The sequence below is a fragment of the Cervus elaphus genome, chromosome 5 (genome assembly GCF_910594005.1).
Source record: "Cervus elaphus chromosome 5, mCerEla1.1, whole genome shotgun sequence".
In the NCBI taxonomy this organism is placed as follows: domain Eukaryota; kingdom Metazoa; phylum Chordata; class Mammalia; order Artiodactyla; family Cervidae; genus Cervus; species Cervus elaphus.
The window spans coordinates 105361374-106428712 of NC_057819.1; the positions used below are offsets into that span (position 1 = coordinate 105361374).

The following is a 1067339-nucleotide window of genomic DNA, read 5'->3' on the forward strand; positions in this document are numbered from 1 at the left end:
AGACTCTTGATGAAAGTGAAAGAGGAGAGTGAAAAAGTTGACTTAAAGCTCAACATTCAGAAAACTAAGATCATGGTATCTGGTCCCATCACTTCCTGGCAAATAGATAGGGAAACAGTGGAAACAGTGGCTGACTTTATTTTGGGGGGCTCCAAAATCACTGCAGATGGTGATTGCAGACATAAATTAAAAGACGCTTACTCCTTGGAAGGAAAGTTATGACCAACCTAGACAGCATATTAGAAAACAGAGACATTACTTTGTCAACAAAGGTCCGCCTAGTCAAGGCTATGGTTTTCCAGTAGTCATGTATGGCTGTGAGAGTTGGACTATAAAGAAAGCTGAGCACTGAAGAATTGATGCTTTTGAACGGTGGCATTGGAGAAGATTCTTGAGAATCCCTTGGACTGCAAGGAGATCCAACCAGTCCATCCTAAAGGAAATCAGTCCTGGGTGTTCATTGGAAGGACTGATGTTGAAGCTAAAACTCCAAAACTTTGGCCACCTGACGTGAAGAGCTGACTCATTGGAAAAGACCCTGATGCTGGGAAAGATTGAGGGCAGGAGGAGAAGGGGACAACAGAGGATGAGATGGCTGTATGGCATCACCGACTCAATGGACATGAGTTTGAGTAAACTCCAGGAGTTGGTGATGGACAGGGAGGCCTGGCATGCTGCAGTTCATGGGGTCTCAAAGAGTCAGACATGACTGAGCGAATGAACTGAACTGAACTGAACTGAACACCCCTTACTCAAAGTCAAAATTCAGACAAAGCAATAATAAGCAAAACAGATAAAGAGCTACTTCAAATTGATTTTTTAATTGAATATAAAATTGGGAAATGTGCTGATAAACATTAGAAAATATTTAAAAATATGAAAAAATATCCAACTTCATTAAGAATAATACAATAAAATATGAATTAAAGATAGTCAAATATTGAGGACTCCCTTGGCAGTCCAGTGGTTAAGATTCTGCACTTCCAATGCAGAAGGCTTGGGTTCCATTCCAGGTCAGGGAACTAAGAGGCCATATGTCACACAGCACAGCCAAAAAGTAAAAAAGAAAAAAAGACAGTATTCAATATAGATATTAGATACTAATGGATACCAATATAGGTGAGAATATGGGGAAATGGATCCTCTCCTGCACTTTGGAGCACAAATCAGTGCTTCTGAGTCATCAAGATTCCACCTTTCGTGCACTCTGACTCATCACATTTCTGGAACCTATCTTGTAGCAATAGCAGAATGATCACAGAATTGCTTGCATTTGGAAGAAAGCAAAAAAAATACTGGTAAGAACTCAAGTGCCCATCAATATAAATAAATAAAGTAAAGTATGTCCATATACCAGACACTATGCATCCATTTAAAGCACATGGTAGCTCAAGAGGACTTGTAAAGTTATCCAGAGTAAAATGTTGAGGAAAAAAAGTGAGTTGTAAAACAAAAGAAACAGTACGATACTGGTGACATATGTGTGTGTACACACACATATATACATACACATACACACATGCATGAGGAAAGATTCAGATTCAAACTCAATTCTTTTTTATTTTTGGCTGTGCTATTTTATTTTTATTTTACCTTTGTTGCTGTGCACAGGCTTTCTCTAATTGTGGTGAGCAAGGGCTAGTCTCTAATTGTGGTGTTCGGGCTTCTCAGTGCAGTGACTTCTCTTGTTGCAGAGCATGGGTTTCGTTGCCCTGCAGCTGAGATCTTCCCAGACTGGGGATGGAACCTGTGTCCCCCATGCTAGCAGCTGGATTCTTTTTTTTTTTTTTTCATTTATTTTTATTAGTTGGAGGCTAATTACTTTAGAATATTGTAGTGGTTTTTGTCATACATTGACATGAATCAGCCATGGATTTACATGAATTCTCCATCCCGATCCCCCCTCCCACCTCCCTCTCTACCCAATCCCTCTGGGTCTTCCCAGTGCATCAGGCCCGAGCACTTGTCTCATGCATCCAACCTGGGCTGGTGATCTGTTTCACCATAGATAATATACATGTTTCGATGCTGTTCTCTCGAAACATCCCACCCTCACCTTCTCCCACAGAGTCCAAAAGTCTGTTCTGTATTTCTGTGTCTCTTTTTCTGTTTTGCATATAGGGTTATCATTACCATCTTTCTAAATTCCATATATATGTGTTAGTATACTGTAATGGTCTTTATCTTTCTGGCTTACTTCACTCTGTATAATGGGCTCCAGTTTCATCCATCTCATTAGAACTGATTCAAATGAATTCTTTTTAATGGCTGAGTAATATTCCATGGTGTATATGTACCACAGCTTCCTTATCCATTCGTCTGCTGATGGGCATCTAGGTTGCTTCCATGTCCTGGCTATTTTAAACAGTGCTGCGATGAACATTGGGGTGCACGTGTCTCTTTCAGATCTGGTTTCCTCGGTGTGTATGCCCAGAAGTGGTATTGCTGGGTCATATGGCAGTTCTATTTCCAGTTTTTTAAGAAATCTCCACACTGTTAAAAATATGGAACGCTTCACGAATTTGCGTGTCATCCTTGCGCAGGGGCCATGCTAATCTTCTCTGTATCGTTCCAATTTTAGTATATGTGCTGCCGAAGCGAGCACTGGCAGCTGGATTCTTAACCACTGAACCACCAGGGAAGTCCCAAACTCATTTCTTTAAGGGTAAGACTTGCAGGGGATCAGAGGAACCCTTATATTGTACTTTAAGATCCCCTGGAGAAGGGCATGGCAACACACTCCAGTATTCTTGCCTGGAGAACTCCATGGACAGAGGAGCCTGGTGGGCTATACAGTCCGTGGGGTCACAAAGAGTTGGACACAACTGAGCCCCAGGAGAATGCACCTGGGGCTTGCAAGCGCTTGTGATCTAACATCTTAGCAGCAGGCATGACTGCCATCTGGTGGCCATGTGCTGCCATGGCATGTCACCAACCTGAGGGTTTGTCAGCCTTGCACTGTTGCCATTGTCGGGAGATGGGGGGGCTGTTTTGTGCACACTATGGGAGGTTCAGAAGCACCCCATGGAAACCAGCACTTTCTGGAGACAAGTGACACTCTCTCCCCAAGTGGTGACAGAGAAAATGTCTCCAGACACTGGCAATTGTCCCCTCTGGGGGCAAAATCACCCCTGGTTGAGAACCTAAGAGTCTCGTGAATGCAAAGTAAATAACTAAACTGTGTTTGTTCATTCACTCACAAACAGCTCACATTAGGCAAAGGTTTTCATTCCTAACATCAGCTGGAAGGAGTGAGCTCTTGGCCAGGGTCACTCACACAACAGAGTGCTTTTCACAGCTTTGCGAGATTCTGAGCTTTAAATTCAGGAACAAGAAAATCCATTCTTATCCAGAGACTCCCAGCTGCCTCAGGCAGAAATAACAAGCATGGTGACTCCCAGCACACACACACGCCCCACACTCGGCTCAGATCCTGCAGAGGGAACTCACAGGGGACCACGCTGCAGCCTCATCACGGCACTTCAGCCAGCGACTGCCACATCACCCAGACAGGAAGCTGCTGTACCCCTTGGACTTGAGTCTCCTCCCCCCAACCTGGAGCTGAAGTCAGGGTGAAGTGGCACTGACAAGGGGGATCCTCCTTGAGAACCCTCTTTGTCCCCCGCAAACCTGAGACTCCACTCACTCACAGAGAGAAACCAGGCTCTAGGTGGCACTAGCAGAGGTCCAGGAAGTACGCTTAGTCCCAGCCAGTCCGGGGAGTCCCCACTGCCCCCCGAACACACACACACACACCCCTAGAGACACCAGATGGCTGGGTGCTACTGGTACTGGCAGGGAGGTGCCACCACACAAAGCACTCTCCCCAGGAGGTGCCTCTTCCTCATGGGCAGACGACCCCCTACCCACCCAGTTCCATTCCCTTTCCACCCACTCAGGCAGCACCGGCAGAGACCAGGTAGAGCTCCAGCAGCACCAGATCAACCAAGCTGACCAAAATAGTACCACGAAGGCTCTGAAGATTAAATTGCCATTGAAACCAGGGCCCACAAAACTACACCGAGACCTACTATAAACAGGGTGACGATGCCCTAAAACAGAAGATTTAAACAGCACCTTCACTTACATGATTCTTAAGTAACATGTAAAACCCTAGATTGAAAGCTTTATCTTTTACAATTTGAAAAGATCATTTTCTTTTTGTAGTCAGTGCTACTGAGAAGTCAGATTTACTCAGTCAATTATTATTCATTGAGGGGCCACAAAATGCCAGGAACTGGGTTTTTTCCTTTTTTTTTTTTAATTTAATTTTGGCTGTGCTGGGTCTTCATTGCTGCCCACAGGCTTTTCTCTAGTTGTGATGAGCAGAAGCTACTCTGTAGTTGCGGTGTGTGGGCATTTCATTGGGGTGGCTTCTATTGTGGAGCATGGGCTCCAGAGCACAGGCTTCAGTAGTTGTAGCACCTGTCCTGCAGGCATGTGGAATCTTCCCAGACCAGGGATCAAACCACTGTCCCCGACATCAGCAGATGGAGTCTTAACCACTGGACCATCAGGGAAATCCCAGGCACTGCTTTTAGCACTCACTGAACAAAACAAATCATTCTTTTATTTTTTTGTCTTGTAAGTGATCCATGTTTAGTCTCTGGAGGTTGTCAGAAGTTCTTCTCTGTTATTTATTGTTGGAGGAAGTCAACAAGAGGATGTGACCACTGGTTGACCCAAGAGCTGCTGTTTAGTTGCTACTGCTGCTGCTGCTGCTGCTAAGTCGCTTCAGTCGTGTCCGACTCTGTGCGACCCCATAGACGGCAGCCCACCAGGCTCCCCTGTCCTTGGGATTCTCCAGGCAAGAACACTGGAATGGGCTGCCATTTCCTTCTCCAATGAATGAAAGTGAAAAGTGAAATTGAAGACGCTCAGTCATGTCCAACTCTTAGCGACCCCATGGACTGCAGCCTACCAGACTCCTCTGTCCATGGGATTTTCCAGGCAAGAGTACTGGAGTGGATTGCCATTGCCATCTCCATGTTTAGTTGCTAGTTGTATCCAACTCTTTGCCACCCTGTGGACTGTAGCCTGTCAGGCTCCTCTGTCCATGGGATTTCCCAGGCAAGAACACTGGAATGGGTTGCCAGTTCCTTCTCCAGGGGATCTTCTCCACTCAGGAATCGAATTTGTGTGTCTTGCATCTCCTGCGCTGGTAGGTGGGTTCTTTACTAGCTGAGCCATCAGGGAAGTCAGAGGAATTTGAGTTATTTTCAAAGCAGAGAATCTATGGTGTTAAAATATGGTCAAGACCCCTCCCCGTTTATCACCCTCTTCCTACCAGGTGATCTTATGTAATAATAAATCTATTTTTACCTCTGTTTTGCAGTAATCATCTGGCTGACTGCATGTATGTTCCTGCATGCGCGTACATATTTGGGTGTTCATGTGGATCAGGGTGGGAGAAAGGTGAATAAAACCCTTGGAGGTGGAGCTGCTCGTATCTGTTAGTATCCACTCCTCTCCCACCCAGCTGTAAGGTTACCCTGTGCTATGGTGAGTGGACAAAGATTTCCCCAGAGTGATGTCAGAGAGAGCAGAAAGGAGCACAGAAGACATCAGAAAGCACCCCCACTCCCAGAGCACATCCCTGAGTCCCCTCGTGGCATCTGGAGCTTCTCATTGCTGCTCCCATTCCATCCCCATCTACACACACGCGCACACACACCCTAGGGCAGACTGTAGCCATCTGTCTCTCAGAGGGTCTCCAATCCATTTTTCATTAGTTTCTTAATTCAACAACCTCCCTCCTTCCAGAGGCACCCAGGTCGGGTCTGGGACAAGGACCTAGCCATTTACATTAGGATGCTGTGTTAGTTACCGTTTTCTGTCTAACAATATTACTATATACTTGGTGGCTGAAAATAGCACACATTCGTTATCTCACAGTATCTGTGTATGAAGGTCCAGGCACAGCTTAGCTGGGTCCTTGCAGCGGGCTGTCAAGGTGTCAGCCAAGACTGGTTTCTCATGTGAAGACTCTACTAGGGCTGATCCACCTCCAAGCATCTGGGGGTTGTTGGCAAGGATTAGTCCTCATCTGTCTTTCTGGGCTGACAGTTTCTTGTCTTGGGGATTTCCCCAATATCACACTTGTTTCACCAATGCCAGCAAGGAGGATTCTCCTAGCAAAACAAGCATTAGAATCGTGTCACCTTTGTTGCATTTTATAGGTTAAAAGTAAGTCACAAGTCCACTCAAGGTCAGGGAGCAGGTAACACAAAGGTGTGAATACCATCAAGCTCAGATCATGGGAACCACTTTGGAAAATGGGAACTGGATAAGGAGTACCTTCTTCTTTTTGCCATGTCTCGTGGACTGCAGGATCTTACTCCCCCTACCAGGGACTGAATCTGCGCTCACTGCAATGGAGGTGAGGAGTCTTAACCACTGGACTACCAGGGTAAGCCCAGGGGGTACCTTAGGGTAGGAACTAAAAATCTTTTCCCCCAAAGTTTTTTAAAACCACTGAAGGGTTTTAAGCAGGAATGTAACATCTTATTCTTACTTTAGAATGATCACCAGCCAGAACGTGTGGCTAACAAACTGGTGGGAAAGCAAACTTGACTTACAGAAATCAGCCAGAAGGCTGGTACCATAACACCAGAGAAATGTCGGTGTCTAGAACTAAGGTAACGGGGCTTCCCTGGTGGCTCAGACGTTAAAGAAACCGCCTGCAATGCAGGAGACCCAGGTTCGATCCCTGGGTCAGGAAGATCCCCTGGAGAAGGAAATGGATACCCACACCACTATTACACTAAGGTAATACTGAAGGGAAAAGAGAAACATGAACAAACTGGAGAATGATTTAAAGAATACAGTGAATAGGACTTGGTGATGAATAAGCAGTGAGAGTTGAGGATATTCCGGTTCTTGCTTTTGCAAATGATTTGTGAGCAGTGATATTATTCACTGAGAAGAAGAGGGACAGTGTAGACAAAAATTAAAGTTCGAGGTGGGTAGGTCTGTCCAATAACTAAAAGTGAAAGCCGCTCAGTTGTGTCCGCCTCTTTGCGATCCCATGGACTATATATAGTCCTTGGACTTCTTCTCTAGGCCAGAACACTGGAGTGGGTAGCCTTTCCCTTCTCCAGGGGATCGTCCCAATCCAGGGATCGAACCCAGGTCTCCCGCATGGCAGGCAGATTCTTTACCAACTGAGCTATCAGGGAAGCCCATTAACAGAATTAGAGACTAATCGTGCTCCCTTGAGAGAACACCTCCTTTGATAAATTTAATTTTTATGCTTTCAGAAACCTGTTGCTCAAATCTGTTGAGCCAGTTGAAACTGGCTGAATCTTTTCAACTCACCCATCTCACACGGGTGAATTTTCAGTATTACAAGTAGTCTACGAACGCATGCACCTCGGTCTGCAAATACACCTTTCACACTGTTCGACAGCAAAGGATGAGTTTAGGAGAAAGGAGACGAATGTGGGGAGAGTCAAGTACTGTGAACATCTTACACTGGAGTGTGTTAAGTGGGACGCCTCAGCAGCGCCACGTGCAGACAGAGCGCGGGACTTGCAGTATCGCGGTTCTGCCGTTCGCTCTCTTGCGTGTCCTCGGGATCCCGCACGAGCTAAGCGCCCGCTACTCTCGCGAGAGGGAGGCAGCCCGCGGCTCCTAGGATTCCCCCAACCGCGCAATGCGTTCTCCCACCTGCTAAGGAGCGGGAGTCTGGCCGCGCCCGGGGCCTTCTGGGAATCGTAGTTCCGGGGCCGAACGAGGCCCGCCAGCCGAACCCCCTGCTCTTGCGCATGCGCGGCCCCGCTGGCCCGAGAAGTTCATAGCCTTTGTGAGGCCGTGGTGGGGGGTGAGTTGTGGCTCAGGTGCCGGTTCTCTCACTCGGCCTCGGCAGTGCCCCCAGGGCAGCTGTCTGCACCGATCCGGGCTGGAGTGCGCGCTGGAGGAAGGGGCGTCGAGGGCAGGAACGAGGCCCGGGGGCTCGGGATGGGCGGGCGGGTGGGGGGCTTGGTCTGCGCGGCGGCCCCTCGGCGGCGACCGGGGCGCTGGTGCTCCGGCCGCGCGGTCCCCGAGCGGCTGCACCAGGCGCGAGCGCCCAGCCTCAGGGATGCTTGTCCCGGCTTTCCAGGTGCCAGCTTCGAGGGCCGAGCCGGCTCGGGACGGAGCGAAGCCTTTTGGAGGAGCCCCCCGAGGGGCGGCGGGAAGGAGGACCACGAGGCCTCGGGGCTTCCCGCTCCTCCGCCCCGAGAGGGCTGCGCTGGGGGGAGAGCAGAACCTTCGCGGCCGGGAGGAGGCGGTGACCATGGAGACTGATGTGGCCGAAACGCCCGGGAAGAGAGGTGAGACGGGCCGGTGTTGAACTTGTGCTGGGGGCCGGGCCCGAATCCTTCCTGATGAACGGGAGTCAGTGTTGTCCGGCTCCTTTGTCTGGGGACGGACGGGCTCTTCGAGTGAGAGTGGAGAGCTTGCTGTGGGATCCCCCCTCTTCCCACTCCAGCTGGGTGCACAGCAAAGCCTCCATCAAAATGTGAGCGAAATGTTATTAATAGCTGCTGAGGCTTGGGCATATCCTCTCACTTTGTCTCACACCTTCGTCTTCTCCTGGGTGGTTATACCATCCTAGCCTCATCAGGGGGTCCGACGATTTAGCTTTTTGGTTGGCAAAAATATCTTACACATCTTCCCAGCTGGCTCAATGGTAAAGAACCCGCCTGCTAATGCAGGAGACACAGGAGAGAAAGGATCAATCCCTGAGTCTGGAAGATCCCCTGGGGAAGGAAATGGCAACCCACTGCAGTATTCTTGTCTGGAAAATCCCATAGACAGAGGAGCCTGGCGGGCTACAGTCCATGGGGTCGCAGAAAGTTGGACCCGACTGAGCACGCATGCATTTTCCACACCTGTTTTTCCACTTTGCACAAAAACTCTTTGATTTCAGTAGAGCAGATCCTTTGTCTTACAGAGGAGACACGAGGCATAGGAGTCAGTGACTGGCTTCCAGTTCTCCTAGATCAAGGCTTTCTTGAAGTTTGCTCTGTGACCTACATCAAATCCACGCCCCTCCCCCACCCCTGCTTGTTGGATTTTTAGGTTCTACCCCAGTCTCAAGTAATGATAATTATTTGGAGGTGGGATCCAGCAGTCCACGTTTGGACTAAGGTTGCAGGGTGATTTCTTTCAGAGCTGTTGAGCCTGTTTTTCCCATATTAATTTAATGTAGATTAAGCCTGGTGGGGGGGGGTGCGGCGGGGACTTTAATTTCCAGGCTCAGAGGGTGCCATCTTCCAGGATCTGTTAGGGTAGCAGCAACTGAATGAATTGAAACCCCAAGAGCAGCGTTCCTGAGTTATTTCCAGATTGGGATCCCTTCAGTAGCAGTGTCTGTAAGGAGCACCAGTAGTACAGTGGCAGGAGTTGCAAATCTGCATCACAAGATACATTTGGGTCCTATCATGACTGCTTTCTTGCCTTTAGCTCTGCCTCCCCAGGATTCTCCCTTTTCCCAAGAAAACTGCACAGAAGAGGGAGAAGTGGCAGCTTTGCGCCTCACCGCCAGGTCGCAGGTGAGTGAAAGTCTCTGCTGATTATTGAAATTCACCTTTTTTCTCAGATTGTGGACACACTCTCTTCTGTTTGAAGTGGTGTTTCTTTCTGTGTCCCGCTAGAGCCCATCTGCCGAGCTGAGTTCTGATTCTAAGAGATGGCTCGAGTGACTAGTGGATTCGGTGGGAAATGTTTTCTACTTCTTCACAGGATCTTGTGCATCTAGTTTTATCACTCAGCAGGCATGGAAGGAGCTTTGCCCTTCTTTAACGTGGCAGCTAATTTCTGTGCCTGGTATTTGGAAATGATTTTAAAAGATAGTGTGGTGCACTCTTCTTAAAATGTATGTTTCAGTTAGGGGGAAACAGCATACACATGACTGTTAAGTAGGAATTTAAGAAAGCACCTTAAGTGCTAGAGTGAATTATGAACATAATTATTCAGATAGTTCAAAGAAGTACCGGAAAAGGAAGCCTATAGAAGGATTCTAATCAGCTCTCCAAGACGATGAATGCTCAGGTATTTTAGAGGCGAAGTGTTATCAAGTTGCAGCTTGCTTTCCAATCTCTCCCTTCCCCAAGGACTGATATTAAGAATTGTTAATAATGGGACTTCACTGGCAGTCCAGTGGTTGAGACTGTGCTTCCTCTACAGGAGGCTCGAGTTCAGTCCCTGGCCAGTGAACTAAGATCCCTCATCCCTGTGGTGTGGCCGAATATATATATATTAAAAGAGTTGTTGGATTTCAGTGGTAGTTGTAATACATGGGTGATTGGTATAATAGTCTTTCAACTTTCTTTGCATGTCCAAAAACTTTTAATTTTTATTAAACTTGGGTAGGAGAGAAGAGTTCTCCCTGATGTGTGTCATACCACAACCCAGAGATTCCTCCACTAGCCTCTCTCTTGGCTGCTTTAATCCAGAGTGTGAAAAGCAGGCCTGGCACTTTGCTACCGGTTATCAGAGTGATTTCTCAGGATCCTTGAGTACTTGGTGGTGTCCGTTGGTTTCTTGAATGTCTTCCATGAATATTGAAGATTCTATCACTCAAGAAGCTTTTTAAGTTGCAGCTAATGAAAACTCAATTCAAACTGGCCCAAGCAAGTTTACTGACAATTATAAGGGAAAATCCAGGTCTGGCAAAAATTAAGCTCAGACAGTGACATTAGAACCTGTTTTCTCCATTTCAGTCACCTTTTCTTTTCTCTCTGTGTGTTTTGCATTCAGTCTTTTCTTCTAGTGCAGGCAGGCCCCTAACAAATTTAGGCTTACATCTTACCATGTTGAAAATCAGAGGAAAAGAACATCTTCCCTTCTGGTCGTTCCAGATTCCAGAAGTACTGAAAGTTAACTCTAATGGGTATTATACCCTTCCTTGGACCATTATTTGCCAAATCTGACTGTGATGATTAGAGTAGAGAGTAGACCTGAGCACACACATGTAAACCTGTATCCCACCCGTGGGTTAGAGGTGGAGCTGGTACTGCCTGAACTTCGTGGACTAAACGTGGCCAGACATGGCAGCCAGAGGACAGTCAGGGTATAAGCACCAGAAGAAGGGTGAATGCTTAATACATTTCAACAAGAGACTAGTTTCAAGAGTTGTTACAGCTTCAGGATGAATTAAACCTTTTATGGAAATTTTGAAAATTCTCTCTGTGTCCTTTTTGTATTGCATTAGATTTTGTTTGATGCTAATATTGCAACTGTCTTTCTTGTTAGAATTTGCCTGGGCTGTGAATCTTTTACTTATCAGATTTTTTTTTTTTAATGTTTTAAAATTTTGCTTACAGTACAGGTGAAAGGCACAGACATGTATAGATATAAAAGTATATTATGCGTACTAACCTCACCAAGTTCAGTTTGCTACCTCTCCCTACTAAGGATAACAGTTTGGTGTATATTTTTCCATATGTTTTCGTTGAACTTGAACTACTGTATTCAGACATGTAGTATACTATGTTTCCTTCCATTTCCCCACCCACCCACCCAGTCCCCAACTTTGGGGGTTTTGTCTGGATCTCTTTTTCTGTAAAGAGGATGTGTCTGTTTTAAGAAACCTTTTTATAAGGGAAATGAATTTATTCATATTAATATAATTACTTCTGTGTTTCACATTTTTGTTGCTGTGTTATTTTTATAATTCTGTTTGCTATGCTTTCTCCATCTATATTTTTTTCTGCCCTTTGTGCAGTAGTTTGCATTTTGTTTTTCTGATTTTTTTTGGTTTGTTTTTCTGATTTTGTTTTAATGGTTTGGAAGTTAATTTCCACTGTCAGTTTAGCTATAGATAGGCAGATTGGAGGATCAAAGTCATTTTTTTTCATAGTATCTTATCTCCTTAGTAGCTGATTAATGATTTCTACATTTTCTAAGGATGATTCCTATATTTTTTAAGTCTCTTTAAGATTAGTTCCATTTTGGGAAACTTTATTTGAAATAATTTGAGACTTATATAGCAAGTGGTAGAAAGATTTCTCATATATGTAGTCCATTTAGATTCTCCAGGATTTAACATTTCACTTCTTTTATTATTTTCTTCTTCCAGAATCAGGAAGTTGATGTTGTAATAGTACTATAACGTACTGCTCTTATTCATGTTTCCCAGTCCCTTATTTTTCTTGATTTTCTTCCCCTTAATTTCTGCTTTTATCCTGTAATTCCTTCTGTTTTCCCTCGTTCTGTCTCTAATTTGACTTGATACTTTGTTCACTTAATTATAGTAATTTTTTAATGAAATGGAAGTGTTTCTTCTGAGTACAATTTTAGCCTTATGACATTGATTTTTGCCTTTTATTTCATTATTGTTTTGAAATTTTAATATTTTTAATTAATTTTAATTAATTTTTTCAATTACCACCAGTTATTGCTTTTTCATTTCTGTTTTGGAATTTATTAACATTTACTTTGTTACTTTTGCAAATGCTTTATGAATATTTAAACAGAAGTTGTTTTCTATCAAGTTATAGCATTTGGTATATTTATTTCAACAACCTGGAATATCATTCCCATTCTCTATCGCTTAAAGAGAAACATTGAGTACTGGTATGTGTATTTTTCCAATGAGTTTTTGTATTTTGAGTGTTAGATAAACTCAGTCCTACATGTGAACATTTACATTTTATATCTCTACCGTTTCTTAATCTATTGCTGTCATTTTCCAGTTTAATGCTTTTTGCTTTGAATTGCTTCCGTGCTTCACTGAATTTGATGCCCGTTTGTTCCACAGCTTCTCCAGTCACAAGTTCTGTGTAAATTATCTTTCAAGTTTTTTATTGAGGACTCAGAAGGAGAATTATACAGATGTGCTTTTTGTCTCTGCCTATATTTCATTAACTTTGCCAAACTGTTTTGTTGATTCATTGGATCCTGTTTTAACTCTTGATTCCCCAGAAAAAATGATAGTCTCTCAGTGCAGAAACCATGGTTTTCTTTGGATTCTCATGTTGGATCTTGGACAGTGTGCCTGGCACATAATTGTTACCCAGTGACTCTACATGGAAAGTCCAGAACACATGAGAATGCTTGTGTCTCACTGTAATCATTCCCCCTGTTGAGTACATCTACGTGCTTACTCCAGGGCCAGCAGAAACCAAGAGGGAGACTGCAGAAAGACGAATGGTGAACAGAAGTATGTTTTGTGTCTTAGGCATCAGTGACCTTCAAGGATGTGGCCATGGACTTTACCCCAGAGGAGTGGGGGAGGCTGGATCCTGCCCAGAGGGACGTGATGCTGGAGAACTACAGGAACCTGGTCTCACTCTGTAAGGACAGACTCTCACTGTGACTCCTGACCTGCTTATGGGGACCTCACTGTTTTATTGACAGTGAAGTAGCTTAACAAAGCCAGAAATTATGTAAAGTGTTGGTCTCTTTGGGCCCAGAGAGAATCTGTTTATGCTGTAAAGTCTTGGTGAAATGTCTGGGCTTGTTTTCTTTTATTAGGAGTCTTTGGATTCAGGTGACAGAAACTGAATTCACATTATCTTGAAAGGGAATCAGGTACGGTGTCAGGAGTTTCTTTTATCTGCTTATTTTTTAATGACACGCCATAGGTTTGCCTGAATCTCCTTGTGGGCAGAGATGGCCTTTGGCCTCTCTAGGATTATGTCGTTCTTCCCAGTTACAGAGCTGAGGAAAGAAAGAGGGCTTCTGTCCTGGGAGTTTCAGCAGATAGGCTTATGTGTCCATCATGAGACAGTTACTCAAGCCAGGGAAATAGAGAACGCTCTGGCCAGTTTGGAACCTGTGTCCACCTCTGTGTGGTGTGCTTGTGCGCAAGTGTGTGCATGCACACACATGCATGCACATGTATGTGTTTGTCTGAGTCGAAGGAACTATCTTAGCTCCTCCCAAATTATGTAATAAATTCCATAAGAAAGTGGGTTCTAGTAACTGAAGAAGAAAGAGAGGAAAACATCAAAAACAACTAATCATAGACTCCCAGGCTCATGGTGCTGCTGCAGGGGTCCCACTTCACCCAGCTCTTTCCCTGAGCTGAGGACTGATGAGCAGTATCTCCCTGGGACTCCTGTAATAAACAAGTGAGAAATTCTTTTTTTTTTTTTTTTTTCCATTTTTTACAGGCTAAATGTTTGTCTTTTCAAATGCGTGTGACTCCTTACTGTGCCCAGACTCTTGCTGCACATGTTTTAAGCTTCATTTATAGGCTTCCACCTCCATTATTCCAGAACTTCCTATGGTGTCTTGTCTTTGTGGATCCAGGGGTTGGGCCTGTGCTCTGTGACAGAGCTTTATACCCATCACCAAGAACTAAGTTCCTTTTTTTTTTTTTTTTTTTTTTAATTTTTCTAATGAGCAGGGCTTCCAGTTTCCAAACCTGAGAACCACAGTTTGGAGAATGGAAAAGAACCACTTCTGCTTGAGAGAAAAGCCCCCAGAAGCAGCTGCTCAGGTGAGTCAGATAGATGGGGGTCTTCAGAAAGAACAGTCCCATGGGATGCTAAAGAAGTCAGGACTTCCTGGTGGTCCAGTAGTTAAGATTCCTTGCTTACAATGCAGGAGCCATGAGTTCAATCACTAGTCAAGGTACTAAGATCCTGCATGCTGTCTCTACTTGCTTATGTCAAGAGATGCTACAGTACAACATGTTGAAAACTGAATGCCTGGTATGTGCCCAAATTCTCCATCCCCCTAACAGGATCCTCTTCCAATAATTGTATTAATGATACTCGATGCTTATCAAATTGTACATGTCAGAAATCTGAACAATCTTTACATAACCCCTTCACCTTTATCCAGTTCGTCCTTGTGTTTATCTGATCACTTCTAAGTATTTCCTCACCATTAACATCCCTCTGTCTCCCTTTCATCTGAGGTCATCTCCCTGACTCCACCCTTACCCCTGTAAACCATTCTTCATGTGGCAGTGAGTGATGTTTTCAAAATGCAAGTCTGATGGCATCACCCTTTTGCTTAGGGCTGGTCCATGGCTTCCCATTGCTCTTAAGATGACAGCCAAAATCCTCGAAGCCTATAGATGCTTGTAAAATCTGTCCCTTACTCATAATATCCAGCCCTGCTTCATATCTACTTTCCCTCCGATTTTGTACCTTATCTTAGCAACTCTTAATGGTTTTAGCATCATTGAACCTATTTAACTCCCCAGATTGTTGAGAATCCTAGCAAGCTTTTGTTTATGTGGGTTATATCTACCAGTAGTTACCATATTAGAAACTAAAAGTGAGAAAGATTTTAAACTATTGTATGATTAATTTAGAAATAACAATTATAAACCCATTACATGTTAACACAAATAACACAATTTAAATAAAAATTATTTCTCTACAACAGAAATTTATTGAAAAGAATGGCATTGTTTTACATTTTTGCAGGTCTTTTTGTATATGGCTAATAGAGGACAGCTTTATAATTACATCTGCTTCTGAATGCAGCTTGATGTGATGCATTGTTTTGGTTGGCCTGTATGAAGAATATTGCCTCACACCAATATTTAGTTGGAAGAAGTGGGAGTATTTTATAGCCTTTTCAGATAATTTTGGCTTTTCTCCTGATTATACACCAAAATTGGGCAAGTAGTAGTTTCCTAAAGGTTAGGTGCAGGTGCATCTGAAGCCATATCCTTGAACTTTTCATACTCTTAAAATCCATTGATCTTTTGGAAAATTTTGGTTTACTAAGTTAGGCAGATCTTCCAAATATTGACACATTGTGCAATATTTTAAAAGTACAATTTTCAGTATCACCCCTGACCTTATCAGAAAAGCCTTTAAGTATTAGGAAACTATCAAGCTCTCGGTGAGAGGTAAAAGTTTTCCAAAATTCTAATTTCTGCCTAAAAGCTTACATTTTTTCAAATACTGTCAGTCGTTTTCTTTGAAATGGTAGGCTTATCTTTTTTTCAGTTTTCAGGGAATATCTGCCAGATACCCAACAAGATAACATAGTTGTCAGTCATTCTTTCAAGTATAAGTGCTAGTCTGTTTAAAAAAGGAAAACTGACTGCTTCCACAGTGGATGGTTTGCCTCAAGACAAGCACCATATTTTGATACGAGTGGACTTGCATTATGAATATTTCCTATTTCATCATCTAGAATGTTAAAAGGGCGTGTAGTCAAAGTTTAATAAATTAAAATTAATTTAATAAATTAATAATGTTTCCTGTTGTTTCCACAGACATTTTTAGGTGAAACTGGCTTTTCTTTTTTTTTTTGCTTAACTGAGAGTACACAGCAGGGGAAAATGTAACAGCTACTAGTACACCTGGTGTTTTGTCCTGATTTGTGCATAAGTTGTGGGCAGTTTCACCACCATTACTTTTGCAACATAAATGCAAACGTCAAGACAATGAAAAAGGCCAACAAGATCCAAGTATTATTTTGAAAACAGTTTTGAACCTAGAGACTCCCAGAGGTCCACAGACCACACTTTGAAATCACTGCCCGTACTAGCCTTACATCAATTTATATTTTACAAACAGCTTACATAGCACCTATGCTGTATCAGGGTCCTCAGTGTTTTATAAATATCCTCATTTAATGTTCTTTGAGGTAGGTGTTGTTTTTATTCTTCATGAAGCAGGTACTGTTTTTGCTCCATCTTACAGATAAGGAAGCTAAAGTAGAAAAGTTAAATAACTTGGGCCAGGTCACATGGCTGGAAGTGGCAGAGCTGGTTTTAAATTCACACGTTCTGATTTCAGAGTCCATGCTCTCAACTGCTCTGCTCTTCCTAAGTACTGCATCTCACCTTGGGGCTTCTGTACATATCATTTCCTCTACCTGGAAGGCTCACTTCTGCATCTGTACCTGTTACCTGGAACACTCACCCAGACCCCAGCCCCACTTGGATTTCAGCTCAGTGATTTACCTTCTCAGGGAGGACCCCACCCCCCTGGATTCCCCTTATAATCTTTCACAGCATCATTTGCCTTTTATTTCTTACTACAGTGCATTTTTTATATGTATTCATGGATGTCAGACTAAATTTTTTTCTCCCCTTGTGTACATAGGGACTGTTTGTTTTTCCCCAGAGCTTAGCATATCCAATAGATAATCACTGAATGAACGGATAGACGAGTAGATAAATGAACAGAGTTCATCTGGCTGTGTGGAATGAGGGACAGGTCTAACTTGTCTTCTGAGTGTTTAATAAGTCACAGAACCATTTGCTTTAAAAACCAATTATCTTTAGTTCACTGACTGAAATTCCACCTTCGTATTGTCCTTAATTCCTTTTTATACTTGACTGTTTCTGAAATGGCTCTTCTGTTTCATTTTCTGTTGTTTGTTGTTGTTTAGTTGCTAAATCATATCTCTTTTGCGACCCCATTAACCCACCAGGCTTCTCTGTCCATGGGCTTTCTCAGGCAAGAATACTGGAGTGGGTTGCCATTTACTCCTCCAGGAGATCTTCCCAACCCAGGGATTGAACCCGTGTCTCCTTCATTTCAGACAGATTCTTCACCACTGAGCCACCTGGGAAGTCCACCTATCAAGCTACCAGACTTTTTTCCTACCATACCTTTTTTTAGGCAACCAAGAATTTATCTAGTCAAATGGATTTCACTGAACTATTTATTTATTCTTTGGAACTATACTCTTTATAAATTATCTTAGCTTTGTAATTTCATATTGAACACAAAAATTCTAATAGATATATAGTAGATATATTCAGAGAGGTTGGCTACTGTCCCTGCTGTCTTGTATTCTGGTGCTCTTTCTGTAAGTAATCTTATTTATTAGTATTTCATGTATCTGTCCTTGATTTTGGAAAATGTAACCAAATATGTCGATAATATCTATATCTCTCAAAGTAGCAAACCAAACACAACACACTCCTTTCCAGTTTGCTGGGGTTTTTTAAGTCTATTTAATGTATCCTGAAGATCACCTCCTAGCAATTATGTAGTGATCATTCTCCTATTTTTTTAAGTTGCACATACTCCATTGTGTGTATACACCATAATTTAATCAGTTCTCTATAGAATATTTGAGATGTTACCAGTTTTGCTACCTCAATTAGTGTTGTAATGTTTAGCCTTGTGCAGGTATAATTTAATATATTTGCCATTATATCTTAGGGAGGTCATGACAGCACTTGATGTTCTGTGAGAGGTTGTTCCTCCCCTGTCCTGATCTGGGATACTCATTTCCTGCTCATCCAGCAATGTAGCACTTCTTCTCCATCCTTCCTCTTGTCTTTCTGGTCATCTTTTGCCCTATTCTGCCTCCTGGGTCAGATGGTGTACTGATTTATCTGCATACTCTGTACATTCGTTCCCCTCCATTTGCTTCTCTTTGCAAATCATCTTCCAGGAGTCAAATCTACTTCCTCATTGAAGCCATGCTTTTCACCTTCATTAACTCTGACCCGTTACAGAACTGCCATTTTGTCAAACTCAGAGGACGAAGGAAATTTGCATTTCCAATTTCTTTCAGACTCGGAGACTAGTCCCAGAAGCAAGGATTCAACTTCAGTGCAAGATTTTTCCAAAGAAGAATCATGCCAGGTTGCAGTCATAGACAGGCTGACAAGGGACAGTGTCTGTGACTCCAGCACAGAAACAACTCTCGACTGTGAAGGGTGGTTGGAGAATCAGCAGGGAAGTCAGGAGAGACACTGGAGAGGAATGTTCACCCACATGAATTCACTCCCAGAAGAGAGAGCCCCTGAGCATGATGTTTACTGGAGAAACCTAGGCCAGAAGTCAGTCCTTCTCACTCAAGACAGAGTTCCCAAAGGACCCTATGCCTTCCACACCCTCGAAAAAAGACTGAAACAGAAATCTACCTTAATGAAAAAGCAGAGGACCTATAAAGAAAAGAAACCTCATAAATGCAATGACTGTGGTGAACTCTTCACTTACCACTCAGTGCTCATTCGACACCAGAGGGTCCATACAGGGGAGAAGCCCTACAGCTGTGCAGACTGTGGGAAATCTTTCAGCCACAGGGCTAATTTAACCAAACATCAGAGAACTCACACAAGAATTCTCTTCGAGTGCAGTGAGTGCAAAAAAGCCTTCACCGAAAGCGCATCCCTTGCCATTCATCAGAGGATTCACATCGGAGAGAGACCATATGAGTGCGGCGAATGTGGGAAAGGCTTCAATCGAAGCACCCACCTTGTGCAGCACCAGCTGATTCACACGGGGGTGAAGCCCTATGAATGTAACGAGTGTGATAAAGCCTTCATTCATTCCTCAGCACTCATTAAACATCAAAGAACTCACACTGGAGAGAAACCTTACAAATGCCAGGAGTGTGGGAAAGCCTTTAGCCACTGCTCATCACTTACCAAACATCAGAGGGTTCACACCGGAGAAAAACCCTATGAGTGCAGCGAATGTGGGAAGACCTTCAGTCAGAGCACACATCTTGTCCAGCATCAGAGGATTCACACGGGAGAGAAGCCCTACGAGTGTCACGAGTGTGGGAAAACCTTCAGCCGGAGCTCCAATTTCGCTAAACATCAAAGAATTCATATTGGCAAGAAACCATACAAATGTAACGAGTGCAGCAAAGCCTTCATTCATTCGTCAGCCCTTATTCAACACCAGAGAACTCATACTGGGGAGAAACCCTACAGGTGTAACGAGTGTGGGAAGAGCTTTAAGTGCAGTTCATCCCTCATCAGACATCAGAGGATTCACATGGAAGAGCAGCCCTGAAAAATGACTTGAGTGCAAAGGAATGTAAGTTGGTGTTATTGCTGTGTTAAATACCTGAATGGTTTAGGAAGAAGACCCAAAAAATGCTGCCTGAGAAACAGTTCTGTGTGCATCTAATTCTACTCACATAATACAATAGTTTTGAGCCATAAACAATGTTTTTTCTATCCATTGATTTGATCATTCTGAATGCTTCCAGCCAGAAATCTCAAAGGTTGATCCCTAAACCACCATCCCGCTACCCATAATGCTCTTTTGTAGAAATTCAGAAAGTCCTTGGGAGTGGGTAGCAATACAGTCATTGTGAAGTCCAGTTCCCCCTCTTTGTCATGCCAAAGCCTGTAACTGCATCTCACTGTGTAAGGACATCCTTATCTTATAGGTGAGGCTGAGGGTTCATATCCTCACTTATCAGGAAGACACAGAGCTGTTTATTTTCAAATCCAAAGTGGACACCCAGCTATCTGGAGAATGTCATTTTTTTTACATTAACTATAAAAATTTAAAGATTAGAGTTGAAATACACTCTGGCTTCCCTCCCAGCCCCAAAGGCTACTGTCTCAATTGATGAACAAATGGGGTCTGAGTTAGGCCTACATGGATTAGGCTGACACTTAGATGATTATTACCCCTCTGCTGGGTACATCCTCACTTCACACTTCCTTGGAAGTGACCTTGAGATAGGGAAAGAGTTGGAACCTTAACTATAGTTTTTTTCAGGTCCCTCTTTCCTTATCTTTGACATTGAATAAATCCTTGGTTTTCTGTAACTACAGAATTAGGGAGATTTCACTCCTTTACCTCATTCTGCTCTGTGTAAAGTAAGTTTTGTCACTTTGAGAAAAAGCCCCTGGGATATGGAGAGTCTAGAAAGTTGACTGATTCACTGTGCTGTTCCATTTAGAGTCCCAGGCAAGAAGAAGACCTGGAGCAGCTCCGAGGCACAAGAAATATATCCTCAGACCTCACATTATGCACATTTTTTGTCATCGTTCTCCTGTGTATTGGTCTTTGTTGTATCCTAGAGCCCTGGAGAAGGTAGAAAAGGCACAGAACCACACTGATCTTGACATAAGTTATGTAGGTGACCAAAGACCTTGTAGTGGGATGGAAACACAAAAGCAAGAGTTCAAATAAATATTTAGCAGGGCACCACACAAATGTCTTGTTATAGACTTTTTATTTTATTGTTACAGAGACTAACAGACTGTGAAAAGAAGATTATAGAAAAGAGAGAGGAAACAGTTGCAGACTTCCTCTTCTAAATCTTGTCCTTGATGAACACTCAACAGCCAGCCCATGCTTTTCCCCTCCACATTATCCCCATTACTCCTTACAGTTCTCATCGTTCCCTCCATATACCTTAGTTCTATCATTGAGGGAAAGGAGAGGAAGAGTTTAAAGGGGGGGTAATAGAAATCAAGGGCAGGTCTAAAGCCAGCAATAATGGTAACCAAAACAATAGGAAATAGAGTGTAAAGGACTAAGGACAGGCTTTGAAAACAATTTAAAAAAAAAAATCTTTAAAGAGGTGGAACTCTTGAGAGATGAAACTAGGAGAATGGCTGACATAGGACAAAATAAAAAGGAGCTCAGCCCTCTCATCACTTGATTCTCAGATTAACAACCTGAAGCAGGAATTGACAAACTGGCCTAGACCCACCACCTATTTCTGTAAATAGTGTTTAATTGGAACTGGGCCTCACTCATTATTTACATGTTATGTGTAGCTGTTTTTGTACTAAAATAGTGGAATTAAGTAGTTAAGGCAGAGATTTCATGTCCCAAAAAGCCTGAAACACTTGCTGTTTCTCAACATTCCAGGTGTTTGAGTGAGAAGTTCATTCATCATTTGGCGGCCAATACTTGGCTAACACAAGATTAGTGGGTTTGAATCCTGCCACCTCCACTTGGCAATTATGTGACTTTGAAAAGCTACTTTCTGAGCCCCAGTCTTATCTGTAAAATGGGAACAGATCATCTCTCAAGGCTGTTGTGAGGGTAAGACTGCAGGTAGAGAATCTAGCACACAATTACTCTTTTCTCTCATTAGTTTCCAGGAGCCCCCACATAAACTAAAATCCATGGGTGCTTACAGAAAATGATGTAGTACAGTTGGCCCTCTGTTTCTGAGGCTTTTGCATTCTCATATTCAACCAACCATGGATGGAAATTTGCATCCACGGTTGGTTGAATCTGCTGATGCAAAACAAAATAAAGAGGGCAGGTTGTATTTATTAAAAACACACATGTAAGTGGACCTGTGAAGTTCAAACCTGTGCTATTCAAGGAAGGATTGGCTTAACATTTTAATGAAGTGGTGAGTCAGTTTAGTCTGCTGTAATGAAATGTCACTGGTTTGTTTATAAACAACTGTCTCACAGATCTGGAGACTGGAAAGTCCAGGATCAAGACCCTGGTAGAATGTCTGATGAGGCCCCTTCCTGGTCCATAGATGGCCATCTGTTTGCTGTGTCCTCCCATGGTGGAAGGGCTGGGGAGGTCTCGGGCCTCTTTCATGAGGGCATGTTTGTGAGGACTCCCCTCATGACCTCATCACCTCCCAAAGGTCCCCTTCCAAATACCAGCACTTTGGGGATTAGGTTTCAAGGTGAATTGGGGGTTGGGGGTGGGGACACAAACATTCCATCTATTAACAAGTGGCTGAGCATCAATCAGAAGTACTTAGTGTGTTTTCCACATCCTTTGTTTATTGATCTGGAGTTGACCACCCTGCACATGAGTAGAGAAGGGCTTCACAGCTCTCTGCTCTTGTTCCATCCCACACAGCCTCCTGGAGACCTCATGGAATTTGCCTTTTTTCCTTCTAAGAATCACATAACCAGGAGCTGTCCCATGTGTCTTCTAACTGCAGTTTAGGTCAAGGGACTTAGTCTAAGCTAGTTTTACTAAGAGCTCTGGCCCTTTTCATATCAGTATTTGTTCCTTTTATGCTTAAGAGTTTAATCTGACTGCGTGTTTGTACTCCCACGGGAATCTTGGAAGTTTTAGTGTCCTGCTTTTCAAATGTTTTTGATTATCTGTAAACTAAATTTGATTGTTCTTATTGCCCTACTGTCAATAAAGATATCGTTTGTATATTTGTTGTCAGAAACTTTTGTAAAATACTTTTAAATTCTCATTTAAGCATGTTTTGAGAACTAAAGAAAGACCAACTATAAAATATCTCCACATAATTCAGGAAACTGATTGCATTTCTAATTGTTAAACTGGGCTTAATAACCTCTATCCTAGAGAAGGTGAAAGAGCCAAGGAAGATTATTCCTACCAAGTGGTGCTCAGGCCAAGTACATCCCTCACTTAGGAGTGATGGGGAGACCAGGGAGGGAAGGACTTCATATAAAAAGTACAATTAAAACTAAGCTAAATACCTTGTTGGGCCAGACACAGAATAATCCATACATACTAAAATGCACACATTTATAACACACGGGATGCTAATCTGTGGGGTTGAAAACTAGATGATCCTTAGCTTTGGCAGGACAGAATGGGTAGTGTTTATGGAGGTCGAGGAGAGGAGCCTCTGAGTTGCTAGTTTTATTCTATTTTCTTACACTGTGTTGTAGTTACAAAGGTGTGGTCACTTTGTAATAAGTCACTGAGCAGTAGAGTTATGATTTCTGTCCTTTCTGCTGTATGTTATACTTCAAATAATGCACTTGAATACATTTTGTAATTAAGGTAAATAATACAAAGTATAATAAGAGTTTGCAATCTTATTTCCATTTCATGGAAAACAGTCACCAGAAGGACTCCAAGATTAAGTACCGTGGGCCCAGGGTTCAAGCCCTGGTCGGAGAGCTAAGATGCCAGAAACTGTTGGGGGAAAAGTGGGCGGGGGGCTGGGGGGGATGGTATTAGAGTTAACAGTCTCACCATTGAGGGAAGCTGCCCGAGAAACCTTGAGGATTCTATGTGACCCAGTGTGGAAATATGGCCTTTGGGCATCAAAACCCGTGGAAGTGAGGCAAAGAAAAGAAAACGTGCTTTAAATAATGTCAACGTTTATTATTAGGATGGGCCAAGGAAAAATTCAAAGATCCAGAAATTAAAATGAAGGCATGATATTTCGACCAAGAAACTGAATGAGGCAGATACAGGTGGACACGCAATACCCAATTCCCCCACCCCTAACCCTCAACCCCCGCGCGCGTCTGGGGCTTTAATTAGTTGCATGAAGCTTCCCTTGTGGCTCAGATGGTAGTCTGCCTGCCATGCAGGAAACCTAGTTTCCATCCCTGAGTTGGGAATCCCCTGGTGGAGGACATGGCAACCCACTCCAGTATTCTTGCCTAGAGAATCCCATGGACAGGGGAGCCTGTTAGGCTAGTCCATGGGGTCGCAAGAGTCTGACATGACAGCGACTCACACACTCTGTTCTCTCAATGGCTTTATTTCTTTAGTCAAATGGAAGTGCTCAGAGGCAAGGGCTGTGTCATTCTTTGTATCACTAGTTTTAGTGCTCGACACACAGTCGTGATGTTTCAATCTGACCAAACTTCTTAGGTCCACAAACTGCCTACGATGTGGACCTTCTTAGGTCCACAAACTCCCGCACCAAAGCAGAGAGGAGATGCAAGAGCAGGGCGGCGGCGCGGAGGATTCTGGGCACCGTGGTCCCCGCCGGCTGCGCAGGCGCACTGCCGTCCGCGGTCGCTCCCGCCGCCGGCGCCATTGCTGGAAGCCCTCACGCCCTGCTCTGAGAGCGCCTTGTCCTCAGGCGGCCGCCAGGTACTAGTTGCCCTGGCGCCCGGCCGGGTCCCCCTCACCCCCCCGCCTCGGCGCTCCGCTCCAGGCGGCATCGGGGGCGGAGCCGCTTCCGGTGGGGCCTCGGGCCTGGAGCTGACCCGCCCACCTCAGAGGCGGCCGGGGTCGGGCTACCTCAGAAGGCAGCGGCCTGGAGGCTCTGGGAGAGGGAGCCGGGCTGGGCGGGGGCGTGGCTGGACCCTGCCCTCTTCCCGGGGCAACGCCTGGACTGAGGAAGACGGGGCCGAGAAGGGCGTTGAGGGGAGCGGACGGGTTGGAGGAAGGAGAATCTCTCCGTCCTGGGTTTGGCAGTGTAGAGGGACTGGGGTTCGATAGCGGGAACCTGACAGGTGTCCCCCTCCTGCCTTTGGGAAGCGGAGGCAGCTTTTCCTGCCGGCGCAACTTCCAAATACGCAGCACAGGTTTTTTGTGTGTTTGTTATTGTTGCTGGGGCAACTTAAGTTCAGTTTAGTCGCTCAGTCGTGTCCGACTCTTTGCGACCCCATGGACTGCAGCACGCCAGGCCTCCCTGTCCATCACCAACTCTCGGAGCTTACTTAAACTTGGAGGACCTTAGTTCCCCGACCAGAGCTTGACCTGGGCCAGGGTAGTGAAAGCCCGGAGTTCTAACCACTGGATCCCAGAGAATTCCCAGAATGCAGTATTATTAACTCTAGTCTTGGTGCTGTGCGTTGCAGCCCTGGTTGCTTATTTTATTTTATTTATTTATTTTTTTGGCCGTTCCATGCAACTTGTAGGATCTTAGTTCCCCAACCAGGGTTGGAACCCGTACCCCTGCATTGGAAGTGCTGTGTCTTAATCACTGGATCGCCAGGGAAGTCCCTTGGACTTACTTATTTTGTACCTGGAAGTTTGTACCTTTTGACCACCTTCACCAACTTCGCAGCTGCCAACCCCCCCCCCCCCACTCCCCCAAACCATCAATCTATTCTCTGTATCTGGCAGTCTAGGGTGTTTTGTTTTGTTTTTAGATTCCACATTTAAGTGAGATCCTATGGTACCTAATTCACTTAGACTTAATATTTTTGTGTGGTGTAAGTTAGTAGTCCAGTTTCATGCTTTTGCAAGTCACTGTCTAGTTTTCCCAACACTATTTTTTGAAGAGACTGTTCTTTCCCTGTTGTATATTCTTGGCTCCTTTGTTGTAATTAATTGCCCATTTATGTGTGGGTTTAATTCTGTGCTCTGTTCTTTTCCATTAATCTGCATCTTTCCCAATATCATGCTGTTTTCATTACTATAGCTTAGTAACATAGTTTGAAATCAGGAAGCATGGTACCTCCAGCCATGTTGTTATTTCTCAAACTTGCTTTGGCAGTTTGGGATCTTTTGTGGTTCTATACAAATTTTAGTATTATTTGTCTCAATTCTGTGAAAAACGCCTTGGGAATTTTGATGGATTTTGAATCGAATCTATAGATTAAGTAGTATGGACATTTTTAACAACAATAATTCTTCCAGGCTTTGAGCATGGAACGTCTTTCCACTTAATGTCTTCAAGTTTTCAACGTAAGCAGGTCTATCACTTTCTTGGTTAAATTTATTCCTAAGTATTTCTTTTTTAAGCAATTGTAAATGAGATTGATTCTTAAATTTCTCTGTGGTAGTTCATTATTAGTGTATAGACACACAACAGACTTTTTTTTAAAGTTGGTTTATTATTTTGGCTCTGCTGGATCTTCATTGCTGTGCGAGCTTTTCTCTAGTGTGGTGAGCAGGGTCTACTCTCTGGTTGTGGGGCACAGGCATCTGACTGTGGTGGCTTCTCGTTGCAGAGCACAGGCTCCAGGGCTCTCGGGCTTCAGTAGTTGTGGCTCCCCGGCTCTAGAAGACAGGCTTAGTAGTTGTGGCACACAGGCTTAGTTTGTCTGTGACATGTGGCATCTTCCTGGATCAGGAATCAAACCCATGTCTCGTGCATTGGCAGGTGATTCTTTACCACTGAGCCACCAGGGAAGTCTCGGATGTGGATTGTTAGTGGAAGTATATTATACATATAAAGGAGGGACAGATTCACCATAATTCAGCATAGATCCCTTTGGGCCTCCAAAGCTCTGCAGAGTGGTAAGAATGTCAAACTGCCCGGGAAGCTCTTATTCAAAAGTAGAATTTCACAAGATATGGAAAGATCAATTCTCTCTGTGCTACTGCCCTTTTATATGCTTTGCAGCATCATTCCACAACTATGCACTTGTTAAGAGAATGTTTTCAAACCTCAAGCTCTTGTTTTCAAACCAAACTCAACATCAACAAGGCCATATCTTTAACCAAAGACAAAAAGCAGAATCAGTGCCTTGGGTATCTGAACAAGATCTCTGCCACTTTGCTTCTCCACAATGTAAAGCCTTTATTAGGCATATAACATTTTCAGTATAAGAGGACTACTGCTCAGTGCTTTGTGTACTGGATTCCACTTTGTCTTATATCGTTACTACTATCCTGCTCCTTATTGTTTGGTTTTGCCTGATATAGAAAGGATAGATAAAAGATCTATTTGAATGTGAGATTGAGAGAGGCATGTCAAGGTTTCTAATATCTTTTAAGTTTGGAGTTGTGGTGTTCTCTTTACATGAAGCTGAGGTCTGTGAAACTGTTAGCAAATTGACTCTTCACAGGAAAGACAGGAAAAAAGAGGTTATTAGATTATTTCAGTGTTAGGTGAGGAGGTGATTGTGGCAAGGAAAGATTGAATTGTTTTCTTTCACAGCACACAGCAAGTTGATGTAATGGAAAAAGTGTGGGCATTATAATTAGATTGATTTGGAATCCTACACGGCATTGTGTAAAATGGTTCTAAGCCTCAATTTTCTCATACGTGAAATGGGAATGTAGTTTCCATTGGATGATGTGAAGGTCATTGAGAAAGTAGTTTAAAAGCTGCTTGTACCATGTTTGATCTGCTAGCTGTGACTGCATTTAGTAGTATTAAGAGCTACACTAGTAAGAATAGTATTCCTTCACTGATATTGGGGGTTAACTTGTAATTTTTAGAGAGGTCATACTTACTTGTAATGTCAAGATTTCACCTTAGTACATCTGAGATTTCCAAGGCAAGATTGGTTTTCATGGCTTATTTCTCTTTCTTAGATTTGTCTTTGCAGGACTCCCTTTTTCCAGAGAGGGGAACCCAGAGGAAGAGATTATGGCTGCTGTAGTTTTTTCAGTTGGACCTCTGGTAAGTTGGGGAAACCTCCTCTGATCTGACCTGTTGTCCTGGTTTGAGAGCACGCCTGCTTTTCCCAAAGTTGTGTGACTTCTCTACCTCACCCATACCCCTTTTGGTAACTGAATCAAATTGTTTGATCCATGAAAACTGGGTTCATCATAGTAAAGTTTGTAATCTATAGGGAGATTCACTATGCATATTAAAACAAATATCAAGACACCAGATCTTGGAAACAATATGTGCACGATCTTGAGATATGATAGGAAGTCTGGGAAATTTACTTATGATGTTAACTTTGTATTGTTCCCAGGAAATTTCAGTTATTTATGCGATAGTAGAATGGAGTATTTTCCAATTGGAAAATTTTGTTTAGGAAACTTTGAAAAAAGAATATATGTACACATATGCATACATACACATACCTTAATTCATAGGGACTGTTCCCCTTGTGCCCACTCTTAGTGTTCTCCTCTTTTCTACCCATTAAGAAGTGATCAAGCTTAATAGATGACATGGAGAGAAAGAAGATGTTTAAGTCACAGTGCTTGGCTGTAGGGAGCTTACAGTCTCACTGAGGTAAGGTTTACAAAAGAAACAGTTACATAATTTATTTAGGTGAATGATAGTTGTTGAGCAGTATGATAAAGTTGATGAGTGCTATGTAAGAAAAGAAATGGTATATTAGTATGGGCTAAATCGGTCATGGAAAGCTCAGGAAGATGGTTAGATTTAAGCTGTGACCCAATTACAAGTGGATTTAAATGGTCATAAATTAATTGTGAGGGTACTTCAGATGAGAAGGCAAGGTTCTGAGGCAGAGAACAGTTTGATTCAAGATAGATATTTGAGAAAGGACTGAAATTTAGATGTTTAAGCTGAATCTTTTCATGTTTCTCTGAAGACATTTAAGTGTATATATGCATGTGTGTGTGTTAGGGTGTGTTTGAGGTGGGTAGTAATGTGATTAAAGCTGTGTTTTAGAAGTGACTTTTAAATAGGAGAGACAGAAGGAAAGTAGTCCAAATACAATTTGTTATAGTAATGATTCATAATAACCTGTAGTGGTGATCTTTTATTCTTGATAGCAAGAATATATAACATGTAAATAGTCCTTAAGACAAATCCTTGAAAAGATAAAATGAAAATCAAAGTGTTTCACTTTATTAGTAGATCTAAAGTATTTGTCTAGTATAGGCCTGATCAAACCCATCTCTAATTATCAGAAGTTGAGCTCAAATCATCACTGATTTTCTGGAAGCTGAATATTTGTACTTTTAACGTGAGAACTTGAAAGGAAAGAACTAAGATGACATTTTTCTCAATGAAATTTAAAAATAGTTCTGTTACCCTTAATTTTTAAAAATGGCACAAGATCCAAAATCAGTAAGTACTACTAGAAGGTATAGTAAAATTTCATTTAATTTATAAAGTCAGGTCCTTATAGGCATACAGTGTCTTAAGGTTTGGAAGAAAACAGTGTTGTGAGAGGTCCCTGAAATATTTCCTGAATGAGTACGGAGACATGCCCTCCAACCTCCAGCATGGTAATGATTCTTCAACTGTAGAAAACAGATGGTGTTAGTCGCATTTGAATATTATTCTTGAGTAAGATAGATAATTTCTGAGAAGCAAACTTCATCCTCATAGGAAAAAGAATTATGTGGCATCTAAGACCCCTTATATGTTTATTTTTGTTTTGATAGGTTATTTGTTAAAGCCTTTAAAATCTATACAGTTATATCTTTCTCAGTCTTGTGTGTGTCATTGTCTCAAACAAAATGAAAGAAAGTTATGATTGGATGTTGCTATGGACCTTAATTTCATCCCTAAATAAAACAGTAAAAGAGGTGTATATACACCACATCTGTGGTGGACTGGTGGTGCTTGTTGAGGCTGTGCTGTATGTAACAGGTAGTGAGTCATGGAGTGATCTTATCCTGTGTCCCGTCAGAGTCCTCAAGTTTTCCAGCCAGAGGAAGATCTTCACCTTCAGGCAGAAGAGCCAGAATTGGTAAAGGTAACACTTGGCATTGTATCTTAAGGGGAATGAAGTGACAGCTCCTCTTTTACTGCCCTAATTCTTAATGTTCCAATGCCATGGCAGGTTCACCATGTATACCATCTTGCTTGATCGGTGTGGTAACCCCAGGGCTAGTAGCATCAGTTTGACAGATTTCGTTTCTGTTAGTGATGGCAGCCCTAATTTGACAGGTGGTCATGTTATAATTCCTAATGAAAAAGTAGCCTGTGTCGCATACTTCACTTCTTGCCTACAGAGTTTCAATCATCTGATTCCATCTTATTACTGTGCAAACTGGATGTTTGCATAGGAAAAGAAGGGCAAGGGTTGATTCTTTCTCTTTATTTACCAGTCTCCAGGAATCCTCCAAAGTTGATCAATGAGTATCCTTTTAGTTTTATAATGAAATAATAATTTTAAATATATTGGATATTTTTGAAATCACAGTTATTGTTCTTATTGATGCTCAAGTCTTCCCATCTTTGGCTAGTGGGAACCTCTTTAAGTTTTCTCCAATGTCTTAGATATTATCCTGGTAGTCTTTTAGAGTTTCCTTGCTTTTAATTATGACAGAAAGTTCCAGGTCCTTGTTTCATTTAGTGGGATCTGTAGAGGTCACAGTCTAAACTGCACAGAAGTACCTTTTTGGTTATCATTTCTAGACCTTTTCAGTGGACAAAGCTAGGAAGTATGATGAGATATTTTCCTTAAACTATTTTGTGAGTTTATACCAATATTTCCAATTCAGTTTTGAATCTCTGGAGTTTATACATAATCTCATTGATATTGAATCTATATGTTCTTTCTCCCATGGCAGATTTATTAGCTCTGAATGATACCAGTATTCTAATTTGCTTTATCCAACACTGCACACACAATGTGGGTAAATGCTGTGGCTCGGATGGTAAAGAATCTGCCTGCAATGCAGAAGACCTGGGTTTGATCCCTGGGTAGGGAAGATTACCCTGGAGTAGGAAATGGCAGCCCACTCCAGTATTCGTGCTGAGGAATTCCATGGACAGAGGAACCTGGCGGGCTACAGTACATGGGGTGGCAAAAGAATCAGACATGACTGAGCAACTAACACACACACAACAGTTACAAAATAGCTTAGCATTTCCATCACTGCCACCAGCAATAGGATTATTTACTGAAAATGTGCTGTTTTTTACAGTTCTTTGTCTCCTCAGAATATATCTCTCAAGATATATACAGAAAAATTACTGTGTTTTAAAGATGCTCAAAATAGTTCCTCTCTAATGAATATGTATGCTACCAGTTGATTTCATTTTACTTTTAATTTTTAGGAATTGCTTTTTTAAATTTAGTTTTTCTTTTATAATAATATAAAGTATTTGTATGGATCAAAAGTCAAATCTACAAGGCAGGAAATATTCAAGGAAATCTAGCATCTGTTCTAGTTCTCTTCACTCTATTTCCTCCTTCCTCTAATAGGTAACCATTAAAACAATGTTATAGCTCATTCTTTGATTTTTTTTTTTACAAGACGCATATACATATATTTTATAACCAGACCAAAAAAGCTCCTCAAGGTCCCATGATTTCTTATTTTTCTTTCTCAGACAGCTTATAATATTCTATAACTACAATCTGAATGATAACCTATGTATTTTATTAAGCCATATTTTATAGAATAGAACTGAAAAAAAGTTGATAATATACATAAGGCAGGATTTTGAGGAAGGAAACATTTGGGTGGAAACTGCTAGTTTTCTTCCCCAGTTTTGTATGTATTAATCTACCTAATAGGTCTAACTGTACAGTCCCCTGAGGGATCTCTGTATTTATTTCAGGAATCAGTGACATTTAAAGATGTGGCTGTAGACTTCACATTGGAAGAGTGGAGGTTGATGGACCCTACGCAGAGGGACCTGCACAAGGACGTGATGCTAGAGAATTACAGGAATCTTGTCTCCTTGGGTAACGATAAGCTCTGTGCTTATGTACCTGCCACTGGACCAGTTTTACTGAAGATAATAGATTCTCTAAAATACTCAACTGGATTTTGGGTTAGAATTTAAGCATTAAAATCTCAGTCTTAGGGGCATATTGTTAAGAGTTATACTGTCTCTTGCTCTTAACTTAATGGTCTGCCAATTGTACAGTAAGAAATACGTACTTCATTGTAATCTTGGAGAGTGTTGACAGTCCCTCCGATTGAGGACTAAAGTTTTTTCCAGTCATTTCCAGAGTAAGAGTTATCAGTGCCTCTAGAAAGAATGAACAAATTTGTTTATTTTCTTTCTAAACAGATTATTTCCAAACCTAGGATTATAGTCTAGAGCTTCTTTGAGGTCCCTTTGTAATTCTCTGCCACACTGCTATACAGTAGGATGTTCTCCTGTGATGGGAATTTGCTGGATCTGTGCTGTCCAGTATGACAGGCAGTAGATACTGTGGCTACTGAGAACTTGAAATCTGGCTAGTAAAATGAAAAATTGAATTTTAAATTGTATATAATTTTAACTAATTTAAATTCACAGTTAAATAGCCATAGGTGGCTCTTGGCAGCTGCCTTGGACAGCGCAGCTCTAGAACTTCTCATAGCCACTCCACACAGGAAATAAAAGAGCGGTTGACCCTGGTTCTTGCTCATGCTGCTGCTGCTACTAAGTCACTTCAGTCATGTCCGACTCTGTGCGACCCCATAGACGGCAGCCCACCAGGCTCCCCCATCCCTGGGATTCTCTAGGCGAGAACACTGGAGTGGGTTGCCATTTCCTTCTCCAGAGCATGAAAGTGAAAAGTGAAAGTGAAGTCGCTCAGTCATGTCCTACTGTTAGCGACCTCATGGACTGCAGCCTACCAGGCTCCTCTGTCCATGGGATTTTCCAGGCAAGAGTACTGGAGTGGGGTGCCATTGCCTTCTCCGGGTTCTTGCTCATAGGCACAATCAAATCCTATTCATTTTTCTCTGAGCAGGGCTTGCAATTTCCAAACCAGACATGATATCTCATTTGGAGGATGGAAAAGGACCATGGGTGGTAGTGAGAGAAATTTCAAGAACCCCCTTTTCAGGTGAGTTAATAAGAAACTGGAGGATGAGATTTATTTAAAGTCAGTGGGTCATGGATGGAGCAGAATATTTGAAATTCTGGGTGGTATCTTTGTTCAAAGCTGTCTCAGAGGAAAAGATTCTCCCCATCTCGTCCTCTCTCCTTACATCTCCCTCCTTCCTTTTCTCCCTCTCTCCCTTTTTCTCTCCTTTTCTCTCTCCCTCATCTCTGCCCTGTACTTGTAGTCCCCGTCCCATCCTATTTTATTTTCTTGGGAACATGATTTTCATAATTGTTCTTTCATTTCTTCTTCACTCTTTCAATTCTCTCCTCTCCAGTTAACTTTATATTTTTCTCATTTGTTTAACTATTATGTATCTGATATCTCTTCTTTCATTTTCCTGAAAGTACTTTCTTAAGGATCATCACTGATTTCTTTTAAGCTAAACCTGTTGACTGATTATTTAACTTTCTTCACTTACAAGCCTGCTGAACCCCCCTCCACTCTTTCAGGATCTTAACTTATTGAGAATATGAACAATAAATCAGTTGAGAATCAAAATACAGTATTTACCTATTTAACCAATATTTACCCTTTTAACTAAGATTATTTTTCTTCTACTTAAAGAACACCTTTCAATACTCTCTTTTATTCAGATATGCTGGTGTCATATTCTCTCCATTTTTCTTTTTCCCTAAAAAAAAAATCCTGTCACCTTAATTCATTTAGATATTTAAATCATCTGGGTTTTAGTCCTTGGGTTCTAGAGTGGTCTTTTTTTGGTGACCCTGAATTCAGACCTTTGTCCTACCCTGTGAATTCATTGAAAGTTCTACTTAACTTGAGTTTTAAAATCATCAAACCATTTCTTTTTTCATAAAACCATTTTACTAACCACAGATTTTGATTCCATTTTTTCTTAAATTTAGATGTGATTACTTGGAAATAAATTAAAAATTTTCAAGAAGTTTGAAAGTGTTTTAAAAAGTAAAATATTAAGTTTGCATATACAAATAAATTATAAGACCACCACCACCCAGTATAATTGTTTAAGAAAAGTTTGAAACTGTGAGAAATTTTCTTAAGACCCATAAAAAGGTTGCAGAACTACTCTTGATAAAAGTAATTGTCGTTATTTGTAATATTCAGAACTATATTAATTTTGACTAGTTCAGCCTACTTTCTGAAAAATCAGTGTCTTCCATAAATGTTCCATTAAAAAGATACAGAAAAGAATATTTTTTAAAAAATAACATATGTATGTATAACTGAATCAGTTTGCTGCACAGCAGTATACTTTGTATACATTATACATTGTATAATGAATCAACTGAACTTAAATAGATAAATACAATTTTTTTAATCTACTAAATTGAGAGCAAAAAAAAAAAAAAAAAGATACATCTGAAGACTTGACGAAGCTATTCTGACAAGGAAATGTCAGAAAAAGCCCTCGCAGAAAAGCTAGTGAAGAAATAATGAGAACAAGTGGAAAGTATTGTTGGGGGTGAATGTCTGGTTTGTGGAGTAAATGGGAATCAAGGAAGTAGTTAACAGCTTTTCAAGAAGCTCTCTAAAGAATTTGACTCTAAAAGGAATGAGAAAAAGAAGAAATATTTGAGAAACTTGGACTGTAGAAGGGTTACCAGGAATGAATTTTTTTTAGTAGGAAGAAAACTCCTGAATTACTGCTATGGTTCTTTGCTCAATCAGCCACACTTAACCCTACCTCCTTCTTCATAGAAAACAAGGCCAATTTGCAAGTGGTTAAAAACATATGTTCATTATCAACTCAAGCTTCCCTTTTGTTATGCTGTTAGTACAATCTCCTCAACCTGAAATAGGAGTCATTTGATTTTTCTTTTTTTCCTCCCAGAGTTGGAGACCAAACCTACAACCAAGAATACTATACCAACAGAAGATTTTTCTAAAAAACATTTATCACAGGAGGCCATTGTAGAGAAACTCACAGAGAATGGTCTATGGGACCCTGGAATGGGAGGATTATGGAAATGGGGTGACAGGATACTGAGACTGCAGTATAGTCAGCAGAGTCCTGTGGGCCAAAGAACAGTTAAACACAAGGAAATCCCCACTATTCAGAAAGGCTTTGAGTTTGGATCTCCTCTTCTTCCAGAACCAGAAGTTATCGCAGAAGAACCCCATGGCAAATACCAAACACATGATGGAAGTTTTACAGAGGGTTTAGATTTGATCACAGATACCCATCTGAGAAAGGAAGTTTGCAAGGATACAGAAGGCAACAAAGTCATAAGCCCGGCCTCAGAACTCACTTTAGGGAAAAAACCCAATAATAAAGAAAAGCCCTATAAATGTAGTACATGTGAAAAGGCCTTCCGTTATAGGTCATTACTCATTCAACATCAGAGAACTCACACTAAAGAAAAACCTTATGAATGTAATGAATGTGGGAAAATGTTCAGCCAGCCTTCTTATCTTAGTCAACATAAAAAAATTCACAGTGGAGAAAAACCCTATAAATGTAGTGAATGTGGAAAGGCTTTCATTGCTTCTTCATCACTTATGGTGCATCAGAGAATTCATACTAAGGAGAAACCTTATCAATGCAATGTCTGTGGAAAATCTTTTAGCCAGTGTGCACGCCTTAATCAACACCAGAGAATTCAAACTGGAGAGAAGCCCTATAAATGTAGTGAATGCGGGAAAGCTTTTAGTGATAAATCAAAACTTGCAAGACATCAGGAAACTCACAATGGAGAGAAACCCTACAAATGTAATGATTGTGGGAAAGCCTTTAGGAATAAGTCATATCTTAGTGTACATCAGAAGACCCATACTGAAGAGAAACCATATAAATGCAATGAGTGTGGGAAATCTTTCAAGAATACCACAATCTTTAATGTTCATCAGAGAATTCATACTGGAGAGAAGCCCTTTAGGTGTAATGAATGTGGAAAAGCCTACAGAAGTAATTCCAGTCTTATTGTACATATCCGAACTCACACTGGGGAAAAACCCTATGAATGTAATGAATGTGGGAAAGCATTCAATCGTATAGCAAATTTCACAGAACATCAGAGGATTCATACTGGAGAAAAACCCTATAAATGTAATGAATGTGGGAAAGCATTCATTAATTATTCATGCCTTAGTGTACACCACAGGATGCATACAGGAGAGAAACCTTATAAGTGTAATGAATGTGGAAAGGCCTTCATGCGTTCTTCATCTCTAATTATACATCAGCGAATTCATACTGAGGAGAAACCTTATCTCTGTAATGAATGTGGGGAATCTTTCAGAATAAAATCACACTTAACTGTACATCAGAGGATTCATACTGGTGAGAAACCATATAAATGTACTGACTGTGAGAGGGCATTTACCAAAATGGTAAATCTCAAGGAGCACCAGAAAATTCACACCGGTGTGAAACCCTACACATGCTACAACTGTGGAAAATGCTTCAGAACTAAGTCATACCTTATTGTACATCAGAGGACCCACACTGGAGAAAAACCATATAAATGTAATGAATGTGAGAAAGCTTTCACTAATACATCACAGCTTACTGTGCATCAGAGAAGGCATACTGGAGAGAAACCCTATAAATGTAATGAATGTGGGAAAGTTTTCACAAGTAACTCAGGCTTTAATACCCATCAAAGGACACATACCGGGGAGAAGCCATTTAAATGTAATGACTGTGGCAAAGCATTTAGCCAGATGGTACACGTTACAGAACATCAGAAAATCCATAGTGGAGAGAAACCCTATAAATGTGATGTCTGTGGAAAAGCCTTCAGGAGGGGTTCATACCTTACAGTTCATTGGAGGACACATACTGGAGAAAAACCCTACTCATGTAAGGAATGCGGGAAAGGTTGTATTACTCTATCACAGCTAACTCTGCACCAGAGAATTCATACCGGGGAGAGGCCCTATAGATGTGAAGAATGTGGAAAAGCCTTCAGAACTAACTCAGACTTTATTGTGCATCTGAGGATGCACACTGGAGAAAAACCCTATAAATGTAGTGAATGTGGAAAAGCCTTTAGGAGTAGCTCCAGCCTTACTGTACATCAAAGAACACATCAGAGAGAAATTCAGTTAATATAGAGAACAGCAAATCATCATTCAGACAGTAATAAGAATCTTATAAACTATACATTTTATGAATGTGGGAAAACATCCAGGAGCAATTCACCAGAAAATACACACTGAAGAGATGCTTTATAAGAATGTAGAAAAGCAGTTGGTCATCTTAAATCTTAGAAATTATAAGAAAATTCATAATAAAAGGGGCATGTGAAAGCCATCATCCAAATTTCATATTTTATTCATTTAACAAGTTGTCTTCAATGATTTGCTTATATATATTATATATTATTATATATTTTTTTATATATTCCTATTGGCTTGTCTATATTATGAATCTGGAGGTGCTCTTAATGTATTTGAGATATTAATCTTTTCTCACATGTGTTCCACATGTTTTTCTTAACCTAATATTTGTCTTTGTATTTTTTATATAGTAAAAGATTGTAAGTCTTTAATTTTTTATAGTAAAACATCTTTTCCTTTTTATATTCCTGATTTACTCAGTTAAAAGGACCCATGTAATCCCCAGGTTATATAGAACCTCTTAAATTTGTTTCTAAGATTTTTATAATTTTATTCTTTACACTGAGGTTTGGACTAGATGGCTGTTCATAGAAAAACAACTCCAAATGCATTAACCTATGACAATATTATGAACCTAAATAAATAGTACTCGGGGAAGTGCATATTAAAACAACCCATGAGATGTTACTTCCACTTCATGGAGTTGGCAAAAATTAAGAGATGTTTTGCTAGTGGAGTTTGATAAACCATATACTCATACAAGATAGTTATATCAACTTATATTTCCACTTGCAATCCAGCTATATACTTTTTAGATTTTTAAGTAAAAGTTTAAAAGCATTTTGACCCAGCAGTCTCACTTTGAGAATTTGCTGCACAGAAATAGTAGCATCAGTGCAAAAGTATATGCATAAATAAGGATGTTTGTTAAAGTATTATTTGTAGAGACAGAGATGAAACCCAACTGGAGACAAAGTGAATGCCAATGAATTGGGGAATGGGTGAATTAACCTATATAGCCATACCATGGAACAACATGAGAGTAATTTTTTTTTTTGAGAGTAATTTTTAAAATGAGGCATATTTACACTAGTTGACTAAAAGGTGTTTCCACAATTTTTTGGTAAGTAATTGCTTTATTACAGAGATGTATATGTACAAAATTTCATTTTTGTTAAAGTAATGATCACATGCATTTGTGTGTATATGTGTGCATGTGATTAGATGAGCATGGAAACAGGTAACAAGAATATACACCAAGCTGTTAATATTGGTTACCTCAAAGGGAGGGAGAAAAGGAGAAGCATGAGATAAGTGCGGGGAAAGACTGGGATAACAGAAAAATGTAAATGCAATGTATATGGTATAAAACTATGTATTTGTGTAAACATGTGATAACCATGAATGAAGGGATGGTCTCCAAAAAGTTAATGACATTCATTTCAGATTTTTTTGAGAATCCAGTGTTTTTTTGTTTGTTTTACCTTTCTGTGTTTTTCCATATTTTTCAGTTTTTCTTTCCAGTGAGCATGTAATATTTATGTAAACATTGAAAACCTATTTTTTTGTGAAGCTAATTTTTTTTTTTTCCTGTGGGCACCTGTCATGTCCCAGGAATTACCCTGGATGCTGAATATTCCTTGGCAGGGCAGGAGTGGTCATGGATCTTAAGAGCTTGGGAACTGGTTTGGATGCTGCCTAAATTCCAAAGAAATTATCCAGTGTTTCACCACCACCCCTCACTCTCTCAGTTTCATTTGGAGGAGGTAATAGAAATTTCAGGTAGATGCAAAGTATATCCAAGAATATCTGGAACTTGTGTCCAGGTTATAGACCAGAAGGCTTGCAAGCCTCAGGACAAGTTCCACTTTCAACATGGCACCAAAGGAGATCACAGTGGTGAAAAGGTCTGTGTACAGCTCCACACAGCACTGCATTACTGGAGTATAGAGAGGGAAACAGCCAAGGACTCCCAAGTTCATTTTAAAGTATTAGAGGGCCCAGAAGTGGGCACCGGTCCAGGTACTGGCCCTCCCTTGGTGCTGTCGGGCCCGGAGCCGTCTGCAAGCCCCTAGTTGTTGCTCCTGGTTCTTTCAGGTCTACGTGTCTGTTGTTCCCAGCTCTCTACTGGCCTATAGAAAGAGGAGGAACCTGTCCAGAATCCCCGCAGGACAGGAAAAGGAGGGGACACTCAACATGGAAAAACTCTGCAGTGAAAATGAAGCAAAGCCTGAGAACCAAGGCAAGATGGAAAACGAACAGCCACTGGATGCAGGAAAACCAGGAGCAGCTTCTACTAAGGAAGACAAAGAAATGTTAGAAAACAAGGGAAGGACAGATCACAAGGGAAAGACAGATAAGGTAGTATTAAAGGTTAAGGAAAGGCCAGAGAATGAGACAAAGCCAAAAAAAGGAAACCCAGAGAGCCAAGGAAAGCCAGTGAGTGAGGAAAAAGCAAAAGAAAGAAAAGCAGAGAGTGAGGGGAAGCCAGAGAGTGAAGGAAAGCCAGTGAGTGAGGGAAAACCAAAAGAAGACAAGCCAGCCAGCGAACCAAGGGAACTAAGGGCTGGAGGAAAGCGCCCAGCTGGGGAGGATGTACCCAGGAAGGCCAAAAGAAAAACCAACAAGGGGCTGGCTCAGTGTCTCAAGGAATACAAGGAGGCCATACATGGTATGCATTTGAGCAATGAAGAGATGATAAGAGAATTTGATGAGATGGCCAGGGTAGAGGATGAGGTGAAGAAAACCAGACAGAAATTGGGGGGGTTTATGTGGATGCAAAAAAAGTTTACAGGACCCCTTCCACCCATGGGGCCCACAGGAACTCAGGGGTGGCTGTAGGGCCCCGCAAAGGGGCTTTGAAGACATTCCTTTTGTGTAGTGCCTCTGGCAGGCATTTCCCAGGCCTTGTGCTTTATTTAAACTTATGCTAATCCTATACTTTAGGTGTCGCTCTCATTATTCAACTGCAGCCCTCTGTTTCAGTAGCAGATTTTCATCCATTGCATGAAAAAATGTTTATGGTGCATTGTAAAATTAAAAACAAAAATAGTTTTCAGAACCATATATATGGCATCAGTCCATTTTTTGTAAAACTACAAAGATACTTTACTAGTGATCCATGTACAGGAAAAACTGAAAACTGTCTACTAAAAATCAACAGTGGTTAAAAAAATAAAGTATTAGAAATACTTTCCAATACTTAGTATTGGAAATACTAAGAGAGTCCTGCAGTCAAAATGGGAACCCAGAGGCTGTAATCCTGGTCCCAGAAGGCCCTAACAGACCATGGACCTAACCCCTGAAAAGGACAAGGCATGTAGGGCAACACTTTAATGGAGACTGAAGGAAAGTCAGATTTCCTCCCACAATGTTGTGAAGGGGATCTCGGGTGAGTGATGGGAACTGTCTCCCTAAAATGAATTTGACATTGTGGTTAAAATGACTATTTTGATTGAATTTTAATAGTGAAATGTATTAACTATTACTAGATGTGTCTTCTTTGGACAAAACGTACCACTTTCTGATTGGAAAGTTTTGAGGGTCTAACCCTGAAATACTACCCTTAAGAAACAATATTGTCAAACAGTCTGCATGACATGATACCAACTCTGTTGGCTGTTCCTCTCTGCCTTCAAACCCTCATCACATCTATACCCCATCTGCCTTACCTCCCCAGGAAAAGAGCAAAGCAGTATGGTCAGCAGGTTAAAGTGACATTAGAACTGAAAGATGTCCTTCGGACTTGGGGGCACAGATAATTCAGGGCACCTTTACTAGAGCAGTTCCATGAACTGGAAGGTGCCAGAGCCTGGTTCCAGGGTGTAGTGTTATCATGTTAGAGGTTTAATCTGCATCACCTTACGCTCTACTGATGTTGAGTCCGTTTCTAGGTGTTTACTGGCTTCTTGAATATCCTCTCTTGAGAAGTGCCATTTAAGACTTTCTCCCATTTTTGAATTGATAACTCTTTCTGGTTATTTGCAGGTTATTAGAATGTCTTTCTATATTATAGATATAGTTTTCTTTCAGTTTGTGTCTGCATGGTGTGTTAGGCAGAATTCTAAATTGCTCACTAAACTTCTGGCCCCTGGTATGCAAGAGGTTCCCAGTTACTCGGTCAAAGACTAATCTAGGTACTTTTGTGAAGGGATTTTGCAAATATAACTGAAGTCCCAAATCAGTTGACTCAGAATAATGAAATTACCCTCAGTGGGCCAGACCAAATCAGTTGAGATCTTAAGAAGTGTGGGGCTCCTCCTAGTGAGTGAGATTGGGAATATGAGGAGGAGTCAGTGTGAGCCATGTTCTTCATTGCTGACCTTGAAGACAGAGGGGCCACATGACCAGGAATGTGCACCCTGTAGGACCTGAGAGCAGCTTGTGACTGAGCCCAGCAAGGAAACAGGAACATCAGTCCTGTAACTGCAAGGAGCTGAATTTTGCTAACAAGTTGATTTAGCTCAGAAATGGATTCTTCCTCAGCCTTCAGACAAGAATCAACCCAGCTGACTCCTTGATTTCAGCCTTTGAGACCTGAGCAGAGAACCCAACTTCACTGTGCTTGGACTCCTGACCCACAGAGCTGTGGGCTAATAAACAGTTGTTGTTTTAAGCCACTGTTTCCATTAATGCGTTATGCAGCAGTAGAAAGCAAATATACACGATATATGTCTTTCTCCTATTTTTTACTTTTAACCTAATCTGTGTCCTTATATTTACAGTATGTCTCCTGTAAGCAGCATCCATTTAGGGTCTTTATCTAGTCTGACAATCTCTGTAGTTTAATTGTTGAGTGTAATCCATTTTAATTTCATGTAATTACTCATTGGGTGTAATTCTGCTTGTATTACCTTGTTTCTTCCGTTTCTCCTTTCTTGCTTTTCTTTGTATTAATTAAATATGCTTCATTATTTCATATTCTACTCTGTGCAACTTAATTATACATTTAGTTATTATTTCGGTTGTTACCCTAGAGCAGCAGGACTATTTTCATAATCTAAGGCGTTATTTACCTTTCTCATTCTCATTTTTCATACTCATTTTCTCATGAGTATAGATTACTGTTTTTCAGAAGTTGCATGGCATGAGATATTGCGAAATATTTAACGCAAAAGAAGATCTCAGAATTCAGCCGTCTTCTGTTGAGCCATTGTTACTGAGTGAACTGTGTCCCTTACCCCTCAAATTCATGTGCTGAGACCCTGACTCCCAAGTGCCCAGGAATGTCTGCTTTGGGACATAGGCCCTTTAAAGAGGTGATAAGTTAAAAGCCGCCTTTCCACAAGGAGGCTTTCCTTGTGGCTCAGATGGTAGAGTCCACCTGCAATGCAGGAGACCCGGGTTCGATCCCTGGGTCCAGAAGATCCCCTGGAGGAGGGCATGGCAGTCCACTCCAGTATTCTTGCCTGGAGAAGCTCATGGACAGAGAAGCCTGGTGGGCTACAGTCCATGGGGTCACATTGAGTCAAACATGACTGAGCGACTAACATACAAGTTAAAAGGAGGCTGTTAGGATGGCTCCTAAATACAGTCTGACTGGTGTCCTTATGAGAAGAGGAAACATGGATGGACAGAGAGTCCACCAGCAGTGCACACTCAGAGGGACAACCATGTGACGAGGCCACAGGAGGGTAGCTACCAGCAAGCCAAGGAGAGGGGCCTCAGGAGAAACCAGCCTTGCAGACACCTGGCTCCTGGACTTCTTTCACCAGAACCGTGAGTAGATAAACTCCTGTCATTTAAGCCATTTTGTCTGTGGTGCTTTTGTTATAGCAGACCTCACAAACTATTCCAGTCAGGCATTAAAAGAGATTTGCAAAAAATTTCAAACACCACCACTCTTAGCACTAATTTTTTGTTTTGAAGTTTTTTTTCAAAAATATTTTTCAGTATCATATTGTAAGTTTAGTATTTTTAATAAAACAGTAAACATTTTTCCAATTTTAGTTTCAAATACAGTAAATATTGATATAATCCATAAAAATAAAAAGTCTTTGGTTTCCTTAATTTTTAAAATTTTAAGGTTGTCCTAATATTGAAACATCTGAAAAATCATTACCCCTAAAATGTCTTTGACTCATTGGAGCACTCTTGAAATTAGTATTTCAATATTTCAAAGCAATGAAAAAAAATAATGGTTTAATTCCCTTGATACTCTGCCTTTTGTTCCATTGTAGTCTTATATTTTATTTCTATCTGTTTTAAACTCCAAAAGATACCACTATCACTGTTTTAAACAGTGTTTACTCATATTTATTCATGTATTTGCCTATTCCTGTGTTCTTAGTTTTTCCCTGACTTTCCTCATTCTAACTGGATCATGTTCCCTTTGCCTGGTTATCAGAGCATCCAGTGGCTTATCTCAGCTTTTGTCTTTACTGTATCTTTTTTTTTTTTTTTTTGTATATTTACTTTGCATTCATTTAGGTAGGGTGTTTTCATTGGGATAAGGATTCTAGTCTTGGCATTTGCTTTTCATTATAGCTAGTTTGGGGGATCTTTTTCATAACCTAAAATAAAATGGCATTCCATTGTCTCTCACTGTGGTCCAGGTCTCTCTTAAAGCTTCGTCTATCTCCCACCTTTCTTCTTTGTGTGCATCAAACTGTACACCTCCACTGTCTTAATCTGCTAATAAACCCACAGTTTGAATTTTTAACTTTAGTTAGATTTTCTTTATTTCTGGAATTGTCATCCTGTCTTTATGTGGATTCTAGGTATCTGCTCAAATTCTCCATTCTTTTTTCATGAATATATTAATAATATTTATTTCAAGTCCTGGACAGTTAACTACAGTAGCTACACTTTGGAACCTACTCCTATGTCTGTTGTTTTTCTTGCCATCTAGTCAGCTGTTATCTTTTTTTTTTCTTTTAATGGAGAATATTTGCTTTATATAATTTTTTAATACACCTACTAAATATTAGTACAATATTTCATTTGATGCCAGCTATTGTAAGTATAAAAATTGCAGAGATCCCTGGTTTATCTTCCTCTAGAGAGGATCAGGTTTTATTTTAACAGAGTACTAGTGGATCACATTAAAGTTGGTCTGTCTCGGTTTTGTCCTTGCTCTAGAGCATGGTTCTCCTAGAGTCTCAGTGCAAGCTCCAAGGCATTTACCAAGCCCGTCTCACTTGGTAGAGCTTGATCTTGAACTGTAATCTATATCTTCCTTGTACTGTGCCAGCTGCTGAAATCAGCTCATCCATTTAACCTCTCCTAACCTCACTTTCCCAGGTGGCTTCCCCGGTGGCTCAGAGAGTAAAGAATCTGCCTGCAATGCAGGAGAACTGAATTCAATTCCTTGGCTGGGAAGATCCCCTGGAGAAGGAAATGGCAACCGACTCCAGTATTCTTGCCTGGAAAATCCCATGGACAGAGGAGCCTGGCGGGCTACAGTCCATGGGGTCGCAAAAAGTCAGACACAACTGAGCGACTAACACACACACACAGTCTCACCTTTAAAAGGTGCTGCTTTTTACAGGGTTTCTCTTGTTTCACAGCTTGGAAGTCAGCTAAAGGTTTGAGGGGAAATAACTGTAAACCTTTCTCCTCTAGGATATTACCCCTTTGTCTTCCAGCGACACCCCTAAACTCTGACAGTAAGAGCAAAATTTTCTCCCTGGGCTCCATAAACAGAGGAAAAGCCAGGTAAATGTAAGCCCAGCTCCTACACTTCATTTCTATCCAAGATCTAAGTTGATGTCCATCAGCTTCTGTTTAGTTGCTCAGTGCTGACAACACAAGCTTAAATTTTGAAGCCCTGGTGGCAGAGACGGAAGCTCTGTGTATACGCCCATCGTCCCAGGCTGCCCCTTCCCAAGGCTTGTTCACTTTCTATAACTGCTGACTGTCCAACCTTCCAGCCACAGGCTCCCCAGTGCTAGGTCCCTAATATGGTTACCACTCCACTAGGAGACCAGTCAGACACTTGGTGGCAAGTTAGTGCCACTGGATCCCTTCTGTTATGAAAACAACAGCAATTCATATGACTGAATCAACTCTCTAGCTATTTGCTTTCCTTTCCTGCTTGCAAGGTCTCAGACAAAACCACTCACTATCTTGGGACTCATAGAATGTTTGATTTATCCACATGATAACATCCACATAATAAACAAGGAGCTTTATCCTTCTTTATCCTTTATCCTTTGTCAAACTTTACAGCAGAGGAGGTTAACAGAGTGTGCATAGTCTCACAGGATCCACTAATCGTATCACCAGCCACGTCCCCAGAAGCTTCCAGGGTGATGGACACTGGATCTAGAATGGCCTGTTAAAAGGCATGCCGTAAGTGCCAGTGTAGGCCACACTTTGTAGAACAGTTAATTCAGGAAACACATTGATAGTCATTGATAGTACCTTTGAGATGTAAACTACAACTGCTGCCAGGGGACCAGGCAGCAACAAGACTGCTGCAGGGATATCTGATCCTGATCTCTAGGAAAGGGTGGGACTGTTACTGCAGTGGGGGAAGGGAGGCATATGTTTGGCACCCAGGTAATTCCCCATTGTCTTAGAGTAGCTTCTAGTACCAACTTACCCATCTTGGTGGTGAATAACGCACACAGCAGTCATAGCCTGAGGAGCACACGGCAACCAGGGCCCCAAGGATGAATGAAGGAGTCTTGCCACTGGGTGAGCCACCAGGATGAGTGCAGGTGCTGGCTGAGGTTGAGGAGGCAACAGTGAATATAAATTACAACCTTAAGACCAGCAGCAGGAGGAGAGGAGACTGTAGTTCATCCCCCTTCTTCAGGAAAACAGACCCTCCAGAATCCTGGTGTTGCCTCTCCCAAAAGTTACATGAAGTGAATCCAAGTGATGAAACAGTGGGCTGCCCAGTCCCCACTTTCAGAACTGAAGTGTTTATTCTCCACACCCTAGACATGCTGTTGGCAGGCAGTCCTGAGGTTGAGAGTCACCTCACCCCTGAAGCAGACCCGTTCCTGGGACAGCCCACATCCAATGACTAGTTGACCCAGGAGTAGAGATCTGGCCTTTCCACTTAACGCTGAGGCAGTTGTGAACTTGGAGCTCTTCATGGGGTCACTGAGTCTGCATAACAGCCGTCTCCTCTCTCTACCCAGTCCTGCTTCCTTCTCTTGTGATCCCAAAACCCTCCATGCAAAGATCCACTCAGAGTCAGCTGGGGAACCCAACCTAGGGTATTCTTCCTCCTTCCTCTCATATTTCAAAAATCTAGACTCTGCTTCTGGAAAAGAGTAGCTAAAATTGCTGCTGATTCTTCAGTGTTACAAACAATTTTAATAACCCTACAGGAAAATATCCTTAACTGTTTTCCATGGGGTCATAAAAATGGAATTTCTAGGACAAAGTGCACATATTAATAAGGCCTTTTGATACACATGCCAAATGCCTTCCAAAAGCCCTGACTCTGACCAGTTACATATGAGGGTGCCTCCTGCCCCCATATCTTTGCCAATACTGGGCAATTGCATCCTTTTTAATAATTGCTATTTTGACACTGCCTTCACCAAGTTGGAGAATTTTTGCATCCCATACAAATTGGAAAAGGAATCTCCATGTAAAATTCTTTCCATGTAAAATCTCTATACAGTCCATGGAATTCTCCAGGCAAGAATACTGGAGTGGGTAGCCATTCCCTTTTCCAGGGGATCTTTCCAACCCAGGAATTGAACCCAGGGTCTCTGGCATTGCAGGCAGATTCTTTACCAGCTGAGCTACTAGGGAAGCCCATGAAATCTCTAGAAGAATCTTCTCTTCCTCTAGAAGAAGGAAATGAGCTTTTGAGAACAGCAAAATAACTGAGGAGAGCAGGATCCCAATCTTCAAGAGAAAACTCTCAACTCCTGCCAGCCCTCTGTACCAGGGATTTCCCTGAAACCACCATGTGAGCAGAGTACCACCCTGTCACTTTAGGTGATATTTTCACCATAGAAAATCCTGACGTTCCACATCCCCAGGCAGTAGATACACCAGGAAACCCAGGTACATCCAGAAATGTGATAAGAGGATCAGTGCAACAGCAGATTCTAGACTTGAGTCTCCTGAGGAGAAAGCTGTTGTCTCCCTCACAGTGATTTCTCTGTGGGGCCAGTGCTCATGGCTTTCCAAGGCAAAAGGGAAGGAAGTTAGTGTAATCGGGCCAGAGCTTCTAAAATTTATATCCACATTGTCCAGAAAAAAAAAAAAGTTAAATCAACATTCACCATAGGGGAAAATTGGTGAGCAATAATAAACAGAACAGTCAATAGAAACAAATCCAGAAATGATCCAGACCTGGAGTGAACAGTCAAAACTGCTGTGATTCATATGTTTAGAAAGCTAGAAGGAAAGAGGGTTACAACTGATTTTTAAAACATCTGGGATAGAATATTTCAAAACAATTAAAATCTGCCAGAAATCAAGTGGAAATTTTAGAACTGCAGGATAAAATATTTGAAATTCATATTACTAAACAGAAACAGACGGGCATTGAGAACAGACTTGTGGTTGCCAAAGGCAAGAGGAGTGGGAGTGTTGGATTGGGAGTCTAAGATTAGCAGATGTAAATTATTATATGGGGCTTCCCTGGTGGCTCAGCAGCAAAGAATCCACCTGTAATGGAGAAGAGACGTGTTCAGTCCCTGGAGAAGGAAATGGCAATCCATTCCAGTACTCTTGTCTCCAGTACTCTTCCATGGACAGAGGAGCCTGGTGGGCTACAGTCCATGGGGTCACAAAAGAGTTGGACACGCCTTGGTGACTAAAAACAAACAAAAACAAATAGATTACTACAACCTTCAACAATTTTTTAAAAACCGGTAAAGGGGAGAATCTGATTACTCCTGTATTTGAAAAAATCTCCATTTGGTATTTTGGTAGATTTTAACTGTACCAATCTGGTAGATAAAATTTGATATATCTATGCAATGGAATATTATTAGGCACTAAAAAAGAATGAAGTGTTGATACATACAGCAACAATGGGTGAATCTTGGAAATATTATGAAAAACTATGGGAAAGTGGTTGAGTAAGCTATGCTTGCATCCACACCAGAAAGTACTGTGTAGCTATAAGAAAGAAAAGAAAGATCTCAACAAACTGTTGTGGAGTGATTTCCTTTTCGCTAAGCTAAAAAAAGCAAAATAATAATTATAGTGTGCTATCCTTTATCTAAGAAAGAAAAGGGTGTAATAGAATAAACATATACCTGCCCATTTGTGCAAAAGAATGCAGGAAGGATCAACCAGAAACTGAAAACATTAGTTACCTACAGCTGTAGTTGGTGAAGAGCTGGAAAGAAGAGGGCAATGAGTCTGGGTAATAGAGATGACAAGAGAGTGACACAGTTTTTAGTATACCCTTTCACACAGCTCTGGCACTTAGAACCATGGTAATATTTTACAAATGCCGAAGTTTAAAGAAAATAATTAAAAGTAATCAGGGAGTATGTGCCTGCATGAACCAGAAATGGAATATAAAAGTAACAACCTAACTGTACTACAGATAAATAATATAACCAGGCATGAAGGACTTGGGGAAGAGAAGAACTAATGTAAATAACTTTGCAAAACAGTATTTTGCCTGTAAAGCTAAAGGCAAAAACAAAAAGCCATACACATATAAGGTAATCCTCTTAGTAAATCTTTTCTTACAGGTGCATAGGTTAGTAATTCTGAAACACGTATATGTATGTTTGCATATGTATAATAAGTGCATATATTATGACTAATGAGAGCTGTGTTTCTCAGTGTCAGAGAAGCTTCAAAGAAAAGGAGGGTGACAGCCCATTGTAATGAGCACACCTAACAACCAGATCTTGATTTCATAAAACCATACTCCAAAAACATGAACCAGAGCTCCTTGGAGAAATGGTTTTCTGGTTAATTCCTGATGCAGGGAAACTAAAAAATAATCCTGGGATATCTTGTGTCAGAAACTAAAAAAGTGCTGATACAGGATGCAGATGTCAAAAGGCCACATAAACCAACCAGAAGGACTTGGAGCCAAAGCTGGGAGACTTTCAGAAACATTATTAAAAATGATATTCTGTGGATTAAAAGAGTTTCCCTGGTAGCTCAGATGGTAAAGAATCTGCTTGCAATGTAAGAGACCTGGGTTCAATCCCTAGGTTGGGAAGATCCACTGGGGGAATAAATGGCAACCCACTCCAGTATATTTGCCTGGGAAATCCCATGGACAGAGGAGCCTGGCGGGCCCCAGTCCACGGGGTCGCCAAGAGTCAAACAGGACTGGGCAACTAATACACATGGATTAAAACTATAAATTTTTAAAATATCCATGAATCTGTATTGATGCAAATAAATAAATGAATATGTAATACCTAAGTAAATGGAAGAGAAGTACCAGTTCTTCTGTTTTTGTTTTCAACTTTTTAGTCCTGAGGGAATCTTAGTTCCCCAACAAGGAATCGAACCAGCAGCCCCTACAATGGAAGTGCAGAGTCTTAACTAACCAGCCACCAGGAAAACCCCAAGAAGTACCACTTCTTTCCCATAGAAGAATTATGTTGATGAACATAGATGGAAAAAGGGAAACAGAAAATGACCATGAGACAAACACCACAGTCATAGTTGTTGCAGTCAAGTCTGGGTGCTAAAATTGGTGCAAGTTTGAAGAGAAACAGCTTGCATAGCCTGAAAGCATTTATCCCCGAAATATTTATTAATTACCAAGGGGGAAATAGTAGCATACAGCAGAGGACCACCATGGAAAGCATAACTAACTGATGTAAGTCAGCATTCTCTAGTAACAAGACACATTGACAACAGAAATGTGAAATCTGAGAACGGGGTGGATGAAAAGTGACACACGCCCCAGACAGAACACCACCATCAGTTTTTACTGATGCGCATCTGAGTGATAAAACTGTGAAGCAAGGAAGACCTTTCCATAGACATCCAGGTCGATTGCTTGTGGGGGAGGAAGGCAGATGTCAAGCTCTTGGGGTGGCTGGCAGGTCTGGGGGGAGCAAGGGTTTGCGATCCTTCTGTTTTCTGCCAATTTCTGTAACTGCTGTACTTTACAGCAAAGGAGGTTTAACACACACAGGTGGACACTCATGTATGTGGTGGTGGTTTAGTCGCTAAGTCGTGTCCGGCTCCCCATGTATCCTGCCAGGTTCCTCTGCCCATGGAATTCTCCAGGCAAGAATACTGGAGTAGGTTGGAAATCTGGAAAGAAATACATCAAAATGCTTTACAGCGGGTGGTGGGATTATTGATTTTAATTGTTACTGCACTCTTATGTAATGTTCAAAAATGACGGGGGATGGGGCGAGGGGTGGACACAGGAGCATCTAATTTTTTGCCAAGTTCCAAAGTCACCTCCTAGCTGTGCCCGCCAATTTCCGGTTTTGTTCCCCTCTTTAACGGTTTTCAGCGGCGGCAACCCGGTACCGCACTCACCGCACCCCCGCACCGGCCGGACCTGGGGTTTTGCAGCTGCTTCCCCGCCTGGGCTTGGGTGGGCCAGGAGTCCTGGGAGCTCGCACAGCCATGTCCCCCGCCCAATTCTCGGTCTTTTTCTGCTTGACCAGAAGTTCACCCGGAAAGCAAAGGGTTTAGTCCGAGAAGCGACCTGGATGGGCGGGACTGAGGAGCCTTAAAGGATCAAAATTCAGGTATTCTTTGTGACCCCGTGGCGCAATGGTAGCGCGTCTGACTCCAGATCAGAAGGTTGCGTGTTCAAATCACGTCGGGGTCATAGCTTCTCATTTTCCCACCGAGCGAACCTAGGACTTTGAACCGCTTAGGATTGGTTCGTGCTTCTGCGCTCCTATTCCTCTGCAATAGTGTCGTTTTCTTATCTGACAGGGGTGACTTGGAAGACTCCTGGGGGTGTGAACTGAGCACTGCAGCCCCTTGTCACCCGAAGAGCTATTTTAAAAAGAGATAAACAGTACAGGCTTCCCTGGTGGCTCAGTTGGTAAAGAGTCTCCCTTCAATGCAGAAGACCTGGGTTCAATCCCTGGGTCAGGAAGATCGCCTGGAGAATGAAAGGGCAACCCACTCCAGTATTCTTGCTGGGAGAACCCATCCCATGGACAGAGGAGCCTGGTGGGCTACAGCCCAAAGGGTCCAAAAGAGTGGGACTGGACTGAGTGGTTAACACGCAAACAGCACAATAGAAGACAGGACAAGAGAGTTACTGGGAAACTAAATGTAAATTACTTTTAAACACATGAAAATAACTTCTTTATATGGTTAGAGAAATGCAAATTAAAATTCAACAAGTTATTTTTAACCTGTGAGACTAACTAACCTATGATCAAAAAGCTTTTATTAAATTGCATTGCTCACATACTCAAAGCTATGGAGATAAAGGAACATAGCCCAAGACCAGAGGAAATTAAAATAATTATAAAAGACTACTTTTCAGCCAGTTTAGAAAAGTTTCCTAGCATATTTTCAGTATTGCTTCAGTTCCTTTTGCTCTAGACTTTTCCCGGGAGTGTGTTCACCTTTCCATAGGGTGGATAATTCCCACCACCTGGATGGATAATCATGCTGCTCCATCCTCTGCTTCCGTAATCTCCTCTCAGATTGTCTCCTGTTTTCATATTCTCTCTGCCCTTTGGGCATCTTCTCAGGCATGTCCGCCATCTGGGATTCCATGCTCTGCAATTTCAGAGAGCACTTGATCCTGCTATTGTCATTTCAGTTTCCAAAAGGCATCCCCTGTCTTACTCTCCTCTGTTTTAAACTCAAAGTCAAACCTCATTTTTAAGGAGGCCACACCTCGAAGGAAGTCTCCTACTATTTTTCTGGGGAAACAAAAAATCTGAACCTTTCCATCATTTTCATTGTTGTATCTTTCTTCTGTCATGAACTAGTCTCTTTTCCTAGTTCTTCAGAATTTAAAAATAAACAAACAACGTGCCTTTCTCTCTTACTCATACTCTGAAATTACTCTTGGCCTTCTCTAAAATCTGTTCAGAGGCATCAGATGGGGCTCTGCTATGCCTGATCTTGCTCTCTGTTCCCTGGGGGTGGAGGGGGCTGCCCAGATCCCTTCTCAAATCCACTGACCAGAGGACAGGCTGGGGCACAGCGCTCATCCCCATCTCCCAGTGCTCAGGAGGCTATCCCCTAGGGTTTTCTTGCAGTGACCTTTTCTCCTCTTCTCTTTGAGGTTCCCCTGCTACTGTGAACCAGTAGAAGCAATACTTAATCCAAGAGATCTCACATTTCAGCATGAGTTTACACTTAAATGTCTTAAGTGGGTCTTGCCTCCTTGGCTAAGGCAGAAAACAACCCCTTTCTATTCACTTAAATCTCCTAAAAGTAACATTTTAACTTAATACCAAACAAACACTCAGAAATCTCTTAAGACTGTTCTTCTTTCAAGAATCTTACATTCAGGGACTTCCCTGGTGGCCCAGTAGCTAAGACTGCACTCCCAGTGCAGAGAACTGGATTCAATCTCTGGTCAGGGAACTAAATCCCACATGCCATAACTTCCACTCCAACTAAGGGTTCATGCTGAAACTAAAGATCCTGCATGCAACTAAGACTTGGTGCAGCCAAGTAAATAAATATTTTTTAAAAGAATTGTATGGTCAAATCTATTTTGTAGATATTCTAGCCTAAGAATTAGTTCTAAGCAAACTTTATCAAAGTTTTAATGGTGTCCTTCAAGTTTCTCATGTGAATTGATAAAATTCTCTTTTTGTATATTCATAAGTCAAACTGTAAAAGGTTGTAATTGTCAGATAATATTTTACCAATACAATCTCATTTTTGTTATAAAAGTGGATTTTCAGTTATCAGTTTTAACTCAGTTCATTTATTACACATGAATAAGCACTTGCTCCTCCAGTTGAGAAAATAAAGCAGCATACATTATTAGAAAAACTGGGGCAAGGGTATTTTTTGTGGTTAAAGTATCACTTTTTAGAAAGAAAAAGTAGGGATGAAGAGAAAGAAAAAGAAAAATTGTCTTAAAATTAACTTCAAAGGTTTATTCCGCTAGCACCAAGGCATCAAATATTTTAACATTTTTAAAATTTCTAGATATTATTCTGTTCCATTAATCTACTTACACATTCTTGCTTCACACCAAACTAGCTGTACTGCTTCATTTTGAAAGGAAGGTAGCATTTTAAAATGGCATACAGGCTTCCCTGGTGGTTCAGTGGCTAAGACTCATGCTCCCAGTGCAGGGAACCTGGGTTTGATTCCTGGTCAGGGAACTAGGTCCCACCCACATGCTGTAACTAGGACCCAATGCAACCAAATAAATATTTTTAAAATGAATTTTAAAAAATGAAGATGGCACAGCCTTGCCACAAATACAGTATATGATAAAATTTTTCTTTGGCCCGTTGCCTCTCCCACTGAGGATGTTTCCTTATCTTCAGACCTGGGACACGTCACCTGGCCAGGGAGATGCTCTCCTGACAGATGCTGAGCTACCGGTGCTGTATGCGTTGTCTCCAAGGAATCAGGACTGGAAGCAAATGGGACTGGCCATTTGTTTCAGAGGGTGTTCTAAACATGTATAAGGTGAGCTGAGATCATAAAGTGACTGTTTCCTATCATTCCTCAAAAAGGTGTTCAGTTTCTAGTTCTCCTTCTCATGGATGATGGAGCAAAGGTGGGTGAAGAGAGTGAGAGACAAATTCACGTAAGAAACACTCCCCCAGGCTGTGATTACAACCATCCTATGTAACAGTCAAGTCTCTGAACATGAATTAAAGTTGAAGCCGCTTCCCTCCTGGTCTTGCTGAAGTTTCTCGGAGCACTTCTGAGTCAAAGCAGGGAAGGGAGGATAAACGGGTGCAGGGAACTCTCCACGGTCAGTATCTTCAGCAGCACCCTACTCTCTCCGACTTTGGTGGAATTTTAAGAGACTCCCTCAGGGCTGAGGCTCTATCTCCTGGATTTCACTTAGCCCTGGAGAAAATAGTATTTCAGCTAGTTGCTCTCTACTGGGGAAGCCTTTAGGATGCTCTTTTAGGAGATGTGATCAGCCCTCCAGGCCACCCCTCAGATGGCACCTAAGAGGAGCTTCCCCCAAACTCCCAGCCCCCTATCCCCTACCCCAGGCACACAGAGCATGTCTCGATCATGGGAAGAATTCTTGCATCTTTTGCCCCCAAATTTGTGCTTTAAAAAGCGTGCAGATACCTTTTTACTTTCTGGCCACACCACGCAACAAGTGGCATCTTGGTTCCCTGACCAGCGATCAAACCCACACTCCCTGGAGTGGAAGTGCAGAGTCTAAATTGCTGGACCACCAGGGGAGCAAAAATAGACCACTGAGTACCCCCCCCCCAAACACCAGGTGACCCATATCAAACTGTCCAGGCGGCCTGTTAAAATCACTGTCACTAGGTTTGATCTGTGGGACAAGCCACCCCCCCACCATCTTTCCAAAAGCTTAGAAATCCTTTTCAGTCCTTTCCAGAACTGCTTTGATGCTCTCACTATAGGTGAGGGGTGTAAGAGTCTCCCAACAGTTTCTCAGCCACTTTTTTTTCCGGGGGGTCAATTTTGCATGGCGGCCTGCCTCACATCTCACTTTAGGTATCTGATCTCTGCTGTCTTATATTCTTAGCAGAAATACCCATTTTAACACCGTGTTGCACTTAGGCAATGGAAGGGGTAGACATGGGGAGCACTCTTACCTGCACAGGAGTGGAGTGGCCCCAGGGTCATGCCTGGCACGCTGCTCTGGGGCGGCTCTACCAGGATCTGCCTGCCGTCTGGCCCTGAACCATCAGCGCGCCAGGCCCAGCTCCCTCCCTGGCCTCCCTTGCCAGACCCACACTCTGGTAGAGAGGTGTGTACACCACCCCTTAGGGCACCTCAAGCCCGGTCAAAGGGCGCTGTCCAGACCTCGGTGCTGAAACACCTTGGTTCTCTCTGCCCTTGAAGGAAGTGGAGCCACAGCCTTCAGCATCCTCCCTCCCACCCCCACCCAACCCCCAGGACATGCAGGTTCAATGATCCACAGCGATGCACTGATGCCTCAGCGCTTCCGACCACAGACCACACCAGGCCTTTGAACCCTCAGCATCTCCTCAGGAGGTCCGATCTTCCCAAAGGAGTCCCACAGAGAGCCAATGGCTTGGCATAAACTCTCAATCCACTTCCCTGAACTGGAGGAAGACTCAAACTCAGACCTAACGTGCAAGGTGGGATTTGGGGGCTGGCCCTGAGGGAGCTCCTCCCTCTTTCTAGGGACACAACCCTTTCCAACAAATCCTAGAATTCCAAGAAATCCTAAACCCCTCACAGGCACATTCCAGGTGTAAAGACACCTCGCTGTCTAGTCTGGGTGATTCCCAGCTGTGTGTATTTTAGCACCCCTTGTCCCCAAACTCAGGGAGATGTGTCCCTAATGAAGGTCATCCTGGAAGCTTTGCAAAATCTGGATGGCCGTGATGTTGGGGACCACGAAGAAGGAGCAGCAGCCAGCTTGGAAAAGAAGGGCTAATGGGAAGCAGAATAAGCAGCTAGAAGCTGGCAGCCAGGACCCAGACTCTACTGCACTCATCAGCTCCACAGCTGGTGGCCACAGGACTCCCAGCCCAGGACTACCATCTCCTTAAGCAGTATAAAGGATCGGTGTGGGACCAGGTCGTGGTAAAGTGAACAGGGTTTGACAGGGTATCCTAGGGAGCCTATAATGGGCCCTCTGGAGCCTGGGCAAGGGTCCTGTGTTAGCTGCCTCCGAGTTTCACAAGGGGACCTTGCCGAAATCCAACCATTGCTGGTGAAGCCCCAGTCAGAGGCTCGGCCTGGTGTAAACAGCAGTGCTCCGCAGGCCCCAAGACTGCTGAAACATCTCAAGACAGTTGGTAAGATGGAGTATCTGCTGACAGCAAATGCGTGTAACCGGATCTTTGCACACTGCACCCTACTCTATCCTGCAGACCAGCTCGGATGGGAAGAGGCACTTCAGGAGTCCTAACTGGGGGCAACTGATGCCAGCCTTACTTACAAAGGCTGAGAGGTAATTCAAGTCTTCACTTCATTTATGGGGATGATGTTCAGGACACATGTGGGTAATCAGAGTAGCAAGTCCTTTGTGCAAAAACACCTTGATCTTCATCCGTTGCCAGATGGTTATTTGAAATGTATGATTTTGTGACACTTTAATACAGAACACATTTATAGTACCTTTAACAAAGCTAAAAAATTTTTGTTTTTCCCCCTAGCCTCACCAAGGTGCAATAGACAAGTCATTTAACAAATTTTTAAAGAGCAATTTTAGTTAAATTCTTGGCTAACATTATCCAGCAATATAATAGCTTTGAATAATCACAATATTTAAATACAATTAACATACAGCAGTAATTCCGTCAACATTTTGTTTCATTTTCCTTGGTTTATAAGAGTCTTATCCTTTTGGTTTCGTTTTTAGGGATCATATGAACATGAGCAGAATATATAGAATCGTATTCAATGTTGTGATTTATCTGATGAAAGCAATAGGAACTCACAGGTGAAGATAGACGAGCGGCTCATTCAGGTAACATTCAGTCTGCTCTGCAGAATTCTTCACTCCCAAATGCAGATAATTGTAATGGCCCTTGAAATCTCTGATCACATATTCTTTGATGTATTGTCTTCTTGTGATCACTACTCTTGCCAAGAAACATCCTGGCAACCGGATAAGATTTTGTCTTATTTTACAAAAGGCTCCCTCAAGTTATGAGTACGACGTTCAAACGCCTCAATGAGCGGCTATCGTTGTAAAATAAATCCTGGTACTGTGAGAAGGTAAAGAATGAAACATAGGGACATTCTATTAAACGAAAGCTTCTGCAAGATAAGTCGGGAAGCTCACTCTAAGCCTTTTCCTTCCCCTTGGACTAGGCGCCCCAAGCACGGGCGGAACAGGCCTGCGCGCCAGGACGGTCATGAAGGGCGGGCTCGTGCGCCCTCTTGTGACCACAGGTGGGCAGCGCAGGGAGGCCGGCTGCCTGCCGAATCCGGGGAATTGAATTTTCCGTTTCATCTAAATTACGTAAACTTGGGCAGTTCACAGCACTTTTATATTATCTTTCCTTTGCGAAGAGACCATAGCAGTGTCTCCACTTTCCAACATAGCTTGATTAATTTCTGTATTTCCTCTTTTTTTTGGCCAGTAAAGGTAAAGGCTAACCTCGACCTCCTGATCATCCAGCCTTTATCCCATTGGTCGTGTAGACTGAACACCACCCGTGTCGTGACTGTGAAGACACTGTGTTCAAGTAACTATCCCCATCGCTTTCTGAAGATAAAGCGCTCCCCTCACCTGCTCACCCGCCTTCCACGTTGGCCTTTCTGCTCTTTCTGTAAGCCTGATCTCTGATATTCGGTGAGCCTGGTTCTGTAAGGAACCCCCTACATCAGGCCCAACAGAGCTTTTCAATGACGCTGGTGCCCCCTCCCAACAGCCCTTTCTGTATCTCCACGGAGGGGCTTCCCCCATCTTCCAAAGAAACGGAGCGGACGTTTTCCACGCCTACATTTTCTGCCTGTTCTGGACTGTCCACTTCTTTGAACCTTTTAACCGTCTTTTCCACCATTTGCCAAATGATTCTGGCCTCTCTGCTCAGTGTGGAGACATCATTTCTCCAAGCTTTTCTCACCACCACTGTGTTAGCACCACCTCCTGACACCCTTGGCAGAGTGTGTAAACCCTTATCACAGGCGTGTGCTCCTTTCCAATGAACTCTCCACACCCAGCTGTATGTTCTACGCTCTGTGGTCCAGCATCCTCGGGATCCAGACCATACCCTCCTGGTTCCTGCAGACGCAGGTTGACCAGGGCCCACAGCAGCTGAATAGTCATCTTCATCTCTTACCACGTCCAGCGTTTCTCTTGTGGGCTGTCATGATGACTTGACCCTAGTTATGGGTCTAGGGATCAGGAGGGGAGGAAAGTAGATTGTGAGGGGACACAGGTTTTATCACAAAATAGAAGCTTCCTCTGCATCATCTTCAAACAAGACCGAGAGGAGTGGGTCACGTTTGCAGGCCCCAAAAATCCAGAGGGATTGGTGTTTACAGATATTTGTCCACATCAACCCAATGTCCCCATCCCGAGTCTCTGGGTTTCCTCCTTTGCGAACAAGGTCCTGACCTTGGCATAGAAAACCTCCATGGGATCAAGAATCCAATTCAGCCGAAGTTATGCTACTCTTACATTTTTGCCTCAGGCTTCAAGAAGCCCTCTGCTTTTCACACTTCACCTTAAATGGGTGGTTAATCACCCTCAGCCTTTTCTTGTCAATGGCTTCTGGTAATAACCACTCAATTCCAGTCCTGAAATTGCTCCCTCCCCCATCCTCATGAAAGGTTGTTGCTGAACCTTGAAAGACGCTGGGATTCTTGGCCTCCGGAGGAGAATTCAATCCGGGGCCAGAGACAAGGCTTGATCGCTCAGAGCTTTTGTGTAATAAAGTTTTATTAAAATATAAAAGAGATAGAGAAAGCTTCTGACATAGACAACGGAAGGGGGCAGAAAGAGTGCCTCCCTGCTAGTCTTTAGCGGGATGGCCCTTTAGAGAGATTGCAAGTTGAGGCAAGGGGAGCAGGTCTTTGAACCCCCACAGTGAGCACCACTAGATGTGGCTGCCCCAGGTAGGACATGTGACCTGAGACAGGATGCTTGCTTCAGCCAGGACAATTCCCAGGGAAATACTTTATTGTGGACCATCAGCAGCCAAACACACAGACGGCTGGGGAGCGGGGTGCTACAGCCCATCACAGTGTGCTCCACAGGGTGTACTAAAGTTTCTAGCTTCAGTTTTGACTTTTGTTTTGCTCTCTGTAGTTATATGAGTTATTGCTTGGTATCTTTTGAGGTATTATTGTTAGAGACATGTATTTAAGATGATATGTCTTCTCTGTCAAGTTTTATAACTGTTATGAAGTTGATACCATGCTTATCTTTTCCCCTAATGATTTTTAAAATATTTTATTTGCTTATTTGGTTGCGTCAGGTCTGGGTTGCAGCATGTGGGATCCTCGTTGCGTCATGTGGGACCTTTCCTTCTGCGCAGACTCGAGTTGTGGCATGGGGGCTCAGTAGTTATGGTGTTCTGGCTTAGTTGCTCCGAGGCATGTGGGATCTTAGTTCCCCAACCAGGGTTTGAACATGAGTCCCCTGTATTGCAAGGCAGATTCTTAACCTCTGGACAATCAAGGAAGTCCCTCCCCTAATGATTTTTTAAGATTCTATTTTGTTAGAAATTCGGCTTATTACTTGCATCAGTTAGGGTTCCGCCAGAAAAGCAGAACCAGTAGGGCATACATACTAAAAGATTCTCTTCTTTTGGCAAGAAACTGGCTTACTAGATTGTGGAGGCTGACTAGGCAAGTTCAAAACCTGGAGGGCAATCTGTTGGGAAGAGCAGGCTGGAAGCTTTGTCCAGAGTTTTTTCTTCATCAAGGAAGCCTCAATTTTGCTTTTAAGGCCTTGATTGATTCAGACCCAACTAATTTAATAAGATAATTTCCTTTACTTAATTCATCTCAGTTTATGGACTTTAACCACACTTACAAGTAGCTTTACAACACCATCTAGGTTAGAGTTTGATTCAATAGTGGGAGACTGTAGCCTTGCCAAGTTGACACATCAAAGATCATCACACTACCCAACTTTTTTGTTGTTCAGATTTGCTTGGTGAGGTAATAGTAAGACTCTGACACTCTACGCATCATGAGATGGAGTCAACATCTGCCTCCACTTGATTCCACACAACTTGTGATGCCTTTGGCCAGGAGTATGATGGAAGTCATACTTTGTGACTTCTGCAGCTATATTCTAATCAGCCACGGGCTTCTCTCTTGCTTACTAGTACATCTGCTCTTGAAGCCCAAAGCCGCCATCTCAGCTGCCAGCTGAGTCCTTCTTGTCAAAAAGGCCACATGTCCAAACTGAGCTTATCCTTAAGCCATCTTGGCCCAACCAGGAGACATGTGAGTACATACAGCTTGAAAGAGGACCCTCCCTGCCATCAAATCATCTTCTCGACTGAGGCTCCAGAAAGAACGGATCAGAGAAAAGCCACAGGCACTGTTCACCTTCCAAATTCTTGACCCACAGAATCCATAAACATAATAAAATGCTTCTTCTTTAACACCATTAAGTTTGGGGGTGATTTGCCAACACAGCCATAGATAATGTGAACACTTGGATGTTTTTCATACTTTTATTTTCAGGCATTTTTTGGTATGTTGTGAGTATAAACGTGATGCAGGACGTTGTTCTTGTTTCCAATTTGAGAGTCTCAGAATCAGATTCCTGAGGAGGGACTCAGAGTCTTTAATAGTGAATAGTAAAAAACCAGCACTTTGGGTCTTTCTGCCTTAAGACCCACATCTTCCCTGCCCATCCTTTCTCTAGAACTCAGGCACCAACTTTCTCAGGTTGATTCGCGCAGGGTTACAACCGCCCCCCATCCCCACCCCCCTCATTCCCACCCCTTTTTCAAGATGCCGTTGCTCCCCGACCTCTCTCTCAGTCGTCTACCAGACCGGCCTCTGCCCAGGGGAACTTTAAAGACCGCTCAGAACCTGGCCGGCTACGGAGCAATTCACAGGGGGTGGGTGGAGGAGGTTGCCACGGAAACGGGTCCACTATCCGCGGCTCCGGCCGGGGGGCCGGCGCGGGTTCCAATTGGCTCCGCGGGCGCGCAGCGTCCTCCCTGCGCACATGCGCAGTGGCGCCGAGGCGAGGTCGCGGCGGAGCCGGGGCTCGGTGGTTCCGGGCCGGGCTTCCTAGGACCGGGCTGGACGGGCGGCTCCGGCCCAGGCTCCGTGCCCTCCAGGACGAGACGTGGCGGGCGGAGGCCCCTCTGCAGCGCGGAACCGAGCCCACCACGCAGGCGCAGCGCCTGCCGCCATTGTTGCCCCGGGCCTCTAGGGCCGCTCCGCTGCGTGTCCGCTGGTCCGGCCACAGGTTAGGATGCGGGCGGCCTGAGGGGTGGGGGCTGCGGGGCAGACCCCGCGCAGCTGCCCCCGACCTTCAGACTGCGGAGTTAGGGGGACCCCGCCGGGTGAGCAGGCCAGGGGCGCCTCTGCCCAGCAGGCCTAGTGAGCAGCCGGCTTTAGGGGACACGGTGCAGTTGAGGGGGGCTTGGAGGTGGAGACCGTGGACAGGTGGTGTCAGGCCTGCAGTGAGGTTTTCCGTGGGAAAACTGGTTCCAAATGTATTCCTAAAGAATTGTCCTGTAGAAGCTGTGCACGGGCTTCAAGTCACACGGGTCCCCTCTGCTTCTTTCCCGTCCCAGACCTCAGGTAGTGATGGGCTTGGACTGGCCGTCATCGATATGCAGAGCAGGTGGATGGCTCGCCCCTTTTCCCCAACCTTGAGCTCTTTAAAAAGTTCTCCGAGTTTGTTCGAAGTAACAGATTTGCTGTTGTTTTTGAGAGTCACTTCAGTCATTACAGCTTGTGTAATATCAATGACTAATATACTGAGGCTTTTTTTTTTCCCTGTAAAAGTTAGAAGTTTGACCTGTGTTTTTGCTCAGGATTCAAGTCATTGCATCTAGCTCCACTCTTTTATGGCAGTCCCAAACTGGTGCCCAATTGGTAAGGTCTCTAGGTCAGCTATTTCTGTTTGTGTGTCTGGCAGAGAGCACCAGGAATTCCTGACTTTGTGGTCTATTCCTGTGTTTCAGGGTCTCTTCCCCATCCCTACGAATTCTGGGCTCAGAATTTGTAAGGAAGACAGCTGACTCCTCCTTGCCTCTGTTCAGCCCCTGGCTGCAGCAGCCCTCCTTAAATGTCTTGGTGGCTCTAGCATGTGACTTCAAGCACTTGGCTCTGACCTGGAGAAATAAAGGCTGTTGCCAGATTGACTCTCCTGTTTGTAGCAATGTTCTCCCCAAGCAGGAGGAAGACCAGTTCTTCTCGCGCCCAAGTCCTGCTAACATGGAAGATGGACAAGGCTCAGAGCGGACCCCGAAATGCTGAGAAGGAAATCCTCGCCTTGAGACTCCTGCGTGACACTGAGACCTGTCGGCAGAATTTCAGGAACTTCCCGTACCCAGACCTGGCTGGTCCTCGGAAAGCCTTGAACCAGCTCCGAGAGCTCTGCCTTAAGTGGCTGAGACCCGAGATTCACTCAAAGGAGCAAATCCTGGAGCTGCTGGTTCTGGAGCAGTTCCTGAGCATCCTGCCTGGGGAGGTTCGGACGTGGGTGAAGTCCCAGTACCCAAGGAACAGTGAGGAGGTGGTGACACTGGTGGAGGACTTGACTCAGATTCTGAAAGAAGAAGGTAAGACTTGTAGGGCAGAGGGGGGAGGAGCCCAGGGTGGTCCAAGAAAACAGCCATCATGTCAGAGAACAGCCCTTGGACGTGATCAGGAGAACGGAGCTCAGGGAGTGAGTGAGGACCCGCTTCACCTGAACCCCCTATTGCACGGCATTTGCCTTCTACCTGCTCAGAACCCAGCACATGTTCTCTGAACACAGACGATGTGTCTTGTAAAACAGTGGCCAGGCACAATAGATGACCTCTGTGTGAGCCCTCAGGAGGTTCCCTGCAGAGGTTTGAACCTTTTGCTGGTAAATAATTTGCTTTGCGAACTGGATTTTATTTAGTTTTTTAACCTATGCTTCCAAATAGCTAGGAAATGTCCAGGGAATATTTCTTTACTAAGTAAAAAGACAACTCGCAAAATTTCTATCACGTGAGGGTTTAGTGGGAAGTTGTGAGTTTGGCACCTATTCCAGAGTCCCAGAGCAGATTGTTTTTGAGGCCTGCGCCCGGGTCTTCAGGTGAGTCACTGCCTCTTCCCTCTACTTCTTCGCAGCAGGAGTGCTGTTTCTGGTTTCCTTCTGACTCCTCTTCGCTTTAAGAAAACATAGACATCTACTGGTGAAGAGTTTCCGAGGCTCTTCAGACACCTCTGATCTCCATCATGGTCTTTCTCTCTCTTTCCCAGCTGCTCCTCAGAACTTCACCCTTTCCCAAGAGACCCCAGAGGACGACCCCAAAGGACGACAAGGTTTCCAGGCAGGGTGGTTCAATGACTTGGTTACCAAAGTGAGTGTCAGTTTTTTCCTTTCTTTCTTTCTAAAACATTTATTTATTTATTTGCCTGCTGGGCGTCTTAGTTGCAACACTTGGGATCTTTAGTTGCAGCATGTGGGATCTAGTTCCCTGACCAGGAATCAAACCTGGGGTCCCCTGCATTGGGAGTACAAAGTCTTAACCACCGGACCACCAGAGGAGTGTCACTTCCTTCTGTGATTGTAAAATGCCTCCCTCGTGTGTGAGGACATATTCTAACCTGGCCCTCTACCTTCTGTGACCCCAGAAGTCCTCTCAAAAGACCTAAGCCTCAGTTTTCAACTTAAGTCTCCCTGGCCTGTTAAGGTAGGTGAGTGCCTTTTACAGGAAACAGGACCCATTGCTTCTTCTGATCACCCCTTTCCTCACTGCAGGAAGGGGTGCTGTTTTATTTTCAAGAAGCAGTATCACATGGAGGCTACAGCATTGACCTCCAGAGCCATGTGAGTCTAGATTTGGTTCCGGGTTCTGCCATGGAACCTGTGACTTGGGGCAAAGATGCTTAACTACTCGTAGCCCGAGTTATTCAACTCCAGTGAAAGAATATTCCTCTTGGATTGTGAGCATTAAATACTATGAGACCCATTAGTCTGGACTACAGTAAGTCATCAAGAAGACTGCAGTGAGATTAAACAACAGTTATTATTTTTCTTTAACAGGTAATTAAAGGCCATGACTTGTGCGGTGTTCCTGTTGATTATGAGTCTCTGTTATCTTAAGGAAGAGCAGCTCAGGCCGTCTTAAGAGAAAGGTTTACTGTAAAAGTATATGTGGTCTGAAATTGATAACCAAAAAAAAAAAAAGAAATTGATAACCAGAGTAAAATTATTACTTGTAGATAATATGAATGTTTACCCAAAAAACCTAAGGAAATCAAGGGGAAAACTGTTAGAAATAATAATGGAAAATTTGAGTAAAGTGACAGCTACAGAAAATGGCTTACAAAAATTATAATCATTTTATTATATACCTGAAAAAGTCAGATCTTAGAATGAAATAAAAGATTCCATTCATAGTATTACCCCCTCAAATTTAAAGTAGCCAGAACTCAAGATAGTATAAATTTTGCAATCCTGTGTTATTCTATGGGACATGAAAGAAGAAGCCTTAAATATTGTAAAATTTTAGCTCTCCCTAAATTTTACACTTAACTGTGATTTGAAAATCCCAGTACAGTTTTTTAAAGAAAGAAGATTTATTTGAAAAACATATGAGAGTAACCAAGAATTTTTTTTTTTAACAAAGGAAGAACAGAGGGATGCTAACTTGACCAGACTGGAAGATGTTCTGTAAGTTCAGTAGTTCAGTGTGGTTATTAGTACCAGTTTTATTTTAGAAAGGAAGAGGAAGGGCTCTACTTTTCATAATAGAGCAGACAAAGTATCTTAAAATGTCAAATTATAACGCATTTTATTAATTCATAAGACAGCACTTGAAAAGCCGAACCTTTCAGCTCTGTCATCTATGTTCACATCCCTTTTTTCTTTAAGATGGAACTGCCAATGCCTGCACTAAAAATGGTAAATTTGATTTTATTTTCATACCTCTAGGCCATTTGAGTTTGCTCATCCATATACTGGGTGAATATTGGGTAGTAACCTTTAGGGTCCTGCCAATGCTCAAGACTCTGTGGTTCCCCCACCATGCACACACCTTTGCCATCACTGTGCCCTTCTGATGTTTCAGGAATCTATCACATTCAAAGATGTGGCGGTGGACATCACCCAGGAGGACTGGGAGCTCATGCGTCCTGTGCAGAAGGAATTGTACAAGACCGTGACACTGCAGAACTACTGGAACATGGTTTCTCTCGGTGAGCGTCTGTCTGTGCCCCCCAACCACACACGTGCCAGAGTCTGTCTTTCCTCAGCTCTCAAAAGTGGGTTGGGCCTAGAGGTGAACATGCTCATCTGTTCAGGCACAGAAACAGCCAATTTCTGCTCCCTTTTCCCAGATGAAAGGTTTCAAAGTGAAAGGTCATCAGGAACCACGATGCACGGCCCCCCAGGACCACCACCCCATGCCTTGCCCAACGCCTGCCTCCCCGACAGTCTCTGCACACGCATCCTCCAGGGTGGTGGGAGATTTTTGTCCCTGCTTCAAAAGGGCAGTGACCTCATTCATGAGATCGTGTCTGTGAACCGTTCTTTTCCTGTAAGAGGTCTGTCCTCATGGGTAAGAAGGAGTCAGTTAATAAAAGTAGTATGACTGTTTATCTCCAGGGTAAAAGTGATTTTGTTCCTCCTGGACAGGACTTACAGTGTATAGACCAACTGTGATCCCCATGTTGGAAGAACCGTGGATGGTGCTAAAAGAAATTCTAGAAGGCCCAAGTCCAGGTGAGAGAACCACCAGTGGACGAGATTCTTTGTGCTTAAGAGCCTGTGTTATGCTAAGTGTGTTAGATGTGTTTTTAAATATGGCCGAGTCGCTCACTGTACACAGAGACACCCCAGCTGGTCAAGACGACTGAGCTGCTCGGTGACGCTTCTTTGCAGATCCCCTCTTCAGGAAAAGATCTACTATGTATCATTTTGTACTTCTCCATGACCCTTAGTTTCCCTCTCTTAGAGCTCTGTCTGGGGCTTTCCTTGTGTTCCCTCCCTGTATTCTTAAGCACGCATGAATGTCCCCTAAGATCTTAAATTTCAAACCCTTTCGATGTCTTTTTGAATTTCTTTTACTCTGTCTGTTGACAAAATCCTGTATCCACCTGCCTCCAGTCTCCTACCTCAGTTCTTCCTTTTTTATTTTCTAATTATTTTAAAAGATAACATGTTTACAAGACTAGAAATTGTAAAACTATGTAAAGCCAGAGCTATACGGACAGAAGTCTCTACCTGTTTGCCACATTCACACAGTTCCTACATCTGTGTAGTCATCTGTGTACTGACACCTAGAATGACTATTCTAGTCCCTGATGATCTTTCATTTAAGGTTCGTAGCGTCCACTGAAGATCTTTGCTTTATTACACTGCAGGTTTAAAAATAGTGATTTTCTAATTCTTCATCTCTTTGAAATTATTTTTCTGTAAAAAACAGCTGTCCCTCCTCCCATCCCTTTCTTATGTGTACGTGTCACTATGGAGTAACGGAATTTTTTAAAATTCAGTGTATTTGTGGTCCATTCCATTTGTGAGGTGGGGGAGTTGCTTTTAATTATCAGTTGTCCCAAATGTGGGTGATGGCCACCTTTCAGCCCAAGGCCATGTCCTTTTGAGGCATTTCCATCCATGTTTCAGTGTTTCCTGGCTTCCTGGTGGAGGATGGTCTGCAGGCACACCTCATGCCCACCTTAGACCTGGAATTTCTTTGAGGAACAGTGGTTCATTGTAGTGGAGATTAGTGATGAGAAGCCAAAATCTGGGCAGTGAGGGTGTTCACTATCCTGGGTACCACTGCTTCTAGATCAGTTCAGTAGGTAGAACTATGAAATATGTGTGTAGGTTTCTTGAAACCTGGATTCATACTGGTAACTCACATTCCAGTCCAGCATGACAAGGCCCATCTTATACCTTCCCATATCCATTTTCTACTTCCTTTCCCACACAGCGAGTCACCTGGTTCCCAGCATCAGTATATCTGTCTGCTCATTTGCTCTGTCATAATAATACACACAAGAATGGTTTCAGAATTATATCGCTGAAATAACAGACTGTTCAGGTAATATTCAGAATGCCTTCCTGTCCTCAGGAGATAGTCCACCAAGGATACACAAGGATATCCACCAAGGGTGCTGGGTGTAGTTACTTGAATTCTTCCCTTCTGGTTTTCTTAACAGTTTGCTGTAAAGTGTTCAGTTTTAGTATTTTCTTATTTCTTGATTGTTTTTTGTTTAATCTTACATTTTTGAGTCTATAAAGCATTATCATGGTTCAGAAGTCAAGACTGTAGAGAAAGGCGTGTGCTCTCTTCCCTCCTGCCATATTCCAACCCACTCTGTGCAGTTTACTCTGTTCCCTTGTCTCTGGTTTATCCTTCTGTGTTTCTCTTTGCAGAGATAAGTCATAAATATAGTCTTAGCTCTCCTTTTGTGTAGAAAAGAAGTACATAGTACTCATTTGCATTTCCATTCCTATCCATCACCCCTCCTTTTTTAAGGCACTGACTTCTGGTTGTCTACCAGTATCAACGCTGGAATACAGTAGTAACAGTAAATTAAATAGTAATGACAGAGAATAATATGCTCCCTTTAAGCAGATTGCTTCACTTTTTTAAAAAGTTAACTTTATCTGATCGCCAGGTATTTTAAGGGTGCTATTTGAAAAACTAATTCTTCTTATAATTTACAGCCTATCGGCTTTAGTTGGCAGAGTGACACAAAATATACACCAAATTATTTAGGGAGTGATTTCAGCACAGTCTTAAATACTGAGAAAACATGTGGCAGGATGGAACTAGCCCTGCACTGCAGTCAGGACAGTCTTCTGGGAGGCACTGCCCCTCTGGGGCCACTTCAGTTTTTCAGACGATCAGGTTGAATTAAGGCTGTAAACCCCAAAAGGGGGGCTATTGGGGGGGATTTTGCTCTCACCAAGGAGCACAAAACTGAGAAAGGCAAGTTCCTTTTCTCCTTCAGTTGAGGTGAGGTTTTGCGTTTGTTTGTTTTTCTAGCCCATCCTCTATAGGGTGTGGCACAGAGCATACAGGCTCCCGCCCGCTGCCCCTCCTGGTTGGCTACGGGCTCTGTCTTCTGGCCCCCAAACCCCTTGCACCCTTAATGGGCAGCTGGAGGCCATCAACAGGGTGGAGGAGTGTCTCGGGCAGTCAGCGTCAACTTCCAACATCCCAGTCTTGTGCTTTTACTTGATTTGGGGCCTCTAAGGGTTTTACTTTCTTAGTGGCTCAGAGAAGTGTGAGTTGAACCTTTGGTTACAACATCTCATCAGTCATGCTTGAGGAGTGGGAACTTGGATGACTCACAGATCGAGCATCTGTGTTGGTCGCTGATGGTCAGTCCTGTCTCAGAATTTCATGGTTCTTTACATCATACAGGACCACCTATTTCTTCAGGTTCAGACCAGACCTCCCCCCATCCTTGATATCCCTTCCTTGATAGCCTGATCAACACTGCTCTCTCCTGCTAGAAATATTACACCACTGTGTGATACCTTATGCTTTTAATTCATCCTTTCTGGTTAGTTATATACACATATTTAAGCCCTGCTTAATGGTCTCGTTGGTTTAAGAATGTATGCTTATAATAGCGATTTCTTTGTCGTCATCATTCAGGCTTGTTACTTTAAGCTTGTTAATTATAACTTTATTTATTTTATTTATTTATTTATTTGGCTGCACCAGGTTGCAGCATGTGGGATTTAATTCCCTTACCAAGGATTGAACCCAGGCCCCCTGCTTTGGGACCTTGGAGTCTTAGCCACTGGACCACCAGGGAAGTCCCTAATTATAACTTTAGTACTTCCTTCTCAGGTGTATGGAGCATTCTGTCATAGACTGATTCTGATCACATAGAAGCTAAACCCAGTTTCTAGGACTATCTCATCTTTATACACACACACTACTTGTGTGTTTGTGCTCAGTCGCTCAGTTGTGTCCAGCTCTGCAACCCCATGGAATGTAGCCCTCCAGGCTCTTCTGTCCCTGGTATTTTCCCAACAAGAATCCTGGAGCAGATTGCCATTTCCTGCTCCAGGGGATTTTCCCAACTCAGGGATGGAACCCATGTCTTGCATCTCCTGCACTGGTAGGTGGATTCTTTACTGCTGAGCCACCTCAGAAGCCATACATATATGTGTGTGTGTATGTATACATGTATATACATGTGTGTGTGTGTGTATACACATGTGTATATATATACACACATACACACATATACACACACATACACACACACACACTTTCCCATGCATTCCATTAACATTCTCATTTTGGTTTTTTTTTAAGGAGGGAGTAATAAATCCTGGTTTAAGGAAGTTGTTTTTAAATTTTTTTCCACTAGATGAAGTAATACATCAACGTTTGTAGTACTAAATAACAAACAAATACAGGCAATTTCTTGAAAATCAGAAAATATTTTTTGAAGCTTAGAAATCCCATTGTTGGCATCTTGGTAATATTTACCTAGTTCTAATGAGTTTTCATGCTAGTCACGATACTGCTTTTTTCATTTAACATTACTCCTAAGCATTTTGTAATGTCTAATTTTTGTATTTGAATCAAAGCAATAAAAGTAGTGTGTAAATCGAAGCAGCACGAGGCAGCGTAATGAACTATATGTCTCCCTTTCCTTAACCACATGTATGTGCAGGCATGCAGAGAGTGCTGATCTGAGGGGAGAAGGCGCTGGTTTGGGGTGAGGAGTCGGAGATACCCATCTTTACACTGATAGGATCTTTCCCTACATACCATTTTCTCTCTTTTTTTCCTGTTAATATGTCCTGCACACTTTTTCAGGTCAATATACCTACTATTCCATTATATCCTATTCTAACTAGTCCTTTATTGATGGATGAGTCTACTGAATGGATATATTTGTAAATATCCTCCTTTGATCTGCATCTTAGAAAGTTTCTGAACTATCCAGTATTGTTTGTACTGTATTATGAACTCTATTTGATGTTTCATTATATAATTCTTAATATTTTCAAGTTATAAGTTTCTTACCTGATTTCAAAGGTGTCGTAGCTTAAATCTGTTTTAAGTCATCATAATGAAACATAGGCATCAACAAATGAACATATGATGGCTTTGCAGTCAGGTTTTGGGGTCCGTGTATGTGTGTGCATGCACATGCGCATGCTTTCATCTGATTTCATTTTACAACAAGATATTGTCATTTATTTTACCAGGTTCACTTGAGTGGCCTCCATATCCAGAGTCTTATGCCTTTTTCTGAAGGAAATGTAAAAGAAGGATAAGCCATTTCCAGAGTTTGCATCTGAGTTGGAAATAAACACACAAAACTATGAAATAATGTAAGGCCAACTAATGCCATAGGCCTAACATTATATTAAGTTGAACTATATGAAACTGCTGATATTCTGCCATATTGACCTATATACAAGGCAGTTTTTTATGATTCAACCTAATCTGTACTTTAGGATTCTGAGAAGGAGAAAGAAACATGAGCTGGGCCATAAGCATCTTTCTTAATAGATGAAGGTGTCATAAGAGAAATCTGGAATTAGTGGCACCTTCAGAAGATGATGAGGACACAGTTGTAAGTTATGTGGATAACTTCAGACTTTAAGGTGAATGTGAGGTGTGGAAGAGGGGAGAGTACAATAGAAAAGGGTAGATTATTTGGGGCCTGAGTACTGAATGGAGGTATTTTAACTTTTTTTCCTTTAACTTTCATCCTTTAAGCCACTGATCCTGAAACTTCAGTGTGATTTAAACCTCCTGGAGGGCTCAGCCCTACTCCCAGGGTTTCTGCCTCAGGATGTCTGGGAGGGTCCCAGTCACTTGATGTGTTTCAGGTCTGGACCACTGCTCCAAGGCTGTAGGAGTTACTCTAAGTATTAAAGCAGGGACACACGCCATGAAACTGCCCAGGATATCATGAGGGTGTGCAGGGTAGATTGGAAGGAGGGGTGGTGACAGCCAGCCTGCTTTATGACCTGCTATGTAAGTTAACTTATATGATTATAAATGATTATGTAATGAAAGTCATGCCACGTTGTTCATCACCTGTTTTCACTTCTTAACTCTGTTGCCTGACCTCACCTATTCTAGTAACTCCATGCTGGTGTTAAATAGGGAGGAGCCGGTCCTCCTTCAACTATTTAGGCCTGTTTTCTGCCGTTTTATCCTCCTTGCCTGCACATTGAGGACCATGTTATGAGGCTGTCAAAGCCAGTCTTTTTAGGCATTTTATTCATGTTCATTATTTTGTTTCTACTTTAGTAGTTTCCTTTCTCCAAACAGAGGAAGACTTTTTTATATATTTTTTGTTAATTTCAGAATGGGAAACCAAAGCCCAAGAGTGTACTCTGGTGGAAAATGTTTCTAAACTCAAAAAGGATGGAATCAAGCCCATCAAACTGGAAGAACCCTCTGACTATGATGACAGAATGGAGGGGCAAGTGGCAGAGACCTACAGGAGAATTCCCACCAAAAGGAGACATTTCAGTGTGAAGTCAGTCCTTTCACAAGAAGGTAGTTCTGTAGAAGACTATAAATATGATATATATAGAAGTGATTTTGAAAAGCATTCAAACCTAATTATGCAGTTTGGTACCCAGTCAGACAATAAAACTTTCATGTACGATGAAGACAAGACCTTCATCCCCGGCATCGTGCACAGGAAAATATACCCTGGAGAGAAGCCTTACAAGTGTAAGGTGTGTGGGAAGAGGTTCAGGAAGTACCCATCCCTCATCGCACACCAAAACAGCCATGCCAAAGAGAAGTCTTACGAATGTGAAGAGTGCGGCAAGGAGTTCAGACACGTCTCATCCCTCATCGCACATCAGAGGATGCACACGGGAGAGAAACCCTATGAATGCCACCAGTGCGGGAAAGCCTTCAGCCAGCGTGCCCACCTTACCATACACCAGCGGATCCACACTGGAGAGAAACCCTACAAGTGTGATGACTGTGGGAAAGACTTCAGCCAGCGTGCTCACCTCACCATCCACCAGAGGACACACACGGGAGAGAAACCCTACAAGTGCTTGGAATGCGGTAAAACCTTCAGCCACAGCTCATCTCTCATTAATCACCAGAGAGTTCATACTGGAGAAAAACCTTACATATGCAATGAATGTGGGAAGACCTTTAGCCAGAGCACACACCTCCTCCAACATCAAAAGATACACACAGGAAAGAAACCATATAAATGCAATGAGTGCTGGAAAGTATTCAGTCAGAGCACTTACCTTATTCGACATCAGAGAATTCACTCTGGAGAGAAGTGTTACAAATGCAACGAATGTGGAAAAGCCTTCGCTCATTCCTCCACACTTATTCAGCACCAGACCACTCACACTGGAGAGAAGTCCTATATATGCAGCATATGTGGGAAAGCCTTCAGCCAGAGTGCAAACCTCACCCAGCATCACAGAACACATACTGGGGAGAAACCCTATAAGTGCAGCGTGTGTGGGAAAGCATTCAGCCAGAGCGTTCACCTTACTCAGCACCAGAGGATTCACAATGGAGAAAAACCGTTTAAATGCAACATATGTGGGAAAGCATATAGACAGGGTGCAAACCTTACTCAGCATCAAAGGATTCACACTGGAGAGAAACCCTACAAATGCAACGAGTGTGGGAAGGCATTCATTTATTCCTCATCACTTAATCAGCATCAGAGAACTCATACTGGAGAGAGACCCTATAAATGTAATGCATGCAACAAAGATTTTAGCCAGAGAACATGCCTTATTCAGCACCAGAGGATTCACACAGGAGAGAAGCCCTATGCATGCCGCATATGTGGCAAAAGCTTCACCCAGAGTACCAACCTCATCCAGCATCAGCGCGTCCACACAGGTGCCAAAAATCGAAACTAATGCATCCGGGAGACTGCACATAGGTTTTCAAACCTAATCGTTCTACATTTTATTTTGTACTCTGCTTGTTGAAAACATTATTCAAAAGAAGTGCAATATGGGTTAGATTTTCACTCAGCAGAAGTATCGGAATTAGTGATGGGAGTATAACCTATTTAAATGTACTGTGAAATTTCAGATGAAAACATTTGCTTCATAATAACCTTTATTTGATACTGGTTTAGTTCATTCCAGAAAGAAACCGTAGGAAAGGAAGAGTGCCAGAAACCTGTTAGCCACTAACTCAGACGGAGTTTCAAGTACTTCTTCATGAGGCCTTAAGAATGTACTGTAACAGGAAGGCTTCCATCCAGTAGAGCTTCCACACCAGAGGGTAATCCCAGGGTGACAGAACAGAAGAGCTGCCCTCCAGCCTTTAGTTCTTCCCAGATTTGAAGCCTTAAATATGTAAAGGGCCCCCTTCCCTTTTCTTGTTATGCCATAACTGCACGTGAAGCCAGTAGGTTTGCCAAAAAAGAAAACGGTTGAAAGTATCTTAAGGAAGGACTTCTGTGTGACCACTGTTTAATTATGCTTTCCTCTAAATACTGAGATGTTAAAGGAAGAGCAGCCTAGTGAAAGATGATCTGTTAGGAGAAGCTAATGTGTCTGTAACCCTTAGACACGTGCACAAATTTTCTTATACAGGCAAAAATTAAAATTTAAACAATTTAAAATTTAAATATGTTTAGTATCTAAAACATAACAGCCTGAGTCTCACTAGCTTTTGACAGGCTTCCCAAGTGACTCAGTGGTAAAGAATCCGCCTGCCAAATAGGAGACACAGGAGACATGGGTTCGATCCCTGGGTTGGGAAGATCCCCTGGAGGAAATAGCAACCCACTCCAGTATTTTTGCTCCAGGCAATGGGGTTGCAAAGAGTTGGACACAACTGAGCACGCACTAGCTTTCGACAGCTGTCATCCAGAAGAAAAAAAAGAATACAGGTCTTTTTTTTTTTCTTTCCCCCATCTGATTCCTAAATTCACAGTTCCTCTTTTTTCCCCTGACTCCTAAAATCATACCCTAAGGCTCCCCCATGACAGTCTTACTGTAGAAAGTCCATTTCTTCCTTTGAAACATGTTTCTTGAGTGCCTACTGTGCTCAGGGCCCAGACCTCCTAGTTGGATCCTTCCAGGGCTTACCTGCTGAAAGTCACAGCTGACTGAAGCAACAGAAAGCTTTCTAAAATAATGAAAGGTAACAAAATCAAGGACGTGATCTTAACCGGTGCTTCATGGAATGAACCTAGGAAACCTGCTGAAATGGGTTGCTAAATGCAACCCCGTTATCTTAAGAAAGTAATGAATGAAAGCAGCTATTTAAACAGTATGAGGAAAAAATATGTAGTGGGAAATGGGTTTGAGTTTAGTGCAGAAAGTGGGTCAGGGAAAAAATCTAAAGACTTAAGGGTGAGGAAAGAGGATACAGAGACTACTTACAGCTGAAATGTTACTAGACTTGATTACCTAAGAAAATAAGAGTGGCCACGTGAATGAAAAAGCAAACTAGCCTATTTATGTAAGAAGAAACTAAAATTGAAGTGACTGGTTTCAAAAGAATCACTGAAATTGGTACTCCTCGTACATGTAAGTAAAATAGGGATTACTCTTAAGATAACGAGACGTTTCATTGGAAAAAGCATTGATGCGGAAACTATCACCGTTGCAGTAATTATTAAACAGTAATAACTGTGGGGCCCCAAGCAGCATATAAGGAAAACTGGTAGAAACACAATTAGAAATAGGTGAAACCACTACTGTATGTACTGTCCACAGCATTGCACTCTCAGAATTTCAGACCATGTGCTGACAGCTGACCTTCCCTTCTGCTTGTGTTCCTTCAGTGCCTTGCCTTTGGTAGGTGGTTGAGATATGCTGGTTGAATTAATGAATATGTAGTCAAGTTAGGCTGGAGTAGTAAGGTAGAGTGATGTGGTGTGAAATTGGCAAATCTTTATAGTTTTTGGTGCATACAGGCAAAGAAATATGTAACAAATATTGGCCGTTTGTTACTAATAGGAGTGACTTCAAAATGAAGAACCAGAATCCCCAAATCTTACTAGCGGGGATATTCCTAAAAAGTCAAGGGACATCTTTATACAAGAAGCTTTCCTGAGCTAGGTGAGGAAAACCTGATATAATTTCTGGTGCCATAAATAACACTGTAAGCATGTATGGACCATGCAGCTTCATTTGGATATTGGAAAGACCTGAGGGGGAGGCGGCAAAGGACCTGGAGTGCCAGCGTCTTCCAGGTTCTCTTCCTGAGCGTTTTCTTCAAGAAGCTGCTTTCCCCTTGTCCTCCTCGTAGTTAACCTCGATGTCATGGAATCACCCTTCACAAAGTGCAGGTTTTCTTGAGGTTGCATAATTCTCAGATTATGCTCATGCCATAGTTATGTTAAAAAAAAAAAAAAACAACCATTGTATTTAAGGTACAGTTTTTTGTAACAGTACTTTATACCTTACACTTTTTTCTCCTGGAAAGAAAATGTGGAGTGTTACAGTCCATAGCGCCTTTCTTTGCATTAATCCGTGTTTCCTACCTTTGTGTGTTTTATGTAAATAATACACTTATAAGGTCTTCCACTGAAAACACCGAGGCAGTTGATGCCCTTATAATAATAATTGTGGAGAATCCTAGATCTTCATGTTTTCCCCACTTTTACAGTTGTCTGATCCATGCTTTGAAGTTTTTTTTTTTAAACAGGTAGTCTTATTTTCCAGAACTTTTTATTATGAAATGTTCAAATATACAGAAAAGTTAAATAATAAAATGAGCTATATATATCCACCTAGATGGAAAAATTAACATTTTGCCATATTTTCTACTGAGCAACTGGAGAGTAACTTACAGACATTTCACCCCTAAACACTAATCATGCATCTCATAAAAACAACCACAATAACATATCTCAAAAAATGAACATTAATTCCCAACTATCAAGCACTCAGTCTGTGTTTCCATCTTCAAGCCGTACAGATGCTTGTCTGTTCCATCCACCCAAAATAGCTTCCTGCCTTGAGGTTTTTTTCCAGGACTTTTTTTTTTCTTTCTCCTTCAAATAGAGCAGGTCAGTTGTAGAATGTCTTTCAGGATTTAACAGATTGTACATGTGGTTTGTTTATCTTGTTCCTGTAGTTTCTATAAATTAGCAGATAGGGCCAAAGGCTTGGTGTATTCATGTTACACATTTTTTACATTAACACCTCACAGATGTATTTCATATTGCATCCCATCAAAAGTCTCAATATCAGGTTGACTAGGGACTTCCCTGGCAGTCCAGTGATTAAGACTGCACTCCCCATGCAGGGGACATGGGTTTGATCCATGGTTGGGGAATCCTGCATGCTGCCTGGCACAGCAAAAAAAAAAGACTCACTGTGACGCAAAATTTGATCACATCTTCCCAACTTAAAAGGATGTCCTTGCTGTTGCAGGTAACAGATAACCTGTGCACTGATATGGCAGTGCGTAGGCAGCCCATTTACCAGCAGCCTTTTACCTGGTAGTTTTGGGGATCCAATGATGATCATCCTTGCCAAAATCAATTATTTCAGCAAAATTTGCTGAAATTTTCTAATTCTGACCTTCCTACATTTACTGACTGGTACTCTGTAAGGAAGAGCTTTCCTTCATCAGCTGGGACTGCACTAGAGGCAGGATCATACTCAAGTCTTTCCTTAAATTACCGATTTTTCAAGAGTCAGGAGTCACCAGCAGTGATGACATAGGATTTGGTGCTGCACAGTTATGATCACTGTTTCAGATTCTCTGATAATCCAAGACTTGGCCAGTTAGAAACCTTCAGGTAGCCCTTCTGTCCTCTGTCATTCCTCTCCAGCCTTTGGGCACTTAATGGCCTTTTGACAAAGCTATCTCCAGTTCACCTCACACTCTCAATACCCCAGGTATGGGATGAGCCCTTTCTCCAGGAATCCCTGGCTCTTTTTTATAGGCAGCAATTTAGAAACTGGATCTGGGCAGTGGGCATGCTCTCTGCTACTGGGCATTCTTAGCAAGTGGGCTGAGTCCTTCCAACCGTGGGAAGAGTCTGCAGTAAAGGCAACTCTGCCCTTCTTTCACCAGTTACATAATATCTAATTCTGTAATGGGGAGACATAATTACATATCCAGACAAAGGATTTGGGGAGCAAATAAGTCCTGTCGAGCAAACTAAACTGGAGGGAACACAAGGGTTATGTGTACCTGGAAAACCACACACTTAAACGCAAGTCTTGTGCCAAGGCCATGAGCAATAAGTTTTCAGAGGGACGGAGCTTTTCGGTTAACCTGGCAAGCATGTTAAGTAGAGGGCAGTTGAGAGCAACTGAGTGAATGACACCAACTATGTGGTGGTCTGACTATGACGTGTCTTGATGATTTACTGTGTTGAGCTCATCACACCCTCTTCCCATCACATTAAGGCAGGTTTCTGATATAAATCAGTTCTGAGGATCTGTTTCATGCAAAGTACTAGTTTTTCTTGCTAAACTTTTATTTGGTCTTTAAAACTTAATGCCATTAAGTTTCTTTGATTCTTATCTTCTGGTATGAATTCACTTGCATGCGCCTTTAATGTACTTTCACCCCTTTATTATTCTCCTCATAGCTCTATATTTCACTATAATTACTACCCCTTTAGAACACAGTAGCCATTAAAAATGGCAAGCATGTGTAATACAGTGATATGTATAATGTGTGTCTAAGCTTCTCAGCAGGACTGAGTCTTTTGTGTGGACAGGGAAGGTGAAGCCCACCCAGATCACATACACCCAGTGAGGGAACAAGGATTGGAACCCTTGGCTCCAGCACTAGGTTGAGTTCTTTATTTAAGAACTCAATGTTAAATGAATGTTAAAATGAAAACTCAGAATTCTTTAAGAACTCAAATGTTAAAAGAATGTTAAATGAAAACTCAGAATACAAAAAGCATGTACCTACAATTTTATAAAATTACGTTATTTTGATGAGATTCAGTTCAGTTGCTCAGTCATGTCCGACTCTTTGCAACCCCGTGGACTGCAGCATGCCAGACTTCCCAGTCCATCACCAACTCCCATTGAGTTGGTGATGCCATCCAACCATCTCATCCTTTGTTGTCCCCTTCTCCTCTTGCCTTCAGTCTTTCCCAGCATCAGGGTCTTTTCAAATGAGTCAGTTCTTCACATCAGGTGGCCAAAGTATTGGAGTTTCAACTTCAGCATCAGTCCTTCCAATGAATATTCAGGACTGATTTCCTTTAGGATGGACTGGTTGGATCGCCTTGCTGTCCAAGTTACTGTCAAGAGTCTTCTCCAACACCATAATTCAAAAGCATCAATTCTTCGGTGTTCAGTTTTCTTTATAGTCCAACTCTCACATCCATACATGACTACTGGAAAAACCGTAGCTTTGACTAGACGGACCTCTGTTGGCAAAGTACTGGTCAGCACTTGATGAGATTACAGCACTTTTTAAGTTTTTTGTCTGCCCTCCCCTAGAGTCTTTTAAATTCAAATCTTTATATGAGAATTGCCTAGCAAATGATGCACTCCCCTCTCCTCCAATTCTGTTCTCTCATCCAGATCTTTCCCACGTTTCAGAGCCATGTGGTCAGTGACTGCCTGGACCATCAGGTTTGGGTTTTACCTCTTCATATTACACAGTTCATTCTTCTACATCCTCACAGCCTTTCAACAACTCTTGTTTAGATTATTTCGTAGCCAGGTAAGTGTTCACCCCACCCCTGATCCTGCACCTCTCAATTATCTCCCACAGGCCACAGGGAGTTGGCTCCTCGGCACTGAGTGCCCCTCTCCCGCTCTGAGAACGCTAAGTAAGCCCCCTCTGCTTTAAGCCCACCTTCCGCCCGCCCCGAGCGCTGCAGTTCATTCAGTGGCGGGTGACCCTCGCCCGTCCCGGTTGGCCGCCATCAGACTGAGGGGAGCGAACTACCAGAGGCCAAGCTCACCTCCTGCAGGGAGGGGCTCGGACCAGAGCCGCCTTCCCTGGCCCCCGAGAGCAGGAGCCCCATCAGTCCCAGGCGGAAGCCCAGCTTCCGGCCTGAAGGGGATTCTGGGATGCTAGGCGGGGCCAGGCGCATGGGCGTTCCTGAGATACGCGGGCAGAGCCTCGCTACGCAGGCGCACCGCCGATCACGGTGACTCTGCCCCTCGGCTCGCGACCACCTGCCGGCGCGCTCCCGGCCAGGCTGGAGAGCTGAAGGGAGGGGGCGTCCCCGCGCCACCGGGGCGCGCGCTCGGACATCTGCAAGCTTCGGCTCGGTGACGAGGCTATCCAAACAGCCCTTTATAGCCGTTGCCATCGCATCCTTCCAAGAGTGCCGCAGCCTCTTCTCTCTCCCGGTGACCCTCACGTACATGTCCACCTGCCTGGACAGCCAGCCGGCCTTGCTTCCGGTCTACAGTCCACCACTGACACTCACCTGTTATTTTGGAACAAGTCTCAGCATCATATTATTTACCTGCAAACATTTCAGTGTACATTTTTAAAGATGACTTTTTAAACACAGTGACATAGATTTGTTGCATTTAAATTTTTTTCTTAATATTATCAAAAAGCAATTGAATGCTTAGATTTCCCTGTTTGGTGTAATTTTTTTTTTTTTTTTTTTTTTTTTTGCGTTCTTACAGTCTGTTTATTTGATTCAAGATCCAGGAGAGTTGCACACTTTGAAGTTAATTGATGCTTCCTAAGTCTTTTTCAATCTGTAAATTTCTCTGACATTTCTCTTTTATTTCTGTCAATGTATTTCTTGGACAAACTAGGTCTTTTTTCTGGTAGCATTTCTCATGATCCAGACTGTGGTGTTAAGACACTAATATACAGTTTCATTTTATTTTACAAGATTTGAAAATTGCATTTTCTTTATTGTATTTCTGTGTTATAATTAGGTGAAGTTTTTTCATATTATGTAAAATCTGTAGAACAAAGTACTTTGAGAAATCCAACTTTTATCCCTGTCCTGTCTACCCAGTTTTCTCCCTCCTCCAAAGCTAACCATTTTAAAAGGTTGTAGTTTATTCTTCTATTTTAAAAAAAATTTGAGAAAATATATTGACCCTTGAATGATGTGGGGGGGGGGTTAGGAGCAACGATTGCCCAGCAGTGTGACGTGTAAGGTCCCTTCCTCCCCTCTGTTCAGCATCTGCTTATTCAACCAACCACAGGTCATACAGTACTATAGTTCATACTTACTGAAAAAACAAATCCACATGTAAGTGGACAGACAGCTCAAAGCCATGTTGTTCAAGGGTCAACACCCTTTCTTAGATACACTGTAACCTAGTATACACACGTCTCTCCACCTCTTCCACATAAACATATACTCTAGAAATCACAAAGATGGTTTCATCCTTCCTTTCACAGTTACACATGACTTTGGTGTTTGGATGTATTGTAGTATATTCAACCAGTCATTTAATGATGGACACTCAGGTTTTTTGTAAAAAGAGGTAAGAAAAAGAAGCATAGATTAGGGTTGGACAAGTAGAAAAATAGGAAGAAGGTGGATTGATACCCAAATACATCTATATTTACATGTGGTATAAATGGAATAAATACTTCAAGTCAAAGACAAAGATTGTCAAACTGGATTTTTGAAAAATTATTCTGTTTAAAAGAGATGAAGTTTAAGGACACACAAAAAAAATAGAAAGTAAGAGTATGGGGAAAAGATATACAGTGTAAACATTAATCAAAAGAAAGTTGGTGTCTTGATATTAATATCAGACAAAAGAGATTTTTTAAAAAATAAAATAAAAAAAAAATTTAAAAAGAGATTTTAAGCCAGGAAGCATCACTAGAATTGAAGAGCAAAATTCATAATGACTGAAGGGTTAATCAACCAGAAAGATAAAAATTCTGACTTTGAAATTCACTTAATAATATAACTCAAAATACATAAAGCAACAACTGTCAAAGCTGAGAAAAGAAATAAAAGCTCAATCATAATGTGATGATGTAACATATGTCTGTCAGTCACTGGTAAAATAAGCAGATAAAGATCAGTAATTATATTAGAAATTTAAAGAATATGATTTTCCTGCTCCAACAATTGCATGATTTGTTTTCATTTAAATCCTTCTAAGCTGTTTGAATTTTTTAGTGCCATGGAAATATATTTCTTTTATAAAAACAAAAGGTGAACATAATTAATATGAATTACTCTAGTATCAGAGGTACAAATTATTAATGTTTAAAGTTTCCTTTGGGTGAAATAAGGAGTTAAGGATTTCCCCCCCACCTCGCAACTTTTCACTCTGTTCAGCTTTTTCAGACTTTACTTTCTAACCTAGCCGCCCCTGCCACACATACATCTTTTATAGTCCCTTTTGCATTAGGGCTTCCCTGGTGGCTGGGACAGTAAACAATCTGCCTGAACTGCAGGAGACCTGGGTTTGATCCCTGTCTCAGGAAGATTCCCTGGAGAAGCGAAAGGCAACCCACTCCAGCATTCTTGCCTGGAGAATTTCATGGACAGATGAGCCTGGTGGGCTACAGTCCACTGGGTTGCAAAAACTTGAACACAACTGAAGTAGTAACACTTTGTATTATTTTAATTAAAAACCTCTATTGAAAACTATAGTGAAGAATGTAACCAATGCCAGTATTTACTCTGTCTTGTTCACTCTTAACCCTCCAAACTTGCCTGATTTCTTGTTTTGTTGTTAAGAAATAAAACATTAGAGAATTCCCTGGCAGTCCAGTGGTTAAGACTCTACACTTCCACTGTAGGGGGCATGAATTCAATCCCTGGTTGGGGAATGAAGATCCCACATGCCATGCAGTACAGCAAAAAATAAATTTAAAAAAAAAAAAAAAAAAAAAAACATTAGAAGTAGGCTCTCTAAGGATTTCCCTGGTGATCCTGTAGTTGAGACTTCACCTTTCAATGCAGTGGGTATGGGTTTGATCTCTGGTTGGGAAGCTAAGATCCCACATGCCTTGAAGTCAAAAAACCAAAACACGAAATAGAAGCAATGTTGTAACAAATTCAATAAAGACTTTAAAAATCGTCCACATCAAAATTTCTTTAAAAAAAAAAAAGGAAGTAGGCTCTCCCTGCCCACTGATTTCCAGGCTGGCAGCCTGACTTCTCTTAAAACTGTAAATTGCAGGGGTACCAGTGAAGCCCAAGACAAGAAAACTTAAGGCAATGAGATTGACCAGTTGTCACCAACCCTCCCCAGTCTGGCCCAAAAAGGGTCCTTTGAGCTAATAAAAGACCCATCTCTGTTCAGAACCAAAGGAGGATTTTTTTCCTCGGGCCAGAGGGTGGAGAGGACAAGATTTTCTGACATGCCAGTCAGGTGATGGTAGGGCTGCTTCATAGGGTGTCCAGGGCGGGGAGGGGGCGAGGTTCTCTGTTTACCACGCAGGTCTGCAGTGCCCAGCACAGCGACTCTGCACACGGCTCACTGCCGCCATCTTGGATCGAGTGCTGTGCGCAGACTGCACACGGCTCACTGCCGCCATGTTGGATTGAGTGTCCAGCCGGGCTTTTTACCGCCTGGAGCTGAGGTGCCAGGGCAACCATGCTCCGCAGGGAGCTCTGGGCCGAAGACACGGGTGTGAGGCCTCTGCATGCAGCCCCCAATGAGCTGGAGAGACCAGACTCAGTACAGAGGAGAAACAAGGTAAGACTTTTATTTTATTACCCATATTCTATTTTTATTTCTCCAAAACTGTTTATGGGCTTTGCTGGTGACACAAAGCCTTGAAGGTGGTTGAAGCATAAGCCTTGTCAGTGCAAATAGGTGATAAACAGTCTATAATAGGAATACAAAAGGGTTTTATTTGAGACGAGCTGAGGGCTCCAAAATCACTGCAGATGGTGACTGCAGCCATGAAATTAAAAGACGCTTACTCCTTGGAAGGAAGGTTATGGCCAACCTAGATAGCACATTAAAAAGCAGAGACAAAAAAAAAAAAAGCAGAGACAAATTAATTAATTAATAATTAATTAATTAAAAAAATAAAAAGCAGAGAAATTACTTTGCCAACAAAGGTCTGTCAAGTCAAGGCTATGGTTTTTCCAGTGGTCATGTATGGATGTGAGAGTTGGACTGTGAAGAAAACTGAGCGCCGAAGAATTGATGCTTTTGAACTGTGGTGTTGGAGAAGACTCTTTAGAGTCCCTTGGACTGCAAGGAGATCCAACCAGTCCATCCTAAAGGAGATCAGTCCTGGGTGTTCATTGGAAGGACTGATGCTGAAACTGAAGCTCCAGTACTTTGGCCGCCTCATGCGAAGAGTTGACTCATTGGAAAAGACCCTCATGCTGGAAGGGATTGGGGGCAGGAGGAGAAGGGAACGACAGAGGATGAGATGGCTGGATGGCATCACCAACTCGATGGACATGAGTTTGGGTAAACTCCGGGAGGTGGTGATGAACAGGGAGGCCTGGCGTGCTGCGATTCATGGGGTCGCAAAGAGTTGGACACGACTGAACTAAACTGAACTGAGGGCTGTGGCCCAGGAGAAGGCCTCTGAGTGGCTCTCAGGACCTGCTCTGTAGAAGCAGTGTTTTCAGCACAGTTTTGTGTCTTGTCAGAACAGCGGTCAAACCTGACAGGGGTCCATTCCATCAGAGTTTCCAAAAACACAGTTAAGTATCTGGGACTTCTCCGCAGTCCAGTGATTATGACTCAGCACTTTCACCGTAGAGGCCTGGGTTCAGTCCCTGGTCAGGAAGCTAAGATGCCAGAAGCCAAGAGAGAAAAAAAAAAAAAACCAAACAACTAAAACAGACCAGCAGATCAGTATGGCCTTTGGAACCAGGAAGGAGTCTTGTCATGGAATGCGGGGAGCGGCTTGAAAGAGCTGACTCTGGGAGCTGCCTTGATTGATTATCGAGGGTCTGTTCGCAGACATAGCTCTCTGTCCCGCCACCCCTCTGAAATTTACTATCCAAGTTAACTCCTAACAGACCATTAGTGAGCCTTGAATGCACACAAGGTGCAGATAGATGGCTTTGCACGACTGCCCTTAAGATAAGTAGGATGCCTTTGGCGCCAGGAGAGAGCTCTGGTGATTGTTATCTTAAAGATGATGTACATGGGGAAGAATTTTCTTTGGGATGCTTCTCTTCTTGGTTTAGTATATATGTAACCCTGAGAAATAAAGAATCATCGTTGACTGCAGCGATCCTCTCGACCCCATCTGTTCTGTCTCCTTATTTCTTAGCCTAAAGGAACGCGTCGTGTTGCTCGCTGAAATCTTCCGGCTGGCCCGGCAATGGAAGGAGTCCCAGCATTGCCGTCCGAATAAGGGGAGGCATTTCATCCTTATTTTTAACATAGACATTCTTTGCTTCTGGTCAGTACACCTTTTCTTTCTTTATTATTATGATTTTTTAACATTTATTTATTTGGCTGTGCTGGGTCTTGGGCTTCCCCAAGTGACTCAGCAGTAAAGAATCTGCCTGAAATGCAGGAGATGTGGTTCGATCCCTGGGTGAAGATCCTATATTTTTGCCTGGAGAATCCTATGGACAGAGGGGCCTGGCAGGCTACAGTCCATGGGGTCCCAAAGAGTCAGACACGACTGAAGTGACTGAGCATGCACATCGGGTCTTGGTTGCAGCATATGGGATCTTCTAATTTTGGAGTGTGGGATCTTCCCTTTAGTTTCGGCATGCGGAATCTTTGGCTATAGCATGTGAACTCTTAGTTGCGGCATGTGGGCTCTAGTTCCCTGACCAGGGATTGAAGCCGTGCCCCCTGCGTTGGGAGAATGGAGTGTTAGCCACTGGACCACCAGGGAAGTCCTTGCACTCTTTAATGGTTAAAGCAGGTGTATAATGCAGGCTGTTTTAGCTAACATAAAGTTCAAGTTGACTCATATATAACCAGACTGACTTCTCTGAACTTCAGTATGTAAAAGCTTTCCTCTCCTCATCAAAGAAGAGTGGGATCAGGAATAGCTGTTCCTTTAAGGATGGTGATGAACTTCTAAGCAGGATATTGGTTGCAATTAAGATGAAAGGAATGGCCTGGGGCCTTAGAAGGTGGCTGCTTGCCACTGACTCACAGTGTTGAAAAGAATCATCCAGAGAACCTCCTTCTAGCGGCTGCAGGAGAGGTAGCCTGTGAATCAATGGAGAGTCGGGTCAGAAATGTGAAGCCAGTCCTTATAGCTAGGGAGCAGCTTCCCACCCCCACACTGGTGGGAGCAGGACTGAAGAAGGTGGGTGTCCACAGGTGACAGGCATTCTCTGCACTGTCACCTGGCTAATCTTGGTTCCCTCTCATCCTTCTTATCTGCCTGTACCATGACAGTCCCTCGCCCCCACCACCAGCCCCACCAGCCCCACCGCCCACACGCAGCAAGGGTAGAATTACCCTGTGCATTTGCAGTTCCTACAGATTTCAGTCCAACATGCCAACCAGATACTTTACAAATACTAAAAAAAAAAAAAAAAAAACCAAAAAACCTACACTGACACCTCTTCAAGTGAGCAGAGACCCTCCCACCACCCCAGCCAGCTTGATTCCAGGGAGGGAGGCTGGTCGCTGCAAAGTACTCCTGGCTGTCTGGAATCCCACTCCTCTGGACTTCTTTGCATCCACCTCTCACTTGTGTGTCTTTCAGTCTTTTCAGTTCAGTCGCTCAGTCGTGCCCAACTCTGCGACCCCAGGAATCACAGCATGCCAGGCTTCCCTGTCCATCACCAACTCCCGGAGTTTACTCAAACTCATGTCCATCAAGTCAGTGATGCCATCCAACCATCTCATCCTCTGTCATCCCCTTCTCCTCCTGCCTTCAGTCTTTCCCAGCATCAGGGTCTTTTCAAATGAGTCAGTTCTTCCCATCAGGTGTCCAAAGTATTGAAGCTTCAGCTTCAGCATGAGTCTTTCCAATGAATATTCAGGACTAATTTCCTTTAGGACGAACTGGTTGGATCTCCTTGCAGTCCAAGGGACTCTCAAGAGTCTTCTCCAGCACCACAGTTCAAAAGCTTAGAAGTGTCATTTTTAAAGTTTCTTCCACTTTTCTCCATGCTGTTGCAGTGACACTGGTCAGTTGCAACCTTGTACTTCAGACCAGAAGCTCTGCAAGAACCACTGTTATGTGAAAAGGTGAGTCCTGGTAGCGGAGGACTAGAGCATGGGGCTGCCCACCACAGGGAAGTGGCCTTGTTTACGGGTGTGCTGGCTTGAGTCTCCGTCGGGAATTTGAAATAAGCAGTTGTTTGAATGTAGGCCTGTAGAAGGAGGCCGCCTGAGCTCATCTAAAATGTGGGTTTTATGTGAGATGATGAGTATTCACTAAACTTTCTGTGATAATCATTTCATGATGTATGTTAGTCAAATTATTAGGCAAAGTAGCATATTAGTTGTTCAGTCATGTCCAACTCTTTACAACCCTATGGACTGTAGCCTACCAGGCTCCTCTGTCCATGGGATTTCCCAGGCAAGAATACTGGAGTGGGTTGCCATTTCCTCCCCCAGGAGATCTTCCCAACCCAGGGAGCAAACTCAGGTCTCCTGTGTTACAGGCAAATTCTTTACTGTCTGAGCCACCAGGGAATTATTATACTGTACACCTTAAATTTATATAGTACTGTATGTCAATTATATTAATATAGCAATAAAACTGAAAAAAAAATGTGGATTTTGTGAGGCAGTTGGGGATTTCAGGGAAGTAAGTGTCCTGAGGAACCAGCTGACCAACTTGTTAGGGGGGCATGTTATCAGTGTCTGGAGGTCTCCCAGAGGTAGAAGGGCCTGAACATCTCAAGTTCTTTTGAGCTGATGTAGGAAGAGAATGGGCTTCTGACATGGATGTTCCAGAAGGAGCAGGTTTCTGGTGGTGGCGGAGCCAGTGGGTGCAGCCTCAGCATGAAGGCTCAGGTGGGCGGCCAGGAGACACTCAAACAGCAGTGTATCTGGGTGAGGGTTGGTCATCCTGTGGACCCTGACCTTGCAGAGCAGGAAGCTGAGACTTGGGGTGAAGAGGGAGTTCATGAGCAAAAGTCTCCAGTAAATGAGGTGGGAGGAGGGCGGCCAGCAGTTTTGCAGGAAAGGAAAACACAGCAAGCATGAAGCTGTCCCCTGTGTGCCATGAGGTTTAAAGGAAAATAAAGCAAGTAATTGAAATCTGGTTAAGCCTCCTAACCATGCCATCCTATCCTCTGTATTTTTCTCCTGAGGACCAGAGAAATGGAGAGTCTGAGGAGTCACAGTGTATTTCTGACTTGTGTTGAATGTAGACGTTCGCCATTTCTCACATATCAGAGACCTTAAGCTTGTAAGAAAATGGAGACAATGTTTAAAATATAAATTTTTTGTATTGTGAAAACGGTTATATCCTGGAGAATTAAAATGCAGTGGAGAGACTTCACTGGTGGTCCAGTGGTTAAGAATCTGCCTTCCACAGCCCTCAGATTGGGAGAAAATAATAGCAAATGAAGCAACAGACAAAGGATTAATCTCAAAAATATACAAGCAACTCCTGCAGCTCAATTCCAGAAAAATAAATGACCCAATCAAAAAATGGGCCAAAGAACTAAACAGACATTTCTCCAAAGAAGACATACACATGGCTAACAAACACATGAAAAGATGCTCAACATCACTCATTATCAGAGAAATGCAAATCAAAACCACAATGAGGTACCATTACACGCCAGTCAGAATGGCCGCTATCCAAAAGTCTACAAGCAATAAATGCTGGAGAGGGTGTGGAGAAAAGGGAACCCTCTTACACTGTTGGTGGGAATGCAAACTAGTACAGCCACTATGGAAAACAGTGTGGAGATTTCTTAAAAAACTGGAAATAGAACTGCCATATGACCCAGCAATCCCACTTCTGGGCATACACACTGAGGAAACCAGATCTGAAAGAGACACGTGCACCCCAATGTTCATCACAGCACTGTTTATAATAGCCAGGACATGGAAGCAACCTAGATGCCCATCAGCAGATGAATGGATAAGGAAGCTGTGGTACATATACACCATGGAATATTACTCAGCCATTAAAAAGAATTCATTTGAACCAGTTCTAATGAGATGGATGAAACTGGAGCCCATTATACAGAGTGAAGTAAGCCAGAAAGGTAAAGAACATTACAGCATACTAACACATATATATGGAATTTAGAAAGATGGTAACGACAACCCTATATGCAAAACAGAAAAAGAGACACAGAAGTACAAAACAGACTTTTGAACTCTGTGGGAGAAGGTGAGGGTGGGATGTTTCGAAAGAACAGCATGTATACTGTCTATGGTGAAACAGATCACCAGCCCAGGTGGGATGCATGAGACAAGTGCTCGGGCCTGGTGCACTGGGAAGACCCAGAGGAATCGGGTGGAGAGGGAGGTGGGAGGGGGGATCGGGATGGGGAATACGTGTAAATCTATGGCTGATTCATATCAATGTATGACAAAACCCACTGAAAAAAAAATAAATAAAGGGAAAAAGAATCTGCCTTCCAGGGCAAGGGACACAAGTTCTACTCTTGATCAGAGAAATAAAATCCTACGTACCATGTGGCAACTAAGCCTACTCGCTGCATTTAAGATCAAAATTAAATAAATATTTTAAAAAATCAAAATGGTTTTCTAAAAAATGAAGTAAAATCACTGTTTCACCAGCTGCTCCTCATCTAAGAGAAGTATACCTTTATGTCTGTAGGAGTCTTTTTACCAAGGCATTCTGGAACATTGTCTCTGACAACTTTGAAAAAGTAAAAAAGCAAATAAAAATCAGTGGTAATCAAAGGAGTGGCTTTGCTAAAGTCTTTTACACTGAGTGGGTAAAGATCCCACAGCTCCGATGTTGCTGCTGCTAAATTGTTAAAGACAGTGGGGTATACAGATAATTTTATTATTGATTTAGAAATTAACTTCACCTCATTTCCAGGGTTTGTGAGTATTGTCACTGAACAGAACTTGTGTCTGCTCACTTGCCACATGGCAAAGCCAACTTACTGGCCCTGGACTGTGGTGAAGGGAAGGCCAGGGCTTATTTGTGGGCATCAAACAAGGAGTACAGACAGCTCATGCTCAAAAGACCCAAACTCCCAGGCAGCTCTCTGGGAAGGGTTTTTAAAGACGACATGTGGGGTGAGGGCTGCAGGGTGCATGACTTTCTTCTGATTGGCTGGACGTGAGGTAACCAGGTATTTCAGTAATCTTAATTATCAATCTTCTGGTTCCAACCAGCCTGGGGTCTACCAGCTGTGGTCAGCATCCAACTGGGGACGGTGAATGGTCTTAGTTCCTACAGAAATCTCTAGGGTATGTATCTGATTGCTGTGTACATCCCTTGGGAAGAACTAGGCCTCTGTTTTACTATTAACCTACTGTCATTACTTTTCTTCAGTTCAGTTCAGTTCAGTCACTCGATCATGTCCGACTCTTTGTGACCCCATGGACTGCAGCATGCCAGGCTTCCCTGTCCATCACCAACTCCCCGAGGTTGCTCAAACTCAAGTCCATCAAGTTGGTAATGCCATCCAACCATCTCATCCTCTGTCATCCCCTTCTCCTCCTGCCTTCAATCTTTCCCAGCATCAGGGTCTTTTCCAAAGAGTCAGTTCTTCCCATCAGGTGCCCAAAGTATTGGAGCTTCAGCTTCAGCATCAGTCCTTCCAGTGAATATTCGGGACTGATTTCCTTTAGGATTGACTGGTTTGATCTCCTTGCAGTCCAAGGAACTCTGAAGAGTCTTCTCCAGCAGCACAGTTCAGAAGCATTCATTCTTCTTCATCAGTTACTTTTCTTGCTTAACTGCTTTTCCTTTGTGTCTGCATTCCCTCACTTCCCTAATTAGTAACTACCTTGTGCCTGTTCTTTGGAGCTCAGGGGAGGCTGGGAGACTAAAGTCTTTCTTTTTCTACAAACAAGAAACAGGGGGCACAGAGGGGTTTTGTGCCCTTTAGGGCCCCAAAGGATCCTGCTCAGTCTCAGTATCACCCTTCCAGTGGGAGAGTCCAGCCGCAAACAGAGCAGCTTCCAGTGCTGTAGGAATGGGCCCTTCCACAGTGGCCCCGTGTCAGCAGCAATGGTGTTGCTCTGGCTGGGCTGTTGGCCAGATGCAACCATACAAATTTAACTACAGTTTTAACTGTGATGTTGGAATGTAATAAGAAATACACATTTGGGGCTTCATCCTAAGTTCCTAGCCAGAGCTCCCAACACCGCTGTAATTTCCTAAGTGATAAAAGAAATAGCATCGTTCGCTATAATATTTGGGTTCTGTGAGTGATAAACATGAAAAGAGCATCCTTTGTTATTCCTAACCAACACCTGCGCTTATATGAATAGGGTGAATTTTGGAAAGCCCCTAAGGATGGGGGCTGGTTGCCAGGGAAACCAGCCATGTGTAGATGGTTGGAATATCAGCCCAAGGGGAACTTGAGCCCTGAGATGCTGGAAGGTGATGTGCCCAGAGTGGGTGTGGAAGCTCCGAACCTGTGGGGATGGGGGTGCTTTGCCCCATGCGACTTCTCCATTCCACTCTTCCTGGGTTGTATCCTTTCTAATAAACTGGTGAGCATAAGTGGATGTTTCCCTGTGAACCGTTCCAGCAAACCATCAAATCCTGTCGTTGTAATGAATATGGGAAATACTTGTACTCATATTTTATTCAACATCAGAAAATCCACTCTGCAGAGAAATCTTTTCAGTGCAAAATAGGCAGAAGTATTTCAAGTAGAATACACATCTTATTGTGCACCACAGAACTCAGATGGGCAGGGAACCCTTTGAATGTAAGGGATGAGAGAATGCTTTCATCCAGAGCTCATCTCTCACGCATCATCAGAAAATTCATACTGGAATGAATACATGATTCCCAAACACGTGTTAAGAATTACACGAATGCCTCAATCCCAGCTTATCGCTTCCACTGACTCTGAAATCATACAGGAGAAGAAAATGGCACCCCATTCCAGTATTCTTGCCTGGAGAATACCATGGACAGAGGAGCCTGGTGGGCTACAGTCTGTGGGGTTGCAAATGACTGTGCGACTAACACTTACTTATGAATGTGTGAGAAAGTCTTCACTTAAAAGGTGGATTTTATTCTCCATGTCCTCACACTAGAGAGAGAATCTATGAATGTAATAACCATGAAAAGTCTTGAATCATAGCTCATCCCTTGTTGTCAACTGAGGACTTCTATTACCAGAAGGGGGGCACCCTCTAAATATCCCCAATGTGACACAGTTCTCAAACAGAGTAGATATCTTATTAAAGATCAGATCTGAAAAATCTCACTAGAAAAAGATCTTACCACTGTAGAAACTGTGAGGAAATCTCTTCACCAAAATACACACCTTCCTGAATAGTAGGAAATTCATAGTAAATAAATACCTCTTTTTTTTTTTTTTCTTTTTGGCTGCTCGGCTTATGGGATCTTAGTTCTCTGACCAGGGGTTGAATCTTATGATTCTTAATTAATGTACAAACACTGACATGATCATTCAGCCCACTTTGACCTCAGAAGATTTTCACTGGGAAAAATCTAATGAAGTACGAGCAAAGCCTTCAGCCAAGGGTCATTACCTCACTGTGTTTCCTTCATTGCCTGGATATCATCATATTTAGATGATGGAAGGAAATTTTTAAGTGGTGTTGAATGTGAGAAATCCTTCTAAGATTTCCCTCCCCTATAGTCTGTCCCCAGATCATCGTGAAGTTGAACACATCAGAGGAAAAGGGGGGGCTGTTTTGTAATATATAGTCACAAAAATCCAGACTTTCCCTAAAAACAGAAATACATTTGCTAAAACTAAAACTACAACATTTAGTTTAACAAATAAACTTAAAAATAACCTTTTAGTTCAAAAAATATATATCCATTAACCTATAGATGTGTTTCTAATGTTATATTATCTTCCCAATCTAATTACTAAATCTGTTTATTCCAATGAATAAATAATAGTCTTTAATCTCATGTTAAATTTTAAAGTTTTGTTTGGCCCCAAAATATAGTAATCAATCTATGTTCTTATCTAGTTCTCTTCATTCTCCAACATCAAGGTGGTTATCAATTTTTAAAATATTTATTTATTTGGCTGTACTGGATCTTAATTGCAGGATCTTCAACCTTCCTTGCAGCATACAAACTCTTAGTTTTGGCATGCGGGATCTAGTTCCCTAACCAGGGATCAGACCCAGGCCCCCTGCATTGGGAACAGAGTCTTAGCCACTGGACCACCAGAGAAGTTCTTCAATTTGTTGCTTTTTAACATCACCTGTTCTGCTTTATTTCTGATTGCTTTTTTTTTTTTTTTAGTTTCTCTTCCTTTTTTAAAATGGAAATCATCCCTTTCTCTATCACTCTGAGCATGCCACATACACTTATTTTGAAGTCTTTATCAGTTTATTCCAAAGTGTAAATTTGGAATGAATTCACATTCTGATTTTTTATTTTCTTGGAAAGCTTTTGTTTTATTCTTTCCCTGTTACTCTGGGCTCACACTTCTCTGCCTAGCGTTCTACACTTGTTTGCACCTGACCCTGGGCCCAGCTAAAGTCCTATAAACTTCACTTCAGGCCTCCCCTGCCCCATGCTAGTCTTACAGTTACGCAGAATCAGGAAATGGGCCAACTGGAGGCTTGGCTGTGAGGCTCATCTGTGTGTTCCTGCCTCTCCAGTCTCACGGTTTTGGAAATGCCACCTCCCCAGGTGGCAGTCAGCAGTAGTTGTTTATTTTTTCCAGCTTCCTTTCAGGACCTGTTCTGCCTCTCACTTCCAGCGGTGAGCCTTGTGTGGAACATCTTTAGTTCTCTTTATCCCATAGGATTCAAACTCCCAGTCAGTTCTCCTGACTTCCGGACGAGAGCACAGCACTTCCCAGGCTGCAGTCTGCTCTGCTTTGCATTTCTGCAAAGAGTGTATTTATCTCTTTTCTGCTTGATCTTTTCAGTCTTCAGCTATTCATCTTATCCTTGGGTTTATCTAGGAATATTGGGTTTTCTGTTTCATTATTTTTTCTGTCACTGATGTATGTTTGGAGCAGAGAAGGTACATCAAGCATGAATTCTTTCTCATCCCTGGCCATTCATTCTTCTCTGCCCAACCAAGTCTTTATGTCCAGAGGCTACTAAGCAAGGGAAGTTTTATGTCTGTTGATCCAGTGGTGTATCTGGGTATGTGCTGACTATCATTTACCACATAATCAGCTGCCAGGTCTTTGATGAGACAGATGGGGAAAGTTTAGCACAGGTTGATTAGTTCTGAATGACTTAGCAGATTACGAACCAGTTCTCTCCTTCATGTCCAAACCACTGAGAGAGAGGTTGGATTACAAAACCTGAGAGATCTGTTCGAGGTTTTAATGACCTCCCATCTGTATTCAGTCATCATTTCAGAGGATATACAGAGCACCCAGGTTGTTTTTGAGAGTTGACTCAGTGAATTTGTAATTACTACCGAACTTGAGTATGAGCTTATTAGCCGGTCTCATCCTAGGATGTATACCTCAGAGCACGTTACGGCCTCACTGCAGAATATCCAGGCCTGTGAAGGGCTAGGGAAAAGCTGAACACATCTAACCTCTAAAGCCGGACCACTTACAAGCAAGATACCTCTTATTTAAGAAGGCCCTTTTTGGGACTTCCCTGGTGGCCCAGTGGTTAAGACTTCACGTTCCAATGCTGGGGGTGCATTAATGTTTGGAGGAACATACACGCTCTTCCAGGCTAGTGCTTTACACACATTAGTTCACTAGTTCAACCCTGGTTGGGGTGCTAAGCTCCCACATGTCTCCTGGTCAAAAACCTCAAAAAACATTAAAAAAAAGAAAAAGAAGCAATATTGTAACAAATTTAATAAAGACTTTGAAAAATAGCCCACATTAAGATCTTTTTAAAACAAAAAAAGGTCCTTTCCCCAACTCAAGGCAAGCCCTTCACCCAGCAGAGTGAGGGAGCGTCCCACCACCACCACCCCACCCCCGCTTCTGGAAGAAAACAGATGCAGCACAGGGCTCAAAAGTGTGGGTTTTGGAATCTAAATGTCAGCCTCAGTCCCAGTTCACCACTGATTGACTGTGAAATTGACAAGTTAACTTTCTCTGCCTTCATTTCCTCATCCCTCGAGAAAGAAATGCAAGTGTCAGTTGCTCAGTCGTGTCTGAGTCTGTGACCCCATAGGCTGCAGCCCACCAGGCTCCTCTGTCCATGGAATTCTCCAGGCAAGAATACTGGAGTGGGTTGCCACGATTTCCTCCAGGGAGTCTTCCTAACCCAGGGATTGAACCTAGGTCTCCTGCATTGCATTGCAGGTGAATTCTTTATCCTGTGAGCCACCAGGGAAACCCAAGAATACTGGAGTGGGCAGCCATTCCCTTCTCCAGGGGATCTTCCCAACCCAGGCATCAAGCCCGAGTCTCCCTCACTGTAGGCAGACTCTTTACCTTCTGAGCCAGCAGGGAAGTCCCACGAGAAAGGCCTAATAGTAGTCTTCCCTCCTGGAACTCTTATGAGCACTAAGTGAACTAGTGTGTGTAAAGCACTAGCCTGGAAGAGCATGTATGTTCCTCCAAACATCACAAAACCCAGAATCACCATATGATCCAGCAACCTGGGTACATATGCAAAAGTATTGAAAGCAGGGACTCGAATAGGTACTTGTACTTCCACATTCACAGCAGCATTATTCACTGTAGCCAAGAGGTAGAACCAACCCAGGTGTCTTATCGATAGATGAATAAATAAACAAAATGCAGTCTATCCATAAAGTGCAATATTATTCAGTCTTAAACAGGAAGGAAATTCTGACACAGGCTGCAGCATGGCTGAGCCTGGAGGATATTGTGCTCAGTGAAAGAAGCCAGACACAAAAGCACAAATAGTGTATGATTTCACTTATACATGCTGTATGCTTAGTCACTCAGTTGTGTGTGACTCTTTGGGACCCCATGGACTGTAGCCCACCAGGCTCCTCTGTCCATGGGGATTCTCCAGGCAAGAATACTGGAGTGGGTTTCCACGATTTCCTCCAGGGAGTCTTCCTAACCCAGGGATTGAACCTAGGTCTCCTGCATTGCATCACAGGCGAATTCTTTATCCTGTGAGGCACCAGGGAAGTCCAAGAATACTGGAGTGAGTAACCTATCCCTTCTCTAGCAGATCTTCCTGACCCAGGAATTGAACCGGAGTCTCCTGCATTGCAGTCAGATTCTTTACTGGCTGAGCTACCTAGAATGTTTGACCTCTTTGTCAAATTCATAGAGACAGGGAGTTGAAGGGCAGGTGCCAGGGCTGAGGGAAGAGGGGAAGGGAAGTTAGTGTTTAATGTGTAGACTTTCAGTTTGAGAAGATGGAGAAACTCTGGGCACACATGATACTGATGGTTGCACAAGACTGTGAACATACCGAACACCACGGAACTATACAGTTAAAAGTGGTGAAGATGGTAAATGTTACATTCTGTGTATCTTACCACAATTTTAAACGCAAGGAGAATCACATGACAGCATAACATTTGCTATAAAATGACTTTATTTCTTTGATCGCTTTTACTGAACAAACCTTCTCCAGATCCTGTGCTGCTCCCAAGAGGAGTGAGACTCAGGCCCTGCTCTCAGAGCTTGTGGTCCAGCAGGGGTGAGGCATCTACATAGTGTGTCCTGGGAGATAAAGGCCAGTCAGCGGCTTGAGGGGCACTGGGAACAACTAGCCAGCTCGTCTTGAGAGACCAGTGAAAGTCAAAAAGCCTTTCTGGATAGCGTCGCGTGTGACCTGAATCCTGAAACTTGACAACATGGTCATCAAGCTCTGGGGTTTGGGCTGCGAGGTGGAGAGAAATCTGGGCACTGCAGGGCCTGGTGCATGGGTGGCCATGTGCTTGGTTCTCCTGGGCTTGAGGTGTCCGAGGAGGCAAGACCATGCCAGCAGACGAGGCTCAAGAAGGAGGCAAACAAAGACCGGACCACAGAGGGCTCTGGGCTCTGGAGAACCACCCCTCAGCAGTGCTAGATTTGTTACTTGGTTTTTCATTGTTATTTCTCCTGTATTGCAGTCAGATTCTATACCATCTGAGCCACCAGGGAAGCCCTCTAGACTAAATAGCAACTGGTAAAAAGCCGAAAAGTCTAGTGTTTTCAAGCCTTCTCAGAGAGAACGATCCGCATGGGTTTGTGAGACATCAAACACTTATTAGACCCAAATTGCTCATCCTCAGAAGGAGTACTGAGCTATTTGCACACAAACCTCAGTCTAACATAAACTTGTTACTTTGTGCAGCTCCAGGGGCAGAGAAAATGTTTCTCTCTTCCTTTTTCTCTGCAGTGTTTCAAACTGAGCTTTATTGATTATGACTTGTATTCATTTCAAGTAGCTTTCAAATAAAAGACTTACATAACTAGTTTTACTTAATGTTCAAGAGGGTGCATGTTCCCAGTGAATCAAGAAACTAATATTTTTACGCAGGGAGCTACACACAAATCTCGACCTCATTGTTGGGGACTACAACCCGAAGTTCTCCATGGGATATGAAGGAATCCCCATTAGCTACAGCCAGGAAATGTTTCCTGTGAAGTCAGAGCAGCACTGTTGGGTTTCTAAGAGATAAAGCAGACTGTTGGCAGCCTAATGCTTTGCTGGATGGTAGTACTTCTGGTATCAACAAGCTGCTAGAAATCCTCCCTGCAGCCCACTTCCTGCAAACAAATACTACGTTCTAGAGGTCTGCCCAGTCCTAGTTCACCAAGTCCATTCAGAACAACTCACTAGATCCTTAACAAATTTGCCTCATGTTAGGAAAGGTATCAAACAATTCTTATTTCTCCCAGAGATTTTAGGGAATCGGCACCAAATAATTCAGAAAATCTGTTCATTGCAAACAAGTCAGTGCCCTTTGGGTTTTGAATTGAATGAAAGCCATAGAGCATCTGTTGTGCAGGCTGCCCTGGCTATGCACAAGGCACCTGCATGTTCTAACATTGTTCCCATCATGCACTTGAGAGTCTGAGAGTTGGGGTCCATATCACTTTGTTCTCTCTGAACCTTCAAGTCAGCACCTCAGCTAACCTGTTAATCTCGTGAGCAAAAACTAGCATCCACACCACGAGCTTCCCAAGTGATGTGAAGAAAGTGAAAGTGTTAGTCATCAGTCATATCCAACTCTTTGGGACTCCATGGACTATAGCCTGCCAGGCTCCTCTGTCCATGGGATTCTCCAAGCAAGAGTACTGGAGTAGGTTGCCCCCTCCCTCAGGGGATCTTCCCAACCCAAGGATCAAACTCATGTCTCCTGCATTACAGGCAGATTCTTTACTGTCTGAGCCACCAGAGAGTCTCCAAGTGACAAGCGAGAGCAGGTAATTTTACTGCCTTTCATCCCTGGTTGACAAACACTGACATTGCTCTCGGTGTCTGGAGCAGTGATTCTCAACTAGGGATGACTTTATGCCCCAGGGACTGATGGCAATGTCTTGAGACATTTTTGATGTCATGACTAGGAGTGGGTGGAGGGATGCTACTAAATGTTCTACATTGCATCTACACCCTCAAAGAAGTGTCCAGTTGAAATGTCAGTATTGTCAAGATTAAAAACACTTGAGTGCCTCCCATTTAGTCCTCTCAGAAAGTCAAAGTTTTCTGCCCACCAAAATCATTCTCCCCTTTGGTAGCAATGGGAGTTATAGCAAGGTGCAAGACTGGACTACATTTCCCAGCCTCCTTTACAGTTCAGTGTGGTCACGTGATTGGTTCTCACAAATAGATCATGACCTGATGTGCTATCCCTCCCCCTTCTGCTGGCAAGATGTAAATGACAGCCAAGCTATGCTGGAGCCTCAGTTTGGATCCTGGATCCCTGAATCACTATATGGGAGAGAGCCACTGTCACTAAAAGCACACACTGGAGTCTGTTGTGTGAATGAGACGTTTCTGTTGTGTTTGAGCCAATAAGCATCTCTAGGTCTGTTTGTCGCAGCAGCTGAGCTCATCCTAGCTAAAAGCAGACATTCCCCCAAAAGTTCATTTTGGCCCTAGGAGCCTTAGGGAACGGAGACCTCTGAATGTGGTAGTAATCTTTGCCCTGGGGTTAGCGTGGGCACCCCCCCCCAACAGGGAGGGGACTGCACCTGTCAAAGCCCACTGCTGGGGCTCCTGCCTTGCTCAGCACAGCCTCAACTCCAGAATATGTGGGGCTTTGATCCCAGCTCTGTGCGATTCAGCTGCATCACAACAGTTGGGGTACTTGAGTTGACAGTGGCAGAACTTCAACTGGGACCAGCTTAGGCAACAAAAGGAAGAGGCGGCCCAGGAAACCAAACCTCAAGAAAAGCAGCAAGTGGACCTGCCTCCGGGCCACCCGGAGCAGCGGGACTCACCTCCTCCACCTCCTGCCTCCGCTGTTCTAGGGAGTTGGCTTAGTTTTGGATTTCTGCAGTCAAGCCTCTTCACACAGGATGGAAAAGGCTTATTCATCCTCGAACTCATACACACATTTTGAAAAACTCCAAGAGGGTCTTGGGTTGAGCATTCATGCTATGGCTGGAGCTGAGATGTGTTTGGGAAGCAGTGAGAAATGGGGCTGCCCCCACATAAACAATCCCATATGAGCATTCTGTTCAGTGGAGATCCACTCACCTTCCCAGTGACCCATCTTTGTCCCCACCCATGATGCTCAGCCAGGGATCAGGGTGTAGGCATAGGGAAAGTATCACAGAATTATTTTCCTCACAATTTCACACCCCACCCCTACCATTGCCAGTGAGGGTTGTCTGAAATGCAACAGGAGATGATTAGAACAGTGCAAGATGTGATCAATCATAAAATATGATGGCACGTGAAGTCTGCTATGTGACTAAAGTTGGAAATTTTTCAGCAAGATAAACTGACTACCATCTGTTTCAAGCAATCCTCTCCTGTTTCTACTGGCTCATCCTAGTTTATTTCATTCATAGCATTCATCCCACTCTGGTTATTTCGTTTATCTTGTTTATTTTACTTTACTTGTTACTTTACTTGTTTATTGTCTATCCGTCCTACTAGAATGCAAGCCTCTGGGGGCCGGGATCTTGTCTGTCTTGGTTCCTGCAGTGTCCTCACCCAGCCAGGTGTCAGACATGATGTGTGCAAGAGAGCATTGCTTCTGCCAAAGCTCGGGCATGTGGGGTTTTGCTGAGGGCCCTTCCACTTGTCCTCTGTGTGTGATGACCGAACTGTCTGCAGGTACTTCTTGGAATCTGCTCCTATTTGCATCACCCCTTGTAGAGAAGTTCCTTGAAGTCTCTGAGACCTGAAAGTGTGTTTTCAAGTGTAATTTCCCATGTTTTTGTAGTTCTGTTTTATTTCTTTCACTGGTCACATAGAAGATGGAGATTTCTGGTACAAACAGAAGAGTCAAAATTAGAAAGTTGTGAATCCATATAACAGTGATTGCCCTTTGGAGATGGTGTTCAGAGTCTCATCTCCCAAGTTTTTTCCACTCATTCCATACATTTTTATTTCTTGGCAGGGGCTCAATTCACTCTCTTGAAATCAAACTTTCAAGTCCTTCCAGTGACCTGTTCTTCAGCATTTGTCACCACTGACTGCTCTTTCCGAAACTTTCTCCATCCTTGACTTTCACAGCAGTTATCCAAGACCCTGTTTCGTCCTCCTTTGCTGTCTTGCTCTGACATCTCCTCTGAGTTCTCTTCAAAGTTTCCCCGCCTCCTCCAGTGTGTTAAATGACGCTGCACCCACTGGCCTGCTTGTCCTTGCCCTCATCCCCAGACTCACTTGGGTTCAGTTACTGCTCAATGTGGGGTTCTCGATCTCACACTCTAGTTAGGTCTTGTGCTATGCCAACATGCATCTCAGACTCAGCGTGTGCAGAACAGAAGTCATTTCCTCCCCACATTCTTGCTCCTCTAGCTGCTTCTCTTCCCCTCAGCATCTTCCTTCCCCGCTTCTGACTTGTGACCAACCCTGTCCATTCTTCATCCTCAGCGTCCCTCTCTGACTTGCCTCTCCTGGCCCTGTTGCATCCTGCATCCTTGTTTCCATCTGTGAGCCCAGCCTCCTCTCCTCGTCCCCAGTTCTGCACCCAGTGGCTCCCCCCACACGTTCTCCAGAATAATCACCCCACGCAGCTTAGCCCTGTCACTGTTCCCTCTCCACCCTGAGCTTTTTTAACACTTCAATACCCTTAATGCAGGATTAAGCCCCATGTCCAGGTCACCTAAGGCCATTTGTGGCCAGACCCCTGCCACCATTCCCAGCCTCTGCTCTATCCCGGGCACCCTGTACCCCAACTCTGTGGAACCATTGGCAGGTGCCCCATGTGCCAAGCTACAGCCGCTTCCTCTCTGCAGAATGCCTCCCCTTAGTCAGTCGCCTTTAATAACCAGTTTATGGGGACGCCTCCTCGGGGCCCTCTTCCCCCTTATGACTCACTGTCCCCACCCTGTGTTTATCACCATCACAAGCCCTATTACACCTCGCTGCATTTATCTGATTACAAGTCCGTCTTCCCTGTTGGACTATAAATTTCATGACACATGGTAGGCTTTCAGTATGCATTCCATAGATGGCTATCACATGGTAGACTTTCAGGATGCGTTCCATGGATGGATATCGCATGGTAGGCTTTCAGTAAGCATTCCATGGATGGATCTCACACACATAAACTCCAAAAAGGGCCGCTTTGTTGTTTTGTCACGGCTGTATCCTCAGCCTGCTTTGTAGCAGATAGTCAACATATTTGTTGACTCTGTGAGTGAGTACAAATAATAATACTCCAAGACTATATAATAGGCACATATCCTAGAGGCTGACTTTCTGGGAGTCTGTGAATCGATGGAGTTTTTCCTTCAAAGCTCAAGGAGACCTCAACCACTCCTGTCTGTCCCTCGATGGCCAGAAACCAGCCGAGCAACTGTGGCTTCCTCCCGGGCCTCCGGATGACTCACAGGACGCCTTTCTTGGGGAGGAGTGGGAGGAGATGATGGTTAACAAAAATAACCACAGACACAGGAGATCATCAAGCCTCCGTCTGTGGAGTGAACAATGGGGGGGCGCATCCAAGGTCTCTCCCAGGCAGGGCAAAGCAGGTGTCTGTCCTTCCAGCAGCAGTGAGATTCAATGTACATGGTCCGAGAGTCAGCCAGCCTTCCAGTAGAGAAAACTGCCCCGGCTCCCAAGGCACCTGCTGCTGGTGTTACATGTGAGCATCCTTTGTAAATTGTGAAGGAAACACACACTGGTGATTATTAAAGTTAAGTTGATTTTTCCCTCTTTGTATCTTTTTTATTTTTACAAAGGGCTTTTTTTTTTTTTAATATATTTATTTATTTTATTTATTTATTTGGCTGTTCCCGGCCTTAGCTGCAGCATGTGGGATCAAGTTCCCTGATCAGGGATTGAACCCTGGCCCCATGCATTGGGAGCACAGAGTCTTAGCCACTGGACCACCAGGGAAGTCCCTTACAAAGGGCTTTATCTCATTTGATAATGACATCAACCAGGAGAAAAGGGCGATTTTTAAAAAAACTTTTTATTTTGTACTGGAATACAGCCGACTAACAATGTTGTGATAGTTTCAGATGCACACCAAAGGGACTCAGCCATAGATACACATGTATCCACTCTCCCCCAAAACTCCTCTGCCATCCAGGCTGCCACATACACTGAGCAGAGTTCCTTGTGCTGTGCAGTAGGTCCTTATTGGTTATCCATTTTAAATACAGCAGGATGTGAAGATGTCCATCCTGAACTCTCTAACTATCCCTCCCTCCACCCTCAGTCCTCTCTGGCAACTGCTGAGTTCAGAGAAGTGCAATTTTACAGGTGAAGAAAAAGACTCAGAATCAGTAACTTGCTTAGAACATGATTTTCTTTTTTTTTAAGAACATGATTTTCAAAGTGGTCCAAGGACCTGCAGTAGCAGCATCACCTGGAAACTTGATCAGCACACACATTTAGGCCCCCCTCGGATCCACCAAATCAGACATTCTGGCATGAGGCCCAGCTGGGTGTTGTCACAACCCTCCCCTTGCCCAGCCCTTGACTCAAATGCATGCCCAAGTTTGAAAACCCTTGACTTAGAGTTGTGCAAGTAGCAGGTAACAGACTTGGGCGAGAAGCCAAGGATGTCCTCCATGCTGTCCTTCCTTCCTTGCCTGTTAGTAGCTAACAGTTTCCTGCTCCAGCTTGCTCCAAGAGGCCCTGCACACACGCCTTCCAGCTACAGCTCCCCTTTCCTCCAGTCCACTCTCCCCTCGTCCCCACCAGCCTCCTTTGTTCTTTAGACATGCCACTCTTTTCTACCCAGGACCTTTGCACAAACTGTTAGGTCTTTCTGGAATGCCATTCCTCCTGCCTCCATTCTCCTCACATCTCAAGACAAGCATCCTCTCTTCAGAGGGACCTCCTTGGGGCACCTCCCAGATCGCCAGGTCCCTCTGTTTATTTTCATCACAGCGTTTGACACCTTCAGAAGTCACCTTCTTTGTTTGCTGGGAAGTAAACTCCCTGGGGCAGGGTCCCGTCCTTCCTGTTTGTGATCTTGTCTCCAGAGCCCATCCCAGTGCACAGTACACACTCGAGCATTTATCACATAAACAAACCACAAACTGGAGGCAACTCTGAAGAGAGAAAAGGCCATTTCTCCGTTCCCAGCTCCTGTGAGAAAGGGCCAGCCTAGGCACTCCCTGGGGAAGGGAGCAGGGAGGGCAGTTAGCAGTTTCTCTGAATACTGGGGGGCACCTGATGAAGCGCCCACACAGGACTTGGTCCCCAGGGAGAAGCACATCAATGAATTAAGTGCAGTTTCCACAGACGGGGGAGGGGAAGGAAGCTGGTTCCAGATGAGAAGAGTGCAGTGGGAGAGACCTTCCCTAAGACTGGGGAAGGACAGCTCTTTGATTATTCTTATTAGTGGTTGAAAACAACATCCTCTCAACAAATACTTCAGTGTGCAGTACAGTGATGTTACTATACATACATTGCTTTTCTTAATTGGAGGACAACTGCTTTACAATGTTGTGCTGGTTTCTGCCACACATCAACATGAATCAGCCACAGGTATACATGCGTCCCCTCCCTCCTGAGCCTCCCTCCCACTCCTACCGCAGCCCCTCCCTCTGTGTTGTCACAGAGCACTGAGTTGAGCTCCCTGTGTCACACAGCAAATGCCCGATTGCTGTTTTACACATGGTGACATATATGTTCCCATGCTCCTCTCTGTTTGTCCCACCCTCTCCTTCCTGCACTGTGCCCACAGGTCTGTTTTCTATGCCTGTATCTCCATTGCTACCCTGCAAATGGGTTCATCAGTACCACATTTCTGGATTCCATATATATGTATTAATATACAATATTTCTCTTTCTCCTTCTCTTTCTCACTTCACTCTGTATAATGGACTCTAGGTTCATCTACCTTATTAGGACTGACTCAGATGCATTCCTTTTTATGGCCCAGTAATATTCCGTTGTATATATGTACCACAACTTCTGTATCCATTCATCTGTTGGTGGACACCTAGGTTGCTTCCATATCCTAGCTATTGTAAAAAGTGCTGGAACAAACCTTGGGGTACATATACATACGTTGCCGTATGGCGAATCTCTAGCACATTTTATCTTGCAGGAGTGAAACTAATGCTGTCAAACAACAACTCCTCACCTCCCCCTCCCCCAGACTCCGGCAGCCATCGTTCTACCTCCTGTTTCTATGACCCTGACCACTCCAGGTACCTCATGTATCTAGAACCGTACAGTACTTGTCTTTCTGTGGCAGGTTTATTTCACTCTCAGAATAGCCTCAAGATTCATTTAATGTTGAAGACATGACAGGATTTCTTTCATTTTGAAGGCTGAATAATATTCTACTGTATGTATAGATTACATTTACCTTATCCATTCAACCATTCATGGACATTCAGGTTCTTTGCACCTTGCTCTCACGAATAATGATGCTATTAACAAGAGAGTACAAATATTTCTTTGAAATCCTATCTTCAAGTCTTTTGGATAAATACCCTTAAATGAAATTGCTGGATCATATGGTAGGTTCTTTTTTTTTTTTTAATAAGTTTTATTTATTTGTTTGTGTGTTTGTTTATTTTTGGCTGTGCTGGGTCTTCATTGCTGTGTGGGCTTCTCTCTAATTGCTGTGAGCAGGAGCTACGCTATAGCTGTGGTGCATAGACTTCTCATTGCGGTCGCCTCTCTTGTTGCAGAGCACAGGCTCTAGGGCCCGTGTGCTCAATAGTTGGGGCACATGGGCTTAGTTGCTCTGCGGTATGTGGGATCTTCCCGGATCAGCGATTGAGCCCATGTCTCCTGTATTAGCAGTGGACTCTCTACCACTGAGCCACCAGGGAAGCCCATGGTAATTCTATTTTTAATTTTTCGAAAACTCATCTCCTGGGGTGGGTTTTGTTGTCTTTTTTTTTATGATGACCATTCTAACAGGTTGAGGTGGTATCCCATGGCTTTGGTTTGTATTTCTCTAATGATTAGTAGTGTTGAACATCTTTACATACACCTGTTGGTCATTTGTATGTCTTCTTTGAAGAAAGCTCTATTCAAGGCTTCTGAAGGACCACTCTTTTTTGGAAAGGAGTTTTGCAAGAGGTAGAAACCCATTGGTGTCCCAGTTACATGAAGTGCTCTAAATGGAGGCAGCTAGTGGTTGCCCAAAATGGGAAGGATCAGGTGACACTATCCTAGGGCTCAAGCTTGAAGGAGTATAATAAGAGGTGGCTCTTGCCTTCACGGGGACCACACAGGCCACATCAGCCAGAGTGGCAGCTGAGATGCTGTGGTCCTTACTCCATATTCTGGATGTATAAATCCCTGAATTCCAGAACAATCTTAAGGAGGGCATGGCCCTGAATTTGACTGTAACTGTCTGTTTTTGTTTAAATTGTAACAAAATTCACATAACATAACATTTACCATCTTGGCCATTTAAAAAAAATTATTTATTTGGCTGCGCTGGGTCTCATTTGTAGCACATGGGATCTTCCATCTTCATTGCATCATTAGGATCTTTACTTTTGGCATGGGAATACTTAGTTGCAACATGTGTGATCTAGTTCCCTGACCAGGGATCAAACTTGGGCCCCTTGCATTGGGAGCACAGAGTCTTAGCCATTGGACTACCAGGGAAGCCCCAAGATATTCTTTGATACAATTAAAAACAATCAAAATTTAAAAAAAAAAAAGATACCCTTTAGGAGCACATACTTCCCTGGTGGCTCAGATGGTAAAGAATCCGCCTATAATGCAGGAGACCCTGGTTTGATGCAGCCAGCCCTTCTCCCTCCCAGGTCAGGAGGATCTCCTGGAGAAGGGAATGGTTACCCACTCCAGTATTCTTGCCTGGAGAATTCCGTGGACAGAGGAACCTGGCAGGCTACAGTCCATGGGGTCACAAAGAATCAACCATGACTGGGTGACTAACACTTTATCGCTTATATAAATGCAATGCTAAGTCACTTCAGTCGTGTCTGACTCTGTGCGACCCAATAGACGGCAGCCCACCAGGCTCCCCCGTCCCTGGGATTCTCCAGGCAAGAACAGTGGAGTGGGTTGCCATTTCCTTCTCCAATGCATGAAAGTGAAAAATGAAAGTGAAGTCGCTCAGTCGTGTCCGACTCTTAGCGACCCCATGAACTGCAGCCTACTAGGCTCCTTCGTCCATGGTATTTCCCAGGCAATAAATGCAATACAGCTACCTAAATTACGTGGAAACAGAGAAAATGGGTAAAATAAGAGTGGGCGTGTTTTGAGAAGTTAAAGGAGAATAAGGAGGACATGTGAACTCACTAGTCTCTCTAGCTTTGAATGTGTTTGATTTCTCCATTATGCAGAGGAACATTAAAATAATATAAAGAGAAAGGGGGTCAGGTGATGGCATACAAGGATGAAATGTCGCTTATTGCCATGGGCCTGGTTTGGTTTGGTTTTGTTTTCGATGGTGAGCTCGTGGGTGCTTGTTACATAACTAAATAACCAAATTAAAGCAAGCCATGCATGGAGAAATGGAGAAACAATTAGGGAAGTAGAAGGAAAGTGTGCAGTCAGCCTTGTACATGGTTCTCAGAGGCCCTGAGTGGATGGATTCCAGGATGTGTCCTCCTGGAGCTCCATCTGCAAGGCAAGCGTTGGAACTTGGTGGAGCCCTGGGTGCTCGTTCTCCTGATGCAGCCAGCCCGTCTCCCTCCCAGGTCACTTCTCTCACTTGCCTTGCTGACAATCTGAGAGTGTTCTTGCCCGCAAAGGCCTGGGTCAGTTATCCTGGGATTTCGAGCTTCCTAATGAGAGCTGGTCCCATGCTGGGTATGTCACCGGTGGTTTGCTTGCAATTGGGGATTGAAACGTAGGGGTTCACGTTCACCCCCAGCACACAGCAGCATTCAGGGGCCCTGAAGACCTCAGCATGTGTGGGAATTCACAGAGGAATGCGCTGCTGACAGAGGAATGCACTGGCAGCATCCTGCAAGGGGGAAGAGTCTTCCTTTGAGAGGAAAGTGGGCTAAGAGATAGGGCCCCTGCTACCTGAGTGCACGTGCCTTCTGTGTTCTCTCGGGGCCAGCTCTTCAGGGACGCCCTCAACTCCTCTGAGCACAGGAGTAGTCTGGCCTTGGCAGACTTGTCAAGACCTTAGGAGAGAAAAACTCCTGATTGCTTCCTCCCCACACGCAGCTCTTCTGGCTCTTCTCAAAGTGCGGTCCCCGGGCAGAGCTGCCTGGCAACATGGGATCCCTGGAAACTCATTACAAAGGCAGCTGGTCCCAGTTTCTTTACTGAGTCAGAAACTCTGAGGGTGGTGCTCGGCGGTCTGTCCCTTGACGAGCCCTCCTGGGGACTCTGATGCCTGCTCCAGTTTGAGAACCGCTGGAGGATGTACATTGTGTCCCATCCCTGGGTCCTGGCATCACCTCCATCCCTGATAGTACTCCACGGGTCTTTGCTTCCAGGAAAGACTGGAAGCAAAAAAACTACAGTCACCCAGTTTGCCCCCAAGGAAGCCCAGCACCAGCAGGTCTAATCCCTCACTTCCGGGCCCTGATTTTTGAGCTGCTGGAGCAACACCTCATGGAAGCAGGATGCTGCACCAAGCTTCTGTCTCCCACCTGCAGAGGGCTCTGGTCATGCCCGTCCTGCCTGGGGTCGCCTCCAGCTGCCCAGAGAGCTCCCTTTCCTTCCCCCCAGGGGTGGTCCTACTGCCTCTCTCTCCACAAGCCCCTGCCCCGCCTTCCAGGCATTTTGGCAGGTAGTTACTTCCCCAGCTTTTCTTCCCTTTGCAAACTAATTATGTCTTTCCTCCTCCTTTCCCAAATCTGTGCCAGAGTCTCCCTGAGGCTGGTCTGAGACTCATCCCTCCAGAGACATCCTAGGCCACCTCCCACCACTGGGTAGGACGTGGCTTAGGTGTGCTTCCTCTCCTGTGCTCTTCCTGGCCGACTCCTCTCCCTACATTCAAGGACAAACAGCAGCAGCATAACATTTTCAAATAAAAATTTTTAATTATATTGACCATCTATATTCTCTAAGGAGAAGGCGACAGAGGATGAGATGGTTGGAAGGTACCACCGATTCAATGGAAATGAACTTGGGGGAATTCCAGGAGATGGTGAGGGACAGGGAGGCCTGGTGTGCTGCAGTCCAGGGGGTCGTAAAGAGTCAGACATGACTTGGCAACTGAACAACAGCATGTTCTCTAAAGCAGTGCAGACCTGGGTTTGAATTCTGACTCTCAAGGAAGCACTAGCCAAACTGTTGTTTTTTTTTTTTTAAAACATCAGTTTCTTCTGCTCTAAAAAGGACTATCAAAACATTTTTGCATGATTATTAAGAAAAGGCTTCAATATTATTAGTGTAAAATGCACTGCAGCAATAAGAGCTTGACATTGCAGATAAAAATATTTAGTATTTGATCCATGAATTAGATGTGTTTACTTAAACATTTATATAATCTGAAAGATCTTTAATTTTAACTTCAAATCTTACCATAGAAAAAACTGAAGTGAATGTTCAAAGAAAAATCATGATGAGAATTTTGTAATTCCTGGTTTGATGGTGAGAAAAGTCCAATGCATCTCAAGTTACCAAATTAGATGCTTAAATAAAAGAGAACAACCAAAAGGATAGATTCCTGGGTTCCCTCTAAATAAATGCTCCATTTCACTCATAACAAACCACCACCAAGAAGGAACTGCCCCAAGTCAACCAGCCACCAGCCAAGTCACAACCAAGTCTCTTGAAAGAAGGAGCTTCATCAGCACTTTTCAACTTTCTTACCTCGATTCCCTGCAGACTGATTTCCTGAAGGTCACCTGTAGCTTCCATGTTAACATGCCCCACTGGCATCTTAGTGCTCTGGTTCCTGAGTGCCCGCCATGCATGGGGGTCCACACAGTTTTCACTCAGCAAATTTATGCTGAGCTCCTCCTTCTGGCCACCAGTAGACAACCAGCCCTTGAGGAGATCCCAGGCCAGGACAGCAGCATTGAGCTCAAGTAGTCAGACTTGGAGAAACATGAGATGGACACCTATTCGGCTGGTGGGAGGCAAGGGAAGAAGAGGAGCTGAGCAATGAAGGGAAGAGGGGGGATGCTCCAGGCAGAAGAGCGCCTGCCAACAAACAGTACAAATGAGATAGACGGTCATAGTCACAGGGTATTGCAGTCACATGGAGGGTGGCGCGGGAGGCATTGAGGGAAGGCTTCCTGAGGGAGGGGACACCTAAACCAAGTCTTAAGGGATACTCATTACCTGTTAAGGAGGTGAAGGAAGATACTGCAGTGTGTGCAAAGCCACAGGAGACAGCATCTCGGGACGGGAGTAAGTAACACAGGATGATGACAGCATCGCACGTGGGGGCAGCAATGCATGTTGAGTAGTTTTTTGTTTTGTTTTGTTCTTTAATTTTTGTTTTGTTTTTAAAAATTTTTTAAATTTGAACTGGGTCTGTGTTGCTGCATGAGGGCTTTCTGATTGCAACGTGAGGGCTACTGTTCATCTTGGTGCACGGGCTTCTCACCGTGGGGGATTCCCTTGTTACAGCGTGGGCTCAGTAGTTGTGGCACACCTGCTTAGTTGCTTTGTGGCATGTGGCATCTTCCCACACCAGGATCGAACCCATGTCCTTTGCATTGGCAGGTGAATTCTTATCCACTGTGCCATCTGGGAAGCCCCATGCTGAGTAGTTTGGATGGAAAGGGATATAAGTCACTGAATCCTCTGTGTGTGTGTGTGTGGTGTGTAACTGTTTCCTCTTTAGTTAGAAAGAAGTTAAAAAGAAGGCTGTTGTGATGTAATGACTGGGGTGAAAATGACGACAATGTGTGTCCAGCAAGGATCCATTTCAAGTCACATTCGTAGCTGGGCTTTCAGGTCAGAGAGACCTGAGTGTGAATCCCTGCCTGGCCTGTCACTAACATGTCCCAGAGTCCATATGCTCAGCTGTGAACTCAGGGCAGAAGTGAGACTGACCTCACAGCTGTTTAAAAGGATGAAAGCGCACCGTACCAGACACAGCCCGAGATGGAGCCCGCAGTCAACACGCACAAACGAGCGCCACCCCCTGGGCATCTTCACCAGGACTCACCAGACGCAGGTGTTCCGAGACCAGAGCGCACAGCGGCTCCAGGGTTTCCGGCTGCTCACAGGAAGCAGAGCCCGCGGAGGGCAGGTTGGGGAGGAGGCCTGGAAGAGAGATGTGCTCGTTTGTGGAGTATGAAGCGCCCGCTGGCGGAAGAGACACTCCTTCTTCAGGAGTGAGGGCCTGCCTCACTCCTTCCCATCTCGCCCTGTGTGCCAAGAAGGCAGAACCCCCGGCCGCCTTACACCCGGATCACTTCTCAGTGCTGCGTTTGTTCCCTCCAGGCTTCTCCAGCCGGGTGTCCTCCACCCTTGGTGATGTAAACCCGCGACAGGTGCAGCATCCCCGCGGGACTTGGAGGCCAGGCAGCCGATGCAGATACGCTGATGTTCACACTACGTGGGCCTGAGTAGAAAGCGGTACATCTCTGATCCAGGAGTGTCACCTCTTCCATTGGCATGCAAGAATCAGTGACAGGTTAACTTATCAGCCTGTGAATTGGAAAGCAAGACTTAGAGTCATCAGTGTGTGCATGTCGCGTGAAGCCATGAGGATAAATAAGGCAAGGGTCTTTGCCTGCACCCAGGTGGCAGCGAGGAGGAAAGGACTCAGCTAACACAGGAAGCCCCCAGAGGGCGTCCCTGGAGGAAAGCAGTATCCCCATAGGCCAAGGGAGTGCAGTTTCTTCGAAACAGTGTAGGGAACGGGATCAGATGCTGCTTAAGAGTCAAGGAATACTGAAAGTGGCCACTGAATTTAGCAACTGGGTCACTGGCAAGAGACAGTGTGTGAGGAATGAATGGACGTAAATACTAGGCATTTCCAAGAAACTTGGCTCAAAAGGAAAGAAGAGAGATGGGGCCTTGGTGATGGAGAGATGGGAGCAAATACAAGTTTTCTTTCTAAACAGATGGAAGAGGGCTTCCTTGGTGGCTCAGTGGTAAAGAATCCACCTGCCAGTGCAGGAGACACGGTTCCATCCCTGAGCTGGGACGATCCCACATGCCGTGGAGCAACCAAGCCCATGCGGGAGCCCGAGTACCGCAACTAGAGAGTAGACCCCACTCTCAGGGTCGCCTGGGCTTCCCTCCACCAAGATGGTGGTGTCCCAGCCCCACGCCCTCCTGCCAGTCAAACGTGCCAACTCCAGCTGCAGTGTGCCTCCAGGGTGGGGGGGAGCCCACCATCCCTGGGAAGGGGCCAGGTCAGCAGGTTTCCTGGTGGCCACCTTGCCTGTGATCCCGCAGGTTAGAGATGAGAGGCACTGAAGTGTCTCCCAGCCGGGGTCCTGGTGGGGATGAATTTGGAAGGTGTCACCCAGCCCTGTGAAGCCAGCCTTCAGGAAGACTGAGTGCTCTCTGCCAGCAGAGCTGGGCATTCAGGAGCCAGACATCCAAAGGGAGAGCAAGCCAATGAGGGGCACACAGGGCCATCCTCCAGGGACTGGGGGTTGACCCAGCAGTCACTCACAGAGTGGGAGAAGGAACGTCCTCTGTGGGACATGTGTCTCCTCTCGGAGTTTCTGACACACCCCCCGCATCTTAACTCTCCCAATTCGCGGCACAGTGTTCTCATCCCACACAGAAGAGACCTGCCCGATGCTCCAGGCTCAGGACACGGCGGACTCCAGCTCTCCTGCCCCACAGCCCACGCTGTCCCAAAGCAGCACCCAGGCCCTGGGTCAGAGGCAAGAGACATGACTGCTGCTCCTCCCGCAGCCCAGCCTGAGACCAGGGCAGTCACCCCAGCCCTCCGGTGGTCCATGGTCCGACTGGGGAAGGTCCCCAGGTGCCTGGGCCTTCTCTCTGGCAGGGCTGCCCTGGGCGTTCCAAGCATCGTCTGAGCCAGGGGGTGATCTGGTGCACTAAGGACGGGAGGGTTGGTCTGGCCAGGTGGGGGGGTGTCCCAGGTAGGGACACGCAGTCGGGCCTAGTTGCAGGCATGCTCCTGCTGCTTTGCATGGGGTGTACCCTCAGGACCCTTCTCCGGAGGTGTGCTAGCAAAAACAAGAGAAAAGGACTCTTCTTTGCCCCTGGACGGTCCAGCCCCTTTGAGACTGGACTGATGCAGGCTACGGACTCTACCTAACACAGCCTTGCACGTGGTTTCTGCACCACCACCGGCCCTCACTCGCCGAGTCTCAAAGGAGTGTCCATCAGAATCAGCCAAGAGGCTAAAAATGCAGATCGCCAAGCCCCACGGCGGAGATTCTCACTGAGCGGGTCTGGGGCGAGACTGGGAGTCGGCCCTTCTCAACAAGCCCTCAGACGACTTGGGCGCGGATGCTCCGCGGCGCCCACTTTGAGAAACCCGACTCTGGGGCTGAGACCCCAGCTCCGCTCCGCCTCGATTCTCCAAACTTTCAGCATGTCACCGGGTGCATGCCCCCCGTCCGCTCCGTGGGTCTTATCCACGCGCGATCGTGTAGCATCTGGGGAACGTGGTGAGGACCGGGAGGGGGCGCAGGGCGGGCGAGCGGAGCCAAGGGGCGGGGAGGCGAGGAGGGGGCGCGCCAGGCCCGGAGGCGCGCGTTGGCGGGGCCGGGGGCGGGGTTGCCGGGCCGGGGCGGGGCCGGCGGGCGGCGAGCGCCGGGGGAGCGCGCCCGGGGAGCGCGGAGGAGGAGCGCGGCCGGCGCCCCCGCCCGCCCTCCCGCCCGCGCGCAACAGTTCCCCTAAAGTTGCGCCCGGGAGGCGCGCGCCGGGCGGCCGAGGGGCGGGCGGGCGGCGGCGGGGACGCGGAGAGCGCGGCGGCGGCGGCGGCGGCGGCGGCATGGGCACCCGGCAGACCAAGGGCAGCCTGGCGGAGCGAGCCGGCCCCGGCGCGGCGCCCGGCCCCCGGCGCGAGCGGCCCGACTTCTGGGCGTCGCTGCTGCTGCGCGCCGGGGACAAGGCGGGGCGCGCGGGCGCGGGCGCGGGGCTGCCCCCCTACCACCGGCGCGTCGGCATGGTCCAGGAGCTGCTGCGGATGGTGCGCCAGGGCCGGCGGGAGGAGGCGGGGACGCTGCTGCAGCACCTGCGCCAGGTGAGCGCCGGGAGGGGCCGCGGGGGCGCCCCGCCCCTGCCGAGGAGGCCCCGGGGCGCCAGGGGCACCGCCCGGGCCCCCTCTCGCGGGGACCCGGCCCGGTCTAGCCGCAGGTGCCTCGGCGCTGCCCCTGAATTTGAGGCCTCAGGGCAGGGCGGAGGAAGGCTGCCCGGGGAGGCCCGGCCGAGGGGGACCTGTTGGAATAATGTCCCCGCTTCTCTTCTCTGCAGGCAGGGAAGGAGGCTGGCCTGGGGCGGTGGGCGGGAGGGGACGCCTGCCTGTGCCAAGGTGCTTCTCTTCCCCCCTACCCACTGGCAGTCTCTCCCATCAAGGGTCCTCAAGGAATGCGCAGTTGTCAGCTTCCCCAGGGGGAGTCCAAGGGCACAGCTCTGGGACTGGTGAGACCAGCCCCCAGGTGCTTCGCTCGCTGGGAGGCACCCTGGGTGAGAAGGGGTTTAGGTGGGAGACAGGTCTTCTCTCCCCTGACTAACTTTGACCGGCGCTCAGCCTGGAGCTGAGCGGTGGGGTGCGGGAGCTGGCCCGGTTCCCGTGGGACCGGCTGGCCGCAGGGCCTTCCGAGTCTGTCTGCCCCCTGCCCCCAGCCTGATCCCCCTGGTTAGGGACTGCCTTGGCACCTCTGGCGGGTCCCCTCTGCTTTGGGTCTCCCTGGGGCCGTTGCTGTCGACTTCTCTTGGGCTTGTTTTCCTTCTTCACTTTTCATCCCTTCCGTGGATTCTGTCCAGTGGGAGAGAGGCAGGAAGGCGCCCCTCCTGCATCCCTAGGGGTTGTCTTGGCCGAGCTTTGCGGGGGAGCCCCATATTCTGGCTCAGTGGTGGAGTCCAGAGGGGATGGGCAAGGGGCTCTGAGGTGGTCTGTCTGAAGTTCTCCCATCACTGTTGAAAGAGGCTGTCAGAGATCCTTCCTGGGGGGAGCTTCGGAAATCAATCAGACAGACCCTCATCCCTCCTGGGTCTGTAGCACCCCCCTAGCCCCCTATGTATCTGGTATGTGGTCACCCTGGAGTGTGTGTTCCCAAGGTGTGTGCACACAGGGAGATGGAGTCAGAGGCCTGGGGGCTTGGGAAGCCTGGGGTTTCTGCTCTCCCCTCCGCTTTCCCAAACTGCATCCAGAAGACTACCTGAGATGCCGCTGTTTCCCCAGGTGCCACCTCTGAACTGAATCTTCAGAGAAAGATGACGTTCCACACCTACTAACTTTTTAGTGGTGTGTGTTTTCTTTGTCTTTCAAGAACTGAAAGCCAGGGTATGGCCTCTGTGGAAACTGTTTTGCTTTCTATCAGAATAATGGGTTTTCCAGACCATCATATCCATTTGCAACCAGACGGTGAGATGCTGCTCTGATCATATGCTGTCTCCCGGCACTGGGGTGGGTGCTGCAGAGGGTACAGTACCGTGGCGGGGCTGACGGTGGGGGTTGAGGCAAGCCCTCCTGGGGCTTAAAAAGCAAAGTGCAGCCCGTGTTCTCGAGGGCCAGTCAGGGCCAGTCGTCAGGTGGGGCCTGCAGGACGAGTGTGATTCCACATCCTGGAGAACCTGAGCTTCCCCCGGTTTTTGGAGAGTAGACACATCCTTGTGTCCCCCACAGGCTTCCCTGGTGGCTCAGACAGTAAAGAATCCACCTGCAATGCGGGAGACCTGGGTTCCATCCCTGGGTCGGGAAGATCTCCTGGAGAAGGGAATGGCTACCCACTCCAATATTGTTGCCTGGAGAATTCCATGGACAGAGGCCTCAGTCCATAGAGTCACAGAGACGGGACACGACTGAGCGACTAATACTGTCTGTGTCACCCACAGCGTCCCTGAGACAGGGAGCATTTCCTGACAGATGGTGTCTCGTTGGTGTCCTGACACTCTTCTGTCCTGACACAGTGGCATGGCTGATGGGGGTCAGAGGAGGTCAGCCAGGCTTCCCCTTTGCTGCGAAAACAGCAGAATAACTTGCCCTCCTGCTCCAGGCATGTCCTGGGCTCTCGTGGCCTCTGATTGAGGCCTGTGGGCTCTGCAGAGCCGGCGATGGGCCTGCTTAAGGTGCAGATCAGGGCCCCTCCAGGGAGTGGCTGGGGGCCCTGGGCAGCATGGGACGGGAGCCCCAGTGTCCAAATGTCCGTGGGAAACAAGAGGTGGTTTTCTAGGACCCTGAGGCTGTTTGGAGGGATGAGGAGCTGCATCTGTGCTGTGCACAGAAGTGGCTCTTTCCCCAAATCTTGTTTTCCTTTCCAGTTTCCTCCTCTAGTTCGGGGGTGGTGATGTTCAGAAAGCGAATGAGCAGTCACTGAGAGACAGGAAACACCCAGGGCTCCCTAGGGTCGGACCAGCAGGGGTGCATCAGTAACAGGAGGCAGAGGTGGGTGTGCAGAACTCAAGGCTTGGTCATGCTGGGACACTGTTCCTGCCCCACAGAGCACAAGGGTGGGCATCGGTGAACAGGGAGACAGGCAGAGGGGACGGGAGCCCAGACATTCGCGGTCACGGTCATCCTCACCTTCTCCTGTGTTTGTCCGTGTGTGTGGTGCCCAGAGCCCCGTGGGAGGGCCCATGGGCCGTGAGCTCTTTGTGGCCCTGAACAATCTCTCCACACTCCTCCCAGAACAATGCGCCAACATTCACAGTCCTGCAAGGATGTTGGAGGGTTCACAGACCCAGGTTCAGAATACACCCCCGTTTGGGACCTCCCCTTTCCCACCTGTGTGACTTGCTACAGGCTCAGGATGTGGAAACAGGGGCCTGGGGACCATGTGTGACAGTCGTGGTGGGCTGAAGGATTGTGGCTGCCGGTGCCTCTGCTTCTGAATCTAGGAGTCTCTCTGGTCTTAGATTTGGGGGAGCCTGTCCCTGTGTGTCCCTTGCCCGAGCAGTATGGGGAGGCCTCCTTGGTGTTTAGGATGCTGAGCTGTGCAGCGGGGAGGGAAGCAAGCTCCCAGGAAGCTGCCTGCTGAGGGAAGGAGCCAAGGGGAGTCCCCTTCCCTTGAGGAGCCGTGCCATCTAGAGAAGAGCCTGGGGCCAAGGGTCAGCTCAGGCAGCTTGCGATCCGGTCCTCAGTCTGCTCCCACTTGGGACCCAGCTGATAACCTCTGAGTTGTGTTCCTCGTTTTCCTGAGGGTGTCTGAGGTACTGAGCAGAGCAGATGCTACAAACTGTGTGAGACTGCCTCGGCTCTGCAAACCTAAACTCGTTCTCACGGCAACAACGACAGGGAACAAGAGAATCTGTTTGGGGTCTGGCCGGGCTGCCGGCAGGGTCTCGGTCCCCTTTCTCAGACTGCCTGAGATTCCCCTTAGATTCCGTCTGCCTGACTAGGGCTCAGTCTGGGCCAGAACTCACTGAAAGTTCAGAAGCAGTGTGGGGCAGTGCTCAGGGAGTTGGGGGGTGAAAGAAGCTAATTGTGGATGAAAGAGGCTGCTCCGCTCCCCTCCTCCAGGCCTCCCCCTTCTCCAGGTGTCGCTTCCTAAGTCTTCGGCTCAGACTTGCAGTCTTCAAGGTGCCCTGGGAAGAAGGACCCATTAGTCATGGAGAGAGGGCGAGTGCCAGCCCATGGAGGAGGCGGGGGTCATCTCTTGGGTACAGGGGTTGCTCTGAGTCCCCAAGTCCCAGACTCAGTCATCTCCCAACCTCGTGGGGCACCAGAGTAGGGGCTCAGCTCCCCCAGCACACACCAGGCCAAAGTGGCCCATCTCCCAGCTTTTCCGTAAAGAGGATCTGATTGGGTTGGTTTATACGGTGCGGCCTTGTTGGGTAGGGCGGTTCTAGGGTTATCCTGACGGTGTGGCTCAGGCCATGTGACCAGGGTGACTGGGCTGGCTTTACGCTACACCTGGGAACATGAGCCACCCCAGCAATGCAGAAAAGAGCCCCCAGGAACCTAGGGTGCTGGCTGCCCCAGGGGTCTGGATAAGTCTCCCTGGGGACCCAGAGGGTCAGCAGAAAGATGAGCAAGAGGTTGCCTTTTTCATCTGACAACCCCCAGAACAAGCAGGGAGTTCCCCACCCTTAGCCTTGATCTTGTTCTTCTCCACCTGGGATCCACGTCCTCATTTCCATGGAATGCTCCTTACATTTCCAAGGCCACCCTCCTGGGCCACGTCAGCCCATGGACTCTGAGATTCAGTTGCCGGTTAGGCTGTGTGGATTTAATCGTCCGTATGTATGTCGTTTTTCCCACTGTCCATTTTGTTAGACTAAGTCCCACACTTCCTGAGAGTGGGGACCCCCACCGCCACCTCTGTCCCTGGCAGGCGGTTGACACCCGCAGGTTGTGGCGAGCTGCAGTCGGTCGTGCGCCAGGGACACGCAGTCTTGGTGTGTCCCCAGCAAGCCCTTGGGTCTGGGCTGCGCACCCCAGGGCTTACTTGCCAGGCCCGCGGGTGCGGTCGAGAGATCTGGCGAGTTTGCTTTCATTTGGTTGGATTCCCGGGAGCCCTGTCCACAGGGCTTGGCTGTTCCTGGCAGCCCGCCAGGCAGTGGTGTTCTTGGAGAGAGGAGTGGCATGGTGCCCGGCCTCCGTGGGCACCATGGGGACCCCGTGGCAGGTGCCGTCTGGGGCCTCCGCTGAGGTGGCAGCAGGGAGCGGAGCCTGGCGGGAGGGCCCGGCCTCCAGGCTCCTTGTGCTGAATCATGTTGATTCCATCTGCAGAGAGAAAGCTTCCTCCCTCTCTAAGCCCTGCTGCTCTCTGGCCAGGCTGGGCATTTCCAGTGATGCCGAGGCAGGGGGAGCCCCAGGCCAAGGCCTGCTCTGCTGGTTTCCAAGGCCAGGGATGAGGCCACCTTTGTGTGGCCAGGCGTGATGCCAGGGCCTGAGGCTGGGCCAGCTGTCCTGACTGCAGGTCTGGTGGGGAGAGACCTCCTTTGGGCTCCCCCTGCACCCCCCAAAACACCCCCCCTCACCTCCTGCAGGCAGAAGCCACCTGCAAGAGAGTTATCCAGGTGACCCAGGTCTTGGTCTGGCTTCCCCATCAGGATGCCTGAGGGGTGGGGTCCACATCCGAGGAGATCCCCTCCCCAAAGTGGGGGTCTCAAGCCTGCCATCCACCTCCCTATCCTGGCCCATTAGCTGTGTCCTATCCACTCTCATTAGGAGAAACAGGGATTGGGGATGGGGGCAGTGGTCAAAAATGGCAGGCTGCATCACTGCCCCTGGAAGAGGTGGTTGTCCTAATGAGCACAGTAACCTTGGCTGGCCAGGCAGGGGTGGGGGCTGGCCTTCACGGTGCCTGGCTGTCCTCCCCACCCCACTCGCTGGCCCAAGCAGCGCCCACGTGGCTCTCTGGGAGCATTTCCCAGCCTTCTTCTTTTTCTTTTTTTTTCAACTTTTATTAGCTCAGACTCCTGGCTGCTGCAGCCATATGGAGTTCTGCCGACGGCTGCTGTTCAGGCGATGTGGCATTTCGATGTTTCTAACTTCATCTTCACCAGTATAGACAAGGAGTCAGGCAGGAGTGGAGAAGGGCAGTGTTCACCTGCAGGGTGGCCTCGCGTCGGGCCTGAGGGCCGTGCCCCCAGCCAGCCACACTGTCCTCTGCCTCCCAGTTTTTCTCAGCCTCTCCCACTCCCCCTCCCACCGTCTCCTCTCTGTGTCTCTCCCTTTCCCTGGGTGAGAAGCAGACTTTGCATCTCTGTTGTTCAGCTCATCTTGGTCAGCTTCCCAGGGCTGCCCCCACCCCATAGCCTTCGTGGCAGGAAGGCAGCCAGGGACCGTGAGAACAGGAAGGAGTAGGGGTCATTTCGTTGTCTGGCCTGGTAGCGGCCAGCGCCTTGAGTGGGGGAAGCTCTGGGGACATCCCTCCTGCCCGTGTCCTGCTTCCCAGTCCATAAAGCATTTTCTCCTGTTTATTTAGCTCTTTAAATAGTCCTATGAGGTCGACAGGATCTCACTTAAAGTAAGAAATGGTAGCTTTTCTTTTTTAAAAACAACAGTGCATCATCATTGTTTTGAACAATGCTGCTTTTGAACTGTGGTGCTGGAGAAGACTCTTGAGCATCCCTTGGACTGCAGGGAGATCAAACCAGTCAATCCTATAGGACATCAACCCTGAATATTCATTGGAAGGACTGATGCTGAAGCTGAAACTTCAATACTTTGGCCACCTGATGTGAAGAGCCAACCCATTGGAAAAGACCCTGATGCGGGGGAAGATTGAAGACAGGAGGAAAAGGGGACGACAGCATGAGATGGGATGGCATCATTGACTCAATGGACATGAGTTAGAGCAAACTCTGGAAGTTGGTGAAGGACAGGGAAGCCTGGAGTGCTGCAGTCCACGGGGTCACAAAGTCGGACACAACTGAGCAACTGAACAAGACAAGACAATTGTTCAAAAATGAGAAAATACAGATGAGCCAAAATAAGACCTCGAAGAGATTCGTCTATTTTACAGTCCAGTGCCTGCCCCTCCAGGCACTGCTCTAGGCCCCGGGAGGCAGGAGAAACAGGAGTAAAATTGTTCCCCCACCTCATGGACAGATTATAAGGATCTATAATGCTGGCACAAGCCAGCATGTGCTCAGCGGGGCCTCGAGAAAGGGCTCCAAGTTGTAGTGGCCTTCTCTGGGGACAAGAGTCCCTTGGCCCTGGTCCCAGCACAGACCTTCACTCGCCAGCCCCTTCCCCTTCTCTGGCCTCAGTTTGCCCACCAGCACAGTGAGAGGCCGTGTGGCTGAGGTGACCACTGAGGTTCCCGACCACCTCACAGCTTCTACCAGGCTCCTGTGGCATCAAGATGGACGTTCATTCACACGTGAGCCAGAGTCCCCGTCATGCTCTGATGTCACTCCCTTGTCCCCAGTTTGTGCAAGAGCTAGGACTGCTCCCCACGTACGGGCACAAACCTCTCCTCCCGCAGGACTCCCAGACGGACCAGCTCCTAGGTGGGGCTTTGTCTCACCTGCCCTAACAGCCCCTCCCAGTGGCCCTGGTACTCAGGCCTAAGCCTCTCCTGCCCACACCCCCTTCTCATGCCCTTGGCCCCCATCTGTCCCCCAGAACATTCTCCAAGTGGCACTTTTTCTTTTATTTATTTATATTTGACTACACTGGGTCTTTGTTGCTACATGGACTTTTCTCTAGTTGCAGAGAATGGGGGCTACTCTCTAGTTGCGGTGCTTGGGCTTCTCATTGCAATGGCTTCTCTTGTTGCAGAGCACGGGCTCTAGGGCACGTGGCCTTCAGTAGTTGCAGCTCCCAGGCTCTAGAGCACAGGCCCAGTAGTTATGGCGCACGGGCTTAGTTGCTCTCTGACATGTGGGATCTTCCCAAATCAGGGATCAAACCCACACCTCCTGCATTGGCAGGTGGATTCTTTACCACTGAGCCACCGGGGAAGACCTAACTGGTACATTTTTCAGTGGCTTGTTTGTTAAAATAAGATGTTGAGATTGTGGTGGCCAAGATGAATATTGGAGGAAGAGGAGAGCAGAACCCAGCCTGAAGAGAGAGTCGTCCTTGTAAGGGGCATGTTTCATGAACTCACTGCCCCTCCATGGAGTGTGGCCACACTCCTGCTCCTGGCAGCCAAGGACTGGAGGTATGAAGGCCATTCAGTGAGGAGTGCAGAGGGCCCAAGGATGCCTCATCCCCTCAGTTGCCTCCAAGGAGACGTAAGGCCACCCCAGGCCCACACAGTGCCTTTGTGAGAAGTAGGAGACACCTGTCTGGTTGGCAGAGACACAGTCAAAGCTCGGCAAATTCAACCCCACCCAGACACCCTTGTGCAGTGCACACCCTGCACAGCTGTACTTAGCCGCTTGGTGAAGGCGTGCAGAAGTTCAGTCTGTATCAGCTGAAGTCCGTCAGGAGGCTCAGCCCTTCTCCCATGTGGCCTCTCAGGCACCGCCTTCCCATGTCACCTGAAGCAGGCAGCAGTGCAATGCCAGCCACAATGGGATAATTTCTGCTTCTGAGCTGGGCGTTTGTCCCCTTCCTCCTTAATTGGGAAGCTGAAGCAATTGGGCACCTTCTTCCAGCCCAACACTCATGCCTCTCCCATGGGTGTCGAACAGAGTCAAAGACACCTTCAGTGAGTCTGGAGTCAGGCCCATAGGACTTAGGAGCACAGGGACCTTCTAAACTCCTTCCTTGCTAAGCTCCCATCATCTCCACTCCCCACCCATGTCCTGGGGACCCAGGAATTCCCCTCCAGCTTCCCAGACTGTTTACATCCCTGTCTCTGTGGAAAAGGAAATGGCAACCTACTCCAGTATCCTTGCCTGGAGAATCCCCTGGACAGAGGAGCCTGGCGGGCTGCAGTCCATGGGGTCACAAAGAGTCAGACACAACTGAAGTGACTTAGCATGCATGCATTCTGGATGCTCCCCATTTTCTGTAAATAACCTCCATCCACCTCTCCAGATAAAAGAACTCCCTTCAGCTGAGTTTTCCTGGGATAAGCCTGTCTTCTGGATTTCCTGTCATTCTCAGTTGCAGACCTCATCCCCATTTTCTCCTGGAGTTGTGGAGTTTCGGGGTAAAAACTCCCACGGGGTTTCCAAGCAGCTGCCAGCCTAGAGACCATCGGGAGGGGAAGGTTCTTGGAGATGGAAACAGACACGGAAGGTTCCAAGTTACCCGTTGTGAGAATTCTCACGTCTCTAGAAATCGCCTGCTGGCTGAGAATCGGCCGGTCAGGCATGGGGAGCTTGATAAAGGTATTTGTGCTGTGACGTGTCTCAGTGGGAGGATTGGTCCATGGGCCAGGGCTCAGACGTGGGGGCCCTCGGAGGGGCACGGGGCTCTGGGAGGTGGGGGACGGCCTGGAATAGGAGAGGGGGCAATGGGGTGGAATTAGAGAAACAGCTTTTGGAAGACTGGTGGCAGCTGGCCGGGAAACCCAGAGGAGCAGGGGCAGCTGGCTGGGGACGTGAGAGCAGGTGTGTGGCACGTGGGCCCTGCTCTGGAGGGAGTTCGGCCACTGAGGAGAACCTGTGGGCAGAACCCAGGGGCGCTGGTACGGGAGGGAGCCTGAGACCCTGGGAGGAAGCTCTGGGCCTTCATGGGCCTGTCGCTTGGGCTCTTTCACTCCACCCACCTCCACCTGCACCCTCCCAGAGTCCTTGGAAAATGAGGACAGACTCCGTGACTCCCGGAGACGGGCAGAGCCGCTCCCTCCCCAGGGACACTCCCCTTGCCCTGCAGTCTCTGGGACTCACTGATACTGCTGGTTGTGGCCCCAGGTTCTTCCACTTGTGGGGCAGTGAGGCCCCAAGGAGGAGCAGGGTGGGGAAGAGTCCACCGGCCAGAGCTCCTTCCCTGGTCCACTCCTGCCTTCCCGACTGCCCTGGGAAAAGGCCTTGGGGAAATGGGCAGGGCTCACCCTCAGCCAGGAGCCTGGAGGGCCTTTTCCTCCTCTCCCTGCAATTCCCTCCCCAACCCCGCACCTGGGTGTGAGCTGGATTCGAGCTGGACCTCCCATCCCGTGTGACTCGTCTCTGCTTACCTGGGTTCTTGGAAGCTGTGCCCGGGGCCTTGCCTCTGACCTAGAGATTGAAAGTGGTAAAGACCCTGTGGGTTCCCTGGTGGCCTAGTGGTTAGGATTTGGGGCCTTCACTGTGGAGACCTGGGTTCAACCCCTGGTTGGGGAACCGTCTCACATGCCAAAATACAAAGAAAATTAAAAGTGAAGAGGTAAAGACTCTCAGTGTGAGGGAGTGTTTGATTTTATGTGCCATCTTGGTGAGGTCATGGTACCCAGTTTCTGGTGAAATATGAGTCTAGATGTTGCTGCAAAGGTATTCTTTAGATGAGATTAGCATTAAGTCAGGCTTTCCTGGTGGCTCGGATGGTAAAGAACCTGCCTGCAGTTTAGGAGACCCAGGTTGGATCCCTAGGTTGGAAAGATCCCCTGGAGAAGGGAATGGCTCCCCACTCCAGTATTCTTGCCTGGAGAATCCTGTGGACAGAGGAGCCTGGTGGGCTACAATCCATGGGGTCACAAAGAGTAGGGCACAGCTGAGCAACTAACACACACAGCAGCAGCATTAAATCAGTCAACCTTGAGTAAAGCAGGTGACCTTCCACAGTGCGGGTGGGCCTTGTCCAATCAGTTGAAGACCTTGAGAGGAAAGATTGGGGGCAGGGGTGCTGCTTTTAAACTGGGGGAGGTGGTGGCAGCAGCTCTTCCTGGGGTCCCAGCCTGCCATCCAGGTTTCAGATTTGCCGGATCCCACGGTCACTATTCCTTACACCTCCCTCCCTCCTCTCCCTCTCACCTACTCACACCCTATCAATTCTGTTTCTCTGGACAACCTTGACTTATATATGTTCTCCAAGGGCTGGCAGCTGTGGGAGGTGGCGTAAGAAATTCCAGGGCCCACCCCACCCCCGTCTCTGCCACTCGCTCACAACCCTCAGGTCCTTGACTTCTCACCCTGAGAAACAGGCTGTTCCCATGAGGTCTGTCCTGCTTGGAAAGCAGGGTGTCGGGGAGCCAGACAGAAGGAGCCTGGAAGTCGCCCCCCCACACACACCTCTTTGTCACCTACATTTCCCTCCACAATGGACCAAACCTTTCATTTAAAATGGACAACATTAACCACAAGAGAGACAAATGGGCTAAAGTGTGCTTCAGAAGGCTTCAGCGACAGATTATTTCCTAAGTAGAGATCTGGAGGATGCAGGATGGATGACAGAGTGCTGAGAATCCATGAAGTGTAGGAGCCGGTAGACCTCAGGTACCCGCTGGCCCCAATGTTTCTGTAGAATCCCAGACCCACAAGATGCAGGGCTGGTTGGGACTGGAAAGGAAGACTGGGGAGTATAATAGTGGGAATGCCACCAACCTTTCAGAGTCATAAAGCACAGTAGCTGAAAGGTCCTGTGGGGGAAATGCAGTGCTATTTGCTGAATTTCTTCTTTGGGTTCCAAACCCTGGTGATCCAGGCCTCTTCTGCTGGTCTCTCCCACCTTCTGGGAAGAAAGAGCTGGTGACAAGCTCACTTGTAGGTGGGGTTGCTGTCGTGCAGCGGGACGGGAGGGTGCCCAGGGCCACACTGACCTAGGGGCTAACTCAAGCCTGGGCCTGGGGGCCCCTGTCACGCCCCAGCAGAGCCTGGGTGGACCCATGACCACAGAGAGCAGAGCAGACCCCCTCAGGCCTACTGGACCTCCAGCTGATTTTATGATTTTCTGAAGAGAAAGCGTCCTTTTGTTTGTTGCTACTGCTGCTTCTTGGATTTTAATTGAATTACACTTGGCAGCGGTCAGACATGTGTTTCCAGAGGCCTGCTTTGTGCAGAGGGTGTCTATTTTAAAGACTTCAAAGTTAAAACACAAACAGCACACAGCCATGACGCCGGCCTGCTGCATCCTGGCGGGGAGAGCAGACCCGCGGGCACTTGTCACGGTTGAGGAGGGGCGCCTGCCCACCTTCAGACCCGGCAGGGCCAGTCGTCATGGGAGCGCCGGGGTTACCAGCCACCCCTGGGGGATGAGAACAGGCTCTGCGATGGGACCAGAGCCCATCCATGCCCCTCAGCCAGGTGGGCCAGCAGGCAAGGGGCAGTGGTGACTGGGGCCTGCAGGGTATCTCCTGGGCTCCAGCTCCTCCCCTGCACCCAGCAGGAGTGGCCTCGCCAGCAAGCAGGCCAACACTGGCGAGTTTCCTTCAAGGAGAGGCCAGGGCAGAGGTTGCTTTTATGACTTTTGCTTTGCTGTTTGGTGTTTCCAAAGTCAGTGTGTGGGCATGGGTGTGGGCGCTCAATGCCTCTTTCCCTGAGGACATAAGGATAGCTGCCTGCCAGCAGGCTTCAGCCTCATTGTTGTGTCCCTGGGAAGTTTACTGTGTCCTTGGGGAGTTTTTGTGCAGACACCACACGCTCCACGCACACACACATCAATATGTACATCTGCACACACATACACAAACACCCCATTTACATATACACACCCATCCATACACATATACACACATGTACATATACACACGCACTACACACATATATGTATACACACACATATATACACACATATACACACAGTGCTCATGGGTGCTTGATTTTCTCAGTTACAATTCAGTATATTGAACTGAAAAACTTAAAGCCTACCATTTCCCAAACATTTTAAGTTTAACCTACAAATGCCATTATTCTGTTTATGAATCTAGTAGATTTCAATGGTCACATTTAAGGATAGGAGGCTTATAACTTCGTTAACTAAATTTATTTAGATATCTTAGTGATCTTACAAATTTAGTATGTCCAGTTTTCCTAAGTTTGTAAATAGCCATCCTAAAAAGCAGGACTTTCCCAAGCTCCTACGCAGTTCTTAAAATGTAACATATTAAAATTATGAATAGGGTAGATATGAAGTTCTGTTAAACATTTGAAAACTGTCACAGACTCAGCCAAATCCTCCCTCGGCAAGCTGCTTAAAATCATAAGCCCAACCTCAGTTACTCACTCACCCCTTTCAAATTGGAACTGCAGTTCTCATGTTAGGTTCTCTGACTTACCTGATTCTGTGTGTGGGCGCTAAGTTCCTTCACTTGTGTCTTTGCGATCCCATGGACTTGAAGCCCGCCAGGCTCCTCTGTCCAGGGGGTTCTCCAGGCAAGAATACCGGAGTGGGTTGCCGTGCCCTCCCTGGGGGGATCCTCCCAACCCAGGGATTGAACCCAAGTCTCTTAAATCTCCTGTTTTGGCAGGCAGTTTCTTCGGGAAGCCCACTTGATCCTCTAAAAGGTTACAAAATGTGTGAGATGCCAGATTTACACATTTCTGAGTGTATCTGAGCTGCTTCACTCCCCTGTCCTGGTTGATTCAACCCCGTCTGAGTTAAGGACCCTGTCAAGGAGCAGGGGAGCCACAGGCCAAGTGCCACCTCCAGGTGGTGGTCTCCAGGGGCCTCCAGTTTCCTGTTTCTGCTGTCCTCCACCTCCACCTCCCACTCCCAAACTCTTCCTCCTCCAACTCCCCCATCTGGGTGGCTTCCTCTCTGGGTTGGGTTCTGTCTGTTGCCGCTCCTCTCATGGTCCTTCCCAGTGCTTTCCTCCCTCAAGGCCCCCCTCTTCAGCTTCCTCCTGGATGTTGTCCTGGATGGCACACGCCGCACACCCTTGGCTCCAGGATCTTGCATCCAAGGCCACACTAACGACGACTCCCAGGGAGCCAGAAGGGAGAGAGAGTCCTTAGAGGCCTCCTTCCCTCCTGGTACAGAAATCCTGCCACCACTGAGCTAAGAGATCTCTCTGCTTCTTACATACCTCCAGGGCCTGTGAACTCACCATTTGATTTTTTTAACTGTAGTAAAGCATAGATGACATAAAACTTCCTTTAACCAACGTTGAGGTGTACAGTTCAGTGACATTAAGCACATCCATATTATCTGTGCAACCATCCACCTCCAGAACTCTTCGTTTTCCCAAACTGCAACTCTGTCCACATTAAACACCAACTCCACACCGCCTCCCCTAGCCCCTGGCAGCCTCCATCCTACTTCCTGTTTCTATGGATTCAGCTCCTCTAGGGACTTCATACGAGGAGTGGAATAATACAATCTGAGCCCTTGTGTGATTGGCTTGCTTCATTTAGCATAATGTCCTTAAGGTTCATTCTGTTGGAGCATGTGTCAGGATGTTTTTTTCCCTAATAATTTTATTTATTTAATTACTTTTGGCTATGCTGGGTCTTTGTTGCTGCGAGTGGGCTTGTCTGTAGTTTCGAAGAGCAGGGACTACTCCCTAGTTGCAGTGCATCGGCTTCTCACTGCAGCTGCTTCTCTTGTTGCAGGGCACGGGCTCTGTAGTTACGGCTCCCAGGCTCAGGAGCACAGACTGAATAGTTGTGGGGCACTGGCTTAGTTGCTCCATGGCATGCAGGATCTTCCCAGACCAGGGATCGAACCCAAGTCTCCCACACTGGGGGGCAGATTCTTTACCATGGAGGCACCGGGGATGCCCATTGATTTCTTTTACCACTTGTTTTTAAATATACTTTCTCATATTGGGCTTGGAGCCATCTCTGACCAGCCCAGTCCCACCTCTGGGAGCAGACAGCAAGGGAGAGTGTGTTGGGGTGCACTCATCCAGAGAGGACCCAGGACTTGTGAAAACAACAAGGACATTTCTGCCGGTGATGCTCCCAGGTGCCCGCAGCTGTGCTCCTGGCTGAGGTCAGCAGCGGTCAGAGGAGAAAAGGGCTCCAGCCCACTTGGCCTGACCTTTTCTTGTCATCCAGGTGCATCGTGGAGAAACACGTCACTTCCATTTCCATCCGTTGTTGCCCAGGACTGCTAATTTGATGACTTGTTATTGTCTAGTTGCATCTGACTCTTTGCAACTCCATGGACTGTAGCCTGCCAGGCTCCTCTGTCCATGGGATTATCCCCGGAAGAATACTGGAGTAGGTTGCCATTTCCTACTCCAGGGTATCTTCCTGACCCAGGGATCAAACCCATGTCTTCCTGAATTGGCAGGTGGGTTCTTTACCACTGAGTCATCAAGGGAAACCCTTTGGTGACTTAGAACAACAGAAACTTATTCTCTCACAGTTCTGGAGACCAGAAGTCTCAAGTCAAGCCTAGTCTCCCTTAGAGGGCTGAGGGTTGTGGCTGCATCACTTCAGTCTCTGCCTCCATCTTGCTGTCCCCTTCTCCTCTGTATCTGTCTCTTATCAGATACCTGTTGTTGGGTTCAGGGCCCACCTGGATAAGCCAGGATGATCTCATCTTGAGAACTTTAAGGTAATCAATCTGCAAAGACCCTTTTTCCAAATTAGACATTATTCACACGTTCCAGGGACTAAAAGTGTGGACTTGTCTTTCAGGGGCTACCATTTAACTGGTGCGTCCATTTTGGTTTCTCACACTCCCAGTGTGCTTGGCCCCAGGCGTCTCCTCCATCCCCATTGGCATTTTAAGACTCCGCACACCTTCCTTTTGTATTGTTCTCACGGCAAGAACACTGGAGTGGTTTGCCTTCCTCCTCCAATACTTTGGCCACTGATGTGAAGAGCCAACTCATTGGAAAAAACCCTGATGCTGGGAAAGATTGAGGACAGGAGGAGAAGGGGGCGACAGAGGACGGTTGGATGGCATCACCAACCCTATGGACCTGAATTTGCGCAAACTCCGGGAGACAGTGAAGGACAGGGGAGCCTGGCATGCTGCAGTCCACGGGGTCGCAAAGAGTCAGACACGACTCAGCAACTGAACAGCAGCCACCCTTCTTGGAGGCCATTGTCTTCATTCAGCAAGCAGCCGCCTGGTGTCTGCACGGGGTCCCTGCCCGTGGAGACCCTCTAGCTTCTTCCCCTGGCGGGCACCCGACAGTTCCAGTCCTTCCCCTGGGAATCCTTGAGGCGGCTAGAATGTCAAGGGGGAGGGGACACGGAGCCGGCCACCCAGGCGAGGCCAGTACCCAGTCTGTGTCCTTCCCCAGAGGAGTGACCTCTGATGCACTGGAACCGGGAGGAGACCGGCAGCCTGCCGGCTCCCTGCTTGCCCTCTGAACTAATTACTCTCCTCCGGGGGACCCTGTGTGCTCACAGCCTTATTACCCACCCCGAGCACGAGAGCGTGAGCGCGCAGGCTCCGGCGGCTCCAGCGCCAGCTGTCCACCTCTGCTGGTTAATATGCGGACCCAGCTGCCCGCTCCCTCCCCAGACTGTGTAATTGCAGAAGCCGCAGCTTCATGCCTGGAAGAGACAGACAGACACAAGCTCGCTTCCTGCAGGGCCTCCCTCCTGGGAGCGGGCTTGAAACCTGGAACTTAAAAGGGAAGGGGGTGGTTGTGGTTTAAAATAGCATGTGCGTGGCAGCCTCCTGTGTGGCTTCCCCCAGCTTTCCCCTAAAATACCTGAGGAGACACGCCAAAAAAAAGATGAAAATTCCTGAAAACAGAGACAGGTGGGCAGCCTGGGAGGATCTCCCTCTTGCTCTGTTGAGACAGACGGAGCCACCCAGCTCCCCCAGGAAGCTGAGGCCTCCTGGGGGAAGGGGACCCCTTCTTCCCAGTCTGAGGAAGTCAGGCGGCCACCCTTCCCCTTGAGAGTGACGGTTTGGGGGTCGACACGGCACTGCTGGAGTCCTCCCCTGCCTGGACCCTCCACATGCTTCTCTGTGTGTATTCAGAGAAAGCGGCCCTCAGACGCCGCCTCCACCAGACAGGCAGGAGAGGGAAACCCGAGAGCCATGGCCCCCAGAAGTCCACTGTGGCCTCTGGGCTCGGCCAGGGACAGGGAGGTCCTGGGATACTGACCACATAGTAGCTTTCTGCGGACCTCATTTTTGAAGTATGGGAGACCCAGCCCATGGTGATGGGCAAAGACACCCCTCCCCAAGGTCAGAGTCGCATCAGCTCAGTGTCCCGAATGTGGCCTCGCACTAAGCTGGCCTCCTTACAAAACAAAACCTGAGAGGTGGACTCGGCTCTTCCCCCAGGAAGGCAGCCGTGGGACAAGGTCAGAAGTTCAGCATGCGGGTGTGATTCTCTCCGCAACGAACAGTTACCCCATGCAGGTTGGGGTGTCCTGCAGTTCAGCTCAGTTCTGACACTCGCCCAGCGAGAGTCTCTGACCCCACAGATAAGGGCTCCGTCCCACAGGACAGCCCCCGCTGCAGACTCTAGTCACAGGTCCACGTGGTCAACTGTGCTTCTGACCGCCCAGCTCTGGGCTGTAGGTTCCCACGACCCTCTCCTCGGGTCAGATGAATTCACTTCAGTGGTTCACAGAGCTCAGGAAAACATTCTACTCACTAGTTTAACATACTGGGATGTAACTCAGGAGCCGCTCGACAGGAGAGAGGCACAGACCCAGGTGTGGGGAGGGACAGGACCTTCCACGCCCCCCTGGTGTCCACTCTCCACACCTCCCGTGCTCACAGACCCAGAAGCTCTCTGGACCCTGAAACCTGAAACCCTGAGATTTTCCAGAGGCTTCATCACATCAGCGTGACTGATGACCTCTCTGGCCACTGGTGACTGACTCTTCATCCCCCGTACCCTCCCTGGAGGTCAGGGGCTGGACTGAAATTTCCCAACCTCTAATGACAAGAGCTTCCCTCGTGGCTCAGATGGTAAAAGCATCTGCTTGCAATTCGGAAGACCCGGGTTCAATCCCTGGGTGGGGAAGATCCCCTGGAGAAGGAAATGGCAACCCACTCCAGTACTCTTGCCTGGAACATTCCATGGATGGAGGAGCCTCGTAGGCTACAGTCCATGGCATCACAAAGAGTCGGACACGACTAAGCGACTTCACTTTCACTAATGACAAGGTTGCTTCCCCTGGCTACCAGCCCCATTTCCAGATGACCAAGGGACTTTCCAAAAGTCACCTCATTAACAAAAAAACATTTAAAAATGTCATCTCATAACAAAAAGCACCTTTGTCTCTCTCATCATTTAGGAAATTCTGAGGGTTTAGGAGCTCTGTGCCAGAAAGTTCACATATGTATTTCTCATTGTAAATCACAGCATCACACTAGACTTGATAGGTGGGGGGATCTCACTAGATTGCCCATCCTTCAAGGATGAACAAGTAGGGGAAAAACCCTGTGCGTCAGGGAAATATGTGGAGGCCAGACCCTGACTCTGAAATGATCTACGGCAGGTTCCGGAGGAAATGAACTTTGTGAGAAAAGCCCAGGATGTCACGAAAAGAGGCCAAGCTGAGATGGAAATAAAACAACAGGGCAAGGTGAAAAGGGAGATTAACGAGGAAAATAAGAATTGCAAGGATTCAGAATGCTAGCCGGCACATAGTCCTGACTAGGGGCAGTGGGAATGGGGTTGACGCTGCAGGACACGAGGTCAGTGACTGAGGCAAACCCAGGCCCTCCACGGGAGTGCGCTGTGGGTAAGAACACGGGAAGAGAGAAAGTCAAGAGATACTCAGAGTGCGGCTTTCCTGATGAGGAGACAGGCTCTGAAAAGTCCATGTTTGTAGATGGAAAGACCCCGACATGGAAGGAAAATTTAAAGAAAATACCCACAGCTAGTTCTTACACGGTGGGAAAAATTGTAATAACCAGGTGGGACAGGCAGGAAAAATAATTGCCACATGAACATGCCCCGTTCTGCTCCCTCCTTTCCCAGGAAGGTGTCTGTGGGTTTGTCCCCCTGCATCTTAGGACCTTTTTTAAAAAGTTGTCGTTGCTGTTTAGTCACCTAGTCATGCCCGACCCTTTGCGACCCCATGAACTTAGCCCGCCAGGTTCCTCTGTCCATGGGACTTCCCAGGCAAGAATACTGGAGTGGGTTACCATTTCCTTCTTCAGAGGATCTTCCTGACCCAGGGATCAAACAGGAGTCTCCTGCACTGGCAGGCAGATTCTTTACCTCTGAGCCACCAGGGAAGCCCTTTTTTAAAAAAAAAAGAATTGTTGCAAAATGCACATCACATAAAATTTACCATCTTAACCATCTTTATGCTTCAGTATCATTAAGCTCATTCACATGGTTGTGAAACCATTGCACTATCGTTTCCAGAACTCAAATCTTGCAAACTGAAACTCAGTCCCCTGAAACAGCAACTCCCCCAAAACCCCTGGCCCCCACCATTCTACTCTGCGTCTGTGAATGTGACTGCTTCGTATGTGTGGAACGATCCTTTTGTAACTGATTTCTTTTAGCATAAAGTCAAGGATCAGCCAAGGTGTAACATATGTCATATTTTGTTCCTTTGTATGTCTGAATAACATTCCATCACAGACATATCCCACATTTTTATGCATGTACCTGTGGAAGTTGATGGACACTTGGGTTTCCACCCTTTGACCATGGTGAATCGTACTGTCTCCTAGGGTACCCCCTGCTTCTATCCCTTCAATTCTCCAAGTGTTTTTGGTATTAAGAGCCCTCTTTATACTTTATGTCTCTTTTTAAAATTGAGATATAACTGACATATAACAATTTTAAGGCACATACTATGTTGATCTGATACATTCATACTGCATTGTATGAATTGTACATTGCATACTATTGTAGCATTAGCCAACACCCCTGTTTTTGTCTTCTAGGGTTGGTAACAGTTAAGGTCTTATCTCTTAGCAAGCTTGATGTTTACAATACTTCTGTTGTCTTTTGTAGCTGACCTGTGTGCATTTCTTTAACAGTGTACTGTGAACTTATTTATCTTCTTGTTGCAAGTACGAACCTTAAACACCATCTCCCATTCCCCTACCCCCAGCCCCAATGCACTGTGTTTTCAGAGTTCAGTTCTTTTTAGATTCCACATTTAAGTGCAATCATACAGTATTTGTCTTTGTCTTTGCCTTATCTCACTGAGCATGATGTTCTCAAGGTCCATCCACATTGTTGCAAATGGCAGGATTTCCTTCTTGTGGATGAATAGTATTCCATTGTATATATAGACCACATCTGCTGTATCCAGTCACCTACTGATGGGCATTTAGGTTGTTTCTGACTTGACTGTTGCGAGCAGCTCCTCGGTGAACATGGGCATGCAGACATCTCCTTGGAAGTATGTTTTCATCTCCTTTAGATATACACCCAGAAGTGTGATTGCTGGGTTGTATGGTACTTCTGTTTTTAATGTTGTTTATTTATCTATTTTTGGCCACACCATGTGGCTTACAGGATCTTAATTCCCTGACCAGCGATTAAACCTGAGCCCACGGCAGTGGAAGCACTGAGTCCTAACCAGTGGACTCCCGGGGAATTCTCTACTTTTAATTTCTTGAGGAATCTTTACACTCTTAAAATTATGGAGGGCCTCAAAGAGGTTTTTTTTTGTGTGTATGGGTAATATCTAATAAAGGCTGTCTACCTAGAAGAAATCAAAACAAACATTTTAAGTATATATTTATTCACTCATTTAAAATTAATAAGCTCGGGACTTCCCTGGTCGTCCACTGGTTACGACTTCTCCTTCCAATGCGGGGATGTGGGTTCCATCTCCTCTGGTTGGGGCATGCCAACCTGATCTCCTCTGGGATCCCACGTGCCTCATGGCCAGGAAACCAAAACCCAAAACAGAAGAAATATTGTAATAAATTCAATAAAGACTTTAAAAATGGTCCACATTAAAAAAAAAAAAAAAGACTTTGATGTTTCTAAGCCCAGAAGAAATTCTTTTTTAAAAAATAAATAAAAATAAAGTTAATAAACTTGCATGCAAAAGAAGTAAATTTTTGTGAAAATATATTTTCCAAAAGAAAAAAATACAGTGAAGAGAGCCACGTTATTTCATAGTTTTGTGAATCTCTTTCGTGTGTGGCTGACTTGGAAGACAGCTGAATCCTCATACCTGCTGCTCTGTGTTTGGTCTCTTCCAGTAGGTTGTTTTGGTTGAAGTCGACAGAGAAAATGTACATCATGCCGATTTGGAAAAGAGGACCCCAGAGAATCCCTGAAAGGGTCTTGAGGGTCGCCCCTCACGCTTTGAGAAACGCTGTGTGAATCTCTGCTCGCTTTTTGGAAAGCCATACCCCTCACCTTTCCCGCTGGAGTGAGTCCCCAAACCTGATTCTTCAAGCTCAGGTGGGGGCCCCACTTCTTCGAGATGGCACATGCTGGCCATTGGCCCGCTTGGTCCCAGGCCAGGGACACTCTGCGTGCCAAGCTGCCCACAGCGGTGACTCCAGGGAACCTGGGTACCTGCTGATGTGCCCAGGTTTCCTGATGAGGAACCTCACATGCACAGGTCCTAGAGACGGCACCATTTAGACCCATAATGAGGAAGCCAGGATTCTCCTCACTGCCTGGTATTTGCAAGGCAGACCAGCCCCTCCCAGGCCAAAGCTATGCCCAGGGCAGCCTGGAGGAGCCACATGTGGATGTGATTCTTCCACCCCCCCATCCCCCCATCCCCACATGCAGCCAGAGCAGAGCGTCAAGGTCCCTGGTGGGCAGGGTCAGTAGGACTGTCAGTGTGCTCATGACACATTTGTCTCCAGTACACTAGCTTGGTGGGGGACATGGAGAGGACACTAGGGATGCTGGAAGTGGCCCAAGGTCCTCGGGATGTGTGAGGTGCTCTGAAGTAGCACAAGCACTGGACCTAGGTGGAGTCAAAAGTGTAGTGTTAGTCGCTCAGTTGTGTTGGACTCTTTGCGACCCATGGACTGTGTAGCTCACCAGGCTCCTCTGTCCATGGAGTTCTGCAGACAAGAATACTGGAGTCGGCGGCTATTTCCTCCTCCAGGAGGTGGGGTCTAAGTAAAGAAATAAAGCAATAAAAGTGCAGCAGCCTCTCTCCGGCCCCGTCTGGTTTTTCCCTGTTGCAGCTTCTCATAACCCGGCGCCCTGGGACCTCAGGAGCCCCACCCCAGCTGGAATTCACAGGGCAGGGTGGCCATGACTCACTCATCCAGAGCGCGTGACCGGGGCCACGTCTGCCTTCCTGGGGAGACCCCCTCCCCACCCCCTTCCTTCCTTCCACCCTCAGCCCCCTCCCCAGCGACAGTTTCATGACTCCAGATAAGAGCTGCCCGGAGAGACAGAGCCACTGTCAGCAGGCTGGGAGGGGTCCAGACTGACAGCGAGGACCGGGACATGGCCCTGGGGGCGGGGGGCCTCTGGGAAAGGACAGCTTACATCCTCCCACACCTGCCCCGGCGTCCTGGGTTAGCAGGTCGGGTTTTCTTGGTCCTTCCAGGATGGGATGACTTCTAGTGGCCTGGAGAGGACGTGGGTGGGAAGATAGGGCAGGGCTGGTAGGAACTCAAGAAACCCAAGCAGCCATCCAGTCCAGGTTTTTCAGACTTTGGCAATAGAACTGCCTTAAAAAAAAAAACTGAAGGGCAGCGAGCAGAGTGGCTCTGCTAAGAGCTGGGCCCAAAGACTTGCTGACCCTTGGCCTCCCTCTTGTCTTACCAGCCTCAAGACCTTGGAACATGGTTTGGTAACTGCTAAACGTGGTCCATCTGCCCATTTCACAGATGGGGAAACAGACCCCAAGAGGGAAGAGGTCTCTCATCCACATATGGATAGGCTGAATTCCAATTCCTACCTTTCCAGCCTCGCCTGCCACACAGAGTGAAAAGTCGCTCAGTTGTGTCTCTTTGCAACCCCAGGGACTGAAACCCACCTCCATGAGCTGCCCTGGATGTGCTGGGTGGGGCGCCAGGGGAGGGCGGAGGGGGGTCCTCGCTGACCTCTGGCCATCCTCCTCTCTTGCAGGACCTGGGCATGGAGTCAACCTCGCTGGACGACGTCCTGTACCGCTACGCCAGCTTCAGGAACCTGGTGGACCCCATCACACACGACCTCATCATCAGCCTGGCCCGCTACATCCACTGCCCCAAGCCGGTAGGCCAGCCATGGTCTGAGCCAGCCAGGTCTGGGGTGTGAGGCAGGCACCTTCCTGGGCAGAACAGCCCGGTGCCCGGGGTGGGGGGCTGGTCAATGCTGCCCAGGCCCCTCGTGCAGGCACCTGAGGCCCAGCATCCATGGTAGAGGCTACACGCCTGCACCCTCGGTGCTGGCTTTGTTCAGCCCACCAGGTGCATCAAATCTGGATTTGTTGCCAACATTTAAAACTATTTCACACAATCCCCATATTGTCTGCCCTTGGAAAATGGGGATACTCGTCATTTCTAAGGCCTGGAGCTGAGTAGCCACCCCTGTTGTCTGGTGTCAGGGCCGCCATGTACAGTTGCATAGGTTGCATCCTGCACAAAGACACGTGCACAGAGGGGGTGGGGCAGGAGGAGACAGCTCAGTCCAAACCCTCTCTCTGCCCACCAGCCATGGGCACAGGGGCAGGACCGTGTCCAGCGAGAGGTGAGCTCTGTCTAGTCTACACGAAGTTGCCGTGTGAGGATACCCGCCGTTCAGTTCACCATACTCCCCACTACATCCACTGGTTTTCCTCTCTGGACCGAGTGTCATTTTGCACCCACCCACTTCACTCGGGTCCACTTCCAGCCTGGCTCCGCGGTTCTCCAGGCTCTGTGGGCGCGGCCCAGCCCCTCAGGGTGGGAGATCCATTCCCCTTCCCGCCGGCTCCACAGTCCAGGCTGGGACCCAGGAGGGAGGGGACGGCCACAGCAGGTCAGCTGCCCCCTTGGGCTTTCCTGTCTGTTTTGGTTTCTTCTCTCCCATCCCTCAGTTTCCAGCAGTTTCTAAAAGACATGCTTCCTTGTAGCAGGAGAAAGGAGCAGGAAGCCAGCACAGGGCGGAGGAGTCCTGCGGCGGCCTCCACATCAGGGTAGAACCAGGATCAGAGCAAGAGGTGGTTCCCAGGTCCACCCCACACCTGGCCTGGGTGCCCAGGGGCTGAACCTTGCTCCAGGGTGGCGCCCCCATCTGGAGCTCTGTCTAGGGCCTTCTCTCTGGCTTCCAGAGTGTCTGGTGCCAAAATTCCTAGGTGGAGGGCTAGACAAGGAGGACTGGGGGTCCGTTGGGGCAGGTGTGGGGTGGGTTGGTAGAGGGCTGCTACCGCAAAGCCAGCAAGTGCTGGTTGTCCAGGCAGGGCCACAGCAGAGAAGGGCCGGGCACAAAGTCGGGAACAGTGGACCCTGGGCAATTTGGACGGAGCACCCGCATTGTCCACCGGTCAGCATGTCCCACCAGTCCTAGTTCTCTAATGTGTCGAGGCCAAGTCCAAGGCCCTCCTCCTCAGGCTGCTGGAAGAGCCTCCAGCTGGACTCTGTGCCCTCTCTGCCCTTCGTGTGCAGGGGTAAACCGCATCACCCAGGTACCTCCTGAAAAGCGTTCTGTGTGGTGCTGTGGTTTAAGGAACTCGCAACCCCTCCTCTGGATCCGCCTGAATCTCCCCTCCCATCGCTCCCACTCCACTCCAGCCCCCACGCTCCTCTCTTCCTGTGGCATCCAGATTTTCTCCGACCTTCGGGACTCTGCTGCCTCCTGCGCCAGCTCTCCTCTCCTCCTTTAAGACTCAGCCTAAGCAGTGCCTCTCAGAGGCCTTCTTTGCCCAGCCTCCCTTCAGTAGGTCTCTGATCAGCCCCGTTTATTTTCTCATTCCACTCACTGTCCTCTGAAATTATCTTGCTGACGTGTTTGTTGGCCTAGTGTCTGCTCTGCCCACTAGAATATAAACTCCGGAGGGGCAAGAGAGGATGTCCGCCTGTTCACAGTCATCCTGCTCCTGGCACAAGCAGGTGACACATTCCACTGTGCGTTAGAGGATGAGATGGTTGGATGGCATCATCGACTCGATGGACATGAGTTTGAGCAAGCTCCGGGAGATGGTGAAGGACAGGGAAGCCTGGCGTGCTGCAGTCCATGGGGTCGCAAAGAGGTGGACTTGACTTAGCGACTTAATAGCCACAATAAGGGACTATTTCCACGGTTGTGGGCAGGAAGCAGGGAATGGAACTGGGCCACTGGGACACCGGAGACCAGCAGCAGGAAGTCGTCACCGAGGAAGGGCTGTGGGCAGAGCTGTATCGCCCAAGTCGGGAGGAGAACGCCTCTCCCAAAACCGCCCTGTATCTTCCTTTTTTTCTCTTTCTTTGTTTCTTTTTTAATACTTTATTGTGTTTTCTGTTGCTGCATAACAAATCACCCTAAAACGTGGTGGCTTAGAACAATGGACTAGCATCGTTTTACCATCTCTGTAGGTGGGGGATTCAGGAACAGCGGCAGCTTGGCAGCTCGGGGTCTAGCTGGGGGCTCGGGACACTGGCTGAGGCTGCAAGTATCTGGAGTCTGGAAGGGGACTGACAGGATGGCACACCCCCCATGGCTAATGGTGGGAGGCCTCAGCTTTCTGCCTGCGGCCCGTCCACTGCTTGAGCTCCCTCATGTCAGGGTAGCTGACTTATCCCAGAGCGGGTGATGCCCGAGAGCAAGGGAGAAGCGCAGTGTCTTCTGAGCCAGCTTCAGATGTCACATGCCATCACTGCCATAGTGGATCGCCTGATCAGCCCTGTCTCTGGTGGAAGGAGGCTGTACACACCCAGGAGTCCGGCATCTGTGGGGCTATCTTGGAGGCTAACTGAAGCAGGGCAGGAACAAGAAGACTTAATCCCTGGCCTTTCTCTCCTGCCCTCTGACCTCCCTCCCATTAGCTGATCACACTGGCAGTCAGGAGCAAGAGGGCCAGTGATGCAGTCTGTCCGTAAAAGCTCAGCCTGTCCAGCACAGAGAACAGAGAGTGGATGGGGGAGGCGTAGACAGAAAGCCCAGTACAGTCTCAGTGTCTGGAGCAGCGTCCAGCACACAGTAGGCAGGGCAGCCGTGTTTGATGAATGAATGAAGAAGCCTTGGGTGCAGAGTGGTGAAAGGCCCTGCTTGTTATCCTGGGGTCAGGGGTGAAGACAGTAGATGGCATCGGAAGGGGCCTGACCCCGCCCGGAGGGGCCTGCAGGTCTGCGGTGGGCCTCTCCCCTGACAGGTCAGTGAACCCCTCAAGCAGGGTCTTCTCTGGGGCCTCTGGTCAGCAGCACTGGGCAGGTGCCCAGTCTTCCCAACTTGTGCCACACCCATCCCCCTCCTTCCTTTTCCACGGGTGGGAGGAAAGCCTAGAGAGCAGATTCCACAACCTGCCTTGGCACCTCTGCTGTGGGTTAAGACTCCGTTGCAAGTAACAGAAGCCCATGCGGGCTGCCTCAAGCCAGGAAGAGGGCTTATCCTTCCCATACTAAGGGGGCTCGTGGGACCCAGTGGCAGCCAAGCTGGAAAGAGGCTCTGGGACCCCAACCAGCACAGATACCTGCCCCCCACCTCTGCTCCTGCCCCCTCCCCACCCCCCTCCCCATGTCTCAGGGTTGTCAGGGTTCAGCCTCCAGGAGTCTTGTCTAAAGTTAGGATTCCAGTGCCCCCTTCTGGACCAGTCAGCAGTAGCTTGGGAGTGCGGTCTGGTCCCACAGAGGGGCTGCTGGGCCTCACGGCTTTCAGAGTAAGAGGAGAAGGGCCAGCATCCTCCTTCTTCCTCGCCTCCCCCCTTCCTTCCTCCTCCTCCACCGCTGGGCCAGTCCTGCTTAGCTGTTCCTGCAGGCAGAGGCCTGGAGTGGGAAAACTTAAGTGAGCTTGCTTGGGGCTTTCCTAGTTGCAAAGGATAGAAGCACCTTGAACTCACTTTCGAGAAAGATTCATCACCTGAGGGCAGAGCAGAGCCCAGCCTCAGAGTGACTGCGGGGTTTGCATCCTGATGCCAGCCTTCACGTCGCCTGGCCTGCCATCCCCTCGACTTATTTATTTCCGTGTTTGTCAGGAGGGATTACAGGGGCACCCATCTCATACGATGACTGTGATTACAGGATTGGGACGTAGGCGAAGCCAGAGGCAGTACACAGTGTCTAGTAGATAATGTAAGTCACTGAATCTTAGTTCAGACAAGCGGAGGCGCGCTCACCCCTGACGACGCAGGCTCATGTTTGGCCTCAGGCCCCCTGCAAATTGACCACATCTTCCGTCCCTGCTTAGTAAACAAGAGCACAGGCCCAGCTTGGGGACCGCGCTGTGTGCGCGGCTGCCCCCTGGTGGCGATACCGGCGCACTGCGGCGGCTCTTTACCCCCTCTTTTTCTGTTTCTTTACGGACAAAGGTCTGTCTAGTAAAAGCTACGGTTTTTCTAGTAGTCCAGTATGGATGTGAGAGCTGGGCTATAAAGAAAGCTGAGCGCCGAAGAATTGGTGCTTTTGAACTGTGGTGTTGGAGAAGACTCTTGAGAGTCCCTTCGACTGGAAGGAAATCAAACCAGTCTATCCTAAAGGAAATCAGTACTGAATATTCATTGGAGGGACTGATGCTGAAGCTGAAACTCCAATACTTTGGCCACCTGATGCAAAGAATTGATTCATTGGAAAAGACCCTGATGTTAGGAAGGATTAAAGGCAGGAGGAGAAGGGGACAACAGAGGATGAGATGGTTGGATGGCATCACCAATTCAATGGACATGAGTGTGAGCAAGCTCCGGGAGTTGGTGATGATCAGGACAGCCTGGCATGCTGCAGTCCATGGCGTTGCAAAGAGTCAGACAACACTGAGCGACAGAACTGAACTTTCTGTTTCTTCCTTCTGGCCGAGAAGTTTGAGTGACAGTCTGTGGCTCCCAATTTGGAACCCCTGAGAAGTGGTCAGAGGTTAAGATTAGGGCTAGGAGCTCGCTTCTCAGTTTTGGAATAGCCCGGGTGGTCCTGGGGGTGATACTGGGCAGACTACCACATCCCACCCCACTGGTCCACCTGGCAGCACAGGGGAATCTCGGCTGAGGTAGGGGGGAGGTGTTAAAAGTCCCAGTGTCCACCCATCACTGGGGATGGCCCAGGCAACTGTGTTCTCTGAAGCTCTGGGTGACCCTGGTATGCGAGGGTCCTAGGGAAAGGGAACTTCCCCGGTGATCCAGTGGCTAAGACTCCGTGCTTCCAATGCAGGGGGCCTGGGTTTGATCCTGATCAAGGAACTAGATCCCACATGCCACAACTGAAGATCCCACATGCTACATCAAAAGTCGAAAATCCCATATGCTGTAACTGAGACACAGAGCAGCCAAATAAATAAACAAATAATTGTGAAAGGATCCCAGGTGCAGAACCTTGGCTTAGATGTGCCACCCTCCCTTCTCCCTTTGGCCTAGAAGTTGGCCTTCACCCCGGCCAGCACCATGACCACCATCCCTGAGCCTGTGCTGGCCAGCACCTCCGCACTGGAGTCTCCAGTGGGGTGTCTGAACCCACCAGCCCCCTTCCTGGTGCCCAGGGCTCCGCTTCCTCCTGCTTCTCTGGCCGAGCCTTCGCTGTCATTTCACGTCCCCTGGGCTCTCCCTCTGCCCCTTTGATATTTGACTGATCCCCCTGTCTGCCTGCTCTGCTCATTCCTTGGCCAGGGGTTTAATCAGATGCTGGCGATTGTGTCCAGGCTAGACCTGTCCTCACCCCCAGCCCATAAATCCAGTCACATCCCCCAGCTGGAGGCCCCATAGGCCCCTGCAACTCCATATGGCCCCGTGTGAGCTGGTTGCTGCCCCATCCTGCTTAACCCTTTACAGACGAGGATCAGAGGCACAGAGAGGTCAAGTGATTTGCCCAAGGTCACACAGGAGGCGACAATGCAAGGATTTGGATCCACACAGTTTGGATCAAGTCTATGTTCTTAACTACTCAATACAGTAGATCCCACACTATCCTCAGGGAATATGTTCCAGGACCTTCGTGTATGTGTGCTAAGTCGTTTCAGTTGTGTCCAACTCTGCAACTCTATGGACTGTAGCCCACCAGGCTCCTCTGTCCTGGGATTCTCTAGGCAAGAATACTGGAGAGGATAACCATGCCCTCCTCCAGGGGATCTTCCCAACCCATGGCTCCAACCTGAGTCTCTTACAGTCTCCTGCATTGCAGGCAGATTCTTTTCCACTAGTGCCACCTGGAAGCACTCCAAGACCTTCAGGGGATGCCTGAAACAGATGGTACCAAACTGTATAAAACTGTGTTCTCTGTCCTAACGGTGTAGGTAATATATACAGTGTGGGTTACACCTCACAAAGGAATGATTTATCCATCCCCAACAGGATGGAACGGGGCAACATGACAGTTCATCACGCTACTCAGGACAGTGCAGTTTTAAACTTATGAGTTATTTCAAGGATTTTCCGCTTAATACTTTCAGGCCAAGGTTGACCACGAGTAATGAAAACCTCGGAAAGCCCAACAGCAGATGAGGGGGGAGAGCTGTGTGCTGCCTCTTGCCAGCAGAGTAATGGTGACAATGGTCATAATCAAGCTGGTCTTCACCAAGTACCTGCCCTGTGTCAGGGGCCCCGGTGGGCCCTGGCCACTGTAATGTTTGACCCACCACATTGCACTGCCTTCTGCAAGTGGGTGGCACCCACACCTGGCACTCCGTGGCCTTGGTCCTTGGCCCTGGACCGTCTGGTGAGCACACAGGCTGTGGACCACTCAGTCTCTCAGGCCGGAGACTCTCTGCTGAACTGACTTCCCTTGGACAGAGCAGGAGTCTCTGAAATCTGCCCTCTGCATCCTCTAACCTAGCATATTTGTTTGCTGGGGCTGCCATGACAAAAATACCACTTAAACAGACTAAATGTGTTTCCTCACAGACCTGGAGGCTGGAAGTCCAAGATCAAGACATTAACAGGGTTGTTCTCTTCTGAAGCTGCCCTCCTTGGCATGCGGATGGCCGTCTTCTGCCTGTGTGCTCACATGGTCTCTCCTCTGTACACGGCTGTGTTCTGGTCTCTGTTCATGAGGACACGAGTCATATAGGATTAGGGCCCGTCTCGATGAACTCATTTTATCTTAATTACTCTTTCAAGGCCCTGTCTCTGAATACAGCCACATTCTGAGGTGCTGGGGATTAGGACTTCAGTTTAAGAATTTGGGGGGACACAGTTCAGGCCATAACACCCAGGGTCTTGAGCTCAAATGCTGGTGGACCAGACAGGAAACGAAGGGGGATGAACGGGGTTGGGAAAGACTTGGCCCTTCATTCCTTTATTTTCCCACTGCTGATGTGGGCAGAAGAGGCGTGGTAAAGGATGTCATTGTCCTCTTTGCCGTGTGAAATACGAGGGTAAGGACATTTGCTCCCAGTGTCCAGAGCAAATGTCCAGCACCTGGGAGGGGCCCAGCGGGCATTTGTCAGGAAAGCCAGTGAGGACAGCCCTGGGCGTCGGGAAGTGGCAGGGACCGGGGTGACTCTGGCTAAGGGGTCACCTGTCACATCACCTGGAATCCGGCTCTTACAGAAATCTCAGGTTTATTCACGACAGCAACTAATTCACAGAAACTTAACACCAGCATGCAGATGAGTCTGCAACCCCTGCCCCCTGCTCCGGGCAGCCACCGGGAGCCAGTGCAGCAGGTCTCCACACCGAGCTAGCCCGGGGTGGCCGTGCTGGTCCTGCAGAGCCGGGAGGTGGAGGGAGGGGCCTGGCTCCCCACCTGCTCCAGCGACTCAGGGACGTGTGGTTGGTCTGCAGGAGGGCGATGCGCTGGGCGCCATGGAGAAGCTGTGCCGGCAGCTGACGTACCACCTCAGCCCCCACTCCCAGTGGAGGCGCCACCGCGGGCTGGTGAAGAGGAAGCCCCAGGCTTGGTGAGTCCAGCGCCCCCCAGCCTCCTCCTCCAAGGGCAGCTCCCAGTCAGCTGTGTCGGGATGGGCCTGGGGGGCGTCCAGCAACCCTTCCCAGGGCAGTGGGGAGAGGACACGAGCTGCTTGCAGGAGAAAAAGGATCGATGGGGGTTGGGGGGCATTCCAGGTGGGCATGAGCCCTGAGAGGCTCTGGCATCCAGGCCCTGATCTGTGCAGTGGGGGCTGACTGTGGGTACTCCTCCCACCCATCACCAGCCCTCCTGATGTCTCCCAGGGTCCCGGACCCCACCACGTTCCTGGCTCATGCAGCTGTGAGGACCCTCAGGGATTGTGTGGCCGCCTGCACCCTGGAGGCAGAGGAGACCCTGGGACACAGAACCAGGGCTAGGACAGCATCATAGGAGAAAGCGGAGGGGAACATACTCTGGATGAATCATGGGACAGAATGACTGGGGTCCTGGTGCGCAGGCTCCTCTCCAGCTCCTGCAGATGGGATAGGAGGGGAAGCACAGAGAAGAGGTCTGGTCCCCCTTCCCTTCCGGATACCGCCCCCACTTCCAAGCCAGGGGAAGACTCCTCAGGGCCCCTCCCAGGGGGAGGAAGTAGGCACAGGGGCCTCCAGTCGGGCCAAGGTGAGGCCAAGTGTTGGGAGAGTGCAGGACAGGACCCTTGGAACCCAGAAGGCCAGGAGATTTGTGAGCTGGTTGCAGAGGAAGGAGAAGCTCGGCTGTGAACTCTGCTGGGACCCAGGGGCTTCTGTCTCCCCAGGGCACGGGAATGCTCAGTCCACTCTCCGTTCAGAAGCCTCACTCCAGCCAGGGCCTCCCCGTCAGCCCCAAGTGCAGGTCTGTTTCCCCCAGGCTGGCCTTCCTGCTGGCTCACAGACATGCTGAGTTCCACCAGCCTCAGGGCCTTTGCACCTGTGGTCCCTCTGCTGTAACTCCTACTGAGTTCTTACCTCAGCCTGGTTTTCTCCTACAAGACCAACAGGAAGTCCAAGCTGCGATCTGGGGCCCCTCCACCCCCCTGTCCTTCCCAGGGTTGGAGCTTTGGGGTTTACCTGGGTACCTGGAGACCAGGAGATCTGGGTCCAGAGCAAGAAGACAAGAGGCGGGGCAGAAGAGCAAGGGGTGGAGGAGGTGGGGAGTGGAAGGGGGTAGACAGCAGCCCCCACCAGGCTCCAGGCCCCTGCACCCACCCCCAACCCCTGCCTGCTGTCCTGAGAGCTCTCCCTAAGGATCCTCCTTCTGGCCGGAAGGTGGTCTTGAAGGAGGGGCCCCCAAGATCTTATTTCACTCTTGGGTGGATCAGGGAACTCGCCCATTCACCACCTCCTCTACAAGGCACTGTCCTGAATGCATTCTTATTTCACATGACAACCTGTGGTACCCAGTTGTCTCCATTTTTCAGCTTAAAAACTGAGGCACAGAGGTTAAGGATGTAAAGGTCACATGAGTAGGAGGAAAGGAATCCAGGGCAGACCCAGACGTTTGCCTAACCCTAACCCTCCCCTGGGGTCCCCCAGCCTCTGCCCACTGGGCAGCCAGGTTGAGAGGTGGGGCAATGCAAGGGGCCTGGGGTCCCTGACCTCTTGAAGTCACAGCGCTGAGTGGAGGCTGGCTCTTGGAGGTGACCCACCTCGGCCTCCGGAGAAAAGCCTGCCGCTCTCGCTCCAAACCCTGCTGTCCCGTCTCCCCTTCAGCCTCAAGGCGGTCCTGGCCGGGAGCCCTCCGGACAACACGGTGGACCTGTCAGGCATCCCGCTGACCTCCCGTGACCTGGAACGGGTGACCAGCTACCTGCAGCGCTGCGGGGAGCAGGTGGATAGCGTGGAGCTGGGCTTCACGGGCCTCACGGATGACATGGTTCTGCAGCTGCTGCCGGCGCTCAGCACGCTGCCCCGGCTGACCACACTGGCCCTCAACGGCAACCGGCTGACGCGGGCCCTGCTGCGCGACCTTACCGACGCCCTCAGAGACCCCAGGAAGTTCCCCAGCGTCACGTGGATCGACCTGGGCAACAACGTGGACATCTTCTCGCTGCCCCAGCCCTTCCTGCTCAGCCTACGCAAGCGCTCCCCCAAGCAGGGCCACCTGCCCACCATCCTGGAGCTGGGCGAGGGCCCGGGCAGTGGGCATGAGACCCAGGACGAGGCCCTGGGCCCAGAGGATCCTGGAGGGGGCCCTGAAACACTCATGAGAGACCAGGAGGGCAGGGAAACTGTAGGTGCAACCCAGACGTGACAGAGCAGTGCGGGACAAAGTCACTCCTCCTGGGATGGGATGGCTGAGGCAGGCTGGGGCTCCTGGGGGGGAGCTCCACAGTGGGCCTGGGCAGTGCCTCCCCCCACCCCCACGGGAAGCCAGATGGAACCACCTGGGAAAGGAGCACTGTACCTCCTCTCTCCATCTCCCCTGTCTACCCACGTCTGCCTCTGGCTCCTGAGAAGTCATCCCTGGCTTAAAAGGAATCCACCCTTAACTCTCCCTAGACCTGTGGGTGCAGCTGGTTGGAGGTGCTGGAAGCCTGAGCTACTGTGAATCAGGAGAGCTCTCCCCCAGGAAAGGAGTGTAGTAGGGGCCCTCCATCTAACCCAGGACTTTCCAATCCTGAATTACAAATATTCAGGCCAGCAAACCCCAGCCAGATGCTGACTGTACCCCAGGTCAAGGGCTAAGGGAGGGGACTGGCTCCTAGAGACCCCACGAGTCCCCTCCCCATCTGGACTAAAGGGTGTCTCTTTGTGGAGCCTTGGGTTCCTTGGAACAAACTTCCCACCATCTACAAGGTCCATCTTTCAGCCTGTGATGTGATCCCAGGGCCTACCCAGGGTACCAGCTATTCCCTAAATACACCAGTATTTAGGGCAGCCTGCCTAGCAAACCTGGGGCAGACCAGCGCATGCACAAAATATAAGACCCACTCAAAACACTGCAGATTACCAGACCTTCTCATAGGTGATTGTTGCTAGGGTACAGGTCACAGTGAGCCTTGCTTCCTTTCAAAAGGACCATTTCCCATAAAATTCCTTCCCATGGGGTCCCCAAAATATGAGCACATTCCCAAAACCCCAGGACCACAAAGATGAAGTGCCTCCGAGCAGCCACAGCTGGGAGGAGGGGGGAAAAAAAGCAAGTCTCCACCCCACTGTCCCTACACCCAAGGCCTACCCATTCAGGCCCAATCAAAAAGCCCAGCTGATTGCTGAATTGGAGAAAATTATCCCGGGTACCCATGATGTTGGTGAACCAAGGCCCCTCAGGTAAAGAGGGTTAGTGAAGCTTCTAATCTGATGCCAGGGAGCAAAGACCTTTACAGACTGGGGCTTCAAGAGAGAGGAAGCTCATGCCAGTGGACAGAGCCCAGAGGAACAGGGACTGTGTACAGATGCCTTAAATGCTTTGGGATTTTTTGCCCTAAGTCTCAAGAGGGGAGAACACCTTAAACTGACCATAAGGGAAAGTTACAAGGAGTTAATTGGACCACTAATATCGACACGACTTAGAGACGGAACAATAATTGTCAGCAGTGATCAGACTTGACTTTTTCTTCAAAAATACACATTTCTAAGAACTTAATACCAAAGAGCATCCTTTTATTACATCTACGGTAACTGCATGGAGATACAAATTTCAGGAAGTTTCTCTCACCCAGTATAACAAATGCATACAATATTTACAAGTACAAAAAAGCTACTTTTGCTTAAGGAACAATACAATGAAACTATGAATTTAATGACTCCACTGTCCTAGAAAAAGGCTGCCAAATCCATTTCTTGGCTCTTTCACAATAAGAATGTCCCCTTTGATACTCAACACAAAACAAAACGTTGAAGCCTGTATTTTCGAGTCCAAGTTGATGGCTGCCACTGGTCCTTGCGGCTTCCAAATTCTGCCCCTGCTGCAGCATAGCCTGCAAGGAAACTAAGTATCAGTGAATCTTACTTTATACTCCCCAGAATAGTCATTCACAGCATAAAGATATCCTCAGAAAACCATAGGTTCACCACTACACAATCTGCCGGTAATTCCAGCTTCTTTTGGGTGATTTCATCATTGATATCCTTTTCTGCAAAACCATTTTAACAAAACTAGCTGCTCAAAAAAAAAAACAAAAAACTAGCTGCTCATCCATTCCACCATGCAGACGGTCATGGTCCAGATCAGGTCTTACCTTGTCTTGGGCTGGGGTGCTCCTGCCATTGCTGCAAGCTCTAAAACTCTGCTGGTCACCACTCTTCAGAGCTCAGACCCTGGAGGGATGAATAAGGTACCTGTGGACAGACAGCCAAGGGCAACTGGAAGCAGTTCCCACTGTGCTGACAGCCACAACTATACAAATGCACATCCATCCCCTCAACAGTCCTTAGGGACTGAGTCATAACTGCCATCTTTATAGATGTTTCAACTTCCATTCAGTCACATTGTTTTAAACATTTACACACCTAAGGCTTTCAATTTTCAGGGCATCTCAGAGCAGAAAGTTTGCTCAGGACTCTACAGCCACGACATAAAAAGGAACTCCTGGGTTCACTCTGCCATCTGGTCCACACACAAACCAGAATCATTCTCAGATATGACAAAGGTCAAGGTCTAGGTCAGCCAGACGAAACTGCCAACATATGGTCCAATAGCAACTTCACGATTCAACTGAACACCTCGGCCTCCTCAACTACAATCCAAAGTTTACTCACCTCAGTCCAGGCTCCCATACTCAGTGGCTGGTGATCACGTGCTGGCAATGCCTCACCAACTGGCAACCTGGGTGAATACAGAAATTACGGGTCACAGTCCAGACCACCCAACTCCTGGGCACCGCCAAATGGTGAGGATGCCTTGACTGCAGTCAGTTGGGAAACTTTATCGTCAGTTATCGCTTCTGACGGCACTTCCTATTAGTGATCTCATCAGAGCAGCCAAGCACCTCACCACTCCTAGTACCGCCCCGAGGACCTAGGCTTTGGCTAAACCTGCCTGAAGGCATCTGTTTCTGAACACAGACGCGGTTTCAGGCTAGGGGCCGCAACCAAACCGTCCCAAACACGCCAAGAGGCCGTGCATAATTATATCAAATGCATGAAAGTGACAACGGCAAGTCATCAGGCAATATCCGTGCATTTAAGGGTGGAAGAACTTTAGACACATATAAGTTAATGTTATTAAGTCCACAGAGACTGGTTCTTACCTCGAGGTAAGAGGAGGAGACCTGCTGCTCACATCTGCAAAACCGAGTGGGCCGCTATCTGAAACAAGGATCAGGACGTGCATTTAGGGCAGACTCTGGCAGTTACGGGCACCTAAAGCGTCAGGTATCAGCGACTGCATCAGGTAAGCGTAAAAGTCGTCAGTTATCGCTTCTGACGGCACTTCCTACGGGATCATCAGGACAGCCGAGCAAGCCTCCCTCGAGACCCCCCTACGAGCCTCGCCCCGCGCCCTCAGGTGCAGGCAGCTCCGCTTACCCAGTCCTCTCGGGGTCACTCACTCCCGGCCGCGAGCCCGGGGAGAGGGGTTCCCGACCGCAGCGACCCTGCGGGACAAAGATGCACGCGCTCCTCTATCCTCGGTCCCCAGATATGAGCACAAGGCCAAGGCGCCCGCCCCCAGGCCCGCCTGGGCGCAGCCGCCCGCCGCGCTCCAGTTACGCTTCCGGGGAACATCGGTCGAGAAACTAAACAAGCTCTGGCGCCCTCGCCGCCCGCTGACAGGCCCTAACTGAATACCCAACACGGCTCGCAACACCGGCAGCGGAAAGACCAGAAAGCCCGCGTCCCAGGCCCTTAAGGAGTCGGAACGTTCCACTCCTCAGCGATGGGAGGGGAATCCTGGCAAAGACTCACGGGAACTTCCGGTCCGTTTAACGGCACAGCCTCCGCCGCGCCGGCCGGATTCCCCCTCCTGCGGAGCTCATGGTCTCTTCCGAGGCCCAAGAATTCTGGGTCACAGGCCCGCGGCTAGCCCCAGGGCGCGTGCGAGGAGCTAGAGCTCGCTGGTAGTTTGGAGACTGTCCCGCCGCGCCGCCCCCGGGTGGTCGGGAGTAGAGATTCGGCCATCGCGAGCTTCCGGTTGCCTCTCTGGAAGGTGGAGTGGCGGAGGCTGCAGACCGTGGTTCTGCGCGTTACGTGCGATCATGCCCTCGAAACCCTACAGAGGCTGGCGCGCGGCAGGCTTGCACACACTGTGACCGCTCCTCTCCTGGGGGCTGGGACCGTCTGCCCTCCCCGCACCAGCCCTTCCAGCCGCTGCGCCCCGACCGCCCCCCTCACTCCCCTTCATCCGCCCCCCGCCCCCCGTTCCTTCGGTACTCCTCCAGTCGCGCCCGCGTTTCAACAGCGGTGAAGCCTTCCTCCCTCCCACAGCGTGGGAACAGGCTCGGGTCTGGCCACTTAAAAAACATTCAGCCCGTCCACGCACGTCCTGTAAACGAACACACAGGACCCCAAGGGAGAATGCCGGAAACGCGGTGGTGACCCATCAGTTACTGAGCGGGTCTTAGAAATAGGCGTGGGGTTTTAATGTAGGGAGGGGGCGCTTCTAGACGGACCCACGCCTAGGGATCAGACACCCACGAGGTCCACTGTCATGCGCGAAGGATTTAGTGTAAGTGCCAAGGAGAGCAGGAGGCCTCCGGAAATGCTTGGGGATGCCGGCTAGGGACCCGGAGGGCGCCCGGAGCCTCGCAAGCCTTCAGAGGCCAGGGTAACCTTGCTCTGGTGTCCCAGGGAGGTCCCTCCGGCTTGCAGGGGTGGGAACTGCTCAAGAGCAATTGGTAATCCACAGCCTGAATGAAGTTCAGTCCTGAAGCGGGCTGAGAGACGTCCTGCAGGTGACTTTAGCGGGTGTCTGAAGGCTGGGGTAGAGGTGGCCCTACTGGCCTGTGTCCACCACCTCGCTTCTGTGGTGACAGTGGGCACAGCGCTTCGGCCAGCTGCCTGCATCCCAAAGAGGGCAGCTGGGGGGCTGCAGGTGAGGGTCCCTGTGCCCAGGAGATGGCCAGAGCAGCCCGGCCCCAGACACAGGTAAACTCTCAGAGAAATGGCAGATGCCACCCAGCCCAAGAGCCCAGTACCTTTACTCAGCTAACGTTTCCAGAAGAGTTAGTCACAAGAAAATATTTATTCATTTTTGCCACCAAAGACCGCTGGAGCCCCAGAGCCAGCAGGTGGGACTGGAAAGATTCCCTCCTCTGTCCATCAGTGGGACTCCAGGGGCTGCAGAGGCACGTGGTCTTCCTCCACAGCGCTGTCCTGGCTGGACTGGGAGGCCAAAGCCGGGCTCATCATGGCGCCTGTGAAGGGGTGAAGACCACGGTGGCCTGGTCCTCAGGGTGTGTACCCCAGGAGACAGGCGCCAGGAAACAGGAGGAGGCCACAGCTATGGCACCACCCCTGCCTGTGGACAGTAGGTGAGGAGTCCCCGGCAGTGCCTCCCCCCACCACGTGCCCATCAGGGGCCTCCTCCCAGGAGCTGAGAGTGCCTGCAGGTGACAGGCTTTTTTGTGTTAGAAACTGGAATACCTGAGATGATATGCTGAAAAGCCAGTGGTGAGAGTCAGGTGCTCGGAGAAGAGAGGAGACCCCGCCCCACCCAGGGAGAAGATGGGAAAGGTGGACGCCCAGAGAATGGAAGGGGCACTTGGGACAGAGCCAAGGAGAGAAAGGAACAAGGAGCACTGTCGAGGGACTGCCGTCACATGGAGGGAGGTGCAGGGAGGGGCCTTGACCCAAGGAGGAGGAGGGTGGCCTTCCAGGCGGTGGGAGGTGTGTGCTGGGGGCTGTGTGTGGTTTTTGTCTGCATCAGAGGGGCTGGAGTGGGATGAGCCTGGAGCCGAAACCCTTGTCTAGGGTCTGGGTGCAGACGTGGGAGGGGCAGGGCAGAGGGTCCCAAGGACACTCAGCACCAGGGGGCAGGGGGTGGTAGAGACCCACAAGTCCTCCCGCCTGGGCGAGGAGGGGCAGACTGACAAATGTGGTCCTGGCAGGGCAGCCCCAAGGCTGTTCCCGTTGGTGATGTCCAGTCAGGGGTCACAGCAGGTAGTGAGGTGTGGAATGACAAGGGGACTTTCAGAGTCCTGAAGGGAGGGGACAGCAGCACTCGGGGGGAGGGAAACACACAGACAGGTGGGCAGGAAGTTATCAGTGAGGGCCGTGTGGTCAGGGACCCAGGAGCCCTGGAGGCCAGAGGAGACTCCACACACAGGGTTCTCCAGTGATGGGGAGGCTGTTGTGGGGAGGGGGCCGGGGCACAGCAGATGGAGTCTGGAAAGAGCACGAGAAAGGAGACAAGGGCAGCCAGAAGTCTTGAGGTGGGAGCTACAGAGGATTCTAGAAGAGCCCTGCCCTGCAGAGAGCTAGGCCTCTGGTGGGGAAAGGGGTCATTCTTGGAGGGGGGCCAGCACCACCCTAGAAATGGAGGAGCCTTTCTATGGCGGGGCCTTGAACAGGCTTGGGCCATGAGGCAAGGGCAGAGGAAGTGGCTTCTCAGGTGTGGGGCTGGCCAGGCTGGCCTGTTGGGGTGGAGCCAGTGGGCACTGGGTGCTCCCTAACTTGTTCCCCTGCTGGGTCCCCCCAGAACCCACTGAATGAGCGGATGGACAGACAGAAACCTGGACAGGAAGAGGCAGGAGGGGAGGGTGCACCAGGAGCCAGTTGCCCACATGATGGCGAGGAGACGGAGGAGAGACTGGGAGACACCCCACTTGATGGGACAAAGCCCCTCCACGGATGGAGCCTGGAGCCCGGACTCTGAGCTGTCGGCCAGGCAGACACTGACACACTCACCAGGGCCGCCCCGCGCCGAGGGCTCCTCGCACACCGTGGGCAGCGTCTGCTCCCATGCAGCCCAGTTCACTTCCTCCACCCTGCAGGAGACAGGGCAGCTGTGAGGCTCCAGGAGGCCGGGGGTGCAGGACAGCGGCTGCCCCGGAGGAGGGCAAAGAGGACGAGTCTTCTCCACAGGACTCTGGACCATCCACCAGCCCACCTGAGCCTGTGCTCCCAGCTCTCAGATCATTTGCCCCTGCCAGGGGCCCACAGGGAGGAACAGGTGTCTGTCCCCTCTAGCTATTCACAGTGACCTGGATTGTCCCCAGCATCCAAAGAGGAGTTTAGAGGAGCTGGGTCTTTGTGGACCCAGGCCCTGGAGTCTTTTCACAGCTACTCTACGTCCTAAAACCCACCCCTTGCTTGGCTGTGCCCTCAGAAAAGTGTGTTTCTGGCTGTGCACTTGTCACCAGGCTCCCTCTCCGGGGGGAGAGTCTGCTCTCCGGGGAAGGGTTGCAGCCTCAGGGTCAGGATGGGGGTGGAGGGTGGAAGGGCAAAGCCGACCAGTCACTGCGGGCTTAGCACACTCTGACCCCAGGATGCCTCTGGCTTCTTGGCCTCCTGACTGTACCCCATTTCAGGCCTGAAGGAGTTAGTCAGGGGCCACCGGGGAGGGACCTTCAGTTTTAGTCAGTGGACAGGAAGATGAACTGATAGGCAGAGCGGCAGGCCTTGGAGCTCTGGATCTAATGAGGTCCAGCAGCGCTGACCTCACCTGCCCTGGCCAGAGTCCTCGGGCATGCAGACCCTGCCTGCCCGTCCCCACCCACACCCCTGCTCACCTGAAGCACCAGCGCTCATCCGGGCTACCGTCTGGCCTGGAGCCAACTGTCAGTCTCACCCCTGCCCGCTGCTTCTTCCTCCTGCACCACCAGTAGCCCTTCTCCATCTCTAGGACACAGATGGCTTTCTAGGGACAAAGGATTCATCAGACAGTGCAGCCGGCACTTCACAGCATAACTCAGCATCTGCAAAGTGCGTGGATCTGAATCCAGCCCTACAGTTCCATTGCCTGTGTCTCAAGCCCTGCATCCCCTGAATGTGTTCCCACTTAGAGACTGAGGATGACATGTCCTGGGTGGTTGCTGGGGAGCCTGCAGGTGATGCGTGCCCTGCAGTGACTTGCAGTCGCATAACTACAGCTTCTAGAATTCCAGGAGGTGCAGAACTTCACAGTGCCTGCCCCTGGCACTCAAGCCAGTTGGGGGTGGCATGGAACTTTGCAGGTGAGACTCAGAGAAGATAAGTGGCTTTCCCAAGGTCAGCAGTGATGGGTCACACAGTTCAGCACCCCCTCACCCACAAGGCTCTCCCCGCACCACCTGTCCACACCCACCCTGGCCCTCCCAGCTCTCATCAGCTCCCAGCTACCCCAACCTCTGCCCTCCGCCTCAGCTCCTCCAGGCCAGGCCAACCTAGGACCCTGCATCCCACATGCGTCGCCCACCAAGCTAACCCCACTGAACATTGGATGAGCACAGAATCGGGCTGCATGAGGGCGGAGTCTTCATCTTGTTCTCTGCCATATGCTTGGAGCCTAGAACCGTGTCTACCCCTGCACTGGGCACTCAGGAAACACTTAGTACTGATGATGATGGCAGCTAGCACACAGCACCTAGTATGTGCGAGGCACCTCCCAAGACCTGATCCGTCCTCAGGTCAGCCCTGTGCAAGAAGGAAGGAATGGACAAGGGAGATCCCACTCGGGGGCTCAGAATTCAGGAGGCTATGGGGACCCTCCCCAGGCACCTGCAGCTTCCAGATGCTCCAGCTGTCAGTGGCGACGCTGTTGACGGTCTCGCTCATGAGCGCGATGAGCATGTTGAGCAGCAAGATGTAGGTGAGCAGCACATAGGCCAGAAGCAGCAGCAGCACCACGCCCCGGAAGCGCAGCTGGTCTTGAAAGGCCAGCTCGCCCATGCCGATGGTGAACTTGAACAGCTCCAAGCAGGCATCCAGGATAGCCTGGTATGGGGCCTCCTTGTCCTCCTTCCCCGCCACCTCTGTGGTGTTGGAACCCGAAGGGGCCCCGGTGTCCTGGGCCTCCCGACTCAGGCTCACTAGTGCTGCAGGGAGGGGAGAGAGGCAGGGGGTGCTCAGCCCAGGGGAGACCAGAGGGCAGCCTCGAGGGTGGGCAAGGGCTGGGTGGGGGATCGAGGGCCTTTACCGACAGCGAAGCCGAGAAGGAAGACTAAGTAGACCAACAGGAATCGGAGCAGGTCCCGAAGGATGACCTAGAACACACACCCCAGAGTTGGGGGAGCGGGGCCCAGGTCACTAGGTGTGACTCCAGACCCTACCTCTACCCTGCACATGCACACACGCACAATGTGGGCATACACAGGCCCTGTGGAGCCACAGTGAGAAGGGGGGTCTTTAAAAAAAATCTATATCAGATCACATCATTTTCCTGCTCAAAACCCTCCAGGGCCAAAAAGTTAAACCACAGGCTCCAGCAGCTCCACGTCTGGATATGCACCCAAGAGAAGGAATGGAAAACAAGGACTCGAACAGATAACCCGGGCACCCATGTTCGAAGCAGCATTGTTCAAACAACCAGAGGTGGCAACAACCCAAGTGTTCACAGATGGATGAACAATTAAACTAAATGTGGCATCTACATACAGTGCAGTACTATTCAGTCTTAAACAGAAAGGAGATTCTAACGTGCGATAGCACGGATGAACCTTGAGGACATTATGCCCAGGGAAATAAGCCAGACACGAAAGGACAAATACTGTATGACTGGCACTTACGTGATGAGAATAGTGAAATTCATAGAGATAGAAAGTGGAAGTGTGGTTACCAGGGGCAAGGAGGAGGCGAGTAATGGGGAGTTAGACTTCCGTAGGACAGAATTTCAACTGGGGAAGGTGGACAAGTCCTGGAGATGATGGAGATGGTTGTACAACACTGTGAATGTACTTAATGTCACTGAGCTTCCTGGGTGGCTCAGTGGGAAAGAACCTGCCTGCCAATGCGGGAGACGTGAGAGACGCGGGTTCCATCCCTTGGTGGGGACGATCCCCTGGAGGAGAACACAGCAACCCACTCCAGTATTCTTGCCTGGAGAATCCCATGGATAGAGGAGCCTGGAGGGCCATAGTCCATAGGGTTGCAAAGAACTGGACATGACTGAAATCCTCCAGGGGCCTCCCCGTGGCCAGTAAAACCACTCCCTTCCCCCCACTTCCTCCCATACCCTCCCAGCCTCTGTCTGTCCCTAGCTGTCCAAACTCGCTCTGGCTTCCGGCCTTGGTCCCTTTGCCTAGATTGCTACTTCCTTGAGTCTGCGGTGGCTGGATCATTGTCTCAGATCTTACACGCCACCTCTTCAAAGAGACACGCAGAGCATCCGGTCTACAGCAGCCAGTCACTGTCCCTCATACCCCCTTACATATTTCCTTCAGAGAATTTAGTGTAATGCACCATTCTCATTTGTTTTCTTACGCTGTTTCCTCTGCTAGAATGTCAGCTTCAGGAGAGCGAGATCTATTCTGTCTGTGAACAAAACACTGTGTTCCTGACACTTACAACAGAGCCTGACCCACACCTAGCATCTGCTTCCTAAATGTTAGTTGAATGACTGAGTGAATGCAGGCACCTCCACGTGCCCAGACGACCCAGGTCACAGGCACACCGGGGTCCCTGCCGCTTCAGCGCAAAGGAGGCACGTGCTCCTGTGTGGACACTTGCCAGCACACATGTGTGCACGTGTGCTTACCCGTGTGGAGGGCAGACCCCGAGAGCAGGCACAGGTATGTGCGCCCTGATGCTGACACTCGGCGAGCGTCTGGGGGCACGGGGCACGGGCAGACTTGCTCACGTTCCCCTCTGCCTAGCCTAGCTGGGGCGGGGGGTGGGGGGTTCTGCACCTGCCTGCTGAGCCCAAAAGGAGTCCCCCTGGGGTGCAGTGTCCACCTCTGCCCAGTCTGGCTGCACAGGGCTGCCCCTGCCTCTCACCTTCTGGATCATGACGCTGTAGATGCCCGTGTGCTGCAAACCGCGCGTGTAGTAGAGCAGGTTCAGCCAGCCCAGCACCAGCGAGCACACAAGCAGCGGCAGGTATGCCTTGACGGCCAAGAAGCGCAGCACCTGGGACAGCACGGTGAGCAGCGCCTGGACCAGGCTGCGGGGGCGGGGTCAGTCAGCTCTCGGGCCTCCCCTGGCCGCTGCAGACCCCCACTGCCCCCCATTGCCTGCCGAGGTCTCAGAGATGAGATGTCCTCCCTGTGTCCGGACTGGACCTGAGCTCCTGACCTCCATCTCGGCTGAGGTCCCTGCGGGCCTCAGCTCCCTCCCCTGTAAAATGAGGGTGACAGTAACAACGCCTGACTCGGCGGGTGTCGGCGGGGATTCAGTGAGACAGAGCAGGTAAAGACTTTACGCTCCCCTGAGGCAGAGCGAGGACTCGGTTGACGTGACTGTCTCAGTGATGAGCTGGACCCAACAGCAGCCCAGCTCCTGGGTCCGGCCTGCATGCTGGTCCCAGTCCCTGAAGCTCCCTGGTCCCCAAAGCTGCATGGTGCCCCCTCCCAGGCCAAGATGGGGGAGGAGGGGTGAGGCCTCACGTACAAGAGGATTTCGAAGTAGCTGTCCATGAAGGAGATCCAGATGAACAGACGGCGCCTCCAGAAGTACCACAGCTGCAGGGGGGCGGGGGGCCGGGAGGACAGGCTGCGACACGTGCGGGGCCACAACACAGCCCCACTGCCCTCAGGGCTGGATCACCACTCCCATGCTCCCCACCTGCCAGCCTGGCACAATCTGACCAAAACCACCTCGGGGGCTCAGGACTTTTGAGGTGCTTATGAATCCAGCTGGTAGCTGAGAAAGCTCCAGACCCTGTTTCCAAACTGTCAGACACCCAGACAATGCCAGGGACCCCCCGGCTCCCTGTGGATCCAGCTGGAGGGCTCACGCTCCATACGATGAGGGGGGGCTCCTTTCCCTCCCCCTCCCTGGCTGCCCAGGGTCCATCCGGTGCTGCAGACACCCTGGCCTCCCAGAGAGTCTCCACACCACGGCCCAGTCTGTCTCCTGCAAGCTGGCAGCATCTTCCCCTGAGGATGTCCTGCTCAGGATGCTGGGCTGAATCCCCCTAGCCTACCCTTCTGTGCTCCTCAAGTGAGGAACGACCCAGCTGAGCGACTGTGGGCTGGGGGGCATCCAGCTCCATTCACAGGGGAGCAGAGCTGGCACTGCCAGGGGATCACAGGAGTCATTTGCCACCCTGAGGGCACCCCAGCAAGCACAGTAGGGTTAGGGCGTTCAGCCCAGAAGGCAAGGCCGCCCTGAGGCTGGTCAGCATGGGACCAGGTATGGGGCTCAGTCTCCTGAAAATGCAGGGACTTGGTTAACCCATGCCCAGGCTCCTCAGAGCAGGATTCTGGGTTTGGAGCTGGGTGGTCGGAGGAGCCCTCACCTGGCCCATGAGGAGGTAGACTCCCCCGAGCAGAAGCAGCACATGGCCCAGCAGCAGCATGGTGTTCCCAGCTGTCACTTCCAGTGGGAGGAAGTCCTGCGTGAAGAGAGGCTCTGCTCAGCCTGGGGTCCCCTCCCAGCAGCCCCCCACTAACAGCTTGGCTGGGGGCCCACTCTGAGTGTGAGCGGCAGGAAGGTCCCCAGAGTGGCAGAGCAAGCAAGGGCTCTGAAGCCAGACTGTCTGTCTGGGTTCACGTCCCATCTCCACCACTCACAGCCTGTGTGACCCTGGAGGAGCTCCTTAGTCTCTCTGTGCCTCCCTTCCCTCAACTGTAAACCAGCGATGATGAGAGTTATCATCTCAGAGACTTGTTGTGAAATTAATTAAATATGTTAACACATGCCAGTCACATGGAACACTTTCTCACATATGGTGCACACTCACTAAGTCCTAACTATTACTGCTGTTGTTACCACTATACTGTTACTTCCGTACTGTGACCAGCTAGGTTAACGCGTGGCTGCAGCACCCAGCGGTCAGCATCTGCAGGGCAGGTGATAATCCTTGCCCCGTCTTCTGCCAGGATTGTTTCTGGCAAGCCTCCCCAGGACGCACCCCTCCCCGCCTTGCCTTATCTAGGGGAGGCTGGTGGTAGGTGACGGCGGTGAAGATGAACACGTAGGTCAAGTAACACAAAAAGTTGAAGAAGAATCTGGGGGTGAGCAGTTTCCACTTCGCCTGCAGCAGTTTGTTCAGCGGCTCCAAGACCACCATTCGGTGCCGGAGCTAGGACGGGCAGGTGAGAGTCAGAGGCGTGTTCGATTCAGCAAGTACAGTTGGGGGCACCATGGGAGGGGGAGAGGACAGGGAGCCCCGAATGACCCCTCCCCACCCTCACAGCTACAGAGTGACCAGTCCTGAGCAGGTGCTGGGCAACAGAGAGGACACCCTGGAGTGATCCCCAGGTCGGGTGGCACCGGTGTGTGGAGTGAGCGTGTGCCCAGGGGCTGGGTGAGGATGTGAAGCCACACCCCCACATCCCAGTTTCAGGGCACGTGTGGTCCAGCAGGCCGACCCAAGTGGTAGACCTTGCAGGAAGCTCTGCCAGGCCCCCTACACACACCGCCCCCGCTGCGGGCTCACCGGGCTTCGGCAGTGAAAGGCAATGATCTCCAGCACTGAGTTCTCCTCCCAGCTGTCCACAGAGGCCAGGTCATACAGTGACACCCGCACGGGCCCGTAGGACCACTCCGTGAACTTTCGGGAAAGGGACTGGCATGGCCCCGGGAGCTCCCGCTGCAGGATGTGTCTGAAAATCTACAGGGCCAGGCACATGAGCTTGAGCTTGACCCGCACGGCCACCGCCCCCACTGATGGGAAGCCTCAGACTCAGTGTCCTACAGAGCAGACACACGCATGTGCCCTGCACCCACATGTACTTGTGCATATGAACTCTTACACACGTCCACATACTGAGTCCCATGTAGGCACTACCACCTACCCACCTATGCCAGGGCCTGCCGGCAAGTTTGGCTCTTCCTTCCCCATTCCTGCCCCAAGGCCTCTTTCCTGGACACTCTTATGGCCAAGGGACCCCCAGTTCAGGGGTCCTTAATGCCCCATGACATCAGAGGCTGCCAGCTACACACGTGTGTGGATGACTGTGGCCAGAGTCTAGAGCTCTCAGCAGGCTGGAAAGTGTCCCTGCCCTGAACAGGTTCAGAGCAGTGTGGTTTTACAAATGAGGAGTGGGGCGGGGGGGCTTCCTCTGTTGGGGAGTGGCTTCCACAGGTCACACAGCCATGCCTCTAGACACAAAGGGAGGTCCCCACACCCCAAGGGCCTTGGAGGGCAGGAAGAAAATGTAAAACTTCCATTTATGTTCAGTTTGGTCTTAAATTTTAAAGACAGCTATGTTCTAAGCATGGGGCCCTGTGTCAACTGTGTGGGTTGTACACCCATGAAGCTCTCCCCGATAATAAGGATCAGATAACGAGAAAGTTTTTTGAGAAAAAAGTAAAGCTAGATTATGTTTATTCTTTCTTTTTTTTTTTTAACCACACAGCTTGTGGGATCTTAGTTCCCAGACGAAGGATCGAACCTAAGCCCTTGGCAATCAAAGTGAAGAGTCCTAACCACTGGACTGCTGGGGAATTTCCTCATGGTTACTCTTTGTAAGAGTAACTTATAACTTCCAGATAAATCAGCTTTAGTACATTAAAGTTGAAACTGCAAAAGAAAAGTCTGGAAGAAGATATGACTATGGAATACACACACATGCATACACACAAGCACACACACACGTATATGCAGGCACACACACAAAGATTTAAAACCATGTAGGAGTTAAGCAATAGCAAAAATCAAGAAAAAGATAATTACACTCAGCTACATGAAAATGTAAAAATTCTGTGTAGCAAAAAATGCCATAACATTTTTTTAACATTGAACTGGGAGAAAAATTTGCAACTATGACAAATTGTAAACAAAATGCTGTTATGGTCAATGATCAAGAACACTTATGGGGCTTCCCTGGTGGTCGAGGGGTTAAGAATCTGTCTTGCAATGCAAGGGACATGGGTTCGATCCCTGGTCCGGGAAATCCCATATGTCACTAAGCCCCATGTGCCACAACTAATGAGCCTTGGAGGCTGCGAGCCCCAACTACTGAGCCCACATGCCACAACAGAAGCCTGCATACCCTCAAGCGAGCACTGCTCGACAAGAGAAGCCACCACAATGAGAAGCTCTTGCATTTCAACTAGAGAGTAGCCCCCACTTGCCACAACTAGAGAAAGCCAGTGTGCAGCAACAAAGACCCAGCACAGTGAAAATTAAAAAAAAATAAATACATAAATAAATAATTTTTTTAAAAAGAACACAACAATCAATAGGAAGAAAACCTAACAACAAAGAACATGAGACAGCTATCTCCTAATCAAGAAACCCAAATAACTTTAAAAAGAATCCCTGGGAGTTCCCTAGTGGTCCAGTGATGAGGACTCAGGCTTGCACTGCCATGGCCCAGGTTCAATCCCTTGTTGGGGAACTAAGATCTGAGAAGCTGCACAGTGCAGCCAAAAATATACAATCCCTGCTTTATAATGTAGTATATTTGTTCTGCAGCTCCTGGATAATTTATCAATAAACACAGACATCGGAGAGGTGCATGCTGAAACTGCTCTGAGCTAGACACCACCCCAGGCTCTTTCTGCAAAAATCCTGGCTAAGTCCTCCTGCTTCCTGAAAAGGGCAGCCCAGTTGCTCACCTCTATTTTGCCCTCCTTGGCGGCCAGCTTCAGGGGTGTGAGGCCCTGCAGATTGGGTATGTCCTCCAGCCGCACAGTGGGGCAAAGACGGGCCCCCGCCTGGAGGAGCTTGTCGTACATGTGGGTCACCAGCACGCTGTTCTCCGGAGAGTTGTCTGCGATCATCACCAAGGCGTGCAGCACCGTGTTGCCCAACGAGTCGGCGGCCTGCAGGCTGGCGGGCTGGTGCGGGTTCTCCAGGAGGTAGGTCACCACGTCCCATTGCTGGGTGCACGCAGCCAGGGAGAGGGGCAGCTCGCCTGGGGGCCAAGAGGGCAGCTTGGGCCTCGGGCCTCTCAGCTTCCACCCGCCGGCTCGTCACGCTCCCTGGACCGCCTTGAGGTGGGCCAGGCAGCCAGAGGAGGAGATGCAATATTATATCAGGGTCCCCAGCCCAGCCAGGCCAGGCAGTGAGTGCGGAAGGTCCTGGACCCACCCAGGCCAGGCAGTGAGCAGAGAAGGTCCCCAGCCCAGTTAGGCCAGGCAGTGAGCAGAGAAGGTCCCGGGCCCCGCCTAGGGCAGCTGCGCCTTTTCTCAGGGGCTGGTCAAGGCGGCTCTGTCCAGCTCTAACCCAAGGGAGAGAGCCTGGAGCTCTTTACCATCTAAGGGATCAGAGTGTGGGCTTGCCCACCAGGCTTCCCACCCCTTGCCTCTGTCTCTTTTCTTTGCCGGGGCCCAGACCCACTGCTGCTGGGCACAGATGCCCCTTCCTCCAGGCCCTGTCTGGCCGAGTCTCGTCACACACCAGTGCTAGCCGCCTGCTCCCCTGGCCCTGGTCTGAGCTCGTGTGTAGTGAGTGAGCTTCCTTGGCCAGATAAGGGTAAAATATCTCTTAGACAAGCTGCCTTTGCAGGTGGCCGAGCAATTAGAAGCATAAGGGGTCAGACAGGTCTGGGTTTCAGGGTCACATTACCCTATGGCCGTGGGCGAGGCCGTATCCCCTCTGCAGCCCAGTTTATCCAAGAAGGCAGCTCACCAAAGTAGAAGCAGGTCTCTTGGCTCCTCTTCTGGAAGAACTGGCCGCAGGCCCGGGCGTGCACATCGGCCCCATTCTCCACCAGGAGCTTCACGCAGGGCAGGCTCCTCTTCTCGATGGCAATGTGGAGGGCGCTGTGGCCTCGGAAGTACTCATCCGTGCACTGGGCGTTGACCAGAGGCCGGGGATTGCCCGAGTCCCGGTCAATCTGCAGCAGCGGCTCGATGCAGGCGTTGGCCCCGTCCCGAAGGTTCAGCACGGCCTTCATCAGACAGGTCTTCCCCGTGGAGCCCTCTGCAGGAGGAAGGGAGGGGGCACTGCGGTGTTCAGGCCGCCCGCCCGCCCATACAGGGAGCACCCCAGCCATGCTGCAGGGTGACAAGGCTCAAGCCAGAGGTGTTAGAACACCAACAGGCATGGCTGCAATTTTCTTTATTTTCTAGTTGGGAGGAAAGCTGCTTTAAAATGTTGGTTTGGTTTCTGCATACAACAACTCCAATCAGTCATAATTATATACATAAAACCCCTCCCTCTGTAGCCTCCCTCCCACTCCCCCATCCCACTTCTCTAGGTCATCACAGAGCACCAAGTTCAGCTTCCCACTAGCTATCTGTTTTACACATGGTAGTGGATACCTGTCAATGATACTTTCTCAATTTGTCCCACCCTCTCCTTCCCCTGCTGTGTCCACAAGTCCATTCTCTATGTCGCCATCTCCATTCCCTCTCTGCCATTAGGTTCATTAGTACCACTTTTTAGATTCCATATATATGCATTAATATACAATATTTGTTTTTCTCTTTCTGACTTACTTCACTCTGTACAACAGACTTAGGTTCATTCACCTCACTACAACTGACTCAAATTTGTTCCTTTTTATGGCTGAGTAATATTCTGGTATGCTACAATTTCTGCCCTATAAATTAAGTTTCTAAGACGTGTGGGCAGCGTTGTCTACACAAGAACGTTTGGAGCAGTGTTTGTTAAGTGGCTTTACCACTTAAAAAACTCTGTCTCTTCTGGGCAAGTCATTTGGCCTCTCTTAACCTCAATTTTCCTCACTGTAAAATGGGACCATCCCAGGGTTCTTGCAAGGATCACATGGAATTATACACAAAATTCTTAGTACACAGAGGTGTTGAGGCCCAAAATTACAAACAATCTAAATGGCCACCAGTAGGGGGTTAGTTAACTAAACTGTGGTCAATGTGCAGGACGGGAAACTCCGCCTGTTGTTACAATGACTGAGTTAGAGGCCTGTGCACTGAGATGGAGCGTGCTAGAAGATGTAGTAAGAGGGGGAAAGCACATTACAGATCCGCACTCATGGCATGGCCCCACTTCTATAAATATAAACCTCCTGGATTTAAACAGTCTGAAAAGATGTATTCCATATCATTATTAGGGGCCAGGATGATGGGCTATTTTTACCTTCAGCTTTATACATTTCATTATTATTTGAACCTTCTAGAGTGCACAAATGTTCTTTTCTTCATCAGCCCAAACATTACAGGTACTTATGTTTGGGGCAAAGAACGCTCTGAGATGGATGAAGTGTGTGGTATGTGTCAGATCTCAGTGATGCTCTAACTGAAAAAGAGGCAGGGAAAGGCCGCGCTGAGGAAGCCTGGGAATATCCGTTCACCACTGACACGGCCAAGGGTGGCTGAGGCAGGCCCAGGCCGGGAGCCGGTGGGGTAGGTGGACAGGGGAGCAGGCTCTGTAGGCAGGAGAGCCACTAGGAACATTGCCCCTCCTTGCCGCTCAGCTCCTGACCATGGTCGAGACCCACCCAGGGAGTCCAGTCTCGGCCCAGCTCGTGGGTCTCTGGCCCAAGCAGTAGCCTACCTGTGTACTCCGAGTCTGTGAGGTACTTGCTGGTCCGGCTCAGATACTCTGGTAGCCCCGCCAGATCCCTGGGGGCCCCCCGGGCCACAGCGCTGAAGAGCCGGTCGCGGTCAAAGCGGTTTGGGTCTGGCTGTCTGTGGGAATGTGGTTTGTGACTGATACTGCAGGAGAGCTCTGGGCCCCTAGAAGGGGGGAAGCTCTTCCCCCTTCCCAGGGAGCCCCATGGGAGCCTCTTCAGGGCCTCTACCCTCCCTGTGGCTCAGTGGTAAAGAATCCACTTGCAATGCAGGAGACACGGGTTCAATCCCTGGGTCAGGAAGATCTCCTGCAGGAGGGTATGGCAACCCAGTCCAGCATTCTTGCCTGGAAAATCCCATGGACAGAGGAGCCCGGAGGGCTACAGTCCATGGGGTCGCAAAGAGTTGGATGTGATTGAGTGACTTAGCATGCAGCATGCATTCTCCCAGGCTGACCAATGAGACCCCAGGTGCTCAGACCCCTGGAGAAGAGGGCTGTCCGGGGCCCTGGTCCATGCATCCCCCGACCCCAGGCATCTGGAAGATCTGTTCTCACTCTCTAGGTGCCCTGCGGGTCTCACAACAGGCTCACTGTCCATTTCAGCACAGGAACTCGTCATGGCCCTTGAGCTGGGTTCTGGGTCAGCACGGGGCTACCGGAGGTGCCCACAGACTTGGGGGCTGTCTGCACTGCTGGCCCCCACCAAGGAATCAAGAAAAGCCCCTCGTCTTCTCAGACCATCTATGGACTAACAACGGAGCAGCTGCCCCCCTGACCATCACTTCTGTCCTGGGTGAGTAATCTCTATCTTCTCCATCAGATAAACAAGGAGATAAAGTAACCTTCCCAAAGTCACATGGTGCAGAATTCATGGTGCGGGGGTAGGGGGCAGCGGGGGCTCAACTAACTCCAGACCCCAGCTCCAGAGAAACTCCAGTCTGGACAGACAGAGGTTTCTCAGAGAGATGGGTCCCAGAGTGGAAACCAGACGCTCACAGAATTTTACTGAGAAGCCACACTTCTGGAAGAAGTCCCCAGGAGTGGCCGGTAACCCTTCTGAGTCTAGCAGTGCTGTGTGGGGTACACCTGCCTGGACCCGTCCCTACTCACAGAGGCCAGCTCGCCCCTGGTCTCCTGGCACCATGACCAGCCAATATGAAGTGACAAACACAGAGGGGACTAACTGACGTCTTGGGGACCCTCAGGTCTGCCATGGAGTGGATCAACCAAGAAAGGGCTGGGGGCTCTGATGAGTGGGGGGGTTGCTGGACTCAGTCATGTTTTAAGCTGGGATCGCGTGACTGACTCACCATCATTCACCCAGCAGACCACGTGGACGCAGCATGATCAAGAGGGCTCTGCGGCAGACTGAGGAGCCCGGGGCAGTCTGGCTAGGGGAAGTGGCTATTTGGATAGGCACTTCCTGTCACAGGGCAGCATCAGAGTCCTGGGACAGGGAAGCCCATGGGACACAAAGGGCCGCGAGGGGCTGGTTCTGCCTCGGGCTAGTGGCCCAATCCCAGAAGCCTCGCAAGCATTCTCTCCTGCCCTGGTGTGAATGTGACCTCGGTTCTGCAGCACAGACAGGATGGGGGCTCTGGGCTGGGAGGCCAAGGCGGCCGAGTCCCAGGGGTGAGTAAGGCAGGAGGGAGGGACAGAGGGGCTTCCCTAGCAGAGTGCTGTCTGGCCCATGCAGATATGTCAGACTTCACCCTGGGGGCATGCCAGATGCACCCCTCCCCCACACCCACAGGGCTCCCCACCGGAGTGGTTCCCAGGGTCTGAATTAGTGGACATCACAGGAAAGTCAAAGTGAAGGTGATTCCAAGAATAAGCCCACTGTCCTTAATCCCCAGAGTCCACATCCCCAGGGCAACAGGCCCAGCCTCAGAGGAGCCTGGGAGCACATGGGACATTCCTGGATGGCCTTGACTCTCCTGGACTGGAGTGTGGATCCTGTGCTTGCTGCAGCAGCACATATACCAACATTGGAACGATGGAGTGTGGATACTGCTACCTCCCCCCCCGCCCCGCCTCAGGGACTGTAACAAACAAGGGACATGCGAGGCTCAGTTGAGTAACTGGAGCTGAAAGAGTATGTCCCTACCAAGAGGAATGCAACCCCAGAAGACAGAAGGGCAAGAATGGGGAAGGTTCTGGAAGCAGCATGCTCAGCGAGCAGAGCAGAGTTAAGCCTGTCGGCCCAGGAGCCATCAGAGCCAGACCGAGGACCCCGAAGGCTGTGGGGAAGGGGCGCTGGGGTTGGGCCAGTCCACCCAGTCTGCTTCTGCTAGAAGTGAGGCCTCAGGCTCCATCCACACTTGCTGCCTCACCTGGCACCTGCCGCCTTTCGGAAGTTGAGGTTCACTCTGATCTGTGGGGAGGAGTTCCGGTCCTCACCCTGGAACTGAGACTCCATGGGGGGTGGTTCGGAGCCCCCGCCCCCATTTCCTCTGTCTCCCTGGGCACCATCTTCATGGCCTCCATCTGAGGTCTCGAGCCTGAAAGCAGGAGGGCTGGAAGGCGTGGTCATCCTCAGGGAAGACGGCTGCCCCTTCTGACTGGAACCTCTGTGGGGATGCAGGCGGACAGAGATGTCAGAGGGACATCCTCCCAGTAGGAGCAGGACTAGAAGAGCTGGCTGGAGCCTGGGACCAGAGAGGTTCATTAACAGAAGCTGGGTACAAGCAGATTTTCCCTGGTGGCTCAGCATGAAGAATCCACCTGCAGTGTGGAGAAGTGGGTTCAATCCCAGGGCCGGGAAGATCCCCAGGAGGAGGAAATGGCAACCCACTCCAGTATTCTTGCCTGGGAAATCCCATGGACAGAGGAGCCTGGAGGGCTACAGTCCATGGGGTGAGCACACACAAGTAGACCAGCCCCCAGGGCAGGGACTCAGTCCAACAGGAGCAGGGAGAGGAGCCAGAGGAGGGAGGCCCAGGAGGGAGGCCCCTTCCGAGGCACGGACCATCGCTGTCCCTGACTCTCCCTCTGGGACTTACTGATCTTTTCGAGGCCACAGCCCCTGGTCCCAAAACATCTGTGTTAAAAGCACAACCCTTTCTCGACACAACCTCCTGCCCAGCAGCCAACATTCACATCAGATGAAAATGCAGTTTCCGATGGGGGCAGGTCATGCCACCTCCCACGCAGAGTAGGGGCGCTCTGGGGAAGTCCTCGGAAAACCTCGGGCCTATCAAAGTCTTTATTTTGCTGCCAGGACGACCAGGGCTCAGAAGGGGGAAGTGACTTTCCCAAGGTCCCAAGCTGTGGGCAGCGCCTCGCCCCACCATGCTGTTCCTCTTCGGTTCTCAGAATCCTTCAGGGCCTGAAGGATTTTCAGGGCCTGAGTGTATTTTCAGCCTTAGTGTCTCTTAGGGGCTTCAGAGACAGAGGGAGACACCTCGCTGGCGCCCAAGCGGCCCTGAGCCGGCAGCCCCACCAGGCCCCAGACTGGGCGGAGAGTTCAGCTCCAAGCACCACCTCACCCTCAAGGGGAGCGCTGAAACCACAGCCGCCATCACATGGCCGGGTGGGGCCCCAGTGTGGGGTGGGGGAAGCCCCTGGGCCCCCCATTGGCTGAGCAGAGAGAAGGGAAAAGAGCCCAAGGTGGGGAGAGTGGAGAGAAAACTGGAGAGAGGGCTCAGGGAGCAGAGCGTGGGGACTTGGGGACGGGAAGCGGAGGGCAGGAGTGGCAGGGTGGACAGTGGCCGGGCCTGGACCATCTTCCTTGCAACTTCAGCCCCCGGAGTAGGCGGGCGGGTGACGCGGGCGCATCTTCCCACAGAAGCAGGGGAGGCGGGGGCCTGTCCAGTCCTCGCGACGCAGTGTTGAACCAGCATCGTTCTGCGCACCCCGGGGGCATCTTTCCCATGCCACTCGCCATTTAACCTGGCTAAGCTCCCCACCCTCGCACCGTTCTGCCTCCCGGCCCACGGCTCCCGAGCCTCCGCAGCAACAGCTGTCTGCGCAGCCCCTGCCCTGCCCATCGCCGCCACCCCCCCGCCCCGCGCCCCACCATCTTCCCAGAGAGGAAGGACCTGGGTGGTCAGGTGAAGGAGAGAGCCGGAGCCCCGCGGAGACCCTGGCTCAGGGCTGGGTTAGCAAGACGCCCACTTGGGCTTCCTAGCCGCCACCCCCAGGCCTGGGGGTCCGGGCCCCCGGGGGACGCCCGCATCATCCCGTACTCACCGGCTCGGTGGAGGCAGCGCGCGGCGCGTCCGGCTTGGGGCTGCGGAGGAAGTGCAGCCTGGAGGGGCGCGGGCCGGCCGGGAGCCCCGAGAGCCGGCTGTGTGCCCCCGCGTGCCGCACGTTCAGCCCGCCTGGCTGCAGCCGGGTCAACGCTCTCGCGGCAGGACCCGCTGGCCGGGACACTGACCATAAGGACCGCGGGCCACACCCTCTCTGGGGAGACACGCCCCGCCTCCCGCCCCGCCCCACCCCCACTGCCTGCCATTGAGGCCCCCAGATGCCGCGGGTGGGGCAGTCAGAGGCCACCCTTGGGTGCGGGGTCCTGCTCGGGGGAGAGGGGAGCTGACGGGTCCTTGGGTCAGGGAGGGACTCGGCCCCTACACTGACCCCCACCCCTCGTCTTCCCCACCACTGGTCCCCCAGCGTCCATGTGGCTCAGACGGGGCAGGGAGAGCTATGTGGACGCCCCCGGAAAGGAGGGACTCAGCCCAGCACCTGCCCCTGGAATGCACCCCACCGCCCGAACCTCCCTACCTCCCGGGACCTTTCCCCAGTCCCCCAGACCCCCAGCCTGAGGGCACCAGCCTTCCTTCCCTGAGCTAAAGGCGCTTCCAGTACCGGCCAGCAGGGGCGGCTGTGCTTCTGAAATTAGACAACTCCCTTCCAAACCAGCCCTGGTCCAGACTGGCGACACAGCCACCATCCTAGTAAGTAGCCAGCCCTTGGTCATCTCTCTCTCCTTCACTCCTAAAATCCACCCCATCAGGAACCCCACACCCCGAAACCTCCCAATTTGTCTCTATCTCTGCCTGGTCCAAACCACTGTCCTTCCTGCCAGGGAGACCACAGGCACCTTCAGGCTGGTCTGTCTGCTTCATTCCTGCCCCACACCCCTCCATAATCCATTCTCCTACAGCAATGAGAGTGGTATTTCAAAAATGAAAACCAAATCACCTCACTCCCTGACTTAATTAAACACCCCCCCATACCAAGCCCGTGCAACTAGATATCCTTCTCCACACCCCATCTCTTATTGCATGTGAACCCTGCCGTTCACATGACATTCCAGTGTATACACCTGTGCTGTCCAATTTAAGGTCACCAGCCACAGTGGCTATTTAAATATGTCAACTATAGTAAAATTAAATTAAGCATTCAGTTCTACAATTAGACATTTCAAATGCTCGTAGTCACGTGTGGTTAGTGGCTACTATAGAGGACAGCACAGATACAGAACTTTTCCATCATAGCAGAGAATTTTATTTTACAGTCCTGCTCTAGACATTCTGAACACATTTCAGTCTCTCCAGTATACCAGTATACCATGCTCTCTTCTGTTGCTTCCAAGTCTTCACATAAGCTGTTGCAACTGTCAGGAACACACACACACACACACACACACACAGCCTTGCTTTAGCTAATTCCTACCTCTCTGTTTAAACATCACTTCCTTGGGTTGACTTTCCTAGACCCTGGATTGGTTTGGGGGTCCCCTCTCTGTGTTCCATTAAGTGTTAGTCGCTCGGTTGTGTCCAACTCTTTGCAACACCATGGTCTGCAGCCCACCAGTCTCCTCTGTCCATGGGATTCTCCAGGCGAGAATACTGGAGTGAGTTGCTATTTCCTTCTCCACAGGGGATCTTCCCCACCCAGGGATCGAACTCAGGTCTCCGACATTGCAGGCAGATGCAATGTCTGAGCCACTTTACTGTCTGAGCCACCAGGGAAGCCCCTGTGTTCCACAATACTTTGCATTTCTTTAATAGTAACTCATTGTCCATTGTGCTTAACATTTAATTGTCTGGTCTCATTTTTAATAATAACAAGAGCCTCCTGAGCAGTTACTATATGCTGGATACTGCTCAATGTTTTGTATGTAATTCTCAGAGCAACCTTATTTCACAGATTAGGAACTGAGGCTGGGCAAGACTGGACACACTGCCCAAGGCCACAAAGCTGGGAGGTGACAAAGCAAGTATTCGAATCTGGAGCCACGCCTTTACACACCAAGCTCTCCAAGGGGTGAGACCTTGTTTATTTTGCTGTATCCTCAGCACCTAGCACAGTGCCCAACCCCAAGTGGTGCTCAAGAAACCTTTGAATTATGATTATAATGCAGAAGACATTACTGTGCTGTTGGGGGAAAACTAAAGAGTAAGTGGAGACCCTCCAGTCCTTCAGTGACAGTTGGATAGACAACCCTAATTGCAAATCAAGTTTATCAGAAGTCCCTCAGATTATCAATCATCAGGAAAATGCAAATCAAAAACCACAATGAAATACCACTTGACACCACTAGGATAGTTAAAATTAAAAAGACAGATTATACACTACCTTTAAATCAACTAGAATACAATAAAGTTTTTTAAAAGACAGATAATGATATGTATTGGTGAGGATATGGAAAAGTTGGAATCCTCATACACTGCTGGCAAATTATACAATGGTGCTGCCGCTTTGGAAAACAGTCTGCTTGTTCCTCAAAAAAATTAAACATAGAATTACCTTATGACCCAGCAATTCCACTCATAGGTATATACTCAAAAGAAATGGGAAATGTCTAGAATAGGGGACTCTGTGGAGATAGAAAGTAGACTGGTGGTTGCCTATAGAGATAGAAAGTAGACGCCTACAAATTTGGGGAGTAATGGGGAACTGAAGGGTACAGGGCTTTTTTTGGCGGGGGAGGGGGGGCGGGGGGTGGCTGTGCCTATGTGTAACTTTTGAGGATCTTAGTTCCCCAACCAGGAATTGAATCTGAGCCACAGCAGTGAAAGCACTGAATCCTAAATATGAGACCACTAGGGAACTCCCAGTACAGGGCTTCTTTGGGGGGAGAGGGTGATGAAAGGGTTCTAAATTTGATTGTGATAATGATTGTAGATATGCCAAAGACCATTGAATTGTACACTTTATGTTGGCAAACTATATGTGAATTTTATCTTTTAAAAAAAAGAGGTCCTCTGAGCAGAGTGCCTGTGTTTTTAGTCAGAAATGAATCAAGCAGAGAAACACAGCTTTCTCACCCAATGCCACTGAGCTCATATTTGAAGACGCTTCATCCAGTCCAGTTTCCATGGGAGGAAAATCTCCCCCAATCAGTCTTTATGTTTAGCCTTTCCATATGTTTCAATTCCATGTGTTACACTTAGTAACTTTTTATAAAGGCATGGTTTTTCACTTGAATTTGTTTTCAGAATCAATTTTAAGGAAGACAAGTGATTCAAAGCAAGTTCAGCAGAGATATTCTATGGAGAGGGTGGGAAGGCAACTGCCTTTCGATGTGTATCATTTGAACTATTTGAGTTTCTCACCACTGACTTAAAAAACAACAAAAAAGGCATCCCTTCCAGAGCTAAAAAAGAAAAAAAAAAAAGACACAAACCCAGCTCAACTGTGCAAAAAGTATCTAAAGCCTGTGCGTAATTAATGTAAATTCTAAAGAGAGGTGGGAGAGAGAAGGGCAGAATGGGAAGGCGAGAGCTGCTCTGGCCTTAGAGAGAAAGAAGGGTGGAACTTGGGGGAAGTGAGTGCACAAACCAGAGCCTGCTCCTTTGCTTCTCCCAAGACTTGGTCCAGAGCCTGGGCTGGGCCGGTGTCCTGGCTAGGTGGAGCCTCTCTGAGCAGCTCTGTGTCTGAGACTGACAGAGAAGTAGAAATAAACCAGTTTAGGAGGCTGAACAGGCTTCCTGGAACAAAGGAGGAGACTGGAGTTGAGCAGGCTGGTACTGGAAGAGAAAAATACTAGCTGAGTTAGTCAGGAAGGCCAAGAGTGCCTCCCGCAGGAGGGAAGTCCTGCGAAGTCCTGCGTGTGTGGGTGCAGCCTGCCTGACCTGGGAGATCCTTGCTCTCAGCGGAAGCAAGCTGCCCCTTCTCACGCGGTCTCTGCGCCACCCGCCCTCACCCCCCCGCCCTCGGGACCACAGTTCAGCCCGACCCAGATGTGGGGCCTCTCTCCCAGGACCCAGAATAGCCACAGCCAGGCCCCGGGCCAAATCTGGGAGCTCAAGTTCACAGCCTCTGGGGAATTTTCCGGACCTTGGGCTGGGGCTGGGCCCGTTCTCAACAACCCCCAGCTACTGGCTTATGGATGTCCGATTTTACTTCTGCAAAGACCAGAAGGGAAGGATATTCTGCTGTCTGGGAGACAGGAGAGAAAGGGGAGTGGAGAGGGGGAGTCGAGATAAAGATGGGGCAGAGAGAGGAAACGCTGATCAAAGGGCCTACAAAGTCAAGGCCGGTAAGAGAGACACAACCTGAGACCAGAGATCCAGACAGTCTGACCAGAACCAGCGACAGCGATAGGAGAAAGACCAGACACAGGCAGAGTCAGCCTGGGCCAAGGAAGCATCAGATAGCCTGACTGAGGCAAAGGATGACCCAGGGTGCGTCCAAGGTCGAGCCGAAGAACAAGCGGTAGAGCACGGAGGGGTGAAGGCGAATCAGGAGACCAAGCAGGGAGACGCAAAGGACCTGCCTTTACGCCTCAGCCACGCCCACACGCAGGACGCCTCCGCAATGCGCCTCAGCCACGCCCCCACCCCACGACTCCTCCCCTCCGCGCTTCAGCCACGCCCCATCTACGACTCCTCCCCTCCGCGCCTCAGCCACGCCCACGCCCACGACTCCTCCCCTCCGCGCCTCAACCACGCCCACATGGGGCGAAGGCTCGGCTCCGCGCCTCAACGCCCCCTTCACACATACCCAGTTTCCCGAGGGACCCCCCCACCCCCACGTTAGCGTCACCTCCGGCGCCCGCCCAGGTGAGGCCCTGCCCTTTTCCCCACTCGCAGCAGGACGCAAGTGTCCGCGGTTCCCTGGGGCTCCCAGGTAGGAGCGCGGCAGTGCCTCCCAGCCGACGCCCCCTCAGTCACAGCACCGCGAGGGAGTCGGGGCGTCCAGGCTGGGGCTCCTGCCTCTCTCCAGGGGAGCGGGTGTGCGCCCGCGGTGTGGTGCACCCAGGGCTGGGGAGGCACCTGCCTCGCACTCTCTGGACGCGGGTAAGGTTGGAAACGTGCGCTAGAGCCGGGCCTTCACAGCATTTTTTTTTTCACTCCTGACATCCTTGGGAGGTAGATCTGTGGTCTCCACTCAGAGAAGGGATCCAAACAGGAGAGCAAGCAAACATGGCTTGCTCTGGATCATAGCATTAGTTCGCAAGTGAAGGCAGTGGGATTTGAACACAGGCAGTCTCTCCAACTTTTGACTTTCCATCTCTTTTTTTCACAAAGTCACAAAGGTTTACTGTATAACTTACACCCTTAAAATTTTTAATGTGCTTTGTAATTGTTAAGGATGTACACACTTTTAAAGTTAACAGTTCTAGAATTTTGACAAAAGTGTATAAGCATATGACCATCACAGTGGTCAAGATACAGAATGTTGTTATCACCCCAAAATGTGCTCTGGTGCTCCTTTGTCAGCCCCTCCGTCACCACCATACCCTAATAACCAAGGATGATTTCTGTTCTCGCAGCTTTGGTTTCCAGAATGTCACGTGAATGGAATTGCGTAGTGTGTCATCCTGGCTTCTTCTAAGGTCCCACATCACGTGTCTTGCTCCTGCTGCAGTTCCCCTTGGCAGTGTCTGACCCCCCTCCCAGGCCCCTAGACTTTGAGGAGAATTTGTCCTCACTGCCTGGGGCTGCTGCAAGCCTGGAAAAGGAAGGATGTTGTGAAGGTGTCTTAGTCCATTCAGGCTGCTACCGCAGACAAGGTAGCTTATAAACAATAGAAGTTTATTCCTCTTAGTTCTGGAAACTGGGAATTCAAGTCACGTTCCCGGCATGGTCACACTGGGGAGGCCCTCTTTGTGGATGGAGCCAGCGCCTCTTCCTGGTGTCCTCATCCTAACCCTTTATAGGGGGCACTGATATCATTCATTAGGGCTCCATCCTCCTGAACTAAGCACTTACCAAAGCCCCACCTCCTAATACCGTCATATTGGACATTAGAATTTTGACCTGGGCAGGGGGCACACAAATATTCAGACCATAGCGGAGGGAATGACAAGGTGACTCAGGAGCCAGGGACAGGAGTTCAGAACAAGACTTAGAACATTTCAGAAATACCACTCACATTTAGACTTTATTGGGTAAGTCATGGAGAGTGACTTAGATTTGAATGTGAGACCCTCCCTCAGACCCTCATAGTGCCCTGGGGGCTGCCTCTTTTCTAAGAAACCATCTCAGAGGAGAAAGATTGTTGGCCAGAAAGGTTGGGTGTCCAGGCCAGCACGGCTTGCAAGCGGCCCTTAGGTCCAGAGAGTTGGAGAGAGAACAGGAAAGCTTACGCATCAGAGTTTTCTTTGTTTCCCTGCATTGTCTCCTTTGGTCACATGTCTACTTTTTCTCTTTGCTTTTTGGAGAACTCTGCCTTTCTTTTTTTAAAGAACTCTGCCTTTCATGAGAGAGGCTTTCCTTGAATGTCTTGCACCAAAAAGCCAACTGTGTGGATGTGGGTTCACTGAGCACCCCCAAGTTTAGCAGACAGGTGTCCACTTCATTGCCCCCCTCCCCAGTTCAGCAGGGTCTTCTTTATACTTATGTCCTTGCGGCACTAGGAGGTCTCAGCTTCTCTACTGAGTTACACGTGGTCATCCACCATCCAGGGCCAAACACTGCCAGCCGTGCCCTGCCTGGTTTCCCCTCCCACTCTCTTTGTCCATGTTGACATATTTTTGGCTGCACTGGAGCTTCCTTGATGTGTGTGCGCTTTCTCTAGTTGCAGTGGGTGGGCTTCTCATTGCGGCGACTTCTCTGGTTGCTGAGCCCTGAGTCTAGGGCTTACAGACTCAGTAGTTGTGGCGCGTGGGCTTAGGTGCCCCAAAGTCTACAGAACCTTCTGTGTTGGCAGGCAGATTCTTAACCACTGGACCATCTGGGGGGTCCTGCACATTTTTTTTTTTTTAATCTTCTGTGATCACTTTAGAAGGATTTGGAAAGAAACCATTTTAATAGTGGAAGACCAACCATGACTGTGATGTATTATGTCTATTTTCAAGACAATCTGGAGTCATCCCCGTGTCCCCACCCACCCCCAAAACAAAAACGTTGAAGTTGAGGAAATGTGCAGACCACCTTTTGGAGGTGTTCATGATATAAGGAAGTAGGGAGTGGCCAGTACCTGGAAGGAGAGGTGGAGTCAAGGTAGGGGGGATTAACTGTTTAAGGATCAGCTATCCATGTAGTGGATATTTACTTTTTTGGGCTCCAAAATCACTGCAGATGGTGACTGCAGCCATGAAATTAAAAGACGCTTACTCCTTGGAAGGAAAATTATGACCAACCTAGATAGCATATTAAAAAGTAGAGACATTACTTTGCCAACAAAGGTCCGTCTGGTCAAGGCTATGGTTTTTCCAGTGGTCATGTATGGATGTGAGAGTTGGACTGTGAAGAAAGCTGAGCGCCAAAAAATTGATGCTTTTGAGCTATGGTGTTGGAGAAGACTCTTGAGAGTCCCTTGGACTGCAAGGAGATCCAACCAGTCCATCCTGAAGGAGATCAGTCCTGGGTGTTCATTGGAAGGACTGATGCTGAAGCTGAAACTCCAATACTTTGGCCACCTCATGCAAAGAGTTGACTCACTGGAAAAGACCCTGATGCTGGGAGGGATTGGGGGCAGGAGGAGAAGGGGACGACAGAGGATGAGATGGCTGGATGGCATCACCGACTCGATGGGCATGAGTTTGAGTAAACTCCGGGAGTTGGTGATGGACAGGGAGGCCTGGCGTGCTGCAATTCATGGGGTCGCAAAGAGTCGGACATGACTGAGCAACTGAGCTGAACTGATCCATGTAGTGACAGATTCTGTTTATATGCAAATGAATGATCCAACAATGGTCAATGCAAGGGGAGGGTACCTGCACCAATAGAGACTTCGAGAAGGTCAGAGGGTGGCCCCAGTGAAGGGATTCACCTGTTCATGTAGTGAGAAAAGAAGGCAAAGTGGGTCCAAGTGCGGACAGGTTTCAGGTCAAGGGTGGGAAGGTCCAATGGCCTGTATTTTCCCTAAGAAACGTTAAGTCAAGGCCATCATCTGGGAATGAGGGAGTGGGAAGTTTGAAGAAATAGAGCCTATCACCTCTTAGAGAAATGGAGGAGGGCTTGAGTTTTGTTAACATTAATTTAAAATGAAACCAGTCAACTTGAGTGTGTGGTACACTCCCCCTGGAATGTGGGTGCAAACAGGGGGAAGACAGGTGCAGGACTCTTCCAGACTTGGGGTTTTACTATGTGACTAGGGAGGAGGAAGAGGTGTGTTTCCAAGGGTGGGGTTATATGGAGGAATCAGACCCTCTCCTACCTCCCCACCATCCAGACATCGGGGATGCACAGCAGCTCCTAGGATCCTGGATACCCCAAGGCTCAAGGGGTTCCCGGCCTCCCTTAAAAATAAGCCAAAAACCACATGACAGCTGGTGCACAAAACTGCCTGAGCCTGAGAAACAGGGAAAATGTCAGAGAAGGAAAAAGATGAAAGACGCTCTCCAAAGGCTGAAATAGGGGGCATTGCTCTTGTGCTAAAGTCGTGTCCAACTCTGCAACCCCATGGACTGTAACCCACCAGGCTCCTCTGTCCATGGGATTCCCCAGGCAGGAAATTGGAGTGGGTAGCCATGCTCTCTTCCAGGGGGATCTTCCTGACCCAGAGATCAAACCCACATCTCTTATGTCTCCTGCACTGACAGGCAGGTTCTTTACCACCTGCTCCACCTGGGAAGCATGAAGGAACCTCAAGCTGACCCTGCCAAATAAAGGGCTGTCCTGCCAGGGGCTAGAATGGGGCTCTGAGTTCATGTCTGTACCTCAAACTTGCAGATGTGCAAAGGTCTCTCCTTGGTATCTACCCAGCTTTGAACTCACACGTGCCACAGTTAGTTTAATTCTGACTTTATTATTTTTTAAGTAATTTATTTATTTTAATTGGAGGCTAATTACTTTACAATATTGTAGTGGTTTTTGCCATACGTTGACATGAATCAGCCATCGGTGTACATGTGTCCCCCGTCCTGAACTCCCCTCCCACCTCCCTCCTGACTTTATTACCTTTTAAATTTTATTCATTTATTTATTTGTTTTTGGCTGCACTGTGTCTTTGTTGCTGTGCATAGGGCTTTCTCTAGTTGCAGTGAGCAGGGGTTGCTCTCTGGTTGTGGTGCACAGGATTCTCATTGCACTGGCTTCTCTTGTTGCAGAGCGGGGGCTGTAGGTGTGAGGGCTTCAGCAGCTGCGGTGCATGAGCTTAGTTACCCCAAGGCATGTGGAATCTCCCTGGACCAGGGACTGAACCTGTGTCCCCTGCGTTGGCATGTGGATTCTTCTCTTTTTCTTTTGGCAGGTGAATTCTTAACCACTGGACTACCAGGGAAGTCCTAATTCTGACTTTGAGGGTTGGTTTTATGGAAGTATTTCTTCTTTTTCTTTGCTCTTAGCTATATATATAATTTTCACCACGTGGCTTGTGGGATTTCAGTTCTATTTAGAGTTTTCATCTTTTTTGGATATATGCCCAGGAGTGGGATTGCTGAATTAAATGGTAACTCTATTTTAGTTTTTTACCCTTCATACTGTTCTGCATAGCAGCTACACCAATTATATTCCTACCAACAGTGTACAAGTGTTCCCCTTTCTCCACATCCTTTCCATCATTTGTTATTTGTAGACTCTTTGATGATGCCCATTCTGACCAGTATGAGGTGATAGCTCATGGTAGTTTTCATTTGTAGTTCACTAATAATTAGTAACATTATTAATCAGCACATTTTTAATGTTCTTCTTGGCCATCTGTATGTTTTCTTTGGAGAAATGTCTATTTAGGTCTTCTGCCTATTTTTTGATTGGGTTGTTTGTTTCTTGTTATTGAGCTATACGACCTGTTTATATTTGGAAATTAAACCCTTGTTGATCATATCATTTGAAAATATTTTCTCCTCCTCCATAGGTTGTCTTTTCTTTTTGTTGATGGTTTCCTTTGCTGTGCAAAAGACTGTAAATTTAGTTAAGCCCCATTTGTTTATCTTTGCTTTTATTTCCTTTGCTTTTCCTCTCCTCCATTTTTATCACCTTCTACCAAGGACTCCTATTGTCTGTATGTTACTATTCTACTTTTAATCCCCTGTATCTTTTAGCTTCTCTTTTATATTATCTGTTCCTTCTTTCTTTTTTACTTTTGGGGAATTTCTGTCATTCTAGTTCATTAGCTCACTCATTCATCCATTCACTAACTCATCCATTCAAGACATACCCTGAAAGTACATATAACACGTGTGCAGGCTCTTTAGGGTGACCCTGGAACACAAAAGATAGGGGGCAGTAGGTGGAGATGCAAACTGTGTGTGGGACATGTCCCGCAATATCTGAATATTGTTCTTCAGCCCAACTATTATATATTTAACCTAGTATCTCTTATTGGTTCTTTTTGATGTTTTTGTGTTCTTGTTTTGTAGTTCCAATTTCTTCCTTGTATCTTTTAACATGTTCATTAGTCTAATTTTTTTTATTAGTCTAATTTAAAAATCCTTATTCTGAAGATAATTCAGTGTGTAGCTTCTCTCCTGAAAGTGGTGATGCCCTTAACCCATGAGATCTAACACTGTCTCCAAGTCAATGTCTCCAAGCTGGTGTCACTGAAGTCAGAAGTGAAGTACTGAGAGCAGAGAAGGCTGCCGTACTACATCCTCTGGGGTGTATTCTGTTCTGTCCATAGGCCCTGACAATTTCAGTGCGTGGGGAGCAGATACGCCTCAGAGGGAGGCACCAGAAAAGCAGCCAGCCACTCCTCACCCCACAGAACAAGCCCTCCAGGCCTGACTTCACACTTTGCTCTCAGAGGGAAGCAGCATTAGAGGGACTCTGCCTTGCAATGTCATCCCCCAGATCTGGGTGTTTGGAGCAGGAGATGATTAGGCAGCTGGCAAAATCAGTGGGTCCCGACCTGTTTTTTTCAGTATCTCCCAAACACAGGAGATCTGACCTGCCCTGATTTGACTCCAAAGGCCTGGAGCAGAGATCAGAGTCCCTGCAGGTGTGGGGCAGGTACTGTGGGTCCTAAGGCAATGGTAGGGGAGTACAGAACCCAGTCCTCCATTTCCTTGTTCTCAGCACCCTGGAGACTCTCACACCCTCCCCTCTCTTGGGGAGGAGCCCACAGGGTGCCTGACTGTGACCTGGCTTGGTATTTATCACCATGTCTGTTTACCCATCTATTCTGCTCCATGACAGAGCATGTTTGTCTGGGCAGCCTCAGCACTTCGCTTAGAGTAAGAAGGACCAATCCTCCCCTTTTTTTTTGGCACCAGAGTTCTAGGACTTTTAATTTGTCCCAAAATTGCTGAAGCAAAAATCATGATAAAACATTCGGCTTTCCTTTACACCCCCCAACGCAAAAAAAAAAAAAAAAAACAACTCCGTAGGAAAAAAATGGTTTTGTACATGGGAAGAAACAATATAAATTCAAAACTTACAGATAAGGGTTAGCTCTATCACTCATCTCTTTAAAAAGTTTATACGAATATCCAGTCAACACCAACAGGGTTATCTCCCTTGAAATGTTATCTACACGGATTTCCAACAACCCTTTTTTTCCTTCCTTTTTTTTTTTTTAAATTGAAGTATAGTTGATTTACAGTGTTATGCCAATCTCTGCTACACAGCAGAGTGCCTCAGTTATATATATATATGTGTATATACATATATATATATATATGTATATACATATACTTTTTCATGTTCTTTTCCATTATGGTTTATCCCAGGAGATTGGATATATTTCCCTGGGCTATACAGTAAGACCCTGTTGTTTATCTATGCTATATATAATAGTTCGCATCTGCTAATCCCAAACTCCCAGTCCATCCCTCTCCCTGCCTGCAAGAAGGACCAGTTTTATTTCTACAGACCATGAGGCTTTAGAATAAGGCTCAGAATAACATTCTCATCCTCAGGAGATGTTGGGCTCAGATTCATACACAGCTGTTTGGCCCACCTTCCCAGATGAAAGGGGTTATATTTGCTGATTTCTGGGCAAACCCGAAGCATGTCCCACAGAAGGTTCTGCCTGTTACCTTCTGTGTTCCGGGGTCACCCTGAAGAGGCTGCACACAGGTTATATGTACTTTGGGTGTATATCTTTAGGCATGGGCCCCTTATTTCACTATAAATTTTCACATGTGTGCGTGCTAAGTTGCTTCAGTTGTGTCCGACTCTGTGACACTATGGACTGTAGCCCTCTAGCTTCCTCTAACGGATTCTCCAGGCAAGAATACTGGAGTGGGTTGCCATGCCCTCCTCCAGGAGATCTTTCTAGCCCAGGGATTTGAACCTAGGTCTCTGATAGTCTCCTGCATTGGCAGGTAGGTTTTTTTACAACTAGCGCTACCTGGGAAGCCCATAAATTTTCACATGAGAAGATCCGTTTTAAGACACCCACTCACTGAGCCCAGTGGTCAGAGCTTGGAGGCATGCTGCACAGCGCTGGCCTGAAATAGGAGTGGGGAGGGCAGAACTGGAAGTGAGACAAGTGACTTATTTTGGGTGTGTGACGTGAGTCTAAGAGGGACAGCCCCTTAGAGGAAATCGTCAGCACTTTACTGGAATCCGGCACTCTCCACCTGCCTTCTTGCGGTTTTACAGAAGAGATGGGGGTTGGCGGCAGAGGTATCAGCAGCTGGAGGTGAGCCCAGAGAAGCGGAGGAAGAGAGTGCGGACTCCTCCAGCCCCCGCTGCCCACCCCTCAGCCCCTGCTGCCACCCCTCAGCCCCTGCTGCCTCCCCAGTCCTTGCTGCCCCTCCTCAGCCCCCCGCTGCCCCTCCCCAGCCCCCCGCTGCCCCTCCCCCATCACCACCTATCTTCTGGCCTCTGGAGTTTTCTCTTTCCGAGCTCCCTGCTCAGGCCCTTGGGTGACTCAGAAACTTCTTCCCTCCAGAGGTCCTGGCTGGCATGGGGGCAGGAGCCATACATTCCCATCAACCTCACCAGCTGCTTCCAGGAAAAGCTTAGGAGAGGAGTAGAATTATCTAACAGGCCATCAGAGCGTCTGAGTTAAAGTATTGGCTGCAAAAAGAGAGCAGGCTGCTTCAGCTTCTAAAGGAGATTATGCTCAGGCCTGATGCTCAGAAAGACAGCTTTCACAGGAGTGGAGGGGGCAGGGTGCCGCCTCTCAGAAGCCAGGGTCAAGCAGGAGGGTTGGAGCTGCCAGCTAACCTGCCGAGGGGTTGTGGGGAGCCTGGTGTGTGCAAAAGCTGAGGGTTCTGGCTGGCGGGCGGGGGGGCATTCTCCCTGAGAAGTGAGGCCTTCTGTGGAAGAGCCCTCAAAACCCTCTTCCCCCGCAAACACTGAAGCATCGCCTTCTGGACGCAATGGTCAGTAGTTTCCACTCTGCCTCAGGGTGAGCAGAGCAGGTCTGAAGACTGGAGGTTGGAACACGGGCAGGCTCAGAAGAGCCTCCATCCCTGTTCCTGCTCCAGAGCCTGCTGTGTGTGGGCACCACGAACTTGCTGCTGCTTGAGGGGCAAGGTGCATGACCAACACCTCCATTCCTTCAGCACGTGATCTGTGCCTCCCAAACACTGGCCTTGAGGGGTGGAGGGAAGGCTGCCAATTTTCAGCTTTGCTCCCTCTCTTCTTTGGCCTGGAAATCCTAAAGAAAACAGATTGCCAGATTCTTTTTCAAATTCCAAACTTCAGTTTTTATAAAGACACCATAAACAAAAGGTGAAGCAACACTCTGAAAGGCACTATTTATTGCAATTATAAAGAAAAATGATTACTTTTTAGAATATATAAGGCAATATTACCAATTAGCAATACAAATAGGCAATGATGTGAACATGTAAAGTGAAGTCACTCAGTTGTGTCCGACTCTTCTAACCCCATGGACTGTAGCCTACCAGGTTCCACCGTCTGTGAGATTTTCCAGGCAAGAATACTGGAGTGGGTTGCCATTTCCTTCTCCAGTGAACATGTAATTCACAGTACAAATTAATGTCAAAAAATGCAAAAAGTGTTTAACCTTAACAAGTTAAATTGACACGTTAGGGGTGTGCAAAGTGAAACAAAGTGTCATTTTTTGCCCTTCAAATTATCCAAAATTGAAGTGATTAATAATATATATTAATGAGGGTATGGAGGTCTAGGTACTCTTATGCAAAACTGGTGGGAATTCAGATTTGTATAGTTTTCTTTTTTATTGTGGTAAAAAATACATAATGTAAAATTTACCATTTTAACTCTTTTTAAGTGTAAGATTCAGCAGCATTAAGTACATTCACACTGTTATGCAACCATCACCATTATCATCTCCAGAGCTTTTTCATCATCCATATGAAACTCTGTCTCCATTAAACACTAACTCCCCATCCGCCTCCCTCAGGCCATGGCACCCACTGTCCTACTTTCTGTCTCTATGAATTTGATTACTCTGAGGACCTCATATAATGGAATCATACAGTATTTGTCCTTTTTGTCTGGTTTATTTCATTTGGCATAATGACTCCAAGATTCATCCACACCACTTGTGTCAGAATTTCCTTCTTTTTCAAGGTTGAATAATATTTCATTGCATATGGTACAGTACTTTTGAAGAGTGACTTTATAGTAATCAGAAATTTCAATGCCATATTCTTTGATATCATTCCACTTCTAGTTATATCCTGAAGAAATATTTGCACATCTGAGATGAGACATTTACAAAGATGTTCATTGCAGCATTGTTTTACTTACTTATTTTTTGGCTGAACTGTGCAACATGGCCTTCTCCGGTGGCTCAGTGGTAAAGAACCCCCTGCCAAAGCAGGAGAAGTGGGTTCAATCCCTGGGTTGGGAAGATCCCCTGGAAAAGGAAATGGCAACCCACTCCAGTATTCTTGCCTGGGAAATCCCATGGACAGAGGAGTCTGGCAGGTTTCAGTCCATGTGGTCACAAAAGAATTGGACATGACTTAGTGAATAAACACCAACAACAATGAGGCATATGGGATCTCAGCTCCCTGACCAGGGACGGAATCTGTGCCCCTTGCAGTGGAAGATGGAGTCCTAACCACCGGCACTCTTTCCCTTGCTAAGTTTCTGCTATACTGGCCTTCATACTGCTTTTGAACTTAAGCTTTCTTCTCTTCCAGGACCTTTGCACATGATGTTCCCTTTGCCTGGATTGCCCTTCCCCCAGATATCGTGAGGCAAGTCCCTCATTTCCTCCAGACCTTGCTCAAATGTCATATTATTTGCGGGGCTTTCCCTGATCATCCAGTGCCCTTTATTCTGCTTTCCATCACTATAGCACTTTCCATTACCTAAGAAATGATGTACTTATCTATTTTTCGGTCTCCTCTCCTCTTTAAGTTTTGTAAGGACAGACTTGGTCAGTTTTGCTCATTGCTGCATTTCCAATGCTGTAAACAGTGAAAGTGTTAGTTGCTCAGTCGTGTCTGAGCTACTCTTTGCTACCCCATGGACACACGAGGCTCCTCTGTCCATGGAATTCTCTAGGCAAGAATACCCGAGTGGGTAGTCATTCCCTTCTCCAGTAGATCATCCCAATTCAGGGACAGAACATGGGCTTCCTGCATTGCAGGTAGATTCTTTACCATCTGAGCCACCAGGGAAACAGAGTAGATATTTGTTGAAGTAAATATTTGTTGAATTAATAGATGAGTGGAGAAATAGTCTTTCAGTGGTTTCCTCTGGGGGGGAAGTGAAAGAGGTAAGAGATTTTTCACTTTTGACTGAATATTCTTGTATATCATTAAATGTATTTTTATCAAGAGTTTGTATCACCTTTTTATTTTAAAAAATCAGAAAAAAATTTAAAAAACCACATTCAAAATTTACTACTATTTTGTCTGTTAACAGCTGCTTGAAGACAAGCTATAGGAGGTACCACCTGACTAAGAACAACTTATGGAAGAACCATCTAACCTGGAAAGTTTTATCCATCTCCTTGTGTTTGGAAAATATTTTCATTTATATTTTCCTTTTCTGTATTTGTGTTGCTCTGTTTTTTTTTTTAATTTTTTTTGACTGCACTGTCTTAATTGAGGCATGTGAGATCTTTAGCTGTGGCATGTGGGACCTAGTTCCCTGACCAAGGATTAAACCTGGGTCCCTTGCATTGGGAACGTGCACTGTTAGCCACTGGACCACCAGGGATGTCCCTGTGTTGCTTTATTTTAGCAGCAGAATTTCCAGGCCCAGTTTGTGGCAGTCTCTGAGGCCACAGCAGCAGGTTTCTGTCCTGCAGAGGCCGGGAACAAAGCACAATCAGTAGTGCTGGGCAAGGAGATGTGGATGTGAGGAGTCATGGCTCAAACAAGGTTTCTCAAAGTGTGAGCGATGGTAACTGATTGAAAAGGAGATTGGAAAAAAGAAAAAGTGAAATTGGACATTGGAACACACTGGGCTGAACCACAGCTGGTTGCTCTAAGGCAGAACTTCTTGGAGCCTTCAAGATGGCCTCCAAGGGGAAGATAGCACACAGCTTCCTGGGCTCCTGTGACCACAGCATCCTTTTCAGAGGTTGTAACATTTAGAGGACAAAGCTTGCAAAACACTGACGTAAGTTTCTGGTAAAGATGTTTCTTAAAAGGAGTCCTGGCTGGTGGTACATGGTCCAGAGAATAGGTGCTAGAATAAGCTACAGGGTTTGGCAGAGACCTATCAGCTGGAGAGTGAACTTCACCACTCAACTTCTGATGACCACAATAAGAGGATGGTGATAGGATCAAGAAGGTACAAAGAAAGGAAAATCTTATTTCAGCAGTTAATATCGTTACACTAAGTGCAAGATCCTTTGCCAGAAATCAACATTTGTCTAAAGCTTCTTTTTTAAAAAAATATTTATATTTATTCAGCTGCATTGGGTCTTAGCTGTAGCATGTGTACTTTAGTTCCCTGACCAGGGATCAAAACCTGGTCCCCCATATTGGGACCTCAGAACCACTAGAGAAGTCCCTAAAGCTTCCATTTGGAGTTGGCTGGGCCTGATTGAAAGGGTGCCATGCCTTTGCCCCTTTGGATTGAGGGATGAACAGAGTGTATCTGAAATGCAGCCTGTTGAGGTTGGGGAAGTCTCGTGAGATGTAGTTTCCATAGAGAATGAAACAGACACTTGTGCAGTGTCTTGAGTACTGAGTGAGTGTGGCCCAACTTCAGGGAAGAGAGAGTGCTGGCCCCGCTTCCCAGTTGATACCACAGGTTGGTGAAGACCACACAGAGGTTTCCTTGCTCAGACCTCTGGTTGTGTGCAGTGTTTGCTGAGATCCATGAATACTTTGAGGGATCCCCAAGGACAGGAGGAAATCCCATGAGAGAATTAGAGCAACAGCTAAAAACTTTTTTCCTCAGGGGATTCACACGAGTGCAGACCTCAAAGCCTGTCAAGTCAGGTAATGATTTTGGGAAAAAGGACTTTCTTGTCCCATTGCCCAAATCAGCACCCGTCTTCACTAGAGCTATTCCGGTGAAATGCTTCTCTCAGGTTAAGTGTAACGTAAAGTGTAGGAGAACTTTTAATATTCAAAACTCAGGTTTAGTTGCAAAAGGCCTATTTAAATTATACAATATTCAAGCAAGAGTGGTTCAGCAAGCACTAGTTTGGGGACATCCTGAAGGGTTAGGGGAAGGAACTGAATAAAACTTTATGAAATTTTCTGAGCTTGTCAGAGCTGACACTTGGATTCCAGTCCCTGCCTTGCCTGTAACAAGAACTAGGGGCTTGGACAAGTCAAACACTGGACTGGGAAGGATATAATTTTCCAACCTGACAACGAATCTAGTGTGTTCCCTTAAGTCTACGGAAAACTTTTAAAAGGCTTAATGTTTCATTACCACCTCTATTGGTTTAATAGCTTTTTACCTTTCTGACTCGTTTTTACCACCAATTTGAAGCATTAATAGGCTAAAGTGCTTATTTCCAGTCTCTAACTTACCCAAGAAAATCAGTCAAGTATTCCAATTTAGTGTATATTCAAAATTAAGTGGGTTTCTAGGACAAAAGTTGAAACAGCTTTTGCTGCTAAGAGTTCCTAAAGTTATGCACCAAGCTCTTCTCAGGTACACCTGGACTCTCATGAGGCTTGGCTTTCTACATTTGTATATCACACCTCTGGGTGATTCTTACCCCTCATGCTACCCTTGTGGTTACTCTAGTTTTAGTACCAGAAGTGATTTTCTTAGCTTAGTGTAAAACTGAGAACCGGGAGGGCTTCCAACTCTTCCCCTTTACTTCCACACCCAGCCCCTCCCCTTCCTACTTCCAGCTGAGAACCACTACTGAAGAGAATTGTGAAGCAGGGAAATAGTAGATAAAGGAGGGCTTGTGACCCAAAATATTCTTACTCCCATCTTCAATTAGCACTGAGTATACTTCCTAGGGCTTAACCGTGTTATGCCCTCACTCACATCCAACTCTGCAACCCCATGGAGCCTGCCGGGCTCCTCTGTCCATGAAATTTTCCAGGCAAGAATACCAGAGTGGGTTGCCATTTCCTTTTTCAGGGGACCTTCCCAACCCATGGGTCAAACCTGCATCTCTTGGTTGTCCTGCATTGGCAGGCTGATTTTTTTTTTTTACCACTGCGCCTCGTGGGATGGGAGCACAAAATCTGCCGTGTAGGGCTTCCACAAGATTCTTGCCACCACCCAAGTTACAGAATCTCCTTCACTGGAGCAATCTTACCCCTAACAAAGAGGCAAAGCTGTTATTAGGAACCAATGATGTTAGTTATCACCTTAACTCAATCTTTCTCCTTACCCTTGTTGACCAGGGCCTCCATTTGGTTCTTGGCTCAGTTCAATTAAGAGAAAATTATGGTTCTATTATCTAAGACTAAACACCTAAGTGTAAAGCACCAGAGAAAAAAAGGACAATAGCCAACCAATAATTACAGGACTTCAGAACACAACTGAACAGCCTCAGAATTTCATTTCTCTGTAATAAGTCTTGATTGTTACCCACTATTTCAGGACGCAGGAAACTGCTTTCCCCCAACATGCCTCCATACTTACAATTTGAAATGGTTTTAATTACACTAGAATCCTATTAATGATCTTGAACAGAGGTCTATACCTTGGCACACGGAATGTCTGCCAAGGACTTAAATTTTGGTCACAGAGACAACTGCAAATGCCTTCTTTGAATACCATTTTAACCTGCTAAGAGTACCCACCATCACCATGTATTCAGAACAGACACCAGAAGTGCTACCATGCAAGAAAACTTTTATTAACATTTTGAACAGGTTCAGCTATTACTGAAACCGGTAATCTCTAAACTTAAATTGGGGTAAATGGCTAGAGTGCAGAACATGCCACCATTGGGCATTATGAACAGAAGATTGAAGAATTAACAGCCACCCCTCAGACGAAGGACCAGGTGCAGGGTCGACTCTTTCTGGATGTTGTAATCAGAAAGAGTGCGGCCATCTTCCAGCTGCTTGCCGGCAAAGATGAGCCTCTGCTGGTCAGGGGGAATGCCTTCCTTATCCTGGATCTTGGCCTTCACGTTCTCGATGGTGTCACTGGGCTCCACCTCCAGAGTGATGGTCTTGCCGGTCAGGGTCTTCACGAAGATCTGCATACCACCCCTCAGACGGAGAACCAGGTGCAGGGTCGACTCTTTCTGGATGTTGTAATCAGAAAGAGTGCGGCCATCTTCCAGCTGCTTGCCGGCAAAGATGAGCCTCTGCTGGTCAGGGGGAATGCCTTCCTTATCCTGGATCTTGGCCTTCACGTTCTCGATGGTGTCACTGGGCTCCACCTCCAGAGTGATGGTCTTGCCGGTCAGGGTCTTCACGAAGATCTGCATACCACCCCTCAGACGGAGGACCAGGTGCAGGGTCGACTCTTTCTGGATGTTGTAATCAGAAAGAGTGCGGCCATCTTCCAGCTGCTTGCCAGCAAAGATGAGCCTCTGCTGGTCAGGAGGAATGCCTTCCTTATCCTGGATCTTGGCCTTCACGTTCTCGATGGTGTCACTGGGCTCCACCTCCAGGGTGATGGTCTTGCCGGTCAGGGTCTTCACGAAGATCTGCATACCACCCCTCAGACGAAGGACCAGGTGCAGGGTCGACTCTTTCTGGATGTTGTAATCAGAAAGAGTGCGGCCATCTTCCAGCTGCTTGCCGGCAAAGATGAGCCTCTGCTGGTCAGGAGGAATGCCTTCCTTATCCTGGATCTTGGCCTTCACGTTCTCGATGGTGTCACTGGGCTCCACCTCCAGAGTGATGGTCTTGCCGGTCAGGGTCTTCACGAAGATTTGCATTTTGACCTATACAAGTTAATAGAAAAAACGTTACTGTCATTTTCAGAATCTTTTACCGCTTTCATAATTGTTCAAAACGAACAGACTATATTCTAAAACGCCTTAACTACGTCAAGATCTCTCACAAATCTTTTTTTCTTTTTTAACTTGACAAACCTATCAGTTACTGAAAGCAAAATTCCTTAGTCAAGACGTCTACCTAACAGGCTGGAGACTCGAAAGTACTTTCTGATATCATCATCCAGAACTGTTCAGGTACTTCGTTAAGATCCCGCCCAATTCCCCCCAAACCTAGTAATCATGTCAGCATTTAGATAAAAAACTTGCTTAAACGCAACTGGGGACCTACACCTCCTCCACGGCAGGATTCGAATTAAAAAGGTTTCCAGAAGCCCCCGCCACTACCTCTCTTCCACCTTTCCCCCCTGAAACAGACGCGATGGAATCTCCATCGGTTAAGTGTCCGTTGACCTCTGCCGGCGGGCGTGCGCGCCAACCGCCCCCGCTCCCGACACGTAAACAAGGCCCGTTCTTCCGGAAAGGCCGGGGCCGCGTCACCTCGCTTCCCCTCCCCCACCTCACCCCACCCCATCCGACCCGACCCGACCCCGCCTCGTGGACTCCGAGCCCCCTACGGCTCGCCCTCACGGAAGCCCCCTTCTCCGCTCCTCCAGACGCTCCTGGCTGCGGGCCTGTACCTGTGAGTGAAAGCGAAGATGCCTCAAATTCAATCACGCCGCGTCGCCTCCAAGACGACACAGGAAGCCAACAATGCCAGTCGCTTCTAAGTGCTCCGGCTCGGCGGGGCCGAAATTTATACAACGTCTGTTGCGTCACTTATCACTCTTACGTAGGCGTAGTGTTCCTGCGCCGCTAAAAGTAGTTCGCTCGGCCCCACCTCTCGCGACGCAGTTATGTCCTTCGACTGAGCTCTAAATTCCTCAGAACCGGAAAAAAGGATCATAACAAATCAGCTCCCCTCTCCTCCAGATGATCCTTCTCCTCTTTTAGGAAAAGGTAGGAAAATTATCGGGCGGATGAATTCGAGTTAAGGGGCTCTTCCTCGAAAGCTCTGGAAACTTCCTTGCAGCGCCGGCGCTGATTGGTGAGGGGTGTGAGGCGAGGCCGGCTCTGATTGGTGGGGAAGGCAGCGGCTCGGCTGTTGCTGGGCTCCCGCTGGGGTGATTCGGCAACGACGTTGCTTAGTAACTGAGAGCGCGTGCGCGGCAAAGGCGCGCCCTCACTGGAGAAGCGTACTTCCGGCTGGGGGTGGAGGAGGGGTCGTTCTCTCCCGCCTCTTAGGCCCGGACTCCTCAGATGTGTTGTCGGGTTTTAGGTTAGGATATAGCGGGTTCCGCGGTGATTTTCCCGAGAAAGTGGTGGTTTGGAGGTGCCCAGGAGCTAGGCGGCGGAGCCCGCAGTTTTTCTGGTGTCAGCCCTGAGGCACAAGCCCTTCTCACATCGGCCCGTTTTATTTTTGTTGTCTGGAGCACAGTTGCGGAACTTTAGTCACGTTGTACAGTTAGGGTGCTTTGGTCATGCTTTGAGGAGACCAAATCTAGACTCTTGGTATTCTGTACTGGGCCCGGTCATCCCTCCATCCCCACCCCCACCCCCACCCCCCCGCCGCCGCATCGACCGGGGAGGCCCCCTCCCCCGCCGCGGAGGCGTTCACCTGACGAGAAGGTTCTTTTCGTCCTCCCTCCACGCGGGACACTCCTCCCTGCAACGTCTCCCACGCAGAGGCCTCCCCCCACTCCCTGTTCCTCGCCGCGAACCCCCCACCCCCACAGTGGAGGCCTCATTGCGGAGTCCTCACATTGCCCACTGCTCCACTGCACAGCCCCGCCCCCCAAATCCCCGCTCCAGGTGACCCGGTGGCCGCGCTTAGAAATGCCTCCCTTCTCACATCCCTTTCCCTCACTGCTGTTTGTCCAGATCCCGAGTGAAAGATGATGTGGATCGGGGAGCCGAAAACCCACATGGAGAGACAGAATTCACGTATGAGAGAATTCGCGACCCTAGCATTTTTAGTGTCCCATCAATGTGTTGGTTGTGCCAGCGACATTACGGGTGGTTTAACCATCTAGGACCCCGCTGCGGGTGTGGCCGCTGGTCAGCAACGAGATAACCGGGGGAACGTGAGTAAGGCAGACGTGTTTGGGTCCGCAGCCACGCAGCCCGGCGGCTGAGTCATGCTGGTGGGGGTGTAAATAAACATGCGAGTGGCTGTCGCGTAGCAGCAACCTCGCGAAGTTAGGAGGTGGTCTGGAGATGTGCACCTTACTACAGAGTGGCTAGTTTTCACTTAGGAAAGGTCGTGAGTCTAAATGACAATCCTTCAACGCTTAACAGTAAGAGGAGGTGCAGTGTGACAAGCATTTGAGTTAACGCCTAGACAGCGATAAATTTATTCTGACTTGCTAAAATCTACTTACATGAATGATAGAAGATAGAAATAAACAGTTTCTTGAAGATAATTTGGTCGATGAGGTAGTTGATAAAACGTTCATAGTACAAAGTATGGATTTTCGTTTTTGTTAGCCTGACGGTCAGTAGTTTGAGCTTGTTTCACTAAGTGACAACTCCTCTTGAGTCATCCCTGTGAATTGGTGGAATGATCTAGAATGGAAATCTCATGGTTTGATACGGTGACATGTCTGGGAATTCTAGCAGTTGCCAGAAGTTAGTCATACAGCTTCCTGGTTTAATGTTTGAACAAAGGGCATTTGGTAACCTCAGCACAGAAAAATGTTTTCAGAAAAGAGGTGTATGCGTGCCATGTTTAATAGACAAGATGAGTTTTTTATGGTGTGTTTTTTAATAAAACTTTTAATAATAGCGTCATTTCTGGTGATTGTAAAAGGTAGTCGGTAAACACATTAAAGAATAGACCGACAGAAATCCCTGAAATCACAAATTTGGAAATCTAGCACAGTACTTGGCATTGTGCTTAATAAATGTTTATTCAGTGAACTGTAGTTTCCCTTTGGTTCAACTGGGGGAAAATGTTGACAGCCTTAGAGACTTAAAACACAAAGCAAAAAAAACAGTTCTTATTTAATAACCATGTGCAAATGGTTTTGCCTAGGCAGTCCCTTTGAAAGGAAGAATTTGATTCTAAGATTCAAAGTGATTTTTTTACTTAGCTAGAGGTCTTTTAATAAAAATCTGTGAGAAAACTGTTTCCAATTGTAAATTCACAATTGTTTTCTTGACATTATCAGCTGACATTTAAAATACAGAGTTATTCTGTGGTTTGTCATTTCCTTGTTTGGCAGTTTATTGCAACAGAATTATGAGACTAATTCTGATTTCTTACCAGCAAGTTAGAAACTTTGATATTGAGTGCCCAAATGAACACAGAGCAAAATTCTAAATTGTCTTTATATTGGGCCTCAAAATTTTAAAAATCCATTTAAAAATAGCTGTTCAAGGTATTTCTCTGGTGGTCAAGTGGCTAAGACACCATGCTCCCCATGCAGGGGGCGGGGGTTCTATCCCTGGTCATGAAGTAGATTCCACGTACCTCAATAAAGACTGAAGATCTGGAGTAATGCAACTGAGACCCAGAGCAGCCAAATAAATAAATGGAAAACTCTAAAAGAATAGCTATTCAAAAAGATTTTCACTGTGAAAGATTATATACATATATGAAAGTTGGAGATGATATAACAAACACCATATAACCACCACCCAACTTTGTTAAATCTTAACAGAATAGCAAAAGCTATTTTGCTTAAGCTTTTAAAAATATTTTTGTGAAAAAAATGGGGTATAGAATTTACGAACTATGCACTTTTTAAAAAACATTTATCTTTGGCTGTGCTAGGTCTTTGTTGATGCGTGGACTTTCTCTAGTTGTGGCGAGCAGGGCCTACTCTCTAGTTGCGGTGTGTAGGCTTCTCATTTTGGTGGCTTCTCTTGTTGTGGAGCAAGGGCTCTAGGTACTTGGGCTTCAGTGGTTTCAGCCCACAGACTAACTATACACTTATAAATGTACAGTTTAGTAGTGTTAACTGTGTTCACATTATTGTATAACATATCTAGAATTTTTCATCTTGCCAAGCTGAAACTCTATACCCATTAAATAACAACTCCCCATTTCTCCTTCCCCTAACCATCATTCTACTTTGTATGATTTTGACCATCTTAGGTACATTATGTAAGTGAAACTATACAGTATTCGTGTGTGATAAATTTCCTTTTTTAGGCTGAATAATATTCCATTGTATGTATGCAGCACATTTTGTCTATCCATGTATCTGTCTATGTGGATATGTGGATTTCTTTCACCTCTTGGCTTTTGTGAATAATGAACTGCTACAGTGAACATGGTTGTGCAAATATTTCCTTAAGATCTTGCTTTCAGTTCTTTTGCAAGTGCTTTCACTTGCACTTACAAGTGAGATTGCTGGATCTTAAGGTAATTCTGTTTTTAATTTTTTTTAAGTGTTTTTCACAGCAAATCCATTTTACATGTCTCCCTAGTGTACAATTTTGATTGTTCCACATCCTCACATCAACATTTGTTATTTAAAAAAAAAGTGATTGTCCCCATGGGTGTAAGATGACACCTCATTGTGGCTTTGACTTGCATTTCCTTAATGATTTATTTTTTTATTTAAAAATAATTATAGGTTTACAGGAACTCACAAAAATAGTAGATAAGTCTCAATGTCCCCTTTACCCATTTTCCTCCAATGACAACAGCTTACACAATTGTAGTACAATGTCAAAACCAGGAAATTAACATTGGTGCAACACACAGACCTTATTCAGACTTCAGCAGTTTTACATGCACTTCAGTATATGTGCAGTTGTATGCAGTTTTATCACGTGGGTAGTAGATTCATGTCACCCCCAACACGATCAAGGTACAGAGCTGTTTTCATCACTACAAGGATAACCTCTTGATTACCTCCTTATGGTCAGTCACAGCTTCTCTTACCCCTTCCCTGCAAGCCCAGGGAGTCATTAATCCACTTTGCATCTTTATAATTTTGTCATTTTAAGAATGTTGCATAAATGGAATAGTACAGTATGTAACCTTTTGACATTTTTCATGTAAAATTCATCTAAATTGTTGAATATGTGAAGAGTTCATCCGTTTTTGCTGCTGAATATCTTTCTGTGGTATATGTGTCCCAAAGTTGGTTTATTCATTCACCTACAGATGGACTTTCACCTACATATGGAAACTGGGATGTTTCCAGTTTTTGGCTATTACAAATGTTAAGTAACAAAAACTCAACTGAATAAATATAAAGATCACATGACTCTATTCAACAATGTGTAAATCAGGAAACGTCCCATCTAGCAATAGAAAGAGCTCTGTTGAGCTACAGAAAAGAAAAGAATTTTAAAGGCAGAGAGGAAGCAGAAAAAAGGAAAGAATTAGCCAAGAATACCTTGTTTTAGGCGAGGCTGCCTTCCTCTCCTAAGGGGAAGGGCAGAGGTATCCATGAATCACAGGGGTGGATCCTAGTGCTGACCAGGACATTCCAGGTTGTCTGGTTAAAGGTCAGTTTCCTGGGGAAGCTCGTAACTGCAATTGGGTTAGGAATGAAGTCTTAGATTGTTGCCCTGGGGCCTGACACAAGTGACTCCATTTGGGGCATTTTATCTCCTTTTTAACACAGGCTTCTCTGATCATTCATGTATATTTTCGTGTAAGCAGATGTTTTTCTTTCCCTGGGATGAATGCCTAGTAGTGTAATTGCTGGGTTATCAAGTATGTGATGGTTAGGTCTTTTAAGAAACTGCCATTTCCAGAGGGGTTGTATTATTTACTCTCCACCCCCAGTGTCTGGGAGATGCAGTTTCTTTGCATCCTCACAGCATTTGGAATTGTCATTTTTTTTTTTTTAAGTTTTAGCTGTGTAATTCTTGTGCAGTGTTTAGATGTTGAATTTTCATTTCCGTAATGATTAATGATGTTGCATGTATTTTCATGTGCTGCTTTGCCATGTGGATTTTGTTTTTGCTGAAATATCTGTTCATCTCTTTTGCCCATTTTGTAATTGGACTGTTTACATTTTTTTACTGTTGAGTTTTGAATGTTCGCTATATATTCTACATACAAATTCTTAGAAAATACAGGTATTTTCTTCCATTCTATAAGTTGTCTTTTCACTTTCTTGGTGGTGTCTTTTGAAGTACAAAGGTTTGTTATTTTGAGATGTCTTAACACCCTATCTTATGCTTACCTGATCTCTTCCACAGTCATCTCCATTTCACCTAAGCAACGAACCTGGACATCACCTAAAATGATCACACTCTGCTTTCTTAAACCCGAGTACTCAACTCTCAGAATCCAACCTCTTGCCCATCTACCTTTCTGCTTTGTTACATCTGCTCTGTAAACCTTCTAAGACCTGCAGTTCCCCAGTTTCCTGTTTTCTCCTCTTCACAGCATCTTTCATAAAGCAAAATTTGAAATTTTTGACCAAGTCCAGTTTATTGCTTCTTTTCTTTAATGGATTGTGCTTTTGGTGTCGTGTCTAAGAGTTCTACACTTAGCCCTAGATCCCAAAGACTTTGTGTTTTCCCTACATGTCAATCTATGATTCATTTTGAGGCTTAAGTCGAAGTTCATTCTTTCACTTTTGGATGTCAAATTCCTCCAGTTTCACCATGGAAACACTATCTTTCCTCCATTGAATTACTTTTGCACCTTTGTTAAAACTCAGTTGGCTGGACCTGTATGAATCTGTGTTAATTTTTTTTTTTTAAAGTATTCCCTCTCCAGTGCCAATACTTTTTTTCTCTTCTTGGAGGTAACACAGTGCTGAATTTGATGTTTATCAACCCCAGGAGCCTTTTAAAACTAATAACATACATTAATGTTTCCATAAATACTACATGTTACTATAGATTGAATGTGACCCCCCAGAATTCATGTGTTGAAACCTAGTCCTAGTGTGATGGTATTTGGAGGTGAGGCCTTTGGGGGTGATTAGGTCACAAGAGCAGATTTCTTAAAAATGGGCCAAGTGTCCTTATGAAAGGCCCCAGAGAGAGCCCCCTTGCACCATGTGAGGACATAGGAAGTGGCCCCTCACCAGACACTGTATCTGCCAGCACCTTAATGTTAACTTCCCAGCTTCCAGAACTGTGAAAAATATGTTTTCTATTGTTTATAAGCTGCTCAGTCTGTGACGTTCTATTATAGCAGCCTGAACAGACTAAAACACCTGTTTTTAGACTTTATGTAAATGATGTCATACTCTAGCTATCATTCTACAACTTCCCCTTTTTAATATTGATTTTTGTGGCTTAGCTGTGTTAATAAAGCTAGTTCAATTGCTTTAGCTGCTGTGTAGTATTCTCCTATGTGAAGATATCACAGTTTAACATCAAGATATTCCTAGTTTTCACTGTTACAAAGATGCTAAAATAATTTAAAATTTTTATTTTATGTTTATTTGTTTTTATAAAAAATGTTTCTTTCTTTGTTTTTGGCTGCATCAAGTCCTAGTTACAGCACTCCAGATCTTCATAGTGGCTCACAGACTTAATTGTCCTGCAGTGTGTGGGATTTTAGTTCCGCGACCAGGGATCGAAACCATGTCCCCTGCGTTAGAAGGCAGATTCTTAACCACGGGATCACCAGGGCAGTCCCTTGAAATTTAATGTTGATCCAAGAGAAAGACAAGGTTTGTTGGTTTCTTTGCTCGTTCAGCAGACATGTCCAGCAGCTTCTGGGAATGGAAGGCTTTGGGGTTGCTGACTTGGGTAGGACATGGGCCCCACCCAAGGGGGTTGTGGTTTTAGTGCCAATAAAGGGGGTCATTGTGATCCTGAGAGTATTTATCCTAATGAGTTGTTGGAGGATTCAATGAGTTAATACATGTAAAGGGTTGAGAAGAAAGCCTTGTTTATAGGGGGTGCTTGATCACTGCTAGATATTTGTGTCAATCTTGAAAGGCAGAAATGGCTTAGTGGTTAAAGCACAGACTGGATTGGGTTGAAATCTTGACTCCACCATTTACTCATTGTGACTGTCAGTGAGTTATTCAACTTCTCTGGGCCTCAGTGTCTTCATGTATATAGGGCAGAGATACTAATAATACCTAGCTTACAGGGTTTTTTAAAATTTATTTTTTACTATTTATTTGGTGTCATTGTATCATGCAGGAACTTTCTGTGTGGCAGCAGAGCTTAGTTGCTCTGCAGCATGTGGGATCTTAGTTCTCTGACCAGGAATCAAACTCAGGTCCCCTGTATTGCAAGGCGGATCCCTAACCACTGGGCCATCAGGGAGGTCCCCCTTACAGGGTTTTTGAGGGTTGAATGAACCTGCCTTGCAAGATTAGTTTCTACAGGTAGAATGCTTAGAAAAGTTTTTGGTACACAGGAAGCAGTCAGTAAATGTTAGCTGCACAGATAAGGAGAAGTACATAGACTTTTGTGGGGGCATAGAAGAGGAAGGAGCTGTCTAGCTGCCTGGAGGAGGGTAGCAGAGCAACCCAAAAGTTACCACAAAGGAATTACTTAGAAGCCCAATCTCAGGGAGGAGTCAGGATTGCTCAGAGAGAGGGGAGCAGGTGAAAAGTGAGAAGGCATAGTATGATGAAGAACAGGTGGGTACCTATTTATGTCTGGGATTTAGGGGGACTGCAGGTGGAAAATAAGCCTGGAGAAGGAGGCAGAGCTCAACACTCCAGCAGCTTCACTACCTCCAGCAGTCCTGCCGTCCCAGGCGTTTCCCACTTGTGGACCTTGGCACTTGATGTTTCCTTTGCCGAGAACTCTTCTGTGGCTCCTGCTGTCTCCTACTTTATGCAGTGTAAACATCATATCTTCATAAAGGCCTTCTCTAACACCCATTCCTGCTCCCAGTACTCAACTGCAGCACCTTGGTTATTTCTTTCAGAATGACTTCATGTTTACATAGTCCATAATTGTATTGCTTACATGGTGGTTTATTTCTTTGTTTCCTCCACTAGAATATAAATTCTATGAGGTACAGACCAGGTCCCTCTGGTTTATCACCATACCTCCACTCTTAGCTGGCTAGCATGCAGCCTAGTATATGGTCAGCACTCAGTAAATATTTGTTGAAAGCGTGAATGACTAATGAAGGACCTGGCTTGCTATGCTGAGGACTTTAGATTCTTCTTGCAGATGCTCTGCATGGGAAGGACATGTTCAGATTCCTACTGTAGAATGATAACTAGGTGACATCATAGCAGGTGCATAGAAAGGGGATGAGATCAGAGACCAGCACTCCAGACATGGTGGCCATTGGCCAAGTAGGAGATAATGAGCATCTATGAATAGACCAAATCAACAAAGCTCAGCATCCCTAAGCAAACATCAGGAAAGAACTAGTCAAATCAAATCAAAGCAGAGCACTGTTACTTATTGTTGTTCAGTCGTGTCTGACTCTTTGCGACCCTGTGGACTGCAGTGTGCCAGGCTCCCCTGTCCTTCACCATCTCCTGGAGCTTGCTCAAATTCAAGTCCATTGAGTAGGTGATGCCATCCAACCATCTCATCCTCTGTCATTCCCTTCTCTTCCTGCCTTCAGTCTTTCTCAGCCTCAAGGTCTTTTCTAATGAGTCAGCTCTTCACATCAGGTGGTCAAAGTATCTGAGCTTCAGCTTCAATATCAGTCCTTCCAATGAAAATTCAGGACTGATTTCCTTTAAGATTGACTGGTTTGATCTCCTTGCAGTTCAAGGGACTCTCAAGAGTATTCTGCAACACCACAGTTCCAAAGCATCAATTCTTTGGTGCTCAGCCTTCTTTATGGTTCAACTCTCACATCCATACATGACTACTGGAAAAACCATAGCTTTGACTATACAGACCTTTGTTGGCAAAGTATTGTCTCTGCTTTTTAATATGCTGTCTAGGTTTGTCATAGCTTTTCTTCCAAGGAGCAACTATCTTTTAATTTCATGGCTGCAGTCACCATCTGCAGTGATTTTGGAGTCCAAGAAAATAAAGTCTCTCACCGTTTCCATTGTTTCCCATCTATTTGCCATGAAGTAATGACCAGATGCCATGATCTTCCTTTTCTGAATGTTGAGTTTGAAGCATGCTTTTTCACTCTCCTCTTTCACTTTCATCAAGAGGCTCTTTAGTTCCCCTTTGCTTTCTGCCACAAGGGCAGTGTCATCTGCATGTCTGAGGTTATTGATATTTCTCCCAGCAATCTTGATTCCAGCTTGTGCTTCATCCAGCCCAGCACTTCACAAGATGTACTTTGTGTATAAGTTAAACAAGCAGGGTGACAAGTATTGTTACTTGATCCTTGTTTCAGAGCAGTACCTAGATGACTGACGTAAATGTTTATAGTGTAACAAAATAAAAGATAAGTGGATGGGGAGCTTATAACAGAGGAGAAAAAAAGGAAAATGAAGAGTGAGATGAGTATAGAAAATGCTAGCTTTGAAGTCAATCTGTTTGCTAGAAGTGGGCCACAGATTGTTTTGGTAGTTTTTTTCCCCAACCAGTGTGGAAAGAGAGAGACACAATCAATTACATACATAAGTCCTTGTGATAAATTGTAGTACAGCCATGCAATGGAGTACTACTCAGAATTAAAAATAAATTAATTATACATATATAAACAACATGGATGAATCTCAAAAAAATTATGTTGAGTAAAAGCAGCCAGACAAAAAAGGGTACAGGGTACAGACTGTGTGATTCCATTCCATATAAAATTCTCTGGCTCGGATTCCCTGGCCAGGTATTGGGGAAGATGGTTTTTCTGATGTCTGGTCTGCATTCTGGCCTCCAGGCCTCAGGCTGAGCACAGCATAGTCTCGAATGGGCGTGTCCATCGCTGGAGAATCCAGCAGCTCACTCACCGCCAGTCACTCCTCTGCTTCCTGTTGTTCCCGAGTCAGACCCAGAGTCCTCGCTGTGGCCTTCAGGCCCAGTGAGGTCAGAGGGAGCCTCCTGCTCAGTGCTGCCCCCACTGCACCCCCTCAGTCACTCTAATCCTCCCCCGACAGCCTTCCTTCCGTCTCCCAGACCCTTCTCGCCCTTGCTGCTCTTGGGGCTTGTGTTCGTCCTTCTGCTTGGACTGCTCTTCCTTTTTATCCTGTCATTCAGGTTTCAACTCAGGAGTCTGCTCCTCAGAGAGGCCTTCTCTGACCACACTGTCCTACCCACTGGAATGCTTTCTTCTTGCCTTCAGCACACTTATCAATGCCTGAACTTGCTCTGCTCACTCATTTTTCACCTCCTGTACGTTGGAAGCCCAGGAGGTCAGAGACTGTGTTATCTTGGTGTCCAGACTGATGCCTGGGACACAGTAGGTGCTCAGTGGGCATCTGCAGGCTGTAATACTCCCTCCCAGACCAAGGGGGTCAATGTCCAGGCTCACTGGAAGGCACTGTGGTACAGGAGACCATGGGCTCCAGTGCACAACATCGTCCCTCAGACCCCAGTGGACATCAGCAGGGACCAGTGACCTGTTTGGTCACGTCTAAATGAAAAAATATTTTTGTGTGTTCCTCAATTAGGTAAAGACCTCTTAATTATGATACCACAAATGTAATCTGTAAAATAAAACATTGATAAATTGGAATTAATTACATTCTATCTGCCCAGGGACTTCCCTGGTGGTCCAGTGGCTAGGACTCTGCACTCCCAGTGTAGCGGGCCCAGGTTCAATCCTTGGTTAGGGAGCTAGATCCCACAAGCCACAACTAAGACCCAGTGCAGCCAAATAAATATTTTTTAAAATAAAATCTGTCTCCCCAAACCCTCATATAGGAATATGATGATAACATACTTGCAAATCAGACTCTAAAATGATTAGATGGTTAAATACTGTTCTCCCTGGAAGTCTTCGGGGAATGTGGCCATTTTTTAAAAATTGATAAGCACTAGCCAAATATTTATAAAACTTTGGGTAGCTATCCCAACTCAGAGAGCTTGCCTGGGTATTTTCCAAAACTGCCGGATCATTTGTCTGATCCTGCTTCTTTCATTCATTCAGCAAATTCACTGAGTGCTTACTTACAGTCCTGGCGTGCTGCAGTCCACAGGGCCACAAAGAGTCAGACACAACTTAGCAACGGAACAACAACTATGTTTCAGGCATAGGTCAAAGCCCTGAGAACGTGATAATGAACAAGACAGATGGAGTTCCTGGTTCAGGGAGTTCAGTTTCTCATAGGGAGGCAGAAAGCAAACAAAATGATCTTTAACATGTTAGGTAGTGATGAGGGCTATGGAATAAAGCTAAGGTTAGAGAGAGATGCTGCTTTATTAGGTAGCACAATGGCCTCTCTGAAAAGGTGGGCATTTGAGCAAACACCTGCTTAAGGTGAAGGAGCCTGTCACGCAAGTGAGGCGCAGAGAGTGGAGAGTGGATTCCGGCAAAAACACAGCTGGAGAATGCTTGCTGACGTGCAGGGATGCAAAGGAAGCTGTGACTGGAGCTCAGAGTGAGAGCGAGTGGTGAGAGGCCAGCAGGGGGTCGGGGAAGGTCTTGTGTGGACTGGTTTGTAGGCGATGGTGAAGAGTTTGGATTTTACCCTAATTTTGATGGGACATCCCCTCGTCTGTCTTGCTCACTGCTACATCCCCAGGGCCATGGGCAGGACCTAGCACATAGATAGTAGTTTGTTTTTCCCAAATCCACCTGTAGATTTAAGCATCTCCAGTCAAAATTATAACAGGATTTTATGGGGGACTTGAACAGCAAATCTAAAATTTTTATGGTGACTTCCCCAGCAGTCTGTGGTTAAGACTCCCCTCTTCCACTGAAGGGGTGTGGGTTTGATCCCTGGCTGGGGAATACAGCATGCCTTTGGCATGGCCAAAAAAAAATTTTTTTATATGGATGTGCAAAGGTCTGAGAACAGTCAAGACACTCCTGAAGAACCAAGATATCAAGCCTTTATTACATTTTAAAGTTATAATAAGACAATGTGATCAGCTCAGGATCAGTGAAACAGACTAGAAGCTCAGAGAAAGAGCCATGCATATTAAAAAGCCTAATATACATTCAGTAAAGAAGGAACTATTGGAAAAAAATGAAAATATATCCCTGTTCAGTGCCACACCCAAAACTAAATTATGGGTGGATTTAGGCCTTAACTGTAAAAGGCAAGACTTTATATTTTTTACAAGGACATCTAGGCAAATATCTTCATGACCAAGGAAAAGAGCTTTGGTAGATCTTTCATAAATTCAACTACATTAAAACTGGGCACTTGAATTACGGCTAATGAGACTGAGAAACTCAGTTTTATTTATTTATTTTTAACGAAAGAACATTTATTTGTTTTTCACCAAGACTTTGTCTTGAGGACATAACTAAACTGCGCCACCACTCCCCACCCCAGTTTGAAGGAGGATTAGTACAGTGGCTGCTATAAAGCAAGTATGAACAGTTTGAGGGACTGGAACCAACGTTAACTGACAAAAACCAACTTTCATCTAAATCATCATAAAAATGTTTAAGTAAAAAAAGGGGGGGGGGGGGAGGCAAAGGCGGTTTCAGATTGAACAAGATCATCACATTTTATCTAATACATTCAGTTCTAGCTAGGATATACCAAAATGGAAACAGGATAAATATAATACAAAACTTCCACTACAGCTCGCTGCACACAGCTGTGTTCCAAGCCCACTCCCATCCCCCTAATGCTTCCAAACTCAACTGTTTCCCAGCCTGTTGGGCCTGTTGATGAAGGAGCACGTAGATCTTCTCTTTAATACAATGTTTGTTATAAGGCTGGTATGTCTGGGTATCAGCTAGGTAAACAACACAGCTGAGGTCTGCTAGGTCATCAATAAAATCAAACAACTGACTGATATCATATGTGATAGAGGGGCTGTTGGGATTCATTCTCTTCAGATGTTCATACATTTTACAAACACCTTCCATAAACTCATTCACAGATTCACAGCGTAAGTTCTACCTTCTGGCCTCTTCGTAGGCTGTACCGGTAAGATGATGTGAGACATTGCGCCAAAGTCTCCCGCTGCAGCCCAGAAACTCAGTTTTAAATTGTATTTAATTTTAATTGTTGTCACATATGACTAGTGGCTGCTATATTGATAGCACAGATCTAGAGTGTATGAAGAAGATAGAAGAGGAAATAGGATGGAATAAACATAAAAAGCTAGGGTTTCCCAGGTGGCGCTAGTGGTGAAGAACCTGCCTGCCAGTAAGAGACACAGGTTCGATCCCTGGGTCAGAAAGATCCCCTGGAAGAGGGCATGGCAACCCACTCCAGTATTCTTGCCTGGAGAACTTGTGGACAGAGGAGCCTGGCGGGCTACTGTCCATGGGGTTGTGAAGAATTGGACAGGACTGAAGTGACTGAGCATGTATGCAAACATAAAAAGTTGTTCAAGGAGATCAGGAATAAACAAATTAAAACCATGATGAGATACCACTTCATAACCTGCAGATGTGCACGGATTAAAAAGTCAGACAATATCCACTGTGGTGAGAGTTTAAATTGTTACAACCCCTTTGGAAAACAAAGTTGAGCAAGAATAGTTCCTGGGTCCAGCAATATCACTTCAGTTATTGTAGAAGAAAAATTACCCTCAGTCTGGCCTGTGGATTTACATAATTCACAAACAGGTAGCATTCCTAATAACATATTTGAGTGATTTTATGATAGATTTTAACCAAAATACCAAAATAAGATCTCTTCTGAGATACTAGATACCCATACTTTAATATGAGTCTTAACATTTTTTTTTTTTTTTGGCTGCACCTCATGGCACATGGGATCTCAGTTCCCTGATCAGGGGTTGAACCTGTGCCTCCTGCATTGGAAGCTGGAAGTCTTAACCACTGCACCACCACAGAAGTCCCCAAGAGTCTAAAGATCTTTTTATTTATTTATTTATTGGGTCTGAAGATCTTTAATTAGATGTTTCTATTGTACACAGTCTAACAGAGATTACTGTGCTGATGTGATTTGTAAGAAGTTGGTCTTCATCTTCATTGCTATGATAGAGCTCCTACACCCTAGAAATTTTCTAAGTGGTCAGAGTGATAAAGATGTCTTATTATTCATAATGAGCACTTTTCAACCTTCCCAGAGTTTGTGTTAATGAGGCGACTTTTAGAAAGGCCTTAAATTTGGGGGTTGTTTTTCAGAAGGTTGGAAGCTTAAGCCCTCCTCCCCCACCTTGAGGGAGGAGAGAGGGGGCTGAGATTCAATCGGTCGTCAGTGGCCACTGATTTCATCAATCACGCCTACGTAATGAAGCCTCCATAATAATGTATGGCAAAAAACCATCACAATACTGTAAAGTAGTTCTCCTCCAATTAAAATTACAAACAAGTCTCTTAAGTACAGGGTTTGGAGAGCTTGTGATGGTGAACAGTGGAGATGGGACGAGTGGCGGTGAGAGTGGTCCCAGAGAGGCATCCCTCTCTGTATCCCTTCCCACATTCCTGGCCCTGTGCGGCTGCTCCCGAGATATGTCCTCTGTGATAAACCGGGGATCTGGTGGGTAAACAGTTTTCCTGGTGTCTGTGAGCCGGTTGAACAAATCAGTCAAACTCCAGGAGGAAGGAGGCCGTGGGTCTGGGTCAGAAGCACAGGTGACAACCTGGACTTGGTATTGGCGTCTGGGGAGGGGGAGGTGAGGGGACAGTCTGGTGGGACTGAGCCTTTAACCTTTGGGATCTGATGATAACTCCAGGCAGGCGGCATCAGATTGAGTTAAATTCTAGGACACTGAGCTGGTGTTGGAGGATTCCTTGGTAAAAGACCGCATCCCCCCTACCTTGTCTATCAGAGCCCTTTGTTCTTATAGCAAGACTGTAATAAAACCTTGGCATGTACTCATAATTAAGTTATCTGAAAAGATTTTTAGACACTATATCCTAGAGAATCGCTTGCACACCTGCCCTGGGGGATATGAACAAGATTGATCGTACTAGCAAAATCTAAACCTGTGACACGGACATTGTGGGATGTTCATTCTGTGAATACTATGCACCAGTGAACATGTATCAGCTCCAACTACACAGGTCCACAGGAATGACTCACAAAAGAATAGTCTCAGAAGAATGCATACAGTACTATTTTACTTACATAAAATTCAAAAACAAACAAGACTAAATAACATCTAAATAGATGTACATTGTTTGTTGTTATTTAGTCACTAAGTCATGTCTGACTCTTTTGCGACCACATGGACTGTAGCCCGCCAGGCTCCTCTGTCCATGGGCTTTACCCAGGCAAGGATACTGGAGTGGGTTGCCATTTCCTCCTCCAGGGGATCTTCCCAACCCAGGGATCGAACCTGCGTCTCTTGCACTATAGGCGAATTATTTACCGCTGAGCCACCTGGGAAGCCCATTTAGATATACTTACACAGGTGATAGGGCTTCCCTCGTAGCTCACTCAGTAAAGAATCTGCCTGCAATACAGGAAACCCAGGTTTGATTCCTGGGTCAGGAAGGTCCCCTGGAGAAGGAAATGACAACCCACTCCAGTATTCTTGCCTGGTGAATCCCATGGACAGAGGAGCCTGGCAGGCTACAGTCCGTGGGGTCGCAAGAGTCGGACACAACTGAACCACCACCACCACACATGTGATCAGATAAGCCACAGAGTCAGGGTAGTGGTTCCTTCCTAGGAAGCAGGGAGGGGGATGTTGGGAGCGTTAGAAAAATGGACAAAAGCTCCATTCATTAATCTAGTTGGACATTCTTTTAATTAGTGTAATTTGACCTGTACATATATATTCTGTACATCAGTCACTGTAACAATGAGGGGCTGCGGCTCGCAGGCACGGGGACCAGGAGGAAGCTCTGACCCCTGGCGCTCTGCGGCGGGACTGCCAGCAGGTGTGGATGCAGGTGCCAGCGTGGGGCCCCTGTCCTCAGAGCCGGGTCCTCTGGCGCCAAGCCCTGGGACTGCTGCAGCTCAGCCTGTTTACCTGAAAACAGCTGGGCTGTATTTGTGGAGGGTATTTATGGGCAGCAAGGTATGCCCACCACACCCCTGGGCAGTGGAGGGCGGCCCGCACCCTACTCGATGCGGGACGCCCTGACTCGGGACTGTGGGGCCCTGAGGGGTGTCTGGGCGGGGGCCTTTGGTACCGTGTGAAACCCAGTCAGTTAAGAAAGGAGCAGCTTCTTCCTTGGAAAAAAGAACATACAAAACAAAAATGCTTAAGGAGCTAAAAAAATTCACTCCGCTGTGAGGGAGTAGGAGGGGAGGCAGGAGACTTGAACGCGGGGAGCTCATTTGGGAGGCTCTGCATTAGCTGGGGCTCCAGTGAGCGCAGTGGGTGTGGGAGGAAGTTTCAGGCAACCAAAGTCATTGCCCTTCTCTCTGGCATGAGCCCTCCCACCTGCTAGCTGTGTGAGCAGGAGTTATCGACACCCTCAATTTCCACACCAGGAGAATGTGGACACTCTCTGTGCCTGCCTGTCCTGAGACCGTCAGACACAGTATATGAAGCACCTGTTGGCACTGTGCCTGGTGCTTACGAAGGTCTCAGGACCACCGACCACATAGAATTGCCCAGAAAGAGGTTTTTGTTTTGTTTTTTTAAACTCAGGAGCAGTCAGTCAGCTTGCCAGGTCCTATGATGCCAGCTTGTGTCTGCCCGAAAGAGACTTCATGTTCTGATCGGCACAGAAGTTAGTGGTGGCCCCGCAAATCCTCAGAAAACAGAAGTTACTGTTGGCATGTCGGTAGGAGGGAAGAGAAATTGATATAAATAGCAGCAGGGACAGCAACAAGCCTGTCACAGGACCAGAGAGATTTGGGTGCTCCTGTGATTGAGAGGGACAGTAAGTCTGGCCCACCCTAACCTTTGCCAGGTGCTTTCTCCACCTGCAGGTAGTCGGAGAGCTTGCAGGTAGCCTCAAGCCTGCCTAAGGGGAAAAAATGATGCCCCTAAGAGTGGGCACTGACCCCCTGAAGCTGCGCCTGCCTGGTTTGTGTGTCTCAGGGACTCCTGCCCTCTGGTGGCGGGTGTGGATTCTGCACGCTCCATAGAGCTGAATCAGCCTAGGCTGTGCAGGCCATGGGGCTTCCCAGGTGGCGCTAGTGGTAATAAACCCGCCTGCCAATGCAAGAGACATAAGAGGCACCCGGCCAGTTCAATCCCTGGGTTGGGGAGATCCTCTGGAGAAGGGCATGGCAACCCACTCCAGTATTCTTGCCTAGAGAATCCCATGGACAGAGGGGCCTGGTGGGCTACAGTTCATAGTGTCGCCCAGAGCCGGACATGACTAAAGCAACGTAGCAAGCACGCAAGCAATACAGTCCATGGGGTGACAAGAGTTGGCCATGACTTATCAACTAAACAAAACCAACCTTCAGTCTCAAGCACAAACTTGAGACTGTATCAGAAGAGCATGCTTGCCTTTGGAGGGCAATGTTATTTACTCTCTTATGCATCTATATTCCTAGCAATTCTGGCCAAAATCATGGGAACTTATGCTTTAGAAAAAAGCAAGTCGAATACATTGTACTATTTTCAGATTCCCTTTTCCTAAAATCCTGTGCAGATTTGTCAAGGGTTTTTATGGTTTTTTTTTATGTTTTTCTTTTAAAGTTGAGTGTTCCCTGTCATCATTCTGCCGGCACATTATACTCTGGGTCTATCTCTCCACATCCTGAGTCACCAGAGACCTTGTTATGTTGGTTATAGGGGCTGGACTAGAACCAAAAGATGCCCACTTAAATTTTATTTATTTATTATTTATTTGGCTGCACCAGGCCTTAACTGTGTGTGGCACTTGGGATGTTCCATCTTAGTTGTGACATGTGGAATCTAGTTCCCTGACCAGAGATCGAACGAATTCTGGTCCACTGCGTTAGGAGCTTGGCGTCTTAACCACTTGGCTACCAGGGAAGTCATGTGTGTATATAATGGCTAAAAGTAGCCATTATCTTCCAGTTCTGGAGGTCAGAGGTCCAACGCAGATCATACTGGATAAAATCAAGGTGTCAGTCAGGCTGTGTTCCTTTTTATTTTGGCCGCACCACATGGCATTTGAGATCTTAGTTTCTCGACCAGGGATCTAACCTGTGCCCCTTGCATTGGGAGTACAGAGTCTTAACCACTGGACTACTAGGAAAGTTCCTATATTCCTTTAAAGAAATTTTTTAAATTGAAGTTTATAGTTGATTTACAATGTTGTGTTTCTGCTGTACAATGAAATGATTCAGTTACATAAATATCCTTTCTTATGTTCTTTTCCATTATGGTTTATCACAAGATACTGTACACAGTTCCCTGTGCTATACAATAGGACCTTGTTGTTTATCCATCCTATATGTAATAGTTTACCTCTGCTAGTCCCAAACTCCCAGTCCTTACCTCCCCCCCCACCTTCTCCTTGGCAACCACCAGTCTGTTCTCTATGTCTGTGAGTCTGTTTCCGTTTTGTAGATATATTTTAGATTTTACATATAAGTGATGTCATATGGTATTTGTCTTTCTCTTTCTGACTTACTTCACGTAGTATGATAATCTCTAGTTGCATATATTTTAAATATATATGTCTGGCCTAGAACTCATATCCAGACGTAAAGAAGTCTTATGTATCAAACAAGCCAATTTAGTGCCTGTCAACAGGCACTTTAGAGAGAAGATGTCCAGGTGGTCAATAAGCACATGAAAAGGTTTTTCAACACCACTGCTTGTCAAAGACATGCAAAAAAAAAAAAAAAAAAAACACCAGAAAGGCTAAATTTGAAAAGACTGACAATACCAAATGTTGTGAGGGTATAGCATACCTATGACTCTCATACACGGGTGGAGTATAAAATGGTATGGCCATGGAAAGCTCTTTGGTAGTTCTTGTAAGAGCATACTGCTAATCTATGACCCAGCAATTTCAGTCCTAAGTATATACCGAAATGTGTTCACAAACAGACTTATACACAAATGTAAACAACAGCTTTATTCATAATAGCCCCCAAACTGGAAACAACCCAAATATCCACCAACAGTAGAATAAACTGTGATGTATTCATGTCAAATATTACACAACAGCAAATAAAATCATGATACACAAAACAACATGGATGATTTTTAAAAACATTATAGTGAGTGAAAGATGTCAGATATGCTGTTTTTAAAGGTTCAAGAGTAGGTAAAACTAACCTCTGGTGATAGAAGTCAAAATACTGGTCCCCTCTGTTCTTTTACCTGAGAGAAACTCTAAACTGCTGAAAGTGTTCTATATTAGAGTTGGTGGTGGTTACATAAGCTGTATATTTAAGATACATGCATTTTGCCAGCAAAGGAAACCATAAACAAAGTGAAAAGACAACCTGCGGTAAAGGAGAAGATACTTGCAAACAGTGCAACCAGGAAGGGTTTAATTTCCAAAATAAACAAACAGCTCATACAGTTCAATAACAAAGAACTAAAATACCCAATCAAAATATAGGCAGGAAATCTAAATAGAAGACATTAAAAAAAAAAAGAAGACATAGATGGCAAACAGGCACATGAAAAGTTGCTCAGTATTGCTAATTATTAGAGAAACATCAGTCAGAATGGCTATTGTTAAAAAGTCTACAAAAAATGCTGGGGAGGGTGGAAAAAATGGAACCCTCCCACACATTTAAATGGTAATGTAAATTGGTACAGCCACTGTGGAGAACAGTACTTAAAAAAATGAAAAGTAGAATTGCCATATGATCCAGCAATCGCACTCTGGGCATTTATCTGGACAAAGCTATAATTCAGAAGATACAGTCATCTCTATATTCAGAGCAGCACTATTTACAATAGCCAAGATATGGAAGCAACCTAATTGTCCATGATAGATGAATGGATAAAAAAGATGGGGTGCATATATACAATGGAATATTACTCAGCCATAAAAAGGAATAAAATAATGCCATTTGCAGCCACATGGATGGACCTAGAGATTATCATACTAAGTCAATTGAGTCAGAAAGAGAAATACCATGTGATACTACTTATATGTGGAATCTAAAAATGGCACAAATGAACTTGTTTACTAAACAGAAACAGACTTACAGACATAGAGAACAGATTTGTGGTTGCCAAGGGGGAGGTAAGTGGGGAGTGTTGGATTGGGAGTTTGGTGTTAGCAGATGTAAATTATCATATATAGAATGGATAAACAACAAGATCCTATCAAACGGAATATCAATATCTTTTATAATAAATCTAACAGAAAATAATACAAAAAAGAATATATATATATATATAAAAGATATATATATGTATAAATGAATCACTTTGCTGTACACCAGAAACTAACATTGTAAATCAACTATACCTTAAAAAAAATTGAACCCCTCCCAAAAAAGTCACAAAAATTGCACTTTAGCAAAGTGTCAATTATTTCATCTTCCTTTTTTCCAATACCTACTGTATAAAAATTTTAAAGCAAACTTGTTAAAAAGTTAAATCAGATTTATTTGAAATTTACCTGAGTGAAGGAGTCATAAACTGGCCCAAAGGTGGCAGCCTAGGAAAGAGTTATACAGATGGAGTGTCTTAGCTACCCTTGCTAAAAAAGAAAAAAAATCATTTAGTAAAATGCCATCTGCTGAGGCAAATCAACACAGTGTTTAGCTCGGCGAATTTTCTATTTACCAGCAAGGTATAAATGTAATAGAAAAACAGTAGAAGAGTTTGGAACTAGATCGAGGTGGTGGCTGTACAGAACCATGAATGCAGTGTCAGTGAACTATACACGTTAAAATGTCTGTTATGTGACTTTCATCTTAATTTTTAAAAATATTCAATAAAAAAGTAGAAGACAAAAGATATGTGCATTTTGCTGTGTATAAACTATACATACACCTCGAATGAACCCCTAATACATACAGCTAAAGCTGTACTCAGAGGGAAATTTATAATCATTAATATTCCTTGTGGACAGTGACTGCAGCCTTGAAATTAAAAGACACATTTGCTCCTTGGAAGGAAAGCTATGACAAACCTTGACAGTGTATGAAAAGCAGAGACATTAACCTTGCCTGCAAAGGTCCATATAATCAAAGCCATGGTTTTTCCAGTAGACAGGTACAGAGAAGACTGAGCACCGAAGGATTGATGCTTTCGAATTGTGGTGCTGGAGGAGTTTTGAGAATCCCTTGAACTGCAGAGAGATCAAACCAGTCACTTCTAAAGGAAATCAACCCTGAATATTCATTGGAACAACTGATGCTGAAGCTCCAATGGCCACCTGCTTCAAAGAGCCCACTCAATGGAAAAGATATTGATGCTGGGAAAGATTAAAGGCAAAAAGGGAAGAGGGTGGCAAAGGATGAGATGGTTGGATGGCATCACTGACTCAATGGACATGAATTTGAGCAAACTCTGGGAGATAGTGAAGGAGAGAAGAGTCTGGTGTGCTACAGTCCATGGGATTGCAGAGTCAAACACAACCTAGGGGCTGAACAACAACAAAAAATACTAAAAATAAAGAACCTCTATTTAATTCAATAAAACTAACGATAAGATAAAAACAAAGGAAGGTGAAAATTAAGGAAGCAGGGCACACAAAAGTAGAAAAATTAGTAAATGAAAATGTTATTTCTTTGAAGATCTGAATAAAATAGGGTAACAAAATAGGTTTGGAAAATATTTGAGTTCCTGCAGTGGTTCTTGTGAGTTTGTCCTTAAATTGGTGCTGTGATCAATAGAACCATAATAATGGAATTTGGTGTGGAGTTCATTCATTTATTAAATTTAAAAAATCTGTTGACCATCGAGTTCCTGAAGACTCTGTTTTATAACCTGTCAGGAAAGCCCAAGTGTAAGAACTCTGATTTCAGCTGCTGCTTGTCCCGGAGAGGCAGGTCATTTATCCACATTACCTAGCTCAATCGGGCGCGCGGTGGCTCCTGCCAGGCAGGTGCTGTCCTCATCGGAGATGAAGTTGCCTCGGGGTGCCTGCTCGCATATGACTGGGAATTCAGGGTGACCCAGGCCACTGGAAGGCAAGAGGAAGCCCTCAGGGGTTTCAGGGGGCCCGGAGACGCCGCGGCAGGTGCAAATGGGCCCCGAGTGTCGGGAACCGAGGCCCGAGGCCCGAGGCGCGGTCCCGCAGGGCTTACCAGCTGGAGCGGCACAGGTGCGGGCCCCGCGGTGGGCAGGGGTAGGTGCGCTCGTGGCGACCAGGTGCGGGAGGGGCGGGGGCCGAGGCCGGACACCGGCCAGGGCGGGGCGGGCGCTGCGCCCGGTAGGCCAGAGGGGCGGCGGGCGCGCGCGGACGGCGGTAGCGCGCGGGGCGCAGCGGGCGCGCGGGTGAGCGGGGACGCGCGGCGGAGAGGCCTGCGCGCCAGGCTGCGGGAGCCATGCGGCGGGCGAGAAGCGGCGGGGCGACCAAGCCACGCGGGCAGAAGCGGTCGGGGACCTCCAGGGCCCCCGCCTCGGCTCCTAGTGCCGACCGCGCACGGCGGCCCGCGGTCCAGGCCGGGGGCGGGAGCCGGGCGGCGGCGAGGCAGCCCGCGGCCAAGCGACGGTCGCCGCCGGCGCAGGAGGCGGGCCCCGGGGAGCCGCCGCCGGTGCCGCCGTTGCCCCCGCCTCCGCCCGCGGCGCTCGCGGCGTCCGAGCTGGACCTGGGCGAGCAGCGGGAGCGCTGGGAGACCTTCCAAAAGCGGCAGAGGCTCAGCTTCGAGGGCGCCGCCAAGCTGCTGCTGGACACTTAGTGAGTGCGGCGCGGCCGGGCTGGCGCCCCTAACGTCCCCGTGGTGCTCGAGCCGCGCACTGGCCGGACAAAGGCCTCCGCCCGGCCAGCGCTGCGCGCCGAGGCGGCAGCCTTCTTAGGATGAGGGTCGGCGCGGCTCCCCGGTCCCGGGGCCTCTTTCGTGTTTGTGCATGTTATATTTGGAGAGCGGCTGTGAGGGCAGGGCAGGGACGAGAGGCGCTGGGACAGTTCGGAGCCTCCGGGGAGGCCGGCGGCCCGGTTACAGCGCGCGCACTGCGCGGAGCCAGGCGGCGGGAAGACAGAGCGGGCCTCTGGCTTCGGTACCTCCGCGGGCGCTCCAGGGCCCGGGGCTCTGCTTCCCCCAGCTTTGCCACCGCGGGCCGAAGACCCCCGGCTTCCCAGCGGCCGCAGAGGACTTTGGACGGTCCGTGGGGTTCGCAGTGAGCTGTTAGCTCCGGGGGGCGCCTCGTCGTCTAGATGAGGCCCCCTGCCCTGTAGCGCCCTTAATATTTCATTGTCAGTCGTGTTTTAGTAGAACCCCTTCCCCCAAAAAACAAAACAACCCAACAATTGCATAACAACTTGAGGATCTCTTTTTCTTAAAAGTGTTTTTTTTTTTTGTCTTTTGTCCGTAAGAAATTCTCTTCGTTAGGCGAGTCTTCTCAGAGATGGAATATTCGGTTTTCCCGGTGCTTCACTTTTTGGTTTATCATCTTGGACTGTAGGCTGAACATTTTGAAATCTACATCATCCAACAATTTTGAGCCCTTAAAGTGTGCCAGCTACTGCCCAGTGTCCTAAAACGCAGATTTGGAGTAAATTTAGACTTTAAAACAAACTGATAAATGGCCAAAAAAAAGAGAAAGATTTCAAAGTGTTGAGGTGAAAGAATGCTTTTTTTTTAACCTATCAGATTGGCGCAAGTTACATTCATTCAAGAAAGAAAAACTAAAAAGAATATATAACTCTTCACTGTTACTGTTAAAACATTATTGTATGAATCTGGAGGAACATAGAGCAAACAGTTAACTGTGGGTCCCTCTGGGTGTTAGGAGACTTTCACCCTTAGCACTGTCAAATGTTGTAAGGTTTTTTACCATAAGCATTGTTTGTGTATGCAGGGAAAAAATATATCAAATTAATGGAGTCAGCTTGTATAGAAACATGAAAAAGCATACAGTCTTGGTAACCAAATAAATGCAAAATAAAACTGCAGCAAGCTACTTTCCCTGTAATTATTGCTTGAGAAGATTCAGTGAAATGTTTTCTCATTCATTACTAATAAGAGTGTTCAGCCCTTCTGGAAAGTACTTGGATGATATATATCAAATCTTAATAATGTCCAGTGAAGGACCTGACTTACAAGTTTTAAAGGGATTAAAGTTGAACATAATGTGTACAGATAGCTCTGTAAAAAGTCACATGTACGCAAAATACAGGAGGGAAATACAGCAGAATTATAGGAGCCTTTTGTTAACTTTCTTGAAGACTCTTCTGAACCACTGAACTCGGTCTGGTCCCCATGTCTTTCTTTTTCTTAGCAGCCTGTACACCCTTTTTCACAGTCATGTAAATATTCAGTAATTTGGGTAATGGCTGCTCAAGGTCCCTAAAGGCGGGGACCCTGTCTACTGTACCTTGTTTTTTTATTGCCCTGCTTATAAAAAATCTTAATTAGGTCTGGCCATATAAATAAAAATGTTCAGGTGGCTGGTTTAGGATCTTCACCCCAGTTCTTTCTTTCCCATACATTGGGAATAATTTATTCTGCAACTTAACAAAATAGAAGTGGAAAAAAAGAGCTCGTAGACAAAGAAGGCACTGAATCCTTTTATAAAACTGAGGACGCCTCCTCAAAAGCAGAAACGTGTCCCTGTTGTCCCGTGAAGACTCCAGTTCCATCTTGTTGCTCTCTTTCCACTGTGGCCTGACTGCTTAGGAATTCTAATCTCTGATTTCTGTTCCCTCCAGCGAATACCAGGGCCTGGTGAAACACACAGGAGGCTGCCACTGTGGGGCCGTGCGCTTTGAAGTTTGGGCTTCGGCTGACCTGCACATCTTTGACTGCAAGTGAGTGTCTTCTTTTCCTATATTGTTTCAGAGGACACAGCGCATGAGGGTGCTTCAGCATGGTCTGGGGAGTTGGGGTCCAGGTGAAACGACCGTGGCCGTGAGCAGGGAATTGGGGTCAGGTGATGGGTACATAAAGGTTCATGTTCTGTTTTTTCCTTTTATGTGTGTTAGATGTTTTCATTAAAAATTTTAAAGATGGCGGGAGGCTGAGAATAACAGCCTGCTGTGTGTGTGACAGCTCAGTCCTGCAGCACAGCCGCAGGGGACGTGGAGGAGCCCCTCGACTTGTGCCAGGCAGTTTCTCAGAGAAGAGTGCCACCCGTGTGTGGGAGAGAGTGGTACCCTGAAGATGGTTGGGCTGGATGCTGGATGAAAGGCCTTGGGCAGAATCTGCAGAACTCCACAGATTTGGGTGGGGTGAGGCAAGTGCGTGCACACCTGGAAGCTTGGCATGCCCCAGGCCACCTGGCCCATTTGTCTAGGTGAGGCAGGTGACTCTACCAGGGTCAGCAGAGGGCCTCCTGTCAGCACCTGCCCGCCTTGTGACAGGTCAGGCCCTCCAGGCTCAACTTCTGACCTGTGGTTGGTATGTAACTGACTGTTCAACAATAGCCAGTTCTTTCTGCCCCTTGGTGCTGTGGTGCCTGGGTTATATGTGAAGAATAAATAAATTCCGTGGAATTCCTCCTGCGGGGACTGACCCAGTACTAACAGATGGAAGAAGCCACCCCATGGAATAAGCTGTTAGAGGACCCCGTGTGGAATTAGAGTTTCGTAAAAGGCAGACTAAAACGAAGGACTTAGATTTACTTCTGAGGACCTGTGGGCTGTGGAGCTGGGCTTCCTCTGATGCGCGGAGGAGGTCAGGGCACCTAGGCCTCCTTGTCTGTTTCTGCTGGGGATGTGGATCCCGAGGCGGAGAGCAGAGATCTGCCTGATGCTTGTTTTCTGCGAGTCTCCAGAACCCACCCTTCCCTTCACTCGTAAACCAGAGCGGGGGCAGGGTGGGCAGCAGGAACGTGGTTCTGCACGTCCTGGTTTTCTTAGGCCTGCACTGCTGGCTATGGACCTGCGGAGCAGAGGCCCCCAGGCACCCAGCCCGCCTGCCCGAGCCACCCTTCCTTGGAGGGCAGTGAGAGGGCCTTCACCTCCATGGTCAGCCGGCTCCTGGGACAGGGAAACCCAGGAGGCACATAACCATCTGGGGTCTGCTCGTGTCTTTCTGTAGCTGCAGCATCTGCAAGAAGAAGCAGAACAAACATTTCATTGTCCCGGCCTCTCGCTTCAAGCTTCTGAAGGTGAGTGTTTTGAGCAGGGCTCGGGGGCCCTGCCCTGGCTTACAGGGGGCTGGGGGCCTCCTGGGCCTCTCGGGGGCTTTTACTTTCCCTGTCACCCAGGTTTCATGCTTCTCTTTAAAAGGTTATGTTGTTTTTCTCCTTTATATCTTGGATATATATTTGATCCATTATGTACAAACACGGAGGATCAAAAAATAAATTTAAATTTAAGATCACCCAGATCCTATCAATCAAAGGTAACCATTATTGTGTTTTGGTGTGTGTCCTTGTGTGTTATTTTGGACATGGATGAATACGTCTAAATGTATGCATTTTTCTCAGCACAGAATCTTACCTCTTTTTCTGTTTCATAACTGACTCTTACATTTCCTAATGAAAAATAAATAATTGAAAAGATTTTTTACTTTATTCTTTGGGGGAATTTTTTGTGCTTGATCCAGCTTTGCAAGGTACAGAGTGAAAGGCCTTCCTACCACTGTCCCTCGGCCCCTGGCCTCTCCTCCACCCCCTCCCAGCCACAGCCACTTCCTACTTATACAATTATGGCTGTATTTGTAGTGGTTTTTGTTAAATGAATGTACCACAAGTGATTTTCTACACTTAAACGTCTAGGTTGAGTGCAGTGCTGTCTTGAACCTCCCTGTGTGTAAGTCTTTAATAATTTAGAAATTGTTTCTTTGGATCAGTTCTCTTGGAAGTAAAATCTCTGGTCAAAGAGTACAGAAGCTTTGGCACTCTCTGCTCATGGGGTGGGATGGGGCTGTGATTGGTCCTCGGGTCCCATTGCCTGCTGTGGTCTGATCAGTGTCTTTGCTTTGGGGTTGTGACCTGTGCGAGGGTCTCCTTCTCTGGGTCAGGAGGGGCTCCTGGAAGCACCTCTAGTCATGTCTGCGCTCCTGGCCCTGGGGCCTTGGAACTGAGTGGCCACTCAGTGAGCGTCTGGAAGGAGAAGCTGAGATTTAATCCCAGGCACCTTGGGTCAGTTTGTCTGCTTTTCTTTGTCTGCCCTGGATCTTTCCCATGGGTGTCTTGTGTGGGGAGGAGGGTGCCAGTGGGCAGCAGGCCTGCCCTTGTCTTTCCCACGAGACCCCTCCCCTGGGTGCCAGCTAGAGACTGTGGCCCGACCCCCTGAGACAGGTGGTCCCCGAAGATACATGGGCGGCCAGGAGCCCTCGGTTTCAGAGTTGACAGTTACCCACTTTGTACCCGCCATGGGCCCGCCCATCAGTTGTTGCCCTGGTGTTTACTGCACTGTTCTCTTCTCTGACCCAGCCTGTTGAAGGAGCAATTTTCTGTTTGTTCTTTAAAATTAAGTACAGAACTCATTCTTTGATTCAGCAGTGTTTATGGGCACCTCCTGTGTGCCAGGCTCTGTCACACTGAAACCCAGCAGTTTATGTGGCAGACAAGGCCCTTGTCCCCTCAGAGCTTATGTTTTATGAAGGGGAGACAGAGAAATAAGAGGCCTGGAAATGCCGTGTGGAGAGTTAAGCAGGGCAGCGTGGCAGAGGCTGGCTGGTAGCAAGTCTCGGTGGGCTCGGGCAGGCCCCTAGAGATGAGGCGTGTTGGGGGCGCACACTCTGCATGTCCAAGGAGCTGCAGGTTGGCCTTCGTGCCCAGAGGGTGGAGGCAGATCAGTGGGCAGCCTGGAAATGAGCATCCTCAGAATGGAAGGACTGGTCAGGCTCAGAGGGTGTGACCCCTGAGGTCGGGAGAATTGACCATGGGTCGGTCGTCATGGTGGTGATTTCTGACAGGGCATGGAGACAGACGTGAACAGGGAGACAGAAGTGAGCAGGGAGGTTGAACGTACAGGGCATTACAACTAAGATGGGCCATGTGTTCAGCAGAAATCTCGGGAGTGGGTCAGGCTGGTGGGTGGATGCATGAACAGGGTGGGGTGGAGTCTGCGTGTCAGCACTGGGCCCTCATGCTGATGAGACCCAGGAGGCCGTGAGGCTGTGAGTTTCTTGAGGGGGAGTGTTTGATCAGATAATCCTGCGTGGTTGGGGACCACGTGACTGTTCTCTGCTGCCTGTGTGTGGAGGAGAGGTTGGCGGGGGGGGTGTGGTTTGAGAAGAGACCCCTCAGGGAGCCACTTCGGTATGTGGCTCTGAGGGATCCTCTCCACAGTGATGGTCGGGGAAGACATGTGGAAACCTCTGACCCTTCAGTCACCCAGTGTCTCCAGAGATAAACTACTGCTTTCTCAGTTCTTTCTTTGAAAGTGCGTGCCAGGGTGTGTGCTTTTTAAAAATAGGAATGGTAGTGTACTGCACAAATTGTTTCAAACCTCGCCTTTTCAGTTCCCTCTGTAACCTTGGAGATTGTCTGCCTGTTGGTATTTCTAAGTGGAATTGCCTCATTCTTTTCAAAACTCGAAGAGATTCCATTCTTATGTCTGTATTTGATTCCTTTAACTAATCTTCTGTGGGGCAGTTTCCTTTTTTTTTTTTTTTACTTTAAAATATCAACTTTATTTAAAAAATCAACAATAAAAACTGCCACACAAATTATCAATAACAGACGCTTCTATCAATTCAAGTGTACATTATGTAATTCCTCAAATAAAAGACCTATAATTTCACAGTTTCCGTTTTTTATAAGGTTTCGCCTTTATAGATGGTGCGTTAACACCTATATCCACGTGCTTGGATGAAATACAGAGTTTTAATGGCAGGATATATTCTTAGAAGTGGCATTGCTGGGTTAGAGAAAATGTACATTTTGCAATGTTGGCAGGTGTTATCCAGTGTTGTGGATTTGTACTCCTGTGATACATGCAGGAGTGCACGTTTCTCTACACACGCAGTTCCAAGTAAGCTCAGTTGGTGATTTTTGCCTGGAACAATGAAGAGCATACCTCACTGCAGTTTGTGAGCGTGGATATCGTGTTGAAGGTTAAAGAGAGACTTGTTCTCCGGTTTTTCTGAACTATCTGTGCGCATCCTCTGCTGGGTCTCCTGTCTGTGTCTCCATTAGGGATGTTAGCCTGTGATGTCCGGCATGTGTCCTTTCCTGGTCCTTTGTAGATGAATTTGAGTCCAGTGAGCGTGTTCTCAAGGCCTTGAGCGGTGCTGTCTGGGGACATGGGGACCCAGTCTCTCACTTGATGCCTCCTCATTTAGGCCTGGGCCACAGAGGGGAGCTCAAGGTCAAAGGTTTTGTGTGCAACTGACCCAGGAGGAGCCCTGAGTTGTCACGCTCCAGGCTGACGGGTCTCCAGGTAGTGAGGATGGGCCCCGACCTCAGACTGGACGTGTCCTCGTGACCCTGGGAGCCAGACCAGAGGGCGTTCCCCACTGAGATTTTTACAGGGTTTATTTCTGTAAAAGACAACTGAAGCTCCTTGTCTGTGTCTCTCAGGGAGCCGACAGCATCACCACGTACACCTTCAATACCCACAAGGCGCAGCACACCTTCTGTAAGCGCTGCGGCGTCCAGAGCTTTTATTCTCCCCGCTCCAACCCTGGAGGCTTCGGTGAGTGGACAGGGGGGCAGGCTCCAACCCCAGAGTCTTCGGTGAGTGGAGTGGGGTCAGGCTCGGGGCACCGATGCCCTGTGGCCACCTGGAGTGAGATGCGCTCTGGGAGCGGGTGCTGGAGTCTTTGGCCAGCCTCCTGCCTGGCCAGGCCTCTCCCTTGCGTGTGTGAGAGGAGTGGGGCTCGTCAGCTGAACTCTTTGCAGACACGACATAGCCTGGCCCTGGACCTCCAGAGGCCCTCCGGTCCTGACTTGAATTTCCTGCTGCTGTGGGAGCGGGATGCTGCTGGGGGACCCACTGCAGGGGGAGGACATGGGCCTCCACATGGGTGGAGGTGGGGGCACGTGAAGGAGGTAAGGATGAACAGCAGTGATGATGCCAGTAAAACTGGGCTTGTTCAAACACAAATAGGGAAACCCCAGGTTCCTCTTCTTGGATCTGGGGGCAAAACCACCCTTAGACAGTTGTTAAGAATGACACCAGCCGCCGTGCAAATCAGATAGGAAGCAGCCATGGAGGCTGCTCCTGGAAACTTGGCCCTGCAGAGACGCAGCCTCCAGGACTGCCATGGGCCAGCTGCCTCGAGCCTTGGGGGGCGCCTAATGTCACCCTGCCCGCCTACCCTTCTTCCCAGAGCTCCTGTCTGCTCCTTTTCTGCCACACGGAGCATCTTTCCTGCCTGCCTGCCTTCCTGTACGGATGGGGACATGTTTAAAGCTGAGAGTTACCCCTCAGTGCCCTGGACGAGGCCTGTGAATTCCTCAGGCTGCCCAGCAGAGGTGGCTCTGGGCTCAAGCCTTTCTGTTTTGTCCTCTCAGCTCAGTGTTCAATGACGGTCAGCCCTGGCCACCCCTGAGCCCAGTTTGAGAGAAAGAGAGTGAGCCAGGAGCTGCCGTGGTGAGCTGCGGGGTGGGTCTGTCCGAGAGCCTGCCCGGCTCTCACGCCTGCCTCCCTGCAGGGATTGCCCCCCACTGCCTGGACGAGGGCACCGTGCGCAGTGTGGTGGTGGAGGAGTTCAATGGCAGCGACTGGGAGAAGGCCATGAAGGAGCATAAGACCATCAAGAACATGTCCAAGGAGTGAGCTCCCGCACCTCCTGCCCAGGAAGGGCCTACGGCCTCTGCAGTCTGCTCCTGCCACCGGTGTCTTCAGGCAGCTCTTGTCCTCCCCTAGCTCAGATTTTGACATAGGCTAGTTGATACCCTTCTGTCCCCCTTCCTGACTTTTGTGCGATCTTCTAGAGAAATAAATATTTTTAACATTAAAGCGGTTCCTCTGGTTTATCGCCTTCTCTGTCCTTTGGGTTTGCTTCCGAGGCCAGTGGTTCAGCGGCAGGTAATTACTGAGCACTGTTAATGGTTCTTGCAGCCATGGCCTGGCCAGGGGGTAGGGTGGGGGGGATGGTGTCAAAGGACAAACAAGAGCTGGTGAGTGGTCACAAGCCACCCGAGCTGTGACAAGAACATGAACCCAGGAGTCTGGAGGAGGAGAAGCTAGTTGTGGAAGAACTCAGGGGGAGTGTGATGGGAGCCTGTTTTTTTTAAGTCAATCAGCTTCTGATGACTTTTTTCCCCCGATTGTGGTAAAATACACAAAATTCATTTCTAGTGCACAGCTCAGTGGTGCTGGGTATGTTTATGGTTTTGTGCCACCAATTTCCACAGCTCTTCATTTTGTTAAAACTGCGCCCCCTCTACCCATCAACAGTAACTTTGAGCCTATGTGTTTAAAGGAAGCAGGATCTGGGAAGAGAAGGGAGAAGCAGCTATGGACAGAGGTGCGGGCACAAGCTAAAGCCAGGCTTGAGGTGGGAAGAAGTAGAGGGTCAGAAGGAAATAGAAGCCGCCTGTGGCGTCCTGGTTCTGTCCTATATGTGCTGGGAAGCCCTGAGGGCTCTAAACAGTCTTCTGACCCATACCCCGTCCCCACCCTCTGTGTTTCATGTAGCTTCGTATCATAATTAGTGCTTTATTTATTATAATAAGATGCTTTCTTAAAGCATTCTTCCATTACCAACTACTGGGTGTATACGTACATGCATAATGGCAAACAGTAAGTATTGCTCTTTGCTTTAGGAAAGTGACTTAAGAAATTATCTGGGAGGGAAAGTAGACCAGAAAAAAAGCAGGAGGAGACGTCCAGATGGACTGGGGTTCTGTGTGGTTACCACGTCAGCTGAAGGCCAGTTGGAAGGAGCTGGTAAAGCATTCTACAGCTGAAACAGGAGTATATTCTGGTGCAGTGAACATCCCCTCTGACCTGCATCCCTCTTGCAGTGGCATATAAAACACAGTTTTGAGTCTCTTAAAAACAAATGCTAAGTCGCTTCAGTTGTGTCTTTGAGACCCTGTGGACTGTAGCCCACCAGGCTCCTCTGTCCATGGGATTTTCCAGGCAAGAATACTGGAGTGGGTTGCCATTCCCTTCTCCAGGGGATCTTCCCCACCCAGGGATCAAATACATCTATTATGTCTCTGGCATTGGCAGGCGAATTCTTTACCACTAGATTCTGTATGTTTTGTTTTGCAATTTGCATTTTTTTTTTGTTTGGTAGCATCTTGCTCTTCTCATGTCCCCTGCATTGGGAGCGCGGAGTCTTAGCCACTGGACCACCTGGAAGTTCCCCTTGGGGAGGCGTTTTCCCTAGATTTCAATCTGATGTGTAGGCCACAAAGATAAATCCATGGAATTATGGTTGAACAAATTCAGTATAGACTGTTGTTCTGTGTATGTATGGGGGGCGAGCCTGCCCTGGAAAAAACATGAAAATACATGACATAGGATGGGATTCTAGAGACCTTTACATTTATTTTTAATAGTTGCAGGTCTGTGTTAGGGAGTTGACAGACACTGCCATTGTGTGAACTGTTCCACACAAGAACTCGAGAAGCTAGCAGGGTAGCTGTCATTGTCCTTGGCTTGGTTTGTGTTTGGTGGCTGTGGTTTTGTCGCCCAGAGGAAGTTGCTCAGGTCTGGCAGCCTGTTGGGTCTGCACAGCCCCCATTTTATTAGAGGCCGGGCAGTTTGGAGGACAGGGCCCTGGAACTCAGGCTGACGCTGGGATGTCCTTGACTCAGGGAGACAAGCCTGCTCCAGACAGGCCCTGGGCTCCCTGGCTGTCTTTCCCTCGGTTCCTTGGATCCGAGAGCCCATTCCGGCTCAGAGGAAGTTCAGAGAGTTGATCCTCATGTAGCGGGAGAACAGCACATAGAGGTGGCGGAACCAGAGCAGCTGGCTGCGGTGGCAGGACATGGCTCTCTGGGGGGACGAGAGGAGTGGTTCTGGAGCTGGTGCCTGGCCGTGTGCTGTTTCCATCTGCCTCCTCCCACCTGCGCACTCCGAACCGCAGCGGGACCTGGCTTCCCCTGTGACCTTCGAAATCCCCTGCACTGGCCTCTAGTGGCTGCTTCCTGCCCCACTCCCCCACCTCCTGACATCCCCTTGACAACAGCAGCCGGTCCTGATGCAGCCGAGCACACTCTCCGTTAACAACCCTGTGAGCGAAGGGCTGTTACTGTTTTTTTTTTTTTTTAAACAGATGAGGAAACTCCTCCATCTCAAATAGCAAGTAGGTAGTAAAGCTGAAATTGGAACCCAGAGCCCTCAGGTTGACTCAAGCCTACATTCTTCACTCCTTTGCCCCACCTATATTGTTCATCCTTTGGCCCTGTTACCCCTCTGCCCAGACTCCTCTGAATCAGCTAAGCTGGGTAAATACAGCCACTCTGAGAAGAAGAAGAAAGGAAATGGTACCCACAGGTACAGGGTCTCTTTGCCATCCAGTGGGGGAACGTTATCCTATTATTCAGAACTAATGTAGCTCGGTTTCTAAATAGAATAGATCATAACAACTGATTTAACTAGATATACCCTATAAATACAGTTCCTGTTTTTCTGTAAGGACCATAACTAATGCTTATAATCTAAGCGAGTATCATTGCAAACATTTACGTAAAAAACTCATTTTATATTCATTGTTTGAACATTCGTGGCTTTAGAGATGTAAATACCCCGTGATGACTGCAAGCTTGAAGCTGATAATGAGAACCATCACTATATTCAGGCAAAAATATGAAATACTGTGGTTTCAACAGGAAATACAGCCACAATTTTTAAATAAAAATTTTTCTCAGAGTACCATTGGAACATATACATTACCGTCTGTAAAATAGATAATGGGAGCTCAGTCTGGTGCCCTGTGATGGCCTAGAGGGGTGGGATGGGGTGGGAGGTGGGAGGGAGGTTCAAGAGGGAGGGGACATGTATAGACATATAGCTGATTTATGGTGTTGATCAGAAGAAAACAATACAACATTGTAAAGCAATTATCCTCCCATTAAAACATTAAAAAAAAAAAATTACTCTCAGAATCCCACATGAGTTCTAGCCTTTGACCCTTTCCACTTCCATGGCAAGAATGCAAAGGGTTAAGGGCTAGAACTCCTGGACAGCCTCGTCCCTAGCCCTGTGCTTCTCAGACCCCCTGCCCCACCCATCACCACTTTCCCAAGAGGGCCTCACCTGGCCTGACTCCTCAACAGGCAGACAGTGGGCTGCCCACTGGTCTTTACTAAGGCTCCTGACAGGTCTGAGTCCTTAGACTCAAGCTGGAAGCCTGGTCCACATACAACAGTAAAAGACCCATAAATCAAAATGTCCAACCTTCAGGGGTTTGTGAACTGTTATAAGGCATGTCCGTGCGAAGGAACACAGGCAGCCATTAAGATTTGAACACGTGAGGATGTCAGAGAAGACGGTCATGATGTTAAAGTAGGTTTCAAACAGCAGGCTCTGTGTCACCCCATTTTACATACATATGTCAATACTCTTGTGTTTGAATGATTACCTGTACGGGATCGGGTTGCAGGTAGTTTTGATGAATGATTTTTATTTTCGACTTGCTTTTATGTAACTACTCCCAGACTTTCCACACTGAGCCTATATTGTTACTTGCTATTTTTTTCCAGCTTGTGCTAGTTCTAGACTCAGAAGACAAGGTGCAAGTCCCTGAAGGTCTACGGCTCCCAGTGTCTGGCTGTGGGCCGGCTCTGGGGACAGAACCACTTGGAAGACCTTGGGTGAGGGGCTTTGGGGGACCTGGGATGGGGCGGGGGGAGCGGTGTGGGGGCGAGGGGCGGTCCTCACCTGGGCCTGGGCTGCCTCGCGTTGGGTGAGCACGAAGAGGGCGTCTCGGGCGAGCAGCAGGGAGCAGGGTAGGTCCAGCAGACAGAGGTATTTGCGCAGCAGGTTCACAGACTGGAGCATGAGCACCGAGCATCCTGCGGGGGCGGGGGAGGGCAGGAAGACCTGCAGCTCCAGGCTGGTTTTCCTGAACTCCCCACACGCGTGCCCTGCCTTTGCAGCTCAGGGCAGGGCAGCATCAGGCTGCTCTTTGCCCACCGTTCTCACAGATCAGAGGGTGAAAGGGCCCAGAACACCTGCAGGACACCCTCTGTCTGCCCTGTGCCCCCAGCAGGGAGAGGCTGGCTGCTGGAGGCCAGGGTCAAACCCAAGCGGGGAGTGGTACAGGCAGACTTTCTGTCTTAGGAGGCTGGAGACCTGGCTCCTGCTCGTCACCGGAGAACTCACGGGCTTCGGGAAGTCCCTTCCTCTTAGTGAGCCTCAAGTTTCTCGTCTGTATGATGGGCTGTTGGTCATTTGTGAGTGTAGGACCTGCCTGTCTCCCACGTGCCATGTGCTTGGTTGCTCAGTCGTGTCCGACTCTTCGTGAGTACACGCCAGGCTCCTCTGTCCATGGGGTTCTCCAGGCAAGAATACTGAAGTGGGTTGCCATTCCCTTCTCCAAGGGATCTTCCCAACCCAGGTCTCTTCTGTCTCCTGCATTGGCAGGTGGGTTCTTTCCCAGCAGCACCACCGGAGCTGTCTTCCAGGGTTGAGCAAACACACCAGAGCTATATGTTCCTGAGCCCCTGCAGCTTCACCAGCCAGAAGCCCACCCAGAGAGGGCATGCTGCCTGGGGGTCCATTGTTCCACCCCCAGGGCTCTCCTGTGAGGGGTGCATGTCCAGACAGAAACTGGCTCAGGGAGGGGAGGGCGGTCAGACGCCTTCCTGTGAGTTAGGACGTGTTTCAGACCTGTCCAGCACCCAGCAGTCACCTACAGCCTGTTCGGTTACCTGGGGGATAGATGTGAGCTTGGATGGACATTCTGAAAGGACACTGGAGGTGGGATAGAGCTGGCCAGGGAGAAAGCCAGGCAGGCGAGGGGCGAGGCCCACAGAGGTGGTTAACTTCCTGTGTCAGCCCATCTGGGTCCCAGGTTCTTGGTCAACACTGTTTCTGAGTGTGTCTGTGGGTTTCACATTTGAACTGGACGACTGGGGAAAGCAGAAGACCTGGGTAGGTCTTGTCCAGTCCATCAAGGGAGGGCCCGAGCAGAGCAGAGGTTAGTGGGAGGGAGAACGTGTCCCCTTCTGTCCAACTGCAGAGCTGGACCCTGGTCATCTGCCTGAGACCAAGACTAACCCCATCAGCTCCCTGGTCTCAGGCCTTTGGACTCGGACTGATTGAGGGATGCCCTGGCTCTCCTGGGCCGTCAGCTTGCAGGTCGCGGATCCTGGATTTCTCAGCCTCCATAATCGTGTAAGCCAATTCCTTCTTTATGTTATTGTTGTTGTTCTGTCGCTAAGTTGTGTCCGACACTTTGTGACCTCATGGACCACAGCAAGTCAGGCTTGCCTGTCCTTCCCTTCTCCCGGCGTTTGCTCAGACTCATGTCCATTGAGTCAGTGATGCTGTCTAGACATCTGTATGTATGTGTATAATATACAGCGGCACATCTGTCTGCACCTCCTGTTGGTCTGTTTCTCTAGAGAACCCCAATGACACCCCCTCCTCCTTCACACCCAGAGGATACTTCTCAGTGGACACAACTTGACCGTGAGGCCTGGGGACCCCCCTGTGACAGGCACAGTGAGCTGAGTCAGGACAGTGTGGCCCCACCTCCCTGTCTACCCCACTCCCGCCACTGGGCCAAGGGCAGCTCTCTGTATATTTAGCACTCTCACCCTAGAGGGACAGTAGCAGCAACCTGTTCCAACAGGGCCCGGCCTTACCTTTAGGTAACTTCCCTTCTGCATGCAGGGTCCTGGCAGAGGAAACAGAGACAGTGCGAGTGAGAACCCTCTGCAGTTAACCGGAGGGGCTGTCAGAGCCAGGCCTGCCCCACCCTGGGGTCCCTCCACATAGGTTTCCAGGCAGGTTCTTGAGCATAAGTCACCACGGAGATTCCTCAAACCCCATACCTCTGGCTACAGCTGAAGGGGCTAGGGTGGGTCCCTCATCCAAGGTCAGCCAATCTGGAGATGACCAGTGGCTTATGAGGTGCACTGGTCCAAGCTGTGCCCATCAGAGATGAAAGTAACGACAATGGACTCTTCAGAGTTTTTCTCTTTTATGAGATCGTGATGTGAGTGTGGTGGGAAAATATGTAAAGTGTTAATTGGTGTTTCTTCCCTGACAGTCCCCTCCCCTTCCACACACCTTTTGGCAGTAGAGGCCATTCTGTGCTCACTGCCCTAAGAGGAGGCGTGAGGGGACTTCCCTGGGGGTCCAGTGGATAAGACTTGGGGCTTCCACTGCAGAGGGCGCAGGTTCAATCCCTAGTCTAATCCCTGGGAACTAAGATCCCACATGCTGTGCAGTGTGGTGAGAAAAAGTATTTATCCTAAGAGGAGGGGTGAGCTGGGTCCAACAGCAATATGAAAATGAACTCCTTGTTGTTTCGAAATTTGACAGGTGGGCAATGGGACAAAGAGTCCCCTTCCCCCACACTCCAACACACAGACACATGGACTCATGGGGAAGGGATTCTCAGGAGCAAGGATTAAAGACAAGAAGTTGGCCTGACTTACAGAGCCTGAGAAATAGAAAATGCCAAGCTCAGAGGCAGCTCATCCTGCACTCTGGGTGGAGCCCTGGGGATGAACTCCAAGGAAAGAGCTCAGAGGCAGATCTAAGGGCAGGAGAGAGATGCCCTGGAGACACACATTCAAGCCCTGAAGAGAACGGGCACGTTCAGAAGAAGGGTGTAGAGTCAGTCCTTGACCTCAAGCTGCCCTCTCCCTTCCCTAGGCTGGGTCCAGCAAGCTCCTTGTGGGCCCAAGAGGAGCAGGCTCAAGAGATCAGGACATAAGGTCCAGGTTTGTATGACCCCAGAGAAGTCCCTCAAGATCTGTGAGGGTTGTTTTTTTTTTAAACCAGTTAAATGCAGGTGGTAGTCATGGTTGTTAGTCGCTCAGTCATGTCTGACTCATTGCAACTCCAGTGGGCTATAGCCTGCCAGGTTCCTCTGTGCATGAGACTGCCCAGGCAAGAATACTGGAGCAGATTGCCATCTCCTCCTCCAAGGGATCTTCCTGACACAGGGATTGAATCCACCTCTCCTGCATTGGCAGGCAGATTCTTTACCACTGAGCTGCCAGGGAAGCCCTAAATGCAGATGCATGTCAGTAAAATGGAGTGGCTGCAAAGAACAGGTGAGATTTCAAACGACATGCACATCCTCCTCCAAAGAAAGATCTGAAATCAGGAGGATGCCCATTCATGGATCCCAGCCCTCAGACCTCCCCGTGAGCTACAAGGAGGTGAGATTTGGCTGTAACGTTTCCTGAGGCCAAAGCAGAGGGAGGAATCCAGTCAGTTCCTGCATTTGGCTGCATCTGGGGACAGAGAGACTCAGCTATTAGGAGACAAGGTCATAACTCTAGGACTCGAGGGCGCCTGCTCCTGGGAGGACGAGGTAAGATGACCCATGGGGTGGAGAGTGATGAGACCGCCCATCCCAGCCACCCAGGGAACTGGCGCACAATTGTACCTCACAGCTGCATTCAGAGCCACGTGGTTGCTGTGTCCACTCACGCCCCCCTCATCAAAGGTCACCACCTGCAGAGACACAGAGCTTCACTCCAGACTGTCTGAACCGTCCACACCGCCTAGGACAGACAGGAGGGCCCAGAACTCTGAGCCTGTTCGTGTTCCGAGTGAATCAGAACTGACTTGGGAACGGGTTGGTGGTGTGTGACCGCTGTTCAGCCCTGTGGCTGTGGGTTTGACTATGCTCTTGCTCCTGGAGAGCAGAGCAGAGTGGAACTGGGCCACGAGAGAAACCTGGGTTCGGCATGTCTGTGTTTCTTATCTGCGTGGCCTCTTATCAGCACGTTTGGTCTCCCTACTGGCTGCTGCGTGACCTTTGTTCACGTCGATGCCATCTGATTATTCGGTCCCTCTCCTGGTGCTGCGTCGAGGGCATGGAAGCGCTAGGGGACAGTGTCCACCGTGCCCTGGGGCTCACTGGAGCCCGTGGCTCCTGGTAGGCTGCCTCTGCGTCCACATTCTCAGACCAGCATCTGCTTCTCCAACTATAAGCCTAGCCTAGGCTCCAGATTCATTTCTGCACAGATGAGTTTAAAAAATCCAAAGAATAATTTGAATAATAATAATAATAAATGTAAAAGAATAGCTGGGATAAGTGAAAAAAAAAAAAAGATGTAGGAAAGAAGACAGGACTCAGAGAAAGGCACAGGTATGGCTGGTTGAGGGGGGATGGAAAGATGGGACCAGACAGCCAAGAAAGCAGGATGATGGAGGAGCAGGGGCAGGTGAGCCAGCATTTAAAGAAAAACACTGTTGACCTTGAGTTAATAATTAGTGAGGCTGAATTATGGGAACACGAGTTTCATTATACTCTTTGCTCTACTTTTGCATGCTTGAAATTCTTCACAGTGGGAATTTTTTTTTAAAAGGCTTATAAGAAGATCCCATTATGGTGGGTATGTGTCATACATTTGATAAAACCCACGGGACATACAGCACTAGGAGTGAACCCTAACATGAACCTGGGGTGATGACATGTTAGTGTAGATTCACTGTAACAGGTCGTGGGGCCAGGGGTACGTGTGTACTTTCTTCCCAGTTCTACTGTGAACCTAAAATTGCTCTGGAAACTATAATGTGTTATTAAAAAAAAAAAAACAACACTTCACCCTAGAACTCAGGTACCCAATTCTGATCCCATCCTTCTGTGCAGCTAAGCGTGGAGTGCCTAAGTCCACTCTCACCTCTGACCTAGTTACCCTGATCCTCCGGCATATCATAGTACGTCGCTACTGGGAGCGATTTCATCTTCAGTGTCTTGGTTTTCTCATCTGTGAGGTTGGAAGAGTGAGGCCTCCCTCCTTTCTCTCTGGGTCAAGGTGAAGGTCAGATGAAGCCCCGTGGGAACATTTAGGACCTGGACAGCAGCCCAGGCCGAGTGTCTGCTGCCCTTGGTGGAGGTAACTCTGGGACGTGGTTGTTTCAGGCCAGCTGGGGCACACTCTCTGGTCTGGGGGCTTGGGGCCACTGCAGTTCATCCCCATCACTTAAAATTCTCCAAGGTCTTGTTTCCTGTTTATCCCACACCTTCCAACAAGCCCCCAGTCTTCCTGCCTTGGGGCAGGCTGAGCTGAACTGTCTTCACCCCCTGGTCTCGTGCAGATTAGGACCTGGCAGCAATGGTGTCTGTCCACCTTCCCCCCTAAACTGCAGAAACCTATGTTCAAATGAAGGCTTCCCCGGACCCAAGTAAACAATAGGCTGCTTTCACTTCTCTAAGACAGTGGCTCACGGGACATGGTCCGTGAAGGATAAACAGCAACACCTGTCACCGGGGCAAGACACACAGCAAATACTGTCCCACAGAGGGCTGAAGAAGTCACGGAGGGCTTCTGCGAGAAGGTGGTCTTAGCTGGGCCTGGACCACAAGTCAGTTTTCAGGGAAACAAACTTGGGACATTCTTCTGTGTCTGTGCCCTGACCTCCTCCCTGGATGTTCAGAGCTGCGGCTGTGATGTGGTCTAAACACTAACTTGGCCCCTAAGTGAGGTCCAGCCCTGTTCACCAGTGGGTGGCACCTATGGAAGGGCTGGTCAGAGATGGCCAAGTTCACAAAGATGGGAGTTTATCCCACAAGCAGGAGTGACTGAAGACCAGTTGTTCCTATGAACCAAAGCCAGAGAAGAGAGAGTCTGGGGACTAGCCGTGGGCAGGCCACTGCCCGGGAAGACAGGGTGCCAAGGGTCACTGTGGTAGACCTCACAGACCCTGCCCTGTGCCCCACCCGGCCCTGAGGATCAGCCCTGTCCACTGCCAGGCTGTCGAGCCCTGAGAGGGTCTGAGTGTGGTCTGGGAAAAGCAGGGCAAGAAGAGCCAGGCCAGCTATCACCTCAGACCCTAAAGAAAGGTACATCCAGGAGGGGTGGGCCTGCAGCTGTTGGCAGCCATTCGTCTGGCCAGAACAAAGTGCAAAGCCGGTGCAGATCCCTGGTGGGTCCAGCGGCCCCCCTGCACCTCCAGCTCCACGTGGTTCACAGCCAGCTGGCTAGGTGCCCCTTCTGGCCCATGTGGACAAAGCTCCCGTTGTATTTATGTCATTAGAGCACAAAGGCAGTCTGACTAATCCACAAAAATCTGCTCTTAACAATGGCCTAATAATTCAGTTCACTCGGAGGATGCATCACTGATAAAAGCCTGACAGTGGGGTTCACCTTCTAACAAGGATTAATCAAAACTTGGCTCAAAATCAAAAGCCAATGGCTAGGGCTTTAAATGGTAGGATTTAGGTATTAACTCGTGAAGGGTTATTATTATTTTAGATGTTCCCGGAACCTTAAGATGGACTGCTGGCAGGATGCAGGCTGGCAAGGCCTGAGCACTGAGGTGGGTGTTCCCGAGCCGTCTGCCTCTGCAGGTGAATCGAAGGCCCACCGGCGCTCTAACCAGGAATGTTCTCTCCACAGGGGCTGTGGATTTGATTTAGCCTCGTATTTTCTAGGGGGAAAAGTGGAGGCTCAAGTCCCTAGCTTCACGCTTGCCAACCTCGGGCAGCTTCTGAGCCTCTGGGAACCTCAGTTTCCTCAATGAAGGTGAGCATTAGGACAACACTTACCCCCAGAGTTACAGTGACACCCTAACATGAAAACGCTTGTTCTGTGCCAGCGTGTTGTGGCATAGGCTTGTGGGGACCTGGGTTTTCAGGGGGGCAGCACGGAGGTGGGGGGGGCGGGTGAAGAGGGCACAGTCTGGGAGAATCTCTGCCTCCCCCTGAGCTCCATGGTTACACAGGAAAGGTGCAGAGAGACGGACCGGGTCTCTGTTGGAGAGGGGGGCGTGTACCCTTACCAGGTTGATGCTGTTGGCCTCTACGTGCTGGAGGAGGACATCAGCTGCCCGCTCTGGGTCCCAGCGCACATCTGGGTCATCTGGGAAATCCCTGGAAGGAAGAAGCGCACGTTGGAAACCATTTCTAACGGGGTGCAGGCTCTCCCCTCAGCTCCGGTAGGTGTGTGCACATGTGGGGTGCTGAGGACGTACAGACCAAACACAGCACACTCAGGGCATCTTGGCTCATGTCATGGCTGGGCGGTTGGGAGGGAAGCAGATCTGTCCACAAGCTGGGGGACAGGTGTGGTCCCCAAGGGATGAAACATGGGGCAGAACTCTGATGTGTCTCGGTAAAAGTCATGGGAATGGCTTGTTGGTAAAAGTACTCAGTTACCTCATTTAACCTCAGACAGCTGTGAAGGAGCCTGGACGATGCAGGTGAGTAGCCTGTGTGTTGCAGGGCCATTAGGGTTGGGTTTGATGCAGGTTTTCTGACTTACAGGGGAGGTTTCAGCCCCGGGGAGGTGACCCCAGGGGTAGGGGTCTCTACAGGCCACTCCAGGCCTTGTTTCTGTCCACTATCACCACCACCTGCCGATCTGAGGCCAAGGCCATGGTCTGACTCCAGTGTGAAGACATTATTCATAGTCTTATAACTAGACAGCCATCTCTGCTGCCTCAGGTCCTGGGCGCCACCCACCTATGCTGGGGGGACAGGGCCCCCCGATTCCCACCAGGAAGTAGATGTCACCTCTCCATGGACACAGGCCATTATCAGACTCATTTAGGACTATGGTCAAAGGAGAGGTGCTGAAAGTTTTTTAGGAGGAAAACGACATGCATCTCAGGGCAGAACAACACAGTGACTTTCTGCGCTTCCTTGGCTGCCTCTTCCACACCCCGAGGAGCCTCCTGCCAGGGTGACTTTGAAAGCACCATCCTGCCCATCGTTCCCTCAGGGGCCCCCTAATGCTCCTGCCTCTACAGGACAGACAGCTCGGCTAGTGGCAGGGACTGGACAGGGAGGAAGGGAGAGGCAGGGACCAGGATGAAGTTTGTTAAGCCTCATTCCTGGGGAGCGAGCTGAACATGGGATGGAGAACAAGACCTGCTGAGCTCGAGCAGGAAGAAATTCAGGAATTTTCCAGGGAAATACCCTGGAGTGAGAACAACTACACACATCCCCTTGGCTGGGAGGCCCGCATAAATGCACCAAGGCGTCATTTTGGAAACCAGGGAACAAGGAGACAATCAGAGGTTGGCAAGGCCAGAAGCCACTGTCGCCTCTAGGGAAAGACATCAGAGCCTAGGAATGGGAGTGGTTGATGGCAGGAACTATGAGGTCAGCAGCTAGAGGCCCGGAAAACATTCAGCTGCTGACAGGTGCTGTGAGGAGCGGGGAGACCTTCCAGTCTCCCATCACGGCCAACTATTGGTCAAACCTACTAAGAAGTCAGTTGATTGGCAAGGGAGGCAGGAAGCATGGTTGCTGTTGGTCCAGGTGTCTGGCAGTGCTCGAAGCAAGTGCCCAATGGATGTTTGCTCTCAACTATGCCCCAGACTTGAGCCTAAGCCTTCAAGGGTAGCAGCAGTCTGCCCTTCTGGGAATGCAATTGCCACTAGCTGGCCAGGTACAGAGGGCAACGTGGAGGTCACTGCTGGGCAAGCAAGAGTTCAGGCTCAGAGGAGAGAGACAGGGCAGTGGCTGGTGGGCAGCTCCACCCCAGCAGCTCTGCTTGAGCTCTGCCTATGATCAGAGTGGCCCAGTGTCACCAGGGGGCATCGTGACGCCAGGTCGGATGACAGAACACACAAGTTCCAGTTCCCTGCTCACCAGGTGCCCGGGGCCTGTGCCGCATCATCCCTAGAGCTGGGAGGACCTGGGCCACACTGGTGACCTGAGAGCCCTGATGTCTAGGACTTTGTGTCCTATGCAATTTTTGAGTGAGGTTGAAATGCTGACAGTGGATGGTAGTTTTTAGGAAAGAGTAGGGGCCTTGGATGAGCTTCCCAGGTAGCACTAGTGGTAAAGAACCCACCTGCCAGTACAGAACACAACAGACTCAAGTTCGATTCCTGGGTCTGGAAGATCCCCTGGAGGAGGGTCTTCTCATGCCAGGTGCTGCATTAAAGTGATTGATTGGTTGACTGAGCCAAAGGTAGCTATACCTGCCTTTAGAGGTTGAAACATACAAGTAAGAGCTTTAAAAGATAGCAAATTTATAAAAACAGATTAGAGGCGAAAAGAAAAGGAAAAAGGGGGACTTCCCTGGTGGTCCAGTGGCTAAGACTTCTTGCTCCCAAGACAGTGGGTCTGGGTTGGATACCTGATTGGGAACCTAGATCCCACATGCCATAACTAAAGATCCCACATGTTGCAACTAAGACATGGTACAGCCAAATAAATAAGTAAAAAAAAAAAGAAAAAATTGAATTGCAGGGGGAGCAAGGCATCCCCAGGGGACCACTTCCCTTCAAAGCAGGAAAATATAAAATTTTATATTTTATTAAAATTTAGTTAAGTGTAGAAAAAGTAACACCTGTGAGATCAACATCATGAGTTGTCTTTTGCCTACTAGTGAAAGTGTTAGTCACTCAGTCGTGCAGACTCTTTTCGACCCCATCAACTGTAGCCCGCCAGGCTCCTTTGTCCATGGGATTCTCCAGGCAAGAATACTGGAGTGGATAGCCATTCCTATCTCTAGGGAATCTTCCTGACCCAGGGGTAGAACCTGGGTGTCCTGCATTGCAGGCAGATTCTTTACCATCTGAGCCACCAGGAAAGACTTTTGCCTAAAGTTCAGCCCTAATCAACTCAAGGCTTGGGTCCAAGTAGTAACTTTTGCAATAGTTCCTTTCTTCTCTGATGGATTAACAATCCCGCCTTAGATAAACATGCCAGCAGAGGTGTGAACACAAGTGAGTCAGCCGGCCGGCCCCTCCTTAAGGGAGTGTTGGTAAACGGCCTTTGCCCTATTTTTCTTGGTGCTGTCCTGCGTTTTGCTGGCTGGGGTCAGTGAGGAGGACTGGAACTGAAGCTGCCATCGAGATGCATGAAGTAACTTAGGTCTGAAAGTGAGGCAGAGCAAAGTCGCCAAAAGGAAGGTGCCCTGGCCCTCCATCCGAGCCCCAGCCAACGCATCTCCTATCACAGTTGTTGTAGTCACTGTGGGTTTTCTGTCATCTGATGCATAACCAGTTTTCTGTCATCTGATGCATAACCAGATCTTGATTTAGATATGCCATCATTTTGTAAAGCCTCTATTTTACTGATTATGTAGGTTGTTTCCAATTTTTATTATTGAAAAAAGTTGTAACTAGCATTGTTATAATGTAACACTTCATATGACTCTCTCAATATTTCCTTGGGATAAAATCCTAGAGATGTCACTTGGGAGTCAGAGATGAAGCAAGGAGAACCTTGCAGATCTCCCTGTGAGGAGCAGTGTTAAGAGAAGGAAGTGGAAAGTGGGTTAACTCACCAGGAACAGCATCACGGAGAGAGAAAGAGCAGTGTACTTCATAGGCTGGAGGGAAAGACGAACAGGGACAACTCTTATCAGAGCTCCACGCCTCCTAAAAATCTCAGGTGTTTTATACCTACTTCCTTATCCTAATGATTCATGAAAGTGGAAGTCGCTCAGTCACATCTGACTTTTTGCGACCCCACAGGCTGTAGCCCGCCAGGCTCCTCTGTCCATGGAATTCTCCAGGCAAGAATACTGGAGTTAGCTGCCAGTTCCTTCTCAAGGGAATCTTCCCAACCCAGGGATCAAGCCCAAGTCTCCTGCATTGCAGGTGGATTCTTTACTGTCTGAGCCACCAGGGAAGCTGGAAAAGGCCATTTACATTTTTCTACAGCTGGAGACAGTTGGTTGGAAGGGAATGAGTTACACGTGGAGTGAGAGGCAGTAGAGGCTGGCTGAGTGGGGCTGCATTGGAACACGTGTGTTGTCAGGAGCCCTACTTCATCTTGGTAACCAGCCCGTCTCCTGGGAAATCACGTGGTCATTCAGCAACAAGAGTGAAACCAAGCAGTTCCAATTGGGACTTGAACTCACAGTCTTTTAACTGAGACCACTACACCTGGTCTCAGGACTTACTGAAGATCAGGTTCTTGATATCTCATCACAGAAAGAATTCAGTGAGAGACAAAGTGATAGGTAAGAAGTGGATTCATTTAGAGAGAAACACCCCAGACAGAATGTGGGCCATCCCAGAAGCTCAGACTGGCACAGGGTAGGGGGTTGTCAATAGGGGTGGTAATTTCATGAGCTACCGAGTGCGAGGAACGTTCCAGCTGTTTCGGGGATGGGGTGGGGATCTGCAGAAATAGGGCCACTGTCCACTTTTTTACCTCTATGGTTGGCCTGGGAACTGTCATGGTGCCGGGTGTGTCACTTAGTTTGCTGATAAGTTACAATAATGAATGAATACTGAGGCTCAAGATCTAGTGGAAATCGAGGGGTTGGCCATTTTGGACCTATTTGGTTCTAATTAGTTTCTGTCGTGTCCTCAGGCTGTGTGGTTCTTTGAAGTGTTGTGCCAGCCCACCTCCCTGCTGTTTCAATGGGAGAACAGAGGCCAAGCCCTAAGAGTAGTCAGGTTTCATATTTAAGGGACATCTGGACTTGCCATACCCAACCTGAGGTATGTGTGAACCACACGGTGGGTTTGCTTAAGCTGTGGACAAGGATTCTGAAGTTGCTCGCAGCTCTCCCCAAACCTAGATGTGAGCAGGCCCATGGCAAACAGTAATAAAGTTACCAAGAGGTCCCAGAAACTTCCTTCAATTATTAGCAAGCTACTTCTCGGCTTTTATCGCAATTTTAATAAAAGTATATGGAGATACCTCTGGTGCTGGTGTGTCTGGGTAGCTCTGCTAACACGGAAAGCTGAATAACTCTTTCTGGATGAGACAGAGGATAGGGTGGCTGAAAACAGGTTTCTGGCCAGGTTTTGCCAAGTAGAGCAGAGATGACACCTCTGAAGACTTGAGGACAAGAACAAGCAAAGGTTGCATCAGCCACCCCCTGCAGGAGGACTGCAACCCGCAGAGCCCTTCAGCTCAGAAATGAAGTGTCTGGCAGGTCACACCTTGAACCTAGACTCTTGATTAAGAGACCTGTGGTCGCTCTACATCTCCTCAGTGAGGTGACGGTTCCTGATAAGAAGCCAGCCCTGGAGAACCAGGAATGAGGGCAGAATTTCCAAGGTCATTCACAAAGCAAGCCTGGAGACTACAACATTATAAAGACCTGTGAAAGATTGTTTGAAGAGGCATTTTACAAAGCAGGAAATGCAAGCTGCCAACATATATTCCTCTAATTCTCAGAAGGAGTCAAACAAATGCAGAATTAAAGCTCTGCATGGTGTGGAGGAGGGCTCACAGGAAGGGGCCAGTTTACTGGCCGCACCTGTGCCGGATGGTTACCCGATTTGTGCTCTTTGACCTTTCTAGAAATGACTCTAAGGAAGTAATCAGCCTAACAGTGGAAGTCCACTCAGGCAGAGACACCACTTTCACTGCATTTACAGAGGGAACGAGGCTGCAGTTCTGTAGTTCTGACACCAGGGAACAATGTCTTTAACTTCCTGAACTGTGGCTTGTGAAAAATGCTAAAGATAACACAAGAGATTTAGGGCATGTTCAAAGTCAAAGCAAAGAAAGTTAAATACACCCAAGGAAAGGAATGTTAAAACAAAATCGGAAAAAAAGAACTCCAGTAACTAAACTTTAGTTTTGCTCCTGACTTAAGAATGAGACTCATGTGAAATTGAATTGAATTTTGGAAACAAAGCCCTTCTGTGAGAGAACTTCCAAATAAAGGGCTCTGGGTTCAAGAGTCCAGGTACCCTGGCCTGGGCTCCCCGGAAAGCAGCAACCTGAGGAAGGCCTGTTGGGCGCTGTGACCCAGAGCCAGAGGGAGGGGAGGCGGTGCAGACTTGCGGGCTGGCCCGGGGTCCCGCGGGCTGGCCGCCAGACCTCGAGAAAGCCATCTCAGAGCCGCGCGTCTGTCCGGGAGGAGGAAGAGGGACGTACCGATCTTGGGGGGGCTAGCTCTCCAGCACTTGAGGGCCGACAACTCTTGCCGGACTCCGCGCGAGGGCAGAGCGGGGCAGGACAGGGCTCCCAGAGCATGGGATCTCTGCACCTTTACCCGCGGGCCCAGCGTGGACTGGGCACCAAGCGTGGGCACCATCGCAGATGCAGGGTCCGGAGCGGGGGTGGGGGGCACCTCCAGCCGCAGGGGCCGCAGAAGCGCCAGGGGCACCTCGTGGGGACGCGGCCCTGCGACCCCCGAGGGTATGGGACGGGCGCTCCGGACGCGACCCGACACAGAGGACGCGGCGCCTTCGGGGTGCAGTGAGCGAACACGGCGTTAATTCCGCTGGAAGAGGCCCCAAACCTAGCCCTGCCCTGGACTTCCGCGCTCGGCCCGGGAGGTTCTGAAGAATAACTGTGACCTGCTCTGCACTTTTTAGCGACTGCCCTCGGTCGTGTGGGGCGTGACCTCGGGGTGGTGGGCGCGGTGGGCTCTCCCCTCCTCCCTCCTGCCGGACTGGGGACCCGGGGTTGGGCACAGTCACCGCGCCCCGCTGGCGCTGCGTGCGCCCTTATTTGGGCCTGTGGCTCGTCCTTCACCCCCCCTCCCCCACCCCCGACTCCGGCATATTTCTAAACCGAGGACTTCCTCTGTCATCCGGGCGGGCAAAGGTCACCCGAGTTCAGGGCCACCGGAGGAGGGCGGGGCGCAGGCGGGTCACCTGGGCTGCTGCGCGGCGGGGGGTCGCTTCCCGGAATCGCCAGGGACCAGCCCAAGCGGAGGAGAGAGGAAAAGAAAGGGAAAGTTGAGGAGGAAAGAAGGGACCAAGAACCAGGAAGAGGCTGAAACAGACCACAGTTGGTGTCTGTGAAGCATCTGGGCTGCCAGCCACCCCACCCCCACAAGCAATTTAAGAGCGTGGACAATGACCCAGGAGACCCTTGTCCACAGAGGCTCCCTGCCTTCCTTTCTCAGGCACATAAAAGGAACCTGCAGGTCAGGGCTGTCAGGCAGGGCTGTAGCTCACCTTTCTCAGGAAGACACAAGTTTTACATTAATTAGTACCCCAACAAGGTGTGTAAATCCTGCGAAGTTCTTGTGAGATCTTTTCCCCAAAATTGCCAATTCGCTGTCTTACGTGGCAACTGAGAAACAGAACTGCTCACTGAGCTCACTTCAGCGGTCACAGGGCTCAGCTGGGAGGCCCAGGTCTCCGTCCCCACCCCTCCCCTCTCCCCTGGGGCCTCCCAAGGGCCACCCCCCCCCCCCCCCCCCCCCCCCCAGGGCAGAGGCTGTGCAGTGTTGCTCGGGACAGAGATAGAACGGCTGGGGCCTAGACTTTGGACACTTCTCAATCTTCTGGTGCCTGAAATGTCTGCCTCTTTCCCTTTTTTTAAAAAAGCCAGATTTAGGGTCATGTCAGAGAAGGGGTTCATCTCTGCCTTCAGCAAGCACCTGGAATGCCGTCACGTGCCAAGTGAGAAGAGCAGAAGCAAAGCCAGAGGGTGGGATGTGGAGTCCCCGTGGGCGGTGTGGTCAGCCCACTAGGACACCCTGGAGTCCCAGCGTGGGAAGAGGGTTGCCAAACCACGGAGCCCCTGGGACATCTCAGGGTGAAAGGGAACCTTAACTGTAGATTCCACTGAACTGCAAGGCACTGCAGGATGATCAGACCAGTGCTCAAATAATGAAGTCCAGGGCAAAAAGGCACTGCAAGAAACAGTCAAACATGTTGCTGTGGTGGTTCAGAGAGGAAATGTTAAGGTTGTACAGTATGGATGGAAGTTTCATGTAGGCGGCGGTGTCTGTGCTGGGTCAGGGTGAACAGGCCTCCGGACAGGGGCTAGAGTTCTAGAAAGAGAAGAGTGGAGCCATGGCGTGCGGGGTGAGTGTGGGGCCGTGACTGAGGGCACCTGTCTCGTGTAGAGATCTTCGCACAGTGAGGAGCACGGGGAGGTTTCCTCAGGGCAGTGGCTGGATCGGGTTTGCTTTAGGACATCAGCCTGGGAAAGTGAAGGGTGAACTTGGGGGTGGAGCACTGTTAGTCCTCGGCAAGGGTCCAGACCAAAGAGGAGGCCCTGGGGATGGGAGAGAGAAAGGCGCCCAGAACACTTATGGAAAGAGGCTTTGTCAGATTTAGTGCCTGACTGGACGGTACAAGCAAAGAAGAAAACGCCGTTGGAGGTGACTCCAGAGTCACACGGGAGGACTTCATGTTTGCCTGGTGTCTTCCTTACAGTCACAGAGTGTTAGTTGCTCAGCTGTGTCTGACTCTTTGGGACCCCGTGGACTGTAGCCCACTGGGTTTCTCTGTCCATGGAATTCTCCAGGCAAGAATACTGGAGTGGGTTGCCGTTCCCTTCTCCAGGGATCAAACCCAGGTATCCCACATTGTGGGCAGGTTCTTTTACTGTCTGAGCCACCAGGGAAGCCCATGTCACAGGCGTCACTTTATTTAGTCACTTGGTGACTAAATATATATCAGTTGGTGTAATAATGCAGAATGCTAGGAAGGGCACTGAAACTGGTGATACCCAGCTATAGAGAGCTCTGTCAACTGGTGTTTCCTTTTTTTGGTTTGTCTTAAGACTGTTGAAATTAAAACACTGCGTTAAAAAAAAAAAATTCTCATGAAGGAGCTGTAGCCATGGAGAAGCTCTCCGGGAATAGCCTCAAGGGAGCAGGAACCAGAACCGTAGCTTGGCGAGTCAGGTTGGGGGAGAAGGGAGGGGTCTGGTGGGGCAGAGACAGAGTAGACCAGTCCACGGGACCGTGCCAGCAGGGCTTGAGTAAGGAAAGGCCGCTGGATTTCACCCCTTGGGGGGAATATGGGTGGCCCTGGAAGCAGGGCCCATGAAAAGGGGCAGGTGGTGCAGAAGGACGGGTCAGTGGGTGGTGAGAGAGCAGCACCAGGAGCTTTAAGAAGTTTGGGAGGAAGAAAGAGGTGGGAGGCCTGAGGGACTTGGGAGTCCAGAAGGGTTTGTGCAGCTGTGAGGATGTCTGAGGATGCGGCAAACCAGTCAGCCATGGTGGTAGAGAGTAAGCTACCCACGGGGGCAGGAGGAGACAGGTAAGGCCCAGGCGATCTGGCTACAGAGGATGGATGTGTTAAGCAGGGAGCAGAGCTGCGGGCTCAAGGCAGGCTAACAGCTCCCTTGTCATCAGCGTGGTGAGGATGAAACGAGATAAAACCTGATGGACACTTAGAGCCTGGCATGCGGTCAGGGTCCTGTAAAGGTCAGCTCTTGAGCTGACTCTGGATTGGATGGTATTTGATGCCAAGGAAGGAAAGGGGTGATGGGTGCTGGGCCACAGAGAAGTGCGGTGGGCAGGGGCCTTGAAAGGATTGGAAGGATTGGTCGGCAGGAAGGCCTTGAAAGGGGCCTTCTGGGGATTCCACCTGTGTTTCAGTCACAGGACCTCTCTGCAGAAGCCTGGACGCAGAGGGTGGGGGTAGAAAGATGGAGACAAAATGGATACATGGCTGGAGGGCTGCACAGGAGCAGGGGAGGGAGCTGAGAGGACCCAGGTACCCTCCACAGCAACCTAGGGGGCAGTGGTGCGGTCAGTGGAGGTGAGTGCTCAGGCAGCCCGGAAGAGGACTGAGAGGAGGCTCCACAGTGACCTGGCTGGCAGGATGGGGAGGCTGGGAGTGGCCTGCCTGATGGCTCTGGATGGACACCCCAGCACCAAGGGTGAGGCTGGGTGCTGGTCATGAGCACAAAGGGCACAAGGCCCAATGATTTACGAAACGGGAGTGTCCTGGTGGCCATCCAAGTTTGCTGGGAGGTATGCAAACATCCTCCCTATGAGTTTCAGCAGCTACGAGAAGGGCCTGGTGAGATCAGCAGCTGGCCAGGCGCAGCTAAGCAAGTGTCAAGAGTGACCCCAAAGCTGTAACTGGCCTGCAGGGGGTCCCAGGCATCCCCGACAGACAGGCCGGGAGGTGGGACTAGGGAACAAGGCTCTAATCAGTGTATTCTTACTCTAACTCAACAGGATTAATATTAATTGCTGACTTTGTAATAGTTCAGTGAGAACTTTTATATGATCAGTGAAGTAAAGTGTTTACAAAGTCTCACTGTTCAGTTGCTTAATAGAGATTAACATCTCTGCTGCGAGTGGTGAGTTGTGAGTGAGAGATTCTGCTCCTCATGGATGGCTTCTGAAGCAGCCAGTGCTTCCAGGGTCTTGTGAGATGTGGCTGAGCTCAGAGCTGAGGTTGTGTCATTGGTACTCGGGCTCGGGGGATGGCGTGCTCTGGGCGACACACAGAGGTCCCCCCAGGAATGCCAGTGACTGGAGACTCCAGTATTTTCTTCCTCACTGTCAGTCCTTCCTGCTCTTACATTCCTATGAGAAAACTTGCTCCTACACTTATGCTCCAAGAAAAAAGACCAAATAATGCCCCTTCCCAGGTGACCTGATCCAAGCTTCCCCTGTCCCGGGTACCCTGATTCAGGCTTATCCACTCCACTTCTCTGTCTCGGGAAATGGGAGTTGCAACTCAGAAACAGCAGCTCAGAGGTTCCCAAACATTACTGTGCTTTACGATCATCTAGGGAGTCTGTAAAAAATGCAGAATCTAGGTTTCTCACCTCACTAGGGTCAAGGTCTTATCCTGGAGGTGAACAGGAAGCCCACACTGCAAACCCTGATGTGTAACTAAATAGCTTCTTACTCTATGTATCACGCCAGTGTGAACAGCCGTGGGATGGTTAATGATGATTCAAGCAAGGCCATGGGATGGACGGTTTTATTAGTCAAGTAAGTTATGATACAGGTATCCCATGGAATAGTATGCCTCACTGAAAAATGAACTGTATTTGTGTTTATGTATGTAAATCTGCATTTGTAAAGTATTGAAGGTATGGAAGTTTACACATTGAGTAGTTAACAGTGGTTTTCTCTGAGGAGAGAAGCATATGTGGAGGGAGATATTCGTTTTTCCTCACTGGATATATTTTTGTACTGTTTGTTTTTACAGTGTACATCATAAATATTGTTATTAAATATTACTGTTATTTTCAGAACAGCTTGATTGAGACATAATTCACATAATTTTGCAGTCCACTCATTTAAAGTGCACAATTCAGTGTGGTGCATTTTTTTTTTTTTTGGTATGTTCACAGAGTTGTGCAACTGTCATTGCAATTTTAGGACATTTTCGTCATCTCAGAAAATAAACCCCATTATGAGTCATTTCCCACTCCCTTTCCCTCCCCACTCTTGGCAGCCACTGATCTACTTTGTGTCTGTGGATTTGCCTGCCCTGGGTATTTCAGATAAATGGGATCATACCCTGTGTGGCTGCCTGTTAACAGGCTTCTTTTTAGGTTCATATAGCCTGTAGCATGTGCTGGGACTTCACTCCTTTTTGTGGTTGAATAATAGTCCAGTGTATGGCCAGACCATGCTTTGCTCATTTACTCATCTGTGAATGGACATTTGAGTCATTTCTACCCTTTTGCTACCATGCATGGTGCTGCTGTGCGCATTCATGTACACGTTTTCATCTGAATGTTTTCAGTTCTTTTAGGTATTTATGTTGGAGTAAGATTGCTGGGTAAAGGTAATTCTGTAATTACATTTTTGAGGAACTAACTGCCAAGCTGTTTTACACAAACCCACCAGTGCCTGAGGGGTCCAATTTCTTTGTATCCTGGCCTGCAGTTAGTAGTTCCCTTTTTATTTTTTTAAAATTGGTCAACCTAGGGAGTGTGAAGTAGTGTCTCACAGTGGTTTTGATTTTCATTCCTGTAATAACTAATGATGTTGAAAATCTTTTCCTGTGCTTATTGGCCATTTGTGTATCTTCTTTGGAGAAATGTCTATATAAGTCCTTTGACCATTTAAAAAATTAGGTTGTTTGTCTTTTTGTTGTTGCTTATAGAAGTTCTTTATATATTATTTTATATGTTATATATACTATATTGTTGTTGTTGTTTAGTCCTTCAGTCGTGTCCAACTCTTTTGTGCTCCTGTGTACTGTAGCATGGGATCTCCCAGGCAAGAATACTGGAGTGGGTTGCTATTGCCTTTTCCAGGGGTTCTTCCTGACCCAGGGGTGGAACCCATGCCCCTTGTTTCACCTGTATTGGCAGGCGGATTTTTTTTTACTGCAGAGCAGAGCTACCAGGGAAGCCCATATATACTATATAATATATAAGGATATATTACATTTGTCTGTATCTATCTCTGGATATTAATCCTTTTTCAGATATATGATTTACAAATGTTTTCTCTCATTCTGTGAGTTGTCTTTTCATTTTCTTGATGGTATGCATCAAGCAAAAAAGGTTTTAATTTGGCCTGTTTTTTCTTTTGCTAATGGTTGATGCTTTTGGTGTCATATCTAAGAAGGTTCTGCCTAACCCAAACTCATGAAGATTTACTCCTATATTTTCTTGCAAGTGTTTGATAATTTTAGCTCTGCTATTTGGGTTTATTTGAGCTAAATTTTGTGTTTAGTGGAGAGGAAGGGAAGCTTGTTCTCTGGTATATGGATATCCATTTGCAGAAGAGACTGTGTTGCCTCGGTGAATTGTCTTGGCAGCACTGTTGAAAATCAACTGACTATATATGTGAGGGTGACAGTATTACTAAAAAAGGTAAAAAGAAGAAAAAGAAAACCTAAAAAAGAATAAACCCTATAAATCCTTCTAATACTGAAACTGGGTAGTTAAGCTGTGGGGCTTCCGAAGTGGCTCAGCAGTAAAGAATCTGCCTGCGAATGCAGGAGACCCAGGTTCGATCCCTGGGTCGGGAAGATCCCCTGAAAGAGGAAATGGCAACCCACTCCAGTATTCCTGCTTGGAGAATTCCATGGACAGAGAAGCCTGGCAGGCTACATCTCAAGGAGTGCCAAAGAGTTGGAGACGACTGAGCAACTGAGCATGCAGGCATGCAGCCCTGCAGAACCAGGCCTGTCTCACCATGACAGTTTTGCCAGAGGACCACCACATCAACTTACGTTGCAACACACACAGGCAGCTGCAGTGTTTCTTGTCCTAAGGGCTCTCATCCCCCAGATGACTAAGACTTTTTTCTTGGAACTTGGTGTGGTGGGGAAATAATCTTAAAGGCTGACCCAGTGACCTTTCTTCTGGACGCAGACACTTTGTCTGTAAGGCTTGAGTGGGAGAGAATTAGTTGCCTCTCATCCAGAGTTTTTGGTTCCTAGTGCAATTACTGCAGATGCTATAGACTGAAGATTTGTGTCCCCTAAAAATCCATATGTTGAAACCCATTTTCCCAGTGTGATGGTATTTGGAGGTGGGGCCTCTGGGAGGTAATAAAGTCACAAGGGCAGAATCCTCATGAATGGGACTAGTGTCCTTAGAATAGAAACCCTAGAGCGCTCCCTTGGTCCTTCCACCACGTGGGGACACAGCAGGAAGGTAGTAGTCCGTGAATCAGGAGACAGGGCCCCACCAGACACCAAATCTGCTGACACTGTGATTTTGGACTTCTCAGCCTCCAGAACTGTGAGACACAATTCTGTTACGAGCCATCCAGTCTGAGGTGTTTTTGTTCTAGCTGCCCAAATGGACTATGACAGTGGGGGTAAGGGTGAGCTGGCTAAACTCAGTTTGGTTCTTAAAGGGTCTACTTCTTAGTGTTTTAATATGCCTATTCAGGGATTCCTTGGTGGCTCAGTGGTAAAGAATCTGCCTGTCAATGCAGGAGACACGGTTTCCTGATCTGGGAAGATCCCATCTGCTGCAGAGCAGCAAAGCCTGTGCGTCACAACTACTGAGCCCGTGCTCTAGAGCCTGAGGACTACTGAGCCCTCACATCCTGGAGCCCGTGCTCCTCAACAAGAGAGGCTGCTGCAGTGAGCAGCATGCACAGGCACCGCAACCTGAAAGTAGCCCCCACTTGCCGCAACTAGGGAAAAGCCTGTGTAGCAGTGAAGACCCAGCCCAGCCAAAAATAAATAAGTAAATAATTATATACATAAAAAAAGATCCCATGTGCATGCTGCAACTAAGACTTGGTGCAGCCAAATAAATAAGAATAAAAATGTTAATTTATTAATTAAAAAAATCCCTACTTTGCTTCCCGAGGAAAGGACCAAAGTGTGTGACAAGGGACATAGACTGCCATGGGTGTCATGAAATGTAGAAGTGCTCAGTAAAATGGAAAGCACTTAAAAACAAATCAGCTACATTGCTGAGTTGAGCACATGACCCTCCATTTATAGAACAACCACATCTAAACACATTCTGCTCTGCCCCTGAGAAGATCTAGGAGCTTTAGGAAAAGTCACCATCTCATCCAGTCGTTGCACATATAAGACGAGAGAAGCCCAGAGAGAGGGCATTATTTGCCAAAGGTCACACAGTAGGCCTTACAAGCTGAAGCCACATTTCATGACTCCTGGACGAGAGCTCTTCCATCACACTGTACTTCCCTCTTTTTCTTTTCTCTGGTTTTGATTTTCCTCATATTCACCCTTCCTTCATCTGCCAGCAGGAATCTGTTTAAGTTGAAACATGGACTTACACTTATAGTCCTAGCAACATCTCCATTTCACTCTCTTCCCTCAAACTCCATAGGAAACGACAGCAAAAGAAATAATTACAGAGCTTCAACTTTGATGAAGCAAGTAAACCACCATATCAGAAAATCACCGGACATAGAACATACCTGCCTGGTAACATCTGCCCCAGAGAGGAGGTGCACAGCTGGCCAGCAGTGCTTTACCTTGGCACTTCCAACAGGATTTGGAAATGCCTCAGAATCAAGCCTCACCTTCTCAGAAACAATATACTATAAAATAAATTCAGTGAAACTGTCGGTTTACAACTGATATACGCTCATTATCAAAACTAAGGAAAATACAGAAGAGTGTAAAGGAAGTATATACTGCTTTTTAAACTCAATATTCTATCAGGAACATCTTCCTAGACTATGAACTATGCATGGAAAACTTTGAATTGTGTGGGACTGCCCTGGTGGTCCAGTGGTTAAGACCCCATACTTCCGATGCAAGGCACTCGGGTTTGATCCCTGGTTAGGGAATTAAGACCCCACATGCTGTGGGGCAACTAAGCCCAAGTGCTGCAACTACTGAGCCCTCACACCGCAACAAAAGATCCCAAATGACATAAGGAATATCCCGAGGCAGCCAAGTAAATAAATATTAAAAAGAAAATTTTTAATTGTGGCTTAATGTTCTGGACCATGGCTATATAATTAATCACCTACTGCTACATTAGATTGCTATCAATTTTTTTGCTGTAATGAATATCACAATACACAGTCACCTTGGTTCCTATTTTTGTGGCATATTTACAGCCTCTTTCAAGGAGCAGAATCAGCTACAAATACATGCCTTGTTGAAGCCAGCCTCCCCGGTCCCACTCTTCTTCTAAACTGACACGTGACTCGACGCCCCAGCCTCCCTCCAGCTCCCAGGATAACGTGCCTTTGAAGTAGCACGGGAGCAGCCCTCCATGTTGGCATAGTCGCTCTGTATCAGCTCGGTCCACTGCAGTCTCCTCCCACAGCTCCTTTTCTAGGAAACACCGCTGTCCTTTGTGCCCTCTGGGAGGATGGGTGCCCTGCCCTGCTCTTGCCAACTGGGACTGGAGCGCTGCCCTCTCACTGTACCCGGTCACTTCTTTGTGTCTTTGGAGAAAATGCCCTGCAAGGAGCTTTGTTTTATCTTTTTATAGTAAGAGGACACTTGGTCACGTTCACTTTGGCACTTGGTGTATGGTCTGTTTTGGTTTCTGGAAAGGACTGGCTTTTACAGGGTCTCAGGAGGAGACGGGGTTAGCTACCAGTGGGACCCCAGCAGCCCCAGACTCTCTGCTTTGTGGCTTCCCTTTCACTGATTTGTGTGCATTTATTGGAAAACACAGAGACTTCCAGGAACTGGTAGCAGGCCAGGCTCATTTATGCTGCCTAGTGGGTACTGGCGGAGAAGGCAATGGCACCCCACTCCAGTACTCTTGCCTGGAAAATTCCATGGATGGAGGAGCCTGGTAGGCTGCGGTCCATGGGGTCACTAAGAGTTGGACACGACTGAAGTGACTTAGCAGCAGCAGTGGGTACTGGATTCTATTTCCTTGTCCAACTCAAATCAGTCTGTTAAGGTCTTGGGCTTGTTAATGCCAGGATGATGTTGAGACAAGCACTGGGAGAAAAGATGCTGAAACCTTAGGATGGTGGAGCCAAACTGACAGAGTGGGAAAATCAACATGTAGAAAAATACTCCCAAACCTAAGTGCTCACTTAGGACTTCCAGAAGGCTAAAAATAACCATGCAAGTCAGGGATCAAGACTGTTTTCTTAAAAAAAAAAAAAAAAAAAAAGGTGAAAACAGTTTTACTGAAGTCTCAGGAATTGGTTTGCTATTCACCATTTCTGGATCAATGAAAAAAAAAAAAAAAACCGAGGAAAGGGGGTTGGAGACCACACACATGAGCTGCCACAGGAAGGAAGCTTCTGGTGTGAGCCAAGTAGCCTGTTTATTCAACAAACATGCATCAAGCAACTATGTATCAAGTGTTAGGACAGTGGTTGGGGATATAGGAATAAGAGATACAGAGGGGCTTATGGAGTAAAAAAAATAAGGTATATGTTAGGATATGATGGGACAGTGACAATGTAGCCAAAGTGCCCAAGAAAATCTGGGCAAATCATGGATGTTGCAAAGTCAAAGGTAATCTTGAGCTGGGGTTTCAAGGATGAATGGGAGTTTGCTAGACAGCCAAAATGTGGGGAGTTGGGAAGGGAGGAAGCAGTCAGAGGAGTGCAGGCACATGCATGAGTGTGGATGCAGAAGAAAGCTTGGTGTGTTTGCAGCCTGACTTGCATACGAGAACTGACTCGGGTGCTGGGAATCCTCCGCTTTTGTGGTGGGAATAGATGTGATGTGGGTACAGCAGGTATGGGATGCTAGGAGCAGGGATCAGATCACGATCAGCTCCGAGACCCCAAAAGTTTCTCCCAATGGTTGGTTGTTGGGCCCTGATGAGTTTTTATGGGCCTGGTTATGACTGGAAGGTCTACTTTGTTTTATTTCATTACAATCAGTGTGTGTGTGTGTGTGTGTGTGTGTGTGTGTCACTCAGTTGTGTCCAACTCTCCAATCCCATGGGCTGTAGCCCACCAGGCTCCTCGGTCCATGAGGATTCTCCAGGCAAGAATACTGGAGTGCCATGCCCTCCTACAGGGGATATTCCCAATGCAGAGATCGAACCTGGGTCTCCTGCGTTGCAGGCAGATTCTTTTTTTTTTGCAGGCAGATTCTTTACCATCTGAGCCACCGGGGAAGCCCCCCTTAAACCCCTCCCCATTTCCAGCCTGAGCCCGTTGGAGCAGCATATCTGACCCTCTGCCCACTGGTCCTTCAGAATAAGGCCCTGAGAAGACCACAGTGTTTATAAAAAGGCTTGAAAAGCATTACTATCTTTTCAAGGAACTCTATGCTTTGAACTTACCAAAATGTATACAGAATTGTTTCTAATTTAGCCTTCACTTGTATGGATAGAAGCTGAGTACAGAGGGAAGAATTTTTATTAGTCATGTAGTAGTAGTTAAAAATATATAATCATTTTATTGCACTTCACTATTATGCTTTAAAGATACTGCATTTTTAATGAACTGAAGGGTTGTGGACCTATGACAGCAAGTCTACTACTGGTGCCATTTTTCCAACAACATTTGCTTATTTTGTGTATCTGTGTGACATTTCAGTAATTCTTGCAATATTTCAAACTTTTTCATTATTATTTATTAGTTATGGTGATATGTGATCCATGATCTTTGATGTTATTGTTACAACTGGCTGAAGGCTCAGATGATATCTACTTTTCAACTAAGGTATGTATGTTATTTTTTTTAGATGTAATGCTATTGCATACTTAATAGACTATAGTATAGTGTTGACGTTACTTTTATATGCACTGGGAAACCAAAAAATTCCTATTGACTTGCTTTATTGCAGTGGTCTGGGCCTGAACTTACAGTATCTTTGAAGTCTGCTTGTACTTTAAAAAAGTAATACAGAAAAAATAAATAAATAAAAAGTAATACAGGCTTCCTTTAAAAGAAAAAAAAAAGCAAAATAAAACTGTACAGAATTCTGTGAAATTAAGAAGTGCTAGAGTCCTTCCTTCCCTGGCCAAACTAAAGAGCAGCTGCTATTGACAAGTCTGGTGTGTGTTCTCTTAGAATATACATACAGAAATGTGTGTTTACTTTTTGTTTTGAAATGTAAATGAAACAATTCTATGGACTCCAGCACAAAAGCAACAAATGAATACTCAGTCTGTAGGCTGCACTTCCCAGTCACATTCAGTTCCCAAGAGTCCGGGAGAAGGTCTCTAAGCCCTTTTCTAGCCTGAACCTCAGCATGTGCACAACTACTGTTTCTGCAGACACAGCAGTGGTGCCTATCAGGCCAACACCCATTATCCAGTTCCTGGACCTTGAACTGTTCTTTTTCCTCAGCCTCTAGCATGGCACCTTGCCCATTCCAGGAGCTTTAATCCGTATCTGTTAATAACATTCATTTAAACATCACATGGTTCATTAAATTAGCAGAACCTACAAGTATTAAGGAACTGGGTAAGGTGACCAAGAATATCCACTTAGTTGTCTAATGACTTAGATGCCTCCTGTTGAAAATGGAACTGTTTTCTCTTTTTAAGGGGTTGGCTAAGGGGCTTACTTAGGTGAGCTCCTCTGGCTAAATGCCTCATTGGAATCCAGCCATGAAGCTCAGAGCAATGGAAGAAAGCACTGACAGTACACAACGTCAGATGTTCTCTTAAGCACATGTCGGTCGTTCGCTTACCCTAACAAAGTGGTGACCTACTTTCCCGCAGAAAGTCAGGAATCAATTCTGTCTTCCTTTCTGCTTCAGAATCCTAGCACTGACTGCCATTTATTAAACGTCTGACCTCAGAGGAGTCTCTTAAGCTTCAGTTTCTTTGTGTGAAACTAAAAGGATCATTAAAAAACCTGTGTTTGTACAGTCATTTGAAGAATTGAACACGGTGACCTTTGTGCGATTGTGAGTCAGGCTTGGAGAAGTCAGAGCGCAGTGACCAGACGGCCTCGGCTGCAAGGCCTGCTCTGCCAGTGTCAGCTGGGTGACCCCAGGCAGATGACTCAGCCTCTCACTAGTCCTCTGTTTCTCATCTATAACCTGGGGACGTAACTGGATTATTTTCAAGATTAAGTAAGATCATGTGTTTAGCGAGGTCCTTGGCGCTGACAGTGAGTTGAATGTATAGTTACCATGATAATTCTGAATGTGGGCCCGCCGTGAAACTTTCCTTTCTCTTCGTCCCCTTCATCCTTCCCTTTGACTCGTCTAAATAACCCAGAGCAAGATTCCAGAGCTCTGCATGCTGGGTTAGGAAACTAGAGGCTGAAAGACTGAAAACTGCATGCTGCCAGGGACTGAACTGTATTCTCCGCAAATCCGAGGGTTGAAGCCTTAATCCCCAATATGACTGTAGTTTGAGATGGGGTCTTTAGGAGCTCATTAAGGTTAAGTGAGGGGCTTCCCAGGTGGTGATAGTGGTAAAGTACCCACATGCCAACGCAGGAGACATAAGAGACTTGTGTTCGATCCCTGGCTCGGGAAGATCCCTTGGAGGAGGGCATGGCAATCCACTCCAGTATTCTTGCTTGGAGAATCCCCACAGACAGAGGAGCCTGATGGGCTATGGTCCATAGGGTTGCAAAGAGTCAGACACGACTGAAGTGACCTTATCACGCACGCGCACAAGGTTAAGTGAGGTCATAATGGTGGGCCCTAACCCTATAGGACTGGTGGCCTTGTAAGAAGAGGAAGAGAGAAACTTCCCTCTCCCCTCTGCTTGTGAGCAGATAGGGAGAAGATGGCCATCTGCGTGCCAAGAAGCAAACCCTCTCCAGAAATCAACCCTGCTATACTTTGATTTTATACTTTCAGCCTCCTGAATTGTGAGAGAAAAATATATTTCTGCTGTTTAAGCTGCCCAGACTGGTATTTTGCCACGGTGGCCTGAGCAGACTAAGACACCTGGCTTCCTTGAATCTTCAAACTGGCTGTGGAATTATTTATTTTTAACAAGTTTACGGCTCCTCTTACAAGTAGGGGATGTTGCTGAAGCTGCATGATCTTTTGGATATATAAAAAGTATAATAAATTAAGTCAGATTCTTAATTTCTTATCAAAAGGACATATGCACCAACATGAAAAGGCTCAATGGCCAAAGAGGAGATGACTGCAGTATCAAAGAGCATAATGATTTAAACTGAAAAACCGAACATGTAAGTTCCTGAGTGCCCCATCCAACAAACCAACAAATAACTGATTACTGGTGCAGTTACGTAGGGGATCAACTTCTATTCTGAAAATGGCGACTAAAGGGAAAGAAGCATTTTAGCTTGTCTTTTGGAGTCAAACTATATATATCAGGGTAACTAAATAGCCCCAGTTGATAAAGTTCTGCTTTATAGAAGAATTATAGCTGGTATATTTGGAACTCAGGAGATGTTTAGAGACTCACCATTTTGCAATCTCTACTTAATTAATGATTCCTAATCATGAAAGCACTACATGAAAGGTTGATGTGGGTCTTTACAATGAAAAGGAATGGTTGTTACCACGTAAACTCACCAATTGATTGTAGGATCACTGAAAGTGAGACAGTACACGTCTCCTGAAATGATGGAATGGGGTGGATATGGTACGGCTTCTGGTCCCTGAAAGTTAGTGCTCGTTTCCAGTTTGCAAGAAATACAGAGGCTAAAACAACCACTGAGGCAATACCACGAGAAGTAGACAGACAAGTCTTTCTACATGGCGACTGACTCAATTTTTTCAACAATCAATGACATTGGGAGGGGGAAGGGATACGAAGCATATCAACCAGCTATAGTGTGGGCACTTTGTTTATACCCTGATTTGAACAAACCAACTGTGAAAAGACACTTTTGAGCTACTCAAAGCAGCTCAAAATGGACTGGGTGTCCATTTTGAAACCAAGGAATTGCCATTACTATCAGTTTTGTTTGATGGGTTGCTAATGACGTTGTGGCTGCATGAAAAAAAAAGTCTACCTTCTTAAGAGATCTATCCCTAAGTACATAAGGTAGAATAACCTGATGGCTGGGTTTTCTTTAAAATACTTCATACACGGGAGGAAAAAATTGGGAGACTGGGATTGACATATACACACCATTATATAAAAATATATAAGGATCTACTATACAGCACAGGGCACTCTGCTCAGTACTCTGTAATAGCCTATATAGGAAAAGAATCTGAAAAAAGAGTGGATATGTGTATATGTATAACAGATTCACTTTTCCGTGCAGCAGAAACTAACACAACATTGTAAATCAACTATACTCCAATAAAAAGAAAAAACACAGCTAAGTTATAACTGCAAAATAGCCCCTAAAACTTCACACACAAAAGATATTATATGGGGATAGATGCACACATAGCAAAGGCTTGATAATTACTGGCCTTAGACAACAGGCATGTGAGGGTTCATAATACTGTTCTTTACACTTCTGACATATTTTATAATTTTATTTTAAAGATTAAAGAAGTAGCTATCTTAAGACAAAATCTGAACAGAAGTTGAAAAAATTCATTTGCGTTATACTGTCACTTGAAAACAAATGTGAAACTATATCTGGGTAACTTCTTAAATAAGAATGTTCTTACCCACCCACATGAGTTTTTTTGTGTCTTTTCAGTGTACCACTGTGTATTTATTGCCACTGAATTTCCACATTGTTAAAAGATACATTTACCTGTTTTCAATAATCATTACGTTGGAGGGGGGAATCCCCAGAACATCACAGCTCTGCAAGAGTTCCTTCTTACGGATCTCCCCTTGATTGTAGTAATTTCCTGAGGATAACAAATACATGGTGGTCGATTTCTTTATCAGTGGAGATCTATTGTCCACTCATTCTCATCTTGTTCCCAAAAGGATTTAAACTATCTGAAAATTTTGTGGTGGTGATAAAAGTTGGAGAAACACAACACTAGGGTTACTGTCAGACACACCTGTGAAGCACAGTCTTCTTAATCACCATTGAATTCTTCTCCATTTCTGTCTATCCATACGTCTGTCTGTCTGCCAGTCTGTGTTTCAACTGCATGCTACAGGCTTTGCGTACTGGCTCTGTAGTTAGCAGATTTAGGACTGACTCTTCCGTAACCACTCAGAACAAGTAGGGTATCCGGACATACTATTCTTTTGGGCCTATTATTTAATCTTATTTTTTAAATCAAAGTATAATTGATTTACAATGTTGTGCTGTAGAGCAAAGTGACTCAGTTATACACATATAGACATTCTCTTTTTTATATTCTTTTCCAACATGGTTTATCACAGGATACTGAATACAGTTCCCTCTGCTATACAGTAGGACCTTGTTGTTTATCCATCCTGTATGTAATCGTTTACCTCTAGTGAATCCCAAAACTCCTAGTCCTTCCATCCCCCAACTCCCTCCTCCTTGGGAACCACAAGTCTATTATGTCTGTATGTTTTGGTTTGTAGATAGATTCATTTGTGCCATATTTCAGGTTCCTCATATAAGTGATTTCATGTGGTATTTGTCTTTCTCTGATTTACTTCATTTAGTATGATAATCTCTAGGTCCAGTCATGATGCTGTAAATGGCATTTTTCATTCTTTTCTATGGGTAACTTCCATTGTATATATTTCCCACATTGTCTTTATCCAGTCCTCTTTGGGTCATTTAGGTTGTTTCCACGTCCTGGCTATTGTGAATAGTGCTGCTATGACCACAGGTGTGCATGTTCAGTTCAGTTCAGTCGCTCAGTTGTGTCCGATTTTGCGACCCCCATCGACTGCAGCATGCCAGGCTTCCCTGTCCATCACCAACCCCCGGAGCTTACTCAAACTCATGTCCATAAGTCAGTGATGCCATCCAACCATCTCATCCTCTGTCAGCCCCTTCTCCTCCTGCCTTCAATCTTTCCTAGCATGTATCTTTTTGAATTAGTGTTGTCTGGGTATATGTCATTTGGGCCCCTTTAAATTGATAGTCTTCAAATATCTGTTAAACACTTAAAAAGGCTGCCATTCCTGAGTGTGTTAGGAAAATATCCTCCTTTGGAGTTTGATAACCAGCTATTCCAGCATGCCTCTGGGGATCTGGACCACATCAGCACCCTGAATAGCTCATGAATTCTTTATTTTCCCGACACATACACTATACTTCCCAATAATAGTTCTGGTAAGTAACTGCTCTGTATCCTTACAAATAACTTACAGTGACATTTTGGTACCACTAAATTGCATTTCGGGCTTCCCTGGTGGCTCAGTGGTAAAGAATACACCTGCCAGTGCAGGAAATGCAGGTTCGATTCCTGAGTCTGGAAGACGCCCTGGAGAAGGGAACACCCACTCCAGTATTCTTGCCTGTGGAATCCCATGAACCAAGGAGCCTGGTGGGATACAGTCCATGGGGTCACAGACTCAGACTTGACTGAGCGGCTAAGCACACAAACTGTACTCATGAGCAGTTTTCTGGCTGCTGCACCCCTCAATCCAACTCTCCAGCAGATAATTGCTTTATGCTAGTTAACTTTCCTGAGCCATGGTTTCTCCAGCTGTGAAGTGGGAATGATGGCCTTCTCCTGAGGCTTTCCTGAAGATTATGTGATAATACACATCCGCCTGGTTTGGTTCTCAGAGTTAATCTCCCTTTTCCTTGACTTTTTTATCTTTACATTCCCCCTTTTCCTCTCCTTTCCCTCTGAATTACAATCCACCGTCATCATCCAGATCAATTGCCAATCCCTCTGGGAAGCCTTCTGCTATTTTCTTTTTTTAATTGGAGGATAATTGCTTTACAATATTGCACTGGTTTCTACCATACATCAATGTGAATCAGTCACAGGTATGCCTTCTGCTATTTTTCCCTGGCAAGTAATCATTTCCAGTGTTCTGCTCAGAAGGATGAGCTCTCCTCTGGGATCTGATGATTAAGTCCTAAATGTCTTTGACCTTAAAAGCCTCGGTCTCAGTCCTGGTGTCAGCACCCTGCAGGCACTCATGAGGCCCCTAGTGAGTGGAGAGTGGTTCTGCTTACTGTTCCAGAAAACTCAGAAACTCCCAAGTGAAACCTTTCCACTGCTGCAGGGGTTCCTCTAGGGCGAGTTTTGAACTCTTTGAACCCAGATAGGAGACAGTCGCTATGTTGTATCGACAAAAGGATTAACCCCCAAGAGACTCCAGACAACTTCATTTTACTGTCCTCATCACAAATTTCTGAGTCAGACAGAAATTGTCAATTTTGTGACAGTCATCATATTTTAGGTTCCCCTCTCCCATTTTGTCTCAAGGTTACTTATCTTTGGTACTAAGGGCCTAACTCACACTAGTGATGTGATTCCTAATGTCTGAGGCTGAACACATTTGACTCTGATTATTGGTTGTGAGAAACTGCTTGGAGAGCTGGTTTTATTGCTTTATGTTTGAACTGAGGAACATAGAAGGGGTTAGGGAGTTGAAGTCAGAAAGCATTTTAGGCGTTTTCACTAGGTCTGGTAAACATGCAGGCACTTCGGTGGAGTAAGTGGCTGGGACCCTCCAGAACAGTGCACCCTGTGAGCAGACAATAGGGTGTCACAAGTCATATCCAGGTTCAAGGAGAGAAGCACGCTCCACTTCCTGATGGGGAGAACCAGTCTTTCCCTCCAAACTGTCCTCAATATTCCGCTGGAACGAGCTTTCTAAAATACAGAACTGTCTGTGCTAATTCTCCACCAAATGTATTTTACCACACCTTACTATCTACTGTGGCTTTCTTCCATTTGTATATGAATATACAGTGGTTGGGCTTCCCAGGTGGCGCTAGTGGTAAAGGATCCACCTGCCAATGAGGGAGACACAAGAGACTGGCTGGGAAGATCCCCTGGAGGAGGACATGGCAATCCACTTCAGTATTCTTGCGTGGAGAATTGCATGGAGAGAGGAGACTGGGGGGCTACAGTCCGTGGGGCCTCAAGGAGTCAGGCGGACTTGAGCACACAAACAGCTCAGTGGTTACATAAATTGGAGAAATGCTGAACTAAACAAAATTAAATAGGACTTTTTATAGCAAGACTTCACCGAGATGTTGAGAGTCTAACAAGGACTATACAGCTTTAAAGTGGGGGGGTTGGGGATAGCATATCTGATTAAGTTCCCTAAACTTGTCGGGTCAAGTTATTAACTTTTTAAAATAGCAGCTTGATGAACTGGTATTTCTTGGAAGATACACTGGGCATCAAATGAGTTATTCCTTAACTGTCACAGCAACAAGATGTGTGAGGCAGATTGGGTGTAATGGCTCAGAACTGGAAAGACCCAAAGGGTTCTGGGTTCCTCCATATCCTAGCTCTTCACTTTGGTTAAGTTACTTTTTTGTGATTTAGTTTCCATAGTTAAAAAAAAGGGGGGAGGGGGAACAAATTATATACATGTGTAACATTTTGTGTATTTAATGCCTATCATAGGATTGCTGAGAGGATTATATGAGCCACTAATAAGATACATTTTTTTCCCTGCTTCTCCCTACCCCTTAGAACTGGAGATGTAGTTAGAATGAATCATTCAAATGAGTCCCAGACTTACTTATGTTTTTACTATTTCTCTGAATGACTGCCCTGAATGACTTGCCCTACTTTCTGTGAACCTAAGTCCTATTTTAAAAGACCAGCTCAAAAGGAAAGCTTTTCAAAGTTTCCTTAATCCAACTCTGTGAAAAGAAAATTCACGCTTTTCCCCATTTTGGGTCCACAGTATTTTCTCTGTCATGCAGTTACAGCTTTCATTATGTTATATAACAAGTTATTAACTTCCTGCTTTTCAGGTTAGAATAAATCAGGAAGGTGGCTAATGTTTAATCCATACATTTTTTCAATGAGTTGGGGATTTTAAAAAGTAATTTTAAAAATTACAAAGAAATTTAGATTCAGAGGAAACAATGAAAGACAACAATATAGATACTGATACATCAGCATGTGTCAAGAGTCTGGTAGGTCTTATATTTTTTCATTTGAAAAAATTTTAATTTTCAGCCTCAACCTACTAGAAAACAAAAAGAAATTTAGTAAAGAATCCCCTGTACCTATAATACTTTGTAAATAAAATTCAACCATCTCAAAATTTTGCTTAATTTGATTTCCATAGTTGATAAAAACATAAAATTAAAAGCAAAAAAAAGAGAGACCATTACTTGCATCTATTTGCAATTAATATCTTTAATAGAACAAACTGAGAAAAGTGCTTAGATTGAAATTCTCATTATATATGAAAAATGGTTTAATCTTACTGCCAATAAAAAAATTTTTTGAGGGAAAAAATGTTAATCAAAGCAAGAAGTATAAATAAAGAGGTTATTTGTAATAGAGATAAACTGGGGGGAAAAAACTTCTAAATATACATACAATAATAAGGAACCAGAGATCAAATTGCCAACATCTGTTGGATCATCAAAAAAGCAAGGGAGTTCTAGAAAAACATCTACTTCTGCTTTATTGACTATGCCAAAGCCTTTGACTGTGTGAATCACAACAAACTGGAAAATTCTTAAAGAGATGTGAATACCAGACCACCTGACCTGCCTCCTGAGAAATCTATATGAAGGTCAAGAAGCAACAAAACTGGACACGGAACAACAGACTGGTTCCAAATCGGGAAAGGAATACATCAAGGCTGTACATTGTCACCCCGCTTATTTAACTTATATGCAGAGTACATCATGCAAAATGCTGGGCTGGATGAAGCACAAGCTGGAGTCAAGACTGCCAGGCGAAATGTCAACAACCTCAGATATGCCCATGACACCACCCTTATGGCAGAAAGTGAAAAACTAAAGAGCCTCTTGATGACAGTGAAAGAGGAGAGAGAAAAAGTGGGCTTAAAACTCAACATTCAGAAAAATAAGATCCTGGCATCCCATCACTTCATGGCAAATAGATGGGAAACAACAGAAACAGTTGACAGACTTTATTTTCCTGGGCTCCAAAATCACTGCAGATGGTGACCGCAGCCATGAAATTAGAAGATGCTTGCTCCTTGGAAGAAAAGCTATGACCAACCTAGACAGTATATTAAAAAGCAGAGACATTACTTTGCCAACAAAGGTCTGCCTAGTCAAAGCTATGGTTTTTCAAGTAGTCATGTATGGATGTGTGAGTTGGACCATAAAGAAAGCTGAGCGCCGAAGAATTGATGCTTTTCAACTGTGGTATTAGTGTTGGAGAAAACTCTTGAGAGTCCCTTGGACTGTAAGGGGATCCAACCAGTCAATCCTAAAGGAAATCAGTCCTGAATATTCATTGGAAGGACTGATGCTGACGCTGAAACTCCAATACTTTGACCACCTGATGTGAAGAACCGACTCATTGGAAAAGACCTTGATGAAGGCAGGAGAAAGGGACAACAGAGGATGAGATTGTTGGACGGCATCAGCGACTCGATGGACATGAGTTTAAGTAAGCTCCAGGAGTTGGTGATGGACAGGGAAGTCTGGCCTGCTGCAGTCCATGGGGTCGAAAAGAGTTGGACACGACTGAGTGACTAAACTGAATTGAAGGGATGACTAACTAAAAGGCTTCCCTGGGGGCTCAATGCCGGAGACGAGGGCTTTATCCCTGGGTTGGGAGATCCCCTGGAGAAGGAAATGGCAACCCACTCCAGTATTCTTGCCTGGGAAACCCCATGGACTGAGGAGCCTGGCGGGCTACAGTCCATGGGGTTGCAAAAGAGTTGGTAACGACTTAGCGACTAAACAACAAATTAAGGTTTATCCTTATGAAACCATTTAAAAGGCTATATACCTAGTTCTAATCAATATGGATAAATGTTTAACTTATAAGTTTCAGAAGGATGTGTTCCTTACCTAACTTGTTTTCAGTTTTATTCCCAGGGCAGAGTATACATCCTAGCAGATAGATTTTTTTTTTAATGAAAAAAATTAGTCAAGACTTTTTTAAGAGAAGTTTTAGGCTCACAGCAAACTTAAAGGTAAGATACAGAGAGTTCCCATAGACTCCCTGCCCCACACATCCACAGTCTCCCCATGAGCAGCATCCCCCACTGGATGGTACATGTGTTACAACTGGTGAACCTCCACTGACACACCATCATCACCCGAAGTCCACACTTTCCATTAGGTTCACTCCTGGTCTTGTACAGTCTGTGGGTTTGGAGAAAAGTATGACAACCCACTCCAGTATTCTTGCCTGGAATATTCCATGGACCGAGAAGCCTGTCGGGCCACAGTCCCTGGGGTTGCAAAAAGTCAGACACAACTTAGTGAATAAGCATGCATATAATGGCATGTATCCATCATTATAGTATCAGAGTATTTTCACTGCCCTAAGAATCCTCTGTGCTCTGTCTATACATCCTGTCTCCCATCCCAGCCCCTGATCCCCACTTTTTACTCTCTCCACAGTTTTGCCTTTTCTTGATTGTCACATAGGTGGAGTCATACAGTACAAAGCCTTTTCAGATTGGCTTCTTTCATTTAGTAATATGCATGTAAGATTGTTTCTTTTCATGGCTTGACAGCTCATGTCTTTTTAGCTCTAATATTCCACTGTCTGAATGGACCACAGTCTATCCACACACCTACTAAAGGACATCTTGGTTATTTTCATGTTTTGGCAATTACGAATAAAGCTGCCATAAACATCCGGGTGTAGGTTTTTGGGTGAACATGTTTTCACTTTCTTTGGATAAATACCAAGGAGGGTTATTGCTGATACGTGTATGTTTAGGTTTGTAAAAGATTACCAAACTAACTTCCTCACAAAGTGACTGCACCATTTTGTGTTCCCATCAACAGTGAGTGAGAATTCCTTTGCTCCACATCCTCACCAGCATTTAGTGATGTTAGTGTTCTGGATTTTGGCCATATATTATTATCATTATTTAATCTCTTGGCCGTGCTGTTTGGCATGTGGGACCTGAGCTCCTTGACCAGAGATGGAACCGGCACCCCCTACATTGGCAGCCTGTAGTCTTAACCACTGGACTGCCAGGGAAGTTCCCTGCCCATTTTAATAGTGATTATTACACATAAGTTTTTAATAAATATTTAAGAAATTAATGACAAAGTAATATTCTGTGATAAATCATATAAACATGCTTATTGAGAAAAATCTGTATAGAAAAAGAACTGGTATGAAACACAACCAAATGGGAAAAGAGCTCATTGGGCATGTTACAACCAGCTTTATTGAGGTATGGTTTTTACACACCATCAAATTCACCCACTGTGTATGTACAGTTTAGTTATTTCATTTATACAGCTTTGCAATTATCACCATAATCCAGCATAATGGTCAACTTCTGTTTTCTCATCCCATATTTTCTGTACGGTAAAGGAGAATTCATTCTTTGAACGGTCCCTTCAGTGAAAGCTGGGTCGAGTTGAACGCTAAAACGACCTGTAAGATTACTTTCTAGTCTAATGGGCTCTCCCCTCGGTCTGACATGTACATGTTTCTAGCACAGAATGAAGAGTTGAGCAGTCATGACACGGCCTAGATTCTGTTTGGTCGTTATTCTTGGCCCTCCTGTGAATGAAAAGGTTCCACAGAATACTGATTACAGCCACAGTTCCCAGCGCAGATGTGGGTATTTATCGGAAGCAAATGGGAGCAGTTCTCTCGTGCTCTCCAATCGCGGCAGCGGGGAGCCGGCTCACACGCGGCCCACGTGCCCCCACCCCGGGAAGCCGTACCGGGCTGGGATCACGGATTCACGGCCCAGGGAAGGGTCCTTCAGTGTGTTCATTCGCCTGGCGCCTACGACAGAAACCTCTTCGGTAAGAAGCCAACTGAAACAGGCCGGAGCCTGAATTATCTCCGCCGCCCCGAGTCCCCGCGCCCCGCCTACAGCCTCCTACCTGCGGAGAAGCAGAGCAGGAACACCTGATGCCGCAGGCGGGCCAAGCCTAGAATAGTGGGAGCAAAGAACATGGCTTCATCGTCGGGGTGCGCCGTCACCAGAAGTGTCCGGCTTCCGCCTCCGGGCAGGCCAGCCTGCTCCGGCCTCGTCACTCGCTCCCAGGAGCCCCAAACCCAGAGGACGCCCCATACCAGGACAGTCGCCGCCAGACACAGAAGCGGCGCCGCCACTTCCATGGCCCCAGAGGAGAAACTGCGCCTGCGCAGACCGGGAGGCTGCAGCCGGGCCGACTCCGGCGGGAAAACCGAGCTCGCGGAAACCCCGTTCCGAGTGTAAGTCCGTCCCGCTGGCTTCTCCAACGGCCGGAGGCTTTAAGCGTAGGGCTGTGTGCTCGGACACGGACGCCTCCCAGGCCCTCTTCACGGGCTCTCGCTACTTTACGCGGCCTTTACGAGCTCTCGTGCCTGCTTCGCTTTAGAGCTGAGCGACCCCCTTGCCGTCCACACAGTACTTAAGGGGAAGCGTCTGAAAAGAACCCCCAACCTCTTGAGTGCGAATTCTCTTCACGTCACCTTTTAATCACTCGTTTCTTAAAACCCAGGCTTTCTCGTAACTATCCGGGTGGACACCGACTGGGTTTGTCCTCCCTAATTGTGGGATGTGGAGTGGCGGCTTCTCTAAAGGAACAGTATGCGGTGGCGAGGCCCGTCCGGTCAGTTCCTTGGGAGCGTGAGGCCGAGAGCGCACTTGGCGGGCGCGGGGGCCCGGGATCCTCGGAGGGAGGGCTGGCATCACGGGCGGGTCGGCCGCGCGCGGTGTTTCAGGGAGGCCCGCTGCGAACGCAGCCCGAGCCCGGGAAGCAGCGGCTGGGTGGCCGCGCGCCCCCGGCAGCCCGAGCTCGAAGGACCGCGTCCTTTCCTCTCCCACGCCCGCGGGGAGACCCGGGCGCGATGGCTTCGCGCTGGGGCCGCCGCCGCCGGACCGAGGCGGGATGCCAGGGGGCCGGACGCGGGCAACTCGGGAAGCTCGGCCAGAGGAGGGAGTCGGCCTGCCAGCCTCCGGAAGGAGGAGGAGCCGGCGCCGGAGCCGCCTCAGCCGCGGTCGCCGGGCCGGGGGGGAGGAGAGGGGTTGAGTCAAGATGGCGGTCGAGGTGGCGAAGCAGCAGCGGCGGCGACGGCGGCGGCGGCTGGAGTGAGCGCCCGGCTCGCCGCGCCGACCAGGGCCCGGGCAGGGCCGCGCGCGGGGCTGTGTCCTGCCCCTCAGGCCCGGGGCCGCGCCGGCCGCCGCGCTCCGCCCGCTCCCGGTGAGTGTAGGCCTGGCGCCCGCAGCCCGGCCTCCGGGCCGCCGCTCACTCGGGGCCGCCGAGGACTTCGGGGGCGCCCGCCGCCGGGGCGCCTTCCCGGCCCGCGAGGGGCGTCGCTGGGCCGGCGTCTTGGGACCCGCCCAACCAAGGGCTTCTTGCCCTCAGCGGCCGGACGAGCGGGGCGCGGCGGGGAGCGGGGCCGGGCGAGTGGGGGAGGCTGCTGGAGTTTGGAGGAAGAATGGGCTGCGGCCGGGCCGGGGCGCCCGGGGTGTCCTGCGGGGAGGGGGCTGCGGGGCCCGAGGCGGCGCGGGCCGGGGCGGCGGGTGGGGCCGGCGCAGGTGGCGGCCCGCGCTTCCTCCGGGGCGGAGTTGGTGGCCGCCCGCGAGTGTGCAAGGGGTCAGGGTGGGTGACAGCGGTGGACAAGTGCGTGAAGAGCAAACTAGTTCACCTTTGCGACCAAACCGCTTGGGGTGTAATGGCGAAGGGAGGGCGGGGGAGAAGGCGGAGATGGGAACCCGGTACCTTCTGGCTTTTACCCTGGCTGTTTAACGTGGATTCTCTTTTGGAGGGGAGAGGGATTCAAGAAACTATCATTGAGAGGTCAGTCTTAGTGGCGAGGAGACAGAATTCTTTGAATTAACCGGATTAGGGGTATAGTCGTATATTAAAGGTGTGAGTGGGCATAAGTGATATTTAGTAAAAGTATTTGCTTACAAAGTGTCAGTTTTCTTTTCACCGACGTTGCAGGCTCCAGTCCCGCTTCTACAGAGTTAACCATGGTTTGGCGGTGTGGGTAATTCTAATCTTTGGGATTAGCATTTTCACCTGCAGCAGATTTGCTTCCCTAATTAGATCCTAATTGTATTGAAATTTACATGCCTTGCGTGCACCCTGGTGAGGCAGTGATGAGAGGCAGAACGTTGCGTAGAGAGCAACAGGCCAGGGATTTTAAAATGCCTGCAAATAATTCATTCATTCGTTCAGCATGTCTTGATCAATAGCTGCTGCTGATGCGTCACACGTGACTCTCCCTTGGATAGCTGAAGAGTTGATGGCATTATTTAATAGTTTTCGAAAATGTGATGTATCCTTAAAGATAATTATTGGCAGAACCAACGTGCCTGGTCTCAGGAGCAGACCAATTTTAGAATAGTATTTAGACATGGGTAAAAATTACGGAAGAAATCTTATTATTTCACAAGTTGTTGCAGAAAGAAGTACTGTTTTTATTTGATTATTCTGTTAAAATCCAGTGGAAGTTTGTTTATTTTAATATTTATAGTACACAGTTGCTTTGCTGTGCTTTAAGCACACCTGTTAATGGAAATCAAGGTTAACACACACATGTATATAAATAATATGCACATACATACATAAGGATATGATTACTTGCAATACGAAAATACTCTTTCCTTTTACAAAAGGCTTGCCATATGTTGAACTCCTCCCCCAGAGAAAATATAATACAAAGAGTCCTGATTTGTCTTTAACTATGTGTCATTTTGGAACAGGATCAACCTTTCTCCGCTTCAGTTTCCTCATCTATGCTAGTAGGAAAATATCCGCTCTCCTAGGTTGCTGTTGTGAGCCTAGGAGAGTTAATAGTTGTGAAATTGCTTTACAAAGATCAAAAAGGTAATATTTCTCTGTGAGAGTAACAGCTCCCTCTTCATTTCTGAAATGCTTTATCTGTGCATCTCTCATGGCATTTATTCTTTCTGCCTGGCATTTATTCTTTCTGCCTTGCATTTAGGTACCTACTTGTCTTATCTCCTCTTGAGGACAAGAGAAGCCCTTCTCTGACTTTAAGGCACTGCCAGAGGGTATTGACATTGCAAATGTTTATTGAGTGGATGAACATTGTATTCTAATTAGAAAATTGTGTTCACAGTTAAAACTTACAACTTATGGAGTACACCTGCTGATCTGCTGTCACAGGTCTCTGTAGCTGTGATTCTCTTCATGACTTCTGAGGAATAAATATTTTTAACTCGTCTTGCGGGACTTAATCATCATATAGTAAAACGTAAGAGTTTGGCCTGCCCGCCTATTTTTTTGAAAAAGCGTAGAATGCTAAAAATTAGCTATCTTTCTTTGAATTTAATTGAGTAAAATTTGTTCCAAGGCTAAGTAAGTACAGATTAATCAAGTTTTTCTAAGCTTTTTTTCCTTCTAAATTTTGTGGATTGGAGAGTTTGTTTTGCCATTTCTATCTTCTGGAGAAAGTAGAGGCTTTTAAATAAGCCAGGGATTGATGTAGGTTAATGTCAGGCTATTTCTTACTCAGTTTTTTTTTTTGTGTTTGTTACTCAGTTTTAATTGTATTTTGTAATGTCTTAATTGAAATTTCAAATTCTTAACTGATGTTTGAGGATGATAGCGATCTCGAATACTTAGATATTTCCATGTGTTCATTTACTTCAGAGATTGGGTTTTACTGGAATTCGGTACAAAGAAGTAGTAAAGGTTGGTCAGAATTTATTATGTATGGACTTATCTTGTGGTGTGTCGTTCATTCACTTGTTCAGCTGGTGTGGCGTGCCTCATGTTCAGGGCATGTTGCTAAGTGCTATAGAAGTATAAAGTTGACCTGATCTGTTATGTGCACAAAGAACTCAGTCTATAGAATGTCTGATACTTTGTCCTCTTCAGGTTTCAGGATGCAAAAGTACATTCAGAGAGAAGGTTAAGAAAACATTGTTTTTCTCTCAGAACTTCTTAGGAGTATTGAAAAGCTACCAGAGCTTCTGTCATGTAGCAATAACTGTATGTAGAACATCTGTTTTTTATTTTGGTATTCTTGTGGTGGTGGTTTCCCTTGAATATTTTTACTCTTCTACCATTTTCTATCCCAGAAGCTTGTGTGGTCAAAATATTACTTGGATATTACTTGGATTGTTTTCAGATACAACATACTTTTTTGGGGGAAAGGGGATTTCCTCTTTGAATGTGAAAATGAGAGCATACAAAGCCATGAGAGTGTTGGCGGGTGTATTCTTCAGGTTTACTCTTTTTTTTTTTTTTTTCAGGTTTATTCTTTATGTGTGCTACTGTTATGGTCACTTGATAGTAATCTCAAAGACAAATCTAAATTGGTTAAAACAAAATGCTCATTATTTATAGAATTATAGAACATAGAGTCATGTAGGTTAACCAGTTGTGTTTTACTGGTGAGTATACTGAAGGTCAGTGAATCAAACAGATCTGGCCTGAACTGTTGCTATTGGCCAGCAGTAGAATCCAGTCCTTGGCTGTCCAGAGTAGCTCCTGCTGTCACACTGTATCATCAGGGGATGATTCAGTGTGATGGTTGATACAACTGAAAACAAAAATTAGGGGGTGGGCTGGGGAATGAGTGGTCAGTCACTCAGCTGAGATACTGAATTGAAAATATAGTTTGAAAAAAGTTGATATTGATCTATGTCAATAATATGATCACTGGGAATTACTAGTTTCATTTTTAATCTGTTATGAATATCTTCTTAAACAAAAATGCCTTTAAGGTTATCTGGACTTACTGACATTTCATGGAATTTAAGTGTTAAAGTGATGTAAATTTTATTATGCCAGTGGTTTAGAGACACAGTTTGATAGGTTAGATTATGTATCAGTTATTGCTTGCTTTACTTTCAAACTGCTACTTTTTTTTAAGTATGTGACGCTTCAGTTAATATGAAAGTGTAGGTAAATAGTGTGAACATGAACTGTCTTTTTAAATGTCCTGTTGAAAAACTTCATATATAATGTTAGTTTTCTTTTTTTTTTAATGTTAGTTTTCTATAGGTACTCATGCCATAAAATTTATTTGAAAAAAAAAAAAAGGCATAGTTTTCTTTTCAAACTAATGTCCTCACATGAATACTGAAGCATGATATGTGTGTGTGTGTGTGTTTTAAATTCCATTTGGGCTGTTAAATAATATGTCTATTTTGGGTTGCATTAAGAAGGGTTGTTTTTTTCCCATTCTGTGCTTTTTCCATAATGCTTTTTCCCTACCTTACACTTCCAAACTACCACATCTATATACTGCTGATTTTTTGAGAGGTTTTTATCACATACCACTTCATCCAGGAAGTCTCCTTGCTCCTCCCTCTTATCTGAAGATGACTTTTTTTGGTCTGAAAATACTTTACTTATACCTCTGTCATAACATCATAGTTACTTATATACATGTCCATTTAATCCTCAGTAGAGTAGACCATAAGCCCCTTGTGGACATGTCTGTGTCTCACTTATTTTTTGATCCTTCTTCTGCCCATACTCCCAGAATAACTCTCTGTTCTTGGGAAAGGTGTAGTAGGAATCTGCTGAATGCATAAGGAGGAGCCTAGAGTTACTTGGTGCAGTTGTAGAAGCTGGTGGATATACACATGTGGGAACTTGATGATGAATAGTTTTTGGAAATTAATAATCAGGTAGAAACTCACCGGTGTCAGGTAAAACATGTGTTATCAGTGAATTATTATTAAAACATTTCTTAAAAAAAAAAATTTCTCTCCGTGTACTTGGATTCTTGGGAGAAAGAGTAAGTGGGGAATCAGTTCATCTCAGATGATTTGTATGTCCAGATAATGACACAAAATGTGTTAACTTAAATATGCAGGAAATTTTTGAGTTGTTTTGGTGCTAGGGAAAAAATGTGAAGTAGGAATGGTGGGTTTACAGGATTATTATAAAATCCCTTTTGAAGGGATCTCTTTGAAAGAATACTACTTGATTAATTTTATGTCAAAAATTAAATTTTTGAGTAGATTAGTCAAGATAGAAGGAAGAGAAGAGTTAAGATTACTCAATTATACATAAATAAACCAAAATTAAATCAGAATAAATTGAGGTTACATTTTTCTAGGAAAATTTGACTTGTTAGGATGGTCACCTTTATGATTATAGATTGCACCTCCCTCCCATACTTTAACTGATAAGCTGTTTTCACATTTTTGTTGTCAGGCACAGTTTAGAGTCAGTAGTCTGTTTTTGGCAGTTCATTTCCCTTGGCAATAGCATATGGATTCATATAATTTTGAAACTTTTGTTTTAAGTAGTAATCATCATGACTTCAAAGTCATTTAATTTTGTATTACTTTTGATTAAGTTCTTTTAATTCAGCTTTGAATAACAATGACTTTTATGTATTTGAAATGAAACCAAAGCTTGTGCTTTCTAGGAGTTACAGCCTAAATACACACAGTATAAATATGCCAGAAGTAGGGAGTGTGTAGTCCATTAATGGTGTGTGTCTGTGAATGGGGGTGGGGCATAAACTGAGCAGGAGAGGGGAGGGGTGGAAGGAGAAGTTACTCTATTTACACAGAACCATTTTAATGAGTGAAGGAGGATATGTTATTTTGAAGTCTTTTCTGTTTATTATAAGAAATACATTATTTTTACAGAAGTTCAACATGGAAGTTTTAAGATATAAAGAAAATGAAAGCATCACTTTCTAGATGTAATTTGCTAAGTGTTGTGTATTCTTTCAGGTTTTTTCCCCACGTGTATGTAATGTTCTATATTATGAGACCTTAATATTGCTCTTCTGCTGTTCCTAGTTGATGTTTTTAGAGCTACTTTTGTCATTAATAGCTACATAGTATTCCACTTATGAAAGAAGACAGGTGGGTTTCCCTTGTGGTTGAGATGGTACAGAGTCTGCCTGCAATGTGGGAGACCCAGGTTCAGTGTCTGGGTCGGGAAGATCCCCTGGAGAAGGGAATGGCAATCCACTCCAGTATTCTTGCCTAGGGAATTCCACCAACAGAGGAGCCTGGAGGGCTACACTCTATGGGGTAACAAGGAGTCAGACACGAGTGACTAACACTTTCACTTTGTTTAATCAGTTTATGGCCACTTTTGTCAGAAAAACAAAGCTGTAGTGAATTATTTGTGTGAGTGTGTATTTGTGCAAATAAGCTTTGTAGCAGAAATTTGTAAAGTGGAGTTGCAGTTAGATGAACAATGTAGCTCTGGATGGATGTTGTCCCAATATATGGCATGCCCTAGACCATGACCAGCACTGAAAATTACTCTAAAACATTTTGTCAATTTAAGAAGTGGGGAAAAAAGTGATTCTGATTGGCCTTTTATCAATCACTATTGTTGTTGAACACTTTTTAAGTGGAGGGAGTTGTATTTCTTTTAGAAATTATCTCCCTTTATTCTTGATTATTTTTTGGTTGGACTATTGGTGTTTTTCAGATTGAAGGGTTCTTTACGTATTAGGGTGTTTACATTTTTTGTATTTGTGCATACGCCCTACCCCCCAGCCGTCCTTCTGTAGTATTCTGTAGTCAGGTATAGCCCGATGCAGTATTGTGTAGTAAGTATTATTATCTGTAGTATTCTGTAGTGTTATTTGTAGTTTTCTGTAGTCAGGTATAACCAGCTGGGATTGTGCTGCTTCTGTGATCTTGGGCACATCACTTAACTTCTGAACGCCTTAATTTCCTTGTTTGTGGAATGAAATGGAGATAATGTAAATGACATTTAGCGTAGAGACTGGGACAAGACGAATATCTTCATCATTGGTCTATATACAATTTCTGGGTTTCATGCTCTACTTAGACCTTCCTCACTCTAAGATTTGAAATATTCATCGGTCTATTAAACTGAAGAAGCAAAGTGAGGAGTATTAAGTCTAGTATGCCATTGCTTGTTTTAAAGAGGAAAACTAATGGATACATATTTGCTTTTATATCATAGAATGTTTATGAAAGAAAACCCAGGACACTGGTATTGTTGGTTGTTGTAGGAAGGAGAGCTAAGTGACAGAGGCATGTGAGTGAGAGGAAGACTTGACTGGATACCTTTTTGCATTTCTAAAACAAGTCCTCAGATTTTAATTTTTTAAGGTTTCTTTTTCTCTTCACTTTTCTTTTCCTTTTTTTTTTTTAAACTTTGAATTTTGGGGCTCCATCTGGAATTTATTTGTAGTATAGGAAATGAGGTAGACATATATTTTGGGGGGGATAGGAGGTGTGTATATTTTTTTTCCCTGAAATAACCAGTTGTGTCGGCACCATTTGGTGAATAACCCAGCCTTTGCCCCATTTACTAGATTTGTGCCTTTTATCATTTGCTAAATATACTTAGAACTTTTTCTTGGTCTCTTGTTATACGTTATGATATTCTTTAAATTACTATTTTATAATTTTAATACTGATAGGGTTAGTCATCTGTTCATTGCTCTTTTTTTTTCCCCCAGACTTTGATAGTTCTGGTCTGTGTATTCTTCTGGATGAACTTTAGAATCATTCTGTGAAGTTCAAAAAGAAATCTTGCTGAGGTTTTTATGAATAGTGATTGGCAGTATTGAGTTCATGGGCTAATTTTAGGAAAGTTGACACCTTGTGTACTTCCTGTTATAGGAGTTATCCTGTTATTCAGATGACTTATGTTCTTCAGTAGATTTTCAAATTTTCCTTCAAATAAGTTTGCATATTTCTTATTTCTTTTGTCCGACAAATGTAGTAAGGAATCAAGCAAAGAGTTTATATTCTAGTGGGGGAAGTAAAACAAATGAATGCATTTCAGATTATGATTAGCCTATAAAGGAACAAAAGGGTAACTGGAGGATGGCTGGGATAGGCCTTTCTGAGAAGATGGCATTTGAAACTGAGACCTAAGTTTGAGGAGTCTCAGGCCCCACGGCGAGCCAGGAAGAGCATTCCAGGCCGAGAGTACAGAAGGACAAAGGGCTGAGGCAAGACTGGGCCTGGCACCAGTGAGAGGCTGGAGGGAAGCTTGAGTTTCAGCCTCCTGAGCAGTCAGGGAGGAAGAGGCCAGTCAGCGGGGGCTCCTGGGCCACTGTGAGGAGTTCCGGTTCTGTCTGTGGTGCATGGCAGCCCCCAAGGAGTCTTGAGCAGGAGAGTGACATGTTCTGATTGATGGTTTAAAAGACATATAGCTTTTTTTTTTTTTTGACATTTGGCTTTTTGAGTGGAGAAAGTGTTGAAGTGGGAAGTCCAGTTAGGAGTTTCTGCAGCAGGAGATGAGACTGGGGGTAGTGGGGCTGGAGAAGCTTGGGAGGCTGTGGGTGGGGGCATGACTTGCTGTTGGAGTGGGCATGCTGTTGGAGTGGGTGTGTTGAGAGCTAAGAAAGAACTGTTAGGTGGGGAGCCATGTGGGAGAAGACGAGATGGCCGCTACCTTCACAGGTCTCTGGTTTTGTTTATTTTTTGTTTTTTTGTTTTTTTTTTTTTTTGTATAGAATTCAGTACATTTACGGAGAAGGCAGTGGCAACCCACTCCAATACTCTTGCCTGGAAAATCCTATGGACTGAGAAGCCTGGTAGGCTGCAGTCCATGGGGTCGCTAAGAGTCGGATACAACTGAGCGACTTCACTTTCACTTTTCACTTTCATGCATTGGAAATGGCAACCCACTCCAATGTTCTTGCCTGGAGAATCCCAGGGATGGGGGAGCCTGGTGGGCTGCTGTCTATTGGGTCGCACAGAGTCGGATACAACTGAAGCAACTTCGCAGCAGCAGCAGCACATTTAAGTCAGTTTTTCATTTACCCTACTTTCTTTTAGTATCTACCTTAGAAGTTGTCTGTTCGTTAGCCCTGTTTTGTGTTGCTTCCTAACTTTTACAGCCTCTCTTAAGGGGAGGCAGCAAAAAACATGATCTTTAAGATCACCCTGAGATAGGAAACTGTCTCGGGGAAGCTCCTCAGCCTCGCCAGAGCCTCACTCAGGAGAATCATGGAGCTTGTGATTTAGGTGAGTGCATGCTCGCTGCTCCTAGTGCTCTGCCTGCGATGCAACAGAGACTTGATAAGTGGCCACTTTATTACTCTCCTTCAGAGTTGTCACCTTGATTAATCCTGGTCAAGCAGCTAAAGTTAAAGTGAAAGCATCTTACCTCAAACCTCTGTTCTTTGTGTTAATGGAGGAGAGGGTTGCAAATAGTTGTCCATTTTGACTTTGAAATATATTCATTTTCATGGCAGGAGTGAATGTTGTCAATTTAGAGAATTAGGTCAGTACAGTGCAGCCACATAGCAGAGTCCTTAGCTCCCCTATGCTGTCTCCTGCCGCTCACTGTCTGGGGAACCTTCTCCCTTCTCGCCTTGGTAGGGATAGAGTAGTGGTGTTTTCATTTGAGAAATATTTATTGAACATCTGGAATCTAAGATTAATGAAATGATTATGCCCATATTAACGTGTTCCTCTCAGTGCCCTACTTTATTGGGCACAGGGTAGTCTAAACTAAAAGGTCTTTTTCTTTAGCTCCTCTTCATCTGTCTTCCAGGTGAGATGTCATTATGTCAGAGAGGCCAAAAATAAAACACCGTGTTAATGGCATTTCCCCCTTTCCCTAGAGGGAAGAATGTTCTAGATTATTTTACAGGAGAAATCTTGTTCGGTTGGGCACCGCTCTGATCTTAGACCAATGACAGAGCTCACTGGGATGGTTTCTAGCTGTCTTCTGTCCTGGAGGCTGGAGAGATAGGCTCAGATGGGCTTTCTCAGAGGTAGTTGGGTACCCCAGGGGGCCATCTTAGCTTCTCCTTGCCTAATGCGCATTTGGAGTTGGACTGAGCTGAGCTGCTTTGTGAGAATCAGTGATACCTAATTTACCTCAGTTTAGTATCAGCATCTGTGGTGTCATAGAGGTCATTCTCCTCTGCCACACTTTTGTATCAGAAAGTGTTATTTGATCTTTAAAAAAAAAAAATTGAATTGTGTACGTTACGGGGCCCTTTATCTGCTTTGGTGAAATATGAATTTCACCTCTGTTATGACCCTTGGTGAAGTCATTCTTGCTCATCTGAAGAGGCGTCTGCAGTCCTGCCACAGCAAGGTATATTTTTAGCACTTTTTCCAAGATAGCCGAGGCCACCTTGAAAACCTATCCAAGTACGTTTTGGTTATGCAAAGATTGTAGGCCAAAAGCCAGGAGTTCCTGGGGAGAAGGGATTTTTTTTTTTTTTTTTTTTTTGGATTGCATTTGAAATCTTGTTTTGCAAGATAAGTTTCCTGTTGAGTCAATTTTTGTGTTTGTGAGTGTGTGTCTTTATTACATTAGTATGGGAAGATTCAAAGGAAATTTAAATAAACTGACTTCATTTTACTGTATTTTATTACCTGTTTTCGAAATATTGGAGGCTAGTTCTAAGTTTCTCTCTAAAATTCAGATAAAATGCACTTCTGTCACTTACACAATGATATCTAGTTTTATTTTCACCCTAAAATACAATTAAGTGTATTGATATGAGGGAATTGCACATAAAACCTTGACCAGGTTTCTTAAACATTTCACAGAATTTTTACAGTCCATGAATCAAGCGTGTAACTGAGTTAAAGAGTTTTGAAGCTAGGAACTGAGCTTAAAATTGGAAACTGCCATTTAAGGTTTTCCCTTCCCCTTTAGCCTTCACTTTCAACCAGATTCTTTTATTTCAGTTGTTTGCACACTGTCAAGTGTTCTGTGGAAGGTGTCTTGGTGAGCCAGGACTGGAGTGAGGGTCAGAGGCGGGACGGGGGTGAGGAGGCTGAAAAGAGACCTAGTTTCCCAGTTCTCCTTGAATCCAAGTATTTCTTCTTTGGGTATTCTATACATTTGGCGTCCATGTAAGGTTTTGAGGAGACAGTGCTGGTTAAAAAACAAAAAGGTCTGAACTATTGCTGTACATCTCATGGATCAGTTTTGAGGAAGGAGGCCAGCTCATAGTAGGCTGCAAGCTGCAGTTCTTGTGACCAGAGGTGGGGCCCGTTTGACCCGTAAATTTGTATCCGGTAAGGGCTAATCTCTAGCTTTATTGGTGTTCTGTTACCCACCTGTGTTGGGTCGATAGTAACTGACTTTATTTTTAAAGTATTACAAGTTAAACTTCACTGAAACCACATCGGAAAACTAGGACGTCACAAAGGATTGGTTATGATAAAAGGGAAACATGGACCAATTATTTTACATACATCTGAGTGTCTGTTGTACTCAGGACTCACCATTGCTGGAAATTAAAACAAAACAACTTCAAAACAACACCATACAGCATAGATTTCTCGTCATGTAAGCCATTGTTGGAAAAAGGTTTGGATGACCTTGAGCTAAGATCTTTCCTTTTGCATCTCCATTCCATTTGTAGCTTTATTTACTTCGGATGTCTGAGTTGGAAGGAGAGCTCAGAGACATCTCATAAGCCAGGGGTGCAGATCAGAATTACTTGTAAAACAAAATATTTGTGAACATTCATACAGTGAAATGCATTACAGCAATAGAAAGAATGAAGGTCTTTATGAACTCATGAAAATGATTGTCAAGATGTGTTAAGATCTTATGTAATGAGAGCAAAATATTGGACAGTTACATATCCACCATGGTTCCACTTACGTAGGGGGCAAAGTGTGCGTAGGCATTCGTAAAGCAGACTCCGGAAACTACTAACTTTGGTTGCCTTCTGGGAAGAGAACTGAGTAGAGGCTGGGGACAGGGGTGAGAAGGAGATTTTCCCCTCTCTATTCTATGGTACTTTGAGAAACTCTGAGATCATGCATATAATAGATATTTCCCAAAACAAAACCAGAGCAACCTCCCCTGTCCCTGGCTGGTTTTTCCCCTTCTGCTGGTAAGTGCAGGTGTATAGGAGGAGAGCGCTGCCAGGTGGTCTTGAGCGTGGTCTTATCATACATCTCAGCTCCTCAGAGTAGCTCACTCCCTGTGAAAAAGCATCACAGGAAACACTAGCTTCTCCCTTTTTTGCAATTGATGATTGTGATATAGAGAAATTTTTAATTTCTCTGTGCTTTCAGATTCCTTATCTGTAAAAAATCAGTGTTAGTTGGGTAAACCTGAAAACCTCCCAATTCTTAGATTTTCTAACTTTCGTGCCTTGGACCTTGGCGGAAGCAGGTAGGAAGCAATCAGCTGGCTCTTGCTGTCTTCTGACCCATTCTGATGATTAAGGAGCATGAATGTATTTTTAAAAATTAAGAAAGTGTAAGAGGGGAATGTAGAAGAATATTTTTAAAATTTGAGGTAGAAAAGGTCTTCGGAAAGATGAAACAAGTTGGGAAGGCCAAAAGAAAATGTTTGTACCGTGACGGTCACACACATGGCCAGCAGAACCCCATGGCCTCGGTCACCTTCTCCCTCACTCTTCCTCTGCCTCCTCGCTTTGCTTTAGGGTTTCTCTATAGTTTCTCTCCACTGAATGCTCTTGTCTTTTCGAGGCTTGGGCTCAAAAGTCATCTTAGAATATAATGTGTTACCCAAACTGGAACAGTCTTGAGAGGGAAATGGAACATGGTTAATAACTGCACGGGGACAGTAGTTGTAAATTGGGTGTCTCAGAGAATTGGGGCATGTGGTCATCCTGACTTTTTACCTGCCAGACATGTCTCCCTTCCCCTTCTCCAATCCTGTCTTATTTATAACACTTTATCATAGTGCTTGTGGTTACCTAGTGTCTGTGTCTCCTCAAACTAAGATGCCTGTGTTGGTCACATTCTGTGCCTGCGTCTAGAGCCGTGTTGACATACAGAGTGTACAGCTCAGTGGATGTTTGCTGAATATATACATGGCGTTTCTACCTTTAGCCTTACATTCTTGTGAAGATATGATAGACATACATGAGAAATCAAGTGGTAGTAGTGTATACAAATTATACTTTTATAAAGCAAAATGTTCTCATTTATAAGAACTTTTTTGTGTCATGTTGTAAGTAAAATTTTTCATTAGCTAAACTTTAAAAAAAAAATACTCATTTTTGACTGTGTCAGGTCTTGGTTGTGGCGCACTCTCTGCAGCAGGTGGGCTCTCTCTTTGAGGCATATGGTCTTAGTTGCCCTGCAGCATGTAGGATCTTAGTTTCCTGTTTAGGGATCAAACCTGCTTCTCCTGCATTACAAGGAGAATTCTTAACCACTGAACCACCAGGAAAAGTCCCTCATTAGTTAAACTTCTTACAGTTTTCTAAGCTCTTGCATATTTAGGACGGCTTCTTAAGAAGCCGCCTCAAGCATTCATCTTGGATATGTCTATTGAATAACCAAATGAATTCCTACAAGCCGAGTTGCAGAGTTGCTGTGGTAGAGAATGTGCATGTTTTCAGGGCTGATACTGCACAAATTGCTATTCTTCTTTAGAAAGCAATCTGTACCCAGTTTACCAACACATGTTGTAAAACAGTACATTTTCCTCCAAACCAACACTAGGCATTATTATTTTTTTTAATATTTTGCCAATTTGTTTTACTTTTCTTGTCATTATTCAGGATGACTTCATTAATTTTATTTCTTTTGTTAATCCCATAATTCTATCATGTTTTCATGTTTTATATTTCTGTTGTGATCATTTTTTCCTATTGTATATACATCTCAGTATATCTAAGCAGCCACTAATCTACTTTCTGTCACTATAGATTTGGCTGTTATGGACTTTCATATGAAGGGAATCACAGTCATTTATGATTGGTGTCTTATACTTAGCATTGTGTTTCAGTTTGTTCAAGCTATAGCATATATCATGCTTTGTTTTTTCGTGGCAGAATAATAATCCCTTTTGTGAATATACCCGATTTTATCTATCAGTTCCTCATCAGTTGATGGACGTGACATTTAGAGTATTCCAAGGTTTATGTAGTTATTTTGGGACTTAAGTTGAGATCTTGTGATACTAAGATGTAAAAACCTACTCCACCTGTATTAAACAAAGAGGACTCACTGTGAGACTACGTAGGCAGTTGAACAGGAATCCGGGGAGAAGGAAAGAAGCACAGTACCTCCTCCTGGGAGCTGATTCTGGAGCACAGTGTCAGAGGCAGTTCCTGGTGTGTCTCAGGGGCACCCCTGCTCTCTGCATCCTGTTCTGGCCCATGTCTAGGCTGCTCCTCTCTTAACTGACACGTGCTTTGGCTCCTCTTCACTCCCACTCTGACCACTTTGCAATAACTGACCTTCTCAGTTCAGATACCTGGAGGGGAACCTGATTGGTACAACCCTGGCCCCATAGAGTAGTTCACTTGACATAAACATTGGGTTGAAGCCACACTTTGACAGGGCCAGGGTCTCTAGAAGGAGTGCAGGGACCTGGCATGACCCACCTCTGTAGCTCTGTTAGTCAATCTGAAGATGACCTAATTCACTAGGCCAGTGATCATCACACTTGTTGGTCTCAAGACTCCTTTTACAGCCGTAAAGATTACTTGCGACTCCAAAGAGCTTTTGCTTGTGTGGATTATATATGTTGACATTTACCATATTAGCTATTAAAATGGGGAAATTCAAAAGATATTTATTTAAAAATAATATAAGCACAAATGTTAATGTATTTTCCAAAATAAAACAAAGTTTGAGAAGAGTGACATTGTTTTACATTTTTGCAGACTTCTTCAGTATCTGAAAAGAAGATCACTTGATTCTCATTTCTTCTGTGTTTTAGTCCTGTGATACGTTGTTTTGATGGAAGCTTATGAAAAACAGCCAGCCTCATATAGATATGTATTTGGAAAAGCGAAGGGTATTTTAATAGCCTTTTAAGATACCTGTGGGTATTTTTTGATATCATACCCAAACCAGACAAGTGGTAAGGTTTTGAAGGTTAGTTACTGTGTAGAACTTGAAACCATATCAGTAAACCTTTCATATTATGTCACATTAAACATTTATTGGTTTGTCTTGCAACTTACTGTGGTAAAGTGTTTTGACTTTAAATGTTTTATTTATGCATAATCTTGTAATTCTGTATTGGGCATTTGGAAAATACTGATTCATTGAGTTACTCAGATCTTTGAATTTCATTGTGTAATATCAAAACCTTAACACTTGTTAATATCACCACCAATCTTGGTGGAAAAGTCTTTAAATGTGGGGAAGCTGTCAGGCTAATGGTGGCAGATACAGGTTTTTTGGAAATCCTAATTTAAAAAAAATTGGCAGTAGTTTTCTTGAAGTGATAGGCTCTCTTTTTTCTTCCTTGAAAGCTTTTCTATCCCTAGTGTCTTCTTAGGCTGTCATTTTGGGGCCGAATTATTGAATAAAGACAATATTTCCTCTGCACAAACACTTAACCTTATAACTATTCCTGAATCCTTTTAATAATTGACTTTTTACAGTTTTACAGCCATAGATATTTGTTTTTGTAATGTTTAATATTTGTGTCTCAGATAATTATTGAAAGAAAGGTATTTACTGAGCTGCTGCTGTGTGCTGGCTCCTGAGCTAAGATTTTATGTGTTCACTTTATGTAGCTACTGGTTTTATTTGTGATATGTTAAAGAACCTTCTTTTCAGTAAAGAGGAAAAGACCCATTGCTGGTTTTAAAGTTCTGTAACTTCTGTTAAGCTGAGTAAGTATTAATAAATGGGAGAAAGCTTTTACTGATAATAGTGGTTTTGTTTATGCAGCTATGGTTGTAAGTTATTAGAAGCACCCTTGGTGCATTAGTTCTTATCACTTCTGTTTTTTTCCCATCCTGTACAGGTGATTTCCTAGAAGCATGATTGTTTGTTGCACTTGATCTCACAACCTGGTGAGGACATCCTTACTGATAATGTCAAGTTCAGGTTATCCTCCCAACCAAGGAGCATTCAGCACAGAACAAAGTCGGTATCCTCCCCACTCTGTTCAGTACACCTTTCCCAGCACCCGTCACCAGCAGGTAAGGAATAGATATTATGCAAATTGCATATGTAGTCTGTGTTTCTCTCTACTTTTCCTATGTAATATATTTGTTGATCAGAAACCAAACACAATTGTGTGTGTGTGTGTGTATTTAGTGGCAGGAACCATTCTCAAAGGTTAAGAATTAATTATATTTATCTTCTTACTGTGGCTATATGCCAGATTCCAGGAGTTGGCCATGTCTCTGCTTCTGATGGGTGGGAGTTGTTGATAGAGTGTCAATGACCTAGAGTTTCTAAGTTAAGACCTATGTTTATGTGTCAGGTTCTGGTTGAGCATTAAGCCGGATGGAAGACTTGGTGTCTTGAGTGAGAGCCAGGTCTCGAGCTTAGATTTTCTGTATGTGTGTTTATGTAGCTACTGGTATTATTTGTGAACCTAGTAAAGAACTTCTACCTTTTTGGGAGATTTGATGGTAGGAAGATGAGTTTGTGTGATTGTTTTACCTTGTGAAAAAGAGATGAAATTACCAGCTTGGAGCAGGCCAGGGCCATGGGTGTAAGCTTTGAAAAAAAATGGGAAGAGATGAAATGGTCATTAGTTTCATGTTTTTTGTAGATGCCCTTTTTGGTTGAAGAAGTCACTGTCTACTCTTCACTAAGGTTCTTTGTTTTTTTCCACTGAGGTTCTTAACCGTGATTAGGTGTTGACTTTTGGTTGTGTGTCCTTTCTGCCTCAGTGCTGTTCATCTGATTACTGATTTCCTACCTTATTGTTGCTGCTGCTGTTTTTAAATCAACTTTGGGTTTAGTTTATATATAATAACATTTCATTGTATGTGTACATTTTGACAGCTTCATACACTTATAAGACTACCACCAAAATGAAGAGAGCATTTCTGCCACCCCCGGAAGTTCCCTTATTCCCTGTCCAACTCAGGCCCCCTCCCCAACCTCCTACAGACTTCAGCTCCCAGGATACCCATCTGCTTCCAACCACAACAGATTCCCTTTGTCTTGAATTTCATGTGAACACATTTGTCAGTGGTTTCTTTTCTGTCTCATATTTTTGAAATATATCTGTGTTCTGGCACATCTTGGTAATGTCTTTTTATTGCTGGATATGGATATACCACAATTTGTGTATGTATCCAGTCACTTAGTTTTCAGTGTACCGGTCATGAACCTTTTTTGTCACATTTATTCCTAAATATTTAGTATTTTTGACGGATTGTAACTGGTACTGCTTTTGAATTTCAGTTTTCAGTTCACTGCTGCTATGTATATTAATCTTGTATCCTGCAAAATTACTTGTTACTTCCTGCTTTTTTATGAATGCCCCAGGATTAACTCTGTAGATGATACTATAACCTGAGAATAAAGACAGCTTTGCTTTTCTGGTATGGAATACTAGTTGTCTGTTCTCCTTCTTACTTATTGCACTGGCTTGAAACCCCCCACCCCTGCCCCCCCCCCCCCCCCGCCACCCCAGTCCCAAGTTGAGTAGAAGGTGAGAGTGGATGTTCTTGCCTGGTTTCTGATCTTAAGAGGAGAGCATTCAGCCTGTTAGGAGTGTTAGCTTGGGAAATGTTCCTTCCCCCTGTATTTTCTTTTTTTAAAAAAGCTAAAAATAATTTTATCTGTTTATTTTTGGCTGTGCTGGGCCTTTGATGCTTCATGGCCTTTCCTCTAGTTGTGGCAAGTGGGAGCTATTTTCTAGTTGTGGTGAACAGGCTTCTCATTGCAGTAGGTTCTTTGGTTGTGGAGCATGGGCTCTAGGGCGCGAGGTCTCAGTAGTTGTGGTTCCCAGACTCTAGAGCACAGGCTCAATAGTTGTGGTACATGGGCTTCAATTACTCTGGGGCATGTGGGATCTTCCCAGACCAGGGATCGAACCCGTGTCTCCTACATATTGGCAGATGGTTTCCTTGCCACTGAGCCACCAGGGAAACCCTATCCTCCGGTTGTGAACTTTTCTCTTCTGGCATGTCTACTAAATGTCTTGTATATTCAGTGAGGTTTCTTGTCTCTAGCTGGAGGAAATTCAAATGAGCTCTGGCCCTGTGTAGGGCTTCCCTGGTGGCTTGTTGGTAAAGAATCCACCTGCAATGTAGGAGACCTTGGTTTGATCCCTGGGTTGGGAAGATCTCCTGGAGAAGGGAACGGCTACCCACTCCAGTATTCTGGCCTGGAGAATTCCATGGACAGAGGAGCCTGGCAGGCTACAGTCCATGGGGTTGCAAAGAGTCGGACAGGACTGAGTGACTTTCACTTTCACTGGCCCTATGGGAGCTCTGGGAATTGCTTGTTTTATCATTCCAATAGTTCTTTCTTCAGAAGTTGTTCTTGGTCCAGCCTTTTAAAGATAGGACTGTGCTCTCCTTATGCATTACAGATTGGAATTCAGCCAAGCACTTAAGGGAACCCAAATTCATATTTCAGGAAATCATTCTCTAACTCCCTTGGTGATTTGGTTCCAGATTTGTTTTCCTCTGAACTTGGAATATGTATTTGTCTGTTTCGTTCTATTCAGTGTTGCTGATGAGAAGTCTTTTTTTATTATGATCCTTTACTTCGTAGGAAACCAAGTTTTTCTGTCTTATGACTGATAGTTTTCTATCGTTGGTTTTCTAAAATTCTGATATGTCCTGTATGGTATAATGTTTAAAATACGTTCAACTTTTCTCTTAGGCCCTTTGAAACCTGAGGAGAGGACTGAGTCCTTTCTAACTTCTGAGAAATGCTGCTTTTTTATTTCTTAGAATATTGCCTCTCACCTGTGGATGGATATTGAATGTTAGAGCCTTTTACTGTAGCTGAGATTTCTAACTTTTCTCCTGTAATTCCTATATATTTGTGCTCTACTGTGTTCTGAGAAAATTCCTCAGTGCTCTCTTTGCTTGTATTTGCCCTATACATGTGTCTGTTCAAAAAATAGGAAGATAAACATAAAAACACCCACCTAGAATGATGGAAACTGTTACTCTTAGCTAGCATGCTGATCCTCTGGACCTCTGTTTCTTCACTTGTGACTGTACATGGATTTAACTAGATGGGGTCTGTGACCCTTCCAGCTTATCCATTTTAAATTTAAGATAGGAATGCTTTTTAGGATTTCATATTGCACACATGGGTTTGAGATCCTATTAAATAAATAGTACAGATTAGGAGTTACTGTGATTCGTTATTAGAAGAATAAATCAAACACAGGTTGAACACGAAATTTCATTTTTAATTCTTTTGAATGATACACAATTAATGTTGATTGTTTTAGGTTATGGGAGAGAATTAGGTCAGTGAAGCATTGAAATCACCATTGCTGCTTCTTCGCATGCTTATTGGACCATAGCTGCCTTTGTACATTTGCCCTTGGTTTGGTTGCATGATGCTTTTTGCTTGTTGGCTAATAATTAATATGTGACTATTTTACTACCAGGAATTTGCGGTCCCTGATTACCGTTCTTCTCATCTTGAAGTCAGTCAGGCATCACAGCTCTTGCAGCAGCAGCAGCAGCAGCTTCGCAGGAGGCCTTCCCTACTTTCAGAGTTTCACCCGGGTTCTGACAGGTAACAGGTTCTCTTTTGTGTTTCCACCCAGGACTGAACTTGGGGAGTATGTGGAAACCACACGTGTGTCATTTATCTTATTACTTTCAATTCAGTGTTATATTTAGTCTTAATAGTCTTACTAACCAAGCTGTGATCAGTCATTTACAGTTGTATTTTGAGCGCTTTTTTATTTGTTGACCTTTTGGAGTAGTTGTCCATAATAGTTTATAAACTCTTAAAACCTTGTTTCCGGAGTTCAGAGTCAATGCTGTGCAGAGGGCAGTCCGATAGACCTAGATTTGAATCCTGGTAAGCTCTTGGGGCCTTGGTCACATTGTATAAGTTGGTGTTCTCAATTCACCCTACATATTAGGAGCACCTGGGGAGATTTAAGAGCTTGATACCCAATCTCATCTCAGAATAATTAAATTAGTCTCTGGGATTAGGCCCACATCTTTCTTATTCACAGCCAGGGTTGCCAGTCAGTGATTTAGACTCCTCAGACCTTCGTTTTCTACCTGTAAAAATGAGGATAACAAGGCATTGTCTGCAAAGGATAGTGGGTATTTTGTCAGCTAATGTTGGTCTCGTCCATATCAGATACTCATTCTCTCCAGTGTCCTTACTGTTTCTGCGGTCTTTTACTCAATTCCGCGCCTCCTTGCCCCGTCTTTTTTTTCCCATTCTCACTCTTAATCTAAAGTATTTTGAAATATAATAACTGCCTTTAGTAAATCACCTTTCTTGAGTCCTTGTTTTAGCAGTTTTATAAAGAACCTGATTTCCTATTTTAAAAAGTATTTTTATTGTTTAGATTTTAAGATGATAAAAAGTTTGAAACTATTCAACCATGTTTAAAATCATTGTAAAATACATTTCTTGGTGAAGATTATGGAGAGAAATCACATCACTCTCCTCTGCTGTCTAGCAAATATATGAAGATAGTTTAAGAAAGGGCTAAAAATGCACCCTGCACATAAAGAAGGAAAGGATACAGCCACTGCCATAAACTTGGAAGAGTGGCATTCAAGGAAGGAATGAGAAGAATCTTTCTCAACTTGGCCTCCTAATTCCTGCTTCTACTGTCAAAGAAGCAGTGTTGAAGAAAGAAAGGTTAGTACAGTCCTAAGATTTCTCATGATTGCCCCTGATTTGGGAAAATGCAAGTGGAAGTGGTGAACAGTTGACTTAGGAATCCTCATTATGCTGTCCCGTGGTAAGGACAGTTATAGGTGCCACTTTGCAAAGTGCTGAGCCAGAACCCTCAGAACTGGTTTACATGGGTAACTGGTGGAGCCAAGGCTAAGGACTACAGCTCCAGTTGAGTTTTCCCCTGACTCGTCCCATTTCTCTTGTTTCCTCAGGCTGTAGAGAATTACATAGAAAGCCATATCCAGTCCTTCATCTGTAGATAAACACATACTAGGCAAGGTGGGGATGGGCAAGGAAACCCGCCCGCCACCCCTACCCCGCCGTTCTGCACCACAGAGCGAATCTATTGTAAGGCTGCTCATAGTCTGCCTGAGCAGGAGGGTAAAGGATGCCATGAACCAGGAAAGCATACTCCTGGAAAGGAAGACTCAAGCAATGCACTGTTCCAAAAACAAAGACCCCTGTGTGTAAAGAAGACGAAAAACAACATGCCCCATGAATGCTGTGCACTTAACTTAAAATTTATAATGAAGTGTTTAAAAACAAAATAAAACAGCCGTATCAGATAAAGCGAAAGATTGGACATTCCTTTGCCCCCAAGGCCACATTTTAAATTCTGTATATAAAGTGAGAAGGAACAAGGGATAAGATAGATGTGGCTGAAAGTCAGACCTTCGTTCTGGAAGAAAGGTCTGGAGATGATCAGAGTGAAGGCAGAAGAAAGGGACAGAGAGATCAAAGCAATTAGAAAGAGGTGGATAAATACGGAGGGCAAATGGAAATCATCCAGCATGTCATAAGAACATGTGTTTCCTAGGTGGAGAACCTAGTAAGGGAAAGGAAATGATACTCATAATTAAAAACAAAACAAAACACCTTTTTTCCCCTTTAACATGAGGGAAGAAATCTGTAGGTTGATAGGACATATCTTGCTCCAGGAGAAATTTACACAGGATGATCAATACTGAGACAGATCCTGGTTGAGTTATTATTAAAGTTTAAGGGTAAGTAAAAGAATCAGGAATCTAGCAAGCAGAACAAGTCCTCAATAAGAGAAAAGAATCTGATAGCAATAGCTACAAAGTTCTGAGGAGAAGAAATTGAGATCCAAAAATATTATATCAGACATGTTTAAAAGCAATAGGCAGACATTTTTAGACGTGAAAACACTGAGTATTTAAAGTTTCTTGAAGAATTTCTCAGAGATGCAATCCAGTTGAATAAGGAATGGAAGCCATGGTCAAAGGATTACACTAGCCATAAACCTATTCAAGTGGAGGGTGCGTATGAGACATCTCAAGGAATCATGGAATCATGGTTCCTCAGCGGATGTTAGTATTAAATCTTGATGAAGTAAAATAATGTAAGTGTCCCAAATCAGAGATACAATAAGTATTGGGAGAATGTTTAAAGCTATGCATTTGAAAAGTGTGCCTGGAGTGATTTGATGACTTCTGAAAAGGAATATAGGTTAAAAAAAAATTCTTCTTCTCAGTGCTTTTCATAATTATTTTCCTTACCCTTTTCACTTTCACCCTTTTGAAAAAATTTTTAAGGAACTGATTTCTTGGAGTAAAGGAGTGTTTAACTGGAATGTAGTAATTCCTTCCATTTTTAAGCCTTATTTCATTTTTTCTCATATATGTATCTGTATAAAAATAAACCAAATATTCTTTTTTTTAAAATATTATATATTTAAAAAATACTCTATGTGATTCTTCTGTTTTATTTTTGCCTGTATGTCCATACATCCGTATGTAGAAATAAATGATGTCTGGTAATGAAACTCACCCCTGATTACAGCTGTTGCTATGTGGTGGGATTTGGGATGATTTGCTACTTAGTTCTGTTAATATATTCCTGGAATTTTTTTGTTAGCCAGTGTTTATTATTTTATAAACACAGCACTCACAAAAAGTTATTTCTGTGTGAATATCATTCATCATGTTTTCTAGATGTCATTGGAAAAATTAGCCCAGAAGGGAATGGCAGTCCACTCCAGTCTTCTTACCTAGAGAATCCCGTGGACAGAGAAGCCTGGTGGGCTACAGTCTGTGGGGTCGCAAAGAGTCGGACACGACTGAGCGACTAACACACAACATCTAGAGTATTTGGATGTTTAATTAAGTAGGTACAGAACAACTGAGGTAGTTTCAGATACTATAAAAGATTCTCTGAAATTCAGATAATTGGTTTTCCCTTGAGCAACAAAAGAGGTCAACTCATATTTATACATTTTTAAATTTAGGTGAAATTATTTTTGTTTTGGACAAGAGTCTCCCTCAGCTGGGAATAAACACAATAAATTCTGATTGATCTTCATGGGCCAGTATTTTAAACAACAACTTTATATTACCCCTAAATAAAGGTTTATTACAATAAAAAATCCATTTGATAAATTTGCTTTAAAACTATTTAAAGATGGTACTAAGAGATGATGAAAGTCAGTAAAATGTAGGAAATTTTAAATTTGAGAGTCTGCACAGGTATTTTAGTGTGAAATCTGGTGGGATTTTAATTTTTTTGGTTGTTTTGGAAGTACTACATTTTATTTTTCTATTCATCAATTGATAGCTATTAGAGTTGTTTGCACTTTGTGACTTTTGTGAATAATACTACTGTGAACATCCAAGCACAGATTTTTCTGTGGCTGTGTATATACCCCTTTATACTCCACCTGCATGCTTTAGTCGTGTCTGACTCTTTGTGACCCCATGGACTGTAGCCCGCCAGCCTCCTCTGTCCATGGGATTCTCCAGGCAAGAATCCTGGGGTGGATAGGGGATCTTCCCCACCCAGGGATCAAACCCCTGTCTCCATCATCTCCTGCAGTGGCAGGCAGGTTCTTTACCACTAGCGCCACCTGGGAAGCCCCACATGCCCCTTTTCTTGGTCACATACTGGGAGTGGGGCTGCTGGATTAAGTGCTGGTCCCTTTTGTTTGCTATTTGGGAAACTACCAGACTGTGTACAAAGTGGCCACGCCATCATACAGTATTAGTTTTTAAAAGGCAAATACTTTGTTAAAGATGCACATTACATGCTTAGCTCCCAATATAAAATTGTATTTGTTTTCACCAAGATTTTCATAGTTCATTTAAATTTTTTTCTGAAATTTTAAATGGCAAATTATGTATTTATTTATGCATGAGTAGTTTTGTTGTAAAAAGAATTGGCAAGCTGAAATGGGGAATAGTTTGATTTCTTGATGGAGTGAGAGTTTTCAATACTCTGTTTTTCTTAATTGTCCTGTGCCCTGGCTTCCTGGAGTTCTCCTCCAGCTGTGGGTACACCTCACCCTCTGGCTTTGGTCAATCTCTCAGGCAGAGTGGCTGGAGGTAAAATGTGATCCTTGGAAGTTAGTTAGCTTTTGTGGATTGTGTCCTTAACAGGGGTGCCCAGTTGCGGGGACATAGCTAGGGGCCCCAGAGGGTTGCATTTGCTTATAGAAGTTCCACACAAAGTCTTCAAGCAGGCCAGCAGCAGCCCTGGTTCTCAGTGCTGTGTCCAGGGGCATGGCCTTTATCTGATTGCCCCTGGCTGCTCTGTGGAGGGTGGATTTGGGGTGGGTAGACTGAAGCAGAGAGAATGTGTCAGAGAGCGAGCTGGGGAGAAAGAATGTGGGCATCAGGCAGGATACTGCAGCCTTATCAAATGCATGATTTTCATATATCTCCTCCCATTCTGTGGTTTGTCTTTTCATTTTCATGGTAGTGTTCTTTGATGTACTAAAATTTTTTATTTTGATGAAGTCCAATCATCTACATTTTTCTTTTGTTGCCTTGCCTTTGGTTTGATATCCAGGAATTCACTACCAAGTCCAAGGTCAGGAGATTTTTCCCTATGTTTTGTTTCTAAGAGTTTTTAAGTTCTGGATTTTTAATCCATATGTGTCCAACTTCATTGTTATATGTGTGGGAATTCCGTTCTTCAGGACCGTTTGTTGCAGAGATTGTCCTTGCCCTGTGGGAGGGTCTCAACAGCCTTGGTGAGGCTGACTGAGATGTGAGAGTTTATTTCTAGGCTCTTAGTTGTATTCTGTTGGTCTGTAGGTCTGCCCTTCTGGCTGTACCATGCTCTTGATTATTGTATATTTGTAGTGAGTTTTGAAATTGCAAAGTGTGAGTGCTCCAACTTTATATATTTTTTCTACAATCGTTTTGACTGTTTGCAGTCCCTTGAGATTCCACATGAATTTTTTTTTCCTGTACCACCTGTCTTGTGGGATCGTAGTTCCCTGACCAGGAATTCCAACCCAGGCCCATGACAGTGAAAACAGAGTCAATGACTGGACCACTAGGGAATTCCCATCTCCATGAATTTTATGATGGTTTTTTTTTTTTTTTAATGTCTCAAAAAAACTCTGTTAGGATTTTGCTGGAAATTATGTTGAATGTGTACTTAGCTTTGTGTAGTATTGTTATCTTAACAGTATTGTCTTTCAGTGCATGAAAATGGGATGTCTTACTATTTAAATTTTCCTTAATTTCTTTCAGCAATGTTTTGTGATTTTTCAGTGTGTAAGTCTTGGGCCTCCGTGGTCTAATTCATTCCTGCTTTATTCTTTTGGATGCTATTATAAATGAAATTTTTTTTTTTGGAATAGTTTTCTTAATTTCATTTCCAGATTATTCATTGTCAATGTATAGAAATACAGCTGATTTTTACATGTTGATATTTTTTATCTCATAATTTCACCCTATTCATTTATTAGTTGTAACATTTTTTGTGATTTCTTGAGAGTTTTCCACATATGAGATCATGTCATTTGTGAATAGAAATACTTTACTTTTTCCTTTTCAATTTGGATGCTTCTTTTTCTTGCCTAATATTCTGATAAGAACTCCCAATATGATATTGAATACAAGTGCCTAAAACTGTCATCCTTGTCTTATTCCTGAAACTTTGTATTGCAGTATTTTTTGTAATATCATTGTGAATTTTAAGGAGACAATGGGATCTTATGTCTTGAATGAGATTTCAAATTTTTGAAGTATTATAAAATTATCAACTTCAGAGTATGTTTTATCACCTATACTAAAAACAAAACCCCATGATTAACTTCAAAATGAAAGGTTGTTTTGTGAGATGTTCATTTAAACCTTGACCACAAGTAAAATGTCACGTCTGGAAATACTTTGTAAATACTCTGTACGGTATATCATGTAAGGAAATTGAAACCAGATTCCAGACCTTCAAGATACTTAGGTACTTGGGGAAATTAGACAGAATGCATGTTTTTGGGGTCAGAATTATGTGTTCAAAGCAATATTGCATTCCCACTCAAGAGACTTGTTTTTAAGTCTTGATAATACCTCACAACTCAAGGCATTTATCTTTCCATGTGGCAGTTGCTGAAAGTTTTTTTTTTTCCTGCTTGCTTTTACTGTTGGTTGAAAAGGGTGGCTCTTCTAGTCTAGATTATATTAATTCAGTTGTTATGGCTTGGGCTTAAAAATATTTATTTTATGGATATTCTTTAGCATCTTTTAAATTTTCTGCAAATTGAATCTTCTGTTGCATCTTTCGCTACGTTACCACCTCTACTCCCACCTCCCCTTCTGGTAGAAAAGAGGAAACTTTTCTTTTAGAATCAGAACTTTAATAGGACTTAATAGTTAGGTATGTGTTCTCCTGGGGTGGGGGTGGTTTCACTTTGAAAGTAAGTGTAGCTGCTCATTCATTCTAAGTCCAACCAGGGATATTAGCAGGATATTGTACATTACTTAAACATTTTCAAGTGATTCTTTTCTCTGTGTGTGTCAGGCCTCAAGAAAGAAGAACTGGATATGAGCAGTTTCACCCAGGCCCTTCCCCAGGGGATCATGATTCACTGGATTCCAAGAGACCGCGTCTGGAGCAGCTTTCTGATTCCCATTTCCAGCGGGTCAGCGCTGCGGTCTTACCTTTAGTGCACACGCTGCCAGAAGGGTTGAGGTCTTCTGCAGATGCTAAGAAGGTAAATATTTGTTTTCTTACCCTGTGGAATTGTCGGTCTGAAATGTGTATTTAGCCACATTCAGGCACAGTGCCTAAAAGAAAGACCAGTTATTCCATTCACCAAAGGTTAGTGCTGTGGGAAAGTAAAAATTTTGTTTAAACAAAACTAAAAAGCCACAGACTTAATCCTGCGGACTTTAAAGTCAGTACTTTTGACTTTTTGGTAAATGAGAAACAATCTGAGGACTGCTGTAAAGAAAAATTGCTATTGAATGACTCTCAAGCATTTTGTACTGGCTTGCTGGGCTGTAAAATGTAGTCAGAGCTACTCAAGATTACCACAATTCTGTTAAATTTAAATTGAATTTTAAATAATTCCCTTAAATTCATTTGCAGTTTATTAACTTATTACATGGGAGAAGACATATTTTAGGTAAGGTTTAACTATGCTTATAACTTTTGTGAAGAAAAATTTTTATTCTCTTAGTGATAACTACTTTTAATATGAGCTATAATCTCATGATGGGCTTCCAAACAATAGCTCAGTGGTAAAGAATCCTTCTAATACAGGAGACGCCAGTTCAATCTCTGGGTTGGGAAAAGATCCCCTGCTAAAGGAAATGGCAACCCACTCCAGGATTCTTGCCTGGGAAATGCTATGGGCAGAGGAGCCTCATGGGCTATAGTTCATGAGGTTGCAAAAGAGTTGGACACGACTGAGTGGCTAAACAACAGCAATCAGTTCAGTTCAGTTCAGTCGCTCAGTCGTGTCCGACTCTTTGCGACCCCATGGACCACAGCACGCCAGGCCTCCCTGTCCATCACCAACTCCCGGAGTCCACCCAAACCCATGTCCATTGAGTCGGTGATGCCATTCCACCATCTCATCCTCTGTTGTCCCCTTCTCCTCCTGCCCTCAATCTTTCCCAGCATCAGGGTCTTTTCAAGTGAGTCAGCTCCTCGCATCAGGTGGCCAAAGTATTGGCATTTCAGCTTCAACATCAGTCCTTCCAATGATCTCGTGATATTTCAAACAATATGTGTTTTGGGTTTATGAGAAGGTTCTATTAAGATCATGCCTCTTTTCCTTTTTTGTTTATTGTTACTTGCCTTTCTTTGGTGACGTGCATGTTTCTGTATTATACTTTTATTTTGTTCCTCAATTTATCATATTTAACTATTTTGCTTGTCATTAGATCTTCAGATCAGGAATTACCTGGCACTTAGTAGGTATAGAATAAATATTTGTTTTAGAAAGAATAAACTAATTCTGTAAAATACTTTTTTAACAGAAAGTATTAACCCTTTTACTATCATATATTAATATCTCTTTATCTTTGCTTTTTTGTTCTTAAATCTTTTTCCAAAAAAGTTTATCTATCTTTAGGGCTAGTGGCCCTTTCCACCCTGATATCAGATAGCTAAATACCCACACATTTTCTTTGAGTTTTTATGGAGTGAACAGTGATTTAAATAAAAGACAGTAAATATGTTTGCACTTTATTCTCAAATAGATCAACTGGAAAAAAAAAAAGGTAGGTGTATGTATATGTATACAGAGAGATAAAGCAAATATAGCAAAATGTTACAATTGGTGAAGCTAGATGAAGGGTAATTGAATCCGTTACGCTAGTCTCTCAACTCTGATGTAAATTTGAAATTTTAAAAATAGTAAGTTGGGTGGGTAAAGCTCTTTGTGATGAGCTAGAAATGAACTAAGCTCCTAGGAATATTGAGACCCACTTCACCATGTGAAATATCTGTATTATAGTCTGTGGGTTTATAAGGAATGTTTGCAGCCTTTAAAAAAGAAGGAAAGAGGTGAATAAAGGTCTTCTTGCAAGGTTGAATAAATGAACACAAATGTAATTTATAGCTATAGATTTTTTTTGGCAGAGAGCTTAAAACTTCATCCATTTATATTAGAGTACAGCTGATTTCCATTTTATAGTAGAGAAGACGGATGTTAAGAAAAACTAAGTGACCTAGGCAGTGTTTCCTGAGTTGAAATGAAAACCCATGCGTGACCTCTGATTCCTAGTCCTGCTTCTTTCCCCATTAAGCTGTAAGTCATGACTTTCCTTTTTTTTTCAGAAGTCGGGATTTTGAAAGGGTTAGCATTTGTTAGTTTTTTTCTTCACTTAGAGAAGAATGAAATTGGATAAGCTTGAAGGAAAAGTTTGTCTCACCAATTTGTCGTTAATAATTGTGCATATTTTATTGTGCTTACTTTGTGCATTGTGTATGACTTTATTTTTGCTTAAATACGTTCTGAGGTTCATTTTGTGTCATTAAGTTTACAGTTGTATTTTCGGTCATATTCCATGTATGGATATAAAATAACTTACTTGTCACACGTGTAGGTTACCTGCTTGTTCATTAGAATAATGACATAATTTCCTTAGCTTGACTTTTTGTTTGTTTGTTTCTTTTTTGTGTGCGGCTTGTGGGATCTTAGTTCCCCAACCAGGAAATCAAATCTGTACCCTCAGCAGAGAAAGTGTGGAGGCCTAACCACTGGACCACCAGGGAATTCCCTAGGTTCATTTTTTTGGTTTACATTCTTATTTACTTCCTTAAGGTAAATTCCTGTTAGTGTATTTTAAGGTTTTCCTGGGTATATCCAGTTTGCCCTGAAAAGGTGGAAAACTAGTTTTTACTGCTGATAGCATGATGTAAGGTCACCCAGTTGCTGTGTGTCCATACTGAAACCACATATTTACTGTCTTTAAAAAGATCATTGTTAGTGAAGTAATTAGCCTCCAACAATAAAAAAAAAAAGGTAAAAAAAAAAGATCATTGTTAGTTTGATAAATTTTTAACTTGCATTTATTTGCTTGTTATTAAAATTTAACATTTTTTCATTTGTTTTTCCTTTTTTCCTGTTTTATGAATTGCTTTTCATATCTGTTGCCTAGTTTTCTGTTGATGTGTTTTTTATTTTATGTTAGAGTTCACGTTTTGCAAATGATTTTTCCTGTTTGCTTTGTAAATTTATTCCTATTTTGATAAAGAGAAAATTGTTCTTTATTTTGATTCATCAATCTTTTTTTAATGTCTTTTGCTGTTGACTTTCCTGTACTCAGTATAATATGAATACCTTTTGTTTGAGGCTACTTGTGATTTGCTAATAAATCTCATATAAATATTATTATTTGACTTTTGTTGTGATATGTGGAATAGAAATTTAACTCCCCCCCCCCCAAATAGCTAACAGAATGTCCCCCCACAAAATTATAAGCTCCTTGATGGCAAGCCTTTTTTGTTTACCTTTCTGCCTAGTGCCTGTCAGATGATAGGCACTGTAAACAGGAATTTGTTTTTTGTTAAATATTTAACTAGAGATGAAGTCAGTGGGAAATATTGATCTGTAATAGTAGTTGTTAGGGCACAGGTCAGACAGATCACCTGAGGAGCATTTTCAAAATCTGCTGAGTCGAAATGTAATCTGTTGTGGTATTCTATGTGTTCTGTAACACAAATGATCTCACATGCATATGTAAGAGAATGATGTTAATGTAACGTGGAAATCCATGGTGAATGATCGTTCCTTGCACATGAATGTTTTAGAGCTCTCAAGATCAAGCTTTCATAATTAAGAATTAGCCTGCTAGATAGATGAAGACCTTAAAAAGATTTGAAAAGTCTGCATTTATCAGTAGTTTTCATTTAGTGCAGGTAGTAGCTAGCTTAGTTAATTCAATAACTGCTCTGCTTTTCAGTGTTAAACTAACTAATGAAGATTGGAATGTTGAAAAGAAACTGTGAGACCTTTTTTCCTGTCCTTTTATGTTTTTAAAGGTTAATCTGCCTGCCAATGCAGGAGACATGAGTTCGATCCCTGGGCCAGGAATATCTCCTGGAGAAGGAAATGGCAACCTACTCCTGTATTCTTGCCTGGAGAATCCCATGGACAGAGGAGCCTGGTGGGCTACAGTCCATGGGGTCGCAAAGTGTCAGATACGACTTAGTGACTAAACAACAGCAAAGTCATTATACCACAAATCAGATTTTTATTAACATTATGATGAAGTGTGCTATTTTGAACTGGAAGCAAATGACCTGAAGGATTAACAGGGGACATATAAACTGCAGGGTTTACAGATATCAAAGGATTGCCTGTAGTCTGAATGCAAATGGTATTGGAGCTTTGACAGTATTATTTTATTAGAATTGCTGTTGTTTTGTTAATACTCTGCTTACAAAGTTTACAGGTTTTAAGTAATAGCTATAATCCTGTTTTCCCCAGAAGCCTTAATTTAGCTATATTAGGTTACAGAATATCAGATTTTTCAGGAATATACATGTTATGTTTTAGTTAATCTCTGTTCCATGGTGTTTTGGAACAACTATCCGGGTATATTTAAGTGCATTCTTGGTTAGAACTATTGATTTCTCACAGTTACTTAGTCATTGTTTAATACATTGAGGGCCCTCTGGTCTTATGAACTGTGATCATTCTAGATTTCTTACAGCCTAAAGAGAATCAGTGCCTTAATCTGAAATTCATATGCTTTGCAGTATTGCTCATATCTTCACCTTGTACTGGAGATGAGTAGGCTGTGCGAGTGTGCATGTGTGTATTGGCAGGGTGGCAGGTTTTGGGTGGAGGCCTTCAGTCTACTGTAGTTCCTGCTCAGTATGGAGCTGGAATGAGGAGGTACATTTGACTGAAGAGATGTTACATGCGCTGTGGGGCAGACAGGCTTAGTTGCTCTTTATTGAGAGTGATCAAAGCAACAAAAGTTCTAGGTCATTCCCCAGACTTCTATACATCAGTATTAACCCTTGGAAAGCCTGAAAACTTTTGATAGGAATGGCCATTTGTAGCTGTTTAGTTGGGTGGGCACACAGAGTGAATGTGTTCAGACATTACAACAAAATGGCTGAGGAATTGGCATCTTCCTTTGTTGTGATGCATCATTATTTCTGCAGCAATTCTTTGTATGTCTCAGTATTGTAGTAAAGGCTGGTTGGCCACTTAACCATCTTCAGTGATATGTCTGAACTGTGAACGTCAGTGGTGTGTGAGTGTGTGTGTGTGAGTGAGAGGGAGGATGGGCGGGAAGAAGGGAGAAAATTGCTACTATAGGCCTACTGTGTAGAAAGGGAGCACACATGGCTCTGCTAAGTTTTTAAAATTCACTTTTTTTCAGTTAAGAATCTTTTTTTTTTAATGAACCCATCGTGCCTTTTTTAAAAAATATTTTTATTTGTTTTATGTATTTGTTTGCCTGTGCTAGGTCTTAGTTGCAGCACATGAGATCTTTTAGTTGCAGCATGTGGGGTCTAGTTCCTTGACCAGATATTGAACCCGGGCCCCCTGCATTGAGAGCCAGAGTCGTAGCCACTGGACCACCAGGGAAGTCCCCGTTAAGAGATTCTTGATGCTGACATTGATCTTTAGTGAGAAACCATTTGTTCTTGATTTTCTTCTTTAAAGGACCCGGCATTTGGAGTCAAACATGAAGCTCCTTCCTCTCCAATCTCTGGGCAACCATGTGGGGATGATCAAAATGCTTCACCTTCAAAGCTTTCAAAGGAAGAGTTAATACAGAGTATGGATCGTGTAGATCGAGAAATTGCGAAAGTAGAGCAGCAGATCCTTAAACTGAAAAAAAAACAAGTAAGTGTTTGATTTTACTGCTTAGTACATTCTCGGAATGTTTGTCTCCCTAAAGAAGAGTGTTGAACTTTCCATATTTTTAACTTTAGTTGATATGCCATTTTAAATTCCACTAGCAGTGTCTGAGGGAAGATTTCCCTCTCTCTTCTTCACTGTTTTAAATAGCTATTCTAGTGCATGTGAAGTGGTATCTCATTGTGGTTTTAATTTTAATTTCCTTAGTGACCAGTGATGAACATCTCTTTATGTGTGTGTTGGTCATTTGTATATTTTCTTTAGAGAACTGTTTATTCAGATCCTTTGCCCATTTTTTTTTTTAAGCTGGTTGTCTTGTTATTGTTGAGTAAGAGTTCTTTATATATTCTGGATATTCGTATATATGATGTGCAAATATTTTCTCTCATTCTGTGGATTGTTTTTTCACTATCCTGATAGTGTTTGTTGATGTACAGAGCTGTTTTTTCCTGTGATTCATTCAAATTCTTACTGAGCATCTAAGGAGATATAAAAGTGATTAAAACATGGTCAAAGAGGTAAATCAAATGAAAGCAAAGTATTAAGATTCACTGAATCATAGCCATCAAACACAAGTGTTTTATGAAGCAGGAGTGAGATTGCTTCCAGCCTGGGGGGTGGTGGTGGGATAAATCAGGAGAAGGAGTTGAGATTAAAGTAGAAAACTTGGTCTGAATTGCTAGTGATACGCAGCTTGGACTCTATCTCCTTTTCCTCTCTCTCTGTCTTAATTTATGAGGACTGTTCATTGTGCTTTTTCCTAGACTTGCCTGCAGTTTTACTTTAACGTCTTCTCCAGAACTAGGTCCTTTTGGTGTTTTAGGAGGTTTGTGAGTGAGTGTGTGTGTTTTGAGGGCTTCCCAGATGGCTCAAGCGGTAAAGAATCCACCTGCAATGCAGGAGACAGGGGTTTGATCCCTGGGTCAGGAAGGTCCTCTGGAGAAGGAAATGGCAACCCACTCCAGTATTGTTGCCTGGAAAATTCCATGGACAGAGGAGTCTGGCAGGCTACTGTATGTTTTGAAGGATTCTTGACTTTTGCTCCTGATGTTTGATGGTTTTGAATCTATTCCATTCTGGTTTGATTTGGCGCCTTTTTGGCTGGAGTGTCTTGTATAGATTTCTTTACTGGAGCTTTTTCTTCAGCTTCCTTTTCATTAGCAAGTTTGCTTGTTTTCTGTGGAACCTTGCTACCACTTGCAGATATACTCCAGAGTTTCACATCCTCCTCTTCATCTTCTTATTCTGCATCTTCTAAGAGCTGTCCACTAATAAGCACAGGCCCTGACCCACTTTTGGACCACAGGTGGCATTCAGTCCCGCAGGGACGAGTTAACGTGGCCAGGGCTGCTTGGTTGGGACCACCTTTGCTCAGCAGTGTGCGCTTCATCCTTTGCACTAGCCCTGAAACTGACCTCTGGAGAGAGGAGAAAGAGACAGAGTCCACGCTGAGTATAACTGACCTATCTCAGGATAACTGCTCAGCTTCATCATCATCCACTTTAAAGTCATCTTTGTTGACAACTGAAAGGTGGTTCCAGGGCCCCAGGGGCACACATGGAGGTGGGAGAGAGGGTGCGCAGAGGTGAGTGACTGCACTTGCAGAGGGTGGTGAGCAGGATGGAGTCACACCAGGGCAGAAAGCTTTCAGTTTTAACTGTGATGAAGTCCAGTTTATTTTTTCTTTCATTACTTGTGCTTTTGGTGTCATATCTAAGAACCATAATCCTCGTTGCCTAATCAAAGGTCACGAGGATTTATACCTATGTTTTCTTCTCTGGGTTTTATAGTTTTTGCTCTTATATTTAGGTCAGCATTTTTGGTGAACAGAATTTCTGTAGTTTTTGTATGTGACTACCTTGGGATCATTAAAAGAGTTTATCATCTTTTAAGAAGTTTTATAGTTTCTCATCACATTATTCTTAATCCACCAGAAGCTGAATTCTTGTGTCTGCCTCAAAACAGAAGTCAATATTTTTTCCCCCACATTAATAAATAATTAAGAAGTTCATCCTTTTCCAGCCGCACTTTCAGCTCTGTTATAAATCAGCTTTGGACTGATTGCTGGCCTTTGTGTTCTCTGTGGTATTGATATAGAAATACAGTAGATATCTGGATTTTTGATTTGTCTCTTTTTCCTAGTAATTCTCAGTTTAAAAGAAAATTGGGGTAAAATTGACACGCAACATTATATAGCATCATGATTTTATATTTATATATATTGCAAAATGATCTCCACAGTAAAGCTAGTTAACCATCTCTCACTGCATATGGTTACAGATTTTTTTTCTTTTAATGAGAATTTTTAGCATCTACTCTCTCAGCGATTTTCAACTATACAATAAACGGTTGTTAAGTATAGTCACCAAACTATGGTCAGCTATAGTTTACATCTGCATCCCTTACTTATTTTATAATTGGAAGTTTATACCTTTTGACTCCTTTCACCCACTTGGTCCATCTCCACCTGCCCCTGCAACCACTAGTCTATTTGAATCTATGAGCTTGTCTAGTGTCTGTCTGTGGTTTTGTCCCAGGGCTACTTAACTGTGGAGAACAAAATGTGATTTCCTGAAACCTGTTTCTTTCTTTCTCTACACCTACTTAATGGACATTCTAAAAGAAGGCCTTCTGAGCAAAGGAATAAAAGGGCATGGTTGGAGACCTCATTAACATGAGAATGATCTCAGAACCCCGAATACTATCATTTGCTTACACAGATAGCAGGTTGCATGAGTCCTTTCTGTTCCAAAGTGGAAGTGGACCTCAAAGCTTCCCTCTTGAAGGATTTTTATCCTTTCTTTGGTTGTGATCTGACTTACTTGATGAGGAACCTGACTCTCAGTCTTAACTTGAAAATGTAGGTAATCTTTTTCCACTGGGCCTTTAGTAGACTTACCACCTTTACCTTAATGCCTTTTATATTATATGCATGTTGCTGTTTGTTGAGCATTTACTAGGTATCAGTTGGGGTGATGGAAGACAAAAAACAGGGAACCAAGCTCAGTCCCTACTTACTTCAGTAGGTGATACTCACTGACCATTTATAGTTGTGCTTGACATATACTGAATCCTTTAATCCTCACAGAAAGCTGTGTGATAAGTAGGATGAATATCCCCACTTCACATGTGAGGGGTTTGTACACTTGCTCCAGATTGAGGTAAGAACTAGAAAGGGTCTTTGGATCAAACCACTTGTAAAGGGGGACCCTAGGGCTGAACCTGGGCAGAGTAGTTCAGATAGCCTCCTGCGTTGTGGCTGCACACACTAGCAGTTAATGGGCTTTCAACTTTGCCGCCTCCTCACTGTAGGATATAAAGTCTCATGGGGGAGTGGGGTAGAGGGTGGTGCTGTGCTGAGTTAAGGGTTAATTAACCCTTCAGTGTTCTACCGTGCTCTCTCTGCCAGACATTAGCAGATACTGTGTGTCTATAACACAGAGCAGCATTATTCCAGGGACACAGAGGGTCCTTGTGATAGAGGCAGATGCAATACCTTCATACGTTTAGATTCTCTTACTTAAGTTGTGGTTCAGGTGCCAAGTTTTGCCTGACTCTTTGCAACTCCATCGACTGCAGCACTCCAGGCTTCTTTGTCCTTCACTAGCTCCAAGAGTTTGCCCAAATTCATGTCCATTGAGTCAGTGATGCTATCTAACCCTCTCATCCCCTGCCCGCTCTCCTCTCCTCCTGCCTTGTTTTTCCCAGCATAGAGTCTTTTCCAGTGAGTCAGCTCTTCACATCAGGTGGCCAAAGTATTGGAGCTTCACCTTTAGCAACAGGCCTTCCAATGAATATTCAGGGTTGATTTCCTTTGGATTTGACTGGTTTGATCTCCTTGCTGTCCAAGGGACTCATGAGTCTTCTCCAGCATCACAGTTCAAAAGCATCAGTTTGACACTCAGACTTCATTATGGTCCAGCTCTCACATCCGTAATGACTACATAGCTTTGACTATACAGACCTTTGTCAGCAAAGTGATGTCTCTGCTTTTTAAATACGCTGTCTAGGTTCTGTCATAGCTCTCCTTCTAGGGAGCAAGTGTCTTTTAATTTCATGGTGGCAGTCACTGTCCACAGTAATTTTGGAGCCCAGGAAAATAAAATCTATCACTGCTTCTACTGTTTCCCCATCTATTTGCCAAGAAGTGATGGGACCAGATGCCGTGATGTTAGTTTTTTGAATGTTGAGTTTTAAGCCAACTTTTTTACTCTCCTCTTTTACTTTCATCAAGAGGCTCTTTAGTTCCTCTTCACTTTCTGCCGTTAGAATGTTATTATCTGCATATGTGAGGTTATTGATATTTCTCCCAGCAGTCTTGATTCCAGCTTGTGATTCATCCAGCCCAACATTTCACATGATATACTTTGTATATAAGCTAAATAAACAAGGTGACAGTATATAACCGTGTCGTACTCCTTTCCTATTATTGAAGCAGTCGGTTGTTCCATGTAAGGTTCTAACTGTTGCTTCTTGACCCACATATAGGTTTCCCAGGAGGCAGGTAAGGTGGTCTGGTATTCCCATCTCTTAAAGAATTTACTACAGTTTGTTGTGATCCACACTGTCAAAGGCTTTAGCGTAGTGAATGAAACAAAAATAGATGTTTTTCTGGAATTCCTTAGCTTTCTCTGTGATCCAGGGAATGTTGGCAATTTGATCTCTGGTTCCTCTGCCTTTCCTAAACCAAGCTTGTACATCTGGAAGTTCTCGTTTCACATCCTGCTAAAGCCTAGCTTGAAGGATTTTGAGCATAACCTTACTAGCATGTGAAATGAGCACAGTTGTCCAGTAGTTTGAACATTCTTTGGCATTGCGCTTCTTTGGGATTAGAATGAAAACTGACCTTTTCCAGTCCTGTGGCCACTGCTGAGTTTTCCGAATTTGCTGGCATATTGAGTGCAGCACTTTAACAGCATCATGCTTCAGGATTTTAAATAGCTCAGCTGGAATTCCATCACCTCTACTAGCTTTGTTTGTTGTAGTGCTTCCTAAGGCTCACTTGACTTCCTAAGGCTCACTCCAGGTTGTCTGGCTCTAGGTGAGTAACCACACCGTCGTGGTTATCCTGATCATTAAGACCTTTTTTGCATAGTTCTGTGTACTCTTCCTGCTTCTTTTGAATCTCTTCTGCCTCTGTTAGTCCTTACTGTTTCTGTCCTTTATCATGCCCATCCTGGCATGAAATGTTCCCTTGATATTTTCAGTTTTCCTGAAGAGATCTCTAGTCTTTCCCATTCTATTGTTTTTCTCTATTTCTTTGCACTGTTCATTGAAGAAGGCCTTATCTCTCTTTGCTATTAGATTCCCTTATTATTTTGCTTTAAATTTATCAGAAATAGAATACAAAAGGGTTTATCTATCAAAAGATGACTTATGCTGTTTAGTTATTAGTCAAAATAAATCTGATTGGGTTCATTAGGGCCTTTGGGTCCTTAGACCCTTGTCAGTTAAGTGATTACCCTGTAGAGTCAGTGAAGTGTTGCTCAGAAGCATGTGTTGTCTCTGGTGAATAATTACTGGTGGGGCTGACGTGCAGCAGATGCCTGACTCTCCCTTTCTGGGTCTCTTAGCAACAGCTTGAAGAGGAGGCCGCGAAGCCTCCAGAGCCTGAGAAGCCTGTGTCCCCCCCTCCCGTGGAGCAGAAGCACCGCAGTGTTGTCCAGATTATTTATGATGAAAACCGGGTAAGTTCAAGCCACTCCTTGGTGGCTCAGGGCTTGAAGACCACTGGGCTGTACCTTCTCCAGTTGTCTCTGTTCTGTGGTAATGTTAACTGTATTAAAACCTGCTTTCTGCTTTAATTTTGAATGTTCTTGAATTTTGAAGCTTGGTGTTTTTCTTTACGTACTGAAGCAAAGTTGATAGTTGTGTCTTAAATTATTTAGTATTTCATATTCATGTTATATGGTATAAATAACAGTATAATTATTGACAGTTGACAGTATAATTTTATCAGCCAAATCTCCTGTTGTATGGTGTTAAGAAGTGTGTAGCACATAATACAGCCATTCTGTGGCTTTTCACTTTATAAGGGACATTTGACGCCACTATTGTAGTAGAGAATGGGTCATTGGATGTGGGAATGACTTGCATTATCTGCTTCAGAACTGAGGGTTGGGGTGTAGTTTGAATTTTAGTTATAAAGTATGAAGCCACTGACCTTTAGGTAGACCTTTGCCTTTATAGGTCTGTTAAAACAATTTCTTCTTTTCATGCTTATAATTAAAAGTGTCTGTGAATTTAGGAAATCTGGACCTCAGTTCTATGAATAATTTTGTGATGTTGAAGTTGGTTTTTGACCAGAATCCAGCCCAGGAACTAGCAGTTAAAGGGAAACCAACTTCCCCCTAACGTGAAGAGAACCTTGAGACAGAGCTGCTTATCATGGGTCTTCCAGAACCCCCCCTTCAAGGAGGAATTCCATGCTTTATGTACTGTGCTAGAGAATTGGCTTGTCAGTTAAAGGCGACAATCTGCAGAAGTTAGGGTTGTTGTTTCAGTTGTTTGCCCTGTTATGAGTGAAGTCACCAGAATCAGTGCATCTTACACAGGCAGCCTACAGCTATATTATCCCAGATCCTAAAGGAAATGGCTTTGAGAAAAGCAGCTGTGAGCTAGTCATTACGTAAGGGTTTACACAAGTGGTCTTGGAGTCAGGTGTGCATGGATGTGTGTGTATAGATGGATAACTGAGTCATCAGACACCCAGTACTCAAGATGATGGTAATTGTCACCAGGAGGCAGAAATACGGGTTAGTACCAGTTTCTTGACTGGGTTCAAAATCAGTCCAACTTATTGGACAGAACAGCCTCTGTAAAGGTGAGTCCAGTGAGGGTGAAAGGCAGTGGGTGGAGTAAGTGATGAGGACCCCTCAGGCCTGGAGGGTAGGGATGTGCCCATGGCCAACCAGTGCTCCCTTGTTTAGGAGAACCCGGGAAAATGGATTTTATAGAAAGTCTCCTGCTTTTATAAAACAAACTGGAGAACAATAAAGCACTTCTGTGGGCTGATTGGCTTCAGGTCAATTTGTGACTCAAGGGTAAAGTAAATAAGGATCAGAGCTGGTGATGATGGAAAAGGATTTTATAAAACACTGGATTCTTAGTATGAGTTACTTTTTCAAGTACATTGAATCCAGTGATATTTATTAATTGAATTGCTTAATTAGCCTTCTCTTACAGGCTTAATAAACAGTTCCAGTGTTAGGGGGTTGTGAGGTTGCCTGACTAGGATGTGACAGAGAATTCGGTTTGTGTTTAATTTATATATGTGTGCTCTTTTTCGTTAGTGTGGTACGTTTTTCTCGATGCCCATCAGCAGAGCCAAAAGTTCCTTTTGGACCTCTTCTTGCCATTTCATCATTTATACACTCAGCTTGTTACACATTCTGTGTACAAGAGAAGAACCTAGCTTGAAATCTGTGTTAATATTAGACTTACAGTGAAGATTGTTTTTAACTCAGTAACCATAGAAATCATCTTTTAAAACAAATTCCTTTTGTATCCGCTGTAGCTAGTTGTCTGCTGTGGTAGTGCTTGTGCAGTAGGCCCTAGATGGTGGCGGGGTCCCCAGGGGTCAGGGTGGAGGTCCTCGGAGGCGGAAGTGGAGCATGCAGCCTTCCTCACTCCTGACCCTTACCCAAACCTTGCTCCTCGCCAGCTGCCTTTTGTCAGACCTTCACCCCATCTGTGCTTCTTTTCATGAATGACCTTACCCATTTTGACAGAGAAGGCAGAGAGCAGTGGTGGGCGACAATGGTTGTCCCCCTCTTGTTTGTCAGCAGCACATGCTGGTTGCAGTTAAGCCTAACATGTCTTGAGAGACTGGGACCATGATCTGAGAGGCAACTTCTTTTATTTGGACATTAGTGGGAAGCAGAAAACTGCTCACGCTGATGGTTAGCTTTAAAACTGTCTTACTGAGAGAAAAAGTGCTCTGCATCATAGTTAAACTTGAGGCCAAGATTCATTTAGTCTCTAAACAGACTCTTCTGGACTATTTTTAATAGTTTAATTTGCTGTCACCCTTCCCAGTTGTAGATCCCAAAAATATTTGTCAGTGCTCTAATTTCAGTGTTCTAATATATATTGAAAGAGGGATGTGAAGTGTAGTTTTCAGAAACATTTATGTTTTGGTTGAATGATTTGCAGGTTACTGTGGCACTGGTTTCACTAGAAGAGAGAGAGATTGACAGTAGCAAATGTACTCAGTGCCAAAAACCCCTGGTCACCGAGGCCGTTGTCCTGGAAACTATCGATTTCTCTCTTTTTGCTACTCTGCAGATTCGGTTAATCAATGAGGAGCCTCAGTCCTGCCTCCTGAGTGTTGGTCTGGTCAGTTGCTTCTCTCTTCCTCCTTTGGCACTAGCTTATTTTAAGCCATCACCTTGCATAGGTACTGAGTTTCTTTCCTTCAGTCTTTTTTTTCTTTCTAATCTATCCTTCATATTTGAGATCCCCAGTGTGATTTCCAAATAGCACTTTTTGCTGATTCCCCCCTTTCTCCCAAGTAGCCCAGCCTTTTCATCAGGGCTCACATGTCTGCCTGGCCAGCCTGCAGGCCTGGACTCCTTTGTTAGCACTACCAGAACAGGTGTGAGTGTCCCCCTCGATGACAGTGCTTTTTACCCTGTGATGTTGCCTCAGTGACAGGCGTCCCTGTGTTGCCTGTCTTGTCTGTCGAGTGTAATCACTTCAGGACCCACCGCAAGGATCATTTTCTCTGTGAAGCCTTCCAAGACTCCTTATCCTCCTACACCAGGAAGTCAGTCTTATTCATTGTTTCCTTAGGGTCTAGCAGGTGCTTGGCACATGGAACATATTCAGTGTATGTTTGAGGCATTAATTACTTCTATCTGTAGATTTAGAACAAAGTTATATTATGTAAATGTGAAGGTTGTAAATTAAATATTTCTGCCAAACAATTGATAGTTTAATCTGTTCCTAGCAGTTAAGCCAACGTTAAGTCAAATATTTAATAAAATTTTGCAAAACTTAAATCTTGGGATATGCAAACACCTTCTAAATATCAGCTTTAAAATTAGTCCTGAAGAGGTAAGTGCCTTTAATTAATAGGATACCAGTAAATATTTGCCATAACATAATTTCCCCCTTGTGTACCAGTATTATTTTTATGGTTCCACTTGGCCTGCCTGTTCTTGGTGTAGACTCTGTGTAGTGGTAGAGGGCCTTGAAAAGGCAGATTGAAAAACTGGCAAGTGTAGATTATCTAGAGAGAATTCATTGAAGGTGCTAGATATTTCCAAATTTATCACCTGTGATTATGTTATTTGTGTGTTATTTAATACACGCCTTAAAGTCAGTAAATTTGAATTTTCTGGTATGTACATTTGGCTTTTTGAGACCAGTTGTTCTCAACTGCAGACTTATTTGATTGTTATAATTTGTAGCGGGGTGGAGTGCTGGTGGCATCAAATGGATTGAGGCTGGGGTACTGCTGAGTAGCCTATAATCCCCAGGGCAGCCCCCATAAGAAAGAGACATCTGGCCCAAAATGTTAATAGTACCAAGGGCGACAAGTCTGCCTTAAAATTGTCAATAGAAATAGAGTTCACTCTGCACATTTTATGGGTTGTTACAGTTTTGTATTTGACATTTTTGATAGGTTTATTTCTTATCTCAATAACATTTTTGAGTTTCTTGGAGTTCAAAAAGTACATTACACTACTTTGAGCTTTCTACACTGGTTAAACATACTTCTTTTCATGTAATATATGCTAAGTAAATCTTTGACCAATTGACTGATAAATGAATAGGAGAATGTTTATTTTAAGGGAGCATCTTTCTTTACACTTGGGGATCCTGCTTGATTTCATTCCCATCAGAAGTCCTGGCGAGTTCCCAGCCCCAGTGTGTGGACAGTGGGAGTCTGTAGTGGACAGGGAACCCTCGTGACCAATGAGCACGTGCTGGGCAGGGAGAGCTGAGAACCTTGACACTATTGCCGGATGTAGAATTCCAGCTTAAACAGCTTGAGTGTCGAATTTTGTTGTATTTAATTTGTCTATTAAAGGTAGATATCTCTTAGATAGCACTTTGGTCTAGATGATTTAACTTTTGAAAAAGACTGGTGGTGGTGGTGGTTTAGTCACTAAGTTGTGTCTGACTCTTGAGACCTCATGGACCTGCAAGGCTCCTTTGTCCATGGGATTCTTCAGGTAAGAACACTGGAATGGGTTGCCATTTCCTTCTCCAGGGGATCTTCCTGACCCAGGAATCGAACTGGGATCTCCTGCAAGACAGGGAGATTCTTTACCGACTGAGCTATGAGGGAAGCCCAAAAAAGCATGTAAAAGTATATATAACTCAACATTTATTCGCTAATGAGTACTTTGAGTAATTCAAACTAGTTGTTTTCTCTGTTATTACCAAGGTTTTCTTAAAATTAGAGAATATGCTCATTATAAGCTTTTCTTCAAAGAGATCAGTTTGGCCTACCATGGTAAAGATTGGCAACTTTATGGTGTTTTGTGTTTTTAAGTCATCTTTAAAGATATTAAGAGTTGAAGTTTTAAATATGTTTGAGGGATTCATTTCTAATAGTGAATCTCTGCTTCCTCTCTCTGGAATCTTATTAGTAATATCTATTTGCTTTTAAGAACTTAGCAATTCTTTGGGTTTTGCTTTCAAAACACATGTTCAGATTTGACTGATTTGGTGAAGGAGTTATGAAAACAAAATTAGTATTTTAGCCTGTCATATGAAAGAAGAATATAAGGATAAGTTTGACTATAGATTGGTCTTTAGGTAAATATTATTGAATTAGAAGTACTTTTGCATTTAGGTAAAGTAATTTTTAGTTATATAATATAATAATATTTTTATCTGTAGAAAAAAGCGGAAGAAGCTCATAAAATATTTGAAGGTCTTGGCCCGAAAGTTGAACTGGTGAGTAAAAAATTTTTTTCGTGTCTAGTGCTCTTTTGGTAGCAGTTTTTCTTGGGATAAGGTGGAGTATGGTTGCTTGATTCAGGATGAGAATAATGTGGCCGGGTCAGTAAGGGTGATAAGCTTGAAATAACATGCACAAACTTGGGACCTTTGCAGAGGCGTTTTCCTGATCATGTTTTTGCCTGAGCAGCTGTTAAATCACTGAGGTAGAAGGAGGAAGAAGTAATAGCAGAAATGGAAAACTCTTTGAATCATCTTGTTAGGGTAATAATGGCATTTAATCCTCCTTTGTCTTTCAGAGTTAAAAAATCTGAGTGAAGTGACTATGGGGTACAGTGGATTTCATTGTTAGCAGAGGGGGTGGACAGAGTTACTCAGAGAGGCCAGCTAAGTCTGGAGGTTGTGGCTGGGTATTTGTGTGTAGACCCATTAGCAGTACTTTACCTGAGCTTCCATTGATGTGTAGGGAGTGTGTCTTTGTCTCTTAGTAGACAAGTGTACAACATTTTATGTATAAATGTTTGGTTTATTTTATAGCCACTCTATAACCAGCCATCAGACACCAAGGTGTACCATGAGAACATCAAGACGTAAGTATTGATCATCTTTGGAGTTCTTCAGTTAAAGACCGTATATTCTATAAAGAGACCTTTTTTACGTTATCTGCTGACGTAGTACTATAATGTAGTGTAGGTGTGTTTTAGATTTGTGTAATTTGCTGTCGTTTTACTATATGTTATCTTCCTCTGGCTTTTTGGGGGTTGGGGTAACAGCTTTGAGTTTCCGAGGCCAAAAAATAAAATAAATGATTGCATAAAACTAGCTGGTTTTATGATCTGCTAGTAAAAAAGGTGGATACTTAACATTGAAATGGCTTACCTTGAGGCTTGAATTTTTTGCCTCCTGTTTTGTCTTTTTTTCAGTGGAGTACCTGCAAGGCGCATGATGAAGTAAGATAATGAAGCTTTTTCATTTAAGACTAGTGATGACACCGTCCCCCACCAAGCCACATCTGCCATTGCAAAGTAGAAGTGCCACGGATCATTTTATCATTATTCAAATCCTATTCTAGGGAAATCCCTTCCATGACTCTTGCTAATGACGGTATTTGTAGACCCTTCTGCCGTTTCATGCCCTGGTGCCTCGGAAGCGCTCAGCCCTCACGTGGGTGCGGAGACTGCTCCACAATGTAGCTGGCTTAGCCTTGCTCCTCCCAGACACCAGGCCTTTCTGGATGCACATTTTGGAATAAGAAAATAAGTGAAAAGAAAACCTAATTTCTTGATCTGATTGAAGTAAGAGAGGAAGCTAGATAGGTATCTTTTTTTAAAATTATCATATTTTAAGAGAATTTTAGATGAATTATTAGTTTGTAACAAAAATGTGATATTTCTTCTTTATTATATGTTTTATTAACTATAACCAGAACATTATACTTATTTACTAGTACAGTTACTAATGAGCACATTGATATTTATATATATATAATATAATTTTTAAAAACTTTTTTCTTACTGAGAGTATATGCAATAGTTGGCTACTTTGCAGAATTGGTGGCAAATATAATTTGCATGGTAGTATGCATGACAGAAACTGAAATTTGAATGATTTTAACTTTTGTTAAGTAAGTCGTTTATCATAGTCATATACCTAGAATTTTTCTGTGAGATGCTGCTGTGGTCTTGACAACCCTTAGAACTAGGTTAGGCAAAACATATAAAATATACCTTGTTTTGGAACTGTTTAGCTGTTCTAACATTTTTAAAAAGGAGAATAGCAGATAAAATCTAGTTGGCTACTTTTAATAATTTTTTTTTCCACAAAGCTTCCATTATGTTTGTGTTCTGTCTTTTCCCTGATAGTTGCTGCAAAGCAGCCCTGTCTGATTTATTTCATATTAGCTATCTTCCTGCTGTAGTGCTTAGCACACTGTCCTGAGAAAGAGTTCTTCATGTAAATTCTTAGGAACCATTGTTAATTATATTTATTGATTGTCCTTTGCTGTTGAGTAGCACATAATTACAGCGAGAGCAAACTGCATACATGGCAATGCTTCCACTGCACACCGCCTTGTGAAGTACCATCTACTCAGCTACGTGTGTCCGTTTGGATCGTTCACTAGCTGTTCTGTCATCACCATCATTTGCTTTGTATGAAATAGCAAATGTTCCTTTCAGTAATTCTCTTTCATCTCTTGGCTCCTTTTCCATATAGCCAGCTCCTGACTGTTCATGCTTATTTGAGTGGAGCCAGTGTCAGTGTTAGTACGGAGTGGCAGATAACCCAAAAAATTACTTCTCCTTGCCTTGGCTATGTATTTATATTTGAATAATCAACTTGAAATCCTTTCTGGAAGTAGGTGGGGTATAAATATTTATATTTGAACCTGCATGCCATTGTTTTTGAAGGTTACAGTGCTTCATATTTGAAAAGTGAAACTGTTAAGTTATAAGGGAGGACTTGCTGTCCTGTCACGTTGCCCCCCGTGACTTCTGAGAGTGGACTGTGTTGTTTCTGTGCCTGAAGAAAGCCTCTGTTTAAGGCAGAGTCAGCTCTCTGTGTTGGTACACTCTGAGGAGGCAGGGCAGCGTGGACCTGTGTTAGGAGGAAACTGCGAAAGCTTGGCCTCCTCTCTACCTCCCTCCTCCCAAGAGTGAACCAGAGTGTTTACCTCACTAGGATTCTTAAGACGAATTAGTAACTGTTACAACTTGAAAATAATATTTGCCTTATGAATGTAATAGTTGAAAATGAACTCTTTGTGTTAAAGCCTTACTGTAGAATGGGAGGAAATTTAGTCCTAATTATTGGAGGAGTCTTGTTTTGCAGGGTGAAAAAATTAGGATTAACTTTGATTATATTGTATATTCTTAAGTGATCTTTGCTTGTTTTTCAGTGTCTCTGAAAACAAAGTGAATGCACTATTAAATTGTACTTTTTCTTAATGTCATACAACCGTATTTTTCTCTTCTAGAAACCAGGTGATGAGGAAAAAACTCATTTTATTTTTTAAAAGAAGAAATCATGCAAGAAAACAAAGGGTGAGGTCCTATCCTTGTTCACTGAAATTTGTTCAGCTTTCCCGTCCGTGCTTCTTCAGGCATTCGCTTTCCCATTGTTAGTGAGAACAGTTCTTGACCACACTTGAGAGCAGGTGCTGATTTGTAACTATAAATGTGACTTAGACATCAATCTGAGTCTAGTAACATTTTGATATCACAAATCACATTTAATATCATTATCAAATTTCCTTGGTCATCTGTGTATAGCATTTTCATCTAGCCAAAGTAAAGAAAATGGTGAGTAGTTTAAAAAAACATGAAAGAGAAGTAAGATGATCTCATTTAGTCTTTTAACCTCAGACAAATTGGGTAAGTTATGGTCATGCTGATGAGGCATCACTGTTCTTTCTTATTAGAAACTGGGTCAGCTAAAGTTCAGCTTTTTCAAATTCATGGTGTTCTTTGTATTTATTATGACTTGCAGTCTAAAAATTTTGTGGTTATAATCTTCATGGAAATTAAGTTACAGAAAATATGATGCCACTGTTCTTTTATAGTGTGTTCGTAATAATTTTAGACTGTTAATTCATTTGAATGGTTTCTTACTGAATAAATGATATATTTTGATTCACATCAGAAATGAACTTGTACCTTGTATTTAAGGACCTGTTAGTTTAATGAATTATAAGGGTCACCAGCTTTTATTTGGTATAATTCCTAATGTTCTAATTTGCCAATCTGGGCTTTCAGATACTTTCTTAAATTATCAGTCTTGAATTTTTTTTTTTTTGGCCAAGAGCATACACATTCAAATAAATTAGCTAAAGTATTTTTTTTCTATCCAGTAATTTTGTTTTAATTGTGGTAATTGCTAAATTTGCTATCCAAAGAGACAAACATAGAGGTCCAGACTTTGTTCTTATACTTCACCGAGTATTTAGTTCTGAACTTTGTATGTTCACTGACTTGCTTACTAACTACTTATTGGCAGTTTCCCCTTTTCCAAGAGTGAACCAAGGTGTTTTATCTCACCAGGATTCATAAGGAGAATCAGTAACTGTGTAGTTATAACTTAAAAGTAATGTTTGCCTTATAATTGAATGTAATAATTGAAAATGAACCCATGTATTATTCTACAAAGGGAGGAGATAGCCATGTGTGGCTTTAGCCCTCGGGGAGTCTAAGGAGGAACAGTGCAGATGAGGCCACGGGCGATTACTATATTGTGGTCATCCGGTGGTTCAGGACATCCAGATGACTGTGAGAGCGTGTAGGGGACAGCTGGCACAGAGGTGGTCCTGAGGGGTGTTTCACAGGAAAACCAGCCGTCTGCCAACTTGTACAAGGTCAGGAAGGGCTGGAAAGCGGAGGGAGCGTGGCAGGGCAGGGGAGCCAGGCCAGGTGGGGGCTCGAGGTCGGATGCTGAGGTCATCTGTGAAGTGTTTGAGCTGAGGAAAGGAATGTGCATCTAGTTACACCTCAGGGTGCATGGGAGCCGTGTAGGAAGGAGGCAAGGGGGTGACTTGAAAGTAGAGCCGAATGAAGGTAGATTCAGGCCCAGGAGGTGGACGGGTGTTGAGACAGAGGGAGTATGGGGGACAGCGCTTTCTCTCTCGTCCTTTCCTGGGCAGTCATGAGCCCTTTCACACCTTCTGTTGTTTTGCACCCACGGTCCTGTGCCCACACACAGTACAGGGTTCTTTCTTCTCTGTTTAAAGAATGAGATCACACATTATTCATTTCTCTAAAATCATTCATTCTCGATTTCATGTAGTTTACTGGATTTCTTTTTATCATAGAGTACAACCAGTTTCTGCCTTTTCCAGACTGTAAAAATGTTCATTATATGGCATTATTTATAGTAAGAAAAAATTGCAAGTAACCAGAACTTCCAACAGTAGGAGGGTGGTCTAAGTGTGAGTGTTTTCTTTGACGATGGAAAGGTGACAACAAAATGTTAATCTGCTTGCCTTTGGGATTACAAACTATTTACGTGTTTCTATTTATCATTTTCCATTTTTTTGACAATGAAGACTTAATTGTTACCAGAGTGGCTCAGCATGTAGTTTGTTGATTTGTGTAGTCTTAATGTTGACTAAGAAATCCAGCCACGATAGGCTCTGTGTGTGGATCTTTCATAGAAAACAGCTCCCTGTCTTTCTCTTCTTTCAGATCAAGGACACCTTTTCATTCACAGTTGAGTCATAGGCCAAATGTCCTTCTGACTTAGCCTTAAGAAATAACCTGTGCTTTTAAGTATTAGGTTTATCAGAATCACAGAGTTTAGTTTAATTATTAATTTGCTACGGGTATTTAATAGGAACAAAAAATCTGCCAACGTTATGATCAGCTCATGGAGGCATGGGAGAAAAAAGTGGACAGAATAGAAAATAACCCTCGGAGGAAAGCTAAAGAAAGCAAAACGAGAGAGTACTATGAAAAGCAATTTCCAGAGATTCGAAAACAGAGAGAACAGCAAGAACGGTTTCAGCGGTAAGTGGTTTGATATTTTTCTTTGAATCATATTTTTGATCTTTCACAATATTTATTGTCACCTGAATCTAACCATTAAGAAAGTTCGTAGAGAACTTTTGTTATGTTTTTCCTTTTTTTAAAATAAATCCAATATAGTTGATTTACATTGTGTACCAGTGTCTGCTGTACAGCAGTGACTCAGTTTCACACATACGTACCTTCTTTTCCATTATGATTTATCCCAGGATACGGAATGTAGTTCCCTATGCTATACAGTGGGACCTTGTTGCTTATCCATCCTATATATAATAGCTTGCATCTGCTAATCCCAAACTCCCAATCTATCCCTCCCCCACCCCTTGGCAATTACAATCTCTTCTCTACGTCTATGAGTCTAAGAACTTTTATTTTGAATATAAAACTTCGTTATCAACTAGCAATATTTATGTCTTGGTGAATCTAGTAACTTTTTATATTTAATCACGCTGTTGAATCTAAATTTAAGTGAATATGTTGAAATTCTTCAGTTCTTGAAAATGCTCATTCCTTTTGAAAGGACAGTAAGAATAAGACAATGTTTCATGGTCCTTCGCTATCTTTCAGCATAATCAAAAGTCTTACTAAATTGTTTGCTAATTAAGAAATTCTTTGTAATTGGTACATAGTTTCTGATTTGTTTTTACTTTAGAGGACAAGTGCTTTTGCAAAGGTAGAATCTTTACTTGTCTTTTCTGCTGTCTCATGTGAGTCATGGAAGCCCTGGTAACCACAGTTAAGTTGTTGTGAGGGGTGATGATTGGATTTTTGTTCCCCTCCCTTTATAAATGTTTTATGTATTCTTCTAAGTCTGCTGTCCTGTGCTGTGGGAGGACAGGAAATGAAAATGACACCAATAACTAGTTTTCCAGATGTTTCCCTCAAACAGTTCTGCAATTTGAATTTAGACATGTAACCTTTAAAAAGAAATTTAGCATTTAAATTGTTACTAATTTTAGAGATAAATGAATTAAACATATTGCTTAAAAGTAGTTACTCAATAGCATTTTAGGGGTTTTTTTCCCCTGACTTCTAGTCCCACTCAGAAAGCAAATTGATATAAAAGTAATCTAATTGATACTTCTTCTTTATGAAAGGCCTTTAAATATATATGTAATTTCTCCCTCATATTTAGAGTTGGGCAGAGGGGAGCTGGTCTTTCAGCCACCATTGCTAGGAGTGAACATGAGATTTCTGAAATTATTGATGGGCTCTCTGAACAGGAGGTAAGACACTTAATATATTTAATTCATGTTAATTGATTAGGCATTTTAGCTTCATACCCTATGAACTAAGGGTTCATTTGTATATATATGAGAGAATGCTTACAGCGTTTGAGTTTTTCCAAAGTACATGGCCAACCTTCGAAGGTTTTAAACAAGGCTGCCCTGAGATCTTACCTGGTGTTTTGTGAAGATGGCTTTGGCAGCAGGGAGGCCTGAAAAGAGGTGAGGACACTGCTATGATTAAAAATAAGGGCCTGAATCAGGGCGACAGTGGTAGAAATGTGTTGAGGGGCCTGATAGGACAGATTAGTAGAAGGCAGAATGGATAGGACAGGAGTGGGGGGAAAAGACGAGCAGGTTAGAGGATGGGCTCCTGCTGCCGTTTTCCTGAAAGAGCAAAGGAGCCGGTGTTGGTGTGTTGGGTTGTGGACCTGAAGTTCATTGGGGGTGGAGTAGGGGGTGATGTCTAGGGTGTGATCTCTAGCCAGCTGAGCCTGGGAGAGATCGATACGATGTTAATAAATCAGTTCTGAATAAGAATAAATTTCGGTTTCTAGCACTGAGTCTTCATAGCTGTGTTTACACTCTCTGAAGGTTGGTCCAAAAGCCATGTATTAGCTTTTGCTAGTTTTGGTTTTAAAATGACTTTTTGAAAACCTCCTCTCTCAATTCTGAAGGGGTGGTCCTCTTAAGTAACAATCAAAGACAATTATTATATTGCTGTACATTTCAGGCTTTGTGGCCATGATCTCTGCAGTGATGACTAACTCTGCGTTTAATTTCTTTGCTTACTGTTTGAAACTGATTGTATAAGGGGGGCATCTGTAAGCAACCCAAGCTAGTATTAGGTGAATACTAGCTGAATGTGAAGCTAGTGAATGTCAGTGAAAGTGAAGTCACTCAGTTGTGTCCGACTCTTTGTGACCCTATGGACTGTAGCCTACCAGGCTCCTCTGTCCATGGGATTTTCCAGGCAGGAGCACTGGAGTGGGTTGCCATTTCCTTCTCCAAGTGAATGTCAAGCTAGTGTGAATGTCAAGGTGAATGTCAAGCTAGTGTGTCTGTCCCAAACTACATTTTGGTGTTTAGACAGACTGAAGTTGAATGTGCTAAGTCACTCCAGTCATGTCCGACTCTGTGATCCCATGGACTGTAGCCCTCCAGGGTCCTCTGTCCATGGAATTCTCCAGCAAGAATCGTAGAGTGGGTTGCCATTTTCTCCTCCAGGGGATCTTCCTGACTCAGGTATCAAACCTGCATCTCTTATGTCTCCTGCATTGACAGGCGGGTTCTTTACCACTTGAGAGTCCCTGTAAAATGAGAAACTCTGTCAGGAGTTGACTAAGGCAATGTCCACTGCTAGGAGAAGAGTTTCAGAAGACCTAGCCTTGTGTTGGGGTCAGTAGTTATAATTTTCGGTACAGGTTTTCTCATGGAAGTTTGTTTATAAACTTGAATTAAGTTTTGGGAAGATAAATTGTATAACTGAAACCAAGTTTTAGTTGAAATTTGAAGGATGATAGTCTTAAATTTGCAGTGGAAAGATTATGTAAGATTAGCAAGAAGTGTTTAATACTTCAGTATGTCTAGTTAATTTAAAATTAATGACCTTAAGATTTTGGTTCCTGTCTGTGTATTTTTCTATTTTATTTTCTATAAAATGATGTTGAGACTTTTTTAAATGAGGCAATATTAATGTTAATAAGTGCTTCATATGGTCATTACTTCAGTGATCTGACATCATTGTGTGTCCTTTAGGTCTAAGATCCATTAGCTGAAGTATCTGCTGCGTTTAAGGAAAGAACTCTTCTCACATTGTAGTGGTGGATTTTAAAAAAATAGTACATGTACTTTCTGCCTCTCTGCCTCTGTTATTCACACAATGAGTGTTTATTAGATCCGTATATAATGACCATATGTTAGATGTTATGGTACCACTGCTGTTGTCGTTAAAGTGCATATGTGGTGTTTCAGTGTCTGTTAAGATAGTTATAGTCTGTGGTCCTCTTTAAGTTTAATTCTGTGTAAATTGCATTTCTTCTTTGTTTCCTTCAGAATAATGAGAAACAAATGCGACAGCTCTCTGTGATCCCGCCTATGATGTTTGATGCTGAACAGAGACGGGTCAAGTTCATTAACATGAATGGCCTCATGGAGGACCCTATGAAGGTTTATAAAGATAGGCAGTTCATGAATGTTTGGACTGACCATGAGAAGGAGATCTTTAAAGACAAGTAATTTAAATTTTAAATTATTCTCTAATAGAAGCTTATATGAGTTAGTGAAAAGTATTGGCATTTGTAAATTGAATTGTTTCCCCCAAAACATGGCCCCATTTTGGCATTTGAATAATGTGGGAGGCAGAGAAGACAGATAGGATGCAACCTGCCTGTAAAGTTATAGCTGGAAATGACACCACTACCCAAACCTGAGTGGTGTCAGAATCACTGGGGGTGCATTTTAAAGTTACTGATTTCTGTGCAATACTGTATCCCAATCCAGTCAGTTCCTGGTGGACTGTGCCCAGGAATCTGTGCCGTTTAAGAGGACATTGGCCTTTAGGAGTCACTAGGAATTAGTCTACATTATATTTGTATTCCCAAGGGCTTCCCCCACCTCTTTTTAAGTTGTTAAAGTGTGTGTGTGTGTGTGTGTTGTTTTTCTTTTACTTAGGTTTATCCAGCATCCAAAAAACTTTGGACTGATTGCATCTTACTTGGAAAGGAAGGTAGGAAATGGTTTACACTGAGATTGTTGATAGATTTGGGTTGGTTGCTGCTTTGAAGGTTTTGTGTGCTAAAGCACAGAAGTAGTTAAATAGAGTTTTTGCAAAGGGCTTGACACAGAAAAGATTCTTATGTGAATAATATTGTGGTATTTACAATCATATGATGATGGTTCTAAGCACAACACAGACTAATTTTCACGGTTAATGAAAATGACCTGATACTCTGTTTCCCTAAAAACACACAGGTTACAGTGTTTTTCTGAACCTCATTAAACTTCTAATTAAAATTTCAGAGTCCTGATTTTCCCTGAATTTGTTCCACAATGTATTATTGGATGTTGGGTTTATGAACAAAATATTTAAAGAGACATTTTGAGTATTTACTTATATAGAGGAAGAAAGAGAATTTAGTTACTGGTTAATAAGAAAGTGCTTAAATGTTTCTGATAGTTTCTGGTATCTTTTACATAATTTGTATTAAGACAGCTGTAATTGTCCATCAAAACAGTAGATACTATATATATATATATATATATATATAGCCTAGATATGCCTTAAAGAGCTAGCCATTGGTGTTTTTCTCCAGTTTATATTTTGAGAACACTAGAGATTTTCCTTGAAGATGTTATTTGATTTTTTAAAAATTCAATCTCATTGGATCCTCAATTTTTTTGTAGAGTGTTCCCGATTGTGTTTTATATTACTACTTAACCAAGAAAAATGAGAATTATAAAGCCCTAGTAAGAAGGAACTATGGAAAACGCAGAGGGAGAAACCAGGTATGTTTCATTATTGTATGGAAACTATTTAAGGTTGGTGGAATATAAAGATGAAAAATTTTATAATAGGGGCTTTCTCTGTAATTGTGCTTCAGGAATTGACCTTTCTATCAAATTAATTAGAATGTTGTGAACATGCTTTGATTATTTTGAAGTTAATATATATTTAGTGTGTTGCATTTTCTATTTTGAATGCATTTTAAGTTTCTGGCATACCAAAATTAATGAGAAGTTTTATATTTTCATGCTATTGAAATTGTGCATGTCAGAGTTAACAGTTGTAATATATCTTAATGAATACACCACCCTTTCCAGTCCTTTGGTCTGTGAAGGGGACAGGTAGAGTAAGGTGACTAGAGTCAAGGGTTGCTTGATAAAATACTTGGAACCTGATTGTTTCAGGTTAGCTTCAGTTCTGGGGTTGAAGCACTCGATGTCAGAAGCTTGTGTCTAATGCAGTGCAGTGTGTGTTTTCACAGTGGCAGTTCAGAACTTTAGAAGCTCTTTTCCTTCGAATAGCTGGTCAGCTGCCACCACAGCTCCCTCCTGCTCTTCTGTGTGCCTCATGCCCTGAGACCACTGGTAGGACGGTGGCACCTGTGGGCACAACAGCTACTGCCATCATGAGTGTTCTGACATGCTTTGTTCTCCACAGCCCCCACCTGCCTTCCCTGGTCACTCTGATCTCCAGATACAGGTTCCCTCATGATGTGTGGTCAGAAGTGTCTTGTGTGTTCTGGGTCATTGTTTCCTCCAGAGCAATGCCACCTCTTGGGATGTGGTCTTACACCGCAAGACTTCAGAAACAGTGTTTTTTGGTCAAGAAAAGTATAGAGTGTTTGATGAGTCAGCTGTGTAAAGGCTGTTGGAGGTCGGGGGAGTCGCGATGGGGATGAGGGGCCAGGACTGAGACCCTAGTAAGTGAGGGGCATTGGTGGGTGGTGTGTGCAGAGCACAAATGTCCCTTTGCTTGTAAGGTTCTGCTGCAGGCTAGTTTCAGGCAGCAGGGCATGTGGGAGTGTTTGCTTACCTGAAGACCCTGGTTGGTATTAGGGCAGAAGAGTATTGGGGGAATACAGTTACATGTGTTGTTAAAACCCAAGGACAGTGGACCTCTTTCCTTGTCTTCAGCTGAGTTGACACCTTCCCATGGCTTCTTGGGGCTGTAAACTGTTTCTGGGTTATGCAACCCACTTGCTAGACAGATGGCTGAGTTTGTCATTGGTGTACCATCTTGTTTCAGATGACAGATGAATGCTACCTTTGTGGGGTGCAGGGTGAGGTTACTAGCATTTGAAACAGGTCTTGTGACCACTGTGGTATACTCGAGAGTTGGGGTGAATGAAACATTCCCAGTTGTAAAGCAAAACTAGTCACAATTGGAGAGTATGCATTTGAAAATCTTCCCGATTTCTTAGTTTTCTCTAAGGTGATAATGCATACCCAAAAGAAAATGAAACTTGCAATTAGAAGGGTATGAAGCTGTGAAGGTCAGATAAGGCCAGCGAGGGAGTTGTGGTATTGAAACAATCTAGCCAAAGTGCCAGAGTGGAAGAGTGGATTCCATTCTTGGTGAATTGTGGAAATTTCATAGAATCAAGATCATGAGGACAGAAAGCAGGATTGGCACCAGTGGAAAGGTGGGATGGGGGGCACTTGAGTCGATTGCAGGGTCCTGGAGCTGATGCATGCCCGCTGAAGATGGTGGTGGTGATGCCCTGGGGGAGGTTTGTCAAACCTGGTGGGCATGACCTGAAAGTATTTCACACGCAGGATGTCATGTTGATAGAAAAGGCAGTGACTAGCATCTTGAATCTGAAGAATAATGACAAGGCCTAATGAGCCATGTGATAAAGTCATCTCTGTGTTCCTGGGAGACTTTGAGAGTCAGTCCTTAACACCAAATGATGAAGAAAGGTGTCATAGGCAGACTTTCTGAAATTTGTAAAAAGAAGATTTTAAACACCATGGTTGAACAGTGTTCTGGAAGGGGCGGTCGGGAACAAGACGGGTTCTGATTCTTCTTCCTTCCACCTGGGTTAGAAGAAGGCATAGTGTAGGACATTTTCTGGAGAAAACTGAAGAGAAATTATCTTAAGGAAAAAGCTAATGGTAGTTTTGGGGAGCCGGTAAAATACTTTGAGGTTCCATCAAAAATTAAGGAAAATTTTGCTTTGTTTTGGGCAAAGGTGTGAAAATGTTGGGTGTGCTGAGGGTAGCCTGAGCACAGACCCTGTGGGAAGGGGCAGAGGCTGGAAAGAGGTACTGTGCCTGGGATGGTCCTGTTTGGTTAGGCCGTTGGATTTCTTCAATGAACAAACGTAATAGAACTCAACACAAACTTAATTTTACTTTTCTCTCAGAGTCACAATTCTAGTAGTTGAGACAGCAAAGATATAAGGGTCCATATCTTATCTCTCCCAGTCTTTGTTATATGTTTATTTACAGTCACTTAGTTGTAATTACAGCTTAGATATATTTGAGTGTTTACTTTTCACTTTGTTGTATCCATAGTATTTTTCTAAATTGCTTCATTCTTGATTATGACCATGACTGTATACTATTCTGGTAAATGAATGTTTCCCCAAAGACAAACAACATAAAGAGGTTTCTTGTAGTATTATCCATAATGATGAAAAAATTGGCAACATGTTAAATATCTAATACTAGAGGCAGTGGTTTGATAAATTATAGTTTATCAAATTTCACAGCAGAATTGAAATGTTTAAGTGACAGATTAGATGTTGGAATTAGAGAGAGTACCAACCTCAGATTTCTAAGTGGAATCCTAACATTGTCACCTCTCTGGATCCAAACACAAGGAACATTTGTGTGTGTGTACCCTTGTAAACAATACATACAGACTACATTAAAGAGCTTTCAACTGATTTTTAATGCATGACCCCTGGTTACATTGTGGAGGATTAATTAATAAGTTTAATTTGTTGCATAGATACTTATTATCATTACAGTTTGAAGAGCTGTTTCTTTTACTTTCCAACTTTACAAATGATGGTTCATTCTAGCAGCAAATTGCCCGACCCTCACAAGAAGAAAAAGTAGAAGAAAAGGAAGAGGATAAAGCAGAAAAAACAGAAAAAAAAGAGGAGGAAAAGAAAGATGAAGAAGAAAAGGATGAAAAGGAGGACTCTAAGTGAGTTAGTTAAATATTATTGTTATTTGAAAATAATGAGATTGAATCTATTGAAAGTATAAAATTTTAGATTTTAGAAAAATCAATGGGATGTGTGCTTTGTTGCCTAGTGGTTATTTGACATAATTAAGGAGTGGAATATTCTAGTAAGTATAACTTTTGGATTGATGGACTTATTTGCCAGATATGACCTAGTATGTTTCAGAAGGGATGGACTAAATAATACACAGTAGTAGTTGCTTGTGTAGTTGTTCGTTTCTTTTTAATATTTATTTTGTTATTTCTCTAATCTTCTTGGAAATACTGAAGGTTTGTCTGATTTAGAGGCAGTTAAAGCAGCCTAAATCATTTGTCATGGTTTTTAAAGTGTTGAATACTCATGCTATTCTAATTTTGTACTTTAGGAAGAAGAAACCTATAGTTTTTTGTTTTTCTATTTTTTTTTTACTTATTCAGATAAAACATTTGTCCTCACCACGTGATCAGTGGTTATAAGTTACTCATAAGTGCTTATAAGTTACTGCCACATCTCGTTTTGACTTTGTTCTTAAAATCCCTGGTTTGTTTAATGAGTGCTCATATACTGCTTCTGAGAGCTCAGTCTTCTAGAGGGTGCAGAGACCTGTATGACGTGTACTCTTCTCGGGCAGTTTATAAGCCAGGAGGGGAATTAGGCAAGATCCAAGTGGGAGGAGAGGAAAATGGCCTGGAAGGCATGTGCGGAAACAGTAAAGTGTGCTGGGAGACTGAAAAGAGCTTGAGATTTTCTTCCACCTGCATAGCCTAGAGGACTTCATGCAGGAGCCTAGTGGTCAGTGTGGGTACAATAGAGGGTGTAGCGTGGATGGACAGGCCTCCTTGGGAAATGGCAGATAGTGGTTTCATTAGACTGGAACATCAGATGCCTCAGGAGAAAAGTAGGAGGAGGTTGGGGTTCGATATGTACAGCCTTAAAGAAAGCTCAATGTGGACTTCACTCAGGGAGCAATGTGGCTCTGTTTGGGAATAGGTAGGATTAGCATTGCTGAAATGGTTTCCTGCCACAGCTCTTCTACTAGAATGTGGCTCTGTGAGCAGTTTAGGATGAATGGAGAGGTGGGGGGCAGGCGTGAAAGGCTGGGGCTGGGCTGCTGGGGCTCTGGACATGCACAACGGTGATAGAAACACAGGTGGTGGGAGAAACGTTAGTGAGATGGAAGGTTCACTGACGGGGAGTGACGAGTGCAGGAGAGAACTGCAGGCGCGGTCAGGTCTGTAAACTGGGTGATGGTGAGGGTGCTGGTTCTGTCGACAGCAGGCAGTTGGGGCCCAAGGGAGCAGGGAGCAGGAAGCAGGGTGGGAGGGCGGGCATGTATTCAGGCGGATTGAGTTTATGTTGATGAGAAGCCCAAGTGGTTATTCCAGGTAACTGAGAGGTTTTTTTGGGGGAGGGTTTGTTCAGTTTCTGTTTGAAGAATTTTCAAAGCTTTAATCTTTTTGGTGTATGTATACTTTTAAATCACACAAAATGTTCTCTGGCAACTGTTTCTAGAGAAAATGCCAAGGAAAAGGATAAGACAGAGGGGACAGCTGAAGAAACTGAGGAGAGAGAGCAGGCCACGCCCCGGGGCCGGAAGACTGCCAATAGCCAGGGCCGCCGGAAGGGCCGGATCACCAGATCCATGACCAGTGAGGCTGCGGCGGCCAGTGCTGCTGCGGCCGCAGCCACTGAGGAGCCCCCACCACCTCTGCCACCGCCGCCAGAGCCCAGTGAGTGGACAGGGCTGGAGCGAATGGGCCACAATTTTGTTTGGGATTCCATTTCAGTGCTGGGGTGTGGCAGGAGGGACATCTGATACTGGCAGCCTAGAAATCCTGATCTGAAACTCTGGCCTTTACATTTGTTAGACTGTAATATCAAAGTCTTCTGAAAAACAGCACCAGCCCTGACCTCACTACCCTAACACCGTGGGTTTCCTTTGTACTTAGTTGTAATCCTAGTGTGCATGTCACCTTGTTTTCTGAGGTTTTAACTGGGCACGTGTCATGAATGTTTTCTAGTTTCTGGGTGGTCTTTATTTTCACTTTTGATAGCTTTGAGATGTTGGCCATCTCGTCCCCCTTTAAAGCTAACATAGATGGCACTGTAATGAAAAAAACTTGATTCACATGGCATTTTCTTTCTGTTAAATTAACCTTCATAGGAATAAATTCTTAGACAAGGAAATACTGGGTCTAAGCACAGGCATTTTTCTCTCTTATTAGGGACTATCTTCATTAGTTTAAAAAAGGATCATATTAATGATGAGTCCTGTCACTGGTGGCTCAGTGGTACTAAGTTTATCATTATATGAAATATTGATGTGAAGAAAGTGCAAGTTCTGGGAATGACAAGGATAAAATGAAGGAAATAATTTAGACAGGTGGATGGGGGCAGATCATAGTGGGCTTTGTTTTGACTATATCCTGTTTTGCTTAGAAAGCAAAGATTTTTAAATAGACGAGTGTTGCAATTAGATTGGTGCTTTACAAAGATAACTGGTGAGAGTGTGGAGGTATGTTTGGAGTTAACAGATTATATGCTTGGTGCTGTATAATCTATGGATGATTTTTCTCTAACTTACTGAGTTCTACCTTTGTTTCAGTTTCTACAGAACCTGTAGAAACTTCTCGATGGACAGAAGAAGAAATGGAAGTTGCTAAAAAAGGTAAATGATAGTAGTTCAGGTTCTTCGGGTTTGTTTTAGTTTGTTTGTTTTTAGGGTTATTAGTAATGAGTGATACGGAACTAATTTCTTTTTAATTAAAAAAAAAAAGTTCTTCCACAATGGAAGCAGAATTTAGAAGTACACTTAGAAGGTCTTTTTGATGGTATCCTGCTCTGTAAGGTACCCCAGTGTGTCTTGTTTGAGGGACCCATTTTTGAGGGATTTAACATACTCTCTCATTTTATTTTGAATGTCTTGTTAGAGAGCAGGTAAGCTACTTTCAGTTTTACAGAAGAGTTGTGATTAAATGCTCTTAATGTTGTTTTGGAAGGTATTTGATATAAAAAGTCTCTTATTTAAAAGTTGCATTTAATAGAATGATAACTATTTCCTCAGTTTGCATTTAGTAAGGCTAAGTTTTATTACAAACTGCTAAGAAATTGTGTTGTGATTCAGAGATGAGAGCATGGACTTTGCAGCCAGACAGATGAATGTTTGAGTTCTGCCTCTGACACTTGTGTAGCATGTGGCCTTCATTTTACTCTGGAACACTATGGGTTTTTTGTTCTTCTCTTCTTGCTTATAAATGACCTGTATAAAGTACAGGTCATACAGTTTGAAATTAGCTAAAATTTCTAAAAGGATAAATAATTGGTTTATAAATAAATTACTTTTTAAGTAAAATAATTTTGAGAAAGTTTAGCCAATTCTTTTGAGGGTTAAGGATTTACCTTGAAGTTCCAAAGAGAAATTATTGCAAATAGCTTGACCTTTTGGTGACACATTTCAGATTTATTTTCTATTTAGCTGGTAATGAGTAACACATTTAAGAATCATGTAAACTTTGCCTGAAATACAGCAGTTTAGAGTGTTCTGTCCTCAGAATAGTTTTATTGGAGGTGTGTTTGCCATGACGGTTGTACTCACATGCCTTGCTGTCATCTGACCATCACAGCACAGTAAGCGGATGCCCATGTGGCCACAGCTTGGTCTGGTCAGAGGCACATCCCCACACCTGACTGCTCAGGCCCCTTCCTTTCAGCTTTTGTCATATGCTGGCAGAATCTGGAGGTGATCTTCAGTTTTCATTGTGAAGGAATCTACTGGTGTTAACCTTGAAAAGTTGATGTTTTCCCCACCAGTTGTTGAATTTGCACTAGAAATTCCTGCTTGGATACACCTATGTCTAATGTACATCTCTGTGTTTATGCGTTTATATGCCCATATTTCGTGCACATATGTTTCTGTGTGCATATGTGTGTCATTTGTTGGAAGGAAGTCAGATTGAATAGGTTCCTGTGATGCATTGTATTACAGAAGGTTTAAGACAACCTGGTTGATATTTTCGAGGGGATCCTTGATTGGAAATGGACTGGGGACATGTTGATTATACCTGGAGCCTCAAGTATGTGTCTTTACGTGGTGTTAATCACTGACATTTGATTGCCTTGTTAACCTTGTGCTGATACAGTGTTCCCCAGGATCTAGAAGTCCCTAACCACACAGTTGACAGTGTCTGGGCTCTCCCTGTGTGTCCGCATTGTTCTGGTCCTCTGGGAGATAACACAACAAGGACAGGGTCACGTCCTTCCAATACTGAGCATGTTTGAACTTTGGGTAGAAAAATAGAGCTGTTAATGAGATTATGTCGATCACATTTCAATAAGCATTGAAATGTATCAATAAATAACTGAAAACACAGTGTTAATGATGGTGAGTGCAAGGATTTAGGGGTATTGTATTATTTTTCTTGCTTGCTGTATCAGGTGACTATTCAATTAATGTTTGGTTTGTTTTTAAAATACAGGTCTAGTGGAACATGGTCGTAACTGGGCAGCAATTGCAAAGATGGTGGGAACTAAAAGTGAAGCCCAATGTAAAAACTTCTATTTTAACTATAAACGGAGGCACAATCTTGACAACCTTTTACAGCAGCATAAACAGAAAGTGAGTATATCAGAGGTGGTGAATCTTTTACTTATTGTTTTTTTTTGTGTGTGTGTGTGCTTCAAAGATTGGTTTTGAAGAAAACTTTTTTGTAGCATTACCTATATTTCTTGGCACAAGTTGACTCTGTTTATTGCCCAAAGAGTAAAATTTCTGTTAGTAGTAATGGCAGTGCGGTACTTTTGAATTACTGTAAACTGGATTTGAAAAATATGAGCATTTTGGAGTTTGAATTGAAAACTTTAGAGTTCTGCTGACCATATTGAATGAGTTGATCTGGCTTATTAAAAAAGATGTTTTCTCAGAGACTCCATGGGGTAAAGACTAAAAACCAGCAAGTTTTGAAGTCTTATGGAAAAAATTATTTAAAGATTATTAGAGATTATTGAAAAATGCCTTAACAAGGAAGTTCCAGTGTTCTCAGAGTCTACAGAGCCCTTTGAGGGCTCCATGAATATTTTGTTTTCATAAGAATATTAAGATGTTCCCTTTCCCACTATGTGGACATTTGCATCCTTGGGGTCAGAGAAGCTTGAGTGAGAGTGCTGGTACCTTAGTGTGGACCGTGGTGGCACTGCCAACTCAGTGCACTCTTCATCTCCAGGCAGTTGCAGCTTTGTTTTTGTAAAATGGCAGTTTCACTTAGTGCCCTCAGTGAAGCAAATAAAACTTGACTTCGGTAAACCTTGAGTCTTGCACACGTGTCTGTATGATGGTGGGCAGGGCAAAGAGCCCTCTGCACTGTCTTGGGCCAGGGTAGCACTTAAGGAAAGGCACACTTGGGTTGTTTGAGCTCCAAGCTAAACAAACCTCGCCTTTTTCATGGAATGTCATTTTTAATTAAAAGAATGACAGAAAAACTACACTTTTCAGACCTGAAAAGTTTGCAGACATTTTCTTGAAAATGAGTGAGCCTGTCTTGAAAGAAAACATCCATTAATACTGGTTACCATTTTAAAATTTCCAACTTTTAGGCAAAAATTAAAATTTTGGTAAATGCATCTCTCTCACCATGAGCTTAACATCTTCACACTACTCAAAGACTTTTCTGATGAGACTATCTAGCTGCTAGCATTATGAGGAATTTTTATTTTTCTTAACATAATTTTCTGTGTCTTCTACATTCCATGACATTATTTTTATTAGAAAATAAATGTGTATGTTATTTTTACTAGAAAAATAACATTTTTTGGAGGGGGAGAAGAACAGGAGTCTTTTGAGCTTTGACTCTTTGTCCATGTAGAGTGATGCTACTGCTAAGTTGCTTCAGTCGTGTCCGACTCTGTGTGACCCCATAGATGGCAGCCCACCAGGCTCCCCCGTCCCTGGGATTCTCCAGGCAAGAACACTGGAGTGGGTTGCCATTTCCTGCTCCAATGCATGAAAGTGAAAAGTGAAAGGGAAGTCACTCAGTCGTGTCCGACTCTGAGCGACCCCATAGACTGCAGCCCACCAGGCTCCTCCTTCCATGGGATTTTCCAGGCAAGAATACTGGAGTGGGGTGCCATTGCCTTCTCCAGTAGAGTGATGAGTAGTTCCAAAAATAGTTTGGATGTGACTTTTGATCATTTTGATAAAAGCATCCATCTGCACACAAGGCCTGTTAGTGGTCCCCGAGGGGACTGCCCCCCAGCCAGGGTGCTTGTCAGACATGCAGCTGCTGGTCTAGTGTACGCCTTCTGCTTCAGCTCAGCTGTGAGAAGGCTTGCTTCTTTCCTTTCAGTTATGTAAATTCCAAGTAACAGTATTTTTACTCTTCTAGGCCTCACGGAAGCCCCGTGAAGAGCGAGACGTGTCTCAGTGTGAAAGCGTGGCCTCCACCGTCTCAGCACAGGAGGATGAGGACATTGAAGCCTCTAACGAAGAGGAGAACCCCGAGGACAGTGAAGGTACCACCACTCTTCTGTCTGGTTGTGGCGTCTGTTGGCCCACACGCATGACAGGTACCTTAGTTGTTTGGCTGTCTAGGAATTGCTTCATTCAGGAAATGAGAACACAGTGTATTTATCATTCAATCACACATGTATTTATGTAGCTCCTGAGATGGTCCAGGTGCTGCAATCGAAAGGTCTTGAAGGATGGCAGTCCTGCCTGAGACACTAAGTGCCAGCGTCCATAAGCTCTCAGTGTGTCTCTATCATTGCCACACATATTGGTTCAGTCATTAGCTTCAGTTTCATTTTCCTCTTTATTTTATCGAGCTTGATTTATGTCAGCATTTATAAAGCTGAACATGTCATATTGATGTTTTCATGAAAAAAATGTATTAATGGCCCAGAGGCATTGGCCAAAAAAATGTCAAGAAACTTAAATAAAATCCTTTATGCTATTTGAAAAATTGATGGCAATTTCCTCAAAAAGTAAATGTTTTCTTGATTTTTTTCGAATTAAAAAAGGTACCTAATTTACTTTAGTTTACATTACTATTAAAGTTTTAGTGAATTTCTTTTAACTCAAGTGGGGATTTTCACAATGATTCCAGTAGCTTTTAATATGTTATATCTTAAACGTGTTCATGTTTTATGTATGCAAATATTTTCTCTATCTCATTTGCTTTTTATTTTATCTTTAAATTACCAGAATTTAAGCTTCGCAGGTAATTAGAGCTGTTTGCATTTTCCTTTGTAGGCTCTTATGTTTTAAGCTTAAAAGGTTCTACACCTTTCAGGAGTTTTAAAAATACTAGATTTTGGTTTCTCTACAAATTGTTGTCATTGGGTTTTAAACTTAAAAATTTATCTTGAAATGGGTTTTGACTTTGAGCAATAAGTGAACTTTATTCTGTGAGGTTTTGTGAAAACCAAGGTGGTATTGCCAAAATGGAGAGACCATTGGAGCAGACTTGCCTGGGGCGAGCTGAGGGGCTGCAAGCAGTCCAAAGGGGTAGCTGGCATTTGGAAAGAGGTCCTCAGAGCTTGCTGACTTCAGTAGGGTTGTAACTGGTAGCCAATATTGCCTAGGTTATAAATGTACATGAAGCCTGTATTTCACAAGACTAGGCGGCTTAAACAATAGAAACTTATCTGTTGTTTTAGTGCTTAGTCACTCAGTTGTGTCTGACTCTTTGTGACCCCAGGAACTTTAGCCCAGAAGGCTCCTCTGTTCGTGGGATTCTTCAGGGAAGAATACTGGAGTGAGTTGCCATTTCTTTGTCCAGGGGATCTTCCCCACCCAGGGATCGAACCTGGTCTCTTCTGCATTATAGGCGGATTCTTTACCATTTGAGCCACCAAGGAAGCTCTTTAAATTAGGGCCCAATTTTTATGACCTCATCTAACCTTTATTATCTCCTTTTAAGGGCATTATTTCCAAATATAGTCACATTGAGGGTTAGGGCTTTAACATAAATTTGGGGGTGGGGTGGGACACAGTTCAGTGCATAACAAGGGCCAAGTCTATTTGTCATATGTATGTTTATTTCAGAACCTGGAAACCTGTTGCGTGGGCTGCCATATTCTTAAAAACTGAACACAATGAAATGACTTTTCCTTCTCTTTTCTTCCTGTTTCTTTGTCTTAGTGTGAAGCTTTTTCCAAACTGTCAAATGAGGTTTGTCAGGTTAATTACAACCTGGTATGACAGCGATGTTTCCACGGGCTCTAGTGTGGACTGGCCTGGTCACATCATGCCATTTGTACATGTGTGTGTATTGTGATGTCTGGTGGTGGTGGTTTAGTCTCTAAGTCATGTCTGACTCTTGTGACCTAGTGGACTGTAGCCCGCCAGGCTCATCTGTCCATGGGATTCTCCAGGCAAGAATACTGGAGTGGGTTGCCATTTCCTTCTCCAGGTCTTCTTCACAACCCAGGAATTGAACCCAGGTCTCCTGCATTGCAGGCAGATTCTTTACCAACTGAACTATAAGGGAGATCCTTGGAATGGTGACATCTGGAATGGTTTCCTATTAGTAGGAAATGAACTTGCCACCAAAATGGTGGGATCTCCAGTTCCTTTGACTTAATTTCACTTGGGAAGTGTCAGAGAAGAACAGCAAGCACAGTGCATTTTCCACGAGCCCTGATCGGTCTTAACTGCTCAGCTCAGGGACACCCTGAAGCCACATGGGTTTGTGCCCTCAGGCTCTTGCGCATGGCTGAGTGGAGATAGCTGCTAGAGGCCAAGTCTCCATATTGGCTTCCTAGATGGGCGTCTGACCATATGAGTATCTTTCATAATTAGGTGAGTTACATCAAAAGGACCAAACCTTTGTCATAATTTAGATTTTCTCTTGGTCTGAATCATTCTTTGAGATGTTCTGAGGGGGGAAGAAAAAGACACTCACACTTGGCTGGTGCTTGGTAAAGCGCTGCGACTTGAAAGAAGAAGATAACTGAAGGAGTGCTCGTGTCAGATGATGTCATCCGCATAATCACTGACATGTCCTCCTGGCTTTGGAGGAGAAATGACTTGTTAGTTTGTCCTTGAACTTGGCTTCCATCACTGTGTGAATAGAAATGAGGATGCTGCTGCTGCCACTGCTAAGTCACTTCAGTTGTGTCCGACTCTGTGCGACCCCATAGACGGCAGCCCACCTGGCTCCACCGTCCCTGGGATTCTCCAGTCAAGAATACTGGAGTGGGTTGCCATTTCCCTCTCCAGTGCATGAAAATGAAATTTAAAGTGAAGTCACTCAGTTGTGTCCAACTCTTTGCGACCCCATGGACTGCAGCCCACCAGGCTCCTCTGTCCATGGGATTCTCCAGGCAAGAGTACTGGAGTGGGGTGCCATTGCCCTCTCTGGAAATGAGGATGAAGTCTGGCTTTTTGTCTGCCTTTCAACACTGGTAGCATCTTTCACCAACCATAATTGCTGCTGTCCATTAGACCTTACAACACCTGAGGTGCTCTTCTGAGCTTTTGTCTTTCGATTATATTTTTGTTGCTGAGACTTGAGCTCTTATCTGAGTCCCGGTCACACATCTAACTGCCTGTGTAACCTTTGTATTTGGGCACCTAAGGGTTAACAGCAACCGAAACCGACCTGTCTCTCACCTCCATACCTCCCTTTCCCTCCAGTCTCCCCCTTGGGTGTGTGAGTGAATCTCCTTAGATCTCCTCCTCTCCTCCATCGCTGCCACCCCACTTAGAGCCACTGTCCCTTCCTTGTGGTGGCCTCTAGATTGGTCTGCTTGCTGCTGTTTGTTCCATTATATTTTTTTTCCTCCAGAGAGCAGCCCGAGTGAACCTTGTAAAATACAAGTCAGGTCAGGTCTCTCTGCTCCACATCCTGTGATGCTTCTCCCATCTCATTCAGAATCAGAGCTGGAGGCGTGCAGCCTCCCTATAGGCACTGGCCCTTCTTACGTCTCTGGCCTCTGGCGGCCCCTTCTACTGCTCACTCTGTTCTTTTTCACTGTGGTTAAATGAGAGAAAATTGACATATAACATTACACTAGTTTCAGGTGAACAACATAATCATTCAGTACTTGTACTTTATGAAATAATCTAGTTCATCATATAGTAAGTCTGGTTAACTTTCATCATTGCATAGTTACTTTTCTTGTGATAAGAATTTTTAATGTCTGCTCTTGGCAACTTTCAGATTTACAACACAGTGTAATTAACTGTAGTCATTATGCCGTATGTCACATCCGCAGGATTTAGTTAGTTTATAACTAGGTGTTTGAGTCTTTTGACACATTCATCCATTTTGCCTACTCCTCACCTCCTGCCTCTGACAACCACCAGTCTGTTCTCTCTATTGGTGCTGTTTTCTTTTTAAAGATTCCACATGTGAGTGAGATCATCCAGTGTCCTTCTCTGTCTGACTTACTTCACTTAGCACAGTGCTCTCAAGTTCCATCTGTGTTGTCAGAAGTGACAAGACATGTATTTATATATGTTTACATATATGTGTGTGTGTGTATACACACATAAACACCATACCACATTTTCTGAATCCTTTCATCCATTGGTGGACACTTAGGTTGCTTCCGTATCTTGGTTATTGTAAGTAGTGCTCCAGTGAATGTTGGGGTGCATATGTTTTTTCAAGTTAGTGTTTTTTTCCCCCCTTCAGATAATACCTAGGCATAGAATTGCTGGATCATATGGTAGTCCTGTTTTTAATTTTTTGAGGAAGCTCCATACTCTTTTACATAGTGGCTGCACCAGTTTCGCTTCCTACCAGCAGTGCATTAAGGGCCCCCTTTTTTCCACATCCTCCCCAACCGTTGTTACTGCTTGTCTTCCTGATGACAGCACACTGACAGATGTGAGGCGGCTGCTCCCCTGTTTTGCCCACTGTCTTCTTTGCTGCTCCCAAGCTGACTACCCCATGTGAGGGGCTTTTCCGCATCCTCATCTCTTCCTGGCATGTGCTTTCCCCACTTCCTTTGGGCCTCTGGCGATGTCATGTGAGCGCTCTCATGCTTCTGTACCCACTGGGTCTCAGTTGAGTTCCGTATTCACTGCGTTTATTACTACCTGATGTGTCCAGTGTTTTTTGCTCATTGCCTGTTTCACCCTAGATTTCTTCTCCCATGGCTGGGTTACTAGGACCTCAAACAGCTTCTTATGTGGCAGGTGTTAGGCACATATTTGAATGAATGAAAGCATGAATTTGTCAAGTTATTAAATGTTATGTTATGCATGAAAAGTATTTGTTCTTATATGATCATTTAAGTTTTTATTTTTACTGTTTTTTATGTAAAAATGATACATTTATGGCATCAGAGTTTCCTATTTTGCTTAAGATATTTCTCCATATCTCTTGAGGTTATTTGTATTTCATGCTAGATTATCTTCTTAAGAGTTTTAAAAGGCTTTATCCCATTTGGAATTCTTTTTCTGCATTATGTAAGGCAGCGTTCATGTTTTTCTTCCACACAAAGGACCAGTTCTGAGAAATTGCACTCATTGGCTGTTGTCCTGCCTCAGAGATTTAAAGCACTGGCTCTGGCATGTATCAGTTCCTCACATCCATCAGGACCTGTTCCTGACCTTCTCTTCTGTACCACTGGTTTGTCTTGTCTGTCTCTGGGGCAGCCCCAAATGTGTCGTAATACATTGGCTTCATAGTGAGTTTAAGTGTCTGAGGAGTAAGTCTCTCCCATGCTGATAACATTTTCTAATTTTCTTGAATTTTCTCAGGGACTTATTTTTTCACATAAATTTTAAATTGATCTTACACACTGTTGGGATTCTCATTGGAGTTATGTGTATTAATTTTAGGGAGATGTAAATTTTTGTGTTGTCTTGTAATCTGTTTTAAGAAAATAATCAAAAACATAATGTTGAAGTGAGTATCTCTGTATCCTGGTCATAGCAGTGTCACGTTGAAAGTAGCCCAAGGGTCCAGTAATAGAGGAAAGGTGACATAAACTTAAAGACAAAGACATGTTCAGAGCCGCTCATTCATTTCACACTGCATCAGGTATGTGAGCCTGCTCTGTGCCAGGACCTCAGCCTTGTGCTGGTCACTAGGACTAAATGAAAAGCGAAATGTGTAATCCTTGCCCTTATGGTGTTCACAGGCTCATGGGAGCAACAGCCAGGAGTCAGTAATTGTGAACAAAAGTAAAATTGTAGCTGCAGTCAGTACATGTGCTATGGGTACATATACAGTACATGTGCATCAGTAGCAAAGTTCAGCTTTGTTGAGGAAATGATAGAAGGCTTTTAAAATTTTATTTATTTTTCATTTATTTTTATTAGTTGGAGGCTAATTACTTTACATTATTGTAGTGGTTTTTGCCATACATTGACATGAATCAGCCATGGATTTACATGTGTTCCCCATCCTGAACCCCCCTCCCACCTCCCTCCCCATCCCATCCTTCTGGGTCATCCCAGTGCACCAGCCCTGAGCACTTGTCTCATGCATCCAACCTGGACTGGTGATCTGTTTCACACTTGATAATATACATGTTTTGATGCTGTTCTCTCAGATCATCCCACCCTTGCCTTCTCCCACTGAGTCCAAAAGTCTGTTCTATACATCTGTGTCTCTTTTTCTGTCTTGCATATAGGGTTATCGTTACTATCTTTCTAAATTCCATATATATGCGTTAGTATACTGTATTGGTCTTTATCTTTCTGGCTTACTTCACTGTATATAATGGGCTCCAGTTTTATCCATCTCATTAGAACTGATTAAAATGTATTCTTTTTAATGGCTTAGTAATATTCCATTGTATATATGTACCATAGCTTTCTTATCCATTCGTCTGCTGATGGGCTTCTAGGTTGCTTCCATGTCCTTGCTATTATAAACAGTGCTGCAATGAACATTGGGGTACACGTGTCTGTTTCAGTTCTGGTTTCCTCGGTGTGTATGCCCAGGAGTGGGATTGCTGGGTCATATGGCAGTTCTATTTCCAGTTTTGTTTTTTTTTTTTGCTTCCCAACCCTCCCTATTTCCAGTTTTTTAAGGAATCTCCACACTGTTCTCCATAGTGGCTGTACTAGTTTGCATTCCCACCAACAGTGTAAAAGGGTTCCCTTTTCTCCACACCCTCTCCAGCATTTATTGCTTGTAGACTTTTGGATAGCAGCCATTCTGACTGACGTGTAATGGTACCTCATTGTGGTTTTGATTTGCATTTCTCTGATAATGAGTGATGTTGAGCATCTTTTTTTTTTTTTTTTTTTTTGGTTGAGCATCTTTTCATGTGTTTGTTAGCCATCTGTATGTCTTCTTTGGAGAAATGTCTGTTTAGCTCTTTGGCCCATTTTTTGATTGGGTCATTTATTTTTCTGGAATTGAGCTGCAGGAGTTGCTTGTATATTTTTGAGACTAATCCTTTGTCTGTTTCTTCATTTGCTATTATTTTCTCCCATTCTGAATGCTGTCTTTTCACCTTGCTTATAGTTTCCTTTGTAGTGCAAAAGCTTTTAAGTTTAATTAGATCCCATTTGTTTATTTTTGCTTTTGTTTCCAATATTCTGGGAGGTGGGTCATAGAGGATCTTGCTGTGATTTATGTCGGAGAGTGTTTTGCCTATGTTCTCCTCTAGGAGTTTTATAGTTTCTGGTCTTACATTTAGATCTTTAATCCATTTTGAGTTTATTTTTGTGTATGGTGTTAGAAAGTGTTCTAGTTTCATTCTTTTACAAGTGGTTGACCAGTTTTCCCAGCACCACTTGTTAAAGAGGTTGTCTTTTTTCCATTGTATATTCTTGCCTCCTTTGTCGAAGATAAGGTGTCCTTAGATACGTGGATTTATCTCTGGGCTTTCTATTCTGTTCCATTGATCTATATTTCTGTCTTTGTGCCAGTACCATACTGTCTTGATGACTGTGGCTTTGTAGTAGAGCCTGAAGTCAGGCAGGTTGATTCCTCCAGTTCCATTCTTCTTTCTCAAGATTGCTTTGGCTATTCTAGGTTTTTTGTATTTCCATACAAATTGTGAAATTATTTGTTCTAGTTCTGTGAAGAATACCGTTGGTAGCTTCATAGCGATTGCATTGAATCTATAGATTGCTTTAGGTAGTATACTCACTTTCACAATAGAAGGCTTTTTTTAAAGCATGTGGTAGTTGATCTAATATCCAAAGGGAAGAGTAGATGAAAGCTGTTCAGAATGTGTGTAGTCAATGGTGGGGGTTGCATGGACCTTCACAGAACTGAAAGAAGGCCACAGAGAAGGCGGGGCTGGAGAGGGAGCTGGCAGCTAGCAAGCATGGCCACACCCAGCAGCTTGGGACTGGATCCTGGGAGCAGTAAGGCTGGGAATGGGAATGAGTGAGAGTGGGAATGAGTTTTGGTAAGATTTGGCTTTTAAATTGACTCTGGTTTTGTGGTAGAGGGGAGTCTGGGGTGGTGGTGAGAAGAGTCGTTTCTGGAGTCAAGTAGCAGTTGTGAAATTGAACAGAAATGGCTGGATTTGAGGGATTTTTTTTTTTTTTTTTTAGTTCTACCAGTTTATTGCTACCAACCCATCTTCCTCCACCCTCGTGCACACATGCTCAGTCACGTAACCCCATGGGCTGCAGCCCGCCAGGCTCCTCTCTCCATGGACTTTCCCAGGCAAGAATACTGGAGTGGGTTGCCATTTCCTTCTCCATGGGGGATATTTTTAGAGAGAAATCTATGACTCATCAAGGTGCAGAATCTGGAGATAAATGAGAGGAGCGTGTGAAAGATGACTCCTGGGTTCCTAGTTTGTTTGCTGGATATGAAACTTTAAAAAAGAGCTTGATTTGAGACTTGGGAGAGTTGAATATCAGTCCAGAGTAAGACATAGAGAATTTGTAATTCCTTTGTGAAATCTAGGTAAAAGCATTAAAAGTACATGTATGAGATGGAACAAACGGTGGGAAAGACCAGTGTTACAGCAAATTAAATGACAGAACCTATGTAATATTTTCGTAGAGCTTTGCTGTCCAGTGAGGTAGCCACTGGACACACGTGTGGTTGCCACTGGACACATGTGGTTGTTGAGTTCTTAAAATGTGATTGCAGTCTTCCCTCCACCGGAGGATCCCGCATATGTGGATTCAACCAGCTGCGGGTCCAAATATTAAAAAAAAAAAAACTTCAGAAGGTGCCCCAAAGCAGAATTCCACACCATGGCAACTATTTACACAGCATTTGCCTTGTTTGTACAGCTCTTCAGACAGAAGTTTTGTTAGTTGTCATAAGTCATCTAGAGATGATGTGAAGAGTACTGGAGGATGTGCATAGGTTGTATGCAAACACTACACCCTTTTATATAAGGGACTTATATATAAGCATCCGTGGATTTTGGTATCTGTGGTGGGGTGTGGGGGTTTTCCTGGAATCATTCCCCGCCAGACACCAAGGGACAGCTGTCGACCAAATTGAGATGTGTTGAAATGTGAAATCGCAAATTTTGAAGACTTAGTACCAAAAAAGGTAAAACACCTTATTACTAGATTTCTATGTTGGTTATGTTTAAAATGATAATATTTTGCACATATTGGGTTGGGTTAAATAAAATTATTGTTGAATTTTACCTGTCTCTCTCCTTACTTTTTTAACATGGCCACAAGAAAAATTAGAATTACAAATGTAAAGTGCATTAGGTTCTTCTTTGGATGCTGCTGTTCTAATGTCAGCTCTCCTGGGTTAAAAAAAGCAGAGACAGGACTGGTAGAAATAAATCAAAATGTCATCTTTTATGGAAATGTTTTTGGTTTAGTTTTATTTTTTAATCTATCTTTTTCAAATTTCATATGAATTATTTTTGGACATTAAAAGCTCTTATGCTTTCTGTTTCCAAAGACTGAGGCAATTTGAGCTTTCCCTTTCGTACTTTGTAGAAAACTTGTTTTCCCAGTGCTGTGGTACTTCAGGGAGGTCATCACAGGAGGATAACCCATCCTAAACAAGTACTTTCAAGCATGGCTTCTGTCACCACCTGACACGTGTTCATTATCAGATTTTTATGCTGTATCATTATCTTTAAGGTGCTGAAAATAGTTCTGATACAGAAAGTGCTCCTTCTCCTTCACCAGTTGAAGCTGTCAAGCCTGGCGAAGACAGCACTGAAAATGCCCCTCCTCGAGGGACTGCTGAGGCTGCGGCCGAGCTGGAGGCTACCCCTGACGCCGTGCCCAGGCCTTCTCCCTCGCCGGCAGCTGCGAGCACAAAAGCAGCCGAGGATGACAGTGTGGAAGCCCCGGTGAATGATAGCATCACAGTGGACACGGCTGAGCCGATGGAGGTGGAGCATGAGGAGCACGGGGCTGAAGGCACTTCTGCTCTTGACCTCCCCTCGGCCGCAAAGGCCGATGCTGTGGATGTTGAAATGCGAGTGCCAGAAAGCAGTCCATCCAGAGTCGAAGGGGACCTCAAAGACAGAGACCTGGAGAGGAGTGGCGAGAAGCCAGAGCCTGGAGAGGATGATCTGGGGGTGGCCCAGCAGCTGAGCGCCCCGAGGCCTGAGCCCCTGTCTGACCACGATTCCAGCGCCACTTGCAGTGCAGACGAGGACGTGGACGGGGAGCCCGAGAGGCAGCGGTGAGGCTCCCTCCTTGACCTCCCCTGTCTTTACTCTGCTGGTCGCAGACTGAACCCAGGGTGGTGCTGGCTGCCAAGGTTGCTCCTGTGTAAATACTGGCCAGTGAGAGAGTCTGTCTGCTTTTACTGTTGGGTTCTGATGCTGGTCACCTGATTAACCAAAAAGAACTGTGTAGTCGTTATTTTTTAAAGACTTTAACTTCTTTCCATATCAATCGTTAGGTACATCCCATATGATAGCAGAGAAGGGCGGTCAGCTCCCAGAGCTGTGACCAGAACCGCAGTTGCCTGCCGCTATGGTGGCCGAGCCATGTGACGTGGTGAAGGGGCAGGCGGGAGGCAGGGGCCCCAGCTCTGCCCTCAGACGGAACAGCCTCGGAGCAAGGCCGCAGTGCCTGCGTCTGAGATGTGAGAGATGCTGAGGGCGAAGATGGGGACTGGAGGAAAAGTGTGTTAGAAAGCATAATCTGATTCAAGTTAGTGGTAATTGTAATGATCACCTTTTTGTATCACTTAAAACTGCAGATTATTTATATTTGTAATTTAAAGTACAGGTATGATACAAATTAACTTAAGTACTTTTAGTCAAATTAATATTACGGAAATACAATCTTTATGGTTTTTATAACAATTGCTGTAAAAAAAGTAAAATTTACAGGAGTAGATACTACCTTCTTTAGTATACTCAGTTTCTTGGGTGTTTACTTTTCCTTGAAAGAAATGCAGTCACCTAGAATCACAGTATCACTTGTACCATGTTGAATTGATTGGTGCAAATTGTAAAATGAATTAGACTAAAATGTCATTTGACCAGAAACCCAACTCAGCTCTTTTTTTCTATTTTCCCCCTTTTTAATAAGAAAGAGGCTCTCAGGAGACAGCCAGATTCTGCTCAGAGCTCCGCTTCTGTAGTGTGTCCTGGTGTCACTGTGCTTTTGGTCCATTTCCAGTATATTGTACATCTTATATACTTAAGAATGGGACTTGATACTAGAATGATACTGAACATAACAGTGATGATTTCTCCAAGGAGACTTTTATGTAGTAGATACTAGAATTTTAATCAGCAAAAATAGAAATAATATAGAGCTCCTACTTAACCATGGTTTTTCAGAAAATTGAAGGTTCTAGCACTCTTTTTCTCATGTCTCAATACTGTGGATTTTAACTGTTCCAAACTTTAAACATAAATGGATTCAAGCTGTATGGTCCTTTTTTAAGCATGCTTTACTGAAATATGTCATCTAAAATAAGAGTTATGTGTTCTGTGCTATTGGTTTTAGTGACTTATTTATAAATTTATGAGTGAAGGGAAAATTAGGATGGCAGTAATCATAAAGGGGAGGAGCACCTAAGGGCTGACTGTGATAGTGGTCGTGAAATTCTGACGTTCCTTATCAACACATGGCACTCTCTGGATGATCCTCTAGTTCACTTTGCTTCTAGGCTGTCAAAATGACACTTTCTGTTGTCTGTATCTTTAATATTATCTTGATTCTTTGTGTAAAAAGTTGTTTTCTTTTACACATTCTAGTTTTCCTACCCATTTATACCTTTTCAAATGTTCACCTTCCCCAGTAACTGACAACACTGGGAAATATGATGGCGCCTGTAAGGTATAATGTTCCAGTTCCTATTCTGGACATCCTTTACTCAAGTGTGGGTCCTGAAACTGAGTGAAGTGGTGCAGTGTGAGATGGCAGAGGGTGAACGGGGAGCACGGACTGGGTGGGGAGCATGGGCAGCCTTGTGAGCTCAACCTGCAGTTGCCTTGTGGGAGTGCTGCTCTGCGGTGCCGTTTCTCCCCAGTTTTCATGAGAAACCAGGAGTCTGGAATTATAGGTGAAATTCTTTTTTTGTTTGTTTTTCTTTCTTTCTTTATTTTTGGCGTTGCTGGGTCTTTGTTGCTGTGTGCAGACTTGTTTTCGCTAGTTGTGGTGAGTGGGGCCTGCTCTCTGTTGCAGTGCGTGGGCCTCTCATTGAGGTGGCATCTCTTGTTGTGGAGCTTGGGCTCTAGGCTCAGGCTTTGGTAGTGGTGGTGCTCATGGGCTTAGTTGCCCTGTGGCATGTTGGGTCTTCCTGGACCACGAATGGAACCCACGTCTCCTGCATTGACAGGCGGATTCTTAACCACTGGACCACCAGGGAAGTCCCTGGGTGAAATTCTTGATTTTAAAATGATGGTGGTTTATTCAGATGTTTTAAAAATGCTCTCTCATCTTAGCAAAACACTAGTTTGTAACCTATGTTAATGGTAAATTAGGACCTGACATTCCCTAATGGCCCTTGTTCAGACTGTTCTGTTGGTTAGATGCAGATGAATATCAACCTATAAATTAACATTAGGTTTCTTTACCTGAAAGTTTAGCCTTGTAGATTTTTTTCCTTAGTATTCAAATATGTAAGGTTAATGTGATATATGTTTGTGTGTGTGTACATGTTAACTTATAAGGAATTATGGTGATTGTATGTTTAAAGTCTTCAATAAGAATATATTGATTAGTCATTTTTAATTGCATTTTCAGAATGTTTCCTATGGATTCGAAGCCTTCGTTGCTAAATCCCGCTGGGTCTATACTGGTTTCATCACCCATAAAACCAAACCCACTGGACCTGCCTCAGCTTCAACATCGAGCTGCTGTCATCCCACCAATGGTAAGTTTTCAATGTGAGTAAGAAAAGTAGAGTTGAAAACAAAGACCTTTAGAGACATTTCTTTTCGAATCAGTGCTTGATTTTTTTTTTTTAATTGTAGTAAACATCACATAACATGAAATGTACATCTTAACTCTTAAGTGTGCAGTTCAGTAGGGTTAAGTATATCCATTAAACCATCATTCTCCCCTGCACCCAGCACCCTACACCTTTCTACCTTCTGTTTTATAAATTTGGCTACTTACATAAGTGAACTCATACAGTATTTGTGTTTTTTTGTGCCTGTTTTATTTCACTTCGCCTAATGTCCTCAAGATTATTCATATTGTGGCACATATCAATTCTCCTTCTATTTTAAGACTGGTGTATAGACCACATTTGATTTATTCATTCATCTGATGAATGTGTTGCTTTTTGAAATGAATTCATGTGAGAATTGATTGAAGTGATCCATTTCTAGTTAAGGAAAAAAGAGAAATGTAGTGCTCTAGCCATAAATGTTACTAAGTTTTGTGTTTGTTTTGTTTTGCTATAAGATAATAGTAAATATAAATGAGTAAATAGTATATCTAGATGTTGAATGTTTAAATTATAGAGGTTATGGTTAGCTTTAGTATACAGTTCCAAACCTAGTTTTATTTGCCTTTTACCTTATTAATCTCTGTGAATTTGACTCCCTTTTGACCCTGAATTCTGGTCTTGAGTATTGATCCTTTACTTAGTTATGTTCTAGCTCTTTATTTCAGAGGATAAAAATTTGTTCCCTAGGTCACATGACAATATGTAAAAGTTAAGTGTGTGCCTCTGATAAATAATAGGCTCACCAAAAAAAACATTTGTTCATTCATTGATTTACCCAAATGGACATAAATTGAGGGTCTGCCAAGTTCAAGGTAACATTTTTTTATGTTTTGTGAAATGTCATAATCTTTGACTTCAGAAAATTTAGATTGGTCTTGATAATAAGACATAGAAAAAAATCTTGTTTCTTTTTCTGCCTCAACTTTTTAAAATTCGTTTATTATAATTGGAGGATAATTGCAATGTTGTGTTGGTTTCTGCCATACATCAGTGTGAATCAGCCATAGGTATACGTATGTCCCCTCTGTGCAATAAAAATTTAAAAGAGTTAAAATGTGATGCTCTGTTAGGTTGAAAAATATACTATGAATGATTCAGAGGAACGAGCACTTCCTGGTTAAAGAGACACTTAAAGAAGACTCTTTGTAGGAAATAATGTTTTGATTGGACCAATGCAGTTCATTTTGCTTTATAGTAAAAGAAGGAAAAGGCGTATTTACATGTAAGCTAAAACCCAAAGGCAAGAAAATTATGTGTGTATTATGAGTGCAGTGAAAAATCCTACCTACAGCAGTGGAAAAAACTGTGGGTCTTTAGATAACAGGTTCTAAAAAGGGTCTGCTCTCTGCTAGTCCCAGGATGCTCATATTCATGAAGTGAGGGGCTGTGTTAGGGGCTGTTTGTTTAGTGTTGGGACAAAGCAGCTTGGATTCTTTTCTTTATGAGGTGGGAGAGAGAGAAAACAGAGAAAACAAGCATCTAAGCTGTCCATGGTGTCGAGTGATGTGCACTGTGAGAGAGGAGCAGGCTGCAGCAAGAAGGAAGGCAGGAGGGATGGCAGTGTGGTGTTGGATGGTGGGGCTGGCCTGTCTGAAGAAAACTGGCCTCTTAAGGAGTTGGTGGTGGAGGGGAGGAGCTGGGTGAGGCCAGGGCAGCCGCCAGACTTCTGGCTGAAGCTGCTGGGGTTCTGCTTTGTACGAGAAGCCAGAGAAGTGTTTGGTATAGCAAATGAGAAGCTCCATTTTGAATGTGAGTTTTGAGGTGCTTTGAGATATCTGAGTGGAGTTGTTAAGGGCAGTGAGTGTGGAACTTGGAGAAAAATGTCTCAGAAATATTTGCTTATGAGCCATTAACATAGAGGTGACATTTAAATCCATAGAAGTGGGTGTGAGCACCTATGAGGGTCAGGAAGAGGGTGGGCCAGACCTGAGCTACCAGGGGCTCAACGTCTTGAGTTAAAAGCGGATGGAAATACTCTGATTTCTGACTTTGATTTCTCTTACCACAACTTTGGGATTTATATCATGTTCAAGTCTGAAAGTAATTGTTTAGCATTTTAAGCATAAAGCTTGAAGATTACTTTGATTAAAAAAAATGGTAGAACCACTTCAAGCAGTCTGCTTATATAGAAATAAGGGTTACTTGCAACAGATGGTAACGGCTACTTTTTGGTGTCTGGCGTATTTAGATTTTTTTCTCCCTGTAGGTTTCCTGCACCCCATGTAACATCCCAATTGGGACCCCCGTGAGCGGCTACGCCCTCTACCAGCGGCACATCAAAGCCATGCACGAGTCAGCGCTCCTGGAGGAGCAGCGGCAACGGCAGGAGCAGCTGGACCTAGAGTGTCGGAGCTCGACCAGCCCATGCGGTGCCGCCCGGAGCCCCGGCAGAGACTGGGAAGGTGGGTGGCGCGCACACCGCCCAGGACACGAGTGCAGGTGGTGGGAAACAGAGCTGCGTTTGAAACCTGGCTCGTGGCGCTGTCCTGAACAGATACAGTTCCTTACCTTATCCTCGGTTAAGACTGTCAAGGGATGTCGGTGTTTTTGATCACTAAAGGATAGCAGTGATGTTTTCTTTTGTTTGTTTGTTAGTTTGTTTTGTAGCAGTGATGTTTTCAGTAGACTTCTTGTTAATGTGAATTTTGTGATGTTCACCTTACTGCTGATGACTGTGTAATGGCCGTTCTTTCTGCTACATTCATCTGAGTTTTCAGAGTCAGTGAGATTTACCTGTCCTCCAAGCAAGTCAGGGAAATATTCTAAATCTCTGATATGGTGAGATCAGCTTTGTGTGGCACATTCAATCAGACCTTGACTTGCCCCTCACTCTGGTCGTGGGCAAGCCACTTGACCTTCTCAGCTTTAGTAAAGTGGAAATACATGTCTGTCTAATCTAGCTATATCTCTGCCTTTCTGAGAAAGAATGCGCATTCAGTATTGTTTTATAACACGTAGTTCTGCATTATTTTACATACAGTATAATAAGTAGCAGTAGTATATTAGCATATGCATAGTGTAATAGACACCTTGAAGAGTGCTGTTATCTTGTGTGTCACTGTTGTTACTTCAAGTGACAGATTTGAGTTGTGCATGTTGTTTTTAGTTGGTGCATGATATACTTTGTTTTAAAACAAGAAGAAAGGGAGTCGTTATTAAATTTTAGTAAATTCTTCTGTTATGGTTAGAAAATGGCACCTAGTAGTCAGTAGTCTGTAGTAGTCTGGTTGATAGTAACCGATGGACTGCCTAGTACGACACACTTAGAATATGAGACCATTAAAGTCTTTGACTATGGTTTCATTTTTTTTAATGATTCAGTCGACTGTTGGTAGTACCTTATATAAGATAAGGGCTGTTAGCTGTAGAACACCGTGCATTTCAAGGACTGTTTAACGTAAAAGTGGAACTGGGGTGCTTAACTGACCCTGCTGACTCCTTGTCCCCATCCCACCAGGAGTAAACAGTTAGTTATTGAACCTCCTGTGTCAGAGTTTTACATATAAGATTGCTAGTGTTTTAAATATAAATCTTAGGCTATTAAAAATGTGAACCAGATTAATACCCACCACGGCTGTATGTATAATAGGTGCTAAATGAATATTTCTTGAATGAAGGTAGAAAAAATATTGGTAACTTGTGAGCTTTTAGTATATTGTCTCTAGAGAATCCTTAATCCCTAACTCAGTAATTGACATAATGTGTACTCAGCAATTACATTTTAAAGGAATGATTTAAATGAAGTAAGATAAAGATGGATTTAGCAGAAGTACTTATCTTTTGAGCATTCCAGTGATGAGAAAAATCTGTCAGTATGAAAATGATAAATTATAGAATAATTTAAGTCTTTTGATCTATTCCTTGCATAAATGATTTAGAATAAATTTTTTGAAACAATTAAAATGTGGGAAAAATAACAAATAGTGTTTTCTGAACTTATGCTAAAGCTTAGCATTATTCAGCTGACAACACCTGAATCATTCTAATATGTCTGTATAATTGTTTTAAGAACTGAGGCTCTTTTCTTGATCTCCGTTACAAAGTGGGTTGTATTGGCAGCTGGAGAGGCTGAAGTAGGCTAGCTCCAAGTTCTGAGACTTCAGACTGTGAATTGCATTTCTCCATGATCAATCCCATTAATCCATGTGGTTTAGATCTGAATGGTATCCTTTTTTAAACAGTGATGCAGTGGTGTTAAACCCAAGCTGTCTTTATTTATGTGATCAGTATGACACTAAAGTGTTTGTTAATATGACATCACTTTGGTTCAAGGTGATGTCTACAAACTGGGGTCTACCTCTCTACAAACTGGGGTGGTTGATTACATTTTATTCCAATGTTAGGTTTTGTTTTAGCTAATCTAGCTAGTATGTTCATCCAGTAATTCATTTAACAAGTGCTGAAGGCTCTCCTGGATTTATAGCTATTTTGTAGTTTGCTTAAAGGATAATCTCCCAAATAACATTTATATGTTTGCAATTAACTTGCTTGCATGTAGAGTATTTAATAAGAATATTTTTGGTGCAGCATCATAGAATAGTTTATAGAGTGGTAAATACAGTGAGAATGAATTACCAACTGGTGTTGTCCGTGTGAGGTAGGAACACAGTTCTGGCTTTTCTCTTCACAGGCACATTTAGAAGGTAACAGGCAGCACCTGTTGTCCACCTGTTGGATTGTGTTCACCTTCTGTTTATGAGACAGGCGGTTTAAGCCTTTCCATTTGTAGAAAAGCTTGAAAAAGCCTCAGAGAAAAATTGTTTTCATTTTCCAGTAACATTTACACAAGCTGACTCCTGCTTTAGTTGGAAGCCTTTTTTCTGCAGTGAAAGAACTCAGACTTGACACATGTAAAGGTAGTTAGAAGTGAAGTTCTAATGCAGGTTTTAACAAAATCCAGTCAGAATAAGAGTTAATGCTTCTGTGCAACTGAATCTGGTTTCTTTTTTTTTTAACTTTTTCAACTGAGTACGTGATGACTTAAATGGTTGTATTTAGAACCATCTAAAATTTCATCTTTTTATTTAACACTATTATGACAAGTATATTTATTTTTCTGTATGTTTATAAACTTATAAAGCCATCCTTCACTGAATATATATATATATATTGTGAATAAACATATATGTATATTGTGAATATATATATATTATGTGCTCCTGTGTTAAATTGTCTAGAAAGGGAGACATGATTTTCTTTTGTAGTTGGTTTATTTCATAAATCTGCACAGTATTAGGACACTTATTGATCAGTTAGAGAAGGAATGAATGGGTAGCGTCATCCTGATGGTGACCCCAGAGGCATGTGAAATTTCTGCACCCAGTGCTCAGGAAGCCATCACTGCACTGGGGCTCAGAGCTCAGGCCAGGAACTGCACTGCTGTAGGAAAGTCTCCAATCTCTGTTGAGCAGTTAGGGTGTGATTCTTTTGAGCCTCAATTACCTCCTCTGTCAAACGTTGTTAATGATCTCGCTAGTCCTGAGAGCTTAACGAGATACTTCTGTAGTCTCAGTGCTCTGCGCATAGTACAGATTCCTATTAGCTGACATTACTTTCACTGTTTCTGGTTTTTAAAAATAAGCTAAAGAACATTTTAATTGTGCTAGTCAATTCTCTGCTTGAAACCAGTCACAGACCTTCCACTTCACAGTGAGAGGCTGGAGACCTTCTCTTTAGAAAGGACCTGTGAGGATGCCCATGTCACTGCAGTTAAGGGAGAAAGGAATTGAGCAAGAGGGCTACTGTTGAAGGGAGAAGGCAAATTATTTTTCACAGGGGAAGATTATCCACCAGGAAGCCTGAAGAATTAACTGAGAAGTTATTAGAGCTAAGAGGAAAATTCATTAAGTTTCTCAGAAAAAAATTGATATACAGAGATCTGTATCTATCTTTCTTATATCTGCAGAAATCAGTGTGTAAAATATATATATATATATATATATGTTTTCCCATGTATACTAAACAGGTGGTTTTACTCACAATATAAAAATATATACATATTAATAATTTTATGAAATTATGAAAAATGACCTATATGAAAAAATCAAGGTTCCTCAATTGGAAAACTCACTATAAAATGTCAAGTCTCCTGTAAATACACATCCAGTGAAAATTCCAGTGATACATTGGGGAGGAAGTACTCAAAATGATTTAAATTTAGATTTATCTGAAAGAACAAGTGGATAAAACTAGGTAAGCAAAAGAATAAAAGATGAATGGGAATTTGTTCTGGCAAACATTAAAATGCCACAGTTTAAAGTGGTTTGGGTACAGATGATTTTTACTTTCTTTTCTAAAATTACAGTATTTCAATTTTACTTTCTTTAAAAAAAAGAAAATATACATATATAATATAGAAAATTATATAATTATATATATTTGTGGTTTTTAATTCTTAATATGACTCTGCATATCTGATATGCCCTTGAAATGCTTAAAGTTTATTTTTATACTACATGTGGAGGCAAATTAGTAGAATAATTTTCATTAGCATTATTGTAGTAAAATTCATAAGTTTGCATAGCCATTAAAAATTATTTTGATCTGCATATTTGAAATCCTTCTTCCGTTTTTTGATTGCATTTATTTCTCTAATACTAAGCAGTGGGCTTCAACAGGCTAATTATAAAAGTCAAAATCCTCAGCATTCTGGCCTCTAATTCAGGGTATACTTGAATTCATAGAATGGCTGGATAATCCACTCGTTGCCTGTTGTGATCTTTACTGCATGTGAAAAGACTTGATTCTCCTAATGAGAGGACAGAGAAGTTCTTTGAGCTTTGAAAGAAGAAATTGTCATTGGATTTTTGTGGATTTCATTAGGTCAGAGTATTGGTGTTTACACAGAAGATTTGGATGTGTAGGGTTTTGTAACCCAGACCTCTATAGTAGTATAGAGTTGGATCTGCCTCCGGACAGTGTGGGCTGGTCCTGTCACACTTGCTATTTCAATCTGGGGTTCTTCCCTTATGTTGGTAACTTTAACTTCCATAGGAAAATCAGTCGCCTATATGCCCTATGCTGAGGCCACACGTGCTCTAGAGCGGGAGGCACAGATGCACAGTACAACGGCCAGGTCAGCGTCACCGTGTAGGCTCTCTCCGCAGCCTGGTATGAGTGCAGCCCGCTCTAGTGGCCCGCCAGGTAAATACCAATCCTCCTGCCGTGGCTGCTGGCCATCCACCTATACTGCTGGCAGGGGTGGTTTGCTCCCAGGACGTGTCCCCGCTGTTTCAGAATTCCTTTCTCGTTTCTCTGCATCCCATCTTCAGTTGTATTCAGTTGAGATTCACTGGGCCACCGGGAGGTTTGTGTTCATACCTGAAAACCGTGACGTTGACTGCCTGTTCTCCTATGAGTACATGTACTTTGTAAAAATCTTGAGATCCACCCCCTGCTAAAAAATATTCAAGTGTCTATGAGAGTCAAAGTCAGTGTTTCTCAAATTATGCAAGATGCAAAGAGGACATATAACTGGCTGTCAGTTATATCTGTATATTTTCTAGAGTTGTAATATCAGCTGTCCCCAAGAAACACCCTTCTTTTCACCTCCTGTGTGAGGTCCAAGGAGTGGTGCAGAGAGAGAAAAAAATCACTAAAGATTGCCATTTGCATAAGCTGAACAGAAATAGTCTGAAATGGACTTCAGCCTGAAAGCTCTGGTTTGACAGGGAGTTGAGTATTTCAATGTCACAGATACCATTTGTGACCCGAGTATGGATACAGATTTAATCTAAGTGAAGGAAATTTAAAATAGATATGTTCATCCTTGAATTCATCTTGCACTTACAATTGAATTGTGATTGAAAAAATAATTGAGATAGGTGGGACATCACAAACTAGGAAATTGACTATTTTGAATAATTTTTTTCTTCCTTTTAAAAGTCCTCCAGCCTGCTCCACATCAGGTGATAACTAACCTTCCTGAAGGGGTTCGGCTTCCAACAACTCGGCCCACTCGGCCGCCGCCTCCTCTCATCCCGTCATCCAAAACCACAGTGGCTTCTGAGAAACCATCGTTTTTACTGGGAGGCTCCATCTCACAGGTAAGAGGGCTGGCTTCTCTTCCCAGGAGATTCTCTGTTGGTTACTGCTTTGTAAAGATTTTCTCTCCCTCCCATATTAATTTGTCAGAGTCTAAATGAAAATCTATTTATGACGAGACATTGACTTAAAAATGCAGCAGTCGCTTTGTCTTCCACGGCGCATGCAGGTTTGTTCAAGTTAAGTCCCCAAACTGAGTGACAGTGTCATGTGTGGCCACTCAGATCTCTGTCTGCCTAATCGGTGGTCAGCTAATGATCAGGGAGCTTTGTGTCCAGAAGGACTTAAATTTCCCAGTCTTTACCAAGGGGCTCATCAACCAGGCAGCTGACAACACTGCCTTCCTCCTCAATTCCTGCTATCACAGAGCCTTGAGGTGGGACCACACACAGTGAGGACGCACGGCCTCTGGAGTCTCCCCTGGCCAGTGTGCAGCCTGCACATGTGTATGGCCTTCTAGGTCCCCAGGGAGATGTTGGACCTCTGCAGACCCCTGTGGACATTCTTTAGCTTTTCCTTTTTGTGGGGAGGGGTGGGGCATACCTCAAAGGATGTAGGATCTTAGTTCCCTGACCAGGGATGGAACCCTTACCCTTTGCCGTGGAAACATGGAGTCTTAACCACTGGACCACTAGGGATGTCCCTCTTACAGTTTATGGTTAGCCTGATTGTTTGCTCTGACCGCCTCGGCCAGGGGAGGAGTCCATTGACTCTAATTGTTTCTGACAAGCCTACACCTGCTTCCCCACCCCGTCGGGGCCAGTTTAAGACAGCTTTGTAAGTGGGGTCTCTCAGAGAACCGCTCAGCCAGTCTGATAATGACAGTCACCTGAGACTGACCCCCTCCGTACTTTCATGTGACCAGAGCTGTGGGTTCTAAGGGCTGAAGCAGACCAGCAGTGGGGGTCAGCAGAGCAAGTTTACAGGTCACAGAGCTCACAGTTCTCACCAGAGTTCGCCATTTTCCTGAATAATAATGCTCCCAGATTTCTACAGGTGTTTGGTTATAGATTTGGAAAAGAGTTCTTAAAGGGCTGATTCTTAACCTTCCTGCTAGTTTTCTGGTTGCCTTTGTGGAGGAGGGTCTTTGGAAGTTCTTCCTCCACCATTTTTTCGAGGAATAAATGCAATTATAATAATCTGAGGGTATGGTTAAGTGTTTTCAGTTATGTAATTTGTTAATAATACAAAGTAATCTACCTGAAATTTAGGGTGATTTTGGAAGATGTCTTGCTCCTTTTAAAAGCTTTTAAAATTTAACCAGTCTGCGACGAGGATTTTCTTGCTTTATGTATACCTATTAGTTTCGGTGGAGGGTGGATGGGTGGTAAGTTTTCTAAACAGAAACGTGTACCTTAACTCTAGAGTTGACCTTGTGAAGAGACAGTGTTATTCTAGTCCTTTAACATTATTTTTAGGGAACACCCGGCACTTACTTGCCTTCTCCTAATCAGGCCTCCTACGCCCCTGAGGCAGCGAAGCCCTCGGCAGGCTCCATCTCTCTGGGACTGCCGCGGCAGCAGGACGCCGCCAAGCCAGGTCAGTGAGGAGGGGGCAGACTGTAGCCGCTTTTGTGGCGCACCAGTTGGGGACTTGGCACTTGAGTTCACTCTGTCTTGCTCTGGCCCACAGCCACCGTGCCCTACATCAAGCAGGAGGAGTTCTCTCCCCGAAGCCAGAACTCACAGCCTGAGGGTTTACTGGTCAGAGCCCAACATGAAGGGGTGGTCAGAGGTAAGTCACGCTGTAGGGCAGAAATATTATACTCTGGTCCCCAGTAAATGGGCTAAGGGAAGTCAGTAATATGTTTTAAAGATGGGCTCTTAAATTAGAGCCTTTAAATTCTAAGTTTAAGTTTTCTTTCCATATAAAAATCATTTTAAAACTTTGAAATGTTGTTTCTGCAGTTCTTTTTAAAAATTGTGAAATTATTTTTAAAGTACGTTTCAGTAAAACACTGTTCCTTTTGGCTGTGGTTTCTCTCTTTTTCTCCTCTCTCCCAAGCAGGGGCTGGTTTTGTTGGCCTGTTTTTCTTATAGGTGTGGGGGTGTGATTGGCTGGTGATTCTGTTGTTATCCAGGTACCTCAGGAGCCATTCAAGAAGGAAGCATAACTCGGGGAACGCCCTCTAGCAAACTCTCTGTGGAGAGCATCCCGTCCCTCCGAGGTTCCATCACCCAGGTCAGTTGTTCTCCTTCCCAAGACCCAAACCACAGCTGGTGAGAAAAGCAGAAGTGAAGTCTCGAGTGGGTTGGCTGTTCTAACACAAGTTGTGACAAAGTTGTTCATTGTTCTGGGATTTGGGACAGGTCTCTGTGATAAACCTCAGATGATAAACCATAAGTCAAATCACCTATACTGTGTTTCATTGAAAAAGGTGGATTATTTGCAAATTGGCAGAAAAAACAAGTTACAATTGGTGCAACTCTGCCTGGCAAAGCTTTTAACATGTATTCAGCTTAAACAGAAATTGAGAGGAAAATCATAAATTATTTGCTTGCTTTTACAACTTGTTATTGTATTTTTCTTAGAAATTTTGAAAAAGCTTGATTATATTTGCATGAGTTTAGGCCTTAAGACAAATTTTGTTTCTGAGAGTTAAGTACTTTCATAGTGGTTTAACTTTGAGGTGGGGAAGAAGGCTGACTCAACTCATATACCTATTGGCATTTTAGGAAGTTTTGCATGGCAGGGTTCAAGGACCAAGGTGCAGTCTTTCTTTATGTTTATATAACATGTCCGATTTCCTGTCATGTGCTGGCCTTTCTCATTTGAGGTCATGGCTTGATCTGATGCTTGGTGTGGCAGGTTACATTTTCTGAGCGTTTGTGTCTTGTCAACTGAAGTGATGCTCATGCTGCCTGTGTTTGATTGAATGGCAGGGAACCCCAGCGCTGTCCCAGGCTGGCATACCCACTGAGGCATTGGTGAAGGGACCTGTTTCTAGATTGTCCATTGAAGAGAGCAGTCCTGAGAAAGGCCGGGAGGAAGCCGCCTCCAAAGGCCATGTTATTTACGAAGGCAAAAGTGGACACATCTTATCCTATGACAGTAAGTATTGCCTCTCCACTCCAAGGCTGGTGCTGTCACATGTGACAGGGGTGTGGGGCTGGCTTCTTACCTGCTGGCTTTGGGAAAGTGAGTTTTCTTTCCCCAAGCCCAGGTTTCCTCTCTGTAATGTAAAAAGGGTTAACGTGAGTACTTCTTTTGAAACCTTGGTGAAAAATAAACTGAGGCAGTCGGTGAAAAGTGCTTAACAGCATGGAGCCCATAGTAAGTGTCCCCTGAGTGGTGGCTCGCACTGCCAGCTGTGATCATTAGATTTAGCCTAGGAAAAGAATCTCTGTTTAATAGAACCACAGCTAAATGTCTGCTCAGCAAAAACAAGTCCCTGTGAATGCGATTTGACCCCCTTCTATTTTAAAGGAATGCCAGTTTTACGTGTTAAGAATTACGGAGTAGATAGTAGTCTGATAATCCTAGAAAGAGTATTGAATTTAAATTCACCTTAAATGTAACTGTTTCAGTGTCTGTCTCTAAACATTTGTCTTTAGATGTGTTCATGAGTTTAAGTTTCAGCTTGCGCACTGTTCTGAGCAGTGTGCTGAAATCTCACTGTCCTGCCCAGACATGCATCTCCCCTTTTTCCACCATGTCCAACTGGCTCAGCTGGCGATGACTATTGTCAGTCGCAGTGCTGTGTCCAGTGACCCTTACCTGAAATTTCATGTGCCCAGATCCCTTTCCAGCAGTTTCATCACCCGCTGTCTGTAGTACCGGTTTACTCAGTGGTAACTGCCATTAGTTAACCTGGACCCACCACTATTGTTAAGTTCCTTGAGGGAAGGGACCTAATTTACACCCTATATCTGAAATCCTGGTTTATGCCTGACCCTCAGTAAATATGTTTGAATCAATGAAAACATTTTTATAAATATCATCTACAGAGGTAGGTATGTAGTAGATTAAGACCAGTTTTTATATTATCTTCATGAGATCATGAGATTAAAGTAACTTATTTAGGCCTTGGGCTCTATCCGAGCAGTGCTTGTGTCTGTGTTCTGCAGATATTAAGAATGCCCGAGACGGGACAAGGAGTCCGAGAACAGCTCATGAAATCAGTCTCAAAAGAAGCTATGAATCAGTGGAAGGAACAATAAAACAAGGGTTGTCTATGAGGGAATCTCCCGTTTCAGCACCGCTGGAGGGTAAGGTGTTGTTTCCAGAGCTCTGTTTAGATACGTACAGCCAATTTGCATTGTTGGGTTTGGTTGCATTTAATATATGTCATTTCTACCTGAAATTTATATCAATATATAAATGAAACATAAATATGTTAATATATTATACATACATGTGGTATAAAATGTATAATAGTAATTAATATACTAATATGAAAGTTATTAGTAAACATTTAAATTCATGTTCATCTCTACATCTAAGTCAAGCAGTAGATGACAGTGAAGGGGGAAGTAAAGACAAAACTGATCTTATCATAGGTAACTGTTAGAATGCTCATGTAATTTGTAGATTGATCCTGTTTAAGTGAGTTTAAAAATGTGAAGTTCATCATGAGCACTGGTTTTTATTGTGGGGCAGGCAGAGAGGTATATAACGTACAGAGCGGAGACATGTTTGAATCTCGCTCTTTCCGGGTGCATCTGTCTGTGCCCATCTCTTGCTCTGTCAGTTGAGGGCTTGCACCTGCAGTCATGTGAGGGAGAGAGAGCTGTGCGGCTCTGTGCTGATCATGTGGCATGCCTTCATCACATGATCACCATGGTTTGTTTTGTGAATGGTTCACTTTCCTTAAGTCTTAACCTGATTCAACTGTTTTATTTTAATCTAGATGAGAAACGGGAAACAGGGTAAGGATTCCTCAGTCTTGAAGGCCTGTTTAAATTTTCTAGGAGCTGAATTTTCTCTGTAATTAAAAAAAAAAAATCTCACTTTTCCTCCATTCAGATTTGTTGGCCATGTAACATGAAACGTCTGAAAAGGTTATTTACATGTGTTTCATTTTGGTTTGCATCTTTAGTGTATTTTATCTGTTTTTGAGGTATCCATCTTTCATGTTTTTCTCTTCAGAGCTTAACAGTGATTTCCAGCCCGTCTGTATTTTCTCTCGCCTTGATGAAAAAGCACTGAGGGTTTAGACTTAGCTTTGAAAGTGTTGTTCTCTACGCTTTGACTTAGATGTCTTCCTTGGCCATTTTCTATTTGTGAAAATGTTTGAAAAGAAGCAGTTTTAAAAGTGGATACTTCCAGCTTTTATTTTTTCCATGATGTTCTTCTGATTAGTTTGCAAATCTAAAATGGTTCTCCTTTTTCCATGGAGCTTTTGTCAGAAGTGTGTCCTCTTAGAACAGTTAGTTGTGTTCCTGAGTTGACATCTGTGCTGTGTCTAACACCGGAACCACCTGCTTGTTTTGAAAGGGCTCATCTGCCGCGCGCTGCCCAGGGGGAGCCCTCACTCTGACCTCAAGGACAGGACCGTGCTGTCTGGGTCCATCATGCACGGTAAACTCTCTGCTCGCTTGCTTCTGTTCACAGCTGTCTCAGGGGCAAAGTAGTTTGCAGGGTATGAAGCCTGTTTTTCAAGGTATCTTCCCTTTTGATATGTTAGGTGTTTAAACCCTAACTATAACTCTTCTTCTCTGAGTTTCATAGTTTATTTGAAGATGATCGTTGCTTAATCTTTGAATACAGACATCTTCATTATGTAAGAACCACTCTTGATTGTGATGAATGATATATTAAGTCTTGAACAACCCCCCCAAAATAATGGCCATGAGTATTTACATAAGGATCTTACTGTAAACAGAAAACTGATTAGAAACTGCAAACAGCAAGGCATTAATTTCTTCATATTGTGGTAATTTATATGCAACAAAATTTACTGTTACAACAGTTTTTTGAAGTATATAGTTCAGTGGCATTGATTTACCAAGTGTGTTTCTTGAATCCTTCTTTGAAGGCACACCAAGAGCGACAACTGAAAGTTTTGAGGATGGCCTTAAGTACCCCAAACAGATTAAAAGGGAGAGTCCACCCATCCGAGCGTTTGAAGGTGCCATCACCAAAGGAAAGCCGTATGATGGCATCACCACCATCAAAGAGATGGGGCGCTCCGTTCACGAGATCCCCCGGCAGGACATGTTGGCTCAGGAGAGTCGGAAAACCCCCGAGGTGGTGCCGAGTGCTCGGCCCGTCATTGAGGGCTCCATCTCCCAGGTACCGTCCACTTTGGACCACAGTGCAGCAGTAGTTATCAGTGGTTCTAGATCATTGTAAACATCGGATCTCCTGGAAGTAAACGTGGAGGTCTCTGTGACCTCAGTTCTGGTCTGGGAGCATGTGCGGCACGGGCACTCAGCAGCCCTTCACTGGCACATGCCAGCGTGGCACGTGAGATGGAGCCCGGCCACAGGGCTGCCTGTGACACTTGTCTCTTGACCCACAGGGCACACCCATCAAGTTCGACAGCAGCTCGGGTCAATCTGCCATCAAACACAATGTCAAGTCCCTGATCACGGGGCCTAGCAAACTGCCCCGGGGGATGCCTCCATTGGAAATTGTGCCCGAGAACGTTAAAGTGGTAGAAAGGGGCAAGTATGAGGATGTGAAGGCAGGAGAGCCCGTGCGGTCCCGGCACACGTCGGTGGTGAGCTCCGGCCCCTCAGTCCTCAGGTCCACTCTCCACGAAGCTCCCAAAGCACAGCTGAGCCCGGGAATTTATGAGGACGCCAGCGCACGGCGCACGCCGGGGAGCTACGCCAGCACTGTGTCCCGGGGCTCGCCCATGCTGAGCAGAGCTTCCGAAGGTGTGTTGCTCTCGTATGCTGTCTGACCATTCATGCTGTCCACCGCAGCACTTGGCCCGGCGTTGGTTCCAGGGGCTTGTAGCCTGTCTGCTGTGCTCTGGGAGATTGGCTGCCCATGAAAGTAGGCATAATTGCAAGTAAAATGCCTAATGTTTTCATTAAGTGCACAGTGCACTGGAGTCCAGAAATGGTGGAACAGGTCATGCTTGGCATGGATTTTCAGCTAAACCATGAGAATTTCTGGAAGTTGGTCTGGATGGTCAGCTCTCCTCACTGTCTGCTGTGTGTCTGCTGTCTGAGTGCTCAGGCCATGGAGCTGGCTGCTTAGGGTGAATTGAGGTTCTTACTGCACAGAGTTGAACACGTTCCTTAGCTTTTTTGTGCTCTAGTGTCCTCATCTGTGAATTAGTGGTGTAATACCAAGGCTGGCCTCATAGGATTGCTATGCAGATAAAATGAGGTGATATTTTGAAAGGATTTTGGCAGAATAGTGCACAGAGTGTGGGAAGGACTTGGTAATTGTGAACTGTTATTACTGTCGGTTCTGTTTTATGACCAGAACCTGCCCCTCCTAGGGGTTCATGCTGCTGCAGAGACATCTGGGGGATGAGAGGCGTGGATTTTTACCAGGTGGTCTGTGAACAATCTGAGGCCCTTAGAAGTGTTTTCCACTGAGCATTTTAGATTGTAGTGCAGTACTCGTTTATTGAGGGCTTATGTGCAGGCTCCCGTGGGCGGTTGGAGGGGCCACACACAGGGAAGAGAAGAGGGAAATGTCCGTCTGGGGCCGTGGCGTAAACCTACACCCTCTTGGTTCTGGTCTTGAAGGAGGAGAATTGCAGGGCAATTCTAACAGGCTCTGCCTGTTAGAGTGATCTGCAGCAGGGAGGGGAGGTGATTAACCAGCATGATTTCTTGGCTTCCACACATAGGTTTGTGTGATCACAGCAAAGTCAATATTATCAAAATAGTAATTAGATGGTGCACTTGGTTGCACAGGGCTGTTGCACAGTGTGTCACTGTTGCTGAAGTATACCCTATGAAATGGCCAAACTTGTAAATTTTATCCCCTGTGTGTTTCACCACAGTTACTGAAACAGTGGAAGGTGATGGCTGGTAGGGTTTTGGTTTGGACTCAGTAGCACTGATGAGATAATCAAACTTCTGAATAATGTCCTGTAGAGAAGAAGAAGCTGGAGCAGGGAGGAGGCCAGTGCTGGCGAGGAAGTCTGTGTGGCAGCACAGAGCAGGGAACACTGTGTGACCCAGCAAGGAGCCGGGCAGCCAGGCAGAGAGAGGGTGGAGGCTTGGTATGGGCAGGGTCCGGAGGAGTTAGTGTGTCAGTGGTCAGAGATGACAAAGCACTGAGCGTCAACTTTCATTCGTAATTTTAGGTGATAAACAGGGCTGTGACCTGAAAGGGGGCATGTTCTACAAGATTGATTGTTTCATGTTTAGTAGAAAGAGAAGATCAAAGAGATATTTGTATATGGTCTGTATTGGAATGGTTGAGAAATAGATTAACATTATCCTATTTAACAAGCTTGCTTAAGGATTTGTGGTGTTGGCCGTTTTTTCTAGTTACAATTTCTTCTGGCAAGTCTGCTAATCATGAGAGGAAGTCCACCCTGACCCCTACCCAGAGGGAGAGCATCGCAGCCAAGTCTCCGGTGCCTGGCGTGGACCCTGCAGTGAGCCACAGCCCCTTCGAGCCGCACCACAGGGGCGGCACCCCCGGGGAGGTGTACCGGAGCCACCTGCCGGCACACTTGGACCCAGCCATGCCCTTTCACCGGGCTCTGGATCCTGGTAAGCATAGTATGCAGTGAAAACTGAAGGCAGAGCAGTGACATGGCTGTGTGCCTCTTTAGACATTCTGTGTATTAAAGTACAGAATGCAGACAGTCATGTGTGTTATTAGGATACAGTTAAGTGGATTTTCACAAACTCTACAGCTCAAGCCCCCAGATCAAGACACAGAATATTACCAGCACCCCTTAAAGAATTAAAATACTGGGTACATAGAAAGCCCTCTTGTGTGATGGCATTTGATTGAAAAGTGGGTTCTGTGAAGAACTATTTTTAAATAACACAGGCATACTTCATACATTTTAGTTTACAACAGAGACTTTCTTCACCAGTGTTCTGATCTCTAGTCAGGGCACTGGTTACACCTCACAACTGCTTCTTAGGTAAATGATACATCTCCAGGTTTGTTTTTTTAAGTGAAGTTGGAATTTAAAGACACACTAAAGGAATCTATCAATAAATACAGTATGCTTCTAGATTTTTTCCCTCATCTTTTATAGTTATCTGCTGCTAAGTCGCTTCAGTCATGTCCAACTCTGTGTGACCCCATAGACGGCAGCCCACCACGTTCTGCTGTCCCTGGGATTCTCCAGGCAAGAGCACTGGAGTGGGTTGCCATTTCCTTCTCCAGTGCATGAAAGTGAAAAGTGAAAGTGAAGTCGCTCTGTCGTGTCCAACTCTTCAGGACCCCATGGACTGCAGGCTACTAGGCTCCTCCGCCCATGGGATTTTCTAGGCGAGAGTACTGGAGTGGGTTGCCATTGCCTTCTCCGTTAAAATTATCTAGTCCATACCTAATTCAGATTCTGTATTGAGTCTTTCCAAAGCAGCAGCATAGTTTTTTCATTATTTCATTATTGTGGTAGCAATTATAGCTGGAAGGAACTTTTGAACAGATATCACTGAGCGTGAGTGAACATGGTCTTAGTAGGTGTAGAAGCATGTAGGTTTTCTGGGGGGCAGCCTGCCCTGGCACAGCAGTGCTGCCTTCGCGGCCCGGGCCAGTGGACTCTGCCCAGGAAAGGGCATCCTGTCCATGGGTAGTGGAGCGTCTCTGCTGGACTATGGTGAGGTCAGTACCATCACATTGTCTGTCACCTGAAAATGTCAGGTCCCTGAGGCACCCACACATGTCTGTTCAGGGACTGTCCCCAGAGCTGGGGCGGGAGCCTCACCCCCACCCCCCACTGTTGGCTGACCCTGCTGGGAGGGCTAGAGGAAGGGGGAGCAGACACTGAGAGTTTGTCATTTGTTCTTCTCAGGAGAAAATGTGTGCATAAACTCCTCACTCAAACTCTCAGACAGAAGTGAATGTTTATACTTTAATTTAGTGTGTATCATAATCCTTTATTTTATAGCAGTTTTCTTTGCTTGTCATTATTGAGCTTGAGCTGGATTATCAGTATTTTGAGGATAGAGGCATATCTCCTGTTGCCATTTTGTCGGGATGTGTGGACCTCCGGCACTGTATTAAGTTCACTGTGTGTGCTCAGCTCATGACCAGCGTCCCAGCACCTGCGTCATGGGGGCCCGGTCCTGCTGCTGCCTGTTGGTGCAAATAAAGTTTTATTAGAACACAAGTCATTCCTGCTTGTTTTGTCTGTGGCGGCTTTTATACTGTAATGACAGAGTTGAGTCAGTGTGACAGAGCCATAGTGTCCACAGATCCTCACATATTCTGGCCCTTTGACTAATCTCTGCCTTACAGGCACACGCTGATAGTGAAATTCGCTCAGTCATGTCTAACTCTTTGCGACACCATGGACTATACAGTCCATGGAATTCTCCAGGCCAGAATATTGGAGTGGGTAGCCTTTCCCTTCTCCAGGGGATCTTCCCAACCTAGGGATTGAACCCAGGTCTCCTGCACTGCAGACGGATTCTTTACCAGCTGAGCCACAAGGGAAGCCCATGGACAGTTGATTTTTAGCGCCCTCCCCCCCCCCACCCCCGCCCCCGAAAAGTAAAGTTACCATTTGTTACAAAGTATCTCATATTTTTCCATTTCTTTGTATTAGATGATCTATACTACAAAAAATAATACTTTTTTCAAACACAGCTTTTGGAAACTTCAGGTGAAAAATCTAATAAAGTTATATGTCAAAGACTGCAAGTGAAACTACTTGAGAATAGTTTTTAGCTGCTGTTCTAGTGGTAAAGGTTAATACTCTTATTTTGTCTGATCTGTTGTCCCTGTTTTCGTTACGTCTGACATTAGGATGTTTATATTCACACTGCTCTTCTGTCAAGGTCCAAAAGGAATCTGCCGTAATCCTGTGTCCCCCCTTCCCCCTGCCCCAACCCTGAAGTAGGTAGAAGCTGATTGTGCTCAGTAGCTCAGCAGATGGTTCTTTTCCTTACTCTTTCTGTGGGTGATGTTTAGCAAGTGGATTCTGCACGGACTCAACTACATGCCTATCTTTCCTCTCTCCATCAGCAGCCGCTGCTTACCTGTTCCAGAGGCAGCTGTCACCGACCCCCGGCTACCCCAGTCAGTACCAGCTCTACGCGATGGAGAACACGCGCCAGACCATTCTCAACGATTACATCACCTCCCAGCAGATGCAAGTGGGCCTTCGGCCTGACGTGGCCAGGGGGCTGTCTCCCCGGGAACAGCAGCTGGGGCTCCCGTACCCGGCGACCAGGGGTGTGTGTCTGTGTCCAGGACGGGTGCTTGGTGGGCGGATGATGGGAGGAAGGAAAAGCAGGCTCTGTAGCCGTTAGCCTTGAAGGCAGACAGGATGATACATTGAAACAGGCTATTCTGGCAACACTGGAATAATGAGGCCAGATTGATGTCCTTGAGGTTGGAAGCCGTGGTCTCGCCAGCTTCACTCTCTCCTCTCTCCACATGTATGGGGTGGGGTTGGGGGAGTGGGGCAGTGTTCATCTCTCCCTGTCGAAGCAGGTCTTACAGAGTCATGCTGAACTTAAGCACTGTATTTGTCCTGTCTGCAAATTATTTTGGGGTTAGAGAAACCCAAGAGCCATGTGCAGCTCTGTATCTTTAGAATAATACTTGAAACATAATTTTGTTGTATTTCTTTTGAACAGGAATTATTGACCTGACCAACATGCCTCCAGCAATTTTAGTGCCTCACCCCGGGGGAACGAGCACCCCTCCCATGGACAGAATCACATATATTCCTGGTACACAAATCACCTTCCCACCCAGACCTTACAGCTCTGCGTCCGTAAGTCCAGGTGGGTCTGCGCGCGCCCCTCTCTGCTGGGAGCATTGTGCTTCTGTGTTGCCAGCACAGCCTCTATGGGTGTTTTGGGCACTCTTCCACAGTTAGTCTGCTGTTTTTCATTTACTGTCCAGTCATAGGTCCTCCACAGTGTCTGTCCCTAGATCCTCTGAGAGCTCCTGGGAGCTTGTGTTATGCTCCATTATCACTGAAACTCTTAACAAAGCACACTTCCTCCTGCTCAGATTTGGAGCTTTCTGAAAAATGTTCAGTCACTTGAGAAGGTAAAGCTTGTTTGATGCACTTGCCAGGTTGGCGTTATTGTCCTCAGGCTGCAGGTTTGTGTGTTTTCCAGGACACTCAACACACCTCGCAGCCGCAGCCAGTGCTGAGAGAGAGCGGGAGCGGGAGCGGGAGAAGGAGCGGGAGCGCCTTGCCGCAGCCTCCTCGGACCTCTACCTGCGGCCGGGTGGGTGGAGGCGCCGGCCTTGTGCTCAGGGTGGGATGCCTTCAGACACAGAGCAGCGGGGCCCTTGCATGTGTAGGCTGCTGAGGAGCCAGACAGGGCAGAGGCAGTGGCGTTGTCATGGGGACGGTGGCATTTGGATTTAGCAATAGTAGTTGGGTCTGAAAACACTGGGTTCAGAGCTCATTAAAGCTGAAGCCGTCCAGCAGAGGCTTCCAGAAGATTCCTGAAGATAGATGTGGCATTGGGCTGGCATATAGAAGGAGGATGCAGAGTGTGCTTAGAAGGTTGTCTGATTAATGTAAACGAAGTCCCTCAGTGTCTGACCATAGGAGGTGCTTTAATGAATCATGAGCTGTTCTTATTGTTGTTTAATCACTCAATTGTGTCCTGCTCTCTGCGTCCCCATGGACTGTAGCTGCCGTCCTTGGGGTTTTCCAGGCAAGAATACTGGAGTGGGTTGCCATTTCCTTCTTCAGGAGATTTTCCTACCTAGGAATTGAACCCACGGGTCTTGCATCTCCTGCATTGGCTGGTGGATTCTTAACCACTGAGCCACCTGAGAAGTGGATCATGAACTAGCACCATAATATTGATTGTATGTTGATTGTACAGAAACTGCAGAAATTGACTTAACTGGAGAGAGCCAGGTACAAATCCTACATAATTTCTGTAAGAACTATGTTTTAAAAATGCTTGTCATCCCACTGATGAATAACATGCAGCTTTAAGTCCATCAAACATCATTTTTCTCCATCAGAGATTTGAAAGGTTGATAGATTGTGTTGTGGTGTTTGAGGAAACACTGCCTCTTACACACTGTCAGTGGTAGTATAAACAGGGATAACTTTTTCAGAGACATAAAAATGTGAGCAATAATTCAGTCCTAGGAATGCACACCTGTGGGAACGCTCACATAAACTGCTGTGTGGTCAGACGGGAGAGAATCGCTGGAATGGCTGTGCTAAGTGGTACCTGCTCTGAAAAAAAATATGGCTGTTTGCTAGAACTGCCTGCTCAAGTGAGAAAGAGTGAGTCTGAGAGCCCGAGGAGGTGGAGGAGAAAGTGAGGAAAAGGAACTTGAGGTCCTGCGAGTGAAGGAGCTTTGCTGTGGGAGCCACAGTCAAGTGGAGGAGCCACGGAGCTGCGGGCCGGACAGCCTCAGGCCCTGCTGCAGCAGAAGCTCATCATTTGCATTGTGATTCAGAGACAGTTGTTCCAGACTTGATTTTGGAAATAAGAAACACACCAGAGTTCAAGGAAAAGTCAGAGACAAACTTACCTGATTTGTATTAGTGCTTCAGTATTGGTGTTTTTTTGTTTCTCTTTGGAATCAAGATAGAGACTTGTCACAGGAATGGGAATGAGAGTAAAGTGGTAGCTGACGATTTTGTTTCAAGTTACTAGTGTGGTTTATTGCATCTTTATTGGAAAACTCTTAAAGCATTGATTTCTCAAAAGGCCAGAAAGCAGGGTAGTGAATTTCTCCACTTGCTTTCCTGTCTTCTATTTGGGAATGTGAGGAAGTCAGCGACCCCCTGTGCTACCATCCAGCCTCTTTCTGATGGCTGGTCCCTGCATCCCTCTGCCCCGCAGGCTCGGAGCAGCCTGGCCGGCCCAGCAGCCACGGCTACGTGCGCTCCCCATCCCCGTCGGTCAGAACTCAGGAGGCCCTGCTGCAGCAGAGACCCAGCGTCTTCCAGGGAACCAACGGGACCAGCGTGATCACCCCACTGGACCCTAGTGCACAGCTGCGGATCATGTAAGCCTCCGTGTGCACTTGGACCAGACATGCCATCTGCTGCACACGCTCGTCAGTGTGTGACTGCAATAGCACTGCACACTGTGCTCACCGCAGTCTGTCCTCCTGACACCCCAACACCCTGGGAGAGTCTTCCACATCACAGACTTGTGCTTTGGTTTTCTTTTCAGGCCACTGCCTGCCGGGGGCCCTTCCATCAGCCAGGGCCTGCCGGCCTCCCGTTACAACACCGCTGCGGATGCCCTGGCTGCTCTTGTGGATGCTGCTGCATCTGCTCCCCAGATGGATGTGTCCAAAACGAAAGAGAGTAAGCACGACGCCACCAGGTTAGAAGAGAATGTGAGGAGCAGGGCAGCAGTCAGTGAGCAGCAGCTAGAGCAGAAAAGCCTGGAGGCGGAGAAGAGAGCCGGTCAGTGTCTGTACACCTCTTCAGCCCTGCCGAGTGGCAAGCCCCAGCCTCACTCTGCAGTAATTTACTCTGAGGCTGGGAAAGAGAAAGGGCCTCCTCCCAAGTCCAGATATGAGGAAGAGCTAAGGACTCGAGGAAAGACCACCATTACCGCAGCTAACTTCATAGACGTGATCATCACCCGGCAGATTGCCTCGGACAAGGACAGCAGGGACCGTGGCTCCCAGAGCTCAGACTCTTCCAGTAGCTGTATGTATCTCGGCCCGAGCCCGCCCCACGGGACCACACATGGAGTCACCTGACTCCAGGGGAAGCGAAGCACACGGTGTGAATGTAATGGAGAGGTTGTGTGGGTTAGTGGCGCACGAAAGTCTTTCCTGCTGTTACGCCTTTAAATATCTGAGCATCTTAAGTACACTGTCACGTGTTTGCTTGAGGAACTTGGCCTTTCTGGGGATGAAGTCACAGGGAGTCAGTCGGAGGCAGAGCCGCTCACATTTCAGGTTCTGCAAATGGCTTCAAGACCTCATTCCTCAGGAGACCCTTCTAAGGCACGCATCAGGGTCTAGGGTGGTTCCCCAAAGCCACTAGTAACCTTTTTCTAAGATACAGATTTTTTTTAAAAGACCACCTTGTTGATAATTATGATTATTGGTAATTGGTATTTCTTATAAGTTGGATTTTGAGCAAGTGTAAGAATTCAGCAACCTACAGTAAAATGCTAGAAACATTGTTTTAAATGTATCTTTAACTACATCCTAAATTCTCTATTGAATTTCTGAAGGAAAGTATTTAAACACATATCCCTTAGTATTGAAGTAATGTAACGACACATAGTAACCTCTCATTTCCATTCGTGAATCAAGTAGAGTTGGAGACCATGACTGGTGGGTCCTGTGCACTGCCCAGCGTGCAATGCAAGGTTCTGGCTAGTCTGCACCTGATCCTGACTTGTTTGGGTAAATAAATAGCCCCGTGGCTGAGGTCTGGAGAGAAGCTTGGTAGCCCTTTGTGTCCATGAAAGATATCTATTAGCCTGGACTGTGGAAATCTGCAAAATCGATGCTGTACCTACAGAAAATTGGGACAGTCTCTAGTTGTGTGACTGGGCCGTCTGGCGGGAAGTCACCAGCACACATGTGGTGACCATCCTGGGGCCTGAGGAATTGCTAATTACCTGACATCACTTCCTTTTTGCGTCACAGAATGTCTGCAAGCAGTCTGGCTGCTTTTCTGAGGGTTTATGTTTCTGAGCGTAGTTTTATTTTCATCACTGACTCGATTCCTTGTGTGAAGCGCCCAGGCTTCTCCCGGTTACCCAGCATGGCTTTCAGTTCTTCCGCAAACCCCCTCCTCCTGGCCCCTGCCCCAGACATCAAGACCACTGAGCTCCCAGGAGAACCAGGCCTCCTGCCACCTGTGCTGCCCTGGGGAGCAGACTTTGGGAACAGCACCCAAACAGTGAACAGTGATTGCTGCCCGTCCCAAAGTAGTACCACTTAGTTTACATATAGTGTCCTATTTTAGTTTCCAAAGCGAGTTTCCACTCCTGTTACCAGATCTCTGTCCTGAGTATACTAGAGGCAGGTCCTTGCAGCTTCCATGACCTGGTGGGGGCAGAAGAGGGCTGTTGAGTCGAGGTTGAGGAGTGGGTAGTGCACTAGTAGTAGAGTTCTTTCCCACCTTCTGCCCTGTGTCCAGGACCTGACCACGCTTGCTGATCTGGCCAGGGTCACATACCCTTTGGGCCTCTGATCATTTCCTCAGATGCTTCAGTGCACCCAAAAGTACACACAGCACTCTTGAGTCAGAAGGGTCCTCAGCAGGAGGTCACACCCCTCCCTAGCAGCTCCCCTGTTCTCGAATCTGAGGCCCTGGCAGGACTGAGAAAGCGCCTGGACCCCCACTGCCTAGACCCTCAGTTCCCAAGGGCACCATCTCTTGGAGGGCCCTGCTATGACGGGTGCATGCTCCCTTCCTCCCTGCGGACATTCACCGCCACCTCTGTTCACGTTCACGCTGTAACATGGGGCTAAAGATGGGAGTCATTTTTGTCAGCAGCACTCAATGATTTGAGAAAATTATTACATGATGTTAATTAATCCACAGCTTTGAAGTTGTCCTGGTGAAGAAGAGCAGACTATCCGGGATGGAAGTGACTTGGAAGTGTGTACTGTTGAGGTTTCCTCTTGTTGGTTTAATCTCTTGTGATGAATTTCCTGGTGATTTTCTTTTTCAGCCCCCAGGAGAAGGTCGAGCTCTGTTTCTGATCTTCACCTCAAGGTTTTAGAGCCTGCAGATTTTCAGGAAACTCTGTACCTTGCCAAGAGGAAGCGATTAACTGACCTTTGCCACCATGCATTGAACTCCTTATTTATTTGTTTTGGTTTTTTTTCCCATTAACCTGAGGTGCCACTGACCATTTCTGACAAGTAAAAACTGAAAATATGCAAATAGGTTTGAAGAGCTTGGAACTTCTGAGCTTGACATAAGATTAGTTTTAAAATAGATTCTTTTCTTTTCTTCAAGTATCTTCTCACCGGTATGAAACACCTGGCGATGCTATTGAGGTGATAAGCCCTGCCAGCTCTCCCGCACCACCCCAGGAGAGGCTGCCGGCCTACCAGCCGGAGGTCGTGAAGGCGAGCCAGGCAGAAAGTGGGTCTCCTATGTCTTCACATGTGCTTCCTGTAGTCTGTCCAGGGCATGTTCAGAAGTAGCTTTTTGTTAGTTTTGTTTTAGAGTAATCTGTGAGTCTAGAAATGTTTTAAGACTGCTCTAATGGAAAACTATTTTTAAGTCATTGATGACTTTTTTAATATGTTTTAATGATATTGAAAATAGTTGATATTGTTTGCCCACTTGTGCTTTCGCATTTTATTCTATGCTAATCTTCTGATGTCTGTCAGTGAATAAATATTTTTTCTTCAAAATTAAGATATGAATTCCCCCTCCTGTGTTTCTCTGAGCTATGTTTAATCTTTGCTCATGAGTGAAAGGTGGGCCTCCCTGCAGTAAGACATCTGTCTGTCCCCTGTTAGACGAAGCCCCCAGACAGTACGAAGGACCACTGCATCACTACCGGCCACAGCAGGAGTCCCCGTCCCCGCAGCAGCCACCGCCCCCACCCTCACAAGCCGAGGGGGCGGGGCAAGTGCCCCGGACACACCGGCTCATCACACTTGCTGACCACATCTGCGTGAGTTTCTCACTACTTTTATTAGCTAGCGGGGTCTTTGTTTGTACAAGATCACACAGAAGGCCACATTTCACATAGAATCACAATAAAGATATCTAGATTTATGTTACACTTCTTTTTTTTCTGGAAGTGCTCAATGGATTTAACCAGTTCCTCCTTTTCTCTTTCACAGCAAATTATCACACAAGATTTTGCTAGAAATCAAGTTTCCTCGCAGCCCCCCCAGCAGCCTTCCACTTCTACATTCCAGAGTTCACCGTCTGCCTTGGTGTCTACACCCGTGAGGACGAAAACATCAAACCGCTACAGCCCAGAATCCCAGTCTCAATCTGCTCACCATCAGAGACCAGGCTCGAGGGTCTCTCCAGAAACTCTAGTGGACAAATCCAGGGCCAGGTATGGTCTCCCTCACCCACACACAGGTTCCCCAGCAGTGAGACAGTCAGACTCTACCTTCACGTTGGGGATTCATGTCTTACGCAGAGTTTCTTTACCTTCATTCCCTGGAAAGTGTAATTGAGAGTTTTTCCTTTGTGTATTATTCTTGGAATGTCCACTGTCTAGGCAGTTGGTCCTATATGTTTTTATTATGTGTCCACAAGTTGATTGCTGTCCTCTGTCTGTGGGTTTGCAGACAGTGCTGTGGCATGGATGGTTGGGTGGTAATGTTGGGACACTGCCTGGGTCTTCAGAATCACAGTGTGTTCAGATGTTTAGGAAGCTGGCATTAAATAATTTGAGGCCGCTTAGTACAGGGCTCTCTCCAGTGTTCTCCCCAGTGCTCTGTACTTGGAAGTTGAAGGTAGTGGGGTGAGTATTGGTGTGCACGTTAGTTGATGGAGAGCAAGCAGCACACAGATTTGTAAAGTTCATAAAGATGCTGAGAACAAGTCTGGGGTTCAGCAGGTCAAGGATTCTGCAAATATCTGGAGACACATGGCAGGTGGATGGACCAGGGCAGTGGAAACAGCAGTTGATTTTGTAGCAGGCCTGGTTCTCCAGCCTGCCTGCCAACCCCTAAGTTAGCAGAGAACATAAAGGAGTAAGAACAGTGTATTAGCTGAACAGTACTCCTTGGGAAAAAACTTTATTGTGGGATTTTTTTGAACATACAGAAGTAGAGAAAGTGTAACATGCCAGCACCCAGCACAGGCCCCATGTGTTTCATTATCCCCACCTCAAGCTGGAGTGTTCTGAAGCAAATTGCAAATGACATAAGTCATCTCAAGCAGCTGGACGATCTTAAGGACATGATGAAAGCATTCTCTTTTTTTTTTTTTTTTTGGGGTTTTGTCATACATAAGCATTCTCTTTTAACAAAAAAAAACCTTCAGTTATCAAAGAACAGAAAGTTATAACAGTCATTCATGATACATTCTTGATACAAAGCGCTATGTAGATTTTGAACAGTTGATGGCCATTTATGAAAAAATTGTTTTGATTTTTTCACTTATCATTTCCACATCACTGCACCTTGCTTTTGAATGAGGAAGGTTACATTTCTTTCATTGATTTTAGTCAGATTACCTGGTTTTACAGTTTAAAATATTTACATAATCCATACTGTTATAAAACAGCATTATTGATTTTTCAACCTATGAGCAAAACACAGAGCAGTTGTTCTAGAGTTCTGGAACAATGTAAATGCTGTAAATCACATAAAAATGGCTGAGCAGGCTATATAAAGTAGACAAAGGTTAAAGTCAATATAGAGAAGGTAGTAAAATCCTTCATCTTTTGTGGTAGGAGATTGATAGCTACTGTTTCAAGTTTTGATACACAAAGAAAGGTATACTATTGGTAAAGTGTGAAAGTCACTCAGTCATGTCCAACTCTTTGCAACCTGATGGACTATACAGTCCATGGAATTCTCTAGGCCAGAATACTGAAGTGTGGGTAGCCTTTGCCTTCTCCAGAGGATCTTCCCAATCCAGGGATTGAACCCAGGTCTCGATCCTGCATTGCAGGCGAATTCTTTACCAGCTGAGCCCCAAAGGAAGCCTAAGATTGGTAGTTACCTCTAAATCACCTAAATAATCAAAAAGCTCAGAAATGGTAAAAAATAGCCACCTCTAATTGGATGGGGTAGATTGGGGAAAGAAATGACCAACAATACTACTAACCTATTGAAAGTGTGAATGTAATGAAAGTGTGAAAGTGAAGTCGCTCAGTCGTGTCCGACTCTTTGCGACCCCGTAGATTGTAGCCTACCAAGATCCTCAGTCCATGGGATTTTCCAGGCAAGAATACTGGAGTGGGTTGCCATTTCCTTCTCCAGGGGATCTTCCCGACCCAGGGATCGAACCCAGGTCTCCCGCATTGTAGGCAGACGCTTTACCGCTGAGCTACCAGGGACGCAATAGTAATGAAAGCATATATTAAAGGTCACTGATGGCTTTTATTCGTTTTTTAAAAAAAATTAGACTGTGCTGGGTCTTAATTGTGGCACTCAGGATCTTTAGTTGTGATAAGTGGGATCTGTTAATAGTTCACAGTATTTGAGGTGACTTTTTCCTAATATTCAGTGTCAGCTTTTGTTCTCTGAAATGACTGAAGTAACCAGCTAACCAGTGTCTGTTTGTGTGTAGGGTGAGCCGAGGTGAGCCCTGGGAAGACAGTCTCACATTTCGTATGTTGCAGCATCAGGCCCGGAAAATCCCCAGAGAGGAGTCACATCTCTTCGGAGCCCTATGAGCCCATCTCCCCGCCTCAGGTTCCTGTTGTGCATGAGAAGCAGGACAGTGTGCTGCTGCTGGCCCAGCGTGGAGCCGAGCCCGCGGAGCAGAGGTACGCAGGGGCAAGGCCGCGTGGCTGTGTGTGCGTGCATGCGCATGCTCACACTTGGTGCCTGCCATTTTCCTGAAGTCAGTGCAGTTTTTTCTCTTTGGATCACGTGTCAGGAGAATCACTTTGTCTGTTTTCCTAGTGATCAAATGCTAGTGGATTTTACTGAAGAAATTCTAATATTTAAATAGATGATAGAAAATAATTGGTCATTATTCTTCTTGAAATTCCTTCTGGATCTTTTTTAAAACCTTTTTGTCTGTGTGGACATTGAGCCCCTAAAGTGCCCGCCAGGCACCTGGTGTCATGTGCAGTGCATGGAAGGTTGCAGTGAGCACTGCTTGCTGTTTTCTCACCAGTTTCTAATCCTTACCCCACCCTGTGAATTAGTAGATGTTTATTCCACTGGGTTTAGATGCTTTTGGTTTGGCTCCTTTCAGTGAAATGAGGAAGAAATCCTGTTTTGGAAAGGGAATGATGTTAACTTCAATTATACGTTTACATGTTTTCCCCTAAGCTTGTGAGTTTTTGAGGACAGAGACATCTTAGTCATTTTTCTGTCACCTTCCTTGTCACGTTTGAGTGATGGACCCAATTAGGTTATCAGCACCTTTCGTGTGTTCTCTGTCACTGTCTCTGGCACTCATTGACTCCTGGTAGTCCTGAGCTAGTTGAGGAGACTTGTGTTTCTAAATGTGTTAGCATAGGAAGCTGCAGACGAAATATGAAAGCCTTTACATGATGCTCAGCTCATGCAGGGCTGGAAAGATTCTAACAAATACACAGTTTTATTTCTGTATTGTCGCTATGCTGTTAGGTCTAATTTGTCTACCGCTTAGGTGTGAGTGCTTGCTATTTTATAGGCAGGTATGCTAGTAGTTACAATCTTACTGTACTTCAAAGTAATTTTGCTGGTCAAACAGTCCCCAGATTATGTGGTCACCCTCAATACACCAGGGTCTGTGCTGCAGAGAAGACAGGAGCATGGCAAGCTCTTTTGAGGGCTCCTGTTACCACCTGTTCACTGTCTTGGTTCTAGACTGTCTCCACTCCAGGGCTCCTTTTCTTATATCCCCTTGGCCCCAAATACGTCAGTGTTCAGACGGAGAGGGCCTCGGGCCTGGCACTCGGGGTGGGGGTGGCGGGGGTGGGCAGGGAAGGGAGTAGGAGTGCGTGGTGGTAACACGTGACTGTTCCCAGCAGGAATGACTCCCGCTCACCAGGCAGCATAAGCTACCTGCCTTCATTCTTCACCAAGCTCGAGAGCACATCCCCCATGGTGAAGTCAAAGAAGCAAGAGATTTTTCGTAAGTTGAACTCCTCTGGTGGAGGTGACTCTGATATGGGTAAGTGGGATTTCTTTCATGAACCCCCATAAAATGCACATAAATAATGATAGCTCCATGTCGCCTCTCACGTTACCCTTGAGTATAAGGACTCTGGCAGGCCGGTCCAAGCACATATGATCCTGAACTCCTCTGTAGGCCTCTGTTGGCTCTGCTTGGGGGCTTTCTGTGAGGGAGCCCCACCCAGCACATGTGCCGCTGCCTGTTTTCTCTTTGAACAAGTGTGGGTCTTGGAAGTGTGTGTCTTAAGTGGGGCTGGATTGGCTCTCCAGTGTTTACCCCCTGGTCTGCCCCTCATTTGGGTAGACCATCCAGCTGTCTGCAGACAAGGTCGTGCTCCTCCAGTTGTCTTTCCTCTGTGGATGTGCACAGGCAGCCAGCTCTAAGCATTCCTACCATCTCAGGTGCTGGTCACTAAAAACCTTTCATTCAGTTAGCCTTTCAGTCGGTTCTGAGTACTGTGGTAGGACCCATCCCTAATTCATCATCTTAAGGGGGTCTGAGACCACACTGGGTGTTTCGATGACCTATGTGTTCATAGGTGACTGGATGTTGATACCAACACCAGCCTCCTGCGAAGAGCTGCCTATGGACCATGCCTCTCCCTCTGTCCTCTGTGTCTGTCACACCAAGTGTGGGACCAGGTTGTGTGTGCTTGTTTGCTCCTTTCTCTGCTCTGCCAGTTTTTGTGGATTACCTTCAAAGCGCACCTCCCCACCACTGAGGATGGTGCCAGCCTCAAGGCAGTGGAAACAGATGGTGCACGGCCTGGGTATCACTGTCTGCTCCAGGCCCTGTTGTCAGCATGAATGTGGATTATCTCCTGTCACCTTCAAAACACTCTCCATGCCACATGTTGGCATCATCTCCACTTGGTAGATGAGGACACTGAGGCTTGGGTTTAGTGACTGTTGACGAGACAGGGCTGTGGTTCAGACTCATGGATGCCAGCTCTGGAGTCCATGTCTCCAGTAGTTCTACACTCGACACCCTCACCAGGGCTGTCCATAAATGCCCATGAGGACAGAACTCTTTAACAGCTGGGCTGGAACCTTCCTCGCCTGCTGTTTTCACACTCACGCCATCAGCCAGGTTCCCTCGTCCCCTTCTCCTCACATGTATCCAGTGATCCAAGGCTCTGGGGAAGCCCTGCAGAACCCATGGTTTCTACCATCAGTAAACCCTGCCAACTAGGAACTGCCAGGTGGAGTTATGTTTGAATCTGTGACACTGTGATTAACAAAAGTTGAAAGTTCCAGAGGAGAAAGGATGAGCCCAGTGTCACTTGTTGTCTGTGTAGTTATCCCAGCTCTTAATTACTAGATTCGAGAAGTCTAAGTCCTCGGCAACCAAGATGGCTTCGCTTCAGCTCAGGGCTCCCACTGAGGACATCAATGCTTTTATTCTGCGGAAGCCTTCATGCTCTAAACTTAGCAAATCTGTTCTCCCTGCTGCTAACACTAGTGAACAACTTATCCCTTCCAGAAATGCTCTATCCCCTTGGTTTTCAGTACTGCTGTTTCCAATTTCTTCCTCTGCTTTTTTGGCTGATTCTTGTGTCTCCTCAGAAGCCAGGTCTTGCTCAGCAGGGCTCTGAGATGGTGGTTTGCCTCTGGCACTGTATTCTCTGAGCCATTTCATCCACTCTTGGCTGTTTAAACTGAGTCTGAAAACTCCCAAACTTGCATCTGGAGTTTAGCTTTTTTCTATTAGCACTGAACTCTACTTAAATCTTTGCAACCATATTTCTTCTTGAAGGTCTCGCTGGTGCCTTAAGTGTCTAAAAACACTCTGCACACCATGTCTCCCCACAGAGAGCTGTGGTCCTCCCCTCCTGCATCCTCATGTCCTGGGCAGCCCCTGAACTGCCTTTCCCCACCTCTGAGGAACAGTCATGTCCTCTCATAAGCCTGTCTTACTCCCATCAGTCCCGAGCAATGCAGGGATTTGGGAATGGGCATTTCACTCAGCTCCCAGGTGATTCTGTTCTGAGGGCCTCAGGAAGTACCTTCTGACCTGAACCCCACAGGTATAGGAAAGAGTGTATTTAAGTTCAGTATGTTATTGTTGGTTGAACAATATGAAATTGTCTTCATCTGACCATTTTTGATCAATAAGAACATGATTTTTTTATTCAGCCAAATAATGGCTTGGTATGTATTTGTGAAATGAATGAGTCCTATTCTCCAGGTTTCTATGAGAACTACAAGGCCCTCCTTACCCCCTCATACTATTTCAGGTTCAGTCGATTTACTGTTCCCTTATCCGTGGGTGAGGAGCCTTCTCCCCGCCCCCCAGTATTCCTGTCCCAGGAGTCGGCATCCAGGCTCCCTCACTCCAATCTGCGTGGACAGGCCTTCTCCCTGGTACAGGCCCATCCTTCTCTGAGACAGTGCTTGTCTGGCCACTAACTTACTTCCTGGATTCTTTTTCTTTCAAGTTCTCAACCTTGAGTTGGAAGGCATGATAAAAACACTGTTTCTGTTCCCAAACTTCTTCCATTTCTGGGCACAGTGCTTTACAAGTAGTTCCAGGTTGTCCGAGCTGCTGTCATTCAAATTGAGCAAATGACAGACTGCACAGTTAGCAGGAATGAACAGAACTGACAGGCAGGATTTCTGCCTCACCCTGGCAACTGCAGCAGGGACACGTGGTCATGTTCATTCCTTTCACGGGGGTGTTCTCCCCAGGATCTAATCTCACACCTGCTGTTTGCAGGGTCTCTTCCCTGGAAGCTTGGGTTCCTGTCCTGAGGCCAGCTTTTCCCTATGTGTGTTTCTCTGGCTCTGCAAAAGGTCCTTTCCTTCCTGAGCTGTATTACTCCTGTTCTGATTTCTGATTTCCTTAAGAAAGTAATTATTTCTCTTTACCTTCACTTAATGGGCAAAAAATAAAGTTGATCATGGAAAATAAGGTTAATTTACCGTAGAATTTTTTTGGAGACTTTATCTCTTTCCGTGTATGTGATCATCACATCTCAGTTAATTAACTTGAATGTTTGTTTTAAATACAGCAGCTGCTCAGCCAGGAACTGAGATCTTTAATCTGCCAGCAGTCACCACCTCAGGTAAGATTCAGAAAACTCATACAGTAGCAGTCAGTCCAGCAAATAGGCATTGCGTACTGGCTGCATGCCAGGAACATCCTTTAGTCGGGGTGGGACACGGAGGCAGTCACAGTAAAAAGTGAACTGAGATCAGTAAGTACTTATTGAAAACATAAATGAACAGAGAATCAGAACTACTGAGCTAAAAAGAGAAGAAAACCGTCAAGCAACTTACACAGCAGTGGGTGCCTGATTTAACACAGGAAAGCACCCTCTCGGGGGATTAGCCGCCTCTGTGGGGCTGTGCTGCCGACACTGTGCCGGGGCATGTGTCCTGGGCGGTTCCTGCCCCTGTCCTCCCTCAGAGTCAGGCAGGTGCTGTGCCGTCTCCTGCAGGCTCCGTGAGCTCCAGAGGCCACTCCTTTGCTGACCCTGCCAGTAACCTCGGGCTGGAGGACATCATCCGGAAGGCGCTCATGGGGAGCTTTGATGACAAAGTGGAAGATCACGGGGTGGTCATGCCCCAGCCAGTGGCAGTGGGGCCTGGGGGCGCCAGCACCTCGGTGGTGACCAGCGGCGAGATCCGGAGGGAGGAAGGGGACCCATCGCCTCACTCAGGTAAGGGGCTCATTTTTGTGCTTTTCACCATGTCTCCCAAGGAAAAGCCAGTCCATACCCCAGGTTCAGATGGGTCAAGAAGAGATTTCATTTATGTGCTCAGTCACCTCAACGTTTTTCAACCTCTTCAGACATGTTACAAGTGACATAAAATTAAAAAAGGGGTGAAAGTTTCTACCCAGAATGTCACCCTCCAGTGTATCAGTGTTTTTGTTTTCATCTAGTCATTATCTGTGTGCATACATTGTAATACTGATGCAATTTCATATTCTGCTTTTGAATCAAAGTGACTTGCTATTGTAATAAAAGTGACGGGCCCCGTATAAAAGAAATTTTAAGCCACAGGAAAAAATAAGGGGAAAGAAGTCCTTCGGATCACATTGTATAAAAAGCTAGTGTTAAAAAGGGTAGCTTACTGGAATGAGGTCATTATACATCCTGTTATAAGCACACAAAAAACCATGACTCTATGCTTTATATGTTTATATATAACCTTTTTTCTTAATCTGTTGAGAATCTCTCTTATGCCTTACTTAAAAATAAACTGAAGGTCAGCAACAGTTCAAGTTTGTTCTCCTGTTATGGTCACGCAAAAGATCTCACTAAGGATAAGAAAATGATTAAAGAGATGAGTGGTTTTATTTACTTTTCCCTATATATATTAACGTTAGGACAATATAAATTCACTTCCTGCTTTCAAAGATGAGACACTGTCTTCTGCTCTAACCTTCAAGTTTTATTGATTTTAAATGTGTGTGTGTGTGTTTTAAGTTACAGTATTGGTGACTTACAGAGTTCTCCTTGTTGTGTAGTCTGTCACGGCATTTCTTGGTGGTGAGGTTTCATACCGTTTTTACAAAAAGGCTGCTGTGTCCTGAGGTCCTTCCTGCTCAAGAAGGTCTCTTGCTGCCTTTGTTTGAGATAATGGTTTGGCAGGTGTTACAATACTAGGTTGGTGCAAAAGTAATTAACAGTTTTTGCATGGTTGAAATTTGCTGTTTGATATTGGAATACTTTCTTAAATGTTATACATCATTTTAATGTACACTTCTTTATGTTTTTTTGCTAATGACTTGTTACTTGCTGTTTATGTTTATTTTAGACTATGGAAATGATGTTAGACAAAAGGCAAATTCAAGCGATTTTCTTATTCGAGTTCAAAATGGGTCATAAAGCAGTGGAGACAACTCACAACAACAATGAATTTGGCCCAGGAACTGCTAACAAATATACAGTATATAAGTGGTGGTTCAACAAGTTTTGCAAAGGAGATGAGAGCCTTGAAGATAAGGAGTATAGTGTCCGGCCACCCCAAGTTGACAACAACCAAGTGAGAGCCATCATCAAAGGTGATCCTCTCACAAGCACACAAGGAATTGCTAAAGAACTCAGTGTTGACCATTCTACAGCTATTTGAAGCAAATTAGAAAAGTGAAAAAGCTGGATAAGTGGGTACCACATGAGCTGACAAAAAAATTGTTTTAATGTGTTGTCTTCTCTTATTCGACACAACAATGAACCATTTCTTGGATTGTGACGTGAAATGAAAAGTGGGTTTTATATGACAGCCAGCAATAACCAGCTCAGTGGTTGGAAGCAGCAGCTCCAAAAGCACTTCCCAGAGTGAAACTCGCACCAAAGAAAAAGGTCATGGTCACTGGTGGTCTGCTGCCCATCTGATCCACTACAGCTTTGAGTCCTGGTGAAACCATTACATCTGAGAAGTATGCTCAGAAAATCGATGAGATGCACCGAAAACTGCAACACCTGCCACTGGCAAAAAAGCTCAGTTCTCCACCAAGTCTGACTGTTCGACTTCTGAAGCACTGGTTCTATGACATGCAAACTGGCCTATTAAGTTTTGTCTCATCTGCCATATTTGCCCGACCTCTCGCCCACTACCATTTCTTCAAGCATCCTGACAACTTTTTGCAGGGAAAATGCTTTCCAAGAGTTCGTTGAATCGCAAAGTATGGATTTTTACGCTACAGAAATAAACAAACTCACTTCTCAATGGCAAAAATGTGTTGATTGTAAGGGTTCCTGTTTTGATTAATAAAGATCTGTTTGAGCTTAGTTATAATGATTTAAAATTCACGGTCCGAAACTGCAATTACATTTGCACCAACCTACTATTAAGACACGTACTTTTCTCAAAACCTTCTGTAAACATGGTTGTATTCATTCTGGTGTTCACTGCTGTGTAAGAAGTAAGACCAGATTCCCCCCTACCTCCCTTTTTTTAGTGATGACATTTTATCTGCCCAGAGAATCCTTTTTTCCTCAACTTCAATAAGTATCACAGTGTGTTAGTGTTCTTCGGCCTGGGTAGATTCCCTGATCACGGAAGGGTGTGTGCACCTTCCCAGTTTCTGTGTTCAGGGGAAGAAATTCTATCAGATGTTCCTTAGTTATTTTCTCCATTTGAGAAAGCTGCCTTTTCGCTGGATAGGCTTTGTCCTCTGTTACCTTCTCATTGTTTTAATCATCTTGATACTTTTTCTGTTGCTTTTACTCTCAAATTTTTCCTTTGCACCAGTATTTTCTTTTCCTTCATGGCTTGACTTCCTAATGTCTTTTCATAAGCCTCATTCATTTTGGTGATCACTTCTTTTGTAAATGGCCTTCATGTATTGTGAAGTTTTTCCCCAGTGTTTGAAGTACACCCCCACCTCCATTTTCTGTTGGGTTATATTGTCCTCCTTATCACCAAGGACTTACATTTCTTCTCTCTCCAGATAGAGGGGTAGAAAATGCTTTCTCTCCCTTTTTTCTGTACCCCAAGGATTGGGGGCAGGATGAAACCATTCTGCTGGGGCTGCTGACCTGGGCTTTGATCTCTTCTGAGATCCTTTTAATGTTCTATGTGAGAGCCCAGTTGGGGCTTCCCAGTCCTGCAAACCAACTAAACAGCCTGGAGAGGCAGAAAGGGCTTCCTTGACTTGCCTGGCCCAGCTGATGTCCAACAGCTTGAAGGGGCTTCTCTTATGCAGATTTTCTTCCTCTCTTCACTCTTCTGTAGATTGGTAAGGGCAGAGATAGTGAGGATTTAAGATTTTTGTCAGTTTTCGGCTTCTTAGCAGTTTCTGCTCCAAGGCCAAGAAAGAAACGATGTTCCAGAAATGTTAATTTCTTGTTACCTGTTTCTGAGTTTATGGCAATGAGGACCTGCCCCCTTTGACTTTAGTTGCTGCAAGTGAGTTCTGCCTCTTTTGTATGTTACCAGGGTCTGGATTCTTCATGCTCCCATCCTGCTTTCTCTTGTAGCAGATGGTCAGCAGCACTAGGGTGCCCTTTCAGTTTGTGAATGTGACTACTGTGTGTTAGTAATGACAGTTTCTTCCACTTTCAGGAGGAGTTTGCAAACCAAAGCTGCTCAGCAAGGCTAACAGCAGGAAATCGAAATCGCCTGTCCCAGGGCAGGGCTACCTGGGAGCGGAGCGGCCCTCATCGGTCTCCTCTGTGCACTCAGAAGGGGACTACCACAGGCAAACGCCGGGCTGGGCCTGGGAGGACAGACCCTCTTCGACAGGTGAGGGGCTGCTGCCAGGGCGCAGGTCTGCATGCCGCTGGCGTCAGGGCCTTGGTTAGTGCTGCTCCTAAAATCAGATGCTGTTAGGAAAATGCTTTCCATTGTGGTATGGTTAAAGGCTTCCACTGTTCTTAACAGAAACTGAATGTATATAATCTGAAAAATTTTAAGAATACAAGTTTGATAACCAGCCCAGCTGCCCTCAGGCCCCTTGCGTCTGTGGAGAGCTGGCGGCGGCACCTGACATAGGTGCACAGCTGGGGCCTGTGGCTTCAGCTCTCCCACACTTTCTGCACAGATGGCCTCAGAGGAAGTTCTTAGGAGCTAATGGGAACCGAAGCCAGAAACGGAAGAAAGCCGTCACCCCTCTGTAGGCTGTCTTACAGACAGCAAAACAAAACTGTAGGATATTTTTAATGTTGGCCCTTTTATGACTATTTATAAGCTTTTCTTCTCTTTGGCTGCACTGGGTCTTGGTTGTGGTGCTTGGACTTCCCTCTTGTGCTGTGCAAGGGTTTCCTATTGCGGTGTAGCAACCTGTCTAGTTGTTGCCTGCTAGCTCAGTAGTTGGGTTGACCTGTGGCATCTGAGTTCCCTGACCAGGGATCGAATCTGAGTTCCCTGCATTGGAAGCAGGTTTTTAACCACTGGTCCACCAGGAAAGTCCCCATTTTGTAAGCTTTTAAAAATTACAAATAACCATGATAATAATGGTGGGCTTCCCTCGTGGCTCAGACTGTAAAGAATCCACCGACAATGCAGGAAACTCGGGTTTGATCTCTGGGTCAGGAAGATCCCTTGGGGAAGGGAATGGCTACCCACGCCAGTATTCTTGTCCGGAGAATTCCATGGACAGAGACTGGTGGGCTGTAGTCCATGGGGTCACAAAGAGTCGGACATGACTGAGTAATGAACACTTTCACTATAACGGTCATCTTGAAAATGAACAATTTTTTTAAGTAAAACTGGGATAGTTGCTGTGGATTTTAGAGTTTCATCTGTTCTTTTCAGAGGAGTTAACTCCACAAATAGATCAGTGAAAAAATCTGAATTGTGCCCTCATTAAGTTATAAATTTCATATTGGTATTATAAAACATCATAATTTAAGGTTCACTTAATCACTTTATAGTTTCTCCCACCACATGCAGAGTGGGGGCTTACTGGTTTCAAAACTTCCTAGACCAATGACTGTTTCTTCTTTTGTCTCTTTGATGCTGTGCTGTGTGCTCTGGTTTTAGCATTTCTTAGATTGTAGGTGGCTTCCTGGAGACAATGACACGATCTAGGAATTGGCAGAAGGTGCAGTGCTATTGTGAGGCTTGTGTCCCCCTCTGAAGCCTGTCCCTGGGTCTGTCTGCCCCTGACCAGCTGAACCTCCTGCTTCCGCCTGTGTTTACCAGTCTTAGTTTGAGCCAGAAATTCAGGAGTTCCACTTGGATTCAGCAGCAGCCCAGCCTCCAGTGCTCACTGGCTTTGTGTCCTTCTGGACGGTTGGTTGCTTGGGAATGGCGCAGCAGGGGAGGTCTCTTCTGCCCCCACCCACTCAGATGTGCTAACCTCTCTCCGCAGGCTCGACACAGTTCCCCTACAACCCCCTGACCATGCGGATGCTCAGCAGCACACCGCCCACGCCCGTCGCCTGCACTCCCACCTCGGCCAACCCGGCTGCCCCGCACCAGCCGAGTAGGATCTGGGAGCGGGAGCCGGCCCCGCTGCTATCCGCGCAGTACGAGACGCTGTCTGACAGCGACGACTGACCTGTGGGCAGGGGTCCCAGGGTTGGGGGGGCTCCAGTTTCTGGTAGCTTCCTCTCTAACTGCAGGCCCGAAGCCTGCCCGCCTAGGATTTGTGCCCAGAGACTTTTCTGGAGAGCCTGGACCATGGACGGTGAAGAGACGATGGAAATTCATTTTGGGGTTAAATGAGGGGGAAGAGGCTGTCTTGATACAGGCAGTTCCATGGATGATAGTAATAGTGGAGGGTCAACATGTAGAGTTTTTAAAAAGTGGTTAATTCCTGTTCTTACATCTGTTTGTAAAGAAACCATGATGTCTCTAATCACTCTGTAAATAGAGGACCTTTTTGCAGTGTTCCCCTCGCTGTAGTATATCTGGTGTACTTATGTTCAATCAGCACATCAACTTGGGGGTGATTTTTTAAAAAATTTCTCGTCTACCTTTTTAACCCTTGCCTTCCAAATAACGTCATACAGCCCAGTTCCATGGTGTTGGCTGTTACGGGCATTGTACTTTTATCCAATTTTGTCTCTAAGCTCAAGATTCCCGGTGATGTTTAAAATCTTGTGGAGATGTTTAGATTTTTAACACATGCTGCCATAAAATCTGTACATTAACGTATTAGGGTCTAAGGGAGGAACAAAATTCTGCCATATTGTAAATTTCCAGGGCAGTCTTTTTTTTTTTTTAAATTAGAAGCACTGAAAACATAGTACTGCATGGGTATTGTTCTAGTTCAGTTTCTAACATTTTAAAGGCTTATTTGAGGTGTACGTACCTCGCTGTTACGCACACTGGTAATTAACCCCGCCCTGGGTATTTGCCTGCATTTGATGCAGCAAAGCTTTTGGTTTGGAAATAAATCTGACTGCCCTGTCCACCTGTCCATAGCTACAGTAGATGATTGTGACTGAAGGCTTTGGTGTCTCAGGTTAGCTGACGTGTCACTGGCTGAGTTGGAAGGTGACACCTGGCACAGAGCCTCTCGGCTGTGTGTCCTCCTGGGCTTAGAAGAAGCAGACGGCCCTTCCACTGCATGCCACCCTGTGCTTATACTTTCACTTCGATTCCTTGTGGGCAAGTGTTTGTCATCAAATGTTTTCATTTCACTGAATCTCAAGGAGCAAATATTTAAAAGACTGGTACTGGAGGACCAGTCTTAATCTTCATTAGTAACTGCTTGTTGAATTAAATTCTTTTCATACACTCAAGCATAGCACTGACACATCCTTCTGTAGCACATGGATGCTAATGGTTTGGGGAGGTGTTTAGAATGGAAAGATGTCTCAGGATGATAAACACCAGGACTTCACAGACTCCAAACTAGACGTGAGTTTTTCAACAGAAGTCCTCAAGCCTCTAAATACAGCAGCTGTCTGACAGCTGGAGGAGGAGACGCCTCCTTTGTAGTGACCGAGACCCTCCATCCCTTGGCATCAAGTCCCTGTAATAGGTGTGGACACAGGTTCAGTACTTTGCCCAAGTTGTTAAAAAAGCAACAAGGACAGGAACGCTAGCCAACGCCTCGAGGCCTGTGGCTGCACCCACATGTAAGTGAGCTCAAAATAAGCTTCAGGTGGGGTGGGCAGGGCAGCACTGCCTGGGCCCAGTCCATGGAGGCTAGTCCTCCTTGCTCTCGGGCCTCAGTGCAGGGAACTGTACAACAGGCTCTGCAAACTCGGACCATGTCATTGAGGGGGAGAAATTCCTCAGTGAAACTTGCACGGCAGAGAATACCTCCCTTTCAGCAACTCATGCAGCTGTGAAAAGGTAAACGCGCTAGATGCTGAAGGTGAGTAGTTACGACCGGGTTGCACTGAAACTTGAGTTTCTCTGAGTTAGACCTGATTAAAGGAATAACCTGGTGAGACAATGAGAAGATACTTACACATCAGCAAAATAGATTATTCTAATAGAAGATTCTGATCTGACCCTAATTCCTCTGTTTTTAATTCTAAAGAGTCAATGACCTTTTTATGAGAAACTTAAAAGACTTCAGTATTGAATACATACAATACTGTTGTGGCGTCTCCCGGTTTATTAGGAAGGGAGCCTTCGTGTGTACACAGGAGCCAAAGGCACCAGTTTATCCTCCCCGCCCCCACACCGGAAGGACTGCAGAACTGCCCCGAGGCAGGGACAACGCTCACGACACACCATTCAGGTTAGGCCACTGACCTTCTGGGGCTGAAAGAGTCCAAAGACCCCCACGGGGAGACTGAGAACCAAAACTCCCGAGAGCTAGGGCTGGGGTCCAGGCAGTGCTTCCTCTATGGCCCCGTTACTGTCAGTACGACACCCCCAGGGTTCCCCTCTGAGCAGCCCTCAGACAACTCTGACCTGTGACTGGGTCCAAAGGGGTGCATGCTCAGAGGGGAGAGACTGTAGGAATTGTCATTCCTTTTCCTCCTTTTTTCATAGTGGTCTACAACCAGATAGGTACAAAAACAGGCAGTTCACTTAGTCCACTTTTATATATAATCTAAAGGGCATGCTACTACTTCCAAGTGCCCGATTCCCACTTTAAAGCTTCACATCTGATGCTTTGTGGCAACCAAGATACTACTCTTCTATGCATTAAATCCCACAGTGGTCTTCATGAGACAGAGAATGAGAGAAAGCAACTCACCATCATGGGACTGGTAGCTCTGGTCTGCCAGGTCTTGATAAAATAAGACATAGCAGCAAATCAATGAATCAAAACCTTATAGTATAGATGCCCCCACCCCAGATGAACGCTGGCCCCTCATTGGCACGGTTCAGCACCTCCCCAACCATCCGTTAGAACAGAACACTGCCGGACAGCAGTCCTGAGAAACAGTCAGTCAGGGGAGGGGGGGTGTGCAAAACAGCGAGCACAGCTTGTCCTCCACCAAGGCTTAGTTGAGGGGACGTGCATGTCACAGAGGATTTAAGCCACTGATTGGGGGCCGCCAGGACTGGAACAGAGGTATCAGTCATGACAAAGGTCTGCTTTTTCTTGCCAGCTCGGCCAGCTCTTCCCTGATGTGCTGCACAGAAGCCTCGTCTCTCTTCAGTTCCGCTTGCCTCAGTGCTTCCCTATAGGTCTCTTCTGCTTGTGCGTACAGTTCTGGAACAGCCCGAGAGAAGGGAGAAAATGCATGTTTCATCGTGATTCTAAAACATTCTGAAGAGAAAGCACGTGTGACGGGACAGCGCTAGTTCACGGTGTGAGACAAGTTATGACCCTGGGACGCCCGGACCTCAGGGAGCCCTTCCCTGATGGAAGTTCGGGTAAGGGACCTGTCCCTGCAGGTTTCTGAGCAGAGGGCAGAGCTTCCTGAGGACACATCGAGCTCTCCACATGCCAACAAGGAGGAGCCTGCGGAGCACTCCAGAAACAAGGGACCACGGCCTCACCACCTGCCCTCAGCCCACCACCCAGGTCCCCGACCCACCAAGGGGTGCCCCGCGCCCACACCTCTGTGCGTCAGGACTGCAGCCAGGTTGCTGAGCAGCACGTGCAGTTCAGGGTGTGCCACCTGCCTCGCCAGGTCTGACGCCCTCTGTGCGTGAACACAGGCCTCGTCAGTGCGGCCCTGTGTGTCCAGGGTAGTGGCCAGGTCGTTCAGCAGCACGATGGTCTACATGGGAGAAAACAGCTGCTGCTTGCAAGCGAAGATCTGCTGGAGAAGGGAACAGCTACCCACTCCAGTATTCTTGGGCTTCCCTGGTGGCTCAGCTGGTAAAGAATCTGCCCGTAGTGCAGGAGACCTGGATTCAATCCCTGGGTGGGAAGATCCCCCAGAGAAGGGAACGGCTACCCACTCCAGTATTCTGGCCTGGAGATCTGCCATGGACTTGTCCATGGGGTTGCAAAGGGTCAGACACGACTGAGCAACTCTTCACTTTCCACAGCCCTAGTGTCTGGTGCTCTGTGGATGCCCTGAAAGGCTCTTTCCTAGCGGTGCCCCTTGGGGTCAGGTGTGAGCCTCTAAGTCAGGTGCATTTATCATTTGCACTGCACAGCAGCAGTCTGACCCTCTGGAAAATGATACAAACCTGGAAACTAGGTAGCAGGATGAATATTACTTAAAAATTGTCAAAAAAGCAGCAGCAAATAAACATAGCAAAAGGTAGTGACGCATCCTATGGCAAACCAGTACTCTCGGTGACCTCTGGGCAGACCTAGTACCTCCCTGGCAGCCTCAGACCCTTCCTAGAACGGAGGGTGGGGGGAGTGGATGCAGCAGGGCCCTGTGCTGAGGGTCTGTCTGCATTTCCTATTCTGGATTCTGAAACCTTCGTCTTAAAACACCTGCTGTTTTTAGACGCCCCCACCCCTTACCTGTGGGTGTCTTTCTCCGAGTATTTCCTCAGAAATCCGCAGAGCTTTTTCATACATCCTCTGTGCCTGAGATGGCTGCTGGGAGAAGAGCAGGTAGCGTGCGTAGGTGTCCAGACACATGCCCAGAAGGAGCCGTGTGTTGGCCTTGTCATCCGCTGAGAAGGAAACGCGAGCAGTTCTGGGTGCAATGAGCACAACCACAAGTGGGGGCAGAGACGGGGCCAAGCGCCCTGAACACTGTCACTAAACAGTCCTCTTGACCTATACTTTAACACAAGGTGATTAACATCTACACTGGTTCTTGGACCAGTGAGTGTTGGGAAGGGGGGATTCACCAAACCAACAAATAGGTGTATCCAAGAATTCAACTCCCCTGACACCACCTACCCAGAGAGTCCCCAGGTAACCCCCCACCCCACTCCAGACACCAGTCCAGGGTGTCACCTGGAGATCAGAGGTTCCCAGGACCCCTCCCCTCAGGTTCAGTCAGTTTGCTAGGGTGGCTCACAGATCACCTGTCTCTATAAGGGTTCAACTCAGGAACAGGGGAGGCATCCCGCCCTGTCCAGGTGCCACTGTCCCTGTGCCCTCCAGAAGAGCCCCAAGCCCCACCCTCTGGGGTGTTGATGGTGGCGTCTTTATTAAAGCACTCGGAACTGAGTCACCTTCCACCCCAGTCAGGGGTGAGACTGAAGGCTCCATCCCTCCAACCACATGGTTGGCTCCACGGGCAACCAGCCCCTGTGCTTAACAATCGGCTGAATCACTAACATCACTCAAATTACTAAATCACTCCCCACTTAGGAAATGTGAAGCATCTGGGGAGTTCTGAGGCAGGAACTATGATGAACAAAGACCAATGTATGAGACATTTTCATCATCTGAAATAGATGATGAAATAGATGAACCAAATACATATTTCTTATAAGTCACAATTACTGTAACATAAGTAATGAACCTTTCCATACCTTTTAAGACAAAGTCCACAAATGGATTAAAACAGTATTATTTTTAGTTTGAAACTAATATTACCTAGCATGAACCAGGTGAAGATAAACTAGAAGGACAACAAAAAGCCTAGGGCCAATAAAATTTTCTGGTATGAAAACAGCACTACAGAAAAGAACCAGAGAACACTCAGAGTCCTGGGATGGAGAGTCACAACCCAATTTAAAAAACAGCTAATCTATTTTTTGAAGAACAGTAATAAAGGCCACAGTGTATGGCAGCTTCCAACATACCATGTCTGAAAAAGAAGAGCCAGACAGCAGGGCTGGGGACCAGCAGCTAACAGCAGTCGGCCAAGTAAAAGGCCTTGGAGCCACAACACAAACAGCACATAAGTGGTGGTGAACCGGCGGAAAGGACACACTGCAGACAGCTCAGCGGAGGGGAATGTTCACACGAAGGACTCAGCGGTTCCCTCGGATAGCCTCACGGAGCACAATTACTGGACGCCTACGTGAAGGGGTTCAGACGGGTCTGTTTACCAACAAAGGGATTGCCACACTGAATACAACTCCTTCTGTATCTTCCAAGTTTAAATGGTGCACAGACTTTAAAGATGACAATGTTGCCAAATAACTATATGATCAGTTACTAAGGGGATAGTTTAAATAAAACAATGCAAATAAAGTATCTAAAAAAAAAAAAAAAAAAATTAAAAAAAAAAAAAAAAAAGTATCTAAAAAATAATCTCAGACAGTAATAGTGAAAATAAAACTTTTCTTCTAGTAAAAATCCAAAGTTCTTAATCTAACCTAGTTATATATAAAAGGTAAATGATAATCATTTTAAAACCAAATTAGGAATAGTTTTTATTTAAATAGATCACCTTACAAATTTTAAATTATCTTTAAACAAAAAGCACATATAAATTTATGGATAGGGACTTCCCTGCTGGCCCAGTGGTTAAGACTCTGAGCACCCAATGCAGGGAGCCCAGGTTCGATCCCTGGTCAGGGAACTAGATCCCACATGCTGCAACTAAGACCTGGTGCAGCCAAATAAATGAATAAATTTAAAAAAATTTATGGATAAATATAACCAACATAAAAAAGTGAAACTTTATAAAATGGCACCAAATATCATTTAAGATACCATTTTTCTGTATTAAAAGGAAATGCTGAAACAATAAAAATATATCTTACTAGAAGCACTCTTTAAATGCTGAGCAAAAAGCTTGTAAAATCAGCAATTTAAGATCCACACTATTGGGAGGTAACAGCGTGGAGAAAGGCCCAGGCAGAGCAGCTCTGTGCCCTCCCCAGGTGCTGACACAGGCCCAAAGAGACTGGAAGATTCACAACACCTACAGACACTTAAAATCTGCATTCCTGGAGAACAAGGCAAAGATGCTTACCATATACCAAAACTATCACAAAATAATGCGTACATTATTCCAATTCTGAAAACTGTTTAAAAAATGACTGCTGACTCATTACTGGAACGTGTGCTAATTCTCTAAATACTTCTACATTAAAAAAAGTATACTCTTAAAAAAAAAATAAAAAATAAAGTATACTCTTGTATACTTTAAAATTAGAATATATGTTCAATACTATAACTCAAAAGTACAAGAATAAAGTGACAAGTAATTCTAGTGGAAAATTATTACCCCTGATACCAGTAATGGTAATTAAACTAGAATAGCAGAAAAGATAGTAAAGCTTTTTAGAAGGAATTAACTGATGAGGTAAATTTTAGCCGTTAATATTTCATTATTAAGAAAATGCATTTTAAATTCACAGTACATTCTAATCATAGTAACATAGAAGTTTTTAAACATACATCTCTAAATATAGGACCAAAGGAGAAATAAAGACTGCATAGCGAGACCACCAGCACTCAGTAAGGTACCAGAGTTCCTTTTTCTAATAATAATTAAAACATGTTTCTTTGAAATACCAATATAAACAAACACCACTAGAAGTCACACACCAAAGAAACCTACTAACAGCTGAGAAACCACTGCTCCCAAAGGGCTATTTAAATCTGAGGGAAGGAAAGTGTATTTATCTCTTCAGACTTTAATTATAAATAATACCTGATCACAAATCATTCCTAGGAGAAAAATATGAGGTAAGCTAAAATCAGTCTATGAAAAAGATTTACCACAGAAATCTTTATAGTCAAAATACAAGCAAACTGAATTTTCAAATGCACTAAGGATAAATGCACCAAGCAGCTTTTATTCCAGGAATGCTTAGAATGACTCGGTATACTTAATGTATCTGTGTACCAAATCAGGCTTGCATAAATGCAGATTCTCCATCAGTGAGAAGAAGAGCATCTCTGATTTGGGAGAATTCGAGCACGGGCACCCAGCTAGCTCCCCAACCCTCAGCAATAATAATCTGGGAGAAGCTACAGGGTCTTTGAAGCTAAAGGCATTTGCTGCTCATGCTCCAGGAACGTTCCTCAACCTTCTGCCAGGCTGCATCTCATCACCTGACTGACTGACTACCTTGGCACTTCCCAAGACCACTAATGGTACCAGTGGAAAGAGTTTTGGTTCCAGTAACATGACAGATAACCTGAAAACCCTTCTGCTTCAAATATTAGATAAATCATAATACATATCTTTTTACGTGCACAGCTGAGCTCCTGAGAGAAGGAAATCCTGAGGGCCAGCAATTACGAAGGAGCTAAAACCCAAAGGGGAGAGCATGAAGCAGGGCCCAGTTCTGGCTGGTTGTGTGGTGGCTTGAGTATCTCTGAATCCAGAACTGGGTTCTTCATCTCACACAGGACACAGAGGTAGATCTGAACTCCCTATAAAGCCAGGATGACCCCAGAGGCTATAGGGGGACAGGGACCACATGGAAACCCATCACTGACACCCCCACCCTACCCCACCATGCTCGATTTGATGTCTAAATCTGAGCCATCCCTTCCAGGCTCGGACCTGAGAGCCTGGAAAAACAAAGCTAGCCTGGAGACTCATTTCTCAAAGCTGCTGAAGAGTCTGTAACCCCGAGTATGTAAGCATGCAGACACAGCTCAGGTGGGAATCAGAGAAAGCCTCCCCTGAAGATAACTTAGTGACCCCGGCTGGAACTCGTCCTCAGAGGTCAGGGGCTCCACCTATGAGCCCCGCGCCGGCCCCTCTAGTCCTCATCCCTCAGCTTACACCCCCACTCTTTAGCCATCCTCAGATATGCAACCACTTCAGTGGATGTTTGCTATGTTTTTCCTCCACTAGAAACGGAGGCAGCACCGACCAGGTGTTACTTACAGCTGTATCTAATAATGTGCATCCCAGTGTTTCCTGACTGGTTGAATGAACAGAAGAGAAACAAGAAGGTATCAATTAAACATCGGAGGTATGATGACACCAAACATTAATTTTACCTACAGAAGTCACAGCAGCAGGACGTGAATCTCTGGAAGCTCAACACAGAGGTGTCATTACACACCAGTGAGAAAGGGACTCACTACTAAAACGGTCCTGAATTAAAACCCAGTCTGGGGGAGGAAAACATAACCTCACACCACAGTAAAAACAAATTCCAGGTAACTGAAGACTCAGTGGAATAGAACCAAGTACTTATTTACTTGTGGATTATTAGCATGTAATTGGTTTCCTCTGGATTGTTGTTGATTCCTGGTTGCATGGAGTATCAAAGAATTATTATGAAGCTCCATTAGGAAAAAATAAAAATGGCAAAATTTACCTCTGAGGTCTGCACACATGACCCCATCATGACACACAGGTTTTAATATCCTAACACTGGTATTCTCTAATTTCTCAATCATTTAGATTGAAATGATTTTTGCAGGTATCTGGACACCTAACCACTGTCACAAGCGATGTGTGGAGATTATGGTTTCCAAACAGCGTCACTTTTGGCTATTGATATTTTGACAGATAATTTCTGTGAATTAGAGTGTTTAACTCAGATTTAGTTAGATGCCTATTAGATGTCCACCTCCCCTCTGACCCCAGCTGTAACAACCAAACCATCTCCAGATGGTGCCAGGTGGAAGCCAAGTCTTTAGAAGAGACTATTTTCCTGACCTTAGAACGTGAAGGATTTTATTAAACAAGACGCAGAAAGCACAAACCATAATGGAAAATACCAAAAGATTCTGCAGTCTGTCAAATACCCTAAAGGGAAAAGACAAGACCACAAAGAGAGAGTGTAACCCACAAAGTGGATGCTCCAAAAAACAAAAAGGGATGCTTAAATACATTAAGAACTATTTACAAATCATTGAGAAAGAAAAGAAAAACACCCTTCAAAAAATAAGGGAAAAAATTTTAAATGAAGTATAGCGCAATTAGAATGCCAACACATTGCCGATGAAAATATAAAGTGGTAAAAGCACACTGATAAGCATTTGGTAATGTCTAGTGTGTGCAGTGGAGAACGCAATGGAGCCCCACTCCAGGACTCTTGCCCGGAAAATCCCATGGGCGGAGGAGCCTGGTGGGCTGCAGTCCATGGGGTCGCAAAGAGTGGGACAGGACTGAGCGACTTCACTTTCACTTTTCACTTTCATGCATTGGAGAAGGAAACGGCAACCCACTCCAGTGTTCTTGCCTGGAGAATCCCAGGGACAGGGGAGCCTGGTGGGCTGCCGTCTGTGGGGTCGCACAGAGTCGGACACGACTGAAGCGACTTAGCAGCGGCAGCAGTGTGTGAAGGCCAGCAGTCCCACTCCTCCATACGTCCCTGGGGAACAGCCTGGCGTGTGCAGACACACAGGTCCCAGCATTACTCCCACAGAGAGAGAGGCAGGACCTCATGTCCACCAACGGGCGAAGTGAGTACATGCCCACAGCAGAGTAACAGGGCCTCCACTAGCCTGCATCTCTCCTCTGGAGGATGGAAAAAAGCCGAACCCCACCCCCACTCCCCCACCCCGGGACTAATCACAGGAAGTCACCTCTTCTGAACAGACATGCAGGGTGACAAGCAAATAGGGCCTTTGTGCATAAAATAATATATTTTAAGGATCAACGTGGATAAAGCTCAGCAATATGATGAGTGAAGAAATACACTGCAGAAACAATGTACAGTAAGACACTGTTCATACAAAGTTTAAAAACATTTTAGTCCCATAGTTTACCGATGTATACAAGTATAATAAACAGGCAGAAGAATCATAAACACCAAAACCAAATTTAGGATTACAGTTACATCAAGCAGGAGTACCAAGGGGTTTAAACTCTGCCCAGTCCCCCAAACCATCATCTGAAGCACATATGATAAAATATTGGGTTGGCTTAAAAGTTTGTTCAGGTTTTTCTGTAAGATGGTATGAAAAACCCAAACGAACTTTTTGGCCAACCCAATACTTAATACTTGCCAAAGCTAAGAGGAAAGCATGCAGGTATCTATTAAAAGTTTCCACTATTTTTGTTTAAAATCTTTAATGAGAAGAAGAAAAGTACAATACTGACTTTTCTGGGTAAGTCAGTAATACAGAATACACAATGAAAAAATTTCCAAAACACAGACAAGAAAACAGAGGAGACAATATATTTATACTATAGAACAGAGAAAAGAGGGAGGCCGGGACAACCCTGGTGGTCCAGCAGATAGGAATCCACCTGCCGATGCAGGGGACCCAAGTTCCATCCCTGGTCTGGGAACTAAGATCCCACATGCCTCGGGGCAACTTACAGCCCATGTGCAAGAGAAGCCTGAGCACCGCAGCTAGTGAGTAGCCCCTGCCCACAGCTGCTAGACGGAGCCTACAGGCGGCAATGAGACCCAGCACGGCCTAAAAATCCCGAAAAGGTTCACCAAAGACCAGGCAGAATTCAGAGACCAACCCCTAACCTTATGCTAAAGAGCTTCCAATGCCTACAAAGTAACCAGGCAGGAGAAAACAGGTTATTTACAAAAGGAGGTGAATAAATTGGCTTCGGCAGTCTCTGAAGAAAAATCCCAGGAGATGCAAAATTCCAGATAGCAGAGAACAACTAGGGAAAAGTAGCAGAATTTTATTACACTCAGAATTTTATTACACTCATCTTACACAGGAAACTGAATATAAAAAATTTTTTTCTGAGTCAAATACATTTTGAAGAAATTTTTAGGTTGCTCTTAACAGAACTAAGAACCATATTATGTGCCTTCCTTCCAAAATATAAAAGGAGGTTTAGTGACGAAAACAACCCTTTAAGAGGGACTTGAAAACAAGAAATAACAAAAATGGAAAGCTTTTAATGCAAAAATTTAGACCAAATATCACTTTCAATTCTAGATTTAAGTAGGTTTTATTATCACAAGGCAACAATACTCAGATTAGGTTTAAAAAAAAAGATCCAAACACAGCTTTCTACAAAAGACACACTGAGGGAAACCCTGGTGATCTGGTGGTTAAGAACTGGGCTGCCAATTCAGGGAACACGGGTTCGATCCATAGTCCAGAAAGATCCCACACGCCACAGGCAACCAAGTCCATGGGTCACAACCACTGAGCCCTCGCTCTAAAGCCCATGAGTTGCAACCACTGACCCCTCGCACCTAGAGCCAGTGCTCCACAAGAAAAGCCACCACAATGAGAAGGCCATGCCTTGCAACTAGAGAAATGCCCCCAAAGCAAGGAAGACCCAGTACAGCCAAAAAAACCCGCCAAACACACTGAAAACAAAACGACTCAAATTTTATTTTTTTTATTTTTTAATATTTATTTTTATTTATTTTGCTGCACTGGATCTTTGTTGTGGCATGTGGGATCTAGTTCCCTGACCAGTGATTGAACCCGGGCCCTCTGCATCGGGGGTGCAAACCCTTAGCCACTGAACCACCAGGGAAGTCCCTCAAATTTTAAGAGTAAGATATAGTCAACAATGTAAAACTAAAATTTGTGACAAATACCTGAAGTAGGACAAAAAAGAATGGCTTTTCTGATGAGAAGGATAATTCATAATGAAGCTGTATGTGTGTGTGTATATATATATATATATAATCTGGGACTCTAAACAGCATAGATATATAAAGAAAAAAAAATCACAAAAACATAAATATTGTCTACAACTACAAAATGTCAGCAAGGGTACAGAAGCCTGAACACCACCATAAACTAACTAAACCCGACACACATCTACCGAGTACGCCTCCTCTCAAATGCACATGCAACACTCCCAGATAAATCATGTTGTTTAGCTGCTCAGTCGTGTCGGACTCTTTGCAGCCCCATGGACTCTTCTGTCCATGGGATTCTCCAGGTAAGAATACTGGAGTGGATTGCCATTCCCTTCTCCAAGGGATCTTCCCAACCCAGGAATCAACAAACTCTTGTCTTCCATGTCTCCTGCATTAGCAGAATTCTTTACTACTGAGCCACCAGGGAAGCCTGGATAAACCACGTACCAGGCCATGAAACAAATCTCGATAAAATGTAAAAGGACTGAAATCATACAAAGCATGTTTTCAGATCATAATGGAACCTAAAAACCAACAGAAGTAAATTTCGGAAATTCACAAATACATGGAGATTAGTCAACACTCTCCAAAATATCCAAAAGATCTAAGAAGAAATCACAAGAAAAGTTAGAAAATATTTTGAGATACATGAAAATAAAAACACAACACACCAAAATTCATGGGATGCAGCTAACATAATAGAGGAACATTTTTAGTTGTAAATGGCTACATTAAAAAAGAAAGGTCTTAAAAAAAATAAATAAAAAATAAAAAAGAAAGGTCTTGGGAAGCAGACTCAAGGGTGTGTGTGTATATATATGATTGATTAGCGTTGATGTACAGCAGAAACCATCTTATAAAGCAATCATCCTGCAATTTAAAAAAAAAAAATCTTAAATCAACAACCTAATCCTCTACCTAAGAAACTAGAAAAAGAGTAAAATAAACCCATGGCAAGCAGAAGAGCTATAAAAGATTAGAGTGTAAACAAATGAGGTAGAAAACAAACAAAATTATAGAGAAAATGAAACCAAAAGTTGGCCCTTTGACAAGGTCAACAAAACTGACAAAAACTAAAAAGAAACACGTATAAAACAGTCAGGAAGGTCCTTTGTAACTCAGAGGGGTAAACATAGCACAGAAGAGCCAAACCACTTAACTGACAGGTTAACAAACTCTCTGATAGCCCCCGATGAGCCCCGGCCACAATGCTTGAGCATCTCACCCCCTCAACAACTCCACGAGGAAGGCTTTCCTGCCATTTCTATGGACGAGGTCCCACTGCTGTTCTAAGTGGAGAAGCCAGAATTCCAACCTGGCTCAATTCGAAGCATTCATGAAACCAAATATGCCACCAGAAATACTCCAACTTTCCAGAAATGTTTTACTTAAAATATGAAAATCTGGGGAAGGAATATGATCTTGAATACATAACAGAATATTGTTAAGCTATGCTTTATAAATATAATCCCTAAGAAAATTTCTTCCAGGAAAATACAGAAAAAAAAAAACTATAAAACTCTTTCATCCATGCATTCACATACTCAACAGATATTTATTTAAGCTATGTTATTGATACTGTCCCAGATACTGAAAGCAACTCAAGAAAATAGAACCACCTTAAATGTGTAAGGAACCAAAGAAGGAAGAAAAAGGGTGCCAGAGAATAACTAAAGGAGATCTGACGCAGATGGTCTCACAGATCCTACAACTTTCAAGGACTAGGTCACTCCGTGTAATGCCTCACACCTAGTCCAGGAAACACAGAGAACATGTCAACTCATTTTATCACATTAATACAATCCTGTGATGACAAGCTCGAGAAATCAACTACGGATCTCACATGAGAAAATAAATGCAAATGTCTAAATAAAATATCAGCATTAAATATTATCTAGCAGTACACTGAACAATTTACTAGCAAGCCTGATACAGTCAATCTACTCATGCAGTTTGACACCAAATTAGATTTAAGACAAAGTTGTCCAGCACCGCTGTTACTTAACACCGAGACTATGGCCAATGAACTAAATTTAACAGGGCGGGGAGTAAGGACACAGAAGCACAACTATGACTTCCCAAATAGTTAATTCTGTATCTGGAAATAGTGTGAATATCCACTGAAACCAAACAGTTTAGTAAGGTGTCCACCGAGAATCAGATGTGACAGAACAGCACCACACCTGTGAAGAGAGCAGCCCGCGGCCCTGAGTGTGAGGACACGTCCAGAGAGAATTCTGCCAGCAGGGAGGCCATTCGTTCGTGTCAGGGGCCACTCTCTCATGTGATTCAAGAGGGATTCTGAACCCTGTCAGGAATGGATCCCGACCAGGTTTAGCCAATCATGGTACTCCCCTTTGGTTTGCCAAGTACTGGGTTAGAAATGTCACATGACCCACCTCAGTCAAAAGGAGTAAGGGTAAATCCCCAGGGGTGGGGTAAGATTCCAGCAGAGACAACCTGGCCTCTAAGAGAAACATCCGAGGAGTCTCCCTTTTCCTCCGGACGCTGCCGTTTCTGGGCGACATTCCTGGGACCTGACAGTCACTTTTCATCCACAAGGGAAGCGCGAGGAGAAAACCAGCACACTGAGAATGTCAGCAAGGGGCAGTGGGAAGAGCCTCCTTGGCTGAACTGCCAGACACATTATAGTGTCCTCACTATTTAACTCAATGTAGTTGAATTTCTTTTGCTGTTTGCAGTAAAATGCTAACTTATTCAGGTAGCAATCTCCCCAAACCAGTATCTTAAAACTCAGTCTCAAAGCACTTTGGGAACCTGACAAAATGATGTAAAATTCACATGAAAATTAAGGGAAAAACCAAATGGGAGGACTTCCCCGGTGGTTCAGTGGTTGCGAGTCCATCAAGTGGTAGAGAGTCCATCTGCCAATGTGGGTAACGTGAGTTCAATCCCTGGTCCGGGAGGCTCCCACATGCCGCAGAGCAACTAAGCTCATTCTCCACAACTATTAAGCCTGTGCTCCAGAGCCCAGGAGCTGCAACTATTGGGCCCACGTGCCTAGAGCCAAGCTCCGCAACGAGAGAAGCCACTGCAATGAGAAGCCTGTGTACTGCAACGAAGAGTAGCTAGCACCCACTTGCCGAAACTAGAGAAAAGCCTGCGCAGCAACAAAGAACCAGCACAGTTGAAAATAAATGAAATTATTTTTAAAAGGATAACGCTGAACACTGAGTACCTAGTACGCATTAGTACACACTGCCCTAAGTGCTTTACATGCATTAACTTGTTCAGTTCTTTTAACAATCCCAAGAGAAAGTATTACTCTTAATCCCTTTCTGAGGATTAAAAATAGAGATTTGACCAAAGTCACAAAGCAAATACATTAACAGAATCAGAAAATGTATATTAATACAGTCCTTTCTAAAGCAATCGTGCAGTATTCACCAACAACCTTGAGATGTGCTGACTGACCTGCAATGTCAGTGCAAAATCCACCCCGAGGAGCCAACTCTGAACACTGCCTTAAGCTCAGTAGTGGAAGGCTGGGCCACCCCACCTGGACTGGATCCACATGGTTACTCCACTCCCTCCACTCACACACAAGAGCCCCAGAAGAGACTGAGAGGAAAGGGATCTGGAGTAAAGCAAGCAGCCCATTTAGAAGAATTTGCCATATTCATAAAAAATAGGTGACAGAGGTGGGAGGGAGGTTGGGGGGGGGGGGGCGACAACACATGTGTACACCTGTGGCTGATTCATGTTGATGGACAGCAGAAACCAGCACAATATTGTAATTATTTTCCAATAAAAAATCAAGAACAAAACCACATAGCAAATCCAGTTACCTACTGGCTTCAGAGGAAAACAAAGGCTGTACACAGAAGAAACTATAATTTATAGCCCTGTTACTTGGCTCAGCAATTAACACAATTATATTGTATTCATAGTGTGCACACATCTGTGATAAACCTTCACTTCCAAGCCACTAGATTCTAAAACTAAATTAAGAAATAGTAACTTTGTTATTTAGAAATAAAATATCACAAGAAATTGGTTAAGAGTTGAAAATGACTAGGAACAAGTGGGGCAAAGAAAATGTTTATTTATTTTGAAATTGCTGTTTTTAAATTAAGTTGTAATATTCTTTGACTTTTTATATTATTCAGGTAATATCAGAAAGTAATTTTTAAAAGAAAAATATTCAGAAAAGCACAAATGAAATATAAATCCCCCATAAAGCCTACCAGCCAGAGATAAATAGATTTTGGTATCATTTCAGCCTGTGTTCTATACTTACATTTAATCTCTGTATTGTAAAAAATTAGACTGCTCCTCACTATATTGTTTTCACTTAATTTGTTAGGGCATTTCCTCAGTAATTAGAAAACAAGTTTTGATAGCTATGTCAATTGAAAGCACACGAATTTGATAATGAATTTGCTTTAAAACTGAGGGACTGTATTTCCTGAGAAAAAGATAAATCACATTTACAAGAGAAATTAATTTGCTCTGACAAGACTCTTTTCAACTAGAAAAAAGGTGCTTTCCCCATATACTACATTTTTTTTAAAAAATCAGGTTACAAAGTATAATAGTATATGTACAGTGTGATCCCTAACTTGCTTGCTAAAATGTAAACAGCAGTGGGCAAAACAAACCTAGAAAGACATACGCCAAAAAATAAATAAGAATTCTTGCTATAATTATAAGGGATCTTTATTTTCTTCTTAATGCTGTTTGAAATTTTATTCTGTGAAATTGTTGGGGGAAGAACACTGACTGAAACCGCCCACCCTGGCCAGGCCCTTTAGTAACCTTTCGCATGAGTTGTTTTATGACAGGAGATCCTGGTAAAGCATACGAAACGAATAAGCCACCACCAACCGGAAGAGTCCGGGAAAGGTCAAAAGGAGACACCTTGTGTCCGTCCACTTCCCAGAATCCCTCTCGCTAGCATCCATCTTGGCTGAGCGATGCGTGCGCCACCAGGAAAGACTGAATTAAAACGATTGGCCAAAAATAACCCGGAAACTAATCCCATCACCATAAAACCCCAGACTGCGAGCCACGTGATAGAGAGTTCTCCTGGGCTCCCTTACCCTCCTGCTCTCCACCCCGGTGCCCTTCCCCAATAAAATCTTTTGCTTTGTCAGCACATGTGTCTACTCAGACAATTCATTTCCGAGTGTTAGACAAGAGCTCAGTTTCGGGCCCTGGAAGGGGTCCCCCTTCCTGCAACAAAATGAAAATGCCTCCTTTCATATCAATAAACAAGAAATGTCATAGCCACGAGCGATTTCTAGCCTCTGAATATGAATGAGGGCTCCCAAAACCACATTTGCTGCCACCTCCCCAAGATGACTGTTGGGGGGAGGGGTGATGCAAGGAAACAGGATTGGCTCCAGGCAGCTGAGGTGCATATGAAAGGAATGAATTCAGTGAGCCCAGAGGTTTGCATCTTTCCGTGCTAAATTTTGCATGCTCAATTCTGTGGGGATGAGAAGACACCTGGAAATACCCACCCAGGGTCTAGATACTGGGTGGAGCTTGGTTGGAAGATCCTGAGAGAATTCCCACCCAGGAGAAACGCACAGGTGGGGGCAGGCTCAGTTTTTACCAAGAAATACCCAGGGCTTGGATGAAAGACACCGAGGTGGCTCAATTGTAGAAAGACATAAGGAATGGAGCTCAGACTTGCAAGTACCTAGTTAACTGGACAAATTAAATTCCATCCTAAATAATGAAAAGTGAAAGTCACTCAGTTGTGTCCGACTCTTTGTGACCCCATAGACTATACAGTCCATGGAATTCTCCAGGCCAGAATACTGGAGTGGATAGCCTTTCCCTTCTCCAGGGATCTTCCCAACCCAGGGATCAAACCCAGGTCTTTCACATCGCAGGCGGTTTCTTCACCAGCTGAGCCACTGAGGGGACTCTTTAATAGGTACGCAGTTAAAAATTAAAAGCTGGCTTCACACACACACAAATCACAATCTGGTGACCAACTCTGCAGGCCAACCATGCTTCCCTTACAGACAGATCAGAGAGCGTGTCAGTCGCTCAGTCATGTTGGAATCTTTGTGACCCCATGGACTATGGCCTGCCAGGCTCCTCTGTCCATGGGGATTCTCTAGGCAAGAATACTGGAGTGGGTAGCCTATTCCTTCTCCAGGAGATCTTCCTGACCTAGGAACTGAACCAGGGTCTCCTGCATTGCGTGCTTCCCTGATAGCTTGGTTGGTAAATAATCAGGCTGCACTGTGGGAGACATGCGGTCCTAAAGAGTTGGACACAACTGAGCCACTTTCATTCTCATTCCTGCATTGCAGATGGATTCTTTTACCAGCTGAGCTACCAGGGAAGCCCTACAAATGCTAATAAAAGCAATTAAGAATATCAACAAAAAAACGGGGGGCTGGGAGGTCGTTATTATTTCGACGAGGTAAAAAAATTTTCTTTTTAAAAGGAGGTACGTCAAATGAATAAAAAATTCTTTAGATGGTTATTTAAAATGGGATAAATAAAACATATATGCCTTTTACCCAAACCCTTTTACATTAAAGTAGGTAAAATAGACAGGTAACAAAAAGAAAAATACTTCTAAACTCTCCCCTAAGACAAAAACTTGTTGACTGGATACTGATGAAAACTTAAGGTAAAGGTATGGAAGCTGGCACAATTTAGATAAATATCAGTTCAGTTCAGTCGCTCAGTCCCGTCCAACTCTTTGTGACCCCAAGAACTGCAGCACGCCAGGCTTCCCTGTCCATCACCAACTCCTGGAGCTTGCTCAAACTGAAGTCCATCGAGTCGATAAAAATGTAAGTTGGTATATTTAAATGGGTTTTATATAAGGTGGTTAAAGCTCTTATTTAATTATACTGTGGGATAACAAGGCATATAGATTGCCACTAAGGAAATATTAACTAAACATACTGAGGAAACTAATAGTTACCTGAGTAATACAAAATAAGTAAACTGGGAACTAACATGCAAGGGTTAATTTTTTTTAAGTGATTTTCCTTTGGTTTAATTTATAAACTCAGAAAGGTCTTTACTAAATGCCTTATAACATAGAACTTCATAAATTACATTTGAGTTTGATAAAAATCATGCCACTGATTTTAGTAACTTTAGGCGACAAAACCATCTTTTAAAAAACTAACCTACTGCCTTTTGTGTTGCAAATATCTAAACCAGAATATGAAAACAGGCCTCAAGGAGCTGAGACTAAGCCCAATTAAGCAGGCACGACCAGGGAAATCAAGAAAAAAAAGTGGCAGCTTTAAATCTCAATTGCTGAGAATGTTCCCTCAGCAAAATCTTACAGATAGTATGCCTTAATCATGTAAACAAGCAACTTTAAGGTATTCCAACTGTTTGTTAACCAGTAAGCTTATACTGTAATACCTGGTAATGCCATGAGATCTCTATAGTTAATGTCTGTATACACATCATAATATACAAGATGTCTCTGCTTCTAAAAGATATTATTAGAATAGGATTTATAAATAGCGCTACTTAATTTTAATAAAAAGTGCCTACATTTAAAGAAAACTGACAATTTTCAGGTTCACATAAACTGGGAAATATTCAATATTAAATTGAATGTCTGACAATGTTTAAGATTGTGGATCCAAATTAATAAAGACATCATTAAGAATCATCATTAAGAAGAGGTGACAAGAACACATAGAAGAAACTGCACAGAAAAGGTCTTAATGACCAGGATAACCACAACGGTGTGATCACTCACCTAGAGTCAGACATCCTGGAATGCGAAGTCAAGTGGGCCTTAGGAAGCATCACTACGAACAAAGCTACTGGAGGTGATGGAATTTCAGCTGAGCTATTTCAAATCCTAAAAGATGATGATGCTGTTAAAGTGCTACACTCAATATGCCAGCAAACTTGCAAAACTCACCAGTGGCCACAGGACTGGAAAAGGTCAGCTTTCGTTCCAATCCCAGAAGAGGGCAATGCCAAAGAGTGTTCAAACCACCACACAACTGCGGTCATTTAACATGCTAGCATTTTCAGTAACACTAAAAATTCTCCAAGCTAGGCTTCAACAGTACATGAACCGAAAACTTCCAGTTGTACAAACTGGATTTAGAAAAAGCAGAGGAACCAGAACTAAAACTGCCAGCATATGATGGATCATTAAAAAAGCAATGGAATTCCAGAAAAACATCTACTTCTGCTTCACTGACTACACTAAAGCCTTTGACTGTGTGGATCAAAACAAACTGGAAAATTCTTACAGAGATGGGAGGGAATACCAGACCACCTTACCTGCCTCTGAGAAATATGTATGCAGGTCGAGAAGCAGCAGTTAGAACCAGGCATGGAACAATGGGCTGATTCCGAATTGGGAAAGAAGTACATCAAGGCTGCATATTGTCACCTGCTTATTTAACTTCTATGCAGAGTACATCATGTGAAATGCCAGCTGATGAAGCACAAGCTGGAATCAACACTGCACGGAGAAATATCAATAACCTCAGATATGTAGATGACACCCTAATGGCAGAAAGGGAAGAGAACTAAAGAACCTTTTGATGAAGGTGAAAGAGGACAGTGAAAAAGTTGGTTTAAAACTCAACATTCAAAAAGCAAAGATCATGGCATCTGGTCCCATCACTTCATGGCAAATAGACGGGGAAAAAAACTTGAAACACTGACAGACTTTATCTTCTTGGGCTCCAAAATCCCAGAGGTGGTGACTGCAGCCATGAAATTAAAAGACACTTGCTCCTTGGAAGAAAAGCTATGATGAACCTAGACAGTGTATTAAAAAGCAAAGATGTCAACTATGCTGAAAAAGGTCCATAGTCAAAGTTATGGTTTTGCCAGTAGTCATGTATGGATGTGAGAGTTGGACCATAAAGAAGGCCGAGTGTCGAAGAATTGATGCTTTTCAGCTGTGGTGCTGGACAAGACTTTTGAGAGTCCCATGGACAGCAAGGAGATGAAACCATCACTCCTAGAGGAAATCAACCCTGAATATTCATTGGAAGGACTGATGCTGAAGCTCCAATACTTTGGCCACCTGATGCAAAGAGCTGACTCACTGGAGGAAAAGGGGGCAACAGTGGATGAGATGGTTGGATGGCATCACTGACTCAATGGACAGGAGTTTGAGCAAACTCCGGGTGACAGTGAAGGACAGGGAAGCCTGGAGTGCTGCAGTCCATGGGGTCGCTGAGTTGGACACAATTGAGAGACTGGAGAACAAAAGAGTCATCTAAATGAAGTATAATATTTTATTGTATTTAGGTTTAATAAATAAGACCTTACTAATCTCTTGCAAGAAAATAACTAGACATGATGAAACTTCAAGGTAAATGAGATAAAAACTTTGTGACAAAAGCTTTAAAGTATTATTTTAGAAATGTCTACTTAATGTGATCTTTCCAGATGTTTGGTAACTTAAGATTCTTAAAGCTGTGCCAATTTAAGCTACGCAATGAAAGTTTACCTAAAAGATACTAAGGTACTAAGTCATCAATTATTAGAAAAAAAAAATCAAAAGTATTTGAAAATATTAATGAAAATGTTTGATATCACCTAAGATGTTCTGTATAAGAAAACAGGGTTTCAGATGGTAAAGAATGTGCCTACAATGCAAGAGACCTGGGTTCCATCCCTGGGTCAGGACGACCACTTAGAGAAGGAAATGGCAACCCACTCCAGTATTCTTGCCTGGAGAATTCCACGGACAGAGGAGCCTGGTGGGCTATAGTCCATGGAGTTGCAAAGAGTCAGACTCGACTGAGGAACCAACACACACATTAAGAAAACAAATGTTTTTAAAAAATTACCACTGATGTTTAAGCTCACCAATTTATAAAATGCCAACGTAAAGAGAGAACCTAATTGTTTACTTCTTAGTTTCACTAAAATTAATGTTTTAAGAGTTGAGGATTCTAATTTAAACATGTAATTACAACTGTGAGAAACAATACAGTAACTTTTCAAACTACAGTAGGAGATACAATATATGTTTTCAATAAAGAAGATATGAGAAATGAAATTACATGTTGGTAAAAAAAGAGCTGGTTAATTTTATTTAGATGAAAAATGAAAGACAGGTTGGATACAAAAAGTGATTATGAGGAGGAACCCTGAGGAAAGTTTTATGCATAGTCATGATTAACTAAATTTAGACTGAAGTTAACTAAGTAAATGGACTGGTAAGTGAGCTAATGCAAGACTGGAAATTTTGTCTCCTATAAGTGCTCCTTTTGATAACAGATTGTTTTATGAGGAGTTGGGGCTGCAGGTGGAGGCGGGCCTGAGATGGCAGGTGGGCGGGAACACCTTCCCGAGGGAATGAGGGAACAGGGACTCCTGGGAGGAAAAGACCACAGGCTCCCAGGCAAGAAGCACGCTGGCCTGGACCACAACGGGGCAGGACGGCCAGATGGCTGTGACGTGGACGTATTGCCACGGCAGGTTCAGTACAGCTTGCCGGTGAGCTACAAGCAGGAAGGAAGGAAGAATCCCAGATGGTGCCAAAGCACCGGGTAAATGGTGGTGCCAGTTACAAAACAGGTTGCCTGGTGAGAAGCAATTGTGAGGGGTGGAAATCAAGAGATCCATTTACAGGGGGTAGGGTGGGGGTGTACAATATACACAGAGGGAGTAAGAGGGACAAACTCTTTGGTGTCAAATAAGCTACAATGATACAGGGCACAACACAGGGAATATAGCAAATATTTTACAGCAACAAGACAACCTTTAAAACCAGAATCACTGTACTGTCCACTTGTAACATGTAACACACATCAACTACACTTCAGTAAGAAAAACTAGATCAACGCAAGAAAAAAAAAAAAGACTCATTTGGAACAGGTGAAGTGTGAGATGATCATCAGGCATTCCGGTCAAGATGTCAGGTAGACAAGCTCTCTCACACGCTGCCCAGAAGGTGTAGAACTGGTACTGAAAGCACAGGCCTCGTGGTTACCTCCCAGGGTGCAGGGGCAGAGGGGGAAGTAGCCCAGACAGCACCGAGGCCCACAAGAGAGGTGACCCAGCAAGCGCAAGCGACCAGGGAGGTGGCCTTGAAGTCCAGTAAAATATTTCCAGCAGGAGATGGTGATCACTGGGCTGAGCTGCCAGGGAGGAGAGCTGGTGACCTCGATGCGGGGAGCTTCAGCAGAGCTGATGGAGGAAAACTGAGCTTTGTTCCAGGGTAAATTTTAAGACCACGGAGGACAGACACGTCCCTGAAGCCACATGAACTACCTTCAGAGATACCAGAGCTGTGCTCCACCTCCATCATCGTGCGAGCTCCCAGCAAAGAGGCAGTGTGAAATCAGTCACTGAACGAATGTCAATCTGAAAATTCCCAATATTTCAACCCGTAATAAGAAACCTGAACGCAAGGACTTCCCTGGTGGTCCAGTGGTTAAAAATCCACCTGCCAATGCAGGGGACACAGGTTTTATCCCTGGTCAGGGAACTAGATCCCATATGCCTCAGAGCAACTAAACTCATGCACCATAACTGCTGAGCCTGTGCTCTAGAGCCCATGCTCCGCAACAAGAGAAGCCCCCTCAACAAGAAGCCCCGAGACAAAGAGTAGCACCCACTTGCCCCAACGAGAGAAAAATAAGATAATTAAAATGAAAGGAAGAAAAACCCAAATGCACATGAAAAAATGCTCAACATCCCTAATTATTAAGAGAAATGCAAATTAAAACTATAATGAAATAACACCTGACAGCAGTCAGAATCAAAAAGCCATCAAAAAGTATATAAATTCTAGAAAAGCTGTGGAGAAAAGGGAACTCTCCTACACTACTGGTGAGAATGTAAACTGGTGCAACTACTATCGACTACAGTATGGAGGCTCCTCAGAAAACAAAAAAGTTACCAACCCCACTCCTAGGCATAAACCCAGACACCACCGTAATTCAAAAAGACACATGCACCCCCGTGTTCACAGCAGCACTATTCAGAAACAGCCAAAACATGGAAACGATCTACATGTCCATCAACAGACGATTGGATAAAAAACACGCGGTACCTATACACAATGGATGCTCAACCATGAAAGAGAACAAAGTAACGCATTTGCAGCAACACAGATGCAACTAGAGATTATCACATAAGTGAAGTCAGTCAGATGGAGAAAAACTAAAATAATGGCACAGGGCTTCGCTGGTGGTCCAGTGGTTAAGAATCCACCAACCAGTGCAGGAGACACAGGCTCAATTCCTGGTCCACGAAGATTCTACATGCCTCAGAGCAACTAAGCCCATGCACAACTACTGAGCCCACACTCCACAAGAAGCCACTGCAGAGAGAAGCCCACGAATTCCAACTAGAAAGTAGTCCCCACTCGCCCCAACTAGCAAAGGCCGCCCGCACCAACGAAGACCCAGTGCAGCCAAAAATACATAAAATAAAATTATAAAAAAATAAAAGTACGGCACAAATGAACTTATCTACAGAACAGAAGCAGGCTCAAAGACAGAGAACAGACTTGTGGTTACCAAAGGGGAGGGGAGAAGACTGGGAATTTGGGGTTTTAGATGCAAACTATTACATTTAGAATGGAGAAACAAGAAGGTCCTACTGTACAGCCCAGGGAACTATACTCAATATCCTATGATGAACCATCACGGAAAAGAATATTTAAAACAGAAGGTATGTATATGTAAAACTGAATACAGCAAAGATTGGCACCACATTGTAAACCAACTACTTCAATTAAAAAAAAAAAAAAAAGACACTGCAATGGCTGAGAGCCAGAGCCCCCTGCCCACCCCACACGTCACACCCTCCCCTCCACGATGAGGGACAGACACACTCTGCACTCCTCTCTCACACCCTCGTGGACACCGGGAGCTAAGCGACTTAATCTGTACTATGACCGCAGCTGAACCAACAGACCAGAGAAAACACATCCCTTCTGCCCGAGTTTTCCAGAGATTCTATATAAGTCAACGACATACTATGAACACGTCACCATGGGGTTAAAAACAAAACAAAGCAAACCAGTGATCAAGTCATTTAAAGAAAATCTTACTCGAAACCCTCTGAGACCTTAGAAACAGCCAGTTAACAAAACAAGTCATTTCCCCTTCCCTGATTGACACACTTTCTGTGTCCTGTACTGCAGCCTGACAGCAAAGCCCTCTGCGGCAAAGGAAGGCCAAAAAAAGTAGCCAGGTTTCCTACCTGACACAACGTCTTCTGATAATTCCCTTTCTCGTTCAATTTTCTCCTCAAGAGTTGAAATGCAGAATTCATAGCCAGCAAGAGCCAGTTCCTGTCTGTAAAGCAAAGAAGATCAATCAGCTGTCCCGTCTTCCAGCTCAGGTTTGCATCATCTAGTGTTAAGATGGATGGGAACTCTGTTTCAAGTCCCTAAGGGGTGTCAATCTCTCCTCTGTAAGAAGTTTGGTTTTTTTGGTCATCTCGGAGTGCTGCTGGGGTTTCAGTAACTGACACAACCAGCGCTCCCTCCTCCCCACTAGCAGAGCTGAGGGGCCAGCTCCTCCTGCAAGAGCATCTGACGCCTGCTCAACCCAAGAGCAGCGCCAACGGAGGCCTGGGCTCACCGCAGAATTCTGACTGCCGACCTCGTCCATTTCCGAGGGGTGAATCAGCTCACCACTCCCCTCAAGCTGCAGGTCTCCAACGCAAGTTTTTTTTTACAGAAATGGAAGCTCCAACCAGGGTGCTAAAAGGCATTTGGCCCCAGTCCGGAGACCCTGAGTCACCAATGAGGATGCCCAAGCAGCCAGCAGGCCGACTCTGGACAGAAAGAGGGTTGCCCGCTGGCATCTCAAGAGACACAGTGAGCACCACAAAGCACCCATCTGTCCTGGTCTTTGCTCCTCCATTCTGGCTCTCAGCTCCTCACTGGAAGCGGCACTAAACAAGCTTACCTCTCCGCTGGGCTTGGCCAGACAACCTCACCCTACTCCGTTCTTAGAAGAGGAGCAGCTTTCCCCGAGCCAAACCTCGACAGCAGCAGGGACCTCATCCAAGCAGGGCGTGGAGCAGGGGAGGCTGCCCACAAGACGTTCTCAGTCATCAAGAAAGAACACCTCTGAGCAGGGGAACTTATGGGCTAATTATTGTAGGTACCGCACAGCTTTCACCTCTTGAGAGATCGTGGGCATCTCTCACTGTCCAGTGTTACCATCTCTGGGCTTCTCCTTAACCCAGGGATCCACACCCACCAACATCTGGTCCTGTCTGTAACCCGTCCAGAAAGACTAACCCGGCTGCAATGCTCCCTGGCATGAACCAACCTCAAAGTTTCTCTATAGACTTGGAGTCAGAGGCCCTGAGGCTCTGGTCCATCCAGTGTCCAGCCAAATGCCAGGAGATGGACCGGTTCCCCCGAAGAACAAAGGAGCGGACCACTCGGGCTGCAGGTGCCAGTGCCAGGGTCTCTGGCTGCAGTGAGCACTCCTCCTGCAGCACTGGGCTAGGTACCATTCAAAACTTGTAGTACCCAATTTCTGCAGCAACTCAAGGGCTAAGGAGAAGCCAGGCCTTCCCTTAAATTTACCCCAAATTAACCCTCCAGGAGTCCTCTGCTTACATCCTCCGAGTTTTCACCTAGACAGTGAATGCTCCAGGCCCCTCTATCTGTGTCCCTGACCTTTGGCACACATCTAAAAGGTTTCCCAAAGCCTTTCCTAGGTACCTGGCAGACTTTTTCTTCTGTGTAAGAATCTAGACTCTTAATCAATACTCTTAAGTAGTACTGCTTTCCTGTCCCACTTGTCCAAAGGTCTCTATCCCATGCCTCGCTGCCTCCATGCTACAACCTAGCCACCCCATCACCTCTACAGCCTTTGCAAACCACCCACCGGACGAGCCACTGACACCCTCTCACAGCAACTCTCTCATTATGTAACCTGTACCTAACTTCCTGCTTTGTTGATACTTCCACCAGCAAAATATGCCACTCCCGGCCACTCTTGCATTGCTCCCAGCTCTCCTAGGAAGAGCAAAACTAAGGTTCTAACAACTTCCCAGTTCAAGCAGGAATAGAACACATGACCAGGCCTGTCATGGTGCACCACAGGGACGAGGGCCACAGGCCCTACTGGGCATGCTAATGGACACAGGAGGGGCAAGACTGGAAAAGGCTCAAGATCTCAAAGATGAGGGACGGGACACCAGGAGTGCGACAACCGAGATTGTGGATACCCAGGTGATTAGTAGGATGAAAACTGTGACACTCCAGGGTCAGTTTCTGACCCACAGCCCTTGCTCCACGCTGCTCCCACACCCAGACTCTGACTACTTACCTACTCTGAGCAGCGTAAATAGTGGCCAGCTTTAGGGAGATCTCTATGATTGCATTGTCTTCCTGTTGGTAAAAGAAAAAGGAAGTTAGTTCATAACAAATAAAATTTCCTCATAAAATTTCCTCCTATTTCAGATTAATTTCTAGACTGACTACATTCTGAAAGCCATAGTTTTGATGCTTTTGGAGGAATCAGGTGTCATGCTTTTGCATGAGTGAAAGACTGGCAGTTTTTATACTGGTCTTGGGGGAAAAATCCCAACTTCTTGGTCCAAACACATGTGAGGGCTGGGTGGAATTTCTAGGACACAAGGCTATTTTGAAAACTGCTTCAGCTAGGGTGTAATACTATGTAATGTCCTTACCTGTTGCATGCCCCCTCCAAGCAGGTAACTCATTGTTGCTTTAAAAAGTTTTTCTGCCTAAAATCATAAGGAAGAGATTTTTTCTTTTATTTGGGCCCCGTATCTAGATGACCCTGCCTTCTAAGTACTAGTCTGAGGCAGCATTCCTTGAAAAACACACATACACAGAGAAAGGCAACCTCGTGTGGGAAAAACAGACTAAACTACTGGGACCCCACATCCTCTGGGTACCTTAAAAACTACTCTGTGATGTGTAGAACCAGCTTCAGAGATCAACTTCCCACCCAAACCCACTGTGGCAGAGACTGAAAACTAGCCCTAACAGTCACTCTCCTCTCCATCTTTTCAAGTACATTCTCCTCAGTTTCCACCAGGTCAAGGGTCCTTCCTTTGCATTTCAGGTGTGATCATATGACGAGACTGCGGCCAAGAGATGCACGCAGTTTACACGAACAGCCTCAACAGCGTACTTCACAAGGACGCTGCTGGCCCTCCATCCTCTCCCTGCCCGCAGCTGGAGATGAGCCAGCGCTTGTACTCAGGCGAGAATACATCTTAGAAGGAACCTGGGCTCCTGGGTCACTTCATGGGGTAGAAGTGCCCACCCCTCTTCAGGGTTCAGCCACCTCTGGACTAATGCATTAAATGGATACGCTTCCCTCTTATTTCAGTCACTTTATCTTGGGGTCTCTTTGTTACAGCAGCTTAGTCTGTACCCTTATGTGCAGAGGTCCCTTGAGGCTAGCTATTCACAAATTCACAACATTACAACATGATTTACTTACATTTTCAAGCTGACCCCTTATAAATGCTAAGTTCGCCATCTGAAAGCAGATTACAAGTTGTTTTTCAGTTTAGAGCACTGTGTTTTCACTTACTTCAAAATCTTTACACTAAAAACTCCCCTTTGCTTTCACCTTCTATCTAAAAAAAAAAAACAGCCCAGAAATTGTCACTAATCTGCTAGAAGCAAAGTCCAGCAATGGGGTGAGAGTACATGCATAGACTCTGATGATGACAAATCTAGATCCACTCTTCACTGAGAACACAAATATTAACGGTAATTGTTTCTTTTCAGCCTGGGGTTGAGGTTTCTTAAACATGACAGTTCAAGGGTAATAAAAATTGAAAGCTAAAGAAAACTTAGTGAAAACAAAACCCAGAGAGACAGCCTGCAGGTGAGGAATACTAATCAGGAGCACTAACAGCCCTTCTGCACCATCGTCGGGGGCTCACTGGTCAGAGGAGTTACCAGGTCATAAGTGTAAGCGATGGCTTTTGTGTTGTGACTCTTGTGGGCAAGACGAAGAGCATCATGCAAAATCAGCTCTGCCTCTTCTGGCTCATCTTTCATGATGCACAACTGAAAAGAGAAAACAAAATAAAAGAAAATGAAACACGAAAAGAACAGAGACATGCACTGCCAGACAGAAGCAAGTACCGCTACGTCTCCCAGTACACAAAGCGAAGCTAGTCATTCATTCCTCAAACATTTATTGAATCCCTGTTGTGCAAAGGCAAGGTGTCTGCAATCGCAACTGGAGAGGGGCTCCCCTGCAGCTCCCCATGGCCATAATATAGCACACTGGCTGAAGACACAGGCAGTGGGATCGTGAGCACCTTTCACCAGCTCTTATGAGGGAGCTGCTGACACTACATCCTCCTCCGCTCTTCCTGCAGGACACGTGAGCTCAATCACAACCAATGATACAGGCTGTGAAGAAAAGCAAGAGAAAGGAACAAGGGGTTTCCTTCAAATGGGAGTCAAGAGAAGCCGCCCAAGGAATCGACAGTTAAACTGAGGTAAAAAGGAAGAGAAACAGCCAACCAAGTAAGAAACTGTGGGGGGAAATTGACCCAAACAGAAAACAGGGAATGAGCGGAGGTGCTCCAGGCTGAAGAAAACGGATCTTCAAGAACCACTCAAACAATGAAAGTGAACAGATGTGAACCGAGGATGGTGACTGCTACTGCCAAGTAGAGAGGCAATGGGGTGGGACCATAGGTCTCACCGGCCAGGGCAAGGAGTCTGGGTTCTACAACAAACGCTGTGACGGGTCATCCAAGGCTTGTGGGCACGGAATGACACCAGCTGATTTACATTTAAATGATCTCTCCAGTTGCTGTTTAGTCTGGATGGCAGGGGGGCAACCGGGCAGACAAGACTGCAGGCTGTGGCAACGTGGCCAGGGTGACAGCAGGAGACACAGAAGACACGACAGGTTTGAGAAGTATTTTGGATTTGGTGGCAAAATCCAAAAATTCGTTGCTGGGTTCTCGGAATCTGGGAGGTGGTAGTTAGGTACAAGTTTTCAGAATGACTATGGAGCGTCCAGGCAGGAAAACGGGGCAGGCTACAGAAAAGAAGAGGTACTGGGAGAAGGGGTCGGGGAGGTGCCTAAGACCACAGGTTCGTTTGGGTCAGCTGAAGCCTCCAAATGGAGCTGGCACGCGGGCCGCACCCGCCGTCTGCGGGCACCGGTGCGGACACGTCGGGCACGAGGCGACGGTCAGCCCGAAGGAGAAGGCCCGGCACCCCGGGAAGAGGGGAAAACGTTCAGGAAGAAGAGGCCCGACCCGCTCCCCTCAGCCTGTGTGCACTTCTCCCCGCGCTCGCCAACCTCGCGGTCCGCAGCGCAGCCTCCACCTGCGCCCGACGCGCGGCGGGAGGACCCCAGGACTCCGTCCACAGGGGTCCCCGTAGTCGGGGGGCGCGCCGCGGCCCCTCACCTTGGCTCGCTTCAGCAGCTGGATGATCTCGGCCTCGGCCTCGGCCTCGGCGTCCCCGGCCGCAGCCCCGCCCGCGCCCCGCCGCTCCTGCTCCGCCGCCGCGGGCCTCGAGGACCAGGCGAGCGCTGCGGGAAGGGGCGCTGAGGTCACCGCGCTCAGCCCGGCCCGCCCGGCCCGCCCGGCCCGCCGGCCCGCGCCCCTCACCTGCCAGCAGCGGCAGCAGGCCCGAGCCTCGGCCGTGCGGCGCCTCTCGGCACGGCGGCGCCCGGGCTCCCGGCGGCCCGGGCAGCAGACGCACCGGGCGGCAGCGGCCCCGCAGTCCCGCCGCCCGCAACAGGCCTCGGGCCAGGCCCACAGCCAGAAGCCGGTACATGGCGGACCGCGCGTCCTCTGCGCACTGCGGCCACGGCCTCCGGAAGTTCCTCCCCTGGCGCCGAAAACCCGCCGATTGGCCGGGCCGCCAGCATGCGCCGGGACGCAAACTACGTCACCTCTCCCCCTTCCCCCGCCCCGGAGAACGTGGGACCCGTCATGGCGGCTCTGACTGGGCCTCTCACGCTGCCAGCCGTGGTGGAGGAGCTGCTGAGCGAGATGGCGGCGGCGGTGCGGGACGGCGCGCCGAGTACGGGCGGGGGCGCTGGAGGCAGCGCCGGCGGGACGGGGTTCGGGGGTCCGGGCCCACTGGGGAGGTCTCCGCCCTCTCTACTCGCCTGTAGCCCTTCCTTCTCGCAGTCTGTGTTCGTTCCAAACGGTTCCCCTCCTGACCTCTGTGCACGAGTGACTGTTTCAGGGCTGCAGACGCAGGACTTGAGGGGTCTGGACGCTGTGGCTGTGCCTTTATTCCTGTGACCAGCAGAGGATGCTCTGTTACCACGCTCCCGCATCCTCTGGCCGCAAGCGCACGGGGCTTCAGAGCGCATCCTCCTTAGAGCTGCGCCACCGGCATCTGAATGACCATCGAATACGTCGGTTAGGCCTCAGGACTGCCCCTGCTGGTTCACTTGGGCGGCGTTTGTTTGCAAAGGACTGCACTTTGAAAAGGATTTACCTTGACGTACTGTTTTTAAAGAATTGAGAGGAGGAAGCCAACTTTTCTCATTTCAGTTAAATCTAAAGCAGTGCATGTGCTTAAAAGATGAGGCGAGCCAGGTATTCGAACATCAAAAAGCTTGGGGGAAAAGCCAGTCTGTTGACAGCTCAAACAGTGGTTGCCAGAAAGGGCTGTGTGTGAAGAGCATAGTTTGAGTCTTGAAGGGGGCGCCCCTGAGGCTTGGGGCTCACCAAGACCACTGTCACCGGTTCACATTTTTCAGAGCGGTTTTCTGCTATTTAGAAATCGTTGTACTTAGAAAGTCATGCACTCTCCTGAGCCCCCTCCTTCGACGATAATTTTCTTCAGATCAGTATTCTGAGTTTACACTTGTATGATGATGTAAAATCTAGTCACAGCTGAGCCATATAGGAAGTGATGACTACTTCTTTGCTGTAACTTTTTGCTTTCTCTCAAAACTGTCATGATTGCATTTGTTTGGTTGTTTACTTTTCTATATGTTTATCCCTAATTCAATAACTTCCTTATAGTTCAGATGGTAAAGAATCTGCCAGCAATTCAGGAGACCCAGGTTTGATCCCTGGGTCAGGAAGATCCCCTAGAGAAGGAAATGGCAACCCACTCCAGTATTCCTGCCTGGGGAATTCCATGGACAGGAGCCTGGCGGGCTACAGTCCATAGGGGTGCAAAGAGTCAAACGCGACTAAGTGACTAACAAACACACACACATCCATAATTCAACTTCAGACTCTTACCAGGGTTCTAAATCCTCTACTCAAGATGCTGAGTTGTTCTGTCCATCTCATTCTCCTCTCCTAGAGCGTCCAGGCTGCTCTCCTGAGATCTGCCCCCACCAGTACTGTCGGGAATTCCCTTCACCTACTTTGGGCCTTAATGTGTAGTATACCCTACAATTTTCTTTTTCTCAGTTTACTGTCTTATTTTATAGAGCACATATTCTCCTATCCCGAGACTTAATTGATAGTTTGACAAGGTATTATTGAATTATATGTTGGAAATATTTCCTCAGACATCTTAAAGTATTACTCTACTACCTTCCAACTTCGTAAACTTACTTTCAAAGAGTCTTATTTTAGCCCTCCTGCTTCATTCCTACTTTAGAGCCATCTGGTGCCACCAATTTCTTGAGGGTTTTTTTTTTTTTTTTTTAGGGAGTGAGGGTACTAGAGTCTGCAGTGTAAATCAGGTTGTTGCTTGGCTGTCCTATTGCTAGCTTAAGTTTCAGTTTTCTCAAACCTTGTAAATAATTTTCCAACATATCTTAGCTGTGTTTCTCCCTGTCCTCATCCTTGAGAGTTTATGCATTTTAGAAAATTCTTTTATTATTGTTTAGTGGAATATTGGGAAGGAGTAAAATTTGATGCATAGGTTTGGTTCATCATCTTACACAGAAGTCTTTTTGGCTATAATAGCCTTTTAAAAATGTTTTTGTCTATGGTCACTGGTTTAACACAATTCACTTACTTTCCATTCCTGTTTTACAGTTCCTGATGAGCATCTGTTATCGTAAGTATATATTCTTTTGTATTTGGGTTTCTTTATAAACCACTAATGTGTGTTTTTAAAGGCCAATTCTTTCAACACCAACTCTTATTTTTAGAAAATATTCTTACTAAGCTAGGAACAATATTTTATTGATGTAATTGTTAAAAATCTGTCTCAAGTGAATAACCAGCACTGTACTTGACAGTACAAGGCACTCCTTATTGTCCTAAGTGCCACTGTATTTTAACATTGTTCTAAAAGTTGTAGCTCTTACACTACTAACACATGAAAAGAGAAGGACATTTGACCCTTGAACAACTCTTACACATACAGTGCTTGGGGGAGGCCTGTTTCCTGAGTAAGAGGCTAAGAGTAGTTAAGAAATAAAATGTACTATGTACGTACACTAGAATATTATACAAGTTAAATTTTAAAATGTTTGTGTGTATATATATGTATATACATGTGCACGTGCAGACATGTATATATGCATCATTCTCAGAAGCACACTGAATGTGAAAAAAAGTTGCCCAAAAAGCCCGGAATATACTGTTCATGTTTTAAACTTAAAAAACATCACCATATGTATATGTGTGTGTATGTATGCACATACACATATGTACTATGTATAGTAAAATATAAAAACATTAACATGAAATGCGTGTGGTTGCCTTGGGGATGGAGAAATTGAGGAAGAACAGGAAGGCCTCTGACATATAAAGAGGCTTCTTTATAAACAACATGTTAACATTTATTCTGGCCGGTTGATTATGTGGGATTTTGCTGTATTACGTTTTTTTCTGAATTAAAATAAATTTTCAGAAGCTGCTGATGGTAATCTTTCGGGTTGAGTCAGAGAGGTGGCTTTCAGTCCATCATCTAACCTGAGGCTCCTCTCCTTCCCAGGCTGAAATTTGTCTTCGGCTCGTCAGCCGTCCAGGCCTTGGACCTAGTTGACCGCCAGTCTGTTACCTTAATCTCCTCACCCAGCGGGAGGCGTGTTTACCAGGTAGAAACCCAGAGGTGGAGTAACCTCAACCAGATCCCCTTAGGACAGATGTTTTCATGAATCTGTATGAAAGCTGGTGGATGGTTGAAAGGACTTGACCCAACTTAGTGAAATGAGAGTGTGAGTAGTTAGAGTCAGATAGATGTGGCCTGTTAACCCCACCTGGGAGCAGTGTGTGGAACCAGCAATGATCCAGGGAGGCTCTTTGCCCAGGTCTGATGGTCACAGCCAACTTTCCCTTTCTGTCATTTGACACTACAGGGATCACCCTGTTCCTTGTCTCTTGCTTACAAGCAAAAGCCAAAATGCACTTTAAGGTCCTTTCACGTGTCAAGGTTCATCTAATAGAAACGATCTGTCAGAACTGTTGTTGGAAGCGTTCACGAAGGCCACACTGTGCTGAATGTGGGCAGTTTACTTGGACCTTAGTTCAAGCGGACCTTAAGGTAGGCAGGTTTGTAAAGTACAAATCGGACTCGTATCAGACACTGAATTACTTTCATGTATTGCTAATTCTCACCAAAAGCCCGGAAAGATATTTATTTTGCTGAAAACTGAGATGCAGAAAATGAACTGTCCCCTACGGCAGCAGGGTTGTATAGCTGGCAGCTGGTCCTGCCTGTCTCGGTGTCAACAGCGGGCCAGACTCTCTGCCTCCCAAACCCAAGTTTAGCCACGTTAGACATGGTATGCCAGCTGGGATTCAGAGAAGGGGATCTTGTGAATGAAATAAAAATGTTGGCAGTGGTCTCCAAAATTTTGTGTATGGAAGGGGTAGAAGCAGCAGCCATCAGCTCTTGTATGAGATCCCGGCCTTGTTGAAGACCAGGAAAGGCAGAACTTTTGAGCGTTTGGGTTCTGGTTTATTTATGATGACTGTCTCAGAATTGAGACCGTATTGATTCATTTTTAGCAAGGGACTGAGCAAAGCCTCTCGGGCACATGGAAGACTTGGCCCATGAACTCGCTTTTCCATGCAGTAGGGTGGTGCAGCCAGCTGGCACGTCCTCATGCGTTTCTGCCTGAAGTAAGGTGGGGTGATTAGTGCCAAATGCTGCAGTTAAAACTTCTGTATTTACTCAGAAGACGCTGATTAGAATTTTCTGTTGGTGAACATCATAGATTAAGAATCAGAATTCTTAAGCAATGTTGTTTGTACCTGAGGTCCTCATGCGTTTCTGCCTGAAGTAAGGTGGGGTGATTAGTGCCAAATGCTGCAGTTAAAACTTCTGTATTTACTCAGAAGAGGCTGATTAGAATTTTCTGTTGGTGAACATCATAGATTAAGAATTCTTAAGCAATGTTGTTTGTACCTGAGGAAGGATTTCCATTTTCTTTGCTAGTGTATTTATTTTTGGGTTTTATGTAGCTAACATATCCTTGTCAAAAAGGGCTCCTGAGTTTTCCCATGTCTTTTAGTTTCAGATTCTCTTGTCTCAGTTCCAATATCAGCAGAACACTTGACCCGCACAAGCATGATCTTGCTGTTAGTTAAAATCTCAAAGACTGTGTTGGAAATATTTCAGTTATTCTTGACTTATTATTCCTCCCACGATCACCGTGACTTGTTCTGGTTTTCATCATTCACATTCTGTATTATGTCATGTTGCTTCATTCATCGTAAAAATGCAAAATTCTTAGAATTGTGTTGGACTTTGAATTAAATGAGGTTGTAGAAACCTTACAGACACCCTCCAATTAACCTCAGTGGTTTCACTGTATGTAGTAATATGGAAAGAATTTGGCTTAATTCAGAGGTTCTGTGAGATGATAAAGGTTGAGTCAGATGTTGCCTTGTTACCCAGCTAGTTATCATTCCATAGGTCGACCTTCTAACATTCTCACCTCCTCCAGGTTTGGTGGTAATTACCCTGAAGTCACACTCATGTTGTCACCTGAGTCGCTTTTTGATAAACTTCAGTCCTCCTAGGAAGGGGACTGCGTCAGTCAGGAGGGGCCAAGTTAAATTTGTAACAATGACCCCTAAATTTGAAAGCTACAGAGATGTGTCACTCCCTGTCCATCTCCATTGCAAGCCAATTGCAGCTTTGATCCAGAACATTGTGGCCCAGGATCCCAGGCGATGGAGCAGCCTGTATCTGGGACACTGTGTATCTCATAGCAGAGGGAAGTCAGGATATCGTAGGTATCCATGTTGAACGTTTCTGCCTGGCCAGTCACACTTTACTGGCTAAAGCAGCTCACATAGTCAGCCTGTATGTATCAGGGCAGGGGCATAACATCCTCTTTCCAAGAGAGGCACCAAACTCAGGGAACGGTGAATCGTATACAATTCACCACTGTGACAGATGCTAAGGGCTTGGAGCAGCCATAAAGTAAACTGTGCTTGTGGGTGGATGACTGTCCAGTGGGCCCGTCTCCTTAGAGCCTCACTGTAGCTGCAGCAGATCCTCCCACGGCGGTGCGGGCAAGTCCAGCCTGGGTCTGACTATCCTCCTGCCTGCATTCCTTTTGTAAAGGCTCCCCTCTGGGACTGACACTCCTGGCTCCGAGTGGATGAGCTTGGAGCACTTCCTGTAAGAAGAGGCGGTTTTTTCCACAAAGGGTGAATTAGCCAGTCCCTGAGGTCAGTTTTCAGCTCCAAACTCATCTGACTCAGATCTCTGCCCGATTATCAGGTTCATTAGTCGTCCACTGCTAGATAGAGAAGCCAACTGAGAAGTGACTCTCTTTACCGTATTCACCGCCTTGGGCGGCTGCATGTTTTGAGTCCCAGCCAGGGAACTTCTGCAGAACTTCTCCCCACCCCTGAGTGACCAGGCACTTACTCAGCCTCGTGCAGAGGGTAATTGGCTGGGGACCCACCATAAGGAGGAAGCAGTCTGTGTGGAATCCCAGAGGCTTATGCCTGCTGCTGCTGCTAAGTCACTTCAGTCGTGTCTGACTCTGTGCAACCCCATAGACAGCAGCCCACCAGGCTCCCCCGTCCCTGGGATTCTCCAGGCAAGAACACTGGAGTGGGTTGCCATTTCCTTCTCCAATAGGCTTATGCCTAATTAACCATAAATCAAGAGAGAAGAAGAAACCATTGGTAATGGTTTAGAGACCCAAGAATTGTTGGTGTCCCTGCCAGGCGTTGGTGGGTTTTCTTGTGGGACTGAGTGGGAACCAGTCTGCTCTCATGCTCTCCCTTCAGCAAAGGGCAGCTCCTCCTCGCACCCCCAGCCCTCACCAGTTTCAACACGTCAGCGCCTCAGGACTGGAAACGTGTGGTGTGACTTTCTTAATATCCGGTTTGTAATGGGGCTGAAATGTGTAATGGGTTCAGTTGGCATCCTGTTACCCAGTCACTGGCCATTTCTGGTCATCCTGCAGCCCCCAAGGAGTCCTCCTGACTTGGCAAAAAAAACCCATAGCGACATGCCTGCACCAGGCGAAATGCTGGAGAGACAACACCTCACTCAACATTGCTGTTTTTCAGTGGAAGTCTTACCTGTGTGAGGAAAATAGGAAACAATTCTAGGGGCACTGACATTCCTTTTTTCCATGTAGGTTGTCATCTCAGAGCCTGAAACAAACGTGAAGGCCCTGGGGCACATCCCCCAGGGGCAGTTCCCTGTCCCTGACCCACTGCAGGGGGTCTCTAGGTCCCTGGGATAGTAACTTTACTCCACTGGGACATTAGGAACAAAGCCCTCCACTTACTGTCTCCGGCACCTGGGGAGTGAGGACAGAGACGAGCCATTCCTCCAGGTCTGTCCAGCCACCCTCCAAACACAGGGTCCCCCGTGTCTCCTGACTGACAGCAAGGCCGTTGGCTCTGAATGTGGCCTCCTGCCAGCCCTCCCGGGTCTGTGCCCTCATCCCGTCCTGCTAGGTGAGCGAGCAGACCTGGGCTTGCCGTTCCCATGGCAGCTGAGTCACCCTGTTACAGGAGTCTGTTCCACGTGTTCTTCCCACTCCCTACTGGGCCTTTCCTGTCCTCAGACTCCTGCTAGGAGTGTGGTGGAGGCTTTAGACATTCACACACATGCTGTGAAATAACTACAAAGGCTGAGAAACACAACAAAGTACAGTGCTGGGAGCCGTCTCCTCTCTCTCTCTAGTCAACCCTCTGAATCCCCAGGCAGAAAAACAGTGGTTCATGTGGAGGGTTCAACCCACCTGAGACACTTCTGTTTTGCATGTGGAGCTGTCAAGGGCAGGGCACTGAGGCAGCAGGAGAGTCCCGTGGGCAGGTAGGCCCTCGGAGAACAGCCCCGAACCCTCACAAAGGTACACTCAAGGGCAGTAGCGGTTTTCCCGCTCACCTTTCCAGGTCTGACTCCACCTGTCCTCCCCTTTCCAGGTGCTTGGAAGCTCCGGGAGAACGTACACATGTCTGGCTTCTTGCCACTACTGCTCGTGCCCAGCGTTCGCCTTCTCCGTGCTGCGGAAGGGGGACAGCCTTGTGGTGAGGATGGATGGGCCTCGGCCACAGCCGAGCCAGTGGTGGGGCAGGGGGCGCTGGGAGCCTCGCTGTGCGCCCTACGTGGGGTCTACTCTGTGTGGAAACAGATGGTAGTTCGTTGTCCTTGACTTCAGTCAGTCATCTCTTCTGGCTTTACCCTCCCAAAACACAGGGGCATTTTTAGAACTATGCCAGTTTCCCGTTTTAATTTAAAAGGTCAGAGATGAAGCTTCAGGAGGGCAGCAAGTAATCCCCAGAGTTGGCACCTGGGCAGTTTTCGGGCCCAGTAAAAACATGAGCCAAACTGGACGCTGGCAACAGTGCATGCCCCTACCTCCAGCCACGAGGCGCTTCTCCCACTGCCCGTGGACAGCCTGGTGCTCAGCCTCGCTTGACTTTCACCAGGGGCAGCAAAGCATGTTGGTGCCTCGGCCAATCTCACAGGAGCCCAGAGCATCAGGCAGGAACGAGACCTCCTCACATCCGTCCTGAGTCCACAGGAAAACCACTACCACCTGAGGGTGGAGAGCGATCTTTCCAGTCTTGCCAAGGAAGAAAATTACAGCATCTGCCCCACACTCCCCTTTCTTTACACAGTTGTCACACCTGTCAGGAAGCAGGTGGCAAGTGGGTTTTCCCGTTGGCAGGGAGCCTCACTCAGTGATCTCACCTGAAAAATGACAGGGTTGGAGCCGGGCCCTCAGCAGCCCGAGTGGTGTGCCCCACGGTGTGAGGTCCAGCACAGATCATGCCTCGGAGAGGGACAGGCGAGACAGTGAGGGTCCTGCCATCCCTGCTCTTGGTGTCCAGTGGTTAAGGACTAGTCCCCCTTTGTAGACTCGGTGCAGATGTGTAAAATGAAGATAAACCCTGTCCCCCAGGGGGCTGTCAGATTTAAATGAGATAATCTTTGAGATGATCTTAGCAACGCTGTACCTTGAGGAACGTTAGCCACTGCTGTTAACAGCTTTCTGAGGGCAAGGAAGAAAGAAGTATAATTCAGGACTGACATAAAGAGCCTGTCTTGGTTTTCACTTGATTTCACCTGTCCCTGCTGGATCTACACTGTTGCCCCAAACAGCAGGCCAAGTATTGATAAAACCTCCTTGTCCACCGGACTGCTAGGAAGTAGACACCTGTCTAACCTTGGTCTGCGGTTCTAGGCAGTGGGTTCCAGGCCCCTGATGTGTGTGCCCCGCTCCTTTCCTGCTCTGTGAAGCCTGGCCCTCCCTGTTTCTAACTGGCTTGCGTGTTGTCTATTCTAGTGCAAGCACCTCTTGGCAGTTTATCTGAGTCAGGTCATGAGGACCTGTCAGCAGCTGAGTGTCTCTGACAAGCAACTGACTGACATACTGTCAGCGGAGAAGACACAGGAAGCATAAAAGTGCAGACGGAGCATCACTGACCATCTTTCAAAGTAGAAGTCCTGTCCAGAGATGCACGTGCCCTGTCACGCACGCTTCACATAGAGGAGATGTGGACTAGACTTCACATTAGTGTCCCCTTCCGCCCTGGACTCCAGACCCAGAACATGTACATGGCGTGAAGCCCTCGTGAAAAATCCAGCCTCCAGGCTCCATGGGTAAAAAATTTCCAGATGTAATCAAGCATCTTAGACTCCAAAGCCTAACACTAAGTCGCATCCACAGTGAGTTAGATTTTCAAACAACCAAAGTCCTAGTCCTTAAGAGGTTAGAATGGGAGAGGAGACAGTACGATGGTTTAGATGCACAAGCGTTAGTTCTTCTTCTTGGGCCCAGAAAGTCTTTCTGCAGTAAAAGGTCAGAGCACGGATGTGGCTGTAACAGCAGCAGATATAAAGAGACGTTGAATTTGCTGGTTTCAGCAGGCTCCAGACATTTGCAGTGTTGAGGCCAAAACAGTTGCTTCAATAGGCTGTGCTGTTGGAAAGGCAGCACCTAGAACAAGGAAGTTCAGGTCTGCTCGGAGCATTTCTGAGCTTCGTAACAAGCGGGTGAGGGAGGCAGCCAGACACTCCCGGGTGTTCCAGGCCGAGTGAGAAAAGGCAGATGTCCAGAGGCTGTGAGGCGGGAGAGGAATGGGACTCGTTTGGCCTGAGAGAGAGCATCCTATGCTGTGATGGAAATGAACACGAGACGGAGCTGAGATAGGACAGGCACCTCCCTCGGGGACAACCGTTCACAGCTGAACAGGGTCCTTGGACAAGCTTTCCTGTCTTTCTGGGGCTTCATGTCCTTGCAGGGTTACTGCAGGAGGAGCTGAGCCAGCCACCAGACAGGCAAAGTGGATGATCTTGGAGCCTAGGTACTCCCAACCCTGTACCCCTGAAACAGGAGGTGCTAAGGAATCAGTGTGTGAAAGGTCACAACAGCGCAAGCTTCTGTGGTTGGCAGAGCTGTCTCCTAGGCGATGGTGCAGCAAATAAAACCTGTCAAGGCTCAACTCAGGAAAAGGGCCTGGGTGTGAACTTATTTCAGGATACGGAACAGAAGGTAGGTGAGCTCTGCAGCAAGCTGGCACAACACCCAGAACTTTTGTTAAGTTTTATTTTTATTTTACCTCATACAGAAACACAATTACATAACCCGCCTTAGTAAAATTTTCACTTTGGGGTCCAGCATCATGGCCAAACTTGAATTTGGGAGAGACGTAAAAATCACTACCTAGCTCTGGAAGGGGATCGGAGCCTAGTAGTGGAGGACCTGCTTCTACAGCTTCTTCTGGGGTCGGGTGCTGTACATGGCTAAGAATGTTGTTGAGCCTGCGATGATGTTCTGCTTAAGAACTTACAAGCCTGTCATTTCCCTAAAACAGCAGTCTCTTGGTTGAAGATTCATACTTTTACTTTTCCTGGTCACCTTCCTCAGAACAAGTATTATTTTTAACATGTCCAACCTTTCCCATTGCCTCCAAGTTAAAAAAATATTTGTATTATAATAGCTCACAGTATGTCACAGTAAAATAGTTTTGATCATTTTCTACCATAAAAGAGGCAGACTCTTAAACAAAAAAAAGCAAAACATACTTTTACAATCCATTCACACCGTCAGCATCATCCACACAAAGCAGCCAGAGAACCATAAATACATTTGTCAACCTCAGGAAGTAGTAGTCACATGTTAACGAGGTACATGGAACCTCCAGGGAAGCGCCCAGAAGAGGCAACCGGCTGGCCTGTGAGGGTTGCTGTCTTTCCAGTGAGAACTGGCCAAGCGTGCCCCGTCCCTTTGTTATTGAGCCCTCTCCTGGAAGAGGCCAGAGCCTGGGTCATAGGCCCAGCTGGAGAGTGGGCTGAGACCCTGCCTGCCCCTCCCTGCTCTTGAGGATGTCCGTCCGGCAGAGGACGTACCTGGAAATGATTTTGTGAAAAGTGTAGCGGAAGTCTCGGTTCCGGTAGGCGTAGACGATGGGGTTGACGGCCGAGTTGGCGTGCGACAGGAGGATGGCTATGTTCATCGCCCACTTGGGCTTCTCCTTGGCCCAGGTTGGCTGGAAGAGTGAGGCGCAGTTGATGGCGTGGACTGGCAGCCAGCATAGGGCAAAAATGCCAACAATCATGGCCAGGGACTTGGCCGCGTGGATCTCCCGCTGGAGGACGGTCCTCGAGTGGTCCATGAGCTCTGTGCGCTGCAGCTGCCTGCAGGCCACCAGGAAGATCTTGATGTAGATGGCCAGCATGATGAGCAGCGGGGGCAGGACACAGCCGAAGAAGTTGAAGTACACCATGTAGCTCATGGGCACCACGTTTTCGAAGAGACACCTGATGAGGCAGCAGCTCACGTTCTCGGCTCTGTCCTCTGGCTCCGTGCAGTTGATGGCTCTTTCTCTGCTGTTCCACCCCAGGAACGGCGTCAGGCCGATGCCAAACGCCAGGACCCAGAGGGCAGCAATAACTCCTCTCGCTCGGGCCCCAGTGACCAGACTCTTATACCTGTTCAAAAGGACACGGTCTGTTACAGCAAACTCAGAGCACCCCACCATCTCTGCTTTCTGTGCCAGGCCTTGACCCCAACAGCCTCAGGTCCACACTCAGAGGGCACTAGGGGCTTTTGTCTGCAACACTGATGACAGTCAAATGTATAAACAGCTTTGCTCCAACAAGATTTTCATTCTTACTAACTCACCTCTGACGACAAATCACGGTCAAGGAGAGCAAGTAGCAATTTTTTTTTTTTTAATATTTATTTATTTGGCTGCGCCAGCTCTTAGTTACAGCAGTCAGGATCTTTTAGGTGTAGTATGCAAGATCTAGTTCCCTGACCAGGAATCGAACCTGGACCCATGGTTTGGGACCATGGAGTTTTAGCCACTGGACCGCCAGGGAAGTCCCAAGTGGCAAATTCTTAAAGGCTGCTTTCTGATTACCCAGATATCCACCTTGGGTCTAGATCTCCTACAAGATACAAACATAGGGGGTCAAGATACCCAATGGAACAGAACCTACAAAGACCCCTGCTCTTCAGGGACTTAGTTCTAGTAGGGGGACAGATCATAATGAGCAGCAAACATCAGTCAGTAAATTACATGGTGTGTTAGAAGGAGACGCATAATATAAAAAAGGAAAAAGCAGAGTATGGAAGGCGAGGTGTGATAAGATGCCCTTGAACAAGAACCTGAGAAGTGAGGTCTGGAGGCCCCTTGAGTCAGGCAGTACCACCTGGTGGCTCTGGGCGAGAAGACTGGTCTCCCACAAACACCCAGGAAGAACTGTGTCCCCCACCCCACCCACCTCCCACTCCGGAGCTCCCTGGGGAAATGCTGAGAACAATTCTGGGAGCATCCCTGGCTGTCTCAGCTCTCAGCAAAGTTGATAAAAGTTGGGAGAGAATGTAGCAAATATTAAATTTTTTAAAGTAACTTTTAGACCATTAACTCTTACTTAAAATCTCTAGAAATCATAATACACATTTTGGACGTTTTGCTATCAGCTAGCCTAAAACAACAGTTTATAGCAAAGACAAACTTTACTATTCATCAGTTCAGCTTAGTCGCTCAGTCATGTCCGACTCTACAACCCCATGAACCGCAGCACACCGGGCCTCCCTGTCCATCACCATCTCCCAGAGTCCACCCAAACCCATGTCCGAGTCGGTGATGCCATCCAACCATCTCATCCTCTGTTGTCCCCTTCTCCTCCTGCCCTCAATCTTTCCCAGCATCAAGGTCTTTTCAAATGAGTCAGCTCTTCACATCAGGTGGCCAAAGTATTGGAGCTTCAGCTTCAACATCAGTCCTTCCAATGAACACCCAAGACTGATCTTTAGGATGGACTGGTTGGATCTCCTTGCAGTCCAAGGGACTCTCAAGAGTCTTCTCCAACACCACAGTTCAAAAGCATCAATTCTTCAGCGCTCAGCTTTATAGTCCAACTCTCACATCCATACATGACCATGGAAAAACCATAGCCTTGACTAGACGGACCTTTGTTGGCAAAGTAATGTCTCTGCTTTTTAATATGCTGTCTAGGTTGGTCATAACTTTCCTTGCAAGGAGTAAACATCTTTTAATTTCATTGCTGCAATCACCATCTGCAGTGATTGTGGAGCCCAGAAAAATAAAGTCAGCCACTGTTTCCCCATCTATTTCCCATGAAGTGATGGGACTGGATGCCATGATCTTAGTTTTCTGAATGTTGAGCTTTAAGCCAACTTTTTCACTCTCTTTCACTTTCATCAAGAGGCTTTTTAGTTCTTCTTCACTCTCTGCCATAAGGGTGGTGTCATCTGCATATCTGAGGTTATTGATATTTCTCCCAGCAATCTTGATTCCAGCTTGTGCTTCCTCCAGCCCAGGGTTTCTCATGATGTACTCTGCATATAAGTTAAATACGCAGGGTGACAATATACAGCCTTGACGTACTCCTTTTCCTATTTGGAACCAGTCTGTTGTTCCATGTCCAGTTCTAACTGTTGCTTCCTGACCTGCATACAGGTTTCTCAAGAGGCAGGTCAGGTGGTCTGGTATTCCCATCTCTTTCAGAATTTTCCACAGTTTATTGTGATCCACACAGTCAAAGGCTTTGGCATAGTCAATAAAGCAGAAATAGATGTTTTTCCAGAACACTCTTGCAAGAGAGTTGCTATTCATAAGTGGTCCCTAGTATGTATTCGACATGATATATTGAAAAAAAGAAATAAAATCATTACTTAATCTCTGGGAAGAGAGCTGGGCAGTAACTGGGTACACGTCATCCTGGGACTTGTCTATGGAAAGTGTCCAATCTCCTTTGCTGCAGGACCGAGCCCGCACCTGTCCGTGTGGCCCGCAGAGCCTCAGGCCACCGCCCCGTGTGCTCCTGGCCTGTGGCTCCCCACAGCAGCGGCCTCCTGGCTCAGCTGCTCTCTGTCTCAAAGGTCACCTCCTTTCCGGCTCGGCTCACAGGCAGAGGGGGCCGCGCCCACTCTCCAGCCCCTGACACACACCCGTCACAGGGCTTTGTTTACATTACAGGTGTCTGCCCTTCAGCTAGAACGTCCAGCCTCTTAAGGACTCAGACCTCGTCCCTTTGCATCAGCATCCGCAGGAGCTAGCAAAGAGCCTGGCACATGGGGGGTTCTTAGTAATGAGCTCACACACACACATTCCAACTTGTTACCAGACAACTTTAGAGAGCCTGCTCCTTAGGAGTGCCTAATGTTGGGGCCTGGACAGGCAGCAGAACTGGTCCACTGGGGAGGTCTCGCCTCCCGTTGGCCACGATGCCCCATCTCTGCTCCGAGCAACAGGCAGCTCAGCTGAGGGGCCTTGATGGCAAAGGACCCATGGGCGCAGCTGCCATTCAGCTGCATCTATTTCCAACTCCCCTCTGCTTCCCTCGTCGTTTAGGAATGTAAAGCCATTCCTTATAGAAATATCTTTCCCGGCCATGACTGCACCAGGGACGTGAAGAACGCAGTCAGGCCCTTGCAGGGTAACAGGGCCGCCTCGTGCAGACACAACTCTTAGCCACAGAACCTTAGGCCCATGAGGCAGCCTCTGCAGCGGCCCTGCCCTCATGCCTCTGCTTTTCTGAAGTGCATACAGCTGAGTGCAGACCAGCCCCAGGGATGAATTAGATCAGGGCAAGCAAATTCTCTCATCAGTCACGGACTAGGGTGGCTACAGGAGGTGGTTTTAGTCAATGAGACAAAGGAAGTCTGCTAGAATACTTCCAAGAGAGATTTTACATGGTAAAAGGAGAGAGACCCATGAGGAGAGCTCCTCCCCCATGCTCATCCCTTTCTGCTCTTCTGGGAGGCCATGAAGTCCAGAGCTGCGGCAGCCATTCTGTGACCATGAGGCAGAAGCCTGAAAAACAAGGCTAATGGCAAAGCAGAAGTAAGGAGTCCAGGTTCTCAATGGTGTCTTTCAAGCCCTACACCAACACTAGAACTGCCATGGTTCCATATTCTAGCTCAAGAGAGAATTGATGGTCTTGACTGCTTAAAAAGTCACGGTTACCTGCAGCTAAAAGCATGCTTATAGATCCAACCAGTCCATCCTAAAGGAGATCAGTCCTGGGTGTTCATTGAAAGGACTGATGTTGAAGCTGAAGCTCCAATACTTTGGCCACCTGATGCGAAGAGCTGACTCATTTGAAAAGACCCTGATGCTGGGAAAGATTGAGGGCAGGAGGAGAAGGGGACGACAGAGGATGAGATGGTTGGATGGCATCACCGACTCGATGGACACGGGTTTGGGTAAACCCCGGAAGTTGGTGATAGACAGGGAAGCCTGGCATGCTGCGGTTCATGGGGTCGCAAAGAGTCAGACACGACTGAGCAACTGAACTGAACTGATATAAACTGGAAGGGATTTTTATCTTGTCTAGTCCAACTTCTCTATTTTACAAGTGAGGAAATAGAGATACAAAGTTTTTAGTTAATAAAGGCAATATAAGAATAAGAATATAAGAACCAAAGACCAAGGCTAAGTTCAGACTTGAGATCCCTGTTCCTTGCACCACATTATGCTGCTTTTTTAACTTCACTTGTGTCTGAGCAACATTAGAGTCCTCTGTACACAAAAGGGTCCCGGGGGTGGGGGTGGGGGGGGTTTCCTGCCAGAGTTCAAAACAATTGGAATGCAACCACATCTGAACTTCTCACAAATGCTGGATCCTGCCTGTGAAAAATAACTTTCATGCTCAGTTGTCTTAAACGAGAAAAAGCAGCTAATTTCATCTGGGGACCCCATCACAGCCTTTCTCCTCTAGTGGTTCATTATTTTATTCAGAGTTCCCCCTTTGAGCCATGCACTCTGCTGGCACAGCGAACAGAATCACAGCCCTCGTGGGTGACAGAGCTAATGGAACAGACAGAAAATAAACAGGTAAACACACAAATGGACAAGTCGGAAGGAGTCTGGCCAAATCAAAATGAACAGGGTACAGATAAGAGAAAGCCAGGAAGAGCTCAGACACAGGGCCTCTTAGACAGTGGCAGAGAAGGAGAGAATGGTCTAGAAACTGGAGAGAGTGGCTTTCTAAGCAGAGGGAACAGTGACTACAGACATGGAATTAAAAGATGCTTGCTCCTTGGAAGAAAAGCTATGACAAACTAGACAGTGTGTTAAAAAGCAGAGATCACTCTGCCCACAAATGCCTGTACAGTCAAAGCTATGGTTTTTCCAGTAGTCATGTATGGATGTGAGAGTTGGACCATAAAGCAGGCTGAGCACCTAAGAATTGATGCTTTGAACTGTGGTGTTGGAGAAGACTCTTGAGAATCCCTTGGACAGCAAGGAGATCAAACTTGTCAATCCTAAAGGAAATCAATCCTGAATATTCATTGGAAGGACTGATGCTGAAGCTGAAGCTCCAATACTTTGTCCACCTGATGCGAAGAGCTGACTCACTGGAAAAGGCCCTGATGCTGGGAAAGACTGAAAGTAGGAGGAGAAGGGGATAACAGAGGATGAGATGGTTGGATAGCATCACCGACTCGATGGACATGAGTTTGAGCAAGCTTAGGGAGATAGTGAAGGACAGGGGAGCCTGTGTTGCTGCAGTCCATGAGGTCACAGAGTTGGACACGACTGAGCTACTCAACAACAAGAAGCAGAGAGAACAGAATGTGCAAGGCTTCCAGACAGGATGGGATTTCATTCTTCCAGAGAAGCAGGAGGGCATGTGAATGAACCTCAAGCAAGGCGGGGTGTCCCCAGGCCATGGGGAGGGGCAAAGTGTGACACTCAGCTGCCCCAGAGCAGTGAGGAGCCAGGGGGTGGAGGGCTGCGCTGGTATAGAGATCCCTGCAGAGATGGAGTTTAGAGGAGCAAGAAGACAGGCAGTTAGGAAATTTTCAGTGGTTGACTTGAGAGAAGATGCTGGTGTCGAGCAGGGTGACAGCAAGGACTGTACACACAGACACCCCCGCTGGAGCAGCCTCTGAATCACAGCCAGACACCCTGTCCTGGAGACACGTCCCTGCAGACCGCCCCCCACCAGCTGCACAGAGCACATCAGAAACACAGCCTCCCCCCCCTGAGCAGGGCACCACCTGCAGGCCCGTGTGTCCTGCTCAGCCCAGGCCCAAGGTCATCACCACCACTTCCAGCTCAGAGAGGTGGACACCGAGGCTCAGATGGAGCAAAGGATTGGCCTGCAGCTCTGAAGCCACAGTGAGGATACAAAGCCACTCACCCAATCTGATTTCACTTGTGTCCAAGGCAGGTATTGTCCTGCTCAGGACCCTGTGGTTCTTCCCACGATCCCAGCTCCTGCCCGCACCCCACCTGCCTGCTCACCCAGCCATGGGCCCAGTGTGGGTGCAGCCAGCCCGGCTCAGCCGCCCTCTGCTCTTGCCAAAGCTGCTGCTGGTGCCAGGGATTCCCCGCCCCCGACTCCGCAGGCAGCCACGTGGGAACTGGCAGAGGCCCCTGCTGCCCTCTCGGTAGGCAGTCCTTAAATGGTGGCAGAAAGACTTTCTTCTGCTAGTGACACGACTAGACCCCCAGGTGGGTGGCTGGGGGAATTCAAGACACAGGCACGACTGGGGCCAGAGCTGCAGCCCCACGACGGCAGGACAGTGAGTGTGCCGGCGGCACTGCCTGGACCCGGGCGCAGGCAGGGGACGGCCACGGATTCTGGAGAGCAGGCAGGGGTTGATGCCCTGGGCGAAGGCTGCAGGGACGACCCCTGGGGGCCCTGGCATCTCATGGGGGCTCCGCTGATCTCCGCCCACATCCCTTCCCATCTCCCACTTCCAGCTGGACCTCTGTCCTCTCCAGAGTGCCCGGCTTCCACCCTGCCCACCCCTCACTCCTCCCTGTGCACCTCTGGTCTCAGAACATCCTCATGTGTCCCCAAACCAGTCCTGAAAGGAAGGCAACATGTCCTTTCCTACATCTGCCTCGAGTGCAGGGCAAGTAAGTGGAACGTGATGGACGGAGGAGATGTAGGTGCCTTCCCTATTCTGAACAAGCAGGACCGGCTCCAGCCCCCCAGTGTCCTGGGGGGCGTCCGGCTCTGGGAAGTGGCTAAGCCCTTGTTGTGCTGGACACCCTCCCCAGCCCCCCTGGCCCTAGCACCATGGAGGAGTCAGATCAAGACACAGTCACATGGCCGGAGTCAACAGAAGGGAGCGAGCAGTGTGGACACCAGGTTAGTCATGAAAGAGGGCTCGCCGGGCATGGCTGAACCAGCACTGGCCTATTTCTGGGGCAGGGCCCCTCCTCCCCTGCAGCCACCTCAGACCAGCCACTGTCTCAGAATTCCCAGCGCTCAGGGAGCTCTGAGATCAGCGGATCCCCAAGGGCAGCTGTCCCTGGCAGTGACACTGAGTCCAGACAGGGAGAGTCTGAGCTCTGCTCTCAGAAAAATGGGGCCCTTGGTGGCAGCGGAACCTGCCCCGCTGTTGCCTGGCCTTTGATCCCAGACATCATGTGCACGAAGCACTTTCTGCATGCAGGTCACTAAGTAAATACACACAGAGTTCTGTCCTGCTTCTTAAAATTGCTGTTTGCTCAGCATCTTTTTTTACGTTCAGTCTCGCTCACAAGTTTCATTCCTCTGTAACAGAAATACTTCTGCTCTAAAGCAATGTATAATCCTTAGAAAATTCTCATTCTCTAAAACCTCACATGAATAGCAATAGGACTTGCGTGACAAGGGGCGAGGACAGACCTCTCAAAACCTACCAAGCGAGCGCTGTAACTAGAGCACTAACAAAGTAACTCGCACCACCCAGCGGGTAGGTCTCAGGGGCAGAGCTGCCGCGGTGAATATTAACAATGTACCAGGAAGTCTAATGGAAATCCTGGCAAAACTTAGATGAGAGCAAGGCTGACGGGTGCCAAGACGACGCAGCTGGAAGAGGAGATGCAAGTGAGTGGGACCATGACTGCGCTGGCTGCCAGCGGGGTGGGGGTGTGGGGTGGTCAGCAGGCAGGGAGGCCCAGACGCGGGTCCTGCTTTCCTCTCCTTGGCCCCTCTGGGCCGCACAGCAGTCACACTGAAGGGTCTTTCCTCTCCTGCTGAAGCCAGTGATGCTACCACCACCAAGACAACACCTGCATCACCCCAATATCTTTCTGTTCACCCAGCACACGTGCTCCCATTCACAAGACAGGAACCCCCCGCCCGGGGAAGGGCAGCTGTCACATTAATTGTCAAACACGTTGGTCACCATGCACATAACCAGTTAGACACTAAGAGGCATGTAGATCCTGGTGACAGTAACCTGCTAAGCGGTCATTGGAGTGTCCACCAGGCTTCTCCACTATAACTGCTCCTCTGTTTATGATGACTTGTATCTTCTGGTGCATGTACTTTGAGATTTTGTAAATATATCTGAACTTCCCTGGTGGCTCAGATGGTAGACAATCCACCTGCAATTCAGGAGACCTGGGTTTGATCCCTGGGTTGGGAAGGTCCCCTGGAGAAGAGAATGGCAACCTATTCCAGTATTCTTGCCTGGGGAATCTTATGGACAGAGGAACCTGGAGAGCTGAGTCCACGAGGTGAGTATCTTGGCCCTCCTTTAAGTTCTATCAGTGAGTTTTATCACCTATTGACTATTCTTGCCTGAACCGGTTACTACGCTGACCGCTGCCAAATGATGACCTGCTTATTAACTCCATCATCCTGCTCATTAGTGAGACAGCGAGAGTTCTTCCAAGTGGTTATCTAACAAAACAAAACAAAGTTCTCCTCGCTATGCTCATCACAAGGGCCAGGAGAAACGACGCTCCAGCAGCCAGATCTTGGCTCCTAGATACCATTCTCCACTGAAAAGAGACAGGGCTCCTTGGAGAAACAGCCAATTCTGAAGCTGGAACACACAACGGAGCCTGAAAAACCTTTCTCTGCCAGAACATCAGACGTGCTCAAAAAATGGGGACGCTCAGGCGGAAGTCAGCTTGAACGGGCTCCCGTCCTCCAAACCTGGGCAGGAATGGACGGTAACACAATACATGAAAATAACATTCCCTAAGTCCACTGTGTGTAAAAAAGTAATTTAAGGAAGAGCAAAGAAAAGGCAACCTCTTCCCTATAGAAGAAAGCCAACTGATACCGTAAAACAACTGAGAAAAAATAAAATTACCATCTGACAGGGGACTTCCCTGGTGGTCCAGTGGCTAGGGCTCCATGCTCCCAATGCAGGGGGCCCGGGGTTCGATCCCTGGTCAGGGAAGTAGATCCCACATGCTGCAACTAAGACCCAACACAGTCAAATAAATAAAAACAAATATTATTAAAAAAAAAAATTACCACCTGACAGGGTGATAACTGATCCAGGAAGAATCATCGGTGGGAAAAGCACACCTTCACCATGATGAACCCTGGCGGCCACAGTTGTAACTAAGGGAGCTTTAACATGACCGCAGTGGACAGATGGACCCCGAGTGCCTTCCTGTGTGACAGGTGGAAATGGACACAACAACAAGCAGGCAGTGTTCCCACCAAAAGCTGAATCTAATCAATAAGGCAACAACCAAACCCAAAACAATGTGTTGAAAGAGAAGGAAAAAAGGCTGAGGAACTCTTCTGATGAAAGAAAATCAGGACTTCCCTGGTGGTCCAGAGGCTAAGAGTCTGAGCTCCCACTGCAGGGGGCCTGTGTTTGATCCCTAGCAGGGAAACTAGATCCCACATGCCACAACTAAGACCCAGTACAGGCAAATAAATAAATGTTTACAAACAAATAAACAAAGCGAAAAGAACATATCAGATGCACACGTGACCTTTTACTGGAAAGCTGGATTTTTTTTTAACTGTAAAGAACATGATCAGGGCAATTGGGAAATCTGACTATAGACTATATTATGTCAATCTTACAGCTCCAGAGTGTAATTGTGCATGTGGGTGTGGGTGGGTGTAAGACAGAGGAAGCAAAAGTAGTAAAATGTAAGCAATTAGGGATTTGTATTAGTTTTGCAATTCAGAAATTGTGACAAAAACACACTAGTTCAGAATGACTCATTCTTTCTGAAACCACAGACCAGATGAGTCAAACGGATACAAATATGTGTATACACACACACACACAGACAGATAAGGTATAGAGACATATATACACATCCATTAATAGCAGGGACTTCTTAAAAATTTCAGAATGGGTACAGTATATGTGTGCTTGTGTATGTATGTACACACACACACATACATTCATCGTGTAATTTTTAAAAAGTCCCTGCTATTAAAAAAACTACATTTCTAATGATTTTAAAAAATGTCAAACTTAAGAGCTAAGTCTCCCCTTGGAAACACAGCCTTGTTTTTCTCCTTCCTCTCCTTGTGGGTCACCCCAGGACTCCCGCTCTACCCTGCTTTATCTTGAAGACACCTTCCATGGATTCATTGTGTCTTGGCCACAAGCTGGTCCACGCCTATCAGGGCAGGTCCCCCAGCACACGTGTGTGCACACAGGCTAGTCACTGGGCCGCCTCCTGGGAAGCTGAGGGGGCAGCATGAGCTCTGCGTTAACAGACGAATCATCTAGAAAATGCCCCACATGCACAGAAGCTATGAGGGCACCTCGCAGAGAGTGCTGTTAGAATCAGGAAGAGCCCGCAAGTACAGAATGTGCCAGGCAGGGGAACGGCAGGTGCAAAGGCCTGGCCTCAGCCAGGGAACTGAGGGGGTTTCTGAGAAGCAGAGCAGACACATAAAGGGGGTGGGGAGGGGGAGGCTGGGGAGAGACCAGAACTGGTGGGAGGCTGGCCTCAGCCCCAGACGCCACAGGGAGCATCAGGTCAAGGAAGGAGGGGCAGCATGGGTGCAGAGCTGGTGTTGGGAACAGGGCGGAAGCAGAGGAGCCACCAAAGAGACCTGGCTGGGGGTGGGGGGAGGTGCAGCCTACAGCACCTGGTCTGTGATGCCTTTCAATAGAGATTTGTTGTTGTTCAGTTATTCAGTCGTGTCCAACTCTTTGCAACCCCATGGACTGCAGCATGCCAGGCTTTCCTGTTCTTCACTATCTCCTAGTGTTTGCTCAAACTCATGTCCATTGAGTCCGTGATGCCATCCATCTCATCCTCTGTCACTCCCTTCTCCTCCTGCCCTCAATCTTGCCCAGCATCAGGGTCTTTTCCAATGAGTCAGCTTTTTGCATCAGTTGACCAAAGTATTGGAGCTTCAGTATCACTCCTTCCAATGAATATTCAGGGTTGATTTCCTTTAGGATTGACTGCTTTGATCTCCTTGCTGTCCAACGGACTCTCAAGAGTCTTCTCCGGCACCAAAATTCAATATTTACAGTCTCCATATTAAAAAAAAAACAGAGAGAGTGAGTCCATGGCCATCTGTCCCTGACCAGCCATGTCTCTGGCCCTACTCACTGACTGTCACCCCAGGGCCCACCTTGGCCTCGGGGTCCTCTCCTGTCCAGAAGTCCAGTCGGCCTGGCAGCCCCTCTGCTCTGGACTCTGCTGACCTCTCAGCTGCCTCTGGCATCAGCCTTCCTCCAGGTGGAGAAGTCCAGACGCTGCCCGCCTCGAGGATCCCTAGACTCTGCCTCCATCTCCATGACCTCTGTGCCAGTCACACTCCTTCCTTCTCACCCAGACAGCGAGCTGCCCTCCAGTCCAAGCCCCTGCCGTCTGCCGGAGTGGCTGTTCTGTAATGCAACCCGACCTCAGCAAACTCCTGATTAAAAGCCCCTCCTGGCCTACTAGGTCCCACCTAATTGTCACCTCTGAGAAAACCATGTTTAAGGGCAGCAGAGACGCACAAAAGGAAGTAAATTCAAAACCCTTCTAAAAACCTAAGTGGAAGGAGACGCCCAGCAAGCCAGAGAATCTGGTGAGTTTCCAGAAGCCAGAGGGCAGATGGGATTGTCGGGAGGGGCACGGAGCCCTGAATCAGAAACAGGGTGGCCAGGACAAGAGGCTCCAACCTCTCGGACAGCAGGCTCCAGACAGGATTTAGAGACAGAGCGGAGGTCAAGGCAAAGGCTGACTGCTGGCCAGCTTGGGGCAGCCTCACCCCACCCCCAGTGCGCTGCGCATGTATCCCTCGACACCCCACCCTCCCCCCAAGCTGAAGCTCCAGACCCAGCGACAGAGGATAGGGTTGGGAGGTGGGGAGAGTTTTGATTACATATATAGTCTGTGCCACAGCAAGAATCTCAATCATGTGAATCCAAAACTGGCCTTTCAAAGTCAAGTCCAAAACCTTAACCTTAAATCAAAAGGAAAAATATGAATGCTAAAAGTAAAAAAAGAAGAAGCAGAAGAAGAACTGGGGTGGGGGAAGTCAAGGAACTCGTCCAGGGGAGAATGAAGAGGTAAGCTTTGGAACCTTATGTGTAAGAGGACATCTAAGAGATAAAATCAGTCAAGGAAGGAAAGTCTCCATCTATCAAGAACCCCAGAAGGAAAAACAGGGAATGGACATAAGGAAATAATCTAGAAAACTTCTCTTTTAAGATTTCAGAGCTGACAGAAAACCTCAGTCTTCAGACTGGAAAGATGTCATCCTCAGATGAAGGAGAAGAGCTGAAAGTGAGTATTTAGAGCCAACCTCATGGGCTTCCCTGGTGGTTCAGACCATAAAGAATCTACTGCAATGTGGGAGACCCACATTGGATCCCCGGGTCGGGAAGATCCCCTGGAGAAGGAAATGGCAATCCACTCCAGTAGCCAGCCTGGAGAATTCCATGGACAAAGGAACTAACACTTTCACTTCATGCAATTTCAGGACACCCAGCAAAGCAAAGGATCCCAAAGGCTTCCAAGGAAACAAGAATTACAAAGAAGAACCACACCCACACCCACGTCAGATTTCTTGAGCCACCCTGGGTGTCAAAGCAATGCCTTCCAGCCTCTGAGCACACCCAGTTCAACCGCCAACCACATGTGAGAAAGAAACCATGTTTTTGGCATGGAAGAACCCAGGTTCTAAAATACAGACACACACATGTGGGATCCCAGAGGAAAGCAAACATGGCGGCGGCAAGAAATGGCAGAACCACCTGGAGAGCATGACAGGGAGAACCACCGCGACACCCACGTGGTACCAGCACCCTCCACCATAAGGACGTGCAGGAGCCAGGCTGTCTTTTAACTTCCAAATGGGAAGATCATGGTTCAAACACGGGCAGACTAAAATCTGACATCATTCTGAGCAGTGGGAGGCACCCACAAACAGAACCTGAGTGACCGCCTTTAGAACCGTCTCAAACAGCAACCCACTCCAGTATTCTTGCCTAGGAAATCCCATGGACAGAGGGGCGGCTACAGTCCATGGGGTTGCAGAGTCAGACGCGACTTAGCAACTGAGCATGCACCTGGAGAAGATGGGTTAGTGACGGGTGCATTTCTGCTCCAGTCGAACGCTCTGCTCAGGGTGAGTGACAAACACATGAGCAGAACATTATATTATATATGCCGGATATCTGTTTCCACCTTTCAGAACTTCTCCACAAAGTGCAGGGAACTTTACCATAGGTACAGAATAAAACGCAGAAGATACGAACATTGACAGTGTAAAAATAATAGTACAGTATAAACGTATTCAATACGTAATTTCTGTAGGAAAAAACTAAGAAGCAGTGGAGGTGTTTGACAGGCAAAGTGGGAAACCAGAGGTCAGACTGGGTGACTTACTTCCCACAATTTACCCTTTTACACAATTTCGATCTCTTTACTACAGCAGGGATCACCTTTTGAAAATGAAACCTCTTATCAAGTAGGCGAAACCACATACCTGCTCAAAGTGAGGTAGAGATGGGGTGGCAGCAAGGGCAGAGAGGGGGGGAGGAACACTTTTCCTTCTTTTTCTTGACAGCTAACACATACTGCCTACAAGTGATGGCATTAGAAACAGAAGGCTGAAATATGATCCACAGGAAAAAATCAAAAAAATCAAAATGTAACAGAAATTGAAGGGAACCGGGCAGGGAAGAGGGCTTGGGTTGCATGGGAGAGAGTCAACAGGTTCTGTTAAAGGTGGCAGTACAAACCCAGCGGTCACCGCAGAGGGGGTATCCGTGTGGGAGGGCCACCCAGGCAGAGTGGCTGGTGTGGGCTTGTCTTTTGAACCCACTGTGCTTCTGAACGCTGACTTCTTCACACTGGTTGATTTCTAACGCAGAACAAACAGAACCAAGTCCTTCATGGACTTATGGTGCCTTGAGGACAAAATCCAGGCTTCTAGGCAAGCTCGGGGCTCCCCTGGACCTGCTGAGCTGGGACCCCCACCCTGAAGCCCAGCAGCCCCGCTGCTCTGGCATAGGCCCCACCACAACTCAAAACGCTCCATCCTCCTGTCTGTCCCCCACAGGAAACTCCAGCCTCTGCCCTCCAGAAACAGCACTGCTCCCCTTGTCAGCCTGGTGAGTTGGAAGGCCACACTCAGTCTGTTCCCAACTTTAACTATTTCAAAGAAGGGACATTTGCTTCTTGCTGTTCAGTTCCTGCTGCCCAGGGCAGTGTCTCCAGCCTGCCAGCCTCTGAGGTCAAGAGCACAACCTCTTAATGGGTTTCGGGGGGGGGGGGGGGGGGGCAGGGGGACAGGGAGAAACACGGGGAAGTCCAGTTCCTGAGGGTAATGAATCTGAAGCATCAGGAAAGGCTGGGCCTCGCTTCCTGTCTTTGAGGAAGGGGAAGGTGATGGAGATGCCCCTGTGGGTCCCGGCAGCTGAGTGCTTGAAGGCTGGCCAAGGCACAGCCAGCTCCCCCTCCCTCGGCCACAGGGTCCTCTCTGTCTTGGTGACCTCGTCCACTCCTAGAAGGGACCGCTCTGCGAGGGGAGTCCTCTGACAGCCCGCCCATACCCTCTCCCTCCGGGGACGCAGTTTCACCCCATCCTGGCCATGTTCCCTGGACTGATGGAGCCCTGGTCGCCCCCTGTGGAGGAGGGGCTGACGGGACGGCCCCCAGACGGCTGCTGTGAGGACTCCCCCAGAGGAGGCACACGGGGGGCTCAGCACTCGGAAAAGGTTAAAAGAGCAGCTGCCGCTCACAACCATGTTCCTGTTCGATGTCTGGACCACACCTGTCCCCCGTGTCTGTCCCTGTCCCTCTGCTGTGACCACGGCCGGCAGGTGAGCCAGGGCGAGGGCGACACAGGGCCCCGCAAGCAGCTGTGGTCACAGCTCAGGAGAATGCAGTTAACTTCACCCCTTTACACACGCTCGTCCTCCACATTATCAAAGGTGACCTGCGCTTTCCAGAGTCCAGTGCAAACACTGCCGAAACCCTGCAGCCGAGCGCACTGTCCTTCCTCTGCTGAGGGGCTGCCGGTCACCATGGTTCAGGGCAGCCGAAGGTGGGGGGCAGCCCCCCTCTCCTCCCCACCCCTGATTCTCAGGGCTCCTCTCACCTTGCAGCCCCAGGGGCTCCTACACAACTGTCCAACTGCTTGCACTCTACCTGCAGCGAGGGGACAGGACCCCAAGCGCCCTCCAGATTGGAGATGGCTGGAGGGGAGCAGGAGGAGGTGGGGTGGGGTCCCCCAGGAGCCAGTCGAGAGCTGCTGAGGGATATGGGCAACGAGGCACAGGAGGGACCCTCAGATTCCACCGAGAAGGGGCAGGCCCAGGAGGGGTGATGTGACAGGAATGACTTGGTGGCACCGTGATGACATGGGACGCGGAGGCTGAGAGCCTGGTGGCGGATCGTGGTGGAGAAGCTTCCTGGGGAGGAAACATGGGTGGGGTGAGCAGTGAGGGACTCAGGGTCTCACACTTTTGCATAGTGACGCGGGTTTCCTGGGGCCACGTAACAAAGTGCCACAAACTTATGTGGTGGCCGAGAACATTTACTCCCTATGGTACTGGAGGCCAGAGCCTGGAATCATGGTGTGGGCAGGGCTGCACTCAGAGCTCAGAGGCTTCGGGGAGGCCGGGTTCTGGAGGCCCAGCACCACTCCAGTCTCTGCCTCCATCCCCACATGGCCCCGCTTCTCCCTGCTTGTCTGTTTCATGGGGATGGGACTGCACTCAGGAGCCAGGTCATCCTGGATAAGCTCCTCCCTGAAGACCCACATGAGCTGGTGTTCACGCTTTCCCATCTAAGGCTCTGGGGATTAGGATGTGAACATCCTTCTGGAAGCCCACATTCAACCCATCGCAGTGGGAATGATCTGGGAAAGAAAGATGGCCCTGCTGTGGAAGAAGGACGGACCCAAGGCTGGGGTCCCTGGGCACCCAGAACTGAAACCTTCCTTCCCAGCTGTATTTCAAAACATCACAGGGACTTCCCTGGTGGTCCAGGGGCTAAGACTCCATGCTCCCAACGAAGGGGGCCCAGATTCAATCTGTGGTCAGGGAACTAGATCCCACATGCCCCAACTAAGAGTTCGCATGCCACAACTAAGGATCCCGTGTGCTGCAACTAAGACCTGGCACAAATAAATAATATAGACAAAAATAAATGCTAAAAGATAAGAAAAAAATCACAACATTACAATTTTATTATATGGGAACTGTAGCTCAATAAAGAAGGCTGAATGCTGAAGAACTGATGCTTTTTAACTGTGCTGGAGAAGACTCTTCAGAGTCCCTTGGGCAGCAAGGAGATCAAACCAGTCAATCGTAAAGCAAATCAGTCCTGAATATTTATTGGAAGGACTGAGGCTGAAGCTCTAATACTTTGACCACCTGATGCAAAGAACTGACTCTTTTGTAAAGACCCTGATGCTGGGAAAGATTGAAGGCAGGAAGAGAAGGGGCGACAGAGGATAAGATTCATGAATGGCATCATCGACTCAATGGACAGAAGTTTGAGCAAACCCTGGGAGAGAGTGAAGGACAGAGAAGCGTGGTGTGCTGCAGTTCATGGGGGTCACAGAGTCGGACACGACTCAGTGACTAAACAAGAACAAAACTCAATTTTAAAAAAAGGAAAAAAATGTAAACAAAACAAAAAGCCACTCAGAATGCCCTGCCGAAAACTTACAGTTCAGTCACTTAAAAGGAGCTCCGAGGGTGTCACCTTTCCACCAGAGATGTAGTCTTGCTAAGACTCCCCAACACCTCCCTCCCAGACTGGACATGTGAGGCTCCCAGAAAAGAGATGCTGCCGTGTGGCAAAGGGGGCAGGAGGGTCCAGGGACAGAGAGACAGACCCTTCCATCCTGCTAACCGATCCAGCCAACCCAGTGCTCCTGGCAACACCCTCCTTCAGCAGCTCAGCAGCGCAGCTTGGGGAAACAGCGTCCAGAAGCAGGGAGGCAGGCCCCCAGGCAGGCAGAGGGGACCACTCAGTCCCCCAGCGGCTTGGGGTGTGGCTTGCGGGAACCAGATTAGGGAGGAGGAAGTGCTCCAGCCAGAAATGGCCTCAGGATGAAGTGAGAGCCAACAGCTGCGGGCAGACACACCCACCCCGCACCCCCTCCCTGCTGCCCCCTGGGCACCACTGAGCCTGGACCCTGAGCCAGGCATCAGGAACCACGCAGACTTGAGTTAGGACAGTCTCCTGTGTGTGGGCGCCCCTCACTCTGAGGCCGCCTCATCTTTGTGTCCAGCATCTCCTTGGCTCCCCTTTCCTGCAACCCTCCCTGGTCAGTATCTGCCTTGACAACCCAACCGGGCGGCTATGGGATTGTGGGCTCTGTACTCTTGAGCTGTACCCACCATGGCCACGCGGGCCTCGCTCAGAGCCTTGGGGCATCAGTGACCTGGCACTGAGGGTGAGTCCAAACACTATTCTTGCCCAGGTAAGACACGGGCCTGAGCTCCTGGCCCTCACCTGGCTCCTGCCGCCTCTACAGGAGACACCTCCCATGCCGGCTCACCTCCAACCTCACTCCCATGACCCGTGACCCTAGGGAGGGCCTCAGAGCTGCGAGGGAGCTGGGCTAGTGAACAAGGGAACGCTCCCAGTCTCCATGATTCCCCGAATTTCTCAAATTTTGGTGGGTCCAGAAGTCCCCAGTGAATTCTGATATGGAATCATGGGATGATACACCCCACCCCATGGATTCTGAGTCAGGAGAGCCCAGTGGGGCCCTGTAATTTGCATTTTAGCTCAAGAGGCCAGGAAGTGCTGAAACAGGAGCCAGGAGAACCTCTCCGGCCTGTGAGAGTGGGCTTAGCGCCGCGTGGGGGAAGAGGGGGCGGGAGGGAAGGGTGGAGGGAACAGATGCACCCCTTGCTGGGACGGGTCACACATACCTCGTACAGGCCAGCCAGGAGGGCAGGGGTGGGACAGGGTGGGACGGGCTGTTCTGCCCTCCCCACACCAGCCTCCCACCCTCAGCAGATGCAAAGGAGAAGTCAGGGGCTGTGATTCACAGTTCTTTCCCCTTAACACACCCACACCCATTCTTTCAAGCCGCCCAGGAGAGACCAGGACAAGAACTGACAGATTCAAACTCTCATGGAACTTCCTGCTGCACAGGGGTGAGGGACGCTTTCTGAAGCTTGAGCAGAGGTCTCTCTGGACCTCCGTCAGGGCCAAGCCCAAGAGGCTTCCGGCAGATGAGGCTGGTGCCTATGGCTGCCTGCTGGGTGCACAAAGTCCAGAAGGCCACCAAGTAACCAACATGAGGATCAGGAGGTGGGAAAGGACCTCTACGACGACGAGAGTGTGGTGTGCGCCCCGGACCTCAGAAATTCCTGGGTTCTGTCACACCTGAGGAAGGGGCGTCCTGGTCGCAGGCCAAGGGGCAGCACGTGGAAAGGCCTGGACACACAGGCGGCTCACAGCCCACCAAGCAAGAGGTTCCTGCTCCTGCTGCGACCCAGGTGCAGGACACAGGGACCAGGCTTGACACGCAAGCCTGCTGGGAGAGTGTTTGTTATTCCCCGTCAATTCCCCTGAAACAGGTTTCCCTCATAACCACCGACTCACTGCAGGCAGAATCCGCTTTCTGTCCCGGTTGAGAACAGGACGCAGCAGGCAGGCAAGGCAGGCACGCCTGGAAATGCGGGGCCCAGCGCTGAGCCGGTCCTGCTCCCTCACTTGCTCCAGAGCTGCCATCCTGAGCCCCCTCCCTCCCGGACAGGAGGCAGGTACCCACCTCTGGAATTACTGCTGGGATTAAAGGATAGAGTTTAAAGTACCTCATAGGCTTGGCAGACAGCGATTAACTCCTTCCTGTCCCACCTACCCCGTGACTCAGTTTCCCTGTCTCAGTTCTTAGTCCAAAGAGATCCCAAGCTCACCCAACTCAGAAACACCAAACGGCCTCCAGGCACCAGAGGCAGAGAAAGAAAGTGCTTTCAATTAAACCCTGAGTGACACCTGGGCTCTCAAGCTCACAGCTGCACCTGGGGCTGCACTCCCCTTGCCGCTGCGCTCCATCCCCGAATCCTGCATCATCGGAGTGTGGGACCAAGAGCAACCCTCAAGTCCTCCGGTGTTTGGAAACGCTGGTGGCACCTTCTCAGTGACTGGGACAGGGCAGCCGAGGATAAACAAGGTTACACAAAGCACGAGGCTCTCAAGCTGTCGGTCTTAGCGAGCCGGGAAGTCCTCTAATTCTTTCAAGTATAAGGGGGTGATTAGAGCCCGCGCGCAGCACGCAGGGCTCCCCAAAGTTAACTGGCACCTCCCCGGGGTCGGTGCAGCCCGAAGCCTGGCCGTGAGCCCCGTCGTTCTGCCCCGCGCGTCCCAGCGTCCACGGTTGTCCTGGAGCCTCCAGGGCCCCACCAAGCCCAGGGAATGCGGGCGCCCACCTGTGCGCCGGGAGCCTTCCCGGAGCTGCCCCGCCAGGCTGCGCCCCCGGGGCCCAGGGCGGTCCCTACTCGGACTCCGGAAAGGAGACGCGCGCCCGAGGCGTCCAGAGGGTCGGGCGCGGCGCACGTGGGTCGGGAGGCTGAGGGCCGGAACTCGCGTGCCTCGCTCCCGCCGCTGGAAGGGTCTGGGTTCCCCGGGGCAGGGGCCTCACCTGAGCGGGACGCGCACGGCCAAGTATCTGTCGACGGCCACGGCCAGGAGGCTGAAGATGGAGCTCTGCGTGAGCACAAGCACGAAGCAGGCGAGGAAGAGGCAGCTGTGGAAGTCGGTGCAGAAGCCCAGGCTGATGGTGATGGCGAAGGGGATGGCGAAGAGCCCCACGGCCACGTCGGCCGCGGCCAGCGACACCAAAAAGTAGTTGGTGGGCGTCTGCAGTGCGCTCGAGGTGCCTACTGCCGCGCACACCAGCACGTTGCCGGCCACCGACAGAGCGGCCAGCGCCAGCTCCAGCGCCACGTACACCGCGTCCTGCGCCTCCAGCGGCATCGCCGCCCGGCCCGCCTCGGGCTCGCCCCACCGGGCTTCCCGGAGCGCCCGGCCCACGCTTGCCCCTCCGCGTCTGAGCCCGGGGCTCGAGCTCTGCCGGCCGGCGGGCGGGGCGAGGGCGGCGCGGGGCGGGGGCGGCGCAGCTCAGCTGCCGAGCCCGCCCGGGTCCGTCCCTCCGCCCCCTCCGCGCGCCGCTGGGTCCGGTAGAGCCGCGCTTCCCGCGCTCCCTGCGCCCTAACCCGCGGGGCAGTCGGAGCGCTCGCACCGTCCGGCCACCGGGCGCGGGGGATTAGGGATCCGACTGGCCGCTCTCTCCTCCCCGCCTGTCCCTCGGGCGAGCTCCTCATCCCGCATCTCTGTCTAGGCGGCTGCCCTCGGCCTCCGAACGCTGACCTGCCGCCCCCAGCCCCACCCCGCGTCTTCACGGCCTCGCGCTCCCAACGCTTCCTCGGCCCCCTGGTCACCCCGGTTGAACTCAGTCCCCAAGTTGAACCCCAGATTCTTGCCCTGCGCCCCCTGCCGCCTATCGGACTCCCCAGGAGAACCCGGCCCAAGCCCAGCAGGTCCAAGACCAAGTCCATCCTCAGCCCTGCCCAGGCCCCTCCCCCCGCCCGCCCGCCCCCCCCCCCCCCCCCCCCCCGGGGACTCAGTGACTGACCTCACCCCACCCTCCCGCCCCCAGTTCGCCCGCCCCGGGAGGTGTGGGACACCCTCCCCGGGAGGACACCGTCTCCGAGCCCACATCCGTCTGCGGTGCTGCCCATCCCGCTTCCAGGGCTTCTCTGCACCCAGTCCCTCTGGGTCGTTCCTCACTGCCTGCTCTCACCATCCCCCAGCCCCCATCACTGCCCTGGGTCCCCGCTCCTCTCCGGGAAGCTCCTGGTCCGGAGTCTACACCCCCATTCCAGAACACACCCGGCTTTACGAGGCTCCCACCCTACATCCCTTGCTGGCAGTCACCTGACAAGGTAGTTAAGAGTGTCGGGCGACAGGAAGATACTTGTGAAATAACGTCAAGCAGAAAATAAAACATGAAGCTGCCTGATAAAAGGACAGAGGATTTCCTTTGGGGTGATGAAAATATTCTACGTGCGGGGATGGTTGCACAACTCTTTGAACAGAGGGAACAACTATGGCCGTGCCGTCTTTAAAGTGATGACTGATAGCACGGAAACCCTCTCTCAGCGCAGCCGGTGACCACAGCCCCGCAGCCCCCATCAGCATGACCGGTACCACCTGCCGAGTTTGACCAGAGGAATCTGTCTGGGACGCACTCACAGAAGAGGTCCCGGCTGGGCGAGCTTGTGACTGGGGTTTTCTCTCTAGTTTCCATGTGGTTTTGTTACTTCTGTCAAGATAGCTTGGCTTTGTGCTAAAACACTGGAGGCCCCACAAGCTCCACGTCGGCCCAAGTTCAGACGTGCTCCTTCCCCCGCCCACGTCCGCCGCACTTAACTCAAACGCTGTTAATCACACGGAACAACGGCTGAAGCAGAACCGGAACCGCAGGGAGGTCAGCGCTTCCTGGGCGGGGAGGAGGCGGGGAGTTGGGGGCACGGCTTTCTGGGCAGCACTGAGCAGTGGGGAGGCAGCCGGGTGCGGGGGGCGTGCTTGGCGGGGGAGGGCATAGACAGGAGGCCCGCCTCGCTGGGGAGCGTGCTGGGGCTCCACTGGAGGTGCTGGACGCCAGCCCCGGGAAGCCTCTGAGGTGGGCGCTGACCACCAGAGCGTTAAGTGGCCGAGGTGGCTGCAGCGCCGGCACAGGAGGGAGCCGGAAGCCAGCCGGTCACTGTGCTCCGCAGAGCGTGTGGTTTGCTGTGCCTGGAATCCCTTTGCAAGGCAGACTTCCTTTAAGAAACCTTCCTTGAATCACTTAAGCAGGAACACTAACCCCACAGCCTGCCTTCGAAGCAGCCTGCCGAATTTCACGTGACAGGGGTCCACGCTGGACCCCCAGCAAAGCCTCTTCCTCTGTCCTCTTCCACCGCAGTCCCCAGCTCACACATGCCCTTCCACTCACCCCGCTGCCTACCCCTCTCCATCAAGTTTACCGGAAATGAATTCAGTGATCCTGATGCTGTCTATCCCAGAACTCACGTTGGGATTTGAACTGGACCCACGGGGGTGGCAGTAACAGCAATGGGCAGTTATTGTTGAGAAAACAAAGGAGAAAGGGAGGAGTCTGAGGGAGGTCTTGAGGTTTAGTCTTGAAAGCAATTGGGGGTTCTGTGCACAGAGCCCAGGTCTCAGCAGGAGGGGCCCCAGGTTTGATGCCCAGTTCTGAGACTGACCCTGGACAAGTTAACTGGTATCTCTAAGACATGGTTTCTTGTGCATAAGATGAAATAGCAACACCTGCCTCATAGCCATTGGGTTGAAAGGGGGCAGGAGGATCCATCTGCCATGTGGTCACCTGTAGTAGGATCCAGGCTCCTTGCAAACTCTTGCTGTGATGGGAACATGTGGATAAATTAGGGCCAGAACCATACAAACCAGAGTGGGTCTTAACTGGTGATGGTGGAAGGTGTATTCTAGAACCAGTTGACCTTGGGGACCTCTTCCAGAAGCCTGGCCCCCAGCCTCCCACTTCTCTCCCCCTGTGTCCTGCCTCAGCCGTAAGAGCAGAATCCAGGTGGCATTAAGATGGCCCTAGAGTAGGTACAGCACTCCGAGATGTCATCAGAGATGTTAACTCTCTTTATATAAATGTAATAATAGTACATAGGTATCTCATAATGATAGTCACAATTCTGAGAAGTGGAGGGTCTTAACCCAAGTGACACTGACACCTGAATTCCAGAGTGTTTAGAAATCTGTGCATGTTTTTGGTTCCCTCTTTTGTGTAACCACAGCTGGCACTTTGGAGCAGAGGCCAGGAAGGTTAAATGCCCTTTGCAATGGAGAACTGTCCCAGCAAAATGCTGATATCAATGTCACCCTCATTGAGAAATTCTGACTCAAAACTGAATATTGGCTTAATGAAAAATTGTGATAAAGCTTTATAGAGGAATTGGCCATTGGAGGTGGAGAAATGTGTGTATACAGAAAGGAGGTAGGAGAAACAGTGCAGCTGCCCAAGTACAGTACCCCTGAGGCTAAAAAGAGGGGGCCCAAAAACTTACAAACATCAGAAAATGAGATGTCCATAAGGAACTTTGAAAAGCTCTGACTCATTCCTTAAAATATAGAAAGCTACATAGGTGTGCATATGCCCAGAGGAGACCTGAAAAAACAATCTCTCAGTTCTGGCTGACTGTGAGGAAGCAGGAAACGAAGGCCAAGGCAGAGTTGTAAACTGTCTACCAGAGCATTGAAAGCCAGCCCGACACACACAGGAGTCCTTCTGCAGAAGCGAGGGGACCTATAGGGTCAAGGCATTTGAAGAAATCTCTGTCCAATTGTGAGTTGACCACCAAACTAAGTAGAGACTTCAGTTGCCACACATGACAAAGAATATGGACATCACATCCTAGTCCAGGATGTGAAAATCAACATACAGAAGGTGATGGAGGAAAGATGGAGGAGGGGCTTGTGTTCTTAATCACATCTTTGAACAGCACAACCAACCCCAGCAACAGCTCCCTCTGGATTTCTTGTCCAATAACCGCACAAATGTTTCCACATTGGGCATGTGTTCTGGAACTCTTGGTAAAGCATGCCACAAAATTCAGAGCTACACAGTTATTGGTTCAGGGGGATCTTAGTTCTTGGCTCATCTGTTGAGACAGAACCCAATGGGACAGGATGACAGCTGGACCCCATAGCCTAGTCTCCAGGGCAGGGCCAGCTCTCCCTGCAGAACTGTGAACACTGCTTCACGTCTCTGAACCTGTTTCCTCAATGATGAAATCGTGAAATGAGAAAGCTGAATTCAGTGACCTCTAACTTCATTTCCCTCTCTAACCTCCTGTCAATCAGAGTCCAGGACAGAAGTCCTAACTCTGCACTGCACAGAGGCAGTGGGCAGCTAGCCCCTGCTCCAGACTCAGCTCGGCTCCGGCTCCGTTCCTCCTGGTGTCAGAGGTGACAGCTTGGATTATAGGGAAATATGAAAAAGCTATGAAAGGAGAATCGCCACCCCCTTTCGAATAAAGGTTGTCCAGGGTGGAAAAGTAAAACTGGCCCTCCAGCAGCTCAGGATGGAATCTGGTGACCACAGCCAGGTCTGCTACCTGTTGTTGATGTGTTGTTTTCACCCATGGCAAAAATGACAGGGGCTCATATTACAAATTTAAACTCACAGACATGTTTAAGATGGGAAAAGTGCTCCTGCCAAACTCCCTAATCCTACACCCCCCCATTGGGGTGCACAGTTGTTTTTTTTGGGGGGGGGGGGTGCACAGTTTTGAGTACTGTTCCAGACATGCTTCTGTGCTTATACAAACATGGAGCCATATATTATAGAATCAAAGATGTCAGTGATGACATATCCTGTGAAAAAGGCACGCAACCTGGAATTAGTGAATTGGGGTATATGTGTGTGTGTGTGCATATACACATATTTTTGTTTTAAGTAAAAGTAGACTTTCCCCAGGCTTCCCTGGTGGTTCAGTGGTAGAGAATCTGCCTGCCAATTCAGGAGATTCAGGTTCAATCCCTGGGTCAGGAAAATCCCCTGAAGTAGGAAATGGCAACCCACTCCAGTATTCTTGCCTGGGAAATTCCATGGACAGAGGAGCCTGGCAGGCTACAGTCTATGGTATCACAGAAGAGTTGGGGACATGACTTAGTAACTAAACAACAGACTTACCCCACCCACCCAGATGGTCAAGAAACCTTTTTCTAACAACTATCTCATGGACCTCTTTCGAAGAGCACATTCATCTGTCTTTCTCGAAGCTGCCCAGTATTCCATACTAGTGGACACACAGTTTAGTTTTTATCACTCTTCTATTAATGGAAATTCCTACGTTATTCCCATTATTTTTGCTGTTACTCTTGCTGCTAGCTCTTCCTGAATATTCATGAGTACTTTCTGGGCTAAATTTCCAGAAGTGGGAACACTGTATTAAATTACATATTTAACATTTAATGTTAACATTTAACACACTAACATCACCAAATCACTTTCCAGAAAGATACTGTTTATCCATCCTTCAGCAACAGTACATGAGAACATCCACTTTTGCATAATTGTGCCAAACCTGAATGTTATCAACATTTTTTGCTTTTCCCTATTGGGTAAGTAAATGTTGATATCACCATTGCTTTATTTCACATGACTTTCTGCTGAAAGCAAGCTTCCCTTCATTCTCACTAATATTTAGCATTTTTTCCTAAGTGTTGGCTATGAATCCTTCCTTTGTTGGGATTGTTTGTTTTCTCTATTTTTAGGAGCTCTTTGTGTTACAGTTATTACTGAATGTTGGGTATTGCTGGTGATGTACTGAGGATATTTTTCTCAGCCTGTTTTCCCCCCTGGTCTGTCTTTAATCTCTTAATTTTGTTTACAGTGTCTTCTGTTGAACAGAAGCTTTTTCATATTATGTGGTGAAGCAGGCCAGTCTCTGAACTAGGTGTTGTTTCTCCCTCGGGGAGGAAGGATCCAACCTGCCCCCCGTCCCGACACAGTGGCCGGGTGCCCACCACGCGGCATCCTCTTCCCTGAGCTCAGGGCATGGGCAGCCATCCTGAGCCGCAGCACCTCTGGACTCCATTCTGATGCAGGAATCACCGCTCTCTCCCCAGCTGATGCCATACTTCCGAAAGCGCTGACTTGACGGTGTCTTGGTATAGATCTTCCTTTGTTGTTCAGAATTTTCTTGGCCTCCTTGGCTCAGTGGGTCAGACTGGGGTTCCCATCAAGCACTGCAGGGCCCCGGCCGAGTGGCACAGACGCTCAGGTGAGCATATGGAGCTCAGCAGACCCTATTTTCTCTGAAGGGAAGAGTCAGGCCATTTTAACAACAGCTCTGAGGTCCAGCACGGAGGCTGGAGTCAGGGAGAGCCCACAAGCTGGGCCTGCTGTTGTGACATCTGCTTGCTGCTTAGAGGTGGCCCTGCCCACTGCAGCTACCACCCTGGTGACCCAGGTGTCTCCAGGGAGCCCCCGGGTGCTCAGCACCTGAGTCACTGCCCATCCCATTCCTCCTCCCTCTGGGCGCCACGATCCGGAGCCAGATTCTGGCCCGACGTGCAGCCCAGAGATCACAGGGCAGCCTCGGTTCCCCCACGTCGACTTCCTTCTTGAGCCATTCTAACCACGGCTAAGCGCACGCACTTCTGTGGCATTAAGTGCATCCGCATCGTGGTGCAGCTGTCACCACCATCCACCTCCAGAGTGGCTTCATCCTGCAAACCTGAAACTCGCAACCTGTTAAATGACGGCCCCGCCCCCTCCACCAGCCCTGGGAACCACGGCCCCACTCTGCATGGACCTGACGACTCCAGGGACCTTGTGGAAGCAGAATCATACAGTACTTGTCCTTTTGTGACAGGTCAGTTCATGCAGCATGGTATCCACCCGGCTCATCCATATTGTTCACGTATCAGGGTTTCCTCCCTTTTTAAGGCTGGATGCTCCTCACTGTGTGGAAAGACCTCCTGCCTGCGGTACTGGTGCTGCTGGACCAGGGGCGGGGGCACAACACAGCGGCTGCTGAGACAGGATGGAAGGAGGTGCGGAAATGATTCTCGGCCTCCTGCACAGGAAAAGGGCAGAGATCCACATGTCCGTGTGTATCTTCCTTGGGATGCAGGGCAGGCTGGGGTCGTCTTGGGATCCGCCCCAGGCCCCTGGGCCCTCCTAGGGTCCACCCCTCTGACTCCTCCAGGAGGTGCTCCCGACTCTCAGGGTCTGGCTGGAGTCCACCTCGTGTTCCCATGGTTGTCCCCCATTGGCTGAATATCCCCTCATCTGACCCCAGAGTCCACCTCCTCCTGACCCCACATCTCTACCAGGTCTTGAACTTGTGGTGTCACCAGAAAACACTGCAAATCCTCGCCTCTTCTCTGAACGTCCATTGCCCTCCTGCTGGCAGGGCCCCAGCCATGTCCCCTGAGCTTCCTGAGGCTGCTTCCCCCAGACTCCCTGCAGAGGGGGCATATGTGGGGCTCAGGTCCAAGCTCCCCTCCTCCACAGCAGGGAGCCATTTCTCTCTGTGGTCACCTGCTCACCACCCCCTCCCCGGTGCTCAGCCCATTTCCAGGAAGCTTGTTAGTCCGTGTCCCCACCACCCCATCCCTGCCTTTTTCCCCCAGTGTCACCATTCCTGGCGGCTCCAACACTGCCTTTCTGTGAACCCCTCTGCCTGTCTCCCTGGCCCACATCCTGGCCCACACTCGCCCCTCCAGCTTCCTGAACCACCCTGGCCCTGTGGGCCTGCCTCGCAGTCACACACCAGCACCTGAATTGGCTTCAGGACATCACCTTCAGCCGTGCACAGCCGCCTCCCAGTCCATTTCCTGTGCAAGACCCCCGCCCACACCTGACACTCAGCCCCTGGGCCCTCATCCAGCTGCACCAGCTGTGAAAACAAACATGTGTCCACCCAGGTTGGCAAATAGCCACTGCTCTGCCTCCGCACACAAGCGTCTGGAGCTTGTGCAGGATTTCACAGCCCACCCCCGACCCCAGCTCTGTGTACGGCCTTATGGACACCCAAGCCCTGCTGCCTGAGAGCCTGCTCCCCTTGCTGCCCCCTACTCCAGACTGATCCCACAAGCAGGAAAATGGGCCACATCCTTCCACTCTTCAGGGAGAAAACAGGATGACAGTGACATCCTTCCCTATTTCACATCACTTCCTGCAGCCTGTCCTGTGTCCCCTTCACAGCAGAGGTCTCGGCCTCCACTTCCTCCTATGTCCTGACTCCCACCTCCAGCCCATGGTCCCGCAGGCCCTGTCAACCCACACCACCTATGCTCGTCTCACCACAGCCGGGGTTTGTTCTCAGTGCTCACTCATCTTACTCAACCTCTCGGCAGTGTTTGTCCATCACTTTCTCCTTCCCCAAATGCTGGCTTCCGAGATGTCCTCGGCCTCCCCAGTGGCTACGTGTTAGAAGACCAGGAACCATCCTCTGGCAGGTGTCTTCTTTTCTCTTGGGCTCGGAATGACTTTGTTTTCTTGTCCACTCAACTTCTCTTCTTGGATGTTGAAGAGGCACCTGAGCCTGACTCTGACCCCACCTCCCTGGGTTCCCCTGCTTCCCCCCCGCCAGCCTCCTCCAGCTCAGCCAGTGCACCAGGGTTAGCAGATGCCCGGCTCACATGCCTGCCGACTGTCATCCAAGATCCCTCTCCCACAGCAGGCTGGAGCACCTGTCAGCTCTGCTGGAAACCTCCTCCTCCCATCCATCTTCCCTGCTGTCATCCTGTCTGAGCTCCTACATACTCACCTGACCTCTTCGCCAGGCTTTATCATTTTATCTCTACTACACTCTTGTCCCACCACAGTCACATCTCTGCTGAACTTCCAAAGAGAATGTTTACGAGAGTAAGTCAGACCATCTTCCCAACCCTCCAGTTACCTCTGATCAGGCTGGGAGGTTCTCACCTCCCTCCCTCTTCTAGACAGTTGCTTCCATGTTCTGCTGCTCACATTGGCCCCCTGGTATGCCCCCAACACAAACGCACAGACACAGATACACACACATCTGCCCCCACCCACACACAACCAGCATGTTCTTGCCACAGGGCCTTTGCACAGGCTGCTCCCAGTCTGTCCACCCCCTCTCCCCATTTTCATCAGGCTCCCTTTCATATCTTCCAGGTATTGGTTCAAACTCTGTCACCTCCTCACAGAGCCTTTCTCCGACTGTCCTTCCTAGAGCAGTACCTCCTCTCACCAGCCCACCTGACTCTCTCCCCACTCTACTTTTCTTCCTAGTGCATCAGAATGTGAACTCCAGAGAGTCTGGGCTGAGTCTGTGTCATTCACAGTTGTATCCCCCAGCACTTGACATGGGAAAACCATGTGGAATATTTGCAGATGACTCTTAGGGTTGCTCTGATGCTAGGCTGAAAGCACTCAAGTCAAGAAAACAAACACCAGGCTGTAACTTACTCAGACACAAATGCAACCAGCTATCTCAAACGATAAGACTGTGTACTCGTGCGTGCTTAGTTATGTCCAACTCTTTGTGACCCCATGGATTGTAGCCCGCCAGGCTCCTCTGTCCATGGGATTCTCCAGGCAGGAATACTGGAGTGGATTGCCATTTCCTCCTTAGGGTATCTTCCCAACCCAGGGATAGAACCCGTGTCTCCTGCATCTTCTGCATTGGCAGGCAGATTCTTTACTACTGAGCCACTGGGGAAGCTTCCCAAGATTGTGTGAGAAGAAAATTTTTTAGAAGAAAATGCACTGCAGAAGAAAATGAGGAGTTCCTCCATCCCACGCAGTTTAACCCCAAATCTGTCTAGTTTATATATTTTTGAAAAGGGGGTCATAATGACTAAAGATCACTTACTGAAAAATGAAAAGTTAGTTCATTTTTAAAAGGAGAGAAATAGAACATGGTCATATCCCAGGGTCCACCACCCAGTGGACAGATCTGATGGGCATTTATGAACAAAGGAGGTGGAGTGGAGGCACAGGACTTAAATTCTAATGTAACATAGAAAAACAAACTTAAATCAATAGAGTGAACACAGAGCAGTTTGAGTTACTATTTATAAGTTGGGAGGTAACTAAACCATGAGCTTGTATTACCATGGAAAAAAGTAAATACCCTTTTGAAAAGCATATATCTCCATACACCACATGAACACCAAATCGAAACCCAAATGAACCAAGGATTTAAAACAGAAGAATGTTCTAGAGCAAAACCCTGGAGCACTCTTCCATAACACAGCTCCTTCATAACTCTGGAATGGGGAAGGGTTTTGATTTAAAATCCAAAGGCATAAAAGAAAAGATAAAAATAAAAAATCTCCTACATGGCAAAAACCAACAAATCATCATCAGTTCAGTTCAGTTCAGTCATTCAGTCATGTCCAAGTTTTTGTGACCCCATGGATTGTAGCATGCCATGCTTCCCTGTCAATCACCAACTCCCGGAGCTTGTTCAAACTCATGTCTATCAAATCAGTGATGCCATCCAGCCATCTCATCATCTGTCATCCCCTTCTTCTCCCGCCTTCAATCTTTCCCAGCATCAGGGTCTTTTCTAATAAGTCAGCTCTTCTCATCAGGTGGTCAAAGTATTGGAGTTTCAGCTTCAGCATCAGTCCTTTCAATGAATATTCAGGACTCATTTCCTTTAGGATGGACTGGTTTGATCTTCTTACAGTCCAAGGAACTCTCAAGAGTATTCTCCAACACCACAGTTCAAAAGCATCAATTCTTCAATGCTCAGCCTTCTTTATGATCCAACTCTCACATCCACATGTGACTACTGGAAAAACCATAGCTTTGACTAGACGGACCTTTGTTGGCAAAGTAATGTCTCTGCTTTTTAATATGCTGTCTAGTTTGGTCATAGCTTTTCTTCCAAGGAGCAAGTATCTTTTAATTTCATGGCTGCAGTCACCAACTGCAATGATTCTGGAGCCCAAAAAAACAGTCTCTCACTGTTTCCATTGTTTCCCCATCTATCTGCCATGAAGTGATGAGACCAGATGCCAGGATTTTAGTCTTCTAAATGTTGACTTTTAAGCCTACTTTTTCACTCTCCTCTTTTACTTTCAACAAAAGTCTCTTTAGTTCTTCACTTTCTGCCATAAGGGTGGTGTCATCTGCAAATCTGAGGTTATTGATATTTCTCCCAGCAATCTTGATTCCAGCTTGTGCTTCATCCAGCCCAGCGTTTCTTGTGATGTACTCTGCATATAAGTTAAATAAGCAGGGTGACAATATACAGCCTTGATGTACTCTTTTCCCAATTTGGAACCAGTCTGTTGTTCCATGTCCAGTTCTAACTGTTGCTTTTTGACCTGAATACAGATTTCTCAGGAGGCAGGTCAGGTGGCCTGGTATTCCCATCTCTTTAAGAGTTTTCCACAGTTTGTTGTGGTCCACACAGTCAAAGGCTTTGTCATAGTCAATAAAGCAGAAGTAGATGTTTTTCTGGAACTCTCTTGCTTTCTCTATGACGCAACAGATGTTGGCAATTTGATGTCTGGTTCCTCTGCCTTTTCTAAATCCAGCTTATACATCTGGAAGTTCATGGTTCACATAATATTGAAGCCTGGCTTGGAGAATTTTGAGCATTACTTTGCTAGCGTGTGTGATGAGTGCAATTGTGGAGTAGTTTGAACATTCTTTGGCATTGCTTCTCTTTGGGATTGGAATGAAAACTGACCTTTTCCAGTTCTGTGGCTACTGCTGAGTTTTGACAATCACCAGATGGTCAGTACCAAAATCAGACTGATTATATTCTTTGCAGCTGAAGATGGAGAAGCTCTATACAGTCAGCAAAAACAAGACCAGGAGCTGACTGGCTCAGATCATGAACTCCTTATTGCAAAATTCAGACTTAAATTGAAGAAAGCAGGGAAAACGACTAGACCATTCAGGTATGACCTAAATCAAATCCCTTACGATTATACAGTGAAAGGGACAAAGAGATTCAAGGGATTAGATCTTATAGACAGAATGCCTTAAGAACTATCGACAGAGGTTTGTGACTTTGTACAGGAGGCAGTGATCAAGACCATCTCCAAGAAAAAGGAATGCAAAAAGACAAAATGGTTGTCTGAGGAAGGCTTACAATTAGCTGAGAAAAGAAGAGAAGCAAAAGGCAAAGAAGAAAAGGAAAGATATATGCATCTGAATGCAGAATTCCAAAGAATAGCAAGGAGAGATAAGAAAGCCTTCCTCAGGTGAGGGTGGGATGTTTCAAAAGAACAGCATGTATACTATCTATGGTGAAACAGATCACCAGCCCAGGTGGGATGCATGAGACAAGTGCTCGGGCCTGGTACACTGGGAAGACCCAGAGGAATCGGGTGGAGAGGGAGGTGGGAGGGGGGATCGGGATGGGGAATAAGTGTAAATCTATGGCTGATTCATATCAATGTATGACAAAACCCACTGAAATGTTGTGAAGTAATTAGCCTCCAACTAATAAAAAAATTAAAAAAAAAAAAAAAAGAAAAAAAAAAAAAAGAAAGCCTTCCTCAGTGATCAATGCAAACAGAGGAAAACAACAGAATGGGAAAGACTAGAGATCTCTTCAAGAAAAGTAAGAGATACCAAGGGAACATTTCATGCAAAGATGGGCACCATAAAGAACAGAAATGGTATGGACCTAACAGAAGCAGAAGATACTAAGAAGAGGTGGCAAGAATACACAGAACTGTACGAAAAAGATCTTCACGACCCAGATAACCACAATGGGGTGATCACTCACCTAGAGCCAGACATCCTGGAATGCAAAGTCAAGTGGGCCTTAGGAAGCATCACTACGAACAAAGCTAATGGAGGTGATGGAATTCCAGTTGAGCTATTTCAAATCCTAAAAGATGATGCTGTGAAAGTGCTGCACTCCGTATGCCAGGAAATTTGAAAAACAAACCATCATAAACAAAGACAAACAGCCAGGTGGGGAAAATATTTGCATCTCGAATCATCTTTCTAACTCACAAAAAGCTCCAAAATGTGATTTCTAAACACTAAGAAAAAAATGGGCAAAGGATTCGAAAAGACTAGTCACAGGGAAAGGAACATAAATAGGATTCTTAGGCATATTTAGCCTCATTCACAACAAATGCACATTAAAACTAGTTCAGATGCTGCTTCTCACCTATTAGGATCAACAAAAATCCAAAGGTCTGACAACACGTTCTGTGGGCCGAGCTGTGATGATGAGAAAAGCCAGCACTGCTCCCACGGGGGGCAAATTGGCAGTTTCCACCCAGATCACAAAGCAGGCACTCTTTGACCTGGAGACTTATGTGGATGAACCCAGTTATGCATGTGCACATTAAAATTTACAGCACTGTTATAACCGCAAACCACTGACTGACATCCCCACGTTCATCCTCATGGGGCAACCCTGTGCCCCAGTCCACCTGGGACAGTTCATAGCTTTGCTCCAGTATAATTACTAACAGACACCACACTCTCACTCTTGAAAGGGTCCTGGTTTGTATGACAGATCATCCGGCCACACACACCCTTCCCAGGGGAGTAGATACATAATTTATGCTGCACCCACTCAGTGGAACACCAGGCTGCAGGAACAAGAAGTGAGAATGCTGTCTTTGTATTGACAGGAAAATGTCTCCATGATGCATCACTAAGGGGAAAGACAACAGACGAAGCAAAATGGAAGGACAAGATGCAGATATGCACAGCCTGCCACCTTCCAGGTTAAAGAAGTGAGACCCCATGATGCTCACAGTTGCTTGTATAAGACGCTCTGGAGACAGAAACATATACAAGATAACTGGTGACACGATTGCCAGTGAGCTTGTGTGAGGGGAGGGGAGGAGAGGGATGACTAAGTGGACAAGGGACTTTTCACTGTATCTCTCTTCGTAATTGTCAAATTTTTGAGCCAAGTAAAAGTAAGGTTTTGAATTTATTCAAGAAATTAAACTTTAAGATGTAAAAGTATATACATTGTCACAGAACCTTCTAGGTTCCTTCACAATGTTGATTCTTCCCTTTCCTAGTTTTCAGCGAGCTCCACTGGTGTTCACCTAAAAAGACTACATTTCCTGGTCTCCGCTGAAGCTAGGTGGGCTTCCCTGGTGGCTAAGACAGTGAAGAATCTGCCAGCAATGCAGGAGACCCAAGTTTGATCCCTGGTTGGGGAAGATCCCCTGGAGAAGGAAATGGCAACCCACCCCAGTATGCTTGCCTGGAGAAGCCCATGGACAGAGGAGCCTGGTGAGCTACACAGTCCATGGGGTCACAAAGAGTTGGACATGATTGAGCAACTAACTTTCACTTTCACTGAAGCTAGGTACAGCCGTGTGACTAAATTCTGCTCAATGAAATAAAAGTGAACGTGTTAAATGGATCTTCTAGGAAGATTTAAAAAGGACAGGGCACTCTTCCTCTATGCTGCCACCTGGTATGCAGTTGCAATGACTGGAACTCTGGCAGCCATCTTAGTTCATGAGGACAAACTGCACTCCCTTGGGAAATGTCAGAGTGGAAAGGGGTCTGAATCCCTGAGGATTTGAGGGCTCTAACATACCATTGTGGGGTTTTCTACCTCTGGACTTCTCTTTTTGGTGAGAAATAAGTTTCTTATCTAAGACAGTATTGCTGGAGTCTCTATTCCTTGAAGTTTAGCCCAATCCTAAGTGATCTGATAAAATACTGAATGGAGGTTAATTCTGGTAACCCATTTTTGGTGTGATGCCAAGAACTTTTTTTGTTTTTGTACTTTTTGGTATTCTTTGGACAGAACATGTATTTTAGTAACAATTGTCACTTTAGAACAATGACATTTACAACTAATCACAGGAAACGCATCTTCCGGCTTCTGGTTTCATGGTCAGAGAATTTCATTTTGAAAGGAGGCAAGGCTGCTGCTGAGGTGCCATCTCCCACATCACTCACAGTGGCCCCTCCCAGCAGCAGAGACCCCACAGCATCTCTGCTCTCCCAAGGCAGGCTTAGGGAAGAGGCCCGTTGCTTTTGTAAACAAATCAGAGAAGATGCCTGGGGCCAGGTCTGGTCCGGATCTGCCAAATCCCCAGGCTCCACGTGTCTGCTCTCAGCTGGGAGACAGGTTTCCATTGTCTGAGGCAGGGGAGGAATCCTCCATGGCCTGGGGACACGGACAATGAGATGCTGTGGGTTCTAGCTGACTCAACCTGGAGGATGCAAAGGCCAGCAAATGTTCTTGGAATCCAGCCTGGCTCCCCACCCCACCCTGTGCAAACAGCTTCAGAGCCGAACCTGTCCAGAAATGAATCAAAAGGGGCTCCAAGGAGGCTGGTTACCACTGTGCTCCCTGGTTTTCTCTTCCCAGATACCTGAAGTTACACAATTTGTGACTCACCTTTCTGGCCAGTTTTGTACTTCTCCAGCTAGACTCATGCCCTGAGGGTCAGGCATGCCTATGGGTTCTCCACGCCAGGGGATGTAGCTCTATGAGGAGGTGATGAATCTTCCCAACTTTCTGATACTACTCAGACATTTTTTAGGGGAAAAGTCAACATTTTTATACAACCTGTTAGAAAGGGAATGTAGAATTCTCAACATTTTAAAAACTTCAAATACAAAATTTAGGCCCTCAAAATAAAAGAATTCTAAAAAGTCACAGTGCACAGCTTCAAGCCTATCCTGAGACCCTGAGGGGCCATTTGGGTGTGCTGGTCTATAGGGGGTAAGGTCTAAAACCCTGGCTTCCAGGACTGCAAGCTCAGGCTGAAAACGTCCCTGGCCCCGTACACATCTGATCTTGTTGGCTCTGCCCTGGGAAGCCATGCGCTTAGTGGCAGGAGGAACAGAGGCACTGGGGAAGGTGCCCACAGCTGGCCGAGGCCCCGCGGCCTTCAATGCAGCACAGAGCCACTGACCACAGGCACAGGCACAAGTACCAATGGGGCACGGGCTGTGGGTCAGGCCCCGCCAGGCAACTCATGCCTCAGACCCAACTCAGTATGCCTGGGCCAAGCTTCATCCACAGAGGGGTCCAGGCCCATAAGTCAGGAACCTCCCCGCTGGACCCCAAACCATGGAAGGGGTCAATTAGCCACGGCTGTGACACTGGCCATCCACCAAATGTCCATGTGCCCGTGTGTGCATGCACACACATGTACACAGGCTGAACAGCTAGGACAATGGAGGGTCATCACACGGGGACCCTGGTGTCTTCTGGGTACAGCTGCCTGGCACCTGGCTGCCCAGAGGAAGCGGGTGGTGGCTGCCATCCTGGCTCAGGGTCTGTTCCACTTACATCAGAGGCTGTGCTATTCTGGGAAGGGGGAGGAAAAGGCCAGAACCTGCCGGGGTGGGAAGTCAGGAGGGGGCTTCCCTGGAAGGAGGAAGAAGCGATGAGGCTCCTCCTGTGTCCCCTCTTCTCTCCTGTGGGCTGGGCTGGTCCCCAGACATCCGTGAACAGTGGCCTCTGAGCGGCGCCTGAAGACCACACATCACCTGATGAATCGCTCGCATGGCATCTTGGTGTCAGAACACTGCAGCAGCCCCTGTCCGTTCATGTTCACCCTGCTCCCATGATCTTGGTATGACCCCCTCCTGCTTGCTCCCCATCCCTGGCGGGCCATCTGTGCAGCCTACAGCATCCTGTGTGGCCCTGGAGGGCGGGCTCCACAAGGGGGCCACGCAGGGAAGGAGGCTGAGGGGCATTAGGGCCCAGACCTCTCCGGTGACTCACAGCAGCTGCAGTGGAGACCATGCCCAGTGAGGAACAGGGGCCTGGAGGTGCCGGTTTGCAATGGACTGAATGGAAGTCTGGCATTTTGAGAAAACAGTAACAATAAATGTCGCTGGGACAAATTCACAATCAGACAGAAACAAAATATATTTATTAGAAATATTACAGAGTCATACATCACACTCGGTCGTGTCCACATTTTCACATGTATCTGTCCAGTCTGGACCATGCTCGGCACATTGCACTCCTTGCAGAAACGAGGCCGCATTCATCCACTGCACTCAGCTCGTGCGGTTATAGTCAGAGAGCTGTTCAGGGCGGCGTGGGCCCAGCCAAACTTTAACTTGGCCAGAAAAGTGGAACCTGCCACGAAGCTGGGGCCACGATATTAAATATCCTTTATAAAAGGGCTTCTGAGTTATGTCCATTGCTGCATGTCACTATCACTTCCTCTCAAATGGCTCTCGGGCTCTGGGCTGGGGACGACTGGGGCTGGATGTGCAAAGGATCTTGTATCTGATGATCGAGTCCTCCATCCCAGGCAGGGCACAGAGAGGGGCCTGTCCCCTTGGTGGGGACGGCAGGGGGCTGGGAAAGCAGCCCACCATTCTGGGGCTGAGACCCACAGACACCGTGACACCAGGTGTGGGTCCCCTGGGGTCCTTGGGTGGTCTCAACAAAAGCTATAGAACAACAGCTGAGTGAAGAGTGAAAACCAAAGACCACTGTCCTTTCTGAAGCAAGGAAGGACGGCCAGGAGAGGTATAGGTCCCCCACCCCCACCCCGCTCCCCAGATGGCCAGCCCCATGGACAGGGGCCATGGCGCCACCATCAGCCAGGAAACAATTCAGCACACAAAGAGCCAAGGGCTTCTCTGTGTGTCTTAAAACGACTCCGCCCCTCTTGGGGATCTTGCATTTTGTGTCTCTCTTGCATATAAAAATAATGCATTTATTTTGGAAAAAGGATCTGCAGAACCATCAAATAATTTTAAATGACGAGGTGCTGGGTGGAGGAAGATGGGAAGAAACACAGATACAGTGGCCTGTGAAAACATCAGGACAGGGAACTGGGGAGGGTGGGGTGCGCTCACGGTAACCACCACGTGTTCTCAACTTTAAAAACATTCCACATTCACCCTGTGCTCTGAGCTCCTCAATTAAAATCAGACTGAGGTGACCCCCGCCCCTTCAGTACTGGAAGACCTGACCCCACACCAGGATGCCCAGGACCAGACCTGCCCTACACCGCCTGGTCCCTCGGGCAGGACACAGGCATGCTGTGCTCTAGCCTGCCCGCTGGGCAGCAAGGGGAACTGGGCAACCTCTCCAAGTTATAAAAATAAACTGCACGTGGCCCCCTCTCTTCTTTTTAACCTGAAGTGAGCCCCCCACTGAGAGACTGCCGCAGGAGCCGACCCCAGACCCTCTCAGGAACCACAGGGCACCAGGAGCAGCACCAGGCATCTGCAACCCCTCCTGCAGAGCCTGCAGTGAACCCAAAGTAAACACAGCCACCAACGGCTCAACCCCTCTCGGGTGTGACGTCCCCTTGTGGGTTAAGCAAGGCAGCAGGGGGGCGAGGAGGAGGGAGACACCCAGGAGGAGACACCGGGTAACTTCCAGCAGACTGTCCAGGAAGGTGCCTCCACCTTCCACATGAAGACACCCCACGTGGTCACCGTCACTGGACTCCCCTTCCAGCACTTCTTGGGGACTTTGAAAATACACACAACATGATGCTGGTGGCCTTCCTGACATTCTGACCCCAGGCCGGGGCAGGCGAGGTGTGTGCTGTCAGGGAGCCCCCAGACGAGAGCCCCAGTGGCCCAACTCTGCAGCCTGAGGAGGACGGATGGACCCTGGGGGCGCCCAGTGTCTCCTCCAAGGCAACTGGATGGGGGGCTGAGCTCACACCTCCCAGGACAGGGACCAAGAGGGCCCCGCTGTGCACAAGGGCCCGCCTGCCCCTCAGGCTCGCAGGGTGTACTGGGCAGGGTGGGCAGCCCGGGGCTCAGGGAGTGTCAATGGACCTGGGTCAGAGGGCACTGATGTCAGCAGCTGTGGGAGCCCCCTGGGCCAGGGGGGACCTCATTTGCCATGAAATGTGCATGTATTTGCCCAGGTGATGACCTGCACTCATGCCTGCATGACCTAGGGAGGGGCTGCTCTGGGAGAGGGGTGTGTGCTCTGGGGGAAGGGCTGTTCTGTGGGGTGCTCTGCAGCCACATGGGGCAACTGCACGTGCTGGGGAAGCCAATGCCCTTCATCCGGTCGTACCCGAACCCTTCCTGCCTCGCTCAGGTCTTCTGTCCATGCAAATTTAAGAGGCCCGGGGAAGGACAAAGCCAAAGCCAGAGCTGAGATGTTGTCTGCCCAGCACCCCAAAAAGACACATCTTCAGCCTGCTTGTGCAAAAGCAGGAGGACCCTGGCCAACACAGGCCCGTCCCTTCTGTCTGAGGGACTCTGTCAAGTTCTGCTTGTACAAGCATGTGGGTGTGGACAGGCGTGAATATGTGCAGGACACAAGGATCAGGTGAGGTCACAGAGGCTTTCTGTCCACTGCCAAGCACCAGTCCTGGTGTGACTGTGCCCCAGACACACCCCCTCCTGTCGCTCCCAGGGGCACCGAGCACACAGCCGGGGGGCTCCTCTCATCTCAGACGTTTGGTCTCCCACCCAGAGAATGAAGGAAGGGACAGGAGACCTAACGGTGCTGAAATCCTCTCCAAGAACCAAGTCTGTCCCCAGAAGGCAGGGCTCACGTGACTCAGAGCTGCTCGAGAGCAGACTTTGTCCTTTTGTGTCCTGCTGGGTGTTTCTGGAGGGGCTGGACTGGCAAGTGCAGAGTTTTTAGAAGGCAGAAGCCAGGATTCTTAGGAGAAAGATGATGGGTTTAGATGTTTGTCGTGAGATTCAGGGCAGCTCCAGTGAACACATTGCGAGGCTCCCGCAGGAGAAGGGGGCCCCTGGGAGCACGACCCCTGACTTACAGTCCGTATGTGTCAGGGTTCAGGGTGGGTGCAGTGGACCCAGCTGTTTCTTGTTTGTGTGTCGGACTCAGGTGGAACCTGCCTTGGAAATCCAGACAGTGGGCAGCCAACAGCACAGACCAGGTGCATCCAGGACACGCAGTGGGTGTTGGACACACAGGACCTATGTCTCGAAGTACTTGTAGATCTGGGCCACATACTGCATCACGCTCTGCCAGTCAGGCCGGTCCGTGTGCAGCAACTCACCGAGCTCCTATGGGAGAAGGCAGAGGTCAGCGGGTGCCACCGGACCTTCCCACCTGGCCGGCAAGTGCAGGCAACACCCAGCCAGTGCTAAAGGTGCTCAGTGGGAAAAAGAAAATCTTTTCCTTCCCGCTTATTCAGGAGATGCTGTGCTTTTAGGAACATCAGACATGATCTCCTGCCCCTCTCATATTTTAACAATGAGCATTAAAGAAAAGTTCTGAAAAAAGAAAAGTTCTGAACAAAAACTAAGAGTTACACATGATCCAGCAACCCCACTTCTGGGTACATATCTGGATAAAACTCTAATTCAAAAATACACATCACCCCAATGGTCTAGGCAGCACTAATCACAGTAGCCAAGATGAGGAAACAACCTCAACGTCCATCGACAGAGGAATGGATGAAGAAGATGTGTTACAGACACACAATGGAGGATTACTCAGCCACTAAAAAGAATGAAATAATGCCATTTGCAGCAACATGGATGCAACTAGAGATTATTACACTAAATCAGACAGAGAAAGGCAAATAGCATACGATATCACTTATACATGGAATCTAAAAAATGAAACAACTGAACTTATCTATAAAGCAGACTCACAGACATAGACAAGACTTGTGGTTGCCAAGGGGTGGGGGAGGAGAGGACTGGGAGTTTGGGATTAGCAGATGTAAACTATTACATACAGGATGGATAAACAACAAGGTCCTACTGTGCAGCACAGGGAACTATATTCAGTATCCTGGGATAAACAAAAATGGGAAAGAACATGGAAAAGAATGTGTATGTGTATAACTGAATCACTTTGTTGTACAGGAGAAACTAAAAGGACATTGTAAATCGGCTCTACTTCAATCAATAAAACAAAAGTTTTGAAAAGAGTCACTATGATTCCATTGTTGTGAAAGGATTCCCACTTCTCCCAGCTACATTTGAACGCACACCCATGTCCTCCCTCGTTGTCACTGCGTACCCTGTGCTCTGTTACCGAACATGTTTCATACACGATTTCCCACACAGCTGTGATGTGCTGCATCATTTAGGGGATATACACTGTCCAGGAGAACAGCTGTCCCGTCCTAATAGCACAGTGTGTGACTGTGGTCACCTCTTCTTTGCAGTGAGCATCTGTGTGGTACTGTTTCTCCTATTTGTGCCACAAAAGCCCTGCACCAGCTGAAAGCTATTTGACCAGTGGGTCACCAGTGGTAAAAGGGTCACCAGCCCACGTTTTATTGTTTTCCCTCATTTCATCGGCCACAAGCAAGCACGGGCAGAGGCCAGGGACCAACGGCAGCAGGATAGTGCTCCGCCCACTGCTCAGCCAGGCTTTCCTGAAATTCATATCACCACACTACTCAACAATTCACCTTGGGGCTGACTGCAGATTCTTCTGTGTTCATGAGAGAATAGTAGGGAAGGTCCTGGCGTGAAGTTGGAAGCAGAGACACAGTGGAAAAGCAAGCTGAGCTCAGAACATCTGTTCCTGGGCGGGGACAGAACTGGCTGAGGCCTGGAACCAGCCTTTAGCTTCTGTTTCAGCATCTAAATATATTTTACTGATTTTTCTCCCTGGTGAGACTGAGAAATCAGCGTATCATCGGTCTGAGGGAAGGGTGGAAAAGGAGCGTGTGGAACACCCCACACAGGAACCTACAGCAATGTGAAAAGAGAAACAATGCATTCACAGAAGACAAGAAGGAAAAGCCTCCTTCTGTCTGTGTGCACAGACAGATGCACAAAGAGCTGAAACTCTTATAACACAAGGGTTGCTAACATGACGACACAGAGAGAAGCGATGAGGAACTGTGCTCTCAGGAGGCAGATGAGCCCTGAGAACACAGGGATGGCCTGAGAGGCTGGAGGAATGCAAACCCCCTCTGGGGGCAAGGACATGTCCTCCTGCTCAGAGAGGACTCTGAAGTCTGATCAACATTCACAGTTTTACTCAGACTGTCCTACATGCTTGAACCCGACAATAATTAAATTTTAAACTATTTCAGTGCATTGTCAACATCACATTTGAACATGTTTGAAGAAATCAGTTAACACCTTTCAGGAGAAGACAGGGTATGTTGGGGATCAATAAAAATCCAATAGTGTAAGACACTTGATTCAGTAGCTAAAAACCTTCCAAAAAAAGAAAACACCAGATCTAGATGGTTTCACTGGTTAATTCTAGCAAACAGTCCAGGAAGAAATAATACCAGTTCTATGCAATCTCTTCCAGGAAACAGAAGAGGAGGGAACACTTCCTCATTCATTCTGTGAAGCTGGAGCTACCCTGATACCAAAAGCAGGACAAAGACATTACAAGAATACCAATTTCTCACTAAAATGTAAAATGATCCTTAATAAATATTAGCAAGTTGAATCATGATCAAGTGGGTTCATCTCAGGAATGCAAGGCTGGCTCAACAGCCATCAATCAATCAAATTTATTCATAGTTGTTGTTTAGTCGCTAAGTTGTGTCCGACTCTTTTTGACCCTGTAGACTGTAGCCTTTCGGGCTCCTCTGTCCATGGGATTTCTCAGGCAAGAACACTGGAGTGGGTCACCATACCCTCCTCCAGGAGATCTTCCCCCACCAGGATTGAATCCTCATCTCTTATGTCTCCTGCATTGGCATGCAGATTCTTTACCACTAGGTAAATAAACCATGTTATGTGTATTTCACTATAATAAAAGTAATTAAAAAAAAAAAAAAAGATAAGGCTTCTTGCCTTCAGGAGTCCAGGCAAGAATACTGGAGTAGGTTGCCATGTCTTCCTCCAGGGGATCTGCCCAACCCAGGGATCAAACTCAGGTCTCCCACGTTGCAGGTAGATTCTTCACTGTCTGAGCCACCAGATAAGCCCAGAGATAAGCCGTATAATCAGATAAATTATAATATAACACATATGCACTTGATAGACTATGAGTAAATTGTGCTTTAAGAGCCCAGCTTGGCATGGCTGCCCAGATGCAGGGTCGTGGAGGGGTGAGATGTGGGCTCTGGAGTTAGATAGCCTCCTCGACCCTTGTCTTAGCTACTCACCAGCTATGTGCTCTTCCACAAAATTGCGGTGTCCCTCATGTAAGGAGCATCTATGTCACAGGGCTTCTGAGAGGGACCACGAGTCAACCCACAGAAGGTGCCTGGCAGAGCAGCCCCTATAGAGTTCATGGGACAGCGCAGGCTCAGCCGCACCTAAGGAATCATGCTAACCTCCCTATAAAACCCTGAGTGGTGAAGACTGCCCTTCCTAGATGACCTGAAGACCTTAGTCTGTGTGAGGAGTGACCGTTCTGGGGGACACACAGGCTCAGCGAGCAAGTGACACCTTCACAGACCACACGACCTGGTATGGGCATGTCTGCCTCACCAGTGCAAACACATTCACCCTTGGGGGGCACCCGTGCTGGCTGCTCTGACAGCAGTGGCAACAAGGCCACGCCTCTTCTCTCTCCACCCTTCGTGATTGATGCAGTGGGTGAAACTTGTGTCTCACACTGTGGCGGGGAAGAAATGCTTTCTCAACTCGGGGGAACACTGTGGCGTTTTCACTTGGAAAAACTCTCATCCTTGTTAATCCTCTAAACGCACAAGCCTATATTTGCTAGAATATAAACATATAAGGGAAATTTTTTCCTGACTAATCTAATAATAGAACTTGACCAAAGACTTGGGATTGTTACTGCTGCCAATTCTGATTAGGTGCAGTTTTAAAATGTCATATGTAATTATTTTTCACTTCATCTCATGATACAAAAGTAAACTTAATAATGTAGGAAGCTTCTATTTTCTTGTTGGCATGAACTGGTTAAACTGCTCACAAACATTCCTAAATGTTTGTGAGATCCACAATGATGTTCGTCAGTAGCTCCTCAGAGACTTCTGTACAAATAAAACCGCTGGCTCCGATGATTAGCTCAACAAGATGATCTCATTTGCTTCCCAGCATTCACTAACTTCAATAGTACATGCGATGAAAAAATAGGAAAAAACATTAATTTAAAAAAGCAAATATTAACAGTAACACTTCCCAGGTGCTCTAGTGGTAAAGAACCTGCCTGCCCATGTAGGTGACACAGGAGACAGGGGTTCAGTCCCTGGGTTGGGAAGATCTCTGGAAAAGGGCATGGCAACCCAGTTCAGTATTCTTGCCTGGGAAATCCCATTGACACAGGAGCTTGGCGGGGTACAGTCTACAGGGTCACAAAGAGTCAGACACGACTGAGGTGACTTAGCATGCAAGCATACAAAGAAAACCATATTATGTGTAGAATATTGTCTTCCAACAAGTTCTCATTATATTCAATATCTTTCCTTAAGCAAATGACCTGTGGTTACTTGCTAGATGCTTTCAATTTATGCTGCTGGAGAAGACTCTTGAGAGTCCCTTGGACAGCAAAAAGATTAAACCAGTCAGTCCAAAAGGAAATCAACCCTGAATATTCACTGGAAGGACTAATGCTGAAGTTGAAGCTCCAATACTTTGGCCACCTGATGCAAAGAGCTGAGTCACTGGAAAAGACCCTGATGCTGGGAAAGATTGAGGGCAAAAGGAGAAGGGGATGACAGAGGATGAGATGGTTGCAAGGGATCACTGACTCAGTGGACATGAATCTGAGCAAACTCTGGGAGACTGTGAAGGATAAAGGGGCCTGGCGTGCTGCAGTCCATGGGGTTGAAAAGAGTCCGACATGACTTAGCGACTGAACAACGACAATTCCTTACCTGATTAGTATTTCAGAAGATCAATCGGCTTCCTGCTACTCCATCCTCGCCAAACATTAAGTTCCCCCACTTCTTTTTAAATTCTCTAGACCTGAGTTTACACAATAGGGACATCTGTTTCTCAAAGGTTCAGTGGAATTTGGGCAGACTGGTATTTTTTTGTTTATGTGTGTGTGTGACTATATTTAAAACAATGAATTTCACTTCTTTAATGGCTAAAGTTCTAGTTCTTTCTCTGTGAGTTTTGGAGAAATAGTTACATTTACTATTTGAAGAAATATATATATGTATCTATTTTAAAAACTGTCCATTCTGTCAAACATGTTAGGGTAACACTGTTATAACTATAATATTAAAATTCCTACGATAGTTGTCTTTTCCTTTCCCCCCAAAATTTTGTTTATTTTTTATTTTGGGCTGTGCTGGGTCTTCGTTGTCACGAGGGCTCTTCTCTAGTGGTGAGCAAGTGCTCCTTTTTGTTGCCATACGCAGGCTTCTCATTGCAGTGGCCTCTCTTGCTCAAGTACGGGCTCTAAGGCGTGCGGGCTTCAGTAGCTGAGGTTACTGTGGCGCATGGGCTTAGTTGCCCCACAGTACTTGAATCTTCCTGGCCTAGGAACCAAGCCCATGTCTCCTGCATTGGCAGGTGGATTCTTTACCGATGAGCCACCAGGGAAGCCCCTGGTCTTTTCCCTTTTCATTTCACCCTCTGAGGGCTACACAAGTATATCTCTCAGTTATTGCAGCTGAGATTTTCCTAATCACTGAACACGTTTTTAAATGTTTATTGGCCATTTGTGAGTTGCCTATTCCGGACTTTGATAGTTTTCTACTAGGTTTCTTTTATCATTAGTTAGTACAAATTATTTGTAGATTATCTCTTTGTTTTTTCTGCAGTTACGTTACGTGTCTGGATGGATGTTTTGTATTATTTATCCTGTTTGAGATTACATTAAGAATCTGTGGTCTTTCGTCATTCTGGAAAAATTTCAGGCGCCACTTCTTCAAATATTATCTCTCTTCATGTTTTCTTTCCTCTCCTTCTGGAACTCCCACTAGCCATGGGAGTTGGACATGGTCTGATTTTATCTTCCACGCCTCTTAAGCTCTGTGACAGACACTATCAGTTGGTCCCAACCTCTGTTTCCCTTGCAGGCTTCCCACTAAAGAGGATGAGAAACGTTGTATGTTTACCTTCTCAAATCCCTTTGCGGCTGGGGTGGCCATGCAACAGAGAACTGCCACAGAGCTGGAGGGCCTCTGGGAAGCCTTTTGGTTTCCTTATCAAAGTGGGGGATGTCAGGCACTTGCTGTACCTTCCTCCTCACTTCCGACCCTACAGATGGGAGTGATGTCTGGAGCTTGACAGCCATGTTCAGCCATAGAGAGACAAATAAGAGGACAAAGAACCAAGAGAGTAAAGACACTCTGTGGGCCTTGATTACAATATTAAGCAGTGAACCATTCCTGAAACTACAAAAAAAAAAAATCTTTATGGTTGAAGCAACTGTTAGTTGGGTTTTCCATTTCTTAAAGTTGAAAACCTATTAACTAATAAAACCCCTCTATAACATTTGCATCTTAAAATCTCTGTTATATGTCCTGGGTAATTTCCTGTGATCTATTTTCTGGTTCAGCAGTTCTCTTTTCTGCTGTATCCAATCAGTTTTCAATCCAGCTGTGGTTTTTACTTTCAAATTTTAAATTTCTACTTGGCTCTTTTCGAAATCTTTTTTAAAAAAATTAAAACCATGTTCCTTCCTTATGATTTTTATTCCTTCTCTGATCTCTAATATGTTTAAACATAGTCTTTTGAGGTCTCTTTCTTATTGTTTTATTATCTCAAATTCTGGTAGACGGTCCTCTTGTTCGTGGTGCCTGCTGACTAGATAATTTTCTTTCCTTTGTTTAAATTTTATTGGAGTCTAGTTGATTTACAATGTTGTGTTAGTTTCAGGTGTACAGCAAAGTGATTCAGTTATACATACACAAATAGTCATTCTTTTTCAGAGTCTTTTCACATAAAGGTTATCACAGAATACTAGGTAGAGTTCCCTGTGCTGTATAGCAGGTCCTATTGTCAAGTAGATCATTTTCCCGACTGTTTTGTAATTTTGAGTTGTGAGCGTATTTTCAGTAGCATCTGTGCTCCAGGCCACAGAGCTTCTGGCAGCAGAGACACTATAAACTGGTCACTGCTTACAGCAGATATTATAAATTTGGACTCCAAACCTCATCTGGCCCAGCTTTTCCTTCCTTCCCTACACGAGATTTTTTTGGGGGGGGCCACAAAGAAATCCCAGGTGGAGACTGAGCTTCCTTATCACCTCCCTGGATTGGCAGGTGGCAGTTTTTATCTCCCCTTCACTAATAAAGATGAGCATCTGGGGAGCCTTGGTTCTGTGCAGGGGTCTCAGGACCGTTGCTCTGGTTACAGGAGCTCAGTGCCAGGTCTCCCGCCCCTGCACGAGCACGAACCACAGCCTGCACACATTGGAGGCCCCTTCCCACCACCCCAGTCCCACCCTGGGGTGGCCAGAGTCCAGCACATGCCTCAGGACTCTGGTCTTCACTCCTCTTTTAATTTCTGGCATATAGTTATTTTCCGTTCCTTCTTCAGAGCTTGGCTATGTATTGATATTTAAAAAATTACATCATATTCACATTTCCAGGGCTTTAATGATAATTCAGTCTAGAACTGAAATTTATCCACAGTGAAATCTTCACTGAAAACACTCTAAATCACATGTCGTCAGACCAACTGGACACTTTTATATCAGGAATCATGTGTAATGGACTTCATTGCTGTGAAGATTATTTAGTAGACGGCATAAAGTTCTTTCTCACAGGATTAGAGTATCACACGGGTACAAAGGGGTACACTCACCAGGCTGGGTTTGATGCCTACACTTTCAGCTGCTTCAAATGCCAGTAAGAGATTTCTTTTCTAGGTTAAAAGACAAACAGAATGAAATTATCAGCCAAGAAAATATAGCTTTTTTTAGGAATAAACACCAACTGACACTCCCATATAGATTACCTACTATTTATAAAACACAAGTGTTGAAGTCAAGTATGCAGACAGTGGTCTCAGTTTAAGGGGGAAAAAAGAAGATTAACAGATTACCACTGTCACTAAAAAATAACATTATTGATTGATTCCTGACCATCAAAGATACATTTTTGTTAGTTATTTTTTACTTTGTCAATATTTAGGACATATACATTCTGCTGTGTATCAAGTTGTTTAATCATGGTGCTGTATCAAAAATTATCAAAGTAATATGTGCACAGAGTTAAATATAATCACATGAAAGACTTCCTTGCCTCAATCCTGGACCTTGGGAGAATGATTTTTCATTTCTCTCTTTAATTCCAGGGACTTCTTTCCTTACATCACTGTTTCTTCCTTCCTTCCTTCTAAATATTTATTTATTTGGCTTAGTTGCAGCACTTGGGATCTTTAGTCACAGCATATGGGATCTAGTTCCCTGACCAGGGATTGAACCCGGGGTCCCCTGCTTTGGGAGCTTGGAATCAGCCACTGGACCCCCAGGGATGTCCCACCACTTTCCTGATTTCTAAAATAGAGGCATGACCTTCTAACTTCCTCCTAAGTTAAATGACTCAGGAATCATGCATCTCTCTCTTCCCTTCATTCTAGTCACACAGCTCACATCCGCTCCCTTATTAGTTATGTTTGTGACTTTAACCAGTATCCTCAACCATCATTTCTTGTCCCATCAGTTACAAATGACAGTTTCCAACTTCAACTGGTGTGATGAGTAGGACTTTCCCTTGCCTTTCCTCCACCTGGTCATGTTCTGAACTGTTCAAGCTGATACACTTGGCTTCCTTCTCCTCAACCACACTAAGGTGTCCAGCACCCTCTTAACAGGATGACTCTGAAGGCTGAAAACAACAAGGGGTATTGGCACAGCAGCTGAGATCACATTCCTCGCCCCAGGTTCCATGGTTGCGATGCTGTGCCACTCAAAACATTCTTTCCAAAAGGTTTTCCTCTTTGTAACAACCAACAGCTCAGAACCACACCACGTTTCAGTATGCTCCAGACCTGGACCTTGCATTTCTTCAAGTCTGCCTTCAGTTCCGCTTGTTTGGGACTTTTCTTGCTGGGAGAACTGTATCTCCTTCTCTTCTTCTGGTTGCTTATCTTCCTATGGCTTATAATCCATGATATTCTCTTTGTACTAAAGTGACTTTTCAGATTCTGATTTTGATAGGTTTTTACAGGTGGCACTATGATAAAGAACCTTCCCAACAGTTCAAGATTCGTGGGTTTGATCTCTGGGTTGGGAAGATCCCCTGGAAGAGGGCATGGCAATACACTCCAGTATCCTTGCCTGGAGAATCCCATAAACAGAGGAGCCTGGTGGGCTACAGTCTAGAGGGTTGCAGAGAGTTGGACATAACTGAAGTGACTTAACATGCATATAAACAATACAGGCCTCTCTTGGTGCCCTTTTCGCTGTCTGCTGTTCACCAAAAAACCCAAGAAATACATTGCACTGAGAGCTCTCCAGACCCAGGCTCCAACTGAGGAGGGCTGAACTTCACTCATCCTGAAGGTCAAAGGCATCATTTCATTCAAATTAGCTCCTTCCCTTTGAAACTCAACTTCAAACTCGTCCCTTCCAGGAACACTTCCCTGCTTGCAACCCTCTCTCTCCTCCAGCAAGAGCCACGCCCCGCCCCCGCCCCCGCCCCGAGGCTGAGTCTCACACACCTGCTCAGCTTTAAACTGTGCCGGTTTGATTTGCCTGTGTTGACACATTGTTCTGAGAACCCTCATCGGTAACTCTGAGATACGAGTTTCTCTCCCCAAACCTCAACACAAGATCTCCCAGTGCAGGGGCCAAACCCAGAGCACATCCACATGGGGCAGTTAGGAAGCAAGAGGCCAGTGGTCATCAGGGGAGGCTGTGACACTGCATGATCTGGAATGAAAACTCCACGCCAAGTTGAGGATTCAAGCCAAGTTGAGGATTATAACCCGGGAACAGCCTCTGAGGAAGCTCCCAGAACTGTTCTGCCTGTAAAAGTTTTTTTGTCAAAGCACAGTCGTACAGGATATTGAGACAGAGAGCTGTGCATCAAGGGATGCACCTGGAGCTAAGTTCTTCAGCCCTCACGAACCTGCAGCATCTCACAGCCTGACCTGTCTCCTCCCCAGGACAGCATCCTGGAACAGGGAGAAGAAAGGCAACCCGCGTGCTGGAACCATGGGCCCCCGGACCTCAAGGACAACAGAGCGACCAAGCTGTGATGCTCGGCTGCTCTGTGCATTTCCAGATCTGGGCAGCGGGCCGTGAATCTCAGGGATCACCGGCCTCCAGGGGACGAGATGCGGTTTCCGTCATCTGGAAGCAATGAGATGATCCGAAGGATGAAAGCAAACACTTTCCATCATTTTCCAACACATCCACTGACAGGAGAACAAAGCGCCTCGGCTGCAGTCAAACACTTCACACCCTGAGGACCTATCTGCAGCAGGCTTCGCCCAACCTCCCCATTGGTAGAAACATTCAATACCTGCTCAACCATGAGGAGCAGCACTCTGCCAGCACCAGCAGACTCTCCTAGAAGACAATCTTCCGTCTTGACCTTCTTCAGGCCCTGATGACCCATGACCTGCTGCTCACTCTGTACCAGCAGCCCTGGATCGTGTAAACCAGCCGCATCCCTTGATGCACAGCCCTCTTGTCTTAAAACCTTGTACAACTGTGCTTCGACCTCTATCTAATAGGCAGAACAGTTCTGGGAGCGTGCTCAGAGGCTGCTCCTGGGTTATAATCCTCAGTTTGGCTCGAATAAAAATTTTCTTTTTCTTCCTTGATTGACTAATGAATTTTTTTTGTCGACAGTGCCCAGGCTTCGTGGATCCTGGGACCCCACAAGCCCCTGCTGGTCTGCTTCATGGCTGCTCCTCCCGGCACCTTCGCTGGGCCACTCTGCCCTGCCCTGGCCACAAGGATGGAGTCCTCAAGGCTTGTTCCTTGTCTTCTCTAGGTGCCTCTGTGAAGTTTGATTTATGATAAGAAACACACCTTTGGTCTTTGTCTTGGCTCCTGCACAGAGCTCCTAAAGCCTTTATAATTTTCTATGTAGGAGTCATGGATACATCTTTTATAATAATATTTGTTTTCTGTCCTTGGTTCTAAAAATGGTTTCAGAAAAATAAAGATGAAACAGGTGTCTTTTTATTTGCTTGTTTATCTGGCTGTGCTGGGTCTCAGTTGCATCATGTGGGGTCTTCACTGGAGGCATGCTAACTCTGAATTGCAGCGTGTGGAATCTGGTTCCCTGACCAGGGATTGAGCCTGGGTCCCCTGCATTGGGAGCACAGAGTTCTAGCCATTGGACTGTCAGGGAAGTTACAAAACAGGTGTCTTTTGTTATTCATAACAAACCCCTTCCAACAACACCTGGATTTATGTTAATGACTCAATTTTTGAAAACCCCTGGAAAGACAGGGTGGGATTAGAGGTTATAACATTCAGCCCCACTCCCTGACCTGCAGGGAGTGGGGGAGAGGCTGTAGGCTGAACCAGTCACCAATGACCAATGATTTAATTAGCCGTGTCTGTATAATGAAGCTGCCAGTAAAACCCCAAAGGATGGGGTTCAGTGAAGCATCCATGTGCTGGGAGGGTGGCACACTGCAGACTCCAAGGGGACAGAAGCTCCCGTGCTCGGGACCCCTCCCCCAGACCGCGTCCTGTGGACTTCCTCATCTGGCCCGCCGACCTCCCCATGTCCCTGGCCTCTACTCCCCTGGGCGTGCCTGTGGCATGCTCCCTGGCTCTGGAAGGCTCCCCTGCTCTCTGCATCACGGGTCCTCTCATGTGGGCTCTTCACTGGAATTCCGCCTCAGAGACGTCCACAACCTTCCTGTTGAAAGTCAGGTCCCCGTGTTCACCCCATGCCCTGTGCTTCTCTCATGCTCTTCCACAATTTATAGTTATTTACTTACAGTGCTACTTGTTACAAGTTTACTACTTGTTTGCTGACCGTCTACCTCTCAAGGACAAAGGACCTGTCTATACCACCAATGCTGCCTTTATTACTGGGCATGACAGTTACCAAGAAACATCTGTTGAGTAAATGAGTCCAGGGCCCGGGACAGCATTTCCTGGAGTAACTCTGTGGAGTATGATTTTTACGATGTTCTAGGGCAGGGTTTGGCAAACCACAGCCCACAGACTAAACTCAGCCCTCAGCCTGTTTTGTTAATAAAGTTTTATTAGAACATAGCAAGCCTATTAATTGACAAACATCTATGGCCGCTTGGGTGCTTTGATGGGAGAGCTGAGTAGCTTTGACAAAGACCACAGACCAACAAAGCCTACCAATGACCCCTGAAAGGGGAAGTCTGCCAACTCCTGTTATGGATGATTATATTAAATGTTAAAAAGTTCTGTGGCTCTGACGTAGGTTGGCCTAAAATGAGTCACACAGGTTTCTCTAATGAAGGACTTCCTAGAGTATTTATGGCATCAGGAATCTCCAGAAGTGTGCTATGATAAACAGCTTCCCCAGCTTATCTGAGCCAGGGAATTCTGGTTCTTTGGAGAAGATTTTGAAAATGCTGGCCTAAGGTCTTGAAACCATGAAGGTGAGTTTCAGGGCTTCCTCTGAAAAGTGAGTGATAGGAAGTTCTCAGCAGACACAGTCAACTGGTCTCTGCTGCATTTTCCTAGGTAGCAAGGGAAGTTGGGAACATTACTGACGGTGGGACCTGCCCTGCCTTGTGATCTGTGCTGGAATCATACCCCAGTTTCCTCTTCAAGGCCACAAACCCCATGCTCCCTGGGATGTATCAACAGTGTGAGAAATTCCCCTGTGTTCTGGAGGGTGACCAGGGTGGGGATGGGGGACTTACTTTCTCCTGGCTGTTCAGCTCCTGGTATGGGATGTGGGCAGGCAGGTAGGTGTGGAGGAGAGCGCAAAAGGCCAAGCCATCACTCCAGCTGCTGCTGAAATTGGTGATATCGATGTTCTGTGGGGAGAGCAGCATGAATCACCAGACTGCTGAGTCATGACTAAACAGGGCTGTGTAGCCATCTCTGGGTTTGCAGGAAGATGAGACCAGACACTACCCACGTCTGCTGGGAGTACATTCATTAATAATTTTGCTGTCAGGAATGGTGACCTGGTGTTGCCCAAATCCATTCACAGGAACGCACAAAAAAAGACTCTGGAGTGAAAAACAGTAGGGAACTTCTGGCGGCCCGCTGGTAGGTCAAAGGTTCTCAGACACTGTACTCTCAGATTAACCACCTGGTTAGCTTTGTACACCCTAGTACCTCCCAGCCTTATCTGACCAAAGAAGAATCACCACCACCACCATCACCACCATCACCGTCACCATCACCATCACTACCACCACCATCATCATCACCACCACGATCACATCACTGTCTCCATCACCATCATCACCATCACCACCATCTCCTAGGGAAGACCCAAGGACTTCCCCTCAGAGAGCCACCTTAAACTGTGTGTCCTTAAGATCTCAGTCTGATTCACAAGGACAGCCCCTGGGAGGGACAGACAAGTCTGAGAGGCCCAGCTGGAAGGTCTGTCTGTGCTTAGGCTGGCCCCTCAAGAGGGAGATCATCTGGATCTCTTGTCTCAAAAGTCTCTCTAAAGACCCTGTAGCTATCTGATGGGACTTGGAGGCTGTGCTGGAAATGGAGGCACTTTGATTTTATGCCTTCCGAAGAGGCTTGTGCATGAAAAAAAGCAGAAGGAAGAGCCGGGGTGGGGGGGCACGACCCATCCAGTTCACTCAATTTCAGCTTTCAAACCAGATGCTGGGCTGGGAGACCCTGGGTAGGGTGGGCAGCTGCAGAGAAACCACACATTGCAAGAGGGGAGGGTTTCCGGACTTAATGGGTGAGAAGGGAGGATGGTTGGCAGAGTGTCTACATGGTACCTGTCACTGTGAATTTTCTCATTTAATTCCCAGGACACCCACACCTGTAAGTAAGCAGCGTCATGCCCATTTGACAGGTGAGAAAGCTGAAGTGAAACCAAACCCTGCTGGTCCAGCTCCACCCACTGGCCACTGCCCCCCCGTCCTCCTGTTGGGTTTCCTTCCTCCTTCTCTTTTCTCCCTCCCTCCCTGACTTCCTTCCTGTATAAATTCATTTTACACCAAAAGCGTTTAACACTTGGTAGATCTTTCTTTTTCTGAAAAATGAAAACATTTTTTTACACTTCACTTTTGTACCATTTATGACACAAAACATCATTTTTCTCCACCTGCACTATCTTCAGAGGCATTTGAGAGGCCAAAGGGGACCCAGAAAGGTGACAATGCCACCCACCTAACAAACTGAGATGCCGCCCTCTGTTTCAGCTCACTGAACACTGTTTAGGAACAGCTTTTGATCTAAAGTGCAAACGTCCTCGTTTATTGAGCCAGGGTGGGGATATAAAAATCTGGTGCCACCAAAGCCAGGAGTGAAGAATCAATCAGAATGAGTCAGGCCCTCAGGACAGATCAGCTGCCAGGTTACTTCTGGATGGACGGCCACTCTCAGGCCATGAGGCATCATGAGACACACTTCATGAGGCACCATGCTTCAGCAGCAGAACTTAAACACTGCCCCAGACCAAGGAGGCAGCTTTTAAAACAAGGAATTATGTAAATCGTAAATCCAGCTGGCTCACCAGAACCAACATGTGGGTCAGGAAGGGTTTGTCTTTTGTGTCATTTACTTCCCAGGTTACAGACTTTTTGTCTTTTAATTTTTTTAAGAAAATTTGTTATTATTATTTTTTTTTGGCTGCGCTGGGTCTTCGTTGCTGCGCAAGGGCTTTCTCTAGCTGCAGTGCACAAGCTTCTTCTTGTGGTAGTTTTCTTATTGCAGAGCTCAGAAAAGAGCTCTAGCTCAGGCCCTAGAGAGCTTAGTTGCTCTGCAGCATGTGGGATCTTCCCGAACCAGGAATTGAACCTGTGTCCCCTGCACTGGCAGGTGGGTTCGTAACCACTGGACAACCAGAGAAGTTCCCAGGTCTCAGACTCTGAATTGTTCTGTCTCTGGCAGAGATGGAGGGTATCTGGTTATGACGTGTTAAGATTACGTTCATTCCAAGAACATGACGTGCTCAAATAAAATCTTACCCTTCATTTCTCTGGGGGAAACAACATAGTTCTAGTTCCCTGAATGCCACCTGAAACTGTCCTTGGTCCTATGTGAACAATGAGAGTCTCAACAATCCTCCTCAGCACCACTGACAGGACAACTAAGCATGTGTGCGCATCTTGGTCCCTCAGGTCAGAGGTGGGAGTTAGCGGGCAGAGGCACTGGGTTCCAATGGTTGCCCTGTGGCTGTCACCACCAAGGGCTTCCTTACTGCTCCCCAAGGTATATTTGGGTGAGAGAAAGGTGAGCTGAGGGTGGCACAGCTTGATAAGGCACGTGTTTTTCACAAAAATCACAGCAAAGGGGGGAGCTGACCGATGCTCTCTGGGGTCTCTCATTTGAATCCTGTTCAACTGTGGACCCGTCTGCAGATCGCCATAGCCGAGTACTCTTCGGATCTCTGGTCAGCGGACACAGGGGGCACAGGGGACATGGAGGGCACATGGGGATGGCCTTGCCAAGTAGGGAGTGGTGGAAGAGGCTTCCCAGGGGCCCTGCAGAGTGGACCGTGCAGACGGCTCGTAGATGGGGGAGGCAACAGGTACTCCTGGGCAGGAATGGCTGCTGGATGAGGGCAGAGAGAAGACAGTGTCCTGGGCGGGGTGGCTGAGCCAAGGAACAATGCGTGTCCTAACTCCAGGCCCCACCCCAAGACAGATGAAAAGCTTTCTCCTCAGCTGGGGATGGTCAGCATCAGCTCGGCCTTGGCGTGAGTGAGGCCTGTGTAGCCTGTGGGCATTGAAACTCGGTGCTCACAGCTGCACTGACCAAAGACAAGAACATGGCACCCCAGGGGTGTAAATAGAGTGCCTTCCTTTCCGCAGAGACCATCCCACTGAATCTTAGGGCCACATCAAGAGAATAACGTACAGAGAAGTGGGAATCAGCCAACCAGGCACTCTACAAGATGGATCTTCAACTCTTTCCTTGTTACTTATTCCTGAATAAAACTGCCTGAGATCACTGTTAGCCTTGACTGCAAGTCAGGAGGCGGAAGGGAGCATGTCGGGAGGCTGTGTGTCCAGAGCTGGATGCTGGTGACATGGGTGTATGTGCTTCATGAAAATTCACTGAGGTGTACACGTGTACGTGCAATAAGAGCTATGTCAATAAAGAGAAAAGAAACGAAGGGAGGCTGGGGAGGGAGATGAGCAGGAAGAGGGGTGGGTGAGGGAGGGGGCAGTTGGGAAAGAGGACTGATTAAGGAGAAAGGAAAGACAAACAGGGACTCCTGATCTTCTTAAGGGGCTGAACCATGGCTATCTGAAAGAATGCCAGCATTTTGGAATTTACGTAAGATTTACTGGGGGAAAAAGCAGAGCTACAACCAAAAGAAACTTGCTGACTATTTCCCCAAGGGGAATGGTAATTACTCATTGCAAATTATCCTCAACTTTCTCTGGGCTATAAATAGTTCAGAGACACTCCCAAGTGAGAGAAAGTTCCAGGGAGAGGAAGCCTCAGATATAAAAAAGGTAACATTCTGAGCATCTCCAAAAAGGAGTGCTTCGGAGAAAATTTTGTAAGATAACAGATTTCTGTCCCTAGGGCCGCAGAAGTCATTTGAGACACACAAAAACAGACAGGCACAGAGGAAGCTAAAACAGCACCGGTGAACATCTTAGAACATGATCAGAGCGGCTGAGATTCTAGACAAGTTCCAGGAGGGCGACTGGGAATGCAGCTCACAAACAACACAGCTGACAGAGCAGAGCAAAACCCAACAACCACAGCCTTTGCTTCTAGAAGGTTCATTTCATTTGCCCTCTGTTGCCTGGAAAGGCTGACATCTGGTGAAAACATGAACCGCTCTGCAGAGCAGGCACCCACCAAGGACACGGCTGTGTGACCTGTTCCCACTGAAACTCCATCATCCCTCAGGGTCTCTGTAGGCTGTTCCAATAGATTTCAACGAATGGGTCGACTCTGTGTGCACTAAATGCACAAGGTTTTTAAAAAGTTAAAAACAAAAAAAGGAAGTTTCTGGGAAGAAGATGGCAGACCGTTTAGAAATCGCTGTCAGTCCCCTGCCTCAGGGACCAGCTGTCCTGGGCGCAGGGTGGCTTTAGCACCCTCGCCTTGGGGCTTCCTGGGCCTTTTTCAAAGACGTCTTATTGTCACAGCTGGAGAATCAGACTGAGATTCTTTTTTGGGGGTGTGTGTAACAATTTATAGATCATTGAGGATAAAAGTAGCTCATTCCTCAGCAAGGCGCAGCTTGGGTAGGAAGAGCCCTGGGGAGACGAGCTTCCTTTGAAGATCTGGTGAGAAAAGTACAGAAGAGCATGTGCACATGCAGGGGTAGGGGAGGGGAAATCGCCACAAAGGCAGCCTGCACTCCCTCTCTGAACGTGACCAGCCTCGCTCCCTGCCTGGACGCACGTCTGCACCTACCCACGCCTCCCATTCCAGGAGCCGGTCCAATCCCAGGCTAGCCGGTGACCCTCAAGTGGCCTGGCCCTGCACATGTGCAGTCCTTGGCCATGGACTCACGCAGACGCGCCCGTGGACCACAGGGAACGCTCTCTGTACACCCTTCCTTTCTGAGGCCCCATCTCACTGAAGGTCGCTGTCTCGGGTGCCCACTCCGATCAATGTGTCCTCATCTTGGAAGGGCGGCTGTGACCCCTCCCCACCCAACACCAGCTCTACACCATGACAGAAACTGTTCCCCAGCAGAAAGCTGTGATCATGGGATCACCTCATGAATGTCCCTTCTCTCGAGGATTAGCTGCCTGGAGATAAGTGTATCTGATCAGATGGCTAAATTTATAAGCCAACATCAAACATGAGGATACAGATGAACAGTTTTATCATCCTGGGGAAACAGACCCATCCAAGGCACAAAACGCAACTAGCATAAAAGAACTGTGTTTCTGTGTGACACACATTAAAAAAAAAGATACTTGTGTACACACAGTAAGTGACTAATACCTGGAGATACAACTGGTCAGAAACACATGAAGAGGGCTTCAGTCTCACCAGAAAATAGAAACTTTACTCATCAAATTGGCAAAAGTGAAATAGATGGTTAATTCACAGAGTCAACAAAGATGTGGGGAAGTGGGTATAATCTTATATGGGCTGATGGACTGATGTGTGTGCTTAGTCACTCAGTCGAGTCTGACTCTTTGAGACCCCATGGACTGTAGCCCGCCAGGCTCCTCTGTTGATGGGATTCTCCAGGCCAGAATACTGGAGTGGGTTGCCATACCCTCTCTAGGGGATCTTCCCGACCCAGGGATCAAACCCAGGTCTCCCGCATTGCAGGCGGATTCTTTACTGTCTGAGCCACCAGAGAAGCCCATGAATACTGGAGTGAGTAGCCCATCCCTTCTCCGAGGATCTTCCTAACCCAGGAATCAAACCAGGATCTCCAGCATTGCAGGTGGATTCTTCACTGTCTGAGCCACCACGGAAGCCCACACGGGCTGATAGGAATACAAACTGGTACAGACTTTCAGGAAGGCAACTGGAAGCACTTTGCTAAATGCAAATATGATTTAATCAAGTCATTTCACTTGTAGGCAACTTTTCTAGAGGAAATAGAAACGCATCTATCTGCTCAAAGACACAGCTACAAGAATGTTTACTGCAATATTACTGTTCAGAATGGGGAACTGGCGATACCCCAGTTGCCTACCAATTAAGCTAAGTAAACTTTCCTTTTGAAAACCTCAATTAAAAAAATCTGTAACTCAGTTTTCTGACCTGAATACATTCCTAGGAAGCTTGTGGGAAAACACAGCCATTCTGGTTTTCAGTATGTCTGCTACTCAGTAAGTTCTAGATAATCGTACTTTTCACCAATTACTAGATAAACATCAACCTAGAAGGTTGGCCCTGGACTTCTCTATGTCATCACTGACTTAGTTGAAATCCAGGAGACACAGAGAATAACAAGCAGATAGATTCATAAGGAACTATAAGGCTTAAGACCTGGGACAGAGTAGCTCAGAGCAGCAGGTCTAGGAAGAATGCTCTCTGACTTACATGGCAAGAACCAAGGGTAAGTTACAGGGGAAAGAGAACAGGACCATCTGAGGATGAGGGCTTTCTGATGACAAGAGGGCTGCTGTGTCTCCAGGGATGTGTAGGCAGATATGCACCACTTCTCCCTGGAGACAGTGCTGAAAGGATACTGACACATCAGAAGCATGGTTGGAGCCTATCTTTCTTGCTTCCTCTTTTCTCACTGAACAAGTGCTGGAGTGTCCCCACCCATGACTTCCCTGAGGTTCTCTGACCGTGGCATCATGATGGGTGGCCCCATTCCACTCCCCAAGCCAGTGGCCCCTCTCGCCACACCCCAAGCTCATCACAGGGCACTAGTTCTTTTGCTGCTAGTTCCTGCCAGGTCTTCCCTCTACCCCTCAGCTTGGCTCTGAAACAACTCCCTGCATGTCCCATCCCCACGCCAAGACCATGCCCAGGGTCTCTAAAAGCACTTTTCAGGAATCTTCCTCCTTTCCAGTCCTCTAGTGACTCTCTGCTGAGTTGATCACCTCATTTTCATTAATTTCACTCATCTTGACCTACTCTTTCTAAAGGAGACGGTTACTTGTAGCTCTGCTGGCTCCATTCATCCTAGAATGATCCAATTGCCCCATTTCCAGGCTCTGTCATCTGTCTGTACCCCTAAACTAGAGGCATGGGCCTCTGGCTGACAGCTTATCTGTATCCACCAAGGACAAGTTACAGAAATGGTTTCTTGGTGCCTAGGATACTGCTCAAAATCTTATGTGTCCTTCCAACCCTCAACAAAGAGAAGGAGAATAGTACAGTGTTTCAGAGACCAGGCTCTGGAGCCTGATTCTGGGTTTGGAGGCAAACTTTGTCATTTCAACAAGTTGTATGCTTCACTATTCATGTGTTCCCATCATGAACCATCTGCACTCATGGGTCAAGTTTCCAGACTGGAAGGGGAGCTCAGCCCACAGTCTGAAGTCTAATGACAGCAAATGCTCACTGAGCCCCTCTGTGTGTTGGGTGCCATGGGACACACACACAACGAAGCGTGGTCCCCAGCTCAAAAGGTTCACCACGTTCAGTAGAGCAAGCAAGGCAGACATGCCGTGATCTGGGGTCACATGCGGGTGGCCCCTGGTGGCTGGGCTGCAGAGAACCAGCAAGTCATGGATAGGATCCCCCTGTGGTTCCGGGAACACTGGAGACAAAAGTCTGGCTCTTGTTTTCTTTTGTGACTGAAAATCAGACTGAACAGGGACCTTGGCAAAGCAAAACATAAATGACTCCAAGGAGGAAAAACGAGCCCAAGTTGGGAGCAGCTCTGAGGCCCAGATCTTTCTCTGTCACTATACCAGCTGTGTGACTGGGATGGACTCGAAGCAAATGACTCAACTTCTCTGTCTTTCAGTTTCCCCACCTTCCAAATAACTAGCTTAGCTTAGATTAGATTAGATTTGTTTTGTTTATTTAGTAATTTACTTCTGGCTGTGCTGTGTCTTCATTGCTGTGCACAGGCTTTCTCTAGTTACGGTGAGCAGGGGCTGCTCTCTAGTTTTGGTGCACGGGCTTCTCATGGTGGGGGCTTCTCTTGTTATGGAGGACAGGCCCTAGGGCACAAGCTCAATTGGTTGGGATGTGTGGTCCTAGCTGCTCTGTGGCATGTGGGATCTTCCTGGATCAGGGATTGAACCCAAGTCACCTGCATGGCCTGCGGATTCTTCACCACTGAACCACAAGGGAAGTTCCTATAGTCATGGTTTTGAAATGACTGGCTATGGAACCTGCTCTTCCAACAAAAGTTTATGCAGAAGCTCTTTCTAGAGATTGAAAACCACAAGATGAAATGATCTCTCACCAGCTCCCATGTCTGTTCTGTCCTACATCATCCGACACGATAGGCAGTAGCCATAGGTAGCTACTTAAATTATTTAAAATTAAATAAAGTTTAAGATTCAGGTTCTCAGCCACATTAACCACCTTTTAACTGCTCAGGAACCATGACTGGTGAGTGGGTAAGGTGCTCGCTGCACAGATCTAGAATATTCCCACCAACTCAGAGTTTTCCTGGACAGCACTGCCCTGCACCACACAAATGTGCAGGTTTATTCCCCCTCTTTTTATGCGATATAGCATGCTGTGGACAGTTCTGAATCCTGATTTTTTCCCCACTCACCAGGATCCAGAGATAGGTCCTTACACCACATAGGGAGAAAACAGTTACAGCATAGAAACTAAGACAGTGCATTCTGAAGCCAGAAGCCTGTCACTTACTAGTGGCATGATTGTAAGCAATTAGGCACTTCCCTGAACCTTGGTTTCCAAATCCTTAAAAAGGATTTGGAAGAGATATCTCATGGGACTGCAGTCGAGACGCACAAGCACGCAGAACAATGTGCACCACACGTGTGATACTCACTATACACCAGCTCATTCTCAGCTCTGTTCTTTCCTACGATGTGGATGAACACAACAGATGCTGTTTCCAGTCTTCTGCTATCACTCTGCACACACGTGGAATAAACCACGATGGATTCTGCCAATCTGCCCTCTGAGACCTTCTCTATCTTATTCCCTCCCATGCCCACCCCATAACATATGAGTGACTTCTCTATACATCCGTAAAAGAATCCACAAGGTTTAAGGGAACAATGTGATTCTGTCCATCCTATGATGCTCTAGTACTCTAAACAGAATATTTTTAGTAAGGGGAAAAAGAAAACCATTGTTTTTAAAAGGGAAATGGAACGTGTGTATTTTTGGATATGCTTACCAAAAAACAAAACAAAACAAAACAAAACATAATAACTAAACAACTTGTTCTAAGGAATTTCATTCTAAGACCAAGTTTAATTTATGGTCGACAAACAATCTTGAACTGCATCTTAACCTCCCACCCGCAAGAAGACTGACTTCAGTCTCTGAAATCATAAGCTTCCTGTGGCTAGAGTGTTTCTTTCCCAGATGAACATTTCATGAATAAAAGAACGGAAAAAATACTCAGCACAGAGTCGCTGGGGACTGTTACTGTCTAAACAGACCTAGGAGCAGCCCTGGGGGACAGAGAGGGAAGAGCAGCAACACCCAGGCCTCCCGGCCTCAGCTCTCACGGAAGGCAGGCTCACGGCTTTTGGTGTCTGGTGGTGCCCTGTGGCCACACAGGCTGCTGGAATATCCTGAGAAGCACCTCCTTTCCCTACCCAGGAGGAGGATGGGAGAAGAAAGGAAGAAACATTGTTGCACCATTTTGAAAATCCTGCTCTTGCTTCCTGAAGCTGGTAGGACACCTGACATTTCTACACACATGGAGAAGAGTATGCCCTGGTGATGTATGAACACAGGCCTTTCGTTCCAATGATCCTGTAAAGCCGTAAGACTCTGCTAACTCACAGGAAGAGGTTCTAAGCGTCCTTGAACACTATCTCCCAAAGACCACCTCCTTTTGTCCCCTCTCTTTCTCCTGCATCTTGTAGGAATGCAGAAGGTTGGAACGGGCAGAATGTGGGTCCCTCGGCCTGTGGCCTCTGGGGATGCTGAGCCGGTCTACTGCATTTGTGACATGCACATGTAAGTGCCTGTTAACATTTTAAACCAGGTCTTATTAACACAAAACTTCATCTACGCCTAAACTAAGCAATAAGACAAATGTCTTTTATTATGAATAGAGTACAGAAAACAATATGCTTCATATTAGAGAACAGCCATCATCAGGCAGAAACTTCCCCCAGGAATATACCATATGAATAAATACCAGACACCCTGGCCACACTGGAATTTTACCCCCAGGAATATAGGAATGTTTCCCCACAAGGACACCTGTTACATAATATATTTATGTGAATTACATAAATGGGTCAAAAGAGAAAAACATCTGATGTATTTATTGCTCAACAAATGCCAAAAAGGAATTTGAAACAATTCTTATCTCTTTCTGGATTAAAGGAAGAAAAATCTCTCAGTAATAACCTTGAGACTAGGCTTCCTTTAATGGATGCTGTTTATCAGGAAATAACACAAAAGTCGTATTTAAAGTTGAGATACTACTCATTTTGCAGGGAAAACACTACTAGTCAACATTTCCTGAACTCCTACAAGTAAATAAAACCAAAAAAGTACAAGAGTATTAAAAAGACAAGAATATTAAAAAGAAAGGAAACACATCATTTTCTTGCAATGGTCTGCCTCAAAACTCTAGAAAATCAACTAATACCACCAAACAATGAAAAATGTCGAGATGCCAACATTGTGACCAATAACAAGACAGTGGACATTCCCACGGCCCCACATACAGTAAGTGCCTCCCCATCACCTTTCCATCTTTCTGCACGGCAGCTGTTAGTGGCAGAGAGAACCAGACCAGCAGAAGAGGCTGGGAATTCCAGATGCTGAATTCCCACTTATGCCCAGACCTAAAATTTTATACCCAATGAAATCACCAAGTGTCAGAGTAATGTGCAGAGGCAAGGTGATGAAATTTTACCTTCCACGAACTCCTGCTCAGAAGACATTGGAGGAACCAAAACAAGATAAAAAAAAAAAAAGAATATGGGAACCTAAAGGTCAAAAAAAGAAAAGGAAAGATAGAAATGTAACAGTGAAGCAGTCTGACACAGGAGCGAGGACAAGCCAGAACGGAGGAGGCCAAGGACTCAGGGGAGACCCCTCAGCGGGAAATGGGTGGGAACCCCCTCGCATGTAAGACCTAAGGGGATCTCCATGAGGGTTGGGATTGAATTAGTGATGACCATATAGAAACTGAAAGAGACACAGAGACACGCAGATGGTCAACATGAAAATATGCTAAATTATTAGAGTGATGCAAGTAAAATCCACAATGGGGTTCCACCTCGCACTGGTCAGAATAGCCATTATCAGAAGTCTACAAACAACAAATGCTAGAGGGTGTGGAGAAAAGGGAACTCTTCTACATAGCTGGTGGGAATGAAAAGTGGAGCAGTCACTATGGAAAACAGTACAGAGGCTCCTTAAAAAACTAAAAATAGATTTACCATGTGATCCAGCAATCCTACTCCTGGGCACACACCCGGAAAAGATGAAATCTCTAATTCAAAAAGACACATGCACCCCAACATTCATAGCAGTATTATTTACAACTGCCAAGACAAGGAAGCAACCTAAATATCTCTATATTACATACACATATAAATATATATAAATTTATATATTTTACTTATTTATATATAAATATATATATATATATATATATATACATTACATCTATCTATCTATATATGGTACTTCATTGTGTGTGTGTATCCACAAACACACAATGGAATACTGTGAGTGTATGCTCAGTCACTTTAGTTGTATCCAAGTCTTTGTGTCCCCATGGACTGCAGCCTGCCAGGCTCCTCTGTCCTGGGATTCTCCAGGCAAGAACACTGGAGTGGGTTTCCATACCCTCCTCCAGGGGATCTTCCTGACTCAGAGATTGAACCCACGTCTCCTGCATTGCAGGCAGATTTTTTTTACTGCTGAGCCACCGGGGAAAACCCACAATGGAATACTACTCAGCCATAAAAAATAATGAAATAATGCCACTTGTAGCAACATGGATGAGCCTAGAGATGATCATACTAAGTGAAGTGAGTCAGAGAGAGAAAAACAAATATGCATCATATATATGTGGGACCTAAAAAAAATTATACAAATGATCTTATTTACAAAACAGAAAGAGACTCATAGACAAAACAAATTTAGGATTACTGAAGGGGAAAGTGGGGGTGATAAATTAGGAGTTTGGGATTAATAGATACACACCACTATATATAAACAATGAAGATTTACTGTATAGCAATGCAACTATATTTAATATCTTGTACGACCTGTCATGGCAAGGAATCTGAAGCTCTACACCTAAAACTAACACACTATTGTAAACCAAATGTAGTTAGATTTTTGAAAACGTAAAAAAGTGTCTTCACAAACCACAGTGTTTCATAAACAGCAGCAGAAGTGAGACAGCAGGTGAAAGGGGGCCTCCACAGAGCACAGACCAGTGACGGCGCTGGTTTTCTACTGGGATCGATCTTCATAATGAAGTCAGGAAAGGAGCCACTTTAATGACATAAATAAGCCAAAGCATCATACATTCTCTGAATCGTGCCTGTAGTTCTCAAGAGACCTGTCTCAAAAAAGAAAACAACCAGCAGAGCTCCAAATGGCCTGATGGATCGCAGACTGCTCGCTATTGGTCAGGCATGCGCTGGTGCTTGTCTGGGAACCAGAGACAGAAAAACACTTTGCCAGCAACGTGGGTGTTCTTTCCAAAGACAAATTAAGGTTTGTTTAGGACAACAGGAAGACTGCTTTTTTCTTTAACATAGAAGAATACGTAGTTGCTGGCTAAGAGGTTAAGTAATCTGAATCTGTTCTAGTGAGGTGGACTGAACCTAGAGCCTGTTACACAGAATGGAGTAAGTCAGAAAGAGAAAAACAAATATTGTATATTAACGCGTATATATAGAATCTGGAAAATTTGAACCTATTTACAGGGAAGGAATAGAGATGCAGATGTAGAGAACAGACTTGTGGACACCACAGGGGAAGGGGATGGTGGGACAAATTGAGAGAATAGCACTGAAACATATACATTATCATATGTAAAACAGATAGCTGGTGGGAATTTGCTATATGATGCAGGAAGCTCAACCCAGTGCTCTGTGACAACCTAGAGGGGTGGGATTGCAGGGGAGGAAGGAGAGAGGTTCAAAACAGAGGGGATATATGTATACCTATGGTTGATTCATGTTGATAAATGGCAGAAAACCAGCACAATATTATAAAGCAATTATCCTCCAATTAAAAATGGGTTTTCCTGATGGCTTGGACAGTGAAGAATCTGCCTGCAATGTGGGAGACATGGGTTCAATCCCCAGCTCAGGAAGATCCCTTGGAGAAGGAAATGGCAACTCCAATATTCTTGCCTGGAAAATCCCATGGACAGAGAAGCCTGGCAGGCTACAGTCCATGGGGTTGCAGAGTCAGACATAACTGAGCAACTTAACACTTTCACTTCCACTTTCCAATTAAAAAAACAATAAAACACCAGGTTCAAAGATGTCTGTGCCTTTGTGACAGCACAGCTGTCTCCTTGCTGTCTCAATTCCTGCAGTACAAAACCAGAAACTTCACAGATTCAGACACATCTTCAAGTAAGCCTCTTGCCATCTGGACACGGGCTTCTAGCTATCTGAAATGCAAGAGCCAAGTATGATTTGAATAATGGGGGATACTCTTTATCTAAGTATCTAAATGTACACCTTTATCTAAGGGAGGGGTCAGCCGACCTTTCTTGTGGAAGGGCTTTTTTCGGCAGTTACAGCACAGAAGCAGCACATATAAATAAACAGGTGTGACCCTGTGCCTGTAAATCTTTATCCACAAAACCCCATGGCGGGCCTGAGTTGGCCCCTGGGCCATGGTTGGCTGAACACTGATCTAGACTTACATGATCAAGACTTACATGTTATTCAGTGTAACAGGATCAGACCTACTACACTATCACCATTCCAAATGGCAAGGGCTTTGATTAGATAAAATGTGAAAAAACAAGACAGGACAGGCCAAAATGAGTAAAATCTGAGTTATAGTATGTGCAATTCAGGGTTAGGGAGAAGCAGCCATTTTTCTGAGAAATGTTTTTATCAATCTTTCAAGTTTATGTTGGTTTTTAAAAGATGCAGGTTTTTTGTTTTTTTTTTTTTAAAAATCAAATTGTTAACCGTCACAGAGCTCTGAAACGGCACTGAGAGATAAGAACAGAACCCAACCCTGAAGGCCCTTCCAGCCCATTCTCTGTACTGTCATTTCTTAGGTGCTCTGTTCTTCCACTTTGTGTTTTTCTCAGAAAGGATCTGGTTTAATCATTGACTATAAAACATTTTTATGGCATTCTTCCTCAGACTTCACCTCCAAATTATATGTTACAACACAACGAGCAATACAAAAGACACATTTGAGTTATGAATCATCATAATGAAGTGAACACCTTGAATCCCACCTCCTAAATAAAACTAGAAGACCAATACCTTGCATCTCTCCAACTATTTTTTAGCATACACAGTAATATGTGGTGTATTAAAGTTACTAAAGTTATAAAAGTTTATTAAAGTTATTTATTAAAGTTAGTTTATTAAAGTTTAAAGTTTTAGTTTGATAAGATTTATCATTTAGGTACTATTTTCTACCATCCTCACCAACCCTTCATCCGCCATCTCCTTGATCTCTCTATGGAAGCTCTCCTAACTGCCTTTTCTAAAAACAAATGAGAGCTTTATTGGGATATAACTTACACACCATAAAGTTTGCCCTTATAAAATGTGATTCGGAAGCTTATTCATTCACTTACATAGTTGTATAACCACTGCCTAATTCCAGAACATTTTCATCACCTGCAAAAGAAACTCTGTGCCCAATCACTCCCTCTGAAACTGGATTCCCCCTAAGATCAAGCTCCCCTGCGGAGTTTATCATTAACCCCTCTATCTAAAACTCTATTCCCTTCCCTGTCCTGCCTGGTTCCCCTCAGGATGTAGAAATTTACTGAAGAAGAGGGGGGACTGAAACCGAGCAGGACCCCATGGAGACTTCCTGGGCACAGAAGTCCTTTGTTTGTCCCCTGCTTATTTGTAAAAAAAAAGGCTTTAGTCTCCCAGGTTTTTCCTGAGTCCCAAAGAGCAGATTCGAGCAGTTATTTATTAGGGAAGTGAGAGAATGCGGAAAGAAAAGACAAGGGGTCAAGAAACAATAGTTCAACAATAAAACGGAGTGCAAGTTCCTCCCAAGGGGCATACAGAACACTCTGACGTATATCTTTGAGTTGTTCTGCAGAAATAAGACCCTGGCCCAGGTGGAGGACGGTGACGACATGCTAAACCCGAGCACTAGACCCTAGACTGGTTGGAACCAGAAGGCGGATGATTAAGATTCCTGAAACATCACCTGTTACCTCATCTCCTGCCCACAGGAAGGATGTGCAGGAGCTGATACACACCCCTAATCCTTCCCCTCTCTTCGTCTTTAAAAATTTTTCCCTGAAAGTCATGGGGAGGAGTTTGGGCCTTTTGAGCATGAAATGCCTGTTCTCCCTGCTTGAAAGTGAAAGTTTCTTAGCCATGTCCGACTCTTTGCAGCCCCATGGACTACAGAGTCCATGGAATTCTCCAGGCCACAGCACTGGAGTGGGTAGCCTTTCCCTTCTCCAGGGGATCTTTCCAACTCAAGCATGGAACCCAGGTCTCCCTAATTGCAGTAGGATTCTTTACCAGCTAAGCCACAAGGGAAGCCTAAGAATGCTGCAGTGGGTAGCTTATCCCTTCTCCAGTGGATCTTCCCGACCCAGGAATTGGGTCTGGCCTGCGTTGCAGGCGGGTTGTTTACCAACTGAGATATGAGGGAAGCCCTTCTCCCTGCTTGGTGCCCTGCAAATAAACACTGGACTTTCCTTCACTACAACCCAGTGTCAGCTGACTGTCTGCCTCTACAGGCAAGCAGAACCAAGTTCGATTCAGTAACACCTCCCCCAACTCCCTGGGAACCACTACTCTACTTTCTGACTCAATGAATTTCCCTACTCTGGACATTTCATACATATAATAAGTAGATTTTTGCATCTGGCTTCTTTCCTTTGATGAGTGTGTGCTCCGTTGTGTCCAACTTTTTGCGATTCCACGGCTTGTGGCCTGCTAGGCTCCTCTGTCCATGGGATTTTTCCAGGCAAGAACACTGGAGCAGGTTGCCATTTCCTTCTCCAGGGGATCTACCTGACCCAGGGATCAAACATGCTTCTCCTGGGTCTCCTACATTGGCAGGCAGGTTCTTTACCACTGAGCCACCTGGGAAGCCTTTCTTTCTTTAAAAAGATGTAACTTTAAAAATAACTTTTTCTTTTAAAAATTTACATGTTCATAGCAGAAAATGAAAATATTATAAGAAAGGATGAATAAATTTTAAGTATTCTCCCAGAAATAACCACTGTTAAGATTTGTATAAACTTCTTTTTACAGAATTGGAATCACACTAGACAGTGTTTTAAAATTTGATTTTTTTTTTAAATTTGATTTTTGACTTAATGCATTGGGTACATTTTTCCCCACTGCTTTTAAAAATATTTGTTCAAAGTATGACTTTTAAGGGTTATATTATATTACACTGTACACACATACTGAAATTTATTTGATTACCCTATTATTAGACATTTGTATCACGTCCAGTTCTTTAAAAATAATTTTAAATGAATAAAACATGATAAATTTGCTTGAAATGGTATCTTCATAGGCATCCATGACTATTTCCTTAAAATAAATACTAAGAAACACAGTTTCTGTGTTGAAGGGTATATTCCATGGGTGGCACCTTGACTGGGAGGCCGACACTGGTGATTTACCTGGTCAAGGACATAGGCAGGACGCAGCAAGTTTTAACAGGCTGAGTTTTAAAGTTTTAAAGGCCTCAGACTTCAAGGGTCAAAACATTAGAGCAGTATTGACGTAGAAGGAAATATGTAAAATGATACCCAAGTTCACCCTTACTGGAAATATAATTTGAAAATAGCCTGGCTAGGAATGGTCAGGCATTTTTACTGCCTTCTAAGTCATTGTATTAGTTTTCTTTTGCTGTGTAACAAATTCTGGGGCCCAGTGACCTGTGACCTCATGGTTCCTGAAGGTCAGCGGTCGGCCAGTGTAGCTGGTTCTCAGCTCAGGGTTCCCCAAAGGCTGAAATCCACTGTCAGCTGAGCGTCACCTGGCAGCTCTGGGATGAATCTGCCTGCAGGTCTGTCCAGGTTGGAGACAGGTTTCTACGTAGGTCTGTAAGACCAAGTTCTCCATTTCCTTGTTGGCCGTCAGCAACTGGAGGCTATTCTCAGCTCCTTTCCCAAGGTTCCCCTCACATCTCCAACCCAGCAACAGCCATTATGTAATGGGGTTAGGCCCACACAGGTAATCTCCCTTCCTATTCTAGGGTCAATTCATCAGCAACTTTAACTATGCTGTCGAATGCCTTTTGCCATGAACACAGCATGATTGTGGGAGAAACGCCAGGGAGCAGAGATCACAGGGTGTCTTAGAATTCTGCCACCCCACCTGGGTGCTCAGTGCCAACTACACATTCATCATCAGAAGCATTTATAAAGTGCTGTGCCTGACCCTGACCAGACCTAAGGAGTCGGGACCCCAACAGGCAGGGGCCCTGGCAGCACTAAGAAACCTCGAATGGGAAAGTTATGCCTGAGCCTCAGGGAAGCAGTGTGCTGTAGACAGAAATGCAGGAACAGAAACAGTGAGTGGTATACTAATGACCCAAAGAAGAAAAGCCTGTCCCTGGTTGATCACAGGAAAAGCAAACAATCTGACCTAAGGGAGAAGTGGGGGCTCTCTCTGTTACCTCCAGACCCCAGTAGCTTCACTTGGCTAGAATTCTGTTGCTGTAAATCCGGCAGTGTGCAGGACACCCACTAATTGTTGGCCAGTGTCTGGTGGGTCAGAAGTCCGGGGAGCCCCGCCCAGTTGTTCACGTCAGACCTCCAGGTGTCAGTCTGGCCAGGCTCTGCCCTGAAGGCCCTGGGAGGGAATCCACTCACAGGTGGACTTGTGGTGTTGGTGTATGACCCGGATTGACTCGCCAGTGTGGACCACACAGTCCAGGGCACCGTAGGGCCTGGGGGCACAGCCAAGGTGCCGTCTGCGGAGGGCAGGGTGGCTCTGCCTCATCACACTTCCCGGCGGGTTGGAGGGTTACCCCAGGACCACGCACTCATCATTGTTTCAGGTCAAGGTCCCTCGGCTGAGGCACAGCAGAAGGTCCAGCAAGCTGCACACCGTCAGCCTGGCTGAGGTCTGAGGGCATCAGGACAGGCAGAAAAGGACAAGTCTGTTCACTTCACAACTGTTGGGGCCCCCACGGCACTTCCTGGTTGTCACAGGACCTCGGTGCTCCAAGGCTTTCATGCTGGGAAGTCCTGGTGTCCTCTCTGGCCGTCAGCGCCTCCTCACACGTCGCTTTCACCTTCAAATCCACTGAGGGCGTGGGTTGTTACGCTTCAGAGGAGACTCTCAACTTTTAAGGGTTTATTTGTTAGGTCTACCTGGGTGATCGCCCCTTTGCCACACTTGGGGGCAAGTGCACAGGGTGAAGGGCACTGGGCATCATCTTAGAAGTCTGCTTTTCTATCCACCATCTCAGTTTCTGCTCCTTTAGAAGGTTTCCTGGTAATGACCTTAAGAGACGGAAACCTCTATGTCACACCCGAGAGAGGGAAGGGAAAGCAGATGAAGAGAGAGAGTCTGGGGGTTCCATGGGTAGGGGTGGGGTGGGGATGCAGCTGAAGGAACGGCCAGCACCAGACCCATGGGGAGGAGCCTGTGGGGCCTTCCTGGAGTCTGGCTTTTTCCAAAAAGGCCCAAAGGAATCTGAGTTGAGTAGACTGTCTGGAAGGGTCTCCTTTTGATAAGATGGCTCCGTGCAGACCCCTCCCCACAGTGCAGGCCTGTTTACTGCCCAACTTCATGTGGGGTGACCCATGCCTGCTCATCTAACCCTCGGTGCTGCTGTACAGAGCAGCCACCTGGCGTTACTTAAACTCCAACTGAGACATCCCTAAGGCCATGCCCTTCGAGCCTGATGAGATAAATACAAGAGTCCTCACCTTCTCCAGGTGAGCTGAACCATCACCTCTTCCACCTTCCTGTTAAGACTGCACCCCCACACCTGACATCATTCCCAATCCTCTTTCCTGGTTTTATGTTTCTCCCTAGCACGTTCCATCTTCCAATCTGGTACATATTTCACATTTAAATTTTAATTAATTGTCATTCCCATGAGAACATAGTTTCCACAGGAGCAGAGGTGTCGCCTGTTTCATTCACAGATGACTTACCAGCAGTTAAATATTATGTGGCACCAACCTGGCATCTCGATAAAGACCCACTGAATTAATATAAGGAAGATTCTGATCTAACCTATCACACTATACTGGTAAAAAGAAATCATTTTCAGTCAAAATTACATGGTTACCGGTTTTTTAAAAGATGGTTTTTGAACCGTTTTGAGTTTTCTACAGTTTGTTTCTGGCTTTCCAAGTCAGAGAGAATAAGCTTTAGAGGGCTGTCTTAGACAAACAGGTCTAGACAGAGGATATTTTTTGAAGAGTAGATAAATCAGACACATATGATTTGTATTTCTCTCTACGTTTACAGAGATTTAACAATGAATGAAAGATACTCCAGGCAAAATAAGTTTGGGCTTCATCCAATGTGAGATGCTTTGAAAACAAGTTCAAGATGTTCACAAAAGAAAACAAAGGGAAGAAAGCAAGTCAGCAAGAAACGTCATCGTCACTCTCATGACTGGAAATACCTTGTCTAAACCTCTTGTGACCTAATTACAATGATCTTCTGCATTCAAGGGCCAATTCCTTCTGAAATTTTTAATATTCTTTTCATAACCATCCCAGCATGTCCCTCACCCATTTCTATAAAACGAGAAGTGATACTGCCACTGACCCCCGTGACTTCGTGGGGCTCACCGCCGTCAGACCTTGTGCCTGGCTGACGAGTCCTACCCGGCTTCCTCTCTGGCCACCAGGCCCACCTTCCTCACCCTGAAACCCCCCGTAACCAGCTTTCATCCCCGACTCCTGTCCTGTGCAGGGTGTCTGACCCTTGAGAAAGGGCGGAGGCAGACAGTGACAGAGGAGCCAAGAGGCCAGAAGCACATTTGCACCAGGGGGGCCTCTGTTGTTGGTCATGACCCTGATTTTTTCTTTACATTTTTAACAGAAAATGAAGAGACTCAGATATGGGCCACTTTTTTCTTGGGTGCAGTCTGAGTTGGAGACACTTGACTGCTGATGCACAGAGAACCTGGCTCTGCCTGGCCCTCTGGGCTGACTCTCAGCCGAGGCCCGGTCTTTTTGCCCCTCAAAGCTGGACATTGGGAAAGGAGTGTCGTGGTGCCAACAGTTTCAGGATTTGTAGAAAAATAGGGTAAAGATGTAGGGGAGGGAGCTGGGCCTGAATAAGGAGAGTGAAAGGCGGGGCAGTTTTAAAGAGGACACCTACTTAACAGGAAGGTAAAACAGTTCAACTTTCAGAAGAAAACATAGAACGATGTGTCATGACCATGGAACAAAGATTTCTTAAACAGAAACAAAATGCACTAATCATCAGAGAAGAGACTAATAAATTGGACTTAATTAAAATGAAGAATTGTGTTTAAAGGAAGAGTGAAAAGTCAACCACCCTGGGAGATGATATTGTCTATTTGACTAAGGACCTGTGTGCAGAATGTATAAAGAATCCCTGAAAGCAACAAGCAAAGAAAGACAATCTTATTCTAAAAATGGGCAAAGGCCTGAGCAGTCATCCAAGGAAAGACAGCAGGACGTCCAAGGAGCACAAGAGAAGAGCCCGGCCTCACCTGCCAGCAGGGAAAGCAAGCCATAGCCCGATAAGACCTCTCGTCACACACGCGCCAGTGACTGGGAGCAACAAAACCAACAGCAGCAAGTGCTGCGGAGAAAGTAGAGAAAACATAAATCACACAAGTCATTGGTGGGTGATAACACTGTACAATTGCTTTGGAAATCTGCCCGGCACGGTCTACCATGCTGTAACACACATACATCCTGTGGCCCACTTGGTCCATTTCTAGGTATACACCCAGAAGGAATTGACACATGTGGGTTCTGAGAGGCGTTACAAGAACATACCAACAGAACATACCAGATTTTAAGAGCCCCAGACTGGAAGTCACTCACCTGCCTATCGACAACAGAATGGGTAAGTAAACAATTATGTGATCATACCATAGGTTACTATTGGAGAAGGAAATGAATAAACCATACTCACAGGCAACAACACTGGTAAATCTCAACAATTTAAAAACACAAATGGAAATACTACAGGTTTTAATTCCATTTATATAAAGTTCAAATGCAGGCAAAATGGATATGGCATTTAGGGACCCTAAATTTTATAGAAAGCCAGCAGGAATAGAACTAGGGACAGAGTCACCTGTGGAGGTCATGGGAGCTATGACGGGAAAGTCACATGAGTGGTGTGGGCTCAGCTGTGCTCTGCTCCTGGACGTGACTCTATGGGTTTTCATGTCCACAGTCATTCAATAAACTATGATTTACACATTTTTATCTTTGTGTATGACATTTCATTATAAAAAACCAAACTTATATCAAGTATTCCTTCCCTGTTCAACCTCTACAGAAAACAAAAACGGAAACTCTCCAACTAAATATGAGCAATTCCTAACTTCAGAAGAGACTGAAGGCCCACCGTGTGGGGCCTTTGTGTGAATCAGGAAAAGGCACCATCTTTTGAAGATGATTTAGTGAAAGCTACCTCCTTGGGCAAAACAGCCAGTCGGGAGCACTGCTGGGGGTTTATTCGGCCTCTGAGAAAATAAAGGGTCCCCTACCCTAGGGGACACAGGCCCACAGTGAGGTCATGTCTGCTGAAAGTTGTGATGGGTTCTCGGGGTCCTACCCTGCCCCTGCCCCCGCCCCGCCAGCAGCCCCGCCTGGGAGAAGAGAGCCGACACCAACAGGCACATGGGCCCGCCCAGGCCGGTGCGCACACAGGACACAGGCTGCCACCCGCCCAAGCCCGCTGGATGCTGACAGCCCCCAGCCTTACCGCATAGCCCTCTGTCTTCCTCTGGCACCACCTGAGGAGAGCGTTGCGCTTGGAGCCGCCGTATTCCCGGGCCAGGGCCGCCAGGGGGTCTCTTCTTTCCACACTAGTTAGAAAGCGGAGATGCTGACATTTAGAGCCCACAAATACACAGGAAATAACTAACTAGATGAGAAAAACAAAAATTGAGGTCTGTCCAATGAGACTCTAAAGAAATCGCCCACCAGTCCCATTAACATCACATTTTTATTACATTTCACGGTATGAAGCAGAAAGGGAACTGTGCTTCCTGGCTTTCAGGACTCTGGTGAGGGTTTTTTTTTTAATCCATCTGCTGCTCTATCCTTCTAACCTTTTATTTATTAAGTACAGCATCATTTAAATTAAAGACTCCTATAGAAAACAGTACATGTTCCAAAGCTACACCTATTTCTATGTAACATACACAAGGTATACTGGAAGAGCATTTTAAAAACACCAGACTAGTCGCTTATGGGAGGTGATGGGAATGGAGTTTATATGGTCAGAGTCACCATTAACAATGAAGTTATTGTGACTTTGCAAGTGTTCACTATGCCTAGTCTTAATTCATCACTGAGAGCCAAATTTCTAGGCATGACAAATTAGGGAAGACTAAAACAAAGGCTTGGAAAAGAGTTTCTCAATAAACGAAACATTTACCAGTTTTCTTAAAAAAAAAAAAAAAAGAAAAAAAAATAGACATGACTGTAATAATAATAATACGAAAATTACCAAAGTAAATTTCTATTCTATTATTGGCTTGTCTCAATGACATGAATAAAAAAATGAAATAATAAACTAACCTCACTAATCTAACCTTTTACAATGAAGGTATAATATAAATAGCATGGAAATATATACATAGTCTGTTTGTATGTATTTCTGGTACAAAGAAAAGAATAATTTTGGGATAGCACTAATTCTGGTCCTGAAAACCTGTTTTGATTATTTAAATCCCCTGCACATAAACAAGACAGAAATGTAACAACTGGGGCTTTAAATTAAACCTCTGAAAGATATGACTTCATATATTTGGGTCCAGAAACAGACCACACCCAAAGATTTGACAATGGCTAAACTGAGGTATTCAGACTTTTATAAAACCCTTTTCTAATACTCATAATGGTAGTTCTAATGTTTGTTAAAAAGCCATTACTCCTCAAGTAGCCAATTTTGTGCATTTATCCACCTGCCTATTCGTAAATATTTACTGAGTGAGCGGCTCTGTGCAGCACAACATGAGGGGCTGAGGAGCGATCCAAGCGTCAGGATGAAGTATTTGCTGTCCACTAAATTACAGCCCAAGTAAGGACAAAAGCACACACAGTGCGCAGCAGGGAATTAAATACAAATGGAGGTCAAAAACAAAAAAAAACAAATGGAGGTCAGACAGCACAGGCAGAAAAGGGGGTGTCCGTGCTACCGGGGGTGGGCTGCAACCTCAGGGGAGGGTGGACCGAGGAGGAGAAGTGTGAAAGGATAGAAGGAAGATAGTTCCGGCCCAAGCCTTGTAAGTCATCAGAATAGCTGGTGTGATGCTGCAAAGGTGGGAGGTACAGACTCTGATGGGTACCTGAGTTTGCTCTGTGGCTTCCAGCCCCCAGGGGAGGCGCCCAGCAGCCTGGAGCCTGCGAAGCCCAGAGAAGGGGGTCTGCTCAGGGACTCAAGAGAGGGGCTCTTGCGGAGATAAGGGTTTGGCTTCAGGTCCTCAGCTCTTCCCTTCAGGAGATCTGTGGGGACAATACCACGATTATTGTCCTGGAGGAGGAGAGACCCGGAAGGTCACACTGTCCAGTACACTCAGTCCTCACGTCAGTGTCATGTACAAGCACACAACAGATACCGAGTCACTGTGCAGCACCCCTGAAACCAGCACACACTGTACACCAGCTACACGCCACTAAAATTGTATAAAAGAACACACAACAGACACTCACTGTGCAGCACCCCTGAGACCAGCACACACTGTACACCAGCTACACGCCACTAAAACTGTATAAAAGAACACACAACAGACACTCAATCACTGTGCAGCACCCCTGAAACCAAGACAACACTGCAAATCATCTGTGTGTGCTGGGTCACTTCAGCCATGTCCGACTCTTCACGACCCCATGGACTGTACTCCTCCAGGCTACTCTGTCCATGGGATTCTCCAGGCAATAATACGGGAGGGGGTTGCCATGCCCTCCTACAGGGGATCTTCCCGACCCAGGGACTGAACCCATGTCTCTTGTCTCCTGCATTGTTGGCGGGCTGGTTCTTTACCACTAGTGCCACCTGGGAAGATCAACTCTACTCCAGTAAAACTATAAAATAAACCACACCCCAGATTCAGATAGATACACAGATAACATGTTCTGGACTGGGTGATAAAAACACGAACAGGGACATGGTGTTTTCTAGAAAGGACTGTCCAGGCAGGATCAGCTCCATGGTTCACAGGGACCAATGCCAAACTGCCCTTGTTCAACAGTTACTCTGAGCTTCAGGATGGCACCAGCAGTGCACTGACTAGACGCCCTGCTCCCAAGAGCCTCCGCAGGTACACAGGGCATGAGGGCCATCAGAACAGCCCGGCCCCAGGAAAAGCCCATGTTCTATCGATGGGCACTTGGGGGAGGGTGTGGCAGGAAGATGCCTGATAGGTCATCAGGTGGAAATGCTGGGCACCAGGAATGAGGCCCACTTCACAGGACAGGACACCATGCCAGCCACAGGGCCCGGCTCTCTAGGAATCAGTGAGACCATTTCTTCTGAGGCTCAACAGCTAAGGAAACAGGCTGAACCCCCTCAAGGCTATTTCCTAGAGGACCACTGAGGTGCAGATCGGGAGAAGACTCCTGCAACTGTCTAGCTGGACATACAGATGACTCGGGAGTGGGAACCTGGTCACTTGCTCAATGCCACAAGCAGCCACGACCAGGCCAAGCCCACGGTCCCCTCCTTCGACGCCATAAACAGTGGGGAAAACACTTGTACAGCCATTAGCATCAATTATGGTGGTCAGGTTGGGAGTGTGGCTAATGAGCTGGGAAGAGCAGAGAATCACAGCATTTACATCACTAAAGGGAACAACAAAAAACAGTGCATTAAGCCCAGGTCCTGCAGCTTCTAGGGACATGATGCTGCATGGCTGGCTGGAAAGCTGGCAATTTCCAGGGTGCGGGCCTTTCTGAGCCAAGTAAACAATCTCGCAGGTGGACAGGTGCCTGTGGGGCGGGGGGAGGGAGGAGAGAAAGAGGGGAGCTGAGGATGAGTTACTACTTCCGGGCAATCTCAGTGTCAGTATTTACCTTGTCAATGAAAAGAACGGTTTCTCTACAAAAGGGAAATTCTAAAGCTGGAGGAACAGAGATGTCAATACTAACAATAAAAGATCACCTAACACACTTAGAAACAGTTCAGATGGTAAACCTGTTACAGGTATTTTGTGTGTGTGTGTGTGTATAGTCCCTCAGTTGTGTCCCATTCTTTGCAACCTTATGGATGGTAGCCCAGCAGGCTCCTCTATCCATGGGACTTCCCAGCAAGAATACTAGAGTGGGTTACCATGCCCTCCTCCAGGGATCTTGCTGACCCAGGGATTGAACCCACGTCTCCTGCACTGGCAGGCAGATTCTTTAGCATTGAGCCATCTGAGAAGCCACAGATATTTTATCACAATTTTAAAAAACAACACGGGCAGCATTGCACTTATAACCGAGTTATTCCTACTCCACATTATATAGCAAGTGTGAAGAACTCAACATGGATGACCCCCCCCTGGATTCCTTACTCCTCTGACCCTGGGCTACCCATGGTCTCTGGTCACCACTTCCCTCTTCCTAGGAGTCATTATGACAACCCAAAGTCCTATATGAACTGTGCACACTTCTTTATGAAGTTGCTAATTGGAGTGATCACCAGCCTCCGTCACCAGAAGGCAACATGGCAAAAAGAGTCAGGGAAAGTCCTTCCTGTCCCTGAGCTCCTCACAAGCAGTGTGGCTCTTGTAAATTGATTAAGCTCTTTAGGGCCTGAGCCTCTCACCTGTAAAATGCAAGGAACGGGCCAAGGTCATCTTTAAATTCTCAATGTCAGTGTTTATCTAAGGCTAAAATAAAATCTTATTAAGTCCAAGAAAAAAGAAAACAAAATTCAGAAGGGAAAAAAATAAGTTGGTGAGGTGAAAGAGTTTACAGTCACAGAAACAAATGTTTTATGGATAAATCTGTGCTCGACCATGATCAAAAATGAGAAGAGTGGGGTTTCCTTTTTTATTCAGTGTCACAGAAACTGTTTTACATTAGAAATAAAGGATTTCTCTCTATGTGGTCTAGGTTTCTGGCTTTCTCTCCTTCTTCCCTGGATTGCAAGGAGATCAAACCAGTCAATCCTAAAGGAAATCAACCCTGAATATTCATTGGAAGGACTGGTGCTGAAGCTGGGGCATACTTTGACCAGCTGATGTGAAGACCCGACTCATTGAAAAAGATCCTGATGCTGGGAAATACTGAGGGCAGGAGGAGAAGGGAGCAGAGGATGAGATGACATCATCGACTCAATGGACATGAGTTTGAGTAAACTCTGGGAGATGGTGAAGGATAGGAAAGCCTGGCGTGCTGCAGTCCATGGGGTCAAAAAAGCCAGACACAACTTAGCGACTGAACAACAACTCCTTCTTCCAGGCACGAAGAACCAGGTAGTCAGTGTTCTTTCCATGTTTCCTCACAGCAGTGACCTCACACACAAGTATCTATCTCCCAGTGCACATTCTAGATGATGGCAACCCTGGCCAAGGCCTTGGGGCTCTGGCAGGTGGCAAAAGTCAGTCCCTGTGAGGCTTTGGCACCAGTCTGGCTGAGTTCACTCAATCCTCCAAGCCATCCCAGAGGTGGACCACAGGATTTCTGTCTCAGAGACGAGGGAACCACAGCACCCGGGGCTGGGATTACCAGGCCAGAGCCAGATTGTAAGTGGCGGGGCCAAGGTTCAAGTCCATGCCGTCTGCCCCAGTCCCCCTCCATGGCTCCCTCACATCAGCCATCAGCATGGCAGGTGCAGAAGGAACAAAAATGGGGCACGTGAGGCCTGCCGACACAGCAGTGCTTCATCATGGGGATCTAAATTTTTCAAAACAAGGCACAGCAACAGGAAAAGGTCTACATTCAAAAACAAAGATCTCAGGCATATATTAGGAATTATGGGAGCAATAGACCTTCAGAATCAGATAAGAGTTTTTTCTCAAAATAGTTACTTTTATTTTTTTTTAATTTTTTTTTTTTACGAAGGACAAGGAAAGAGTGGCTTTATTTCTTTGCCAGGCAAAGGGGGAACACAGAGGGATAGTGCCTCAAGAATTGTGCCCCTTTCCTGGTGAATTGTTGTTGTTTAGTCACGGATTCGTGTCTGAACCTTTTGCGACCCCGTGGACTGCAGCCTGCCAGGCTTCTCTGTCCATGAGATTTCCCAGGCAAGAATACTGGAGTGGTTTGCCATTTCCTTCTCCATCAAAATAGTTACTTTTAAAGATGAGATATGCTCTTGAGATTTAGTAAAACAAGCAAAAGACCTGCAGAGCCTATTTCTCCCAGATTCAGGCACCCTGTAGCCAGCAGGACACAGCTGGGATCTCACGGCCATAATACACATATTCCGAGTTTGAATCATTTGCAACAAACGCCCCTGATTCTTTTTCTAAGCTCAGTTTCATGCAAAGGAGAAAAGAAAAGTTAACCTTACAACACATAAGTCAAAAGCACTTTCTATTTAACTCTTTAGTGACTGGGAGATTTTCGCAGAAACTAATGCCTGTGGCGGGCAATTTGTTATGTAAGTGAATATTGAAACACTCAGGTCAATAACATTTGGGTAACAAAAGGTGTATTAATATGTCTCTGGCCAATAATGTGTTACAGTGATTTACCTGAGAGGGGAAGGTCTGGGAGATCCAAGCGCTGAGTCACTCCTTTGCTGGCTGGCCGAGCACCGCTGAAGGCGGAATGCCTCTGAAACCAAAGGGCATCACACAGGTCACACCAGGAACAAGTGGTGTGTGTATGTGCTTGTGTGTGTACATACAACAGTTCTCAAGCTCATTAGAATCACCGGGGGGGGGGGGGGCTTTTAAAACAACCGCTTTAACTGGACAGGTAATAAATGCAATTGGTGTGCATGCATGCAAGCTTGCTCAGTTGCTCAGTCATGTCCGAATCTTTGCAACCCCATGGATGGTAGCCTGCCAGGCTCCTCTGTCCTTGGGATTCTCCAGGCAAGAATATGGGAGTGGGCTGAGATGCAATTGGCAGGATTCTCAAAAGGAACAGAAAGGACACAGAGTGAAAGCACAGTCTCCCTTTCACTCCCATCACCCCGTTCTCCCCAGGGCAACTATTACTCATCACATCTGTGAACATCTTCCTGGAATAATCTATGTATATTCAAGGACGTGTGTAAACATACTGTTTTTTAATGGCCAACAGGCACATGCAAAGATGTTCCGTATCACTAGTCATTAGGAAAATGCAAATCAAAACCACAATGAGGTATCACCTCACCCCTGTGAGGATGGTCATTGCAGAAAACAACCATAGAAAAAACAAGCATTGGTGAGGATGTAAGAAATTAGAACACTTGTGTACTGTTGGTGGGAATGTAAAACCATGCAGGTGATATGGAAAACAGCAGGAAGGTTCCTCAAAAACATAAAAACAGAACTACCATGTAATCCAGCAATATCACTTCTGGGTGGTTACCCAAGGAACACAAAACAGGGTCTTGAAGGGATATTTGCACACCCATGTTCACTGTAGCATTATTCACATTAGCCAAGACATGGCAACAACCTCAATGTCTATTAACAGATGAATGGATAAAGAAATCGGCAATGATGGCAACACTGACATCAGAGAAACTGGCAAACACCACAAATAAGGGCTCTTTCTCCTAAACAGCCAGTTGTTAAACTTCTACCAGCAAACTTATGTTATAGCTCAATACAAATAGGTGAAAGTGAAGCATGACCTCGTTCACTTGTATTAAATAAACAATGATTATCACAAAAAATAAATAACTTGTATTTGGTTTTACATAGAAGGTGGTAGAAATTACCTTCAAGGATGAAAAAGTAAAAAAAAAAATAAAATTTTTCTTTTAAAGCATAAGAGATCCCAAACAATAGACGTGTAACTACCAAAGATGTCAGACAACAGAGCTTGTTGACAAGTACATCAACCTCAGCTTCATATGGGCAGAACGTTGAGTGCTCCTGGTGACATCAAAAGCCCTGGTCTTAGAACTGCCAGGGGGTTTTGGTCTAAGACCTTTAGGAGATGGCAAACACAACATAGGGTTACGTGTGGTGAACCCTTAAGAATTTATAAATTGCAAGCACTCTCTCTGGGCATTTAAAAAAAAATTCTTTGAGAAGAAGATCAATGTCCACTCTAGTGTAAAAAATACAATCGTCACTTAACTGAAAACTTTGACAGTGTCATCTTATGGAAAACCAAGAAAGAGGCATCAACAAAACTGTATGATGCTTACAGCGTCTCTCTCAGACCCTCACCAGGCACTGGAGTGGAATTTTTGATGAAAGCTTCATTATTATTATTTTAGGCCTATTAAAAACAATATTCAGAAACTTCCCTGGCAGTCCAGTGACTAAGACTCCTCACTTCCACTGCAGGGGGCCTGGGTTTGATCCCTGGTCAGGGAACTAAGATTCCACATGCCACGTGGCATGGAAAAAATTAATAAATAAATAAACAAAACAGACGATCAATGCACCTCAAAAAATAAATGAACTGGTTTCCATATCCCTTTTGTTGCCTGGGTAACCACGTGACACAGGCTCCCACCCACACCCGGTGGGCACCAATACCTGCATTGGAGAAACAGCGGCAGCTGGGGGCGTCCTCACAGGGATCCCACTCAGGGGACTCCGGGGGGTCTTGTGGACAGAAATATTCTGCCCAGTTCCACCTGCCAAGAAAAAGGGCAGGATGTTTCTATGCTGTTCCAGTTTGAAACAGCAAATAATACTTCCTGCCTTGCTCTTTCACCCTCTTCTGGTCTGGACTCATGCTGAACTGGGGAGTGAGTCGGGGGTTAACTAGATGGGGGCTGGTCTTAGACAAGGACACATGAGGAGGAGAACGAACAGGTATCGAGGCAGCCACGGCAAGAACACATTCTTACACAAACCACACTGTTCTTTCCTTTTCCACCTTCACAACCAAATCTTGTCACTGGGCCTTCATATCCTCCTGTCTGCAGGCTCATCTTAATCCATTCAGCTGCAAACTGTTTCAGCAGAGACAATGTCCTAGGACTGGCTGTTACTCTGGCCCTGGTACAATGAACATATTTATTGCTATCAAGGGAAGACATACATCGTGTTTTGGATACAGATTTCTTCTAAGAACAGTGCTCATGAAAGTTCAGGGTAGACAAGGTAGAGATCCATTTTTCTCATATGCAGATAATGGCAAACAAAAGTGAGCTGTGGGTCAGGGAGACATTTCCAGAAAAAGCTGGGAATGTCTCACAATCAGGAATGACAGATTGTATTAGGTGCCAGCCAGACAGCCCAATGCATGGAACCAGCGCCTCCTTTCCTGGGAGACAAGCCTCTGGCTAACCCTGCTAATCCTCATGAGATGGTAAGAAGGCAAACAGTGGTGATCTGGATTTAATGGACAGAGAGGAAGAAAAGGAAAGGGGTGTGGCAGGAGCTGAAGGGAAGTTTGGGAGGAGAGGCAAGACAACTCCCCTCTGTCGTCTCATGCAGCCCCAGCGAGCACTGCACACGGTGTCTGCACGTGGATAGTCTGAGAAGGGCCCCCTGGTTACACCAACGTGGGGCCAGGGCAGCAGAGGACAGGCTGGATCCATGACGCTATGGTCTGAATTTGAGTTTTGCCTATCAAACAAAATGACAGAATACCTGGTCGTCCCAAGTCAAATGACTTGATGAGGGACTTCACGGTGGTTGCAGACTCTGAAGGTGTTGGAGGAGTCCTGTTCATGTAGACGCTGGGCCACCGGCCAGGAGCATCCGCCTCCGAGGGCTCGGGCTCTTCCTTCACTGGTCTGCACAGCAAAGAGCAAATCAGGTTGAAAAGCTGGAGGACGCACCCATTCAGGGAAGGACAAAGATGGAAACAGCCAATGCGGAGAAGAAGAATGAGTCTGGGAGGAGAAACCCAAACTGAAAATCCTGCTCTCTGTATTAGCTTTGCATCTCCAGGAAATAACCACTCAACTTTTATCAGAGACATTTTCTCGGGAATGGCCAGAGACAGCATTTTCATATATGGAGTGACTTGACATGAGCTCTAAATGAAAAGGATGTATGTCTACTCTGTAAACTATAAATATATAAAAAAACAAATGTTATTTATCATGAAATAGTTATCTTACTGTCCACAGTGGATACAACAGGTTGGTGAATTAGTGTGAATTCCAACCCCCACCTGGTACACAGAGGCTGGAAAGACGACACCTCAGGAGCCCAATCCCTGCAGGGAGGATCTCAGATAAAGGCTTAGACCCCACCGGCCAGGAAGACTGGGCCGGATGTAGACTCCTGAGTTGGGGAGGAGAGGCAGGGCACAGGGCATTCACTATGCTGAGATGGACAGAAGCAGAGATAAGGTGCTCCTGCTGCTGGAAACTGGTGGCAGCTTCAGATCGGGCCGGCAGCTTCCTGGTGTCAGGTTCCCATTCAGGGCAGAGGCAGCCACTCGCCTAGAAACCCAGCTGTGTGTGGGAACTTCCAGAGTTGTTACTGGAGGCTAGGCCTGGGTCTGTTTCTCCGAGGGGCCCCCAGCAATCCTGCAAGCCCCTTCTGCTTAAACCCACAAGGCTGCCATCTCTCAGGAACATCAGAGCCCTGACTCACACGTGAACCCTCCCACCCCTAGGAACAGGAATGGTAACCGTGCTCTAGAACAATACCACAACTCCCTGTGAGGCAGTGGTTCTCCTGAGCTCTCCTGCACAATTGCCGTCAGTCTTCCCTGTGGTCTCCAAGCTGGAGCACAGACTCACGGACTGTTGTTTAGTTGCTCAGTTGCGTCCAACTCTTTGTGACCCCATGGACTGTAGCCTGCCAGGCTCCCCTGTCCATGGGATTTCCCACCCAAGAATCCTGGAGTGGGTTGCCATTTCCTCCTCCAGGGGATCTTCCTGACCCAGGGATCGAACCCAGGTTTCCTGCATTGCAGTCGAACTCTTTACCGCTGAGCTACCAGGGAAGCCCCCAGACTCATGGAAGAGCCTCTTAAAGACAGACCATTTGGGTCAACCTTCCTCATCCAGGGGATGTTAGCTTGTCACTTAATCTCCCTGTGAGTGAGCCAAGACATCGCCCAACTTCTGATTTCTAAATCACTGCTCTTTTTATTATATCAAATTGCTACAGCTGTTTTGCAAGAAGATGACTAATTTATGAGAATAGCTCAAACAGAATACTTCTGGCAGCATATTTTAATAAGGTCAATGGAAGTTTAAAATATTTATTTACTGATCTTTTTTGGAAGAAATCTGACTACTCAGAAGCTTCTGTGGTTGAACTGACTTGTCTTTGATTCTCAAAGCTTTCTCCTGTTGCTCTGTTATCAACATGAGGAGGATAAATTTTGGAAAAACAGAACTTAAAACACACTTTAAATCACACTGCCCTACACTTTTGTATTTACCTTCTTTTGAGGTAAAAAAAAAAAATCAGTAACAAATGACTTTTCTGGGAAGTTAGTATCAGGGAGTCATGTACGGATGTGAGATTAAAGAAGGCTGAGTGCCGAAGAATTGATGCTTTCGTATTCTGGTGTTGGAGAAGACTCTTGAGAGTCCCTTGGACTGCAAGGAGATCAAACCAGTCAGTCCTAAAGGAAATCAGTCCTGAATATTCATTGGAAGGACTGGTGCTGAAGCTCCAATACTCTGACCACCTGATGCGAAGAGCCGACACACTGGAAAAGACCCTGATGCTGGGAAAGATTGAGGGCAGGAGGAGAAGGGGGTGGCAGAGAACAAGACAATTGGATGGCATCACCAACTCAATGGACATGAGTTTGAGCAAGCTCTGGGAGACAGTGAAGGACAGGGAAGCCTGGAGTGCTGCAGTCCATGGGGTCGCAAAGAGTTGGATATGACTGAGCAACTGAACAACATCAGGTGTTTCAGAAACTGGTAGGTTTGTTTTTTTTTTTACATCGAATAGGGTTGGTTTGGGTTACTTTCCCTGTTATGTCACATAGGACAAAATCAGATGGTGAATATGCAGAAAGACTGGAACCAGGTTAGGTACAGGCAGAGGAAAAGCTCTCATTTCTGTCCTGGGCATTCTTAGGAACGTGAGAAAGTGGGCACCTCCTTAGCCATCCAGGTATGTGATCTGCCTCCTCAGGGACTGGGGAGATTTAGGGCACACGACAAAGGAAGGTCGTTTTAAAAAGCCCATGTTCATTTCACTCCTTGATAATTTAATAAGAATAAAATGGGGAATCCAACATTCTGCTGAGGTGTTCCCTTCAACTACTTAAGCTTCTATGTGATTCACAACATCAGATGATACAGGACTCGTTCCGAAGCCTAAGAGAGTAGCAAGGATGCTGGAACCACTCCCATCTCGCCTGCCTGCAGGTATGATGGGCAACGCTCCACACCTTCCATTTGCTGGGCTGGGCCAGCAAGAAGTAGGGTGAGGAAACCCTGCAAGGAGTTTAAGTAGATTAGAGATGCTATGAGACTAAAGACCCACCCCATTATGTAACCGCTATGTGTGTGCGTTTGCATGTGTGTGCATGCGTGTGAGTGTGTGCATGTGTGAGTGTGTCTTGGGAGCCACAAAACAAAGCCTGAAATGAAGAACTAAAGAACACAAGTCATTAAGAATGCTGTTGATCTCATCAGCACTTTAATCCTAAGCAGGGACACCAGCCTGTCATCAGATGGTTTTGGATCAATCAGCAACAAGTCCAGCAATAAACAAAGTATGATCTCTCCTCTGTTCAGAGGAAGAGTAAGAACTCTGTAATCTACAGAAGCAGGCAGATTCTTCACTGCTGAGCCACCTGGGAAGTATTCTTGCCTGGGAAATCCCATGGACAGAGGAGCCTGGTGGGCTACAGTCCACAGGGTCACAAATAGTTGGACACAACTGAGGACTGAGCAACTTCCCTAATGCACTACTTTCCTTGTTAGGTTATGGAACAGGATCTTAAAGCACTGTTGGTTTTCTACAGCTCTTGTGTCATCACACAGGGACACTGCTTGGCGTTGCTGTCAGTTTTGCTCCAAGGACATGTGAGTTCTTGTGTGCAATTAGTTCTAAAATATTCAAATGTTAATGACTTTTGGGAAACATCTCATTATACCACTGCTGTCTTCACAATCACCTGATCAAGGTTTGTAAAGAAGACCAACTGGGCACATTGATGATCTGCTCCTGATGGCTCTTTTCTCAGCTACTGAACAGAGCCCAGCCCAGGCCCTCCTGGTGCTGCACAGACTCCCCGCACCCGGCCTGGTTTCCGGACCAAAGCCTGGATGTCTGGAGCTCTGTTCCTCTTTGTCCTTCCTCCAGGTCTTTGCTCTTCCATATCTCCACCTGTAAGGTACTCTTCCCAAACTGTGTCTTCAGTTATACACAAGACACTGAAAGAAGTCTGCAGATCCACATGAGACAGGAATCGGGAAGCACTCTGTCTCAGGTGTCAAGTGTCCTCTGAATTTCACTTCTGAATTGCAACATAAGCAATTCTAGGACAAATAAAAACGACCAGGGTAACACGGCGATTTAAGAACCACAGGAACATTTCGTAAAAATCCTGCATCAGCCCCTGAAGCTACTGAAAGCGGCATGCACAGGCCTCAGACTGTGAAGAATTTCTGCTACACAGAGAAGGGGTGGGGCAAGAAGAGAAAATACTACCAGTTCACCCTAATTCCTCTGCAAGGAGAGTGAAGGTGCAGGACAGCCCACCGAGTCCTTCCCAGCCCTGGTCCTGGAGGGACGGCCAGCTTGGGAGCAGCGCCTGGAGGACATGCGGAGCACTCCTCCCACAAAAGGTCAGGAACACTGACCATCTGAGGAGGCCAGGGTGGTTGATCTGCGGCACAAAGGACGGTAGCAAAAAGCCACAGGACACGCCTAAAATGGATAATGACCAAGCAAAACAGACCCCCAAAGCCGGCTACCACGTACCATCTGCGCCAAACAGAGAAAAAAACTGGACACTGGTGAATTTCCTCGCTGGCACCTTTTCTGCTGCATTTCTTTCAGCACCTGTATCTCTGACATTCAGCAGAGATTTACCTTAAAGAGCCTCTCCTCTAGCTTAAGATACAAGAAGATTTCAAGAATGGTTGGGAAGAGTGAGCACAGATGACGGTAGAATCCAGACACTGATCCTGGGCAGAGAACAGGTCCTGACACACTTGGATCCACTGAAGCAGGAATAAGAGATGGGCAAAAACAGGCCAAGATGCACAGACAGATCTCATGGCGTAAGATGAAGAGACTCACTGCATGTGAGGGAGAACAGATGTGTAAACAAAGGACAAGAAACAGACTCAGACACTGAAAAGCCTCTGCCTTGAGAATGCAATAAAACCAAGAGAACAAACAAAAGATGTAAAATGAAAGGCTGAGTGTTATTAGCAATCTCGTAAGGTCAGGAAAATATTTTTTTTTTAGGAAAATATTTTCAAGGGGAACCAACTTAAGAGAAAAAGGAACAAGAGCATATTGGCAAAGTCTTTCTGAAAATGGATGAAATGAACGATGTCAATGTGGGATTTCAGTTCCATGGGCGGAGAACACTGCTGACACTGACTGCCTTCCAGGATGCTACCAGAGGGGTTTAACACTTCCATTTTATTATCAGTTCACCTAAATAATACTTCACAATTAAGAAGAAATCCAATACAGTCAATCACCAAACCATCTGTTTTTAGATTTCAGCAAGACAACTCTGGACCTCAAATCCCATGTACTGCATTTTCCGATACTTCAGAATTTTTAATTAAAAACTTATTCATGCAAAATTAGTATCTTCGCTCCATGCCCTATTTCTAATAATGAAATCATTAAAAAATAGCATTTGCACTTAAAAGTCAACCTCCTGTCTACAAAGTGTACTGAAAATGAAACTTTGCTCCTGCCTTGGTTCTAGTTATCTGATGTGGCTTTTAAGTTCTGAAACTACACATGCCAGAAAACTGGGAACAAAGTGACCTGGAGGTCCTGCCAGGGGTGAAAAATCAGGCAACAGACTCTTCTAAATAATTACATATTTATTTAGCACTTCATAAACACTTACATATAAAAATAGTCAACAGTCTCCCAAGAAAGACAGATCGAAATATGTGGGGCAGAGACAGCTGTGCATTTGAAGCTGAGGTTGTGTTTTTCTTGTTTATATTTGAAAACACCAGGCAAGTGAATTTTATATCATCGTAAGGACTTTCAGTCTGAGGTAAACTTACAGATATATAAATTCCTATCCCACAACAATTCCAGCGGGTATCGAAACTATTCTTACAGAGAGGACAGTGACCTCTCAAGTTGAGTCTTCTAGTGACTCTGGGCTCTCAGGCCTGACCTCCCACAACATCTTCCTGAGTTGACCAGCTTGCCTAAGTCTCTGCAGAGCAGACAGGAAGTCCTATCTCGTCTCATCTCCTATAGGGTAGGTGATGGTCCAGATGCTCCTCACACGAGGGCTGCAGTGGTCTCTGCCTGGAGGAGGCTGCTGACCTGGACTTAGATCTTCACAAATGGATGCACTTCCAACAGTTTACAGTCTCACTTTGAACCTTGGATCCCTCTGAGTTACACAATTCTGGACTGGAAAAGTCTTTTACTTTCCAAGGTGAGCTTATTCACGAGGCTTTTGCCAATGCTCGTGAGTTCTCAATGCAGTTCTGGTCAGCACTGTCACCACACGGAAGTGTCTGATTCAGCCACAGCCTTTATGATCAAGCAAACATCTAACAGAACCCCTCAAAGAGATTTTGGAAGTCAGCCCAACACGTGGCAGTGGCTTGTTTTGGACTAGGTGAGGAAGTCAGACCTCAGCCTGAAGAGGTGAAATCAAAGCTTGACATGGGAGAAGTAGGGCTTTCTAACTTCTTCAGAGACGTCACGTGGACAGCTTCCTATTTCACCTAAACTAGTGTTAATTCCAAGCTTATTGGATACCGTATTCAAACGGAAGCATAAAAATAAACTCCAAAAAGTAAAGTGTGGCCTGGTTTGTGTTCTCTCTGCACATGCAAAGCCATGGACCTCACTCAGCACTCTGGCTGCTTCTTAAAAAATGTTTTCATGACAGACTCGTATTTTGGGTTTTTTGTCTTTTGTTTTCAGAACAACTTCATTTTGTGCTTTCAAAGACTGCTGAATCTTCTAAGAAAGAGGGGGAAAATAAGAGGGAAGGATCATCTTTGTGCAGAGTTGATTCCAAAATGCAAAAGAAGAAAAAAAAAAGGCAGAGAGACTTGCTGGCAACGACTGTTCGAGACAGTGGCTGTTCTAAGGAGACCGTTTGGTTCTTTATGAAAAGGGCATTCCTCCTCTACACACGCCCCCTCTCACACAGAAATGGCTGTGGCTCCCCATCGCGGCAGGGCTGGGCGGCCTCTCCTCCTCCACCTGCTCTGCTAGCTGACAGAGACCATGGAGCTGGAAGATAGAAACAGGAGGCACAGGCTGGTAAAGGGGTTACTCCACGTAACACGACCACAGTCTACACATCAGAACTGACAGCTGGCAGTGTCCAGGGGGACAGCTCAGATCCAGAACAGGATCAGCACACCTGGGTTTCGACTTTTCCCATCCCTTGCGGAAGTCAAGAGATCTTCAGACAGAAAGAATGCCACGAACAGGCTCTTCCCACTAGACCTTCGCTGACAGACAGGGTGTCGGCAGAGATGATGGAGACCAATCACATCAGGCCCCTGTGACTGACAGAATGGCCTGTGGGTCCCTCTACTGTTCTACAGTTAAGAGTAAAAAAGAAAAAGGACTTCTGTTATGATACACACGTGCTGTGTACACACGTGCTGGAGAAGGAAATGGCAACCCACTCCAGTATTGTTGCCTGGAGAACCCCATGGACAGAGAGAAGAGCCTGGTGAGCTATAGTTCATGGGGTCACAAAGAGTCGGACACAACAGAGTGACTTGGCACGGCACACAAGTGCTAAAGGCTTCGGGGAGGCACACGTCCTCGGCCCACTTTTCAAAGTGAATCTGTAGATGGGGCCAGGCAGCAGGCCAGCAGACACAGCTCTGCAGAACTACAGACGGCTTCTCTGATGCCACACGTGCGAAGCTAAGCTATGAAAATGCACGTTTGTGTGAGTGAAAGGGTGATGCTTGCCAGGATACTGGAGGACTAGTTTCTGCCCCGGGGGCCAAATAAAATGCCAGCAGCCCAAAAGCTGCAGGTAGGCATGTGAGGTCTGCTCAGAAAGTGCGCGGGAATCCCCTTGAGAACTGGCCTTTCCCCAAGGGGGGGATGGGAAGGGGGTTGGACATGTCGACAATCCCAGGGACCCATGAAGCTACACCTTTAACACCCCACCTCCCTTCCAGTGACAGCCGCAGACACCCAGTGAGCGGTGTGACATGTTACAGCTGTGAGAACAACACAGGGTGCACAGAGGCACACAACCGACGTCAGAATGCAGGCGCACACACAGAGTTAACAGCCGACCCCAGGGAGGCTGGCAGTGACAGGCCACATGCTGCTGGCTGCAGGGGTGGCAATGCAAGAACCAGCAACACAGGCTGACACATCGTGCACCTGAAATGTCCTAGTTTGGAAGCTGGCACAGCTAATTATGCACAGACATTCAGCGTGTTTAGCTCTTTAAGATGTTTCCTGTGGCTGCTCATTGGTGTCACACAATAACTACAGCAGAAATCGAGTAAGTCTCCTACAAACAATGGTTTTAACAGTTTCACGGTAAGAGCAGACACACAGAAGTCTGTCCCTGCTATGGTCTGAGACACCCACGTCATGCATGTCTCACTGACAGGGTCTTTTGTTAGAGAGGCTGCATGTGGCCCATCGAGGCAGTTAAGCTGAGTTGCATGTCTGTTCTCTGAAACTGCCAGGCCCAAGGACTCAATTTTTCAGGAAGAATATCTGTTGTTTCAATTTCGATGAAAGTTTTAATTTCATTATATTTTCCTTAATGGTTCAAAACAAGAAACAGCCAGAGTTGAAAAGTTATTCATGATCCTTTCATCCAATAATGTATGTGTCTGGCAAAACTGCCCACTTTCAGGTCCACAAAAACTACACAGGTTTGTTCAGATTTCTGGAAGAGAAAGATGAGGTCCACAACCTCGCGTGGAGGTGCCATATGTAAGGGAGACCCCAGGCTTCTGTCAGGAAGATGGTTCAGTGGGCATGCAAGTCCACGACTCCCCATCAGAGAAAGGTCAGCCCATCAACTCGACTCAGGAAACAGCGGAGCCTGGGGGTGGGCGGCCTTAAAACCCAACCTACTCTTACCTCCTCATGTAAGAGATGAAGGCGATTGGTCTGGGAAGAAAACCTGCAAAGGTGAGATCAGAGCCTAACTGTGCCATGTATCTTAACATCGATTATTCTGACTCCAAAATAAAAATACCTCTGAAAGTATCACAGGGCTGAAGATAGTTAATGAGCTAAGTTTTAGAGTCATCTAAAAACAGTATGCTAAGTAACGTTCCACTGTTTTAGGTACTGAGTTCTTGGCAACAAACGATAACTTGTCTGCACACCCAGGCCCGCCGCCCACCTGCCTGCTGGCCTGTGTTCTCTTGACAGCCAGCTGATGAGAAGGCGAATCGGTCTATCTGGAGTCACGATGGAGGTGCTTCTCCTACGACGCTCTTACCTTCTCTTGTTGTACTAATACTTGGAGGACCTCGTCAGAATTTTCTGCATGTTCTTTGGCTGTGGCTGAGCCAAGAATGACTTCTGAGTTCTCGTTAGGTGACTGTCAAAGTTAAGAACCCAGGCAGCCAAGATGGAAGCATCATGCTGATCCAGGACCTCAGAGGGTGGGAGCTGGTTCCAGGTCTGGCTCAGGTGATATGTTCAGGGAGAGGCGGGGCCGCTGGCAAGTAACTTCACCAAGACCAACACTTAAAAGAGGCGGCTGGTCAGGGCAGCCAGTGCCAGGTAAGAAACCACTCTGGCAAGTGTCTGGAGGGTGGCCTGAGGCAATGACGGCCAAGAAACCCACTGATGGGACAGGTTCAGTAATGTGTCAGTTCTCAAATTTTGAAATATTGTGTGATAAGGGATTGAACTGCTCTATTTGGGAGGTAGGTTTGCAAATCACTGGAAAATCAAAAGAGAAATGTACTGCGTTTAAAAAAAAAGTGCCCCTAAGTTTGAAAATGTTAGGTGTGCAAATGGGGGGGCCCTACGTGGTCAAGCTACATGTAGGCATCCTGTGATATCATGCTTGTATATATAATCTGGCCTGTTTCTTAGAATCTATACAATAACTTATTGAGGGCCACATCTCACACTCAGGGCTTGTCTTTCACTGTTTATCTGTGAGATGACGTATGATGTGGCTCTTCCTCCAAAGACACACAATAGAAAAGCAAGACACGTGGACAAGCAAACAAAAGCAGACACCACAGCAAACCAGAACAACCCAGTCATTTCAACAGGGAACACCACGAAATCTGCTTTCCTACTTGGCTGCTCCCTGAACTGAAAATTCATGCGCTTTGGTGGCCAGAAAGTATAGGTTTCACTACATAATCATGGTCTTAATTTTCATAAACAAAGGGCCATGAGATTGACCGAAGCAAGCTTAAGAGAATCAAAACAGAATTCTGGGCAGAAATCTACCCCTCCCACTGCCATGAAATTCATGACACTACATCAGACCCAGAGGCTGGGAATCCAGCCTCCAGCAACCCTGGAAAACAGTTATAAAGTGCAAGCTGAACAAATCTGTATCCAGAACCTACTAAGGGTTTTTTAATTCTACTGTGTTTTATATTGACAGACATCTGAAAATTCAAAATAATTTCTAATAACCAAGAACATCAATGTTAAGGACATCTATTCCTGACAGGGGAAAGACAGCAATGCATGAGCTGAAGCCTAAAATACTGTGACAATCTTGCCCAGAAACCATTTAAACTTTAAACAATAAGCAACTCTGAGCTCACTTTGGGAACAGCTTCCTCTGAAAGGTCACTGTTAGGACGGGCTTGTTGGGAAAACGTGGCCTCTGATGTCCTCCCCCTGACCATCCCCCCAAAAGAAGGGAATCTCGTATCGGTCCGATGTGTGTTCTCCATGCTGACCCTTTGAAATAAAGTGAGTTACTTCATGCTCTTCTGCAGGGAGCATACAGGAGCTGCTAAGAAAGGACACACCCTGCACCAGGACAGTAGGTGGGGTCTGTATCCACCAGCCAGCCTGAGTAGTGGGTCAGCCTCTCCCACTGAGTGAGGATGACACACATGGGGTGCTGAACCAACACTGAGATGGAAGAGCAGCCTCTCCTCCAGACCCCAGAGAGGACTTGGCTGGAGCTCTGTCCTCATGGTAACTAGCTTCCTCATCACCAGGAACGGCAGTCATGGTGCTAGGTGGATTGTTCCTACCCTGGAGCTTGTTATAACTTGGCCATGGGGTTAGTTATTCACTGGCCATGGGTTAGTTATGACCTCGCCAGGGGATTCGTTATAACCTGGCCACAGAGCTAGTTATAACCTGGCCATGGGCGGGCACAGAGCAGCAGAGGAACCTGGAAGGAAGGTGAGGGCTCAGTGAGGGCAGAGACATCCCTGTATCCTGGGTGGGGAGAGCGGCCGGGACCCACCTGCCTCGGGCCTGTGCGTCTCCCAGAGCCTTCTGCAGCCGGGCGTTCTTCTCTTCTTCCTCCAGCAGCCTCCGCTTGACAGCGCGCAGCTCCTGCTGGGCCTCGACCTTGATGTCGTTGGCCACCACTACCGCCGTCTGAAGGTCAGCCTGGAAGCGCCGCCACTCTTCCGTCTCGTCCTGGAAGAGCCAAGTTGGTGCCTGCATCAGACTGACCCCCCAGCCACAGTTGCAGGGCCCAGGGGTGTCTGTAGGAAAGATGGGCTTTGCGATCTTGGTGCCAGGAAAAGGCACAGGGGGGCTGCACCTGCAAGTGCGGGAGTCCCAGCCCTGAAATTGAGGCCGCCTGAACCTCCCTCCTGGCCACACTGTGGTTCCAGGCCCCGCAAGTTTACTACACAAAGCAGGGCCAGAGAGTCGTCAGGGTGTGTCTCAAAGGTGTCCATACCTCAGTTAACGGGGATATTTCAGGTAGAATGATGCTCTGGCTCTGACCGTGTCTTACCTTTATCTGCTTCGTCAGAGTCTTCAGCTGCCTCTCCAGGTCTGATTTCTGTTCCTCCAGCTTCATCACGCTGCCTGGAAAGGAATAGGCAGACTGGAGTCAGAAATGTCTTGAGCCTCTGGGGAGCTGAGCTCAGGAGCTGGGCAACCTCAGGTCCTGCCCCGGGCTCCAAGACCTGCCCCTGTGGCCGGGCTTCCCAGCTCTGCGCCCAGAGCATGGGAGCCAGCGGCAGAGGGTTCCTCCAAGAGAAACAGGATGAGTGGGAATGTAAGTGATGTGAGGCTAGGGTTCAGCCTCAGAGACAGGCTGCACAAACTCACAGTGCTACGGGAAGAGAGCCAACAGTCGCTCACACTCACACGCTGACTGCCTGGAAGCAGCCCGGTGACCTGAACATCCTTCGCTGCTATGATGTGGAAGAACGGCTTTTCTTTAAATTTATTTTTAACTGGAGGATAGCTGCTTTACAATGCTGTGTTGGTTTCCGCCATACAACAATGTGAATCAGACACAAGTGTACATGTGTTCCCTCCCTCTTCAGCCTCCCAGAGGGAGGGGTTCTGAGTAACAGCAGGAATGGATGGTTATTACTACTGTGATATTTAGACCAGCTTCCAAAGTCTGGAACTGACTCGCAGCTAAAACTCTGAATCACTGGGGGGAACTTTTCAGAAGCACAGATGTTCAAGCTCCAGACCCTGACCAATGGAATCCAGTCTCCCAGGGAGACAGGGTCTGGGGGTGTCTATGGTCCAGGCAGGTACAGACAGCTGCCAGGCACACAGGATCAGCTCCCGGAGCAAAGATGGGTTATGCTCCCTTGAGACTCTGATCCCAATGTTTTCATCAAAGTTTAATGCTGTTCGCATTAAAATGGCTCGCTGGTCGATATCTTTGTGGAAAAAAGCCCATCCCACGGGTTCTGGAACGTGCTCACCCACAGCATCCTTCTCCCATGTAACAACACTTGGCAGGCACCTCGAAGACACTTCTGCAGCCCAGGGCACTCAGAACTGCCTCATCTGCAGGGCTGGAACTTCCCTCCTGTGGGTACCAGCGCTGGATGAAAGGGCTTCACACCTTCCTGGGAATCTGACCACACGTTTCTTTGATTTGGGTTCACAACCACACTGTTCAATGTCTTGGTTCTTTTTTAAATCTCATGAATCTACCAATGTCACTACTTTCCCATCTGCTCCACTCAGCACTTTCCCAAGCGGCTCGGGGGCAGACTGCGAAGGTCCCCTCCTGGTCTCTGGAGGTTTGGTCCACATGAAGGCACTGCATTTCTGGTTGGCATGAAGCTCCCCCATGGCTTGGATTTCCTGCACGTGATGTGTCCTGGCTCTCCTGTACCAGGGACAGCGGATGGGATTTCAGAACTACACTTGGGGCCATTTTAATTTGTTGTGAACCGAAGGCTTCTCACTGTAGTGGCGTCTCTTGTTGTGGGGGTGCACGGGTTCTACAGCACAGACTCAGTGGTTGTGACGCACAGACTTAGTTGCTCCACGGCATGTGGGATCTTCCCCAACCAGAACCCAAACCCACGTCCCCTGCCTTAGCAGGTGGATTCTTAACCACTGGACCACCAGAGAAGTCCTTTGGGGCCCATTTTAAACAGAGGCATCACCAACATCCAAGCACAAAAATGCAAAACACATGGCACTGAATCAACTGTGAAAGACACCTGTGGATGGTCCAAGCTGAAACAGGAAGGCGGGGTCACCTTGTCCCACCCCAGCTGGGGAGGCCCCTGGGAGACTCAGACTTTTTCCCTGTCTGCAGGGTGCCAGCAGCTATGGCAGCATCGTGTTGATTTGGGCAGGGGGGGTGGGGTTTACAAGAAACTTTTGGCAAGCAGGTAGATTCACCACCAGTAAGAGTTCCAGAAATAGGATAGAGGGACTGCACCCACTGGGGAACCTTTCAGGCCACCAACTGTGCTGTTCAGCAGGGCAGGTGCTGCTAAAAGCTTGCACACTAAGTCTTTTGTTACTAAAGGAAAACACATTAGATGGGATCATTTGATAAGGCTTATTTGCACAAAGCAGGCAGTGTTTACCTAATCTCTGAAAAACATCCCTCCCTACTAAATAAGCCACATACAAGCGCCTCTTCAGGAACACGTGGGCGATGTCTCAAAGTCAGCTGATCCTACTGTCCAGGGGACCCATGCTGGGGCTGTTTTCTCCTGAGGCCAACCCCCGGCCCCCACCCTTCTACCTGGCAGATCCCAACGGTAACACCTGTTGGCACCTGCCGTGTGTTCCTAACGCCCCACACGCTCCACCCACGACCAACAGCTTTTCTTCTTCATCAGCTGTTCTGTGGCTCAGTTCAGGAGGCTGATGATTCTCTCTCTTCTACTGGCCGTTCTTCCTGGGAGACAACAGCACGCTCAAAAGGAAGACCTGGCAACCAGTGTCCCCACCTCCGTCCTGATCCATGCCCACACGGGACTTGGGTCTACTTACTTTCCAGCTCACTGATGAGCTGGTTGTTGTGCAACTTGACAGCGCGATGCTGCTCCACCTGGTCCTCCAGCTCGAATATGGTCTCCTTCATGTCTTTGATCTCTGCGTCACTCTCTGACGCTTTCTCTTGTAGCTTCAGGCTGGTTCTGCTCAGTTGCTCTGCCTGGTGATCGCAGATCTCCTTTAGGTAAGAGTAATCCTTTTCCACCTAGAAGGAAGCAAGGTGCCATGGTCACCTGAACAGGAAAGAGCTCCCCCAGGTCCACACTGGGCCCACTGATGCAACAGCAAAGGAAGCCCTGGGCACGGGTGTGCCCGGCACCATCTCTGTGTTCTGGGCCTCAAAAACAGCCAAGGCAGAGAAGCATGATGGATGTCAGTGGCCGAATGGATGGATTCTGGGCCCCTTCCTACAGCGTCAAAGAAACGTTGTTGTTGTTGTTCAGTCGCTAAGACGAGTACGACTCTTTTGTGACCCCATGGACTGTAGCCCGCCAGGCTCATTCTGTCCATGGGATTTCCCAGGCAAGACTTCTGGAGTGGGTTGCCATTTCCTTCTCCAGGAGATCTTCCCGATCTAGGGATCGAACCTGAGTCTCTTATGTCTCCTGCACTGGCAGGAAGGTTCTTTACCACTAGCGCCACCTGAGAAGCCCCTAAAGAAAGCTGCATCTGCTTAAGTACCCCTTTCCTGTCCCTTCCTTGGAGCTGTCCCGGGACAGTGGCCACTCGCCTCACAGCCACAATGGAGCAGCGCCCTCTGCTGGGAAGCCAGAAGGCTAACCCCCGCGACACGCCCCAAACTTCTACCTGGGGCTAGTGTTTCTTTGGAGGAACACTAATGGGACGGCAACAGCAGAAATGTGCACACACCAGACACAGACACGTGCGCAGCACACTCACTTCACCTGTTCAAGTTTAATCAGTAACGTTCTCAACACACATAAAAGCACCAACTGGGATGGGATAACCACGTGCCAAAACGGGCAAACCAACTGTTAATTTTTGCCATGTTTGCTAAATCTTCTTTTACCCTAACAAGATTTGTTAAAGCCTCAATCTTCCTTCCCACACTAGGGAGTGTCCAGAAATCGGCATATGGTTATTCCTTGAAGAGTTTCCCACGTTTACTGTGTGTGGATGTGCCTATGACAATACAGAGTGTTGTTCTGGATGCTCTAAAACGTTTACACAAATGATATCACACTCTCTTAGGCTTCTGCAGGGCACTGTACGATCTACTACATTGTATCCTATGTAAGATGCTCTCATCCTGTATTATTATTCTGTGTCCTGTATATATTGTGCTGATTACACTTCTGTAACTTGCTTTCAACTATGTTCTTGAGATATATTCATGATACACACTGTTCTAGTAAGTACTTTTTTTAAAAAAGAAAAGCTTTATTATTTTTTTTAATGCACCATGATGTTTGTGGGCTCTTAGTTCCTCAACTAGGAATTGAACCTAGGCCCCTGGCAGTGAAAGCGTTGAGTGCTAAGCACTGGACTGCCAGGGAATTCCCTAGGTCATTACTTTAAATACTGCATAATATCCTACTGCCTGAATACACTAATCACTTTACTATTTTAAGCTGTATCCTGGTTCTACAGTCCTTTGTTATTAATAGCTGTATATTTAGCAGATGATGTAAGCTTGACACCTAGTAGGTTTCTTCCCAGATTTGGAAGGGGAAGTCTCCAAATACAATTTTTTTCCCAACTGCATTTCATGTGCAGAATCTGTGGGTATTTGAAGACAGTACTGCGTTTTATTAAAATATCTATTCTGGGTATAACATTCTTATTTTTTACAGTTTTATTAACCATTTCATTTTTGGCTGTGCTGGGTCTTCGCTGCTGTGCAAGCTTTTCTCTAGTTGCAGCAAGCAGGGGCTACTCTCTGGTTGCGGTGCGAGGGCTTCTCGTTGCGGTGGCTTTTCTCTTGTCACAGAGCACGAGCTCTAGGGTGAGGGGGCTTCAGTAGCTGTGGCAATGTGGGCTCAGTAGTTTCGGTTTCCAGGTTCTGCAACACAGGATCAGTAATTGTGGTGAATGGGCTTAGTTGCCCCGAGGCATGTGGGATCTTCCTGGGCCAAGGACTGATCCTTCCTCTCCTTCACTGCCAGGCTGATTCTTTCCCACTGAGCCACCAGGGAATCTGTGCAGTTTGTCAATTGGGAGGTTTTGATCAAGGATAAAGAAAGCTGACTGCCAAAGAATTAATGCTTTTGAACTGTGGTGTTGGGGAAGGCTGAGAGTCCCTCGGACTGTGAGGAGATCCAACCAGTCCACCCTAAAGGAGATCAGTCCTGGGTGTTCATTGGAAGGACTGATGTTGAAGTTCAAACTCCAATACTTTGGCCACCTCATGCGGAGAGTTGACTCATTTGAAAAGACCCTGATGCTGGGAAAGATTGAGGGCATGAGGAGAAGGGGACGACAGAGACTGAGATGGTTGGATGGCATTACCGACTCGATGGACATGGGTTTGGGTGGACTCTGGGAGTTGGTGATGGACAGGGAGGCCCGGCGTGCTGCGGTCCATGGGGTTGCAAAGAGTCGGACACGACTGAGCAACTGAACTGAACTGATCAAGGATAAGGAAGGAAGGGACTGAGGGAGGAAAAGAGCGCGCCCCCGAGTGGGGAGGAAACAAGAGAGTGCTTGTGTGGGGGAGGGGAAAGGGTGCAGGTTCCTGTGGGGGTGGGGGGAGGGGGCAGGAGCCGCACTCAGGGGTGGGGCCACGGGCCTGGACCAGACTGCAGCGTGTAAATGTCAGCTCTACCAGACCCTGCATCCATCTGAACAATTAAATGGAACAGTGCACTTAAATAGTTTATCACCATGCCTGGTGCAGGTAAGCACGCAACAGTAGCTATTCTTTCCTAACTGCCTTCTGTCTCTGAGTATGTAAGTTCAAGAAAATTACAACATATGGAAAAGACCAAAAGTCTTATGTCCTAGGATAGCTACTTTAATAAACAGAAGATAGACAACCCTTAAGGAGAAAAAGCCACTGCATTTTAGCTCCTGGAAGGCTGGCGTCTGACAGCCTTTAACAAGCAGTCACAGGAGGCACCTGTGGGCCTTGCCTCCCAAAGATTCTGGCTTTCTGCAGAGCAACCAGGCTCCACCTCACAGACTCCCACGTTAAGGGCCACTCCCCTGGGGTCTAGAAACATGTCCTTTGCTTGACTGGGATTAAAACAGGAGGATGTGAGCAGGTGAGGAATGGCTGAGGACCCTAGGGTCTCCGCGTGTAGCTCAGGCTGCCGGCCTCTCAGGAGCTCTGGCCTCCGTTACGTCCTTCATGTCGGGGTCATGGGCACAGGCGTAGGTACGGAAGGGCCTGTGCTGGGTGCCGTGCACAGCTGAGTGGGTAAACGTACAGACCAGTGCACGTGGGTCCACTTACAGACAACGTTCTTCCTTCTTGATTTTGGAATATTCTCTCAAGTTTAGCAATGTACTCTGGAAAGCTCTTTTATTAAAAAAAGAAAAAAAACATGTAGCTTTATCACGCTTCCGGTAGGGGCTGGGGAGGTATTTTTAGACTCATCTCACAAAGTAACTAATGGAGAGAGAAATTAGATTATTAGAAAAGAGCAGCTTGGCCAGCAGCTCAGCCAAGCACCTGCCCCTGACGACTACTGGGTGCCGGCTGAACCCTGCACCCCTGGCTCCTCGTTCCCTGGGCCAGGTCACCGGGTCCAGCTTCTCTGGTTCAAGAACAGAACTGACATGCACGACGTGGTTTCCAAGGTTTCCCTTTAAAGACAGAACTCACTCTCACGCATATAAAGCACATCTCCTCTTCAAAAGTCAACTTTCTCTAGAAATGGGGCATGCAGAACTGCATCACAAATCTGTCAAATGATTCCTGGGAGTCCCAGTCCTCCCCAGAGACGGGGTGCGTTAAGCCGGTCCCGATGCTCAGACAAGCACTAAAGGCAGGTGGCAGCAGAGACCACTTGGGAGGGACTGTCCCGCAGGGCTGGCCTGACCTGACAGGGGCTGGGATCTCAACAAGGTCACTGCCTTTCCTCTGGCTGGTCAGACACTGAATCTGAGGAATGGTATCATCATTCGCTTGTCCCCAGGAAAACAGAACCTGCATGGACTGTAGCCTGCCAGACTCCTCTGTCCATGGAATCTTCCAGGCAAGAATACTGGGGTGGGTTGCCATTTCCTTCTCCAGGGCATCTTGCTGAATCAGGGATCAAACCTGAGTCTCCTGCATTGGCAGGTGTTTTCTTTACCACCGAGCCACCTGGAAAGCCCTTTCTTCTGGGTACAAAATGTTCTAAAACTGATTGTGGTGATGGCTGCACAACTCTGTGGATACACTAAAAACCACTTACCGGTACACTTTAAATGAATTGTATGTCAACAAAACTGGTATTGAAAAAATTCTCCAGAGGCTCCCACTGGCTTGAGGGTACAATTCAAAGCTCTTGACGGGGTCTCCTCCAGCCCGACTGTAAGCAGCTGCCATGCACTCCAGAAACTGTAAACCACTGGTCACTTCTTTGATGGTGAGAACTTGCAACTGTCTTTCCATATGACATTCCTGCTGTCCTGCCCCACCAACACATCTGGTGAACCCAGACTGCCCTCAAGATTCAGGTTCTAAATCAAACAAGAGGACATGTCTTAATGACATGGGTTTTCGCTGCGAATTTCTTTACTCTCTAGACAAGCAAGAACATCTTTCCTAGTTTATCGAGACTTGGCAAGTTGCTTTCTATCAAACCTAAAGGCCCTGGCTGTAAGACTGCTGTGTATTCGAGCCCATGTGTCTGCTTCAGATGGTTCTCTCTCTCTCCTTTATTTTTGTGTAACCAGGAAGCAGCATAAATCAGGGATGAAGAATAATCGTTCTGGGAGTTCCCTAGTGGTCCACTGGTTAAGACTCTGTGCTTCCATCACAGAGGGCACAGGTTAGATCGCCAGTCAGGGAACTAAGATTCCTGCACACTGCATAGTACAGCAAAAAATAAAAAACCCTGCAAACAGGGTGATGAAAAGTAAGTCCAACAAAATTTGCCTCTTCAAAAACAACCAACCAACCAAGAAGAGTTCTGGGGTCAGCCCCTGGCCTTCATTAGTTAATGAACTAAGCCTAGTAACTTAACCATTCCCTGCCTCAGTTTCCTCAACAAACCCTGAGATAGGTCAACAGAAAGAAAAAAAAAAAACTAGATAAAAACAGTATCTGTACCCTAAAATTATGACAATTAAGTGAGATTAAATGACCTAAAGGCACCAAGAGTATCTGGCACATATAAAGCATCAGAACAGTAGCTGTTATAAAAACATGATAAACTTTTCTTTAACATATTGATTGATATAATTTTAGCAGCCTTTCTCTCCTAATTCATTGCAAGTTTCTCTGACATACATTCCTTCGTTCAGTTTACTCAACAAGCATTTACCAGATGCTTAACACATGGAAAAAGTCACGTGTTCAGCTCAGTTGCTCAGTTGTGTCCGACTCTTTGCGACCCCAAGAATCGCAACATGCCAGGCCTCCCTGATCATCACCAACTCCTGAAGTTTACCCAAGACTCTCAAGAGTCTTCTCCAACACCACAGTTCAAAAGCATCAATTCTTCAGCGCTCAGCTTTCTTTATAGTCCAACTCTCACATCCATACATGAATACTGGAGAAATGATAGCTTTGACTAGACAGACCTTTGTTGACAAAGTAATGTCTCTGCTTTTTAACATGCTGTCTAGGTTGGTCATAACTTTCCTGCCAAGGAATGAGAATCTTTTAGTTTCATGGCTGCAGTCACCATCTGCAGTGATTTTGGAGCCCCCAAAATAAACTCTGCCACTGTTTCCACTGTTTCCCCACCTATTTGCCACGAAGTGATGGGGCGGGATGCAATGATCTTAGTTTTCTGAATGTTGAGCTTTAAGTCAACTTTTTCACTCTCCTCTTTCACTTTCATCAAGAGGCTCTTTAGTTCTTCTTCTCTTTCTGCCATAAGGGTGGTGTCATCTGCATATCTGAGATTATTGATATTTCTCCGGGCAATCTTGATTTCAGCTTGTGCTTCTTCCAGCCCAGGGTTTCTCATGATGTACTCTGCATATAAGTTAAATAAGCAGGGTGACAATATACAGCCTCGACGTACTCCTTTTCCTACTTGGAACCAGTCTGTTGTTCCATGTCCGGTTCTAACTGTTGCTTCCTGATCTGCATACAGGTTTCTCAAGAGGCAGGTCAGGTGGTCTGGTATTCCCATCTCTTTCAGAATTTCCCACAATTTATTGTGATCCACAGTCAAAGGCTTTGGCATAGTCAATAAAGCAGAAACAGATGTTTTTCTGTAACTCTCTTGCTTTTTTGATGATCCAGTGGATGTCGGCAATTTGATCTCTGGTTCCTCTGCCTTTTCTAAAACCAGTTTGAACATTTGGAAGTTCATGATTCACGTATTATTGAAGCCTGGCTTAGAGAATTTTGAGCATTACTTTACTAGCATGTGAAATGAGTGCAGCTGTGAAGTAGTTTGAGCATTCTTTGGCACTGCCTCAGGGATTGGAGTGAAAATTGACCTTTTCCAGTCCTGTGGCCACTGCTGGCCACTTCAAATTTGCTGGCATACTGAGCGCAGCACTTTTACAGCATCATCTTTTAGGATTTTAAATAGCTCAACTGAAATTCCATCACCTCCACTAGCTTTATTCGTAGTGATGCTTTCTAAGGCCCATTTGACTTCACATTCCAGGATGTCTGGCTCGTGGTGAGTGATCACACCATTGTGATTATCTGGGTCATGAAGATCTTTTTTGTACAGTTCTTCTGTGTTTTCTTGCCACTTCTTAATATCTTCTGCTTCTGTTAGGTCCATACCATTTTTGTCCTTTATTGAGCCCATCTTTGCATGAAATGTTCCCTTGGTGTATCTAATTTTCTTCAAAAGATCTCTAGTCATTCCCATTCTATTGTTTTCTTCTATTTCTCTGCACTGATAACTGAGGAAGGTTTTCTTATCTCTCCTTGCTATTCTTTGGAACTCTGCATTCAGATGGGTATATCTTTCCTTTTCTCCTTTGCTTTTCGCTTCTCTTCTTTTCATAGGTATTTGTCACATGTTAAGACTGTACATAGTGTGAGGGCTTAAGTAACTGTACCATGAATGAGTGTGCATTATCTTGCTGTGTGTATTTTATATTTTTTTTAATTTTAAAAATTTTGGCTGTGCTGGATCTTCGCTTGCACAGGGGCTCTCTCTAGTTGCAGCATGTGGACTTAGTTGCCCTGCAGTATGTGGGACCTTAGTTCCCCAATCAGGTATTGAACGGGTATCCCCTGCACTGGATATTTTTTAAAAATTTTATTTTTGGCTGTGCTAGGTCTTCATTGCTTTGCTCAGGCATTAGTTGCAGCAAGCGGGAGCTACTCTCTAGTTGTGGTGTGTGGGCGTCCCATTGCAGTGGCTTCTTTAGTTGTAGAGCATGGGCTCTAGGGTACATGGGCTTCAGCAGTCGTGACTTTCAGGTCCTAGAGTTGGGGCTCAGCTGCTCCGAGGCATGTGGGTTCTTCCTGGACCAGGAATCAAACCTGTGTCCCCTACAGTGGAAGACAGATTCTCATCCAGTGGACCACCAGGGAAGTCTCATTATGTCTGTTTTACATCTAACTTGGTTATTCCTTCTGCTGAATCCTTGCCCCTGTTCTGATGGAGCCATGATTCATTCATGCCAGCTTCCATCTGCACTATCTTTTTTACAATGCTACTATGCCAAAGGGGAGGGAATATGCTAGTTCAGTTTACAATTTTGTTATGGAAAAAGAAAGATGGGGACAGAAAACTCAAGGAGGAGGGCAAACATCTGTATCTCACTGAGGCCCTCTGGGACACCTTCAGGGCAGAGCTGTGATGCTCCCTGAGGTGCTTTCCAATGTCTCAACCAGGAGACAAATGCTGGGGCAGCCAGAGGCTCCAGAGACCAGTCCTGCGGTCAAGTTTAAGAAAGAGACTGGAGCTCAGTACCACCAAGGCACTGGGCTAGCCAAGAAGTCCCAGCCCATCCAGGATGTGGCCTCCTGGGTCCATAAGCCCACAGCCCTCCTGGAGCTGAGGGTCAGCGCCTCTGAAAAAGGAACACCAAAGTTGAGACCTAAAGCTTCAGACAGGACCTGTGGGGGGAAAAGTGGGGCAGAGGGCAGGGAAGGGGCTGGAAGGGAAAGCAGATGGGGTGGGGACGTGACTGACCAGGAGTAGTCCTGCTGGCTATGGCAAATGGTGCTCTCACCTGCCCAGAGGTCACGCCCCCTTCTCTTCTTACTAAGACCTCCTAACTTGTTCAGGAATCAGGCTATGATCCTGCACTCAGGGAAGGTGACCTGAGGCAGGGTCACCAGATCACTGGGTATGACCCAGTCCTGCCCAGGTGTAACGGGGAGGCGGGGGGGAGCCAGGGAAGGTCCTCCCACAGGACTGTCAGGACTGTAGAGACCAGATGCTGAAAACACCGTGCTCGTCGTCTGCACCTCCAACAGGAAGGCAGAGAGGGTCTCAGGGCTGCCAGCCTGGAGCGGTGACATTACACCGCCTGGAGCCCACCACCAGACTCGAACACCAGACTCCAGGTTATGGAGCAGAGCGCACACATCTGCTGACTGGGGCCCTGACTCTGGGGTTTGTTCTCACTGTCCAAAGCACCAGCTGGTCATGCTCATGGACCACCTGCCATGCCAGCCAGGGTCCAGGTCTCTCCATCCCTGTAGGGTTCTGTCCTCAGTCACAGTGACGGGGCCATTGACCTGCCACATCTGCTCTCACAAACTGACCATTTGTGGCCAGTTGCTGCCCTAATCATTTTGTCTTGGTGACAACGCTGGTCACATAATGATCGTGTCACCTCTCATTTTCCTTGGCCACTCAGGCAAGTGCTTCTTTACAACCCCCTTACTACACTGGAGGAAACACCCGAGTTTTGCAGGAGGAACTGAATTTCTACACGTTGTCAACCTCAGGGGAACAGAAAAATCCGTGTTTTTTTTTTAAAACTTCTAGGTTCCAAGACTTACAAAAATTCTCCAGCTTGAAATCAGGGTCCCAAATGACTGGAATCTTGACAAGTAGACCTAGACTGCATTATAATCTGGAAAAACAAAGATGTGATCCAACTCCACACTGCTGGCCAGCTAAGGAAGGCATGTGTGCGGTGGCGGGAGGCTAAGGCTTGACGATTCTGTGGAAACAAGACCCCACCCCCCTCACCCTGGCCCCACGAAGCTGTGCATAGGCAGGTTCTACAATCACACAGTCAGCTGCCAGCAAAGTTACAAGGTGGAGGTCAGAGAAGCTGGAAACCTGAAGATACTCTAACCCAGCTGAAGATGAAGAAATGACAGGAAGAAGAAAGCCTGTAAGACATCCACACCATTAACGACCAGAGAATCAGGTTGCAATGGACCATTCTTAAAGCAGATGAAGCAGCAGAGACAAACCCTCTGGGAGTTCAGGGCATAATTTGTATCAAGAGAGTGACAGCCCCTGATATGAGGTGGGAGGATGTTTTCAGTCCCTCTCAGCAAGGGACTCCAAAATCAGACCCAGAGCTCAGAGGAATTGGGAAACTGGAAGCCACCTGTCTATACCTTTCCAGCACTGCTCTGAGGGTGGGTAGAATATCATACAATCACCAGCGATCTTTACCAGAGAACAAAGTCCAGGCTGATTAAAGCATTTTTTTTTTTTATTAAAGCATTATTTTTAAAAAGCGAAAATAGTGATCATTTATTTGATCTTGGGTTGGGGAAGATCTTTCTGAGTGGAAACGGGGAGGGGAAAAGAGGAAACGGAGACCAGATCTGAATGACCCAACAGCTAGGTACCAAATGTCAGCAAGGGGTCCAGAACACCCCACCCCATTGGTGGGATTACACCTGTGTCTTACTGCTGGCAGCCAATCTGGCCAAAGGCATGCAAAGTCTTTAAAACGGTCTTGACATAGTGAGTCAATGTCTAGGAATTTTTCCTAAGGAAATAATCAGAGAGAGATAAAAAATGACTTACATTATCAAAAGACTGGAAAAAAAAAACATGAATGTTCAACAATAGGTGAGCGGTAAAGTACTTAGGAAATATTTCTAGAACAGCATACTATCTGGCCTTCAAAATCATGTTTCAAAGAATAGTGAACAATGAGAATGTGCTCACAAAATATGATTTTTAAAAAGTTAGTATGTATAGAACAATTTTTTAACTTGTGAGACAAAAACACACACACATACATTGGTACATCTGGTAAGAAAATGCCAAAATAGTGGTTATATAATTGTATTACTTGGTGGGGAAACTTGGGGTGATTTTAGTTTTCTGTTCCTAAGTGCCCAAAGCATGGTAACCAGGAAACCTGATGTCTAGCACTCACTCTTCAACACTTGGCTTACTGCCACCTCTTCCAGGAAGTCCTCCTGCACTACCCTCCCTTACCCACATTATTCTAGGTGCTCCCCTGGGGACTGGACTCCAGACTGTGATGTTCTTTATTCCTGCATCATCAGACTCACTGTATCCCCATGACACATTCTACTACTGTAGCTAGAAACTGGGGTGTCTCGTTGCTGCATGCCTGGTCTGTGTGGACTCTGACAGATCTTCAGGCTAGACTGCTGGATTGTGAACGTAATTGAGTACGTGGTCCTCTGTGCCCTGTGTCTCTCAGGCTGAGGAGGGCCAAGTAGATGAGGATGAGCAAACCCCAGCAGAGAGAAAGCTCCTTACCTTGGCCAGCAGGCTTGAAACGCGCTTCACCTCCCCATGTGCCTTCAGCAGCTCCTGCCTGAGCTCCGAGCAGGACTGCTCCAGCTGGTCCTTCTCGGCTCGAGCCACGGTCAGCATTTCCTGGACGTCGCAGCCCTCAGCCGTGGGCCCCAGGGGGCTGGCCTCTCCAGTTTTCTGCTCCTCGTTCTCCAGGGAGGCCTGCAGAGACCCGTTCTCTACCTGGAGCCCTTCCATGGGAAGCTGACGCGCTGCTGGGGTCTCAGCTGCGGGGCCACCGCTGTGCCGCTCCAGCTCCAGGCGGGTGGTCAGCTCCCCGTTCTCCTCCTGCAGGTGCCGGACCAGCTCCAGGGCGCCACGGTGCTCCTCCTCGACCGCGCGCAGGCGGCACGTCAGCTGCTGCTGGATGCTCAGCAGCTTCTCGCGCTCGAAGCGGCCCTGCTCCAGGATCTCTGTGCACTTTTGCTCCAGCTCCAGGATCTTGCCTTCCTGGGCGCCAGGCTCCTCGCCCTTTACACGCTCCTGCAGGAGGGTCATCAGCTTCTCATTCTCCTGGCTCAGCTGCTCCGCCCTCTCCCGGTGCTGATGAAAGGACGTTTCCAGGAGTGTCTTCTCGTCCGCCAGCTTCTCATTTTCAGCCGTCAGCTCCTGCACCATCTGCTGCTGGTCAGACAGCTCCTGCAGTGTGGCCTGCAGCTCCTCGGCCGTGCTGTGCTGGTTCTCCTCCATCCTGTGGATCTTCTCTGCCAGGGACGCCAAGGACAGCTCACTCGCTGTGTTTGGGGAGCTGCTGGCTGCCGAGCACTTGGAGCTCTTGACAAGGCTCCCAGCGGGAGACAGGGGCCCCAGGGTGTCTGCCGGGATGTGTTCGAAGTCAGAGGCATCCGGGGACAAGGAGGCCTTGGTGACATCACTGCTGGAAGAGCCTGATGTCCGCAGGGCACCCTCGTGTGGGTTTTTTCTGTACGTGTCAATTTCACCCAACGCCTCATTCCCCGTCGGGCTCCCGAAGCTGGACTCCTGAGTTATGGATGTCGGGCAGCTGCTGTCCCCAGTGTGACTTGCTCCCCCCTCTGAATCCGGGGAGTGCTCAAAATAAGTCAGTTTCTCCTTCAAGGCCCGGTTTTCTACCTCAAGCTCTGCAAGCTCTTTCTGGAAGCTCTTGTTCTTCTCCTCAAGGGCTCGGATCAAAGGTTCCGAGTCACCCGGCAAGACCGATGCTCTGTCCACACTGGGGTCCAAAGTGTCCCCGTCTTCACTGTCCTGAGTCCGTTTCTCCATCCACTTTTTGAGTTCACTTCGGAGCCTGTTGATCTCACTGTCTTTCTCTTTGGCTTCTGCCAAGAGCTCCCGGACCTGGGACTCGAGCACGGCCTTCTCTGCACCTTCATGCTCCGGCCGGGGTCTTGGGGGAGCAGCCCGAACGTGCTTGGTGGGGGTGGGCGCACCAGAAGAGGTGGGGCTGGTTGTCGCTTTCCTTGAGTTGGAGGGACCGCGTGGCACAGTTCTGTCTCTCGAGACAGTGACAGCGAGTTCTCGAGGGGCGGGAATGCCTGTCCTCTTGGTGGCTGTCACGGCCCCTGAAGAGAGAAGAAACCAGTGAAACAAACCCAGTAACTTCAGCTCTCAGGGCACGTGGGCAGCATGGCTGCCACTCTTCCTCCATCACATCCTCCCTGCGGTGCCTACCCAGCTCCAACTGGAGCTTCTGCACCCCTGCCCCCAGCCCTGTGCTTCAGCAGAGCCGGCACCAGGCTGAGCTACTCAGCATCACCCCATCCCCAGCAATGGCTGCTTGCTCAAAGCACACACCAGCCCCATGGTTAAGGTCAACGAGACACCAGGAGAAGTTCCTGCGTTGAGCGCCTAAACAGACTGGTCTGGGGATGGCTGGCAACCATCATCGCAGGAGGAAGGTGAGGATGCAGAGAAGAAAGAAGGAACCAAGCTCTTAGTGGCGCTGTGGAGCTGTGGGTCAGTCACCCTGAGGCTGGCCCTCCAACCACACAAGCCAACAGTCACCTTTCATAAGTCACCTTAAACTAGGTTTTCTGTAACTTGAAACACAACTGAATTGACAGTTCTGACAAGTAAGCAAAATACAGGATTGCTGTGAATTCTTAAGTAAACACTCACAAAATGTATCATTTGCATTCTGACTGAACAAATTCCATGAAGAAATCAGAAGACCCAAATAATATTGTACTAGGCACAGGCTGATCTGATTCAATGACCTATTGTTTTTAACATAAGTGGGAATACTGTGCTCATTTGTATTCACAAAGAAACAAGAACCAACACGATGAGGGCCCAGCACATTCATCTGTTGTATGGTTTTCAATGCCAAACAGATTTACGTAATGTGGAAATGATAGAGAATTTAGAACTTACAATAGAAAATGTAAGGAATTTATTTTCATCTATACTACCACAGTTATTTTTTTTTTTTAATTTTTTTATTAGTTGGAGGCTAATTACTTCACAACATTTCAGTGGGTTTTGTCATACATTGATATGAATCAGCCATAGATTTACACTTATTCCCCATCCCGATCCCCCCTCCCACCTCCCTCTCCACCCGATTCCTCTGGGTCTTCCCAGTGTACCAGGCCCGAGCACTTGTCTCATGCATCCCACCTGGGCTGGTGATCTGTTTCACCATAGATAGTATACATGCTGTTCTTTTGAAACATCCCACCCTCACCTTCTCCCACAGAGTTCAAAAGTCTGTTCTGTATTTCTGTGTCTCTTTTTCTGTTTTGCATATAGGGTTATCGTTACCATCTTTCTAAATTCCATATATATGTGTTAGTATGCTGTAATGTTCTTTATCTTTCTGGCTTACTTCACTCTGTATAAGGGGCTCCAGTTTCATCCATCTCATTAGGACTGGTTCAAATGAATTCTTTTTGATGGCTGAGTAAACAGTTATTTTTTAACCTTCACCTACACTACATCTTAAATTTTCACTTATGCTGCTTACTATGGAAAATGTAAAAAAAAAAAGAAAAAAATCTAGGGGTGAAAACTCAGACATCAATCTCCTAAATGCTCCAGAAACGAAACCCACCTCAGAGATTAAAGTATAAAATGAAAAATCTGGATTTCTTACAAACTCAAAGAGGTTTGATGAATCAAGGCTGACTGCAGCAACTTACACAATAATGGACCATGGACCGGAGGCCTCTGCTGTGTAGGGAGGGTGGGGGCAGGGACACATCCACAGCCTGGCAGAGGCCCCAGCCAGCCAAGGCAGAAGCAGGGACCACTGTGGTGAAACAGCTCTGAACCCACTGCCAAGACAGCCACTAAGTCATGAGTAACTGTGTCTCCCAGTGCCCTGGAATCTGAGGGGGTGATGTGGAGGCAGGCGGGGGACACTGCTGAGTGTCTTACCGCTGGATGCTTCTAAAACATTGACATGATGAAGGCTAGGCTGTCATAGTCACATAGAATAAGACTCAGGCTTTTAAGTTAACCTTTCCAAATTAAGTTACTGGAAAGCTAAGAGCATGGTAACACATGTGTGATGCATGGCTGTGTCCTGGTGCCTCCAGTATACCACAATAAATGCTCAGTGAAGAAAAGATGTGTTTAAATATCCTTGTAAAGTGAAGACTGAAATCACTAAGCAATAAACCTTTTTCGTCACACCAGTCTTCTGGAGTGAAGTAACCTTGTCAAGGACCGGAATGAAAACTGGGGGATAACTAAAGTTTCAACCTAATGATAGTGAGGACATGCAACACTGAATATCCAGGACGGACTGTCATGGGCATCTGCATTCTTGACAACGCCACTAAAGTAAGGCTACTTTCAGCTGTTTGTTGATTGGGAAGAATGATGTGGACAGCAGCAGACCACCTCTGCCATTGTAGCAGCAACAGCTTCACTCCTTCCTCTTGCTGACAATCTCAGTCTGTCCGAAGCTTGGGTGTTACTTATGCCTTATCTAAACTACTAGGAATTTGTTTACATCAAACCCAAGTCCATTTATGAATTACATCCAGTTGTGGATTACAAAGCGTATAACCCAGCTGTACTTTCACAACATCTGTTCTTTTTTTGGTTCTCGCTGCTTCATCATCACTTGATGATCAGTGTAATTGCCTCCTTATCTTCTTTAAAAGGCTCTTCCAGTCTCTGGACACATCTTTTCAGAAGCTATCATTAGCTGAGCATAAGTTGAGAGTGCTGCTAAAATTCATCACTGGACCAAACTAAAGCACTATTACTCCACCATCTGCATCAAGACACCCCATCATGGCCACTGGCAGGGTCGGGGGCAGTCCCCTAGCTTACCACATCATAAACCAGAAGGGTTCTTCCTCCCAGTCTCCTTCAAGAACTGAGTTCAGAGGCATCAGCTCAGAGCCATTCAGCCTTGGCAGGTTCCCCAGCACAGGAGAGCTGAGCAGGGAGACAGCCGGGGTGCTGGAGCCTAGGCTGATGGGTGGGGCCCGGCATGGCGGGCACCCTTACGTCGTTCCTCTTCTGATCACTGCTTATTGGTGCCAAGGATGGCTGTCCGGCTACAAGAAGTTAAAATAAAAGCAAGCTCTGCCTAATACAATAATATTTTTAAACCATGTTTGACATGTCACATTTCACAACACCAGAGGAGAAACTGTATTATCTTGCGGCTGATCACAGGTGCATCAAAGTGTGTGTCACAGACACACACACACAGATGCACAGGGAGGGAAGAGGACGCGCAAGACAGGGAGTGCTGAGCTGGTCGACAGTGAGTAGTTCTCCTGATCCTTTTTTACGTTATATTTATGCCATAAAGTAAAAGAGAGGGAACACAGGGAACTACTCTGTGGTGACCTAAGTGCAAAGGAAATCTAAAAAAGATAGGATATATGTATACGAATGGCTGATTCAGTTTGCTGTACACCAGAAACTGATACAACACTGCAAAGCAACTATACTCCAATAAAACTTTAAAAAAAAAAAAAAGAGGGAAAAATCCTATCCTAACAATACAGAGAGAGAAAATGGGGTGGGAAAAAATCTTTCCATAGAACAAAAAGTATGTTTAAAATAAAAAACAGTGCAGTCATTTAAATTATTGATAAGGTTTTAAGCAGTGGTTCTCATGAGCTGAAGATAAAACATTTTCAGTCTCTTTCTGATTTCCTCATCTTACCCAAAGAATCTGCTCCTGGGGCTGCTCAGTGTAACGTGGGTGGGGTGGGGGGAAAGGGTGGCATTCTGAAGTAAACTACTAACCTTTCATTTATTCACCAAGGATTCAAGTCCTGCTCTGTAGAGACACACAATTCACAAGATCGCATGCCGCCTGCCTGGTCTCCTAACACAAGCAGACTCGCTCATTCTGTCTCTAAAAATCTAAAACTACCAGGTTATTCTGTATGATAACTCTTTATAACCTTTTTTAAAAAATAAGATAATACACTTTAAAAAAATATTTATTTTTATTTACTTGGCTGTGCCAGGTCTTAGTTGCGGCATGTAGGATCTTAGTTCCCTGACCACGGATGGACCCCAGGCACCCTGCACTGGGAGCACAGAGTCTTAGCCACCAGGGAAGTCCTTTCGTAACCTTTTTCTTGGAAAATTCCAATAACTTCTTTACTGTCAAATCTAATCTCCCCAGACTCCTCATCCGTCTCCGCTCTTGGCTGGTGGCTAACTTTTGAAAATCTTTGCTCTCTGCAGTCACAAAATATTCTGACAATGGCACCAGACATCTTTCAGTTTCCCCCATCAGAGAAGAACATATTTAAAGCCTCCTTCCCCCTTTCTTTTTGTAACGAGCCAGGCAGTCACACAGATGTATTAACTAGCTTTGAGAGGGTCTCCATGTTTTTCCTTTCCTTTCAGTCTGACTCTAGTCCAGGTCCTTGGAACGTTCCATTGAAATTTCTGAAACATTCTCACAGGTCTTCCTGGTTCCAGCCTCCCCCACCTGTGAGATGTTCTGGATCCATATCCCTTAAGTAACTCTCATTTTCTATTCCAGACTCTGTACATATTTCCTGTCAAACCTCTTCCTGTGGTTTCAAGGCCACGCATAATTGCTAACCACAGCTGACCATACTCATCATTTGGGCCTTTCTGCTCCCCACAACCCTCACTGAGCTCTTGCCAGTATCCCCAGGGTCCCCAACACACCTGTGACTTGTGGAAATGTCATTCCCTTCCCACTGGATCCTTCTAACCAGCATTTAAACACACTCAATTCTCTTCAATTAAAAGATACATGCACCCAGTGTTCACTGCAGCACTATTCACAACAGCCCAGACATGGAAACAACCTAAATGTCCATCAACAGATGACAGGATAAAGAAAAGCGTATACGAAAGTGAGAGTGCAAGTCACTCAGCATGTCCGACTCTTTGCGACCCCATGGACTATACAGTCCATGGAATTCTCCAGGCCAGAACACTGGAGTGGGTAGCCGTTCCCTTCTCCAGGGGATCTTCCTAACCCAGGGATCAAACCCAGGTCTCCTGCATTGCAGGTGCAACTGAGATACCAGGGAAACCCCATGTGTATATACACAATGGAATATTACTCAGCCACAAAAAAGAACAAAATAATGTCATTTGTAGCAACATGGGAAAGACTGAAGGCAAAAGGAGCAGGGGGCAGCAGAAGATAAGATGGTTGGCTAGCATCATTGACTCAATAGACATGAATCTGAGCAAACTCTGGGAGACAGTGAAGGACAGGGAAGCGTGATGTGCTGCAGTCCATGGGGTCACAAAGAGTCAAACATGACCTAGCAACTGAGCAACAACAAGCAACATGGATGGACCTGGAGACTGTCATACTGAGTGAAGTCAGTCAAACAGAAAAAGACAAATATCATGTAATATCACTTACATGTGGAATCTAAGTAAGTTACAAATGAATTTATTTACAAAACAGAAATAGACTCACAGACATAGAAAACAAACTTATGGTTACCGGGGGAAGCAGGGGAGGGGGGCAGAAGGATAAATTAGGAGCTTAACAGAAACATATCACTATATATAAAATACATAAATAGCAAGGACCTACTGTACAGCACAAGGAACTGTAGTCACTATCTTGTATTAATAATAATCTATAATGGAAAAGAATCTGAAAAAGAAAAGATATATTTATACATATAATTGAATCACTTTGCTTACACCTGAAACTAACATTGTAAATCAACTAGACTCTAATAAAAGAAAAAAATTTTTTAAAGAATTTAAAAAACAAGAGTATCTGAGTCCACAGCTTCCTTCAGCTAGTCTCTGATCTGTCCCTACCTGTCCCAGCAGAATTCAGCCCTGCAATGCACTTCCAGGTTGTCTGCATTTCTTCCCCCTCATCCCCTCCTCTGCCCACTCCCATTCCTCAATCAAACACTGTCTGCTGAGCTTATCAGTGGCTTCCACTGCAACATCCAATGCAGTGGGTGTTTCCAATCCTCTCAGCCGGGCTGGAACAATAATGTCCTTTTTGACATGGGTCTCTGATGTCATACTGACCTAGTTCTCTCTGACCTCAGCAGCCACCTCAGATGGCCCCACCCCCCACCCCCCACTCTGCACGCTGGAATTCTTCAGATCCAGGTCCTGGGCCATTCCCCTTCTCTTATTACAAGTATTTTCCTGGTGCTTCTACTCAATCCCATGAGCTTAAATACCACCTGTATTCTGATGACTCTCACATCAACTCTCTTATATGGATCTCTCCTCCGACAACATCTGAACATCAAACTGCTCACTTGATAAGCATAATTGAATTATCACAAAAATATCTCAAACTAGATAAAAGGGAGAAAAAAAAGCTAGAAAAGTGTGAACAATGTGTAAAGGCTCTGGAGTACATGGAGGGGCTGATGAGAAAGAAGGCTAATGGCCACAGGGTGCTCAGGGCAGGTCTCACCATTGAAATTTCAAGGTTATACACATCTGCTAAAACAAGGCCAGGGTGCTATGAAAAAGTAATAGAGAAAGCTCTAGCTCTCAGAAAGTTTAAATATGTTTGTCAAATTGAAAGATTCAATGGAAGGAATACAATGCAAAAGCAAGGAATTCTCTCAATGTGTACAATGAAATGGAAACAAGATGAAAATCGAAAAGATAAACATAGAGGGCCAAACCAGGCAATCAAATAATCAATTAATAGAAATTCCAGAACTACAGATGAGTGGAAACAGAGCAGAGGAAATAATCAAAGAGCTGATGTAACACAATTCCCCAAATTTGCAGGTGTCTATAGAATTTATGTCAGGCAAAACAAACAAAAAGATCCACAAGGAGATAGATAAATATTTTTAAAGTTTCAGAACACCAAGAATGTGTAAAAGTTTGGGGAAGGGGTATGAACTGAGAATGAGCCTGGCCATCATGTATTGGGTTGGCCAAAGAGTTTGTTTAGGTTTTCCATAAGATGTTACAGAAAAACCTGAATGAACTTTTTGGCCAACCCAGTATTAGCAATACTGAATTCTAGAAGGCAACAAAGCAAATGCCTACAGAGTTCTGTGGGAAAATGATTTTTAACCTAGATTTCTACACCCAACCTAACTACAAATCAATTGGAGAGGTAGAAAACACATGTTAAAACATGCACAGACTCAGAAAATTAAAACTGCCAACACCTTTTCTGAGGAAGTTATTCGAGGATGTGCTCCAGGAAAACAATGAAGCAAACCAAACAGAAGAGGATGAGTCATCCAGGAAGCCTGGCCTTATCAGAGGAAAGCAGTCAAGGGAAGTCTCGGATGGTGTCCATGGAGCAAGTCTGGAGAACAAGTCCATGCTGGGTTGAGGATAAAGTGTCTAAGAAGGGAGGTTTCTTTAATAGAACACCTCATTGGAAGAAGAGTGAAAAAAAAAATGAGGATATAATAAAAAATAGTGAAAAAACAGAAACCTCACAAAAACAAGAAACTGCATAAAGGTAACAAAATCATAGCACATGACTGCACTCTGCAGGGAAGCCTATCTTGCTGTTGTTCAGGCCCTAAGTCATGTCCAGCTCTTTGCGACCCCATAGACTGTAGCACGCCAGGCCTCCCTGTCCCTCACTATCTCCTGGAGTTTGCCCAAGTTCATGTCCATTGAATCAGTGATGCTATCCAATCATCTCATCCTCTTGCCACCTCTTTTCCTTTTATCCTCAATCTTTCTCAGAAGCCTATCTTTGTAGTCATAATAACATTAGTACTACTTAAATTTACCTATACCAAAGTAGGAAAGACTGTTTTATAGAACATTTGAATACTATCATCCTTGTTAGCAAAAAAAAAAAAAAAAAAAAAAAAATTAAAGTACCGACAGAAGAAATTGAGAGGTAGAAGACCAGGTGAAGAAAGCTGGCAGAAAGGGTTGTAACAACAATTTCCAACCTCATCTCATAAATGGAGAGTCAAAGAGACTAAATAGAGTTGGCAAAGCAAGAAAAAAAGATGGACTACATTATTAAAATAAAAGAGGTAACCAAGAAAGGAATTAAAAACAGTGATATGACACTGGGAGGAGGCAAAAGGTTATGAGTTAAATTCTCACCTATCAGAGTGAGGGTCAACAAAATGTCTACATGTGAAAAACTAAAACACAGCAATGTCAATAGAATGATTAGACAAGCTGCAGACTAGGAGGAAAAAAATCTGCAAAAGACGTATCTGATAAAGGACTGTTAGCCAGAACACACAAAGAACTCAATAAGAAAATGAACAACCTAATTAATGGGCAAAATATCTAAACAGAAACCTCACCAAGGAAGATAAACAGATGGCAAATGAGCAGGTGAAGATATGCTCATACATCATCAGGGAATTGCAAATTAAAACAAGGACATACCACTGCACACCTATTAGAGTTGCTAAAGCCCGAAACCCTGACAACACCAAATGCTGGTGTGGATGTGGAGCAATAGGAAGTCATACTTCTACTGGTGGGAACAAAATCATACAGCCACTTGCGAAGACAGATGAGTGGTTTCTTTGATGTTGTTGTTCTTGCTGTTGACCTAGGGGGCTCATCTTCTGACGTCATATCTTATTGCCTTTTCTTACCGTCCATGGGGTTCTCCAGGCAAGAATACTGGAGTGGGTTGCCATTTCCTTCTTCAGAGGACCATGTTTTGTCAGAATTCTTCACTATGACCTGCCCATCTTGGGTGGCCCTGCACGGCATGGCTCACAGTTTCACTGAGTTACACAAGCCCCTTCAACACAACAAGGCTGTGATCCATGAAGGGGATTCAGCAATTGTACTGCTTGGTATTTCCCCAAATGAGCTGAAAACTTATATCCACACAAAAACCTGTAAGTGGATACTGATAGCAGCTTTAGTCATAGATGCCAAAACTGGAAGCAACCAAGATGTCCTTCAGTGGGTGAATGGCTAAACTGTGGTACATCAGCCAGTGGAACATTAATCAGCGCTAAAAAGAAATGAGCTGTCAAGCCACGAAAAGACACAGAAGAACCTTAAATGCGTATGATTAAGTGAACGAGGCCAATTTAAAAAGGACATTCTGTGTGATTCCAACCACTAACATATGACACCCTGGAAAAGACAAAACTATGGAGACAGTGAAAAGATCAGTGACTGCCAGGATTTTAAAGGAAGGGGGTGGGACTAGGCAGGGCGGGAAGGATTTTTATTTATTTGGCTCTAGTTGTATCTAGTTGCAGCATGCAGGATCTAAAGTTCCCTGTTGTTGGTGTTGTTCAGTCACTGAGTCGTGTCCAATTCTTTGTGATCCCAATGGGTTGTAGCCTGCGAGGATCCTCTATGGGATTTCTTGGGCAAGAATACTGGAATGGGTTGCCATTTCTTCCTCCAGGGGATCTTCCTGATCCAGGGATCAAACCCACATCTTCTGTGTCTCCTTCACTGCAGGCAGATTCTTTACCACTAAGCCACTAGGGAAGCCCTTTCATAGTAAAGGTCTTGCCCTATTTCACTATTTAACCAGTGCATCTCCTACTTTGTTAGTAAGAATTAAGGAAAAGAAATGTGAGTGTTTGTGGACACTGTGGAAGCCAGTAATCTGCAGCTGGTTTTATAGGCAGTGCTGGTCCTTTGGACTTAGAACAAATGAGATAAAACAGGAAAGCCTGAGGCAACTCAAGCGCTGCCATAAGGAACTGGGTCTCTTATCACATCTCCAGCTCCACCTCGCATGTGGTAGGAAGTGTTTCCATGGGCTGCCTTTTGCAGAGTCTCAATAGAGTTTTTCCTAGAGATTCACACGTTCCTCATATTAAAGTTCACGGAAACTCCCTTTGCAAACCAAACAGAGGAAAAAAATACACACAAGTAAGCCAAATTACTTGCTCATTTTGCTTCCTTCACTAAAGGCAACCAGTACAGCCCACATTCAGAGATGATTTCTGCAACCAGACACATGTTTTGTCTCATCTTCATTTTTCTTTTTCCAGAACACAGAATTAATTTTGCTTACGCTCCACTTGGTTAGCAACTCCGGTGAGAGTCTTAAAAACACCCGTAAATCTGCGTTCTTCTCCTTCCCAAAGACCCACTCGGGACCTCAGCCACTAACGCACAGAGCTCCAGAACCAGGGGGCTTCCGAACAAAAGACCCCTAACATTAAGAGGGGGCTCTGGCCTGAGGGAGGACCCAGTGGCTGCTCTGTGTTGGGTTCAAAGCAAGACGGGGCAGGAGACAAAGCCGCAGCGTTTGGAGAAGAGCTTCCTGCAGGCGGCCCACCTGGCGCTTGGTTCACCGTCTCCAGGAGGGGCCAGAACACAAACCACCACTGGATGGGCTGCTCCAGCAGGCTGGCTGAAAGCGTAAGAAACAGCTGGTTTCCGCTGAGACCCAAGTGGCCTGGGATTTGCTCTGTAGGCCACGTGGGCCTCCGGCTCCACTATGCAGGTCAAATGCCAGCCTCCCCGCCTGACCCGAGAGCTGGCACCTCCACACAGGAATCCCCCAGTACCCTCGGTGTTTCCAGGCAGCAAACACTGAGTTAGGAGGACGAGGGTGGTGGAGGTTTGGTGAAAGCAAAGACTTGCCCCTCCCTGGGCAGCAGAGATGGGAAAAGATGGACTCTATGAGGCTTGACGCAGAGCAGAATGACCCTTCCTGGATCACTATTTAACTCTAGTTCTCTAAAATGGGGTTTACCTGGTGGCTCAGACAGTAAAGAATCTGTCTGCCAAAGCAGGAGACCTAGGTTCAATCCCTAGGTGGGGAAGATCCCCTGGAGGAGAGAATGGCAACCCACTCCTATATTCTTGCCTGGGAAATTCTATGGACAGAGGAGCCTGGTGGGCTGCAGTCCTTGGTGGGATCACAAAAAGTCTGATATGATTGACTAAACACTAATACTTCACTGAAATGAGACATGTGGCTCTATTTCACAGTGGTCACTGAGAAACTTCCAAGTCCCACCATTATAAGGGATGAAATTTACCTCAATTCGCGAGTGGAGCAACAAGAGAATTAGGTCAACTGGGCAAGCTGAATCCTATTTACTTGAATTAGCATCACTTTTTTCTTTTCTGTTCTTTTTTTTAAACCACCCATAGGTCAAAACATACAAAGAACTTTAAGGCACTGTCCACATTCTTTAAACTGGAGTTCACCACGTAGGCGGTTACAACAGTTCTTTACACTGTGGGGCACTTTGGTTCTCAAAGCATTTCTAATATGAGGTTCACCAGAGTCAGCTGGCAACGTATTGCTATCTTCACTTTTCAGACAAGGAAAATGAGTGTCTGACAGGCCTCACACTTTGCACAAGGGTCACATACTAAGTATGTCTTCTGATAGCTATTCTTGTTGCTCAGTCATGTCCGACTCTTTGCGACCCCATGGATTGTACCCCGTCAGGTTCCTCTGTTCATGGGATTCCCAGGCAAGAATATTGGAGCGGGTTGTCATGTCCTCCTCCATGGGATCTTCCCGATCCAGGGAACGAACCTATGTCTCCTGCATTGTGAGGCAGATTCTTTACGAGCCAAGCCATGTGGGAAGCCCTAAGGAGGCACCCAACAGTGTTATTTCAGAACTGGAAGAAACACAGAAATCATGTGGCCTGGCCTTTCATGCAAAGTAGTTATGACAGCATCCAGCTTCCGTTGCTATTTTAAACTCTTACGTTGAACAGGGCATCAGCTGCTTCCACTGCTGAGCAGCTCAAAGAGCGAGACAATCCTTCTTTCTTTCCAACTGGCTGAATGCAGTCTTGGTTCACATGGCACACGTGGGTTCCAGTTCTGAAACAATCTGGAACCACGAAGAACAAACGGCTTTCCTGTCCCCCATGATGTCTGAACATCTGAGGGCCACTTTCATCCCCCCTGGCCTTCTATTCTTGAAGCAGGACATCCCTAACCCTTCCGGCCCAGCCTCCCAGGTCCTGGGGCCAGTCACTGGATGAACTGCCTAGAGACTGAATTCTGCCTCTGATAGAGCAAAGTCCCTCTGCTGTTTCAAAAATCTCAAAATGCTGTAGATGTGGTCACTCAAGAGTTTCCATAGCAGAAAATCCAACTCAAGCTTGCAGTCATAAGAAGAGAAGAAATGCTTGCAGAACTGGAAGTCCAGGCGTGGCCCGACTTCAGGTCCAGCTCAGAGGGAAGATGTCCTTGGGGCCCATATCTCTCCAGCCTTCACATCTGCTTCCTGGACAGGTTCATCAGCCTCGTGGCCGCAGGATGCCTCAGGCAGCTCCAGGCCTCATGTCTGCATATCCCAAATCCAGTGAAGAGCACTCTCTCTCCCAGAAGCCCCGACAATGTCTCCTCACATCTCGATCTGAGGGTCTGAACTATCCTTGACTCACTGAGGTCAAGGGATCAGCTGACCTGCTCGAAGTGGAGAAATGGTGAATCAGGCAAGGAGAATGCCTCAAAGAAGAGGGAAGGAGATGCTGGGCGCAGACACCAAAGTTTCAGAAAGTGTTCGTACCATGGTCTGAGCAGAGCTGGTTAAGTTTCCTGGTAGAGTACACCGGTGCTGGAGTACAACATAGAGAGAACGGCACAGTTTATTCCAGCTCAAAGCAAAGAAACAAAAAAGACTTCAAACCCCAGCAGGGGATAGCAGGCATCAATTAAGAATGTAAATTTTGAATCAACAGATGAATGGATAAAGAAGATTGAGAGAGAGATATATACACACACACAATGGAATACTACTCAGCCATAAAAAGAAGGAAATAATGCCATATGCAGCAACATGGATGGACCTAGAGATTGTCATACTGAGTGAAGTAAGTCAGACAGAGGAAGAAAAATATTATATGGTATCACGTACATGTGGAATCCAAAATACAACACAAGTCAACATACCTACAAAACAGAAACAGACCCACAGACATAGAGGACAGACTTGCAGTTCTCAAGGGGGAGGGAGGAGTGTGGAGAGGGGAAGTTCAGGATTGGCAGCGGCAAACTATTACATGTAGGATGGATAAGCAACAAAGTCCTACTGTATAGCACAGCAAACTATTACTAATATAGTTAATATCCTGGGATAAGTCATAGTGGAAAATAATATGAAAAAGAATATATATATGTAAAATTAAGTCACTTTGCAGTATAGCAGAAATTAACAAAACAGTGTAAGTCAACTATACTTCAGTAAAACTTTTTAAAATGTATACTGTTTGCCATACATTTAGTGCATATAATGTGTAATGTATAATACATATACATAACATTGGGCTTCCCAGGTGGTGCAGTGCTAAAGAATACACCTGCCAATGCAGAAGACCCAGGTTCAATCCCTGGGTTGGGAAGATCCCCTGGAGAAGGAGATGGCAACCCACTCCAGTATTCTTGCCTGGGAAATCCCATGGACAGAAGGGCCTGGCAGGCTATAGTCTATGGAGTCACAAAGAGATAGACACAACTGAAGCAACTCAACACATATGCATACATATGTAACACTTAAAAATAAAACGTTAAATGAAAAAAGACCAAGTGGGATAGTGAATTTTAAGAGTACTGATTATAACTAGGCAAACCTTTCTTGTTTACTGATGGTTTACCTACATGCAGGCTTCCCCTGTGGCTCAGATGGTAAAGAATCTGCCTGCAATTCAGGAGACCCAGGTTCGATCCCAGAGTCGGGAAGATTCCCTGGAGAAGGAAATGGCAATCTACTCTAGTAGTCCTGCCTAGAGAATTCCATGGACTGAGGAGCCTGGCGGGCTACAGCCCATGGGGTCGCAAAGAGTCAGACACAACTGAGCAATTTCACTTACCTGCATCCAACACATAGCTGGGATCAGATCCATGAAGGTTCATGTGCCCTAAGAGTATGACCACTGTCACAGTTATGCTACTATTTACCAAACCTTCATGCTGCAGTTACTGCTGTTTCAGGACCAGTCTTCCCATAAATTTAATACTTTGTTGTTGTTCAGTCACTAAGCTATGTCTGACTCTTTGCAACCCCATGGACTGCAGAAGGCCAGGCTTCCCTGTCCATCACCAACTCCTGGAGATTGCTCTAACTCACGTCCACTGAGTCAGTGATGCCGTTCAAGCATCTCATTCTCTGTCCCCTCCTTCTCCTCCTGCCCTCAGTCTTTCCCAGCATCAGAGTCTTTTCCAATGAGTCAACTCTTTGCATCAGGTGGCCAAAGTACTGGAGATTCAGCTTAAGCATCAGTCCTTCCAATGAATATTCAGGGTTGATTTCCTTTAGGATGGACTGGTTTGATCTCCTTGCAGTCCAAGGGACTCTCAAGAGTCTTCTCCAGCACCACAATTCAAAAGCATCAATTCTTCAGTGCTCAGCCTTCTTTATGGTCCAACTCTCACAGCCGTACATGACTACTGGAAAAATCATAGCTTTGACTATACAGACATTTGTCAGCAAAGGGATGTCTCTGCTTTTTAATACACTGTCTAGGTTTGTCATAGCTTTCCTTCCAAGGAGCAAGTATCTTTTAATTTCATGGCTGTAGTCACTGTTCATAGTGATTTTGAAGTCCAAGAAAATACAATGTCACTGTTTCCACTTTTTCCCCATCTATTTGCCATGAAGTGATGGGACCAAATGCCATGATCTTAGTTTTTTTAACGTTGAGTTTTAAGTCAGCTTTTTCACTCTCCTCTCTCACTCTCCTCATCAAGAGGCTCTTTAGGTCCTCTTTACTTTCTGCCATTAGAGTGGTATCATCTGCATATCTGAGGTTGTTGGTATTTCTCCCAGCATCTTGATTCTAGCTTGTGCCACTGTTTCAGGACAAGTCTCCCATAACCTCAATGCTTTAGACAACCATTATATTTTCTTTATGGTTCTGTGGGGCAGGAACTCAGGAGGGGTGGTGGCTGAGGCTGGGCTGACTCAATCCCATGGCCCAGCCGTGGGGAGCTCGGCTGGGCCTGGTGGGAGTGCCAACAGGGTATGGCCTCTCAGCCTGGTGGGCTCAGGGTCCCAGCATCCCTGTTTCTGAAAACGGGACCTTCACGGCCTCTTGTGGCCCAGCCACAGAGGTCACACGGTGTCACCTCTGTTGTATCTAGTGGTCGGAGCACCCCAGCAGGTAGACAAAACAGAGCTGCATCTTATAAAGAGGAACACACCAACTGTCCGCCTGTTCCCCAAACTGCTCATTGTGCCACCTAGACATAAGCCAAAAACCAGCTTCCTGATGGTCCGCTGGTCCCTAAGGCACAACGAAGACGCTGGTAAAGTCCATTCTGCTAGGCACACAACTCTGGGTGGCTTGCACTATCCTGGACAAGATGGTCCCATTTCCTTACTATTAACACATGCAAGGGCATACAGAGACAACAAAGCTCTTTCTAAAACTGAAATAACCAAAACCCCCTACTTTCCTGAGCCATTGACATGAAATATGAGACATGGAAAGAATGCATTCTTTCATGTGGAGACAAAAGAGCTTAGTCTCTTGTTTGGGATTATGATATACACATACATGACATAAAGCTGCAAACACTCTTGTGAATTCTATTTCATCTCATTAGAATACAAGCATTTACAGCCTTCTAGGACAGTGGGAAGGCATCTTGCTGCTCTATTTAATAATACAATACATCCTAAGAATGATGTCCTGCAATTTATTCACTGTTTCTACATTTGGGCCACTACAAAAAAAGAGTACTGCAATTGACAAACTTTTAATACATTCACTCCATACTTGAGTAGTGCTGCTTTTACTTCTAGAGGACAAAACCCTCCGAATGGAGCTGCTTTGTCAGAAGAAACGTATATTTTTCAATCTCAACAGCTACTGCCAGACTGCTTTCCAAAAAACCTGCCATTATTCACACTGCCACTGCCAATGCACAGGAGTAACTGTTTCTCTAGTCCCTGAGCAGCACAGGAAGCTATTACTCTTCTGGACGGGTGAAAAACGGTTGCGTTTGACTTCCATTCTCTGGTGCAATTGATGCTCAGTATCTTTGTTTTTTCTTTTCTTTCCTTTTTGTCCTTTAATTGCTGATCATGCTGTTTCCGGTTGATCTGGACCACTACCTCCTTTGGCATCTGGCTCTTCCTTGTTCGTTTCTAGGCTGACCTCAGGTACACAGGGCATCCTGCATTATCCCCCCAGATTATAACATATCTGTAAGCAGAGACTGGCTGTGTCCCAGAATTCCTTCCCTTTCTCTTCCTCAGTAACGCGACTTTCTACTGGACACGTGGCTTCAGAAGTAGGGCTTTCCAACCACTTTGCAGCTGGGTGTGGCTGGGTGACTGGGTTCTGGACAATGGATGAAGCATTTTCTGGAAGCTCTCCTTAACACCCCTTTCCTCCATCCTTATGCCTGAAATGCGAGTGTCACATCTGGACCATGAAGTTAGGGTTTCACACAGTGGGCCAAGGCCCAGCACCCTAAGTTCCATGGCAACCTGGAACCCCTGACCAAGACTGTTACATGAGAAATAAACTCAAGACTATATCAACCTCTATTATTTGGGGGGCTGGTCCTTTGTCCTTGCAGCTGAATTTAATTCTAATTAGAGTGACTCTGAATATAAGGTGATAGAAACCCACGTCCCAAAGAGGAAAAAAAAAAGGCAGAATACAAGCTTCTTGACCAACTTGAGTAAGCTTTTATTGCTGCAGACAAAGGAAGCTGATCCCTATCTTTAATTCATATATTATAAAAATTTAATATGTAGTATTTATTCCATATGTCTATATAAAATGTCCTTTACATATTTATTATATGTGTTACTGTATTATGTTGTTGTTTCGTCACTCAGTCGTGTCCAACTCCTTGAGACCCTATGAATGTAGCTTGCCAGGCTCCTCTGTCCATGGGATTTCCCAGGCAACAATACTGGAGTGGGTTGCCATTTCCTTCTCCAGGGGATCTTCTCGACCCAGGGATCGAACCCATGTCTCCTGCATTGGCAGGCATTTACTTTAGCACTGAGCCATCAGGGAAGCCCAACCCTCTAATACAGTATTATAATGTATTATAATTATATATAATGCCTAATTGAATTATATAATACATATGAATACATTAAACTTTTATTTTATGTTCATATTTAAAACCATATTATATAAAATATATTCATTCAGGGACTTTCCTTGCAGTCCAGTGGTTAAGACTTTGTGCTTCCAATGCAGGACAAGCAATTCGATTCTTGGTCGGGGAACTAAGATCCCACATGCTGTGCTACACAGCCAAAGAAACGAAAACCCCAAACAAAATATATTCATCCAGAAATACTGACCCCATATTCACATTTCAAGAAAAAGACTGTCCCAGATACGTCACAAGCATGTTCTGTATCACTGTCTCCATCACGACTAGAGCTACTTTTCAACCATCTATTCCAATTTGCAAGAGAACCATCAAAGCTGTTTGAGACTCAGTACTTTTTGAATCCAGTGACAGTATCATGCTGTCACTAAAAATTTTATACTAATACACATTTGCATGATATCAGGTCGATTCTTTTAAAATAATACTTACCTGGCTGTGCCAGGTCTTAGTTGTGGCATGCAGGATCTTTAGTTGTGGCATGTGGGATCTAGTTCCCTGACCAGGGATTCAACCCAGACCTCCTGTAAAGGGAGCTCAGAGTCTTAGCCAGAAGACCACCAGAGAAGACCCTCAGGTCAATTCTTAAAAAACAATTCTTCCTGTGAGTATATGTTTATCTCTACGACCTAACCACCTACTATACTGTCATACAATCTTTCAAGGCCTCAACAATCTATAACACTTGTAACTCTGAGATCATATCTCATGGCATAAATACTCCCTTTTTTCTAAGCCACCTGTATAATTATATATTTAGAATTAAATCAGATTGAGGTTATTTTAGTCTGTCTTCCCCAAATAGTACCTAATTATTCAGAACAAAGTAATTAAGGATATGCCCAGTTAAAAATGATGTTTTGTAAGGTTTGAGTGTAAGGAGCTCCCTTTTTTCCTAAGAAATAATTCTGGGGAGAAATTAGTCTCATATCCAGGCTTGAGAAGATGAATAATTTTATAATATTAAATCTGTCTACCCTGGAATATAGTATAGTTTCTATATCAAGTCTTGTTTTATGAACTACAATGAGATTGAATACTTTTTACCTTATGGCCTAAAATATTCTAGATAAAATTATTCCTAGATATTTTATGGTACCTGTCATTTATTTTTTTCAATTTTCAGGGCTAATCAGTTACTGCTAGTATAGAAAAAACCTATTATTCTTTTTATATTTATCTTACATACAATCACTTACAAATTCCGTTATTATTAGGTCTAATTTGTTTCTTTTTAATATTTAAACCAAAAGATGTTTTTGCTTAATTGCATTAATACCAAAACAATGTTAAACACTATTGATAACACTTCAAGTTTTCTAATTTTTCTTTTGGAACAGTTTTGTGAATTTATATTTTGAGGGAAATTCATCCTTTTCCTTCAGTTTTTCAAATGTAGACTGAATTTTTCATTTTCATACCTATAGCAGTAGACCTTTACTCATTTTTAATATTTTTTCTCTTTTTTTGTCTAATCAGAGATATTTCCATTATTTGCCTTTTCAAAGAACTAGTGTTTGGCCTTATCTTCTTTACCATTTTATGCTTTTTATTTCATTCATTATTAACTTTTATCATTATTAACTTATTTCTCTTTTATTTTTTCCCATTTATAAGTTGAATATTTCACTCACACAGTTTCAGTCTTCTTTATATACTAATAAAAGCATCTATGATTATACATTTTCCTCTGAGTATGGCATTAGGTCTAATCCCTGCTTTTTGCTACAATACTCTCCTCCCTCCATCTATCTCTAGATGATTTGTCATTTCTGGCTTGACTTCCTTTTGGTGCAGAGAATATTTTAAAAGTGTCTCTGAATTCCAAGGCGGTTTTTAAATAATCATCTTTTTTTTAACCACTAATTGCAAATATAATCACAATGTTTATATTCTACTGTTTGTTTTCTGTGAGAAAGCACATGATCAACTTCTGTAAACAATCCCAGGTCTAGAAGAATGTATACACTTGCTGAATGTGTTATTTATAACCTATATGCTTGCTTTTTTTGTTTGTTTCAGAGCTTGAAAACTGGCAGCCTGCAAGGTACAGATACGTTTTGCTTGGCTGGCAAAGTGCTTTAAAATGTATGACTCTCAATGCCTTTAGGCAAGACATGCATTCTCCAGTTCCTCTGCAATACTGTAATCTCTGCTGTCTCACACCAGGAACTCACATATTCACGCTGCCCAGCTGTTCCCGTGGGCATCCAAATCAACAACCTCATTCCCCTGGCCCTTCACATTAGAAAAGACACATAATTAACATCTCCTGGCATAACATGTTTTTTGTTTTTTTTTTTTTTAACTAAATTCTTCTTTTATCCCCAGTATTTGTTCTACCTATTTTGTTGCTTAAAGATTAAAGATGGTTACATATTTGGGGTTTTTATCATATAGTATCACTCTTTGTCCTGTTCAACCCTTTTGTTTTTGCATTCCTCTGTCTGACACTAATATTGCTATCTCTTTTTTTTTTTAATAGGTGGATTTGGCTTAAGAATACTTACTGAGGCTGTTTCTGTGGTTTTATTGTTTCCGGTACTGCTTCTCTCTAGTCCTCTGTGGCCTGCTCACCTCTCATTATCATACTCAATCTCTGTTATTGGGGGAATACTAGCTTTTCTATTGTGTTCGTGATTACCAGCCATCGTGAACAGTCCTAACCACACCTTCATCAAAATTAAGTAACTATGCCTCCAATCACATGCCAACAAAGACGAAATTCATTTCAGAGTAGTTTTACATCTGAATGTCTTGAACGCCCCCAGCCGCAATCCTGGGTTTTGCTGAGGTAGGCTAGACTTTTTAGTTCTGAGCTGTTCCCTAGATTCTCCCTGAGAGAATAATCCTTCTTTTCAAGAATCCTACTTTACACTTCATGCATTTTCAGCCAAGCTAGTATACTCTACTTGTGTACACTGTGTTTCCTGCTGCCAGATTCAAGCTCACTACTGTTTCCTAAATTCTTCACCTTCCTCCTTGCTTTTCCTACTGATCCAATGGCCAATGTTTCATTGGACATGTGAGCATTTGCTCAAATAGGGGACATAAATCCTTCACGTCTGCAAACACCCTTCTTTGGCCCAGAGTCATTGGGGTGAGTCATCTTGGCAGGAGGAACTGACCTGGCATCCTTTCCGACCACCGGCTCATCAACGTTTCTCTCGTACGCTTGGGGATATCCACGCTTGATGACTCTTGCTCAAGTGAAGGCAGGGCCCACCTACCCTTAAATAAGCTGAGAACATCACATGCTTGCTTTCTCAGCTGCCACCCTTCCTTTTGTAGCCGGGGAGGCCCCCTGACCTGCCATTGTGTGCGCCTGTTCTGGACCCTGACTTGGGAACTCCTGCTGCACCGCGAGGACTACACAGCTGTGGTGGCTGCAGCAAGGCCCAGGTCCTGGCAGGCGGTGGCTCGGGTGCACGCAGTGACCCCAGTGCCAGGGTGTCTGGTGGGCAGGTGCACTGACCACGCTCCTGCACACACAGAGAGGCGTGTCCAGTGTGAGCCACCCCTGCCTGCGATTCCAGGCACTGTTCCTAGCTGCAGCATCCCCAAGCCTTGCTCATCAGCCCTTGGGACTATTCCACAACAACTCAATAGGCTTTAAGAACTCATCTTCTTCCTCAAGCTACCAAAAGCACCTTCTGGAGCTTACAAGGCTGAGCCCAAGCGGACAGGGCTGGTACAGAGACTCAGAGCTCTTCAGAGTCAACAGTCCCTACAGACATGACTCTGGCTAGCTTCCCAGTGTCACCCCCTCACTCTTCAAAGATAGACTGGTCTTCCTGTTGAGAAGCCTGGAGGATTTTTATCTTTATTGCTGCAGCCTAGCCACTGAGCTATGTCTTCTTCCAGATTTCTGTGAGCCCCCTTCCTCTGACATCTAAGATCATCTTCAGCTCCAAAGTCCTCCTCCTTTTATACTTACTCCTTTTTCCTGCTAGAAATCCAGTGTCCAGTGATTAGATTTCCCGGATGGACCTCAAACATCTTCCCTTCTTAAGATCATGATGTCAACATCTTTGTGTTGACACTCCTTCCAGAAAACTACCTCAGCTCTCAATAGGGGCTGCAATCCTTTGTATTTCATCTTGTAAAAGGTTCATTAGGAATACTAACTCTTTGAGAGCTGTCACTTTTTTTGGTGAACGTTTTCTTCTGTTTATTCTAAACATTCAGCTAGAGTTCTCCTGCTTAACTTATTAAATCTCTCTGAAAGTGGATCAGAATTGTTTTCTATGAAATATGGGTTTGGCTCCCCTGTATCCAAACACAGCCACATTTCTTGGGCAGTGGATATCATCACGCAGAGCTGTGAATGACCTGGCACACCAAGATGCCCTCTACCCAGCCTCGGGGAACATTCCTATCTGAGCACAGGTCACTGAAAATAAACAGAGGAGACACAGTCCTTCCCAACTGCCAGCTCCTCCTGTTCCAGGCTCCTGGGATCTGTGAGACTGGGACCCTTCATGACTGAAGTGGTGGGGGAAACTGTTCCACCTGACACACTTCCCTGTGCTGAAAACTGCTTCTCTCCTGAGCAGTGGGAGAGGACCAGGCCTGGGCCACAGCGTCTCCACCCCTCAGACTCCAGAGGTAAGTAAGGTCACCTGGAGATGGGCGGGGCAGGAGTGGGGGAAAGGTGGTGGAAGCAGGCAGTTCTGACTCTGCTCCTCCCTTTCAGCACCTTTTCCGTAACTGCCTCTGAAGCTTCCAGCAGACATGCCACGGGAATGATTCCCAAATATTAATCCCCAGCTCTAAGATCTCCACCACCTATGTAATTTCTCCACATCTATATCCTGGCATGAATGCAGCTCGGATCTGTACTTGCATTTAACAAAGCTTTCCTGAAGAACATGTACATGCCAAGCACTGTGGTACAAGGTACTGATGTAGGAACTTATGTGACAGATAGCCAAGACGGTGGTTTTGATACAATGCAGCAAACAGAGCCCTGGGAGCACAGACAGACACTGTGTCCAGCCCAGGGGGTCAGGTAGGCGGTCAGGGAAGGAATCACAACTAAGCTGGGTGCTGAGGGCAGACCAGTGAGAGCTCAGAGGCAGGTCATCCTGACAGAGAGCTGGACTTACGGACTACAAGCCCAGTGAAACCAGCAGCATGTACGAAATCAACAAAGAAGACACCAGCATTTCAGAAGCAAGGGAGAGCTCGACTCACCAGTCATCTTGAAAAGTGTCATCCTGAGAGAGCCGTGAAGAGGAGAAAGGACTCTATGATGCCTGGGGGCAGTGACGCAGAGATGACAGCAAACACACTCCTTGTACAATGAACTGTGGAAGATGCTATTACTGTGTCCACCACCACCCGTTGGAAAGGAAGTGTCCCAGGGGGTTGGGTGGGAAGTATTTAGACCTTCTCTTCTGACCAGCAACCACTTCTCCACCACAAATCAATGGAAACTCAACAGAAGACAGCAGACCCATTCAGATGTGCCTATGGGCAAAACCTCAAAATCCCTAAAAGTGAATTCTTCTTGTTGTCTCTCACACCCTCCTCCTAACTCCCCTGGTTTTGGCATCTCTCTCTCTTTCTCGACAGCACCATTTTCCCAATCACTCTCTTCATACAGTGCCTTGAATTTATTGCTCCCTTTACAGGAAGGAAGTTAGATTTTTTACTAGATAGTCCAAAAAATAATTAATGAAGACATTTATCACATTTCTAGAAGGAAAATCTCTACCCTGGAAAATGTGCTAATTCCCTCCCAGAGGACTGCAACTTCACCAAAATTCAAATTAGACTTTTTGGAAACCAAATAAAGTGACTCAAATACTCACGTGAAAGAATAAACAAGAAAAATAAAATTATAATAAAAAAAACTTGATTTGCCAGATATTAAGTACTGCAGAGCTACAACAATTTAAGTCATACACTCAATGAGCAGAATACTAAGAGCAGCAAATACATCCAAGATACACTGCACCTAACATCAGACAAAAAAAAAAAAGGCAAATCCAGACCAGCGAGGAAAAGAAATCTTGCTCAGTAAATGCTGTTGGAATAACTGGCAAGTGTTCTAAATACATTTTCTTACGTCATATGTTAAAAGTACATTCCAAATGGGTTAAAGACATAAATATTAAAAAATGGGAACATGAAATCCCAAAACATCTGACCTTTGGGAAGGAAAAATATTTCTAAGCCTAGAAACAATGTAAGAAATCACAACGGAAAAAATAAATCTGCTTCATAACAGTCTTAGACGTCTATATTTCAAAAAAAAAAAAAACTGAATAACTGAATACTCTACTAAAAAAAGGACAAACTATCTGTAACGGAAATGGATTGGTAGTGTTAACATACCAGAAAAGAAACAAAAACAATTATTAAAACTCCAATAGAAAATTGAGAAAAGTGAGGAACAGAGAAATCACAGGAAAAAAATGACCAATAAATATATGAAATTCAATAGATATACAAATTGAAACAATGAAATACTTTTTTTGCCTAATTAGGGGAAATCATTTAGGATCATATTGACACTGGCAAGGCTACCATGAGAACAATACTCTCTGACACAGCTGTATTTTAAAACTCTTCCAAAAAGAACACAGAAGAGGCTTACAAAGAGGTTTACAAATGATCTTATATTTTGGCCAAGTAAATCCTGAATATTCATTGGAAGGACTGATGCTGAAGCTGAAGCTCCAATGCTTTGGCCACCTGATGCAAAGAACTGATTCAGACGAGATCGGGTGCGTTCAGGGTGGTATGGCCGTAGACCAAAGAACTGATTCAATGGAAAAGACCCTGAGATTGAAGGCAAGAGGAGAAGCAAACAACAGAGGATGAGATGGTTGGATGGCATCACCGACTCGATGGACATGAGTTTGAGCAAGGTCCGGGAGTTGGTGATGGACAGGGAAGACTGGTGTGCTACAGTACATGGGGTTGCAAAGAGTCAGACATGACTGAGCAACTGTACTGAAATATCTATCTAGAATTTGGCCTAAGGACATATTCAGAAACTTAAACACAGATTTATGTATTTGAATTGTTTAAAATACAGAAAAATACTGGATTCAACAATAGGAAAACTAAAGATATTATAGTAATACATACAATAGAATACTACAGAGATGTTAAGAAAATTCAGGAATATTCAATGATCTAAAGAAGCCCTATGATACGTTAAAGAAGTCATGATATGAATCTGAATACACAATATGGCTTAACTATGTGAAAGCCCACGTAAAAAAGGCTCAGTAACCACGCCTCACAGAAATGTCAAGCACTATGATCGCCAAGTGGCAGGATTATGAGTCATTTTTATTTTCTGGGTGTGTTTCTTTTTTCTTCATTTCTATAAGATGAGCACATATTACTTATGCTATCAGACAAAATACTTGTAGTAAAGAAACCACCACGACAGCTGCACTGACTCCCTTCTCCTCCCCGGACACGTTCTAGACCTGATTGCCCGGCAATCAGTCCACGACTTAGAAGACCAACTAAGGAAATTCACTCAGAATTCTGAGAAAGGGGGGATGAGATGAACACAAGTTTGTTTTAAAATTAAGAGATACAGAGGAAGATCAGAAAGACCCAATGTAGGTGTGGTGATAAAGCCAGATGGCAGGAGATAGCCAAGCGGAAGTTTACCCTGAAATATGAACAGGGTGAGCTGGCCTCAGGGATCACCAGCTACAAGGACCACAGGTGTACCACCAAATGCTGTGGACCCACAGCAAGAGCAGAGGTGGAGGTAGGTGCCCAGGAATGACCAGGCCTATCCAGGAGCTCCCTCATCTTCTCAGGGGCTCCAGGCAAGGGTGCAGCGCCCACAGCAAAGGTGCCAGGCTGAGCTAGAGGACAGGGTGAGGGCCACGAGATGGGGAGGGGGGAGGCCCTGGGCCAGAACAAACCAGCCCTGCTTCCTCACTGCCACCCCCGTGGGTGGGTCCTCCACTCCGGCTGGTTCTCTCAGCCATCTGGGTGCAGACAGCTCAATTCTGCCCTAGTTACCTACCTGGACTTAACCCAGGATCCACGGGTTAAGGACTCTGTCCCCAAGATTGCCCCCACTCCCGAGACGCTGTCACAAGTTCCAGATTGTCACCTGTACTTCTGACCAAGTGGGTATAAGCCCTGGGGCATCCCACAGCCCCTACCCCAGCTCTGATAACTAACTTCTAAGGTGGCTCACACACTCAGCAGTTTCCTGCTGAGATCACCAGTTTATTGTGGATGACACAACTCACAACAGTTGCATGGGAGAGACACCCCATCCAGGCCACACCCTCTAGCACCTTGATGCCCCTGGAGACCCAGCAGCTCCGCATCCCAGGGTGAGGAGTATGGAAGTTCCGAGAATCACTGGCTACTGGTGGTGAAACCCCCTCAAGCCCCTCCCACCCCAGGGATCCCGGTGGGACTGAGGGTCCCTCTGACTCCTAGTTGTTTCCTCTGCCACCAGTCCAGCCCCAAAGTCACCATATCACCATAAACTCCAGTGCAGTAGAAACAGTTCATCACAAATAAGAAAAGACCCCCTCAACCTATCACTCAGAAATTCCAAGCATTTCAGGACCTCTGCGCTGGAAACAGGGGCCAGCTGTCCATTTTCTACTCTACTGAAATGTCACCAGGCCTGTCACTCTGCAGGACAAGCAATGACCTGGCCTCCCCAGCTGGCTGCAGGCACACATGTCCCAGGGGAACGGAGTGAGTCAGGCCCTGCACTGACCACCTGAGTCAGCCAGGCCCTGTGAGGGCAGAATCTGTGGTCAGTGTGGAGCCAACTCCCTGGAAGGGAACTCTTTATGGAAGGAAACACTGGATGACTCTTGGGTCTGCTTTCAGGACATACGAGTACTCCCTTCAGGGCAGAATTTAGAAAGGAAATGAAAGACTGCTGGAAAACCCAGCAAACAGTCTCCCTGAGGTCATCCCTCGCTGACACACAAAGGTCTGCCCCCGCCTCAATGCAGGACTTGTGTGAGGACGTCCCAGCTCCAGCTCCCTCGGGACTGATGGACAGATGGATGGCAGCTGTGACTGCATCACACCCCATGCGCTCCCTCACAGGTGCTGTTTTCACCAGAAACCTGCTGCCCACAAATCTCTGACCAGATCGAGGCCAGTTTCCCCAGGAAGCAACCAGAACAATCCATAACCTCATGATACATGTGCAGTATATTCGTTTAATTATTTTATCTTAAAATAATCTTTCTTAGGGCGTCCCAGGTGGCTTAATGGCAAAGAATCTGCCTGCCAATGCAGGAGACACAAGAGATGTGGGTTCAATCCCAGGATTGGGAAGATCCCCTGAAGGAGGAAATGGCAACTCACTTCATTTAAGATTATTGTATCTTAAAATAATCTTTCTTATTTATCTTATTTCATTTCAATAAGTCTATTTTTTTTTTTTAAATCAGAGATCAAAAACTCAACTGCCAAGGGATCCACACGGATAAATAGACGTCAAAAAGGAGCCAGAGAGAGCGAGGGAAACGGCACGTGTAGGGTTTAGGCCCCAGCCTGTGACTTCCAGACATGCCATGAGAGAAGGAGGCTGGTCCTCCAGTCAGCACTTCCACACAGACCAGATCAGCACACACACAGCCCTGCACTCAGCTTTTTTCATCCCCTCTACAGGGCAGGCTTCTCTACCTTGGATGTGATCCTGACCCTTCTGTCTGAGGCACGTCAGGCACTATCCAGTGAGTCCAATCACCATGATTACTGAACCACTCCTTCTGTTTAGACAGCGGCACTGTGAGGACGTGACCCAGTGATGCCTGTGACAGAATCAGATAGGGATATCGAATGAATGTCTACTGTCAACATTTGTGGGCCTAGACTAATTTTTCTAAATTTGGTTTCCAGGCACTGCTCCTGGTACATACACAATGCAGCAGGGCAGCTTCACAGATAAAAGTGACCACATGGCTCTCGAGGATAACATAACCCACTCCATGCTACACAAACATCCCTAGAGTCTAAATAGAAACTTCTTTGGGAGTAATGGTCAAAGCTGACCACTTCACCTAAATATGAAATAAAACAGAAACCTTTAGGTCAGTCGGCAGTCTGCATTCTTTTCATGCCAGGGCAAAGGCTAGACTTGTATTTTACTTGTTTCCCTTTGTTTCCCAGAGTAACTCATACACCCTTATTTGGAAGTTTTCCTTTCTGGCCTGCAACTGGGGACAAAAAAAGTACCCAAGAAATGCAAAATGCAAGCTTCCCATGGAATTCTGCACTCTTAAAAGGTGGAAGGGACATCATGGAGACAGCCTAGGCCGCCCTCATTTCACCAACGTGAAAACCCACCGAGGTCAAGCGAGGAGCAATGTCTGTCTCTGAATCCAGGGCTTGGTCTCTCATCCTGACTGATGACCAAGAAAAGATGCAGTTTGTTTATTTCACTCGATTTGTGTGTAATCAACCTCTGGGAAGTCTCTCCCTGCATCGTGCCCCCTCCTGTCTCATTTCTAAACCCTCAAATCCAACACAACAGCCTCAAGGGGGAGAGGGGATTAGAATCCTCTTGTAGAGGGACAACTCACACGACATCAGTGGCCCCCACAGACCATGTCCCCATGCTTTGTCTGCCCTTTCTCCTCCTCCATCTCACCCCTCCCCACCGCGTCCAGCCACCCAAACCTCTCCTCTCTCACCTCCTCCAAGGTTGGCCCTGCTCCGTCCTCTCAGTCCTGTCATGGAAAGAAGCCCAAATTTCTCGACTTCTCCAAAAGCCTGGCCGTGGGAGGCGTTCGGCAGCTGGACAAAGAATCTCACCCCCAGGGAGAAGGGAACCTGCCTGGGCTGGAGGGGAAAGGTCCCCCTGGACAGGTGACATCCCATCCCTGGGAAGAAGCTGAGGCCTGGGAGGATGAGGAGTGGGTTGAAGGTATCATTTATCTTCTACATGGCGGCACTTTTGAGAGTCAGGTAACAGGAATAAACCACCTGGTGACAGGAGTGAAGGGGGTGATGGCAGAAAGATATACAGCACAACTGCAGTGAGGCGGCTGTGAATCCTTTAGAGGAGCACTCCAGGAACAGGGCAAGGACAAGAGGGAGGAGGGTCATGGGACACAGAAGACACACCTGACTCGGGAACAGCATGTGACACACAGGGGCACCCTGATAGCTGGCTAAGCTCACCTGCTGGCCCTTCAGCCTCATGCGACGTTGTCATTAACAGGAAGAGATGTCCAGAGATGCTAATACACATAGCTGTGCTCCAAACGTCACACTCTTTCACTGTTAGAAGAAGCACCTCTGGTTTAGACATACCTGGCAGCTTTGGTTACTGGTTTCCAGGTGCATGGGCACAGATAGGCGGCAACAGATAAGTGGGGTGGGGGTGGGGTCTGTAATGTGAGCAGCATATGACCCCACGAAGACTGACCACAACCTTTGAGTAGCCCCAGGGCACCCCCCAGAGTCAAGGTTGGTGACAGATTTGACAAGGACAGTGATGACCTGAGTAAACAAAAACAGCATGTTGGTCAGACTTTCAGGATGATTTTGCATCTGAAATGGTTAGTGTAAGGCTCTGTATTCCAGAATTTATTACAAGGAAGAGGTCATTTTAATGTACTGTTGTTGCTGCTAAGTTGCTTCAATCATGTCTGACTCTGTGCAACCCCATGGACAGCAGCCCACCAGGCTTCTCTGTCCACGGGATTCTCCAGGCAAGAATACTGGAGTGGGTTGCCATTTCCTTCTCCATTTTAATGTACAGATTACATTAAAATGGAATCACTGTTATCCATTCATTTGCATTTTTTCTTTTTTTTTCAATCACCTACAATGACTGATTGAAAGTCCCCACCAAGGCATAAAGCACAAAAGCAGAAAGCCACAGATTAGATGTCAGGGAAGTTGTGAGGGACACACACAAACACAACACACACAAAGGCACACACTCCCCCCACGTTGTTAACCTGCACAAAGACACCATTCTATCACATCTTTGGTCCAGCCTGCAAGTATGTCATTCCACACAACTGCGGCACACTGTAATGTCCTCAGATTGAAATGAGAGCAGAAGAGACCAAAATATAACTATGAACAGATAATTTTCCTAACAGTTCAATGCCCACATGACCCCGTGAATAGGCTCTCTGTTTATCTGTTTATAAATCAGAAGAGAAGGTTAGACTGTTGATAATTTAACCTTCCAAGTTTTTTTGTTTTGTTTTCAACGTGGCTGCCGAGGCCAGAGAGAAAAGCAGGACCAATTAGAGGAAGGAGATGAATTCTCTGGCAGATAAAACAAAGGGGATTTTCAAGGGCTCTGGAGGTGGCTGGCACTGGTTTCTTGCAGAATAGGGTTTCAGGTCAAAACTTACAACTTTACTTTCCAGGTGGATTGTAACCCCTAATCTTAACACTCATCTGTAATTAGGTTTAATTTGGAACAAGCAGCTGGAGATGAGGGAGGATAAACAGTGAAGAAGAAAAGACCAGTTTTTCTAGAGAAACAGAGCGAGGGTTTTTAAATGAGCAGAAGCAGAAGGGCACTGGGAAGAAAGCTTTTATGAACAGATCAGAGTTATGACCTGGGGGGGGGTCTGGTCACAGGCAGGGAAGGAGACAGTGGGTGAGGGGTGATGGCCCCAGCTCCTGCAGGGAGTCCCCAGCCCAGGATATCGGGGTTATCTCTCTAGTGGCCTGGAATGCGGAAAACTCTTTCTGTGAAATAAGCTTTTTTGAATTGCATAACATTAAATGATTGTTTTAATCTCACTTTTAAATATTTGGCCAACCACATTAATTTTGAAATATCAAACCTACTGTCTCTCAAGAATTCAAAAATTCCCTGGTAATACAAGCGGCAGCTGCCATCAAGGTCTTTGTAAAGAAACACTGAAACCTTTAAAATTCTCCGTGTTTTAATGCTGCTTCTATGATACCACTATTCAGGCTGGTCTCAGCTGACTGGAGCCATATCAACACTTAGAGAAAGTAAAACAAGATTCAACAAACTAGAACTCTCATACCTAAAGCACATTCAGGTAACACAGTCCCCATGTGAAAGCCCAGTCTCCTCTCCCCCAAAACTCTTGTCTGAATGAGAAAGGTATTTAAAAGTCTACCAAAGTCACAGAATGTTAACAAGTAGTAGAAACCTTGCGCGCACACCTACTTTTTTTTGTTTTTACATACAAAGCAACAAGAGACCAAGAAAAACTGTAACCAGAAATTCACCTTTCATGTTAAAAAATTATTTTCCAAAAGGAGGATTTAGAAAAACCTGATTGAAAATTCCATTATACAGTGAAACATTTCAAATCCATCACATCACTATGCCTAAAAAGAGAAATCATAATCTCAAGAGGGAGGCCCAAGAGGCATTTTACAAAATTCAGCAACTACTTCTGACTTAAAAAACCCAAAACACATGAAGGATAATTCCTCCGTGTAACAGGGTACATCCATCTCGTGATATCGGGTGTCCAGCTCTGCATGGGAAGCTCACAGCTAATCAAAGACGGCCTCACACACCCCATTTTCCCCAGGCTTCATCCACTGTGGTCACACTGAGAATGTGAGCTTCTAATAAACTAACCCTTGTTTCTGGTGATCACTTACAGCTACTGCTCTATACACATCTACAAACACACACGCATGCATATATATACATGCTCAGACATACAGGAATACACATATGTATTGCCAAGTTGGTTACTGCATTCTCACTAGTTCTAACAGTTTTTCAGTTGATCTTCTTAACTATTCTAACAGGAGAGTTACAGTCCCTACGCATGCATGCCAAATCGCCTCAGTCAGATCCAACTCTTTGCGACCCCATGGACTATAGCCAGCCAGGCTCCCATGTCCTTGGGATTCTCCAGGCAAAAAGACTGGAGTCGGTTGTCATTCCCTCCTCCAGGGGATCTTCCCAACCCAGGGATTGAACCCAGGTCTCTTATGTCTCCTGCATTGGCAAGTGAGTTCTACCACTATTGCCACCTAGGAAGCCCACAGTCTATCTATAATGCTAATTTTGACTCATTTTAAAAATAAACATTAAAAAAAAATCTTACTCCCTTGGCTAGCCTATCTGAAAACAGTGTCCTCTGTGGGCACCTGTTTTTTTCCTGACATCTGCAGGAATGTTTTTAGTTTCCTGTTAAACATGGTGTATGCGGCTTTCAGACCATTTTATTTATTATCTTTGAAAGAATCCATTCATTCCTATTAAATGTTTATGAGGTAGATGTTAAGTGTTATTAAATGCACTACTGACATATACAGTAAGATGAATTTCTGCTCTTTAAATGTACTGATGTTGTAAATTTATATAATAATATTATTGCTTTCTTGGAATGAACCATTTTTTTTGTAACCAGTGAGTGTAATATTTTGAAAAGGCCTCACTGGAGTAAATGTGGCTTATCTTTCAGTCAGGACGTGCACTGCCACACTGTCTTCTGGCTTTCGTTCCCCTCTGTCTCTGAAAGGCTTTGGTATCAGGAGTAGTTAATAGTATTAGCACTGCCTCTGTTAAAATAAGCTGCAAAGTCCTCCATCTTTTGTTTTCTGGAGTGTTTTTCAAGTTCTTATTATTTGAGTATCACCTTTACAATTTTTGGAGAAGGAAATGGCAACACACTCCAGTATTCTTGCCTGGACAAGAGGAACTTGGCGGGCTACAGTCCATGGGATCGCAAAGAGTCGGACATGACGGTGACTAACACGTCACAATTTTGGCTATATTTGCATTTACCTGTCCTATTATCTGGGGCTTCCCTGGTAGCTCAGCAGTAAAGAACCCGCCTGCCAATGCAGGAGACCTGGGTTTGATCCCTGAATCAGGAAGATCCTCTGGGGAGGGAACTAGCAACCCACTCCAGTATTCTTGCCTGGGAAATCCCACAGAAAGAGGAGCCTGGCGGGCTATGGTCCATGGGGTCGCAGAATCAGACATGACTGAGCAACTGAGCATGCACATCCTATTACACCTTTAATATTTTTATGCATAAACTAAATGTTGACTCATTTTTTAAAAACCTTAATCTTGTCTTAAGCAACATAAATTCAATGAACTACTTAACGATTTTTCTAACACAGCTTAATTTATTTACTAAAATAAGAACTAGCCATCAGTATATACCTTAAACCATTATGTGCACCCTGTGTAATGCAATAATAATCTTTGGGAAATGATGCATTTGACGACTTTAAATAGCACAGAAATCTATTTTTCTGATCTTTGAAAAACTCTGCATATAACACCATCTGAGTTCACCATTCTGAAGTTTTTTTCTTAAGTCACTTTGTGATGTCTTCCAATATTCTGCCCAAGTGTTTCACTACTTCGTGAATTTAGCAGTTTCTTTCTCCTAGGAAATTTCATTAAAAATTTTTATTTTTATTCTATTTCTTAAAATCGCCACATCTCTGATTACATACATTCTTGTATTGCTTATTTGGAATATTTGTGGGTTTTTTTTTTCTTAGTTTAACTACAGTTTTATCTAGTTTCTTGTTTTAACAAAGGGTCTATTCTTATGTTTCAATTCCAGTGAGTTTGTTTCTTTTTTTGTTCTTTCATATATTCATTTAACAAATACTGACTGTGAACCATGGGCCAGGTCACGGGCCAGGCGATGAGGGTAGAAGCGAGGAAACAGATGCTGTCAAAATTTACCTTATTAATTTCCGCCCCTTTTTAAAAAACTCCCTCCCAGACTTCCCTGGTGGTACAGTGGACCAGAATCCGCCTGCCAATGCAGGACACAGGGGTTCGATCCCTGGTCTGGGAAGATCTCACAGGCCAAGGAGCAGCTAAGCCCGTGCACCATGACTGCTGAGCCCGCGCACTGCAACTACAGAAGCCCTCATGCCTACAGCCCGTGCTCCACCACGAGAAGCCACCGCGACGAGAAGCCCGAGCACCGCAACAAAGAGCAGCCCCACTCTCCACAGCGAGAGAAAGTCTGCGCGTAGCAACAGAGACCCAGCGCAGCCAAAACTAAAAAAATTACACATATATATAAAATTCCCTCCTGTTTTCCCAGATTTCTTTTGTCCTTTATTTTCTAATTTTCTATGTCTAGTACTTACTGCATTTATGATAAAAGCTTTTAGAGAACTAAACTGGCTTGCTATTTGTAACTATATATAGTATTTCACTATTATTTTTCTAAATGATCCATAATCATAGTTTTCAGATCCTATTTGGGTTAAAATTTCCAAATAGCTTTCTTTATATATAATTGGTGGATAACACTATACTCGTATCAGGTTTACAACATAATGATGTATGGATATTTGTATACACTGTAAAGTGATCACCACAATAAGCATGGTTACCATCGGTCACAGTGCAGTTATAAAATGATTCACCCCCAGCCACTTTCAAACACACAATACAGTACAGTTAGCTACAGCCACACCATGTTGTATCAAGATGGATTAACTGTTTAAAATTTCAATTTCTACTCCTACAGTTTTACTGCATTGTGACACACAGTGACCGGTAAAATTTCCCTTAAGAGACTGTAATAAGGTTTTCTTTCTGGTCTAGAAAAGATCAATGTTTTAACCATTTCATGAACAACCTAGAAAAACAGTAAGACACACACTGAAGTCTCTCATTTCACATGTGAGTTTTTTCAGGCAGTTTTAATAGCTTTCGCATTTAATCACTTCCATGGTTTGTCTAGTTAGTGTACTCATTTTGTAACTGCTACTTTTTTCTTCTTGAATTGTATTCTTATCAATACTGAAGGTCCTGTCTGATTTAAGGTGCTTTGTGGTGTGTATCTTTAACTGATACAATTGTTTCAGTAGTCAGACAAAGGCATGAGAGATAGCCACAATTAAATCACATTTTCTTCACTATCAAGACAGATACTGCTTTATGATACAGAAAGTTTAAGAAAAGCAGGCAGTGTTCTATAAAGTCAAAGGTCTTCTGAGTCAGATGGGAAGATGGTTACATATTTTAAGTGCCAAAGAAGTGCAAACCCTCATCAAGTGATATGGCTGTTAGAACAGAGGTCTCAGACACCTATCAGGAGCTCCAAGATCAAATGTAGTTTGAATTTAAGGGGCGTGGGCATCATGACCACTTTCTTCTTCAAGTTCTGGAATTGGTGTCACAAAGAGATTACCAAGATTTTTAACTTAGAATTCTCTGCCCAGGGAAACTATCAGTAAGGCTGAAGGCAAGAGAGAGAGATCGTCAGATCAAGCATGAGACACAGCATCACACATGGATGGTCTTTGTATGGGTGCAAACCCAGCTGCTCCAGACTGTGCCCCAATCACAGCAAAAGGTGCTCAGCTGGCATGGTGTCATGTAGGAATCCTGTTCCTGCCGGAAATCTCTGTTGGTTAAAAAACCTCATCAAACTGAGAAGGCAACCCCAAAATTATACGGGATAAAATTCCAACACCAGTTATTATTTGGAATAAAGCATGTAAGTAAACATCTTTTAATTTGAGAAAGGTTTTGAATCAAGTAGAGAAGTAGTTTAAATAAACAAGTAGCAATAGTATTATAAATTAAGAAATACCTATATTTTGGAGTTACTTTAAAGTTTAATGTTTAAGAGAACTGAATCTTCCAAGAGTTATAGAGCAGCCTCATGATTCTAATTTAAAGTGTGTAATTGACAGTGTTTACACACACACACACAAGAGAGAATGTGTGAATGTTTGGGGATGTATATAAGGACTTAAGAATCACTATATTTTTAAGAATAATTACACGAGTACAACAAGCACAAAAACTTGTAAGAACTGGACTTGATGTTGAACTTAAAAGCCTTCTTTAGAACTAGATATTTATTATTCACAACTTTAACCAAGTTAATTTTAAAAATCAAACTATCATCTGAATATGCTTTTATGTAGCTTATATATTTTGTTTTCTGTGTTAATCCAGAGGAGGAGGCTCTTTTTCTAAGTGAATTTAACCCATTTATTATAGTAACAGATATATCTAATATTCTCTCCTTTTTTTATTATGTGTTATCACTGATCTTTAACATATACATCTTTTTTTTTTTTTATCCTAAAAGGCTGCATTTTCCAAGTATGTCTCTCAGGACACTAGTTTCACTCTAAAATTCTTCTATGGAACAAAATACATCTGATAAAAATACATGCTATATTCTCCTCTTCGTGAATGCTGTCAAAACTCTGATGAATCCCTGAAATCTAAAACTAAGGACAAGAGAGCCCATTAACTAATTTGCTTAAGCCCACCAACCAACTCCACTCCCCTTCCCCTTAACTCAAAACTCTGAATTGCTATGAGTAAGATAAAACAAAGCACAAAAAGATATTTTGGAAATAGAAAATATAATTGATGAAGTCAATAAGAAAGTCAATTTCAAAGTCAATAAGAAAAACTGGAAGAAAAAGGTGAGCATGGAGATGATAGAATATATAAAACTTCAGCATCAGACAGAATCACAGGAAGTACTCCAGTCAGAGAAAAGGGAACATACAAAACAAGAAAAAGGCTTCAAGAAGCAGGCAGCTCACCTGAGAGTAAAGCCAGACCAGAAGGCAACCAAGTCTGAACGGGAAACGTTAAGTCAGAAGGACAGGAATAATCATGACTAAAGCTTACCAGGCACTTTCTGTGATGTGTGAGCCTATTCTAATCCATCATGTGCTTCAAGCTATTAACAACCACGACAACCTAATGAGGCAGGCTGTAATACTGTCCTCTTTCCTGGAGCTTAACTCATGTGCTCAAAGCCTCAGAGCTACTAAGGGACAAAATTGGGATGTGAACAGTGTGGCTCCAGAGCCCAAACTCTCAACCACCATGCCTTCTGTCTTTAAGAAGAAAATGAATTCTCTACAACCATCTGTAGACTTGAGAAGCCGGATTAGAGGGTAAAAGCAGGTTAAGATCATTCTAGGAGTAAAAAACTATAGTGACTATGTGCTCAGTCAGTCGTGTCTGACTCTATTTGACCCCATGGACTATAGCCTGCCAGTCTCCTCTGTCCATGGAATTTTCCAGGCAAGAATACTGAAGTGAGTTGCTATTTCCTTCTCCATGGGATTTTCCCGACCCAGGGATCAAACCCATATCTCTTGCGTCTCCTGCATTGGCAGGTGGACTCTTTACCACTGCGTCACCTTACTCCTTCTATATTTCCTTTAATTTTTTTTTTTGGGTCACACCACATGGCATGTGGGATCTTAATTCCCTGACTAGGGATCAAATCCGAGTCCCCTGCATTGGAAGAGCAGAGTCTTAATTAACCACTGGACCACCTGGGAAGTCCCTATTTTTTTTCTTTTAAAGTAATATTGCCTGTCACAGATTATAAATTAAATCATGTAAGCCTGAATTTCCTTCTCTTCTGCTTCTAGATGCACTACCTGATTTTCCAGTACATGATACATATTTGAGCCTAGTATTTTAAATGCTGATTGGTTTTCAACTTTTAGAATCAACCTACAAACATGCAGAGATTTAATTATACTAATTAGGAGACAGAATGTTCTTGCCATGTAAAAGGTTGACAGTAGACTCAAGAGGGTATGGAGCCTGTAGGGGAAACGGCAGAAGAAATGTAGAGATAGCATATCCTTCTTTACTGAGCCAAGGACACCATTTAAAGCTGGTGAGTCAAGAAATACAAGTGTTAAATAATAAAAGATTTCCTTAGTATTTTTGTTTTTTGAATGAAAATTTCATATAGCAAAGTTTTACAGTGAACAACTAGACACCCACAGCTGTACCCCACCATTAAAACTTAACTAACAATAAATTCAGAAAATTTTAGTATGGCTTGCAGGAACAGAGGAAGAGAGAAATACAGTACTAAAAACACACTGAATTCCTCACTCTACACAACCTTCAAAACTAATAAATCAAGAAATAGTACAGACATACAAAATTATGTAGAATTATAGAGATAACCACCATTTCCTTGAAATGCATCAAAAATAAAAGGGAGTGACGAATGGACAGTGGGATGAACAGAAGGATAAAGCAACGGGGACAGAATGTTAACTGTAGATTCTGTGGTGGGTCTATGGGTGCTAGCTATACATACCTTTCAATTTTTCTGACTAAAATTTCCTAAGAAAATATTGACACAGATGTGGTTGAGAGTGGACCTCACATCCGTGCTGGCCTCTGCATGGCAGTGGCTGAGCCTCCTTCCAGCCGCTCCACACCGGGTGGAGCTGGGTACCAGAGCCTGGTGGGGGTGGGGAGGGGGAATGCCATAGGGATGACAGGCACCCCATCCAGGCCCAGCCCCTCCAGCCCCCACAGGACCCTCATGTCCTCTCCCCTCTCCTGACTGCCATCAGAGTCAGCAGAACCCAGGAGCTGGAACTTGAAGACACGTTCACCAGCCTGAGCCTCTAACCACCATATGACTCCCAGAGGGCCCCACCTCACCCTGGACCGGGGCGTGAGGGGAAATCAACTTTTAATGTCTTAAGGGGCTATTCTGGGATTCGTCTTTAACCACAGTTAGCATTAACTATCGGAGAAGGCAATGGCACCCCACTCCAGTACTTTTGCCTGGAAAATTCCATGGATGGAGGAGCCTGGTAGGCTGCAGTCCATGGGGTCGCTAAGAGTCGGACACGACTGAGCGGCTTCACCTTCAATTTTCACTTTCATGCATTGGAGAAGGAAATGGCAACCCACTTCAGTATTCTTGCCTGGAGAATCCCAGGGACGGGGAAGCCTGGTGGGCGGCCGTCTATGGGGTTGCACAGAGTCGGACACGACTGAAGTGACTTAGCAGCATTAACTATAACCAATAGGGAGTGGAATCCGTGGGAGTCGGGGTTGAAGCTTTGACTTTTGTTTCCTATCACTGGTATCCACTGTTTAAAAACACACACAGATTTAAAGCAAAGAGTAAGAAGCTGTCAGCTCATGGTGACACTGGGAAAAGCCTTCTAAGGTTTTAACTCTAAGTAGAAAATATGGTTTCTTTAGCATATTGGGCACCTATGTGTGAATATAAAATGGCACCATTCCTCTGCAGCAATACAATCCCACCCTGGCCCACTCACTCTTTATTCCCAGCTGCCTTTGAGCAGTGCACAACCTGTGTGACTATAACCAGCAGCCCTCTCTGATCTGCAGGCACTGAACACCTGGTTGAAAACTGAAGGACTGTTAAACTGAGACCTTTGAGGAAGTAAGGGATGTGGTCCTTGACAGGTTCAGATTCCAGCTGCCCTTATTCACACAGACTCTCATGTCTTTTGCTTGATTCATTTCTCTCGTCCGTCCCATAATGCCACAGTCAGTCACAGTGACTCAACTCCAAGGACTGCATCCCCACACAAGAGAATTCTCGCTGCCATGGTGGATAATTTCAAGGCTGGAAAGGCAGCAGCAGCTGAAACCCTGCCTTCTGCCTCAGGCCTGCCTGCAGAGGGTCAGGGGGTGGAACAGGGGGTGGAGATGGGGATTCTGTCTCATTTACCCTCTAATGGCCCCTCCCTGTTGGAGCAACTGAGGTCTCAAGGGGGTCAGCCAGGAGGTGTGCCGCTTGGATCTCCCTCCAAGAAAAACTGTGGCTTCAGCTGCAAGGACAGGTGTGAACTGACACTCCAGCGGCCAGTGCCACTGGGACTCAGCCTGGCTTTTGAGTTGAAGGCACATTTCTCCAGGAAGCCTCAGCAAGGCCTGACCCAGCGAGAGGACTATGGCCTGGCTCTCACTGCCCAAGCAAGTCTCCTCTACCGGGCAGTCTTCTCAGGGGCTCCCGGGAAGCTTGTCAGACCTGCAGGTTCTCTGCCCAAAAATGTTGCTGCCTTTTCCTTTTCTGGGTGCTGGTCCAATGGCTCTCCTGGCCTGATTCAGGTGTCCACCCCTTCTTTCTCAGGCGTTTTACCCTCTAATAACCCTCCTTCATTCCCGATTCTGTTTAAGGGTCTGCGCCTCAGAGGACAAAGCTGACATAGGACTGGTGTAGAAACCAGGCGTGGGTGTTGCTGTGCCTGTCTCCTCCTCATCTCCACCACTCACCTTTGGGCCCCCTGCTCTGAGGACCCTCGAAGCACTTGCTCTGAGTCTAGTCCAATGCACCATACCTGCCAGTGGGAGGCCCTGCCCTCCCGGCCTCATGCAAGGTGGTAAAACAGATTGAGGATGTGTTAATCTTTAACAAAATTCTCATTTCCGGGATCTCATTGGTGCATTCTATAGCATTTCATCACTGCACAGAGATCACTTAAAGCTATATGCACATTTTCAGCTGACAACAGTCTAGCAAGACAGTCTTTCCTAAGACTTTCTAACTGGGTATCTTTACTTGCAGCAAATCAGACTTGAGTTCCCATACTGAAATTGTATGCACTCGGAAAAGTGCGATAAAATAAGTCACTGCCATAAAAATGTCTTTTTCATCCTCTATTCATTAGATTGCTTTCAAAAGCAAGGTCAGTTAGAAACTGGAACACAAGCACCCAAATAACACTTAAAAACTAACAAGGGGCACAGTCTCTTCATAGTTTTGACACCAAGGAAATAATACACAGGGTAAGTGGATATTAATGAGATGTGTTTAAAATGTTACATATTCTTTTCTTATTTAGTCATGTCCGAATCTTTGCGACCCCATGGACTATAGCCCACCAGGCTCCTCTGTCCATGGGATTTCCCAGACAAGAATACTGGAGTGGGTTGCCATTTCTTTCTCCAGGGAATCTTCCAGACCCAGTAATTAAACCTGAGTTTCCTGCACTGGAAGGTGGACTCTTCACTGCTGAGCCACCAGGGAAGCCCTTACCTAATAGCTAATCGTAGGGCTGTTTATGACACAGGCAAATGTGCATTAATTTGCAAATATTGGCTATTTTGCCCAAAGAAGGCTGGATGAGGGCTGCGCAGTTTAGAAAGTCACCCCTTCAAAATCAATCCCATCTCTATAGTTTTTCCTCCATGGTCTCCACTTGTGGCCAAGTTTCCTATCCTGATTGTACCAGTCCAATGTACCAGAGCCGCCGCCTCCCAGCCTCAAGGACACTGCCTGCCCCTGCCTGGCCTCCCTGCCCAGGTGAGTGGAGACCAGTGAACCGAGGCTAAGAGACTCAGGTCTTAATGACAGCCCTGCCTCGGATTTGGGGACAAGTCACCTGGACAAGCTGGGGCAATTTCCTCATTCAAATTCAAATTTAAAAATCACCCCCTGGAAAAGAGTTTCGAGTTCTGACTCTGTCCCAGATTCACAGACCGGTCACCTGCCCACCCCCGGACTCCAGCCCGAGAGGGACCATCTCCTTTGCGGCCAGCACGCACTTGGGGACGCTGAAGTAAACCGTTTGCGTGTGTGACAGGGCAGAAACATCCTATTCGTCGGCAAACCCGACCCTGTGGCCAGCAGCATCTAGGTCTGCGGGAGGCCAGGCTAACCCTCAGCGCTGAGGACGAGGCCAGCGGTCTCTGAGCAGTGCCCGTGTGAGGACCGGAAGCACGGGTCCTGGAATCGGCCCCCGCTATTCTGAGTGAGCAACAGTCACCGTCCGGCCCCCCATCTGAGGGTGAGTAACAGACCTGCTGACCTCCCACACCGTCCACTGGACTCTGGAAAGTGTGTGACACGGGCGCGGCCGGGGCCCACACGTCCGCACGGACCTCCCCCGACCCGGGAGGGGGGCGCCCCCGGCCCCCCTCCGCCCGTCCAGCCGCCAGGTAAGCCGGCGGCGCTCCCCGGTCGCGGCGCGGGCACAGGTGAGCCCGCCACCCCCGCCGCGCATTCCAGAGGTGGGACTCACGCCCGGGAACTTCGCCTCCGCGCCCTCCGGCGCCCGCGGGCAGCGCGGCCCGGCCCGGGGCGCTGGGGGAAGGGCGCCCGGGCGCGAGGGGGCGCGGCGACCCCCGGAACGCCGCACAGACCTGCTTCAGGATCCTCGGGCCGCCCCGAGTGGTTGCCCATGGCTCGGCCGCCTAGGGCAGCGGCCGGCCGGCCGCCTCGGACGGCGCGTCCACCGCGCGGCCGCTCGCGCCGGCTCGGGCTGACGAAGCGGCTGCGTCTGGCGGGTCCGCTCCAGTCAAAGAAAGGCCGTCGCCTCAGTCCCCGCGGCCGCTGGCCGCTCCGCGCTCGCTCATCTGCATGCGGCCCGCCCACCTCGACTCCCGCGGCCCGCGCACCCGCAAGCCCCGCCCACCTTATCTGCATACCGCCCCTCCCCCGGCAGGCCGGCCGCCTCGACTGGGGCTGCCCCGCCCCCTTATCTGCATATCTCTCTGGGGCTCCCAGTCTCCCTCCCCGGTGGGGGAGGGACGCGCCCGCCGCCCGACTTCCGGCCTCTAGGGGCGGCCGCGGGGAACTGCAGCTGGACACTGCGGGCTGGAAAAACCCCACTGCGGGGAGGCCGAGGCCAGGTGTCACGAGGAAGGCACAGTTCTGCGCGTGAGATATCAGACCATCGGGAAAAACCTGGGGTTGCATACGACAGGCGCTTCCTAAGTATTTCTGGGTAAGTTTTGAGCTAAGTTTTGGGATAAATGAATAGACCAACAAGCAAGTTTTGAGGCGGAGGTGGTGAGGAAGACGCTTTAACAACATTCTCCACGATGAATGCTGCCACTAAAAATAAAAATGCATGCCAGTCATGAGCAGGATCTGCTCTCAGAAATGACTGAGTTACGGAAATCACCCTAAATGACTTTCCACCCTGAATGACTTTCAGAGTCAGCCTTGCAGTGAAAACGCTTAGAACTCGCTAATTCTTGCAGTGAAAATACATAATAGGAAAAAAATCATAAGCAGGACGGCGGTTTCCAGCTCCTGCGTCCCCTGAACACTGGTTCACCTCAGCTCTCATTCAGCATTTCAGATCGCCCTGGTCACTTGGATCCTCACAACAGTTTATTCCCTCCGCTTCCTGGACAGTACACTTAGTTTTCTGCCTCCTCTGGCGTCCTCCTCTCTATCCCCTTCCTTTCTTTCTCATCTACGTGACCTCTGGACACTGAGTACTCTAATGGCTGGTCACCTCCGTCCAATTTGCTCAGGGCCTCTAACTTGGCCTTTGCAGCCAAGCTGTGGCTTTTAAATCCTGCCCTGTGAAGCAGCAGCAGCAGCAGCAGCAGTGTGTCTTAAGCTTGGTCCTGCCTTCTGAACTCCAGATTCATCTACCCAACTACCGTCTTGATGCCTCCAACTAGGGTTCCTCAGTTTAATGGGAACAAAACACAATTCTAGGTTTTTTACCATCAGTGTCTCACACAGTCTCCCTTATCTCCGTAAACAGGATGTGTCAGGATGTATGTGGTCAATGCCACCATCTCTCAAGCACTGCTCACCGCTTCCACAGCTGCCACCCGGTCCAGCCCATAGTCCCCTCCCACCAGTATCTCTGCCACCACCTCCGATCCAGCCTCCCTTCTTCTGACCCTGCCTCTTTACAGTCTGACCTTCACATGACAGAGCGACGCTTCTAAGACCCAGGTCAAGTCCGCCGACTTACATGCTCTTTCTGTCTCTCAGAGGAAAAGCCAAGCCCTTACCATGGCCTCTAAGGCCCTGAATTCCCTCCCCCTCCCTCCACTGTGGACTTGCCCCCACCCCCCACATTGGTCTTGCTGCAGCACCTTCTCGCTGTTCCCCAGATCAGCCAAGGTGCTCCCACCCCAAGGCTTTTGCACTCACTGTTCCCTCTGACCCAAATGCTTTCCCCCTCATTCCAACATAACACAGACCTCTCACTTCCTAGATCTCTGGTCAAATACCATTTGTTCCCTTAAGAGGGGTTTCTCTTGTCTTATCACATGAAAGAGTAAATCAGACCCTCAACACACACACTTCCTGGCTTTGTGGACCTTGTGACACTTTCCACTGTTCAGTGGACTTGTTTACTGTCTCTCCAGTAGAGTGCAAACATCACGAGAGCAGCGAATGAATGGATGAGTGAGTTTATAGGCTCTGCTAAGTCGCTTCAGTCGTGTCCGACTCTTTTTCAACCCCATGGGCTATAGCCTGCTAGGCTCCTCTGCCCATGAGGTTTCCTACATAAGAATACTGGAGTGGGGTGCCATTTCCTTCTCCAGGGTATCTTCCCAACCCAGGGATCAAACCCACCGCTCTTACATCTCCTGCATTGGCAGGAGGTTTCTTTACCACTTGAGCCATCTGGGGCTCTCCTCTACCAGTAGCATAAAGTCCCCAGTTCTCCTGCATGGTATCATCTTGCACCCTCCCACCCTGTTACTCTGACCTCAAAACTACTTTCAAAAGTATACCATCCCTTGAGACTTACCTGGTGCTCCAGTAGCTGAGATTCCTCGCTCCCAATGCAGGGGGCCTGGGCTCAGTCCCCAGGGAACTAGATCCCACATGCCGCAACTAAAGATCCCTCATGCTGCAACCAACACCCGGGGTAGCCAAATAAATAAATATTAAAAATGAAATAATAGTACAGCCTCCCTGTATCTCCCAGCAACATGAAGCCAGCTGTGGTGCCCTGCATACACCCTCCTGTCTCAGCCCCTATGCTTTCCTATCTGTTCTCGTCCCTCTGGTTTAACTCTGCTGTAACCTGGCTACCTGGAAAATGCGGGTTCTCTGCTCTAAATTCGTGGTCAGGTATCAGTTCCCCTGGGGGCCTGCTCACCCCAGTCAGCATCAAATATTCCCTTTCGGTGCTGCTGTCCTTGGAAATGCTTGTGTTTTCCCACAGAACCACATTACTTAAACTATTCTTTATACACTGTGAACTCCACGAGTGGCAAGGATTCTGTCTTACTCCTTTTTGCATCCACATCTAATAAATACTGAAGTAAACAACATATTTACTTACTCTATAATATGCCACTAGCTTCTCAAACAAACAAAATAGTTCTGTGATGGTCACTTAGCTTCTGAAGGATTCTTTGCTCTCCACGGAAATACTACGTCATTGAAATGAAAAACGTAAACATTATAAAGACATCAAGTCTGCCCAAATAGTTAAAATATATAATTTTATCAAAATTCAAATGAATCATGAACTTGATGTGTTTATTCCAAGACTCACCTAGAGGAATAAAGCATCAGAAAGCCTAAGAAAGTTTGCAAGAGGAGGAATAAAGAGGAGAGATTTGCCTTATTAGAGATAAAAACATGCGGGCTTCTCTGGTGGTCCAGTGATTGACAGTCCACCTGTCAATGCAGGAGACACAGGTTCAATCCCTGGTCAGGGAATATTCCACATGCCATGGAGCAATGAAGCCCATGCGCCACCACTACTAAAGCCCACTCACCTAGAGTTTGTGCTCTGCAACAAGAGAAGCCACCGCAATGAGAAGCCCAAGCATTCCAACAGTGACCCCTGCTCATGGCAATTAGAGAAAGTCTTTGCAGCAACAGAGACCCAGTGCAGCCAAAAATAAAGAAATAATTAAAAAAAAAAAAAAGAAAGAAAAACATGCCATAAAATTACATCAGAAAAACAGTGTGGTTACAACAGAATGGAAATTCCCGAAAGAATTAAACATAAAGTAGCACTTCAAATTAAGTGACAGCCATATCTCCCTCTTTATGCCCCAAAGAAATTCCAATTCAATATAAATTTAAGTGTAAAATATGAAAATATAAAAGTAAACATGGATGTATATTTTATAAAATTAAAGGGGGGAAAGCCTTCTTTATTGTCTGAACTTTCACTGTGAACATTTTCAGATCATAGAAAAGTTTGGCCAGAACACTACAGTGAACACTAAAGGGAATACTAGAGTGAACACCTTCAATATCCATCACCTCCTTTACAAACTAGAAACATTTTACCACATTTGCCTCTATCTTGGTCCCTCTCCATTTTCTTCTTCATTGACTCATTTGAAGTATGTTGCAGACAACATGACTTCGTTACATTTCACCTCCAACTAGTTCCAGCACAACCTCCTGAACTCTCCTACCATACCACGATCCAACCTACGAAAAACAGTACTTTCAAAATAGTGTATAGTACACAGTCCATGGGCTTCCCTGGTGGCTCAGCGGTAAAGAATCCACCTACCAACTCTGGTTTGATCCCGGCTGAACAACAACACAGTCCATATTAAAATTTCCTGAATTGTCTCCAAAACAAAACCTGGAATTATGTATTTTCTATTTTATCTCTATTTGAAATGGTTATTTAAGGAAGACTCGGGGGGAAAAAAAAGGCTTTTAGGAATCTTCGTTGAATATAAGGACCCCTTCTGTTTCTAACAGCAAAAAGTTGGGAAAAACCTTCAGTGTTTAACATGGAAAGAGAAAAGTTGCTCAGTCTGGTCTTCCCGACCCAGAGATCAGAACCTGGGTCTCCTGCATTGCAGGCAGATTCTTTACCATCTGAGACACCAAGGAAGTCCTTAACACTGGGGCTAATAAATGATGGTTAAATAAATGATGACACAACCATACAGTGGTGCCTATGCAGCCCCTGAACAATGTGTCAGACGTGCTACCCTAGAAAGCAGAACAGTACATATATCAAGGACATAAATCTTATTTTTTGTTTATAAACAAACAAACAAAAAACATCTGGACACAAACACACAAATGGAAAGTTGTACCTCAAGGTTCTGATGAAGAATGAGTGGCTCTCTTTGAATGCAGTGGGTGAGATTCTATGTCCTTTATGTTCTTTTTTTATTATTATTTTTGCTTCTCCATATGTTTTTTATTTGGCTCTAGTGCACATTGTACTGCTTTTGCTTTTTTAATTTAAAAAATTCACTTTGAAAAAAATCACATATATTCTCTAGATAATGTCAGGTAAAATTGTATATATTACCAGAAGATTCTTTAGTTTCTAGGAGGATCCTTTAAATATTAACCCAGTACATGTACAATTGTTGAACATATATCCCTTCCTTCTCCATGATTCTATTAAGGACTGAGCTTATCCTGAAGGTGGTGCTAGAAGACAGGCTGAAATTCTTACTAAACACCAAAGAGCCCACCGTTTTTACATAACATGAGCTACTTTAATTTTAAATATTTATTACTAAAAATTTCTAACATATACAAAAAATAGAAAGCAACGTTATAATGATCCTCTATCAACCCAGTTTAAACACATCAATTGATAGTCAACCCTGTTTCAAATACCATCATCCATTTCCCCCCCATTCCCAAGTAATATGAAGCAATCCCAGACATCCTATTTCATTGGCAAATGTTTCAATTTGTGTTCCAAAGATAAAGACTCTAAAAAAACAAACCAAAACCACAGTTCCATTATCCCAACTGAAAAAAACTGACAATAATCTCTTAGCAAATACCTAATCAAACTTCAAATTTCTGCTTGTACCAAATTTTAAAAAAATCTTGATCCATACCACAACACATATATTAGAATGGTGAAAATCCCAAACACCGACACCACCAAATGCTGGCAATGATAAAGAGCAACAGGAACTCTCATTCATTGCTTGTGAGGGTGCAAAATGATGCAGCCCCTTAGGAAGACAACCTGGCAGTTTGTTACAAAGGTAAACAAATCCTCACCACATAACATCCATCTCGCTCCTTGGTATTTATCCAAATGCAAGGTGGTGAACAGATAAATGGATATACAAACTGTGGTGCATTCATATTATTATTCAGAGTTAAAGAGAAACAAGCTGTCAAACCACAGAAGGACATGGAGGAATCTTAAATGTAGATTGCAAAGTGTAAGAAGACAGTCTCAAAAGGTTACATCCTATATGATTCCAATCATATGACATTCTGTGTGCATGCTGAGTCTCTGTGTCCTGTCAGACTCTTTTAGACCCTAGAGATTGTAGCCCACCAGGTTCCTCAGTCCATGGGATTCTCCAGGCAAGGATACTGACCTGGGTTGCCATGCCCATCTCCAGGATCAAACCCAAGTCTCCTGTGTCTCCTGCATTGGCAGGCGTATTCTTTGCCACTGAGTTACCTGGGAAACCCTATATGACATTCTAGAAAAGGCAAAACTATGAAGACAGTAAAAAGATCAGTGGTTGCCAATGTCTGAAGGAAGAAAGGTGAAGAAGACTAAGTAGATCACAGGATATCACAGCTCACTTATTATTATAACTTGACTTCACTCCACTTCAAACTTCCACTCAATGGTTTCTGGAAGTCCCAGGAGTGAGGGGCTAAGGCTGTTTTACTCAGTCAGTACTATCCAGTACCTGTTTTGTACATAACACTCCAAGTTTTCCATTTTCCAAAGGAAAGGGGGAAACTCAGGTTTCTAAGTCAAAGGCCAACAAGGTTCATACAAAGAGAAACCAAGAGAAACTTAAAAACACGGGGAGAGTCAAAGAGAGGGTGACAAAGTGTAGTAATTGAATCAGAAGAAATTCCTCAGGCAAACAGCGCATATGCTGGTCTGAAGAATGCTCTAGAAGGCAGCACACAAAGTTGAGGGTGCATCTATAGGGACAGAAAGCAATTGCCTGCAGCTGAAGTGAAATAGGAATTGACTGGAAACGACGCAAGGCATCTTTCTGGTGTGACGGGAACGTTCTAAAGCCCAGTTGCAAAAATCATCAGCCTGCGCATCTTAAATGGATGAATTTGAGAATATGTAAATTACACTTCCATAAAGCTGGGTTTTTAAGTCAAGGGAGATAAATAGATGAGCCTTCAGGACTCTATGAATTATTTCTGAACTAAAAAGAGCCCCATCCCTCACTGTGAGTCAATGAGCGTGACTGAAGTCCAGGGGTGCCTCGCTACCAAGAATCAAGGCTAGAAAGATACATGCTTTGAAGAAGATGAGATAAAAGGGAAGAGAGAGGCCTCACCCGCTAGCAGGATGGGCCTTCTTCCTGAGTGTGTTGCCAGCAGGTCCAACACATGGTCCCGGGAGCAGCAGAGAATGAGGAGGAAGGACAGAGCAGCAGCACCAGGCAGGACTCAAGAGGGCTGGACAGAAGGACACAAGCAGCGTGTCCTTAAAAGGGAAAAAAGCACAGCCTGCCGAGGGATCCAGAAAGGCTTCCTGGAGAAGGTGATGCTTACGAGCTGGTCCCTTCCTGGTGATCAGAACTGCTGTCAACATCCAGTGTGGCAGGAGTGGGGCAGCAGAGAGGGCATGGACAAGCATCCTGGAGGAACAGGCCCAGCGGTAGGGCCAGGTCTGGCTCATCAGGACAGAGGCCTGATTGTGGCAAAGTCCTGACTGTGTTTGGAGAACCAGCCCCGCTGTAGCCCAGGACTGGAGTCAAGGCAAGAACAGGACTGGGACAGGGCTACCTAAGGGACTGCTCTGCCCCAGTCCCTTATGCAGCCAAGGCAGAGATCTTGTCTCAGGTGTCTGAGCACGGGGCTGGGCCGGCCAAAGCTGCAGCTCAGGACAAGGGCCCTGCTGCTGCAAAACCTGCCCTTTCATCCACCCTCCTCCAGCACTGACCCACAGCCAACCCGCCGAGATCACTGAGGCGCCCATCTGAACAGGGCACACTGACCAGTGTCCTGGGCACTGGCGGCTGGGAGGCTCCTCCCAGAACAAGCATGCACTTCAGCCCCTCCACCTGGGACATCCGCATACTGGGAGTAGGTGGATTGCTTCAACCTTGTTCATGCTAGTTGTACCAATGATCTTATTTACATAACTTAATTATTCTGTAAACCAATGAAACAGGAGTGCAGAAATAGAGAGAGACATTGCTTCCTCAAAACGCACTCTGAATGACCTGAAAAGACTGGATGAAAGCGACCTTTTAAGACAGGAGGTATTGTTCAGTCACTCAATCGCATCCAACTCTTTGCGACTCCATGGACTGCAGCATGTCAGGCTTCCCTGTCTTTCGCCACCTCCCAGAGTTTGCTCAAATTCATTTCCATTGAGTTGATGATGTCATCCAACCATTTCATCCTCTGTTGCCCTCTTCTCCTCCTGCCCTCAGTCTTTCCCAGGATCAGTGTCTTTTCCAATAAGTCAGCTCTTCACATCAGGTAGCCAAAGTATTGGAGCTTCAGCTTCAGCATTTGTCCTTCCAATGAATATTCAGAGTTGATTTCCTTTAGGATTGACTGGTTTGATCTCCCTGCAGTCCAAGGGACTCTCAAGAGTCTTCTCCAGCACCACAATTTGAAAGCATCAATTCTTCGGCACTCAGCCTTCTTTATGGTCCAACTCTCACATCTGTACGTGACTAACCATAGCTTTGACTATACTGACCTTTGTTGGCAAAATGATGTTTCTGCTTTTTAATACACTGCCTAGGTTTGTCATAGCTTTCTTTTCAAAGGAGCAAGTGTCTTTAATTTCATGGCAGTAGTCACCATCCACAGCGATACTGGAGCCCAAGAAACCTCAATTTTAAAAAATGTTCAAAGTTGCTATAAATGATGAGGGAACCCTTTGCAGCCCAACCCAAATCAAGAAGCCTCTGTGCTTTTCAGGTGAGAGTTGCCAGGCCAAGTTGGGTCAGGGATCCCAGAGGAAATGAAAAGTGGGCAAATGTGGTGACAAAGGCAGTCACACACTCAAGAAAGGAGGCTGACAGAAAACAGGACAGCTGATTTGGGTGACTGCAGTCGGAGGAGTCAGATGCTAGAGGAAGCTGGAAGCCCGTGCAGTGAGAGGTGAGCATAATTCAGAAAAATCCCATAGGAACGAGAACACAGCGCAAGACCCAGGAGAGCTGGGGCTTTCTGTGTGTTGCTCATGGCTGCCTCCCTGGCACCTGGGAAGATGCCTGGGACTCAGTAGACACAAACACTTGGTGAAGGAACGAACGGATAGAGAGTGTCGGCTGTTGGGGGAGCGTTTCCAGAAGGCAGGTTCACTTTGGGGTGGAAACGCAGGTTTGGCCTGAGGGCCTGGAAGAGTGTCCCCCACGTGGGAGGGGACAAGAGAAGATACGCAGGAGGAGGTCTTTGAGCTTAACAGCAACCTCCTGAAGTCAAGAAGGACGTCAGGTAAGGATCTGATTCAATCACCCTCCAACATCCCCAGCAAGGAGTTAGCGTGGAATGAAACCTTCACTCCAGTAACCGGGAGTTCTTCATTTCCTAGGGCTGAGCGCTTCCGATGTGCTATGGCTGCTGGAACATTCTTCCATGCGTGTGTGTGTGTGTGTGCTAAGTCACTTCAGTCATGTTCTCTCTGTGACCCCATGGCCTGCAGCCCACCAGGCTCCTCTGTCCATGGGATTCTCCAGGCAAGAATACTGGAGTGGGTTGCTGTGTCTTCCTCCAGGGGAATCTTCCTGACCCAGGGATCGAATCTGTGTCTCTTACATCTACCTGCATTGGCAGGCAGCTTCTTTACCACTAGTGACACCTGGGAAGCCCATTCTTTCATATATTCAGTCAAAACCTGACCCGAATTTTACTGCTTCGAACCAAAAAGGATAACTTTAACCTTGACTGAAAAAGGAATTGTTGACCAAGTGCAAGGGATGGTAGCTTTGGAAGGAAAAAAAAGCACATCGTAATGCAGAGCTGGGAGCTCCTGGGCAAGATGTGCCAGACAGAGCCCACGGCAGGTGGGTTTATCTAATCGCCATAATTCCTGACTCTGAGGTCCTGTCGCGCAGGGCGGTTTTCGAGGAAACGCACATTTCATAAAGACAGTTCCATGTTAGGCTCTACTCTTGCTTCCTCACAGAGGCCACTGCGCTTCCTTCTCACCACTTCCTGAGATGGGTGTGGTCGACCTCATCTTACAGGTGAGGAAACTGGAGAAGCTTCTCAAAGGAGGAGGGTCTGATACCCCACTGAGTAAAGACACTGATGGGAGAAAATTGGGTCACTGTTCAGAAGTTTACCCTGAGTCTCAGCGTGACAGAAAGCCACCTATGTGGACACAGCCCCCAGAACGTGATACAACAGACTTCCCTCTGTGAAAATGGATGATTCTAGAAAATCACTAGATCTATCTGGAAAGTCTTGGCCATTCATAAGAAGGGAACCAACTGAGAAGTCCAGATAAATAAGCATCTATGAAACAGTTACTGGAAGAAATAGGAAATTTTAGAAAATCTCTAATGTGTATCCTCATTAAAATTCAAGAAGCTTTTACAGCTGTGAAGCTACAGCAAGAGGTTATGAAGAAGAAACAATTTGAGATCAGATAAATCAGACAAAAGATGAAATACACAATAGCTGAAGTAAAGAAACAAAGTGAAGCACATTAGATGATAAACTTTAAAAAAAAATCAGAGGATGCATGAAAGTAATCAAAAGGATTAAAGAAAATATTAATACATGATGGAGAAGACATTCTCAGGAGACAGAATATACACATATTTGAATTCCCTGAAGGAGGCTCCAGGGTAAAGAGAAACTCAATAATTAAAGTTATAACAGAATGCCTTGAGGGCATTTAATAAACCTACCACCCAATCTAGAAACTCTTAAGCAAAAGAGGAAAGGAAGAACTGAACCTGCAAATCAATATCTCAATACAACTTTCTGCATCCAATTTAATGGGGAAAGATCAAAAGCAATCACAGTAAAATGAGAACAAGGACATCACTAGCATTTAACACAACCCGAGTGTCACTCACACGACACAGCAGGAATGAGAAAGAAAAGACACAGCCACAGGGATGAAGGAGACAAAGGGCTTTGTTATCTGCAGCTGATAGAATCGTCCACTTGGAGATCATGGGAGAATAAACTGAAAACCATCAGTACCAGTGAGTCAGTTACAAATTAGATAGTTTAAAAATATCTAATTAAAAAAATACAGTGAATGTTCAACTCAGCAGCACACATCCTAAAATTGGAAGGACACAGAGAAGATTAGTGTGGAGGATGACATACATGTTGATGAAGTTTTCCACGTTAAAAAAGAAGAAAAAGCAATCCCATCCACAAAGTAATAAAAGTATAAACCTGGGCGTAAACTCAACAAACAGAAGAAAAAGGAGAAGAAATATGTGGACTATAGAGAAAGACAAAAAGGAAGGCTCAGAGAGGTGGCCACATTTCTGGACGGGAAGACTTTGCAAAAAAGTCAGTATTTCTGGAGGAACAAGTAGGGAGAGTTTGCCCTCCTCTGAACCACAGGTTCCCAGAGAGGAACTCTGAAAGCCACCAAACCCTGATGACCAGGTACCCTCAAAGGATCCAAGACTTGATAATAGCAGTACCAAGTTCAAAACCTCCTCAGAGTGGTGTCACCCTGGACACTGCACAACTTAAAGCTATTTCCTGGTCAGTCAGTGATGGAGGGATAAAGAAAATGTGGTTTACATACAAGGAATATTATTCAGCCTTGAAAAGGCTCTCTCCTAGGGCCTGGCCATAACCTCTGATTGGGTCTCCCCCCATCCCTTAGTCCAGTCTGCACAGGCAGCCAAAATGCTCCTTGTAAAATAAGGTCAAGTCCAGGAGAATGGATAAAGAAGATGTGGTACACATATACAATAGAATACTACTCAGACATTTAAAAGAATGAAATAATGCCATTTGCAGAGACATGAATGGATTTAGTGTCATACTGAGTGAAGTAAATCAGACAGAGGAGAAATATCATATGACATCCCTTATATGTAGAATCTTAACACATGATACAAAACAGAAACAGACTCACAGACTTAGAGAACACACTTATGGTTGCCAGGGTAGGGGGAAGGGATAGTTAGGGAGTCTGGGATCAATATGTACACACTGCTATATTTAAAATGTAGAGCACAGGGAACTCTGCTCAATGTTCTGTGGCAGCCTGGATGGGAGGGGAGTTTGGGAGAGAGTGGATACATGTATATGTATGACTGAGTCCCTTTGCTGCCCATCTGAAACTAACACAACATTGTTAATTGACTAATAGTAGTGGTATCCGACTCTTTTGCAATCCCATGGACTGTAGCCTGCCAGGCTGCTCTGTCGATGGAATTCTCCAGGCAAGAATACTGGAGTGGCTAGCCATTCCCTCCTCCAGCGGATCTTCCCGGCCCAGGGATCAAACCCAGATCTCCCGCATTGCAGGCAGATTCTTTACCGTCTGAGCCACCAGTATAGCTATCGTTAACTGGCTATACTGCAATATAAAAATAAAAAATTAAAAATAAAAAAAAAGTAAATAAAATGAGGCCGGGTAAGTCACTCCTCCTTCCCTTAGCCCCCAACCCCAGCCCTCTGTCCTGTGCCCCTCCCACCTCGGCTGAGCCATGGGCCCACACTGTTCTCGGCCATGTCTGTTCATGGAGCTCCACGGATGGGGGATCTCTGTCCTGCCCCCTGAGATTGCCCTGTTGCCTAAAACAGTGTCAGACACACAGTAGGCACTCAAAAATGTTTGCTGACCTAATTGCATGAATGTCAAAAGGACCTCTAGTCAGAGTGGGGGCTTCCAGAACATGAGTCAGTGTGTGGATGAGGCTGCCATCTAGTGGCAGGACCCCCTTGCAGCTTTGGCAGGGGGGTACCCAAAAGGCTCAGCATCTCTTGGGGCCCTGGGATGTGCAGTTAGGGGCTATCAGGGAGGACAGCCATCTACCACCAGGGGCCACCCCATTCTCTAAGCCCATGCCCATCAGTTAAGCCCAGATCTGCATCACAGACACTGGAGGGAGAAAAGAAGCAGGTGTCTGGGCTGGGCTCTGCCACAGAGATGTTATAATACTGATTCGAAATCAGTTAGGAGGAGCAAGTGTTCAGTGTGGAAATGGGTGGGCATGGAGAAGACAAAGTAACGCTCATGTGACCTCCCTGAAGTGTCGTGATCTGGACGAAACACTGCCTTCTCCTGGAGGCTGTGGTGAGGTTGAGCGAGGCCAACCCCTGGTGTGGGGTGGGCGTGGGGTGGGGTGGGGGAGGGTACCAGGTAGGGCTGGACTACCTGCCCTGTCCAGACCCTTCCCTGCCTTCCAGTGGTTGCTCTGGGCACTACAGATGGTGACAGGGCCCTGGGGATGCTTGGGCCTGGACATCAGAACCCGGAGACAATCCAGCCCCTTCACCAAGCTCCCCCAGCACTCAGGTTAGACAGTGCATTACCAGCAGTTGCCATCATATGATCAGTAGTACTCAAAGAGTGAGCATTTTCTTCTGTGCTAGGTTTGAGGGCTCCTCCCCAAGGACAGATCAATTCCCAGCAAAGGGTACAATACAGGCTGATCACAGGTTTAACTGCTATGAGTTTAAAATCACAACACTGTATAATTGTTTCATGACAGGATCCCTTCCAAAATTAATATACTTGAAAGAAAACAGATTATACCATCCCACACCATTACTGAAAACATGTCCCAAAGCCAAATGTTGAGGGCCATAAAAAGAATTCTGTCCCCTAAGAGTTTACATACAATTTATAATTACATCTTTCCTTTAAGAGGAAATCAACCACATACTGCTAGTATTTTCCTTCTTTTCTTTAGTTTCATTTTTGTCTTTACAGCTAAATCTATAAAGAGTGGTGGTGACTCCAGTTAGCTCCTGATGGGGGTGCCCTTTCTAACAGTGAGTCACCTCCTTGTTTGTCTCAATGGTACTGAGATATTAAAACCCATACTTATTACTAGTGCCAGTGCTCTCATTCCCCTGGTTTTCATGCACATAAAATAAAGACAAAGTGTGAGCCGATATTCACAGAACCACCTAACACGACTGCACAGTGGCAGGGGTGCTGGCACCTGCCGCAGAGACAGACCTGCTGATGGGTGACCTGTCGGCCAGTGCTCCTAATGGCCGGTTTGTCAGCTGAGGCACGGGTCTGAATTCACAGGAATGAGGTGGTTGGGGGATATGTGACCAGGTACAAAAGTGCCAGCTGTACAAAAGCTGATATAAGAATACTGAGCACTGCAGGCAGACTCTTCACCAACGAGCTGTAAGGGAAGCCCTATTGAGGACTGCCCGCACTTAAAACCCAAAAGCTCCAGAGACAAGCGCAAGTTTTTAATCCAACTTGATTAAGTCAAAGGATGTAATTTCATTACAATCAAGGTAATCTCATTACATTCAGGAATTTGAATGATAGCTGTCAGAATACATTCCAAATAGCCCATCACAGTTTATGAAGCATTCACAGACTTTTGCTATGACATCACTGAGCTGAAGATCTGTACCTATTTCCTCAATGTGAGAATAAGAAAACTAAAGTCCATGGAGTGTGGAAACCAATAAAACTGAAGTCTTTCTCTAGAATCCTGAATAAAGGAAACATGTGCTGTGATTAAACAGTTAAATTACTGACTAAGAAATGGTTAAGACACACACTAAACGGTAAGTAGGAGAGGAAGGATTGGGCTAAAGCAAAAAAAAAATCTAGGTTATAGTCCGTCTTGTCTAGGCTATGGCTTTTCCAGTAGTCATGTATGGATGTGAGAGTTGGACTATAAAGAAAGCTTAGCACCAAAGAATTGATGCTTTTGAACTGTGGTGTTGGAGAAGATTTTTGAGAGTCCCTTGGACTCCAAGGAGATCCAAGCAGTCCATCCTAAAGGAGATCAGTCCTGGGTGTTCATTGGAAGGACTGATATTGAAGTTGAAACTCCAATACTTTGGCCACCTGATGCGACGAACTGACTCACTGGAGAAGACCCTGATGCTGGGAAAGACTGAAGGCGGGAGAAGGGGATGACAGAGGATGAGACTGTTGGATGGCATCACCGACTCAATGGACATGAGTTTGGGTAAACTCCGAGAGTTGGTGATGGACAGGGAGGCCTGGTGTGCTGCAGTCATAGGGTCTCGAAGAGTTGGACATGACTTAGCAACTGAACTGAACTGATTCTGTTTTTAATTTTTAAAGCAATGTCTGCATGTGTTTTTAACATTTTGAAACAGTATAGATAGGTCTAATATGGAAGGTCTCCTTCCCCCACCGCTTTCAATACTCCTCAAAGTAACATCCCTACATCCTTCCAGGAAAACAGTTATGATTTCAAAAATTAAATCATGTATTTAAAATCAAAACACATGAGGTCAGACTATACACACCATCTTATTTTCCCCACTTAATAATAATCTTTCCCTGTCGGTACATACAAATCTACCATGTCCATTTTCATGGCTGCATACTATTCTGCTATACCAAAATCTCATTATGCAACCAGCCCTGGACTGATACACACTTGGATATTTCCAGTGCTTTACTGTTATAATAATGCCACAACCAAACATCTTGTTTATGTATATAGGCATTCTTTTTCAAGCATATCAGTAATGCTAAATGCTAAGTGGTAGAAATCCTTGGTGAAAGATCATATGTGTTTCAAATGTAGATAGATTTTACCAGATTGTCCTTGTTATCAGCAATATGTGGTGTGGCTCCCCTCACCCTTAATGACATAAAAAATTATCAATCATTTTGTAGTTCTTTTTTAAAATTTATTTTGGCTGTGCTGCATAGCATGTGGGATCTTATTTCCCTGACCAGGGGTTGAACCTGTGTCCCCTGCTGTGGAAGTACAAGGTCCTAACCATTGGACCACCAAGGAAGCTCCTCAATCATTTTAATTTTTACTAATCTGTTAGGAGAAATCACATATCTAATTATTGCTCTGAATTATATCTTTTTACCTCTAAGTGAGACTTAGTATCTTTTTTCTGTTGGCTGTGCTGGGTCTTTGTTGCTGTTGTTGGGCTTTCTCTCATTGTGGAGTGCAGGCGCTAGGGCTCGTGGCCTCAGTAGTCATGGTACACAGGCTTAGTTGCCCCGCAGCATGTGGGATCCTCCAGGACCAGGGATCGAATCTATGCCCCTACATTGGCAGGCAGATTCTTAACCACTAGACCACCAGGGAAGTCCCAGCATCTTTGTAGTGGCTATCTGTATTTCCTTTTTATATGAACTACCCATTTTTCTTTTGTACCATTTTTCTTATCGATTTACACAAACTCGTTGTAAATAAGCCCCATTTGTTACAATGTCTTGCAAATAATTTCCCCTTATTTACAAAGCAGTGTTTAATATTTATGTGATTTTTTTTTTCCACCAGTTGACTTTTGTGCTTGACTATTTCTGTGCTTGTTCTTTCCAAGGCCAAGACCACAAGTTGATTCTCTGATGTTTTCCCTCTGCACGTTCATGGTTTCACTTTTTAAGGTTTAATTTTTAATCCTCTTGGAATTAATTCTGATGAGTGGCATGAGATAGGGATCCAGCTTTATTTTTTCCTAAAGACCCAATCAGTCATTACTTGTGAGTGAATTATCCATCTTGATAGAAAATGCTACTGTAATCCTACACGAAATCTTCCAATCCTGTGGACTGTCTGCTCCACTGAATAGTCCTGCCCGATCACTGATGTTTCAGAAACTTCCTGGTTATCGGAGAGTATTTATTCTTCTAGATTAGGGTTTACCAACAGCGCACTACTGACATTTCTGGCAGGACCCTTCCTTTCTGTGAGGGGCTATCCTGTGCCTTGCAGGAAGCTCAGCAGCACCGCTGACCTCTGCCCACTGGATGGCAGTATCACCCCCAGTGATGCCAAATAAATCTCTGCAGACTTTGCCGGTGGTTCCCTGGGTTGGGGTGAAGGGCAAAATCGTCTGAGGTTGAGACTGCTGTTTCATGTAAATCGGTCTCATTTTATCAGTGTTTCTGCTCTCAAATTCCCACTGATACTCTAACTGAGATGAAGACAAATTCATAGGATATGTCAGACATCTGTTTTATTTAACATATCTACTAAATTTAATCTTTGTTATATTTAGTCTTATCCAAGAACCAGGTATATACCCTTCTACTTATGCATACCTTCATTTATGTCCTTTTAAAAGAGTTTTAAGATTTTTTAAAATATAGGCCCTGGTCATATTGTTTGTGTGCATGCATGCTCAGTTGTGTCTGACTCTTTGTGACCCCATGGACTGTGGCTCTTCTGTCCACAGAATTCTCAAGGCAATAATACTGGAGTGGGCTGCCATTCCCTTCTTCAGGGGATCTTCCCTACCCAGGGTTTAAACCCGCATCTCCTGCATTGGAGGTGGATTCTTTACCCACTGTGCTACCTGGGAAGTCCCAATATTAAGCTTACTACTAGGTATTTTACCTTTTTCATTCCTTTACAAATGGGATTATTTCTTATGTTATTATCTTTCCTAACTAGTTACTGATGAGAAAGCTATTGGTATTTCACATTCTATAATCAGCCACTCATTGAACTCATCGTATCTATCAGATTTTCAGAACATGATAAGGTTTTTCTAATGATACAACTTTCAGGAAATTCTAAGCATACAATGTTATTGTCTGCATAAAATCACCATTATGTTCTATCATGAACACCCTCCTGTAGCTCTCCTGTCTCACTGCCTAGCTTAATACTTGCAGAAAAAATTGGTGATGGGCAAACTTAAGTCATCCTTGATTTTAATGGAAATACTTCTAAGATTTCACAATACAGCATAATGTTGGTTTTGGCTAGAGATACATACATTTCATATCACTAAAGAAGTACCCATACACTTGTAATCTACCAAGAGTCTTTCTTTTTTTTTAATCAGAAAGAAGTGAAAGTGAAATCAAAGAGTGCTCTTTTTGTCCAAGGCATATTCCATCTCTATCGGAATGACCTCATGGTTTTTCCTCTTTAGCCTATTAATACTGTGTGAAGGATTATATTCCTGAATCTCCTAGTAAGCCAATCTTGGATGGCATAAATCCACTTGGTTTTGATATGCCCTACTGCTGTTAATTTGTTGAATTCTTCTTGCTAAAATTTTCACCTCAACGTTTTTACATCAATATTTGAGAGTGAGGTCAGTCGGTTAGTTTTTTCATGGTACTTTGTTAACTTGTAAAAACAGTCTTAGGCTGGCTTGATAAAAATATACTGTACTTTCATATGCTGTATTTTAAAAGCAAAATGTGTGAGGGCTTCCCTGGTGGTTCAGTGGTAAAGAATCCACCTCCCAATGCAGCAGACACAGGTTCCAGCCCTGATAAGGGAGCATCCCACATGCCGCAGAGAAACTAAGCCTGGGAGCCACAACTACTGACCCTGCGCTCTAGAGCCTGGGAGCCACAACTACTGAAGCCCATGCTAGAGCCTGTGCCCTGCAACAAGAGAAGCCACTGCAGGGAGAAGCCTGAGCACGGCAACTAGAGCCGCCCCTGCCCACCGCAAGTGGAGTAAAGCCTGCGCAGCAATGAAGACTCAGTGCAGCCAAAAATTAATAAGTAAAATTATTTAGAAAAAGCAAATGTGTGTATATTTAGCATGAAACCAGTCTTTTGAAAAGTAAAACGGTTGTAGAGAAACATGAGCCCATTCCCCCCACATCATAAAAAAAAGTCACATATATTCTTTACAGATTCAACTTTTTGAAAAGAGTAAATTAAAATATACCTTTGGAAAGCTAATCTGTGATATTTTATGTAAAAGTGAGGAAGTCATAAGCAGGCTACCATTAAACCCCTATCATAAATGAACATTTCAGCTGTTCCCATCTTGGATAACTGAGCAATACATTACGATCATTTATGGGCCTGCATTGTGAGTTGGACCACGCAAAGCTCAGCTTTCTTATCTACATGCTGCAAAAGAAAATGAAATATATTCTTTGATGTTTTAAGTTTCCAATGCTCTGAATAATGGATTAAAAAAAAAAACAAAAAACCTTTTCTGTTTCTCAAAAAACTGCTAACACAGAGAATGCCTACGGCTTTCAGCGGCCACTGGCGTCTGAGCGACTGCGAGCAGCCTTGAGTTCTTCCTGGTCTCCACAGGACCCAGGACCCAGGACGCAGGCTGGGCAGCTTGGCCAGGGACCTGTGGGCCCACACACTCGTCTACACTGCAGTACCAAGACCCCAAGACAGCCCCACGGCCTGTACCACCCTGCCTGGATCCCCACGAAGTCCACACGTGCAGGGTGATGGACAAGCAGAGGGGTGGAGAGACACACAGGGCTCCCCACCGCCTCCGTGTCCCCTTGTGTCTGTCTCCCCGAGACATATAAACCCCCCGTTGTGGAATATTGTCGCCTAAAAGCTCCTGACTCAAAGTGGTCCTGACAGACCTGACGGGGGAAGGAGGAGTGAAGCCCTGAGATAATTTCAAATGGACAAGAAAGGGCCTCCTGGGCTCCTCCGCCCTGGGCTCCCCCCACGTGCCCCGCCCCTCCCCGGACCCCGCCCACCTGCCCCCACCTCCCTGAGACCCTCCCACCTGCCTGCCCCCGACGCCTGAGTCTCTCCTTGTCCCCACTCCCACCTACCTGAGGGGCCCCTCAGGCGGCTCTCGGTGAGTTCAGAGATGGCACCGGACGTGGACGTCTTTTTCAGCCGAGCTGCTGCCCCGGAAGCAGCGGCCACCCCAGGCTTGTTGAGCGTGTCCTCACTGCTGGCCCGCTTGAGCTGAGAGAGGTGGGGGAGAGAGGGTGAAGAGATGCGTTTTCGGGAAGGGGCGCCATAAACCGGCACAGCACGGAGCGGGCCCCACCTGCCCACCCCGGCCGGAGGGAACAGCGCAGAGTGGACAAACCTGGATGCCCTCTGGTCCTGGCGCGGGCCTCCAGCACTGCTTCAGAGATCCGTGTAAGGTCGTGGGTGGTCACCACCCATCAATCACATTCAAATAATGATGTTTTTAAAACATGGTGTGTATTTTTATGTATTTATTTGGCTGAGACACCCCCACCCCCTGCCCCCAGCGTGCAGGCCAACCAGGGATGGAACCCACGCCCCGTGCATTGGAAGCAGGGAGTCAACCACTGGACCACTAGGATGGTCCCGATGTATTATTGTTTTTTCTTAAAAGACTGGGAACCAAGGAAAAAAGAACTATATGGCACACAGAAGTCAGGATAGAGTGACACACAAGAAATTCAAAGACAATAAAAAGTAGCACAAAAACCTCTGGAGATTCTTCCCTTCTCAGAGGGAAGAGATACAAACAGGTGAATATCCACAGGTGCCCACCCCAAGCACTGGCAGGCGACCCCACACACACTGTTCAGATGGAGGAGAGGGACTGCTGTGGAGCCAGAAGAATGGTTAGTGATGGCAGAAAGACAGCAGGATCTGCTCCTTGTCTGCCTTCTTCCCTGGCACAGAAGGCAGAGAACAAACATTTGCTGAAAGGTATTGAAGTGGGGGGTGGGGGGGCAGGCCTAAATGAGCTCACACTCTGGCCCAGGTAAACCATACCTGAGCTGAAGGAGAAAAACCACAAATAAGTTCTCCCAACCACAGTCTTGGTTAAAGACGGCTGTGGAAGGGATCCTTCTAGAAGACGAGGCAGGCAGGTGTCCAGAGCCTCCACAAACACACATGACACTTGGAGAAACAGCATGAAAATTCCCTTGAATCAACGGAGACCTGGAGCAGGAAGCCCAGGCCACCACACTGGTCAGGGGCTCCATCCTGCTCTAGGGCCATTTCCTGAAGGTTAAGAAGCCCAGAGAGGGAGAACAGGGAAGGTGTGGAACAGAGAGCCTGGGGCCCCTCCCCTCTCGCCACAGCCCCCAGAGCTGCTCCCACCATCCTGGACACTGTGCTCCGAAGGCCGACTGCCAGCTGGGCGTCCACCCTCAGTGCATACAATGTGCCGAATCCACGGGCCAGGGTGCACACAGGTCACAGCAGAGTGGGCGGCCTGCTCTCAGGGTCAACAACCAGCAAAGGGGCTAGTTCCTGTGTGGTGACTCAGAACTCGTCATGAGGAGTGAGGAAAACAAAAACGGGAGGTGTGGGCGTCCTCACGGAGCAGGTGCCCTGGACCAGGCCCGGAGGACCAAGTGGACGGGGTGTCCCTGAGGCCACAGGTGTACGCTAAAAGCTGGGGGCAGGGAGCAGGGCGGGGAAGGAAGGGGGAGCGCATGGGACCAGGGCAGGACCCTCCTGGCTCCTGGAGAAATAAGGATGAGGAGAAGCAGTGACAAGGATTCGGATGTAATGAGCAGACAACAGGGAAACGTGTGTGTTCCAGCCGGGAGAGCCATCCAGTTGAGTCCGCTGGAGAGACCCCTCTGTGAGCAGAAGAGAAGGAGGGATCGGGCGGGGTGGGGGAGGGGAGAGAGGAGGCAGCTGGAAGGGCAGGCAGGGGTAGGGGGAAGGAAGGCAAAGTCAAGTTCTTGCTGTTAAGACTGGGTGATAAGCCTGTTTGGAGGGTCAGAGGCAGAATTAAGGGAACAGACAGGAGCTGATGACATGTGGCAGCCTGGGTCCTTCTAGGTCCTTGACTCACATGTTACTTCTGATTCAAACCACAACTTGACTACCCTGGACTTGACAAAGCACATTAACTAACTCACTCGAGGCTGCGTGGGTGAGGTAGGACTGGGAGGCAGGCCCAGGACTGTGTTTCCAAGGCCTGTAAGATTTTCACTGGGCTGGAGCCAAAGAAGGGCCAGGAGATGCCAGGCACACCACCGGGGTGAGGGCTTATGGGCAGGGCTGGAGGAAAGCCATGTCGCATGGGCGGCACAGGGTGGCAACTCAGGGCACCAGCTCTAAGTCCAGACTTGGGATCCTGGGCTGGAGTCTTGGCTCTGCCTCTTACTGGCTGTGTGACCCAGGGCAAATCACTTTTACCTCTCTGTGCTTTTGTGGGTTTTTCCTGTGCTTTTGTTTCTCTACTTGATAAACAGATCAAGCCATGATACCGATGTGAGTGAACTCCGAAGCCCACTTCTGAGTTCCATTTTACCAGCTGTACCCAACTTCCTCGGCCTCTTCTTGGACTTTAGGGTCCCAACCTGTATTATAAAAAGATCTGATCCCATCCTTCACTGGCAAAAGGATAAGACAGATGTGCTCCAGGCCAGTGGCGTGCTGTCTCCCTAGTGCAGCATGGCCCATTTGGGTGGCAGCAAAGCTTTTACAGGGAGCCCTTCATTTGTCCTGCACCTTCCACGAGAAATTCCTTTGGAGAAAGACTCACTGCTTAGTACTTTCCCCAGAGGCAGGACATACAGACCCCAGATTGATCCTGTCCTCTGAGGCAATATCAGACACAGAACATTTCCACTGGGTCAAAGCCTAAGAGGAGCCAGGAGATGCCGGCCACACCGCTGGAGTGAGGTTACTAATTCTTCTTTCTCTGTTCATGGCTGCATTCTTAGCTTTGTTTCCTGGTCATCAAATGCAGCTTCGGCACCACCTGAGATCTCTGGTTTCTTATACAAGATCCCTACGAAAGCTTCGGTCTTGCTTTGATGTGTGTAATAAGTATTTTCACCAACTCTTCCACTGATATTTAAGCTGCTGAGCACCTGTATATGAAAGCTTACAAAAGGAAAATGTCTGAACAGCTCACAGATTCATGTAGCTAAGAGATTCCTTCAATTCCACAAAGATGGGGACGGGGGAAGTCAAAGTTCTCAAATAATCACACAAAACACAATCTGGTCTTTCAAAGAGGAAAACATGTTAATGGTTGGAGCAGTGGTTCTCAAACTTCAGGGTCTGTCAGAATCCTAAGGGTCTGTTAAACCGCAGACGGATGCCTGCACCCCAGCCCCAGCACCCCTGCCAAGCTTCTGATCCCCTAGGTCTGGGTGGGACCTGAGGATCTGCATTTCGGACGAGTTCCCAGGGGATGCTGGTACTGCTGCTGTGGGTTCCACACTTTGAGAACCAAAAGGTTTTAGAGTAGCACTGTCAGTGGAAATATTATACAAGCCATGGACCTAAGTTTACATGGTCTGGGATGAACATTAAAAAACATAAATGAAACAGGCAACCTTAAATTTAGTGACATATTTTCTGGATGCAATACATTCAAAATATTATCAATTAATGTAGAACACACCGATGAGGTCTTTTCCTTTTTTTGCACTCACTCTTCAAAACCTGATGTGTGTCTTGCACTCACAACACACATTAGGGCTCATCACTGCCACACAGGCTGGTGGTTCCTGCTTCAGGTAGTGCAACTGTGGAGCATTCTCTCCGGAAGGACAACAAGAGGACTGACCTGGTCCCCAAGACTCAAGGAGAACATAAACCATGAGACTGCTTTATGGGGACCCTAAGCCCCAGCCACAGGAAACTGGATGGGGTTAACACATGACTCGTGCTCACCAAGCAGGGACCTTTCCCAATACTTTGCTTGTTGCTTGCTTTTAACCAACCAGAAGCAAGCAGCAGCTGGACCCTCCAAGGAATGGGGGAGGCACGGGCAGGACTGACAGCCAGACTTCATACCACGCGACAAAGAAGATGACAAAGCAGAGAAAGGTGACGTGAAGTCCTGGGGAGTCCCAGTCCATGGTCCCGGTCTCTCTATTCTCTGGTCTTGCACCTTTGTCCTGCACACAGTGACCCAGAACCTCAAATGTCTTCCATAGATTTCTCTTCTGTTCAAGTCAATGTTCTGTCATTTGTGACCAAGGGAGTCCTGACTAATAGACATGGGCCTTCTAGTAGCTGATGTGACGTGGCCTGTCTGCATCAGGGAGCCCGGGGGGCTTGTCTCTCTGTGCTGGACTCAGTGACATGAGGACTCACAGTAGGCCCCCTACCCCCGCCATCCCATCCAGGCTCCTGTTGCTCCCCAAACAAACCTGCTCCTCCACGGCTCCACAGCTCAGGCCAGCATCTGAAGCAGGGTCTTTCATTCTACTTTTGGTGCATGTGTTTTAGTTCTCCTATTTTGGGCCAGTGAAAACATATCTGTCTATACTTATATGTGTCCAACTCCTGCAAAGCAGTCATAGGTAATGTGTGTGTGCTCAGTCAAGTCTGACTCTTTGTGACCCCATGGACTGTAGCCCACCAGGATCCTCTGTCCATGTGATTTCCCAGGCAAGAATGCTGGAGTGGGTTGCCATTTCCTCCTCCAGGGGCTCTTCCTGACCCAGGGGTTGAGCCCCATCTCCTGCACTGGCAGGTGGACTCTTTACCACCAAGCCACCCAGGAAGTCCTGTAAAGCAGCCGCAGTGAGATGCTGACCATGGCATCCAGGTGGTGGGATGTCGTGTTCAGTGTGTAATTCAGCTTCTCTGAGTGCTCAGATTTCAGCAGTAAAACACTTGGGGGGAAGTCACTTGCTTTTCTGTCAATGTCTGTCACCTCCTTCTCTTCTGGGCTCTGGGTTTTGTCTTCTTCCTCTGCCCACAGAGGCAGAGAGGAGTGTCAGAGAGTACGGGGGTGCAGCTCTTGGCTATTCCTTCCCCCAACCCCGTCACCCTCTTTCACAGGTTCAGGCCTGGCGACCCGGAGGACCAGGACAAGAGCCAAGAGCCTCCAGAGGAGTGTCTGCGTCTCCCACGATGTCCTCCCACTGGAACCAGTTTCCAAAACACACATCCATCAAAGCAGAAATGGCCACCATTTTACTCGTTCATCAGCAGTAGGAAACACACCTGAGCTTCACCTGTGATTAAATACTGCTTGAAAATATTTTAATATATTCCAGAAGTTCTCAGGGTCGGTTATGGGGGAAACGTATGTATTCATTTAAAATCCATATTGAAGATGTCTCCCAATAGGTCAAAGACAATAAACATTAAAACGATGGAAATAATGGTCAGGGCCAGGATAACAGAATAATGATAAACAAAATTATGTGCAGGACACTATCCACACTTACATCTCAGGGCAGATACAGTCCTCACCCCATCTCAGAGCAGCTGCGCAGCCTGAGGTTCCACAGCCAGGAGCGGGCAGAGCTGAGGTCCTGATGCGGCCTGTCTGACCCCCTCTTTAGCAAGCTGTTCTTAACCCACTGCCCCTGCCGGGTATTCAGCCCATACTGAGCACTGCCAGGGAGCAACAGGACAGCACAGGGGGAGCCCAGAAGCTGTGTGCATGCAGTCCAGGGAGCCAGGCTCAGCAGGGTGGGAGGACACTTTACTCCCCTCTGAATGGGTGGGGAGAGCCTGGAGGATTTTAAGCAGAGGAGTGACTTGTGTTGACTTGTGTTGAAAGGACCACCCGGCTTCTGTTGAGAACGGAGCGTAGGCTACAAAGTCAAGAGCAGGCAAGTGGTCCCTGGGATGTTTTGCAGGTGAACCGTGGGATGGGAGGAAAGGAGGCTCTGGAGATGATGTCAGGGCTTTTGCCTGGGTGATGACAGGAGGGAGCTGCTATTTACTGGAACAGGGAGAGTCTAGAGGAGCAGGTTTGCAGGCGGGAGAGACGGAGGGGAAGGAGAGCAGTCAATGTTGAGTATGTCACCTTCAAGGGCCCTTCCAGACACCCAGGAGGTGGGTCACAAAGGCAGCCGGAGGAGCGCTGGCTGGAGACACACATCCATGTGTCACCCCCACGCGGTGTCAGAATTTATGAGTGGATGCTGTCACCTACAAGAACTGTCCTCACCAGGAACAGTGCCATTCCTCAGGGAGTATGTCAGAATTTTGTGGGGGCGTCTTTAGCTGCCACCGTGACTGTAGGCGGTACTGGCGTCTACAGTGTGGGAGGATGGAGACCCCAGACGTCCTTCTGAGAACCTGACAGCCTGGCACAAGGAACTGCCTGCATCCACACTCTTCACAGATCCCTCAGACACTCGCAGAGCTGGAGCATCTTTGATTGTTATCCCAGTGGAGAACACCCCTTTGTTTTACGTATAAAGACAATGTGTTTCTTATAAGACTTTAAGATACACTCAACTTTCTAAGAACAAGGGAAGACTGCACTTGGGTTCACAACTTCACCAAGAGTGCTCAGCATTCAAACCATCACCCCAGCCTTCCCAGTGCCCGAGTCATCAACACGATAACCCTGAATCTGTCTGTCCAGAGTGGCCACATCCATGGGGCACCAAGAAGCACCATACGTCCTTCAGTGGAGCCACGCACAGGCAGTTGTGGGTGGAAATGTGATGCTTTAATTATAAATGATGTTCCTTTTGTTCCTTCTATAGTTAGGATGCTACACTGATTTCTCCAGAGTGTGTGTGTGTGTAGGCCAGTGACAAGGTCTCTGAGTTTCATCTCAGGGTGGAAGGAGGTGCTCCAGTCCACTTATGTTAGGAACCCCAGGGGGTGAGGAGGAGCCAGCAGGGGAGACCCCCAAGGGCTGCCCTGGTTGGGTGAGGGGAACCCTGAGAGGAGAAGTCCAGATGCAAGCCAGTGGGGCAGTGACACCTGAATTATGAGGACCCTGGTGACCCTGAGCCAGTCCAGTGGATGCTGACTCTGGCTGGAGAGCCCACATGGTCCATGCAGGGGGTCCCGTCTCTGTCCAACCACAGATTTCCTCTCGAGTCCAGGGCACCCTGACTGCACCCCCTTTGCTCTGTGCCTTCAGGTCAGCTATGTTGGGGCCCTCCTGGGGCCCTGCTCACTGCCTCGGGGCACCCAGCAGCCCTGCCCCGTGTCCCATCCATACCTTGCTGAGTCGGGACTCGAAAGCCAGCGAGGTGGAAGACTTAGAGCTCTTCATGCCGGGAGAGGGGCCGGGGAGGGGCCGGGGGCGGTCCACCCCCTGGCTCCCTGTCCTGGTCACTGGACTCCAAGGCTTGGCTGCGCTCTTCATGTTTGTCCCAGGGAGTCCTTCTGTACAAAGGGTAGAAAAGAAAACCCGTGTGTCCACACTTGACAGAGCTTCACCCCCACACACCATGGGCATCACTGCTGTCATGGAGAACAAGCCTCCAGATGAGGATGCACAGAGAGCACGTTCCTCCTGAGATGGTACCTTCCCACCAGGTTCCTTTCTACAGCTTCTCAACAGCTCTCACTGAACTACTGAAAACACACGTGTACCATTACTGATGTTCTGACATGGGTTGTGGTGGTTTAGTCACTAGGTCGTGTCTGACTCTTGCGACCCCATGGGCTGACCACTAGGCTCTTCTGTCCATGGGATTCTCCAGGCAAGAATACTGGATTGGCTTGCCGTTTCCTTCTCCAGGGGATCTTCACAACCCACGGATCAAACCCAGGTCTCCTGCATTGCAGGCAGATTTGTTACTGACTGAGCTACAAGGGAAATGTTATGACATTACTCTTCAGCAATGTGGAGATACATGTATCTCCCCACATAAAACAGGTCAGCTGGAGTCGAGACATACTATGTCCGTAAGCCTTGCCATTTTAGGGTTGACAGTTGAGCAACTTACATAATTTCCAAATAGACATAAATGAATTACTTGAAAATTCAATTTCACAGAAGCACAGCTTTTTTTTCTTCTTTTGGACAAAAATGGTATCAATTAAAAATTAATTGGGAAGATTTTGATCAGACAGACCTGCCATTATAGAGTAGAGTTACTCAATTAAAATATTCTAGGAAAGACAATTTGTGCAAAGGAGCAGGATGTGGTTAAAAGCCTGGGGGAAACCCACGTCCAAAGGCGAGGAAGGTGGCCTGCGTCCTGCCACCACTCCTGAGGATGTGGGCCGGCTGGCCATGAACCTCTGAGCCCTTTTCCCTCTCAGCAGCACAATGGGACTCTGACTCTGCCTGTCCTTGTGGACACTCACGACCAGGGATGTGAGGTCAAGGACCAAAACTGCAGATAAGAAACAAACTGGAAAATGCACTTTAAAAAACACCACCAGGTGACTGGACTTCCCTGGTGGCGCAGTCAGTAAAGTATCCACCTGCAGTGCAGGAGACCTGGGTTTGATCCCTGAGTCAGGAAGATCTCCTGGAGGAGGAAATGGCAACCCACTCCAGTATTGTTGCCTGGAGAATCCCACGGACAGAGGGACCTGGTGGGCAACAGCCTGTGGGGTCACAAAGAGTCGGACACGACTGAGCGACTGAACCACCGCCAAGCACCAGGTGACAGTGATGCTGGTGGCTGCACTCCCAGGTATTCAATCGTGTCCAACTCTTTCGTGACCCCGTGGACTGTTACATGGACTGTAGTCCACCAGACTCCTCTGTCCATGGGATTTCCCAGGCAAGAATACTGGAGTGGGTTGCCATGTCCTCTTCCAGGGGATCTTCCCAACTCAAGGATCAAACCCTCGTCTCCTGCGACTCCTGTGTTGGCAGGTGGATTCCTTACCACTGCGCCACCCGGGAAGCCCCAGCACTCACAGGACCTGGGTCTAATTAACTGCTCGCCTCCCGGATCGTAGCTGATGCTCAGCAGCCCTGGGCCACCTCTCCCCTCACTGCATCCCAGGACACCCCGTTCTGCCCCGGAGAAAAGGAACAGGCTGCCTTCCCCAGCAGGGACGTCCTCCTGTTCTTGTCTCCTTTCCTGGAGACACCATTTCAACCAACAGCCTCCCAGCCGGGACCACCCAGCCCCTGCTCCTACTTAAAGAGATTAGCTGGTGGCCAGTGTCCAAGACGTACCTGGCACTCGTTCTGAGCACTGCTATCCTGGCAGCTGTGCCAATGTGACTACAGGTGAAAATAATATTTTAAGACAGCGATTTGTTTTCTAAATCATTTCTGAGAAAAATTACTCACGATTTCAGTCATATGACTAGTGCAATAGTTTATTAGTCTCAGCTTGATTCCAGGTATCACGATTTTTAAGATTCTGTATTTAAACAACCACTTCTTGTGCATTGCATGGATGTTTAGCACAAGCTATTTTTCTTTCTCTGCCCACAATTTTTAATGCTTGTTTCCACAGCAACAATGGAAGAATTCCTAGGTTAAGACCTATATAGCAACTCATTTTATTAGGACTCTCAGTATAAAATGAATGAACATAGCCTGAGTGATTCTTGGAGAGAATTACTGATGAATTTTACCCATGACTGCAGAACCAACCAGTGGCATGTCAGTCTGACTCACAGTGACAACAAAAAAAGTATCTGTTTAATCAAGGCACCCTTTCAGGTGATGATTGCAACTACTTAGAGATGACTGTTGTAGGACTTACTCGGTGAAAACATAGGTGATTCTATACCGCATCTGTGCTTTCCAAAATCTACCCATCAAAATGGAAATGAAATGCATCATACTCATTCCCCAGAAGAAAGATAAGACCTTGAAGAGGAAAAGCAGAAGGAAGGTGATAGAAAATCTTCCCAGTGTTTCCCTAAGCCCTTGGCATAAAAAAAGAAAGAAAAAGAAAGGAAGGCGGCTTCCCTGGTGGTCTAGCCTGCCAGTGCTGGGGACACAGGTTCAATCCCTGGCTCAGGAAGATCCCACATGCCACAGGGCAACTAAGCTCATGAGCCACAACTACCGAGCTCGTGTTCCACAACAAAAGAAGCCATAGCAATGAGAAGCCGGTGCACCACAATGAAGACCCAGAGCAGCCAAAAATAAATAAATAAATCTTAAAAAAAAAAAAAAAGGAAGGAAGAAAAAAAGGGAGAGATGAGGGAGAAAGAAAAGAAGAGAAAGGAAAGGGGAAAAATGCACCTCAGTCAAAATTCCAGATCTAAACTCTTAATCTCTGGCAACAAACCTGATAACCTTCCAGACAGTCACCTGAAAGACCTGCAGCCACTTCTCGAAGGCTGTGGTTACTTGCTCTGAGGCAAAATTCTCAGGGTTACTTCATTTGCATCATCACATCTTTATTCTCCTAGAACCTTGAACCCAATCTGATTATTCCCAGATGCATGTACACAGAGGACCTTCCTCCCCTGAGCCCCTCCACATGGCCTGACTCTTCATCCTTGGTTCCCTTCACACATCTTTCCTTCATTTTCCCAGATGGAGGCATTTATCTTGTACTCATGCACCAGCCAGACTCTTCAGATTCCATCTTCTTCCAGAATTCAAAATATACAGAAATGAAATAAGTAACATCTCCCCTTGAACCAGGAAGGGAGTCCTATTGGTAGGGAGAGTGCTGGGGGAGGGGTGCTGGGGTGGGTGCTATGTTGGAGGGAATACGCCCTGAGGGGTGGTGGGCTCCACCAGAGCAGTGCCACTTTCCTGGGACGAGGATAGGACAAGGGTGCTGGCTGGGGGTGCTTCAGCCTCCAGCCAGGCTGAAGGCCAGCTAGGTGCCCTGCTCCCCACTCTCCACATCTAGGACTTTGTTAAGTATCGCCTGCCCCTTCCAGCAGGACCGGGTCTTCCTTGTGTTCCCCAAATCTTCCGAGGCCTCCTCTTTCCTTTGCTCTGACCACACCCAGCCATGGGCTTTCCAGGAATGGACCCCAAAAGGAGCATCCTTGCAGTCATCCACCCACAGTGCTCAGCCTGCTCTGGCCCTGTTCCCTGTCCACTCCCTGGGATCCTCCTGCTAGAATTGGGCAGGGCGCCAGGCCCACTCCCAGCTTCTGCAGACTTTAACCCGATCCGCTTCCCACTGCCTCCTCTCCGACTCTCCTCTTGCCCTCACCCGTGGCCTGGCGCTGCTCAGGCCTCTTCACAGGTCATCAAGCCCTCATCACAACCCTACCAGGTATCATCACCCTCAGTCTAAGATGCAGACACTTGGTTCTGTTCAGGAGGTTAAGGAACTTGCCCAAACCACAGAGTTTACAATACAGCCAGGATTCAAATCCAGTTTTAATTGGCTCTTACACACCAGGGGTGGGCACGGCCTCCCTGGGTAGTGTTCTGAGGAAAGCACACAGGCTTCCGGATCCAGAGCTCCTGGTCCGATTCCACCTCCGCTGCTCACTGCACAGGCTCAGGCATGCTTCTCAAAACACTACGATTCCCAACATCTTCACCTGATCAACAGAGTTTTTGGTGCCCGCATCACACAACAAAAGACACTCAACGAGCATCAGTTGCCTACTCACAAATGCTCATGGTGTTCAGCCAAGAGCTACTTGGCTTTATGGACTCAGCAACACCCAGTGATGGATCCATGGAATCAATGTCCAGTGGCCGGAGCCAGACAGACACTCCAGACATAAGCAAGGTCTCTCCTTGCTCACAGAGCAGCCTGTGTTCACCTGGAAATCCGACAGAGGGAAAGTGCAGAGAAAGCTGAACAACGAGCGGACACCCCACAGTCACTAGGACTGGCCCCAGTGGCTGAAAGGCAACATCGTGTGCATGCTGATGAACGATACTTCTCTTAGGGTTATGAGTTCAAAACAGAAAATAGACAGATGGGTTCTAGCCAAGCACAAGATGATGAAAAGAAAAAAAAAAGATTTCTATGATTAATTTCCTGATTCCTAAAAATTCTTCTAACCAACTCAAGAGGATCAAATTGATCAAGAAATTACAGTTGACCTTTGAACAAAGTGGGGCTTAATTTATCCATCATTTATAGTTGGCCCTCCATGTCTGGGTCCCTCCACGTCTGTGGCCCTTACACGTCTGTGGTCCCTCATGTCTGGGCCCCTCCACACCTGTGATCCCTCATGTCTATGGTCCATCATCCCTCATGTCTGTGGTCCCCTCCACGTCTGCGGTCCCCACACGTCTGTGGTCCCTCATGTCTGGGCCCCTCCATGCCTGTGATCCCTCATGTCTGTGGTCCCTCATCCCTCATGTCTGTGGTCCCCTCCACGTCTGTGGTCCCCACACGTCTGTGGTCCCTCATGTCTGGGCACCTCCATGCCTGTGATCCCTCATGTCTGTGGTCCCCTCCACGTCTGTGGTCCCCACACGTCTGTGGTCCCTCATGTCTGGGCACCTCCATGCCTGTGATCCCTCATGTCTGTGGTCCCTTCCATGTCTGTGGTCCCTCCGAGTCTGTGGTTCCTTGGTATCCACAGATTCAACCAACCATGGACGAAGATGTACTGAAGGATCCGCTGTGGAAAAAACCTACTTGTAGGTAGATCCATGCGGTTCAAACCCATGTTATCCGAGGATCCGAGGTACACTTAAACTTAGGAACTCACTCCACAAGGGCAGGGAGAGGGTCTTCCCAGGGCTGTTTTCCTTAAATTGTTCATTTTATATTCTTATCAAGCTTCTTTCCTCTCTAGAATGTGTTCACCTAAGACTTCTATTTAAACCATAACTCATAAATTGAGTGGAGTTAAGTAAAAAAGATGGAAGAGAAGGGGAGGGAGAGAACAGTCAGGAACACGATACGGTCCATGCAGAGGGAGGGTCAGCCAGCATGCAGCTCAGATGTTTCAGCGCCACCTTCAGAGCTGTGCTGGGGGGCGGGTGTCTTGGGCCTCAGACTGGTTACCCTTTTAAGGCAAGAAAATCGAAAGGCAGCCGGGAAACCATTCTGGACCATCACAAATAATAAGGAGTGTCCAGGGGTGGGTGAGGGCATTCAGCTTTGCATCCAAGTACAATAAGCCCCAGGAAGCCGAGAGCGGAGGCATTCAAGTCTGAGAACGAACAAAATAAGCATGTTCACATAGCTCAACTACCAGGGGACTCGGCAGGAAACAGAAGGCAAGTGAATGGCACGCTGAAAATATCCAGCAAGAGCTTTCTAGAACCCGCTCTGGGCTTGCTCTTGACCTCTGCAGTGGGGTGGGCGGAGGATTCTGCCCCCAGGGGACATCTGACAGTGCGTGCAGCTGCTCTGGGCTGTCACAGCTTGGCGGGCTGGTGCTGGGGGTGGAGCCAGAGACGCTGCTGGACACCCCAGTACCCAAAGGGCAGTCCCACAATGAAGAGTGATCCTGCCTAAGCTGTTGGTACTCCATGTTGGGAAACTCAGTTCCAGAGGAAGAGCCAGGCTCCTCAACCAGCACCTGGTTTGATTCCCACCCAACCTGGGAATGTTTACGCTGAAAACCTGGCCCGGGAACAGCCAAGGGAATCCCGGACTCTGGTTAGAGGCCAAAGGAAGCTCTTCAAAGCTTATTATTTCCTGTTGGTCTCGAGATGAAAAGTCATCCCATTTTGTTTAGATTCAATCCTTCCCAGTATATAAAGAACAAGTTTCTACACAGCATCAGAAGGGAAAAGGCAAATTCATATGGAGGACTTCCCTGGTGGTACAGAGGCAGGATAGGAATCCACCTGCCCATGCAGGGGACACAGGTTTGATCCCTGATCTGGAAAGATTCCACAGGCCACGGGGAGCCACAACTTCTGAGCCCAAGTTCTAGAGCCCTTGAGCCACAATTGCTGAAGTCTGTGAGCTTAGCGTCTGTGCTCCCCAACAGGGGAAGCCACCGCAAAAAGAAGCCCAAGCACTGCAATCAACAGCAGCCCCCGCTTACCGTAACTAGACAAAGCCTACAGCAATAAAGACCCAACTCAGCCAAAAATAAATAAATACATAAAATTTTAACAAAATTTCATTGATCCCATCAGCAGAAGTCATCGGAAGAAAGTGAGAACCAAGAAGGGATGAAACAAAACTAAACTGAAAAGGACAACCGCACAGCACTAGCCCCACCATCTCAAGCTGAAAACACACTCTGGAAATGGAATACGGACTTGCAGAAACTATGACAGGCTGCCACAAGGTAGAGACCATAATGAATAGGGTTTAATCCGGAATTTAAAAAAAAACAAAAAAACAGGAGGAGCTGGTCTTTAAATATAAAACGCAGATCCTAGAGAGAGGCTGTAATCTGGGAGCTATATTGAGATCAAACCCTCAGAAATACTGCCCTGGGCCATCCTTCTGTCTCCAAAGCCGAACCAAGAAGCCAGCGTCCCACAGAGCTGGTAGCCACTAACCAGGAGTTGTTTCCTTACCTAAAATGTGGCTTCACATCAAAGAACTATAGGAAAGAGTCAAGGCCGTACAAAAGGAGATGGAAATAAAGTACTTCAAGAGCTTTTTCTATAGGAACAGTTTCAAAAGGTCTATTGAAAGAGTAAGAATATAAACTATTGTCTAGTGCCAAGAGCATTCAGAGGAAAGGACAGTCTTTTCAACAAATATGCTGAGAAAACTGGGCATCCACATCAGAAGGATTAAGTGGAACCCTTACCTTACACCATAGGCAAAAGTTAACTCAGAGTGGATGAAAGACCTAAATCTAAGGGCCAAAATTGTAAAACTCTCAGAAGAAAACACAGGGGAAAAGCTTCATGACGTTGGATTTGGCAATGGATTCTTAAAGATGACACCAAAAGCACAAGCAACAAGATGTACTGGATGACAACAAAATTAAACACTTGGGACTCCCTGGTGATCCACTGGTTAAGAATTTGCCTGCCAGTGCAGGGGTCACAGGTTCAGCCCCTGGTCTGGAAAGATCCCACATGCCATGGAGCAAATAAGCTCATATGCGACACAACTGCTGAGCCCACGCTCACAGCCTGTGCTCCACAGCATGGAAACCACTACAGTGAGAAGCCCATATACTGCAAGAGAGAGCAGCCCCCCTCACTGCAACTAGAGAAAGCCTATGCGCAGCAGTGAAGACCCAATGCAGACAAAAAGTCAAGTAAATAGAAAAGAAAATTTTTTTTAAATTAAACACTCCCATGCATCAGAGAACCCACAATCAATAGAGTGAAATGGCAACTCACAGAATGGAAGAAAACATTGGCAAGGGTTTGCTGTGGACTGAATTGTGCCCCTCTGCCACCACATTTATATGTTGAAGCCCTAATTCTCAAAGTGATTTCATTTGGAGATAGGACTTTCAGGGGGTGGATTAAGGTTAAATGAAGTGATAAGGGTGGGTCCTAATCCCATAGAATTGGTGCCTTTATTAGGAGAGGCGGGGGAGAGAGACCTTTCTGCTGCACACACACTAATGAAAAGCCACGCGAGGACATAGTGAGAAGACGGCAGCCTGCAAGGCAGGAGGAGACCCCTCACCAAGAAGCCAACAGCCACACCTTGTCCTTGGACTTCCTAACCTCCAGAACTGCGAGAAATCAATTTCTGTTGTTTAAGGCATTCAGTCTATGGTATTCTGTTATGAGCGCCCAGGCAGACTAAGGCAGGGTTATCATCTGGAATATACAAAGAACTCCTGCAACTCAACAACAAGAACTAACCTGATTTTAAAATGGACAAAGGACATGAATAGATACTTCTCCAAAGGTGCTTTGCGTGTGTGCTCAGTCATGTCCGACTTTTTACGACCCCATGGACTCCAACCCACCAGTCTCCTCTGTCCATGGGATTTCCCAGGCAAGAATACTGGAGTGGGTTGCTGTTTCCTTCTCCAGGGGATCTTCCCAACTGAGGGACTGAACCCCAGTCTCCTGCGTCTTCTGCATTGGGAGACAGATTCTTTACCACTGTGCCACCTGGGAAGCCCAACTAAGATATACCCATGGTCAAAAGTAAATTAAAAGATGCTCAACATCATGGAGACGCAAATCAGAACCACACTGAGATACCATATCATACTCATTAGGATAGCTACTACCCACCCAAACCAAACCAAGCCAAGCCAAACCAGAAAATAACAAGTGTTGGCAAGAATGTGGACAGCTCTGGAACTCTTGTGAATTGTTGCTGGGAATATAAAATGGTGCAGCTGCTATGAAAAACAGTATGGTGGTTCCTGAAAAAAATAAAAAACAGATTTTACCGTATGATCCAGCAATTCCACTTCTGGGTACACTGCCCCCAAAACTGAAAGCAGGGTCTCAAAGAGATTACTGCACACCCATGTTCACAGCAGCATTATTCACAACAGCCAAAAGGTGGAAGCAAACCAAATGTCCACTGATGGATGAGTAGATACACAAAAAGTGGTTTATACATGCAGTGGAATATTATTCAGTCTTCAAAAAGAAGAAAAAGCATAGACGAATCTTGAGGAAATTGTGCTAAGTGAAATAAACCGGGCAGAAAAAGACAGAAACACTTGTATGATTACACTTACGTGAGGTTCTTAGAGTAGTCAGATTCATAGGAACAGAAAGTAAAACGGTGGTTGCAGGGGGCTGTGGGGGGTGGGGGTGGTGAACAGGAGTTACTGTTTGATGGGGACAGAGTTTCTGTTCTGAAGAAGAAACAGTTCTGTGGATGGATGGTGGTGATAGTTGCAAAACAGCATGGATGTACTTAATGTTACTGAGCTGAACACTTCATAATGGTGAAGACAGTAAACTTTATATTACATGTATTTCACCACAAGTTTTTAAAATGTGATAAGAAAGACAAAACAAAGCAAAAATTATAGTGGAGAAGGGAACTGGATTCATCTCAATTTAGGCAGAAGCATCTTGAATCATGGCTCAGTGGTAAAGAATTTGCCTGCAAAGCAGGAGACGCAGGAGACAAGGGTTCGATCCCCGGGTTGGGAAGATCCCCTAGAGGAGGGAATGACAACCCACTCCGGTCTTTTTGCCTGGGAAATCCCATGGACAGAGGAGCCTGGCAGGCTACAGTCCATGGGGTCCCAAAGAGTCAGACACAACTGAGCACGCAAGTGCATGTGCATGTACACACACCCACACACACACACACACATCTTGAGTCATAATCTTTGTTCAGTCACATGTCCCTGCCTCTGTCTGGGACATCAGCTGGGGAACAGGAGAGCTCAGAAAGGACCCTTTACCAGGGGCTGACTTGTCTGGAAAGCAGCATAGGGGAGGTACAGAAGCCAGGCCAGGCCAGGATCACCCCCAGCCTGCCAGGTCCGGGATGGAGCAGCCGAGCCCCTGAGGGAGCTGGACCAAGAGCAGAAGCTGAGCCCCCAGCAGAGAAGTGCAGCCAACCCAACCACTCAGGAGGATTGGGATGGGGAGGGGCTGGGGACAGAACTGCTTTCTCCCTGCTTTCTCCCGACTCCTGACCTCCACTGCTGCTCAGGGCTCACCGAGAAGTGTGTGTGGGGGAGGATGGGGGGGGGTGAATACAGATGCAGCATCTGCAAGAGACTGATGATGTGGAGGGACAATCAGAGTAAGCTCAGGGGACTCCCTATAGAAGCCTCCCCAGCCCAGGAGGGCCTCCTCAGGGCCCCACCCTCGTCTGTCCACCGACTTGCCCGGCAGCTGGCCTTCCGGGGAGCCGCCAGCCCCAGCACAGACCAGCCTGAGTCAGCAGCTTCTCCTGACTTCCCGTCTCTACTGTCAGCTGGGCCTCCTCCCCCTCTCCCTCCCCCAGGGCTCGGGGCTGCCCCTCAGATCCTCATCTGCCCGGGGTCCAGCTCCTGCGTGGATCCCCACGCTCCCCTCTCCTTCTCGGTGGACTGTGCAGCCCTGGCTTTCCCTTTTCCACACTCCTGTCCCTGACTCAGCCTCAGCGTTCGGCCGGGGCCGCTGCTCCCGCACAAACCAATAGTTCACACTCATCTTTGGTCTGACGCTCATCAGACTGCTAATGTGCCCAAGCCTGAGTGCTTCCCCAAATGGACCCAGACTCAACCTTGTTCCCAATCAAGGGACAGACCAGCTGGGCTCCACCAGTCAGGCCGGCCACACCCCGAGGGGCAGTCAGGCCCTACCGATCCACCTGCAGTCTCTAAGACCTTCCTCAGAGACCTCCCTCTATGAATGTTCCAGTCCCTCCTGTGAGGCTCTGCCAACAAGGCCTTCCGATACTCACCGCCCCACACCAAGTGTCTCTCCCCACACTCCCCTGCCCCGGCCCACCCCCTCCTCATGCTACCGCATCCCCGCAGAGGACAGACGGTCTCAGCTCTGCTCCTGCCCATCCTGCTCAGGACAGTTAAGGCCACTCAGCTGCCAGAGGGCTTTTTAAAAACACAAAGCAAGCAAAAAAAAAAAAACACACACAAAGCAAGTAAATGGCTAAGATGGTAACCTTTATGGTATGTGTACAATTTAAATTTTAAAAATTGTTTTTAAAAACATACAAGTCAGGCCATGTCCCTCCCTGAGGAGAACCTTCCTGTGGCTTCTTCTCACTACACTTACAGTAAAAATCCAAGACCTTTGTCACAACCCCCAGGTCTGAGACCTCTGTCCAGAGACCCCATCTGTACTGTCAGAGGCCCTCCCTTGGACGTGCCCAGCTGGATCCCCTGGAGGAGCATCACACCTGGAAGGTTCCCCAGCTCTTCACATGGGGGTGGGGGGGGGTCTTCCTTCAAAAGGCCTTTTCCCTCCAATCTCTGGATGAGCTTCCCACTCATTTCTTCAGAGATTTATCACCAGACAGAGACTCTGGCTGCCACTGGCCATCCTTCGCTGATCATCTGCGTCACCCACCCCATGTAGCTCACCTCCCGGTTCATCTCGGTATTCCCGGGGCACAGAGCAGGTGCTTGGCAAACACTGGTGAATGAACACTAGAGCCCTTCTTTCACTGAAGAAACATGTGCAAGTGTCTCCTTGCTCTTCCTCTATTAACCAGGTGCCTAGATTCACAAAATCAGTGCTGAATTAACCGGAGAATATAAAATGGAGCCAGGCTTCCCAGGTGGTTCAGTGGTAAAGGATCTGCCTGCCAATGCAGGAGACTTGGGTTTGATCCCTGGGTTGGGACGATCCCCTGGAGAAGGAAATACTCCCCACTCCACTACTCTTAGCTGGGAAATCCCATGGACAGAGGAGCCTGGCGGGCTATAGTCCATAAAGTCATAAAGAGTCAGACACAACTGAGTGACTAACCAATAATAACAACAAAATGGAGCCACAAAGCAATGATAGTTCTCCTCCTGTAAGACCTATAGACACCTCTAAACAATTACCAAGGAAACCAAACGGCTCTCAGGATGAGAACCCCATGGATATTGATGCAGGGCCTTCCAGCACTGGTATATTGGAAATGGAGTTCATGTGGATGTATCAGCATCAGCCTTATGAGACTAATCTAACTTGTAACGTACGGGGAAATAGTTCTTGAAGTCATTCAACACCAAATCTCTAAAACCATCTACTGATTCATCTCCATTCCTGACTTTATTCCCAAAGGATGGCTTTAAAAAAAAATGTGTGCTATAATCCCAGTTTCACAGTAATGGTCAACAATATTTTACAATTTTATGCTTTAAGATTTCAGACATCTTAACTGAAACATCACAATACAGGAACTTCGATGCTTTGTTAAGTGGTAGCCAATGGCAACCACAGGGTTAGGGGCCCAAAAATTTAAAGTATCAAGTTTAAGTACCTTTTGTGCAAACTTTTCTGTTTCTTTGCTCCTCTGGGGGCCCCCTCTCTGCCAGGTGGGACAAGGGACAAACCCTGTGATGTCAGTGGCACAGCTTCCAAGAAAACCAGCAGCCACTTCTGACTCATTCTGTTGTTTCCTCCAGAAACAATGCAAGCACTACAGGGCATGCCACTCCACCCCCAGCCCCTCAGCAAAACCCCATGCCCTCCACCCACTCACTTCAGTGCACTTGCCCTACAGAGATGGGGGGTGCACAAGTCCCCTCCCCCAGCACTGCTGGGCGCAGATGCAAACAGGGACCATCCGTCCACAAGCGCAGAGGTGGGGCCCCTCCCACACCCACTGCCCACCCCGCCACCCCACCCCTAGGCTCACTAAACTTCAGCCACAAGGCCTCAGGCCAACAGGAAACAGAAGTCAGGAGGAGGCAGCTGTCTGCAGACACAGGAGAGGCGGCTCCCATGCTCCATGCTGCACAGGCTCCCGAGAATCCACGAGGTTCACTTCCCGTGGCCTCTGGCTGAGAAGGTGGCTCAATGATTCACGAGCTGTGGTGGGAGATGCCAGCACGCCCCCTACTCTGACTCCGGGCAGGAGCGCAGGCGTGGTCCCTATTGCCCCATCACAGGCTCTGCTGCGCCATGTCACAAGCCAGGCCTCCTCGGCTGTGTCCCCGTCCCCTCCGATATATTAATCACAACAAGTTAAGTTTCTCTTCCCCTAAAGGGATGTGCTCCTCCCCACCGGGTCCTCCTGTCTGCGGATGTCAGAGGCAGGTGCCTTTATAACACCAGGAGACAGGGCACTCACCGGGCAAACCCCAAGCTATCTGGCCAGTTTCTGACTGTGAGTGTGTCTGTGTGTATCCCTCTGTGTGCATGTCTGTGTGTCTGTGCTTGTGTGTGGCAGTGGGAACAACTAATCTGTTTCAGGATTTTATAAACGGAAGTCTAGTTGATTTACAATGGTTGTTAGTTTCAGGTGTACAGGAAAGTGGTTTAGTTATGTACACATATATATTCTTTATCAGATTCTTTTCCCTTATAGGTTATTACAAGATACTGAATATAGTGTTATAGTAGGACTTTGTTGTTTCTCTATTTTACATATGCATGCATCCTTAGTCATGTCTGACTTTTTGTGACCTCATGGGCTGTAGCCCGCCAGGCTCCTCTGTCCATGGGATTTTTCAGGCAAGAATACTGGAGAGGGTTGCCATTTCCTCCTCCAGGGGATCTCCCTGACCCAGGGATCAAACACGAGTCTCCTGCATCTCCTGCATTGCAGGTGGATTCTTTACCGCTGAGCCATCAGGGAAGCCCTATCTATTTTATATATAGTAGTGTGTATATGCTAGCCCCCAGGCCCTAAATTAGGAGCTTTGTTGTTGCTGTTGTTCAATTGCTAAGTCATGTCCACTCTGTGACCCCATGGACTGCAGCACGCCAGGATTCCCAGTCCTTTACTATCTCTCGGAGTTCACTCAAATTCATGTCCATTGAGTTGATGAACATAGGAGTTTGGGAACACTCAGTTTAAAAACCAAAGTAAATCTTGAGCTCAACAAAATAAAGGCCTTGTGGAGGGAAGAAACCATGATGGACTCTGGTTCCTTCTTGCTTTTTGCTCAGCAGGCAGACTTCTCCCCCGATGGGCACCTTCAGAAACCTGTGGTCCCTGATAGACTCACCAAGGACCCCAGCAGTGGCTGTGGGTTTTCTGTAATGATGACAGTATTCTGAAAAGGCAGCCCTGGGTCTGGTTGAAGGGTCAGAGAAGAAGGGTCTCAGCTGGATCCCAGCCATGCTGGGCACTGTGGCCCAGGTGTCTGGAGGCTGGCAGGGTGGCCCCTGGCAGTTTGTCTGTCAGTCTGTCTAAGGCACTGAAGATCTTCCTGGGAGAACTCTGATTCTTTGGGCTGGGGGGAGGCAGGGACTGAGCCAAGAAGAAACACTGAAAGGGCCGTTTCACTGCATGCTGTCTTTGGGGCAGATAGAAGTCTTGGGGGACCTGGTGGTAATGGAGGAGGGCCAGCAGCAGGCCAGGCCCCCATCTGTGGGCCCAGGAGCTGGGTCTGAGGACAGTGGGCAATGAAGCCTCCAGTGCATGGATGTGACAGCAGCAGCCACCCCAGGGTTGGGGAGGGACAGAGGGGAGGACCGCACGGCCATCAAGCCTGTCAGCATTTGTGTTGGCTCCTAGACCACTTGAGGAAATGAGGGGGAGACAGAACTTTCCTGGAACTTCCACAGGCACAGAGTGTGCGGGGCCAGCCTCAGGGCTGCACCAGCACCCTGGCCGCCTCAGGGCCTGGTGGACACCCCTTATGGACAGCAGGCAGAGTCCAGCCTTCCACCCAGCTGCCGAGTTGGCCATCGCTCTGGATTTTCTTATTGTTACCGGATTAAGTGAAATCACTGAATGTGCTGATTTCTTTTTTGTTTTCACATTCCTGAAATGTTCTTTGCTAACCCACAGGCTTCAGCTCTTTTCCTGGAGCACCAGCTGGCTCATGAAAGCAACTGCTGTACTTGGCGGGGTTAATTTATTCAGTGCCTGGAACAGGCCCTATCTCTCTCCAGCACACGACGCTCTCGGATCACGTTTTAAACACACACACAATAGCCGCACACGTGAGGGATCATGTCCAGGCTGCTCCTGGGATGGCCCTGTCGTTGAGGGGCCTTGCAGGGACCTCAGGAGCAGGTCTACAAGGAACAGCAGGACAGTAGCGGGCTTGTGACCGGTCCCCAGGGTGGGACCCAGGCACAATGATGCTACAGCACTGTGGCTCCCCCTGAGGACAGGTTCTTTGTGACACAGATGTGTCTGACTGGTGCGGTTCAGTGCAAAGCTTCAGTGCAAAGCGACAGTCACCCGCCCTCACCAAGCTGCCCCCACCTGGTTTTTGTTCTGGGTTGAGGCCCGCCCAGAGCCCCGCCCATGCCTGCCAGGTGCCCTGCACTCAGACTTGAAGGACAGACAGGCAGTTGCTCTGTCACTAGCCTCCAGGCCTCCCCACGGCCACTCTACACCCAGGACAATGGCTTCCCACCCCTATTCCTACTCTCAACCTGACCCCTACAGTCCTATCCTGTCTTCCCACCACAAGAAGCATCCACAGCTCCCTAACCAGGCTGACTCCCTGCTGACTCATGCCCCATCCCAGCTCTTCAACCCAGAGCATCCTAAAGCAAAGGACTGCCTTGTTCCTCTGGCTCCACAGCTCTGGGCCCACTATCCTGTCTGTCATCAGTGTTGGCTAAAGACAGACAGAAACTTCAGTAAAACCAGCAAACTGCTAGAAGAATGCAGGAGAAAATCTTTGTGACCTTTAGTTAGGCAACGATTTCTTACCATCAACACCAAAAGTATGATTGGTACATAAAAATTTTATTAAATGATAGATAAATTGGAATTCATCAAAATTTAAGACTTCCGCTCTTCAGAAGACATTGTCAAGAAAGTGCAGAGCCAAGCAACTGGCTGGAAGGGAGGCATCCACAAAACACAAAACTGATCAAGGACCTGATTCCTGAACTTATGAAGAAACTCATAAGACTCAACAATGACAGAACACACAACTCAATAAAAAATGATCAAAGATTCAAACACTTCACCAAAGAAGATAATTGGATGGCAAATAAACACCTGGAAAGATGCTCAATGTAAGAGTCATTGTTGTTGCTTGGTCACTAAGTCAAGTCTAACTCTTTGCGACCCCATGGACTGCAGCATGCCAGGCTTCCCTGTCCTTCACTATCTCCCAGAGTTGGCTCAAATCCATTGCCATTGAGTTCGTGATGCCATTTAACCATCTCATCCTGAGTCATTAAGTACATGCAAATTGAAACCACAGGGAGACATTACTATACGTCTAATTAGAATGGCTTGAAATTTAGAAAAACAAAAACGAGTGCTGACAAAGATATGGAGCAACTGGAACTCCCATTCATTGCTGGTGCAAATACAAAATGTGCAGCGGCTTTGCAAATCAATTTAGTCATTTCTTATCATTAAAAAAAAATAAACACAAAAGGTAATTGTGTAAACTTTAAAGATCTCATTGGCTTTACTCAAAGATTCATGAATGGGGTAGAAGCCCATCTAGCAGTGAGAAAGGAGCTCCAAGGAGGTAAACAGAGGCTAAGACCTTCACAGGGAGAATGGGCAGGAACAGGAGGCCATGCTCAGCAGAAAAGCAGGGTGGTTATTGTGAAGTCACTTTCCTTTAGGGGAGGTGGGGTCCGCCAGGCCAGTGACCTCAGCCAGTGCTGATCAGGGAATTCCTGATTCACTGGTTTTAAGAACCTGTTCTGGGGAGAAGATGAAACTGTAGTGAAGTCGTGGTTTGGTGATGGGGGCTAAGCATCAGTGACTCCAGTTGGGGCTCCTTGTCTTTAACAGTATAAAATTACACCTGCACTCATCATATAGTCCAGTAATCCCACTCCTCAGTATTTGCCCAAGAGAAATGAAAGGGTGTCTGAGTGGGAAGTAATTCATAGGCTTGGTCCTGATGAAATAAAATTCATGTTTTAAAGCAAGATAAAAAAAATTTAAACATAATTTACTCTGCTTTTGGCCTCCTCCCTCCCCACTAGTGTGCGTGTGCATCTGCACTAACCAGACCCCCGCACCCCCCCCAAGGTGGAAACACCTGCTCAACCGTAAAATCAGCTGTTCTCCTCCTACAACAAGGACCTACCGTGTAGCACAGGGAACTATACCCAACATTTGGTCATAACCTATAGGGAGAAGAATCTGAAAAAGAATGTGTATGTATAATTGAATCACTTTGCTGTATACCTGAAACTAATATAATATTAGAAATCAACTATGTGCTTAGTTGCTCAGTCATGTCTGACTCTGCAACCCATGGACTGTCAACCCAGAGCCTGTCAGGCCCCTCCATCCATGGGATTGTTCAGGCAAGAATACAGGAGTGGGCTGCCATTTCCTTCTCCAGGGGATCATCCCAACCCAGGGATTGAACTTGTGTCTCCTGTGTCTCCTGCATTGCAGGTGGATTCTTTACCTGCTGAGCCATTAGGGCTTCAACTAAAAAAAATTAAAAAACAAAACAAAATTTATCTACTTCTGGTGATTGTTTTGGATTTAGTTGCTCAGCCATGTCCAAATCTGTGACCTCACGGACTGTAGCACGCCAGGCTCCTCTGTCCATGGCATTTCCCAGGCAGGAATACTGAAGAGAGTTGCCATTTCCTTCTCCAGGAGATCTTCCCAACCCAGGGATCGAACCCATGTCTCCTGTATTGGCAGGCAGGTTCTTTACTACTGAGCCACCTGGGAAGCCCCTCTCCTTCTGGTACCAGTTATGTAACTCTCGAAGGTAACGTTCCATTCTCAGTCCTGTTGGGGCCACAATGACCACCACTCACCTTATTTGTGCAGACATCTTTGGTGGACTTCATGGACAAGGCCACTACAGTACTTTCCTGCACCAGACAGTGACTGGTGCAGGAAAGATTGGTCAGATGACCTAGGGAGATAACAGGCCCCACCTGGAGGAAGTTCTTAGCTTAAATACTTACTTATGACCTTATATTAGTATCACTAGCTATATTAACTTATATTCTACCTATTTTACAAAAGTACTGTTTCTTACATCACCAAATGATGTGTGACTAAAACTCAGATAAAATAAATGATGGTTAGGTGGTCTGAAACAATTGACCAAATATACAGTCCTATAAGATCAAGTGTAACTCTAGATGTGGGAGGGAGCAACAAGAGGAAATTGTTTCCTGGACATAACAGACTATAAGACGGGGATCCAGAGGCTTTGGGCTACTGTTAGCAGGGCCTAGTCCACTAACAGCACACTGAGTGGCTCATCAATGAAATCCTTGCCTGACTTGGGAACAAGCATTCCTACCGCCATAAGACAAATTGGTCACTAAATGCCTCCCAAACCTTGGTCAAAACTAAGACCAAAAGGGAGAGGCTTGTCAAATAAAGAACGTTGCCCACCATCCAGTTCCATAAGAACCAAGTCATCAGCCACTGCTGATGATGACCCACAGGACACCCTGAAGAATGTTCTGAGCGAAGACCAGGATGAAGCACTCTGTGCTCTGGGAAAACTGGCAGAACCAGCCCTCAGACAGTTTGATATTTTCAGGAGAAATTTTTATGAACCTGGATTCTTACATCTTCCCATACTTAGAAAAGCACTTAAAAAAAAAAAAAGCATTAACTGAGGTGTCTGCTCCTCGTGACCAGCAGCAACCTCCTACCAAGATGGGTGCTCATTGCATGTACCCCCTTCACCAAAACCACATATGTACTGGCCTCCCCTGCTTACCTCTTGGGAACAGTCCTCAGAGCTACCTGAGAGGCCATCTCCCATGTTGTAATCCTCAGGAAGCTTGAATAAACATTCCATTTCCTTCTGACTATTGATTAATTTTTTCATCAACAGTTCATAACAAAATCCAAGGCTGATTCATGTCAATGTATGGCAAAAACCACTACAATATTGTAAAGTAATTAGCCTCCAACTAATAAAAATAAATGAAAAAAAAAAACAAAAACCAGTTCATAACAGCAAAAAGCCAGTCCTATGGGACTATGCCTTACACTCTGTGCAGGTAGACAGCACCAGGACTGAGTTCACAGCTCAGTGGTGGTTGGAAGACAAGTCAGAGAGGCTGAGCATAAAGATGAACCAGAGACTTGGGGGTGGTCGTGGTGGGATCACACTGAGCACACGCTGGGCGAATTCACGTGGGCTCCTTGCTCTGACCCAGGCCCACCCCCAACCTCACTTCCTTGCCCGCCTCAGACTGGGCCGCCCCGGCCCCAGCTGCCAGGATGTCCAGCTCCCACTTTTTTTCTTGTTTCTTCCTCCTCAGCTGCCATTCCCACCCTCACCCCTTTTGCACCACAGGTACGGCCTTCTCTTGTATGACTGGGTATGGGAAGGCCAAGTCTCCCAAAGGGATTGAAAGCAGAAAATCTGGTTTTACATATAGACACAGCATCTCAAGGGATGCGTTACATGTGGTAAGAGCTCAGAATTCTTCTGTTTGATGAATTAATGATGAAACGAGCAGGCACAGTGACCCATGGCCAGTGAAGTGGGTGTGGTCAGCACTGGGGAAATAGAATATCACCTAGGAGTTCAGAAAGATGGTTTCTTGGTGATAAGCAAACAGGACTATGGGGGTCACACCTACTAGGAAGTAGCCACTTATGGTTCCCCAACCTAGCTGATCAAAACCACCTGCCAGACTGATTAAAAACATGCAGGCCTGGGGTTCACTCCCTGCGACCCCGACTCAGTCCCATCAAGGGTAAGTCTTGCTTCATATATATATTTTTTATTTTATTTTATTTTTTTGCAGGGAGCCACACTGTGCAACTTGTGGGATCTTAGTTCCCAGACAGAGATTGAACCCAGGTCCTTGGCAGTGAAAAGCTCGGAGTCCTAACCATTGGACTTCCAGGGAAGTCCCTTGCTTCCAATATTTTTATAAAACTCCCAGGGTGTCTCTGAGCAACCAAGCTTGAGACCTAGCTGCCTAAACAGCCAGAAAGCTGAAGACTCATTGACAGGTAATGATCTTTTAAAAAAGGGCAGCTCTGAGAATCTGTACAGAACCCACACATACATATGACAGAAATGTGACTGGATCATCAAACTGTGATACATCCATGCCTGGCAATACAAAGAAATAAAGTACTGACACACAGAACAGTATCAATGAATCAGACACAAAATACTATGAGTGTATGGTTCCACTGATATGAAGTTCTAGAAGAAGCAAAACAGAGTGACAGGAAGCTGATCAGTGTTTGCCTGGGGATGGTGGTGGGGTTGGGGCTGGTGGGCTGGGAATGGGATTAGAGGGACACTGAGGAAAATTTTGGGGTGAAGGAGATGCTTAGTATCTCAATGGCAGTGGTGGTTCTGTGGGTGTGTGCAGTTATCAAAAGTCATCGAGTTACATGCGTTCAACACGAGGCCGAGACTCGGAACCCAGGACCCTAATGGAAATCCTGCCACTGTCCTCCAACCTGCGTGGTTAGCCTGTCACCATGTTCTGTCTTCTGATTTGGAAATCTCTCCTGGATCCTCCTCCCACTCATTACTCCCAAAGCCTGGCAACATTGCCAGGGGCAGAACTGCTGCTGGTCTTCCTGCCCAGAGTTCAGGGCCACAGCCGCCTCTGCCAACAGGCTTTTCAGACACAGAACCAATCATGCCCCACCTCGAACCCCCATTTAGATCCCTCTGATTACAGACCACCCACCTCCACCCATTCCAGGGTGAAGACAAAGTGCCACATGCCTCTCTGGGTTCTCTCTCACACTCCACTCAGACCTGCTCCTGGCTGGACTATGCACGGCTCCCCACAAGCACCACCACAGCTCCAGGCCTGAGCGCTCACCACCTCTCTGGCCACAATGTTCTCCCCAGAGCCTCCGCTGGCAACTCCTGGTCACCTTTCAGTGCCTCGGTTTCTCCACCTTGAAAAAGAGAGTCATACATGCGGGCGCCTCATGGGAATCAAAGGAAACAATCCTCTAGGAGAATTGGACTGCTTCATTTGCCACGCAGTTGGCATGCCAAAGTCTCATGTTCATCATTTTAAAAAACATCTACGTGTTTGAAAAAGAAAACTGAATCCAGGGGGAAAGACACTTCCCATGCACCGGTTTTCCCCAGTGAAGGTGCAGTCCTGCCTGTTTGGCAAGACTTTTCGTGGGTGTCTCCTATTGAGACGACGTGGACACACAGAAACTCATGTGGCAGAGGAGAGAGGAGAGATGTAGGGAAGTGAAACGGCCGCTCTGAGCACAGCCACAGAAGACGTAGTCTGTGGGGCTGAGCTGGAGGGACAGAACCGGGTCAGAGGAGCACATGTGTGCCTATCTCTGTGTCCTAACGAGAAGGGCAAGCCCATTTCTGAGTCAACTTAAAGGATGAACGTCCTGCGAAACTGAGCTAACGGTCTGATTCTAATAAGAGATTAGACTCAGTGGAAGAAAAGGGGGAATCCCCCAGAACTGAATTTCCAGCCACCAGAGTGGTGGAGACGCTGCAGAGTAAGTTGAGCCCCTTGCCCAGAGGGTGGGGGCAAAAGACGTCTAAACAGAAACCACGTAACAAGTAACTTCCTAGAAAAGCCTCTATCTCTGTCATATCTTTGAGACTGCCATCTAGGCCTCGCAAGCACAGCGTTTGGCCCAGATACTGTGCATAGGGATGTTATCCGGCCCTATGCAAGGAAGGGAGGGGGCGCTCCCCAGAGCTGGATTCCAGGGGAGAAGCCTTAGAACCGGTCCAGTGGGCGGTCCCCCCCGCATAGGACTTCAGATTTCCCATGCCTGGCAACAACACCCACACAAGCAGGCTCTGCACCACGGCTGTGAACACATCTTCACACTGCCAGTAACTAGTACCCAGGGGGAGAACTGCGTTTCCAAAGATCTTTAGACTTGAACCTAAAGTTAGATCCCCTGGAGAAGGAAATGGCAACCCACTCCAGTATTCATGCCTGGGAAATCCCGTGGACAGAGGAGCCTAGTGGGCTACAGTCCACGGGGTCGCAAAGAGTAGGACACGACTGAGCAACTAAACAACAGCAGCAGCAGTATTAATTATCCTTACTTGGCAAGACAAGAAAAGTTACAGGCAGTGAGAAAAGACAATGTTTTCAGGCTGTCAGAAGATGTTTGAAATCCATCATCAGCCCCCCAAACAAGCACGTAGCACACACTTGCCCAGCCCATGAGGATATGTTAATACCGTCAGGAGTCACTGGAGACTTGAGATGTTACGCCCACAGCAGAAGAACCTCTTTCCCCAGATAGCGCTGTTGTTCTGAGAGTTTCTGCCCCCACTTTAAATAATAACCAGCTAGGTACTTACTCCAAAACCTTCTGCTTCTTGGGAGCGGCTGACCTCGATCAGCAAGCCAGTGGTACTATTTTAGGGTTTGGTGCTGGTGGGAGGAAAACCACACTCGAGGGGCCGGGCGCCGAACACTGGAGCAACACTTTGCTCAGGAAGCAGGCGGGCTCTGCTCTCCAGGGCCTCTCCCCCGCCTCTCCCTCCCCTCTACCCCCTCCCATAAACTGCAAAATCACTTCTACCCTACTGGTGCCTGAACGCTTCCTTTGAATGTCTCTAAAACATAGGATTTAAAGACGTAGGCTGACTGCTTTCTCGCTGATTGCTCCCTGAGATATCAAACAGAAGAAAAAGGGGGGGGAAAGCCAGTCTGCTCTGCAGAGGTGTTGTTGTTCAGTAGCTAAATTGAGTCCGACTCTTTGCGACCCCATGGACTGCAGCACACCAGGCTTCCCTGTCCTTTACCATCTCCCAGAGTTTGCTCAAACTTATGCTCATTGAATTAGTGATGCCATCCAACCATCTCATTCTCTGCTGCCCCCTTCTCCTCCAGTCCTCGATCTTTCCCAGCATCAGGGTCTTTTCCAATAAGTCAGCTCTTCACATCAGGTGGCCAAAGGATTGCAGCTTCAGCATCAGTTCTTCCAATGAATATTCAGGGCTGATTTTAGGATTGACTGGTTTGATCTCCTTGCAGTCCAAGGGACCCTCAAGCATCTTCTCCAGTACCACAGTTCGAAAACATCAATTCTTCGGCGTCCAGTCTTCTTTACAGACCAACTCTCACATATGTACGTGACTATTGGGAAAACCATAACTTTGACTATACGGACCTCTGTCAGCAAGGCCTCAGGGCCCCTCCCCTGCCAAAGTCTGTGGCTCTTGGCAGTGACTCTTAATTCTACAACTCATATGGAAATGCAAGGGACCCAGAATAGTCAAAACAATTTTGAAAAAGAGGAACAAGGTAGGACTCACACTTCCCAATTTCAAAACTTAACTACAAAGCTACAGCAATCTAGACCATGTGATATTTGGCATAGGGCTAGACATATGCAGATAAATAGAACAGAGCTCAGAGTTCAAAACTGAACTCCTACGTTTATGGGCAGTTGATTTTGGACAAGGACACCAAAACCATTTGACAGGGAAAGACAGTCTTTCAACAAGCGGTGCTGGGACAACTGGACATCCACATGCAGAAGTATGAAGTTAGACTCCTTCCTCCCACCACATGCAAAAAATACCTCAAAATGTAAGAGCTAAAAAATAGAAAACTCTTAGAAGAAAATATAAGTATAAAACTTTGTGACCTCGGACTAGGCCACGTTTTCTTAGATATCACACCCGAGACACAAGCAACCAAAGAAAAACTAGATACATTGGACTTTGTAAAAATCAGAAATGTTTGTGCTTCAAAGGACACTATCAAGAAGTGAGGGCTTCCCTGGTGGCTCAGTGGTTTTTAAAAAAAAAATCCACCTGTCAATGCAGAAGACTCGGGTTTGATCCTTGATCCAGGAAGATCCCACATGCCACAAAGCAATTAAGTCCATGTGTCACAACTACTGAGCCTGTGCTCTAGTGCCTGGGAACTATAACTACTGTGCCCTAGGGTCCCAACTACTGAAGCCCATGTGCCCTAGAGCCTGTACTCCACAAGAGGAACCATCAAAATGAGAAGTCCACACGCTGCCACTGGAGAGTAGCCCCCACACACCACAGCTAGAGAAAAAGCCTGCGTGGCAACAAAGACTTAGCATAGCTAAAAATAAATAAATAAAATTTTAAAAAAAAGAAAGTGAAGAGAGAATCCACATGATGGGAGAAAATATTTACAAATCACATATCTAATAAGGGTCTGTTATCCAGAATATAAAGGACAAGTAACCCAATTGAAAAATGGGCAAAGGAGCCAAACAGAATTCTTCAAGGAAAATAATGAAACATACAAACGGCCAATAAGCACATGGAAAGATATTTGCAATTATTACGCATTCAGTTCAGTTCAGTTGCTCAGTCGTGTCTGACTCTTTGCGACCCCATGAACCACAGCATGCCAGGCTTCCCTGTCTATCACCAACTCTCGGAGTCCACCCAAACCCATGTCCATCAAGTTGGTGATGCCATCCAACCATCTCATTCTCTGCCGTCCCCTTCTCCTCCTGCCCTCAATCTTTCCCAGTATCAGGGTCTTTTCCAATGAGTCAGTTCTTCGAATCAGGTGGCCAAAGTATTGGAGTTTCAGCTTCAACATCAGTCCTTCCAATGAACACCCAGGACTGATCTCCTTTAGGAGGGACTGGTTTGATCTCCTTGCAGTCCAAGGGACTCTCAAGAGTCTTCTACACCACAGTTCAAAAGCTAGCGGTACGAGAATCAAAGCTACAATGAGATAGCACCTCACATCTACTAGAATGACTACAGCTGGAAAAGAAATAGTAAGTTTCAGCAAAGATGTGGAGAAACTGAACCTCTAGACATTGTCTGTGAGGATGTAAAATGGCACTGTTGTTTGTTTAGTTGCTCAGTCATGTCGACTCTTTGCGACGCCATAGACTGTAGCCTGCCAGGCTCTTCTGTCCATGGAATTCTCCAGGCAAGAATACTGGAGTGTGTTGCCATTTCCTTCTCCAATAAAATGCCATGGCATCTGTGAAAAAAATTTGGCATTTCCCCAAAGATAAAGACAGTCACCACTGTGATCCAGTAATTCCACTCCTAGGTATGTACCCCCAAAGAACTGAAAACAGGAGCTTAAATAAAAATCTGTACACGAAAAAAAAAAAAACAAACAAACAAACAAAAAAAAATCTGTACACGAATGCTCACAGCAGTACTATTCACAATAGCCAAAAAGTAGGAGAAAAATCCTCATCAATGATGCATGGATAAATATAATGTGAGATCCATACAATGGAATATTATTCATCAGTAAAAAGGAATGAAGTTTAAAAAAAAGGGCAAAGTAGTGGGACATGATACAACATAGATGAACCTTGAAAACATTATGTTGAGTGAAAGAAGCCACATCAAAAAGATCACAATTGTATGAATACATTCATATGAAATTTCCAGAATAGCAAATCCATAAATACAGAAAGTAGATTAGTGGTTGCCATGGGATGAAGGGAGGAGTTAGAAAGGGGAGTTACTGATAATCACTCCAGGACTCCCTTTTGGGGTGATGAAAATGTTCCGGAATTTGACAGTGGTGACTGTTGCACAACTTTGTCAATACACATGAAAATTACTATATTGTACACTTCAAAATAGTGAATTTTATGATGTGATTTATACAAATTTCACAAGTGATACTGTAAAATATTTGATGATGTGGAACAAAGATGGCAATACAGTGGAATATATGGTCATGTATTAAGTTTGCATCAGCACTGAACTGAAGATGCAAAACTAGGGCTACAAAGGGTCAACTATATATTTATTTTTAAAAATCTGTGTGTAAGTGGACCCATGCAGTACAAGCCCAGCTGTTCAAGGATCAACTGTAGAAATATCATATGATCCCACTTCTGGGTATTTACCCAAAGGAACTGAAATCAAGATCTCTAAGAGACAATAACACTCCCTTGTTCATGGCAGTGCTATTGACAATATCCAGGATGTGGAATCACCCGAAGTATCCATCAGCAGACAAATGGATAAAGATGGTATGTATATACAATGGAAAGTGATTCAGCCTTAAAAAAAGTGAGAAGAGTCCACAGACTGTGACAACATGAATGAACCTGAGGACATTATGCTGAGTGAAATAAACCAGTCACGTAAGAACAAACACTTCCTGACTCCACATATCTGAGGAACTCTAAAATAGTCAAATTCACAGAATCAAAGAGTTGAACGGTGGTTGCTAGGGGCTGGGGGAGGGTGAAATGGGGCATAAAGTTTAATTAATTAATCAACTGGCATAAAGTTTCAGTCAAGCAAGATGAGTAAGCTCTAGAGATTTGCTATACAGTGTTGTACCTCTAATCACCAATCATTTATTGTACACTTAAACATTTAAGAGAGTAGGTCTTGGGACTTCCCTGGTGGTCCAGTGGCTAAGACTCCATGCTCCCGAAGCAGGGGGCCTGGGTTCAATCCCTGGTCAGGGAACTAGATCCCATATGCTGCAACCAAGACCTGGGACAGCCAAATAAATTTTTTTTTTAAAACAAGACAGAGTAGATCTCAAGTTAAGTGTTCTTACCATGGTAAAATAAAAGTTTAGAAAAGAAATGACAAAAAAGAGGATGTTACGTCTAGGTGCTGAAATGATGGAAGGTTCTAATTGTCTTTATGTTCTTAAGATTTTTTTTGACACTAGCTGAGATGAACATGGATTGTTTTATCATTTTAATAATACAATTTAAGCACAATAACCATTAGACATTCTAAGAGCAGCAGACTCTAGGACTTGATAGCATATTCTGCAGAGACTAAGTGCAACGTGATCCCAGGCAGGCTTTCTTAAGTGTAGAAACAAGTAAACCCTGGACAAGATGTCCTCTGTGGGGACAGGGAATCTCAGAAGAAAGGGAGGTGATGGACCATGACAGTGTGTCCAGGCGTCCACTGGCACAGAAGCTGCACAGGACAAGGGTGGTCTACTTCCTGGGCTGGGTCCATGACCCCAAGTTAGCGCTGACAGGAAATCTCTGTGCCAGCCAAGTTTATAAGCGCCTCAGCAGGAAACCTGCCCACTCTCCACGGAACAGAATTTACTAAGCCTTAGCCAAAAATCAAAGCCTTAAAATGTTCTGTTTGCTTTTGGAAAAAATAAATCTATCAACCCTAAAAATACCTAGGACAAAGCCAAAAGATGAAAATGACTCTGAATGGGTTTCAAAGAGATATTTGATGAATCTTTGCAAAGACTGTCAGAGTAAGAGTCCTTAGGACCCTTGCATTATAGTGGAGACATGCCCTCAAGGACGTGTGACGAAATACATGAAAGGACACCCTCCCAGGGGCAAAAACAGCTGAAAACTCTTCACAGTCTCTACCTTTCATGCAGCCAGACAGACCCTGTGCTTATTACTGGAAAATGAGTATAAACAGAAACTGTTTACGTGATGTGCTGATGGTGGTGGTTTAGTCACTCAGTCCTGTCCGATTCTTCTGTGACCTCGTGGACTGCAGCCTGACAGGCTCTTCTGTCCATGGCATTTCCCAGGCAAGAATACTAGAGTAGATTGCCAGTTCCTCCTCCGGGGGATCTTCCTGACCCAGGGATCGAACCCGTGTCTCCTGCTTTGGCAGGCAGAATCTTTACCCCTGAGCCACCCGGGAAGCCCTACCTGCATACAGAGACTCTGAAACCTGACATCGGCATGTAAGATAGTACTAGGTTGGCCAAAATATTCATTTGGGATTTTCCTAAGATCTTTTGGAAAAACCCGAATGAACATTTTGTCCAGCCCAATACACTGCTCTTCTTTGTAAATATCTGTGTGACCGGACTATAAAAAATCATTCCTCCTTAAACTTGACTTTTATGTTAACCTAACCATCTCTTTAGATGACTTTTTAATTTAGTTCTAAAGCATCAAATTTCACTGTAGGAAATTACATAGAGAGAAGTAATTACAGAGGGAGACACACCGCACAGGGAGAGAGATGGTTAGTGAGGTTGCCCTTTGTATGAGCTCTGGACAGGGGTTACTGCACCCTCCCTGAGGAAACAGGAAGACCAAACTCCTGCGAACACGTGGCTAGGAACATAGGCTGTTGGCTTACAGTTTATGCCTTGATATACTGTCATAAAAACACCCCTGGGGGGCCAGATGAACTCACAGGCCCAAAGGAGCCTTGACAGGTCAGGTCGCCATGAGGCGAGTGTGGCTCCAGGGCTGGCCCCTCCCCACTCTCCTCCCACCCCACCCCGACCACCCCTTGCTGCTGGGGCCATACACCTGCCACCCACACAGCACCTCCCTCCTGGCTGTGTGAGGATGCTGAGGGAGGCAGTGCATATGTTTCAACTGTTTAATTAGCCAGGAATAGGAAAGCAGCGATTCTTTCGGCTTCAAAGCAGATGTTGAGCTAAGTGGGTAGAACAAGAGCCCCAGAGCCTGCAGGATGACTCAGCCCCAGGCCCCCACAGGTCCCAGGATCCTTGGGGATGCGCCCATTCACCTGACTTTCCTACCATAGGGATTCTGACACCGAAAGGCCCTCTCTGACGTCCAGCGGCCCTTCACCTCCTCCCTCCCAGCCTGGTTTGCTGGTTAAGCTGAAACCCCTGCACCCTTCCCAGCCTCGGGTTCCCAAAGGCCTCCCCACCCAGTCTGAATCCCAAGACCACCTCGTTCCACCAGGCTCCCCATCAGCTCCCTGCTCAGTCAGCCACCAACTGGGATCTGCACATCACCATCTTTCTGTCTCCAATCTGGGTCTCTGGATGGAACTATGAAGACTGAGCTCCCCCGAGGGAACATGGCCCTCATTGCCCCTGAAAGAAGTGAAAGTGTTAGTCATTCAGTCATGTCTGACTCTGCAACCCCATGGACTGTAGCCCACTAGGCTCTTCTGTCCATGGAATTCTCCAGGCAAGAATACAGGAGTGGGTTGCCACTTCTGTCTCCAGGGGATCTTCCCGATCCAGGAATCAAACCCAGGTCTCCTGCATTTCTTTACCATCTGAACTACCTCACCTCACCATCAGATTCTTTATCACCTGAACCACTTTACCAGGAAAGCCCTCATTGCTACTGAGTAATTGATTTATTCAGCTCTAATTATTTTCATGTTGAACCTCCCGAAAAGCATTTATTCTAAGAATTTCTTGTTAACTCAAAGGGGAAAGAAAGGTCGTTAGCCTGACTAATCGCAGGTCGAGCATTATTCAAGCCAGCCTTACTACTATCAAAGCCTACATGATCTCCACCTGATGACTGACTTGTTTCTTCCTGATTCTGAACTTTCTGTATTGGTGATGGGAGATAGGGGCAGGGATCAGGGCTGATGCCCCTCTCCCAACCCTCAGCAACAACTTTTGAACCTTTGCTCCTGGAAAGGTACATAAGATGCAAGGAAGAGGACTTCCCTGGTGGTCCAGCTGTTAAGAATCCACCTGCCAACACAGGGCACACGGGTTCAATCCCTGGTCCGGGAAGATCCCATATGCCACAGGGCAACTAACAAGCCCACGTGCCACAACTACTGAAGCCTATGTGCCTAGAGTCTGTGCTTTTCAACAAGAGAAGCCACTGCAATGAGAAGACCACTTGCTGCAATCAGAGAGAGCCCCCATGCAGCAATGAAGACCCACTGCAACCAAAAATAAATAAATTATAAAAAAAGAAGGTACAAAGAAGAAATGTATAAAGAAAAAGCAGCAATTAATGAAACCAAAAACATTTTTAACATTTATTAGTCCCGAAGACTAATAAAAGTAAAAGCTGGTGTTTTAAAAGGACTAACAAGATAGAACTTCACACAAATTTAATCAAAGAAGAAAAAAAGAAGGCATCTAAATTAGAAACAAGAAAGAGGATATAATTATATATATGGATTTGTAAACTGGGCGAAACAGATAATTTTCTAGGAAAACATAGATTACCAAAATTAACTCAAGAAGAAACAAACACACAAGATGCTTCAACTACTCAGTGCCCAGCAGGCATGGACTGAGCAGTAGGATACTTTTAAAGCCATCATATGGGCTAATATTTTTTAAAGGGATAACAGTGTCAGCAAAAATGTGGGAAATAGGACTTTCACACACTTGTATGCATGGATCTTGGGAAGAAGCTGGAGAGGAGATTGTAAAAGGGGACTTTCGGGACTTCCCTGGTGGTCCAGTGGCTAAGACTGCATGCTCCCAATGCAGGGGACCCAGGTTCGTTCCATCCCTGGTCGGGGAATTAGAGCCCACCTGCCACAGCTAAGAGTCTGCATGATGCAACCAAAGATCCCGCATGCCACAACTAAGATGTGGCACAGTCAAATAAGTATATCTATTTTTAATTAAAAGAATAAAGGGAGACCTTTCACATTTTACTCTCTGCACTTCTATGAGTTTTTATAAGAATGTGCTTTAAAAATGGAATTTCTAAGCCTGTATACACAAGGACTAATACCACAACCATTACTATCTGTTTAGATTGGAGAACAAAGTACTTTGAAATGAGAACGTAGACTTAAAATAGTTTATGGATCTGAAACATAAGAGGTAAGAAAAAGGAGAAATAGAAAAATAAGCATCAGAGTACAGACTGGATATGATGCAGAAGAAAATCAAACACCAGCTCCGTGAGGGCAGGAGCCCTGTCCTCGTCCTTCTGCCCCTTGCTGAGAGCCCAGCACAGGGCACCGAGTAAGTGTTTGCTGAATACATGAAAGAAAAATGGGAGGCATATATCCAAAGCTACTTTGGGAATTTCAACTTCAAAAGAAAAAAGTGCAACAATTTTACTCAAATGTATTTTATTAATGGTGGTGGTGGGTTAGTCCCTAAGTCATGTCCAACTTTTGTGATTCCATGGACTGCTAGACTCTTCTGTCATGGGATTCTCCAGGCAAGAATACTGAACTGGGTTGCCATTTCCTTCTCCAGGGGATCTTCCCGACCCAGGAATCAGAGTCGGGTCTCCTGCATTGCAGGCAGATTCTTTACCAACTGGGCTATGAGGGAAGCCCAAGTATTCTATTAATATTATCTTGAAATGCAAGATTATTCTTTTCACTGAAATCCTGTTACACTCTTCATATAACCATTAAGTTTGAAATTTACACTTTGGTTATTTTTCTGCATCCAACCTTCAGTTACAGGGATGTGGTTCAGGCTTCCTGGTGGCTCAGTGGTAGAGAATCCAGCCCCCTATGCAGGAGACACAGGTTCAATCCCTGGTCCAGGAAGATCTCACATGCCTTGGAGCAACTAAGCCTGAGCACCACGACTATTAAACCTGTGCTGTAGAGTCTAGTAGCTGAAACTACTGAAGCCCACACACCCTAGAGCCCATGATCCACAACAGAAGCCATTGCACTGAAACTAGAGAAAGCCCACACAGCAACAAAGACCTAGCACAGTCCAAAATAATAATTTTTTTTTTATTAACCCGTATCTCCAGGGTCTCCTGCATCGGCAGGTAGATTCTTTACCACTAGTGTCACCTGGGAAGCCCCAATAAGTAAATAAATATATTTTTTTAAAGGGATGTGGTTCATCTTGGTTAGTCTGTTACTATATTTTCACCAAATATTTTAATAATATTTGTATGCTGGTATTCATATTTGTTAAAATTCACAGTTTTCATCTTTTCCTATTTCGTAACATTACATCAGTTTAAAAAATTGATAGAGCAGAGCGAAGTGTTAATCATTCAATCAAATCCGACTCTGCAACCCCATGGACTGTAGCCCACCAAGGCTCCTCTGTCCATGGGATTCTCCAGGCAAGAATAGTGGGTTGTCATGCCCTCCTCCAGGAGATCTTCCCAACTCAGGTATTGAACCCAGGTCTCCCTCACTGCAGGAAGATTCTTTATCATTTGAGCTACCAGGGAAGCCCAGAGAGAGTGGTTCAAGGAAATATAAAGGTCATGTTGACAGTATAAATATGACTCGACAGTTAGAAGGGTCACTATTTTTTTTCCTATTTTTAATCAGCTTTTTGGTTGTTGTATAGTTGATTGGAAGGGTCGTATCGAACAGGACTGAAGTGTAAGCTGAAGAGGTGCACGTCCTTTATGGTGTGTCCTTTATGTGGCCAGCCAGCCAGGTGAACAGGGATATGCAGGCAGGAAACACAGTAGTGAATACTGAACAACTGGGATTAATTGGCCCCCTGATGCATTTGCTACCAAGGGTTAGAACACTTCATAGCTTTTTATGAAGCTCCTGAAATAGTGGCAGAAAATCCCACATGCTTCCCACATGACTTTCAGACAAAGCAACATGGCCTCTTTGGTAAACCAACCAAGTTCTTCCTCAAAGGTAGAATAACATTTCTCTCTGAAAACTCCTATGAGTTTCAAAGGAAAACAACAGAGGCTTCATTTACTGTTTCACCCCTCAGAGATAAAACTGGTACAGCACACACACTAATGGAACGTGTTTTTAGAACTGCCCCAAAGTTAATGATACATGTTTTGGCCAGAGGGAAAACAGAACAAGCGGTTAGCAGAATTCCTCTATCAAATCATGCTCTGAATTTCAAGGAATACATATGGCGTGCCACAGTGAAGAGGAAGAAGCACTCAAACCTCAAATGGCTTTACCTGTACTGCTAAGGTGTCCGGACTTGATAAGCCCTAGTCAATGAGGGGCTTCTCTTGTGGCTCAGCTGGTAAAAAATCTGCCTGCAGTGTGGAGACCTGGGTTCGATCCCTGGGTTGGGAAGATCCCCTGGAGAAGGGATAGGCTACCCACTCCAGTATCCTGGCCTGGAGAATTACATGGAAACTGTATAGTCAATGAGGATGATTTAAGCAAAGAAGCAAGGAGATAAAACTCATACTTTAGAACAACTGCTCTTATGGCAGCATGGAGGACATATTATAAGGGAATAAAGCTGGAAGCAAGAAACCGGTTTCCAGGCAATTTAAACAGTCTAGATGAGATACCATACATGGAGAGTGAAACAGAAATTCATAAGACACTGAATCAACAAATTGTTGCTGTTGTTCAGTCGTGAAGTCATGTGCGACTCTTTGGGACCTCATGGACTGCAGCATTCCAGGCTCCTCTGTCCTCCCCTCTCACCCGGAGTATACTCAGATTCATAGCCATTGAGTCATTGATACCATTTAACTATCTCATCCTCTGCCATCCCCTTCTCCTTCTGCCCTCAATCTTTCCTAGCACCAGGGTCTCTTCCAATGAGTTAGCTCTTCACATCAGCTGGCCAAAGTAGTGAAGCTTCAGCTTCAGTATCAGTCTTTCCAATGAATATTCAGGGTTGATTTCCTTTAGGATTGACCGGTTTGATCTCCTGGCAATCCAAGGGACTCTCAATTGTCTTCTCCAGCACCACAATTCAAAAGCATAAATTCTTTGGCGCTCAGCCTTCTTTATGGTCCAACTCGCACATCCATACATGACTACTGGGAAAACCATAGCTTTGACTAGTCGGACCTTTGTTGGCAAAGTGACATCTCTGCTTCTTAATACACTGTCTAATTTCATGGCTGTAGTCACCGTCCACAGTAATTTTGAAGACCAAGAAACTAAAATCTGTTTTCACTTTTTTCTCTTCTATTTGCCATGATGTGATAGGACCAGATGCCATGATCTTATAGATACCTAAATATAAATAATAGAACTTGAGTGTCAGTTGAATTTTGAGGAGGAAGGAGGTGTTTCTGGTTTGCAAACAATTTGTTGAGATTGTGAAAGACAAGGTTTGCCATGTGCATTGTTCATCTACTGCCATGTAACAAATACCTATAACATTTAGCAGCTTGCTAAATTTTATTATATTTATCATTTATCATCTCACAGTTTCTGTGGGTGAGGAATCAAGGAGAAGCTTTGCTGTATTATACTTAAGCTGGGGCTGCACCATCTGAAGACTTGACTGGGACAGGAGCTCCAAGGAGTTCAAGTCACATGGCTGGCAAATAACCGCTGGCTGTTGACAGATCTCTGTTTCTTGCCCAGTGAAACCTCTGTTTCTTGCCTTCTTTCTATAGGTGGCTTGAATATCCTTCAGTTATGGCACACGTCTTCCCCTACACCAGGTGACCCAAGAGAGAGCAAGGAGGAGGCCACAATGTTTTTAACGACCCTCAAGTCTCACACATCCTTTCTGCCCTATGCCACTCATTAGGAGGGAGTGATTAATCCCAGCCCATGTTCATGGACAGGGCATTAAGCCCCACCTCTTGAAAGGAAAAGTATCAAAGAGTTTGCAGGTGTATTTTCAAACCATCATAGCACTGAAGCAGATGATGAGTTCATTTCTTGCTGAATTTGAAATGCAGAGACACTCAACTGGAAGAGTACAGAGGACAGATGGACATACCCACTGCTGAACGTAGCAAGAACAAAGTCTACAGAAGACGGAGCTAGAAGCAAGGTCACAGGACTTTCCTGGGGGCCCAGTGGTTAAGAATCAGCCTGCCAATACAGGGGACACTGGTTTGATCCCTGATCCAGGAAGAGCCCACATGCCGTGGGACAACTAAGCTTGTGCACCACAGCTACTGAGCCTGCGCTCAGGGCCAGGCTCTGCATCAAGAGAAGCCCCCGGGAGGAGAAACCGTGCACCACGACTAGCCCCCACTCACCACCACTAGCCCCCACTCGATACAGCTAGTCCCCACTCTCCACAACTACAGAAAAGCCTACATGCAGCAGTGAAGACTCACTGTGGCCAAAATTAATTAATTTTTTTCAAAAAGAAGCAAAGTCACAGAGTTAAGGAGGAATTGAGAGACAAAGTCCAGCGATTCCTGAAAACAGCCATGAAAGGAAGGCAACAGTTAAAGGTCAGAGTAGAGAGTTTGGGTGGACTCCTTTTTAAGATAGGAAACTTTTGAGCATGTTTACAGGTGGAGAGAGAAATCAGTAGAAGGACTTCCTGGTGGTCCAGTGGCCAAGACTCCACGCTCCCAAAGCAGGGGGCGTGGGTTCGATCCTGGGTCAGAGAACTGGATCCGCTATACTGCAACTACAGATCCCGAGTGCCACAAATAAGACCCGACACAGCCAAATAAATAAAGATATTTTTAAAAAATCAGTAGAGAGAGAAGTCAGAGTGTCAATGAGGAGGGGGTAGTTGACAAAGCTCTTGGTAGGACCCGCTGGCCTCTGATTTGGGACAGAGGAGAGACCTCCTTACCTGAGAAAGAAGGAAAGGAAGAAAGGGTGCTATTTAGCCTGATCCTGTCTCCAGGACAAGTAGATCCAAGACAAAGTGAGTTGTTAGGAACACAGATGCGCCAGCAGGTTGAGAAACCCTCAAGTCAGCTTAGTAGTTCCCCAAGCTGTCCTACCTTCTCTCGCTGTTGTTCACAGACCCTGCCAGGTCTCCTGGGCCGGCTGTAGGCTTCATTGTTCTGACGTGCCTGCTTCCCTGTGCCCCATGCTCTTCTAAGGTGTTTGATTGGCTGCCTGTCTAAGAAGATGACCACCTTGGCCTTGGAATCTCCTCTATGGAAAGTTCCCATCAGCTGCCCTGAGAGACTTGGTATCTTGGGGTCTCTGCCTGCTCCCAGTCTGTGGCTTGCACCCCTAGTTGGATGGGGTAGTAAAACTCCTCTGAACCACAATGTGTTGTATTCCCACAGAAGAAACTTCGGTGGTGCTGCTGTTTCTGCACTAGAACCCTGCTTTGGTGTCCAGATTCTTGATGTATTTATTACTTTTCAGTTCTACAAAACTTTGCTGCATTAAATACAAATGTAGTTTCCTTCCTGTGAATTATGACCTCAACAAAATCTGACCAAGAGAAGATGTACATTAAACTGTGACGATTCATGGAAATGAATAAGCCCATAGCAGCAAGTTCCCATGCTAGCAGTTACCATGGTGACCATGGGCATGAAAGGCTATTTAAGGTGCTCTCTTTAAAACATCTCATTAGGTACCATATAGAAAAATTTATGAAATCATGGGAGAACTTACTTTTTAATTTTAATGAAGAAAGCAATTAAGCTCCAGGGGATCTACCAAACCCAGGGATCGAACCCAGATCTCCCACATTGCAGGCAGATTCTTTTTGCCAGCAGAGCCACCAGGGAACCCAAGAATACTGGAGTAGGTAGCCTATCCCTTCTCCAATGGATCTTCCTGACCAGGAATCAAACCAGGATCTCCTGCATTGTAGGCAGCTTCTTTAACAGCTGAGCTACCAGGGAAGCCTCTAGAAATATGTCAGCTACTATTTATAAACAACTGTTAGAGACCAAACACCTTGCTAAGGTTTTTGCTTAAATTGTCACATTTATTCCTCAAAAAGCCCCTCTGAACTAGGTAGTATTCTTTTACCCTTGGAGTAGTTGAAGAAACTGGGAATCAGACAGATTATATAATTTTCTGAAGTTGACACAACGTGTGTTAGAAAACCTAAGGTTTACACAGAATAAGTCCATGGTTTTTCCATTCTCCCATATTATTGCTCCGATAAACAGTAACTAAATTAAAGTATAAATACCGTGATCAGATATTGCCCCCAAGCTCACTCACTCTCACACTACCGGCGACTCAATGTCCTCCACACAGGTTGGCCACAGCCTGAAGTTTTCACTGGATTATAAACTCACTGAGAGCAGGGTCCTTGTCTGCCTCACTTCCCACCCATCATCAGTAGCTAGAACACTATCTAGCACGGATCAGGGAATCAGTAAATATTTGTTGAATTAACAGACGAATAAAGCAAATTCAAAAGAAAAGTTAAACTGAGCAGGACCCTGCAGAGGCTTCCCAGGAACAGAAATCCCACCCCACCCCACCGTGTCCCCTGCCTCTTGTTTGTAGAAAAGCTTTAGCTTCCCAGGCCTTCCCTGAGTTCCAAAGTTAATCAGAGAAGTGTGAAAATGCAGAAACAAAGGAAAACAGTTAAGTAAGACAAAATAATAACAGTTAAGCCACAACACAGGTACCGGACCTTCAGTTCCTCCTCGAGAGCTCTAGATAGTAGTCTAAGCCACGTCCTCTGAGTGGTGCAGAGACTGACACCCCCACCAGCTGGAGTTAAGTGCACGCAGCCCACCAGCACGTAGACCTCAGACCCCCTGGAACCAGAAGGTTGTGGATGTTGACTCCTGATCACCTTGCCACTAACCGTCAGAGAATTGTTGTACAAGCTGATCACACCCCCTACAATCCCCACCACTAACACTGTCTTTAAAAACCCCTCCCCAGGAGACCTGGGGGAGTTTCAGTCTTTTGAGCAGAAGCTGCCCATTCTCCTTGCTGTTTGGCTCAATTGTTGTTTAGTCTCTAAGTCATGTCCAACTCTTTGGCAACCCCATGGACTGCAGCTTGTCAGGCTCTTCTAGCCACAGGATTCTCCAGGCAAGAATACTGAAATGGGTTGCCATTTTCTCCACCAGGAGACTCTTCCCAACCCAGGAATCAAACCCGAGTCTCCTGCATAGGCAGACAGATTCTTTACCACCAGGGAAGCCCTTTTGGTTCAATCACAAAAGCACTAAAGCAAGTGCTTATATAAACATGTATTTTAAAAGAAAGCATTTGACAAGTTCAAGACAGAATTTAAATTATAACTTTTAAAAAGAAATACCCACGGGCTTATTTGGGACATACTGTGCTGTATTTTTCCATGTACTATTTTCAGTAAAGCAGTTAGCAAACTTGCAAGATCATAATAACAAACATGTGCTTCTGTAACTCTGAAATTGTGACTAAAGGAAGTTCTTCTTCACCAGTTCATGCACACACTTGTGTTAAAAAATCTAACAATATATTTTTCCCTGGAGAATACCCAAGGCCAGTTTAACTAAAGGAGGATGCTCATTGAAGTGAAGCTATCAAGTATAAGCCTAAGTGTTATATACTCCAGAACAACAACAACAAAAAATCCTAATTTCCTCTGTCAACCCTGCAAATGCATTTCCTATATCACTGGGGAGACAGGTGAGAGACTGTAGAATGACCAACAAAAGGCCTTATTTCTCTCAGCAAAATCAATTTGAAGCTAGTAAGTAAAACGTGTGTCCTCACAATGAATAGCAGGTTATATCCAGAAGAACCATTCAAAACATCTTACTCTGAGGATACTACTAAAATCTTTCAACACGATTTCTCTCCAAAATAATTTTATTGAATTAGTGTTTTTTTTAATTATAAGACTACATTTTAAAAATATTTTAATATATTTATTTTTGGCTGTGCTGGGTCTTTATTGGTGCGTGTGGACTTTCTCTAGTTGTGGTTTGAGGGCTTCTCACCGTGGCAGCTTCTCTTATTGAGGACCGAAGGCTCTAGGTTGTGCAGCCTTCAGTAGTCATGGCCCACAGTCTCAGTCAGGTGCAGTGTTTGGGCTCAGTAGGTGCAGCGCAGGGGCTTGTGAAGTTGTTCTGAGGAATGTGAGCTCTTCCCAGACCAGGGATCGAACCCACATCCTCTGCACTGGCAGGCAGACTCTTAACCACTCACCCACAGGGGAAGCCCTAAATTTTAAAATGTCTGACACTTACAGTCAACAGAAAAAGCTGTAAGCTTACAGTCCTGTATCATTACAGTCTCAGAGCTAGACTCAGTCTACACCACCCTGTCATTTGTAACTCTTGTTAAAATGCCAGACTACAGCTCCTTTAAAGAAAAACAAACCCAGCACATGGTGTTAGGCATCCTTTGTTGTTGCTTATAGTGACTAAGTCCCACACTTTTTTTTTAGTCCCACACTTTTAATACAGCTTTCATTTACTTACTACACATCAAAGGGTTTTACAGGGTTTTCTCTTTACACCTTAATTCAGTTTGTTCAGGATACTGTCACACTCTTTCCTGGAAGAAAATGAGGAAAAGAAACTGAGTGACTTACAAAATAAGATTGAGGATGATTAGGTGGAAGTTTATAAAACAAATCTGGCTGTGAGTTAAATCATCACTGAAGCCAGGTCATGGGTACATGAAAATGTACCATATGAGGCTGTGTATTTTTGTGAATGTTTGAAATTTTCTGCACTATAAATTTAAAGAAAAAAGAAATTGAACAAATGACTTAAAAGTCACAAAGTAGGGACTTCCCTTATGGTCCAGTTGTTAAGAATCCACTTGCCAATGCAGAGGACATGTGTTTGATCCCTGGTCCAGGAAGATCCCATGAGCCACAAAGGAACTAAGCCCATGCACCACAACTCCTGAAGCCCCTTGCATCTGAGAGCCCCTGCTCACAAGAGAAGCCACTGTAATGAGAAGACCGAGCACTAAAACTAGAGAAAGCCTGCTCGCAGCAACGAAGACCCAGTGTAGCCAGAAATACATAAATAAAGATGGTAAAGATAAACATTTGAAACAGGGCAAGTGGGGATGGGGGGTGGGGGGAGTCACAAAGCAATACAGAAAGAGTGCCTGGCAGCAAAAGAAAAGCCCTAGTTCACCGATAGCTTGGTGGCTAGACACACCAGTGTACTGTCACCTTTAGGGTGAGCTGTAAAGTTTCAAAAGTCACCTGCAGCAATGGAATGATTCATTCCAGGTGAGTCATGTCCTACTGCTTTAAGACCAGCCTGTAAGACCAGCCTCAGATCTTATTATAGCCATGCTGGCACGCAGAAGCCAATAAAATGTCTGCCATCCTGCAGAGAACTTGTTGTTAGCCCCACAAGAAATGCTGGAGGGAGTTATTCAAGGTGAGAGCAAGTGAGCCCAAATGGAAATTCAAATTCACACACACAAAAATTTAAGGAGCACAGGTAAAGGTAATTATGTGATTATAAATGGGAATAAAAAACACAGGTTTCATCCTCCTCTGAACTGATTTTTTAAAATTATGTGGTGAGAAAGAGTGAAAGCAAGTAGTTGGAAGCTGCAGTGTACACGGGGTCCTTGGGAGGCACCCAGGAGGTAGGCCCCACCTCACCTGGGAGAGTCTAGAGTTGTGGCCTGACCTCCTCGGACGGAGCAGGTCTCTCTCTCTCCTTGATGCTACTTCAGAGCCTGAATATACTTTTAATTCCTGCACACATCACACTGTTTATAATCATTTTACAAGCTTCTGGATTAGTCAGGATTCACTAGGTTGCAAGTGACATGAAACGAATCTGAACTAGTTTCACAAAGGAAGAGGGAAGGAGGACCAGATTTCGTAAATAAACCCTGGAAAGTGCAGGGGTAGATGTGGCCCAAGGAACCACTGGACCAGGGGAGAGCCTCTCCCTACGTCTTTCTGCGTGCTTCTCAGGGAGGGTGGGTTCAGGCCACACCAGATTCATTGATTGATTAATTGTGCAAATATCACAATCCCTCAATGCTAAGACACCCATGGTAACATCCCTGAGGTCAGCACGCCTCCTACGGTCACTGCTGGCTGGTCAGTGCTGCTCAGTCCATGACAGAATAAGCTCCCTGAAAAGCACAGAAACCTGGTTTTCACTCCAGGTGGCCTTAGAGCTGACCACAGTCCTACACTACTTCAGGCTACACACCAAGAAGGGCCATCGAAGGAGCAGTGTGAGTCCTAGCTGCTTTCTCAACACAGTCTGCAGATCTCAGATCTTTAGGTGAGATAAGGAAGGGCCAGTATCAGATTCACAGAATGGGTGTCACAGCTCAAAAGAAAACCCTGGAGACAACGTGGAACACTTTCACAACCACACACAGCATGTTACCAGGGTTCTTGGTGGCAGAGGGGACTTCATCTGTGAAAAATCACCAACGACCTGGAGTCAAAAGTGACTCAGAAGAGAAGGTTTTAGGGCTTCCTTGGTGTTCCAGAGGTTGAGAATCTGCCTGCCAAAGCAGGGGTCACGGGTTCTATCCTTGGTCTAGGAAGATCCCACATGCTGCAGGGCAAGCGGTAGTCACCACAACTATTGAGCCTGTGTGTTCTAGAGCCCGTGCTCCACAAGAGAAGCCAGAACAATGAGAAGCCTGAACACTGCAACAAAGAGTAGCCCCGGCTCCCACAACTAGAGAAAGCATGCACACAGCAACGAAGACCCAGTGCAGCCAAAAAGAAAACAATGAATAAATTTTTTAAAAACAGGAGATTTTAATAGGAATTTGATAACTGGACATTTGTTGGTATTAAAAGTTAATAAATTTTTAGTATGAAAAATTATTTTAAAAAAGAAGAGGTTTTAAGATCTGAAAGAGACAAGTGCACCCCAATGTTCATCACAGCACTGTTTATAATAGCCAGGACATGGAAACAACCTAGATGTCCATCAGCAGACGAATGGATAAGGAAGCTGTGGTACATATACACAATGGAATATTACTCAGCCATTAAAAAGAATTCATTTGAATCAGTTCTAATAAGATGGATGAAACTGGAGCCCATTATACAGAGTGAAGTAAGCCAGAAAGATAAAGACCAATACAGTATACTAACGCATATATATGGAATTTAGAAAGATGGTAATGATTACCCTATATGCAAAACAGAAAAAGAGACACAGATGTACAGAACAGACTTTTGGACTCTGTGGGAGAAGGCGAGGGTGGGATGTTTCGAGAGAACAACATCGAAACATGTATATTATCTAGGGTGAAACAGATCACCAGCCCAGGTTGGATGCATGAGACAAGTGCTCAGGGCTGGTGCACTGGGAAGACCCAGAGGGATGGGATGGAGAGGGAGGTGGGAGGGGGGATCGGGATGGGGAATACAAGTAAATCCATGGCTGATTCATGTCAATGTATGGGAAAAACCACTACAATATTGTAAAGTAATTAACCTCCAACTAATAAAAATAAATGGGAAAAAAATAAATAAAAAAGAAGAGGTTTTAGAAATGCCTTAAGCAGCTAACAGCACTTACACTTTCCTATTTATATACAAATAAAAACACTGTATGATATAAACTGTCTTAAATATGTCTAAAAGATCTTTTCATACATCTAAAATAAAAAGTGCACATAAAAAACTATGTTATGGTTTAATTAACAGTATTTTTTTTCTTTCTTAGTGGAACACAAAATAATTGTTTGAAAATGGATGGCACCTTAAATTTTATGAAATTGTGTTGACAGGGTACTCACTACGCACTGGAGACATACACTGAACCAAACAAAGATCAAGCTCATAAATTAAAAAAATAAATAAATAAAATTAAAAAAAAACACACCAAAGACCAAGTTTTCACAGAACTCACACCTCCTATGACTCCCAAGAGGGTAGGGGGCTCTGGCTGCACCAGACCCATTTCAAACTCAGAGAAAAGTGATTAGCCTGATCTGGGACATGATATGACTCCTGGAAAAGCCTCTGTGAACAAGGAGTGTGAAGTCCTATGATGGTGTCAGTCTGGGTGATGGCCAATCCTTGTGCCCAAGGTGAGGTCTACTTCTGGAAGAAGGCAGGAAGCAGCATGAAACAGACAAAATCACAATGGTTTCCATGTCTGTCCTGTAAGATGGTGGGCATCTAGAAGTGGGGTTCTTGTCTATACTGGGCAGGGTCCAATCTGGAAAACAGAATTCAAGAGCAGTAGCTCAGCAGAAGTTGAAGTTCCAACACTTTGGCCACCTGTGTGCAAAGAGCTGACTCATTGGAAAAGACCCTGATGCTGAGAAACACTGAGGGCAAAAGCAGAAAGGGGCGGCAAAGGATGAGATGGTTGGATGGCATCACTGACTCAATGGACATGAGTCTAAGCAAACCCCAGGAGACAGTGGAGGACAGGGAAACCTGGCATGCTGCAGTCCATGGTGTCGCAAAGAGACATGACCTAGCAAGTGAACAACAACAACAAAGCTCAGCAGAGGGAATTTAATATGGGAACTGGTCACAAGGTTTGCAAGTGAAGCAAGTGATGCATGCTCAATTGTGTCCTACTCTTTACAACCCCATGGACTGTAGCCCACCAGGCTCCTCTGTCCATGGGATTCTCCAGGCAAGAATACAGGAGTGGGTTGCCATTTCCTACTCCAGGGTATCTTCCCAACCCAGGGATCAAACCTGTATCTCCTGCATTGGAGATACTTTACTACTGAGCCACCAAGGAAGCCCCAAAAGGTTTGGGAAATGACTAAAACACTAAGTGGGATGGAGAGCAAACCAGAGACTCACAACAGTAGGAACCCTCCAGCATGTTTAGTAAGACTGGAGGAGCAAAGAAAGGAGGTGGTGATACCAATCAGGGTTCTTGACCTTCTCCAGTCCATAGAAAGTGACCAGAGGACAGACAAGAAATTCAGGCAAGGCTTTGTTAGAGTCCCTACTGCAGCTGGGCTGGAGGAAGTACAAGCTGGAATCAAGGTTGCCGGGAGAAATATCAGTAACCTCAGATGTGCAGATGACACCACCCTTATGGCAGACAGCAAAGAAGAACTAAAGAGCCTCTTGATGAAAGTGAAAGAAGAGAGTGAAAACGTTGGCTTAAAACTCAACATTCGGAAAACTAAGATCATGGCATCTGGTCCCATCATTTCATGGCAAATAGATGAGGAAATAGTGGAAACAATGACAGACTTTATTTTTGGGGGGTGACTGCAGCCATGAAATTAAAAGATGCTTGCTGCTTGGAAGAAAAGTTATGACCAAACTAGACAGCATATTAAAAAGCAGAGACATTACTGCCAACAAAGGTCCATCTAGTCAAGGCTATGGTTTTTCCAGTAGTCATGTATGGACTCAGAGTTGGACTATAAAGAAAGCTAAGTGCCAAAGAATTGATGCTTTTGAACTGTGGTGTTGGAGAAGACTCTTGAGAGTCCCTTGGACTGCAAGGAGATCCAACCAGTCCATCCTAAAGGAAATCAGTCCTGAATATTTATTGAAAGAACTGATGCTGAAGCTGAAACTCCAATACTTTGGCCACCCGATGCAAAGAACTGACTCATTTAAAAGACCCTGATGCTGGGAAAGATTGAAGGTGGGAGGAGAAGGGGACGACAGAGGATGAGATGGTTGGATGGCATCACCAACTCAATGCATGTGAGTTTGAGCAAGCTCCAAGAGTTGGTGACGGACAGGGAGGCCTGGTGTGCTGCAATCCATGGGGTCACAAAGAGTCACAGGACTAAGCACAAAGGGTCACATGACTGAGCGACTGAACTGAAATGAACTGCTGCAGCAGGGGATACAGAGAGCAAGTAACAGGTTCCCTTGCTCGGTCCCTGAGTGGGGGTGAGCTTGTTTTTCATGTTAGGTGAGGGTGGTGTTGGGTGCAGGGGGCATGCTCAATACCCTGCTTTTGTTCCCAACACCCTGCTTTTGTTCCCAACACCCTGCTTTTGTTCAAGGTTCTTCAAAAGTGGCTGCTGGGATTTTTGGTCTCTTTGTATCTTTTGTCCAGAATTTACCCCAACTGCCCAGACACAGTTATTTTTAGCTCCATATAGTTTCTTTGTACTTTGTTGTGGAGAAGAGGCCTGTCCAGGTGCAAGCACTGCAGCAAAGGCTCCCGTCCCAGCCTGTCTCAGTGGGACAAAGGCCAGAGGCAACTATCCCTCAGCTGGAGCTGGGACCACCCCTGAGACACCTTCCAAGGCAGAAAATAGGGGAGAGAAATCCCCTTGCTCCCCCTCCTCTCACATCCTGGTCTCCCCTGGAGCCTCCACCTGTACCTTTAGCTGGAGTCAGTGGCCAGGGGAGCAAGGGGATGGGTTTGGGGGTGAAGAGCCAAGTTACCAGTACCATCTTACTCATCTCTGTATCTCCAGCGCCCACCCCGGGACAAGGTTCTGATAGAAGGAAATCAACTAAGTATAGAGAGAAACAGAATTACTACCAAAATGCAAGACAGGAGGTCTGAATAGTACTCCCTAGACCAGAGAGAAGAGGTAACTTACTTCACACCGAGGACACAGGAAAGGGTCACAAAGGACATGGGGAAGGAAAAGGTGAAGAAATAATGAGCAGAGGGGCTTCCCTGGCAGTCCAGTGGCTAAGACTCCATGCTCCCCATGCAGCAGGCCTGCGTTCAATCCCTGGTCAGGGAGCTTGATCCCACATGCTGCAACTAAGACCCGGCACCGCCAAATAAATATAAATATTTTAAAAGGAAAAAAAGAAACAGGGACTTCCCCAGCGGTCCAGTGGTTAAGACTTTGCCTTCCAAGGCAGGAGGCATGGGTTCGATCCCAGGTTGGGGAACTAATATTCTACATGCCTCACACAGTGTGGATAAAAGCTAAGAAAGAAAAAACAAATAATGAGCCAAGGTTTGCCAAGGAAGCAAAAAGGTGAGGAAGTTGGGCAGGCAGGGAGCCTGCACACCTGAAGGCAGGACTGTGAATACTTTTCAAGGAAACATAAAAGGTTCAGAGTCAGATTCCATCAAGTGCTTTTTCAGTTTCTCTTAAAGTGATTACATAGCTTTCACCTTTCATTACTTACACAATGGATTAAACTAACCTATGTCCTAATATCAAAGCAATCTTCAATTCCCAGAAGAAAACCTACTTGACATTCTGCTGAATTCATTTTGCTGTTTCATTTAGGATATTTGCATATATCCATATGTCATCTTTGTCTATAGTTGACTTTTGTGGGCTTGTACTCTTCTCCATCAGGATTATTTTGATTTTGTGAATTTAAAGTTCTGTGATTTCTTATTTTCTGACACATTTTGATAGCATGGGGGTTGTCATCATCAATCTCTGATAATTTAAGGACTCGGGATTTTGTGTGGAATTTTTACCCAGTCTCTGTCCTGTCATTCCTGCTACCCACTTTGGGGTTGGTTACCACCCCCATTACCTCCACCCCAAGCCCCCACTCCTTACCACCACAAAACCAGGTCTCTGCTTTCCAGCCATAGTGAGCGAAACTGTCACCTCTTGGGTTTTACAAACGAAGCACAAAAAGGCCCTGCCTCTGTCTTGCTTAATTCCTCTCCCCGCTCATTTTCGATGCCTCCTTCTTACAGAAAGTCTTCCCTGATACGCTCCACTATAGACCATCCTGGCCTGTTCTCCTCACTTGTCTGTCTCCCCACCCAGAGCTGGAGCCTGAAGACTGAAAGTGTGCTTCATTACCAGCACCACCTCAGCAATGGCACAAGCAGGTACTTGCTTCCCCATGATCAGGCAAAAGCTGTGAGCCTGCACCTTAGAAACAACAGGAGAAAATGTTGTCAGAAAATGACAGTCTGCGGGGCAAGTCTGGACCAAACGAATGGACCACATTCACTGACATACTGTCAATGGCTGCCTTCAAGCTTCCCAGGTGGTTCAGGTGGTTCAGATGGTGAAGAATCTGCCAATTGCAGGACCCGCAAGTTTGATCCCTGGGTTAGGAAGATCGAACCCTCCCCGGAAGAGGTCATGGTTACCCATTCCAGTAGGCATGCCCGCAGAATCCGATGGAGAGAGGAGCCTGGCGGGCTACAGTGCATGGCAAAAGAGTTGAACACGATTAAGCAACTGATCATGCATGCATGCCCCTCGAGCTATAAGAGCAGGAGGGGAGTGGCTGTGAGACACTATGACTCCTAAGAAGCCTAGAGTATTTACTAGCGCAGCTGGTTTTCTTTCCTGTGCTGACACTGCCATCATGAGAACAGCCACCGGACTGTGCTCTCAGCTCCAAGCCCACTTCACCCCAGAATCGCATTCAGATAGCACCTTCATGGACACTAACTATCATCATGCTTGTTTATTTTCAAGGTTTTGTTCCACACACAGCAGGGGCTGATCATAAACTCAGAAGACCATATGACCAGGAGGTCACAGGAACAAGTGAGGCCCACCAGGTGGGAAACAGTCCACCACTCGGTTACTATAGCTGACACTGAAACACAGCTGATTCAACAGAGGCTAGAAATCTGGATTTTTATGTGAAATGTTTTGATTATTAACATGTTGTCAATTAACAAACACAGGCATTTATCTTGGTATCTGGAGGCAAATAAAAAAACTCAGTTATATATAACTGAGTCACTCTGCTGTACAGCAGAAATACAATATATATATGTATGTGTATATTCTTTTCATATTTCTTTTCCATTACAGTTTATCACAGGATACCATATACAGTTCCCCATGCTCTACAGTAGGACCTTGTTGTTTATTCATCCTATATGTAATAGTTTACATCTGCTAATCCCAAACTCATAATCCTTTCCTCCCCTACCTCCCCCCAAATTGGTTATTTTGATTACAGAATTAAGGATTTCCATTCAACGAAGACCTAACAACAAAGTGGGTATCATGTATCAGGAGAAACCACTTGCATCATCTAAAAATCAGTAAATGGTTAATGTCTAAAAAATATTCTAGTCAGAAATCTCAACTGGAAAATGGAGGGGATATTCCCTGATGGTGCAGTGGTTAAGACTGGGGCTTTCACTGCAATGGGTCAGGGTTTGATCCCTGGTCAGGGAAATAAGATCCCACAAGTCATTTGGTGAGGCCAAAAAAAAAAAAGAAAAATGGGGAAACAGCATGAACAGGCAATTTACATTAAAGAAAACACAACACGGTAGCAAGCATACGTATTCTCAAGTGTATATACTCAGTAGTGTAACCAGAGAAATGTAAATAGAGTAAGAGTGCTAAAAATCAGAAAGCTGGACAATGCCAAGTGTTTGCAAAGAGAAAAGTCTTTGGAATCCAATGCACTCTGAGGACATGCAGAATAGTGTGGCCTCACTCAGAAGCAATCAGTGGTACTTGGTCCTAAATACTAAGTACAGGCACACACTGTGAGCAGGCAGTCCTGCTGCTGGCCCAAGTCCAGAGAGATTCTCCCAGAAGTCCATACGGGACATGTACGAGAGGTTCCCTCAGCACTGTTTGTAGTGTCTGGGTGTAGGAATCAACATGGGTGTCCATCACCAGGAGGGAGAGAGGCAGGATGTGGTGGATACACAAACTGGATAGTCACCATAGCAACAGGAATGAGTCATAGAAACATGGCGGTGAGTAATAACACTAGAAGAGTCTAACATGACACCATTTATGTAAATTAAAAATACCCTCCCATGGGGACGTCCCTGGCAGTCCAGTGGTTAAGAACCGGCCTTCTAATGCAGGGGACACAGGTTTGATCTCTGGTGAGGAATGAAGATCCCACATGCCTCGAGGCAACTAAGCGCAAGTGCCACAGCAAAAGATCCTGTGTACTGCAACTAAGAGTCCACACAGACAAAGAAAGAAGAAACAAAGGAGATAACAAACTAAATTTTTTAAAAGAGAAAAAATAAGAAAAAACATGCACACAAAACAATACACATTCTTAAGAATACATACACACAAGATTTGGAGATATTTGGTAGGGTAGAGATCTTCACTCAAATGCAAGTATTTTGAAAAGATGTGAGCACATTATGTCATGATGACACTGAGAGACTGCATACATAACAGTTACATTTGGGCAAATATATACAAATAAAACTACAATGATGCTTAAAAAAATAATACATACAACAAGAACATGTGTATTAAACATATTAGAATAGTCGGCCATGGCGTGGGATGGGGGAGAGAATGAAAGAGCAGGCTGCATAGAAGAAAAAGGAATAAATTATAAATGTATAAACTATAAACCAATGAAAGCACGAAAAAGCACACAAGACAAGAGAGGGGCTTGGACGGAGAAGTTGTTCCTTTGGAGAAGGAACTGGCAACCCACTCCAGTATTCATGTCTGGGAAATCCCAAGGACAGAGGAGCCTGGTGGGCTACAGTCCATGGGGTCACGAAGAGTTGGACATGACTGAGCATGTGCACACACACACACACACACACACACACACACACACACACACACACAGGTTTACAACACCATCCTAATCACAGAACACAAGTCAGCGATGTGTGGATCAAGGAAGGAGAAGAGATGCCTTTCCATGTCCTTGCAGCTGCTCCTTCCAGAAGCACTAACAGATACCAGCGTAAGTGCTTCACCCTGCCAGGGAGGCTCTGGGTCTATAACTACATGTGGTTTGCTGTTTGGTCCTCAGGGAATTCTCAGTCTTGTGGGAGATTAAACTCAGACACAAAGTGAGGCAAGAAAAGCCACTGAACCAGTCACAGAAGAAAAGTAAGGGATGAAATGCCCCATGGGTGGGGCCATGGCCAGAGTTTGGGGAGCAGAGCCTGTGGTGGATGAGGTGACCTGAATGATGTAGGAAAAGATACGCATGACACTGGGGATGGTCATGTGCCCTGCACCACTTGCCCTGAAACTGGTGACCAAAGACCAGCAAAAGAACCGTGGTCACCCCATGCTCTGCCCCTCAAGGCTGCTTGCCATGCAACACACTTCAGCTTATTCCAAAGACAGGGAACAGTGCTTTACCCGTAATACTCCAGAAATGCTGCTCTCTCCCGAGAGAGGGCAAAAGGCACTTGGTAAATTTGGCTGGGAAAAGTCATCTCCAGGTATGGTATCCATTTTTCCCTGTGGAAAATAGGAGGGCCATTTTACAACAAAGGGTTAACAGAGCAGGCCTAAGATAGGCCTGAGCCAGTGGGCCCTTAGCTGGCGTCTGGGAACTTGGATTTTGCTTCCTGATGTTTGCAGGACTGATAAGAGAGGCTCTTATTGCCCCTTAACTGTTTGTGCAAACACTGTGGTTTATGCTCAACACCTGCTTCCCTTCCGGGAGTCTGGAGTTTGGGTGGATGCTAGGCAGAGGGTGCCCGGTGTGACCAGCACCCAGAAAAGACCCTGGGGCCAAGTCTCAGGAGAGCTTCCTGGAGGACAATGCTTCAGCTGTGTTTGCACAACTCGTCGCCAGGTGGCTCCCCAGGAGAGGACTCTCAGAATCCTGCCCCTGGTCCCCAGGGCTTGGCCCCTCTGGGCTCTTCCTTTTGCTGGTCTTGCTTTGTATCCTTCACAGTGATAAGTCACAGCCATGGGAATGACAATGTGAGAATGTGAGAAGTCCTGTGAGACCTTCTAGGAAATCTCTGAACCTGGGGGTAGTCTTTGGGACCCCCTCAACAACAGAAATTAATTCAAGATAAAAGATAATATTGGAGATGGACTTGTGGACACAGTGGGGGAAACTGGACTAAATACATACTTCTGCTTTCCTACCCTAAAATTCTTTGGAATGACAGAAATATTTTTAAACCACTAAATCAATAAGAGACCTGGGGAACAAGAAACACGACCAGTGGCCAATGAAAGCACCTAAGACACTTCTGAGAGGCACAGCATACTCAGGGTCAGAGTGCCCAAGTGAACCACAGCCCAGCACCAGCCTGGGAGGAGCCCGTCATGCAGGGTTTCAGGCTCCAGATCAGCAGAAAGAATGAGGGGCAGGGGTGGGATCTGACAAGGAGATGAGCTGGGGCACGGCAGGCGGGATGGCCAGGGCCCTGGGACTCTTCCCTGCACACTGAGCGGCCGTGACACGAGCCCCTGCCCTGGACCACACACTCCACGCAGCAGCACGTCACAGTCTCCAGCAATGACCAGAGGCAGCAAAGAGACAGGCAGGCAAACAGGAACCCTCATGCACGAGTATGAGCACCTGAAGGCAGATGCCCCCGGTTTTTACTCAACATTGTGAAATGGGGACACCAAGTCAACAGGAAGACATATGCCTGAGAGAGGAGTTAATGAAGCATATGGTTGTCGTCGTTCAGTCGCTGCCGTGTCCGACTCTTTTGTGACCCCGTGGATTGTAGTCTGCCCAGCTCCTCTGTCCATGGAATTCTCCAGGCAAGAATACTGGAGTGGGTTGCCACTTCCTTCTCCTGGATCTTTCTGACCCAGAGACAGAACCCGTGTACCTGCTGCCTTGCAGGTGGGTTCTTTACCGCAAAGCCACCTAGGAAGTCCAATGAAGCATGTAGAAGAATTTATTAAAAGTCTTTGGAAAGATGGAAGGGAGGCATGACTATGAAAAGCAGGAGCCAACTGATGGGTAAAGATCTCTACATGGTGAAATTAAAAAGTACACTCAGGGGACATCCCTGGCGGTCCAGTGGTTAGGGCTTTGCCTTCCAATGTAGAGGATGAGGGTCTGATCCCTGGTTGGGGAGCTAAGATCCAAAAAAAAAAAACCCAGAACATAAACAACAGAAGCAATATTGTAACAAATTCAATAAAGACTTTACAAATGGTCCACATCAAAAAAAGATTAAAAAAAGAAAAATAAAGCTCGGTCAAGGGAATTCCCCGGTGGTCCAGTGCTTAGGGCTGGACACTTTCACTGCTTGGGTCCAGGTTTGATCCCTGGCCAGGGAACTAAGATCCCTCAAGCCCTGGGGGATGTAGCCCAAAAAAAAAAAAAAAAAAAAAAGAGAGCAGGGTCAAGGGCAGTACTATTTGTGCAAAAAAAGGAGGACTTAAGAATGTAATTCATATTTACTTGTATTTTCATAAAGAGTCTCTGAAAGGATATATAAGAAACTAATAACAATGGTTACCTGCTTTTGAGGTGACAGAGAACTTTGTGGGGAGACATAGGGGCACCTTTTACTTGTAGTTTTTATTACAGTATAATTTTTGAACACTGAATATCTTATTTATTCCAAAAATTAAATTTTAAAAAAGTAGAAACCTTGAAAATTGAATACATAATTTTAAAAAAACACTCAACAGATGGGCTAAAGAGCTGATGGGACAAAGCTAAACTAGATTTGTAGAATCTTCCAGAATGCAGCCAGAAAATGATAGAATGTTTGACAGAAAAGTCAAGAAACATGAAGGATAAATTAAGAAATCTTAATATCCATTTTCATACTATCTTATTTTATTTTTTGGCCACACAGCATGTGGGATCTTAGGGATCAAACCCGCGCCCCCTGCAATGGAAACACAGAGTCTTAACCAATGGACTGCCAGAGAAGTCCCAAGAAATTCTAATACCCATTTAACAGTAATTCCAGAAGCAGAAAATGAAGAGAATGGAGGAGGCAGGGAAACATTCAAACTTCCCCAGGGCCAAAGAAATATTATATTTATCTACAGAATGAAAGGGACCACCGAGAACTAAGCAGGAAGAACAAGAGAAATCCACCCTAAGGCAAATAGTGGTGAGATTTTAGAATATTAGGAAAAAACAAAAAATTGTAGAGCTTCAGAGAAATAAGCAGGTTAACAAAAAAACAAAGTGAGAATCAGATTACAAAGACCACACTAGAGGCCAGCAGATAATAAAGAATTATCTTCGAAACTCAGACATTCTTAACCTAGAATCCTATACCCAGTCAAGAGTATTCACAGGGAAAAGCAAAATTTTGTAATATTTTTAAAACTTATAAGGCTCAGAAAGTTTACCACCCATAGAATCTCTAGCGAAAAAAAAGTTACTGAAGGACGCACGCAATCAAAACAACTAATGAATCCAAAATGAGAAAAACAAGATAAAACAGTCAATGATAACAAATGATCAGTTAAACTTATAACTGTTGACACATAATGTACAAAACTCCCAAATCTCATATATACAGATTATCTTTAAACATCAAGAGAAAAAATGCTTAGGTATGTGTGAAAACTTAAGGATACCAAAAGAGCTCAAATTCATCTATCATCAGGGAAATTCAAGTTAAAACTGCAATGTCATACCCACCAGAATGACTAAAATAAAAACGGAATTACCAAGAGTTGCAAGGATGTGAGGCAATCACATATGCTTCTCGGGTACATAAGCTGATGCAACCACTATTGCAAACTGTTTGGCAGCATCTGTAAAAACTGAGCATATGCACACTCTATGACCAAGCAATTTCACTTCTAGATATATACTCAACAGAAATGCATACATTCATCCAGCAAAGACATGTACTAGGATGTTCACAGCAGCACTATTCATGATAACCCCAAACTATAAACCACCTAAATCCAGTTGAGGTAGAATGGATAGCTGCATCGTGATACATACAAACAGTGGAATGTACACAGCAATGGAATGAACAAACCACAACCACACTCCAGAATCCTACAAATTACACAAATGCAATGTTGACAGAAAGCAGCTAAATACAAAGAAGCATGTGCTGTACAGTTCTATTGCTATCAAGCACAGAAACGGGAAAACCAATCTATTGTCAGAAATGGCAGGGGTTATCCTTGGCAGTGAGCAGCAGGAGGACAGAATCTGGAATGTGGGAAAGGTTGTTCTTATTTGTGTTTGTTTGTTTGTTTCTTGTTTTGCCTGCTGGTTATACATGTATTTAATTGGTCAAAATTCATCAAGCTGTAAGATGTGTATACCTTTACATGTTCATGTTATACCTCAGTAAAAAGGTGTCTCCAAATTCAAGGGTGCCAAACCACAAGCAGAGTAAGAACAGTATTTGTAACTTCCACGTCTTGAAAGAGATAAAATAGAACAAAATGAAAAAAAAGAAAAAAACCTCAGTCAACCCAACAAAAAATAGGAAAAGGGTGGAGGCTGTCAGGAAGTAAGCACAAGAAATTGAAAACATAAAACAAGATGGCAGGAATAGGACCCAAAATAACATTAATCAAATATAAATAGGTTAAAGTCATTGAATGAAAGATAAAGATTTCATGCCTATTAAGATGGCTACTTTCAAAAAACAAAAACAAAAAATAACAAGCATTGCAAAAGATAAGGAAAAACTGGAACTCTTGCGCACTGTTTCAGGAATGTAAAAAGGTACAGCTGCTGGGGAAATAATACAGTGATACCTCCAAAAATTAAAAACAAAATGATCATATAATCTTGAAATTTGATGTCTAGGTAAATATCCAAAAGCAGAGACAGCAGGGTCTTGAAGAGGTATTTGTACACCCATGTTAAGACCAACATTACCAACAATAGCTGCAATGTGGAAGCAACCCAGATGAAATAATACGCAAAATGTGGTCTGTATGCACAATGGAACAGTATTCAGTCTCATAAAGAAAGAAAGGACACCTGCTACAACATAGAATGACCTTGAGAACACGACGGTAAGAGAAATAAACCAGTCACAGAGAGACAAATTCTGCACGAGGTACCTAGAACAGGCAATTTGACAGAGACAGAAAGTACAGTGGTTGTTACCAGGAGCTGGGGGCAGGGTTGGGTATGTATTGTTTAATGGGAACAGTTTAGATATTGCAGATGATAAAGTTCTGCAGGTTGGCTGCACAGCAACATGAATATATTTACTACTAGTGAACTGTACACTTAAAAATGACTAAGATGATAAATTTTATGATATGTGTATTTACCCTAACTTTTCAAAAAAGACAAACATTAAGGAATAAAACAAAATCTTGCTGTTAGCTAATCACAAGAGTAACACCTAAAACAAAATACAGAAAATAAAAAATAAATTAATATTACTAGAAGATATGCCAGATAAAGGGCTTCCCTGGTGGCTTAGCAGTAAAGAATCTGCCTGCAAAGCAGGAGCTGCAGAAGATGTGGGTTTGATCCCTAGGTCGGGAAGATCCCTTCTGGGAGGGCATGGCAGCCCATTCTAGCCTGGAGAATCCCATGGACAGAAGAGCCTGGACGGCTACAGTCCATGGGGGTTGCAGAGTCAGACACAGCTGAAGTAACTTAGCACGGAGGCATGCATACATATTGCTTATAGGGCTTCCCAGATGGCTCAGTGGTAAAGAATCCACCTGTCAATGCAGAATCCCCTGGAAAAGGAAAAGGCAACCCACTCCAATCTTCTTGCCTGGGAAATCCTATGGACAGAGAAGTCTGGTGGGCTACAGTCCATGGGGTCACAAGAGTCAGACACGACTTAGTGACTAAGCAACAACATTGGTATGGCTAGCTCATAAATGTATATATTTAATAATATTACAAAAACGAATAGAACAAAAGAAAACCACTAGCGATCACAGTGGAAGTCCTTAACACAATTCTCAGAATCAATACGTCAAGCAAAAAATAAGGGTCGGGAGAATATAAATTATACTTAGTAAATGTGAGATTAACATATAATTTTGTACAGGGAAAAGTCACTAAAACTGACAGCTTGTTAGACTACAGATTAATTTCTATTTTTCATCTTTCAGCACTATGGCAGAAATGAAGTCCCCAAACCTTCCACCTACAAACTATCTTTTAAAAATGCTAAACACACACACACACACACACATATATATGAAACTCTGGACTCATTGGATTAGAGAAAACAGTTGAAACCAAAATTCAAGAATGTGGGCAAATTAAAGGCATTTTCAGATATTATAAAAACAGAAAAATGTATCATCACTGATAGAACTTGTAAAGAAGGTACTTCAGGGAGAAGGAGGGTGATCCAAAAAAGAGCATCTGTGGTCAGGAAGGAATGAAGAGTGAGGACAATGGTAAACAGGTAGATAAATTTAATAAATGCTAACCTAGAAAATAATGACAGCAATAATGTCTAATTTGAAGAGTTAAAGTAAGAATAGAGCCAATGTCAAACAAGAGGTGACAGGAATTATAAGTCCTTGCCTCCATTAGGAGGACTGATTGATTATATGATCGAATCTTTTGACTCAAAAGGCTAAAATTTGAGTAAAATAAACCCAAGTTAAGGAGAAAGAAAAAGAACAGAAATTAATGACATAGAAAAAATCAACAGGATTAATCAATAAATCCAAAAGCTGGTTATTTGAAAAGTAAGCAAGCATTAAGCAAGTCTGGCCAATTAAAAAAGAGAAAAGGTGGACACACATGCATGCATACACACGCACACAAGTATAAACAGGAAACAGTGCACCACAGACATGGAAAACTTTTTCTCTTATAACAGACTACTATACGTAACATTACGTTAACATATGTTAAATTTCAACAGTGCTAATGATTTTCTAGGACATATAAAGTATTAGATTGAAGAGGCAGAAAACCTTAGAAAAGCCAATGATGGAAAAAAAAATGGAAAGGTAGTTAAATACTAATACCAACTTCTTTAAAAAAAAGAAAACAAAAACAAACACCACCAGCAGTCCAGGCGGTCTGCAGTCAGATTCTGCCAGACTTTGGAACCAGATCATCCTTCTGCTTCAGAGCAGGAAGAAAACTTTCCCCTCTCCACCACTGAGGACAGCATAACCTTGATTATGAACTCAGACATGGAAGGAGGGTGAAAAAACATAACACCAATCTCTTATCAATACAGATCCCAAAATCCTAAATAAAATGTCAGCTAACTGACACTATCAAACAACCCATACGGGCATTTAAAATTATCCCAGGATTTTGGCGCCAGAAAAACTAGCAAAATAATCTCCTGTGATGTTAGCAATGTTAAGAAGAAAACTACATGGTCATATCAATACATGCTATACAGAAGCATTTGGGGACGGGGTGGAAATCCACAAAACAGAAACTGACTTAATCTGATAAACAAGATCCTTAGTGAGGAAACACTGGCAACATTCCCCTAAAACCAAGCCCAAGACAAAAATGTCCTATTTAATAGTCAAGGCTCTGGAGAGGTGGTCCATAGAAAACAAGAAATGAGTACAAACATTAGAAAGAGACCTCTGTTGTTTAACAGAAAAGATTGTCCATGTACAGCAAGCAGACAAATCAACTGGAAAAACAAAGATTAAAACGAAGAGACCTCAGAGAGGAGGCTCCAGGTCTAGTTTGGGGCACCAAATCAAACTTAGTTTGCTTCCAGACTTTGTCCTGCAAAGCTGTTTTCTGTAGAGTAAGGCATCGGGGATGGCAGGCTTGCCCCTACCCCCAACCTCGTCTCCCATCTTAAATGAGAAACAGCATCTTGTTTGAAACTAGATGACAGAAATCTTCTGAAACCAAAATTTGACTTGTGACGACTCAGCGGCGCTTTATCTGCTGCCTGCAGCTCCCGCAGTTGCTGATGGATAAGCGCGTCACGGCGGGCGAAATGCTCCCGATAGAGGGCAAGGGCGAGCAGCCTCCGGGAACGCGTCTCTCCAAGGGAGCAGCGCTCATTATATAAACTTACCTGCTGGCAAACGCAGCGCCCACACCTCAAAAATGAGATATTCAGGGTCCAAATTCCCTTTAAAAAAAAAAAAAATTCTAAAACTAACGGCGTTCCCCGGATGCGCGGGGAGGAGGCGTCCCCCTGCGCTCCTGACAGGCTGCGCATCCCGGGCTACCGGGCATCCCAACGGCGCCCGGGTCCAGGTGCGCCGCGCGGGCCGGGCCAGCGCAGCGGAGCCCACGGTTCCCAGGGGCCCGGACCGCACGGGCCACCCGCCCCGCCTCGCAGCACCCGGGACAGCTCCCGCGGGGCCTCGCCGGGGGCGCCTCTGGGGCCCCGTGTCCGCGGCGCCAGACTCCGTCCAGCGCTCCCGGACACCCACGGCCCGGAGGGGAGGCCAGTCTCCTGCCGCGCCACCTGCGACATGGGTCCAGCCGCCCGGGCTGGACGGGCCGGACGCCGCCTCAGCGAGGGGCAGCCCCGCGACCCGCGCCGGACCCCCATTCCGGACCTAGACCGGGACCCGCAGCCCGAGATGACCACGCGGCTCAGACGCGAGGCGAGAGTGGTCGGAGCCGCCCCCACTCACCCGCCAGCTCCGCTCCACAGCCAGCAGCCGCCGCGGCTCCCGCGCTCCCTCACGGACTTCCAGAGGGGCCCCCGCCGCCGAGCGTCGCCCCGAGCCGTCTGCAGGGGGCGCGCGCGAGCGGCGCGAGGCAACCTGGGAGATGTAGTCCCGCAGCCCTGCGCCGTCTCCCGCCCACACGGTGGCCAGACAGCAAAGCTTGGTGCCTAGACCGCTAAGCGTGGTACCTTATCCGCAAAGCTCGGCACTCGGCCCGCAAAGCGCGGTGCCTGAACCACAGAGCTCGGTACCCGGCCGCCCAGCGCGGTACCTGGATCTCAAAGCTCTTTAGCCGAACCGCAGAGCTCGGTACTAGGACAGTTCAGCGCGGTACCGGAACCGCCCAGCTGGTACCTGGACCGCCAAGCGTGGTAGCCGACCAGCAGTTTCAGCATCTCGGGAGGACCTGGTTGGAAACTCAAACGCCCCCTCGCCGTGGCTACATAGGGTTTGCTGCATTAAAAACTCTGGGGGTGGGGCCCAGCAATCTGCCTTTTGCAAGCCCTTCAGTTGATTCTGAAGTTCCCTTAAGTTTGAGAACATCTGCTTTAAGTCCCACGCATCCACTCTTCTCCAAGAGACCTCATCTCACCTGTGGCATCAGCTACATATATAGGTACACACACACCGGTCCATCCCCAGGTACACTGGTGGCCCAGGCCACCCCTCTCACTCCAGCCCTCAACTATCAGTGTTCACCCGACGTCTCCTCGAGGACGCCTCTGAAAAGCCAAAACTCAATAGGGTCAACACCACACTCACACTGCCTCCATCTGGTTCTGCTCTAGTGAACCTCATGTACACTGCATTTGTCCACTGGGGAGTCATCTAAGACCTTAGTGGAAGCTTCAGGAGCCGAATGGCAAGTCCCTGAATCATACTTGAGGGAGGGAGGATGGAAAGAGGAGGAAGAAATGAAGCTGGGAAAATACCAACCCCTTAACATGTGGAGGGAATGGAAAGACTGGTGCTGCCTTAAGTGTTCCCTGGAAGTGTTGTTGAGGGAGGGCTGTTTGAAGATGTTTAAGTATTTATGAAAAGAATCCAGTTAAGATGGAGCTGTGGGCTACACAAGAAAGAAGAGTTCTCACACATATGATGCCTAAAAAGTTGTATATATGCAATGGGGCAGTGGAGTCTCAGCATCAGTAGGAAAATGAGCCCGGAATAGAGGTTCTCAGGGGCCGTATGTCCTCCACTCCCACCTCCCCACCCAGGAAAACTTGGAGATGTCTGGGCACATCATGGTTTTCACACTGGGGGGTGCCACCGCCATCTAGTGGGTAGAGGCCCGGAATGCTGTAACATATAATGTTGGCACAGGACAGGCCCATGACCAAGAATGATCTGACCCAAGTGCCAAAAGTGTGGAAGCTGACAAGCCCTGAGAAAGGAAGAGAGGAAGTTGTTTGTGAGAACAGACAGGTGTGTGTGTGTGTGTGTGTGTGTGTGTGTGTGATGCCAAATCTAAACTGAGCAAGATGATAAGTAGGAGGGAGTTCTTCCTCTCCTTTCTTTTTTTCCCAAAATGTGCTTCATATTGCACATGTAAAATGCTTTCCAACTGTGGTGCTGGAGAGGATGCTTGAGAGTTCCTTGAGCTGCAAGGAGATCAAACCAGTCAATCCTAAAGGAAATCAATTATGAATATTCACTGGAAGGACTGATGCTGAAGCTGAAACTCCAATCCTTTGGCCACCTGATGCGAAGAGCTGACTTATTGGAAAAGACCCTGACACTGGGAAAGATTGAGGGCAGGAGGAGACAGGGGTGACAGAGGATGAGATGGTTGGATGGCATCACTGACTCAGTGGACATGAGTTTGAGCAAGCTCCGGGAGATAGGGAAGGACAGGGAAGCCTCGCGTGCTTCAGTTCATGGGGTCGCAAAGACTAGCACACAACTTAGTGACTGAATAACAACAACAACAGTATTATTATGGAAAATATGTTTAAAAGATGTCCTTTTCTTTTGCCATTTCATTATGCCTTCTGCCCTGCTGTTTTATTTTCAAATAAATAGTTAAAAGTCAACACTTTACATAGCAAATATCAACTACTGCCCATGTTTATAAAATTGTTCAGATTTAAAACTTTGTTAATATTCATAAATTTAGTGTAATTTTCTTCAAAAAATCAAATTTAAATGTAACTTATACAGTGACTAGGCACATTTACATTCAACTTATTTTCAGCACTTTTCTTCATTTGATAAATACAAGAGCTCAAGTACTGTCTTTTTCTTCTGGATACTTTTTTACTTGAAATCAGTTAACACAGTAGCTTTTTCAGGTTTTTTTAAACATAGTCAAAGAGAAGTAAAGCAAATCATACTCAAAGAAGTAGGAGGAAGAAAGCTAGGCGATTGAGATTAAGCAGTGAGTCAGACAAACTGGATGTTTTGGGGGGGGGGGGTCAGTGATTTATTTATCTTATTGGAGTAATTGAAAAACCAAGGTAGAGAGGAGTTTTTGGTAAGGAAATATGATGGTCGCAGATGCCAAGTCAAGATGTGAGGATGGATGGGGTGGAGGCAGGACCACTGAGTACCCTTATATCAACTGCACAGCCAGGGGGAGGAGTGGAGTGAACTAGAGACCAAGGTTGTTCACTTGGATGTTCATTTGGATGTTCAAACCACCTGCACACCTTGCATGGCACTGTGCACCGCTGTGTATGACATCTCCAGTGAATAACAAAGTAGAGAGCCATCAGGAAGAGGAGAAGGGTGAGTGGTAAAGACAAACAGTTGAAAGCTTGGATAAGAGTGCAGGGGAGGCACAGGATGGCTCTCTGGAGAAGAATAGTCAGGTGTCCTCAGAGATTCTCAGGCCGGGCAGTGTTTCCATCCAGGCAGAGGTGGAGATGTGGAGCCGCCCAGAGCACATGAGGATAAAGAGGGATTTGTAGGTCGTGGGATACTCATCACTCTCAGACATACTTTACATTTTGTGTTTTTCAAAAACTTGTCTGCATCCCTCCAGCTGCAGTGCATGCTCCCTGCAGGCAGGCACTTTGTTGTCGTTTTTTGTCCACACCCAGTGCTGACGACACCGCTTTTCACGTCAGGTATGCAGGACTTGCAGAATGGATGGATGGTTGCATGAGTTAATCTCCCCAAGGCAAGAAGGCTGATTCAACACTGAAAGGTCTATGAGTGTCCTTCGCTGTAGAGACACTTGAGAGAAGGATTTTGTGCCCAGAAGTTCTTTGACAAAATACAGGACCAGTTTCAGTTTTCAAAAACTCCTAGTAAACTGGGAACACAAGGGAAATTCTTAAGCCAGATAGAGAATGTAGCTACCTGAGCCCCTCATTAAATGTTCACTCCATGGTGAAACATTCAAAGTATTCCCAGGAAAAGTCAAGTCGAGAGTGTCTGCAGTCTTCAACGCTACTCCAAGTTAAGAAGAAATGAGTGGTAGTAAAAACACTTGAGACGGGGCAGAAGCTGGCAAAGGCCCTGAGACACTCTGCTGGGTGAGACTGGGGTGCCGGGCATGTTAAGAGGGGACACAGGCCCTGCTTCCCTGAGAAGCTGTGTCAGAGCATCCTTCCTGTCTTCCCCCTTTGGCAGCAGGTCTATCAAAGGACCATCTGCCAGAAGTCTGGAACACGTGATGCAAAGTGAGGCAACAGTCTGGATTTTGACTGCTCTCTCATGACTCTGTAATCTATTCTCATATTGTCCCAGTAAATTCTTTTTCTACTTAAGACAGCCAGAGGTGACCTCTGTTGCTTACCAGCAAGGACCTTGGCTGGCACAAGGGAGTCTCCTAGATAGGCAGTGCCTAACATACCCTCACTCATTTGTTTAACTAGCTCTGCTCCAGGGACTGAGAATACAAATGTCAAAAGCATAGTAAGGATGCTTCTTGTTAACTGGGGGAAAATCTGTACTTTGGATTTCCACATCTGTACTATCAAGTCACCTAATCAATCCAGTAGTCGGGGGACTTCTCTGGTGGCCCAGTGGCTAAGACTCCACACTCCCAACGCAGGGGGCTCAGGGAACTAGATTTACTTTACTGGTCAGGGAACTAGATTCCCCATGCTGCAACTAAGAGCCGGTACAGTCAGATAAAAAATTTTTTTTAATCCAGCAGTCAGAACTTGGGTCCAACAATCACAATAGTAGGCACCTCAGTATATTTAGCTTTTGCTGAGATGAACCACGGAAAGAGCTGAAACAAGCTCAGGATTTGGGTTCAATCCTTGGTGTGGAAAAAAAATGATATAATTCAAAAACCAGGAGAAGGAAATGGGAACTTGCTCCAGTATTCTTGCCTGGGAAATTCCATGGACAGGGGCCTGGCAGGCTGCAGCCCATGGAGATGCAACTGGTCAGACACGGCAGAGCTAAGGAGCACTAAGTCCATTTGAGGGTTTTGCTGCCACCTAGAGGATTGATCTGGTAGTGAAGTAGGAGATCGCAAAGTGGGACTGAGCCTCTAATACACACACACAAAAGTGCTCTGAAACTCAGGGCCCCAAAGTTGTGGCTGCTTTTAAAGGAACAAAGCAGAAATATTTGGAATCTTTAATATGAACTTATAGATGTTTTATGCAGGAATTCATAACACTTTGGGTCACGGGCTCATGTTAAGATGTGATGAAATAATAAACAATCTTGGATAAATGCACAAACCAATCCTATATAATTCCAGGGATCCTGGGACACCACCTGCCCCCTACCAAGACCATTGCCAGGTTCAGTGTCCAGTTAAGAATCTCTGTGTTACGTGGGAATTGACTACAACCTCAGAATTTTTTCACATGGAGGCACATTCCTGCATGTCACATTGTATGTTTGTATGTTGTTGTTGTTTGGTCACTAAGTCGTGTCTGCCTCTTTGTTACCCCCTGGACTGTAATCTGCCAGGTGGATTACATGGGATTCTCCAGGCAAGGATACTGGAGTGGGTAGCCATTCCCTTCTCCAGGGGAGCTTCCTGACCCAGAGATTGAACCTGTGTGTCCCACACTGCAGGCAGATTACCGTCTGAGCCACCGGGGAAGCCTCAGTCCCCAGCAGACTTTGTGTATTTATATCACATGGTGCTGGGAGCGTGTGGATTTGTGCTCCCTTCTCAGGACAGTCTTATGAAACCTGCCCAGGATTTCCTCCTCAGCTTCCTCAAGTCCTGCAGCTCTGCGGGTGCCAGCTTCCTGCCTCACACCCCATGGCCACAGTCTTCTCTCAGAGCCTCTGTGCTCCCAAGAGCAGCCATGCCCCTCTCTCCCTGTCCCTGCAGACTCTTCTCTGGATGATCACAGCCCTGGGCAGCACATGGAGCAGGTGGCTGACTCCCTCTGGATTTGTGTGATGGACGAGCTGCTGGCACCTGCAGAGAACAGGTGACATTCCTGGAACCGGAGCAATAGGGGGACAGGGATGGTGGTCAAGCAGGCAGCCAATGTTTAGAAGAATTAAGCCCCCCAGACCTCCCTGACCTTCCTCCAAAACAGGGACCCCTGTATTGATGGTTCCTTCTTGGGGGCCACAGTCTCTGCCCCCAGTTGCCCTGACTCTCCATAAATGTCAGGATGAGCTCCCTGTCATGCCCCCGGGCCTAGACCGTCAACATAAACAGAGAACAAAACAATCGAATCATTGCAATAGTAACAGCAGCAGCAGCAGCTACTACCAGTTGAGTGACTACTATGGGCCCAACTCTGCTCTAGGTACTTCTGATGTCCGCTCAGTCACTCAGTCTGTGCAACCCCATGGACTGTAGCAGGTTCCTCTGTCCATGGGATTTCCCAGACAAGAATACTTATGTGAGTCGCCATTTCCTCCTCCAGGGGATCTTCCCAACCCAGGGATCGAACCTGCATCTCTTGCATCACCTGGATTGGCAGGGGGATTCTTTACTCTATGCCACCTGGGAAGCCCAGATACTTCTAATATATTCTTTTAAATGCACAACCACCCATGAGGTTGGTTATATTTCCATTTTACAGATGCCACTCATCAAGGGTAAATAATTGACCCAAGGACAAATATAGGGCTGGGGTAGATGTCCAGATCATTTCCCAGACTTACATTCTTTCTGGTATGACGTAACAGACAAAAGAGACCCTCAGGAAACATTTAGGAACTGGTGGAGTCAGTCTTCCTTCATAATCTGATGGTTGTCACTATAAAACCAATAGTTAAGAGGTGGACTCACCTTGCTTGGCAGCTGCTGGTGGCCCCTTGTTGTTGCTTAGTTGCTCTGTCGTGTCCGGCTCTTTGTGACCCCATGGACTGAAGCACGCCAGGCTTCCCTGTCCTCCCCCATCTCCCGGAGCTTGCCCAAACTCATGTTCGTTGAGTCGGTGATACCATCTAACCATCTTGTCCTCTGTCATCCGCTTCTCCTCCTGCCTTCAATCTTTCCCAGCATCATTTCCCAAACAGGGCCTTCCCTTTTCAAGAACCTGGCCTCACCACTGCTCTTCTCCCCTTGCATCAGGAGCAGGACAGTTCTGGTCCTCGAACGTCCCAGCTCCCACGTGGCACAGTTAGCCAGCTGGGTTCCAAAAGCCTGCACACAGCAGGTTTGTACAAGACTGGGCTGCTAGCTGTTTTCTCTTCTGGGCTGTGCAGTTGACTTGTCTGACACAGCGAGGGCAAGTCTCAGCTTCTCTGCACATTCATCCGTTATAAAAAATATTCTTATAGGGACTTCCCTGGCTGCCCAGTAGTTAGGACTTCACATTTCTACTGCAAGGGGCTCAGGTTCTATCCCTTGTTAGGGAACTAAGATCCCACATGCCATGCAGTGAGGCCAAAAAGAAAGAAAAAATTCTTACAAACATCTGTGCCCAAAAGCAGGTGCAGGCTTGAGGAGTCTTCGGATGCAAAGCCCATCCTTCAGCACCTTGGTCTGTGGAATCCCAGATCAGGCAGGTTTCATCCTCCACTGTGGCTCTGCCTGACTTGGAAATGAAAGCTGTCCGAGGGTGGCTTGCATATCTGCTACAGACCCAGGGTTTATGCTTGCTTTCTGACTCTCTCAAGTCAGGGCAAAGAGAATGGGGAACTGAAAAACCATTCAGTCACTTTCCATTCTCAAAAAGACACCCACGCAAAATTTGGTTATTGTTTTCGAGTCAAGTGAATCATCAGATTTGACAAACGAAAACTTTACACAGCATGGTAAGAAGAAAGGGGGCATTAGAGGCAGCGAAACTGTGTTCCACTCCTTCGTTCTGCATTTACAGCTGAAAGATTTTAGGCAATTCATTTACCCTCTCTGAAGACTCATTCACTCATTTGCAAAATGAGGCAAATAATAACACCTCAATAATAATCTCAAGCTGCTGTGAGAATTAAATGCAACATTACTTTATTGGAATAAAAAGTCCCTTGGACAATATCTGGCATTCAGTACACACTCAGCACATGTTGCAGTCTCATCTCCATCCTTCCATCTAGATCCTGATTCTCTTGAGGATGGATCCTCACAGCAGCAGAATATGAGAGAGACGCCACTCAAATTCATTTTAAATGACTAAGTTTGATGGTACACAGGAAATTAAAGGAGGGGGACAAGATGGGGACAATTAAAGGTTTGGGCTCACTAGTCTCCTTTTGGTGGGAGAAAGTGAAAGCGAAAGTTGCTCAGTCATGTCCAACTCTTTGGGACCCCATGGATATCCATGGAATTCTCCAGTCCAGAATACTGGAGTGAGTAATCGTTCCCTTCTGCAAGGGATCTTCCCAATCCAGGGATCAAACCCAGGTCTACCCACATTGCAGGCAGCTTCTTTCCAGCTGAGCCTCCAGGGAAGCCCAAGAATAATGGAGTGGGTAGCCTATCCCTTAGCCAGGGGAATCTTCCTGACCCAGGAATTGAACTGAGTTCTCCTACATTGAGGGCAGATTCTTTACCAGCTGAGCTACAAGGGAAGCCCTTTGGTGGGAGGGAGACAAAAAATTTGGAATTAAAATGTCCAGTCTACATTCTAGTCCTTAGAATCATTCAGACTGGTTGAATTAGAGCCTACCTAAGACTTTTTCTTTTTTAAAAATTTGTTTTATTTTAAAAATTTTTTTGGCTTCACTGGGTCTTCATTCTGTGCTCGGGCTTTCTCTGCTTGAGGTCCGCAGGCTTCCCACTGCGGCGGCTTCTCTTGCTGCAGAGCAAAGGCTCTAGGGCTCACAGGCCTCAGTAGTTGCGGCACTCGGGCTTAGCTGCCCAGCAGCATGTGCAGTCCTTGCAGATCAGGGATCAAACCCCTGTCCCCAGCATTGCAAGATGGATTCTTAACCACTGAACCACCAGGGAAGTCCCTGAGATTTTTTTCATCTGCAAAATAAGAGCTCCTGTGGGAATAAAATTTTTTAAAAGTATGTCTGGTAGGAGCTCAAAGATGAGAACTAAAATGATCACCTCAAATTAGCTTGATAAAGAAACAGGCAGTCAAATCTCCAGGCCCTACAGATCCCCGGAATCTGTGCATCTGTGAGACCCTACAGACCCATTCCCTTGGCTGCATTCCTGGTCACTCTGAACTGGCTGGTCTGGCATGGGGAGTGGAGAGGTGCATGTGGTGTTTGCCCAGTTTCCTCTGATCCCTGACTTGGGCCATTCTGGACCTTTCTCATCTCCACTGGCTCCCATGTCAGTTCCACATGGGTTCTGGACAGCTTTATGCAGGGGTAACTGACAGCACCTCACCTCCTGGCCCAACTGTGCTCTCGCCCCTGCTCTGGGCTCCCGTATTGACCATGCCCTGGGGTCTGTCCACACAGCCCTGAAGTGTAGGAGACTCAATGCCCTGTGGAGTGAACCCCTGACCTATGAGGACTGGGAGCAGCAGGTGCAGTTCATACACTTCTCAGGGTGCAGCCCCACAGACCCAGCAGGCCCTCTTGATCATAGGCAGCCCACTCAGGAACAGTGTCCCCCACTGGCTCTGCCCCCTTTCCCACCTGACTCACCCACCCCTCACTCCTCCCCTAGGAAGGGGCCCTTTACGCAGCCCTGCCAGGAGTCCTCTGCCACAAGCTTCACTTTCAGTGGTTGAAATGTGGGAGTTAGATTATTCACTAAAATAACAGCAATAAAAACACTATTATAAACAATGAGGTCCTACTGTATAGCACAGGGGACTATATTGGACATGCTGAGATAAGCCATCATGGAAAAGATACTTTTAAAATGTGATTAGGTCATCTGAGAGCCCCCATGACTGGGATCAGTGCCCAGATAAAGGACATCCCAGGGATTTCCCTGGTGGTCCAATGGCTAAGACTCCACAAAGCAGGGGGCCTGGGTTCAATCACTGGTCACGGAACTAGATCCCACATGCCACAACCAAGAATTTGCATGCCACAACTAAAGAACTAAGAGTTCTTATGCTGCAACTAAAGACACTGTACACAGCAACAAATATCCCAAGTGCCACAAGACTTGATGCAGCCAAACAAATAAATTACTTAAATAATAAAATATTTTTAAAAAATAAGTAAAGGAAACCCTAGAGAGCTCTCTTGTGCCTTCTGCCTTGTGAGGGCACAGAGGAGAAAACAGCCATTTATGAACCAGGAATCTGGCCCTCAGCAGACACCAAATCTGCAAGGAAAAAAATCAAAGTTCACTGGAGCAAACAAAAAGTTCAGAGGAAGACAGTTTCTCATTGGCTGAGCTCGTTGCCTTCCTGCTGGGGTAGTTGGGTAGTTACATTTCCTGTTTGGGAGTACTTCTCTCCACCTCCCAGTTAAGAACTGATGTCTTCCTGTTTGGGTAGTTAATTGTGAGGGGCAGGGTGGGAGAGCTCCCTCTGCAGGCCTTCCTAACTCCAAGTTTAGTTGAGGTTTCCTTTTATTATTAATTTTCAGTTATCACACTAAAAATAATAATAAAAATCAAAAAGTAACAAGTAAAATTAATAATACCTGCATTTACTTAGCCCAATATATCTAAAATATTATATTTTCAACATGGAATCAATATAAAATGTTAATGAGCTATTTTACATTATTTTTTCATTCCAAGTTTGGGGATCTGATGTATAATTTACACTTACAGCACATCACATCTTAATTCAACTACTCACATTTCAAGTGCTGTAAAGCTGCACATAGCTAGTGGCTACCATGTTGGACAGTACAGGTCCAAAGAACCCTTCATTGTCTGGATGTTCTGCAGAACATCCCACTGGGGCACTGTTGATGACATCATGCTATCTACACCCAGTGAGCAAGAAATCGCAGGTATTCTAGATGCCATGGTAAGACACATACACGCCAGAAGGTGAGATCTAAGCCCTACAAATATTCAGGAGCCTGCCACACTGGTGAAAATTTTAAACCTGTTAGACATTTGTATTGAAAATAATTTAACTTGCCCAAAGGAAAGTCTGACCTTAACCCTGGGCTGCTGGGAAGTCATCTCTTGCCCTTGGCATGTCGCGTCTGATAGGAGTGTTCTGTTTTGTTTGGCCTTTGGCCAGCCATGTAATAACAAATGATTTGAGGTAGGGACTTTGGGTCATGTGATATCAGTGTGATCTCTTGAGGATCTGGAGACTGAGATCAACCACAAGGGCGATAACCATGCTTATGTGATGGAACCCCCCCAGAAAAGCTTTCAACACCAAGGCTTGGGTAAGCTCCCCTCATTGGCAGTCCTCCACGAATATCATTATAATTCAAAGCTGGGAAGTCATGCTGTCCGACTCCCTGGGGAGAGGATAAACCAGAGCTCTGTGTTTGGTACCTCCCTGGATTCTGCCCTTGGCATTTCTTCCCTTGTTGATCCTAGTATGCATCCTTTAGCAGTAATAAGCTACAGCCATGAGTATGTAACAGCTCTCAGTGAGTTTTGCAAGTCCTTCTAGCAAGTTATCAAACCAAAGGGTGCTTGATATAGACAGTTACATGCGTTTGAATATTTGTTGTAGAACACAGTTCACTCAATTTGTAAAGAGTATTTGTTTCTTGATTTCGCTGGGTCTTCCCTGCTCTGAGCAGGTTTAGTTGCACTGCAGCAAGTGGGATCTTAGTTCCCCGACCAGGGATTGGACCCACATCCCCTGCATTGGAAGGCGAATTCTTAACCACTGGACCACCAGGGAAGTCCTCTGTAAATAGTATTTGTCATAGAAGATTGGTTTTATGCACTGACTTTGTGATAATTAACTTGCTGATTTTACCTCACTGGCTTGTTGTATAATTAATACAACTGGCATAAAAAGCCTGTGAGGGTTCTCTTAAAATTAGGAACATAATGAAAGAAATTGCTCCTGGTAAAACTCAATTTTGTTTCACAAAAATTAAATTTGTTTTACGTGTAAATTAAAGTGGCTCTAACAAATTAACTTAGAAATGCAAAGTATCAATTTGTCACAACTGGGCATTTGGGCCAGTGGAATTTTCTTGTTTATTTCTATATTCTTGTTTTAACTCTGTTCCTTTGTGGATCATCACATTCCAGAAGATTAAATGATAATACCCTTAAAGCTTCCTTAAGCGTATAAACACTTTAAGGGGTGATGATTCAGAAGGCATCTGCTCTGCTAAATAGCATTCATCCCCTTATGCTTGCCCAATAAATAGACATCTTAACTAGAACATGGGATAAATGGGAATTAGCAGCAGATTAGGGGTGTGGGGGAGACAGGAGGAAGTGCTACAAGCAAATAGTTTTGGAGTCAGAGGGACAGTGACTGAAATCCTACCCCTACCCCTTACTAGCCTTGTGATCCTGGGTGGGTTTCATTGAGCCTCTGACTTATCCTCTGTAAATTGGGGGTAATGATGGTAGCCACCTCACAGGGTCTTTGGTAGGGGAGAAGGAGAAGGATTGGTGAGACTGTGATTATACATCACTTAGACCCTTGAAAGCACATGATAAGCACTTTATAAATAACGACGGGTATTATTAACTGACTGGGATGCTTTCCGTAGAAGGCAATGGCACCCCACTCCAGTACTCTTGGCTGGAAAATCCCATGGACGGAGGAGCCTGGTAGGCTGCAGTCCGTGGGGCCGCACAGAGTCAGACACGACTGAAGTGACTTACCAGCAGCAGGAATGCTTTCTGGTCCCGGGAATAAAAGCGGCAGAATTTCTGTTGGGGCGGGGTGGGATGGGGCCTCCAGAGCAGATATCACACTGGAAGGCGAGGTAGGACTCAGCTCTTTACGTTGATTCTATGCGTAGTTGGAGAAAAGAGGAAGGAGATTTAGAGGGACCGGAGCGCTACCCCCACATCCCTCGTGCTCCCCTCGCAGAGATATTGGGGGCATGCCTTGCAATCCTCGATTTGGACTCCCGAGAGAGGGCGCCGCACTTTCCTGCTTGGAGCACAGCCGCCTCGCACTCAGACTCCTGATGGAAGTCCCTCGCAGCTTCCACCGACCAAGCAGGGAACCTAGAGACCCACCCCCGCCCCACTGGCCCTGGACGTCAGCCCAACTCCCCTTCCCGGCAAAGGGGGCAGGACCCCGGGTTTCACCCACCACAGACCTTAGAGAGTGGTTCCCCTGCGCCAGGCTGGGGTCAGCGCCCTTCTGATCAGTGGGGGAGCCGCTCGGACTCCTTGAAGACTCCGCAGTCAGACAGAGGTCCATTCCTAGCACCTGCTCAGGTCAGGGAGGACATACTCGGACTCCCGGAGCCGCGGCAGCCTCTTGCTCCCGCCCGGACACTGTCCTTACCCAGGAAGAGGTTTGACCTTGGCTCTGGAGCCAACTCTCTAGGTCTGAGATCCCACACACTTCGCCTCTGGTTAGGCCGTGACCTTGGGCAGGTTATCTATCTGCGCCTGGTTCTCCCACCGAGACTCCCCAACGGTCTTCATGCGTCCGGAGGGTTTTGGCACCTGCGCACAGTGATCTTTCCATACATATCCGCTATCGCTACCGCACATGCCCCTGTGGTTTGGTCGCTCAGTCGTGTCCAACTTTGCGACCTTTCGGACTGTAGCCCGCCTGGCTCCTCTGTCCATGGGATTCTCCAGGCAAGAATACTGGAGTGGGTTGCCTTGCCCTCCTCCAGGGGATTTTCCCCACCCAGGGACCAAACCCAGACAAATCTATTAACCTGCTCTGATTATATTGTGACTAGACCCTGGGTTCTGGTTATAGTCTCAACACCCACACCCTGAATAACCTTGGACCAGTTGCCTCTTCTCTCTGGATCTCCGTTGCTCTGTCCATCACTTGATGGACTTCACTGACTGAAAAACCCATTTATTGATTTGCTACTCTCTTTAAGGCTCCTCCACCGCACACGAGCGAGGCTACAGGGATTCTCAGTCCTGTGGGAGAGGACCCACGGGTGGGAGGTTCGCTCTGCTTCTAGGGTCGAGGGAGGTCAGAGGTTCCTAGGAAAATGGCATTTGAAGAAGGCTGGAAGGATGACCCCTGGAGTCCGCCCGGTAAATACTGGCGAGGTTTTTATGTTGCTGTCCTTTCAGAGCTGAGCGTTCTCAGCGATCGCGTCTTGTAATAAGCCCAACAACGCACCTCCTCCACGGCCGAAGTCGCGGGGACAGTGGTGCCTAAGAGTCCGCATCCCGGGACCCAGTCCGCCACGCCAGGGTCCGATCCCTGAGAGCGCGGGGTGCGGGTCACACTCGGTCGGCTCTCCAGGGGCCACCCTCGCACCGCCCAGGAACAGGAGAGCCGCGGGGTCCAGGGCCGGGTGCAGGTAGCGCGCGAGTCCCTTGGGCGGCGCGGGCGCCGGCTCCGCCGCGGGAGGAGGCTAGGAGGCGAGGAGGCGTGGCGGGGGGCGGGGCCGGCGCGCGGCCTCCCGTGAAGCCCCGCGCGGCGAAGGACCGGAACTCCGGGCGGGCGGCTTGGTAACATGGCGGCAGGAGCTACCCGCGCGTCTCGAGGAGGCGGCGGGGCCCACACCCGGAAGACGAGTCTCCTTTCGGGCTAGCGCGGCGGCTGCTGCGGACCCGGAAGTCCGGGCCGGTTGCTGAATGAGGGGAGCCGGGCCCTCCCCGCGGCAGTCCCCCCGCGCCCTCCGCCCCGACCCGGGCCCCGCCATGTCCTTCTTCCGGCGGAAAGGTAGCGAGGGGCGCGGGGCCGGGCTTGGGGCGGCGGGCGGCGGGCCCTCGGACAGCGAGGCCTCGGCTTCCGCGCGGTCGGACGGCCTGCGTGCCCGGCCAGCGGGCTTGTGGGAGGGAGCTGGGCCTCCGCGCGGGCCACCGCCGGCCGCTCCTGAAGTGTGTGCCGGGACCCGCTTGGGGCATGCCTTCTGCAGAGACACAGCTCTTTCGCGGGGAGTGGGGTGGGGGTGGTGCGTTTATAGCAGAAAATGGAAATTTCTTCAGTATTACGGAAGTCTCCGACTTTGCAGAATATCGAGGGGTTTGTGTCTAAAAGCAACACGTGAAAAAATTGTTTTCTTCAACGAGTGCTCTTTTCCAGTTTCCCCTTTATGGGGGAGGGGGATTCAGCTGTTCCTAAAATGACATTACTTAACTTACGGTTAGAAGTTCCCTAATGAAGAAGAGTCCTTCTTTTTGATGACTTTGCAAGTTTACTTGCTACGGGAATCCTAACTTTATAGACAAACTGCTTATATTGATATTTCTAGTTTTCAGTAGTAGTAGCTGCCCAGTTTTTTGAGTAGAGGCAACTTTCTTTTGAGTCTGGGTAAGGTTTTTGGCATTTCGTTACGGGTACGTATCCAGGGTGGACGAGTGTGGATCTTTTGGGATGATAGTGATTCTTGTATCGATTCTTGTTGCTTCAGGGAAAATTTCCCAGACAAATGCAGGTTTGGGGAAAGCACTGAACTAAATCAGACTTGGGTTTATGTGACAGCTCTGCTACTAACTCTGTCATCTGGGACAGAAAAATGTTGACCCACTTTCCTCTCAGCTGAGAATTCGATGATTCCTAAAGACCCCATTCAACTCTATAAAGAATTCCTTTTAAGTACACAGGGAGTTTTAGTAACTGATGTCATGTGATCAGTGAATGAAACCATGATGAATGAATGAAAATCTCTCTGAATGAATGAAAATGGTAAAATGGTACAAGGAAGCTGTGTTGGTAAGGTACTTTGGTATGGTTGATAGCTCTCTAATTTGTTTGACAGTGTTGAAATGGTTGGTGTTTTTTTTTTTTAGGGTAAGGAGTGTTCTGTGTATAATGGTATAATGAGGCAAATTGCTTTGCTCATAGCCTGTTGTCTATCTAGCAAATACTTTTGAATGTCTGCTCTTTGCCAGGCACTGTGCTAGGCCCTCAGTATTGAGCACTGCACAAGACAAAATCCGTATTTCCAAGGAGCTTGTTGTCAGCTGGAGTAGACAATAAACCTCTCTCTCTCTCTGTTTACAAATTGAGTAAAGAGTTATGAAAGAGAGAGCTTAAGAGAAGAGACATATTTCGATTTGATGTTAGTCAAAGTCCTCAGCAGACGACCTTGAAACTTATGGCTGAAGAACAGCAAGAGGTAATGTATAGAGGCCAGGGAAGAGCATTCCAGGCACAGGGAATAGTGTTCAAAGGCTGGGTGGTAAGAGTTTGGTGTCCTTCAAGAGAGAAAAGAAGCCCACTGTGACTGCGGTTCTGAGAGGTACACAAGGATCAGATGATTCAGAGCTTTGTAGGTCACCACAAGGTGTTATTCCAAGTGCAGAGACAATATTTTAAAATTTTAAAGAGGAATGATTTGATCTCATTTTGCTTTGAAAAGATCATTCTAGATGTTTTTTGGAGACTGAATGTAGCAAGAATAGAAACTGGAGATGGTCCTATTTAGAGCTCCCATCCAGTTTCTAAATACCATTTTTAAATACCACCTATCTGCCGATGACTCCCAGATTTACGTCTCCAGCTTGGATTCTCTTCCCTGAATCTAGACTCCATATCCAACTGTTGGTCCACTTTTTACCTCTACACATAGATGTCTGGGCTTCCCAGGTGGCTCAGCAGTAAAGAATCCACCTGCAGTGCAGGAGATATGGCTTCAATCCCTGGGTCAGGACGATCCCCTGGAGGAGGAAATGGCAACCTACGCCAGTATTCTTGCCTGGGGAATCTCATGGACAGGGGAGCCTGGTGGGCTACAGTCCTTGGAGTTGCAAAGAGTCAGACATGACCAAGCGACCAAACAACAACAACAACAAAATAGATGTCTAAGAGGTCAACTAATAAACAACTTACTGTATCTAAAATTTCACTTTAGATTTAGCCTTCCTTCATCTGTTTTTCAGTATCTTGATAAATTGCATTTCTGGTCTTTTAATTGCTCAGACTAAAACTTTAGTACTTTCTTCAACCTCTTTCTCTCCTACTCTATGTCTGATCCATCAGCAAATCTGTTAGGTTCACCCCAGAATATAGCTCAAATCCAGTCACTTCTCACCATCCCTGACCGTGAACACGCTGGCATCTCTATTTAGTTTGGGTGGTTAATGAAGTCCTCTGAGGGGATGTCATTCTGATCTCAGCTTAAGTGTCAAGATGAAGCCGGTTTTATGAAGATCAAGGAAACAGTGTTATTTTGCGTTAGGCTTCAATTTGGTTTCCCTTCCTCCATTTTTGATTCCCCTGGTGTGTTTTCAAACTGCATTATACCACACCTCTGTTCAGATGCCCTCAGTGGTTTCCTGTATATGGCCCTACATAATCTATGTCCTGTTTCTCCTCTGTTTTCATCTGTTCCCTTTCTCCAGCACTCTTGTATGTTGGCCACCTTGTTGCCAAATAGATTCCCACCTCAGGGCCTTTGCACTTGTTCCCTCTGACTGGAAACCTCTTCTTACAGATGCAAGCCTATTTTCTTCCCCCTTCTCCTCCAGGGTTTTGATTAATTGACATCTTAGTGAAGGGTTCCCTGATCAGCCTGCTGAAGATTGCAGCCCCCAGCCCCTGCACTCCTTACTGTGGCCCTGCTTTTTTATTTTTTTCCTGCAGTGTTTATCACCATCTGCTGACTCATGTGTTTTGTTAGGAAGGAAGCTTATGTTTGTTCATGGCCGTATCTTCAAGTCCTGATCAGTGCTTGGGATATAGTTAGGAATTTAGTAAATATCTATTTAGTAAATTTACTAAAAATAGTAAAAATGAAAATAAGAAAAATTCCAGAAGGTAGTAAGTGCTGTGCAGGGAATTTAAACAATGATATAGGAGCAGCTTAGCAGATGGCAGTTTGTATTTGGATAGAGAGGGAAGGCTTGTCTAGGAAGATGGTATTTAAACTGAGGTCTCAATGAGGAAAGAGCCAGCCTTGAAAAGGTGAAAGGAACTGTATTCTTGCTGGAGGGAACTGGTAGTACAAATGTCCTGAGGTAGGAATGAGCTGGCTTTGTTCAAGGACGGAGAGAAGGCTGCAGTTTACTGGGAGTAGAGGGCAATGGGGTTGTCTTGGAGTTAGAGAAAGCATGGCTTGAGTAAGTGACTGGAGTGAAGGAAAACTGGGAAAGCTGTGGAAAACTGAGTTTGGGGTAGGAAGAATCCACAGTTCTCCTTCGGTGGATGTGAGTCCATGTGGATCTGCCAAGGAGGCAGTTGGATGTACTAGTCTGTAGTTAAGGAAAGAGCTCAGAACTTGAGTTCTCTATCTGAATTTAAAAGTATTTTGCATAAATAATGATTAAAGACATAGGACTGGGTGACATCATCAAGGGAAGACATACAATATATGAATTAGTTACGTTGAAAGGCTAGGCTTCCATGACAGAGAGACACAGAGTACAATGGCTCAAACAAGATAGGCCTTTATTTCTCTCTTGTGTAACAGTTCAGGTCCCTGGTCATCAGGTGGCTTTCCTTCATGATCATTCAGGGATCATTTTCCTACTATTGTCTTATTCCTCTTTCTCTTAAGGTATATTGCATGTTATAAAGCCAAGTCATAGCCCCTTCTGTCAGCTCTCTGACCCACGGTAAGGGAAGAGAGAAGCTTTGGCCAGAAATGGCACATACTGCTCCTTTTCACATTTAATTGCTGAGAACCTAGTCATGTGGTCCCAGCTAACTTAAGGGCTTTGGGAAATGGAGAGAAGCTAGCTAGCTGTGTGCCAGGCTACGGCCCTCTTGCTAAGAGTGGGAGAATGAGTTCAGTGGTGAGGTAGCATAACCTGCCATACTGTAGACAAGGAGAGAGTGCTGAGTTAATTGAGCTTTTAGAAGTTAAGTTGAGGAACATGAGCCATTGGCAAAAGAAAATGCCAAGTGATACAGGAGTGGAGTGTCTTGAAAGCTAAGAGAAGATAGTACTTCAAAAAGTAGGAAGTATTGTATTTAATGTCACTTACAAGGTTGAGGTAAATAGACATAGCTATTCACTTTGATAACAGGGAAGTAATTGATGACTTATAAATGTAGTGTCAGTGGAACAGGTTGAAGGGAGAATGTGAAGTGGGGAAAGTAAAAAGAATAACCAAGAAAATTTGCAGTTAAGAGGGAAAAACAAGGCCAATAACTACAAGGAGCCTTTAGGGTAAGGGGTGTTTTTTGTTGTTATTTTTAAAATAAAAGATGCTAAGCTTGTTTGTCTGCTGATAGAAAGAACTCAGTAGAGAGAGAAAATGATACAGAAAAGAAATGTTACTTGCAGGAGTGAAGTTCTTGAAAAGACTTAGGAGTTGAGATTAAAGCCTGACTGTATCAAGATTTAATTAGGATATACTGCTGCTGGAAATGGCAGTTGGTACAACCACTTGTTTAAAACCTTCAAACAATGCTATATATTGCTTATGAATACATAAGTATGTTAAATAGTAAAAGTGTGGATGGAAACCTTAAGCATTCACTTTCTGAAATTGTTTCTCTATGGAGAAGGGGAATGAGGTCACAGAGGGACTTTTAGTTGTACCTGCAATGTTTTATTTCCTTTAAAAATTTTTCCAAAGCAAATATGGTGTAATGTTAAGTTTTGCTAAACCTAAGTGTCTTCCTTCTGTTTTAAATGTTTCATAATAATTTTTAAAAATACAGGAAGAGTCAGTAGTGCGAAATAAGGTGGTAGAAATAAACGACAGTAAATGTAAATAAAAATCTAGTAAAAGTCCATCGAAAGGTGGACAAAAAGTAATGACTTGGGTTGGATAATAATCGAAAATCCAGCTATTTACCAGAAACACAACAAAAACATAAAGACAGAGAGAAATTGAAAATAAATGGATGCAAAGAAAAGAAAGCTTGTGAAGTAGCTGAAATACTTTAAAGCATAAAATACTAGTAGGGTTAAAAAAAAAGTCTGTAAAGTATGGTAAAATGAGTAGAGTACTAGGAAGATAAAATTCTGAACTGGTTTGCACCTAAAATCTAGTCTCAAAATATATAAAGTAAAATCAACAGAATTACGAGGAGAAGTCAACAGGTGTGTAAGTTGTAATTGAGTTTTAAGAACATTCTGCTTTGGAAATAAAGAACAGTAATCACAATAAACAGAAATGGGTGACCCAGACAATAAAGAAATGGTTATCTTCAGATTGGTTTCCTAATCTATGCAGTTTAAGCGTTAAAAAGAGCGTAGGAAAGTTAAAAGGATGAGAATATAGATCAGGGTTATACAAACAAAAAGAAAACTAACATAGTCTTCACTATAGCACACATGAAAAAGAATAGAAAATTTTTGTGAGGGAAAGGGAACAAGAGTCATTATTCACAGATACTATGATTGTGTACAGAGAACGTTTAAGAAAATTTACACATATACCATTAGAATAAGTATTTGAAACTCAGTTGTATCCCTGTAGCATTAAAAATAAAAAACTGATATCTCTATGGAGTTTACAAAATATAAGTGGACCTAAAAGGAGACCCAAATAAATAGAGGTATACTATGTTCATGAACAGAAAGACTCAATACCAGAAAAATGTGAACTCTCTCTCAAATTGATCAAGTCAATGCTTAATGTTTAAAAAGAAATTACCATGAGGGTTTTAGGATCAGGACAAGTTGGTCCTACGGTTAATATGAAAGATAGTTTTGAAAAAAGAATATGATAGAGGGCTTGGCTCTGCCAGAGCCTATTACATAGTTAGTAATTACAGTAGTAGGCCCAGAAACAGACCCACGTATGTATGGGAACGTAGTATATAAAGAGTTCCTATTCATTTGGGAAAGATTGGACTAATCAGTAAGTTGTGCTCATTATCCCGCTGGCCCAAAAAAAAGAAAAGAAAAATTAAGACTTCCTCATTATGTACATCAGGGGGTCAGCAAACTTTTTCTGTAAAAAGACAGATAGTATTAGCAGGGATTATGACAGGCCATCAGCAAAAGAGGAAGTACAAAAATCAACAAATTTAGGCAAGGCCTTCTCATAAGTAAACAAAGACATGTAAGTTCAAAGGCGATATCGCTTTAGCCAACTGAGTAACAAGATTTCTTTTTCATGACACTGCTGTATTTTACTACTCTAGGAATTGTAAGTCAATAAACACTTTTCTACAGGGGGAAAAAAAAAACAGATAGTAAATATTTTAGGCTTTGAAGGCTATTTGGTCCACCTCACTCTCCTCTATCCTTGTAGCTATAGACTATACAGAAACACTATGAAGAACTGGTGGTGGGCTGGACTTGGCCCTTGGGCTGTAGTTTGCTATCCCTGATAATACAGAAATAAATGCCAAATGAGTTGGAGCCCAGAATTTGAAAAAGCAAAGTTTGAAATCATATAGAAGAAAATATAGGGGTAAGAAATAAGACGTAGGAAAATTTAATCAGTGCAGTTTGACTACATTAAGATTTAAAGTTTACATACAATAAAATATACCTCTAAGGTACTTGGTGGTGGAACCCGTTGTTCTTAGAAGTGGTTTGGAGGTGATTGAGAGACAGTGTGGAAGATGACTCCCAGAGCTTTGGCCTGAGAAGCTAGTGGGCAGTGAAACATTTATGAGAGGAGAAAAAGATTGACTTAGGAGCAGGTTTGGGGAAAGATGGTACATCCCATTTAGGCAGTGGGATTATGAAAGATGGCAGAAAGTTGGTAAACTATGAATTTGAGATCAAAAAGTACTCAGACTAGAGCGAGTACTTTGGGAGTTATGGCATGTCTGTGGTATTGAAAGCCTGAAGAATAGCTGAGATCAGCAAGGACAATATATATACAATCCATACGTACATGGATTGGAGAGATGGGTGACCAATCTTGTCCCTGAGAAACTCCCAGCTGGCAGAGGAGAAGTCGGCCAGGGATAAGCTGAGAAGGAGCCCCTGGAAAACGAGGAGTGGGGTTTCACGGAAGCCATGCCAAATTCATGTTTCAAGAGGGAGATGAAGTCAGTTGGCAGATGCAGCTGAGGCAGCTGCAAACACCAGTCATCCCAGCACGGGGCTGGGTACTGAGACACGTTGCTGGAAAAGTACATGTTGAGTTCTGGTGTATGGGGTGGGAGGTGCCTCTGAGACATTCATTTACACACGTTATCTTAATCACACGGTCATTCTACAGGCTTTTAACCAAGGGTAGAAGAGTGATTTCTCTGGTTCCACAGACCAAGGTTGAAATCCTGCCTGTTGAAATGACTCTTTACTAGCTCATAAGAATGACCAGGTTTTGTAAATCAAGGAAATTGAGACCCTGAGAATTAAAGTAACTGGTTCAGGATCACATGGGAGAGCCCAAATTTGAACCTAGGTGTCCTGACCTCATCTCACCTTAAGTACTCAGCCTTCTTGACCAAGTGCTATTCAGAGGGCGCTTCTCTGAGAAACTTCCCCTGACAGGTGCCCTGCCCTGCTCCACGGCGGCTTGCCCTTTTGTGTAAAACTTTGAACACGCTCACCTATTGGAATAGAGCTGGCCTGAGTTTTACAGTGTGTGGAGGGGGCATTTGGCTGAAGAAGTTGATCATGCTGCCCTCCTCTCTTGCAGTGAAAAGCAAAGAGCAGGAGAAGACCCCAGATGTCAAGTCAGTCAAAGGTGAGTCAGCGCTTCGCAGTTATGAACTCTTTAATCCTGTTGCGTTCTCCCTTGTTTATCATCTCTGCCTTTTATAATTACTCATGGTTGTGACTTATTGATGTATCTTTTAACACCCAACATATGCTAGGCTTTTACTGAGCATTCATTGGCTGTCCTGGTGATTCCAGGGAACCAGTGTCCTCCTTGCTAATCACACATTTCAGTGATTCCCTAAAAGCAATTGATTGACTTTATTTTAAAAAACTAAAAGCAGAAAATACTCTTTACTGAGCAGTCTGACCACTGACTTATAAAGCCTGGTTTTCTGAGGTTTATCTGAGATCTGGATGCTCACTGTTTTCATTTCTTTATTACTTTGAACGAATGGCCCTAACTTAAAATTTATTCAGAGTTCTTTATTAGAATCAATATATTGTCCTTATTTGTAGGTAAGAGCCTGCTTTTTTTAGACTGTAATTTCTGCTGTAGTTGTGACTGATTTCATTATGTCAATGTACAAAAATTTTGGAATGGGAAAATTGTAATGAAAATTACTTCCATGTCCATGGCATATAATTTTCATAGATATAATTTATTTACACAAATACTGTAGATTGCTACTTCTTTAGATTTTTCTTTTAAATGTTTGCATGTTGTGTGGCTAGCATTGAGTATTAACTCCACTTGCTCAATTTGTGAGAGGGACACTGATTATAACAAGAGGTTTGTAAGATTAGGGAATAAGTAGGGTACCTCACAGCCTTATTCTCTGCTTGTTTCTGATCATTTAAAGTCAGGTGTATTCCGTGTTGGTTCAATGCACTAAACCAAAACCTCTTAAAGACCTTTCATGAGAGTCTTTTGATATTTGTGTGGAACAAGTGGGATGAGTGGAATTTTAATTCAGCTGTAGCAATGAATTCATAGGGTTACTTTGACCATGTGAATTTGATGAGTTCCTCTTTATCCTGAAGTCAACAGGATATTATTATTTCTTTAGGCTATGAAAGAAAATAAATTTTGTGAATTTTTAAGTGTGCTTTATCTTTAAGCAACTTGAACTTTGATCAGTTTTTATTAGATGGTGAAATTTTGTTACTCAGTTAAAAAGTAAAATAAACAGAATTGTGTTAGTTAAAAAATAAAATTAGCAATACTGAAGAGTATTGTTCTAATTCTTTTGATAACCTAAAATTTTACTTTGGAATTTAATTTCTCACTTGCCAGCTAGCTAGGATTAGGAAATTGCAGAAGGTCCATATTTCGGGATGTTTGCTGCCTTTGGTACTTTCTTTACTAGAGGTTCTCAGAGAGAACTTTCTCAAAGATCTCTCTTCTAAGTTCTACTTTTGGCACAGTATTTTGAGAGTTATATATAAGTAGTAGGGAGTCTCTTTCCAATTTTCTGCTGCTTGGTTAATTTACCTTTTCCATAAGAATTTTTTGTTGAGTGTGTGTGCTTACTCAAGAGAGGTGTTACAAAATCTAATTTTTAAAGTTCCTTAAAGCCCTTTTAGGAGACAGTTTTAGACTTATCAAATCGTATTTAATTTTTAACAATTTTTTGAAAAATTATAGCTTCAATATCCGTACATTCCCCACAAAAAAGCACTAAAAATCATGCCTTGCTGGAGGCTGCGGGACCAAGTCATGTTGCAATCAATGCCATTTCTGCCAACATGGACTCCTTTTCAAGTAGCAGGACTGCAACACTTAAGAAACAGCCCAGCCACATGGAAGCCGCTCACTTTGGGGACCTGGGTGAGTGACTCTCAGTTTTTGTTAACTTCTAGGAGGAAGGATTTGAGTATAAAGTGTGAAGGTCCTGCCAGAGGATACTGACCCGTATTATTGGCTGGGCCTTTGAAAAAAAATGTTTAAACTGGACTAACAGCTAATGTAATGGATGGCTCCATGTTGTTCTTCTGTAAATAGAAAAAGTATGCCCAGTAGAATAATGGGCCATTTCCAGAAGAAGAAGTACATTTGGCCACTGAGTGTGTGAAAAGGAGGCCTCACTGCACTAATATTCAGTGCAATGCGAATTAAAATAATGAGTTTATGTTCTCCCAACACATTAGCAAGTATTTAAAGCTTGATAATTGGAATGTTAATGTAGATGCAGAGAAATAGCCACTCCTGTTTACACATAGCAGCTTGGATGAATCTCAAAGGAATTATTTTGAGAGACAAGTGTTATTCCATTCTTGAAATGACAAAATGATAGACATGAAGAATAGATCGATGAGTGTTGGCCAGTGGTTAGGGATGGCGGCTGGTTATAAAAGGCCTCACGAGAGATCCTTGTGTCACTGGAGCTGTTCTCTGTCTTGATGTTTATACAAGTCTACTCACATGATAGAAACACAGAGAACTAAATGCACATACAGTGAGTACTGGTGAAACTGGGGAAGTCTGGATAAGATGGATGGATTGTGTCAGTGTCTTAGTGTGATCTTGATACCGTAGGGGAGACTGGGTATGTGCATGTTAGTCGCTCAGTCATGTCCAACTCTTTGCGACTCCACGGATTGCAGCCCTCCAGGCTTCTCTGTCCATGGAATTCTCCAGGCAAGAATACTAGAGTGGGTTGCCATTTCCTTCTCCAAGACTGGGTAAAGGGTACTTAAAGTTAAGTCTTACAGAGGCTCGAGCTTTCCTGAAGTTCATTAAAGAGGTGTTGACGCAGTGGACTAGTTAACACTAAAGTCAGGACAGTCAGCAGGGGTGGTACATGAAGTGCTTCAGAAGAAACAACCAAGGGTGAAGAAAAGCCCTTTTGAAAAGCTGATGAGGCCCTCGGTTAATTTTATAAAAATGAGTCTCTCTGTGTCGTGCTGTGAAAGTATTTTCTTAGTTTCTTCTGTCTTCTAATAATTAGCTTGTGTTCATAGTCATAACCTAAATTTAGTTAAATGTGAAATAAACTTTTGGTTTTATTGTTTGGTTTTACTTTTCAAGATAAAATCCCAAATCTAACTATTCTGTTATAAGTGAGACTAAGAAAAAAAGAAAAAAAAAAAATGAGACTAAGAGTTCATAACATCTTTCGAGTTATATCCACAATTTTTCCTCAGGATAAGGTCCTAGAAATAGAGTTACTGGATTGAAAATTGCCCTGATGAAAAAAAAAAAATTACCCTGATGGCTAAGGCTTTGCTGTCTGTTTCTCCAAAAAGGTTTTGTTATTTTACATTTTTCATCATCTGTTTTGCTGTGCCCTTGTTCTTGTTATTTTTTTTAAACCCATCTTTCAGTTTGATGGGCAAAAGTGGTATGTATTAATTTGCTTTTTTGAGACTTTTAATGAGGTTGAACTTTTAAAATATTTTTATTGGTTTTTTTTTCCTTTGGAACTGGTATCGTAAGATTTTTTTCCCTTAAGAATTTACATGATTTGAATTGCCATGAAAAGAGATGCGAGGATTAATTAAGTTAACAAAGACCCTTCTAATAATTTAAATAAGCTTTAGTGGTTGTTCGGAGAAGGCAGTGGCACCCCTCTCCAGTACCAGGAATGGCGGAGCCTGGTGGGCTGCCATCTATGGGGTCGCACAGAGTCAGACACAACTGAAGCAACTTAGCAGCAGCGGTTGTTATTTGTTATTGAACTGCTAACTCTTTTCTTCTTTTAGGCAGATCTTGTCTGGACTACCAGACTCAGGAGGCCAAATCAAGTCTTTCAAAAACCCTTGAGCAAGTCTTGCATGACACCGTGGTCCTCCCTTACTTCATTCAGTTCATGGAACTTCGGAGAATGGAGCATTTGGTTAAGTTTTGGTTGGAAGCTGAAAGTTTTCACTCCACAACTTGGTCCCGAATAAGAGCACACAGTCTGAACACAGTGAAGCAGAGCTCATTGGCTGAACCTGTCTCTCCATCTAAAAAGCCCGAAACCACAGCAGCTTTTGTAACCGAGTCTCTTAACAGGAGGTTGGAGGATTCTGGCTCAGCCCATCTGGAAGGAATTGACTTGAATAATAGAACTAGCAACACCCAGAACCACTTGCTTTCCCAGGAGAGTGACTGTGCCCATTCTCTACACCTAGAGACAGCCAGGACAGGAACTCATCGGGGCTCCCTGGAAACCCAGGAGTCCTCCAGGCTCATGGTAGCCAGTAGAAGTAGTCCATCTTCTCCACTGAAGGAATTATCAGGAAAATTAATGAAAAGTAAGTGTGTGGTGTTGTCTCTTTATCCTGTTTTTGTTTGTTTTTACTATCTATTTATGGGTTTCCTTGGTGGTCCAGTGGCTAAGATTGCAGACTCCAAATGCAGGAGACCTGGGTCTGATCCCTGGTTGAGGAGCTAAAGATCCCACATTCCACAATAAGATCTGTTGGAGCCAAATAAATAAAAATAAATACATATATATTTTTAAAAATCTACTTACAAAGTGGAACTTGAATGGGGATTAAAAGGGTTAGAGTAATTTTCTCCCAAATTTTGGAGTTTTAGAATAGGATTGTGTATGAAAAAAGAACAGAAGAGCCAACCCGCTAAGAAATAGAAATAATTAACAAATGAAGAAGGGCCCAGGGTCATCACAGATTTTGAAATCAAATCCTTATCCAGAAAAGCTAATGGCAGCCTCAGTCTTAGTTTTCTTGCTCTTTTACTGAACTTTGCAGGTAAAGTTATTTGTTAATTGACAGCAGGCAGCATTAATCAGGTTCTGTGTCCTGGGCTGTACTTGAATTTCATGGAGTAGTCACAGCAGCCCTGTGAGGTAGGCAGTCACCCCATTTTACATCTGAGGAAGTCGTGGCTTGGGAAGGTCGGGGAGCCTGTCAGGTCATATACCAGGCAGGACCTGCGCTTGAAGTCCTGGCGTCTGGACTGCAGCTCCTCTTTTCTTTTTTCTTCTCTGTTAGCTTGAAAGCTACACACTCTTCATTTTTCAATTATCACCTGGAATTCTGATTAGACAGCTTCCAACCCATGCTCATCATCTTCTCTCTTATCTTCTCTTTGTTTTTCAAAGGTCCAACATTCCTTTTTTGATTTTCCCTTGTGTGCTTTTTTATTTTTTTTTCCTACTAAGACGTTATGAAGGCAGGTTTTTTTTTTAAGGTTCATAGCAAAATTGAGGGGAAGGTACAGGTGTTTTCTGTACACCCTTCGCCCCTGCACATGCATCGCCTTCCCCATTATCAACATCCCCACCAGAGGGAAATACTTGTTACAACCAGTGAACTTACCTGAGGGCGTCACAATTACCCAAAGTTTACTTTCAGGTTTACGCCTGGTGTTACATGTTCTGTGAGTTTGGGGAAGTGTATAACCACTTGTAACCATCATTGTGATACCAAGCAGAGCATTTTCACTGCCCTAAAAACCTCTGTGCTCTACCAGTTTATCTCTGTATACCCACTCATTTCACTCTGGCCACCACTAATCTTTTTCCTGTCTCCATAGTTTTGCATTTTCTGGAATGTCACATACTTAGAATTGTGTAGTATATAGCTTTTTCAGTTTGGTGGTGACATCTTGAGATATTTTAGTTCGTTGATTCTTAAAATGGATCTAAACTGCTATTAAATCAGTCTTTTAACATGTTATTTTAATCTAAAAGTTAGTAAATTCTTTCATTTCTAGAAATATTTTTCTTCAGGTTTGCCTGGTCATTTTTTAGTTTCTTGTTCCTTTATCCCTCTGTCTTACTTTTGACTCCCATTTTTTATTTATTTAAATTTATTAAACACATATTCAGTATCTCATAACCCCAGTGCCTATAGCTTTTGTGTATCTGATTCAGGGTTTGTTTCTGCAGGTTCACACTTCTGGTAGGCTGTGGTTTTAGTGGGTTTTGGCTGTGAATACATATGTCTTTGAATTTTATCTTTGGTAATTCTTCAGGGACTCTGATTAAATTGGGTTCTTTGTGAGTATCTTTGCATTTGCTTTTGCCAGGCATCCAGAACCCGCTTGATTGCTACCCTGGTACCACTGAAAACTAAGTTTCTGTCTTGGGAGTGTGCGTGTGTCCCACCCTCTTGGGGGGGGGGTGTGTGTGTGTGTGTGTATTTGGGGGGGGGTGTGTGTGTATTTGGGGTGTGTGTGTGTGTGTATTTGGGTGTGTGTGTATTTCAGGCCCTGCAGCTGCCCTTGAAAGTGAAAGCCTCCTGTCTTATGGGGGTGGGGGCCTTTCTCAGGTAAATGACCTCTCTCTCTCTTGTGCTACCTCTCTCTCATGTGCTTTTGCCCATCTTGATTGGAACTGGCTCCTACAGTCCACAGTTACTTATCTGCAGTCGAGAAATCCAGAAAGCTTTGCTTATCACAGGTTATTTTTTGAATGAACAGAAGTTGACCTGAAAGGGTATAAGCTTATTATAGCTCATAGCTGATATGAATAGCGTCATGAACATGGTTGTCTCACAGGCTGCTGGGGAATTAAAGTGGTGTAGCTTTGTCGTGAGTCTTAAAATTGGATAGTTTGAGTCCTCCAAGTTTGTTCTTTTTCAAAGTTGTTTTTTCTGTTCTAGGTTCTTATTTTTTTAATTTAAATTTTAGAATAAGCTTGTCTATATCTACAAGAAACCCTGCTGAGATTTTTTTTAAGTAATAAATTAACTGGAGGATAATTACAATACTGTGGTTTTGGCCATACATTGACATGAATCAGCCATGGGTGCACATATGTTCCCCTGTCCTGAACCCCCATCCCACCCCGCTCCCCACCCCATCCCTCTGGGTTGTCCCAGAACACTGGCTTTGAATGCCCTGCTTCATGCGTCGAACTTGCACTGGTCATCTGTTTTACATATGGTGATACACATGTTTCAGTGCTATTCTTTCATAGCATCCCACCCTTGCCTTCTCCCACATAGTCCAAAAGTCTGTTCCTTACATCTGTGTCTCTTTTGCTGCCTTGCATATAGGATCATCATTACCATCTTTCTAAATTCCATATATATGCATTAATATACTGTATTGGTGTTTCTCTTTCACTCACAGTGTGGTAAGATTAGATGTCAACTACAGGGGAAAAACTATAAAAAACACAAACATATGGAGGCTAAACAGCACGCTTCTGAATAACCAGCAGATCACAGAAGAAATAAAAAAGGAAATCAAAATATGCATAGAAACAAATGAAAATGAAAACACGACAATCCAAAACCTATGGGATTCAATAAAAGCAGTGCTAAGAGGGAGGTTTATAGCAATACAAGCCTACCTCAAGAAAAACAACAAATAAACTACTTAACTTTACACCTGCTGAGATTTTTATTGGAATTGCATTCAACCTATGGGTCAGTTTGGAGAGAATTTATGTTCTTAACTGTATTGAGTCTTAAAACTCGCAGATTTAATCTGCTCCATTTACCTACCTCTTTGATTGCTTTCTTTCACATTGTATGGTTTTCAGCATACAGATCCTTAATGTTTTATTATTCCCCCTTTTCTGGTACTATTGCAAATAGTATGTTTAAAAAGTTTTTGTTTCTATAGTTTTTTTATTGCTAGTATATAGAAATATGATTGACTTTTATATGTTGACCTTCTGTGGCCTCAATTTACTCGTTATTTCTAGGAGCTTTTGTGTAGATTGCCCGAGATTCTTGTCTTCTCCCTGGTTTTAGAAAGCATTCAGGCTTTCACCATAAAGTGTGAGGTTAGCTATGGGTTTTTTTAAATGCCCTGTATCAGGTTTATGAAGCTCCTTTCTCTTAAAAGTTTACTAAGAGTTGTTTAAAAGTTTACTGATAATTGTCTAAATCAAGAATGGTGTTGAATTTTCTCAAATGTTTTTCCTGTGTCATTTAATATGACCATGTGGTTTTCCTTCTTTTGTCTGAGGGATTATATTGATTACAAAAAAAAAAAAATACTGAATGAGCTTGCATTCCCAGAGTAAGCCTCGTTTGCTTGTATCAGTCTGTTTTTGCTGCTGGACTTGATTTTCTAATATTTTGTCGAGCATTTTTGCACCTGTGTGTATGACAGAAAGTGGTCTGTAGTCTTCTTACACTGCTTTTGTCCAGTTTTGGTATCAGTAATTCTGGCCTTGTAAAATGAGTTGTCATTTCCTGGAAAACAGCTGGCAGTGTTGTTGCCCAGTGATAAAATGTAAGTTTTCAAGTGAAACTTAGAATTTGGAAAACTTCCATTTATTGCCACATGCTTTGACAGCTTTAAAGAGTGTTCTGAAAAGATCATTGTGATATTAATGATGTGATTTCTTTAAACATGGTACATAGACCAGTAGATTCTAATGTAACAGAATATAATCAGTTTATTAATACGATTTCTGATTCTACATTCTGATTAACTTTTAAGAAACTACCACTTTTCAAGTTTTGGGTATAGTACCGAAGAAGAATGCTTCCCAGGTGGCGCAGTGGTAAAGAATCTGCCTGCCAATACAGGAGACGCGCGTTCAATCCCTGAGTCCAGAAGATCCCCTGAAGGAGGAAATGGCAACCCACTCAGTATCTTGCCTGGAAAATCCCATGGACAGAAGAGCCTGGTGGGCCACAGTCCATGGGGTCATGACTGAGTACGCACAAGGAGGAGGATCAAAGAAGAATATAACCACAGTTACTTCAGACAGCTATTAAAATACTCCTGTTCACAGCTCTGAGGCCAGATAGTCTTGATATAAAGAAAACCATTTCTCTGTTCACAGCAAAGCAATGTCTGTCCAAAATCAAGCAGTTCTCCATTCTCATTGGATTGTAACCTAGTGTTCACTCTCACACTACCTGGAGTTAGTGCCGACCCTGCAGGTTAAAGGCTCAGTTCCACAGCAGTGTCCCCCACTTCAGATGCCAGTCACGGGCCCCAGGTTGTCACCTGTACGTCAGATTCCTGCTACCTCTTCCTCTTTTGGTAATTTGCTGTCAAGGCTCAAAGACCTTAGGGAAACACGTTATATATGTTTAGTGATGTAAAAGGGTATTATAAAGGAGGGAAATAAGCTTCCAGATGAAGAGGTCCATGGGGCGAGGTCCAGTAGGATCTCAAGTGCAGGAGCTTCTGTCTCTGTGGGGTTGGGGCAATCTCCCCTCTGGCACATGGAAACATTCATGAACCCAGAAGCTCTCTGAGCTGCTTCATTTAGGGTTTTTATGGTCTCATCACGTAGGCATGATTGATTAAATCATTAGCTGTTGGTGATTGGCTTGATGGTCCACAACCCACTCCACCCTCCCTGGAGGTTGGGGAGTGGGGCTGGAGTTCTGGTTCCTTCTCTGGCAACCAGCCCCCTCTCTGCACGAGTCACTTTGTTTCCATAAACTTTTCCTGTGGTTGAAAGAGCTTTATTATGATTAACAAATGATGCTCCTCTGGCCCCTACTGTAACTCAGGAAGCTGCAAGGGATTTAGGAACCAGGGATTTAGGTTCTGTGCCAGGAACCGGGACAGAAACTGTACATACACACCCATATACACATAGGCTTCCCTTGTGGCTCGGATGATAAAGCATCTGCCTACAATGCAGGAGACCCTGGATTGGGATGATCCCCTGAAGAAAGAAGTAGCAACCTACTCCACTATTCTTGCCTGGAGAATCCCGTGGGCAGAGGAGCCTGGCAGGCTACAGTCCATAGGGTCATAGAGTGTCGGACGTGACTGCATAACTAACACAACATACACACGCATGCTATATATGTATATATATATTATATACACACACGTATATAATATACATACATTTCTTCTCATATCCTGATAGCACTATATAGATTTGACTCAAATAAAAAAGCACAACAGAGTGAATGCCAAAGCAGATTTGAGAGTCTTAAGTTTGCTATCAAGAAAAATAGAGTTGCAAAAATGTAAAATGGCACCCTTTTATTAATTTTTTCAGTTTGGGAAATAGTTATTTTCTATTAAAAAAATGGTGTTTATGTTAACTTTTAGCAGATTTAATATTATTCATTTAAACGGGATAATTTTTTCTCACCTTAATTTTCAATACCTTACTATCTATAGGTAAAACTCAGATAAATGGAAGGTCAGTAATTTTTAAGATTGCAGAGTCCCAAGACAGAAAGTTTGAGATTCTCTATTTTAGCCTTCCGGGGTTCTTGAAGGTCAGATGAATGTATTCCTGAATGTGAAATTTGGTAAAATACTTTCAACATGGATTTGTAAATAACTTGAGCCCCCGCTGTGTAAATTCTTCAGGTTCCGACTTTGGAGAGGAGATATGGAAAGAGGGTGTGTGAGAATAAGTACTTGCGGTTTCTTGTGAACTTGTTAGCTGCGGGGAGGGCAGGGGGCTTCCTCGTAACTCCTCTGCTCCACCAACCAAAGGGTGTAAAAGCAACTTTGTGATAGAGACTTGTTTTGTCCTATGTTTATTTACAGATATATTTATTTGTAATAAACTATTTGTGTATATTTGTGTGTGCTTGGGTGCACAGCAAAGCCCTGCTGTTGATGAATATGCTCTGTTACTGGTGCAAGTTGCTTTTTTGGTTTTGAAATTGTCTCTGTCTTCCCTTGCAGGTATAGAGCAAGATGCAGTGAATACTTTTACCAAATACATATCTCCAGATGCTGCTAAACCGATACCAATTACAGAAGCAATGAGAAATGACATCATAGGTAAGCAGTGCTTGAAGCTATGGCCAAAAAAAAAGGCTCTTTTTGGTTATTAAGAGAATTCTAAATGAATATGAAATTCAGCATCTCCCTTCCATGTCTGTTTTCAGTGTACTTTATTATATCTGACTGTCGCTCACTTAAAAAGTTTCCCTCTTATTCATTATTATTAGTTTTTGATTTGAAAAATAGTAGCACATGTTTACTGAGTACTTACTGTGTCCCAGACAATATTCTAAGCACTTCCCCTGGACAAGCTCATTTAATCTTCTAAAGAACCTTTTAGCATAAATACAGTTATTATTTTATAAGTGAAGAAGCACAGAGAAGGTAACAGCTCCCAGTGTACACTTGCTGTCTATAACATTTGCCCTCGATAACGCTCAGACATGGCAGAGTTAGGCTTTGAAACCAGACCCTACCTGGTAGGCTATTTGGCAGTGCTTTTCAGGCTACAGATTAGGACCAGTCTCCTCTTAGGTCCTCACCACCTTCCAAAAAAAGACTAGAAAAATCAAAGTGCTTCACAGTAGTAAGGACAAACAAACAGCACTTCTGAAAACTGTTTCTTTTTTCCATCATGTGTAGGTATATAAATTTTTCTGTTGGTCATAATTTTTTAAATGTTTGAAAGGTTTTACTATGTTGTATCAGAAAGACCTCAAGTATGCCTATAGTCACAGATAAAAGTGGTTCATTATACATTGAACAGATATTTATTATATTCCTATCAAGTCCCAGTACTCAGTTTTGAGTTTTTGATTACAAAAATTGTTTTGATTTATGAAGTATAGCCTGTTATTCCTCTCCTAGCAGGTTCTTCCCAGCCTGGGGCTCTTTGGGTCTTCACTCATTATTTGGGGACAGCAGATCCCCTCCCCAGGCTCAGCTAAGCTTCAGTCGGTCGCCACACTCCCGGTGCACACCTTCTGTCTGTGTCAGGCTGACAGCTGCTGCCCATGTGTTTCCCTTTTCCTCTCCCACACAGACACCTGTAATGCATGGGCCTTGTGGCTGTTGGTGGCTTGTCCCCATCTGCTTGTATTTTGGAATTTTCAACCAGTTTCATTCCAAGTGTCGTCGTGCAATTTTGGGTTTTCTATGTCGTTCCTCTCTTTCTACGTGAAAATTTGTTGCTACCATCTTCTAGACTTCCCAAGACCACCTGTGCCTAATGATAACAACTGTTAGGTGTCTGAACAGATTAGAATGTGCCTATGTGGGAAATCGTTCGCTAGCAGTTCCTTTAGGTGTTTGTACCAATTGATAACTAACCTGTCTGGGGTATTTCAGAAAAGGAGAGAGCTTTTGATAAAGAGATAAACTCTTTTTCATAAATCTATAGTTCTTTAGGTTACCATCCTAGAAACAGAATTGCTGATTGAAAGAAAGGGTATGTTCATATTTTGAGGGATGGGGCTATGTTTATTTTTAAAGCTTGTGCTAGAAACTGTCAGATTGCCCTCCAGAAACAAATACACCAGTTTATATGCCCACTAACACAAGGGTCAGTTTTCCCATGCCCATGCTCAAGTGTGTGTATCATTAAACAATTAAGTATATGGATTGTTAAAACAATTTTGTGCCAATTTACTAGACAAAAGGTGATGTGCTTCATTGTTGTAATTCATTATTATATTTCCTTGGTTACTAATGAGCATGCGTATTTTTTAAATTGGCCATTTTATATTTGTCCTTGAGTGAATTTTCTTTTCCTGTCCTTTGTTCATTTTTCTTTTGAGACTTTCTTGTTAGTTTGTGAGAGCTCTTGATACATGAATGAAAATAATCTATCATTCTTAAACAGTCATATATGCTGCAAATCTTTTCCCTCAGTCTGCCCTTTTGTTTTGAGAGTGTTTTAATTTATAGAAATTAATTTCATTATTGAATCTTTTGATTTCTGCTTTTGCATGTATGCTTAGAAAGACCTTCCCTACCTAATGATCAGCTGTTTACCTGTATTTTCTTTTAATTGCATTAAAACCTGCTAATCTTTATGCCTTTACAGTTATTCCCTGCTTTGATTTGCAGATGTGTATAGTTTGGATTTAGAGAAAAAGTTATTTACCATTTCTTTTACAGCAAAGATTTGTGGAGAAGACGGGCAGGTGGATCCCAACTGTTTCGTTTCTGCACAGTCCATAGTCTTCAGTGCAATGGAGCACGAGTACGTCGGTTTCACACTCACACATCCTGTGTTCTTGGGAATTTCGGTTCAGTCTCAGGAAAAAACCAAGTTATCTTTGAGGGTTTAAATACTTAAATACTTTGAATGTTTACAGGATCTTATAGGCATCCTCTCAGACTATCTTGGGCAATGGTTTCTTTTAAATACAAATTATGTGAATCCTAGTAAAAGTAAAACAGATTTGTATTTTTAATGTTGATATTTCTTAAGTTAAAAGAATTTGTTTTTAATTCTGAAGTCACTGGGGGTGATTGTGACTGTAGTGTGATATAGTTTATCTGCTTAAACAACACGTGTCTTCAGGTGGATATCCTGATTGTTAGTACATGCTCTAAGCTTAATGGATGCCATAGCACTAAATCCACATGCCCTCAAAACAAAAATCTCTGTTTTCATTCTTTCATTTAACATTTATGGAAAGGGTGCTGTGCATGGTTAGTTATAGTACCTGCTGAAGGAGATTACAGCCTGAGAGTAATAGGGCATGTTGCTTGGTTACTGCAGTAGGAGGTAGCATGTGTTAGATGCCAGAGGGGAGCTGCAAAGCCAGTAAGAGAGGGGAGAGGGTGCTGCAGGGAGAAGAGTCAGGGAGACCCCGTGGGAAGGGAGGGCATGCTGACCCAGGCTGTGAGGCACGGCGGGCACAGCGTGGAAAGAGTGTGTGCTTCCCAGCGGAGCTCTTTCCTCGGTCGGTCCCTCAAATTTTACCTTTTTGTCCACATGCAGGCACTTTAGTGAGTTTCTACGAAGTCACCATTTCTGTAAATACCAGATTGAAGTGCTGACCAGTGGAACTGTTTACCTGGCTGACATTCTCTTCTGTGAGTCAGCCCTCTTTTATTTCTCAGAGGTAAATTCTGCATTTCCTTTCACACCCTGTTAGAGTCCAGCCTCTAAGCTGTAAATGCTGGGGCCCTGCCTGTGGAAAAGAACATAGAGGAGACAAGTCGTTTCTAAACACATCAATTGGGTTTAAATACCTCGATTACTGTGTTGTATCTAATGGCAAGAGTACTTGAATGGCATTAAAGAGAACTTGAAAATTCAGTGTAAAATAACTCTATAATTTTGAAAAACCTAATTAAACTGCTTATAAGAGAATGCAGATTTTTAACTATTTAGAGCTGTTTTAAAACCACGGAATTTGATACTTGATTTCAATGCATAAATGTTTGCAGACCAGACTTAAGGAGAAGAGAAAGTAGTGAATTTTTTCCTGCTGTCATCATTCTACTTTAGCCATGTGATAGGATTACCCAGTGAAGTATTTGCAAGGAGCAGTGAGTAAACTCATCTCCTTGAGGCATGCAGTTTAGTGTGGTGGGGTGTGTTAGGCTTCAGCTAATGAAATTGTTGCAAAGCAAGTGACTTTGAAGTCGGGGTAGAGGGTTCCTAGTCTCACAGAGTGGTCACTTAGACCCACACCTGCATCCTATCTCCTCACCAGAGTACAATTACTTAGCTGATTCGAGTTCTCAGCCCCTCTCTTTGCCTTGAGTTTAGTTGAGCATTTGTTCAGGTTGTTGTGGCCGCATGGAATGGTGGAAACAATCAGGTATTCGAGGTTGGGTCCAGTTGGTTTATTCTTTGTATGCTTGGCAGCAAGGAACCACTAATCCACCTTTAATTTTAACTCCAGTTCACTGAAGTTTGCTTTCAGCTGTGTGGTGGTAGGGTTTCTGGTTGTTGCTTAGAGTTGTTTGGTTTTTTTTTTGTTTGGGGGGTTTTTTGTTTGTTGGTTTGGTTTGGTTTTTTTCCCCCTCAAACAGTATTTTAATATTTTTTCCATCTCATATGACTGTAAGTTGCTGACTGGCATTAACTGAGCAAGTGTATCTCTTTGGGCAGTGGGTGGTTTTGTGGGGGTTTCTTCTCTTAATGTCCTGTATTTTAATAGTTGGTGCTTATATGAGATGGTGAGAGAAATCTGTTTACAGATTTTCAGTCTGATTTTCCTCTTTTGTATGTTTATTTCCCAGTACATGGAGAAAGAGGACGCAGTGAATATCCTACAGTTCTGGTTGGCAGCAGACAACTTCCAGTCTCAGCTCGCTGCCAAAAAAGGGCAGTACGACGGACAGGAGGCACAGAATGACGCCATGATCTTATATGACAAGTGAGTCTAGTTGGTGGAGGACTTTGGCACTTAGCAGACAATGAGCATTTGATGTGCTCTTGGGTAGTAAAGGTGGGTCACCTGGGTCTTTGCCATCAGGGAGCTTGCAGGGAGCCTCGGAGGAGCTGCTGCTTACTGGTGTGTGCAAAGTAGGGGTTCTCAGAACACAAGTTGCTGGTGGGAAAAGGGGCTGTGTAGGGGAAATGCAGGTCAATGATGGTGGAGGTCACTGAGGGCTTCACAGAAGGAAGATTTGAGTGCATCCCGAAGAGTGAATTGGATTCTGTTGCCAGAGAAGGTGGGAAAGAATGTTCTTGGAGGAGGCATCAGCATGAGCAGACTCATTGGAGCTTTGGGTGATTGAAAACTTGGGTTGGGACATGAAAGAAGGTGAAACCAATGGGAATACATTGCAGAGGGCTCAGTGGCTACTGAGCCAGACTGACTGCTCAGCGGAGAGCAGTTTTTCATTAGCTTTCCCTGAATATGAGACGGCAGCGCAGTCTGACAGGGAATGGAACTGGAAACTGTGTCCGCTCCGTTTCATCCAACTTTTCTCCCTTCTGTGAAGAAAAGCAGTGTGGTGTTGTATTATAAGCACTTGCTAAGAAGAAAGCTTGAGGGTAAAAAAAAATCCATGGGACCTTAGAGTTGGCAGAGAGCTGAGAGCATCCGGGTCAGGGGTTTCCGAGCTTGCCGGGTGTGCGCGTGCTCCTGTCAGCGCAAGTGTCACCTAGAAACTGTCAAAAATAGCTTTCCTGCCCTCTTGCGAAAGAGATTCTGACTCAGCGGGTTTGAGGTATGGCCCAGGAATCTTTCTCTGTAAAGACATCTGGTGATCCTGATGAATCCAGGTGAGGGTCTGGTCTGATTTTCCCAATGTGCTAATGAGAACACCAGGTCCCACACGGGTGGTGAATTTCTCAAAGTCACGGGGCAGGTTAGCGGCAGGACTTGGATGTGGTTCTAATGTTTGTCCAGTGTTTATTTTAGTATAATATATTTGTGGGAAAATACTGTACAAAAAACAGTGTTATATGGACATTAACATGGCAGGCGTGTACATTTAGAAATTCGGGGGAGTTCCCTGGTGATCCAGTGGTTAGAATTCTGCAATTTCAGGGATTGAATCTGGGGCCTGGGTTCAAGCCCAGGTCTAAGAACTAAGATCCCGCAAGCCACATAGTGTGGCCAGAAAAATTTCTTTTTTGGTCTGTGTTGCCCCACAATTCAAAGCATGGAGGAATATTTGCCAACTTATTTGTTGCAAGGTGGGAGGAAGCTCACTTTTTGTTAAGAAAATACTGATAACAAGAAAAAGGGCGGAGAAGGAAATGGCAACCCACTCCAGTATTCTTGCCTGGGAAATCCCATGGATGGAGGAGCCTGGTGGCTACAGTCCATGGGGTCACAAAAAAAAAAAAGAAAAAGGGGTTTTCTGTGCTGGAACAGAAGTGTGGCAGCAGCGAGGACCTGGCAGAAGCTCAGTGCCACCCATAGCAGAGATGCCGTCTTCTCACTGGATCCCATTTTCAAACTGGGAGCCGTCTTTAAATGAAGATGCCCACCAGCACTATTGTTTTATCAAGCTCATTTTGCCAAATTTGACTTTACCCATTCCTACTCTTCCGCTTTTCTATCTTTTTTTTCCTAATATCGTTTCTCATTAGCCTTTTTGTATTTGTATCAATAACAGGAGCTGGAAGCCACAGAATGCTCAGATGTGGTGGGAGGAAAGGTCGCTGCAGAGCTGCCCTCCACCCAGCTCTATAAGCCTAGGTCTGCATGAGCCTCAGGAGGGTCTCTGGTGTCAGTGCCAGAAGGCGCTGTAATTGCTGGGATACGGGTTGACTTTGGCCGTCTTTCTGCTGTAGGTACTTCTCCCTCCAGGCCACACACCCTCTTGGATTCGACGATGTTGTGCGACTGGAAATTGAATCCAACATCTGCCGGGAAGGTGGGCCACTCCCTAACTGTTTCACCACTCCGTTACGTCAGGCCTGGACGACCATGGAGAAGGTAACCAAAACCCCAGAAGTGTTAAACTATAGGAAGTTTTTCCTGGTGGAAGTCAGAAAATGAAATGTGGAGAAAAGCAAACACAACAGTGGACAACTGAAACAATGGTGATTAAGAGCAAAGGCTTTGCGTCTGGCTTGGTGTGTATTAATCTCAACCCTGTAGGCCGAGGGACCCAGGCAGCTCCCGAAGTCCTTTAATGCCATTTTCCTTGTCTCTGAGGTGGGGCTCATACAGGTACTTAACCTCAGAATTGTTTTGAGGATGAAAGTGAGGTAAGATGTGTAGAGTGCTTACTAGTAACATAACCCCTGACACTCATAAGCATTAAAGAATGTTAACTGCTATTATTACAGCTTTTAGATAACTGATAGTACTAAGCAAAGTTAGCTTAGGGATGATCCAAATTTTTCACCAAACCCTCCAACAGGGTTGGAACGCTAGTTTTTTGTATCGTTATCACTTACAGGGTAAGTGCTAATTGCTGCTTATTATTGATAAAGAGTTGAAATTGTGCCTCAGTTATTCTCTGATGAACTAGAGCAGTTTTTCCTGGGAATGGCACAGAGCCCAGGATAAGCCCATGAGGTTTCTCTCATGTATGGCTTGTGCATCAGGTGGAAAGGGATTAATTACACTGCTGCATGACCACCCCTCAAACCTGAGTGTCAGGAGTGTGACGGGTTACATGCAAAAATCAGATCATCAGGGAGCTGCTGGGAAACTGGATAGACTGTTAGCTCTTGTCCAGGGCTGATAATTTTTTCATGATTAAAATAAACATTGTCTAATCTTAGAGGGGAAAGTTCAAAATCTGTATCATATAAAGAATGTAAACTTTCTGGGTAATAAAAGAGAAAAACAGAATATCAGAGTACAGTACTATCAAGTAGGTAAATGGTGAGAAGAATGTGTGCCTCCTTCACTAATACTTGGAGTATTTCTGTGCTGGGTGTTGTTGTTACAGGGGTAAACAGAAGAAAAAGCATGGTTCTGCCCTCCTGCAGCTCTGTCTAGGAGGAAGGCATGTGTTAGACACAGACATCAGTATTTACAGTTGTGCTGAATACTGTAAGGGAAAAGTTGAAAATAGGAAATGCCAGTAATAATGATGGGAGCTTAGGATCGTTAATAATTTTAAATGCAAATGAAAGCATCTGTGTACATTAGATGTTTATTTAACGGTGATTTGAAAAAACAGAAGCCAGTTTTGGAAAGCCTCTGTCAGAATAGATGCCTTGATAATACTCTAGTGATTATCCTTAGGATTTATCAAAGCTGAAGTTTTCATGCGTTGAACTCAGTAGTCACACTCCTGGTAATTTATCTTAAATAAATCAGTCCAGAAGTCAAAATCAACATATACACGAAGACTTAAGTATTTATAACAAACCAGAAAAACCTAGTTTCAAACTACATTCGCTCCCTGGTCACTAAGACGTCCAGATTCAGTAGTTCATGGCTAGTTTTCCGGGGGTTGCCTATAAATCGTACATGTTGTAGTTTTAGTTACAGTGTAAACTATGTACAAAGGGATAACGCTTGGAGTACAAGATGTAAGATCAGGCGTGGTGACTGGTAGCTTTAACAAGGTGTCTTCTTTTTCAGGTCTTTTTGCCTGGCTTTTTGTCCAGCAATCTGTATTATAAATACTTGAACGATCTCATCCACTCAGTTCGCGGAGACGAGTTCCTGGGAGGGAGTGTCTCACTGACGGCTCCAGGCTCTATGGGTCCCCCTGATGACTCCCACCCTGGGGCAGCCGACAGCTCCACCTCTCAGGTAGTGACCCGTGTGCCCAGCCGTTAGGGTCCTTTCCCTCAGATCCTAGCATCAGACCCCGTTTATACGCTTTAGGTTGTAGAAGAAACAAGCAGAGATAAAATTAGCCTACTTACTAGATATTCTAACCAAAATCTTTCTGATGATTGACAAACGCGAATTAACTTTTTGGCCAACCCAGTAGAATGCCGTTTTTGTTTAGACACAAAGGCCTAGGTGCTAACCATAAAAAGTATTTTTACATTTTTGGTTGAAGTATAATAATATGTTACAGGAAAGTCTACATTTCATAATCATGTACAGCTCGAAGAATTTAGATAAGCAAACCTAACCCATGTGACCAGCATCTAGATCAAGAAAGAGAACACCTTACCAGGTTGTCAGACACTGTTGTCCCCTTCCTGTCACTGTCCTCCTCTTTTCTTTCCTTTTTTTCTTTTTTTTGTACAACCTTATTGAGATATACTTCACATACCGTACAGTTTATTCATTTACACTGTATAATTCAGTGGTTTTGTAGTTTATTTATAGAGTTGCTTAACTCACCACAGTCAGTTATAGAACATTTTTTTCACCCAAGAAAGGAGGCCTTTACCCTTTAACTCTTACCCTCCAAGTCCTCGTTCCTCCAGCCCTAGGTGGCTGCTAGTTGACTTTCTGTCTCTATAGATTTGCTTGTTCCAGACATCTCATATAAGTGGAACCTTGTGATATGTTGTCCTTGTGACTGGCTTCTTTTTTCAAGGTTCATCTGTGTTTTTAGCATGTATTGGAACTTTGTTCTTCTATGGCCAAATGACACTCCATCATATAGACACACCACATTTCGTTTACTCCTCAGCTCGTGAACGTCGGGATTATTGTTTTTGGCTGTTAGGAGTCACGCTGCTGTACAGTTTTTGTGTGGATGTATATTTTCATTTCTCTGGTGTACATACCTAGGAGTAGGATGGCTGGGTCAAATGATGACTAACTCAGTCTTGATTACTGTTCCTTTGTAATAAGTTTTGAAATCGGGAAATGAGAGTCCTCCAACTTAGTTCTAGTTTATAGGTTTTGAAAGCTTTGAAATCAGGAACTGTGTATGTGTGTGTCCTCTGACTTTGCATTTTTTTCATTTGCAAGATTGATTTGGATGTTCTGGTTCCTTGTAGTTTCATGTGAATTTCAGGATCAGCTTTAACATTTTGGGTCAGAATTACATTGAATCTGAAGTTTCCTTTAGAAAGTGTTGCCATCTTCACAGTATTGAGTCTTACAGTCCATGAACACGGAATACCATTCCATTTATTTATGCCATCTTTTATTTCTTTCAGCAGTGTTTCGTAGTTTTAAGTGTACACTTTTTACACCTCCTTGAGTCAGGTTATTCCTAAGTAGTTTATTATCTTTGATGCTATTATAAACAGAAATTGTTTCCTTAATTTATTTTTCTGATTCTTCACCAAATGTTTAGAAATGTTACAGTTTTTGTGTGTTTATCTTGTACCTTCAACTTTACTGAATTCATTTATTAGCTCTAAATAGTTGTCTGTGGATTCTTTAGGGTTTTCTATATCTAAGATCATGTCATCTGCAAATAGAAATAGTTTTCTTTCTTATCAACTTTGGATGTCTTTTATTCCTTTTCTTGCCTAACTGCTCTGGCTAGAAATTACAGTACAGTGTTGAACAGAAGTGGTGACAGTGTGCATCTTTGCTGTAGAGTGTTCTCTAAGTGTCTGGTCCATTACTTTTTTATATATATTTTTTTAATTTAACCTGTGCTTTAGTCATTGATGTTAAAGGTATTCCTATCTGTTGTTACTTTAAACAATGCTGCAACAAATAATCTTGTGTATAAGTCATTTTGTATAAATCTATTTATGATTGAATTTTAGAAGTGGAGTCACTGGGTCAACCCATGCCTCTATTTCATAGAGGTACCAGTTCTGACTTGCTTTCTTTGTGGGCATGAGGAGTGGGAGGTAAAATACTATTCGTTTTAGCAAGTTTCCTCCATCTTCTGTTTTGTCACATGGCCACACTAAGAATCAAAAGCGTTCATGTTGATACTGTGAAAGTCGGGCTTTACATTTATCAGCCAAGATACATGTGCATGGAAGAAGGGAGTTTTACACAGTTGGGAACATAAGCTCAGTTGTTGGAACTCGATTTCTTAGGGAAAGCACGTGTGGCATACGGATGCACGTGTCATATGTATCGGTATTGTGCATCCCTCCTGCACTTATGTTTGAGTCTCAGGATCATTGCTTTTAAGCATCTCATTCATGACGGGGTTGAGGGGAACGTGTGTGTTTTAAACACTGAAGATTTTGTATAGATCTATCGTTCCAAACCCAGGACTGACTTGACTCCTGAATAATATACACTAATTTCACAATTTCTGTTGTAGTCCAGTATGAAAAAAGCCAGTGTTAAGATTCTGAAAAATTTTGATGAAGCGATAATTGTGGACGCTGCAAGTCTGGATCCAGAATCTTTGTATCAACGGACATATGCAGGGTAAGCATCTTTTTAAAAGAAAATATTTTAATTTAAAATGTAAAAATTGTCTCCACTGTCTCGTCTATGCCCTTCCCTTTTACATGTAGTGCGGTTAAGGGTGAAGGCTAAGGAGTGACTTCCTGGGTTTAATCTTGGCTCAGCTGCTGATGGCAAGCTGCCTAATGCTCTCCAGTTTTTCATCCGTGAAACGAGAATGAGTCCTGCTTCGTTGGGTTGGTGAAGGGGATTAAATGAGATAGTACATGAAAAGCATTGAAAACGTTGCCTGATAGCAGTGAGCACTCAGTGGATTCCATTGCCATCCTCATTTCCACCGCTGTGTATGACACTGATGCATGTCATGTTTACATAATGTGTGCTAGCCTGTCTTGTCCACGTTTCATTTGATTCATATGTTAGCTATTTTGAAGTCTCTGTTTTAAACTACAAAGACGCTGATAGCATTTATCATGGACTATATAACTAGAACCATTGGCTGTCAGTAACTGCAGGGGATTGCAGGACCCCTTCAGATACCAGAATCTGAGGATGCTCGAGTGCCTTGTATGAAGTGACCTGGTATTTTAAACCCATATAAATCATCTCTTGATTACTTATAACACCTAACAGAATGTCAGTGCTTTGTAAGTAATTGTAAATACAATGTAAATGCTATGTAAATAGTTGCCAGTGTACAGCAAATTCAAGTTTTGCTATTTGAAACTTTCTAGATTTTTTTTTTCTCTGAATACTTTATAAATCGGTCGTTGATTGAGTCTGTAGATCTGGAGCCTTTAGATATGGGGAACCAGCTGTATTTGGGGAAACAGAATAGAATGATTCCTTTGTATTTTGGAGTTAACTTGGTTGTTTATTTTATTCTGAAACAGAAAGGCAGTGATACAGCACTTCTCGATCTTTACCACAGATCAAATCATATTATCACTTCCTCTTCCCTGAAGATGGCTTGAAAACACGGAAACCTGTGTAAAGGCATGCATGATTACCCCACCCCAGTCCTGGCAGTAGCATGAAAGGGGATTTCAACATGCTTATTTGCTTTTACCAGAAAGTAAAGTGATAGTTGGGAGACCAAGGAGTCCAGAAAATACTTTGAAGTAAATAGAAAGTTATTTTGGCGACTCAGTCTTCAGCTGTGTCAGTGTTGTAGTAATCTTTATTTCTTCTTTCAGGAAATGGTAGACAATAAGGCTAAATGAGTTAATTCCCAAAGATACTATTTATTCTTAAGTAATGATTGGTTCATTTATTTCAGACCTTAAGAAAGACTGTCAATTGCAAGATGTTTTATTTCTATAGTTTTCTTGTATGTAAAGTAAATACATGTTAATTTATAAAATTTAAATTTGTAAAATAAATATATGTATAGTGTGAGTGAAATAATGATTTTTTTCCCCTCTATCTTTAGAGATAGATTTTAGTGTTTGTTTTAGTTTAACGGTTCTAGCATCTTCCTGAAATTTTTCTAAAGGCCAACAAATCTGTAGCAGTTGGTGTATTGGCACCCACATATTAACTGACTTATTAAGAAGGCTGTTTCTAGAATAAGATCTGCTTTACCTGAGATGAAATAATATGTAGGCATCAGAAGATTTTCTTTTTTTAACTAAGTTTAACTAATACAAATTTATTGATCTCGTCTTCCAAAAATGAAATTTACAAATAAGGCTACGGTGCCCTTTGATTACAAATCAATGCCTGTTTTCTCCCCTTCCTTCTCAAGATAATCACTGTTATGTTATGGTGTATATTTTTGTTGGCTTATGTTTATATGATTGAAATTACACTCCATTCTGTCTTGTGCTTTCATTCATAGTGAGTTTGGAGATTTTTCTGTGTTAGTCTACACATATTTACCTCATCTCAACTGTGTTGTTACTATTCCATAAATAATGTCAATTATAGCTCATAACTGTTGCTAAATATTTCACAATGTCTTATGTTACTATTTGGCATTGATGGTTATTGGTATTAACTGGGTTTTGGTATTAATAGGTTAGAGAAGGTTTACTTTCTGTGAGGGACAATTCTTTTTGAAATAAGCCCTACTCTGAGTAAAATGGATAGGTATAAATTGTATTTCTCGTTTTCCAGATCTAGATAAGATGCTTAAATTTAATTTTTCTTCTTAATTTCAAGTGGATTGTTAGACATTGTGTTCTTTTCATACTTATTTAGGAAGATGACGTTTGGAAGAGTTAGTGACTTGGGTCAGTTCATCCGAGAATCTGAGCCTGAACCTGATGTAAAGAAATCAAAAGGTTTGTGGTGTTTTTATACATTGTATCACGCCTTTGATGGCTCAGACAGTAAAGCATCTGCCTACAATGCGGGAGACCCAGGTTCGATCCCTGGGTGGGAAAGATCCTCTGGAGAAGGAAATGGCAACCCAGTCCAGTATTCCTGGTGGAAAATCCCATGAGAGGAGCCTGGTAGGCTACAGTCCATGCGGTCACAAAGAGTCGGACACGACTGAGTGACTTCACTTCACTTCTTTAATCATGCCTTTACTCACATTAGTCATTGCCTGTAAGTGAAGGGTTGTTGAAGATTTAAACTGTTTATTTTACAAAATAGCTGTCATATCTTTATCCTTGTGTTTATAGTCAGGAGTGAGTCCAAGGGCTTGGTGTAATCAGGTCTCCACACAGTTTCTATCTCTGAATCAGAAGTTACTGAACTTGCTTTCCCATTACAGAAGGCACGTCTGCATGAAACAGTGGCTTCAGAACACCATGCTGACAGCAGTTTGCTGTTCAGCTCTACTTCCTCTCCCTTCCTCTCCTTGCCGAGGCAGCTGCTGAGAGTGTTTGTCATTTGCCAACCTGTAGTTTTATTTTGGATTTTAAAGCTCTAATGATAGAGCAGATAAGGAAGGGCCACATTTTAAGGCGGCTATAGCTCAGAAACTTCTGAGAATATGGAAACTTTACTTTCAGGTCAAGCAAGGTTAATTTTAATAGTCACCTTCACACCATCTAGGAGAAAGTGTAACAAGAAGGAATTGTAAGGGATGTTTTGGGCGGGTGGTCCCTGCAGTGGCGGTGCACTGGCAGGAGATTGAGCTGTGTGTGCCCTGTGAACACCCTCGTGTGTTTCTAGGAAACCTGTGGTCACGTCTTCTGGGCAGCAGGGATTTCTAAGCAGAGTGCAGTGAGATGCTTCTTTCTGCTGTAGTCTGGGAATGAAGTGCAGTTGGGGAGAGTCTGGTGTCAGAGAGGCTACTCAGGGAGTAGGATTCACTAGTAATGTAGGTAGAAGAAGAGGAGGATTTTGGGGTAGGTAGTAGTAGCAGGAATTAGGTCAGATTTATAACACTTAGGAAATTCAGGAGACTACATCCAACGTGGAATTTGGTTACAGATTCACGGGGAAAATAAATGAGGAAGGCAGATGAGGTTTTAACATGGGTTCTCTAAATAAAATGTTATGATGTTGATTTTCAATAGAGGATTAAATTATTGTCTGAGATGAAGGCTACAAAAAAGGTATATGAGAGAAGAGCTCTACTTGGAGCAGGTTAAGTTTGAAATGTCTTAGGACAACTTTTAAATTAAGTATTGGTGTGACACCTAAGAACAAATTTTTGAGTTATTTGCATTTTGAAGGAAGTTGAAGCCAAGGAGGGGATGAGATGCCCCAGAGAAAGTGCTGAGGGAACAACGGGATCCTGAAGAAGCTCCTCTGGAGCGGGGGAGGCGCTGCTAGAAGAAGAGAGGGAAGCCTTCGCAAGTAGAGGCTGTCAATAGCCTGGAGAAAGAGCTGAGCACCAAGAAATTCAGTGGGTTCAACAGCCGTTTGAGACTTTAGGCAGAACATGTCGTGTTGTGGCCATGTGATGTTGACTCTGCCTGACCATAAAGTTTAACAAGATTAGTATTTCGACTTCTGGCTAGTAATACAGATTATTAAGGGGAAAGGATCCAGGTTTTGTATTTTTCATGAATACTACAGTTTACTGTAGACTACCCCAGTCATTGAACTAATCAGGATCTTGCCTGAGAAACAGGCTACCAGACACTTGGTTTAAGGCTGAGTTAGATGTGAGCCTGTTTGTATTCATGAAAGGATAAGCTGTGTGTTTAACTCACGGAAATAGAGGCTAGCCTCCTTCCTCTGTAGTGCCTCAGTGTTTTAAGTACAGATGTGTGGAGAGGCTGTGTGTCTCCTGGGAAGTTGTTACAGCCTGGACAGAGCATGGCTGTTTAAAACAGTGATCTTACCCAGCAAATTCGCAGACCAGAGATCCAACGTGTAGCAACAACATCTGCACTGGGAACCCTTTTGTAGAGGAGCTGGTCTGAAAGATTTATGTCCATCCACCTGTCAGTGGATTATACTTCTTGATGTATTGCTAGATTCTGCCCTCAAGGCCAGATCCTGGTCCTGGTTTTATTTGATCTTTGAATGTTTACTGCACATTTTAACACTGGTTGATAGTTTCTTTCATCAAGTGAGGAGAACAGAAGAAAAACCTCAAGCTCTAAAACAGCTTTTCAAAGTTTTTTCAAGCCATATTTGCAAGTTAAATATTCTCTTATGGAAACAATATAATCAGTTTTTGTTAATGGCCTTAATTTGGGAGTGAGGTTGTACAAAATATATATATGTATATATATATACATATAAATTTTTTTTTTTTTAAATATCTTCTGGGACTTCTCTGGTAGCTCAGTGGTGAAGAATCTGCCTGCCAATGTAGGAGACGTGGGTTTGATCCCTAGTTCAGGAATACCCCATATGCTGCAGAGCAACTGAGCTCATGTGCCACAACTGCTAAGCCTGTGCTGCTCTAGACCCTGGGAGCCATAACTGCTGAGCCTGTGCTCTGGAGCCCAGGGGCCATAACTGCTTAGTCTGTGCTCTAGAGCCCAGGAGCCACAACTGTTGAGCCCATGTGCCATAACTACTGAAGCATGCATACCCTAGAGCCCGCGCTCTGCAACAAGAGAAACCGCCACAGTGAGAAGCCCAAGCGCTGCAACTAGCGAGTAGCCCCCCACTCACTCCAACTAGAGGAAAGCCCATGCAGCAATGAAGGCCCAGCACAGCCAAAAATAGATACATGATTTTTTTTTTAATTTTTAAAGTTTGTATTTTAAAAACTGGGAAATGGCTTTTAATAATCTTTTTTAATGTAAAATTATGCATGAGGTCTACATTCAACTTTGGCTTTGTTTACTAGGATCCATGTTCTCTCAAGCTATGAAGAAATGGGTGCAAGGAAATACTGATGAGGTAAATTCTACTTGTAGTGTAAAAAGATTTCTGTCTTATCGGCGGCACTTATTCTAAGTAAGGTTTCAGGCTTTCTCTCTCCTTAGTTCCTGATGCTTAAGCAGCATGGCACCTTATTGCTTCCTTGTCTCAGAGGTGACAGGAAGGCGTGGCCCTTCCAAGATCTCACAATTGCCTGGAGGCAGTGGTCCTCAGTCCAGAGTCTCTGACCACAGAAAACAGTCAAGCAGTCAGGTTCCCATCAGTCAGCAGACATCAGTGATCAGTGCCACAGCAAAACAAACATTTCCTTCCTCACTGTCAGGTATACTTTCAGAAATAGAGGTTTGTTTTTTTGAATAGTTAGGTACATTGAAAGACGAGAGTGGAAGAAGAAAAATGTTTGATTTTGACCATCTAACATGAAACTAGTCATGCTGTTGGCTGGCCTGTAGCTGACTCTGGGGACCAGTGAATCATATGTAAACATACCAAAACCAGAGGGCGGCCTGGGTCCTTTGATGCATAGGAATGTGCTTCTTTCCAAATACATAGAAATGATATGTATACACAGTTGTTTTGAGAGCACTAATAATGTTTGTTGGTTTTTCTAGCAAATAACTGTTATCAACAACTTAATTACTTTTTTAGGCCCAGGAGGAGCTAGCTTGGAAGATTGCTAAAATGATAGTCAGTGATGTGATGCAGCAGGCCCAGTGTGATCAGCCATTAGAGAAGTCCACAAAGGTAAGGACCCAGCCTGCATGAAACAAAAGAGAATTAGATCTCGATACAAATGTGCAGGACGTAAGGGAACTTCTGCTCCAGCCAACCATGAATCAAAAATACATTTCTTTAAAAAAAATTTCCGAAAAGCAGAACTTGATTTGCCGTGCCCGGCAACTATTTACATGGCATTTACATTATATTAGGTAATTATAAGTAAGCGAGAGGTGATTTCAGGTACTCAGGATGAGGTGTGTGAGTTATATGGAAATACCACGCCCCACACTGTGTCAGGGGCTCGAGCATTCTCGACTTGTTGGTATCCGCAGGGGCCCTGGAAATAGTACCTCACCATTCCTGGGGGATGGCCATGCCTGTCGGGTACTGCTGAAGGCGTTCTTACAGGCAGATTTGTAGCATTAAACGTTGATATTAGATGATAACCCAGCAAGTTGGAGAGAGCCGCTTAGCCCCCTGGTGTTTTCTTCAAGAAGAGACTCCCAGTGTTCTTCTAGCTTTGTATTCTGTAACCTGGGTTGATTCAGGAGGACTTCCCGTGACAGGAGAACTTCTGCTCAGACTCCTGATGATGGCGTTAAACTGCTCTGTGTTGTTCACGTTAGCAGGAGTTAGGAACCCAAGCTACCTGTGTTCACGTGACGTCCCCTGTGACCCTCCATAGTTTGGAGGCAGGAATTGAGATGTGGGTCCAGCATCACCCGTTCCTTGCCAGCTTTTTACTCTAAGAACTGTCGTTGTCAGAGCTTGGTGTAATTTTGAACTTTTCACTGAGCTAATTCAGACCAAAGCTCTGCTCACTTTTGCAGACTGTCCTCTTTTCTGTGTAAGGGTGATAATTTGTACCTATATTTATCCTTACCGGCTTAGCCAAACCCAAAATAACAAAGAGCAAGATAAAGGTGTAGAAAGAAGTGCAGGATGGTTGTTTCTGTGATCCCCGTTACCATGTTGATGATCAAATGTTCCACAGTATGAAATTGTTCTTTAGAAACCATTTTGGAAAGCAGATTTTCAGCTTAAGGCTTTTCATTGTTGTGTGTTCAGATTTTATTATCATGTGTGCTTTTCATGTCTAAGATATGCAGGAATACTTTGCTTCTAACCTTACTTGGCCTTCTCTTTGGTTGGCCGAGATGACGGTCCTGCAGGTGTGGTCAGAGCCCTTGGTGTGGTCAAAGCCCTGATCCAGCAGACCTAGCACTGTCCATTCCCGGTCAGTATGTGTGACCTTATGCGAGTTGCTTCTTTCTGGTCCCTTCATTTCCTTATCAGCAGATCAGAGAAGTTGGACAAGAAAATCTCCTAAGATCCCCTGTAATTCTCAGTCCATGACTGTGTGAATGTGAACGTCCTGCCCCCACAGATGAGGTCACAGCTTCTTCTTAACCCACATGGATATCTCTCTGCTTTGAATTGACTGCTGGGCATTTGTCTGTAGAAAGCACTTGGGCATTTAAACTTAGGGCATTAATGACTTATTTTGTGTGCGTATGTCCCATCTCACAGATAGTAAGGACCGTGTCTTCTGTGATGTTTGTTTCCTTGTCAGTGCAGTGAGAAGGTGGACTCAGCTTCAGAAGCTTGGTCTCAGGTAGCCAGAAGATCACAAGTCTCTGTTTTCTGGCTAGAAGCTCTGGAGAATTCCATGTTATGGTTATGTCTCCATCTCGTTAATCCCCAACAGATGGTTATTTGGTTGTCTGGGGTTGTTCCCTGTCACAAAACAATGCTTTAATGAACAGTGTATGAAAGTCTTTGTCCCTTCTTATGAGTGTGCTGTGGAGTTAGTTCCTAGAAACAGAATTATTTGTCAAAAAAGTAGATATTTCATTCTAATATCTATCACCTAGATGGAAAGATAAAAAAGCAAGTCTAGTTGTCAGTCCTCGTCATGTTACCTTTGGGTGGGCCACTCGGCATCTTCAGCCTTTCATTGGCTCTGCTGTAAATGGAGGTGATTGTAGTAGGGTCCTGAGGTGGTACACAGTACCTGGTATGCAGGAGGCACTCAGCACTGCGTCCCCTTGTGATGGTAGTGTGTCCCTGGTTGTAGAAATGTACCTTACCTTTGTCTTTTCCTTCCTTTTTTCAGATATGACTCAGACCTGAGATCAAGGAAATCTGCTTTTGGAAAATAAGAAGACTTTTTTCCTTGGGTTGAATTCCTCACCACAGCCAGTGAAAACAGCACTGTATTTCTTCTCACTGTCGTTCCCAGGAAAGAAGGGCGGACAGTCCCAGACTTGCACCATGGAGAGCGGCTCGTAGATGCCCTGCCACCCAGATGATCGCAGAGTGACAGTCAGAGAGACCAAGGGGCGCTGTTTACACTACTAGAGATTAATCGTTTTCCAATGGCAATAACCCATCCACAGAAGAATTTAGCCCACGGGGATCTGCAGGGCCAGGCGCCATGGGAGGCGGGTGGGCGTGGAGCTGGTGTTTGATGCGCCGCCCTGGCGGTCTCCCACTCCTGCCACATCATGAGGTGGGTGCCCGGGGTGCTTTGCTCCATCTCCTACACAAACAGGTGAGTCGGCCTGGCCCCAGCCAGGCAGCGCAGTGCCGGCAGATGGCTTTCCTTCCTGGGAATAGGGCCTGCACAGAGGCGTTCATCTGGAAGGAAGCTGAGAGGTCACGGGTCAAGTCATGGTGACATTGTCCTTCCCTTTGGTGGCAACTTGCCATTTTCACATTTTAATTGCTCCCGGGATGCAGTACCCGTAAACCAGGTCCCCTGCCGGAGGGGCCACCCTCTGCACTGTGAGCATCAGGCCCTGCTCCTCCAACTTCTATGCTCCAGAGATGTCCTTCCCCTCATAGCACACAAGGAAAGGAATTTGCAACAACCGTCACTCCAGTTTTCCCCTGTGGTTCCTTGAACAAATGTTTGTTCCCAGTTGTACACTTCTTTAAAGCAGGTGGTGGGCAGGGGTGTGGGCGGGCAAAGGTGGGGGAGAAAGGCCCTCGTCTCTGACCCCCGCTGCCCATCTTTGCTGTGCCGGCAGTGTGCAGCTCATGGCCTTTCTCCTTCGTCCATGGTCATGAGAGGCCCCTCGCTGCACTTCCACTCCGTCGGCCTCAGGTCTGGGCCACACTGCCCTCGGCAGAGCCACCCTGGCGGTAAGCACACTCCATGGTGGGTGCTGCCAGCATGGCCTCGCTGCCCAGACTGTTGGGGAAAGAACGTTCTCTTAGGTGTTACTGCTTTTGCTCAGACTTTGCAAAAAAAAAAAAAAATATATATATATACACATATAAATATATAATTATTAATCATCTCTGTCCTTGAGAAAGTCTTGAATGAATAGAGTTCCTTCTACTGCAATACCTGACTGTGCAAGAGGCACGCCATTTCATCAACAGACGAAGCAGAAAGGCTGTGTGTGGGTTTTGGTACTGTGTACCACCTCTGTTATTCTTCTAAAGCCAAGTGTTCATGTACTTAAACCATATTCTATTTAATTGTGTTTGATTTTAAAATATATATATATGAATTATATTTAAAACTGTGTCAACTTTCTGCTTTCAGGGCATTTATGGCTCCTCTATTGAAATGTGTTGATTCTTCCCAGTATTTCCATTTGCTTTATAAGAACCCAGAACAGAGCCACTCCTGGACTCAGCCCTGTGTTTGGAGCGTGTGGCATAGACCCAAGTGTTACTAGTTGCCTGTGCTGTGATTGACTCACTTTGTTCTTTTAACAGAATACTTCCATCCATGTCACTTTGCTTCAGTCTTTAAATAACAGAAAAGCAATATGAAGTTCATAGAATAAACTGTGGTTTTGGGTGACTTGCCGCCTCTGCATGTTTTGGAATAACAGTGTCTGTCAGGCTCTAGGCTGTTGACATGCGTGCTTTGCATTAAGATGCTGTCCAGTGCTATACCTGTGTGTGCTGTGTGCTTTCTCGGTAGGGAGGTCAGTAGCTGTGAGGTCCTTATAAAGAGAAGGATAGCAGGCTGGAGACTGACTGGCTCTTCCTGCCCTGCCTGCTGTAGGACACAGAAAGTGCAGCCTGAAACTCCTGTCTCTCACGGCTCCTGCACTCCTCAGAATGGGAGGGATCGTCTGGCCTTGAGAGCCAGGCTGTGTGCAGTGTGCCCACGAAACAGGCTTCCCTGAACATCCAGCTTTAATGTCGTGCTGACACCCATGCACATTGCTAAAAAGAAAAAAGACGTTATGAAAGGGTACCTTTTGTGATCGGATGCGTCTTCATCACTCCTGTAAGATGTGATGAAAATAAAAAGCATCAGCCAAGCCCAGTGAGAGCAGTAAAACAGGGAGCAGCTGTTTTAACCTCTTCTACTTGGGTCATTATTCAGTAGAACATTACAAAGTCTAAGTAATTACATTTCTGAAGCTGTGGCTAGTTCAGTAAGAATTTGGCGGGTGGGGGCGGGGGGAGTCACTTGAAACAGAAAAGTATAGACATCTTTGTTTTTGTTGTTGTATTTAAGTACCGACAGCTAAAGCAACCTGCTGATACACTGGGCACCTCTTTCAGGACATTGTTGTGGGGCCATGTTTATATACAATGACTGCTCCCCTCCCCTCCCCCACACACCAGTTGATTGGACCAGGGTTGATCTTCTGATCCAAAGAGGCCCAGGAAAATGCTTTATCCTAAAAATTTTACAATGGGAAGAAGTCCCAGTCTCTGTCTGGGGTGATAGTGCACACAGGGCACTTACAAGTCAGGAACCCTGAGCCGGCGCCATGTGGACAAGCAGAAAATAGAGACATGAGAGCACATGGGAGAGAGAGCAGCTGCCTTGTAGCCAGCAGGCCAGTGAAGGTTTCCTGCATCCTTGCCATGGACTGCATCAATCCCTCAGGTATCCTTAGAATGCATTTTGACTTTTAAAAAAATCAATCGGAAGTGAGTTTTTCTTACGCACAACCAAAAGGACCTTGACTAAAATACTACCAGATAGCTCTAATCACTAACAATTGTGTGTGCTCAGCATGTTTGCAAAATACCACTAAATTCTGGGGAATTTTTCTTTAGCAAACCTTTCTTGGTCATTTTGTGTATTCTCTTAAAGTGTAATCCTAAACTCACAGAACTGAAAGACACTCCCTCATTTTTCCAGGGAGAAGCTACTCTGGCTTGGAAAAGGGCATGGCTTGCTTTGCCTGTTGTGGGATGGTCACCTAGACCAGGGTCTTTGAACACTTCCCAAACATCCTTCTGAAAGATAAACTCCGTTTCCTCTTTAGCACCAACGGACAATAAAACCCAGAAATAGAGGGCATAAAATAATGCCCATTTAGTGAGTAGCTAATAAAACCTTCAAATGAGGGAGGGCAGTGATTATCAGAATTTGTGAGTGCTGACCACTTGGTACTGGGCACAGAGTCTGGCCTTTGGCTGGAGCTGGACATGGGGGTAAATTCCAGCAGCATGTTCAGGGTCACAGCTTAGGAGCCTGACTGAATAGCTGCCCTATGGGGCCATCTGCTAAGGAGGCCTCTGCTTAGGCTCAGAGTAGGGAGCTGTGTCCTGCACGGAATTGGGGGGGGCTGGTGGCAAGGAAATGGCTGGCAGGGCGTTGAGGGACCCTTGAGAGCAAAGGCCTAGAGGATGTCCCTGTGCTTGGAGGGAAGCCCGCTTGATGCCTGTCATTCAGGGTTGGACCTCTTCTGCCTTCAGGTTCACACCACCAGGTGTCTCCTCATCCGCTCCCTCCACCCAGCCTGCTCTGGCTGGCGAACCACCCTGGGCACGACAGGGCAGCATCGGGGCTCTCCTCAGCTGCCCCCTGGGGGTTGCTCGTGAGCCCAGGCAGAGCAACTGGGCCTCAGCGGTGGGCAGGCAGGTGCCAGGAAAGAGTGGCTTGTGTTCAGCCAGAGGGAACTGGCATTTGCCAAGGAGCTAGTGAAGGTTGTGGTAGCATTTCCTGACACCTGGGTCCATGATAAGTGGCTTTCCAGCTCACTCCAAAGTGGGTCACTCCAAAATGACCTGAGCTGACCTCTCCCTCCATCCCAATGAGAACCCACATGCCGGCACCTTGTGGGCCAGCGGGAGCTGGGCCTCTAGATCAGGTGTAGCTCCGCCCTGGGCCCATGGACCCTTCATCTTAGCAAAGAGCCCTTTGTTTTTTTAACAACAGAGCTGCCGGTCACCCATGCAGAAGTACTTTAATGCCTACAAAGTGTTGACAGTGTAGGGACACAGAGTAGGGTGAAACCCTCTGGGCCACTGGAGCTTCCACTCCAACAAGGGGACAAGTGAGAGGCACATCTGAAGCGGGTGCTGGGGTTTTAGAGCCAGGACGGGTTTTAGAGCCAGAGCCCTGGCAGAGGTCATCAGGGTTCATGACCTCACCCCCCCACTCTTTGAACCCCATTACCAGCCCCCAGAGGGCTGGCTGTGTGCAACTCTGTTCCCTCATCGCCATTGTTTCTCAAGTGTTGAGCACCTGGCTAACAGCAAGGGGTCAGGCACCTTGGCCCCTGGGGCGCCCCCAGGCTAGGCCCTGTTAGGGTGGACCTAGGAGCAGCCTCAGCCTCATGGGGCTCTCTGCAGAACTCTGGGAGACGTGAACCTTATAAACTAGAAATGAGGACCCTAGTGTAAAGTTACTACAAGCATGTAATATGAAAACCCCAATCTTGGCAAGTCTCACTCACTGTTGGGCTGAGGCCGAGGTGGTCAGCCCCTTGTGAGGTCCCCTCTAGAGATGGTTTCATACTGACCAGCACTGGGAACTCCCCGTGCCGGGTGCTGTGCCGTGGGATCCGTGCAATGCTCCTCTAAGCACGCGCCTTTTTCTTGTTATAAACAGGGAGACTGAGGCTTTGGAGCAAAGCGGCCCCTTCAGAGCTGCAACTCAAGTCCAGGCAGCCATTCAAGACATGCCGCCCATTACCTGAAAGCTGTGATCTTATACTTCACACGCATCAGGGGCCCCTGGAGAACATGTTCAATCAGATTGCTTCCCCTCCCCCGACCCACCTCAGAATTTCTGGGTTAATGAATGGGGGGGGGCGGTGCGCTGAGGGGGGAGGGTGCTGAGATTTTGCATTTTAGCGAATTCCCAATTGCTGCTGCTGAGAATCTCAGAGGCTTTCCTGTAAATTGGGAAATGAATGTTTTCATGCCCTCTGATCGGAAGTGCCCACATTACTCAGAAGTGTAACTTGAGACCCGTTACTCACTCAAGCACATAAATCCCTTATCAGCATTAGACGGCTGTCCAAGCCGAGGGCACCTGGGATGCTGATCCCACCTGGGACTCTTTGACACTTTATGTCCCCAAGAACTGCTTTCCAGTCACCCCCACAATCAGACTGTCGTCTCCTACGACTGCTCTACCTCTGGTTTTCCCTCACATTTCAGTCCCAAACAACCTCAAATCAGGCCCTCCCATGGGAATGGGTTAAAGGAAGGGTGTGGGAAGGCTGTGAATGATTGTGGCGGGTTTCCCTCGCTGTCAATAGTGGTGGGTTTTGTAAACCAGCTTCTAAGAGCAAGTTCAGAAGCAATAAGCAAGTGGTTTTATTCTAAGGTTGATAAGCCTGCGCAACATGACAAGAGAGGGCTGGGGAGGACTGTCCTGATGCTGGATTGGGTCAGGCTTCCCAAGACCAATGTCAGACACATGTCTTATGCTGCATCTCAGACAACCTAGGAGGAGTGCCTCCAGAAACCGCAGCTCTGTCATGATGAAGACTTCAGTGTCCAAGGTGCACATGGAGAGTGGGAATAAAGTTGTTACTTGAAATGTGAGATGGGAAAAAGCAATATTTTGTACTAATGTATTCTTGTATATACTGTTATTTTAAATATGCACATGTAACTAAATAAATTAGATGTTATAACTAGACATCTGACTCGTCAACATTCCGAAAGATTGAATCTCTGATACCTTAATTTAAAAAATTTTTTTTTCCTTTATAAAAATTGAGATTTGCCTTCAATGTAGGATCACTGATATGATTCATGAACTCCCTGTGGTCTGCTGAAGAAAGTCCAGATTTTGTATTTAGCATTGAACGCCCTGGGTGACCTAGCCTCTGAGACCTTGCAACCCTCAGCCTTCAACTTCATGTTCTTCCTCTATAGGCTCTGCAGATGACCTCCTCACCACTGTCCCCGAGGAAGTCCTTCCACTTTGAAGTCTCACTCCTCCAGCCACCTCCAAGACCCTCTCTGATATCCAGTCCACCTGAGTCCTCTCCCTTATCGCCACCGAGCACATCCTCATACAGCATCCAACTTGGGTGGATCAGGGCCTTTCTGCCCGACCCAATGTCAGTGAGCTCTTCCTAGGGAAGGCCTGGTTCTGAGGTTGGGGATCGTGGCCCAGGAGATACTGGAGAAAAAAAAGAAAAAGTTTGCTTTAAATGAACCAGGTCCAGCTCATGGCCTTCCTGGGCCCTGTCTGCCCAGGATCAGAACCAAGGCTTCCCATGCCTTTGAGGCAGAAAGCTCCCTACCTGCTCCCACAAGTGAGCTTTCACTCACACAGGTCCAGCAGCTCCCAAGGGGCCCAGTGTCCTGAGACCCTTTCAGAAGGTCTGCACGGTCAGAACCATTTTCATAATAACACTGAGATGTGAACTGTCTTTTTCACTGTGTGAATATTTGTATTGATGATGCAAAAGTGATGGTGGCCCCTTAGCAGCAATCTGGACACACTGTGCCAAAGGTCCTTGTATTCTTTCCCGCCATGCACTTGCCATCTTTTAAAAAAAAAAAAAAAAAGAGCCAGTTTCCTGTAAGAGGGAAGCGGTAATGATTATTTTTTAATTTTTTGGCCACAACACTCAGCATGCAGGGTCTTAGTTCCCAGGCTAGGGATCAAACCTGTGCCCCCTGCATTGGAAGCTCAAAGTCTTAACCATTGGACCCCCAGGAAAGTTCTGAAGAAGTAACAATTATTAATTTTATTAAATCTCGACCCTTAAGTGCATGTTTTCAATGTTATGTGGGACATCATGGGAGGACCCAGGAAGCCCTCTGTACATCGAGGGGCAACTTGGCTCAGGAGAGGCTCTGGCCCTGGCCATCATGTGGACGCCCACGAAGGCACACCTGACAAACTGGCTACTCAGGCTTGGGGCTTACAAAGATATTTTCTTTCATGAAAATGAAGGAAGTGAGCCTGTCTGTCCCTTTGAGAAGAAAACACTGTCAGTATTTATTGCCCAGGATGAAATTTGACTTAAAGCAAAAACTGGAATTTTGGAAAACTAATATTCACCATGGTGGCCTTGATAGCTTGCCATCCTGAAAGACATTTCTGATGAGCTCTAATTTATAAATGTGATTCAAAAAATATTGTATGATGAAATTTGTCATATTTGGAAGATCTGCATAATCCAATGAACCAATATTGTCCAAATGACCGACATGTGATTCACCAAACCACGAGTAGGTGAAAGACTGGTTCAAAGTGAGACCCACTGATAGGCTATCAAGGGTTGTGAGATGAGAAAGTCTGAGAACTGCCCCATTGGTCCACCCGCAGGCCAGTGCGGGAAGCCACGCACAGGAGGTCAGAGCTTACTTGCACTGTGCTGTTTGCATGAAAGGGAGAACTGGGTCAAGAAGATCCCCTGGAGAAGGGAATGGCAGCCCACTCTGGTATTCTTGCCTGGAGAATCCCATGGTCAGAGAAGCCTGGCGGGCTACAGTCCATGGGGTTGCAAAGAGTCAGACATAACTGAGCGACTGACACACAGAAGTTCCATTCCACTTGGTGTTGCACCCTTGCTGTGGGTCGTCAGCCTTTGCCTCACCTCCCTGGACCTCTGTATCTTCTGTAGAAATGGAGATAATGGTTCTTCAGCACCAAGTGGTGGCAGAGAGCATTCACTGGCTTGTGAAATGTCTGGCAGTGCAAGCGGAAGGTTTGGGTGATGAAGAGAAGGGTGAAGCGTTGGATTTCTTTGCTTTATTATGAGAACAGACCTGCTCTAATCCTCTCCTTCCCAAGGCCGCCCTCACAGTGCAGACCCAGCACTTTGTGAGCAGGCCCGATTCCTCCTTCGAGGCGACTCTAATCACAAGGGTTTGTTTACAGTGGAGCCAGCCCTGGGAAACAAGCCTTCCTCCTCCTCTCCCCACCGTGGGGAGAACTGCTGAGCCAAGGTCTTCAACCAGCACGAGAGGAAGTGAACGTCCTGTCCTGACCACAGGGCCCCAAGCCACCTCTTCTGCCTCTGGGGGCCCAGCCTGCGGTCTGTCTGAGGTCAGCAGCACGGCTGGTGGATCAGCCTCTCAGAGAAGGAAGCCCGGGGAGGCTGGGGGCCTTCCTCAAAGGAAGCAAGAAGCAGAACCAAGGGCTGCAAGAATCAAGACTACATGGGCTCTCAGAGCAAAAGAGCAGAGGTCAGCAAAACCTGACGGAAAGCCCAAGACACAGGCGAAGTAAGCCCAGCACAGTGGGTGGGAGGTGTTAGCAGGCAGGGGCTGGGGGAGCTGTTGACCTTGCTATCCTCCCCCAGGGAGGACACCGAACTTGGTCTCATGATCCGCCCCCCTCCAGGGTCAAGGCATCAGATTCAGGGACAGTTCATGTTAATCAAGTTCCCACAGCCGTGACACACAAATCCACACCAGAGAGACCCACTTATTGATTTCTGAGGAAAAGTTCTACTGTCAAAAAGCAAAGCAGAAAGAGCATTTGACACAACCCAACTCTACTTCATGATAAACTGTTAGCAAAATAAGCTACAAGGGCCCACTGTACAGCACAGCGAGTAGAGCCAATATTTTATAGTAACTATAAATGGAGGATACCCTTTAAAAATTGTGAATCATCACATGGTACAGTTATAACTTATATAATATTGTACATCAACTATACTTCAATTAAAAAAAGAAAAAACTCTCAGAAGATAAGAAGAGAGGGAAACTTCTCTCCACTTTGATGATGTTTTTCCAGATCCACAGAATGCACAACAGCAGGAATGACTCTCATGTAAACAGTGATTCTGCATGGTGAGGATGTCTCCATGCAGGTTCATCAGTTGTAACACGCATACCATCCGGTGGGGATGTTGCTGGGGGAGAAGATGCTGAGATTGTGTGGGGGCGGGGGCGTGTGGGAAAGCACTCTGCTTTCTGCCCACTTCTTTCATTGAGATAGAGTTGACACTGTCCTTGTGTGAGCTCAAGGGGCCAGCCATGTCGATGTGATCCATTTATATTGCAACATGATGGCCACCATAGCATTGACTAACATCTCTGTTGCACCACATAATCATTATCATTTCTTTCTTTTAAAAAATGTATTTATTTTTATTTATTTATGTGGCTTCACTGGGTCTTAGTTACAGCACTTGATATATTTAGTTGTGGCATGTGGACTCTTAGTTGTGGCATACTAGGTCTAGTTCCCTGACCAGGGATGGAACTCAGGACCCCTGCATTAAGAGCACAGAGTCTTAGCCACTGGACCACCAGGGAAGTCCCCATCATCATTTCTTCCAGTGGTGAGAACTACTTCCTGTTCAGTTTTACTGCCATGATGTTGTTCTTTCTTTAAGAACCTTACAAAGGCTTCTCATCTGACCCAGGGGAAAGTCAAAATCCTTCCAATGACCTCTGAGACTCTACAACCTCTGGCCTGTTTTCTCTGTGACGTCATCTCCAATCACCACCCCCTGATCCACTCAGTCCCAGTCTGGCAGGGCTACAGGCACTCTTCTGCCTCAGGGCTTCTGCACCTGGAATTCCTCTCTTCTGCATGGATCACAGCCTCACTTCCTTCAAGTCTTGACTCCGATGTCACCTCAGTGAAGTCATTCTGGGTCACTTTTTCTTCAATTGGGCCCCTTCCCCCATGCTTCCTATCTCCCTCCCTGGTTTAGTTTTCTTATTGGTACCTATTGGGCTTCTCTGATAGCTCAGTTGGTAAAGAGTCTGCCTGCAATTCAGGAGACCCTGGTTTGATTCCTGGGTTGGAAAGATCCCCTGGAGAAGGGAACGGCTACCCACTCCAGTATTTTGGGGCTTCCCTTGTGGCTCAGCTGATAAAGAATCTGCCTGCAATTCGGGAGACCTGGGTTTGATCCCTGGGTTGGGAAGATCCCCTGGAGAAGGGAAAGGCTACACACTCCAGTATTCTGTCCTGGAGAATTCCAGGGACTGTATAATCCATGGGGTCACAAAAAGTTGGACATGACTAAGCAACTTTCACTTCACTTTGGTACCTGTTGCTAGTGAAACTCCCAGCTATGTTATTTTTCCTATGCATGGTCTGCTTCCCTCACTGAGAATAAGCTCTTCAAGGGGAGGCACTACATTTAAAAATCCATACACTTAGACCAAGCAATCCCACTCCTGAGAATCTAGTCCAAGAAATAAAAGTACTAATACATAAAGAATTAATGTAATACAGCAGTGTTCATAGTGACCAACACACACACACATCAGGATACAGTGAATGTCCAATCACAGAGAATGCCTGAATACATTCTGATACATCCACACCATGGAATGTTATGCGGCCTTGAAAAAGGGTTAATTAGTTTTGCACTAAGTAACTTAAAGGAATCCCATCAGGTAATACCTGAGAAGAGCAAAATTCAAAAAAGGGTATCATATGATGCCCTGTTTGTCAAACTGACATACGGCAAGGATGTTTTCCACATACTTGTTTATAAGCAACAGTTTACATATATTTGTATATGACTGTCTTTGTGTGGGGAAAATCTGTAATAGATTGTTGACATGAGTCTCATGGGTGAGGGGGGGTGGTCACAAATAAAAGAAAGCAAACAGGGGCTTCCCTGGTGGTCCGGTGGGTGAGATTCCGTGCTCCCTATGCAGGGGGTCTGGATTCAGTCCTTGGTTGGGGAACTAGGTACTGCACGCTGTAACTAAGACCCAGCACTGCCAACTAAATAAATGTTTTTTAAATTTTAAAAAGAATATGAAAGCTGGCCCTGGGCATGTATAGTACAATACCATTTATACTTTTTTTTTTAAATAAAAAAAGAAAAACTACATAAGTAAACACACAAACTTTAAAATGGCTTAAAATACACATTACCAATATCCCTCTCACTTTCTAAAACTCGTAAACAGATCAAGCAAGAGACTACAAGTATTTCTGCCAAGACTGAACGTCTTTTCTGCAATAATTCGCTCTCGTGTTTATTGTAAGTAAAGATAATATTAGAAACAAGAAAATCAGGGGGGTTTCCTAACACCCGCTGGCTTCGTCTCCTGGTCTGTTTTGCTGCCCCAAGTCCACCCTCCTCTGTCCGTCTCAGCCCCTTCCCCTGCTTCACCTCCTGCCCTGTCCCCTGACAGCCCCCATCCCCATCCCCCCACTCAGGTGTTACTCGAAGGTTTGTTGAATGAAGCCCTTCTTGGTGTCTCTTTCATCTCCTGGCTCCATCTCCTTCGTCCTCTGCCCACTCCCTGTACCGGCCTCTCCAGGTTAGTCACGGTTGCTGGACCTGGGAACCCCTCCTTCCTCACGTGTACTGACTCACCTTTTTAATTCACTTGAGACCCCACTGCGGCCTCACCCAACTCCATCCAGACATGAGGAGCTGCTCTCCTCCCTGGTTCTGCTCTGGACAGGTCGCCTGGCTATGTGGAGCCCAGCCAGCCCAGGATGGGTACATCAGGAGACAGGATGTAGTCAGTCAAACAGTCTTTGCTGTGTGTTAGGCCATCTTCCAGGTCTGGGGGCTTGAACACTACATCTTTACATTACAGATGGAGGAGACAAATGGGTCGAATGGCGAGAAGGTGGTGAGGGACCATGATGAAGGAAGAGGGCTCCAAGGGGAGTGAACAACAGAAGTAAAGGCCTGGATGGGAGACGTGGAGGAGACCTAGAAGGGCCTGGAGAATCCAGGGTGCCTTGCTGGAGGGGGCATTTGAGCTGGGCCTTTTGGTGGAGAACAGTCATGCCGAAGAAGAGTTATGACAGCAGTGTGAAGGGGCAGTGGGTTGGGTAAATGGCTGGTCCTCAGCACGTCTGGTTCGTGGTGGGTGACGATGGTGAGCCAGGTCCCCTGACTCAGGGGCTGGAGCTACCACAGCCAATGAGGGAACAAAGAAGACACAGCCACCACTCACATCCCCCAGTTGACTTTCACCGATTTTCACATCACCAGCTGTCCAACCCACTGCCAGGAAGCTGTGGTCGCCAAGGCCTGCTCCTTGAAGCTGCAGAGGTGAGGCAGCAGGTCCACCGCCAGTGACACTAGCCCCAGGGGTGTCCCTGGGCCAGAGAATGAACTGCTGGGAGGAGGAGGGTAAGACCAGCCTGTCACACTTGCCAAATGGATAGAAAGGCTGACACCACTGAGTATGAGTGAGAATGCTGAGCAGCAAACTCATACTGTGCCGGGGGAAGATGTGACCAGCCTGGAGTTCATTTGTCAGTATTGGTCGGTGTTGAGATGTGTCCTTTGGCCCAGTGACCCCACTGCTGGGTGTGAACCAAACAGAAACAAACACACATGGTCACCAAAGTTCACGGACACCGGACACCCCTGGGTGTCTGTCGAGAGTGGAATGGGTCAGTAACTCGAGGTTTCTTCACATGGCAGACCCTGAGAAGAGACCAGAAGGAGTAATGACTGCAGATGACAAACAGAACGGTGCCCACATACAGGCATAACGCCAAGGAGAGAAGCTGGATGTAAACCAGATATGTAAACCAGACAGAACTCAATACCCACTGGGAAAGGGTCACTCTTTTGGGGGCAGTGATGGGATGGGGCACGAGGCGGGCGGGCTCTGAGTGAATCCAGCCCTCCCCTGCCGGTCAAGCCGGAACCCAAGAGACTTACCAGACCTCGTTTCCAGTCAGGATGTTCCAGGTCCTCCAGCCCGGGTTATACCGATACCACAAGGGGCAGGGTGAGCTTTTCCTGATGGGCCCGCGCCAATCCCTGACCCACAAAACCTGCAACAATTAAAAGAAAAAAAAAAAAAAAAGGTTCTTGTTTGGAGTCACTACACTGGCTTTTGGAACAATTTTCATCCTTTTTTCTTTTTTTATTATTATTATTTTTTGGCTTGATGAGGTTGAAGCTGGAGACAGAGTCACCGCTTCAGATGTGGGCTGTACCCAGCCTGAACCCAAACTCGGAGCCACACTCCTGGACTGTTAAGGAAGAGGAGATGGTGGAGGATGGCCGGCCCATTGTCCAGAGAGACAAATGAGGTGGCTGGAAATGTTTTGGGCCTTTGTTGGCTGGTTGTTTTGAGACTCCTTTGAAGGAGTTTTTTTGAGGATTTCCTGGTCACCCCGCCCCCACCCTTTCCCCATCCCTGTCCGGCTCCGTCCAGGGGAGGAAGGGCCTGGCCTTGAGGTAGGGCCTTAAGTTACTGAGCGAAGAGGCCCCTCGTGCGCCGTCTGTGCGGTGGGGGACGGATGGCGTGAGCGTTGTCGAAGGAGGAGCTAACCATGATTGACAGCGGGCAGGTGCGTTCCTGAGGGGAGTGGTCCAGCAGAGGACCAGTACTCAGCGCTGGGGAACCAAACTCCAGCGAGATGAGCCTGCAGAGGGAAGAAAGACTCCTTGAAGATGTGAATGAACCAAAGTAGCAGTGGCCCCCCCCCCCCCCAGATCCCAGCCCTGCTCCCATAAATACACACACAGCACAGCTCCCACCCTGCCCAGAACAGGGAACCTTCCAGGAACACACCCCTCTCGCGGTTTGGCCTCCAACCCTGGGTTCCCTCAGGAGATCACGGCCACGTGGTGGGCTCGGGGGACCTGGGTTTGTTTTCTGTCTCCTCCAACCCTCTCTGAACTCTTCATCCCGCCCAAGTTCAGGGATGAGGCTGAAGGACTTAGTAAATAGTATCTTATTGCTTAATCTGTGGCTGGACCTGGGAATAGCTCTGCAATCAACCTCTGGAAGCTCAGTAGGGAAGCCTGCCCGAGGCCCACCCCAGCAGCTAGGGGCATGTGGACAGACTGATGAAAGAATGGGAGCACAGCAGTGGGCTCTGAACATTTCCAAGAAAAACTATGCTTTTCTTTAAAAACAGAACAAGCAAAACAAAAATGCTTGTCTGTGCAACAATAGACTTTGTTGTCGTTAATGGTGGAGGTCTTACAGCCTGACTCACAAGTGTTCCAAAGTTGTAACCTTTGGTTACCTGAGACACGATGCCCAGACTCCTCTGGGAGGAAGGACCTGCCCTGCTGGGGAAGGACAGTCGGCCCCCATCTCTCCCCTGCTGGTCCAAGGCCTCAGCTGGAGCAGCCCAGCCACCCAGGGCCGTGCCCTCCAGCGCAGCCCCAGAAGGTGATGAGTGAGCTGGGCATTTGGGCTCAACTCCAGAGCGTTCAGCTGGGGTGGCCCAGGCATGGTCAAGCCAGCATCACTGGGATAACCATTGCTGGTTATTGGTGTCATGTCTGTTCCTGCCCCTCCTGTCACTGATGTCCATCCCTAATGAGCGTCTCCATCCCAACCCCAGATCAGAGTCTATTTCTGGAGAACCCAGCTGGGTCAGCTGTTTTCTCATTTCAGTAGGCATCTAATTTACAACAGGGAGAAAAAAATAGGCTGTAATGACACACTGATATTGATCTTCTTCTTGTCTAAAGTTTTAGTAAATCCATCATGGTCGAAGATGTACTATTCTTTTAAAACCACCCAATAGATTCTGTTTAAGTTTTTGAATAAAACTGTTTTAAAATTAAAATATTTTCATTTTCTATATCATCACATCAATCAGATATTTCCCTTAGGAGTTTTAATACTTCAGATGCTTTATTTGGCAATGGACTCGTGATATTCCCTGAAATTTATCCTTGTGACATATAAATATATTCTTAAATTTTTTTTTAATTTAAAAAAACCTTTTTATTTTCTTAAGACCATGCCACACGACTTGTAGAATCTTAGTTCCCTAACCAAGGATTGAACCTGCACCCTCAGCAGTGAAAGAACTGAGTCCTAACCATTGGACTGCCAAGGCATTCCCTGAAAATATTCTTCATTTTTATTTCAGCCATTACCATTAACAGGACATTATGGCCATTCCTGTGACATATATGCTTAGCATTTTAACTTTTAATGGTTCAAGTTTTAAGTGCTCTTTGGGTCTAACCGTTATGGCAATAGTGAAAATAAGCTACTCTATTTTGGGCTGAAATAATCAAATTGTTTTTCATTTTAGAAATGAAATTTTAAAATTATTTACTTTGTTTTATTGTTGGCTGTGCTCAGTCTCCTGAGCGTGGTCTTTCTCTAATTGTGGCAATAGGGACTACTCTTCATAGCGGTATGCTGGCTTCTCATTGCAGTGGCTTCTCTTGTTGCAGTGCATGGGCACGTGTAGGCTTCAGTAATTGTGGCACATCGGCTTAGTTGCCCCTTGGCATGTGGAATCTTCCTGGACCAGGGATTGAACATGTGTCCCCTGCATTGGCAGGCAGATTCTTATCCACTGTACCATCAGGGAAGTCCTAGAAATACTGATTCATGCATAACATAGAAAGATGCTCCTTGCTGTTGCCCTGCTATCACAGTATCAGAAAATTCCTGACTGGAGTCCATTTTTGATGTCATTTCAGAAGATTTGTAGTTATGATATTTCCTGAAAGCTTTAAGAAATACATCCAAAGTTTGTGATCTCTTCACTTTATGTGCTTATCTCCATATTTTTCTATAAAACTGTACATGTATAAACATCATAGCTCAGCGCATTACCAGTTCCAAGAATTTCTAAGCATCAGCTATAGGATCGAAGTAGAGACAATGGAACCAAAATAAAAGCAAACAGCCATGATGTGATTTGAAGATAATAATAAACGGGTGATTCTCCTAATCTCAGGATGCCTCCCTGCCAAGAGATGGGGTCGTGAACGCTTGTCACACTTACTTGTCCCAGGAACACTTTCACCATCACAACATCATACAGTGTTTGGCTGAGAAGCTCAGTTTATGTGAGAATTTATATTAGCAAGTGATCTTACCTCTTGCTGCAGTTATTATTACACAGTATACAAAGTGAAACATTTCAATAGTGTCAACAGGCATATTTACACACACACACACACACACACACACGGTTAATAGGACAAAAAACGATGACAGTGAATCAGTTTGGCAACTTCGAGTGATTTCAGAAGTAAAGTAAAAATCTTCCTTGCGGGCATTCCTGAATAAAGCCTAAATCTGACCCCTGATCACCCTTCCTGGGTTGTCCACTCGCCCCTGCTTTTGGGGTAAGTCTTGGGATCTCCACTCTTCTGCTGGCTCCGGCAGGCTTGTACAACTCGACCTGCCTTCCTCAACCCTAGTCCCTGTCTTGAGATGATTGCTCAGTGCACCTCTCCTGAGTGGGGCCATCAGAATCCCTTCCTTAAGAACTTGGGTTTGAGACCGGTGGCTTCCAGTTCTCTGTCCTCCTGCTTTGATGCAGAAAGAACAAAGAAGCAGACACCTCTTCCAGTCCCTGCTCTACTGGGAACCCGAGAGCCACATCTGTGTCTTTATCTACATTCCTCTTTTGTGTGTGTGTGTGTGTTTGCTTTATCTCATTTGCCGTATGTGCTTACTGACATAGTCCTAACTAGACATCCCCTTAGCAAAGGTCCCCCACCCCAGTGCTCCCCATCGCCACTTCCCCTCAGGAGTGAGCCTCAGGTCAGAAATCCTTCTGTGAAAGCCGCATATTTTTTAAAGCAACGATGTGTTGTTCCCAGGGCCTGTGCTTAGCCTATGGGTACAGGAGGGGATGCAGGTCTAAATTTAGGGCCCCTGGTGGCTTAGGACAGCTCTATAATGTCCTACTGCGGGGATGTAATTTTAATGACGTTAAAAAATAAACAGCTCGAAGTTGTGTATTAGTTATTAGCTTCAATTACCTTCAATTCCTAGGGGATGCAACCTTGTGAACAGGGCCGTGTTATGAATTATGTCTCGTACACTGGCTCAGCTGGCAGAGGATACACCTGTCCTCATCTGGATGGTGAGGTGACCAGCAGGAAGGTTGAAGCACTGCTCCTGGAGGGTACTGAGGCCCCACAAGACACCTCAGTGAAAAAAAAAAAAAGACATCTCGGCGGACAGACCCGGAAACTAGCAGCTTCGGTGCCTCAGGACAGCCTGGACAGCTCCTGCTCTGCTCCCTGGGATGTTGGCCATGGCCAGGTACTTCATGGGAAAGGCTGCCAGCCTTAGTCCTGGGGTGTTAGTTCTCCTCGTGACTTCCCTGATGTCCAAAAATTTTACACCCACTGCTTCTGCACAGAAAGTTTATAGGAAGTGAATTCTCCAGGGGGCTGTTAGAGAACCAGCTCTTACACAGGTGTAATGGTCCATCGATAAAAGGAGAAAAGCTAGAACTGTCAAGCTTGGATTCTGTTCACCTGAGCACCACCTGGGGCATGACCAGAGGAGGGAAGGGGGTGACTCCAGCACAGGGCTTGGGGGGAGGAAGTGTCACCTATGACCAGGTTTGATCTCACTTTACTTACCCCACACATACTTGTTGTTGTTCAGTTGCTCAGTTGTGTCCTACTTTTTGTGATCCTATGGACTGTAGCACACCAGGCTTCTCTGTCCTTCACATTCCCTGTCCACACACATTAAGTGGTGCTTTGCAGAGCCACGTACTGTTCCAGGCTCTTTCAGCATCAGTCCTTTAATCCTCTTAACCACCCAGTGAAGGTACATGTTTGATGTTATAGCTTCCTTTTACAAACGAGGAAACCTAGGCAGGCGAGGTGAAGTAGCTGGTTCAGGGGCCTACAACCCATAATATACACATCCTGGAGAACTACTTCTCAATGGGTTTTGGGTCATTGACTCATTTAAATACTCATGTTTAAAGAGAAAAGAAGACAGGGACTCTTTCAAAGAGGTAAGGAATCATCTCCAAATGAATTTTTGTTGTTTATGTGCAAATTTGCTTCATTTGATCCTCATTTAAAAATTTTTTAATTTATTTACTTATGTATGGCTTCACTGGGTCTTGGCTGCTCTGCGAGGGATTTCTCTAGTTGCGGTGTAGGGGCTTTTCTTGTTGCGGAGCACGGGCTTTAGGTGCACGGGTTTCAGTGGTTGCAGCACATGGGTCCAGCTTTCCGTGTGGCATGTGGAATCTTCCCGGACCAGGGATCAAATCTGACGCCCCCTACACACGGGTAGGTGGATTCCCAACCACTGGACCACTAGGGAAGTCCCTGCTCTTAATTTTTGAAGGTTGCAGACTTATACAGGCTCCAACACTCACCTGGGACGAAGGGAGGGAATTAGGCAAGTGTACACAGTTGGGAGCATAAACCCAAGACCTCACATTTTAAGGGTTAGAGGAAGGGACCAGTTCCTCTCTGGAGATTTCCCAGGCTGACTGCCACAAGGTTGGATGTCTTGAGGGTCCTTGATCAGCCTTCAGAGATCAGTGTTCAGGAAAGGGCCTTGGGTGGGAAATGTAACTCTGGAAGTGAGAGATGACTTGAGAGCAGATATGCTAAACAAGTGAACATGCAGCCGATTATGGGACCTGGGATTTCTGACGTTTTCAAGCACGTGGTTTAAAACATGATTTCAGTAGACACCTCTCTGAGGGAAAGGTGACAGTAAGTTCCTTGTCACTTGAACTGTTAATGAGCTGGTAGGAAAGAAAACTCTTTTAGGCCATTCAAAGGAAGCCGGAGGCCACGCTGCAGGACACCTGCGGCTGGGAAGCAAAGTTTCTCACTAGAGCCTTGAAAACAAGCAAAACCGAGTCTGCGAGCATCAGCATTTATTTTTCGAGGAAGGCCCTGAGCTGTCATCAGTTCCTCACAGAAGCCAAGCGGCCGCAGAAGATGCAGGATCCCTGACCTACACACTCATGAGGGGCCCTGAGCAGTAAATGCAAAAGGGTGGGGGCTTGGCGGCGAGGCCTCTGGTTTCCAACGGCGCGGAAATGCCTAGATACAAGAGATGCTCCTTTGCCCTCATCGCATCCGCGGGGTCCACACTGCACAGGGATGCCCCTATCTCTCCTGCTGCCCCTTCCTGGATGCTCGCCTCCCTGCGGGTCCAGCCCTGGGCGCCGCCGGCTCGCGCGCTCCTTCCCGCCTCCAACGGCAGCTGGGCACTCATTTTCCCGGCGGAGGTAGCGCGTCGGCCGCGCCGCGCGCTGCGGCCTACAAGAAGCGCTGACGTCGCGGAGGGCCGGCAGTCGGCGCGGAGCGGCCGGCGCGCGCTTGCTGGTTCTTAGCGGGGAAGGGTGGCGAGGGCACAAGGCCAGGCCCGCGAAGGGCGGCGGCCGGGCGGAGCCGCACCATCGGAGAGGACGAGGCGCAGACGGGTGGGGATGGGGGGCGCCGGGGCCCGCACCTCTCCCCGGCCTTCGCGCGGCCCCGGGAGCGCCCAGTGACGACGACGGCGCCGCCCCTGCTTGGCAGCGCCGAGTCCGCTTCCTCAGGGAGCCCGCTTCGTCAGGGAGTCAGCGGCCGGCGGCGGCCGGCATGAGGAGCGGCCGGGGCCGGGCCAGGCCTCGCTGACCCCGGCCCCGTGCGGCGCTTCCCCGTATCTGCCCGGCCTCTCGGCATGAACGCCCGCCCAGGCCCGGGGCCGCGGCTGCCCCAGCTCGGCGGCCGGCGGGCGCGCTCGGGGCCGGCGGGCCCGCGGTGCTGATCACCGCCCGCCCGCGCCGACCCCGGGGCGCGGCCATGGAGGTGGTGGGCGACTTCGAGTACAGCAAGCGGGACCTCGTGGGACACGGGGCCTTCGCCGTGGTCTTCCGGGGGCGGCACCGCCAGGTGAGCCCCGCCTGAGGCGGGGCCGCAGCGGCTGTGAGGCTGTGGCCGGGGCGGCACGGAGGCCCGGCCGGTCGAGCTCGGACCCTCCCCGGTGGCGGAGAATTGCAGACCTAGCGGAAAATGGGCAGGTGGCCCGCGAGCCCCGGGCTCCCCCAACTCGGTGTCGCGTTTCCCCGCGCGGAGCCCCGACCGCCCACCCACCTCCGTTCCTGTGCTGGGCGGACGGCTGGGAGTGAGGCGGGGAGACTCAAATCGACCCGAGAGCGGGCTCAGCTTTTTTTTTTTCTTTTAAAGTTTATACTGTTTCGAAAACAGGCTCCCAGCGGGTTTTAGAATCTAAAGAATTCGGAAAGGCACCTCAAGAGTGGAAATAATCCTAAGAGAGTTTGGGCCAAGGGGCAGGTCTGAAGGGGGGCTGGCCTGGTTGCTCAGCCTGTAAAGTAGTAAATACAATACTACCGAGTTTTCCTTTATTGTGAGAATAACTTAAAACTAAAGAAAAAAAAAAAAAGCGAAAACGTGTAATCCTGCCTAGCTGTCAAATCCTATTTTCGGTTAACTCAACCATCTCCCAGTTTATCCTCCATAACTTTTAAGTAGTTGTAAATAAAGTGTGTCTTTTTTTTCCCCCCACTTATTTTTAGTTACTACGGAGGCTTCATATTTATTTTACTGGCTGTCTTGTGGGACATTAGCTTGCTACACCTTTGTAAAATCATTTTCCTGTTAGAAATTTGGGTTCTATTTTTCCTAGTGCTGTTATATGAATTTGCTAAAAACATCTTTATGCTTATATATTCTTTTTTCTTTGTTTCTCTTCAGTTGTTTCTGTGGAGTAATTTTCAGAAGTAATTGTTTTTCCTTTCCAGAAAACTGATTGGGAGGTAGCTATTAAAAGTATTAATAAAAAGAACCTGTCAAAATCACAAATACTGCTTGGGAAGGAAATTAAAATCTTAAAGGTATGTTTCTTTATGGGGTATTTCATATTAGATATACTAGATTAAAACTTAACACAAGATGCCATCCTTTCCAGTTTGGGTAGTTGACCCCAAGTTTGAGAATGTTCACCTGTTGCTCTTTTTTTCATGCTCAGTTTTTTGAAACATTGAGTACTTGCAAACTGTTTTTAAGAATAGATGTTTGTGGCTCTTGGCCAGTGCTTGGAGGGATTAGATGAAAACTGGGTTTAGCTTCTCATCATTCTTTTCCCTTAGTTATTGAGTTGTCCTTTGAGAAGAGGCAGGCATCTCTTGGAGGCTTCTTTTGTGGCTCAGATGGTAAAGAATCTGCCTCCTGTGCAGGAGACCCAGGTTCAGTTCCTGGGTGGGGAAGATCCCCTGGAGGAGATCATGGCAATCCACTCCTGTATTCTTGCCTGGAGAATCCCATGGACAGAGAAGCCTGGCTGGCTACAGTCCATGGGGTTGCATGGAGTTGGATACGACTGAGTGACTACCACCACACACAGGCCTCTCTTACACATTATTTCTCTCTTCTGTTGATTCCTTTCTTGTTACAGTTAAATAGTTTTTGGAGAACTAGGGGCATTTGTAATCTATTTTCCTTATAAATTGAGCAAAGTTATTTTCCTTGGAAGTTGTCTTTTTAGGTCACTCATAAGCAGAATTATCCAAGTGGGATGCTTTGAGGGGGAGAAAGGAGTCCCTGGTCAAACAAATGTGGCAAGTCATGTTTACTAAATACTTCTTGGAGAGTCACAAAGCACTTGATTCATTATAAAGAAATTTGAAAAAATTATGCAGTGAAGAAATAGGTTTAGGTGTGTTTAATCCCAAAGTAATATAAACATGGAACCTTCATCTAACATTCATCAGAACTGCTATTCTGTGGACAGCTCTTGGGTAAGAATTACAGCTTCTTGAATTATACTTTGTTTTCTTTTAGGCAAATCAAGCTTTCTAAAAGCAGTTTGGAATTTTAGGCCTTTCTTGTTAGAAATTTTGTATTAAATCTAAAAGACTAGCGGTAAAGTATGTGGTCATACTGACTCTGACGTTTATTTTCTAAATGAGAATGAATTAGGACAGTGAAAAAATATATAGGCCCCAAGTAAAGTTTGATCAGGCACTTTTCTTGTTATTCTTCGTTAGATTGAATTGTTATAACTAGTAACAAAAGTGTGGTATACTAGAAGTAGTATAAATGGATATAAATGTGTGTATATACTTAATTTTATTTGCATATTGAAATATTACAATTCTTAGAATAAATACAAATATTTTGAATTCTCAATTTTCTTAACAGGAACTTCAGCATGAAAACATTGTAGCACTCTATGATGTTCAGGTACCTTATTTTGAATTTTCAAAGAAATATATGTATGTTTGTTAATAACTTAATAGAAATTTTTTCTATTTCATACAAATTTAAATGTCATCATAGAAATAGAAAATTTGCCTTATTGTTGAAAAGATGTATAGCTTGAGTTGTGTGTTTATTAATTAAGAATTTGTGTAAAACAGCATAGGGCAAAAGGATAAAATAAATAATGTCCTGCATAAGTAAACTTACTGACAAATGATAATATGCTACAATAGTGTTGTTTTAGGTCAAGTAGAGAAATACTGATGCCAGATCTGGCATTTCTGTGATGAATGTAGAAAGGACTATTTTGGGCTATTGAAAAATCAGCTAGAGCTTTTTTTCTTATTGCAAAAGCAATGTTTGCTAATAGTGGTGATATTAGACGATTCATGGCATGATAACAAGGAAACTCTGCAGATTAATCACCTGGATTTGTTTATGTTGATTGTCATGGCATACAGTAGAGTCGCATTATATTTGGCGGTGGGAAGGCTGGATTCTGAAGTTCTAAGCAACATTTCTGTATAGTCAAAATCACCCTTGGAAATCCTTTTCAAAAGCCCGAGTTTAGAGAAAATTCCTGTTTATTGGGTGGAGCACCAGAGCAAGTAGTTGGCTTGTATTTAGGGGCCATATTGTGTTTTAAAATCCTTGGATCCTAGAATCACACTTGCTAGTGGTATTCACCTGGCAGGAACTCCAGGGGTCTGATCCTGAGGGGCAGTGCATTCAGCTTTTCCCTCCACTCCTTCCACAGCCGACCCGGGGTGCTTGATGGACATTACCCTGTTCTTTTGTTTTCTTAGTCTGGACAGTGGAATTCCAGGAAGTAAATGAGCATGTTAATGTGATTCTGCTATATATATTTCTAGCTAAAACCATTTCTCTATACACTTGCATTACTCAAATTCAGTCATTTTGTGAGGTTCAATGAGGTGAGGTGCTGTTTGCCAGGCATTTCTGAGTGCTAGGAACAAAGCTGTGAGTAAAACAGTCCTTGCTGTCAGTGTGCTTAATTTTAGTGGGCTGTTCTATATGTCCTTTAAAAAATAGAGTCATTTTTCATGTAGTCATATCATACAACAAAGTATTTATTTAACTCGACCCAAGTTACAAGATGTTTAGGTTTTTCCCATTACAAAAAAATGCTCCAAGGATAATACATACCTTCTGAAGATATCTGATTATGTCTTGTGAGTTCAGTTTCTAGAATTGGAATTACTGGAACAAGTAGCATGAACAGGTTTAAAGTTTTTGATGTCAGTGTGTGATCTCCAAAAATACAACAAATTCCATATACAGAACATGTATACTCTGTGGGTATATTTTATTACCTATTTAAATAGATATAATTGATTCCTTCATTTGAGAAATTCAAAGCAGCCTAGAAAGAAAGGGGAAAAACGGTTAAAGTCAAGACTAATCTGATGTCACAATCCCTATTGAAATGCTGGTTCTCCTCAGAGCTGTTTGTGTAGTTGTCTGAGTCTCTGTAGATAGAGGGCACCACGAGGTACAAGTCAGTGCCTTGTGTAAAACTTAAGTAATAGTAACTCTTCATTCCCTATCTCTTGAGAGGTACAGAAAACGCTGTCAATTTCAGAGTCGATTTTGCTTTCAGGGTGGAGAGTGTAGTTAAGATTTTTGTCTGTCGGAATGAAGAATATTTTAAAGTACTGACTTTGGCTGCAGGATGAGATATCATTAGGGAGAACATGTTCCAGAAACCAGAACTGTGGAACAATTGGAAATATCAAGGTGACTGCTGAGAAATGTTTACTGTTTTGTGCATTGTGTACTCCTGGAATTAATTTATAAAAATAGACTTCAGAACTCTTAGTCAGATGAATATAGTCTTGAGTGCTTGGCTGTTGAGTAGACAGAGTTTAGATTTGCTCACTGGATTCTGATCAAGGGTACAGGGTGTGGGGTGTAGAGGCCGGTGCAGTCATTTTATCCACTGGAGACGAACACTGTTCACACTGGCCGCCACTTGTGGAGGTCTACCTCAGACTTATGTGCACTTTAATGAACTGAAAACTTTTGACATTGTAGTGCTCAGGTTTCACTTTAGATGACACTTAAACACATTTTCCCTAATTACAAAAGTAATATATGCCCACAGTTTGAATGGGGCTTCCCTGGTGGCTCAGCTGGTAAAGAATCTAAATACCTGAGTTCTGTCCCTGGGTTGGGGAGATCCAGTATTCTGGCCTGGAGAATTCCATGGACTGTGTAGTCTATGGGGTCGCCAAGAGTCGGACACGACTGAGCGACTTTCACTCACTCACTCACAGTCTAAATATTCCAACATTATCAAAATGAATAAATTAGAAAAATATGGCACTTCCCAGAGATAACCACTGTTTGTTATATTTGTTTTAGAGTTTTCTAAATGCATATATGAATCTATAGTCATGTAATACAGTGGGAGGAGGCTGGGCTGGGCAATCGCCTGTCAGCTTCCAACGCAGATGCAGCCTCTATGAGGAGCCGACAGGAAAGACAAGAGTGAGGACCTGGAAGAAGGGATGTGGCAGGAGTGCTGGGTGTGGAGGGAGCGCTGGGTGATGCAGGGGAGGGTGGAGGGCCCACATGGGATGGATCTCTAGTCCAAGGACGGTGCAAAGCTGTTTGGAGGGTGATATCACGCCTGCTTTCGAAAGATACATATCTTTGAGTATTTTGGGCATGAGGTAAGTATTGTCATCTGGGAATACTTCCCTGCATGAATGTCAATGGTCTGGAAACGTCTACCTCTTGTTAATTTTTAGTATGGTGAAAAAGAGATTCATTCAGTACATGGTGCTGGCAAACTGAGACATCTGTCCTCATCATTTTTCCAAAATAATTTTCAATGACTTAAAGGCTTAAATATATAAAATAAGCAGTAATGATCTTATAATAATATTTATATGACTATATGTAATCTAAGAGCTAGAAAGGTATTTTATTTATTTTTGCTTTTGGCTGTGCTGAGCCTTCATTGCAGCGCACAGGCCTCCCTGTGGTGGCTTCTCTTGTTGCTGAGCACAGGCTCAGTAGTTGTGGTGCAAGGGTTCAGTCGCTCCGCAGCACATGGGCTCCTCCCAGACCAGAGATCAAACCTGTGTCCATCTCATTGGCAGGAGGACTGCCAACCACTGGGCTACCAGGAAAGTCCCTAGAGAGGTGTTTTAAATCAAGATAAACTCAGAAGCCATAAAAGTAGGGACATAAAAATTTTTTAAAACTTACGTCAGAGGATACTGACAGCCATAAATGGATGAAATTTTCATAAACAAGTAGAGAAAGGTAAATTAAGGTGACAGATGTCACTTCTCACCCTTCCTATTTGCAAAAGTAGAAAGTGCAGTAATTCTTACTGGTGTGATTGGGGAGATGTGTCACTGGTACAAATGTCAGTCTTTGGATATGATTTTTGGAGTGCTGTGGGACGATACTTTGCCTCCATACCCTGAGGAAGAGTCTGGGCATTGCAGCCCAAGTACTCCCAGTAATGCAGGTCAGGGTGTTCTTTCTCTGCATGGGTCCTGCAGGGGCTTCTGTTTTTGTGAGTGAAAGACAAACCCCGCTATCCCCAGTTTCCCCTTCTCTGCGTGTTGCTGCTTCTGTTATGTCTACTTGGGCCTCCTGTGGTTCCTGGCCACTTCCCCCTTTTCCTTGTGCTGAGGACCTCCTTCCTGCAGGGAGATTATATGTGCAGATGGATCACTGTGTCTGTGTTCTGCACAGGTACACCTCAACCTTCCTTATGTCTTCACTCAAAAGTTCTGTTTTCAGGGAGCTTTCTTGAGCCACCCTAAATTGAATTGCAGTCCCCTCCCCAACCCTGTTTCTCCTCCTTCCCCAAAGCACCTGTTATCTTCTCCATGCTCTGTGTACTTATTTCTTTTGTTTGTTGACTTGCTCCTGACCCTCCCTTCTTAGAATTAAAGATTGGGGAGTACAGGATATTCAGAACTCTGCTGTCTTACTGTTGTAAGCTCGGGGCCTGGACCAGTGTCTTGTTTATAGTAGGGAGTTAAAAATTCTGTCAGTGAGAAGTATCTGCCACTGTTGGAGCTGCACATCCTTGACTAAACAACCCAGAATCCTGGACATCTATCTGAGGGCCATAAAAGCCTGAGAACTAGGATGTATGTCCAAGAAACAATACAGCTTTGCTTATAATGGCCCAGGCTGGAAACAAATGATGTTCCTTGGTAGGAAACAGCTTAAATGGTGATACAGTCATACGATGACTTGTGCATATGCATTTGACTTAGATGGATTTCTTTGGTATATTATTGAGTGAGAAAAGCAAGATTCAGACATTTATATATGCTATCCCATTTTTTCAAAGTAAAGTGTGTTTGTGTGTGTGTGTGTTTAGCTTCTCGTTGTATGAGTAGGAGAAGGGTATGGGGTTACATACCAGATGTAAACATTGGCCAGCTGGAGAGGTGAAGATAATTAAGCAAAAAGGTGGAAATGTATTATATTACAGTTAAGAATCCCCGCAAGTACTTGCTTCCTTTAGGTGTATGTGGGCCGGTAGGATGAAGCATCCCAGACCATGTGTTCCAGAATTGAGACTGCACGTTTAGTGTTGGTCTTCCTTTAGTTCTTTCTATGAATAGACTTGAACTTCTTGATGACTACATTAGCCATTATTGTCATTGAAGCAGAGATGCTTATGTCAGTGTTTAGGGAATTTTAAATTTCACTTACTAATGGATTTTGTGATTTCATTTTACTTCTTTAAAATGAATACATATACTATTTTATTAACAATCATTATTTTAAAATTTTTGCTTAATTTTTTCTCTAATCTAGACAATGTATAATATGTTTACTTTTCAGGAATTACCCAACTCTGTGTTTCTGGTGATGGAGGTAGGTAGTATCCAGGTTTCTTTTTATTTTTTTTCTATTGATTAATACATACTTTAAAATTGATAGTAGGTTATTTGAAATTTGAATTAATAAAGTTTCAGTGATTTAGGTTCTATTTTATAAGGAATATAAAATTTAAAATATAAAATTTAAAAATTGATTCTATGATTCTTATAATTTTGGGGGGACTGGATTTATATTATTACAAATGTATTTTTAATTAAAATTAACTGATAGGACTTGCATGGTGATCCAGTGGTTAAGACTCCAAGCTTCCAATGCAGGGGATGTGGGTTCGATCCCTGGTCAGGGGACTAAGATACTATATGCCGTGTAGCCAAGTTAAAAAAAAAAAGTTAGCTGGTAATGAATTGAATTAATCTTGAATCAGTGTCTTATTTTAATTACTTTTTGTTTTGTATATCAGTATTGCAATGGTGGAGACCTGGCAGATTATTTGCAAGGTAATTTTTTGACTTTGTCAGTGGTCAATATAGTACTATAGTGTGTTTAATCTTCTTTACTTCTGAAATATGCTACCCTTGTTTTCTGTACATGTATAGAAACATTCAATAAATATTTGTGTATGTTTAATTATGGTTGCTTTGCTGACTGATTGTTGTGTGTTGTGGTTTTACTCCTTTACTTGTATATAAGTACTTGTTTATGTGTGCCTTTCTCTGACAGTTTGAGAGGTCAGGCCTCTCAGAGAAAAACCATCAGAGAAAAACCAACAAAATTTCTCTTCAAAGGATTCTAGTTGGGGGCTGGTAGTGAACCTTTAGTCTCTTTCATTTCCTTCAAAAAAAAAAAAAATAATAGTGGGAGAATGTATCCTAGGATGTGTTTATTAACATGAATGTTACTTGTAAATTTTAAAAGATGTCGTAAGGGATTCAGGGTAACCTTGACATTATTTTGTGGCATAGAGGTAAGGTTTTAGTACTAGATGTTGCTTGAAATTCCATATATAAAGTGTGTTCGTGTTCAGATAAAATTGTGTCCCTCCAAAGTACTTTTTAAAGGACATTAGATGAAGTCAGCACCTACTTGTTCACCCTTGAAGATATAGGGAAATAGGCAAAACAAACAAACAAAAAAGTAGTAAAAGGTTCATCTCTCAGCCTAGAACTAGGTCATGGCAATTGATGGTAAAAGCACTAAGACATCAGTAGATACACTCACAAACAGTGTGGGCAGTTTACAGAAGAGAAGCAATGTATTTTAAATGTTAAGATAAACAAGGAACAATTAAAAATGAGATTTAAAAATCTTTAAAATATAAAATATTGCTGAGATTTCGAAAGCCATGTAGAAATAATATATAGAACACAAGTATTTCTCCTGCTCCCCATAGTTAAATTCTAAATACAATTGAAGCTCCTGTGGGCCCTTCTGTAGTCCTACTCCAGTTCCTCCCACTGAGAGACCGCCATTATTCTGAGCTTGGGAGGTTAGTCCATGTGTGATTTTTGTATTTTTCCTGAGATTCTCTCAAATTATGTCAGTTTGGTAAAGATTTTTCAAAAAGTCATTTGCTAGTTGATAAAATTCAGAGATGGGCATTTTTTCCTCTATTGGAGGAGAGGAGTTGAAGCTAGAAGACACCTTGCTTTTACCTTCTGTTAACCTCTAAATCTTGAGATCCTTGACTTCTTATCCATCCAGGTAAAAGCCCCTTTCTCCAGGGTCAGGCTGAGGGGCACTTAGCTATTTCACTTCCTTGTCGGAATATCAGTGTCCTTTTCTGACAGAAAGCCTCTGGGCTGACATACGTGCTGATGCTGCCGTAGCAGATTTGTTAGCTTCCTCAGCAGTCTGTACATGATGTTGAACTCTGCTTTGGATATTCCAGAGCAGTCGTTTCAGATCAATGAAGAGCTTACCTGAATGTTGGAGTCGGACAGGCAGGCTGGATTGCGGTAGTTCCTTTGTTATGTCACTTAATTGCTGTGTGATTCTGGTCATACTTAACCTCTCCCCTCTCTACCACTTGAAGAGATGTGTCGAATAACTTAGGTCCTCAAGGCATTGTCTTAGAGATGTACTGTCCACTACAGTAGCCACTGACCACATAGGGCTGTTGGGCTATTGAAAGGTGTGTGTGATTTGCAACACACATTGCGTTTTGAAAGAAAGAGTGATTATATCAAGGTTTTTAATGTTGATTATAGGTTGAAATGATATTTTGGAAGTACTAGGTTAAATATCATTTCACCAGTTTCTTTTCACGTTTGAAAATGTGGCTACTAGGAGATGTTAAGGTATGTATAAGGCTCACATTATATTTCTGTTGCGATGCACTGATCAAGAAGATCTGTCAGTCAGAGGTCTGGAGGGCATAATGCCATTAAATCACAAGACACCCATTTAGTCCTTGTATTTGCTTTGATAAATAAAGTGCCTTTCACATCTTCAAAAGATAAAAAACAAATTCTATTGACTGCAAGTTAAAATAAGGGAAATTGTGAAGTAATTGGTAAGTTGTACTTTAACATTATTTCTAGCAGATACGTTCAGTTTGGCAGCCATGGCTGAGTCTCCCCTGTCAGGGCCAACTGCTCAGGAGTTCATCCGTCTGAGAGTTTTCATGTTGGCTGTGCCTTTAAAATGTTAAGCTTTTACCAAGAGAATTTCAGTTTATGGGATTGTGTTGAGAATAGGCATTCCGTGTTCATAGAAATACGTGAATTTCTACTGTAGTTTGTGCCCAGAAACAGCCTAAATGAGATCATTAATTTTTCTGCACAGAAACAGTGTTAGAATTTGGTCTCTGAATCAGATAAACTTTTGTGTGTCATGGGGCAAAGATACAAGTTCTAAGCAGCTGCAGTCATTTATAGTGGCAAAAATTTTCTAAGCCCTAAAATTAAAATGTAAATGAATGAGATGGAAAAAATGGTACTGTCCATTTTCATTGCTTCAGTGTAATTTAAAATGTTACAGCAGTAGAGCTCCAATTGTTGATTTGACCCTCCCACTAATGTGCAGTCATCGTCGCATCCATCTGCAGGAAAGTATCAGTAGAGCTGGGAGAACCGGGAGAACATACTCCAGAGTTTAACAGTGTTCATTCATCTCCAGGGAGAGGAGCAGGGAACCTTTCACTTTTTGTGTTATAGTGCATTTGGATTTTTCTTTTTAATAGCATGAGGAAAAGAACTCCAAAGAATTTTTAAAAGCAGATAAAAATAGCTCTCAGAAAAAAGTATTTGATAATTTTTAAACCATGGGGATTTAGTTTATTTGAAGATACTCCAGTTCAGTTGCTCAGTCATGTCCAACTCTTTGCGACCCCATGGACTACAGCACACCAGGCCTCCCTGTCCATCACCAACTCCTGGAGTTTACTCAAACTCATGTCCATTGAGTTGGTGATGCCATCCAACCATCTCATCCTCTGTCGTCCCCTTCTCCCGCCTTCAGTCTTTGCCAGCATCAGGGTCTTTTCAAATGAGTCAGTTCTTCGCATCAGGTGGCCAAAGTATTGGAGTTTCAGCTTCAGCATCAGTCCTTCCAAGGAATATTCAGGACTAATTTCCTTTCGAATGAACTAGTTGGATCTCCTTGCAGTCCAAGGGACTCTCAAGAGTCCTCTCCAACACCATAGTTCAAAAGCATCAATTCTTTGGCGCTCAGCTTTCTTTATAGTCCAACTCTCACATCCATACATGACTACTGGAAAAACCATAGCTTTGACTAGGTGGACCTTTGTTGGCAAAGTAATGTCTCTGCTTTTTAATATGCTGTCTAGGTTGGTTATAACTTTTCTTCCAAGGAGCAAGCATCTTTTAATTCCATGGTTGCAGTCACCATCTGCAGTGATTTTGGAGCCCCCCAAAATAAAGTCTGTCACTGTTTCCACTGTTGAAGATATTAAGGACGTAAAATGTCACTCATTAAAATGATTTTAAAAGTAATATTTCACTTGTTCAGTGTATTAGTGTTATTTCTGTCTTTCTTATTAGTCTTAAGCGCATAAGAGAAGGTTGTAAAGAACATGTTCTAGAGTTCTATGGTCAGAAATATGTTCACAGACTCTAAAATGGGGTCAACCTAGGGATTGAACCTGAGTCTCCTGCATTGCAGGCAGATTCTTTACCATCTGAGCTAGAGAAGTCAAAATGGGGTCATGGATATTAAATACCTAATGTAGATTCAAGGAATTGGACTTTTGACTTTTAGATCCATTGTAATAAAATACATATTTGTGTACTGACTACCTTGTTTCCCTGGTGGCTCAGATGGTAAATAATCTGCCTGCAGTGCAGGAGACCCAGGTTTGATCCCTGGGTCGGGAAGATCCTCTGGAGAAGAAAATGGGAACCCACTCCAGTATTCTTGCCTGGAGAATTCCATGGACAGAGGAGCCTGGTGGGCTGCGATCCAGGGGGTCACAAAAGAGTTGGACCGACTGAGTGACTTAACACTTCACTTTCACTTTACCTTTGAGTACTTATTACGTGCCAGGCGTTTTCCTTAAGTCTTTATGATTAAATGTGCTGTCTTGTTTGAGTGTTGCAAGAGCCCCATGTGGTTAGTCTGTTTTCAGTTTTCAGTAGAGGAGGAGTTGGCACAGAGGGGTCAACTTCCAGGGCTGTGCAGTGAGGATTAATAAGTGCAGGACCTGGGATTTGGACAAAGGCAGCCTGACCCCACACCAGGCTCTGTGAACTGTTGCATGCTCTGGTGTGTACGTGGAAGCATGGCTGTTTGCTGGATAGTGACTACTCTCCAGTCATGTTCCCACCACCTCTTGGTAGCAGTGAAGATGTGGCTTCTTACAGGTGTCTTTAGTTAGGAGAGATGCCTCTGGGAGATGAAAAGGAGACAGGTGTGGGCCACAGCCCCCTGACAGGTCCAGTTGGGGGCAATGTCTTAGTCTCACCAGCCAAGCATATCACCTGTTTTTAATTTGTACTCAGGTAGTGTTTGGGGTTAAATATGGACATTTATCCCAAGAACTTGATGTGAAGGGGATTTATTTTTGGCTTGTGAAGGAGACTCGAATTTGCTAAGCATCTGTTGTCATGCTCATTCTTCCTAGTAGAAGTGGGAAAAGAAAACCGTAAAGGGACACTGATGAGAATGGAAGATGTGAACATAAATCAGTTCTCTTTACAACAGGTTGATTAAAATTTTTGAGATATTTGATATCTCTTCATAGACTTAAATTGTTAGGGTAAAAACAATGAAAAAAAGTGAATTCCCATTCCTTACTCCCACAGATGAGACTTGATTTTGTAGGCTTAAGTGTTTATGGAACACCTTTTCTCCCAGCTAAGGGCACACTCAGCGAGGACACCATCAGAGTGTTTCTGCATCAGATCGCAGCTGCCATGCGCATTCTGCACAGCAAGGGCATCATCCACAGGGACCTCAAGCCCCAGAACATCCTGCTGTCCTACGCCAATCGCAGGAAGTCCAGTGTCAGTGGTATTCGCATCAAAATAGGTATATGGCTATGTTGTTTCACTCAAAGAACACTTTTGAGACTCAGTATTCTTAGGTAATTTTAGTTCAGTGAGAATGATGAATTTTGTTGAGACACTTGAGATTTTTGTTCTGTTCACTGAAGTCCATTTGGATGTGGGGATCCTTTACGTTGTTGACAGCAGGTGCTAAATTTCAGACAAGTCTGACAGGCCTGCACCAGGGCTCCGAGTAGGAATCTCAGCAGGAGATGCTTCTCTTCATCAGAGGGAAGCTAACACACTGCATTGCTGGCAGCAAATTAATACCCTGATTCTTCATAGCTCATGGGATTTTAACCTAAGGGATCTGAGAGACTATTTAGTTCAGGCTTCTTGTTTGGAAGGTTTTTTGGGTTTTTTTTAGCCCACTCAAGGAAGACATGGCTCAGATGGTAAAGAATCTACCTGCAATGTGGGAGACCTGGGTTCGATCCCTGGGTGAGGAAGATCCCCTGGTGAAGGAAATGGCTACCCATTCCTATATTCTTGCCTGGAGAATCCCATGGATAGAGGAGCCTGGCTGGCTATACAGTCTATGGGGTCGCCAAGAGTCGGACACGACTGAGCGACTAACACTTCAGCACTCTCAGTATTATTTGAAGCACTTCATAATGCTAGATTTTTTTTTTAAAGCTGTTCTCATGGTTTTTGGAAAAACAATTTTTTACCAGTATTTTAAGAAACCTCTGTTATTATGTAGGTTACATCTGGTATCTGGAGGAGGATGAAAACAGCTCAAACTCTATACCTGGTGGTGTTATTTAATGAGAGCTTTATTAACGAATCATTTACTATTATTGGCACTTGCTCTTGCAAAGCGTGGAACTCCCTTCTTGGTTACAAAACTGGCAGAGCAGTGACTTGTGCCATTGGTGGCTACTACCATTATTTAACTTGTTCAAAGTGAGGTGGCCACTTCTTTCTTTGGTGGACAGTCTAAGTCAATAAGCTTTAGTTTCTCATAGTTCTTTTGTGCCCGCTTGTATCTTAAAGAATCATATGATCTGTGTTAAATGTGAGCAAAGGTATCATTTGACTTTCTCCCTTTTATTTTGTGAAACAGCTGATTTTGGTTTTGCCCGTTACTTGCATAGTAACATGATGGCTGCCACGCTGTGCGGGTCCCCAATGTACATGGTGAGTGTTTGCATCCTTTCTGTTTACAGCGGGAAGCATTGGAATTTAAGTATAAAGCTTGTTTCCAACTAAAATGTGATTTTTATCATAGTCTGAGTTATTTATAAATGTTAATTATATTACTGAAATGCTGTAATACAGATGTCTTTCGCTTTAGCCTGCTGCTGCTGCTAAGTTGCTTCAGTCTGTGTGACCCCATAGATGGCAGCCCACCAGGCTCCCCCGTCCCTGGGATTCTCCAGGCAAGAACACTGGAGTGGGCTGCCATTTCCTTCTCCAATTCATGACAGTAAAAAGTGAAAGTGAAGTCGCTCAGTCATGTCCAACTCTTAGCGACCCTATGGTCTGCAGCTTACGAAGCTCCTCCGACCATGGGATTCTCCAGGCAAGAGTACTGGAGTAGGGTGCCATTGCCTTCTCCGCGCTTTAGCCTAGTGGACTATAAAAGTCATCTTTGCCCATTGGCATTTATTTTTTTAAGATGATTAGTTATTATGGTAGATATCTTCTATTAGATTAAATTAGAAATAAAAATTGAAAAAAAAATTCATGAAGTATGGTCATGCTATACATGATGTATAATTTTAGGAATACTTAAAAAAATCTTTTGGTACTACAATATTGTAAAGTAATTAGCCTCCAACTAATAAAAATAAATGAAAAAAAAATCTTTTGGGGCGTATCTTCAGCTATAGGATGTAGTCATCCTTTGCATGTTGTCTTTTGACAGGATCCCTGTACTATAGAAATGTTTCCCATTTGTGTCACACGTAACAGCTGTAAAATCTTAACTTTTCTTCTCTATCCTCTCCTGTGGTTACTGTCAGGTCTAATAGGGTGAGGCTGTGACACTTCTGAACTAATGTGAGGTGGTAAGCCTGGAAACACTTTGATTCTGGAGCTTCAGAATCCTGTGAAGTAAATGAACCTACTTCAGTTTGAATTTAAAATGGGTTTATGTTCAGTTAGGGTTACTTCTAATATAAAATCAGCTTTGAGATCAAGGGAACTAGTGCTCAAAGTTCAGAGAAATTTTGTGTTAGATTTACTTTTTCTTGATCATAACCTTACTGCTTATATAATAAATCTTATAATCTAATTAAATACTACTTTGTACTTCTTGAGTGTGAAATCAGTTCAGTTTCAAAACTTACAGCCTTGAGGCTAGAGAGAGTACTTGGGCTGATTATTAAAGGAAGTTGACCCAGTAAGAAATTTACTAGGAACAATAAATAAAAATGTTACACCTAGAAAATAAAATGTCACTGTCATTCAGTGTATTTAGCATTTCCAGTCAATGCTTACCTTGATTGATGGTAGTTTTTGAAAGCAACATCTAATGAGAGGGGAGAAAACAGCTGTAACAAAGTATCAGAGACTTTTTGTTTGCTTTTAAGACTGTTTTTATTATGTTTTGCATAATAGATTTTCTGCTATTTTAGAGTTTTTAAATGGCAGAAATAGGACTAATGTAGCAAACACTTGTGTGCCTACAATCCGCATTTGACAGTTAACATTTTACCGTGTTCACCTTGGTCTTCTTTTAGAAGAAATGAAATATTTCGGAAGCGGTTTGTGTGCCTTCTGTAACCCTCCCTTCTCACTCTCCTACTCTCCTGCCCCAGAAGTAACCCTGGTCTTGGGATTGAGGTGTACTCTTTGTTATTATTTTAATGCTCTTTCTGTATTTTATGTGTTCATACTATTATATAGACATATTTTCTTTATGCAACCTGCTGCTTTTCCTCCACTGTTGTTTTTGAGACTTGCCAGTAAACCTCCATGGACGGAGGAGCCTGGTAGGCTGCAATCCATGGGGTCGCTAAGAGTCGGACACGAGCGACTTCACTTTCACTTTTCACTTTCATGCATTGGAGAAGGAAATGGCAACCCACTCCAGTGTTCTTGCCTGGAGAATCCCAGGGATGGGGGAGCCTGGTGGGCTGCCGTTTATGGGGTCACACAGTCGGATGACTGAAGTGACTTAGCAGCAGCAGTAAACCTCAGTGTAAGAATGTGGGTCTGTATTGATTGCAGTATCATTTGATTAGGGCAGTATCACAGTGTGTTGTTTTTATTGTTGTAGTTTTGTTAGGAGTGTGACTTTCTCCAGTTAACACATGGAGATCAATTATGTAACTGACATTATGCGCATCTCTTGAATTGCTTTCTCCCCAGGCTCCTGAGGTTATCATGTCTCAACATTATGATGCCAAGGCTGACTTGTGGAGCATCGGGACAGTGATATATCAGTGCCTCGTTGGAAAGCCACCTTTTCAGGTACCATGACTCTTTTCAGGTATACTTAGTTTGGGGCTCTTTTCATTTTGAAGTTGCCTTTTGACTTATGAAATGGGGAATGCGGTTGACCCTTGAACAGTGTAGGTGTTAATCCTAGGTAATACTAGGTTCTCCAACTCAGGCTAACAACCCCATGGGAAATAGGTGTGACATTAGCGCTTCCTGCTTAGCCTGGATTTGGGGTCTGGGAATCCATGTGAGGGTGGGGGCAGGTCTGGGAAGATGGGTAACAACTCTCCTCCTGCCTTTCCTAGAGGAGAGGTCATTGTTTAGGTTTTACACTATTTTAGGTAGGTCTGCCTCTCCCTTAACATTCTGTCAGAAGGAGCTCTTCTAGCATATGATCACAGTGATTCCTCTTGAGTTCATGTTGGCCAGTTACAGAGACCGTTTTTTAAATCTGAAAACTAAAACAGAGAGAAATAATTTGCCCAAGATGGTATTAAAAGTCAGTGACACAGCAGGTTGAACGCTTGATTTCCTAGCCTGGTTTGAAGGTAGAGGCAGCTTCAGTAATTCAGCAGCTCTTACTGCAAGGTTGCTGTGTTGTGTTCTCGAGAGGCTGGAAAGGAGCACTTTGTTAGTTCTCTGGCTTGACTCCCTTGAAGGTACATTGCATCTGACTTCACACAGCACACATGTTGGGTGGGCCATGTAACCTCCAGAGTAGTGAGTGAGTCTTCTGAGCCTCAGGCCTCTCTGAGAATCTGACCTCAGAAAGATACATTATGCCCAGATATGCAGAATCTGCATACAGTGTCAGAGGTGTTAGAAGTCTTGTGCCCATCGATGGCTCCCTCAGCAGTCCATGGCTTTCAAGTTCAGTCTCTATTCTATAGCAAGAATATGAGCATCCATCATGTGATTTGGAGTTTTTGCCTTTGGTGTTTTAGGAAATTAAACCATTTTCTTCTTCTTCTTTTTTTTTTTAAACAGGCTAATAGTCCTCAAGACCTAAGGATGTTTTATGAAAAAAACAGGAACTTAATGCCTAGGTATGTGTCTTGATTACACTGGGTTTTACTATGTCAATACTGTATTATTTATCTGAATTCTATATGTTTTATGGATGTTTTTCCATTATTGCATCTTTTTTTCAGTTAGCTGTAAGGAGAGCATTCATTTTAACAGGAAATTAGAAAGCTACTAGAGCATCATATGTGCCCATGTGCTGTGCCATTTTCTTTCTTTTTAATAATGTTAAGTTTATTCACCAGAAAAACCTACAGAAGTTATGTGTGTTCTTTGAGGGAAGGGAGGGAAATGCAAACAGAACAGATGGGTGTAAAGCAGAAAGTGGCTTCCCCTGCCCTTAGGGAGAACAAGAGTTTGCTATGTACCTTTTGAAATTCTTTTTCTTTAGAAATATTTTTAGTGTGAGTTCTCTTTACATGTTTGACTGTTTATTCATGTGTATATATTTATTCTGTTGTTCAGTTGCTAAGTTGTGTCTGACTGTGACTCCATGGACTGCAGTACACTAGGCTTCCCTGTCCTCCCCTATCACTCGGAGTTTGCTCAAATTCATGTCCGTTGACTTGGTGATGCTATCTAACCATCTCATCCTCTGCCACCTTCTTCTGCTTTTGCCTTCAGTCTTTCCCAGCATCAGGGTCTTTTCCAATGAGTTGGGTCTTCACATCAGGTGGCCAAAGTATTGGAGCTTTAGCTTAACATCAGTCCTTCCAATGAATATTCAGAGTTGATTTCCTTTAAGACTGACTGATTTGATCTTGCTGTTGTCCAAGGGAGTCTCAAGAGTTTTCTCCAGCACCACAATTCGAAAGCATCAATTCTTCAGTGCTCAGACTTACTTTATGGTACAACTCTCACATTTGTACCATGACTACTGGAAAAACCATAGTTTTGATCATTCAGAATTTTGTTGGCAAAATGATGCCTTTACCTTTTAATAGGCTGTCCAGGTTTGTCATAGCTTTTTTCCCAAGGAGCAAGTGTCTTTTAATTTCATGGCTGCAGTGAAATTTAATTTAATGCACTGTCCACAGTGATTTTGGAGCCCAAGAAAATAAAGTCTGTTACTGTTTCCACTTTTTCCCCTTCTATTTGCCATGAAGTGATGCCATGAACTTAATTTTTTGAATATTGAGTTTCAAGTCAGCTTTTTCACTCTCCTCTTTTACCTTCATCAAGAGGCTGTTTAGTTCCTCTTCGCTTTCTGCCATTAGAGTGATGTCATCAGCATATTGATAGCTTTCCCGGCAATCTTAATTCCAACTTGTGATTCATCCAGCCCAGCATTTCGTGTGATGTTCTCTGCACATTAGTTAAATAAGCAAGGTGACAATATACAACCTTGTCGTATTCCTTTCCCAATTTGAACCAGTCTGTTCCATGTCTGGTTCTTACTGGCGCTTCTGCACACATATAGTTCAATACAAATTACTTTGCAAATTGTTCTGTGCCTTTTTTTAACTTATGTATAGCATTTGTTTGGAGACACTTGTATTTATTTAAGCTCTGCCCTTTTCCAGGCAGAATTGGAGGTTGCTCTTTGTTTAACAGAGAACTCTGTAGCAACTCTCAGTGCTAGGTTGAAGTTGTGTTAAAACTCAAGGTAGGCTGTGCTTGTGAGCGGCTTTGTCCTACAGATGTTCTGACAAAGGCAGTGAGAATCTCAGGCAAGAGTCTTCCCAGACTGATGCTGCTTCTCAGAAGCAACTGCTTAGTGGGTTGTTTTTCTTTTAAGGAATGAGGCTTTATCATGGTTGTCTTGGTATAAAATGTGGTATTTGTGAAACTGCATATACATTTTCATTTACCATAATGAAAGCAAAAGTTGTGTAGTTAATATATATAAACTCACCACTTTAGTGTTTTTTTTTCCCCCTGCCCCCGCAGCATTCCCAGAGAAACATCACCTTATTTGGCTAATCTTCTTTTGGGTTTGCTTCAGAGAAACCAAAAAGATAGAATGGACTTTGGTAAGTAATATTTTCAAATTTTGTATCTGGTTTATAATTTTGTGTATTTTGAAGAGTTTTTTTTTTTCTTAATTTATGTTTTATTGAAGTATTGTTGATATACAGTGTTGTGTTAGTATCTGGTGATACTAACTAACACAGTTAGTTATACACTAACTGTGTATAACTCAAGTGATTGAGTTATACACACACACATATATATTCTTTTTCATTATGGTTTATCACAGGTTGTTGAATATAGTTCACTGTTATACAGTAGGACCTTATAGTTTATCCATTCTATGTATAATAGCTTACATCTGCTAATACTCAACTCCCAGTCCCTCCCTACCCTCCTTTCCCCTCTTGGCAACCACATGAAAAACAATTTTTTTTAAGATACTATAGAGGTTTCAGAGGAAAATGAAATTCATTTTTACTTTTCTATCTCTGTGTTTTCCCTTTTTACATATTTTGTAAATGTATGGAAAGAATATAAATATTTAATCAATAATTTAGAAACTATTATCCTGTATGTTATTTCATTATTGGCCCATTTTTCTCATGGTTACTGGGCAATGTCCATTTCTTTCTCTGAAAGATAGAAATATTTACCAATTGCATGAACTAAAGTTCAATATCAGTTTCTACAGAAGTTTCAGAAAAGATATATCCAGATTATTTCATCCCACCCCCTATACAGAAATTGTTAGAACTACTTTCTACTGAGAACATTTACTGAGGCCATGAACTGAGTGCTTCAGAGAGTGAGGTCATTTAGACTAAATCTGAGTTAATCTCATTCCTGATCTTGTATTATCTGGCAAACTTCCATGCTATGCTATTCTCCTTGTCCACTCTGTACTATTTAGTAGCACATAATTTGGAGACCTAATGATAATTGAGATGGTCTTTGTGGGCTTTTAAAGAAATAATGAAATAAATTATACATACAGGAAAAAAGAGTAAAATAATATACTTTCATGTACTCACCCACCTATTTATCTAATTAGCAGGCTTACTGTGTAGGTTTTATCCTTGGTGAATAGCTGAAGGAACTAAATCAAATTAATAACTTTTAAAAATGTGAATTTAAAAATGTGAAACCAGCTGTAGAAATACTTCTTCTGGGATAGAAGGATGGAATTTACTGAACAAATCAGCTGCCTAAGACTTCCTGTCAGGACAGTTGACAGCTGTAGTTCACATATGTGCTTAGTGAGGGCCTGGCCACGGTTCTCTGTGTTGTTGTCTGCTTGAAGACAGCCACACAAGAGGACAGATCCACTTTAGTCGTCTTTGTGGTACTGTGTTAGTAATGGGCATTTGGAGAATTCACAGCCATTATTTTAAAATTTTCATTGATTCAGAATTACTTACAATTTGATGATTTTTATAGATGATTTATAAAAATAGCATGCTGTTACATTGAAAGGAAATTGTGTCTGTATAAAGAAGGTAATAATAATTATGAGCTTCCTTGGTGGCTCAGTGGTAAAGAATCTGCCTGCTAATACAGGAGACCTGGGTTCGATCCCTGGGTTGGGAAGATCCCCTGGAGAAGGAAATGGCAACCCACCCTAGTGTTCTTGCCTGAGAAATCTCATGGACACAGGAGCCTGGCGGGGTCTATGGGGTTGCAAAAGAGAGTTGGACATGACTTAGCAACTAAACAACAACATTAATAATTATATATGATTTCAAGGGTACTATGTTGACTACATCGACAAGATCAACCCGTCTGCCAAAATCAACGTCAGTTTAAAGGTTGCATTCTCATTTTCATTACAGAAGCATTTTTCAGCCATCCTTTCCTTGAGCAAGTTCCAGTAAAAAAATGTGAGTACCCACTTTTTACATTTTTACTAAACAAGTAAATGCAACCGTAAGGTAAAATTAGGATTTGGTTTCACAAAATTAATCTTTTATGTGCTTCTCAAGATTCATTGGGCTTTTCTTAAATACTTATAGTTGTGTTTATTTAGTTCCAGTTCCATTTTTCCTTCTACATCCAATTTGAAATAGTTCAGTAATTGCTGTGTTGTTAGTTTCATCCCTGGGAGTATGTGGATGTGAATTTTGGTCAGCACGAAGCTGTGGCGGTTGTGGCGGGTTTTCTAGTGGACGACTCAGGTAGCTGCACTCAGCGGCCTCTCTTCCCTGGTGTTTCTCTGCAGCCTGCCCAGTCCCGGTGCCCGTGTACGCCGGCTCTGCCGCTGGAGGCTCCTATGGCAGCTCTCCGTCCTGTCGTTTCGCCTCTCCACCGGTAAGTCCTGGGGTTCTTAGAAGTGACGGTAGAGTGTGCTAGTGCGTCTGCTCACAGACAGAGCTGCAGATATATTATGGGTGTTCTCTTTATGTGTGGAGTTTTCTAGCGCGGCTGAGGCCTGAGCAGGGAGCCCTGTTGCTGAGGATCTCGGTTTGGAATCTGCCCCTACCTAGATGTGCACACTTCAGCAGAACACGGTACCTCTCAGGGCTGCCTTCCTCTGAACCAGGAACACAGTGCTCTCACTTTCTCATGCTCAGTAAGGTTGGGAAGGGTTTCACCGTGACAGATAGATAGGTAGCTTTGTATTTATTTTATGAACATCATAAATATCAATCTGGAAAGTTAGTACACAGAGAACTCCAGTGGTAGAGGAGTGCCCTTTGGGCCTGAGACCCTGTCGTCATGGCGACAGGCCCTGTGAGCTGCTCCCCTGCAGCCCCCTCCCTCCAGTCTCAGTGCTTCTTCCTGGTCCTGAGAACTCCTTCCTCCTGCTTTGCTCCCCTGGGTCTTGCCTTTCCCTCTTCTGTGCTTTCCTGGACTTCCCCCCACATCTCTCTTGCTGCCTGAGAGTTGTGACCTTGAAACTTTTCACAAGTCAAAGTCCAGAGACCATTGTGTCAGCCTCTTCGGGCATTTTTCAGATTGGCCTGCAGACACGCATTTCTTGACTTCTGCTGGCAGTGGGGCTGGGGAGCTGCACAGGAAGCTGGCTGGGGGTTAGCAGCCTGCTACTCAAGAGTCTGGGCTTGGACATGTCCACGTTCGTGACTCGCCATGTTGCCTGTGACAAGTGACTCAGTCTCTCTGAGCCTAAGTAAAGTGAGCGTAAGTTACATGCTTCGTGGCATTTTTAAGGATAAAGAGGAAAAGCACTGACCGCACTGCTCGGCACACAGTAATACTCAGGCAGTGGCAGGTGCTGTTATTCCTGCTTTCCAGGGAGACCCGATGGCCCCTGGTAAAGGCAGAGGCTGGAGCAGCCTGTGGCACATGACTGAGCCCTAACACTGGCAAAGCCCTTCTGCACAGCCTGCCGACTCAGACCAAATAGAAAGGCAGAGGGCTAAGAAGACTTACGTTATATTCCCATGGATTTAAAGACTTAAGAGGGGAAAAAAGTGTCATATATTTCCTGTTTCAGTCTGGAATAAAGAAAAACACTGAATCTAGAGTGAGTGGGAAGAGTCTGAGGAAGTACACTGTCAGGGAGAGACTGCAGACTGTGTCTGGCCCTGCTGCTTGCTCCTGTAACCTGCTGGGCAGGTCAGCTCCTCATTCGTAACATAGGCCTGGTTACCCTCTGGTTGCAGGGTGGGTGGTGGTACGTGGTGGGTACATGATGACTGTAGCTGCCGTGATGGAGTATGTACATGATGCAAGGTGACACGGGGTGTAGAGAGCACAGTGTGCTGGAGGGGGCGGGGCAGGGGAGGACCTGGGTGTAGGGAGGCCTGCAGGGTGGTTGGACAACCGTGGGAGGAGACAGAGAGGGGTCACCAGGGGAACACAGTGGGAGAGTGCTTTGACAGGACACAGCTTATTGGGTTTTTGTTGGATGAGACGTGTTGAAAGGGAGAGCAAATGAGGAGTGCTTGGGCTGCTGGAAGAGCGGACCAGGGAGAAGACGTGGCGGGGAAGGGAGGCGTAGTTATTATAAATGCTCAGAACTTTGCGTGTGCGTGCCAAGTTGCTTCAGTCATGTCTGACTCTTTGCAGCCCTATGGACTGTAACCTGCCAGGCTCTTCTGTCCATGGGATTCTCCAGGCAAGGATGCTGGAGTGGGTTACCATGCCTTCCTCCAGGGATCTTCCCGACCCAGGGGTTGAGTCTCTTATGTCTCCTACACTGAACCCACGGATTGAGTTTCTTATATCTCCTGCATTAGCAGGTGGGTTCTTTACCACTAGCACCACCTGGGAAGCCCCAGAACTTTGGTGGAAAAACCTTTTTTTAGAAGGCCTTTATGAAGAGCTCATGCTTGAAGTGAAAATAACAAATCTGGAAATAAAAAGGAGAGCAGGAATGTTTCTGTATAATTTCCAATTAGAGATTAGAAAGTGGAGTGATCTGATAGGCCTTGTGTCAACATAAATCCGCAACAGTGAGGTGACATCCTGCATGCACTCCTTCCCTCCTGGGGCTGGGCTGGACTCCTGTTCTGAGGGGGATGCAGGCAGGCACGCCCGTGTGACAGTCTGTTCTTTACATTCTCCCAAAATACCCAGCTGCTACTTTACTCCAGAGAAGTCTTTGAAAGGTGAAAAACAAAAACTGGAACAAAAAATTTCAAATAATTCTGTTAGATCTGATACTGGCTATAAGCTAAATGCTATGTAGATAATACTTCTTAAATATCTACTCTTTTAATTAAATGTCTTTAATGCCCACTTTGTGTGAAGTTTTGGTTGATACCAGTGACAGGGCAGGTCCCTTTGTTGAGCAGCTCTGGGTTTGGTTGTGTGGAGGAGAGGCCGGTGGAGCAGCCTGTGGGAGGCAGATGCCTCATGCCTCTTCTTGCTTGTGGGACTAGAGATGAGGCCATGACATCAGACTGAGAGCTTGCAGGGACCCTCAGCAGAGACATTGAGCTAAGTTTTGAATTTGTAAGAGTGGTAATGTAAGCAGAGGAATCCCCATGGAACCATGACCTGTTGCAGCAGTCTGTAGCCCACCATGGCCACGTATGTTTGTTAGAATTAAGTGATTTGCAGATTCAACTAGGTAGTCTTCCTGGCTACATGTCACATGTTCATAGCCAGCTATAACTGATGGCCGCCACGCTGTACAGAGCTGAACCCTCTGACGTTGCAGGAAGCACTGTGGGACAGGCTCCTCTCATGGCCCAGCCTGAGGGTGCAGAGAACAAGGTGATGTGCTGGGGGGTGAGTGGAGCCGGGGTGGGGCCAGTCTGCGTCCTGGCAGAATCTGGGCTATAAGCAGAGCAGGCTGTGTGTGCTGAGACATTTTGAGTGGCTTTAAGTGGAGGTGTGACCTGATCCACTGTGTGTTTTAGCAAATAAATTCCTCTGTAAGCAGGTGGGGGATTGGATGGAAGATCAGAAGAGAGGCCTCTCTCCTAGAGCAACGAGAACAGCCTGTGACCATTGCACTGTTTTTGGGTTTGCTTTGTTTGTTTTTGAGAATGAGGGCCTGAACTAAGTCAGCAGTAGGAAAGGAAAGGACAAGGGGCCAGGAAGAGCAGGATGAGGAGTCTGCAGTGCTTAGAGATTGCTTGAATTTGGGACCTAAGGAAGAGGAAGGTCTTGACGGGGCCTGAGTTGTGTGAGTTGATGGAGCCACTTAGAAGGGGAGCACAAGAATGATGCACTGTGATGTGCAGGCCCAGAGGCAGATCTGAGCTCGGGAGTCAGCACTCTGCAGGGGTAGTTGATGTAGGAAGGCGACAGTGGGCCCCAGGTGGGTATAAACTGTGAGGGTTGGAGGCCAGGGTGGCACTGGGGAAACTCATACTCCACCGGTCTCCTTAGAGGGGCAAAAGAGACTGAGAAGTAGAAAGGGAAACGGAGAGCAGGGTCCCTGAATGGAGGGCTGGGGGCCCAGTGTCTGGGAAGCAGAGTCCAGTACCTGAAGGAGTAGCGGAGGGTCCACAGACCTGGCAGTGGAATCATTGGGAAGCTTAGTAAAGGCAGTTTCATTGGAGGGTTGAAGGCAGAAAAGAGGCTTGTGGTGAGTAAAGTGATACTTTTGGAGAAGGAAGTCGCAACCCACTCCAGTATTCTTGCCTGGAAAATCCCATGGACAGAGGAGCCTTGTAGGCTACAGTCCATGGGATTGCGAGGAGTCGGACATGACTGAGTGACTTCACTTTTCACTTTCATGCATTGGAGAAGGAAATGGCAACCCACTCCAGTGATCTTGCCTGGAGAGTCCCGGGGACGGAGGAGCCTGGTGGGCTGCCGTCTGTGGGGTCGTGCAGAGTTGGACACAACTGAAGTGACTTAGCAGCAGCAGCAGCAGCAAGTGATACTTTGGAGGTGAGGGATTTGAGTCAGTGAAAACTGAAATTTCAAGAAACATTGTTAAGTGAAAAAGGGAGATAAGATGGTAATTGAGAGAGTTATATTGATTTGAGATGTGAAGAAATTACACATGTTTGTGTGCAGAGGGGAAAGCAGAGGGGAGTTGATCAGGGTCCTTGAAGAGGGAAGAGAATTAGTGGAAGATGACCTTTGAACCTGAGAAGCATCTCTTCCACACAGGTGGCTGTGGATGAAGGTAATTTTATAAATAGCAAAGGGAGACATTGAGAGAGTCCCTGCCTGGGGAGCAAGGGCACAGGGAAGAATTGGTGGAGTTAGGTGCTTGGAACCTGGCCCGCTCACCTGTTCTCTCTTCTGAGTTTTGTTTATGTATGAAATGGATATCAGAATAGGGCTGGAGTTAGATAATACATGGAAAGCTCTTAACAGGGCCCAGTGGCAAGCTCAGTGCAAAGCCCGTGGTGAGTGCTCTGTAATGTTACTTCCTCCAACTTCCACTCCGTTTATAACCTTGAAGCATAAGTGCTATTCAAAAAGTGATAAGGAGAATTTATATCATGTATATGTCACACACACAGAGAAGTGATAAGGAGATTTGAGACTGGTTTCACTGTGCAGTGACATTTGAAGAAATAGTAGTGGGTTAAAACTGGGCTTTACAGAGCATTTTGTAGTATTTTTCTTAAATAGAAACAAAGGTTAAACAGGGTAATGGGGACCTAACACAGTAAGTTACGAAGTTCATTGTTTTAGGAGACTGTTGTATGATGAAGATATTCGGTTAAAGTTGTGACTACTGTGTCTTTGAACTAGGCAAGTGCCAAGAGGAATATAGCTACTTGTGCCCAAGGATCTATTCAATATATTCATATGCTTTTCTTCCCTTATGGTCCCATCTTCCACAAATCCCTTACAGGTCTATCTTCCACAAATCAACTCCTTCCCCTGACAAAAAAGAAAACAAAAGGAACACACCCACACCTGTAAGGCTTTCTAAATCTTTTTTTCTGGAAGTGTTAGTAATTCCCTGTGCTTATACACAGTTATCCTTACTGATTTAGTTACTTTTCTGTGTAACATAGCCTCTGGCTTTTTCCTTTTTTTTTTTGGCTTTTCCCTTTTAGAATTTTTCTTCATTGGAGATTGAAAACTGTGTGCAGAATGTCATTCAAGTCCCTGGACATTTTGTTTTAGTCATTAGGTAAGCAGATATTGAGTATCTGCTTTGCTAGGCCATGAGCTGAAGCGGGGATGGGACATGATACAGATTAACAGCGGACCTTTCAGGGGAGGCAGACCTGTGCACGCGATAAGAGGTGTGATGTGTTTTAAGTATCACTTTTGGGAAGCATTTTAGACGGTGTTATGCAAACACACCTTAAACTGTGCATCTCTAAGGGAAAGGTTTTCCAAAGAGATTTTTAAAATCTTCAATGAAATTGAACTCTGTGCCACTTTCATGAAAAAAATATTCCTTAGTCTAATGGCTGTTCTGACTTGCATTTTATTGAGGCCACTTTTAATTTTATGTTATTAATTTTAGTCCCTTCCAGATATGCAGCATATTCAGGAAGAAAACTTATCCTCCCCACCATTGGGTCCTCCCAACTATCTCCAGGTGTCCAAAGATTCTGCCAGTACTAGTAGCAAGAACTCTTCTTGTGACACGGATGACTTTGTTTTGGTTCCACACAACATCTCGTCAGACCACTCATGTGAGAATCTTTTCTGCTTGTACACATTGTATTTCTGAATTTACTAGACTAGTATTTTTTAACCTTTATGTCACGCTCTTGTGTGTAGGACACCTTTCCAAATGGACATTTTATTTAGTTGATGAAATTCCCAGAACTATATGCCTACATTCCTGTGACAGTAACCTTGGATTCTGAAGGTAGATGGAAACTTTGCAGGAAATGACCTCAAATTCTGTTTGTATCCAAACAGAAAGGAGTGGAGAAGCCAGCAGAATGAGAGAGATTAAATTTAAGGAAAGGATCTAAAGGAAGACCTCTTTTGGAAAAAATCTGGGAGTCAAAGGTCTTACAAACAGTCTGGCTGTGCTTCAGGAGATGCTGGCCAGAGTTCAGGAATGAGCTTCATAAACACACAGGAAGGATGTTTTATAAAGGAAGCAGAATCCAGGCTGCCTGAATCCAAGGCAGGATTCTGTGGAGTAGTGCAGGGCACTGGGAGACCTACGAGAAGAGAAGTTAGAACCATAAAAAAGAAGGAACTACGATTTGGCTGCAGAGGAGTAGGATCAGAAGAGCTGGAAACTTAAAGACTTTAATGATTTAATAGTATCAGGTTGACTGTGTGCAGATGTAGGAAGCTGGAGAAGTCTGTGTCAAGAGGTCTCAGGATGTTTGTCAAATTCATATTTAATAGCTGCTTACATTAGCCCCTTGCTAGCTGTCAGGAAGGCTGCGACCTCAGACCAGACACACTTTAGGGCTGCTTGGCTGGGGCAGGGGAATCATGCATAGCATGTAATAGCAGGTGGCAGGTTCTGACCAGAGCACCGAGAGCTGGGAGTTGCCTTTAGAAATCATCCTGTGTGGTGGTTTTACCTTACTGAAAAAGTAATTAAAAGTTTTAAATTGTTAAATATTTCAAGCCAAATAATACAGCAGATACTCAAATGGTCCACCTGCTAATTTTATGTCACCATTTTGCCATGGATGTTTTGGATGTCTTTTTAAAGGTATACAATGCTGTAGGTACAGACAGAGCACCTGGCCTCATTCTAATCTTGCCAGAGATATATTCTTCTTCTTGATTTATATTACAATTCTAATATGCCTGTATATAAAAAAAAATATTTTTGTGATGTTACAGTTTTAAGTAAATGTTACATAGAATATTTGTTTCTGTAGTTTGCTTTTTTATTCCTATTTTTGCTGTGTATCTAGATATATAGCTAGGTGTGTATCTAGTTCATTTTAACTTATGAATTTTATATTAAAAATAGTACAACTGAACCATAGTTTATCCATCTCCCTACTGATTGTGACTTGGATCATTTCCATCTTTTTACTGTTCAGAATGTGTGGTAACAGATGTCCTTGTGCCAGATTTCCTCCAGGTGGTTGTAGATATGTACAGCTTCAGCTGTGCAAAATGTTGGTACAAGCAAGTTGTAGCCTGTAGCCACTAGCAGCAGTGTCCTGTCATGCCGCCCCAGTAGTACCATGGTGCCTTCTAGAGATTTTCATTATTTTTTCCATATTTAACTTTACCTGAAACTCATTTGTATAGATGATAAGAGTTCTATCAGTTACCCCAGGATTATTTATTGAATGTTCTGTCTTTTCCTCATTTATATGCAATCCCAGACATGCCCCATCAGGCTTATATAAAGGATTTGTTTCATTGTGTGTGTGTAATATGGGGTCAGAGGTGAAGGTGAGGGGGCACCCAAGAATTCTGTGGAATCACCCAGGCTATTCTTGGCCCCTTTCCCCCCATGTAGTTTAATTTTGACTTGAAAATGCTACAAAAAAGCCATTTGGGGATTTTGATTGGAATTGTGTTGATTCTCTAAGACGTGTTCAGTGACAGAATCTTTACAGTGTAGAGTGTAGGAGGGTTCCTTTCTCCCACACCCTCTCCAGCATTTATGATGTGTAGTCTTGGTGATAGGAGCCTTCAGACTGGCGTGAGGTGATTACCTCACTGTGGTTTTGATTTGCGTTTCTCTGATAATTAGCCACGTTGAGCACCTTTTCATGTACCTGTTGGCCCCCCATATGTCTTCTTTGAAACCTCTTTTACCTGTGCAACCATTGATGTTAAAAGTGATTATTGATGATACACATGGATTAGTGCCTACCACATTCATGTTTTCTATTGTTGTCCTTGATCTGCCTTCCTGTTTGTCTTCTACTCTTTTTCTACCTTTTGTGGTTTTAATTGACCATTTATTAAGGTTCTATTTTCTTTCCTTTCTTAGATATCAGTTATACTTCTTTTTTATTTTTTTGAGTGGTTGATTTGTCTTAGATTTGCAGTATACATGTGTAACTAATCCATGTCCATTTTGAAATACACCATACCATTTATGAATATTGTGGGTATCTTATAATAACAAAATAACCCTAATTCCTTCCTCCCTGTATCTTTGTTGTCATTAATTTCACTTATATATAAGCATACACAAGCATATATATATATATATATATGTATACACATAGGGCATGGAGGGAAGCACACATAACTGAGTACATCGTTGCTGTTGAACAAACTGTTACCTATTAGATCAGTTAAGAATAATCAAAATTAAAAGTTTTCGTTTTACTTTCACCTATTCCTTCCTTGCTTTGTGTAGGTTCAGTTTTCTGATCTATATTATTTTTCTTTTAAAGAACTTCTTGCAAGGCAGATTTACTGGCAACAAGTCCCCTCAATCTTTGCTTGTCTGAGAGTCTATATTTCTCCTTCATTTTGGAGAATAATTTTGCAGGGTATGAAATCCTAAGTTGGTGGTTTATTTCTCTCAATACCTTAAGTATTTGGTTCCACTCTCTTTTGATTTTTGAGGTTTCAGAGAAGTCTGTAATTCTGTTTTTATTCCTCTGTAGGTGTTTCTCTCCTCTGGCTTCTTTCAGCATTTTTTCTTTATTTTTGATTTTCTAGAATTTTAAAATAACATGCCAGTGTGTAGTTGTTTGGGGCATTTACCCTGCTGAGTGTTCTCTGAGCTTCCTAGATCTGGGGCTTGATGAGTGACATTAATCTGGGGAAATTCTCATTGTTTCAGATAGTTCCTTCTGTTCCTCTCTCTCTTCTCCTACTGGAATCACCATTTTGCACATGTTACACCTTTTGCAGTTGTCCCACAGACCTTGGATATTCTGTTCTTTTTTTTTTTTTAAGTCTTTATTTTTTGGTTTTCAAGGATTTTGTTGAAATAATCCTCTGGCTCAGAGATCCTTTCCTCAAACATGCCCAGTCTACTAATAAGCCTCCCAGAGACGTTCTTCATTCCTGTTACAGTGTTTTTTATCTCTAGCATTTCTTCTTGGTTCTTTCTTAGGATTTCCATCTCTGCTTTTATTCCCCATGTGTTCTTGTGTGCTGTCTGCTTTTTCCATTAGAGCCCTTAGTATATTAATCCATTCGGAGAAGGAAATGGCAGCCCACTCCAGTATTCTTGCGAGGGAAATGCCATGGACAGAGGAATCTGGTGGGCCACAGTTCCTATGGTCACAAAAGTCGGACACGACTGAGAGCACACACACATGATAATCATCATCATTTTAAATTCTGGATCTGGGGATCCCAGCATCCCCACTGTGTCTGGTTCTGATGCTCTGCCTCTTCAGGGTGTTTTTTTGCCTTTGATGTGGTTTGTACTTGTGTCTAGATAGTTGCATCTGACATATCGAGGGCTGGGGTAGGGTAGGTAAGTGCTGTCCACAGGCCGTTAGAGCTGTGGTCGTTAATGATGTGGTGAGGAGGAGGCAGCCCTGTGGTTAAGGCTCTGCCTTTCATGGAGCATAGAGTCGGACATGGCTGAGAGACTTTCACACACTTTCATGGAGCCTGAGCCTTTGGTTTGTGAACTTCAGAGCTATTTCACATTTCTTCTCTTGTCTGAAGTGGGACAGGGTGGCTGGAGGGGCCTGGAGTTGGGGGTTCCCCATCTCCAGGTCACTGAGGCTCTGAGTTCAGCCCCAGCCGGTGAACTCGGGTTAGTACATGTCCCTTGAGGACTGGCCTTGTTCCACAGAAGCCCCCTCCCCCACTCCAGGCAGGAAAGTATCTTTCTCCACATTTACTGTGGCAGTCTGCCTGGGCTCCCAGAGGTCAGTCTGACAGCCCTGTGCTGCTCCTATGACTGTGTCTCACTGGAGTTTTCAGCTTTCAGAGCTGTCTGCCCCGAGGCTCCAGCAAGTTGTCAGTTCTCACTCAGGTGTTCCTGCCCTGGCTCTGGTTTCCATAGTTGTTTCGGTTGATGAGTCCCTTCCCAGGGAAGCCAGTCCTCTCTGTGTGTGCCTGTTTCTGCAGTCTTGGGGACATCTCTTCGCCCAGGGTCCTCCTGTCTCCTCTGGAGCCAAAAAGAGTTTTCACTTATCAATATGGAAGGGTGACTTCCAAGCTCCTTACATGTGAAATCAGGAACTGGAGGTCTCCGAAGGAAACATTTAAAACATCTGTACAACTTAACACTACTAATGTAACACATACCTGAGCATACTCCTGATTTTCTTAACCTTCTTTGTCTGATTTTTCATCTTTTTGTTGTATTGCTCTACTTTTAGGAAAGTTTCCTAAATGTTCTCTTGATGAAAAGTTAATAAGGACTGTTCTAGTTGTTACTGGTCAAAGCACAATTATATAGGGGCTGTACATCAAATGACATGTTGTTAGCTACCCAATCCAGGTCTGCATGTAAAAAGCCAGTGGTGGGTTGTTGTGATGACCCCTTACAAGATTAAGAGGGAAGGTTATTTCCTAAGGAGGTCTGGTTAATGCAGGTGCAAAATATCCACTAAAAGGAAGGGAGGAGACCCAGATGAGCAGAGAGAACTTTTGTTTTAAATTTCTCTTGCCTTGCCATAAAATGTGAATTTTATTTCATTAATCTTCTATTGGGTTTTTCACTTATTATGCTCTCATCTTTTCAATTTTTAGAAGTTCTTTTTATCTCCCTCTCAGTATTGTTATTTTTGTTTCAAGATGCACTGTTTTCTCTCTGAACACACTTAATTATATACATTTTAAAACTTTTCGCTGTAAAATGTTTAGTTCTTTTTTTCCTCCAGTTTGTTTTAGAGTCTAGTTTTTCATTTAGATTCTTTCTTTGAATGTTTGGTGATGGTCATGTGCTCATAATTTAGAATTAGCAGTTAAGATGTTATTTGAAAGCTTCGTGTGTGGCGGATCTTATGGACAGTGAGTCTACACTGGGTCATCAGTCTGAGTCATTGTCTCAGACAGCTTCCTTTTTGAGGGGCTGCTCAAATCCCCCAACAAAGACTCAGCCATTAGTTAGTTCAGTCGCTCAGTCGTGGCCGACTCTTTGCGACCCCATGAACCGCAGCACGCCAGGCCTCCCTGTCCATCACCAACTCCCGAAGTCCACCCAAACCCATGTCCATCAAGTCGATGAAGTCATCCAACCATCTCATCCTCTGTCGTCCCCTTCTCCTCCTGCCCTCAGTCTTTCCCAGCATCAGGGGCTTTTCCAATGAGTCAGCTCTTTGCATCAGGTGGCCAAAGTATTGGCTTCAACATCAGTCCTTCCAATGAACACCCAGTACTGATCTCCTTTAGGATGGGCTGGTTGGATCTCCTTGCAGTCCAAGGGACTTTCAAGAGTCTTCCCCAACACCACAGTTCAAAAGCATCAGTTCTTCGGCACTCAGCTTTCTTTATAGTCCAACTCACATCCATACGTGACCACTGGAAAAACCATAGCCTTGACTAGACAGACCTTTGTTGGCAGAGTAATGTCTCTGCTTTTTAATATGCTGTCTAGATTGGTCATAACTTTCCTTCCAAGGAGTAAGTGTCTTTTAATTTCGTTGCTGCAATCACCATCTGCAGTGATTTTGGAGCCCAGAAAAATAAACTCAGCCACTGTTTCCACTGTTTCCCCATCTATCTGCCATGAAGTGATGGGACTGGATGCCATGATCTTAGTTTTCTGAATGTTGAGCTTTAAGCCGACTTTTTCACTCTCCTCTTTCACTTTCATCAAGAGGCTCTTTGGTTAGCCATTAGGAATGTTCAATTAAATTTCCGAGTTTAAAGTCACTTGAAAGCATTCCCCTCTGGTAGTTATGTTACCGAGCTGATACATGATTAGGTTCCATCACTTCATTTTATTTTTGATTTCTAGGGATTGTTCTTTTCTTCTTAGTTTTGTTTCACAGTGATACATGATTCCAAACTCAAAGCTGCAAAATGGAGAGGTAAACTCCAGCTTCCAACCCTGTCCCCTCTGCCCTGTTTTCTCCATTACCCTTGGGCAACTGTTGTCTTTAAAACTGACTTCTTTGTGGCCCTCTCTATCCCCTTACCCTGACTTATTTTCCTTTTATACATCTTATCACTTCCTGCTACTGTTAACCTTTTTTCACTACTAGAGTGTAAGCTTCATGACAGCAGGGACAAAAATAAATGTATTGATATTCCTCAGTTGCATGTAGGAAGGTTTGTGAGTATTCATTCAAAGGGAGGTTTGTGAGTATTTTTTTCCTTTTTGAGTATTTGAAGTTACCATAGTTTATTTTTAAAAATTTATATTATTAGTCAACAGTACTATTTCATATCAGCACATATGAATTATACCTTTGCAGCCATGTAAAGGTCACACAGGGCAGTGTGATCTGATGGGTGTAGAGGTGGTAAGGGATGAGAGACCCTGTGTTCTGAGCTGCACTCTGTTCCCGTAGATGGGTGATGTCTGAGCATGAAGACTCCCTGTGGCATCTGTGTCCGAGAGGCCCAGCTTCATGACATCTTGTTCAGCCACCCATGCAAGACCCAGGAGAGTGTCATGCAGGAGTGGGGATGCTCCAGCGTTAGAGTGAACTGGACTCGGGGTGCAGGCAGCTGTACTAGAAGGTGACACACATGTTCTTAAGTCACCACACTCTGCAGAGTAGTTCAGTAAAGCCCACAGTGTTTATGGCAAACTGGGGTTAGGAGAACAACACCCAAAACCTTTGTCAGTGACATGTGAAACGAACATGGTAAAAACAGTAGCACGGATTTTGCACATATTAAATGGTGGAGAAATACATACTCGTTGCAATAAGCATGACAGTTTACCTTGAAAAAACCTGATGTTGGCAGCCTGTGAGTTCAACTGGGTGCAGTGTTCCCTACTAGCTTATTGTTGCAAAATCACAACATAAGCAAATGGTAAATTTGTATTGTGATCAAATTGTTTCCTAATAGTCAAATTGGAACAATAAACGCTTTTAAGCAGGTGGTTTAGCAAAACTGGTTGTATTTTTCTCTTTTTTTCTTCAGATGATATGCCAATCGGAACTGCTGGCAGACGTGCTTCTAATGAGTTCTTGGTGTGTGGAGGGTATGTCTGCATGTATTTCACTAAACATTTTTTTCATATTTTTTGTGTGTTTGAGTGAAGTTACAGAATTCTATTCTTGATTCTAAAATTTATTTTGTTTCACAACGGTTTCTTTCTTTAAACATTTTTTAAAATTGTAAAAAAAAAAATGAAAAATTGCTGTCTTAACTATTTTTCAGTTTGAGTTCATAAACAGCATTAAGTTTATTCACAGTGTTGTACAATAGGTCTCCATATATGGTCTCCACGTGGATGTATGGTTGTACATTATGTTGTTGTATTTAGATCTTTAATCTGTTTTTAGGTGGTTTTTGTATGTGGCATGAGAGATGGGTCCAGTTTCAATTTTGGCTGGTGGATATCTAGTTTTCCCAGCACTATTTGCTGAAGAGACTCTCCTTTCTCCATTGAGTGATGTTGGCACCCTTGTCAAAGATCACTTATTCATAAATGCAAGAGTTTGTTTCTGAGTTCTCTGTTGGTCTATAGGTCTGTCTTTATGCCAGTGCCACACTGTTTTGACTACTGTAGCTTTGTAGTATGTTTTGAAATCAAGGAGTATGTGATCTCTCGGAATTCCCTGGTGGTTTAGTGCTTAGGACTTGGCACTTTCAGTGCCATGGACTTGGGTTCAATCCCTGATTTGGGAACTAAGATCCCTCAAGCCCATGCTGCTGCTGCTAAGTTGCTTCAGTCGTGTCCAACTCTGTGCAACCCCATAGATGGCAGCTCACCAGGCTCCCCTGTCCCTGGGATTCTCCAGGCAAGAACACTGGAGTGGGCTGCCATTTCCTTCTCCAGTGCATGAAAGTGAAAAGTGAAAGTGAAGTCGCTCAGTCATGTCTGACTCTTAGTGACCCCGTGGACTGCAGCCTACCAGGCTCCTCCGTCCATGGGATTTTCCACGCAGGAGTACCAGAGTGGGTTGCCATTGCCTTCTCCATCAAGCCCATGTGGCACAGCCTAAAATATAAATAAAAAGACTGAGACCTCCAATTTTATTATTTTCCATGATTATTCTGACTATTCAGGGTCCATGCAGAGTCCATATGAATTTTAGGATAGATTTTTTTTTCTATTTATATAAAAATAGCCATTGGGATTTTGATAGGGACAGCACTAATCTGTATAAAACACTTTGGGTATTACTGTTGACATCTCAATATTAAGTTTTCCAATCTATGAATATGAGGTGTCTTCTTTAATTACATTTAACAATGTTTTGTAGTTTTTATCATGCAAGTCTTTCATCTCCTTGGTTAGACTTATTTCTCAATTCTATTCTTTTTGATACTAGTATCAGTGAGATTGTTGTCTTAATTTCCTTTTTGGATTATTTGTTGTTAATATATGGAAAATACAACTGATTTTTCTGTTTGTTGCTTTTATATCGTGCAACTTTGCTGAGTTTACTAGTTCTGATGTCTTTTTTTTTCCCTTGTATGTGAAATCTTTAGTTTTCTACATTTACGATCATGCTGTCTGTGAAGAGATAATTTTATTTCTTCCTTTCCAGTTTGAATGTCTTTTATTTCTTTTTCTTGCCCAATTGCTCTGGCTAGGAATTCTATAGTGAATAGAATTGTTGAGAGAGGCCATTCTTAACTCATCCCTGATCATAGAGGAAAGGCTTTCTGTCTTTCACCATTAAATATGTTGTCAGCTGTGGGCTTTTCATATATACCTTTATTATTGTTGAGATAATTTCCTTTTATTCCTGTTTTATTTAGTAGTTTTTATCATGAAAGGGTGTTGGATGTTGACAAATGCTGCATCATTTATGACGATTGTGTGGTTTTTGTCCTTTGTTCTGTTAATTATGGTATACTGTAAATCCTGTTTGATCATAGTGTTTGATCCTTTTGACATAATCTTGAATTTAGTTTGCTAGTATTTTGTTGAGGATTTTCACTTCAGATTTCATCAGGGATATTCTGTAGTTTTCTTTTCCTATAGTATCTGTGTCTGGCTTTTGTACTAGGGTAATGCTGAACTCATGGGATGAGTTTGGAAGTGATCCCCCCTCTTCAATTTTTGGAGGAGTTTGAGTGTTGTTTGGTTAAGTCTTTAACTGCTAGAATCCACCAGTGAAGCCATATGGTCCTAGATTTTTCTCTTTTGGGAGGTTTTCAGTTAATGGTTCAGTCTCGTTACTAGTAATAGATCTATTTAGGTTTTCTTTCTTCGTGATCCAGTCTTGGTAGGTTGTGTATTTGTAGGATTTATCTGTATATTCTAGGTGGCATTAGTTATGACCTTTCTTTAATTTACGATTTTGAGTCTTTTCTCTTTTATCCTTAGTTAATATCACCAAGGGTTTATCAGTTTCATTGATTTTTTATTTAAATAACTAAATATATCATCTCTTTCTCTCTCTAATATTGTAACTAGGCAAAAGTGGGAGATTTTGTGGCTTCTTCAGAATTAAGGAAAGGCAAAAGAATGAAATCACTCATTCTTTCTTAAGGCCTAGGGCCCCCCCCCCGATGTTGTAGATTGCATTGAAGGTCATCTAAGGACATGCCATTTCTGAATTTGTGAAAAGCAAGGAAAGAAACCAGCTGTGCTGCACAGTGTGGATCTCACATGAGTTGTGTGCTGGGAGTCACACAGTATGTTTTTAGTCTTCATCAAAGTCCCAGTTCCTGAGAATGCTTACTGCACTCATAACTTTTGTAAACATTCCAGGCATCTCTGCTCTTGAATTTCCTGTTCTTTTACCCAGCATAGTTTCCTAGAAGCATTTTTCCTCTTGATCACATGAGAATGAGCCGCAGAAGGTAAGCAGCTGAAGCGGCGCTGTGCCGGCCGTGGGCCCTTCCTATTGCTGTAGAGGGGTGTGTGTCCCCTTCTGGCTGCACATCTTCCTCCTCAGTGTGTGTGTGCAAGCCAGGAGACTTCTTGAAATGACAGGTGTGATGTTTTCGGCTATATATATATATTTAAGATCATTTCTTGTTCGCATTCAGATGTGATCACTTGGCTTCTTCTAGAGTTTTCTCAATGTCACCAGTGGGTCGAGTGGAAGGAGAGTGGTTTCACTGGATTTCTTTCCTTTTTCATGACTCGTGTCTGCAGGCAGTGCCAGCCCTCCGTGTCCCCACACAGCGCAGCTGCCCCCATTCCCGTCCCCACGCAGGTGAGGAACTACCAGCGCATAGAGCAGAACCTCACCTCCACTGCTGGCTCCAGCACAAATCTACATGGCTCTCCACGGTAGGTGGGCACTCGCCCCTTTCCCAGTTCCTCCACCTGTCTTTTAAAGTCCTTTGTTAATGAAGGTTCGTCACTTTCCATAGCTGACTACTCTCTAACATGGGTATGTGCTGGAGGTGTAGAAAATTGAATAATGATGAATGTTTTTGTAGTGGATCCATTTAAATGATGTTTAAGCTTGGCTGGGTAATTCATATAGTGTGATACGGTGCTGGTGGTAAAGAACCCACCTGCCAATGCAGGGGGAGAAGGAAATGGCAACCCACTCCAGTATTCTTGCCTGGAGAATCCCAGGGACAGAAGAGCCTGATGGGCTGATGTCTGTGGGGTTGCACAGAGTCGGACACGACTGAAGTGACTTAGCAGCAGCAGCAGCCAACGCAGGAGACTCACGAGATGCGGGTTTGATCCCTGGGTCGGAAAGATCCCCTGGAGAAGGGCATGGCAACCCACTCCAGTATTCTTGCCTGGAAAATCACATGGACAGAGGAGTCTGACGGGCTACAGTCCATGGGGTTGCAAAAGTGACTGAAATGACTTAGCATGCATGCCCACATGCATGATACATTCATATTTGAATTAAGGAACTCTGGAAGGATACATTAGAAATGAACATAGCAGTAACCTTTTAAGTAGGACTGAGGAAGTGTTGGAAATTAAGTGGAGGGATCCAAGGTGGGAGGGAGACCTCACTCTGTAATTTCACACACTTGATGTCTGTTCCATACAACTTGCTCCATACTTTAAAAAATCTACTGCACGGCATACTGTTTGGAAGCTTTAGGAAAAAAGACGGAAATAAAATCCTGGAAGCTGCCAGCAAGGGAGTAATTGTATTTCTCCCCAGATCTGCAGCGGTACGAAGGTCTAACACCAGCCCTCTGGGCTTCCTCCGTCCGGGATCTTGCTCCCCAGCACCGGCAGATGCGGTTCCGGCCATAGGACGAAGACTCTCCACTGGCTCTTCCAGGCCTTACTCACCTTCCCCTCTGGGTAAGAAGAATACGTGGCAGTTGTTTCCCTCCTTTTTCATGATGACACCTGTGACACGACAGTCCCTTAGGAGCCCAGCTGTTGGTGGCCTTGAGTCCCAGCTGATAGGGAGCCATGTCCCTCCCTCCAACCCTCCACTGCTCCAACTCCTTCTTGAGGGTCTGTAAATCCATTTGGAGCACTGTTGGAAATATGATAGTATCCATGGGTCTTATGGATAAAAAGCATCTCTAAACACAAAATCAGATACCCTAGGTTAAAGCATATATAATGCCTGCCCTGCTTTGGCACTAGGATTTAAGAGAGTTACAAGGCAGTGGTATACGTAACTGTGCCAGGCTGTGTCCACCAGGGGCCCTCGTGCTGCAGCGGGGCAGGGGCAGTAGCTCCTCCTGCCTCTCCTGGTCACCACGTACAGCACCAGGGCGAGCTCGGAAACCACTCCCAGGGCACCCTGGGAGGCCATAGAACAGCAAATCCCAACCCAACAGAAAGACCCCAAACCACATTTTCAGGAAAACAGAGACAGAGAAAAGGCTCCAACTTGAGAACACACATCGGAGTGGCCAGAGCAACTGAGATTGCAGAGTCTGAGAGAGACAGCCACCCAGCAGAAATGTGGGGGGAGCAGGACAGGGAGGGCCAGCATACACAGACACAGATACTTCCAAGACGAGGGCTGGCATCCCCTGTCACAGCTGCTGGAGGAAACCGAGAGGGCATGAGGAGACGCCTCAGCAGGAGGGAGAGCAAGAGACTGTGGCAGTGCCCAGGGGCCCCAGTCACAGAACAGAACCCTAGTGACATTTTGTCAAAATGTTACATCACCACTTGCCCTGTTGCAATGGTTTTGAAAGTATTTTTAGCTGAAAAATATTCTTCAAATAAAACCATGGCCCTTCCTCATCCCCTCTGTAACCCTTGGGCTCTCTCCCAGTTCCAGGGGCAAGGCCCAGCCACACTTAGTCAGTGCCTCTTCTTTTTGGTGGACACGTGTCTCTCATCTGCCGAAGCTCCCTGAAGTCTTCCCCGGCTGTCCCTCTCGTTAGTTTGGCTTCCCAGAGGTAGATGCAGAGAACGTTCCAGAGAGTGCATGGGAAGACCCTGCTGGAGATCAGGGAGGAAGCAGGAGCGGTGGGTGCCCTTCAGACCACCTATCAGCCTGACCCCCAAGGGTGGGGGAGGGAGGAGGAGTGGGCAGGAGTTCTGGTGGTAGTGAGTCCTGAGAAGATGTCACCCAGGCTGAAGGAGCATCCCCAGGCACCATGCCATCCAGATCTCTGACCCGTGCAGTCACAGCTGGCGCAGCATGGGAGCGACCTTGGCAGGAACATGGTGGGTAGAGGGCCAGCCGCTGGGACCCGGCAGCTCCATGGGCTGGACCCTCGGGACCAGCTCTTCACATTCTTTGTCATGAAGGCATGCCCTGTGGTATCGAGGGTGTGCCCGGCTCTCTCCCGGGACTCTGTTCTCCAGGCAGGCCCAGTGGGGCTCTACAGTCTCAGTGAGCCCAGCACCCAGCATGCGGGCCACTTAGCATGCACAAGCTGAACTACATCTTTGCTAATTAAATTCTGTCAGCTGTAATATACAGGCTGTGCACCTGTTGCCTGTTCCATCCTTAACTAGTTCTGAGCCATTTCTCCATCCTTTCCCATTCTCTCAGTGGGCACCATTCCTGAGCAGTTCCGTCAGTGCTGCTGCGGGCATCTTCAGGGCCACGAATCCAGGAGTAGGAACTCATCAGGTAGGCGATGTCTGCACAGTGTTCATAGTTTAAGTCTCGTTGTGAGTGAATTCAAGTTAGATTTTTCCAGTCTTAGCAAACCAATAGAATTTATATGAGATATTTTCTTTGCTCTCCTGTCTTGGTCTAATGTCTTCTAGTGCATCATTGCTGATTGATTGTCTCCTGGGTATATGATTCTTTCATGAAACCAAGTCTTAGGAATTAATGACTTGGCTAAATTCTGGTTGTCATACAGACAATGAAAATCAATCTAGAAAATGAAATCTCATTACTTTGATTAATATTGGTTTTAATAAGAGCTACCAGTTAGCATCATATAAAAAAGAAATGTGGATCTTTATTTGCTTTATTATGTAAAATATATATGTCTGAAAAGATATGTGTAAATCACACTCTGATAAGTCAAATCTTACATGTGCATTTGAGGAACTAGGAAGTTAAAGGAATGCTCCATTACTTAGAACTCTTTTCTTGGTTTAGTGTTGCAGATTTTGTGTTCCCTTAATAATAGAGCTCAAATAACTTTCTCCAGATCATAACATTTTGTCACTATTTATTGGTACATGTGTATATGTATACACACATGTATGGCAGAATGTGGGTCTAAAAACTAAAATACTAGATTTAGGATGAAATTAAGCTAAGAGTGGTCAGCAGCAGGATCTTATATTTACTGGTGTCTGTTTTGGGGAAGATAATGGTTATCAGCCACCAAGAAGGTTTATATGTCTTTAATGTTGTTGGTGGTGGTTTGGCTTGCAAGAAGCTCCAAGAAATTTGTAACTGGAGCTCTCGGCTTATGGAAGTTAGGTCAGTAGCAGCAGGGTTTGGAGGAGAGTTCCCAGATCATAGCCAACCATTCTTTGAGACCTTGTCTCCCAGTGTCCCCCTGAGAGTCAGGAAGTCTGTCAATGATTGGTATTCTCTTTGTAGAGAAGATGGATATTTTAGGTTTCAAATGAATTTCATGAAACTGACAAATATCCATATGCTTGTTATTTTTAGACAAAAAAACAATCCAGGAAAAGTATATTATCTTTCTAATTTTCTTGCCAACATTCTTTTCTTGAATAAGGAGTTTTTCTCTAGGTTAGCTTGAGTTTCTTTTAGTTGCTACATGAGAAGAGAGAATAATTTCATTGATGATACACATGTGTGTCTTCACATGAAGAGTAGAAACCATCTTGTTCAGTGTAGATTTGTGTTGCCTTCATTAGCTTTAGCCATTTACTCTTTAATTTTCTTCGTTGGTAATTAGACATTGCATTAATTGAGTTATGTGCTTGCTGTTGATAAAAACAGCTGATAGACCCACAGTCATTAACTTCTGTCTCCTGGGACACCAACAGCAATGCCCTTGTCACTGTTTTGTAAAGGAGCCAAAAAATTGTGTCTTGCCAGGTAAACAATTTTTAGAATATCTCATGGAAAACAAGACATTCATTAGAATTCTCATTTGAGAGGTGTCTTCTTGACTCCCCATTTCTGCTCTGTGCTTGTTCTCTTCGGGTTAACGTTGCTTCTGTCTCCTTGGCAGGTTCTCCCGTGCCGCAGGCCCAGTCACCACAGCCTGTCCTGTTGGGCGCTCGACTGCAGAGCGCTCCCACCCTCACCGACATCTACCAGAACAAGCAGAAGCTCAGAAAACAGCACTCTGACCCCGTGTGCCCATCCCAGGCCGGGGCAGGCTACAGCTGCTCCCCCCAGCCCAGCCGGCCTGGCAGCCTCGGGACCTCCCCCACCAAGCACAGCGGGTCCTCCCCGCGGAGCTCGGACTGGCTTTTCAGAACTCCGTTACCAACCATCATTGGCTCTCCTACTAAGGTGTGTGTACTCAGCCCTCATGTGGGTGTTATGCCTTGGCTAAATGAACATTTCTTAACTGGGCACTGTATTCTGGATGGTCAGTTGGATCCAGTAGCAGACCACAAGAGAAATTGTAATAGAGAAGTTGATTACTCCCAGATCCTGGGAGAAGCACCGAGGAGCCACATAGGGAAGTTGAGTCAGAGCGCAGACAAAGACAGGACCTGGGCACACGCCTCTATTAGGTCTGCGGGTAGAGTGCTGTGGGGTTCTGGCCTAAGGCTGGATGGGTCATTCCAAACCAAAGAGCAGGGTTCTGGTAAGTTCTATGAGAATCTTGTCTTGAGGGGTGCATAGTGGGAGGGCCCCAGGAGACAGGAAGGTCACCAGGCCTGTCAGGGAAGTCTGATCTGGAACTTACTCACTCTTGACTCTCTGGGCTGCTGTCTAGGGCGTGCGCTTGTACAGGGAGCTAGTGTCAATGTAATGTCCCTTCAGTCGGCTTAGCAGTAGCTTAACTGAGTTCTTAGGAGTAGAAAGCCAGGTCATGAGCTAGTCTAACAGATACTTGTGGAAAGCATTCAGGGGAGAACAACTCCAGTTAATCAGCACCTGCTGTGTGCCAGGCCGAGTGTGAGTCCTGTACTTGCTGCGTGCTTTACATTCGTTATCCTGTTTACCATGGAGAAAGGAAGCAGGCTTAGCATAAATGAACTGTCAGGGTCACAGAGACTGGATGTAGAGGAGCCAGATTTGAATCCAGGCTTGCCACAGTCTGGAGTCTCTGCTCCAGCCTCTGCACCGCGAGCCTGGTGACTCTGAATGGAATTACTCCATATGTTGGAGTAATTCGCTTATGTGTTTTTCTTTAGACCACGGCTCCTTTCAAAATTCCCAAAACGCAAGCATCTTCCAACCTTCTCGCCTTGGCCACTCGCCATGGGCCTTCCGAGGGGCAGCCGAAAGATGGGAACAACCCAAGGAAATGCACTCACTGTGTCCTGGTTCAAGGAGGGGAGAGGCAGAAGTCCGAGCATCAGGTCAAGGCAGCGTTTGGCAGGTAAACAAGGCCATTTCCTTCCAGCCTCAAACTTCAAGACTGTAGCAGAGCCTCTGTTTCTACCATAAAACAACCAGACCAAACCAGCAGCTGCTCTATGCCAGTGGTTAGTGATATTGTGTACAGTTAGTGACTCTGTAAACGTAGCATCTCAGAAAACCAAGATGCTTCCTGCACCTGTGTGAATCAGAGCTCATCCTAAGTTTCCTGGGGGTCTGTTTCTACTTTCTGTTTTTCTGGTTATGAAGTTAATCTCTGCCTTGAATTGTTTGGTATCTATTTTTGTCTCCTTGCTCTTTGACTTCCCATTAATCCTTTTATGGCTTGGCTTAAGTCACCCTTGTTGTTGATATGTCCGGATTTTTTAAAAGTATACATTTACACTATTATTTTTCTTTTTAGGTCCATCAGTACTGGGAAATTATCAGATCAACAAGTAAAAACACCTTGTGGTGGACATCAGGGCAGCATGGACAGTTTAAATACAGAACGACCAATGGATACAGGTAAGAAAAATCCGGTTTCCTTTAGGCATGTAATTTGTTAGTTTCCTCTTGCTGCTGTGACAGATTACCACAAGTATATTAGTTTACGGTTCTCAAGGTCTCACTGGGCTGAAGTTAGGGTGTGGGCAGGGCTGTGTTCACTCTGGAATCTCTGGGGAGACTGCATTCCTTGCCTTTCCAGCTTCTAGGGATCACCTGCTCCCCTTGGCTCATGGCCCCTTCCATCTGGAAAGCCAGCCATGGCCAGTCTAGACTCAGACCTTCTGCCTGCTTGTTATCCATTTGAAGGCCCCTTGTGATTGCATTGGACCCACTGGATAATCTCTTTAAGGCCAGCTGATTAGCAACCCTAGTTCCATCTGCAACTTTAATTCCTCTTTGCCATGTAATGTAGGTATTTACAGGTTCCGAGGGTCAGGACGTGAGCGTCTCTGGCTTGGATGTGGGGGTAACATTCTGCCTGTCTACTCCTCTTGACTGTTGATGAACCTGCTGACCCACATCTCTTCATCCAGCCTCTGTCATCTCATCTGATTTCTTAGGAGCCTGCCAAGACAGCGACTTGTGCAGTGTCTGGATGATAAGCAGCCGATGAATTAGAAGGAGTTCTGACCAAGATTGTTTTTTATCAGTAGGATAACACTGGCCAAAGTTACCTTAAACACATATGTGTTCTTCAGCATTTCTTATGTAGCAGGCCTATCCTATAGAGAGCCATGGGTCACTGAGATCCCTGGCTCTTTCAGTTGTCCCAGAGACCTTTATGTCCATGGACCCATGCCAAGATTACTTTGGACTGCTTGTCAAAAAAATGAAATCAAAGGGCTGGTTCCATGCCCTAAACCAGACTTGTTCAACTGAGCTTTCTGGAAATGGATTTTAGGAATCTGTGTCTCTAGCAAACTCCCCGTGTGATTATTATGCACACTTAAATTTGAGAATCACTGTTGTAACCTTTGTTCTTGTTTTCTCTATAATTCTTTTATTGGCTCTCCCATGAAACTCCAAAGCAGGGAATGTCTAGACCAGTAAATATCTTGAGTATGGTTTGTGGTTTTTGTACAACAGGACTTCACTTTTCACTCCACTTTCATCTGGCATGGTTTCTAAAGAGAAGTCTGATGTAAGTCTCAACCTTGTTCCTCTGATGTAATAGATGAGATGTTCTCTCCCTGCCGCCACCACCCACCGCCCAACACACACACAGTTTGGCTTCTTACAGGAATTTTTCTTTGATTCTCTGCTGTTTGAATATGCAGTGCCTAGGTATAGATTTTTTTTTTTTACTTCTGACCACTTGGTGTTCTTGAGGTTTCCTGGACCTGTGGTTTGATTCTGCATTTGTTTGGGAAATTACTTGGGTCTTTACTATTGATACGTCAGGTATTTCTTTCGTTTCTTTCTTTCTCCTTCTGATATTCCCATTGCATGTATATTATACCTTTGTGGTTGTCCCACAGTTCTTGGACATTCTGGGGGTTTTGTTTTGGTTCTTCTTTCTCTTTGCTTTCCAGTTTTGGAAGTTCCTACTGACGTACCTTCAGGCTAGCTGATTCTCTTCTCCACCATGTCCTGTCCGTTGATGAGCTCATCAGACACATTACTCATTTCTCTTCTCTGCCACATCCTATCTGTTGATGAGCTTGCCTTTTAATTTTTTGTTGAAAGCCAGACATGATATACTAGATATAAAGAATCAAGTCAAATAGTGTGAGGTCTTTTTAAATTTTTTTTGCCACAAGTGAGGCTGTGTGTAGGGTTTGCTGTAGCTGTAGGTAGCAGGGTAAACTTTTCTCTTGTGTCTTTGCTTTTGTCTTCCTTTTCTTGAAGTCTCCCTAGATACTGCTATCTCATGCCTAACTCTGCGTTTTCTTCTAAGAAACTATAAGCTATAAGACAGCTTAGCTCTTAAGTTTCTCCACATCCTCAACATTTGTTATTTGTGGTTTTTTGAGGATGACCGTCCTGACAGGTATGAGGTGGTGTCTCACTGTGGTTTTTACTTGCATTTCGCTGATGATTAGTGATGTTGAACATCTTTTCATGTACCTATTGATCATATTTTTTTGTAAAGTAACTTCTCAGATCCTCTGCCCATTATTTAATCATGTTTTTTTCCTTACATTTTTATTTCCAGTTCTTAGTTTCCACATTTTCAAATTATTCTCAGCTGTGACTGCAGTTCACATATTTTAGAAGTGCACAGAAACCTGACTTCTAGGCTTTGGTGAAAGGAAGATTTCACAGCTGTGAAGAGATTACTGTAAAATATTTTTCATGGAGCTCTAAATTGAATTCTCTGTTTTTAAGAGTAATAAGTGCTTATTGTAAAAAACCAAAAATCTAATGTAACAGTGAAGTCTCTCTGTAACCCTGCCCTCTGGAATATAGCACGCGTGGTGAACTTCTTTCAGCCCCTGCAGGAGCCTGTGGTGTTGCCCTGGCCCCTCCTATAGGAGCAGCAGCAAGTCCCAGGGCTGTGATGTTCACAGTGGGGTCTCCCCCACACAGGGCCACAGCCACCACGTGTGCCCACACGGGCCTTCGGATAAGAACCACCTCAGGTGAGGATTGACTTAGTTCTGCCTTGGGCTCTTGTTTGGGGTGCAAGTTCTGAAAATGCCTTCATGGTGTGATATAATTTCCAGTGACGTGGAGATAACAATCTTCTTTACCTGAAAGGGTTATAAAAAGTAAATGAGGGGACTTCCCTGGTGGCCCAGTGGTTCAAACTCCACCTTCCACTCCAGAGAGCACCGGTTCCATCCCTGGTCAGGGACCTAAGGTCCCTCATACCACGCAGGGCGGCTGAAGAAAAGAGAGAAAGAAAATAACAGTTTATACCTATTAACTAAGCCAACATTTAAATAGTATAACCCAGTGCTATGGAGGCTTAATGGGAACTGTGTGCTCACTTTTGGCTGCTTTAGAAAACAGCATGATGATTCTTAGAGCTGTAGAAGTGTGTATAGTAATATTTGACCTGTGGTAACTGCATTCTGTTTATAAGACCACTCACAGCAAAACGGCCTTATAAAGTATTTATCACACATAAATAACTCACAAGAAGGCAAGATCTCATCACAGTGTTGTTCGTGGCATTAGAAATCAGAACTGGTGTAAGTGCCTCCAGACCAGCACTTGGGTAGAGTTTTAGTGATGTACCACCTATGGCTGAGTTTTCTCACCTGAGGACTGCGGCATAGCAGGGGAGAAAGGCGTACGCTAGAGTTTGTCTAAAACAATTTAAAAGCAGCTGTGATGAGTCTGTGAAGGATGCCTACAGCTGAGGAATGAAGGTGAGCGTGGGAAGATAGAGGCTGTTCTTGGGCTGGGGTGGGAGGTTTCTTTTACTGTTTGCCATCCTGCCTGGTGATCACTGGGTGCTAATCACCGAGTGCTGTCCATGTCCTCTCTCCACAGGGGGCTCTAGCGGCTCCGGGGGCTCTCTGTGCTCCATCGGCAGCCGTGTGTGTGGGGGTTCCCCGCCTGGGCTGTGCTCGGGGTCTCCGCCTCTGGGAGCAGAAGCGGCCCCCAGCCTGAGACATGTGCCTTGTGGTGCTTCACCCCCTAGCCTGGAGGGTCTCGTCACCTTTGAAGCCCCTGAACTGCCGGAGGAAACGCTGATGGAGGTGGGAAGAGACCCTACGATGTGTCCTTTAAGGCTACAGTGAGGAGAGAATTGATGATGAGAGGGCAGAATCCGAGAGCAAGTCCCAGTGGTTCTCCCCGTGAACTTTTCTATCTGAAACCTTGGTGGTGTGTTTTTAGAATTATGTTGACAGTGGCACTCATTCACAACGAGCTTTGGTTCACAGGAAGTGACAGATACAGATTTTGTATTCTTAATTCTTTTATCTGAAGTTAATTTACTACTTATGGTGGTGATGATTTAGTCGCTAAGTTGTGTCTGACTCTTGCAAACCCATGGACTGTAGCCCGCTGGGCGCCTCTGTCCATGGGATTCTCCAGGCCAGAATACTGGAGTGGGCTGCCATTCCCTTCTCCAGGAGATCTTCCCAACCCAGGGATCGAACCTGGGTCTCCTGCCTTGCAGGCAGATTCTTTACTGAGTGAGCTACGAGGGAATCCCTTTTACTTATAGGACTTTAAAACATAATCTTTTCCCTAAAGCCATAACTTTTTATTCTCAAAGTTTACCTTACCTTACAAGATAAAAATGATACGCTTAAACTTAAGTTTTGAAAAAGTAAATTATAATGCCAACTGAGTCAGTAACGCTGAGAAATACAGCTTCCCAGCAGATTGGATAGTCACGTCCCTCCATGGAGTGGGTTCTCCAGGGAAAAACACATCATAATGTGCAGTGTACTGAGCACACATCCAGAACAGAGGTTAATGTTACGATTCCAAAGCCTGTGCCAGCTAACTCCTCAGTGTCGACTCTAGGCCATCTTCCCGTGGACTGCATCTGACCTCAGTCAGTGCAGATCACCCTGCACTTCAAATTAAAATGACCCATTCTCCAGACCATCAAAGGCACTAAGTGTCTGTGCTGGACCCCTAGGATTTCTGTTGTGTGTGGAGGAGAATTAAGTATCTCACATAAAAGTTATAAAATATTGCATGCAAAATTTTAGTAGTGATTCTGTGTAATAAGCTGTAATTTTGAAAATATGTATAATGTAAATTATGTTCTAGTAAATGTTGGAACATACAGTCCAATCTGCTGTTGCAGAGCAGGGAGACTCTCAAAAGTTGGTTCGTTTATTCTCCTGTCTCAAGGACGCTGGTTTTCATCCCTTTTAACCATGGAAGTAGAGTGAGAAACTTAGTCTTATTTGAGATTTCAAAATACATTGCTAGCTAAAAACAAATCTCAAAACAGCATTAATTTTAGAATACCAATATTTAATGCATTGCTATTACGTCTGTCTGTACTTCACTCTAACTAAGTGAAAAGATCATGAAATTTAAAAGTTTTATTATTAGGAACCACTGTTAACTGAGGAACCACCAGAAATTTAAATAAAGTATCTCTGAAATTTTAAGCCAGTAGAATTCATGAAACTATTGAGAAGTGTAGTTTCAAGTCCAGAATATGCTGAAGTTCTTATATCTCAGTATCTGTTTGGTCATGTTTCTGTCTCATGTACATTGATTTAGTTCTGTGTTTCATTTTTTCCTGTGAAAGCACAGTGGCCTCATATCTTTGAGGCTGAATGTTGTGGTTGCTCTCATACATGCCACAGAAACACATGACACACCTTTGATTTCATTTGTGTTTATCTTCTCACTAGTTTTCTGGAATTTAGAAATTTCAGCCTCCTTTGATCATTCTGATATTGATACATATAAAAAAATATTAGCAGTGGCCATGGTTGGTATACAGAAATGAGTATGCACCTCCTTAACCTTCAAGTTTCTAAGACAAGTTGGCTTTGCCTTAGCAAGAACATGCAGACACCTTACGCCACCTGAACTCAATGCTGCTGTTCACGGAGTGTGTGCTGGACCTGACAGCTGTGCGCGGGGGGAGCCCGGAGCTCTGCGCATCGGCCGTCTCCGTGTACCAGATCCAGGAGAGTGCGGTGGTGGACCAGATCAGCCAGCTGAGCAAGGACTGGGGGTAGGTGCCCCCTGCTGTCCATCTCCTCCCTTCCTGCCCTCCATATACTGGTGTCCACGCTGGAGGCCTTGCCACCCACTGCAGGTCACGTCCGGTTAGCAAAAATGTCAAGGAGTCTCTGAGTTATTTCAGTGCTCAATTTCGCTCTGTGAGCCAAGACTGGAGGTTCTACAGCCTTGATTTTAAAGATACTTGATTATAAAGAGATGGTACTCTTATCTGAGTGTGCCCCTAATGTTAAAAGTACACTTTTTTCCGCGCCGACCCTTCTCCTTTCAGGAGTCCTTTGTGCACTAAGAGTGTCAAGGCGGGTTGAGATGGGGCCTGGCCTGTTGGTTCCTAGGCTAACACTGTGCTTGCTGTCTCTGGGCCAGGCGAGTAGAGCAGCTCGTGTTGCACATGAAAGCTGCACAACTCCTAGCAGCCTCTCTGCATCTCGCCAAAGAGCAGATCAAATCCGGGAAGCTGAGCCCATCCTCGGGCGTGAAGCAAGGTAGGCTGGGGCATGATGAGCTCCTGGGAGCCCAGCAGTCCTCTCCCCTTGCACTGAGAAAGGGGTTTTTGATGAGGGGTCATTGTGTTATTAAGTATTCTTCAATGGGAAAAGATGCTGGCTTCTCTGTTTTTATTTTTTTTTTTATTTTTTTTATTTTTTTAAATTTTTTTATTAGTTGGAGGCTAATTACTTCACAACATTTCAGTGGGTTTTGTCATACATTGATATGAATCAGCCATAGATTTACACTTATTATAGAGCAATCAGGTGCTTTGTTGCCAATCCTCTCTTGACTGAGAGGACATAGGAAAGAATGATTTCCAGGCACTTTTCTCAGTGATCATTTTTTGTCGCTTTCCTTAAGTTAGCAGGAAAGCTGCATGTCACCATGACTCTGTTTATGAAAGAAAACTGAATTCTTATTTCAACTTTTTTCCAGTTGTCAAAAATCTGAATGAACGATATAAATTCTGCATTAGCATGTGCAAGAAATTGACAGAAAAGCTGAATCGCTTCTTTTCTGACAAACAGAGATTTATTGATGAAATCAACAGCGTAACTGCAGAGAAACTCATCTATAACTGTGCTGTAGAAATGGTAACCCTTTTTAAAGTGTAATATTGTACAGTAATAGTTGTGGTGTTTAAGAGCATCTTTTTTTTTCCATTTATTTTTATTAGTTGGAGGTTAATTACTTTACAATATTGTAGTGGTTTTTGCCATACATTGACATGAATCAGCCATGGATTTACATGTGTTCCCCTTCCCGATCCCCCCTCCCACCTCCCTCTCCATCCCATCCCTCTGGGTCTTCCCAGTGCACCAGCCCTGAGCACTTGTCTCATGCATCCAACCTGGGCTGGTGATCTGTTTCACCCTTGATAGTATACTTGTTTCAATGCTGTTCTCTCTGAACATCCCACCCTTGCCTTCTCTGACAGAGTCTAAAAGTCTGTTCTGTACATCTGTCTCTCTTTTTCTGTTTTGCATATAGGGTTATCATTACCATCTTTTTAAATTCCATATATATGCGTTAGTATACTGTATTGGTCTTTATCTTTCTGGCTTACTTCACTCTGTATAATGGGCTCCAGTTTCATCCATCTCATTAGAACTGATTCAAATGAATTCTTTTTAGTGGCTGAGTAATATTCCATAGTGTATATGTACCACAACTTCCTTATCCATTCTAAGAGCGTCTTTTGAATTGCAAACCTGCTTGACATCATCCTTTTAAACAGAGTTAAAGCCCCACCACTCCCATGTCCCAGGTGTCATGGTACCTTTTCCTGAAGGAGTATTTGGACTGAATTAACATGCAGCAAGGAGAAGGCAATGGCACCCCACTCCAGTACTCTTGCCTGGAAAATCCCATGGACAGAGGAGCCTGGTAGGCTACAGTCCATGGGGTCGCGAAGAGTCAGACACGACTGAGCGACTTCACTTTCACTTTTCACTTTCATGCACTGGAGAAGGAAATGGCAGCCCACTCCAGTACTCTTGCCTGGAGAATCCCAGGGACGGGAGCCTGATGGGCTGCCGTCTATGGGGTCACACAGAATTGGATACGACTGACGTGACTTAGCAGTAGCAGCAACATGCAGCAAACATAAGCTGTGTTGGTTACCACATTTGGTGTTAATAAAAGTTTACCATAACACTTAAAAATTGCTAACATTAGGCATGATCTAATCTTTTGATAGTTTGTACCTAAAAGCTTTTGCTGGATCTGTTTCTTCATTTCCCATTGTTTAAGAAATTTGGCTTAAAATGTTAGAAAAGAATTCTGCTCTTTTACCCTATCTGCAAAAATTCATGTGCTCAGATTCCATGACTGACCTCAGTATAGACAAGAAGTTTAACCTACTTTGCCAAATATCTGGTTATATTCGTAGAAATAATTTGTTTTCTGTGTCTTGAGGAAAATTGCCTGAGGTAAGCATGAGATTAGGGGCTGTTAAAGAAGTAATTCAGTGGGGAAGAATTTAATTATTGACCAACCTTATGATTTTTACCATACTAACACAATTGACCTTCTTTCTTGGCCCCAGATTTGCTTGAACTCTGAAATTGTACTGTTATATTACCCCCTTGGCATTTTTTTGAAAGCCATCATAATAAAAAGTCATATGAAAATAATTTTGGAATATAAGCTATTGATGATAATAATATACATTATATTACTACAAATTGGACATGAATAATATTATGCACTGTATTGTTTTGTACCAGATTAAGACTTCGTAGGACAGATTTTCTCTTAAAATTTGTGCCAGGACTGATGTCCTGTTGTGAGGAGTGACAGTGCTGCTGTTTCTGCTGATGACAGGGCCACATGCCTACAACAAATCTCTCCTGGGCCCTGGCTGCTGAGCAGCGTGGGGGCACTCACCTTACACGTAGTTCTTCCTTTCTCCCTCCGTTTCAGGACTTTGATTTTCCATATCCATTTTATTTATCTTATTGTAAGTGGCTTTACTTTTTGAAAGAGACAGCATACTGACAGGTAAATTAGCACACTGGATCCCTCACAGACTCAGAGATGAATGATTAAAAAGAAAATTAGGATGCTGTTAGGAAAACAAAATGCTCATAACCCTGTGAATGACACTGGGGAGGCCCTGCCCCCCTCTCCCACTGCCCAGATCACGCCTGCTTCTCTTGACTCGGCCTCAGTGTCACTTCCTGGGGGCTCTCCTCACCTTCCCCTCCCTGATAGTCTGGTTAGGTGCCCCTTGAGCGTAGTCCCCTGGGTACCATCCAGGGCTTCCTCCTGTGATACCGTGTGGCCCTTGGAGCACAGCCCACACCTTAGCTGGACTGTGAGCTCGCCTTCATCGTATGCCCACTGCCCGGTAAATTCAAGTGGTGCCCAGTAAATGTCTCTGAGTGAATAAATCCCACACACCAGGAAGTCCTTTAACTGAAAGAAGCAGCTGATAAATGGCTTTTAACATCATTTAATTATTTCATTGTAACAAAATCTGCTTTAATGAAATGCCAGGTTACTAGTATGGAAGTATATATTTAAACTTTTTATTGAAGTCAGAGATGAGTCAGTTTAGAAGTGTTAAACCTTAGGAGTTTTGAGTCTCTGAGTTCAAGAAGGTTATGTTTGAATGCAGAGTTAGTAACTCTTTTGTCAAGAAGCTTTTCCTTTATATCATTCACCCAGTAAGTTACATCATTTTGTCAAAATGTATTAATTTTAGAGAGACTCCGTTTAAAGCTGCATTGTGCACATGGATTCATATTTTCTTGGAAAAGCTGAGAACCTTCTTGTCTTTGTTCACTGGTTCCAGGTTCAAGCCGCAGCCTTGGATGAAATGTTTCAGCAGACTGAAGATATTGTTTATCGCTATCATAAGGCAGCCCTTCTTCTGGAGGGCTTAACTAAGATTCTTCAGGACCCGGCAGACATTGAAAACATCCACAGATGTGAGTTGACTTGGAAAGCAGTGTGTTTGCTGATTGCATCTCCTTGTCTTCTCCTGGAGCAGCAGGAAGACCCTGGGGTGTGCAATGACCTGCCCAAGGGTGTTACATCTTGGTTTCCCAACCTTGGGCTAGTCACATCCCCCTTCCGTGGCCTCAGTTTCTTCTGTGAGATGAGGGACAAGGCCTGCCTTGCAGAGCTGTTGTGAGAAGTAGATACGAGGCTTGTGAAGAGCAGATGAGGTGGTCGGCCTCTTGGAGGAGGTATGGTCATCCACATTCTGAAGAGCAGCCAGGGGCTGGCAGTTCTATACTTATTTGCAGTTGTGAGCAAACTAGCTGTTAAAATCTACATGTTCTTCATTTGACTTGCTAATCTAGCTTTTATACCGCGCAGCACTAAGCTAGACAATTAACAGGCAGAAAGAAGAAAAAGCACTAGAACTGTTAACTTTGGGGCAAAGATAGGACAGAAGTGAGGGTGGAGGTGGAGAGAGAGATTTTTCTCAGTGGTGATTCTTTGCTCGGTTTTGAAATATTAATGGTATTTTCATGGATTTATTTTATTTCTAGATAAATCTAGCATTGAAAGAAGATTGTCATCACTCTGCTATAGCACCTCAGCCTTGTGAGCAGCAGCAGGCCTGCCCCCGGGACCAGCGGTGGGTGTCAGGTGATGCCATTGGGAGCACAGCTTGGGTCCTGTTGGTCCACTCTTACATGGTGACTACCAAAGAGCACGCAGTGGTTTCACAAAGGAAAACCAATCCCAGAACTACATATTGTAGGAGGTCTGCCTTACCAGAGAAGTCACCCCTTCCCTTTCTCTTTATAGAAGCAGATGCAAAAGTGTTCCACTGGGTTTTCGGTTTGATTTTGGTAAATAAACGTACCTTAGAACTAGAGTCACCAATATGGTTACTGTTAAGGAGAGTTAGCATTAAGTGATGAGTGGCTCTTTGTACTAGCCACCAGAGCACAGTGTGGGACTCCTTGTATTCGCCGAGGAGTGGAAATAAAAAGCCCCATCTCTTCCGGGCAGTTCAGTTCTCGGGGTGAGTTTGAGTCTGAGCACGCACCCATAAACAGCTCAGGAAGAAATAAGGAGTGAAAGATGACTCTTGGAAGATATTGTGAAATCTTCAATTTGAGCTAACGTGGACATATATTAATAATCTTCCAAAATCTTTCATATTGCACTAATTTATTAAAACAACTGTATTGGATTTTGCAATTTAAAACTAACTGAGGCACAATGGACTTGTTTAAAGTATTTTACTTGATTATATATGCATACCCTTTCCAGAATTCACATGTAATCTCTTGTGGACTTTTCAGTGGTAAAGACTTGTGTTTTATGAGCCTCTGCATTTTCTTAACCTATTCATCTACGCCTACAGGTTTTCTCTCGCTGATGTTTTTAAGTTGCTGGTTGTCTGCTTTAGTTTGCATTTTTTACTGTGCATGCATAATGTGCATTCATGCCTGTGACCGCTAGGTTTATTTGGGCAGCATTAGAACAAGTGACAGGCCAGAGATACACTCAAGAATTGCGGTAGGGCCAAAACAGAGTTGGTGACCTCTAGCCTTTTTAGTGATGTGTAGTTTTACATGAAGTCAGTGAAAAATGAGGTTTGTTTTCTCTTAGGATAAGGGGCGGCTCTCTCCAGCCCGCGTGCATTTTCCTGCTAATCCTGGCAGTCCACCAGGGAGCTAGTCATGGAGAATGTGGGCCCTTAACGTCCTTCCAGAAACGGTGCCCACGTGTTCGATGATTTGGTTTCTTTGACTTACGTGCTTGGATACTTGAACAAACCATTCTCCAGTTTTAATCCTTTAGATGATGTCATCTGAACTTGGACAAATTGCACAGAAGCTCTTTGGCATTAATCTAATTTAGTGTACTGATAAAAACAAAAAGGTTTTCCTTTACTTTGACGAAGTAATGTAATTTTTACCTTATTTATCTGTATAAAATCCCAGCAGTTAATTTGAACATTTATTTATATGATGTTTGTATTTTTAGGTCTTTAATACAGTGTTTCTACCTCTCATTTGTAACTGCATGCATTACCCATGAAACTAGATAAAACTCACTGAATTGTGTAGTAGCCTTTTTATTATTGCCTGTACAGATGTATACTAAGATAAATAAAACTGACCAGGTGTTTCTAGGACAAGGCTGGGTCCCTGTGACGTGGCTTGTCAGACCAGCTCCTTCCTCAGTGAGTTTGGAGGCTGGGTGGTTAACGCACATTGCCCCAGGACTTCAGGTTGTGGTGACAGTCCTGCAGGCTATGGGAGCAGGGCTGTGCTGGGGTTCCCCTCTCCCCCAGCAGGGTGACAAGCACCATTACCGGTGATGGTCTAGTTTGTACCACTGTTTTGAGTGTAAAGGGAGTTTCTTGTATGTTCTCTCAGTTACCACCTGGGTCATCTCAGTTGATCCTCCAAAGGGGGTGGGTGCATTCTGGCCCCTCCTCCCCTTACCCGTTTGTTTTAAACACAGGATGGAATGAGTTCACAGTGAGGAAATGGCTTGGTCTGCCGTCAGTACCTAGGGAGTGGTCTCCAAGTGCATTCTTTTTCTTGTGCAAGAAAGGTCAGGTGGTATGTGGTGTATGTGTGAAACCCTGCGGTCTGAACAGCAGAAAACAAACTGTAAATGCAGGAATAATGATTCTGATTATATTTCCATTATCAAGGCCAATTGTTTTAAGAGATTTTGCCTTGATTATAGCAATAATAAACAAATGCTTTATGTTTCCATGTGTATCTTTTGATTTTTCTATCATCTGTTTCATGAAATGGAAATGGACCAGTCCATACATTCATGGATTGACATCTGGAAAGTTATGGACCGTACAAATGCAGGTAGAGGAGTAATCTGCAAATGTGCTAGCTGGCTGTTCCTGTTGTAAGGATTTGCCTTAACTGGGCCTGCGCTGGGCCTGAGGGATGATGCCCACACCCCCTTCTCCTGAAGAGGAAGAGCCAGAGTGCCCTTCTGTCGTTCCGCCCTCCTGGGGTCGAGGAGAGGAGGCTGGAGACAAGGTCACTGTTTGGGCTGGGTGGGCTCAGTCCCCACAGGTAACAGGAGGGGAGTCAAGCTGGACACCATGGACGTGAAGTTGTTACTTGGCTTTAGAAAGCCCGTGAGGTGATGGAAGGACTTGTGCATGGGCCTTGGAGGAAGTCTTGCTGCTCTCGCCATAGCCTCTGCAAGCAGTCACCGGTTCTCACTGGGGCTGAGCGAACTTGTGTTGTTCCAGAAGGATGCCTGCTGCTGGGGAGCTTGGCGTCTTCTGTCCCTGACAGGCACCACCTGGAAGTATCGTGTCTGCTCTGCACGCCAGGAGATGACTCTGGCTGTGCCCTGAGCCCCGAGTCTGCAGCCGTGGAGGCTCCCGAGTGCTGCCCGAGTCTCCTTGTTTGTCCCAGCCCTGGCTGGAACACCGTCTGTGGGCAAGGGGTCAGGATGGCTGGGTCCTCACCCAAACAGAGGAGACACATCACAGTGGCCCACCTGGAAGAGCGCCCACCACGGGAAATGACCGGTAGCCCCTAAAGTCTCAGCCTTTGTGGACAAGGCCGGGCCAAACAGGTGAAGGGTCGTGGTAGGCCAGTACCCAGACCGTTCTGGAGGAAGGGGCCAAGGCGTGAGGTCCCCTTCCCCAGGGCCTTGCTCGGCCGGTTAGTGATGTGCCATGTAAATCTTTGTTGTGGCCGTTCAGGGTGTCCTTTTTGAAGAGCCTCTGGAGTGGATCTGGGTGGAGGTGCCCGAGCCTGGGCTTCCTTTGTCCTCCCACTCCCAGGCTGTTGTCTTGGCTGTTCTCTGCCTCCTTGGGTGCAACTCTCTTGGTCTCGGGCTCCCTCGTGCAGCAGTGGCCTCTTGACACATTTCTTCCTTGCCTCTCCCTTCCAACAGTCTCCAGTCTGGAGGCTTCTGTGAGTGGCGGGGTAAAAAGTCCCTGGTACAGACTGGCTGAGGGTCCTAGTCTCTGGGCTCAGATGGGGGGGCGGGATCTGAGCCAGGGGGGAGGCTGAGGCTGGGGATGCTTCTCCAGTCACAGGCTGTCTCCTCATCACCTCTGGTGTTCAGAGACGTGAGTCATCCGTGGACTCCGGACACTGAAGATATGGAATAAAATCTCATTTCTCAGACCAGCTAACCTTGAGCACATGTCAACATTTAAGAGGTCGCTCACAGAGGAACCAGCTTGTGACCAGAGCATGTCAATCCAGAGAGGATATGAAAACTGGGGGATTCTTGGGAACAGATGCTTGTTACATAAGGGGCTTGTTTACTTCCACATGGGTCCCAGCTTCCTTCCACATGGTCACGAACACATCATCTACTCTGCAACGTCCTGTCCAGAAGGCTGGACAGGACACCCCGTTTTGCCCACTTGCTCCGTTCAGGACTGAATGGCCACTTCGGCAAATACTCAGCCCTGCTGCTGAGCTGCGGAAAGCAACCAGACGACACACCTGAAATTTGAGTATCGCATAACTTCCACATGTCACAAAATCTCTCTTTTTTTAAAAATATCCCCTTTAAATGTAAGAACCAGTCTTAATCTGCAGGCTGTTGTGTGTGTTCCCGGTGCCCAGGTGACCCGCAGAAGAGCCAGGTGTTGAGGTGCACATGGTGGCAGAGACAGGCCCCCGGGGACGTGTGCTCCCCACCATCCATGTGTCAGTTAACACGGATGTGGACGGTCCACCTCTGGGTCAGCAGCACAGCCCTGGTAACGATTCTGACCTTAAACATTTCATTGGACGGTTAGTGAATACACAGGATGCAAAGTTTACATGATTATTAGTTTTGGAGCATCTGGAGACACTTGTCTTTCTGGTCCTTTGACAAGTGAGGCCCCTTTCACTTGTGCTGTGTGGTCTTGGGCAGATCCCTTGCCTTCTTGCAGCTCTGCTTTTCCATCCAGTGAAGAAGATCACGGGGGCACCTACTCATACGGTCCTGGTGGGGAAAACACCTGCGAACAGGGAAGGGCAGAGGGCCTGAGGCAAACCTAGGAGCAGGGGCTTACAGGGCTATGCAGGAACCTGTTCAGCCCTGCTCCCTTCTGAGAGGAGCAGGGAGGCAAGTCCTGGGCCCCCTTCCTCCAGAGAAACCACCCCGAAGACCCCTGGGCCCCTCCAGGGGCTGGTGAGACCAGCCTTTCTCTTAAGAGTAGTGGGGCATGGGGTCCCAAAGGAGAGACAAAAGAGTGTCCAGGGGAAGGGCTGCTCCAGGTCTCCCCCTGACTTCTGCCTCCAGGGGCGTTCATGTTCCTGTGTTGAGGATGGCCCTGAAGGGGCTTCCGTGGGTGAGAATGGCCAGGCCTCCAGCCAACAGGGTGCGGAAGGAACAACCCTGAGTTGCTGTACGCTTGGATTTAGGGGTGACGCCCTGGAGTTGAGGGAGGAGGGGTCTTTGTGAGGCAGGGTCTAGGGGAGGCATCACTTCTTCTGTGAGGTGTGTCCTAGGCCAGAGGCTGATGGATAAATTTCAAGAAACTGCAATGTTCGACTTCAAAGTTGGTCTCTTCCTACCTAACGCACCTGCCATGCTGGGACTGCAGCAATGAGAGGCTTGACTGCTCTCACGGGGTGTACCTTTCGGACAAGACTGATAACCACTTGGCGAGTGCAATGAATGCCATGAAAGAGAGATGGACAGTGTCATTGCTGTGGGTGGGCTCATGGTGGGGGTGATGGGGCCAAAGTCAGGAAAAGATGAGTGGCCATTGCCCAGGTTAAGGAAGCGGGGGAGGGGTGGTGTTCTGAGAGCAGGACTGGCCTGTGCAAAGGCCCTGTGGCAGGGAAACCTGCCTCAATGGAGGCAGTGGACAGCTCAATGGACAGCAGTCCTCTGTCCTGGCACCACGTGCTTTTTGTAGCACAGTAAGCAGTTTCTGAAATTACCCTCTTTATGCTTTTACTTGCTGTTCTGCTCACCTCGCTGAAGTGTCATCTCTCTCAAGCCAGGAATCTGTCTTGTTAATAATGCGCCTAGTTCCTAGGACGTTTCTTGGCAAAGAGCAGGTGCTCAAAACATATTTGTGGAAAATGATGGTGGCATTTATGATTTTGGTGGTGGTGTTGATGGCGGTGGTGGTGAGGATGATGCTGGTGGGGATGTGGCGATGGTGGGGATGTTGCTGTTGGCGGTGGTTACGGTAGCGACAGTGGCGACATCCACGTTCCAGGCAGATAGACACTGTGTGTGCTCCTGTGTTGTCACACGTCCAGGAGCTTCTACATGAGCATGTATAGATCTCACAGGGTCTGGGAGGGGACTGAAGGCGCTTGCTGACTCTCATGGTGGTCAGTGCCCACATCAGGATCTGCCTCAGGCAGGCTCCCTGGAGCCCACGCCCTGACACGCCCCCACAAGATGCAGATACAGCAACGACTCTGCTTGTGCACAGGGACTCTTTTACGAACATCTGTGCACACGTGAGCACGTCCATCCTGTGACGGACACAGGCTCTCGTCACCAGCCCTACCTGACCAGAGGTCAGCGCTTTGGGTCAAAGTGTGCAGCTTGGAAGGCTAGGGAGGCTCCCTCAGAGCCATGGAAAGGTTTGACACAGGCGGGTGGCCTGATTGCACTGGCAGCTTGGAGAAAAGATGGGAAGCAGCATATGTGGACGCAGGGACACCCCCTGAAATGTCTTCAGAGGAGAAAGTGCCTGGTTTCTAGAGACAGGGAGGATCTAAAACCCATGTGACTTGGAGATGAACAGGATGGGGGTGTATCCAGGAGGGTTCTCTGTTGCTAGGAATTGTGTATGAGTTTGTTTTTGCTGGGTAACAAAGCCACTCCAAGAACAGTAGCTTCACACAGTGGACACACCTGATTCTCACCATTCTGTGGTCCAGCTGAATGGCTCTGGTTGGCTCAGCATGGCTGGTGCTCAGTGGCCTGGGAGCCCTCACCTGTGCTCATGGGTTTGCTTGACGTTCTGCTGTCGACTGCTGGCCTAACCCCATCCAGGAGTGCCTGGTGTCAGAGGACGAGCCCTGGACACTCACTCCTCAGTCCTGCAGACTAGGATCTGTCAGTGTCCTGTTGGCCGGGTCCAGGGTCAGAGTGGGAAGTAGAGTCCACCTCAGGCGGAGCACAGCCCTGTGCGCCTGGGGGATGGGGGGCAGAGTCCTTGCAGCCGCCCTGCATGGAGAGGAATCCAGCTGGTTTAAGCAGGATGGAGTTGGTAAAACATGAATATTTGTAAGAAGAATCTTGGGGAGGCCTGGGAACAGGATCAGGGCTTAGGACATGCAGGATGGATGTCATTGCACTGCTGTGACCCTCGTCCACTGCTGCTCTGGGGGCTTGATCCTGTGGCGACTCCACCTGGTGTGCAGAGAAGACCCGGGGCCACTTTGCGCCTCCTGGGTCACTGAAAGATCCTGTTTGCAAGGCAGGCAGAGCTCGGGCCCAGTCATCGCCTTTGCATGGATTGGAGAGGTCTAGGGTAAGGATCTACACAGGAATGTGAGTGGTGTCCTGAGGGGCCAGGGCCTAGAAGAAGGGAGACCTGGAAATCCAATGTGAGGAGGTTTGGGGGTGGCCCATGCCGATGACCTAGGGAGCAAGCACACAGTGTTGCGTTTCATGTTGGTGGCCACCAGGGGGAGCGCCAGGCAAACCAGGTTGCAGATGACTCCTCCAGAGGTGGACCAGCCTCATTTCCAGACCCTGGTGCTGGCCTTGGTGCCAGAAGCCACAACCAGCGGCCCAAGTGCCCGGTGTGCAGCAGCCCCGCCGCTGACCTCCAGGCTGGCTCTCAAGGGGCCTACAGCAGCAAGCTTCCAGGGTAGAGTGGTCACCAGGTCAGCACCCCACCTCCTGTGGGCTCCCCTTTTCTGTCTCATGCCCCCGGACACACTTCCCAGCCAAGTCCTGCACGGGAGCTCGGCTCCTCACCGAGAGGGACCCTCCTCTCTCAGTGTCTGAGAACTGACTGGTCCTGTTTTCCCGTGGATGATGATGATTCTTTTTATAAGTACTTTGTGTCCGTTGCAGAAATCCTTACAAAGAACAAACTTTCCATCATCTCAGAGGTTATATTAACATTTTGGTTCACCCACTCAGATGACCTCCCTGTGTAAATGACATCTTTAATCAAAATGCAGTTAATAGAAATTATACTGTTTAAAAACTTGTGTATGAAGGTAGTATGAACAGCTGCCCCTTTTAAGGATCTGAAGCCTTTTCTGAGTGGCTGCACCTTCATTTATCTCACTGGTCCCAACCTGAAGGGCCTGAGGGCTATTCTGATCTGTGCTGTTCCTCAGCAACGCTGCAGTGAGGCTGCTGGCCCCTGGCGGTTTACTCCTTCAAGTTTCCTCGATAAATTTCTCTGCTGAAGCCGCACCCGAACCCATTGCCTCTTGCCCCCACTGTTCCAGCCCATGGTTTCCGGGGTATTCCACCCTGTTATCCCTTCTGTGGCTCTCAGGCTGCCCCTCGTCAGTTGCACCCCACAGGAAACACTCCCATGACCAGCAGACACTTAGCGTGGACGCCCCATGTTTCTTCTTTAGGTAAGAGGAAATCTTCTGTGTGATGTGATAGCAATAGACACAGGTCATGATCCATGTGTCCAAACCCACAGGAGGTCAACTCTGGGCTCTGGATGGTGATGATGTGTCCAGGTAGCTTCATCAATTGTAACAGATGTTACCGACTGGTGGGGATGCTGCTGGTGCCTGTGTGGGGGCAGGGGATGCACAGGAAGCCCCTTACCTTCCCCCCACATTTGCTGTGCCCAAAACTGCTCTAAAAGTAGCCTTAATTGTAAACAAGTATTTGGGGCATTCAGAAATATATAAAAATACTTAACACTTTTCCCTCCACCCAGCTTTAGAAATTAGGTACACAGAAAGCCCTTGGTGCATTACCACCCCTCTCCCGGTCTATTCCTCTCTGTGCCCCCAAAGGTCACTGCTGTCCAGATTCGGCTTGTCATCATTCACCCGTGTCTCAACAAGTCCAGCCTCGCTCACTTAAAGCCAGAGCTGGTTCACACCTGGACCTGCTTCCTGTGATCCACTGCACCTGGAGCCTCCACCCTGCCTGTGGGCATGGCAGGGGCTGGCTCTGCCCTTTGTCCACCCCAGCACCGGCAACTGGGAAGGGGGATCAGTAGATAGTGCTCATGTGTTTGCTGCATTCCTGGGTCCATGCGGATGGGCTTTTTTTAAAAAAAAATTTTATTGTGTTAAAACATGCATGACATGAAGTTTATCATCGTCACCGTTTTCAAGTGCACAGTTCAGAGGCAGTAAGCACGTGCACACTGTTGTACAGCCGCCACCACCACCATCTCCAGAACTTTCTCTTCTTCCCAAACTGAATCTCTGTCCCCATTACACCCTCACTGCACACCCGCCCCGTCCTCCTTTCCGTCTCTGGAATCACCTAGTCTGTTGTCCTGTGACTGGCGTCATTCAGCACAGTGCTTTCCAGGGTCGTCCACATTGGAGCAGGTGTCAGGATTGCCTCCCTGTTTAAGGCTGAGTTAGTGTAGTGAGTGGTGCAGTGGTTTTCACCAGGCCATGCTTTCTGTAGCGGCTCTGTGGTCCCGAGGGCAGCTGTCAGCCCCTCCCCAGCACCCCCAGCATGGACTCAGGGAAGTCTGCATGCATGCCAGTCTGGGAATTACCAACTCTCCAGCCCCCGCAGGGGGTCCCAGAGTCTGAAATGCCCCCTCCCCTTGGGCTCCATCTGTCCTTTGTGCGCTCTGGCTTTTTGCCCGTGGAGACCTCACCCAGAGTGAGGGAGAGAACTGACTCCCTCGTTTCCTCCAGCATCTTGCTGCCATAGAAACAGAAAAAAAGTATAGCCCTTGTAAGAGTTGAGGAAGTCGTGAGCCTAAGGGGGGCACTGTGGCCTTTCCCTCCTCCCGAACACCCCCGAAGGATGGCGTCCCCACCCCTCCAAGCCCACTGAGGGGGAGCCCCAAGAGAGATGCAGCTGCCTGCAAAAGGGACAGCTCCTCACGCAGGGTACTTGTTGAGCTACCCTCACCTGAGCTGATGGAACTGGAGAGATGGCTGGGTCATGAAGATGTGAGTTTCCTTCAGCTGACTGCGCTCTGAGGAAGCACGGCCTCAGACCATCTTGCTGATACCTGGGGAGCCTCAGCCAGGTGAGGCGACCCACAGATGATGCTGTGGAGGGTGGGGGCAGGGGCAGAGGGGGCTGGAAACCCCTTTCCTGGGAACTGGGTGGAGGCAGGAGCTGCAGGGCCCCTGGACACCCACACAGGCTGCCAGGAGCACTAGGTAAAGATAAATAGCAAAGACTCTGCCCTGGTTCATTCTCCTGCCAGCAAACGCTCCACCCGCCCCGCCCCCATGGGGGACAGGACCTCAGGGTATGTCGGAGGGGAGCGGAGGGGAGTGAGCTAGATCTGTCCCGTTCCTGGGGACATGGGCCAGAGCTGAGCTGGCACAGGCCGTGCACTGAGATCAAAGTGCTTAGTTAGCCTGGACGGAGCTTCAGGCACCGGAAATTGACCAGAAAGTGATGGGAGCCTCTTGGAATGTTTGAAGGGGTGAAAAATAAAGATCTGAGGAGGCCCAGCTGAAGCTGAACTGAAAACAAACTGAAAAGCCATTTTATATTCATACTTCACTTGGTCCAAATCTTTGTGTAGAACTAAAAGCACGAGACTCTCCAAGGGGTGAGGAAAGAGCAAAGGAAACATGCTGGGGGAGGGGGGAAAGTGATTCACCTGAATGTCAGGATGGAAGGGGGGGATTCCTCGAGTGCCTCTTGGGGCAGCAGAGGGGCAGTGTAACTTAGGGACAGATACTTGGGATTTTGCTCTTCTCACTTATAGGGAAGTGTGTATCTGATTACAGAGCTGGGAGGAAGGGGACCATCGAGACCATGCAGGGGAGAAACGCTAACAGACCAACAGGGAAAGTAGGGAGCAGGGACCATCAGTAAAGAGAGAACAACACGAAGAGTGGGTGCTAAGGAAATGGGAAGAATATGATGGAAAGTTCCAGGAAGACTGTCAGGCAGGCATCTAAGACTAACCTACCATTCATCATTTATAAGAAATGCATAAAACAGCAGGATAAATCGCTGGAGATAATGAGGTATGCAGACATGTGCAAGCAAAAATAAGGCAGGAACAGCTGTATTCACATCAGGTAAGGTGGCCTTTATGACTGAAATGTGAAGAGGAAAGGCAAAAATCATAAAGAAGGTCAGTCATAAAGTTGTATGAGCAAAGCAAAATGTGGTTAAATACACACAGCAGAAGTATTGGGATTGTAAGGACAGTTGGATAAAAATACAGTTAACCATGAGAGGTTTATACACATTGCCTAGAGTTAGATCAAGTAAATAAAAAGGAATGGTGTTAAGAAATAATCAGTACATTTGATAGGTAAAGATTCTTAACGGCTATGAACAGAAAATATACGTCTCATTCATATGTCCCTGGAATGGCTACAAAGATTATATGACCACAAACAAAGCCTGAACCAATACAGGAAAGCAGAGAAGAAGGCCATATTTTTATCATAATCTGATAAAGTTTATCATAATCTGAGAAAGTTGTCAGTAAATAGTAAAGGTGTGATGAATATAATGTTAACTGCTTTGATAATAGGAAAGTGTGTTAGTCGCTCAGTCGTGTCCAACTCTTTGCAACCTGTAGCCTGCCAGACTCCTCTGTGCATGGGATTCTCCAGGCAAGAATGCTGGAGTGGGTCCCTGATTAATAGGAAACAGGCCATCAAGGAGGAAATTAAAAACTATTAGAGAGCAGTGAAAATAGGAATGTTACATTCTCCAGGACATAGCAAAACCACATTCAATGGAAAATAAAATGACTTAAAAGCCATCTGTATTAAAATAGAAAAACAAAAGACCAAGGACCTGCTTTTTCAGTTTAAGTGCAAAAGAAAACTGCGTGCTTAGTCGCATCTGACTCTTTGCAACCCCTTGGACTGTAGCCCACCAGGCTCCTCTGTGGAGTGTGTTACCATTCCCTTCTCCAGGGGATCTTCCTGACCCAGGGATTGTACCTGGGTCTCCTGCATTGGCAGGCGAGTTCTTTACCGTCTGAGTCACCTGGGAAGCCCACAAAAGGAAACTGGGAAGATGGAGTTGATGAAGAACAGAAATGAATCAGAAACCTACCTGCACACTTCTCTTAGAAGATAGGTGGGGCCTGGCCTTTGTGAACACTGATGAGCAGAAGAACTGTGGCTCACCCCGACTTCCTTTCCTTGTGAATGAAAAATGAGTTACAGAAACACACAAGGCTAAGATTCAGAAAGGAGACATGTTGACAGAGTCAGGAGAGGAAAGCATTTTGAGGAAATGGATGAGGCCGAAGGGTGTGAACCTCCAAAGGAGGTCAAGGAATCAATGCCCGGTGAGGCCTGGCTCCATCACTCACATGCTGTGTGACCTTAGGCCAATTACTTAGCCTCTCGGTGCTTCTGTTTCCTCATCTATAAAATGGATATAATAATTGTTCCTACCCCTTGTGCAGTTATGAGGATTAAATGAATTCATAAAGGGAAGGTGTACACTAAGATAGCCTCTCAAAGGGCTCAGAGTAAATGATAAAATACTGCAAATCTAGATGAACCATGCAGGGTTGGAGAAAGCCCTCCTTCTTCAAACTAAATCAGATTTCTTGGCTGTGCAGACACTCATCATAACCAGAGATGCTGTAAATCCAGTCACCAGACAAATGTCTTTTGTCTGATCTGTCTGATCGAGGAAAATACTAGTGACTCACTGACTGTCACAGAAGGAGCTCCTAAACATAAACAAGGAAAACAGGACAGAAGTGGCCTGGGAGGCAGCTTGAGGCACATGTGTGAGGACCCGCAGCACGGGGTCGGGAACAACCGAGAAATGGTGAGAACACAGGGCACCCGAGAAATGGTGAGAACACAGGGCACCAGTAGCCAGACTGGACCATGGCCCAGACAGCCCGCTGGCCTCCAGGGACCGCCATTAGTTAACAGGCAGGAGATCAAAAATGCCAACATTCCTGGGAGTCTGTTACAAAGAAACAAAAACACCAGTAAGTTCAAGGAGGCTCCTGGAGCATTGGTCAAAGCTGGTGGCTTCCCCCAGCAGGGAGCATTCTGGTCCTGTCACATCAGACTTTGTTTAGGGGACAGAGTGGACCCCGTTGTCCGCTGCCTGGGTGGTGGGGAATTGTGCCCACCACCCAGAGGCAACACAACATGGGGGATCAGAACCCGTGTTCCGGGAGACCCTGTCTTAAGAACGGGAGAGCCACCAGTGTGTCTTGCATGTTTAACTTTATCAGATGTTATCTAAGGATTGGGACAAATACAGGCATGACATGCTGGAATTTGCAGGGTGCTGATGGAGGGAGAGGCGAGCCGGGTTCAGTGAGAAAGGAACCGGCGTCTCTAAAAACCAGTCATCACATTTGTGCAGGTTCACAAGATTTTATCTGTGTGATCATCATGCAGAAATAAACAGATACTTGCCCCTTTTAGAGTAATTATTAGACTTGGTGTGCAATGGGGTGCACTCTACGTGTTCATCAGTAGTCAGGGTGCGGCTTCCCACACTCAGAGGAGCAGGAGTGCCGGGCAGGCCACAGCCTGCCCTCCAGCGGATGTGTGGGGGCTCCGGGTGGGGTTCAGGCCAGGTGCCGAATTCACTGTGACTTGCACTTTGCTGCTGCAGGCTGGCCCTAGCCCTGGGCTGCCCTTGGTTCAGGCTCAGCCCAGGCTTCCTGGGTGCTTCCTTGGAATCTGCAGGGTGTGAAGGTCAGGGCCAGGTGACAGTGGGGGACCTTTGCAGCACCCTTTAGGGAGCTGCCCTCCTGCTCCCACTGCCTCCCAGTGTTGCCAACCTGTACCTTCTCCGACCCAAGTCTCAGCCCTTGGGGTGGATAGAAGGTCCTTCCTGCATCTTCCTGGACATGCGGCCAGCCTCGCTCACCTTGCTGCTCCCGGGAGAAGCTCTGTAAACAGTCGTTGAAATCCCAGTGTCCTCTAGTGGCTCAGCGGCCAGCTGCTGACTGGAGGAACCCAGGACAGGGAACCCTCAGGTCAGAAATGGAGTGCTGTTGGGCAAAGCTGAGTCCAGCCTGCCCCATGCACCCTGGCACCCTCACTCCCTTCAGGCCCTGGCAGTCAGCCCTCTAGGTCAGTGAGCCCCACACTGCACTGCATCTGGAAGTTTATGACAGGTGCACTGCTGGATCTCAGTGGACTCTGCTGCACTGGAAGCCCAGGGTCTTAACCACTGGACCACCAGGGATGCTGTTGTACAGGGAATTGATCCTGCTGGTTGGCATCTTTCTCACTATTCTTCCCAGCTGTTCCTCCCTGGCATCCTTCCTCTTTCTATCTAGTCACTTAGAACCAGATCCCCAGGTTGGTTGGAACCAGCTATGTACTGAGAATCAGAACGTTCAGAAGGAGGGCAGGAGGGCCCCGCCATGAGGAATGGGAATGGATATGACACTTCCGGTTGGGGTTGCTTTGGCTGCACCTTGCTTCTAAGGAGATGGCTTGGACTGGGTGAGTCAGCCTGAGCTTTGGTGGGTCCAAAGGCTGGCTCCACCACCTGTGAGTGATGAGAACTTGGACCAATGTTCTTTGAGCCTCCATTCCTCCTTTATAAAATGGGGGGGGGTGACACCTTCCTGTAGAATTGTCATCAGAGGCCCCATGTGTCCAGTCACAGCACAAAATGACCACTGCCTGAGTGGTGGCCGTGATGACCATAGGCAGCTCGACTTTGCAATGCATCCCTGGAATAATGCCTCATGTCACACCTGCTGTCACGTAACAACTTCATGTTCCCCTCTAAAGACCTTGTACTCATCCCTTAGGACAGTTTCTCAGGTTTTATGCCCTCAGCCTAGCTTCTTGACCACTTGAAACATGTAAGCTGAATTCTGTGCCACAGACCAATGTAAAATCTCTCATATTCATATCATTACCATCAATCTTCCCAGGAGTTCCAAAATATAGTTACATACATACATACATAGTTTACAAAATATAGTTTTGTAAATGCATATATGTATGTATGTATGTAACATGTAGCAGGTATTAAACAATAAATAATAAGATTTCCTTATAGCAACTTCTTAAAGGAATAAACACAGAGATTAAAGGGAACTCTGCCCAGTCACTGGTGAGTCAGTGGTTCTCCAACTTCACCTGGAGACCTCAGAATCGCCTGGAGGCCTCAGAATCCTCTGGAGGCCTCAGAATCACCTGGAGGCCTTTTTTAGTTTAGTCGTTCAGTCATGTCCAACTCTTTGCGACCCCATGGACTGCAACACATCAGGCTCTCCTGTCCATCACCAAGTCCCGGAGCTTGCTCAAACTCATGTCCATCGAGTCAGTGATGCCATCCAACCATCTCATCCTCTGTCGTCCCCTTCTCCTCCTGCCTTCAATCTTTCCCAGCATCAGGGTCTTTTCCAATGAGTCAGTTCTTCACATCAGGTGGCCAAAGGATTGGAATTTCAGCCTCAGCATCAGTCATTCCAATAAATATTCAGGACTGATTCCCTTTAGGATTGATTGATTTGATCTCCTTTCAGTCCAAGGGACTCTCCAATGTCTTCTCCAACACCACAGTTGAAAAGCATCAATTCTTCAGCACTCAGCTTTCTTTATAGTCCAGCTCTCACTTCCATACATAACTACTGAAAAAACCATAGCTTTGACTATATGTATGGACCTTTGTTGGCAAAATAATGTCTCTGCTTTTTTTTTTTTTTTTAAATATCTTTTATTTATTTGACTGAACTCGGTCTTAGTTGCAGCATGTGAACTGTTAGTTGTGGCATGTGGGGTCTAGTTCCCTGACCACAGGTTGAACCCAGGTCCCTTGCACTGGAAGCCAGAGTCTTAGCCACTGGGCCACGAGGGAAGTCCCCCATGTCTCTGCTTTTTAATATGCTGTCTAGGTTGGTCATAATTTTTCTTCCAAGCAGCAAGGGTCTTTTAATTTCATGGCTGCAGTCATCATCTGAAGTGATTTTGGAGCCCAAGAGAATAAAGTCTGTCACTGTTTCCATTGTTTCCCCATTTATTTCCATGAAGTGATGGGACCAGATGCCATGATCTTCGTTTTTTGAATGTTGAGTTTTAAGCCAGCTTTTTCACTCTCCTCTTTCACTTTCATCAAGAGGCTCTTCAGTTCCTCTTTGCTTTCTGCCATAAGGGTGGTGTCATCTGCATATCTGAGGTTATTGATATTTCTCCCAGCAATCTTGATTCCAGCTTGTGCTTCATCCAGTCCAGCATTTCTCGTGATGTACTCTGCATATAAGTAAAATAAGCAGGGTGAAAATATACAGCCTTGACGTACTCCTTTCCCGATTTGGAACCAGTCTGTTGTTCCATGTCCGGTTCTAACTGTTGCTTCTTGACCTGCATACAGATTTCTCAGGAGGCAGGTAAGGTGGTCTGGTATTCCCATCTCTTGAAGAATTTTCTGCAGTTTCTTGTGATCCACACAGTCAAAGGCTTTGGTATAGTCAATAAAGCAGAGTCAGTCAGTTCAGTTGCTCAGTCGTGTTCAACTCTTTGCGACCCCATGAACTGCAACACACCAGGCTTCCTTGTCTATCACCAGATCCTGGAGCTTGCTCAAACTCATGTCCATAGAGTCAGTGATGCCATCCAACCATCTCACCCTCTGTCGTTCCCTTCAATAGAGCAGAAGTAGATGTTTTTCTGGAATTCTCTTGCTTTTTCTATGATCCAACGGATGTTGGAAATTTGGGGGGCCTTGTAGGATCACCAATGGCTGGGCCTCAGCCAGAGCTTCTGATCTCGTTGAGCACGGGGCCTGAAAATCTGCACCCTTGACAGTTTCAATTCCTTTGTTAATAGAACCTTATTAATAACTGCAATGACACGTGACTTTGTTCCTGCCTCTGTGCGTCTGCTTTTGCTGATCCAAGCCTCCCTGCTGTTCCTTCCCTAAATACCCCCCATTCAGCTCAGATGCCATTTCCCCACTCACCCACCGTGGGACCTTCATCAGAGGCCCTGCAGCTTCTTGTGCATCTTGCAGCCACTACAGGTTTCATATTACTTTGAAACACTCTCTTTCTTCACTTCATCACATCACTCACTTATTGAGCATCTATTGTGTGGCAGACAGTGTTTGAGGTGCTTCGGACTCAGCAGTGAGCAAAGCAAATTCTAGGTGGTGGCTGACAGATGGCCTGTCAGAGGCTGATATACCTTCTGGAGAAGAACAGCATGGAGGAAGAGAAGGAAGCACGGTGACAAGGGTTGGTGGGCGGCGATACAGGGAGGGGCATTCCAGGTGGAGGGAGGGGGCCAGACAATCAATCCAGGAGGGAGGCAGGGACCCTGGATGTGGCATGGCTGGCAGGTGAGGGTGGCAGGCAGTGCCAGTGGGAGACCCAGAGCCTGAAGTGTGAGCAGGGGAGGTGTGGGCAGTGTTCAGATGCGTTTTCCACACCTGCCTCCACCTCCCCACCCCGCCCCTGAGCAGACACCCAGCAAACACCTGTAATTTAGGGAAAGGGGCTTCCCAAGCCCTCCCTGCCTAAGCCCTCTGGCCCCCAGGTGACCACACCCGGGAGATTCCTGGCCATTGGTACCGGTTCATGGTCCTCTTCCTCTGCTGTTCAACAGGAGGGCAGACCCACATACAGTGGGGCCTCCTATAGACAGTCCCGGCCTGTGGCTCCCCAGGCTTGGCAATCTTGCCTCCATGGGGCATCTTCAGGGAGCTGCGTGCACACTCACCACAACTGTACCCTGCCCCCCGCCCCCCGCTCTTATGTAACCAGGGCGGTGGGGAGAACGGCAGCTGGCATCTGCACTTGGGAAATCTGGAAGCTGTCAGGTCAGTCTAAATCAATCCGCAGCCCCTGGGCAAACACAGGGGCTCCTTTGGAAGGTTGGACCAGGCCCCACCCAAGCCTTGCGGACACATTCTTGCATTTCTGAACCAGACAAAAGCAGACAGCCCAGTCCTAATCCCCCAAACTGGGAGCAGATTACCATGCCCCAAGTTTGAAAGCTGTTTTGCTCTTGTTACGCAAACTTCCTGGGGAGGGACTCCCAGGACCGGCAGAAGGGTCCTTAAATTCATCACCTCTAAGCTGACACCCATTCCTGGAGCTCCATCCCTGGGAAAGCCTGTGTTGAAGGTAACCCTCTTTCCCTTCTCTTCTCCTCCTAGAGACCTCTAGCTGCAGCCTGGTGGGGAGTGGTCCACCCCTGCAGCTGGTCCTCCCACACCCAGGAACATCTTCTGAGCGTCCAAGCTGTGTGCCAAAAGTCTGAAGCTCACGTCCAGCAGCTCCAGGGAGGAGGGCCCTGGGGGCCCTCGGAGCAGAGGGACCTGGAGACACTGGGTGAGGAGGCTTGATTCAGTCACCCAGAGGCAGAAGAGTCCCATAGTTAAAGGGACTATGCAGAGAGAGATAGAAGCAGGTTCAAGTCTTGACTTGGCAGCTTGTGAACTGTGAGACCAGAGAGAGAGCATTTGATGTCTCTCAGCTTCACTTTCCTCATTGGTAATGTGGACTATAGCGGCTCCTTCTTCACGGGCACTCCTTCAGAGTGAGAATGTCTATGAGGCTCAAAGGGGATGCTGACCCCTGCAGACACGGTGGCTCAGGTGAAGGCATGGTATATATATACCATGTATAATAATACATGCACATATACCATACGTATCGTGTATATGTCATGCAGTGCTAAGTCGCTTTAGTCGTGTCTGACTCTTTGTGACCCTATGGACTGTAGCCCACCAGGCTCCTCTGTCCATGGGATTCTTCAGGCAAGAATACTGGAGTGGGTTGCCATGCCCTTCTCCAGGGGATCTTTTCTACTTAGGGATCGAACCTGCATCTTTTATCTCTCCTACATTGGCAGGCGGGTTTTTTACCACGAGGGCCACCTGGGAAGCCCCATATAATGTCATTTTTTTAAAAAAAGTGGAAATAGCCTTACTGTGTTTTCTTCTGCTATCAGAGATCACACTGTGTCTGAAAGTGGGTGGACACCTCTGGGAGGACAACAAGAATTGCTGGGGGAGAGGAAGGAGGGACACTTAACTTTTCTCTGTGTCCTTTCTGTATCTTTTACATTTTCTACCATGAGCATGTATTGCCTATTCATAAAGTGAACAAACGTGCAGGATCTTAGGTCCCCAACCAGAGATCAAAACTCCACCCCCTGCACTCCTGCAGTGGAAGCTCTGCGCCCTAACCATTGGACAGCTAGGGAATTCCCCCCCAAATTAACAAACGTTTTTTAAAAATGCAAATTCGCTGCAGAAAAGTGAAGCCCTTCAGAAAAATGAAAGCAAAGATCACCTCTTATCCACCATCCCCCTACCCCCTACCCCACCACCAAAAGATCACCATGCCAGGGCCTGCCCCTACGGGCTCTTGCAAGTGCACACATGCCTGGTGTATCTGTTGTCTGTAGCCTGTTTCGTTTCTTACTCCTCGTGCCTGGGACATGTCTGACAGTTTAAAGACCCAGCCAGCCTGGGTCTGTCTGGGAAGAAGTCACCAGTGCTTTTGAGAATAAGGCTCAAGTCAGAAAGGTGGGCCGTGTGTCCTGGTGCTGGGTTTCCTTTACTCAGTGTGGGTGTGGAGTCACCACCTGGGTCCTTTAATCTGATCTGGAGACTGGCCTGGTCGGGTGTGCCTGGAGAGCACTTGGAGGATTTGCCCTGGGAGTGTCAACAGCTCCGCACACAAGTAGAGGTGGGCATGAGACTTGAGAGATGCCAAGAAGGGCCTGCCCCCAGCACACTGCCAAGACCCCACGGTGAGCAAGTGTAGACAACCTTAGGACTCCAGGTCACCGCTGCCGGGTCCCCAGTGTGAGGGTCCGTCATCTGCTGGTGGGCAGGGGTAGCCTGCCAACCAGGACAGTCCAGACCGCGGGGTTAGGGAGCTGAGAAGGCAAAAAGGATGCCACTTCCCGGTGATCCCAGGGAGATCTTCATCCTATAAAATCAGCAGCAAGGGTGGGTGTTGCCCTGGGGACCCCAGGTCTCCATGCCCGTGCCCGGCGGGAAGGCGCTCTCCTCCCCGCTGCAAGAAGCTCTCTGTTCCCAGGGACAATGAGCGCAATCAGCGAGGTGGTGCAGCGGGCCAGAGCCGCCTTCAACTCGGGTCGGACGCGCCCGCTCCAGTTCCGCGTCCAGCAGCTGGAGGGGCTGCGGCGCCTGATTCGCGAGCGAGAGAAGGACCTCGTGGGCGCGCTGGCTGCGGACCTCCACAAGGTGCACGGGCCGAACACGGGAGGCGCGGACTGAGTGCGCCGAGGACGTCCGCTGCGTGCAGGGGTGGGGGTGGCGTGCTCCACCCCTTAACAGAGAAGCCACTTAGTTCTCTGCACGCCTCTGGAATGGGGTGCGCCCTCCTCTCCCTGCTCACGAGGCGAGCCCCAGGTCCACGCGCCCTGCACAGGGCCAGAGGCTCTTTTCCACCATCTGTCATCCCCGCTCCTGGCTTCGCTTCACTCCCTTCTCCACCCAGCCCAGGGCACGAGGCCACCACTTTAACCATCTCCTGCTGACAGGACACCCCTTCCGGCCTCTCTTTCCCCCATCTCTCAGCCCCACGTGGGGCCCGGGTTCTCCACACCAGGAAACAGCTCAGTCTGGCCGCTCTGCTGGGGTCTGCCCTCCCTCCCCATCCTTTCCTCTCTCTGAGCAAAATCAGACCCCTCCAAATTCTCAGCCCCTTCCCCTCACTGCCCCCAAGTCACCTGGACCTGCTTCCACCCCCCGGTCTTGCCTCGGAGGGGAGCAGAGAGGCTGGAGTCTACAAGCCTTCTGCTTCCTGGCCCCTTGCTACTGAATTTTTTTTTTTTTTTTTTTTTAATCTCTCAAGATTTCTAACCTTAAGACAAAAACCAAAGGCAAGAAAATCCAAGTGGTTGACCTCACAACTTCCATCTTGGTCTGCACAGTCACAGTTTGAGACAGAGCTGTTTATTACACCTGCACTCCCTCTCTCCCCACCCTGCACACTGGCTTCCTTCCCACCCCACGCCCTGCCATGGGCTGCCCAGTCCCTCCTCCCCTGGCTTGAGGATCTACTGGATTTTCTCCTGACTCTCTTTGGTCGCCCCTTTCTTGTAGCCACTTTCTCAAGGTGGTCTTCTTAGGGCTCTGTTCTGGGTTCAAGCCTTGTTTTCATCTATAAGCCTTCCTGGACACCGTTCAGCTCTGTTCCCCTGGACTCGCTTGTTGTTAGACTCTTTGGGACCCCCATGGACTGTAGTCCACCAGGCTCCCCTTCCATGGGATTTCCCAGGCAAGCATAGTGGAGTGGGTTGCCATTTCCTTCTCCAGGGCATCTTCCCGACCCAGGGATCGAGCCCGTGTCTCCTGCATTGGCAGGTGGAATCTTCACCATTGAGCCACTAGGGAAGCACTCCCTAACTCACTAGGGACCCTCAAATCAGGTCTGAAGTCCCCTTAGGCACCTCGAACTCAACATGTCCAACCTGCCTGAGCTCCCAGCACTTGCAGAAAGGGGTCCTAACGGCTCACCACCCAAAGGTTAATCCTCAGTCCCACCCCCTGTGCCTTCTTGGCAGGTGCTCTGGGCTGGGGATTTTGCAGTGAATATCTCCTTGCAGCTGAACAAGTCAAGTTCTAAATGGGCCCACCTGGAGCATAAGGTCCTGTCTTGCTCCCATTTTGCAGATCTGGAGACTGAGGGTAGGAAGCTCACTCAGGGTCACAGAGCTGGGAAGCAGGACCACGACGGGCCCTGGGGCCTCTGCTCAGAGCCCCCACTTCATGGCCCTCACCCTGGGGTGAGCCTCACTGAGCCCTCTCTCTAGAATGAATGGACCGCCTACTACGAGGAGATTGTGTATGTCCTAGAGGAGATCGACTACATGATCAGGAAACTCCCTGAGTGGGCTGCTGACGAGCCTGTGGAGAAGACCCCCCATACCCAGCAGGATGAGGCCTACATCCACTCAGAGCCCCTGGGCGTGGTCCTCATCATCGGCACCTGGAACTACCCCTTCAACCTGACCATCCAGCCCATGGTGGGCGCCATTGCTGCAGGTACCGTGGGCCCCGCTCCAGGTTGGGGAGCCAGGAGGGGTCCCCATCCTCCACTGCAGAGGAAGGGGTCTGGGGTGCTGAGGCCTGGGCGAAGATGGGGCCGGCAGTCAGGGAGAGGTTTGATGGAGCTAGTTCTCACAGGAGGCTGCAAGGACCAGAGTATTCAGCCAAGCCTCTGAGTGCCCAAGGCCCAGCCAGGTTCGGATGTCCATGCAGCCCTGCCTCCCACCATGTGTCCTGGGTCCCTTGAAGGACAGAGTGCGGGGTGATCCTGGTGCAGTCCCGGCTGTCTGTGCTCTGCAGGGAATGCGGTGGTCCTGAAGCCGTCGGAGCTGAGTGAGAACACGGCGAGCCTGCTGGCCGCCATCCTCCCCCAGTACCTGGACCAGGTGACGGGCTCCCCTGGCACACTGAGAGCTGAGGCCGGGCCGGGTCTTTGGGGTGGGGAAATAGTGAATACTTGCAGCCACGGGCTGAGCCACGGGTGGGGCGAGGACAGCTTGTTGAGGAGAATGGACCCCCAAGCCAGGAGAGGGAGTTCGCTCGGTGGTGGCTGCCCGGGAGGGTGGGGAGGGGGCTGTGGCCGTGTCTGAGCCTTGCCTCCATCCTTGCTCGGAAGGATCTGTATCCTGTGATCAATGGGGGTGTTGCTGAGACCACGGAGGTGCTCAAAGAGAGATTCGATCACATCCTGTACACCGGGAGCACCGGGGTGGGCAGGGTCGTCATGATGGCTGCGGCCAAGCACCTGACCCCCGTCACGCTGGAGCTAGGGGGCAAGAATCCCTGCTATGTGGACAAGGACTGCGATCTGGACGTTGCCTGCAGGTGAGAGGCTGCCCCCAGCCTAGGCAGACAGCAGGGTACCCCAAGCGACACCGACATGGCCCTGTGCTTGGGCACCTGCAGTCCTAACAGGAGCTGGGGTGGGGTACCATGTTCACAGAGAGAGTTTGGGAAAGACTTCCTGCAGGGGTGGGGGCATAAGGCCAGAGCCCTACCCCGCTTCACACCCTGCATGTTTGGCCTTCTGGGGCGTGGGGACCCTGAGCAGGTGACACCTGGCCATGCAGGGCTCAAGGCTGTTGAAAGAGGGGTACAAAGGCCACCTACCCCAGCCCCCCTGCCCCAGACATCCTCCTCCCAGTCAGTAGTGAGGTCACTGCAGGCCCAGGGATCACGTCCAGGGTCCTGAGTGTGCTTTGGCAGGAATCTGGAAGCCAGTGGGGCACCGAGGCGCATCCCCTCCCCCATCCCCATGGACAGCTCATAGCTCAGCCCCTTACAGCCTGACCCTGGGCTAACCAGGCCAGAGGCTTGTTCCCAGGGAGCCCCCTCCCACCTCCCCAGGGCTGGCAGAATGCCCTGTAACCTGGGGTTCTCACAGACGCATCGCCTGGGGAAAGTTCATGAACAGTGGCCAGACCTGCGTGGCCCCCGACTACATCCTGTGTGACCCCTCTATCCAGAGCCAAATCGTGGAGAAGCTCAAAAAGTCCCTGAAAGTGAGTGCTGGTGCAGGGGGTGGGTGATGGGCTGCCAGGCAGTGAGATGGGCGTGGACTAAAGAAAAGACTGAATTTTTTTTCTGATCATGAAAATAATCCACACTCACTGTAATTTGGAAAAGATTAAAAAGCACAGAGAAGGAAAAGAGCTCTACCTGGAATCCCACCCCCTAGAGGCAGTCGCTGCTCACGTGGCGTGTCCCCTCCGTCCTCCGTGCTGTGGACGCATGTTTGGGCCCAATGTGATGTCCAGACGCTGTGCATGTATTTCTTTCAAACAGCAGCACTTCATGCCCTGGGGAAGGCGGTGGGCAGCAGGGGTGTGGCAGCCCCGTAGGTTTTACTGGCACTGCTCCACCGGGCAGTGCCCATTGGAGTTACCGTGGCCTTGCAGCCTGTGGCCATGATGAGGGTCCAGTCCTCACCTGGAGCCTGCCGTCTCCTCACAGGAGTTCTACGGGGAGGACGCCAAGAAGTCCAGGGACTACGGGAGAATCATCAACTCCCAGCACTTCCAGAGGGTGATGGGCCTGCTGGAGGGCCAGAAGGTCGCCTATGGAGGCACTGGGGATGCAGCCAGCCGCTACATCGGTGTGTGTGCCAGCGCTCCGGAAGGGCTGGCAGAAATGGGCACAGACCCTTGAGGGGCAGGTGAACCCCTGCGGTGCATATAAGCCTCTTTCACCCACGGCCCTGGTTGACTCCAGGCCTCTCCATGGGCAGGAGCTGGGTGCCACCTGGGAGGCCCCTCCACAGACCATAGCCACCCACCCCCAATGCCTAAAGCAGAGGGTGCTGGCGGCAGAGGCCATGGGAGCCCCGGGTGTGCCAAGTGGGAGGAGCCTCCTGCCTGGGCTCGGGGGTCAGCAGATAGGGGCCTACTTGGCCCCCAGTTTGCCGGGAGGCTGAGGAGCTCCAGCCAGGCTCATGTGGCCTGAAGTGGGGCCCCCATGGACCCCCATAGTGGTTATGCCACTGTCCTCCCCATGACCCTCCAGGGTGGAGCCCAGCTGGAGGGCCTCCTCCTGCCCCTCGCAGAGCCCAGGGACCTTGTCTGTAAAGGGCTGGGAGAGAAGGCCACGTGCCTGGGTGGGTCCGGGCACTGGCTGATGCTAGCCTCTCCCTGCCCAGCCCCCACCATCCTTATGGACGTGGACCCCCAGTCCCCGGTGATGCAGGAGGAGGTCTTTGGGCCCGTCCTGCCCATAGTGTGCGTGCGCAGCCTGGAGGAGGCCATCCAATTCATCACCCAGCGCGAGAAGCCCCTGGCACTCTACGTCTTCTCGCCGAACGACAAGGTGGGCCAGGCGCCCTCCCCAGGGTCCTGGGACCCCAGCTCAGCACCCCTGCAAACACAGACCCAGGGAACAGATCCCAGCCCCATACTCCCTGCTGTGTGGCGTCGGGCAAGTCCCCTACCCTTCCTGAGCCCCTTTCCCCTCATCTCTGAAGTCTGGACAGAGCACTGACTGAGATGTTGACCTGCTTGGCACTATGCTCGGTGTGGGAACTTCTGCCCTTCCCATCTAGGCACAAATCCCCTTGGGGAGAGTGGGGGACCCAGGCTGGGACTCTGAGGGTGGGGGGAGTGGCCCCAGGCTGGGGCTTGGCCTCCACCAGCTCGCATCCTTGCGGCTCCTGGACTTGCACGGGGGGGAGCGCTGGGGGGGTCCTGGGTGGACACTGAGGCCGGGGGTGGGGGGGCCGTTGCAGGTGATTAAGAAGATGATCGCGGAGACCTCCAGCGGTGGGGTGACGGCCAACGACGTCATCGTCCACATCACCGTGCACTCGCTGCCCTACGGGGGTGTGGGTGAGTCTGGGGGCTGAGCTTGCCACCTGCTGCCCCACCCCAGGGTGTCCCCCATCCCTGGGTTGAGCCTCAGACTCCCCCAACCCCTCCCTCTGCCTGCACACCCAAAAGCCACATTGAATCTCGAGACTGTCACCTGAGCCCTGAGAGAGGCCGCAGAGCCAATTAGTGGCCGGTTGGGGTGAGACTCTTCAGGCCCAGGGCTGCGGGTGCTGCAGCGGACACCTCAGGTTGGGGATTGGCTGGATGGGATCGGGGATCGGCCCGGGTAGGTGGATGGCAGAAGGGGCACAGGAGGGACGTCGGGGTCTCGGGCCACACTGAGCAGGCGCCCCCACAGGGGACAGTGGCATGGGGTCCTACCACGGCAGGAAGAGCTTCGAGACCTTCTCGCACCGCCGCTCCTGCCTGGTGAGGCCTCTGCTGAACGAGGAGACCCTCAGAGCCAGATACCCGCCGAGCCCGGCCAAGGTGAGAGGTGGGAGGCGGGGGTGGGGGAGCCGCCGGGCTGGACAAGGGCCTCACTGCCCTCCGTGTCCCCCACAGATGCCCCGTCACTGAAGCACTGCCCTGGCCTCACTGTGCTGCGCCCTCGGAGGGCTCCCCTGGCGCCCCTCCACTGCTCGCCCCCCCCGCCCGGCTCCCAGTGCTCGGAGTGCTCCCCAGGCGCCCCCCTGCTCGAGCGCATAGTTCCCGCCCGGCCCCGCCCCTGCACTACACTAAACTTAGAGCAATAAAGCTTTGGACCAGCGCTGGACTGTGTGTCTCTGCACCCCGCCCCCACCCTCTCCAGGCCCACCCCACCTCCACCCCCCATCCCCCACCTCCCCAACCCCCACCTTCTCCAGTCCCACCCCACTGTCAGCTGAGGAGCTTCCCTTTAGCCCCAGGGCCCTGGAACTTGGCAATGTCAGCTCCATTTAAGGGAGTCTGGGGGGGGGGACCAAGGAGGTGGGGGCAAGGGTCCCTGGGTGAGACACAAGGTGGATGGTCCACACGACCCCCTGGGTGACTCCAGCATGCTGCCTCTGGAGTGGGAGGACAGGGAGCTGGGGCAACACCGGAACTCAAGTGCGCAGCAGCTTCTGGGCCAGGGTCTGGCCTGAGGGGCCTGAGGACCCGGGTCAGGGTCCAGTGAAGACTGTGGGAAGCAGGGCATCGGTCAGGCCTGCGGGTGAGGGGACGGCGGGGGAGACCAGCCGACGCTGGCCACTGGCTGTTACCTCCTCCGCTCCAGGAGGGCAGGGGAGGGGACCGGGTCACTGGATGTTCTTTGTGTGCCTGTTACTTATTTTGCAAATATCCAAATAATTGAAAACGAAAGCAAAGTCTTCCCCAGACCGCTGCCCTGAGTCACTGCCCCGTCCCCACCCTCTTCCCCTCCACCCCCCACCCGGCTGAGCCATCACCTGCTCTCTGCCCAAAACACTTCGTCCCCATGGCAGCCCCCTGCCCGGACACCCCTTCTTCCAGTACTGTCCCCCTCACTCTGGGTTCCCAGGACCCCACACTTCAGTGCCCCCACCTCCCCAGTTCCTCCTCCCAAATTTAAGTCTCCGGCCCCCCGGCCCTGAGCTCCAGACTCCTGCATATAGTAAGATTTAAGCCAAATTAACAGACAGACAGCATCCTGCTCAAAAGCGACGTGTCTCTTGACCTCCCTGAGCAGAACCATCCTAAAGCCAGAGGAGGAGGAAGGAGGAAGGCTCGGCTGGACCCACCCCTTCTCCCCCAACCCCCACCACCAGCAGCTCTGTGCACCCTCCACAGAGGAGGAAGCGCAGGCTCGGAAGCAGCGTAGCCTGGTCTCGCGGCACCATTCACAGGGGCTGTGTCTCGGCGTCTCCTCCTTGACACCATGGAAGTGTCATGCGCAGGGATGTGTCCTCAAAACCTTGCCTGAGATGGTGTCGAGAGAGCTGGAAACACGCAACTTGGAGAGGAGATGGTTCAGGGTCTCCAAACACCTGATCTGCATCTTTCTCTGTGCTCTGGGAAAAGTCACCGTCACCCCCCTTTTCCGTCCTCCTCCTCTTCCCACTTACCACCTATGTTACAAGACTAACAGTCTAAGCTGTTGTATTGTGAAGTCCTAAACCTGACCTGTTCTGGACTAACCCTATTTCCTAACTAGATTTAAACTCAAAAGAAAACAATGAAAAAAACCTTGATCTCACCCGTATTGTGATCCCATCTACTGTTTTTTTCCTGGATTAAGGAATGCTCTGAAAAAAAAGTTGCATGATTGATTCAGCCTTTCCAAACAATTGCCATTGTCCAAAATGTAAAGGACCAAGAACCATCCCAACTCACAGGTCACCAGTGAGAGGGGGTGACATTCTGGGTGGCTCCTCACAACCCCCATCACACTGGGCAGAGGGCACGGAGGGCACCTTGACATCCCGGTTCTTGGCTGGGCAGCTGAAACCTTGGCAAAGCACCCTTTGGTTCCACTGTTTGGTGCTTCTAGTATTTAGACTCTCAGACAGAAAACAAGCAAGCAGTCTGCTGTGGTCACAGTCTCTTCTTTTGCTGTTGTTATAAAACAGAGGGGAAGATTTCCTCCACTCATTTGTTGCTTCAGCAAAATTTTTTAAAATTATTTTTTACTTTTTTGGCCATGCCTCACTGCCTGTAGGATCTTAATTCTTGGACCGGGGATCAAACCCATGCCCCCTGCATTGGAAGTGCAGAGTCTTAACCACAAGAGAGAAAAAAAACAAAACAGCAATTTTTTTTTTTGAGTGGACAGTCCTGGGTGCTGGGGACATTGTGAAAAAAACACAGGGTCTGTGCTTCTCAGGAGGCTTGTTTGATTGGGGTGTCTTAGGAAGGGGTTGATAGGGGTGACTTAGGTGATGCTGCAGGAACAAGCTGACCTCAGAGTGGCCTTGGTGAATGCCACAGGAGGCTGGCGGGGCTCTGCTCCCGGAACTTCCCCCCGCCCCCGCTAACGGCGGTCTCCTGTACAGAGCAGGCCTTGGGGGTTCACGGAGGCGGGGGGAGGGGGGGCAGATGCAGAGGCTCACACACGGGTCATCTCCACTCACATCCCATCTCGTAGCACCCCTCTTCCAGCAGAAGGAGGAGCATCACTGTTGTTGTTCAGTCATGTCTGACCCTTTGTGACCCCAAGGACTGTAACTCGCCAGGCTCCTCTGTCCATGGGGTTTCCCAGGCCAGAATACTGAAATCAGTTGCCATTACCATCTCCAGGGGATCTTCTCCACCCAGGGATTGAACCAAAGTCTCCTGCATTGGCAGGTGGATTCTTTACCACTGAGCCACGAAGGAAGCCCAGGAGCATCGATATTGGGCAGCAAGTATCTGCCACTTGTACGGACCAGACAATAAGCACAGGAATAAACAGACATCTGGAAAGGCACCTGGAAGATGGGTGGTGCCTCACAGATGATGGAGAATCTTCCCGCAGGCAGGGAGCTGAGGGAAGGTCGTTCACCATCCCTCGTCAGGGCCCCGAGAGCTCCCCTGCCCCCACTGCCTCCTTGCCCACCCCCCAGCCACCCCTCTCCCTGCACACATCGTTATCAAGGATCCAGAGCCTTTGATTCTGTGTTCTGGAGTGGAAACTGAGCGTGAATACATTACATGTATGTATGTATTAATATATAGATGTATATAGAAATAACTTACAAAGTTATATTTATATATATACACACAAAATTTTAAAGTATATATATATTTTAAAGCTCTCTAGAAGATTCTAATATTCTTCCAGGGTTGAGCACCCCTGGCAGAAGCCAGTACTAAAGTGTATTTTTCCAGCCAGTGACTGGGTGAGGATGGGCATTGCCACCCAGTGTGGGCAGTGGGATGTGAAGGGAAGCCGACTGGAGTTAGATTCTAGGACAGGTTCCTCCCTGATAAAAACAGAAGCACTAGAAGGGATGAGGGTCTGAGAAGGTGATGTATCTGGATGGGGCACCTGGGACAGTGCAGCCATCTTGTGACCATGAGGACAGCCCCCTGAGCTGAGTAGACTTGCTAAGAATGGGGCAGTTGGAAGATGGAAGCAACTTGGCTTGTAGAAGATGTTACTGAGTTGCTGGCCCTGTTCTATCTTTGGAGTCTTTGTTATCCATAGTGATAAAATGTCTTAAAAAATTTTTTTTGAAGTGTGTTTTCAGCTATTTATATTTGAAAGCATCTTATTGGATGGACAGACTCGCCCTGCCCCCCTGCCGGGGTCCAGCCTCGGCAGGATCCAGGGGATACCCTCAGGATGAACGGCGTCAATGAGAGAGAGAAGACACGTGAGACCAGCCTTGATAGGGCCAAGTCTGTGAGGGAGAGAGGGAGAAAGAGAGAGAGAGAATGACCAGACGGGGGTGTTTGCAGGGTCTGGCAGAGTCTGGCAATGCTTTATTTTTTACCGTGGCTTTTATACCCTAAATTAGTACATTTCTAAGGGGAAGATAGTTTAACATTACATCAGCTTGTTCTTCACAAAACCAGGGTGTTTTCTGCATACTTCTTTGTTTATGAGGGTCTTGTACATTATCTTCTGGCCTTGGGGCCTATTAACATTTTATGCAAGTCAGGTGAATGTAAACCTATTTTCTGTTTCTATGGTGACCTTAACTGAAAGGTAGCAGTCTCATAGGGCAACAGTACAGAGTAGAAGTATATCCTTGTTAATACAAAAATTAATCCTTCTGCAGAAGTTGTCAGTTGCATTTATCTAAGAAGTTTACCCCACACTGACTCTGCGACTTTGGCGAGGCAGCTTCTGCCTAGCACTCCTGGCTGACAATTAACAACCATTTCATTGTTACCACACTAGGGCTAAGTTCTTATTTCTCTAGATCTTTAACTATATTAACAATGGTTTCTATAACACAACCTTAGCACATTAAAAGCAAAAACACAGCAAGCAAAACACAGCAAGCAAACGTCAACCCAATAACCACCTTTAGAATAATTTTTTTTATATTTTCTAATAGGACTCCTTCACCCCTCAAAAATGCTCTATGTCTATTAGGGCTTTTATATAATCAGGTTCTTTATGCTATTTTATGATTAAGATATTATAAGCAATCATGCATATTAGTACCAAGGGCATAAATGCATTTGGCTAACAAACTACCAGCAAAGGAGTTTAAATTAAAACACTCCTTTCACCCTGGATAATCTCATAAAATACCACCACCTGGGAAACTTATTGATTAAAGTTCTAAATTGATTCTTATTTGGGAAGAGATCGGGGAAGGCCTTCTGCCTGTGTCATAGAAATTAGGGAGTAGTCTATTGAAGCAAGCATCAGAAAGACAGATATCATCTTTAAGGTGAGCGCCAGGGGCAGCTTTTCCGAATCGCGAAATCGCTGAAAACCTGATCCGCCTTGCCTGTCAGGTTTTCTCCTCACGACCTTGTCATGGGTGGGATGTCGTGTGCCGGCTCCCGGCACCCCCCATCCCATCCCCACCCCATCCTCGGACTGGTGTCCTTCTCTCCTCCTCTTCGCCTTAGTCTCTCGGTATCCCAGCATCTGCCCAGCAGGACTGCTTGTTCTCTCTGGCAAGTCCTTCCTCCCTGGCTCCCTCTCTAATCCTGAAGCAGCTGCCTGCTGGCCTCCAGGTTCTAAAGTCCCATGCACACCAGCTCCTCCTTCTGGCCACTGCTGCCCACATGCCCTGAGCTCCAAACCAACAGGAGAGGCCAAGGGGGCATCTGGAGGAGGACTGCTTGGTGTCTACTCCAGGGCCATATCAGGCATGTCAGAACAGAAAACGGAATCCTCTGAAGGTATTTTCAATAGTTGTTGTTCAGATGGTAAGTCATGCCTGACTCTTTGCAACCCCATGGACTGCAGCACGCCAGGCTCCTCTGTCCTTCACTATCTCCCAGAGTTTGCTCAAACTCATGTTCATTTAGTCAATGATGCCATCGAACCATCTCATCCTCTGTCATCCCCTTCTCCTTTTGTCTTAAATCTTAACCAGCATAAGAGTATTTTCCAATGAATCAGCTCTTTGAATCAGGTGGCCAAAGTATTAGACCTTCAGCTTCAGTCTTTCCAACAAATATTCAGGGAGGATTTCCTTTAATTTTGACTGGTTTGATCTCACAAGCCTTGAGACACAGCCAAAAAGTAAATAAAAATATATAAATACATACTTATCTAAAGGGAATTAGGTCACTACAAAAACACAGGAAAGTCTGGAGGAGCAGACACTGGGCAAGGCCTCCAGGAACGGCTCCCAGGACACATGGGAAGGGCTCACCGGGAGAGTTACCCTCTGCCTGGGGAATCAGAGCCACCTCTGAATTCACTGCTGTGCGCGCCATGGCCTTGCTCATCAAACCCAGGAACCAATATGTGTGTAAGGACAGAACTCAGTGCTCACCCAGAGCCCAGGCTGCAAGGAAGTCTGGGAAAGGTGGGTTTTAGCAACACTAAAAGCTGCCAGCAGAAAGGGTAGTTGATGCTGAGGGCCAGTTGAGCTATTGCAAATCCCCAGACCTGCTTCTTGATCTCCATGAATACATGCTAAGTCACTTCCATCGTGTCCGACTCTGCAACCCCATGGACTGTACCCTGCTAGGCTCCTCTGTCCATGGGATTCTCCAGACAAGAATACTGGAATGGGTTGCCATGCCCTCCTCCAGGGGATCTTCCCGACTGAGGGATTGAACCTGCGTCTCTTATATCTCCTGAATTGGCAGGCAGATTCTTTACCAGTAGCGCCACCTAGGAAGCCCTTCTTGATCTCCAGTGGGTACTAATTTCAGTGTTTACATCTGGCGTTAGTGTGAGGATGAAATGGGAGAACTCGGGGGAAGCTCTTGGCTTGAAGCTGCACCAGGGCCTGGTTGGTGCTTGTTACCACCACTGAGACCTCTGCCCATAGCAAATCTCACTCTGAAATGGGCTTGGAGTTCACTCCTCTGTGGAGAGTTCGCTTTAGAAAGTTTAGAACAAAGGTTTTTGATAGGGTGGCCCAACAATGGGCTCCTTCATCACCAGCCACCCCAGACACGCTGCCCTTGGGGCTCTGGTCGGCTGCTCAGCTATACCAGCCGTTTTTGACTTTCCAGCCAGGAGTGTTATATAAGCTGCATATTTATTTTGTTTATCAGAAATTCTGAAAATACCAACTGGGTGTGGGCTAAGCTGCTTAATTCCTAAAGGCAACAGAGATGGTTCCTGCAGGTGAGGCAGCCACATGCAAAGCCAGCGCCCGGGCTCAGAGCCAGGCCCGGCGGACAGGGCGCTGGCAGAGCTGCTCCTTCCAGGAAGATCCAGGAGGGGGCACCAGGGGAAGCCACATGCTCTCAGGTGCAGGTCTGACCACTCTCACAGCAGGGCCAAGCCCGCGGCCTCAGGGTCCCTGCCTGGCACTCAAGTTCTCTACCAAGACAGCCTCCACCGGCCAGATCCTCACTCCAGGCTGTTTTCAACTCCACTGCAGGCTTTTAGCAAAGAGGATGGGGGTTGGTGGGAAGATGTTCTCAGCTCTCTGGTTTGACCCAAGTTTTTGAGTTGAGAGTAGGGGAGAGAGACACAGACAGACAGACAGATGGGGAGAAACCACACACCCTTTGTTCCCTCGAGGCCCTGGGGGCGTCGTGCTTCCCTAATGACTGCAGTGACACCCCGGGAACACTGCCTAGGCCTAGTTCCAGAGCACCAGACTCACAGAACATCTTTCCTTTGAACCAGGGCCAGACATGAGCTCACGAGTCCTTGTGTGACCTTCTGGGAAATCAGTGTTCAGACTGGCGGCTGTTTTGCTGAAGAAAGATGACAGCGCTCTGTTCCCCGAAGCCCGTGTGCCTGGTAGGAATTTACAAGGTCAGGGGCTGGTAGAAATTTGAGTGACCCATCCTCTCTCCTGGGAAGACAGAGGGCAGGAGTAGAGGGGCCCAAGCCCAGCCAGACACCCTGGCAGGAGGAGCGTCTCCACCCCGAGGTCTTTTTCAGAGAACAGGCTAGCAGTTGCTAGGCAAACAGATAAACGCTTTCTTCCTCTTTTCCCCCCATAACTGTGCGCACCGTGACATAGGCGGGAGAGGCAGCTGCAGAGCACAGATGCAGTGTCTCCTCTACCCACGCCATGGCAGACATCCAGGGTTGATGTTGGCACCGGTCTGCTGGGCACTCTGCAAGATGACATCCACGTAGAGCTGGAGGGCTGGAGAAGAGCACATTGCCGCCCAGATGGATACAGACCAGCCCCACATTCTGGCCCCACTGCTTCATTTGGGCAGTCTCTCTATTTCCCTGAGCTTCGGTTCTCTCATTTGTAAAGGGAGAGAAGCATACACCTGAATAGGTTGGGACCAGATGAAATATGACGTCGTGGCTAAAGCTGCCGGTCCAGTCAACACCTCTACACATGCGCCTATGCTCAACACACATCCTGCAGGAAATCTGCACAAAGGAAAATGCCGTGAGGCAAGCTCAATTTTCTCTTGAATCCTTTTCTCCTCCTTTTCGTTCTCCTCCATCTTCAAACAGATGCACCAGACTCACAGAACATCTTTCCTTTGAACCAGGGCCAGACATGAGCTCACGAGTCCTTGCATTATGCAACAAAACTGTTATGCAGACTATCTAACCTACTTAAGGAAAGAAACCCAAGGACTTTTGCAGTCTTCATTAGCCTCTTATAAGTTAGTCTCATCTGGTCCATTCCTTTAGACCATCAGGAATCAAGGACCAGAGTGAAGGAAGAAAAAGAAAACAGACTCTAACACCTATTAAATGCCTATGTTGTTCCAGGCACTTCCATATATGTTAGCTCATTTACTTGCATCAATACTTTCTGTGAGGTTTAAAAAAAATTTTTTTCACTTTTAATTGTGGTAAAATACACATAACCTAAAATTAAACATCTTAAACATTTTAAAGTGCATATATAGGAATTCCCGGGTGGTCCACTGGTTAGGACTGCATGCTTCCACTGCAGGGGGCACAGGTTCAATCCCTGATTACAGAACTAAGGTCCTGCAAGATGTACAGCATGGCCAAGAAAACCCCCCCTATGAAAAAAATTGTGAAGTGTATCAGCTCAGCGCTGTTAAGCACAGTCACATTGTCCTGCAACCAGTCCCCAGAAGTCTTTTCGTCTTGCAAGACTAAAGCTCTACACTCACCAAACAGCTCCCCCTCTCCTTTCCCTGAGCCCTTGGCAACCAACATTCTGCTGTCTATGAATTTGATGACTCCAGGGACCTCGTATAAGCACCTCCTAGGGTACCACATCAGTGTTTGTCTTTTGGTGACTGGCTTATTTCATCTAAAATGATGCCCTCATTGTTGGTATTGTTGATGCGTGGCATCTGTCAGGACTTCCTTACTTTTTAAGGATGAATAATAATAGTCCATCGACTGAATAGATAACAGTCTGTTTTTCTGTTTCCTCAATGGACACTTGGGTTGCCTCCACCTTTTGGTTACTTGTTTTTGACTGGTTGTCCTTAGGTTTTTGTAAGTTATTTCTTTTTTTTTTTTGTAAGTTATTTCTTATTTAGCTTTTGACCACACTGGTTCTTCATTCCTATGTGAGGGCTTTCTCTAGTTGGGGGCTCGGGCTTCTCATTGCAGTGGCATCTCTTGTTGCAGAGCACAGGCTCTAGGGTGCACAGGCTTCAGTAGTTGTGGCTCACGAGTTTAGTTGCTCCACAGCATGGGCGATCTTCTCAGGCCAGGGATCGAACCACTGCCCCTTGCACTGGCAGGCGGATTCTTATGCCACTGGACCACCAGGGCATTCCCTGTGCTTAGGTTTTGACCTCCTCACCTAGAAGCATTTACAGGCTTAGGTGTTGGTTTGCTTGTAGACCTCCTTGTTTAATTAATTTGACGCTCCCCTTGAGCAAACAGTTGGGTTCAGCAAACCGCCTCATGTGCAGGTATCACAGAAAGTGTCGGGAGGGGGTGTCCTCTTTGCTCCCTGGCTGACTATGATCTGATGGGTCTGGGAGCATCCTTGGCCCTTCACACTAGCACATCTGCCTCCCTAGCAAGACCCACGTGAAGGGCATGAAGGCCAGGGTTTGCTCAGTGTGGTCACTACAAAGACATGATGCTGGGGTTGGGGAGAGAGCTGCAGGTTCAGGGGTCATGGAGTTGCAAGGGACTGACCTCCTCCATTCATCATCTGAAGTAGAACGTGAGGATGGAAGGTGGGGGCACCGTCTGGTAGCGGGAAGGAACGGCCAGGCCATAAAATGACCAGACGTGGAAAAGACACTGAAAAAGCCAAACGAGTGAAAAGAAATGAATGATACTCTGGCCCTCTCCCTCAGGGCGCACAGCGTCTCCCATCTCTGCCCCTCTGCCCACTGCTGCCCGTCTCCTCCCCTCCCATATGGCTGCCTCCGCTGCCAGGCCCCCAGACCTGGGTTTAGCTGCGCTCTGTCCAGTCTTGCCCGGGCCTGGCCGAGTCTGCACAGAGCTTGAGCCTCCAGCCCCGCCTTCTCTCGGACCGGGCTCCACGCCCACACCCCCGAAGTCCCGGGAGAGAATCTGATTGGCCCAGCCCGGCCAAGGCGGCCAATAAACCTCGGCGGAGAGGCAGTCACGTGTCACAAGGTCAGGTACAGTGGGCGGGGTCCCAGGGCCGGATGCGTGGTGTACGGTGTGCTGCCCCCACGTGCTGCCCTTGGGGGCACCCAGGCCTTAGTAATCCCCGCCCGCTGCTCACCACGCTGGTCTGACTTGAGTCTCCTCAATCGAGGCCGTTATTCCCCACTGGGCCACCTGCAGCCTGGGCTCAGCTTCCTGCTTGCCTTCCCACGTGGGTTCCTGGCGGACCCTGGAGACGGTGACGGTCTTGGCTGCCTTGACCTCGCTAAAGCCTGGTGTTTGGGGCCAGCCGCTCCAAACCTGCCCAAGCTCGAGGTTCGCACTCGGAGGGCTGCCTGTAGCTGGGCGCCCAGTCCCTCAGCCCAGCCCCCTGGATGGTACAGAACCCGACTGTCGGGGCGGAGGAGTTCCCGCGGCCCGCTACGGGTAAGCAGCTGCCTCCTGACCATGCATGGTGGCCCCAGGATAAGGCCCCCTGAGCTGGGCTGTCCCAGCCCAGCAGGTGCATCCTAAAGCCTCCAATTCAGGAGGGGAAATGGCATCCAGGGGAGGCAGTAGCAGGTCCCTTAGCCCTGACAGCCGTTGCAGTTTCTTCAAGGACCATCTCAGAGACAGCCGGGGTTAGTGGTGAGAACCAGCAGTAGGCCCGGCTCAGGGGGCCCTTGTCACAGGGGACAGGCCTGGGAGAGGGGGCGCTGTGGGGACTTGTATCTGTTAATTTAAGAAGTAACTGTTGAGCTTGGTGCCTCTGAAGCTCTTGATCTTTGTCAAGGGAAATAGTTGGGGGTAGGCTAGGGCCGCAGTGTGCTGGGTGAGGTGGTGGAGGTGTCCAGGCCAGTGTTCTGGACCCCAGCTGCTCTGGAGAAATCACCTGGGTGGGTCTCAAAGAACGCCTGGCCAAGGAATCCCCTGGTGCTAAATCCAAGAGCATGGTTCTCCTCAGTGGTGCAGTGACTGAACACCATCCCCGGGCTCAGAGGAGGCGAGTAAAACTGTTTCCTCAGCGGACTGCTGGTTACTCAGATGCATTTAATTTAAGAAGATTCATAGAGCCTTGGGCTTATGTGTGCTCTTCTGTATAAATGTTATACCTCAGTAAGAAGTTAAAGAAAAAGGGAAAAGAAGTTGCTGCCTGGGCCTTAATTAGGTCCAAACATCTGTGGTGGGACCTGGGTAGTGGTGTTCTTGGAAAAAGCTCCCCGGGTGATTCTAAAATGCAGTCACGGGTTAGAACTGCTGGTTTAACCCTGAATTTGGTGTCTCCATTCAGTACATTCTGGTAAGCTTCTCCCCAGGCAGAAATTTAACTCGGAAGGTCCCCTAGGAGGGCCTCCAGTCACTGTTAAGATTTGGCCAGCCGGCTGTGTCCCCCCAAACCTTGCCAACCTTGGTGTCCATCCGGACCCAAACTCAGACATTCCAGTGAAGTCTGGCTGGAGCAGAGAAGGGGTGTGGAGGGAAGAGGTATCAGGAGGGGCAGAGAGGGAAGAGGCCACCTGAATCTTCGGGGGCAGTCAGAATGGCCTCAGGCATTCAGGAGATGTCAGTCTTGCTCAGCCGTCCGTCCTTTGCCCTGAAGATGTGTGTGAAGCTGAGGGACCAGGCCAGAGTCTCTCACTCCCCAGAGGAGAGCTGGGGGGTTGGCGGTCACATGGCAGGGAGGAGGGGATCAGAGAGAGGGACTCTGGCCCCTGACTTGGGGGTGCAGGGCACAGGGCAGCCCCAGGGCAAATAAAATGGCTTCAGGCCTGGTGAGGTGTAACCAAGCGAAGAGAGGCTTGCAGGAGCTGGCCCTAGCTGTGCCTGGCAGGTCACTGGGTCATCAGTTCCTGGAGGGCGGGGCTCATTGGCCAGGCCCACCCCCAGGGGGACTGTCTTCCTGCCGCTGCAGGAGTTGCAGCCAGAGTCGGGGTCCCCTTGCGATGGCTTTGTGCTGGTGCTGGCTACAGCTGGTCTGTGGTGAGAGGGACTCTTGAGCCTGCCCCTCCCCAGCACCGAGATGGCTAGGCCAATTCGTCCAGGTCACTGGCTTCTGGCTTGCTTCCATATGTGCTTCCTCACTGAGTCCTTCTGGGCACCCTCCAGCGCCTCGTGGCACAATGAGGCTGCAGGGCACCGGAACTGGCTCCAGGGGAGGCATCCTCTCCTTGGTTGGATGCCTTCCCAACCCCAGGGTGTGTTGGGGGCTTGCAGTGACTCTCCACCCTTTCCCTTCACCACCCCCACCAGTCCTGGGACCTGAGAGCTTTGGGTCCTTCTTCTCTGTGAGGGTCCTAGGCAGGTCTGAGCCCCTCCCTGCTCTGCCCTTGCTCAGGGTGGGGCGTGGGTGTTGTGCCGGAGGGGAGAGGATGGAGATGGGACCATGGAGGAGGCAGGTCCCCAGGGTGCAGGGTCTCCAGCTCCTCCCACTAGGAGGTGGATGCTGCTTCCTCTCTCGAGGTTGAGCCAGGTGACCTTGGAACTTCCCGCTGCCATCCTGGAATGTTCCCTTGCCAGGCCAGCTCTGAGACATGAGATGCCAGGCTGCCCAGAGAGGCCCCGTGACAGAAGACGGAGCCCCAGGGAAGCACCTGTTGACCGCAGGCACCCAAGGCAGACAATCCCACCCAGGTGAGCCTCGGGGCAAATACAGATAGTTATTCAGTCGCTCGGTTGTGTCTGACTCTTTGAGGCCCCATGAACTGTAGCACCCCCCAGCTCCTCTGTCCTTGGGGTTCTCCAGGCAAGAATATTGGAGTGGGTTGCCCCTTCCTTCTCCACGGGACACAGAAACACAGGTGCAATAAAAACACCAGCCCGATGCTCCCAGCAGCCCATGTGATATAAATGGCGGCTGATTAAAGACACTTGAGTTTGGGATACACACGTGACACCATTGTTATCTGTTCAACATCTCATCCTTTGGAGGAACCAACCTGCCCCTCCAGGTGGTCCCCAGCACCCCCATCCCACCCTCCCCCTCCTGTTGCCATCCCAGGTTGACTCTGCTCCAGTCTTCCAGAAATCTGCCTCTGAGAGTGAAGGTGTTCAGAGCTTGATCATCTCATGGACTTGCCCTTAAAAACCCAGATTTTCTCATTCTAGTCACTCAGCTTCTTTACAGATCACCTGCCAAACACTGATCCCCTCCACACTCTCTCTCCCCCTCCTGTTAATTAGTTTCTCCTGTTTCTACCAAGGAACCATGATTGACAAACGTTGCCAGGAGGGAGGAAGTGGTGGGGCGTGCTCCCAGAGCCAGGGGATGCAGGGCAGGTTCTCACCTGAGAAGGGAGAGTCCCAAAGTCCTGGGGTCTGTGGCCCCATCCCTGAGAATTGAATCACTACTCCTCTCTGCTGTGGGGGGTCTGAGACCAAGGACGCGGGGCAGAGGCTGCACGGCCGCCCCTGATAGCGGGGGCCGCGGAGAGGGGCGTCCTCACCTGGCCAGGGGACCCCATGTGGGACTGGGTGGCCACTCTGCTCCGAGACTCTGTGCCAGTTCACATGGGCTGAAATCCTGGAAAACCAAACCCAGGCCCGAGCCTGCAGGCACTGAAAGTGGTGCTGGCTGCATTTGCAGTCACTCCAACAGCAGTGGGGTCTTTGTAGAAAAAAGCCAGAAGTGGAGGTTTGAAAGTCAGCATCTGGGCGGCCCCCACCCTGGGGGGAGCAGCCCCCACACGGGTGGAAGTGCAGGGATTCCCACACCCCACCCCGCCCACCTCACCTCTCTTCCTTGCACCTGTGAGCAGCAGGGGGCAGAGAGCATGGAGGGGGACGTGGAGGAAGTTGTGAGTTTTCATCATACAAATTCTGGGGGATATTTGCAGATCCTCAGCCGAGGACCTGCTCTCTGGACAGTGGGCTGACCCTGACCTGCTTAGCACCCTGGGGAACACCAGGGAAACCCGGAACCCTGTGGGCTAGACCACTGAATGCCCTCCACCTGTGGGGCAGAGAGCCCCTTGTCAGAACTGACCCCAGACCCCTGCCCCCCAAACCCCCTATGGACCCTGGCTTTACCACCTGAGTATGAGTCTCTTTTTCACCTGGACAGAGAGTCCTTGGCCCCCTCAGCCCTGCCCCACAACTGCACTTCCTGGGCCTTTGCTGCCGACCTCCTGGAAGGGGGTCAGACTGGTGACTCCGGGTGCCCAGACCTCTGTCCTGTCCAGGGCTAGTGGGTCGGGCCACAGGGCTGGTGTGCACAGGGGGGCAGGGCTAGTCCCATGGGTGGCAGTGGCCCCTCCTCCGCCCCTTACTCATTAGCCAGGCTGTACGGTTACCCTGGCCGGCTGGGTGAGGCTGGCTGAGAAGGTGCTCAGGCGTGCAGGGTGGCTGGGTGGCCTGGGCTTGGAATGGACAGCCCCCAGGACACGGTCCCCCCAGGCCGAAGGAGCCGCTGCCCTGCCCTCCGCAGGCTGGTCCCTGTTGGCTTTGGAGCTGAGGCACGGATGATCTTCATCCTTTCTGGACCCCTGGTAAGGAGGTGGGGGTGAGGGGCTGACGAGGCGGGGGGCAGGGGCTGCTCGAGGCCTTCCCCAGAAATCACCCACAGTGACAGTGTCCAGGTGGCACCAGGGGCCACCACCCAGAGCCTGGCGGGGTCTGACCTCTCTCAGCGGCAGGCAGCCCCCACCCCCTCGCCATGAGAGGGACCAGGTGTGTCCTCCTTCAGGAGCCCAGAGAGGCCAAGGGGAGCCCAGGGGTGCCTGCACGGGCGTTTGCATTGGAAGAGGGGCCTTTGCCCATTTATTTTCAAAGGGAAAATGGCTTCAGGTACATTTTTTTTCTGACTGTAAAGACTACTAAATATGTGCTCCTTGTAAGAGTAAGGACAACAGTAAAAGAAGACACTACGTTCCAATCCCACCACATGGACAGAGGCTTCCTAGGGTTTTGGTGTCTTTAACTCTACTCCTCTGTGTTTGCACGCGGCCGGATGAGGTGGTTACAGTGACATCACCAGCTGTACCCACTCCAGCGCCCCCGCAGGGGAACGAGAGCTCAGGGGTTGATGCTGTTGCCCCGTGGGGAGGGGGCAGGACCCGGGCCTTCTGCCACCCAGACTCGGCCACACTCTTGCTCCTCCACTGTGGGCGGCTCGCCCTGCGGCCCAGAGGGGCTTCTCGGGGGTCAGGGCCTGGAGAGCCTCTTGCCGGGAGCTGGGCTGTGAGCAGGGCCCTTGACCCCAGCCCCGGCCTTCAGTTCCTCTTCCAGATGCTGAACTTTATGGTCTACGTCGTGAGCACGGTGTTCTGCGGACACCTGGGCACGGTGGAGCTGGCGGCAGTGACCCTCTCGGTGGCCGTGAGTATAGCCAGGACCTTCTTCCCTGGGCTTCTGGGAGAAGACACAGCCTGAGGGCACAGCTGGACCTCCAGCCTCGCCCGAGCACACCCCACGCACAGGCCCGGCCAGGAGGGGTCTCCCACTGCCAGGCAGCCCCCCAGGTGCAGGGTCCCCCTCGGTCTCCTGAAAGCCTGTGTTCTCTCCTGTGTGTGGCTCCAGTTTGTCAATGTCTGTGGAGTTTCCATCGGGTTTGGCTTGTCTTCGGCCTGTGACACCTTGATGTCCCAGGTAGGTGGGCCCCCGGGAACCAGCAGGGCTGGAGCCAGTCCCACAGCTGCTGCAGAAAGGGCAGGGCTGGGCACCCACTCGAGGCCCCGAAGTGGCCCCTGCATCTGGAAACCTGTCAGGCCTTTGGGGGGCAGCTGTCCCGGTACACCCACCCTCAGGGACCATGTGCTCTAGGGACCAGACCCTCCCCTTGCCAGGGTGGCCGGGCGAGAGAGCTCTGGAATGAAAGACAGTCCTCTGACCTTGAGTCCTCTGACTTTGACCTTGAATCCTCTGGCCCTGTGTGCTGAGGGCACACAGAGGGGGCCTGCTGCCCTTGGGAGGCCCACCACCAGGAGGGGCTAAGCTCCGGGGGCCTGGGGCTCACGGTGGGCCTGGCTGCTGCTCACTCCCCAGGGAGACTCGCATGCGCTGGTGCTTCAGGGATGGTGGGGGGTGGGCAGTTCCTCGCCCATCAGGAGTCATCGGAGTACTGGGCACCGTGGGTGGACAGCGGCTGGAGCTCTGCAAACGGTTGCTGTGGTTACTCTGAGCCGCTGAGCCCCTCAGAGGAAGCCCCGGGCGGGGATTGGGGGAGTGGTGGAGGGCTGCCCAGCGCACCCACCCCCCCCCCTCCAGCCGGCGAGCGGAGGTCAGGCGCGGGGCGGGCGTAACTCCTGTGTTCCAGAGCTTCGGCAGCCCCAACAAGAAGCACGTGGGCGTCATCCTGCAGCGGGGCGTGCTGGTGCTGCTGCTTTGCTGTCTGCCCTGCTGGGCGCTCTTCCTCAACACCCAGCTCATCCTCCTGTTATGCAGGCAGGACCCGGCCGTGTCCAGGTGCGCTGGGGCGGGCAGGGGCGGGCATCCCGGGAGGCCCACCCCACCCGTGCCGCTCTCTCTGGGTCTCCAGCCATCCCGCGGCCATCTGGTCTGGGGACTCTCCCCCACAGCGTGCTGCTCCAGCTGTGGCCAGCAGGGGGCAGACTACAGCCCATTTTAATTGAGAAAAGGCATTTGTATGGGGTTTATTTGCATCTGGTCCCAGCGTGGGCCCGAGCCCGGCAGAGGCTTCGGAAGCAGTGACATGCACACCCCACACCGCAAACAGTGGGAACAGGACCGAACCCCATTTCTGAAGAATTACACACTATGTTGTTAATGTAGGATATATTTCCTCATAGGAATACCTGACTCGTTTCCTGTTATGTGCACTTCATGTAGTTAATTCTTAACGTGATGGAACCTTGTTTTCCCCTCTTACAAACCACACATCATTCCGATTTGAAGTTCCCCAGCCCTGAGACCCTGTGTTTGGGTCCTTTGGTTCTTGGGCCCTGCCTCCTGGCACCCTACCCCCACCGAGGTTCCAGGTGTCTCTGAGGGTCTTGTTTTCAAGGTAAAGTCTGCCAAACCTTTCCCCACCCCCAGGGTATAGGCTGCTTGGCTCAGAGCCTGGTTCTTTCTCCTGCAGGCTGGCCCAGGAGTATGTGCAGGTCTACATCCCAGGCCTGCCGGTGAGTTGTCTATGGAGCTTGGATCCTGACCCCCCACTAGTCTGGAGCCCCTCAGCCCTCGTGTTGGTAGCCAGGGGGCTGGAGAAAACTTCTCATTGCGGTTGGTGGTTGGTGCATATTGAACTTTTAAAAAGTAGTGCAACACCTTTTTCTGGTTAGAAAACTATTTACAGGAGAGATTCTGGAAAGCCTGAGGAAGAAAAATTTCAAATCTTCCATTATCCTACTACCCAGAGAAAAGACAGGTTAATAATCTCTCTCTCCAGGGCTATTTGTCTTCATGGGTGTGTGCGTTATCAAACATAGAGACACACCTGTAGTGTGAAATGGGGCCAGTGTGTGTATGTTGTTTTGTAATTCACTTTTTCCCTTTCAAATGTATCATTAGTCAGTCTCTAGATATGCTCAAATCACTGTCCACAATACCCATTTCAAAGGCCTCACAGTATCCCCCCTTTGCCATAACTTATTAACCAGTCCCTATGTGTTGGGTATTTAGGTTGTTTGCAGTGGTCACTCTTATAAATTAGGTTGTGATTAACATTTTTATAGAAAAATCTTTGTGAATGTCTGTAATGATGCCTAATTGGAATTGGAGTTGCTCTGTCAATGGGTTTTGATACTGGTTTGTATCAAGTCTACCCTCAAGAACAATAGTCTCATCAGCACAGAGTATTATTAAAATGTTTTCTCCAATTAGAAATAGGTTATTTTAACATGCACTTTATTGCAAATGAATTTGAGTGTTTTTTCATATCTTTGATCATTTGTTTTCCTTCTATGAATTGCCCACGTCCTTTGCTTATTTTAGTGGATTGATCTCTTCCTAATTATTTTAACTCTTGTTAAATAATACCTCACTCCTTTGACATATGTGTCACAAACGTTTTTTAGTTGCCTTCTAATTTTTTGATACTTTTTTCTTAAAGAATTTTTAATGTGTACATAACAGATCCATAAATCCCATCCTTTATGATGTCTGTCTTTGATGAGCTTAAGAACAGTCACCCCATCACAGGATTGTAGAAACATTTGCCTTTATTTTATTTGAACTTTTTAATGGTTTCTACTTTTGTGTTTAGAGCTGTAATGTTTCTAACAAATGTTTTCTAAGAGTCGTTATTGAATGTTCTTTCTCCGTTAATTTATTGAATATTAAGTAAGCAGTCCATCCACACAGATAAGTTTCTGAGATTTGAGCCCCGCCTAGTGGTCCATTTGTCCACTCGGGACTCATGGCTGCACAGTGTGATTTGCTGTGGTTCAGTGGACGTGTCACCACGGGGCAGGCTGTCTCAGGGGAGTCCAGCTTTCTGTCTCTGTCCCCCCTCACACTGCCCCCTCTGTCTTGCCTCTCTGCCCCCCTCTGTCTTCCGAGCACCAGTGACAGAGCTCTTGAGGATGGACCTGGGAAGGGAGAGGGTTGGGGTGAGTTCACGGTGCCCTTAGGGGACACCAGCCCTGTCAAGGAGCCCCAGCCACACCCTCCCATCTGGAAGGCTAGAGCCATGACTTCTTTGAGGCCTGGCCAGCTCCAGATTTCTTCTGTATCACGGAAACCACCTGAAAAGTCTGGTCTTTCTCCTCCAAACCTTTGGCTCTTCAGACCAAGTGAAGGTGTCTTGTCCAACAGGGCCCCTGGGGCCGGGTCAGGGGAGACTTCCAGGTTATCACTGTGGCAGCCACTTTATCAAATCAACAAAGCCGCTCCCTCCCATTCAAAGATGCTGCCAAACGTAACTCCCTGTGGGATGAGAAGCATCACATGTCTTAGTCATGATGCTAACCCAACTCTCGGCACTCTTAAATGTGCCAAATGCTGTTTTGTAAGCATTTTTGCAATATCAGCGTTGCATATAAATGTATGTATGAATAGCAAGGATTCACACACACAGTATTATCCCCTTTATAGGTGAGGAAACTGAGGCACACACAGGTTAAGTAAGTGGCCTAAGGCCACACCACTCACAGGAGGCACAGAACCAGTACCTGAACCCAGCAGCACACTTTTGCTGACTGTGCAGTCCTGAAGAGAGAGGGAGGGTGGGCAGGGGGCACAGGCCTGGGCCAGGGTTTGACAGGGCAGGAATTGCAGGGAAGTGCCCCCAAGATACATACACACATACACACACAGGCCCCCTCTGTCCTCCATGGACTCCTCTGATGTCTCCACCCTGCTCTGCAGAGGCTGCTGGTGGCCTCCACCCTCCCTACCCCGACTCCCTCTGCCCAAGGCCCCTCCATCCAGAGTCTTGTCTCTGGCAGCCAGAGACAGGCCCTAGGGTGGCCCGGACCTGTGGGCTCTGGTGGCCCTTCTGTGAACAGGCCGGTTGGCGGCCAGGGGCCCAGTCCCTTTCGTTCTTGCCAGAGCACTGGAGCCCCTCTTGGGTCCCCCCTCCCTGCCTGCTGGTCCCATCCCAGCACCAGCCGTCAGGCAGTGCAGGTGCCCAGGCCAGCGCGGTGCGTGTCTGCGGGTCGGGATGCACTCTGCTAAACAAGCTGCCCCAGATTCATCTCAGCAGTGTCTGTTCTTGTCTGTGTGGAGGTGGTGTTTACTTGTGTCTCTCTGTGTGTGTTTATTTACACAGGCAAATTTTCTCTACAGCCTGCAGGCCAAGTACTTGCAGAATCAGGTACAGGGCCCTAGCTGGAGCTGCCCCGTATCCTGCACTGCACTGTCAGCGGGGGAGGAATGCCTGGGGTCCCTGTTCTGACCTCCACACAGGGGTCTGTGGGGAGCTGCGTGTCCCCAGCCTGTGTCCCCCCTGGGGCCCCCCACTCAGTGAGGCCAGTTTTCATCTATTTCAGGGCATCGTTTGGCCCCAAGTCTTCAGTGGCGTCGTGGGCAACTGCGTCAACGGCCTGGCCAACTATGTCCTGGTTTCTGTGCTGGGCCAGGGGGTCAGGTGAGCGGGGGGCTGCAGGGCCTGCTTGAGGGAATCAGTTGAATAAGGCGTTGCATGGGCTGTGGCAGCCTGGTCCGGAGCCCTGCCTACCCCTGAGGGGGCAGCCAGTCCGGTCACAACAAGGACTGTGGAGGCTGTCCACACTGTTAGCCACAGGTGGGTCATGGGGAACTGGGGATGAGCCAGGCCTGTCCCCCGCTTGCCTCCAGGGCTGGAGTCGGCCTTTCCTCCAGCCCGACCTTCCACCCTCTGTCAGGGGCTCCGCATTTGCCAATACCGTCTCCCAGTTCACGCAGGCTGTCTTCCTCCTGTTCTACATCGTGCTGAAGAAGCTGCATCTGGAGACATGGGCAGGTGTGGAGGGGGCTCCTGCCCAGGGAGGGGGTTGCTGAAGGGGCGGGTAGGCTGCCAGCACCAGCCCAGGGCCTTCACTTCGTGGGCAGGGTCCCCCCAGCTGGAGCCGTTGGAGGAGCCCTGCCCCGAGCCTGCCCCCGCATCCCTCAGGGCCCACCTCTTCCCCACCCCCTGTATCTGCACCCTCTCTCCGCCTCTGCACCCCACCCCTAGAGGCTTGGTTTCCCAGTCCAGTGTGTCCCGGGTCACAGCCCTGCTGGGGACGGGCCAGGAGCTTCTGCGGATAGAATGCTAGGTGCCAGCAGCAGGCTGCACCCACATTGCTTGGATAAGCTTCAGAACTCCTCGTTAACTCCATTTTTATCTACATGGAGGAAGCCGGTGCTGAGAGAGTTTGTCATTCACCCCAAATCACAGAAGTGGGCTCGAACCTGCTCCCAGGCCTAGGTGCTGAGCTTTTAGCCCCTGAAAGCTGGCTGTGTGGACCGTGGGTCCCTCTCTGGCCTGGGGCCTCCTCCCCCATGGCTGTACCACCCTGTCTGCCTTGTGAAATCTCCTGGAGCCTTGGTGTCGGGCCACCCTCCCAGCAGCCCTTTGGGGAGATGGGGCAGAGATAAGGACTAAAATTTCATCCAAGGAGACAGAGCCCAGGAAGGACCAGGCTGTCTGCCAGCCTGTGGTGCCCGGGCTCCCACCCAGGGGTGCTGCCCGAGGTATTAGCCCGTCCCCTCCTCCCGTCCCCACCCTGCCTGGTGCCAAGTGCCTGGGCTTGCTGTGTGGAGTCAAAAGCTGTGGGCCCTGGCGGTGGGCCGGCTGGCTGGGCCGCAAGGCAGATGGGGGCTCAGTCAGCTGGCTTCTGCTCCTAGGCTGGTCCTGGGAGTGCCTGCAGGACTGGGGCCCCTTCTTCCGCTTGGCCGTCCCCAGCATGCTGATGCTGTGCATCGAGTGGTGGGCCTACGAGATCGGGAGCTTCCTTGTGGGTACGTGGGACGGCGCGGTGTGGGGAGACTCCTCCCCCAGACAGGTGGTTCACCCACCCGGCCGGGCTCTCTGCCAGACTGTGAGCTTCCAGCAGGAGGGCCTGGGCCCAGCGCAGCCCAGTCTAGGCCTGGCACAGAGTGGACACCTGAGCATGATTTTCAGCCAGAGATGGAGTGAGATGGAACTGGTGCAGCCGGAACATCTTGAGCTCATCAACGGACTCAGAACAGAGTCCAAACAGCCAGGGCTGGAATGGCCCCAAGAGACCTTCCAGTCCACCCCAGACCCCATTTATAGATGAGAAAATTGAGTCCCAAGAGTAAAAGAGGCTGTCCAGAGTCACCCCAACCGGGCCGAGAGCTGAACTCAGGCTTCTTGACCTTGGTCCAGTTTTCTTCCCTCCCTCATCACACGGTGTACACAGGAGAGAGACCCTGACCCTGGCACACCCAGGCAGGGGTCTCCTGGAAGGCTGAAGGCCAAGTGGAAAGGTGGTTTTTTCTGTGTCTGCCCTTGGAAGCCACTGGCCCCTTGGCCCCAAGAGCAGGGGGCACTCTGTCAGCCCAGGGCTGTTGGCCAGCTGGCTGGACACTCACGGTGCTCCTGCCCCACCTCCGCAGGCCTGCTCAGCGTGCGCGACCTATCTGCCCAAGCAGTCATCTACGAGGTGGCCACCGTCATCTACATGGTGAGGCTTGTGGGGGGCACCTTTTTGTCCTGCCCCCAGCCCAATCCCCTGACAGCCTGGGAGTGTCAGAGGGGGAGGGGGCAGCTTCCCCCCAGAGGCCATTTCTGTCTCCTGAGGGACCCTCCAGACCCACTGTGTCCACCAGGCCCAGGCCCTAAGAGCCACACGTGGCCCACAGCCACTCCGCCGTGGGTGATACGGAACTCTCCATGTTGGAATTGTTTTGAGTTGATTGGCATCATTTAAAATTGGGAGATTTCGCGTCACAATCTGGATTTCTGCATTTTTATTGAAAAATGGGACGTTCCCTTTAGCAGTGGGCCCACGTTCTTGTACACCTCTAGTGGTGAGCCCTGGGGGACAGAGCCCTTTTGGGGGCACTTCCTTGCCTCCACCGGGGAAAGAACTCCCCACAGTTCCTTCCTCTTCAAGGACACATGGGGTGTCCCGTGTCACTTGTGCAGCCTCTGCCAGCCTCCTGGGGTGCACGCTCTGTGACCCCAGCTTTAATCGAGGGAGTTGCAAAAACCTACATGTACAAAACTGATTTATAAGGTGATTCTTATGTTGAAAGTGGTGTCAATCTTTTTCTCGCAGGGACCTTTTATGACAGACTTAGGACTACACTTGCCTCTTTATGTGATGTTTACTCATGAGGTTTTGGCTGTGTGTTGATTTTGGCTGCCTGTGGTGTCTGATGGCTCAGCCAGGGTGGGGCTTTGGCTGGCTTGCTTGGGGTACCCCCACCCCACCTGCCAGCCGCTGATCTCACGGCTGGTTACCAGCAGCCAGGAACACTCTGCTTCTCTCCCACTTGGCTTGGGGTAGGAAGGGGGCTGACCATACCTTCTTGTCTCTGAGTCCAGATCCCCATGGGGCTCAGCATCGCGGTCTGTGTCCGAGTGGGGACAGCCCTGGGAGCCGCAGACACCGTGCAAGCCAAGCGATCAGCCATCTCAGGCACCCTCTGCACAGGTGGGTGGGGTCAGGCTTAGGCCAGGGGAGGCCCTGGGAGCCACGGCTACCTTCCAAGCCTGTGGTACCTGTTATGTGGCCCAGAGGAGCAAGCCTGCTGTGCCCCTTCTGGCCGCTTCCCCACTGCTGGGGGTCTGAGCTGGCAGTTTCCTCCCCAGGCTCCCAGGCCTCTAGGTCTTCCTGTGAGCTCGGCCTCCTGGAGTCCCCAGAAGCATGGGGCCTGCTCGTGGCGACCCTCAGAAAGGACCCCTCTGCATCCATCCTGTCTCTGCTTTCTGCAGCTGCCAGGCTCAGATCAGCTCCTCGTGGAGAGCAGTGGTTCTCAGGCTTTAGACCTAGGTTGGGGGTGGGGTGGGGGAGCTGGGTGTCAAAACCCGAACCTCCCCCCGCCCCCGGCAGTTTCTGACTCAGTCAGTCAGAGATGGGGGTCTGAGAATCTGCTTCACTAGGCAGCTGCCGGTCCAGGGACCCCATTTTGAGAACCACGGGAGGAAGGGCATTTTGCATGTTGTCATCATGAGACCGCAGATGAGGGTCTTCGTCCAGGCGGATGTGTGGCTGGGCTGGCTCGGGCTGAGGGGGGCCAGGCTCCTCCCTAGGCTGGGTCGGCCTCACTGCCTTCATCTCTTGCAGTGGGAACCTCGCTGGTTGTGGGCGTCCTATTGAGCCTCCTGAGAAACAAGCTGGGCCACATCTTCACCAATGATGAGTAGGTAGTCGGCTTTCCCGCCTCGTGTCGGGGGGCCTCGGCTGCTGCCCATGCACAGACCAGGCGCCGACCGAAGGGCAGGGCAGAGCTAACGGGGCTCCTCGGGGGGTTCGGACGTGTCCCCACACACAGGGAGACTCAGGGACGGGAGCGGCCTGGCCTGGGGCGACCACCTAGGCTTGGAGAAGGTGGGGGCAGGGTGGAATAGACGGGACAGGAGTGGGACTCCAAGGCCAAGGCTGTGTCTCATGGCCCCCTGTCCCTGCAGGGAAGTCGTTGGCCTGGTTAACAAGGTCCTGCCGCTGTACATCTTCTTCCAGCTGTTTGATGCCCTCTGTGTGAGTCCCGATCTGACCCCCAAGTTCCCAACCCCTGCCCCCCAAGCAGCTCAGGGCTGTGAGCTTGAGCTGCCTGATTAGGGCTGACTGCAGATTAAGCGGCAGCTCTTGGATCTATTATTATTCAAAATAACGCCTCCCCCCTTTCTTTCCTGCAGTTCCAACTCACTGAGAAGCGTGCACATTAGCAAAATACAGACCACTCTTCCAGTGCAGAATCATAAACCCTCTTCTTCCTTGTTCCCCAGGATTGGGTTGGGGGGCAGCGGGGCACAGCTCTGACCCAGGCCCCACCTGGCCAGGAGCGGCCACACTGGTTTCCAGAATAGAGGTGCCCAGAGTACGGAGGGGCCCAACTTTCTGCTTGGATCACTAAAGAGCAAATCCCATTGAGTGCAAGTCTGAATTCTGTCAATGTTTAACAGCCTGGCATAGAGACAGCGAGCACCAAAGTCTCATTTGTTGAGCAGGATTTGAAGCCCTGGGTCGTCGTCTTCACACCTTGGGCGATCTTGCAGGAAGCTCCAAGTCTCTGCCTGGAGCATGTGCTTTGAGAGCAGCAAGGGGCAGGAGGCAAACAGCCTTATAGGAGTCATCAGCTCTTATAGGAAGAGTGGTCCCTACAGGAAGGAAAGAAAGAACCGTTGGGAGAAAGTATATTCGTGGAGAGTTTTCCTCAAAGCCCTGGCACTGTGGCCGGTTCCCCATACATTTCCAGGGCTGGTCTTCGAATCTAGTTGGGCACAGGCTTGGAGCACATTACTGACCTCATCAGGACCGCTTGCTTTGGGCCGGGTTTTGTCATCAGATTCACAGCTTTTATTGCAAAACATTAAAAGAAATCCTCTTCTGGGCTCTGTTATGGCTTCTGCAAGGACACTATAATTACTTTTTCTCTAGCTCCAAGGTGAGGCCACAGCTGAGAAACTCCTCCTGCAGGGTCAGGCCTCAGAGGGCTCTGCATTCCTAAATGCTCCTAAGGCAGCGCCTCTCTGTTCACTGCCCACCAGGGAACCCGCAGCAGATTCACAGCTCACAACTGCCAGGGGTCTTGCAGCGCACATCGCTGCATCTACTATGTTTACTCCTGGTTATATCTATCTGTCTATTTTTTTTTTTTCATTAAAAAATTTATTTGTTTGGGTGCACCATGCGGTATGTGGGATCTTCGTTCTCTGACCAGAGATTGAACTGGTGCTACCTGCAGTAGACGCTCCATTGCATTGCCAGAGAACTGCATCGCCAAACCATTGGATTGCCAGAGAACTCCCTAGATCTGTGTTATTCTTTTTTTTTTTTTTGTAAATAATTTTATTTATTTATTTTTGGCTGTGCTGGGTCTTCGTTACTTGCTCAGGTTTTTCTCTAGTTGTGGGAATGGGGGCTACTCTCTAGTGGCCGTGCTCAGGCTTCTCTTGTTGTGGCTCCCGGACTCTAGGGTGCGAGGGCTCAATAGTGTGGCGCATGGGCTTAGTTGCTCTGAAGCATGTGGGACCATCCCAGAGAGCAGATCAAACCTGATTCCATTGACAGGTGGATTCTTTACCACTGAGCCACCAGGGAAGCCCTATATTATTCTTAATTTAAGTTTTCCATGGACCTAGTTTTTATTTTATATTTTTTATGCCTTTCTTGAATTATAGTTTACATACCATAAATTCATGCATTTTACATGCGTGAGTCAAACCTTTGAGTAAGTGTCTACTTGTGGAACCAGTGCTGCAATCCAGTGTTAGACTGTTTTCATCACCCCCACAGAATTCCTGGGGCCTGCTTTGAAGTCACTGCCTGCTCCCACGGGCAGCCCCAGGCAATGCACTGACCCACTTTCTGTCTGTGCATACTTGCCTTTTCTGATTATTTTATAGACGTGGAATTAGAGTATGTGGTCTTTTGTGCCTGGTTTTGTTCACTTCTTGAAATGTTTCTGAGGTTCGTCCATGGCGTAGCATTTTTCAGGACTTCATTCCTTTTTGTGGCTGAATGATAGTCCACTCTGTGGCTGTAACATGTTTGTCTACCCATTCATCAGGTGATGGACATTTGGGTTGTTTTGAGTGTGGCCTGCTGTGACTAAGGCTGCTGGGAACATTCAAGTATGAGTCATTGTGTGGACGTATGTTTTCCTGCCACTTAGTAGAGTCTTAAGGAGTTGAATTGTTAGGTTAAAGCGTAAGTTTATGTTTAACTTTGTAAGAAACCATTAAGCTGTTTTCCAAAACAACTGTATCATTTTACATTCCCACCATCAATGTACCAGGATTCCAGTTCCTCCCCTGTGTTGCTAATTCTTGGTATTGTTTGTCTTGAAATTAGAAAAAGTAGATTTTACTTTTAGGAGCAGTTTTAGGTTTACAGAAAAATTGAGCAAATACAGAGTTCCCATAACCCCCACCCCGCCCCGGCTGGTTCCCCCTTTTATTTACATCATGTATTAGTACAGGACATTTGTTTACTTGATGAAGAATATTGATACATTAAGTCCACAGTTCATGGTTGGTATGCATTCTGTTGGTTTTGACAAACGTTTAAGGACATGTACACAACATTCTAGAATCATACAGGATACACACTACTATATATGAAACAGGTGAACAACAAGGTCCTACTGTATAGCACAGGGAACTATATTCAGTATCCTGTAATAAACCATAATAGAAAAGAATATGAAAAAGAATATATGTGTATGTATAACTGATTACAGCAGAAACTAACTTTTTTATATTCTCATTTTTATTAAAGTCATCCTCATGGGTCTGTACAGGTATCTCGGTGTAGTTTTAATGTACATTTCTTCTTTTTTTTTTTTTTCTTGGCCATGCCACACGGCATGTGGGATCTTAGTTCCCCAACCAGGAATCAAACCGAGGCCCCCTGCAGTGCGGGCATAGAGCCCTAACCACTGGACCGCCCGGGAGTCCCTGTTGTGTGTTTCCTGAATGACTAACACCGAGCCCCTTCCATCTGCATGTCTCCTCGGGTGAAGTGTCTGCTTGTGTCTTTGTTCACTGCAGACATCAGGTTCTTGTTGTCTGAGCCTGCCAGGGCTGCCCTGACAAAGCATGCAAAGCCGAGTGACCTAACATACCAGAAATGGATCGTCTCGCGGTTCTGGAGACCAGAGGTCCTAGATCCAAGGCGCCAGGGGAGGATCTACTCCAGGCTCTGCTGAGCTTCTGGAACCCTCAGGAGCCCCTGAGCATGTAGAAGGCATCGTTTCCCCATGTCTGTTCACGTTGTCTTCCCTCTCTGCATGTCTGTGTTTTAGTTTCTCCTTTTTACAAGGACACCTGTCTTCTCGGGGTAAGGTCCACCCTGATGACGTCATCTCAGCTTGGTCTTCTGCAGAGATGCCATTTCCAATTAAGGTCATATTCAGAGGTCCTGGGGTCAGGACTTCAGCATCTTCGAGGGGGGGCACAAGTCAACCCATTGTGATTACCTTTTTATTCCTGAGTTGTAAAAGTTCTTTTTGTCATTGTAGAATAGTTGATTTATAATGTGTTAATTTCTACTGTATAGCAAAGTGATTCAGTTATACATGTATGTATTGTTGTTGTTCAGTTGCTAATTCATGTCTGACTCTTTTCTACCACATGGACGGCAGCCAGGCCTCGCTGCCCCTCACTATCTCCTGGAGTTTGCCCAAGTTCATGTCCATTGAGTTGGTGTACATTTTTAAAAATATTCTTTTCCATAATGGTTTATCATAGCATATTGAGTGCAGTTCCCTGTGCTCCATACTTGGACCTTGTTTGTCCATCCTACATGTAATAGTTTGCATCTGCTCACCCCAAACTCCCAGTCCACCCCTCCCCCTGTATCTGAAACACAGCAGCCTTGCATGACCCAGGGCAGGTCCCTGCAGGAAGGGAGGGGGACGAGGGCCCCTCCTAGCCCGTGTTGTGGACTTAAATGAGGCTATGGCCTGTAGATTCCTGAGGAAGCCCTGCTGCTAAGACTCACCATCGCCTCAGCATCACCAACCCCCAGCCCTTCTGCCTCCTGCAGTGTCTCTACGCTGGGGTCCTGCGTGGGACCGGCAGGCAGGCCTTCGGGGCTGTGGTGAACGCTGTTATGTACTACGCCATCGGCCTCCCGCTGGGTGTCGTGCTGACCTTCCTGGTCGGGATGGGGGTCATGGGTACGTGGTGTGGGGGGCGGGGGGCAGGCCTAGTGCTCGTCAATGCCCTCACTCACCCCCGTGTCCTGTAGGCCTCTGGCTGGGCATGCTGGTCTGTGTCATGCTGGCCACCGCTGCCTTTGTCACGTACACGGCCCGGATGGACTGGAAGCGGGCTGCAGAGGAGGTGAGTGCCCTTCCTGTTACCAAAGAAACCACGCCAGAGACCATCCTCAGCGCTCCCCCCACCCACCCCCCGCTCAAACTCAAGCAGAGGGCTCCGGATGACCCCGAGGGTGAGCTGTGACCTTGGAAAAGGTACTGACAGTACCCTGTCCGCCATCCTCTTGGGAGCACTTCTGAAACAGGCGGCCTGGCGTTTGCTACTATGGCTCAGACTCTGAAACCCAGAGTCTCTGTGAACCCACAGAGCTTCACACCCTCTGTGGGGATCCAGTCCTCCTGGCATCAGAGACGATGGATCAGCCCGGATCTAAAAGAGCGCCTCTTAAAAGTTCCCTAGACCGTGGACATGGCAGGCCTGGCCTTACCGCACTTCACAGGTGTTGTGGTTTTTGCAGGCTGAGGGTCTGGTGCCACCCCACATTGAGCAAGGCGATCAGCAGGCACCATCTTCCCAACAGCATTTGTTCGCTTTGTGTCTCTAGGTCACACTTTGCTCATAATTCTCATCATATTTCAAATCTTCTCATTATTATCATCTCATTTATGGTGAGGGATGATCACTGAACTCTGACATCACCATCGCAAAAATATGACCTGCTTAAGGCTCAGGTGATGGTATTTTCCAGCCAGGAAGTACTGTTTAACTGCGGTATGGACAAGGTGTCTTGCACACTTAGCAGACTCATGTTGTGCAAACATTACTTTTATGTGCACCAGGAACCCAGAAAAGTCCTCTGCCTGCGTTACTCGCCTTATTGCAGTGGTCTGGAGCCCCCAAGGTGTGCCTGTGTGTCACCATGTGTATCCTGCTCAGCCTGCAGGGCTCAGCTGAGGCCGGGTGGATGGGCAGCTGGCAGGCTGACCTGGCGACTCTCTGTTCTTCAGGCGCAGAAACGCGCAGGACTGCCGCCACTGGGGAGTACTGGGAGCATGGCCCTCGGACCCAGGCCCGGGCCTGAGAAAGCGGTTGTGTCTTCAGGTAACACTGCCCTGTGTGCTTGGGTGGCCAGGAACCGCAAGCGCCCAGGCTGCCTCTCTTCCTCAATGTGACAGTGATATCTGTTCTGACACCAGGAGGGGCACTGACGTCCTGGGAAGCAGGCCCTGTCTGTCCTGGCCTGGGAGGCTGTGACCCTTGGTCCTGTCATCAGACGAGGGTTTGAGTTGGGTGCTTAGATCTCCTCCCTGTCGTCCTGCAGCTAGCTGCTAAACTAGAGGACGAGGTCTGAGCACCAACCATCTGACCTCAGGGTGCATTGTCACCACCCAGCTCCAGTGTGGGCAGGAGGACTGCAGCCGAGGGTTAGGCAGGTCAGCCTGGCTTGATAACCAGTGTGGGTGGCCCTTCCCGCCCACCCCTCCACACCCCATCAGACCGGAGCTCTGCTGCCCCGGCACTGGCCTGAGCCCAGGGCTGTGTGTCCACAACCCACAGCCTGGTTATCTCCGCAGCCTCACCTCACTCATCCTGGGCTGTGCCTTGATTGGGGTGGGCATGGGGAGCCAGCACAGGCTTTGGGGGCTTCAGTGTTGCCAGGGAGCGGGGGAGGCAGCGTGACTGAGCATGTCACATGCTGAGGTCGCTGGTGGAGGTTACACACCTCCAGGCCGTCTGACCCCGTCTGATCTCAGCCTTGTCCGTGCATCAGGTCCACAGGGTGCTGTCCCACGTGTTTCCTGCTGTGAGGCAGGGGTGTCAATCCTTTGGCTCCACAGCCCCCCACCTAGGGCTGAGCTGGCTTCTGCTTGTCTTGCAGTGGCCACAGGCAGCTCCCCTGGCGTGATCCTGACGACCTACTCGAGACTCGGGGGCCACCTGGACCTCCTCAGGACTCCAGAAGCAGTCCACACCCTACCCGCCCCCACCAACCGGCTGTCAGCCAAGCAGCTGGCTCTCCGCCGGGGGGCTGCTCTGGGGGTGGCAGTGGGCTCGTTGATAGTGGGGCTCGTCCTGAGGGTCCTCACTGCCAGGCCCTAGCGAGACAGCTTGAGACAAAAAGGAAGCTGACAGCGGCTGCTGATCCCAAATTCAGTGCAGGGGGATGCCCTGAACCACTCCTCAAGAACATTCACGGGACTTCCCTGGTAATCCAGTGGTTGAGAATCTGCCCATCCACCGAGCGGGTTTCCCCCTCCTCCCCCCCAACCCCACCCCCCACCAACCCCCACCAGTTGGGGAGCTGGGATCCCATGTGCTATGCAGTGTGGCCAGAAAATAAACAGATTTTGAGCTGGTGCTGTGTGTCACATGGCGGGTCTGAGCGGCAGTTAAATTGCCTCCTCTCACCTGGACTGCTCTTGATAACAGCTCAGCTGACCGGAAGATGAGACTCCTGGTGTTGGTCCCCTTATTCAATAAACAGCTTCAGGTTAGAGATTTCAAATCAAAACGAAATAGAAAACGCCACTGTCACATGAAAAAGTAGGCAGAGTCTGCCGCCTAGGTCTGTTCACAAAGCCTTTGTGAAGTTCTGGAAGGGTGGGGTCAGCGGGCCCTGCCCACACAGTCCACCTCGCTGAGACCCCCGTCTGCTCCTGCTCTGGCACCTCCTGCAGGTCCAGGAGCTGTGAGGCCCCAGCCGGGCTGGTCACCTTTCCCCCAGTCCTCTCAGGGCATGAACATTTTCACTTGAGAAATGCCTCTCACAGTAGCAACAGGATATAACTAAGAGCAGTCGGTAGAGTCTGCCTACAATGCAGGAGGCCTGGGTTCGATCCCTGAGTTGGAAAGATATCCTGGAGAAGGAAATGGCAACCCACTCCAGTATTCGTCTAGAGCATTCCATGGACAGAGGAGACTGGTGGGTTACAGTCCCTGGGATAGCAAAGAGTCAGATATGACTAACACTTCGACAGGCAGTGAAACCCAGATCACTGGGCCAGGGAGGCTCAGGACAGAATCTGGGGCTAACCCAGTCCTAGGGTGCTTTGAGGCCTGGGACTGGGGACATGTTCGGGTTCCAGGCTGCACTTGGGGCCCTGGGGGCTCAGCCTGGCCTTCAACATCAGTCCCTTTAACGTGGGTAGTTACATCCAGACAATGGATTCACTAATCAAGGTCACTAGGGAAAAAGGATGCAGAGTGCAAACGCTTGACTCCATAGAAAGGCAGGAGCCAGTGGCATCTGTGACCTGAAGACTCCGTGAGCTTCCGCACCCAGACAGATCAAACAGGTATGGAACAGAAAGGCCATGTTGTGTCCTAGGGTTGCATAAGTGAAAGTAAGGTGTTAAGTTGCTAAGTGTCTGACTCTTTGTGACCCCATGGACCAAAGCCTGCCAGGGTCCTCTGTCCATGGGATTTTCCAGGCAAGAATACTGGAGTGGGTTGCCATACCCTCCTCCTCCAGGGGATCTTCCTGACCCAGGGACCAAATTGGGGTCTCCTGCATTGCACGCAGATTTCTTTACCACCTGAGCCATCAGATTGCAAGGCACTGAGGAAAAAGGACTGCAAGCGCAAGTCTGGGAAACAGTGTATCTGCAGAAACCCCTGCTAGACAGAACTGACGGCAGAGCCGGTTTCTGCGTAAAGGCTTATGGGATTGGTGTCTGGTGAATGTGCTTACAGAAATATACTTGTTTTAGGTCAGCAATGGGGTAAAGATATAGTTAGAAAGAAACCTATTTACTATATATAGATGGTTTTTATGAGACTGACGCGCTGCCCACTGCGCTAAGAAGGCGCTTAGATGGTTTTTAAAAACAACCCACAAGCGGCAAAGTAAAACTTGAGAAAATCTAGGCTGAGAAATTAAAATGAGAAAGAGTTAAAGTGGATCAACACTACCTTTGATAAAGGCAAAAAATGGATTTCTAGTTGGAGAAAACTTATGTTTAAAGGATTGTCTTCATCAGGGCGTATCTGAAAACTAATGACATTATTAAAATTCATGCCAATTTCATCAAATGTATCTATTTTGAAGCAGAATATGCCAGTAGACAAATAATTTTAATTAGAAAATAAAATGCACAACATACCAAATGAAAATTCCATATTGAAATTTTCTCTGAGATATTTTACAGCTTATTAATCTGATAAAGCCCCAGCGTTAAGCAGGTCCCCCCTAAGCCAGCCTAGTGATTGGTTGTTGACCCCCGTGTTCTGTGATGAAGCCAGTAACACTGCACTCAGCCACAAGGAGCAGGTTCATTCAATGGTGGATCACATGTGCTGTGAAGTGAGGTACCTTCTCTCATTGAGTGTGGGGGCGGGGAGGACCCTCCAGGGCTCTTCTTGAGACCTGTTTGGCTGAAGTGCTGGGTCTGGTCCCGACCGTGCACGGAAGGTCCCCCTCAGTGGGCCAGCTGCTGTCCTGGTCATGGAGAGCCCTCTTCCAGATGCCCCTCACCAGCCCCTAGGGCTCACAGGCTGTAAGTCGTGAACACTGAAGGCCCCTTGTCCAGGACAGAAACTGGTCCTCACGTTAAGTTCTGGACAGAATCTGTTCAGCAATGCCCCTCTCAAGTTTCCGAAAGTGAAAGTCACTCAGTTGTGTCCGACTCTTTCCGACACCATGGACTATATAGTCCATGGAATTCTCCAGGCCAGAATACTGGAGTGAGTAGCCATTCCCTTCTCCAGGGGATCTTCCCAACCCAGGTTTCCCACATTGCAGGCAGATTCTTTACCAGCTGAGCCACAGGGAGGCCAAGGGGATGCTTACTCGCCTCGTGGTACAGAAACAGGAAACTTGAAGATTCGTCCCTAAAGAGCCACTGACTTGCCATGTGCAGCTTCTGCTCAAGGGTGGGTATTGTCTAAGTACCATGATGATAGCAGTGAAACAGGCCAGTGGCTTTGTAAGACGCACACAGTCTACGAATGACAGATGATTCTTGCACCAAACTGGCAGCTGCCTTCCAGTAGCCCAAGGATTTACCATGTGTGGATGTCACAACGGACCGTCACAAGCCAAACACAAGACAGGACAGAGAGCAGTGAGAAAGGAGGGCTGCTTCCTGGAGCTCAGTCTTCAAATCCCAAGATCAGGAACAGGGACCCCCCACAACCCCAGTTCTAGTGCCCCGAACGCCGAGGAGTCTGGGAGATCATGCCTCACCTCTCTGGACTGAGACCTGGAAACATGCACAGGGCAGTCTCCAGGAGGCTTCAGGGGGTGCTGCCTGAAGGTGGGGGTGGCAAGCCCCATGTGCCTGATAAACAGGAGTCACTGAGCAGGTCTGGGAATGTGGGCTCACCCAGTGCACTCCCTCCCCCGCCCAGAGCTCTAGGGACGCAGGTTCTCCAAGTGAGCGTGCTCAGTCCTGGGGGGCCGGGGGAGAGGTAAGTGGGGGACTTTGGCTGAAGCAGTGAGTTTTATTAATGGTGAATGGTGAGGATGGTGTGTTTGCCTATCTTCTTAAAAGTTCCAGTATGATTTAAAAATGATTGGTTGGTTAGCCACTGAGCAGAAGAATAATTCAGCAGAGACGATGAGGAGGTAGCCGGGGTCCATCAGTAGTATCCGGCCTGCAGTGGGGAGAAAGGATCCAGGTTACTGCCAGTTTACAACCCCTTAGCCCTGCAACACAGGCCCAGGGTCGGAACCCCAACCAGCACCTCCCATCCTGGAAGCCTCTCCTGCAGTGACAGCAGGGCCCACAGGTGTCTAAGGATGAGAGGTCATGCTCTCCTCCCCAAAACAACGACAGGATGGTGGTGTTGGAGGTGGTACTCTGTCCAACATGGAGGAGATACGACAACAAGCAAAGACCTAAGTTTTAAGAAGGAAGCGCACTGTCCACGTGAACTCTGAAAACTGGTGAGCGATTCTGCTTCTTGAATTCCAGAGAGTAATTAATCCCATCAACCCCCACTGAGGCTTAAAGAAGCACAGCCACAAAGTTCAAAGATGGATTTAATCCTCAAGGTCCTGATGACATCGATCGATTTTAACCTTTTCTTTTCCTCAGCTTTTAAAAACCCCTGCAATGCTGTCTGTAGCTTAGGCTAACCTTTACTGGAACCCTGTGTAAAAAGGATGTGGAAAATGCCCCCACCCTGAGATACTAACATACTCCCCTTAGACCGATAACTGTGGCTTTCAGTTTCCCATTTTAAAATGCTCCAAATGCATTCTAATGCTAGTAAACTGAATTATTAAAATCAGAGCTACGAAGTACAAAAAAGCAATTTCAGAAAAATGTTTGCAGTGACCACCAACAAAGATTCCTCAAGAAAATGGCCAATTTAGGCACAGAATCCTTTGTTGAAAGTAGTAAGTGATTTTATAAAGAGGGTATAAGCGTAGAGAAGCAGCAAAGAGAGAAGAGCCCCCAGATCTTTACCCAGTCTCACACTGGATCCAAAACAATTGCAACACCTCAGTTCCCAGCGAGGACAGCGAGAGACAGGGCTGCCTGCGCCCTGTGGGCTCAGAAGAGGCCTCGCCTGAAGCCGTAATTAAATCAAGCTCAAGGCCCAGCTAAATATACATTTTTACAACACTGATGCATCTCTAGAGCCTACCAGACAAAGGCTTGCCTGCCAAACCCTTTTGGAAACCTTGCGGGGCTGCCAGCCCATCTAGGAGGGGGCAGGCCTGTGGGGATCAGTCTGCCTGCACCTCCGGATTCTCCACCAGGCTGAGCGACTCCACCGCAACCAAGGAGGTACTGGTCAGGCTGGGGACCCACGACTTGGGAGAGGACAGGCAGACAGGGACCAGAGACCAAACAGCGCTGCTGGCCTCAGCAAGATGCAGAACAGCACTGCAGCCCACAGCAAGCTCTGATTCACCAAGTCTGCTATGTGATTGCTGAAGTTAAACTTTAAGGAAAGAAAAACAATTCAAAAACGAAACAAAAAGTGACTCTGAGCTTTTTATGAGATGCTGCTCAAACTCTGAAGTTAGGTCTGAGTGGCTCCACGGGCACATCCTTGGGGCAGCTGAGTGCATGTGGCTGTGGTTTTCTGGGAGCGATGCTTGCTTCATCTTGACCCTCTAACCACAGCTCAATCAGGTTTAACACTCTGCTGCTCCAGGCTAAAGTCCAAAGCGCCTGGAGACAAATAAATTACACATTCTTATTCTGGTAACACATGAGCCTGAGTGTAGAAAAACACATGACCGGAAGAGCACACACCCCACGCTGGCCCGAGTTACAGAAAGGAAGAAACGGCCCTACCTCCTCTCAACACAGAGTGGGTTCTGAGACTGGCTCACAGGATGGCACGTCTGTGAACTGCCAGAAAAAGCAACAGGGCCTTTGTCCTCAGCACAGCCTGCCTGGTACCTCTGAGGAAACCCAAATGAATTCAGATGCGGCTGGTGTCTCCAGCTCCACCAACACCCTCTGAACACTTAAACCAAACACAGACACAAACGCGGCTGTTCCCGTTAAATCTGGTTTTGCCCCGAGAAGCTGCCTGGCACTGGCTCTCCTAGCACATCCATGTCTGTGATGACCAATCACCAGAGACACACGCTGCGGTCAGCCTCACAGCCAAGCTGCCTCCAGCAGCCCGTCACCAGAGGACTGTCCTCCACCTCCATGCGCTGGGTCCATGCACGTCCAGGAACCAGCTGGCCCCGAGGCACCAACAGCGAGAGGATCAAGGGTTAGGCAGCTCAATTTCTGCAAGTGAGCTCTCCAGGGCTTTAACCTCAGACCAGAGGCAGCACATGGCTCCTGTGAGGAGAGGCCTGTGGACTGGACAGTCTCTGCTGCTGGAGCCCAGAAGCAGCTAGAGATGCTCAGATGTTAGAGAATCAGGGGCTGCCCACAGGCCATAGCTCCCTGGCCCTTCGTTTTAGACTGAATGTTAACAGGATGAGACAGCACTGATTTAACAAGGTCGGAGGTGCTCCCAAGACAGAGCCACCCCAGGCAGCCACTGGGGACCCACCTTGATGAGCACGGCGGCCAGGACGCCCAGGAAAGTGAGCAGCAGGAGGCCGAGTCTCCCTTTGTTGAACCGCTTCAGCAAGAAAAATTTCGCCCAGTCCACCTTCGACTGGCTGTTGGGAGGGTACCGGAGTTGGTTCGCGCCTTCCCGCTTGAGAGTTTTTAATAAACAGGGACGTTGATGGGAAAAAGTATCGAAACTGTGTTTTCCGTGATACACTCCCATCCCGCTGGACCCTGAAAGTCAAGGGCAGATGAGACAGGCCACTGTAGGTAATGCTGCTCCTCCTGTGCACAGGCAGGCCCCCTGCCCACCAGCCTGGTGGGCAGGGGGCCTTGTTCCAGGAGGTCCTGGGCTCCCTGCCCATCGGCATGGGGGGAGTGCCTTGTTCCAGGTCCTCCCACTGGCCCCCGCACGGTGGACCTGGCCCAGGACATGCTCCGGGTGCTCCTGGGACAGGCTCACTCTACCATAGCCCCACTTCTGAGAGGGAATGGGGCAGGTAGGGCCTTAGTGTGGCCCTGAGGGTCTGACTCTGGGAGTCCGGGGCTGAGCTGCACTTCCTCCAGGCTATCGGGAGGTCATGTGGTGGTGCTAACAAGCTGGTGGACACCTCTGCCCTCTCAGAGCTGTGCTCCGGGCCTGTGCTCATTCGTCTGCTTGGTCACATAAGCCGGGCAGACACGCGTGTGGCTAGGGAAACCAGAACACAGGGCATGATTTATGTGAAGCTGAAGCTGTAGGGGGATTCTGTGAAATGTATCAAAAGGTGTGCCTTTTAAAGAAAAAGTCTAAATTACAAAATATTAAGTGTGTATGTCTGGGAGGTCACTGCATTTTCCCTCACAACTTTCCATAGTATTCTGTTGTGCCTTTTCCGTAAAAATGCAAATGGACATCCAGGTCCTTGGCTGCTGTCTGCCCTGCCCATGGCCCCATCCCGCGCCTGCCCAGGGCCTGTCCCTCACCACCTCATTCATAAAGGACAGAGGGCAAGCCTCAGTTCATCTGAGACCTGATTCTCAGCCCAAGACATGCCCTGCATCTGGTGAAGAACTGCAAACCAGGGAAGCAGCAAACTGTAAACCATTGCAGACTGGGAAGTGCCCCTGAGGGTGGAGGGTGGGGACGGGCCAGAAGGGGACTCTGGGCAGCGACTGGGAGGGGCCTCACCGACGCCTCCAAAGGGCAGAGAGCTGAGCATGAAGTGCATGATGACATCATTGCCCGTGACACCGCCGCTGGATGTCCCCTCGATCATCCGCTTGATGAGCTGAGGGGAAGAGCAGAGGCCCTGGGTCAGCGGTGGCCGGCCCAGGACACATGTCTTCCTCGAGGTCAGACCTCACGAGCAAGCACGGTACAGGTCAGCTCTCAGCTGCACATCGAGTCCTCCGGGGAAGCAATACAGAAGAGGTTGAACACCCGTCAAACTAGTGCTGGACCCCTGAGCCCACAGCCAGGGCCTCTCATCAGGGACCATTCAGGCTCTACTCCGGGTCTTAAGAATTGTTAATGTTTCTCCTTCTCTCTGGTCTACTTTACAACCTGTGATTTACAGATATTTCATTTCTATGAGATGCAAAAGACATTCAAATGTCCTACTTTTGAAGGAGATTGCGGGTTGGCTCACCCGGGACCCAAATGGGCAGTGACACTTGACTGGTAAATGTTACCTCCCTGGTGCCAACCAGCCGAGTCCTCCATATCGAAGGTCATCACTGACCATGGGACAAAGCCTGACCTGCCACCCTCTGCCCAGACCACAGACCTCAGCTTCCGCTCTGTCCTCCACTGCCTGTGATCATTTCAGCTGTAGACTGTTATGTGCTGCTAACCCGACCCTCGCTGAGCCCTGCATGCTCAGTCTCCCTGGATCATGGACAGAGATCGGCCCCTCGACAGCTTGGCCAGCTCTGGAAGTGGCCCCATGACCACCTGCACGGCTGGGCAGAGGCTCCACAGGGGACACCTGCTCTGGGGACTCCTTGGTCTGGCCTGGCTGCACATTCTCCTCCGAGTTTTCCCTTTTCCTCAGAGGCTACTGGCCTACTGGCCCACCTTGAGGCTACTGTCCCTCAGGAGCCAGTCACCTTTGAGGTGTGGATGGACAGGCTCGAGAGTGGTGGCGGGGCTGCCAGGCCTGGGGTGACAAGGACTAGGACTGTGAAACTGCTCCAACCACAAGGCTGTGTCACTGGAGAAACCCAAGTCCATGGTTTCCCAACGGCTCCCTCAGCAGTGCCAGAGACCTGCCCCAGTCTGCTCCACGGCCACTCCCCCGCCTGCATAGCCTCGGGGCCCTCGGGCACCCAGGGATTAACAGCCCGAGAGGTGCTAACTCTGGCGCCTGGAAGTCTAATTAGACGGGAGGTGTTTGTGAGTCAACAGACTTGTTACAGTCACTCTGAAGATGGAGCTCTGACCCCAGGGAGTGAGGGGAAGGTCACAGTGATAACCCAGGGCCTCATTAGCCGAGAAGGAGACAGCTAGCTGTGAGAACAGCCTCACTGGGGACTCAGGCATAATAATCTTCGTCTGCTTTAGAGCAGAGAAGGTTCAGGAGCGCGGCTCATGACAGCACGCCATGTGCTGTGAAGATTACCTTACTGTTGTGAGAAAACACGTAGAAAGCCAGGGGCTTTTCGCGTTCATTTATGAACTGTATGGCTTCATCTGCATTCTTCACAGGCACTATTGGAAGAATTGGTCCAAAAATTTCTTCCTGCATCACCTTGGTCTCAGGATCCACGTCAGTGAGTATTGTTGGGGCTGGAAAAGAAAATCAAAGATGAAAAGGCTGCAGCTGAGCCAGAAACCCCAACTCTCACCGCATGATGCACTCAGAGCTCCCCCACCCTGCCAAGTGTCACCTCATGAAATGAGTCCCGATTGCATGCGTGAACCGTGCAAGTATTCAATATCTCCAGACGTGTGCATCAGGGATCCTTGTGCCAGCAAGGGGGCAGACAGGCTGGAGTAAATCCTGTGTTTACCTAACTGTGTTCAGCACCGCACACCTGTGTCCTTCCCTGGATAGGCCTTCCTGGGAGCACAGCCAGACCAGCACCACTTCTTAAATCAAGTGCGTTCCTGCCCTGATCTCTCTGACCTTGACTACAACTGAGTGAGGTTAGAGAATGTCATAAGGTGGTAGCATCCCCTGGGCCTTGGCTCAGGCTCTGCCCTCCCTGGACACATGGGAGGACACAGGAGGAGACAACGTGGACTCCGAGGACACAGACCAGGTGGGTCCCCTTACCTATGTAGCGTGTGGCCTCATCCATCTCCCCACCGAAAGCTATCTTCTGTCCTTCCAGCAGACACTGTATCCTCTTAAAATGACGAAGATTGACGATCCTCTCATAGTCGGGAGATTCTTTTATATTTTCTCCATAAAATTCCTGTGTCAAACAACAGTATCTAGTCATCACCAAAGACCCACGTTTTAATTTAGTAGTTATAAAATTCACTTGTGTCCCCAGATCTGGCTTTACACCCTCACAGAATCCCACGCCACCCCCGCCACCCTCCAGCCCCCGAGGACTTTAACAGTAGTGAGGTTAAGTTCTCTGTCAGGCAAATGGCAGGAGTTCACAGACACACAAGTCTCCCATTTCCCACAGTTTCTGGGGTTAGTGTGGGTCCTCCCTAGGGTGGACGCAGAGTGGGTACTGCAGGTCGTGGCCCATATCAGGGCCCCATGTGCATCCCTGTCAACTCTGGCTGCTCTGCTCCTGCGAGGAGCTGAGTGGCGGCCTGCAGAGCCTGGAGCACGGCCTGTGCAGCCCTTTGCAGAAAGAGTCTGCCGAGCTTCATGCTGCTTCCTCCTGGCCTGGAACCTCCACCAGCCACAGACAGTTGGGAAACCACTCAGAAGATCAAAGCACAGTCTGGGTAAACCAATCTCGATGGCTCACAGTCAGCCCCGAGGGCGTGCTCCATTTCCCCTGACCACTGTTCATTCCCCTCATCAGCCTTGAGCTGGCTGGTAAGAACATCCCAGGTAGCCTGTGGAAACACAGGGTCTTGGGTCCCTACACCGGGGACACAGGAGTGGCTGTTAGTGCCAGCTGCACCTGAGTGTCACCTGGAGACCCCAGACGTCCTGTGGAGGGGAGGACAGGAAACTTCTCCTAAATTGCGCCTAGTGACTCTCAGGCGACAAGCAGGGTGGTGAGAGGAGAAATGCCTCCAGGAAGACAGGGACCGTCACTCCCAGGAAACCTGGCTTGTCACCATGCACCCCCAGCACAACTTCTCCAGCCACAGTGTCTCCCTGGAGTCTAGCCAAGACCCCTCTCATGCTGTCCTTGTCCGGCCCACCACAGTCCCACCACTACATTCGTGTCAAGACCCTCGGCCCCTCGCTGCTCACGTTGTCTCTCCTGGTTGTCCGTGAGCCACCTCTCAGGGCTCGGTCAGCGCCTGGGCAGTGAACCATGGTTGTTCCAGGAACTTCTTCACCCAGGAGGCCCATGACCCGGCGCCATCACTGAGCTATCAAAACTCCATCCCATCCTTCCTCCAGTCCAAGTCCCTCGTTTCTCCTGGCTCACCTGGGGCCTTCCTTGATCCCCACCCTAGACTGCCGCTTGAAACACCCTCAAAGATTGAGGGCTGCGTTAAGAGTAGTTAATTCACTTGCTCCTCGAAACAGCTGGCTTTGCTAAACTGCCTACACACCGAAGGTCAGATGAGCTTGATGGGCAGTGGCCACACATTAGGGGTCCTTGACTGCGCTGCAGAAGCCTGACAGCCTTTTCCCCAGACCACAGAATCGCTGCTGAACTGTTTTTTCTAAAGCCTGTGCTGCACCTAAGGAGTTATCATCAACAAATGAGCTGGATGGTTTTTGGCGTGCATACCACCAGCCTCACCTCGCTCTCAGCAAACGTTCTCCAAAAACGTTTTCTCATCAGCCAGGAAGTTCAGTCACAGCTGCTACTGGAATGTTCAAGGGGGGAGGGGATGGGGAGCTACTGCCCGCAAACAGCCAACCTCACCCTGCACCCTGAGGCAGCCAGTGCAACCAGAGGCGGTAAACACGCACCTTCACGGCCTCCTGCACCTTCCGCACGATCAGGTCCTGGAGGGATGGCTCACAGAGCACGTAGTCAGGGGCGATGCAGGTCTGACCACAGTTCATGAACTTGCCCCACGCGATGCGTCTGGGAAAAGCACCAGCAGCCGCATTCAATCCCTGCACCTGCCACCCACGCTGTGCTGTTTAGCAACAATGCTCCCACACGTACTTGTGAGTCTTGACTGAACAATGTTTTAATGACTTGTCTCTGTAGCACTTTCAGCTGATGCAGAATATTCTAGGGAGCAGGGAAAGCTTTGTGTCTGCTCATCAACAGTGCTTTAAATGCAGGGATGCCCCTGCCCGCAGCAGGAAAGGACAGAGTGCTGTTTACTGACACCCCCTCCCTCCCCCAACTCCAGCTAGGGGGATGTCTGGGAGGACGGGGTCCCCTGGCTCTGAGAAGCCGTGCCTGAGCTCTGACAGAAATCCACGCACTGGGGTCTCCTGTTCGGGCAGACAGACACCTACCTACAGAGCCCACCAGATCCCGTCCAATGCCCCCACCCCCTCTCCACTGCCTCTCTGAGGGGAAGGGAGCCATGCCGCTCTACCACTGTCAACTGTGGGTCTGAGCACTTGCTGTGAGCCAAACTGATTCAGCACAGACACCTCCAAACCTTTCACTTTCTAGTTCTCAGACACAAGATGCTCTTCTCAGTTAAAAATGAGCAGTATCGGTTATCAATAAAGGAACTTAGGAGATCAGCGGAGGGAGTCTAAAGACTTTGCATTATCTACTGTACTTTCTGGATCAGCTACCAGCGGGACAGGAAGATTTCCTGCCTGGTCTATTATCTTGAGAACAGAAAGAACTTGTTTTTCATTCCTAAGGACGGCCGTGTGATGTCAAGGCCTAGTGTTCACCACTTTCGGCCGTGGCACTAAGAGGGAGTGTGTGAAAGTTCTACGCCATCCCCCAGCCCCAACCTAGGAGGACATCAACCTCCAAGGCTCAGCAAGGTCTCTCAGAGCCAGGAGGGACAGGGGACATGCCAGCAGGTTCTTGGCTGAGCTGGGAAAATTCAGGAAACCAGAGAGTAAGTCTCACCGGCAGGCGACGTCCAAGTCACAGTCTCGGTCCACATAGCACGGGCTCTTCCCTCCCAGTTCAAGGGTCACGGGGGTCAGATGCTTGGCAGCAGCCTGCATAACGATTTTTCCAACAGTGGTGTTTCCCGTGTAGAGAATGTGGTCAAATCGCTGCTTCAGAAGCTCCGTGGTCTCCTCGACACCACCATTGACGACGGCATACAGGTCCTGAAGGAAGCAGACAGATCCAAGCGTCACCGACTTCATCCTGTCGTCCGATGTAAACACCTAACATTCCATAAAACCAGGAAAAGGTAGAGACTGGCCCTGGTGAGGATGGGCGGAGGAGTCTGATGGCACCCGAGAAATCTCGACCTGTAGCGGAACTGGCCAGAGAGACCAGCATTTCCATCTCAGCCTTGGAAGGACACAAAGGAGAAGAGGGATCCCACCTGGGACATGCAGAGCTGGGGGCAGGGCAAGGGGAGGATGACAGGGATGCGGCTGCTGTGGGTGAGCATAGGACAGGCCCTGGGCACGTCCACCTGGACATCCTTCCTGAACTCAGCTCAGTGCAGGGGCTTAGACCACCGGAAGACCAAGGGACGTCTGAGCCTGAACACGTGTGAAACCCGGTGAGGGCTCCCAAGCTCGGGCCACCTGCTCCTATGCCCGCGGGTTGGGGGCCTCACAGCTGCCTCCCTGACAGTCCCCAAGGACCCCCTCCCCTCAGAGCTAAGCGGCATCACAACCTTGTCCGCCTTGCACCAGACCCCTGATGGTTTTCTCTACACAGCTTCTGACTCTCTTCACTGCAAGGACTTTAACCCAGAGTGAGAGGCCAGCTCCGGGTCAGCATGCCAATTCTTTCTGTGGTTTTCAGGCCACAAACTTGTCCATTTAAACCTGGACATGCTCTCATGCAACTGAACCTCGCTAGGAGCACTTGGCTCAGTCCTAGTCCCTCGTCAAACAACTCACTACATGGATACACCCAAGATCACGGCAGATCCAACAACAGTTAACTCAGAACACCACACAGCAGGGGATGCTCTCTGAGCAGCAGAGGTGCTGATATGCCCAAGGGCCTGAACAGACTGTAACCACAGCAGCTGAACGATTCCAGTTTGTCTTGGACTTCACTTCTCTTGTCAGGCCAATTGCAGGAGGCTTAGGGAAATGAGGCATGGAGGCCCAACCACCAAACAACGGCGACGGGAAGAGCAGGTGCCTGTTCCCGACCAACAGACAGACATGCATGCCAGGGAGGGGTACTCTCACCTGGTCCAAGTACTGAGGGAGGAGCTTAGCCAAGAGCTTGGCTGTATTCTCACTTACTTCAGAAGGCTTGATAATCACAGCATTTCCTAAACAGAGCAGAAAGCAGGACAGCATTATCAAGTACCTGAGTGACTAACAGCCGCCCAGATGGTGCTGACGTGTGGAGTGCAGGTTAAGGGTCACTCCTCCGTCTGTGCTCGGCCTTGCTTACTGCGGGCCTGAGCGTCACCCCACTGCCTCCTTCCCAGAGGCTGACGCCTCCATTCTCACCCTCCAGGTCCCAACAGCCTCCTTACATGGCCTCCAACGTTCCCACATTACTCTCACTCCCACTCTTGGGTTTTCCTGTTTGCCCTGGGATTACTGCACAAATATGAGCCTTTTCAACATGAAGCTGTTGATATGGATCCTGGAGAACTGAGAAATTAATCCCGTGGCACTTGCTGTGGGCCACAGAGCATGACTCCCACAGCCCTTAATTGAATGCAGAAACTGGTCAGACAGAATCCAACTGATTCATCCAAAGCCAGAGGTGGTGACTGAAACCACCTGGGAACATGGATGTCTGACTCTTGACCTGGTCTGCGGACTCAAGCGTGCCTCTCCACCCTCAGGGGTTCCCTCTCCAGGGCTCCAGAAAGCAGTGGCCACACAAACCTCTGGAGCCCACTAAACACGTAAGAATGACGCTTATGACTTCTCAATACACTGCTGGCTTACACTAAGGCAAGCCAGCACAGCAAATGCATTTAACTAGACACGGTCCTTAAGGTGCAACAATGGCATGGGGACACAAGCTGACCCCAGACCTGCAGCAATGGCTCCTATCAGGGGCTGGATGGTGAGGACAAAGGGGTAGTTCCAAGCTCCAATAATCAGTACGACCCCCAGGGGCTCTGGCTGGATGTAGGCCTCGTCCAGCAAGGTGAGCAGGTTCCTCTGAGCTGGTTTAGCAGCAGCCCATTCCGGAAGCTTCTCCAGCATGAGATCAATTTCTCCAAGCACAGAAATGACTTCTTGACTGTATGCGTTGAATTCGCTCTGTCACAAGAGGATATAGTTAACCTTCATGGGTATGACATACTCAAGCAAGGGAATCCCCTGGTGGTCCAGTGGTTAGGACTCTGCTCTTCCACTGCAGGGGGCATGGGTTCAATCCCTGGCCCAGGAACTAAGATCCCACAAGCCATACAGAGGTGTATAAAGAAACAAAAGTGTTGGGCCAGGCACACCTGTCAGATGGGCTCGTTTGCTGTGTAGATTTCTCTGCGCCCTTCAAGTCCACAGCGCATGTCTGCTAAGTCACTTCAGTTGTCTCCGACTCTGCAGTCGTCCAGGTTCCTCTGTCCATGGGATTCTCCAGGCAAGAATACTGGAGTGGGTTGCCATGCCCTGCTCCAGGGGAATCTTCCTGACCCAGGGATAGAACTTGCCTCTCTTATGTCTCCTGCACTGGCAGGCAGGTTCTTTACCACTGAGTGAAAGTCGCTCAGTCGTGTCCAACTCTTTGCGACCCCATGGACTATACAGTCCATGGAATTCTCCAGGCCAGAATACTGGAGTGGGTAGCCTTTCCCTTTTCCAGGGGATCTTCCCAACCCAGGGATCGAACCCAGGTCTCTCACATTGCAGGCAGATTCTTTACCAGCTGAGCCACAAGGGAAGCCCTTTATCACTAGCACCACCTAAAGCCCATAATATGCACTCATTAACTCCCTAATATATTCAATCTCTCTAAATCCTTCTTTACTGATCCAAGACATTTAAACTCAGGCTTAAATGGTCCCTAATTAATAATGGTGTGCCCTAATCTCACTTTACAAGCCACAGTAATTATGCTTTCACCCATATCTTAATATTTCACCCTTAATACAGTGGCTTACAACTGTAGTTTCACTTTGGGCATGTTTTGTTTCTGGACCAAATTTAACACTCTTAAGGGCAAGGAACTTACTGTACTTTTTTTTTTTTAAGTCATGTCCGACTCTTTGTGACCCCATGGACTGTATAGTCCATGGAATTCTCTAGGCCAGAATACTGGAGTGGGTAACCTTTCCCTTCTCCAGGGGATCTTCCCAACCCAGGAATCAAAACCAGGTCTCCCACACTGCAGGCAGATTCTTTACCAGCTGAGCCACAAAGAAAGCCCCGTACTTCTTTCACAATCCTTAAGACACACACTCAGAAATGCTGGTAGAGGGAACGATTCAGACTTCTTGCTTCAGACTACTTAAATCCACCTTCTGTGACACAGTGCTTCTCCACCATAAGTAAATTTTATAGCTCTGTTGTTACTACTGGTGGTGGTGGTGGTGTTCAGTCACTAAGTTGTTTCTGATTCTTGTGACCCCACGGTCCATGGGATTTCCCAGGTAAGAATCCTGAAGTGGGTTGCCATTTCCTTCTCCAGGGGACCTTCTCAACTCAGGGATCGGATCTTCATCTTCTGCACTGCAGGTGGATTCCTTACTACTGAGCCACCAGGGAAGCCCACACTTCTTATGTTTCTACTCCTCAAAATAATCTTTAGGGGGAAGTGAGGGATGGAGCCTCGCAAAGCCAGAGCAAGGCCTTGCTACCCCCAGAATAAAGAGGAAAAAAAATGAAAAACAGAATAGTAACAATAGTATTATAGAACACAGGTGATTGTATTTAAACCCTAAACACTAGCCCAAAACCTTGCTACTGAAAGCAGGGTTCCAGAACAAGGCAGCGTGGTATCATCCGGGGACTTGTTACAAACTCGGGCTCTCAGAGTCCCCCCAAACCCCACCCGACCCACGGAAGCATCGTCCGCCTTTAACAGGTCCCGGGTAACTGGTGGGTGCACAGATCTGAAACCTAAAGTCGTGGTGGAAAATCCGAGCGCGACCAGCAGCCACAAAGTTGAAAGACAGTTATCCGGCCCAGAAGTTGCTCGAATGACCCAATCCCGGGAGAGGGGGTAGGGGTGGGGTCAGGTCCGGGCGCACCTTGCTCAGGTCCGCACCGATGGCAGCCAGGATGTCCTTCTCGCGCTCCTGGATCATCGCGCGCAGGGCCTCTAGCTGCCGCCGCCGGAACGTCAGAGGGCGAGAGCGGCCGGAGCCGAAAGCCGCGCGAACCCGCTGGACCTCGCGCTCCATGGCCGGTCCTGCGGGGACAGCGGAGATCGGACGCCGTAGGCGGCGGGCGGGCACGACGCGGGGCCGCCCCTTCCCCGCCCTCCACCCGGTCCCAGGCCCACAGCTCACGGCCCACGCCGCACCTCAGTCCGCTACGCGCGACTCAGCCGACGCCAACTGCCCGGCCGACGCCCAGCCAGCAGGCCTCAGCCCCGAGTCGCGCCGATTGGCCGGCACGGCCCACGTGACCCCCGCGGGCCGGACACTGTGCGGGCCCCGCCCCCAGCCGTCGGCGGGCGCGCGGGGGAGGAAAACGAGTGGGAGCTGGTGTTGGAGGGGCCCCCTGGCCGGCGGGGCTGCGACTGCGCCTGCGCCCGCGCTTGCGGCGGGCGGTTCAGACCTCGCAGACCTGGCCCCTCGCCAAGCGGCCCAGGAGGCGGCTCTTGGCCGCCCACACCGCTCTTTCCGGGAACCGAGTCTCTCGGACTCGTCACGCATCAGTGCCCTGCGGCATGTCTTCTTCCTTTACCTGTCGCTCTCCGCCGCTTCCACCCTCCGGTCGCTCTCCTCTCTTCCGCCACCCCAGGTCCCTGTCCCCACCTTCCCCACCTCGAGTCCCCGTCCCTCTTCCCCTCCCCCACTCCGAGTCTCCGTCCCCCTTCCCCTCCCCCATCCGAGTCCCCGTCCCCCTTCCCTCCCCCTCCCCGAGTTCCTGTCTCCCTCCCCCTTCCCTCCCCCACCCCGAGTCCCTGTCCCCTTCCGCATCCCCATCCTGAGTCTCTGTCCCCCTTCCCCTCCCCAAGTCCCTGATCCCTTCCTCCCAGAGTGCCCGGGCTCCGGCTCCCCCTGCGCCCACGGTGACAGAGCCTGCTGCCGATGGGTGCTCACCTCACTCTCCTCACCTGTGCAGGTTGGAGGAACTTTCTGGCTCGCTCCTGACTTCACTGGGACTTTATCGGCCTGTCACGTGGTTGCTTATCGTTTTCCTGTGTTTTGACTCCTCAGGGAGAGAACCCTTTATCCGGAGGTGAAGGACTCTGCCTCAAGATGGGGAAGTCTGCCCCCCTCCGGGGATGCGGATGCGTTGCTGATGCTTCTCCAGAGGTGAACTTCCCTCCCAGTCGCGGGGTCTCCGGTGAAACCTTCAAGGGCCTTGTCGCGTCGCCTGTTTGATGTGTGCTCTTTTCCTGACAATATACAAAACTGTGCTTCTGCACAGCGCTTTCCTCCAGGTGGGGATTGCCCATCTGGGCTACAGCCCTCGGTTTGACCAGGGGAAAAAACAACTCTCTTCTAGTTTTATGAGCAAACTCGTTGGAAAAGACCCCGATGCTGGGAAAGATTGAGGGCAGGAGGAGAAGGGGACAACAGACAATGAGATGGTTGGATGGCATCGCCAACTCAATGGACATGAGTCTGAGCAAACTCCTGGAGATAGTGAAGGACAGGGAAGCCTGGTGTGCTGCAGTCTTTGGGGTCACAAAGAGTCAGACATGACTTAGTGACTGAGCGACAACAACACAGACTTGTGAGAGAGGTTGTTTACTGATCGCTTGCCTCCACACTCAGCTGCAGCTGATTGTTGCCATCTCCTGGAAGTCGGCTTTACTTGTTTGCCTGTTTGTGGTGGTCTGTGTTTTGTTTGACTTTGCTTGTTTGTGTTCTTCTGGTTTTCCTTTGTTTCCCTCAGAGTCCTTTGGGTCTGTCTTTGCCGGATCTCTTTTTCCAGGCCTCCTGAAGTTCTGGTACCTGAGGACTCAGTCCTTGGGCCTCTTCTCTTTCCTCAGTCACAACCTCATCTAATCTCGTGGACGGTGTTGGAGAAGGTTTTCAATTCTATCTGGTCCCACCCTTTTCTTTGAACTCCAATAGGCATGTTCTCGGAGAGGGCAATGGCACCCCACTCCAGTACTCTTGCCTGGAAAATCCCATGGACGGAGGAGCCTTGTACGCTGCAGTCCATGGGGTCGCGAAGAGTCAGGCACAACTGAGTGACTTCACTTCCACTTTTCACTTTCATGCACTGGAGAAGGAAATGGCAACCCACTCCAGTGTTCTTGCCTGGAGAATCCCAGGGACGGGGGAGCTTGGTGGGCTGCCGTCTGTGGGGTTGCACAGAGTTGGACACGACTGAAGCGACTTAGCAGCAGCAGGCATGTTCAACTCCATCCCTTTCATACTGGCATTCATAATAGGCGGGTTAAAGGTGACCATGGATACAATTGCTGGTTTATTTTAATTCATGAAATACACTGCAGAACTCCTCCAGTGTCCCCAGTCTCAGTAAAGGGTACCATCGTTTATCCTTTTTATTTAGGCCAAACTCCTTAGGTTATCCTGATTCTTTGGCCAAGCTTGTTGATCTGAGCACATCTGCCCTAGTTTAAGCCATGATAAATCTTACCTGCACCTTATGGAACCTCCCACTGGGTTCCCTGCTTCTGCTGCTGGCTCTGGGAAATTGTCATTTCTTGTCCTCCACTTGCCCTTTTGGAACCTGCACCACAGACTCCCAGCATGTGTGAACTGTACTTTCCCAGGTCCCCACACCTGCTGGCTTCCAGTGGGTTCTGTCTCTGGAGGCACGAGCAGGAGTGAGCAGCTTGAGGAGGAAGGCAACTTTTTGCTTCTGGGTTCTGCAGTGTGGTGGTTGCCGGCCGTTCTTGTACTGGAAGTGGAGCAAGGATGGTTACTCCCTTGGCCAAGGGGGCTGTGTCTAGTAGACACAGAGTGACAGTGACAGACTCTCCGGGTGGCACAGGTGCTGGTGCAGCCCCCCGGGTTCCTTCCAGCCAGGGGTATTCTTAGCAGCCTCCCATCTGTCCTGTAGTCTCTTCCCGTTTAGATTCCCTCTGCCTGCAGTAGGTTGAGTGGTTTCTCTTTTCACGTCTGGATTCTGACTTTGTTGCAGCCTTTCTCCACCCAGCTGTCAGTCATCAAGACCCTTGACCCTGTTAGTTCCCTGCTCAAAGCTTTACATCAGCTTCCTTGACATTGAGAGTAAAATCCAAAACTGACACCGTATTCAACAGCCCCGTGTGTCCTGGTGCAGCCTCCTCTCCAGCCTGGTTCCGAGTGATTCTCCCACTGAGTGGAGGAGTGCTTGCCTCATTGCTCACAGAACAGGAAGCATCCCCACTCAGGGGCTTTGCTCCCAGCTCTTTCCTCGGCCTAGAGTGCTCAGCTCACCTAACTCCCATCTCTGGTCAAATGTAACCTTAAAGAAAACTTTTCTTAAGGAAGAAAAGTTGTAGTCTCCAGCACATACCAGTGTCTAAGCCAACTCCATCCCTGAGGGTTGCCTGTACCCAGCAGGCTTACAGTCTCAGGTCAGTGAAGGATCCTCCTGCTGTCCCAGGGCAGGGCATTCCCGGGAGACTGTCCCAAAGGAGATGGAGGAAAGCCAAGAAGCATTTAAAATGCTGAATCTGTTTTCTTAATTTTATTTTTGGAGTATAATTGCTTTAGAATGTTGTGTTAGTTTCTGCTGTACAACAAAGTGAGTCAGCCATGTGTATACACGGTGAAAATCCTCTTTGGATTTTTTTCAGTCAGCAGACAGTTCAGTTCAGTCGCTCAGTCATGTCCAACTCTTTGTGACCCCATTGACTGCAGCACTCCAGGCTTCCCTGTCCTTCAGCATTTCGTGGAGCTTACTCAGATTCATGTCCTTTGAGTCAGTAATGCCATCCAACCATCTCATCCTCTGTCGTCCTCTTCTCCTCCTGCCTTCAATCTTTCCCAGCATCAGGGTCTTATCCAGTGAGTCAGTTCTTTGCATCGGGTGGCCAAAGGAGCTTCAGCTTCAGCATCAGTCCTTCCAATGAATATTCAGGACTGATTTCCTTTAGGGTTGACTGGTTGGATCTCCTTGCAGTCTAAGGGACTCTTAAGAGTCCTCTGCAACACCACAGTTCACAAGCATCAATCCTTTGGTGCTCAGCTTTCTTTATAGTCCAGCTCTTACATCCATACATGACTACTGTAAAAAAAAAAACTATAGCTTTGACTAGACAGACCTTTGTTGGCAAAGTAATGTCTCTGCTTTTTAATATGCTGGCTAGGTTGGTCAAAGCTTTTCTTCCAAGCAGCAAGCATTTTTTAAATTTCATGGCTCCAGTCACCATCTGCAGTGATTTTGGAGCCCAAGAAAATAAAGTCTGTCCCTGTTTCCATTGTTGTCCCATCTATTTGCCATGAAGTGATGGGACCAGGTGCCATGATCTTTGTTATTTTTTGAATGTTCAGTTTTAAGCCAGGTTTTTCACTCTTCTCTTTCAGTTTCATTAAGAGACTCTTTAGTTCCTCTTCACTTTTTGCTATAAGGGTGGTGGTGTCATCTGCACATCTAAGGTTATTGATATTTCTCCCGGCAGTCTTGATTCCGGCTTGTGCTTCATCCAGCCTGGCATTTCACATGATGTACTCTGCATACAAGTTAAATTAACTTGACAATATACAGCCTTGACATACTTTTTTTGCAGTTGGGAACCAGTCTGTTTTTCCATGTCCAGTTCTAACTGTTGCTTCTTGACCTGCATACAGATTTCTTAGGAGGCAGGTAAGGTGGTCTAGTATTCCCACCTCTTGAAGAATTTTCCATAGTTTGTTGTGATCCACGCAGTCAAAGGCTTTGGCGTAGTCAATAAGGCAGAAGTAGATGTTTTCCTGGAACTCTTTTGCCTTTTCTGTTATCCAACGGATGTTGGAATTTAATCTCTGGTCTTTCTGCCTTTTCTAAATCCAGCTTGAACATCTGCAAGTTCTTGGTTCACGTTCTGTTGAAGCCTCACTTGGAAAATTTTGAGCATTACTTTGTTAGCATTTGAGATGAGTGGAATTGTGCAGTAGTTTGATCGTTTTTTGGTGTTGCTAGCAAAGACAAGTGCTAACATAGGCCTTTAGTGACAGCACAGTGATGTCAGACAAACTTTCAAAGTGTGGGCAAAACCTAATTCTGGAACTGTTGCAATGTTTACATTGGCTCAGAGTTCACAGCAAATCACCCTTTTTGATCTGATATTAAACTTTGAGCAATATAAATGTTTCATAAGGGACTGGGTAAACTGGTCTATGAGTCTCACCACAGTTTTTTTAAACATAAACAATGAACAGAATACCAACGTGAAAATAGAACAGGAACCAGTGTCAGCTAAGGTAGGTTATGCCCTGAGTAGCCAAGGGCTGCTTCTCCTGCTGAGGATTAGACCTTAGGATCTTAAGAAGAATCTGTTGTGATTCTAATATCAGGCAACATCACTGAGGTTTGACTCCTCACCCACTCTTGAACATTTTTTTTAAATCAGAGAAATCAGTTGATGGCATTTTGTTGGGCATATTTTAAAACTGTTCAAATTCTTTGTGTGGTTTTCTAAAATTGAAGTGTAGTTGATTTACAATATGTTGTTAATTTCTGTTGCACAGCAAGGTGATTCAGTTTTATGTATATATACATTATATATATATATATATATTTTGCTGTGTGTCTTGTGGGATTAAACCCAGGCCCTTGGCAGTGAAAGCACAGACTCCTAACCACTGGACCACCAGGGAATTCCCTATATATATTCTTTTTTTTAATATTCTTTTCCATTATGGTTTGTTACGGATATTGAGTATAATTCCTTGCGCTATACAGTAGGACATTGTCTATCCGTTCTTCGAGTAATACTTTGTAGCTGTTAATTCCTTCCTCCCAGTCCATCCCTCCCATCTTCAACTCCCATCGTCACAGTTCTATAAGCTAATCAATTTTTAAATGTCAGGGACCCAGCATTAGAATTGAATTTTTTTGCCACTGACAACTAAGAGACCTGAATGTGATGGAGAGACTTGCCACATTTCAGTTAATTCTGTTATCCAGGTCCTTAGGTCAAATCCACTGTGGGGTGAAAGGAGTTAAAAGATGTTAACAGTTTTAAAAACACGTCTGTGGTCAGTACACTCCTTGCAGTGGGGTGTAAGTTGTTCGCTTTCCACCAGGCCAGACTTGGGCTCAGAGTCTAACAGAGGAGAGGTTTTATGCTTTTTGCTTTTTTTAAAGTAAAGCTGAGTACAGACAGAGGCTCTGGGGGTTGGTGAGACGGTATTTCCTGGGGTGTCAAGGACGGTGCTTGGTGGAGATGAGACCAAAATAAGTATCTGGCAGTTCTGCGTCCCAAACAGAGAATGACAAAGTCCGCTACGAATCGGACACAACTGAGCGACTTCACTTTCACTTTTCACTTTCACACATTGGAGGAGGAAATGGCAGCCCACTCCAGTGTTCTTGCCTGGAGAATCCCAGGGATGGGGGAGCCTGGTGGGCTGCCATCTTTGGGGTCGCACAGGGTCAGACACGACTGAAGTGACTTAGCAGCAGCAGCAGTGTTCTTTTCCATGATGGTTTCTCCCAGGATATTGAATATAGATCCCCATGCTATACAGTAGAACCTTGTTTATTCATCCTATATATAATAGTTTACCTCTGCTAATCCCAAACTCCCAGTCTGTCCCTCCCTCACCCGCCTTATCAACCACTGATGTGTTCTCTCCATCTGTGTTTCTTATTCACAGATAAGTTCATGTCATATTTCAGATTCCACATATAAGTGATAACATTTGCTATTTGCCTTTCTCTTTCTGGCTTCACTTAGTGTGTTAATCTTTAGCTGCATCCATGTTGCTGCAAATGGCATTCTTTCGTTCCTTTTAAAGGCTGAGTAATATTCCATTGTGTATATGCACCACACCTTCTTTGTCCATTCCTCTGTTGATGGACATTTAGGTTGTTTCAGTAGCTTGACTGTTGTGAATAGTGCTGCTGTGGACATAGGGGTGCATGTGTCTTTTTGAATTAGAATTTTGCCCAGGAATGGGATTGCCGGATCATATGGCAACTCTAGTTTTTTGAAGAATCTCCTTAGATTCTTCTGCAGTGACTGCACTGATTTACATGCCCACCAACAGTGTTGGAGGGTTCCCTTCTCTCCACACCCTCTCCAGCATGTGTTATTTGTAGATTTTTTATCGATGGTCATCCTGATCAGTGTGAGGTGGTACCTCACTGTCATTTCAATTTGCTTTTCTCTAATAATTAGTGATGTTGTAAGTTTTCCCTCTCTTAAATAGCGTTGTGATGAGCATCCAAGGTATATGAATTACTAATGACATTCCTGAATCTCTCCTTAGGATGTACTCCTAGGACTAGACTTAGTCCATCAAAGGATATAAACTGTTTGTCCATCTGCTTCTGAACTCGAGAGGTTATTCCAGTGAAACGGCCAGGGGTTCAGGAATGCCCAGCCTCGGGGGACCCCTGGCCAGTGTGGGGCCTGGACATGTAGTGAATGAGCTAGCAGACTAATTCCCAGTTTATACCACGTTCCAACTCAAATCTCGGCAGCTGGCTTTGTAGTGCGGTTACTGATAAAATTTTATTAATATATCCTCTTTGATATATAGCAATATTTAAGTGGCTTAGTTTCTCCTCACAAGGAGATAGGCATTGTTTGTATTGCTTCTCAGCAACTTCTTGCACACACAGAAGTTAGACAGTTTTCACCGTGGGCTTTAGAAGCATCAGGTCTCTTACATGTACATGCACACACCTGTCTAAAACCTTCCATTGGGTTCCGCTGAACTTGGAATCAAACCTGGACCTTTGGGGCCTAGAATGCTTGGCTTCCCTGACATTCTTGTCTCCTCCCCGCCCTTGCCACCCTGGCCTCTCTGCCCCTGGGATGTGCAGGCTGGGTCCCTCTGGGCCTGGACCTGCTCTCCCCTCTGCCTGGAGCCAGTACAGCTGGCCCCAGCCCCCTGGTCTCCCCTCAGAGCCCCCCAACCATCTTCTTGACTCTGGGCTGCAGGTCACTGCTCCGTGCTCTGCCCAGGTCCTTGCAGGCTCTTCTCACTCATAATATTGTCCTGTTTCCTTGTTTACTGCTTGTCTGCCCTCCACGTGGGTGCCGGTCTTCAAACGCCACTTGACATAAACAAAGCCGGGAAATACTTGTTAAATCCACACGTAAAGCAGCCAACAGTTTTGGGGGTGTTTATTGATGGATTGGTTGCCAGTGATAGTGGTAAGCTTGAGTCAGATCCTGGTCCATAATTATCTAAAACTTTAGGGAAGTTATATTAACTTCAGTTTCCATCGTGGATACAGTGGTTACAGAAAGATGTCGATGGTAGGAGCAAAAGTGCAGAACAACTAAATGGGCTGCTCATTTCCCACTCGCAGGTCTCTGATCCGGGCTGATGGTCTTCTTCCAATCCCTCTTCTACCTGGTGTACATCTGGAGGATCGACTGGAACTGTGCGGCAGAACAGGTACCAGTGCGGGGGCCCCTGGAGGTGGGGGTGGGGTGGGGTGGCACTGTGATCCCTGGGCAGGCGAGGACTCTTCCAGGGTGAGGATGGTAAGAAGCCCACAGGCAGCAGGACGCACTGTGACTCGTGAAGAGGCATCGGACTTGAGAGTGAGGGCCAAAGAAAACCTGTGTCCTCTTAATACGGAGCTAATTTCTCCTCTGCCAAGCAGGCGCAGCCAGATAGAGAGTTAGCTTAGAAACTAATGTGTGAGGTTGTCTTGGGAGAACAGTAGTGCTTCCTGTTTTTCCTGATCTGTTGTCTAGTTCTAGCGCCTTAAGGATCTTTGGTCCATGGTTTCCTGAGAAGCAGGTGCTAAGTGTCTGTGGTCAGGGAGGTTCTTGGGGGCAGAGTCTGTCCTGCGGGTGGAGGACCGGGATCTCTGGGTTGAAGGGTGAGCCCTGCCGACTGTGTCAGGTTCAGGGTGAGATGGTGGGAGGTCGGCTGAGGGGAGCTGTCATGGATACAGGGACGTGAGGAGGAGCCGAGGGGCGCAGACCACCACTGTCCACGTCCTGACTGCCTCAAGGCTCCAGGGCCCTCACGACTGCTCATGGGGAGAGGTCACATGCTCCCTCCCTTCATTGTGGTCCATAGAGACAGGATGTTAAGTTGGACCATAACCACCCCTTAGGTGACTGTACCGTTTATCTTCAGACTTTAATCCTTTTATCTGGACTTAGGAGCAGTAAAGGGCACAGTACAAAAAATATGTTAAGTTTGCAAATACAACAAGTAATTTTCCACTGTGGAATCGGTTTAAGCTGTTGATGTACGTTTAACATAAATTTTAATAAGAGTTTTCAAAGACTGTAACTAAAATAGAAGACTCATGACCAGGCTACAAACTGGAAATGATAATCTTATACCATTTTATGAAGCATATTAACTAACCTTGTCATGGTTTTCTGTCAACTGCAGGTGGATAAATATTAGTAATGTTTTCTAAGTTATTTGGAAGGTCTATAGTATCCTATTGGTGATCAAGAGAGGAGCTACAGTTTTAAGTAAAAACTTCTCCAGGATGATACTCCATCATGGGTTTTAAATGTATAAATCTGATCATCCCTTTCATGGGTGCTCTTACCTTCTTATATTGAATATTTCTTCTTCCATGGCAGTAGGTCATTTTCCTATGAAATATTAATTGCTGATCTAGTTTTGTTTATATTGACTATTTCCCTGTCAGTGGATTTAATCTTGCCATTGAGTGTATTTGAAGGGCCTTTTCAAGCTCTATAACTGATAATGCCATACCAGCTTTTCTGTTTCTCAATTTCTATGGTGGTAAAATACACACAACATGAAAATAACCCTCATCACTGTTTTTCACGTACAGTTCAATGGATTAAATATGTTCATAATATGCCACACCCCACCGTCTACCCCCACCGCACTATCAACATGAACATCTGAAGCTCTGTCCCCATCAAGCAGTAGCTCTTATTCCCCCTCCTCACAGCCCCTGGAAGTCTGCTTTCCCTGCTTATGGTTTTTACTGCTCTGAGTACCTCATACAAGTGCAATCATGCAGTATTTGTGTTTTTGTGACCAGATTATTTTACTTACTGTAATATCCTCAAGGTTCATCCAGGTAACATGTGTCAGGATGTCCTTTCTTTTTTAAGGCTGAATAATATTCCACTATAAATATGTGCCGCATCTTGCTCATCTGTTCATCTGTTGGTGGAAACTTGGGTGGCTTTCACATTTTAGCTGTTTTGAATAATGATGCTGTGAACATGAGTTCTACAGGTAGAATCTATGCTTTTAATTCTTTTCAGTACATGCCCAGAATTGGAACTGGTAGGTCATCTGGTAATCTGTTTTTAATTTTTTGAGGAGCCACTGTACTGTTTTCCATAGTGGGTGTACCATTTTACATTCTAACCAGCATTGCATAGGCGACCAGTTTTTCCACATCCTCGTCAGCACTTGTTATTGTCTGGGTTTTGTTTAATTGTAGCCTACCTAATTAATGGGTGTGAGGTAATTTCTCAGTATAGTTTTGATTTGCATTTTCTTAATGGTGAGTTGTGTTTAGTATCTTTTCATGTACTTATTGACCATTTGTGTGTATTCCTTGGAAATGAATCTGTTCAAGTCCTTTTTTCATCTTTCATCGTCTTTGGTTTTTAGTATTTATTTATTTGTCTGCACTGGGTCTTGGTTGCAGTATGTGGGCTCTAGTTCCCTGACCAGGGATTGAACCCTGGCCCCCTGCACTGGGAGCTTTAATCTTAGCCACTGGACCACCAGGGAAGTTTCCCTTGTACATTTTTTAATCAGGTGGTGGTGGTGGTGGTTAAGTTTTTGGAGTTCTTTATATAGTCTGGGCATTAGTCCCTTATTAGAAAAATGATTTAGAAATATTTTCTCCCATTCTGTGGGTTGCCTTTTTACTCTTGGATATTGTCTTTTATTATAAAAGTTTTTAATTTTCTTGAAATGTAATTTATCTGTTTTTTTCTTTTCTTGCTTGTGCCTTTGGTGTCACATCCAAAAAGTCATTCTGAAATCCAGTGCCATGGAGATTTTGCCTCATGTTTTCTTCTAAGAGGTTTATAGTTTTATGTCTTACATTTAGGCTTGATCCACTTTGAGTTAATTTTTGTATGTGGTGTTAGGTAAGGATTCAGCTTCATTCTTTGGCGTGCAAATATCCAGTTTTTTCCCGAAACATTTGTTAAAAAGATGGTCCTTTCCCCACTGAATAATCTTGGATCCTTATAAAAAATCATTTGACCACATATGCAAGGGTTTATTTATTCAGGGGCCTTCTGTTATATTCCATTTGTCTATATATCTGTCTTTACACCAGTACCAAACTGTTATGATTAGCTTTGCAGTAAGTTTTAAAATCATAAACTATGATTCTCTAGCTTTGTTTTTCTTTTCCACGGTTGTTTTGGCTGTACCAGGCCTGTTGAGATTCCATGTGGATTGTAAGATGGATTTTTCTATTTCTGCAAATAATGTCATTGAGATTTTTATAAGGATTGGCTTTGAGTCTATGGGTTGTTTTAGGTAGTGTTGCTGTCTTAACAGTAAAAAGGCATCCAGTCCTTGAACATGAGATGTAATTCCATTTATTTATGTCTTTTTCTCTGCAGTATTTTGAAGTTTCCATTTTTACCTCCTTGGCTAAAGAAGTTAATTTCTAAATATTTATTCCTTTTGATGCTATTGTAAATGGAATTGTTTCCTAATTTCCTTTTCAGATTGTTTGTTGTTACTGTATAGAATAGAAATACATCTTTTTGGTGTGTAGACATTCTATCCTGCCACAGTACTGGATTCCTTTATTAGCTCTAACAGTTTCTATATGGAGTTGTTAGGGTCTACTCTACATAAGATATATTGTCTTTGAACAGAGATAATTCTTCATGTCCAATTTTATACCTTTTATTTTTCTTTTTCTTCCCTAACTGCTCTGGCTAGAACTCTCAGTACTGTGTTAAATAGAAGTGGTTAAACTGAGCATCCTTGTCTTGCTCCTGAACTTAGAAGAAAAGCTTTCAGTCCTTCACCATTGAGTATTATGTTAGTGGTAGGTTTCTCATATATGGGCTCTTATCACATGATGTACTTTCTTTCCTTCTGTTTTTATTTTGTTAAGTGTTCTTGTCATGAAAGGGTGTTGCGTTTTGTCAGATGCTTTTTTTTGCATCAGTTGAGATGACCATGAGGTTTTTTCCCTCTTCATTTGTAATGTTGTCAGTGTCAACTACATTGACCCGTTCTCCTATGTTGAACCATCCTTGCACTTCAATAAATCCCACTTGGTCATAGTGTATAAACTTTTGTATGCTGCTGAGTACTTTTTTTAGGATTTATTTATTTTATTTTTGGCTGCACCAGGTCTTTGTTGCTGTGCGTGGACTTTTTCTACTTGCAGCGAGCAGGGCCTGCTCCTGATTGCAGGGCGCAGGCTCTGGGGTGCATTGTCTTCAGTCGTTGCCGCACCCGGGCTCAGTAGTGGTGGTGGATGAGCTCAGTTGTCCCGCGGCATGTGGAATCTTCCCAGATGGGGGATCGAACCTGTGGTGCCTGCATGGGTGTCTGAGCACTGGACCACCAGGGATGTCCTGTGTTGGTGAGTTTGATTTGCTAGCATTTTGGTGGAGGTTTTATCATCAGTGTTCACAGGGGATATCAGTCTGTAGTTTTGTTTTCTTCTAGTGTCTTTGTCTAGCTTTGGTGTCAGGTTCATGCTGGTTCCATAGAATGAATTAGGAAGTCCACCTTCCTCAGTTTTGGGGAGAAGTTTGTAAAGATTTGTTCCTTTTTAAGTATGTGTTATATTGAGTTGCTGCACAAAAAGTTTTTGATTTTGATGAAATCCACCTTATCTATTTTTGTTACTGTTGTGCTTTTAATGTTATCTGAGAACCCATTCCCAAACTGTGGAAAAAAATAAGTGGTATTCGAATATAAAAATGCTATGAAAGGACTAATAATAAAAAACTAAATAGAAGACTTGAGTTTTCAATCCGAAAACTGTAAGTAGCCCAGGAGTTATCATACCTGTAGGGGAATGCAGAATTTTACCTTTCCCCTCTTAGGGTTTTTCAGCTGGACCTGAGAATAAAACTGATATTAATATAGGTTCACAGGAGAAGACATAGAAACTTAATGTAAGGTCTGTGTGACATCAGAGCCCTCATAAGGAAATGAAGATGCAAAAATGTGGCAAAATCTACATGCTTTTCTACTAGTTTGAACAAAGAGGCAGTTGTAGAAAAGTAACTAAGCTCTCTGGAGAGGCTGAAGGAAGATGAGAGTTATTTTAACCAGGTCTGTGTAGATTCACTTAGCTTTGACTCCTTTCCTGGAACAGGGATGGCATCGTTCACATGTGAATTTTTTTGTCCTCTTTTCAAAAAGAGGACCAGAGATTAAATTGTTCTTCAGTGCCTTTCTGACAAAAACATCTGCTGTTTTTTCAAGTACCTTTAATTCCGAATGATTCTTATGCCAAAGTCGCATATCTGGGGGTGGCATGTTCCACCTACCTTCATTCCCCTTCAACCCACTTGGAAACTCCCCCAGCAGGTCTCACAGTCCTGAACTGAGTTGGTGGATTGTTTCACAGCTCACTGAACTAGTCTCCTAGTCTTGAGAACTAAATCAGTGCAGTTAAACTCTCCTGTCTGTTTCAGGAGGCAGTGGTGCAGGTGGGAGTCCCTGTCCTAAGTTAGGTCTGTGTGTGGTGTGAGCAGTCAGGCATTTATGAAAGGAATGTCTGTGGAAACAAAAAGATTCAGAGTTGGAAACCTAGTTTCTGAGTCCAGAGGGGATCCAGTCAAGATTTCTGGATTTGAGCTTGAAGCATCTTCAGATGGTGGAGTGAGGATGGCAGTTGTCATTTGGCTAATTTCCTGATTTGCAGTTTGAATGGCTCTGTTTGTGAAGTTGAGTATCCCGTGAATTTCCTTAGAGGCCTGGAGAAGAGCAGGTGAGAGGGTTATCCACACATGATCTGTTGTGGCAATTCCTCTGAAGTTGACACCATGCCATGCAGCTGTAGCTTCAGGGAGAGGATAGTTCTCATTCTCAGTGATTCCAGGTTAGAATGGTGGGACAGAAATTGCTGCTGTTAGTTTGAGCAGTTGTAGCTAGATATTGGAGGAGACTAAAATAATCAGGATCCAGTCCAGTTTACAGGTAGGTAGCCTTGTTCATTTTCTTTGAAGTTTTATTTTCTTAAAATAACCAAGGGGGTGTGTGGTCATTTTCCACTGAAACCTAATTTTCTCTCCGTATTTACCCTGTTTTTCTCAAATGTCATTATAGTAAGACTAATTTGTTTATAAAATAAGTTTAGTCTTATCCTGACCTGATTGTTTATATAAATGGAGCAAGAATAGTGATTTTTTCATTGGAATTATGACTGATTTATATAGAGTGAAAGTTGCTCAGTCGTGTCTGACTCTTTGCAACCCCATGAACTATACAGTCCACAGAATTCTCCAGGCCAGAATACTGAAGTGGGTAGCCTTTCCCTTCTCCAGGGGATCTTCCCAATTCAGGGATTGAACCCAGGTCTCCCGCATTGCAGGCGGATTCTTTATCAACTGAGCCACAAGGGAATCCCAAGGACATTGCCAAATTGATAGTTGAACTTCATTAAAAATTAAAAACTTCTGCTCTGCAATAAAAACACTGTTAATAGAATGACAAGATAAAATAGGGACTAGGGGGACTGCCCTGGCTGTCCAGTGGTTAAGACTCGGAACTTGCAATGCAGGAAGTGTGGATTTGATCCCTAGTCAGGGAACTAAGATCCCACATGGTTCACAGTGTGGCCAAAAAAAAAAATAGGGACTAGGAAAAAAATCTTTGTAAAAACATATCTGAAAGAGGACTGGTCTCCAAAGTGTACCATAGAAAGAACAGTTTAAATTCAATAGTAGGAAAATAACTCAGTTTAAAAACTGGGCAAAAGATCTGAGTAGACCTTATCGAAATATATACAGATGGCAAAGAAGCATGTGAAGAGATGCTGAACACTATGAGTCATCAGGAAACTGCGGATTAAAACAACGAGCTCCCACTACACCTATTAGAATGGCCAAAATCTGGAATGCTAACACCCAGTGTTAGCAAAGATGTGAAACTAGAGGAATGTTCATACATTGTTGTTAGGAACCCAAAGTAGTAGAGCCACTTGGGGGAGTTTGACAGTTTCTTACAAAGCTAAGCATAGGCTTGCTTCCCTGGTGGCTCAGACGGTAAAGATTCCGCCTGCAGTGAAGGAGACCTGGGTTCGATCCCTGGGTCGGGAAGATCCCCTGGAGGAGGGCATGGCAACCCGCTCCAGTATTCTTGCCTGGAGAATTCCATGGACAGAGGAGCCTGGTGGGCCACAGTCCATGGGGTCGCAAAGAGTTGGACGGGACTGAGTGACCAAGCACAGACAGCCAAGCATAGGCTTACCATATTGTCCAGTGTTCATGGTGCAGTTATTTGCCCAAATGAGTTGAAAACTTAACACCTACACAAAAAACTGGAACACACATGTTACTGGCAGCTTTATTTTTATTTTAGTTATTAATTTTGGCTGCGTTGGGTCTTCGTTGCTGTGCAGGCTTTTCTGTAGTTGCGGAGTACAGGCTGTACAGTGTGGGTTTAGTGCTCGTGGCACACGGGCTTCGCACAGCATGTGGGATCTTCCCAGACCAGGGATCAAACCGGTGACCCCTGCATTGGAAGACAGATTCTTAACCACTGGACCAGCAGGGAAGCCCAGCAGCTTCAGCTGCCCAAACTTGGACGTAGCCAAGAAAGATGTCCTTCAGTCAGTGACTAGATAAACAATCCCTTCTACATCCATACAGTGGAATTTTACTAGGTGGTAAAAAGAAGACCTGGAGGAGCCTTAGTGCATATGGCTAAGAGAGAGCAGCCCATCTGAAAAGACTGCATAGCGTATGATTACACCTTTATAACATGCTGGAGTTGGCAAAACTGTGGAAGGTTTATACAGATCAGTGGCTGCCAGGATCTTGGGTATGGGGAGAGGTTAGTTCCTGAAGCAGAAGGCGTTTTTCGGCAGTGAAGCCAACTCTGTGTGATACTGCCATGATAGGTTAATGAAATACATTTGTCAGAGGAACCCGTGGACTGACTGGGTGATAGCAAGAGTCAACGCCAGTGTGAACTATGCACTTTGGTTAATAATAATGTAGCAGTGTTCATTCATCAGTTGCAATAAATTTATTAGTGCACAATGTTAATAACAGGAGAAATTGTGTGGGTGTGTAAGGAGCAGCATTTATGAGAACTCTACTTTCTGTGAAATTTTTCTCTAAACCCAAAACTGCTCTAAAAATTAAGTCAATTGTCTTAAATGGACAAAGGGCCTATTATACAGTGGCGTGCCTCTAAAAATAACATAAAAATGGACAATAAGCACCTAAAGATGCTCATATATTACCCTGTAGACTGATACAAATGAAAACACAGGTGATACCACATGCACTTGGTGGCAGTAATAAAAAGCAGATGACAAGTGTTGGCACAGGTTTGGAGAGATGTGCAGCCACCATGGAAAACAGTGTCACAGTTTCTCAGAGTGAGACCCAGTTACCACATGACCCAGCAGTTGTACTTTGAGAGTGTACCCGAGAGAATTGAAAACACATGTCCACACAGAAACGTCTACATGAATACTCCTAGAAGCAGTATTCAGAGTAGCCGAAAACTGCTTATTTCTGTCAGATCACTAGGTGACCACTCAGTGTCCATACACAATAAAGAATACTGTTTAACAACAATAAAAGTTTTAAAATGTAAACAACAGCAAAAACCCAGTTATCTTTATCAAGAAGTGGAAGTAGAATGTATCTGACTTCAGAGTTGCTGGATTGTATTAGTCAAAATTCCCAATTTTCAATACAAAGTTACTAGGCATGCAAGAATCAAAAATGTATGGACCCCTCACAGGAAGAAAAGACAGTGAGCTTCCCTGAGAAACACTATTACATTTTAGAATGTCTGTGTATGTATTTATTTGACTGCACCAGGTCTTAGTGTGGCAGGATCTTCCAACTTCAGTGAACATGTGGGTTCTAGTTCCCTGATCAAGCCTTGAACCAAGGGGCCCCAGTGTTGGGAGTGCAGAGTCTTAGCCACTGGACCACCAAGGAAGTCCCCTCTGAGAAGTACTTTACATTAATAGACTCAAATATGCACAGAGGGCTAAAGGAAACCAAGAGCCTGATGTCTCAAAAGTAGAGAATTCTAGCAAAGAAATGGGAAGTATAAGAACCAAGTAGAACTCCTAGGGGATCTGACACCAGCTGGGTGTCCACAACTCAGTTCTGCAGTTCTAATACCAGCTAACTGGAGTCAGCATCAGATGCCACCAGCTAGAGGGTAGTGTTCTCCACAGACTATACTTCCTTCAGATGCTAGCCCACATGGGGGTCCCCAGGACACCCACACTTCCCTGCCCAGGAGACTATAAATTCATTTCCTGCAGCCTCCTCCCTTCTGTACTCCGCTGGAATGCATCACAGAATGCACTGAAAATGGTACATTTATGACTGTGAATTTATAAAAGACACAACCCAGGAACTGCCAGATAGAGAACATACTTAAGACAGGGTCTGGGGGCCAGAGGATGCAGAGCGTCCCGGCCATCTCCTCTCGGAATCTGGGCCCTTCACCCTCCCAGCATATCAAGTGCTCACCAACCAGGAAGCTCCCTTGGGTTTGATAGTCCAGAGTTTTACATGGAGTTTTATTACATAGATATTACGATTGATTACACCATGAGCCACACAATCGACCGCGGTCTCTAACCTCTCTCAGGGTGATCAGAGAGGTGAGGCTGAAATTTCCAGCCCTGTCCGTATGTGGTTGGTTTTTATAGTGACGGGCTCTTGTGCTGTAGATGTCTATAGGCCCCTCCGTGTCACCTCATGGTACAAACACACCTATCACTCAGGAAAGTCCAAGGGTTTTTAAAGTTCTGTGCCAGAAACTGGGGGCCAAAGTCCAGGTTTACCCTCTTTATTCTATCAGAGCAGGTCAGTTGAGATTATCCAGCATGAGGAGCAGAAAGGAAAAGAGGATTGAGGATAAATAAGCAGAGACTAGAAGACCTGAAAGAGAGCATCAAGCAGAGCAACATATTCATAGTGGGAGATATGGAGAGAGTAACATGGAAACATACTACCATATGTAAAATAGATAGCCAGTGGGAATTTGCTGCATGACTCAGGGAACTCAAATCGGGGGCTTGGTTACAACCTAGAGGGTGGGGTGGGGAGGGAGGTGGAAGGGATGTTCAAGTGGGAGGGGACATAGGTAAACCTATCGCCAATTCATGTTGGTGTTTGGTAGAAACCAACACAATACTCTAAAGCAATTATCCAGCGATTAAAAATAAAATTTAAAAAATCAATTAAAAAGAACTTGGAAAGCTTAGGAAATGCCTGGAAACCCATCCTTGAAATGACCTTTCCAAGGTTGTCGTTTTGAGATTAAGAACCGCTAAGTAAAGGGAGAGGGTCTCTGAAAATACATGTGTGTGTGTGTGCGTATATATATATATATATATATATAATGTATAAATTATATAACAAATATACACACACACCCCCCACAGTAATAGAATGAAGGGGAAAAAACCCACACGAGCATCCCCGCTGATGCAGAAAAGGAATTTGACAAAATTCAATATCTTTTAATGATAAAAACATTGAGCAAGGGCTTCCTAGATGGCTCAGTGGTAAAGAATCCACTGGGTTTGACCACTGGTATGGAAGATCCCACATACTGTGGGACAACTAAGTCTGTGCGCCACAACCACTAAGCCTGTGCTCTAGAGCCCATGGGCTGCAACAGCTGAAGCCCACATGTCCTAGAGCCTGTGATCCTCAAAGAGAGAAGCCACCCCAATGAGAAGCCCGCACACGGCAACTAGAGAGTAGTCCCCACTTGCCACTATTGGAGAAGACCCGTGCACAACCATAACTAAGTAAGTAAATCTTAAAAACAATAACAAACAAGGAGCAGAAGGAAACGTCTTGCTATGTTTCCCACCCTTGGGAATTCTCCCTGCTTTGTTGTTGTTCAGGCTTTGCGACCCCATGGGACTGCAGCCCGCCAGGCTCCTCTGTCCTTGGGATTTCCCAAGCAAGAATCCTGGAGTGGGTTGCCATTTCCTTCTCCATGGGAGCTTCCCGACCCAGGGATTGAACCCGCGTCTCCTGCATTGGCAGGTGGGTTCTTTACAGTAGCTGAGCCACCAGGGAATGCATTTTGTGTATTCAGTCTTTGAAATCTTATAGCACATGTCTTGAGTTAACCAAATTTGCTGACGTATTGAAGGCAGCACTTTAACAGCATCATATTTTAGGATTTTAAATAGCTCAGCGGGAATTCCATCACCTCCACTAGCTTTGTTTGTAGTAATGCTTCCTAAGGCCCACTTGGTTTCCCACTCCTGGGTGTCTGGCTTATTGCTCTCCTGCAGAACTAGTAATCACAGACAGGTGCCCAAGCTCTGGGGGTGTGGGCGTGCATTTTGCTCTTTCTGCCCCAGGGACACCAGACTTCAAACATCTGTCCATTAAAAAATTTTTTTTTAATAAAGAATGACCAAAATAATCATTGTTAACATGGATTTCTGCTTTGTGGTAAGCCTTTTGCTAAAGAGCTTTCTATGACTGCCTCATGTAATAGAGGCAGGGAATATGTTGTCCATATGTCACAAGTTGGGCAAACAGGGCAGTGATGATCTTGTGCAGAGTTAGATGGAGTCAGTATTCTGAATCTTACTGTGAGTGCAAGTTCCTAGTTCTGGATAAATCTTACTGTTTACTAAGAGACTGTACTATCGAGATAAAATAGAAAGGTGGGTGGGAGGAAGCTAACACTTCAGGTAATTCTGTGCAGGCTATGAAATTAGAATATCAATACTTCTAATTCTGGAACAGCCGCTAAGACTAATCAGGACAAAAATTTTCAGTACTTTTTAAAAAATCTATTTCTGGCTCTATCAGGATCATCTGTTTTCCTAAGAGCTTGCTTCAGCCCCGGGGATGGGCTTCGGTATCTTCTGTGACACCTGACCTCAGGGACACCGTGCATCAATCGGGGTTCAGGCAGAGCAAAAGCAGCAGCAGATCATTTACCCCGGGGGGCTGGCTGGCACAGCTTGGCCACACAGCCCACGAGGTGTGACTGCACCTGCCGGGGAGCCCCAAGTGTGCGGGGCAGCTGTTAGAGAGGGAGCCAGAAGGCGGGCTGGGGAGGAACGGGAGCACGTTTGACCCTGGGACAGAGAGCTGTGGAGTCAGGGCCCCGGAGGAGGAGCCGAGGAAAGGTGAGCAGCTGCCTCCTCCTGGGAGAGGAGGGCACAGCATCCACAAATGTGTCTTCTCGGGGACTGTACCTGCTTCTCGCCAGGCCTTACTCATGGGAGTTTAGATTTTCTGTGGGTGTATTTGTCTTTGCTGTTTTGAATGTGATCGTTAACCAGTTTCCACTTGGTATTTGATGACATACAGGAAAGCTGATGGTTTTTGAAAGCTGACCTTGTCTCTTAGGAGTTTTCTGAAGCCTCTGATCTGCTCTAGTAATTTCTCAGCTTTTCTGTATTTTCTGGGTAGGTTATCTTGCCACCTGTAAACCATGGGGCTCTTGTCTCTTTCCTTCAACACGCATACCTCACATTTCTTGCTTGTCTGACTGCAGTGGGGAGGCTGGCAACTTCGGCTCCTTCTCCATTCATGCTATTATTACTCGCTTAAATACTTTTTTCTTCCATTTGTTTCTCTTCCGAACAACAACAGTATATACATATTAGCATTAATTTTTCTGCCTTTCATATTTTCTATGTACTACAATATATATAGTGTAAAATGTCATTTTAGTAATTTTTAGTCGATTTCATTGGCATTAAGTATGTTCAAAATGTTGTCCAGTTATCACCACTACCCATCTCCACATCTTTTTCATCCCAAACGGAAACCCTCACCCATTAAATAATAACTCGCATTTCCCCCCTCCCGCAGCCCTGGTAGCTTTTATTCTCATCCTGTCTATGAATTTTCCTATTCCAGGAACCTTTTGAAAGTATAATCCTACAAATTTTGTCCTCTTGTATCTGGGTTGTTTCACTTAGCATAATGTTATGACGATCCATCCATATTGTAGCAGGTGTCAGAATTTCATTCCTTTTATAGCTAAATAATCCTTTGTATGAATATAAATCCATTTTTCTCTGATGGACACGGGTTATTTCAGTCACTAGTGGTGAGTAATGCTGTGATGAACACGGATGTACAAGCATTTGTTTTCCAAGTTTCTGCTTTTAATTCTTCAGGGTATAATCTAGTGGGATTGCTGGATAACGTGGTATTTCTACATTTCAGTTTTTGAGGAACTGCCAAACTTTTCCACTGTAGCTGTACCACTTTACCTTCTTAGTAGCAGTGGGCAGGAGTTCCAGATATCTCTGTGCCCTCACCAACACCTACTTTGAAAACATTTATTTCTGATTATAGCCATGGTGACAGGTGTGAGGTGGTATCTCATTGCAGTGTTCATGTGCATTTCCTAAATGGCTGCTCATGTTGGGCATCTGAAGGGTCTTCTTGGAGACGTGGTTCTCACCTGTGGGGTAAGATGTTGACTCCTGTCAGCATCAAACAGCTGAACTGAGCTGTGAATGCCCAGGTGGTGTCAGATCAGTCCTTGCTTCAGGTTTCTCGGCTTCCTCCTGCTGCTCCAGTCTGCCGCAGTGACACCTGCATTTCAGGCATCGCACTGTTCAGCACCAGGCTTTCTGCTTGCTTCCTGTACTTTGTTTGTGTGCTGACATTTTCTCTCTTTGTTGAGGCATCATGCGCCTCAGTCCCTTTCCTTCTCTGGCCCTTGTCTGGGCACATTCAGGGGTGATTTCTGTTACCTTTTCTTGATGATATACGGGCATACATTCTCAAGTTTTTACTTGATAGAAATTTTGTATTGAAAACTGGGGCATTTTGAAAATTAGAGTTTCCTCCTACAGTTTTTGGCTATTCTGAACATTCACGTAGAAGCTTCTGTGTGGACATGTGTGTTCAGTTGTCTGGGCACACACCCAGGCAAGCAGTTGCTGAGTCATGTGGTAACTGTCTCACCTTCAGAGGTGGCTGCCTTGTTTAGGTTCCTCTCGCTAATGTCAGAGGGTCCAGTTTCTCCCCGTCTGCAGCAGCGCTTGTATCTGTGTTTATTATAGCCACCATCCTTGGGGTTTTCTTCTCCATTTGTCTAATGGCTGAAAACAAGTGGAGAAGTAGACTGTACTGTGCAGAGCAGTTTGGGTTTAGGGTTTACGGTAATAAAGTGACCCTTGAGGGCCCCTCAGTAGCTTTAGGAGGGCGGTTGGTTATCAGAAAGACCACCAGAGCACCATCACCTCTGTACCTTCCCTATGTACTGCTTCCATGGGGCATATACTCCTAAGCCCTAAAAGCTGTTCCAGCCAACTGAAGGTGCGGGCCGGGCGGGGGGGGGGGGTTGTCATAGAAACTCCCTATTTATAGATGGTCTGTCAAAAGTACAGGTGGCCTGGACCTGCAGTGGCTTCTAAGTGAGGGCAGTCTTGTGGGTCTGAGCCCTTAACCTGTGGGCCCTGACACAAACCCCACATAGTGTCAGAGTCAAGTGGAGTGATTGGACGCCCCACTGGTGCGGGAAGGTCTGGAGCATCAGTTGCGGTGTGTGTGAGCCCCTCACGTTTGGCACCAGAAGAGACATGAATCCTGCTGCTCTTGTTTGAGGACAAGGTGATGACTGCCAAGCTCCTTAAATGTCAGACTAGAAACACAGAGTCTCTTTTTAAATTTCTTCTATAATAATCTGTATTCCAACAGCACTTAAATCTTTTTCTGACAACATGGCAATGGATTTTTAGATTTGACAGCAAAAGTGGAAGCAAGAAAAAAATGGGCTTCATCAAAATTAAAAACTTTTGTGCATAGAGTAGACACTATCAAGAAAGTGCATAGACAGCTGGCAGAATTGGGAGGTGGGGAGAATACTGCAAGGCATACATCTGATAGGGACCCAGCACTCAGAGGGTATGTCCCACAGCAGAAAGACAAGCCCATAGATGAACGGGCACATGTCTCCAAACCATTACAGAGCCGGGCAGTGAACCTACGAGAAGATGAGGGATGTCGTTAGTAATGTGCACTAAAACTGTAATAAAGTGACAGTGGAACACTACACACTATACAGGATGGTATAATAATAAAGATCACGGATGTACTTACTAATGTCACTGAGTTACACACTTGAAGGTTACTTTTCGATTATGTGAATCTTACCTCAGAACTTTGTCTATCCTGCTGCATTGTAGTCTGCAGCCTGGTGACAGTATTGGGGTTCTCCTGCCTGCTCTCCTCCGGTGGGGTGAGGGGGGCAGGTGCGCGGCTCCGGGGAGGACTGCTCTCCAGGTCATCGGTGGGCTTCATGCTGGGGAATCGCCAGTGTCGGTCATTTTTAGGATTTTTCTGTTTGGTTGGTCAGATTCCCTAATAAAAGGCTCTAAAAACGTCCAGCAGGTGCTGGAGCCATACGCACCAGCACCTGGGAGCTAAGGAGCAGGACAGAACACAGGAGTCATCTTTTAATTAATACAAAAGTTTAACAAATTTCTTAAAAGGCAGTAAGCTATAAGTTACCACTTAGAAATAGCCTGAGCACGTATTTTAAAATGTTTATTTTATAAAAGTTTGCATGGCACTGCCCGAGACAGGACTCCACGCTCACTGACACACGAGTGCCACAAGTGTGCCGTGGCCAGCAGTCACTGCTGGAGGACCAGCTCTCCTGGAAGACAAGAGGTATTAAATGTAAGGTGGGATAGAGAACACAGCCAGCCAGGGACACCAAACATGCAGACTTAAAAACCACGATAAGGGTTAACGTTTGGGAGAAAAGTTCACTTAGAATTATAATGCTTTTCCTGATGTCCGGGACGATAGTGTGAATCCTCAGAATGAGAACATGACCCTGGCATCCTTCCCCTGCTCGGCTGGGACTGAAGCCACTGTCCAGGTGAAGAGCTCATCTCCCATGCTGCACGTGTGGCCTATCATTCTCACTGGTAGTTTGGGGCTGCGATGATTCCATTTCAGCCCCAGGCAGTATAGAGTCTTATTAAAATTCGCGCTGCGAGGACACCCCGCACTACACAATCAGCTGGGTCCCTGTCAGGACGTCATGGCAGGGGCCGCCCTGATCAGCTGCGTGGTCTGGCTCTCGGGTCAGATGAGGTCTGGCAGGATGGCCCCAGCCGGTGCTTCTTTCTCCAGGATGGACAGATCTGTCTGTGGAGAAAAGGGAAATAATGTTTACTTACGTGGGAGTCTTGAGTGAAGGCGTTCCTGGGTGTGACATGAGCCCACGTGGTCGTCGGTCACTGGCTATTAACACACGGGCCACAGTAGCCGCACCCCAACGGGGGCCTGGAGCCCATCTCCTGGTCAGAGGGCAGGACTAGCCACATGGGTAGGCAGCAGGGGCTCGCACCAGCGACTGAGCTCCAGGCGGGAAAGACAGAAGTGAGAATACTAGAGGACACCCCCTCACCCACGGCGCTGGATATGGCCTCTTTGTCCCCTCACATCCCAGCTCAAACCTGTGCCTGAGCACAAGTGTCAGAGGTAAACGAAGTACAGCCATGCTGGCTGGTCCCGCTTCTGCGGGAGCTACGCTAGAAGTTTCGGCTCCAAGCACAGTCTTGCTTAGCCCTGACAGTGACAGTGGACACAACACCAGAGACCACTGTCGTCCTCCCCAACATCAGCTCATGAAAATAACAACGCCCTGTACACTCACTGCCTCCATGGACCACTAAAGGGAGGGAGGACATGACCTGTCCCCATGAGCAGTCATGAGGGCCCTGGAGCCTTGAGGTGGTCAGGACGTGGACAGTCTGCACCCCTCGGCTCCTCCTCATGTCCCTGTATCCATGACACCTCCCCTCGGCCGACCTCCCTAGTGGGAGGTCTCACCCTGAACCTGACCCAGTCGGCAGGGCTCACCCTTCAACCCAGAGACGCCCGGAGTGTCAGGATCCCGGTTCTCCTCCCGCAGGACAGGCTCTGCCCCCACAGACCTCCCTGACCACAGACGCTTAGCACCTGCTTCTCAGGAAACCATGGACCAAAGATCCTTAAGACACTAGAACTAGACAACAGATCAGGAAAAACGGGAAGCACTACTGTTCTCCCAAGACAACCTCACACATTACTTTCTAAGCTAACTCTCTCTCTGGCTGCGCCTGCTTGGTGACACAGGTTTCCTTTGGCCCTCACTCTCACGTCTGACGCCTCTTCACGAGTCACAGTGCATCCTGCTGCCCATGGGCTTCTTACCATCCTCACCCTGGAAGAGTCCTCGCCTGCCCTGGAATCACAGCATGCACACACACACACTCCCCTCCTCCAGGGGCCCCCGCACTGGTACCTGCTCTGCTGCGCAGTTCCAGTCGATCCTCTAGATGTACACCAGGTAAGAGAGGGTTTGAAAGAAGACCATCAGCCCGGACCAGAGACCTGCAGGTGGGAAATGAGCAGCCCATTTAGGTGTTCTGCACTTCTGCTCCTACCACCATTGACATCATTCTGTATCCACGGTGGAAACTGCAGTTAATATAACTTCTCAAAAGTGAAAGTCACTCAGTTGTGTCCGACTCTGTGACCCCATGGACTATACAGTCCGTGGAATTCTCCAAGCCAGAAGACTGGAGTGGGTAGCCTATCCCTTCTCCAGCAGATTTTCCCAACCCAGGAATCAAACGGGGGTCTCCTGCATTGCTGGTGGAATTCTTTACCAACTGAGCTACCAGGGAAGCCCTTATAACTTCCCTAAAGTTTTAGATAATTACGGACCAGGATCAGACTCAGGCTTCCCACTGACCTGTCTATGGCATTCAGTCCATCAATAAACACCCCCAAAACTGTTGGCTGCTTTACGTGGGGATTTAGCCAGCATTTGGCTTTGTGTCAGGTAGTGTATGAAGTGCTAGAAACAAAGAACTGAACACTGTTTGACATAAAGCGTAGCAATTTTTTTGGTCCATCTCCTAAAACAAAGAAAATAAAAGCAAAAAGAAACAAATGGGGCCAAATGAAACTTAAAGAGCTTTCACACAGCCAAAGAAATTATCAACAAAATGTAAAGAAAATCTACTGAATGGGAGACAATATTTACAAATGATGTGACTGATACAGGGTTAACATCCAACATATATAAATAGCTCATATAATTCAACATCAAAAAATGGGCAGAACTGAATAGAAATTTTTCCAGAGATGACCTGCAGATGGCCAACAGGCACAGAAAATAGGCTCAGCATCATTAACCATTAGGGAAATGCAAATCAAAGCCACAATGAGATATCACCCATACCTATCAGAATGGCCATCATCAAAAAGAACTTAAGTGTTGGCAAGGATATGGAGAAAGGGAGCTCTCATGCACTGTTGGGAATGTGAGTGAGTGCAGCTACTCTGGAAAGCAGTACAGAGGTTCCTCAGAAAAACTAAAAATAAGATTGCCAAGTGATCCAGCAATTTCACTGCTGGATATGTATTTGAACAAAACAAAAACATCAATTCAGTAGGATCCATGCACGCCAGTGTTCATAGCAGCATTTACAACTGCCAAGATAAGGAAGCACCTAAGTATTTATCAAAAGATGAATAAAGGTGTGTGTGTATATATACATAATAGAATATTCCTCAGTGACAAAAAATGAAGAAATGAAATTCTGCCATTTGCAGCAAAATGGATGGACTTAGAGGGCATTATGCTAAGTGAAGTAAAGCATTCAGAGAAAGACATACTATGTGATATTACTTATATCTTGAATCTAAAAAATATAAGCAGTGAATATAACAAAAAAGAAACTGACTTACAGATAGAACAAACTAGTAGTTAACCTGTAGGGGGAGAGAAGCAGGGAGGGGCAAGATAGGAGTAGGGGATTAAGAAGTACAAACTATTATATATAAAATAAGCTACAAGGATACATTGTACAACACAGAGAATATAGTAAATACTTAGTGTTCCATTTATAGCTATTATAATCTTTAAAAGTTGTGAACTACTATATTATACACCTGTAACATAATATTATACATCATTTATATACATTATGCATCATCTAACTTAAGTAAAAAGTTTTAAGAAATAAGTACTACTAGAGAATATAGAAAAAAAAAGTTAAAATCCTATTGTAGACATTTTTGCTAGAGAAATAAGGCATAAAAATTAGGAAGGAGTAAAACTATTTCTATTTACGACATGTAATATATTTGACAAAATGCTCAACCATTTTTGTTGGAAACTTTGAATAAAGCAGACTCCATGGATATTTCTTGAGCATCATTAAGAAGGCATGCATACATGGATTTATTAATATGTGTTTACACTGTATGTGTGTTGTTTAGTTGCTAAGTCGTGTCCGACTCTTCGCAACCCATGGACTGTAGCCCTCCCGGCTCCTCTGTCCATGGGACTTCCCAGGCAAGAATACTGGAATGGGTTGCCATTTCTCCTCCAGGGGATCTTCCTGTGTATATATGTGTCAGGCCAAAATCCAGCACGCTACTTAGAACTAGGGCCTCTAATATTTCTCTACTAAAGTCCAGAACAAGACAAGCATTTCCACTAACAGGACAACAATTTATTCTACTACAGGCATTAGGCAAGAAAAGAAATGCGTGGTATAACCTTTGATAAGGGGAATATAAAAGTATTATATGACTGTTTGCCTCAGTGGGGCTTCCCTGGTAGCTCAGTGGTAAGAATCCGCCTGTCAATGCAGGAGACGCAGGTTCAATCCCTGGGTCTTTGACCCCTGGAAAAGGAAATGGCAACCCACTCCAGTGGGAAATCCCATGGACAGAGGAACCTGGTAGGCTGTAATCCATGGAGTCAGAGAGTCAAACACAGTTTAGCAACTAAACAACAATGCCTGTAATACCCAGGAGTCAGCTGAAAACTACTTGACAAATTCAGAATTTTAACAAGCTACATTCACATACAGTAGTTAACAGGCCTCATACATACAAACAACCACTTAGATTATATAATGGAAGGGAAGGCCTCCGTCTGCAATGGCAACAAAACAATGACATGTCTGGGCATAAACTTAACAAGAAAAAGGAAAATTATGAAAAGTACACTGAGTAGAGCCTAACATTTCCAAAATGTTCGTCAAATATTTGTAAGAGCTGAGGGTATCAGAGGGCTGCCCACTTTGTGAGAACATAGGTATCCTCCAGGCCGAGGATCACCGGGCAGCTGGACTTAGAGATCTTCTGGTGCTATCCTGAGATGAAACCCAGGAGAGGAGAATTTCCCTAAGGAAGAAATGAAGTGTCTGGAAAACAGAATCTGCCTCAAGCACCTCCCCTCTGCAGTCCCCCCAACAGGAAACTGGGTACTGAGCGAGACCCCCTTAATGAGCATAATGAATAGCACCTGAGTGGGTGCAGTGGTTACTGCAGATGACAAACGCTAAGATAAATGCCACGGCCCTTACAAACTCTCACCTCCTCGCCTCTGAAAGTGCGATAAGCTTGAGATCTCACCGTCAGAGCTGGTTAAGACTTGGCAGCCTGACTTGGGCAGAGTTCTTGCCTGGGGACCTGAACCAAGATGTCAGTGAGACAGCCTGCGAATATCTGGGCAGCCAGGAACTTAGGTACGAAGTCGGGTCCAGAGCTGAGAGCCCTGAGCACCAGGCTGAAGCTCAGACCTTCCAAGGAGGAGAGTAGGGACAGGACAAGAAGAGGATCATCTCTCAGTGCTCAGGGAATGCTTGCATCCCTGAGCAAAAGGTGGGGAAAGTGCCAAAGAACAGAGGAGTAAACACCAAGAGCCTGGGGTGAGCTCAGAGCAGACGGGGATCCTTGCCTGCTTACCTTTATGTTCCCTGGGTTCCAGCACTGCCCAGGCCACCATGCACAGGTGTCAGTGAGTCTGCGGGCTGAATGAGGGACTCAGACCTCAGGGGGAGACCACGTGCACCATGGTAAGTAGAGTGGCTCTAGGGGCAACTGTCTGGGCTCAGGTCTTTTCTCCTCACCTGCTGTCTGTGAGAAACTGCTTCACCTATTCAGGTGCCAACTTTTCCAGGTGTCTGATGGAGCAAACGGGAGATGGTATGTAATGTCTTCATAAATTTCATAAACAACATAATGTACATAAACAGTGTATTTCTGCAAAGGCCCTTCAGGAAAAATTATCTCACATCCTGTAAATTATAGCTGTACTCTTTTTTTCTTTTGACTGCACCGCATGGCATGTGGGAATCTTAGTTCCCTGACCAGGGATCAAACTGGCACCCCCTGCATTGGAAAAGCAGGGTCTTACACTGGACCACCAGAGGAGTCCTATGTTATTTTTTAATTAAAAATAAAATTACTGCTCTGTAATGACCCATTGTAAAAAAAGAATATTTATATGTATATGTGTAACTGATTCACTTTGCTGTACAGCCAAAGTCAACACAACGTTGTAAATCAACTGTATTGCAATAAAAACTTTTAAAAAATAAGTGAAACTGAAAATTAAAAATGTTAAAATCCTGTTTTAGAACAATAAGTCTAGAAACAATAAAGGGCATTGAAATTGGTAAAGGAGTAAAACTTTTCGTCTGTATATGGCATGACCCTATGTATAGAAAATCCTGAAGAATTCATACACATAAAAATACTAGTACTAATCATAAGAGATCTATCATAAGGAGTACTAATCATAAGGAGTACTAATCATAAGGATCATAAGAGACTACTACCAGCAGCTCTATGCCAATAAAATGGACAACTTGGATGAAATGGACAAATTCTTAGAAAAGTATAACTTTCCAAAACTGAACCAGGAAGAAATAGAAGATCTTAACAGACCCATCACAGGCAAGGAAATCGAAACTGTACTCAAAAATCTTCCAGCAAACAAAAGCCCAGGACCAGATGGCTTCACAGCTGAATTCTACCAAAAATTTAGAGAAGAGCTAACACCTATCTTACTCAAACTCTTCCAGAAAATTGCAGATGAAGGTAAGCTTCCAAACTCATTCTATGAGGCCACCATCACCCTAATTCCAAAACCAGACAAAGATGCCACAAAAAAAGAAAACTACAGGCCAATATCACTAATGAACATAGATGCAAAAATCCTTAACAAAATTCTAGCAAACAGAATCCAACAACATATTAAAAAAATCATACACCATGACCAAGTGGGCTTTATCCCAGGAATGCAAGGATTCTTTAATATCCGCAAATCAATCAATGTAATACACCACATTAACAAATTGAAAGATAAAAATCGTATGATTATCTCAATAGATGCAGAGAAAGCCTTTGACAAAATTCAACACTCATTTATGATTAAAACTCTCCAAAAAGCAGGAATAGAAGGAACATACCTCAACATAATAAAAGCTATATATGACAAACCCACAGCAAGCATCACCCTCAATGGTGAAAAATTGAAAGCATTTCCCCTGAAATCAGGAACAAGACAAGGGTGCCCACTCTCACCACTACTATTCAACATAGTGTTGGAAGTTTTGGCCACAGCAATCAGAGCAGAAAAAGAAGTAAAAGGAATCCAGATAGGAAAAGAAGAAGTGAAACTCTCACTGTTTGCAGATGACATGATCCTCTACATAGAAAACCCTAAAGACTCTACCAGAAAATTACTAGAGCTAATCAATGAATATAGTAAAGTTGCAGGATATAAAATTAACACACAAAAATCCCTTGCATTCCTATATACTAACAATGAAAAAACAGAAAGAGAAAGAAACAATACCATTCACCATTGCAACAAAAAGAATAAAATACTTAGGAGTATATCTACCTAAAGAAACAAAAGACCTATACATAGAAAACTATAAAACACTGATGAAAGAAATCAAAGAGGACACAAACAGATGGAGAAACATACCGTGTTCATGGACTGTAAGAATCAATATTGTCAAAATGGCTATTCTACCTAAAGCAATCTATAGATTCAATGCAATCCCTATCAAGTTACCAACGGTATTTTTCACAGAACTAGACCAAAGAATTTCACAATTTGTATGGAAATACAAAAAACCTCGAATAGCCAAAGTAATCTTGAGAAAGAAGAATGGAACTGGAGGAATCAACCTGCCTGACTTCAGACTCTACTACAAAGCCACAGTCATCAAGACAGTATGGTACTGGCACAAAGACAGAAATGTAGATCAATTGAACAGAATAGAAAGCCCAGAGATAAATCCACGGACCTATGGACACCTTATCTTTGACAAAGGAGGCAAGGATATACAATGGAAAAAAGACAACCTCTTTAACAAGTGGTGCTGGGATAACTGGTCAACCACTTGTAAAAGAATGAAACTAGAACACTTTCTAACACCATACACAAAAATAAACTCAAAATGGATTAAAGATCTAAATGTAAGACCAGAAACTATAAAACTCCTAGAGGAGAACATAGGCAAAACACTCTCCGACATAAATCACAGCAAGATCCTCTACGACCCACCTCCCAGAATATTGGAAATAAAAGCAAAACTAAACAAATGGGACCTAATGAAACTTAAAAGCTTTTGCACTACAAAGGAAACTATAAGTAAGGTGAAAAGACAGCCGTCAGATTGGGAGAAAATAATAGCAAATGAAGAAACAGACAAAGGATTAATCTCAAAAATATACAAGCAACTCCTGCAGCTCAATTCCAGAAAAATAAATGACCCAATCAAAAAATGGGCCAAAGAACTAAAGAGACATTTCTCCAAAGAAGACATACAGATGGCTAACAAACACATGAAAAGATGCTCAACATCACTCATTATTAGAGAAATGCAAATCAAAACCACAATGAGGTACCATTACTCGCCAGTCAGGATGGCTGCTATGCAAAAGTCTACAAGCAATAAATGCTGGAGAGGGTGTGGAGAAAAGGGAACCCTCTTACACTGTTGGTGGGAATGCAAACTAGTACAGCCGCTATGGAAAACAGTGTGGAGATTTCTTAAAAAACTGGAAATAGAACTGCCATATGACCCAGCAATCCCACTTCTGGGCATACACACTGAGGAAACCAGATCTGAAAGAGACACGTGCAGCCCAATGTTCATCGCAGCACTGTTTATAATAGCCAGGACATGGAAGCAACCTAGATGCCCATCAGCAGATGAATGGATAAGGAAGCTGTGGTACATATACACCATGGAATATTACTCAGCCATTAAAAAGAATTCATTTGAATCAGTCCTAATGAGATGGATGAAACTGGAGCCCCTTATACAGAGTGAAGTAAGCCAGAAAGATAAAGAACATTACAGCATACTAACACATATATATGGAATTTAGAAAGATGGTAACGATAACCCTATATGCAAAACGGAAAAAGAGACACAGAAATTCAGAACAGACTTTTGAACTCTGTGGGAGAATGTGAGGGTGGGATATTTCAAAAGAACAGCATGTATACTATTTATGGTGAAACAGATCACCAGCCCAGGTGGGATGCATGAGACAAGTGCTCAGGCCTGGTGCACTGGGAAGACCCAGAGGAATCGGGTGGAGAGGGAGGTGGGAGGGGGGATCGGGATGGGGAATACGTGTAAATCTATGGCTGATTCATATCAATGTATGACAAAAAAAATAAATAAATAAAAATTAAAAAAAAATAAAAAGAAAATCCTGAAGAATTCATACACATAAAAATACTAGTACTAATTAATGAATTCAGCAAACTTGCAAGATTCTTAGAGATGCTGGGTATGAGGGCAAAGCACCTCCCTTATTAGCTAAACACACACTCTGAAAAGTCCATTCAACCTTGCTACATTCTACAAGATTTAGTGAACTGTAAATATAGAAGTAATATGTAAAAATTAAATGAACCAGGAGTTCCCTGGGGTCCAGTGGTTAAAAATCTGCCTGCCAGTGCAGGGAACACAGTTTCAATCCCTGGTCTGGCAAGATTCCACATGCTGTGGAGCAACTAAGTGCCACAGATGCTAAGCCCACATGCTCTAGAGCCTGTGCTCCACAGGAAGAAAAGCCGCCACAAGGAGAAGCCCGAGGACCACAGCTAGAGAACAGGCCCTGCTCACTGCAAGTAGAGACAGTCTGTGTGCAGCAACAAAGACCCGGCACAGCCAAAAATATTTTTTTTAAAAAAGAGGTTCAGTTCAGTTGCTCACTCATGTCCAACTCTTTGCAACCCCATGGACTGTAGCATGCCAGGCTTCCCGTTCCATCAGCAACTCCCAGAGCTTACTCAAACTCAAGTCCATCAAGTCAGTGATGCCGTCCAACCATCTCATCCTTTGTTGTCCCCTTCTCCTGCCTTCAGTCTTTCCCAGCATCAGGGTCTTTGCCAGTGAGTCAGTTCTTCATATCAGGTGGCCTCAGTATTGGAGCTTCAAAAAAAGAAGTAAAGCCTTTAAAAAAATTAAATGACCCATGTGAAACAAGCACTCAGAACAAACCTGGCACTCTAGGAACATCGCAAAAGCTGATGAAATCTGACCTCATAACACATTATATGTCCAGCATTCCTTGTGTCTAATTACCCACTAAACTGAATATGGCCCTTCAGATGCAAAAACTTTAATAACTGGTTATGGAAATCTGAAGCTCTAAGCTTGCCTGCTTTTTTAACAGACCATTACTCAACCTGCAGGATTATCTGTTGTCATTCTGTGATATGGTTGCTGCACTCGGGGGCTGTTAGTGAAACATGGATGGTAGAATAAACTGGCTTTAATCTCACGTCAGAGTATTGCCAAGAGAATGCACTGGTCATAACAAACACCCTCTTCCAACAACACAAGAGAAGACTCTACCCATGGATGTCACCAGATGGTCAATACTGAAATCAGATTGATTATATTCTTTGCAGCCAAAGATGGAGAAGCTCTATACAGTCAGCAAAAACAAGACCAGGAGCTGACTGTGGCTCAGATCATGAACTCCTTATTGCCAAATTCAGACTGAAATTGAAGAAAGTAGGGGAAACCAATGGACCATTCAGGTATGACCTAAATCAAATCCCTTATGACTATACAGTGGAAGTCACAAATACATTCAAGGGATTAGATCTAATAGAGTGCCAGAAGAACTATGGATGGAGGTTTGTGACATTGTACAGGAGGCAGTGATCAAGACATTCCCCAAGAAAAACAAATGCAAAAAGGCAAGATGGTCATCTGAGGAGGGCTTACAAACAACTATGAAAAGAAGAGAAGCAAAAGGCAAAAGAGAAAAGGAAAGATATACCCATTTGAATGCAGAGTTCCAAAGAATAACAAGGAGAAAGAATAAAGCCTTCCTCAGTGATCAATGCAAAGAAATAAAAGGGAAACAACAGAATGGGAAAGACTAGAGATCTCTTCAAGAAAATTAGAGATACCAAGGGAACTTTTCATGCAAAGATGGGCACAATAAAGGACAAAAATGGTATGGACCTAACAGAAGCAGAAAATGTTTAGATGGCAAGAATACACAGAAAAACTAAGGTCTTCATGACCCAGATAATCACCAGGGTGTGATCACTCACTCAGAGCCAGACATCATGGAATGCAAAGTCAAGTGGGCCTTAGGAAGCATCACTATGAACAAAGCTAGTGGAGGTGATGGAATTCCAGTTGAGCTATTTCAAATCCTAAAAGATGATGCTGTGAATGTGCTACACTCAATATGCCAGCAATATTGGAAAACTCAGCAGTGGCCACAGGACTGGAAAAGGTCAGTTTTCATTCCAATCCCAAAAAAAGGCAATGCCAAAGAATGTTCAAACTACCTCACAATTGCACTCATCTCACATGCTATCAAATAATGCTCAAAATTCTCCAAGACAGGCTTCAACAGTACATGAACCATGAACTTCCAGATGTTCAAGGTGGATTTAGAGAAGGCAGAGGAGCCAGAGATCAAATTGCCAACATCTGTTGGATTGTTGAAAAAGCAAGAGAGTTCCAAAAAACATCTGCTTTATTGACTATGCCAAAGCCTTTGGATCACAACAAACTGGTAAATTCTTCAAGAGATGGGAATACCAGACCACTTGACCTGCCTCCTGAGAAACCTGTATGGAGGTCAAGAAGTAACAGTTAGAACTGGACATGGAAGAACAGACTGGTTCCAGATCAGGAAAGGAGTACGTCAGGGTGTATATTGTCACCCTGCTTATTTAACTTATATGCAGAGTACATCATGAGAAACACTGGACTGGATGAAGCACAAGCTGGAATCAAGATTGCCCGGAGAAATATCAATAACCTCAGATATGCAGATGACACTACCCTTATGGCAGAAAATGAAAAAGAACTAGAGAGCCTCTTGATGAAAGTGAAAGAGGAGAGTGAAAAGTAGGCTTAAAACTCAACATTCAGAAAACTAAGATCATGGCATCTGGTCCCATCACTTCATGGGGAAACAGTGGCAGACTTTATTTTAGGAGGCTCCAAAATCCCTACAGATGGTGACTGCAGCCATGAAATTAAAAGACATTCCTTGGAAGAAAAGCTATGACCAACCTAGACAACTTATTAAAAAACAGAGACACTACTTTTTCAACAAAGGTCCATTTAGTCAAAGCTATGATTTTTCCAATAGCCATGTATGGATTTGAGAGTTGGACTATAAAAGAAAGTTGAGCGCCAAAGAATTGTTGCTTTTGAACTGTGATGTTGGAGAATACTTTTGAGAGTCCCTTGGACAGCAAGGAGATCCAACCAGTCAATCCTAAAGGAAATCAGTCCTGATTATTCATTGGAAGGACTGGTGCTGAAGCTCCAATACTTTGGCCATCTGATGCAAAGAACTGACTCATTGGAAAAGACCCTGGTGCTGGGAAAGATTGAAGGTGGAGGAGAAGGGGACGACAGAGGATGAGATGGTTGGATGGCATCACCGACTCAATGGACATGAGTCTGAATAAAATCAGGGAGTTGGTGATGGACAGGGAGGCCTGGCATGTTGCAGTCCATGGGGTTGCAAAGAGTCGGACACGACTGAGAGACTGAACCAAACTGAATCTCATGTCTGCTTGTAATATTTACACGTCAGCTTTAACTTCTTGTTCCTACTAGAAGCAGCATCCTCCAAAGAACTGTCTAATTTGTTGCTGTTGGAGAGCCAACTTAAGTGAAGTTGATAAAAACCTACGTATTAAAAATCGTTAAGAATCTGAGAAACAATGGACCTGACTATATAAAAATTTACAAGACTTGTGGGTCCAAAGTATATGTATTGGCTTCAGCTCATGATGAATGGCCAGCTCACATGCTTATCCCCCTTCCTTCCCAAAATGCTGCAGAAATGTCAGTAAAGGTGCTTAACAGAAACAAAATCCATTAACAACACTGAACATAAATGAGCAGCTGAGCTTCAGCAAGAGGGAAGGACCACAGAAAAGAAGGCCAGGTCCCACCAGTTCTTCCCAGGGGAGCCCCAGGAGGCAGTGGTAAGCAGTGCTGGAGACTCACTTCTGGGTCACAGGCAGCTCAGCCAGACCCCACTACTGACCACCCCTCCCTTGAGGTCACTGCACAGAGACTGGGCGAGCAGAAAAGCAAAGTGCCAGAGCTCCCTGGTGGTGTGAGCAGAGCTAAGTCCTTCTCATCCTGGGGGATGGGAGGTGGGGTGAGCTGGTGGGGGAGGGCAGGGCTGCTGCTCTCTGCCCTCCACACATAAACCCTAAAGTAAAGACGTCATGGGACCAAGCCCACCTCTGTACTGAGCTGCCCGCTGAACCTTCCTATGTAGTGGAGAGGTCCGCTGGAGAAAAATCCACAAACAACAGGACAGGAAAGCCATGCCAGCCATTCAGTTTATAAATCAATGCATTTTCCTTTTCTTGCCTAATTGCACAGGTTAGAATCTCCAATACAATGTTACTGCTGAATATAATATCATTATTATCACTTCAGTCCTCTTCTGGTCTCTCTCATCAGTGTCTGAATTCTGCATCCCCACCAGTAGAGCCTCTCCCTGTGGAATTCCTAGTACATGTAAAACAGGTTTCCATCTTTCACATATTCCAGCTCTACTACTTCTCATTTGTATTTATTGGGGGCAAAGTATCATGTGAAATTCACCATGTTAGCCATTTCTCCACTTCTTACTCCAGTCATGACTATATGGTGTATTGTTTTAACATCATAACCATTTTAAAGTTCACACTTCAAGACTTCCCTGGTGGTCCAGTGGCTAAGCCTCCACACTCCCAATGCAGGGGGGTAGGGGGTGGGGAGCCCAGGTTCACAGCGTCGGGGCAAAATCTCTGAGACACCTCTGCCTTCCAGGAAGAGAGAAAGATGAAGCATGTCAATCTCTCAAAGAGTCTCATATTGAATAAAAAGTCACATGTGAGCCTTTGGGGGGTAAACAGATGCACCTTTGTGTTACTCTTCCTCTACAGCTTCAAGCCTGGTTACTAGATCCAAGTCAAGTTACTGGTCAGAGACAGATGGCTTTGCTTCAAGTCAACCCAGTCCTGACATCTGAGTTTCCCTCCCAGCAGCCTGTGTGAGAGAAGATGCACAGGACTGCTGCTGTATCTCTTGGAGCCTGTTGTGCTTGTCTGGGGCACAGGCTTCCATCACAGCGTGTGCGCGGTGTGAGTCTACAAGAGAAACTTCCTAAGATCAGCATCAAGAAAGGCTGTAAAAGAATGGAATTAGAACACTTCCTAACACCATACACGCAGATAAACTTAGAATGGATTAAAGACCTAAAGTAAAGCCAGGAACTGTAAAACTCTTAGAGGAAAACATAGGCAGAACACTCTGACATAAATTGCAGCAAGATCCTCTTTGACCCACCTCCTAGAGAAATGGAAATAAAAACAAGTGGGACCTAATTAAAAGCTTCTGCACAGCAAAGGAGACTATTATAAACAAAATTTAAAAAAAACAACCCTCAGAGGAGGGAGGTTCAAAAGGGAGGGGAGATGTGTAATGCCTATGGCTGATTCATGTTGAGGTTTGACAGAAAACAGCAAAATTCGGTAAAGCAATTATCCTTCAATAAAAAATTAAAAACAATCCTCAGAGTGGGAGAAAATAATTGCTAATGAAACAACTGACAAAGGATTAATCTCCAAAATATACAAGCTCATGCAGCTCAATACCAGAAAAACAACCCAATCAATAAATGGGCAGAAGACCTAAACAAACATTTCTCCAAAGACATACAAGGGACGACAAGAGGATGAGATTGGTTGGATGGCATCACCAACTCAATGGACATGAGTTTGGGTAAACTCTGGGAGTTGGTGATGGACAGGGGGGCCTGGCATGCTGTGGTTCATGGGGTTGCCAAGAGTCTCACACAACTGAGCGACCGAACTGAGCTGAGCTGAATGAACTAATTCTAACTAATGGCAGCCAGCCTAGATGTAGATAAGTTACCTAGTTTAACTTCATAATAAAGGGGGAAATGCGGTTCTTCCTGTTTTATCTGCAGAGTTGTCTCAAGGCTACAAATTTCTTGCATAATTAGAGGTGGGTCTCCTGGAGCTGGTTTGAGAGTAAGGAAAACGCCTTTCCTAAGTAGTCCATAGGATCGCTTTCCAAATCTGATGATAACCCTCAGGGAAAGCTCTGACCCCATAAAGGTGCAAGTGCCAGACAAGACAATTTAAATGACAGGTTTTTCTTTCTCCTCAGTCCTAACGAAAGGAATGTGAAAACCTACCGAGACAGCTCGGCCTTGCCCAGGTGTCCGCTTAACACTGCGCTCACTGTGCTGATGAGAAACAGGAGCAGCCGCCTGGGGAACTGGTAGGCGAGGGGCGGAGGCAGCGCGTTACACCGGCCCCCGCGCCCAGACGGAGCCGGACCCTGTCCGGGCGGGACAACGGGGCCCGGGAGGACATGGGGTGGGGGGCGCGGGGGAGGGACCATGGGATGAAGGACCACGTGTGACCGCGGAATGAGGGACAGCGGGGGACACGGTTTGACCGCGGAGAGGGGAACCGCGGGGGTGGGGGCGGGCCGCGCACTCACCACGGGGCCAGCGAGCGCCGCCAGCGCCGCTATCTCCGCCCCACGTCAGGCGGAGAAGGTCCTCGCTGGGCCTGCAGGCGTTCGCTCCAGCGGGGGGCCGCAGGGGTCTGGGTGGCAGAGGGGGCAGGGGTGAGCATGCTGGCGCCAGAGGGGCCTGAGCTCAGGAGCCTTCGTTGGCCCAGGGAGCGCGTGGGAGGCGGGGCGGGGCAGGGGGTCGGGTGAGGAGGGGGCTCCACCTCCGCCCCCCCCCAGCCCCCGCCGCGGCCGACCGGGGCGGGGTGGGGGGTAACCCTCGCAGTTCCATGAGACCCGGGGCTCGGTGGAGGGGCGGCCTTCGAGGGGGCGCGTGGGAAAAGTACTGGAAGAGAGGAGGCCTGGAGTCGGCATTTCCTCGCCCCGCGCCGAGTCAAAGCATTTTCTCCTGGGCTTGCCCTCCCCAGGTGCCAGCAGTTTGCAGCTCGTTGGACTTGGCGGCCCCGTGAGAAACCTCCGGCGGCTAGGGCGCGGGGTGGGGAGGGCACGACAAACCGGGACGGGAACATCGCAGGGGCCCCATCGCGAGGGCCCCTTTGGGTGCAGCCTTCGTCTGGAAGATGGCCTTCCACTTACTGACCCAAGAGGAATGAGGGCCTTAAGAGAACTGCCCCCCACCCCCAACACACACCGAAAACCTGCCCCGGGGTGTCTTCACTCAAGAAGCACTCACTTTTCTCCTTTCCCGGTTACCTGGTCTTTCCCAGCAAAGGCCAGGCCTGGCTGTTGGTCCCCACCCTGCAGGCAGCGAACTTAGTAGGTCCTGACCCTCGCTTGGCTAACAGCACACCTCCCCACCCCCCACCCCACCCCACGCCGGCATCCAAGCTTCACCCCTTAATCCAAGGCCTCTGTGGACTGTCCTCCTGCCTGCTAAGAGTTAGCAGTGATGGGGTTTTCATGACTCCAAGACTTTCCCAATGATCCCCAAAATCAAGGAGAAGGGCACGTTCATTAGAATCTCATCTTTTTGAGATGGATCCACCAGGAACCTTCTGGATATACACAAGTAAGTAAGTGTTAGTCGCCCAGTCATGCCCGACTCTTTGCCACTCCATGGACTGCAGCCCACCAGGCTCTTCTGTCCATGAGATTTTCCCCGCAAGAGTACTGGAGTGGGTTGCCATTTCCTTCTCCAGAAGATCTTCCCAACCCAGGGATCAAACCCAGGTTTCCTGCACTACAGGCAGATTCTTTACTGACTGAGCCACAAGGGAAGCCAGCCAATAAAAGCCTGTGCCTTTTCTAAAATGAGAACCACCCAAACAAGATGAATAGGGCCTGCCCAGGATGTAGTGTAGTCACTTAGTCCTGTCCAACTCTTTGAGACCCCATGGGTTGTAGCCTGCCACACTCCTCTGTCCATGGAATTCTTTAGGCAAGAACACTGGAGTGGATTGCCATTTCCTTCTCCAAGGGATCCCACCCAGAGATCGAACCCAGGTCTCCTGCATTTCGGGCAGAGTCTTTACTATCTGAGCCATAAAGGAAGCCCTCCAGGGATGTAACCTTCTCCTCTCCTAGAACACTCTTCATTTTTGCTACTTTTCAGTTTTTTCAGCCCTTCTTTCTGTCAACACAGGAAAGGGGCTGATTTCTCCCTCCAGTTTGCCTGAATTAGCTATTTGAACACTGTATTTCTGTCCGTTGCCCACCACTTTAGGAAAACCAAGTGCTGGGACTACCCTGGTGGTCCAATGGTTAAGAACCTACCTGCCAATGCAGGGGACACGGGTTCTATCCCTGGTCTGAGAGGATCCCACATGCCTTGGGCAACTAACCCCAAGGACCTCAACTACTGAAGTCCGTGTGCCCTAGAGCCCATGCTCCACAATAAGAGAAACTGCCGCAATGAGAGTAGCCCCGCAACTAGAGTAGCTCCCACCCACCACAGCTAAGCCCGAGCAGCAATGAAGACCCAGCACAGCTAATAAATAAATAAAAAAAAACCAAAGTGCAGGTCCTTCATTTCCCTCCCCGCCGCCTCCCCCCACCCCCACCGCAACATATCGGTCCATACCAATGATCAGACAGGCCCTGAATACGGGCAAACTAACTGATGCCACCTGACTCCTTTCTTCTTGGTAATCTGTCTTCTCCCCTTTTAGTTTCTTAAGCACATCCACCGCCCTCGGTACCTGAGATCTGGAGTCCAAAGGAATATTAACAATATTGTTTCCCACTGAATAATAATCTAAGGCATGAGGAAGATATATTGTAAAATATATTTTAAATAATTCAAATAGTAAGAATCTTTCAGTGCTCAGTATATGGGTTTGTGGCTAAAAAAATATTAAGCAGAAGAAAATCAAAGCCCTACATGATGCAGCCGGTAAACAGTGATCCTTGGTGGAAACGATGGTGGATGTAATCTCCCAAATGTTGTCTTGGACTCGCACATACTTTTTACCTTTGTTCGTTTTCTTCATCAGAAATATATCTTGGAACTCTCAGTTCTTGACATCCATGAGCACAGCTTAGTAACATTTGGGCCAATGAATTTCTGTTCGTTTAAGCTCAGAAGCATCCCTTGGCCTGGCTTTCTCTCTCTCTTGCCACATCATGGAACTCTGACATAGACTCTCACTAAAATCCCCACCAGTAAGATGACAAGGACTGCCAGGAGCAGGAGCCCCCGCCGCAGCACCAGCTGTCTCCCGGACAACCTCCACGCAGCCCTGGGATGGACTTCAAGACACTCTTCTTGGTGCATCTGCTGATCCGACTGAGTCTCCTCTTTCTGTCCAACATCTCTTATCAACGTTCCTCCATGGATTTCAGGGCCCACTGGAGGGGAAAAGGAACTCAGCACCTTAAAAGGATATTTTTCATCTGTATAAAAGGAAAAGCACGTATGCAGTACCAGCTGGGAGAATGATAATTCAGGAAGCAGTTGCTACCATGGAGAATAAAGAAAATCCTGGCTCAGGTGTTGTCCTCAAACCCACAGACACTGACTAGATCCAGCTGCCCCATTGCGTAAAAAGCCAAGTAAGGTAGCTCTTTAGGTTAAGAGTTTTTGTTGTTGTTTAGCTGCTAAGTCATGTCTGACTCTTTGCGACCCCATGGACTATAGCCTGCCAGGCTCCTTTGTCCATGGGATTTTCCATGGAGAATACTGGAGTGGGTTGCCATTTCCTCCTCCAGGGGATCTTCCCGACCCAGGGATCAAACCTGCACCTCTCCACTGGTAGGTGGATTCTTTACAACTGAGCCACCAGGGAAAACCTAGTTTAATAGGCTTAGGGGAAATGTTCAAGGGGCCAGCACCCATCAAATTAGCATCGCATAAAGAAAATAAGGTCAGTGGAGGAAAGGATGACCTAACAGGTGATTCAAGAGTGTTCGCAGCACATTGTGGGGCTGGGGTCGGGGGGCGGGAGATGCAAGCCTTCCCAGTAAAGGACCCTCTAAGAACCAGACAGGATAGTGACCCAGACCTAGATTTAGTCTCATGATACTTCAGAAGAGGAACAGTAAGGAAAATACCCTAAACGCTTGCACCAGTACTGAACTGATCACCTGCAACTCTTAATCATCTATGGCGGCATGTCTGAGTCGGCAATTAAAGCAAACAAACTTCAGCTGTTGACCTGAAACTGGATGTTCCCTATCGTTTGTTGCTGAGACATTATTTCCCTATTTAAATGGGAGCTCAGCACAGCAAATCTAGTTGTGGACACCTAGAGGGGCCTTTCCAAGAGCAGGAGCAGGTGTATCATACCTGGGCAAAGTGGGTCCTGAGGGAGAGTGGCCGTCCTGTTCCTGGCCATACTTCGTTTCAGATTGGCATGTACCTGAGCCTAGGAGAGGAGACACGTCAGTCCACAGGCTCCATCACAGTGCGGTCACACACCTGGCCTGACCCTCGTTGAGGAAAAACCCAGCCATTTTCTCTCACTGACAGGTAACACAGGAGCCTCTCCGGTTAACAAGCATGGAATCCTCTTTTCTAATGATTGACTCGGGGCCAGTGCATGGGGAAGGTTGGCTGGAAAAAAGACGAGGAAAGTCGGGGACCAACTGCAGGATTCTCCCTTCCTCTTCCTTCATTCATTTTCTCTATCACCTACTTAACATGCTGCCCTGACCCTAGAAAGTTCATAGAGAAAGATGCCCACGGGTATCTTATCTTGTTCAGTGGGTGAGTAGTGTCTGACTTTGCAACCCTGTGAACTGCAGCCAGGCAAGGCAAATAGGATATAGTTGCTGGCACCCCACCTTTCTCTCCACTTCTAAATCTTGTCCTGAAATGGGCTGTTCAGGAGCAAGGCAGAAGTCTAGCATAGGACCCAGGGAAGAAAAGACCCTCTGTTCTTCTACTGAATGAATAAACAAAGGGGAACAGATGTCCTTCACACCTGAGTTAATAAGCCCAGTTAAAACAGCAATGATATATACTCAATATTTTGTATTAGGGAAAAGAATCTGAAAAAGAAAAGGGGCTTCCTTGGCAGTCATGGTTAGGATGTTGCACTTCCACTGCACAGGGTATGGGTTCAATCCCTGATCAGGGAACTAAGATCCCACATGCCACGTGGTGTGGCCAAAAAATAAAAAACATTTTTAAAATTGAAAGAGTATATATATATATATGTATATGTATATGTATGTATCTGTGTGTGTGTGTGTATAAATGAGTCACTGTGCTGTACACCTCAAACTCACATGACATTGTAAATCAACTACACTTCAATAAAACAATGATTAAAAAGGTAGCATTTATAATTTAAAAAAAAACCTTCTAAAATAAGGGAAAGAAAGGCAAAGCTGGTTCTGTGTGTTTTCCAGGGCAAGACAGCAGCGCCCATAGTTACCTGCTGGCAGGCTTTTTTCCAGTTTAGCCGGGCAATGAAGCCAAGGAAACACACAGCCTGAGAGATGGTACAGATGGTGATTCCTGACCACAGACCTGGAGGTGGGGATAATTAACAGAAGTTAACTCAGTGGAAAGCCAGCTGCCCTGGGGAGCATGTTTCTCCAAAATCACTTCTGAGAATCTGTTCTTAGGGCAGAGGAGGGGCCCACAGTGAGCCAGAAACCTCCACCCTGCTCACTCTTGGTTTCCAGGAGTTTCTAGGAAGCCCAGAACCCTGAGGCCACTCCTGGGTTTGTGGATCTCAGAACAAATATCTGGAGGCTGTTTTTGGCCTGTGTGACCATAATGCTTGGCTATTAGGAAAAGTGAATATTCCAGGACAAACGAATTCTAACAGTACCTCCAGACTCCCAGTACCTTGTCCTGTCTTCCTCAACCAAGCGGACTCTACAAACTCTGCCACTCTACAAACGTAGACGTCGGGAATTCCCTGGCAGTTCAGGTGCTAAGACACTGTGCTTTCACCCAAAAACTCTGCCCCAGACACTTACACAGGACCCAGAGGGGGACCCGAGTGACAAGGGTTCTTCTGGCCAAGAGTCAGAATCTCCAAGCTGTGAGAGACTGAATATCCAAGCTGACAGTGGTCACCGTCATCAGATCTTATACAAAAGTAGACCTCTGACTCACAATCTAAAGCAACCTGTCTAGGAAGCCAAGCCCTTACCTGTAACTGACAGCCGAGAAGCCAGCCTGCTTCACGTCAGACTCCTGAGAGGCCAGATCATTCTTTAGGGATGTGCTAAATACTTTCTGCAATAACTGATGTAGAATGTCCAAGCCTTGGCCTGTAACTGACAGCCTCCCTAGTTTCTGCCCCGTTTTCCCACTTAGGACCACCCAGAGAAAAGCAAATGTGCCCACTGACCAGGCACATAGGACGCCCCACTTCTGGGCCTCCCCTTTGTCCCACTGTGGCTCCCTCCCCCTCCCCTGCCACCTGCCATGGAGTCTCCATCAAATTGTGCTACCGCCAGGCATGAAGAATCTTTGCTGGTCCCTGGTGGGTGGTCTACGTTTATGTCTGTAGCCGGCTAGATCTGGGTAAGGTGAAGAGAGCTAGATAGGGCTCATGCTTTAAGGCTTGGGTGGCCAGATCTGGTGCATGTTTTTCAACTCTGCTCCTTGGTATCCATCACCCCATACTGCATTTTACAGGTGTGATCAGCCTGATATTTAGAACAGTCAACCTGTCACTCCTACAGTGGTCCCAGTGAAAGCAAAGCCTTCCTCTTCTGAAAGTTCCCATTCCACAGAAACCACAAGCTCCTCCGACCGTTTTAAACATAACCAGCTACATGCGTGTGTTCGTGCTAAGTCGCTTCTGACTCTTTGCAACCCCGTGGACTCTAGCCCACCAGGCTCCTCTGTCCATGGGATTCTCCAGGCAAGAATACTGGAGTGGGTTGCCATGCCCTCCTTGAGGGGATCTTCCTGACCCAGGGATTGAACACGTGTCTCTTGCATCTCCTGCACTGGCAGGTGGGTTCTTTACAACTAACACTACCTGGGAAGCCCATACCAGCTACCTCCAGCTGTATTTTGAAAGCTAGGAGTTAAATTTCCAAGGATTTCACTATACTATTGAAAAGATTCCTGTTTGACTCAAGGAGGAATGCTGAAATGGGATGGCTATCAGGATTCCCTGGGCAGGACCCGGGAAATTGGTGTTGGAAAAGCCTCAGGGACTTAGGATGACCATTGTGATTTTCTGTCCTTGCCCGTGAGAACCTGTAGCTCCTGACGCTTCTTAGGGCTCCTAGTGTAGGTGGACAGTATGTCCTGCCAGAGGGGACACAAGTTTCAACACCAGTTGGTATAGGGAGTGTCCACTGTCTTCTCACAAAGCCCTCACTTCCTCAGAGTCCCCAGCTTTTTAAAAAAAATACTAATTTTTATTTATTTGGCTACACTGGGTCTTAATTGTAGCATGTGGGATCTAGTTCCCCAACCAGAGATCAAACCCAGAACCCCTGCATTGGGAGCAAGGAGTCTTATCCACTGGACCCCCAGGGAAGTTCCCCCCAATGTTTTTTATATATGAATCAATATATAACATTATATTATTTCCAGTGTATAACATCATGATTCAATATTTGTATGTATTGTGAAATGACCACCTCCATAAATTCAGTTAACACCCATCACTTCACACAGCTACACAATTTTTTTTTGCTTATGAAGAGAACTTTTAAGATCTACTCTCAGCAATTTTCAAATATACAACAAGGTATTATTAACTGCAAGCTTCCCAGGTGGCACAGTCATAAAGAATCCACCAGCAAAGCAGGAGATGCAAGTTCAGTCCCTGGGTTGGGAAGATCCCCTGGAGGGGAAATAGCAACCCACTCCAGTATTCTTGCCTGGAAAATCCTATGGACCGAGGAGCCTGGTGGGCTGCAGTCCATGGGGTTGCAGAGAATTGGACAAGATAGAGTGAGGGAGCGACTGTCACCATGCTGTACATCACACCCCCAGGACTTATTTTCCAACTGCAAGTTTGTACCCTAACATTTTTTTAAGGTGATTCTTACCTCTCTCTATGCTGTACACTCTGTAGGTGAGCTTTTGTTAAACAGCAGAGTGGGCCTAGTACAGCTCTTGGGACATAGATCTATACTTTAAAGTGAATTCCTATAATATTAATATTTTCCTTAGCTATGTCACTGGCAAACCCCAAAATATGAATAATGCCAGGAATTCTCTGGAGGTCCAGTGATTAGCACTTGGCACTTTCACTGCCAAGAGCCCAGGTTCAATCCCTGGTCGGGGAACTAAGATCTCACAAGCTGCCAGAAAATAAGATTTAAAATGATTTTCAAAAATATGAATAAGGCCAGAAACTCAGAATAAATAATTTTCTACACCAATGAAGTTTGCCTTGGCAACTCCATTCTTTGGACATCTCCCATATTTTTCACTAAAATATTATTGAACTGGAAAAATGTGCAACATACGAGACACATTGACCTGAAAGCTGAGTCTCCGTATCAGATGACGTCTCCGCCTCTGAGCTGGCCAGGAGCTGAGGGATACAGGCGAGCATTGTCTCGACTGCACCCAGCGCTAGTGTGCTCAGGTTTTAGTGTAATCACGTATTAACGCTGATATACGCCCAAGTATTATTTTACAAATCAAAGCTGGGCAGTCACCCATTTCTCTGTTCTTTTAAAGCCCCATCTCAAAAACTGTCTCCGAGCTCTGACAGCCACCTCCCGGGCCCGTGATCCCGGCTCTTCTTGCCCTGGGGGGAGGCTTACCCAGCAGTCCAAGTCCAGCAGCAAACATGAGGGAGATCCCGATGGGAAGACCAAGCACGTAGTACCCAACGGCGTTGATGACGGCGCCCGCCTTCTGGTTCCCAGTGCCTCGCAGGATGCCTCCACAGGTGCACTGCAGGCAGACGCCAGTCATTGTGTGAACACGGCTCAGGCTGCCCCATGATGCCCACCCCGGCACCCCCCACCTCAGGGGACTCTGCCTCAAGTCCAGGACCTCGTGAAGTGGATGTGAGAGGAATATCCCACCTCCCTGGCCGCTCTTCTCCATTAAAATCTACCATCATCAGCAGAAACTCGAGGATCGTAAAGGTGGCTGAGGAGGTACCGCACAGTACTCACAGCCAGCCCTTCAAAGAGATGCGAAACTGCATAAATCGGAACCACCCGGGCCACCAGCGAGATGATCTCTCTGTTAGGAGAACAAAGCAGAGCATGACTGGGAGGCAGACATGGGCAGAGAAGAGGGCAGTGTGGTTCCTGGTGACCATAATTGTGACCGCCTGGCAGGGCTCCGTTTCTGTGTGTAGCTAACAGACTCAGGTTAGCCAACATCCTTTTCAGGGACAGTCCTACCTTGTCTTGGTCTGCAGTGGAAACCACTGTATGCAGTATCTCAAGACTTTTAGAAAACATACAGTCCCTGTGGTCAACATAAACAGTTCAGCCAAATGATTTCACTGAAAAAGAATGCATATATGTATATATATAGCTGATTCATTTAGCTGTACACCTGAAACTTAACACAATACTATAAATCAACTAGACACCAATAAAATTAAAATGAAAGTCAATCAATCAAGTGATTCTGTACTCCTCTGCTGTACCCCACAAAATAAAATGGGGGTTATAGAGCCATCCTTCTTTTCACACAATTCCACGCATGTCCCCTCCAAGTGTCTGAGTGAAGCACAACAGGGTAAGGGTCAGGCTCCCTCCAGGGAACCAGGCTGGCAAGTTCTAAAGGCCACAGATAGAGTTTACAGAGCCGGCCTTGACCCTCACCTCTACAGCTAGAGACAGAAAAACACTGCCAGGAGCCAGAACGGCCAAGTATTCCCAACTCCCTCAAGTGGTTAACAAAGAAACATACAATGTTGTCTGGCAGTAAATGTTGGTTGAATGAATAAATAATTAAGAAATCTAACACAAAACAGGATGGTCACCCCTCCCTGCCAAACAAGAACAGAAGTACAGTTCTTTTATTCAAATGTTATTTTGCTTTTTGAATAGGTAACATATGCCAATGATTAAAATAAATTAAACAATGTGAAAAGCATATGGAGGAAAATTTTATTTCCATTCCTTGCCCAGTCCTCCCGTGACCTGCCCCCAAACCAAGGAACAGTTCTGGGCACTGTATTTGTCCAGTGCTCATGAAAATAAAAGCAAGCACAAATACATATTCTTCTTTCCCCTCCTGGACTTGATGTATCATTTCATGTTCTGACATTCTCTCCATGGTGTTCTGCACCTTGATTTTTCTGCCTCATATATTACATTCACTTTTTAAAAATCTTATATATTTATTTTTGGTTGTGCTGGGTCTTCGTTGCTGTGTGGGCTTTTCTCTAGTTGTGGTGAGCAGGGGCTACCCTTCCTTACGGTGGTGGGGTGCTTCTCATTGCAGTGGCTTCTCCTATTGCAGGGCACGGGCTCTAGGTCTCATGGGCTCAGTAGTCGAGGCTCCCAGGCTCCAGGGCACAGGCTCAGTAGTTGTGGCGCACAGGCTTACTTGCTGTGCAAGTAGGTTCTTCCTGGACCAGGGATCAAACTTGTGTCTCCTGAAGTGGCAGACGGACTTTCCACCACTGAGCCAACAGGGAAGCCTCTATATTTATATTCCATCAGGATATATTATTTTTAATGTGCTGCTGAATCCTATCTACTCATATTTTATTTTGGATTTTAAAATCGATATTAATTAGGAAGATTGGCCCGTGGATTGCTTTCTTTTTTAATGTGAAAACTTCGTCAGCTTTCAGAACCAACATACTCGCTTCCTACACAGAATGAGGAAGTTTTCCTTTTTCTGGAACAGTTAAGGCAGCATTGGGATTATCTACGTCTTAAAGATTTCATAGAACTCTCCTTTGAAACCCTCTAGAGCTGATGCTTTTATTTTCATTTTTTAAATTTTTGGCCATACTGCGAGGCATGTGGGATCTAGTTCCCCAACCAGGGACTGAACCCAGGACCCCTTCACTGGAAGCACAGTCTTAACCACTGGACCACCAGGGAAGTCCCTGGAGTTGGTGCTTTATATATATATATATATATATATTATTTATTTATTTATTTGGCTGTACTGGGTCTTAGCTGTGGCATCCAGGGTCTCTTAGTCACAGCATGTGGGATCTAGTTCCCTCACCAGGGATAGAACCCAGGTCCCCTGCATTGGGAGCTTGGAGTCTTAGCCACTGGACCACCAGGGAAGTTCCCTGGTATTTTAAAAATAACTACTTCTTATTTCATCTAAACAAGTTGATCTATTTAGACCTCCTAGGTTTTCTAGAATGATTTTTTAATTAAATTTTTTTTTTGTAATTTGTATTGAAGCACAGTTGATTTACAATGTTGTGTTAGTTTCAGGTGTTAGCACAGGGATTCAGTTATACAGATACATATGTATATACGTTTTCAGATTATTTTCCCTTATAGGTTATTACAAAACATTGAGTATAATTCTGTGCTATACAATAGGTTATTGTTGGTAGCACAAGTTTTGAGAAATTGTTTCCCCAGATTTTAAATGTACTTGCAAAAGTTGTGCAAACTAGTCTCTTCTGCTTTAAGAAAACTATGTTTTTTCAGTAATTTCCCCGTTTCTGACTGCATAGAGGGACACACTGCCTTTTTGACCTTTGTTTGGGTCAGGCATCTGTGTCATCATCAGAATGTGTCATTAGTTCTGCCAGTTTCAGCTGAGCTTGGCCATATCACAAATAGTTCAATTTTGTGAGTTTTCTATGTCTCCTAATTCCATCAAAAATCCCATTGGTGGACCTCTTGTTTTTCACTCTATTCCCTGCTCTGTTTGATTTTCCAAAAGTGCACAGATTCAGAATCAAACTTCCTACCAGGTCCTGCTGAAGCCATCCTGCAGGACAGACTTCTGATCAAGCGAAGAAGCTGAGCATGATCTCTGGCTACATCTGACTCACTCTGATGTGAGGGATATTCAGACATTTCACAGCAAAACGGCAGAGGCTGAAAGGTGACAACCCACCACCAGAAGTCAAAAGACAGATTCCTGAGGCATAGAGTCTGAGGGTCAGTTTCGTCCACACCACCTGCTTTGTGAATCTAGGAGGGACAAGTCAACTCTGCATTTTGTAACTGCTGACAAAAGAATCCTAGGTTATGGACTTCCCTGGTGGTCCAGTGGTTAAGACTCTGCACTCCCAATGCAGGGGGTGTGGGTTCGATCCCAGGTTGGGGAACTAAGATCCCACATGTCACATGGTTCAGCAAAAATAAATAAATAAATAAAAAGAAGGACGGGGTAACAGCACAATATAGCTACCAAGTCAGCATGCACTGTGGCCTTGTGGACGAAAGCTATCAAACCAACCTAACAGGATCTGCAGAGCACGGGGGACTTTGCTGGTGCAAGAATTCTTCAGTGATTGATTGATAATGTGATGTGTGGAGACAGCTCAGGGGTGAGAGTTCCACTTCAGTTCAGATGGACAAACACATTACAAGACTACTGCCATCCAGGCACTCGGGCAGCTTCTGGGCCACCAAGATGACTTGTGTTGTTGGGAAGGAAGTACTTCAGTGAAGATGGAGACGATGGTACCCAAAGGGAGTTACCATCTTTAATAGATGTGAGTACTCCACTAGCAGAAACGTACACCGCCACCCATGCCCACTGAGTTGGCTTCTAGATTATAAATTAGTTCCTACGTCCTATCCGTTCTTTCCAGGTAACAACCGCGTGTCTGATCTTGGAGGTGACTCAGGCTCCCCACCAAGATGCAACCACCCAGGAGGCCCAGCTCCCACCAACCATCTCTGCTGCAGATTCATATCTCAGGAAAACCTCCACACTCACCGGTCCTTGGTGAAAACGTAACCCACAACATCCTTGCAGCCTAACAGCAGGACACAAAAGATGACAGCAAAGAGCCCTGGAGGTCAGATGGCAGGAGAAGCAAACGGTGAGAAAGGGGGTCTGCAGGGAAGGGCATGGGGGCTGTGGGCACGTCCCTGAGTCTAGGCACCTGTGATCAGCAGGGCGACGGCGGAGGATGTCTTGGCCTGCTCGATGTCCCCGGCCCCCAGTGCATTCCCCACCCGGACGCTGGCAGCCACGCTGAAGCCTGTGGGGACCTGAAACGAGGAGGGGAGCCGACAGCGATGCTGAAAATCAGTCCTCCAGTTAGTCCTATGTGTACACACACACCTGTGTGTACCTTGGTCCTTCCCACACCACGGGCCCTTCTGTTCCCACCTCCCAGGTGCATTTCTAAGGTGACACTTGGGGAGGACAAAGCCCTTCAGAACATCCAGCTGATGCTTTCAGTAAAAGAGAGTCAAAGCCTTTGATGACCAGGGTTCTCCTCCAGAGCATCAGCACCCTCTTCCTTCTTCTGCCTGAACAACATCCTGTCCACACATGGGGTCCACTCAGCCATCCCCAGGCACATGCCTGGGCACGTGGGACACTGCCATCTCTTGGCAATCATGAACAGCGCTGCTAGGAACTTCAGTACAAACATCTGTTTTCATTCCTTGGGGGTCTAACCTACAAGTGTCACCGAGTTTCCAGAGGCAACAGAGGAAGGTGGGAGTGGAGCTCAGCCCTTCCTGCCTGCAGCACCATCACCTTTATCCCCCACCTGTCCCCACTGCATCTGTGTCATGAAACAGGAAAAGAGTCCGCATGTTTGACAAGCGCGCCATTAAACTGAGTCCTTCGGATTGGGACCGCGTTAGGAGTCGGAGGACCGGCAGCGACCCAGTCCTCTGGACCGTCTCCCCAAGGCCCTCCAGCTCACAGGGAACACCCCCTGCCATACAGAAGGACCCTCCCAGGCTCCAGGGTGAAATGTGCCCTTCAGCAATTATTTCACAACCTGTACATGCTGAGCGCCTGTGCTCAGCACTCTTTGGAGGGAAGCACATAGCCCCACCCCAGGACGGGCTTGTACACTCACCATGTACACGATGACGGCCAGCTCATATGCGATGGACTGGGCTCCCAGCTCCACCATGCCGAGGACACCTGTGGGAGAGGGACGGGTGACCGTGTGCTTCCCACGGGCCCTGGCCGTCCCCCAGCCGCCACCGGCCGGCCCCACGCTGACCGCTCAGGAAGCTCCCGATCTCGTAGGCCCACCACTCGATGCACAGCATCAGCATGCTGGGGATGGCCAGGCGGAAGAAGGGGCCCCAGTCCTGCAGGCACTCCCAGGACCAGCCTGTGGGCGGGACACAGATGCGGTTGCTTGTGACACAAACGGCCACCGGGCAGGGGCTCGAGCCGAGACAGGAGTCGTGTCCAGGCAGGAGAAAGGTGGCCTTTACCTCCCCAGGTGTCCTGGTGCAGCCTCTTGGCGAGGATGTACAGGAAGAGAAGGAGAGCCAGGGTGAACTGGGAGACCGTGTTTGCCAGCGCCGAGCCCCTGGGCAGAAGAGAACACGCTGAGGGGTGCCCCCCTCCCCGTCCTGCTGGTGACACAGCAGCCCCGGGTCACTCCTCCCAGAGCAGCATCCCCCCGCAGGGTCCAGAGTGGCCCAAGGAGGAGGGTCAGTGTGGACACCCCACCCTGCCCTGGAAAGCCACAGGAGGCCGCCCCGCTCCCTGACCCAGGACTCCCCGGGACTCACATAACCCCAAGATGCATCTGATAGAGAAACAGGTAGTTGGCGAGGGCGTTGACCAGGTTGGCAGCCAAGCCGGTCACCATCTGGGGCAGGATGATTCCCTGAAACGAGAGGCCGTGCTGGAGACCCATGGGGACCGCCGACTGCCACCCAAACAGGCGTCCTCGTGGCCAGCAGGGCGGCTGTCACAGGTGTCCCTGCACTGCTGCTCCTGTCCACTGGGCACCCGCTCCTCTGGATCGGCAGGAAGGGCATCTTTCTGGCCACGGACACACGGCAGGAGAGAAGGAAGCGGCAAAGAGGGCGGACGAGAGACGGCTCGTGCACAGGAGCAGTGTGAACACGTCACCTTCCGCAGACACCTGGACCAACGCTGAAGGTCAGGGACTGACCTAAGGGGATGCTATGACCCTGGGGTGGGGGACGGACACGAGCAGATCCAGGCCTCCCAACATCTCTGACCCACTGAAGGCGTGAGAGTGAAGTGACGTGGGACCAGGGCTGACATCTCTCCTCGCAGCATTAGGACAGAAAACGGACATAGAGAAAGTCAGCTGTGACGAAGTCAGGAAGCACTGCTTCCCCCAAGTGGAAGGGGCCGCCCACCGCAAGGGGTCACCTCACCATACAACGTCACCTTTCAGATGAGCAGAGAGAGAAGATGTGGTGTGTATATACAATGGACGATGACTCGGCCATGGAAAAGAATGACATTTTGCCATTTGCAGCAACATGGGTGGACGTGGAAGGCATTATGCTCAGTGAATTAAGTCAGAGAAAGACAAATACTGTATACTATCACTTATGTATGAAATTTAAAAAATAAAACAGACTAGTGAATGTAACAAAACAGAAACAGACTCACAACCAAACCAGTGGTTACCAGCGGGAAGAGAGAAGGGGGAGGGGCAATATAGGAGGAGGGAATTAGGAGGTAGAAACCACTATTAATATGTGTGAGTTAAATAATCTACAAGGACATACTGCACAACACAGGGAATGTAGCCAATATTTTATAATAAGGATACTTGGGAATTAAAAATTGTGAATCACTATATTGTATGTCTGTAACTTATAGAATATTGTATATCAGCTCTATCCCAATTTTTAAAAAGCGCTACCTCCTTGTAAAGCATCATGCCCAAAATCACAGGCTGTTAGAAATTCTGTTCTTCGAAAACACAGTATAAATCAAACATCTCGGGACTCCCCTGGTGGTCCAGTGGTTAAGTATCCACCTGCCAATGCAGGGTACACAGGTTCAATCCCTGGTCTCGGAAGATCCCACATGCCACAGGCTAACTGAGCCCAGGCACCCCAGCTGCTGAGCCTGGGCGCTAGGGCCCCCTTCCCAAAAGAGGAAGCCCTCGAGCAGCAATGAAGACCCAGTGCAGCCATCATTCATTCATTAATTTTAAAAAGCAGTCTGGATTTCCCATGGAAGGCACAATATCTCTGGACACAGCAATTGGGGAGGGAGGGCTCGGTCACTCTGCAGGGCAGGCGGGTGCTGGCCACTTGCTTGCGGCTCCTCTGCTCCGCCCTCCCTCCACACCATCCTTCAGATCTTTTCCCCCAGCTCTGTGCACTGAGACCTGCGCTCCCCTGGCTGCTCTGCGTCCTGCGGGCTCATGGCCGTGGGCTCAGAGGCCAGACCAGGACCTTGCCAAGCACTCTGTTCACCGGGAGCCCTGGTCTGTTTCAGCAGGAGAGGCAGGTGACCTGATGTGCATTTCAGGTAGAGGCTGTGGGACCACCTGGCAGAGGGGGCCTGGGTGGGATCCCACTGAGGGAAAAGAGAGGAGAAACAGCAGAGGCACCGAGGAGGGGCTGGCCCGTTGCACAGCCCCCACTGTGTCCCCACGAGCCTGCCCCTCACCTTTCTGCATCCTCCGTCCTTTAAGTGACCCCAGTAACCTGTCCTTCATGTGTCCCATAGGCGGCGGCGCCATCTTTTCCTTCTCTCCTGCATCTAGTCAGCCTGGGCAACCCCCTTCCATGTCCAGGCTCCCACTGCACGCCTCCCCCCAGTCTGGGTTGCGCCCCCCACTCCTTCCCACCTCGCGAAACCCACGGGTCCTCCACCACTCGAGTCACCTTCCTGACCCCTCGGCTCAGGACTCCTTCCAGGTCGTCTCTCCTGCCTCAGGGCCTTCAGGGAGGGGTCCTCACACCCACTCCTCACTCAATCACTCAGGAGCCCCACGTTTGTTGGGGGGCTGACAGTCAGGGCAAAGGCCCTGAAACGGGATAACAAACTATGAGGGGACAGCCCAGAGTCCAGGGCACATGCTGGTTTCTGCCTCTTGACAGGCATTTCAAGTATACAATTCTGATACTATAAAAATGTGAAACGTTGTTGTTCCATTACCAGGATAACAGCTTAACTTGAAGGATGTTAAATAGTTAGAAAGCTTCCTTCTCCACCATCCTGTCCCCTTCACACAAGCCCGGGAGAGCCTGCCCCCATGGGCTGGTACCCTACCACCACCTGGCACCCTATTTATCTGGTCCTTCTGGAAGGAAGTCGACGGTCCCACACATGAATCCACACCTACAGAGCCGGGCTCTGGCCACTGCTGTTAGTCACCCACCAAGAGTCCTGATGACATGAGGCACTTTCCATGGTGGGGAAGGGGGTGCTTTCACACCCCCAGATGGCCGGAGCTGAAAGGTTGCCCCCCCAGGCGACAGTACAGGGCCAAGAATCCTCCCTGCCGACCGGCCAATAACAATATTTCCAAATGGGAACCAGATCCGACTCTTCCAGTGCCAATAACAACCTGTCCTCTCCTTGACTCCTCAGCCCTGCGTGCACCCCTCGGGGAAACGCCCCACAGGGGCTCCGGATAGGCGAGCCTCTCCACCCAGTCTCCCTGACCCCTGAAAGGAGAGATGCCCTCACCCCCACAGGACAGGAGAGTCAAGTTACCTGGTTGAGCAGGTACTTCACTTGTAACGTGTAAAGGAAGGTTGCCTGCAAGACAACAGGGGACAGAGGTCAGCACCCTGGCCGGCCTCACAGTGGAGAGCTGGGACCTCGGCCTGCCTGCCCTCCATTCCCAGAGGAGGTCCAGGCAGGGGCCCTCTCAGGAGGCTTGGGGGCAAGGCGGGAACCCTAAGTCCGGACATCTCTCTTATGGGCGAACATGCTCCAAGCACCCCCAGGTGGGGCTGGAGGAGCGTTTTCCTTGGGTGCTTGGTTGGGACTCTCCTGGGGGCACTGGGCTGTGCAGGAGGCCCCTGCAAACTCTGGGTGGGCGCCCCCCTCTATAGATTAGGCTGCAGTCCTATTTGGTGGAAAAAATTCAAGAATATTCAGTTCAGGGGCTTCCCTGGTAGTCCAGTGGTTAAGACTTCACCTTCCAGCACACACATGCCAGCTTGGTCCCTAGTTGGAGTGCTACAATCCCACATGTCTCAGGGCCAAAAAAAAAAAACAACACCCAAAACATAAAACACAAGCAATACTGTAACAAATTCAATAAAGATGTTAAATAAATGGTCTACATAAAAAAAAAAATCTTAGAAAAGAATATTCAGTTTAAAAGGAAAAATAAAGACCACAATGCCAATTATGAGAGCAAATGACTGCTTCTGAGGTCTGAATTACATCCCCTCCCAGTTCATATGCTGAAACCCGCATGCCCAATGTGACCATATTCGATAAAGTCTTTAAAAGTGAAAATGTTTGTCGTTTCTGACTCTTTGAGACCCCATGGACTGCAGCCTGCCAGGCTCCTCTGTCCATGGAATTCTCCAGGCAAGAATACTGGAGTGGGTTGCCATCTCCTTCTCCAGGGGATCGTCCCAACCCAGGGATCGAACCTGGGTTTGATACTCCAATCTGCACTGGAGGCAGATTGTTTACTATCTGAACCACCAGGGAAGCCCAAAGTCAATTAAGTTTAAATGAGGCCACTGCAGCAGGGGGCCTGATCCAGCAGGACTTGTGTCCTTCTGGGCAGACAAGCGACACTGGGGGTGAGTCTCCATGCCAAGGAGAGAGGCCTCAGAGGAAACCAGCCCTGACACCTTGACCTTGGACCTGCCAGCCCCCGAGACTGTGAGAAATGGGTTTCTGTTGTCTAAGCCTGTGATATTTTGTTACAGCAGCTCAGCAGACTAGTCTGGCCGCGTGTTTAACTGAATGAAATAGCTGTGCTTGTTCATCAACCAGGAAGGGCCCCCTGAACACTGACACACACGTGGTTTCTGTGCCTCAGGCTCAGCAAGCAAGAGCCTCAAAGTTTCGGGTGAGGTCCCTGGGAGTCCGTGGTGGCAAGGATTCACCGTCTACAGAAGAAGTCTGAGCTCCTCCCCGTGGGTGAGCAGAGGCCCCTTCTGCTGTAGGAGCGGGGATCCCGGCTTCTGCAGCCCTCTTGACCCTGGTGTTTCTCGAGAGACAAAGGTTTGTGTCTTTCCCGAGTGTGATGAAAACCACGCTTCCTTGAAGGAGCCAACTCCTCATGTGGGCATCATCGCAGGGCTGAACCAGATCCCTGAGCTCAAGGCATCTCCACTGCCTTTTTACCCATGGACCTCAAGGAGGGACCCCCTTACCCCGTGGACACTTACAGGAAGAGCTGGAATGAAGATCATGACGTAGGTCTGGGTAAGCCTGTGCAAGGAAGAGGAAAAAAGTGACAGAGTGCTCTGTTTCCAGGAGAAGGTAGGCAGGACACAGCAACACTGCCTTTCACATGCCTGGCTCTTCCTAAACATACAGGCTGAAGCTGCTGGAGCACTGTCAGAATCTACACAGAGTGCGTCATCCTATGACCCGAGTGACCGTTTTTGGTTCTCCCAAGTCTCTCTAGGTCCAGGACAGGGGGTTCAAACTGGGCACCCTGGCTGGGTAATTCTTGCCGTGGAGGCAGTCCTGTGCATCCCAAGATGTTCTGGAGCATCTCTGGTTTCTACCAGCAGCGACATCCCCATACCAGTTCTGATGTCCAGAAACGTCCTCTAACATTCCAAACATCCCCTGGGTTCAGAGCCACTGGTTGAGCAGAAAGTCATAAAAGGTCTTTATCAACTAAACCAGCGGCTCTCAAACCTGGCGTCACATTTTAGAATCATCTAAGGGAGCTTTGAAAGACGTGGACACTCAGGCTGCACCCCAGGCCAATTAAACCAGAATGCTAGGGACTTCCCTGGTGATCCAGTGGCTAAGACCCTGTGTTCCCAATGCAGGGGGCCTGGGTTCGATCCCCGGTCAGGGAACTAGATCCTGTAACTAAAGATCCCACAGGTGGCAACCAAGATCAAAGATCTCGTATGCAGCCAAATAAATAAATATTTTAACAAACAAATGAAAAGAACAAAATGCTGGAGGAGGGGACCAGGTGAGGGGGGTTTCTTTTTTTCTGCCACACCATGCAGCTTTCAGGATCTTAGTTCCCCAACCAGGAATCGAACCTGGGCCCTTGGCAGTGAAAGCACAGAGTCCTAACTGCTGCACCACTAGGGAATTCCCCAGCGGTGGGCTTTAAAAGCATTCAGGTGATTTTAATATCAACCAGGGCCAAGAATCACAAAACCGAGAACCAACACCATGAACCACCATTTCACTTAGAGGGTGTTTGCAGATCATATTTCACCCAAAACTATTTATCTGAAAGTTACCCAAATGAGGACTCGGTATGTTATCCCATGGGCCAGGTATGGAGAATCAGCTGAGGACAGCTTAACCCGCTCCTGGTGCATGGCCTGGTCCCTGGCCTTGGGAACCCCCAGAGGCTGAACCTGGCTGGCACCATCTTTCTGCCGGGATGGACCCATCCTGCCGGGGGGTGGCCCATCTCACCTGGACACGGCCGGGTCCTGCCTGCAGAGCAGCAGGATGAGCTGGGTGTTGAGGAAGAGTGCCCAGCAGGGCAGACAGCAGAGCAGCAGCACCAGCACGCTTCGCTGCAGGATGACGCCCACGTGCTTCTTGTTCTGGCTCCCAAACGTCTGCGTGCAGTCAAAACCAATGCATTAACACAGAAATGGCACCCTCACTGTCCCCCAGAGGCCTCCAGTCACACCTCATAAAGAGACAGATGGCCCCAGAGACTGCTACATTTTAGGTATCAGTGGTTCTCAAACTCGGCTGCTCATCAGAATCACCTAAGGAACATTTCTCTGATATTTCATTGTTAGGGTATAGAAACACAACAGGTTTCTGCATATTAATTTTGTGTCCTAGGACTTTACCAAATTCATTGGTGAGCTCCAGGTATTTTCTGGTGGTGTCTTTAGGATTTTCTATGTATAGCATCATGTCATCTGTAAACAGTGACAGTTTTACTTCTTCCTTTCCAATTGGGACTTCTTGTATTTCTTTTTCTTTTCTGATTGCTATGGCTGGGACTTCCAATACTATGTTGAATAAAAGTGGAGCAAGAGGGCATCCTTGTCTGATTCCTGATCTTAGAGGAAAAGCTTTCAGCTTTTCACCATTGAGTTTGTTAGCTGTGACCTTATCATTGTTGTTTGGTCACTCGGTCATGTCTGACTCTTTGCAACCCCATGGACTGCAGCACACCAGGCCTTCCTGTCCTTCACCATCTCCCGGAGTTTGTGCAAGCTCATGGCATTGAGTCAGTGCTGTTATCTAACCATCTCATCCTCTGCTGCCCCCTTCTCTTGACTTCAGTCTTTCCCAGAACCAGGGGCTTTTTCTGTGTGGTCTTTATTATGTTGAGGTACGTTCCTTCTGTGCCTATTTTCTGAAGAGCTTTTATCATAAATGGATGTTGAATTTGGGGAACATTATTAAATCATTGATGACAGGGGCTTGATAAAGATAAGTCTGGACTTAACTGGTCCAGAGTAGGTCCCAGACACCAATAATTTGTAAAATCTCCCCATGTCCATGTAATCCTAATGTGCAGTCAGGGTGGCCTTACCTGGAAACCTATTAGAAATATGATGTCCTGGGCCTCCCCCTCCCCAGACCTACTGATGCAGAAACTTGGGGATGGGGGAGGCACTGGAGCCAGCTCCCATTGCTTACAAAACCCACCATGCACATCCCTCCCCAGCCAGCTCAATGACATCTTGGGCAGCTTGAAATTGGAACCAGCATACACAACCAGTCAGGACACTCCCCACCCAACCCCCGAGACCTGGTTCTTCAGGCTTATGGCTGGTGGGGGGCCCCCAAGTGACTCTGACACACATGCATGTTTGAGGACCCTTGGACATACCAAGCTCCACAAGGTTGGAAGTGATAAAAGGGACTTTTTCAAAACATCCCCTATCTGTCAAGATGTAGCAGCAGTCATGGAGAAAAACACCACTTCCCAGACCAGAGAGACCTGCGGCCACACTTTAGAGGTAGCAGGAGAGCTGAAAAATGTGGCAAGGGTTTGCCCTGGGGGACTCCACCCTCCAACTGGTGGGGGGAGTGACCTGACCCGGGGCTGCTACTCACCTGGGAGATAAGCGTGTCACAAGCAGAAGACAAGCCGAACCCCACCGAGACACCAGTAACGTTGACCACCTGGGAACAAACCAGGGAGGAGGCTGGGGGCAGGTTCCCCGTCTGCCTGTGAGAGCCCTGGAGCCCTCAGCACCCCACCCGGAGCCTGTGCACAGACCTCCCCATGCCCTGAATTAAAGGACAGACAAAGTGCTGGGAGGAAAGGACATTCAAGGCTGTGGTGACCACACTGCATTATTCTTTCTTAGGCATTTGCTCCCCAGGTCTTGGGCACCTTTTTCCCAGGTTCTGAGGACCATGAGCCCTTCTTAAGGGGCCTGCAGCATGGCACAGAGCAGTCCTGGGTGAGCCCACTTGCTAGTGATGACCCACACAACCCCCTGAAGGACTCTGCGAGAGCACAAGCAAGTCTCAGAGCCAAGACTCGTGCCAGAGGCCTTCCAGCGTCCACAGCACACCCAAACCAGGGAAATCTGAGGCCCTGCCTGCCTCCACCTGCTACCCCCCGAATCTGCAGGAGGCACCGGGGACAGTAGTCCCCGCCAGGCCCAGCCTGGAAGCACCAGTTTTCCTGTACTTCCGTGGCCAAGAAGGATCTGTGGGAAGCTTGCGGAGTTCCCCAAATATCCAAACATCAGAGACCAAAAAGGATAATTAAACTGGGGTTGTCCATGCTCCTCCCTGAAAGCAAAGCAATCCACGAGGCCCTGGGGATGGTTCAGAGCACCTTGCAGGCTCAGAGGTGGCAAGTTCAAATGCCCGAGGGACCAGGTGCGGGAGGCTGATGTGTGCCTTTCAGAGGACACACCTGCGGCAAGAACTTCAGCGAAACATCTGCTGGCCCAAATGAACAGGCCAGCAAGGCCCCCAGGCCAGCAACCATGGCTGAGGGCAACACCTCTCTGTGGTTGTGGGGCTCACATCTGGGGTACAGAGAGGACTGGTTCCTCCTGATTTTTAAAATTTTTATTATTTAAATTTTTTAAAGTTTTATTATTATTTGGGGGGTGGGCTGAGCTGGGTCTTTGTTGTGGAGCAACAAGGGATCTCCACCAGGGATCCAGCCCATGTCCCCTTCACTGAAAGGCAGATTCTTAACCACTGGACTACCAGGGAAGCCCCTCCTCCCGATTTCAGGTTTGGACCCAGGCACCCAGATTTTCATATTCTGGCATCTCGGGAGAAGAGACAAATCAAGGGCTGGGGGAGGCGTGAGGGTTTCTACTGGTGAACAATTCCCTTCTCCCAGATGTGGGGTCAGGGTGGGAGCCAGAGCTCCAGGGATGGGAAGCTAGCTGACGTGGCAGACAGAATTTGGGCCCTCCAAAGACATCCCACCCGGAGCCTGGCGCCTGAGGAAACACATAACCGGGGCGGTTCCCTGGGGAAGGAGAGGTAGGCTAAGGATGGAAACATGGTCACAGCCCTGCCCACACCTGGGGATTAGTCCAGTGAAACCCCTTTCAGATCAGTGGCCTCCAACAGTGAGAGATTCAGACACGTATGTGTCTTCCCTGAAACCCCTACACTCTGATCATCTGTAAGAGCCGGAGGAGGAAATGAACACACAGATGGCTTCCCAGCTCTGAGCTGGCGAGCCCCGTACGTACAGCAATTGCCAGTGTGACGGCGTCCAGCTCCAGCTTCCCCAGGTGCCCGCAGAACACAGAGCTCACAAAACCAATGAGGAACACCATCAACTGGGCCAGGAACTGGGAAGAGACAGAAAACACGAAGCTGCAGGCCAGGCCTGACATGGCAGTGGAAGGAAGGGGTGGGCCTCCCAGGTGACCCCACCCTCCCTGGGTGGGCTCGGACCAGAGGTAAGGAGGTCTGGCTTGCACGGAGCCTCCGCCAGCTCTCACAGGCAACGAGCAGCCTTGGGTGGAATTCTTGAAAAATACGCAAGTTCATCTCCTACCACTAGTATCCTGTTTCTGAGAACTTCCAACTTTTAAAATTTATTTTTCATTGTAGATTCTCATACCGTAGACTGCATGCCTATTTTCCCTGAAATTTTTAGAGGCTGCCTCCTGGGATGATCCCGTTGTTATTTCAGATTCCTCCTGAGGGCTGAAGAGAAGAGCTTTCAACAGCCAGCAGAACAGTCCACAGAGAGGAACTCCTGAGGCGGACCTGAGGCTACCTCAGTGGAAGGCCAGAGGGGCCTGGAATGTTGGGGCGAATCATTACTAGTCTGCCAAGCATCTCAGATTCCACAAAGCCTCCAATATGAGGGCAAATGCAGCTTGGGGAACACGGACTCGTTCTCACTCACCATTCCAGAACTTCCTGCCTCACCTCTGGACACTGACTTAACTCCTCAGGTTAATTAAAAACCACCTTCTGTGACCTGCCAGACCCAGGAGGTGCAGGACTTCCCGGGAAGCCCGTCTCTCACGGGATCCCCTGTGGTCCGAGAGGGGAGATGGAATCAGTGCCTGAAGACGCGTGTCAGCCCCACACGCCCCTCTCAAAGTGCACGCCTGGGGCTCAGGGAGCTTGTGCAGGACCAGCCAGCACTGCTGCCGTTCAGTCCTTCGAGGGTGAAGGCTCCTCCGGTGAGCTCAGGTGAGGCTCCCAGTGACCCTAGTCCTCACCTCTGTCAACCCACACTGCCATCGGCCAGCGCCACAACCACCCAAGATCGCCACGTGGGCATCGGACCTGGCCCTGCTGGTGACGGTACAGGTGACCACCTGCTTTCCCTCCCTGCACCGGGGGACAGACAGGTGCATCTCCGCAGGTGGACCCAGATCGACAGACCATGAGAGGCCTGCTCTTAGCCATGTGTGCACGAGTGTGCGTGTGTGTGCAGGCATGTGCAGGGGCGACGGTGCATACACCTCCACATCGAACTCCAAACCTCGACCCAGTTCCTGCTTCCGCCACCGCAGAGACCAAAGTTGCGCATCGCAACTAGAAAGAAGCCCCCGCTCAGCACTGCAACTAGAGAAAAGCCCACATATCAATGAAGACCCGGCACAGCCAAAAATAAATAAATAGAAATTTTGAAAAATGTTGGCATGAAAAGCCCAATTCTATAGACCCTAAAGTCAGAACGAGGGGCCCCCATAGGCCTGTTCCCAGGAACTGGCCACGACTAAGTGCTGTCCCCACCCTACAGATATTCTGTGGTTTCATTCACAGAGTTGGTGTCTCTTTGATTGTGGATTTATATTAACTTTAAAGGTCACAGGGCCCTTATTTGGGTAAATTCAGCATCACTATCAATCTTTTCAGTGTTTTTTTTTTTTTACTAGTTGGAGGCTAATTACTTCACAACATTTCAGTGGTTTTCAGTGTTTTTTTAAAGTCTTTTTGTGCATAAACTACATCTGCTTTATTGACTACGCCAAAGCCTTTGACTGTGTGGATCACCACAAACTGTGGGAAATTCTTCAAGAGATGGGAATACTAGACCACCTTACCTGCCTCCTGAGAAGTCTGTATGCAGGTCAAGAAGCAACAGTTAGAACCGGACATGGAACAATGGACTGGTTCCAAATCAGGAAAGGAGTACGTCAAGGCTGCATACAGTCACCTTGCTTATTTAACTTATATGCAGAGTACATCATGAGAAATGCTGGACTGGATGAAGCACAAGCTGGAATCAATATTGCCCGGAGAAATATCAATGACCTCAGATACGCAGATGACACCACCCTTATGGCAGAAAGCAAAGAGGAATTGAAGAGCCTCTTGATGAAAGTGAAGGAGGAGAGTGAAAAAGTAGGGTTAAAACTCAACATTCAGAAAACTAAGATCATGGCATCTGGTCCCACCACTTCATGGCAAATAGATGGGGAAACAATGGAAACAGTGAGAAACTTTATTTTGGGGGGCTCCAAAATCCCTACAGATGGTGACTGCAGCCATGAAATTAAAAGACACTTGCTCCTTGGAAGAAAAGCTATGACCAACCTAGACAGCATATTAAAAAGCAGAGACATTACTTTGCCAACAAAGGTCTATCTAGTCAAAGCTATGGTTTTTCCAGTAGTCATGTATGGATGTGAGAGTTGGACCATAAAGAAAGCTGAGTGCCGAAGAACTGATGCTTTTGAACTGTGGTGTTGGAGAAGACTCTTCAGAGTCCCTTGGACAGCAAGGAGATCAAACCAGTCCATCCTAAAGGAAATCAGTCCTGAATATTCATTGAAAGGACTAATGCTGAAGCTGACACTCCAATCTTTTGGCCACCTGATGGAAAGAACTGACTCATTTGAAAAGACCCTGATGCTGGGCAAGACTGAAGGCAGGAGGAGAAGAGGGCAATAGAGGATGAGATGGTTGGATGGCATCACCGACTCAACAATGGACATGAGTTTGAGTAAGTTCTGGGAGTTGGTGATGGACAGGGAAGCCTGGTGCAGTCCATGCAGTCCATGGGGTTGCAAAGAGTTGGACACGACTGAGCAACTGAACTGAACTGAACTGTCATAAACTGTTGCAAACTATAGTCATAGATCTGTTTTCCCCTTTTCCATGGGACTTCCGTATTTCCAGAACACAGTGTCCAGTACCTCTACAGGCCACATGTAAGCTGTTTCTGTGGCTTCACAGGAAAATGCACTCGTCTCCTCCATGGTCAGGTCTCTGGGCTGCTTCCCAGGTTTTGCTGATACAAATCACACTGCACAGAATGTCTTTCTTACTTGGGTGGGGCCAGACATTTTCTTAGGGGTGAATGCCCAGTGCACGGGTGGGATCAGTTGACCCTCTCAGAGCAGAGGCTGGGAAATCTAGCTGAGCTAATCCATGAGTGCATGTGTGTGTGTGTGCTCAGTCGTGTCTGACTCTTTGCGACCCTATAGGCTGTAGCCCGCCAGGCTCCTCTGTCCATGGGATTTCCCAGGCAAGAATACTGGAATGCATTGCCATTTCCTCCTCTAGGGGATCTTCCTGACCCAGGAATCAAACCCACGTTTCCTGCAGGGCTAATCCACTCAACTGTTGGGTTGAAGGTGGGTCAGCCCAGTGGTGCAGTCCTTGAATGGCGAGACTTCCCATGCCCCAGCCTCCGGGACGGCGGGGGTCCTGGCTCCAGAGTTCATGTTTGCTAACCACACACCTGAGATCACCTGAGGGTATTGATCAGAAGACCCATGCCTAGTCCCACTTAAAGCAATAGAGTCCAGATGTCCATGGGGCTGAGGGATCTGTCTTTCAGCATACATCCCCACCCCCCACCCCCCCCCCCCCCCGCTACACTCATTCAATCAAGAGGGGGCCGTCAAGGACCAGGTCTAGAGAACCTACAGGGGCTTGCTGCTGGGCCCAGAGGTTGTTCCCCCAGCACCTCAAGGACTCCTGCCTGGGGTCCAGACAGGACTAAGTGGACAAGAGAGATGGCTGGGCTGTCTGTGCATGTCTCTGCCTCCTGTCATGGAGACCCTGGTTTTCTGGCCAGGAGGCTTTGGGAGAGTGCCCCCTGGGGCCGGATGCCAGCAGGACAGCAGGTGTGAGCCTGCCCAGTCCCCGAGGGTCCATCCTCACCTCGTCCAGGGATGCCAGGAAGGTCAGCATCAGCAGCAAAGGTCAGCCTGGCAGGATGCCAGGTCACTGGGTGCACATACCCGAGGTAAGTGCAGGCAGGGGGACGGGGGCTGGACACCCAGCCCCCAGTCATGCAGCCAGGTCAGAAGTGCAGTCAGGACCCAATCACCTGACTCTCAGAAGGTCGATTCTTGTCCACTCCTTTGGAGCACAGAGTACAGGCCAAGCACGGGAGCATGGATCTGAGTAAGGTGAACACCATGGCTCCAGTCCCACCCCAGGGAATCCAGGGCATTACAGGGAAAGATGTTCAACACGGAGCAACACAGCGGATCACACAAGACAGGCACTGCAGATAACACAGGAGCCCAGGAGTCACAGAAGTTTCTGCCGAAACCTGGATGGTGAGTAGGCAAGTGAAGGGGGCCTGTCTATCTGGGAGAATGTTCCAGGCAGGAGGGGGTGGGGTGTGAGGGATGGCTGGGGCTGGGAAAAGGTGAGGGCAGGGGGCAGTTGGATTTGTGGGATCTTAGTTCCCTGGCCAGGGATTGAAACTGGGCCCTTGGCAGTGAAAGCTCAGAGTCCTAACCACTGGACCGCCAAGGAGCTCCCACCTTCAGCCAAGGTTATCTTCTGCCTCCAGCACATCTGCTCCTGCAACATCTTACATAAGGTCACTGAACACACCCGGCTCCTTGTTCCCTACCTACAGGGTAACAGTCAGAGATTAGCCTGCAGGTTCATGGGCAGGAAGCCAGTCTCTCAGATGCCCTTCTGCTTGGAGGGCATTGTCATTAGTCTTCGCCCTGCAGCCGTAGACCCTCTCAACTCTCTCCCGGGTGAGCCTGTTTCCATGGAGATGGAAACCACTGCCCTCTGTCTGGGCCTGGCTACCCCAACTTTTTTCTATCCTCACCAATGCACTGTACAGCCTGTGTCCCTGAGGAGCACGAAATCCCTCTTTGAGATTATTCTTCAGGACTGACAGTTCAGTCTGGTGAAGAGAAACTTAACCACGAGGAGAAAGCTCAGCTGAAACGCCTGAGGCCAGGTAACTTCAACAATTGCCTTCCCGCCCCAACAAATGCAGTTTACCTAAATCTTTAAAGAAAAATGTGGCCCAGCCTCTGTTCAGATGTGCATGGCTCATCTCAAACACTTGCCTTTCTATTCTGCATTATTCTCTCTTTATAGCCCTCATTTAAAGCTCACTGCGGGCATGGTAAGTCCTAGTCCCTCAACCTGATTCCTACATTGGATCCTCGTGGGTCAGTGTTGATATGAGAGGCCTGGAAGGGATAGGGTGAACAGGAGACAGAAAATCAGAGAGAGGAGCCCCAGACCAGGGTCCTACCTAATGGATGGCGGAGCCTCAGAAGGCAAAGAGGGGGACCCTGAGCAGGCAATGAGGGGCACCTCTCCCCTCCCTCGTGCCCCCAGGAAACAGAAAACCCAGAGCAGAGGGGAATAGACAGAGAGGGACCAAGAGGGGCCCATATACAACCCATTACAATTAAACAGGTGCCAGAACTCTACGACCCGACTGCATAAAGCAGTCAGACAGAAACAGCCCCATAAGTGGCTGCAAGGAACATTTCCCAACTCTCTGATGATCTCAGATCATTTCAGAGATTTTTCCTTTCATTCGCCTCAGTTTTCTGTTTTTTCTACAAGGAACATAGATTACACTTATAATTAACAGCGTCACAGGCGCACACACAGGTGTACGGAGAGAAGGGCTGGCATGTCAGCCCCGTGCTCAGCATCCCTGCAGGCCAACAGGTCCATCCAGGGGACCGGCTGACTCTGGGGGCCAGCAGAGACAGGGGCCTGCCCTGGCAGTGCTGCATCTCAGAGGCCACCTTGTTTAGTTCTTCATTTTCAGGGGGCTTCCCAGGTGGTGTTAGAACTCAGGTAAAGAACTCACCTGCCAATGTAGGAGACATAAGAGATAAGGTTTTTATCCCTGGTCAGGAAGATCCCCTGGGGAAGGAAATGGCAACCCACTCCAGTGTTCTTGCCTGGGAAATCCCGTGGACAGAGGAGCCTGGCGGGGTCCATGGGGTCGCAAGTCGGACACAACTGAAGCGCCTTAGCAGAGCAATAGCAGCTTTGCGTGTTTAGTTGCTCAAGTCTTGTCTGACTCTGTGACCTCATGGACCCAGGCTCCTCTGTCCATGGGATTTCCCAGGCAAGAAAACGAGTGGGTTGCTATTTCCTCCTCCAGGGAATCTTCCCAACCCAGGGATCGAACCCCCGTCTCCTGCATTGGCAGGCAGATTCTTTACTGCTGGGCCACCTGGGAAGCCTTACAGAGATCTTTCTCACAGTGAGATAATGTTGGGCCAAGCATGGTATTATTATCCGCATTTTATGGATGGATAAGCAGAAGCCGGGAGAGGTTACCAGCCGACTCAGGTTCACGTAGCCGTTTCCTAACCCCACTTCTGAGATCAAAGCAGAGAACTGGACCCACAAGTAAGATTCCTAACCAGGTGTTCTTTTCCCTCTGGCTGCCAACAGCTCCCCGCTACATGGATTTTCAAGCCATGGCTTTCTCCCAACCTCATCCATGCCACCAGGTACAACACAACAGGCATCCCAGGATCTCACAAACAGTGGGGTCACCATTGGGTCACTCCTGTCTGCCTCAGCCTCTGCAGGTGCAGAATGTCTCATCACCCCCACACCCAAAAGCTTATGTGTTAGTCGCTCAGTTGTGTCTGACTCTTTGTGACCCGATGGAGCCCACCAGGCTCCTCTGTCCATGGGATTCTCCAGGCAAGAATACTGGAGTGGGGAGCCAGTTCCTTCTCCAGTCCAAAAGCTTATTCTCCCCTTAGAACCATCCCAGGTTCTTCTTGTCTGAAGACAGGGCTCCCCTACCCTGTTGATTTGAAAATCGCCCAAACTGACAGCAGAACAACGATGAGATTCTGTTTTGTGGGTGTTGTGGTTTCAAAATTCTAATTACCTTTAAATAGACAACACAGAGAGTCCTAAACTGACAATGATAAGGAGAAAGGAAAAAAAAAACAAACCCTCAGCCCCAAAGAGAACCACATCAAAAACGTTTTGAACACAAGAATTGGGGGAGGGTGTGTGGGGCAGGATGCCGCTAGTTTCCTTGGGCAGAGGTGGTTTAAGCAATTCCGAAGAAATCGTCCTGAAGATGTGGGTTTAAGAGACACCGCTCCCCGCCTGTAGTTACTCCAGAGACGCGCGTTCACGGCCGGAATCGACGGCTAGTTTTCGGTGTTCTCCGCAGTGTTTTGCGGTTCTGGTGGCTTCTGCCTGCTCCTCGGGAGCCCTCATCCAGAGAAGGCTCCGGAGCGGGAGACTGGACGCGGCCGGTCCCGCGCCCTAGCGGGCCAGCCGCGCAGGGCGGCCAGTGCGGCCCGGGCGCACGCGGAGGCGCCGGGACCTGCCCGCCTCCAGGCTCCCAGGACCGTGGCACCGCGCGCGCCCGCCCGCCGCCTCCCGCTAGCTCTGCGCCCCGGGGCCCCCGCCCCCGGTACCAGACCCCGGTGAGGCCCCCTACTCACCGCGGGGCCCGCCAGGAACAGGAGCGCCCGCAGCTCCCGCCGGAGGTCGGCCAGCGGCAGACAGCGCGGGGCGCGGCGCTCCGGGCTGAGCGCCCGGCCTCCCGGCCCGGGTGTAAGCTCCTCGGCCGCCTCCATGTGCCGGGCGCCAGCCGCGGGGCGCGCGCAGGAGGCCGAGGGGAGGACCGACCCGGCCAGCCGCGCTCCAGTCCCCGCCCCGGGACGCCTGCCGCCCACCGCCCACCTTGGGCGCGCCCCCGCCGCCCGGCCCAGGTCGCCCGCTTCGCTGGCAAAGGCCTGCCAACTCCGGGACTCCGAATACAAAGTTGAAGGAAGCTCCGGAAAGAAACAGAAAGTGGAAAGCGCGGCGGGGGCTGGGTCCTCCGACCCTCGGGAGCCAGGCTCGCCGGCTCCGCGCCTCCCAAGGCTTGGGTTCTGAGAGCCGCGTGGAAGCGCTGGCGAGCTGGCCACTGAGGGCCCGCGCCCGCAGCCAGACACCTCCGGCTCCGCGAGCGCCTGCACACAGGCTGGGAGACTGGACTTGACTGTACGGAGGCTCTTCTTCCCGCCCCACCCCGCCCACGTGCGCCCGTTCTTTAACTTAGACTCTGCCAGGATAGCGCACAAGGCCGCATTTTCAAGCGCCAGGACTCAGGTTCCCTGGTCTTGGATGTTTATCCATCAGCTGAATAAGGGTATTGATTTTTAAAATGCTCCACGAGAGAGTTGTGAGTTAAGTTTTATTGTGGGCAAAATGAGGACTATAGCCTGCAAGGTGACATTTCAGAGAGCTCTGAGGAACTGCTCCGAAAATGGGGGGCGGTGGTCAGTATTACGCACGATTTTAGTGAAGGGGGCAGTGTGCAGTCAAGCACACTCTTTGGCGAAGGTTTGCTGCTGGTCAGGAGCAGATGTCCCCCTTCATGATTTTAGTGCTTTTCTAGACACGAGGCTCATAAAATCTTCTCCTGAGAATATCTTCTGAAGGCTTGTTCTGTCAGGATTTTCCCAGAGCAGAGAGCCTCATTCCTGATCTCCGCTCTGAAATCCTTTCAGGGTGTGATGAAGGTTGGGGCTGCAGTGGCCAGTGACTGCATCCTGATAGAGGCAAACAGCCGGTGCCAAGTGTTTGTTGGCAAGGGGACTAAGAGGCTATGTGTCAGCAAACCTGGGCTCAGGAGACATCACCAGGGTCTACAGGGAGAGCACCAGCAACTTGCTGGTCCCTCAGAACCTCAGTTTTCCCATCTGTGAACTTGAAACGGTATCTACAACTGCCCTCTGTGGTGAGGATTGAATGAGATGGTATGGTCCAGTGGTTGGAACTCTGCACTTTTCACTGCCAGCAACCAGAGTTCAGTCCTTGGTTGGGGAACTAAGATCCCACAAGTCAAATGGCCAAAAGAAAGAATGTATCTTTTTTTAAAAAATGAGATGGTATAGATGGACTATGTTCTCTCAGCCTGGTTGGTACACGGTAATTGCCTAAGAAAAGTTAGCTACCAAGACAAGAGTGATTTCAGTAACAGTCAAGGTTCCCTCTGTCGTAAGAGGCCCAACTTTAGAAAAAGGAAAACATAAATCCTGGGAGGGTCACACAGCTGGAAGTCTGGCTTCAGGGATTTACAACAAGGTCATGAGTGTTCTGCTTCCCCATCTGTCTTCCCCGCCCTCTTCTCTCCACCACTTTAAAAATTAATTAATTTTTATTTTATTTTATCGAGTTCACGGAGTCTTGCCTTCATTGAGGCACGTGGGATCTTAGTTCCACGAGTCTTTCATCATGGCATGCAAGCTTCTCTCTAGTTGCAGCACTCGGCTAAGTTGCCCGGCAGTGGCATGCAGTATCTTAGTTCCCCCGCCAGGGATCGAACCGAGTCCCTTGCACTGGAAGGCAGATTCTTAACCTGGACCACTACAGTAGTCCCCTCCCCACTATTTGTTCCTCACTCCTCAGCCTCATCTTTCTCTGTAGGCAGCCTCTCTTTGCCTGTTCAGGAGGGTGGCCTCCCCCAATCCTCATTCCCATCTTTCCTACCTTGTGATCCAGATAATAAGACCCTCCCCACTTCTCTTTGGGACCAAACAAACCAAAAACGGAGAAAATTGGTTGGCCCTGTTTAGGTTTCCTGCTTGCCTTTGGAACAATCACCCTGGCCAGGGAAATAGGGTCTTGTTTGGCTGGACCCGAAACCTTTGGCTCAACTCTGTACCAGAAAAGTTGGGTGCTGTCTGTCACTGGCAAGAGTCCCACCAGAGTTACACGGAGGGTTCCGCCAGACAAAAACGCTAGGATGTATGCTAGATCTCCAAGCCCAGCTCTTTAATAGTCTTCTGGTATCCTGGCCAATGTTAGAAGTCATGAAACAGAAATGTGATGTATAACTTTTGAGAAGAGACCAAAGCATCATTCGTGGTCATAATTCCAAACGGTCCAAAGAAATTATATGGGGATAAAGCTAATAGGATTAATTAAAGGAATTTAAAAAGTTGTTACACTTAAGTCCTTCAACAGATATGATCAGTCTTTTATGTTGGTAATAACATATATGAGAATACTGGAAGGAGAAAAACCTCTTCCACGACTGTTGTTTATTTGCTTAGATGTGTCCGACTCTTTGTGACCCCATGGACTACAGCATGCCAGGCTTCCCTGTCCTTCACCATCTCCTGGAGTTTGCTCAAACTTGTGTCCATTGAGTCAGTGATGCCATCCAACCATTTCATCCTCTGTCATCCCCTTCTCCTCCCACCTTCAATCTTTCCCAGCATCGGAGTCTTTTCCAATGACTCAGTTCTTCACATCAGGTAGCCAAAGTATTGGAGCTTCAGCTTCAGCATCAGTCCGTCCAATGGATATTCAGAGTTGGTTTCCTTTAGGATTGACTGGTTTGATCTCCTTGCTGTCCAAGGGACTCTCAAGAGCCTTCAGATAAACCCTCCTGTGACATGGAGCATTCACAACTCTTTAAAGGACTGTGGGGACTTCCCTAGTGGTCCAGTGGTTAAGAATCCTCCTGCCAACACAGGAGACACAGGTTCAATCCCTGGTCTGGGACGTTTCCACATGCAGCAGAGCAACCGAGCCCACTCACCACAACTACGGAGCCCGCACTCTAGAGCCCGGGAGCCGTAACTAGAGAGTAGTCCGCACACAGCAACAAAGACCCAGGGCAGCCAAAAATTAATTAATTAATTAGTTTTTAAAGTACAATGGGACCGTGAACAGGGACTTCCTTCCAAAGAGCACACCATGGAAGGGTGTGTGTGTGGAGGGGGAGACAGTGACTTTATAGCAGAGAAACCTGGCAAAAACTACCTCAGCCCAGTGACCAAGGTTAACATCAACAGTGATAAATCAGGCCCATAGTATGTACTTAAGTATGTACCTAGGGGTGCTGTAACTGGTGGCGTAAACCAACAGCAGTGTATTCTCTCATAGTGCTGAAGGCCAGAAGTCTAAAATGCAGGAGCTGACAGGGCTGGTTGCTTCTCTGGGGCTTAGGGAGCATCTGCTCCAGGGCGCTCTCCTGGCTTCTGGGAGTTGTTGGCATCTCTTGGCCTCTGGCAGCATAATTCCAATCTCTGCCTCTGTGTCTCTGTTTTCTCTCCTTAAAGGACACCGATCACTGCATCAGAGCCCACTCTAACTTGTGTGACCTCATCTTAACCTCATCACATCTGCAAAGACCATATTTCCAAATCAGGTCACATCCTGAGGTTCCAGGGGGACAGGGATTTTGGGGAACGAGGGCATCTTGATAGGATGTAATGAAAATGGCACTTTAGCTCTGTGGTCTTCCTCCCCAAAACCCATAACCCTGCAGTCTAATCATCTGAAAAACATCAGGCAAATCCCAATGGAGAAATATTCTATGAAAATACCTGATAAGCACTCTTCAAATCTGTCAACTTCAACCCAAACAAGAACATTCTGAGAAATTGTCACAGTCAAGAGGAGCCTAAGATAAATGAGGACAGAACGTGCCATGGTGCTTGAGTGGGACCCTGGGACAGAAAAGGGACCTTAAGCAAGAACTAAGGAATCTGAGTAAAGTATGGACTTCGGTTAGTAATAATATATCCATAGCAATTCAGCTCCCGGAAGTTATTGTTTACACAGACCCATAGCAACTCCCCACTGCTAGAGCCAATAGCTAGAAAACACCCTCCAAAGATTCACCTCCGACAGCAGGTAAAACCACTGTGTAGTTGTCGGGGTTTTGGGGAACACTTTGAAGTTGTCCACTTGCAAAGCCACCCTTGTAGCTTTCACCTGTCTTCTGTGGGTTACATTTCATAGGGAATAACATGCCTACAAAACTGTTTACCTGTCTTTGTCTTGGTGTCTTCCATTTTTCATCCACTGGGATTAAAAGAATCAAAGTGAAAGGCTCTCTGGCCAGAGCACAGGCATTTCCATTCTGTGTGTGCATGCATGCTAAGTTGCTTCAGTTATGCTGTGGCAGAGCTTCAGAAACAATGCCTGAAGGCTTCCCTGCTGGTCCAGAGATTAAGAATCTGCCAGCCAATGCATGGGACACGGGTTCAGTCCCTGGTCCGGGAAGGTTCCATGTGCCCGAGAAGCAACGGAACCCCTGTGCCACAGAGCCCTCGAGCCACACCCACTGAAACCCGTGCTCCGCAACAAGAGAAGCCACTGCGATGAGAAGCCCATGCACTGCAACTAGAGAGTAGCCACCATTCACTGAAACTAGAGAAAGCCCGCATGCAGCAACATAGATCCAGTGCAGCTAAAAATAAATACACATTTAAAAAAAATTCATAACAAGAATCTTAACATGAAATATGCCACGCCAAGTCAATTCAGTCATATCTGACTCTTTGTGACCCCGTGGCCTGTAGCCTGCCATGCTCCTCTGTCCATGGGATTCTCAAGGCAAGAATATTGGAGTGGGTTGCCATTTCCTTCTCCAGGGGATCTTCCCAATGCAGGAATTGAACCCGAGTCTCCCACATTGCAGGCAGATTCTTTACCATCTGAACCACAAGAGAAGCTCCAGGAGAGGAGGTAATTTGGAGGTAATTAACGTGTCTTGCGGAGAAGGCAATGGCAACCCACTCCAGTACTCTTGCCTGGAAAATCCCATGGATAGAGGAGCCTGGTAGGCTGCAGTCCATGGGGTGGCTAAGAGTCAGACACAACTGAGTGACTTCACTTTCACTTTTCACTTTCATGCATTGGAGAAGGAAATGGCAACTCACTCCAGTATTCTTGCCTGGAGAATCCCAGGGACAGGGGAGCCTGGTGGGCTGCCGTCTATGGGGTCACACAGAGTTGAACACGACTGAAGTGACTTAGCAGCAGCAGCAGCAGCAACATGTCATGAGGTCACGAGGGTGGAACCTGACGAGAGTGGTGGCTCTAACAGGGGAAGAGAGATCTTCAGGCCCATGCGTGACCGAGAAAGGCCCTGCAAGCACACAGCAAAATGACGGCTGTCCACACACCAAGAAGAGAGTCCTCGCCGGGAACTGGGTCAACTGGCACCGTCCCTGAGAATTCCAGCCTCCAGAACCATGACAAAGTTAATTTCTGTTGTTTAAGACATCCGTCTTTGACATATTTTGTAATGGCAGCCCAAGCTGACTAATACAACAGCCATAAAAATGTCACATCACTGCCTTTGATTTAATGTAACAACATTCTCTTTCCATCACATCACCAACCTCCACCTTATTCCAGGACTCTGCCAAGGGCTTTCCTCTGGGAGTTTATAATCCTTGAAACAACCCTGGACAGATTCCTAATCTGTTTCTTCCACGCAGTTTACTGAGTCTGTTGGCTGAGTAAATTGCCCAGGGCTAAGTGGCTAATAAGTGGCAGAGAGGAGTCTACAAATTACTTCTGCCTCGTTCCAGAGAAGGTAGAATAAAAGCTCATAATTTTACATCAGGTGATGAGGACATAGGACTATCCAACTCTGCTCATCTGCTCACCTGTCAACCAGAAAATGGGTTGTGAGTATCTGTTGTTTCTAGGAACGAAACACTGAACTTGCAGAAATTCCATGGAGTCAGATGTAAGAAATGGCTCAGAAATGACGACATCGTTTCTCCACTGCCAGGGGGCATCCTAGCCCCTAGAGTCTATAAAACGTATGTATTTATATTCATGTGGGTTGTTTCATTCTTCCCTCTGAGGAGCCTCAAATTTATGTAGGAGAGCATCTGCAGATTACCCGAAGATGTTTTTAAAAAGCATCTCATGTGTACAGATGTGAGAGTTGGACCATAAAGAAGGCTGAGGGCTGAAGAATCAATGCTTTCGAACTGTGGTGCTGAAGAAGGCTCCTGAGCATCCCTTGGACAGCAAGGAGATCAAACCAGTCCATCCTAAAGGAAATCAGTCCTGAATATCCATTGGAAGGACTGATGCCGAAGCTGAAGCTCTACTACTCTGGCCACCTGATTCGAAGAGCTGACGCATTGGAAAAGACCCTGATGCTGGGAAAGATTGAGGGCAGGAAGAGAAGCGGGTGACACTATGAGATGATTGGATGGCATCATCGAATCAATGGACATGAGTCTGAGCAACAGACTCCAAGAGATAGTGAAGGACAGGGAAGCCTGACGTGTTGCAGTCCCTGGGGTCACAAAGAGTCAAACAAAACTGAATGATGAACAAGGGGTCAGTGGCGCTGGGGTGGGGTCTGGGTCTGCATTTCTCCTCCCAGGCAGTCTCTGCTGCAGGTTTGAGGACCACACGCAGAGTAAAAAGGCTGAAGAGAAGACTAGAGTATTAATGCTGGATGGGCCTTAAAGAGTATCCATTGTGTCCTATTTATTTATTTGGTTGTCCCAGGTCTTAGTTGTGGCATGTGGGATCTAGTTCCCTGACAAGGAATGGAACCCAGGCTCCCTGCATTGGGAACCCAAAGTGCTAGCTACTGGACCCCCAGGAAGTCTCTGATACTGAAACAGGAGGGAAGGAGCAGGGCGCAACCTAGATGACTCAGAGGCCTAGACCTTGATCCTCAGTAACACATCACTGTAACACATCAGCAAGCTAAATGACACACCCAGAGGCACCATGAGAATTCTAAGGTCAACCATCAAAGATCAAAAAGTCTGTGTATGAAGCAGGGGACCCAGAGCCAGTGCTCTGGGACAACCTAGAGGGATAGAGTAGAAAGGAAGGTGGGAGGGGGTTTCAGGATTGGGGGGGGCACATATATACCCATGGCCAGTTCATGTTGATGCATGGAGAAAACAATCACAATATTGCCAAGTATCCTCCAATTAAAATAAATAAATAAATTTAATTATATATACATATATATTAAAAAAAACAGAATAGTGAAGAACTTGGGAAAAAAAAAAGTGAGCGGTAGCCCAATCCCTGGAAAGATCTGCCCCTTCCCCAGAACAATTGGAATAATCTTCCCCTCATTAGCCTGTGGTTTAGCCTGTGAAACCACCCAGCCCTTGAAAACTCACCACACGACATCTCAAGGCCATACTCACCCTCTGACACAGCCCACACTCTGTCTGTGGAATGTGTTTCTCTCTGAATAAATCCACTTCTTATCTATCATTTTGTCTCTCACTGAATGCTTTCTGCGATGAGACATTAAGAACCTGAGCTCCATTAGGTGCTGAAACCAGGTCTGGGTTTTAGCTGGAAGACCATGGGTTTTGGCCGAGTTCAAGTCCCTATCTGAGGTAAATGGTTTCAACATTAAACTGTACTTATTTTCTCCTGTTACTCTGTCTCTCTTAGACCAGCCAGAAGAACCTAGAAGGGCAGAGGAAAACATTTTTCTCCCTGACAGAGTCTTTTGTCAAGAAAAAGCCACTTCTCACCCAGCCAGCTCCTCCCTAGAGGTGCCATCCCAGCGTGTAAACACTTCTGAAGTGCCAAACAAAGAGACTATTAGTTAACACAACTTTGTTAATCAGCTATATTCTGGTATAAAATTTAAGATTTGTTTAAAGAGGCAATTTGATCATTTCAAATTTTACTATCAAAACTCATACTTGTACAGTTTGTATCAGTACTATGTTAACATTATTATAGTGTTAATTCAATTCCAAAGAAAAATGAAAACTTCGGATCTCTAGGGTCTCAGGAAATAAGATATTTTATTTTTTTAAGTTTTTCAGCCTTACTGTGTGGCCCATGGGATCTTAATTCTCTAACCACGGATTGAACCCACAGTCCCTGAATTGGAAGTGCGGAGTCTTAACCAATGGACCACCAGGGAAGTCCAACACATTTTAATTTTATGAAATTATGTTTTATAATTTACATTTGCATCTTTGTAGAGAGAAGTATACTTTTAAAAGCATATCATGTTATTATACATTTATGGCAGGGTGGGACTGAAAATACAAAGAAAAAGAGGAAACATGCAGACTGTCTAATAAAGAGCTTGTTCTTATATTTTTAAATTCATCCTAGTATCAATTCCTGGCGGTATTAATATTTCCTGGGTTATAGTTAAACTAATGATGTAGCCCTTTTATTTTAACACGTTACTATTTACAACATGCCAACCCCTGCAACGATTACATAACGGTGAAAGTGTTAGATGACCACTTGAAAACAGGTGAGGGTCACATCGCTTTCCAGAAATTCTCCCACAGGCGCTCAAACAGGAAGGCTCGGCGTTCGCTTCGCTGGAGGGAAAAAGATGCTCGCGGTTAACGGCCCGCTTCGGCTGGGTTCGCCTCTGGCGCCCTCTGCTGGCCGCTGCAGTCCTGCTTCCTCCTTGCTGGGTTCCCACCTGTGGTCGGAATCCCCACCTGGGGGCCAGTTTGGAGGCCCAGGTGGGGGACCTTAGCAGGGTTTTGCAGGGCCCTGTCACAGCACACAGCGCACAGAGTGTCTGGGTTGGAGGGGAGGCAGGACACGCTGTGGTTCCGCTGATGCAATCCTCTTTTACTGAGAAGGGGGTTTGGCCTTGGAAACAGCAATAACCTTAGAAAAATTCTGAGCACAGCAGGAGGGTCTGTAGTGTCTGAAGCCCCCTGTGTAAATCCACCCCCTCAGTTCTCTCATTTGTCCTCCGAGCCAGGAACCCTGGTGGCTCCCACTTTACAGACAAGGACATCAGGCACTGAATGTGTGTGTTAGTCGCTTAGTCGTGTCCGACTCTTTGTGACCCCATGGCCTGTGGCCTGCCAGGCTCTTCTGTCCATGGAATTCTCCAGGCAAGAAAACTGGAGTGGGTAGCCATTTCCTCCTCCAAGGGATCTTCCCAACTCAGGGACTGAACCCGAGTCTCTTATGTCTTCTGCATTGCAGGCAGATTCTTTACTGCCTGAACCAGACACTGAGAGGTGACAGTAATTGTCCAGGTCATACAGAGGTAGGGCTGGGCTCCAGATGGGCATACTGGATTCCAGATTCTTTACTGTTGATGAAAAGTGAGAAAACACAGGCAAATATCTCACCACCCCAGAGAAGCAGTGCTGATGATCTTGTGTGTTCTTCTCCAGCCTGTGGAGCAGGGTGTGTTTTGTACAAATGAGATCGCCTTCTGCCGTCTGCTCAGGACACTTGGAGGTACGTCCAGGTTTCCCTCGGCCGCTTTCATCTCTCTTCTCCGCCACTGTCAGTTCAGTGTGTCCCCTGGAGAACGTGTGTTCCCTGGAGCACAAAGTCGGCAGACCTCACGCTCTTTCTTTCAGCTTTCTAGCATCGTCTCCGCAAAGGGCAGCTCTAGTGAGCCGGGTCGCAGGGACCCCTCTGCCCTGGTCATGTCCCCCAAGGCTGAGGTCACCCCTCGAGCCAGGCTGCCCCCCCACAAGGTGGGGAGTGGCACTGACACCTGAAGATTGAGGTAATGAGTTTCAAGTTCAAGTGGGCATGGAGGGGAAAGAGGAAGCAGGTTGAAGACCTTGGTTTGTGTTGCTGAGACCTTGCGGGGCCTTCCCAGGACAGACCGCCTCCCCCCCCCCACCCCCCTGCTGTAGCTCCTCTGTGAAGTTCACAGATCACAGCATCTCAGGAATACTTCCTGGGTTTGCAGGAAGTATTATGTTAAAAAGTATTATGTTAAAATATGTTAAGTATATGTTAAAAACCACCACCAAATGGGAGAAACTCACACTTGATTAAGAGCCCAAGACCTAGGGGCCTAAGGACTGATACTGTGAACCCCTGTGACCCCACCTTGTGACCTCACCATCAACCAATCAGAGAATTGCAAACGAGCTGACCACAGACCCTGGGGACACCCTCCCTCCCCTGGCCTTTCAAAATGCTTTGCTGGGACTTCCCTGGTGGTCCAGTGGCTAAGACTCCATGCTCCCAATGCAGGGGGCCTTGGTTTGTCTCCTGGTCAGGGAACTAGATCCTCCATGCTGCAACTGCAACTGAAGATCATGCATACTGCAGTGAAGATTCTGCAGGTCCTGCGTGCCGCCACTAAGATATGGTATCGCCAAATGAATATTTTTTTAAGATGTTTGATGAAATCCTTCAGGGAGTTCAGCATTTGAAGACGACACAAGCCACCCATTCCCCTTGCTCAATCCTGCAATAAACCTTTCTCTGCTCCAAATGCCTACATTTTAGTTTGTTTGGCCTCAGGCACACAGACTCGCACAAGTTATGTTCAGCCTACTTACTGGGGGGTAGGTTCTGACGCCCAAAACCATGCATCTCCTGCAGCCAGGGATGCCAGGACGCATCCAGAGTCCTCCGGAGAGTGCCAGTCTCCTGAGTCCAGCAGCAGCGGTCTCCAGAGACTCATCTTCCCTGGGAGCCCCAGCCCTGGAATCCTGGACAGCACAGTGGCCTGAGGCTGGGAGGAGTGTGGGGTGCCTTGTCAGCCCTGGGCCTGCAGACCTGAGGGGAGGCATGGGTCCCAGCATTTGGGGACAGAGAGGGCCTGTGGCAGGGTCACTCCACAGGAACCATGGACATTTGTCCAGGCCGAGGTTTCCAGCGACCTTGCAGGGAGACAGCTGGGGAATAAACACCCTCTGAGAGACTGAATATACACATGGATGATAGCCAAACCAGTATAAAAATAGAGCCCAACTCACAGTGGGCAGCAGCACGCCCAGGAAACCAACCCCTTATCGACGGTGACCAGCCCAGGAAGGCAGCCTGTCATCTCCTATAAAAACCTGGAAGCTAAACAACAACCCCTGTAACAGTGGGTCTCAAACACCCCACCTTTGATCAGTAACTGGCAGCTTTTCCAACTTTCGTCCCTGTTGCCAACTCAGGACAAGTCAGTGTTTACCGCTCTTCCAGAGCTGGTATGTCTCCCAACCACAGTCCTACACATTAAAATGCCGAGTATGTGTTTACATATCTTGTGTGTTTAAAGTTTTTGCGCAACTTGTTTTATTTTTCCAGAGAGAAAAAATTTTTTATTTTACTTAGTAATTCATTTTCTGATGTTGTTTTTCATTTATGAAAATTTTTAAACAAAATAAATACAATATTGCTGCATACATTTGATATTCTATTAAAATTTAGAAGGTCATGTTAATTCTATTTAAATTAATTAAAATCTATTATTTCTTTTTGTTTCATGTACATCTCCATTACTCAAACTATACAGTAAAAACATACATAAATTTCACTGACAGTATGCAAGAAGAGTTATTCAAAGTGGTATGAAAAGCCATTTTTGAGAATCACCTTCACCATGTTTTCTGGTAATGTCCATAGATTATTAGCTCCTGCGACCAGGTCATTCTGTGTCTGCCTTTCCATGTTCCTTTCTCTTCTGGTCACGAGGGTAAGGGAAACTGAACAGCTGTAGGTGAAGGGTGGATCCTGTGGATTTTATTTTTTTTTTCAGGAACCCAGAGGAGTCTTTTTACATTGTCATTCACGAAACTAAGGGCTACTCCCTTTGGATCTAATCTCCCAATTCTTCCAACCAGGTTCACAAGCTGCCCAGAATCCAAAGGCACAGGGAAATCTCCCCAGTACTCCCTTGGTCCCTCATCGTCTCCTTCGAAGAACCCCTTGACATGTTTTTCTTTTCCACGTGTGAGGTCTGGGCTTGTACAGATGTGCTCCTGGTGGCCTGCGAGACTACCAGCCTTGTGCTTGCCCAGTTTCAAGGTGGAAGAGAGAGCCAGAGTCAGCAACAGAGACATGGATGATTGAATATGGAGGAACTTAACGCCTCTGAAGAAAGTCCTGGAGCTACAGCCCACCGTGTGCAGTGGACGGAGAGGTGGACAGGACGGCCTGCCTTCTCCCTGGGAAGGGGAGACTGCGGTTATACGGGAAACTACCTCAGGTGGGCTCATTAGTTACCAGGGAGACCAGCAGAGGGCAGCCCCTCACTGCCCTTGTGATAAGCTGGGTCCTGGGGCCACTAAGCAGGCAGGTCAGTCCTGAGCGCAAGGTGTAGGGGAAGCGGGCCCTGGTCCAGCAGAGGATGGACAGAGAGCAAGAGAACAGCCACCCTGAGCTGCCTGAGCCTGCAGCTCCTCAGACTCTGCAGCTCTGCACCCGTCTGCCGGCAGATCTAATCCTGGGGATTTTTTCGTCATTTGAGATTTGAAACGCTGGCTCTTTAGGGCTGGCTCTTCCGCCCACTCCGGGGCAGGGCCAGTCCTGGTCTCCCTCAGGATCGCGCTCGCCACCCGCTAGCGGGTCCCAGCACCTGCATGGAAGCCGGGCTCCACCTGCCCGGGCATCTCCGGGCATCGGAGCAGCGCAGAGTTCGGCCGTCCGTCCCCAGGTCCGGGGCGGGGATATTGGGGGGGGGGGGGTGGGGGGGAGCACGAGCAGACCCCGCCGCTGTTCAGCCCCGGGTGGGGGTTCCAAGGCCACCAGACCTGCGGACTGGACCTTCCAGCCGAGCCCGCCGAGAGGTCAGAGGAGGGCCATCTGCGGAGACCGCGGGGACACCTCCCGCCGGGAGCCCCTCCGGGTAGCGGGGCTGCGGAGGGGAGACGTGAGTCGGGCGGGAGGGGCTGACTTCGGGAAGGGGTGGCTCAGAGGCCCGGCGAGCAGCTCCCAGGAAGGATCGTGAGCATCAGCTCTGTCTTCGCGACGGGAGGAAAAAGAACCGACGAGCCGTCAGGCCGGCAGGATAATACACCTACGCGAGGTGAAATCTCTTGGGATGGGACTGGACTGTACTCCTACTGCCCCTGTACTTTGTGAGGAAAAAAAGCAAGCCTGACCCCGACGTGACTTGAACACGCAACCTTCTGATCTGGAGTCAGACGCGCTACCATTGCGCCACGAGGTCACGGAAAACACACCTTACCCGGGAGCTAAAGGCCTTACTAGGGCTGCGCCACCGCGCGGCAGACCACTGGCGTTTCCTTCACCCCGCCCCCACCCACTCGGGGGCGGAGCCGGGCCCGTGCGCATGCGCAGCCTGGGGAGGCGTGCCGCGAGCGACTGCCGGGCGGAGCGGATTTCTGGAGGGTGGGGCTCCTTTCAGAGAACCCCGCAAGACGGGAGTCAGAACTTGATAAATGAGACTGAAAAACGCAACAACTTTATTATTTTCTTTACTTTGCAAATTAGTTCATTGCATTTGTCAATTTTTGTTTTTATTTGAAGTACAACTGGTTTTAGAGTTTTCCTGGTGGCTTAGCGGTAAAGAACCTGCTTCCAAATGCAGGAGACCGAGGTTCGATCCCTGGTTGGGGAAAATCCCCTGGAGGAGGACCGGGCAACCTGCTCCAGTGTTCTTGCCTGGGAAATCTCATGGCCAGAAGAGCCTGGCGGGATACAAGTCCATGGGGTCACAAAAGAGTTGGACACGACTTAACAGTTAAACAACAACATAGTTGACTTATAATTATTGTTTCTTAACCATAGAATTAAACATTTCTTTGAAGAAAATCAGAACAGTGCCTGGAAGAAAATTGGAATCTCTGACCATTCACCACCCAGAGGTATTGTTTTTTGTTTTGTTTTTTTCTTTTTTGCAGATTTTTATCAGCTACCTCTACTTCCCAAATCGGTTATTGAACTTTCAAGTAATGGGTAGTATACACCCAAAAGGGCTTCCCTGCTGGCTGAGTGGGTAAGGAATCCGCCTGCAATGCAAGAGACACAGGTTCAATCCCTGGGTCAGGGAACATCCCCTGGAGACGGAAATGGCAACCCACTCCAGTATTCTCGCCTGAAAAGTCCCTTGGACAGAGGAGCCTGATAGGCTACAGTCCAAAGGGTCGAAGAGTTCGACAGGACTGAGCAACTAACACACACCCGGGAAATCAACCGTGAATTTTCACAAAGTGACAATACTCGTGTATCTGGCTCCCAGACCGAGAAAGACGTTAGCATCCCTCTTCCAGTGCATTTTTGAGATGAGATTATACTGTACATAACTTTTTTTTAATATTCTCACTTGTCACTATATGTCCCCATATGTTAGTTAATACATTTCCTAGCATAATTTTAGGGCAGGGCTTCCCAGGTGGCACTAGTGGTAAAGAATCCTCTGCCAATGCAGGCAATGCCAGAAATGCGGGTTCAATCCCTTGGTCAGGAATATCCGCTGCAGGAGGAAATGGCTACCCACTCCAGTATTCTTGCCTGGAGAATCCGATCGACAGAGGAGCCTGGCGGGCTACAGTCCATAGGGTTGCACAAAGTAGAACATGACTGAAGCATCTTAGCACACGATGTATTGTAATTTTAAAGGGCTCATTGATCACTTCATGGGAATCCTGAGTCCCTGCTTTTGAACAGTACTTTTCCTTTTTATTGGATAAGAAAGGCAAAACTATTTAATAAGTGAGTAAATATGCTCCTAAGTTAAAAAGGTAGAAGTAAGAAAGAGCGCTCTCCTGGCCTGATTAAGAACAAGAGGCATCAGTTAATTAAATAACTGCCAGGACATCTGAAGGTCCTGGCATTCTTTAGAGAAGGAGAAAGGGAAGCCTTTATGGGAGGAAGGAAAACTGTGTCTGGTGCTCGGGGTCGGGGGATGGGGTGGGCAGTGTAGGTTGGAGTGGGCAGCTGAGACCACCAGAGCTTCTACTTGTCAATGGAAAGGGATTGCGGCAGTCTCTGTGTTTGTGGCCGCGTATGACATTGGAAGCATTTGGGGTGGACCCAAGGTCATCAGGGCATCAGAGACTGGAGGCTCCATCCCTAATCTTCCAGGAAAAGGGCCTGCCAGCCCACAGCACCATTGCTGGTTCCGTGTCCAGATGCCAGGTAGCCAGAGCCCCGAGTCACCTCCTTATCGCTTTTGATGGCCCAGGGGTGAGGTGTACCCTGCTGGGGGTGGAGGAGGAATGGGGGGCTGAGAGAGGAGAGGGAGTGAAGGAGCTCTGGATGCACCTTCAGGCTGGTCACTCCCTCGCGTCCCTCCTCCCCACAAGCCTCCAGCCCTGGCCACACAGCAGGTCACTGTGAGGAGGAGCCAGTGCCTTTCCCACAGATGTCGGGTGTCGAGGGCTCAGAATCTCCTGGAAAGAATGCCTCAACCCAAGGAAAGGTCAGAGACACCCTTGAAACCTGACTCAGAGTTCTGGGCCCCTCCTCCTGGATGTGGACACAAACCTGAAGTGTGATTGCGCTGTGCATGCGCCCCTTACAGGCCAGTGCAGTGATGCACTCGGATGGAGGGAAGGCAGAGGTTTGTACGGGTGGCATCCGGGGGCCCTTTTAAAAGTGAGCGCCGTCCCCGCCAGGACAGAGGGGAGCGAAGGAGTGAGGCAGGCATGCAGTTGTGCAGCATCAGTCAGGTCTTCTTTTTTCCCTTGGTCCTGCCTCGGGTTTATCGGACCCATGCCCGCTGCAACGGGAGCATGGAGTCTTAACCACTGACTAGCTAGGGAAATCCTCCAGGGTCAACTCCTCTTAAAACTTGGCTTGTTTGTTCATCATGGATTTTTTTGCATCTATTTGTATTTTTTGACCACACCTGAGGCATGGGATCATAATTCCTCCACTAGGGATTGAACTCGCAGCCCATGCCATGGAGGCCGGGAGGCTTAGTCCCTGGGTCCCCAGGGAAGTCCAACAATTTTTATTTTTCAAAAGACTGCATTTAAAAATTTTATCTTATTAAAAAATTTTTTTAAACTTAAAAACTTCAACTGTGGAGATAAGCCCCCACCCCTCGGAGAATGCCTCACTTGCTTCACCTTAGTTCCAGCCCTGCTGTTCACCAAAATTCTGCTGATGCCCAGAAATAAAAAAGAACTGCTTCCTTATTTTAGAACTAAACTCTATTATGCGGGATGGGGAATACATGTAACTCCATGGCTGATTCATGTCAATGTATGACAAAACCCACTGAAATGTTGTGAAGTAATTAGCCTCCAACTAATAAAAAAAAAAAAAAAAAACAACTCTATTTGCCAAAAAAAAGAACAACAAAAAAAAACTCCTGCAAAATATAGAAATTTTCAAAATGACAAAACAGTCAATGTCCAATTAAATACAAAAAAGGGATAACTGCCATCAATGACAAAGGTGTATGGGGAAATAGATATTCTCACTCAAGACTGGAAAAGAACATAAACTGGAACTAGCTCTTTGGATTGTAACGTGGCACATGTTTTAAAAATGCTTCTGTCCAAACATCTGCCCTTCTAGAGAACAGGTACTAAAGAACCAGTTAAGGATGGATGGGAAGATGTATGTGCAGATCATTCTCATCAGAGCTGTGTTGGTGACAGTGAAACCCAAGATCCACAGCTCAGTCTAATTTCCAAGGGAGTGAGCACAGGGGCTGGACTTGGCAAGTGCTTATGTTTATGAGCTCCCTAAATAAAGAGACGTTGTATTGAGACTCCAGGGGTAACTGTTATGGAGGAAGAATGCAGTGATGGGACATATAATTGTTCACTGCAACGACTTCCCTGGCAACCCAGTGGTTAAACTTTGCTTCTAATGCAGCATGTTGTTCTGCCAAAAGTTTTAACTTTCATCTCAGGTTCAAAGGATTTGTTAACAAAAGTAATCACTTGTTGCAAACAAATGAACAATGTCAATATTTATTAGAGAATTATCTACCTTACTTTCAATATATTAACATTAAAAGAGAAATAGAAACAGCAGAGGATACATCATCAGACTGGGTTTTAACCAACATCCAGACTTAAACAGCATTGGGAAATCCCGTGTCACAGCAAGTCCGGAGTCTGAACTGGGAAAAGGTCCCAGGCAGTGAGCCCGCTTCGTGGGTGAGACTTCAAAACTTCAGTTCTGAGGTTCCTGCTTAAAATTCCAGGCCACAAACTGATATAGCCATCAATCTGTGAGCAAACTTCAGGTTTCATGTTAATGCTGTCTGTTTTATCTTGTGAGCATTGATATTCTCCAGGCCCGGGAGACTGGTTGGATCTCCGTGGCTCAGGAGAATTCCAAGACTCACTCCCTATCTTATCTATGATGCAAGTGCAGGCAGGCACGTAGCCAGGGTGGCATCCAAGCAGAGTAGGGATAATTCAGAGGCCTGCTCTGCTTTCTTTGTCTCTGAAGCCTGAACAAGACTTCAATCTTAATTCCCCTAACAGTGGTGCAGGTTCAATCCCTGATCCCACATGCCTTGCAGCCAAAAAAACCGGAACATAAAACAACAGAAGCAATGTTGTAACAAATTCAATAAAGGCTTTTACAATGGTCAACAACAAAAAAAAAACTTAAAAATTGTTTTCATTAGAAATATTAGAAACCAATGTTGGGTAATCTGGAGGCCCAGGCCAAGGACAGGACTCCTCCAAGCTGTGGCCTCCTGATTAATTGAGAAGAAAAGCCACTACATCCCATGATGGGAGAAGGATGTCATGAAAGTTTTAAAAATGCAGATTTGGGGATAATGGAAGAAGTTTTCACATACTGCGGTATGGGAAAGTCATTCAGGTTTATACAGGAGTTAACTTGAATTTGATGCTAACCAGAACAGCCTGTTTATGGCCTATCAAATGTACATTGTACATCTGCTTTGATCATTAACGGGTTCACAGACCAGAAGCAAAGAATGTCCATGTTAAAAATATATATATATATATTAAAAGACTCCCCTCCTGGGACGCCAGTGTTGGTTTCTCCTTCCATGGTAAGACTCCCTTCCCAGGCACCAAGGCGATTCTACTCGCTGTGTATTTGCTCATCTGTTTTTTGAAACCTTGAAGGAATGTACCCTGGACTTGTTTGATGTCCTTTGTTCTGACAAGATATAAAACTGCGCTGAAAACCATGCTTCTCCGAAGCAGCTCCTCCAAGGCTGTCTCCCAGGCTACAGTTCTGTTTGACTCAAATAAAACTCTTGTCATTCCTGTTATACTCTGGTTATTATTTGTGTTGACAGGGAGTCTTGAATTTCAGGCATTTCTATTTTCATGACGATTTTGTATTATGCCAGGTTTTCCTTCATTGCTCTGTGCCTCGAAAACCTTGATTAGGAAAAAAAGCCCTCCCTCAAAACAGGAAAATTCAAGAGGATTACAGTTGAAAGCAGTCTGTACCTCCCTGCCTGTCCCTCCCTTTTAAAGCTTCTGTGACCCTCTTAGGTTTTGGTTTTGCTGAGGATGTGGTGCGGTATAAACCCAAGTAAGTCTGGCTGGGCTGTCAGGGCTCAAATGTCTTCACTGATCTAATGAGAAGGTTGCCATGCTTGTTTGTGGTCAGGGGAGACTGGGGCAGTGTGGTTGTCCTTTACCTTGGAGATGGAGAGCTGAAAGCAGAAAGTTCTGTCTACAGGTCATCAGCTGTGGGTGCAGCTAGCGAGGACGAGGGTCCTGTCCAGTTATTCCATGTGACAATAAGTGTGACTTTCTCAACTTTGCCCCATGTGACAGTGTTGACTATACTTGTTTCTGGAGATGTTCTTCAGCCTGGAGATTTTTTTTTTTTTTTTTTAATTTATTTGGTCTTAGTTGTGGCACTTGGGATCGTCAATCTTCTACTACTAAAAGAATTTTTTAAATTAATTATTTATTTTTGTCTGTGCTGGGTCTTCACTGATGCCTGGACTTTTCTCTAGTTGAAGCAAGTGGGGGCTGTTCTCTAGTTGTGGTGCATGGGCTTCTCATTGTGGGGGTTTCTCTTGTCGTGGAGTATAGGCTCTAGGGTATGTGGTCTCAGTAGTTATGGATACCAGACCAGGGATTGAACCTGTGTCTCCTGCATTGGCAGGTGGATTCTTTGCCACTGAGCCACCAGGGAAGCCCTTCTTTTCCTTTTTAAAAAATATATTTATTTGTTTATTTGGCTGCATTGGTCTTGGTTGCGGAATGTGGGCTCTAGTTCCCCAACCAGGGATCAAACACAGGGCCCCCTGCAATGGGAGGGCAAGAGTCTTAGCCACTGGATTACCAGGGAAGTCCCCAGCCTAGAGAGAGCCTTGGCATTTTACTAAATCAAAGACCCTCCTGGCTGTCACTCACCAGATGCAGCTGATGGGAACTGGGTGCTGCACACACAGAGAGGCCTTGATGACAGACAGGGCCCTGAAATTCCATCAACAGCCAAATGGAGACAGTGCCATCCTCTGGCACTGTCTGGCACTAAAACACCTGTCTTCCAACATGGAAGAACGATAAAAGGAAGAGCCTGTCCCTATTCATCAGGATTTAAATATGGATTTAAACTTAGACAAGGAACATTACTGTGGAAGATTCCCTCTACCAAGGAGGTGGCAAGCGTACCAGTCCTGTCTTTGCCACCTACTATCTGTGTGACACCAGACAAGTCACCCAACTTTTCTTTGCCATGGAGTCCTCAATTCCAAGGGCTTCCCAAGATGGCTTAGTGGTAAAGAACCTGCCTAACAGTGCAGGAAACACAGGAGATGCAGGTTCCATCCCTGGGTCTGGAAGATTCCCTGGAGGAGGAAATGGCAACCCACTCCCAGTATTCTTGCCGGGGAAATCCCATGGACAGAGGAGCCTGGCAGGCTACATTCCATGGGTTGCAACATGCCTCTATCTAAACTGTGATATAATAAATAAAATAATAATAATAAAAGGATTGTAAGCCAAGTAATGCTTTGAAAACGAGCTCCAAAGAGCACAATATGTTTCTAAAAAGATTTTTTTTAGTTGCAGCAGGGGGATATCTAGTTTCCTGACCTGAGATCGAATCTGTCCATCCCACCCCCCCTGTATTGGGAGCTCGGAGTCAACGAACAGGACCACCGGGACTTCCCTGTTTCCTGATTCTTAGAGTGTCTACTATGCTTCCACAGACATCAGAGTTCATGACTGTGGGGCTGTCAGGACTGCCCAGGGCTGTGGGGTGAGATGTGGTTTAACCTAATGCTGGGCTCTCTCCAGGCACAAGCAGTAAGCAAGCCTGCTGTCAGTGCTTACTCAGAGTCATGTAAGCTGGAAGATGGCTACCGCACAGCCCCTACTCCACCTTACATTCTTGTGTTATTTCTCTCCCTCTTAAAAATGTATTGTTCTTCTCTGATTAGACATTAATGGAGTCCAACCAAATCACCCTATTTGGGTCCCCAGGACAGCCAGTGTGACCTTGTACTATCTGACGGATATGTAAATCAGGGAATCATCAACACAAAAATGATTCATAAACCTACTCCGAGTCATCTGGAAACTCAGATCTTTGCAATTTTATCACTTTTATGAGGACCTACCACATCCCTGGCACCACAGTACACATTTTACTCTTTGGCTGCATTGGGTCTTTAATGAGGCTGGTAGGTTTCTCTCGTTGTGGAGCATGGGCTTAGCTGCCCTGTGGTATGTGGGATCTTAGTTCTGGGACCAGAGATTCAACCCTCATCCCCTGCATTTCACGGGTGAAGTCTTAACCCCTGGACTACCAGGGATGTCCCAGTAGGTATTTTATTTGTTACCTAATTTAGTCTTCACAACCAATACACTCCTGAATTCTTCATGGAACTCTGCCTTTTTCTATGGTTGAATGGTCTGTCAGTCCCCATAAATGGCTGCTCTCTTGCTCTCTGTACATCCCATGCCCCACTGGCCCTGCCTCACCTTTATGCTATGCAAAAGATTGCTTCTCGTCTATTTTTTAAAAAATATTTATTTATTTAGCTGCTTCAGGTCTTAGTTGCAGCACAAGGGCTCATCATTTCACACAGGGACTCTAGCTGTGGCTCATGGGCTTAGTTGCTTCATGGCATGTGGGCTCTTAGGTCCCTGACCACAGATCGCACCTGAGTCCCCTGCATTCTTAACAACTGGACCACCAGGGAAGTCCCTGCATCCCCATCTTAATCTTCAAGTTTAATCAGGAATCACCAGAATGATCAGCCTGTGTGTGTGTGTTAGTTGTTCAGTCGTGTTCGACTCTTTGCAACCCCATGGACTGTAGCTTGCCAGGCTCTGCTGTCCATGGGATTCTCCAGGCAAGAATACTGGAGTGGGTTGCCATTGCCTTTTCCAGTGATCAGCCTGACCCCCAGCTAAAATTTGTTCCAGCCCAAGGACCAGAATGGCTCCAGTATGTTTGGTCATCATCAGGAGACATCAGCCTTCATGACTGCTGCTAACTGAGAGCTGTGTGGGAGTCCTCCTGTTGACCAAGGGGTGCTTGAAACGTCATGCTCCTACAACTGACAGCAGCCCCCCTCCAGTGAAGACTGCTGCCATGTCCTACTTGACCTCCCCTGTACTCGGTGGGGAGTTGCTCCAGGACCTTTGCTTCTGACCTATTAAGGTGACCGTCCAAAAAACACTGATGCCTCTGTCACTGTCTACAGGCTCTTTCTTTCATCTCATTGCTGGGCAGTTACAAGCACCACAGGACTGAAGGATACAGGTCAGCAAGTCTTTCTGCATTTTCCTCCATTCTTTCTCATGTGAAATAACCCCCCTGGAAGAGCCTTGTGCTATTTTTTAACTTTCCCAGAAAGATTTTTCTGCTTTGGGCGTCCATTCATACTGTCACAGTATAAGGACTCTGCCATTTTTGCAGAGATATTTTTGAATGTTTAATCTGTTGTTCAGTCTATCTATAGCTTCTCTATCTGAAGGGAAATGTTCCTAGAATAAAACAGGAATAACTGTAGGCTCCCAAAACGCTTCTAAAAATTTCAGCCCAGGACTGAGGGCCTCAACCTACTCCAGAAAAAACACCAGAAACCCAATCCCAGGGTTCCTCGGGAAAGAACTGCACTCTCCACACCTTTGGGAGCTGAGAGTTCTAAACTCTATATTTTAAAATATTTATTTTTCACTGATGACCCAGAGGGACGGGATGGGGAGGGAGGTGGGAGGGGGGTTCAGGATGGGGAACACATGTAAATCCATGGCTGATTCATGTCAGTGTATGGCAAAAACCACTACAATATTGTAAAGTAATTAGCCTCCAACTAATAAATATAAATGAAAAAGAAAAGAGGAAAAGAAAAAAAAATAATATTTATTTTTGGCGGCATTCGGTCTCAGTAGTTGCACTCCGGTTTCTCCCCACTGTGGGGCACATGCCCAGGAGTTGCAGCCCACAGGGTTAGCTGCCCCCCAGTTCGGGGTATCTAGTTACCCGGGGTAGGGGTAGGGGTAGGGGTTAGGGTTAGGGATGGAACACGCACCCGCTGCACTGGAAAGCGGATTTTTAACCACTGAACCACTCAGTTCCTACACTCTTAACTCAGTTTCTTTATGGGTGTTTCCGGAGGTTCAGTGCGCTCCAGGCTCAATGTGTCCCCGGGCTGTAGCGCCTTCCCGCGGGCCATCAGTGTCCTTTTTGTGCCTACGGCGCCCGGCCCACCCGAGCCGAGGACAACTCTCCTCCAAACCGCGCCCCCGTCCTGCTCCCCGGGAAGGAGGCGGCAGAAGGTGCGGAGGCGCAGGTGGGTCCCGCAGCACTCGCGTGCCACGCCCAAGCCTGGTGGCGGTGGGAGGTGGGCGAGGCCAGGCCTCAGCCCCCTGGCGCAAGACCCCCGACCGCAAGGAGGACGCATGCAGGCAATGAGCTTGGCCTCTAGCGCCCACCGCACCTGCCGGCAGCCAATCCCGCGGCGGCTCCGCGAGCGCCTGAATGGGGCGCGGTGACGTCATGCACCCATGTGACCATCCCGGAAGTCCGCCAACCTTCCCTTTCCCGTCCCGGTTCCATCCCCAGGAGTCTGCGTGTGTCCTGTACGGCGAAGTCTCCAGTTTATTGTTCACTTCGTCGTAGACCATATCGAGGCCAATTGCCTGACGCCGCAGATGAGCTGGCTTAGGAGGAAAGCTGGGAGGGGAATCTGAGGGCGCAAAAAATGAGGCGCTGTGCGTCCAGGTCAGGTCTAATTGGCTGCAAGTGTGGATTCTGTGAGTCTGCTCCTGAAGGTGTCTCGTGTTGGCTCCCAGAGGAGATTGAACACCGTACCCGCCAAGTAATTAAGACTGGATGAGAATTGCAAACGTTGTCCCTGAGGACCCTAACCTTCTCTGCGTTCCCAACGGGAAGTCCACGAAGGGGTCTGTCCGAGTAGTGAGCTGGGACAAATGCTAGTCACAGCAAGTTTTCCTGATGCCCCGGGACTGACCTGCTGCTCCTTCCCTCCACAGTCCGTCTGAAGTCACTGAGCTGGAGGACGGGCGTACTGCCCACATCCTGAGAGTGTAATCGAATGGCTTTGGAACTGGGCTGCCTGGGTGGAGTCCCACCTGTCACTGGCCCTCGCGTGGGTCTAGGGTGTGTCTTTAACTCCCTCACTCTCACCATCTAGGTATAAAGAGGACCGACAGCGGGAGCCTCACTCAGGGCTACTGTGAGGTTAGCATAGGAACCAATAAAATACTCTGAACATACCTGTGCTCTGTCAGTTTTTTCGTGATTTACTCCAACTCTTTTTTTCTTTTTTTTTTTTTTTGTTGTTGTTGTTGTTGGCCACATTGCGGGGCAGGTGGGATCTTAGTTCCCTGACCAGGAATTGAACCTGTGACCCCTGCAGTGGAAGCACTGTCTTAGTCAGGGAACTACCAGAAAAGTCTCTATTCATAGATTCCTGAATCAGACAGCATTTATTTCATCCAGCACATCAGAAGGAGATTCGAGGAGCTGTACAGAATGAAGGCTTTTACAGGAAAAAGGGTACTAGAAAAAAATGCAGTTTCTATTAGAGTAGATTGCTTTAGGCAGGGTCACCTTCCTTTGGGGGGAGAGGGGGGTTCCATCATGCAGATACCTAATTCCAGCTGACTGGTTAAAGGTCACATTCCTGGGAGACTCCGCGAGTGCAGTTAGGTTAGATAGTAAGTATTAGGTTAGATAGTAAGTATTCGTTTGCAGGTGACTCCATTTTGGGAACTGTAGTTTTTGTTTTGTTTTGTTTTTTTAACAGACCCGACTCCCTTCTCAAGATCTGTGGTGGGATTGGGAATAGAAGTTACAACTCTGAGTGGGAAGTTAGATCCTATATTAGATCTCTAGGGCTGCTGTAATGAAGAACCGCAAACCGGGGGCTTAAAACACCAGAAGTTTATTCTATCCCAGTCCTGAAGGCCAGTGGTCTGAAGCCAAGGTGGCAGCAGGGTTAGTTCTCTAGGAGGCTCTGGGGAAGCATATGTTTCATGCCTCTTTCCTGGCTGCTGAGGTTGCTGGCAGTCCTTGGCTTGTAGCCACCTCCGTCTTCATGAAAGTGAAAGTGAAGTCTCTCAGTCGTGTCCGACTCTGTGACCCCATTGACTGTAGCCTACCAGGCTCCTCAGTCCATGGGATTTTCCAGGCAAGAATACTGGAGTGGAGTGCCATTTCCGTCTTCATGAGACATCCTCAATTCTGTGTCCCTGTCTCCAGTTTCCCCCTCCTTCCTCTTAGGAGGACTTCGGTCAATGGAACTGTGACCTACTCTAAATCCAGGACAATCTCAAGACCCTTAACTGGATTATGTCTGCCAAGACCCTATTATATCCAAATAAGGTCACAACTGAGGTTTATGGTGGGCATGCCTTTTTGGGTGACACTATTCAACCCACTGCAGACCCATCTCTTGCTTGCAGGTGGCCGTGGACTTTGGGCATTCCTGGTCTTTAGTTTCCTCACTAGTTAAAGGAGATGGGGTTTTGTCTGGTCTGTGTCACTCACTCAGCCTTTCATTCAAAGTCTTTGTGTTAAGCACCTTTTAGACAACTGGGCTCTATACATCCTGGGCTTCCCTGGTGACTCAGATGGTAAAAAGTCCGCCTGCAATGCAGGAGATGCAGGTTCAATCCCTGGGTCAGAAAGATCCCCTGGAGAAGGGAATGGTTACCCACTCCAGTATTCTTGCCTGGAGAATTCCACAGACAGAGGAGCTTGGTGGACTACTGTTCATGGGGTCACAAAAAGCCAGCCACAACTGAGTGACTTACATGCTCTATACGTCTTGACACCTCATGTGATCTCTTGGTGATGAACAGAAGACTCAGGGTGATGCCAGCAAGATGGCAGAATAGGAAGGTTCAGCCCTCATCCCCAACAGAGACACCAATTTAACCCTATAAACACCAAAATACCTTTAGGAGAACTTCAGAAACCAGCTAAGAAGTTGCAATGCTGTGCTTAGTTGCTGTGTCTGACTCTTTATGACTCTTTGGACTGGAGCCCACTAAGCTCCTTCATCCACAGGACTCCCCAGGCTAGAACACTGGAGTGGGGGTGCCATTTCCAAGAAGCTGTAGTTCCCCAGGCAAATGCAGAGTCAACAACAGCTCCACGGAGAAGTGTAAGAAGATCCTTTCATTTCCTCTGTGACTGCCCACCCCCTGGCTGGCACAGCTCATCCCAGGGGGGTGGGGAAGAGAACACAAGATGTGCACCAGCACTCCAGGCTTTCAGAGGGCTACTGGAGGGACTGGTGTCTGTCTCTCTTGACTCCAGGGCTAACGGAACCAACACAGTTTGAAGGTCTGGAGGTTGCCTGTAAGCTAGAAGGAATGAGGACAGTTTTCAGCAGCACCAGCACCAGGGGGCCCGTGGTGCTGCAGACGGAGGCCAGGGCAGCTTGGTCCAATCAGGAGAAGATGCCTGACTTGGTAGCACTCCCAGGAGGGAGAGAGAAGAGCAGAGCATGAATCAAGCCGGCATTCTGAGGACTGGTATCTATCTCCCAGGCTCTGGGGAGCTCATGGACAGCTGGCATACTTCAGATGCCTCGGGGTTGCTGAGAACAGAGCCAGGGAACATGCAGTCCCACAGATGCACACTGGAGGGAGCAAAGGCCTACGTGCTCCTGGAGAAGAACCCGGCAAACCTAATTGGGAAGTCATTTGGGAGAAGTTGCAGCCAGGCCCACAAAAGGTTTCAGAGACCCCAGAGTTCTAGCTGGGCTAATTGGTGAGTGCCTTCCCTTGTAGAAAGCCTGGGAGAGGTGACTTTTCTCAAAGCATAAAATTCAGCAAATAGGTCGGAGAGTGGGGGTCTGAACCCACTGTCCCCTGTGAGATGTAGGGGAGGCAGGTGGCTGGTGCTCAGTGGAGGTGGCCATGGTGCCGGTGGCCCAGGATGTGGCGGGGGCGACCCCTGATTCCTGGGGACCGCAGGCTGTTCGCACCCCACTAGCCCCGCGGGTGAGGAAGGGTGAGCTAGGGGAAAACACAAGGAAGGGAAAGTGTGGGTGGCTGTTGAGTTGTCCTTAGCTTCAGGTGCCATGTGGGTCTGGTTGGAAGAACAAGCCTGGTGGATCCTTTTCTGAAGGAAGAAGAATAATATTTATTCCTTAAAGTATGGAGGTTGCTTGCACTTGGGGCCCAAAACTGAGGTGCATAGGAGTATATAGAATTGAAGCCTTCTCTCAGAAGTGTATTGGTAGAGTTAAAGAAGACAGCCAACCAAAGGTCATCTGAAATTGTGACTGGCTGATAATACCTGGACAAAATCAGAGATCACTACTCAAGCATAAGGCCTCCAAGAAGATGTTTGAGTTAAAGGCTTGGGCTGAGTATGCTGTGGAATGCTTTGTAAAGGACCCATATGGCTTCCTTAGTTATTTTGGCTCTGACTCCATCTTTTCTGAGCAAGTGCTGTGCTGTCTTGGAAATTGGCCAAGATGATTGAGGCAAGGGAAAAGGAGGAAAAGAAGAAACAAAAACATCAAGAAAATATTGCAAAAGCTAAACGACTAAAAAAGGATTGAAAGAATGAACAGGCTGTGCATCCAGAGAAAAACTGTTCGGAAAATTATGCATCCTTGAAAGGACCCATTAAGGTTTCCTTTTGGATCTTATGACAGTATTACTAAACGAAGTCTGAGTCTATGGAAGAATCATGTAGTTCTCACCTGTACTGTAGCAACTTTTCCGGTTCGGAATAGAAGTCTGTTGACAGTTACTGTAAATTGGCATTTATTATGCTACAAATTCTTATAACTCTCATTTGCCTTTTTGCAGCTTATGTATGAATACTAAAATGAAAACATCCTGTGAAGAAAAGTGGCTTTAGTTTATGAACTCTATTCAAAGAATGGCTTAAAATGGGGTCCTGTTCTGGACAAGGGAGATTAAGAAAAAGTTGTTCTGAGCAGAAAAGCATGCTTTGGCTTAAAAGATATATGGTGTATTAATTACATCTCTTATCATTATTACTTATTTCTTGGAATAGAATCATTTCTGGTTTCCTCAAAGCAAAATAATATTATTCAGTGAGTACTTCTCTATTTTCTGTATTTTTCTCATTTTAGCTTTTGCTGCTGCTGCTGCTAAGTCGCTTCAGTCGTGTCCGACTCTGTGCGACCCCATAGATGGCAGCCCATCAGGCTCTGCCGTCCCTGGGATTCTCCAGGCAAGAACACTGGAATGGGTTGCCATTTCCTTCTCCAATGCATGAAAGTGAAAAGTGAAAGTGAAGTCGCTCAGTCACGTCCGACTCTTAGTGACCCCACGGACTGCAGCCTACCAGGCTCCTCCATCCATGGGGTTTTCCAGGCAAGAGTACTGGAGTACAGGCAAGAGTACTCCGTTTTAGCTTTTGAGATACTGGTAATTACCAGATATTCTGCATTTTTAAAAATCTAATTTTATAAAGCATTTTCCTGTTATCTTGACTATGTAGAATACCACCTACTGGATATAATAATTTTTGTACTTATGAACACTGCCGTTTTCTTAGAAATGACTTGAGTAGAGTAACACTATGATTTAAAGCTTAAAAGCAGAAATGCCAAACCTTGTAGTACCTTAGAACCAGTTTATTCTCACTCGTGCTAAGTAGAAATGTGAAGTAGTTAAAATGTCTTATCAGGTAACTTGCTGATTATATAGATACTTTTAAAAACTTTTGTTTTTATTCCATTCTTTGTTTTAATTCGTGTGATAGTGATGTCCTTTACTTTTTGATCAGACAGGTTCATGGTGAAAATTAAAATTTCAACTTTCTTTTAAGGAACTTTTAAAGAGTTACAGTTATGTTATATGTTGTAAATGGTAATGAAAGTCTTAACATTTGGAAAAATTTTGTTTGCATTGTATTAATTGGGTGGAAAAGGTGTAAATTATGTCAAAATGAGAATGTCATAATTAGAAATAAAGAGGTAAAGGATATTTCCTTCAGTTAAATAGTATAATTGGAACTTTTTACCCTTTAACATGGCTCTTTTAAATGCATGGTTGATAATTTTATTTGTTGTCAATAATTAATAGCTTATTAATGTTTTCCTCACCTCTATTAATGAGTTTTAAGTGGCAAAAAACTGTCCAATAGCTTCAATTTAAAAATGAAACTAGATATTAAAATAAATTTGATACTTTTAAAAAAAATTCAGCAAACAATAACAAGGCACATGAACAAACAAGGAAAGATGCCCCAATCAAAGGAACAAAATTAATATCCAGAAACCAAATCAAAAAAAGAAAAAAGGGAGATCTCTGAATTACTTGTCAAATAAGTCAAAATAATTGTGTTAAAGAAGCTTAATGATCTACAGGAGAACACAGACAACTAAACAAAATCAGGAAAATTATGAACAGAATGAGAATATAAAAAAAGAAACTATTAAAAAAAGAACTGAACAAATTCTGAACTGCAAATACAATAACTGAATTTAAAAATTCACTAGAGAGGTTCACTAGCCAACTGGATCAAGCAAAAGAAAGAATCAGGACACTCAAAGACAAGTCATTTGAAACCACTGAGTTTGAGGAACAAAAAGAAAGAATGAGGAAAAGTGAAGAAAGCCATAGGAACTTACAGAACACTTTCAAGTTGACAGTATAGACGTCATGAGAGTTTCAGAATGAGGAGACACAGAGAGAAAGAAACAGAAAACTTAGTGGAAGATATAATGGTCAAACTCTGAGGAACAGAAGGAACATCCAAATTTAAGAAGCTCAAAGAACTCTAACTAGGATAAGGGCCTACACTGAGACACATTTTAACCAAACTGTCAAAAGTAAAAGAGAGAATCCTGCAAGCAACAAAAGAAAAGCAGCCTGTCCTATTCAAGGGAGCTCCCATTAGATGATTAGCAGATTTCTCAGCAGAAACATTATAAACCAGAAGGGACCGGACTGCAAAATCTCAATGGACCTATCCTCAAGTTCACAAATTCTTTCTTCTGCCAGTTCAAATACATTGCCAAGCTCCCTAGTTAATTTTTTCTTTTATTTCAGCTATTGTCCTTTCAATTCCAGAATATCCATTTGATTCGTTTTTGAAAACAATTTCAGCCTCTGTCTTTATCCTCTGTTGAATGCAGCACCATCGTCATGTCTTCGTCGACTTACTGAATGTATTTATAATGGCTACTCTGAAGGCTTTGTCTGTGAAAACCAACATCCAGTCTCACTCACTGTCAGTTTCTGTGCCTGCTTCCCCCTGCACCTTCCCCCTTCTGTCCTGGTGAATGGGTCATACTTTCCAGCTTCTTTGCATGTCTCATAATTCTTCTGTTGGACCCTGAACGTTCTGGATAATGACAGCAACTCTGGGTACTGGTCCCCTCCCTGGGGTCTGTTATCACTTCTTTTTTGTTTAGTGACTGGTTGGATTATTTCAGTGGAGTCTGCTTGTATCCTTGCAGTTTTGAGCATGGAAGGTCCTCGAGGGCACAGCCTTGGATGTGCGGTGCTCACCTTGGAATGACACTGGTTTTGGCAGGGCTCTCTCTGTCTCTTTCCCTAAGTATATCCAGCTGTTAAACCTCACTAATTACATGCTGTTTCCTCCATTGTCTGCAGCAGTCCCCTGGGGGTATAACTTGCCCGACAACCCAAACCCATCAAGTTCCCACTCCTTTGAAGGAATATCTGTAGGGGTTAGGGTTTGAGATGTGTTCCACCCCAAGTGGTCTCCTCCCAGCTCTCTCCCTTCCTGGTTTTGGGGCAAACCAACCAGGCTGCAGTTAGCTTGTGTGTCCAGTGATCCCACCAATCTCCTTCCAACCCCCTTTCACCACATCCTCCATCCCCGAGAGCACCCTCGGGCTTGAACATCGCCAATGCGTGCTGAGTTGTGTCGGTGTTTTCCAACTCTGCAATCCCATCTAGAGGCTTTAACAATCGTGCGAATTTAACCCAGATGACCATTATATCCACCACTGTGGGCAAGAATCCCTAAGAAGAAGTGGAGTAGCCCTCGTAGTCAACAAAAGAGTCCGAAATGCAGTACTTGGATACAGTCTCAAAAACAATAGAATGATCTCTTTTCATTTCCAAGGCAAACCATTCAGTATCACATTAATCCAAGTCTATGCCCCAACCAGTAACGCTGAAGAAGCTGAAGTTGAACGGTTGTATGAAGACCTTGTAGAAGGTATGTATGAAGGTCTTGTAGAGACCTTCTATAACTAACACCCCCAAGAGATGTCCTTTTCATTTAGGGGCCTGGAATGCAAAAGTAGGAAGTCAAGAGATACCTGGAGTAACAGGAAAATTTGGCCTGAGTACAAAATGGAGCAGGGCAAAGGCTAATAGAGTTTTGCCAAGAGAACACACTGATCATACCAAACATCCTCTTCCAACAATACAAGAGAAGACTCTACACATGGATATCACCAGATGGTCAATACTGAAATCAGATTGATTATATTCTTTGCAGCCAAAGATGGAGAAGCTCTAAATAGTCAACAAAATCAAGACCAGGAAATGACCATGGCTCAGATCATGGACTCCTTATTGCAAAATTCAGACTTAAATTGAAGAAAGCAGGGAAAACCACTAGACCATTCAGTATGATCTAAATCAAATTCCTTACAATTATACAGTGGAAGTGACAAATAGATTCAAGGGATTAGATCTGATAGAGTGCCTGAAGAACTATGGATGGCGATTCGTGACATTGTACAGGAGGCAGTGATCAAGACCATGCCCAAGAAAAAGAAATGCAAAAAGGCAAAATGGCTGTCAGAGGAGGCCTTACAAATAGCTGAGAAAAGAAGAGAAGCAAAAGGAAAAGGAGAAAAGGAAAGATATACCCATTTGAATGCAGAGCTCTGAAGAATAGCAAGGAGAGATGAGAAAGTCTTCCTCAGTGATCAATGCAAAGAAATAGAGGAAAACAACAGAATGGGAAAGACTAGAGATCTCTTCAAGAAAATTAGAGATACCAAGGGAACATTTCAACAAAGATGGGCATAATAAAGGACAGAAATGGTATGGACCTAACAGAAGCAGCAGATATTAAGAAGAAGTGGAAAGAATACACAGAAGAACTATACAAAAATGATCTTAAAGACCCAGATAACCACGATGGTGTGATCACTCACCTAGAGCCAGACATCCTGGAATACCAAGTCAAGTGGGCCTTAGGAAGCATCACTATGAACAAAGCTAGTGGAGGTGATGGAATTCCAGTTGAGCTTTTTCAAATCCTAAAAGATGATGCTGTGAAAGTGCTGTACTCAATATGCCAGCAAATTTGGAAAACTCAGCAGTGGCCACAGGACTGGAAAAAGTCAGTTTTCATTCCAGTCCCAAAGAAAGGCAATGCCAAAGAATGTTCAAACTACCTCACAATTGCACTCATCTCACTTGCTAGCAAAGTAATGCTTAAAATTCTCCAAGCCAGGCTTCAACAGTATGTGAACCATGAACTTCCAGATGTTCAAGCTGGATTTAGAAAAGGTGGAAGAACCAGAGATCAAATTGCCAACATCTGTTGGATCATCGAAAAAGCAAGAGTTCCAAAAAAAAAAAAAATCTAGTTCTGCATTATTGACTACACCAAAGACTCTGACTGTGTGGATAACAACAAAATGGAAAATTCTTAGAGACGAGAATACCAGACCACCTTACTGGCCTCCCGAGAAATCTGTATGCAGGTCAAGAAGCAACAGTTAGAACTGGATATGGAACAACAGACTGGTTCCAAATTGGGAAAGGAGTACATCAAGGCTGTATATTGTCACCCTGCTTATTTAACTTATATGCAGAGTACATCATGTGAAATGCCGGGCTGGATGAAGCACAAGCTAGAATCAAGTTTGTCAGGAGAAATATCGATAACCTTAGATACGCAGATGACACCACCCTTATGGCAGAAAACAAAGAGAAACTAAAGATCCTCTTGATGAAAGTGAAAGAGGAGAGTGAAAAAGTAGGCTTAAAGCTCAACATTCAGAAAACTAAGATCATGGCATCTGGTCCCATCACTTCATGGCAAATAGATGGGGAAACAATGGAAACAGTGAGAGACTTTATTTTTGGGGGCTCCAAAATCACTGCAGATGGTGACTGCAGCCATGAAATTAAAAGATGTTTGCTCCTTGGAAGAGAAGTAATGACCAACCTAGACAGCATATTAAAAAGCAGAGACATTACTTTGCTGACAAAGGTACATCTAGTCAAGGCTATGGTTTTCCCAGTGGTCATGTATGGATATGAGAGTTGGATTATAAAGAAAGCTGAGTGCCAAAGAATTGATGCTTTTGAACTGTGGTGTTGGAGAATACTCTTGAGAGTCTCTTGGACTGCAAGGAGACCAAACCAGTCAATCCTAAAGGAAATCAGTCCTGAATATTCATTGGAAGGACTGATGATGAAGCTGAAACTCCAATCCTTTGGCCACCTGATGCAAAGAACTGATTCATTTGAAAAGACCCTGATGCTGGGAAAGATTAAAGGCAGGAGGAGAAGGGGACGACAGAGGATGAGATGGATAGATGGCATCACCAACTCGATGGACATGAGTCTGAGCAAGCTCCTGTAGTTGGTGATGGACAGGGAAGCCTGGCATGCTGCAGTCCGTGGGGTTGCAAAGAATCGGACACTACTGAACAACTGAACTGAACTTAAATTTTTTCAACAATGTTTATACTTTTTACAATATGAGTATTACACTTTCTAGATTGACCCCATCTCTTTCATTTGGATGCTATTTTAAGTGCAATTGTTCTCTTAATTTCCTTTTTGGATTGCTCATTGTTATCATCTAGAAATATTACTAGGCACTTCCCTGGTGGCCCAGTGGTTAGGAATCTACCTGCTAATGCAGGGGACATGGGTTAGATTCTTGGTCTGGGAAGATCCCACATGCCACGGGGCAACTAAGCTCGTGGGCCACAACCACTGAGCCTGTACTCTAGAGCCGGGCAGTCACAACGAGAGAAGCCACTGCAATGAGAAGTCCACACACTGCAACAAACAGGAGCCCCTGCTGACCGCAATTAGAGAATGAGTACAGCAACGAAGACCCAGCATGACGAAAAATAGATAAATTAATTAATTTAAACAAAAAAAGAAGTTGAAGCTTGTGTTTACCAGTGGCACGAACATGAATGACTCTGTACAGAGGTATGTCTGAGAATCCTGTGTCTGTTGGGTGTGTGCCATGCTGTTCAGCACAGGGAGGAATCTGTGACACATGGTGTTTAACCCTTTCTGGTCAGGAACTCCTCTGTAGGTGACATCGTTGAGGCTCTGAGGAGCAGAGCTTGGGGCAGGACTTGGGTGCTGGCAGGCGGTTTGGAGCAGCATCTGAGGAAGCCGGGTCTGCTTTGGAATGGAGTGATCCCAGGAGCAGGGACCATGCTAAGACTGGGAACTTTGTGGGTGACCTTTGTGTCTGTTCTTAGACAAAGGTTTTAGGTGGGCATATCCTGTTTCATTTTATCCTGGTCTCTGAGTAACCTCAGTAACCCCTGAGGCTCATTGTCTGCAAGGATTTTATGTCCGACAGAACGAAACGGCCTGGCTGTGAGCCTCAGACAGCTCGTGACCATGCTAAGATATAGCTGCAAGTGTCAGATCAGCTCCAGATGTCAGGAGCTGCTTTCTTCTTTCTCAGTTCCGCTTTTGGCCAAAGACAGATGACATCAGGCTGCAGGACATTAATTCATGATGCCCAGATTTTTACCCTTGTCAACACTCTGTTGATTAAGATCAGAAGCATGTGTGTTACACACACTCTCTAGGGGACTCAGGGTTAATCTCTTTTTTATCTCTGCTGTAGGCTGCATGGTTGAACCATCTGATGTGACAGTGGCTATGCGGTAGCATTTAAACCTTGGGCAAGACATGTATGCACAGCAAAGGAAACCATCGACAAAACAAAAAGACAACCTGCTGAATGGGAGAAAATATGTGTGAATGATGCTACCGACAGAGGCTTAATCTCCAAAATATACAGACAACTCATACACCTCAATATCAGAGAAAACAACCCAACGGGCAGAAGACCTAAACAGACATTTCTCCAGAGAAGACACACAGATGATCAATAGGCACATGAAAGGCACTCAGCATCACTAAATATTAGAGAAATGCAGATCAAAACTACAATGAGGTACCATTTCACAACAGAATAGCCATCATTAAAAAGTCTACAAATAATAAATGCTGGAGAGGGTGTGGAGAGGAAGGAGCCCTCCTACACTGCTGGTAGGAATGTAAACTGGTGCAGCCACTAGGGAGAACAGTATGCAGGTGCCTTAAAATCTAAAATTAGAGCTACCATATGACCCAGCGATCCCATCCCTGAATATACCTGTGGAGGAGATGAAAACTATTTTGAAAAGATACATGCACCCCAATGTTCCTAGCAGCATTGTTTACAATAGCTAAGACATGGAAACAACCTGAGTGCCCGTTAGCCAATGGTATGAGTCATAAAAAAGAATGAAATATTTCCATTTGCAGCAACATGGATGGACCTAGAGAATATTATACTTAGTGAAGTCAGACAAATACCATATGATATCACTTATATGTGGAATGTAAAGAATAATACAAATGAATCTATATACAAAACAGAAACTGACTCAAACAAAGCAGAACAAACTTCTGATTACCAAAGGCGGGGGTGGGGGGGTGGGGTGGATAAATTAGGAGTATCAGATTAACAGATACCAACTACTATACATACAATCGATAAGCAACAAGGATTTACTATATAGCACAGGGAACTCTATTCAATCACATGTAATAACCTATAATTGAAACTAATCTGAATATATCTATATATATATAATGGAATCACTTTGCTGTAAACCTAAAACTAACACAATACTGTAAATCAACTATATTTCAGGGGATTATATGTATACATATGGCTGATTCCCCTTGCTGTATAGCAGAAACGAACACAATATTGTAAAACAATTATACTCCAATAAAAAATATTCATCTCTTGAAAATAAGCAAACAAAATCTCTGGAAAGACATATAAACCAACAAAATAGACAATTAACACAAAGAAAATAACTCTTAATGCTTCCTGTAGGTTTTGAAGCCCACAGGGCCCAGAATTTCATGGGGTCTACTTTAGACAGACAGACCTGTTCCCTTCCAGCCTCGTCACTCACTGTTCTGTCTGCCCTGCTGTCCTTACGTAGGCCTCACAAGAAGTACTGATTTTTGTACAGCAGGTTAACGGCAAGTCAAAGGCTGTCCCATCGTCTGTGCCTGTTTTAGTGTAAGCCTTTAGATCAGTTTGTTAGGCATTCAGAACATGTGACATCACTTATGACTTCTGTAAAGGTTAGAGACAGGCCTGCACCACTTTTTCTAGTTGTTTTATTCCCTTTGGGGGAATTGTATTCTCTGGAGTATGCGTGGAAAGGGAATCGGATTCCTCTAGAAGTTTCTTTTTAAATAGCTGGTGTTAATTTTGTCTTAGAAGCTGCTGGATGTTCTTTTTAGGACGTATGAGTGACTGGCGGGGTGGTTAAATATCTGGAAACCTCTAACAATTACTCAGAATACACAGGATAAGTTAGAATATCCACATAACATCCCAGTGAAGCCTCTGGGAGTATAATTCGCATTTATTACAATAGGAATTGTTTTGTTTTTAGATTTCACTGATACCAATACGGTATTTCAAACTCATCATTTGCTCAGCGCCTCTGAGGTTTTCCACCCAGAAATCTGATATGGAACTTGCAGACTGAACAACTGGCACTAGCTCAGGATGGGGAGAGTTCCAGGATGGAAAAACCTTGTAACACATGAGGCCAAGTACTGTCTTCCTTGAAAGACCATTGAGTTTTGTTCCAGAACACAGTGAAGCTACCAGGGATCAGTTTGATCCTTTCAAGTTATTTGTTCCCAGAAAACCTCAGACTCTTTAAAGGAATTAAACGACATCTGGGACCCAAAGACATAAAAGTCACAGTGTCAAGCATCTGACTAAAAGTCAATAGGCATAACTGTAAAAGGAAGGGAATTCTGAAACGTGCTACAACATGGATGAACCTTGAAGACATTATGCCCCATGACGTAAACCAGTCACGGAAGGACAAATACTGTGCAATTTCACCCACGGGAGGTTCCTAGAATTATCAAATTTCTAGAGACAAAGTAGAAAGGTGGTTTCCAGGGGCTTGGAAGAGCGGGGAGGGGGAGTCAGTGTTTGATGGGTGTAGAGTTTCAGTTGTGCAAGATGAAAATAGTCTGGAGATGGATGGTGGTGATGGCTGCTGAATATAACTTAAGGCCACCAAATGGTGCACTTAAAGATGATAAAAATGATAAACTTATGTTATACATATATATATATTTTAAAAACTTGCAAGTTCGATTTTTCTTTTTTTCTTCTTTTTGTTTTGGCCACACCTCATGGCATCTATGGGGTTGCACAGAGTCGGACACAACTGATGTGACTTAGCAGCAGCAGCAGCATGGCATGTGAAACTTCCTTGACCAGGGATCAAACTCTCACCCCCTTCAGTGGAAGGCAAAGTCTTAGCCACTGGACCCCAGGGAAGCTCCGATATGTTTTTAAAATATTTTTAAATATTTTTATTTAATTAAATATTAAATATTTTAAATATTTAATATTAAATTTAATTTAATAATTAAATTATTTAATATTAAATAAATAATAAAATCAATTAATTTATTGGTTAAATATTAATATTAAAGTAATAAAAATTAAATATTTTTAAATATTTTAAAAAATATTTTTAAATCAAAAGGCATGAAAAAAAGCAGGAAGATATTACCCATTGTTGTTGCTGTTTAGTCTCATTCAACTCTTTGCGACCCCATGGACTGTGGCCTGCCAAGCTCCTCTGTCCATGGAATTCTCCAGGCAAGAATACTGGAGTGGGTTGCCATTTCCTTCTCCAGGGGATCTTCATGACCCAGGGATCAAACCCATGTCTCCTGCAAGGGCAGGTGGATTCTTTACCACTGAGCCACCAGGGATTATCAGCAATATTACCCATAGCCAGGAGAAAATTGCAGATGTGTGACAGAGGTGATGGACTTCTTAGACAAAGACGTACAAACAGCATCATAAAGATGCCCTGTGTGCTAGAGAATGCAGAGGGCCAGGAGACAAATGGGAGAATTAAAAAAAAAAAAAAAAAGAAAGACTAGCTGGGACTATTAGCAGAGTAGGCATTACAGAAAAAAGATCAGAGAAGAAAAGACAGGGAAAGCACGAAGAGAGAGGGAAAAAAGAACATCAGGGCAACATCAACTAATGCAGCATATGTGTCATTGGAATCCTAGAATGAGAGGGAGCAGGACAAACTATATGAAGAGCAATGTCCTAAATTTCAAATTTGATAGCAACCAACAGATCGAAGAAGCTCAAGGAACCCTAAGCACAGGAACCATGAAGAAGACCACACTTGAAGGTACATCCCATCAACAACTACTTTAAATGTAAATGACCTAAATGCTACAAACAAAAAACCGATACTATCAAAATGGGTTTAAAAAAAAAAAAAAGCAAAACTCAAAACATGTTGTCCATAAGAAACCTACTCTCAATATAAAGACACAGATAGTTTAAAATAAAAGAATAAAAAAAGCTATTCTGAGCAACCACTGAATAACACACACCTGGAGTAGCTTTAATGTCAAAGTGGATTCTCAGGGACGATTCCCCGGCTGCAGAGAAAAACATCCCAATGCTGCATCTAGAAGAACGACTCGACACTCCTGACCAGTCTGCAGCTAATCCACAGAACTTCACAGAACAGGAAGTGGAGTTTAACAGACTCCAGGCCCACAGTCCACTTCCTGGCGCTACCGGATCTAGCCTCATGCTGTGGTGGCAGCAGACACGTGGGCCAAAAGGACCGGAGCCCGCTTTGGGTCACTGGATTTTGCACATCGCATGTACCCTGACAGCCCTCTTTCAGGTGCACGACACCCAGCGCTGCGGCACCCGTCTGCGAGCTGTGGAGGACCATCACCAGCCAGCCCTGAGCTCTCTCACCGGACCCTGGGCCAGGCAGGCGACATGACGGCCACTGAGGAAGCCAGCAGGCCCGGTCTGACTCACCAGATGTCGCTGTCCCGAGTTCAGGTTTGCTCCCATCCTCTGCTGGACCAGGTGTGGGATGAAAACTGGCCAAGATCAGCTTCACAGTGGTGCTGGGTGCCAGGGAGCCTCAGGAGCCCAGGCTCTGCCTGGAAGGAAAGCGGCCAGAGCTGAGATAACCCTCAGCAGACCCTGGACCATTGCTCCCAGCTCAGGACTCACAGAAAATGGCGGCAAGTATCTGTGAACATCTGTTTAGGGCTTGTTATGCAACAGGGCAAATTTGGGAAAACAGGGCATTCATGCCTGTGGTGGGAACTACAATGTCTCACAGGAAATCAGGCTCTCTGTTGTTTGGGGCTTCACAGCTCGAGCACCCTCGGGCAGGCAGGGTCCATGGGGCCGAGGACAGGTTCCACGGAGGTGGGGGCGGTTTTGCTGCCCAAGCCCCTGCTGAATAGTGGACACTCTCCCTTGCAATTTGGCAGATGACTGCTGTTCGTTTGAAAAAATAATGATTCACAAAAGGAAACAGATAAATGGGTTGAGAAAGGATGAAATGAACTCGACCAAACTCTGGCCACCAGCCAACAAAACTGCTGTGCCTCAGCACACCCGCTTGCTTTGCTGTCTCACTGTAGAACCACGCGAGTCCACCACCCAAGAGGGAGTCCGCAGGCCCCACGCTTTCCCCAGAGGACACCATGTCCACCACATACAGGAGACGAGTTGTCTGTCTGGCCGCTCCCAGGAAAGCCCAGGACGCTTCCAGGACCAGTTGCGCCCATAGACTGAGGCCTTGGAAGCGGTGAGGTCTCCTGTCGTGGTCAGCGGGATGTCCAGCTGGCCTTACGTCCACTATCATTGGTGAATCGTGCTGCGTTTGCCCCAACCTCTTGGCCCAACAGACAGTGGAGTGGACGAGCCCGACTCTAGAAGCTTTGTCCCACCGTCCCAGCAGCATCGCCGCACCCTCTGAACATAATACACTGGTGTCAGGTGGGCCTGTGACCTTGGATCTGAGGCCACGTCCCGTGGGCACAGGACTCCCAGGCCAGCTCCACTCATACCCAAAAGGCCTGCTTTCCCTGACACCCTGAGGCCTCGAGTCGCAGGAGCTGGAGGGACCAGCCACAGGGGCACTGTCACCTGGGAGGACCCCTCATGTGCACTGATGTGACTTCCACGTGAGAGAAGAACCCAGCTAGATCCATGCTTCCGAGGTGAAGGACGTTCCCAGAGGACTGGACACGAGTTTCCTAGAATCACTGATGTTGTTTGTGTCACGCGAGTGTATGCTCCTCAGTTCTTTGTCTCGTCACAAGAAAAATTTGGAGTGACGGACATTAAAGCCCCTTGGCGGGTCACAGCTCTCGGAGGACAGACCATGTTATAGCTCTTAAATAAATCAGTGTTACAGCTCTATTTATTTAGATAATAGCAGGAAAATCCATCTTCAAGGCATGAGGGCACGTCGATCCAAAGACGCAAAGAGAAGATCGCCCCATCGCGCCGGGGGCGGGGGAGAGAGAAGAGGCCTTTGGCTCCTCTTTTATATGTTTCTCTGTCCCTGGGCCTGTCTTATGTAAATTGGGCCGGCCAGGAGTGTTGTTTGTTTTACCTGAGATTCTCACTCCGGTCCTCGGACCTTCCTTTGTTCTATTTTCGCGGGCTTTCCCTTCCAGGCCTTTTAGCCACCGCCATTTTGGACTCTTTTTCCCTATTCTAACTACCTAACAGTTTGTAAAACTAATGTGCAGCAGAAGGGGGATTATGCATGTTGCTTATCAGCAGGATTCAGGACATGCTGCCCCAGAATTCAGCGCCTTGGCACGCTGAATATTTTAAAATGAAGGGATTTTGAGAAATGGCAGGTTCAGGAAGCAGTTTCTGACCCTCATAACACTGTCGTATGGGAAGGGACCCCTCCCACAGCTGGAGGAAAGGAGCCTCTTGTTTCCTCGATGAGTGAGGAGGGGAGGAAAGAGTATAGACAGGCATTGTGGAGCCCCCTCCCCCTCCCCCCGCCGCTAATCCACGGAGCTTGTTATACTCTTTCTGGTTTTAGCATGTTTCCCTAAAAACATGCAGGTGTAGCCACCTCTTCAGGTTTCTGTTTCCTTACAAGGCTCCCGCATCCCAGACAACTTACATTAAATAAATCTGTGTGCTTTTCTCTTGTTCATCTGGCTTTTGTTGCATGACCCCCAGCTGAGAATGCAGACAAGTATGTTAAGAAACAAAATTCAACTGCATACATTTTAAAGATCTTACTGGCTTTGTTCAATGACATGAATTAGATGGCATCGCCTCTGGCAGGGGCTCCGAGGAGCTGTACAGAGGGCAAGACTTTCACAGGCAGAAGGGGCAGGAACAGGAAGTCACGCTGGGCTGAAAAGTGGGGTGGTAGTTGAGAGGTCACTTCCCCTACCAGGCCAGTGTGACCTCACTGGTATTGACCAGGCAACTCCTGATTCCCTGGTTTAAGATCCTATTTCAGAAAGAGTCTGAAATGGTAATTAAGTGAAGTTTGGTGATGTGGAGCTCAGTATCAGTGACTCCATTTTGAGATTGTCATCTTGTTTTTAACAAATATACAGCAAAAGAAAAGATGCTTTTTCCTCCCTCACATAATCAAGAATTTGAGTGTTTAACACTGGTATGCATTAAAGATTTCTCCTCAAATCATGTATTGTACTGACTTCTCTAATTCATCCCATTGGGATTCTGATAATTACTTGGCTTTGTATTTACAGAATGGCTGAAAATTTCAATGGCTGCAAAATATGAGAAAGGTAGAAATAGCAACAGAGATCATTAGAAATTGTAGTGTTACTGTTACTGACCCAGGTGTTTGAACCCTTTATTTTTAATTTCTTTTTTAAAATAGATTCTGCTCCTTTTAAAAATATATATATTTATTTATTTATTTTTGGCTGTGCTGGGCCTTTGTTGCTGGTGAGCTGTCTCCAGTTTTGTGAGTAGGGGCTGCCCTTCACTGTGGTGCACAGGCTTCTCATTGCGGTGGCTTCTCTCGTGCGGCACAGGCTCTAGGCGCTCGGCCTCTGCAGTTGCCCCACACGGGCTCAGTCATTGGTGCACAGGCTTTGTTGCCCCATGGCATGTGGGTCTTCCCGGACCAGGGACTGAACCGGCATCCCCTGCACTGGCAGGCGAATTCTTAATCACTGGATGACCAGGGAAGCCCCTTGGACTCTATTTTAATCAATAGGTTAATTCTCTGAAGTCCTACTAAGTCACCCAAGGCGGGAGTCCCAGGCCTCATGGGCTGTGCTTGCATTTCAAGCCTCACATGCTGGATTTGAGCCCAGCAGAAACGCACAGGAGAGGCTGGACAGACAAAACCGCATGAAACACAGATCCTTTTAAATTCACTGATCAAGCCTTAACATGTAGCAGCAACAGACACTGTCTATTACAGACAAGAAACAGAGAGATGAGGTCACCGCACGTTGTCCCTGGAGGACTCTGTCCAGCCCTGCTCCTCTCTTAGATGCCCCTCCTGCCAGCGGGAGCTGGGGGGTCTTGAAAATGTGACCCCACAGGGAGTGTCCAGAGAGGGACGGCAGTGTGGGTGTGAGGACCGAGACAGGGGAGGAGGGAGAAGGGAAAGAAAAGACTGAGAGAGAGAGGCTGCCGTTTCAACCTGGGCCGTGGGCGTCGATTCAAGCGCCAGTTCCTTCACTTCCAGAAAGGGCCAAGCACCCTGTCTACTGCCCCCCGGGGTGATGGAGCCTGGACACCAGCCAGTTACATGTTTCTCCTGCCTGTCTGCCCCTCGTCAGGTGACCGCTGCTGGCCAGAGGGAGCAGGTGTCACAGCTGAGAGGAGAGAAGCTGTAGCTGCCCGACGTCCACCCCCTTGGAAGGAGAGGACAGGAGGAGGAGACAGGAGAGGTCAGGAGAGGGCCGGGACAAAGCGGAGAGAAGCTGTGCCTGAGCATGGGTGCCGAGGCCCCAGGGTGAGGAAGCAGACTTACCAAACGGGGAGATGCTGAAGCAAGGGGTCCCGGCCACTCAGGGAAGCTTGTTCGGTGGTCCTGGAGGTGCCTGCATCCTCTCCCAGGGAAGGGGCAAAGGCCCCACGGACGGCCCACCAGTGTGGTCACCAACTATAGCACTGACCCGAGTCCTTGGACTCTTTGATCAACAGAAATCAACGAGGCTAGGCAAGAAATTCAGGTGAGGCTTATTGGAGCTCCTGCCGCATGCGCAGCGGAAGCAAGCAACAGGTGGCCCTGCGGCTCCTAGGGCCCATAACTAGGGCAGGTGGGGCTGGGGGTGGCTTGGGCGGTCTGCCTGCCCCCTGGGTGGGGCGGTTCGCAGAGATATCTCGCGCAGCGCCCAGCTTTAGCTCCCGCACCTCAGCCGTGGTGGTTGGTTTGTGGCCTTCTGCAGCTCATTGTTCATGATTGCCCCCAGGTGCGTGCCCTTGTGTTTTTCCAGGTACAAGCGCTCTGGTAAATAGTCCAGGGCCCCAGCCTGTCCCATTACTATAAAATAGCAACAAAAGGGGAAAATCTGGAGGGTGAATAAATGTAAGACTGAATTTTTCCCTGGTTATCAAAGGGAAGAGCTCTTTTCGCCCCCTTTCTTAAGACTTTTCCTAGGGAAAATTCATATTTGCAAATTCTTCCTCTGTCCTTTTGATAGGTATGCAAATGTTTTTAAAGGCTAAATAAGCCTTTTGCTTGCATGCTCAGTTGCTTCAGTTGTGTCCGACTCTTTGTGACCCCACGGACTGTAGCCCACCGGGCTCCTCTGTCCATGGGATTCTCCAGGCAAGAATAGCCATTTCCTCCTCCAAGGGCTCTTCCCCACCCAGGGATCGAACCCGCACCTCTTGTGTCTCCTGCGTTGGCAGGTGGATTCTTTACCACTCAGCCACCTGGGAAGCCCAAAATAAACTTTTGACCAGAATTAAAACTCAGAGACTTTTCTTCCCAGAAAGACCACCTCTTTTCAATGTCAACATAAAGGGACTGCTGTAATAAAATCCACAGAAGGGGCAGCATTTATTCCTCACACTTGAGGGGGTTGAAAGTCCAAGATCCTGGGGACAGCGGACACGCTGTTGCAGCTGGGGAGGGCCCACTTCCTGAAGCGTAGCCGGCTGGGCCCTCACACGTTGAAGGGGCTGGGGACCCTGCCGGGTCTGTTCATCTCTGACAAGGACACTAACCCCATACACGAGGGCTGCACCCTCAAGACCTAATCCCTCCCAGAGGCCTCACCCGCTGATGCCACACACTGGCACGTGGGTTTCAGAGTAGGACCTGGAGGGTGGGAGGAGGGGGCTCAAGGACGCAGCTTCCCTCGCTCTGTGGCCAGCTTCAGCACCAGGAGGCTCCAGAAGCAGGCATCTCAGGCTAAGTCCCCAGCCAGATCTCTAACCTGACGCTTGTCACCCAAGGAACGTGGAATCAGTTACCTTCACCAGAGAGAAAGGTTAGAACCAGCCAGGCTGCGAGGTCTCGACACAATCCCTGGGTTCTTGTGAACTACAGAACCAGTGTTGGAAGCACCAGGCTTGGAGCCCAGAGGCCTGATCTCAGGATCTGGGTGGGGGGAGGGGGTGATGTGGGCTTACCTGAGCAAGGAATCTGGCATCAGAGATCGTGTGTTCGAGGCCCGGCTCATCTCTGACTAGTTTTCTCAATGGAGACATGTCGTTTCTCTAAACTTCTGATAAAAGCGGGTCCTTGATGTCCTCAATGCCCCGTGTGGGTCCCAGGCTCTGGGGAGATGCTTTAAGAGCTGTAAGACACAAGGCAAATGTGGCTCAATGTGATCCATCTGGCCTCACAGAGTGCTCGCCCGGCCCGCCCACTGGGCAGGCTCCTTCTGTCCAGAGAGCAGCGGGGCGGCGCACTGCAGTTCCTTGCAGCCCCAGGGGTGGGGGCTTCCAGCTAGACCGCCCCCTCCCTTCCTGACTCCTCGGAGACTCCCCCACATCCTGAGCCTGCCAGCCCCAAAGCCTGCAAGGCTCTGTAGCCTGTGTGTCCAATGGATGACAAGAGAACAACCCAGGGAGATGCTTCTGGAAACCGTCCTCAACAAACACACACAGTCTGGGCCCTGCCTTCACCTCTGGCCCCAACCCCAGAAGTTCCAGAGTCACCCCAGCCCTCCATCTCCCCCACCCATCCCCGGCCAGCCATTGGGATTTCTCTGACTTGTGCTGTGGAGCTGGGTCCCAGACCACGCCCTTCTGCCTGTCTCCCGACATTGCTTCCCAGAGCTGGTCCTGACACCTCAATTTAAGCACAGCTGACCCTAAAGGAGTCTCCCAGTTCGGCAGGGGGACACCAGCTGGGGGTCAGGAGTTTGGAGGCTCTCCTGCCATCAGCCACCAGGGCAGCATCAACTGAGATGTCCCCTCTCTGGGTTTGCATCTGCAAAGGACAGGGTTCCAACGCAGACTCAGTTGCTGTCCTGCTCAGTGGGGGCTGGGCAGGACCAGGGCAGCAGATGCTCGCCAGGTGCTGGCCTGCAGAGAGGTCCTGGCTCCTCCTGCCTCTGGCTCCAGCAGTCACTCCCTGTCCACCTCCACCCTCGGATGGAAACCAAATGACAACCTTCTCCAGGGCCAGTGAGGTGGGAGAGACCACGGGAGCAGGACCCACTCCTAGTGGGTGAATAAGCCCTTGGCGCCCAGGTCTCTGGATTTTGGCCCCTCTTCCCATCTGCAGATCCCTGTCACGGAGCGCCTGGGCTCACTGCCCAGTCCCCAAAGTCCCATGGAGGCTGAGCTCTGGAGCTGCTTCAATGATTTACTGGGACGCTGACACTCAAGCACACATGTTTTATTTTTCGTAGGATGCACCCGTTAATCCTTCGCGGTTTAATAGCCTAGAAGGCTCTTCGTGGAGCTCTCCCATCCTCCTTGGGCTTGCCATGGGGCTGCATTCAGGTCTCCTGCCAACGGGCCCAAGGGGTGTCCCCCAGCTTCAGAGGGCGGTGTGGTCCATGGACCTGTCCCCCCGGGACTTTCCTAGAATCTGCGATGAGGGCTGTCGGTATAATTCAGCAACTACTGGTGTTTTTCTTTGGCTCTGACCCGTTGTTGGGACGGCATTCCACAGAGAACATGGACACTGACCGGGCTGGACAAAGGGCACGACCACGAGGGACACATAAGGGGCCCCACTCTCAGGGCATGTGCAGGCTCCCCAGGGCTGCTGGAGGAGGGGAGGCCCCCGTCCTGCTGGGGTAACTTTGGGAGGAGTCTCCGCTCTGGGGTTAGGCCACTGTGTGCTGCCTGGTGGGGGGGCACTCGTCCCATTCTCAGCCCCTCTTCGGGGCTCCTGATCCTGATCAACAGGATCCCCCATCCTGGGGCTGCTTCCATCTCTGAAGGGGAGGCTTCAGAATGGCGCCTGCCCAGCCCTGCTGCAGTCCCAGGAAAGAAGCCAGGGTGCAGAGGGTGGGCCACGCTCTTGGTGGGAGACCCTGGGCCTGTTCATCTAGGAAGAGAGGCAGGTTTGGGACTGTCTGAGACAGAAACAGCCCAAGGCTTTCTTCAGGCCCCTCCCGGCCCTGAGCCCTCTCGGTTTCTTGGTGACTGTGATTCTGTCACCACCCGGATGGGCGGTTCACCCAGGACAGTGTGGTACATGGGGGCCCTTGGATCAGCACCCCCAGTCCTCTCGCACGTCCGCCCCTCCCCCCAGCATCTAGCCCTGGAGCATCCAGGCAGGGGTCACTCCTCCTGCAGCAGGGGCTCCCGGTCCCCCTCCTGCACCCTCTCGTCTTCCTCCTTCTCCATGCAGCCCACTGTGGCCGCCAGCCCGGCACCAACACCTCCCCCGACCACAGCTGCCCCCGTGGCCCCCACCGCAGCTCCCGCAGCCACCATGCCAGCCTCTGCGGCCAGCGCCGCTGCAGCCATGCCCGCGCCCACCACGCCCCCCGCCAGACCCATGAGCCCCGCGCCCACTGCGCCGCCAACAGCGGCCAGGTGGCCACAGAAGCGCACGGTGTAGGAGTCCATGAAGGCCTTGGCCTCGGCCTGCAGCTCAGCCTCCAGGGCCTCTAAGGTCTGCTCCCTCCCGGCGCACAGCAAGGTTGCCCCGTGCCGGGCCAGCAGCGTGTCCTTCTGGGCCGACAGGAGGTTCCGCATGGTGTCCGGCAGTACCCGAAGTGCAGAGAAAATGCGCTTGGTGGCTGCGTCCTGTGATGGAGGAAGAAGGGGCCTGACCTGAAGCCAAGTACCTCCCACCAGACCCCCGCCTGGGCTCCTCCTGCCCGATGCCCAGCTCCTCTCCTGCAGGACGCCCAGGCTCCCAGCAGGCCAGGCTCACCTGCTGCCGCACATACTCCTCAAACTCCTTCTTGGCAGCTTCCACCGTCCGCAGGTCATGCAGCTGGGCGGCCATCTGTCCAGGGGGAAAACCCGGCTGCCTCCCTCCTTCACCCCTGTCCCCTGCTGGTTGCCCGACTCTATCCAGAGGGGTCTGGCCCACCTCCCCCACCCCCATGTCCTCCCCTCAGCCTCGTACCTCATCCGGGGAGGTGCAGCTGGGGCCTGTCCTGCCCATCCAGCCCGAGAGGTTCTGTAGAGACAGCAGTGGGGGGTCACGGGATGCAGGGGCAGTGGGTGTCTGGGGCTCCAGGGGGCTTTCACACCTTGACCTCCTGAGCCAGCTGCTGCCCTGTGAGCAGGCGTCGGTCCCCCCGGGCCGCGGGGCGCCCCTCGCTCCAGTAGCCCGGGCAGCGGCTCTTGGCGTGCTGGGGGGCCGCACTCAGCACGTCAGCCACGTAGGCGCGCAGGCGGCCAGCATCATCATCTGTGTCTGAGGAAGAGATCCCTCATGCAGAGGAGCCCGGAGCAGGACCGGCTTTAGGAGGAGAGAGGGTATCAGGCCAGGCACCCGGAGGAGGGCAGGCTGGGGAGTCCCTGCTCCAGGGACACTCACCGCCTGAGCTTCCATGGCCTCGGCTCGCCCACCGCCGCCCAGGAGCTGGCAGGAGGTAGCAGCGGGCTCTCCTCCCTTGGAGCAGCCCCTGGACCTTGGGGTACTTGCCGGACGATTTCTAAAGGAGGGGGAGCACTCTGAGCTAGCTCCCCATACCTGCCCCATCTGCCCGGCCCTCCGTCCCCTCCCTCACCTGGATGACGTCGCCCACGTGACCCTGCCAAGCCTTGCTGGTGTGGGAGGAGTCACGAACTAAGAGGTCCAGGTGCTGGAAGAGAAGCGGTGCTGACAGCAGCAGCTGGGGGCATCAGGCCCTGGTCTCCAAGTCCAGAGACGGGCTCTCACCTGGATTGGCACCATGCCATAGTGTCTGCCCATCACCTCGGCCACGTGGACAAACGTCTGGGGACAGGGCACAGGGGTCACGACTGGACCACTCCGAGGATGTGCCTCCCAGCCCCCGGAAGACACCGTCCCAACTCCCAGCCCTGGACCCTCCAGCCTCTCCTCAGCCCCCAGCCCACAGCCCTGCTCCAGGTCACGAAACCCTGGGGCAGAGTCGGGCAGGACTAAATTCTGGCCGCCCAGTCCCCTGCCTCACAGTCAACACAGGGACAGAGTGCAGCCCCAGGCCAGCCATCCCCTCACCTCCAGGTGCTCCAGGTCTGTGTCCTTCAGCTCCTGGGAAGCTGTGAGGATCTGCAACCAAGGAGAACAAGGTGCGGGAGGGGCTGTGACGACAAGGAGATGCTGGGAAGACCCAGGCAAGGAAGGATCCTCAGGTGGACTGTGGGGCTCAGGATGTAGGAGGGATCAGCCGGGGGGAACCCCTTGCACCCTGCAGTGGGGCAGGACTGGCCTGACCTGGGTGGGGTGGAGGGCAGGTCGGGGAATGGTCCAAGACCTTCAGCCTCCCTAGGGGCCTTCAACCAAACTTTAGGACAAACCACATTCCCGCCTTCCCTGAGGTCACCCCCTCCTAGGGGCGCCTCCAGAACCTGCTCTGGGGCCAAGATGACCTTCCTTGGTGGGACCGGGCTGGGCTGAGATGGCCCTGGGAAGGTGGAGAGAGCCTTGAGGAGCTGGCAGGGCCTCACCTGGTAAGAGCTCAGCATGGAGGTGAGGGCGCACAGCCGGGTCCTCGTTTCCTTGCTCAGCTCTGGGCTCATGACGTCCCCCGTGTCCACCAGGAACACGGCCACCTGCGTGGAGAGCCAGCCATAGGTCAGCCTGCCAGGTGCCTCCCCGACCGTGCCCCTTCCCACCCTGCCTTCTCATCCTGGCCCCCAAAATGTTCCTGCCCACTACCCTCTCTGCTCCCCGCCCCCCCCACACTGCCCGAGTCAGCCTGGACCCCTCTGTCCCTTCCCCCCTCACCTTCCTCCCCTCCTTCCCCAGCAGGAAGGGGTGGCTCCACATCCAGATGCCCCTGGAGAGGCCGTTGGCTCCCCACCGGAACCCTTGCCCGGAGCCCCCGCCCCTCGGCCAGCCGCCCTCGCCGGACGCCTGAGGGGCAGAGAAGCAGAGCAGCTTTGGACCATCCGGCCCTTCTCCCTTTGCCAAGCCCGGCTGGGACCCTGGTCCTGTCCCCCAGCCCCCGCCCGGCCCCGCGCTCACCAGGCCGGGCAGGCCCTGGAGCAGGTGGTTGAGGAGGAAGGTCTTCCCTGAGTGTGGCCCCCCCAGGACGGCGAGGAGGCAGACGGGGGTGTCCCTGGCCAGTGGGTGCTTCAGGCAGCGGTTGATGGCGCCCATCCGCAGGATGAGGCCCCCCGAGGCGTTGATCCGCACCAGCAGCAGCGGCTCGGCCCGCACGGCGCAGGTCTCCTGGGCCCAGAGATGGGGCTCCTTGAGCACCAGGCTGGAGCCTGTCGGCCCCAAACTCCACTCCCTCAGTCGCCCCGCCCCCAAACCACGCCCCTCAGTCGCCCCGCCCCCTCCGTCCTCCCGGCTCAGGCCGGCTTGCTCACCTCCATCGCCCCGCCCCCTCCTCCGCCCCGCCCCCTCCGTCCAGGTCCAGACCGGCACCTGCAGCGCGGCGGCGGGCAGCGGCCTCTGCGGCAGGAGCCTCATCCTCTCCCCCAGGCCCCGCAGGCCCTTCCTCCGCTTGCATGTCTTGCGGCACTCGGGGCAGCAGGGCGGCCCGCAGCCAGGCACGCGGTGGGTGCTGAAGCACCGCGGGCAGAAGTCGTGGCCACAGTCCAGCGAGATGGGCTCACGTGGCCTCTCCAGGCAGATAGAGCAGGCGGGCGGCTCGCGGGGCGCCGTGGGCCGGGACCCCAGCCCCAGCTCCAGCTTGGGGAACGGCGTGTGGGACCTGGGGGCGGCGGGGGGATGCGGGGACCCCAGACAGTGGTGAGAGGGGCCCCCGAAACAAGGAACCCTGGATGGAGCTGTCGCGGGTAAGTTCCCGCCCAGGTCTGGCCTGCTTCTAACCCTCCAGGAAGGGAGGCAGGGGCGGGCAGACAAGATGGTGCGGTGTCTGGTATAGATGCCACGGAAATCCACCCCCACGACCTCCTGCTTCGAGGGGAGGGGTCCCTCCAGGGGTCACCTACCCCTACCCCCTCCCTGCAATGGCTTCAACACTCTGGGCCTGCGGACATAAGGGGGCTCCCGCGGCGGAGCAGATGGCTCTCGGCAGATTCCAGCGCTGAGCTGGCACCGGCTTCCTGAGGCACCCACCTGATTTCCCATCCTTCCCTCCACAGCCCAGTGGAGCCAGCCTGGTGTTGCCTCCCCTGGGACAGGCCTCCGTGCTCCCAGCCAGCCCACCCACATGGCCCCCACCCACAGCCAGGCCCTCCACTTACCAACTGTTGCTGCTGTTCCCCATGAAGCTCCGTTTTCTCTCCTTGGAGAAAATTGGGGAGAGAAAACCCCAAAAATGTGATTTAGAAGAGAATCCAGAGTTCTATCTTCATCTTGGGTTTTAGGTGCCCCCATCCCCCCTCTGGAGACCCATTCCCCCGCAAGGGGACCTCTTCCCAGCACCCCGCCCCCCGACTTCCTCCCCAGATCTCAGGACCAAGACCTTGCCTGTTTGCCAAGCCGGTGACAAAAGGAAATGACTGACAAGGCGGACCTCGGCATGGGAGGCTGGCGGGGGCAAGGGTCCTGGAGCAGAGAACAGGCCCTAGAGACCTTGCCAGCGCTGAGGATGGCTCTTCTGGAAGCGCTGGTGGGGCTGTGGCAGGTGGAGGCTGGTGGGGGGGAGGGTGGTCTCCCCGGAGGAGACGACTGGGCAGGGCTGGGAAATGGATGTGACAGTCGGGAAAGAGGAGGCTGCCTCTGGACTCACCCCAGGGGGAGGAGACAGGACTGCGGGAACCAGGGCTCCGGAGGAGGGAGGGACGAGACAAGCCTAGCCAAGCCCAGAATCCCTGGCAGAGGCTGGGATGCAGGCGGGCGAGGTGGTGAGTCGCCATGGAGACGAGGGAAAGATAAGGACAGGGCGGGGGAGGGTGGAGGGAGAGCGAAACCATATGGGTGCGCGGCAGACACGGAACTAGGCTGGCACTGCCCCTGCTGGCCCAGCGGGGCTCTTCCAGGGCCGCAGGCAGGGGGTACAGAAGACAGAAGTGTGGGAACCAGGAAAGCACGTGGTGGGCGCTGACCCAGAGTCCCAGATAGTCTCTTTCCTCCTATGGACGGTCGTGGTGCTGGACATCTGCTGGGGCCCATGATGCTACCCACCACATGTGGCCTACAAGACCCTCCCCCGCGGCGGTCCCTCCCCCAGGGTCGTCCCAGCTATGCCTTCCTCAGCCCCCTGGGCTGCTCTGACATTGGCTCTTTGTCCCGCGGTGTCTTCCTCTCCCACTGAGTTATCCCTGGACCCTCTAGCTGCCTATTGACTGGGCTCCTCCCACTCACCCTGCAGTGTACAGCCAGCCCAGACCCCTGAGCACAGCTGACCCCTGGGCTGCTCAAACACCTGCCACAGCTCTGGCTCCGTACGATCATTAGATTGGAATCCAAAGTTCCTGGCCTGCACCCGAGGGCCTGAACCTCCCTGAGCAGCCCTCCTTCCTCCACCTCTGACCTCCACCCAGTGTTCCCTGGGCCTGTAGTGGGCCCATCCCTCCAGAGATACTTGTGTGGATGTGTGCTAAGTCACTTCAGTTGTGTCCGACTCTTTGCGACCCCATGGACCATAGCCCACCAGGCTCCTCTGTCCATGGGATTCTCCAGGCAAGAATACTGGAGTGGGTTGTTGTGCCCTCCTCTAAGGGATCTTCTCAACCCAGGGATTGAATCCAGACCTCTGGGGCACCCAGCAAAGGCAGGGCACTTGGATCTGCATTCCTGGGGAGGCTGGAGGTGGGAGGACAACGTTTCTCACAGGGAGAGTGAGAGGTGGAGGAGAGACTGGGAGCAGGGTGCGCAGGACCCTCTGCAGCCTCATCCCTCAGTCCCTGTCCCCGGGCCCTCTCTGGCCCAGGAGGCCATTATCTAGCCAGCAGCCTCTGGGTACTGTCCAGTGGGTAAGGCCAGACTCAGCTGCATTTGAGGCTGGGACCCTCCCCAGCCCTGAGGGACAGCAGGATGTGCTGAGTACCCCGCTTCCAGGGCCACCAGTCCTTTCCCATCAAGGTGGCCCCCGCCATGCCCTAAGATGACCTCTGGGACTGAAAGGCCCCCTCCACATCCCCCCCACCTCCGGCCATTGGTTACATATTGTTTCCACTTCTGTGTTCAGAGCTGGTGGGGGGCAGTCAGTGGCAGAGGTGGCGAGGCTGGTGGGGGGCAGTCAGTGGCAGAGGTGGCGAGGCCAGCGCCGAGCTCTATGCTAGAGAGCACTGGCTGCCCATGACCCTGAACCTGACCCTGGCTCTACCCCTCCTGGCAGCTGCCAGGGAGGAAAGTCCTAACTCCCCAGCCTCCAGTCAAAGGCCTTCAGGCAGGAAATTCCCTCCTAGCTTCCTGAAATAATGTCATAGCAGAACAATCATCCCACACCTGCTTAGCAATTTAGGGTCACGCCACGTCACCAAGAGCTGCCTCCCCCAGCCCCCACAGCACAGAGGGTCTGGTGTCTAAACAGGGAACCCAAGGCTGAGTGAGCAGGATGATCGTGCAGTGCAGTCCCAGAGGGCGGCCTTGGCCCCCCAACCCCAGGCCTGTGCCGGCCATCGCCACCTCCCCCCAACCCATGCTGGGGGCTTTACACAGAGAGCCCCCAGCAACCACCCCCCAGCCCAGGCCCAGACACCCTCAGAGAGCTTCCCCATCTCTCCTTTCCCCTCTTTGTTCTCAGATCTTTAGAAAGTGCCTCTTCTGTACCAATCATGGAGTCGGATGCCAGGGCTACAAGAGACAGATGGGGTCCTCACCCGGGGGAGCTCAAAGGCTGTGTTCAAACCCAGAACAGGCCTCCACTCTGAGCACGGACATTGAAACCCAGAAGACTGTGGGACTGGGGAAGCCCCACAGCCAGACTTGCAGCTGCTGAGGCTCAGTCTTGTGGGATGGGTGGACATTAACCCCTCTCTGTGAAAGGTGCTGGGTGTTGCAGGCACGGGGAGCAGCCTGTGTCAAGACCGGGCTGGGGCAGTGCAGGGGAGTGCGGTCCGCAGAGCACAGACCTAGGGAGGACACGAGGCAGCTTTTAGACTTTCCTGACATGACGATGGGAACCTAAAGGAGTTGAAGCAGGAGGCATGTGACAAGATCTGCATCCCTGAACCCACGCAGAGAGACTACTGGAGACCTGGCAGCTTAACCAGGCCTGAGACCGTGCCCTAGGGACTGCGTCCAGAGTGCCACCAAATTTTGCTACAGCAGGCAGTGCTGTGCCGGGGGCTCCTGCCCTGACACCACCACCCACCTGGTAGGGATCTTCTCCTGCACAGAGCTCAACTCACATGCTGATCTTTGCCGACTTCAGCTACAAACAGTGAAGGGTGGTGCCAGGCACGTCTGACTTGCTCTGGAGTTTTGAGGTTAACAGTCTGCCATGTCACCAAAAACAAACTTTTTTTTTTCTAATTAAAGGGGGAGATTAAAGCATCCTAAGTGTCCAGTCACAGATAAATAAATAGTTGATGATTTAAAACTAGATGCTTCAGCTGCAGGGTGGCGTGGGCAGAGCTGTTGTTGATGCTAGGCACCCAGGGGTCTGTTTTGGCCTGAGCCCATTTCCAACTAGAATCCCATCTGTTCTTGCTTCTTTCCGACAATGGACACAGGTGGTCCCTGCTGTGTGCCAGCAGCCAGGCAGCCCACCAGAAAGGCCCTGGTGGTCAGGCTGAGCACACTAGGCTCTGTCCCCTGAAACAAAGGGCATGAGGACAAGAGTGGAGATTTTGCGGGACACCTGGAAACTGCTGGGCAGTGGTGTGGTCAGTCAGAAGGGGGGCTCAGCGGCCAATCTGGCGGGGTGAGAGAGGGCAGGGGACCATGGACACTGGAGCCACCTCTTAACTCTCACAGCCCTGCTCTGCGGTCAAGGAAGTGGAGATTCAGAGTCACATGACCTCCTCACAGAGGCTTGGGGCGGCCTGCCTGGGGGTCAGGAAGGGGTAGAGAAGCCACAGTCCCAGCATGGCGGACAGGAAGGGGGGCTGCAGGGGCAAGACGCCCAGGCCAGGGCACTGACTGACTGCTGTGGGGATAGGAGAAGACAGTGGTGACACTCAAAGGCCCCCTGAGGTTCACACTGGCTAGCGGGGGGCCAGCAGCAACCGAGGAACCTGCGCCATCACGTACCAGCTTCCCTGAATCTGAGCCCATGCCCAGCTCCAGGCCCCTCCCCTGAAATCCCCCATTTGGACTCCTAGCCGCCCACCAGGTCTGGAGCATCCAGGCAGTCGGCCAGGATGCTGAGGATGCGGCCAGCTGGCCCCGAGGAACAGACTCCCCGCCACAGTCTCCGCCCAGCAGGGCCCAGCCCCCCAGACCCCTCCGAGGTGAAAGGCAGCAGCTCGCAGCTGGACAGCCAGCCAGCCAGGCTGATTGGGGCCGGGCCCCCTGCAGGCTCAGCCTCTGCATCCAGACCTCCACTGACCATCTGGTGGCCAAGGCCACCCCCAGATGGACCGGACCAGCTGGAAGGCCCTGGCAGCACCCAGGCCTTGGTTCAAATGCCAGCCCTGCCCAGCTTGCCAGCCTGGTCACTCCCCTCCCTGCAGCTCAGCTTCCTGACAGTAAAGCTAAAGATAATGATCTTCCCCCCTGCCGGGTTATTGCCAGAGCCTGGCGTGCAGCTGGTGCTCAATAAATGCCAGCTGGGCTCACCTCACCTCACCGTGTTTACCCCCTGTTCTCCCCACTGTTTACCCCCGCCTGGTCTCTCAGCCCCCTCCCCGTCCAGGGGGCCTGACCCCTCCTCTTGTCAAATAAGAATCCTAGAGGTTCCTACAGAGGCAGGACCTGAGGGCATGAAGACCATGCCCCGCAGACAGAGTCCTGTTTCAGCTAGTTTGTTACTCTAATGAGATGGTCATGGGCATTTACTTGCTCCTATGGTAGGCTGCCATCCCATGGATGGCATCACCGATTCAATGGACATGAGTTTGAGCAAGCTCCAGGAACTGGTGATAGACAGGAAAGCCTGGTGTGCTGCAGTTCATGGGGTCGCAAAGAGTCGGACACAACTGAGTGACTGAACTGAACTGAAGGTAGGCTGAGTCCTTTCAACGATAGAAACTCAGTTCTCCCCGATTTCCTCCAAAGGTGGAATCATGGCTCCACTTTATAGATGAGGAAACTGAGGCTCTGCAGATGCTCACAGCCATGCCTGCCTCCTGCTAACCTCACTCCCTCACACACACACATACACATACATACATACATACATAGACACACACATGTACACACACACAGACACACCACACACACACACACTTCTCCTTCCTCTCTCAGCCCCTCCCCACCCTCTAGCCTAGACCTGGGGAGAGTAGAGCAGCCATAACAGCCAGGTGCTCAGCAATCCACCACACAGCCTGTTTGTTGATGAAATCAAGTGTGGAGTGAGGTTAGGTAACAGGAAGTGACCAGCTGACCCCAGAGGTCAGGGAGGATGGTGTCCAAATGCTGGAATCTGCTTCTGCTTTCTGACGATGAATCTGGCAGCAGGAAGAGCAGGAGCCCCACCCTGATCAGAGCAGCTGGTCCCGGAGGACATCCCGGGGCCAGAGGCAGGGAGGCGGTCAGCTGAGAGGCCTGAGAAGGCTGGGGAGCCATCCCCAGGGCCCAGGCCAGCCCTGCCCATCCACAGTGGCCACCAGGAACAGATGGTGGGCTGACAGCCCCTGCCCCACCTGCTCCACCAGTATCATGCATATGTGCTAAGTCACTTTAGTGTGTGTCTGACTTTTTGCAACCCCATGGACTGTAGTCCACCAGGCTCCTCTGTCCATGGGATTCTCCAGGCAAGAACACCAGAGAGGGTTGCCACTTCCCTCTCCAGGGATCTTCCCGACTCAGGGATCAAACCCGCATCTCTTATGTCTCTTTCATTGGCAGGCGGGTTCTTTACCACCAGCCCCACCTGGGAAGCCCTACGCCCTGCCAGCCCGAATGTAAATCAAAACAAGTCCTTCAGGAACAAGGGATCCCACTGGGCCTCTGGGGTGCTTCATCAGGTGGTCAGGGGCTCACGTCCCTGGAGACGGGCCCACGGCGCTCCACATAAGTCACACCGCATCACAGTCGTGTTGAGCAACTCCCAACTCACAGGGAGATGGAGCGGGGTGCCTTGTCCCATTCCTGTGTGAAGTACGACAAAACGCTCGGACACCGGGCAGAGAACAAGACAAGACTCTAAAGGAGAGAGAAGGGGAGGGCCGAGGGGCTGGGGCCTCGGGACCTGAAGAGCCACACGGAGGCGGGTGCCCCGGATTCTCCTTCTGCCTCACTGTCCTGGACCTGATGCTGGACAAAGGGCAGCCCAGAAAGGCCAACAGGAAGACAAAAAAATGTCCCAATAAACTCCCCGTACCCCTGCTCTAGCTGAGGAATCAGGAGAGGGACAGCCTTGCAAGATGGGAAACTTTTAGACAGTAAACACTCCAGCCAAATACCACGAAGAGATACAGCCCCAGCCTAGCCACCCCAGCAGACGCCAAGGGGGCTAGATGCCCCCTCACCTGGCCGTGTCAGAGGAGGCCACGGAGGGAGCCTGGACTTTTCTCCCAGCAGGGGACATGCACTCTCCTGACCCCAAAGCACTGTGGAGGCCACCTGGGGAGTCAGAACCCTGAGCCTGTTTGGTGGTCACAGCCCCTCCTGGGGCCCTGGTGGGGGTGGCAGAGTAAGGAGCCTGGACGCCCACCTGCATCAGCATCCTGAAGCTGCACCCCATCCCTTGCCAGAGGGGCGTCAGAGAAAGCACGAGACGGGCCGACAGGATCCAGTGTCTCAGGGCATTGTGTGATGAGGTGTCCCACCGTTCAGGATTCAGCAGCAAGTGGCCATCAGTGGGCCAGAGGGCGGACCCTGCAGTCCTGGAAATGTCCTGCACACTTGCCACATCCATGGTATCATCTGGGTTGTGATGCTGAGGCACAAACCTACAATGTGTGCCCACTGGGGAAACGGGATGAGGTACCAGGGCTTGGAATCTCCTCTGTGGTCCAGTGGCTGAGACTGCGCTCCCAGTGCAAGGGGCCGGGTTCCATCCCTTGTCAGGGAACCAGATCCCACATGCCGCAACTAAAGATTCCATGTGCCTCAACTAAAAACAAGGTCCCGCATTCCGCAACCAAGAGTTCACAGGTCACCATGAGAAAAGATCCCGACACTGCAAGGATGAGGCAAGACTCTGCATGCTGCAACTAAGACCAGACACAGCCAAAAAAAGGGGTGGGGGGAGGGGGAGAAAAGATTCCTGGGCACTCTCTGTATCAGTTTATACAACTGCATGGAAACCTACCATGACCTCAAGACAAAAAGTCTAGTTACAAATAAAATAACAATCTAGAAGAAGGTTGTCCCTTCCTGCTTAAAATGGGACACCGACTTGCTGTTGCCTGTAGGACAGCCTGACATTCCCTCCCCACGAGGCCTGCCCATCTCAAGTCCCCCCCAGCTCCCCAGCCCTCCCCTCCTCCAGCTCAGGGCCTCCTTGACTGCATCTCACCTGAAGCAAGCATGGCCCAGAGAGGCCCCTGGGCCCCACTGCACTCGCGCCACTGTCCAGCCTCTGTGTTCAGTCTTGAGAAGCCGCAGTCACAGGCTCTGCAAACTCCATCCCACTCCCTGGAAAAGCAGGGCGCACAGAGTGCAGATCACACACTGCTGTGAAAACGCTTTCCATCACTCAGATCCCTGGAAGGGCCCCAGACACCCACAGGGGACCCCAGATGACACTCTGAGAAGCACTACATGGAACTATTTAAAAGAAAAAAAACTTTTGTATTGAGCAGAACACCAGATGCTTAAGAATATGTATTGAATTATTCCATTTATAGGAGGTTCAGGAACAGGCAAAACCACTGCAAGTCGAGAGCAGTGACAATGGTATCTCCCTCGAGCCAGGGAGTGGGAGACACAGACGTGACCTTCTGGGCTGTAAACCTTCTGTCTCTTGACCTGAAAGTAGTGACACAATGGTTCACCCAGTACGAGCTGCACCCCTGCCCACACCATCGCTGACCTCGACAAAAGGAAAACCATTAACATCACGCTCTTCCACCTTGGACTTGGCTTCAGTTTCATTAGAACTGCCAGGACATGCCCCCCATCAGTTCACAATGATTGGAGGCCACCTGTGGGGGCCCCAGCCTCCAAGGGCTCGCCTGCTCTCCATAAGAGCCGAGATCACCCTGCTGCAGCCAGGGCAGGCAGACCCCAGAGTTCACAGGACACCCACTGGTAAGGCCACTGCTGTATCAGGGAGACCCAGTCCCTGGGGGACCAGCAGGACCGGGGGACACAGCTCTTCCCCACCCCCAGTCATGCTTGCTTCCACCAGGTCTGGACATGTTTGGCCAGGGACTTTTCTCCCCCCAGTGAGTCTGTCTTTTGACTCAGGACCAGCTCTCTTTGCAGGAAAAAGAACGGGCTCTTAGTTCTGCCTCGGGCAGGAAGGAGACTTGGAGTAACCACGGGGAGACAATTAGGCACGGGCCTTGGCATTCTCCACGGCCCTCCCTTCCCACTGTTTACAATTGCACAAGCCAAAGTCCGTCCTGTGTCTGCGAGGCCCCAAAGGACCCTGCCCCGCCTCCTCTGAGCCTCTCCTGTGTCCTCGCTTGTCCTTTCTGCCTGGCCAGTCAGCTGGCGCCCCAGCCCTCAAATGCAAAGGCGCCTCCTACCCCAGGGCCTTTGCACATGTCACTCCACTGCTCAGACCTCTACTGGAATGTCTGCACTGCTCCCTCCCTGCCCCTGCAGTCTTTATTCCAGGGGTTGGGATACCAATCAGCCCCTTCCCCATCATCTGTCAATAAGGCTCACTGGAGCCCAGCCATCTTGTGCATGTCCAGGGACAGCCAAGGTGGCAGAGCTGAAGATTCAAGTCTGAAACCATAGGGCTCCTGAAGCCTGAGCTATTTCAAGTCTGGCCATTTATAGAAAAAGCTGCTCACCCAGCCTCAGTCCCTCAGAACCTTCTCACTATTCACTGAGCCTTCCTGCCCCAAACTCAAACTCGATGAGACTCCTGCCTTCAATCACTGACGTGGGCAGGCCATCCACTGGGTCTGCTCCTGGGTGTATCCTGGTCACCTCGGCATGGCAGTGTGCCAGGCTCCAGAGATGGATGCTGAGAACGTGGGTGTCCATCTGCATCCCCTAAACTGCTCACATTGTGAGTGCTCTGTGGTGACTGGCGTGGCGCAGGCACCCCATAAACACTGAGGGATGCAAGGATGAAGGGATGTGTGTGCTGTGGACACATGTGCATGTTTGTGCTTGTTCAGAGCTGACGGTGGTGAGAAGAACACTTGCTGGAAGCAGAATTCTGCATCCCTTGGTCTTCCTGGTCAGGTAGAATGATCTTTGGTCACACTCCTCACTCTGGGGCTCTTACTAAGTCATCTCCAGGAAGGACATGAAGTGCGGGGTGCTTTGCAGCCCACAAAGCCACACCACCCTTGTTCCAGCCTGCCGGGCTCCCTGTGCTGCGTGCACCCACCCTGGTATCTGCAACCTCCTCACGGCGTTGGGCCCCCAAACCCAGGCTTCTTCTCTGCAGCAGGGGCCAGCGCCTGGGCAGAGAGCTGCTCACCCCCAGCATCAGCACCTCAAGGTTCCCCGGCTGTGGGGGTGGGCAGGGCGGACAGAGTGCCACGGGAAGACTGACGGGAGCAGAGAGGACCTTCAGGGCAGGAAGACTCTTCTATACAGTGCTTTGATGGTGCCTGTGTGTCAGGATGTGATACAGGCCACACAGCGCCAGGCATGACCCCTCACATCAGCCGTGGGCTCCGAGTGATGCTGACCTGAGGCTGTGGGTCTTTTGGGGCTGCTGTTGGGGGGCTGTGCATGTGTCAGGGTGGGTGTGTATGGGAAATCTCTGTACCTTCCTCTCAGTGAACCTAAAAGTGCTCTAAAAAATAAAGTCTATTTTTTTAAAGGAGCAATTATTGAACTGCGCACCTACAGTTGATGGATTTTATGATGTATAAATTATACTCCTGCAATTGAGCAGGGTCCGATGGGGTCTTCCTAGAAAAGACTGCCCCCCACCATGGCCTCTGCCTGCCTCTTGTTTATAGGAAAATTTTAGCCTCCTAGGTCTTCCCTGAATTTCAAAGAATAAATTTCATCAGAGAAGTGAGTAAATGCAGAAACAATGGGAAGAAGACAAGACAAAATAATAATAGTTTAGCCATAGAACAAAGCCCAGGATCTTCGGTTCCTCCTCAGGGAATTGGACTGGATCACGCAGTCTGAACCACGGCCTCTGAGTGCTGCAGAGACTGGACCCCCACCAGGTGGGAGCAGTGCACTGCACACAGCCCACCAGCACGCAGATCCCAGACTGGTGGGACCCAGAGGTGGATGACTGACATTCTGCAAACACCAGGCTGTCCCCTCACTGCCAGTCAATCAGAGAGCGGTGCACAAGCTTATCACACACCCTGTGACCTCTCCCACACCCTGTGTTTAAAAACTCTCCCCCACGGTTACCCCATCCCCCACCATCCCACCTGTCATCACGCTATCCCCTCTGGCTCCAGGAACGCTGACGCTGTGTCTGTCCACTGCCACCGGCACAGGGGTGATGGGCTGGCCTGTGTCCTCCCTCAAACGTTGCCTGCTGAAGCCCTGACCCCACGGTGGGCCTGATGTGACACTCCACAATGCCCGTGGGGCCCCAGGGCCCCACCCCTTCCCCATCAGCCTCCCTCCCAGTGCAGGTGCAGCCTCTGGGGAGGGGCCTGGGATCAGCGGCTCAGCCAGACCCTCCTTCCTTATAGCAGGCAGCCCCTCACTCAGTTGGGGCTGGGCGACACCCACCCAGCCTTCTCCAGCTCAAGCAGAAGGAGCAGTGGCCCCCTGCGGGAGACGAGGAGCCTCATCTTCAGCTGTGGTCCCGGATGCTCTGCAGGCCACCAGGCTTTCAGGACAAAATCAGCATCAGACCTGTATCATCCAGGATCTGGCAGGGAACAAAGGCAGACTTAGCTGCTCTGATTTGTAGAGAATTTCATGAAGGGACTGTCACCCGGCTGTGGGCCTTAAGGAAGGCACCTGGGACCACCCTGGGCTGCAGGGATAAAGGGAGGAGGCAGGTCATCAGGGCCAGTTGGGGGGGGGGTGTTACATGGGAGCCGTCTCGGGGTGGAGAGGGGACACAGCCATTGCCAAACTGAGGTCCTGGCAGGGTGGGCCTGGGAGTACCTCTTCCCCTACGCCCTGCTGGTGCCTCCTAAGGGCCAAATTCAGCCAGCAGCTGGGCCCACGGGGCCAGAGCAGGACAGACAGGTGGAGTACAGTGGGCAGGTGACCTGTGCAAGGCCTGTGGGGCGGGGCCCACAGCAGACAGGCCTGTCCAGTGGGCCCATTGCCCCCATCCCGTCACCCTGAGTTCTCCCACCTCCTGGCAATGCTGGTCAGAGAAGCCCCTCACTTACAGCAAGGGGACTGCCTCAGACTCATAACCAGAATAAATCAGTCAGCGGGGGGCTGAGACCCAAGCTCAGGGCTAGTAGCCCAGGCAGAGCTGATGTGACTCAGCACCTCACCTGCAAAGTTACCGCTGCTCAGCCAGTGACCCAGGAGCAGACATGCTGGGGATGACTGGCACTCCAAGAATGGATTCCCCAGCCTTGGTTTAAATCAACACTTCCCACAGTGGGTCCCAGGGCAGCAGATTAGATCTGCAAAACCAACCAACCACTCCAGGCAAGGGGCCCCCCAAACCCAGGAAGACATGTCCATGCTGGGTGGTCAATAAACACACCCTCTAATGTGTCTCTTCAGGACATCCAAGGGTTTCCATCAGACACCACCTTCAGAAGGAGCGCATGGGGCCAGATTTCTGCCCCTGAAGAGTGCATCTAAACCCCAGCACACCCAACAAGCAGTGCCTGCTTTGCTGACCCACGTGAAGGTTTTAAGAAAAAACTAACAGGCAAAACACAATAGGGACCACCTCACTCCCTAATTACCTCTGTCTTTCCTCTTCTGTTTTTGGTGTGTGTGTTCTGGGTTTCTTCAGGGGCAGGGGGTGGGGCCTAGGCTTATTAGCTGTACTCAGCAGAAGTCTTTGATGCTAGAATTAGGACATGTTTATCAGTATTTTTTTTTAATTTTACATTTTATTAGTTTTGATGACTGATTGTCCCTTATTTTCCTTGCTGTAGCCTGTGCTAAAATTAGCTGAAAGGATAGATGTCTGAGGATTAGATTCAGCTGTGTGTAACAGGAAAGAGCCCAAAGAGGCTTAAACTAGATATAAGTTCCTTTCTCTACAGCATGAAAGAGGCCTGGGGAAGGGCAGTCAGGACTGGCTCTAGATCACACCACGAAGTCCAAGGGACCCAGCTCCCCCCTGATTACCCCCTACCACCCATGGGAGGGGCCTCCTCCTCCCTGTCCAGCCGCTATGCATGAGGACAGGTCAGAGGGCTCAGAGAAGAGCAAAGAGCGGCTGCCTTTGCACCACATCCATGTGCATCTTCTGGGCCAGATTTCAGACATGTGGCCTCAGCAAGGGAGGCTGGACCACTGGGCCAGCTAAGAACCAGGACCTCACTACTCAAGACTAAGGGAAGAATGGCTCTTGAGCGGAAGGCCACCGTCTCTTCCACGGATGAGGATAAAAGCCCCATTTCAGGCAATCTGTTCACAGCAGAACAATTATTACACAATTATTACATTTATGATGATGAGGGTGAGTATTCACTACTCAGTTACAACTGTGGGCCCTGCGCCAGGCACCTGGTGTCTGTTACCCAACCATAGGCCTCTGAAGGACAGACTATTACCACCCTTGTTCTACACAGGAGCTAACCAAGGCACAGAGAGGCTAGGGAACCTGTCCAAAGTCGCCCAGCTAACAGGTGGCACAACTGGACTGGAGTGCAGGCAGACTGGCTCCAGGTTCCCCAGGATACACACAGCTATGAAGAGAAAACTGTCATCAGCTATCACAAACTCGAGGGGCCAGGACTCAGGAGGGAGAAGGGGCCAGGGCCAGCGCTGCTCTTACTTTGAGCCTTTGCACATCTCATCTGCTCAACCAACACTCTTCCTCAACACACGTGACGTGCGCGATGAAGCGCTGTCTGGTACCTGCATTTGCCACTCCGTGGGTAGCCAACACACGGCAGGTGCTCAGATGTCTGACCACGAGTGGGCCGCAACACCAGCCCACCAACGCTCAAGGCCAAGTAAGGAGCTGGCAGGTGGCCCCTCGGGGAGCAGAGCAGGCTCAGCTGTGGCCTCCTCGGGACAACCCTGGTGTGGCTGCGCTGCACTTTGGGGGCACAAGCAGCCATTGAGGTCCTCCAGGTGGGTCAGTCACACTTAACTCTCTTCTCAAGTGCAAGATGAGAAGCCCAGCCTCAGCCCTGAGGCCACAGGGGGGCCTGGAGGGGGTTGGGGGGGAGGTGGCAGGGTGGCCCCCAGGGAAGACTGAGCAGAGGCCGGAGCGCTGAGGGAGGGCGCCCCAGAGGCAGAGATGGAGGCTCAGGAGGCAGGACAGGAGGAGGTGGGCTTCAGGGCTGAGGAAACCGACTGAGAGGGGCCGGGAGAGCCTAAGGTGGGACGGGCCCAGTGAAGGCATTTGGAAGATGGGGTTGGGGCAAGAGAAAGAAAAACAGAGGAGGCCTGTGTGAGAGGGGGAGGGAGGGGGACTGCTGCAGGGGGCTGGAGAGGGGCCCTGGCTTGGGCTGGCAGACAGCACTTGGACGCCTGTGGCCTGTGCTCACAGCTCAGCAATGTCCCAGCCCTGCCAGGAGACGCCCGGCCCCATCCCCGGCCCTGGCGCGGCCCCCACATCAGGAGCTCTGGAGCTACCCCCCACCCCACCTCTGCTCCCCAGAATGGGCCTCCCCTCCCCAGAACCGAGACATACCCCCACACCCTCACCCCAACCTTCCCCTGAACAAAGACAACGGCTAATGAAACCCAGGCCAGGGAAGGAGAGGGATAAAATAAACAGACGTGAGCAGGGGGGCCGTCAGGAAGCAGGGCAGGGGCTGGGGGTGCCGGCGGAGGGGTCCGGGGGTGTCTGTGGGGCGTGGACGTCGTCTGCGCTTTGCGCAGACAGGCCTAATGAGATCCAGGTGGTCCCTTGGCCCAGGCCCGCCCCGGCCCCCGACAGCGTAAGTGGAGCGGGGGAGGGGAAGGGGCACTGCAGCCGTGGGGCGGGGCCGGGAGGCTGGCCGGGGGCCCAGCACATAACTCTGGGCGGACACAGTCTGGGACAGCAGACACCCAGCCGCTCGGAGCCCAGCTCGGAGCCCAGCTCACAGCATGGAGGTAGGGGGCCGGGAAGGGGGCCGTGTGGGCTGAGCCCACCGTGCGCAGAGGGTCCTCACGGACAGTCGGGGGCTGTCACGAGCCTGTCCCAGAGGAGGTGGGGGTGGCAGGGCAGACCAGGGGTTCCTGGCGGGGCTGGCTCCTGTGAGGGGCAAGTGCAGGGAGATGGGGGCTCCGGGGCGGGGCGCTGACCCTGCTCTCCGGTCGCCAGGCCCTCCTGGTCCTGCCGCTGCTGCTACTGCTCTCCGCCGGCCCCTGCGCACCTCAGCTCCTAGGGATCCGGGGAGATGGTAAGCTGCCTCGCTCCTGGCCCACAGGCTGGGTGACAGGCTGGGCGAGGGGCTGTCCCGGGCACTCACAGCTGGGGGTGGGGCTGGCTTAACCTGTTAAGATGGGGCGGGTGGGCCGGCCAGTCGGCACCCCGGCCTAGGGAGGGAGGCAAGCATGGGGCGCGGAGGTGTCCGTCACCTCAGGCCCCTTCTCCTCACCTGCCCCAGCTCTGGAGAAGTCGTGCCTCCAGCTGCCCCTGGACTGTGACGACATCTACTCCCAGGGCTACCAGGCGGACGGCGTGTACCTCATCTACCCCTCAGGCCCCAGCGTGCCTGTGCCTGTCTTCTGCGACATGACCACGGAGGGCGGGAAGTGGACGGTGAGTGGAAGGGGGATGGGGGACCCATCACGTGGCTGTGAGCCTAGGACGATGCTCACAGCAGTGTGTGGAGCGCCGCCACCCCCAAACCCTAGGCACCTAAGGTAGGTTAGGGGCTGCATTGCATTGCATTACATCATAACCTTGGGAGCAAGGTGCCCCTTACAAATGATGGTCTGGAGCCCAGAGAGATGCAGTAACTTGCCCAAGTCACACAGCCAGTGCTAGACTCCACCCCAGGTGCCTCAACTCCAGCCCACCAGCTCCCTCTACCTGCTCTTGCCCCTGGGGCCAGCACGCACCTCCTCTTGGCCCCCACTCGGTCCTTTCACAAACCACCTTAGCCTCACAGGGTCCATGCCCGGGTGAGGGCACTGCCCCTGGCCCCTCAGGCATCTAGGCCCACCCCCTCTGCTCCAGGTTTTCCAGAAGAGATTCAACGGCTCAGTGAGCTTCTTCCGGGGCTGGAACGACTACAAGCTGGGCTTTGGCCGGGCTGACGGGGAGTACTGGCTGGGTAAGGCAGGGCCCAGTGGGCTGGGGGCCCCTGGAGCCAGGTCCCCGCTGACCAGCCAACTGCACCCCCTCTTCCCAGGGCTGCAGAACATGCATCTGCTGACACTGAAGCAGAAGTACGAGCTGCGGGTAGACCTGGAGGACTTTGAGAACAACACAGCCTTCGCCAAGTACGCCGACTTCTCCATCTCACCCAACGCCGTCAGTGCGGAAGAGGACGGCTACACCCTTTATGTGTCGGGCTTTGAGGATGGCGGGGCAGGTACACTCCACCAGCTGTGTGGGGCTGAGGATGGGGAAGGGCACTGGGCTCACCGCACATCTGGCTCGGGGGGCCCTCCCAGGCCGCCCTCCTGCCTCAGCTGCTCCGTGCCCCTCCCCTCTGCCAGGCGACTCACTGTCCTACCACAGTGGCCAGAAGTTCTCCACCTTCGACCGAGACCAGGACCTCTTCGTGCAGAACTGCGCAGCGCTCTCCTCAGGTGCCTTCTGGTTCCGCAGCTGTCACTTCGCCAACCTCAACGGCTTCTACCTGGGTGGCTCCCACCTCTCCTACGCCAATGGCATCAACTGGGCCCAGTGGAAGGGCTTCTACTACTCGCTCAAGCGCACCGAGATGAAGATCCGCCGGGCCTGAGGGGCTGGCCCCCTCGCGGCCCGCTGCCCCTGCCCCCATCCCACCTGGCCCCACCGGCAGCTCTGCTGCTCTCAGCACCGCCTCGGCTAGGCCCCCATGGCTCCAGCCGGACATCCCCATCACATCCCTGGCATCCACCTCTTGGCCAGGCCCCTGCTCCCTGCCATCCGAGGCTATGCTGCCGCAGCATCCCAAACCTCCAAAAGGCTCCGCGGTCCAGCCCGGACTTGGACCCTGTCCCGAAGGACACGGGGCTGTGTCCCCCGTGTCCAGCTTCCTGACTGCGGCTTCTGGCGGCCGAGCCTGTAGACCTCTCCTGGCATCTGCCAGGCCACCCACGTGTGGCCACTGCTGCCACACCCCAGCAGTCCCACTGGCCGGCCCATCACCTTCCTCCCACCCCCGTGTTCCCCAGGGGTGAGCACCACGGCCCGGCCCCATTGCACTCATGCTCAGCGGCCCCCTGCCTGCCTGACCCAGGCACCTGAAACACAACACCCAAACTGTATTTCACCACAGCTCCCACAGGCCACCCTAAAATGCCACAGCCAAAGGCGGGCACACATGTGAGGTCCCCCCACCCGCCCCGGGGGTGAGTGTGACCGTGCGAGGGTCAGAGGACCGCCTCTGTGGGGCTGGGAGCAGGTGGGAGTGGAGGTCTCAATAAACCTCAGGACCTGAACGAACAGGCCTTACTGCTGTGCACGCGGATACCCTTGCCTGCCCCCATGACGGCACACTGTCCTCGACTCCGAAAACACACCCCGGAGACAGGCACTAGAGGAGACCTTGTATTTCACAGGCAACCTTCTGAGGGCAAAAAAACTGTGTCATCATAATAATGTAATAATAATAATAAAATTACGATACTGAAAAGAATCACTTGGGGGAGGGGCTCCCCCTCTTGGCGTGGCTTGTGCTGGCTCAGGTGGCTGCCTAAGGCCACAAGGTGGGTCTGAGATGAAGCTGCAGAATTATCTGAGCTGATTCCCCGACTGGGTGCAGGCCTCCGGCCCTTGGGGATGGTCCTGCAGATCTTGGAGCTGGGTCTGCCCCTAGCAGCAAGGCACAGACTGCAGGCCTCAGGGCTCCTGGAGGTCAGGCAGGTCGGCCAGCAGCATGGGGGAGTCCATCTGGATCTCACGCTGCAGGGACTCAATGTCGGCAGGGTTCATGCCGTGGCCCTCGAGCCAGTCAGCGAGCAGGGAGGCTGAGAGTGAGGCTGAGTCTGCCTGGCTGTGGGTATGGCGGGGAGAGGGGGTGAGAGGCTCCTCCTGCAGGGGGATCCCCAACCGACAGCCCTACCAGACCCAGAGACCCACCGGACCCAGAGCCCCACTGGACCCACAGCCCAACTCGAAAGGTCAGACCCAGCTCTTACCCGTCCTGTGGCCCGTCAGCCACACCCATGTCAAAAGATTGGTTTAGGAATTCCTCCAGGTCAAAGCCAACACCATAGCCAGCTCCACTGCCCTTGGGGGTGCCCGAGAACACGGGGGGCAAAGGGTCCTCCACCTGCAGGAAATGACAGCAGCTCACAATGCAGGCACCATCTAGAGCCGACTGAGGTTGGCAGGGCGCCCCACCATGACACAGCCCCACCCATGACCGGGCCTGGACAGCAGCGGTGACAGCGCCAGCCTCGACAAACCCTGAGCATGGGCTGGGGTCTCCAACAATCTGCTCATCAGCATTAGGCTCTTTCTGCGAGTGAGGGGCAGGTGAGGGGAGCTCAGCTCTCCTGGCACCAGGACACACACGACCTCTTCTGGCCTCAACAACCTCAGAGCCCACCTCCCCCGCATTAGACCCAGGCATCCCTACGACCAGGCCTCTCCCTCACCTGCGACTTGGACAGCTGCTGGGTCACCAGGGTGACGTCAGGTGACTCTGATGTGGAGGGCTGTGGGGCACCCCCAGGGTCTGGAGGGGGTGGGCCAGAGGGGAAGTAAGGCAGAACACTCAGGGCACTGGGGCCGGGCAGCCCAGGGGGCGGCACCAGCGGCTGGGGGGCCAGAAGGTCGGAGGCGGTGGTGGTCTGGGGGGCAGCAGGGCCAGCTGCAGGTGCAGGGGGTGGGCAGGCCGGCTGTGGCAGGGGCCCAGTGGGCTGGGTGGCAGGGCCAGCAGGAGGGCTGGGGGGCCGGGCTATGGGGGGTGTGGGCGCAGGGGCGGGGGGCTGGGCCATGCGAGTCCAACGCTCCAGCAGGCTTCGATCGTTGTCACTGAGCACCAGCCCAGCCAGGGGGTCGGCGGACGGGCCCCCCGAGACCCCTGCACCCCGCTCCTTGCGCTCGCGCTCCTGCCGCCTCTTTTCCCGCTCCTTGGCCCGCTCCTGACGCCGTCGGCGTTTCTCCTCCCGCTCCCGCTGGCGCTCCTGGGCGGTCACTGGTTTCCGAGGCTCAGGAGCTTCCAGGGGGGCACTGGGGCCATCTGTGGGGAGGATGGGCAGGTGAAGGTAAGAGCCTGTCCAGTCAGGGGGTCCCCCTCTGCTCCCCACTCCCCAGATAGGCACCTCGGAGCCGGCTCCGCAAGGACTTGAGCAAGGCAGCCTTGAGGGCAGCCTTGGTGTTGTCTGAGATGGCCCCCTCCTTCTTTGGAGGGGCTGGTTCACTGGCTGGTGGGGGCGGCTGCAGGGTCAGATCGATGGTGTCAGGCGCAGGGCCGGGACATGGCAGTGGAGCTGGAGGAGGGGACTCCATGGCGCAGTCTGCACTCGGAGCCCAGGGGCTGGGCATTTCCACATCAGGGCAGCCGGGCTCACTGGCCACAGGCTGCAGGGAAGGCTGGAAGCGGATCTGCTGGCGGATGCCCTCGCGCCGTGCGTGGAAGTCCTCGATCTCTGCCACGATGGCCTCCTTAATGCGCTCCCGCGTGAGGGCTTCGCGGTCAAAGGCAAAGTCAAAGGGTGGGGCACAGTCAGGCTCATCGTCAGGGTCATGGTACTTGGCCAGAAAGGGGTGGCGGAGGGCGGCAGCTGCAGAGACACGGGCGCTGGGCTCGAAACGTAGCATGCGCCCCAGTAGGGAGAGCGCCTGGCGGTCGGCACCCGGGTACACCGTCTCCCAGGGCACAGGCTGGCGCGGTGGCAGGCTCTGGATATAGGCCCGCACCCTCTCAGCTCCCACAGCCTGAATCACGGCCGGCGATGGGGTACCCAGCACCGTCATGATCAGCTGCAGCTGGTGCACGTAGTTTTTGCCTGGGAAGAGCTGGCGCCGGGCCAGCATCTCCCCAAAGATGCAGCCCACAGACCACAGGTCGATGGCCTGCGTGTACTCGTGCAGCGAGAGCATGAGCTCGGGGGCGCGGTACCAGCGCGTGGCCACATACTCGGTCATGAAGTACTGGTGCTCAGCGGGTGAGGTGCACAGGCCACGGGCCATGCCAAAGTCCCCAATCTTGAGCTCGCAGTTCTCGTTCACCAGCAGGTTGGAGGGCTTGAGGTCGCGGTGGATGACCTGAGCCGAGTGCATGTACTTGAGGCCCCGCAGCAGCTGGTACAGGAAGTAGCGCACATGTTCCAGTGTCAGCGGCTGTGAGGAGTGGATGATCTGGTGCAGGTCGCTCTCCATCAGGTCCAGGACCACATAGCTAAGGGGCAGGGGAGAGACGCAGGCTGTCTTGCCCAAACTCCAACCCCACTGTTACCATGCCCTTCCAGCTCCAGACAGGTCAAGGTCTTACTCTTGGACTCTGTAGGGTCTGCCCGCATGGTATCAAGATTCTCTACAACTTTTCCATGGACTCAAGTGAAATCACTTTTCTCTCCAGGCCTAGCTTTTCTCATCAGAGAAAAGATGAGGCTGGACTAGACCAGTCTGGCCCCCGGGGTTTAGTTGGGGGCCTGCTCCGCTGTGTGGTAGTGGCTGCTTGAAAGGCTATGATGAATATTTAAAGCCTTCTGCAATCTGCAGGACAGTGTTCTGTGACTGACTAGTGACGTCTGCTACTGGAATAGGAAAGAACAGACACAGGATGAATATCCTACATTCGCCATGCTATATACTGAGATTCTGGGCTTCCCAGGTGGCACTAGCAATAAAGAACCCACCTGCCAATGCAGGAGACGTGGGTTCGATCTCTGAGTCTGGAAAGATCTCCTGGAGGAGGGCATGGGAACCCACTTGAGCATCCTTGCCTGGAGAATCCCCATGGACAGAGGAACCTGGCAAGCTACAGTCCACAGGGTCGCAAAGAGTCAAGACATGACTGAAGCGACTTAGCATGCACACATACTGAGATTCTATAAAACTGTCACTTCTACAGTTTCTTTGAGGAAATCATAGGTGTCCCTGGCAAACCCTTAGGGAGCACTGGTCCTGGAGTCGTGGGAATTTCCCCAGCCTACCCTCCATTAGGTTCAGCTGCCCTTCCAGAACTTCAGCAGAATGGCTCCAGCCTTCAGAAAAGGTGCCAACTCTGCCTCCCTCCCTATCCCCGCTCCTTACACAGATTTGAACTCGCCATAGGGTACAGTGGGCCTCAGGATGTCCTTTATGGCAATGATGTTGTCGTGCTTGAAGTGCTTGAGGATCTTCAGCTCTCTGAGGGTCCGTTTGGCATTGGTCACCACGTCAAAAGCGTTAGGGATCTTCTTAATGGCCACCTGCTGGCCTGAGGAACAGGGGAAAAGCAGATGCCACCTGGGATAGCTGGTGAGCTGCAGAGTAGCACATGGCCTCTTTCGATATCCTATGCATGTGACAACAGCTACCACAGAGGACCTACTATGTGCCGGATCCTGTGCTGAGCACAGTAGGTACATGACCACATCTCCCTTTTCACCTCTGTCCCGAGGCAGGTACTCACAGCTCAAAGTCACAGACTTAAGAGACCTGGGCACAGTAATTTGTTGGGCACACTGCACAGATAGTTAGTGGTACCTCCCTACACTCTGCGTCTCAGGCCTCTTCACCCCACCACCAACCCGATGCCCGCTGTTTGCTCCAGAACACACTCCGGGGAACCTCCATTCTGATCTCACCCGGACTGTCACCTTTCTAAGGAGGAAGCAGACTGCTGTGCTGGCAGAACCACCAGAGTTTCTAGAGACCAGAGCCCAACACAGAGGTCGGCCCCCAGACAGCACCCAACCCCTGCTTGCTGACTTGACTGAGATTTCACATCCCAGCTTCCCTGCTGGCTGCTGGGGACACGGCGGGTCCCACCCCCCGGGACCTGATTCCCACACATGCGAGCGGCCGGGAGGGTCGCTCACCGGTGAGGCGGCGGCGCGCGGAGGACACCACCCCGTAGGCCCCGTTGCCAATAGTCTCGATGATCTCGTACTCGTCCCCCACGTCGAAAGTCACGTCGAAGGACCGCGCCTTCAGCAGGGCCAGGTTCTTGGCCGCCACTGAGGCGGCGGTGCCAACGGGTTCCGCCTTCACCGGCCCGGGGGGCTCCCCGGAGCCGTCCTCACCGTCGTCCTCCTTCAGGGGCTCGGCCATGGCGTCTGCGTGGACACGCGGGCGAGGAGGGGCCCGACCCCGAACTCAGGGGCCCCTCGGAGGCTCCAGACCCGCAGGCCGAGCGGTACACGCAGCCCGCGTCCCGCACGCTCTGGAGCCCCCAGCTCAACCCCGCGCAGGACGCGGGGTCGGCGGTGGGGGAGGCGCCGCGAGGCGCGGTCCAGGAAGAAAGCGAGGGGCGGGGCGCCCGCTCTTCTTGGTCCTCACTAGGCGGATGGTGCCTCACCCCGACGTCGCCCGGGCCCTCGACGCCGCCCGGGCGTCCAGTCCCCGGGTCGGGGTTGGGGGGGGTGGGACCCGAATACCCGCTCCCTCAGTGGGTCTGGCCGCCGCCACCACCTCAGCGGAACGCTCAACTCCGGGTCTCCCGCCCCGCCCCTTAAGACCACGCCCCTCAGCCTCTGACCAATCCCTGAGCGGCTTTTGCTGAGGTGCCCACCCCTTCCACTTGCTCCTCCAATCTGCGTCTACCTTCCGAGGATGCCACGCCTTCACCCGCGCCCGCGCCGTGGTCCAGTCTCCAGGAGGGAACCACCCAACCCGCGCTCTGCGTTTAGCCGGGGCGCGGCCGCCTGGCTCAGTCTTCGGACGCAGGCGCGCCAGCAGCCCCCGCCGCCGCGAGACTGCGAGGCACCGCCTCCTGCGTGCGTGCGCGCGCATCCGCTCCGATCTTCCAGGTCCTCTCAGGTCAGTTGCTGGTGGCCTCGGGATCTTGGAGGGCTGAGGTTACCGGTTGCTACCATCACTCAGTCCCGCTCCTTTAGGCCCTTCTTCCCTTATCAGCCCCTATCAGCCCGGGGATTGCGTCCCCCATTTTCCCGATGGGCCCCGGGAGCCTGGCGCTTGGGAATGCGTGGTCCCAGGTAGACGGTGATCCGTCACATTCAACCACAGAGATCCCAGTCCTCCGGGTTCTAGAGCGTCGGCCTGAAGCCGCCCTGACTTCCGGTATTTGGTCCTGTCAGCTCAGCTTCCGGCGCCCCGGGCTTCGGCCAGCGCTTCGCCAGCCTCGGCCATGAACCTTTCGTGGGGCGGCTCCGTCCAGCGACTCCCGCGCTGTGACTGCAGGGCAGCGGGCAGGGCCACAGGGTCAGCTGCGCCTGGAGGAGGCAGAGCTCCGCCGGAGCCAGTGCCCTGCGGATCTTCAGGGCCCGCGTTCGACCTCGCAGCGAGTGCGCGCCCAGCGCTGACCCTCTGCGTCCCGAAGAGGCTTGGGGGAGGTCGTGTCTTCTCCAGTGACAGATGAGAAAGAGCCGGGGGGGGGGGTGGAGCCCAGGAGTTAGTCCTGAAGGCCCTAGGGAGGGTCCATCCCTTAGACCGGAAAGGAATTTTGTTTACATTCCCCACTGTTGTGGTGGTTTATTTTTTACTAAGACATACTTACAGGAAGTTCCACATAACGTAAGTGTATGAATAAGTTCACAAACTGAACATATCCGTGTATCGAAGTCAGGTGGAGGAAAACAAAACAAAAATCCAGAACATTACCAGCCCTTCAGAAGCCCTTTCTCTTTTCTAGTGGTTACAACTTCTTTCTATTAACTCTTTTCCATACTTTGGGGGTCGGGGGTTGCCGTGAATTCTCGGAGGTTCACTGGGGTCCATACATTAAGATGGAAAAGTGGAGACTGCATTTTAAAAATACAACATCAGGGAAAATGTCTGGGAGCATAAGGTCAGCTCTAGGACAAATAAATACCTCGTATTTAGACATGGAAAGATCACTTGGACCTCCTGAGTTAACTATACCTTTGGTTCTGGTTTTCCTGAAAGCATAGCAAAAAGCCAAATTATCTGTTACATGATTTGCCTTGACCATTAGTAAACCATATTCATGGGAAGTGGACATTTTCTGCACTGAGTTCTGAAAACATTTCCATGATGGTGTTTCCTTAAGTGATACGGTAGACAATCTTCCTTAACTCTGACGTATGTGTGCGTTAAGTTCTCCAGTGTCCATCAGTGAAAACAGAGGGCATAAAACTGCAGGACCCAGAAACATGTCTTCTCAGGGAACCCGATGGCCAGTTCTGTGATAATCTGGTCTGCTAAAGTAGTAAAGCATAAGATAGCAGAAAAGACCCATACATTTTGAATGCTTTAAATACTTCTTTAGAAATATTTCAGCTAGGATTGGTATACAAGTTACAGACGATTAAACTTTCTGTGGCAAAACCTCCCTGTTTCTCATTTACTTTTTAAAAAATATTTTACTTATTTGTTTGGCTGCACTGAGTGGTCTTAGTTGTGGCACATGGGCTCCAGAGCATGCAAAGTCAGTAGCTGAAGCACGCAGAGCTTAGTTGGTCTGGGGCATGTGGGATCCTACCTAGTTCCCCAACCAGGCATTGAACCCACCGTTCCCTGTATTACAGGGCAGATTCTTAACCACTGAACCACCAGAGAAGTCCCTTCATTTACTTTTGAATCCACCATGAGCTGCTTTACTTGTCTCACTACAAGACCCTGACTCTGTCCTGAGAAAGTTGTCAGTTATCTAACATTCTTCAGCCTTGTCTTATGAGCTTACTTCATATGACACAACTGACTACTTTAAGAAAAAGTTTTTTCATGTGGCTCAAAATTCAAATCATAATAAAAAGGTTCAAGTGAAAATCCTGGTCTCATGCCAGGTGGCTGATTTTATAGTTTCCTATAAACAGTGTCAGACTTTATTTTTGGGGGCTCAAAAATCACTGCAGATGGTGATTGCAGCCATGAAATTAAAAGACTCTTACTCCTTGGAAGGAAAGTTAGGACCAACCTAAAGAGCATATTAAAAAGCAGAGACATTACTTTGTCAACAAAGGTCCGTCTAGTCAAGGCTATGGTTTTTCCAGTGGTCATGTATGGATGTGAGAGTTGGACTGTGAAGAAAGCTGAGAGCCGAAAAATTGATGCTTTTGAAATGTGGTGTTGGAGAAGACTCTTGAGAGTCCCTTGGACTGCAAGGAGATCCAACTAGTCCATCCTAAAGGAAATCAGTCCTGGGTGTTCATTGGAAGGACTGAAGCTGAAACTCCAATACTTTGGCCACCTCATGCGAGGAGTTGACTCATTGGAAAAGACCCTGATGCTGGGAGGGATTGGGGGCAGGAGGAGAAGGGGACGACAGAGGATGAGATGGCTGGATGGCATCACCGACTCGATGGACATGAGTTTGAGTAAACTCCGGGAGTTGGTGATGGACAGGGAGGCCTGGTGTGCTGCGATTCATGGGGTCGCAAAGAGTCAGACACGACTGAGCGACTGAACTGAACTGATTGGGCTTCCCTTGTGGCTCAGCTGGTAAAGAATCCTCCTGCAATGTGGGAGACCTGGATTTGATCCCTGGGTTGGGAAGATCCCCTGGAGAAGGGAAAGGCTACCCGTTCCAGTATTCTGGCCTAGGGACACGAATAAGCCACTTTCACTTTCATTGGAAGTAAAAAAGAAACAATAAAAATTGGAAACACGCAAATACAACTATACATTCTTTGTCCCCTTGACAAAATATAGCAAATCATTTACACGTTTCCTGAAATCATTAAGTATCAAAAACCAGAGGGATCTTATTCTTATAACAGCCTTTTTTTTTTTGACATACAATTTACATACTGTAGAACATTTATAGTGTACAATTCAGTATATGAATTTAGTAGGTTCACAGAGTTGTGCAACCATCACACCACCCAATTTTAGAACATTTTCATCATCTCAGAAGAAAGCCATTAGTCACTCCTGATTTCCCCTCACCAGCCCCTGGCAACCACTAATCTACTTCCTGTGAGCCCATGGCAACCACTAATCTACTTCTGTGTCCCGACTGTCTATTCTGGATGTTTCAGATCAATGCAATCATACATTCCACGACCTTGAGACCTTTTGTATCTGACTTTTTTCACTCAGTCTAATGTTTTCCAGGTTCATCCTTGTATCAGAACTTCATTTTTATTTTTAAAGCTGAATATGTTACACCGTATACATAGACCGCATTTGTTTATCCCACCATCAACTGATGGACATTTAGGTTCCTTCCACTTTTTGGCTGGTGTGAATAATTGTGCTCTGGACATTCACGGACAAGGTCTGTGTGGACCTAGGCTTTCCAGAATCTTGGGTACAGATCTAAGGGTGTGATTGGTAAACTTTTTAAACATTTTGAAGAACTGCCGAACTGTTTCCTTTAGTAGTCGCACCAATTCACTATCTCCCCAGTGTATTTGACAGTTCCAATTTCTCCACATCCTCACCAACACTTTTTATTTTCTTATTTTTCTTTTTTAAATTGTAGTCATCCTGGTGGGTATGAAGTAGTATGTCTTTGTGGTTTTGATTTGCATTACTCTCATGACTAATGAGGGCTTCCCTGGTGGATCAGAGGTTGAAGCATCTGCCTGCAATGTGGGAGACCTGGGTTCGATCCCTGGGTCGAGAAGATCCCCTGGAGAAGGAAATGGCAACCCAGTTCAGTATTCTTGCCTGGAGAATCCCATGGACGGAGGAGCCTGGTGGGCTACAGTCCTCAAGGTTGCAAAGAGTCAGACACGACTGAGCGACTTCACTTTCTTTCATGACTAATGATGTTGAACATCTTTTCATGGGCTTATCAGCCATTCTTCTTTGGGGAAACATCTGTTCAGTGTCTATTCAGTTCCTTTCTGTTTTGTTTGTTTGCTTTTGGCTGTGTTGGATCTTTGTTGCCTCGAGAGCTTTTTCTCTAGTTGCAGCAAGCTGAGGCCACTCTCTGGTTGTGGTGTGCTGGCTTCTCTTGTTGCAGAGCATGGGCTCTAGGGCAGGTGGGCTTCAGTAGTTGCAGCATGGGCTCTAGGGCATGTGGGCTTCAGTAGTTGCAGTTCCTAGGCTCCAGAGCACAGCCTCAATAGTTGTGGTATAGGGGCTTAGTTGCTCAGTAGTATGTGGAATCTTCCCACTGGCAGGCAGATCCTTTACCACTGAGCCACAACAGAAGCCCTCATTGGCACTGAACCCACTTTTATTTTTATTTAAAACTTTATATAGACTTTGTAAAAAAAAAAAAAAACCTTTATATTTTTATTTACATATTTGTTTAAAATTTATTTAAATTTTTTACTTTTATTATTTTTTGTGGTGCCACCATGCAGTCTGCAGGATCTTAGTTCCCTGACCAGGGATTGAACCTATGCCCTCAGCAGTGAAAGCTGAGTTCTAACCACTGGACCAGCAGGGAAGTCTCACCTCACTCTTTTTTACAGCTGCATAGTACCTCTTTTCAAATATAACCTATTTAACCAAGACCCTATAGGTGTACACTACTACTTTAAGATTTTTGCTCTTGCAAATGATGTTGCACTAAATTATCTTGAACACATCATTTTGTGCACTGCAAATTTAAAATACCCAGAAGTGGATGTGTGCCAAGTTAAAGAGTATTGCACTTGTAATTTTAATAGGTAATGTCAAATTTCTGTCCTTAGTTGTTGTTGTTTAGTTGCTAAGTCATGTCAGACTCTTTGCAACTCCATGGACTGTAGCTTGCAAGGCTCCTCTGTCCATGGGATTTCCCATGCAAGAATACTGGAGTTCAAAATTAGGAAAGGAGTACATCAAGGCTGTATAGTGTCACTCTGCTTATTTAACTTACATGCAGAGTACATCATGTAAAATGCCGGGCTGAGTGAATCATAAGCTGGAATCAAGATTGCCAGGAGAAATATCAACAGCCTCAGATATGCAGATGATAACACTCTAATGGCAGAGGAGCAAAGAGGAACTAAAGAGTCTCTTGATGAGGGTGAAACAGGAGAGTGAAAAAGCTGGCTTAAAACTCAACATTCAAAAAACTAAGATCATGGCATCCAGTCCCATCACTACATGGCAAATAGATGGGGGAAAATTGGAAACAGTGACAAATTTTATTTTCTCGGGCTCCAAAATCACTGTGGACGGTGACCGCAGCCATAAAATTAAAAGATGCTTGCTCCTTGGAAAAAAAGCTGTGACAAACCTAGACAGCATAGTAAAAAGGAGAGTCATCACTTTGCCAACAAAGGTATGTATAGTCAAAGCTATGGTTTTTCCAGTAGTCATGTATGGATGTGAGAGTTGGACCATAAAGAAGGCTGAGCGCTGAAGAACTGATGCTTTGGAACTGTGGTGCTGGAAAAGACTCTTCAGAGTCCCTTGGACAGCAAGGAGATTAAACCAGTGAATCCTTAAGGAAATCAACCCTGATTATTCATTGGAAGGACTGAGGCTGAAGCTGAACTCCAATGCTTTGGCCACCTGATGCAAAGGGCCAGCTTATTGGAAAAGACCCTGATACTGGAAAAGATTGAGGGCAAAAGGAGAAGGGACCAGTCCTGGAGTCTGTTCTCTATGGAAGGGCTATAGTCTCTGTGTCAGGCCTTAGGGCGACCTCCAAAAGGGCTGACACCACATGCCACACCTCCCAGGACTGCTGCTGCTCCTGTCCCCAGAGCAGGCCACTGCTGACCCATGCCTCTGCAGGAGACCTTCAGACACTCACAGGAAGGTCTGGCTCAGTCTCTTGTGGGGGTCACTGCTCCTTTCCCTGGGTCCTGGCACGCATAAGGTTTTGTTTGTGCCCTCCAACATGTCTGCCTTTGCCTTCTTCGTCAGTGTCCCTGTTCACGGCTGAGAAGGGGGCTCAGCAGGGGAGGCTGTGGTAACCTAGGAGCGCACAGTGTGGGTGGGCGGGGCAGGGAGCCACCTCTGCCTCTGACTCCCTCTGCCTGGCTCCTTGCCCCACTGACTGAGGCCAACAGCCCTGAGTCACCCGGTGAGTAGCCCGGATCTGCAGAGGCTGTGGAAGCTGCTCTGGGGCCCACTTGCCAGCCTGAAGCTCCTCCCCGTTCCCCTTCCCCCAGCAGACATGCACTTATTTTGTTAGACAGAACTTTGTCACATAGCCACCCCCCTGCAGGGGTCTGAGAAATCAAAGGCTTAGTCAGGCACATGGCTGCCCACCAAATCAGGATTTGTTAGAAATGGAGAACAGACAATGAACAGGTAGAAGGGCCAGAGCCACATCTTCTGGTCTAGAGGACAGGTGGGTGATGCCCTAGTCCCCCAAACCAAGACAGGACCTTCTCAGAGACCCTGGAGACTCGGAGGCTGAGTTCCCTCACTCAAGGTCCACAGCCTCCCCAGAACAGACCAGCCTCCTCTCTCTTAGCCCTGGGGTGTCAACACTCCTTCCCAAAGGTGGCAGGGACCAAGAGTCCCCTTGGCCCAGAGCCCATCCCACAGGTGACAAGCAGTGCAGCAGGGGTGGGTGTGAGGGAAGTGCTGGCCAGCGGCTTGGACTGCCCCTTGACTTCCTGGAGGACTGCCAAGCCCTCCAGGCCACACACAGTCACACTGTGACACACACATACTCGTACAGCCACAGCGTGGCGCTCACATGCCCTTACAGTCCATTCAGGTTCCCAGAACACGGACACACGCCCACCCAGGACGCGCAGAATTCAGGGGCACCACTGTGCACACAAGTTGACTGCTAACCCTACTCCAGTCTGTCTCTCCCCACTCCCCCGAGCTTCTATCCAGCACCCAGTGCTCTGTAGACGTCTCCAGGGGATGCCCCACAAGGCTCCCAGGCCTCTGACCACTGCCACGTTCACCAATGCCCTGGCTGGGCCCCCATCTCACCCGCATGCTGACCGACCACTTCCACACCCGCTCCAAAGCCAGAGCCTCAGTCACTCACCACATCGCCAAGCACATGCTCCGTGCAGGGCAGTCTACCCGGGGCGGGGGTGGGGTGGCGCACGGGGAGGGGTTGACTGTGAACACGACATGTACAAATCTCTGCACTTGAAGAACTCAGATTTAGCCTGGAAGAGGACAACAAAATCAGTCACTGAACTACACAGTGACTCAGGTGACAGGCCCCAGGCATGGACCCAGGAAGAGCTGATGGGGGAGGAGGTCGTGATTTTCCATGGAATGATCAAGAAAAGCCAGCCAAGATGGTGACCTTGGAGCAAGGACTTGAAGGTGGGAGCAGGAAGGAGCCCCATGTGGACGGAGCAGCAGGAACAGCATTCTGGGTAGATGGAACAGGAGATGCAGGGCCCAGAGGCAGGGTGTGCCTGGCCTGTGTGAGAATCAGCGAGGGGGCGGTGATCGGGATGACTGCTCGCTGCCTGGTCCCAGCTGCCATCACTTCCCGCCAGGACCCTTGCTGTCATCACTGAGTCACTGTCCTCTTGGCTTCCTCTCGCTGCTGTGACTTCCTCCCTGCCCAGCAGCCAGAGTGACCTTTCAGCAAACACAGATGAGGCTTCAACAAACACAAGATGGGTGTCCCCATCTTGTGGGATCAAGTCCACGCCCCAGGCCCAGGATGCCCTGCTGGTGGAGAGTAGGGGATAGATGGAGGAAGTGGCCTTTGTGATGGGATTGGCTGCCTGGAGGCCAAGTGCAGGGCGTGGTGCGGCCCCAGCTGTGTTCCTGTGAGGTCATCCCCTTCATGCATCTGCCTGATTTTCTCTCTCAGATCTGCTGGAAAAGCCCGGAGGAGGCCGCTGATGGGTATGTGCAGCCCGGGGTGGCTGGGGTGTGGGTTGTTGGGGAGCGGGTGGTGGGAAAGCTCCCAGGAGGAAGGGACCAGCCTGGGTGACTTGCTCAGCAGCGGTGTGGCCCTGCCCCTCCTCTGGCACCTGTGGGTGGGGCTGTAGACAAAACACAGGAGGCCCTACTGTGCTTCAATTTCAGATACCCAATGAGCAGTTCTTCAGTTATGGAGGTCCCACCTGCGTCCTGTGTTTTTCTTTGCTGAATCGGGCAGCCCTACAGGAGGACCACATGTGCCTCCACACCGGCCTCCCATCTACCCTGGCCCCAGGTCTTGACCCCATGTGGGGACCAGAGACGCCTGGTGAAAACCCAGTGGCTTCACATCTCTCCTGGGCTCCACCCAGTACTTGGAGGCCTCGGTGACCTGCATTGTGCACACTGTCAACCCACCTCCAACCCCCACTGCATGCTGGGGAAGTGCTCTTTGAAAAAATAAAGTCAATAAAATGTAAAGAATGGAAAGTCCTAATTTTAGCATTTGCCAGTTTCTGTAGCTGATTTTAAGCCACGAACACGTCGCTGGAGGCTGAGTTGCACAGAGTTCTCTGTGAGTCAGCACAGTTTGTGCGAGCCGGTGCCTGTCAGCCTCTCTGATCCTCGAGCACATTCCGCCCCAGGGCCTTTGCACCGACTGTGCTCTCACTGTGGCGTGGGAACGCCTGCCCCACACCTGCACAGGACTTGCCCCTTCGCTTCAGGACGTTGTGCACCATCCATAATAACCCTCCCCTCACTCTCCAGCCCTCTTCTCTGCTTTATTTTTTTCCTCATAGCAGCTCCCACAGTCCTAGATTATCGAACAGGTTTACATGTTTGTCTCCCCACTAGAAAGTCACTCTATGAGGGCAAGGGCCATGCCTGCCTTGTTTTCCACTTAACTCCAAGCACCTAGCCCAGTGCCTGGCACACAGTAGGAGCTCAATAGACACCTGCTGAGCTAGCGAAAACTCTCAGCTCAGTAAGCTTGGCTCCCGTGACCTTGATGTTTATTTTGTGCATTGGATGGAGCCACTCAATACACCCGACCCCCACAGGAGCCAGCTGGACACACAAACTTCAGCCCTGCTCCACTCCCACTCTGCTGTGCAGCCTTGGTGAGGCTCTTTCCATCTCTGAGCCTCCTGGATTTGTCCCCTGTGAGGGAGGATTAACTAATATTTTCCACCTCCTGAGCTACTGTGGGTACCACATGGCTGAATGGATAGGAGAGCACTTTGCAACATATAGCCACTAAAATTTAGGAGGCCCCATCCACCCCACTATTTCTCAGAAGGAAAGACATTTTGTAGTTACTAGAAACATCCTAGAACTGTCAAAAGTCTTCACAATCAGCTAGACATGATGTAAAAGCATAAATCATTCAGTAACAGCTTTTTAAAAAATATCTAGTAGAAAACTTGACTTTTCATTATTTTCATCAAGTATAAAACTGAGGAAGTGACCTTAACAAAGCAATCTCCACTTAGAGCAAGTCTTCTTGACCACCATGTGGATACGCTTACCCAGCTCTGTCTTGTCTGGCATACTTTAAAAAAAAAAACAAACTCATCTTTCTGTTGTCCCTTCCCCATCCCTGAGGACTTCAGTACATTTCAAAATGATGCCAGGACCTCCCTGGTGGTCCAGTGGCTAAGACACCAAGCTCCCAATGCAAGGGGCTTGGATTCCATCCTTGGTCGGGAACTCGATCCCACATGCCACAACTAAAGACCCTGCATGCCACTATGAAGATCGAAGACCCCAGATGCCACAACTAAGACCCCATGTCAAATAAATATTTTTTTTTAATGTCATTCTAAATTCTCCCAGGTCTCAGCTGTCTCTTTCTAGGGAGCCTCTCCCACTGTCCCCTGGACCCCATCCCCCTCCATTCAACCTCCTGTCTCTTTTCTGGGCACCCGGAAGGAGTGATGTCCCAAAGGAAGGAACCATCTGTTCAGGACCATGCAGACTGGCTGGCACGTGCCACCCCCTCCCATGAGCCAGTCAGGCCACGCCTCTGCCACCTCAAGACCCAGGTGAGGGATTAGATAACAATGCGACAAATGAGCTTTCTCTAACATCATTAGAGCTTTCTCTAACATCTAACATTCCCTACCTAACATCATCTAAAAATTCACCCATGACAAAATTAGGAGAGTTCAAGGAAACAGAGATTTCCCAGCTGTGGACCCCAACGTCTACAACCAGGGCTGGTTTCTGCTGGTAGGTGTGGCTTCCAGCCATCGGCAGGCACCCGTGAGGACAGGCTGGGCATGTTTTGATCAATTAGACCTCTGATCAGGTTGGTCGGAGTCTGTGTCATGTGAGTTATGCAGCATTTTAAATGTTGCCCCTTCCTCAACAACTGCCTGGGACCAAGCATGCCTCATTATTCCCTGGATTATTTCCACACCTGAACACTTAGGTTTCTGGAAGCTGCATCTTTCAGCACAGCAGGAAAACAAAAGCTAGACGTGGAGATGTGCTTGTTGAGACCGACAGCAGCAGCACGTGGTTCTTGGTGGAGAGGAGAATGAGTGACTCATTCTAACTGCGTCCTCCCTCCTATCTTGCCCAAGTTCAAGCTCCTAGGCTCCCCTGTAGCTAGAGGAGGCCCCGAACCCCAGTTCCAGGTACTGGGCTGTGCAGGACGCCCTGTCCTATACCAAGTCCTGCTGGGGATGCCCAGCCTCTCCCCCTGCTCTGCTTAGAACATGGCCCTGTACCTGGAGCTGAAATGGTGGTCTTGTCATGAGGACAAAAGCCACGTGTTAAGCAGGTGGGAGAACCAGGTCCCTGGTGGCACGGCTGAGCTGGCGTCAGCTCAGGGCTGTCTTGATTTTGAGACAAATGAGCCTTACGTATTTAAACCCTATTTGGGTTTTCCGTCACATGCAGCCTAACTGCCATGCCATGAACCCAACATGTGAACTGGCAAGCTTCACTTCTCTGCCTGGCTTTGGCTGATGTTGAGTTTATGTCCCATGGATTGAAAATGAATGGTTTTTAAAGACCTGCAGTGTTTCCCAGAGTTTAGCCAGCAACTCAACTTGCTGTCTCCAAGCAAGGTGGACACCAACTACATCACCACCTTCACTATAGGGACCATTGATCCCCTCTGCTGAGCCCCGCGAGGTCAGGATCTTATGACCCCCAGTTTCCTGGAAACAGACTCAAGAGAAGTTGAGCCATAAATAAGCCCAAGATCACACACCCAGTGAGGGGCAGAGCTCAGACTGGAACCCAGCTCCCCCTGCTGGTTAAGCCCTGGAAGCAGCGGCCCTGGCATTTCCCCCTTGATCTTGAGGATGAAGGAAGCATGCGGGTCCTGGGGCTGATCTGGAGAGGCCAGGGACCCCCCTGGCTCTTCAAGTGACTCGGCAGGAAAAGGACAGTCCAGGCCAGGCCCTCATCTTCCTAGTGAGACACTGAGGCCTGGAGAGGGGCAATGACCTGCCGGGACCATGCTGCAAGCTGAGGACAGGCTGGAGATGAGACATCTGCCTTGGGCTATGCCCTGACACAGACCTACTGACTCAGTTGTGCTGCTGGAGGCTGGGGTCCCTGAGTTCCCCAACTCCGAACTGCCCTCTGGATGGAACCTGAGGGCTCAGCCCTGGCCTTCAGCGTTCTAAGGTCCCTCCCAGAGGTCCCTCTCCTCTGCCCAGTTGTTCACTTACTCGTGAGTTCACTCAACAAGCACTTAGTGAGTGGGTGCTCGGGCAGTTGAGCGTGGTCCAGGAGCCCAGTCAGGCCATAGCCCCTCTGTGGTGGAGAAGGCCCCTGCCCAATGAGGGCTTGTCTGGAGGACAGGACAGAGGAAGTTCAGATGGAAAGAGTGGAAGGAAAAGCATGTACAGAGACCTGCAATGCACTGAATTAAGCCTTTAAAAGGGGTTGGTTTGAGGTTATGTGATTTCTACCTCAATGAAAACCAAGTATATGTAATTTTAAAGAAGGTGGCATGTGTGTGCAGGCACCCAGTACCGCGAGGATGAGAGGAAGGGGAGATGGGCAGCAACAGGGGGTGCTGAGGGACCCGACAGGCCAGAGGACCTGGGCTTTGTCCCTGGTGACACACAGCTGCAGGCCTGGCCTGTGGCCCATCCCACAGGGAGCTGACACACACCCTCTGCCAGAGAGCTGAGGGCTGGGCTGGGAAGGAAGGCCTATGAGGGTTGTCAGAGGAATGACCTTGGGGACCTTGGGGCCCAGAGACCCTGATTCAAATTGCAGCTCTGCTGCAGACTCCCCGAGATCCTGGGAAGGCCCCTCCCCATAAAAAAGGAGCAGCAGTGCTCTCATGGAGTCAAGTGTCGTGGGTGCTGCAGAGCTTTGTGGGGTCTAAGGAGGGGAGAGAAGGAGGTCTGTGGGTGCTGATGTCACTGCTGGCCTCTACCTCTCACCTGAGATGGCAGGTCTAGGGGTCCCCAGCCCCCCGCCCCAGCAGGGGCCAAGGTCTGTGAGTGGGATGCTTGCCTGAGGCCGTGCACCCTGGGGCAGGCCCTGCCTGGCGTGTCCTCTTCCCCAGGCCAGTTCCCCTTTGTCCGGGAAGTGGGCCTTAGGACGGTGGTGGCGAGGGGGTGCCGGAGAGGTTAAATGTCCTGGGCTGATGGGGGGATGGGGGGGTGAGGGAAGGCCAGACCCAGCGGGGACAGTCTGCTCTACAGATGAGGCTGCTGCTGCTGCTGTTTGCTGAGGAGCTGCAGACAGGAAGGGGGCTGCTACGGGGAGGAACCAACCCCTCAAGAGCCCAGAGTCCAGGTTCTCCAGACTCAGCCCAGATGTGGGTTCAAATAACAGGAAAGCTGTGCAGGGTAGAGATGTGCCAGGCACTGGGCAGGGTGCATGCCCAAGGGTGAACCAAGCTAACAGGCCCAGGTGGCCAGGAGCCCAGCACGTTAGTTAGGAGTGTGCTTCCTGTCTGGAGAGAAATGCAAGCAGAGCTGTACACACAAGTATAATGAGCTTCTGGGCTGGAGATGCAGGGAATCTTCCGGGGCAGATTGTGATCAAGGGATCAGCGGATGCGGAGAGGAGATCAACATCAACTAGAGACAGAGAGCAGACACTGGGGCCCCAGGACCCAGAGCTCAACTGAGATGTCTTGTCCTTGGGGCAGGGCCCAGGCTGGCAGATGCCCACAACAGGGAGGGCCTAGCCAAGTGGCCTTGACAGGCCAGCATCTTTCTGGTACCACAGAGAGGGGGCCCACATCTCCCAAAAGTGGGTGCTCATAGGTGCCAACTGCTTTGGCAGGTGGTTGCAGGGGCCAGGGAGGGTGGTATAGAGGGGCTCAGGGATGGGGGGCCCGAAGGGAGGGCCCAGACGCTTCACTTCCACTCTCCACAGCTGGCCTCAGTCCCACTTCAACATGACCCTGAGCTGAGACTGACTGGCACTGCAAAGTTGTGAGAGCAAGTCCAGTGTGGAGGAATTGCTCCTGTCCCCAGGAGGGTCCAGGACCTTTGGGTCTGGTGGCCTGGCCCTGGCCTGGCTGGCAAACCCACCATTTCTCAGCAGTGCTATGCAGCCTGTCCCTTCAGCCACCGGGCTCAAACCTTTGTTCCCATGGTAGCTCTGTTGGGCCCAGGGGTTTGAGACTGACTTCAGGAAGGACAGGAGCAGAAGTCTGGGGTGGAAGTGTCAGGGGAGACGCTGGGCTGGGCCGGGCAGTCAGCCAGGGTGGAGCTGGGGCACCACAGAGCGGAAATCCCCAGTCTCTGACCCTGAGAACAGCCCAGCTCTGACTGCGGCTGGCTGGCACACAGACATGGGCATTAGGCATTGGTGCCCGCTACACCAGGGCCAGCTTCCAGCCCCACCCAGCCCTCAGGGCGACACTGGGCACTCTCCCCGCCCCTCCCTTGGGCCACAGTGTGTCCCCAGTCTCAGTGGGCTTGGCCCTGAGGGGACTGTGAGAGTACAATGGAGGAAGAAGCTGCACTGGGAGGGGCTAGGGGTCCAGAGAGAGGACAGGGAGGACTGGAAGTCCAGGAGGGGTGGAAAGTTTTGCGGCCAGGTTGGTGCCAACCTGCTGAGGGTTGGCTCCCCTCCCTGTGCAGACCACTACATCCCGCCCTGAAAACTGCACGGCATCCTGCCTAGGCCACTGCACACCAGCACCTGAAAAGACCCCCTCCTCCTCCCTCTGACTGTCCTGACCCGAAGACCCGCCTGCCCAAGGGCTCCTGATGCACCAGACCCCATGCCAGCCCACCCCACCTCACGGTGAGGATTCTAGTCGGGCCCCACCAGCCCCACAGTCCCTCCTAAGGCCACTAGGTTTGGTCATCTCGTACCTTCTAGGGGACTACTGATCTGCACCCCTAATGGACACCCCAGAGATTCCTCCCCGCCCCCAGGAGACTCCCTGTCCAGGTTCTGTGCAAATGTGGGGCAGCCCTGGACACAGCCAGGTTTGCAACTCTTGGGAGCCCAATTATTTGATAATAGCAAGCATTTTGTTAAAAACTGATTTGTGTAACACCGAGCCTCAAAAGCAACTGGGAGGAAAGTTTGGATGAGTGGTATCATCTGTGGAGAAGCATCTTAACTGGAAAGGGAGGGTGTGTGTGGGGGGGACATGGCCAAGGCCTCAGGGAGGCAGACTCTCACTTGAGCCCCCGGCCCACCCATCAGCCTCCCCAGCCTCAGCCTCTCTTATCAGAGGTGTGAACACTGGCTGCCCACGCCCCGTCCCCTGTCAAGTATCTTTGCTCACCTGGCAGGGGGTGGGGGTGATGGTCAGTGGGCCTGGGCTGGCTGTGACCCCTCCTTCCCTTTCCTGCACAGATGTCTCCTGGGACAACCCCTGGTCTGCTACCAAGCCAGCAGCTGGCTGCTGCAGGGTGTGATGACCTGGGCATCCTGCTGAGGGCACAGCCTCCCTGATGTCCAACCCTTCATTCTCTGGATCCCAGATAAGGTTTCTAATTCCACCTTTGATACCTCGGCCAAGAAACACCACTGGCGCTGGCCCAAGCCCAGGAAGGGAAGCAAAAGCAAGGGTCCCAAGCTGATGGAGTCCTCGCTTGGCTCTGTACCTACAGCTGACTGAGTCCCAGTCACCTTGCTTCTGAATCTGCTTCCTCTTTGCGCAACGCCTGTTGGTCAGTTGCTCAGTTGTTTCTGGCTCTTTGTGACCCCATGGACTGCAGCATGCCAGGCCTCCCTGTCCATCACCAATTCCTGGAGCTTGTTCAAACTCATGTCCATCAAGTCAGTGATGCCATCCAACCAACTCATCCTCTGTCGTCCCGGTTTTCTCCCACCTTCCATCTTTCTCAGCATCAGAGTCTTTTCCAATGAGTCAGTTCTTCGCATCAGGTGGCCAAAGTATTGGAGTTTCCGCTTCAGCATCATCCCTTCCAATGAATATTCAGGACTGATTTCCTTTAGGATTGACTGGTTGAATCTCTTTGTTGTCCAAGGGACTCTCAAGAGTCTTCTCCAACACCACAGTTCGGAAGCATCAGTTCTTTAGCGCTCAGCCTTCTTTATGGTCCAACTCTCACATCCATACATGACTACTGGAAAAACCATAGCTTTGATACTGCACAACGGAGACGTATTGAATAATCCACCCGCTCCACCAATCCTCAGGCAACCGGGACACCAGGCTGGCCCAGCCCCGGTGTTCGTGGCGTTGGGCTGGGGGGAGAGGCAGCACTGGCAGGAGCTGCCACAGTAATCAATGTGCAAAAGCGAACAGTGGTGAGCGCTGAGAGCAGGCGGGCCGCCGAGCCCCGCAGATCGCGTCCCGGCGGAGCCCTGCGGGCTCGCCCCTCCCCGCCGGCAAGGTGCCGGGACGGCCACTAAGAGGCCGGTCTTCCCGCGTCACGCGGAGACCTGCCGTCTTGGGCTTAAGGACCTTTCAGGTCCCTCCCCGGTTTGTCTAATAAGCTTTTGGGAGGAGAGGGTCTCAAAAAGCACGAGGGAGCATCTGTCGACCGAGGCAGGGAGCTGCTGGCCCCACGGGGACTCTCGGAAACGCGGCCGGACCCCCCGCCCCTCGGCGGCCTCGGGCTCCAGTCACACGCTCCAGCTGGCAGCGCGGTGGTCGGCGCCCCGGCTTCAGGGCCGCCCTTGGGTCCGGCGGGGCCGGGTCTGAGCGGACACATATTCCCCGGCGATGGCCTGGGTCCCGCACCACCATCCACACTCGCTCGGGTGTCCTTAAGCCGACCGCCGCTCAGACGGACCGGACGGCTGAGCCCTGCCTCCCACCGCGCCCCTCCGACTGCGCCTGCGCGCCGCCGCCTTGTGCACGCTTTCCCGAAGCTCCCGCTTCCCTGAAACTTGTCCCGTGCGCCACGCCGTCGTCTCCAGGGCAACCCGGCGCCTCCTAGCAACCGCGCGGCCCGGATATGGCGGCCGCGGGCCCCAGCGTCTTCCTGCTCATGGTCAACGGGCAGGTGGAGAGCGCCCAGGTGAGCGGCCGTGAGTCCTCCAGGGTCGAACCTCGGGGGAGGGAGCCAGCGTGACAGGCTTGGCGAGAGGTCGGGCGGACCCTCCGCCACGAAGTGCGGTGGGGAAACAGGCCTGGAGGGTTGAGCCAGGCCGAGGCCAGAATCGGCCCGGCCCGCGTGAAGACTAGGGCAGGGGCCTCCATCCACCCCGCGACCCTCAGCTTCTCCGGCGCGGGTTGGTCTGACACAGCGATGGTGGCAGCTGTCCTGACTCAGAGGGTGTGTGTGTCCGACGGAAGGGGACAGTGCTTTCCAGTCCCCTGCACGTCCTAAGAACCGTTTGTTATTACTGTAAGACATGATATATGCCTGTCTTTTTGCCCAGCCCCTCTCAGCCAGTCCTCACAATTCTGTGAAGTAAGTATTACTTGCACCCCCGTTTTACAGATGGGAAGTTGCCCAAAGGAAGTGGCAAAACGAATTTGAAACCTGGTCTGATGTCAAAGCTTTGCTGGACTTGCCTTTCCAGGCTGTTTTTAAAATATTATGATTATATTGTGAGGACTAACCGAGGTGGTCTAGGTAAAGCTCCTTGGGGTATGTTAGTGGGCATCTCTTGCCTTTCTGTTTCATCAGGGTTGCTGCCCCACGCTCCCACCCTGCCCACCTCCCCCTTGGCCTGGTGCCCAAAGCCAGCTTCCCCTCTTCTGCTTTATCCCAGCAGGCGCCTCAGCTAGGCTGGGTCACATGTGCCTGTGTTCTCAGCAGCCCCTCATCCCCACTCTTCCTCCCCTCTGCTCAGGGCTGTTCTGCCGGCCGTCAGCTCCCACCAAGCCCTGTGTCCTGGGAGCACCTGTCTTCTAGACCTTTCACTTCAGCACCATTCCTTAGACCCTCCTGTGCCCACCCTGCCGCCAGGTGCTAGGGACACAGAAAGCCCACACACCTGTCCCTTGTTCACAGTCTAATGGAGCTGAGAGAAATAAACATGGTCAGTGCTATAATGGAGCACCAGGGGCTGTGGAAGCTGGGATGTGGCTCCAACAGCCTGGGAGTCAGGGCAGGCTCCCCAAAATGTCAGTTTTGAAGGGTGAGCAGGAATACTCCAGGTGAAGGAATGAGAAGGGCATGTCGTACAGATGTCAGAGCCTAAGCAAAAGCCTGGGGGCAGCAGTGGCCCTGGACTATTCCACATCTTGGGCCCAGACTCTCCAATGAACGTATTCACGCCCCCTGCTGTCTCAGCCCGCGCCCCCCCGCGGGTGCCTCATGTCCAGAGCTGCTGGTGGCTGCACCCGCCTAGCCAGCAGGTGGTCACAGCATGCGTCCCTGTGAGCAGAAGCTGTGTGTGCTTATTCCCACAGTTTCCTGAGTATGACGACCTCTACTGCAAGTACTGTTTCGTGTACGGCCAGGACTGGGCCCCCACAGCGGTAAGCTGGGCCCTATGGCCTCCCAGACTCACAGCTTTTGTGACTGGAGGGGTTTCTGAAGGCTCCATCGCACCCTTTCCCCTCCCAGTTCAGAACCAGTTAAGAGTTCAGGGGTGGCACACACGTTGAGTTTGTTCCCAGTGAAGCCAGGGCAGAGAATGCAGAGATCCCTGATCCACCCCTAAGGCTGTGGTCACTCCCAGGCCCTGCCCTGCAGTGAACAAAGCCAGACCAGCCCAGCCTTGCTGGAGCCACGTGCCTGAGAGGGAGACAGACACGGGGCAGCAAATGCTCCAGGCTGTTGGCTAGTAGCAGTGCTGAGGGGAAAGTGAAGGCGGGAAGGGGAGGGGTGAGAGGCCAGAAAAGGCCTCCTTAAGACCGTAACTGAGCGTAGAGCTGAAGGAAGCAGGGGGATGGGCCAAGTGAATAAAGGCTGACATCGGGGAAGGCTGTAGAATAAACCAGCCAGGCAGAAAGACAGAGGAGAGGGCAGCAGCCTGCTGGACTGTCCCATCCTCTGCAGGAGGTGCAGGTGGAGCTTGAGCACCTAGAGAGGGGAGGGGCCTCAAGGTTTCGGGCCCTAATGGATAGAAACCCTCAAAGACCTAGGAGCCACTCTGTGACATCTTAGGTCCCTTTGTTTGGAAGAAGATGGTGATGAAAACAGCTCTCAGCTGCCACCTCGGGGGTGGGGTGGGAGGGCGTGGCAGCCTGGAGCTAGGACACTGGCCGTCACTGTCGTTGTCCTTGCAGGGACTGGAGGAGGGCATCTCACAGATCACCTCTAAGAGCCAAGATGCGAGGCGGGCTCTGGTGTGGAACTTCCCCATTGATGTCACCTTTAAGAGCACCAACCCCTATGGCTGTGAGTCTGCAGGCCTCCCTGCCCATCCCTGGGGCCCTCTACCAGCCTTGTCAGGCGCTCTCAGACACCTGGCTGTTTTCCCCTCCTTCCCACTTATTTGTGTGCACTTGACCTTTCCGAGGTTCTAAGGAAGTCGCTGAGGTCCAGCCTGAAACCTTGGGCAGTGACTGCCTGCGAAGGGCAGAGCCTGGTGTCTGGGGCTCAGCAGTCTGGCCCCTCAGCGGCTCTCCCCTGTCCATCACTACTGTGCTCCTGCCAGACCCGAGCCCCCTGCTTCTCCTCCAAGACCCTGCCCTGAGCCAGGGGTAGGCCCTTCTCTCTGCCATGGGCACCCGGCCCTCATCCTATCTCTGACCTCCCAAAGTTCTCCTTGCCAGTGTCTGCAGGGTTTGCTGTCCACTGTACCTGGTCTTCAGTGATCACTGTTACTTAATTAGTGCCAGCTGCGTGCAAAGCCTGGCTCGCTCCATAGAGCTGTGCATGCTCTCCACGCGTGGGCTTGGCCGAGCTGTGAGATACTATCTAGAAGGCAGGCTTCTTCCCATGTCTTCTCTTTAGGAAACCAAGACTCAAAACAGTGGCATCATTTGCCTTCAGCTTCACCTCGAGTAGCTGAGCACGGATCTGATTTCACAGTCCAGGCCTTCATGCTGTATGCGGCTGGCACCCAGGCTTAGCGGGTGTGGAGGGTCTGGGATCGCAGGTCTAGAGCAGAGGCTGCCCGGTGACCCTCCTGGGCAAGACGGCTGCTGTCCATGAATAAGAAACTCCCATTGGCTTCCTGGAAGGCAGCACTAGGTAACATACCAATCTGCTGCTGCTGAGGACAGATGAATAAAGTACTTAAAAGCAAAACCAGAAAATAACCACATGAAGGCATCAGACAGGCAGTAGAGCATGGAACTTTAGCTGCTGAGCTCCAGGAGCAAAGCAGGGCTCCAGAGAGGTCACGCCCCCACTCCCCCCGGGAGCATTTGCCGATTCTGGCAGAGGTGATGGAGATGCCCGTTGAGATTTTTGTCGGCCAGATACCAGGCTGTAATTATACAGCACAGTGAGGAGGGCACCAGGACAGACAGATCCATACGGAGCCCCAGGCAGAACTGAACCTGTGCAGACAGCTGGTTCATGACAAGGGGCAGCGCAGGAGGGGCAAGGGGACTTGAGAGTGGTCTGAGTGACCAAGAAACAGGACAAGGCCTCAGGTTTATTTTAGGAAGAACAGTTACAATTAAGGAAAATGCAAATGAAAGCTAAAGTGAGGGGCTTCCCTGGTGGCTCAGTAGAGAATCCACCTGCCAGTGCAGGAGACACGGGTTCGATCCCTGGTCCAGGAAGATCCCACATGCTGCCCCACAACTACTGAGCCCAGGAACCACAGCTTCTAAAGCCCTAGAGCCTGTGCGCCGCAGTGAGAGAAGCCTCCACAGTGAACAGACCCGCACGTCACAGCAAAGAGCAGCCCGGCTCGCCACGACTGGAGAAAAGCTCACAGTGATGAAGACCCAGCGCAGTCAAAAATAAATACAGTCATATAAGAAGAAAAGAGCTAAAGTGAATGGCCACAGTGCAGGCACCAGAATAGCCCAATCAGGAAGCTTGAGGATGCCAAGTTGTGGTGAAGGGTGCCAAGTGTTGGCTCAGGGAACAAGGCCGGAGTGGGTGCTGCGCCCCAGGGACGCAGCTGGGGGGACATGTGCTGAGCCCCTGCTTGACTGTGTGCCCCACAGACACGCTAGCTGGGACCAAGTCAAGCAGACCCTGTAGGTGACGTGGTCTGGTTACATCTCGTGAACACTGAGTCCAGGAGGCTGAAAGCAGTTATCTATGCACTGTTCCATTCCCATGGTACAAAGTTCAGAACACAGGCAGAACCAAAGGACCGGGCTTTGGTGGTGAAACCTTAGGAAAAGCAGTGACAATCTCTGAACAGCCCTCTCCCGCCCCAGGAGTACTTCCTGTGGGTTGGCTGCGCCCCACTTCCTGCCTCCACCAGAGTGGCCCAGAGCGGAGGGAGTTCTCTTCTGGGCCTCCAGGGGGCAGGACTGCCTGCTGGGAACACTGGGAATTTAGGATTCCAGAGGAAGGGTGTGCAGGCCTCTGCTTCCCCTCTGTTCTCCTGGACCGGACCGCATACCACCCTTCCCAGAACCCGCCCCACTGGCCCGAGTCTGACGCCCCCTCAGAAAAAGAGGTCCCAGGACCAGACCCCACCCCATCACACCTGGATGCCTGCTGACTTCCTGGGTCTGTGGACAGCAGAATCAGACAGCATCTTGCGCAGGGCATTGGCCAGTACTGGCCAGCTGCCAGACTGCCCGCCTCCTGAATCCTGGGTGGCAGAAGCCCCTGGTGCGGGTTGGGGGGTCCCCACATCCACCCCATTCTCCATCAGCCCCACACCTGGGGGCTTCGAGGACTGCGGCCCTGCTCTCTGCCTTGCTCTTCCCAGGATTCCCCACAGGCTGAACCCTGCCTTGTCGTTCAAAGGGCCGCAGATCGTGCTCAGCGTGTACGGGCCGGACGTGTTCGGAAATGACGTGGTCCGAGGATACGGGGCAGTGCATGTGCCCCTCTCACCTGGCCGGTAGGTCCTCCCTCCAATGTGCTCCCTGGGCTGCTGGCCGCGCAGCTTTGGGAGGTGGGCACCCTCTGCCGGGCTCCTATCCAGAGGAACCCACCTGGAGGTGGGGAGTGGATGGGGCCTCGCAGGGGTGGGGGCACAGCCCCATCTGGGAAGAGGCAGAGGTGTGGGTGGTCCTGGGCTTCAAGAGGCCCCAGGGGTTAGAGTTGAGACACTCATTCCTTCTTTCCTTCCTGAGAGCCTGCCCAGCTGCCGCCTTTGTGCGCAGCCCTGCTGGCCTGAGGACGCTGTGTCAGACACGTGTGAGCTCAGGGCCCTGCCCTCGGCAGCTCCCAGTAGTGGGCAGGGCAGCAGAGTTGCAGCTCTGTCTTATCCAGCCCAGTGACAGATGTAGACACAGTGCAGACAGGACGTTCTGGGCACAGGGGGGCCAGGCGGGCCCTAAGTAGCTGGACTAGGTCAGAGGGGGCAGAGGGAGGAGGCACAGCGGGCAGCCGAGAGGTGTTGGGACAGGACCCGCTTGCTGCTCACAGTGGGTGGGACCCTGGGGGCTGCTACGGGCTTCCTGGAGGAAAGGTATCCAGGCTGGGCCTGGAGGACGGCAGCACAGGGGGACACTGGGGAAAGGCAAGACCCTATAAGGGCACAGCCAAGCCAGGGCTGGTGTCTGAACCCTCACATCCTCTGGCCCTTGAAAACAGGCAGGGCTCTCAGGAACTTGGCACTGGAAGGGGCCTCGGCTTTGACCTCTGGGCACTCCAGCTCGCCCGTCACTGGAGGCTCAGAAAGTTCCAGCACTTTCCCTTGATTCAGCACAGCTGTGAAAACATTTGTTTCAGGCACAAAAAGACCATCCCCATGTTTGTCCCAGAATCTACATCTAAACTGCAAAAGTTTACCAGGTGGGTAGACGCCTATCCCCACTGTCCCTGGGGCGCCCGTCCTGGCCTCAGTGGTCGGAAGGAGGGCTGTCACATTCCCCCACCCCCCTTGTCATGCTGGATACCTTTGCATGAGGGGCCTCTGCCAGGAGGTGACATCTGAGCAGGGCCTAGAGCCAAGGGTGGGGCCGTCGTGGCAGAGCCCAGAGAAGGTCACAGGCACAGGGAGTAGGTGGTGGACTTGGCAGCGCAGCCAGTGGGGGCCGGACACCAGGTCTGGGCGAGACCAGCCGAGGCCTCTGGCCCCTTCCCTCATCCAAACAGGAGCTGGAGGGTGGGTGGGCCTGGCTGGCTGTCGGGGGTAGGGATGGAGAACAGTCAGCTCAGCTGCCGGGTGGGCGGGCAGGACAAGGGGAACATGGCCAGAGCCTTGCTGGCTGGAGGAAGTTTCCTGAGCCCTGAGGCCTGGGAAGCATGGCTGGGTGCTTGCTGCCCCTGGGAGCTCCTCTGGAAGCCACTGTGATGGGGCCAGTGTCTGCTGGAGGTGACATCACCACCCACGGGGCAGTTGCAGGGTGTCAAGGGCCTTGTGGGTCCACACATCCTGGCCATGTCCACACTGCTCGGGGGAGAACTGTGGACCCCTGTGTGCCGTCTCCCTGAGGAAGGGGCTTCTGGCTGGGGAAGACCTCACTGCAGACCTGGTGGTAGCAGGGGTGTCTCCTGCTCTTCTTGGCTCGGGGGGCGGGGGGCACTCTTGCCCTGGCTGGACTGTGTGAGCTTGGATGATGGAACCCAGGGCAGCAGCTGGATTGACGGACCTCCGCAGGCCAGGGCCCCTGGAGGCTGCTGAGAAGCTGGCCAAGCAGCCCCTCCATGCACCCCCTCTCTGGGTGCTCTGCTCCCAGGCACCCTTCCTCAGCCTGCTGCCTACCCACTCCCCTGCGGCTGCTTCCTGTGGCTACTGTGACCAGTTACCACGGACGTGGTGGCTTAAAACCGAAGACATCAAGTTCTCTCAACAGGATCTCCTGTCTCTGGGGCCTTCCAATCTGATGCTCAAGGTTTTCCCAAGATGCCACCACATGGGCACGTCTCTGCCCTGAGGCCAGAGTGGCGCTCCTGCAGCAGGGTCTGTGCTTGGCACATGCTGGCCCGCGGGGCTGCTTCCCCAGCTCGGCCCTTAGCGCAGCTGAGAGGCAGGTACACGTGGAGCCCTGCTCCTCTGACAGGGAAACTGAGGTGCAGTCAGTCAGTGAGGCTCCTCCCTACCCGCCGTGGCCCACATCCCTCGGTGCCTGTGTGGGTGCAGAGGAGCCAGGCCAGTGCCACCTCCCTGCCGTTGGGAGCGAGGTGGGAGGATACTCTGCCCAAGCGGGAGGCACAGACGTCTTGGCAAGAGCCCCGTCAGGTAGGGCCTGTGATCATGTCCCCGGGACACTTGAGAACACTAGGGCCCAGAGTCGGGAAGCGACTTGTCTCGGGTCCCGCTCTACTAGGACGACAGCGGAGAGCCCAGATCTTGTTCCTCTGCCCACCCCCAAGGATGGCTGCCGGACTCTGGGGTGGGGCCCCCTTGATTCAGGCCACTCACCCTCCCAGTCCTAGCCCTCCCTCTGCTTTTGCCCACAGTGGACGGCGTCCAGCTGAGCAGGAGGGTGGCGTGGGGAGGCTCCGCCCCTGGGAAAGGGCTGGAGGGAGAACCCATGCCATGTCTGCAGGACCCCAAGCTCCCTTGCTCACTTGCTCCCCTGTCTTCCCAGCTGGTTCATGGGACGGCGGCCAGAGTACACAGACCCCAAAGTGGTGGCTCAGGGGGAAGGCCGGGAAGGTAAAGGTTCACTCCTCACCCTGGGCAGGGTGGGCCTGGAAGGGACCAGGTGGGCCCCGAGGAGTCAGATGGGTGGAGCAGGGCCCAGCTCAGAGGGGTTGCCACTTCCATCGCCCCGTCCCCAGGGCAGTCCCTTCTCCCAGGGAGGAATGCGGGCTGGGCAGTGTCGCCCCCACTTTGCAGGAGGGAACACCGAGGCTGCAGATTCTGAAAGCAGCCTGGATCTGTCTCTGATCCAGCTCTGCTGACTCTGTTCTTCTGTCCCCAGTGACCCGTGTCCGTTCCCAGGGCTTCGTCACTCTCCTCTTCAACGTGGTGACCAAAGACATGAGGAAGCTGGGCTATGACACCGGGCCTCCAGACACGCAGGGCATCTCAGGGCCCAGCCCGCCCCAGGGCCTCCCCCGGTAAAGGCAACAGCCCTCTGCCCAGTGATCGTATAATAAAGTGTAACCATTTCAGAGCCCAGGCTGGGGCTGCGCCACCTTCGCAGCACATCCCCTGGGAGCAGGGCCCGGGCCTCAGCTCAGAGGGCACCGCCTACGGACGCTGCACAGGACGGCCACCAGCACACGAGCTTGGACTCAACAGCGATCCCACGGCTCACGACTGTGTGCCCCTCACACTTCGACATGCTCAGCCCTAAAACCTGCCTGCTCAGTGCCTGGCATGTGTCACTGACCATGCTCCATGGCTCCAGTTCCATGGATGCCCGCCACCCTTGGACCGGACAGGCTGAGAGCCTCCCCAGATGGGTGGTGTTGCAGGGGTAGAACCCACTTGCCCTAGGCCAATGCCGGGCCACCTGACTGCCAGCCAGCAGCTTCAGGGGAGCCCTCCGGGCAGGTCACAGGGCTCGCCCAGTGTTTTCTCCTTGGCAGGATTTGAGCGGAGCCCCCGGCCTGACATTCTCCCAGTTCCTCCATAAACCAGAAGTTTATGCTGCTTAGGGCCACTCCCCCTGTCCGAACTCATTGTGCACCCTGGAACAGGCAGCAGGACGCTGGCCTTCTCTGCATGAGTCCTCTCCTGCTCTGACCTCTGCTCCACAGGCGCATCCCCCGTGGCCCCATCCCAGCTCCCACACACCCCTGGCCATCAGACCAGCCCACAGCCACCAGACTCCAGCCGCCCTTGACGCATCCCCATCCACCTGGACGGTCCCTCCCTGACAGGGCCTGTCTTGCTGCCTCTCCCTTTTAATGACCTTGATCTGTACCCCCGGGAGCTCCCCAGTCCACTCCTTCCCCAATGCTCAGGCTCACGCAGGCACTGGGACCAGCTCAGTGGCCAAGCTGGGTGCAGGTGGGAACTGGCTCCTGAGCCAGCCCCTCGCGATGTTTCGGGATTGATGAGGGTGGAGGCAGGGGAAGGACACAGCCAGAAACCGCATCATGATACAAATGATAAATTATATTTATACAGTAAATAAGTATCAACAGTCAATACGAGTTCGACACCAGCCACCTGCCCCTGGACTGAGAAGGGCTGGGCGACACCCCCACCATGGCACCTGGCAGGGGGCACTTGATAGCACACGTGCCACACTCGGCAGTGCCAGTGGCTTCATGATCAGTGCAGCGGGCAGTGGAAGAGCCCGGGGACGGGTCTGAGCAGGGCAGGAGTTGAGGCTGTCTGGGCCTCGGAGGCCTGCGTCACGTCATGACAGGCTCTGACTGATGAGGGGCTGGCCCCGTCACCCAGTAGTGTGGTCCTCCGCCCTCCCTGGGGGAGCATCTTGCCCCGAGCTCACCCTCCCCTGGGCCGCTGGGAGAGGAGAGCCAGACAGGCCTTCCTGATGACTGGAGCCCACAGTCCAGCCCAAGTCTGTGGGCTGGAGGTGGCCCCCGAGAGGAGCAGCAGGGTGAGCCGGCCAGGCTGCGCTGTCAGCCTCCCATGCCCAGCACTGCAAGCAGAGGGACCTGGTGTTACTGCCCCTGGTGCCAGAGGCGAGACGTCTGCTGTGGAGATGGAGACTGACGTGCCCACCAGGCCAGCTACCAGACGTGGGACTCAGGGCCAATGTCCCTGCTCTGGGGAGTAGTGAGTCTCTTCTGATCTTTGTGACTTAATACTTTAATTGTGGTGGGTGGGACAAAGGAAGCCAGGGAGAGGGAGGTAAGATTAGTGCATGTTTGTTAATATCTTTTCTGTATAAGAGTGATTTTTGTTCCTCTCCAAAGAAAGAGATGGTTATTTCTACATCGCAACGTGTCTGGAGGGCAGGTGAGTGTGTGGGAGCCAGGCCTGGGCCGCAGCCCGTCAGCCTAGGGCTGCCCCAGGAGCCACAGCAGAGCCCCACTGCCCCTCGACAAGCTGCCAGCACTGTCCCCACCTCTGCCCTGAGGGTGGAGTTAAGGGGGAGGTCACAGAGACAGGGTTCCATCCCATGTTTCTACTGTAAACTCAAGTCCTGTTAACTGCATGCCTTCAGTCACAGAAGTTAGCTGATAAAACCTGGTGAGTCACATTCATATGTTAGATTTTGTTTTTAACTTTCTTCATGTTGGTACATCAGTAAGAAAAATAGCCTCTCTCTTAGGATCTAGCCAAAAAGGCTGAAAGTCAGTTTGGTAACTTACCAAAAAAGGGAGTTAAAGGAAAAGGCAACTGGAGGCTACAATTTTTTGTTACTATTGTAGATTTTTCTTTTTTTTTTTAAATATCATCTTTTATGTGTAATCAAATTCCCATATTTTTCCTATAAAGAATTTGCTTTAGTTTTTCCATAAGGCATTTTTTTGTCTCTTCGTATTTAAATTTTTTTACAGAGTTAAAACCATAAATAAGAGAATTTAAACCACTAACATGACACTGCCAATATCTTAATTCAGCCAGACCTGGTAAATTCTATCAAAACTAGACAGTTAAATAAGAACCACGTTATAAAAATATTAGCCAAAAAAAGACTATTCGATAATTCTGCAAACTCAAATATGAAACTGTACTAAACAAAATCTGTGCAAACGCATACAAGCATGGAGCACGTGGCAGGGCTACGCTCAAGTTAGTTTAAAGCTTCTCTAGTGGATTTAATTCAAGAGTTGTTCCACGGTGGTGGCGTTCACTTTGAACTCATGCATGAGTCAAAGAAAAGTAAAACACGCACAACCGCGTCCCCAAAAGGTCAGTGTCTGAGGGCACCGGTACTCCATCCAGTCCATGCCTGGGCTGCCCAGGGTGTCCCCAGAGCTGGGGGTGGGGGCTGGGTCCCGGGCAAGGGTGTCCCAGAGACCCTGGGCTGAGGCTGGACTGGCACTGCACATGGCCACCGCCTTGGCCAAGCCCCCAAGAGCTGGCAGATCCCCACGGAGGCAGCACGGTGGCCAGGCTGGGTCAGGGGACCCGCATGCTGTGTGATGCCTCTGTCTGCCGCCACCACTCGCCCCTCAGACTGAGGCCCGGGACCAGAGAGACACCCTCTGCTCAGGAAGCCAGACGGGACACCATGACACCCATCCCCCTGCTCCCCGACCCCTTCCACAAGCAACAGTCCCTGCTCGGCGTCCTCGGCATGGATGCTCTGCACTGGTCCCGGCCTGGCACTAGAGGAGGAACGGGTTGGTTGTGCCAGTGGCCTGAGTTGCTGACGGGGGTACGCCCAGGCTGCCCACCATGTTCATCGCAGCAGGGCCCAGCGGCGGCAGGGAGGAGCTGCTGGCCCCCAAGGCTGGGTGGGAGGCCACGGAGGTCATGGAGGCCACAGGCTCCACGCCTGGGCTGGGCCCAAAGGATGCGCTGCCCCCTAGCACTGGGCTCCCCCGCAGCTGGTTCAGCGTCAGTGGCTGCGGCTGGTTCACCTGGAAGGGGTTGACGGGGGCCGAGGCCGTGGCGGCACCTGGGGAGAAAGTGGGAGGGGCAGTGGCTGTGGTCAGAGCAGCAGTGTCCCTGGGCCCCAGGGCTGGACTGCAACGCCAGAGAGGCCACCCAGGCAGCCCCACCTCCGGGCATGATGTCCAGAGGAGGAAACTCAGGCTGTGAGGAGCCAAGTGATGGGCCAGGCTCACAGGGCCCAGTGCCTATTCCAGGCTGGCACCCTGGGCACCATCAGCAGCAACCACAGGTGCGGGGAGAGAGCGGAGCCATGGGGGAGACGGGATGAGCAGTGCAGCCCGAGAGCAGTCCCCACATGCTGCACCCGGGGACCCTGACCTCATGAAATCTCTGAGAAGTCCACGGTCAACGAGAGACACAGATCCCTATCCCCTCAGGAGCTCACGGCTGGGGGTTCTGCACTTTTGCTAGAGGGTCTCAGAACTCAGCCCTGCCAAGTCCTCAGGCCAAATGCCCTGAACATGACCCGTTCCTGTCCTTGGAGAGCCCAAGGAAAACTCAGGGAAGGGTGGGGGCTTCCTCAAGGAAGAGGGTTGCCTGGACTGGAGCCGAAGGGTAGGTCTGACCCTCCCACCCAGGGAGAAGCAAAACAGCCTGGCTGGTGGGACAGAGCATGTGGCGGGGATGGTTAGTGGCTCACACAGCTGAGGGTGTGAGCATACAGGGGCTCGGGACTGGGGAGGGACATGGGGCTGTGGCCACCGACTTGAGGGCTGGGGCCTGTCCTGCAGCCTTGTGGAGCCCCTGAGGGTGGAGGGCCCACCAGCAGGGAGGATGGGCTTGGGACGGAGGGTGGAGTTCTGGCCCCAGAAGAGGCAGAACCCAGAGCAGGGCCAAAGCTGAGGGTCCCTGGAGCACGGCTCGACAGAGGGCCTAGGTACACTCACCCGGAACAGGGGCAGCCAACCCTGGCTCCCCTGGCCCCCAGCACTGGCCCAAACTGGTGCTCGCTAGAGGGTCTCCCTGGCTGGGGGCACCAAGCCAGGGGCAGCTTCTGCTCGGTGGTTTCAACTGAGAGGAGGGGCTGTATGCCAGTCCCTCAGGAGGCCCCCGAGAGGCACCAGCACTGGCAGAGGGTGCGGGCGCTCCAGAGCATGCTCCCCACCTGCCTATGGCCTGTGGGAAAAGTCCACCCACGGTTGGAGGGGAGGTCAGTGCCCATAGGCCTGCCCCAGGGCCACTCTCAAGAAGGGTGGATGACTGGGGGAACCCAGGAAGCCACATACCTGGTGCCAGGAAGGGGTTGAGGGCCTGTGCTGGTGGGGCTGGCCTGGTTACCAGCGAGTCCAGGTTGACCAGGGCTGCATTGGGGCCCAGGAAGGACTCTGGGGTTTTCCGGGCACCACTGGGCTTGCTCGAGGCGACGGTTAGGGGCTGAGACTCAAAGGGATCAGGGCTGGAGGTTCCATTGTTCTGGGCCGGCGGAGAGGCTGCCTTGGCTGCAAGACAAGGACACACACGGACCGATGAGCTTGGAGGGCAGGGGCCCAGGACAGGCGCATCCCACCCTGCAGTGTCCAGAACCCAGATGTCCTCAGATGCTGCCTTGCTGAGGATGTGCAGGGCTGCCCCAGAGGATAGGACATTCATGGCAGAGCTTGCCCAACAGCCCCGACCTGCGCCGCCGGCAGGCACAAGGCAGGGCGCGCACCACCAGACCCGAGTCCAGGGACAAAAAGCGCCATGAGGGAGAGACCAACTGAGAGAAGCAGGGACCAACAGCGGCACCGGCTCCACACACACGACGACAGCATTGTGGGTTGGTGGCTACGCGTGAATAAATTACATCTTTTGGATGTTTTCATTTTCTAGTTTCTACAACGAACATGAATCTCTCAACAGTAAGAAAGCAAGTGGTTTTTAAAAATTCAGCCAGTAGAGGGTGTGCTGAGACAGACCAGCAGGACATGGATGCTCTGCCAAGATGTGAGAAGGCAATGTGGATGCGGGTTCCTAGAAATGGTGGCATCCTTGCTTGTTGTTCCTGCAGCCCCACGTCCAGGAGCCCGGTCTCGAGAAATACCACAGAGACACACAACCTAAAGTCAACCTGAAACGTCCTCCCCTAAGCAAAAGATTCAGTAACATCGCTGAGATACTACAAAGCTGTTTCTAAAGGATTTTTTTATGCTGAGAGAAAATGTTTTCAATCTGTTTTTCCAAAAAGTCGTGGGGGCAGGACTGGACTCTCTCATGCCAGTGTGAGTTCAACGACAAAGGCCATACGTAAGAGCTCACGAAAGTACTGGAATGAAGCTCACTGGCCACGAGCACATGGAAGAATTGGAAACGATTCTCATTTTCTTCCGTAAGCTTTTCCAAATTTTCTGATACAGTGGAACTCCTCTGGAGTTGGGGTAAACACTTCGCAGGCCCAGGGAAGCATGTTCAGACTTCTCACTAGGCGCAGGGAGCAGGTATGGACAGTTAGGTTGTGCTTTGGCTGTGGAGGACACACAGAAGCTTGCTGCTTTCTTTGTGTGGCAAAACAAAGAGCCCAGGAAGCAGCAGTTCTAAGGCGCTTCCGGCCCCTCAAGCTGTGAGGCCTGGGGGTGGCTCGGGATGCCAGGCTGCCCCTACCTTAGACCAGCCCAGCCCGGCTGCTGGGGGAGGCACAGGAGGCAGTGGGAAATGGGGAGGGGGAGCCAAGAGTAGAGAGAAAGGAGAAAAGTTACTCTGGCAGGAGGGGTGGCCCTGAGGATGCTCTGTCCCCAGCCCTGTGGGGTGTGTAAAGAGGGCATCCAGCCCCTCCCTCTGCCCTCTACCCCAACCCCTCCCAGCCTAGGGGCACACGGGGAGGAGTCAGGCTTCCTGCACAGTGGCTGATGGGCAGGGTGGGAGCTGCTTGTGTGTGTTTGTCTGTGCATATATCTCTGTGTGTGCACATGCACACGTGTATATGTGTGTCTCTGTGTGTACATGTTTGTATGTGGATATATGTATGTATGTGCATATATCTGTGTGTGCATGCACACACACACTTGTATATGTGAGCTATCTGTGTATGTACGTGTCTTTGTGCGCGCACATGTACGCCTGGGTATGCACATGTATATGTGTCTGTGTGAGCATGTGTCTCTGTGTGTATGTGTGTGCATATATCTGTGTGTGCGTGCCTCTGTGTGTATATCTGTGTCAAAGATGCCTGCCCATACAGGGACCTGAGTGGTCTAGAAAAGGGCGCCTCTGCGGAGCTGGGAGGAAGGCAGATGGAGGTGGGGCAGGGGCCATGCGGGGCTGGAAGCCAGGGCAGTAGCCTCTGCAGGCAGCCCCAGGGCAGGAGGCCAAGGCGGCCCAGCGAGAGGACAGAAAGCTCAAGGGCATCCACTGCTGCCCCGAGTCACCCCAGCTCTGAGTCAGACAAGAGGAAAGTGCATGGAGTCGCTGGGCTCACGACTGTCATCCCTGCAGAGAGGGGGTTGGTCAAGGGCACAGGACCGCGCGGAAACCACCACCACCTCATGTACCTGCTTTTTTTGAAGTTCGGAGGTTGTCAAATTCAGAGAAGTCATCTTTAATTGTACCATTCAAGTTGCTGAAGAGATCGAAGGACCCTGGGGGAGAGAGTGGTGGTGACTGCAGGGGGCTTCCACTTTCCTGCCTTCCACTGCCCACGTGGGCTGGGGTGGGCCGGCATCTCTGCCGCTTGTGGGGAGAACCAGAGAGTCAATTGGAGGGGGGAGTGGTGAAGCACAGGCTTGGGTTACCAGGTGGGCAGGGCGGGGACCAGGAGAGGGACTCCCCATGCAGAGTGGGGTGCTCAGACCGAAGCAGAGGAGCCAGGAAGGGGGTCTCACCAGAGGAAGACACAGGCTTGGCAGCCGAGGCTGCAGCCCAGGGGTCAGCGGCTTTCCCAGCGCTGGGGGCTGGCTGCTGCGGGGCGGCCCAGGGGTCCGAGCCCTTGGGAGCAGAGTGTGTGCCGGCTCCAGTGGGTGCCCCCCAGGGGTCGACAGAGGCGGCTGGCTTGGCACCTGTGGAGAGGTAGGGTTGGCTCGAGGATGCCCGGTGAAAGGGCTGGGCAGCCCAAGTGAGAGGGGGAGGGCTAGCCCTGGGTGGTAGGAGCACCCGGGGGGAGAGGGCCACAGAGCCTGCTAGCAGACCGGTGTGGCTCGGAGAGCACAGGGCACACACCTGGGTGCCAACACAGCAACTCAGCGGGTCTGGACAGGCTCTTCCCTGAAGGACAGACAGACTTCTACGCTCGGAGACTATCCGTGGGGAGGGGGCTGACTCCAAGAGCACCCACGCGCCAGCTGCCCCCCTCGGAGCATTGCAGGTGCCCGCACCCTGCCCCTGCGCCCCGTCCCAATGGTCAGCACCTCCCCTTGGCGAGCGGTGCGGGGCCCCTGAATCAGGTGCCCAGCAGACACACCACAAGGCTGTGTTCACGTGTCTCATTTGGGAGGCTCAGCTGTGCTGCTTTCCTGCTGTGTGACATTCTTCGCTGAGACAGAGAAGGTGAGGCGGGTGTGCTTGTGTGGCCGCCGCTCCCCAGGAGCCCCTCACAACTCCCCCTGTCCCAGCCCCGAGGTGCCGACTCCATTCGCCTCCCGAGGGGCTGCTTTGCTCCATCATGCTCATCGGTGGGGTTCTTTCCACATCTGGCTGCTGATTCTCTTCCATGAGTTACAAACATTCTCCTCACTTGCGGCCTTTCCCTTCACCCTCCTTAAGGGGTCACTTGAAGAATGGAGAAGTTCTCAACTGGGATGGGGCAGGACCCCCGGGATTTTCCTCTGATCTGTGCTTTCTGGGACATGCAGGAGCTCCATCCCCACACGGGGCCTCAGTAATACTTTTTACTTTAGTTTTTATTTCCATAAGGGATTTATACAATTTTTGTAAAAGTTAGTCCTAGGGACTGGTATATTTTTAAAACTTCATTTTCTAATTATCTTTTTGTTATGCAGAGAAACAACTGAAGTTCACATAGTAATTTTTGTATCCAGCAATCTTACTAAACTCAGTTCTAATCACTGAAATTCATCCTATTTATTCTCACAGTAATTCTAATAATAACTCTCAATTCCAATAAACCCCTCCCTGGTAGCTACGCACACACTCCCATCTCTCATAAAGGATGGCGGCAGAGCTCTTCGAGCTCCTCCTCTTCCTGTCTTGCTGTGCCGGCCAGGACCACCCGTCCCAACACATGGCAGAGGCGCAGGCTGCGTCCAGGTCTTGCTCTTAAACATTTACCATTAAATGGCTCCATTGACCATGACGGGCTTTCTCCTTTCAGAAGCTGATGATCAGGTTACATAAGCTCTGCATTATTTTAAGTTTGCTAAGACTTTTGTAATGAACAGCTGGTGAATTTTGTCAACCTGTTTCTGCCTTTACAAACATGACTGCATGATTTTTCTCTTTGGGTTTATTAATATGGTACATTAATACATTTCCTGGGGATTCCCTGGTGGCTCAGTAGTAAGGAATCTGCCTGCCACTGCAGGAGATGCAAGCTCAATCCCTGGGTTGGGAAGATCCCCTGGAGAAGGAAATGACAACCCACTCCAGTATCCTTGCCTGGAAAATTCCATAAACAGAGGAGCCTGGCGGGCTACAGTCCACGGGGGTCGCAAAGAGTAGGACACAACTTAGCAACTGAACAACAACAGTACATTTCCTGACTTGGTCCTTGCAAATAAAGTTTTTCATAATGAACTGTATCATTTTTATGTTGTTCTCATTTTGATTTTGTAATTGCTTCTTTGCTGAGGGTTTCTGCATCTATATTCCTAAGTGAGCCTGGCCTGACATGTCTGTTCTCACACTGGGCATCTTCTTTTTGGTTCTGGTATTAAGGTTGTGCTAGCGCACAGGAGTCTGTGTGAAGGAGAAGTGCTTCCTGTGGGGTGTCAGACCTCCCAGCAAAGCTTGTGGAGTGACCTGGCGGTGAGGGGGAGGGGCATAGCTGACTCCGTTAGTGACTCTAGGACTATCCTGTTCACAGGTGTCCTTCCACCAGTGTGGCTGAGTGTGACTTTACCCACTTTGTCTAAGTCCTCAGGTTTGACAGCACAGAGCTGGTAAACTCTTACTCTCTGCTGAGTCTCAGCAGGATCTCTTGAGGACGCTGGCTCCACTGCTGGATGAAGCTGGCCCAAACGTAGAGCCACCTGTCTGCACTGGGGCCGTGTATGACTGGTGTCCTGCCCATCAGACTGCCTCCTTGACGTACTTGGGGTGCAGTCCCGCCCTGCAGCCCCCATGCCACCACCTCACACAGCCCAGAGTAAAGTGCATGAGAACCAAGGAGCTGGCCCTGGGTCGGGCAAGGAGCAGCAGACAACGAAGTGGCAGTCCACAAACCACATGAGGCCTCAAACCACAAACGGCCACCCCAGCTGTATTCTGATGAGCTCTAAACATGCTCTTAATTTTTTAAATTCACTGTCAGCATTTAAAGGTTTGATTTGAAAATTTAAGGTTATGGACTTTCCTGGTGGTCCAGTGATTAAGAATCCGCCTGCGAATGCAAGGTACCTAGGTTTGATCCCTGCTCCGGGAAGATCCTGTATGTCATGGAGCAGCGAAGCCCGGAGCGCCACAACTACTGAGCCTGCGCTCCAGAGCCCACGAGCTCCAACTAGAGAGAGCCTGTGCGCAGCAATGAAGAGCCAGCACAGCTAAAAATAACCATTCTTTGTTAAAAAAAAAAAAGTCAAGGTTTCAATCTCTTACTGCTCAATGGTTATACAAAATATGATTTAATCTATAAAACGGAATATTACTCAGCCATAAAAAGAGGTGAGGTAAGAATGTGTGCTACCATGTGGATGAACTCTGAAAACATGCCAAGTGGAAATCACCAGGGCCACGTGCTGTGTGATCCCAAGGCAGGGCCATTACCTGTGCCTGTCCCAGTCCCTGCATGGGAGAAAGGAACCTGGCATTTGGTACACTTCAGCAAACTGCTAGGGAACTGAGCTGAATACAAAAGATGGGGTTCTGTTTTGGAGAGACAAAGGCCCCAAGAGACATGGGCACAAAAGACACATCCAAAGTTGCAAGACAGGATGTCCACACATCAGCCATGGCAGCAGGGTTGAGTGTACCTGGGGGGCTCCCAGAGCGGCAGGCTGGCTGGGTAACTGTCACAGAGCCTGTAGCCAAGCCCTGCCCAGTGATCAGGAAGCCCATGTGCCCAAGGTCTCCACCCAGATGAAACAGATGGGGTCACGCTCATGTCCGAATCACCTGTCACAAGTTTACTTTACGCTGGCATTAAACAGAACTCTAAAATGTTCATTTAGCCTATTAAACAGATTTGCTATTGCTTTAAATAACAAGTAAGAAGAATTACTTTAATTTGGTCATTTAAGCATGTCATAATTTCTAGCTAATCACAGCAACTCAACTCAGACATTTCACGCCATATAACAGTTTCTTAACCCAGGTACAATCCTGAGGCTGAGGGTTAATGTGAGTTCCAGAGGAGGGACAAGCCATTTCCAGTACATGTGGGAAGCAGAGAAGAAATGTGCCCAAGCAAAGTTCCTCACAACAGGACAAAACGGAGCTCTGAACCACTGCCCTCAGGAGGGCTTTACAGGAGGTGTGGAGGCCTGGACACCCACCCCGTCACCTGGACCCAAGCCCACCGCTGCCAGGTGAGCAGAGTGCCTGTAGCCCCTCCCTCATCCAGCAAGTGAGCAGGGGAGATGTACCAGGGGGGTCTTTACCGAACGACGGCCAGGGGTCCGCAGTGCTGGCTGGGGCTGCCGGCGCGCCCCAGGGGTTGGTCTGGCTGGCAGAGGTGGACGGGCCCCAGGGCTCCGCCTTCTGGGCAGCAGGGCCCGCACTGGGCAGGGCATCCATCAGGTCCAACAGTGTAGTCTGCTGCGGGTGGGAGCTGTGCTGCTGCGAGAGCAGGGAAGGCGACAGGTGAGCTCTGCTGCCTGGCAGCACATGTCCACCCATCGCCTGCACCTACCCGGGCTTCTCCCAGAGAGAAGGCCTTCAGGGGCCCAGAGGACCACAGGACTCCCACTGCCCCACATCACCACTTCCCAGTGAAGACCCGGCTCCACCCTACGTGCCACATGCCCTCTGTCGACCGGTCCTCAGGGTTTCCTGGGAAAACGCAGGTTTTGCCTCCTTCCAGGTGCTGTCCGCTGATGCACCTGGCCCCACAGTGGCCAGCATCACCCAAGGCCCTCTCTCCTGGGGGCTGGCTCACCCTTCCATTCTCATGGCCATCCTGGCTGCTGTCAGGGCCCCAATGGAGCCCCTGGCCCTGGGCGGGGGAGGGGGGGCTCTGCCTTCCGACAGGAAGGTGAGGTTGTCGGGGGCAGAGCAGTCACCTTTAGGTCTCAGAGCACTTGATGTGCAGCTTACAAAGCAGTGGCTGGAGCCATATGCTTGGGGGGTGGGGGGACCAAGAAGGGGTCATGGGGGCCCACCACCCAGGCAGAAGTGTGCACTCCATCCTCTCCTCACTCCTGCTGTCACACCATGGGGGCAGGCTTGGGAGGGTCTCACACAGTGACCCCCCAGCCCCGTGAAGCACTCACCTCTTTCTTTTTTGGAACTTTAACCGTGTCTCGGCGGCTCTCCTCCAAGGCCATCTGCAACCTGAGGTCATCGCCCCGCCTAAGGCGCTCTTCCTGTGGAGCACAATGAACCTCGAAGCTGGTGGTTATGGCCACAACATCACCACCCAGCTAGGCCCTCCCGCCACAGCCGGAAACTAAAGCTGTATCGCCAGTCACTTCAGAGGAGGGTCTGAGGACAAGGTGGACAGGGAGTATCTCCCATCCCCTCTGTGCGCCTGGGGTCCCCACCCACCTGTATGACTCCCACCTACTTCCAGTCCCACCAGGGAGCCCAGGGCACAGACACCACCAGAGAGAAAAGGAACACTTCTAAAATGCTTTTTCTCAAAGTGAAAATGACTTTAAAATTCTAATTTTGGAAGTAATATGTCTCTTCATAAAACACAAATAATCGGGAGGGGGAAAAAAAAAAACAAACACAAACAATCCAGAAAGGAATTGGAAGAGGGACAGGTCACAGGCCATTTCACCCTGACCCCCACTGTGCTCCCAGAAAACAAGTGTGTGCCTATTTTTGATTTCTAACAGAAATGGTCCACTGTATTTTATATTTATTCAAAGCACAGTCACCATATGTTAAGACTGGGCAGCTTGAGCTTTTACAAATGGATAATATAATGATTAAATGTAAGTGAATACACTCATTGTGTCTTATTTACTCTAAGATGGCATGAGGAACCACACTGGATGGGCACGTCCATCCACCCCGTTTTCCCTGTGAGCTCTCTGTACCTCCCTTGGGCTGCCAGGGGTGGGGCAGGACCCACAGGGAGGTCATGTGGACCAAGGGGCCGCCCTGGGGGCTGTCCGCTACTGTGGACCTTACAGGATACTCCAGTCACAGGGGGACTAGCCACTCTGGGACTGACAGCTGCCTCCATGTGACCCCCTGCCTGTCCCTCACGGCACTTCTAAGTGAGAGGGTGACACAACCATGCCACACTGCTTCGCCCTTTTGAACCACAGGACAGCAAGTCGGGGCTGAAAGCGGCAGCAGAGGGCCAACCCCTCTGAAGGTCCTCTGGGCTGCTCCTTCCCCTCCTTCTCCATCTTCACGTGACGCGTGCTCGTAACACGTGTCCGTCCCTGGACGTTAGCGCTCTGCTCTCCTGGGCCCTCCCTCCAGCCTCTGTCTTATCCTTTTCCAGGTCCAGATGCTCTCCAGCCACCTTGTGGATCGTATTGCGCACACGGGGTGCAGAGGGAGCACCTCGCAAAGCACCTCTGACAGACGCGTCCCCAGGACCGGTATCCTGGAAGCCTTTCCTCCGCGTGGCTGTGCCCGGCCCTCCCGCGGGGCGTGTCCCTGCCAGCACCCACCTGCTCGGCCACCTCTCTGCTCATGGCCAGCGCCAGCTGCAGCTGCAGCTCCTCCTCCCCGCTCGTCTGAGGCCTTGCCTGTTCCAGCTCCGAGGACACCCGCGGGGAGGTGGCTGTGGGGGAGGCAAAGTCACCGTGAAGGACCCGTGTTCCCCGGCCAGCCACCCGCTCCCGCCTCACACCCACAGGTCCACCTGGGCGGGGAAAGGGGGTGTCTGCGACCATCCCAAGGTCACAGTTGAGGAACATCACAAGCACGCCAGCCACCCAGCACCCACCAAGAAAAATATCCTGGGGCGCAGGCACGGCCAGTTCCGGCCTCTCGAGGATCAGACCTGCCTCCATGGCAGAGCTGCACAGCTTCAAGGAGGGAAGCTGAGTTTTTACAAGATTGAGGGCACAGTTCTGGAAAAGTTGGGTCATTATTCAAAGAAGCCCAAGGCCTCTGTGGACTCATGGGTCCTCTCAAGACCTCCTGACCCCAAACGCTGCTTCAGCCTAAATCTCCCACTTAAGTTTGCCTCTCAGGATCTGCTTCTTTGGGAGAAATTAACTGGTGGGGAAGAGCTCCGATACTGAAGTTTCTAGATAGCTGTGTTCTGGCTGCAGTGAGTAAGGTGGGAGAGGCAAGACTGAGCTGGGGTCCCTGAGTCCAATGGGCAAGGCCGCGGGCCAGTTTGGGGCAGCCTGTAAAGGGCGACATCTTGTCCTACATTTAGGAAAGACATGTGAACACAGCGAGGAGACTGCATCTGGAGCAACCAGGCCTGGAGTACAGTGTGTTCACTATGATTCACAGTCAACCAAGAGAAATGGTTAAAAAAAAAAAAAGGCCAACTGCCTCATGTGTACCCTTAAGCTAATAAAGAGGTCAAAGAGCAAAAAACGCTGCAGTTATGGAAAAAACACAAAGATGCTTTTCTAAATAAAATCAAGTCCAATCCAGTCCATCACCCCAATTTTCCAAAGCATTCCTTTAGAAATAAAGCTGGATGGTAACAAAATGTCCTCAAATCTATCTTAACAATCCGATTTCTTAACAACACCCCCCAACAAAAGCATGTCTGGTCCCCAAAGTTCACCTCTGCCCATCACAGACGGCAGATTCTGGCGTCCTTGTGCTCTAGAAAGCAATGCCATCACCCAGACTGGCGAGAACAAGGGAAGCGGGACAGTTGGGGACAGTTGTGGGGGGCAGGAGGAGGCTCTCCCAATGACCAGAGTGCTGTCTCATCCAGGTCACGGCCCCATGGGCCGCCCGCTCCCCACCAACTCCTGATGAAATGTCTCTGAGGCTGCCTCACGAAACCCTCAGTTTATAACAAACCCTTCATATCCACCATCCTCCACTTACTCCCGAAGGGGAAACCAGGCCCCCAGGCCCCACCCTATACCCCCAAAGGGCTCTGAACAGAGGGCCCCATCTTGGCAGGGAAAGCTGAACTTGGCTGTGCAGCCACAGAGCCTGACTTGCCTGGGACAGGATGAATGGGCCGGGGCTCTGCAGGGCCGGCCGGAGAAGTGAGGCGCCCTGTCCTCGGTGCCTCTCTGCACAGCTGCGCGGCCGGCCCGGCTTCAAATGCAAATGTGCACGTCTGTGTCCCCCCAGCTGACGCTGCTGGAATAATGTGTGGCCGGAACACACGGAAATAGCTCACCACATCAATGTGGAAATCAGACAAAGGGTATTCCCCTAAATGCTGTGGTTTTTATAAGCGGATGCACGGCTCTCGGTCGCGCAGATGGCAGAATTCACAGCCACCAGCCCGGAGTGTCAGCTGAGCGCACACGGACCTCAGCTGCGAGGGCGGCGTCCGGTGGAGACGCTCCTGCCTTAGTGAAGCATCTCGGCCCCACAAAGGGCCTCTTGTGCCAGAGAACAGGACAGTGAGCACAGAGCCTGAAAGGGCCCTCCAGCCACCAGAGCCTGGCCTGGCCCCACTCTGAGGCTCCACCACTCACGGGGCAGTAAGAGAAGCAAGTCCCCTTGGGTCTCTGCTGCTTTCTGCCCCAGCCATGCTCTCCAGGGAAGGCAGGCCCTGTGCACACAAGCTCATCACCCTGGGAGCACGAGTCCCCACCCTTCCCCTGCGGTTGAGACTGACCCGTGGGGAGGAGCACAAAGCCGGCACCCCTATGGTGGGCTCCCATTTGTCCTGCCTGGTCCACCACCCTGGCTGCGGAAGCACAGGGGGAGGTTGGACAGGGAGCCCACACAGGACCACATTGTCTCAAACTTCAGGCCAGGAGGAGAACCAGAAACCCACCCCCAACCTGGTACCTCCTGCAGGGCCACCCCCCCTTCACCCTGCTCACCTGCTCCAGGGGCTGGCTGACTGCACCGGGCCCCAAATCCCCCCTACAAGGCACTTCAGGTACACAAGGTTGGGGAATTTTGAAAAAAGAAAGTAAAGCACTCAAGGTAACAGAAAAACAGGAAACTGCCTCTTCTCATTGGCAATGTTCTGCAATTTTCCTAGAGAGCTCTTCAGCGGCATCTGCAGTCACGGACGTTGGTTGAAGGGCACAGACTGCAGGCCCCCTCCCACAGGCGGCTCTGCATGGGGACTTCAAGGAAAGTGGGGCACATGGGCTGGAAAGAAGGCAAGGGCCTGGCCATGCAGCTCCAAGAAGACCCCACCTGGGTCTGAGCACTGCCACCACCCCATGCCTGCCAGCTGACAGGGACACCAGGCACCTGGCCTGTCCCCACCCCACTGCAGCAGGGAGCTGCACCCTGATGCCACCCCTCCAGGCTTCTGCTTCCAAGTCTGTGAGGTGAGCGATGGGAGGGACGGGAGGGGCAGGAGGGACAGGAGGGCCCGAGACAAGCTGCTCCCACCCTGGGGGTTGGCCCTGCCCAGGTCACTGCTCTCCACTCCACCCAGAGCCACAAGACACCCCCTGTCTCACGGGGAAGAAACTATAGATGGACACCGCGGTGGCTCAAGGCCTACATGGGCTGAGGACTGTGGTTCTGGCAGCCGTGGCCTCCCCCTCCCTTTTCTGTCAGCCACCAAGGGAGAGGCTGCGGAGCCGGCGCTGAGCCCAGGGCCACTTTCTGCCCCTGGTGACCAGGTCCCTGTTCAGCTAAGTTCCTTCCTCATCACTGAACTGCAATGAAGTGCTTACTGGGCCTTCCTCAGCATGGCGACATCTTCCTGTGCTCCACAGGCTGTTTCCTGAGTCAGCGATGACCTCAGCCACCGAGGACACTCCCACACGGAGCAGAGGCTTCTGACCCTGTCCCCTGGGAGACCCACCAGGCCCGCCCGCTCCCAGCTCACAGGCGACAGCAGGAAAGACTATTGTTAGTCAAGTGAGATGAATTATGAGAAAATAAGCTCAGATTACCCCAGGTAACGTTGAAAGAGAGAAATTACATAAATATGTTGTGGAAATAACATGTCCACTGACTCAATGGACATGAGTTTGAGCAAACTCTGGGAAATGGTGGAGGACAGGGAAGAATGCTGTGCTGTAGTCCATGGGATCACGGAGTCAGACATGACAGAGCAACTGAACAACAATGTTGTGGAAAAGCCAAAAAGGTGCAAGATGCGAAGAGACTGAAGTACCACCACAGCTGGGTGACCTTCAGGACAAGAGGGGCTGGACCATGACCATGCTCTGCCCTTTGCCCACCACTCGACAGTCCTGGCAAAACCCTGTCTAGATTCCAATGCAGACTCTACATCTGATTCCAGTTCACAGAAGCACAGGAAAAGGACTGAGGCAGACAAACCCCGACCAAGGGCCACTTTGCAGGACGGCCGGCCCAGCATCCCAGCACATGAGGGTCGTGAGCACTGTTATACTGAAGGGACAGGATCCCAGGTGGTCTCAGTACAGACAGCTGGCTGTACGTCACAGTCAGAACAGTGGGCAGATGGGCACGCGGGCAGGGACGAGATGGCCCAACGACTGCTGTCCACTCCATCCACTGTCGGGTTATGGGGGAGGGGAGATGCCAGAGCTTGTGTTAAATACTTCAGCGTAAGAGGAAGTAAGGGCCGCCCCACTCTTCCTGCCTCTACTCCTCTTCCCAGAGGAAACAGCTGTTGACATTTTCTCATGATTCCACTCAGAAGACATACACGCATGCCCTGCACATCGGCGTGCTTTCCTGACTCTCGCCCACAGGCCCCCTCAATTCCTGCCATGTGTGAGCTCCACCTCACCACATCCCCACCCAGGCTGATGGTCTCAGCCTCAGAGAGGCAGCCCTGGTGGAGGGTGCGCCTGGAAGTCTGGGCCCAGACCCAGGCTTGCCGCTGCTCAACCCCCTGCCGTGGCCTCCTCCTCCACAGGATGGGAGATAGGGTCCCCGCGGCTTGGGCTGCTGTGGGGACCAGACGAGTTCCTACGGGGGGCACCTGGCCCAGCGCCTGGCATGTGACAGTGGTACCACAGCTGGCATTTTGCCCAACCCTCAGCCCAGGTGGGGTCCTGCCTCCCAATCCACCCCAAAACCAGGGCTGAGGCCCAGAGATGAGGTGGCTCGCCAGGGTCCCGCAGCCACAAGGGACAAAGGCCAACCTAAGGCCTTGCTCTTCATCATCACTGCTTCCCACAGAGGAGGGAATCAGGGCCCAGGAAGGTCCCAAGGCCACTCAGAGCCAGCAGGAGAACTCAAGAGCCAATGCCATGCTGTCTCCATGCCCAGCCTGGGGGCAGGCAGCAAGGCTGCCAGGCAGAGAGCAGGTGGGGCTTCACCAGGTTCGACAGCCTTGCCCTGCCCAGGGGCCAAGGCAGAGTGGGCCCAAAGGTGTGAGGTCCTGACCCCCAGCGCCTCAGAACACGGGCGGATTTGGAAACGGCTATGGCAGAGTCCTTAGTGAGTGGTTAAGCTGAGGTCACACTGGAGCAGGTGGGCCCCACGTCCAACGTGACCTGTGTCCTTACAGGCAGGGAAGAGATGGGGGCGAAGACATGAGGGGAGGGCGGCAGCTGTGGCCCGGGGACACAGAGGAGGCCTCCAGCAGCAGAAGCAGAGACAGCGCGAGGCCGGACGCTCCCTGTGCGTGCGGGTCTCAGAGGCGCAGGCCTGTGCACACCCTGATCCAGGGCTTCCAGCCTCCACAGGGGATAAGACCCGTGTCAGTGCTGCTGCAGCCCCAGGTCCCGGGCTCTCCCAGCATACACATCTGGGCCCCACCTCCCCGCACACTCCTGCCACGGGGAGGAGCTGCCCCTCGACTCTCTACTGCTCACCACCCACCCTTGGCCCCTGCTCTGTCACCCCTGCAAGGGCCCTAGAATCCTCCAGCTCCTTCCTGCCCTCAGACCATGCCCTCCTTCCAGCCCTCAGGCGGGCAAGAGAACCTCGGCCTCCCCTCCAGGGTCGGCTCCGGAGCCGTCCCCCAGCACATCCTCCCCACTGAGATGCTCCGCGCTCAGGGGTTCTTCTCAGCCTGGCTCAGCGCGGACACCCCTGCCCCAGGGACCCAGAGCCCGCAGACTGGGGGCCTCACCTGTGCTCCACACCTGCCTGCAGCCAGGCCATCTCCCCGACCTGCCTCTTTCCACGCACTTGTGTGTTCACTTTCTAGTTTAGTTTCCAGTGAGCAGAAGCTGTGACTCCCAAGGGCACACCTCACACACTGGGCCCAACCATCCTGAGGTACGTGAAAGCCGAAGCCCAGGAAGAAAGGAGGCAGCGCGGACAATGGTGGGGATAGGCGGGCAGACAGAGATGAAGGCTGCCCTGTCTCTGGCTGGCAGGGCTCAAGAGCCCATCCTGTCTGTGCTGCTCTCTTTGGGCTGCAGGGTAAATCCTGTCCATTACAAGGTCATCAGCTTGCAAGGTGGGAGCTAGAAGCTTGTCCAGAACAGGAAGCCATTTTTTCTCCTTGCTCTTTCCCGGGGGTCCCATGGTTTCTGGTGCTTTGGGAAGTCACATTCTGTGGGGGTGGGGGAGCACCGGGGCGAGGGCCACACCCACAGCTCCCCAGGCAGGCGCTCAGGAGGGAGGAACTGGGGGTGGGGGGGTGGGGTCAGAGAGCTGTGGTCACCGGAACTTCAACAGAGACAGAACGCCCTCTTTCTTAATTCAATCGTAAACTGAGGTTACATGCCTACAGCAGTTTCTTATAGAGCAATACTTAGAGACAGGAAACTCACTTTTAAAATGAATATCCTGATGGAAATTTTCATCTACTAAACTAGCAAAGTAATGCTCAAAATTCTCCAAGACAGGCTTCAACAGTATGCGAACAGTGCTTCCAGACGTTCAAGCTGGATTTAGAAAAGGCAGAGGAACCAGAGATCAAATTGCCAATATCTGTTGGATCATAGAAAAAGCAAGAGAATTCCAGAAACACATATACTTCTGCTTTATTGACTATACCAAAGCCTCTGACTGTGTGGATCACAACAAACTGTGGAAAATTCTTCAAGAGTTGGGAATACCAGACCCCCTGACCTACCTCCTGAGAAATCTGTATGCAGGTCAAGAAGCAACAGTTATAACTGGACATGGAACAACAGACTGTTTCCAAATTGGGAAAGGAGTACATCAAGGCTGTATATTGTCACCCTGCTTATTTAACTTATATGCAGAGTACATCATGAGAAATGCTGGACTGTATGAAGCACAAGCTGGAATCAAGATTGCCCGGAGAAATATCAATAACCTCAGATATGCAGATGACACTACTCTTATGGCAGAATGCAAAGAAGAACTAAAGAGCCTCTTGATGAAAGTGAAAGAGAGTGAAAAAGTAGGGTTAAAACTCAACATTCAGAAAACTAAGATCATGGCATCCGATCCCATCACTTCACGGCAAATAGATGAGGAAACAGTGGAAACAGTGACAGACTTTATTTTGGGGGGCTCCAAAATCACTGCAGATGGTGACTGCAGCCATGAAATTAAAAGACGTTTGCTTCCTGGAAGAAAAGTTATGACCAACCTAGACAGCATATTAAAAAGCAGAGACCAACAAAGGTCCATCTAGTCAAGGCTATGGTTTTTCCAGTAGTCATGTATGGACTGAGAGTTGGACTATAAAGAAAGCTGAGCGCCAAAGAATTGATGCTTTTGAACTGTGGTGTTTGAGAAGACTCTTGAGAGTTCCTTGGACTGCAAGGAGATCCAACCAGTCCATCCTAAAGGAAATCAGTCCTGAATGTTCATTGGAAGGACTGATGCTGAAGCTGAAACTCCAATCCTTTGGCCACCTGATGCAAGGAACTGACTCTTCTGCAAAGACCCTGATGCTAGGAAAGATTGAAGGTGGGAGGAGAAGGGGACGACAGAGGATGAGATGGTTGGATGGCATTACTGACTCAATGGACATGAGTTTGAGTAAGCTCTGGGAGTTGGTGATGGACAGGGAGGCCTGGCGTGCTGCAGTCCATGGGGTCACAAAAAGTTAGGCACAACTGAGCAACTGAACTTAACTGAAACCAGAAATTAGCTTTCAGAAAAATCTCAGTACCCATTTTGGGCTTGGGGCTATGCACCAAGCATGGCCACCCCTCTCGCACCCCAGCTGGGGGCGCTGCACCTGGGCTGGGTCTGCTGGGAAAACATCTGCCAAGTTCAAGACACAGAATGGTGCTAACACACTGTCCACGAACCTCACTTCCTGGAATTCTACATTGAAGACAAGACAATTCTACATCAAGACCCCTCGGAAAAGCAGCTTTCTGCCCAAAGGTATTCACCACATTGTCACCACACTGTGAGAACCTGGACACAATTCAGACAGGGTGGAGACTGTGATCCACGCGGTCCCTTCTCAGAGCATGTCCCTCAGGCGGGGTGCTGTGTGAGAGCCTGTGACAGCACAGGGGACACGCAGAACAGGAGAGAGTGCTATCCCGACCTGCTCTATGGACCTCTCACCCACCCAAGCTCTAACCTTTGAAGTCAAGCGTAACTGTGTAGCAACGTGGAAAATGCAGAGCAAGTTATGAGTCAGCTGAGGGGTCCTCTGAGCCTCTGCATCCTGCCCACTGCGCCCAGGGTAAGAACAGTCTCTAACTCGCCTGCCTGGCCCCCTCCAGGCAACTCCATGTGGCGCACTGTCAGGGCACCCACCCTCTCCAGAGCTGGAGGCCCACAGAGGGCCAGGCCTCATCTGCAGACCATGAGCCCTCACTGCCCAGTGCCAGCCCTGGCCAAATGAATGCTGTAACCTTCTGAGATGTGTGCTCTGTTACAAACGACACGTGTGTAACACTGGTCTACCATGTATACAGTATAAAACATTAGATTCCTTCTGCTCCCATGAAACACACTTCAGACCCAGATCTGTTCATACAGTTGGCCATGGGGGATATGGGTATTGATTATTCCTCCTCAGAGTAAGAACTCTCTGGCTCTCCCCAGACAGATGGCCATGATGAGGCCCCACCACTGCCTGTGCCCAGAGGCCCGGCAGCTGGGGTGACGACGTCGTGATAGAAAGGGCAGGGATCCAAACAAACCTGCAGGCCTGGAAAAGCACGCGCTTAGAAAAAACACTCAGAAGGACACACACACACAGGAACAACAGCAGTCTAAGGAGATTAGAAGATGGTCCATCTTCTTTTTGCACTTTCTACACAATCAGGAGTAGACAGGCATTATCTTACAATGAGAAAACCAGCAGAGTTTCTTATGTGCCACCCGTGCTGAGCTTACCACCTAGACGTGGAAAAGCGGGCCACAGGGGCACTGGCCCGATGGGCTGGTCACTGAGTTGCCAGCAGGCCATGGGAGGAGGCCCATGGGCACACCGCCTGCTGACTCTGACTTTCTGAAAGGGCACGGCTGCCAGTCATCAGCCAGAGGGACAGGAGGAAGAACCTGAACTGGACAGGCCGCAGCCTACGAGAAACCTCAGCACCATGATCATGGTGCCCGCGTCCACCCCGAGACTCCAGCCTGTCAGACGTGTGCCTGGGCTCTGGGCAGCCAGCAGCTCAGGGAGCAGAAAAAGGGAAGCTACAAAGTTGGAAACAGCCTTCACTACCAACAAAAGCTAACCTCTAGGAATCAGATGGTCTAGACTCAAAGCCTCAAGATATGGCACATTTCCATGTTTCTGGAAAAGCCCACAAAATGTAGTTCCAAAGGCTAAGTGTAAAGAAAATGAAAAGAGGGCTAGTGCCCCAGCCTGAAACAACCACTGATGGAGACAGCATACCACGCCAGCTGAGGGCCCAGCCTCGATCTCTGCTGCACCTCACAAGGCCAGTCAAGGTGACCCCTTCATGCTGCATTCCAAGCTGGCGTGCTCAAGGTAGATCCCCAGGACCCAGGGGAAGCCCTCACCTCACACTTGGCATCAGGCAGGTGCTCAGAAAGGATCACCCGTGACGGTGAGGGTACTAGACACAGAGAGGAAGGCACCAGAATGGTGACACCATGTAATACTAATTTGCCCAAACCTCATCCAGGGCTTGAGAAACTCTGGGAAAACAAACTCACTCAGTCATTTCACCCTTAATTTCTATCTCTAGGCCCCAGAGCTGAGGCAGTGTGGGCTGTGGGTGGACCAACTTGTTGGCAGTGTGTGGAGGCACCGAGTTGGTGGGGGGACATGCAGGCCTCAGCTCGGGGCTTTGAATGCAAGAGTCCCAGGACAGCTGGGGGCCCCGGGTACTCGACAGGCAGGCCCAAGGACACTGGGGACCAGCAGGAGTGTCAGTCTGAAACATGCTGACTGCCTCCCTGCACCAAAGCTAGTCCTCCCTCAGGACAGAGGGTGAGGGGAGAACGGGCCCAGAGCTCAACGCGATGATCCCGCGAGCACTGGCAGGGTGGCCGCAAGGTATATTAGGCCCAAGTGAGGGGGCCACTTCAAGGGCTGCTGGCCACCCCAGTCAGAGCCACCCAGGGAAGAGAGGAGAGGCATTCTCTGCGGCGGGCCCGGGTGCCAAGGCAGCAGACTGAGCGTACTTCTTCACAGGCTGCAGCGAAATCTGTTTTCAGCGTAGCCCGCACCAGCTGAAGGTTGTCCAGGAGAGCTAGCAATCAGCCCCAAAGCAAGCCTCACTTCCATCCCCATTGAGTCAGAGACCTCCAAACACTGCAACCTACAATTGATTGGACAGCTAACTCTCTGCTTGCCACAGTCCCAGGTCCCACGGATTTCAGGGAGGATGGCGGGGAACTGAGAAGCAAAATCCACCCCATTCGGTCCTCTGCTCACCCGCCCGCATCACTACAGCATGGAGGACGGCTTCCGTCTGGGTGTGCCGGTGGGACCAGGACCAAACCACAGGCCCGGCCCAGGGGCCCAGTCCTCCCCGCGCCCCGGGGCTGCCGCCAGCACACCTCCAGTCCTGCAGGGTGCAGGACTGGGAGAGCCCGACAACCACCCAGGCCTCATGCAAAGCAAACACTGGCTCCCTTGAGGCCTCCGGGTGAGGGGTGTGGAGAGGGAGGCAGGGTAGCCAGGGCTCCTGGGAGAGGGGAGGACCAGTGCTGGGCTGCAGAGGGAGCTGCCCTGAGACCCGGGAGGCAGGGAGAGAGCTGGCTGTACTGGGCGACCAGGAGCACACCCAGCAGGCTGCCCACGTTTCCCACCTTGGGCTGCGGGGTCCCAAGAGAGGCAGGGCTGGGCCGGGTCGCTGGCCGGGCAGGAGGGCGGCCCTGGGCGCAGCAGGAAGGGCGGGCGCTGGCTCAGCGGCGGCTCCTCGCTCTGACCCCGCAGGGGCCCAGTGCGGTGCTGGGGACACAGCGAGGCCTCGGGTGCTGTGGGGCAGGGACACACACACACACACACACACACACACACACAGAGACAGGCTGTTAGAGGGAAAAGCAAGGTCGGGCCCCGCGAACAGACTCTTGAACATGCAGCTTAAGCTCGGGCTCTCAGAGGCGGGCCAACTCAGGGCTGCTGGGCAGGGAGGCGAAGGCTGAGGCCATGGGACCAGACACAAGGCCCCACCACCTCCTCCCAGCCCTGGAACAGTCTTCACTCGATGCATGCGACATGGCTTCAGCTCCTATTCTCGGTTCTCGGGACTCAGGGGCAATGACCTCAAAAGGCAGGCAGGAGAAAAGCAGCCCCCAGGGCCCTTACGTGACCACTTCCAAAGAGGAGGCCAGCCCGGAGCCCAGCCCACCTGCAGCTGCCTTTCTTGGAGGAGAGGGGCTCCCTGAGGCACACATATGACTTCACTTCTTAAGGGCAATCTTCCTTTTCTATCAACCTAGTGTAGGGGAGCCCCTGGAGCCCCAGATTGCATGCTCCATTTCTTTTAAGCAGCTTCACCAAGGTCCCAGCCTTTGCCTGAGCAAAGTCATCCAAACTAGGTGGGGAAACGACAAGAACTACAAGTGGGACAAGGAATGCTGGCCTCTGAGCTTGACAATCACTGAGAATCCCAGAGGTGGGAGTCCGACCCCACTGTGCAAATCTGCTCAACACAAACGCTACAAGTGGCAGGGTGACGACAAACTGAAAACTGCCAAACTAAATAAGCAAGGTCAACAGGGGGTTGTCAAACTGCAAACAACTGGGTTAAAATTTTTTTTAAGCTAACACTGTTACTTATTCCAAAAGCAAAGGGTAGGGGTACCTGGATTCTTGTTTTCACAGCCAGAGGAACAATTTCTGTGTCCCTCACCCTGCAGGCTACCAGGGCTGCCTGCTTGCCACTGCACTGAGAAGGCAGAGGGGCACCGTTTCAGGGCCCACGTCCATGAACATCTAGGATGCCAACATGGCTCCCTGGCCAGCCTCTGTCAGGCCCTGAATGCCACTTCTGCTCTCTGACATCGCTCCTGAACACTGGGCAAAGACCCAGCATCTTCAACATGCAAAGCAAGAAAATAGAGCAGCCCAGAAAGCACGGACCCAACCGTGTGACCGAATCAGCAAGGACTCCCACTCAGGGTGGGAAGGAAGCCTGGCTTCTCCCTCTGCAAGTGAGGCGGACATGCACTGCCTCACCCAGTGATGCTCAAGCAGAACAGACGCTGAGCCAGTCGGGAGACCAGCTTCAGAAAGCCCAGTTTCAGAAAGACACTGAATATGAGATAAAAGAGAGTAGATTCTCCAGGACCGCCAATCCCCTGCTCCTGGGGCAGCCAGGCCCTTTGCTTCAGCCCTGCCCTGAGAAGGAAGCAGGTAATCCATCCTCTGGGCCCACCTTGCCCCCGGGGCCGGCCCTGCCCACATGCACAGAGTCAAACCCCAGAGTGGCAGAGGGTCTTGGGACCCCAGGCCAGAAGTCCCTCTGTAACAGTAACCCCAGGCGGACTGAGGGGCTGCTGCCAGGTGCCAGCAGCGGGAAGGTAGTGGCCACAATCTCTGGCTGAGCCTGGTGCCCGGAATGGGGGTTACTACTCACAGCCATGGTAGGAAGCCGGTGACCCCCCGGCCTTGCCGTACTCCTGCTCCGAGTAGCTGGTGGACAGGTTGGGCTGGCTGGAGCCCCGGCCAAAGGTGATCTGGTTGCTGCCCATGCCGGTGGCCACCTGGGCCATGCGCTCCTTGGTCTTGAGGGCCTGGGCCCGCTCGGCCTTAAGCCGCTCCTCATCCTTCAGCAGGGCCACCAGCTGCTTGGCCTTCTCACGCACGTTGACCCCCTGGTCCTTGCCGTCACGGTCGACGTACTGGAAGTCCTTCAGGGTCTGGATGGCGAAAATGTTTTCACGGCACTGCTGGGCCACGCGCTCTGAGCCCGTCTTGATGAGGTAGTCGAGCAGCGTCAGTGCCTTGTACACGTGCCGCCAGTTCTTGCCGTGGTCGTTGAGTCGCTTCCACACCATGCTCATGATCTCCGAGAAGGCCACCACGTTGTAGGTCAGGTCCGCGATCTCCGTCATCAGGGAGCTGGACGGGCCCCATGGGTCATTGGAGGTGGCTTCCCGCACTTTTATCTCGGCTTCCGAGTAGTTGTTGACAATGTTTTTCATCTGCCGTCTGATGGACGAGGTCGTCATCTTTACGTTCTGTGACAAGTGCAGATCCCTTCAGAGAGAGAAGCTTCCCCGTCTCCAGCAGGTTTGTGCCTCACAGAGGTTCAGTCTCTGTAACAGGTCTGGAGCAGGGTCCCTGACGGTCATTTCCTCTAATGGAGCCTCAGATCTGAGAAGCCAGAAGCCATGACCTAGAGAAAGTAACAAACGGTACTGTGCGTGAGTTCCCCTGAGACAGCAGGCGCTCTGCAAATGGCAGGCACTGGTCGGCCAACCCGGGTGGTGAGAGGACATCCTCCAGCCCCCGGGGACAAGAAGAATGCCATCTTCCCTTCAAAACTAAGATAAGATCAATACTACACGTTAATAACCAATACAGTTTAAACTCAAGTTTAAGCCTCTGGAAGGAAAGCAGTAACACTGTAACTCCTGGTCTATTTTCAAACCACTTCTGCTGCATCTGCTCTGCCACACCTGGCAGATGCCCGCTAGAAGAATCTCACACCATCTACACTGGCTCCAGAGACTCTCTCTGACCCTCTTCTCCTGACTTCTTACAGAGATGCCCAACCCCTTCGAGACCAGGGCTGAGGCCCCACTGGGCTTTCAGAGCCTCTAGCATCTAGCACAAGCTATGTAGCACTGATACAACCTTACAAATAAACTGCTTCTGGCCCAGTTTCCTCATCTGAGAGAGAAGAGAACCGAGGGCTCCACATTAACAGGTCCACCCAGCCCTTTGCCGCAAACACATCTCTCCAGGGAAGGAACACCTGCGGAGCTGGAGTGAAGGCTATGCCTCTGGCCACAGGCCTGGCCCAGAGTGTGGAGGACACCACCTGGTTTGGCTGCCAGTGAGCACCCAGCACCGCGATATAAACGCTGCTGACACAAGTTAAAAATAGTGCCCCTTCCCCAGGAAGGCATCTGGCAGGGGACAGAGGTGAGCGTGGGGACCTGAGGATGCAAGTCCAGGGCAACTCGACTGTGGCGGTGGGCCACAGAGGCGAGGAAAGCACTCCCTGCAGAGCTAGCCCTCAGGGGGAGGTCTTCAGAGGAGGAGAGGGGGCAGGTGGGGATTGAAAAGGAAGCAGTGCCAGGTGACTCCTCTCCTACAGAATGGGGAGGGGGCCCAGGACCTGCAGCTCCCCACCCCCACCCCACACTCAGCTGTCACTGGGCTTCTGGCCTGGGAAAGAGCTGGGTGGCCTTGGGCCAGGCTGTCTCCTTGTATGCTCACAAAAAGCCTTCCTTCCGGGTAAGGATCACCCCTCCCCTGGTGCAGATGGAGAGCCTTCCTTCTGGGTCATGAGGTCAGCTGACCAAGGCTCCCTGCTGAGGACTCTCTCCCTCCTCCCACAGGGGCCCTCACTCTGCTGCTTCTGCCAGAGGAACAATGGGTGGGCGGCCTCCACCAGCTTCATCCCGGCTTCAGAAATAAGTAATCAGCAAGTGTCAGGAGTGGGGAAGCCACAAGAAATGCCCACTCCTCACATGCAGCCAAATAGGAGAAGCTCATAACTGTCATCCTGGTGACAATTAGACATCTGCTTGGTGAGCAAGGCCTCTCCACCCTCAGACAGGTGAAGAATTCTGTCTTCATCTGCAGATGCAGGGCTTCAGCAGAATGGGACTCAGCTGAAGGTGGGCAGAGTGAACTCCACTGCCCGGCCAGCTCTTACAAACCTTGTACAGTGTGTGCGAGGAGCAGGGCCAGGTGCTCTGTGGGGACCTGCATGTGTGACATGACCAGGCTGGTCATCCATGGCCGCCAGACAGGATGGGCCTCAGAGGGGGCCTCCCGAGCAAACGCTCCAGCGTCACTGGTCACACTCGAGGTCCCAGAGCCCCAGGGCCACCCAGCACCCTGTCTGTCACCCACCTGGGGCCCGGCAGGCTCCCCTACCCTGCACTTCACAGCTGCAGAAGCCATCACAGCCACGTGTAACCTGCAGCACGCATGCCCTGTCCCAGGCAACAGCCCATCCACACACACAAAGCCTGAAGGACGGGCCCTTAGCCACAGCTGAGCCATGGCCCAGTACGACCAAGGAGCTGCGTCCCTTGGCCCCAACATGCAGGCAGCCCAGCCAGTCTCGGATCATGACTCTTTCTCAAGAGCAGCCTATAATGGTGACCATAAAGTAACAGCTGGATCACATTTGCCAAAGACGAGCTGGGGCAGAAAAATGCTGGCATATTTGAAAACACAACCAGAATTCCACTGACAGTGGAGACTACAAATAGATTGAATAAAACAGCAAACAGAACAACACTAAAAAAACAAACAAAAAATTCCAAGGCTAGAGTGATGCCCCTGGAGGCAAGAAGAATTCCATAAAAATGTGTTCAAGAGCCTGCAGAGTTGGGTGGGGAAATTCCTTCCAAATCCAGAGTCCCAGATGAGGGAGGAAGCAGCCCTCGTGGCTCCAGACCCCAGGTGGGCCCTGGTCAAAGCCCACGTGAGTCCTGGTCATCCTTTCTGTGACAGGGACGTGACTGGCCAGGTGTCAAGAAAACGCTGATGGTTGGGGTCTCCACCAAACCCCCATTTGGGGGGCTTTTCAGGGTTCGGGGATCATTATCAGGGACCCAGACCAGCTATGAGGGAACGGCAGCAAACGTCTCTCCCCTCCCCAAACCTAACAGGATCCGCAGATGGCAGCTCCTTTTCTGCGTCTGGCAGCCTTCTGTGACTTTCTCCAGGCAGGCGACACCTGCAGGGAAGCTGAGGGCCATCCGCCTCACTCACCGAACATAGCATCCGTGTTCCAGGACTCCTCGGTGGGCAGAGAAATCAAATCTTATATCTCTACCCCAAAAGCGGACTTCAAGAAAACTCTGCGTTCATATATGTGAAGAATTTCAAAAACAAACATCTGAGACTCTTAACTCTGAGATGTAAAGCAGGTACAGTGACAGCACCCACAGTGCAGGAAGAGCCCCGGGTGCCAGTTAACTGGCTGCAGGGGGACTGACCGTCCCCCCAACGCCGGATGACCCCTGCCCCCTCAAAAAGGAAGAGCCACCTGGGGGCTTCTCCCAAGACATGAGAGTCTTGGAACAAGCACAGGAAAATTCAAATTCGATGTCAGACAGCCTCCAATGACCACATTAGTGATTTTTCTAAAAGCAGAAATCAAGCACTGAAAACACACGTGAGGAATCCTGCTTTTCTTTACCAGTGTGGCAGATCATTCAGTCTCGAGGAAGAGCAGCTGGGCTGCAGGTTACACGGGGGTTGAAGTGCAGTCATTCTGAAAGATGGTGTGAAACAAGGACCAGGCTCAGGAGACATGGTTCTGGCCATCCGACAACACAGTCACTTAGAAATGGTGGTGTGGCAAGCAGCACCTCCCGGAGAGAAGCGAGGGCCAAACACTGGTGCCTGGACTAGTGGATGGGTGAGCATGCCTCCGAGAACAGAAAATTCCTCAATGTTCCCCTCCACTACTCCTCCAAGTAGTTTTGCTAATGACCAACGAAGACAACATTCTTAAACAACCCTGCCAGAAACCAGACAGCACACAGAACCAGGGGCCTGGAAAGCAGAGCTCAGGGCTGGGCCAGGCCCAGCCTCCCGCTCCTGGATGGCAGGGTAGACCAGACGCCCAGCCTAGCCTCCCATCCCAAAGCCCCTTTCTGACAAAGGCTCAACTCCTGTCAGCTCCAGGGTGTCACAGGAGCCCCCACCTTAGACCAGCCCCAGGTCAGCCACCATGAGGCTAGAGTTCTGGCGACAAGCCTAGTGGTGGATGTTTCTCTTGGCCTGTGGGCCTTCCCGGGTCTGTGGAGTGAGAAAAGCAGCCCCCGGAACTCAGCCCCCCTCCAAGAAAGGAGCTTGTGACCCCTGGGCCAGAGTCCCATTCTAACACGCTGAGTGACTCTACCACCAGAGAGAGAGACCCCCCTGATGGCCAGTGGCCACACCACCCAGAGACTGGGGCACAGAAGGGGGCATCTGATGACTTCACACCCACCCACGCACACACAGGGCAGGCCCACAATGGGCTTGATCAGAAGTTTCCAACTTGAGACACTCGGGGAAAAGAACAGAGCTACATGGGAAAATGTAGAATTCCCAGGGTTTCATGCTTAATTTAGACCTGGCTGGACACTGTGGTGGCGCTGAGTGCTGGGCTGTGGCCACGTCCTAAGGAGCCAGCAGGAGAGGGGAAGCCAGGGGAGGGGGGTGGCTGTGGACCACACGGGCCTGGTTTCAGGCGCAGCAGTCACCCAACACTGCTCTCTCAGGAGCTCAAGATGCTGCCAAGAGGAAGCCCGCGGGTGAGGACAGGCACCTCCAGACAGTGTAAGTGCAGACCCGGCCTTGCACAAGGGGCTCCCATGGGCTTCCGGGAGTGTGGCTGAGGTCCTTGCAGCCCACCCCAGGCAGTGCGGGGGGCACCAGAGCCCAGAAGACAGCAGGTGAGCGCCTCCGGGGCCAGCACGGGTGCACCCTCCGCCCCCTGGCACTCTCCCCGGCCCAGGCATGGCCTGATCCCCTGCCCACGGCCTCCCCCCGCACTGCCCCACTGGCTCTTTCCTGTCAGTTGAGATCTGGGGACCACAGTCACTCTCTCAAGTCACCAGCTCCCACTGTGGGCAGATCCTCTCCATGTGGGATACGTTCCTGCTCATCCCAGTTGCTGTGTCCCTATCTTCACCATGTGTCCTCAGCACAGGCTGCTGACGTGGGCTGAGCGAGCGGGCACAGAGGGAAACTGAACAAGGCAGACAGCGCCCTACCCCCCTCCACTCCTCAGACACGGGGCTCACACTGGGCTAGTCCCCCAGCAGTCTCCCTCAGGGTCTCTGTTGCTGGGGTCAGAACAGCCACTCTGCCCAGTGAACATATAAAACCACTCCACGTGGCTAAGAGTTCACAACAAAGGACCTGAGGGCAGGGGTGAACCATGTCAGCCAGTAATACCCAGGCAGTCCCACGGGCAGCGGAGCCCTGCCTCCCTACCAGCCTGGGCTCAGGAGCAGACCAGGTGATGAGATGGGGCAGCCGCTGCTCGGCGCTGAGGGACACGGGTCCAGATACCTGCGTCCTCCCAGAGTGTGCCCCTGAGGATGTTTCTCAGCAGCATCCCGAGGGCAGCCTGGGGACATGGTCCAGGGCAGGGGACACGGCTACAGAAGCAGCAGGGCCTGGGCAGAACATGCTGGGCAGAAGGCACCTCCTGGTCGGGCAGGCGGGATCGTCCACAAGCCCCTTCCTGACCGTCACGCCTGGGCCCAGGCCCAGTCCTCTCCTGTGTGGCTGGCATTTCCAACAAGGCCTCAGATGTGCTAACTCTCTGATGCCAACAGTCACCCGAACAGAACAGGCTCAGAATAGAAACTGAAAATAGCACAGGCTCTCTCAACAGACACTGGAGAATCCTAACAGCCCTGACTACATGCCAGAGCGTCTGCTCGCTGAACCTCAGTAAGAATTCGCAGGTGAGGAAGTCGGGCACAGAGAGGGTAAGAAACTAGCCTGAGCCACATGCCAGCACGTGGCAGGACTGGGACTTGCTCCCAGACATCTGGCTTCTGGTCCTATCCTCTTCATCTCGTCTGTTTGGCTTCAGACAAACCCCACGCTACCATGAGAATAGTGAATCCTTCCTCGCTGAATCCAGAGGCTTCGAAGGCCCCTCCTGTCAGGTGCTAAACAGGCAGAGAGACAGCACAGAAATAACCACCCTCCTACCCCTGCTCAGCCCGTCTCCAGCTCAGCAAGCCAAGCGGGCAGGAGCCCAGACGCTGGAGCTAAAGGGCCAGCCCCTGCCCGCGTGCGGACGTGAGGCCCAGGCGGTGTGGTGCTGTCCTGGAACAGGCCCCTGGCGTTCCCAGCGCCTTCCAACATAGCCCACCAAGGAGGGGCCTTTAAGGTTCTTCTCAGAAAGCACTGCCCTGGAAAGTGTCAGGCCCCACAGACATGAACATGAGGAAAGCTGGTGGGTGGAAGGAAGCGTGCGCATCAGAGACTCCAAGACGATGTAAACATCAGCCCATCAGAACTCACACCTTAATAAAAACGGGACCTCTTCAGTGACTGCTGCGTCTTCTGCTGAAGCAGCCACATGGGCTGGAACAACCCGAGAGTTCTGATTACTCCTTTAAGAACAGCCGTCGTCTGAAGTACCACCAGGAAAAAAACCAGTCTCAGTGCCGAAAGGTAAACTTCCTCTTTTGGTCCAGAATAAAAATACGACTTCCCTCCTCCTCCTCTGCTGGAGATGTTCCCAGGATCTTATTTACTCTGCACCGCTGACTGGACTCTCAAATGTCAGCGTCAGCCCAGAGAAGGTCTTCCAGCCACCACTCTATCCTCGTACATTTTTATGACGTATGTGCTGCTGGGCACACACAAGAGCACACACCAGCCACATGTGGGTACAGACAACATGCCCCTGTCACCCAGACCCCTTCCCCACCCCACCCCCGCAAAGAGCTCGGGTTCTGAGCGCTGCGGTCCCATGGTTTTTAAGAAAGAAGATGATAGTCTTACCATGGACATCGTCCAACCACCACAGTCTGCCCTGGCATCGATACTGGGGCTCTGAGACTTGTCCACACTGCTGCGTGTCCCTGCCATGTGACAGCGCCTGTGCTCACGTGTAGCGACACCCACCCCCTCTCCTGTCTGGGGACACCTGGGCCCACTTCACCTTCTTGCCATCGTGAACAGTGCTGGTGTGTGCAGATAAGTTGCCAAGACTCATGCACCAAGGCTTCTACACCCTGCTCCGGGAGCAGAGCTATTGCTCTGCAGGGCACACAGCGACATCTGCACGGCATTTTACAAACGTTCTTGCTGTTCTCTCTTGTAACGTCATTTCCTCGTCACAGCGCAGACAGACGTACGGTTTAGCCGATACTTTTCTCACACTGGGCACACAAGGAATGATGCCCATGGGGAAGCCCAGGACGCAGCCCCTGCCCCCATCTGGGTCGGGACAGCCGGCGGGACACCTGGGCACCTGGGGCAGAGCTGCGGAAGGATGGGGGCAGAGGGGAGCCGTGGGCATGCGTGGAAGAGGTGGCAAGGAGAGGGGCGGGTCTGGGGGCCTCACACACTGAGGAATCTGGACCTGCCAATTCATTACTCCCCTTCCAGGTCTCTGTCAAACCCTCCAAGTAAGAGTCATACGGTTAACACTCACAGGGCACTTATGACGTTCCAGGCGCTGTTAGGAATCCTCCTCTTTAATTCTTAATATAAGCTGCATTATTGTATGCTTAATATTTTTCTTCAAATCAGTCTACTTTGTTTTTGGCCACACTCAGCTTGTGGGATTTTAGTTCCTGACCAGGGACTGAGCCAGGGCCATGGCAGTGGAAGCACAGAGTCCTAACCACTGGACAACCAGGGAAGTCCCTAAATCAGTTTACTTCTAAATTCAAATACCTGCATTAAGTAATCACACACATGAAAACAGGTATCATGCTATGGCATTTGGGCAAAGGAGGTCTTTCTATTTGTTTTTATTAAGACGAAATTCGCCATTTTAAAGTAGGCAATTCACACTCACAACTTAGGATCCTCACAGTGTTGGATGGGCTTCCCAGGTGGCACTAGTCGCAAAGAACCTGCCTACCAATGCAGGACACATAAGAGACGTGGGCTCAATCCCTGAGTTGGGAAGATCCCCTGGAGGAGGGCATGGCGATCCCCTGGAGGAGGGCATTGCAACCCCCTCCAGTATTCTTGCCTGGAGAATCCCATGGACAGAGGAGCCTGGCAGACTACAGTCCGTGGGGTCACAAAGAGTCAGACATGACTCAGTGACTTAGCATACACACATGGTGATGGGTAACAGTCACTGCAGTGGACGTTTTCATCCCCCAGGAGACTCTGCTCATTGGCCATCACTACCCACTCCTCCTCTCACCAGCCCCCAGCAACGTTTTCGTCTCCCGGGAGGCCCTGCTCATCAGCCATCACTACCCACTCCTCTTCTCACCAGCCCCCAGCAAGCTGCCTCCTGTCTCTGTGGACTCACCTACTCTGGACATTTCACACAAAACCACACAGTATGTTCCTTTTATGTCTGGCTCCTTTCACTCAGAGTATTCTAAAGGTTCGTTTATACTGCATTATCAGTACCTCATTCCTTTATGTGGTAATTTTCCTCTCGTAAGGACAGACCACATTGATTTACCCACTGATCAGCCAGACACCTGGACTGTTTCCATATCTTGGCCTTTAGGCACAATGCTGGTGTGAACTCTGCATATGAGTGTTTGTGTGGATGTGTGTGCTCAGCTCACCTGGGAAGGTGCTGAGGAAGAGGGCTGCTGGGTCACATGGGAGCTCTTGGTTTAACTTTCTAAGGAACCAGCAAAGGTACCGCGGCATTCTAACGATAAAAAACTCTTTAAGATGAGTAACATTCAACGGCTTCCACTTAACATTATTTTAAGAAACACTGCTGCAGCCGAAGCTGCTGGAGTGGGTGTGCATGTCTCGGGGCAGAGAAGCAGCACAGTGGAGGCGGGGCTCCTGCAGTCCTGATGGAGTCACAGCAGGCGGATTGGGGGTGGGGTGGCGAGGGAAGAGCAGGAAGCAGGCAGACGCCCATACCACAGCGCCTGGCTGCCAGCGGAATGGCAGGGACACAGTATGTCAAGGTGGGGAAGGTGTGCCCACTTCAGAAGAAGGAAGGAGGCCATATAACAATGAAGACAATGAAGCTGGAGGTGCTGGCAGGACCAGCACAGAGAACAGACACGGCCGGGGCAGCTGTGCCAAGGCTGGGGTGGGCGCTGGGGGAGCCCAGGAGAGTGGACAGGGGGCGCAAGTCAGAAGGGGGTGAGTGGCCATCAGTGACGTCCAAGAAGGGCCAGGAGAGAGGTGGAGACACAGGAGAACCATCCTGTGGTGCAGGGGAGGGGAGTTGAGGGGATGTGGGGCATGATGCCAACCAACAGGGATGAAGAGCCCAGAGGAGGCAGCAGGAGGCAAGCCTCAGGCTGGGAGGGCTGTATCTTCTCTGCCTGGTTATGCCAACAAACAGCTCCAACACCCAGTGTGGGGCCCTCAGCCCTCCAGACCTGCTGCATGGGGCCAGCCTCTGTGGCACAGCACCGAGCCCATCACCGCCCCCCACCTCCAGCCAGCCTTGCAGAGCACCCCCCACCTGCTGCGGCTGCCCTGCAGGCCACCTGCGCTTCCGGCCTCCCCCGTCTCTTCCCACTTCCTCCCACGGCCTCTGGACAGAGGCCCCGACTGTCTGCACACTGGGGCTGCCTCACAGGGCCTGGCGCGGAGCCGGGCACACAGCTGCCCCGGGAAGGAGTGACTCAACCCCACCTGCTCCCACGCTGCCCCAGCCTCGGCTGCTCCCCACACCCTCACCCGACGCCCGAGTCCAGGTCCCCCAACGTCTCACGGGGTATGGAAACATGGGCTGTGATGCTACTGGGGGTTAAAAACTACCACTGGTTGGAGTGGAGAGAGAGCTGCCCCCACACCATGTTTTTGTCACCTCACTAATCTGTTTCCTCCTCAGGAAAATGGCAGCAGCAGCCTTGGAAGCCGATAGATGACCCCATGAAGGATCTGAATGGATGGAGGGGAGTCCCTTCACTCCTCCTTTGGGGCCCACGGCTGCTCGCAGGCCTTTGCCGCACCCTCTTCGGTCCCGCTGGGCACCTCCCCCACCCAGGAGAAAAGCAGGACTGGAGAGGCCCATGTCTGGCAAGGCGGCACTGAGTCAATTTCACACTAAAGTTAACAAGCAGAAACAAACCGCGGCTGGCATACCATGTAATTTTTTTAATTCTTAAAAGATTAGAAGTATGCTGCTGAATGTCAAAACACAAAAACCAAAAAGAAGTTAAAGTTGTTATTTTCCTTTTGGCTTTATCTCCATTAGCAAATACTTCTCTTCAAACAATGTTTACGTTGCCTTTGTCCTACTTTGTTGAGGAAAATAATAAACGAGTGAGTTTCCAGCACGGATGACAGTGCACACAGAGATCTGCCCAGAAAACACTCCACTTTAGAGAAAGAAGTGTTTCCTTGCCTCACTGGCCACCAGCCTCCTGCTCCCTCGGTCAGCCCGGGGACGACCAGGGGGAGGACCGGGTCCTCCGGCACACCTGTGCTTCACAGGAAAACAACCAAACTTGGGAGGCCAGCCCGCACACTCACTGACCGCAGGCTCGGCTGCTGCTGGCAAAACTCACCGAGGTGACTGCTGAGTTTATCGATGGCTTACTATGTGCCCCAGCCTGCAAGGGAAGCACTTCACAGGAGAGGAGAGAGGGTGAGTGAGGCAGTACCCGCCAAGGAGGCTCAGTGCCAGCTCCTCAGCCTCAGGACCCAAACATAACTTACAGGAGGCTCCCGGGTCCTTCCTTGAAGACCACCACATGTTCTAAGCTGCTCCCTGGAGGACTCATGGTCTCTCCACCAACCAGCTTCCAAGGCGGGCCTACCAGTGGCAGGTAATTTGCACCTGGGAACCCCACCTTGCAGTGACCCCTCCCCTGGGCCCAGGATGCCCACTCCCTCTCTGTGGTCATCATTTCTGTGCACCAAGGACTTCCGGTCCACTGCCTCCTGGACCTGTAACAGAGCTGTTCCCCGCTCCTCAGGGATCAGCCACGGCTCTAGCTAGTAAAACACGGCAGAAGGGAGGTGTGATGTTCTGCGTCCAGCACCTCAGAGGCCAGTTCCCCACAGCGTGGGGGGGTGGTGGAGGCCTGTGTCTCCGCCAGAGAAAAGGATGAGGTGCCCAAGCACGCATGTGGCCCTGGAGTTCACAGCAGCATCGCTCCTAACAGCCAGCCAGTGAGAAGAGCTTCCCTTCACAGATGAATGGGTAAATAAACAACAAAACATGGTCTACCCATACAGCCTCAACAAGGAAGGAAGCGCAGGCACAGACAGGGCCAGCAGCAAAGCTGGACCCTCCTGCCGGGCCTTCCCCTGGCCTCAGTGAGAGAGAGAGAGACGTAGAGCTGCGGGGAGACGGGCAGGCCCTCAGAGGCCAGCTGCACTGGCTGGGGACTTTCTCTCTCAAGTGACTGCATGCTCAGAAGTCGCCAGTTCATTGGGCACTGTGCTTGGCCCCTTCCACATCACCTCCTGCGAGGCGGGAGGCCTTGGGGGATGGATTCCAGGTTACATCTGTGAGCCTCATGGCACAGGTTTTTAAACATCTTTTATTTCTGAGAGCTTGAGTCAGAAGCAGTGTGCCAATGAAGTTTTTTTCTTTTAAAGAAGACAATATTTGTTTCCCTCCTAGTTTTAACCCAATTTTCTTTTTCTTTCCTCCCAGTGACCTTTAGTGGTCTACCACATAGATTTCTTCACCATCCACCGGTTGGCAGAGCAACGCCACAAATCCCTGACGCAGACTCCCCCCCACATACACACATACCAGACCGCTGCCCTCACAGGACGCACAGCCTCAGGGGAGGCCAGCACCTCCTTCCCGGAGGTGCCTGTAACCAGGGAAGTGGGGAACCCTCCCCAGCATGGCAGAGCTGCTCACAGGGCCTCGGGCTGGGCACAGGCACATCCACACCAAGGGCCCCAGAGGGAACTCACTCAGCACTGACTTGTCGTGGGTCACCCGAAAGTGACCCGTGGACCCACAGCCTGGACTGGAGCAGAGGGAGCTGATGAGCCTCAGGTAAACACGTTCCTGAGGAACGGGCCTGCTTTCTCTTCCAGAGCCTCCAGAAAGGAGAGGCATAAACCACCCACGACCACCTCATCATAAACCAGCCTGATCTCAGTGAGGGAGGAGGTTTCTTCAGAAACCCAGGACGACAGGTCGGACACCACTCCAGCCCAGGAGGGAAGGTTTCAAAGATCCAGCACCCAGGCACCTGGCCCTGGGAGAATGGGGTATCAGTGCCACTCCCTGAACTACATGGTAAAAGGCAACCTGGGCCCCCAAAGCTGCAGCTGACTCTGCCCGGGGGGCGCCACCCACTCCGGAGTCTGTGAGGCTCACAGAGCCAGCAGTCTTCCGCTCCACTGTTCAGCCCCAAAGTCATCCTCCCTGAAGGCCACCCTGCCTACACGCCCCATCCCAGCAACCCCTACAGCCTCCCTGTCAGGGTCTCCTCCTCCCCCTCCCACATCCAACTGCTGAATACGCCCCTCATTCCCCAGCCTCACCCCCAGCGGTGCTCTCCCAGCCACAAGACCCCACACCCACAGCAAGGGAGTGGGGGACAAACCACAGGAGGCAGCTGACCTCTTCCCAGCTCAGCCATCTGAGAGAAAGCTCTGTGCCATCCCGTGACAGTCACGCAGGCCACAAAGACCCCTGGGCACTAAACAAAAAACTTAGAGAAAATACACCAAAATATTAGCCACAATTACAGTGACGAGGCTGGTTCTAGCTTGGCCCTTCCTACTTTTATGAACTTCCCACATTTTCTTTCATTACCATTAAGACAGGCATCATCAACATTCCCCGCGAGACAGCATGGAGAAGAACCAGCCTGAAGACACTTGGTCGGTGCGTATGGTTTTTTTTTTTTTTTGGTGTGTATGTTTTATCAGAGCGGGCTTTAGTCTTTGGAAAAACTATCGATAATCAGATGGTGAAGAGGGAAAGAAGTTACCAAGATTCTTGCTCAAAGTCAAAAGAACCTAATGAAAAAAAACTGGGAAGAGGGAAAGAGAGGGAAGAAATAATAAAGGGTTTGGTTTCGTTGTTTAAAGAAAACGTTTCTCTTTCGTCAAATGTTAACATCTACCTAACACCTTGCAGTCAGGTTACATGGTGATTTCTTATGCTACTTTACTCTCCTGCCAATAAAGAATATTTTTTTAAATCAAGAAGGAATGTATTTTCAGTAATAATTTATTCCTTCTCTTGATTAGAGCAGGGAGAGTGCTCCTTTAACACACAGGCAGGGTCAGATTAGTTGAAAAGACCCTGTTATGAATGCCTTCTTATCCACTGGACTTCTCTAGAACTGCATTCAATAGCAAATGGCAGCCTGATTGGGCCCCACACACAGGCTCAGGTCCTGGACGGCCCGAGGACGTTGTCACACAGCCACGCTCCCACCAGGCAGGCCCAAAGCCCTCAGAGCAAATTCTATAGCCGCTCATCCCTGGTCTGTCCAGGAGGTGAGGCCTCTGCGGGCTGGCCAAGGAGAGGTCCCGCTGGTTCCACCAGCAAGAAGGCTACCAGGAACTACATGATCCACCTGACTGCTTCTCTGAGCTCAGGCCACCATCCTTTGCATCGGCTGTCCTCCCCAACTCCATCCTTTCTGCCCGTGTTTCCTGCCTTGTTGCTAAAAAGAATGCAAACAGCCAACATCAGTGGCTCACAACCCCCGCCTGCGAGGGGGATCTGTATCGGGATCTCTGGCAAGCTTCAGGAACTGACATGCTCAGGCCCCACCCAGAATAATTAGAACCAAAGGTGATGGGGGCCCAGCATTTGAGAATCACTGGCTCAGAGGAAGCCAGGAGACACAGCGAATAGCAAGTGAATGAAGAAACCCAGGCAACAGGGAAACAGAAGGGGGAGAAAAAAAGCAGGGCCAGAAAGCAAGGTTAGAAACCAAGTGCAGACCACACCAGAATTGGGACAAGAGACTGGCTCTGAGCTGAGCTTCCTGGTGGCCAAAGCAAAGATGACTCACACTGTCTACAGACAAAAACAGACCAGAGTCACAGAAGAAGCTTCTCCTTGTCCTGGGGCCTGAGATGAACCCCACCCTCATGTCCTCATAAGGGGACACACAGCGTGACATAGATGAAACGTGCTCCCAACACCAGGACCAGACCCCTATGAAGTGGACAAGGGCCCCTCTGCACCCGCATGGCAGCCCTTGACCCACAGTCAGCAGTTGGGCTGCCACTGACTCTTCACTGGAAATAAACTCCTACCAGAAATCAGCGCTCACATCTACGCCATGCTCCCGAATGATTTCATGGTCCAGCTGACAGCCGTGTATCTAACCAGCCATCCTGAACTCAGCATGCAGTCATGAAGCCACAAGGGAACTGACTCTGACCGTCTCACTGGGGAAAGCAGGGAAAGGCATCCACCTGTGTACCGATGGCTCCAAGAGGACATGAGAGATCATCCCCTCGCCGCCTTGCTCAGAGAGGCCACCGTCCACCCCCAGACCCACGGCTGTGGCTGCTGAGGTTGGGAAGGGCAGGGCCTGTCCTTGGTCAGCAGCCTGCTGGGTGGGCCTCATGGCCCCCAGAGGCAGACAGCAGCCTTGTGGGCCCGGGTGCCCCGAGGGGGATGCTATGCACAGTGCGCTTCTGCAGCACGTGTGTCCCACTCGGCAGCAAGCACCTTTGAATGTGTGTGTGGAAACAAACGGAGCCAAGGTAAGACACCTTCCTGCCCCCTCACAGGTGACATTTTCTTTTTGATCCACACACCACATCACCACGTTTCAAATTAAGAACTGACAAGTTAAAGCGGCAACTACTCACAGCTGCCAAAGTGGAAACAAACCAAGTGTCCATCAACAGATGAACAAACTGTGGTCTGTCCACAGGACGGAATATCATTCGGCCATAAAAGGCATGAAGCACTGACACTTGACCATGGCGGTGACTGTGGAAGACAGGATGCCGATGGGAAGAAGCCAGTCACAGAAGGCCACGTGCCACACGGTTCCATTCATATCAACCGTCCAGCACAGGCAAGTCCATGGATGCCAGGGAGCGGAGGGGAGCAGTGGGGGCTGATGGGTGCAGGTCTATCTCCTCCAGGTGTGATGAAACCAGCTTGGGAACCAGACAGAGTTGAGACTGCACAACACAGGGAATGGGATTAATGCCGCCGAGTACTTACACTTTAAAATGGCTGCTGCTGTTCTGTTGCTCTGTTGTGTTCAGCTCTTTGTGATTCAATGGACTGCAGCACGCCAGGCTTCCCTGTCCTATCTCCCAGAGTTTGCTCAAACTCAGGTCCATTTACCATGGTAAATTTTATGTTATTTTATAATAAAAAAATTTAAGATAGCTGAACTCTCATTGTTTTGCCTTAATAGAAGTGCTAATAAAATTTAACCCACATCAAGATTTTGTATAAAGATGACTGTTATGCTACAAATGAAAAAACCCAGCTTTGAACCCAGAGAGTATGAACTTCAGAATTAGGACCATTGGTGGTCAGTCCTTATTTAAATATAAGTTCCCAAAGAGTCCACATCTGTGAGCAATACACATTGAAGCACTTATCAACAGAGCTCGGATTTGCTCTGAAATAATCTGGCAGGGGAGGGAGAAGAGCCTAGATTAAAACAGTCAAGCTGAACTATTCTATTTTTATAAGCTGGAAACCCTCCATAATGATAAGTCTAGCTTTGTTTTCAAGCAAGTTTCCAAAGATCTCTGACCTGCTGGATAGTATTCTGTGTAGATAAAAGAACTAGATGCCTCTAAGCTGTCAAATTTCAGGGGCTCAACCAGGCGCCCTCCACCTGAGCCCCACAGCACAGGGTCACCTGGAGGCAGACCTGGCCACAAGCAGCCACACAGAGGGCTCCTCGAAAACAACCGGAGTCCCAGGTCAGGCCACAGGGCAGCAGCACACAGAGGCGTCCAGCCTGGGCTCTCGCACTGCTAACTGATGACCCTCCAAAATGCCTGTCCCAAATTCAGCCACCAGCTGGGGTCCCGGCAATGTCTGCAAATATGGGGATCATTCACCGAAGCACCTCTTCCAGAGCCCCAGCACACCAGATGGAGCTCACCTCCAGGCTAGGGCCCAGGAGCAAGACGCTGCCAGCACCTCCCTCCCGAGAGGCAGGAGGAGCTGATGCTGCAACTAACTGCTGGCTCACCTGTCCTGCTCCCTCTTCCAGAACTAAGTGTGCAGCAGGTATCTCCCTCCACCCACCCCCATCGCATTCCCAGAGTCTAGGGGAGCACGTGGCACACAGCAGGTGTTCAACGAGACGCTGCTGTGTGGTCCTGACTCGATGGGCACTGCTCTAACGGTGCACTAGAAAGACCTGCTTCTCACAGACGCCAATGCAAGATGTAAGGTGGAAGGTACAAGGCTGGAAAGAAGGGACAGGAGACAAGGAGTTATGGTATGAACACCACCACCAAGAAGAGCACCAGAGAGGCTCTGGAGCGTGGAGCCTGGCTCAGGGGAGGCATGGACAGGACAGAGGTCTGCAGATGGGGGAGGGGGGGTCTCATAAGGACACAGAAGATGGAGGCAGGAAGCTCCACCACCCTGAGCAGGCACCTGCCACCACAGTGGAAGGCCGTGAGTCCCCAGAGCAGGGCCCAGGCCACGAAGGGAGGTGAGTGGATACCATGGGAGGGGTGGGGGCTGTGAGGAGCTGGCACACACAACCCCATCCAGAGATGGCGCCGACCCTGGCGCTGACCCAGGGTTGCCAGGCAACGGGGCAGGCCCCGGCTGCCAAGTGTTCTGATTTGTCAATGAAGCCGCAAGTCTGGATTGCTATGTAAGATCTGATTTTCATGTTGGCATCTGGGGTAAACGGAATAAAGGCCTCCCAAAGATGCCCTCATCCTAATCCCAGTTGGATGGCAAAGGGGAATTACAGTAGCAGATGCGATTAAGGTCTCTAATCAGATGACCTTAAAATAGGGAAGAGGACCCTGGATTATCCAGGGGGCTCCATGTAACCACAAAGGGCCTTAAAGTACAAGTGGAGACAGGCAAGCCGTGTCAAAAGGCACAGTGGGAGAGGGACAGGACTATAGCTGCTGGCTTTGAAGAGGAGGGACCTTGAGAAGGCAGGGGACAGAGCTCCCCAGAGCCTCCAGAAGAGACAGCCCTGCCTACACCCAAAGAGCCACATGGACTAGGCTTGCAGAACCGTGTTGCTTTAAGCCACTGCGTGGGTGGTAATTTGTTACAGCAGCCATAGGAAACCAATACAGCAACCAAGTTCAATCTTGAAAAAGAGGCACCAACAACCCAAACGAAAAGCACTGGCAGGCTGGATGGGGCCCACGGACCACCAAGGTGCACATGGAGGGTGCCCAGTTCCAAGTCAGGCACACAGCAGCTGCTCACACATGCCCTGAGCTAAGGACTCAGCCCCTCGCCCTGACAATGTCATCACACAGGGCTCCAGGAGTTCTAGAGAACAGAGCTGCTTGGCTGTCAGGAGTCCTCTCCCCAGGGACCTGCTCACCAGGCAGGAGAGCTGCCCCACCCGGCTGGGATCCAAGGAACCAGCTTCCCGGAGAGGAGGGGCAGCTGAGAGCCCCCTCCAGCCCCACCTTCTGCGACAAAAGAAAGGAGTGTGGGCATTCCAGGTCACCAGGGAGGCCTCCAGCACCCGCTCCCAGTCACCCCGGGCTGCGCCCACACACCACAGTAGTGACATCACCTCAGTCTGTCTCAAACAGCAGAGGACCTCTTCTCACAGGAGCTCTTCCCAGCTCCCCACGCTCGGAGGGAGCAGAGCTGCTCAGATCAGAGGTCGGGGGGAGCACCGGGGGCCCCCTGCCGCCAAAGCCCTGTGAGAACCAGGGTGGACTCAAGGCTGATGGGGGCCTCCGCTCATGCCCCAGCCTGCCTCCTCCACACCCTCCCGGCTCAGCGAGCCTGACATCTCACCCAGGGCTCCTCATGGCCCATTCCTGCTGCTTGGGGTCCTCTTACCCCCCAAATTCCCACTTTTTCTTCAAGATTCTGCTTACGCACCATCTCCTCTCTGACACCCAAGTTCGTTCTCGGCATCTGCCCACACTTACTAAACGTCTCTCTCTTGGAGTTGACACTACCTGTCCCACGTCAGGAGCTGCTCTCTGCAGATCATCAGCTGCTTAAAGGCAGGAACTTACATCCTTTGTTTTTAAACTAGAGTATTTACAACACTGATTCACAACACAGTGTTAATTTCAGATACACAGCACAGTAACTCAGTAGTGTGTGTATACTTTTGCAGATTATTCTCCTTAGGTTACTACAAAATACTGAGTATTGTTCCCTGTGCTTTACAGTAGGTCCTTGTTTATCTATTTTATGTATATATATATATATATATACACACACACACATATATATATTTTTGTGTGTGTGTGTGTGTGTGCTCAGTTGTGTCTAACTCTTTGCAACCCCATGGACTGTAGCCCGCCAGGCTCCTCTGTCCATGGAATTTTCCAAACGAGAATACTGGAGCAGGTTGCCATTTCCTACTCCAGGGGACCTTCCTGACCCAGGGATTAAACCCACGTCTCTTCCATCTCCTGCACTGGTGGCATATTCTTTACCACTGTGCCACCTGGGAAGCCCTATTTTATATATAGTGGTGTGTATACATTAATTACAACCTCCTAATCTTTCCCTCCTAGGAACTTACATCTTATCATGTATGTATTCCTAACCTACAGTATATAACACATGTGTGTTCAGTAAACATTAAGAACTGAATAAACTGGACTGAAAACTACTTTTTTCTGGAAATACCATAAATGATGATACTGTGGTTTGTGTTAAATACACCAGGTAAAACCGTATTTCTGATCTTTAATCAATAAAGTGCATCTACCTAAATAAGGAGTTCTAAATTACAGCTATCTACTATAATTACTTTTCAGAAGTGTAGTTCTACATCTTACAAGCAGTGTCTGCTGTGGTCATCACAGTTAGGGGTGCAGGAAGGAATCTGGCTCCCAGGCTGGCCCGGTGGTGTGAGCTGCACTGACGTGGCTAAGAGCGAGGCTGAAGGAGGTCACCAAACAGCTGGGCCAGAGTCTCTTCTCCTGCTCTCACCTTGCTGACTCTGCTAACCCAGCCCACTTTCCCCGGGTGACTGAAAGGCAAACCTCTGCAGCCAGGTGGTCACCCAACCGTCCTCCTCTGGCACGACTCCCCTAACCTGCCCCCTCTCCTCCCTCCCTCCCAGTCCATCCACAGCAGCTGACAGGAGCTCTGGGTCCCAGCACCCCACACCTCGTGACTGCAAAGGCTTCTGGCTCCCTCTGGCTCCAGCCTCGACGCCCCCCGCCAAATCCCTGACACTCCCAGGAGCTCCCTGAGCACACAGTTCAGATTCGCAGCCCACACACACCATCAGAGTGCTCTAGAGCACTTCTGAAAACATGACTGGCTCCCTAACCACCGTCTGGGGTGCAGCCCCATCACAGGCATTCTGAAAAGCTTTCAGGCCATGTGACCTACAGGTGCAGCCAACAATACGAACTGCAGGCTCCAAGGGCTTTGATATCCACCTTCCTAGGCGGCAATGAGGCCCCAAGGAGCCCCCTCCACAGAGCGGGACTCTGGCCTCTTCACCCTGACACACACCCCGGGGCTGGCTCTGGAACCCATCCAGTCCGGTGAACGCAGGCTGGCCAGGCCCTCACCCACAGGAAGTAGGCCACGCTGCAGGCCCTGCCAGAGGGCGCTCCCAACACTAGAACCCCAAGGCCGCAGCCCCATTGGAGCTAGTGGCCATCCAGTGCTCCCTGCTCTCAGGAGGCATCTGCCCAGCAGGGCTGCTTCCACAGCCTGCTCCACACACACCCCACACCCCCGCCAGGCACCCACCCCCCGTCTGCCTTCTGGCTCCCTGTCCAGCCAGGTCCAGCTGTGATCCTGTCTTCTCCGACTCTTCCAGACTTTTCTCTACTCTTGATTTCCTGACCGAGAATCAAAATCACAACTCCACAAACCACCAGCTTCTGCCTCACCAACACCCTTTTCTCTCCTGGTGGCGGGAGCCATGGCTTCTCAGAAACACCCAGCTCTGACCTCAGAGACCTTGTGCGTCACTCCTGCAGGCTGATGCTGCCCTCAGATATTGGCCCTATGGTCATGGAACTACCCTGACTTGACACCCATACTTCTGCATCAACCAACTACCTCTCAGATAGTGGCCTAAAAGCTATTTCTCTGATCATCCATTTCCCAGTATACCCCATGACAGCTCTGAATATCAAACAGGCATTCAGGGAGGACGTACTTTCAAGTGAAAATATGAACTTTTCAGTCCATCATCATTCCTTGATTGCCATGACCTTGGGGGAGGCAGACACAGAGAAGCGGACAGACTCTGGCTAGCAACCTGTAGTTCTCAGGATGTATTCACCCCAGAGTCTTAGAGAGTTTACAAAACAACTAACTTCAAACCTCCAGGGCCTCCCAAGAGCACAGGGCAGGTACTGACACATAGCTGTTTATCACCCTTTGGCTTGGGAGCTGCAGGCAGTTTTCAAACCTTGGGAAAGTGATCACACCCCAGCCTCCTCATCCATGGGAGGTAGGACAAGAAAAATGACCCGTGTGCTGAAGGCATTTGTGAAATGCCTGCTGAGGAAGGTGAAGCATCATATTTTTATTTATATGCAACATTTTAAAACTACAAAGTTCTTTGATATGAATTTGATCACATTTTAACAACAGCATTACCAGACCATTTTTGAGTCCTAAACACCCATGTGCCATGTTCACAGAACGAAATGTGCAGTTTCAGGATCACAGAGTTAAAAAAGAAAAAAGCCCCTTCTCTCAAAGAGCAATTTGAGCGATTATTTCAGCACGGCTTTACGAACACAAAACCCGTTACCAGCCACACAGACTTCCTCCCACTGGTCCAGCCAGGCTCCCCCCAAGTTCCTGCTCTACTCCCTGCTCTACACACCCAGGCAGCTCTGGGTCTCAGAACTGACTTCTGCACCTCTGGGCAGGGAGGGGAGGTGTCATAGAAACAGCTCATGAGGCCCTAAACTCAGACAGGCGAGGATTCAGGTCCTGCCGGCACTGGGTGGGTGCCAGTGAACAAGCCCGACCCCTCTGAGCTCCAGCTCTGCTCCCCTGTGAAGCACCTGCCTCTGGGTTGCCGTGAGGTACCGTGAGGAAGTGGGCACACCTGGGACAGTTGCAGGGCAAGGCCACGGAAACGCTGTGGTTTTCAATCTGACACGGGCGGCATCTGGTGGCAAATATCAGCTAGGACAATGACTGGCTGTGTGGCCTGAGGTCAGCTGCTGAACCCCTCTGAGACTTAGTTTCTGCACAGGCGAAAAGAATGTGGTGACGGGCCTTGGAGGATCCCTGCGCCCTGTGGAAGGAGTCGCACAGGGCCAGGCACAAAGGAGACACTCAAAGATCGGCAGAGCTCACTCACACCCACGTGTCTGGTTTTGACAGACAAGCTGATCATTACTACTGGAGGCAAAAAAAATTTTCCTTCCAAACTGTAAACACCAAAGACTGTGAAATCACTCTGAACTGTTGGAGGGAGGAGCAACTTCCATTAACACCAGAGGCCACCCCCAACAGCCCCGTGAGAGTTTGCTCTTGTCCAACGCCACGCCCCCTGCCCTTTCTCAGCTACATTTCTAAAGAGCCTTGACAGCAAACATCTTGCTTGACGTGTGGGAATGAAGAATCAGCTTTTCAAACAGGATTCTGGACTCAAACTGCCTCTCTGAACAGCACTGACATCTACGTTCCCTTCGTTAAAGACAACATCCTGACTAACCCACAGTCATCGTGCTGTGACCACAGGTCAAATTACAATCACGTAAGAACAAGTGAAAACATCACTTTGAGAAACCAAATTCCCTTCCCAAGCGTCATGCCACCATCTCACTCAGAAAACTTGGGAAGCAGCAAGGACGTGCTGCTGGTGACTCTCCAGCACAGCGAGCCAGTACAGACTCCTCACTGGCCTTCCCAGTCTGTCCTGTGGGCCTGCATTCCCAATCTGGCCCCAGAACCAGCAGCATCAGAGAACACCTAGTAACTGGCTGAAATAGCCCATTTTCAGGCCTCACTCCAGATCCACTGGGTCAGAAACTCTGGGGGCAGGGCTGGGGGCAGGGCTGGGGGCAGGGGCAGGGCTCACCCTCTGAGCGATGCTAATATGCACCAGCGGTCGAGGAAGACCACTCCTCTATCTGCAGTGGTTATTACTGGCCCCTTTAGAGACAAGGAAAGCGAAGTTCAGTGATTAAAGTGCCCAAAGCCATCCAGCCAGAAGGCCAATCTATACCCACACCTGATTCCAAAGCTGTTGCATGGCCTCTGTAGCCAAACTGTCTGTGCCATTTGATGTCCTCAGCTACAGAGCTCTGTTCTGTGAAGGGGGGGGGAGGGGGGGGTGGAGGGAGAGGAAGGATGAAGCCTGCACTCAGAAGTGATGAATTATAGATGCTTTTAAACCCATATCATGCATCAGCCTGAATGGTCAGTCACCACTCAAGCCGAGCTAATTCTCCTGGCTCCACTCACGATCCATGTGCCAGGAAGTGGACGGGGTCCCTTCCCTGACAGCCTCTGTGCACAGTTCCAACCACCACTTTGACCAGGTAAGGGACACGGCTGCCTGCTCTGTCTCCAGAGGGCTGGCGCGCTCCACCCAAATGAGGGCCCGCAGGAAGGCACAAAGCAGCCCCAGCACCTGGGTGCGCCGGGCTGAGTCACCAGAAGGAATCCCATGCACATGGGGGTTCGTAACAGTGCTGAGGACCTGCTCAAAAGAGCCAGGCCGTTCTCTAAATCCAAAGCCGAAATTCAACCTCTATCAGTTCAAATGGTCCATTCAAACCTCCGTGTCTTCACAGACAATGAAGTTAGGAAAAAGACAAACATCTCCTCGTTCACAATTCCCAGCCCTCTAAATAAACGTGGTGGTTTTCAGGTCACAAGTGTGTCCTATAACAGAAATGAGCACTCATCATGTGGGGTGTTCTGCAGGGGCTGGTGGAGTGGGAAGCACCCAGCTTTGGGACCACACAGGCCTGGGTCAGCTGGCTGGGTCAGCTCCTCAAAGGTTACTTAATCTCTCTGGGCCTGTTTTTTCACTCACAATGGGTGGCAACGCCTGTGTTACATGTGGATGTGAAGACAGAGGGGAATTATGTTCAACAAGAGTCTGCTGGAACAACTTTGCATTTCAAGACATCAAGAATGTGGAAGGTAGGTGCAGACAAACAAGCTTGTGGACAGAGGCTACTCAACACACCTTCTCTCAGCAGCATGGACACTTACTTCACTGTGTTTGCTTTTCTAAGAGCCTATTTTTAGACACCTTGAACAAACTAATTAAGACCAAAGAAAATTCCATTGAAGAACTTATCAGAAAGCTTGTCAATTTTCAAAAATTTAACAGATGGAGACACAAAGACATTTCCCAATGCATCTGGCAAAACCAAAGGGTGCTCTCTCCCACCTCAGCAATCCTAATCAGGTCACCCCGTGGTATTCGGTCCTCCGCCAACTCACAGCTGGGCTTAGAATAAGTCTCTTCACCCCAGGACTCAGTTTCTCAGATGAGATTAAGGCATCATAACATCTGGGGAGTCAACACACCTGTCTAAATTCAGCCCCATGACCTATTGGCTCCATGACCTTGAGCACAAGACTTACGCTCTTGAGCCTCAGTTTCCTCATCTGTAGAAGGGGGATAACACCCTGGCACAGGACTGCTGGACCAACAGTAGCAGTTCTGGCAAGAGCAAGACAGAACCGTGGATCCTGCAGTGGGGATGGATAAGCTTGTTCCCTGCTGTCCACCGCCCAGGACTCCTTATTCACATTTCATGCTACACTGGATGAAAATTTTTTTTTTCTTTTATAAAAAATATTATTCGGCTGTATCGGGTCTCAGTTGTGGCACATGCGCTAAATTGCTCTGCAGCATTTAGGACCTTAGTTCACCGACCAGGGATCGAACCCACATCCTCTGCCTTGCAAAGCAGGTTCTCAACCACAAGAGCACCAGGGAAGTCCTGGGAGACCTGTTTAAGTAGAATGCTTGAACTGAGAGCCTAGCAGACAAAAGCAGGGTAGGACTGGATAATTCCTCACATCCTCCCCAACCTCAATCTCCCAAATCCAAGCCCTTTGATTTCTCCAAGGCTCAGAGTCAACAGATCCTCAGCCATGAAACAACAGCTCCTCAATCTCCCAAATCCAAGCCCTTTGATTTCTCCACGGCTCAGGGTCAACAGATCCTCAGCCATGAAACAACAGCCACAGTCCTCCACACCCACCAATCCACCAGGAAGGTTCTGGAGAAGGGGGAGAACAGCTGCCAGAGAACTCTGAAAACTTAAAGGTGCTTCCCTAGAAAGTGACAACAGCAGCCCTGTGCGTGAAAATCCTTCAGTACTTCAGGCCACGAAGAATTGAATGCTGCCACTCTTCCTAATGAAATCTAAACAATAATTACTATTATTAGAATAAATGCCCACTCCTTAGGTTCAGGAAAAGCCAAGCCATTGAAATAAATCAGAAGGACTTCCCTGGTGGTCCAGTGGCTAAGACTCCATGCTCCCAATGCAGGGGGCCTGGGCTGCATCCCTGGTCAGGGAACTAGATCCCACATGCCATAACTAACACCTGGTGTAGTCAAATAAATATTTAAAAAACATAAATAAATCAGCATCCCAAGTAATTCTCAACTACTTTTTGCAGGGCTCTTATCAGAATCCAAACACTCAGGAAACCCACGTCTTGTCATGGAAGACAGTTACACAGAGTGTCACCTGCATTTCTAGAGAGGATTTTCATAAAGGATGTGGCATTTTTCAAGACCGTACACACCATGCTAGCTTTCATCACGCGAAAGTCTTACATTTCTTCACACCTCAGGCACAGGCTTGGAGTCACACACCCTGCTGGGAGAGAGATCTCCCCAGAGCACCCCATCTGCCAGGCACAGGGAGGCAAGAAGCCTGTGTAAACCGAGATCAGTACACCCAACAACACAACCCAGACACGCTCCTGGCCAGAGGGCTGGTGGGATGCAGCCCTGGATCCTGCCTCACTCTAATCAGCACTTTACCAAACTCTTCAACAGCCAGTAACTCATCCAGGACAGTGGAGGACAGCCTGGCCTGCTATAGTCCATGGGGTTGAAAAAAGTAGGACACAGCTTAGCAACTGAACAACAACTCATCCAGTGGGCTTCCCTGGTGGCTCAGTGTTAACGAATCTGCCCGCCAATGCAGGAGACCCAGGTTCAGTCCCTGGGCTGGGAAGATCCCCTGGAGAAGGAAATGGCAACCCACTCCAGTATTCTTGCCTGGAAAACTCCATGGACAGAGGAGCAAAGGGGTCCATGGGGTCACAAAGGGCTGGAAACAAGTGAGCAACTGAGCATGCATGCAACTCATCCAGTGCTTACAAAAGAAAAACTCAGTGAGACTGGTAAGGATGACTGACCCAATATTAAAACTAAAGAAGCACAAAAGTTTTAAAAATGTAAAAATACAGATACAGATTTTTTTTTTTAATGAAGATAAATAAGAAATGAGAAGATCTTGGCAGACTCTCTGACACAATCACCTGTCCCAAACACAATTGCTGGAACAAGCACCACTCAGGAACAACCTGTAGGCCCTTTGGATGTTCATTTAAATACAGATGAAAACTTAATTATCAGTGCAAATTCAACCCCTGCTGCGCAGGATTCGGCCTACGATCTGTTAGCACCTAACATCCGTATCTAGAGCTACAAGATGCACAAGTTTTCTGCCAAATCTTGATTATCTTACATAACTGGAAGAGGGCAAGGACCATTAAAAATTAAAATTCACCTTTTTCAATCATTTTAAGCTCCTCCTGGAGGTGGAAAGGAACAACTCCTACTTCTCACCTTTTTCTGTTCAAGTTCTTAGTGAATGTTAAAAGAGGAGAGGGATAACCCTGAACATCTCTCTAAAAAAAAAATTCTAAAATATCCCAGAGAGAGCCCCGAGCCCAAGCTTCTAGTTCCGGCACCGACGCTGTATCACCGCATGACCCAGTGCCTCTCTCTGGGCCTTAGTTTCCCCATCTGAATCCTCAAGGTGGTTAAGCCCATCCTCCTTCCAGCACAGGCTCCGACGCGTCCCCAGGGCAGCTAAAGGGCGAAGAGCCCCAGACGGAGCCCCTGGGCGGAGGAATGGGTTCCCACAGGCCCCTGCCGGGATTTCTGGGGAGAGCGAGCAGTCCTCACCCCCTCCCCCCGCAAAGCCACCGGGCCAACTCCGGGTTGCAAACAAAAACCTGTTGGCACGGACTCCTCTCGGAAGGGCCAGCCTCTCCCAAGGCGCTGGGCTCCCGGGAGCCGCCCCACGGGGAGAGAGACGAAGGGTCCCCTGGAAGAGGCGGCCCCACGCACCCCTTCACCCACCTCGACCAGCCCGGCAGGACCGCGGGGCGGGGTCTCGCCATCCCACGCGGAACAAAAGGCAGCTGGAGCCTGGCTCCGCCGCCCCCGTCCCCGCTGTGCCGTGGGGTGGGGAGGGCGAGCCCGGTCCCTGCGGAGGGGAGGGGGCCCGCGGCGGCCCAGAGCGGGGCGGCCGGCACCTGGACGAGGGCGGGGGCGCCCGGCCCAGGGAGGAGGGGCAGGGTGGGTCCAGCTGAAAGGTGGACGGCGAGGCCTGGACGGGCTCCCGGAGCTGCGGCGGGCGCGGGAAGCCCGGGGCTCCGAGGATACCAAAGGAAGAGCTCCCTGAGGGGAAGGGAGGGGGTCCCTGCAGAGGAATGAGGACCCAGACGGGGAGGGGCCGTGCTCCAGCCCGTGGGGCGGGGCCTGCTGGGTAAGAGGGGATCCCGGCTGAGGTGGACCCGGCTGGGACCGAGGGGTGCATACTCCCGGAGGTGGTGGTGGGATCCGCGCTCTGGGGGCGCTCTTGGGAGGGGCAGGGTCCGCGCCCTCGGTCCGCTCCGGCCCCCGAGCCCCGAGGCCCCGGCTCACCTGCGCTCCTCCGGGCCGACCCGGGTGCGCGGCTGCGGCCGCCAGTAGAGCTGAGGAGGCGGGAGCGACTGGAGCCCGAGGAGTCGCAGCCGCTTCCAGCTCGGTTTGACACCCACACACCAGCCAACATGGCGGCCGGGAGGGGGCGCGCCGGCTGCGTGCGCGCGCCCGCCGGCCCCTCCCCTCCGCCCGGCCCAGGTCCCGAAAGGCCCCGCCCCCTGCCGTCTGGCCCCGCCCCGTGCCCCGAGGCCCCGCCCTGGGTCCAGCGGGCCCGCCCTTCCGCCCGGCCCAAATCCCGCAAGGCCCCGCCCCCTGCAGTCTGGCCCCGCCCCGCTCCCGCGGGCCAGGGTCCCAGCCAATCCAGGTTCCACTTTCTCTGACCCCGCGACCTCCCTCGGGTACCCACGACCCCACGCAGACTACCCAGCCTTCCCACCACACCCTACAGCCCACGCCCCAATACTCTAAACAACCCCCAAACCCTACGCACGCGTGCCAACGACCCCACACCACTGCACAAACCGTGGCAAATTCACCCCTGAAACCACGCACACGGCAACCTTCACTCAGACCCCACAAATCCCCCCACATCCCAGGCACGTCCCACAGGTCCACACACCCTCTCCTCCTTCACATACACACGCCGAGAGCCCCCAGTCGAAGCTCAAACACGCTTCCCCTCCCAGTGTGCTCTTGTACACATTAACAAGTCCGGGAGGTGGAGCCGGATGGTGGGGGTGGGTGGTTGTGCAGGGGCGCCTGGTGCTGGGGTACGAGTGTTACCCTTGGTGAAAATTCACTGATGTATGCTAAGATGTGTCACTTTAATGTATGCATTCTACTTCAGTAAAACACACCTGAAAATTATTCTGAGGATGGTGCAGAGACTTTGCTAGACTGCTAGTGACATTGTGACCCTAAAAAGGTGGGGCGCTGGGTTCACCCTCCTCCCATGAGGGGCTTATAGAACCCCCTGGTGCAGGCTTGCCCCTTCACAGGGCCTCACACTCTCACATAGGAAACACCTCCTCCCTTCGGTTCAACCAGGGCCCACGAGACACCTACTATGTGCTAAGAACCAGCTGGAGGAGGGCCAGACCCTGGAGAGGAGCCCAAACCCAACTTGCTCTAGTCAGAGTGGGGTCAGCGGAGACCCCTCACAGCAGGGTCTGGGGATGCATCAGGGCTTCCTGGATTGGCAGAGAGCACCCTCCCGCAGCCTGTGATCCAAGGAGGCCCAGTTGACCTCAACACTATGCCAAGCTCTGTTTTCAGGGGGGCTATGTCCAGCAGTCCCACTGTGCCCTCGCTGGCAAAGGCGTGGAATGCAAGCCACTGTCCTTCCCTGAGCCCCATATTCCTTCCGCCTGTGTGAGAGGAGACGGGGGATAACAGCCCTCTGTTCTCACTAACTAGAATCTAGACTGCCCTTCTCTGGCCACAAGATAAGAGGGAGAGAAGGAAGGAGAGGGAAGACTGGAAGGAGTGATGAGGGGGAGGGGAGAGGCCGAGAGAGACACTAACACCTTCTGCAAAGCCATGTGGCCGTCATTCCTTTGAAAAGTCCGACAGTGGTAGTCCTAGAGGCCAGAAGCCACTTGTCCAACCTGCCTTCAGGCTCCACAAGCTTTCTCCACTAGAAAGTGAACGAAGCCCTGTGTGCCTTCCCCCAGAGGCAGGAACCTGAGCTCCCCATTTTGAACCTGGTCCACCCCCATCCTGGAGCACCCTCCTGGTGAGCCCCAGCTCTCTGCTGGACCTTCCTGG

General features: G+C 47.5%; 27 protein-coding genes, 1 long non-coding RNA gene, 6 other non-coding genes and 2 pseudogenes across 111 annotated transcripts; 18 read left to right on the plus strand and 18 right to left on the minus strand.

Moving 5' to 3' along the window:
- Positions 1-2498: 2498 nt before the first annotated feature.
- Positions 2499-2605, minus strand: LOC122695721. The gene has a single exon (XR_006341479.1). It is a non-coding gene; the product is annotated as a U6 spliceosomal RNA (small nuclear RNA).
- Positions 2606-7727: 5122 nt separating this feature from the next.
- Positions 7728-22769, plus strand: ZNF286A (zinc finger protein 286A). Its single transcript, XM_043903914.1, has 6 exons — positions 7728-7822; positions 8102-8312; positions 9448-9536; positions 13166-13280; positions 14339-14431; positions 18439-22769. Exons 2-6 carry the CDS (start codon positions 8276-8278, stop codon positions 19668-19670), a joined length of 1566 nt encoding a protein of 521 aa, XP_043759849.1. The 5' UTR covers positions 7728-7822; positions 8102-8275; the 3' UTR covers positions 19671-22769.
- A 1573-nt stretch (positions 22770-24342) lies between these two features.
- ZNF624 (zinc finger protein 624) lies at positions 24343-36964 on the plus strand. The gene is made up of 6 exons (XM_043903915.1): positions 24343-24422; positions 27546-27633; positions 29576-29641; positions 31459-31585; positions 32588-32683; positions 34539-36964. Exons 2-6 carry the CDS (start codon positions 27601-27603, stop codon positions 36761-36763), a joined length of 2547 nt encoding a protein of 848 aa, XP_043759850.1. The 5' UTR covers positions 24343-24422; positions 27546-27600; the 3' UTR covers positions 36764-36964.
- Positions 36965-37769: 805 nt separating this feature from the next.
- Positions 37770-41672, plus strand: LOC122694770 (transcription elongation factor A protein-like 4). The gene has a single exon (XM_043903916.1). The coding sequence runs from the start codon at positions 38966-38968 to the stop codon at positions 39608-39610; it is 645 nt and encodes a 214-aa protein (XP_043759851.1). The 5' UTR covers positions 37770-38965; the 3' UTR covers positions 39611-41672.
- An 8721-nt stretch (positions 41673-50393) lies between these two features.
- On the plus strand, positions 50394-50465 carry TRNAW-CCA. The gene has a single exon. It is a non-coding gene; the product is annotated as a tRNA-Trp (tRNA).
- A 9960-nt stretch (positions 50466-60425) lies between these two features.
- On the plus strand, positions 60426-75114 carry ZNF287 (zinc finger protein 287). Of its 9 annotated transcripts, none has more exons than XM_043903922.1 (8): positions 61844-62757; positions 63444-63535; positions 64030-64073; positions 64210-64304; positions 64471-64597; positions 64739-64945; positions 65037-65123; positions 70708-75114. In XM_043903922.1, exons 4-8 carry the CDS (start codon positions 64275-64277, stop codon positions 72258-72260), a joined length of 2004 nt encoding a protein of 667 aa, XP_043759857.1. In that variant the 5' UTR covers positions 61844-62757; positions 63444-63535; positions 64030-64073; positions 64210-64274; the 3' UTR covers positions 72261-75114. The 9 variants fall into 9 exon arrangements, with proteins under 9 accessions (XP_043759852.1, XP_043759854.1, XP_043759853.1 ...); XM_043903923.1 differs by having other exon boundaries at positions 64214-64304; XM_043903917.1 differs by lacking the exons at positions 63444-63535; positions 64030-64073; positions 64210-64304 and adding an exon at positions 60426-60662 and having other exon boundaries at positions 61387-61986; positions 62657-62757.
- Positions 75115-111453: 36339 nt separating this feature from the next.
- Positions 111454-145344, plus strand: LRRC75A (leucine rich repeat containing 75A). The gene is made up of 4 exons (XM_043903929.1): positions 111454-111843; positions 133928-134056; positions 141654-141769; positions 143469-145344. Exons 1-4 carry the CDS (start codon positions 111592-111594, stop codon positions 144007-144009), a joined length of 1038 nt encoding a protein of 345 aa, XP_043759864.1. The 5' UTR covers positions 111454-111591; the 3' UTR covers positions 144010-145344.
- Positions 145345-145750: 406 nt separating this feature from the next.
- LOC122695923 lies at positions 145751-145824 on the minus strand. The gene has a single exon (XR_006341653.1). It is a non-coding gene; the product is annotated as a small nucleolar RNA SNORD65 (small nucleolar RNA).
- Positions 145825-146609: 785 nt separating this feature from the next.
- Positions 146610-146680, minus strand: LOC122695883. The gene has a single exon (XR_006341620.1). It is a non-coding gene; the product is annotated as a small nucleolar RNA SNORD49 (small nucleolar RNA).
- A 407-nt stretch (positions 146681-147087) lies between these two features.
- LOC122695884 lies at positions 147088-147154 on the minus strand. Its single transcript, XR_006341621.1, has one exon. It is a non-coding gene; the product is annotated as a small nucleolar RNA SNORD49 (small nucleolar RNA).
- A 1708-nt stretch (positions 147155-148862) lies between these two features.
- Positions 148863-169910, minus strand: TRPV2 (transient receptor potential cation channel subfamily V member 2). 2 transcript variants are annotated; one of them, XM_043903928.1, is made up of 15 exons: positions 169894-169910; positions 164496-164732; positions 162145-162278; positions 160297-160590; positions 159282-159580; positions 157156-157329; positions 156643-156798; positions 156013-156108; positions 155163-155233; positions 154551-154716; positions 152755-152821; positions 152337-152653; positions 151370-151497; positions 150546-150625; positions 148863-149053 (listed from the first exon to the last, which is right to left on the minus strand). In XM_043903928.1, the coding sequence occupies exons 2-15, from the start codon at positions 164693-164695 to the stop codon at positions 148959-148961; spliced, it is 2277 nt and encodes a 758-aa protein (XP_043759863.1). In that variant the 5' UTR covers positions 164696-164732; positions 169894-169910; the 3' UTR covers positions 148863-148958. The 2 variants fall into 2 exon arrangements, with proteins under 2 accessions (XP_043759863.1, XP_043759862.1); XM_043903927.1 differs by lacking the exon at positions 169894-169910 and adding an exon at positions 166354-166546.
- A 15643-nt stretch (positions 169911-185553) lies between these two features.
- On the minus strand, positions 185554-187464 carry UBB (ubiquitin B). Its single transcript, XM_043903958.1, has 2 exons — positions 187311-187464; positions 185554-186618 (listed from the first exon to the last, which is right to left on the minus strand). Exon 2 carries the CDS (start codon positions 186610-186612, stop codon positions 185695-185697), a length of 918 nt encoding a protein of 305 aa, XP_043759893.1. The 5' UTR covers positions 186613-186618; positions 187311-187464; the 3' UTR covers positions 185554-185694.
- Positions 187465-200182: 12718 nt separating this feature from the next.
- Positions 200183-200556, minus strand: LOC122693224 (annotated as a pseudogene).
- Positions 200557-208650: 8094 nt separating this feature from the next.
- Positions 208651-209878, minus strand: LOC122693225 (oleosin-B6-like). Its single transcript, XM_043900779.1, has 3 exons — positions 209637-209878; positions 209397-209512; positions 208651-209316 (listed from the first exon to the last, which is right to left on the minus strand). The coding sequence occupies exons 1-3, from the start codon at positions 209876-209878 to the stop codon at positions 209252-209254; spliced, it is 423 nt and encodes a 140-aa protein (XP_043756714.1). The 3' UTR covers positions 208651-209251.
- CENPV (centromere protein V) lies at positions 209798-218350 on the plus strand. Its single transcript, XM_043903959.1, has 5 exons — positions 209798-210229; positions 212201-212299; positions 213531-213600; positions 216967-217081; positions 218043-218350. The coding sequence occupies exons 1-5, from the start codon at positions 209877-209879 to the stop codon at positions 218165-218167; spliced, it is 762 nt and encodes a 253-aa protein (XP_043759894.1). The 5' UTR covers positions 209798-209876; the 3' UTR covers positions 218168-218350.
- Positions 212049-259445, minus strand: PIGL (phosphatidylinositol glycan anchor biosynthesis class L). Of its 3 annotated transcripts, none has more exons than XM_043903961.1 (7): positions 259207-259445; positions 251074-251173; positions 229265-229355; positions 225921-225988; positions 224161-224192; positions 222230-222363; positions 212049-213539 (listed from the first exon to the last, which is right to left on the minus strand). In XM_043903961.1, the coding sequence occupies exons 1-7, from the start codon at positions 259442-259444 to the stop codon at positions 213459-213461; spliced, it is 744 nt and encodes a 247-aa protein (XP_043759896.1). In that variant the 5' UTR covers position 259445; the 3' UTR covers positions 212049-213458. The 3 variants fall into 3 exon arrangements, with proteins under 3 accessions (XP_043759896.1, XP_043759897.1, XP_043759895.1); XM_043903960.1 differs by lacking the exon at positions 212049-213539 and adding an exon at positions 219868-220342; XM_043903962.1 differs by lacking the exon at positions 222230-222363.
- Positions 259446-259517: 72 nt separating this feature from the next.
- Positions 259518-375941, plus strand: NCOR1 (nuclear receptor corepressor 1). 20 transcript variants are annotated; one of them, XM_043903933.1, is made up of 47 exons: positions 259518-259540; positions 275932-276109; positions 279508-279638; positions 286539-286731; positions 292156-292338; positions 297927-298040; positions 303208-303264; positions 303805-303857; positions 304191-304217; positions 306242-306308; positions 308590-308762; positions 309916-310006; positions 312062-312240; positions 312680-312734; positions 313412-313513; positions 316540-316667; positions 318199-318416; positions 319292-319354; positions 321162-321301; positions 323064-323190; positions 332675-333227; positions 335753-335882; positions 338170-338365; positions 343848-344008; positions 345425-345545; positions 345639-345740; positions 346087-346187; positions 346889-347057; positions 348074-348214; positions 349443-349526; positions 349984-350240; positions 350470-350830; positions 352412-352639; positions 355077-355286; positions 355694-355843; positions 356186-356299; positions 357893-358058; positions 358229-358716; positions 360997-361125; positions 361509-361666; positions 361839-362062; positions 364307-364453; positions 365654-365796; positions 368810-368863; positions 369239-369460; positions 372813-372992; positions 374563-375941. In XM_043903933.1, exons 2-47 carry the CDS (start codon positions 276002-276004, stop codon positions 374748-374750), a joined length of 7386 nt encoding a protein of 2461 aa, XP_043759868.1. In that variant the 5' UTR covers positions 259518-259540; positions 275932-276001; the 3' UTR covers positions 374751-375941. The 20 variants fall into 20 exon arrangements, with proteins under 20 accessions (XP_043759868.1, XP_043759867.1, XP_043759879.1 ...); XM_043903932.1 differs by lacking the exon at positions 259518-259540 and adding an exon at positions 259799-259920; XM_043903930.1 differs by lacking the exon at positions 259518-259540 and adding an exon at positions 260367-260511.
- An 803-nt stretch (positions 375942-376744) lies between these two features.
- Positions 376745-406326, minus strand: TTC19 (tetratricopeptide repeat domain 19). Of its 4 annotated transcripts, XM_043903952.1 has the most exons (10): positions 405471-405687; positions 405267-405391; positions 403789-403899; positions 403322-403360; positions 402537-402593; positions 402173-402234; positions 400080-400174; positions 379039-379193; positions 378172-378334; positions 376745-377820 (listed from the first exon to the last, which is right to left on the minus strand). In XM_043903952.1, exons 1-10 carry the CDS (start codon positions 405637-405639, stop codon positions 377687-377689), a joined length of 1110 nt encoding a protein of 369 aa, XP_043759887.1. In that variant the 5' UTR covers positions 405640-405687; the 3' UTR covers positions 376745-377686. The 4 variants fall into 4 exon arrangements, with proteins under 4 accessions (XP_043759887.1, XP_043759888.1, XP_043759890.1 ...); XM_043903953.1 differs by lacking the exons at positions 405267-405391; positions 405471-405687 and adding an exon at positions 405977-406326; XM_043903955.1 differs by lacking the exons at positions 405267-405391; positions 405471-405687 and adding an exon at positions 406032-406053.
- Positions 405732-415677, plus strand: ZSWIM7 (zinc finger SWIM-type containing 7). Its single transcript, XM_043903963.1, has 5 exons — positions 405732-405888; positions 407823-407844; positions 408730-408832; positions 413142-413246; positions 414509-415677. The coding sequence occupies exons 1-5, from the start codon at positions 405732-405734 to the stop codon at positions 414623-414625; spliced, it is 504 nt and encodes a 167-aa protein (XP_043759898.1). The 3' UTR covers positions 414626-415677.
- An 80-nt stretch (positions 415678-415757) lies between these two features.
- Positions 415758-437426, minus strand: ADORA2B (adenosine A2b receptor). Its single transcript, XM_043903956.1, has 2 exons — positions 436483-437426; positions 415758-417156 (listed from the first exon to the last, which is right to left on the minus strand). The coding sequence occupies exons 1-2, from the start codon at positions 436815-436817 to the stop codon at positions 416493-416495; spliced, it is 999 nt and encodes a 332-aa protein (XP_043759891.1). The 5' UTR covers positions 436818-437426; the 3' UTR covers positions 415758-416492.
- Positions 437427-437847: 421 nt separating this feature from the next.
- LOC122694782 lies at positions 437848-450519 on the plus strand. The gene is made up of 3 exons (XR_006341238.1): positions 437848-438330; positions 449979-450083; positions 450381-450519. It is a non-coding gene; the product is annotated as an uncharacterized LOC122694782 (long non-coding RNA).
- A 2664-nt stretch (positions 450520-453183) lies between these two features.
- Positions 453184-664014, minus strand: SPECC1 (sperm antigen with calponin homology and coiled-coil domains 1). 10 transcript variants are annotated; one of them, XM_043903967.1, is made up of 17 exons: positions 650275-650289; positions 649704-649760; positions 631662-631737; positions 592994-593160; positions 585930-586068; positions 524437-526013; positions 513683-513890; positions 511206-511279; positions 510702-510880; positions 499787-499932; positions 498722-498822; positions 496766-496847; positions 492431-492587; positions 490840-490942; positions 468928-469044; positions 463912-463971; positions 453184-456309 (listed from the first exon to the last, which is right to left on the minus strand). In XM_043903967.1, exons 3-17 carry the CDS (start codon positions 631666-631668, stop codon positions 456220-456222), a joined length of 3207 nt encoding a protein of 1068 aa, XP_043759902.1. In that variant the 5' UTR covers positions 631669-631737; positions 649704-649760; positions 650275-650289; the 3' UTR covers positions 453184-456219. The 10 variants fall into 10 exon arrangements, with proteins under 10 accessions (XP_043759902.1, XP_043759900.1, XP_043759901.1 ...); XM_043903965.1 differs by lacking the exons at positions 631662-631737; positions 649704-649760; positions 650275-650289 and adding exons at positions 662327-662456; positions 663774-664014; XM_043903966.1 differs by lacking the exons at positions 631662-631737; positions 649704-649760; positions 650275-650289 and adding exons at positions 662327-662456; positions 663774-664014 and having other exon boundaries at positions 468924-469044.
- Positions 664015-664072: 58 nt separating this feature from the next.
- Positions 664073-707112, plus strand: AKAP10 (A-kinase anchoring protein 10). Of its 2 annotated transcripts, XM_043903976.1 has the most exons (15): positions 664074-664322; positions 672104-672151; positions 673712-673894; positions 675769-676305; positions 682598-682696; positions 684779-684863; positions 685611-685734; positions 686864-687000; positions 688875-689019; positions 690628-690801; positions 693197-693306; positions 695488-695570; positions 698495-698547; positions 699178-699273; positions 701366-707112. In XM_043903976.1, exons 1-15 carry the CDS (start codon positions 664235-664237, stop codon positions 701369-701371), a joined length of 1968 nt encoding a protein of 655 aa, XP_043759911.1. In that variant the 5' UTR covers positions 664074-664234; the 3' UTR covers positions 701372-707112. The 2 variants fall into 2 exon arrangements, with proteins under 2 accessions (XP_043759912.1, XP_043759911.1); XM_043903977.1 differs by lacking the exon at positions 673712-673894 and having other exon boundaries at positions 664073-664322.
- Positions 707113-720086: 12974 nt separating this feature from the next.
- Positions 720087-776972, plus strand: ULK2 (unc-51 like autophagy activating kinase 2). 4 transcript variants are annotated; one of them, XM_043903979.1, is made up of 28 exons: positions 720087-720986; positions 721856-721948; positions 723255-723296; positions 728160-728192; positions 728620-728656; positions 733473-733646; positions 734730-734803; positions 736982-737083; positions 738041-738099; positions 739967-740049; positions 741820-741867; positions 742206-742294; positions 747846-748017; positions 755291-755351; positions 758430-758567; positions 759415-759560; positions 761227-761307; positions 762848-763134; positions 763989-764176; positions 764579-764682; positions 767097-767246; positions 768106-768314; positions 770094-770272; positions 770647-770765; positions 771208-771365; positions 774071-774206; positions 774777-774865; positions 775852-776972. In XM_043903979.1, the coding sequence occupies exons 1-27, from the start codon at positions 720897-720899 to the stop codon at positions 774833-774835; spliced, it is 3111 nt and encodes a 1036-aa protein (XP_043759914.1). In that variant the 5' UTR covers positions 720087-720896; the 3' UTR covers positions 774836-774865; positions 775852-776972. The 4 variants fall into 4 exon arrangements, with proteins under 4 accessions (XP_043759914.1, XP_043759913.1, XP_043759915.1 ...); XM_043903978.1 differs by having other exon boundaries at positions 720089-720986; positions 774777-776972; XM_043903981.1 differs by having other exon boundaries at positions 720092-720986; positions 721809-721948; positions 774777-776972.
- A 7293-nt stretch (positions 776973-784265) lies between these two features.
- On the plus strand, positions 784266-800370 carry ALDH3A1 (aldehyde dehydrogenase 3 family member A1). Of its 4 annotated transcripts, none has more exons than XM_043903984.1 (12): positions 784266-784366; positions 792430-792604; positions 794327-794493; positions 796068-796299; positions 796603-796688; positions 796919-797127; positions 797687-797804; positions 798256-798397; positions 798938-799104; positions 799520-799619; positions 799960-800090; positions 800166-800370. In XM_043903984.1, the coding sequence occupies exons 3-12, from the start codon at positions 794332-794334 to the stop codon at positions 800178-800180; spliced, it is 1362 nt and encodes a 453-aa protein (XP_043759919.1). In that variant the 5' UTR covers positions 784266-784366; positions 792430-792604; positions 794327-794331; the 3' UTR covers positions 800181-800370. The 4 variants fall into 4 exon arrangements, with proteins under 4 accessions (XP_043759919.1, XP_043759920.1, XP_043759918.1 ...); XM_043903983.1 differs by lacking the exon at positions 784266-784366 and adding an exon at positions 792035-792090; XM_043903985.1 differs by lacking the exon at positions 792430-792604 and having other exon boundaries at positions 784350-784366.
- A 14070-nt stretch (positions 800371-814440) lies between these two features.
- SLC47A2 (solute carrier family 47 member 2) lies at positions 814441-830725 on the plus strand. 7 transcript variants are annotated; one of them, XM_043903989.1, is made up of 17 exons: positions 814442-814637; positions 815365-815466; positions 815668-815736; positions 816404-816552; positions 817187-817229; positions 819818-819862; positions 820038-820135; positions 820392-820489; positions 821356-821469; positions 822091-822158; positions 823025-823133; positions 823767-823842; positions 824111-824180; positions 828192-828324; positions 828396-828490; positions 829375-829468; positions 829564-829670. In XM_043903989.1, the coding sequence occupies exons 1-17, from the start codon at positions 814515-814517 to the stop codon at positions 829650-829652; spliced, it is 1575 nt and encodes a 524-aa protein (XP_043759924.1). In that variant the 5' UTR covers positions 814442-814514; the 3' UTR covers positions 829653-829670. The 7 variants fall into 7 exon arrangements, with proteins under 7 accessions (XP_043759926.1, XP_043759924.1, XP_043759925.1 ...); XM_043903990.1 differs by lacking the exon at positions 829564-829670 and adding an exon at positions 829689-830214 and having other exon boundaries at positions 814443-814637; XM_043903986.1 differs by lacking the exon at positions 829564-829670 and adding an exon at positions 830247-830725 and having other exon boundaries at positions 814448-814637.
- Positions 830726-832422: 1697 nt separating this feature from the next.
- Positions 832423-847880, minus strand: ALDH3A2 (aldehyde dehydrogenase 3 family member A2). Of its 4 annotated transcripts, none has more exons than XM_043904000.1 (11): positions 847747-847880; positions 846713-846873; positions 844550-844781; positions 843741-843826; positions 842479-842687; positions 841395-841512; positions 839604-839745; positions 838947-839113; positions 837515-837614; positions 836342-836577; positions 832423-833962 (listed from the first exon to the last, which is right to left on the minus strand). In XM_043904000.1, exons 2-11 carry the CDS (start codon positions 846863-846865, stop codon positions 833948-833950), a joined length of 1458 nt encoding a protein of 485 aa, XP_043759935.1. In that variant the 5' UTR covers positions 846866-846873; positions 847747-847880; the 3' UTR covers positions 832423-833947. The 4 variants fall into 4 exon arrangements, with proteins under 4 accessions (XP_043759935.1, XP_043759934.1, XP_043759932.1 ...); XM_043903999.1 differs by having other exon boundaries at positions 847733-847851; XM_043903997.1 differs by lacking the exon at positions 847747-847880 and adding an exon at positions 846988-847122.
- LOC122693226 (ADP-ribosylation factor-binding protein GGA3-like) lies at positions 846864-873533 on the plus strand. The gene is made up of 5 exons (XM_043900781.1): positions 846864-847430; positions 847648-847754; positions 847850-847948; positions 855066-855154; positions 872153-873533. Exons 1-5 carry the CDS (start codon positions 846864-846866, stop codon positions 872287-872289), a joined length of 999 nt encoding a protein of 332 aa, XP_043756716.1. The 3' UTR covers positions 872290-873533.
- Positions 873534-887977: 14444 nt separating this feature from the next.
- SLC47A1 (solute carrier family 47 member 1) lies at positions 887978-927162 on the minus strand. Of its 4 annotated transcripts, none has more exons than XM_043903993.1 (17): positions 926832-927162; positions 908802-908903; positions 907183-907251; positions 905569-905717; positions 904338-904380; positions 902692-902736; positions 899763-899860; positions 899460-899557; positions 899240-899353; positions 899090-899157; positions 898154-898262; positions 897985-898060; positions 894267-894336; positions 893907-894039; positions 890585-890679; positions 889492-889570; positions 887978-888599 (listed from the first exon to the last, which is right to left on the minus strand). In XM_043903993.1, exons 1-17 carry the CDS (start codon positions 927075-927077, stop codon positions 888328-888330), a joined length of 1866 nt encoding a protein of 621 aa, XP_043759928.1. In that variant the 5' UTR covers positions 927078-927162; the 3' UTR covers positions 887978-888327. The 4 variants fall into 4 exon arrangements, with proteins under 4 accessions (XP_043759928.1, XP_043759930.1, XP_043759931.1 ...); XM_043903995.1 differs by lacking the exon at positions 926832-927162 and adding an exon at positions 916236-916758; XM_043903996.1 differs by lacking the exon at positions 926832-927162 and adding an exon at positions 916236-916752 and having other exon boundaries at positions 888003-888554.
- A 2200-nt stretch (positions 927163-929362) lies between these two features.
- On the minus strand, positions 929363-929434 carry TRNAW-CCA. Its single transcript has one exon. It is a non-coding gene; the product is annotated as a tRNA-Trp (tRNA).
- Positions 929435-942974: 13540 nt separating this feature from the next.
- Positions 942975-943573, plus strand: LOC122694794 (annotated as a pseudogene).
- Positions 943574-954779: 11206 nt separating this feature from the next.
- On the minus strand, positions 954780-973817 carry RNF112 (ring finger protein 112). 6 transcript variants are annotated; one of them, XR_006341242.1, is made up of 18 exons: positions 966683-967044; positions 966457-966497; positions 965672-965960; positions 965264-965470; positions 965024-965152; positions 964744-964848; positions 964295-964345; positions 963992-964048; positions 963840-963914; positions 963647-963764; positions 963357-963523; positions 963230-963283; positions 963032-963106; positions 962707-962901; positions 960319-960485; positions 958709-958893; positions 956861-956919; positions 954780-954857 (listed from the first exon to the last, which is right to left on the minus strand). XR_006341242.1 is itself a non-coding variant. In XM_043904004.1 (14 exons), the coding sequence occupies exons 2-14, from the start codon at positions 966477-966479 to the stop codon at positions 962431-962433; spliced, it is 1821 nt and encodes a 606-aa protein (XP_043759939.1). In that variant the 5' UTR covers positions 966480-966497; positions 973728-973817; the 3' UTR covers positions 961514-962430. The 6 variants fall into 6 exon arrangements, 3 of the variants coding, with proteins under 3 accessions (XP_043759939.1, XP_043759938.1, XP_043759937.1); XR_006341241.1 differs by lacking the exons at positions 954780-954857; positions 956861-956919 and adding an exon at positions 957528-957869; XR_006341240.1 differs by lacking the exons at positions 954780-954857; positions 956861-956919 and adding an exon at positions 957528-957874.
- Positions 973818-980377: 6560 nt separating this feature from the next.
- Positions 980378-983208, plus strand: MFAP4 (microfibril associated protein 4). Its single transcript, XM_043904008.1, has 6 exons — positions 980378-980524; positions 980736-980814; positions 981022-981176; positions 981597-981693; positions 981772-981954; positions 982082-983208. The coding sequence occupies exons 1-6, from the start codon at positions 980519-980521 to the stop codon at positions 982327-982329; spliced, it is 768 nt and encodes a 255-aa protein (XP_043759943.1). The 5' UTR covers positions 980378-980518; the 3' UTR covers positions 982330-983208.
- On the minus strand, positions 983108-988408 carry MAPK7 (mitogen-activated protein kinase 7). 3 transcript variants are annotated; one of them, XM_043904007.1, is made up of 6 exons: positions 988272-988408; positions 986794-986943; positions 984842-985920; positions 984173-984759; positions 983711-983844; positions 983108-983565 (listed from the first exon to the last, which is right to left on the minus strand). In XM_043904007.1, the coding sequence occupies exons 3-6, from the start codon at positions 985899-985901 to the stop codon at positions 983412-983414; spliced, it is 1935 nt and encodes a 644-aa protein (XP_043759942.1). In that variant the 5' UTR covers positions 985902-985920; positions 986794-986943; positions 988272-988408; the 3' UTR covers positions 983108-983411. The 3 variants fall into 3 exon arrangements, with proteins under 3 accessions (XP_043759942.1, XP_043759941.1, XP_043759940.1); XM_043904006.1 differs by having other exon boundaries at positions 986778-986943; XM_043904005.1 differs by lacking the exon at positions 988272-988408 and adding an exon at positions 987548-988218 and having other exon boundaries at positions 986778-986943.
- A 16218-nt stretch (positions 988409-1004626) lies between these two features.
- B9D1 (B9 domain containing 1) lies at positions 1004627-1012816 on the plus strand. Of its 2 annotated transcripts, XM_043904019.1 has the most exons (7): positions 1004630-1004779; positions 1006123-1006191; positions 1006945-1007056; positions 1009547-1009643; positions 1010480-1010542; positions 1012285-1012352; positions 1012621-1012816. In XM_043904019.1, the coding sequence occupies exons 1-7, from the start codon at positions 1004717-1004719 to the stop codon at positions 1012761-1012763; spliced, it is 615 nt and encodes a 204-aa protein (XP_043759954.1). In that variant the 5' UTR covers positions 1004630-1004716; the 3' UTR covers positions 1012764-1012816. The 2 variants fall into 2 exon arrangements, with proteins under 2 accessions (XP_043759955.1, XP_043759954.1); XM_043904020.1 differs by lacking the exon at positions 1010480-1010542 and having other exon boundaries at positions 1004627-1004779.
- A 928-nt stretch (positions 1012817-1013744) lies between these two features.
- EPN2 (epsin 2) lies at positions 1013745-1065743 on the minus strand. 9 transcript variants are annotated; one of them, XM_043904015.1, is made up of 10 exons: positions 1065573-1065743; positions 1038362-1039123; positions 1036587-1036754; positions 1026065-1026177; positions 1024703-1024795; positions 1023872-1024046; positions 1019984-1020157; positions 1019654-1019740; positions 1017413-1017625; positions 1013745-1016190 (listed from the first exon to the last, which is right to left on the minus strand). In XM_043904015.1, exons 2-10 carry the CDS (start codon positions 1038954-1038956, stop codon positions 1015898-1015900), a joined length of 1911 nt encoding a protein of 636 aa, XP_043759950.1. In that variant the 5' UTR covers positions 1038957-1039123; positions 1065573-1065743; the 3' UTR covers positions 1013745-1015897. The 9 variants fall into 9 exon arrangements, with proteins under 9 accessions (XP_043759950.1, XP_043759948.1, XP_043759949.1 ...); XM_043904013.1 differs by having other exon boundaries at positions 1023857-1024046; XM_043904014.1 differs by having other exon boundaries at positions 1023872-1024049; positions 1065573-1065741.
- Between the last annotated feature and the right edge of the window lie 1596 nt (positions 1065744-1067339).

Bases quoted from the DNA above. Each gene is read 5' to 3' on its own strand.
- ZNF286A (XM_043903914.1), top strand. From the start codon at position 8,276: ATGGAGACTGATGTGGCCGAAACGCCCGGGAAGAGAG. The intron at 8,313-9,447 runs GTGAGACGGGCC...TCTTGCCTTTAG, and splicing joins CGAAACGCCCGGGAAGAGAG to CTCTGCCTCCCCAGGATTCT. The intron at 13,281-14,338 runs GTAAGGACAGAC...TCTAATGAGCAG, and splicing joins CAGGAACCTGGTCTCACTCT to GGCTTCCAGTTTCCAAACCT.
- ZNF624 (XM_043903915.1), top strand. From the start codon at position 27,601: ATGGCTGCTGTAGTTTTTTCAGTTGGACCTCTG. The intron at 27,634-29,575 runs GTAAGTTGGGGA...GTGTCCCGTCAG, and splicing joins TTTTTTCAGTTGGACCTCTG to AGTCCTCAAGTTTTCCAGCC. The intron at 31,586-32,587 runs GTAACGATAAGC...TTCTCTGAGCAG, and splicing joins CAGGAATCTTGTCTCCTTGG to GGCTTGCAATTTCCAAACCA.
- LOC122694770 (XM_043903916.1), top strand. From the start codon at position 38,966: ATGGAAAAACTCTGCAGTGAAAATGAAGCAAAGCCTGAGAACCAAGGC.
- ZNF287 (XM_043903917.1), top strand. From the start codon at position 61,584: ATGTTCTCCCCAAGCAGGAGGAAGACCAGTTCTTCTCGCGCCCAAGTC. The intron at 62,758-64,470 runs GTGAGTGTCAGT...CTGATGTTTCAG, and splicing joins TCAATGACTTGGTTACCAAA to GAATCTATCACATTCAAAGA. The intron at 64,946-65,036 runs GTCTGTCCTCAT...CCTCCTGGACAG, and splicing joins CCGTTCTTTTCCTGTAAGAG to GACTTACAGTGTATAGACCA.
- LRRC75A (XM_043903929.1), top strand. From the start codon at position 111,592: ATGGGCACCCGGCAGACCAAGGGCAGCCTGGCGGAGCGAGCCGGCCCC. The intron at 134,057-141,653 runs GTAGGCCAGCCA...GTTGGTCTGCAG, and splicing joins ACATCCACTGCCCCAAGCCG to GAGGGCGATGCGCTGGGCGC. The intron at 141,770-143,468 runs GTGAGTCCAGCG...TCTCCCCTTCAG, and splicing joins AAGAGGAAGCCCCAGGCTTG to CCTCAAGGCGGTCCTGGCCG.
- TRPV2 (XM_043903928.1), bottom strand. From the start codon at position 164,695: ATGACCACGCCTTCCAGCCCTCCTGCTTTCAGGCTCGAGACCTCAGAT. The intron at 150,626-151,369 runs GTGAGCAGGGGT...TGTCTCCTGCAG, and splicing joins GATGAGCGCTGGTGCTTCAG to GGTGGAGGAAGTGAACTGGG. The intron at 149,054-150,545 runs GTGAGTGTGTCA...ACCCCTTCACAG, and splicing joins CTCGGCGCGGGGCGGCCCTG to GCGCCATGATGAGCCCGGCT.
- UBB (XM_043903958.1), bottom strand. From the start codon at position 186,612: ATGCAAATCTTCGTGAAGACCCTGACCGGCAAGACCATCACTCTGGAG.
- CENPV (XM_043903959.1), top strand. From the start codon at position 209,877: ATGCGGCGGGCGAGAAGCGGCGGGGCGACCAAGCCACGCGGGCAGAAG. The intron at 212,300-213,530 runs GTGAGTGTCTTC...GTCTTTCTGTAG, and splicing joins CTGCACATCTTTGACTGCAA to CTGCAGCATCTGCAAGAAGA. The intron at 217,082-218,042 runs GTGAGTGGACAG...GCCTCCCTGCAG, and splicing joins CTCCAACCCTGGAGGCTTCG to GGATTGCCCCCCACTGCCTG.
- LOC122693225 (XM_043900779.1), bottom strand. From the start codon at position 209,878: ATGGCTCCCGCAGCCTGGCGCGCAGGCCTCTCCGCCGCGCGTCCCCGC. The intron at 209,513-209,636 runs GTAAGCCCTGCG...CTTGCCTTCCAG, and splicing joins CACCTGTGCCGCTCCAGCTG to TGGCCTGGGTCACCCTGAAT. The intron at 209,317-209,396 runs GTAATGTGGATA...CTTTCCTGACAG, and splicing joins CGCGCGCCCGATTGAGCTAG to GTTATAAAACAGAGTCTTCA.
- PIGL (XM_043903960.1), bottom strand. From the start codon at position 259,444: ATGGAAGTGGCGGCGCCGCTTCTGTGTCTGGCGGCGACTGTCCTGGTA. The intron at 229,356-251,073 runs GTAAATGTATCT...TCTTCCTTCCAG, and splicing joins GTAATGATTATTGAAAACAG to GGATTTCCCAGATGACCCAG. The intron at 225,989-229,264 runs GTAAGGGTACAC...GTGTCTCTGCAG, and splicing joins AGGCCAACAGCATCAACCTG to GTGGTGACCTTTGATGAGGG.
- NCOR1 (XM_043903933.1), top strand. From the start codon at position 276,002: ATGTCAAGTTCAGGTTATCCTCCCAACCAAGGAGCATTCAGCACAGAA. The intron at 286,732-292,155 runs GTAAATATTTGT...TCTTCTTTAAAG, and splicing joins CTTCTGCAGATGCTAAGAAG to GACCCGGCATTTGGAGTCAA. The intron at 306,309-308,589 runs GTGAGGTCCTAT...GGTATTTAATAG, and splicing joins ATCATGCAAGAAAACAAAGG to GAACAAAAAATCTGCCAACG.
- TTC19 (XM_043903952.1), bottom strand. From the start codon at position 405,639: ATGTACCGGCTTCTGGCTGTGGGCCTGGCCCGAGGCCTGTTGCGGGCG. The intron at 403,900-405,266 runs GTGAGGGGCCGC...TTCTCTTTTCAG, and splicing joins AGCTGCTGAAGCGAGCCAAG to TTGTGCATCATGAAAGATGA. The intron at 400,175-402,172 runs GTAAGTAGTCAG...TTTGCTTTACAG, and splicing joins ATTTACGCTGCTCAGAGTAG to ACAGGAACTGGCTCTTGCTG.
- ZSWIM7 (XM_043903963.1), top strand. From the start codon at position 405,732: ATGCGCCGGGACGCAAACTACGTCACCTCTCCCCCTTCCCCCGCCCCG. The intron at 405,889-407,822 runs GTACGGGCGGGG...CCTGTTTTACAG, and splicing joins GGTGCGGGACGGCGCGCCGA to TTCCTGATGAGCATCTGTTA. The intron at 408,833-413,141 runs GTAGAAACCCAG...TCCCCTTTCCAG, and splicing joins GCGGGAGGCGTGTTTACCAG to GTGCTTGGAAGCTCCGGGAG.
- ADORA2B (XM_043903956.1), bottom strand. From the start codon at position 436,817: ATGCCGCTGGAGGCGCAGGACGCGGTGTACGTGGCGCTGGAGCTGGCG. The intron at 417,157-436,482 runs GTGAGGCCCCTG...CCTTTTGAACAG, and splicing joins GCCGTGCGCGTCCCGCTCAG to GTATAAGAGTCTGGTCACTG.
- SPECC1 (XM_043903967.1), bottom strand. The intron at 511,280-513,682 runs GTAAGTAGACCC...ATTCCTTTCCAG, and splicing joins GCTCATCAGTGAGCTGGAAA to GCAGCGTGATGAAGCTGGAG. The intron at 492,588-496,765 runs GTAAATCACTGT...TTGTCCCCACAG, and splicing joins CCCAGACCTTCCCCTCTCAG to ATCTCCTGAAGGGAAGAGCT.
- AKAP10 (XM_043903976.1), top strand. From the start codon at position 664,235: ATGAGGGGAGCCGGGCCCTCCCCGCGGCAGTCCCCCCGCGCCCTCCGC. The intron at 687,001-688,874 runs GTGAGTCTAGTT...TTTCTGCTGTAG, and splicing joins GCCATGATCTTATATGACAA to GTACTTCTCCCTCCAGGCCA. The intron at 693,307-695,487 runs GTAAGCATCTTT...ATACTTATTTAG, and splicing joins TATCAACGGACATATGCAGG to GAAGATGACGTTTGGAAGAG.
- ULK2 (XM_043903979.1), top strand. From the start codon at position 720,897: ATGGAGGTGGTGGGCGACTTCGAGTACAGCAAGCGGGACCTCGTGGGA. The intron at 763,135-763,988 runs GTGTGTGTACTC...GTTTTTCTTTAG, and splicing joins TCATTGGCTCTCCTACTAAG to ACCACGGCTCCTTTCAAAAT. The intron at 770,766-771,207 runs GTAGGCTGGGGC...ACTTTTTTCCAG, and splicing joins ATCCTCGGGCGTGAAGCAAG to TTGTCAAAAATCTGAATGAA.
- ALDH3A1 (XM_043903982.1), top strand. From the start codon at position 793,976: ATGAGACTTGAGAGATGCCAAGAAGGGCCTGCCCCCAGCACACTGCCA. The intron at 797,128-797,686 runs GTGAGAGGCTGC...GGGTTCTCACAG, and splicing joins GATCTGGACGTTGCCTGCAG to ACGCATCGCCTGGGGAAAGT. The intron at 797,805-798,255 runs GTGAGTGCTGGT...GTCTCCTCACAG, and splicing joins AGCTCAAAAAGTCCCTGAAA to GAGTTCTACGGGGAGGACGC.
- SLC47A2 (XM_043903986.1), top strand. From the start codon at position 814,515: ATGGACAGCCCCCAGGACACGGTCCCCCCAGGCCGAAGGAGCCGCTGC. The intron at 817,230-819,817 runs GTGAGTTGTCTA...TTATTTACACAG, and splicing joins TCTACATCCCAGGCCTGCCG to GCAAATTTTCTCTACAGCCT. The intron at 829,469-830,246 runs GTAACACTGCCC...CTTGTCTTGCAG, and splicing joins GAAAGCGGTTGTGTCTTCAG to TGGCCACAGGCAGCTCCCCT.
- LOC122693226 (XM_043900781.1), top strand. From the start codon at position 846,864: ATGGCCGGTCCTGCGGGGACAGCGGAGATCGGACGCCGTAGGCGGCGG. The intron at 847,755-847,849 runs GTTGGAGGAACT...TTGACTCCTCAG, and splicing joins CACTCTCCTCACCTGTGCAG to GGAGAGAACCCTTTATCCGG. The intron at 847,949-855,065 runs GTGAACTTCCCT...TCCCACTCGCAG, and splicing joins TTGCTGATGCTTCTCCAGAG to GTCTCTGATCCGGGCTGATG.
- ALDH3A2 (XM_043904000.1), bottom strand. From the start codon at position 846,865: ATGGAGCGCGAGGTCCAGCGGGTTCGCGCGGCTTTCGGCTCCGGCCGC. The intron at 844,782-846,712 runs GTGCGCCCGGAC...CTCTTGTGACAG, and splicing joins TCGGTGCGGACCTGAGCAAG to AGCGAATTCAACGCATACAG. The intron at 839,746-841,394 runs GTGCGTGTTTAC...TGTTTGACACAG, and splicing joins AGGTGCAGGAGGCCGTGAAG to GAATTTTATGGAGAAAATAT.
- SLC47A1 (XM_043903993.1), bottom strand. From the start codon at position 927,077: ATGCTGGGACCCATGCCTCCCCTCAGGTCTGCAGGCCCAGGGCTGACA. The intron at 908,904-926,831 runs GTAAGTAGGCTG...GTCTCTTCCCAG, and splicing joins GCGTCAGAACCTACCCCCCA to TTCCTGGCCCAGTTGATGGT. The intron at 905,718-907,182 runs GTGAGTAGCAGC...GACTGCACGCAG, and splicing joins GTGACACGCTTATCTCCCAG to ACGTTTGGGAGCCAGAACAA.
- RNF112 (XM_043904002.1), bottom strand. From the start codon at position 966,736: ATGCCGAGGTCCGCCTTGTCAGTCATTTCCTTTTGTCACCGGCTTGGC. The intron at 965,471-965,671 runs GTGCCGGTCTGG...CTCTGGGCCCAG, and splicing joins TGCCCGCCGCCGCGCTGCAG to GAGACCTGCGCCGTGCGGGC. The intron at 963,915-963,991 runs GTGAGAGCCCGT...CTTCTCTTCCAG, and splicing joins ATGGCATGGTGCCAATCCAG to CACCTGGACCTCTTAGTTCG.
- MFAP4 (XM_043904008.1), top strand. The intron at 981,177-981,596 runs GTGAGTGGAAGG...CCTCTGCTCCAG, and splicing joins CGGAGGGCGGGAAGTGGACG to GTTTTCCAGAAGAGATTCAA. The intron at 981,694-981,771 runs GTAAGGCAGGGC...CCCTCTTCCCAG, and splicing joins TGACGGGGAGTACTGGCTGG to GGCTGCAGAACATGCATCTG.
- MAPK7 (XM_043904005.1), bottom strand. From the start codon at position 987,779: ATGGCCGAGCCCCTGAAGGAGGACGACGGTGAGGACGGCTCCGGGGAG. The intron at 986,944-987,547 runs GTGAGCGACCCT...CCTGTTCCTCAG, and splicing joins CGCGCGCCGCCGCCTCACCG to GCCAGCAGGTGGCCATTAAG. The intron at 984,760-984,841 runs GTGCCTATCTGG...TCCTCCCCACAG, and splicing joins CTTGCGGAGCCGGCTCCGAG to ATGGCCCCAGTGCCCCCCTG.
- B9D1 (XM_043904019.1), top strand. From the start codon at position 1,004,717: ATGGCGGCCGCGGGCCCCAGCGTCTTCCTGCTCATGGTCAACGGGCAG. The intron at 1,007,057-1,009,546 runs GTGAGTCTGCAG...TGTCGTTCAAAG, and splicing joins GAGCACCAACCCCTATGGCT to GGCCGCAGATCGTGCTCAGC. The intron at 1,010,543-1,012,284 runs GTGGGTAGACGC...CTGTCTTCCCAG, and splicing joins AAACTGCAAAAGTTTACCAG to CTGGTTCATGGGACGGCGGC.
- EPN2 (XM_043904010.1), bottom strand. From the start codon at position 1,038,956: ATGACGACCTCGTCCATCAGACGGCAGATGAAAAACATTGTCAACAAC. The intron at 1,036,755-1,038,361 runs GTGAGTAGTAAC...CCTGCCCCACAG, and splicing joins ACCGGCTTCCTACCATGGCT to CACCCGAGGCCTCGCTGTGT. The intron at 1,016,191-1,017,412 runs GTATGTGGCTTC...CTTTCTCCCCAG, and splicing joins CAACCCCTTCCTGGCACCAG to GTGCCGCCACGGCCTCGGCC.